A 1,136,033-nucleotide genomic window follows, 5' to 3' on the forward strand; every position below is an offset into this window, starting at 1 on the left:
CTGGGGTGGACTCTGAGCCTGAGACCGGACAAGGATCCAGAACCTGGGTCTTGCCTCAGGCTCAGACCCCCAAACCCAGGCGAGGACGTGACGAGGCTTGGCTAGGGACTTGGGGTCTTGAGGCTTGGGTCGAGGCTGGAGGCTGGGGGCTGCATGCTTGGGTCGAGGCTGGAGGCTGGGGGCTGCAGGCTTGGGTCGAGGCTGGAGGCTGGGGGCTGCATGCTTGGGTCGAGGCTGGAGGCTGGGGGCTGCAGGCTTGGAGCTTGGGGCAGACTAGGAACTGTACATCACCATGGAGCCAGGACTTACCCTCCAACAAGCCAGGACTCATCTATAACTCCACACCAAGGTGAGGTAGGACCATACATCGTGTAATGGCAGAACAGCCTGACCTACCCAACAGAGGCAAAGACAAGACAGATTCCCCCAACAGGGCAACAGCAGAACAGCCTGACTTACCCCACAGAGGCAAGGACAAGGCAAGACAGATCCCCCCACAGGGCAACAGCAGAACAGCCAGACTTACCCCACAGGGGCAAGGACAGGCAGAGACAAACACCAAGGAACGACAGACATTTCCACCTCTGCATCGGGGTAGCTCCGAGTAGCCATTAAAATGGATTGATTATAGACTTGGAGTTCAATGAGATGATGATAATGTTTCTGATCCAGCAACCAGCGTTCGTACCTTGAGAAAATAAATTCAACAACTATGACCAGGTTTGCACAAAAAATATTTTAATGATGTTTAATTAAATGTCATTTTATTGTTTTTCTATATGCCAAGGAAGCAGATCAGGCTACGTTAGGCGGCTTTTATTGATTACAGCTCAGCATTCAACACTATCATACCCTCTGTACTAAGCAACAAGCTTCAAAACCTGAGCCTCTGCAACTGGATCCTTGACCATGGTCAGTACGGATCAGAAATAACATCTCCTCCTCGCTGACGATCAACACTGGGGCACCCAAAGGATGCATGCTTAGTTCACTACTCTACTCTCTCTACAACCATGACTGTGTGGCTAGGCACAGTTCAAACGCCATCTATAAATTTGCCAATGACACTATTGTTGGCAGAATTTCAGGTGGCGATATGAAGGCGTACAGGAGCAATTAGATCAGCTGGTTGAGTTGCGTCACTGCAACAACCTTACACTCAACATCAGTACAACTCAGGAATTTATTGTGGACTTCAGGAAGGGAAGGTTGAGGGAATACACACCAGTCCTCATCGAGGGATCAGCAGAGGAAAAGGTGAAGAGTTTTCCACCTGGAGTTGGAGGCGGAGTTAAGATGATGCTAAACGGCGACTCCTTTGCTTGCATCTTCACAAACTGCTCTATTTCTATCTTTAATATCTTTATTTTTCCCTTTCAGGGTTCTTTCAAAGACCTTGACCTGGAGTTACACACAGACTTCAGTTCTTTACGGGAATGGAACAGATTCTCGGGGTTTCAGGACCAGCCGCTGTTGTTCGGCCTGAGAGTCGGCCTCGTGTTTGGAAGCCCAAGATCTCAGGACTCTGGGACGGGTGGATTGACAGTCGGAGTCACTGCAGGAAGCTCGTGTGTCATCCGGGAGGCTGGAAAATCTTACGCTGTGGGCCCGAAGACCCGAGATCTTTGCAATCTTCAGGCACAGAGCTCGTAAGAAGTGATGAAACGGACTTTTAAACATTGTGAACCAGCAAGTTGTTGTTATGTCTCCTGCTCGCTGTGAAAATGGGGGACACCTCCCTCTTCCTTATTAGGGAGAGAGAGAAACTGTGGTTTGTTGAATGCCGGATGAAATGCAGTAGTCTTCAGGGTAACTGCAAGGTCTGTGTCTTTCCTATCGCCTAGTTCACACTTGTGCTTGGTAGCGGGTGCGCTTTTTTTGCTGGGGGGAGGGGGTATCGTTTTCTTGCTGCCACTTACACGTGGGAGGGGGGGACTTTGGGGTTCTCACGTTTAACTGTCCTTCGTACTTCGGGGTACTTCTCTGTTTTCGGGGATGTTTTGCAAAGAAAAAGCATTTCAGGATGTATATTGTATACATTTCTCTGACATTTAATTGGAACTTTGAACCTTTGAATAGTTTCAAGTTCCTGAGTGTCAACATCTCTGAAGATCTATCCTGGGCCTGACATATTGATGCAATTACAAAGAAGGCACACCAGCTGATAGATTTCATTAAGAGTTTGAGGACACTAGGGATGTCTCCAGAGATTCTTAAATTTTCTACAGATGTACCCTGGACAGTATTCTAATTGGTGCATTACTATCTGGTATGGAGGGGCCACTGCACAGGTTTAGAGAATGCTGCACAAAGTTGCAAACTCAGCAAGCTCCATCATGGGCACTATCCTCCCCAGCATCGAGGAAATCTTCAAAAGGCAATGCCTCAGAAAGACTGCCTCCACCATTAAGGACCACCATCGCCTAGTAGACAGACAGACATACTTTATTGATCCCGAGGGAAATTGGGATTCGTTACAGCCGCACCAACCAAGAATAGTGTAGAAATATAGCAATATAAAACCATAAATAATTAAATAATAATAAGTTAATCATGACAAGTGGATATAAGTCCAGGAGCAGCCTATTGGCTCAGGGTGTCTGACACTCTGAGGGAGGAGTTGTAAAGTTTGATGGCCACAGGCAGGAATTACTTCCTATGACGCTCAGTGTTGCATCTCGGTGGAATGAGTCTCTGGCTGAATGTACTCCTGTGCCTAACCAGTACATTATGGAGTGGATGGGAGTCATTGTCCAAGATGGCTTGCAACTTGGACAGCATCCTCTTTTCAGACACCACCGTCAGAGAGTCCAGTTACACCCCCACTACATCACTGGCCTTACGAATGAGTTTGTTGATTCTGTTGGTGTCTGCTACCCTCAGCCTGCTGCCCCAGCACATAACAGCAAACATGATAGCACTGGCCATCACAGCCTCATAGAACATCCTCAGCATCGTCCGGCAGATGTTAAAGGACCTCAGTCTCCTCAGGAAATAGAGACGGCTCTGACCCTTCTTGTAGACAGACTCAGTGTTCTTTGACCAGTCCAGTTTATTGTCAATTCGTATCCCCAGGTATTTGTAATCCTCCACTATGTCCACACTGACCCCTTGGATGGAAACAGGGGTCACCAGTGCCTTAGCCCTCCTCAGGTCCACCACCAGCTCCTTAGTCTTTTTCACATTAAGCTGCAGATGATTCTGCTCGCACCATGTGACAAAGTTTCCCACCGTCGCCCTGTACTCAGCCTCATCTCCCTTGCTGATGCATCCAACTATGGCCGAGTCATCAGAAAACTTCTGAAGATGGCAAGACTCTGTGTTGTAGTTGAAGTCTGAGGTGTAGATGGTGAAGAGAAAGGGAGACAGGACAGTTCCCTGTGGAGCACCAGTGCTGCTGACCACTCTGTCTGACACACAGTGTTGCAAGCTCACGTACTGTGGTCTGCCAGTCAGGTAATCAATAATCCATGACACCAGAGAAGCATCCACCTGCATAACTGTCAGCTTCTCACCCAGCAGAGCAGGGCGGATGGTGTTGAACGCACTGGAGAAGTCAAAAACATGACCCTCACAGTGCTTGCCATAGATGCCCTCTTCTCATTGCTAATATCAAGGAGGAGATACAAGAGCCCGGAGACACATATTTAACACTTTACGAACAGCTTCTTCCCTTCCACCGTCAGATTTCTGAACGGATGATGAACCCAATTACACCAACTCAATATCTTAGCCTTTTTGCTCTCTTCTTGCACTACTTACAGTATTTAATGTATATATTTTTTCTTATTGCAATTTGTAGTTTTTTATTATTATGTATTGCAATGTACTGCTGCTGCAAAACAACAAATATCATGACATATGCCATTGATATTAACCTGATTCTAATTCTAATTAGAGTGTTTGGCATATGAATATTTTGAATGAGAATAATAAGTATATCATATTTGAATAATATAAAAATATACTAAACAACAAACAAAATTGCACTATAAAATATTTTCATTGAAAAATACAAGGAGCAGGAACAAATATTTGGGTATACAAATATTATGATGAAAAATTGAAAGCAATATTTACAGTAAAGGTCAGGTACATACAGCATTTCAATCAATAACAAAATGGCTGTTGGTCCCTCTTGCCCTTTCCAGTAGTCTGGTGTTTGCAAAGATATGGAAAAAATTTTCAGCACAGCTTTGATGGTTCAAAGCATCCACACCTGAGTATGGTGTCCCCAAAGCTTTCGATTTGAAGTTCACTGCTATAAGTAGCTTTGCGTTACTGTAGAATCCAAAAATATTCACGGTATTTGATAGCTTTGCTGGTTCCATCTAAATCAGGGTACATGGCTTAATTGCCTTCTATATGGATGGGATCTGCTGTGCCTGATATCCGCCAATCCAGCCCTCTTCCACCCGCAGGCGTGATTCCATTGTCTATCACACAATAGGCAATAGACCATTCTGATGCACAGATCTTCACACCATGGGATTCAGCTGGTCATATTCCACAGAGTTTTACTTGACTGCATCCAGGTGTTCAAATTTTATTCAGAAGCCGGTGATGAGCGTGGATTGTTTGTTCTGGGCCAATGATTATCCTTTCAGCAGTATATCTGAAACAGACAATTTATTTTACTGCACAGAATAGCCCTTTAAGCCAGGACGCCCGATTTAATCCTAGCCTAATCACGGGACAGTTTACAATGACCAAGTTACATACCTGCTAGTGCGTTTTTGGATTGTGCGAGGAAACCAGAGCTCGGGAGGAAACCAGAGCACCAGAGGAAACCACCGCACACAGACTCCCTACAGGCAGAGGTGGGAAGTGAACTTGGGACTCTGGCACTTTAAAACATTGTGCTAACCACTACGCTATCACGCCACCCTTTTCTGAAGGCTGCTTCATCAGCAGCTTGATACCTACTAATTTGTTACTACATTTCTTCCTCTGCAATGGCGACTGCTTTTGATGAAAATATTTCATTAACAATTGGAACTTTGGGACACTTTGAAAAGATTTTAAAAGATGTTATCTAAATCGAAAGTTTTCTTTGTATCCTGTTGTAACCCAATTTTAAAAATTAAGTATTTTTTATGATATGGAATGCAGGTTCCCTTTTTTGGTTTATTAAGAATACACGTGGTAGGCACTGCGAGTGGTCATTGATTTCCCCTGTTCGATGGTGCTGGTTATTTTCAGGCCAGGCAGCATCTATGGAAAAAAGTTCAGTCGACGTTTCCGCAGATGCTGCCTGGCCTGCTGAGTTCCTCCAGCATTTTGTGCGTGTTGCTCGGATTTCCAGCATCTGCAGATTTGCTGGTCGCTTCCAGTTTGGTTTTGCGTACAGGTTGCAGTAAGTCCTCCAGGGCGAAGGTGGTGCTGATGGCAGATAGAGTCGGCCATGTTTGGGCTGAGTGCCTCAGTGAACGTCTTCAGCTGAGTGACAGTGTGCAGCAGGCAGGAACGACCGGCTTGCTTTCGTTCCGAAAGACTATCGGCAATGGCGGCAGCTCGTAAAGTCATCGTGTACGGAGGAAAAGGCGCCCTAGGAACCAAATGCGTGGAGCTTTTTAAATCTAAGCACTGGGTATGTAGCTAAAGTAGGAACGACTGGGTCCTGGGCACACGGTCAACGCTAGGGACGTGTAACTGGGAGAATAAAATGAATTCAGTTCCGTGTTTTTCCATTAAATGTGCTGTGCGAAGCGGAATACACGTTCAACGCTGAAATGTAAAATGACATATGATTTTACATTTCAATAACTGAGCGTTAAACTCCTCTTTCGTGCTGCACTCAGCACGCTGTGTTTGATGACCAGTGGAGCCACAGGTGGATTGACAGATGGGCGGATATATATGTCAGATTGTGTTGGAGTTTCATCGTCGCCTGGATTTGTTTCGTGTTACATATAACTTTCCTCTGTTGCAGTGGGTTGCCTCCATTGATTTCACATCTAATGAAGAGGCGAATGCGAGTATCATTGTGAAGACGAGCGAGTCCTTCACCGAGCAGGCAGAGCAGGTAACAGCTGAAGACCATCACAGCCACAGGTGACAGCTACCCCTAAAGATACAGCAGAGCAGCTGACATTTAGTCCTGGTGTGTGCAGAGGAAGAAGGTGATTATGGTCCTTGACAGGTGTGGACAGAAAAGGTGACAACAGCTGCATACGGGTACAGGTAGACCAGGTGACAGCTGCTATTGATGCAATGAGTAGGTGACAGTTGGTAGGGAAGCTGTCTCCATCACAGGAGCCGAGATGATAATTGATTCTGACAAGTACATATGGATGGCAACTGCAGTGGATTGAGACAAGCAGATCAGGTAATAAATGTAAGATAGGGTATTATAATTAATAAGATGGATATGAGCATACAAATTAGGAGCACAGGTAACCCAAAGAGACTTCAAGCCTTCTCTGCAGTTCAAAAAGATCATAGCTGATCTAACTGTAATTTCAACTCTGCATGCCTATCTGTCCCTGGTAACCTTTCACCCCTTGCTAATCAAACATCAGTCTGCTTCTGTCTTAACAATATTCAGTAGCTCTATTCCCACCAGCCTTTTCAGGGAGAGAACTTCAGACTGGTGAGGATGAGAGGAAAACATTTGCCCCACTTCTGCCTTAAATATGCAGCCCCCTTGTTTTTAAACAGTGACCGGTAGTTCTAGATTCTCCCAGTAGAGGAAACATCCTCTCCCTCTTGACCCTCTCAACACATCTCAGGACCTTAGGGTGAATTGAAAATTCATCTGTTGATTGTGAAAGCAATGATAAAAGTTTTGCATGTCGTTCTGATTTCAACAGGTTACCGCTGATATTGCCAGCCTTCTTGGGGAGCAGAAGGTGGATGTCATCATCTGTGTAGCAGGGGGTTGGGCAGGCGGTAGCGCAAAAGCAAAATGTAAGTGTGTGTATTTCACACAGCCACAGCACTCACTCCCTTCTTATCATTTGTATACAAGGACAATGTTTTAATCAAAATGCATATGATTTAGCAATTAAGGATTTTGCATGAATGCATGATATTAAGTTCTAATTTTACTAAGCTTATGATAACATCTTATCACTTCCACCTTAAATCAGCAGAATGTATTCATTTGGGAAAATACCTGTTTTTAACATGCTACCTGAATGAGGGTGTGAATGCCTTTGGGTTTATTGATCTTAAGTTTACATTAGCCCGAATATCATGTTTTACCTTTTGGATCATGCAGGCTCTGATAATTTTGAGAACTTAGAAGTGACCAGCTGTAGTCCTTCCATACTTCAGTGTGGGAAATGATGCTAAGTGCATGAGAGTAATTAATTGAAATTTAAGATTAATTATGGAAAAATGTAACCACAATATTATATGGATGCAATCATGTCTGTCCCACGGGTGTAGGAGTAATGAAGGGCCCTAATGCTTTCTGATTCTTTGCTCTGCAGTGTTGCATTAAAGAGAATATTTCAACTGTCTCCTTGCTTATTTCTGTAAACACTGATATTGTAATAACTTTAAGATACTTCAGATGCATACCATTTTCCTTTGACATTTTGGGGAAATGATCCTATGTTTCCATTTTGCAATTATGGCTAATTTTTGTTTGATGCGAAATAAAATTTGGCAATGACTTTTGTTGTTTTATTTTTCCAAGCTCTTTATAAAAATGCTGACTTGATGTGGAAGCAGAGCATGTGGACATCTACAATCTCCAGTCATTTAGCCTCAAAATATCTCAAAGATGATGGCTTGTTGGCACTTACTGGAGCAAGTGCTGCTTTAAGTGGGACTCCAGGTGAGTGGGTCTTTCCTGATTGCTCTCTGAAAATATTAAATGGATTTTATTACCATTAGGTCTTTAAGTCTTAAAATGTATGTATGTATTTGCTGCTTTGCTATGTAATTTGAAATGCCACCAAAAAATAACTTGGTCTGTCTTATTTTTGGTGTACATATATATTTATATAGTGGACTGATTGAGAACTACAGTGGAATTAGTCACTAATTCATTAACGATCCAGATGCAGTTTCAACATTGGAGCATAATTTAATAATATGAACTTCTGAAAGTTTATTTTACTTCTAAGTAATGGTTGAAGAACCTTGAGGTTGTCTGAGACATTGCAGCAGCAGACGGTAGAACGATCGTTTCACTCAATAGCCTCATTATAATTAATGCATATATTTGAAAAGGAACAATAGCACCAGAATATCTTGAGCTGCAACATTTAAGTGTGAGACCTTTGGGGAGAGGAGTTCTGGAAGGGTAAAATTTCCTGTGGATTTTTCAACAGGGTCCCCTATGTTCTTGATTGTTCTGGTAAAGCTGCTTCCATGCATTGTACCTTAACTTATGACTGTGAAGCTAAGCACAGCTCCAATCCAATTTTTAAGTTTGTTTGTTTAAAAAAAATAAAAATTATTTATTAAATTTTTTAGAAAATTACAAAGAATGATAAAATAGTAAACAAGAGAAAAAATAATATTAACCCTCCCCCCTCCCCTTAACCCTCCCCCCCCTTAACCCTTGTCTAAAGAAAGGAAAAAAAGAAAGAAAGAAGAGAAAGATTGCCTGGATATCGGAGGATCCCCACATGCTCCATGGAGTTCAAAACAATTTTAATATTTATTTTTACTTAGCAAAAAGAACTTTAATTCAAAATAGGCTTATTCCTTTTACTATGGATAATAAACTTTTACATAATTGGTTCCAAAAGGGGATTAAATATATCGGTGATTGTTTTGAAGGAAGTATATTGATGTCGTTTGATCAATTAAAAAATAAATATAAAATATCAAACAACTATCAAACAACACTCTTTTCTGTTATTTTCAATTAAAGGCTTATTTACGAGAAAAGCTGGGTCAAACAATGTTGATGCCAAAACCTAGTGAAATAGAAATATTAATTCAAAAAGGAAAAATTAAAAAATTTACATCCTGTATGTACAATTTGATTCAAAAACAGACAATTAAATCAGGAATTCATAAATCAAGACAAAAATGGGAATCTGATTTGAATATTAAAATTGATGGAAAAAGCTGGTCAAGATTATGTTCTGATAATATGATAAATACAATAAATGTTCGACTTAGATTAGTACAATATAATTTTTTACATCGATTATATATAACACCACAGAAAATAAATAGATTAAATTCAAATATGTCTGACCAATGTTTTCGATGTAATCAAGAAATTGGTACTTTTTTACATTCTACTTGGTCTTGTTTTAAAATTCAATCATTTTGGATAAATCTACGACTTTTATTGGAACAAATTTTTAAGTTTGTTGATGATACTGCTGTTGTTGGCTGAATCAAAGGTGGTGTTGAATTAGCAGATAGGAGAGAGATTGAAAATCTGGCTGAGTGGTGCCAGAACAACAATCTCTCGCTCAGTGTCACTAAAACCAAGGTACAGGAGCCTGAGAAGAGTTGATTTGTCATGAATGCCTGGAAAGCACCAGATCCTTTTTTAGGGAGTTGATCATTGACTTCAGCAGGTGGAACCCAGAGGTCCATGAGCCAGTCCTCATTGGAGGATCGGAGGTGGAGAGGGTCAGCAATTGAAACATTTTGGTTGTACACAGGTCTCCAAAAACATACCTCCATTTAACTAATAATGTGAATTTTAAAACCATCTGACTGCACCAGTGATGATTTGGTGTGTCATATTAAAGGAGAAAATACTTACGCAATCAATTATTTTGTGTTTTATATTCGTAATTAATTTGGATCACTTTGTAAAGATCTGTTTTCACTTTGACACAGAAGAGTCTTTTTCTGTTTATCATTGTCAAAAAAAACCAAATTAAATCTGCTGTGATTCAATGTGGTAAAATGATAAAACAAGAAAACTTCCAGGGTGGGGGGGGGGTGAATATTTATTATAGACACTGTATACTTAGATAATAAATTTACTTTGAAATTCAAACTTTCTTTAATTCATTTTGAAGCTAGCAGTGAGGTCAGAATCTTGAGGAAGTTTAATAGACATCATTAAATTAAAATATTTAACTTACTGCATTGACATTTATTTAACTCGTGATTAATCTGGAATAATTTAAAAAACACCTATTTCTTTTTTTAAAATTTTTTTTATTAGTTTTTCAAAACATTTTACAAAATTAAAAACCCCAAATCCCAATGAGAAGCATTAATACAGTGCAAGATTAAGCATACAATAACAATATGCTACAAAGGAAGAGAATTTAACAAAAAAAGCACCTAAATTAAAGACAAGTGAGCTTAGTGTCCTCCCCAAGCCCCACAACACAAGAAAAAAACAACAACTCCAGACCAACCACCACACAGTATAAAGAGTATAAGTCCGGACAGTCAAACTCCCAGACTATGTATACACTTAGCAACAGAGGATAATAATGCCTACTACCAGAAAAAAAAAGGGAGCTGAAAGCAAGGGACCGAAAAGAAGAGAAAAAAAAAACCCTAGTCAAGAGGAAGGTTATGGAAGTACTCGATAAAAGGTCCCCAGACCTTATGGAACTTTAGATCCGAATTGAGAACTGAATAATGAATTTTTTCCAAGCAGGCCATAATGTCGTTAAGCCATTGCGCATGAGTGGGCGGGGCAACATCTCTCCATCTAAGGAGGATCAAGTGTCTCGCCAGGAGAGAGGCAAAGGATAGTATTCGGCATTTGGTCGGACCCAGTCATAAATCTGTCTCGCCCCAAAAACCGAACAGAGCAATTAAGGGTTTTGGTTCTAGGTGCTGATTCAGAATACCCGATAATGTAGTGAAGACATCTTTCCAGAATTTCTCCAAGCTAGGACAGAACCAGTACATATGGATGAGAGAGGCCACACCCCTCTTGCATATATCACAGAGCGGACTAATGCCAGGGTAGAATCGAGATAGTTTAGATTTAGACATATGGGCTCTATGAACAATCTTAAACTGTAAGAGGCAATGGCGAGCACAAAGGGAGGTTGAGTTAACCGATTTGAGAACTGAGTCCCAGCTCTCCTCAGATAAGGAGATATTTAAATCCTGCTCCCAGGCCATTTTAATTTTATCCACAGGGGCCCATCGTAAGGCTGCTAGTTTATCTCGGATAATTGAAATTAAACCTTTACCTAGTGGATTAATGGAAAGAAATAGGTCCATAGCATTTTTCGCAGGCATTTCAGGAAAGTTAGGAATTAAAGGAGCAGTAAAGTGTTGGATTTGGAGATATCTGAAAAAGTGAGCGTTAGGCAGGTTGAACTTAATGGAGAGCTGCTGAAAAGAAGCGAAGCGATTATCAATGAAGAGATCTTCAAAATGTCTAATGCCCTTCCTGTACCAAACATGGAATGCTGAATCGTACGTAGTAGGTAAAAAAAGGTGATTATGTGCGACAGGGCTAGAAACGGAAAACCCCTGGAAACCATAGCATTTCCTGAACTGAGCCCATATACGCAAAGTGTGTCTAACCAGAGGATTAGCTATTGATCTGGGCAGACTGCTAGGGAGTGCAGAGCCAAGAAGTGCAGATCTAGGTAATTCTTTAGTGGAGCTCAACTCCATTGCCACCCAGTTAGGGCACTCGGGTTGACCGTGGAAGAAAGACCAGAAGGCAGCACAATGTATATTAGCTGCCCAGTAATATAAGCGAAAGTTAGGTAAAGCCATGCCACCCTCTTTTTTAGATTTTTGGAGGTGGATTTTATTAATTCTAGAGCGCTTATTCTGCCACAGATATGACAAAATAATAGAGTCTAAGGAATCAAAAAAAGATTTAGGAATAAAAATTGGGATAGATTGAAATAAGTATAAAAATTTGGGGAGAACATACATTTTAACAACATTAATACGACCTACCAAGGACATAGATAGAGGTGACCATTGTGCCAGACTCTGTTTTATAGCATATGAAAGATTGACAAAGTTTTCACGAAAGAGGTCTTTAAACTTCCTTGTGACTGTAATTCCAAGATAAGTAAATTGATTATGGACTACTTTAAAAGGGAGATCACGAAATATTAGTTCTTGTGCTTCTTTATTAATTGGGAAAAGTTCACTCTTATGTAAGTTGAGTTTATAGACAGAGATCTGGCTAAACTGGTCAAGAAGTGAAAACATTAGAGGTAAGGATGTAGACGGCTTTGAGAGAAAGAGTAATAAGTCATCAGCATAGAGAGAAACTTTATGCTCAACACCCCCTCTCCAAATCCCGGTCAATTCAGGACAATTTCGAAATGCTATCGCCAGAGGTTCTATAGCCAAATCAAAGAGAACGGGACTTAAGGGGTATTCCTGACGGGTGCCACGTTTGAGATTAAATACTTGGGATTTCTGAAAATTAGTTAGAACAGAAGCAATAGGACACAGGTACAGCAATTGGATCCAAGAGATGAAGCTTTGGCCGAGGTCAAATTTTTCTAAGACTGCAAAAAGGTAGTTCCACTCTATACGATCAAATGCTTTCTCCGCATCAAGGGAGATAACACATTCAGGAGTCCCAGTTGGAACTGAGTATAAAATATTAAATAGACGCCGAATGTTAAAAAAAAGGGAGATGGTTTTTAATAAAGCCTGTTTGGTCATCAGAGATAATGGAGGGAATAACGGTTTCTAATCTATGAGCCAACACTTTAGCTAAGATCTTTAAATCAACATTGAGCAGAGAGATCGGCCTGTATGAGGAACACTCTGTTGGGTCTTTGCCCTTTTTTAAAAGAAGAATAATAGATGCCTCATTGAAAGAGGGTGGCAATTTGCCGTAATTAAACGAGTCAGATAGTACTGAAAGTAACTGAGGAGAAAGAAGTGAAGAGAATGATTTATAAAATTCCACAGGGAACCCATCAGGTCCAGGAGATTTCCCTGAGGACAGTGCAGAGATTGCAAAAGATATTTCTTCTGGTGATATGGGCGCATTAAGTTTGGCTTTGAAATCAGATGAAAGTGAGGGGATATTCAGACTCTGTAAAAATTGATCCACAGAGATATTGAAAAAACACCTATTTCTGTAGCAATGATCTGGAACCCATAGGATTATCTCAAATATCCATTTGGTTCAGCAATGTCCTTCTAGGAAGGAAATTTGCCATTCATACATGGTGCATGTGACGGCAGATCCATTAATCTCTTCCATTCAGAGCGAGTTGGAGATGGGAAATAAATGCCTGTATAACCAGATCCTCATCCTGTGTCTGGGCTATCCAATCCCATAGAGCCCTCTGCAGCCTCTTTTGTCGGTTCTCAATTTCAGTTGTATGGCCTTTGGCATTTTGTCCAGACTCAGCTGCCACTCTGCTTTAATCTGGGGAAAGAAGAGTTAAAAAAACAATTAATTTAATATCTTATTAGAATTTTAGCATGGAGTTGTTTGCTTCAGAAAGCTATGAATCAGTGGGGAGATGATAAGAATTGTCTTTGCACATCGAGTTGTAGAGGTAGGAAATGACTGAAGACTGAGGAGCAGTGGAAGCAGTTTCATCGGGATTCAACATTGGGAATTTGATAAATTCTTAAAAAGGAAAGAAAATCACACCACTTCACTTAAGGACAGCTAGTGTAGTATTAATAGAAAAGCTATTTTGAAGAGCCTGGACTAGTATGTTCTGTTGTCCTTTGAAACTATGTGGCTGATTGTGCTAAATGCTTGCAGAATTTTCAAGTATTCATAGTTCACTCCATAGCTTCATTGGAACCAAATGTATTCTATTGAAGATGACAAGCAAATGTTTAATGCCAATGTTTAATGTTTAATTTACCCCCACGTGTCTTTGGATCGATAGCACAATGTTTTGAAGTGTTTGTGATCAAAACCATATTGTTGCCATTATGCAAACATACCTTGGACGTCGCGGCTTCTGAACATTATCTTAGTTATAATTTATCTTTTTATTTATTTACCATAGTTCTTTGCTGGTTTATTGCGCTTAGTTTAAATAGTTTAAGCTTATCAAAATACAAAAATATCTGCTGATGCTGTAAGTCTGAAATTAAAATAGAAAAAGATAGAAACACTTAGGTTTGGTTTTTACTTATTTTGCTAATCTTATCTGCTTTCAACCTTTGAAGATTGCAGTGGGGATAACAGATGTACTGATTATGTAATAGGGAATTGGCAGATTCATAAAATTTTGAAGCAGATTTTGTGAGATCAAAAGGTTTTAATATCCTTGTATCTTATTTATTGAAGGTATGATTTTATACTTAGAAAGTACATTTGCAATATTGGTCTCATGATGATTATTTCAGAAGTTCTAGCCACTTAGAACCACATTTTCAGGTTATGTGTTCAAATGAAAATGAAGCAGCTGGTTTAAATTTGTGCAGGGTTATTTGGTTTGACCTTGCGTTTAATCGATAGAATGAACAACTGTTGGGGCCAGTGAACTGTGACTGGTTTCCTAATGTGCACTGTCAATAATTAGTCAGTCCCAACTATTACTGCTGGGTTTTAAGGATTTGCTTTTTTGACAATAGAATGCAGTTCATAGTTCTTTTAGATCAATCTACTCTTTAGGAAACCATTAAAAATGGAATGTTAATAATCTTGCTTTCCAAACATATTTCTTGGCATTTCTTTTAAACGGTAAATATTAAACATTTGATTAGTTTTAAGTTTATTAATTAACTATTTATTCCTTATATAAAGATGTCTTTTCTAAATTATGTTTTAATTATTTTGTCTTCCCTTGTTTGCATCATATCAACCACAAAGATCTTTGGGATGGATTATACTTGTTTTTGTCTGACATTTCTGTAAATAATTAGTAGCTTTCTGTCACCTGCTATGCAACTTGCCTCCAACTTTCATGTCTGCATGTAAAAATACAGAAGTCAGAGATGAGCTGGAGGTCAGATGAAACTCATCTGATGATCTGCTCCACCAATGGTCTTCTCACTGAACTTGGCAGTTTGACACAGGAACCAGGGTTACTGAACCTGAGTTTACTTATTTTACTTTGAGTTACTATTCCCACTGCCTGTGATATTTATTTATTCATTTATTTTAAAAGCGATTTCAAGATATTCAACTCTACTTGAATGATTTTTAAAAATTCTCTGAAAAACTTCTCCTTGTCAGAGATTACACATTCCCCCTGTGACTGTGCTGGTTTCCTCCCACATACCAAAGGTGTGCAGGATGGTATGTTAGCAGGACACTGTAAATTGTTCCTTGTGTATTATAGAGTGGGGGAACTTGTGGGGTGTGCCTGGAAAGTGGGAGAAGAAAATGGATTTGTGTAAATGGGTGTTTAATAGATGACATAGTCTCCTTGGCCTTGTTTTTGTGCTGCACCATGATGACTCTATGACAATTTAACAAAAGTAAATGTTTAAAAGCCCCTTGAACACTTTTTTGTGCAATAGTGCCATAGACATAGAGTATCAAAGTTCCATCAGGGCTGCCCGGATGGGGCTTTATGGTCTGATTCTGGGATGACTCTCAGATATCAAGGGTCAATATGGTCCATCAGATTCCAAACAGGTCAGTCTGGGTGGGATCACAACAGGTTAATGTGGCTGGGATCACAACACTGGTGACTTCAGGTAGATGGCTGGATGCAAACCAAAGGATTGCTATTTACCTCATTTTCCTTATCTTGAAGACCTCTGTTGTGACTGAACTAAAACTGAGTCACAAGGGAGCTGTCACTGGGAAATATAGAAGTCTTTATTCATACAACAAACTTTCTGTAGAGACAGTCCAAAAGAATCTCACTCTCCTGACAGGAAGTTTTATACTTCTTCAACACAAAGGTTACAAAAAACTACAGTTTCAATTAATAGTCACCTACTTAACTTGAACATTTTGAATATAGTCAGGTAAATCTACAGAATTAATACTTACAATGGTAGCATATCACAACCAGCAGAACCCCTTTTGAATAGTCAATGCTGGTGTCTGTTTCAAAAGCCAGACACGTGAAATATACCCCCTTTGTTACAGTGTTGTGGGATGTCTCCATGAATGTACAGCTAACCAGAAGGTTAAGAGACTGCACTGTGCATTAAATAGCAGGAACATTCACCTATTGTCATTTCCAATGTAGTTTCAATGGGACAGAATCATAATGTCCCATTAAGTTGTGCACAGGTTTTATTTCTTAAAGACTGGTTCTTATTTTACTTAATCCATAATTGTGCTACCCATAATGTCATTACTCCAGAATGATCCCTAACATCCAACATCAAGTCAACGGTCATGAGGTAAAGCCTTAACTTAAAGCCTCTTCATAATTGTGGGTAGAGTTTATAAATTCAGAGGGAAGATTAGTTTGTTGGTTCAAAAGTATTTCAATTAAGGAGCATGGGAATGATTATACTGAGAGGATTGTGTAATTAGGTTAGGAGGGGCCTTGATTGTGAAAAATACTGAACAAATACAACATATTAGGATTGCAATGTGCAGTACCATTTTTGACTGAAAAGGATGCCTGGTTGAGTATCTGCTGAGTGATTCTGAGTGTGGAATCCCTAGAAACCATGGAGCAGCCATTTGGTGGGTGGGGAAACAAAACAGCTTGATCTCCCATTTAACATGTCTTGCGGTTGTTGTGATTGAGGTAAAGAACTTACCGTTGCTTTAGGAACCGCACCAGTTGTGTGTTTCAGCCCATCTGTTTCCCATTTAGGAATGGTGGGCTATGGCATGGCGAAAGCAGCTGTACATCAACTGTGCCGGAGTCTAGCTGGAGAGAACAGCGGATTGCCCGTTGGATCTTCTGCTCTGGCAATTTTGCCGTAAGTATCAAGTCTACCCTGAACATGCTAATGTTCCCTGTCCCATTTAAGGAGAAAATTACTGTTATCTCTCACAAAGCACTTGGCATTAATTGTCAATTGATTGAATTGGTGCATGGTGTGCTAACAATGTGTATCTTGAAATTTAGGATAAAATATTTAAAGTTAAATATTTCAATATTTCAGTCCTGTTTAAATAAGCTTTTTGTCTGTGTTTCATGTGTTATTCCACATTTCTGTGAAACTGTTGTATTTGTGCAAAAATAATTTATCTCCAGTCATTCACATCCTTGGGATTTGGACATGTCTCTGTTTTGTCAGCTGATTAACTTCTATTATCTCCTTCTAACCCTCTGGGGTAATGAACATATCAAGTCTCTTCTAATCTATCATTACTGTGTTCACTCGTAAAATCATTTTGGTTATTGCTGCTGGCTCAAGGCTATCGCTTTTTTAATAATCATAGGATCTTTCTCTCCTTGCCAAAATTTTCCTGCATCCTAAGTCATGCCTACCCATCCCATTGTGTTTGTTCATGTATGTTGTCTCCCAGAGCTTCAGATTTAATATCCTCAGTCTTAAATTCATAAATCTCTCTGGAGAAGTGTTTTCTGATGCTTAACAAAAATGTTATATAGATGTAATTTCTTGATATTTATCATGGTGGTGGGATCTCTCTTTTGCCCTCCTCAGTCCTGGAATCATTCAGTCATTCCTCCCACTTCTTTCTCCTTTGATTCTTCTATTCTCTTTCCTTTCAAGGATCTGGGCCTTGAGCTCAGGAAGTTTCCCCGCCTTTTAATCTCTCTCTCAATTGAGTCATCTCCGGTCATGTGTGCGACTGATTATCCACTTTTGATTATATATCTGTAAAGCATTTTGAAATGATAGTTTCGATTGAAACAGATTTCTGTTCTGGTCCTGGAGTGTTCATGTTACTTGTGTATGTGGCATTTTCTGGTGATTGATTTAATAATTGCCTTACTGTTTACTGCAAGTATTCAATGTACAAGGAACCTGAATACTCTTACTTCAATAAAATGACTGTGAGATATTAATTACTAGAAGCTACTTTAAAAGAACAAAGTTTATTTCATTCATTAGTAATCAGAATTAGTAAAAAAAACCTGCAGAAACTTGAGATGAAAATGGAATATGTTGGAATATTCAATAGGTGAGGCAGCATTACGGTGTGGTAGTACAGCGGTTAGTGCAACACTTTACAGTGTAAGATTAGAGTTCACTTCCCATCTGTCTGTAAGCAGTTTGTATGTTCTCCCCATCACTGCATCAGCTTCTTCTGGGTAATATGGTTTCCGCCCACATTCCAAAGGGCTATGGTTAGAGCTAGTGTGTTGTGCACCTTTATGTTGGCGCTGTAAGTATGGTGATACTGTGGGCTACCCAGCACAATCATCGTTGATTTGATGTGACGCAAACAATGCCTTTCACTGTATGCTTTTATGTGCGTCAAATAAAGATAATCCTCTTCTCCATTTACGTAGAGGAAAACAGTTAATATTTGAGGTCAGTGATGTTTTTTTGGAACAGTTCTGTTGAAAGATTATCGGCCTTAAACTGGCTGAGTGTTCCAACAATCTCTACTTTAATTTCATTTTAGTTTTTTCTGCTTTTGCCTTTCTTAAACTGAACACTGTACATCGCTTAACCACACATTTTATAAATATTTTAAAATGTTATCATGCCACAATCTTTAAACAAAGTTCAAGGTAAATTTGTTATCTAAGTTCATATATTTCACCATATACAACCCTGAGATTCATTTTCTTGTGGGCATACTCATAAATCCATAATAGAATAATAATTCTAATAGAATCAATGAAAGACCACACCAACTTGTCATTCGACCAGTTGCAAAAGACAACAAACTGTGTAAGTACAAAAAGAAATAAATAATAATAATAAATAAATAAGCAACATATATTGAGAAAATGACATGAAGAGTCCTTGGAAAGTGAGTCCATAGGTTGTGGAAACATTTCAATGATGGGGCAAGTGAAGTTATCTCCTTTGTTTCAAGAGCCTGATGATTGAGGGGTAATAACTGTTCCTGAACCTGGTGCTGTAAGTCCTGAGGCTCCTGTATCTTCTTCCTGATGGCAGAAGCAAGGAGAGGATATGTCCTGGGGGTCCCTGATGATAGATGCTGCTTTCCTGCAACACCACCATGTAGATGTGCTCAGTGATGGGTAGGGCTTTACCCATGGATGACTGGGCTATATCCACAACTTTTCATAGGCTTTTCCATTTTGGGGCATTAGTGTTTCCATACCAGGCCATGATGCAACCAGTCAATATACTCTCCACCGTGCATCTATAGAAGTTTGTCAAAGTTTTAGATGTCATGCCGAATCTTCACAGACTCCTAAGGAAGCAGAAGTGCTGCCGTGCTTTCTCCATAATTGCACTTACGTGCTGGGCCCAGGACATAATAACACTGAGGCATGGGAAGTTGCGAACCCTTGCCAGCTCTGATCCTCCAGTGAGGACTGGCTCGTGGACCTCTGTTTCAATTTCAGCAAAAAATGTTTCGGAGGTCTTGTACATCAGATGCTTATATAGTTGAAGGTGGGATTAAATTAACGGTGAATACCATTCTGAGAAACATTTGATGATGTAGTAAAACAAAAAAAGCACCACAGAAGAATGATTATACATATTTGAAAATTGAACCAAGTCCATTTGATTTCGACATCTCTTCGAATCTAATGGGTTACTTACTATATGTTGCCCAAATTGTAACTCAGTAACAGGAATAGGAATGGTCTGTATTTTGTGAATGAAGTAATGGTGCCACCAGCATTGTCATTTAGCTCTTTAGGCACAGAACGATTAATACACATATCAGCTGACTGAAGTTTCTTTTTTTTTGGAGGCTTTATCACATTTATGATTTTAGAACAACATGTATTTATTACACTATTTGTTAAGGGAGTAGAAATGTTATAAATAATTGACACAAGAAGTACAGCAGATGCTGGAAATCTAGAGCAATACACACACTGCACTCAAGGAGCTCAGCAGGCCAGGAAGCATCTCTGGTTGGGAATAAACAGTCGAGGTTTTCGGCCACAACTCTTCATCAGGACTGGGAAGGAAGGGAAAAGGAGTCAGATTAAGATGGTGAGGAAGAAGTACAAGGTGATAGGTGAAACTGGGAGAGGGGGAGTGGGTGAAGCAAAGAGCTGGAAAGTTGATTGAGGGAAGAGATAATTGGTTTCCTGATAATGTGTTAAATTACCAACATATCTGGTGTAATTTGGATGATGTAAAAGGGGAATTGTTGTAAATAACCATTTCTAGTATATGTGTGGCCATGGTGGATGTTGATCAGAGGCTTTCTTTATCTTTCCTGCACTTTTAAACCGCAGGATCCTCCTGTTTATTAGCAGTAGCAGGATCAGATGTCACCGCTCTGAGTATTGTTATCCAACCCTATGAATTCTCAACATTTCAGCTGTAAGATTAGTTGTTCTGTGTCATTTCCTGAATGAGTCACAGTTTTCAATGAACTTTCATTTTGAAGACCAAAGACATTGATCTTGCTGAATCCTAACCTTTAAATTTCATATACTATCCCTCAGTAATATTGTTCTTGTCTTAGCACTTCGGTTGCCCATGTCTGTGTCCATAAATGTGTTTAAAATTCATACGTATACTGACCAAAAAAAAGAGGAGCCTTTGCACTATCCCTGTCTTGGTCGACCAACTTTATTTCCTCAAATGCTAACATGTACCTTTCACACATACTGTTCTCATGTATAAATGCTTCATGACTTTGTTCTACATGATCTCCTGTGTCTTCAGCCCCTTATCTTCCTCTCTGGCTATTGACACTATAATTCCTTAATCACTATTCCGCATTCATCATATTTAATACAATTAAAATCTACCTCTGGCAGGGTTTTAGTCACGTCTAACTTCATCCTTTGTAGCTTGTTTTATATTTCCATTGTATTCTTACTGGAATGCCTTGATTGATGACTGGGTGAAAGTGATTCTTGAGAATAATACCTTGGCAATGTTATATCTTCTTGAGATTTACCTGCTGTTTTGGGTCTTTAAGGTTCTTCAGTTTATGTCTTTTAATGTATTTAAATTCGACTTATAATACATTATAAGTACTTTATTAAGAAAGTACTTAATAAAGGGAATGAAAGGATAATACAGGTAGATGGGAATGCTGAGTTGAGATGTTACAATGAATAAAACCTGTTTGATCTTATTAAATGGCCGAGTGGCTTCAGGAGCTTTAAAGCCTGCTTCTCTTCCTAATTTATACATTCTCATCCATCAGCCTTGACAGGAAAACTGCAGATAATCTGTTTCTACCTCACTTTCTTAGTGGTGCCGATAAGACAGACAAAGGGGTTTATTTTGTATATAATTTAGAAAACATCAGTGTAGAGAAAATATATTTGAATTTAATTTTTATTTAAACTTGCCAAACAGAGATGGAAATGCGTGTGTCCTTTTAAATTGCCTGTTTCTGGGCAAACTGATGTTATCAAGCCTTCACCATGGTAACATGTAGACATAAAATACTTATGACATCAAGAGCTTTCACTTCAATTTAATTTATCTTCCAGAGTTACCTTGGATACACCGATGAACAGGAAATCAATGCCTAATGCAGATTTCAGCTCCTGGACACCATTAGAATTTGTTGCTGAGTGAGTATCCAGCTGGGTCAATTGTTTGTACTCAGTTTGCATCAGTGAGCTACTGTTTATTTATTTTTTTGTGTCTGGCCTAGTGTCCAGACTCCAAATTGAGAGGCCTATTTGTCTGTTTTAGCAAAAGACACATATTCTGCACAGAATTACTGAGGGTAGCTGACTTTTCCAAAGAGCAATTACATCTATGGTGATTCATGGACAATGACCTTTTAATGTCAATAGCAGCCTGCGGGGAAATGAAATGAAATTAAATTATGCTGATACCTGATAGAAACCAGCATCCTATATTCACAATATAATTTTCTAGGAACTATGCTTATTGGTATAAATTATAAAAATAAACATTCAGGGAGTTTAATTTGATAGATTTTTGAAAGTCTTCCCTAATATAAATGAAGTTTGGTGAGAGAAAGCTTAAAAATGGTAACACGGTATATTCTTCAAATTCATTCTGATTATATTCTGAACATTCGCCAGAAATTCTTACCACTGATACCGAATTTCTCTTTGTTAAAATGAATAGGCAGAACATAATGGGCTGTTGTATTTTGTTTGGTGGAATGAAAGATATTAAATGAAAGTCAAGTTCTTTGATGCATTATACAGGCATGCAAAGATCACTCAAATTTTCGTACTGAAACTTGGCCAATCCTTACCAATATGAGATAATCAGATGGGACAAGATCTCCTGACTTAGGGGTGGAATGTAGTAATCCTGGGTTGACCTCATATGCTAGGTTCACTGAAATGACTTTCTCTGAATCAATTTTGCCATCACAAACTTAATATGTTATGAAAGATGATAATCTTAGAATAAAATTTGAAGGCATGATGAAATCAGGATAGGTTTAAAATTTATTAACATTCATTTTCATTCTTGAGACTGCATTCTGATGTTTTGAAGAAACTTTTGTTTCACATTATGAGAATTACTTGTGTGTGATTTTTTTTTCCAGAACCTTCTATAACTGGACTGATAAAGCTGCCAGACCTGCCTCAGGAAGTCTTATTCAACTTGTAACAACTGGGAACAAAACTGATCTAATCCCTGCTCAACTCTGAGATGGAATCTCCATTATTAACCATACAACATGGAGATCAGTTTAGTTATTTTTGTGAAGTGCCATTTCGCATACCTAATAGGAATCAATTGGTACCAGTGATAATGTGATGGATGGTGATGGAAAAAATATTTGATTGCATCTTCCTTTCTTACTACTTCCTTGCCCTGTGTATTGAAGGTTTCTCCACTCAGTGATTTGAACACTATTTTCCTTCTCTTTTTTAAACTTCTTATTGCTATTTCTTACGCTAACACATTATGCTTTCACAGAATTATTTGAGATGAGAAAGTACAGAATGAAAGATCATTTTCCTTGCCTTATGTTAGCTTACCTCGTCTTGTTTACCAGTAGCTAAGTGAACGCTTTATCTTTTTATGATTGTGTTTCTGTAATAAACATTGCACCATCTACAATCTACAGATTGTTTGAAATTTGTATAGAATGAGACTCAAATTGATGGTGTAAGCTCACATTTCCAGGATTAACTACATTTCAGAATTTAGTTGAGTTCACAGCTTGATTTATATTTCTGCTCATAACCTGTTAGAACATTTGAATGATTTTTATTTGATGGAGTGCAGAGTATAACTTAGTTCAATTGGAAGCATAATGCAAAGTATACGAGTGTTCAGTTTGACTGAACTCATCTGAACTGGATTGAGATTCTACTGCTGAGTCCAACTGAATCATCAATAGAATTTGTTAATGAATTTGCAAGTTCTTTCAAGATCACAAAACTTTGAAAGGAGGAATTATACAAGAAAGGAGTTCTATGATATTCTAACAAAAAAATCTTCCCATCAACAGAACAGCTGCAGATATAGATTATACTTAGTTTTCTCACTACCTCATTGGCCACACCTTCCAACATCTCCTTAACTATTCTTGATCTGGAAAGGATGGACCAAAGTTTCTGTTCCGTACTTTTCTATGAAATCAGACTAGAAGCAGAGTACGGGTTCTTACGGCAGCACAGTGGAATAGCTAGAAGACTTGCTGCCTCGCGGGTTCAGTTCTGACCTCTGGTGTTGCCTGTGTCAAGTTACTATGTTCTGTGGATGCTCTGATCTCCACCATATACCAAAGACGTACAAGTTATTAGGTTAATATGCCACCATAAATTGAGCCTAGTGAAGAGTTGAATGGTAGAATCTGGGGAGATTTCATAGGAATATAGTAAGAATAAAATGGGATTCAGGCAAATGGTGTTTGATGGTTGGATAGGACTCAGTGGGCTGGAGGGGCTGTTTACATGCATATTGTCTCCAAGCCTCTATACTTAAAATTAGTTCTAATGTTAAAATAGTGCAGTCAAAGAAATCCTACCAATTAATTTTTAGTGATGTACCTTAAATTGTCTGAGTCATGCATAGAGATTTTAGTCTGCTTCATTCATAATTATAAACAGGAATAGGATAAACAATATTTACTACAAGGAAAAGAAAGCTGATAGATCCAAAACCAAAAAAATCAAATCACAAAATCTACCTAATATAATGTTTGAGTTTGCAAAATGTGTTTTACATACACAATTGTAAAAGAATTATCTAAAAAGATGTTAGTAAAACATATGGATTGTATTATTTCCTTTATACATTGGTTTCTCAGAGTTGTTTTCCAGCTAAGAAGTGGGAAAAGTAACTTATTGCCAAGTAGTGCTTGCACTCGAGGAAGGGCCACCGGGAGACGGATGTAGGTTAGACGCTTTGCAGCGGTTTTTTCTAGTTGTTTCACCTTATTAGAAAAATGTTTCCCACACCCTCTGCATGCTCCAGATCAGCAAGTTCAAGTAATGAATTTGTGGAAAAACAAAAGGATGAATGCATTTCTAATAATGATGATCTAAAGAAAAAGTTATTGTGAAAATAATTATCTTGGAGCATCTCCAACTCTGAAATTAAAAACTCAACAATTCACCCTTTGAATGGATTTACAATCTAATTCACGTCATTGATACACATTCTCTTCAGTTTGAATTTGGTTTGCCAATATAGTTGTACCATAAGTGATTCTAATTATGATGCAGTAGCAATGATAAACTTGAATTGCTTTACATGAACGTAATTTTCTACATTAATACATTATCTTGACTCTTAATGCGAATATAATATGTACAATGGAATATTAAAATTGTTGTAATCAGTATTCAAGCTTTGTAGCTATGTCATCAATAAAGCAAATATGTATTTGTGATTTGATTCTGTTTTCAGTAGGAATTCTTTCAGATCACTATTTTAGAAGAACTGCCAATTCTAAAGATGTACTTTAAAGGTAAAGGTTCACTTATTATCAAAGTATACAACTCCAAAATTCTTCTTTTCCAGGTAGCCATGAAACCAAGACAGAAAAAAAAGGTAGTACAATCATCAACCCCCTAATCCCCCCTCCCTGTGCAAAAAAACCAAACAGGAACAGAACAGGTACATCAATCCCCAAATCCCCCTTCCCTGTGCAAAACAAAACAAACAGGAACAGAACGGGTACATCAATCCCCAAATCCCCCCTCCCTGTGCAAAAAAACCAAACAGGAATGGAATGGGTACATCAATCCCCAAATCCCCCCTCCCTGTGCAAAAAAACCAAACAGGAATGGAACAGGTACATCAACCCCCAAATCCCTCCTCCGGCACGAAAAATGAACAGAACTGAACAAGGCACATCGACCCTCAAAACCCCCTCCCCGCACAAAAAAACAAGGAAGGTCAGCCAAAAAACACAAAACTATGAAAAACTATAACAAGGGTTGGCAACTTTTTTGCCTCTGTGGGCCTGATTGCGTTTTAATGAGCGGATGGTGGGCCACATAAATGCCATAAAAAACTTGAAATATGGGAATTATCCATTTAAATACATTTAGTTATGTTTTGCCTCAAATTAACGAATAACGCATGCTAGAAAATCATTTGTGCTTAACCAAGGATGCCAATTAGTAATCAAAGAACTCAGTTTAGTTGCAATTTATTTCAGTCAAAGCATTTTTTGAATCAATTAAAAGGACACAAGGAGTCTTTAAACATAAGATGTATGAACATAATGCATTGAATGGTGGTAAATTAAGTATAATAAAAAAGAAAATTTTAATGCAAACAGTCGATGAATCAATGTGAAGCTTGATGCTGTTTGTTGCTTGAAAGCTTCTGAATATTGGGGGTCAGACTTGTTGATGCCAAGAGCAAGGCATTATCCAGATGGGCATCAGTCAATCTTGTTCTCAAATGGTTCTTGGTGTGCTTCATGTTTGAAAATAATTGCTCACGCAGATAAGTGCTACCAAACAATGATGCCATCTTTTTTGCATGGTCACTAAGTCAGGATACTTCCCACTTGGATGAATATGTTTTCTGTAGAAGTCAAGCACTGACACATCTTCAGAATGAAATTTCGGTCTCAATATGTCGTCACACTGCATCTCAATCAATTCTATTTGAAAAAATTCTGATGCAGTGTCCACTTTCATATCAAATGGAATAGCAAACAGCTTGAACTCATTTGCATGCAAGCAAAAATCAGCAAAATGATGATTTTTTAATTTTATTTCGAAGAGCGAGTTATTCAACAAGTATCATAGCATATGGAAATATCTGGATATTTAGCATGGATTTCTTGATAAAACACAGTGATGCTGTTTCTGTTTACAAATTTGAACGATCCCATCTGGAAACCTGTGCATGCACGGAGAGTATCTAATACATTTTAAAAGGTTGTCTGCCTTCCCGTCATTCATATACAGACATCCCACCCTGCAAAAACTCATTTCAGGGAGGTAGCACCACCACCCCTGCCCAAATTAGAATTTGGCAGCACCAAAAGCAGCGTCACCAACTGGCAGAGCACCTTAGCAGCTAGCCAGCTAGTTTAAATAACGTTAGCTATGCTAATGAACAAATTACACCTGTTAAACTCACCTCAACATGTCTTTTGCAGTCATTTAACCCACCACAGGCAATAGAAAAGTCACTGGTGTAAACAGTGCAGCGAGAAACACTGTCATTATTTTTGACCCCTATTAGGCAGGGGTACACTTTAGTGTAGTCTGGGGTGAGGTATGTTTTATATTTTCTTTTTTTGGAACACTCTGCCATGGTGCTGCAGGACACTAAACTGAACTGATGTACAATGAAAGAGAGAAAGAGGTCGACTGTAAGGCCCGTCCACAGAGAAAACTGATAGGCCTACTTAGCACAAAGAGAGACCAATCAGATGCTCTCTCTGTCACTCTCTTGCGACGTCTGTCACTCGCTCTCTCTCTCTGTCTCTCTCTCCCTCTCGCTTGCTCACTCTCAAAAGATCGATTTCCGGGATATTGTATATACTTTGCAGCTGTCAGGGAGCCGTTATCAATATGCGGGAGACTCCCGGAACTTCCGGGAGAGGTGGGATGTCTCCGTATATACCAGTGTTTGGTTTGGAACAAATCAGAACCTGGGGCCAAAGTAACAAGATGGCATTCATGTCCATCAGTATGGTTGTGTGAAACACTCAGAATAAGGAAAAATTGCTTGCAGGCCGGATAAGCATAGTATCCCAATATTTGCTTAAATATTTGGTCAAAATACCTTCGTGAGCCAGATCTGGCCCGCAGGCCGTAGGTTGCCTACCCCTACCCTTAGGTTGACAAAAAGTCTATAGTCCAAGTCCAGATAAAGAATGCTGAAAACCTGGGTAGCATATTCCAGGCACAGCAGCAGGTTCTCTACGCTCTGGTAGCAGAGCATTCAAAAGATAGGCAGCTGGTACTCACCTTCTGCAATTGCCTCGATATTTCACCCTCCCTTGTCGCTTTAATCAGTGTAGTGGAGATGAACATCGACTTGTGCAACCTGCCTGCCACAAGGTTCACACATGCTGTCTCTGTCTCCTGCAATCCTCTCGGAGACTACAGAGCACTGAAGCACCAAAACGATCTCCAAACCTCTACATTTGCCTTGATGCTTCAATCTCCCTCATCGATTTAATCAGCGAACAACGGAAGCTTAAATCGGGAAAAAAAAGGCCGATGGCCAGTCACCAACAGAACTTGTTATGTTTTGAACATGGGGATTATTTGCATTTACTTCAGCACGAATCCGAGGAAAATCGTTATCTCTTTACTGAACATAATATGAAAGGAAGAATAAAATCATAAAGAACAATCTTGGGAAATTTCAGAAGAATATAGATGAAATTTGAAACAGACTGTGTACTAAGTAAATCAAATGGTTTAAAATGACTACTTTTTAAAAGTCTTTATTTTTTGTAATATTCAGAGTAATTTGCAAATACATTGCATGTTTCAGGTTACCCAACAAGAGAGAATTCTATTTGATTATGTTCCACAAAGCAAGACCTTCTCTGAATGGAAATAAGAAGATTCTGACTCTTCCCCTCAACCTACAGGCTGCTCAATAATAAACCACTAAGAAGCTGCAGGGGAAAATGAAAATATTACAGATACTGGAAAAATCTTAATAGATAAGGATAGTAAACAGTCGTGTATTGTGAATAGATCATAAAGATCAGGTAAGATTTCCATTGTTGATACTCCTCTACCAGTATTTTCTGTTTTTCTTGCTAAGAATCTGCGATTGGTGTGCATATTTATGTTCATTATATAAAAATGTATTATTTATGACTATAGTTAGAAATTAATTGTTTTGTCAGAATGCTGCTTAATGCTGCCTCAATATTAACCTATATTTACCATTTTTCTTCGTAATGTGCTGTATAATCGATAACAGAAAACTGAAGGAAAGTTAAAACCCTTTTGAATTTACCAATGATATTTCCTCCCTGAATGGGCTACCATGAAGGAACATACGACATCAGGATTTAAATATTAGCTGAGCTATGCTCTTGTTGAATACTATTGTATGGATCAAAACATATTTAGTCATTTTACTGTTGATGCCACTTTATTGAAATGTAGTCAAATATTTGTTGATCTTTCTGTTCCAGCTAAACAATTGCAACTTTAATCTGCTCTTTTCTTCTATAAAGATGTAAATTTGGCACTGATGGGAATATCAGCATTAACTTAGAATACCAACTGTAACTTAAACCAAGATTGCAGGAAACTGCCTTGTCAGCTCTGTGTCTAGGGCCAGTCTGACAATAGACCGTTCTTATATTCTTTTATTTGGGGGCCAGGTAGAAGAGTGTTTCTGCTTTTAAATTTAGTGAGGTATTTAGAAAGGCTGTGCATGGAAGGAGGCAGATGGGAAATGTTGGCAAATGGGACCAGTGTAAATGGGCACTAAGGAATGGCATGGATGAGCTAGGCTGATTAGCCCATTTCTCTGCCATACAACTCCAACTCTATGTGTGGTTGTACGTCCTTCATCCGGTGTCATTTCGTGCCATGTAAGAACTTCAGGGAACATGCTTGTGCTTCTTGCATCCTGGCTTGCAGTCTTTGAGGATTTTTTAAAGTGACTGGGTCTGCTAATAACTAACAGAATGTTACACTTCCTTGTTTTATTTTAATAAGGGAAGGGGATTTTGCCAACTAATTTGTGAGTAGGTTCAAACAGCATTCAGATAAGTCATGAGAGGTGGACTTGCTTTAACTGAAGGAAAACTGTCAAAGAGCAGGTTTGGAAACAAATAAAAAACTTTCCAGTGTTTTCAAGGTAAGCAAGTAAGTACATCATGGTGAGAAAATACTACACAAGAATGTACAAGCCATGGTGATTAAATATGAGTCCAACAACTGTGTACTGACGATGTTATCTCGACTGGTGATGAAATGTCTGCAAGCTAATTGCAAAGTTCAGTGAACACCACAACTTCAATGAGCTAAGTGTTATCCAAAGATTAATAAACACTGTTAGTGCAATAAAACAGTAAAATTTATCGCATATTGAAAGTTGTACTGAGTTAAGGAAAATAAGAGTACTTAAAATGTATACAAAAATAGATTGAGTTGCATCAGAGTTTGTATTTCTTTCTGTGCCTTCTACATGAGCTTTGGAACTATTGTTGAAGGTGTCTATTTGGTTTTTTTTGTTAGGATAATCCCAAATTAATTCTACCATCCACACCTTCTACTGCTGTGGATCTTCCCTTAAAATATGCATAGTTCTCTGTCTCAACCTCTGTGGGAAGTGTCCCATGACCACTAATTCTTTGCAAAAAAAGAGTTTTCTGAACTTTCTCCTTTAATTATCACAAACTCAGCCTCATAAGATCCTTCACTATTTTACATATTGAAACCCTGCTAGTTTCCTTGGCTGCATAAGTCTAGGTAAGACACACACTGGTCCCTCCAAACCCGTGAGATTGAGACGGCTCTCCCTGGTTTGTGTGGATGCTGCGTAATTTGCTACCCTGTTACAACTCAGTGCCAAGAAATAACAGACAGCACACTGCATACGACTGAAAGAATTATATTTATTAATCTTACTTAACTACAAGGTTAGTAAAGAAAAGAAAGAAAACACATAAAGGGGCCATTATAATTAAACAGTCAAATCTGCACAAATTGGAGCTCATCTTGAACTTCTCTGTCACTCAGGCACTGGGCCCTCGGTCAATGTGAACGCCCACGCTAACTTCCAAACGTCGCTCACAATCCATCTCGCACAAAGGAGTCTCCCACCGGGTCGTACCCTATGACTGGTTCTCCCCAATGTCTTCTCTCTTCATCTCCCCATGAACAAAAGACCGAAGACCAACCTTAGTGACCCTCCCCCCACTTCCACCATCCTAACTGGGTGGCACACACTCCTTATATTCAACAATAACCCTAACAGGCTGAAAGCAGAACAGACTGCTGTTACAGAACTGCTAAATGAAATACCTACAGCACAACAGTAAAACGTGAACCAGGACATTACACTATTCTTATTAAATTCACCCTTAACCTTTTCTGTAATGGTGCAAATAGGTTGGCTATCTCAAATTCCTCCTGGTAATGACATCCGGTAAATCCATGGCGTACAGTCTCTATATTTTTATGCCTTATCTATAATAGATGCCGATATGGTAGTAGTGTACATTTCATGTCTGTGCTTATGTCTTCTTCTTCTATAGCCTTTAAAGCTCCTTCCACCAATTACAGAAGGCTTCTCTGCACTCCTGAAACAAGGATGGCTTCGATGTTCTCAACAACAAACCAAATGCTCCTCCACTTGGTGTCAAGGTACAGAGGTTCCCAGGAGTCAGTAAAGGTAATATACTTACATTTTATTTATTTATTAAAAGATGGAGCATAGTAATAGACCTTTCTGGGCCAATGGACCTGTGCTACCCAATTACACCCATGTGACCAATTAACTTACTAGCCTGGGATGTGAGAGGAAACCGTAGCACCTTCACGACACTCTACTCCACCTGTCCATTCTCTATCTGTGTCCAAGTTCTTTTGCAGACTCCTCGCTTTCTCAACACCACTTGCCCCTCCACCTATCTTGTATCATATGCAAATTCTTAACTACCCTCTGAAAAGTCTGAGCAAGACACCCAGGTCATTAACCATTACTAGATTAAAGTAGGAAGTCAAACAGACAATGCAGGTACTGTTGTGGAAGATCGCTCTCAACCCTTGCAAACTCCTCTTCACAAACATCTGCAGGCTGGTTTTCACAGGTGAGGCAACCAGCAGGCTGATAAGAGACATTGTCACAGATACACACTTTATTGACAACGTACCACACGCCCTGCACCACAAACTCCGGGTAGATTTTGCCTACCCACCAGAAAATTGATACACTGATAGGGGGAGTTGTCCTCAATACTGGACGGCTAACGCATCACAGCGCCAGAGTCCCAGGTTCAATCCGGACTCCAGGGGCTGTCTGCGTGGAGTGTACACGTTCTCCCTGTGACCTTGTGGGTTTTCTCCCAATGCTCTGGTTTCTTTCAACATCCCAAAGACTTGTGAGTTAGTAGATCAACAGGCCCCTATTTTCCAACAGATTAAAAGGAGAGCTTCCCCTGAAGAACCATCTCAAAAGAGAAATTGGGTCCAGCCTGGCGATAGTAGATCGATTACATTGGACCCCTGCCACAGCAGCAACAATTTAATACCTGTTCACTATAAGTGACACCTATTTGGGTAACCTGTTGGCAATTCCTTGAACAGAAGCTGATCAGAGCCATACTCTGTATGGATTTTAGAAGTTAATCAGTTATCATGGCGACCCATAATGGATCTCATTTTGCAGGACAAGTTGTAAAAGACCAGGCTGTCTGTAAAGGCATTTTTTGGGTTTATCACATATTTTATCCTCCCCCCCCCCCCCGCCACACCATCAGAGCTGACTGAGAGAATGCATGGACTTCTAAAGCAATAAATCTGTCCAGTAATACATCTACAGGGACAGATAACTGTGCTAAATCAAGCCTTGTACAACTAGAAATGATTAAATGTGCCCTGAAACCTGAAGAAAAAGAAAGCTTTGCAGAAAAGGTTCTTACAAAGGGTGGGATAGTGTGGGTGCACATGCTAAATTCCCCAGCTTGCAAGGAGGAGATTGTGGCAAACAGAGATGGTAAAGCTTACTAGGTATCTGTACAAGACAAAGACAACTTGGTATGTTTAGATAAGGCCAAATTGATGAACCTCCATATTTCTGTAAACTGTTAATAATAAATGCTTTACTTTCTTTTAGGCAGAATGAGGGTGTTGGAATTAACGTTGTCAATGAAGAGGATCCCCCTTCAGGTCCAGAGTGGGAAGACTTTGCCCTATCATAAAAAGAGGAGATGTCCTCCGATGTGACAAACCCATCCCTTTCCCGTCTTGCTATTATCATATTAGTTGTGCTTGTATTGCAGCTTGTTTGAGCTTACTGCTTTAAGTGAGAGGTTAGGCAGCTGCAGCATCAGGCCTCTCCTGTGCTGTATGATTTATTACTCATATGGAACCTTCATTATGATAATCCTGTTGTTTAAATATAATTGATTTGCATTTAGCGAAGTGCTAATGAGTAGTCTTATATAATTCTAATAAAGCAGTTCTTATTATGTTTAATGTGTACAGTGCCACTTTTGAATGTCAATACCTCTTGCTGTCTGTAAGGAGTTTGTACGAAACCCAGTTAGAAGGTTAATTGGTCATTGTAAATTGTCCTGTGATTAGGCTAGAGTTAAATAGATGGGTTTCTGGGCAGTGTAGCTCATTAGGCTGGAGGGGCCTGTTTCATGCTGTATTTCTAAATAAGTAAACTAAATAAAACAGGGAAGAAATTTTAATGTCCTCCTTATTCTAAATGTGGGTGATGAGGACATGGATTTGAGACTGAGGTTCTTCATTGCTGAGTTGTGGGATTTCAGTGGAGATCTGCTCTAGACGCTTTGTTATTTTTAATGTGTTGCATTCTACACCTTGTGAGTCAGTGATAAAACTATAAGACCTAGGAGTAGAATTAGGCCATTCGGCCCATCTGGTCTGCTCCCCATTTTATCATCCTTTTTCCCTCTCAGCCCCAGTCTCCTGCCTTCTCCCTGTATCCCTTCATGCCCTGACCAATCAAGGATCTATCAAATTCTGCCTCAAATATACCCAATGACTTGGCCTCCACAAGCGCCCGTGGCAACGAATTCAACAGATTAATGATGGCCAGACTGGCCTGGATAGGCTGTTGTGGAATGGAATCAGAAACTGCAATTGAGAAGGTCTTCAAACTTCTTACAATGGACGAGGACTGTTCTCTGTCACTGATGAGTTCTCTGCTGCTCACTGGAGTAGGGCCTTGGGTTTTAGGACTGTAGTAGACTTGTGCAGCATTTAAGAACATACTTGTCATAGCTGCCAGTGAGTTGTTGAGCTGCCTGCAGTCTCTCCATCCACATATAAATCACAAAGTTATCAGCATGAACTCTCTACTGTGAATGACGCACTGTTCACAAAAAGGTGTGTTCTATTATTTGTTCTTCATATTATTTGATATTCAGGCATCTTATTTTATTTTCATCCGTCATGTGATTCTGTATGCTGTAAATCTTGCAATCGCTTCTTTCATGGGATCACCACAAATATGATTGATTATTATCTATTTTCCTGCAGCACTTCCTAAGCATGATTGATAGGTTTATGCCCATAGATGCATCATTAGTTGTGCACTACGAATGTTCTATCTATGACTCTCCCTGTGCATGATGTATCATTGTGAGCGTACCGTTGTGGTTTCCTCAGTGCCTCTGTGTCAAAGTGGGTCCGCCGAGTGAGCACTGCTTTGATCCTCCACATTAACCTTTGCATATGTCTGCGGAGGGAGCGCGCTTGCCCTGGATGTTCTCCCCTCGCTCGGGCGCGCCCCCGGCCGTTCTGTCATTTAACCGATCTCCAGCCGCCAGGTGATCGATCGCAGCCCGACATTGAGGGAGAAGGAGTAAAGGTAGGAAGCGGCGGCCAGTCCTCTTAAGCCTTTGTCCGGACTCGGGAAGCCTTATGTGCTGGTAATTATGCGGGCTGGAGGTAGCGTTTCCCGGTGAGGAGAGGGTCAGCCGGGAGATGACTGTAACTTGAGAGGGCGAGGGAGGAGGAGGTCATCCTTGCATCTTCTCCGGTCATCTGATTCAATCCACACCCAGGCTTATTCCCAGGCCTGGCACTGAGTTATGAACAAACTGTGTCCTTTCCGACTCGCATGAGAGACGGATGAATGGCGAGCAAGACAGCGCGACACCGATTTCTGGCGCTGCCGTGGTGTGCAGCAGCCGCTCGGCCCGGCTCTGCTCACTCTGATTGACAGGCAGAAAGTTGCAAAGCAGCTCTCTTGTAATATTTTGTTCCTTGTTTTTAAATTAGCTCCTTATCTTCTAACTACTAGTGGATTGCAGGATACGGCGGGAATCTCCCATCACGTACAGAAAAGTTTTATTAAGTTGCCACTAACGGTACTTTAAGGTCGGAATTAATAGTTGTATGTAAAACGAATGGCAGCTCTGGTGAGTGAAAGCACCGGCACTTAAATGAAACTATCCCATTATTCTTATGCATACTTATTTAAACTTTACGAACTTTCTTTGTACCCCCCCCCCCCCAACGCACTGTAGAAAAATATGCAGTTGGCATCTTATTCTCAGAGCTCAGATCTTGCTTACATTTTAAGACTCAAATCGGTGGCCACATTATTATTTTTAGATTACACAGGCTGCGTGTATTTAAAAGATAAAACGTTTTTATTCTACAGGGAGCATAGTGCCTCAGTGAATAATATGGAGTAATGTGTATATAGCTTTTAATCTTTCTGAAATTACAACTTTAAAAACTGTCTTCTTGGTTTTAAAACAGATCATCAATATTTCTTTCACATGTCCTTATAAACACATTTCAACCAATCAAATCTGTGTCAGTTCACAGCAATCTCATTCACTGCTTATTTCTCTATAGCCTATTCTGCAACACTCCCCCCAGATTCTATTCTGACCAATAGCTTTGGAGTAATTTTTAGTATCAAAGTAATCTGACTCAGATGTCTTTTGGGTATGGGAGTAAACTGGCCTACCTGGGGAAAGCCATGTGGTTACATGGAGAACATGTGAACCCCATACAAACTGAAATGGAGGTAGGCACTGGGTCCATTTTGCTGCCCAGAACAATAACACTTGCAGTGCTTCTGAAAACATCAATTGCAAGGCTGTTCAAAGGTTATATTTCCATTTGGTGGACTTAGATGTTGTCCTCTCGGAGATGAATTGCTGCATTGAGTTGAACGAGTGATGTGGAACTTGCTCCTCTCCCTCAGAGCTGTAGCTCTGGGTTGTCTTGTTTGTTGAGTTATCTTGGTCTCGATTACATATAACTTTTGGGTATCCTCATTAATTGCTAACTTTATTGGCTTTCATATTTATGTTTGTGGATCCTGTACTTGCATGGTTGTCCTTTCTACAATTTATGATGACTTACCTTTATTGACATGGTTTTGGCATTCTTTTACATTTCTACCAAGCAAACTTGTGCGTCAGTGTTGTGGAAGAGGTTGGCAAATTGTTTTCTATTTCGTGCCATTCAGTAGCTTGGCTTGTGACTTGTATCAGTTTTAAAAGGTGTGGCCTGCAGTGGCAGTAAGGGTTACCCTTTCAGTCTCTGCATTTAACAAGGGTCCCTTCTGCATATTTATTGATGAAACAGTTTCTCCTTAGATGAGGTCACAAGTATTGATCTCCAGATTTTTCTATAGGTGTATGATCTCCTAATGCCTGAGGATTGGGAACATTTTATGTATGAGTAAGGATGGACCAAAAAGAGGGATTGTAGATGTAGAAACATAAGAAACATAAAGAGCTTTTATAGATTGATTTTATATATGTAAGTTGAAAAGAACACTGGAGGCAAGCGTGGTCCCCTACTGAGGAAAGATAATTTATGAAGAGTAATAAGAACATGGCAGAGGACTCATAGAAACAGCCTGATATATTATTGTATGAAAGATCTACTGAGAATGATTTGAAGGAGTCAAGTATTCTCCAAGTTGAATTGATTTTCATTGGAACAAACCATTTTCTCTGGGATCTCTTGGTTGGTGTCCAGGATTCAAACTGGTTGTTGTCTTTGATGAGCAGAAACTCACTGCAACGGAGTTATCAATCTTAGTTATGTGTGGACCAGTTCACTGTCATGGAATGATGAGACATCTGTTTTTGTTTTGCATTTTTTGTATTTCGGGAATTGGGTTCAAACCATTATCTATGTATTTGTGTATATCAATACTGTGTACACAAGAACGTAGGAAAATTGCAGCAGAAGATTGCAATCTTCCCCTACGAACCTGCCATCATTCAAACTGATCATGGCTGATATATGCAAGACCTCAAATGCTCTTCTGTGTCGGTTCCATAGAGCCCAAGATTCCTTGAACTTTCAAACAGAAACGTTGCCTCCTCTTCAAGTACCACAGGTGATCCAGCCTCCGCACCCCTAATGTGGAGAGTTCCAGAGAAATGGTGAGAAGAAGTCCCTGGGTACTTTGGCATTAAATGATTGTCCATGCATCTTGCAATTATCTACCCTTATTCAAGATTCGCCTACCAGTGGAAGCATTTCAATAACTACCTTGACATGATTCCTAAGCACCTTGTATGTTCTGAAAAATCATCCTTCATTTTTATGAATTTCAGAGAATACAGATCTTTCTTCGCTGATGTGATAGGTTGATCTTGTCTTCCTAGAAATTAGCTGAGGGATTTTCTTCTGAATTGCCTCCAGACCTTGCATTTTCAATAACTCTTCTTCCCTTCCACCAACAGATTTCTAATAGTCTGCAAACTGATGAGCACGACCTCATTATTCCCCTTTGCACCATTTAGTTATTTGTAACCAGTAGTAATTTTTATGTCTATACTGCTGCTACAAAACAACAAACTTCACGACGTACGTCAGTAATAATAAACAGGATTCTGATTCTGATTCAATGTTTATGTGACATTAATACACCTTTTTAGAGTAATTCTCTTTGCACTCTTATGCTTCTGATTATTTTGCATATGGGTAGTAAGTAGACCACCATCTACCCGTGGATGTCATCTTTGATTTATAACATCTTTTGGTTTGTTTCCTCTTTTTCAGCCATCTGAATTGCTTGCTGAGAGTGTATCTGCAATCCTCATCTTTTATGGTCAGATCTTACTCATCTTTGTTACTGCCGCATTTATTAGGTAGTTTATCTTCATTTCCAGAACTAACTAAAAAGGCAATGCAGGGAGAAAAAAATGAGGTACGAACGCAAGCTAGCCAGGAATATAAAGGAGGATAGCAAAAGCTTTTTTAGGTATGTGAAGAGAAAGAAGATAGTTAAGAACAATGTTGGGCCCTTGAAGAATGAATTGGGTGAAATTGTTATGGGAAACAGAGAAATGGCAGAAGAATTTAATAAGTACTTTAGATCTGTCTTCACTAAGGAAGACACAAGCAATCTCCCAGATGTATGGATGGGCCAAGGACATAGGGTAACAGAGGAAATAAAACAGATTGACATTAGGAAGGAAACGGTGATGAGTAGACTGATGGGACTGAAGGCTGACAAATCCCCAGGTCCAGATGGTCTGCATCCTAGGGTACTAAAGGAGGTGGCCCTGGAAATTGCGGATGCATTGGTAATCATTTTCCAATGTTCCTTAGATTCAGGATCCGTTCCTGAGGATTGGAGAATGGCTAATGTTATCCCACTTTTTAAGAAAGGAGGGAGGGAGAAAACAGAGAACTATCGACCTGTCAGCCTGACATCGGTGGTGGGGAAGATGCTAGAGTCCATTATTAAAGATGAAATAGTGGCATATCTAGATAGCAATGATAGGATTGGGCCGAGCCAGCATGGATTTACCAAGGGTAAATCATGCTTGACTAATCTGTTGGAGTTTTTCGAGGATGTAACCAGGAAGTTAGACGGGGGAGATCCAGTGGATGTAGTGTACCTCGATTTTCAGAAGGCATTTGATAAGGTCCCACATAGGAGATTGGTGGGTAAAATCAGAGCTCATGGCATTGGGGGGAAGACATTGACAAGGGTAGAAAACTGGTTGGCAGATAGAAAGCAAAGGGTAGCGGTGAATGGGTGTTTCTCGGAATGGCAGGTGGTGACTAGTGGGGTGCCACAGGGCTCGGTATTGGGACCACAGCTGTTTACGATTTACGTCAACGATTTAGATGAAGGCATTGAGAATAACATCAGCAAATTTGCTGATGATACTAAGCTGGGTGGCAGTGTGACATGTGATGAGGATGTTAGGAGAATTCAGGGTGACTTGGATAGGCTGGGTGAGTGGGCAGATACTTGGCAGATGACGTTTAATGTGAATAAGTGTGAGGTTATCCACTTTGGGAGTAAGAACAGGAAGGCAGATTATTATCTGAACGGTGTAGAGTTAGGTAAGGGAGAAATACAAAGAGATCTAGCAGTCCTTGTTCATCAGTCACTGAAGGTGAATGAGCAAGTGCAGCAGGCAGTGAAGAAGGCTAATGGAATGTTGGCCTTTATTACAAAGGGAATTGAGTACAAGAGCAAGGAAATCCTCTTGCATTTGTACAGAGCTCTGGTGAGACCACACCTGGAGTATTGTGTACAGTTTTGGTCTCCAGGGTTAAGGAAGGACATCTTGGCTGTAGAGGAAGTGCAGCGTAGATTCACGAGGTTAATTCCTGGGATGTCTGGACTGTTTTATGCAGAGAGGTTAGAGAGACTGGGCTTGCACACGCTGGAATTAAGGAGATTGAGAGGGGATCTGATTGCAACATATAAGATTATTAAGGGATTGGACAAGATAGAGGCAGGAAATATGTTCCAGATGCTGGGAGAGTCCATTACCAGAGGGCATGGTTTGAGAATAAGGGGTAGGTCATTTAGGACAGAGTTAAGGAAAAACTTCTTCTCCCAGAGAGTTGTGGGGGTCTGGAATGCACTGCCTCGGAAGGTAGAGGAGGCCAATTCTCTGGATGCTTTCAAGAAGGAGCTAGATAGGTTGGATAGGGGAATCAAGGGATATGGGGACAAGGCAGGAACCGGGTATTGAAAGTAGATGATCAGCCATGATCTCAAAATGGCTAGAAGGGCCGAATGGTCTACTTCTGCACCTATTGTCTATTATCTCTCATCTCCTGCTTTGCCTGTGGTAACAGATATACGTTGCATCTTATTTTTCTCCCCCGTTATGTATTTCAGAACGAAATTATAACCGCAAAGCATCATGAGTAATCATAGTTTAGCTGGAGATCTGCATCAGGATTTTTTTGTCAATTTGTTCTATGGGTTATGAATTTCTTTCAGTGGAGATAGAACCGGATGTATCCAACAGCAACTATTCTCTTCTACGTTGATGCGCCTAGCTGTTACTAGTGCACTTTAGGTGCAATTATTTTGTGTTCTGTTGTCCCAGAATTTTTGTAGAGGCATGTTGCTGTAAAGTGACTTTTTAAAATAATGTAGTGTATTTGGTGTCCTCATTGCACACTACTTTCTTAGGTTTGTAAAAGACAATCTCAGGGGATTGTGACCTCAGTTGTTCAGTATCTTATTTGTTCTCTTGGGTTCCGACGTTTGAGGAATGAAAAAAAAGTCCTGTATTGGAGTAGCCCCAGAAAGCTGCTTAATTCCATTTTGTGGTTCGGTGTGTTCATCTCAAATGTAGGTGTGACTTTTTTTTGGAGTTTAGCTTTTCTCTGACTGTCATGCAAACCATCCAAAGAACTAACATGTTTTCCCATTATTGAAGCATTGCCATCATTTGGCTTGAGCCTATTCTTTCTGCTATCTTGTGAAGTTGATAGACACAAGCTTTGTCCTTCACTTCATTGATCTGGCTACATCTGCCACATATACTGTTCCTTTGACTCATCTATTAGGCTCTTCTCCTTGAGTTGTAACTCTGCCCTGGCTTTATTTGAGACCAAAAATCATACACATACTTATGTTTTCTAAATGGTGAGTTAACTGCTGTCAACAGTAAAGATCCCTCATCAAGTTTCTCTTACAAGTTTGAGCTTTGCAATAGCTTTTGCAGTTTCTTCTCAGGTTGCATCTGAATGGTAGTCTCTGTTAATTGCTGACTTCCGTCCTTTGAGACCAACTATTAACTATATATTAGTTTTCTTTGTCACCACAGTGGAGTTCACCCAGTCAATGACTGTGGCTATTTACACCTCCTGCTGGATCACTTGAAGTTTTGTTTCAAGCTTTCTTTTCAAGTTGATTGGTACTTTGTTTGGGGTGGATTACTTGGAGGACAACAGAGGTGTATATTTAAATCAGCTATTCGCTCCATCCAAACATTTGGATATAATAGATTAGGTCAGTTTTGTTACTTCTTGAAGTAATCATTTTCATCAGCATGATGCTTTGTTCTTTATAGTATGGCACAGTATGACCTTGTGCTTTACTGAGATCGCGCTTGTCAGACCCAGAGTCCAGTATCCTTTTGTGTATTTGTTCCTGTTGTGTATACCCTTTGATTTTGGTTGTCTCAGATTGTGGAATTTTGTTTCTTCCATGTCTTTCTCAGCAAAGCATTGCAGGAACCAGTTTGGTTGATCACTACACTTCCTTCATTGCAAGTATGTCCTCTTTTAGTTAAGAAAACTGAAGTTGTACTGAGTATTCCAGTCACTGTCTTACCAAGGCACCAATAGTAATCACAGCAAGACATTTTTTTTCTTCAGATCCAGGAGTTATGCAGCATGCAACAGGCCCTGTGACCAACTGGTCAACATTGACCAAGATGCTCCATCCAAAGCTAGTTCCATTTGCCCATGTTTGGCCCATAATCTTCCAAACAATGGTCTGTTAAAAGTTCACACACACAATGCTGGTGGAACACAGCAGGCCAGGCAGCATCTATAAGGATTGTAGCATTTTTAAAAAAAGACAATAACACCTTTGGTTGACCCAGTAGAAGCTGATGTATCGGAGTGCACTGCCATCTTCCTGGAAGTTTCCAGTCTGGAAACATTTTGATGACATTTGTACTTTTGTCTCTAGACTTAAGTACATACCACTCAGACCAAGAACAATGGTGCTATATAAACCAGAGTGAAAACGAAGATTAAGTTCCTGTATCTAACTTGCACCAAGTCTTGTTCACTCACCATTCCACCCATGCTTTTTAAACTTCTATCTGGAAAGACTTTACAATGCCAGAATGAGAATCAGGTTGAGTATCACTGACATATGTTGTAAAATTTGCTGTTTTGCAGAAGCAGTATTGTGCAATACAGAAATGCTGTAAATTACAATATATATTACACCAATGACAGACAGAGTAGTAAAGAAGGTGCTCAACATACTTGCTTTCATCACGGGGTACAAGAGTGGGGATGACATGTTAGAACTGTACTTGGAGTATTGAATGCAGTTCTAGTCACCCAGCTATAGGAATAATGTTATTAAACTGGAAAAGACGCAGAAAAGATTCACGAGAATGTTACTGGGACTGAATCAGATTGAGATTTATTATCAGTGCCTGAGATGATGTGAAATTTGTTGCATTGTGATGGCAGTGGAGTGCAAAGACATAAAATTACTATAAATGACAAAAATTTGCAAAAAAAAGGGGTTTGAATATTAAGGAGATACTGGATAGGCAGATGGCTGACCTTAAGTATATAAGATCAGGAGAGGTGTAGATAAGGTGAATGGTCACAGTCCTTTCACAGGACTGTCAAACTAGAGGACACAGGTTTACGATGATAGGGGAACAAGCTACTAGAGGAAATGGCAAAAGCTAAAATATTGAAGACATTTAGACAGGTGAATGCAAAGGGAAAATTTAGAGGGATATGAGCCAAACGGGACGAGGTCAGTCGGTTGGCACAGATAAGTTGGGCCAACGTGCCTGTTCCTGTACTGTATAACACTGTGACTCTTTGGCTCGGTGGGCTGAATGGGCAGTTTTCATGCTGTACAATTCAATGATTCTGGACCTTCCTTCTAAATTTTTCCATCAATCACCTCTTTTTACCTTTTGGACACTTCTTAAAATATTTTTGTTCTAATATTTCCTTTTGTACTAGGCATCAACCATTGAGGATGTTCCAATGAATTTCGTGACACATGCCGGTGATAATAAACCTGATTCTGATTCTGAAGTGCATGAGGGGTTTTTATGCAATGAAGGTTCTGTATTAGAAAGATGATGAGTAGCTTGGATCACATTAGGAGTGAAGCTGTTGTCTGCAGTATACAATGCAAGAGTTATGGTTTTATTTTTTATGACCTACTTTTTAGAACGGAATTTCAGAAAACTAATAATGCATCTCTTCTTCCTTGGCAACAAAAATCTCCTAATAATAGTAAAGAGAGTGAAGTTTTCTGACACTTGTGTTGTCCAATGAGAGTACTGTGCTAATTGATGGAGCAATTGTAGTAAACTGGGTTCACTCCTGGCATGAGTGGTTTGGTAAAGGTCAGGATAATTACATTGTTAAACATGTTCATGCAATCAATTACAAATTGTTCACTGATATTTTCAGCTCAGCAATAATTATGGACAGTGTAAACCCCTAGACACTCGTGTTTGAGGGTCCAGAAGACCAAAGGTTTATTGAAGGCTCTAAAATTTAATTGACAAATAAATCATCTGAAGTATGCTTTTTGGAACATAGTCAAAGGAGATTTAATTCCTGGTTAGAGAAGTATTTGAATTATATTGTGCACCCACTATGCAGCTTCATTGCACTATGGATTTGGTGCTCTGATTGTACAACAGAGGAACCAATAAATTGGGCCCAGAACTCAGAACATCGCATAGATTTCATTGACTCAACAATGCACTGCTGCTGTCTTTACAAGTGGTTGTTGCATGAAATTTGTAAATAGTTATGATTCTCCTTTATGCTGTGTAAGATTGTACTGATCTTGTGTGGGAAGAGATTTTTTTTTTACCTTTCTGTAATTCTATCTTGTTCTAAGTGCCACAGTGCAGTCCCCAGCTCGGACAATTTGAGTGATTGTTCTGACATGTAACAGCTCCCATATCAGATGCTGTAAATTCTGTTTTCCCCCAGTCCTCACATTATTGTAAAACATAGCTGCCTTAGTCTCAACCTGACACTTCTTCCTCTGACTTTAATGGCGGTTGGCAATCCAACGTTAAGGTGAATTTCTGCCATCATCTGGAGTGGAGTGTGGTATAGAGGGTTGGGAAATAAAACCGCTACTACTACTTTACCAAATGAAAACTAAATTACCCCCAAAAGGTAAGCAAATAATGAAGGACAATATTGTGAATTAAATTAAAGTCACTTCCATAACTCAGTAAAGTTTCTAAATGAAAGCTGTCAACCCTCAAAGCTAGTAATGCAGCCTGCATTTGCTTTCTTTCAACCTTATATTGTAAAAGGATGTGTTTGACCATTTCATAATGATGACAAAATCTATGCTCCCCAGAGTGATGTTTTCCAACAAGATATAAGGAATAGTAGGCACAGTAGGCATAGTAGGCACAATTCAAAGTCGAATCAGTATACATTAAGACTGAGTGTTCTGTGTACATGGCATTGGATTTCCATTGAATGAAATACTTAGTCCAATTGGAAAGAGGATTTTTTTTATACAATAGTTTTGGAAGTGAATTTATAGCGTATAATACAAGGAGTGGCTATTGCCATGTCTTGAGATTAGCGTTAGTTTGCAATTCATTTGGACACCATTTGGTTCACTTCCAAATCTCTCTCCATCCAAATATGGAAATATAATATGTTATTATTTGTTCATTGCCATTGGGTTAAAATCTGAATATCAGTATTCAGAGGTGGAATGAATGTACTTGTCATCAGAAGAACTGTAGCACTTGAAGAAAGCATCTTTACTGCTATCTTCTTGATGACAATTACGGGTGGACAGTAAACAATGGTCTAATCAATGATGCTCGTATTATGAAAAATGAAAAAATAATTGTTTCACTGAAAATTGTTGCATGTCAGGGTATCTCCATTCAAAATTGTTTTAAATGAATTATTTTTTACCTGAAGTGGTGGACTGTATTAAAATTGAACACCACAAAATTACTTTCATTCCTTCATTTATGTTAAGTTTTCAAAGTTATCTTAATTTGAAGCAACCGCACTCAATATGACCAGGACTTTGTTGAGATGGCCAACTGGAGTCAGTGGCAGAATGTTGCCCACTTATCAATAGAAGCAGTGAGAGGGAGTATTATGCAGATCAGGTTCAGTCACAAATTAGAAGTATGCTGGTTAATATTAGCTGGTTTAACATTAAGAAAGCTACCATATATGTTTCTTGCTTGTGGAGGGTGCCTAATCAGATTTTTACTGCATTGTGAGGCAAGAGTTTATTTTATTTAGAGATCTGGTAGAGAGATCTTGGACTAGGATCACTTTTTCAAGCAAATATGAAAAGGCAAGAATTCCAAGTCATTAACATATAATTCTGAACATTTTGAAATGGGACGTACCAGGCTTGATTACACAGTTTACACAAATGTGATGAGATCTTTCCTTCTGCCATTGGATATACAATGGGTACGTGTAAAGTAAGTTGGAGCATTCTTGTTTTACATCTCAAATTACGTAAGCCCATGGGTGTGTGTGTGTGTGTGTGTGTGTGTGTGTGTGTGTGTGTGTGTGTGTGTGTGTGTGTGTGTGTGTGTGTGTGTGTGTGTGTGTGTGTGTGTGTGTGTGTGTGTGTGTGTGTGTGTGTGTGTGTGGTCATGTGAGTGTGAATGCATGGTCTGGTTTTAATGATATTGCAGACTAATACATTAAATGAGGATTGGTGCATACTGAATTAATTTACTCTTGCAAATGCTTCTGACATGTATTATCACTTAATTCTCTATCACTTTTCTTTAAAAATCTGTTTGGTGTTTAAAAAAGGGGGTATTTGATCTTTCAAGCTGCAGGAAAAAGATTTCAGAAATTTTTTTTGGGAAAGATTTATTGTATGGTATACACTCAGTAGTCACTTTATTATGTATCCGTATACCTTGTTAATGCAAATATCTAATCAGCCAATCACGTGGCAGTACAATATTCAGATCACATACTCTAAAGCATATAAGCATGCAAACATGGTCAAGGGGCTCAGTTGTTCTTCAGACCAAACATCAGAATGGAGAAGAAATGTGATCTAAGTGACTTTGACCACAGAATGATTGTTGGTGCCAGACGGGGTCGTTTGAGTATCTCAAAAACTGCTGAATTCCTGGGATTTTCATTCAGAACGGTCTCTAGTGTTTATACAGAATAGTGCAAAGACACCCAACAAAAATATCAGTGAGTGTTAATTCTGTGGGTGAAAATACCTTGTTAATGAGAGAGGTCTAAAGAGAACGGTCAGTCTGGTTCAAGCTAACAGGAGAGAGACAGTAACGCAGATAACCACACATTGCAACAGTGGTGTGCAGAAGAACATCTCTCAATACACAAGTCATTAAATCTTGAAGTGGATGGGCTACAGCAGCGGAAGACCACATGGGTTCCTCTCCTGTATCTAATGAAGTGGCCACTGAGTGTAAATATTGTGATGTGAAAATATATATTTGTGTGTGTCTTTCTTATTTTATTGCTGATGGAGGAAGTGGTAGATACAGCTACAATTAGAAAATTCAAAAGACATTTAGACATGTACATGGATGGGAAAGATTTAGAGGGAAATGCGCCAATCATAGGCAAATGGTACTGGCTCAGGTGAGCACCTGAGTCAGCTTGGGCCTGGCTTTGCATTGTATAAGTCCATGACTCTATTTGAATTTAATCTCTATAATATATTTCAAATCATTTAGTTATGTCCTAATGATATTCAGATCACTTATATTCTAAATATTGCAATGTAATTTCCAATAATAATTTATTGAATTCATCCATGTAGTGAATTTTTAGAATCTTTTTATTAATACATAATTTTCTACAACTATAGAATAATACAAAATATCAACAAATTAATGTGTATACAATTAATAGAGCTGAAGAAGAAAAAAAACTAATCATAATATATAAAAATGAAAAAATATATATAGAAAAAAGAAGGAAAAAAACCCCATTAACTACAAAAAACCCCCCATTAGGAATCAACCACCAGAAGCAATACATTTAACCATCTTCTAAATATATATATAAAAAAATCATCAACCGCCAATTCACATTTTAACAAAAAAAGATAATAAAATTAGAAGGAAACCATATAGAATAATTCAGATTAAATGGTAATATTTGGCAAAAGAACCCCATCTTCTCTCAAAATCAAATCGAGGTTCAAAAGTTCTACTAATTTTTTCTAAGCTGAGACTTGAGAAAACCATTCAATCAATGTAGGGGAAGAGATATCTTTCCATTTTAATAAAATAGCCCTTTTTCCCAACAATGTAACAAATGCAATTACATGTTGATCTGAAGATGAAATACCCTGAATATCATGTGGAACTATTCCAAATAGAACAGTTAATCTATTAGGTTGTAAATTAATTTCCAAAGCTTTAGAGATTGTAGAAAATAAAGATTTCCAAAACAGTTTTAATGAAGAACATGACCAGAACATATGTAACAAAGTAGCTACTTCAGTTTTACATCTATCACAATAATTATCTACACTAAGAAATATTTTAGGTAGTCTCTCCTTTGTTAAATAATAACGATGGACAATTTTAAATTGAATTAGACAGTGATTGGCACATATAGAGGAAGAATTTACATTTTTCAAATTTCAAACCCAATCTTCATTCACAAAGCTCATATTCACAAGTTCTCTCTCCCAATCTTGTTTAATCTTTAGTGATAGGTTCTTTTTTTGTAACAAGAGTAAATTATAAATTCTGCTAATGGAACCTTTCATTAAGGGATTCAATTTCAAAATGGTATCCAACAAATCAGATTCTTGTAAGTATGGAAACTTAGGTAAATATTGTAAAAAATGACTAACTTGAAAATATTTGCAAAAAATGTGTATGAGCAAGAGAGTATTTATTAATTAACTCTTCAAAAGTCATCAATCAACCATTATAAAATAAATCTGTAAAAAAACGGATCCCTTTATTTTTCCATAGGAGAAAAATGGGGTCGGTTATTGAAGGTTTAAATGAGAAGTTTCGATATAAAAAAACTAGACAACTTAAATTGTTTAAAATTTTAAAAATTATGAAAATGAATCCAAATCCGTAAAGATTGTTTAATAACCAGGTAAAAACTTAAATTTGGAATTTTAGAGAGCTGTAATGATAATGGAGCTCCTAATATTGAAGTTAAATGAAATTGTTTAACAGCTTTTAATTCCAAATCAACCCAAAGTGGTTTTTAAGCTCTGATCGAGCCAGTATAACCAAGAACATAATTGTCTAATATTTACAGCCCAATAATACAGTCTTAAATAAGGAAGTGTAAGTCCTCCATCTTTTTTGGATTTTTGTAAATGGTGCTTGTTAATTCTTGGTCTCTTATTGTTCCAAATAAAGGAAGAAATAAGAGCCAATTTAATCAGAAATTTTTTTAGTTAAAAAGATAGGTATATTTTGGAAAATATGTAAAAATCTAGGTAAAATTATCATTTTCACAACATGGATGTGACCTATTAAAGAAAGAGTAAGTGGATTCCATCTAGAAAATAATAATTTCATGGAGTCTACTAGAGGAACTATATTAGCTTTATAAAGATCTTTATATTTTTTAGTAATTATAATACCTAAATACCTAAGTGTATTAACAATTCTAAAAGGAATAACATTATATGTACTAACAGGAGCATTTAATGGAAACAATTCACTTTTATTCAAATTAAGTTTATGTCCTGAAAATTTTCCAAAATCTTTAAGTGTTTCCAAAAGATTAGGAATTGATTCCTCAAGATTTGAAATAAAAATCAAAAGATCATCTGCATAAAGAGAAATCTTGTGTACGGTTCCATTTATAGAAATACCATGAATGTTTTTGGCCACCCGTAATGTTATAGCTAAAGGCTCCAATACAAGATTAAATAATAAAGGGCTTAATGGACATCCCTGTCTAGTACCACGAGACAGTGAAAAGAAAGAAGACCTATAATTGTTAGTAATGACAATGGCAATAGGGTTCTTATAGATCATTTGAATCCATCTATTAAAATTATTACCAAAGCCAAATTTTTCTAATACTTTGAACAAGTATGGCCACTCAACTCTATCGAATGCCTTTTCTGCATCAAGAGAGATGACACATTGAGGTTGCTTAGATAATGGTGAATAAATAATGTTCATCAATCTCCGAACATTAAAAAGAGTAACGGCTTTTAATAAGCGGTTAGCCATTATTTTAGAAAGAATTTTTGCATCCACATTTAATAGAAAAATAGGTCTATATGATGAACATTCAACAGGGTCTTTATCTTTTTTAAGAATTAAGGAAATAGATGCTTCATAAAAAGAAGAAGGTAAATTACCCTTCTCAAAGGATTCATGAAACATTTCCAAAAGATACGGAGAAAGTAATCTTTCAAATTTTTTGAAAAATCCCACTGAATAACCATCAAGTCCGGGAGCTTTACCTGATTGCATTGATAAAATAGCTTTCTGAATTTCATGCTCGGTAATTGGAGCATCAAGCATCTGTTGATCTTCATCAGAAATTTGTGGAAATTTAATCTTATGTACAAAAGCTTCCATTTTGGAGGAATCTGCAGGAAATTGAGATCTATAAAGATCAGAATAAAAATCTTGAAAAGTATTATTAATATCCTCATAGTTACTTACTATATCTCCATTGATTTTACGAATCTTTAAAATTTGTCTTTTAGCTCTAACTGCTCTTAGTTGGGAAGCTACGAGCTTATTAGTTTTATCCCCAGAGATATAAAATTGATATGTTAATAATAAATTATACTGTGATTGTAGTTCTACTCTTCTTTTAAATGAAACAACATTTGGAGAGATTGCGTTAATGTTATCCAATTCTTTAATTTGTTTAGAAATTTTATCTAATTCCATTCTTGTTTGTTTCTTCAATTTAGCTATATACGATATAATTTGACCACGTAAGTAAGCTTTCAATGTATCCCAAATTAATAACTTGGAGACGTTTCCTATATTATTAAAGAGAAAAAAACTCTTTTATCTGAGTTTCAATAAACTCAACAAATTCTGCACTTTGTAGAAAATGTTCTGGAAAATGCCAAAATGGTCTGGTAGAAACATCTTTCAATTCAAATAATAAATTTAAAGGAGTATGATCAGAGATAGCAATCGCATCATACTCACATTTCTGAACATTACATAAAAGTCGAGGGTCGACTATAAAATAGTCAAATCTCGAATATTTATTATGAACATGTGAGAAAAAGGAATATTCTCTATCATTAGGATGCATATGCCTCCAGAACTCAATTAAACCATAATCAATTAAAAAGGAATTAATAAGTGATGCAGAATGATTAGGAAGTTGATGTTTGGATGATGACTTATCCATTAATGGATTTAAGCAAGTATTAAAATCACCACCCATTAATAACATATATTCATTTAAATCAGGTAATAGAGTAAAAATGGCTTTAAAAAGAAAGGGATCATCAACATTTGGTCCATAAATATTAACCAAAACTATTTTCTTATTACAAATTATTCCTTTAACAATTAAAAATCTATCATTAATATCAGCTATAATATCCTCCTGACTAAAAGGAATATTAGAATTGATAAAAATAGAGACACCTCTAGTTTTACTCTGGGAATTTGCATGAAATAGAGGGCCCTTCCAAAATTTAAAAATTCAATTTTTATCACATACCCTGATATGTGTCTCTTGAGCAAAAATTGTATCAGGCTGGAATCGATTTATAGCCTTAAATCACCCTTAATAGGGTGATCCCAACCGCGAACATTCCAAGTTAAAACATTTAACTGTTTAGATGTCATCATGAAACTTTGTATCTAAAAAATAGTATTTTGACGCATGTCAGGTTAAAGTGATCGAAAATGGCGGAGATGAACAACAATAAAAATAATTGGCGTATGCTCCGGGATTCCATAATGGGGATAAAAAAAGAAAAAAAAACACCCAAACTACAAAGCCCAGAAACAAGTCGATGTCAATCGACGCAAGCCCCAAGAAAAGCATAGACGCGAATACAACTCCGTCTAGCTGAGTAAAAATAATAATAAAAAAGTAATCTCTATCTCCCTCTACCGAATATAAATCTCATTTCAGTCAACGTATATCTCAGTATAATTAACTTGGAAGGATAGTGTTTTTCTTGTGAAAACAAATAACCTTCAATTTGAAAGTAACCTTCATAATATTAGATAAGGGAAGAAAAACACATCCAAAACAATTCTTGGAATATTTTCACAAAAGAAAAATAATTGCCATCTTTAAATTGTCGAATCTGTCTTTAAAACACAAGGAAATCCAAATAATTACTTTAAAAAAGATCTTCAATAAAGCATGCAGAATAAAAAAAACAATTGATTCATTTAAATACTGCAAAAAAAAGTTCTAGATGGTTCAAACTTAACTACAGCCTATCAACAGTTCTCGCACTATATCTTCTAAGGTTGAAACCCTCCAAACCAGTCTTCTTCAAAAATAAAAATACATTTTAAAATAACGACTTTCTGTGACCATCAAATCTTCCAATTTTATCAGTCTTTACACCGCGAGACACTCAAACCATTATAAGTCATTCAACTTCAGGCTTCAAATTCGTCGTCATTGAAATATTTGCACAGAAGAAAAAAAATCGCCATCTTTAAATTGTCCAGTCTTTCTTTAAAACGTAAGAAAATCCAGATAATTAGTTAAAAGAAACTTTACAAAAGCATACGAAACAAAAAAAGCAGTTGGTACATTTAGATGCTACAGAGAAAAAAGTCTAAATGGTTCAGAATTATCTACGATCTTTCAACAGTTCGCCTGCTATATCTTCAGAGGTTAAAACCCTCCAAACCAGACTTTTTCAGAGATAAAAATACATTTTAAGGTAAAAACTTTTATAACCATCAAATCTTCCAATTTCTTCACTTTACACCACGAGACCATCAAACTATTATAAATCATTCAATCTTCAAACTTGAGATTCGCCATCGGACTCGTCAGACAAAGAGTTAATAAAACACAGTGCTTCAGCTGGATCATGGAAAATCCAAATTCCAGAATTTTTAATAATGATCCTTAATTTCGCTGGATACTGTAGTGATGGAAAAAGCTTCTTTTGAAAAGCTAGTTTCATAGAAGGACCAAAAGCAGCACGTTGTTTTAACAATTTCACGTGGAAAATTTTCAAAAAAACGGACTTCTGAGCCTTGAAATGAAAATATTCTTTGTTTTCTTGCAAGCTTAATAATGCGATCCTTGTCTCTAAAATGGAGAAAGGCACAACAATATGCCTGTTTTTACCTTCATCCAAAGATTTTAAAGCACTGGTTCTGTGAGCCGATTCGATCTCCGGGAGTTGCGAACAAACCTCTGGAAATAAAGACTGAAACATTTTAGCAAAATGATCCAGTGTGTCGGCAGATTCTGATTTCTCTTTTAATCCAACAATTCGAATATTATTCTGACGTGATCAAGCTTCCAAATCCACGATTCTTTTTTGAGCCTTTTCCAAACGAGAAGAGAGATCAGCCGCATTTCAATTAACTTCTTTAAGATCGACGCTCAAAGAGTCAATTTTTTCTTCAAATTTCTCTTTTAGTTGAGTTATTTCAGTGCAGATACTGCTGATTCGAGATTTCTTGACCCAAGGGGGTTCTTCCGCGTACTCGTCGGTCTTCTTAGATCTCCCATTAGATGGGTCCGGATTTCATCTGGTGGTCTTCAAAGTAGCCGTAACTATTGATGTACAAATTCGACTGAATAAAGTTGAAATTTCAAAGTTTAAATTGGAAAAGGGAGAGATTAAAGGCGGACAGTAAGCAACTGAGTCTTACATGTCCGAAAGCGGGAGGCGGAGTCTCATCCATGTAGTGAATTACGGTACTATGTTAGATCAGAAGAGGAAATAATTCTTCTTAAGGAAAAGATTGTCTACATATTCTAATTTCTGTCCTGGGCTGGTAAAATGTCCCATTTAGAGTTAGAATCATAGAGATGTGTAGCACAGAAATAAGATCTTTGGACCACTGCATCATGACCAAATTTTTTGCCCATCTAAGTAATCCCACTTGACCACATTAGATCCGTATTTTTATTTGTCTTGTTTGTTTAGGTGTCCACATAGATGTCTCTTAAAAACTGTGCATTTGACTCCAACATCTCCTCTGGCAGTGAGTTCCATCTAACAGTCACTTTGTATGTGTGTGTTTAAAAAAAAATCCCCTCAATCACCTTTAAAACTTCTTTCCTTTACTTTAAAACTACTCTCTAGTCTTTGGTAGTCCTTCTTGGAAAGGGGTGGAAATTTTATCTATCTACCTTATTTGTGCCTCCTATAAATTTATACAGCTCTAACAGGTCACCCCTCAGCTTCCTTTGACCGAGAGAAAATAAACCCTGCCTGTCTAATCTCTCTGCATAACTAAGGTCCTCCAATCCATCCAGTAATGCTCTATTCTGCATTCTGTTTCTGCTTTCCATTGTACCACCTCAGTGTACTGAGGTGAAGTGATCTGTATGGATGGCATGCAAATACAAAGTTATTCACTGTACTTCAGTACATGTAGCAATGGTAGTCCAATTACAAATTACATCGTGGTGAAATTCCTCTGCACCTTCTCCAGAGCAAACATATCCTTCTGATAGTATGGCACCACAGGGTGCATATTTGGAACTCACTTCCAAAGGGGCAATAGAAGTAAATCTTTGAATTGTTTTAAGGCAGAAGTAATGGATACTTGATAATCAAGGGGATGAAAGATTACTGTTGGTAGATGGGAATATGGATTTGAGGTTACAATCTGATCAGTTGTACTCTTAATAAATGGCAGAACAGACCTGAGTGGCATAATATCCTGCTTCTGGTCCAAATTCATTCATTTGTAAATAATGAACTCTGTGGTCAACAACATTAGCTCCTGAACTGCTGCCCTAAACTTAACCCCTTTCTACCTCTCTCATCCTATTTCTTGTATTATTTTGACCAAGTTTTCAGTCATCTGCCCGACTTGGTTCTAATGGCTTCCAGTTCCAGAGTTTGCAAATGCTGCTCTTAAGTGCCTTTGGATGTTTAACTCCATCCATTAAATGGACGTAGTCATTATTGAAATCTACCTCTTTAACCAAGCTTTTGGTCATCTGTCCATGTCTTGTTCTTTTAATTTATTAATACTTCAAAACTACAATTTCAATGTAGTTTTTGGTTGACCTCTGTTGAAATCCTAGCAATTAACACTTTAATCATTTTCTGCAGTAATTAGTTTACCATCTTATCAATTTCAGTTACGTCCTATTCTGTTCTTGCAGCTGTGCTGCTTTACTGTGACAGTACCCTTCAGGGGTGGTATACGGTGGCACATCTAGTAGAACTACTGCCTCACAATACGAGTTCTTCGGTTCAGTCCTGGTCTCAGGTGCTGTCTGTGTTGAGTTTGCACATTCTCCCTGTGTTTTTCCTCCGGTTTCCTCCAGTCTGCTGAAGAATGTCGGTTGGTAGGTTAATTAGCCCTTGTTCATTGCCACTAATGTGTGGGTGAGTGATAGGATCTGGGATGAGAATGTAGGGTTAGTATAAATAGATAGTTGATGCAGACACGGTGAGTGGAGAGACCCGTTTCCATTGCCTCATTTCTCCATAACTTTTCAATGTGAGATACGTTTTCACTTTTGTTCAAAGTTGCCTGTTTTCCTGTAACAAATATTCTCTTTTATCTTTCCTCCCCTTCTGCTCCAAGAGCTCAATGTGGCACCAATGACACTTCTGGCAACATTTAAAGAGGGTGAATGAGAAACAGAGAGACTTTATTAGATTCTTTTAACTGGAATTGACTGTCAATTTAGATCATTTTTCCTCTATCAGACAAAAGTATGCTCTTTTGATGAAATTGAAATGATTGGGTAATATTATTCCAAACAGAAAATCAACTGGATGAAATGTTAAACACAAGTAACTCTTTCCTTGAAATGTATAGTAAAATGGTGGAAAGGTTGAAAGGGGGTGTGGTGTGTGTGTGTGTGTGTGTGTGTGTGTGTGTGTGTGTGTGTGTGTGTGTGTGTGTGTGTGTGTGTGTGTGTGTGTGTGTGTGTGTGTGTGTGTGTGTGGTTATGCTGCTGGGGGCAGGGTATGGATTGGGTTGGGCATAGCTGGGGGTGTGGGGGTTTGTAGGGAGTGAAGCTCAGAGGGAAAATATCACCATCAGATGAAGACAGGTAATGATATCACTGAATTTAATATTTATTAAAAAAGTCAGTTTCATTCATGTTATGTGTGTGCCTTTTGAGGAACCAAGGAAGCACCTGGTGAAAAAATTCGAGAAGATAACAATGATGGTGGGAGCAAACATCTTTCCAAGGCCACATGAGAGTACCGTAGATTCCGGATTTTAAGCCGCTACTTTTTTCCCACATTTTGAACAGCTTTGAACTTTGCGGCCAATAATCCGGAGCGGCTAATGCATTTTTTTTTTCATGCCGCCTCGTAAACATTTTGCCTCGTAACAGTAGACCAATAAAATTGATGAGTAGTTCACAGAGGTCCAATGAAATTGTACGATAAATCAAGCGCACTTTCACAATTAAATTATTGTAAATCAGTCATTTGTACTCACCCTCATCAACATGGAAAACACTCGAAGCATTGTGCTACCTACCCTCTTAGTTTAAACTATATTTGTTTTCTGTACTACATCGCGGGATGCTATGACGACACACCCGGTTTCGCGGCGTCTTGTGGGAAAATGCCGTTTGCGATGAAACGGAAAGGAGGGGGTCGAGCGGCGGAGCGGCTTTGGATCTGAGCGAAATCTGCTTTTAAATGCCGTTTGCGATGAAACGGGACGGAGGGGGGAGCGGATTCCGCGAGCGGCTTTGGATCTGAGCGAAATCTGCTTTTAAATGCCGTTTGCGATGAAACGGAAAGGAGGGGGGGGAGCGGCATTACGCGAGCGGCTTTGGATCCGAGCGAACTCTGCTTTTAAGTTAAAGGTATCAATAACTTTTCCTGGTAGGCTGCAGTATATATATTTTTTACCAGTCGTTAGGAGATATTGGAATGTTGTTCAGTAAAGAAGTATACGCAACGTATATTTAAAAGTAGCCGCGTACGGGCACGGTTCGAAAAAAAGCATTTGCAATATGTATTTGTTTTTGTTACCATATGGATTTAATTAAAAGTTAAAAAAATCCTCACGTGTAATATCTTTCTGTGTAAATATCTCATATTACAACGTGGGACACCTGCGGCCGAAAATCCGGTGCGGCCTAAAATCCGGTGCGGCCTTTACATTTAAAAAAATGATTTTATTTCTAAAATTAGTGCCAGCGGCTAAAAATCAGGTGCGCTCTGTAGTCCGGAATCTACGGTAAATTAGTAGATTGCCACCAGTATATAATTTTACAGGGAAGCTTGTAAATACTCTCTTTGATGGCTTTTTATTTGTAGAACAGATTTAAAATTTTAATTTCAATTTTTTATGTGCTGCTGTAAAAAGTGAAGATGTCTAAGTAATGGACTGTGGCCAATAAAGTGGCACAAGGGATTGTTGTATAATACCATCAGATTTCTCATGGCTTAGTGATTGGCACAATAGGCCAGATAATTGACTTGCATGTAACTTTCTGAATGTGAGGAAAGATCTGCTGGTGGTAACAGTGTGAAGAAGATTCTTGTTGTTGAGATCAGCCACATACTAAGTTTTATTACTGATACAATCAGTGCTGAATAGCAGAAGTTGGGTTAAAGCTGGAGTAGCATCTGTGGGCTAATGTATTGCAATTCACCTAACAAAGTTAAAACAAAATATGTGATTCTGAGCTTTATAGGCAACAAACCAAAATAAACAACAAACAAAAAGAGTTCTTCACCACTTGAAGTTTTCTGTTCAATTTTCTATCACAAAAAGAAAGTGAAGACTTTGTCCAATATCCAAAGCATGTTCACTAAAACTGTTTTAAGAAGTATAACTAGTGTAGTGCTACACCAGGGTTTCTCAAGCAGGGTTCCGCAAGAGGTCGCTCGGGGTTCCGTGTGAGATCATAATCAAAAAAGAAAAGTCATTTTTTAAACTTTACACAATGAACTTTAGCACTCACAGTGGTGGACAGTGACTGAGCAACCCTGTTAGCAATCTCATTAGAGGTCTCTCAGCCCAGTATGGCAGTGCGCAGTAGGACCATATTCAATGGTTATCCGAGGTGGGTTGTAAACACCACGCGGGGGCTTCTGATGGAGGATCATTGTTTTGTTAAGAATGACCGTAAACCCGAAAGTCCTTGCAGCCTTGCTGAATTGTGACTGCAGCCTGTAGCACGTCTTTTGTGTGCTTGAGAAGTGCTCGAGAATGGGCTCTTGCGTGGTTTGTTTGGGCGAGAATGCAGTCACTCTCAAACAGTACAATATGACAACATATTGGTGACATCTCACGTGATGCTGAAGAGGTCTTGTGTGATAAACTGAAAAACACCAGCTTCTCAATCCAGGCTGATGAGTCAACAAATTTCTCCAATAAATAATTATGTTGTAGCATTTGTAAGATTTGTAAATGATGGTGAAATTCAAATTTTTCTTTTGCAAAGAGCTGCCAGAAACAAACAAAGGCCAAGATATATTTAGTGTTTTTTCATATCTGGAAACAAAAGATCTGTCTTGGAGGAACTGTGTAGGCATCTGTACTGATGGTTGTCCCATCAACGGTCGGCTCCATGAGAGGTTTCGTTTCTCTTGCTTTAAAAAAAAAAGAAAATCCTGACATTGTCACAACACACTGCTTTCTTCACAGCAAGGTGCTGATGTCAAAAGCTCTTGGAGGTGAAATGATAAAATTTCTGGATGATGCTACAAAAATGGTTAACTTTATCAAACATAGACCAGTTCATTTGAGAATGTTGAAGACCTGGTCAAAGAGCACACCAATCTCCTGCTACAATCAGAAATTTGATGGCTGAGCAGAGGAAAATTTCTCAACTGGGTGTTCGAAGTGAAAGGTGAATTGCAGGAGCACTTTCAAGAAAATAGTTGGCCAGATTTTGCTGAGTGCTTTGAAGGTGAAGAATGGCTGCAGAAACTAGCCTACTTAGCAGACATCCTTCATTATATTAACCAGTTGAACGAGGCCCTGGAGAAAATGTTTTGACTTCAAGTGACATGATTCTTGGATTACAAAGGAAACAATCTTTGAAAACATCATGTTGCAAAAGGAAATCTTGAAATGTTTCCACAGCTGTTTGGGCTTGAGAGCGAGAAAGGGTATCAGAAAGTCTCGAGCCTTATTGAAAGCCACCTGGAAGAACTGCAGAAAAAAAATTGAACAGTACTTTTTCTCCCTTTCAACACAAGTATATGAGTGGGTGAGGGACCCTTTCTCTGAATTTTTTTCTGCTCAGCCTGAGAACTGGACTTTGAGAAAAGAGGAAGAACTTTGTGAGCTGTAGTCTAATCGTGTATTCAAGATGAGATTTATTGACCTGCCCTGGACTGAGTTCTGAATTTCTGTGAAAGAGAAGTTTTCTGTCATTCGTAGGAAAGCAGTGAACATTTTGCTGCAGTTTTCAACTTCTTATATGTGTGAGCAAGCTTTTTTTGTTTAGCAAACATTAACAGCAGGGATAGGAATAGTCTCATTTCAGTTGAAGGTGAAATCCGTGTGTGCCTATCTCAAGTTCGACCTAGAATTGAGTATTTTTGCAGCAAAACCACAGGTTTCACATGCTAGTCCTGATCACGTTACATAGTAAAAAAATGTTTTATCAAAATGTATAAAATTGTGTCTTAGGCTATATTTTTATTTGTATTGCTTGGGCTTATGGTTTTTAGTAATTATTCAGCATTGTTGATAAATTTTCATGTTGTAAATAGGATTAATTAAAATCAATTTACAAACTTTATTTAAGTTAAATCTACCAAGCCTACCTATTGAAAAATTTAATCCCACTTTGGTTTAAGCCAGTTGTTTAACAGAATTTTTTTATGTTTTCCTTATGAGTTCTTAAAATTTAAAAAAGGGAAAGAAAGAGATTCATTTCAAGAAAGGTTGGCTAAAAATTAATTCTCTACTCAAAAGAGCATTGATAATTGTTTTCAGATTATTTTATCTACAATTTACTGATCACACTAACATACTGTGAGCTGTAGATATAATAAGAGGGATTCCCTGAGACCAGAAAATATTTCAAGGATACCTCCAGGGCAAGAAGGTTGAGAAGGGCTGTGCTACACAGCCATTGTGTGGTAGAGGAGTAGCTGAGGTGTATCTTCAAATCAGAATTATCAAATGGTGCACCACAAAGTCTATACCGATAAACATGAGAAATTCTGCAGATGCTGGAAATCCAAAGCAACACACACAAAATACTGGAGGAACTCAGCAGGTCAGGCAGCATCTACGGAAATGAACAAATAGTTGACGTTTTGGGCTGAGACCCTTCTTCAGGCCTGCAAAGGAAGGGGTGGGGGAAGGAGAAAGAGGATAGCTAAAAGGTGATAGGTGAAGCCTGGTGGGTAGGAAAGGTAAACGGCTGAAGAGGAGGGAATCTGAAAGGAGAAGAAAGTGGACCATAGGAGAAGGGGAAGGAGAAAGGCAGGTGAGAAGAGGTAAGAGTCCAGAGTTCCTGTCATCGATATTCCTGTCATCAGGTTGAAGGCTACCCAGAAAGAATATAAGGTGTTGCTCTTCCAGTCTGAGGGTGGCCTCTTTGTAGCACAGGAGGAGGCCATGGACTGACATGTTGGAATAGGAATCGGAATTAAAATGTTTGGCCACCTAGAAGTTCCACTTCGGCAAATGGGGCAAAGGTGTTTGACAAAGTGGTCCAGCAATGTAGAGGAGGCCACATCAGGACCACTGAACACAATAGACGATCCCAGCAGGTTCACAGGTGAAGTGTTGCCTCACCTGGAAGGACAGTTTGGTGCCCTGAATGGAGGTGAGGGAGGAGGAGGTGAATGGACAGGTGTAGTACTTTGGCTGCTTGCAGGGTTGAGTGCTGGGAGGGATGAATGGGCAAGGGAATCACGGAGTGAGTGATCCCTGCAGAAAGTTGGGGGGAGGGGAGAGGTGTGAAGTAAAGATGTGTTTTGTGGTAGGATCACTTTAGAGATGGTGGATGTTGTAGAGAATGATGCATTGGATGCAGAGGCTCGTGGGGTTGGTAGTTGCGAACACTCGGAACTCCATCACTGCTAAGGCAGCAGGATGATGGGGTGAGCGTGGATGTTCGGGAAATGAAAGAGATGTGGGTGAGGGCAGCATCAATGGTGGAGGAAAGGAAATCCTGTTCTTTGAAGAAAGAGAACATCTCTGATGTCTTATCCTGGGAACAGATGTGGCAGAGACAAAGGAACAGAGAAAAGTGAATAGGATTTTTATAGGAGATGGTGGGAAGAGGTAGCCCTGGGAATTGGTAGGTTTATACAAGACATTGGTCAGCAGTTTGTCTCCAGAGATGGATGTCTTTACCTAATATCCAATATATTCCAAATCCTAACCACTGGATGCCCTGACAATGTGCAGGGATGCTTGATATTTATGAAGAGGTTCGAACCATTATATTTCTCATCTGCTGTCCGTGACTATCATCAGCAACCAAACAATTATAGATTTTCAGGAGAACCTGGCAGAGGGAGAACATTCACTACAGAACAGGTGCTTCTTAACGCCATTGCCTGATTTGCCTTTTGTTTAATTCTTCTGTTCAGATTAGGTCATTCATAGTGCGACCTAACTAAGTGCACTCATTTAAACAATTGGTGATCTTTGGTTAATTAGTCAGTCTCTTTTAAATCTGTGGGGGCTATCAACCCTCCTGCCCTCAGGAACAATTTCTCTTCTTGTTTTCTTAATAAATCTCTCACAGTTTTAAACACTACCGTCAAATTTCTTTGTCTTCTTTCTGCAAGAATAGCACTTCCAAGTTTATCCACTTTGTGGTAACTTTAACCTGTTTCATGGTATCCTAAAGTAATACCACATGGAAGCAGTCCCTTAGGCCCAGCTGATCCATGCTGACCACAACATCATCCCTGCTGGTCCCAGTTGCCTGCATTCAGCCCATAATCCTGCAAGCCTCTCCCTTCCATTTACCTATCCAAGTGCCCCTTAAATGTTGCAGTTGTACCCACCTTGACCTCTTCCCTGGCAGCTCATTCCGGGTATTCACTACCCTCTGTGTAAGGAAGTTACTTTTGAGGTCTCTTTTAAATCTCTTATCTTGTCTGTGCCTGCTGGTGTTGGTTTCCCAAACCTTGGGCAAAAGACTTATCCATACCCCTCATGATTTTACAAACTCCCGAGAGGTTACCTCCTCATTCCACTGTGCTCCATGGAATCTCTTTTGATTCCTTTTCAAAACCTTCTTGTCCCTTTATACAACAGCTCAGCTGAGTTTCAAGGGTATTATGTAATCAGAATCAGGTTCAATATCACTGGCATAAGTCTGAAATATTTTCTTTTCCAGCAGCAGGATATTGCAATACATAATAAAAAACCTGTAAATTATAATAAGATATTTATATAAAATTTGTAAGTAGTGCCAAAGAGAAATACTGAAGTAGTGCACGAGTTAACTGTCCATTCAGAAATCTGATGGCAGAGATGAGGAAGTTGTTCCTAGGATGTTGATTGTGTGTCTTCAGGTTCCTATACCTCATCCTTGATGGTAGCAATGAGAAGAGGGCATGTTAATGACAGATGCCTTTTTGAGGCTTTGTCTTTTGAAGATGTCTTGGATGCTGAGGAGTCTTGTGGACACGATGGAGTGGGCTGAGTTTACAACTTTCTTCAGATTTTCCGACCCTGTGCAGTGGCCCCTCCACACCAGATGCAATCAGTTAGAATACTCTCAACGGTAAACTTCTAGAAATTTGAGAGTGACATACCAAGTCTTCTGAAACTCCTAATGTAATATAGCCGCTGTCATAATTTCTTTGTAATTGCATCAATATTCAACAGAATCCTTAGTCGTTTGTACTGTGCTCTTTTATAAAAGCCCTGGTTAGAAATGTTAAAATAACTGCACATTATCGATACATGTGGTCACATCTGAATTCTCTCCATTTTTGCACCACCTCCCAGTGGACAGCAGTTTCAGGCCAGCATAAACTCCTGTGATCACTGTTGTTTTAATAGGGAGGGCAAGGCAGGAAACTGTGTAAAGAGACACCAAACACGCAATGTTGCCTTTGTACGGCTCATCTCCCTCAGAAAGGCTCTACTGGATATTTGTGTTTGGTTTTTAATGTGACCATGCAATCACTGATAATGGACGTAAAATGTGTGGTTGGAACTCTATTAATGGGCTTCATGAAGCCCAGTGTCCTTTCACATTTTCGAGTTCTGAGGTTAATTTATATTCCAATTATTATTGTTATAAAATTGTTGGTATATATTTAATACTGAGAGATTTATGTAAGTATCACCCTTGTATTTATGTGAAATGACTGAACTGGTGCCAATTCATTTTTATTTTCATAAACCTCAGCATTGACCCTCCTTTGAGTCAATCATTTAACAGAAGCTTCAGTAGTTTAAAGGCATGAATTAAAGTTTCTGATGTACTTTCTGACTTAATGCTTCATTTCACATGCTGAAGCTTATGGTTAACTTAAATGGGATTGCACATTGACTTGAACATATCCCTGATGTGGGAGCTGATAAAACTGGACTCAAGTTCAGTGTCTGAAATCCCACTACACGTATATTATTGTGGATTTATTTAAGCGATCAGTCATCTTCTTTCTCATCCATCCCAATCAATTCACCACGTCTTTGACCTATGTAGAATAATTCAGGAAATTACATAAATTTGCAAAGGAAACTTGTTCATTTGGAAATGTACACTGGTAAAGGTCGTTTACTTTCTGTTAATTTGGAACTAATGATCATTTTCAATTTATTTCTATGAATGGTGCTAAATTCAATGCTGAGATCACAGGGTTTTTGACTCTGTGATGGTGATTCACAGCCTGTTCTAATTCTCTTAAATTTATTGCTGTTTTGATCAGCACATTCATGTGGGGGGAAAATATGACTGAAGTAACATAGGACAGTAATGAATGCAAAAGCTGATGATGGATGTACCTTGTGCTGAGGACAGAACAAGTATCCCTATTTATAAACATCTAACATTGATCAATACCTTGTTGTTTTGTTTTTGTAGGCTGCTATTTTCTGATATTGTTCAAACTGTGCTTACTCCAGGAAATTCTGTCTACCATCCCAATTCTGAATCTTCCACTCCTGAAAAATGCTGGATCGCGATATGGAGTAAGCCTTTTTTTTGTAATACAGTGGTTAGTTATTGTTTGCTTTGTCTTAAACAAAGTGCTCCAGTAATTTCTGGTGTAGAGATTTCTCTGGAAACAGTGAGTTCCATTAAAATGCATTCTTAACACCAAAGATGTAAAACTGTTAAAACCTCTTTAGTGATGGCAAGTGTTAGCCTGAATATATTTGCAGTGTATGATATGTGTATTTAGGCCCCATACCATGTTCTGATATGACCAGGACTAACTTCCCATGGAGTAATGATATATCATTTGAACTGGAGCAGGAAATGGTTTGGCATGGACTGGTGCAGTACAGGCACACTGTAAGTGGGAATACCACATTCCTTATCGCTCTGTTTAATGGTGCACTTGAAATTTCCTGTGACTCAATCACCAGTATTTCTAAAGGTAGGGCTATTGATTTTGGACTGTTGCTCGGGTAATTGTTGTGGAAAGCAGAAAAATCTATTCCATTGGTGAGAAGTGGATATGGTTTTTTTTATGGCAAAGGGGTTCTGCTAGTAGTTGGGATGGGAGTCAGTGGTTGATTATTGAGGAAGTGGGTTTAGTTGTCGGTGAATGCCAGTGTTGTCTGATTGGGTCAGCAGTCTGTTTGGTGGCTGGAGTTTGTTTTTGGTCAGGTGAGTGGGAAAGGCTTCACGTTTGGAGAGCACTGAATGAGATGATGGGTAAGTGTGACAAGTATGGGGCCGGCTATTGACAGAATTGGGGGGGACCTGATTTATCTTAAAAACCTTATTAAAATAGGAGCAAAGAATAATCTGCTAGAGACTCTCAGTGGACCAGGCAGCATCTGTGGAGGAAAAGGGATTGTTGATGGCAGACTCAACCAAGTTCCATGACAACAATTTTGTAGCACGCCCCTCAGTCGCTATGAAGGCTGCCTGAAAACCAAGAGCCCCAGCAGCACAGGCCTCAAGTTTGAATAAGAACACAGGAGTGGCAAGCCAGCTATTTATTGGAGGCCGTTGTGCCTGTGTGGGCCTCTCCATGTGTTAGCATGTCAGGAATATAGTAGCACAGACTTTGTAGAGCTTGAATTAAACCACTGGTCTTACTTGTACTGTTTGTTTTACTTTTCATTCAAATCAAATCTCAAAGCGCACAAAATCTAGAAGCTACAATATCCCATTTCTAAGTACAGCAGTTGCAAAGTATACTTGAATTGTAATCGGTTTTTCAATTTTTGTGTGTTGGAATGACATAAATTTAGAACTCATTGGCTTAATTGAGATTCCCCTTTCTCTCCCTGCAGATCACCATATCCTTCATCCTTTACTGATCCTGATATGGGGTAAGATGATGTCTGCTGTTTTCTGTCAATGGTATGACTATTCCAGGTGCATGTAAAAAAATGAATTTTGAATCAAAAGTGAGATCAAGCAAGCATTTGATGATTGTGTTGACTTGATTTATACCAATAATGAACTGACCACCAAATTACAGAGCTCAGGACTAAACTCGTCTGTACGGAATGCAGCTCTAGGTTTTACTGAAGGGCAAAGTTTTTTTTCCCCCATTCCCTGATCTGTTTAAAACATCAATACCAAATTCTTAACATAAAAACAGAAAATGTGGAAAAAAAAACTTGGATAAGGCACCTTTAAGGGGACTCTCTTTTCCTTGGGGCAGGTGCAGCAGATCACATTTTGCATTGCATATCAGTTCCAGCCTTTGTGCATTGAGGAAAGTATAGATCAGCATCGGGCTTACTATCGCTGACTAATATTATGTGAAATTCACTGTTTTGTGGCAGCAGTGCAGTGCAAAGACATAACATGACCATAAATTACAATAAAATACTATAGAAAAAATGAATAACAAGGTAGTTTCCAAGAACTGTTGAGAAATCCGATGGTGGCGGTGAAGAAGCTGTACCTGAGTCATTGAATGTGAGTTCAGGCTCCTGTACTTCCTGTTCAATGCTAGTAATGAGAAGGGGGCATGTCCCAGATGGTGAGGGTCTCTAATAATACAGCCTATTTGAGGTTCTGCCTCTTGAAGATACCTGTAATGGAATTGGCTGAGACAGCAACTTTCTGCAGCTTCTCATGAGCTTCCATACTGGACTGTGATGTAATCTGTCAGAATGCTCTCCGCTGTATATCTGCAGAAATTTGCAGGAATCTTTGGTGACATGTCAAATCCCCTTAAACTCTTAATGAATAAGAGCTCCTGGTGTGCTTTCTTCAAAATTGAGTCAGTGTGTTGGGGCCAAAGTAGATCCTGTAAGATGTTGACGCCCCGGAACTTGAAGCTGTTGACCCCTCAATGAGGACTGGTGTGTGTCCTCCTGAATTAACCTTGCTGAAGTCCACATTCAGTTCCTTGGTCTTGCTGATATTGAGTGTAAGGTTGTTGCTCAGACAGCACTCAACCAGCCAATTTATCTCACTCCATTAGATTCAGATTCAGATTCAGTTTATTGTCATTTAAAAACCACAAATTCAATGCAGTTAAAAAATGAGACAACGTTCCTCCAGAATGATATCAACAAAGCACATGACAAAATAGACTACACCAGAAAATCCATATAACGTTTGGCTATCCCCAATCCAGAGTCCGGAGAGGCTGCTGCGTATTAATATCGCGCTACCGTCTTAGCGCATTCCCCAGAAAGGAGCTCCAAATCCACCAGACAAAACAAGACCAAAAGCTAAAGCTACAAGACCTGCACAAAACCACAAATTTACAACATATAGTTACAACAGTGCAAACAATACCAAAATTTGATTAAAAAAACAGACCATGGACACGGTAAAAATAGTCCAAAGATGTTAAAAGACTATAAGTTCGAAAGAAACCACCACACGGTTTCCACAAGTCCTCAGGTCCCAATAGACTCGCCATCCCATGCTGGTGGCAAAAGGGAATATCCCCGCTATGGACTTCCACGGCACTGCCGGACTCAGCGTCGCAGACGCAGCACACAATGAAAGCTCCGTTGAACCCAGCCTCACAGACACAGCACACACTGAAAGCGACCTGACCACAGCGGACTCCGAATCCGTCGAACCTCCGAGCCTCCGACCATCCTCTCCGGCACAGCTTGTCCAAGCACCATCCTCTGCCGAGCGTATTAAGACGCCCCCGCCAATGGCCACTGGCAATGCGACCCCGAGGACTGGGGGCCTGTTCTTCTCAGCAGAGACCAGGACCTCACAACAGCAGCAGCAAGGAAGAGGGCCTTCCTGGAGATTTCCAGATGTTCCTCCGTGCTCCCACGTCTGTTTTTCATCAGATTAGGATTGCGCACGGCACCCCTGCTTAACGAAATAACATATCAGCTCCGGAGTGGCCGCTGCAAGCTGCATCGTGCCGCCATCTTGGATTCCTTGTCACTGTTTAAGGTTCTACCAATGACATCTGTGAATTTGTAGCTAGCCAGAATCATGAGCATAGAGAGAGTAAAGCAGTGGGCTTGGCATACAACCTTGAGCTGTGCCTGTTCTGCTTGTTAGTGAGGAGATATTACTACTGATTTGCATTGACTGTGGGCTCCTGTTAAGGAAGATGTGAATCCAGTTTCAGAGAGAGGTACAGAGGCCTGGGTGTTGAAGCTCGTTGGTTAGTACTGAGAGGCTGATGCTGCTGATCACTGAGTTGTAATTGATATACAGCAGCCTGACGTGTTTTACTGTTGTCTAGATGCCCTAATGGTCTTGTGGTCTAACGCTGAGTGGGGAGCCGTTGAGATTTCAAATGCTGTAGATCTGCTATGGGGATGGATGAGTTACAGTTGCCTAGGTCTTTGCTCAGGCAGGAGTTAATCCCAACCATAACCAACTTCTCAAAGCACTCCATCGTGATAGTTGAGGTTAGTATGGTCACTGAGGGAGCTCTCAGTTTTTTTTTGAGCTCGGGAATGATTAATGCCCTTCTGAAGCAGATGGGGACCTCTGACTGCAGCGACTAGAGTCGAAGATGTCCTTGAGCACTCCAGCCAGTCAGTCAGCACAGGTTTTCAGTGTCCTGTTAGGCATACCAGTAGGGCCTGACTCCTTGCGAGGGTTCATCCTCTTGAAGGATCTTTTGACATTGGCCTCTGAGGATGAGATCACAGGGTCACCAAGTACTGTGGGGATTCTGTCGTTCTCCCTTTCAAAGGGTGCATAAAAGCATTTGAGTGAAGCATTGTTGCCATTTACGCTCTTTTGCCTTGTAGGAAGTAATGGCATGCAAATCTTGCCACAGACACTGTGTATCTGATTGTATTTCCAGCTTTACGTGGCATTGCCTCTTCGCTCTTATAAGGTCATACCTGGACGACTTGTCTAATTCTGGATCGCCAGCCTTGAACGTCACAGAGCTCGCCCTCGGGGTTATGGTTTGGGATGGCTCTGTGTGCTCTCATTGAAACACACGCAGGTCTTAATGAATTTGGTGGCAGCTGTGGCATAGTTTTTATTTAGAGCAAAAGATGAATCCCTAAATATGCTCCAGTCCACTGATTCAAACCGTCCTACGAACATTCCTCGTCCTCCCTTGTCCTTATCTTCTTGTTCCTCACCACTGGCACTTCGCTCCTCAGCTGATCATTAATGTTCATGAGATCTGTTGTGGGACTGAGTGTTCCACCTAGTGGAGATGGTGGCATTTACAAACGTCCAGCTGCTCCTTTGATGTGAACCAAACATCAGAATTAGAGTCAGGTTTATTATCACAGGCATACAGTATGCAGTAAAATGTGTTGCTTTGTGCCAGCAGTACATAAAGGTATACCAGAGTTACAATAAGAATTATATACATATGAACACTGCACACACATGTCACAGCAACTCAATGCATAAAACCATGCAGTCATGGTCAGACGCTTCAGTTGTTGTTCAGAATGGGGAAGAAGTGTGATCTCAGTGACCTTGACCATGGAATGATTGTTGGTGGCAGATGGGGTGGTTTGAGTATCTTAGAAATTGCTGACCACCTGGGATTTTCATGCACAACCATCTCCAGAGCAGGGGATCCCAACTCCATGGCATTAAAAAAAAGGTTAGGAACGCCTGCTTTAGAGTTTGCAGAGAATGGTGCAAAAGAAAAACCAAGAAAACATCTCGTGAGTGGTAATTTTGTGGGCGAAGTATGCCTTGTTAATGAGAGAGATCATAAGAGAATGGCCAGACTGGATCAAGCTGACAGGAGAGCACCAGTAACTCAGATAAACAGAGTGGTGTGCAGAAGAGCATCTCTGAACATACAACACGTCGAATCTTGAAGTGGATGGGCTACAGCAGGGGTTCCATCCTGGATCTAATAATAAGGAAATCTCATGGCTGGTATGTTGCATGCCTGGTGCCAGGATTAGGGACGTCTCGGATTGTGTCTATGGCATTCTAAAGGGGGAGGGTGAGCAGCCAGAAGTCTTGGTACATATTGGCACCAATGACATGGGGAGGGAAGGTGAGGAGGTCCTGAAGAGAAATTTTAGGGATTTAGGTAGAAAGTTGCGAGACAGAGCCTTCAGGTTAGTAGCCTCTGGATTGCTGCCTGTGCCACGTGCCAGTGAGGGTAAGAATAGGATGATGTGGCAGGTGAATTCATGGCTGAGGAACTAGTGCAGGGGGCAGGGGTTCAGATTTATGGATCTTTGGGATCTCCTCTGGGGAAGGTATGACCTGTACAAAAGGGATGGGTTACAGCTGAACCCAAGAGGGTGTATTATCCTTGTGGGCAGGTTAGCTGGAGTTGTTCAGGTGGGTTTAAACTAATAGGCAGTGAGATGGCAACCGGAGTTATAGTGTTGAAAATGAGGTAGTTGGTTTACAAACAGAGGCAATGTGTAGGGAGACTCCTAGCAAGGAGAGGCTGATGACAGGGCAAAATTGCAGTCAACAGGATAAATTGCAATGTAAAAGGTGGGCAAAATCTAAAAAGGGAAATACAAGGCTTAAGGTATTCTATTTGAGTGCAGACTTCCAGGGCAGTAATTTCTAGATCGCTGCCTGTGCCCTGCACCAGTGAGGGTAAGATTAGAATGATTTGGCAGGTGAATGTGTGGCTGAGGAACTGGTGCAGGGGCAGGAGTTTAGATTTCTGGGTCTTTGGGATCCCTTCTGAGGAAGGTATGACCTGTACAAAAGGATTACACCTGAACCCAAGGGGGACCAATATCCTTGTGGACCAGTGTGCAAGAACTGTTTGAACTAATTTGGCAGAGAGATGGGAACTGGAGTGACATGGCTAAGGATGGGGGTAGTTGGTTTACAAACGGAGGTAGTGTGTAATGAGACTGCTAGTAAGGACAGGCTAATGATGAGGCAAAATTGGAATCAACAGGATGAGTTGCAATGTAAAAGGGGGGCAAAATTGAGAAGGGTGATGAATACATGATTGAAGGTGTAATATTTGAATGTACATAGTATACAGAAGAAGGCAGATGAACTTCTAATACAGTTAAAGATGGCAAGTATGAAGTTGTAGGCATTACTGAATCATGGCTGAAAGAAGATTATAGCTGGGAGCTTAACATCTGAGGATACACACTGTATCAAAAGGCCAGGCAGGTTGGCAGAGGTGGTGGCATGGCTCTGTTGGTTAAAAAATAAAATCCAATCCTTAGAATGAGCTGACACAGGATTGGAAGGTACGGTGGGTAGACCTAAGAAATTACAAGGGTAAAAAGACTTGTGATGGGAGTTGTGTATATACAGACCTCCAAACAGTAGCCAGGATGTGGGCTACAAATTACAACGGGAGATAGAAAATGCATGTCAAAAGGGCAATGTTGCGATAGTCATGAGGGATTTTAGTATGCAGGTAGATTGGGGAGAATCAGTATGGTGCTGGATTCTAAGATGGAGAATCTGTAGAATGCCTACAAGATGGCTTTTTGGAGCAGCTCATGGTTGAGCCCTCTAGGGGATCAGCTGTTCTGGATTGGGTGTTGTTCAATGAACTGGAATTGATTAGAAAGCTTAAGGTGAAAGAACCCTAGGGGAAGGTGATTGAATTCTCCCTGAAATCTGAGAAGGAGAAGCTAAAGTCAGATGTACCAGTATTATAGTGGAGTAAACGGAGGCATGAGAGAGGAGCTGGCCAAAATTGACTGAAAGGGGACACTAGCAAGGATGACAGCAGAACAACAATGGCTGATGTTTCTGGGAGCAATTTGGAAGGCGCAGGATAGATACATCGCAAAGAAAAAGAAGTAGTCTAAAGGCGGGATGATGCAACCACGGCTGAACAACGGAAATCAAAGCCAACATAAAAGCCAAAGAGAGGGCATATAATAGAGCAAAAGTTAGTTGAAGTAGGAGGATTGGGAAGCTTTTAAAAACCACAGAAGGCAACTGAAAAGTCATAAGGAAGGAAAAGATGGAATACAAAGGTAAGTTAGCCAATAATATAAAAGAGAATACCAAAAGTTTCTTCAGATATATAAGGAATAAAAGAGGTGAGAGTAGATATCAGACCACTGCAAAACGATGCTGGAGATGTAGTAATGGGGGACAAGGAAGCAGCGGATCAACTAATTAGGTATATTGCATCAGTCTTCACTGTGGAAGACACTAGCAGTATGGTGGGTGTTTGAGAATGTCAGGGGCAGAAGTGAGTGAAGTTGCCATTACTAGGTAGAAGTGCCTGGGAAACTGGAAGGACTGATGGTAGGTAAGTCACCTGGACCCAGGTGGTCTATACTCCAGGATTCTGAAATAGGTGGCTGAAGAGATTGTGGGGGCATTAGTAATGATCTTCCAAGAATCACTAGATTCTGGAATAGTTCCAGTGGACTGGAAAATTGCAAATGTCACTTAGAGGCACGTGATAAAATAAGCTGAAGTCAGCATAGTTCCCTTGAGGGAAAATCTTGCGTGACAAATCTGTTGGAATTCTTTGAAGAAATAACAAGCAGGGTAGACAAAGGAGAATAGGTTGATGCTGTATACTTGGATTTTCAGAAGGTCACATGAGGCTGCTTAACAAGCTATGAGCCCCTGATATTACAGGAGAGATACTAGTCAAGTCAAGTCAAATTCATTGATAAAGCACATTCATGTTGACCAAAGTGCTGTACAAACTATAACAGGTAGCTAACAAGGAACACAGATATAAACACCAAGGCACTCAGCTTATAGGCACAAAATAAACAACACATGTGCCTAGGCACAAGCCAAAAATCAGCCACATCAGGAAGATGCAAACGCTAGTAAGCTTTGAGCCTGGATTTAAAAGAGTCGATGGAGGGGGCAGATCTGACAGGGAGGGGAATGCTGTTCCACAATCTAGGGGCTGCACCAGCAAAGGCGCGGTCACCCCTGAACTTAAGTTTAGATCATGGGACAGTCAGGAGCCCCAGGTCAGCTGACCTGAGGGACCTGGAAGTAGAATAAGGGGTTAGAAGGTCTGCAATATAGAAGGGGAGGGGTCCAGCCCATTTAGGGCTTTATAAACAAACAGGAGAACCTTAAAATCAATTCTAAGCCATATTGGTAGCCAGTGGAGAGAGGCCAGGATAGAAGTAATGTGGTCTCTCTTCCGGGCACCTGTCGGGAGCCTGGCTGCGGCGTTCTGGAACAGTTGCAGGCGGGACAGGGATGACTAGCATGGATACTGATTTGCTGATTGGCAGGAGGCAAAGGGTGTGAATAAAGGGAGCTTTTTCTGCTTGGCTGCCAGTGACTAGTGGTGTTCCATAGGGATCTGTGTTGTGACTGTTGTGTCAATGACTTGGATGACAGAATTGATGGCTTTATGGCCAAGTTTGTGGAGGATACGTAGATAGGTGGAGGGGCAGGTAGTGTTGAGGAACCAGTGAGGCTACAGAAGGACTTAGACAGTTTAGGAGAATGGGCAAAGATGGGGCAAGTAGAATACAGTTTTGGGAAGTGTATGGTCATGCACTTTGGTAGAACAAATGAAAGGGGTGAATATTTTCTAAATGGAGAGAAAATTCAAATATCTGAGGTACAAAGGGACTTGGGAGTCCTTGTGCAAGATCCCGTAAAGGTAAATTTGCAGGTTGAGTCAGAGGTGAGGAAAGCAAATGCGATGTTAGCATTCATTTCAAGAGGATTGGAATTTAAAAGCGAGGATGTAATGATGAGGCTTTATATGGCGCTGGTGAGGCCTCACTTGGAGTATTGTGAGCAGTTTTGGGCCCCTCATCTAAGAAAGAATGTGCTGACAACACACACAAAATGCTGGTGGAACACAGCAGGCCAGGCAGCATCTATAAGGAGAAGCACTGTCGACGTTTCGGGCCGAGACCCTTCATCAGGACTAACTGAAAGGAAAGATAGTAAGAGATTTGAAAGTAGTGGGGGGAGGGGGAAATGCGAAATGATAGGAGAAGACCGGAGGAGGTGGGATGAAGCTAAGAGCTGGAAAGGTGATTGGCAAAAGTGATACAGAGCTGGAGAAGGGAAAGGATCATGGGACGGGAGGTCTCGGGAGAAAGAAAGGGGGAGTGGGGGGAGCACCAGAGGGAGATGGAGAACAGGCAGAGTGATGGGCAGAGAGAGAGAGAAAAAAACAACTAAATATGTCAGGGATGGGGTAAGAAGGGGAGGAGGGGCATTAACAGAAGTTAGAGAAGTCAATGTTCATGCCATCAGGTTGGAGGCCACCCAGCCGGTATATAAGGTGGTGTTCCTCCAACCTGAGTGTGGCTTCATCTTGACAGTAGAGGAGGCCATGGATAGACATATCAGAATGGGAATGGGACGTAGAATTAAAATGTGTGGCCACTGGGAGATCCTGCTTTCTCTGGCGGACCGAGCGTAGGTGTTCAGCGAAACGGTCTCCCAGTCTGCGTCGGGTCTCACCAATATATAAAAGGCCACACCGGGAGCACTGGACGCAGTATACCACAGCAGCTGACTCACAGGTGAAGTGTCGCCTCACATGGAAGGACTGTCTGGGGCCCTGAATGGTGGTGAGGGAGGAAGTGTAAGGGCAGGTGTAGCACTTGTTCTGCTTACAAGGATAAGTGCCAGGAGGGAGATCGGTGGGAAGAGATGGCGGGGACAAGTGGACAAGGGAGTTGCGTAGGGAGCGATCCCTGCGAAAAGCAGAAAGGGGGGGGAGGGAAAGATGTGCTTGGTAGTGGGGTCCCGTTGGAGGTGGCGGAAGTTACGGAGAATTATACGTTGGACCTGGAGGCTGGTGGGTGGTAGGTAAGGACAAGGGGAACCCTATCCCGAGTGGGGTGGCGGGCGGATAGGGTGAGGGCAGATGTTCGGGAAATGGGAGAGATGCGTTTGAGAGCAGAATTGATGGTGGAAGAAGGGAAGCCCCTTTGTTTAAAAAAGGAAGACATCTTCGTCCTGGAATGAAAAGCCTCATCCTGAGAGCAGATGCGGCAGAGACGGAGGAATTGTGAGAAGGGGATAGCATTTTTGCAAGAGACAGGGTGGGAAGAGGAATAGTCCAGGTAGCTGTGGGAGTCTGTAGGCTTATAGTAGATATCAGTAGATAAACCATCTCCAGAGATGGAGACAGAAAGATCAAGAAAGGGGAGGGAGGTGTCGGAAATGGACCAGGTAAATTTAAGGGCAGGGTGAAAGTTGGAGGCAAAGTTAATGAAGTCAACGAGCTCAGCATGCGTGCAGGAGGCATCGCCAATGCAGTCGTCGATGTAGTGAATGAGAAGAGGGGGACGGATACCCGTATAGGCTTGGAACATGGACTGTTCCACAAAGCCAACAAAAAGGCAGGCATAACTGGGACCCATACGGGTGCCCATGACTACACCCTTGGTTTGGAGGAAGTGGGAGGAGCCAAAAGAGAAATTATTGAGAGTAAGAACTAATTCCACTAGACGGAGGAGAGTGGTGGTAGAGGGGAATTGGTTAGGTCTGGAATCCAAAAAGAAGCGAAGAGCTTTGAGACTGTCCGGGTGGGGGATGGAGGTATATAGGGACTGGACGTCCACGGTGAAAATAAGGCAGTGGGGGCCAGGGAACTTAAAATTATTGAAAAAATTCTAAGCGTGAGAAGTGTCACGAACATAGGTGGGAAGAGATTGAACAAGGGGGGATAAGACAGTGTCAAGGTATGCAGAAATGAGTTCGGTGGGGCAGGAGCAAGCTGAGATAATAGGTCTACCTGGACAGGCAGGTTTGTGGATCTTGGGTAGAAACGGGAAGTGCGGGGTGTGGGAACTATGAGGTTGGTGGCAGTGGATGGGAGATCCTCAGAGCTGATAAGGTTGGTGATGGTATAGGAGACAATGGCCTGACATTGTGCTGATATTGGAGAGCGTTCAAAGGAGGCTCATGAAAATGATTCCGGTATTCAAAAGCTTATCAAATGAAGAGCATTTGCTGGCTCTGGGCTTGTACAAATGGAAAGCAGAAGAATAAGGAGGGATCTCATTGTAACCTACTGAATGTTGAAATGCGTTGATAGAGAGGATGTTTCCTATGCCTAAGATCATAGGACACAGCCTCAGAATACAGAATGTCATTTAGAACGGAGATGAGATGAGGAGGAATTTAATTAGCCAGAGGATGGTGAATCTGTGGAATTCGTTGCCACAGGCAGCTGTGGAGGCTAGGTCATTGGTTATATTTAGGGCAGAGGTTCTTAATAAGTCAGGGCATGAAGTGTTATGGGGAGAAGACAGGAGATTGGGGCTGAGAGGAAAATGGATCAGCCATGATGAAATGGCAGAGCAGACTCAATGGGGCCAAGTGACCTAATTCTGCTCCTATATCTTATAGTTTTAAATGCTTAATGCAAAATAAGACCCTTTCCTTCATTGTTAATTATAACAAGCCTTTGATGTTATTTAATACATTTTTTAAAAGCTTATTTTGGAAAACAACCTACTCATGCAGCTTTCAGATGATTTGTTCCCATTTTATTCCTCATTTTTTTAATTGGACATATTGTTGAGAAGAAAAGCTTTGGGCATTTGATAAGAAGTGCTCATTTTCAATTTGGAGATCTGTTGGGCTGCTGCAATACCTTATTCTGCCACCAGATGACGCTAAGTGCACTGATCAGGTTCCAGATCTGTTGATGCGCAACTGTCACACAGCCATTGCCATCAGTGGAGCGGGGACTGTAATTCTTTATCAGCTTCAGTGACTGGATTAAAAAGCCAAATATCCAACTTTCCTGGTGTAACAAATAGGGAGTTTACACCAGTTCCATAGCAAAGAAAGCCCAGCAGTGTCTCTCTGCGAAGACTGAGGAAAGTCCATCTCCCACCCCCCATCCTCATCACATTCTACAGGGGTTGTATTGAGAGCATCCTGAGCAGCTGCATCACTGCCTGGTTCGGAAATTGCACCATCTCAGATCGCAAGACCCTGCAGTGGATAGTGAGGTCAGCTGAGAAGATCATTGGGGTCTCTCTTCCCGCCATTACGGACATTTACACTACACGCTGCATCCGCAAAGCAAACAGCATTATGAAGGACCCCACGCACCCCTCATACAAACTCTTCTCCCTCCTGCCATCTGGGAAAAGGCACTGAAGCATTCAGGCTTCCACGACCAGACTATGTAACAGTTTCTTCCCCCAAGCCGTCAGACTCCTCAATACCCAGAGCCTAGACTGACACCAACCTATTGCCATCTACTGAGCCTATTGTCTTTATTGTACTGCCTGCACTGTTTTGTGCACTTTATGCAGTCCTGTGTGGGTCTGTAGTCTAGTGTAGTTTTTGTGTTGTTTTACATAGTTTCAGTGTAGTTTTTGTATTGTTTCATGGAGCACCATGGTCCTGAAAAATGTCGTCTCGTTTTTTTTTACTGTGTACTGTACCAGCAGTTATGGTCGAAATGACAATAAAAAGTTACTTGGCTTGACTTTAAGCAACTTAGATAGAATCACTAAATTGCAAAGAGGACATAAAATTTCAAAAGGTGTGGGGACCTTTTCTTGAATTCTCTCATAACTCCACTTTAGATTAAGTTTATTCTTTTTAATCCCTTACTTTCAGCTTTTTTTCTCTCTGTAAGTTTTATGGTTTCCTTTTGATTGAAATTACATTATAGTTTTGGTAGTAGGCATTATTATTTTTTTATTTATGTTTACAGTTTTGTGGGGTCGAACGCTCCGATTAATTTTTTTTTACACATTGGCCTGGAGTTTCAGAGTGGGAGGGCGGGGAGGATACTAACTTTATAAGATTTTATTCTGCGTGCTGTATTTTGCACTGTATTAATCTTCACTTTGTTGTTGGGTTTTTTTGTTTGTAGTTGGTTTGTAGAAATGCATAAAAAATTAATAAAAACAAAATTGCAAAGAGCTAATAGGGTAATCAAATGAGTAAAGCCCTGACAAATAAATCTGGTAAATGCAAAGGTAATTCCAAACTCGTTGGATCTACAAAAGAGAGAACAGAATTAATTCTAAATGGTGCAAAATGAGAGGGAGTGTGAGCTAAAGAAACTGTACGATATTATAAAATCAGTGAGAGGTACAGAAAGGAATCAAAAAGGTTCATGAAATGCTGGAAGACCAGAGTAGAAATAGGTAAATATTATGCTATAGCTGTGAAGAGAAATTACAAAAAACTTGTCTTGTGATTCTTTTTTTCCCGACCAGGATGGTGGAGGGGTTAGGTCTAAAATATAGAGCTGTGCTTTTGTGGAGTCCAGCAAAGGAACACTGCTACACAATGGATGAAATTTGGAAGTCGATCCTCCAAGTGGCATTTGACTTCATGTTAATTGTTAATTTTGGCTTTGAAATTAGTCGGACTTGTTAGCCAATAGGATATGGCAGACATGGGTAAATGGAGTTAGATCTTAGAACAGCCACAAACCTTTTCAAAAGATGGAGGGCTTTATGGAGTAATTGGAATCTCCCTGTTCTTTAGTACATCTGCAGCCACACTGCTTGACTGTTGCCAGATTTAACCAGGAAGTTTCCTTCAGTTCATCATTTTTCACCTGTGCCATATGTACTCCTTGTCTCTGATTCCACTTCCGCCTGAGCACTCTTAGGCTGAACTGGCTGCACAAGCTCTGGCATTCTTTCAATACAAGCTTAACTTTCTTTCAGTGCATTGCACACCATTCATTTGTCTAACTCTGTGTTCTGCCACTTTACACCTTTTGCCAAGTGACACAACACCGATACCCATGCATTGAAACATTCGGGCCTTCTTTCTGCAATTACTTCCTTGTCAGCTTACGTTTTTCCCGACCCTACGCAGTCCAATTTGTTTAAAACTCATCCACAATACCCCTTCCATGCAACCTCCCTCTGACATTCCGTTTACTTTCCTGCGTTCTACGTACCTTCATCTCATTCCTTGGCTTCACATTACATCATCAACTCCTTCACCAAATCATAACTCTGCAAATTTCATCCTCTAATGCATCCCTCATTTGTTTTTGCACCTCTTTCACTTTCTTCAACTCACCCTTGGTCATGCAGCCTTTACCCATCTCAGTCTCGCCCTCCTTATTCCTCATCTCCCTCTAGCCTTCCCAAAACTCAATGTCATCTTAAATTTTCTCACCAATCAAATTTCTCCTCTTTAATTGATCTATTTTTTTCCTTGGCTATTCTCAACACCATGGGATTTCCTACATTAAGAGATTTTATGTAAATGTGGGTTCTTTCTAATTTATGATCAGCTGTTGTGTTTAATGAATTTTGTACTCTAGTGGGACTAGTTTTAAAGACTTGTAAAGAGCTAATATAAGCTTTGATAAAGGGCACAGTGATGTGTGTTAACGACAGTGGATGGGGCTTGACCTAGCAGTTACATTATAACTTGTTAGTAAAGTTTTTCTCTGATAACTAAGATACTAAATTAAATAGCAAACACGAGGAAATCTGCAGATGCTGGAAATTCAAACAACAACACACACAAAATGCTGGTGGAACACAGCAGGCCAGGCAGCATCTATAGGAAGAAGCACTGTCGACGTTTCGGGCCGAGACCCTTTGTCAGGACTAACCGAAAGGAAAGACAGCACTTCTCCCTATAGATGCTGCCTGGTCTGCTGTGTTCCACCAGCATTTTGTGTGTGTTGTTGTTTACTAAATTAAATAGCCTCCTTTTCCAGAAGGGGAACTTCTGTAGATACAAATTCAAGTTGAAAGTGTGGTATAATTTTATCCTGGTCTGGAGAAAAAATGCTCAGGCAATCTACAGTACATTCTGGGGAAATTCAGGATCGGGCTTTTTTAGAACTTTTGATTGATGTTTCAATGAAAACCCAATTCTTTCTGTATACTGTGCAATTGCCAAACCATTCAGTATTCAAATAGTTGCCTGTTTTCCGGGCACCAGCTGTGCCATTTAGTAGGAATCTTTAGAAGCATGAGGATGGAAAAATGTAGCAATTTTGTTTATTAGAAGAGAGGTTAACCTTTGAATCTTCTGATTGCATTCAGTACTTCTGAAGTTTAGGTGCCAGTAAGTTTGGTTGTCTCTGATTCTTTGTATTATAGCAGGTCTGTCCATTGCCCCTTTTGACATAAGCATTTTGGTTCTTGCAGAATCTCTAAAAAAAAAGCCTTCTATTCAAATGGGAAGGAAAGGTTAAATTTAATCTAATAGGAAAATGGAACTTGATATTCTTGCAACATTTTCAGAATGCTAAGGGCAAGAAACAAATACTGTAAATGATATATTAAATTAAATTAATGGACCAATGAAATTAAAGGAAGAACTTTAATCCCTGTGGCAAGATGTGACCTTGTGCCAATTTCAATCCACAATGACCTCTTTGAACATTTTTTTGTTAAAAGAATCATCAATCATGCTACTTGCAACACTCTTCCTGAAATTTGAGTAAATACACTTTCAATGACTTTTTCCAAGTAAGTTCTGTACATTAAATGGACTTAATTTTATCCTCCAATCTGAGAAGATCATTGTTGTCTAAGGCTTAGTTTTACCTTGTAGCGTACTTGTATGGAAATGAAAACAATGCTGCTGCTGCTGAACATGGTTTTTTTTCTGGTAATTACTGTGAATTACAGAATAGCAAAGCTTTAAGCCGGTTTACTGATGACCACTGGGTTTACAAAAATGCTGTGGGGAATTGTTTCACTATTTTAACACTAGACTTTGTACATTTTTCATGCTGGAACAAAGAAGTGTTGTGTGATTTACTTTTCAAAGTTACTTTGTATTTTAAAATATATTTTAAGTTAAGAATTTGTGAACTAACGTATAAGCAAATTCATACAGGATTGATTTAATTCTTTGGGCCCTCTGGACCTTTTAGCTTGTTTTGTAAATGTAATGCTATAAATTTATTTTTGCATTTTATATCTCATTATTAATGCAGATTATTAAGAAGGTATTACATAGAAATGTTGACCTCTGCTCTAATCAACCACATTCAAAACTACAGAGATTAACTCTCATTTCCCTTCAAATTACCTGTTTATTTTAAAAGCAGCAATTAAAATAATGAGGCACGATTTAAATACAGATGTGTTGTGTATGTTACTATGGTACGATGTAAAGGTAAATCAGATTAAAAGAAAATAGTATTTGCTTCATCTTTCATCCGTGACATTTTAATTGTCTTTTTCCCTTGCTCTCTTGTGGACACGGTGGTGAAGGGAGCCAAAAGGGATGGATGGCAGGGCAAGGGCTCAGTATTTCTAAAGAAATGACTGCTATTCTTCATGTATGACTTTGTACCATAATCACTGACCACCTCTTCTTCAGAACAGAGTTGAATATAACCCAGGATCCACTTGTATTTTGTAACTGTACGTGGTTCATGTTTCATATGATTTTTAAGAATACACTGGATTCACACAACTGCATTACTACTAAAATCCTATATTGAAATGTCCAAGTTATTTCTTTTTGGAGACCAGATGACTGGACACTTTGTGTTAATGCTGGTAGTCTCCAGCTCTGGAATGCTTATTCCTGCTTATTTCAGTCTCTTCGTTACTGAAAATCTGCTCATGTTGCGGTTGATGTTACTAGACCTTTTCACACCTGTTTGGTCCCAATGACCCGTTATTCCTTATCATCTACTTACTATTTTTTGGATATTGCCATTTCAAATTCTTTACTGATTCTTTTCCACCTTAACTCTGCCGTTTTTTCCAGACTCCCACTGCACCCCTTCAAGTCTTCAGGCGATTTATTTTCACTTTCCCTACTCCCCCTTCCCTGCTTCCTGTTTTCTAACTCCAGTCGACTTGCTTCTGTTTTTCCCTACTCCCCTCTCCTGTTTTCTAACTCCAGTCGACTTGCTTCTCTCTTTCCCTACTCCCCCTTCCCTCCTTCCTGTCTCCTAACTCCAGTCGACCTGCTTCTCTCTTTCCCTACTCCCCCTTCCCCCCTTCCTGTCTCCTAACTCCAGTCGACCTGCTTCTCTCTTTCCCTACTCCCCCTTCCCCCCTTCATGTCTCCTAACTCCAGTCGACTTGCTTCTCTCTTTCCCTACTCCCCCTTCCCTCCTTCCTGTCTCCTAACTCCAGTCGACCTGCTTCTCTCTTTCCCTACTCCTCTCTCCTGTCTCCTAACTCCAGTCGACCTGCTTCTCTCTTTCCCTACTCCTCTCTCCTGTTTTCTAACTCCAGTCGACCTGCTTCTCTCTTTCCCTACTCCTCTCTTTCCCTACTCCTCTCTCCTGTCTTCTAACTCCAGTCGACCTGCTTCTCTCTTTCCCTACTCCTCTCTCCTGTCTCCTAACTCCAGTCGACTTGCTTCTCTCTTTCCCTACTCCTCTCTCCTGTCTGCTAACTCCAGTCGACCTGCTTCTCTCTTTCCCTACTCCTCTCTCCTGTCTCCTAACTCCAGTCGACTTGCTTCTCTCTTTCCCTACTCCTCTCTCCTGTCTCCTAACTCCAGTCGACCTGCTTCTCTCTTTCCCTACTCCTCTCTCCTGTCTCCTAACTCCAGTCGACTTGCTTCTCTCTTTCCCTACCCCCTTTCCCTCCTTCCTGTTTTCTAACTCCAGTCGACTTGCTTCTCTCTTTCCCTACTCCTCTCTCCTGTCTCCTAACTCCAGTCGACCTGCTTCTCTCTTTCCCTACTCCTCTCTCCTGTCTCCTAACTCCAGTCGACCTGCTTCTCTCTTTCCCTACTCCTCTCTCCTGTCTCCTAACTCCAGTCGACTTGCTTCTCTCTTTCCCTACTCCTCTCTCCTGTCTCCTAACTCCAGTCGACCTGCTTCTCTCTTTCCCTACTCCTCTCTCCTGTCTCCTAACTCCAGTCGACTTGCTTCTCTCTTTCCCTACCCCCTTTCCCTCCTTCCTGTTTTCTAACTCCAGTCGACTTGCTTCTCTCTTTCCCTACTCCTCTCTCCTGTCTCCTAACTCCAGTCGACCTGCTTCTCTCTTTCCCTACTCCTCTCTCCTGTCTCCTAACTCCAGTCGACCTGCTTCTCTCTTTCCCTACTCCTCTCTCCTGTCTCCTAACTCCAGTCGACTTACTTCTCTTTTTCCCTACTCCCCTCTCCTGTTTTCTAACTCCAGTCGACTTGCTTCTCTCTTTCCCTACTCCCCCTTCCCTCCTTCCTGTCTCCTAACTCCAGTCGACCTGCTTCTCTCTTTCCCTACTCCCCCTTCCCCCCTTCCTGTCTCCTAACTCCAGTCGACCTGCTTCTCTCTTTCCCTACTCCCCCTTCCCCCCTTCATGTCTCCTAACTCCAGTCGACTTGCTTCTCTCTTTCCCTACTCCCCCTTCCCTCCTTCCTGTCTCCTAACTCCAGTCGACCTGCTTCTCTCTTTCCCTACTCCTCTCTCCTGTCTCCTAACTCCAGTCGACCTGCTTCTCTCTTTCCCTACTCCTCTCTCCTGTTTTCTAACTCCAGTCGACCTGCTTCTCTCTTTCCCTACTCCTCTCTTTCCCTACTCCTCTCTCCTGTCTTCTAACTCCAGTCGACCTGCTTCTCTCTTTCCCTACTCCTCTCTCCTGTCTCCTAACTCCAGTCGACTTGCTTCTCTCTTTCCCTACTCCTCTCTCCTGTCTGCTAACTCCAGTCGACCTGCTTCTCTCTTTCCCTACTCCTCTCTCCTGTCTCCTAACTCCAGTCGACTTGCTTCTCTCTTTCCCTACTCCTCTCTCCTGTCTCCTAACTCCAGTCGACCTGCTTCTCTCTTTCCCTACTCCTCTCTCCTGTCTCCTAACTCCAGTCGACTTGCTTCTCTCTTTCCCTACTCCCCCTTCCCTCCTTCCAGTCTCCTAACTCCAGTCGACTTGCTTCTCTCTTTCCCTACTCCCCCTTCCCTCCTTCCAGTCTCCTAACTCCAGTCGACTTGCTTCTCTCTTTCCCTACTCCTCTCTCCTGTCTCCTAACTCCAGTCGACCTGCTTCTCTCTTTCCCTACTCCTCTCTCCTGTCTCCTAACTCCAGTCGACTTGCTTCTCTCTTTCCCTACCCCCTTTCCCTCCTTCCTGTTTTCTAACTCCAGTCGACTTGCTTCTCTCTTTCCCTACTCCTCTCTCCTGTCTCCTAACTCCAGTCGACCTGCTTCTCTCTTTCCCTACTCCTCTCTCCTGTCTCCTAACTCCAGTCGACCTGCTTCTCTCTTTCCCTACTCCTCTCTCCTGTCTCCTAACTCCAGTCGACCTGCTTCTCTCTTTCCCTACTCCTCTCTCCTGTCTCCTAACTCCAGTCGACTTGCTTCTCTCTTTCCCTACTCCTCTCTCCTGTCTCCTAACTCCAGTCGACCTGCTTCTCTCTTTCCCTACTCCTCTCTCCTGTCTCCTAACTCCAGTCGACTTGCTTCTCTCTTTCCCTACCCCCTTTCCCTCCTTCCTGTTTTCTAACTCCAGTCGACTTGCTTCTCTCTTTCCCTACTCCTCTCTCCTGTCTCCTAACTCCAGTCGACCTGCTTCTCTCTTTCCCTACTCCTCTCTCCTGTCTCCTAACTCCAGTCGACCTGCTTCTCTCTTTCCCTACTCCTCTCTCCTGTCTCCTAACTCCAGTCGACCTGCTTCTCTCTTTCCCTACTCCTCTCTCCTGTCTCCTAACTCCAGTTGACCTGCTTCTCTCTTTCCCTACTCCCCCTCCTGTTTTCTAACTCCAGTTGACTTGCTTCTCTCTTTCCCTGCTCCCCCTTCTCTCCTTCCTGTCTCCTAACTCCAGTTGACTTGCTTCTCTCTTTCCCTACTCCCCCTTCCCTCCTTCCAGTCTCCTAACTCCAGTCGACTTGCTTCTCTCTTTCCCTACTCCCCCTTCTCTCCTTCCAGTCTCCTAACTCCAGTGGACTTGCTTCTCTCTTTCCCTACTCCCCCTTCCCTCCTTCCAGTCTCCTAACTCCAGTCGACTTGCTTCTCTCTTTCCCTACTCCCCTCTCCTGTTTTCTAACTCCAGTCGACTTGCTTCTCTCTTTCCCTACTCCCCCTTCCCTCCTTCCAGTCTCCTAACTCCAGTCGACTTGCTTCTCTCTTTCCCTACTCCCCCTTCCCTCCTTCCTGTCTCCTAACTCCAGTCGACTTGCTTCTCTCTTTCCCTACTCTCCTCTCCTGTTTTCTAACTCCAGTCGACTTGCTTCTCTCTTTCCCTACTCCCCTCTCCTGTTTTCTAACTCCAGTTGACTTGCTTCTCTCTTTCCCTATTCCCCCTTCCCTCCTTCCAGTCTCCTAACTCCAGTCGACTTGCTTCTCTCTTTCCCTATTCCCCCTTCCCTGCTTGCTCTCCTAACTCCAGTTGACTTGCTTCTCTCTTTCCCTACTCCCCCTTCCCTCCTTCCTGTCTCCTAACTCCAGTCGACTTGCTTCTCTCTTTCCCTACTCCCCTTCCCTCTTCCTGTTTTCTAACTCCAGTCGACATACTGCTCTCTGTCCCTGCTCCCCCTTCCCTCCTTCCTGTCTTCTAACTGCAGTTGACCTGCTTCTCTCTTTCCTTACTCCCCCCTTCCCTCCTTCCAGTCTTCTAACTCCAGTCGACATACTGCTCTTTTTCCCTGCTCCCCCTCCCCTTTCAAAATGAACGTCAGATTATCAGCACGTGGCGATGCCTGTGCTGTGCCCTGGAATGATGAAACAGGAAAACAAAGCCTGCACTCATTGATACGTGTGACATGGAAGGTGAGCCTTGCCTCTGATGACTGTAGAAGGACCAGCCACCTTCTTCTTTACAGACAGTCAGAGCACTCAATGCATATTCAAGCACTACGTGCCTTTAACATCCTGTTAATATTCCAAAATCCTCAACGTTCCTTTTAAATCCATTGACTTCTGTGTCTCCGCACTCCACAAAGAGTACATGACGGTGCCTCTACTTAGAAGTTTGCGTCACCAACATGTCACCAGAATCTTTGACAAACTGCTGTAGAAGTGGTTGCATCATGTCCTGGTATGGAAGCAACAGTACCCACTTGAGGAAAAGGTTACAGAAAGTTGTGAGCACATTCCAGTCCATCACAGACAAAACCTTCCTCATCATTGAGCATATTTACATGGAGCTTTGCCACAAGAAAGCAGCACCCATCATCAAAAATCCCCACCGTACAGGCCGTGACTTCTCACTGCTACCATCGGGAGGGAGGTATAGAAGCTTTAGGTCCCACTACACCCGGTTCAGGAACAGTAATTATCCAGGCTGCTGAAGCAGAGTGGATAACTTCATTCGCCACTACTCTGAACTGATTCTACGTTCTACAGGCTCACTTTCAGCGACTCTTTACAGTTCATTTTCTCAGTGTTACTTTCTGTTTACGCAGTTTGTCCACTTTTGTACATTTACTATTTGTCATTCTTTGTCTGTTGACGTATATTTTGGAGGGAAGTAGGCTGTTGAATGTTGAACTGTAGTCCAAGAACAGCATTCTAACATAAGCATTCTTCTTCTCCAGATGTAATGAAGTGCGTAGAGCTGTGGCTATTGGTTCATCGGTTGTGTCGGTAGGTGAATTGTAGGGGGTCCGGTCCGGTGTGGGTGGTAGCAAGCTGCAGATGTAGTCCTTAACCAGCCTCTTAAAGCACTTGCTTATTACTGAGGTGAATGCGACAGGACGCCAATTATTCAGACATGTTTCCTTGGTCTTTTTAGGTACAGGGACAATGGTGGATGTTTTGAAGCAGGAGGGCACTCTACACTGGGAGAGGGAGAGATTAAAAATGTCTGTAAACACACCTGCCAGTTGTGTCACGCACTTCTTGAGTACCCGCCCTGGGATGCCGTCTGGTCCCGCAGCCTTGTGACTGTCCACTCGTTGGAAACACCTGCGTACCTCAGCCTCAGAGATGACCAGGTTGCAGGTCGTTTTGGCGGTTCTCCTCGGGCTCAGTGTTGGCGACATTGAATTGAGCGTAAAAAAAGATTTAGCTTATCTGGGAGAGAGGCAGCGATGTTGGCAGTGCCATTGTGCTTAGCTTTGAGGTGTGTGACGCTGTGCAGACCACGTCATAAGCTGTGTGTGTTGTTGGTGCCGATGAAAATTGGACTTTGAGTTACATAAGACCAAATTCTTGGAGTGCATAGCCAGGCAGCTGTAAAAATTGAAAAGTGGTTGCATTTTCAGGAACCTATGCTGTATAGTATGCAATTTTATGTTTTTTATTGATTATGCCTTGGGTAGATTCATCTGATCATTGTTCCATTGAATGTTGCATTGTAGTTGTAGGACTAGGTCTGATGACAGTTCTTTTGATATGGTGGGATTTTCTTTTCCAGCTTAAACCAAGTTAAACATCAATCAATTAGGTCTTTTTAATATCGTTGGTCCCACTCTTTTCTGGTGTTCAATTTGATCAGAGTTCATCAAACAGTAGAGGAGAAAATATGTCAAATTTGTCAGCAGATTACATGCTATTTAAAATAAAATATCCTGCACTGCCTGCAGTTTAATTTTTCTTTTTTGATTCTAGCTCTTACTGGCTCGGGTAGATGGGAAGAAATATGATGGAAGTGCGAGAATTCTAGTATGTTTAAACAGGCTTATTTGTTTTTGCTTGAATATTACAATTCTTTACTCCGACAATTGATGAGGGTCTGCACCTATATCGTGTGATTTGACATAATTGTGTTGACCTTGCTATTCAGGAAATGAATGAGTTAATTTTCAGATATTTCACATGGTAGTCTATAATCAGTGAGCAGTAGAGCACTGTTCGATGTACAGTGAAGGTTTAGTTAATTCAAGCAGAAAGATCTGCATCAAAGCTCTGTTCTGCAAGAACACTTTTACCATTGGTAGCCTTTGATCTTGTTTGGTCCAAATCTACTTCTGTTTCGGTCACTTAATATTTTCCAAGCCATTTTTATCATCCTTCCCCTGTTTTCACTGTACACTAAGTTTATCTTATGACAGTGAAACTTCGAAGACCTTATTTTTAAAATTATTGTTAGATAGATCGCTTAAACTTAGGTTTTTATGTGAACTGCCAAGTTTTTTAAGATCTAAAATCATTAACGGAAGGAGGCATTTGTGTCAATGCCTGCATTGTTTATCCGCCCGGAGCTGCTCCCGAGTCGGTGAAGATGTTCCCTCCTTCTGGCCACATCCATCACTCCGATAGTGTAGTAGAATAGTGGGGCTCCAGGGTTTTGAACAAGTGATGATGAAGACTTTGTCCCAATGATACAAGATTAATTAAGGAGTCCCTAATTAGAATTGTGTGTCTGTTTCTTTGAAGAATTTTCAGCATCATCTCGTGAATATTTTATGACAAGTTTGGTGAAGACATCAAAGCCTTTCTTAGCTGGTGATCAAAAAGATGTTATAACCATGTAGCCATGTAACAATCACAGCACGGAAACAGGCCATTCCGGCCCTCCTAGTCCGTGCCGAACTCTTAATCTCACCTAGTCCCACCTACCCGCACTCAGCCCATAACCCTCCACTCCTTTCCTGTCCATATACCTATCCAATTTTACCTTAAATGACTCAACTGAACTGGCCTCTACTACTTCTACAGGAAGCTCATTCCACACAGCTATCACTCTCTGAGTAAAGAAATACCCCCTCGTGTTTCCCTTAAACTTTTGCCCCCTAACTCTCAAATCATGTCCTCTCTTTTGAATCTCCCCTACCCTCAATGGAAACAGCCTATTCACGTCAACTCTATCTATCCCTCTCAACATTTTAAATACCTCGATCAAATCCCCCCTCAACCTTCTACGCTCCAATGAATAGAGACCTAACTTGTTCAACCTTTCTCTGTAACTTAAGTGCTGAAACCCAGGTAACATCCTAGTAAATCGTCTCTGCACTCTCTCTAATTTATTGATATCTTTCCTATAATTCGGTGACCAGGACTGTACACAATACATGATTACATAAGTGCACATAAACTTAGAAAATGTAACCTTCACTTATTTAATAATAGTTAATGAGAGCCTTTGTATCTCAAACCCATGTTTAATTCAGAATTTATGTTGTCTTCAGCTGAATTATGGTATTTAAATATATTTTAGTTACATATTAACTGTAATGCACCTAAGGATGTGTGCCTGAGCTGCACCTTTAAAGTTGCAGGTTAGAGTGCACACTTGGTGTAAATCGTTATTGTCTATAAAAGGTTAAGCTGTTTCGAAACATTTCTTCAGCAGTCAGTGGGAAGGTGGCCGCAAAACCTGGAAAGCTTGACTGTTTGAAGGATGAAGTCTTGATTTCACACTGCAGCTCAGTGATGTGCTAGTAGAAATCCAATAATGATTAAAGGATTTGCAATGAAACAGAAAACTTTCTAAGGCAAAGAAAGCGAGAAACTTTCTAAGACAAAGACAGAGTGGAACTTTCTTGCGAAGAAGGGGAGAACAAAGTCAAGTCCAGAGAAGGAGATATATATAAACCGACCGAATATTAGGCATCAGAAAATCCAAGCCCAAGCAGAAAGAGAGCATGAAACAGAATGCAAGAAGAAACGTACTGAAAAGGGGGCAGGATGGTAAATGAAAGGGAAGGCCGCAGCCAAGTTGAGGAGATTCCTAGCCAAGGTAAGCCCACACAATGCTGCAGGGCCAGATAACATGCATTACCGGGTCAGGTGCTGAGGGGCTCTGTGGGCCAGCTAACAGAGGTCTGAAAGACATCTTTAAAGTCCACTGTTCCTGCAGGCTTCTAGGCAGCCTCCATCATTCTGGTGCCCAAGAGAGCGATGGTAACTGGACTAAAGATTGCTGCCCAGTGGCATTGACCTCAGTGAGCATGAAGTGCTGTCAGCTGCTGGTGATGGATCGTACAAAACCCCACCTTCCAGCTACATTGGACCTTTTCCAGTTTGCCTACCGCACAAACTGGTGCACTGATGAATCCATAGCCTCAGCCCTCTACTTTCTGCTGTCCCACCTAGAAAACGATGACTCATATGCCAGGTTGTTGTTCATCAACTTCAGCTTGGCGCTTAACACCATCATCCCTCAGAGGCTGCTGGGTAAAGTGTCCACTCTGGCACTCAACACCCCTCTCTGTGACTGGATCTTGGACTTCTTAATGGACTGACCCCAGTCAGACTGAGTTGGCAGCAACATCTCAAGCTCCATCACACTGATCAACGGTGTTTTCCCAGGGCTGTCTGCTGTTCACGCTGCTGACTCATGACAGCACTTCATCAAGGTCGCTGAGTTGGCATATAAAAAGGAGGTAGAGAGGCTTGTCAGATGTTGTGATGACAACAACCTTGGTCTCAACATGGACAAGACAAAAGAGATGATTGCAGACTTCACAAAGGCACAGGTCGACCACTCTCCATTGCACGTCAATGGCTCTGCTGTGGTGAGATTGACGAGCAGAAGGTTCCTTGGTGTGCAGACAACAGCTGATCTGACCTAGACGCACAACACCTCAGCGTCTACACTTTCTGAGGAGATGGAGTGGTGCAAGTCTCCCCACCTTCTTTCTCATAACTTTCTACAGGCGCTCCATTGGGAGTGTCCTGTCTGGCTGCATCATTGTGTGGGACAGAAACTGCAAGGCATCAGACTGCAAGGCCCTACAGAGGATAGTAAAATCCACCCAGAGGATCACTGGGGCCTCCCTTCCTTCTGTTTGTGACATTTAATGGAGTCGAAGCTTTGATTTAGGGTCAACGCGTAGCTGAGGATCCCTACCACCCATCCACAGTCTGTTAGACCCACTACTGTCAGGAAGGAGGTAGAGGAGCATCAGGACTAGGACTGCCACACTGGGTAACAGCTTCTTCTCTCAGGCTGTGAGACTGATAAATACCCTGCCACCATCGCGGTCTCATCACTGGGACACCAAACTGTTTACTGTTACGCTGTGCACTACGTGCACTTTGAATTATATTTTATTATCTTATTTGTGGTCATCGAGGACTTTTGTTAGTGGGGGTCGACCACGGGTGTTGCATCCCAACCATCTACGTGATATGCAAGCCAGGGGAAAATATTTGTGGTAATATTTTGTTTTATATTCTGTGTGTTTTGTGGGTGCACTGTGGTCTGGCAGAACATTGTTTCATTTGGTTGTATATATGTACAGTCAGATAAGAATAAACTTGAACCTGAATTTGGATGATATGGCTAATACTTTGACAGTCCTGGCAAAATAGGAAGATCATCGGAATGAGATGTGATGGGGAGTCAGTTGTTTGGAAAAGTAAGGGTGGAAATTGGGTAGGGTGTGACCACAGTCTTAAAAACAATATGGTGACAGGATTGAAGGATTGCGGTATTAATGAATGTGTTTAAATTGACGGGAAGTCAGGTGATTCCTGTCCATTCTTGATAAATATTGATGATGTGCATGTGGGTTACAATTTAGAAGTTTGCTCATGTTAAACTGTGGAGTGCAGTAAACAGCCTGGAGGGTTGTTAGCAATTTAATGCAGTCGAAGATAAACTGCTGAAACAGATGGATTGGAAATGAAATTAGATGCAATGAATTGTGGTACAGCTAGGTGGGAGAATGAGGGGTAATGAAGGGCAGGACCTGATGTAGCTAGAGGTGAAAGTATATACAAGTGTAAAACTGGGGGGGGGGGGGGGGCAGGTTGAGAAAACATTTTAAAAAATCATGGCCTTGTTAATAGAGCAAACAAACATGGGTAAAATATACTATGATAAGACCTGGTTATTTTGTTCAGTTCTGGACAGCTGGTTCAGAGAGACCTGCTAAAATCTAACCAAGGATTACAACCTGCTGATACGAGGAGAGGCTGAGATTGTTCTACTTAGAGCTGAGGAATTAGAGAAGAAATTTTAGTAGCGTCGGCAAATCTGTATGATAGAAGTAAAGAAATAATACCCTTTAAGATAATAGGACTGGTAGCCAAAATACACAGATTTAAGATATTGGGCAAAACAACCAGAGATGATAGGTAGAAATATTTACCAGGGAGTGATGATCCGTAAGGCTGCTTGAATCAAAATCTATCATAATGTTTAAAAAAAAATTGAAATAGTCAAAGCTAATTCATCTATAAGGCTAAACTGAAAGCAGTCGAATAGCAAAGGGTTAGCACAGACATGATGAGCCTTCTATGTAAAGCACTCAGTGATATGCTGAACCCGACAGTGATGAAAATCCTGAACTCGATACAGGAAGATTGAAGTGAGCTGAGGTAAACTACAATGTGAATGCTGCTGCTTTCTTATAGTCTCTGCATTCTCAGGCCAGAGGTTACTTGAGATCTTAAAAGTACAGATGAGAGGTGACATAGTTGCCCAAAATACTTCCACAAAAATTTTGGAGCTAGCTACGAAATGAATAGGAGAATGATGTAGATTAATTACTGGGTTACATAAATGTCTGCAAGTTGCACACGAGGAACTGCCTAATTGCTTAACTTTCTCCCCCCTTTGTATCCCAGGAGTGCTGTAGGAAACATCAAAAAGTGCATCGAAGACAAGTCTTCGCCCCTCGCAAAATCTAATTTGCTCCATGGCTGAATGGTGGGCGTTAGTCAGATAAATTAAGGTTTTAATAGCAGCTCCTGTTTATAGCTGAGCAGCTTTTGATGTATGCTATTCAGCTATAAATAGAGTGATATTCCCATAGGAGTGTCATTATTAAAATGTTTATTCCAGCAGAGCTGGCAGCCAGGTGTGCCATCTTCAGTTATTTTCCTTGGTTTATCTGCCCAAGTATCCCTTTCGAGGTTGATTTAAGAATCAATTTATATTTGGATTCCTGCTCAATATATCTGATTACCTTGACAGTACACGTCTATATTTTGTATGATGTCAAAGTACTATCTGCCAACACTCTGATAACTGTTTAGTTGATTCCCTAGCATGAAGACACAAAATATCACAGTCCGGTTATTATTAGCCCTCAGGCAATACTGTGGTCATAAAACTATTGCCATGTAATGAGCTACTGAATCATGCCTAACTTTTTTTAAAAGTTTGGTTTATTTTCTTGGACATAGCATTCCCAGTTGCTGATCACCTTATATAATGGAGTAGAAGAAACTCAGAGTGAAACCAGGTGTGGTTATCTTTCATTCTGTCAGTAGTTTGGTACTGAATTCCCTCTCTAATTTCAACTTATATGCAACTGTCTGTACACAGCTACTTTCTCAGTCTTTAAGGAGGTACACCTTGATACATTTCCATTAACATGCTGCTTTTGGCTTGCACTTTCAGCAATTCATATTAAAGTATTTTGACTGGAGTGTGTAGAGATGATTTTAAATAAGAGCAGGCATTGTTAGATGTTCAGCTAAAGAAAAGAAGTACCACATTGAAGTCTTGGGTCTTTATTTCATAGTTTCAAACTTTTACTTTAAGTGATTTATTCTCAATTCAACTGCAAGGAAGGGAATAACTTGTTTTAAAAAAGGCACTTTGGTTTCAGTCTTGATAAATTTTTAAAATAAATTTGGTATTCATATCCTTATTTCATTAATTTTGTTCTTAAGCAAACCCAGTAGCTGGTAGTTACTTGAATTATATGTCCTTGTTTTTCTCGGAATGTAAATCAAAGGACCCTGTTAAGTTGTATCATCAACTTTACTGACCAACATTTCAGGACAAATTTTCTTTTGGCTATAAAGGTCTCTCCAAAATGCGGAAAAGTGTACTGAGATTGTTCAGTAGAAAATTACCTGAGGTAACATGCCACTGGAATCACTTGCTCACTCCCTTCCTCCAATGGCAAGAAGGAAAATCCAGTTCATATCAAATCACCCTTCAGAAAAATGTACATGTCAGTAAATTTGTAATCAATACCATTATTACCAGCTCCAGTATGACAGTTTTCTAATAATTCTATGTCAGCCGTTCAAAGGCTGTCAAAGGTATTCAATGACAAAGTGCTTTCTCACAAATATGAAAAAGAATTGTCTAAAATAAACAGCACCGATTACAAAGTATTATCCTCAGAAATGCAAGTGAAGAATTCTATGTTGCCAATCCAATTCTACACTGTTGCAGTGCTGAACGAGTTGTAGGGGAACTCCTACAAATGTCATTCTGTCTTTTGATTATCAGTGATTTTTGCCGTACATCCATTTGCCAACATTTCTGAACGAGCATTATCCTGCATTTTGATAACCTTCAGCTTCAACTCAGTTTTGGAGGAGTAGTGTAAGTTCTCTGATGCCCATCTTCCCTGGCTGTTTTTTGAATGATGACAAATGAACACTTGGCAGTGCACACCCACTATAATCCATGAGAAATAATTATATATGCAGGTTAGATAGAGATGCTGGAGAAGTTACATGAAACTTCAAAGAAAGCCCGAGTTAGGCATGCTCTTAGATTTCTTTACAAGATTCAGATCTTTGTATTGTTTCTGAATTTACAGGGCAGCAATGCTTGCTGCTGTGTTCAAAGGAATATCCCAACAAAGATCCAGACCAGCAGCCAATCTGGACATTGGAAGTATTGAGAGGAGAGGACTTCAATCAGGTCCACTGCCCAGGTACAAAAAGCGGCAGCAGGTCGCTACAGCATAAAAGTGCTTTGACCAGCAACCAGTCGGTGTTTGGGATTGATTAGCAAGAGCAAACCAAAGGAAGGCAGGCTCAAGTTCAGTGGCCAAGGTTGAAGTGGCCATCATCTGAGTGGACAGAGTCAGAGTGGTGATCTTAAGACTTTAGCTCTTTAAGGCCTACGCGAAGAGAGTCTTCAGTCAGAGAAAGCAAGGGAAAGAAAAGCTTGAGGTTAAGTTTTTTTGCCTTCCCTTCTTCACATCTGCTCAGCTAGGACAGTAGAGATGCCAGGCAGGATAGCGGAATGCTCCTCGCAGGAAGTGGGAAGGCAGGGAGACTGTGAGAAGCTGCTAACAATCCGTGTTAAGAAGTTGGAGCTGGAACTGGATGAACTCCGGATCATTCAGGAGGCTGAGGGGGTGATAGATAGGACATATAGAGAGGTAGTTACACCCAAGATGCAGGACACAGGAAACTGTGTGACAGTCAGGAAGGGGAAAGGGGTTAAGGAGCCTGTGCAGAGAACCTCTGTAGCCATCCCCCTCAACAACAAGTATATCACTTTAGATACTGTCGGGGAGGAGGCGGTGGGAGATGACCCAACAGAGGAAAGGCACAGTGGTCATGTCTCTGGTACAGAGTCTGCCTCTGTAACTCAGAAGGGAAGGGGAAGAAGAGGCAGCTGTGATGATAAGGGATTTGTTACTTAGGAGAAACGGACTGGAGGTTCTGTGGGCAACAGTGAGATTTCTGGATGGTATGTTGCTTCCCAGGTGCCAATGTCTGGGTTATCTCGGATCGAGTCCTCAACATTCATGGCTGTGAACTCAATCCCATGTTTGATGAATGCCAACACACCAGACACCTTCCTAACAAAACTATCAACCTACACAGCCGCTTTCAGTGTCCTATGGACACAGACCCCAAGATCTCTCAGATCCTCTACACCTCCAAAAGTCCTAACATTAATATTATATTTGGTCTTCAAATTTGATCTACTAAAATGAACCACGTCACACCTATCTGAGTTGAAGTCCATCTGCCACTTCTCAGCCCAGTTCTGCATCCTATCGATGCCCAGCTGTAATCACTGACAACCCTCCAGATTATCCACAACACCCCCAACATTTGTATCATCAGCAAACTTACTAACCCACCCTTCTACTTCTTCATCCAGGTCATTTAGAAAAATCACAAAGAGGAGGGGTCCCAGAACAGATCTCTGTGGAACACTACTGGTCACTGACCTCCGTGCAGAGTATGAACAATCTACAACCACCAAATGTATTTAAATGCAAGAAGTATCGTAGGAAAGGCGGATCATAGTGCTGAAGATGAAGTAGCTGGTTTACAAACGGGCCATGTGTATTGAGGAGAGGCTGTTGATAGGGCAAAATTGCAGTCAACAGGATGAGTTGCAGCTTAAAAGGCAGCCAAAATCGAAAAGGGTCAATACAGGACTGAATCTGTTATATCTGAATGTGCACAGCATATGGAATAAAGTTGATGAACTTGCTGCACAGTTTCAGATAGAAACAAAGAAAACCTACAGCACAATACAGGCCCTTTGGCCCACAAAGTTGTGCCGAACATGTCCTTACCTTAGAAATTACCTCGGGTTACCCTAGCCCCCTATTTTTCTAAGCTCCATGTACCTATCCAGGAGTCTCTTAAAAGACCCTATCGTAGCTGTCTCCACCACCATCGTCAGCAGCCCATTCCATGCACTCACCACTCTGTGTAAAAAAAAAATAAATAGTTTTGCCCTGACATCTCCTCTGTACCTACTTCCAAGCACCTTAAAACTGTGCCCTCTCGTGTTAGCCATTTCAGCGCTGGGTAAAAGCCTCAGACTATCCACACGATCAATGACTCTCATCATCTTATACACCGCTACCAGGTCACTTCTCATCCTCTGTCGCTCCAAGGAGAAAAGGCCGAGTTCACTCAGCCTATTCTCATAAGGCATGCCCACCCCCCCCCCCCCACCCCATCCAGGCAACATCCTTGTAAATCTCATCTGCACCCTTTCTATGGTTTCCACATCCTTCCTGTAGTGAGGTGACCAGAACTGAGCACAGTACTCCAAGTGGGATCTGACCAAGGTCCTATATAGCTGCAACATTACCTCTCAGTTCCTAAACCCAATCCCACCATTGATGAAGGCCAATACACCATATGCCTTCCTAACCACAGAGTCAACCTGCGCAGGAGTTTTGAATGTCCAATGGATTCGGACCCTAAGATCCCTCTGATCCTCCACGCTGCCAGGAGTCTTACCATGGCAGGTATGACATTGTAGGCATCACTGAATCATGGCTGACAGAAGATTATAGCTGGGAGCTTAATGTCCAAGGATACACATGGTATTGAAAGGACAGACGGGGAAGCAGAGGGGTCAGAGTTGCTCTGTTGGTAAAAAATGAAATCATATCATTAGAAAGAGGTGACACAGGATCGGAGGTGTAGATTCATTGTGGACAGAACTAAGGAACTGCAATGGGTAAAAAGACCCTGATGGGAGTTTTATACTGACGCCCAAACAATAGTAAGTATGTGACCTACAAATTACAACAGGAAATAGAAAATACATGCCAAAAGGGCAGTGTTACAATAGTCATGGGGGGGGGGGGGGGCCGACTTCAATATGCAGGTAGACTGGGAAAAAGTCAGGTTGGTGCTGGATTCCAGGAGATGGAATTTCTAGAGTGCCTACAGGATGGTTTTTTAAAGAGCAGCTTGTGGTTACGCCCACCAGAGGATCTGCTGTTCTGGATTGGAGTTTGTACAATGAACCAGAATTGATTAGCGAGCTTACGGTAAGAGAACACTGAAGGGAAAGTGATTATAATAGAGAAGCTAAAGTCAGATGTATCAGTTTTACAGTGGAATAACTGGAATTACAGAGACATGAGAGAGGAGCTAGGCAGAAATGATTGGAAAAAACCCTGGCAAGGATGAAGGCAGAGCAGCAATCACTGGTACATCTGGCAGCAATTCAGAAAGCACAGGATATATGCACCCCAAAGAGAAAGAAATATTCTAAATGCAAGATGACACAGCTGTGGCTAACAACAGAAGAAAAAGCCACATAGAATGAATATGATAGAGCAAAGTTAGTGGGAATTTAAAGGATAGGAAGCTTTTAAAAACCAACAGAAGGCAATTAAAAATGTAATTAAAAAGGTAAAGATGGAATACGAAAGTAGGCTAGTCAATAATATTAAAGGGGATACCAAAGTAAGTATTTTGCATTAGTCTTCACCGTGGAAGACCCTAGAAGTATGGTGGAAGTTTCAGGTGTCGGATCATGAAGTATGTGAAGTTGCCATAACTAGCGAGATGGCTCTTGGGAAACTGAAAAGTCTGAAGGTAGATGCACCAGATGGTGTGCATCCTAGGGTTCTGAAAGAAGTGGCTGAAGAGATCATGGAGACATGAGTAATGATCTTTCAAAAATCTCTAGATTCTGGAAAGGTTCCACAAGCCTGGAAAATGGCAAATGTCACTTCACTCTTCAAGAAGAGATGCAGAAGAAAGGAAACTTCAGGCCAGTTAGTTTGACCTCAGTGGTTGGAAGATGTTGGAGTTGATCATAAAGGATGAGGTCTCAGGGTATTTGGAGGCATATGACAAAATAGCTCATAGCATGGTTTCCTTAAGAAATTCTTTGAAGAAATAACAAGCAGGACTGACAAAGGAGAATCGATTGATGTTGTGTACTTGGATCTTCAGAAGGAAGCTCTGAGCCCATGGTGTTACAGGAAGGATACTAGCATGGATAATGCAGTGCTGACTGGCAGGGGGCAAAGAGTGGGAAAAAGGGGGCCTTTTCTGGTTGGCTGCCGGTAACTGGTGGTGGTGTTCCACAGGGGTCTGTGTTGGGACTTATTCTTTTTACATTATATGTCAACGATTTGGATGACGCAATTGATGGCTTTGTTGCAAAGTTTGCAGATGATATGAAGATAGGTGGAGGGGCAGGTAGTTTTGTGGAAGTAGAGAGGCTGCAGAAGAACTTTAACAGATTAGGAGATTAGCCACAATGAAATGCTGGAAACAGACTTGATGGGCCAAATGGCTCTTGTATAGCTTAAGTTTCTTTGAGGAGACATTTAAATAACTGTGGATGTTAAGAGCAGTTTCAAAGGGATCTCTGGCACCCAACAACATTGATGTCATGATGCTGGTAAATTGATCATATAAAAGAAATCATAAAGACATCAAGAAACAAAATGCAAACTTTAATGCATTTTAACACATGTATGATTAAGCTAGAAGCTAAAATGCCATAAACAAACGTATATTTTTTAAAAAAATTTCATATTTTTGAATGTTTATGTGAAGGAATTACTTTTGAAGGAATTTGATAATTAAGGGCCGACAGCAGAGTAAGTCATGAAAAATTCACTTAGACCTCCTGCAACATGTTTACTTCTTTCACAGATTGAGGTGTTTCAAAGGACTTTATAACTTGTGCATTTAGAGCCTCTTTAATATATAGATGCAGAAATGTAATGCCACTCAGGACAGTCTGGCCCACAAATGATCAATTTTCTGCAAGTAATCTCTCATTTCTAGGTCATTGCTTTAATATACTGTTCTTTCAATACGTTTTGATTGTTGGTAAGTTAAATTGAGTGGAATTCTGATAACTCCATTATGTAATTACATAAAATTGGCCCAGGTTAAATCACACCAGGATTAACATTTGCTTTCATAGTATTCATATCCAATATTCACATTAGCAGGATAAAGCCTGTTATGTAGAGAGGACTCTGCTTAGATTAATACAGATTATTGACAGCTATTCGTGCTAATTTTTGACTACAGTTTTTTTAGAAAATGTTGGTAACTAAGTTGTTAAAGTAGCTGAGAAACATTTTGTTAATATTAGGGGAAGTTTGTTGTGATAGCAGTTTTCCTGGTTTTATAAATAATTGACATTTCCGTATTGAATAATGCAATTTCTTTGAACATGTCAGTGAAAGAAGTATTGCTGGTAATATAACAGCTGGAATAGTAGATAGGTAGCTTAGCAGATGCAGTGCTAATGAACAGTCTGGAGGATTTGGAAAGGATTTAATCACAGTCGCTGGGCTTACTTAAAATTGTGATTTGTGTTGTGCCTCACTAATTTCTAGAGGTCAGAGGTCATGTCCATCATTAAAATAGTAATGAATGGATAATGGTACATGGCAGTGTCACTCATGGCTGTCCAGTTGAGAACTAATCCACACTGGACTTCATGACCTAATACTGGTGGACTAGCAGATTTGGAAAAAAACCTAGATTATTTGATAAAACTACTTTGTGAATAGTCAAATTTTTGGTATCAGGAGCAGTCAGTGCTATAAATTTTAAAGTCTGCCTTGCGACCGTGATACTCTTTGATATTATGCCGAAGTGATTTGGCTGGCGATCACATCCTGTTGCTGACATTATCCAGTAATTAAAGGAACATGATCAACAAAGTCAATCAAATTTTGTCCATTGTGATTCAAAACTCCATATTGTACAACGATTTAGTAAGTTTCCGAAATGATTGATTAATATGATTACTTTTAAGAGACTGTTTAATTCTGGACATGTTTATTTTGGAGAGTTTGGAGAAGAATGATTATAGTGGCAGAATTGAGCTCACTTGTAGAAGAAGCTGAGAGTGAACAGATGATGCAGCCCTTAAAAATAACATGTTGAATGGATAAAATAGGTAGGATTCCTTTTGAAGATTGAATTATGATACAGACTGGTGGACAAACGCAACACTAACAAGCTGAAAATCCACAGGGTCCTGTACAGTTTGCACAAGTGTTTGTAAGGTGGAACCCACCTTTTTCTCCCTTGTCTTCCCCCTCTTTTCACCCCAGTAGAGCGAGGGGCTCCAACACCTGCTGGGGTAAATCAGTAGCAATGCCTTAGCCCAAAGCAGTGCAGATTAGTAACTGTGAAAGTAAAGCTCTTTGGTCAAGTATTGGAGCCACTGTAATGGGAGCAGGTCACTCCTGCCAAGTTCAGTGGGTATAGCTTGGATCTTTTAGGTGAGATAGGTGGACTTTTTCAGTCAGCTCCACACTGAACCGATCACTGAGTACAACCTATGGACTCACTTTCAAGGATTCTACAACTCATGTTCTCAGTATTATTATTTATTTATTTTATATTTGAAGCTTGTCAGTCTTTGTGTGTAATTTTTCATTGATTCTATTGTATTTCTTCTACCGTGAATGACTAAGAAAGTAAATCTCAGGATAGTATATGGTGACATATACATACTTTGATAATAAATTTACTTTGTCTTTGACAGTAGATGATCTGTAACTGGAATGTGAAGGCCCAGTCCAAAAGGGATGGGATTGCAGCAGACTTGAGACAGGCATTTTCCACCCCGGACATCAGGGAACATTTTTTCTGTCCAGCCACAGGCGATTAGAGAATTCTGTTTCAAAGGTGTCAAATATAGACGTGGGAGATTCAGAATAAAGTTAATCTTTTGTGATTTAGTCTACAATGCCAGGGGTAAACATTTAACAATGTAGAAGTCGATTGAACCATGTTTAATTACGAAAGGTTGTAATACCTGTCTTTGTGCTAATTACATTTCAGCTTGGCAGGATTTCACAGTTAAGCATGATTGCGGTATCTGTTTTTTATGTACAGGCAGTCCCCGGGTTACATACAAGTTCCGTTCCTGAGTCATCTTTAAGTCGGATTTGTACGTAAGTCGGAACAAGTACATCCGGTATTATTTAGCATCAGTTAGTCAAACGTTTGTCTTTGTATATAGTATATATTTTACCTTACTATGCATATAAATCACTTAAGAAACGTGTGTATTCCAATAATTAAACCACTGAGTTGCTTAGTAATAATTGTAGCTTTCATTGGGGCAGGGCCTTTCACATCTCCATTATTCTCACTTTATCCGTTATCCTTTAAAATTGTTCCGATCGTTGACCGACTGTAGCCTAATGCTTTTCCAATGACCGATGGCGTTTCACCTCTTTCCAAACGCTTTATTATTTCCACTTTATTTTCAATCGCGATTGCTTCCCGTCAATGGAACAGAAACACTGCGGGCAGCGGGTCCCCAGCTCCGCCGGCTCCCGAGGTCCACTGGGACCTAAGGACCACCGCACTGAATTCCCCAGGTCCTAAACTCAACTGCACTGAGGCAGGCTAAATGGGACAAGTGGGGGCTGTGCTGGGTTTGGGTATTTGATCCTCCACAATATTCCGCGTGGGAATTTAAACTGGAGGTAGCAGTGTTTTTTTATGAGGTCGAGTTGCAAGCTCGACATCAACCCAGCACAGATGGTATGGTAGTCACTGGATTGACATCAACCCGGCACGGGAGCAGTCTCTCTCTGGATCGAACCCGGGAACCTCTGTTCTCCAGCCTGGCACTGATCTCACTGCCCCACCAGCCGACCGGAATGGGGTGAACGAAAAATTTAAGCCAAATACAAAGTTAAACACTCAACACAGTGTCAACGGCAACCACTTAAAATGGCAGATGGCATCGTGATCTGACTTAAAATGGTGGATGGCGTTCTCCTTCCTCGGTTCATAAGTACAAGTTGTCCGTAAGTCGGACGTTTGTAACTCAGGGACTACCTGTATTGTTTGTGCAATGCAGTTGTTTTATGGATGTTTAGTAAAACGATGACCACTTTTTATGGATATTTTGGTACTATTCAACACTGCATGGCAAGTTTCATGTATGTGATGAAGTCAGTAATATGTGTGATGCTCACCTCTCCTATAGTAATGGAAATTAGAACAGTATTTTTAAATTTTTTAAATTTTATTGAGATACAGGCTGGAATAGGTCCTTACGTCACACAGCAATCCCCCGATTTAATCCTCGCCTAATCATGGGACAATTTACAATTAACTTACCAATCGGTATGTCTGTGGAATGCGTGAGGAACCCTTGGCACCTGGAGGAAACCCATGGGGTCATGGGGACAACAGCAGGAATTGAACCCGGGTCGGCTGCACTGTAAAGCATTGTGCTAAACACTACACTACTGTGCCACCTATGACTTTTGTTTGCAACTTCCCGCACAACAAGGATCAAACCTTAGAGAAGATAACGTGAGTTAAAGGGTGCCTGTTGCTGCACCTTTGTCTGTAGGTGCCTGCTTGAATTTTCAATGCTAAACAGGTTTGTGACAACCATTGCAAGGTTTTGCTTCCTGCAAACTTTCAAAAGCATGCACAACATAGAATTGTTTTAATGTCAGCCTGGTTACTGAAGGCATTAGTAGCAAGGGACTCACTGTGTGAGATCAACCACAAGGAGCGGGGGTGTCAGAGGGAGGAATGGTCACCACGCACGTTATATTCTCTTTCATCTCCATGGCAACCTTTTGTGTTACTGAGCTCTGGCTGCCGCATGCTTCCAAGTAGCAAAATTGAAGCAACCCTTCATCCCTTCAACTTGAAGTAAATGAATGTGTATTCCCAAATGTATGTGTTAGTAAGGGCAGCACAGTAGCATAGTGGTTAGCACAATCGCTTTACCAGGCTGGTGATCACCGATTGGGGCTCAATTCCTGCAACTGTTTGTAAGCAGTTTGTACATCCTTCCCGCGACCGTGTTGCTTCCCTCTGGGTGCTCCTGTTTCCAAAGAGTTAGAAAGTTGTAGGCGTGCTACAGTGCCCATCTTCCCCCCCCCCCCCACCCCCCACCTTGGAAATTTTCATGTTTTACTGTTTTACAACATTGAATCACAGTGGATTTAATTTGGTTTATTTGACACTGATCAACCCCCTTCAGGTCATTATTTAGTAGATGCACCTTTGGCAGCAAATACAGCCTCAAATCTGTGTGGATAGGTCCCCTATCAGCTTTGTACATCTGGACACTGCAATTTTTCCCCATTCTTCTTTACAAAACTGCTCAAGCTCTGTTAGATTGCATGGGGATCATGAGTGAACAGCCCTTTTCAAGTCCAGCCACAAATTCTCAATTGGATTGAGGTCTGGACTCTGACTTGGTCACTCCAGGACATTCTCCTTTGTAGCTTTGGCTTTAAACTCGGGGTCATTGTCTTGCTGAAAAACAAATCTTCCAAGTCACAGTTCTCTTGCAGACTGCATCAGGTTTTCCTCCAGCGTTTCCCTGTATTTTGCAGCATCCATTTTACCCCATACCTTCACAAGCCTTCCAGGGTCTGCTGCAGTGAAGCATCCCCATAGCCATCACTGTGCTTCACAGTAGGGGTGGTGTGTTTTTGATGATGTGTGGTGCTTAGCTTATGCCAAACATAGCGTTGAGTCTGAAGGGACGAGCTAGATTTTGGTTTCATCAGACCATAGAACCTTCTTCCAGCTGACTTCAGAGTCTTTTACATTGCCTTCAGGCAAATGCTAGCTGAGATTTCATGTGAGTTTTTTTCAACAGTGGCCTTCTCTTTGCCACTCTCCCATAAAGTTGTGACTGGTGAAGCACCTGGGCAACAGTTGTTGTATGTGTAGTCTCTCCCATCTCAGCCACTGAAGCTTGTAACTCCTCCAGAGTTGTCATAGGTCTCTTGGTGGCCTCCCTCTCTTGTCCCCTTCTTGCATGGTCACTCAGTGTTTGAGGGCGGCCTGTTCTGGGCAGATTTACAGCTGTGCCATATTCTTTCCATTTCTTGATGATTAGGTGTGTCATATTAAAGGGGGTGAATGCTTATGCAATCAATTATTTTGTGTTTTATATTTGTAATTAATTTAGATCACTTTGTAGAGATCTGTTTTCACTTTGACACGAAGGAGACCTTTTCTGTTGATCAGTGTCATAAAAGTAAAATTAAATCCACTGACTCAGTGTTGTAGAACAATAAAATATGAAAACTTCCAAGGTGGGGGGGGGGGGGGGGAAGGTGAATCCTTTTGATAGGCACAGTATGTTGCCGCTGGCAACACTTGCGAGGCTGCCTCCGGCATAATTCTGGCTGATTTACACTGATATGATTTGATGCAAATGACACATTTCACTTTGTGTTTCGATGTACAAATAAAAGCTAATCTTTCTTTAATCTTTAGTCAGTGGCTCTGATGCCAATCATCGTGAGGTGCTTTGGACAGTTGATAATGGCACATATCAAAAACTCCATTCCTGCCACTCACTATGGACAGAGCCACTCCACAAGAGATGCCATAGCATCTGTCGTGCACCTGTCCCTGACAACGTCTGACATGTCAGAATGCTGTTTCTGGATTTCGGTTAGGTATTCAACACTTTTGTCCTGTAGACCTTGGTGAATGAACTCCTACTCCTTGGTCTAATCGCACCACCGTGCAACTATAGACGGCTGTGCATCTTGACCTCCTAACCAACAGACCTCCGACAGTCAGGATGCACAACCGCTCATCTCTCCCCGCATCTTGACCTCCTAACCAACAGACCTCCGACAGTCAGGATGCACAACCGCTCATCTCTCCCCAATGTCCTCAACACACGTGCCCACAAGGCTGCGTGCTGAGCCTATTGCTGTACAGTCTGCTCACACACAGCTACACCCGAGTAATCACATTGTCAAGTTTGCCAAAGACACAACAATGGTGGAGTTATCACCAACAGCTATAAGTAGCCTAGAGAGGAGGTGGAAAAGCTTAAGATCTGGTGCCAGGCAAGCAAACTCCTCTTCAATGTCAACTAGACAAAGGAGATGATTATCAACTTCAGGAAAACCGACACCACTCACACGTCTCTCCCTGTTGGTGTCACAGCAGTGGAAACTGCGAGGGGGACTATGCACATCAGTACTCACAACCTTCTCCAAATGCACATTGAGAGCATCCTAGGATGCTGCATCATTGCTTTGTATGAAAGTTAACGCTGCGATGCACAGGAAAGCTCTGCAATGGGTTGTCAAAACTGCCCAACGCACCACCAGCACCAGCCTACCTGCCATCAAGAACATGCAGTATATACAGAAAGTTGCCACAAACAGTCCAGCAATATCATGAAGGATCTCGCCCACCCTGCTCATTGACTCTTTGTCTCACTCCCATCAGGAAGAAGACTACGTCAGAATTGTCAGAATCAGAAACAGGTACTTTTCCCAAGCAGTAAGGTTGATCAATGCCCGCACTCACTGACCCACCTCGTCATCACTACTCTATGGTTTCCTGTCAGTCACCTCTTGTGCCTAGTGTCACATTATGGATGTACAATCAATCTGTTCATATAAGCTATCTTATGTATTCGTATTTATTGTGTGTTTTTTTTAATTATTGTGTTCTTTATCTCTTTTTTTTGTGTGCTGCATCAAATCAGGAGTAATAATTATAGTGTTCTCCTTTACACTTGAGCATTCTAAACTGAAAGTATCTCTATTATGCAAGGTTTATGCATATGCGCCAGTGGGTGGTGTTAGTGTTTCAGATTGTATCTTCCTGCTTGTTTTTTTTTAAAGCTGTTTTGTACTGTGACAAATCTATTTTGTCTAAAGTGCAGTCATTTAAGAACCAATCCATGGATCAGCATTTGGGTTCAGATTTTTTTTGCAAGCAATTGGCACCTATTTAATGATATTAATGATCATCGTATACGTTATTCATCCTCAAAACATACAGCAGTGATGGCTGAAAAATGCAAATAGTTTCGTATTGATTATCAGAGCATTTACTATTTATGACAGTTCTGCCTAGAGCAGTAGTTTAACAGTGCAGACCTCAACTAAAATGTGCATGGTTATAATAAAATTCCACGATGAGTTAATCTCCAGGTTCAGAGCTTCAGCTGTCTACAGTATTCGTGCTGGAATATGTTTAAAAAGTAGTGGAAGACTTGGCTGATCAAAGTGTACTGGAGAATTTGTACACAGTGCTGAAGATAGGAGTGGAGCTGGATTCTCGGTGCTTGGATAAAGCCTTTTGTGCTGCACAAATCTTCCATTTGAGGTCTTTAGAAGGTCACCAAAGAGGACAAGCAAATGCTAATGAGACAAAGGCTGCAGAAATTAAAAAGCAACTGATTTATATAATTGAAATTTCCATCTGTATTTATGTTTATTAAATTACTAATCTAAAAATATTTCAAGTGTAAAGTGGCAAGATTAGACCGCAGACACTGATTTTTTTTTTCTGGTGTTATACTACACTGCAAAATTAATTGCAAAAACTTAATGTTATCTTGATATGTGGTAACTTTGCTGTGTAAGAATCCTGAGATCATATTTAGCAGAAATTTTATATTGCATCTTTGTATGAAAAGTGTGTCTTCTGCTAATCCATGTGTAAATTAAATAATTCCTGCAAATATATACTCCACTATAATATTACAGTAACTTGGTGTAACACTGTCCCCGCGTATGTATTAGAATTTTCACAAAAGGGATGATTATGTTGTGTAAAGTTCAGACTAAATTGGTTGATTTAAATATTAGTACAGTTGCTGTGCAATGCCTTGCTCTATAGTGGTTTTTCTACTGGTGGCCATGGGGTCACCACTGGATCTTCTTCCCCAATGCCATGCAGACAGTGGTCGAATTTCCACTATGTTAAAAATAAGTCTTCAATGGATTTTAGGATTTTAAATATTGTCACGTGGTTTCTCTTAGTCTGGTGGGATCTAGTGTAAATCTGTAAGTCATAAAATGGCAATTGTAACATTTTTGGTCATAGATGACAAGAGAATTTGAAATTTGTCAAGAGCTTCTAATGCTTCAGCCCCAACACACTTTGATATCATTTTGAGAACGATGAACTCATTGGAATATTGCATTGAAAAACTCATGTCATTAACCTAGGGCAGATTGTTGGTGGTCACAGCTGAAACACATTTCATAAACACTGTGCCAGAAATGTCTTCAGTGTAATACAAGTCCTTCATCCGGCTTCAACTTTGAATGACACAGACTTCCAAGCACCTTCCCATCTCTCAATCACACGTCTAAACCTTGATTCTGACCTTTGCCCCATCCCTTGAGCTGCTAATCATGTTCCCAATCCCTCTTGAAGTCTGGTGGTAGAGGGAGAGGAGAGTAACTTCTCTTCACCCATCTCCCCCGATCCACCCTGCTGGAACTTCCACTCAGTCCACAGAATTCAGCTCCTGAGGTGTCAATCCCTCTACCCAAACAGCCTTGCACTCCCAGGCCCAGTTTATCCCATTTTCTTCAAGTCCCTCTTCCTTGGCTTCTGCTCAGTAGCTATACCCACCCATGTCTCTAACCTCACTCCATTCAACTCCACGTTGCCACTGATGTTCCTTAATGCCAATGCCAATGGTACTGGACCTTGAATGACTGGTCCATGAGACACAAGCACTCCTGAACACCCCAAAAAAAATCTGCACGGCTTTGACTTTGAAAATATGCAATGCCTTTCAGGTCACGTTATTGTCCCGAGGTCTTCAGCACACCCAGTATCACAAGGAAGGGTCTGCAGCCTAAATGGTCATATCAAACTGGTTGTGTGACCTCATTTCCTAGATACTGGGTACTACAATATAATCAATGTTTACACTTAAAGTAAAAGCATAATACAAGTCAGTTGACATAAGATGGTCTGCAAACAAAGAGCAATTTCAAAAGAAACTTTGTTATCCAAAGTCTGTTGTGAATATGGAACTTGTTGAAACAGCAGGTTGTTAATGTGAACAAAGTTCCTTTGTTTTGAGGATGCAGAGAGGGTTATGAAACAGGATGCTGATAGATTTAGATGAGTAAGGAAGATCAATAACTTGAGTGCAGTATAAATGGCAACGTAGATTGTTTGGGCCAAATTGCTGTGCCGAATATCCTAAATAATATTTGAAGGTCCTACGTTTGCCACTCCACCAATACTCGAGAAATTTGAGACTACTTAAGGCAAAAGTTGATTGGAAGGTCTGTGCTGTCCTGAACTTTCATTTATTTCTCTACCAGTGTTCCCATGGTTGAATTTTGTACCATCTACAAGATGTTCGGCCACTTTTCATTAAGGTTCCTTGCAACACTGAATTCCTTGACCAATACCATTTAGAAGGGAAGCCACCAGTGTACATTCCCCTTTCTGTCACATGCTTTCCTTCATTATTAGCAGACCAAAATCCGGGGCTTTACAATCTAACAACAATGCACATCTTCACCGCATGGGTGATTCACTGAAATAACTCAGTGGCATCTTCTCAGTTGATTCAGATGGACAGTAAATGTGGGCCTTGTCACTCAAACCTATAGTCGACAGATTAGTTTAAAAATTTGAGATGCATGTTGATGAAGATAATATAGAATTTTATTGTTACAAAAACACTTTCAGCTCACATTTTTAAAAAGTAACATTTATGCCCTTTATGGGGTACATGCACCACTTAACAGAAGAAAGAGGTATCTTTATACATTGTTAATATCTGAACTAAAGTTCCCCAAATTGGTTAGCCCAATGACCTGTCTTGGGTTCCTGAGGAAATTCAACCCTGTTTCTCCATTGGTTGCCAGTGGGTCAACACTGCAGTTTCCTTCCCAGAACTCTTTCCGTTTCTGCCTCGTTCTCCGTTAATGAGTCTTCTTTAAACTTCCTGGCTTTGTTGCATACCTTGTTATATTTCTACATATGGCTTGATGTCAAATTCAGTAATTTCTCAGAATAGGTTTTCTGCATTAAAATTGATTTACATATACAAGTTATTTTTTTCCTCTCCAGCTATTTTTTTTTGCTGAGACAATGGTAGGGGAGGGGTGGAGAGTGGTGGTTTGCAAGTCATGAGGAAGTCATATCAAAGGATATGGACATACGAATCACCAAGAAGGGTGTGGGAGTGCAGAAGATCATAGTGTAAATTAATTTGGGTGTTCTGGTGCACAAGATACTGTACAGAGGGTTTACACATACGTATAGCATGTAATTTCCGGGGATAATGGAGTGTTTACGCTTTTTGTGAGTGGCACGAGAACAAAATTAGAGACATTTTGCTGCAGCTTTTACTGTCTGGTATACAGCATACAATTTTGGTCTGCAAATATAAATAAGGGTAAGCCTATATTGGAAACAGTATGGAGAACATAGACTAGGTTAATTCTTGGCATGAAAGGATTGGCATATAAAGAAAGTATGAGCAGATTGGGCCAATGTTTATTGAAGTTCAGAAGAAAGAGAGTGGATCTTGGAAATGTATAAGATTCTGAGAGGTATCGATAGAGTAGATGTGGTATCAAGGGTATCAAGAACTGAAGTCAGGAGCATTTTTTCTGAATGAACAGTTGTTCAATTAAGACAGAACTGAGGATGCAATTCTTCTCTCAATGTTGTGAATTTTTGGAATTTTCTACCCTAGCTATGGAGGCAGAGTCCCTGAATGTATTTAAAATAGAAATTGAGGGATACGATCTACACTGATGTCAAGCTACTTGAAAGAGAGAGGGCCATTTGCTTTGAGATCAGATTAGACTATGATCTTATTGGATGGTGGAGCAGTGTTGAGGGCCAGTTTACCTGCTTGTGTTCCTTTATTATGTTATTGTATTTATTCTTTTTGTTCAAAAGGTCAAGGGGTTCCAGTATCAAAAGCAACCACCAACCATCATCTTTTGTTTCCTCTCACATAATTTATTACTCTGGATCCCATGAGCTTTTGCCTTTTGGACCAATCTTCCATGTGGGATCTTGTGAAAAAATTAATGAAATCCATGCAAACTACATCAACTCCACTAACCTATCAATGCACTTTTGTTACCTCTTCAAAAATGTCAATCAAATTAGTTAGACAGGATCTCCCCTTAACAAACCCAAAACTATTGGCAATCCCAGCAAAGCTAACCGCCACAATTCACTGTGGACCAAAGGGTCTGTTCCTGAGCTACACCATCCAGTGTGGACCATATTTGATCAATCTTTGTCTTTCCATATTCAGAATAATTCCATCCCTTGAATTGATTTCAATAATTCTACAACTACTAGTATTAGACTTGCTAGCTTGTAATTACCTGGCTTATTCCTGCTGCCCTTCTTGGATAAAGGTATCACAGTTGTCTAGTTCACCTGGCGCCTAGCCTGTGGTCAGCAAAAATTAGAAAATTCCTATCAGAGTCCCAATAATCTATTCCTTGCCTTCCATTGCGACCTGGGATACATTTCCTCAGGTCTGGGATTTGTCTACCTTTAAGCGTCTACCTTCTCCTCTCATAGAGCCATAGAAAAGTACAGCACCAAAACAGACCCTTCTGCCCATCTAGTCCATGCTGATCAATTTAAACTGCCGACTCCCATTAGCCAGCATTGGGACCATAGCTCTCCATACCCCTATCATCCATGTACCTGTCCAAACTTCACCTAAACATTGAAATCAAGCTTATATTCACCACTTTTGATGGCAGCTCATTCCACTCTCTCATGACTGTCTGAGTGAAGAAGTTTCCCCTCATGTTCCCCTTAAACTTTTCATCTTATGCCCTTAAACCATGACCTTTGGTCGTAGTCCCACCCTACCTGAGTGGAAAAAGCCTGCTTGTATTTACCTTATCTATATTCCTCCTAACTTTGTATACCTATATCACACCTCCGCTCAATCTAATATGTTAGAAATATAGAAACATAGAAAACATACAGCACAATACAGGCCCTTCAGCCTACAAAGCTGTGCCGAACATGTCCTTACCTTAGAACTAACTAAGCTTTACCCATAACTCTCTATTTTTCTAAGCTCCTAAAAGACCCTATCGTTTCCACCTCAACCACCGCCGCCTGCAGTCCTTCCCACGCACTCACCACTCTCTGCGTAAAAAAAAACTTAGCCCTGACATCTCTTTTGTACCTAATTCCATGCAGCTTAAAGCTGTGCCCTCTCATGCTAGCCATTTCAGCCCTGCGAAAAAGCCTCTGACTACCCACATGATCAATGCCTCTCATTATCTTGTACACCTCTATCAAGTAACCTCTCATCCATTGTCGCTCCAAGGAGACAAGGCCGAGTTCACACAAACTATTCTCATAAGGCATGTTCCCCAATCCAGGCAACATCCTTGTAAATCTCCTCTGCACCCTTTCTATGGCTTCCACATCCTTCCTGTAGTGAGGCGACAAGAACTGAGTACAGTATTCCAAGTGGGGTCTGACCAGGGTCCTATATAGCTGCAACATTACCTCTCAGCTCCTAAATTCAATCCCATGATTGATGAAAGCCAGTACCCCATACACCTTCTTAACCACAGAGTCAGTCTGCGCTGCAGCTTTGAGTGTCCTTTAGACTCTGACCCCAAGATCCCTCTGATCCTCCACATTGCCAAGAGTCCTACCATTAATGCTATATTTTACCATCATATTTGACCTACTAAAATGAACCACCTCACACTTACCTGGGTTGAACTCCATCTGCCACTTCTCAGCCCAGTTTTCTATCCTGTCAATGTCCCGATATAACCTCTGACAGCCCTCCACACTATCCACAACTCCCCCAACTTTGTGTCATCAGCCAATTTACTAACCCATCCCTCCACTTCATCATCCAGGTCATTTATAAAAATTGCTAAGTGTACGGGCCCCAGAACAGATCCCTGAGGCACACCACTGATCACCGGCCTCCATGCAGAATATGACCTGTCTACAACCACTCTTTGCCTTTTGTGAGCAAGCCAGTTTTGGATCCACAAAGCAATGTCCCCTTGGATCCCATGCCTCCTTACTTTCTCAATAAGCCTTGCATGGGGTACCTTATCAAATGCCTTGCTGAAATCCATGTACACTACATCTACTGCTCTACCTTCATCAATGTGTTTAGTCACATCCTCAAAAAATTTAATCAGGCTCGTAAGGCACGATCTACCTTTGACAAAGCCATGCTGACTATTCCTAATCATATTATATCTCTCCAAATGTTTATAAATCCTGCCTCTCAGGATCTTCTCCATCAACTTACCAACCACTGAAGTAAGATTCTCTAGTCTATAATTTCCTGGGCTATCCCTACTCCCTTTCTTAAATAAGGGAACAACATCTACAACCCTCCAGTTCTCCAAAACCTCTCCCATCCTCATTGATGATGCAAAGACCATTGCCAGAGGCTCAGTAATCTCCTCCCTCGCTTCCCACAGGAGCCTGGGGTACATCTCACCCGGTCCTGGTGACTTATCCAACTTGATACATTCCAAAAGTTCCCGCACATCCTCTTTGTTAATATCTACATTCTCAAGCTTTTCAGCCCACTGCAAGTCATCCCTATAATTGCCAAGATCCTTTTCCGTAGTGAATACTGAAGCAAAGTATTCATTAAGTACCTCTGCTATTTCCTCTGGTTCCATACACACTTTTCCATTGTCACACTTAATTGGTCCTATTCTCTTACGTCTTATCCTCTTGCTCTTCACATACTTGTAGAATGCCTTGGGGTTTTCCTTAATCCTGTCCACCAAGGCCTTCTCGTGTCCCCTTCTGGCTCTCCTAATTTCATTCTTAAGCTCCTTCCTGCTAGTCTTGTAATCTTCTAGATTCCTATCATTAACTAGTTTTTTGAACCTTTCATAAGCTCTTCTTCTTGACTAGATTTACAACTGCCTTTCTACACCACGGATCTTGTACCCTACCATCCTTTCCATGTCTCTTTGGAACGTACCTACTCAGAACTCCACACAAATATCCCCTGAACATTTGCCAAATTTCCTCTGTACATTTCCCTGAGAACATCTGTTTCCAATTTATGCTTCCAAGTTCCTGCCTGATAGCCTCATAGATCCCCCTATTCCAATTAAATGTTTCCCTAACTTGTCTGTTCCTATCCCTCTCCAATGCTATAGTAAAGAAGATAGAATTGTGATCACTATCTCTAAAATTCTCTCCTACTGAGAGACCTGACACCTGACCAGGTTCATTTCTCAATACCAGATCAAGTTCAGCCTCTCTTCTTGTAGGTTTGTGTTAAGAAACCTTCCTGAACACACCTAACCAACTCCACCCCATCTAATTTCATCGACTTTGCCTCTAACTTTCACCCAGCCCTCAAATTCACTTGGTCCATCTTGGACACTTCTCTCCCCTTTCTCAATCTCTCGGTCTCCATCTCTGGAGACAGACTGTCCACTGACATCTTCTATAAACCCACTAACTATCATAACTACCTCGACTATACCTCTTCCCACCCTGCCAAATGTAAAAATGCTATTCCCTATTCGAAGTTCCTCCATCTCTGCCGCATCTGCTCCCAGGATGAGGCTTTCCGTTCCAGGACATCCCAAATGTCCTCTTACTTTAAGAATCGTGGTTTCCCTTCTGCCATCATCAATGATGCCCTCACCCGCATCTCCTCCATTTCCTACACTTCAACCCTCACCCCATCCTCCTGTCACCACAACAGGGACCGTGTCCCCCTTGTCCTTACCTATCACCCCACCAGCCTCCGGATCCAGCACATTATCCTCCGCAACTTCTGCCACCTTCAACAGGACCCCACCACTAAGCACATCTTTCCCTCTCTACCCCTCTCAGCTTTCCGCAGGGATCATTCCCTCCATGACTGCCTGGTCCACACGTCCCTCCCCACAGATCTCCCACCTGGCGCTTATCCCTGCAAGCGTAAGTGCTACACCTGTCCCTACACCTCCTCTCTTACCACCATTCAGGGACCCAAACAGTCCTTCCAGGTGAGGCAACACTTCACTTATGAGTCTGTTGGGGTCATCTATTGCATCCGGTGCTCCCAGTGCGGCCTCCTCTACATCGGCGAGACCCGACGCAGATTGGGGGATCGCTTCGTCGAGCACCTTCACTCCTTCCGCCACAACAGACAGGATCTCCCGGTTGCCACCCACTTCAACTCTGCTTCACATTCCCATTTGGATATGTCCATACATGGCCACCTCCATTGCCACGATGAGGCTAAACTCAGGTTGGAGGAGCAACACCTCATATACTGTCTGGGTAGTCTCCAGCCCCTTGGCATGAACATTGAATTCTCCAACTTCCGGTAATTCCCTCCCCCTCCCTTCCCCCATCCCAGTTTCACTCTGCCTCCTCTTCCAGCTGCCTATCACCTCTCTCATGATTCTGCCTTCTTCTACACCCACAGTGCTTTCCCCTTACATTCCTTCTTCACCTCTCCTGCCTATCCCCTCCCTGCTTCCCCTCCCCCACCCCTTGATCTTTCCTCTGATTGGTTTTTCACCTGGCACCTACTAGCCTTCTCCTTCCCATCCTCCCCCCACCTTCTTTGTAGAGCCCCGCCCCCTCCCCCTTCGGTCCTGACGAAGGGTCTCTGCCCAGAATGTTGTCTGATCGTTTTCACGGAAGCTGCTCAACGTGCTGAGTTCCTCCAGCGTGTTGTACGTGTTGCCTCCACCCCATCTAAACCCCTCACTCTAGGGAGATGCCAATCAAAACTAAAATCTCCCACCACAACAACCCTGTTATTATTACTCCTTTCCAGAACATGTGTCACTATCTGGTCCTCAATGTCCCTGCTACTGTTGGGTGGTCTATAAAAAACATCCAGTAGAATTATTGACCCCTTCCTATTCCGAACTTCCACCCACAGAGACTCCGTAAACAAGCCCGCTATGACTTCCTCCTTTTCTGCAGCTGTGACACTATCTCTGATCAACAGTGCCACGTCCCCACCTCTTTTGCCTCCCTCCCTATCATTTCTGAAACATCTGAAGCCTGGCATTTGAAGTAGCCATTCCTGCCCCTGCACCATCCAAGTCTCTGTAATGGCCACAACATCATAGCTCCAAATGCTGATCCACGCTCTAAGCTCATCTGCTTTATTCATGATACTCCTCGCATTAAAATAGACACATCTCTAGCCATCCGACTGAGCATGTCCCTTCTCTATCTCCTGACTATCCTTCCTTTTGCACTGTCTCCAAACTTTCTCTATTTGTGAGCCAACCTCCCTTTCCTCTGTCACTTCAGTTCGGTTCCCACCCCCCCAGTAATTCTAGTTTAAACTCTCCCCAATAGCTTTAGCAAACCTCCCTGTCAGGATATTAGTCTCCCTCATATTCAAGTGTAACCCGTCCTTTTTGTACAGGTCACATCTGCCCCAGAAGAGGTCCCAATGATCCAGAAATCTGAATCCCTGCCCCTTGCTCCAATCCCTCAGCCATGCATTTATCCTCCACCTCATTCTATTCCTATTCTCACTGTTACGTGGCACAGGCAGTAATCCCGAGATTACTACCTTGGTGGTCCTGCTTCTCAACTTCCTTCCTAACTTGGTGTAGTCTTTTTTCAGGACCCCCCTCTCTTTTCCTACATAAGTCGTTGGCACCAATATGTACCACGACCTCCGGCTGTTCTTCTTCCCACTTCAAGATATCGTGGATGCGAACAGAAACATCCCGGATCCTGGCACCTGGGAGGCAATCTACGATACACGTTTCTTTCCTGTGTCCACAGAATCACCTATCTGACCCTCTAAATATAGATCCACTCCGTTACAACAGGCCCACAGCAGATTCCATTATTTTGGCTCTTCACTCAATCTTGGAACATCTGGACTGCAAAGATGGATACATCAGGATGCTCTTCATTGACTACAGCTCTGCATTCGAAACTATCATCCCCTCAGTAAGCTCCAAGACCTAGGCCTCAGTATCTCTATTTACAATGGGATCCTCATTTTCCTCACTTGCAAGCTACAGTCAGTTCAGATCAGAAAGAACATCTCCTCCACACTCACCATCAGCACAGGTGCACCATAAGGCTGTGTGCTTAGCCTCCTCCTCTACTCACTTTATACTTATGACTGTGAGGCTAAGGGCAGCTCCAATGCCATATTTAGGTTTGCAGATGATAATACTGTTGTTGACTGAATCGAAGTTGGTAACAACGTCAGCAAAAGCAAAAAGCTGATTATTGACTACAGCAGGAGGAAACTGGACGTCCATGAGCCAGTCCTCATCAGGGGATCAGAGGTGGAGAGGATCAGCAACTTTAAATAGTTTAGCATTATCATTTCAGGGGATCTGTCCTGGGTCCATCACATAATTGCAGAGCCTCTACTGTCTTAAAAGTTTGCAAATATTTACCAAGCTTCTTCAAATGCACAGTGGAGAGTATATTGACTGGTTACGTTGTGACTTAGTATGGAAACACCAATGCCCTTGAACGGAAAAGCTTACAAAATGTTGTGGATACAGCGTAGTACATAACAGGGAAAGCCTTCACCACTACTGAGCACATCCGCAAGGAGTGCTGTTGAAGAAAGGACCCCCACGATCCCTACCATTTTCTCTTCTCACTGCTGCCATCAGGAAGGTGGTAAAGGAGCCTCAGGTCCCACACCACCAGGTTCCAGAACAGTTATGTCCCCTCAACCACCAGGCTGTTGAACCAGAGGGGATAACTTCACTCAAGTTCACTCACCCCAACACTGTACTGATTCGACATCCTGTGGTCTTACTCTACAACTTGTACTCTCAATATCTATTCCTTATTTATTTACTATTAATATTTTGTGTTTTTTTAAAATTCTCTTTTTTTATACTGGCACTTTTTGTTGCCTTTTGCACATTGAGTGTTTGTCCTTCTTTGTTGTCTGCAGTTTTCATTGATTCTATTGTGTTTCTTTGTATTTATTGTGCATGCCCACACGTAAATAATTATATGGTAGGATATGTGAACTTTGATAATAAATTTACTTCGAACATTGAATCTAGAAGTTGCTGTCACTAATACTCTGGCCTTGCAGAGGATGTCTTGTTGCCAGCTTTGCCAACAGTATCAGTGCAATTAAAATGAAATTCAAGTGAGCCACTATTTTTGATTATACAGCTCGCTCAGTCAGAAATATAGATTAATATGAGGGTTTCTTCAAAAGTGAATTGCAATATTAGCTTGTAGTTATTAATTGTAGTTAAATAATTATCAAGACAGATGCTGGAAATTTGAAATAAAAAGAAGAAATACTAGAACATTCAGCAGGTCCTGCAATATGGGTTGAAAGAGAAACAATTATTATTTCTGTTTAAAGACCCTTCATCTGACCTGCTAAGTACTTCTTGCTTCTTCCGTTTTTATTAAAAGGAGAAAAATATTAAAACAATTCAATAAAACTTAGATCTTAAAAAAGGGAAATATTTACAGATCTTTGGAAAATTTGCACCTAGATTTCTGTATATAGTTTTAGTCTACGTATTTAAGGAAGGGTATATTTGCCATGGAGGAAGTTCAGAAAAAGTTCACAAGTGTTTCAATTCTGGGGATGAAGGGTTCACTTTTGAGAAACAATTGAGCAGATTAGATAAAATACTTCATAGGAGAAGAGAGAGAATCTGCTGATCTTAAAGGCCATTGACTATTAAATATTTTGAGTATGTTGTGGAATCTAAGACTGTTGGTCGTTGTTTCAGAAAAAGGAATCTTGCATTTAAGATGGAGTTGAGGTATTTCTCCTGAGGGTCATGAATCTTTAATACTTTCTGCTTCAGAAAGCTGCAGAGGCTGAATCATTGATTATATTCAAAGCTAGATAATTGGTTGATATGGGAGTCAAGTTATTCTGAGGACCATGCAGGAAAGTGGACTTGAAGCCAAGACCAGAGCAGTTAATATCTGGAGCAGGCTTACGGGGCCATAAAGGTGATTTTGTTTAGGGACATCAAGCATGTACAAAGGGACTAATACTTATTTTATGCACAGTCCCTGGACACTGCTTTTGTCCTGCATCTGAAAATGAATATTTCTTGTGTTCCTACAAGCCAACAAAGAGGAACAGCGATTTGTTTTTGAAGTAACTCCCATGTTTAACAGCACTTGTAAGGATATATGATGTGTCTTATTAATAGTGCAGACAATAACTGCTGAGCAATCTCTGTGAGGCCCTGAAAATGAAAGGAAATTTAAAGTACAAAGTTCAAAGTAAATTTATTATCAAAGTACATATCTGTCACCATATACCACACTGAGATTCATTTTTTTGCAGGCAGTCACAGTAGGACAAAGAAATACAATAGAATCAATGAAAAACTACACACAGACTGACAAGTAGCCAAAGTACAAAAGAAGACAAACTGCAAATACAAAAAAAGTAATTAATAAATAATACTGTAAGCTGAAATTGTAGAATATATAGTAAATAGGTTTTTGTAAAGAAAACTTTTTTATTTTTGTGCTTTTTTCAATTCTATTTACATTAATTTTTCTATGAATTACTTTATATTTCCTTATTTTTATTTGCTGTTTTGCCAACAGTGAGCTAATCAAATTCTTTCCCCATCACTCAGTTGACTCCATGATATCACAACTCACCTATACAGGACATCAAATTCAACCAGAGTTTGGAAAAGCATAAAGGCTGGTGGTCAATTCCATGTGAGGTGAACAGCATGGAGGATATCACAATGGAACCTGCTTTCACCGTGTCTCATATGCCAAATTCCAACCACAAGCTATGTAGAAATGTTGCTCTGTCTCTCCCCCCTTCATTTAATATCTGTGACCTCCAACCTTTGAACCCTCAGCCAAACTCAGCCATAGTTTTAGTTTGGTTTGTGGGGATGGTTTTGGGGGCAGCTCACGGACATGGGACAGGTTAGGGACACGGGTGAGGGGAGTTCAAGGTCAGCGACAGGAAGTGGACCCAATGTGTATGAGTCTGCTAGTCCGGGCCAGGCGTGACCCCCACCCCCAGATTGTTGAGTCCCAGGGCTGGAAGCTTGTGCAAGTCTGGAGCTCAAGGCCCGGAACTTAAGGTCTCTTGATCAGTGAGTCCTGCTGTTGCTGAAAGTGTGAAAGCCTGAATGTCAAAAATCAGCGTTGGTGAGCCCAGAAGTTGAGGCCTTATGGTTGTGCCCATTTGGACAGGTGTGTCTGGAAGTCAGAGGCCCAATGTCTGTTGGTCCAGGTCAGGAGCTGGAAGCGGAGCCCCAGAGGCCTGCCTGAGTGTATGGGTAGGTGAGACGGAGGAAAGAGGCTTATTTTGCTATTGTTGCTTTTTTTGTTGTTCAGCTGAACATTGTGGGCATGCTGTGTTGGCATCTGAAAGTGTGGCAGTACTTGTCCCCAGCACAGCCTTAGGTTATTTTGGTTATTAATGCAAACAACATGCTTCACTGTATGTCTTGATGTGTATGTGATCAATAGTTGTACCTGAATCTGATATACATCGTATTGAAAAGACCGGCAGGTAGGCAGAGAAGGTGGGGTGGCTCCGTTGGTAAAAAAATGAAATCAAATCCTTTGAAAGAAGTTACGTAGGATCAGAAGAGCCAAAAACTGCAGGGGTAAAAAGACCCTGATGGGAGTTATATACAGACCTCTGAACATGAGCCAGGATGTGGGGTACAAATTACAATGGAAGATAGATGAGGCATGTAAAAAAGGCAATGTTACGACAGTCACGGGGGACTTCACTATGCAGGTAGACTGGGAAAATTAGGTTGGTGCTGAATCCTAAGAGATGGAATTTGTAGAGTACCTATGAGATGACTTTTTAGAAAAACTCATGGTTGAGTGCACAAGGAGAAAGACAGTTCTAGATTGGATGTTATGTAATGAACCAAATTGGATTAGGGAGCTTAAGGTAGAGGAATCCTTGGAGGCAGTGATCATAATATGGTAGAATTCTCCCTGTACTTTGAGAGGTAGCAAATAAAGTCAGATGTGTCAGTATTACAGTGGTATAAAGGAAATTACAGAGATATGAGAGAGGAGCTGGCCAAAGTTGATTGGAAGGCGGCATTAGCAGGGATGACAACAGAACAACAATGTCTAGAGTTACTGGGAGCAATTTGGAAGGCACAGGATAGATATATTCCAAAGAAGAAGAAAAGTTCCAAAGGGAGGAAAATAGAGCATGAAAGCAAAAGAGAGGGCATGTAATATAGCAAAAATTATTCGGATGTTAGAGCATTGGGAAGATTTTAAAGACCAACAGAAAGCAGCTAAAAAAATCCATAAGGGCAGAAAAGACAAATTATGAAGGAAAACGAGCCAATCGTATAAAAGAAGATACCAAAAGTTTTTTTTTTCAGATGTATAAGGAGTAAAAGTGAAACAAGAGTGGATATCAGACAAATGGAAAGTGACACTGAGAGAGGTGGTAATGCATGACAAAGGAATATCAGACAACCTTAATAAGTAATTTGCGTCTGTCTTCACTGTGGAAGACACAAGCAGGATGCCCAAAATTTGAGAGTGTCAGAGGGCGGAATTGAGTGTTTTTGCTTTTTCTAAGGAGAAAGTGCTTGGGAAACTGAAATCCTTGAAGGTAGATAAGCCCATTGGACCAGATGGGCTACACCCCAGAATTCTGACAGAGATAGCTAAAGAGATTGTGGAGGCATTAATAATGATCTTTAAAGAATCACTCTAGATTCTGGAATGGTTCCAGAGGACTGGAAAATTGGAAATGCCAGTCCACTCTGTAAGAAGGGAAGGAAGCGGAAAACAGGAAATTATAGGCCAGTTAGCCTGACTTCTATGGTTAGGAAGATGTTGGAGTCTATTATTAAGGATAAGGTTTCAGGGTACTGAAGGCACATGATAAAATATGTCAAAGTCAGCATGGTTTCTTTAAGGAGAAAGTTTGCCTGACAAATTTGTTGGAATTCTTTGAGGAAATAGCAGGCAGGATAGACAAAGGAGGGTCAGTGAATGTTGTATACTTGGATTTTTGGAAGGCCTTTGACAAGGTGCTGCACATGTGGTTGCTTAACCCAGTAAGAGCCCATAGTATTACAGGAAAGATACTAGCATAAATAGAAGACTGGCTGACTGGCAGGAGGGCTTTTTCTGGTTGGCTGCTGATGACTAGTGGTGTTCTGCAGGGGTCAGTGTTGGGAGTGCTTCTTTTCACATTATATGTATGTCAGTGATTTGGATAATGGAATTGATGGCCCTGTGGCCAAGTTTGCAAACAGTAGAAAGATAGGTGGAGGGGCTGTTAATGTTGAGGGAGCAGGGAGTCAGCAGAAGGAATTAGGCAGATTGGGAGAATGGCCAAAGAAGTGGCAGATGGAGTATAATATAGGAAAGTGAATAGTCATGCACTTTGGTAGAAGGAATAAAGGCATAGACTGTTTTCTAAATGGGGGAAAATTCAAAAATCAGAGGTGTGAAGGGGCTTGGGAATCCATGTGCAGGATTCCCTAAAAGCGAATTTGCAGGCTGAGTCACTGGTGAGGAAGGCAAATGCAATGTTAGCATTCATTTCAAGAGTACTAGAATATAAGAGCAAGGATATAATGCTGAGGTTTTACAAGGCATTTGTCAGACTGCACTTGTATTGTGAGCAGTTTTGGGCCCCTTATCTAAGAAAATATGTGTTGGCATTGAGAAGGTCCAGAGGAGGTTCACAGGAATGATTTTGGGGATAAAAGGGTTAGGTATGAGGAGTGTTTGATGGCCGTGGGCTTGTACTCACTAGAGTTTAGAAGAATGAGGGGGTATCTCATTGAAACCTTTTGAATATTGAAAGGCCTAGGAAGAGTGGATGCGGAGAAGTAATTCCAATAGTGAGGGAGTCATTGGGTGTATTTAAAGTGGAAGTGGATAGGTTCTCGATTAGTCAGGACATCAAAGGTTACTGGGAAAAGGCAGGAGAATGCGGCTGAAAGGATGATAAATCAGATATGATGGAATGGTGGAGCAGACTCGATGGGCTGAATGGGCTAATTCTGCTGCTATGTCTTATAGTCTTATGATCTAAACAGGAACATCCTCCCAGCATCTACTCTGCTCAGACCTCTCATCATTTTGTGTACTTCAATCATCTTTGCCTTCACTTCAAAGAAAACCACTCCATTCTCTGGAATTTATCCTTTTAACTATACTACCACATCCCGGGAACCATTCTCCTAAATCTTTTTTGTTCTTTCGCTACACATCTGTTCTTCAGTCTAGCAAGCAGAATTGAACACAGTATCGCAGTTGAGCCTTTTTACTCATTGCCTCACCAAAAGCCTTCTCGAAGGCGTACTTGGCAAATCAATTGCATCACCTTTAATGATTCAGTTTTTTCCTCAGAAAATTCTATCAAATTTGTTAATACAGTTTTCTCTTAACAGTTTCATCCTGGCTTGTTTTAAATAAACCATATTCTTCCAGGTAACTATTCTGGATCAATGTTTCTGAAATCTTTCTTACCACTGAGGTGAAGCTGTAGTTGTTGGGTTTAACCTTATTCCCTTTTTTTAAGCAAGGGATGAATAACTGTAAACACACACAAAATGCTGGAGGAACTCAGCAGGCCAGGCAACATCTGTGGAAAAGACTAAACAGTTGACCTTTCGGGCCAAGACCTGATGAAGGGTATTATCCCGAAATGTAGACTGTTCACTCTTTTCCATAGATGCTGCCTGGCCTGCTGAGTTCCTCCAGTATTTTGTGTGTGTTACTTTGATTCCCAGCTTCTGCAGATTTTCTCTTGTTGATTAACAACTGGTACTGTCTGGTCTACTGGCCCTACCCTTGTATGCCAAAGAACACTGGAAGATTTCTTCCTGTGATTCTCTCGTAATTTAAGAATGCATCAATACAGTCCCGGTAATTATTTACTTTAAGATCATCCAACTTTTCTAATAAATTAATGCTGTCAATTTTTAACATATCTAATGCCTCACCTATCTCCTCCTTCACTATTTGCAGTTAATTCCGTAGTGAAGACAGGTGCAAAGTACTCTTCTGGTACCCTAACAGTGACCTGTGTATCCATGTTCGTTTAAGTTCAAAGTAAATTTATTACCAAAGTCCATATGCGTCACCATATACAACCCTGAGATTCCTTTTCTTGCAGGCATTCACAGTAAATACAAGAAACATAATGAAATCAATGAAATGGCACTAGCAAACGTGTGCGGCAGTTTCTAGTAGTCAAAAAGCTAAGAAATCTGATGAAAAACATCAGTAAAAACACCTTTTTCTGAGGTAAATTACGTTAAATTATTGCCACATACAGTGAAGAGGCGAGTGATGGGTGAGGCAAGTTCAGCAGATGAGCTGAAATGATGTGTTGCAGGAAGAGTTCCGATGCCCATACAGGTTGGATCACTCTGGGTGCCAAGAGGAGAAGTCGGGGCCTGGGCAGAGAAGATTTGGTGCTTGTTTAACTGGCCCAGGAGCGAAGTTAGATCGCTCTCTGCACTGAGCCAATCTGAAGAGCTTAAGAGTGGCTTCGGGCTGGGTGGCAAGATCAGGGCCCAGAGCGAGTTGCTGGGCAATGTGGTCTAGGCCCCAAGTCCTTCACAGTAGCCGGGTTCTAGTGTGAGGTATGATATACTGTTTAGACACTTTAAATGCCAGCCCAGATCGTAGGTGAGAACTGATTATGCTTGCTGTCCATGATCTTCACTCCTCTCTTCAGGACTCAGAGCCTTTTGCAGTTCCGTTTTTGGGCCAATTTAAAGGCTGGCCCAGAGAGACTGAAAAGATGGTGACGGTTGGGATGAGATTTGATTTCGCTCATTCTCTGTGATGGTCACCTCCATGGCACTGACACTGTGAAGAATGCCCTGCTGCTGTTCTCCATGGCCGCTAGATGACTCCAGTTTCTGCAGGGTTCAGATCTGTGGACTCAATTTTGGTTTAGAATACTAGTGTTGTTCGCTTCAATTGTTTGCATTTTTTTTTCTCTTCCACATTGAGAGTTGGTCTTATTTTTATTTTTTTATTTAATTATGTTCTTATGGGTTTCTTGCTTTGTGGCTACCTGTGAGCAAGCAAATCTCAAGGTTGTATAACTTATACATTCTTTGATAATAAATAAATCTTGAATCTTGAAAGACTGCCTTAATAATAAATGAGCAATAAATATCAACAAAATGAGATTGAAAGACCTTGAAAGTGAATCCACAGGTTATGGGAACACTTCAGTGAGGTGAAGTTGAGTGAAGTTAGGCCCTCTAGTTCAAGAGCTTGATGGGTGTTCCTGAACCTGGTGGTGTGGGCCCTGAGGCTCCTATGCCTTCTTCCTGATGACAGCTGGGAACAGAGAGCATGACCTGAATGGTGGGGGTTCTTGGTGATGGATGCTGCTTTCTTACAACAGCACTCCATGTAGATGTGCTCAGTGGGTCACATTCCAATTTTTGTTCTTAATGGCCCCCACTCCTTTGTGTCCGACCCTCTTACTATTTATGCCTTTATCAAACACTTCTCGATTCCTGATTTTGTTGGTCGCTAATCTTTTGTCATGCATTCTCTTTGCCGCTCATTAATTTTCACTCCCACTCTCCTCTCCTGATTTTCACCTGCCATCAAGCCTGGTTCCAGTTGATATTTACAACCTGACACACCTGTCATTACGACACACACAAAATGCTGGTGGAACACAGCAGGCCAGGCAGCATCTATAGGAAGAAGCACTGTTGACGTTTTGGGCCGAGACCCTTCGTCACACCTCTCCTATGCAGCTTTCTTTTGTTTTACCTTTTTCTGCATCGGTTTCATCATTCTCAGTTCTCTCAATTTGCTTGTTATCCTTTTGTCCCTCATGGGAATGTGCTCAACTGTACCTAAAACATCTCAGGTTTGCTTGTGAACTTTAGGTTCCACTTTACGTGTACCAAATCCATTCTCACCATATTGAAATTGACCTTCTCCAGTAAAGGTTTTTATTTAAATATTGGATTGCTCCTTTTTTGTTTCTACAGCTAACTTAAATCTTATGATGCTACGATCACTGTCTCCTAAATGTTAACTCCATAAAAACATGGTGAAAGGTAGCCTTCCTGTTGTTACCAATGCAATCCAAAACTGCACTATTTCTTTGGTCGGATTTGCACAAAAGCCATAGAGCAAGGTAGATGCTGTGATCTTTTCTCTAGTGCTCTTTTTCATATTTTGTTACATCCCCGATCAAATGTTTTATTTCATTTAGAGAAAATGGAACTGAAATATAATTAATGTTCTGTTCCAGATAAAATGTCATATCTGTAACGTACTGTTGTTATTTAAATTATATTACCAGGCAAAAAATTATTACCTTGAGAATATGTTCCTTCAGGGCACTGTTGCTTGCTTAGTTGGAAGCGGCTAATGCTTTGTTGGAATCCATTTACAAATGAGTTCTGTTCTGTTTGTACGTTGATGCTAACTAGTAAATATTTGGATGCTGGAATAAAATTAGCTGGCAATAATAGGAATAAATTTTATGTAGGATAGCTGCATTTTTAGTTAATAATTCTGACAGAAATTACATGGAGGGAATTTGTGAAAAAAATTGGCTGTCTCTTCTGACATACTCATCAAAAGCAACTGAAATACGTTTTTAAGTAAGAAGTTCCAAAGCAAGTTATTTTAATTTTAATTTGGAGATATCAACTCAATGGCATTTTAAAAAGACCCTCTGCGACCCTGCCACATCCTAAGTGCATTGAGTCTGTTGTGCACCAGAGAGAAAGAAGCTACGAGCAGAGGTTAGTTTCCAAGTCCCATAGTGTAACGTTGTATAGGAAAATGACTTCACTGGAACCAATTATATCTGTTGCAAAAGCAGTGAATTGTTGAAGTAGAAAATTGACAGCTTAAAATTGAGATAAAACGTAAAAAAAAAGATTTAGACTTTTAAAATCCCATTCAGACGGTGTGCACAGAGAAAAGAGCTGTCAGACTTGTAAATTCAAACTGTTCCAGCTGGGATTATTGCTGTACACATTTTATTACTGTACCATTTGTACATTATGTCTGATAAAACTGGTGTTTTGATACACTTTCTTCAGCTTGACCAGTCCTGTGTCACTTCAAGAACAAATCCTGCTGGGTTTTTCCATACTAATTTGCAATGATTATGTTATCAGGCAAGCCAGCCAAAAGGGAGGGGCAAACAGAATTCGAAACCAGGATTAGGTTGAAATAACGAGGTCACTGAATTGCGGTTGCTATGACTACAGCACATCTAAGAGTACAGTATTCTGTTCCGAGATGAGTCAAGGCTAGATATTTTGATGTACGTTGGATTTTAGCGAATGGCTTTCTCCTTTTAACCTATTGTGACCTGTGTAAGAATGAAGGGCAAGAGTGACTTTATGGAAGTACAAAATCACTTTACTCCTCCTGATCTGTTAATCCTAAAACATCAAGGTTTTGCGTTTTGTATAATATGTGGATATATAAGGTTATTCAACATTATCACAGCAAATGCAGTGGAACAGAGGTGGCATAATGCATTTTAAAAGGCAGGAGTATTTTCTAATTATGATCTGTAACAGTGCACATATGGAGCATTACTTTTACACAGTAAAGAAGCAGAAAGATTTGGATGAAGTGAACATGGAGTTGCTGAGGAGATGACTATTGTTTATATTCCAGACAAAGGGGGTTGTTAAGTAACTGATTTCCTTCCAATTTGCCGCTCAATTATATTGGCCCATTTTGCAGACAAAGGAGCCTTTTGAATTAATTTGGCAAATTCATGAATTTGTGCTATTGTTAGCACAGTTAAAAGTAATCAAATGTTTATTTTCCTCCAGTCAGATGATCCTGAAATGCCCACAACTAACACAGCTTTACATTATATCATCATCTAATTTAATAAATTGTTCCAGATTTTTCTGAAGATGTGTGGATTGAAAATTATTAGCTTGCTCCCTGTGACTTTGGGAAAATTGGTATCTTTGGTAAAGATATATCACTAAGCTTAAGGCAACGAGGGTTACTGATCACCTGAGTGAACAACACTGCCTCTGCATGAGGAAGGCACCTTCTGTGATTCCCTCACTGTGGTTGAATGGGAAAAGATTGTATTTTGGAGGCATACATGTGTTGCAAGATAGTTTAATGTCATTTCCAGTACTGATGAGTAAAGGAAAGTAAAAATAATGTTAAACTGGATCCACTGAGCACAAAAACACACACAATAATAAAAAATGCAATAAATAGAAATGCACAGGATGGCATCTGTACATTGATTGTATGTACATAGAGTGATGGTAGGTACAGGAATGCCTGTATCTCAGGTGATTCTGGCAGGGGCTGTGGAGGGTTGGGTTAGTGGGTAGAGGTATTGATCAGCCTTATTTCTTGGGGTTTTTGAGTCGTTTTTGAGTTGGTGGTCCTGGTATGGATGCTAAGTAGCCACTTCCCTGATGGAAGTGGGGCCAATAGTCCTTGAGCAGGGTGGCTGGGATCCTTCATGATGTTACTGGCCCTTTTCTGGTACCGTTCTGTATACACAGTATGTCCCTGATGGCATGTCAGCTGGTGCCGGTGGTGCATTGGACACCACCTGTTGTAGTTGCCGTACCATTCAGCAATGCCTCATGTTAGGGTGCTCTCGACTACACATTTGTAGATGGACATGAATGTAGTTGTGCAAAGTCCAGCTCTCTTCAGCCTCCTCAGAACATAAAGGTGTTGATAAGCTTTCCTAATTGTTTAGGATGTGTTCTGGGACCAAGAGAAGTTGTGCGAGATGTGTTTGAAGCTGCTCATCAATGTAATGAGGGGTGGGAGAGGTGTGAGCTCTCCTGAAGACGATAACCATTCTCTTTGTCTTGAATACCTCGAGGAAGAGGTCATTGGCACCAGGCCTCAAACTTTTCCACCTCTCCTCTCTGTAGACCATCTCATCGTTGGTGATGTCACATCAGTGAACTTGACAATGCGATTACTGAGGTGTTTGGCCGTGCAGTCATGTATGAGCAGAGCGTATAGCAATGGGCTCAGCATACAACCCTGGGAGTGGGCACCCATATTGTGGATGGTGGGAGGGAGGTGGCACTACTGAACATGTGCGACAGTTTCCTGAAGTCAAAAAACTAAGCAATCACTAAAAGTACCTTTTCACCTCAGATGGCTGAAGAAGTTCGGTGTGCGTCCTCAAATCCTCAGGACTTTCTAAAGGGGCACCGTCAAGTGCATCCTGACTGGCTGTGTCCCCGCCAGGTACGGCAACTGTACTTCTCTCCATCGCAGGACTCTGCAGAGAATGGTGTGGACAGCCCAGTGAATCTGTGGGTGTGAACTTTCCTAGATTCAGGACCTTTACAGCAGCAGGTGCATAAAAATATCCTGGAGGATCATCAGGGACTCCAGCCACTCCAACCACAGACTGTTTCGGCTGCTTCCAGTTGGCAAACAGTACCACAGCATTAAGGCCAGGACCATCTGGCTCCAGGAGAGCTTCTTTCACCAGGCGATCAGATTGATCAGTACACATTGTGTATTTGACTGTACATACATGTATACAAAACAATTATATAAATAATCTTAGTGTTTGGTCAATATCCTCCCACATCTCCCTTCCTTATTGCTTGTATATTGCAATGGACATGTAACTTTTTACTCCCTCATGTTGTGAGATAGGTGTAAGAAATAAAATTATAATTTTAATTCTAATTTTTGAGGTAAATTGTGTAAAATTATTGCTGCAAACAGTGAAGGCGAGCAATGGCAAGGTGAGTTAGGGGGACGAATTGATTCAGATGGAGTTCCACTGCCTGTACAGCTGGCCTGGGAGCAAGGTTGGATCACTCTGGGCACCGGAAGGAAAAGTCGGGACCCTGGCAGAGGAGATTTGATTTTGATCTCATACAATTGGCCTGGATGCAAGGTTGGCTCGATCTGGGCACCAAGCTGATTTGAAGAGCTTGAGAGTGGCTTGGGCTGGCCAAGGAATTCTGGGCCCAGAGCGAGTTGCTGGGTGGCGTGGTTTAGGCCCAGGGCCTTTCACTTGCAGCAGTGCCTGGGTCCTAGTGCAAGGTTCAATGCACAGTTTAGACAATTTAAACACTGGCCCAGATCGAAGGGGAGAGCTGATTTTGCTAGCTCTCCGCAATCTTTACTCTCTCTACAGGGCACTGGAACCTTTCGCTCTTCCATCGTTGGGTAAACATAAACGCTGGCCCAGATAGACTGTCGGTCAGGATGAGAGCCGATTTCACTCGTTTTCTGCGATGGTCATCTCTATGGCACTGAGGCTATGAAGACTGCCCCGGCTGCTGTACTCCATGCCGGCTAATATGATGAATTGATAAGCAAAGCTTTGGGTCTTCTCCGGGCTGTTCCAGGGTTTGGATGTGAGTACTCGAGTTTGGTTTGGAAAGCTGTTGTTTGCATGATTTGTTTCTTTTTTTTCTTTCTCTTGCACATCAGGTGTTGGTCTTTTATTTTTATTTGTATTCTTTTTTCCTTTAAATTGGGCTCCTTCAAGTTTCTTGATTTATGGCTGCCTGTGAGCAAGCAAATCTGAAGGTTGTATAATTGATACGTCGTTTGATAATAAATGTACTTGAATCTTGAGGAACGGTGGTGTATCCTGACTGCTTGAGGTCTGTTGGTTAGGAACACCCAGCTGCATGGTGGTGTATTTAGACCGAGGAGTCGGAGTTTATTCACCAGGGTTTGTGGGACAGCAGTGTTGGATGCCAAACTGACATCCAGAAACATCATTCTGACAGTGTCCTTGTTTCTAGGTGTGTCAGGGCCAGGTAATTGACAACTGCATCTTTCGTAGAGTGGCTCTGTCCAGCGTGGCAGGAATGGAGTTTTTGATAAGTGCCATTACCAGCCATTCAAAACACTTCATGATGATGGGATTAGTGCCATCGGGTTGTAGTCAGTTAGTTCTGAAGGTGTAGAGTTCTTTTGCACAGGGACGATGGTGGCTGATTTGAAGCACATGGGGACAGCAGCCTGGATGAGTGAAGTGTTGGAGACGTCCTTGAAGACGTCAGTCAGCTGGTGTGTACACTCCATGAGTACTCTACTTGGGAAGTTGGCGGCCTTCTAGGGGTTGACTCTCTGCTGAGTCCTTCTCCCATCTGTTGCTATTACAGGCAGTGTCTGCTCACTTAGGTGGGAGGTGGCCTTCAGTGCTGGCATTGTGTTTTGTACTTTGAAGCATGTATAAAAGTCGTTTGGAGCTTCACAGAGGGAGGTGTCACTAGCACAGTTGATGCTATTTTCCTTGTGTAGCCTGTAATGCCCTTGATGTCGAGCCACATACACCAGGGATCGTCATCAGACAGTTGTTCCATAATTCTTCATGCCTAGGCAGCCTTCGCCTTCTTGATGCTAAAGGTAAGGTTTCTCCTGACTTCTGCAAGAGCTGTTCTGTCTTCAGACTTGAAGGCAGCATCAGGGGCTTTTCGTAGGGAGTGCACCCCTGCACTCGTCCACGGCTTTTGGTTGGGCTATGAGGTGACCATTCTTGAGGTATCAATGTCATCAACAAACCTACAGATGTAGCTGGTGACAGATGAAGCATATTACTTGAGGGTCGTATCTTCTCATTGGTGGCAGCTCCTCAAACATCTGGCAGTTGGTCTGTCAACTGTTCTGTTCTACTCAGTGAGACTTGCTCACGGCGCCATACAGTTGTGGTCCTCTTGGCTGGTTTCTTCATTGTACACTGGGATTAATAGCCACGGTAGAGCAGCAGTAGTGCAATGCTATTGCCTTTTGGGGCTTTGGAGTTTGGAGTTCAATTCTGGTGTCTTCTGTAAGCTAGTACGTTCCTTCCTGTCTGCACGTGTTTCCTCCATGTGCTCCGGTTTCCTCCCACAGTCCAAAGATGTACTGATTAGTGGGTTAGTTTGTCATTGTAAATTGTCCCGTGATAATGGCTTGGGTTAAATCTGTGGGTTGCTGGATGACAAGGGTCAAAGGGCTGGAAGGGTCTGTTCCGCACTGTATCTCTAAACTAAATAAATAGGTATTATGGTCAGAGAGGCCAAGATGAAGGTGTGGGGTGGCTTTGTAAGTACTGTATCTGTTTGTATAAACACGGTCCCGTCTGTTTGTTCCCCTAGTGGCCATGGTGACGTGTTGGTGGAAATTGGGTAAAATGTCCTGCAGGTTATATGATTGATGTCTCCTACAATTATGAATAGATGCTTCAGATGTTTGTTTTGTGGAGAGCTGCTGATTCTGTAAAACCTTCCCTGTGTGTCCTTGGCGTTCGCTCTCAGGGAGGTGTAGACAGTGGTGATGAATGCGACAGTGAACTCCCTGAGCAGGTAACGTGGCCGGCATTTCATTGTAAGATGTACAATTGCCCCAGAGCAGAGATTGCTAACTACAGATGAGTTTGTGCACCAACCTTTGTTAATGAACACGCAGATTTCACCTCCTTTAGATTTTCCTGACAGGGAGTTTCTGTCTCTGTGTAATATTGCCTCAGTACTTTCTCTTCTCTTTTTGAACTACTTATTTAATTTAACTTTAAAATATACGTGTACTTACTCTAATTTACAGTTTTTATTATGTATTGCAACGTACTGCTGCTGCATAACAAGAAATTTCATGACATATAGCATTGATATTAAATGTGACTCTGATTTTCTCATTGGGGCATTTGCTTAACATTTCAAAAAATGTAATTTTTATTTGTAAACTTACAATAAGTAAGCTTTAAAGGTTGCTTAAAGCATGTATGGAGATGCTTAAAAATACAGGTTCCAAATCGATGAAAAGAACTAAAATGTGCCCAACCCAATGTGCTGATGAAGTCTTGTAGTTCTGGTGGTAAAGGCACTCTTGCAGGTATAGAGTTTGAGGATTTTGAATATCCAGTGATAAATTTCTCTGTTGAAGTGTGGAATGGCGTGGAAGGGAAATGTCATGTTTTGTAACTCCAGTACATAAAACTAATCAAATTGGGTCCTAGGCTCACATTGGGTGAAGTAGCAGGTTTGTATGGACAGGATAAGTAGTGTAGGATGGTCAAGCTGGTGTGTGAATCTAATCAGGCGGTGTGTGACAATTCATTCTCCTGCCTGACACACACTTTCTTAATGTCACAATTTGACCATGGCAGCGGTGGGGTATGTCATATCTCAGCTACTATATTTCCTATCACGATAAATGGGAGAATAGTGGTGCTTTACCGCATAGAGCATGATGATAATAAAAATAATAATGATGCATAATCCACTCTTCGCAAAATAATTGTACTATATATAAAAACCATTAGAGAGAAATACAATTTTATGCCCTTGAAGTACAGTATGAATACTTTTTAAAAAATATAAAACTCCCTGGTGTCTCTGAGGAAAGGAGATGTACAATTGCAAAATAGAAGCATAAAGTCATAATATGTGATTTGTGGTCAATGGTGATTTGTTCAGGCTGTACCGGAACATAAAGCAACCTATTCCCTTACTCTAGCAGCATTCCAGTGGAAAGTTCCCATTTATCCTTACCTGACTTCCACAAGCTGATGTTGTATGGATGAAGCATTAGGTGATAATGGTTATGCCAGTACAATTACATCTTCTGATACTAACAGACTGCTTTGTTAGCTTACTGGCAGTTTGTTGTTCAATAAATGGATCATGTTTTATTCTTTATAGTGGTAAAACAAAGGGCTTTCAAGGATTTATTATCTGGCTAATAGCTGTAATGATGAATCTCAATGAAAATGTGGCCAAATAAGCAATAGAACTGGCAGTGCCTGACACTTGTACACTAGTTCCAGATTACTGGGTTGACTCCTGACGGTGCACCTACTGCTTTCCATGACAGCCCAAAGATTCTTGGGCTAGTGTGAATGCAGGACAATTATTCCCAATCTCACCTCTTCCATCAATATCTCCTTTGCAGCCTGGGAAATTAGAAGGTTCATTTACGTCGCTTCATTTTTTTACAGTTTGTAAGAATTGATTCAGTTGGGTACAATTGCCTGCCAGTGCTTGCTGCTAATGCATCTCCCTTTTTTTTTGCACGTGTATGCCAGCTTTAACTGCCACCAGCATGCTTTAACTTGCCGCTGGTCAGTCATGTTGTTGAACCGTGCTTTAAAGCGTCCGGACAGTGAAGAGCATGCTCATGCTGCAGTAATTATGATTTGCATGTTGTAGGTTTTTGGAATTACTTGCGTCGTAATCCCATTATCTGTTTTTGAGCTGCTGAGTTAGGGATGGAATGGGCAATTTGTGAATTTAGCTTCCAAGATATGTTTATTATATTAAAAAATCATCTTTCATGTAGTTTTATTTTCCAAAAGTATGTAGTTTATAACAAATTCTGTGCATCTGAATGATCATTTTGAACATATTGCTGATCGGTGTGCAAAAGTATTTGCATTGAACTTGGAGTCACAAAGGTAAATCTTGCCAGCTGGAGTCGGTAACTGTAGTGGATTTGATATTTTAGTAATACTTGAGTAATATTGTCAATATATTTGATTGAGCATTATTTGCTTACACAATTCATTATGGGTTATGTGTAACTGCATGAATGGCATATGTCATTATGCCACCACATCACCAGAGAAAAAGGAAAAAAAAGTAACAAATATTCTGGCTCCTGTGTTTTTCTTTCAGTTAGTTTCTGGAGTTACAAAATAGAACAGTAACTGCCAGGTTTTGGCCCTTGAAGTTTGCGATAATCTCAGAGTTCCAGCACTAGCCTTGTAATCCAGCGGGTCAGGACATCATAAGTAATAGTTGTTAATTCATCCATTACTGTGCCTTGCTTCTGGGCTCTGCAAGCCTTCCAGTAGTGGGGCTCAGTCTCTCCGTGATTCCCCTCGTTATCCTAGGGAATTGCCATTTGGACCTGGCATTAAGTAGGTCCTGGTGTGGGATTTGTGACCAAATTTGATTCAAGCAGAGAGCTTTGGTCTCCTGTTTGGGAAGCAAAAAGAAAGGTTAAATCAGTTTTACTTTGTTTAATCTTTTTATTTATTATTTTGTATTTTATGTGCTTTTTTACAATTTTAATTGCATTCAGATTGTACTGAGGGTCTGACAGTGTACTGCAACATTGGAGTAGTGTCCCTTGAAGAGGCTGTCTCTCTGTTAAAGGTTCTGCAACACCACCTGAAGAACAGGGGGTCTCCCTGATATTCAAGCCAACTTTTATCCCATAAATAACCTCAGTGAAAATGATTAACTAGCCGTGGTCACGTGGCTGTATGCTGGACCTTAATGTAACTTAGCTATTAAGATTCTTGCATTGCAATATTGACTTGATGCAGCTTGATTTCTACCCGGTACTTCCCATCAAAAGTGTGAAGCATTTCAACATCACCAATTATGCTCGCCAAAAACCTGTCAGCTTGTGCATCTTGTCCACACGTATGGACGAGTCCTGATTAACATTCACTTTCACTGTGGTCACTGTTTATTGTCCAATTCTATCTCTTCATCCTTTCCACCATTCTGTCATTCTCATTCAATCACACTTTCTGCCTCGCACATGATGGGCTGTGAGAGAGACAGGAGGGGAGTCAATTGTCGTGGAAGTTCCATGATTTAGACACAGAAATAATGAAGGAACAACAATATATTTTCACATTAGGTTACTGTGCGAATTGAAGGGGAGCTTGCAGATGGCGATTTTTGCATGTGTCTGAAACAACTGTCCTTGCTAGTGGATTACATATTTGCAAGAATGTGTCAGGCTATCGTGATTGAGTAGCGCAGTGCTTTTAAATAGTGCAACCACTGTGTGCTGTTGACGGAGGGAACAAATATTTAGGGGAATAGACAGGGTCAAATGGGCTGACTTGCGAATAAAAGCAGGAAAATGATAAGAAAAATTTCATGTGATACTCTGAAGAAACTTATTCAGCTGCTAGATTTACAGTATATTAGGAAGTTGCGTTGAAAACATTTTAATGGGTTTTGAATCAGAAAAAATATATTCAATTTATTAGAGTGGAGTAACATTTCTTCCTATTCATCCCCTCCCCTGGGATACCCCAAAGTAAGCATTTCGAATGAACAGAACCTACTAATGTATCAAGCAAACACGAGTGAATCTGCAGATGCTGGAAATAAATAAAAACACAAAATGCTGGCAGAACTCAGCAGGCCAAATGAAGGGTTTCGGCCCGAAACGTCGTCACTACCTCCTCACTAAATGCTGTCTGGCCTGCTGAGTTCTGCCAGCATTTCATGTTTTTTTTAATGTATCAAGCAAAACATTTTTGTCAATTTTGCTGACTGAATAAAAAATCCAATCTGAAGAAAGCATGGGATTGCAATGTGCCTTCATTTCTCAATTACTCTCATCAAGAAACTATCATTAAACATAATCTTTGAAGGCATAATTCTGAATCGGTCATAGAATATGCCCCAATTATCTAATTTTTAATTTAGTGCACATTAAATATGGTGAAACTACCACCATGTTGTTTTACTGAGGCAACAGAATAAGTTTTGAGTCCAATCAATCTATGTACCCTTTTAAACTTTTTTTCTTTAAATTTAATTATATGATAAATCATTATACTTTTAGCATCAACAAATTGTTTTTATGTCTTTGCATAATCCATGTATATTGCAATCGAATCTGGATTCAAATGATGTTTCTTTCTGTTTGCCCCTATTAGAGAGTATAATTGCTATCTTAATGAGTACCTGGTGCCTAAAAGTATAGTGGAAAATTACAACACTCTTTTGGATAACAGAGCACTTGATTTCAAACTTTATGCTTCAAATTTCTTGGAGGTAGTGTTTAATGAAGTTTGTTTACAACATAAAATAGCAAATTCCACTCTTGTAGATGGTATCCATTTTTGCATATCCGTGGAACCTAAGATTGGATGACATCTTTATAGCAAAAAAAACCCACTGGAAATGTTAGTTGGTAGGACAGTATCCAGGGAGCAAGTTATCTACTGTCATTGTTTCAGCACCAGGACTGAGTGTTGAGGGAGATCGCCTGGGCAAAGCTGTAGTGCAGTTTGTTAAAAGTCTCCTTTTCACACTTTTATTGTTGGGTGACTGCACTATTCTGACACTGATTTATTGTGGTTCTCTCTCAACATCCTATTGTATTTAACTGAACAGTAATGATAAGGAATTGGGTGTTTAAGAATTTGTTGTTTTCCATAGTAGTAATGTTGGAGTTACAGCACATTGAACTTCACTTGTACATCTTAAGCAAGCTAGTCTTACCTGGGGAAAGGCAATAACTGTGTGAAGGAAAATGAATCATCCATTATGAAGAAATCAATGCATGGGGAATTTTATTTCAGCAAATGTTTTGTCTCATTGCCATTCAATTTAGTCAGTGTAATGGTCTGGTTTAGCTTTAAAATAAGCACAAACTGAATAGCAGTAGAAAACAGAATTTTAGGCAGATTTCTGAGTTTTGTTGCATGATTGTAAGAATACATAGCTCAAAGATGATTGATTCGACAAAGAGGCAGATGGCAACACATAAATAGTGATTGTGGAAATATGTAATTTTCCCTAAACAAATACTGAATTAGCAAAGCAACCATGATCTGAAGTGTTTTGAATTTGCAGGGGGAGGATTTCAATGCCTCATTTTAGAAAGGTTTTGTAGTTCCCTCCTAAGACCTTTTAGCAAGATTGCTCCACAAAATCACATTTGGGTTCTGAAACTGTCACTGGACCTCATCATTGCATCCTTTACATGCAAGAATCACAGTGATACCTTCAGGCTCTCTCTTTAGTTGATTTAAAAAACCATAAGATATCGGAGTAAGATTAGGCCAATTGGCCCAGTGAGTCTGCGCTGCCATTTCATCATGGCTGATCCAATTTTCCTTTCAGCCCCAATCTCTTGCCTTCTCTCTGTATCCCTTCATGCCCTGACCAGTCAAGAATCTATCAACCTCTGCTTTAAATATACATAATGTCTTGGCCTCCACAGCTGCTTGTGGCAAAGAATTCTACAGATTCGCCATTCTCTGGCTAATGAAATTCCTCTTCATATCTATTCTAAAAGGATGCCCCACTATTCTGAGGCTGTGTTCTCTGGTCTTAAACCTTCTCACCATAGGAAACATACTCTCCACATCCTCTCTTTCAAGGCCTTTCACTATTCAATAAGTTTCATTGAAGTCATCCCTCATTCTTCAGAATTCTAGTGAATACATCCCCAGAGCCATCAAATGGTCTTCATGGGACCAGCCATTCAATTCTGGAACCACCTTTTTCGCCTCTCCAGTTTCAGCACATCCTTTCCAAGATAAGGGGCCCAAAACTGATCACAATACCTTACATGAGGCCTCACCAGTGTTTTATAAATTCTCAACATTATTTCCTTACTTTTATATTCTAGTCCTCTTGAAATGAATGCTAACATCTCGTTTGCCTTCTTCGCCACAGACTCAACCTGCAAATTAACCTTTAGGGAATCCTGCAAAAGTACTCCCAAGACCCTTTGCAATTCAGTTTTTTGTATTTTCTTTCCATTTAGAAAATAGTCACCCGTTTCATTTATTCTACCAAAGTGCATGACCATACACTTCCTGACATTGTATATCACCTGCAAACTTTGCCACTAAGCTACCAGTTCCATCATCCAAATCACTGACATACAGTGTGAAAAGAATCATTACCAATACACACTCCTGTGGAACACCACTAGTCACCAGCAGCCAATCAGAAAAGGCTCCCTTTATCCCTACTCTTTGCCTCCTGCCAATCAGCCACTGCTTTATCCCACTAGAATCCTTCCTGTAATACCCTGTGTACATGAGCTTGTAAAGGCAGCCTCATGTATGGCATCTTGTCAAATGCCTTCTGAAAATCCAAGTACACAACATCAACCAATTCTCCTTTGTCTATCCTATTGGCTATTTCTTCAAATAATTCCAACAGATTTGTCAGGCAAGATTTTCCCTTGAGGAAACCATGCTGACTACGGCCTTTTTTATCATGTGCCCTGAGACCTCATCCTTAACAGTCAACTCTAACATCTTCCCAACCACTGAGGTCAGACTAACAGGCCTATAGTTTCCTTTCTTCTGCCTCTCTCCCTTCTTGAAGAGTGGTGAGATATTCTGCCTGAAATCTGCATGACATAGTGATGTGTGCAGCATCCAGATGCCCCAGAAATTATTCCTGTAACTAAACTCCTCCCATCTCGTCTTTACATGTTTAGTTTGTTTGCTGTTGAGAGGCAGCAGTACACTTATTTTGCATTACATTCATCACTGGATTATTAATTTGGGAAAATAAATACAATATTGGGTAACACGAGTGAATCTGCAGATGCTGGAAATAAATAAAAAAAACATGAAATGCTAGTAGAACTCAGCAGGCCAGACAGCATCTATGGGAGGAGGTAATAACGACGTTTCGGGCCGAAACCCTTCATCAGGAGTGAAGTAACATGGGATGATCGAGGGGGGATAAGAAGTGGGGGGAGGGATAAAGTAGAGAGCTGGGAAGTGATAGGCTGGGGGAAGATGGAGAATTATGGGAAATAAAAGAGAAAGAAAGGTAGGGCTGGGGGGAGAGATTATAGTGAGGGGGGGGGGGGAAAGAGAAAGAGAACCAGACTAAAATAATAGATAGGGATGCCCATTCTTTCTCTTTTATTTCCCATAATCCTCCACCTTCCTCCAGCCCATTTCCCTCCAGCCTATCACTTCCCAGCTCTCTACTTTATCCCTCCCCCCACTTCTTATCCCCCTCGACCACCCCATGTTACTTCACTCCTGATGAAGGGTTTCGGCCCGAAACTTCGTCACTACCTCCTCCCATAGATGCTGTCTGGCCTGCTGAGTTCTGCCAGCATTTCGTGTTTTTTTACAATATTGGGTAAACTTGTTCACCAACCTGTAAAGATGCACTTCAGCGATAACCAATAAATTGATTATAGATAATTTACCGGTATTTAATATTAACCATGGATGATAAGTGACATTGGCTTAAATAGTACTAAATCTCAAAGTTCAGTGCACATACTTTACTCTTTTACAGCAGGACTAATTTCAGCAGATTTGTTGATATCAAGATATTGTCTTTGATGGTTACTAATCAAAGAAAAAAGTGAAAGACATACAGATGGCTGGATTTTAAGAAGAATCTTGGATATTTTATAGGATTCTTATTATAAAAATTCAAACATTTTAATAGAAAATTTAACAGATGAAAGGTATCTTGACGAATAGGTAGAAGATGTTTAAGATTAATGAGTGTGACTTAAGCATCCCAATTGAGATCACAACAACCCTGTAAGAACACAAACATGGGAGCAGAAACAAGCCTTTCGACCCATTGAGTCTGCTCCACTATTCAATCATGGCTGATTTATTTTCCATCTCAATCCCATTCTCCTGTGTTCTCCCTGTAACCAATAATTTGGCCTCCATGGTTGTCTGTGGCAATGAATTCCACAGATTCTCCACCCTCTGGCTCAGGAAATTCTTCCACATCTCTGCTCTAAAGGTAACTCCTATCCTTCGTCTAAGACTCTAATCCTAGACTCTCTTACTATTAGAAACAGCCTTTCGATGTTAATATGTTTCACTGACGGCCACCCATGCAGAATCAGAATCAGTTTAATATCTCTGGCATATGTCATGATTTTTCTTGTTTTGTGGCAGCAGTACACTACAATACACACATACATATACACACACAGGATATAAAATTAAATTAAATAAGTAGTGCAACAAGAGAGCAAAAAAAGTAAAAAAAAAAGAGATACAATGGTCAATTGTCTATTCAGAAATCTCCTCAATCTCCTAAAGAAATTTTGACGGTGTCATGCCTTCTTTGTAATTGTATCAATGTATTAGGCCCACGATAGATCTTAAGAGATGTTGACACTCGGGAACATGAAGTAGCTCACACACTTCACTTCGATCTCTCTGATCACTCTGATCCACCTTCCTTAAGTCTACAATCAGGTCCTTGGTCTTAGTGATCTAGTGCAAGGTTAGCCACACAGTCATATAAGTAGAGAGAGTGGAGCAGTAGGCTAAGCACATATCCTTGAGATATGCTAGTTGATTGTCAGCGAGGAGGAGGTGTTATTTCCAGTCTGTACTGACTGTGGTCTCCCGTTGAGGAAGTTAACTATCCAGTTGCTGCTATATCTTATGGTCTTACTGCTGCCATCCAGAAGGAGGTACAGAAGTCTGTTTTGCAGTTTGTTGAATAGCTTCTAAACTCCAGCAAGGACAGACCCAGAGCTGTCAAATGTTCCTTATACATCAACCTTTTCATTCTTAGGATCATTCTCATAAATATCCTCTGGACTTTCTCCAATGCCAGCATGTCCTTTCTTATATGTAGGGCTTGAAACAGCTAATATTGCTCCAAATATGGTCTGACCAATACCTCATAAAGCCTCAGCATATCATCATTGCTTTTATATATGAGTCCTCTTGAAATGAATGACAACTTTGCATTTGCCTTCCTTACTAATGATATAATCAGCAAGTTAATTTTTAGAGAAGACAGCCCTCAAACTCCCAAGTCACTGTGCACATTCAATTTCGGAATTTGCTTCCTGTTTAGAAAATTGTCTATGCCTTGATTCCTTCTACCAAAGTGTATCACTGTATTCCATCTGTCACTTGTTTGCCCTTTCTCCTAATCTGTCCAAGCCCTTCGCAGGCTCTCTGTTTCTTCAACATCACCTACATCTCCACTTATTTTCATCATCTGCTAACTTGCCATAAAGTCATCAATTCCATCATCCAGGTCATTAACGTAGAAAGTGAAAAGTAACAGACACAACACTAACTACAGTGGAAGTCCTTTAGTCACCACTGGAATTTCTTTTGTTCTTTAAATAATAAAAAATGGCTTGGACTTGGCTATTCAAAAACAATGGTGGACTTGATAGGGAAAGCCTCTTTGGCCAACTAGTATGTTTGTCACAGCATGGAATGCATTGATACAGGGAGTAGATAAAGGGCGGCCTGGTATAAATTTCTAGAGAAAAGTGGAAATAAAAATAAATTTAGGGTCATAAGAGGAAAATGGTGATTTTTGCATTACTCTAGCAAAGAGGTAGTGTTGGACACGATGTAAGCTTAATAACTGCTGTCTGTGCTATAGATCTGTATGGTTTGTGATTACCTTGCTTTTTATTCATTTAACAAAATTGCTTATAGCACTTTTTGGGATTTCTACTTAACTGCATTGTGACAGGACTTTGAAACAACTTCTGAGATCTTGAAGTTCAAAGTAAAATTTATTATCGGATTACATACATGTTATCACATACAACCCTGAGATTCTTTTTCTGTGGGCGTTCTTAGCAAATTGATAGAACAGTAAGTGTAAGCATCAGGAACACTTACAAACTGTAAACAAACTCTGTAAACTGTAAAATTCTGCAAATGTAGATATAAATAAATAGCAATAAATCTTGAGTACATATATCTTGGGTGACATTTGACGTCAGAATGAGGTAGAGTGGGTACAGAGAACATGGCCAACCAGGAGGCTTTACAGAAAAACACAAAGTCCAACCTAATCATTCAAATTCATTTCTCAGTTTCATCATTTAAATTGCAGACCAAAATACTAGTTCACGACCAATTCCTTGCCTGAAATTTTCTATTGAAAATTTGTTTTCTGTTCAGATTTTCATTTTGATTTCTTGGTCTAAACAAAAAAAAATTATTTGTCTCCCACATACTTGCATTTTACTGTAACTCTTTGAAATTAGGAAATACACTATAAATCATTGGAAGCTGGAAATCGACTGTGCGTGTTGGAAGAATGGTAAAAGTGTTTGTTTTGCTGATGTTGTAGTTGTTGTTCTGTGGAAAATTGTGTGCATGTTATGTTGGCGCCAAAATGTGTGGCAATACAGTCGGCCCTCCTTATCCGCAGATTCAACCAACTGCAGATCAGGAAACCCCGGAAGTTCTCTCTCCAGCACTCGTTGTCTGAGCATTGTTCGCCTCGCGTCTCGTTCGGTCGCTACTTTGTTTCTGTGAAAAAATGGCTCCTCAAAAGCAATTAAGTGGTCAAAGCAATTCCTTAAAGGCTAAGGGGGAGCGTAAAGTGCTATCTCTTGCTGAGAAAGTAGAAATATTAGATCTTTTGAAAAGTGGCATGTTTCTTGCTGAAGTGGTTCTCAGCCCTCAACCTCCACAGATCCTGACTTTAGTATTATTGAGCCTCCTCCAAAGCGTCCTTATTCCCTAAACAAGACAGTGTAACAACTATCTACATAGCATTTCCATTCTATTAGGTATTACAAGTAATCTAGAGATGATTAGAAGTATTACTCGTTGTTTCAGCATTGTTCACCTTGTGTCTCGTTCGTTCGCTACTTGTGTTGTGAGTGAGAGGAAGGAGTTTAAGGCTAGTAGGGGATGGCTGCCCAGCTACGTAAAGCGCTACAGCCTCAAGAACTTAAAGATCACGGGAGAATCGGGATCGGCTGATGCCGAGGTGGCATCAGCATTCCCAGGAGAGCTATGATGATTGCGTCTGTACTGAACTTGTACAGACTTCTTTTTTCTTGTCATTATTCCATAAACAATACAGCATAACAACTATTTACATAGCATTTACATTGTATTAGGTACTGTAAGTAATCTAGAGATGATTTAAAGTATACGGGAGGATGTGCGTAGGTTATATGAAACACTACGGTGTGTGTGTGTGTGTGTGTGTGTGTGTGTGTGTGTGTGTGTGTGTGTGTGTGTGTGTGTGTGTGTGTGTGTGTGTGTGTGTGTGTGTGTGTGTGTGTGTGGTTATACTGCTGGGGGCAGGGTATGGATTGGGTTGGGCATAGCTGGGGGTGTGGGGATTTGTAGGGAGTGAAGCTCAGAGGGAAAATATCGCCATCAGATGAAGACAGGTAATGATATCACTGAATTTAATATTTATAAACAAAATCAGTTTCATTCATGTTATGTGTTGTTAATACAAATGACCAATTCACTGTATGTTTCGATGTACATGTGATAAATAAATCTGAATCTGAATTTTCTGGTTGAAAGAGGTCCTGTTATAAGGCCGTAAGACATAGAAGCAGAATTAGGCCATTCAGCCCATTGAGCCATTCCATCATGTCTGATCCCAAATCCCACTCCACCCCATACACCTGCCTTCTCGCCATATCCTTTGATGCTCTTTCTGATCAGGAAGCAATCGACTTCCGCCTTAACTATACCCACGGACTTGGCCTCCACCACAGCCTGTGGCAGAGCAGTCCATGGATTCACTACTCTCTGGCTAAAAAAATATACCTCCTTACCTCTACTCTGAAAGGTCGTCCTCCAATTTTGAGGCTGTGCCCTCTAGTCCCGCACCATAGGAAACATCCTCTCCACATCCACCCTATCTAGTCCTTTCAACATGAGATCCCTACGCGTTCTCTAAACCTTTTTCCCCTTATCCCAAACCCATGTTCTCTAGTTTATGTACCTTTGATATGGGGGAAAAGATCCTGCCATATCCATACCCCTCATAATTTTATATAGTTCAATCATATTCTTTCTTAACACTCTTAATCTTAGGTCGAGCTTCTTTAGATTCTCGTAACCCAGACATTGTCACAGTACAACTCCTGTCATAGCCAGTGTTTTTGCTTGTGCTGGTATGTCTTCCCTGATGTAGATGAGACTGTCCAAACAGTGTCATCACTGGTGTCACTGGTGAAATGTATCTGTAGGGAGATTTTCAACTTTACTGTACCAAGAAACGATTAGATTTTATTAACCTATTCCTTTGAAATAGTGCAGGGGAAGGGACTATTCCATGCCCCCATTCCCCTGCAATAAAAAAAGCTTTATTGCACACAAACTGTGCAGGAACCTTTTGTGTCCTTGTGAACAATCTCCTACTACCTTTGTATTAATTAGTAGCAATATGTCCCTGTAAATGGACCAGTGTTGTTTGCATTTTTGTATGTTTTTTTAAGAGTTGGCTGAAGTGATTGCAATCATTATGTCAACAAATTGACACAGCAGCTACTCTGAAGCATTACTTATGCATGTATCACATGGGGAAATATCGCAATGCAATTTTTCATACCTCCGTTAAGGATCCTGATTTCTACATGGCTTTCACAGAGCCATTAGGATGACTAACGTGACAAAGATAGAGTAAAGCAATCTCAAAGTCTGTAGATATATACAACATTTCATCTTTGTGCAATAGGAAAACACAGATTATAGTACAATAGTCTTTGTTTGATTATTTTGCACATTATTATTGCAAATTATTGCTCACTGGTAAATTATTATTGTACATTATTATTATTATATTGTATATTGTATTATTGTTTATTACTAGTTAAGTCTGCACACAGCTAAATGTGTTTTTAAATGTTACTGCTGTAACAAAAGAATTTCCCACTTGGGATCAATAAAGTATTTATTATTATTGTTCACTGGGCTTTATATATTAGTATATATTAACATTTCCTCTTAAAATTCTTTGTCCACCTCTGATGCTGATAAAGCTTGCACTGTCAGTTTAACTCACACACAAATGTGAGTTGGTGATGTGCAGTACAAAAGGTTTACAAATTTACTAATTACTTATTTAACATGCCTCAGAATCAGAATCAAGATTATTATTATCGGCATGTGGCGTGTTATTTGTTAACTTAGCAGCAGCTGTTCAATGCAATACATAATATAGAAGAGAAAAACAATAATAAATAAGTAAATCAATTACAGTATACATATATTGAATAGATGAAAAAAGTGCAAAAAAACAAAAATACTGTATATTAATAAAAAGTGATGTAGTGTCCAAGGTTCGATGTCTATTTAGGAATCGGATGGCAGAGGGGAAGAAGCTGTTCCTGAATCACTGAGTGTGTGCCTTCAGGCTTCTGTACCTCCTACCTGATGGTAACAGTGAGAAAAGGGCATGCCCTGGGTGCTGGAGGTACTTAATAATGGATGCTGCCTTTCTGAGACACCGCTCCCTAAAGATGTCCTGGGTACTTTGTAGGCTAGTACCCAAGATGGAGCTGACTAGATTTACAACCCTCTGCAACTTCCTTCGGTTGTGTACAGTAGCCCACCCCCACCCCCGCCCCATACCAGACAGTGACGCAGTCTATCAGAATGCTCTCCATGGTACAACTATAGAAGTTTTTGAATGTATTTGTTGACATGCCAAACCTCTTCAAACTCCTAATGAAGTATAGCCACTGTCTTGCCTTCTTTATAACTGCATCGATATGTTGGGACCAGGTTAGATCCTCAGAGATCTTGACACTCAGGAACTTGAAGCTGCTCACTCTCTCCACTTCTGATCCCTCTATGAGGATTGGTATGTGTTCCTTTGTCTTACACTGAAGTATGGGATCAGAAATCATTGATGAAGCTGGTTCAATTCGGACGATTAACAATTTGGAAAGTTTCATAGAAACATACAAATTTGTGGTTTAAAAAATGCAGATTTTCCTGCTACATTTAACATCTTTTATCCTTGGCGCATGTTTGCCTAGTGGTACAGTTAAATTTTTGAAGGACAAGATTTGTTAACAAAATATTGTTTGGCACCACTGGGTATTAAAGAGTTAATTGTCTTCCCATTATTCTGTGTTGTTAAATATCAGTGCCAGTGAGTTAGAAATCTATTTCAGATGCATGCATGCCTTTTCATGTGTAGTAACCTCACCATTGTTTAAAGAAAATTTAAAACATTATTATTGTTGAGGCCTGATTATAGCAGTCAAAGATAATGATGTCTTGGGATCTGGCAGCACTTGGAGTTCAAAGTAATAACAGGAGAAAACCAATTTGCATTACAAGTGTAAATCAGACACATGATTTCAGAATGTCTAGTTAAGATATCAAACTGACATATGCTACATTTCTTTACAATGAATGTAGAAAGCAATGGTTGTGCAGACACATACTAGTCTAATTGAAGCATTTTCCCCCTTCAAAATTGCTTATTCATTTAGTGATGTAATGTGCCTAGCCTTGAAATTCCAAGAGATTTAGGAAATTTTTTCTCCAGAGTAACCCTGTGTTTTTAAACATAGTTTTGCATGGCAGAACATCTGTTACAGCTTTATAATTCTGTGAACATTGCTGATGAACCAATTCTTGTCCACTTATAATTACACAATCTGTATCTTGTATGTTTCTATTTTGACAGCTAAATTATATATTTCCCTTTGTGTATTACAAAGTTTATATTTTTTCTTAAGTGAGTATATTGTTTCTGCTAACACGTTTATAAGCTGTGATATTGCATGGTTGAGAGCACAAATGCTCTATATAATCCTTGTAAGTGGTAACTTTTTACTGAAATAATACCAGGTTTTCTTGTGGAAATGTGATTGAAGTGAGTTCACAATAATTGCTCCATATAGCTGAAAAGCAGATTTTGGTCATGAACCTAACTGGAATGTGTGGACATTTGGAAACAGTTATGAAAAATTAAGCAAATTATAAATGCACTTAAGGTAAGAATTAACAGCTTGATGTATACAAGAATATTCCTTTTGGAAAGTACTGTACATGCTTTACCCAAGAACTGATTCATTACATAATATAGATACAGGAAATGATTTATAAAATATGTATACAGTAATTGAAAGTAATTTACTACATGCAATGTCTACTTAAACATTAGATTTGCATATAAAATAAGCAGATAATCGAAATAGATAAAATCTCAAATATTCCAGTCACCATATCGATTTACATTTTTCACTGACCATTTTATTTAGTTTTTTTGCTACTTTTGATATGATAATTTAAATCTATTGGGCTTATGGAGAAATTATGGCAGAATTCTACATCTTAAAATTTGGGAAATAATTTTACCTAGCTGAAGACAATTATGCATACTGCAAAAAAAAAAATTGCCTCTTTTGTTAAAAGAGAGTTTCTTTAAAAAAATCATGATAGTGTTTCTCTTCATATTTTTGGTCATAACTTTCAATTAAGATAGGCCAGTGGTATCATTTAAAAGAGCCTCTATTAGAATTAAATATTTAATTTATTTCTGAAAAGTGATGTGATTTATATCTACACAGACTTTTACTCTCCAGGTTACTTAATTATAGTGCTACAATAAAGAAAAATGTCTGACATTATTAATCTCTGTATCTTGCTTTTAACTGACGCATTTCATTGCTTTCTGCTGACATATGTTTTGCAACAAAAGAACAATTTGACTTCAATCAAATTTTCAAAAAATATTTTAGTATGTTTCCTATGTAGTGTGAATTGGAATATTGTTGTTATAGACAAAGCTGTGGTTAGTTCAAATTCTTTTGGGTTGCTTGAGTCTATATTTCTGTTTCGTGCGATTTTGTTGCTAAATGTGAATTTTATTCCAGCGTTTTAAGCAGAGGAGGAAAGGAAAGTGTGTGTGTGTGTGTGTGTGTGTGTGTGTGTGTGTGTGTGTGTGTGTGTGTGTGTGTGTGTGTGTGTGTGTGTGTGTGTGTGTGTGTGTGTGTGTGTGTGTGTGTGTGTGTGTGTGTGTGTGTGTGTGTGTGTGTGTGTGTGTGTGTGTGTGTGTGTGTGTAGAGACATGGAGTCTCCACCAGCCTCATATATAGAAAATGTTCAACTTCAGATAATTCCCAGAACAATCAATACAAAGGAAAATTAAGAAACAAGGCAACTATTGCTGTTTGGTATTGAAAAAGGTGTGGTTGAAAAGTAGCTCTTACAAAGTAATATCTGTTGCTTTTGCACTTCTGATGGGTTGCTGGAGGAGAGTCACAGCATCATTTTTACTCCTAATGATGGACTGTCACTTTTAAAAGTTGCAATTCCCTGCAGAATTGCTTATGCTCCTTGGGTAGTGCTGCATAGCACAGACTACATCTCTTATTAGTATTTGGCCAAAACAGCAGAACAGCTGCTGTCAGAAAAAGAAGCGCATCAAAAATAGACTTAGTGCCATTAATGATTTGTGTTTTAATAGCTATTTGGTGCTAATATTTTATTAAATTCCCTGTCTTAATATGAAGAACATAATTTTATTTACTTTTTTTTGTTTCTCATTACTTTGCACACAGGCACAGATTAAGTTTACAATTTTCTCACGTGATTTGATTATATTTTATCAAAGATTTTCTCTAGAACAAGGACCTGAATTTATTCCTCATTGTGTGGCTCTGTCGTGCAGGTCAGTAAATAGTTAACATAAGATCTGCTTCTCTCATGTTCTCTAACAGAGCTTCTCTTCTTCCAGCTATACTCTATTTGGTTGATCACACACAGATTCTCTTGTGATTTCCCCCTTCTCTAAAAGAGCAAAAATTGATCTTTATACATTTCTTTAAGCAAAGATTATGAGTCTGAATTGAGTAGAAGGTGGAATTCTTTGCATTATATTTGATTCTTGTTGATAATTCATCTGGTAGGCAGTACACAGATTAGAATGAGAAATACATCCAAGAATACTAGGGAAATAACCTGATACCATCTTTTATTCAGTGCTGTTGTTCATGCTGATTTTGGAATTGCCTGTATTGAAAAGTATAAGAGATAGAAGCAAAAGTAGGCTGTTTCACTGTAATGTCTTCTGATCTTCTATCTTAGTGCCATTTTCCTGTAGAACTCTATATACCTTCTTTCCTTTAATACTGTACCCTGAAACATATTGATCGCTGTCATGAATATATTCATTGACAAAGAGTCCACAGCCTTCTTAAATAAAGGATTCAAAATGTTCCCTTCTCTACATTGCTCTGTACCCCAGCCCTGAAGAATGGATGGTTATTTTGAGACAGTGATACTTTGTTGTAGGTGCCCAGTCAGGTGAAACATATGAAGGGCCTGTCAGAATTTTGTCAATTTCAATGAAATAATCTCTTATTCAAAATACTGGTCTGTTTCATTTCAGACTCAGAGTCAGGTTTAATATCAATGGTACATATGGTGAAATATGTCATTTGGTTGCAGCAGTCCATTGCAATACATAATTTAAAAACTATAGATTACGATAAGAAAAAAGCATATAAATTAACTTAATTAAGTAATGTAACTAATGGGGTAGTGTGCATGGGTTCCTTGTCCATTCAGAAGTCTGGTGGAGGTGGGGAAGAAGCTGTTCCTAAAATGTTGAGTGTGCATTCTCAGGCTCCTGTACCACCTCCTTGATGGTAGCAATGAGAAGAGGGCATGACCGGGGTGATGGGGGGTGTTAAATGATAGATGCCACCTTTTTGAGGTTTTTCAGCCTTTTGAAGATGTCCTTGATGCTGGGGAGGCTAGTGCCCAAGATGGAGCTGGCTGATTTTGCAACACTTTGTAGATATTTCTGATCCTTTGCAGTGGGCTCTCCATACCAGACAGAGTTAAAATACTCTCCGCAGTACATTTGTAGAAATTTGCAAGAGTCTTTGGAGACATACCAAGTCTCCTCAAACTTTGAACGAAATATAGCTGCTGCCGTGCTGTCTTTGTAATTGCATCAATATGTTGGGCCCAGGATAGATCCTCAGAGATGTTGACAGCCAGGAACTTGAAACTGCTCACCCGTTCCACTGCTGATCCCCCCAATGAGTACTGGTGTGTTCCCTCGACCTTCCCTTCCTGAAGTCTGCAATTAATTTCTTAATCGTACTGATGATGAGTATAAGGTTGTTGTTTTGACATTACTCAGCCAGCTGATCTATCTCACCCCTGTACACTGCCTCGTCACCGTCTGAAATTCTACTAATAGTTGTGTCATCAGCATATTTATAGATGGCATTTGTATTGTGCCTAGCCACACAGTCGTGTGTGTAAAGAGAGTAGAGTAGTGGGCTAAGCACACATTCTTGAGGTGTGCCATTGTTGATTGTCAGCAATGATGAGATGTTATTTCCAATCTGCACTGACTATGATCTCCTGATGAGGAAATCAAGGATCCATTTGCAGAGGGTTGTACAGGGGCCCAGGGTTTGGAGCCTAGGGTTTGGAGCCTGTCGATTAGTACTGAATGTATGATGGTATTAACTGTTGAGCTGTAATCAATAAACTGCAGCCTGACGTAGCTATTACTCTTGTCCAAGTGATCAAAGCCAAGTAGAGAGCCGCTGAGAATGAGCCACTGCAGACCTATTGTGGTGATAGGTAAATTGCAGAAGACTCAGATCAAGGTGCTTGCTTAGGCAGGAGTTGATTTTGACCATGACCAACCTCTCAAGTGCGAGTGCTACTGGGCAATAGTTGTTTTTCTTGGGCATCGGTATGATTGTCATCCTTTTGAAGCAGGTCTGACCTTCTGACTGCAGCGCTGAGAGATGGAAGGTGTCCTTTAACACTCTAGCCAGTTGGTTGGTGCAGGTTTTCAGTGCCCTACCAGGTACGCTGTCATGGCCTGATGCCTTGTAAGAGTTCACCCCTCATGAAAGCTGTTTTGACAGCGATTCTGGGTTGCCAAATGCTGAAGGGATTAGCAGAGATATACTTTTATTCTCTCTTTCAATGTGTCTATAAAAGGCCTTATCTGCTTCCGTTTTCTTAAAGGGGAGCTGCACTCGTGACCCATGTACTTCATGTCCCATGAAAGAAAAACCATACTTCCCAGATCTTCACATGCATCAGAAATCTAAAGAGCATCACATGCTAACACATTTCACTGTAGTGGAAATGTTTATATTTGAAATGGTTGCACTACAAAAATATGGGGGTGGAACAAAGGTTATAAATACCATTGAATCAAAATGTTTCCATTTATCTATCATTAACACATTGAAGTAAGTTATCTGAATGAACCATAATTGTAAAACACTACTAAAACACTTCCAAGAAATAGCCATCAAGGCAACTATTAAAAAGTACATGAAAGTCCTGTGGAATGGAATGATGCCTAATTGTTTTGCAAAATATTACAGTTCCGTCAAAGAAATAGCTCAGAGTTAAGTGTAAAGTTCCAGAATGTCAAAGATCAAAGTAAATTCATTATCAAAATCCATACTGTATATGTCAACATGTACAACCCTGGGGTTTTTTTTCTTGCAGACATTCAAAGAAGCACAATATAATCAATGAAAGTCCATGCCTAATACAACAAACAATCAGTGTGCAAAAGGCAACAGACTGTGTAAATACAAAACAAGAAATGATAATAATGATAATAATATCATCAATGAAAAAAGGAATCAGCATCCCATGCAAGCATATGCAATTCTGATAAGAAGTACACATCACTAAACTTAAGTGAGACCGCACCCAGTAAAATGAAGACATTATCGCTATTGCAGAAAAAGTGAACCAATGGAAGAGCATGACCTGCCATGGAAGACCTCCCCACAATCTGAGCAGACTAGATGTTGCCAAAGAAGCCTTGTTCGCCTGGCTCAGGGTTGGAGACTTGTTCCCAGAAACAGAAGAGTTCCTTCTGTCAATACAGGTCCAGATAGTTAACCAAAAAAAAAGATCAAATATTATCACAATAAAAGACAAACAAATTTAAGATGAGAAATGTAGAAAATGCGGAGGAAAAACAAGAAACAATCCCAACACATTACAGGATCCTGTATCATTTTAGCACAGTCTGATTACTTACACAGGCACAATCAACTGGCAGACATCATTCATCAAAATCTTGTTTTAAGGTATAAACTCATAAATGAAATCACACCTTACTATAAATACAAGCTTGATCCAGTTTTAGAGTCAGAATAGCACAAATTATATTATGACTGATCAGTTATTACAAACAGGACAATCCATAATAACTGTCCAGATATAATACTACAGGATAAACAAGCAAGAACAACATTGAATAGATATGGCCATTCCAAACACACATAACTTTCAGAAATCAATAAGTGAAAAACACCAGAAATAATGCTGAATTAAAAGAGGAAATTGAAAGGCTTTGGAACATGAAGAAGGTACACATTGCCCCGATAGTAATACCTACAATTGGTATTATTCCAAAGGCACTATACAATAGCATTAAACAATTAGGGCTACACAGTAATATTGACATAAATCTTGAGAAAACTGCAGTACTGAACACCACGAGAATAGTCTGAAAGTTCCTAGCAATTGACAAATGAGCATGCTGCCCAGACCTCAGTATTATTAGCTTGAGCAGCGAAAAATACATAAGTAATAGCAATAAGTAATTAAATAAGCAATAAATACAAAGGACATGAGATAAAGAGTCGTAAGTGAGTCTATAGGTTGTGGGAGCAGTTCAGTGATGGGGTGAGTAAAGTTGAGTGAAGGTATCCACTGTGGTGTTATGGGTCCTGAGGCTCCTGTACCTTCTTCCTGTTGGTAGCAGCATGAAGAGAGCATGGCCTGCATGCTGGAAGTCCCTGGTGATGAGTGGTAATTTCCTGCAACATTGCCCTGTGTAGAAATGCTGAATGGTAGAGAGGGATATACCCATGATGGACTGGGTCGTATCCACTACTTTTTGTACGCTTTTCTATTCAAGAACATTGGTGTATCTATACCAGGCTGTGATGCGACCAGTCAAATTCTTTCTGTCACACATCTGTAGAAGTTTGTCAAAGTTTTAGATGCCATGCAGAATCTTCATGAACTTCTAAGAAAGTAGAGGCACTGATGTGCTTTCTTCTTGATGGCAGTTCCTCGAACTGGACCTCGGACAGATCCTCTGAAATGGTAACACGGAAGAATTTCAAGTTGCTGACCCTCTCTCTACCCCTGACTCCCCAATGAGGACTGGCTCATGGACCTCCAGTTTCCTCCTCCTGAAGTCAATAATCAGCTCCTTGTACATCGGAACTGTGCTTAGCCTCACGGTCATAAGTATAAAGCAATTGAGGTCTGCAGGAGAGGAAATCAAGGATCCAGTTGCACAAGGAGGTCTTGAGGCCAAGGTCTTGACACTTATTGATTAATTTTGAGGGGATGATGGTATTGAATGCTGAGCTGTCGTCATGAAGAGCATCCTGTTGTATCCATCTTCTCTGTCCAGATGTTCCAAAGTTCAGTGAAGAGTCAATGAAATGGCATCTGCTGTAGACCTGTTGTGATAGTAGGCAAATTGGAGCAGATCCAACTCATTTCTCAGACAGGAATTGATCTGTTTCATCACTAACTTCTCAAAGCACTTCATCACAGTGGATGTAAGTACTATTGGACAATAGTCATTGAGGCAGGTTATCAAGTTCTTCTTGGGTCCAGTATAATTGAAGCCTGCTGGAAGCAGTTGGGTTTCTCAGACTAAGAGGTTAAAGATATCGGTGATGAATCCAGCCAGTTGATCAGCACAGATCTTTAGTATTCGGCCTGGTACCCTGTCTGGGCTGGATGCTTTCTGTGGGTTCACCTTCATGAACGATGCTCTCATGTCGGCCTCAAAGACTGAAATCTTTGTGTTATTGGGGGCTGTGAGAGTTCCTGAAGGTGCCTCTTTGTTTAGGCAGTCAAAGCAGGCATAGACGGCATTGAGCTCCTCTGGGACCGAAGCCTTGTTGTCACCTATGTCACTTGGTTTCACTTTGTAGGAGGAGCTAGCATTCAAACCTTGCCCCAGCTGTTGAGCATCCTTCAGTGATTCAGGTTCAGCCACTTGGTACATGAGATGGCTTTCCAGAGACCGTACCTGGACCTCTTGTCTTTTACTTGGTTGCCAAACCTAAAGGATACTGATCTGGCCCTCAGCAGATTGTGGATCCTGGTTCATGATGGGCTTCTGGTTGGGGAAGACTGGGAATGGCGTTGTGGAAATGTGTTCATCTGAGACTATTTTTATATAGTCGGTGACAACCGTGGTGTATTGATTCAGATCCACAGATGAGTCTTTGAACACGGTCCAATCCACCGATTCTACAGCCACTCCTCTGCCTCCCGTGACCACCTCTTTGGTGTCATTATCTCTGGAGCCTTGCTATTTAGCCTCTGCCTGTATGCAGGTAGGAGGAGGAGAACCAAGCAATCAGATTTCCCAAAATGCAGTCTCTGCATGGAACGGTAGGCATTCTTAATCATAGTATAGAAGCGGTTCAGGTTGTTGGGACCCCTGGTATTGCAGGTGATATGTTGATGATAATTGGGCAGAGACTTCTTCAACCAAGCCCGATTGAAGTTCCCAACAATAACTTGATAGAGGTCATGGTAGGCTGTTTCCTGTTTGCCGATGGCAGCACCCAATACATCAAGTGCCTGTTTAACACTGGCCTTTGGTGGTATGTAAACCATGCTAGGATCACGGAGAACTCTCTTGGTAAGTAGGGCAGTCAGTACTTAATCATTAGATGTTCCAGGTCAGGGGAACGAGAGAACGACAAGTCTGCTGCATCCGAGCACCACAACAAACCCGCACCGTCTGCCTTCTGTTTTGTTGTCTGACTTAGTAGATGGCCACTGAGCCACTAACGCTAGATGAGCTGACAATGGAGTGGGTACTTGCCTGGTCTTCTTGGACCACAAGAAGCAGTTTGTCTCAATATCACATATGATGGATGTGCTCCCCAAAATGGTATCTGGGGAAGGAATCAGGAATTGGATCTAACTGCTGTACACAGATAGCAAACCAATGGGTGGGAAGCCCATAGCTTACCTTTCAAATCTGCAGTAAGGCAGGATTGCTCACTCTTGCTTTTATTGTTTCGGAGTCGCATGGAACCCTTTGGTTCCTGAGGATGCAGGTGTAAGTGGGGTGTGATGTGAGACAGAACTCTCGGCAAGGCCAACCTGTACAGAGCTATCATCGCGGTTTTCTGCTTGATCCCATGGCCAGTCTGAAGACTGATTAGCATTTGCAGCTATTTTGACCTGGCTTTGGGTGGGTGTGTGGTTGGGTGTTGACTTGGCAGAGGCAAATTCAGGAGGAGTGAAGTGATGCTCTTCAATGACTGGCAAGACCACTATTCCCTTTATTAGAATCAGAATCAGGTTTATTATCACTGACATACTGCTCTGTGGCAGCTGTACAGTGCAAAAATAATTAAGGTACAATAAAAAGTAAAATAAATAAATAGTGCAAGTGAGGAATTGTGAGGTAGTGTTCATGAATTCGTGGACCATTCAGAAATGTGATGGTGGAGGGAAAGACGCTGTTCTTAAAACATTGAGCATGTGTCATCAGGCTCCTGTACCTCCTCCCTGATGTCAGTAATGAAATGAGATGTGTCCCGTGGTGAAGGTCCTGAATGACGGATGCCGCCTCTTTGAAGATATCGCTGACGGTGAGGTGGCTTGTGCCCTCGATGGAGCTGACTGAGTCTGCGACTCTCTGCAGCCTCTTTCAATCTTGTCCATTCCAGTTGGTAATGCAGCCATTCAGCATGCTCGCCACGGAGTAACTGTAGAAATTTATGAGAGTCTTTGGTGACATACCAAATCTCCTCAAGCTTCTGATGAAGTTTAATCACTAGCATGTTTTCTTCGTAATTGCATCCCTATGTTGGGGCCCAGATTCGATCTTCTGAAATGCTGACACCAGAAACTTGAAGCTGCTCACTCTTTCCATTGTTAACGCCTTGAGTGGGACTGGTGTACAGTACGTTCTCTTGGACTTCTCCTTCCTGAAGTCCACAACCAATTCTTTGGTCTTCCTGACATTGAGTGCAAGATTGTTATTGATCTATCTCACTTCTATATGCTTCCTTGTCACCATCTGAGATTCCGCCATCACCAATGGTGCCATCGGCCAATTTATGGGTGGTGTTTGAGCTGCGTCTGGCCACACAGTTGTGAATGTAGAGAGAGTAGAGCAGTGGGCTAAGCTCGCATCTTTAAGGTGTGCGAATGTTGATGGTCAGTGAGGAGGAGATCTTATTACTGATCTGCACTGATTGTGGTCTTCAATAACGAAGTTATAAAGGGAAGTATTGAGGCCCAGGTTTGAAGTTTGTTGATTTGAACTGAGAGGGTGATAGTGTTGAACGCTAAGCTCTAATCATTAAACAGCAGTGTGACGTAGGGAAAGCTGTTGTCCAGGTGGTCCAAGGCCAAGAGGAGGGCCAGGGAGAACCACTGTAGATCTGTGTGGAACTAGTCGAATTGCAACAGGTCCAGTTTCTTGCTCAGGCAGGTGGTAACTCTAAAAGCCAACCTCTTGAAGCAATTCATGTGAGTGCAACTGGGCAATAGTTGTTGAGGCAGCTCACCCTGCTTTTCTTGAGCACCAGTTTGATTGATGCCCTTTTGAAGTAAGTAAGGACCTCTAACTGCAGCAATGAAAGGTTGAAAATGTCCTTGAACACTGAAAATGTTTGGTTGGCATAGGGTTTCAGCATCCTGCCATGTACACCATTGGGACCTGACTCCTTATAAGGGTTAAATCTTTTAAAGGATGTTCTGACTGATTTCTGTGACAGACATCACAGGGTTATCAGATGCTGTAGGGATTTGCACAGCTGTAGTTTTATTTCCTGCCTGATTGGGCTAATCTGACTAGTACTGTCAAATCTAACCGTCTAAAGATGCTGGAGGTCTTTTTTCAGTGTGGTTCAGTTAAACAAAAAAACTGCACCAACACTTAGTGTAGTCAATGCAAAGACTTCGTGGGAAATGACGCCCACTTAAGTTCCTGCTGCCACGAGACACTGAGGGGTTAAACACGCTGTAGAGGCCTCACAAACACAAGATGTTTGTCTTGCCCAGAGTGGCCATGGTGCTCTATAGCTAGAATGTGCTAGCAATACAAATGTATCGAACAAATGTCACTCTAAATGTATGAACTTAACAACACTGCCAATGAACAGAATTCCACCACTGTTTTTGCATTTCTTATACTTTTTTTCTGGACAAAGTGTAAGACAAGCTATTTTCCCAAGCAGTAATGTGGTTATTATTGCTGTGGCATTATATCATATTCTGCAGTTTTTTTTTAATTTTCAGGTTATTGTCCCAGTTCCATGGTCACTAGGATAGTGATTTACTACAATAACACATGATTCTTGCCCAGTTTTCTACCTACTCCCCTTCCCAACGTGTGCTCACTATAGATGTGTTCTAGGTGACAGTGGGGAAGGAGATACAGTTAAGTGTGTAATCTTTGAAAATAACTTTTTTTTGCTGAGGACTTCTAAAGCATTACCCTTCTTTTGAGGAAGGTGTTTGGAAGATTTGTTTTTTAAAAATTTCTAAATGGGTCTCCAAAGTCCTGAGAGAATTGAAGATGATAGCAGAGTTTGATGAACAAAGCTGAGTTTTCTGTGCTGACTGTCTGAAAGGAGAGGCAGTTACCTCTGGAGGAGATCCTGAAAGCATTCGCTCTGTCATTTTCCCTGGGTTTTTAACTGCATTTATAGCAGGAGATTAGGAGAATTCCACAGCAAACCATGTCTGAATTAAAGACAAAAAAAAAAATGCTGGAAACTAGCCCAGATACTATAAAAGAAATTGGCAAACAAACTTGGAGAACAAAATTCTCTTATTGTTTTCAGTTATAATTCTTTGTATTTCATCAGGGGTTTCAGGCTTTACAACTTATGTTTTAATCTTTATTGGTCTTTAGATTCATTGTACAAAGTAATTTGCACAATAAATCAATGCAGTTGTTCCAAGGTTTGCTTCTGCTTGGTAATTAGCTTGAAGGAGGAGCCAAACTTTGCAAATCAGACACAAATAGAATGTCTGTGTTTAGGTATGGGCTTGCTTTTGAACTTGGCTGACTGTTCAATTTCCAAACTCTAGTGATTCCTTTTTTGAGCATTTGAAATATTTGGGTGAACTTTGTTGGTTTCTAGGGCTCTTGAAGTTGCACAAATTTAGACTAATGAAGCAAAAATCAACCTTTTTTGGATTTTTTTCTCATCTCATACATTATTCTGATATTGCTTTGATAGTAAATTTACTTTGGACTTTTGAACTTTAATTTGATATATCCCTATTTTCATCATTTATTTGCCAGTTCACTTGTTGGACAGTTTGTCTATCTTACAGTCAAAATCAAAGATGATTCTGTAGAATTGAAGGCGTGACAAGGTCCTGTTTAAAACTCAGGATACATTTCAGAGACAGCAGAAGCTCATGGAATGCCTTATGTTTGTTGTACAGCCACATTGAGGCTAGCAAAAATCACTTTAAAAAGCAGCCTGAACTACTAAGTTTCTTCTTAGAATAGAGCAAAGACATCTGAAAACTGTCAACAATTGTATGCATTGAATAGTCTTGTATTTAGTACTCTTCACAGACAGCCACTGAAGACCATATTAAGATATATTAATATGTCCCTCTTTCCTGAAAAGTGTTTGCAAAGCTGCTTCATACAAAACTTAAAATAGTCAAGTGACCATTAACTAGTTGTTGGTTTTGTTTGTTTTCTTTCCAGAAAGTATGACAAGTAATATGTAACAGATTCCTGGTTTACCATTTTGCTTCCAAAATGGCTTCTCCCTGTTCTATAGTTTAATTGCCTTGTCACTCTCTCATTATGTTTTAGAAACGTAGAAACATAGGAAACCTACAGCACAATACAGGCCCTTCGGCCCACAAAGCTGTGCCGAACATGTCCTGAACTTAGAAATTATCTAGGGTTACCCATAGCCCTCTATTTTTCTAAGCTCCATGTACCTGTCCAGGAGTCTCTTAAAAGACCCTATCGTATCTGCGTCCACCAACATCACCGGCAGCCCATTCCATGCACTCACCACTCTCTGCATAAAATACTTACCCCTGACATCTCCTCTGTACCCACATCCAGGCACCTTAAAATTATACCCTCTCGTGCTAGCCATTTCAGCCCTGGGAAAAAGCCTCTGACTATCCACACTATCAATGCCTCTCATTATCTTGAACACCTCTATCAGGTCACCTCTCATCCTCCGTCGCTCCAAGGAAAAAAGGCCAAGTTCACTCAACCTATTCTTATAAGGCCTGCTCCAGAATCTAGGCAACATCCTTCTAAATCTCCTCTGCACCCTTTCTACGGTTTCCACGTCCTTCCTGTAGTGAGGCGACCAGAACTGAGCACAGAACTCCAAGTGGGGTCTGACCAGGGTCCTATATAGCTGCAACATTACCTCTCGGCTCTTAAACTCAATCCCATGATTGATGAAGGCCAATGCACCATATGCCTTGTTAACCACAGAGTCAACCTGCGTAGCAGTTTTGAGTGTCCCATGGACTCGGATCCCAAGGTCCCTCTGATCCCCCACACTGTCAAGAGTCTTACCATTATTCTGCCATCATATTTGACCACCAAAATGAACCACTTCACACTTATTTGGATGGAACTCCATCTGCCACTTCTCAGCCCAGTTTTGCATCCTATCAATGTCCCACTGTAGACTCTGACAGCCCTCCACACTATCCACAACACCCCCAACCATTGTGTCATCAGCAAATTTATTAACCCATCCCTCCATTTCCTCAACAACACACACAAAATGCTGGTGGAACACAGCAGGCCAGGCAGCATCTATAGGGAGAAGCGCTGTCGACGCTTTGGGCCGAGACCCTTTGTCAGGACTAACCGAAAGGAAAGATAGTAAGAGATTTGAAAGTAGTGGGGGGAGGGGGAAATGCAAAATGATAGGAGAAGACCGGAGGGAGTGGGATGAAGCTAAGAGCTGGAAAGGTGATAGGCGAAAGTAATACAGAGCTGGAGAAGGGAAAGGATCATGGGACGGGAGGCCTCAGGAGAAAGAAAGGAGTGGGGGGAGCACCAGAGGGAGATGGAAAACAGGCAAACAACTAAATATGTCAGGGATAGGGTACCATAAGCCTACAGACTCTCACAGCTACCTGGACTATTCCTCTTTCCACCCTGTCTCTTGCAAAAAGGCTATCCCCTTCTCACAATTCCTCCGTCTCCGCCGCATCTGCTCTCAGGATGAGGCTTTTCATTCCAGGATGAAGGAGATATCTTCCTTTTTTAAACAAAGGGGCTTCCCTTCTTCCACCATCAACTCTGCTCTCAAACACATCTCTTCCATTTCCCGAACAACTGCCCTCACCCTATCCGCCCGCCACCCCACTCGGGATAGGGTTCCCCTTGTCCTCACCTACCACCCCACCAGCCTCCAGGTCCAACGTATAATTCTCTGTAACATCCGCCACGTCCAATGGGATCCCACTACCAAACACATTTTTCCCTCCCCCCCTTTCTGCTTTTCGCAAGGATCGCTCCCTACGTGACTCCCTTGTCCACTCATCCCCCCCATCCCTTCCCACCAATCTCCCTCCTGGCACTTATCCTTGTAAACGGAACAAGTGCTACGCCTGCCCTTACACTTCCTCCCTCACCACCATTCAGGGCCCCAAACAGTCCTTCCAGGTGAGTCAGCTGGTGTGGTATACTGCGTCCGGTGCTCCCGGTGTGGCCTTTTATATATTGGTGAGACCCGACGCAGACTGGGAGACCGTTTCTCTGAACACCTACGCTCGGTCCGCCAGAAAAAGCAGGATCTCCCAGTGGCCACACATTTTAATTCCACCTCCCATTCCCATTCCGATATGTCTATCCATGGCCTCCTCTACTGTCAAGATGAATCCAAACTCAGGTTGGAGGAACAACACCTTATATACCGGCTGGGCAGCCTCCAACCTGATGGCATGAACATTGACTTCTCTAACTTCCATTAATGCCCCTCCTCCCCTTCTTACCCCATCCCTGACATATTTAGTTGTTTGCCTGTTCTCCCTCTGGTGCTCCCCCCCCCCCTTTCTTTCTCCTGAGGCCTCCCGTCCCATGATCCTTTCCCTTCTCCAGCTCTGTATCACTTTCGCCAATCACCTTTCCAGCTCTTAACTTCATCCCACCCCCTCCGGTCTTCTCCTATCATTTCGCATTTCCCCCTCCCCCCACTACTTTCAAATCTCTTACTATCTTTCCTTTCGGTTAGTCTTGACGAAGGGTCTCGGCCCGAAACGTCGACAGTACTTCTCCCTATAGATGCTGCCTGGCCTGCTGTGTTCCACCAGCATTTTGTGTGTGTTGTTGTTTGAATTTCCAGCATCTGCAGATTTCCTTGTGTTTCCTCCATTTCCTCATCCAGGTCATTTATAAAATTCACGAAGAGTAAGGGTCCTAGAACAAGATCCCTGAGACACACCACTGGTCACCGACCTCCATGCAGAATATGTCCCATCTACAATGTGTGTTTGCATCTCACTGTCATAATGGCTGGTCTTATTACAGTTTTATTCTTTAAAGAACTATAGCCTTGTTTAGCCAGTCAGCCAGGCTGTGTTTGCCAAGAGAGTTAATTTCCTTTTCCCTTTTGGGGAAGACTTGTAGCATGTGTGCAGTGTGTTTTTAGAATTGCAGGCTTTGCAGTAAGTACCTTGAGGTTGACTCCTTGGAACCTGTCATTGAAATCCCATTGGTGTGTGATCACATTCAGTGGATCCTTGTGCTTTCAAACACTCTTAATCTCATATTTTCAGTGTTTATGCTTATTTATTATTATTTGTTCTTTTTTGCATCTGCACAGTTTGTTGTCTTTTGCACACTAGTTGAAAAAAGAATTTGGTATGGTCCTTCATTGATTCTGTTATCGTTGTTATTCCATTATGGATTTTTTGCATATGCCCACAAGAAAAAGAAACTCAGGGTTGGATATGCTGACATATATATATATATACTTTGAACATAAATTTACTTTGAACATTTGAACTTTAATTTGATATATCCCTGGGAGAAGTTCTGACTTATTGATGTTCTGTTCGGCTGTTGGTTGATTGGTGTCAAGGGCTACCTGCTAACAACCTGGCTAATTTCTCATGTGACATCCTCAGTTTTCAGTTGTGTTGGTGGCACTATTGCTGAGTAAGTACGTATCACTAACGCATTGTAGAATGTGTAGCAGAGATCTGATTCCTATTCCTGGTCCATGGCCTTCTCTTGTGCCAAGATAAATTTTTCCCTCCTCCTCCCCTCTTCTTCTATTCCTCACTCTAGCCTTCCGCCTCCTCTTACCTGCTCATTACTTCTTCCTGGGTCTCCTCTTCCTTTTTCCCCATGGTCCACTCCTCTCTCCTATCAGATTCCTTCTTCTCCAACCTTTTACCTTTCCCACCCACTTGGCTTTACCTATCATCTTCTAGCTAGCCTCCTTCTCCTCTCCCCATCTTTGTATTCTGGTATTTTCCCCTTTCCTTTTCAGCCTTGAAGAAGGATCCAAGCCCAAAACACCAACTGTTTATTCATTTCCAAAGATGCTGCCTGACCTGCTGAGTTCCTCCAGCATTTTGTGGTTGTTATCCTGAAGCTAAGGTTATGGTGTTTGCAGCCTCTTGTGTTTCCAAATATCACCTTCCAAGCTCTTTCTGTACCTTGACCCTCCCTTCCTAGCTCCATTCATTTCCTTTTTTTCTCTCTAACAACCTCCCACCAGCCACTATCACCGTCCCTCCCACTTCCCTACCTAGCTCCATCTGTCCATTATCGCCCTATTTACCCGGTTCCCCTAAAATCTGCCAGCCCCTACGTCACCTCTCTCTCCCACCTTTTTATTATAGCCATCTCCCCTCCATTCTCTAAGTCCTGATGTAGGGTAATCATCAAATCACTTATCATTTTCTCTCGCTCGATTCTGTCTTACCCGCTGAATTCCTCTAGCAGTTTGGGTTTTTTCCTCCGGATTCCAGCCACCTGTAACCTCTCATGTTGACATAGATTTGAATGCTTTAAAATAAGTACAGTTAAATTTATTATATCTCTTATCTCTGCCTGGATATATGGAAGTTAATGGGATATCATTAATCTGTGTATTTTTTTTCCTGATATCCCCTAAAGTTGATGGAGGAAAGAAAAAGTAAAAAGAAAGCAGAAAACAGACATAACCCGGGGGTTCATAAACAGTGAGTTCCGAGTGATAATATTTTTGAGTGACAGAAATGGCTGTCTACATTGGAAAGATAGATGCGTTTGATTGCTCAGCAGATAATTGGATCATGTATACTGAATGAATTGAACAGTATTTTGAAGCAAATGAAACGGCCAATGAAAAGCAAATGCCAGTGTTACTGGGTGTAATAATTGGAAAGGCATACAGGTCAAACCAGCTGAAATGATCTTTGTTGATATCATGAACATAATGTAGGAACATTTAGAACTGAAACCATTGTCGATTGCAGAATGCTTTAGGTTTCATAAACAGAACCAAAAGGAAGGGGAGTCAATTTCTGCCTGTATGCCTGAATTGAAGAAATGTTCTGAGCATTGGCAGTTCAGTAATGATGCACTAAGAGATTGTCTAGTTTGTGGAATTTTAAAAGAAAGCATTCAACATGGCTCCTAACTAAAGCACAACTTACATTTAAAAGAGATATTGAAATCACTGTATTGATGGAAATAGCTGGCAGAGATGCCACTGAGTTGCAGTCAGAAATTCAGATTCAGATTCAGATTCAGATTCAGTCTGTCATTTAGAAACCACAAATGCAACGCAGTTAAAAAATGAGACAATGTTCCTCCAGAATGATATCACAAAAGCATATGACAAAACAGACTACACCAGAAAATCCACATAACATTTGGCAATCCCCAATCCAGGGTCCGGAGAGGCTGCTGCGTATTAATAACGCACTACCATCTTAGAGTGTTCCCCAGAAAGGAGCTCCAAATCCACCAGACAAAACAAGACCAAAAACTAAAGCTACAAGACCTGCACAAAACCACATAGTTACAACAATGCAAACAATAGCATAATTGATAAAAAAAAAAGACCATGGGCACAGTAAAAATAGTCCAAAGATGTTAAAGGACTATAAGTTCAAAAGAAATGAAAGAAAGCATGAATAAAATTGCAACATCTAATCCGAAATCTGCCTGGCCGAACAAATTGTGTTACCATTGTGGCAGGGGCTGCCATACACCAGAACAATACAGAGTTAATGGTGAAACTTGCAGGAAATGCAACCAAGTAGGACATACACAAAGAATGTGTCAGTCAGACAAAAATAAATGGACTACAAAGGGAATGGTTTCAGTTCTAAGATATGTAATAAATTTATCTCCCTGGTGAATATCGACAAGATGTAAACAAGAGAAAATCTGCAGATGCTGGAAATCTGTGCAACACACACAAAATGCTGGAGGAACTCAGCAGGCCAGGCAGCATCTAGGAAAAGAGTACAGTCAATGTTTCAGATGTGTTTATTTAGGGCACCACACATATACCCTGGTTCCACAGAATGACTTTCCCTTTAGTATCTGAGGCAATTTACCCTTTATTAACCATCCTGTTGTATTATTTATATAATAATCTTATTAAAGGTTTTTAGAATTTTCTTTAAGTTTGTTTTTTCGTGTGATAGTAATAGAATGCACAATTAGAGAGGTTATGCTTCAGTTATATCAAACAATGGTGAGATCATATCTAAAGTACTGTATACAATGTGGGTCATCTTATTTAGGGAAGGGCGCTATTATAAGCATTTTAGTGAACATTTATTTATTTACTTATTTATTGTTTATTGAGATACAGCACAGAATAGGCCCTACCAGCCCTTCAAGCCATTATGCACAACAACTCCTCATTTAACCCTTGCCTAATCATGGGACAATTTCAAATGACCGATTAACCTATTAACCAGTATGTCTTTAGAAACTGGAGCTGTAGCAGTGTCGTGCTAACTGCTATGCTACTTTGGCGCCCACAAGATTAATGCTTGGAATGGGTAGATTGTGCCGTGATTAAAAAGTCACACAGACTGGCCTCGTATTCACTGGAATTTAGAAGAGTGAGAGAGGACTTAATTGAATTGTATCTGATTCTGATCAGTTCTGACATAGTAGATATAGAGAGGATGTCTCTTTAAATGTTGGAATCCAAAACTAGAGGCACTGTTTAAAAATATAGAGGTAGGTAGATTCGTAATGAGTAGTGAGTGAAAGTTTAGCTCAGGTAGATGAGAATGTGAAGTGGAAGTCATCACTGAGTCGTGGCTGAAAGAGAGCTATAATTGGGAGCTTAACATCAAAGGATATACTTCGTATTGAAAGGACAGGCAGAAGAGCATAGGCAGTGGTGTGGCTCTGTTGTTAAGAGATGGAGTTACATCTTTAGAAAGAAGTGACAGGGTCAGAGAATGTTGAATCTTTGTAGGTGGAGTTAAGAAACTGCAAGGGTTAAAAGAAAACATGGGAATCATATATGAGCCTCCAAACAGTAGCCAACATGTGGGGTTGCGATTAAAAAGGGAGCTGGAAAAGGCATGTATTAGGGGTAACATCACAATTGTAATGCGGGACTCCAATATGCAAAGGGATTGGGAAAATCAGGTTGGTGTCAGATCACAAGAAAAGGAATTTGTTGAATGCCTATGAGATGGCTTTTTAGAGCAGCTTCTGCTTGAGCCTACTAGGCGAAAGGTTTTCTTATATTGGGCAATGTGTAATAACCCAGATCTTATTAGGGAGTTTAATATAAAGGAACCTGTAGGAGGCAGTGATCATAATATGATTTAATTCATACTGCAGTTTGAGTGGGAGAGGCATATGTCAAATGTATCAGTTTCACAATGGAATAAAGGGATTTACAGAGGGATGAGAGAGGAGCTTGCCCAGGTGGATTGGAGGAGGATACTGTCGGGGATGACTGCAGAGCAGAGTTGCCTGAAGTTTCTGAGATAGTTCACAAAGTGCAGGATAGATAATGTCCCACAGAAGAAGTTGTTCTCAAATGGCAGGGATAGGCAGCTGTGGTTGACAAGGGAAGTTAAGGACTGAATAAAAGCCAAGAAAAGGGCAAATAGGTAGTAAAAGTAAGTGAGAAGTTGGATGTTTGGGAAGCTTTTAAAATCCAACAAAAAAGCAACTCAAAAAGCTATAAGAAGGGAAAAGATGAAATATGAGGGCAAACTACCCAATAATATAAAACAGGATAAAAGATTTTTCAGTTTTCTGCTTTCCTCTTTTCTTAAGTAGTGGAGTAACATTTGCAATTTTCCATTTCTCCGGGACCATGCCAGAATTAAGTGATACTTTAAAGATCATGACCAATGCATCTGTTATCTCTTCAACTGCCTCTCTTAGGACTCTGGTATGTGGTCCATCTGGTCCAGGTGACTTATCCAATTTAAGACATTTGAGATTGCAGCAGGACTTAGACAAATTCAAAGAATGGGCAAAAAAGTGGCAGATGGAATACAGTGTTGGGAAGTGTATGATAATGCATTTTGATAAAAGGAACAATAGTGCAGACTGTTTTCTAAATGGGGAGAAAATTCAACCATCAGAGGTGTAGAGGGACCTCGGAATCCTCATGCAAGACTCCTAGAAGGTTAATTTACAGATTGAGTCTGTGGTAAATAAGGCAAATGCAATGTCGGCATTTATTTCAAGAGAAAAAGAAAATAAAAGGAAGGAGATAACGCTGAAATGTTGTAAGACAGTAGTCAGGCCACACTTGGAGTATTGTAACTGGAGTACAGTTTTGAGCCCCCATATCTCAGAAAGGATGTGTTGTCATTGGAGAGAGTCTAGAGGAGGTTCTTGAGGATTATTCCAGGAATGAAAGAGTTAACATATGAGGAGCGTTTGGCAGCTTTGAGCCTGTACTCACTGGAATTTACAAGAATGCGAGGGGGTTGTCATTCAAACCTATCAAATGTTGAAAGGACTGGATAAGGTGGATGTGGAGAGGATGCTTCCTATGGTGGAGGTATCCAGAACCAGAGGGCACAGCCTCGAAATTGAGGGGTGACCTTTTAGAACAGAGGAATTTTTTTAGGCAGAGAGTAGTGAACCTGTGGAATGTGTGTCACAGACTGCAGTGGAGGCCAGGTACATGGGTATATTTACAGTGGAATTTGATAGTTTCTTGATTGGTTAGGGCATCAAAGGATATGACAAGAAATTAGGTGTATGGGGTTAAGTGGGATCCAGGATCAACCATGATGGAATGATGGAGCAGACTCGATAGGCTGAATGGCCTAATTCTGCTCCCATGTCTTTTCATCTTATGGGATGATCAGTTACTTTAGGTGGATGAAAATGTGGAGTGGATATCACAATAAGAGTAGCTTTGATCTCATTGCATAGTGAAGTAGACATGCAGGGGCAAGTGGCTTACTCCTGATCCTGATTTGCATGTAGCAATGTTTAAGACTTGTTCTGATTTTCTTATGTTATGTTCCACAGCTGCAGTTGCTTGAGTCTGGCTGGAAATTAAGCACTTTCTTTCATTAATTGCAAGGCTGGAATCTCAGTGGACATGCTATCATGCTCCACTGCTGAAATTTCACCAGTATTTCAAACAGTTTTCTTTTGCATAAAATGACTTGGAATTTGTATCACTGAAACTGAACAAGAGGCCCTTGCCTGCCTCCTCTCAAATGACTTGGTCTGATACCAACAGCATAACCCTTTTGTCATTTTTATGTGTTTATTCTGTGTCTTAATTTTCATAACATTGAAGAAATCTTCTGTTCCATCTGGTCGTTTTGTCTATGAACTACAGAGGTCTTTTCTCTGGTATGGAGGTTAACACTGGAAGAAGTTGTACTTTGTAGCATGTGCAAAAGGCCTCTTCTTACCCTAAGATCATTAATTAATCTTGAATTCCTAATTTTTCATTAAATAATTTATTTATTTTCTTCACCAGCTGAAAGCCATTACTCTGTGGGTCTTCATTCTGGTTGCTATATTGATGGGTTTTTTAGCTAAGCAACCTGAGGCCTGTTATCCTGTGCCTGTTCTAATTTTTGCTGACAGCATTAGGGACTTGTAGCATCAGCACATTCTGCCATGATGGTTTTGGGAAGGAGATGCGCTCCTTGGTTGGTAGCATCAGAAAGTCACCTCATCTCACTGGATAACCTGGTTAGACAGATTGTAGAGATGTACTCCACTTTCATCAAAATCAATTCAACTTAAAACGGCAAGTGTGCGCCAAACGTTGTCCTTGTGGCAGTTATGTAAAGGACCAGTCCAATGTCCTCTGTTAAGTATGCCAACCCACTTGTTGGATCTCAACCATAGAGTAACTATCGGGGATTCGACTGCAGGTTTGGTTTAGTAACATGAGTACTCCCTAAGGGATGTTAATGTAGGGAAATGGTGGGACAAATCAAGCAATGGCATACAACTAGACTAGTGGCAGGAGAGAAAGGCATGGAAAACCATCTAGAAATCCTTCTGGAAGCAATTTGCTTTGTTTTCCTCTGCAGTCTTAACTTTATTCTCTGGACAATTTTGCATATTTTGCTCTCTGTTCTGCTGTTTTCAAATACGCAAAGTATGGACCTGTTGTCATTCTAATACTTGGGTAATTTGCCAGCTATATTTGGAAAGATGGACTGTGGGCTTTGCTGAGATCTTGAGACTTTCTGTACCTTTTTCTTTGTCTTCTTTTGTAGTATACATTCCAGGTTCTAAGGCTTGCTGCTGATAGATTTTTCCTCACTTTTGTGGGATTTATGGCTTACAGGATCTTTATCTCTGAGAAAGTTCAGTTCCTCGAAGTTGCATATTAGTTTACTGGTTGAAAATGTTCAAATCATAGTGTTAACCACTGGCTTCCAGACAATAACCTACAAGATGAAACAAAGAAAAAAAACAGAAGTATCAACATATTAGAGAAGATTTTTCCAATTTCTGCTTTCATTTTTCAGTTCTATCAGTACAGTGTACTTGATATTAAAGGATTATTTTAATGTTTTGTTCAGAGTGGTAATTATTGGTGTCAGCTTTTTCATTTGTTTAGCTACTCCTCTCAGAAAGTTTCTAGCAAAAAACCCAAAGTATCCTGCTTGTAACTCTCTGAAAATCGGGATCATCCTCATTGCTCATGCCTGCATTACGTGCAGAACTAGACTTCAGTGTTGAAGATGTGGCTTTCACATCACTGCCAGTGTTTCCTCTGAGGTGTATTCTGCTAAAAGAAAGATTTGTGTTTACATCTTGTATCTGATACATAAGATGTTCCAGTGCTGGTCATGGTCAATAAATTACTTTTGAAGTGTAATCACTGTTGTTGAGTTACAGACCATATTGGATATATTCTATTGATTTTATAGATTGCAGTCTATATTAGGTATGCCAATACTATTGCTAATGAGATGTCTGAGACTTTAGACTTTATCTTCGCTTATAGAGTCCATGTGCTTCCTGCATTTTCTTCAGAAGTGTATTACAATATTTATTTATCTGTGTAAAATTTCATCTGCCAATCCATATACATATTTCACAAATTATCCTTTACTGCATGTGAGCTTCCTTTCCTTTCTCCTACTGTGGTAAAGTCTGCACATTTAGTCATTTTGATGAGTACCAAGCAAGGCCTGGTCTTTTGGTTGATTACACAGCTGCAGATTAACTTGAAAATTACTGTATGGTAACCACTTCCAATAAATTTCTGTTCCTGATGTAATAGAATATTTGATGTTCACCAGAATACAGTATTGCAGGTTTTAACTACAATTTTTTTTTGCAAATTATTTATGCACTCATAGAACAAGACTGTGAATGCAATGATTTAAAATCCAGTTCATCTGTGGAAAACTAATAGTAATATTGTGGATCTTTAAACTTTTCAGCTGCAGTCAATGAGTATAAATTATTTAAGTTTAATAATGTGAGAATATCTGAAGGCTAGCAGCACCTCTACTGCTCCTTAACAAAAAGCTTACATAATTGTTTGATTAATAGTTTTCCGTCTTTAGCTCAAATAAGTGACTTGTATCATTAATCATTATGGTTATAAACGAATAAAAAATGTATGGTAATTGGACAAAGTGAAGTTGCCTGTCACAGCAGGAATCCAAATAACTTCTTAAAAATCACTGCAGAATTAAGGTCCTGTTTGTGTAGGCAGTCTAAAATCTTTCTGATAATTTTTAGCATTCTCTTCAGTGCTGGCAGGGTTGTGTGGATTGTATTCCCATCCATGCTGCTTGAAACATTTATCCTGAATTTCTAAACGTTAGACCTTGTGGTTGCAGCTGCATCGCTGTAATAAAGATTGCTGTAATATTTTATTTGCTTTTATACTGAACCCGGGCTGAACTTTTCACCTCAAACATTTAAAGTATTTTTTATAACCTGTGGATGTGAACTTTGACTCTAAATTTGTGATTTAAGTTTTGCTAAGAAATGTCAACCAACTGTGACTAATACTTGAAATATTTTCAAATTAAAAATGACCAGCAGTGTTCCTAATTCAAACAAAGGCAAAATTGCAATGAAATCACCGATTTCAATAAAAGAAAATGCAGCAAAAATCACAGGTAATTGGTACTTTACTTCAGATTTAATGTAACAAAAAATGGCTTCTGTAGGGATGTTTTGGATTAAACTCAGCCTTAGAAAGCTTTTGAATGTACTGATGGTAAAAGTAAGATAGGGTCTTTGAAAGTTATTTGATAGTTCTAAAATTGTTGTAATTTATATTTATTGTCTGAAGATTGAACTAATGAGCCAAGTGGAATTTCTGCAGCCGTTGGGTTTGTAGAGTAGATACAAATGCCTTTAGTATTAATTGTCTATTGTATTTATGTACATTTCTCCTTCTCCACTCTGTATAGTAACTCCCCCACTGCAAAATTCTGTTCTTTTAGCCCATTCAAGGCAATGATACTCAAGATTAAAATTCTATTAGAGCGAGCAGTTTTCCATGATCTCAACTGGTCTTCATGTGAGTAGTTGGACAGCAAGGGCTGAGATTTTATTAGAATGTGATTGTGTAGGAGGAAAAATTTAAATCAGTCTCTATACCAAAAAAAAAATCAAATAACTCCACAAATAGAAAATAGCCATTTTGCCTCTGGTGGAAATTTCTGGTCACTTCCTGTAACTTTTTAAACTTTTTCTTATACTAAAGCTATTGTATCTGCTTCTATATTGTACTTATAACCATATAAGGCTAAAAATGGCTATCATATAACCATATAACAATTACAGCACGGAAACAGGCCATCTCGGCCCTTCTAGTCCGTGCTGAACGCTTACTCTCACCTAGTCCCATTGACTCGCACTCAGCCCATAACCCTCCATTCCTTTCCTGTCCATATACCTATCCAATTTTACTTTAAATGACAATACCGAACCTGCCTCTACCACTTCTACTGGAAGCTCGTTCCACACAGCTACCACGCTCTGAGTAAAGAAATTCCCCCTCGTGTTACCCCTAAACTTTTGCCCCCTAACTCTCAACTCATGTCCTCTTGTTTGAACCTCCCCTACTCTCAATGGAAAAAGCCTATCCATGTCAACTCTATCTATCCCCCTCATAATTTTAAATACCTCTATCAAGTCCCCCCTCAACCTTCTACTGCTCCAAAGAATAAAGACCTAACTTGTTCAACCTTTCCCTGTACTTCAGGTGCTGAAACCCAGGTAACATTCTAGTAAATCTTCTCTGTACTCTCTCTACTTTGTTGACATCTTTCCTATAATTCGGTGACCAGAACTGTACACAATACTCCAAATTTGGCCTCACCAATGCCTTGTACAATTTTAACATTACATCCCAACTCCTATACTCAATGCTCTGATACATAAAGGCCAGTATACCAAAAGCTTTCTTCACCACCCTATCCACATGAGATTCCACCTTCAGGGAACTATGCACCATTACTTCTAGATCACTCTGTTCTACTGCATTCTTTAATGCCCTACTGTTTACCATGTATGTCCTATTTGGATTATTCCTACCAAAGTGTAGCACCTTACACTTATCAGCATTAAACTCCTATCTGCCATCGTTTAGCCCACTCTTCTAACTGGCCTAAATCTCTCTGCAAGCTTTGAAAACCTACTTCATTATCTACAACGCCACCTACCTTAGTATCATCTGCATACTTGCTAATTCAGTTTACCACCCCATCATCCGGATCATTAATGTATATGACAAACAACATTGGACCCACTACAGATCCCTGAGGCACACCACTAGTCACTGGCTTCCAACCTGACAAACAGTTATCCACCACTACTCTCTGGCATCTCCCATCCAGCTACTGTTGAATCCATTTTACTACTTCAATATTTATACACAATGATTGAACATTGCTAACTAACCTTCTGTGCGGAACCTTGTCAAAGGCCTTACTGAAGTCCATATAGACAACGTCCACTGCTTTACCCTGGTCAACTTTCCTCATAACCTCTTCAGAAGATTCAATAAGATTTGTCAAACATGACCTTCCACGCACAAATCCATGTTGACTGTTCCTAATCAGACCCTGTCTATCCAGATAATTATATATACCATTTCTAAGAATACTTTCCATTAATTTATGCACCACTGACGTCAAACTGACAGGCCTATAATTGCTAGGTTTACTCTTATAACCCTTTTTAAACAATGGAACCACTTGAGCAATATGCCAATCCTCCGGCACCATCCCCGTTTCTAATGACATTTGAAATATTTCTGTCAGAGCCCCTGCTATTTCTACGCTAACTTCCCACAAGGTCCTAGGGAATATCCTGTCAGGGAATGGAGATTTATCCACTTTTATATTCCTTAAAAGCGCCAGTATTTCATCCTTTTTAATCGTCATAGTTTCCATAACTTCCCTACTTGTTTCCCTTACTTTACACAATTCAATATCCTTCTCCTTAATGAAAAGAAATTGTTCAAAATCTTCCCCCATCTCTTTCGGCTCCACACATAGCTGTCCACTCTGATTCTCTAAGGGACCAATTTTATCCCTCACTATCCCTTTGCTATTAATATAACTATAGAAACTCTTTGGATTTATTTTCACCTTGGCTTGCCAAAGCAACCTCGTATCTTCTTTTAGCTTTTCTAATTTCTTTCTTAAGATTCTTTTTACATTCTTTATATTCCTCGAGCACCTCATTTACTCCATGCTGCCTATATTTATTGTAGATATCTCTCTTTTTCCTAACCAAGTTTCCAATATCCCTTGAAAACCATGACTCTCTCAACTTTTAACCTTTCCTTTCAACCTAACAGGAACATAAAGATTCTGTACCCTCAAAATTTCACCTTTAAATGACCACCATTTCTCTATTACATCCTTCCCATAAAACAAATTGTCCCAATCCACTCCTTCTAAATCCTTTCGCATCTCCACAATGTTAGCCTTTCTCCAATCAAAAATCTCAACCCTGGGTCCAGTCCTATCCTTCTCCATAATTATATTGAAACTAATGGCATTGTGATCACTGGACCCGAAGTGCTCCCCAATACATACCTCCATCACCTGACCTATTTCATTCCCTAACGGAAGATCCAACACTGCCCCTTCTCTAGTCAATACCTCAATGTATTGCTGCAAAAAACTATCCTGCACCCATTTTACAAACACCAAACCATCCAGCCCTTTTACAGTATGGGCTTCCAGGTCTATGTGTGGAATATCAAAATCTCCCGCAATCACAACTCTGTGCTTACTACAAATATCTGCTATCTTCTTACAAATTTGCTCCTCTAATTCTCGCTCCCCATTAGGTGGTCTATAATACACCCCTATAAGTGTTACTACACCTTTCCCATTCCTCAATTCCACCCAAATAGTCTCCCTAGTCGAGCCCTCTAATCTATCCTGCCAGAGCACCGCTGTAATATTTTCTCTGACAAGCAATGTAACACCTCCCTCTCTTGTCCCTTCGATTCTACCACACCTGAAGCAATGAAATCCAGGAATATTTAGTTGCCAGTCACACCTCTCCTGCAACCATGTTTCACTAATAGCTACAACATTATATTTCCAGGTATCAATCCATGCTCTAAGCTCATCCATCTTTCTTACTATGCTCCTAGCATTAAAATAAATGCATTTAAGAAATTCTCCACCTCTTCCTCTCTGTTTATCTCTAACAGTACAAAGAACTTTACTGTCTTCTTTTTCTTCCTTCTCCCATACATCTGTTCCTACGCTCTGGTTCCCCTCCCCCCTCATATCTAGTTTAAATCCACTGGAGCCTCTCTAGCAAACCTACCTGCAAGAATATTTGTCCCGCTTCAGTCCAGATGTAAACTGTCCCGCTGGAACAGGTCCCACCTTCCCTGGAAAACTGCCCAATTATCTATAAATCTGAAGCCCTCCCTCCTGCACCATGTCTTCATTTGTCTGTTGGTTTGGATCTATGAATTCAAATTTAGCATTGCTGCAATAAAAGATTCAAATGCTCCAAGTCAGTCATGAACCTGTTGCAACTTTGGTGAATCTGAGATGCTCAGAGGTGTTTGGTCTTGTGGATTAGTTTGGTAGTGAATTTCCCACCCCCATTTAATTTCTATATACCTAGAATTCCTAGTTTGTGTCCTGTATTGTATCAACCTGATGTGACTGTTTGACTTCTGAGCTGTGACCAGCCTTTTACAGACAAGTGCCAATGAACATTAACAGTTAGCAAGTTAATAACAGAATTACATGATTGCCACTTGCCTATTTCAATTACCCTTTCATTCCTCCCCACTTTCTGATGTAAGCTCAATTTTTAAAAATTAGGAATGATAGCTCTCAGAAAATTTCATCGAGGAATACAAAACTCTGGAAGTGCAATCTCAAACAAGAGAAACGCGCAACGCACACAAAATGCTAGAGGGACTCAGCAGGCCAGGCAGCATCTAAGAAAAGAGTACAGTTGACATCTCAGGAAAGGTGATGGACAAAACATCGACTGTACACTTTTCCTAGATGCTGCCTGGCCTGCTGAGCTCCTCCAGCATTTTCTGTGTGTTGCCTGGAAGTGCAATGTATTTTTTGGACCTGAAGTACTATTTCCTTTGAGATAATCTCTATTGGAGAAGGTAAGGAATTTAAGAAGGTTATTATGACCTGGAATGGTGAACACTAAAGTTTTGTTTTGATGGAGAAATCAAGCCAAAATGCCAAAGATTATAACTCCATATGATCCAAGCCCAGAAAAGAAAGGGTGAATGGGAGCATCAAACTAAGTTTTAAAGGCCAAAAATATACGACAAAAAAAACAAGGGTAAGATGACGAATTTAGGATTGAGGGGAAACTGCAGTTAATCTTAATTTCAACATGACAATTAAAAGTCATCAGAGTATTGGTATTAATTTGATGAACAAATCCAGGAAAAATATAAAAGAAAATGATGTTGATGGAAGCTATGAATGATAAAATCTAATAACCTGATCAAGAATGCATATCAAATTTCATTTTCTGTTTCAGTATCAGCAATGATTGCAGTTTCTGAAATTTTGCATTTTTCATATATAGTCAAATATACATTTAACATGGGTGCAGAGGTAAAGATAATATTTAACTCTTTTTTTCAATTTAGTTTGTAAAGTCCAAAACTTAACTTCTGTTTCATTTTCTTTTCTAGCAAGCAACTTTTGATTTTTTCCTCAGTTTAATTTCCTGATAGCTAGAGCTATTGTGTGGTTCATAATAGCCTTCTTATAATGACACCGAGGCACTGGGTTGCCTAGAGGGAGAGGGAGTTTAAAAGAAGCAAGCGGGGCCAGTCAGGACATTTTTCCCGCCACAGTCCTGAGGAGACACCGGATTGCATAGGGGGAGAACCTTCTTGTAATAACCTTCTTCAACTTCAGTAATCAGAATTGAAGACTAGGATATTAAAAGAAGAGGCCTGCTCATTGGTATTACTGTGCTGTCAGTGTTTCATCTATCTTGTATTTTAAATTTTTCATAAAGAATGTGTCTGAAGTGCTGCGGTTTTGATAAATCGTTGTCTAAATGTGGCAGACTTGGGCCAACATTTGGCAAAGCAGCAAAGATGTGATTTCTTTCCCATACAATATTTACTCAGTTAGTCCTGTTAAGCATTTTGGACTCCAGATTTTCAGATAGTTGACTTAGTTTGTTTGCTTAAGAATTGCAAGTGTGCAGTTGTTATTTCCAGCCACATTAACTTGTACAAAATGCTGGAAGAACTCAGCAACTCAGACAGCATCAATGGAAGAGAATAGATAGTCGATGTTTTGGACTGGGACCCTTCATCAGGACTAGAAAGGAAAGGGGCAGAAGCTACCTTCCTTCCCAGTCCTGATGATAGGTCCTGGCTTGAAAGTCAACGGTTAATTTCCCTCCATGAGTACTGCCTGACATGCTGAGTTTCTATGATTTTGTCCTGCAGCGTCAGGAGTGATAGAACGCAGTGGAAACTAATGCCTCGGGTAGTGAGCACAAATTCCGGTGTCTGAACCAGGAGTGGCAGGCTAGAGTTGGGAGGAGGAACCACGCAACACTTATGGAGGAGGCAGTGTGATGGTAGACATAAATGTCCGGGGTAACAATCAGAGCTGTTGCCTTAACTCCACCACAGAGCAAGGTAGAGAATGTGTATAGTACTGAGAAAATTGAAAACTGGAAGGATACAGAGAATTGGACTGGCTTTTAGATAGTTCATGGGTGAAATTTTCAAGGCTGGTTTCAGCAGTGGATTGTTTGATAACAGTAAGAACTTATACTTGACCAAGTCATCATCCTCCTTTCCTATACTTGCTTTTAAGGTACTTTTGATTTCTGCTGCATGTGGGATCCAGTGTTGCTGCAATAATGTTATAATTATCTGCGGTATGTTTATAGACTAGCAGGGCATGTGGATGGAGGCTAGCAATTCAGTTTGCGATGCACAAATAGAAAAAATGAACAGCGGTATTGATATTCTAGATTTTTGCCTCTATCATCTTTTCTGACATCTCCTTCCAGACAATTTTCAGTCATATGAAGTTCCTTCTGGTACCTCAACTATGTTTTCCACTGCTATGTTCGTTACTTGTAAAGGATCTTGTTATTTGCTGAGGATGTAACAACCACTATATGAACACAAAAGCTCTCTTGCAGATCATAAATCGCAACTTTCGCAACGTTTGGGATATGTGGCTTTGTTTACTGAAGCAGGATCTTGTTATGAACATAAACAGTGTTGGAAAAATATATTCAAGATGAGCATTAACATCTGTTTGAAAAATATAAGCTGTCTGAAATACATCCTTAGTGTTGCATTTGCAATACTAGTAGAAAGAAGAAAAATATTTTAAATCTAAAATTATAATAACTTGACCAGAGAAATTGTCACATGAAATTGTTTCAATATTCTGTGGTGGGGTAATTGGGATCAATTTGACTGTAATTATATATCAATTTGTTTGGTTTGATTTCCTGACATACATTGATTTTGCATTTCCAGGCTGATTGTAAAAGGACGTGACTGAACTGAGTGATGCAACAAGCTATATTTTAACTGATATTCAGCTTAATTTCAAATCGGAGTCAAATAATGACCTATTTTATTAAAAAGGTTTTATTTTTAAAACATTGATGAGGTCTACTTTGTTTTGAACTGCCTCTGATGGAATTAATGTAAGACGTAGTTTGATTCAGTGATTGTGACAGATACTGTAAATGAGGATGAATTTTGGAAGTGACCAGTGAACTGAAATCCACATTGAGTAGGGATATGGCTAACAAAATTAGAGAGAGGACAATCTTAATAGTTTGAACTTGTGTGTGCCACAGTCCCAAGGAGACATTGTACATATTTAGGCAAAGTCCAATAGAAAGAAGTTAGGTTCAAGCATAACAGCTATTGTGTGAGTGATCCAGTGCTACAGGACTGGACCTCCGTGGCTATGATATCAGGATTGTTACATGTACCACATGCACTATAGTGAGACAGAAATAGGAAGATTATACAGATTAACACACGGCTGAGGAGTTGGTGCAGGAAAGAGGACTTCAGGTTTTTGGATCATTGGGCTCTCTTCCAGTGAAGGTTCAACCTGTATAGAAGGGATAGTTTACACCTGAACTGGAGGGGGACTAATGTCCTAGTGGGAAGATTTGCTAGTGCTGCATGAGGAGGTTTAAACTAGAGCTGCAGAGGAATGGGTACCAGAGCACCAGAAGAGACAGTGGTTGTGGAGAACATTGTTAAGCCTATAACACAAAGGCAGGAATCCAAAGGTCGAACATAGTTGGACTAATGTTCTGAGGTTCATATATTTCAGTGCAAGGAGTATTGTAGGAAAGCCGAATGAACTTAGGGCATGGATCAGCACGTGGAATTATGACATTGTAACCATTAGTGAAACTTTGCTGCAGGAAAGGCAGAACTGGTAGTTCAGTGTTCTGGGGTTCTGTTGTTTTAGATGTGATAGAGTGGTAGTGAATAAAAGAGGAGTGGCATTGCTAGTCAGGAAAAACATCACCACAGTACTCAGACAGGGTAGCCTGGAGAGCTCATATAGTGAGGCTCTATAACAGTCCTTGGGATTTAGGGAAGCAAATCTGTAGAGAGGTCACAGTCTATTTCAAGAAACATAAGGTTTTATTAGTAGGTGATTTTAACTTTCCACATATTGACTTGGACTCCCATGCTGTAAAAGGACTGGTTGGAAAAGATTTTGTTAAACGTGTTCAGGGAAGTTTCCTTAGTCAGTACATAGAAGTCCCGACTAGAGAGAGTACAATATTAGATCGACTATGAGGGAATGAGACAGGGCAGGTGACAGAACATTATGTAGGGGAACATTTAGCATCTATTTATCATAATCCATTACTTTCAAGGTAATTATGGAAAAGGATAGGTCTGGTCCTGGGCTTGAGTTTCTAAATTGCAGAAAGTCCAATTTTGATGGTACAGGTTTTGGTATCCTTTATCTGAAATAAGCTTGGGGGCTGGAAGTGTTTTGGATTGTGGATTTTGGAATATATAATGAAATAGCTTGGGATTGCCATCATTTCCAACTCTGAATTTATGTGGTACCAATAAGCAGACTTTGTCTTACAAGCCATTACCTTTGTGTGTTGCTTTTGAGAGTAGGGTTTGTATGTTACTGTCAGAATAAAAGGCAAAGATAATAGGTTTAGGGAACCTTGGTTTTTGAGGTATTGAGGCCCTGGTTAAGAAAAAAGGCGATACACAGTAGGAATAAGCAGGCAGGAACAAATGAGGTACTAATGGAGTATAAGAAATGCAAGAGAACACTTAAGAAGGAAATCAGGAGGGTTAAAAGAAAACATGAGGTTAGCAGACAAGGTGAAGGAGCTAAGGGCTTCTACAGATATATTAAGAGCAAAAGGATATCAAGGGACAAAATTGGTCCTTTGGAAGATCAGAATGGTAATCTATGCCTGGAGCCGAAATAGACGGGGGAGATCTTAAATGGATTTTTTTGCATTCATAGTTATTTGGGAGATGGGCACAGAGTCTAGAAGTGAGGCAAAGCAGCTGCAGTGAGGTCATGGACCCCATACAGATTACAGACGAGGAGGCGTTTGCTGTCTTGAGGCAGATTAGTGTGGATAAATCCCCAGGACACAACAATGTGTTCCCTCAGACCCTGTGGGAGGCCTGTAGAAATTGTAGGGGCCTTAGCAGAGATACTTAAAATATCTTTTGCCATGGGTGAGGTGCTGTATGATTGAAGGATAGCAAATGTAGTTTCATTGTTGAAGAAAGGCTCTAAAATAAGCCAGGAAATTATAGACTTTATATGACATCAGTAGTGGGAAAGTTATTGGAAGATATTCTAAGAGACCAGGTATATGAATATCTGGGTAGACAGGGACTGATTAGGGATAGTCAACATGGCTTTGTGCTTGGTAAATCATGTCTAACCAATCTTAAAGATATTTTCGAGGAAGTTACCAGGAAAGTTGATGAAGGTAAAGCAGTGGATGTCTACATTCACTTTAGAAAGGGCTTTCACAAAGTCTTGCATGGGAGGTTGGTCAAGAAGGTCCAGTGACTTGGCATTCAAGATGAGGTCCCAGCGCGTGAATAACGGAGAAGTTCAAGATGAGTTCCAACTTGTGCACATTTGACTGTTTAATAGTACATTGGATTAGACATAGCCATAGCAAAATAAGCCAGAGAATGGTAGTAAATGATTTCCTCTCTGATTGGAGCCCTGTGACTTGTGGGGAGCCGCAGGGATTGATGCTGGGCCCATAGGTGTTTGTCATCGATATCAATAATCTGGATGATAATTTGGTAAATTAGGTCAGCACATTTGCAGATGACACCAAGATTAGGGTGTAGTGGACAGTGAGGAAGACTATCAAAGCTTGCAATGAGATCTGGACCAGCTGGAAAAATGGGATGAAAATTGGTAAATGGAACTTAAAATAGATGTAATCCCTGGTTCACATATTTACTTTTATGTTGTAGGTATTTAATTTAGCAGCTCTGTTCTGCTTTCTGCCTGTTTGCGTTGTTGTTGAAGATGAGGAATAATGTGGAATGTGTGCCATTCATTTAGCAGAAGGTTTTCTTGGTGAGGGACAGTAAGGTTGGTCTGGGACTTCTGCTCATGGGGAGATGAAGAGAGAAGAGAGAACCGGTGGTAGGATATGATCTGGTGGGAGACCCGTTTGTTTGAGATGGATTGCGAGCGACAATCGGAAGGTGGTGTGTGCTGTCATGTTGACCGAGGGCCCAGCGCATGAGTGACAGAGAAGTTCAAGATGAGCTCCAACTTGTGCACATTTGACTGCTTAATTGGAATGGGCCCTTTTCTTTTTGTTATTCTTTACTAACCCTTCAGTTAAGTTAAGATCCATGAATATAATTCTTTTAATTGTATGCAGTGTACTGTACTATTTCGTGGCACTGATTTGTAACAGGGTAGCAAATTACACAACATCACACAAACTGGGGTTTGGGTGGCACGAGCCGTCTCAATCTCACGAGTTTGGTGGGACTTGAGCATGTCTTCCCTAGATTTATGCCAAGGAAAACCAGGGTGTTTCACAGACAAATGTGAAGTGTTGCACTGTGGGAGGATCGACCAGGGGAGGTCTCACTCGATGAGTGATAGGGCACCGAGGAGTGCGATAAAACAGATCCGTAATTCCTTGTAAGTGGTGTCACAGGTAGACAGGGTCATAAAGAAAGCTTTTGGCATATTGACCTTCATGACTCAATGTATTGAGTACAGGAGTTAGGATGTTATGTTGAAGTTGTGTAAGATGGTGGTGAGGCTGAATTTGGAATATTGTGTCCAGTGTGATCACCTAACTACAGGAAAGATGTTAATAGATTGAAAGAGTACAGAGAAAATTTACAAGGATGTTGCTGGGACTTGAGGACCTGAGTTATAGGGGAAGGTTGTGTAGGTTAGGACTTTATACCCTACAACATAGAAGATTAAAGGATAGAGTAATATGAAATTATGAGGCGTATTGTTAGGGTAGATGCAAATTGGTTTTTTCCACTGAGATTGGGTGAGGTTACAACTAGAGGGCATAGGTTAAGGGTGAAATGCGAAACGTTGAAGGAAAACATGAAGAGAAGCTTCTTCATTCTGAGTGTGGGATGAGCTACCTGTTCAAGTGTGGATGAGGTGGCGATTTCAACATTTAAGAGAAATTTGGATAGGTACAGTACCCTACAAAAGTCCTAGGCACATACATTCGACCCCCCCCCCCCCCCCCGGAAGTTCTCATGTTTTATTGTTTTATTGAATCATAGTAGATTTAACTTGGCTTTTTTGACACACTGATCAACAGAAAAGATTACTTCATGTCAATGTGAAAACTTATCTCTACAAAGTGATCTAGATTAATTATAAGTATAAAATACACAATAAATGATTGCATGAGTATTCACCTCCTTTAATATGACACACAAATCAGCACTGGTGCAGTTAATTGTTTTTAGAAGTCACATACAGTTTGTCCTCCTTATCCGCGGTTTCCGCATACGTGGATTCAACCAACCGCGGATCGGGATGATCCGGAAGTTCTCTCTCCAGCACTCATTGTTTGAGCATGTACAGACTATTTTTTCTTGTCATTATTCCCTAAACAATACAGTATAGCAACTAATTACAAAGCATTTACTTTGTATTAGGTATTATAAGTAATCTAGAAATGACTCAAAAGTACAGGCAGTCTCCAGGTTATGAACAAGTTCCGTTCCTGAGTCCGTCTTTAAGTCGGATTTGAAGTTGGAACAGGTACATCCGGTATTATTTACCGTCAGTTAATCAAACGTTTTTCTTAGTATATAGTACATATTTTACCTTTCTAAGCATATAAAACACTTAAGAAACATACGTATTTCAATAATTAAACCACTGCGTTGCTTAGTAATAATTATAGCTTTCATCGGGGCAGGGCCTTCAACATGCTCCATTAAAATTGTTCCAATCGTTGACCGCCTGTAGCCTAACGCTTTTCCAATGACCGATGGCATTTCACCTCTTTCCGATCGTTTTATTACTTCCACCTTATTTTCAATTGTGATCGTGATTATTTTCGTGAACAGAAACACTGTGAATTCAGAGCAGCGCAGCCGGGTCCTAATGTCCACCTCATTGAGACATGTTGAATAAGGGACTTGAGCATCCGCGTTTTTGGTATCCGCGGGGGGGTCTTGGAACCAATCCCCCGCGGATAAGGAGGGCTGGCTGTATTTAGTTGAATGGAGATCTGTTTTTGGAGACCTGTATGCAGTAAAGGTGTTCAACTGATTGTAGTAAAAATAGATCTATATCTGGAAGGTCCAGCTGTTGGAGAGCCAGTATCCTGGCAAAAACTACACCATGAAGACAAAAGAACACTCCAAGCAACTCTGCAAAAAGGTTATTGAAGAGCACAATTCAGGAGATCAATACAAGAAAATGTCCAAGTCATTGAATATCCCTTAGAGTACAGTTAAGTCAATCATCAAGAAATGGAATGAATGTGGCACAGCTGTAAATCTGCCTAGAGCAGGCCATCCTGAAAAACTGAGTAACTGTGGAAGAAAGGGACTAGTGAGGGAGGCTACCAAGAGACCTGTGACAACTATGGAGGAGTTACAAGTTTCAGTGTCTGAGATGGGAGAGATTGCGCATACAACAACTGTTGCCCGGACGATTCACCAGTTGCAGCTTTATGGGAGAGTGGCAAAGAGAAAGCCACTGTTGAAAAAAGCTCACATGAAATTTCTGTCAACAGTTTTCCAGAAGGCATGTGAGAGATTCTGAAGTCAGCTGGAAGAAGGTTCTCTGGTCTGATGAAACTAAAATTGAGCTTTTTTCCCATCAGACTAAACAAAATACTGCACATCATCAAAAACACACCACCCCTACCATGAAGCATGGTGGTGGCAGCATCATGCTGTGGGGATGCTTCATTGCATCAGGCCCTGGAAGGCTTGTGAAGGTAGTGGGTAAACTGAATGCAGCAGAATACAGGTAAATCTTTGAGGAAATCCTGATGCAGTCTGCAAGGGAACTGTCACTTGGGAGAAGGTTTGTTTTCCAGCAAGACAATGACCCCAAGCATAAAGACAAAGCTACACATGAATGGCTTAAAAACAACTAGGTTAATGTCCTGGAGAGGCCAAGTCAGAGTACAGACCTCAATCCAATTGAGAATTTGTAGCTGGACTTGAAAAGGGCTGTTCACTCATGATCCCCATGCAATCTGACAAAGTTCGAGCAGTTTTGTAAAGAAGAATGGGGAAAAATTGCAGTGTCCAGATGTGCAAAGCTGATAGAGACCTATCCATACAGAGTCAAGGCTATAATTGCTGCCAAAAGTGCATCTACTAAATGCTGACTTGAAGGGGTGAATAATTATACGAACAATTATTTTGTTTAATAATTGTAATAACTTTAGACCACTTTGTAGAAATTTGCTTTCACTTTGACACGAGAGTCTTTTATTTTGATCAGTCTTAACAAAGCCAAATTGAATCCACTGTGATTCAATGTTGTAAAACAATAAAACATGAAACTTCCAAGGTGGGTGAATACTTTTTATAGGCTCTGCATATATAGCTAGGGTGACTAATACTTTTTCAGGGTATTGTCATAATTTTATGTATTGTACTAAAATGCTGCAAAACAAAATTAATGACATAAGTGAGTGATGATAAACCTGGTTGTGACATGGGTCTCTATTGTGAACTGAGAGTGGAAAGGGAGCAGGGAGAGTGAATCATGGTTTGGAAAAGGGGAAGGGAGAGGGCAGGGAATGGGAAGCACCAGAAAAGTTTTCTATAATGACCAGTAAACCAATTGTTTGGAATCAAATGACCTTGCCCGGTGTCTCAGGGTGAAACACCAGGCCATTGCCCACCCCTGGTGCTCCTTTTCTGCCAAATGTCTCATACCCCTTCTGTGGCGCTCCAGCCTCCCCATTCCCAGCATTCTTTGCTCCTGCCAGATTTACAAACTCATTCTCCACTCCACGTTGACAAGTACAGTACTATATCCTAGCTCTATATATGTATGCCTAAGACTTTTGCACTGTACTGTACATGGTTGGGAGGGGGATGGAGAGCTATGTTCTGGGTGTCAGTCGATGGAACTAGGCAGATTAATGGTTTGGCATAGACTAGATGGACTGAAGGGCCTACTTCTCTGCTGTAGTACTCTGTGACTCTGTTGTATTATTTTTTTGTTTCCAGCTCTATTTTTGTTTCATTTTTACTTGCACAGTTACAAACTTCATACTTTCGGTCCCAGGACTCCAGTAAAACTGAATGAGCAGAGATAAAATTAGCAGTCACCTGGTCAATTAGTATCTGTGATAAGATAAACAAAATTAATATTTCAGTTAAAGTTCCTTTGAATGTATGTGCAGAATTTTATCTATGCTATTATATGTGTGTCTCCTTTTACTGACTCAGTGTTAATTCCTCCCTCCCTGATTGAGAAAATACTTGGGAATCTTGGAGCATGTCACCAGTTTGTAAAGGACATGCATGGCTTTGGGAAGTTGAAAGACTGATGGATAAACTTCACTGTGTTTGTGTTAAATTTTAGATATACTGCACTTCAGAGCAAGAATGGCATGGATATTGAATGCTCTCCAAATTTGTCTCTTTCATGTACTACTTTTGATTCAGAATCACAATCAAAATCAGAATCAGGTTTAATATCACTGGCATATGTCATGAAATTTGTCATTATGCAGCAGCAGTACATTGCATACATAAAACTGCAAGTTACAGTAAGGAATATATATATATATATATATATGTCTTGAATCCAAGATGGCGGTGTGACGCAGCTTGCAGCGGCCACTCCAGAGTGGATTATCTGTTATTTGTGAAGCAGGGTGCCGTGTGCAATCATAATCGGTTGAAAACGGATGTGGGAGCATGGATGACCATCTGGAAATCTCCAGTAAGACCTTCTTCGTTGCTGCTGCTGCTGTGAGGTCTGAGTCTCTGCTGGGAAGAACAGGCCCCCAGTCCTCGGGGTTGTGTTGCTGATGGCCATTGGCGGGGGCTTCTTAATATGCTTGGCAGAGGATGGTGCTCGGAGAAGCTGTGCCGGAGAGGATGGTCGGAGGCTCGGAGGTTCGACGGACTCAGAATCTGCTGCGGTCAGGTCACAGCCCAGCTGTGTCTGCGAGACTGGGTCCGGTGGCACTTTCACTGTGTGCTGCGTCTGCGAGGCTGAGTTGGGCGGCACCATAGAAGTCCATAGCAGGGGTATTCCCTTCTGCCGCTGGCGTGGGATGACAAGTCAATCGGGACCCTGGGGACTTGTGGAAACTATGTGATGGTTTCTTTCGAACTTATAGTCTTTTAACATCTTTGGACTATTTTTACTGTGCCCATGGTCTGTTTTTTATCAATTATGCTATTGTTTGCACTGTTGTAACTATATGTTGTAACTATGTGATTTTGTACAGGTCTTGTAGCTTTAGTTTTTGGTCTTGTTTTGTCTGGTGGATTTGGAGCTCCTTTCCGGGGAACGCGCTAAGACGGTAGCGCGATATTAATACGCAGCAGCCTCTCCGGACTCTGGATTGGGGATTGCCAAACGTTATGTGGATTTTCTGGTGTAGTCTGTTTTGTCAGATGCTTTTGTGATATCATTCTGGAGGAACGTTGTCTCATTTTTTAACTGCATTGCATTTGTGGTTTCTAAATGACAATAAACTGAATCTGAATATATATACACATATACATACACACATACACACACACACACACACGCATATTTAAAAAGTTAAATAAGTAATATAAGTTATGCAAAAAGAGAGGAAAGTAGTGAGGCAGTGTTTGTGGGTCCAATGTCCATTCAGCGATCTGATGGCAGAGGGGAAGAAGCTGTTCATGAATTGTTGAGTGTATACCTTCAGGCTCCTGTACTTCCTCCCTGATAGCGGCAATTAGAAGAGGGCATGTCTTGGGTGATGGACGTCCATAGTGATGGATGCCGGCTTTTTGAGGCATCACACCTTGAAGATGTCCTGGATGCTGGGGAGGCTAGTGTGCATGATGGAGCTGACTGAGTTTACAACTTTCTGCTGACTGATTTACAACTTTCTGGTTTTTAAAATTCATATATCAGGTATCAACTACGTTTTATGATTTTGCCTTTGAGAAAAACGATTACTATAATTAATACAGACAGTGACAGATTACAAGCAAGAGTAAGAAATATTAACAAGGCATTAACAGCGACAATGAACACTATTCACTGTGATTTGCATTAAGGTAGAGAAATCAACATTTCTCTTCATATTCGTGTGATGCATAGACTTATCCAAAAAACAGAACTGGTATTCTCTTTTAATGAACAGTCAAACAGTAACCTGAAATATGTAGGTATTAAATCTGTTCGATTTATTTCTCCAACTTAAACATTTTGAGAATATTTTAATATATAATATACACTGTGGCAGGATGTTTACTCTAACACTAACCCTGAAAATATTCACAATAAATAAATTGCGAATATTACGAAAATAAAATGCACATTTGTTGATGAGTTTATTTGCTTTCATGTTATTTTCAAGTAAAGAATTTTCTGTTGTTGGTAATAGAGAGGTTTTCATAAAAAATTTCTTTGCTTGCAATTTCAACACAAACTCTAAACCATTTATTTTAAATGGATCAATGCATTGAAATAATGGATAAATTGCCATACTAAGAATTGTTGCCTGAAATTGGACTATTTTTGATTTCCAGTGAATTACTGATTGTACGGCAGTATATGGTATAAAATGTAATGGTTCATTATAGCATCTGCTACTCGGGCTTTTGCTGTGCTTTAGATGTATTCTGTCTGCAGTGCCTTGAGCTTCTGCCATTTTGTGAAGCCAGGGTCCACGGTACTGTGTGGACTCCATAAGGAAGAAGATAAACCATTAAATTCTGAGCATGTGAGCTGCCATTTCTGAGGAGTGTTTATGCATTTGTTTCTCATTGATTTTGTCAATTTCTAATTATTCTCCTTTCTCACCAATTAATTCTTTGAAACTGCAGTTTGATGAAATAGAAGTGAACAATTTAGTGGAGTTTAATTGGAAAAAAGGACAAAATGAATTTTTCCTCGCAAAGAGGAGGTGTTGTAGTTGAACATGAGTAGAGTACAGATCATTAACCCAATGATGAGTTTTCAATAAAGGGTAAAGATAAATCAGTTTATGAGCCACTATTCATTTTGAAGTATTAATTTAATAACAAGGAGATTTCTTAATCAGCCCGCTTATTATTGCTTGATCTTACAAGCTGGAGATAATATCTTTGAAATTTGGAATCCGTCTGAAAAGTGATTAAACCTCTGAAATCTTAAAGGGGCATGCAATTGCACATGAATTAAATATAGTATATAGTACTGCTTGAGAATGGGAGGGGAAAAGGGAGGTGAGACAGCATTTAACTCCATGTGTGAAAGATAAATAATGAGAAACTAGTCCGTTTATCTCTTTTATGCCTTCTAATATTGGAGTTCTGATTAAAATCAAATAAGGGATCAAAGAAGTTTGCTGTCATTTTAGTATACTTTTGACATCCTTTCATGGACAAAATTTTATAAGTAAATGTTTTCATTAAAATCACAGCATATAAATTATATTTCATCATTAAATCAGGACCAAAATAGTATAATTATAATTGTCCAAAACTTGGGAAGAAAATTTGAGCCTTAATTGCTGTGTCCACTACAATTCAGCGAAAAGCACTGTTTGTATTTGAAAGAGAGCATTGAATACAAACACAGCTCATTCAGACATGATGAACCTTTGTAATCGCTATTGAGGGGAATCAGAGGGAGGTAAGTGTCGGCAGATTGTGAGGGCAGACGAGCGGAAAGAGATGAGGTTTAAGATGACACTATTAAAGTTGCGCAACAGCTTACTGGTAGTTCAAAAGGCAAGAAATACCACTAAAACAGCATTAATAACACTTTTCACAAGGGTAAGTTATCACCACCAATATTGAAGAGGCAAGTGAGGCAAAGATGATCAACAGATGAGGCGTGCTGGTGTGTTACAAAGTCAGAGAGCTGCGTGTTCGAGCCGGGTTTGGAGATGGACATGGTGTATCTGTTAGAGATGGAGCTGGAGTGAGTGATTTGAAGATGGGTCGAGGCAGAGGAGATTTGGTGCCCGTCCACTTAAATTGCTGTAAGTGATGAGCTGATTTGGAGAGGTCGAGAATGACTTCAGGCTGTGGGTGGGGGTGGGGGGGGGGGTGGTTTCGTGGTCCAGAGCGTGTTGCTGTGCTAGGGCCCGGCAGGGGACGTCCTGGAGCCACACCAACCAAGAATAGTGAAGAAATATAGCAATATAAAACCATAAATAATTAAATAATAATAAGTTAATCATGCCAAGTGGAAATAAGTCCAGGAGCAGCCTATTGACTTAGGGTGTCTGACACTCCGGGGGGGAGTTGTAAAGTTTGATGGCCACCGGCAGGAATGACTTCCTATGACGCTCAGTGTTACATCTCGGTGGAATGAGTCTCTGGCTGAATGTACTCCTGTGCCTAACCAGTACATTATGGAGTGGATGGGAGACATTGTCCAAGATGGCATGCAACTTGGACAGCATCCTCTTTTCAGACACCACCGTCAGAGAGTCCAGTTACACCCCCACAACATCACTGGCCTTACGAATGAGTTTGTTGATTCGGTTGGTGTCTGCTACCCTCAGCCTGCTGCCCCAGCACACAATAGCAAACATGATATCACTGGCCACCACAGACTCGTAGAATATCCTCAGCATCGTCCGGCAGATGTTAAAGGACCTCAGTCTCCTCCGGAAATAGAGAGGGCTCTGACCCTTCTTGTAGACAGCTTTGTAGATAGCATTCTTGGATGGGTGAGGGCAAACATACGGGAAAAGGGGATGTGGGTGAGGGCTGCATCCAAAGCTGTGTGGTGGGGGAGAGCCCTGTTGACTGAAACAAGTGGACATCTTGGATGTTCTTATCACACGGAAAGAGGTGGCAGAGATGGAGGAACTGAGAGACGGGAACTGCATCATTGCGAGTAGTTGAGGTAACCATGAGGCTGAATATGTTCGTAAAAGATGTCAGTAGATAATCTGTCTTGAGATGGAGCCCAAGATCAAGAAAGGAGAGAGAATTGCCATAGATGGACAAAATGAACTTTGGGTCAGAGTGGAAGTTGGTGGCTCAGCATGTGTGCAGGAAGTGGCATCAATGCAGAGATTAATGTAGCAGAGGAAGAATTGGGCATCACTGCTGGTGTAGGCTTGGAACACACATTGCTCTACTTCGCCAACAAAAAAGCAAATATAACTGCAAGTGCCAATGGCTAAATCTTCCTTCATCTTTTTTGTACTGGATACCGTCCCTCTTTTTTTCCCAGTGCTCTTGAAGGTTCTCAACCCGAAACATTGTGTGAATGATCTTTGTTTATTTCCCTTTGACACCCCGTGACTATAGATTCACTCTTGTGCTGAACTTGGAGTTCAGACTGTAAAAATTTGCACTTTGCGCCTCATTGTCAGAAAATAAGGCTTTGGTTGGTGAGGCGGGGGAAAGAAAGGTGGAATTAGAAGTTTGTACCCAGTTGTGACGGTTATAGAAAGGAGAAAATGAACTTTAAAGTCATTTTTTTTATGAAATTCAGATTGGCTGCTTCTGACTAGGCTTCAGGGGATCCAACCAGAAACACCCAGAACATCTGTCATGTGTCATTACACAAAAGCACAAATCCACCCTTACAGCTCTTTAGCATTCAGTAATCGGACACAAACCATTCAGTTAACAAGAAGCACATGTTCTCTCTGCTTTTAAACAAAGCGGGGTATGGCTAATACTCCCACCAGGAGACCCTTAATTGAAGCACTTATTTCAAGTCTGCTACATACCATTATCTGCAGTAACCACGGGCATTATTTAAGGAATCCAAATCAGGTGACAGAGGGCTTTCCATCTCCTCTAGCCTATTCTGCAACAGATCCGCTAGATACAAAACCACTTAAAACATTAATGAAGTTTAATTTTGATTTTAATTCATTCTGTACGATGTGGTTCATGAATGTATTCCATTTAAATCTCTCGTATGCAGTCATGGAGGAAAATAAACTTCAGAATAAAGTTACAGACTGTAAGATTTTGTATAGTGTTCATTGCGGAAAGAGGCACAAAGAAAACTGAAATAATATTTTTCCTCCTTGGGTGTTGTACTTCTATTTTGTGTCCCTGCCATTCAGCATTCAAACCGAGTGCTATTGATTTGTTTACATTGTAGCCTTTGCATTTGGTGAGAAGCTTTTTAATTTTCCACCGATGCAGAATTTACATCTCATCCGCAATTCACAGTGAAGCAACAGGGCTGGCACTGACCCTGAAGAAAGGTGCACACTCATAACTATTGAACTCTGTGGTGGAAACTTGATCTTATCTCATACCTGCTCCTGTTGACACCGGTAGAATGGATTCCTTTACGTCCAGCAGCACTTGTGAAATCAAGCTGATTGTACAGCTAATATGGAACAATTTTCATGATTGCAAACTAGGAGTGAACAGGTACAGTTTAAAATTACCATTGCCCATTTTATGGGGGTGCAAAATAAAGCTTAGAATGAATTTATATATTTAATTGAGTAGTTGAAAAGTTATAAATTTATTAGTAAATGGAAAGTTTCATCATGTTTTGAAATAGTTGTGCATACAAATTACAATATGCTAGTGAACTCGGAAGATGATAGTTGTGCATTAGTAGATCATTAAATCTTGGTTAGGCCTTGTGGCAAGCCAAAAGGTTTTCGAAGTAAAACTAGGGTGTGAACTGTCTAAAATTTACATCAGTTCCAGCGATTTCTCTTGATTCAGGACAATGGAAAAAGAAGCAACAGGAGACCATTTGCCCCTTTGTGCCCGCTTTGCCATTTAGTAAAAACATGGTGCTTTTAATAAGGCTACTTTTCTGTACCAAAGTCCAAAGTAAATTTATTATCAGAGTATATGTACTTCACCCGATACAACTCTGGGATTCATTTTCTTGCCAGCATACTCACTAAATACAATAATCATAATAGTATCATAATAGTGAAAGGCCACACCAGTAAGGTGGGCACCCAGTGTTGCAAAAGATAACAAATTGCGCAAATACAAAAGGAAAATAAAATGAATAAATAAGCAATAAGTATCGAGATCCCATCTTCCTCGGATCAACTAATGAGTAAAAGATCGTGAATTCAGTTGAAATAAACTCAATTACTGTGTTGTTTTGACCAGAGAATTTTCAGAGAGGTATCTAATGGAGAAGGTTGCAAACAATGGAATAGAGATAACTTTAGTTGATCACTCTGAATGTCTTCTCTAAACAGAACTGAATGTCTGCTCCAAAATTACCAGTCAGTACTATCAGTTTTACTGTCAATGCTACTACAATATTCAGGCCAGAGTAAATACTTCTGAAGTCCAGAGACAGGACCAAAACTGATACAGCTTTGACACAGGAGCTTTAATACTGAATTTACACTGCTCAAGACCGGTGGTCTTGTGAGGCTCAAGTCATTGCCAGATTTGGTATTGCACAATAGAGGATCATGCTGGGTGTGTTTGTGTTTCTGTGAGTGTGAGAAAGCCAGTTAAATGTGAATCGTTATGATGGTCTGTAAATTGGCCTGTTCCAGTTACATCAGCTGAGATAGGAACCAAAGCACAGATCATTTATTTAGCAAAAGAAAAGGCATCTTCTCAAAAACATTTAAGAAATTTAAGATGATTGTCACAGATTCAATTGCTAATGAATCTCCTATGGCATCAGGCTGAGTATAACTATGTCATTAACTTTAGGAGTATCATTATGCTAGGCCTCCCATGCTGTTACTTGCAGGTGATGTTGTTTTGTAACAATAAATCATAGTCTGATTACTATTGCATGATATTTTATTTTTAAATTTTGTTTTGAAATTTCAATTCTGCTCTGTGCAAACCATAACTGAGTCAGCTTTAGTGTGGTAATGTAGGCTTATTGTTAACCAATTTGATTATAAACATCAGCAGCAGTGGGGAACTGCAATGAGGTTTTATCAGTTTATTATTATGGGAAGGGAAAGTTGAATGTGGGGGTCCTCTATAGAAGGGGTAATCTTCCTGCTTTTGTGCCATGAAGGATCCTAAAGTTTAGGAAAAAGAGGACATGAAAAAGAAGTTTCACCTATTAGCGAGCTTGGCATGAAGAGATAGGTTGGGTAGGAGAGAAACAAACGCACAAAGTCACCATAAAGAGCTGTTTTAATTTTAAGGTTTGAAAATTTACACAGCCAGTCAGTTTTTTTTGTTGGGTTCTACACAGCTGCTTTTCAGTGACTTTAAAAAAATATCTTTCTTAGTTTCCATCTCATTGTTGAGAAACCTTGTGTTTTCTAACAATACAAGTGATTTTACTGAAAACTATTTGACAAAAAATGTTAATCCAGGTGTTAAGATAAATAAGAACTAATTTGGTTACCGAAATGGACAGTTTAATGCTTCTATATTTAAGGAAATAACTTTTTTTGAAATTAATAAAGCTCCATCTAAAATCACCATTGAGTTATATTAAAATCCCATTAAAATAGAAATTATTGTAAATAGAGACAGAATTTGACTTTGCTGCTGGTAGGTAAATATAAAGTTTCTAATTCTGAAACAGGCAATACTATGTAAGACCTGCAGTTGGAACTGGAGGAAGTGGATCCTTCCATCATCTCTCAAAGCACAGTGCAAACTGCAAGGCGATGGAGTTTGATGCCAGGAAATTCCTATGGGCTCCAACATCAGTGAAGCTGTTGGTGCTGGAGATGTGTTCCTCAAATTATGTCAGTACACCTACAGCATCGGCATTTTCATGGCAAAATAGAAAGTTGCCTGAGAATGTCCTCTTGACAAAAAGCAGGACAATACAGTCTGACTGATTACTAAGCTGAAGTCATCAGAAAGTGACAGAAGTTGGCATTGACAGTACTATCAAATGTGCCATTAACTCACCAATGACCTACTCACAAGTGCCCGGTTTGTGTTTCAAAACGCGGCCTGAACTTGTCAGAGCCTTACTCTAAATAGATATGTTTTGTAACTCCAAAACTAATCTAAAGGAAAACACAAGAGCCGGGGCAATAACTCATGTACATTTTGTTTGTACTTTAGTGAGGCGCTAAAAGAAAACTCATACTTTATGACGTGGGGGCGTAATGACATATGCCATTCACATACATTTACTTATAACCAGTAATGAATTATGTAAACAACAAACAATGCTTGATCAAACAATGTATTTGTAATACTGTATTAAATGCACAACACTCCTCCCTGCTTAGTTATTATCTCCAACTCAGTACAGAATGTATCTCGAGACATATATACAATACTATACTAAATAATCCAGCTAATACATAGTTATCCACTGCATAGTAAATTTTAAGTTGTCCCATTCAGACCTAAAGACGTAATATCTGTGGAGGATTTCTTATTCTTGTGGGATAACATCCTTCCTGACTCGGGTGGGATGGGGGTCACTCTGCTTGGCTAGAGAGACTTGTGGCTGTGAAATAATCTCATGTTTTGTGGCCTCCTCATGGTGGTTGTAGGAGTTGACTCTGAGACTGCAGGAAGTGGTTCTGATAACTCTGGACATCTGTTTTCTCTAACAATTGACTCTACTATCCACAACTAATTGATGTGTCATTTCCAGATGACATCAGACGCAATCTCCAATGTGTAAGAGATTGGTCCCGTTCTATCCTTAATCTTTCCAAGTACCCATTTCTGTTCAGCTCTGTAGTCCTTTGCCAGGTCTGCTTGTCCAGGAGTGAAACATCAAACCTTCTTGTTTGAGGAGTCCTCAGTTTGTTTCTGCGGTTTGTCCTGCGTACTCCTTCTGAGATTTGGTTTGACGAGATCCAAGTGTGAGTGCAAGTGTAGCTGGTGAGTTTTTGGTTGTGGAGTGTGCTGCATTGCAACGTGTGAGGACGAAATAGGTGAGCATTTGATTCAGTGTCTGTGTAGTGTGTTTTGCTGACATTGCTTGCAGTGTGTTCTTTAGACTCTGGACAAACCTTCCCGCCAAACCATTTGTAGCTGGGTGGTACAGTGCAGATGTAATATATCTCATTCCATTCATTTTCAGGAATGACTGAAACTGTTCCACAACAAACTGTGGTCCATTGTTATTGACTAAGTGTTCTGGAACACCAGTCCTTGAGTAGAAGCTTCTCAACGTATCAACAATATGTGAGCTATAGTGGAGGCTGTTGGGAACACTTCTGATCAATTTGTAGCTATATCCACTACTACGAAGAAATCTGTGCCCATGAATGGTCTGACAAAATCCACATGAATCCTCTGCCAGGATATTCCCAGGGATAGAGAGGCACTGCTCTTGGCCTCTTCTGGACATGCTGGTATCCCAAACAGTGCATGTCAAGCTGCTTGATCTACTGATCTAACCCAGTCCACCTGACAAAGCTTCAAGCCAACATTTTCGTTTGACCATGCCTAGATGACCACGCCAGCATGTAGCTCCTCCAACATTTTACAACTCTTCGTACCCACATAAGGCAATCACCATCAAGGGCAAAATTTTCCCGGTGCTGGTAAAAATAGTGGAGCTGGAATTTCTTCTGCACATTCCATGCATTTTGGGTGAGCTTATAGACCTGAGACAGTGTGGGGTCTTTCCAGGTTTCCCTTTGAACCATCTCTGCCATATTATGGAGACTTTTGACTTGCGTTACGGAGAATACGTCAAGAGTAGTGAACTCTTTTGCAAATGTTTCAAGTGTTTACTTTTCCAAAGTTAAATGGGGCAATCCATCAGCATTTCCATGATTAGTTGTCCTCTTGAATTTGATCTTATAATTGTGTCCTAAAAAAACCAGGTCCCATCTTTGCATCTGTGCTGCTGCTGTTAGTGGAATGCCCTGCTGTGGATTGAAAATGGACACTAATGGTGGTTGATTAATAATAAGGGTAAACTCTCTCCCATACAAGTACTGGTGAAATATTTTGCATGCCAAACCAGACTGAAGACCTCTCTGTCAATCTGTGCATAATTTTTATTCTGCGGCAGTAAGAGAACGTAATGCAAAAGCATTGGGGTATTCACTTCCATCACTCATAACTTATGACATGACTGCACCTGTACAATAAGGCAAGGCTTCACTGGATGATATGTATCATAATATATGAGCACAGTGTCTGACATCACCATTTCTTTTGCCTTTTGGAAAGTTACCTCACATTGCTTTGTCCATTGCCATTTCTTTCATTTTATAGTAATAAGTTCAAGGAGTGGAGCACAGTATGCGGGTTTGGCAGGAACCTATGATTGTAATCCTAAAAAAAGCTCTACAGCTGTGGCATGCCATTTGCTTTGGGGCACCCACCACTGCTTGAATTTTGTCAGCACACTTGTGTAATCCTTGTGCGTTAATGGTATGACCACAGTAAGTGATGTTTGAATTGGAGAAAATTCACACTTGTTGCATCATGCTCTGAACCTATAGTCTTAAAATCTCTTTAACACTGTCTAGAGATATTGCAGATGTTCTTTGTCATGGTTACTGGTAACCCTGAGCACCTGGGCAGTCCTGCAGCCACTGGTTCACAGGTTTCTGCTAGAGAGCAGGTGCAGATGCTACTCCAAAAAATAAGCCTATTATACCGATAAAGTCCTTTTTGACTGTTTATGCTGAGAAACACTTTGGACTCTTCTTCCATCTCCATCTGTGGGTATGTCTCAGTTAGGTTCATTTTGCTGAAGTATTTCCCTCCAGAAAGTTTGCAAAGATATCCTCTTCTTCTTCTTCTTGTTCTTCCTGTTTTACGGCAGTTGGCACCCAGCTTAATGGTGCATTACCGCCATCTTCTGCTCCGGAGAGTGGATCAGACGATAGACACACACACACACACACACACACACACACACACACACACACACACACACACACACACACACACACACACACACACACACACACACACACACACACACACACACACACACACACACACACACACACACACACACACACCCTAATGTATACTTTATCCTTCCTTCTTTGGCCGTCCTAGTACCCTATTCCTGCTTATCCATCATATCCTATAAAAAACCCCTGTATCCCTTAAGAAAGCTAAAAGTACCCTGACCTGTGCTCTCTCATCCATGTCCAGTAACCCTTTTAATGTGAATTCCTGCACCCCCAATTCCCTTAGATTAATTCTCATCATCTCTCTCTGTATCCCAGACTTTCTACAACTCAGAATTACATGTTCTACTGACTCCTCTTCCTGATGTTCCTCACACAATCCTGTCTGGTGTATCCCTATCATTTTCAATGTTTTGTTTAGTGCACAGTGCCCCAGCCTTAACCTAGTCCACACAGTTTCCTCCCTTCTGTATCCACTGTCTACCCTAGTACCTGTAACACTCTTTTGTATTTGATATAAATGCCTCCCTTTCCCCTCTCTGTCCCATCTTTCTTGCCATATTTGGATGATTCTTTCCCAGATTATACACTTAGCCTCTGCTTTACTGATACTAATGTGCATTTCTATATTTTCTTTCTTTAACGCCCTCTTTGCCAACTCATCCACCCTCTCGTTCCCCTTCACCCCTACATGAGCTCCCTGATTTGCAACTCTTGTGACTGACTAAAGGGTTTCATAAAGTACATCTTGCTGGCTGTTTGAGTGAAAAGACCTTAAACTTGCTAGAACTGAGGATGAATCTGAGTATATCAACGCTTTGACTAGTCTAGTTTTCTCCACCCATCGCAACACAACCAACACTGCCAACATCTCCACTGTATCCACCCCTAACTTATTAGATGTTCTTCTGCTAATTCTAATTTCTTTTGCTGGTATAGCCACCCCAAACCCTGTCACTCCTGTTTCAGGTTCCTTAGCACCATCCGTTTAAATCTGAGTATAACCACTATACTTTTCCATCACATGATAGTTAAATGCACTTACCAAATCAGTTTTATATTTTCCTTTCCTTTTTACCTCTAACAAATGCCAGTCTATTTCAGGCCATACAATCTTCCATGGAGCTACAACTGGATAAACTACTGAAGGATTTATTCTTAGATCAAACACTCCACATTCTTTAGTAATATCATTCCTTACCCGACTAAAATTATCCCTCTGAAACTTCCCATTATCCTGGGCAGAGGGTATTGATCTACTTTCAGTACTGGGATCACCACAGACACTGACAGACCATTCTTCTTGGCTAATGGGGCCACTGATGTTGCCCATTGGCTGGACTCAACCTTGGAAAGCATTCCTTCAGTGTCCATGTGATCTAGCTCACTGACTACTTTATTATAGATGGTATGAGGAACCGGATTGGCTTTGTAAAATTTGTGTGTGACATTTTCATTTAACTCCACTTTGCCCTTAATATGTTTGAGTTTTCCAGTGCCATTCTGGAACACTGCTGTGGCATCATCCAGTATTTTCCTTATTTCACACTTTCAGTTACTCTGTTGCAGAGGATGTGGCATGCAAACGGTGGATGGATCTTCAATCAAGTTGTGCTTGTCTCAGCGAAACACAACCCCCCCCCCCCCAGAGGCTTGTTGATTGTTGTATTTCACTGTTACAAATGTCATTCTCCAGTGTAAATTCTTAGTTTGATATCTGCAGGCTTCAGTTCAGTACCTTTGAAATGCCATTCAAACTCATTTTGTGGAATGGCTGAAACTGCTGAGCCAGTATGTAATTACTTTTTAATTAGTCACTTCTGGTGTAAGCCATATTGGTTTTCTCTTGTTAGTTTTCACTTAGTAAATCTCAAGGCTTCATAGTCCTGTGTCACTCTTACCGTACGTAATCAGATTTTTTTTGTCAACAGCATGCAGATTACTTCTCTTTTTGAAACTGCAACTTGACTTTATCTTTTTTTGTTTCCTCTGTGGTCCATTAATTTTTGTTTTATGTCCTACTTTGCTGCATTTTCTGCAAGTTTTACCCTTAAAACTGCATTTTTATGGTGTTTGTGAGCCCCTGCCACAATGGTAACACAGTTTGTTTGACTGGATAGGTTTCTGTTTAGACATTGCAATTTTGTTCACACTCACTTTTGTTCGTGACTGCAACTCAGTTGTATCTCCATCAATGATATTCCCACTGAATCAGCAATTTCAACTGTTCTTTTAAATGTGAGTTGTGCTTCAGTTAGGAGCTGTTTTTGAATGCTTTCTTATAAGATTCCACAAACTGAATGATAACTCAATGCATCATTAAACCCATCACTGAACTGACAGTGCTTGGACAATCTCTTCAATTCAGCCACGTAAGCTGAAATGGAGTCCCTTGCCTTTTGATTCTGATTATGAAACCTAAAGCATTCTGCAATCAACAATGGTTTCAGTTCTAAATATTCCTGCATTACATTCATGATATCAGCAAAGCTCAGTTTGGCTGGTTCGGTTGGAGCAATCAAACATCTAAGCAAGCTATATGCTCTTCCACCAACTGCATTCAGCAAAGCTAGCTCTCATTTCTCATTGGCTATTCCATTTGCTTTAGCATACTGCTCAATTTGCTCAGTATACATCACCCAGTTACCTGTTGTGCAATTGAATGTATCTATCCTTCCTATGTTGCCAGCTGTTTCTGCTCTTTAAAAAAAAATTATTATCACCCGATACCCACTGTTTATGAACCCATGAATTTCATCTGCTTTTTTGCCTTTTATTAAAACTTGACTGACTCCGCTTATGAAGAAAATGTGTTGTGCTTTTTTTTTTGAACTCAAACATCTCACCGCACTTCAGCGGGTAGGTAATTGTCTCGGGTTCATTTTAAAACTTACTTGTCATCACTGTTATGTTTTGTAACTCCAAAACTAATTGTAAGAAAAATATGGGAGCTCAGGGACTAACTCATGTACACTTTTTTTTACTTTAGTGAGGCACGCACTTATGACCTGGTGGCATAATGATGTATGCCATTTGCATATTTTTATATTTAACCCATAATGAATTATGTAAGCAAACAAAGAGTGCTTAATGAAACAATATATTTACACTATAACTTAAATATTACTGAAATATAAATACACAACAAAAACCAAGACTCAGGAGCTGATTCTATGTGTAGGATCCGTGTGACTGTCCCTGATGCCAAGATGACAATTGACTGAGCCTGGCATCAAGGAGATAGCAGCTGGGCAGTAAACTAAGTCCACTGTACCCTTTGAAGTGAAGATCTTGCCATCACTATTAGCAAATGCCATTGTGTCTGCTCATGAAATGACCTGTGAATTTAATGGATGAACATCGGAAGATGAAGATTGGGGAATAGCAAATAAAATTAATGATAATTAATGAAAACATTTTCTCCATGTCTAGCATGCTGCACTATGGCTGAGTTTATAGGAAGTTGTTCACTTCAGCGTGATGAGGTATCAAGTAGCTAATTATATTATTTAATTTGGGACAAATTTGGAGAATTTTATTTCCTGGATGTGTGGAACATATTGTACACAGCAGTTATCCAGTATGATGTGTTTGATATAAATCAGTATATGGCTTTTCTCAAAGCAATATTGCACGTAGTAAAAATATTTGTAATTCTGGATTGAATAAGGTTTGTTTTCCATATTAGGGTGTTTTGGAAATGTTCTAAGTTAGTTTAGATTCATAATCCAGTCGTTGCCAAAACATACATTATTCTGTATGCACTTTGAAACAACGTTGATGTTGTGAAATACATTATCCTATTGTTGCCTTTTAGGGAAATCTATTTTTAATACCCTCCTTTTGTGTGTCTGAGATATGTTATTGGACAGAATATGTTTACCCATTTTGTCCAGACTGTGAACCCTGCAAATCAGAATATAGGCAGTGACCACTTGCTTAACTAAAGATTATTTTCCTTTAATGAAACAACAATTTCCAGCGTGTTCTGCAAATATTAATTCAGTGTTTATTGAGCATTATGCAGATGAGCAAAGATTAATTGGAATGTCCAAACAAAACATGGTGAAAATGAGAGAGTTTACATGTAGCTCCTGCTGGCTTGTTTTTAGTATGCTTAATTCCCCATTAGTATCAAATTAGACTTTGAGCAGCTGCAGTAATAGGCTGCTGAGCATTTGAAACAGTGCTTCCTAAGCAGGAGTGGGGAACAAGCAGCTGGAGGAACAGAGTGCGTCGGGCAGTATCCATAAAGGCAAAAGGATAGTTGATATTTCAGGTTGAGACTATGTATCAGGACTCAAAAACAGCAACTATCCCTTTGTGTCTACAGAAGGTACCTGAACCGCTGAGTTTTTCAGCCGCTTTGTTTTTTGCTTCACTCCCAGCATCTGCAGTCTCTTGTGTCAATCATTTTTCCTCTGCAGCCAGTCTAATTTCTGTGGAAAAAGTGGGATGTAGAAGAAATGATTTTACAGTAGCAAATGGTAAAAAAAAGTCATAACACCACATCTACAAGATTCAAGATTGTTTAATGAAATTTTCAGTACACAAGTGTAAAGGAGAACAAAATAATAGTTAGTCTGGATCTAACGCAGCACGAAAACACAATAAGGTAACATAATATTATAACAGCACAATAAATATAAATACATAAGATAGCTTATATACACAGATTGAGTGCAGATTCAATACAGAATTAAACAGAATCCACAGCATAAACAGCACCACTGACAACTGAATGTTTGAGTCAATTTCAGTCAATCCCAACTAATCTGAATTGAAATAAGACATGGAAGAGCAGGAGATACTTTCTAAGTGAGAAGAACTCCTTCAAGGTAGAAAAAAGACAGTAATGGTGTTTTGGATTTAACTTACAGGGAAATTGAATATAGAGGTAAATGACATTACATTTATTCAAAGCATCATTTAGATTTTGATTCTGCAGTCTGGGACAACCCATTCTAGAGAGTGAAAAGAATTCTGGAATGAGTGTGGTGAAGGTTCACTAGACTGATACCAAGAATAAAGAGTATCTTAATAAAAATATGCTCAAAAATGAACATTTCATGATGGTATAAAATGGGTAAAGGTGCTTCAATAAAAACAAGATGTGTTTGAAGCATAAATTAATTTTTTTTTCAGAGACAGGCTAGATCTGTAACATAGCACAGGCTAAAGGGATATCACTGGAAAATGGAAACATAGGAACAATGTATGCAGAGGGGTTGTTTTTTAAACCACTTGCCATCCCAACGATGGATAGATAGGGGGTGGGGAAGGTGTAATACCGATAAAAATCTCATCCCTGCTCTCAACTGGCAAGGAAGGATTCTCACTTGATTAAAGCTTGTTGGTTGTGAGTGTTTCTGAGTGAAGCTTTCTAGGCAGGTGTCTCTCTGACTGTGTTATTTAAATGAGACATTTCAAATTAACACCCTCAGTACAGAATTCCCAATGGCGGAAACTGGGCAGTAAAACTGAAATTGAGTGGCACATTAAAGGGGGGATGTACTAACTTGAGTAACACATCAGTGCTCTTTGTTGTACTGTGCTTTCCTCTGTGAACTATATGTTAAACATTTTTGTTGACAGAAAAGATTTTTTGTATGTGTGGATGGGCAGACCCAGGTACACGTTTCCCCCGCTATCCGAAGGTAGTGCGTTCGTATGAAACCTTTTGTAAGCCAAAATGGCGTAAAGCGAAGAAGCAATTACCATTAATTTATATGGGAAAAATTTTTGAGCGTTTCTGGACCCAAAAAATAACCTACCAAATCATACCAAATATCACATAAAACCTAAAATAGCACTACCATACAGTAAAAGCAGGAATGATATGATAAATATACAGTCTATATAAAGTAGAAATAATGCATGTACAGTGTAGTTTCACTTACCAGAATTGGGAAGATTTAGCCAAAAACAGATTTGTAGAAAAAAAAATCGGCACGTACACGCATGCACACACACCTGCCCGTGCAAGGCTTCACGGTCATGGTAGTCTTTCTTGGGGTAAACACAAGTTTAGAGCGGCCGACTCTTTTTGTAAAAGCGAAAATCCTCTTCGGAATTCTTTCGGTTAGTGAAAACAGTTTTTTAATGTCAGTCTTTCGTAAAAGCAAAGTGGCGTAAAGCGAACTTTCACAATGTGGGGGACACCTGTATAAGAATGGACAGAGGTTCGGCTTCCGTGATCTCATAAATTAACTCTGCCTCTGGATGTTAACTCGCCATCTTAATTTGGTAGAGGTAATTGTAGATAGCGGGGTCAAGGGATATGGGGAGAGGGCAGGAACGGGGTACTGATTGTGTATGATCAGCCATGATCACAGTGAATGATGGTGCTGACTAGAAGGGCTGAATGGACTACTCCTGCACCTACTGTCTATTGTCATGACATGAATCCATTTTAAGGATGAGGTTTTGGGGTACTTGGAGGCACATATTAAAATAGGCCAAAGTCAGCATCGTTTCCTTAAGGGGCAATCTTGCCTGACAAAGGAAAGTCAGTGGATATTGTTTACATGGATTTTCAGAGGCTTTTGACAAAATGCAGTATATGAGGCTGCTAAACAAGATAAGAGCCCATGGTATTACGGGAAATATATGAGCATGGACAAACACTGGCTGACTGTCAGAAGACAAGGGGGCATTTTCTGGTTGACTGCGGTGACTAGTGGTCAATGTTGGGTCCGCTACTTGTGATGATGCAAAGATAGGTAGAGGGGCAGGTTGTTCTACCTGTAGAGGCACTGTTCATTTTGCATACATATTGTTTTGTACAAACATTACTTCCAGTTCATTAGCTTTTTTTTTACATCATTACCAGTGCGGGTTAATTTGGAATTTGACATGAAGCACACACAGTAGAAAGACACCCACTCTGGTGTGCACAGCATAGTTACAGAATGTTGCATGTGTGTATTACCTTGATCGTGAGAATAATCAATAGTATTAGTATATTCGGGTGTGCAACGATTCAGTGTTGAATTTAATACATTTTTTACTTAACTTTCTACAGTTTCACAAAGGCTTTTTATTTAAAAATCCCAAATAAAGCTTCTGGCTCAGGTGATTTTAGAGAAGGTATTTAACTCCCTGCTAGCTTTGTACACAGTGCACGTCGAGAGCAGTAGAGGTGGTGCTGAGGCAACAGGGAATCTGCAGAAGGACTTGGACAGTTTAGAAGTGGCAGATATCATATGGTATAGGGACATGTATGCTTATGCATGCTGGTAGAAAGAATAAAGGATTAGACTATTTTCTAAACAAGGAGTGAATTCAGAAATTGGAGGTGCAAAGGGACTTGGAAGTCCTAGTGTAGAATTCCTTAAAGGTTAACTTGCAGGTTAAGTCATTAGCAAGGAAAGGCAAATGCAATGTCAGCATTCATTTTCAGAATCAGAAATCTGAAATCAGAATGAGGTTTATTATCACCGGCACGTGACGTGATAGTTGTTAACCTAGCAGCAGCAGTTCAATGGATTACATAATATAGCAGAGAGAGAAAAAAATAATAATAATGAATAAGTAAATCAATTACGGTATACATATTGAATAGATTAAAAAAACATGCAAAAACAGAAATACTGTATATTTTTTTAAAAAGTGAGGTAGTGTCCAAAGATTCAATGTCCATTTAGGAATCAAATGGCAGAGGGAAAGAAGCTGTTCCTGAATCGCTGAGTGTGTGCCTTCAGGCTTCTGTACCTCCTACCTGATGGTAACAGTGAGAAAAGGGCATGCCCTGGGTGCTGGAGGTCCTTAATAATGGACACTGCCTTTCTGAGGGATATAAAAGCAAAGATCTAATGATGAGGTTGAGTAAGGCATTGGTCAGAATACATTTGGAGTATTGTGAACAGTTTTGGGCCCTTATCTAAGAAAGGATTTGCTGGCATTGTAGAGTGTCCAGAGGAAACTTAGGAGAATCTTCCTGCGAATGAAAGAGTTAACTTATGAGGAGCACTTAATGACTCTGGGTCTGTACTCCTTGGAGTTTAGAAGAATAGCAGGGAATTTCATTGAAACCTGTTGAATATAAATAGGCCTAGATAGAGTAGATGGAGAGAGGATGTTTCCAGTAGTGGGAGAGAAGGCACAGCCTCAGAATATAAGGATGTCCTTTTAAAACAGAGATGAGGAAGATTTTTATGTAGCCAGAGAGTGGTGATAGCTGCAGAGGCCAAGTCTTTGGGTAAATTTAAAGCAGAGGTTGATAGGTTCTTGATTAGTAAGGATGTCAAAGGTTAGAAGAAGGCAGGAGATTGCAGTTGAGGGGGAAAGATAAACTAGCTGTGATCGAATGGCAGAACACACTTGTTTGGCCAGTTGGCTTAATTGGAGTCCCGTGTCTTGTGGTCTTATGCATCATGAGTGGCACTGCCATGTTTTTTTGAAGCAAGAGCTAAATGGTCGGAGACCTGACTAGAGTACCATAACAGTTCAGTAGTTTCATTTAATATCAGAGAAAGTATACAATATCCAAACTGAAATTCTTGTTCTTCACAGACATCCACAAAAACAGAAGAGTGCTCCAAAGAATGAGTTACAGTAAAAACATTAGGCCCCCGCACTCCCACCTCCCACACACAAGCAGTAGCAGCAACAACCCTCCCCTCCCCCACTTACTCAGCACCGTCCACCCACCAAGCAAGCAATAGCAAAGACTGCAAGAAAGATCGTGATCTGCAGTACAACAAAAACTAATCGTTCACTCAACAATTCAACATACTGTAAACACAAAGTACACTGCAGATGCTGTGGTCAAATCAACACGTACAAACAAGCTGGATGAACTCAGCAGGTTGGGCAGCATCCGTTGAAAGGAGCAGTCAACATTTCAAGTTCATCCAGCTTGTTTGTACGTGTTGGTTCAACATACCACAGGCTCTCCCTCTCCCTGTCCCTTTCATAGCAAGAGGGGAGACGTAAACCAACTAACTCGCTGATGTACAGTCTGCTGTGTTGCTTCCCCCCCCCCCCGAGTTCTCCAACTTGAGAATTAGCAACAAACTGTCCCCCATCAATGAGAGAAAGAGGGAGAGTGCCCGCTTCGCTGAATACAGAGCTCTCGACAGCTGCTCCATTATTTCCGATGTTCTATTTTCTTCCCTGACGCTTCATTTGGCAGCACTAGCATAGAATCGGCTTGTCCTCAGGACCACAAAGCCTTGGAAACCGAAAGGTGAGCTCATCTCCTACACCACATCCTCAGGATATTGAAAAATGGCTGCCAAGAGCCGTAAGTTTGAGTGTAGCTCTATGTCAGGGTCTTCTAAAGAACCCCATCTATATCTTGAAAAAGAAAAAGAGAGACATTAAAGATAATTATCTGTTACACTGATGAGCTTGAAGAAGTCACTGTCAAGGGCAGTTGTAGCTCTGCCCATCAAGTTTGAAGGAAGTTGAACTAGACCTTGAAGTAGACTGAGAGTTCAGTACTAAAGCCCAAGTGATTGAAGTGTGGTGTGAAAGGAATGCGTATGAAATGAGGGGTGGTTGGTTGTAAACTGATGATGGAGAATCTGTAGCATTGGGTAGCTTTACTCACCTGGTGATGTCACTAAAGTACCTCCTGAACATCAAATCTTTGTTCATGCTCATTTGCCAATTCCCTAGAGCAGGGGTTCCCAACCTGGGGTGCCCGCACCTCCAGGGAGTGCGAGATGGAATTTCAGGGGGTGTGACAAAGAGTGGCTTGTGTCCTTGAGTGACGAGTCAAGAGTCATCACTCAGCCAGCTGCCAGTGTGCCTTGAGAAGTGGTAGTAACGTTTGTCACAAGCACACTCCAGTCTCCCGCTGCCCGAGTCGAGAGAAACATAAACTCACTCCAATCTCCCGCTGCCCGTGTCAGCGTTGAGGATTCTCATCAGAGTTACCTGGGAGTCACACCTCAGAGTTGAGGAGTCTCAACAATGTTAGCTAGAAGGTTACATCTCAGAGTTAAAAATCATCTCATAATGCCAAAATCTTTATACATCCCGAATCAACCATCGAGTAATGACTTCGCTTTAAAACCAAACCCGCAGACAGCAGGTAAATTATTCAATTATAAAATTTTTTAAAGCCGCATTTTGATAAAAAGCAGCTGAAGTCATTCATTCCTATTTGTCTCAATGCATTAAAGAAGTTTTTGAATTCCAAAGGTTTTTTTTCTCTTAACAGGTTTTTCTCTTGAATTGTTGATAAACTTGAATTGTGTTAGTTGAGGAGGTATCCTGGTTAGCGCCGAGGACTTTGAATCGTGTGATGGGAGTTCATATCTCTGGTAAACATCGGAAATAGGTGTGTAAATTCAGTAGAGAGTAGCCTAATAAGTCGTGTCGCCTCCCTGTAAAATCGTCCACCTGACGATTTACCTTGGCGTAACCGCAGATAATATCGTAATATAATATTTGAAAGCATATTTCTCGCGATAGTTTGCTATAGGCATGACTGGTTGAGTAAAGTGGTCATCCCTGACTTAGTCAGATAGTTTTTCTCATATTAGCTCATATTTTTCTCTTTACCCTTAACCCTTCATTAACCCTTCATCATGTCAAAAAGAAGGAAATGGAATGATGACTATGCGTGCTTTGGTTTCACTTGCACGACAGGAAATGATGGCTTACAAAAACCCCAGTGCATTCTTTGTAGCGTTGTGTTTTCCAACTCAAATCTGAAGCCATCCAAGCTTCAAGAGCACTTCAAGAACAAGCATGGTGGAGCTGATGTTGACGGACATGTTGTTGGGTCATTGAAAATCAAAAGAGCTCGTTTTGATTCACAAGGAACTCTTCCAAAATTAGGTTTTGTTTCTGTTGAAAAACCACTACTTCTTGCTTCATACCAAGTGGCATATAAGGTGGCCAAATCCAAGAAGCCCCACACAATTGCGGAAGATCTCATCAAGCCACGTGCACTGGAAATGGCAACAATTAACCTGGGCAAAGAAGCAAGAAAAAAATTTGAACAGGTGCCCCTATCAAATAATGTCATTCACAACTGAATCAGTGATTTGAGTGAAAATATTTTGGACCAAGTCATCTCAGATGTCAGAGCTAGTCCTCTTAAAATCTTTATTCAGTTGGATGAGTCAACTGATGTCTCCAGTTGTAGTCAACTCATCACATTAGTGAGGTATGTCAATGATGGTGCTGTGAAGGAAGATTTCCTGTTTTGTAAAGATCTGAAAACAAACACAACTGTAAAGAATGTGATGCAGCTGGTGAAAGACTTCTTTGCCAATCATGATTTAGATATCAAAGTCATTGGTTCTGTGTGCACTGACGGGGCACCTACAAAGCATGGAAATAAACCTGGCTTTTCTGCATTGATGATAAAGGAGATTCCAGACTTGCAAGTTACCCATTGTTTTCTTCATCGGCATGCTTTGGCATCAAAAACATTGCCTCCAAATTTGAAGAAAGTCCTTGATACTTGTGTGAAGATCATCAACTGGATCGGGGGCATGCTTTGAACCATCGCATCTTCAAATCATTTTGAGGATCTAGGAAGTGAGCATTCAGCTTTGCTTTTCCACACAGAAGTCCGTTGGTTGTCACGAGGACAAGCTTTAACCCGCTTCTTTGAACTGCGGGAAGAAATCAAAGTTTTTCTGGAAGAATGTGATCTGGAATCTGGTTGGGGCAATGGAATCACAGGGATTCACCCAAATGCTTAATTAGCTGACATTTTCACTTGTATGAATGACCTGAGTGTTTCTCTTCAAGGAAAAGGGATAAACATATTAAAGGCTTGTGAAAAGTTGAATGCCTTCAAAGAAAAGTTACATCTTTGGCGGCGAAGGATGGAAAGAGGCAGTCTCTCAAATTTTCCTTCACTAGAAGAGATGGTTGATGATGCTGGATCCATAACTCCTACTGTGCGTGAAGAAACTGTGGCTCATTTGGAAATTCTGTCAGAATCGTTTGTTGGATATTTTGCTGCTGGAGACCTGAAGATTTCAGAAGAATGGATCATGAATCCATATTCCTACAATTTGAAGAAAATGTCAGATGAAGAGCTTTAGGAAGATCTTATTGATTTGCGGACAAACTGAGCTCTTGAAATGCAATTTGAAAGCAAGACTTTGGAGGAGTTTTGGTGTGCAGCACTGGATATGTTCCAAAGACTTGGTGGAAACGCACTCCGTGTCCTCATTCCATTTGTAACAACATACTTGTGTGAATCTGGATTCAGTTCTCTTTTGTCAATCAAGACAAAATCTAGGAATCGCCTGAATCCACAGGCAGACCTGCGGATCGCAGTCAGCAAGAAATTTCCACATTTTGACAAAATCATGAATGAGAAGCAGGAGTAAAGAAGTCATTGAATTTTATGTTCACAATTGGGATTGATTTTACTGTTTACAATTTTTTCTGAATAAGTTAGAAACTAATTGCTCAATTTATATTTGCATTTTATGCACTGAGTTAAAAGCTTATTTTTTAAAGTTCAATTTGTTCACCCGCAGTATTGTATGTGGTTCAATTTGTGGTTCAAAAATTAGAAATTTGACTTCTTCATCTTCAAATGTGATATTTCTTTTGTAAGGGGTGCGAACATTAATCAAACATTTCCTGGGGTGTGGGGCATAGAAAAGGTTGGGAACTACTGCCCTAGAGTCTGGGCTGACAAACTGCCATTGAGTCCAGGCGCAGGCGTTTCCCTTCTTGATTCCATCTTTCACTTTGAACTTCATTACACAATCTACAGGAACCCAAACAACCACATTCATCGCAGAGGGAAAATGAGTCCTTAAAAAATTCATGTCGAAGTTGCCAGCTTCAGTTATAGATGTTTGTGATCAGTGAAAAGACAAACGAAGGAAGAAAGATGAAGATGAGGCATGGTGTTAGAATGAGATATTGCTGCATGTCCCATTATGTTGCATGTTTGTTATTTGCTATTGCCCCCATTCCAACCCATTGACCTTCCTTATTATCATTATGCACTTTCAAATTGACAGCTACTTAGAACATGGAATGTAGGACCAGAAGTTACTATTGATGCAGAGACTGTAATATCATTTAAATGAGAATTAAATCATAAATGAAAATACAAAGGCATATGAGGAAAAGAGGTGGAATTGGGAGTGGTGTACACATATTTCTAGTTTAATAACCAAGTGCATCAGATCATTTGCACAACAATTGACTAGATGGATTGCTACAAAAACACATCCTATTTCCTCCTCCTCCTCCTTTCTATCTCTACCACCCTCTTTTGTCATCCCGTCCCCTAAAATAAAAGGATGAAATCAGGCAAATAGCTGTATAGCCAATAGTATGTTGCCTCAAACTTGACCTTGACTACGGATTTTGTGAAGTTAACATATTCTCTCCACCTGTATTATTCCCCAGGTGCTCAGTCCCCTGTGTAAATGAATGGTAGTATCTGGAGGGACTTAATGAGAAGAGTAATGCAGGGTATTAATGTAGGATTAGTGTTAGTGGGTGGTTGATGGCTGGCACAGACTTGGTGGGCCGAATGGCCTGTTTCTGAATCTTCTTCAGTTATACTAGTTTCTCTGGCCAGTCTTCAACTATTCACTGGTGATCCATTGCACTCTTGTGTTGGGAAGTCCCAACTGTAGGGTGATGATGTCATTCTGTCAAGTATTCATTTCATTGTTTTCTGTGACTCTACTTCAATGGCTGATGGCAGTACTATTTTCCATTTATGCTTTTTCTGGCTCTCACCCATTTCCCTTATCCACAGGATCAGTAGTGCTAGAATGTTTGTGCACCCTGTAGAACTTTCTCTATTTCTGCATAAATATGACCTAAAGTGTGATCAGATCTTCACGTAAGTCTTAAAACTAGATTTAAAAAAACAATTAAATAAATAACACAAAACATTATACATAGTTGTTCATTTATTTTTTTGAGAAAAATGATCCAATATTACATGTATTTGCTGGAAAAAGTAAGTGAACCTTTGCTTTCAGTAACTGGAGTGACACTCTTGTACAGCAATAACTTCAACCAAACATTTCCAGTAACTGTTGATCAGACCCACACATCAGCTTGGAGGAATTTTAGACCATTCCTCCTTACAAAACTGCTTCAACTCTGGGCTTCCTTGCATGAACTGCTTGCTTCAGGTCCTTCCACAACATTTCTACAGGACTTCCTCTCGGCCATTCCAAAACACAAATTTTCTTTTTCCTAAACCATTCTATTGTTGATATACTCTTGTCTTTCGGATCATTGTCTTGTTGCATTATTCAACTTCTATTAAGCTTCAGGTGATGGACCGCTACCAGAACATTCTCCTGTAAAATGTCTTGATACAATATTGAATTCATTGTTCCCTCAATGATTGCAAACTGTCCAGGACCTGAGGCAGCAAAGCAGCTCCTAATCATGATGCTACATCTACCATGCTTCATAGTTGGAATGAGGTTTTGGCATTGATGAGCGGTGCCCTTTTCCCTCCAAACATAATGGTGTGCATTTCTGCCAAAAAGTGTTGTGGAACATCCAGGTACTATTTTGCAAACTTGAGACGTGCAACAATATTTTTTTGGAGAGCAGTGATTTGTTCCATGATGTCCTTCCATGAGCACCATTCTTCTTCAGTGTTTTTCTTATAGTGCACACATGAACAGAGACTTTAGGAAGTTCTAGAGATTTCTATAGGTCTTTTACTGTTACCCTTGGGTTCTTGTTCACCTCCAGTTTTGCACATTGTGCTCTTGGTGTGTGAACTTTAAAGGATGCCCACTTCTAGGGATAGTAGCAATAGTACTGAGTTTCCTCCATTTGTGGACAATTATTCTTACTGTGGACTGATTAACACTCAGATCTTTAGAAATGCTTTTCCCAGCTTCTGGCATCTGTACAATTTTTCTTCTAAGGTCCTCTGGATGTTGTTTTGATCAAGGCATGGTGCACATAAACAGATCTTAAGAAAGAGCAGGCAGGCCCTGTCAGTAACCTGACTTTGTGTTTTTTAATAGGGGCAGGGCTCCTCTGCAACCCACACCTCCAATCTCATCTCATTGATTGGAACACCTGTCTCCAAATAGCTTTTGTAGAAGGCATTACCCCAGAGGTTCACATACTTTTTCTAGCAAATACATGTAATGTTGGATCATTTTTCGCAATAAATAAATGAACAAGTATAATGTTTTTTGCGTTATTTATTTAATTGGGTTTCTTTATCTAGTTTTAGGACTTGCATGAAGATCTGGTCACATTTTAGGTCATATTTATGCAGAAATAGGGAAAATTCTACAGGGTTCACGAACTTTCTAGCACCACTGTACTTTGTGTGGGAACATAGCTCCATAAGCACCCTACGGCAACCTGCCCTTCAGAGTGTCCCGCAGTCAAGGGCAGAGATCAACAAAGTCAAAATACTTCAAGAATTGCAAATAGGCTCAGATCTTCTGTAGTTAAACTTATCCATCAGGGAGCCTTTTTGTATCTTCCACTGCTGCTTACATATGTCACTTCAATTAACATTCATTAGACTACATTAGTATATGTAATGTATCTTGTTCATCTTTGCCAAGACAGATTTGAATAACTTGCATTAACATCTGATTAAGTGTCTCCATTTGCTTTATGTTATGGAGAAAGATGCTCTGTTAAAATTTGAAGGATTCTGGACTGTAGAAAGAGTAAAGACAATTAACACCTCACATAACTGTCTAAAACTCCATAGCAAATGCAGAGCTGGATGTTTTCTCATCTGCGTGATTGAAAGCAACTTTCAAAAAGGTTCAGAGGTTTAATTTATTATCAAAGTATGTACGCAGAATATAACTCTGATATTCATCTTCTCCAGATAGACATAAAGTACAGGTAAACCCTGGAAGTCATTAAGGCCCTCTCACATGAAAAAGAAAATGAATCCAAACCCCCAGACTCTCTAACAGCCCGACACATGCACTTTTCTGTTCTGGACCTTCCTCTGATGTTTCTGCCTTTAACTTTAAGGCTAAAATGCTCTTCAAAGTGTAAGTCTTCTGGAAAACCAAAAAAATATTTGCTGGCTTTGATTCTGTACCAAAAGCCAGCTCCTCAATCCTTCTTTCCAACATCCACACCATTAACAGTAACAGCACACTTGGATATTGGTCAAAGGAATCTTCCAGAAGTTAAAGAAATTATTATGTGACTTCTGCTGGCAGTTCACAACACTGTCATCTCTTGTTCACCTTGTTTTTCAAACAAAAACATTATTAAGATGTTAGCATCATTGTGCGGGCCATAGTTATTGCTCATTCTTTATTCCCCTATTTGGTGTGTAATTTGTTGTAGCATACAATTGAAATTCAGTCACTTTTCTGTTCTTCTCCACCAGCCTATTTCTAAACTGGTTAAGGTTTATTTCAAAGTTTGATGGTCTGAAGTACGTGCCGTCTGTAAATGCATATATGACATATTAATAATACACTCTTAAATTAAATCATGAATAATAGCCACAATTATATAAATTTCATGTTGCTTATTTAAAACTGAATTCAGATACAGTCTGAGATGCTGCTGGTTCAAAACAAAATACAGATTGTTTTCATTATGGTTGATTCAACAGATGAAGAAAATTCCACAAGGAAAGCCTACTATATTTAAAAAGGCTATATTCAATTGTATATAAGCAAATTGTTTATGCTCTTCTCCCTTCACATTCTTGAGCTAGTTCTGCTTGCAAAATGCAAGAAGTCACAAGTATTTGATAAGCACTTGTGGGAATTCTCTTTGTTATATCACTCTTATTTCCAGACAGCAATGATAATATTGTTCAAATAAAGTACAAAGTTAATATATTATCAGAGTACACACGTCACTACATACAACCCTGAGATTCTTTTTCTGCAGGCATACTCAGCAGGTCTATAGAATAGTAACTGTAAACAGGATCAATGAAAGAGCAAGAGCATAGAAAACAACAAACTATTGAAATGCAACTATAAATAAATAGGAATGTAATGGCTTCACTGTAATGTTAGCTGCTGGGGTAATGGTTTCTCTGTAGCAGCAATGTTTGGGTTATGACTGGTGATAACGGGACTTTGGTATTCAGTGGCTATCCAATGGGGGAAATGTTATTCTTTCTTGTGTTGTCTGGAGGCTGTTGGTTTTATGGGCTTTTGCCAGAAGGCCCGAGGGGAATGAAAAGAGGAGTCGCAACTTGAGAGAGTCGGTGGGCTGCCCGACCAGGTGGACTCTGGGCGGGAGTCCGGGGGTCGGCGACGCTCGGAGGAGATCGAATGGTGGAAAGAAGATCTTGCTGAGTGAGCTCCAACGAATTGTGCAGAGACTGTTTAATAAGATTGGCACCCGTTTATTTTATATTTTGTTTTTCTACTAACCACATAGTCAAAGTAAGAGTTATAAATCGTAATTGTTTAACCGCATATTGTGTACTGTTCGTTATTTCTGGGTACTGATTTGAAACGGGGGCACATTGCGCTGCATCCATCCAAATGATATTTATTAAGTTTGGCCGGGCAGGGGGGGTTCTCGGTTAGGCTGCTGGACAAAACGAGTGTTACAGGAATAAATAACGATAGCATGAAATAACAAAATAAAGTATCCTTAACGTGAGGTAATTGGTTGTGGGAACATCTCGATTGATGACTGTATATGCTGAAGTTACATTTTATTGTGCCTTTGCATTTAATTATTTGTGTAAGCGTTCACTCTATATAAAATTATAAGAAATGGCTGCTGAGTATTGTGTGTGGTGTAGTTTACGCCTGTGAGCTTAGACTTGAATTGCTTGTGGAGAATAAGGGAAAGACTGGTGTGAAAATGGAGATTTCCAGTCACCCACTAATTATTAGGTTTGTGTTGCCTGTGTGTGTATCTTAATCTGTAATGAGATGTCAGCAGTGGAGGTCTTAAAGCTACATCGCCATGTGCGTATTCAACATGGTAATGAAACACAGAAATGCTTGCCTTGTTTTCTTACTCTCTTTCCTTCCTGTACATTGCAAGTTTTCATTATGCAGATATGAATAGTCATAAAATGTATACTGCATTCTTGCATATATTCTTTGGATTAATGAAGATTCTTGATATGTGATGTGTTCTGAATTCCTTTATTATCAAGGAATAAGAGACAACCTGCTTCCTCTAGAATTAACAACTCATCCAATGAGCAGGCACTTCTATGTGATTTTTAAAAAGTATTTATTATTAGCAATAGAAAAGGTAACAGTTTTTTTTAAAAAAAGCAAGAGTATTTCACTGCAATTGTTTAAAATGACAGGAGTTTTTGGTGTTCCAGTTGTATATGAGGTGTTATGACATGACTTCTCCCCCTCTATGTGTTTCTTTATTGATCCTCGCTGCGGATTTTAAAACATGTATAATCTTTTTGACAATTGTGCTTGTGCTGGAGGTGATCGAAATTCATACAAAACCTCTGTGACAGATTTAATACTGAACTATTGACAGACATGTGGATTGTCATGTAAGTTCACCATTTTATATGTACATCTGTCAAACCATCTGTATTTAGGAGTACCTGGTGATTTTTGTTATTGATTATACAGTTAGTATTAGTTTCCTCTTCTGATCTTTTGCTGGGAATTATGGTGTGGAGGTCTAAACTGGCTGTTAGTACTCGGCACTGACAGAACAAGTCCTTCAATCTTGTTGGATTTTTCACATTTGTTGAGGTGCAGCAGTCAAAGGGACACAGCAGAAATGGAGAAATGAGCACCTGTTCCATATTAAGACTTATTTGGAACCAGATGCTCTTTTGAACCAGTTAGGCCTTAGCTAACGGGGGGTACTTGGCTCTTTGTAATGAAGCTGCTGATCACAGCATTGCTGTACTCACTTAAATGCAGGTGAGGCTAGATCTAAATGTCCAGTTTTGTGCATTTCAGGTTGCATGATTTCCTGCAGCTGACAAGTAACATTGGTGTGAGGTGGTAAGTAGTTGGGAGAGGCATTTACTCAGAAACAACTTGACTTCTGTTACTCTCAGTCATAGGGTGGTGGGGTGGAGACACCACTCCGTCAAAGGAGGTGTAAGGCGCTCCTTCCCTTCGCTAGGTTGCAGTCACCCTCAGACAAGATGTAGCACCTGCTTAGTTCCCCCCCCCCGATCAGGGTCACGTGAAGCCATGGGAGCAGGTGGTGGTTGGTCACATGAGCAGTTGGTGCAAATCACAAAGCCTGGTTATGCAATCACTGACGCCAGGCAATCTCTGAAGAGTATTGATGACGTCTGGGATCACCCATCTTGTAAAGACACTGCCTAGAAGAAGGCAATGGCAAACCACTTCAGTAGAAAAAATTGCCAAGAAAAATCATGCTTGTGGAAAGACCATGATTGCCCACATCATATAACAAGGCACATAATGAGGATGATAATGACTCCCAGTCAAGTAGAAATTGCCCGTCCCTTGAACAATATTGGTAAGATATAGTTCAACTTTATACAGGCTTTGTTGTTTGGCAATTCTGCATTGGTTGAACATACAATACTTAGTTAATGATCTATGTCTTAGGCTGCATTCTGGGACTGAGGGAGTCTAACTTGTGAGTTCTCAGCCAATGTGGGATCTGCAGAATTTTCTATAGGTGGGGCAGATGGTAGACAAAGGGGAGTGTGGCTGGGCTAATTGTGAAGTTGTCCTTTCTTTCTACTTATTGGGATTACCTTTGAATGGCCTCAAAATTCTCAACACCACCTAAGTGTTCTCTTTTTACTGATTTATGGGCCAGAGATTTTTCTCAGTCTATCTGGTAATCTCTTCCCATGGCAGTCCTTGAATGTCCAGTTCGGGAGTTTGGTGTTAGAAAAGCCTTAATATGGAACAGGTGCTCACTTCTCCATTTCTGCTACCTCCCTTTTGACTGCTGCACCTCAACACATGTGAATAGAGTGGCCTTTCAATGAAGCCTACTGACTGTAACTAGGTCCACAGCATTGGAGATGTTGGCCTGGGAGAGAAAACTGATGTTGGCTTGTTTGTCATTGCAGTGAATATGGAGGATTTGTAGAAACATTGCTATTGATATTTTCCTAGTGCCCTAAAATGCTCGCTGTAACTAGCACAGATCTGAAAAGCAGATGGAAGAGCAAAGACCACATTGCCCAGTAGATCCTGGGTTTTATGCTAATGCTGAGGTTTTGTACTTCAAATATTGTTTTTAGTTCAAGCCCGCTAACAAGATTGGCATCTTTTTACTTGGGATTATTTTAACTTTGTTTGTCAAGAACATGCATTGCTTATTTTACCTGTTCACATGTACTGCTTTGAACTTGATCCTTTCAAATCTCCTGGGGCGTGAATCTGCTTAATATTGTTCCCTAGTCTGGAATTTCTGACTTGCTTTCTCAGTTCGCTTATCCATGCCCAGTGTGGGATTGTCAGCAAGTTCAGCGTGCAGATAGGGTGAACTATGGGTTTCTCTTCCTCTCTGAGGTTCATACTGGTGTACCTGCACTAACCACGGTCCCAGTCTGTTACCTTTACCAAACTCTCAATAAAGTTCTCCTTCTTGTCTTTGGACATTTATTGTTAGTAAATTTCAACTAATTCACACAATGCTTTCACCCATGCATATTTCAAGTTTTATTGAACCTAGGAATTGCTTATTGCAGAATATTTTTGCACAAGCTTGTTCAACACTTTACTTTTTTTCATAGTTGGTTATCTCCTGAGGATATGTCTCACAGCTAGCTGCTCCAGATAGGATGTGATAATTTCCGTAAATATATTTAAACAAAACAATCTCCTACATTGAGCCAGCCCTTAACATCTAGGTACTGTATTCCAGTAAAACTAAAAAAAATTGTAGATGCTGGAAATCTGAAACAAAAGTGGAAAATGATGGAAATGTTCATCAAGTCAGGTGGGGTCAGTGCAGGAAACAAAGTTACTATTTCAGCTCCTCGATATGAACTTTGTTTCTCTTTCCACAGAATCTCTCTGACCTGCTGAATGTTTCCAGTATTTTCTGTTCTATTGTCACTGTTCCACATAATGTCATTTTGATTTCTCTGCTCTAGTCTAATGGTGTGGGACTTCAACCTCTGGCTTCTGTCTCAGATGCAACGAAGATTTCGAAGTTATTAATTCCCGTGTACTTGCCTTTTTTCTTAGTTAATCTAAATTTCTTTTCCTTTCTTTGTACCTCTCTTCCCTCTCAGTCCTTGCACTGTTAATTTGGCATTCCTTCAGCTGATTGGGTAAGGATATACTCTATCGCTTGTTGTTTTCAATCAGGTCCCAGCTAACACCTTGCACTTTCAGCAATGTGTGTAACAAAATATTACTGAAATTTAAAAGGCTGAAGGCAGGTCTTACAAATGCCATTTTTAAATGCACTTCCACTGCAGAATATTTGTGATTAATTTCACACATCCAGTTGCAGTCTTTGCAATGAACGGTGATGAACTGTTTGAAAATGCTCACAAAATAATGGCTTATGATATTCTGGCAGATGATGGAAAGAGCAAAACTTCAGTGATTACCAGCAGCCGTCGGATTTTCTAGAACAAATCATGCATAGGACGGTTCATTAATTTACTTTTGACTACAACGATTGCAGAAAAGTGATAGCAGAAACTTACATCTTGACTTTTGCTCAATAACTGGCCCCAAATGGAAACTTAGAATTTGTTTTCATTTATAAGCAGGTCAAATCATTGCAAAATCGAGAAGTAAGCAGCTGGAGATGAAGACATGCAGTACTATATGTGTATAAGATTGGCAGGAGATCAGAAAACTGCTTTGGCTGGAGTACTGGCTTGTAGATTTATGGTATTAAACTGTATAACATGCAATGTCACTGTGGTACAACTCATTTTGCAAGGCTGTGCGTATTTCATTACTCCTTTGTTCTAAATACATTTTAAAACATTATACATTGTTTGGTGAGCTTTGGCATTTTTGTAAAGATTCTTCAAATATGTCAGATTTTAAAATCAGGTTTAAAGAAGCATTCAGTCAACACCTTTAGTGATTGTCACAAATGCCTGTTGTGAATATTAGTTGATTTTAATCCCGTGGTTCTGGTATATGCAAATTCTTCTGTTTAAAAATCCACTGCAGCTCCAAACAAAAACACTTCAAAACTAGAAGGAAAAGAATGGTAAAAAATATCTTCTAAAAATGCTTGTTTGTGCCAATGTCCGTCTTTGTGCTATAGTATGTGCCTAGAATTTATTTTCAAGCAGCGCTGGTGTACCAAATCATCACCTTGAGATGGTGCAATCTTAAACAAAAATGGAATTGCCCATGTGAGGTCTGAATGACAGTTCCAAGAGAAGCTTACAGCTAAAAGATTCAGAGACAGGCTATTTCTGTTGTTGTGTGTAACAGGAACTTTATATTTTGCTGGTCTTGTTTGGCCATGAGAGGGTTTGCTGTAGTTCCCAATTTTTCTTTCAAGTGCGTGAAATGAAAAGGCAGCTTCCAAAAGAAGAAGAGTGGAGACTGTGACGTGTGATGTCAATGGAGAGATGTGCTTTGCTTTTGGAAGTCTTACATGATATACAAGATACTGTAGATGTTAAAACCAAAACCCACAAATAATCTACAAGAGGAATTCGGTGTTCTGAGCAGCATCTGTGAGGAGAAAATGATTATTGATGTTTCAGGTTAAAACCTTGCATCAGGGCTAAGAACAGAGGGGGAGATAGCCAGTATAAAGGGGAGGGTGGGAGTGGTGGGACTGGGGCTAGAGTTGATTGGAGGACTGAGGAGAGGTGAAGAATGATGGACAGATCAAGCCAGGATGGTGGGGTAAGGAGATGGAGGCAGTTTGCCAGCAGATGGGGCAGGGAAAAAAGGGCAGATGGAGCCAGTTTGGGGGAGTGGGGGTTGAAAGTGGAGATAGCTGGGAGGTGATAGTGAGAACCACTAGGAGAAAGATAAAGAGCAGATAGTACAACTTTGCAAGGTCTGGGCTCATTACTTAGAATTATTAAGTCATACATCGCAGAAGAGGCCATTTGGCCCACTGAGTGTAGACCAACTATTTACATTATTCCTACACTAATCCTATTCTTCCCACATTCACATCTGCTCCCTCCAGATGTTACCACTCATTCAGGGCAACTTACAGTGGCTAATGAACTGACAAACTAGCATGTCTTTGGGATGTGGGTCAAAACTGAAGTACATAAATGAACCATGCTGAGTCACAAGGTGACCATGCAAACTCCTCACAGACAGTACCAGGGGTCAGAACTAAACCTAAGCTGCTGGAGCACAGTTTTTCTTGTTACTTGAGTAATGAACTATCAGGAAGGGATATTGCTAAATGTGATGTGCCATGGTTGGAAATTAAATTTGGGAAGAATAAAGAGAGCTTTGAACACCTAAGTGTGTGTCTTCTGGCTGGGACTGCTCAAGGCTGACGAATGGCCACAATATGGGAAAACAATCCTACCCTTTGCTGTCAACACCTGTTAGTCATAAGCAGGCTTCACTTTTTCTTAGACCAGCATGGACTCAAAGTGGGCAGCCTTGCCCTCCATAGAATGTGTGAGTGCTTTGCTGTTATAAAGACCTTTCGGAGGAGATTTATGTTTGTTCTGAAATCGCTGTCTCCTTGGTTCAGACCAAGCAGTTTGCCAAGTGTTGCCTGCAGCTCATGGATAAGGGCTGTGGCAGCAAAGGCACTCTTAGAGTGGCTTTGACAGTCAGTGTGGCCCTGCTCTCATTGGCTGTCAAAGCCATCCATTTTACTGATTTTTAAAACGGCTTTGGTATTCACACACTTTCAGTGATGTTTAACATGTGTTTTGAAATAAATTGTAAAATATATATGAGAAATTTGAAACCAACATGAATAAATGATTTTAAAATGTAGCTACTTGTCTTTCTCCTGGGAGCTGATGTCATCAATTCACTTGAAGGGAAATCCAGTGCTTGCACAAACCCAGGCTCGGTATTTCAGAGGGAGAGCTGCTCTCAGGCTGGGCAATTGCCAGTTCTAGTATTATGGTCGGAGGGGAAGGAAGAAGGGTTGTTTGTTTCAATACAGCCCTGCTTTTGCAGTGCAGAGCTGCCGACTCTAATAGATACTAAGCTAGATAAGTTTATGTTTCAGTTGTTGCCTTCTTCAGCTGATTTCCACCCCACCCCCACCACCCAAGTCTGAGCCTAACCTTTATTCGAACCTCAGACATAAGCAAATGGCAGGTAGCAAACAACACCCCTCTATCAATACAGGAATCATCTCATTGGCTAGTAAGCAAGGAGTCATCCTGGTGAGCAGAAATAAAATTAGGATCAAAACTGAATTTGGTAAGCATCCAAGCATCTGAGTATTGCGGGGTTTTCCTCCACAGATGCTACTGACCCGCTGAGTTCCTTCAGCATTTTGTCTATTGCTCCAGACTCCAGCTTTGTGTCTCGTGTTTCCATTTTACTATTCAACTGCAGAGCCTCTTTAAGGGATGTCCTCTTTGAAGTTTTCCTCCTCTCTTCAGTGGCAGCTCTGTGAGACCGTCTGTCACTGCCTGCCTGAGGTTTCTCCTGCTCTTCAACCACATGGTCCAGAAAGTCTTGACTTGAAAAGTCAACTGTTCAGTACCCTCCTTAGATGCTGCCTGTCCTGCTGAGTTCCTCAAGCAGGTTGTTTTCTGCTTGTTGCATCTTCTTTAACTACTGGGACAGTTGCCTAAAATTAGGCTTGGGGATCATATTGATTCTGAGTATTGAAAAGCAGGGAAAATGTTCCTTCATTAGAGTTGTGATAGTTTAAAAAGTAAACATGGTTGGAATTGAAGGGGTGGAGTGAACAAAGAAAATATCTAGAATGCGATTGACACCAATCTGTTATCCATTCTTCTTTCAGAGTGTATAATAGTGAGAGAGTTGATCTTTCTGTAATTACAATGCTTATTGTCACCTTCCTTGCATGAGAAATTCTGAAACTAATTCAGCTGTGTTTTGTTTCCACCTTTGACAGGCTGAGGAAGAAATGCAACAAATCTAGAAACTTACCTTTCATAAAATGAACCAAAGATTGCTAGCATCAACAAAGAAGAGTTAACATACTATATTTGATTTTTCTCATGCAGCTTCCAATGAACAGGGAGAAATATCCCGTTCTCAGTTATTTTGCTCTTTCATACCTTGAAATGAAATCACTCGTTGTCCAAGTACCCGTTTCCAGAACAGACATAAACCCATAGGGACCAACGCAAGTTTTCATGAAGCTAAGCATGCTGATTAAATTACATTGCTGGTTTAAAGTAGTATCTACTAAATTAATATCCACTACAAGTAATGTTCTATCGCTTAAGGAATAATTAAATCCACATAAATAATTTCTTTTACTTTCCAGATCCTTTGAAACCTGTCATTTCAATTCATATGTGCATCGACTCAATCTGAGTTGCAGTTAGAGCACAATAATTTGGACTGGTGTAACCAGATTTTGAAAAGTAATTGGAGACAGAAACTTGGTATGTCATTGTTCTTTTTGTGATGTATGTGCACTCAGATGTAAACAGGGGGTCAAGTCTCCATGCAGCCATGTGACCTTCTCAGCAGGAAAAGAGGAGCGTGTGGGGGTGACTCAGGGAGGCTCCCCTGGCAGTGACTATTTAAAGTGAATGAAGTCAAAGAGTTAATGCATGTCAACACATCAACATGTTACCAATGAATGAAAATTAGAAATGCTTCAACCTTAAGGTTTTAACTGTTAGATTACTTTGCCTATCAGTCAGATAACGATACTTGAGTGTGATGGGATGCTATTCCAGAACCCCAGGAGGCTCCCTGTTTCAGAGTATAGCCTCCTTGTATGAACATGGAAATTTATGAGAAGGAAATCATTTTTGCTCGCCTTTGCAAAACAACATACTAGGTTTTTGTGGAAAGAGAAGATTTGGCTCCTGAGAGCTGTCTAATAAGATGCAGTTGTTCTATTTTATTCTTGTTTAAAAAAAATAGTATTTCTCTAATTCCTCATCTTCTGTAATTGTAATTTTAACCTTAGGAGTTTGACACTTTGGCTTAGGTGTATGGTTTAGCCACTGTGTAAGCATGTTATTTAAAAGTGAATGAGGGAAGCATGCTGCTGGAAGTGTTAGTGTTAGAAAATGCAGCACTGCAGTGTGGAATATTCCTTTTAGAAGGAATTTTAGGTCAGGCAGCTGTATAACCACCTATATGCTAACAAGTCTTGCTGCCAGGTTCCTGAGGGGTCCTTGCTGGGAAAAATTAAAACCAAACCTCAGACCTCTCTGTCAGCTTGAAGAATTATATTTTTGCCAGTGTTTGGAGCGGACAGGAAATGACCCTTTCACAAACTGATTTTTAAAAAAACAAGTTTTTCTGCCTAGAGCTATCCGGTCTTTCTCTTGCAGTAGAGGGCTCCCAGAGCATTTCCCAGTGTGTTCTGCTGGTGGCTTGCCTGCACTGTAGCCTGAAGCCCATGTGCACTGTATGGATGTTGATGTTACGGTGTGTAGCTTGATTCTCTGCAAGCATCCAAGATGTCCAGCACACCTCATGACCCTTTCTATTCCTCTCCTTTTGGACCATTTTATAGGAGACACACGCCATACGTGGTACAGCCAGACTATCGGATATATGAGCTGAACAAACGACTGCAGACTCGCACAGAGGTAAGTCCTTCAGCCTTTTTGAAATAGCACATAGTACTTCAGATGTGTTTCTGGGATAATTTTGAAAGGGGCTCATTATGCTGCTTGAAGTATTTCATTATATGCAGAAACACATGGCTCTGATTATTTTTGTAATTAAATTATGAGGTATCTCATTATCTCCAGATGCAAATTAATTGTTTAAGTTGATAAAAGCTGCCGCTTCTTCACAGAATTTAATCAGACGAGGCATTTGTTTTTCCCCAAGGTTTATCTTCATAATACAAATTGTTCTTGATTTAGGTAGGCATCTTACAAATGGTTAATTTTTTATGAAGCGGAAAAGCTGATTCACATTTTATTTAGATTTGCTTTGGAAGAGTACCTGTGTTTATGTTGAAATGATAATAAGTAACAGTGCAAGCTTATTGCTGGATCAATGTACAACTGGTTGTGTGATACTTACTGTAAGTAAGAGATGCTTGGAATGGCTCTTACTGCTAAATTAGGGACTGTAATAAGAGGCTGAAATGGAAGTTCAGCTTTCTTATTCTTGTGCAACGGAGCTTAGCTGGTTAAATCTAAGGACATAGCAGGGAACTTGCAGTAAACCTGTAGACCTGTTTATTAAGAAGCAAATTAAATCTTTTGTCATCCAGTTGCTCATAAATTCCACAGTTTATGTGTAAAGAGAAACAAGATATTTATTGCAGATCTGAATTTTGTTGGTGGAGTAAATCATGTTATGAATAGAAGTGATACACTCTAAGCATTGCTCAGTTAATTGGAGGTGAAAGCAAGCACAGGTACTAGTTGTACTTTATTCTGACAGTGAACAATATTTCTCTGCTTAGATGTATTTAAATCCGCTGAAAGACTTTTAAGCTAATTTTTTAAAAATCAAAAGCGGATTCTCTTTTATTACATAAATTGTACAGTGGGGAAAAAATCTGTGTGAAGGAATCGCTACTATTTGAATAATTGGATGAACTCAGCATTGTCTGGAGACTTCTAATTTGTGTAATTATATCATTACAAAAAATCTTTTGTCTTTGAATGGTAAGAGTTACCTGAATAGCCCTGCTTCTGTGCTCAGCTTTGTTTCGGTGATGCGTTGACAGTCTCTGCCCGCTTCATTGACATTCCTTTTGGAACAGCAAGTCTAGTTTTACTTTTACCAACTCCTGATAGTTATATCCTGATTGACTTTAGATTATTAATTACATTTGCTGGAGCATCTTAAAGCATTATTTTTTAGTAGGATGAATATCGAAAAAGTATTTAATGGATGGTTTTTACTTTCAGATCTGTAAATTGTTTCAGACCACAGTTTTGTCCCAACTGGGAAAAGATGTGTGTGTATTAGTTAGTGTACATGTGCACAGGCACACTCTTAAAAACGTGTGCAATTCATGCTTTTGATTATTTCACGGATTTGGTGTTTTAAGTGGGAGGGGTGATTTTAAGATGCTTGAGCTCAAGTGCTGAATGTTTGGAAGTGTTCTTTTGAGGATAAACTACAAGAAACATTTGTTTTTGACATGTATGTGCAATGAAATAATCAGGAAAAAAATCTGGAAGTTACACTTCAGTAGTTTGTTGTGAGCTTCAATGCCTGTGTGAAGAGTGCCAAGTACAATTTCAGGGTGTTGATGGGAGATTGTTTTATTTAAGCCACCTTCTCTTGAGCCATCCTCAAAGTACAGATTAGTAATTATTCATTGACTCCATCAATCTTTATTAGATGCAGCAGATTTAATGAACTCACTGTAATAGTTCAGATGGCATTTAATAAACAGTCAGGATGAGATGTAATGAGTATTATATTTCCATGATAATGTTGTTTTGTCAGTAATAATTTTATCATGAATAGATTAAAAGGAGAACTTGGACTTTTTTTTCTTGTAAGTGAATGATAGTAGCACAACTGGGAGCAGTATCTTTTCATCTATGAACCTTGAGCTTCAATTTGAGCGGAATCTTTTCAATCTTTTTGTCTGACAGGAATCAAATTCATTGTTTCTCTTCATAAAAAAATTCCTTTACATAATTTTCTTTCTTCAGATACCTGAACGTCACTTTAATTAACTCCATTGTTTGGTTTTTATTTCTCCTCCTTGGTGGGAGAATTTCTCAGCTTGCTGCTATTACAGGATAGTTTTGGTGCATTGTGATAGTGTGTTGTATACCCCACGATGGTCCTGTCAATTTTATTAACTAGGAATAGGTATGATCTTTTTATCAGGCATTCCCTCTTGAATGAGGATGACTCACTTCCATCAAGACGAGTCTGGACTGGCTAATGAGGCCAATGTGTAACTGCAAACTCATCCACATTTGAGATCATGGGGCAGGAAGTGCTTAATTGGCCAAGCAGATGGATAGTTTGTGAGGCGATGCACAACTTCTCTCATTGTTTGTTCTTGAGGTCCAGTGTTAAGATGAATACTCAAAATGAAGAGTGAACGTTCTTGGGGTGGGGATTCCAGGAAGCCAGATGAAATGATGCAGTTTATTTTCAAGCATGCTTTGGGTGCATCCTTGGTTCAGAAGAAAGTTCTGGGACGCAGACTTAGGTCATGTGGGTGACACAGCCTGCCTATTGAAGATGAAAGAGTATTGTTACAACCTGTGTTCTGACAATGTTTGCTTAGGAGATGACATTGATATTGATTTGCTTAAATTAGGAGGATTTTGTATCAATATCATTGTAGTGAGGTGGTAGCAGTTGGCCGTCCAAGTCACAGAAGTGCATAGGAGGGTAGGGATGACTCCTATTTGATAGATAATGAGTTTTGTGGTAGGTTGAGCTTTGACTTGCAAGCACTCTTTTCCTCTTTTGATCAAAGGCTTTGAAATTGATGGTTGTTCTACAGCAGCAGTACAGTGCAATGCATAAAATATGCTGTAAGTTGTAAGAAATACATGTAATAAAATAGGTCGTGCTAAAAAGCACAATGATTGAGGAAGTGTTCATGGGTCATTGTTTGATCAGAAATCTGATGGTGGAAGGAAAGAGGCTGCTTATAAAATGTTGATTGTGTGTCTTCAGGCTCTTGTACCTCCTCTCTCATGGTAGCAATGAGGAGAGGTCATGTCTTGAGTGGTGAGGGTCCTTAATGATGGATATTGCCTTTTCGAGGCTTTGCCTTTTGAAGATGTCCTCAATAGTGGGGACATTTCACTGCTGTTCAAAGTCAGAGATCAGGTGATTACTGTCTATCTTTGCTAAGAGCTAGGCTCTCAAGATCAGGGAAGTGACCATATCACTTTAATTATTGGAAGGCAGTGTGATGCAGCATTGGTAAGTTGGTTGAGGAATTTTGTCTTACAGATTTTCAAATCAAAGTATATTCTCCTGTATGCTTCAGTAATGACTTTGAGCTTGGCACATGCCTACAAACATATTACAGTGTTGTAACTTGTGTGTGGAGGGTCAGGGACTTTGGTTCTGGAGTGCAGTCATTGTAGGCGGAATAGTTTCCATTAGTTATGAAGACACATGCTCAACAGTTTCTTCTGCCATCAGAAGTTTGTGCGAGGTGATGTGCAACATTACAATGAGAAAAAAATGTGAAAAATACAGTGACTAAATTGGGATTGACTCTTGGTTTTACTGACATTTGTTCTGTCGTAGATCAGTTGGTTAGGAATCAAGGCTTTCATGCCATCATGAAGCAAATGTAAAAAGTGATGTATTTCCAAAGGTAAATGAACTTGAGGATGGTGCTTCACAGTTTCTCCTGAGTAAGGAAAAAATGCAACTACATTGAGCCCAGTATTTAAATTCCCGCTGTTGTTCTTGGAATGAGTTGGAAAATACTTGGTTGGACAGGATGATTTTCACACTGATTTTTAACTTGTAGAATTTATATTCCCTCAGCTTTTATTCTTGGATTCCGGCATTTTAATTTGATCTGGCAACGTACCTCACATTAGAAAAGCCGTGTTTATTGCCTGTTCCTAGTTCTATTCTGAACAGTGCGTGCAGTATTTGGAAAAAGTATCATTTAAGGATAATTAGCTGGTAATAGATGGGAAGCATGTCTTGGCTGGGCTAAAGGGGCAAGTTTTCTTCATAAAGGCCAAAGGTAGATCAGATGTAGTACTGTGAAAAAGTCTTTTGTATCCTAGATATTTTATATAAGCATTGTTTTAGATGGTTTTTTTTTTGTCTTCTGTATTAGTGTGTCAGTGGAAAAGAGCAAATTTTAGATTACCAAACATTCATTTTCCAAAAAGTTAAACATGACAGAGAAGTTTTTTGGTACTTCATTAAAGTAACTTATTAAGTAAAAGACCACTTTTTCAAAAAAAAAGATTACTTTGTAGGTAAGTAGCCCAGTGGCTGATTAAACAAATTAACAAACAGGTGCTAATGATCAATGACATGAGTTGAATGAACTAAACTAAACTAATTAACTGAAACAGCAATGGGGGTAGAATAAATCAAACAGGGTGAAGGACAACTAACCTAAAAGGTGAGGCATGGCAGATGTGACAATTCAACGTTGAAATCATCAATTCTTACACCATGGCAAGAGTGAGCATAACAAGAAGACACAATGTGGTCATCCTACATCAGCAGGATCTCTCCCAAGCGGAAATTTTGCAGCAGACAGGAGATGCTGCCCAAGCTCTTTTAAAGAAACACATGGAAACAGACAAAGATGAGGACCAGAAACGCAGTGGTCGGCCGTGGAAACTGACTGCCCCAGACGAAAGAGACATGAAACTGACATCCCATCTAAATCTGAAGTCCAGCACTGATCTCAGCTCTGAACTCACAGAAACCACTGGAACCCAAGTACACCTCTCTGCAGTCTGAGAGAAGTCTTGTCAGAAGTGGTCTTCATGGAAGAATTGCTGCTAAAAAATCTATTCCTCTGAAGTGGAAGTAAAGCTAAGAGACTCACCTACGCACAAAAACACAAGGACTGGTGTGCTGAACAATGACAGCAAGTGCTCTGGACTGACAAGTCAAAATTTGAAATTTATATCTCAAACAGGAGGCAGTTAGTCTACAGAAGAGCTGGAGAGAACTACATATGTCTGCAGCCACCAGTGAAGCATGGCGGAAGTTCCCTGTAGGCTTGGGGCTGCACTTCTGCAAATGAAATCCTCAATACTGAGAAGTAGAAGCAGATTCTCATCCATCACGCAGGACCATCAGGGAAGCATCTGGTTGATCCCAACTTCATTCTGCAGCAGGGCATTAACCCCAAACACACAGCGAAAAATCATAAAGAACTACCTTTAGCGAAAAGAAGAACAAGGAGTTCTGCAACAGATGGTACGGCTTTTACAGGGCCCTGATCTCAAGGTCATTGAGGCTGGAGAGACGGAAGCAAACAAAACAGCCAAAGTCTGCAGCAGAACTGTGACAAGTTCTCCACGAAGCTTGAAACAACCTACCCACCAATTGTCGTATAAAACTGCTCAACAGTGTACATAAGAGAATTGTTGCAGTTTTAAAGGCAAAGGGTGGTCACATCAAACATTGATTTGATTTAGTTTTCTATTACTTACTGTTTTTACAGTAAATATTTTGATATTTAGAAACTTCTCATTGCATTATTTTTGGAAGTGTCTTTGCTTTACAGATTTTTTTTACATGTTCCAAAGACTTTTGCACAGTACTGTAAATGCTGGAGAAGAACATTCAGATAAATGTAAACCACAGTTTACGCTGAAGGGGGTTGGGTGTTTTGCTGACTAATAGTTATTCTTTGTCATCATTTATCTGGTGCAAATCTAAAATATAATTCCATAATCTGGCAATTTGAGAGTCTGCAGATGCAGGAATCTGGAACAGTCCTTCTCTATATCTGTAACTGCATTGGTGCTCTCTCCTGCATCCATAAAGAACTCATTAATTTCATCAAATTCACTCGGTCTCCCCGCTTTTTGATCTTTCCACTTCCATCTTTGGAGACAAGCTTTCCACTGACATTTACTAGAATCCCACTGACCCCCACAACTACCTTGACTACAATACTTAAACCTGTGTCAGTCTTTCTGTCTTTGCCACATCAGTTCTTGAAATGAGGCTTTCCAGTCTGGGACAGAGAAGTGCCATTTTACCACTGACTGTGTTTGATGGAGTCCTCACTAACTTCTTCACCATTACTATTGTTTCTGCTCTTGCCATCACCCCCACCTCCTCCTCAAAGACAGTGCAGGAATAGAGTTCCCTTGGTCCTTGCTTTTCACCCCCACAAAGTGTATAGCACATCATCCTTTGACAGATTTGCCAGTCACAATGTGATAGCACCACTAGTCACATCTTCCCGTCCCCATCTTTTTTTTTCCATAAGGGCAGTTCTCTTCTTTACTCACCATCCACCCCCCACAGTCATTACCCCCTGTTTCTACACCTCCCTCATCACCATCTTTGAGATTTACTGAATGTTTAAAGGCTTTGATAGAGGGGACATGGAGAGGATGTTTTATTTCCAGTAATGTGAGAGTCTAGAACCAAAATGCACAGCTTCATAGTAGAATGATGTCGCTTTCGAACAGAGATGAGGAAGAATTTCTTTAGTTTGAGGGTGGTGAATCTGTGGAATTTATTACAACTGACAGCACCTTATCAAAGTTTTTCTGAAAATCCAAGTAAACAATATCCTCTGTATTCTCCTTTGTGTGTCCTGCCTTTTATTTCTTCAAATAATTCCAACAGATTTGTCAGGCAAGATTTCTCCTGAAGGAAATAATGCTGACTTTGCCCTGTCTTTATTGTGTGCTTCCAAGTACCCCCCCAAAACTCAGCCTCAATAAAGAACTCTTAACATTTTGCTATCCACTGAAGTTAGGCTAACTGGCCTAAAGTTTCTACATTTTGCACCCTCCCTTAAAGAGTGGAGTGACATTTACAGTTTTCAAATCCATCTGTCACTTGCTGGCTCTTGCCCCAGCCCTTTCCCTCATCTTTTCATACCACCTATCTCTTGTGTACCATTTTGGTCCGAGTAAAACCAGGTGCACTGCTGGAGCCAGAGTGCAGCCTGAGCTAGGGTACAGACTGTGGTGTGGTCTGTGTGGCTGGATCCAAGATAGTGGTCCAGCAGAAATATGAACAGTTTATGGTCTGAGCCAGAGTTCAGAGAGTTTGTGCTTTTCCCGAGTCATTTCAAGACGACCAGGCTCACTGGGAAACTTTTTGCTGTGCAATATGTTTTTTGAAAAACATAGTGAAATTGAAGATTGGAGATTGATTGGAACAACATCCAATAATCTGCAAAAATCTGCTGTCTGCACTATCAAAGATCAAAGGGTACTGGATTATCAGAGTTTTACTGTACCCTTCCTCCCTCCTGTTCTTTGGAAATCAGTACCATGACTTATATAATTGGTGATGAGGGAGAGTATGTTGCCAAAGAGAATGAAATATCTGTAAAATGGGTTGAAAGCAGCATGAGTCTGGCTTGTGAACTTCTGCAGTTCTGAAGAAGAAACAAAAGCTAACCAGAGACCAAGAGCAAGACTGAAAGAGACACAGAAAATATATATCTGCCTTCAGACCTGAGGAGGAAGTAAAATAAAAAAGATGGAATTTCAATTTTAAAAAGTGTTGTGCATTTTTCCAGGATGAAGGTTTGTATTTCAGAGGAGCCTAAGCAAAGTAGCTGAGTTCATTTCAACACGCAAAAGCCGAGTTCATTTTTTTTGGTTTTGATCACCACATAATTCTGCAAAAGCAAACGGAAAAGGTTCAAATCAGTAGAACTTCAAAGATAATCTAAAGTCTTGATTTTTATACTTTATGTAAGAGTGGGTTCTCACTATGACCCAGCCATGCCTGATGGCTGTGGATGCTGAATATGCAAGTGTTTGTCAGTTGTTCTATCTTTGCCACTGGGAAGTTGGGAAGAGTCAGAATCTACTACATAATGCAAAGAAAAGGTACTAAGATGATAGGTACGTGCCACTATATGGAACTATCCCTCACTGAAGCCACCATCTTTTCTTTTATTGTGGTATCTACACAAATGTTAACAGAAAAATCACAATGGGGAGAAAAATAACAGCAGCATCTTTCTCACTGTAATGAGTCCCTACTTCACTCCCAATTCCCAAAAAATGATGTACCTGCAATTTTCTCCTAAAGTACCAGAATTCCAAAGTGCTTCGTTGAAGCAGACAGCTGAATTGGTATAAAACTAAATTAGATTTTCCAAAATTACAAACAGTAGGTAGTAATCTGAGCCCTGGGGCTCCTCATTCCTTTCTTTCTACCACATCACCAACTTCCCCTAAACTAAGAACTTGTAAGAGAATTTTTTTCTGTGCATTAGCCAGTTTCACAGATCTATCCCGAAACCCCTTAGCTGTGAGTCTAATTAATGCTCATGCCTGTTGAACTTCCTAAATTCATTGTGAATGTTTTACTACATTATATTAAATAATTTTTAGACAGGTAACTTTGGTTGCTACTTCCTCAAAGAAGTCAAGGAGATTGCTTGGTTGGATCACTTTTAAAATCCACACTGCCTGCTAGGTTCCCGATCAACAGATTATCTTGTAATATTCTCCTAATAAGTTTCTTTATTTTACATCCAGGTTTGCAGTTGCTTGTGTCTTTTGAAAATCTTATTTTATCGAGGATGGGCATCACTCCTTCCCATATCTGATCTATGGATATTGTAGCAATGCTCTTGATTCTCTCATGATGATTGCCAATATCTATTAAATCTCCCAGTGAGGATAAATGCATGTATCCCTGGAGATTTCTTTGTTTTTAGTTCTGCAAGGTACGTAGATCCTGAGTTTTGATTATGTAAATATAATTAATTTTGCTTTTGTTGCCCTCTGGTTGGGAAGGCTACTTTCCTTATTTCTTCCTTTTAAAGGAAGTGCAGTGGAAATAGCCTTGGAGAAATTGAAGTAAGCAGTACTTTTATTGAGTTGAAGATGCAGTGATTCTCCTTCTGACTACAAAACCCAACAATAAGACTTATAATTCACAGAAGTTTATAGGACAATGGAATTTGTTAGTGAACTGGAGACTCATTTACCGCCACTGTTTTAAGTGCTTACCAGTTCTGCCGAAAGGTCTCAGCCTAAAACGTCTCGGCCTGAAACGTCGACTGTACTCTTTTCCATAGACGCTGCCTGGCCTGCTGAGTTCCTCCAGCATGTTATGTTATTTTGCTTGGATTTCCAGCATGTGCAGGTATTCTCTTGTTTGTAAATGCTTATCATAATGGGTTTTGAATGCTAATTCTGTGAATTCCCTGAAACATGCCCTGAACAACAGTAATTTAAGTCATTGGTGATAGTGGCTGTCATCCATGTATCTCCGTTACAGTTATAATGCAGAGACTCTAAAACATTTAAATGTTTCCTTGTTTTTGAGCTGAGATCAAGACACTTGAATAAGCCTTATCCATTTGTAGACACTAACCTCTGCTGTGTGGTACCAGTCCCGGCTGGTCAGGGAGCTGAAAGCTATTTATTAAGGACATTGGTACACTTTGTAAACATTATACATCGTAGCAACATTAACCTGAATAGTAACCAGTACTGTAGCATAAACACTGAATGTGTCTACACTGATATTTTAGGTTATATAAAGCTACTGAACAAGCTTCTAGGAAATGAATTTTAGTCTTAATGTTGGTGCAATGAGTACTTAATAAACAGATATGACTGGTGTGTACATTTTCTGTGTAATTCACCTTCATGTTCCATTCCATCTCTGAATCACTCCATCTCCCTTACTAGATTTCTCCCATTTCCTGTTCAGTGACAGTCGACTAAGAGAAGCGCTTGGGGGCTGATTTTCATTCTTGTTCACAGAGAATGTGGTTCTTCCACTTTGGATCTCAGAGAAAGCAAGATTTGATACTGGTGTTCCTTATGTGAAGAAGCATTGGCTGGAAAAGCTCCCAGCTGATTCCTTTTGGGAAAACCATGTTATTGTATAACAGTGATGTTCACTGCATGCAGTTCTTGAACTATTCTGCCCTAATTTTGACAGCCGTGCATCTTGTCTTCTGCTGGGCAAAGTACTGAATATGGCTCCGTTTGAGTTGATGGAAAGGGTGAATCAGCAGTAACTCTGATTTCTTTAAAAGCAATTTTGGGCATGGGCACTCTGGGATTTATTCTCCATCCCTAACAGCCAGGTGAATGTCATCTGACAGTGCTGTTTGTGAGAGGAATTCTGAATCTGTTGTAACTGCCTTCTTGTTGCATTGGGAGAGGATGGGGAGGTATCTACACTTCTTATGGTTCCATGATTATCCAATATAACAGTGAATAGAGGGCTTTAGTGAAAGTGATGAAGACATGGCTAGTTGCAGTTAATCGTTTGAGAATGAATATCAGTAAAGCAAGTTACAGAGAGAGAAACAGAAAGAGAGGAATAGTGAATGCTTTAAATGGAAATGAAGTGTAGAATATCAAATACATGTAAACATATAGATGTGTGTCATGTAGATCCATAGTGTAAAACTCATGGCAAATTGATAACAGCCTGTTGCAATGTGTTGAAATTCAATGGGGCGGGAGGTCAAACATCCCAAAATGTGTATTTAGGAGTATGATTTTATTTGTGCTGATTTCTTCAAACTTGCTGAATATGTTGCACAATTTCCATTCTTACCCAGACCGTGACATATTGTGGAGTGTTGATAAAGTGTTGTCAAAACAAATTTTGTGTAAGCGCCTGCTTTAATCTGATGGACATACAGAAACACTTGATGCATAATGAGTGATTCACAGACTTATTCCTTGTCTGTGTTCTCTTATGTTCTGATGATGTGTGCAAAGCAACTTGAACATTGAACTGTCATTTCAGGTTAATAGTTCCATCACTCAAATGCAGCAGGATCAAAATGGGACAAGTAAAAAGATAAAACACATTAACCTTGAGCCCTGGGTTCCATGGGCTACCTTTTCCTTTTCTAAAATAGCATTTAGGTTGGGAAAGGGTTACTGTGCATGGCTTGGAAAATATATGGTGCAAGTATTAATATGTGATCACTTAAATCAGTTTCTGAAACTTTCGTCCACTTTTTTAGCCTATTCAAATGACAGATTGAACAGTCTCATGGGAAGGCATATTTGCATATAGTGTCATATTGATGACTATATATAATTGGCTGCTCTTATCTACAAGTGTCTTGATTAATAACACGATGAGTGCTTGACACCAGATGGTTCATACGGACATCTTTTTGATGTGTGAACCTTATTTTTTTGATATTTAGATTTTACTCTTTTTGGTCAGAATCAATAATTTATTTATAATAATTTACCCCAAATGGCCTTGATTTTGAAAGGAGAGCTTACAAGGCCCTTGCACGAGTTCTTAAATGCTCAGTGTGTGGTGACAAGAAGCAAGACTCAATAGCTAGGAGCGAGGCATGGAGAAGTGGCATATTCTTTGGTGCTGAGCTGTGAACAAAGATGCACCAGGACAAGGAAGGTCCAGGCCCTTCTTTATATCTATCCTTCTATTTAGAGGAATTTTGCAGGACATAAGCATATAGATAGAAATATTTCCACGCATTAGGTATCTAATACCAGATGGTATAGGTTTAAGTTAAGAGGTAAGAGATTTAAAGAGAATCAGTGGAAAAATATTCAAGAAAGTGGTTGAAATCTGGAATGTACTGACTGAATGGCCAATGGAGGCAGGTTCTGTCACAACATTTAAGAAGCATCTTGAATCCTTGAATTGCCAAAGCTTATAAAGCTATTGACCAATTGCTGGTAACTGAGATGATCAGAGTTACATATTTAAAAGTCAGCATGGACATTGTGGGCTGAAGGGCCTGTTGCTGTACTATATTATTCTTCGACTCTATGATTTTGCTTCATTCTTGCATTGTCCTGTTCAAAGGACAATTGTGACCTGATGTAATCTTACCTGTAGTTAGAGGTTTTTTGTACTTGTAGCATGACCTTTATTTTCCTGCTGCTTTTTTTTGGTGCTGTTACTTACATAAATCCTGATGATTGGCATTGAAGTGTTTACTGAATTATGTGGAGGAAGGAATATTATTCATTCTTAAATAAATATTATTCTTAAAAGGATGATTCAGTGTAGCCTTTCCTCTTATTAATAACCTTTATCTTTTATCTTTATATTTAAGATATGTTCTTGCAACTGAGCTTGGTCCTCTGTAATAAGCATGAAGATACATATAAAAATTTCCCTTGAGTAATATTGCAATGTTTTGGATCGCACAGTCTTACAACAGTGGCTATTTTACCTTCACTTCGTCACTGTCCGCACGAGACTGGTGGGACCAAGGAAATTTTTTTTTCTTTGAATGAATTCCATTCAGAATCTGGTTGCAAGAGAGTAAGTGTGATCTGTAATATGAATTAAAATAAAGATGGAGTGAACTAGAACAGTGGTGATGGATTTTGTTCTGCCATCACAATACAAACACACTGCACATTTTGGAGACACTGCAAGTGATGATTCTGTGGAGTTAATCCTTACTGTGATATTTTATCTTGTTTATGAAACGTATACATTGATTATATGTCTGTCTAGAATGAACAAAGAGATTATTTATCATATTAAAACCCTAAAACCATGGTAGAATAGTATTATTCCATGAAAATAGTTCATATCTTTGCATCTCTGAATATTGAGGAATCTTGCTTTTAAGGTACAACAAAGATGTAAGTAGTTGCAAGTTGAGACTCACTGGCAACACACACTGAAAATCATATCTCAGGAATATAATTCTATAATATGCTGCAAACAAAAATGGGATTTTATAATCTGAAGATTACAGACATTTTCTCTCTCCATCAGTAACACCATTGTTGCTCCACCTCTGAGCTGATGTGCTGAAATGTGACCCTTTTTGCACCTAGCCTCGGGCTTCATGCATCCCGTCTTCCTGCTTGGATCACAAAATATGTTTCAGTCACTTTGAGAGGCAAACGTTAAAACAGAAATAGGTTGATGTTCATTTATTACATGCAAAACATTTGCATGACATGAGAAACTTTTTTTAAGCAGCGTATCATCAAATATACTGAGCTCAAATGTAGTCTGTAAAATAAAGAATGTTGCTTTAATTGAAGAAGTTACAAACTACCCAAGTAAGATTGTCAATGTATTAAATTATCAGCAACTCTAACAGCACTGTGACAAAGTTGAAGTAAGTGATAAATGTAGCATTATGGAAAGATGGAAATGGATGGATGAACTTTCTTGAAGATCTTTTAAACATCAGACCTTTGTACACTTTACAATCTTTATTGGAGTATAGCTGAATTTATTATTCTGAGGTAATTGAGGGTTCCATTCAGTTTGGATAATAATTCATTCCGACAAGCATGTTACCATTCAGAATATATTTTATAGAAAGTTGATGAAACAAAGAAAACAAAAAAAGTTGCAAGGAGACTGTTCTACTTTAAATAGTGAGGGTGCTACTTTTAATAGCACTCAAATTCAATAAAATCAACAAGGAAATTTAGATATTGGGAAGGTGTGGTGGGATGGTTGTGGAAATTGTTATTAATGCAGTCAGCTCCTTAGTACACTTTTGATTCTGACGCTGCCTGTAATTTTAAATTTAATGCATCAAATTAAATTAATATGATTTTCATGGTGTCCCATCAATTTCAGGTCAGTGCTTCCCTTAATATTATTTTTATTTTATCTGAACACAATGGTTCTAATATATGCATTAGCATTTATTGCTAAATGTATGAAGTACAAAATGCTTAATCTTTGAAATCTTGAATACATATAGACTACAAAATAAAGCACTTGAGCTAACAAAAGATAATGCCAAGAGCAAATGCTCTACAAGGCTTAACATCTTTGTTTGTATCACTATGGAGTTTTCAAATGAGGATCAAAGCTATTCCATTAATTCTGATGCAAGGACGCATTTTGTTTACGAGCATTTTAATGTTCATTTTAAATGTTTTATAAGTTGGTGGTTTTTGTTTAAATCTCCTAAATGGTGCAATTCTTTTTTCTTGCCTATATTGAAGCTTAATAGTGCAAGATATACCCCTTGTAGCAGTCAGCCAAGAACTAACAAAGACAGCATCCAAGTGAAGGATTTAAGGGAGTGAGTGATGCCAATTTGCAAATGATCTGGAACTGTATGCCTTCTCTTTCTAACCATACTGAAGCATATTTCTTCTTTGTTCATGTTATACAGAATACTGAAAATAAATAACAAATTACAAATATATTATTTATGTATTTGCTATGACCAGATATTTTTGGAGCATCTTAATAGAAAGACCAGTTTTAAACTGTTAAATGATTCATTTCTATAATTTTTTGATCACAAGTCTTTGTGCTTAGTATTGGCTTTTGGAATAAAGGATCTGATTTGCTGGGTTTTTGATGTGGAAGGTCTGGATCCATTTTGGTGAAACAGCTACTTTCAAAAAGCAGTTTGAAAATGTACTCTGTTTGAATGAGTAGTTATAGACCTTGACTTGTTAGATTAAAGTGAAGCAATATCTCAATCTTTCTAAAAAGTGGTGACAGGTCTGAGCTACAGAAATTCAGAAAGTTTTGTTGCAAGTGAGGATTTTGCTGTAATGTAATATTTTTCTTAATGGTTGGTGGAAGGATGAACAGGAAACCAGCTTAATTGGTCATCATCTTAATACCTAAACCGGAGTATGCAATCATCTACTTTGCTTGCTGTAGAAGTTCAAAAATAATTCACTTCGTAGAACTTGCAGGCATGTGAAATTTAAATGTATTATGCTTAGCACAGATTGATGTTAAATTGGCAACTTTAGTCAAAGAGACTATAACTTTAGTTGGCAGTTAACAGTAAAAATTCTGCCAGTGGGAGAATTATAAAATCATAGAGTCACAGAAAAGTACAGCACAGTAACAGGCCGTTTGGCCCAGCTAGTCTGTGCCAAAACATTTAACTGCCTACTCCCATTGACCTGCACACAGACCGTAGCCCTCCATATCCCTGCAATGCATGTGCCGATCCAAACTTCTCATAACCATTGAAATCAAGCTCATATGCACGGTCTACGCTGGAAGCTCATTCCACACTCTCACAACTGTCTGAGTGAAGATGGTTTCCCTCATGTTCCCCTTAAACTTTTCACCTTTCACCCTTAACCCATGACCTCTGGTTGTAGTCCCAGTAAACCCAGTGGAATAGACTGCTTGCGTTTACTCTATCTATATACCCCTACCAAATCTCCCCTCATTCTTCTATGTTCCGAGGAAGAAAGACCTAACCTATTGTAACCCAGGTCCTCCAGTCTTAGCAGCATCCCTGTAGATTTTCTCTGTACTCCTTCAAACTTATTTACATCTTTCGTGTAGGTAGGTGACCAAAACTGCACACATTACAGGTGGCCCCCATTTTTTTGAACGTTCGCTTTACACCACCACGCTGTTACAAAAGTCCTACATTAGTTACCTGTTTTCGCTAACAGGAAGTGTTTTCACTGTTACAAAAAAAAAGGCAGCGTGCGCTCCGAGCAGCCGAGCTCCTCCCCCGGAACTGCATTCTAGCCGCCATAGCTTAAACACGTGCCTGTGAGTATCTGTGCTTTATGTTGATTTATTTTGTGCATCCGTTAGCAAGATGAGTTCTAAGGTATCGGAAAAGACTAAAAGAGCTCATAAGGGTGTTACGCTTAGCATAAAACTGGACATAATTAAGCGTTTCAATCGTGGTGAATGAAGTCTGCGCGTTGAACCTGTCTGCATCCACCATTCACACTATTTATATGCAGAGAGAAAGAATCTTGAAAGCTGCCGATGTTACTGTTGGTTCTGCTCATAGCAAAGTGGTCTCTCTTAGTCGGCATCCAATAATGGATAAAATGGAAAGTCCATTGCTTGAGTGGATTGATGGGTGTACAAAGCGTGGTGTTCCGTTAAGTTATCTTATACTTAAGGAGAAATCAGTCATTTTTAATAATCTGAAACAGAAAGCACAGGATAATGGTGATGAAAGTGTTGCAAAAGTGGAATTTAAAGGCAGTCATGGGTGGTTTGATCGGTTTCTGAGGCGAGGGCAGCTTCATAGTTTAACATTTACTGGAGAGAGTGCTTCGGCTGATACAGAAGCTGCCGAAAAGTTCCCAGCAGAACTGAAGAAAATAATTACAGAAGGTGGTTATTCGCATAAGCAAGTGTTTAACTGACGAAACTGCAATTTATTGGAAAAAATTGCCGAGCCCCCAACCTCCGACGACTCAGCCTAACACACCATCATCAGTGTGCTCACTGTCTTCCCGATTCCGGTAAGTGAAACTACACTGTACATACATTATTTCTACTTTATATAGGCTGAGTATTTTTATTTGTTATTTGGTATGACTTGGCAGCTTCATAGCTTAAAGGTCACTGGAGAGACTGCTTCCGGGGCGACTTCTTCCGCTTCGTAGTGAGATTATACACTACGTAGTGAGATTTTTGCTACATTAGACAGTGCTGCAATGATTGCAGAAAAGTATTTCTACTTTATATAGGCTGTGTACTTATCAGATCATTCCTGCTTTTACTATATGTTACTGTTATTTTAGGTTTTATGTGTTATTTGGCATGATTTGGTAGGTTGTTCTTTGGGTCTGGGAACGCTCACAAATTTTTCCCATATTAATAAATGGTAATTGCTTCTTCACTTTACGACATTCCGGCTTACGAACCGTTTCATAGGAACGATCTACCTTCGGACAGCGGGGGAAACCTGTACACCAAATTAGGCCTTACCAATATGTTTTATACAACTTCAATGTAACATCTCATCTTCTGTATTCAGTACTTTAATCTACGAAGGCAAATGTGCCAGAAGCTTACTTTATAACCCTATCTCCCACTTTCAGTAGATTATGGACCTCTATTCCCAGATCTCTTTGTTGTAGCACAATCCTCAGTGCCCTACCATTCATTGTGTAAGATCTACCCTGGTTGGCCCTATCAAGTGCAAAACCTTGCAGCCATCTGCATTACATCAATCTGCCATTTTTTCAGCTGGTCCAAATCCCGCTGCAAGCTCTGTCTTGGTGTCACCCACAAATTTGCTGATCCAGTTAACCACATTATCATCTAGATCATTGATATAGATGGCAAACAACAACGGACCCAGCACTGATTTCTGTGGCACTCAACTAGTCACAGGCCCCCAGTCAGAGAGGCAGCCATCTACTGCCATGCTTTAGCTTCTTCCACAAAGCTGATGTCTAATCCCATTTACAACCTCATCTTGTATGCTGAGCGACTGAACTGACCAACCTCCCCTGCAGGGCCTTGTCAAAAGCCTTACTGAAGTCCATGTAGAAAACACCCACTGACTTGCCTTCACGAACTTCCCCGTTAACTTCCTCGAAAAACTCTATAAGAGTGGTTAGACACTACCTACAATGCACAAGGCCGTGCTGACTATCCTGAATCAGTCCATGTCTATCCAAAATCTCATGGTCCCTTAGAATACCTTCCAATAACTTGCCCACCACTGATGTCAGGCTCACTGGCCTATAATTTACTGGTTTATGACCCCACTGCTGCTTTTCCTCACTTCTATAGATTCAGTGTCCATCCATCCCCCTAGTAAATAAAACTTTTGCCCATTAGGGCAGCCATGAAGGTTCTCCATCTCTGGCGGTATTCATGGCTTCCTTCTTCATGTCAGTAGCTTTCTCTCAGTCATGCACATCCTGGTTGGAAGCTGAGGAATACTGTTGCAGATGGGTGTAGAAAGATTCTTCATTGTTGTTTCCATACCAGTTTAGTTTGACCAGTCAGGGTTGTTAGCCCTGAGCTGAACCCCTGAACCTGGAGGATCGGTGCACTTCCCTTCATCTGGCTTCTGCCCTTTAACCTGTTTGTCATGGGTGACCCTATCAAGAGCCAGAGCATAAAGCCCTGACTCCAGCAATTATAGCTCTCTGTATTATTGAAGCACATAAGCCTTCAAGCCACAACAAGGTTGTGGTCCTCTTGGAGGCTCTCCAGTAATTACAGATGCAAAAAGTCCATTTAAGATCCAAGCATAGATTACCATTCTGATCTTTCAATCATTTTGCTCTTGACATATCTGTAGCATCAGAATCCTTTAGGATTCTCCTTCACCTTGTATGTTAGGGAAACCTCATGCCTTCTTTAGGCACTCCTGATTTCTTTCTTAAGTGTGCTCTTGCATTTCTTATCCTTGAGGAGTACCTCATTTGTTCCTACCTGCTACGCACCTCCTTTTTTTTTCTCTCTTAACTGGTAGTATCTCTTGAAAAACAGGTTTTTCTAAATCCGTTGAAGACCATAAGACATAGGAGCAGAATTAGCCCATCTGGCCCATTGAGTCTGCTCCACCATTCAATCATGGCAGATCCTTTTTTTTAATCTCCTCTTCAACCCCAGTTTCCAGCCTTCTCCCAGTAACCTTTGATGCCATGTCCAATCAAGAACTTATCAATCTCTGCCTTAAATGCACCCAATGACCTGGCCTCCACAGCTGCATGTGGCAACAAATTCCACAAATTCACCACCCTTTGGCTAAAGAAATTTGTCTGCATCTCAGTTTTGAAAGGGCGTCCCTCTATCATGAGCCTGTGCCCACTTGTCCTAGGCTCTCCCACCATGGGAAACATCCTTTCCATATCTACTCTGTCTAGGCCTTTCAACATTCGAGAGATTTCAGTGAGATACCCCCTCATCCTTCTGAATTCCAGTGAGTAGAAACCCACAGCTATCCTTGTAAAATAACCCTTTCATTCCTGGAATCATCCTTGTGAACCTCCTCTGGACTCTCTCCAATGCCAGCACATCTTTTCTAAGATAAGGGGCCCAAAACTGTTCACAGTACTCAAGTTGAGGCCTCACCAGTGCCTTGTAAACCCTCAGCATCACATCTTGCTCTTGTATTCTAGACCTCTTGCAATGAATGCTAACGTGGCATTTGCCTTCCTCACCACCGATTCAACCTGCAAGTTAACCTTCAGGGTGTTCTGCACAAGGACTCCCAAGTCCCTCTGCATCTCAGATTCCCAGATTTCCTCCCTGTTTAGAAAATAGTCCGCACAATTATTTCTACTACCAAAGTGCATGGCCATGCACTTTCCAACATTGTATTTAATTTGCCACTTTCTTGCCCATTCTCCTAATCTGTCTAAGTCCTTCTGGATCCTACCTGTTTCCTCAACACTACCTGCCCCTCCACCAATCCTCATATCATCTGCAAACTTGACAAACAAACATCTAAATCACTTATATACAGCATAAAAAGAAGTGGTCCTAACACTGACCCTGTGGAACACCACTAGTCACTGCCAGCCAACCAGAAAAGGATTCTTTTATTCCCACTGGCTGCCTCCTATCTATCAGCCAATGTTCTAGCCATGTTAGCAACTTTTCTGTAATACCATGGGCTCTTAACTTGGTAAGTAACCTTATGTGTGGCACCTTGTCAAAAGCCTTCCAAAAGTCCAGATATACAACATCCACTGCATCCCCTTTATCTATCCTACTTGTAAACTCCTCAAAAAATTCCAACAGCTTTGTCAGGCAGGATTTTCCCTGAAGGAAACTATGCTGACTTTGTACTATCTTGTCCTGTGTCACCAAGTACTCCATCACCTCCTCCTTAACAATTGATGCCAACATCTTCCCAACCACTGAGGTCAGGGTAACTGGTCTATAATTTCCTTTCTGCTGCCTTCCTCCTTTCTTAAAGAGTGGAGTAACATTTGCAGTTTTCCAGTCCTCTGGTAGCATGCCAGAGTCCAATGATTTTTGAAAGATCATTTCTAATGCCAGCACAATCTCTGATGCTACCTCTTTCAGAACCCTAGGCTGCAGTTCCTCTGGTCCGGGGGACCTATGTACCCTTTCAATGTTTTGAGCACCTTCTCTTTTGTAACAGTAACTGTACCCACTTCTCTTCCTCCACACACTACAACACCTGGCACACTGCTCGTGTCTTCCACAGTGAAGACTGACGCAAAATACTCATTTAGTTCAACAGCCATCTCCTTGTCCCATGTTATTATTTCTCCTGCCTAATTTTCTAGTGGCCCTATATCCACTCTCATTTCTCTTTTATTTTTAACATACTTGAAAAAACTTTTGCTATCCACTTTGATATATTTGCTAGCTTGCTTTCATATTTCATCTTTTCCCTTCTAATGATATTTTAGTTGCTCTCTGTAGGTTTTTAAAAACTTCCCAATCCTCTATCTTCCCACTAATTTTCACTCTAAGTATGCACTTTCTTTTGCTTTTATAATAGCTTTGACTTCCCTTGTCAGCCACAGTTGTACTATTTTGCCATTTGAGTATTTCTTCATTTTTGGAATCCACATGTCCTGCACCTTTTTCCCAGAAATGCACACCATTGTTGCTCTGCTGACATCCCTGCCAGCAGCTCCTTCCAATTTACTTTGGCCAACTTCTCTCTCATACCACTGTAATTTCCCTTACTCCACTGAAATGCACTACATCAGACTTTACTTTCTCCCTATCAAATTTCAAGTTGAACACAATCATATTGTGATCACTGGTTCCTTTGGGTTCTTTTACCTTAAGCTCCCTAATTGCCTCTGATTCATTACATTACACCCAATCCAGTATAGCTGATCCCCTAGTAGGCTCAACAACAAACTACTCTTAAAAAGCCATCTCTGAGGCATTCAACAAACTCACTCTCTTGAGATCCATTTTCCCAGTCAACCTGCATGTTAAAATCTCTCATGACCACCATAACATTGTCCTTTTGGCTTGTCCTTTCCATTTCTAGTTGTAACCTGTGGTCTACCTCCCAGCCAATGTAGGAGGCCTGTATATAACTGCCATCAACGTCCATTTATCCTTGCAGTTTGTTAACTCAACCCACAAGGATTCAACATCTTCCAATCCTATGTCACATCTTTCTACTGATTTAGAACATAGAACAACACAGCACAGTACAGGCCCTTCGGCCCACAATGTTGTGCCGACCCTTAAACCCTTCCTCCCATATAACCCCCCACCTTAAATTCCTCTATATACCTGTCAACTAAATGAGTATTTGATGCCATTTTTCACTGTAGAGCCACACCACCCCCTCTTATATTTACCTTTTCTTCTGACAAGTACATACAAGTTTTGTACACTCAGAATTGCCCTTTTGATAGGGCTCCCTATTTCCAGGTGCACCTTTGCCAGAAGACAGCCTGTCCCAATCCACACCTGCCAGATTTTTTTCTGATACCATCAAAATTGACCTTTCTTCAATTTAGAATTTCAACCCACAGTAGAATTTCTATACTTTTCCATACTTACTTTGAAACTAATGACATTGTGATCACGAGATGCAAAGTGTTCCCCTACACAAACTTCTATCACCTGCCCCTTCTCATTTCCTGATAGGAGATCAAGTATGGCCCAGTCTTTCTTTGGGATTTCTAAGTACTGATTAAAGAAACCTTCCTGAGCACATTTGACAAACTCGATCTAGTATTTTTACAATATGGGAGTCCCAGTCAATATGTGGAAAGTTAAAATTATCTACTATAACAACCTATATTTTTTGCAACAGTCCATGATCTCTCTACAAATTTGTTCTAAATCCTGCGGACTGTTGGGTGGTCTATAAAATAGCCCCATTAACTTGGTCATGCCATTTCTATTCCTCACTTCCACCCATCAAGCCTCACTTGATGAGCTCTCCCGTCTGTCCTGACTGAGTACTACTGTAACATTTTCCCTGACTTGTAGCGCCACCCCTCTCCCTTTAAACCCTTCCGCTCTGTTGTGTCTAAAATTTTTATTGAGCATTTTCTGGGATAGCCACCTAGGAGACTTGTTTGCACTGGAGATGCTGCTCCTGATCTGATCACATTGTCAAAGAAACGGGAAAGTGCAGGGTCTTGGTAGCCAGAACAAAGTTTTGGCAGAAGCTATTAATTGTCTTTAAATAAAACTACAGCCAACTGAACAATGCACACAAACTGCTGGAGGAACTTGGCAGGCCAGCCAGCATTTATAGAGATAGGTACAGTCGACATTTCGGGCCGAAATCCATCAGCAGGACTTGTTGAAAGGTTTTGGCCAAAAACACTGACTGTACATTTTTCCATAGATGCTGCCTGGCCTGCTAAGTTCCTCCAGCATTTTGTGTGCATTGCTTGGATTTCCAGCATCTGCAGATTTTTTTCTTGTTTGTGATCGAACAACCAATTAAAATTGTCTAGGTTATGTTGTTACATTTTTTTGTGAGATTACACTGAATGTTAAGTAATGAATATTTCAAAAAAATTAAAGTTCAAAGTACGTTTATTACCGAAGTATGTGTTTGCCTCCACATACTACCCTGAGATTCATTGTTTGCCAGCATTCACAGTAGAACAAAGAAAGACCGACAAACAACAAATGTGCAAAAGAAGACAAACTGTGCAAATAAAAAAGTAAATATGTAATACTGGAGCATGAGTTGTAGAGTTCTTGAAAATTAGTCCATAGGTTGTGCAATAAGTTTGGACCTGATGTGAGGGAAGTTGTCTACATGGTGCAGGAGTCTGATAGTTAAAGGATATTGACTGTTCCTGAACCTGGTGGTGTGGGGCCCAAGGCTCCTGTGTCGGTATTTGTATTAGTCAGATCAGAATCCACTTTATCATCACTGATCACTTACATGAAATTTGTTATTTTGAGGTAACAGATCTATAAATTACAAAAATAAACACATAGTACAAAACGAGAAAAATAACAAATGGGTTCATTTCACCAGTCACAAATGTAATGGCGGAAGGAAAGAAATTGTTCCTAAAACAGTGAGTGTGGGACTTCAGGCTTCTGCACCTCTTTCTGATGGTGGTACCAAGAAGAAGGTGTATCCTGAACGTTGAGTGTACGTAGTGAAGAATGCCAGCACCTTGAGGCATCACTTCTTCAAAATGTCATTGATGGTGGGGAGAGTTTTGCCTGTAATGGAGTTGGTTGAGTCTATAAACCCTCTGCAGCCACTTGTGATCCTTGGCATTGGAGATTCCAGAGCAACACACACAAACTGCTGGAGGAATCCAGCAGGTCAGGCAGCATCTGTGGATACATGAGCTTGTGACGCCATCAGTCAGATTGCTCTCCACTATACATCTGTAGAAACTTGAATGAGTCTTTGTTGACATGCCAAGTCTTCTCAAACTCCTAATGAAGTGGAGCTGCTGGCTTACATTCTTTGTGATTGCATTGATGTATTGGGGCCAGGATAGTTGCTGCAAAATTTCGACACCCAGGAACGTGAAGCTGCTGACCGCCTCCTCTCCCCCCCCCCCCCCCCCCCCCCACCAAGTGAGGACAGGTAGGTGCTCTCCCCATAGACCGAGAATTATACAAAGTCGATCTAACCCTTTCCTCCTGAATAGCCCCTAACCCTCCAGTTTTTTCATCCATGTGCTTATATGAGTCTTTTAAACCTCTGCCACCACACACAGGTGTATTCCAGAAACTTGCCACTCTCTATAAAAGAAAAGCACCTTTGATATTTCCTTTAACCTTTCCTCCACTCACCTTAAAAGGACGTCCACCCTATTAGCCAATGTCAATGGGGGAAAAGCCGTTGGCTGTCCCACAGTATTTGTCTTTTATAATCTTATATGCCTCTATCAAGTTGCCTGTCATCCTCCTTTACTCTAAAGAGAAAAGCCCAAGCTTTCTCACTCTTTTCACATAAGACATGTCTCTAATCATGGCAGGATCCTGGTAAGTCTCTTTAATGCTTCCACATCCTTCCTTTAATGAGATGACCAGAAACAAAGACAATTCTCTATGTGTGGTCTAACTAGTTTTATAGAGCTGTAACTACTCATGGCTCTTGAACTCAGTTCCCCAACTAATGGCTGCATGTGTAGCGAAGTCCGTGAGACACTTTCCCTTCCCCTCCCCTTGCGGGTAAAGATGATTGATATACTGTAAGCATTGATCAGAACCCAGTACTGTAGTGCTGGAATTCTGTGTAAGATGAGTAAAGGGTCAGGCTTGGCAGTATGGACTGTGAAGATAATTATTCTGCTGACTTTTTAAAAAAAATTAAATTTTATGGAAAATCTTTCACAGTTTATATTCATAGTTCATGCAACTGTGGGCATGTATACATTTATTAATACAGGCATTTTTGTCATAAGTATTTCTTAAAAAGTCACACAAAATGGATCTTTGTCATTGTGTGTAAGAGGTTTGTTGAGGGCAGTAATACAGTCTGCCTCACTTCCATGGTACGACATACTGCAGTTAATAGTGAACTGCTCCTCAAGTTCCCAGCCATTGGATTGCACTGAATGGTAACACTGTGTCACCGATTGCCACCTCTTCTGGAAGGCAGGCAAGTTTTGGGCCTCTTTCAGTGAGCTCATGTGCCTCAGTCTGCACACAGGGACTAGGTGCTGAACACAGAGTTCTGTGTTGTTGAGTTGCTGGGGATGAACCCGGACCTCTCGCCACATCTTTCCTGAAGTGTAGCCTCCCTAAACAAGATGAGTCATTCTCTCAACCCCGAGCTTGTAATCATATTGGGAAGGGCAACACGAGGTGTGGGAGAGGAAGAATTGGGGGTTCTCCATGCATCCAAGCTGCATAATTAGATTAGATTATGAGGACACTCAGTCCTCATTTATTGTCATTTAGAAATGCATGCATGTATTAAGAAATGATACAATGTTCCTCCGGAGTGATATCACAAAATCAAAAAAAAGGACAAACCAAGAGCCACACTGACAAAACCACATAATTATAGCATATAGTTACAGCAGTGCAAAGCAATACCGTAATTCGATAAACACAGACCATGGATGCGGTTTAAAAGTCTCAAGTCCCGATCGACTCAATATCAGGCAGCAAACGGGAGAACTCTCCCTGCCATAAACTTCCAGGTGCTGACAATGCCTCGGAAGCACCCGATGACAGCAAACTCTGAGTCTGTCTGAAAACTTCGAGCCTCCGATAAGCCCCTCCGATACAGCCTCCCGAGCGCCATCCTCTGCCGAGCGCCTTTGACCTTGTCCTGGCCGCCGAAACAAGCAAAGCTGAGGTCTCGGAGGCCTTCTCCTCCGGAGATTCCGGACCGCACAGTAGCAGCGGCAGTGAAGCGGGCATTTCAGAAGTTTCTCCAGGTGTCCCTCCACGCTCTCACGTCTGCCTCCATCAAATCAGGATTGTGCACGGATCCCTACTTAACACGTAACAGATATCCATTCTCCAGAGAGGCCGCGTGTGCTGCGTTGCGCCGCCATCTTCTTCTCCTCCTCCAGTTATGATCATAAGACATTTTGCTGATTGACATTGATTGGCTGCCTGGGTACTTCTTTTACAGAGTATACTCTCTCCACTTAGAACCAATTTCTGCCAGCTTTCTTGTCACAGTGACTTCCCTCCAGGAACAGCTCCACTTGGCAGAGCTGTGCTTCAGAATGATATGATATCTTGCATCTGTTTGCCAAGCATAGTCAGATCCAATCACATGACATGAGAAGGGCCACAGTTGGCCTCCCACCTTCTAAGGTATTGAATGCAAAGGTGGCCATTGAAGCCTCTCCCTTCCCACTGACATACACTGTGAAAAACCATTTTCGCTTTTCTCTTGTTAAAAGTACAGGATGCTGAGCATCAAGGACATAATGGCCCCACAGTTGTGTAGCACCTAATCAGGCTGTTCATCTCCGCACCGAACTTGGCCATGCTGTGAGGATATCACCCTGTTATGAGCAGAATGAAATAACCCATTTTCTGATTGTACACAGCATCTTGGATCATAAGATATAGGAGCAGAATTAGGCCATTTGGCCCATCGAGTCTGCTCCACCATTTCATTATGGCTGATTCAATTTTCCCTCAGCCCCAATCACCTGCCTTCTCCCTGTATCCCTTCGCTAGAATGATTCGGGGAATGAGAGAGTTACCATATGAGAAATGTTTGACCGCTCTTGGATTGTACTCCTTGGAGTTTAGAAGAATGAGGGGGGACTTCATAGAGTCATTTTGAATGTTAAAAGGCATGGACAGAGTGGATGAGGCAAAGTTGTTTCCCATGGTGGGGGAGTCTAGTACGAGAAGGCATGACTTAAGGATTGAAGGACGCCCATTCAGAACAGAGATGTGGAGAAATTTTTTTAGCCAGAAGGTGGTGAATCTGTGGAACTTGCTGCCACGGGTGGCAGTGGAGGCCAAGTCATTGGATGTATTTAAGGCAGAGATTGATAGGTATCTGAGTGGCCAGGGCATCAAAAGTTATGGTGAGAAGGCGGAGGAGTGGGATTAAATGGGAGAATAGATTAGCTCATGATGAAATGGCAGAGCAGACTCGATGGGCTGAATGGCCGACCTGCTCCTTTGTCTTATGGTCTTATGCCTGACCAATCAAGAATCTGTCAATCTCTGCCTTAAATATACATAAAGACTTGGTCTCCACAGCTGTCTGTGGCAAAGAATTCCACAGATTCATCACTCTCTGGCTAAAGAAATTCCTCCTCATCTCTTTTCTAAAAGGACGCCCCCTCTATTCTGAGGCTGTGTCCTCTGGTTTTAGACTCTCCTACCATAGGATACACTCTCTCCACATCAACTCTATCAAAGCCTTTCACCATTCGATAGGTTTCAATGAGATCACCCCATATTCTTCTGAATTCCAGTGAATACAAGCCCAGAGTCATCAAACACTCTTTCATATGACAAGCCATTCAATCCTGGAATCATTTTTGTGGACCTCCTTTGAACTGTCTCCAGTTTCAGTACATTCTGTGCATGATAAAGGGCCCAAACCTGCTCACAATACTCCATGTGAAGCCTCATCAGAGTTTTATAAAGTCTAAACAATACATACTTAACATTGCATCTTCTGGTCATAAGTGACACAACCCATCTTTGGAAAGGTGGCAGGTCCTTGCTCAGAATAGATCTCCTGTCAAAATCATCTAAGACTTCAAATGTGTGCATAAATCAGGGGTATCAGCAGTCACAAACATTCAAAAACACAATATATTTAATTGCAGAAGTTTAGCAATACCTAAATGATATGTATGCGCATAAGTGATCTTACCCAGAGTTAAACACTAGTAAACAGATCAGAGAGTTTGATGGATTTAGACCTGAAGACATAGGAGCGGAAATAGGCCTTTTGGTCCATCGAGTCTGCTCTGCTATTCCATCATGGCTGATCTATTATCCTTCTCAACCCCGTTCTCCTGCCTTCTCCCCATAACCTCCGATTCCCTTAATAATCAAAAACCTATCAATCTCCATTTTAAATATACCCAATAACTTGGCCTCCACAAATGTCTGTGGCATCAAATTCCACAGATTCTCCACCTCAGGCTAAAGAAATCTAAAGGGACATCTTTCTATTCTGTGGCTGTGCCCTCTGGTGTTAGTATCCCCCCCCCCACCCCCACCCCCACCCCCACCCCCATATAGGAAACATCCTTTCCATGTCTGCTGTACCTAGGCCTTTTAATACTCAATCAGTTTCGATGAGATCCTTCCCTCCCCATTCTTCTAATTACAGGCCAAGAGCCATCATATGCTCTTCATATGTTAACCCTTTCACTCCTGGGCTCATTATTGTGAACTTCTTCTGAATCCTCCCTATTGTTAGCATATCCTTCCTTAGATAAGGGTTCCAAAACTCTTCACTGTTTTCCTATGTGTAATCTGATCAATGCCTAGGTTAGATTTGTGTTGAGTTGTCACAGAGCATCATCGAGTCATAAACCATTACAACAGAGAAGCAGGCCTTTTGCCCATCCAGTCCATGGTGAACTATTATTCTGCCTATTCCCATCATCCTGCATGTAAGTACAGCCCTTCCTGTACTTATTCAAACTTCTCCTCAATATTGCAATTGAACCTGCATCCACCACTTCCATTGGTAGTCCGTTCCACAATCACACCACCCTTTGAGTGAAGAAGTTCCCCTTCAGGTTCCCATAAATATTTAACTTCTCATCTTGAACCTGTGACTTCTAGTTCTTGTCTCATTCAGCCTCAGTGGAAAAAAACCTGCTTGCACTTACCCTATCTATACCCTCATAATTTTGTATGCATAATTTTGAAATCTTTCCTCATTCTTCTAGACTCAATGAAATAAATTGCTAACCTGTTCAACCTTTCTCTATAACTCAGGTCCTGATGTTCCAGCAACATCTAAGTTTTCTGTGTACTCTTGTAATGTTATTGATTGTGATGGCACTTTCAAGGAATTGAGGAGCTGTATTGTCACGTCCTTTTGTTCTACCACACTTCTCAGTGCCCCACGATTCACTATCCTGGTTTATCCTCCCAAACTGTAACACCTCACACTTGTCTGCAATAAATTTCAGCTACCATTTCAGGCCGTTTTTACTGATCCAGATCCCACTGCAAGCTTTGATTGCCTTCCTCGCTGTCCACTATGCTTTCAATTTTGGTGTTATCCACAAATTTGCTGATCCACTTTGCCAGATTATCATCCAGATCATTGATAGAGATGACAAAACAACAACAGACCCAGCACTGATTCCTGCAGCACACCACTAGTCACAGGCCTTCAGTCAGAGAGGCAACCATATGTTACCACTCTCTCATGAAGCAACATCGAATGCAATTTACTAACCTTATCCTGAATATCAAGTGACTGAACCTTCTTTGCTAGCCCTCCCATGTGGGACCTTGTCAAGGTCCTGGCTAAAGTCCATGTAGACAATATCCATGTCCTTTCCTTCATTAACTTTTCTGACAGTGGTGATCACTTTGTTTAATTTTACTTTTAATGGCTTACCAGCATTATCAGAGTTGTGCCTTTCACTGGTTTTAAATGAAGGGCCATTTTTTGATTTTTAGAAATATGTCTGTAATTTTAGTTCCAACTAATTATATAGTTGTTAACAATAAAATCAAAGACTCTGCCAGTCAAAAAAACTTGTACATTAACACATTATTGTTGCTATGTGTTACTATATCGAAATGAAATAAGATCCTAAATCAGGTGCTGTTGAAATCCATGTTTTTTGGTTAACTAGCATTCAATTATTATCCAAAGTTTATGCTTTTCCAAGAATGCAGGAATGATCCTGTTAAGCTCAAACTTGGTTCATGGCCAACAGCAGCCAGTTGCAGAGAACAAATAGAATAAAGAAAATATACAAGGGAAGAGAAAGACAAGTAACAAGGAAAAGAAATGATCATAATAACTGTTTGATTTATTGAGGAAAGAGAAAGAAACGGAAGAGTTATTGGGTGCAAGAATATCAAAGTGTATCAAAAAAGCTGTAAAATGCAAAACTAAAGGAAGAAACTGGGAAAAGTGGAGAGGCAGCACTTTGTAGTACATGACTGTTGGACGTTTCTCTTCTGAAAGTGTATCACTAAGTTTTACACTCTCCGCCCTGTCGGTCGCTCCTGCCTTCTGCATATTCAGATGGAGACATAAAGATTTTTACTCATGTACGTGAACGGATATGAGAAATAAAGTCAATTCAATTCAGTTCAATCTAATCCACTATAATTATTAATGAACTACTGTGATTGGGAATCTGGTGACTGAAGTTGCCAAGTCCCATTCACTGTCTCTGAGAGCATCCCAATTTCAGAATTTGGGTAACACATGTCAGATTTTGCACCTCTGCAAGTTTTTAGCCTGGTGAGAATGCCTGGAAAAATTCTGACTTTAATAGTGTACAAAGTAGTGTACAGAGCAAATACATAAGAAAAACTACCCTTGGATATTCTACTCACTGCAAGTCACCATTGAAGTGTGAGAAGAAGTATCCCAAAGTCTTTCTTTATAAGTTTTTTGCAGAATTTTCAGAGTTTTCACAGGCTTGAGTGATGCCATGACACAGTGGTGCAGTTGACATATAAGAACATTAAGAAGGGGTTTTCCGATTCAAATGATTCTCACAGGGAAATGCCCAGCAAAGGACGTGTATTTTTTCACAGGGAGGGACAAAATATTGGCTGCTTTATTATCCTGGGCTCTTCTGAATATCAAAAGACCACCCTTGATAAATTTGAGAACTATTCTCACTTGCAGAAGATAAACGTGACATAGGACGAAATTGATCACTGAAATGGGAAGAAAATAAAAGAATACTCAGAGTGAAAGATTTTCCCTGTTTTATGAATTGATTTTTGCTAGATTTCCAAACATTCAACACCTGAAGCAGCACTTCAGAAATGAGTACTTTCCATGCCTTTTAATAACTTTCAGTCATTCCTTTCAGTTTGCTCTCTGCACATTTTTATACTTATCACTATCTACAAGAGAAGACCCAGTCAAAGAAGCAAATGAAGTAATAGTTATTGTCTCCTTTTTAACCTAACGAGGCTTTAAGATTTATTTTGAGTGTAAAATAAGGGACAAAGTTATCACAATGAGATTAAATACTAATGAAAATAGGCACATTCTAAAAGCATTAATTCAAACTGGATTTATTTTTTCTTTTGACTATGATTAAAATTGAAAACAGGTTTTTTCTAAAGTCAAAATGAATTACAATTTACAATTATTTACATGATAAATGGATGTAACTTTTGTGGGAAATCAGACATTCACTTGATTTAGAGAAAATTACTTGATCAGGCAACGATGTAAGAAACAAGAGGGGCAGGTATGATCTCCAAAAACTCATCTCATGGTTAAGCTGGTAATTCCAGACTAAACTTGAATCACTGAAGGGTGCTCAACAGTTGTGGCAGGGCTTGACTGCTGTTACCTCTTATAAAGTGAAACCAAGCGACGTAGGTGACAATGAGGCTTCACTTCCGAATGAGTTCAACGCCTTCTATGTTTACTGTCAAAACATGGAGAAACCTTCATAAAACTCCACAGCCCCTGATGACCCTTGATTTCAGTCTCTGAGGCCAATGTGGAAGTATCCTTCAGGAGGGTGAACCCATAGAAAGCATCGGGCCCAATTGGAGTATCTGGCCAAGTACTGAAGACCTGTGCTGATCAACTGGCTGGAGTGTTCACTCATATCTTTAACCTCTTGCCTTGGCAGTCTGAGGCACCCACCTACTTCAAACAGGCTTCACTTATACCAGTATCTAATAAGAACTTGGAAACCTGCATCAATGATTATCATCCAGTATCACTGTGACGATGCTTTGAGAGGTTGCCAATGAAAAATATCAACTCCTGCCTGAAAAGTGACTTGGATTCGCTCCAATTTACCTACTGGCACAACAGGTCCACAGCAGATGCCATTTCATTAGCTCTTCATTCAATCCTGGAACATGTGGACAGCAAAGATGCATATACATCAGGATGCTCTTCAGTGACTACAGCTCAGCATGCAATGCTATCATCCCCTCAAAACCAATCAATAATCTTCAAGATCTTGGTCTGAATACCTCCTTGTGCAATTGGATCCTTGATTTCTTCACTTGCAGTCTTCAGACAGTTCAGATTGGCAACATCTCCACAATCTCCATCAGCACAAGCGCAACACAAGGCTGTGAGCTTAGCCTCTTGCTCTACTCACTTTATATTCATGACTGTGAGGCTACGCACAGTTCTAATGCCGTATTCAAGTTTGCTGATGACACCACTGTCATTGGCCAAATCAAAGGTGGTGACGAATCAGCATATAAGAGGGAGATTGAAAATCTGGCAGAGTGGCGCTGCACCAGAAACCTCTCACTTTATGTCAGCAAGGCCAAGGTGCTGATTATTGACTTAAGGAAGAGGAAAAAAGAGGTTCATGAGCCAGTCCTCATAGGTGGAGAGGGTCAGCAACTTTAAATTCCTCAGTGTTATCATTTCAGAAGATCTGTCCTGGGTGCAGCACATAAGTGCAATTATGAAGGAGGCACAGCAGCACCTCTATTTCCTTAGACATTTGCAAAGATTTGGCATGACATCTAAACTTTGACAAATGTCTATGGATATGTGGTGGACAGTATATTGACTGGTTGTATCACAGCTTGGCATGGAAACACTAATGCCCTTGAAAGGAAAAAAACTACAGAATGTAGTGGATATGGCCTGGTCCATCATGGATAAAGCACATTGAGCACATCTACAAGGATCACTGTTGCAGGAAAGCAGCATCCATCATCGAGGACTCCCACCACCCAGGACATGCTCTCTTCTCCTTGCTGCCATCAGGAAGAAGATACAGGGAGCCTCAGGACACACACCACCAGGTACAGAAACAGTTATTACCCCTCAATCATCAGGCTTTTGAACTAGTGGGGATAACTTCACTCTCCTCATCACTGAACCGTCCTCACACTGTTAGCCTCACTTTCAAGGACTCTTCATCTCATGTTCTTGTTTTCTAATGCTTATTTATTTATTTTTCTTTTGTATTTGCACAGTTAGTTGTCTTTGGCATATTGATTGTTTGTCCACCCTGTTGGGTGCAGTCTTTCGTTGATTCATTTATGTTTCTTGGATTTACTGTGTATGTCCACAAGAAAATGAATCTCAGGGTTGCATATGATGACAAATATGTACTTTGATAATAAATTTACTTTGAAATTTGAACACTGAACTTTAAAGTGGAGTTCTAGAACTGGGGCCAAAGTTCTGCTCGCCATCTGGCACATTTCTAAAGTAATATCAGGGAGAGTCCAATAATCTGGCAGAAGTAAAACTAAGTCATAGCAGGCAGTGTTTGAGATGCAGGGTTTGCTTGCTCCAGAATGGCCAGCAAAGTATCACTAGGGAAACAAACAGACAAAGCCTTTAAACCTGGCTGCAATTCAGCGAAAATAGGTACTCATATAAGGATCAAGTTCAGCATTATGTGTCCTGAAGATAAAACAACATTTATTCGCAGATTTTGGGTCACTTATTAATGGGTAGTCAACAAAATACCCTGCCTTTCTTCGCAGAGGGGAATATTTTTCCTAGATCTGGCACCTCCTGCAAAGATTCTTCGCTTCTCCAAGAACCTGACACCTGAGGTTTGATTCCAGTGGTATGAGTTTTGTAGATTATCCATGTTTCTCTTAATTCCTGGAGTCATTGGAAAAGCCTTGCCACCTGAAGTCACAAGCTTCGGCATATATGGCAGGATCCCATCTTTATCTTGCAGAGTGAATCATTTAACTAGCTTTTCTGATGATGGAAAACATTTCCAATATTCTAAAAGTTGGAGCTTATGCACATGGAGGTGGTTTCTTGCTTTTAGTGAAAAAGGATGTGCAACTTGAGTCAACCTTCAACTTAAGATTTTATTCTTCAGGAGGCTATCAATGTGATACAGTGGCATGAACAACTGAAGTTTCTCCAAAACGACTAGGGACTATAATCTATCATTTGCTGCAGCAAAACGAATATCATTCTCTCAGTGGCACCATTTTAAAAAGAAAGATCAATGTCCTTTAGTAATCTGTGCCTCTGAAACTGAACTTCGATATGAAAGTAGGGCTCTCTCACCTAGATGGGGTCAGTTGTGCTGTGAGGATTACATTCCTTGACTTCTCTAGTGCCTTTAACACCATCCAGCCCAAGATCTTAAGGCACTAACTAACTAAGGAGATGGGAGTAGACTCTCACATGGTGGATTGGATAGTGGACTACTTGACAGATAGACCTCAGTATGTGCGGTTGGAAGACTGTAGGTCTGACACGGTGGTCAGCAGCACAGGAGTGCCGCAGGGAACCGTACTCTCTCCGGTCCTGTTCACCCTGTACACATCAGACTTCCAATATAACTCGGAGTCCTGCCATGTGCAGAAGTTCGCTGATGACACGGCCATAGTGGGGTGTGTCAGGAATGGACAGGAGGAGGAGTATAGGAAACTGATACAGGACTTTGTGATATGGTGCAACTCAAACTACCTGCGTCTCAATATCACCAAGACCAAGGAGATGGTGGTGGACTTTAGGAGATCTAGGCCTCATATGGAGCCAGTGATCATTAATGGAGAATGTGTGGAGCAGGTGAAGATCTACAAGTATCTGGGAGTACAGTTAGACGAGAAGCTAGACTGGACTGCCAACACAGATGCCTTGTGCAGGAAGGCACAGAGTCGACTGTACTTCCTTAGAAGGTTGGCGTCATTCAACGTCTGTAGTGAGATGCTGAAGATGTTCTATAGGTCAGTTGTGGAGAGCGCCCTCTTCTTTGTGGTGGCATGTTGGGGAGGAAGCATTAAGAAGAGGGACGCCTCACGTCTTAATAAGCTGGTAAGGAAGGCGGGCTCTGTCGTGGGCAAAGTACTGGAGAGTTTAACATCGGTAGCTGAGCGAAGGGCGCTGAGTAGGCTACGGTCAATTATGGATAACTCTGAACATCCTCTACATAGCACCATCCAGAGACAGAGAAGCAGTTTCAGCGACAGATTACTATCGATGCAATGCTCCTCAGACAGGATGAAGAGGTCAATACTCCCCAATGCCATTAGGCTTTACAATTCTACCGCCAGGACTTAAGAACTTTTTAAAAGCTATTATTAATGCTTTTTGAGATAGTGATTTAGATGCATATCATATTTTTTACTAAGTTAAGTATTGTATGTAATTAGTTTTGCTACAACAAGTGTATGGGACATTGGAAAAAAGTTGAATTTCCCCATGGGGATGAATAAAGTATCTATCTATCTAAAATATTTTTACTTCCCTCATATGTTGGGAACGGACTGGTCACGAAAGCATTTGAATCAAGAAGTGGCAGGTTCGGGAACCTCTTCAGCGACTTGAGGACAACAATCCATGTTGACTCTCTAGTTTGGTGTGGAGATATCGCTGCGTTGTCAGCAATGCTATCCTTCGATGGAACATTGAACTAAACTTTGGTGAACATAGTAAACTTATAGTGCTATTTTATAGAATGAGTATTAACTTCTGTTTTGTCATTGTGCATATTTCTGAATCAGTGTTGCTAAAGCAGGATAGAGTGCCTTGTAAATGTATTCAACCCCCAAACCTTTGTAGACATAAATGAGTTCTACAACTAGGGATTTGGATCAATTCAACAGCAAATTTCTGTTTTTGAATTACATGCTCGTTTTTTTTCCAGAGGAGAGCCCAAAAAAAACAGGGAAAGTTATAAAGGATGAAAAACTAAAAATTCAGAAACTGAAATGTCAGCAGTTCAAAAGCATTCACCCCACTTTGCTCAGTACTTATTTGAACCAGCTCTTTCAGCTATTACAGCCAGTGATCTATTTGGATAAGTTTCTATTAGCTTTGCACAATGTGATGGTGCAAGATTTGCCCATTCCTCCTTGCAAAATTGCTGAATCTATGCCAGGTTAGTTGGGGAGCCATAATAGACAGCAACCTTGAGGTCTTAATAGAGATGCTTGATCGGGTTAAGGTCAGGACTCTGACTGGACAACTCAAAGTCATTATTTTTCTTCATCTGGAGCCACCCCATGGTTGCTTTGGCAGTGTGCCTTGGATTGTTGGCCTGCTGAAAGATGAACTTCCCACCAGGATCTCTGTATTTAGCAGCATTCATCTACCCATCAATTCTGACCAGATTTTTAGTCCCTGCTGCTGAAAAGCATCCCCTTATCATGATGCTACTTCCATTATATCTTACAGTAGGAATGGTGTTACCTGGTTGATGCACAGTATTAGATTTATGCAACGTGCAATGCTTAGTGTTGAGGCCAAGAAGTTTCACTTTAGTCCCATCCAACCACAAGACCTTCTTCCAGATCCTTGCAGTACCTTCTAAGTGACACTTTGCAAGGTCTTCATGACAAGGGTATACGTATTTTTTTCAGCCAGGCTTTTTCCTTAATGCTCTTCCATAAGCACCCTTTTTGTGCAAGGCCCTACAGATTGTGGAGCTATGAACTTCATCCCCAGTTGCAGACTCTGACTTATGCAGTTCATTCAGAGTGACTGTTGGCATCACAGTAGCTTCTCTTATAAGTGCCATTCTTCTCCGGCGACTTAAGTTTAGAGTGGCGGCCTGACCTATACAGTGCAGCCGTGATTTCATATTTCTTCCACTTTTACACGATACACTGCACTAAGCTCTAAGCTATGTTCAGTACCTTTGATATGGTCTTGTACCCTTCCCCAGATTTGTACTTGTCTACTGGCATTTCTTTGACTTGCATTGAATGCTCTTTTGTTTTCATTTTGGCTTGGTCTGTTGAAAATCTGCCATACTATTGTATTATTGCATCTGAAGAAATTTAGCATAGTAATTACAAAGGAAGTGAATGAGATTTCAACCACATAATTTTTAATTTTAATTTTTAGTAAATTGTTGAAAGGTTTTGGAGTTCTTTTGATTTGACATGATGCATATTGTTTTGAAGTTTAGGTAAAAAATCCTATTTCAATATATTTTAAATTTAGAAAATGAGACAGTAAAATGTGAAAATAGCTGTGGGGGTGGAATGCTTTTTCAAAGTTCTGTATTTGGTTATCATTTCATCATATTCTTTGGATTTTATGAAACAAATCACTGACTGGTTCTAACACCATAGCACCATCAAAACATGGTTAGACTGTGTATCCCTTTGGTGTTATCTTGAGGTTGTAAAAGATTATTATTTGGGAGTGGTTAGATTCAAATGACAATTTAAAACCTTGTAATCTTTGAGTAACTAACCCATATCCAAATGAAATGAGTCAGAGGTGGATAACTTGCTTTTCCATTTTTTTTCATGTATTAAATAATGGAGGGGTGTCTAAGTCCTCCAATAAAGAGATACTAATAAAAGATCTATTTTTTTTCTTAAAGAAGTGTTTTTTCTCAGTAAATCCCCTTTGCCTAATGAAACTTAGACATGGAAATGAAACGTCATTATTTTTACCTTGTTTCATACCAGTAACTGGATTCTAAACCAGGTTAAATGGCTTCATTTTTGGAAGTACCAGGTGCCACTGTACTGTGTATTCAACAGGATATGTCACACTTAGATTAACTTGGAAGCAGCTCCAAGACTGACTCTTCTGTGACTGCACAAACAATCGGTTGGACAGCAAAACTGATGCAAAGGGCCTGAAGGAAGTAGCAACCATACCCCCACCCTTTTCCTGTGACTTGCCCAGAGTTCCTTCCAGGCAGCAAGATATGCTGATAACGAATAGCAGATTTAGATTTCTTTTTTTTTGGTGTTATTGGTCAGTTTCTAATGTGAGTAATGTGGGAATGTTGGACAAGGTTCAACATTACAAGCATGATGTAATATTCTGATGTCGTAATTAGTTTGAAGTTGTTTAATATGTTTTTGCTGCATGCACCTATATTATGGTGCTCTGAGGTACCAATGTATATCATTAAAAAGAACCTTAAGCAGTTGAACGGCAGTGCAAGTGCTGTACTCAACATTTCATATATCTGGGTTACAAATACTATTGTCTGTCTGACTGAGTTCAATGGAACGTTTGATTTAGTTGGGATGCAGAGGTGCTAGATAGTAGCACCAAACCTTTTTTCCTAGTGCAGTGGGTAGATATGTATGTCTCATCAAGGTGACTCAAACTCCCCAATTTGTGCACCATTGGGGAATTTCATTATGAGGCTCATTTGTGCTGAAATAGATGCATAGGAGACAAAACTGCCTTGAGCTTCAGAGAGAGGAGACTGTAATATAACCTGGTGGAATCAAATTTGTTTGACATGTTTTATTTCCTCTGTACTAGTATCAATTGGGCATGGAATTTGATTAACTTAATTGACATAACATAAATAGTGAAAATCAAGAGGAATGTCAACACTTTGAATGTCTACTTATGCTTACATAACTTGTGTAGCTCCTTGCATCTGCAGAAATAGATCTGAATATTAATATGATTTATCACATCTCATTTTGGGGTTAAAGACACTAAAGTACAGAAAGGCTGTTAGGCCATTTTGCCCTTCAAGCCAGCTTTGGCATTCCACAATATCATGGCTGATCTTCTATTTTGTAGACCATTTCTTTACTCTATCTTGGTTTCCCTTAATTCCTTTAATATCCTGAAATCAATATCCTGAAATCTGTTGATATGTCTTGAATGCAACATGACTGAGAGCTCTGGGAAATGAGGCCATGTGCTGGTTTTGCTTCATTCATTTCTTCCACTGAGAAGAATAATGTTCCTGTAGGTCCTGGCCATCTTCAATTCACAACAAACACACACCAGTTCTGCTGAAAAACTGCGAAAAACTACTTGTGTCTCAGATTATTATCATATCACTGTCTTCAGCAGGAAATGAATGGCACTGTAAGATATTCACCATGTAGCCATTAAAGAACCGTTTTTCTGTGACTCTGGGTTGGCCAGTGATTGCAGATGTATTAACAGGAGGTGTTGGTGAATTTTAATCTGCAGGTTGATGCCTTCAAAGAAGGAATTACTTCATTTCCCATGGTGTATCTCCATTAGTTCTGGAAACTGGTGAAGTACAGGCATCTGGTTGCATCGGCCCTCTGGTACCTTGTGCCAGTTATTATTCATCACTGACAAGCTGAGGAGATGCATGTCTGCAGGCTGCTTGAAGATGCACCATGTCACAACTAAGCCTGGCCTTTGCCTCACCTCAAGTGTCCAGTGTTTACTCTCAGCAATGTTCTGAAGTTTCTTCTTCACCATTTTATCAGAAGCTGTTGAGGCTGGTCATACCAACTCTATTGCTGATCTGAAAACTGTCTCTGCTTCTTTATTGATGCCTGTTTTAGCGCAAGATGGACAGGCAGACATTTCTTCTGGGCTTTCACACCTGCGTAGAACAGATATGCTGGAAATTTGGGTGGCTGGAAATGCTGCCCTCTGGATCCTATCCCTGCGCTTTCCCCATGCCTCGACTAGGCCCCTCAGTTCCGGAGTAGGACAAGAAGGTGCAGTGACTCCCTTCCTCCAGGTTATCCTCACAGTGTTTGATAGGAGCAAGCCTGAGGTAAGGTCCTCTCCTAAGGTCATAGTGTGTGAACCTTTTTTATCATGTGAATAAACAGACATTTTCTTTCCCATTGGGTTGGCAGTCCATTCCTCCTGGGCATGTGGAGTCTGGTGGCAGTGCTGAGTGACTAATGTCAGTGTATGTTACTCTGCTGCTCCCCCCTCACTGATGGGGTCACCTAAATCTGAAATGTGTTCATTTGCGAGTAGCCGAATACCCTCGGTTCCCCTCAGAATGACCAATCACAACCAGCACATCACCCATAATGTTTTGGATTGATAATCTCTCACTGGTACTTGCTAAAGGCCACAGCGCTGAAATACTAACTCTACTTTTGTCTCCACAGATGCTGCCTGATCTGCTGAGCATTTCCGGTGTTTTCTGATTTTATTCCTGAAGGTTGCGGGAAGGTTGGTGCTACTGTGGATAGTGTAGAAGGTTGTCACAGGTTACAACAGGACATTGCTAAGATGCAGAGCTGGGCTGAGAAGTGGTGGTGAATTTCATTCCAGAAAAGTACGAAGTGATACGCTTTGGAAGGTTGAATTGAAAGCAGAAATTCCTTCAAAGTTACAGAGCAAGTTAATAGGGTCTTTGAGAAGTCGTATGGTGTGTTGGCCTTCATTAGTCGGGATCGAGGTCAAGAACCACGGGGCAACTTTGCAGTTCTATAAGTTATGGTTAGACCACAGGGAGTATTCTTTTGTCTCATTATAGGAAGGATGTGGACGCTTTAAAGAGGATATGGAAGGTTTAGAGAGGATGCAGCGGAGATTAGAAGTTTGAGGAGATTTGGTTTGTCACCCAAGGCTCTCGAAAACTTCTATAGATGTACTGCGGAGAGCATTCTGACAGGCTGTATCACTGTCTGGTGTGGTGTGGCGGGAGGGTGGGGGGGAGTGAGTTGCTGCTGCACAGGGTTGAAAGAAGTTACAGAAAGTTGTAAAGTTAGTCAGCTCTGTCTTGGGTATTAGTCTCCATATTATCCGAGACATCTTCAAGGAACAGTGTCTCAGCCAACGGCACCCATCAATGAGGATCTCATCACCCAGGACATGCCCTCTTCACACTGTTACCATCAGGAAGAAGATACAGAAGCCTGAATGCACAAACTCAGCGATTCAGAAACAGCCTCTTCCCCTCTGCCATCTGATTCCTAAATGGACATTGAACCCATGAACACTACCTCATTCTTATTGTTTCTGTTTTTGTACTATTTTTGATTTAACTATTTAATATCCATACATATACTTACAGTAATTGATTGATTTATTTTTTCGCTATATTATCAGGTATTGCATTGTACTTCTCCCACTAACAAATTTCACGCCACATGCCGGTGATGTTAAACCTGATTCTGATTCTGATTTACCAGGAAGCTGCATCCCTCATGAAGATGGGTTGAGTGAGTTAGGGCTTTTCTCTTTGGAGCGAAGAAGGATGAAAGAGTTGTAATATGAAAAGAGACATCGATAGAGTGCCTTTTTCCCAGAGCATCAGTGACGAACAGATGGGATGTCAAGGGGTTGTTTTTTTTTACCCAGAGTGATAAGTGAATTTAATGCATTGCCAGGAGTGGTGGTGGAGGCAGATACATCAGGGAGATTTACGGCACTCTGAGATGGGCACATGGATGAAAGAAAAATGGAGGATTATGTGTGAGGGAAGGATTATTGATCTTTGAGTTAGTGAAATGTTCGGCAGAACATCCTGGGCCAAAGGGCCTGATCTGTGCAGTACTGTTATATATTCTTTTCCCACATTTAACAGTTACAGTGGTTTACTTTAATTCCTGGATTCATAAGTCATTCAGACTTCGGAAAGGTCAGTCCATGTTCACATCCCCTTCCAGAGTATTGCATTGGGGTCATTCAATGATAGGTTGATTTAATGGAGGACATCATAAGGTCAGAGGCAGACTGAATTTGGTCTCTCCATTTGCAATATCTTCTGAAGGCTAGAGGAGGGCAGCATATCATTGCCAGTGGAAAGTTTAAAAACATCCTCAAATGAGACAATCATCCTGCTGGCAATCTGCCCGGGAGACTGGCAGAGTGCCGCAGAGCTAAATTAGGCAATGCTACACATTGTTATTCGAGCAGAGGCTAAGATTTTTAAATTCCATGTTTTTCCCCTCAATACATGAGTGGTGCCCTTAATTTCTGATTTTATTTTCAGGAACCTTTACACTGTGGTAATAAAATTTCCAGCTGTACCTGGGGATGAATAATGAGAAAAGGCCTTGATGAAGAAGTGAGGAGAACCTTTAGTCGGATGGTGTCTGCTTGTGAATAATTGCCTTGCAGTCTTCAGTAGAGAGAGGCCTGTTGGTGAAAATCTGAAAGAAAAACAGAAAATGCTGGAAATTCTGAGTTGATCAGGTAGCATTTGTGAAGAGAGAGAAACAAAGTTAACACAGCAGGTCTTGGCCTTGCATCTGAACAGTTCTAATAAAGGTTCAGTTACCTGAACTTCAGATTTGTCTGGTCTGCTAAGTATTTCACTTCAAAGCCATAGTGCTAGTGAATAGAAAGCCAACTTTCTAATAGATCCCAATCATCATATATGCAGTGCTTTTAGGTTGGAAAGCACTCTGAGTTTCTTTACAAAGAGATGCAAAGATGTACTGTCCAAGGGAGAGGTTCTTTGAGATGAAGGGTATGTATCTTTTAGAACACAATGATCAAAATATTAGCAATAAGAAAGATATTTGAGAAAGCATAGAAAGTAGAAAAAGGATGTAGTTCTTTCCCAGCACAAATGACAAATAAACTCTTCTCAGGTTTCCAGCTGGGTACAGGTATTGATTTTAACTGGCGTTTTGATAACAAACTCCCACCATCTTCATCGAGGATCCCTGATGAAGATGGCAGAGTTTGTTATCAAAACATTGGGTAAGGTCGATACTTATACCTGGCTGAAAACCTGAGAAGAGTTGATTCATGGAATGTAGAGGTTGGAACTGAAGAAGTGGAAAGAGCTGGTCAAAATAATGGAGGTTACCAATTGGGATGGAGTGTAACTTTGGAGCTATTTGAAAACTGGGGTGATATTGCAATCTTGAGGTATTGTCAAATTTGGAACTATAGCTCAGTGATCACATAGGTGATAGACAGTATGAGTAAGGAGTAGACAGCAGAGTATCGAAGGACCTGAACTTTGTTGTGCAGCATGCAAAGTTGGAGAACGTTGGTAGAGTAGGTTTCCATCTAACAAAGCCATAGTTGAGAATTTCAGAATTAGGTGTGTTCAGACAGACAGTTGAGGTAGTGGTATTCTTGGTGACAGAGTGGACTTGAAATCAAAAGCTTAACCCAGGGATGAATAGAAAGCCATGCTTGTCAGCGAGCACATTCATATCAGATAGTGAAGAGGAGGAAGGTTGGAATTGGTGAATTGGGCACTGAAATTATTGGTCTTCACTGTGTTCAGTTGGAGGAAACTTTTGTTATCCTGATCAGGCAGTACGATGTGGAGAGATTAAATTAATTGGGTATCTTAAGTATTCTTGTGAAGCTTGGATCACTTTCTTATTGGTCCTTGGGAGGATTGCAAAATGAGAGGAATGTCTTGGGTCATTATTAGAAAGCTGGAAGAATTCCTCACTAATCCCCTTCAGCAATAAAAACGGTACACTAATCAGTGATCAAAACAAGGATAAGTTACTTGGAACGAACAATCCAAATATATAATCCAATCTCTGTAAGTGCAAGCTATTGTTACGTCCTGTGCACATAATTTCATTTGATCCACCTGTGTTTTCATCAATTATCTAAAGTGTATGCAGAATTGCCAGTATGCATGGGTATGTTAGTGTGATTGTCTGTCACTGAGGAGAATGAAACTCAGGATCAGGCAGGTTGTGGAACCTGAGCAGCTAGCTGGGGTTGGTGGGGGAGAGTCAGGGAAAAATTAAACGGGTTACGATGCAGTTCTGAACTGGGTTTCAATTGATTTAGGGAGCTCAAAGCAAAGGGTGGTTTGTTGACAAGTATAGGGTTTTTTTTTAAAGAAGCGGATGATGACTTCAATTTAAAAGCAGCAGGAAGAGTTTGTGTAGGAAGGAAACCACTGGTGATGTCAGTGAGAAGTAGACCGTAGATAATCAATGTTCATGACTTTGTTAAGGTAGCTGAATGTTTTGATGTCAGCAAATTCAAATCTCACTGGCACTTTAAATATGCTTGGAGATGTAATATTGTTATTCTTAATTGATTTGGAGTGGGGAAATTGCTTGTGAATAATGCATCTGATGTTTTGGTGCAATTCACTGGGCTAAAACATGGAAAAATTGTAAATACAGGTAGTGAAACAAGTAACCATGAAACACCTATCAATCTCTTTGGGGGAAGTCGAAGAACCAGGTGAGACACTTCATTGCTAAATAGTGGCTATTATTGTAGACATATGAGCATTCCATGAGGGCTATTAGACATAATGTATTAAATTGGTTCTAATAGTTTCAGAACAGCAGTTTTGCCAAAGAACTGTTTAAAATTTAGTTTTATTTTTATTCATTTACTGGACATGGGCAACGCTGGCAAAATCATACCCTGACTGAAAGTCCAGAAATGTTAGAGCATAGTCAAATTCATTTGCTTCTGGCATTGCCCTTAACATGCCATAGGACTATAAAAGTAACAATGGGTTATGTCCTCTGGTATATTGTGTCATGTTTGCTGTTTTTCTCTTTATCGGATGCTGCACTTGGTTCAGTGATCTGAAAATTTCTCATTGTATTGCAATCGTGTGCTTTCTATGCTCCTTTGAGACTTCTTTCATGTAGATATAATTGAATAATGGGAACCACTGATTCTGTGTCCTTTCACAAACCTGTAATAGATACTTGTCAAAGTGGCCACCTTACACTGTATCCCACTGAGAGGAAATTGTGAACAGCATGCATCACAGAGTTTTTAAGCTGTTTCGTTGGCTGTCGTCTCTGTAAACAATGAGTAAGTCCATTCATAATTTCTTTTTATTACAATCGCATCTCTGAAGAAATAACCAGCATTTGAGAGTGGGATTGAAACTGTGTTCGATGAACGCATGCGGCTTTCTTGAATAAAGCAATCAATCGTGCTTTGAGAATGATTGGTTTATGCAAGAAAAGCTTTATCCTCCTGATGCTATAGTCACATGCAGGGTTATGGGATTGGCAGCTGGGAATATTGATTATAAAAGTTGGTGGTAACACACAGCTTTTTACAGGCACTCCTAGAGTCAGAGAGGAAACTTAGATAACCCAGGAGCACACAAAATACTCGAGGAAATCAGCAGGTCAGGCAACATCTATGGAAAGGAATAAAGAATCGATCTTTTGGGCTGCAGCCCTTCATGAGGACTGACAGAGGAGCTTGGTGTTTATCTTATTGCAATTCTATCATTAATGCCTAGTTTGTCACAGTGAGGGCTTTACTGCGGTTCAAGGTTGCTATTATTTAATACTTTTTTCATCTTGTTTTCAATAACATCAGCATTCATGAGGAAGTGCTGTGATACGCCATATAAAATATAATTACAGAAAGGGAATCTGGAATTAATTCTCAAATATTTTTTGTGAATTCTCACTGCAGAAATTAAACCAAGAACATGTTCCCAAGTTTACATTGATCTTGGAAGCTTTTTATTTGACTTGTCAGAAGTATGTTTCTTTTAATTTTATGCCATGGAAATTGTTGAAGTTTTGCTTCACAACATCTATATAATGGTTGCTTGTATTAAAGTTTGTTAAATTTTAGAGAAGAATAGTTATTCCATTCTGTCCACTTTGACAAAGAATTTGCATTACGTTTTGCACTCCTCGGAGACAAAGTTCTAGACAAATTCTTGTTCTCTTCCTTCTGCTTCTTGAAACTTAAACTGCAGAGGGCTTTGATTTATACTGCAGACTGTAATTTTCAATTTGGGATTAACGCTGTCAGGCACTGGGAATTCCACTTTGCCACTGTGGGTCGATTCAATATGACATCACTTTAGTGTGATGCCAAAGCAGCAATTGCAATGACACAGAATGTGGTTTATGAGTGCACCCAAGGGGAATGTACAAGAGCCACTTCAGTGACAAGATGATAACGAGTTACTTTGCAAACAGCACATGATTGTTTTTCCATTTTGTTGTGACATATGATCTGTGCATTCTGTTCTCTATTACTGCCTTCCAAAGCTGGGTAATTTGGGAGCACATTGTGGTGGTGCCAGTAATGATTAGTGCCAACCGTTTCACTTCTTTGGAATTGAAACCTGTCTTTTGTCAAAAAACAACTGTTGAATGAGTGTAGCATTTTTGATTTCAGGAGTAAGTGAGATATTTTGCACCAGATAAAACAAAATAGGGAGAAGTGTGAAGTGTAGTTAATTTTCATATATTGTCATTGATCACTGTACTTTTATAATAATTGTTACACTCAGCAATTTAAGAGTAAGTGTAATATTATGCAAAACTGGAGTGTGGCGTCCAAGGCAAAGGAGTGTAAGGTAGGGGACTGCACTGGTTGGGGATAGTTTGCTTGGTTCTCATCGAGCCTGTATTTGGTTATCCTGGAATATTTTCCTTTAATGTTACCTGAGAGAAACCAGGGACAGCTTTGTGAAGGTGCTTTTGTTCCTTTTTCCAAGATATCACTGTTGAACATTCAGAGAGATTTCCAGTCAACTCTGGGCACAGTGTGTCAATGTTTAGGATTCATGGCTCATTCATTCTTGGGTGGAAGGGCTTAGAGAGTGGTGAAGTTGGGGGGGGGGGTGGGTAGAATTAAGGAAAATAATATCTTGTAAAATAGTGTCTGCAACCTCTGCGGAGGTAGTTGAATCACACCAGGTTTGTCTCTCCCAGTCTCTGCCAACCTACCTGCACTTACCAAGGTTGCATATAAAGATCTGACTGAGCTCATTTCCAACCCAAGGGTAAAGGTTGGCAAGACCTCTAATAGTGACCCACCGAGCCTTGTTCTCAGAATGACAAAGTAGAGTAAATAGAAAGGATGAATGACTCTTTCTGCAGAGGGAGTAAAATCAGGAGGCTTTGATTTAAGGTAACTGGTATAAAGATTAAATGAGAGATGGGGAGATGTTTTACTTCTACCTAGATGGTGGTTTAAGTCTGGAACCTGCTGCCTGAAAGTGTGGTGAAGGTGGAAGTAATCAGAGCATTTATTTTTACTCAGAACATTGTGATCTCCAGCACTGCAGGCCAAGTGCTGGAAGTTAAAGCCATTTCTTAGATTTCAACTATTTGATATTTTGAGGCCATTAAACCTTCTGTAAGTAATACAATTTTAGAAAGAAAAAGACAATTAAAATACTAAGAAATCATAAAAAACATTAAAATAAAAGACAAGAAAGAAATAAAAACCTGAATCACCTTTTCCTACCTCATCTCTGGCCTGACATTTATAGCTCCGTGTGGTCTCGAGCTTTTCTTCTCTCTGTCAGATAGTCGGCCAGTTTTTGTGTCATCTGCTGAACTGGTCTACTTAGTGTTGTGATGTTTTCTGGATTTCTCCAGCTTGTTATTGTACCTGTTTTAAGAAGATTTTCTAAAATCTATCAGTAATATATACAAAATAACCTTAACACATCATTATATTTAGTGTTAGAATCATGTTTATTATCACTGACATGTTGTAAAATTTGTTGTTTTTCAACAGCAGTGCGGTGCTGGACATAAAAAACTATTAAGTTGCATTAAATAAATAAATGGTATGAAAAGAGCAAAATATTGTGGTAGTGTTCATGGGTTCAGGAACCGTTCAGAAATCTGATGGTGGAGGGGAAGAAGGTATACCTAGGCCATTGAGTGTTCATCCTCAGGCTCCTCCCAGTTGTAGTAATGAGAAGAGGGTATGTTCTAGATGGTAGGGTCTTAATGTCACCTTCTTGAGGCACTGCCTTTTGAAGAAGTCCTCGGTGGTGGGGAGGCTAGTGGAGTTGGCTGAGTCTACAAATGCCTGCAGCCTCAGCCTCTTGTAATCCTGTGCATTGGAGCCTCCGTGCCAAAAGGTAATACAACCGGTCAGAATGTTCTCCACAGTAAATCTGGTGACATACCAAATCACCTCAAACTCCTAATGAAGTATAGCCACTGAGTGCCTTCTTTGTGATTGCACCAATATGTGAGGACCAGGATAGACCCTCTGAGATGTTGACACCCAGAAACTTGAACCTGCTCACTCTTTCCATTGCGGATCCCTCAATACGGACTAGCATATATTTCCCTGAATTCCACAGTTAATTCCTTGGTCTTGCAGACAGACAGACAGACAGACATACTTTATTGATCCTGAAGGAAATTGGGTTTCATTACAGTTGCACCAACCAAGAATAGTGTAGAAATATAGCAATATAAAACCATAAATAATTAAATAATAATATGTAAATTATTCCAAGTGGAAATAAGTCCAGGACCCTTTGTGCACGATTGTTGTTACGACATCACTCAAATAGCTATCTCACTCCTGTACACCTCCTTATCACTATCTGAGATTCTGCTAATGACAGTTGTGTCATCAGTGAATTTATTGATTGCATTTAAGCTGTGACTGCCACACAGTATGAGTGCAGAGAGAGTAGAGTAGTGGGCTAAGTACGCATGCTTGAGGTGGGTCTATGGTGGTTGTTAGCGAAGGGAAGGTGAATGGCTGCATACAGTAGATATTGTTTTTGTTCAAGTGGCCCACGGCTAAGTGGAGAGCACCTGCTATAGATGTATAGATGTAATTATCGACAAATCCTGTGTAGCTCATCATAAGGAAGCACTCGTAGCATTCACTATTAGATATATTCAGATTCAAAGTCATTTTCCATTATGTTGCTGCATTATAAGTTTAAAATAAAAATACCAACTTTAAGGTACAAGAATGAAATTAGCTGAATGAAAAGATAAATATATCTGAGTAGATAGATATATGTTAATAGGTTGATTGGCAGTCTTTTAAAATATCTCATTATTGCAAATTATTCTATTAATGTACCATGTGTTTCAGTGGAGATAATTTGTAGGTAATAAGCCTTCAGGTCATTAAATGAGACCTGAAGTAGGATCCATGATAAAATACATCGTTCTGTGTAATCCTTCATAGTAGTGCAATAAATCTGGAGTAAATTAAGCAAAGTAACAAAGACATTTGAAATAGTTCCTTCATAAGATGCTTGCTTTTCCCTCCTGTGCTCATTCAGAATAAATGCTAGAAAATAGGCTGGATATTTATTATATCCATATCTTCTATGGATTGTTGATATTTCTATGGATTTTTATATTGTTATCCATTTTGGACAGATCCTTTATTGTTCCAAAAACAAATCAAACAGGGGTTGTAAAGTTGATGATGTGTTAAGCCTCCCCTCTTTTTACTTCAGCCATACATGTAGCAGCTGAAGAGAGATGTCAAGTATCCCATCAGGCTCTGGGAGAACACTGCTGGCTAAAAATAAGATGCTGGGAGCTAGCAGTGTGAAAGAAGATCACATGATTGACACCTGGTCAGTCACAGCATAGCTCAGAGAGCTTTACATCCCAACGTGAGCTAACCCATTGGAAGCCAACCAGAAAACAGACCAAGAAAAGGAACTAAAATCTTCTGAAAGGGACAGTCTGATGAATTGCAATAGCACAGACACTCTAATAATTAAGAAACTGATGGTTGAGGTAATTATGGAATGGTGCCAACAGGAATTTGGAGGAGTTAAAGAAGCACATACTTTTATGGATAAGAACCAGACTTATAGGTGTAAAATTGGCAAAAAAGAAATAAGCAATAAAGATGTACTTAAAAGGGTACCTTATCAGTTATGCAACAGAAGTGGCTCTGGAGACCAACCACTGAAGAAGAGAATCCTGAATCAGGGACTTGGAGGAGAATTCACCAAGATTGAACCCCAGCCAGGTTCACCAAGAGTGGGTAATATCTGAATACATGCAGTATATTTTGGAAATTGGAAAAGTAAACTAAAGAGTTATGCGACTAAAAGAGGTGTGAAACTAAAGTGTTAGTGAACTGTTTAAAACTATATAGTGAATCGCTGAGTTTAAAGTGTTCACGATTAATAAAGAAATATAGTCATTTGGTAAAGTCTTTGGTGTTTTTTACTATGTGTTACATTTAACTGACAACATTCTCATTGCCCCACTTCCTCACAGGTGCTAATACTTGATTTCACTTTTCATTGTTTCACTTTTCCCTTAAATCGGTTCATCTTGGAGAGGTGATAGTATAAAAAAGAATTGTTGAATGTATCTTTGCTCTAATAGCATTTCGATATGTCTCATTATGATAGACTTAAAATCATGTATTTTTCTTTAAAATGAGGAATGATGTATGAAAAAAGAGGACTTTTAAGAGAATGAAATGCTTACAGCAAAATGTTAAGGAATGTAGACTGCAGGCTTGGTCAGTCTCATTAGCTGCATGATCAGCTCTTTCTCCTTGATATGCATTTAGCTTTGTCAACAATTAATGCTTGCAGGTGGGAAACTAAATTGGTATGAATAGTGTAATGTTGTATATGAATTCACAGAATATTTAGGAAGCGATGTTCCCTCTCATTTCTATTAACCAATGTGCACAAAAACCTTGTGCTGTGCAACTTTTTGCCCAGTGACAACTACATGTGCACACTGAATTTTATATATAGAGGTCTTCATTTTAACAGCTAGCAAAACACTGTCAATAAGAACTTTGCTTTCCTCTCGGTTTGATCTTCTATGCTCTCTTTCATCTGCACTCTCACAAAACGGGTAATGAAGGATGTTCTAGCCAGAGGTTCTGCACACCATCCATATGTGATTTGCTTGCTAAACGACGCTTTAAAAAGTTGCTTCCAAATATCACTCCACTTCTTCCCACATGAAAATTCTCCAGCAACTTCTTCAAGCAAGTGAAAACAAACTCTGGACTCTTCCTTACCATATTTAGTTTTGGAATCCTCAGGATTTGGATGAGAACCTATCTCATCTTCAGCCAGCTTCCCTTCTGTCTCCTCCCAGCTCCTGCCAAAAAAGACCTCGACCCACACCAGTATCCGTCACAAAAACCGCTCTGCCCAGCACTCTCTAGAACCTTCTCCCAATTCCACCATCCTGACTGGCTGACACAACATTCCTAAGGTGAACAACATAGCTCCTTGCCTTTAGCTCAAACCCAAACATGCTAAAAGCAGAACACACTGCTCTTATAGAACAGCTAAAATGAAATACCTACAACATAGCGGTAAAAATCTTAACCGGGGCATTACAATTTTTAGAACTAATTCTTGAAGCCAGTGGAATAAAATAGGATAGTTTTAAAGGGAAATTTTAATGTCACAGTCAGAGCTCATTATCTTGGAATTGCATGGTATGTAGGAGGTGATCATTAAATACTAAAGATATCTACTGTTTGAAGATTTGAAGACTGCCGTTGTGTCACTTTAGATATAAAGGGAAATACTCTTTTTATGTGGTTATTAACTATTTTATTCACTTAAATTCACCTATTTAGTTTAATAATCCTCATAAAAGTCATCACTAGCAAGAGACACCCCGGGGTTACGGTTTAGGATGATAATACCTAGAATAACTCTGCAAGAATATATAATCTTCCTTGATGGCAGCCAAATGTAATTATCTACTGAATAGTGCCTTCTTGAATTCTCACATCGACAAGATTTTTTAAAAATCGGTGTTACACCAGCATTTTGAACATTTCAGTGCAGTAATAGTTTTTTTCCCCACAGTGGCTGTGACTGATCAGGATCCAGATTAGCAAGATTCTCCCTTGAATACACTCCCTTTAATTTCAGAATGCAGCTGATTTTTTAGTTTGATTTTTATTTTTTGTCTTATTTGCCACTGAGTCTTAGCTTTTGCTTCATGTGATTGGTCAAAGTTTAAATGCAGCTGTCGATTTTCAGGAAATTATTCTTGGGATGTGAAAAACTCTGACTAGACTGATGTGTTTGAAACTCTGGGCGTGTTGCTTCTTGATTCAGCATGTTCTCTGTGATGCAGCATTCCTGCATGGAATCTACAGTCCTTCCAGCACAACTGGTCCATGCTCCACACCGGCTCATCTGTTCACATTACCTGAGCTGCGTTCCTGTTTATTTTGCTCGTGCTTTGCTATAGTTTCCTGTAAATGGCTCTATGCCTTGACCAGCATTATAACAGGCTGATTTACTTTCTAACCACTACCCTTCAACCATCAGGCTATTGAACAAAAATCATTGCCCATTGCTACATTCACGTGCCCATCCACAAAGATGTTTCCACAGCAAATGATCTTACCTTAAGGACTCTTTATCTCATGATCTCATATTCTCGTTATTTATTGCTATTTTTTATATTTGCATTTGCAGAGTTTTCTGGTTGTTCTTTCATGGAACCTGTTACGGTTACTATTCTATAGATTGGCTGAGTATGCTGGCAAGAAAATGATTCTCAGGGTTGTATATGGTGAGATACATGTGCTTTGATAATAAAATTTACTTTGAACTTTTTAGAACTTTGATTTTTTGGGGAAGAGATTTCTCCTAAGTTCCCTGTTGATTGGATGTTGTGGTATGTGTAAATGTCTGCAGTTAAAGGGTTAATTGTGTTAGCATGGAAATAAAGTCACACGTATACCAGACTGATGAAGGATGGCATAATTCCTTTCTTTGAGATCATAAATGAATTGAGTTGCTGTGTCTGTCCAGCAGCTGCTTTTATCAATATCAGAAGGTTGATTTTATTTCTGGATTTTTAAAGTTGCTCTCAAATTACCATGCTGCCTCAGTGGGGCTTGACTGCTCAGTTGCTGTTGTGTAATTCATGCCTCAAGATTGCAAGTCTTGGAACAAAGCTGTGTACCCTCTCCTAGCACATTGATGATAAAGCACAGAGTTTGCAAAGGGAGAGATAGACTACAGAAGGCCCTAAGTGTCTTTTCTTGAGTAATTTAATTACCCTCTGAAAAATCTAGTTATGTAACTATTTTGCTTTATAGGAAAGAAATGAATTACAAAAAATTAATTATAGTTTTATAAGTTCATAGTACTATTTTATGTATTGTAGTTGGTAATGATTCAGATACATTTTGCACAATTAAGTAAATAAAATTTTTCCAGCTATATTTTTTTTAATGATGGAAATCTAACAATAAAACATAGAACATAGAAATCTACAGCACATTACAGTCCCTTTGGCCCACAATGTTGTACTGATGATATAATCTATTCTAGAGACTGCCTAGAATTAACCTACCCCATAGCCCTCTACTTTTCTAAGCTCAGTCTCTTAAAAGACCCTATTGTATCTGCATCCTCCACCTTTGCTGGCAGTGCATTCCATACACCCACCACTCTGTGTGAAAAACTTACCCTGACATCCCCTCTGTACCTATTTCCAAGCACCTTAAAACTATGCCCCTCTCCCAAGTTAGCTATTTCAGCCCTTGGGAAAAGGTCTCTGGCTATCCACATAATCAATGCCTCTCATCATCTTATACAGCTCTATCAGGTCATCTCTCATCCTCTGTCTCTCCAAGGACAAATGGCCAAGTTCACTCAACCTATTCACATAAGGCATGCTCCCCAATCCAGGCAACATCCTTGTAAATCTCCTCTGCACCCTTTCTATGGCTTCCATATCCTTCCTGTAGTGAGGCGACTAGAACTGAACACAGTATTCCAAGTGGAGTCTGACTAAGGTCTTGTATAGCTGTAACATTATCTCATGCCTCTTGAACTCAATCCCATGGTTGATGAATGCCAATACACTATATGCTTTCTTAATAACACTGTCAACCTGCGCAGCAGCTTTGAGTGTCATATGGACAAGGGCCCCAAGATCTCTCTGATCCTCCACACTGCCAAGAGTCTTACCATTGATACTGTATTCTGTCTTCAAATTTGACCAACCAAGATGAACCACCTCACACTTATTTGGGTTGAACTCCATCTGCCACTTCTCAGCCCAGTTCTGCATGTGATCAATGTCCCGCTGTAACCACTGACAACCCTTCAGACTATACACAACACCCCCAACCTTTGTGTCATCAGCAAACTTACTAACCCACCCTTCTACTTCTTCATGTAGGTCATTTATAAAAATCACAAAGTGGAGGAGTCCCAGAACAGATTCCTTCGGAAGACCTCTGGTCACTGGCCTCCATGCAAAATATGACCCATCTACAACAACTCTTTGCCTTCTGTGGGCAAGCCAATTCTGGATCCACAAACCAATGTCACCTTGGATCCCTTGTCTGCTTACTTTCTGAATGAGTCTTGCATGGGGAACCTTATAAAATGCCTTACTGAAATCCATATACACTACATCCAGTGCTCTACCCTCATCAATGTGTTTTGTTACATCCTCAAAGAATTCAATCAGTCTTGTAAGGTCCTTGACAAAGCCATGCTGACTATCACTAATCAGATTATGTCTCTCCCAATGCTCATAAATCCTGCCTCTCAGGATCTTTTCCAACAATTTGCCCACCACTGATGTAAGACTCTCTGGTCCATAATTTCCTGGGTTATCTTTTCTTGAACAAGGAAACAACGTTTGCAACCTTCTAATCCCCTGGTACTTCTCCCGTCCCTATTGATGATGCAAAGATCATTGCCAGAGGCTCAGCAATTTCTTTCCTCACTTCCCACAGAAGCCTGGGGTATATCTCGTCCAGTCCTGGCAACTTATTTAACTTAATGCTTTTCAAAATCTCCAGCACATCCTCTTTCTTAATGTCTATATGCTCAAGTGTTACAGTCTGCTGTAAATCATACCCACAATTGCCAAGGTCTTTTTCCCTGAATACCGAAGCAAAGTATTCATTAAGTACCTCTGCTACCTCCTCCAACTCCATGCACACGTTTTCACTATCACACCTGATTGGTCCTTTTCTCACAAAGCTCATCCTCTTCCTCTTCACATACTTGCAGAATGCCTTGGGGTTTTCCTTAATTCTGCTCACCAAGGCCTTCTCATGGTCCCTTCTAGCTCTCTTAGCTAGAAGACTTCTTAAGCTCCTTCCAGGCAGCCTTGTAATTTTCTAGAACTCTTATCAGTACCTAGTTTCTTGAACCTTTTGTAAGCTTTTCTTCTTAACTAGATTTTCCACGTCCTTTGTACACCGTGATTCTTTTACCCTGCCATCCTTTCCCTGCCTCAATGGAACATACCTATGGAGAGCATCATGCAAATGTTCCCTGAACATTCGCCACATTTCTGCCGTGCATTTCCCTGAGAATATCTGCTCCCAATTTATGCTCCCAAGTTCCTACCTAATAGCTTCACATTTCCCTCTACCCCAATTAAATGTTTCCCAAATTGTCTGCTCCTATTCCTCTCCAGTGCTCTGGTAAAGGGGCTAGAGTTGTGGTCACTACCTCTAAAATGCTTTCCCACTGAAAGATCTGACACCTGACCAGGTTCATTTCCCAACACCAGATCAAGTACAGCCTCTCCTCTAGTTGGCTTACCTACATATTGCGTCAGGAAACCTTTCTGAGCACACCTAACAAACTCCACCCCATCTAACCGCCTTGCTCTAGGGAGATGCCAATCAATATCAAGAAAGTTAAAATCTCCCATTACAACAACCTTATTATTATCTGCCTCCCTATCTGCTCCTCAATGGCCCTGTTACTATTGGGGGGGGGGGGTCTATAAAAACACCCAGTAGAGTTATTGCCCCTTTTCTGTTTCAGACTTCCACTCACACTGACTCAGTAAACAATCCCTCCATAATTTCCTCCTTTTCTGCAGCCATGATACTATCCCTAATTAGCAATGCCATGCCCCCACCTCTTTTGCCTCCCTCCATGTCCTTTTTGAAATATCTAAAACCTAGCACACCCAGCACTCATTCCTGACCCTGAGACATCTAAGTCTCTGTAATGGCCATAACATTTTAGTTCCATGTATTGATTTCAATAATTTTATAAACAAAGAAAAAAGTATTTTTTTAAATATTCAAGTTCTTATAGGAAATGAGCTGAAGGAGCTGAGAGCAATCCTTGAAGCCAGATAGTAGCCTATGTGAACAAGATCATGGACCAGAGACAAAAGGTCTCTGTCAATTCACCAATGGATAATTTTAATGCCATTGAAGAAAATGGCTCAAGTTCAAGTACAGATCAATTGTCTTCCTCATACCACTGGAGCAGATACTCATTTATTATCACAGGGTTAATTGACATTAGTAAGAAAGTTTGACTATTTTCTGAAACTTTAATAAACAAAATTGGATTGTTGAATCCATGATAAAGTGATGCCCTGAGTATAAAATAGTTGAAATAAAATTCATCTACAGTTTTTGCACTCTTTAATATTGTTGAAGACCCTAGTTAGTGAATTTTCAATTCGTGATAATATGCTACAGCTCTGAATTTTGTGTAGTGAAGAACAAAATTTAGTCCATGTGAATGAAAAGTTTATAATGACTGCACAAAAATGTGGTTTCGTGGTTATTGAAAGTTCTAGTACTAAGACAGAAATGTTCATACACGGGGATTTTAAAAAATGCTGCTGGAAATTGGTGCTTGCCTCTGGACCTATGTAATTGTGTTGTATTATCTCTATAACTTGGATAACATGTGGACTGTTGAGTCTTTAACTTTACAAGTTCGGTCTATGCTTTTTTACCCCTTTTATACAGAACTTTGTGAAGCCTGACAAATAATCTGATATAAATCTGAAGATGAATTGTACAGGATTGCTCATTTCCAGCAATGAAGACAGTGTTCCCTAGGCTCACTGGCTGGAAAAAGACAGGTAACTGTGAACTGCCAGTGGCTTGACTAGACATGAACACTATCCATAATTAAGACAATAGAATATACAATGTACCCAGTCATTAATGAACACCATGAAACATACTGTTACGACTAGCTTGAAATATGTGTGAAAAATGTGTGGGAGAACTTCCATAAAGTCAGGTTTGTATAAGTCAGATGATTCGTAACCCAGGGGCCACTGTAGTAATTCTCCAAGGACCTTTACAAGGATGATTATTAAATGAGATTTAGCACCAACCCAAAAGATAAGTCAAAGAGCAGAATTTGAAGAGTTTATTAAAGGAGTAAAGGAAGGTGGAGAAATGAGAGGTTTAGGGAAGTAATTTTCAAGTTTAGGGTCTCAGTAACTGAAAATATTGCCCTGCTTTTGGAACCAATAGTAATATATGCACAAGAAAAAGGCAATTTCTATCAGTGGAAGTATTCTTTTCTCAAATTCTGCATTAATTTATTGGCTTCAGCCAGATCACCCCCTTTCCCATGTTCACACACACAAAGGATCTTTTGAAGTGGGGATTAAATTCCTTATGTTGACTATAAAAGTAGAAAGGTGCATTGCTTCTTCTGAATCCCTGCTACAGGAACCAAAGGACTACTGTGCCCTGTTCTGAAAGCACTGTATGTGTTAAAGAGGTACAGAAAAGACTTGTGTAGAATGATTCCAAGAATTTAGCATTTCGGTTACCTAAATATCAACAAGATTGTTCTCCTGTAAGTAGAGGGGATTGAGAATGTTCGTAGAAACACTCAATGTAATGAAGACTCCATTGGTTGGGGTTGACTATGGATGTTGTGCATGATATACAAGTAAGTATGCAAGCCAGGGCAGTACGATATGGAGAGCAAGCTGCTGCCTTTGTCGCAGGCTCCCCCTGTCTACGCAGCTCTTGAATCCAAAAGAACGGCAGAGACCAATATAGTTTGGTATCTATGGTATTGCAGGAGTTGCCAATCAGCTTTGAAATTAGCATAGGACTGCCTTAGGGATTCCAGCTCCATATTTTCCCTCGGGGTTTACTTCTGAAGCCTTCCCCGTGTGTGGGTTTAGCTGCAAGGCAGTGGAGGTTTGAGATCAGAGTTTTCCTTCTGCTAGATGAGCTGCCAACCATGGCTGGCGAGCCCCATCTGCCCAAATATGAAGACCATATCTGCCCAAAGTGAAACCATGCCCATTTGTGGAATGTTTTAGACTTGGAGAGCACAAATTTAAAGTGATCGGTAAAAGATCTGAAAGAAACCTTCACGTGTATACCATAATACAGAAATTAATAGTGATGCGGAATGCACTGCCTGACAGAATAGTGGAAGCAGAACAAACATGGCTTTTTGAGAAAGAAAACAAACCCTCAAGGTCCAGGTTAACAGGTCTTGTTAACAGGGCTCACCTGCCCCTCCACTCTCGGCTTTCCTTAGGTATCACTGTCTCTGTGACTCCTTCTTCTGCTCTCGCTTCCCCACCAATCAGGCTCCAGCACTTAAACTTGGAGCTGTGCTAGGCATTACATCTCCTCCCTCACTGCCATTCAAGGTCCCAATGTTCCTTACAGGTGAGGCAGCATGGTACGTGTGAATCCCTCAGTGTCATTTTAATGTATCCAGTGAGATTTCGTGTAGATTAGGGGACCACTTCGTTAAGCACCTTTGCTCCATCTACCATAACAGCCGGGATCTCCTGAGGGCTATCCATTTTCAATCCATTTCCTGGTCCCACACTGACATATCTGTCCGTGGTCTCCTTTAATGCAATGTTGAGGCCAGACGCAGATTGGAGAAGCAGCATCTCATATTCTCTCATGGCAATCTTGAACCTGACCTTAATACCATCAAATTCTCCAGTATCCACTCCACTCCGTCTTTAATTTTCCTTATCCCTCTGACGCTGTTACCCCTTCCTTTGCCCACCCCTGCTCTCACAACCTGCCCACACTTTCACCTTCTTACCTCTGATTACCACCTCCTTCCCTTTATTCCATGGTCTACTATCCACTAGTGCCAGAATTCGGAGCGAAGGCTCCTGAGTTCGAATCCAGCCAGTTCCCTTGCACACTTTCCATCCGTGCTGGGTTGAGCGTTGAGCTAGCAACTCAGCCTCATAAAAATAAGAAAGCCTGCTAAAAAATACCATCTATGACAAACAAGAGGAAATCTGCAGATACTGGAAATCCAAGCAACGCACACAAAATGCTGGAGGAACTTAGCGGGCCAGGCAGCATCTGTGGAAAAAAGTACAGCCAATGTTTGAGGCCAAAACCCTTCATCAGGACTGGAGTAAAAAAGCTGAGGGATAGATTTAAAAGTTGGGGGGAGGGGAGAGAGAAACACAAGGTGAGAGGTGAAACTGGGAGGGCAAGGGATGAAGAAGAGAGCTGGGAAGTTGATTGGTGAAAGAGACAGAAGGCAATGGACAAAAGAAAAAGGGGAGAGGAGCACCAGAGGGAAGCGATGGGTGAGCTAGAAGATAGGTGAGAGAGGGAAAAGGGGATGGGAAGTGCTGAAATGGGGGGTGAGTTTGAGAAATCGATGTTCATGCCATCAGGTTGGAGGCTACCCAAAGGGAAAATAAGGCGTTGTTCCTCCAGCCTAAATGTGGCCTCATCACGACAGTGGAGGAGGCCATGGATGGACATATTGGAATGGGAAGTGGAATTAAAATGGGTGGCCATTGGGTGATCCTGCTTGTTCTGGAGTGTAGATGCTCGATGAAGCAGTCTCCCCGTCTATGTCGAGTCTCACTGATATACAGGAGGCCACACTGGGAGCACCAGACACAGTATATGACCCCAACAGAGTCACAGGTGAAGTGTCGCCTCACCTGGAAGGACTGTTTGGGGCCCTGAATGGTAGTGAGGGAGGAGGTGTAGTGGCAGGTGAAGCACTTGTCCCAATTACAAGGGTAAGTGCCAGGAGGGACATCAATGGCGAGGGACGAATGAACAAGGGAGTTTCCTGCGGAAACCGGGGGTGGGGGGGGGGGGAGATGTACTTGATGGTGGGATCCTGTTGGAGGTGGCAGAAATTTCAGAGAATTGTGCTGGACACGGAGGCTGGTGGGGTGGTACATGAAGACAAGAGGAACTCTATAACTGGTAGGGTGGCAGGATCTGGCTCTATAATGATGCCAGATGGTATGTTTTGTCCATGTATGGTTTCATCTATTCTTCTGTCATGAGAGGAATTAATGAGTCGGGCAGTGGCAACACCATCAACTGAATTAGAAATGGATGATATTAACTGCACCAAAACTTTGTCAATTTATTTGCAGGATGCATTTTGTGTTCTGCTGTTTATTATGCTGAATTTTCAGAAAGTAGTCAAATCAATATATGCAGAAGCATTTTGTAGCATAACAACTCTTCACCAGTTTTGAATGTTGACCAGGGAAGTAGTTTGAAAATGATTTAATCTCACTGTGAATTTAAAACTGATCCAGGAGTTTCACTTAAGGTAATTATTCAGTTCTCCTGCACTGCTGACATTAACAAATAGAGCTTGATAAGACCCCATGGTTATTTATAGCATGCTAAGAGCCATCTTTATGTTATAGGTGAGTTGCAAACTGCAGAACATGAGGTGTGCTTGAAATCGGCAATTTTGATATTGTTCCCTGTAACAATAGAGCACTAATGAATAACATCATCATTTCTACCAAAAGAGACTCAATTAAATAATCTTTGGTTGTGTCTGTTGAATGTCACTGTACAAAATTTAATTTTTGCAGTAGAATTCGTAAACAAATCTCAAAACATTTGTTGAGAAAGGCTTCCTCCATAAATATTTAATAGACTTCACCTATGAAGTACTAAAAATGAACTACTGGCTTTTTGTCTGTTTTTTCCCCTTTCCAGTATTTCCAGTTTTATTTTTCCTCCTCCTTCCCCCTGCTATAATTAGTGAAGTCTAAATCTCTTTGTGGTAAAAAGAAAAAAAATTACATTTACACCTAGCACCTTCTCTCCCCCGGATCATTATGCATGATGTCAGTTTCATGTTCAGTGAGTGTAATCACCACGATAAAAATGACGACTTCCTATACACAGTAAAATCCCACAAACAAATGTTATTCAACCTTTAGTTGTGTCGACAAGGCACAGATTGTTGGTCACACTAAGAACACCAAAGCTTCCAAGTGCAGCATCAGAAAACTGCAAAGCTTGCTCTTTGCACTTTCTGCTGTACTCTTTGTCTCACACATGCACGGTACATCAGAACATGCCCTAATGGAACACAAAAAACATCTCCTCTTCAAGAGATGTAGGTTGGCATTAACTGCTGCTTACTGGTCACCAAATTGAGCCTTTGTGATGATATTGGGTTCTCTGTCCGCAAAGCCCTAAATTCAAAAGAAGATTTTAAGCCCTATCTGATATAGGTGCCTACGGGTATCTTCACTACAGGGAGGTTATGCAGTATCCAACTACCCTTCAGGGACTCACGTATTTCCCTGTCTAGTCACTGTGGCAAGGTCTAGCTGCCAATACCAGCTGCTTGAGGGGTGGGTCACCCCCTCGCCATGAAGGAGGAGATACTTCCTGCTAACAAAGTAGTTTTAGCACAGTTTATTTTTAATGATACATGTTTAAATTTAAACAAGTAGTTCTTAATACACTTTTACAACTCACAGAGGATATCTGATTCATAAAAGATTTCTGAATTACAAATGATTTCAGACAGACAGACTTTGTTGATCCTGAGGGAAATTGGGTTTCGTTACAGCCGCACCAACCAAGAATAGTAAAGAAATATAGCAATACAAAACCATAAATAATTAAATAATAATAAGTTAATCATGCCAAGTGGAAATAAGTCCAGGACCAGCCTATTGGCTCAGGGTGTCTTTGACACTCCGAGGGAATAGTTGTAAAGTTTGATGGCCACAGGTAGGAATGACTTCCTATGATGCTCAGTGTTACATCTGGGTGGAATGAGTCTCTGGCTGAACGTACTCCTGTGCCTAACCAGTACATTATGGAGTGGATGGGAGTCATTGTCCAAGATGGCATGCAACTTGAACAGCATCCTCTTTTCAGACACAACCGTCAGAGAGTCCAGTTCCACCCTCACAACATCACTGGCCATAACGAATTTGTAAACTACGAAGAATTTCCAAACACAGGTGCTATTCTTACAAGCTAAACGAACATACCAACAAATTTCAGGCAAGTACACAGAGGAAATCAAAAGTTGAGAATTGAATTCTAGTTCTCCTTTCTGTAAACCTTTCTTATTGTCATTCTCCTCATCATTCCTAACAATCCCCAATGCTTTCTAATAGTTATACTGTTTTGCTACTAGTTGACACTACTTGTATGTTTTCCAGATACCTTTGCTGGGACGAAGTAATTCACACAGATGGTCTAAAAGCTTCTGGGGACAATAGTCTAAGTGACTTAGCTGTAGTTCCCTGGTTTAATGTAGGCCAATTAATATAGCCCCACTCTATTGTGTTTGGCTATTGTAGCTATGAAGTTTCATCGTCACTTGTCTTTGCAAACCACATCTCTTGGCAGCTCGCCCCCTGCTGTGGGTGAGTAGCCTGTGCTATCTAGCGCTGTTTGCAAAGCTGTGCTTTTAACTTCAAACTGATAATTGCTTGTAATTTACATTAATAACTGAAAACTGGTTCTCATTTACTACAAAGGGCTGAACAAGGAATATTTGTTAGAATTTCAGCCTTGTCAGAAACAACTCTCTTTAGAAAGGTAGTGGTGCTGTACTAGAAAGCTGAGGCTAGCAAAAAGCCTGGAAAGCAAATATACATTACAAGTTCTGTTAAGGTAACATGACTGAACAACATAGATAGCATTGTCAGGAAAGAACTAAAACTGTGGATGCTGGAATCTGAAGGAAGAACAGAAATGCTGTAAGAATTCAGCTGGTCAGGCAGCATCTATGGAAAGATAAACCTGTTCTGCCAAAGAGCCTTCAACCTGAAATGTTATCTGCTTTCTCTTTCCACAGATGCCTGTGGACTGGCTGCTCCAGAATTTCTATTGTTGTTTCAGGTAGCAGTCTTATAATGAGCAGAGCGCACCTATTTAGTGTGTTGTTTGGATTGGTCAGAACAAATACAGGTTGTGCATCATTGTCCCTGAACTCAGATTGACAGCTCTTTTATTCAACTACCCTCTTATGTTCCATTCCATTTTATATCTTACATGAAAGAATACAAACTTAGAGATTCCTCCGAGTCTTCAGAGGTCACTGCACTGTATCTAATTGCCTATCAATTTATCAGGACCTAACCTTTTGGGAACCTTTGAATGAGCTTCTCTGTTGATCGGTGTGAGAGGAAGTGGGTAGGTCCTTGGTTGTAGTTGGGTTTGGTGGGTTGCAATGGTGAGAGCTTGGAACTGGGAGAGGTGCATTAGAGGGCAGTTGTGGGCTGAGGGCTTGAGTGTTGGTTCAGGGCTGGTGCTTAGAGGGGCAGGAGCTGTGCAGTTTTAACTTTATATCACAGTTATGTTTTTATGGTATTTCCCTTTTAAGAACACTGTGTATTTCCTTTTTAAAATGTTGTGTATAGTTCTGAGCATTGCCAGAATCTGGGGTGTGGCAATAAAGAGAAGCAGCCATGTTTCCAGAGTGCTCAGCAGTAAATTTGTATAATTACTCACAAATATATGGGCTAAAACTATCGAAGTTTACACCGTGCACAATGATAGGCAAACTGTCAAAGCAGTTGCTGTTACCGTGAGCATTTTTTTGTGCATAAATAATACCCAGAAGTAACTTTGCTGTCGATATCTTTTTGATCCATTATTTGGGATTTCTTGCAGCACCAATATAGCATTTCAAAACTGAATCAGCTGCCAATTTAACCCATCACCCACTAACAGAGTAGTGGATTAAATCAGATCTAATTAAACTGAGCCTGTGCAAGCAACCAAAGCTGAAAGTACATTTTTATCTGCATAGTAACATTTAGTCCATTCCGTTTACCTGCTCTGGATTCGCAAGCTGTCAAGGTGCGATGGCCATGCCTAGTCTCATCTCATTCAGCACGTCTTCAGAATTGTCCTCAATCCATTCCTGCTGCAAAAAGCGACTTCTCTGGCTTGAAGGGGTTGAGACTGTATTTGTGATCACAGATGATGTAAAGGACAGACGTGTCCCGTTACATTATGGTAGTAAAGGATTGCAAGATGTGTGTGAAGCATTTTCACCCACAACTGAGGACTACGTTCACAATTGTTACTTCTCTGCTTTCTGCTTTGGTGTGAAACTTGATCGATTTACCTCATAGAACATGGTGTAGAAGTCTGTTGTGTTCGATTGTGAATGATAAAGCCTTTAGTTGTCTTCGCTGTCATTTTCTTTTACTGTACCTAAGCAAAGAAGTGTTTGTATGTTCCATTTGGCAGTTCTGAGAATGTTTTCATCACAAATAATATTCAAATCAAAGAGTGTTAACTTGCCATGAAACTGTGATACGGGTGTGAATTTTGATGCAGCATCAGCATTTCACATCACAGAGATTCCATATGCAGTTCAAGATCCAGTAATATCTGCACCAGCCACAAAAAAGAGAATATACCATAACATGTTGATTATATGATCATGAAAGTAGTGTCTGAAATGGTGAAATCAGAACTGCAGTGAGGGAAATTGTTTTTTTTCTGTCATTTGCAGGGCATCATTTCGGTTATGAGAGGCAAAACACACTTTGGAAACAGTATCCGTTCATATCACCAGAATTCTGTTGCAAAATTCACAAAGATCTCATGACCATGCCCATCTCATAATCCGGGGTGTGTTGTCACAACTACCAACTGAAGGCATTACAGACATTGTTCACATACACCATCAAAAATTATGAAGACTAAACAATTTTTTAGGGAAAATATTTATCTCAGGACTGTATAGTTGGGTTGAAAATAAGATTAGTAAGTATCTATTATGCCAAGCAAACATTTCACCAAACCTACAGTACAAATAGCAGAGATATAAGACCATAAGATATAGGAGCAGAAGTAGGCTCATTTGGCCCATCGAGCCTGCACCACCATTCAATCATGGGCTGATCCAATTCTTCCAGTCATCCCCATACCCTTTGATGCCCTGGCTAATCAAGAACCTATCTATCTCTGCCTTAAATGCAATCCAATGACTTGGCCTCCACAACCGCTCGTGGCAACAAATTAAACAGATTTACCACCCTCTGACTAAAGTAATTTCTCCCCATCTCTGTTCTAAATGCTTCAATCCTGAAGTTGTACCCTCTTGTCGTAGATCCCCCCCCCCCCCCACCATGGAAAATAACTTTGCCATATCTAATCTGTTCAGGCCTTTTAATATTCAGAATGATTCTATGAGATTCCCCCCTCATTCTCCTGAACTCCAGGGAATACAGCCTAAGAGCTGCCAGATGTTCCACATAACAGTAACCCTTTCATTCCTGGAATCATTCCTGTGAATCTTCTGTGAACCCTCTCCAATGTCGGTATATCCTTTCTAAAATAAGGAGCCCAAAACTGCACACAGTACTCCCAAGTGTGGTCTTACGAGTGCCTTAAAGAGCTTCAACATCACATCCCTGCTCTAATATTCTATACCTCTCGAAATGAATGCCAACATTGCATTTGCCTTCTTCACCACTGCCTCAACCTGGAGGTTAATCTTTAGGGTATCCTGCACAAGGACTACCACATCCCTTTGTATCTCTGCATTTTGAATTCTCTCCCCATTTAAGTAATAGTTTACCCATTTATTTCTTCCACCAAAGTACATGACCATACACTTCCCAACATTATATTTCATTTGCCACTTCTTTTCCCATTCCCCTAAAACTATCTAAGTCTTTCGGCAGGCACTCTGTTTCCTCAACACTGCCCGCTCCTCCACCTATCTTTGTATCATTGGCAAATTTAGCCACAAATCCATTAATCCCATAGTCCATATGCAATGGATTGTTGGTTAGCATGTGATCACACAAATTAGAAGCAGTAATAGGCCACTCCGCCCCTAAAATCTACTCTGCTATTTATTAAAATCATAGTTGATCCGATTGAAATCTTAACTCCACGTTCCCATCTACCTGTGGTAGCCCTTTCATACCAAATATGTATGTCTATGTCTTAAAAATATTCAAAAGCCTTGTTCCAGTCTTTAATGGAAAGTAATTGTTAAAGCTCACTGCTTTCTGAAAGTGGGGGGGGGGGGGGTGGAATATATAAGTGACCATTTATTTTTAAGTAATGAGCGTGACTTGATGTTCCCTCGCAAACGAAAATATCCTCTCTGTATCTACCCTGTCAAGCCACTTCAGGATCTTGTATGTTTCAATTTTGATCCCTTTTGCTCTTCCAAACTGCATTGTGGATAAGAGCCTAAACAGTCCACCTTGTAAGACAAACTGGCAATCTATGTATTAGTCTGCTAAACCTTATCTGAAATGCTCCCAGTGCATCTGCATCCTGAAGTAAGGAGAACACCACTGTAAACAGTACTCCAGATCATACCAATTGGTCTTACTGATGTCCTATTTAACTGAAGCATAACCTCCCTGATTTTGTAATCAACTCCCCTAGCAATAAATGATAAAATTATGTTAGATTCCTAATTACTTGCTGCTCTTGCATGCTAACAGTTTGTGAATCATGCATTTGGGCACTCAGTTCCATCCACATCCCAGAGCTTGACATTCTCTCTCCATTTAGAAACATTTTTTCCCCTGCCAAATTGAATTGAATTGAATTGTCTTTATTACTTACATCCTTCATATACATAATTAATAATAAATAAAATGTACCACAGGATGGTTAATATAACTTAGAAATACAGTTGTATCAGCATGAGTTAAGCAGTCTGATGGCCTGGTGGAAGAAGCTGTCCCGGAGCCTGTTGGTCCTGGCTTTTATACTGCGGTATCGTTTCCTGGATGGTAGCAGCTGGAACTGTTTGTGATTGGGGTGACTCGGGTCCCCAGTGATCCTTCGGACTCTTTTTACACACCCGTCTTTGTAAATGTCCTGAACAGTGGGAAGGTCACAAATGACTATTTCATGTGTTATGCTCCATCTGTCAGACTTTTTGCCCACTCCATTATCTTCTATCACTTCATAGTCTCAACATTTTACTTTACAGTGTATCGGTGTCATCAACGAATTAAATAACCATCCAGAATCAGATCAGATTTATTATCACTGACTTAAATAATGTGAAATTTGTTGTTTTGTGGCATCAGTACAATGTTAAGACTTAAACTCACCGTAATTAGGGATCTCACCAGGGACATAGACAATAGACAATAGGTGCAGAAGTAGAACATTCGGCCCTTCGAGCCTGCACCACCATTCTGAGATCATGGCTGATCATCTACTATCAATACCCGGTTCCTGCCTTGTCCCCATATCCCTTGATTTCCCTATCCTAACATACCTATCTAGCTCCTTCTTGAAAGCATCCAGAGAATTGGCCTCCACTGCCTTCCGAGGCAGTGCATTCCAGACCCCCACAACTCTCTGGGAGAAGAAGTTTTTCCTTAACTATGTCCTAAATAACCTACCCCTTATTCTCAAACCATGCCCTCTGGTACCGGACTCTCCCAGTATCTGGAACATATTTCCTGCCTCTATCTTGTCCAATCCCTTAATAATCTTATATGTTGCAATCAGATCCCCTCTCAATCTCCTTAATTCCAGCATGTATAAGCCCAGTCTCTCTAACCTCTCTGCGTAAGACAGTCTGGACATCCCAGGAATTAACCTTGGGATGCACTTCCCCTATAGCCAGGATGTCCTTCCTTTACCCTGGAGACCAAAACTGTACACAATTCTCCAGGTGTGGTCTCACCAGGGCCCTGTACAAATGCAAAAGGATTTCCTTGCTCTTGTACTCAATTCCCTTTGTAATAAAGGCCAACATTCCATTAGCCTTCTTCACTGCCTGCTGCTCTTGCTCATTCACCTTCAGTGACTGATGAACAAGGACTCTTAGATCTCTTTGTATTTCTCCCTTACCTAACTCTACACCGTTCAGATAATAATCTGCCTTCCTGTTCTTACTCCCAAAGTGGATAACCTCACACTTATTCACATTAAACGTCATCTGCCAAGTATCTGCCCACTCACCCAGCCTATCCAAGTCACCCTGAATTCTCCTAACATCCTCATCATATGTCACACTGCCATCCAGCTTAGTATCATCAGCAAATTTGCTGATGTTATTCTCTATGCCTTCATCTAAATCGTTGACGTAAATCGTAAACAGCTGTGGTCTCAATACCGAGCCCTGTGACACCCCACTAGTCACCACCTGCCATTCCGAGAAACACCCATTCACCGTTACCCTTTGCTTTCTATCTGCCAACCAGTTTTCTATCCATGTCAATATCTTCCCCCCAATGCCATGAGCTCTGATTTTACCCACCAATCTCCTATGTGGGACCTTATCAAATGCCTTCTGAAAATCGAGGTACGCTACATCCACTGGATCTCCCTTATCTAACTTCCTGGTTACATCCTTGAAAAACTGAAATAGATCAGTCAAGCATGATTTGCCCTTGGTAAATCCATGCTGGCTCAGCCCAATCCTATCACTGCTATCTAGATATGCCACTATTTCATCTTTAATAATGGACACTAGCATCTTCCCCACTACTGATGTTAGGCTGACAGGATGATAGTTCTCTGTTTTCTCCCTCCCTCCTTTCTTAAAAAGTGGGATAACATTAGCCATTCTCCAATCCTCAGGAACTGATCCTGAATCTAAAGAACATTGGAAAATGATTACCAATGCATCCGCAATTTCCAGGGCCACCTCCTTTAGTATCCTAGGATGCAGACCATCTGGACCTGGGGATTTGTCAGCCTTTCAGTCCCATCAGTCTACTCATCACTGTTTCCTTCCTAATGTCAATCTGTTTCATTTCCTCTGTTACCCTATGTCCTTGGCCCATCCATACATCTGGGAGATTGCTTGTGTCTTCCCTAGTGAAGACAGATCTAAAGTACTTATTAAATTCTTTTGCCATTTCTCTCTTTCCCATAACAATTTCACCCAATTCATTCTTCAAGGGCCCAACATTGTTCTTAACTATCTTCTTTCTCTTCACATACCTAAAAAAGCTTTTGCTATCCTCCTTTATATTCCTGGCTAGCTTGCGTTCGTACCTCATTTTTTCTCCCCGTATTGCCTTTTTAGTTAAGTTCTGTTGTTCCTTAAAAATTTCCCAATCATTTGTCCTCCCACTCACCTTAGCTCTGTCATACTTCCTTTTTTTTAATGCTATGCAATCTCTGACTTCCTTTGTCAACCACTGTGGCCCCTTTCCCCCCTTTGAATCCTTCCTTCTCTGGGGGATGAACTGATTTTGCACCTTGTGCATTATTCCCAAGAATACCTGCCATTGCTGTTCCACTGTCTTTTCTGCTAGGATATCTGACAGGACATGTCCTGTTCTCATTACTGTCATCTGGAAGGAGATACAGGAGCCTGAAGACCCACACTCAATGTATTAGAAACAGCTTAGATTATACTGCTGCCACAAAACAACAGATTTCATGATATTGGGTGGAAGGGAAAAAGCTGCTTCTGAATTTGTGAGTGTGGATCTTCAGACGGCTGTACATCAAGTCTTCATTGAAGACATTGGTAAGAATTTTAAAACATTGAGATCCTGGCATCAATCCTTGAGGCACACTATTCATTACAGCTTACTAACCAGAAGAAAACCTGCTTATACTTACTCACTTCGGGCAGGTGGGGCTCGTCAGCCTTGGATGGCAACCCACCTAGGAGTAGGAAAACTCTGATGGTAATTCTCCGCTGCCTTGAGGCCATACCCACCATGGGTTTTGGTGTAACCCCTAGAAAGAAATCTGGAACCAGGGTCCCTAAGGCAGTTTGATGTTGTTTACAAGTTCACTTTGGCAACTTCTGTGAGACACTGGTGTCAAGCTGTATCGATGGTTGCCCTTCCCTTGGCCTACATCAGTGACGTGGAGAGGGGGAGCCTGCTGCACGGGCAACAGAATCAGAATCAGGTTTATTATCACCAGCATGTGTCGTGAAACTTATTACCTTAGCATCAGCAATTCAATGCAATACATAATATAGAAGCAGAGGAAAAAAAATAAACAAGTAAATCAATTACAGTATACGTATATTGAATAGATTAAAAATTGTGCAAAAAAACAGAAATAATATATATTAATAAAGTGAGGTAGTGTTCACGGGTTCAATGTCCATTTAGGAATCGGATGGCAGAGAGGGGAAGAAGCTGTTCCTGAATCGCTGAGTGTGTGCCTTCAGGCTTCTGTACCTCCTACCTGATGCTAACAATGAGAAAGGGCATGCCCTGGCTGTTGGAGGGCCTTAATAATGGATGCTGCCTTTCTGAGACACCACTCCTTGAGGATATCCTGGGTACTTTGCAGGCTAATTTTCCTCTTTCAGTTTGATCTCACAGATCTACATGCTGGTGATCAATTGCCTAAAATTGCTGTTAGCTTTAGTTAGATGCCTGTTTGTCAAACTTATATGACCTTTCTCTGTAACTCGTAACATTATATTCTGCTTTATGTTATTAATTTTCCCTTGTGCTGGCAACATCCAGCACAAGGATGTTGTACCCTTTCAATGTTATTTCCGTCTTTCCTGGAAGTAAGTGACCAAAACTGCACACAATACTCTAAATTAGGGCTCACCAATGTCTTATACAATTTCAACACAACATCCCATCTCCTGTACTCAATACTTAGATTTCTTCTTCGTGAGAGTGTGCAATGAGCTGCCAGCACAAGTGGTGCATGTGAGCTTGATTTCAACATTTTAAGAGAAGTTTGAATAGATACGTAGATGGTAGGGATATGGAGGGCTATGGTTCTTGTGCAGGTTGATGGGAGTAGGCAGCTTAAATGGTTTAGCATGGACTGAAGGGCTTCTTTCTGTGCTGTACTTTTCTATGACTCTATGATGGTCTTCTCAGACAAAGACTGGCAGGTAAAGGGGCTGGTGTAATTTTGTATAGCTGAAATTCTAATTTTGCAATTTACTAACCTTGTGGAGGAATCTCCCAGAATTTAGTTTCACAGAGATGAGCAGTTAATCCAGTGCACCTCAGGTCAGGAAGGTAGAGGATGTTTTTGTTCCTTGGTCTCTTGACTGTAAGAGAACAAGTGAATTTAGGAACCTACCACGAGATTGAAGGAAAACTATTTGTAGTGTTAGAATGCAATAGGCACAGCCATTATTGTTTTGGAAGTTGAAGAAAGATCCATTGGACTTGTAACTAAATATATTTGACTGTGGTATTTATCCATCTGAAGGTTTCATTTTGAGAATGGCAGATAAATATACTTCATTATTTTTAAGGTTCTTTCTACAACTAATGTCTTTCCCAATCCTTCCACTGGCAAAGTCCCATCCACATGTATGATCTTCTTTCATAGTCCTTCAACTGCACAGATAACTTGCCTCCATTCTGGGTCTGTGCGTTCTGCGGTAGTTGATGAATCTTGGGTTAAATCTGCAGACTCTGTCCCAGGTGAGGCAGAGAGTGCTTGATAGGACAGACAGAAGTGATGTTTGGAATATTGTATGATCCTTCTACTATTTGCACTCCAAAGAGGGACTAAAATTGCTTGGCGCCTTCCGATAGGCTCCCTCTTGGTTTAAAGGATCTGGCCGTGAATCATTGAGGAAGTTGCATGTCTTCAAGGAGACTTTGAGAAGGTCATGATAAAACTCAGTAGTGTGCTTGATCAGGAAATGAGCTGCTCAGCATACAGGTGACGTGGTCTGCCCACTGGAGGTGGTTGAGTGCAATCAGTATCTCATTGTTCAACATCTGTTCTGTCAGTCAATTCAGAAGATCTTGCAGAGGCAAATCTCAAATGCTCTGAAGTGCTGCATAGCTTGTCCACGTCTCCTGTACAGAAGACAGGGCAGAGCTCACTGCTGCTCAGATCATGGACTTATTGCCTGCTTGGCTCAGATAGTCGAAGGCCAGTTTAGCATATTTAAATAGGGACTTTGTTATTGATAGTTTCTTTGCTTAATAGCCACACATCATTTTTTGACAAAGAAATGGTATTAAAACAATATGTGCACTGAATTCTACATGAAGTGCAGATTTCATTATCACAAATATATTTCGATGCTATGAAAAATAACAAGCAGAAGTGATGGATGTGGGTTCAATTTCAACATTTAAGAGAAATTTTGATAAGTACATAGATTGGAGGGGTATGAAGGGCTATGGTCCAGATGCAGGTTAATGGGACTAGGTAGGTTAATAGCTTGTCGTGGACTAGATGGTCCAAAAGCCTGTTTCTGTGATGAAATACTCTATGATTCTATGACTCTAACAAGAGCAGCTTTTCATTAAAATCTAATATAAGAAATTATAAGCCAGATCAGATTAACAAGATAGACCATTTATCTCGATTGGATAAGCAGATGGCCCATTTCTGTTGGAGGTTAAGGGATGGATATCAGCCAGAGGTCTTGAGTTTTTGAGCATTGATGGGACTCAACTGCTGGGATTGCTAGGATACTAAATTTGGGAAATGTTAGATACTTTACTGACCTGAAAGGCATAAGGGTGGTCACCATTTGCAGTAAGTGCTGAACAATGGCTGTGGAGCTGCAGGCAGAGAAAAGGACATAATTTTGGTAACTTTGCAATCAACGTCAGTAAGACCAAAGAATTTTGATTATGGACTTCAGAAAAGATAGGACAAGGAAACACACACCAGTCCTCATAGAAGGATCAGAAGTGGAAAGAGTGAGCATTTTCAAATTCCGGGATATCAACCTCTCTGAGGATCTATCCTAGGCCCGACATATTGATGCAGTTACAAAGAAGGCACAACAGTGGCAATATTTCATTAGGAGTTTGAGAAGATTTGGTATGTCTCCAAAATACTCAGAAAATTCTACTGATGTACCACTGGTTGCATCAATGTCAAGTGTTTAGGGGGGAGGGTCTACTGCACAGGATCGAAAGAAGCTGCATAAAGTTTTGAACTCAGTCAGCTCCATTATGCTCCATAGCATGCAGGACATCTTCAAGGATTGACGCTTCAAATAGGTGGCATCCATCATGTCGGGCCCCCATCCCCAGGACATGCCCTCTTCTCATTGCTACCATCAGGAAGGGTGTACAGGATCCTGAAGGCACACGCTCGATGACTGAAAGGTTCAAAAAGGTTCAAAGATTCCTTTTATTGTCAATGTATGTATGCAGAATACAACTTTGAGATTCGTCTTCTCCAGATAGCCATGAGACAAGGAAAAACCATGGAGGTCATTGAAAGAAAAGACATCAAGCCCCCCCTCCCACTCAAAAAAAGAAAATGAAACAAAAACTCATGAATTCCAAATTTTATGACATATGCCACGGATATTAAACCTGATTCTGATTGTTGTTTAGGTTAACTAGTTTTATATAGTTGAGCTGGGACCACTTAATTAGTTTTAGCAATTTAATTGCTAAGAAGGATTGGGATCTCAAGCATCTAAATGACTTTTCTTTTAAAGTTGGACTTGTGTAGCTGATGATCTTAAACAGAAGATCAGCACTGAGAACAAAACTGAACTTGGTGACAAAATACAGCTCAATCCATAGTTTGTGACTTTATTGAATGGTTTATAGATTAACAACATTAGGGCAATATTTTGTTTGAGATGCCTGTTTATTTTTGGTGATGTTCTTAGGATTTTTAAAAAAGGATATATGAAGCAATAAAGTCTGCAAACAAATGGAAATGATTATATATTGTCAGAAAAGGTGATGGAAAAATTATCTTTGAACTGATGAAGTTAAAAATATCTAATGTCACTCATCAATAACCTTTCCTTGTTTATGCCTGGCTAAGAGTATTGCAAAAGCTATTCATTTGGGATATTATGTTGTAATACGATGTCGGTTTTTCAATATATAAAAAGCATTGAAATTAATTATTTCCCTCTGTTATGTTAGGTAAAATTTAAGTAAATGGTCAATGATGTAATTTTTTTAATGTTGTGCCAAGTGGTTTATTAACATGGATGAGAGACATTTTCTATTTTCTAGCTGTGGTACATGCATTTTTTATAAAACGTGTAACATTTATGCTGCACCCTGCTGCAGAGGTGAAATTTTCATGCTGTGTTAAAATTTTGCAACAAGCCATTATTTTGCTGTGATTTCCAGTAATCTGCAACAAGTGGATGACAATTTTCTCCATGTGCAGTACTGACAAGAGGGACCTGTGTGACAAAAAGGAAACTCTGAGATAATTAAATAAATCCAGTATAATTGACACAAAATGCTGGTAGAACACAGCAGGTTAGGCAGCATCTATAGGAGAAGACGTCGACAGTACTTCTCCTATAGATGCTGCCTAGCCTGCTGTGTTCTACCAGCATTTTGTGTGCGTTGTTGTTTGAATTTCCAGCATCTGCAGATTTCCTCGTGTTTGCCCAGTATAATTGACCTCATTGGTGTATGTTGGTCCGGATTTTGTATTTACTGGCAAATGGAGATGGTGGTGGACTTTAGGAGATCTAGGCCTCATATGGAGCCAGTGATCATTAATGGAGAATGTGTGGAGCAGGTTAAGACCTACAAGTATCTGGGAGTACAGTTAGACAAGAAGCTAGACTGGACTGCCAACACAGATGCCTTGTGCAGGAAGGCACAGAGTCGACTGTACTTCCTAAGAAGGTTGGCGTCATTCAATGTCTGTAGTGAGATGCTGAAGATGTTCTATAGGTCAGTTGTGGAGAGCGCCCTCTTCTTTGTGGTGGCATGTTGGGGAGGAAGCATTAAGAAGAGGGACGCCTCACGTCTTAATAAGCTGGTAAGGAAGGCGGGCTCTGTCGTGGGCAAAGTACTGGAGAGTTTAACATTGGTAGCTGAGCGAAGGGCGCTGAGTAGGCTACGGTCAATTATGGATAACTCTGAACATCCTCTACATAGCACCATCCAGAGACAGAGAAGCAGTTTCAGCGACAGGTTACTATCGATACAATGCTCCTCAGACAGGATGAAGAGGTCAATACTCCCCAATGCCATTAGGCTTTACAATTCTACCGCCAGGACTTAAGAACTTTTTAAAAGCTATTATTAATGCTTTTTGAGATAGTGATTTAGATGCATATCATATTTTTTACTGAGTTAAGTATTGTATGTAATTAGTTTTGCTACAACAAGTGTATGGGACATTGGAAAAAAAGTTGAATTTCCCCATGGGGATGAATAAAGTATCTATCTATCTATCTATGAGCAGTACCAACCTATCATTGCATTTGCCCATGGATTTCCCATTAGGTTTTGACTGGATCTTGCTTTAAATTCTGAAGGAGTAAAAGTAATATTTTAATGCCAGTGAGGTTACCTGGCATTAGTTAAGATTTACTAGCCATTAAAAGGGTACATAGTTTGGAATATACAAGCTGTAATATTTTTTGGTGTGGTTTGTTCCAATTTCTTGGGAAAGTAAAATGATTTCATGCTATTGAATGTGATTGAATTGTAAATTGAGGTGATGGTGATAAACAGATGATTTATTTGTTCACAGAATAAACAGTTCTTCGCCGTGAAGTTCCTGCTGTTTACTACTATTTGGATGTTGGACTGGTAATTCCAATGTCTTGACTACAAAACGATAAGCTAATAGTGATATATGGAGATACAAGAGACTGCACATGCTGGAATCTGGAGCAGAAAAAAAAAACAAACTGCTAGAGGGTCTTTCAGGGATAAAGGGATAGATGACTTTTAGAAGAACTGAGAGTCTCGACCTGAAATGTCAACAATCCTTTTACCTCTGTGGATGTTACCTTACCCACTAAGTTCCGCCAGAAGTTTGTTTTTTATAATGGTGATATACAGTGGCATACAAAAGTTTGGGCACCCCTGGTCAAAATTTCTGTTACTGTGAATAGTTAAGTGAGTAAAAGATGAACTGATCTCTAAAAGTCATAAAGTTAAAGATGAAACATTCTTTTCAACCTTTTTAGCAAGATTAATGTGTTATTTTTGTTCTGTACAATTTTAGAGTGAAAAAAAAGGAAAGGAGCACCATGCAAAAGTTTGAGCACCCCAATAGATTTGAGCTCTCAGATAACTTTTACCAAGGTCTCAGACCTTAATTAGCTTGTTAGGGCTATGGCTTGTTCTCAGTCATTGTTAGGAAAGACCAGGTGATGCAAATTTCAAAGCTTTATAAATACCCTGACTCCTCAAATCTTGTCCCAACAATCAACAGCCATGGGCTCCTCTAAACAGCTGCCTAGCACTCTGAAAATTAAAATAAATGATGCCCACAAAGCAGGAGAAGGCTATAATAAGATAGCAAAGCATTTTCAGGTAGCCATTTCCTCAGTTTGTAATGTAATTAAGAAATGGCAGTTAACAGGAACAGTGGAGGACAAGTTGAGGTCTGAAAACTTTCCGAGAAAGCTGCTCATAGGATTGCTAGAAAAGCAAATCAAAACCCCCGTTTGACTGCAAAAGACCTTCAGGAAGATTTAGCAGACTCTGGAGTGGTGGTGCACTGTTTTACTGTGCAGCAACACCTGCACAAATATGACCTTCATCAAAGAGTCATCAGAAGAAAACCTTTCCTGATCCTCATCACAAAATTCAGCGTCAGAAATTTGCAAAGGAACATCTAAACATGTCTGATGTATTTTGGAAACAAGTCCTGTGGACTGATGAATTTAAAATATAACTTTTTGGCCGCAATGAGCAAAGGTACGTTTGGAGAAAAAAAGGGTGCAGAATTTCATGAAAAGAACACCTCTCCAACTTTTAAGCATGGGGGTGGATTGATCATGCTTTGGGCTTGTGTTGCAGCCAGTGGCATGGGGAACATTTCACTGGTAGAGGGAAGAATGAATTCAATTAAATACCGGCACTCATCTTTTAGGATGCATCCTTGGGATATTGAAAACCGGCCGATCGGTGAGCCCGGGAGTGGGTCCCATCACTGAAAAGAACTGAAGTTTGAGTGTAGCTGTAGGTGAGGGTGTTTGACAGAACCCCATCCACCTTGAAAAGGAAAAAGAGAGCCATTAAAGGTAGAAATTAATCTGTTTCCGCAGATGAGCTCAAAGAAGTCGCTGTCAAGCACCATTGTAGTTCTGCTCTCTGCTGTGATCATTGTAGTAGTTGTCACATTGACAGTTATACTCACTGCAACCCTGAACTCAGCTTTTTTCTGTCTGAAATAAGGTGGTCTTGTAGGGTGGAGAGGAGTGGATCTGGGTGAAAACCCAAACTGAGCCATTGTAATGGGTCATTTACTAGTAGATGTATCATGACAAACAGTCATTGACATTTTGACCATCTGACGCGTTAATTGACTGGATAACGGAAAGTGTGCTCACTAATACAAATTGCTTTGCCACAATTCTTGCCTCAAAATCTTGTCCTTTTGCTAACTTGTCCAGTGGGTGAATTCCATACAGTGAAAATCACTGGTGAATAACTGATCTCAGGTGAAACCTCAACAATCAGATGCCAGATCTGTGGCTGGGAGCAACAGTGATGGGAACAAAAAGTGTTTACCTAACTTAAAGTGTTTTCAAACATCTCTGAGTTGAATGTTCTAATGCATCTACAATAGGGCAAGAGGATTATAATTTTCTTGTTCAAGTTGAACATTTGGCTTGGCTCAAATTAATTTCAACCTAAACACATGAGTACAGAGAAATCTTGGGTGTCATCTAACTTTAACAGGGCTGCCTTCCATATTACTCCTGGGAGTTAATTTTTCTAAAAAAAAAGAGGAAGATTAATGTTCCAGTAATGATAAAACTTGAAGAGATATGTTTTGTAAACTGTTTCATTATGTCAAAAGCATTGAGTTGACAAAATGTTTTGCCCTTTTGAATTAAAGTTACAAAGGCATACAAAGATACATGGAAACAAGATGGATTGTCTGGGAAAGCTGCACAATTTAAGTTGATATAATGCTTGTAAACCGTGAAGTGGTGATATTTTGAATGGTGTAACAGATCACAGTATAATACTGTTTGAGCACAGTAAATTTTTCTACTTCCAACAGGGTCAACACCTGCCAGTCTGAATTATGGTAAAAGCTTACCTGTTTTGATGTCAAGATGGGCTACAATATTTTATTCGTTTGTTCACCCTATCTGCTTGTAGTTACCTATTCACTGCGGTGTGTATCAAACCTATGAATCCTTTTTATAAATCTTAGGCACTGTCTTCCTGTGATTTGTTTTTCCTACAAAGTGTCTTGACACTCATATAAATTATTTTGACAAGGATGAAATGTGAAAATCAATATACGTTTATCAGGTGTCACTGAGTGGACTTTCATGCTAGTTGCCTTGATGAAGCACCCCTTCAAGAGCTCTGTAATTGAATAGGGTTAAGACCACGGAAAGTGCCAATTGTCAGCCAACAGTGATAAATGTCCTTTCAACAAGTTTCCTGCAGCTAAGTTAGAATATGTACAGTTAACATAAAGCCACAACTGTCCTGAAAAAGTAGTTTGGTACTGGAAAAATTGTGAATACTGCTTTTTAATTTTAGTATGTTTTGCTTTTTTTTAGATGTTGGTGTACCGTAATTTTAGGGGTGTTTACTCAAAAGATTATTTTATTAGGAACAGCACACACAGGAGCTGGAAGAATATGGTGGGTCAGGCAGCATTTATGTGGGAAATGGATAGTTGACATTTCAAGTTGAGATCCTTCATCATGACTCTGAAGAAGGGTCTTAACCTGAAATGTTGACTATTTCCTTCCAACCTGAAATGTTGACTATTTCCTTCCATAGATGTTGCCTCACCTGCTGAGTTTCTCTAACTCCCTGGGAGGTTGCTGCAGATTTCCAGCATCTGCAGTCACTTGTGTCTCCATATTAGTGTTTCCATTTCAAGTTATAGACATGTATTGGCCCTGACTTTGCTGACAAGGGTTCACCTTCTGTAATCTCCACTTTGTTTGACCTGGTGAGGTCTTGAACAGTGCATCAACAGGCATAATTACTGACATCTCCCAGAAAAATCCAGCCATTGATTTAAAGAGCTCAATTTACAGTGTGTAAACTTATTGCCTATATGTTGTTTAGTAAGGTGTGAACAAAGTAGAACATCACTGCTTTTCTCTGTCATGAACTGCTGGTCCAGGAATACTGAGAGAGACTGAAAGTGCTAAGATCTTCCTTCCATTGAGAAGTATAGATTTTCCTTTTCTTACTCCATTAAGAGCATGGCTTTCCTCAATTTGTAATGCTGAGATCAAAAGCTTAAATATATTGCTTATTAGAGGCATACACTATTTTTTTAATGCAACTTGCCCCAATAGTACTAAGACTGATTAAATATTCAAAACCAGATTGGTAACTGAGACTCACTAGTTGCATTTTATATGTAGTCATTATTGATTAAATATATTTTAATTCTTCAAAATCTAGTTCAATTGAGAAACTTTCCATTAGTGTGAAAATGATTTCAAAGTCTGTAAATGGCGCAGAATCTGATAGAGATGGAAGATGAAAAGAACAGTAGTAGTTGTAAAATGCTCCAAAGGGCAGTGACATTTCAGGTTAAGTTTAATGAAGAGAACTAAAACCATTTTGGAAATTAAAAGAAATGAAGCGGTAGAATGAAATGAACTATTCAACAGTAGATGATCCTTAGGTATGCAGACAAAAGCTGTGATACTGGCAAAATATAAATAAATCTGTTCAAAGAATGTTTACAGGGTTTATAAATATACAAGGAAGGATGTTAAGAAAAACTATCAGAAATACTATTTTGTTCAGTTCTAGCATCATCAAAGTCTAGAGTGGTTGCAGAGGTGATTTACAAGAAAAAAAGGATGCTATCTTCAGAGTGGAAAAGATGAAGATGAAATGTGTTAGAATGTTCTGTTGGCTGCTACTGGAGTAGATTGGGACTGGATCTGATATCAAGCCGTGGAGTTAATGTAATTGCCAGAAAGCTTGGATGTGGTGTGTCGAGAATGGGGTAAAGAGGAAGAGAAATTGTGTTGCACTGTGAATAATATCTGGAAACCACTGCCTTAAAGGGTAATGAAAGAAGAGTTAATACAATTGGGACTCATTGGGGCCTTTGAGTCTTGCCCAATTAAGCAGCTGCCCCAGTTAGCCGAAGTTTCATGGAAATAATCAATAACGTATATATAAAAATCAGTACTGATTATAGAAAAGACAAACTACCATATAACTGAGTAACAAATTATGTATTTAAATAAAATTCAGAATAAATTAGAACACTACCAGTACTACTGGTGGTTGTCCTTTGTATTCAGCAATGACAGGAAACCTGTGTGGAAGAGTTTTTAAAGTGGAGAAGTCTTTGCACTGGGACAGTTCCACTCTCTTGAAAGTAGAAGTGTGGGTCCAGTGTGATGAGTAGATATCACAATTGGGGTCTTCCCTGTTGCAGTGCATGACCATGACTTCCAATATGCATTGTCACGTCCTTCGGTCTCCATGTAGTGTTGCAGATCCGCCTTCCTGTCCATTGGATCTCACTGTAGGTCTCATCTGAAAACTGAAGCTGGAGCTGACTACACATGCTAGGAGAAGCATGTCTTTATCTCACCGGGGTACGAGGCCTGCTGGCTAGCCCCACCTGGTTTAGCACTGGTGTCTAAAATGGTGTATTGGGGTGTGGCCACTGTTGCATGCAAACAGCTATTTTGGAGCCAGAGGTGAGAGCTGAGTATCTTGTGTGAACCAAAGGTAACATTCAAGATGAATGCTGATACCTTCAAATTATTCATAGTTCCTAACCTGTTAAAATAGTGAAATCATTTCATGTTCACTCCCAGCCATTTCTGGCATTTCGAAGTCTAAATGCTTAAAACCACAGTGAGCAAAATATTTCTGAAGTGTCTTACTGCTTATTTCTCCGCAACTATCAGTGACAACAACCACTGCTTTTCGAACACAAACACACACAACTGATGCTATTTAAAAACTGTTCGCTGTAAGCACAGTGTAGTCTCTGACGACCACACAACATGCATGTGACTGATGCTAGCTGGAAAATGCTCGGCAACAGACTCCTGCCCCAGTTGAGCAGAATATTGTCCCAAATAAATGAAGGGAATCCTGACTATTCTGTCATTTCAGTTTTGTTCTTTAAGAGATATACCCATTTAACAGATAGCCCAATTAACCAGAATCCACTGTAGTTACTTATGAAAGTACCTCCGATTTAATAAAATATTTGCAAGTCTATATGGGGGAAGAAATTAAGTTGATTTTCCAAGAGCTGCGAGAGGCCTGATGGACTGAAAAAGTTAAACTTTAAATTCCTTATTTTCATCATTAGGATATTCAAAAGTAATTACTCAATGGAATAAAACCAAAGTGCTGAGAATACTCAGCAAGTCAGGCAGCATCAGTGGAGAGGGAAACAGAGTTGAATTTTGTGATATGTGCCCTTTCAGTAGGCTACAGATACTCCATCAGAAATAAGTGGGAAATAATGTCGGTGGCACAGTTAGTAGAGCCGCTGCTCACAACACCAAAGACCTGGGTTCACTCCGGATCTATGTGGAGATCCCTGTAATGATCATATGAGTTTTGTCCAGATGTTCCAGTTTTCTTCCTATCCTATAAATGTGGATTGGTAAGTTAATTGGTCACTGTAAATAGCCCCTTGTGTGTAGTTGGTGATAGAATCTGAGGAATTTGATGTACATGTGGAAAAAATTGCAATTAATGTAGGATAGCATGGACTTGAGAAGCTGAAGGGGCTGGTTCTGTGCTGTATCTCTCTTTGACTCTTAAGAAACTATTAAAGCTGAGCAGATTAAGAGAGAAAAATGCAAGCTCGTTCTGAAAAATGAGCAGAGCTGCTTCTAAGTGCACATTGCCTCAAGATTCAGGGGAGAAGGTTTAGAACGGAGATGAGGAGAAACTTTTTCTCCCAGAGAGTGGTGAATCTGTGGAATTCTCTGCCCAGGGAAGCAGTTGAGGCTTCTTCACTAAATATATTTAAGATACAGTTAGATAGGTTTTTACATAGTAGGGGAATTAAGGGTTATGGGGAAAAGGCAGGTAGATGGAGCTGAGTTTACGGACACATCAGCCATGATCTTAATGAATGGCGGGGCAGGCTCGATGGGCCAGATGGCCTATTCCTGCTCGTATTTCTTATGTTCTTATGTACCCTGAGGAGAAGTGATAGTGAATGAAATAATAAAAAACACAAAGCAAACAAACTGGAAATTCTGGATATTCATATAACAAAAAATATGTTGGATATATTTAGCATGTTAAGCAGCATCTGTGGAGAAGAAGAAAATATTTTGTGTCACTGATGTTTTGGATTACTTTCCAGAAGTACTTCATTTCTTCTGCAGATCTCACCAGGTCATACAATGGTGATAGAAAGTTTGTGAACCCAGTAGAATTTTCTCTATTTCTGCATACATGAGACCTAAAATGTGATCAATTTTCATGTAAGTCCTAAAAGTAGATAAAGACAACCCAATTAAGTAAATAACACAGAAAACATTATACTTGTTCATTTATTTATTGAGAAAAATTATCCAATATTACATGTATTTGTTGGAAAAAGAATGCCTTTTAGAGTTGGGTGTTCCAATCAATGAGATGAGATTGGAGGCGTGGGTTGTAGAGGTGCCCCGCCCTATATAAAAAAAAGTTACTGTTACTGACAGAGCCTGCTCTGCTCAAGAAATATTCATTTATGTGCACCATGCGTTGAGCAAAACAACTTTCAGACAACTTTAGAAGAAGAATTGTAGAGACGTGTGAAGCTAGAAAAGGCTACAAAGGTATTTTTAAAGACCTGAATGTTCATCAGCCCACAGTAAGAGAAATTGTCTCCAAATGGAGGAAATTCAGTACTGTTGCTATGTTCCTTAGGAGTGGGCATCCTGCAAAGATCACACCAAGAGCCCACATACAATGTTGAAGGAGACCTGCAGAAATCTCTAAAACTTGCTAAAGTCTCTGTTCATGTGCCCACTATAAGAAAAGTACCGAACAAGCATGGTGTTCATGGAAGGACACTATGGAGAAAACTATTGCTCTTCAAAAAAAAATTGCTGTACATCTCAAGTTTGTAAAAAATACCACCTGGCTGTTCTACAACACTTCTGGGACAATATTTTGTGGACTGATGAGACTTTTTGGCAGAAATGCACATCACTATGTTTGGAGGAAAAAGCGCACTACGCACCAACAGCAAAACTTCATCTCAACTGTGAAGCATGGTGGAAGGAGCTGTTTTGCTGCCTCATGGCCTGGACAACTTGTAATCGTTGAGGGAACAATGAATTCAAAGTTTATCAATACATTTTACAGGAGAATGTCAGGGTAGCAGTCTGTCTCCTGAAGCTCAATAAAAGTTGGATAATGCAATGAGACAGTGATCCAAAAGCCAAGAATAAATCAACAACAGAATGGTTTAAAAAAAAAATTGTGTTTTGGAACGGCTGAGTCAAAGTCCTGACCTTAATTGTATCGAAATGTTGTGGAAGGACCTGAAGCAAGCAGTTCATGCAAGTCAACCAACCAACCAACATCCCAGAGTTGAAGCAGTTTTGTAAGGAGGAATGGTCCAAAATTTCTCCAAGCCAATATTCAGGACTGATCAACAGTTACTAGAAACATTTGGTTGAAATTATTGCTGTACAAGGAGGTCACACTAATTACTGGAAGCAAAGATACTTTTTCCAACAAATACATGTAATATTGGATTATTTTTCTCAATAAGTAAATGAACAAGTATAATGTTTTCTGAGTCATTTACTTAATTGTGTTCTCTTTATCTAATTTTAGGACTTACATGAAGATCTGATCACATTTTAGGTCATATTTATGCAAAAATAGAGAAAATTCTACAGGGGTTACAAAGTTAACAGCACCACTGTAAGTATTCTGTGCAGGGCTAGCAAGACTATGATGAGTTCCCCAACAGTTCATCAACAACTGGCATGCTTTTGCACAATAAACTATTGTGTGTGTAATCAAGATCAGCAGTGTAGTTGAAATGAAATTGGCTGGGTTTTGTGAACTCCCCAGAGCTGTTCAATATTCAGAATTCCATATATTTTCAAGGCTAATAATAACTGCTTGGGTAAAGCCACTGAACTAAATGTCTCATGCACTTCTTGGAAATGGACCACTGAATTTCTGTAATAAATCATAGCAATATTTTTAAATGCAGTGAGCATGACTCAAAACTAGGGCATCTGAGGATATGTTCCTCAGCCCTGGATCCAGACTTCCTGCGTAATACTACATTCTACTCTTCAGAAATATTTTATTGGTTGTAATGGGCAACCTAAAATTGATGTGAAAGGAGCATCTTTAGCTTCTTTCTGGGTCATTTAGTGAATTAAATACTGGTCTTTATCTCTACAGTCTGGATGTCAAACTGGACAGGATTAAAGTTGATGAAGTTTCATTTGTCTGAGATTGTGTTTGAAATGAACCCCTCGTTATCGCAGAGGGAGGGAACGAAGGTGATGCAATTGCTACACACCAGTGCAGGTTGGGTTAAGTTTCAAAGGGATCCAATTTGAAACATTGACAAACCTTCCCAATGAAAAGTTCACAGAGCCAGCAATAGTGACAGTACTTCATTCTTATTCATCGTCATTATGTGCCATGTTTTATGACGTAGGTGATCATGATCTCATGACCATGATTGTTCTTGGCAAATTTTTCTACAGAAATGTTTTCTATTGCCATCTGCTGGGCAGCGCCTTTTCAAGATGGGTGATCCCAGCCATTATCAATACTTTTCAGAGATTGTCTGCCTGTCATCAGTGGTCACATAACCAGGACTTGTGAAGTGCACCAGTTGCTCATAGGACCACCTCCTTTGTAGAGCTGTATCTCCACCCCACCAACCAACATTCTTATCAGAGGAGCAAAAATTATTTCCTCATCTCTATGAACCTGCTGTGATATTTGTTAAATTCCTACAGACTGTTTTTCAACTCTTCTCCATCTGTGACACACATTGGAGTGCCGTACAATTTGAGTTGATAGAATACAACACCAATGCCAACAATGCCAACACAGATGCCTTGTGCAGGAAGGCACAGAGTCGACTGTACTTCCTTAGAAGGTTGGCGTCATTCAATGTCTGTAGTGAGATGCTGAAGATGTTCTATAGGTCAGTTGTGGAGAGCGCCCTCTTCTTTGTGGTGGCGTGTTGGGGAGGCAGCATTAAGAAGAGGGACGCCTCACGTCTTAATAAGCTGGTAAGGAAGGCGGGCTCTGTCGTGGGCAAAGTACTGGAGAGTATAACATCGGTAGCTGAGCGAAGGGCGCTGAGTAGGCTACGGTCAATTATGGAAAACCCTGAACATCCTCTACATAGCACCATCCAGAGACAGAGAAGCAGTTTCAGCGACAGGTTGATATCGATGCAATGCTCCTCAGACAGGATGAAGAGGTCAATACTCCCCAATGCCATTCGGCTTTACAATTCAACCGCCAGGAGTAAGATATGTTAAAGTGCCGGGGTTGATTGTATTTAATGTATCTAAGTAAACTACTTAAGAACTTTTTAAAAGCTATTATTAATGCTTTTTGAGAGAGTGATTTAGATGCATATCATATTTTTACTGAGTAATTTTATGTAATTAGTTTTGCTAAAACACGTGTATGGGACATTGGAAAAAATGTTGAATTTCCCCATGGGGATGAATAAAGTATCTATCTATCTATCTATCTACTTGTAAACCATGAAGCAGTGACATTTCAACTTGTACAGTATATTTGATCTCAGTGAGCACTTGTTGAACACTGTAATTTCTCTGACATCCGGCAGGGTCAACAACTGCTGGTGTGAATTAAGTCAAATCTTACCTACTTTGATATCAGGATGGTCTGCAGCATTTCCCATCATTTATTCAGCCCTTTTCCCAGGTTGCTGGATTTGGACTTGGCAGTTAGATGCTGAGGCTTAACAAAGAGGAAGTTTGCCGATGGAGCTTTTATCAATGGGAACTCATTCTTAGGGAATACGGGCGGATCCTTCAGCTCAGTGAGCCTACAGTACTTTTGGTCACCTGAATTTCAACTTTTCTCCACCTGCAGCAGCCTTTGCCACGTTGTTGACCTTTTATGTATGATGAAAATTCTTCTCAATTCAATTGTAGATTTGTCAATTCTGAATTTGAAAGTTATAGTGTTGATATCAATCCCAGCAGCTTGACAGGAGGTGGAGGTTGGGGAGCAGTGGGGTAGGTGGGGGTATTGGAAAGGGTGACAGTGACAGAAAAGCAGTCAAAACTCACTACCTCTAACATAAAATAAAAAACCAGACAATGGTAGAAATCCGCAACATGTCACTGTGACGAAGGGTCATTGCTAACTTGTCTTCTCAGTGGTGGCCTGATCTGATGAGCCTTTCCAACATTTTGTATTTTTATTTCAGATTTCCAGCACCTGTGGTCTTTAATTCTTAGAAGTTCTCTCACCATTCTTACTTGTCTGACGTAAGTCACATAAAGGCAGTTTGTCCCAAAGTAATGGCAGCTTTGATACATCCAGATAAACTATATATGTTTTAAACTTGGGTTTAACCCACTGCTCTGGTCACGGACTTTCTCATCTCTCCCCGTTACTCAGTTTTTTTTTTACTGGGGACCATTTCTGCTGTCTGACCCAATGCCCAGCACAAATATTGGCTCTCCGTCATAGACAGCAATTACCTTTCTTGTCAGTTTTTCTGGGCCTGTCAATTACATGAAGCCAGGTACTTTGATCTTCACATCTGATTCTTTCACTGGGTTATGACCCTGGACTCTATTGAAAGGAAACAGATTTTCGCTGAAGTGAATTATCTAAATATGGCTTTTTGGTCACTTCATAACCTAAGTAAACCTGTTTGATCACGATGTGCAGCTCTCAGTTATTATCTGACCACTCGAGTACCTGGTTCCATAAGTCACTTTGTCACTTTACTTCATTTGTAATCTTATCTGTCTTACCTGCTTCCAAAATGTGCAACCTCATCTTCGTTTTTATTTATTTTGTTCCCTTGATTAATCCACATTGCGGAATTTAAAGACTTCAACTCTACAGGAAACAATAGTGAATGGAAAGGCCTTCTTGAGACATTGTGATTCTTCAGTGGGATATAAACAGATTGAGTGACATGACGAAACTTGAGTAATGTGAGAAAGAGTAAGGTAATAGACTTCGGTTAGAAGAATTACAAAATGGATGACCATGCACAGGAAAAGAGGCTGCGGGTGAATACAGAGGGAGATGGAGGGAAGTATTATTACAATTGTATGGGTTCCTTTCGACCTATACGGTATTACAATTACAATTGTATAGGTCGCTAGTGAGACCACTCATGGAATACTGTGCAGTTTTTTTCTCCTTACCTAAGGATATAGTAAAGAGGTGATAGACCAAATGAGATTCATCAAGTTAATTCCTTGGATGTCCTATTAAAGAAAGGCTGAATGGGCTGTGTCTCTGTTCTTATGAAGTTTAATTTTATGAAACATAAGATCATAATGGGCTGTTAGGAGGCATACCTAATAAAGTGGCCACTGACTGTATGATCGTGGTCTTCTGCTGTTGTGGTCCATCCACTTCAAGGTTTGATGTGTTGCATGTTCAGGGATGCTGTTCTGCACACCACTGCAGTAACATGTGATTATTTGAGTTATTTTCATCTTCCTGTCAGCTTGAACCAGTCTGGCTATTCTCCTCTGACCTCTCTCATTAACAAGTCATTTTTTGACAACAGAATTTCAGCTCACTAGATTTATTTTTTTTGCACCATTCTCTGTAAAGAGACTGTTGTGCATGAAAATTCCTGGAGATCAGCAGTTTCTGATATCTCAAACCACCTCGTCTGGCACCTACAATCATTCCACGCTCAAAGCAACTTCAATGACATTTCTTTCCCATTCTGGGTTTGGCCTGAGCAACAAGTGAACCTCTTGACCATACCTGCGTGCTTTTATGCATTCGGTTGCTGCCACATGATTGTCTGATTGACAAGGTATTACACATGAGGCTGCTTAACAAGCTATGAGCCCATGGTATTACAGGAAAGATTCCAGCATGGATAAAGCAGTGGCTGATTGGCAGGAGGCAAAGAGTGGGAATAAAGGGAGCCTTTTCTGGTTGACTGCTGGTGATTAGTGGTGTTCCACAGGGGTCTGCGGTGAGACTGATTCCTTTTACGTTATATGTCAATGATTTGAATGTTGGAATTGATGGTTTTGTTGCAAAGTTTGCAGATGATATGAAGATAGGTGGAGGGGCAGGTAGCTTTGAGGAAGTAGAGAGGCTACAGAAGGAATCTGACAGATTAGGGGAATGGGCAAAGAAATGGCAGATGGAATACAGTGTCAGGAAGTATATGGTCATGCAATTTGGTAGAAAAAATTAAAGGGTTAACTGTTTTCTAAATGGATACTAAAAGCTGAGGTGCAAAGGGACTTGGGAGTCCTTGTGCTTGCTTCCCTAAAGGTTAATTTGTAGGCTCTGTCTGTGGTGACGAAGGCAAATGCAATATTAGGATGCACTTCATGAGGACTAGACTATAAAAGCAAAGATGAAATGTTCAGACTTTATAAAGCTCTGGTGTATTCACTTGAGTATTGTTAGCAGGTTTGGGCTCCTTATCTTAGAAAGGATGTACTGAAACTGGAAACTGTTCAAAAGAGGTCCGCAAAAATGATTCCAGGATTGAATGGTTTGTCATATGAAGAGTGTTTGATGACTCTGGGCCTGTACTCTCTGGAATTCAGAAGAACGTGGGGTGACCTCATTGAAACCTATTGAATGGTGTAAGGCCTTGATGGAGTTGATGTGGAGAGGGTGTTTCCTATGGTGGGAGAGTCTAAGACCAGAGGACACAGCCTCAGAATAGGGTGGTGTCCTTTTAGAACAGAGATGAGGAGGGATTTCTTTAGCCAGAGAGTGGGGAATCTGTGGAATTCTTTGCCACAGGCAGCTGTGGAGGCCAAGTCTTTATGTGTGTTTAAGGCAGAAGTTGATAGATTCTTGATAGGGCATGTAGAGATACGGGGAGAATGCAGGAGACTGGGCTGAGAGAAAAATCAGATCAGCCATGATGAAATGACGGAACAAGTATGATGGGACAAATAGCCTCATTAATCGGGTGTATTGGATCTAAAATTGGCTTGGTGATAGGAGGCAGAAGGTAGTGATGGAAGTCTGTGACTGGTGGTGTACCGCAGAGATCGATACTGGAACCCATACTGTTTGTGCAGGTAATACTAAGGGAATGAGGTGGCATCTGGAATGTAGGAGCTGAGGGGTGACCCGATAGAAGGATACAGAATTATAAAGGAGATAGATAGACAGTAAGAGTTTTTGCCCTATGGTGGATGCTTATACGTCAAGGGTGCACAGGTTTAAGAAAAGAGGTAGGAGGTCCATTATGGATCTGAGGGAGAACTTGAATTTTCACAAAATCTGGTTAGAATCCAAAATGCACTGCCTGAAGATGTGCTAGAGGTAGAGACTCTCGTAACAAATGTTTGAATTGCCAAAGCATAGAAGGCTACAGACCTAATATGGGTTACTATGCTGTATAACTCCATGCCTCTAGTTAATTTGTTGAGTCCGTGTTCTTTCATCTGAATAACAAATATTCAGAGATAAAATGAATTTTAAGATACAGAGAGTTGGTGGAGTAGAAGAGAGATCAAAACTAGAGGTCAGAATCAGGTTTAATATCTAAGTTCAAAGTAAATGTTGTTATCAAAATGACACCATGTACAACCCTGAGATTCATTTTCTAGCAGGCATACACAATGATTCCAATAACTGTAATAGTATAAGTGAAAAACTGCACCAACAGAGTGGACAACCAGTGTGCAAAAGGCAACAAATTGTGCAAATACAGAAATAAATATATAAAAAATAAATATTGAAAACATGAGATAAAGAGTCCTTGAAAGTGAGTCCATGGTTCGCTGCAACATTTCAATAATGGGGCAAGTAAAGATGAGTGAGGTTATGCCCTTTGGTTCAAGAGCCAGATGGTTGATAACAGTAATAATTGTTTCTAAGCCTGGTGGAGTGAGTCCTGAGGTTCTTGTATCTTCTTCCTGATGGCAGCAGCAAGAAGAGAGCATGACCTGGGTGGTTGGGGTCCCTAATGATCGATGCTGCTTTGCTTTGACAATGCTTCATGTAGATGTCCTCCATGGTGGGCAGAGCTTTACCCATGATGCATTGGGCCATATCTACTACTTTTTCTAGGATTTTCCATTCAAGGGTATTGGTGTTTCCATACTTGGCTGTGATGCAGACAGTTAATATACTCTCCACCACATATTTAAGAAGTTTGTCAAAATTTTAGATGTCAGACACCTAAGGAAGTAGAGAATACGTACACGACGCTGGAAGAACTCAGCAGGTCAGGCAGCATCCATGAGAAAAGAGTAGCCAACGTTTCGGGCCGAGACCCTTCATCAGGAATGGGGGGGAAGAGAGGGCCGAAGCCCAGTAATAGAGATAGGGGAGGGGGAAGGGCTAGAGGCGCCAGGTGGAGAACCAATCAGAGGAAGGATAAAGGGGGGAGGGAATAAACATGAAAGAACTGTAGAGATAAAGGAGCAGAAAGTTGAAAGGGGAGAGAGGCAGAGAGGGACCTAGGATAGGGGAAGGGGAAGGGAATTACCAGAAATTAGAGAATTCAATGTTCATACCACCAGGCAGGAGGCTACCCAGACGGTAGATGAGGTGTTGCTCCTCCAACCTGAGTTTGGCCTCATCATGGCAGTAGAGGAGGCCATGTATGGACATATCTAGATGGGAATGAGAGGCAGAGTTGAAGTGGGTGGCAACCGGGAGGTCCTGTCTATTGTGACGGACGGAGCGGAGGTGCTCGACGAAGCAGTCCCCCAATCTGCGTCGGGTCTCACCAATGTAGAGGAGGCCACACCGGGAGCACCGGATGCAATAGACAACTCCAGCAGACTCGCAGGTGAAGTGTTGTCTCACCTGGAAGGACTGTCTGGTGCCCGGAATGGTTGGAAGGGGGGAGGTGTGGGGACAGGTGTAGCATTTGCGCTTACAGGGATAAGTGCCGGGTGGGAGTTCTGTGGGGAGGGACGTTTGGACCAGGTGGACCAGGTGTGGACTGCCATGCTTTCTTCATAATTGCATTTATGTGCTGGACCCAGTACAAGTCCTCCGAAATGTAAGCCCTGAGCAAGTTGCAGATGCTGACCCTTTCTACCTCTGATCCTCTGATGAGGACTGGCACATGGACCTCTGGTTTCCTCCTCCTGTAGTCAATAATCAGCTCCTTGGTCCTGCTGACATTGAATGGGAGATTCTAGTGGCAGCACTCAGCCAGATTTTCAGTCTCCCTCTTATATGCTGCTACATCATCATCTTTAGTTTGGCCTATGCCAGTGCTGTTGTCAGCAGATTTGAATATGGCATTGGAGCTGTGATTATCCATGCAGTCATTAAGTGTAAAGTGAGCAGAGCAGGGTGCTAAGCACACAGCCTTGTGGTGCACCTGTGCTGATGGAGATTGTGGAGATGTTGTTGCCAATCTGAACTGACTGGGGATCTGCTAGTAAGGAAATTGAAGATCCAGTTGCACAAGGAGGTACTGAGGCCAACTTCTTGAAGCTTTGAAGGGGTAATGTTATTCATTGCTGAACTGTAGTCGAGAAAGAACATCTTGATGTATGCAACTTTGCTGTCCAGATGTTCCAGCGATGAGTGAAGAGCCAATGAGATGGAATTTTCTGTGGATCTTTTGCTTCCGTTGGCAAATTGGAGTGGATCTAAACCACTTCTTGGGCAGGACTTGATATGTTTCTTCATCACTGTGGATGTAAGTGCTACTTGACCATAGTCATTGAGGCAGGTTAAACTGTTCTTCTTAGACATAAGTGAAGTCTGCTTGAAGCAGGTGGGTACCTCAGGTGTCGAAGCAAGAGGTTAAAGATCTCAGTGAAAACTTCAGCCAGTTGATCATCACAGGTCTTTATTACTTGGTCAGGTAGCCGGTTTGGGCCAAATGCTTTTTGTGATTTCACCCTCCTGAAGGCTGCTTGCATGACTGAAATCATGGGATCATTGAGGGCTGTGGGAATTTGTGATATGTATGTAGTTGGTTGGCCAGGTGGAGATATGCCTCTGCTAGCCTGCAGGTGACCTTTGGGCAAGGTGTCGCAAGGGATTAGTGCGACATGAAACCACAGGCGCAGGTGGTGGATGGTAGTATGAGCAGATGGTGCATCCACTGACGCCAGGCAGACAATCTTTGAAGAATATTGATAATGGCTGGGGTCACCCATCTTGTAAAGACACTGCCCAGAAGAAGGCAATGGCCCAAACCACTTCTGTAGAAAAATTTGCCAAGAGCAATCATGATCATAGACGATGATCACCTATGGCATATGGCACGGCACATAACGATGATGATGATTTGTATATATATATATGTGTGTGTGTGAGAGTATATTATCACTGTACATTTGACATGTAATGCAAAATGAGAGCAAAAAAATTTTTTTTAAAATAGTGAGCTGGTGTTCATGGTTTCATTGTCCATTTAGAAATCTGATCGTGGAGGGGAAGAACCTGTTCCTGAAATGTTACGATTGTGTCTTCAGGCTCCTGTACCACCTCCTCAATGGTAGAAATGAGAAGAGGACATGTCTTTAATAATTGATGCTGCCTTTTTGAGGCATTGCCTTTTGAAAGCGTTCTCAATGCAGGGGAGGCCAGTGCCCATGATGGAACTGGCTGAGTTTATAACTTCCTGCAACTTTTTCTGATCCTGCGTATTGGCCCCTCCAGACTAGATGGTGATGCAACCAGTTAGAGTGCTTTCCACCATACGTCTGTAGAAATTTGCAAGTGCCTTTGGTGTCATACCAAGTCGACTCAAATCCTAATGAAATGAAGCTGCTGCTGTGCTTTCTTTGTAATTGCATCAACATGTTGGGCCCAAAATAGGTCTTCAGAGATGTTGACACCCAGAAGCTTCAAGCTGCACACCCTTTCACTACGACACCTCGATGAGGACTGGTGTATGTTCATCCAACTTCGCCTTGAATTTACAAGGCTGCTCCGACACCACTCAACCACCTGATTTATCTCACTGTTTTATGTCTCCTCCTTATCATCTAAAATTCTGCCAACAATAGTTGTGTCTTTGGTAAATGTATAGATGGTGTTTCAGCTCTGCCTAACCATACAGTTGTGTTGTAGCGAGAGTCGAGCAAAAGACTAAGCATGCATCCTTGAGGTACACCAGTGCTGAGCATCAGCGAGGAGGAGCTGTTATTTCTGATCCGCACTGACTGTGGTCTCCTGGTGAGGAATTCGAGGATCGAGTTGCAGAGGGAGGTGCAGAGGCCCAGGTTATGGAGCTTGTTGATTGGAACTGAGAGTGTGATTGTGTTGAACCTTAAGCTTTAATCAATAAACAGCAGCCTGATGTAGGTGTTGCTGTTGTCCAGCTGATCCTAGGCCAAGTGGAGAGCCAGCCAGATTGTATCTGCTGTGCTCTTATTGTGGTGATAGGCAAATAGCAGCACCTCCAGGTTCTTGCTGAGTTGAATGTGGCCATGATCAACCTCTCAAAATAGTTCGTCACAGTAGATGTGAGTGCAACTGGTCGATAGTCATTGAGGCAGCCCACCCTTCTCCTCTTGGGTACTGGTGTGATTGTCACCCTTTTGAAACAGGTGGGGGACCTCTTTTTGCAGCACTGAGAGATTGAAGAAGTCCTTGAACACTCCAGCCAGTTGGTTGGTACAGGTTTTTAGAGCCCTACCAGGTACACCATCAGGGCCTGGTGTCCTGCATGGGTTCACTCTCTTGAAAGATGACTCATGTTTGCTTCTGAGACGGAGATTACAGGCCCAGCAGATGCTGCAGGGATTAGCACAGGAGTAGTTTTATTCTCCCTTTCGAAGCATGAATAAAAGTCACTGAGCTCATCTGGGAGTGAGCATCACAACTGTTAGGTTTTACAGGCCTTGTAGGAAGTAATGTCCTGGAAACCCTGCCAGAGCTGACCTGCATCAGATTCCATTTCTAACTTCAATCAGAATTGTAGTTTACTCTAAAGTAGTCTTCCATGGGTTATACCTGGAGCTCTTGTATAGTTATGGATCACCGGTCTTGAATGCCACAGATCTATCCTTCAGTAGATTATGAATATCCTGATTCATCACTGCTTTTGATTTGGGTATGTCCAGTATGAACTCAAAGGCACACACTTAGCTACGTAGGTCTTGATAAAGTCAGTGACAACTGTGGTATATTTATTCAGATTCGAAGGCGAATCCCTGAATATTGTCTAGTCTACTGACCCAAAGCAGTCCTGTAAGTGCTCCTCCTTTTCCCTTGGCCATACCTTCTTGGTCCATGCCTCCGGTGTTGTAATCTTTATTCTCTGCCTGCACACTGGGAGTAGAAGTACAGCCAGGTGATTGGAGTTTCCAAAGTGTGGGTGTGGGTCAGCATTCTTGATGGTGGTATAACAGTGGTCAAGTGTGTTGGCTCCTCTGGGTCCACAGGAGATATGTTGGTAGTTTTTTTAGAGACTTATTCAAGTTGGCCTGGTTGAAATCCCCAGCAATGATAGGGAAGGCAGCAGGGTGTGCTGTTTTGTGAACTGCTGATCACAATGCTCAGCTCCTCCTGTACCTGTTTGAGGTTTGTCTGGGGTGGAATGCACACTGCTACCACGATGACAGCGGAAAACTCCCTAGGCAGATAAAATGGAAATACTTGACCGCTAGATGTTCCAGGTTGGGTTAACAGGACTGGGACAGAACCGCAATGTCTTTTCCCCACGATGAGTTAATCATGAAGTGCACCCCATCTCCTCTACCTGTAAAAGACTGAGTTGACCTGTCTTTGCAGAGAATTTTGAAGCCATTGCTGCAGCACTCTGTCCAGAATGGCAGGCTGAGCTGTGTTTCCACGAAGCAAAATACACAGCAGTTCCTGATGTCCCTCTGGTTACCGCAATCTTGCTCTGAATTCCTCAAGCTTATTTTCCAGAGCCTGTACATTCACCAGCAAGGTAGTTGTTAGTGGGTTCTAAGATCTCTGCGTTTCAATTGTACCTGCCTTCCCCACTTCTATTTTCTTAAAGGGGAACTGTACTTGCTACTTGAGTCTGTAGTCTGGGATTTGCCAATATCGCTAGATTTGAGTATGGATATATTATTTAAACATTTTAAAACAGTATTGCTTACTGAAGTACCCATGGATATGACTGTGAATTTCAGCTGCTGTAGTCTTAAACAGGGAAGATTTGATGATTCCCATCAGAGCTTCACACAAAGAGTCGCCACTTATCGGCACTATCTTCTTCAAAGTCTGGGCAGAGTGAAGGTATGAGACTTTGAATAATAAGAGCAGTGGTAGAGCTTTATGGTGGTAATGGATATAAAAATTAAAGTTTCAGTCTGGGACTGAATTGTAACTCTTAAAGCAGGATAATTATCAGGAACTACCAGGAGAATAAAACACGAATATTAGAAAATGAAATGAAAATTCTAGAAATATCCGTTATCTAGGGACTTCTAAGTTCAAGCTCAGGTTTAATTGTCATTCAATTAGGAATATAGCAAAACTAAACAGCATTCTTCTGGGGCTAAGGTGCAAAACACAATACCAACAGATAAGTGCAGCACACAGCACGTATAACACATATAATTATGATATCATAAAAACATACAGTTACAAAAAAGATTAAAAAATATATAGCCCAAGTCCCTGAGTGCCACAGTCTCTAGATCGATGGTGAATGGATGTTGTCTTGGAGCCATGTGTCTGCAAGAACGAGCCGCAGCAGTTCCTCGTTTCGCTTGATTGCAACTGCTGACAAACACAGTTCAGCTTGTTTTCCACTGAGCAAACACCCAAACACTAATGGAAGGGGTTGGCCCCCAAACTACTATAGAACTGAGCAGCACACAGACAGCTCCAGCGTCTTCTTTGCCAGTGACCTCAAATGGCGACTCTGGGGAATGAGGGCCTTGGGCCATGAGGATGCAACAACCATGGCAACACAGCTGCCATGCCACCGGTCTCACCAGAGAATCAGACTCATGGTCCGACTCTACATTGGACTTGCAATCAAAAGAAAAGTGTCCAAGCCTATCATTTCCACTCTTTGTTTGATCCTGGATGACTGAAGCAGGTTGCAAAATGGTGTGCATTAAGAAAAAGGTCGTTGCCATGACACCATGCGCCTAGACCTTCTATCTCTTCTTGTACACTGACTCATTGTTACTTGAGATTTGGCCCATTACGGTGGTGTCATTTGCAAACCTGCAGGTGGAGTTAGAGAAGGTCCTGACCGTGCAGTCACAAGTGTATAGAAGAGAAGAGGCTGAAGGCTCAGCCTCATGAGGCACCAATGTTAAAGGTAATGTGGTGGAGGAGTTGCTGCCTATCCTACTGATTGCTGTCTGTTGCTCACGAGGTCAGATGCAAGGGAAGGGTTGAGTCCCAGGTCCAGGTGTTTGGAGATGAATTTGCTTGGGAATATAATATTGAAGGGAGAATTATAGTCATTAAACAATAGTCAAATGCAGGTGTTTCTGCTGTACAGATGCTCCAGAAGTGAGTGTAGAGGCAAGATGATAGCATCTACCATGTTTCGGCAGTACGTACACTGCAGTACATAGGATATAAAAATCTACAACACGTTACAGAGCCTTCAGCCCACAATGTTGTGCCGACCATGTAACCACCTTTAGAAACTGCCTAGAATTTGCTTAGAACATAGTCCTCTATTTTTCTAAGCTCCAGGTACCTATCTGAGAGCCTCTTAAAAGACCCTATTGTATCTGCCTCTACCACCTTCACTGGCAGTGTATTCCACACACCCACCACTCTCTGTGTGAAAAATTTATCTCTGACATCTCCCCTGTGACTACATCAAAACACCTTAAAACTATGCCCCCTCTTGTTAGCCATTTCAGTCACCTGTCAGCCTCCATTGCTCCAAGGCGAAAAGGCCAAGTTCACTCAACCTATTCTCATAAGGCACACTCTCCAATCCAGGCAACATCCTTGTAAATCTCCTCTGCACTCTCTATATAGTATCCATATCCTTCCTGTAGTGAGATGACCAGAACTGAGCACAGTACTCCAAGTGGGGTCTAATTTTCTCAGTGAGAAAGTGCTCAGGAAGCTAAATGGTCTGAGGGTGGATAAATCTCCTGGACCTGATGGAATGAACCCTCGGGTTCTGAAGGAAGTATCTGGAGAGATTGCGGAGGCATTAACGATGATCTTTCAAGAAATGATAAATTCTGGCATTGTACCAGATGACTGGAAAATTGCAAATGTTACTCCGCTATTTAAGAAGGGTGGGATGCAGCAGAAAGGAAACTATAGACCTATTAACCTGACATCAGTGGTTGGGAAGTTGTTGGAATTGATTGTTAGGGATGAGATTACGCAGGCACGTGACAAGATAGGCCAAAACCAGCATGGTTTCCTGAAAGGAAAACCCTGCCTGACTAACCTACTGCAATTTTTTGAGGAAATTACAAGCAGGGTGGACAAAGGAGATGCAGTAGATGTGGTGTACTTGGATTTTCAGAAGGCCTTTGACAAGGTGTCGCACATGAGGCTGCTTAGAAAGATAAGAGCCCATGGAATTGCATGGGTGGAGCATTGGCTGATTGGCAGAAAACAGAGAGTGGGAATAAAGGGATCCTATTCTGGCTGGCTGCCGGTTACCAGTGGAGTTCCACAGGATTGTTGGGATCGCTGTTTTCTACAATGTATGTCAATGATTTGGTCTACAGTATTAATGGATTTGTGGCTAAATTTGCTGATGATACAAAGACAGGTGGACGAGTAAGTAGTGTTGAGGAAACAGAGAGCTTGCAGAATGACAGATAGTTTAGGGGAATGGGCAAAGAAGTTGCAAATGAAATACAATGTTGGAAAGTGTATGGTCATGCACTTTGGTGGAAGAAGTAAACAAGCAGACTATTATTTAGATGGGGAGAGAATTCAAAATGCAGCGATGCAAAGGGACGTAGGAGTCCTTGTGCAGGATACCCTAAAAGTTTAACCTCCAGATTGAGTTGGTGGTGAAGAAGGTGAATGCAATGTTGGCATTCATTTCGAGAGATATAGAATTTAAGAACAGGGATGTGATGTTGAGGCTCTACAAGGCACTCCTGAGACCACACGGTGTATTGTGTGCAGTTTTGGGCTCCTTATTTTAGAAAAGATATTCTGACATTGGAGAGGGTTCAGAGAAGATTCACGAGAATGATTCCAGGAATGAAAGGATTACTGTATGAGGAACGTTTGACAGCTCTTGGGCTGTATTCCCTGGAGTTCAGGAGAATGAGGGGGGATCACATAGACATATTCCAAATGTTATAAGGCCTGAACAGATAAGATATGGCAAAGTTATTTTCCATGGTAGGGGAGTCTAGGGCAAGAGGCCACAACTTCAGGATTGAAGGATGTCCATTTAGAACAGAGATGTGGAGAAATTACTTTACTCATAGGGTGGTAAATCTGTGGAATTTGTTGCCACGAGCAGCTGTGGAGGCCAAGTCATTGGGTGCATTTACCAGGGCATCAAAGGATATGGGTAGAAGGCAGGGGAGTGGGGATGACTGGAAGAATTGGATCAGCCCACGATTGAATAGCGGAGCAGAGTGGATGGGCCAAGTGGCGTACTTCCGCTCCTATATCTTATGGACTTATGGTCTTACTCCAAGTAGATTGAGGTTGTCTGGAAGGTTGAGACTAACGTGTGCCATGACCAGCCTCTCAAAATACTTCCTGAAGCACTTGTTTACTATTCTCCCCAATTGTGATGAACGGTCTTTGACATGAAACATTAACTCTGTTTCTCTTTCCATAGAGATACTGCATTATCTGCGAACTGTCTTCAGCATTTTCTGCTTTTGATTTACATTTTTTAAAATTTTGCTTGCTCATTGGTGGTGATCCAGAATATTCAAGTGTGTTCGTATTTTTGTGTACCTAAAACTGCTCTAAATTGCCACTCCATAGAGAGAATAAATTTTAATTCCAAATATACATTCAAATCCTTACATTTAGCAGATATCATGAGTGGAAAATTAGCAACATTTTAAGTACAATTTGTGCTTGGATTACTGATTGCTTCCAAAACAGACAGTGCCCGTAGGTCATTAAACTACTACAAATGTACTTTCCGTTATGCTTGTCGAGAAGGTTGATGAGAATATTATTGCAAATGAGTCAGCTCAGATTTGAGAAGGTGGCACCCATAAAAACTAAATTGGTATAGCAAGTTGAAATTTTGTATTGTGCAGTTCTGAATTCAAGTGGATAATTTTAAAAAAATGAGGTATGGTAGGTCATCACTCTGAACTCTTGATCCACCTGTGTTACTGCCATTGGAACAACTGTGGAATTATCTCCTTCCCTATAAAGTATAGAAGTTGGTTTGCAAATCACTTGGATGGACTTATTACTCATTTCTTATGGTAATCACTCAGTATCTATGTCATTGATGAAACAAATGATGAATGTATACTATTATAAATTGAGAGATCCAGAAGGGTTTTTTACCCTGCTGTATCTCCAAATCAGTAAATGAATCCACATCACTAGATTACCACACATGTAGTAAAGACAAGTATGACTTGTAAAATGTGACAAAGTATAGTGCTTGGCTTTATCTTTCAAAATGACTGTAATTGTCAAATTGAGTATATTTGGGATGCAGTTTTTTTGTTATTATTCAATTTATTCAGACATTTGTAATTAATTGTATTCCTTTTGAAATTGTTTGTTCTTAGGACAGTGACAACCTGTGGTGGGACGCATTTGCTACAGAGTTTTTTGAAGATGATGCAACATTAACACTTTCCTTCTGTTTGGAAGATGGACCAAAGAGATACAGTAAGAGGCCATTTTATCTGACTTGGGCTTTAATAAACAATCATTGGGCCGTAAAATACTGTTTACAGTTTGGTTATATAATAAATGAGGAGGTAATATCAGAATCATAGTAAATCAAGAGGTTTTGTTGTAATAATTGTTTTAAAAATATTAAAAGTGTCCTAGGAAACACAGCCATTAATTTTGTTCTGAAAGCAACTAATTCAATTTATTCTGATGGTTAGAACAGCCTATTTGAGGTGTTCGGCAGAAAGATAGAACAATGACACATTGAAACAGTTAATACAAATCAGTATGAAAGTTCATCATATTTCATTCTCCCTGCTCAGTTTGTGATTTCACTTGCAACCAAGTGTTAGATGATCAGGAACCCCTGTATCAATGTATTGAAACACTTACTTGTGGTAGTTAAACACAGCGGAAGAAGTTACAGTATTAGGATTGGTTTTCTATACAAAGTGGTGGGTCTATAGGGTTCTCAGTTGCCAACTTATCAGTGTCCCATAATGAGGGGCTATATTGTGGTTCTTGGGAATGGTGATTCCTCATAACCTTCAGTCATAACTGCTTTTTGAATCTATCGAAAGACAAAACAATGGTAACATTTAGTCAGAATTATTGTACTCACTATTTTGTGTCTCACAGCTTTTGTGTATTTTTAAATTTGTAATTAACTCTGACTAGATCACTGGATTGGCCTGATAGTGAGACATGGCCCTTGGAGACACAAAATCTGTCAGCATCCCATGTAATCACCATTGTGGAAAGTAATGTAATTAGCTCTTAATTATTAAATATAGGCTCACTAACTGGCACTAGGTGCTTAGAAGATATACTGAAGCTTATTGTAAAGATACTAGGAAAGAAGTACGTGCAGCATACGATTGCCTCTTCACCCAGGAATGATAATACTTAATTTAATATTTGCAGAAAACTTGTCAGAAAAAAATGCATCGCTAATCACTCTTACAGTCAATGATTACCATCAGTATTTCATAACATATAACGAGTAATGTCAAGGCCTTAATACTCATGGCAAATACGAGCTGCAGCAATACACTGGAGTGGTGGAAGGCAAAATGTTATTGGAAACTAACCCCGTGTCCGTCAGTGATCTGAGGACAGTAGCTGGTGCTGGGCTGGCTTTTGGTTCTGGATTAGGTCAGATGATATTCTTCAGGTCAAGAATCCGTCCGCACCCTGCCAGCCATAATGATACATGTAAAAGTTCTGTGAGCAATGAATTTTAGGGAAAAATGTTGAGTGCATCTTCAGTAAAAATTGATAGAAAGTCTTGTTTAATGAATGTGATGATGCCAGTCAAATAGATAGCTTTGCCTTTCCCTTTAGAGTTGCACTCACATAGAAAAGTAAGGAGTATTCCACAATATAGCAGAAGTATATGATATGGATGACAGAATGGCTATAAGGTGACACATAGTGTGTCACTCACCAGAGATTACTCACCATATGACTTGCTCAAGTAGTCTCAGTATTTATATATCTGGTCCAATTTTCTTTCTGTTGAATATTGATTCCAGGATATTGATGGTTATGGACCCAACATTATTACTTCTAATAAATGAGATTGGTTGATGTTTAAACTCTCTTTAGTTTAAGATGGTTATTACCCGGTATCTGCATGTATGAATCAATCCATACCTGGATGTTGTCTGGGTCTTCCTACATGCAGGATGCAGGTGTGGGCTGTTTCATTTTCTAAGGAAGGTAAAAAAAAAACGTGCAGTTATCTACTTCTGATATGATGGTGGAAGGAATGTTCAAATTGTATGCATTTAAAGGCAAGATTTGTAGCACTGTTGGATTTATTTTCCTGTTTAGTCCCAAGAGGACCACAGGTATCACAATCATGATTTCTTCATTGTTAGATATCTGAAAAAGTTCATTTAAAGATTGGTGGGACAAAAACAATGGTTAAAAATTAATTAGTCCTTGAATCTGGTCATATTCTAATGAAAGTCATTAGGTAGGGCTGTGGCTACTCCTTAACAGGCTATAATAGCATATTTGATGTTGCTCCAGCCTGACATTACCCTGAAAAATGTTCAGATCAGCAACCCTTCTCATCTTTCTTATCTGAGTACTTTTGAGATTTTGTTTTGTAACTGTGCTTGTTGTTCTGCTATGAAGAGGTTAGGATCCAAAATTGTTCGAAGCCTCTCAATCACAACTGTTGCTCTGTCATAAGGTGAAACTGGAAGTATAGTATTAGCAATTTAATTTTTGGGTTTGTTACTACCAACATCTAGCCCCCGTTCTTACTAAACGGTACCAAACCCTACAGCTTAAGCTTTGTTGGATTGGATGAGAATTTGTAGCACCTTCAGATTTATTTTCTTACTTAGTCCTAAGAGGGCCATGGGCATCAGAATTATGCCAGCACTTGATTTGTTCATTGTTAGATATCTGAAACAAAATAAAAAAACAAATTCTGAAATATTTAGCACATCAGCGAGAATCTGCAGAGAAAGACACATAATATTTCAGGATTTAATTTTATCATTTAGTGATTGAAAAATAGGCAGTGTCAGCTTTTAAAAATTAGTTATATAGGTGATCAAGAATTACTGTCTGATCTGTTGAGTACTTACAGAATTTTCTGTTTTTTAAAATGCAAATTTGGTGGTTCTGTAGTTTTTTTTATTTTCCAAATTGTTTTACAGAAATATCTTTCCTTCACCTCGTATTGGAGTGCTCTGGGCTGGTCTGTGTGTGGATTGGGTGGCAGGGTGACACCAAGTTGTCAGTATGTTCTCAATACATCCTCGTTTGTTCCAGGGGTACAAAATAGTGGCATCTTTGAGCTGCAATCTGGTTTTGAAATTTGATTGTGATCAAGGACTTTGCACAGATGTTGCCGGATGACCAATTTAATCTATGCAGCTTGGGATAAATTTCTACTCCTTAAGCCTCGAAACTTTCTTGTCAGTTTTTTAGTTTTAGACGTACCTTCTAGATTGGTTATATTCTGTTTCAAGGATAAAGCTGGAGAGGGTGCAGAAAAGATTCACAAGGAATGTTGCTAAGACTGAAGGGCTTGAGTTATGAGTAACTGGGACATTTTTTCTGGAGCAAAGAAGGCCAAGTGGTGACCTTATAAAATTATGAGAGGAAATGGATAGGGTAAATAATTGTAGATAATCACAGTATTTTATTATCAAGGTAGGAATGTCTAAAATTAAAGAACATAGATTTGAGATGTGATATAATCATGGAAAAGAGGATCTGAAGGACAAGATATTCATACACGCAACAGTGGAGATATGGAACAAACTGCCAGAGGAAGTGGTAGAAGCAGATATGGTTGCAATGTTTAAAAGATATTTAGACAGGTACAGAGATAGCAAAGGTTTGGAGGGAAATGGGCTAAATGCGGATAAATGGGTTTAGTATAAGAAGCTTTTTAGCAAGAATGAATTGGGCTGAAGGATCTGGTTTTTGGCTGTATTTTTCTATGAATGTACAATAGAAGCAATATGTGATATATAGGTGATATGAAAATGAATTGTCAGTAACTCAGAACACCGATGCATTGTGCACGAGTAAGGTATCGGAGCAGTTCTGGCTGACTTGAAGTGCATCTGAAAGGCTGGAATCTCTGTAGCAGCCATTTCGCCATTCGGAAGGCCATCACTGAGCATCAGTGTGGACGGTTTTCAGTTCATTTGTTTCACAGCTACAGATAAATCTAAAAAAATCCTGAAAGTGCACTTTATATTTGTGATAACTGGTGATATAATGTGATAGGGTCCATTCAAGTTCAAGTTGCAGTTCAATTTTAATTGTCATCCAGTCATACACACACGATTATAGCCAAACAAAACAGTGTTCCTCCTGAACCAAGATGTATAACACAGTACCAACAGTCACACACAGCACACAGCGCATAACACGTATAGTTACAATAGCAGACAACATACAGAAAAAAATAATATAGCCCAAGTCCGTGAATGGCATGACCTGTAGGTTGCTGGCATTTGGGATATGTCTTGGAGCCACGTTTCTGCAAGAACAAGCATGCTACAGTTCCTCATCACATGCTAGTGCTGCTGCAGATTAACACACCCAGCTTGCCTTCCACCAAGCAAACACTGGAAGACACAATGATGGGACCCCAATCTAGTATGGATTACATGCACCCACCATACCTCTTCTCTCTACCATACCTCCTCCAGCACCTCCTTCCTTGGGCGGCTGCAACAGATGATGCCGTGGCCTGAGGGCCTGTCTGTGCAACAACCAAGGCCACACCGTTCGCTGCTGACCTCGCTAAAGATCCAGTGAAGCAAAGGTGCAGTATTGTACTGGATGTCCAACCGGGTATTGCAATGACAAGAAAAGCATACAAGAAAATCATTTGCACCATTTGTTGGACCATGCATCAGCTCCATTTTGGTGCCTCTGATGTCTTCTTCTCTAAGTGGCTGTCGCAGGCAACAATATGGTACAGGTCTGGCTCTGCCACTATCCAGCAGCTCACTAACAGAGTAGACCTGCAGCACTTGATGTACTTAAAATCCAGCAGAGTCTTGCAACCGTAAATCGTGTTACCGGTTATCAGATGAATATTATCAGATTTATCTTATCAGTCAGCAAGTCTCAGTAGCTATAGGTGGAAGCAATAGAAACTACAGATGAATATAGCACCATGGTAACATAGTGGTTAGCACAACACTATTACAGTGCAGGGCGTTGGAGTTTAATTCCAATGTCATCTGCAAGGAGTTTGTGCACCATTCCCATGGAAACTGTAGGTTTCCTCTGGGTGCTTTGGTTTCCTCTTACACTCCAACAATCCCAGAGTTACTGTAAATTGTCCCATGATTAGGCTAGGGTTAAATTGGGGGCAACACTGCTCGGAGGACTGGAAGAGCCTATTCCAAGCTATATCTCAATAAAAAAACAAAGTTAACTTCTCATATAAGCTGGTGCAACCTTCTTGTGAACTATGTTCTGGAGTAAAGAGTTAGTCATGGAATAATATCTTTTCACCATCAGTATAATGCTAAACCATTGTGACTGTATCCACCCTAACTTGTTAGGGGATCTGTATGATTTATTAAGTAAACATATTCCCGAGTATAGTGTCATACCCCTAGGAGATGGATTTGTTATGGAAGAATAAATTCTGATTGCATTACTTTAAGTGTTCAGATTAATTGAAATTCAAATATATAAATTACAGGGAGTTGCAGGAAAATAATAGAATTGCAGATATTTCTATCTGCATAAATATCATACAGAGTAATAATATGAGACTAGCATAAAAACTAAAATACATATTAAAGTGCATCAGAAATCCAGATCATGGCTTTCTAAATGATAAATGCTTTCCTTCACTTGTATTGTGTGTGTGTGTGTGTGTGTGTGCATTTCACATACAGAGGATTCTGGTGAATTGGTCCATTGGTTCACTGAGGCAACTGCTTATTTGGGACAACTCTTAACTAAATAAACTAATCAAACAAATATCAGGGGTTCCCCTCATTTATTTGTGATACCATGCTGTTCAATTGCCTATCAGTTTCTAACTAGTGTCAATTGTGTGAACCTGTGTGGCCATTAGACACTACACCGTGTTTAAAGCAAATGGTTTTTAAACAGCGTCACTTGCTGTGTTTGTGCTCAAAAAATGATGATTTTTGTCACTGATAGTTGGCGAGAAATAAGCAGTAAGGCCATTTAGAATTGTTTTGTTAACTGCAGTTTCAAGCATTCAGGCTTGGGGATGCCAGAAATGATTTCATGACTTCAAGTTAGGAACTACAAAGTATTTGAAGGAATCCATAATCATTTTGAATGTTACAATGAAAATGAAGATTTGGAGGATGTAATCTTTGAAAGCAGCATTGTATGAAGGCAGTCCATTATCTCCACTTGGTATCTGCACTAATTTTGTTCATTTCCAGTTAAGTGAAAGAACAGAGCAGGGTGTTGGTTTTCTGTTGTATCCAGCGATGCCAGTGGAACCTCTGTGCAAGAGTCTTTAAAGTGGAAAAGCTGTTGCACAGGAACAGTTTCACTCTCTTGACCTCGGAAGTCTGTGTCCAGTGGGATGAGTAGACATCACAACTGGGGTCTTCCCTGCTTACAGTGGATGACCATGACTTCTAGTGTGCCTTGTCATGCCCTTTGCTCTACAGGTAATGGTGTAGAACCACCTTCCTGGCTGTTGGATTTCATGGTTGATCTCATCCACCCAGTTTGCCAGAGCTGACTGCACTTGCGAGGACCGGCATGTCTGTATTTCACCGAGATCTACAAGCTACCCTGACCTGGTTTAGCCCGTCTGTCAAAGCCTCTGTCACATACAAACAGCTACACGGCCACAGGTGAGAGCTGAGTGTCTAGTGGGGACCAAAGGTGAGTGATTTCCCCTGAATGGGCATGTCAAGCCCCTTCACCAGAGGTGCTACTCCTCCCAAACACTGCAGCATACACCAGATGAATTCCTCCATCAATAACGAATGGGAACTAATACACAGTTTTTATAATATAATTGTAGCATTGCTAATGTTCTAATTTGTTCTGTATTTCATTTCAATACATAATTTGTTACTCCGTTTAACAGTAGTTTACCTTTTTAAATTATTTCCATGAAACCAGCTAATTGTGGCAACCGCCTTATTGGGCCAAAATGTACTGGTCCCAATGTGTTCCAATTAACCAGAATCCACTGACTTAGGATATCTGGCTACAAGTGTTGCAAGCTGCTTGACAAATATACAACAGTATAGGAGCAGCCCTGAATGTTCTGGTCCGGTCCAGAGCCCACATTCAGGGTCTTGATCCGGTCCGTGGAATCTGGATTCCAGGTCTTGTAGCCATCCCTCCTTTCACCCTTAAGTCCAAATAGGATCAGCTTGGCTTAAGAAGGCACAACTGAGACCTATCGGCTGGTAGGTGTATATAAGGGGCTCCGGGACTGAGTCGGGTTTGGGTTTGGGTTTGGGTTTGGGTTTGTCCTTGTCCTGTTTGCCTGGCTATCCTGTTTCGACCCGGGCTTGGAGTACCCACTGTTAATCATCTAGTTCTCTAAGTCTGTTTTTGTAGTCACCCTGGACCGAGCTCCCTTCTGATCCCTTGCCTCTGTCGGGTAAGCAGGCTGGACTGCCTTTGCCTGGCGGGGGGGACTCTGACCCTTTCCTACCCCTCGTTTCCGACGGGTTGTGCCTCACGACCTGCCCAGGCCTCTGTGTTACTGCCTGGGAGGCAGCCCTGCCCAGAGGCTATGTGGTCCGCTCTGAGGACTCTGACCCTTTCCTACCCCTCGTTTCTGATGGGTTGTGCCCCGCGACCTGCCCAGGCCCCTGTGTTCCTGCCTGGGAGGCTGGGCCCTGCCCAGAAGTAATGCAGCCTGCCCAGGGGGCAATCCTCCCAGCATTCCTTGTCCCATAGACTCATCCTTTGCCATGAACTCCTGGCTCCTGTCTTTACCATGAACTGCCTGAACCCCAGGATCACCTTTGAATGCCACGGTCTCCCCATCTTGTTCTATCCTTTAGTTGTTCCTGTCCTGCCCCTAGTACTTCAGTGCCTGTGTCCTGCATTTGGGTCCAGTCTCCACATCCCCTTGTGACACTGAAATGTAATGGCTGATTACTGTAACCACGTTCCTTGCTTTATTTTATCACTGATTTTGTTTGTGATGTTCTAAGACATTTTTTGTTTATTCACACAATGAGGAGATTCCTGGAGGTCTTGCATTTGTAGTTCATCTCTAATCCCCTTGGAACACATTGAAAATTAACCGTATAGCAGTGGGTCAGGAATTGTTTTCAGCTGGACTCTAAGTTTGCAGACTTACTTCCTTAAAAGGCTTCTGTGGTGTTTTAAGACAATTCAATCGTTCTATTGTGACCATTGGTGATTCTAGTTTTTCATTCTGGATTTGTTAACTAAATTGTAAATTCCTAGCTGTCATGGTGAGATTTGAACTCATTTTCAGAACACTGGATTACATTTCCAATAACATGATCTTGTTACTTCATTCCTTGTTTCTGAAGACTGGAATCCTTCAATTCTCTTCACTCTACACCGTATTTTAGAAAGCATTGTGCCATTGTTCTACACAAGATTAATACAAGTTTCAATTATAGTCAGAACTGTTTTTCCGTTTTTGGCATATGATCACCTTTTCACTATGAATGTAAAATACAACCTGTTCTTGTAGTATTTGTTGTTTTACTTGTTTGTACATGCAATGTACTGTTTATTTACACAATTGGTCCAATAATTCCAGAGAGGAGGCAAGAATCTTTCAATTCTTTACATCTTCACAGAGCTTTGTGTCAGAAAACGGAGAGAACAGTAATAGGAGGAACTACAACTGGGCGACAAAAATTCCAGTAAAGAGCCTGATATTGTCTTTTCGGATCACTGTTCAGTGACTCCTGTATGAAAGAGCAGATGTCCATGTATAAATATGATTAGGCTCCATTGTGGAGCCCTTCGTTGTAGCACCATATTCTCAAATGAGGTGAGAAGATTAGAAAGGAGGAGATTAGAAAGATGTTTTATTTTTAAAATGCTGAAATAATGTGCTTCCGCGCAGCATTCTGCTTCTGTTCAGACCACTTTATTCAAGTGCTACCGCTGCATTGCAAAACTACTGTGATTATAAGATATATTAGTAACAAGTGCATTAACATATTTCAAAGCACCAATTTAAGTGCTGTGCCGTGCAGCAGTAAGTAAAGTGCTATGTAATATGTCAATGTGTTCATCATCAATCATCCATCACAAACATCCACGCGTCGCTCAGACACCACCTCTGTAAAATAGCAGTGCTGTGAATCAGAGAGGCTTGTGGCATTTTTCATGTGGGGTTGAACATAGATATTCACTTGGCTAAAATAATTTAAAATTTAGAAACTTGCTGCATTGCCAGGAGGGAGTTGGGTGAGCAGTTAAAAGAGCAATCCTCTACACTTGATCCTTTTATTGTTTTGTGCTGAATTTGTGAGATTGATCTAGACATGCACAGAAACAGGCCCTTCTGCACACCACATCAATGCTGACCAGGCAGCACCCATTTACATGAATCCCATTGTCTTTAGGGTGGGGGGGGGGGAACTAGAGCACCTGGAGGAAGCCCATGTGAGCATAGGGAGAACGTGCAACTCCACACAAACAGCAGCTGTGCTCAGGAATGAATATGAATTGTTGCAGCTGTGCCTGCCCATACCCTAACTGTACTATTGCATTTAATTTTTAGTGTTAATGTATCCACTGAGAATCTGCTCTTATTCCTGTCTAAACCTGAGCCATGTTATCAGAAAGGAGAGGTGAAACTCTAATGTGCCCTGACTGCTGGTGTTGGGAAAAGCACTTCAACAAGTCTCCTTCAGTAATCCAACTGGTGGTACATTAAGGAGCAGTTTCTGAAACCAGTTGATTACTTATTCATCTTTGATAAGATGCAACTTATGAACGCTTGTAAAAATGAGTATTATTTTCTGAAAAGAGCAATTAAAAATGGTCGCTCACTACTTGTGTCCACACTTATATAGTCAAACATAGCCAATCTGCTTTAATGGAAGGTAAATCATGTTTGACAACTTTGTTTGAATTCTTTGAGGTTGTGATACAGTCGAGTGATGCAAGGTAATTGGTAGATGTTAGTGCATTTAGATTTCCAAAGGCATTTGGCAAGGTGCTGCATAGAGGCTGATGCAGATGTTAAGAGCCCATGATATTGAAGAGAGGGTGTTAGGATGAATTGAAAAACTAGTTGTCTCATAGGAAATAAAGTTGGAATAAATGGGTCCTTTTCAGGCTGGGGGATGTCGTTAACTGAATGCCCCAAAGGTCAGCTCTTGGCCCTCAACTGTTTTCTATTTAGAGTAATGAGCAGGAGGAGGGAGTGAAATGTAACATTTCTAAGTTTGCTGATGATACAAAAATAGGTGGAATAGCAAGCTGTGATGAGGACATTGTGGTTCTGCATCAAGATATAGACAGATTCAGTGAAAAATGGCAAATTAAGTGTGAGACCATACACTTCAGCAAAAGGAATCAAAAGGTGGATTTTTATCATAACAGGGAGAGAACCTGCAATGAGTGAAGGCCAGGGAAATCTAACTCTGCTAATGTATTGATCACATTAACAGGCAGATCCAACAAGTAGCTTAGAAGGCAAATGGTATGTGGGCCTCCATAGTAGAGGAGTTGTAGATTTAAGATTCAAGATTCAGTAATTATCAAAGGATGTATAAATTATACAACCTTGAGATTTGCTTGCTCATAGGTAGCCACAAGAGACCAGAAAGAACCCAGTGAAAGAAAAACAAAGTATGAAAGTAAAAATAGAAGACCAACCCTGAATGCGCAAGAGAAAGAACAGAATAAAAATCATGCAAACAATTGAAGTGAACAGCAACAGCATTCGGAACCAAAATTGAGTCCTCAAATCAGAACCACGGAGCAAACTGGAGTAGGTCCAAAGCCTCACTTATCAGTTCACTTTATTAGTGGGTACAGCACAGAGCAGCTGGGTCAGTCTTCATAGCCTCAGTATCATGGAGAACAAGTGAAGTCGGCTCTCAACCTGACCAACACACTCTCTTTTTCGTCTCTCTGGACCGGCATTTAAATTGACCCAACAACAGAACAGCAAGAAACTCCGGTGCCCTGAACAGAGGAGTGAAGGTCACAGAGAGTGAGCAAAATCAGATCTCACCTCCAATCTAGGCTGGCATTTAAATCGTCTGAACAGTGGTTATATCTTGCAGTAGGTCTCAGCTGCAACAAAAAGCTTCAGGCCTATACCACGCTGCCCAGTGACTTGCTCTGGGCCCAGATTCTGTTGCTCAGCCTGAAGCCACTCTTAGGCTCTGCAGATCAGCTCAGTACATAGTGCAATCCAACCTTGCACCCAGGCCAGTTGAGCGAGCATCACAACTTCTCTCTTCGGGCCCCGACTTCTCCCATTTCGGTTCCCAGAGCAATCCAACCTCGTTCCTGGGCCAGTTGAGCGAGCATCACAACTTCTCTCTTCGGGCCCTGACTTCTCCCATTTCGATTCACAGTGTGATCCAACCTTGCACCTGGGCCAGTTGAATAAGCACAAAATCTTCTCTGCCCAGGCCCGACTTCTCCTTTTGACACCCAGAGTGATCCAACCTCACACCCAGGCCAGCTGTACAAATAGCAGAACTACATCTGCAGCGATTCTGCAGCATACCATCTGGGCTCATCCTTTGAACTCGCCTCGCCAAATCACGCCCTTTCACTGTTTGTGGTGATAATTTAACACTGTTTACCACAGAAAATGTATTTTTAGTGATGTTTTAATTAGATTTTTTATTTTTTGACTACTAGAAGCTGTCGCACATGTTTGGTAGCGGAATATGGTGCTACCAAGAATGGAGAGATTATATTACAGTTGTACACTGTTGATGAAGCCACACTCAATATTGTGCACAGTGTTGGTCCCCTTAGCTAAGAAAGGATATAGTTGTATTGAAGGCAGTCCAAAAGATATTGGCCAGGCCATTTCCTGGGATGAGAGGATTGTCTTATCAATTGCAGGTAGATAGTTTGCGTCTGTATTCCGGGGAGTTTAGAAGAAAAATGGGTGTCATTCTGGCTCACCAACAAAATGAGTAATCTTATTCAAACACACAAGTTCCTAATCAGACAACAGGGTATATGTTCAGAAGTTCTCACTAGTGGTACAACTGTAAACAACAGGACGTAGTTGCAAAATAAGGGGCCAGTCATTTAGAACTGCAAACCACTTATTTCTTTCAAATGGGTGTGAAACTCAGTAATTTTCTCCCCCTGGGGATGGTGAAAGCCAGATCATTAGACATACTGTATTTAAGGTGTAGATTGATAAATATTTGAAAGATTGAGGGCTATAAGGAATTGTTATGGAAGAGGGGTCGAGTCTAGAAAGATAAGCCATGTCAAATGGGAGGGGCTTGAGGGGCCTTCTTGTATTGTACTTGCTTGCATGTCCTTTTGCCCTATTCTTAATAATTAAATTGCCTGAACTCTGTAAATAGTGCAATAGTCTTAAACAAGTAGTTAATAAAGAATCATTAGATTTCCTCTGAACTCTAGATTGTTGCCTTCATTAAAAGCCTACCATTTATACCCTAAAATCAACTGATTTAAGTATCTTTTTTTAACATTGCTACTTGGAACCAGTTGATCACTTGCCAAACACATTTCCTCACGGAGGGTTTCTCTTGAACAAAATACACTTACTATAGATTCCCCAACTTCCCGGGTTCAGAGAGGTTCAAACGTTCTCAGGCTCTCGCACCAGACCATTTCTGAGGTTGATGTGAGTGAAGGAGTTGACTGGCATCCCTGAATGTGCTCTCTGAATCGAGTCTGTCAACTTCAGCACTGACAGCCAAGTGATGGGAGCTGCAGTGGGACTCTGCTATTTGACAGCTGATTGACAGCTTCTGACTTGGGAGTTGTCATTGTTGAATTCTGCTCCCTAAGAATAATATGTACAGAGAATGGAGGTTACTTTTATCTGTTTGTATCTTCCTGGTTTTGTTGTTTATTCAGGGTTATGATTGAAAACATATTGCAATGTCTTGAATTATCTGCCACTTCTATGTTGTTCTGATAAACTGAGAACAATAATTAAAAGCATGGAATGCTACTTCGTATGTTAACTGTCCTGGGGTGTGTGTGTCAGATAATTTTTATTACCTATCTAAGGACTGAAAATGCTGTCAACATCAAAAATATTTTCCATGAAACACAATCCTGAATTAATCTCTGTAGAAAAATAAATTTGTATATGCAGAAGTAAGCAAAATTATCTTCATTTGCAATATTCTTAATAAAATCTGAACCCTGTTTATTTGAACCCAAAAGATTCTATTGCAGATCCTGTGAGGGGGTCCTCAGATAAAAATGATTTTGCTTTTTTCTGATTCTAAGCACAGTGCCTTTCCAACTCGGTGTGAAATAATGATGCAGTATATTGTTGGAGGAATTTCTTTTTCTCATTTTATTGCTTTGTTAGCATGTTAAACTCTGCAATTCGATTAAAAATATGGAACCATCTGCAAAGTGCATTGTATCGTGTTTGCCAAGATTGGAATTTAGTGTTGCCATCATTCAGCCGTTGATTGTAAACGATCAATGTTTTAATGTGAATTTTTAGGATTTCACAATCACAGTCTTTTCTCTGCCTTTGTGCTCTGTAGTAATTCTGTTGAAATGTAAGAACAATGAATTGTCTTCGTTAAAGCTGTACAATCTAATGTTGGAAACATATATTATTTGTTCTGCTCTATATGGGAGGGTTTCAGCAAGCAGAACAATATCCACCCACCTTTATCATCATGTTATGTTCAATAAAATAACTTGTTAATTCTTCAGAGAGTCTGCTTAATTTGAGATGACCTAGTTTGATTTCAGTTGAACAGAATCTCTGCAATTTTCTCTGATACTTAAAGTAGATTTATGTTAATTGTCAGTGCTTAAACACATGAGAGTTAGGTATAGAAACTGGCTCTTAACAGATAAATATCACTTTACTAGTTTATATGAACATCGAGGATTTTATCTTTTAGCCATTTTGCCCTGTGCTGTTTTAAAATGAATTAACAGGAGGCAATTGATTTATCTTTTCATCTTCCTTTCTATTCCTTTAACATGAACACCATACTTTTTAATTGCTACAGGCACTAGATCCCTAATATAAATTACCTTTTGTTTTAAAACAGATGCACATTAGGTGAGCAGGAAAAGCATTCCAAGATTATATTAAAATGCAGTTAAAAAGATGTTTAATAAATAGAGGAAAAATGATTTAAGTCTGGTATAACAGCTGAATGGGATACAGAGAAATAAATAATATTGTAGCAAGTCATTCTTACTTAGAAGGGTCTATTGTACTAGTAATACACACAATTCACTTTATACTTATGACTGTGAGGCTAAGTACAACTCCAATGCCCCATTTGAGTTTGCTGATGACACCACTGTCACTGGCTGAATCAAAGGTGGTGACCAATCAGCATATAGGAGGGAGATTGTAAATCTGGCTGAGTGGTGACATATTAACAACCTGTCAGTCAGTATCATCAAGACTAAGGAGCTGATTATTGACTTCGGGAGGAGGAACTGGAAGTCCATGAGCCAGTCCTCATCAGGGGATCAGAGGGCCAGCAGCTTTAAACTCCTCGGTGTTTTAATTTCAGAGGATCTGTCCTGGCTCCATAAGTGCCATTATTAAGAAAACACAGCAGCGCCTCTATTTTCTTAAAAGTTTGCAGTGACTCGGCATGTCATGTAAAACTTTGACAAATTTCTAGATATCGATGGCGCACTGTCTCCTCTAAGCTGCACGGGTGCGCGGCCACGCAGTTACTGAAATGCTCTCATGCACATAGCCTTTGTTGCTGTGCAGCTGGGATTTTCGTTTATATTAATGTTAAAGTAATAAGGCAGTCAAGGCATTTTGCCGTTACCACTTTAATGAGGAATTACAACGTTTTGATCTAGTATTACAAGGAGCAAGTTAATGAATATAATGATCCAATCAGCAACTGCTGCCTGAAGATTTTGACTAATCCACAACATCGAGTAGCATTAACTGTCTTAATGATGTTTTAGAAGATCTGGCATCTCTTTGTAAATTCCTTCAGAAAAGCTGTTTGAATCCAATTGAAGCACTACAGTATACAAAAGCAAAAGTTAACAAGTTATGCTCACGGTACCTTGGTGTTACCGCTTATTGGAATGACAAAGATCTGCTTGCATCTATAAGTTCTGATGTTGATACTGTGCTTATTATTCAATTTATTCAATGTGTATGTATCACTTGGATATTAGATTTCCTGACAATGAGTTAAGAGAATGACAAGCTTTTGACCTTGGTGCAATTGCAAACACAACTAATTTTGAATTTGGAAAAGAGAATGCTTGTATGACTGACAAAAAGAAAACTCAGTTACTATTACGCACTACAACGGAAGTGTCAACGCAAAAATACCGCAGCAATATGGTGATTCAAATTTGCTGTTTCTGAAAAAGTGAAGACTGGTTTACTTAAAGATGTTCACAGATATATTAATATAGATGTTTAGAAATGAAGAGTGTGAAGAACTGTCAATTCTTGTTGACATCGTTGGAATATTTCAAGCTTCTAGTGCTGACTGTGAATGTGGATTCAGACATGTAAATCCTGCTGCCATCAGGAAGAAGGTACAGGAGCCTCAGGACCAACACTACCAGGTTCAAGGACAGTTATTACCCCACAGCCTTCATGCTCTTGAACCAGAGGGGATAACTTCACTCAACTTCACTCACCACGTCACTCAACTGTTCCCATAACCTGTGGAGCCACTTTCAAAGACTCTACAATTCATCATCTCAATATTTCTTGCTTATTTATTATTGTTATTATTTTTCTCATTTTCTGTTTGCACAGTTTGTTGTCTTTTGCACATTGGTTGTTGTCTGATTGATTCTGTTGTGTTTCTTGTATTTACTGTGAGTGCTCACAAGAAAATGAATCACAGGGTTGTATATGGTGACATGTATGTAGTTTGATAATAAATTTACTTTGAACTTTTGAACTGAAAAGGATTTGGCCAGACTCGGTTGCCTATCATGTTCCACCTCCTTATAAGCACAAAAACAATGGCCCACTGTGTTCAGTTATTAGTGGATCAGATAATCTTCCTTGCTGCGGTTTGCCTGTAATGATTTCCAGCACAACAATGCTCAGATAATAAATAAAAGTGCATGCTCCCTTGTCCTCTTTCTGAACAACCACAATTAAAGTTCTCCACATTGGCATTAGCAATTGCCTCGTTCCTAATTGCAAGGTGGGATGGGGAACCGCGAGTGGAACCACAATTGTCTTTGCAGAATACTAAATCACCCACTGGGAAAACACCAATTTAGGAAAAATATTATCTTGCTTTTTCACCCATTAAAGCTTCCTTATGGTGCAAATTTTTAAACCAGAGTAAACAACAAGGTCAAAACATCAGCCTCATTTTTGAGGTTTTTCTGTCAACTTTCCAATCATATTATTAAAAAATTATTGATGGAGGAAAATTAAATATTTTGAGCTTTTTTAAAATGTGATCGGTATAACATTGGTTCCCAGTTCACAGTAAGATCACTTGTTGATCAATATTTTTAGTTCCAGGTCAAAGTTCTTCATCCCTATTCAGTTTTTTCATTTCACTTTTTTTCAAATGGCTATCAAACAAAGCACAATATAACCAGTGACACTGGGCCACATGCTGAATCGTGGTTTGATTCCCAGCTTCATTCTCATTCCGTTGGTTGAGCTTTGTGTTCTTTCCATGTCTAAGATGAGATTTCAAACAACCCTCAACTAAATACGGATCCTGAAATCTTGGGAGAGTGCCTGCCTTTGGAATAGCAAAATTTCCTGAGATGTATGACAATATCGTGCTGTTTCTATGGTTTAGAGGGTGGGGAATTCAGAGCCTGGTCATTAACAACTGTTTGTTGTCTGTAGTTGCCTTGCAATAATTCGCCCTGTTAAGGAGGAGAGTTAAGAAAAGCATGTTTTTAAAAAAAAACACAAAAAATATAATCCAACTTTCAAAATAATGTTTGTTGAAACAATATTTTGCACAATGCTGAGAAAGTATTGAGATGAAGCTTTTATAAATCAATTGTGTGCTAAATGAGCTGAAATGTTGCAGCTGGGCGTTTGTACTGTAAAAGTAGAAGTATAATGGTTGTATGATCACAGAGTTCCAAAATGCATAATCTCTCCATTCACTTTCCGCCATTTACTTAATAAAATCATAAGGATGAATCAACATTTTGAATTAGCAAAGATTGTTCAGCTTCTTCCCTCCACAGGCTGTAAATCATTTTTCAGTCATGGATTTGACCCAAGTCTCCTGACCGCCTGCAGATAAAACCTCCAAGAATTTTTTCCGAGTTTCTCCCTGACCTCCAAGGGAATACCTCTAGAATATTTAACCTCTAGAAGCAACCTGTACAGCCAAAGATTACTTGCAGTCCAGAGGTAATTTAAACATAGTTTTAGAGCCATGTGAACCATTGAGATCTGTACTAGTACTTGTTCATTTCTATACCTTAATGGCCTTCTGTGTTCCTGTCCTTGGGCAGATAACAACTCTATTCCAAATTAGTTAATTAACTCTTTCACATGCTTATTTTGCTGTGGCTCTGCACACAGGTTAACCTAGCAGTTTCTCCCCACTTTTGGAATGCACACAGTGCTTCTTACTTTTTAATATTTTCTTCCTTCCACTGTTCAATGCTGCATATTGATTCCAGACCTTGACAGGAGTTCAGATCATGCAAGTTAAAGCATAGCAAGGTAACTGGTCTCCCTGGATATTGATTGGTGGGTGGGGATGGGGGATAATTGGTGGGAATGTGAGGTAAAGGGTTAGTGCAAGGATGTAGAGAGAGGGAGGAGGAAGGCTGTTTCCAAAAACATACTGAAGCATGGAGGAACTTAGCGATATTGATTTAGTCTGATAAATTTTGTCTATCAACTGAATGAATTGCATGTGAGCCAATGGTGTTCCATATTATGTGCATGTACATTATTAAGTTAGCCTTTGGTTCATGCAGAAGAATGAGGAGGTGATAGATAGGGAAGTAGTTACCCTAAGTTGCAGGAGGCAGGTACTTGGGTGACTATCATGAGAGGGAAAGAACAACCAGTTCAGAGTACCCCTCAATAATACAGTTGAAGTCAGAAGTTTACATACACCTTAGCCAAATAGATTTAAACTCAGTTTTTCACAATTCCAGACACTTAATCCTAGAAAACATTCCCTGTCTTAGGTCAGTTAAGATCACTACTTTATCTTAAGAATATGAAATGTCAGAATAATAGTAGAGAGAATGGTTTACTTCAACTTTTATTTTTTTCATCATATTCCCAGTGGGTTAGAAGTTTGCATACACTTTGTTAGTATTTGGTAGCATTGCCTTTAAACTGTTTAACTTGGGACAAACATTTTGGGTAGCCTTCCACAAGCTTTGCACAATAAGATGCTGGAATTTTGTTCCATTCCTCCAGACAGAACTGGTGTAACTGAGTCAGGTTTGTAGGCCTCCTTGCTCGCACACACTTTTTCAGTTCTGCCCACAAATTTTCTATTGGATTTAGGTCAGGGCTTTGTGATGGCCACTCCAATACATTGACTTTGTTGTCCTTAAGCAATTTTGGCACAACTTTGGAGGTATGCTTGGGGTCATTGTCCATTTGGAAGACCCACTTGCGACTGAGCTTTAAATTCCTGGCTGATGTCTTGAGATGTTGCTTCAATATATCCACATAATTTCCCTTCCTCATGATGCCATCTATTTTGTGAAGTGCACCAGTCCCTCCTGCAGCAAAGCACCCCCACAACATGATGCTGCCACCCCCATGCTTCATGGTTGGGATGGTGTTCTTCGGCTTGCAAGCCTCACCCTTTTTCCTCCAAACGTAATGATGGTCATTATGGCCAAACAGTTCAATTTTTGTTTCATCAGACCAGAGGACATTTCTCCAAAAAGTAAGATCTCTGTCCCCATGTGCACTTGCAAACTGTAGTCTGGCTTTTTTATGGCGATTTTGGAGCAGTGGCCTCTTCCTTGCTGAGCAGCCTTTCAGGTTATGTCGATATAGGACTCGTTTCACTGTGGAAAAAGATACTTGTCTACTTGTTTCCTCCAGCATCTTCACAAGGTCCTTTGCTGTTGTTCTGGGATTGACTTGCACTTTTCGCACCAAAGTACGTTCATTTCTAGGAGACAGAATGCGTCTCCTTCCTGAGCGGTATGACGGCTGTGTGGTCCCATGGTGTTTATACTTGCGTACTATTGTTTGTACAGATGAACGTCGTACCTTCAGGCGTTTGGAAATTGCTCCCAAAGATGAACCAGACTTGTGGAGGTCCACAATTTTTTTTCTGAGGTCATAGCTGATCTCTTTTGATTTTGTTTGTAAACCCACTAGAATTGTGATATAGTCAATTAAAAGTGAAATAATCTGTCTGTAAACAAGATTTGGAAAAATTACTCGGGTCATGCACAACGTCTTGCCAAAACTATAGTTTGCTAATATGAAATTTGTGGAGTGGTTAAACAATTAATTTTAATGACTTCAACCTAAGTGTATGTAAACTTCCAACTTCAACTGTAAGTATACTGCTTTGGAAACTATTGAGAGGGTGGACTACTGGGGGAAGCTGCAGTGACCGGGTCTCTGGCAATGAGTCAGGGTCTGTGGCTCAGGAGGAAAGGGGGAAGAAGAGGAGTGCAGTAATAATGGAAGGGTGAGCAGTTAGAAGTTATGATACATATTGGCAACAATGACATGGGTAGGAAGGAAAATGGAGAAGATCATGAAGAACGGGTATAGGGAGTTGGGTAGAAAGCTGAAAAGCAAGGCCCCCAGGGTAGTAATGTCCTATGCCAGGCACCAGTGAGAATAAAAATAGGATGATAAAGACAGATGACTGTGTGGCTGAGGAACTGGTGCAGGGGTTCATATTTCTGCATGATTGTGATCTCTTCTGAAGGAAGTATGACCTGTACGAAAGGAACAGGTTACACCTAAACATGAGGGTCTAATATCCTTGCAGGCAGGTTTGCTGCAGTTGCTGGGGAAGGTTTAAGCTAATTTGGTACAGGGATGAGAACTGAAGCGATGGGGCTGAGCATGGGCCAGCTGGTATATAAATAGCTGCAGTGTGTAGTGAGACTGTGAGCAAGGACAGCATGTTTGGTTGCCTGTGACTCGTGGTGTTCCACAGTGGTCGGTATTGGGACTCTCCTTGCCATGTTGTACATCAAGGATTTGGATGATGGAATCGCTTTGTGGCCAAGTTCGCGGATAATACGAAGCTAGATTGAGAGGCAGGTAGTGTTGAGGGAGCAGGGAGTCTGTAGAGGACTTAGACAGATAGGGAGAATGGGCAAGGAGGTGGCAGATGGAGTATAGTTGTTAGTTCATTTGGATATGGCCTAAGTACAGAGAGAGAAAAACACTAAAGCAGGTCAGTAGTTCACAGATTTAAATGCGAACAGTATTTTTAAGGGAAAAAGAAGACAATAAATGTTAGGGCAAACAGAACTGTTAACTAAAAATCTCAAATGGAAATCTAGATACCAAGACCATGGCTGAAAGGAGTATTTAATTATAAAAACAAATACTGCTAGTCCTGCTTGACAGCCCACTGTTCTCAGGCAAGGCTGAATGCAAGCAGGCAGCGTAATGTTGCCGTGCTTTGATCAAGTCTTGACGAAAGGAAGGGAGTTAAATACAGCCATAATGAAATAATAATCACCTGACCCGTGCATATTCACAAGCGCAATTGCCAAATCTGTTGTGCAGCTGAGTCCGTGGTTGTGACAACATTGTAGGGATGTGTGTGATCATGCACTTCGGTAGAAGGAGTAAAGGCGTAGGCTGCTTTCTAAACGGGGATAAAAATCAAAAATCAGAGGTGCAAAGGGTCTTGGAAGTCCTTGAGCAGGATTCCCCAAAGGCTAACTTGCAGGTTGAATTGGTGGCAAGGAAGGCAAATGCAATGTTAGCATTCATTTCAGAGGACTAGAGTATAAGATCAAGGAGGTAATGCTGAGGCTTTATAAGGCATTGGTTAGACTGCACGGAGTATTGTGAGCAGTTTTGGGCCCCTCATCTCAGAAAAGATGTGCTGCCAGTGGATAATGTCAACTGGAGGTTCAAGAGAACTATTCTGTAAATGAAAGGGTTAAAGTATGAGGAGTATATGGTGGGTCTGGGCCTGTACTCATTGGAGTTTAGAAGGTGGGGGGGGGGTGTGGATCTCTTTGAAACCTATTGAACATCGAAAGGCCTAGATGGAGTGGATGTTTCCTATTGTGGGTGAATCTTGGACCAAAGAGCACAGCCTCAGAATAGAGGGACATCCATTTAGAACAAAGATGTGGAGTAATTTCTTTAGCCAGAGGATGGTGAATCTGTGGAATTGATTGCTATGGATGGCTGTCGAGGCCAGGTCATTGAGTGTATTTAAAATGAAGTTTGATAGGTTCTTGATTAGTCAGGGCATCTAGGGTTATAGGGAGAAGATGGGAGAATGGGGTTGAGAGGGGTTGTGGATCAGCCATGATGGAATCAGAATCAGGTTTAATATCATTGCTGTATGTTGTGAAATTCGTTGTTTTGTGGTAGCAGGACATTGCAATATATAATAGTTAAAAAAAAAACTATGAATTACTATAAGAAGTATATATTTTTAAAATAAATAAAATACGTAGTGCAAAAAGAGAGGAGAAAAAATAGTGAGATAGTGTTCATGGATTCATTGTCCAATCAGAAGTCTGATGGTGAAGGGAAAGAAGCTGTTCCTGAAACATTCAATGCGTGTCTTCAGGCTCCTGTACCTCCTCCTTGATGGTGGCAATGAGAAGAGTGCATGTCCTGGGTGCTGGGGGTCCTTAATGATGGATGCCACCTTTTTGAGACATTGCCTTTTGAAGGTGTGATGGAATGCGGTGAGGACTCGATGGGCGGAATGGCCGAATGCTGTTCCTCTGTCTTATGGTCTATGGTCTTGTGTTACATTGCTGTTTTCACACTGAGCTAAGTGGCCTCAGTATGCTTTGAGGTAATGTACAACTCTGTTGGCAGTTTAATGTTTAATATAAATCCAGGTCACGGTGAGGAAGGTCTGGATCTGCTAGATACTTTAAGATGTTAGAATTGAGCTTCTTACGTGAGAGAGAGGGAACATTAGGTACATAAGCTCTGATATTAAAATACAGCTATTGGGAAAGAGAGTTTATACAGGCTTTCTCCTTGGGGAGAGAATGCTTTTCATGGACAGGCACAGGTCACTGTGGAATTCGAGCTTTGCTGGCTCTGCATCACCCTACAACTATGTGCACTGATAATGTATTATGACTATGATCTCAACCAGTGCCTGACCTATAACCAGTCAAATTTCATTTTACTGTGTGTGTTTATAATGCTCTCAATGCCGTCACCCGATTTGAAAGTTTGGGATCTGTAAATATACAGCAAGCTGTGTTTTCCACATCGAGCAGGTTTCAGAAGGTATTTACACACTTGCTGAGTGAGAATGCTGCCAGGCTGGGTAATTACCTGTCAATGCTGGTACTTATAACTAATGTCATCCTATTTTTAAAGCTTCTACATTTAAATGTATGCATTTCTTCTTTAGGTAAGACCTGGTAGCTGTTTCAGTTTTAAAAAGGTTTCAAAAATATACAGCTGACACTAATAGCAATTTGATCACACAGTATCAAAAATTATTATTAGCCAACTTTGACCAGTAAAACCATAACTCACTCCTCCATTAACTGCACAATGATGACACACTGGTGGAAGTAATTTACCAGTGATGAATCACACTCTGTGCCCAAATTCTAAAAGATTTGTTTCTCCTCTTAAATAATGCAGAACTTCAGGTTTGGTGGGGATATTTTTGTTTGGGAGTGGTGTTGTGTTCCTGCTCAGAAAAGGCAGAGCAAAGTGCATGTGAAGAGGCTTTGCTTTACATTAAAAAATAGAAACTTATTAAAGTTGTTAAAAATGTGACTTACTCGTTAAAATATATCCCGGAGCTTACCTTCCACCCAATGCAGTTCTTAATGCAAATATTCAAATTTTCCAGAGGGGTCAATTTTAATAGCACATCATTTTGTGCAATCATGGTACTGACCTCAGCACCTTGCCCCAGGTTCCTGCCAATCATAGAGCTAGACCTTGGGAGCAAAGAGCAAAGATCACCAATGCAAATGCTCCAAGTCAGGCATTTTCCTGTAAGTTCTATGGTGAAAGCTTGGTATCAAACGTTTCATTTTTTGACAGATGAGTTTCTTTAGACAGTCCTGCTTTTTCATTTCAGCTGGGTTGAATTACTATACAATATAGTCATGCATATAAGTATGGTATGTGCATATATACATAGTATAATCTTGCACTTTGGTAGAAGGAATAAAGGTGTAGGTTTTTTTCTAAATGGGAAGCAAATCCAGAAATCAGAGGTACAAGGGGACTTGGGGGTCCTACTGCAGGATTTCCGAAAGGTTGGTTTGCAGGTTGAGTCAGTTGTAAGAAAGGGAAATGCAGAATTAGCATTTATTTCAATGGGACTGGAGCATAAAAGCAAGGATATACTGCTGAGGCTTTGTAAGACATTGGTCAGATAGCATTTAGAGTATTGTGAGCAGTTTTGGTTCCCAAATCTAAGAAAGGATTGCATGGTAGAGGGTCCAGAGAAATTCATGAGAATGATCCCAGAAATGAAGCAGTTAATGTATAAGGAGTGTTTAGAGTCGTAAAGCACGACAGCACAGAAACAGGCCCTTTGACCAACCTAGTCCATGCCAACTTGCTATTCTGCCAAGCCCTCCATACTCACATCCATGTACTTAACTAAACTTCTCAAGTGTGGCAATCAAACTTGCATCCACCACTTTCGCTGGTAGCTTGTTCCACACTTGCACCACCCTCTGAGTAAAGACGTACTTCCTCATGTTCACCTTAACGATTTCATCTTTCACCCTTAAGCTTTGACCCCTACTTCTAGTCTCACTCAACCTCAGTGGAAAAATCCTTGCTTGCATTCACCCTACCTATAACCCACATAATTATGTATACCTTTATCAAATTTCTCCTCATTCTTCTACACTCCATGGAATAAAGTCCGAAGCTATTCACCCTTTCCTTATAACTCTTTGTAAATTTTATCTGTACTCTTTCAGTCTCATTGATCCTGTAGGAAGGTGACCAGAATTGTATACAGCACTACAAATTTGGCCTCACCAACATCTTAAAACAACTTCAACGTAAGTTCCCAACTGCTGTACTCAATACTTGACGAATAAAGGCCGATGTGCCAAAAGCTCTCTTTACGACACTAACTACCTCTGATACCACTTACCAGAAATTATGGATCTGTATTCCCTGATCCCTCTGTTTTAATGTACTCCTCAGTGCCTGTGTAATATACAAGATCTACCCTGGTTTGTCCTCCTAAAGTGCACTTAACTGCATTAAATTTCAGCTGCATTTTTCAGCCCATTTTTTCCAGCTGGTCTCGATCTCACTGCAAGCTTTAATAGTCTTCCTCGCTGATGGCTTTGAGCCGGCACTTGCTGGAGATTAGACTAATGAGGGGAGATGTCATTGAAACATACTGAATATTGAAAGGCCTGGGTAGAGTGGATGGGCAGAGGATGGGAGATTCAGAGAGTACAGCCTCCGAATGGAAGGATGGTCCTTTGGAACAGAGATGAGGAGGAGGAATTTCTTTAGCTAGTGAGTGATGAATCTGTGGAATTCATTACCACACATAGCTGTAATTGGGTATATTTAAAGTGGAGGATGATAGATTCTTGATTATTAAAGGTGACAAAGGTTACAGGGTGAAGGCAGGAGAATGGGTTTGAGGTGGAACATAATCAGCTGTAATCGAATGGTGGTGACACGATGGGCCAAGTGGCCCAATTCTGCACCTATGTCTTATGGTTTAATATTTATTTTTCCTTTTGCTGTCACATTAACAATTCTGAAAATAGATTATGTTCATGCCTCAGAATTATTACATTCTCTAAAATACAACAAACTCCAAACCGCACAAATGTTATTGAATTAGTGATTGAGAGTCAGGGCCTTTTCTCTTTATATTAACAAAGGATAGACATGCAAAATATGATAAAATCTTCTCCATTGCTGCAGTAAAATTAAATCTACCATTGTCTTCTGTACAGCTTCTCAGCACCAGTACAAGTATGGTCCTTTAATGCCAAGTCCAGTTTTTTGAATAGATAGATAGATAGATAGATAGATAGATACTTTATTCATCCCCATGGGGAAATTCAACTTTTTTTCCAATGTCCCATACACTTGTTGTAGCAAAACTAATTACATACAATACTTAACTCAGTAAAAAATATGATATGCATCTAAATCACTATCTCAAAAAGCATTAATAATAGCTTTTAAAAAGTTCTTAAGTCCTGGCGGTAGAATTGTAAAGCCTAATGGCATTGGGGAGTATTGACCTCTTCATCCTGTCTGAGGAGCATTGTATCGATAGTAACCTGTCGCTGAAACTGCTTCTCTGTCTCTGGATGGTGCTATGTAGAGGATGTTCAGAGTTATCCATAATTGACCGTAGCCTACTCAGCGCCCTTCGCTCAGCTACCAATGTTAAACTCTCCAGTACTTTGCCCACGACAGAGCCCGCCTTCCTTACCAGCTTATTAAGACGTGAGGCGTCCCTCTTCTTAATGCTTCCTCCCCAACACGCCACCACAAAGAAGAGGGCGCTCTCCACAACTGACCTATAGAACATCTTCAGCATCTCACTACAGACATTGAATGACGCCAACCTTCTTAGGAAGTACAGTCGACTCTGTGCCTTCCTGCACAAGGCATCTGTGTTGGCAGTCCAGTCTAGCTTCTCGTCTAACTGTACTCCCAGATACTTGTAGGTCTTAACCTGCTCCACACATTCTCCATTAATGATCACTGGCTCCATATGAGGCCTAGATCTCCTAAAGTCCACCACCATCTCCTTGGTCTTGGTGATATTGAGATGCAGGTAGTTTGAGTTGCACCATATCACAAAGTCCTGTATCAGTTTCCTATACTCCTCCTCCTGTCCATTCCTGACACACCCCACTATGGCCGTGTCATCAGCGAACTTCTGCACATGGCAGGACTCCGAGTTATATTGGAAGTCTGATGTGTACAGGGTGAACAGGACCGGAGAGAGTACGGTTCCCTGCGGCGCTCCTGTGCTGCTGACCACCGTGTCAGACCTACAGTCTCCCAACCGCACATACTGAGGTCTATCTGTCAAGTAGTCCACTATCCAATCCACCATGTGAGAGTCTACTCCCATCTCCGTTAGTTTGTGCCTTAAGATCTTGGGCTGGATGGTGTTAAAGGCACTAGAGAAGTCAAGGAATGTAATCCTCACAGCACAACTGACCCCCTCTAGGTGAGAGAGTGATTTGTGCAGCAAATACGTGATAGCATCCTCCACTCCCACCTTCTCCTTATACGCAAACTGAAGAGGATCCTGGGCGTGCCTGGTTTGTGGCCTCAGATTCTGTATTATCAGCCGCTCCATGGTCTTCATAACGTGCGACGTCAAGGCAACAGGTCTGAAGTCATTCAACTCCTTTGGTTGTGGTTTCTTCGGTACCGGGACAATACAGGATGTTTTCCACTGTCTGGGTACTCTTCTCTGCTCCAGGCTCATGTTGAAGATGCATGAATAATAAGCATAATAATAATATGAATAATAAGATGAAGAATAAGCATGGTAAGATCCAGCAACATTGAAGCATTTGCTTGCAATCACATCACAGGCATACAGGTACAGACAACACACAGAATATAAATTATACAAGACATTGAACAGAGAAAAGAAGGAAAGACCTGTGTGAAAACAAGACATTAGCGCAAAAGATAGACACAAAAATCATGGTAGTGCAAGATGTGGTCTGCAGTGATGAATTGTTGAGATAAGATTACTGCAGTTGCCAGCTACTTTTCATTAGGCCTTGCTTTCTTGCTCAAGATCTACCCATTGTTCTGGTTACATACCCAAGTGCAGTTTTGCAGTACATTCCAATTAATAATGTCGTTGAATGTACAATATTGTTGGCATAAACCTGTCATGTGTAGGAAGTGCACAGTTCAAAGTCACATTATACACTGTTTTGTCTCATTTAACAAATGATTCAGTTCCTCATTATGTGCAGTGCAAAAAAATTCTCAACTTTTTGAGGATGGAGATGACAAAGGTGAGAGTGGCAGTTTTGACTGTAAGTGCACCAATGTGTCCCACCTGTGAGGGTGGGACATTGTCTATATATTGAATAGGATTTGGGTTTTCATGTTTGATTTATAGTTGAATAAGTTCAATTCTGTGGAAGTGGATTTCCTTTGATATCAGATATTATATCACTGATATATGCTGTGAAATTTGTTTTGTGACAGCAGTGCAGTGCAATACATGAAAAAGCTATAAATTACAATAATAATTATATATATAAAATAAATTAGTAAGTGGTGCATAAAGAGAGCAAAATTAATGAGATAGTTCATTATAAGTAAATGCAGTTCTGTGGAAGAGGATTGCATTTGATATCACAGCAAGTGAGACAGTAGTGCAGTTAGAACCTTTTGATATCAAAGTAGATTGGGGTTTGAGCACAAACAGCTGTCACAGAAGCTGATCAGGAGCAGAACTGGAGGTGTGTAAAGATCTGTTCCAGCAGACAGCCATGGCAAAAGAAAGGAACAAACCATCAAAACAGGAATCAGTCCATTAAAATGTGTCCAGAACACAGACTGGAAGCAGAATAGAGTTTATTAATCTAAGAATAGCCATTGTTGTAATTGCTGAGAACTGTAATATGGTGTTAATTAAATGCGACCTCTGTAACCCATTAAGGAGGCAATTAATAACCAAGTGTATTGAAGCATACTAAAAGGTAAGGATTAACTCTACTTGTGGAAGTTAACACACACAAAATGCTGGTGGAATACCGCAGGCCAGGCAGCATCTATAGGGAGAAGTACAGTCGACGTTTCGGGCCAAGACTCTTCATCAGGAAGTGTTTGTTTTGCTTTTGATGAAGTTTTTAGCTTTCAGGTTTGTTGCTGATGATGTCAACAGCCCAAGTAAGAGTGTATATCAAAAGGAAGGAGCTGTGGCAAAGGGTTGCAATGTGTTGTCAATTTGTATGTTTAGCTCTGGAAAGTTCACCTGAGGGTCATTGCTAACAAAATGAAATCACTGATCCTTCAGAAAGTATTTAGAAATATATGAAAAACTTGAAATCATGAAACCCTCAAAGACATATGTTGTGCTGCTATGTATTAGGTAAAAGGAATTAGGAGCAGCAGTAGGCCACCTGGCTCTTTTAGCCTGCCCTACTATTCTTCGACCTCATGGCAAATCTACTTCAGCACCAGTTTCCAGCACTGCCCTCATTCCCATTGTAATGTCCAGAAATCTGTTGAACTGCGTTTTAAATGAACTCAATAACTAAGCCTCCTGATTTCACAAGGGTAGAAAATTCAGAATCAGAATCAGGTTTAATATCGGCGGCATACGTTGTGACATTTGTTGTTCTGTGGCAGCAATACATAATAATAAAAATTATAAATTACAATAAGTAGATATATTTTTTAAATAAAATTAAATATGTAAAAAAGAGAGGGAAAAAAAGTAGTTCATGGAAGAAGCTGTTCCTAAATCATTGAATGTATGTCTTCAGGCTTCTGTACCTCCTTTCTGATGGTAGCAATAGGAAGAGGGCATGTCCTGGGTGATGGGGGTCCTTAATGATCAATGTCACTCTTTTGAGGCATTGTTCCTTGAAGATGTTCAGTATGCTGGGGAGGCTAATGCCCACGATGGAGCCGACTGAGTTCACAACTTGCTGCAGCTTATTTTGATCCTGTGCAGTGTCCCTCCCCCATACCACATGGTGATGCAGCCAGTTAGAATGCTCTCCGTGGTACATTTGTAGGAATTTGCAAATGTCTTTGGTGGCATGCCAAGTTTCCTCAAACTTCTAATGAAATATAGCTGCTGTTTTGCCTTCTTCATGTGTTGCGTTGATATGTTGGACCCAGGATAGGTTCTCAAATTCCAAAGGTTCACTGCTTCTTAGCCAGGGGAAATGTCCTCCTTTTGTTGTTTATTTCCCTAAATAGCTGCTGCCTGACACGTATTTTATGAGTGATGCTTTATGAGAAATTTGCAAGTTTCTCTGAAATTTCCCCATTCCTTTGGAGAATACAGTCCCTGCCTACTCAATCTCTCCTCGGATCATAAGGATCTATAGTTCTCTAGACTTATTTTTGATAGATCCCTAGTTCTTCAAGACTTCATTCTTACTAGAAGGCTCCAGCTAGACTCTTATTTCTCTAATATGTCTGGCCGTGTTTTATTGTAATCTATGAAGACAGATGCAAAGTAGTAATATTTACATTTCCTGAACATTTCCTTATGTTGAACTGTAAATTCTTATATCTCTGACTATAAGGGTTTCACATTTATCCTTGCTTTTCTTGCTTGAAAGTTCTGTATCTCTCACATAGAGTATTCTCATACTCTACCTTCCTTTTCTTTATCAGTCCTCCTATCTGAATTCTAAAATACTCCCAATCCTCAGGCCTACTGTTATTTCTGGCAACTTTCCAAGTTTCTTCCTTGGATTTAAATATTTAATTTCACCTGTCAGCATATGAATGAGCTATTTTCCTTGCTGTTTCTTTTTTACACTTTAATGAAATTTATTTATTTCAATTTTTGCTTTTTTTTAAAAAACATAAACATTTGCCTGTCCACTTTCACACGAATCAACCTCAACTAGTCTTTCAAACTTCGGTAATTACCTTTGTTTAGATCTGAATATTGAACTACGTCACTTTTCCGTTGTTGCAGTGTCCCTTGGGTCTTAGCTTTCAAGTATCTTTGAAAATTATATTATTTAAAGGTTGGGATAGGCTTTGCCTGTTTGTTATAGGAGAGCAGTGAGCACCCTGCTCTTATCCCCCTTGTGAATGTTTTATGAAGATCACTTGGTGATGATATTCCCTGTGGAGTGAACCTTTGCCATGGCTGGAGGTAAAGGTAGATTGGAGATGGTACATTTCAATCTTTGAAACTTAAACAAGTCCAAAACCTGCCCAGTGTCGCATGGGGTCAGCTGTCTCTATTCTCTGTTGCTGTACTCCTCATGAAGTCAAACAACAGAGCCCAATCTTGCTGCCATTTCAGAGCATGATGGAGGAGAATTGGTATCGAATAGAGGACTCCATTCCTTTTCAAAAGGAATTTCTTGCCTGCAGCTCAGCAGGTAAATCTAAGAAATTTTATTTCATGCCCTGACTGATTAAATTGTTGTTTAATGTTTTAACTAACTCTTAAAAATTAATATTTTTATCTTTTAAAAAAATCCTTTATTCTTAATGTCCTGGTATTATTTAGCTAGAGATATTCTTGACTAAGACCAAATTTCCGCCCCAGATTTGCCTATAGTTGTGAGGCAGGCCCTCTGCCCGCACCTTTCCCCAAGGCTCCAGTGGTCAGCAAAAATGGTCCTCTGCATCCAGATGAGCTGGATGTGGGCAAGGACTGCTGGTGACATCTCTAGGCAATGGATTGGACCATCCTTTTCCCCTAACTTGCCTTCTCCCTTTTTCCTAACCTGCTTTTTCCATATATCAGCTTTGTAGTAAGGAATAAGATGGATAAAAGATCGCGTCCCTCCACAGCATTGAATAACGTTCACTCAAGATAGAGAATAGATTAGTAATTATATATTTTCACCATATTGCCAGAAGTGCACTTGATCCTGTTTATTCATACATTTGAAGTTTCAAAAATATTGGAATAATGATCGTGGTCATTAAAAAAATTTCCTCAAGATAATACCAAGTTACCCAACTTTGTTTATCTAACACATCTAGTTCTGTTCGTTTGGTTACATTGTTTCTGCCTCCAGGCAATGCCTCTAGTCAACAAAACAAAAGAGTCATTGACTTCAGAAAGTGGAGCCGTGCTCATGCTCCTGTTTACACAAAGAATATTAAGATTGAGAGCTTCAAATTCCATGGTGTGAATATCACAAATAGCCTGTCCTTGTCCAATCATGCTGACGTCACATCCAAGAAAGCCTCGACTTCCTCAGGAAACTAAAGAGTTTCAGTATGTTCCGATGCCTCTTACCAAATTTTATTGATGCACCAGAGAAAGCATTCTGTCTGGATACATAATGCGCTCTGCACTTGACTGCTGGAAACTGCAGAGAGCTGTGGACACACCTCAGCACATCACAGGAACCAGCCTCCCCTCTCTGGACTCTGTGTGTACTTCTTGCTGCCTCAGTCGTACAGCAGGCATAATCCAAGACCCCACCCTTCCCAGACATTCTCTCTTCTCCTGACTCCCATCGAACAGAAGATACGAAAATCAGAAAGCATGTACCATCGGGTTGAAGGACAGCTTCCTCCATATTGACTATGAGACTGCAGGAAATGGATGGCACTGCAAACTTTACGTAGCATGCCGTTTGATTTGAGTTAACTCCAGCCACCAGACAAAATTTCGAGCTAATGTTTTCGTTTTCACCACACGTAGATGACTGGAATGTAGCTCCTCCAACACTTTAGGTCTCAGCTTGGATGGTACAACAGCCCTTAATCCCCACGTAAGGCAATACCTGTCAAAGGCAGTTTTATGTTGGCACTGGTAAAAATGGAGGAGCTGGAAATTCGGCTGCACATTCCAGTTATTTTGTGTAGCCTTGTAGACCTGAGACAATGTGGAGTCTATTCTGGTTTCCCGTTGGATCATCTCTGCGATAATAGGGAAACTTTAGATTTGCATTAAGGAGAATACATCAAGAGCAGTGCCCTCTTTTGTAAGTTTTTCGGGTATTTCCTTTTCTAAGGGTAAACAGGACAATCCATCATCTTTTCCATGATTAGTTTAGTTGTCGTCATGAATTCAGTCTTGTAATCATGTCCTCCAAGAAACAGAGCCTAATTGTACATTCGTGTTTGCTGCTTGTTGCTTGCTGCCTTCTGTGGATTGAAAATGGACATTAATGGTTGTTGATCAGTAATGAAGGTAAACTCTTCCCCACACAAGTATTGATTTACACCCCAAGCCAGCTTCAAGACCTCTTTGTCCATCAGTGTGTAATTTTTCTCTGCAGCGCTAAGGGAGTGTGATACAAAAGCTAAGGGGTGTTCACTTCCGTCACTCACTCATGAGACATGACAGCACCTATACCATAGGTGAGGCCTCACAGGCAAGCTTCACTGGACAATGTGGATCATAATGTGTGAGTGCAGTGTCTGACATCACCATTTCCTTTACCTTTTGGAAAGCACCTCACACTGCTTTGTCCATTGCTATTTCTTCCCAATCTTTAGTAATGAGTTCAAGGGGTGGAGCACAGTGGCCAGGTTTGACAGGAACCTGTTATAGTAATTGACAAATCCTAAAAACAATCGCAACTGTGACACATCCTTTAGTCTTGAGGCCTCCACCACTGTTTGAATTTTCTCAGCACACTTGTGTAATCATTGTACACGATGGTGTGACGACAGTAAGTGATGATTAGTTTAAAGAATTCACGCTTGTTGTGTTGTGCTCAGAGCCCATAATCTTCTAATCTTTTTTAACACCGTCTTGAGTTTTGGAGATGTTCCTTGTCATCCTTACCGGTAATAATGATATCATCCAAGTAACACTGAGTGTCTGTGCAGCTTTGCAACTCCTGGTCCATAGTTTTCTGCCATAGTGCAGGTGCAAATGCTAACCCAAGAAAGCCTATTATAGTGATAAACCCTTTGAGATTGTCTATGGTGAGAAACACTTTGGACTCTTCTTCCATTTCCATGTGTAGTTAGACCTCTGCTAAGACCATTTTGCTGAAGTGTTTTCCTCCAGAAATGTTTGGAAAGATATCCTCTATCCTGGGCAAAGTGTATGATCAACTTTCAGTTCTGGGTTGATGGTGGTGACCTTAAAATCATCACATATCCTGACAGATCCATTCTTCTTAGCTACCGGGACTACTGGTGTTACCTGTGGGCATGCCTCAACCTTGGAAAGAGTTTCTTTAGTCTCCATGCGACCTAGCTCGCTGGTTACATTATTACAGATGGTATACGGAACCTGATGGGCTTTGTTAAACTTGGGTGTGGCATTTTAATTTGACACTATTTTACCTTTGATATGTTTTGAGTTTTCTAATACCGTTCTTGAACACAGCTGTGCCATCAGCAGTATACCTCTCTTAATTTGCTTTTAGTTGACTCTATTGCAGGGGATATGGCATGCAAATGGTGGATGGATCTCCAGACAAGTTGTAGTTATCTCAGCCAATTATGCCCCACAGTGCTGGCTCTCCTGTTTTTACCTCATACAAGCCCAATGTGGGTTGTTAATTGTTGTTATTTCACTGTTATGAATATCATTCCCACAGGAGTATTTTTCTAGTATAAGCTCTTAGTTGGTATCTGCAGGCTTCAGTTCAGTGTCTTTGAAATGTTTCTCAAGCTTATTTTGTGGAATGATTGAAACAACTGAGCCAATGTCCAATTCCATTTTAATTAATTTGGCGTTCGCTTTTGGTGTAAGCCATATTACTTGTCACATGTAAATCTCAAGGCTGCTCGGTTCTGTGTCTCTCTCATGATTTATCACATTTTCATCAAAATGCAGATTAGTACTCTGTTTGAAAAATGCAACTTGTCTTTTTCTTTTTCTTTTCCCTGTGCAATCCATTTATTTTTGTTTGACTGATACAGTCTTTGTATGTGTCCTACTTGGTTGCATTTCCTGCAAGTTTCACCTTTAAACTTGCATTGATCTGGTGTATGTGACCCCTGCCACAATGGTAACACAATTTGTTTGGCCAGGCAGGCTTCTGTTTAGAAGTTCTAATTTTGTTCACACTCACTTTCATTCCTGACTGCAACTCAATTGCATCTCTGTCTGCGGCTTCAATTAATACAGTGATTTCAGCTGCTATTTTAAATGTGAATTATGCTTCAGTGTGGAGCCATTTTTGAATGCTTTCTTGTAAGATTCCATAAACTAAGCAATCTCTCAGTGCATCATGCCCATTGCTTATGAAACCTAAAGTGTTCTGCAATCAAAAATGGTTTCAGTTCTAAATGTTTTGGCATTACTCTTATGATATCAGTAAAGCTCTTTTTGGTTGGGTTGGTTGGAGCAGTCAAACTTCTAAGCAAACAGTATACCTTCCCCCCAATGCACTGAACAAATCTGGCAGTCACTTTTCAGTGGCTGCATTATTTGCATCAAAATGCATCAAAACTTACTTAGTATACAATATCCAGTTATCTCTTGTGTAATTGAACACATCTTTCCAATGTAGCCAGCCATTTCTGCTTTTTATTTATTTATTATTATCACCCAGTACTCCTTGTTTATGAACCCATGAATTACGTTCTTTTCTCTGCCTCTTTTTAACTAGACTGTCTTTCTCGTTTCCAAAGACTCACATGCTGTACTTTTTTTCTTTAACTTGACCAACTCTCTTTCTTGCAAAGAAAAAAAAAACACCGTGTGCTTCAACAAGTAAGTAATCGTCTCGGGTTTGTTTTAAAAGTTCCTCGTCACCACTATTATGTTTCGTAACTCCAAATCATAAAATTACTTGAAAGAGAAGCACGGATTTAGGAATAACATGTCTCAGTTTCATTTTACTTTAGTGAGATACACACCTGCGACGTGGCAGCGTAATGATGTATGCCATTCATGTACTTCTTACAGATAACCCCTAATGAATTGTTTTAACTAACAAAGAGTGCTTAATTAAACAATATATTGACAATATTGCTCAAATATTACTGAAATATTGAATACTCAACATTATTGTTTTGCCTTATTCTTGCCCAATGCACTGTATAATGATTTGATCTGTGTAAGCAGTCTGCAAGACAGGCTTTTCACTGTATTTTGGGACATGAGATGATAATAAACCAATGCATTCATGAGCACTGATATTATGTGACGTGGTTGCAGCATGTAATTGCAGTCTGCATTTTCTCTTTCAGCTGTTTCACTGGTGCCACAAATCCATGGACTAATAGCCCTCATTTTCATTCCAGAGCCGTGCTTACAAAGCTTGGAATTTGTTGAGTTTCCAACCTCCTGGCAGTGCCACATTTTGCGCCTGATGTCCAAAGCAGAAAGCCGTTTGCAACCAGCTTAGTTGTTTTTGGCTATCTTCCTAAGTTTTCTGGATGTTTATGCTGCACCCGCCCTCAGAGTTACTCTAAAAGTATATGAAGGCCTGGGATGCTGCAGCGTGTAGTCTGGCTAGTGTTCCGATGAAGATTTGTTAACGGGTCAATTCTCATTGTTTCTCAGATATTCTGGAAAGTAAATATATACTTCACTTGTCAGTGATGTTTCATATTTACATATAGCAAAATAGAGCAGAGCTGCTTCATTCCTTGCATTCTTTATTTTCTTTCATCCACTTACATTTCCTGCTGTGTATTTTCTTTGTCTTATACTTCCCCCGCCTCATGTGCCAAAATTCAACTGGAGTCTTATTGCTGTGCTGTGCTTTGCTGTGGGAATGAAAGATCATTGAATGTTGCTCAGCCAAGCAGGTCTTCATACCCACTGCATTCTGCACCCTTATAGTGAGAAAAATCGTTTGAATCAGCATGCGTTCTGTGCTAGTACAGTCTGGGTGCAATGTGGCACATGTATTACATAAAACAATTTTTTTCAATGTGAGTTACAATTATTGTTAATGCTTTTTTTCCCCTTTTGAGGCATCTGCTTCCTACACCAGTGATTCAAGGGAGTTAAATGAACTGAATTGTTTGAGTGTATACAGTAGGCATTTGTGAAATAAGCAAGGACATATCACTTGCACTTATTTAGGATGTACGTTTGTTTAATTACAGAGGTTATTTAATGTTGCACTCGGTATTTTTTCAATAAATACCTTCTGTACTAAATTAAATTTAGTTGGAAGTAGAAAAATAGACAAAAGGCAAAACTATTGACAATCACTGTTTCTTACAATCTGCCTTATCTTGATACCAAACAAAGTATTCGATGCTCTGTTTGCACAACCACAAACTATTTTTCTCGCTTGGCTCACCCACAGCTCACCCTAATCTTGACTCCAGCAGTGCAATTCCATCCTTTAATTTCTGTTTGAAAACAGCTTGGCCAACTTTAGTCCCTGTTGGCAGACTATATTGTCAGGTGGCAGGATTTCAGATCTGGAATATTCCATGAGGTCCATACTAACACAGTCTGGCCCGGTCATTAAAAAGAAAAACAATACAGGTTTTGAACTATCTTGTTTTTATGCTGGATGCATATTAAGATGAAAGTAATTCAAAGATTTCCATTTTTGGGATGCAACAGATTTTTCTTAAATGCCATTTAGATTGTAGAACAATCTATATGGAGCCAAGTTTTAAGACAGCCACTTAATTTTTGATGAGTAACCAGTTCTGTGCAAGTTTCAGTTTCTCACGCAAATGTTTTCCATTGATAAGAACATAAGAAATAGGAGCAGGAGTAGGCCATCTGGCCCGTCGAGCCTGCTCCGACATTCAATAAGATCATGGCTGATCTGACCATGGACTCATCTCCACCTACCAGCCTTTTCCCCATAACCCTTAATTTCCCTACTATGCAAAAATCTATTCAATTTTGTCTTAAGTATATTTACTGAGGTAGCCTCCTCTGCTTCATTGGGCAGAGAATTCCACAGATTTATGACTCTCTGGGAAAAGCAGTTCCTCCTCATCTCCATCCTAAATCTCCTCCCCTGAATCTTGAGGCTATGTTCCTTAGTTCTAGTGTCACCTACCAGTAGAAACAATTTTCCTGCCTCTATCTTTCCCTTTGTTTCTGCAAGATCTCCTCTCATTCTTCTGAATTCCAGCAAGTACAGTCCCAGGCAACTCAATCTCTCCTCATTGTCTAACCCTCTTATCCCTAGAAGCAATCTGGTGAACCTCCCCTGCACTGCCTCCAAAGCCAGTATATCCTTCCTCAAGTAAGGAGACCAGAACTGCACACAGTACTCCAGGTGCAGCCTCACCAATACCCTGTAAAGTTGCAGTATAACCTCCTTGTTCTTAAATTCAATCCCTCTAGCAATGAAGACAAACAATCCATTTGCTTTTTTTGATAGCCTGCTGCACCTGCAAACCAACCTTTTGTGATTCATGCACACGTACTCCCAAGTCCCTCTGCACAGCAGCATACAGCAATTTTTACCTTTTAAATAATAATCTGCTCTTCCATTTTTTTCTTCCAAAGTGGATGGTGACACATTTACCAACATTGTACCCCATCTGCCAAACCCTTGCCCACTCACTTAACCCATCTATATCTCTCTGCAGACTCTGTATCTTCTGCACGATTTGCTTTTCCACTCAATTTAGTGTCATCAGCTTCACTGCACTCAGCCCTCTCTTCCAGATTGTATCACGAACAGTTGCCGCCATCCCCTGTGGCACACTGCTCAGCACCGTTTGCCGACCATGAACGGTGAGATGTACTTTTGTCAACATTTGATCTTGAATATAACCAAAAACATTTACGTACCTGTTGTTCCTTTTACAACCCCCAAATTTCATAAATCCCTTTACAAGCTGTGTAGTATTTGTAATGTAGGAAACAGAGTGAACAATTTTGTCACCAATAAATTCAACAAGGTACGCAGGACAAAATGTTGAACTGAAGGTGGTTAGAATGTTGAACCCACTATCAAGGGGATTGGTAAAGTAATAGTGTTAAAGCTTACAAGGAAGAGCTAGGTATGTACTGTATATTAGGAAGATGGACACGGTGAGTTTACAGTTTAGGTGAAATGAAATTTGGAGAAAGTAGCATAACTACTGTGGGCTATCAAATGGCCTGTTTTTCTATTGTAATTTTTTTTCTATTAACATTGTTGTTGTTCTTTTTTTGCATCTTGTGGTGCATCAGGCAGCATTTTGCTGTTTCTGTAGCATTTGAGGCCAAGTTGCTAGCTCAATGCACAACCCAATGGTGTGCAAAGATAGTCCAACTCAGGACCATTCAGTTTGAAGCCTGGTGCTGATCCCACTATACCACTGGCCGTCTTATTAATATCAAAAAATGATATTACAGTGAGCCACTTCAAATTCTTGGGTGTCAGCATCTCATTATCTTGGTCTCAACATAATGATGCCATTACTTAATATCAAATATAGCCAGTGACTATACTTCATTAGGAGGGTGAGGAGATTTGTTATGTCACCGAAGACTAGTAAATTTCTACAAATGTACCATGGAGCACATTCTGACTGGTTGCATCACTGTCTGGTATGAAATCACCAATGCATAAGATTAAAAAAGCTGCACAGGGCTGTGGACACAGTGAGGTCCATCATGGGCACTAACCTCCTCACCATTGAGCATATTTTGAAAAGCCTGTGCCTCAAGATGGTGGCATCCGTTTTGAAGGATACTTGCCATACAGAACATGCTCCCTTGTCATTACTACCATGAGGGAAGAGGTGCAGGAGCCTGAAGACATACATAACATTTTAGGAATAGCTTCTTCCCCTTTGCCATCAGATTTCTGAATGGTCCATAAGCCCATGAACACTACCTGACTAGTTTGCTCTTTTTGCACTTTTATTAGCTTTAAAAATATATATTTTGAATTGTAATTTAAAGTAATTTTATATATTGCACAGTGCTGCTGATGCCAAGCCATAAATTTCACGGTGTATGTCAGTGATAATAACCCTGGATCTGATTCTGATTAATTCCTCCTATCCCTTCATTGCCAATCACTTTGTTGTCTCTGTACTGCAGTACCATGCCTACTTGGGTTCCTACAACTGACAGAAACACTTTCATCTGTTGCAAGTTGTAAGCACATTCAAGAACAGTGACCTGCTGGAGAGGGGCATGGCCTGATCAGGTACTCCGAAAATAATGAAAATGGCACTGGGCTACAACACACTATCTGGTTGCTTAAACTACGGCATATTGCCTTTGCAATGGCAATGTGGAAGTATGGTGAGGAATTCAACTAAGGTGCAGAGAAGAGTCATAGATGATCAATGTTTTTTAAATACAGGAATATAAATTATGATGTATTCTAACGGAAGGTCTTACAACATGGATTTGAGAATAGAGAGAACAATATTAAGCTTCACACATGGCAGCAAATATTGAATCTGGTTAACTGAATAATGCTCAAGAATTTTGGGAAGTTGTAAACAGTTTAGTAGATGGATGAGACAGGTGTCAAATGAAATCAAATGCAGAACTAAAGTTCTAAAAGTTCAAAGTAATTTGTTGTTAACGTACATATATGTCACCATATTCAGCCCTGAGATTCATTTTCTTGGGAGCATACTCAATAAATCCATAATAGATTAAGAACCATAACAGAATCAATGAAGTGTTCAACCAGTGTGCAAAAGACAACAAAATGTGCAAAAATAAATAAATAAATAAAACAAATAAATAAACAATCAATATGAGAATACAAGATGAAGAGTCCTTGAAAGTGAGTCCGTAGGTTGTGGGAACATTTCAATAATGGAGCAAATGAAGTTGAGTGAAGTTATCCCTCTTGGTTCAAGAGCCTGATGTTCATGGACACTGGTGTAATTGAAGCCTGCTTGAAGCAAGTGGATGCCACACATTGCCGAATTGAGAGGTAATGATCTCAGTGAAAATGTCTGCCAGTTGATTAGTACAGGTCTTTACTACTTGGCCAGTTATTCCATCTGGTCCGGATGCTTCTCGTGGGTTCACCCTCCTGAAGGCTGCTCACATGTTGGCTTCAGAGACTGAAATCAAAGGATCATCGGGGCTGTGTAAGTTTGTGAAGGTTCACTCTTGGTCAAAGCGAGCACAGAAAGCATTGAGCTCATCTGAAAGTGAAGTTTTGTTGTCGCATATGTCACTTGATTTAACTTTATAAGGGGTGATAGTATTCAAGCCCTGCCAGAACTGTCGAGCATCGTTCATTGATTCAAGTTTAGTCCAGCATTGCCACTTTGCCAAGAGATAGCTTTCTGGAGATCATACCTTGTAACTTTGTTGTTCACCAGACATGAATGTATCTGATCTGGCCTTCAACAGACTACGATTCTCATGGTTCATCCAGGGCTTCTGATTTGTGAAGACAATCTGTGGTTTTTTGGGTCACATTCATCTACAACTCTTTTAATAAAGTCTGTGACCACCATGGTGTGTTCATTCAGATCCACAGATGAGTGAGTCCCTAATCACGGCCTAGTCCACTGACCGCTCCCTAGTCCACTCCCATGGCCGCTCCTCTGTCTCCTGCAACCTTCTCTTTTGTTGTCCTAATCTCTGGGGCCTTGCTGTTTAGCCTCTGCCTGTATGCAGATAGGAAAAGGACAGCCAAGTGATCTGATTTACCAAAATCCGGTCTGGGTATGGAACAGTAGGTATTCTTTATATTAGTGTAACAGCTGGGACCTCTGGTGTTGCAGGTTATATGCTGATGGTAATTAGGCAGGGTTTTCTTTAAACAAGCCTAATTTTAAAATTGATACTTGTGATAAAATATACACAGTAAAAATGTAAAAGGAGTAGAAGAGCACGTATGCCTGATTATTCCACATCCTAATCTCATGGCCAAGGTGTACATGCGTTAATGATATAAAGAGAGATGGGCACTTTCAGTAAATGTAATGGCATTTCTGGTAGTAATAAATTAATAAATTGTTTGAACCATGATAGTCAATTTGTGATGCAGTTCTCTATAAATCATCCAATTCTTTCTATTTATTGGATAAAGGACATAGCCAGAGATAGAGAATGGTCCTTCTCCCTGGTGGATCTTTGTGAGCTGAAGTTTTTAGGACAGTGCTTAATGGAAGGGAATTTTGACAACTCACTGCTTGTCCTCTTAAGCAAGTAGTTTGCAATCACTGATCATGTCATTCTCTCTACCATTGTTTAACTGATTGAGATTGTATCATTTCTATCCCTATCTGCATGTTTTTTCCCACATCGGCCCCTTTATGTTGTTGACTTCCCAATGATCCATTCTTCACCCTCTCATTTTTTTCATACTGCCCTTCAGCACCATATTCTGAAAACACGTTATAAGTTTCCTTGTTTACATTTACTGCACACAACCGCCACCTCTCCCAACTACTTTAATGTTTGCAAATTGTCAGACTTCGTGTCTGATATCCAGTACTGTAGGAGCAGATCAGAGACACTGAGACATTATCTTCAGTCTTCATCGCAAATTCTGCCCACTGTCACCAACCTGTTGCCTGTTCTAACTGAACAGGTTCAATTGCATTCTTGGTAATATTTTTAAAACCCAGTCTGGACATAGGAGGACACAGCCAAGGTTGACAATTTCCAATCCTGTGTTGTAGCATATCATATGTGTTGTACCTGCTTTCCATACCTTTATTGCTTCCCTGTGGCTTCCACTTTGCCTTCTGGTTAAATATTGTCTTGATATTAATACTTGTTTCCATTTTAAGCATTACCCATTCCAGCTATGTAACTCTTTCAAATCCATAATCCTCAGAGATGTCTAAGTCTCTGGATTATCCCTGACTTTAATCACACCACTATTTGTGGCCATGCCTTCAGCTGTCAAGCCACTTGGCTCTGATTTCTCACCTCTTGCCTTTTTTCTCTCCTTTAAGGTATGCCTTAAGCACTATCTTTTTAGCCATGTTTTTGTCATTTGTTATAATATCCCACACGTGGCACTATGTCAGTTTCTGTTTAAGTATGCCCTATGTGAAGGCCTTTGGGACATTTTTGTTACGTTAGATGCACCATCTAAATACAAGTTGCTACAGTTAAAGGAATGATAGAAACATAATTCTGATCAGGATTCAGTATGTGTGAATTTACTGTCATCTGTCATCCCATTCCTGCTCCATTCCCTCTGCCCTTCCCAAGCAGACTTGTTTAAATCTTTGTACTGTTGAGAATGTTGGCAGGACAATGTTCAGATGAGTGCAGTTTTTTTCACTGAGCCGCCACGTACTACAGGGAGCCAATTCTTTCCAATTGGGTATCCAGTCATCATGAATCCAATTAAAGTGTAAGCATTCTTCTTAGAGCCGGCTCTGCAACTGCCTTCAACAAGCTGCATCCCTCTCAGGAATAATTTGCCTAACGGGGTAGCAAGAGTGGGGGCACTTTGCTCATTTATTTCCGAGACTGCTGGTTAAAATTAGATTTGTTGCGCTGTTCTGTTTTTAATTTGCTTCCACCGTGGGGGTAAGTGTTGGGAAGGGAGTGGCTGAATTTGTTTCACAGCACTGCTTATGTGTGCTTATCATGTGAATAATAACTTAGTTGTGCCGGTAACTCAGATTTCCCATTTTAATTGGTGACTCAGATCTCCAGTAGCTTTGGAAGAATTAAAAGTGTGCGCAGTATCATATTTTACTTGCTTAGAGCAAGCAAGTACGACTGAAAAATAATTGGCATTATCATAGCATCAATTATTAATATATTCTGGCATTGCCTGCTGTCCCAATTTATTGGATAGGAAGTGTGATGAAACAGAGCAATGTAAATGAGAATATTACTGTTATTATCCACTGATATTTTCTGCATGGCTCTGAATATGCGCTCTGCAAAAATTATTTTGGAAACCGACTCTGCTTTCAAGAACGCAATTAGCAGCTAGGCTTCATGCTGGCTGGCATGACAATGAGTGCTCTGGAAAGATTCCACAGATTTTAAATACAATTATAAATGAAATCTATTTTATAGCTCCTTTTCATCATTATGGAATTGTAAGTATCTGTGTAAATAATAAGCTCTCATTGATTATATTTACCAACAGTTCTTGAAAATCTGTTTCTTTCACCATATACTAGGTTATTTAAGACATTTTACAGAAGTGTTTACTCTAATGTTAGAATTGTTCCCAATGCACCACATTTACAAAATTATTAAGACCTTCAAGAAATTGCCATATATACCTTTGAACTGAATTATTTGAAGACCTTGAAATTAAAAAGTTTATACCAACTACTTTTTGCCCTGCATATAATTAATTTTTCATAATTTTCATCCACTATGAAGAATATAGGGTGCTTTAGGGTCTAAATCCACTTCCAGGTGTTGTGCGTTCTGTCTGGCTAAACTCCAAACATTAATAGCGTGAGGCTTGGCGATTCAGCAATTCCAGATAAACTCCAATGGTCACTTCTTGATAGCATGTCTACTCTACATTCTTCTAAAGCTGTACACCATTTCTTCATAAAATCATAATTTGCACAATGTTTACTTGCTCAGTTTTACTATTTCAGAGCAAGAAGTTATTGAATTATGATTAATTTCTTGCTGTGTTTATAGTTAATATTTAAGTCACACTGTTAGAACACTGGGGATGCTTATAGATTCAAGAAAAGAGAAGACAGAAAAGTCCTTCTGGCCATTTTCAATATTACACAAACCTTTCAGTTATTCTTCCTGGGAGAAAATACTACAAATTAAAATTCTCCTCAAAACGGAGGCAACTGAAAATAATTAGCATTCATTAAGTTGATTCAGATGGTAAAGTTATTTTTACAAATTAAAATTTAAAGGTGCCATTTTCATTCTGTAGAGCTAAAATCTTGGCTGTTGGAATTATTAACTGGGGAGTTACTATTTCATCCGTCAAAAGTGTTCAGAGGAGAAAATGTATTGTGAATTTGGTCAATAGCGATTTCTTACCAATTTAGTTATTATCTTTTATTTTAGGAGAATATTAGAAAAATACATATTTGGATTTCTTCCTATATGGCTGATGGATGCACACTATTATTTGAAGTTACTTTTGAATTATTTTAAGCTCCTGCACAGGTTCTGCACATTAGATTTTTTTCTTTAGTATAATCCCTAGCCTGAGAAATGGATGCATAGCAGACATGAAAAGAACTCTGGTCCCTGCTTTGCTGTTCTCTGCCTGGAAGGCACTAAATTCAAATGTCTTTGGCCTTTTACTATTGTAACAGCCATCTGCTTGGAAGGGTACACTGTACATTGAATGATAGCTATGCACACTGTTTTTTTTCTTACACATTGGGGGAATCTGTCTCCATAATGGCAGGCATCTATTTCGTTCCAATTCCTCAGAGTCTTATGTCAACCAACAAAAAAAAGTGAAGGGATATGAACAGAGTATTCTTTAATTTACTAGTCTGGGATTTGACCTTTCCTGTTCAGGTTTGTGAATTGTTTGCACAGCAACTTGGTGAAAATGCAGGCTGATAATGTACTGGTGATGGAAACTAGACATCTCGGACCTGAGTATTCAAGACAAGCAACTGTGCATCTCTTGCACCAATCAGATTGAAAGATCATGAAGTGACCAGAGGAAGAGTTAGGGTATTGTCACATCAGGCCTATAGAGAGACATGAAAGATACAGTCTTTCAAAATTAAATTTTCAAGATCAACAACATCCAGAACTGACCCAGTGTTGAAGTCATTGATTTAACTTCTTGAGGCAAGATTAATATCAACAAAACAAAATCGAACTATACTTACATTGTGCTTTTCACAATAAGTGGTTCAAGATAATTCACACACACAAAAAAAAGTAACTGCCTTATGTTGGGTGTTGTTGAAACCTGATCAGTTCAGGTGAGATTTTTAGAGTGATCAGAACGTGGGTATGGACAGCACTGTCATTAATGGCATCAAGTTTACTCAAGGCAGATGGTCAAATCGAGAAATAACGATGGCACAGATGAGGAATTTAGTAATGGAAGTACAGATAAAAGAGCCAATTGTGTTGGATGATGTTATGAAAATGAAATTCGGCTGTTTTGTTAATGGTATGGACATTTGTCCTGGAACTCATTCTGGGCTCAGCTATGACATCACATCTGCAGGAAATCGAATGTGGCTTCAGGTGGTCACCAGAGAGAGGACTGGAATACAAGGAATTCCACCAGCCTAACAAAACAGCCAGGAAATCACAGGCAAAGCCCAGAATGTAAGTTGAGGTGCAAGAATCCTGAAATCATTGCATAGCCCTGGATAAATGCCAACTGTTAACTAAACCCAGCAAGATCTGGCCAATTATTTCAAATATCTGACACTTCCTTGGCATTTTCTCTCATCAGATAGCTAATGCTATCAGTTTTTTTTATTTTTTTAAGAAAGTTTGACTCATGTATAATACATACATATATTATCAACTTTTTTTTTATTGGAGCCACCAGCACATCATTATTTCTTTTGTTAGCAGTATTTCCCTTATAACAGCTCCTCTGGAGAGGTATAGAAAATGTTCTAATCTCTGGTCCTGCTTGAGGCTTGCTAATTTTGCATTCATATAATCTACTTACTTTATTGCAAACCAAGTTAAATGACCTGCTTGAATTCGCATTATCTATTCCATTCGTGTAGGAGCTTTTGTTAATTCATTCAGCGGCTTATTTTTAGAACAGATCAGTGAATGTAAGAATATGGTGTCAGAAGTTATTCTTCATCATGGAGGCATTTTGTGAACATCTATCTCTCTAGTCTAGTCCAGGTTGCTGTCTGTTGACCTGAGTTCTGCCCTCCTTTTGCCATAACCATATAACATATAACCATATAACAATCACAGCACGGAAACAGGCCATTCTGGCCCTCCTAGTCCGTGCCGAACTCTTAATCTCACCTAGTCCCACCTACCCGCACTCAGCCCATAACCCTCCACTCCTTTCCTGTCCATATACCTATCCAATTTTACCTTAAATGACACAACTGAACTGGCCTCTACTACTTCTACAGGAAGCTCATTCCACACAGCTATCACTCTCTGAGTAAAGAAATACCCCCTCGTGTTTCCCTTAAACTTTTGTCCCCTAACTCTCAAATCATGTCCTCTCGTTTGAATCTCCCCTACTCTCAATGGAAACAGCTTATTCACGTCAACTCTATCTATCCCTCTCAACATTTTAAATACCTCGATCAAATCCCCCCTCAACCTTCTACGCTCCAATGAATAGAGACCTAACTTGTTCAACCTTTCATAACCTTTCAACCTCACCATAATAATCATTGCCTGAGTTTGGCTAGCTTAGTGAGTGTGAGGTGTTCCGTGTGCCCTGGAAACAGTAGGATTATTTCAGAAGACTGAACAAGATATTCAGCAGATGCTGAAAATACTTGTGTTTTTGCATGGCACTTGGGTGTATTAGTTTCAGAGGACTGAATTTTCATGGCTTGGATCATGCACAACTTTGCAGTATTATATTTTTTGATGTTAAAAAGTTGCTGTTTACTAATTATTCATTCCTTATATCTGGAACAGTTTTGTAAAGTTGTATGGTTGAAACATTGTCAATTTCATGTTTTAAATGGGAACTTCACAATAAATGTTAACATTTCAACCAGTTTCTCATCAGATTTACTTACATATCATAGAGTTCCTTTGAATAACTATCCTTTTCCTGGAAATCTCATTGCTATCCTGTCCAAATTTCATTGGCTTTCATCACATTGAAAAATGCTGCTTTTGGCTGTGAAGTCATTGCCCAGCACTTCATCGTGGTCCATCTGAAATTTCAAACTACTTTCGGGGAAGGAAAACTGCTGTTCTTCCTCTGCCCAGCATATGTCACTCCAGATGCAGGAGAGAAAGTTGGTTACCTTCTCTCCTGTGAACCATCTTCATAGACAATTCATTTCTGAGCCATTAGGGAACACAGCAAAAGTAGTAGCCTTTTCCTTGATGCACACATCCCAGACACAAATTTAAAAATCATCTTGAAATCATGTCTCGCACATCTAAATATTGCTTGGAAAATTCAGTTATGCGCATTTGTCTTGTTGCCAATTATTTTTCCTCCAAGTTCATGCGTAAAGCTGGGAGGCTCTTGGATCCCAGGAATATTGTAGATTGAGAAGAATAAAAGGTATTGTAGTACAATCCAAGTAAAACCCAACTTCCAACAATTTTCTCCCCCCCCCCCCCCTTCACTCTTTCCATTCCCCATTCTGGGTCTTCAGCTCGATGAGCTTCATCTAGTCAGGGAGAGTGAGGAGGTGATAGAGAGGAGCTATAAGCAAGTAGTCGCACCGAGGCTTGGGAGACAAATAGGTGGGTAACGGTCAGGAGAGGGAAGGGATAGAGTCAGATACTAGAGAGTACCCCTGTGGCTGTACCCCTTAACAATAAGTATTCCTGTTTCAGTACAGTCAAGGGGGGCAGATGGCCTACCTGGGGGAAGTAACAGTGGCTGCGCCTCTGGCAGAGTCAGGCCCTGTGGCTCAGAAGGGTAGGAAAGGAAGAAGGCAGCAGTGAATGGGGACTCTATAGTTAGGGGGTCGGACAGGCGATTCTGTGGATGCAAGAAAGAAGCATGGATGGTAGTTTGCCTCCCAGGTGCCAGGGTCCGGGATGTTTCTGATCGTGTCCAAGATATCCTGAAGTGGGAAGGAGAACAGCTAGCGGTTGTGGTACATACTGGTACCAATGACATAGGTAGGAAAAGGGAGGAGGTCCTGAAAACAGACTACGGGGAGTTAGGAAGGAAGTTGAGAAGCAGGACCTCAAAGGTAGTAATCTCAGGATTACTGCCTGTGCCACAGGACGGTGAGTATAAGAGTAATGTAAGGTGGAGGATAAATGTGTGGCTGAGGGATTGGAGCTGGGGGCAGGGATTCAGATTTCTGGATCATTGGGACCTCTTTTGGGGCAGATGTGACCTGTACAAGAAGGACAGGTTGCACTTGAATCCAAGGGAGAACCAATATCCTGACAGGGAGGTTTGCTAAGGCTGTGGGGGAGAGCTTAAACTAGAATTGCTGGGGGGGGGGGGGGGGTGGGTTGGGAACCGAACTGAAGAGAGCGAGGAAGGGGCAGTTGGCTCACAAATAGAGAAAACCTGTAGACTTCCTGTAGGGAGGATAGGCAGGTGATAGAGAAGGGATGCGCTCAGACCGATGATTTGAGATGTGTCTATTTTAATGCAAGGAGTATCATCAACAAAGCAGATGAGCTTAGAGCATGGATCAGTACTTGGAGCTATGATGTTGTGGCCATTACAGAGACTTGGATGGCTCAGGGGCAGGAATGGCTACTTAGAGTGCCAGGCTTTAGATGTTACAGAAAGGACAGGGATGGAGGCAAAAGAGGTGGGGGCATGGCACTGCTGATCAGAGATCATGTCACGGCTGCAGAAAAGGAGGAAGTCATGGAGGGATTGTCCTCTGAGTCTCTGTGGGTAGAAGTTAGGAACAGGAAGGGGTCAGTAACTCTATTGGCTGTTTTTTATAGACCACCCAGTGGTAAGAGGACATCGAAGAGTAGATAGGGAGACAGATTCTGGAAGAGAGTAATAATAACAGTGTTGTTTTGGTGGGAAATTTTAATTTCCCAAATATTGATTGGCATCTCCCTAGAGTGAGGGGTTTAGATGGGGTGGAGTTTGTTAGGTGTGTTCAGGAAGGTTTCCTGACACAATATGTAGATAAACCTACAAGAGGGGAGGCTGTACTTCATCTGGTATTGGGAAATGAACCTGGTCAGGTGTCAGGTCTCTCAGTGGGAGTACATTTTGAAGATAGTGATCACAATTCAATTTCCTTTACTGTAGCATTGGAGAGGGATAGGAGCAGACAAGTTTTAAAAAAAAAGTGTTTAATTGGAGTAAGAGGAAATATGAAGCTATCAGGCAGGAACTTGGAAGCATAAATTGGGAACGGATGTTCTCAGGGAAATAGACGGCAGAAATGTGACAAATGTTAAGGGGATATTTGCGTGGAGTTCTGCATAGGTATATTCCAATGTGACAGGGAAAGGGTGGTAGGGTACAGGAATCACAGTGTGCAAAGGCTGTTGAAAATCTAGTCAAGAAAAAAAGAAAAGCTTACGAAAGCTTCAAAAAACTAGGTAATGATAAAGATCTAGAAGATTAAGGCTAGCAGGAAGGAGTTTAAGAATGAAATTAGGAGAGCCAGAAGGGGCCATGAGAAAGCGTTGGTGAGCAGGATTAAAGAAAACCCCAAGGTATTCTACAGGTATTTTAAGAGCAAGAGGATAGACGTGAGAGAATAGAACCAATCAAGTGTAACAGTGAAAAGTGTGTATGGAACTGGAGGAGATAGCAGAGATATTTAATGAATACTTTGCTTCAGTATTCACTATGGAAAAGGAATTTGGCAATTGCAGTGATGACTTACAGCGGATTGAAAAGCTTGAGCATATAGACATTAAGAAAGAGGATGTGCTGAAGCTTTTGGAAAGCATCAAGTTGGATAAGCCTCTGGGACCAGAGGAGATGTACTCCAGGCTACTGTGGGAGGTGGGGGAGGAGATTGCTGAGCCTCTGGCAATGACTTTTGCATCATCAGTGGGGATGGGAGAGGTTCCAGAGGATTGGAGGGCTGCGGATGTTGTTCCCTTATTCAAGAAAGGGAGTAGAGATAGCCCAGGAAATTATAGACCAGTGAGTCTTATTTCAGTGGTTGGTAAGTCAATGGAAAAGATCCTGAGAGGCAGGATTAATGAACATTTGGAGAGGCATAATATGATTAGGAACAGTCAGCATGGTTTTATCAAATGCAGGTCGTGCCTTAAGAGCCTGATTGAATTTTTTGAGGATGTGACTAAACACATTGATGAAGGAAGAGCAGTAGATGTAGTGTATATGGATTTCAGCAAGGCATTTGATAAGGTACCCCATGCAAGGCTTATTGACAAAGTAAGGAGGCATGGGATCCAAGGGGACCTTGCTTTGTGGATCCGGAATTGGCTTGCTCACAGAAGGCAAAGAGTGGTTATAGATGGGTCATATTCTGCTTGGAGGCCGGTGACCAGTGGTGTGCCTCAGGGATCTGTTCTGGGACCCCCTACTCTTTGTGATTTTTATAAATGAGCTGGATGAGGAAGTAGAGGGATGGGTTAGTAAATTTGCTGATGATACAGAGGTTGGGGGTGTTGTGGATAGTGTGGAGGGCTGTCAGAAGTTACATCGGGACTTTGATAGGATGCAAAACTGGGCTGAGAAGTGGCAGATGGAGTTCAACCCAGATAAGTGTGAGGCGGTTCATTTTGGTATGTCAAATATGAAAGCAGAATATCGTATTAATGGTAAAACTCTTGGCAGTGTGGAGGATCAGGGGGATCTTGGGGTCCGAGTTCATAGGACACTCAAAGCTGCTGTGTACGTTGACTCTGTGGTTAAGAAGGTGTATGGTGTATTGGCCTTCATCGATCATGGGATTGAGTTTAAGAGCCAAGAGGTAATATTACAGCTATATAGGACCCTGGTCAGACCCAATTTGGAGTACTGTGCTCAGTTCTGGCCACCTCATTATAGGAAGGATGTGGAAACCATAGGGGTACAGAGGAGATTTACAAGGTTGTTGCCTGGATTGGGGGGCAAATACTTATAAGAATAGGTTGAGTGAACTTGGCCTTTTCTCCTTGGAACAGCGGAGAATGAGAGGTGACCTGATGGATGTGTATAAGATGATGAGAGGCGTTGATTGTGTGGATAGTCAGAGACTTTTTCCCAGGGCTGAAATGGCTAACAGGAGTAGGCACAGTTTTAAGGTGCGTGGAAGTGGGTATAGAGAAGATGTCAGGAGTAAATATTTTGGTGAGTGCATGGAATGGGCTGCCGGCAATGGTTGTGGAGGCGGATACAATAAGATCTTTTAAGAGACTCCTGGATAGGTACATGGAGCTTCGAAAAATAGAGGACTATGGGTAACCCTAGGTAATTCCTAAGTAAGTACGTGTTCGGCACAGCATTGTGGGCCGAAGGGCCTGTATTGTGCTGTAGGTTTTCTGTGTTTCTATGTTTCTCTTCTCCTCACCTGTCCATCACCTCCCCGGTGCCCCTCCTGCTTTTTATTCTCCCATGGTCCTCTATCCTCTCCTGTCAGATTTCTTCTTCAACCCTTTACCTCAGATTCAGATTCATTTTACTTATCACATGCACATCAAAACATACACTGACGTGTGTTGTTTGCATTAACAACCAGCACAACTTAAGGATATGCTGGGGCAGCCGCAATTGTCGCAACACTTTCCAGTCCATATAGCAAGCTCACAGTGCTTGGCAGAACAACACAGGACACAAGGAAACAGGACACATCAAGCATCAAAACACCGCTGCTCCACCTATCACCTCCCAGCTTCTCACTTCATTCTCCCTCCCCACCTATCCCCTGCCAACTTGTTCTCCTTTCACTCCCTCCACCTTTTTTTTATTCTGGCTTCTTCCTCGTTCCTTTCCAGTCTTGATGAAGGGGCTTGGTCTGAAATGCTGACTCTCCATTGATGCTGCCTGATCTATTGAGTTACTCCTGCCTTTTATATGTGTTGTTCAGGTTCTCGAGCCTCTGCAGACTCTCTTGCATTCATGTTTTCTCATGCAGGTTCGTTTTAATTTCAAAGTTATATGCAGAGACAGTATGTGTGCCTGAGTAAAATCTGATTACCTCTACACAGAGGACATAGACTGTTAAAAGATGCTTAGTTGCCGTTTGCCTAATCAATTTATCTTTAAGTATCGGTTGCTTTTTTCAATGAAGTGAACTCCTTAGTTTTCCAATATTTGAATGTTGGCATATCCCAATGGTACATTCAAATTGTTTTGCCGAATCAATGTGAAAATGGATTCTGCAGAATTAAATCACAGTCAGTCTTATTATTTACTGCTTTTAGAACTCCTCACAAATACAATAAATCAATAGCACATCTTAAACTCCATTTTCTGCTTTTAACATTTTGTGAAATTCCATTTTGAGAACAAAGACACTTTTTTAAGCAAATTGAGGTAGAGTGGAATGTGTGTGATTTTGTGAATTCGGCTTTGTTCATTCTGTATGCTCCCCTGATCTGTTTCTATTTTCTTTTATCTTTGAAGGATATTCTCATTTTAGGCCCCGGGTCCTTCTCGTCAGCTTCCTGGGGAAGAAGGCCCCTTCTCTCCCAGTTGTATTCTATTAAAGCAAAATTAAGCTACGAAGGAATTAACACCACTTGTTCAGTAGCTGTTGCCCCTTCCACAAAGGGTCCGAGAATCTTCCTTTACAGTAGTGGTCACCAACCTTTTTAAGCCCAAGATCCCCTACCTCGGCCTTAGTGAAAGATAAGATCGACCCTAGATCGATCAGTTACGCGCATGCACACGGGGCAGAAAAGACCGGAAGAAAACCCCGCAACTCAGAAGTAGAAATAATGTATAAACACCAGGGGTACCCACCCTTTTTTGCACTGCAGACCGGCCAACTTGGGGTGGGGGGGGTGTTAAACGCGATGGAATACAGCAATAATTGAAGCAGGTTCCTTATGTCCAGTCTATTCCGCAATTTAGTTTTCGCGGCTCTCGGCTGCTGTCCTGCTTGCTCACGTTTTTTTCTGCTCGCAAATCTGGATGGGTTTGCCTGTAAGTGCAGGGTGCTTGGACTCAAGGTGCCAAAGCAGTTTTGAGGGCTTCATTGCCTCATTAGACAGCCTCCCGGCCCGAACTGCAGCTTCCCGTCCGCCCGCCGCCAGCCGCCTTGGTCAGGTGCGGCTGGTCGTGTGTGGGGTGAGAGGACAAGGTCAGGGCCGGACGCCCCCATGCCAGGGCCGTGGTGATCGCAGTCCGGAGAGAGCGACAGACTGAGCGAGGAGTGCGCCAGGACACCCGCCCGCCTTGTAGGATCTGTCGGCCGACAAAAGTTTGTTTCAGTAGATTGCAGCGCGGTAGCTGTTTTGCTACTTACGAAACCCTGAGGCCAAATTAGGTCGTCAGCGAATATTTTAGCACCGGGTTCCTCACAAATGTTTGGTGTGCTAAACAGGCTTAGAGGCAGTGCCCATCTGTCCATGCTCCAGTCCGGTAGCAACGGCACTTCTCGCCGGCTGGTTACCCGAGGCCAACCAGTGATTCCTGCCGCGAGGGTATCACTGCGTTTAGGCGACTGATAACCTCGCGTGGGTTCAAGTTCAACAGTGGGCGTGACAGGGAATGAGGAAAGGTGCAGCTGACTCTCATCGTTTCCTCGCGGCCCGGTGGTTGGGGACCACTGAATTACACTGTGTAGTGTGGGGGAGCTACACGCATGCGCACTGGGCAGAAAGAACGGAACTAAAACCCCGCAACCCGGAAACAATCTCTCAACAGTATTTGTGTATTTATTTTTCATTTTTTTTCTGGATCTACGGGGAAAGTCTCAAAGATCGACCAGTCGATCGCGGCCGACGGGTTGGCGACCACTACTTTACAGAAATTGATTGACACTGACATGTACTGTAACAGCAGGGGGTGGGGGGGGGGGGGTAACAGAACACTCTCCAACCCAAATACATGTTGTCCACACACTTCATTGTTTAATTTTTCCAAAGTGTCCCTGGAAGACATTGCAAAGATATGGGCAGATGTGAATTATCACCGATCGTAATTAAATTACACATATGCCACCCAATCTCAGTTTGCCCCATGGACGAAGAAACTAATAAATGTAACTGCCCATTTCACAATAGTGAGCTGCCTCATGAATTTTCAGAACTAGCATATTTCTATCTAGCTGCTTCCTTTACACTGTTGGGGATCTTCTTTGCCCGTCCCCTAAGGCAGTGAAGCAGAGGGAATCTACCTCCACACTCGATCCCACCAGGCGGACATTTTAACCTCGCCCACCTAAGAGCTAAAACCAAAGTGTGCTAGGCTATGATCAGAGTCATGCTGTTTGCTGATGATGCAGCAGTCGTAACCCATGCTTCGCAGCACCTCCAGAGCTTGATGGACCGCTTCTTTGAGTCCTGCAACAAATTTGGCCTACCAGCCTGAAAAAGGACAGCTGTCTTGGGACACGAGGTGGAGGCACTACTAGACATTACCATTGATAACTACAACTGAAAGTTGTTTTCCAGTTCACATTCCTGGGGTCCAACAGTGACAACCTCTCTTTAGACACAGAACTTCGGGAAGGCTGCAAGAACTCTTGCCTGCCTCACCACATGAGTCTGGGGGAACTCTAAACACTCAATCAAAACAAAGATGGCAGGGTACAGCACTTGTGTCACCAGCAAGGAAACCAAGACCACCTATGCTGAGTAGAGAGAAGGCTTGACACCTTCCATTTAAGATGCCTTTGTCACATCTTGTGCTTCTGGAATGACGAAGTCCCCAAAGCCGAGGTCCTCTCTTATGCCAGCATCCCTAGCATGTGCATCCTGCTCAGGCAGCATAGGTTGTGCTGGCTGGGCCAGGTCTGTTGCCTGCAGGATGGTCACGTCCCAAAAGACAGCCTCTACGGTGAGCTGGCTTCAGGCAAGATAACCACTGGTCACTGGCAGCTGTGCTACAAGGATGTCTGCAAATGGGACCCGAAGGCACTGGACATCAACATTGAGCGCCCGGGAGGAGCTTGCATCCGATCACACCAGGTGGAGGAGCCCCCTGAAGCAACATCTTTAGTCAGGTGAACACCTGAAAGCAACAGAAGACAAGTGACCCCATAGAAAGGAGTGCTGCAGCCACAGCAGAGCGAGACTGACACTCTCACACTGGTCTTGTTAGCTACAGGAGGCACTGCACCAACTGTGTAGACAGCTATAACGCAACAACATTGATCCACCTCAACTAACAGAGGGCTACCACCAAGCTTACGTTACAAATTATCTGCAATTTGTCTTTCAAGTGAAGGCAGAGCCTCCTCTGCTGGTACTGTCCTCCTTTCTTTTTACATGCTAAGCTTAGCACGGTGCTTCAGCACATGCCCTCTGATTTTCTTTCCTCCGGCTGTTGACCTTTCCGTCCAGTATCGCTGAAATTAGTTTATCAAGCATGGGAACTTCCTTGCAAATCAATGTGCTCCACAATCTGCATTTGTTATGTTGTTAAAAGCTATGTAGATGACTTGCCCAGATTGCAGACTTATCAGACTATTGTCTTGGTGAACTGTGGCTGAATAAATAAATCTCCAAATGCTTGTGTGTGTTTAAAGAATTGAAATGGGAAGCTAAACTACAATGAAGAATCTCTACCTGAACTGTTGATTAACTGTTTACACAGTGAAACCTGTAGCTGCAACTGGAACAAGCCAACACAGCTACTAGAGACCAATCATGGGGAGTTATCCTGTATGAATCACCCTCTGATCCAATCTAATAATAATGTTAAAAATGTTGAAGGGATTTATTTGATCCTTTATTAGTAACTCGGAAAACAAGCAGTCTTGAAATGAGAAAACCAATAAAACTAAAACTAGCAATATTAAATGTACTTAAGTGAAGTTAAGTAGAGTTAAGCAATTTCAAATGTAATTAAGCAGACAACAAAAGATACCACACCCAGCGATTCCCAGCTATAAAACTAAGAATTAAGCATAAATACGTAACTTATTCCTTTGCTTTTACCTGCCCCACCCACGTGACAAACTAGCATAATAAACATAATAAATGCACAACACAGGATACGATGCAGATAGAAAACAGATGCATTGCTCCTACACCCCAGCCCCCTAATTATAATATAAACATAATCTACTTAAACTGTTAGCATCGTTGAATCATTTACTGAATTGAACTATGAACCTACTCGAGCTGTTAATTTACTAATCCATATGATTAAAAAAAAATTCTTTCTGCTTTAAATGGTGAGGGGATTGATATTTATTGTCTTTTTAATGTGGCTTAATGCCGTAGAATTTCATAAACACAAGAGATTCTGCAAATGCTGGAAATCCGGAAGAATACACACAAAATATTGGACGAACTCAGCAATTCATACAGCATTTATTAAGGGGAATAAATAGTCACCATTTCAGGCCAAGACCCTCAAATAATTTATTATTTATTTTCCTCCATAGATGCTGCCTGACTTGCTGAGTTACTCCAGCATTTTGTGTGTGTTGTCAGAGAATTTGACAGCATCCTAGATAGTGAACTTAGTGTGTTGAGAATATTAGGCACCATTCCACCTTGTATGTCCAGATGCCCCTTTGTTTCTTTGTGACTCCATTTTTAGCTTCATTCTGAGCTCGTCTGATGGGGCAAGTGTTAGTGCTTTCCTGCTGATCTTCTCACATTTGTGAGCATTGAGAGAACTGGATTGAGTCTGATCCAGGTTTCAGGACATCCCATGTATAGCAGATCCCAGCAACACACATAGAATGCTGGAGGAACTCAGCAGGCCAGGCAGCCTCTATGGAAAAGAGTAACCAGTGGATGTTTCAGACTGAGACCCTTCATCAGTCCAGGACTTTTCATCTGTTCCGTAGATGCTGCCTGGCCTGCTGAGGCCCTCCAGCATTTTGTGTGTGTTGCTTCGATTTCCAGCATTTGCAGATTTTCTCTTGTTTGTGATATGGAAGATCCCATCTATGTTGTATGACTGAATACCAATTAATAATAGGCTGAATACTACGTTGTGTGGCAGAATACTAATGAACTGAGTTTACAGTGGAGGATTCAGTTGATCATCTCATCTGTATTGTATATTACTGAAATCATCAACTTGATGATACGTGCAAAAGGGTAAAATGTGTGTTCGTTGCTGGCAATTGAGGTAAGTTAATGATAGATAATGATGCACATTCATAATGGGTAATATAACCTCCTTCAGAGCCCTCAGGGTTGTATTCAATGTTTGTAGACCTTAAATGGTTGCAAACTGGGAAAATCAAAAAGAATGCTGTGCTTGTTCCTGTCACAGACAGTTCATGAATATACGACATAGAACAATACAGTATAGTGAAGGCCCCTTGACCCATGACATTGTGTCACCCTTTTAGCCTACACCAAGATCAATCTAACTTTTCCCTCTAACATAGTCTTCCACTTTTCTTTCATCCATGTTCCTATCTTAGAGTTTCTTAAATGACCCTAATACATCTGCACGCACCTACCATTCTCTGAGTAAAGAAAGCCTACCTCTGACATCCTGCAATACTTTCTTCCAATCACCTTAAAATTATTCCCTCTCGTAATAGCTCTGGGAAGAAGGTGCTGGATGTCCACTCTGATTATCATCTTGTACACCTCTATCAAGTCACCTCACATCCTCCTTTGCTCCAAAGAAAAAGGCCCTAGTTTACTCATCTTTTCTTCATCAGACATGCTCTCTAAACCAGGCATCATCCTGGTAAATCTCCTCTGCACCCTCTCTAAATCTTCCACATCCCTCCTATAATGAGGTAATCAGAACTGGACATTGTGGCCCAAGTGCGGTCTAATCGGGGTTTAAAGAGCTGCAATAATACTTCACGGCTCTTAAACTCAATCCCCCAACTAATAAAAGTCAATACACCATACACCTGCTTAACCACCCCATCAACTTGCATGGCAACTTTGAGGATCTCTGTTCCTCCACACTGCTGAGAATCTTGCGATTAAACTGGTACTTTTCTTTTAAATCTGTCCTTCCAAATTGTGGCACTTCACACTTTTCAGGATTTAACTCCAACTGCCTCTTCACAATCCAGCTCTGCATCATATCAATGTCACATTGTAACCTAAGGTTGCAACCTTCTACACTATCCACAGCACCATGAACTTTCATGTCATCTGCCAGCTTACTAACCCATCCTTCTACTTCCTTCACATCTAAATCATTTATAATATCACAAAAGAACAGAGTCCCAGAACAGATTCCTGCAGACATTGCTAGTCATGGACGTCTAGGCAGAATATGCTCTTGTCTACTGCCACCTTCTATGCTTTTGAAAAATGTTATCTAGTCAGATGATGTTCGGGAGCTGATCACCGAAGAACAACTGTGTTAAACAGGTTTGCTGTCAGGTATTTAAAGTTTGATTTTTTTTTCTCTCTCTGTGGAGATTTCTTCTTCCACAACTGACTAGCTCCTGTTCTTTCTCAGTTCAGAATTCTGCTCGTTATTTTGTAGCTTGCACACTGAAAATCTAGGCATCCACTGATAACCATTGTTACTCACCTTTGACCCCTCATATAACTATGTTTGTCATCATAGTCGAAGACTGTTTTCTAAGCAAGAACACCATTTTCTTCAGAGAAGTTTATATTGTTCTTCTAAGGGCAAAGGCTATAAATGCCAAGCACTGAGATATTTCTGTGTCAATATTTATATGCTGCGGAAACGTGGCTGTCAGTACTTATGAAGCAAAGAACTATGTTTTCAGACCACCCTGAATTCAGACCACCCAGAATTTAGATTTATAGATCTCAAAGAGAAAGTGGACTGATCTTAAATCGTGGAGTACATGTCTTGGAGAGATAACACTTGGAATACTGTGTGCAGTTATGATTATCCAGCTATGGGAAAGATGCAGAAAAGATTCACGAGGATGTTACAAGGAATGGAAGGTTTAAAAGTGAAGTGTAGGAGATTGAGGGGTGACTTTATCAAGGAATATGAAATCATGAAAGATGTAGATAAGGAAGCTGGTCACAGTCTTTTCTCCCAGGTTGGGGGTGGGGCACCTAAAAGCAGAGGACATTGATTTAAGGTGAGAAGAAAAATATTTAAAAGGGATCTGAAGGGAAATGCTTTCAGACAAAAGGTGGAGTATATATAAAACAAACTGCCAGATGAAATTGTGGAGTCAGGTGCAATTACAGTGATCAAAGAATTTGGAGGGAAGGGGCCAAATGCAGACAACTAGGTCTAGTTTAGCTAGTGTCCTGTTGAAGGGTCTTGGCTTGATACATCAACTGTTTATTCCTCTCCTTAGGTGCTTCTGACCAACTGAGTTCCTCCAGCATTGTGAGTGTATTGGGTCTAGCTTAGTTAGACATCCTGAAGTTGAGCTGAAACACCTGTTTCTAATCTGTATAACTCTGACTCCAGCTGTCTGTGATAAAATGCAAGTTATGTTGAGAGTGTAAAACAGCCAGTAGAGATTGCCAAACCTTCTCCATTTCTCAATCTCCATTCAAGGCAAAGGAGTTGATGTAGAAGGAGTGTATGGCCTTTTACACTATTATACTTTGCCTCAAAAAGGCAACGCCCATCATTAAGGACTGGCATCGCCCAGGTTCTCATTGCTACCATCAGGAAAGAGATGCAGGAGCCTCAAGGCAAACACTCAACAATTCTGGAACAGATTCTTCCCCTCTGCCATCCGATTTCTGAAGGGACATTGAGCCCATGACTCTACCTCACTCCTTTTATATTTCTATTTTGCAGTACTTAAATAATTTAGCTATTTTTAAAATATATATATATATATATATTTACTGTAACTCTCAGTTTCTTCCTGTTATTATGTATAGCATTATACAGCTGCCGTAAAGACGATAAATTTCATGACTTAGGGCTGGTGATATTAAACCTGATTCTGCTGAAGTAACTTTTGATACAATCTTGGATGCATCAGATGCAGTGTACAGCCCAGAGAGGACTAAAGAATTCCACTGACTCATGACTGAGAGAATCACGTTCTCATATGATGGAGAGTTGAGCCAACACCATAACAGGGCAAGGTTTGAGTTTGGTCAAACATGATTATTTTAATTCAAACTATTTCAGACTGATTTTGTCCTAACAAGTACTAGGATCCAGTACTGAAGTAAGTGATTGTGTCAGCTCAAGGTAATCTCTGGACAATGACCATCTCGAAGTGGAATAGGAGCATTTGGGCTGATACTCAGAGGCTGAGGCCCTTGCATTCCTGAGCACACTGAAGCACTGCAGAAGCAGTGGATCACTGCTGATCCGACTGCCATTTCAAACACCCTCTGTATCAAAAGTCTGTAGCAACCGTCTTGAATCTCCCAAAGCTGGAGATGCAGCAAGCCATTCCCAAGCGACTCCCTAAGAAGAAAATCCAGTGATGCAGGAAGTGTTTTGCTCAGCTCAAGGGAAGTTTATTTCCTTCCAAAGATATGCAGAAAATCTCATTCAGCATGGTTTTCTTACCAAGGTTCCATTACACGGTAACTGCATATTTTCTGGTAGCATATCAAAGATCCATGACTAGAACAAAACCAGGATAAAAGCTAACCCAGTACTGCATTCTTAATCATGGTCCTGTGATCATTTTGAAGTTGCCCTTGCAGATTTTGGGGATGATGCACCATCAATAACTCACTCTGAGACGTAAGAAGCGAGATAGCGGCTTTTATTGACTGGAAGAATGAACAACACTACATCCTGGAGAATGAGGCCGGGCTCAGGCCTCAATCGCCTTTATACAGGGGTCTGTGGGAGGAGCCACAGGAGCAGTCCAGACAGGTATATGTAGTTCACCACAGGGGAGGAATTAGATGTAGTGTGCACACAGTCAATCGACGCCAGTAGTCATTATATCACTCATTTGTGATGAGTAGCTAGTTAGGGAAGATAGCAGAGGCTAAGAAAGTCAGAGCAGGGGAAGGCCACTCAGTCCCTCAAACCTGCTCTGCCATTCAATATCATCATGATTGTTAACTTTTGTGCAAGTGAAGCCTCTCAAACATCATCAAAATGTCAGTGAGGCCATACTTAGAATATAATGAACAGTTCTAGTCAGCATACTATAGGAAGAATATGTTGGCAATAGAGAGAAAACAGAAGAAATTCACCAGAATGTTGCCTGGAATGCAGGGCTGTAGTTACAAAGATAAATTAGATAGCCTGAGTTTATTCTTATTAGAACATAGGCTGAAGGATGATTTTATAAAAGTTTACAGAGTCACGAGGATAGTCAGTGTTTTTTCCTAAGTTAGTCTGAAACTAGAGGGTACAGTTTTAATGTGAGAGGTATTTAAAAGGTGTCAGACAGATGCTTCAAAGGAAAGGCATAGAGGAATCTGGACAAAACATGAGGAAAAGGGAATAGCGTAATTAAGTGTTGAAGTCAACATGGATATTGTAGGCTAAAGAGGGATCTGGATTAGCTGGAAAATGGGCTGAAATTTGCAAATAGAATTTAATGTAGACAAGTTCAAAGTAAATTTATTATCAAAGTACATATATGTCACCATTTATATCACCATATGCAACCCTGAGATTTGTTTTCTTGTGAACATACAGAGTAAATTCAAGAAACACAATAGAATCAATGAAAGACCGCAGCCAACAAGACCGACAAATGACAGATGTGCAAAAGGCAACAAACTGTGCAAAATACAAAAGGAAAATAATAAAATAATAATAATAGATAAATAAGCAATGTATATCAAGAACATGAGGTGAAGAGTAATTGAAACTGAATCCATAGATTGAGGGAGCAGGTCAATGATGAGGTGAGTGAAGTTGAATGAAGTTATCCCCACTGGTTCATGAGCCTGATGGTTGAGGGATACCAACTCTTCCTGAACCTGGTGGTGTGGACCCTGAGGCTCCTGTATCTTCTTCCTGATGACAGCAGCGAGAAGGGAGCACGGCCTGGATGGTGGGGGTCCCCGATGATGCATGCTGCTTTCCTGTGACAGCACTCCGTGTCGATGTGCTCAGTGGTGGAGAGGGCTTTGTGTGTGATGGGCTGGGCCGTATCCACTACATTTCCTAGGATTTTCCATTTGAGGGCATTGGTGTTTACATACCAGGCCGTGATGCAAGCAGTCAATATACTGTCCACCACACGTCTATGGAAGTTTGTCAAAGTTTTAGATGTCATAAGACCATAAGACATGGGAAAAGAATTAGGCTATTCAGCCCATCGAGTCTGCTCCGCCATTCCATCATGTTTAATTCCAGATCCCACTCAATCCCATACACCGGCCTTCTTGACATATCCTTTGATGCCCTGACCAATGGGGAAATGATCAACTAATGCCTTAAATATATGCACGGACTTGGCCTCCACCGCAATCTGTAGCAGAGTGTTCCACAGATTTACTACTCTCTGGCTAAAAAAATTCATCCTTACTTCTGTTCTAAAGGGTTGCTCCCCAATTTTGAGGCTCTTACCTCTAGTTCTGGTTACCCCCACCATAGGAAATACCCTTTCCGCATCCACCCTATCTACCCCTTATTCAGTAGGTTTCAATGAGGTCCCCACGCATTTTCTAAATTCCATTGAGTACAGGCCCAAAGTTGCCAAAACACTCTTCATGTTAACTCCTTTATTCCTAGAATCATCCTCGTATACCTCCTCTGGACTCTCTCCAATGACAACACATCCTTTCTGAGATGTGGGGCCCAAAACTGTTGACAACACTCCAAGTGCAGCCTGACTAGTGTCTTATAAAGGCTCAGCATTATCCCCTTGCTTTAATGTTCTATTCCCCCTTAGAAATAAATGCCAACATTGCATTTGCCTACTTTACTACAGACTCTACCTGTAAATTAACCTTCTGGGAGTTTTGCATGACGTGTGAAATGTTACACAGCAGGCTAGGACTTAAACAGTGAATGATAAGGTACTGAGGAATGTAGTCAAACAAAGAGATTTAGGAATTTAGATCTATAATTCCTCCAAGGTAGTACTATAGATACATTTGAGCATAAAGTGAGTTTTTGGCACATTGGTCTCATAAATCAGAGTAGTGAATACAGCAGTGGGTTGTTATATTGACATTGTATAAGACATTGGTGAGGCCAAATTTGGAGTTTTGCATGCAGTTCTGATGTTGGCAGGACATGGAGCGAGTGAAGTTGGGGGTTATTTCAGTCAACTTCACTTGCCCCATCACTAAATTGCTCCCACAACCTTTGGACTCACTTTCAAAGACTCTTCATCTCATGTTCTCGATATTTATTGCTTATTGCACAGTTTGTGCGGCTTCAAAACTGTATATGTCAGACATGGCTATAAGCAGCACTAGGGCTCCATAGGGGCCTGTATTGGCTCCCTTCCTGTTTACCCTGTATACCTCGGACTTTAGACACAACACTGAGTCATGTCATCGGCAGAAATTCTCTGATGACTCAGCAATAGTTGTGTGTATAAAGGGAGGATGGGAGGATAAATACAGGTCCTGGGTGGAGGACTTTGTCAGATGGTTCAAGCTGAATCATCTGAAACTCAATATCAGTAAAACAAAGGAGATGGTGATGGACTTTAGAAAGACTAAGCCTGCACTGCTCTCTGTTACTATTGATGGTGACGACGTGGATGCGGTGAGGACCTACAAGTACCTGGGGTGCACCTGGATGACGGACTTGAGTGGAGCACCAACACAGAGGCTGTGTACAAGAATGGCCAGAGTCACCTCTACTTCCTGAGAAGACCGAGGTCCTTTGGAGTATGCAGGCCTCTCCTTCACTTGTTCTACCAGTCTGCTGTTTCCAGGACAATCTTCTATGCGGTGGTGTGCTGGGGCAATGGCATCAACATGGGTGATCCCAATAGGTTCAATAAACTGACTAGAAAGGCTGTCTCTGTCGTAGGAGTTAAACTGGACATGCTGGAGACTGCAGTAGAACAAAGGACCCTACAGAAAATCCTGGTAATTCTAGACAATGTTTCTCACCCTCTTCATGCCACCTTGGCTGAACAGAGGACTTTTATTAGTGGAGGAAGTCAACTGAGCTGCTCCAAAGAGTGCTACATGAGGTAATTCTTACCCTCAACCATTACAGTACATAATGAGTCAACCTATAGCCGGGGAAGTGATAACTCCCTCCTGTTAGACTGCTTGAGGTAACATATGTTTTATTCTTTCTGTCTTCTCTTCTACTGTGCACTTGTAATGTTACGGTGACACTGTAATTTCCTTTGGGATCAATAAGGAATCTCTCTATCTATTTACAGTACTGTGCCAAAGTCTTAGGCAGCCTAGATTTTGTTAAATACACATTGTTTCAGGTGTTTATTTTTTTTGTCTTCTGCATTAGTGTGTCACTAGAAAAGAGAAAATTTTAGATTTCCATAGATAGATATAAGAGCAGAAGTAGGCCATTCAGCCCATCGAGTCTGCTCTGCCATTCAATCATGGGCTGATCCAATTCTTCCAGACATCCCCACTCCTCTGCTTTCTCCCCACCCCCTTTGATGCCCTGGCTAATTAAGAACCTATCTATCTCTGCCTTAAATGCACTGAATGACTTGGCCTCCACAGCTGCTTGTGGCAACAAATTCCACCAACTTCCACAAATTTCCAAACATTCATATTTCAAAAAATTAAATGTTACAGAGAAATAATTGTATTTCATTAAAGAAACATATTAAGTAATAGACCACTTTTCAGATAAAAACTTGATTACTTTATAGGTATATAGCCCAGTGCATGTTTAAACAAAGATCACAAACAGGTGCTAATGATCAATGACATAATGAGCTGAATGAACTAAACTGATTAACTGAAACAGATGTGGAAGGAATCAAACTAGGTAAAGGACAATCAAATTAAAAGGTGAGGGGGTGGTAGTTTAACCTTCAAATCATCAATTCTTACACCATGACATGAGTGAGCATAGCAACAAGACACAATTTGGTTATCCTGTATTAGCAAGGTTTCTGCCAGTCAGAAATTTTGTGGTAGACACGAGTTTCAAGATGTGCTCTTCTGAAGAAGCATAAAGAAATAGCAAGTTTGGGGACCAGAAACGCTGTGGTCAGCCACAGAAACTGTGCAACAGACAAGAGATACATCAAACCGATGTCTCTTCTAAATTGGAAAAAGTCCTGGACTTCTGTTAGCTCTGAGCTCACAGAAACCCAAGTACACCGCTCTGCTGTCTGGAGAAGTCTTTTTAGAAGTGGTCTTCATGGAAGAGTTGCTGCCAGAAAGTCATTCCTCTGAAGTGCAAACAAAGCCAGGAGACTCACCTACACACAAAAACACAAGGGCTGGGATTCTGAACAATGGCAGCAGGTGCTCTCAACTGACGAATCACCATTTAAAATGTTTGGCTCAAACAGGGGCCAGTTCATCTGTAGAAGAGCTGGGGAGTACTACATGTATTGGCAGCCAACAGTGAAGCATAGCAGAGTTTCCCTGCAGGTTTTGGGCTGCATTTTTGCAAATAGAGTTGGTGATCTGGTCAGAATTGATGGAATCCCCAATGCTGAGAAGTACAAGCAGACTCTCACCCATCACACAATTCTAGCAGGGGGGTATCTGTTCAGTCCCAACTTCATTCTGCAGCAGGTCAGTGGCCCCAAACACTCATAAAGAACTATCTTCAGCAAAAAGAATGAGTTCTGCAACAGATGGTATGGCCTCCATGGAGCTCTGATCTCAACATCATCGAGGCTGTCTGGGATTACCTGGAGAAAAAGCAAACAAGACAGTCAAAGGTCTGCGGAGAACTGTGGCAAGTTCCCCAAGATGCTCGGGACAACCTGCCAGTTGATTTCCCTCACCCTGCCTTTATAAAACTGCATGACAGTGTATCTAAGAAAATTAGTGCTGTTTTATTGGCAAAGGGTGGTCACCCAGATTTTGATTTAGTTTTTTACTGTTTACTACTCTTTATAGTATTTTATTTGATAATTAGAAACTTCTAATTTCATTAGATTTGAAAGCAGTGTTATTTGACAGAATGTTTCTACATGTGCCTAAAACTTCTACACAGTACTATTTTTTTGTTTTATACTTGTATAGCTTGTTGTCTTTTGGACATTGGTTGTTTGCCTGTCTTGTAGGGCGTGGTCTTTCATTGATTCTGTTATGTATCTTGTGTTTACAAGTATGCCCTCAAGAAAATGAATTTTGGGGTTCTATATTGTGATATATATGTACCTTGATAATGAATTTACTGAGTTATAGGGAAAGGTTGAATAGTTTAGGACTTTATTCCTTGGAGCACAGGCGAATAAAGAGATATTTAATAGAGGTATACAAAATTACGAGGGATATGGATAGGGTAAATGCAAGCAAGCTTTTTCCACTGAAGTTGGGTGAGACTGAACTAGAGGCCATGGGTTAATGGTGAAATATTTAAGCATATTTCTTCACCTAGGGTGGTGAGAATATGGAATAAGCTGGCAGCAGAAGTGTTGGTTGCGGGTCCGATTTCAACATTGAAGAGAAGTTTGGATTAGTACATGGATGGGAGGGATATAGAGGGTCCAGGTCGAGGGGGCTAGGCAGAATAACAGATCGGCATGGACTAGATGTTTCTGTGCTGTAGTGCTCTAGGACCCTTGACTACTTCATCCAGTCTCTTTTACCTTACACTAAAGCTCTGTGGGATTTGTGTAAATTGTTCTAAGTGGACAAGAAGCTGCAGTCAATTTGGAAGCTTAACTTATTGAACAAACGGTATGTGCGCTTAAAAATAGTACAAAAATTTAAATTACATCAGGTCAATATTTTGTTGTCTTAAATGTCTAAATTTCTATTTTGTATGGTCAAGGTAAAAGGTCTTTGTTTACAATGGCTCATTAAGTACACAAATCTACAGGTATTGGAATTTTGTAGTTGATAATATCAGTTTGGTGAACTTGCAACTTAGTTGCTTCACAAGTTACTTCATACAGATCAGAGGAACCCTACATTCTCTTGCACATATATAAGCAGATCTGGTGATTCATACTTTTGTGAAAGTAAGTATTTATATTTTAAAAATCTGTTCTTTGCTGGTGTTAAGTGCCAAATATATTTGAAGTGGGCACGACTACTCCATTCCTATATCTTCCATAGTTTTGAAATGTGTTTTTGGTGATTTTTAAAGTCAATTATTAAGAAAGGAGTACCTTGCTAATAAGAAGCAACACATAACAGCGACTTCAAAATGTACTGTAAATGTGTAAAATTAGAACACCACTGCAAACAAGTTTGGGCTCTTTTTCAAGATTAATTGCAAATTACAGCATCAATGATCCCATATGTATTTCAGGTGAGATCAATACTCTCAAAGTAATTTATTAAGTGATACATTTCAGTGTCAATGTATTATGTTTTAACATGCATGCTATATTTGGGGAAGTTCACTGCTGTCAAAAAAAAAACCAAGTCCAGAAAGGACAAGTTTGTAAATAATTCACTGCATCTTATTTTTCAGAGTAAACAGATTTTTATTCTCCTTTCACTTTAGATATGGTACAGGGGTGGTCAAATACACTTGCACTTGGATCATTGTGGTTGTGAAATGAAGAATTTTGCCTCTCATGAGGTCCTCGTGTCATCAGAATTGCAAATCTGGCATCAGTAATTCATCATGTGAAATATATACAACCTTTCCTACCATGTAGAAGCATCATTTTAGCAAGATCAGCACACTGAACTATTAAACAATATGATTTAAATAAGTTTTTCCTTAGATTAGTGTTGAAAATTCATGCTTTTAGTGACACAGTATATTCTGGTGCTAAGTATTTTATTTAGTGTAGATGACTTGTAGAAATCTGTAGATAAAACATAATTGGCTTATATGTATTCTGGATTGTTTTGTTACCTTGAAAGAATGGAAGAGCATTGCATTTCATAGAGTGATGCAGCTTCAGTGTATGGTAAGGAAGCTGATGAGAACCTTACTGTGTATTAATTTATCATTAAAATCCAAGAACAGTCTTTGAAACAAATGTGCTGTAGAATGTGATGCAAGAAACAATTCTTTGAATTAGTAATCTTAGTTCATATTGTGCAGAAGGTGCATGATACTGTCTATTTCTCAGGAAAAAGTCCCTAAGACTATTAGTAACAGCTTAAAAGAAAGATAACAAATAATTATGATATTGTCATTTAATCAATTTTGTCTGTGTATGTGGAAGGGAATATTTTTACCTCAAGAATAATTTGAATGAAGAACAAAAAACATCAGGAAACACTCAAAAGTGAACAGCATTAAACAGAAACAGTTAACAAATCCACTAAATGATTTTTAAGGCTGTTCTGCACGTTAAGGACCATCACTGAATGTTGACATTTAGAAATGGAGCAGAGAGTCTCAAGCCAAATATTAGAAATGACAGGAGTGGATTGTAGAGCTTTGGATGTTGTTCTTTACATTCATTTTCTTTTTACTGTAGCAAGTTTGACCTATGTATGAAAAGCAGTCCCGAAAAGCCAAAATAAATAATTATAGTTTTGAAAGGAAGCTTCAGCGCCAAAGAACGGGAAAGCAAGCTGGAATTTTCACTCCATGAGCTTTAGATCTAAAAGTGCTTTTGGCATGAGGAGGGAAGAAATGCTGATCACAGGCCAGTCTGTTAGCAGAGGGTGGTCAGGAATTGGGTGGGAGAGCAAATGGATTTATTCATAGGATTGGTGTAAATTTGATGCAGACTGTTTCCATGGCAGATAACTCTAACTATCATTTGTTTCTGTCATTCAGCAGATGCACGCACAAAGATTTTTCTAACTTGATGGCGGGGTGGTTTACTCCTTGAGAGTAGCATCAGAAATAAATTTACACAACAGGAAAATATAATGGGTTTTACTTCCAAGCCCTCTCTTCTGAATGTGAGCGAATCTTAAATGGCAGAAATGTGTACATGAGAATGAAATAAATCAGTAATAGGCTTTATAATTGCTATGTTTTTTCCCAACTAACATGAAAAAAAGCTGATAGTAGAGGCTCTGAAATATCAGATATTTCATCTATTCATGGAGTGGAATTCCCCTTGGTTTAATTAAAACACAATTTACCTATCCAGAATTAATAAATAATTTAGAAAAATAGGAGAATGTCTCTGGGTAATTAATTATTTTTCAGACAACTCCCCTGTGTTGATCCTTCTATTCAAAATTTCTGTTTTGCTCTCAAGTTATGCTAAAACATTGATGGTATATTTGCTGCTTTAATCTGCAGTGCAGCATTCAGGTTCCATTGTAGAGATAGCTTGCTTTATTTTGAATGCATTAACATTTAATTCTTGATGCCATTTGCATTTAGTCAACAAAAAAGTTTGGTAAGAATAAATTGCTTCTGTTTTATGGTAATATTATTGAATGAGCTGAGTGGAATACAAATGCAGTGAATTTTTCAACATACTGATTCTAAACCTAATCTGCCTTTTTTAAAAAAAAACACACACACTGAAAAACCTAAAAGCACAATGTTTTTGTGCACTCCATTGGTTCCTATGCAGAGTGTTCTTGTTCTTACCTTCCAAACACTTGGGGGTGTGCCACATGCAGTATTTTAAAGAGAAGCATTAGCTTGGACTGTAAGCTGCTCTGCTGGACCATTGGCGTAGACTTTAGCCCTGGGGCTGCCTGTGTGGGCTGCTGATAGATGGGTCAGCGTGCATGGTGCAGCTGCTCAGTGCTGCCTCCTTATCGGCATGGTGATTCTGGGTCCTTGCTAGGGACAGGCAGCTCCATGTGTTAGCAACTCACTTGGATCCTACAGTTTCTGTCCTCACCACCTATCTGCTCCTCTTTCTGTCTCTTTGACAACACAATTCCCCTCAGCCAAAAGGGTTCTGTTTGGTAGCAAGCTGGCAATTGAGCGTGTTATCACTGAGCCATTTCCTGGGTGGGAAGGATTGTATTGCCGAACAAAGAGAAGGAGACGATGGTACCTTCCGTCACATCCAATACGGTGTGGGTGCTGCTGGTTCTCAGCAGCGTCCCACATTCCCCACAGGGGTTAGAAGACAGTGCTACACCCGACAATTTAGCTGAGTAGTCTGCCCAGTATCAATCATCACAGCCAGCCTCTCCACAGTGAGCTGTGGGCGATTCATTACTTTGGCACAATTAGGCTCCTGACTCAGGAGCATCTCTGTATATAATGCTGAGATGACTCACTTCTCACTTATTCCCACATTGACGCTATTGATTCTGTGAGCACATCTTGAGTACGTGGGGGTTGTTATTGTATTAAGGTGCTTCAAAATATTGATTGCAGGTATGATCATAATATACAGTCTGTGAAATCACCAGTTTTCCTTCTGGATCCTTTGTGTAAGAAGTCTAGTCATGAAGACTGGTGTCTCATGTGTAGTTCATGTCCATATGTGAGAAATTCACTAATGCCTGTGTGTTCTGCAGGCAGTGCAGTGTACTGATACACAGGATCAGGTCATACGCTGAATCTGTTCCAGTATCAGTATGCTGTCCTGCAGGGCAGTGCAGTGTAACAACAATGAAGGAAGACTTGTGTTGGGAATACTGTGGATTCTGTTTACTGTAATTGGAACGTAGCAGGACCAGTGCATTTTGGTCGAGCTAAGTGACAGCCCCAGTTAGCTGAAGTTTTAGTTAAAAAGATATGAAAATGACAAACTACAATTTAAATGAGTCACAAATGATGTATTTAAATGAAATATAGAATAAATTGGAGCACTACCAATACTACTACAGTACTATAAAACTGTGTTTTAGTTCATAATAGTTATTGGAGAAATTCGTCCACACGCTGCCATGCTCTTTTGATTGACTGTAAATGAAAAACATCAACTCTGATACCTAGAGAAATTTTTTGGCAAAATTTTTTCATCGCATCTTGGCAAGGGTCTGAACTTAATGTTTTTTTCTAATTTTGATTTTATTAAAAATTACTGCTTTTTAAATCAGGGTCTGACTGCCAAAATGGATAACATAACACAAACATGTGCTGCTTGACATTATTTTAAAAACTTTTCACTCTAAGCACATTGTAGCATCTAACAGCCAAATGAATGTGACTGATGCCAGTTAGAAACTGTTCAGCAACAGTCTCCTGTCCCACGGTGGCCCAAATAGATAAAGAGAATCCTTGCTATTTTTCTTAATTAGTTTCTTGGTTCTTTAAGAGTTGACTCAAATAACTGGCTCCCTGATTAACCAGTGGCCCAATTAACTGGAATCCACTGTACATACAGGGTATTGATGGAACTTGTGGAGCCCAACACTTAGAACCATTTAATAGAAGAACCATTGAGTATTGTAAGGAATTGTATTGTAAGTATTTACCTTTTATTCTGAATTTTCCTTTGAGATCCCCTCTGGTCCAGACACTATCTCCCCACTTGTGAGTACAATTTAGCTTGGCTCCCCAGCCCCACAGAATATCATGGAGACACTTAGACTGCTCCTAGTCCCAGTGTCCTAACCTAATTTGACCCACTTGGTAATGCTCCCCTGACTGACATCTCAACATTTAGTTTATGACCATGTCCCCAGTGCCTCCCTCTTTACCAGAGCAATTCATCTCTTTCCACCCACCCACAGTGGATTTAATGCCTTGTTAGAACTGAACAAGGGTTGTTCAATTGTTGACAACACCTCAGTGTTAGCTGTGTAGCAATAAGCCCTCACACAAAATGTGCATTGACCCATGTCGCAACACCGATTTATTTTGCTTTTCCCAGTGTGGAAGAATTTCCAAGCTGCACTTGTGTCTAAGTTCAAGCTGATCTCATCAACTGAAACATTAAGCAGTCCTACTTAAAGTGTTTTTCTTTCTGCAAGTGTTAAGTTTATTTAAGATATTCTGACTGATTTAGTAATGCATCCTTTCCCTTAGACTTCTTGTACCAGTTTCCCATTGTATCACTGACACCATATTCCAGAAGATGAGGTATCACAGCCAAAGGAGTGTGATCTCGTGGATGTTTGAAAACCACTTTTAGCTTTCATTTGAATGTAGGGGTGTTCATTTGCCTTTCTGGATTGGCTTTGTACTTACAAACAGGCTGGCTTCAACTTGAACAGCTGAAATTGACCAGCTTTGGCACTTTTGGTTTGGGATTCCTAAGGAGCATCAATTACTTTAGGTTTCTCATTATCTCAACATTTTAGTCCAACGAGTCCTTATTTTCTTCATGGTCTACAATATAGCAGTGTTGAGTGCACTGTAGTAATGATAGTACCTCTGTATAAGTCTGTGTTCTGTCTATACGCAGGGGTGTCAAACTCATTTTAGGTCACGGGCCGGATTGAGCAAAATGCAGCTTCATGCGGGCCGGATCAGTCGGATGCGTGCGAACGCAGCTTTCGTTGCCTCCGTTTTTTCAGCCTGCTCTCATGTGTCTCAGTCTCTGCTATAACTACAAGGTGTTTCACTTTACAAATTCCGTTTCTTATGAAGAAGACTGCCAAATAAACACTAAAACCCCTGAAAACCTGGTACCTGAATAAACTCAGCATTAGCCATATCATATGCCATAGGCGCTTCGATTACTGGGGCCAGCTTTAATAGTAATTAGATATTATCTCGCGGGCCAAAGATAATTCCACCGCGGGCCGAATTTGGCCCGCGGGCCTTGAGTTTGACATATATGGTCTATAGTATAGACAGCAATAGGCACAGACTGGAAAAGTAGGTTAAGAAATGCCAGGCAGTACAACTTAATCTCTTTCCTTCTGCTAGTGGTCAGTTTCTTCAAGATTTTCCAACTGATTTAATAATGCATTCTTTCCTTCAGGCATGTTGAAGTATCACTATTGGGTTAGTTTTCTTTCCTGAAACATCCAGCCATCCAGGTTTTATTGTTCTTCTTGTAGGATCATGTACCTCATTCAAAGTAGTTTTTCTGCTGTACAAATTTGAAGGTTTGAGGTTTGTCAAGGTTCTAAAAGTGATGCAATACACTATATTGTGCTATACCTCTGACAAGACATTTTAGAATTCAATATGAGCTTCATAACTACTTTGAATGACCTGTATTTCCAATGACTTTTGTAAATTCATGCATAAAGTAATGTGTATTATTAAGAACATTAGCATTTTAATTGATTCACTGAGATCATAACTGTTGTGAAACTACAAAATCTATACTGTATACAAGTTTGTCAAGCAAATAACAACAATTTGCATTTATGTTGAGCTTGAAGTTATTAAAAAATATTGCATAAATGTTTGCTAATTGACAACTAAGGGTGATCGGCTATATTCCAATTTAAACGCAGTCTGTCCCCTTGGTTGATCCAAAAACCAACTGATCTACCACTTGTACACATGAAAGCTAGAAGAGCTTTTCAGTACCAAATAGGAGAGATCGCCAAATTTTGTCTAGATGTTGTTGCTGATGGAAAGTTCTTTTTTAAAAAAAAAAAGTAGGGAGAATTCCTGTCTCAAATGGGCAATTTGCTCAGAATTATGGTTATTGTTACTGCCTTGTATGACATAAATGTTTTGTTGTTTTGCAACAGCGGTACAGTGAAAAAATGTAAAATTACTTTATTACAAAATAAATAAATAGTGTCATAGAAAAAGGAACGTTGAGGTAGTGTTCATGGATTCAAAGGCTGTTCATAAATCTGGAGGGGATGAAGTGAATACCTTGAGCAAAATGGGGGGGAGGGAAGGGAAGGGGGAGGTTGAGATAATGAAATATATTGCAGCCTCTTTGAAAGAAGAGAAAGGAAGTGGCAGACACTTCCAGAAGCTAACGTGACTGAAGTGTGTGCCGGCAAAGAGTGGGGTAAAACTCTCAATCTTTGAACCAGCGTGCTGAAGGGGATTTGGGAATGGAAAATGCTGTGAGAAGAATATATAGGAAGTAAAAAGCTATTCTTTAGATTTAACACTTCGAAAGAAACAAATCATTAAATATCAGGGAGGACAAAAATATGGGGTGCATCCAGTCTAGAAGGGGGTGGTATAAAAGTCGGATAATAGAAGGTATGGAGCAGTGTGATCCCTATCGGAAATGTCTGAAAGTGACATGAGATTTAAACAATAAAACTGGAGGCAATTAATGAATTAGAATTGGCAGATGACATCACTGATGATCCCCAATATTTTTCATGATAATTTAGTACAGAACTGTGAACTCCTTTGTCTTTCCTCCTGAGAATCAGAACAGAAGCATTTGTCCAATGACTGAAGTTTTTCTCTCATTCCATAGCCACCTTTGTATCTTGATAGAGGAACTCAGCAAGTCACCTGCTAGCTTGCTGAGTTCCTCCAGAAGTTTGTATATTGCTCCAGATTTCAGCGTCTGCAGTGTTTTGTGTGTCCACCTTTATTTCTTGTCTGAGGTGCTCCTCCTCCCTCCCTTTCTCCTATTGTTGACTCTCCTTCCTATCAGATTCCTTCTGTCTTGCCTTCTAACATTATCACCTATCACCCCCCAAAGTCAGACTCAGAATCAGGTTTATTATCACCAGCACATGTCATGAAATTTGTTAACGGCAGCAGTACAGGATAATGTAGAAAAATGAATCCCTGAATACAGTCCAGTCCACCAATTCAAAGCAGTCCTGTAAGCGCTCCCATGCTTCCCTTGTTCAGTCTCTGCCTATACTTGGGGAGTAGAAGTACAGCCCGTTGATCACAATTTCCGAAATGTGGGCGTGGAATAGCATGGTAAGCACTCTTGATCTTAGTGTATCAGTGGTCCAGTGTTTTGTTTCTTCTGATACGGCAAATGATTTGTTGATGATAATTATTTAATGATTTTTTTTTTCAAGCTGGCTTGGATGATATTTCCCCCAGAATGATGGTGAATGCATCAGGGTGTGCTGTTCTGTGCATGTTGACGACATTGCTCAGATCACTGTTGGCATTATTTCTGTCAGTTTTAAGGAGCGATGGATTGTCCAATCACATTAAAACATCTTTATTAACTGTACAAACCTTGGGTGCAGTAGTGATTCTCAGCTGTAGCAGGCTGAAATGCAAATGTTTAATCATATCCATCGAGCTGCACTGCCTCAAGTTCGCCCTTTTGAAGGCACCCTATTTTCCTTCCCCACCCACCTAGTTTCACCTGTCACCTTCCAGCTTGTACCCCCTTACTTTCCAGTCCTGATGAAGGGTCTCGTCCCGAAATGTTGATTGTTAATTATTCATTTCCATAAATGCTGCCTGACCTGCTGAGTTCCTCCAATATTTTGTGAGTGTTGCTATGCATATAGATGGTCAAAGTTTATGATAAAGTCATGTACTAAGTAATGAGAGGGGAGTACAGATTTCTACTGGTATTTTGGAGATTCTTATATATGCACATGATACCTTTATGCCTATCTCCTGTGTTTTCTCACTTTGGCAGAGTACTATACTGAATGTGGAGAGTAAGTGAGGGTGTCATGGAGAACTCTTAAACAATGTGATTGGTGTTGGAGATCAGTCACAGGATGCACACTGATACACGTGATGAAGCATGTCACATACCAACTGCATTCTTGTTTAACTATGTTGCCGATCTGCTTGCAGTGGTCTTTCCACTAATATATTTCAGATTGTATCAAAACTCTGAGTGAAACAATTTCTCATTTCCTTCCAATTCTGTTAATTATTTTAAACCCCCGGTGATCATCATTTGCCAGAGGAGACAGTTTCTCCCTACTTAAGATTTCCACATCCCTTGTCATTTTCTAAATCTGGCCATAGTCCGTTCTTGGTAGACAACACTTATAATTCCCTTCACATAACTAGCCCTCTATCCTGAATATCATAAATGTGAAATATTGTATATTGATGTTACCTTCAAAAGTATATTTTAATTCATAAATGTTGCACCTTACACAATGGGATGGTAGAAAGCAGGTTTGAATATGTGATTATTCCCAAAATGAGTTAATGATGATTAAGTGATGTTTCATATAGAATATGAACTACTGTGTGGGACAATGAGGTGGAAGGTTGCAATTCTTTCCTCTGTGGCTGTGCAAATGTTCATGTCACTTGGAAATCTCAGTGAACAAGTCACATGTGCTTAGGTTGCACAATTTTTCAGCAACAGTGCTCTCAGCACAAATGTTTTTTTTTTGCTTTTGCCTCATTACCCACCAAATGTTAATGTGATTCATTCAAACATCTCCACAGCATACATTCTTGTGTTTTTGAAGCCAGTGTTAGGCTGTCAGGTAAGTCAACCAATTTTCATTTATAGAGAAAGGCGTCATTTATGAGACCGTTCCCCCTTTCCCTATATTCATTTCTTATTGTACATTTGAAAGGTAAAAATAGCATTCTTAGAGTGATTTGATTGTTTAGTGTTGTTTTCACATATTGTTAGTGGCAAATTTTCTTTCCTAAGCTAAGCATTTCATATCATTTAATAAGTCTCCAGAAGGGGCTAAGGTATTGTCAAGAATTTCAGTATAAATGCAAAAGGTGAAATTAAGGGGTGTGCTAAGGGATCATACTGAATCAAACTTCTACAAACAATTGTGCAGCATTACTGTAGATACTGATGATCCTGACTGAGCTGGGTTGCTTTGTAAGCAGAATAGAGGCATCCCAGACAGATGAGCCAATCCAGTATCCAGTATGCACTGGATACGCATGTTATTAGATCAGCAACGTTCTTTGTAAGATGTTGCATATCTAGTTGAGAGAGGCAAGTGGCAAGTCTCTGATAGCCCAGAACATATTGGAGAAAGGTACGAATTTGACGTGCCTGCATTTTTACCCAGTCCTGATGAGGGTCTCAGCCTGAAGCATTGTCTGTACTCTTTTCCTTAGATGCTATCTGGTCTGCTGAGTTCCTCCAGCATTTTGTGTGTGTTGCTTGAATTTCCAGCGTCAGCAGATTTGCTCATGTTTGTGAACTAACGCTTAGTTCCTCTCCAACTAAAGAGGATCGGGGACACAATATTCATCATTTCATCCCACCACCTTTGGTTTGGTGTCAGTTTTTGCCTCATTACTTTCCATTGTCTGTGACGTTTTGCTATGTTAAAGATGCAAGTCATGTTTTCTTAACAGTTTCAATGTAGAACTATTTTTGAAAGTATAATCCTGTGATCCACATTTTGATCAGTCCTGCCCCCTCACTGGTGGCTATGTTAGAAAAGTGCCTATATACAGTACACACTCCCTCAGCAGTGCACTGAAATTGGGGAGAACTGTCATGTTGTGCTGGTGCTTATAAATGGTGGTGGACACTATGATGCAATGTGTTGCCAATTTAAAGGTATAAGAAATGAGCAGAAGGCAGCCATTTAAACTCCTTTGAAACCATCTTCATCATTCAATGATTATGGCTGATAGAAAGCAGGGTTCTTCAGAGCCCTCTATCTTATTGTCAGTAAGTATATGGTGTTGAACTTCAGGAGATCCTTTACCATCTCTTTAATGCAGCCTTTTCATAACATCATGTCCAAGAAACTCAGTGCAGATGATGATTTACAATTTTTAGACATTTCTCCATATAGATTACTTTTATTTTCTTAATAATAATGGAATCAATGTTTTGAGTTGTAGTACAGTATCAGTGGCAAGTGCTTCAGGGTGCTTATAATTGATCAGCAATGTATAATTTGATTGTGTTGCAATAACTTAATGTGTGAAGTTCATAACTTCTGAATGTGGCAAGCTTGAATGTGTCTCTCCCCCCCCCCCCCCCCCCAATCTATGGCGGGCATAAGGCAATGTTGTAAGGTTTCAAGAAGAGTAAGTAGTGAACATTGTATAATTAAGCAGCAGATTGAAAGCTTTAATATAAACTTTACAAGAAAAGTACTTAATCCAGTGTGTTCCTTTTTCCATGTGCTTTGTTTGCAAGGTCCGTAACATCATATATGCTTTTAAAGAACCTCCTTTCTTTCACAATTCCTGAGATAAAATGATCTGATTTGTGTTGAAGTGCAGCCTCAAGTATGGTATTGATTGCAAGTTAGGCAGACTCTGTGGAGACAAACAGAATTAATAAGTTAGAGTGCTGAACTTTGAAGAATATTGTAGATGTAGTCTGACCTCTGAGCATTTACAACATACCGGTAACTGGTTGTATTTTAGTTTTACTCGGTCTTCTATAATTTGCCTGTTGGCAAGGTACTGACTGCTGCTGTCTGCTGAATTAGTGCTCCCATGGCAGGAGCATCAGACAAAGTTTCTGTTGCATTTCTGTGATCCCTGCTGTGATAGAGGTTAGGATTTCTTCTCTTCGGTATTCACTAAGGAGAAGGATATCGAATGGTGTAAGGTGTGGGAAACAAGTAAGGAAGTTATGGAACCTATGACAATTAAAGAGGTGGAAGTACTGGCGCTTTTAAGAAATTTAAAAGTGGATAAATCTCCGGGTCCTGACCGGATATTCCCCAGGACCTTGAGGGAAGTTTGTGTAGAGATAGCAGGAGCTCTGACGGAGATCTTTCAGATGTCATTAGAAACAGGGATTGTGCCGGAGGATTGGCGTATTGCTCATGTGGTTCCATTGTTTAAAAAGGGTTCTAGAAGTAAGCCTGGCAATTATAGACCTGTCAGTTTGACATCAGTGGTGGGTAAATTAATGGAAAGTATTCTTAGAGATAGTATTTATAATTATCTGGATAGACAGGATCTGATTAGGAGTAGCCAGCATGGATTTGTGCGTGGAAGGTCATGTTTGACAAACCTTATTGAATTTTTTGAAGTAGTTACGAGGAATGTTGACGAGGGTAAGGCAGTGGATGTAGTCTATATGGACTTCAGCAAGGCCTTTGACAAAGTTCCACATGGAAGGTTAGTTAAGAAGGTTCAGTCGTTAGGTATTAGTGCTGGAGTAATAAAATGGATTCAACAGTGGCTAGATGGGAGATGCCAGAGAGTAGTGGTGGATAATTGTTTATCGGGATGGAGGCCGGTGACTAGCGGGGTGCCTCAGGGATCTGTTTTGGGCCCAATGTTGTTTGTAATATACATAAATGATCTGGATGATGGGGTGGTAAATTGGATTAGTAAGTATGCTGATGATACTAAGGTAGGAGGTGTTGTGGATAATGAGGTGGGTTTTCAAAGCTTGCAGGGAGATTTATGCCGGTTAGAAGAATGGGCTGAACGTTGGCAGATGGAGTTTAATGCTGAGAAGTGTGAGGTTCTACATTTTGGCAGGAATAATCCAAATAGAACATACAGGGTAAATGGTAGGGCATTGAGGAATGCAGTGGAACAGAGAGATCTAGGAATAACAGTGCATAGTTCCCTGAAGGTGGAGTCTCATGTAGATAGGGTGGTGAAGAAGGCTTTTGGAACGCTGGCCTTTATAAATCAGAGCATTGAGTACAGAAGTTGGGATGTAATGTTAAAATTGTACAAGGCATTGGTAAGGCCAAATTTGGAATATTGTGTACAGTTCTGGTCACCGAATTATAGGAAAGATATCAATAAATTAGAGAGAGTGCAGAGACGATTTACTAGGATGTTACCAGGGTTTCAGCACTTAAGTTACAGAGAAAGGTTGAACAAGTTAGGTCTCTATTCATTGGAGCGTAGAAGGTTGAGGGGGGATTTGATCGAGGTATTTAAAATGTTGAGAGGGATAGATAGAGTTGACGTGAATAGGCTGTTTCCATTGAGAGTAGGGGAGATTCAAACGAGAGGACATGATTTGAGAGTTAGGGGGCAAAAGTTTAAGGGAAACACGAGGGGGTATTTCTTTACTCAGAGAGTGATAGCTGTGTGGAATGAGCTTCCTGTAGAAGTAGTAGAGGCCAGATCAGTTGTGTCATTTAAGGTAAAATTGGATAGGTATATGGATAGGAAAGGAGTGGAGGGTTATGGGCTGAGTGCGGGTAGGTGGGACTAGGTGAGATTAAGAGTTCGGCACGGACTAGGAGGGCCGGAATGGCCTGTTTCCGTGCTGTGATTGTTATATGGTTATATGGTTATAAGGATGGTCATGTTTGGCCAAGTTGCTTTCTGACTTCTGTGCCAAATTTCTAACTATGTTGTTAAGCTACAGGTGAAATGTAGCCATTAAAGTCAATGGGTTATAATTACCCGTGGGAGTATTCCAATTAATTTGGTACTATAAGGAAGGAAACTGAGGGTGAGTGGACAGCAGTGTCAGATCCGTGCCTTGGGACACCACTTTTTGTGGATTCCTATCCATGATTGGAGATATAATGCTGCTATTTACAGCATTTTCATCTCTGTAAAAGTAGTTGGCACATTTAATTATGCAATAAGTTGCCATTGACATTTGATTGGGAAATTGCCAGGGACCAAAAATAAATCTTGTAAAGTATTAATTGGCTACTATTTACAATTTACAGAGTAATTTTAATCATAACATAAACATCTGATCAAATCATTTGTAAAGTTCAATATTTCTATCTTTTTTCTTTTAATGAGTGTGATATGTGAAATGGTGAAAATTGTTTAAAATACTCTCATGGTATAATTTCTCTTTCGTGATTTTAAAATTCTCCAAGCTTCAAAGTCAAGACGTATTCTAGTGGTTACTATAGTGACATTTTATTTCTAGGCACTTACTGTAGGCAATGACAGTGCAATGGCAGCTTGCAATACACAAACCCATAATCATCTGCTATTATCAAGCTTGATGAATACTACTTAATGGTTATTTTCTGTGCTTAATGTTGTACATAAAATTGGTTTTGATTTTTTTCTGTCTCCTTTATTTTTCTTGCACTAAATAACTGAAACACAGTCAATAAGTGATACCTGAAATGTATGATATGCTAATTCCATCTATCCAGGTGTTAAAATCAGCTCAAAGATTTACTCAAATTTACATGTGTGAAATGTACAATTAAGTTATCAAATTTGTTTAATGATATGCAATTTTATATGAAAATACATATTTTAAATTTTGTTTACATTAGAACTTGAAAATTGTGTTTCAGAATTGTTTCAAAATATTTAAAATATATAGTCAAATTTGATTATTTTAAATATTTTTGAAGCAATTTTGCTTCTATTGCCATGAGTAAAATTAAAAAGAATAAGAATGTATTCCACACTTCCATTGCAAAACAATCCTCTTGGAACAAATTGAGGAAATCAGACTTTAAAAATTAGTATTGGAAAATCAGGGGTTACTCATCTGGAGTGTGGAATTTATAACCTTTTATGTTCTTAAAAATGCTTATTTAATTTATACCTTTAGTCAGCAGTGAAGATATTTAATTTTAATTTTCCCTCTTTTGAACTTTCCTTCCTTAAGGTGTTAAGGCACTTCTCAGGGAACATAGTGTCAAGGGTTCCGGTTGTTTCAAATGCCACAATTCAAAGATGATCTTGGGAAAGGGTGTCCACTGGGTACGAAGTGAGTTATTGCTGAGTTTGATATCCAGTCTCCCTCCGACTGTGTCTCTCTGGTACTTTGTCAGTGAAGTGGTAAATGACATAGACATCAGGCACAATGTCTTTTTACATACATTAGTGTGGCTATTTCAGTGTTTTCCCACCTGACCTCCTACCATTGGAACTTCAGCTCATCCTAATTTGCTCCAATTTTTGATCATCCTTCTCTAGTGCTTGGCTATTATGTCCTTCATGGCCTCTCTACTTGATATCTCTGTACCTTTCCCAAAACCTTTGGGATCTCTGTACACTACTAATTCCAGCTGCTTGGGTATTCCCAGAATTAATAGCTATATAGCAGTAGTTGTGCTTTCAGACTTTTGGATCTACACTTTGAAAGTCTCTCAGGCTTATTAATTATTTCTCCTCTTGTAAAGACTTGCAAAACTCCATCTCTCTTAATTCTCTCCTTGACTTGTTGCCAGGTTTTGTTTTTTGGCAGTCCTGTATAGTACTTTAGATTGTTTTGCTAGATCAAATGCAATATGTAAACTCAAGTCTGTTATACCGTCTGCAGACCGACTGGATATCAGATTTTTTCTCATCTACTCAATTTAGGTATATCTTGCATGAGAATTTGTTTTGAATATTACAATATTTTTAAAGGAAAGTTTTATTTAAGTTTTGTGTCCACAGATGCAATTTTGCTAGGAATTTTTGCTGATTTTTTTTCTCTCCCCCAGAATAGTTTAATGTTGTATGACTTCTGATCTTTCCTTGGCTGAACTGAAATCCAACAGACTTATTTGGAGCTGAGTACCCTTCTGAACAGCAGTAAAAGTTACTGATATTGATGATTGGACAAAGCAATATAGATTATAAGAAAAACAAGCAGAACTTCTCAATTACAGAAATACAAGTATTTAAAGAAACTCTACCTAAAATCCTAGTTCATCAAAGACATTGAGGTAATTGTTTCTCTTCCATTAACTAATTAACCAGTCTTCACAGTAACTATGACTATGCTGATGTATCAGCCATGTTCACATCATTGCAATCAATTTCCTACACTTTTTAGAGAACATAGAATATAGTATAGTACAGCACAGGAACAGGCCCTTCAGCCCATGATCTTGTGCCTAACCAATTAAATTAGTAGTCAAATGGCTAACTAAACCAATCTCTTCTGCCTACACAATGTCCATATCTTTCCATTTTCCTCACATTCGTGTGCTTATAGAAATGTCTCAAGTCCCTAATGTTTCTGCCTCTGCCACCACTGTTTTTTAAAAAAAAATAACAACTTGCCCCTCATAATTCCTTTGAAATTACCCCATTTCACCTTCAATGCATCCCTGCACGTTTTAGACATTTCAACTCTTGAGGGCAGGGGGGAGGGGGTTGGTGAAAGATACAGTCTGACTTCTCTATTTATACCACTCAATCTTATAAACCTCTATCAGATCTCTCCTAGTCTCCACTGGTCCAGAGAAAACAACCCAAGTTTGTCCAAACTCTCATTATAGCATATGCCCTCTAATCCAGGCATCATGGTAAACCTCATCTGTACCCTCTCCAAAGCTTTGATATTCTTCTTGTAATGAGGTGACCAGAACTGTATGCAATACTCCAGATATGACCTAACTAGAGTTTTATAGAGCTGCAATATTGAACTCAATGCCTCAACTAATAAAGGCAAGCATGACATGTGCATTCTTAACCACCTTATCAACCTGTGTAGCCACTTTCAGGGAGCTATGAACTTGGACTTCAAAATCCCCTTGCTCATCAATATTGTTAAGGGTCTTGCTCTTAACAGTGCATGGTATCTTTACAATTGACCTAGCAAGGTGCAACACTTCACATTTGGCTGTGTTAAACTCCATTTGCCATTTCTCTGCCCATATCTGCAGCTGATCTATAACCTGTTGTATTCTACGCCAATCTTCTTTGCTATCTGTAATACCACCAATCTCTGTATCATCTGTAAATTTACTAATCCCAAGTTATTTATACACAGTGCCTTGGAAAAAGTATTCAGACCCCCAACCCTTTGTTCTCGTAAATGAGTATTACAACGAGGGATTTTTGATCAATTTAACTGAGTTTTTACTTGTGAATCACATGCTCCTTTTATTCACTGTAGAGCCCAAAAACAGGGAATATGTAAAGCAAGAAAAACTAAAAATTCAAAAACTGAAATGTCAGCAGTTCAAAAGTATTCATCCCCCTTTGCTCAGTAATTATTTGAAGCACTTCTCACAGCTCTTATAGCCAGTAGTTTTTGGATATGTCTATTAGCTTTACACAACATGATGGAGCAAGGTTTGCCCATTTCTCCTTGCGAAGTTGCTCAAGCTGTGCCAGGTTAGTTGGGGAGTGGTGGTGAACAAAGGAGCACGTGATTCACAAATACAAATACACATTTGTGTGAACAAGGGTTGGGGGCTGAATACTTTTTTCAAGGCACTGTAGATCACAAACAACAGAGGTCCCAGTGTCGATCCCTATGGAGCCTCACTAAACAGAGTCCTCCAGTTAGAGTAAGTCACTTCAACTCCTACCCTCTGTATTCTATGTGCAAGCCAGTTCTGCAGTTCTGAATCCAAACAGCCAATTCACCACAAACCCGTGCATCTTAATCTTCTGAATAGCATCCCATGAGGGACCTTGTCGAACGTCTTACTGAAATCCCTGTAGATACCATTCACAGCTCTGCCTTCATCAATCACTCTCATAACCTTGTCAAAAAACCCAAGTTGGTATCTTCTGATCTTCCACTTTTGCCTAATGCAGGGGTTTTCAACCTGGGGCTAATGGACCCTTCAGTTAACAATAGGGATCCATGGCGCAAAAAAGGTTGGGAACTCCTGGCCTAGAGGAAAGAAAGCATTTTGATTGTGTGAAACTTAGTAAAAACTGCTCTTCATCATCTGACAGGGTTTTCCTATACATTATTAAAGCCTTTGGGTCAATAACTGAAGGTTGATCTGCTGTCAAACTGTACGTGCAATAAACTACTTCTGTCTGGGATTATGATTTTCAGCTAAAGGATTTATCTCAGTTCAGAACCCTATAATAACAAGTAACCTTGGTTTAGTTTAATGGCTACTTACCAAAATATTTTATCTTCTGTACCTTCTATAATATCTGAAACAGTTTACTCTGTAATTTGAGTCTTAAATTTAAACGATATTCACTTCCATGACCCTGAACCTTGAAGTAATTTTTTAAAAAAATTATCTTAGCCACTGTCACAGATTTTTCTCAAGTAAGTGCATTGTGCGAAAATCTGAAATGTTGGAGATGAACCCTTCAGGACTCATGAAGGGTCCAGCAGAAGGGTCTTGGTCCAAAACATTGATTTACTCTTTTCCATAGATGCCTCCTGGCCTGCTGAGTTCCTCCAGCATTTTGTGTGTATTTGATCTCCAGCATCTGCAGATTTTCTCTTGTTCGAGTTTAGCTGGAATTCAGATTACAAATATAGAAGGTCATATGTTATTACAGAAACAGTTCCCATTGAGATGGTGATAATTCTGTGACAAATTCACAGGTCAGCTGATTAAATAATTTGATTTGTGACATAAAAGGCATCTTTATCTGGCCAGCTGCCACTTATGATGTCTTAGTCCTCAGTCCTGGCACCTGCAGGCTTTAGCAGTCCTCCAGTCAACGCTGTAGCAGATGTGCCTTCATGATCAAGCCTTGGAGCAGATTCAAACGAGTTGACCTTCTCTTCCTAAAGTAGTGTTGTGTCACTACATCTGCAACACCTGAAATGAAAGGAGTAGGGTGGGGGTGGTGTGGGTAGTTTGAGGACTGCATGGGGTCACAGTTTATACAGTGAAGAATGAACAGAGGGTGAATTGACTACTGAAGCCAGTTGTAGCTTGTCTGACAAACTGACCTAGGTAAAATAGAATTAAGAAAAGATCATGGAGAATAAGTGTGCAGAATTCCTATCTTATGTTTCCAGTTGTGTCATATAAGGTGCCCTGGCCTGTAGGAAAGTGTTTTTATAAAAAAAAAATTGACAGCACTGAGGGAGAGTATTGTAATTGTTGTGACCATAGCAACCAAAGGGATTCTACAATCCTTAGCTCTGCAGGCCCTCTACATGTTCCATATCCTTCCAGTTTTTGAATGTGGTAGTGTTTCTGTCCCCACCACATTCTCAAGCTTTAAGATACAGAGCCCCACCAACTTCGGTGAAAGCAACACCCGCAAAGTGCTGGAGGAACTTAGTAGGCCAGGCAGCAGCTATGGGAAAGAGTAAACGGGTCCTGAAACGTCGACTGCTTACTCTTTTCCATTGCTGATGCCTAGCCTGATGAGTTCCGCCAACATTTTGAGTGTGCTGCTCGGACTTCCAGCATCTGCAGATTTTCTCTTGTTTGTGACCTTTGGCGAAAACTGCCTTCTATTCACTTATCTTCATTATTGCCCTATTGGACAGAAGAGTTGAACCCTTTGTCACCACTCTGTTGAAGCCCTCACAAACATAAATCAAATCTCGCCGTAACCTCTGTTCCAAAAAAAATAACTCCAGCATATCCCGTCTTTCCATAGCTGAAGTTCTCCAGCCTTGCACTGTTCTCATAAACAAACTCTTTTGTGCACTCTCCAGAGGATTCATACCCTTCCTGTCACCTTACCAACAGTATTTTCAGGTCCAACATTATATCATTGCACTTATGTTATGTTTCAGCAAATACAAAAAGTATCCTGTATGCCTCCTGAACCATCTTATCTATTTGCTACGCTCTCTTCCTCTACATTTCCCAGTATTGTGCATTTCTGTCTCAGTTTGCCCAAATAAGTGCACACAATGGATGGAATTGCATTTGTCACATTTTCATGAACTTGATTAGTTCTTTGATAGCTTCCTGTAATTTTGCAGGTTTGCTATCATGTACACCCTTTACATCCACGACCAGTGTCAAGTTACATTTGCACCATGTGACAGATCAGTGAATAGGCATGGGCACTCCATAATTATCTAAGAACTATTTCTGTGATCAGTTTAATCAGTATATCATGTGAATGTGTAACATTACTATCCTAAAGTAATCACACAGAAATTCCTAATGAAACCGTGGCTCTGTGATAGTTTCTGTTGTGAGGCAAAGGCTTTAAGCTATTGCCACATAAAGGTGAGAAAGGGGATCCCAGGTGAGGCTGCCTCCTTCCCAGTAACCTTGCAGCTGCTCTGTACTCCTATCTTTGTTTTAGTCGGTCTGCTGAGAAATGGCAGTGGTGAAGGTACCCTGAGCAGCAGAAAACCATCAAAACCTCCAGTTACCAGTGAGAAAATAGGCCAAAACCACCATTAAACCAGCAGCCTAGAAGGACAATGTAACTGGCCTGTGAATATGGATGTGTTGTGACTGCTCGTGACAGTCCCTTCACCCCCGCATCCCCTTGATTGGTTCCCATTTGGGTGGCACGGTAATATAGTGGCTAGCACGATGCTTTACAGTACTTTACAGGAAACCTGTATACAATTCCTGTCATTACCTGTAAGGAGTTGTATGTTCTCCCTGGGTTTCCTCCCACAGGCCAAAGTCATACTGGTTGGTAGGTTAATTGATCATTGTAAATTGTCTCGTGATTAGGTTAAGATTAAATTGAGGAATTTGCTGGGGAAGCATGGCTCAAGGGGCCAGAAAGGTCCACTCTGTGCTGTATCTCATTAAATAAGCAATAAATTTTCACTTCCCTTACTTGTCCGATTTCTTTGCGTGTAGCATTTTGGTCACTGCTCATCGCCCTCCAGTCTGTGTCTTCAGTTTCACCCTCCCCTCCCTCACTTGACTCTCTCCATCATTCCTCTCCCTTTCTCAATCCACTTTCTCACTCACTACCCCCTGTCTTGCTACTTCTCTGTATACCAGCTAACTCTCCTCAATCTGAAACATTGACAATTATAGAAAACACAGGTAGTTCCCTGAAAGTGGCAGCACAGGTGGACAGGATGATGGAGGTTGCTGGAAATCTTGAGCTAAACATACAAAATGCCGGGGGTACTGAGCAAGTGAGGCAACGTCAAAGGAGAGGAATGGGCAGTCAAAGTCTTGTGCTGAGACCCTTCATCATTACTGAAAAGGAAGGGGCAGAAGAAGGTTCTATTCACCTGCTCATTACCTCCCTCTGGCTCCGTTTCTTCCTTGGTCCACAGTCCTCCGTTTTCGAGTCACAATGCTTGCTACAACCCTGGAATGTGCATGCCCTCAAATGCTTTTGTTCCCTGGATCTGGAGTACATTGTGCTGCTGTGTAGATCTTTCTGGCTGCCTAGGGAGTTCACAACTGTGTATATTCCGCCGCAGGCTGTTACTGACCTGGCTCTCGGAACCGTACCAAAGAGACTGCACACCCAGAGGCTGCTTTCATCATCACCAGTGACTTTAATAAAGCGTCTCTGTCTAAAGTCGCTCTGAAGTTCTGTCAATGCATCCAGGTGAGCACACGGAGAAAGTGTACACAACCATTGCTACTCTCCCTTCATCAATGCTTACAAAGCGTTCTTCCCTCCACCATTTGGAAAGTCAGATCACTCCTCCATCTTGCTTCTGGTCATGTACAGGCAGAAGCTGAAACAAGAGGCAGTCAGTTAAAACCGTCCACTGTTGGTCTGACCAGTCGGTCTTCGTGCTGCAGGACTGCTTTGATGACGTCAACTGGAATGTCTTCCTTGATGAGGATGTCTCAGAGTTCACGGAAAGGGTCACGAGCTTCACCCAGGGGTGCATAGAGGGTGTTGTCCCCCAGAAATTGGTCAGGGTCTATCCAAAGCAGAAACCCTGGATCAACAGTTCCGTGTGAGCAGCACTTATTGTGCGACACAGAGCTTACATTGCCGGTAATCAGCAGGAGCTCAAGAAATGCAGCTACGATCTATGCAAAGTCATCAAGGCAGCAAAACGATAATACAACAGGATTCAACAACACACGCAACTTATGGCAAGGTCTGCACACCATCGCAGACTTCAAAGCTAAACGCAGTGGAGTGTCCAACATCACTGCCTCTCTCCCAGACGAGCTAAGTCTTTTTTATGCTTGGTTCAATATCACCAACACTGAGCCCCTGAGGAGAGCCGCCAAATTAGCCTGCACCTTCGTCATCTCCGAGGCTGAACTACGCAGGTATTTCTAATGAGTGGACAGTCACAAGGGTGTGGGACCGGATGGCAGGTATTCAGGATGTGCACGGAGGTGTGTTTACAGACACTTTTAATCTGTTCCTCTCCCAGTGTAGAGTGCCCTGCTGCTTCAAAACATCCACCATTGTCCCTGTACCCAAAAAGACCAAGGTAACATGTCTGAATGACTGGTGTCCCGTCACCTCAATAATAAGCAAATGCTTTGAGAGGCTGGTCAAGGACTGCAGCTGCAGTTTGCTACCACCCAAACTGGACCCACTGCAATTCACCTACGACAGATGACGCAATAGCCACAGCTCTGCACACTGTCCTTGCACATCTGGAGAAGGAGGAAGCTTATTTGAGAATGCTGTTCTTGGACTACAGTTCAGCATTCAACACCAGAATTCTCTCCAGGCTTGACAAGAAGCTCAGAGACTTCTGCCTTCACGTTGCCTTGTACAGCTGGATCCTGGACTTCCTGTCAGATCACCGGCAGGTGGTAAGAGTGGGCTCCCTCACCTCTGCCCCTCAACACATGTGCCCCTCAGCTGTGTCCTAAACCCCTCCCTTTACTCTCTGTATACCCATGACTGTCTTGCCACCCACAGCTCCAATTTGCTAACTAAATTTGCTGACGATACTATATCGATGGGCCTAATCTCAAATAATAACAAGGCACCCTACAGAGAAGTCATCACCCTGACACAGTGGTGTCAAAAAAACAACCACTCCCTCAATGTCACAAAAACAAAGGAGCTGATTGTGGACTACAGGAGGAGGAATGGAGACAGGCTAGCCCCTATTGACATCAATGGATCTTCGGGTTGAGAGGGTGAACAGCTTTAAGTTCCTCGAGGTGTACATCACCGAGGATCTCACATACCTACCAGATGTGTGGTGAGAAAAACAGCATCAGCATCTCTTCCACCTCAGACGGTTGAGGAAGTTTGGTTTGGGTCCCCAAAACCTAAGAACTTTCTACAGGGGCACAATTGAGAGCATCCTGACTGGCTGCATCACTGCCTGGTATGGGAACTGTACTTCCCTCAATCCCACGACTCTGAAGAGTGGTGCAGACAGCCCAGCTCATCTCTATATGAGAACTTCCAACTATTCTGGACATTTACAAAGACAGGTGTGTAAAAAGGGCCCGAATGATCATTGGGGACCCGAGTCACCCCAACCACAAACTGTTCCAACTGCTACCATCTGGGAAATGGTACCGCAGCATAAAAGCCAGGACAAACAGGCTCCAGGACAGCTTCTTCCACTAGGCCATCAGACAGATTAATTCATGCTGATATGATTGTATTTCTGTTATAGTGACTGTACTATTGTACATACCATTTATTACAAAGTACTCTAAATTTCACATTGCACATTCAGATCAGTTCAGTTTAGTTTCAGTTTATTGTCATTTAGAAACCACAAATGCAATGCAGTTAAAAAATGAGACAACGTTCTCCAGAATGATATCACAAAAGCACACAACAAAACAGACTACACCAGAAAATCCATATGACGTTTGGCAATTCCCAAATCCAGAGTCCGGAAAGGAGCTCCAAATCCACCAGACAAAACAAGACTACCCAGACACACCAAGTCAGGAGACCAAAATATAGTTACAACAGTGCAGACAATACCATAATTGATGTAAAAAGAAAACAGACCATGGGCACAGTAAAAATAGTCAAAAGATGTTAAAAGACTACAAGTTCAAAAGAAACCACCACACAGTTTCCACGTCCTCAGGGTCCCGATAGACACGTCATCCCACGCAGGCAGCAGAAGGGAATACCCCCACTATGGGCTGCCATGGTGCCGCCGGGCTGTGCCCCAACCGCAGCGGACTCCGAGTCCGTCGAATCTCCGAGCCTCTGACCATCCCCTCTGGCACAGCCTCTCTGAGCACCGTCCTCTGCCGAGCGCACTATGATGCCCCCGCTAGCGGCCACCGGCAACGCAACCCGAGGACTGGGGGCCTGTACTTATCAGCAGAGACCCGGACCTCACAGCAGCAGCAGCAATGAAGAGGGCCTTCCTGGAGATTTCCAGATGTTCCTCCGTGCTCCCACGTCCGTTTTTCATCAGATTAGGATTGTGTATAGCACTCCGCTTAGCAAATAGCAGATATCAACTCCAGAGAGGCCACTGTAAACTGTGTCGCACCACCATCTTAGTCATAATCTTAATCTTAGATTTACTCCTTGTGTATGTGAAGGATGTAAGTGATAAAGTCAATCCAATCCTTCAGACCTTTTACCTCTTCCGCCTGTCTCCTCGCAGCTTCTTATTTCATCCCCCTCCACCCCGGCCACCTTCCTCATCACTTGGTCTCACCTATCAACTGTCAGCTTGTACTCCTCCTCCTCCCCTCACTACTTATTCTGGCTTCTTCCCCTTTGCTTTCTAGTAAGACTCACACTGAAGTTGCTGGGGATGGATTTGTATTATTGGGAGATTTTGGATAATCTTGGGTTGTTTATTTCACTGGTAGGAGGTTGAGGGGATGACCATGTAGAATTATATGAAGCTATCAGAGGCATAAATAAGATGAGTGGTTACCGGGTAGGGGAGCCTAAAGATAGATGTCATAGGTTACACATGAGAGGGAAAGATTTTGACTGGGGGCAAGTTCTTTACACATATGCTGGTGGTTGTATGGAATGAGCTGCCAGAGGAAATGGTAGAGGCAGGCATAAGACATTTAGACAGGTACAGTGGTATGCAAAAGGTTGGGCAACCCAGATCAAAATTTCTGTTACTGTGAATAGCTAAGCGAGTAAAAGATGACCTGATTTCCAAAAGGCATAAAGTTAAAGATGACACATTTCTTTAATATTTTAAGCAAGAATACTTTATTTCCATCTTTTACAGTTTCAAAATAACAAAAAAGGAAAAGGGATCGAAGCAAAAGTTTGGGCACCCTGCATGGTCAGTACTTAGTAACAGCCCCTTTGGCAAGTATCACAGCTTGTAAACTCTTTCTGTAGCCAGCTAAGAGTATTTCAATTCTTGTTTGGGGGATTTTCACCCATTCTTCCTTGCAAAAGGCTTCTAGTTCTGTGAGATTCTTGGGCCGTCTTGCATGCACTGCTCTTTTGAGGTCTATCCACAGATAATGTTTAGGTCAAGGGACTGTGAGGGCCGTGGCAAAACCTTCAGCTTGCGCCTCTTGAGGTAGTCCATTGTGAATTTCGAGGTGTGTTCAGGATCATTATAGAAGCCATCCTCTTTTCATCTTCAGCTTTTTTACAAACAGTGTGATGTTTGCTTCCAGAATTTGCTGGTATTTAATTAAATTCATTCTTCCCTCTATCAGTGAAATGTTCCCTGTGCTACAGGCTGCAACACAAGCCCAAAGCATGATCGATCCACCCCCATGCTTAACAGTTGGGGAGGTGTTCTTTTCATGAAATTCTGCAGCCTTTTTTCTCCAAATATACCTTTGCTCATTGCGGCCAAAAAGTTCTATTTTAACTTCATCAGTCCACAGGACTTGTTTTCAAAATGCATCAGGCTTGTTTAGATGTTCCTTTGCAAACTTCTGATGCTGTATTTTGTGGTAAGGAGGCAGGGAAGGTTTTCTTCTGATGACTCTTTCATGAAGGTCATATTTGTGCAGGTGTTGCTGCACAGTAGAACAGTACACCACCACTCCAGAGTCTGCTAAATCTTCCTGAAGGTCTTTTGCAGTCAAATGGGGATTTTGATTTGCCTTTCTAGCAATCCTATGAGCAGTTCTCTTGGAAAGTTTTCTTGGTCTTCCAGACCTCAACTTGACCTCCACCATTCCTGTTAACTGCCATTTCTGAATTACATTACGAACTGAGGAAATGGCTGCCTGAAAATGCTTTGCTATCTTATTATAGCCTTCTGCTTTGTGGGCATCATTTATTTTATTTTTCAGAGTGATAGGCAGCTGCTTAGGGGAGCCATGGGTTTTGATTGTTGGGACAAGATTTGAGGAGTCAAGGTATTTATAAAGCTTTGAAATTTGCATCACCTGGCCTTTCCTAACAATGACTGTGAAGAAGCCATAGCCCTAACAAGCTAATTAAGGTCTGAGACCTTGGTAGAAGTTTCTGATAGCTCAAATCTCTTGGGGTATCCAGACTTTTGCATGGTGTTCCTTTCCTTTTTTTCCCACTCTAAAATTATACGAAACAAAAAATAATATACTAATCTTGCTTAAAATGTTGAAAGAATGTTTCATCTTTAACTTTATGACTTGGAGATCAGTTCATCTTCTACTCAACTATTCGCAGTAACAGAAATTTTGACCAGGGGTGCTCATACCTGTGCATGCCACTGTATATGGATAGGAAAATTACAAACTGATTATCAGCCAAACACAGTGTGAGCAGGCACGTTTGTCAGCATGGACAAGTTGGCTTGTTTGTGTGCTCTATCAGTCTATGACTGTATAATTTCTTTCCTTCCTCAGATGCTGTCAGCAGCTTGTTTTTTTTCGCGTGTTCTGAACTGATCTTTGCAAGTGTACTCTTTTTTTTGCTTTTTCATGTAGAGGGATACGATACATCAGTGAATCCTCCAGTATTTCAAGTGCCTTCATTGTGACTTCACAGAGTACAATTTTCAGGCAATTAAACATCAATTACATCTCAAGCTACAAGAGATGGCATCTGAATGCAGTAATTGATTATGCATTCATCTTTTTTGGCAACGGGCATTAGCAGTAATAGAGTGTTGACATTTGAACATTTTGCACTTTATAAATTTTAGTGTTATATTGGCACTAAAATAGGTTTCTTAGACAACACATATTGGAATATATATTGCCACAGAAAATGAAATGAATTCAGAAATCTGGAGTTAGCAAAGTCTGCTTGTGTTCTCCTGGGGATGTACCTGTGAGTCAGATTTGAGCTCTGCTTTCCTTTTCCTTGTCCTTGTATAAATTTTTGAATGCCTTCCGCCTATTGGTTTTGTTTCCCAAGCTCCAAGTACATGAAGAAGTTTCATTTCCAAGACCTGATTTGTAGTTGCCTTCCAGCAGTGAAAGTAACTAATCCTTAAACATTGACTCCCATCCAACTTTTAACTATCACTTCAGCCCCAGTGCACACATTAAACCTGAATTTGCCTTAATCTTTGTCAGTGGCCTACACCTTCAACCTGGTGTATAAACTCTAGCAAGTAGTGGAGTGAGTGTATCATGGCATTACATACGTTTTGACACAGTATGCATGAAGTTCCTAGGCTTTAAATAGTTGGAGGAGAGTTGTACTTATAAATACAATTATATTTGAGTTACCTTATCATGTGCTCTATGTGATTTGTCTGAAATGTGTATAACTAGATGGTATGTTTAAACTTTCTATTAAGTCTGCTACTCTTTATTGGGGCAGATCTTCAACTGCCCACCGAAGGACCATGCTTTTTCTTCAGGGGTGGCACTAGTGGTGCGGTTGGTTAGCTTGGAGCATGTCTACAAGCCTGTTGGTAGAGCTCAGCACAGTACACAGCCTTCTCTTAGTGCATACACTTGGCTGTGCTCTCTGGACAATTTTGATAACCAGTAAGGCCAAACCCCTAAGGTCACCTGGGAGAAGTATTCAGCTGCTGCCAAATCTCTTGTGTTCACTGATATTCAAAATGACTCTGAATCTATTAAAAATTTTAAAAAGCATTGTAAAGGAATTATAACTATTAATAAAACACATGCACGTACTTAACACCTAATCAAATACACTAAAAACATTGTAACAAATAAAATATAAATACAAAATATTCTGTAGCTACTGGAAATGTTGAACAACACAAACAAAATCTTAGAGGAACTCAGCGAGTCAGGTAACATCTATGGAGGGGAATAAATAGCTGACATTTTAAGCTGAGATCTTTTGTCAGGACTGAAAAGGAAAGGGGCATAAGCCAGAATAACATGAGGGGAGTTGCATTCTTTCCCCTCTCTTCTACTCACTTGCTTATCACCTTGCTTTGATTCCTCGTCTCCTTCCCTTGCTTGCGGAGTCCATTGTCCTCAACTATTAGATTCCTCCTCCTTCAGCCCTTTATTTCTTCCATCTATCACCTTCCAGCTTCGTTCTTCATTGCCCCCTCCCCCACCTATCCACCTCCCCCCATGAACCAATCACCTGTCAGCATGTAGTCCTTTCCGTTCCCTGACCACCTTATTCTGACTTCCATTCTTTCCAGTAAGATTCACATTAAGGAGTATTCTCACTAAAGGGAGATTATACTGTAACTCCCCAATCTTCAGACTAGTTTACCTCCCTGTTTATTCTCCACAGCAAATTTAGCTGCTAATGCCCACTATTTGAGCGGTGGGTCCCCTCTCCCTACCAAAGAGAAGATACTTCCAGCTAACAAAGTAATTTAAAATACAATTCATTTATTTACAGTGATGTGCTTAAATTCACACATTGTGAAAACAGATTTAAAACAAGCAGAGGATTTCTATCTAAAGCATTTCTAAAATACAAAGCATTTCCAAAGCACAAAATAGTTCTCAAACATAAAGGATTAAGGATTTCCAAAACACAGAAACATAATTCCAATAAATTAAAAGAAGGTACTAAAGGTGCAGTCAAACAATCCATCACAGAGAGAAACTGGAGGAATGGATTCTAGTTCTTCCATATCTCTTCATGTACCTTACCCCATTCCTAATAAGCCTAAACTACTCTCTACATTTATACCCTTTGTAACCACATTGGTGACATCACAAGCGTGTGATGGTTCCTTAGCTATCCTTTTAACACAAACAGTTTAAAAGTGTTTTCGGAGGCATAGATCTTATCTAGCTCCCATTGATGCAGTATCCCTGCAAATGACCAATGTGCTATACCTGCCAATTCACCACCTCCCTCATCTCCAGTCAGGCCCCAAACGGTCCTTCCAGAAGAGCCAACATTTACCTGGTGCAGGCTTCTCTACATTGGTGAGACCCATCTTGTGCCACGATGAAGCCACCCTCAGGGCAGAGGAGCAACATCTTATATTCCATCTAGCTGGGCAGATACCTTCCTCTCCAACTCCTTACATTTCCTACCCAGTTGGCTTCATCCATCATATTCTAGCTATCCTCCTTTCCCTCCAACCTCACGTCTTTTTATAATGTCATCTTCTCCCTTCCTTTGCAATCCTAAAGAGGGGCCTCAGCTTGAAACGTCGACTGTTTATTCATTTTCATTGATTCTGCCTGGCCTCCTGAGTTCCTCCAGTATTTTGTGTGTATTGCTTTGGATTTCCAGCGTCTGCAGAATTCCTATTGTTATTAATGTTGTAAAGCTAAGTTCTGACACACAAGTTATTGTATGCTAAGTGATATTATCCATTTGGTTCTGTCAGCTTCCTTGAATTTAACAATTTAGGAGTCAGCTCGTCTGTTTGAAACAACCCAAATTAAGCAACCCGTTATCTTATACTTTACTCTTGAGCAATAATAAAGCAGGTGCAGTGACTCTTCACACAGAGCTTCAAAATAGAGTCTATTTGCAAAGCTGTTTTATTAAGAGTGCTTTTTCAACTTCAAGCTTTCTATTTACCTGTTAAGAATGTAAAACTGAGTTCCATTTATGACCAGAAGTTTAAAAAACTGTTTTTTTTAAAAACAGATGGAAGTCTACTTAGATTTGTTTTTGATCTCATAAGTGGGAGCTGCTTGTTTTTAGAAAGCAAGCTTAGCAAACATGAAATCTCCTGCCCAGGATAGTAAATATCCATCACAATTGTTAATATGGTATCCATGCTTGACAAAGACATCTTGGTTGCCTGTAGTCTGTCCTTGCTTTTCTAAGTATCCTTTAGAATTATTTCCAGTATTTTCCCTGCCAAAGAAAAAGTTACAGTACTGTGCTTTTTCCAGCTGCCTTTCTTGAAAAGAGGATCCATAGTTGCTGTCTTCCAATCATCTGTCATTTCACCTGTGTTCAGCAAAGATTCAAAAAATCTCGGCCAGAACCACAGCAATCTCCTTTGCATCCCATTAAAGCCTAGGATAAATCCAATCGGGTCCTGGGAATTTATCCATCTTTATGTCGGCTCAAGTATTGAGTACCTCTTCATTATTTATGAAAACTTCTATTAGACTTTCACCTACACTTTCATTGAATATTCCAACTACAAAGCCAGTTTCCTTTGTGAAAGTATTCATTTAGACACCATCTATACCCTCTGGCTCCATGGTCGGGCTGCCCTATATTGTCCCTAATGAGTGTTACCTTTTGCTATGGTAGCGCAGCTAGAAGTGTTATGCTAATACAGTGACCCAAGTTCAATTCCCACTGCTATCTGTAAGGAGTTTGTACCTTCTCCCTGTGACCATGTGTGTTTCCTCCAGGTGCTCCAGTTTCCTCCCATATTCCAAAGACATAAGGTTATTAGGTTAATTGGTCACATGGGGCTATTGAGCCAGAAGGGTTTGTTACTGTGCTGTTCCTCTAACTATTCTTTTGCTTTTGGCATACTTATAGAATGACTTTTGGTTTACCTTAATGGAGTCTGGTCTCTCATGCTTGTCACATGCTTCCATTTTTTTCTTTTTTCACACCCTTAATATTCCTTGAAATCTGTGGTTCCCTATACTACTTAGTCTGACCTTTAGACTTAAGGATAATATTGGCCTTGAACTCTTGCAATTTCTCCTTTGAATGCTTCAGTGTGCAGATGTAGACTTCATTCCAAATGTATGCTCCCAATCTACTTCTGTCATGTCCTCCCTTATATTAATGAAATTGTCCTTGCTACAATTAAGACATTAATTTCTGGCCCACTCTTATCTTTTTCCATTATCACTTTAAAATATATCTAACCTGGCTATCTCTAAACTGACTCTCCCTCCCCATGACCAACTGCAGTCCCCAAGGTAAGATCCAGTCATGTTCTTTCCCTCATTGGCCTATCTAAATACTGTGTCAAAAAGCTCTCCTGAACACACTTCAAAAATCCTGCCCTCTCTGAGCCTTTAACATTAAAGGTAGGGAAATGAAGGCCCAGTTAATATTTGAGAAATGACATTGTTTGTGGCATCTTCTTCATATCTGCCTACATATATGTTCCTCTATCTCCTGTTGACATCAGGAAGGTCTGTAAAGCACCCTCAAGTAAAGTGGGGCACCTTTTTATTTCTAATCTCCAATTTATGGCCTCGTATGAGGAACTTTGTAGGATATTCCGACTCAATTTAATCTTTGATAAGCAGTATAGTACCTGTACTCTTTTACTCTCCAATCAGTCTGCCTGAAAATTATAAACCCTGGAATAGATATTGAGTTGCCAGTCCTGCTCATCCTTCAACCATGTCTCAGTGATGGGAACAATATTGGAATTAATTGAAGCTTTGAGTTCATCTAGTTTACTGGATACACTCCTCACATTAAAATACATACTGTACAATTTAGTTTTGAATTCCCTTGATGTCACTTACTTTTTCGCCTACAGGACCTACCAATTATTTAGTTTCTAGATGTCAGATTTCCCTCTGTCTGGATAACTACTGAGATTCCTTCTCCTGTTAACAGTTTAAACGTTCCTCAACTACGCTTGCAAAGTTTTCAGCAGGGATTTTGATCCCATTCTGGTTAAGGTACAACATGCCTCATTTGTACAGGTCCCATGTTCCCCAGAAACAATCTTAGTGATCCAAGTGTTAAAGCCCATCTTCCTCTGCAGTCCCTTCAGCCATGCATTTACCTGCCCTATCTGTCTATCCTCGCTGGCTCCTCATACTGGAAAGAATTTGGAGATTACAGCCTATTAAGGTTTTGCTCTTTAAATGGCTACCTAACTCCCTAAACTCATGTTGCAGGACCTCTTCCTTTCTCGAACCATGTATCATGACATCCAGCCGTTCAACCTCTCCTTGTGGAATATTCTGCAGTTGCCTTGAGGCATACCCGATGAGGGAGGTATTATACCAATATAGAGTCTCTATTGTGGCCACATAAATGCTTTTCTGACCCTCTGAAGATAGAATCCCTTACAATATTGCTCTCCCCATCTTCATCCATCCCTTCTGTACAGCATTCCCTCAGATAACATTGTTAAAATGAAAATTAGTCATTTTGTTTTAAATCTGAGGCTTACCTAAAACAACATGCCCCACACCACAGCTTTGTGGGTATTTTTCTCTGGGATCAGCAGGAGTTGCCTACCTAGATGTTCAAATAACCTAAAAGCAAAAACCTGTAGTGCCTCAAAGTACTTATGGGGTCAAACAACATCTGCAGGAAGAAATACAGAATTAATGTTCCAGATTGGAGATGCAAGAAAGACTACAGGTGCTGAAATGGAGCAACACACAAAAATTGCCAGAAGAAGTCAGCAGCATATGGAGGGAAATTAACAAAAAGTCGACTTTTTGGGGCCAAGTCCCGATGAAGTTTTCCTTCAGCATTTCTTGTGTGTTAATGTGTTTCAGATCGATGACTTTCCATTCAAATATTTTCAAAGTCCTATGTTATCCTCCAATGATTTGAATAGATGCTATGCATTGGTTGCAATGCTCCTTAACAGCCACTGCAATATATTTAAACTATTTTTATCAGCAAATTGCATTGCAGAGTCATATATGGATCAATGTACGCAGCCTCAATATGGCAACCTGGCTATTTCAGGACTGATTTTGGCAAGCTTGGCTCTTTCATTTGCATTTACAAGAGGTCAACAGGGCAATACTGACCTTACAAGATGTATGAGATCTGCGTAATGCATTCTTGCAAGTGTTCATCAAATCAGAGTAGAATTTTAATGCAATTGTTTTTTTATCAGGAAGAAACTGCATTATGTAGAAATGAAGTTGAATAATTCTGCTTCTTGCATGAAGTATAAAAATGCATGCTGACTTTGACTGCTGACTGCTATTCCTTACCTGGCATGGAATACCTATGCCAAGAAGACACAGAAATTTGTTAGGACATGGCATGCAGTGCTGCTCACACCCCCCCCCCCCCCACCCACCTCCCCCCCCCCCCCGATTCTTTAACCACATCCCCCCACTCATAATAAAAAGATATGTAGTGATTGCTGCTACTACAAAATAAAACAATGAACGACTCAGTGATGTTAAAGAATTTTGACTGGAGTGTTCTCCATTCCTTTTTGACGGTTTACTGAAAAAGAAAACAAAATACCATGGCACACGAGAGCATTTTTTTTTAAAGATTATTGCCAATTTGGTCACACACTGTTTAAAAGATTCATCACCCCTACCTGAGAAAAGAATCAGATTTATTTATCACATGCACTTGAAATACACAATAAAATGCACTGCTTGTGTTAACAGCCATCACACTCAAGGATGTGTTGGAGGAGCCCACAAGAGTTGCCACGTACTCCGGCGCCAACATCAGAACAACACCAAATACAAAATAGAACATACTAATCAAGAGGCAACAACAGCAAAACAAAACCCTTTACTGGCCTCTCACCCACCCATGCAAGTACCCAGTCCTCTAACCCTCGGACAGGCATTCTCCTTCAGCTCCAGCCTCTCACAGAATCATGTATACATAGACATTGGGCCTTTGGCTTCCCCAGCAAACTCACAGAGGCTGTCAGACCTCTGTGAACTGTTGGGGCTCTGGCCACTGAGCCTCGGCTTCTGGACTTACAATTGATCTTTGGGCTACAACCTTCAGTATTGACCCAGGAATTGCCAGTGTTGGTGAATGAGGCGATGAACTCCAAACCTCAAATGGCAGTCTTGCCGAATCATGTACCTAGGACCCCAACCCCCGTCCTTGCTGGTCTGCTGGCTTTTGAACATCCAACAAAGTCTTAGAGTTGATCCTGTCCCCAACATTTCTGTCCTTAAACTATAACCTGATTCCCAACTCCATTTTTGTCCCTAAAACCATCCTTACAAAGCTAAAAATCAACTAAGTCTGAGCCGTGACCTCGATGGAGGCCGCTGCTTGACGTTATCTTAGGGGGAAAAGATCACACCCTGCTCCCTTAGTATTCTTAGTTTTTTTTTCTTATTTGATACATTCAATTTGATATCCCTGCGCAAAGACATAGTACAAATTTATATTTTTAATGGAATTGCTTTTAAAGAATTACTACTGCAGTATTGCTTCATCTAATCCTCATTTACACGTGTTGTTCACAAACTCCAGACTTCAGATCTTCCTGCTGCATGAACAAGCTCTGTTTTAATCCTTCAGAGTGAGGCAATACTCTTCAAATCTGTATTCTTTAACCCAGGATATCCAAATAATAATGAAATAAAACTTGATTAATCTTATGGATTAAGAATAAGTTGTGCATATCTCCTAAAATGTTCTTATTTGTTTATTATTGATCACCAAATTTGAAGGAAAATTAAAACATTTCAGGCACTCCTTAGTTGAAGGAAATGTACTGTATCACACTGAGGCTTAAAAAAAATCTATTTTCTATATTCAGCATGGGATTATAAAATTGTTAATAATTTTTCAGTTTATTTTCATTCATTATCATATCAATATTAGTTATGATTAATTGGTAATTTGACACACATAGAACAACATTCCTTTGAACAGCAGAGAATAAAATTTCCACACCTCAAATAGAATTGGAGAGAAATTTGCTCTGATTTGAGATACTAAAGTGCAATATGACAGCACATTGTATTTTGCTTCCAGAATTTGATGTGATTGAATCCATGCAATGCACTGCCGTGTCACGTGTTCCATATTATGACCGAGCAGGAATTTCTGAACCATGTTTCCGGATAACATTGAACTATGGTAATGAAAAGAATGTCATCACAATCCTTCACTCAGATTTTTACCTTTGAATTTTGTCCATTATTCTGTCAGGTGTTTTCTCTCTGTTCTCTGTGGTTGTATTGATTTAAAGATTATTGGAATCAATAAAATCTTCTCCCGTGTCTCTACATCTGTGTGTATGAGAACAGCAGCATGCTTTTAACAACGAACCTAAAGGCAGTGAGTTTCTACATAATGCTGCAGAAGCTGAAATTGTTTGCAGAAAGAGGGATCTTATTGCAATACTGTGCCGCAGTTAATGTAATAATAACGATCCATGTCTCTTTGCAATATTATTATCGGAATTCCAAAATGCAAAGTTGAGATAAGTTAGGAATGAGACATCTTCATGGAAGAGCAGTGTCTCCCAGATCGCTCCTTGTTAAGTTTAATATAGGAGAGTAATGTCCTATGCACATTTGAGGGATATAACATCCAGTTGAGAACCTTCCTTCAACTATCTCAATCATACTCCACTTTCGTCTAGTGATAAGTCCTGCCTTGTGTGCTTTCTGTTCATGCACTCTGTATTGCTAGTATTAGGGAAGTTCCTAGTATTTTAGAATCACCGGCTTATTTCATGAAATTTGTTGTTTTTGTGGCAATAGTACATTGCAATACATAATAATAGAAAATAACTGTGAACTAGTATATGTGTGTATATACATATATATATATATAAAATATTAAATAAGTAGTGCAAAAATAGAAATAAAAACTTGCTGATGTAGTGTTCTTGGGTTCAATGTCCATTCAGAGATTGGATGGCAAAGGAGAAGAAGTTGTTTCTGAATTGTTAAGTGTGTGCCTTCACACTTGTGTACCTCTTCCTAATGGTAACAATGAAAACAAGGCATGACCAGGGTGATGGGGGTCCTTAATGATGGAGAACCCCTTTTGAGGCATCGCTCTTTGGAGATGTCATGGATACTACAGAGGCTAGTGCCCATGATGGAGCTGACTAAGTTTACAACTCTCTGCGACTTACTTCGAACCTGTGCATTAGCTCCGCCCACCCCATACCAGATAGTGATGCAGCCAGTTAAAATGCTCTTCATGGTACATCTGTAGAAATTTGAGAGTATTATTGGTGACATACCAGATCTCCTCTACCCCTAATGAAATATAGCTGCTGTCATGCTTTCTTTGTAGCTGCATCAACATGTTGGGTCCGGGATAGAGTTATCGACACACAGAACCTGAACGTGCTCTGTCTTTCCACTTCTGATCCCTCTATGAGGACTGGTGTATGTTCCCTCATCTTTCTCTTTCTTACTTCTGTCTAAGAGCAACAAGTTTGTTTTGAAACCTCAACTCAGCTATCAATCCTCAACACCTGCCATCTCCATTTCCTGTAGACTTCTATATCTTGAACTAACAGAGTACATTTATTATCAATCTATGTATACATCATACAACCTTGAGATTCGTCTCCTTACAGGCAACCATAAAATAAAGAAACCCCAAAGAATCCATTGATAAAAAAGACTGTCAAACACCCAGTGTGCAAAGAGATAAAAAAAAAAAACCACGCTAATGATAAAAGTAGGCAAATGGCTTTCAGAACAAAGTGACTCCATAGACATGAAGTCCAGAGTGGCTGGAGCAGGCCACAGCCTCATTTCAGCTTCAGCAGAGCCAAGTAAACATCACGGAGTCCTCAGACATGGAGCAGATCAATATAATAAAGAATTGAATTGATCTTTTTTATCTGCTGGTCAGTTAGTCCATTATACTGTTATTAAAATGCCTTCGTCCTTTTGAATGGCAGGACAGATTTGAAGGGCCTAAAGGCTTCTTATTTTCAAATGTTCTTACTAAGGTAGTATTTGGGTGAGTCAGTGCCAGAAGAATGCATATGCATTACAGATGCCGTTGTAGACTTTTGTGTACTCTTGTTGGACCCAAAGGACAGGCATAACAACTCTAAGTGTACTGTCAGAATTGATTTCACTTTATACCAGGCGATCTGCTTCTCTTCTGCCAATTGCCTTGTTGATGTAGTGTTACTAAGAAAAACCACTTACTTAAACCTTAAGTGCAGTTTCACATGCTTTAGCTTAAATTGCTGGCATCTTTCCTAATGTGTCTCAGGAAATAATTTAATGCAGTGGTGTAAATTAATGTGACTAATTACCACAATGTTAATTATTTCTAGATTGTGTATACATGGATACACATTTGTTAAGTCCCTTTTAAACATTTGGTGAAACAGCAAATTGCTAATCTCATCTCTTGAGTGCTCTTTCAATGTAAAGTGTACACAGCAGTCTCAGTATTTTCAAATGTGGTCCTGTGGGAAGCTATGTTATGCTGCACATCAATAACAAGATTAAAAACTGTAAACAACAAAGCAGCATTTCTTTCAAGTTTTGTGTTATCTAAATGCAACCTTTTTAGCTTCCAATTCAGTCATCACAATGCACATAACTCTCTGGTCTCATACGTGCTTGTTCCATGCACCTGTCACACTTTTCTCAAGTCACCTCATCCTCCTTCACTCCAAAGAGAAAAGCCCTAACTCGCTCAACCTATCGTCAGAAGACATGCTCTCTCATCCAGGTATCATCCTGATAAACCTCCCATGCATTCTCCAAGTATGGTCTAACCAGTGTTTTATAGAGCTCCAACCTTTCCTTACAGCTTTTGAACTCAACTCTGCGCCTCCCCCCCAGCTACTGTAGGCAAACACACTGTATGTCTTAACCACTCTGTCAACTTGCACGGCAACTTGGAGGTATCTATGGTCATGGATTCCAAGACCATCCATTAGGAGTGATGAAAGACCACACTCAATAGGCCACACAAACAGCGAGTGTGTGAAAGACAACAAACTGTGTAAATACAAAAAAGAAAACAATAATAAATAAACAAACAAACAAATAAATAAATAAACAAATAAGCAAGCAAAAAATATCAAGAACATGAGATCCTTGAAAGTGAGTCCGTAGGGTGTGGGAACAGTTCAATAATGGGACGAGTGAATTTATCTCCTCTCGTTCAAGAGTCTAATAGTAGTAACTGTTTCTGAACCTGTTGGTGTGGGTCCTGAAGTTCCTGTACCTTCCTGATGGCAACTGCGAAAAGAGAGCATGGCCAAGACGGTGGGGTCCTTGGTGATGGATATTGCTTTTCTGCAATAGTGCTCTATGTAGATGTGCTCAATATTGGGGAGGGATTTACCCATGATGAACCAGGTCACAGCCATTACTTTTTTTAGAATTTTCCATTCATGGGCATTGATGCATCCATACCAGGCTGTGACACAGCCAGTCAATATATTCACCACATATCTATAGGAGTTTGTCAAAGTTTAGATGTCATGCCAAATCTTCGCAAACTTCTAAAAAACAGTGGAGGTGCAGTTAAGTGCTGGGCCCAGGACAGATCCTCTGAAATGATAACACTGAAGATTTGAAAGTTGCTGACCCTCTGATTCTCTGATGAGTACTGGCTGTTGGGCCTGTCGTTTGCTCCTTCTGAATTCAATATTGAGTTCCTTGGTCTTGCTGACATTGTGGAACCACTCCACTAGATTTTCAGTCTCTCTCCTATATGCTGATTCAGTCGATGACAGTTAACAAACTTAAATATGCATTAGAGCAGTGCTTAGCCTCACAGTCAGCGTATGGAGAGAGTAGAGCAGGGTGTTAAACACACAGCCTTGTGGTGCAACTTGCTGTTGGAGATTGTGGGGGAGATGCTTTTGTCAATTTGAACTGACTGGAGTCTGCAAATGAGGGAATCAAGGATCCAATTGCACAAGGAGGTATTGAGGCCAAGGTCTTGAAGCTTATTGATTACTTTTGAGGGGATGATAGTATTGAAAGTTGAGCTGTAGTTGATAAAGAGCATCCTGATGTTTGCATCTTTGCTGTTCTAGATGTTCCAAGGTTGAGTAAAAAGCCAATACAAAGCTTTTGTTGTGGACCTGTTGCAATGGTAGGCAAATTGGAGCAGATCCAAGTTACTTCTCAGGCAGGAGTTGATAAGTTTAATCATCAACCTGTCAAAGCACTTCTTCACTTAGTGACTTAACAAAGTTGCTTTGAAAATACAAAAAGCACCATGCCAGTTGGTTTATCCACATGTATTCTGCTGGTTGCAACTCATAAAATTGCAGTAGTTTCTCAAACATTATTTCCCATTCCTAAATCCATGTTGATGTTGCTCAACCTTGTTGTTCTTTTCCACATACCCTGCTACCACCTTAATAAAAATAGTTTCCAGCATTTCTCCTACTATGGATGTGACTAGTGTCGGACAGCAGCATTGAAGAGTGATGTGCTATACATTACACATGAGTAAAAGTTAGGTTCACGCAGCTCTAAAGAGATTATACATGGATAAACAAAATACTGCAAGATACTCCGTTCTCCCAATTATCAGTCCCACTGTCATAAAGCATTAAAAAAGAATTATTCAAATTCAGATTTATTTATCTTATGTATATCGAAACATATAGTGAAACATGTCATTTGCATTAACAACCAACACACCCAAGGATGTACTGGGGGCAGCCGGCAAGTGTTGCTACAATTCCAGTGATACAGACCATGCCCATAATGTTCTGCAGAACAACACAAGCAGCAGCAATATCAACACCGACAGCCACAACAACAAAACAACAGCAAAGTAAGCCGCTTTGCTACTTTACCACACAACTATCCGCTCACACACACAGACTGACGTCCAACCCCAGGGGAGGCCGCCTCCAGCCGTTGGCCCTGGACTCAGACTCAGAGACAACAGGCCTCCAACTTCTAGTCCCTGGCTCAGACATGCAGACTCACAGACCTGGTTCTGACCCCAGGGCTTCAGGCCTCTACCTACAGACTTGTCAATGTTGCACTTCCACCCAAGCTTTAACCTCCAGACTCGCCAAGCTTGGGACTTCAAACAGCCACCTGACTTCCTCAATCTTTTGGTTGCGAACCTAGGACTCATTGATCACTGATTTGTCCTTCAAGCCAGAAACCCCAGATTTGCCATTCGTGGGTTTGACCTATGGGCCTCAACTTCCGGACCGCCGTGGACCTCCAACCCAGGACTTGCAAATCTGGGAATCACCAGTCTCCTCAGCACCTGTCTCTGGGATCTCTGACCTTCAACCACAGAGCACTCTGACCTTGACTCCAAACACTGGACACCGAATACCGCCCTGACCTCTAAACCCCTCTTTGATCTCTGTTGCTATATCCTAACCTGTCTTGTAACTCCTCTCGATGCCCCCAAACCATCCACATAAACCTAGAAAATAACTAAGTGTGGGCCACGACGTGGACAAACATCGCAGTTCGGCACCATCCTGTATTTTAATATCATTATGTTTTCTAATATTTAAATTTAATTTAAATAATGTATTTTAATAGTAAAATTCAAATGGGAAAATAATGTATCTTACTGTGAGAAGGAAGGAATCAGCCATCTTTTCCAAATTTTTCAGTAGCATCTTATAACATAAACACTTTGTGAAACAAATGGTCTAAATATAATAGGACCTGCAGACTGCTTATTAAGGATCTGACCAGAGTCCTGCTTATTTCTTCCACTGTTATTTTTTGGTTTAATACCTTAGTCCTTTTTAAAAATTCAAATAGAGTCAATGAGTCATAAAACCAGAGAGCACCAAAATGGGCCCTTCTGCCAGCATGGACATGATGGCTGTCTTGCGTTCTACACTGATCTCATGTTATTTCTGTGAATTAATTTTATACATTTATAAAATCTGAGTAGCAGTAAAGAACAAGGTCAGGTTTCCCCCGCTATACGAAGGTAGGGCATTCCTATGAAATGGTTTGTAAGCCAGAATGTCGTAAAGTGAAGAAGCAATTACCATTTATTTATATGGGAAAAATTTGTGAGCGTTCGCAGACCCAAAAAAAACCTACCAAATCATGCCAAATAACACATAAAACCAAAAATAACAGTAACATATTGTAAAAGCAGGAATGATCTGATAAATACACAGCCTATATAAAGTAGGAAAACTTTTCTGTAATCATTGCAGCACTGTCCACCGCAGCGAAAATCTCACGCAAGCGCTCTTGGCAGCACTCGCGGCAAAAACACACAGCACAAGCGCTCTCGGAAGTAGCACTCTTTCCAGTAACCTTTAAGCTATGAAGCTGCCAAATCGTACCAAATAACACATAAAAATACACAGCCTATATAAAGTAGAAATAATGTATGTACAGTGTAGTTTCACTTACCGGAATCGGGAAGACAGTGAGGGCACTGATGATGGTGTGTTAGGCTGAGTCGTCGGAGGTTGGGGTGGTGGGACACTGGGGTGTCATCTCATCGTCGTCTGTTTCTATCGGGGCAGGCAGGTCACCTTCTTCTATGTCTGCCTGCCTCGATGTCAAAGGTCGAGTTTTGTCATCTGCTGTGGCTGATGTGGAAGGCTTGAAAAACGACAGTATGCTTGACTGCTTAGCCTCGCGCATTTTTCTATCATACAGTTCTTTGTAAGCACTCAAACCATCCTGCAAATATGCCCTAAACCTACGTACCATTTCAAAATTAAAGTCATACTTTTCTGCAATCATTGCAGTGTTGTCAATTGCAGCGAAAATCTCACGCAATTGCTTCACGTTCAGTTCCTGGATGACTTCACTTTCAGGCCATTCGCTACTGTGTTCGGTTTCAATTGTTATCCTTTCCACTTCATCAGCTCTTCATCTGTCAGTTCTTGGTCATGGGTGCCAAAACCTCTTCAACATCAGCTTCGTCAACATCCACAAACCCTTAGCCAAACTCACTTTGTCCTTACTTCGTTCACCATGATCGAAACACTTAATTACGTCTAGTTTTTCGCTAAGTGTAACACCCTTACACTCTCTTTTAGGCTTTTTCCGATACCTTAGAACTCATTGTGCTAACGGATGCCCAAAATAAATCGACATAAAGCACAGATGCTCACAGGCATGTGTATAAGCAATGCCGGCTAGAATGTAGTTCCGGGAGAGGAGCTCGGCTGCTCGGGGCGCGTGCTGCCTTTTTTTGTAACAGTGAAAGCAAGTAACTAATGTAGATCTTTCGTAACAGTGAGGTGTTGTAAAGCGAACGTTCGAAAAACGGCGGACACCTGTATATGATTTTGCAACACTCAAAACCATGAAAAGCAGCAAAATAGTGTGTAATTCATTTATAATGTGGCATGATGCATTGGGAGCATGCAATAAACTGCCATCTTCATTCTGACTGTCAAAAATCCCTTTCTGGTTGAGAACTTGGTTCTGTGTCACAAGTGGTAAAAATGGCAACCCCGGTATGATCAGTATATTAATACATGCTTGCTTTTTTGTTGGCATTGACAAAGTTCTGACTCTATCATCTGTCTCAACTGTCCTTCAGAATCATAATCAGGTTTATTATCAATGACATATGTCATGAAATATATTGTTACGCAGCAGCAGTACATTGCAATACATAATAAAAGCTGTATTACAGTAAGGAATATATATGAATTCAATTGAATTGAATTGACTTTATTACTTACATCCTTCATATACATGAGGAGTAAAAATCTTTAATACCTCCATCTAAATGTGCAATGTGCAATTTATACCAATTTATAATAAATATTATGTACAACAGGATAGTCAGTGTAACATAGAAATACAGTTGCGTCAGCATGAATTAATCAGTCTGATGGCCTGGTGGAAGAAGCTGTCCCAGAGCCTGTTGGTCCTGGCTATTATGCCGCAGTACCGTTTCCCGGATGGTAGCAGCTGGAACAGTTTGTGGTTGGGGTGACTCGGGCTCCCAGTGATCCTTCAGGCCCTTTTTACACACCTGTTTTTGTTAATGTCCTGAATAGTGGGAAATTCACATCTACAGATGCACTGGGCTGTCTGCACCACTCTCTGCAGAATCCTGCGATTGAGGGAAGTACAGTTCCCATACCAGGCAGTGATGCAGCCAGTCAGGATGCTCTCAATTGTGTCCCTGAAGAAAGTTCTTGGGATTTGGGGGCCCACACCAAACTTCAACCGTCTGAGGTAAAAGAGGTGCTGTTGTGCCTTTTTCACCACACAGCTGGTGTGTACAGACCACGTGAGATCCTTGGTGATGTGGATGCCGAGGAACACAGTCATAGAGAGTATACAGAGAGTAAAGGAGGGGACTTATTTCACAGCCCTGAGGGAACCTGTGTTGAGGGTCAGAGGGGCAAAGGTGAGGGAGCCCACTACCTGACAGGAAGACCAGGATCTAGCTGCATAAGGCAGGGTGAAGGTCGAGGTGTATGAACTTCTTGTCGAGCCTGGAAGAAATTATGATGTTGAATGCTGAACTGTAGTCCAAGAATAGCATTTTCACATAAGCATCCCTCTTCTCCAACTGTGTAAGGATGGTGTGTAGAGCTGTGACTATTGTGTCATCTGTCGATTGGTTGTCGGTAGGCGAATTGTAGGGGGTCCAGTGTGGGTGGTAGCAAGCTGCAGATGTAGTCCTTGACCAGCCTCTCAAAGCATTTGCTTATTATTGAAGTGAATGCGACAGGTCACCAGTCATTCAGGCATGTTACCTTGGTCTTTTTAGGTACCAGAACAATGGTCTGAAGTAGGAGGGCACTCTACACTGGGAGAGGGAGAGATTAAAAATGTCTGTAAACACATCTGGCAGATGAGCCGCGCACATCCTGAGTACCACCCTGGGGTGCCGTCTGGTCCTGCAGCCTTGTGACTGTGCACTCGTTGGAAACATCTGCGTACCTCAGCCTCAGAGATGACCAAGGAGCAGGTCGCATCAGCTGTAGGTCTCCTCAGGGGCTTTGTACTGGCGACATCGAACCAAGCATAAAAAAGGTTTAGCTCGTCTGGGAGAGAGACAGCGATGCTGGAAACTCCACTTCACTTAGCTTTACAGTTGCAATGGTGTGCAGCCATGAGCTGCATGTGTTGTTGGTGGAGAGTTGAGTGTCGATCTTGTCCCTGCATTGTTGTTTCACTGCCTTGATGACTTTGCACAGATTGTAGCTGCATTTCTTGAATTCCTGCTGATTACTGGCAATGTAATCTCAATATCTCAATCTCAATGTCCCTCTCTCCCTCTCTCCTTCCTCCCTCCCCCTCCCCCTCCCCTCCCTTCTCTCTGTCTCTCTCTCTGACTCTGTGTGTGTGTCTCTCTCTCTCTTTCTCTCTCTCTCTCTCTCTCTCTCTCTCTCTCTCTCTCTCTCTCTCTCTCTCTCTCTCTCTCTCTCTCTCTCTCTCTCTCTCTCTCTATATATATATATATATGAGGGGGGAGAGGTGGAGGGAGAGAAATACACACATATTAAATAGTTAATTTAAACAAATAGTGCAAAGAAAAAGTAGTGAGGTAGGGTTCATGGGTATAATGTCCATTTGTTGTTTCCTATGCTGGCTGTATTAACAGTAGGTGAAGTTATCAAGGTACAATGTCATTTTCAGTCAACTTGAGTACAAGTAGGAAGAACCCCTGATGAAGGGTCTCGGCCCAAAACGTCGACTGTACTTCTTCCTATAGATTCTGCCTGTCCTGCTGCCTTCCACTAGCATTTTGTGTGTGTTGCTTGAATTTCCAGCATCTGCAGATTTCCTCGTATGTCCATGAGATCACAGTTCCTTTACTCCAGGTTGCCTAAGGAGTAAGTTCTAGATCTGGGGCAACATTTGATAGGGGGCTGCATAATATTAAATTCTGGAACTTCTGATAGGTTGCATTCAGCACATTATGCTCACAATTGGTCAAATCAATACAATTGGCCATAAAATTTCAAGCAGATGTGCATTCCCTGCTAATTGTGGACCAATTACAGCAGCATTTTCAACAATTGTCAGAGATCAGATTGGCGTCAAGTCATGTGGCTAGTGTGGTGAACTACATATACCTGTCTGGACACGCCCCTCTGCTGACTGCTCCTGTGGCTCCTCCCACAGACCCCTGTATAAAGGCGATTGGAGGCACTGCTCCTCCCTCAGTCTCCAGGATGTTGTGTGGTGGTCTCTTGCAGCTAATAAAAGCCTATCGTTCGCCTCCCGTCTCCAAGAGTTATTGATGGTGCATCAGCTAGAAAAGGGCTTTTTGCATACACTTGTATTTGATGTGTTGATCGTTAAGAATAGTGTGTGGTTCCAGAGCATAGTGGAATCTGAACCTGGTGAGTTTCCACCAGTTGCATCTATTAGCAAGACTTCATTATGGACTTTTTTGAGGAACACTAATAAACATCTTCTAAATAATCCTAAATATTGTTTTAATTGCTAAGAAATTGCTGACTGCATCCAGTAAATGTCAAATATTTTTGTTTATTTAAAATTGAGTCAACCAGAGGTGGTGAACTAGCCACACTGACTGAAGATGGTTATCTGATAAACATATGAGCAGCTTCAATTATAACAAGGCACTGAGTTACCACTCTGAAGGCAGGCAAGGGCTATCTATTTTTATTATGATGCTTGCTTGCATTGGTTGATAGAAGAATTTACGCTTCAGGTAATGAGTTGGAACAGAAACCTGAGCTAAAACAACATTTCAAAAACTAAGATGATTTATGAAAGGGGTGTTCAATTGTGCCCCAAGTAGGAAGTCTGGAACACTGCCGCTTTTAGTCTTCTGGACAAACAGGGGAAACAACTTATCAAATGCTATCTTGTTTTTACTAACCAAGCACGTTATTCACATTCACAATTATGTATATCATAGCTATTCCAGAATCACTTGAAATTCAAGCGCACTAGAAGAAACATGGCAGTATTGTTCTTCCTCAATTTACAGCAGGGTTCTGTTCCTGTTGACTGCTCATCAACTAAACAGCCTGCAAGACAGAAATGTGGCTTTGAACCAAGTTCCCACTTGGCAGTAGATGCCTTCAGCCCTGCAGCAGCCAGCAAATCCATCCCAAATTCTATAAATATTATAACAGAAAAATAGGTTATTTTAGTCTATTAGGTGGCCACCTGAGTATTTCTCTCCATTTACTCACACTTCCCTGATATTAGAGTTACTTCTAACTCTAATATCTTAATAAAACTACTTAATTTGTCTTTAAAAACCTTTGAATTAGACCTCATGCAGTTTATGGCACGGAATGCTACATTCCAATCAACATCTGTATGAAGATTTATTTTATAACCATCTCTTTTTGTGATTACCAAGTTGTGCTTTTTCATTACAGTCAAATTAAGTAGAAGAAATAGCTATGCCTAACTGTGTATGTTTCCCTCACACTTGGAGATGAATCACCAACTTGGCCTGATCCGTTGCAACATCTCATAAAGCTGCTAAGTTTTAAACAGCAGTTTGCGAGAGTACAGTAAAACTGTTAACTTTGAATGCTTAGGACTTTGTTATTTCAATTATTATAGCAACATTCTTTTAAGTCGCCTTATTTTAGATCTTACAGAGCACTGCAGTGTAATAAATTTTCCAGTGAACCTGGTAACATTCAAGGGAATGCAGAAAAGAGTAGCATGTATGTTTGTAGACAGCACAGGAACAGGGCCCAGGGGAGTGCTGGAGCTAGGATCCCATTGTATGAACAAGAGGAAACAAGGATCAGGATCCCATTGTGTTGAAGAGAATGCAGGAATTAGCATCCTGTGTGTCAGATGCTGAACTATTGAGACTTCTGAAAAATTAGATGGTAGATATTGGCATTTCACCATTAGCATTATTTTATTGTCTTTTAATTTTCTATGCTTTTTTGTTATGCATGTACTACACATTAACAAGTTTTGGAACACTCAGTCCATGATGTTTAAACATCAGTGTAGAAATATGTAGCAAGGCACAGTTTATGTAATAAGCCAATTTCTCCTTAAGTCAGATATTTCCATTTTCTATAGCTACTCATACCATATTACTCTGCATGCACTTGCTCTAATTCCTTCATTTCATTGAATAATCACTCTAACACTACACATAATTAAACTAATGAATTTTTTTAATCCAGTCATTAATGAATACCATGAAACATTATTACTGTCTTGAAAAGGGCTTTAAAAATGTATGGGGAAATTTGCGTTAAGTCAGATTGCTCTAAGTCAGATCATTTGTAACCCAGGGAGCCCCTGTACTTTCACTTCATCATCTTCGCTTCATTAGATTTGATTGAATTTTGTGCATTTCCAAACAGTCAATAGGTCAGATATGTTCCCATCTATAGTAATAACTCCAGTCAAAAGTAGATTACTTTTGTAACAAATGCATAAACTGCACAGATTTTTATCCTCACACTTTTCTGTCATTTGCTGGAAACCATTACAATCTTCAAGCCTCTTAACCAATGCAATACCTGGCATTGACCAAATGTTGTTTTCCAAAATCCCTTTAAATTCATCAGGTCCCAATTCCTGCATTCCACTTAAACTTGATATGGCCTCATTTCTTGCAAACCTTTTTAACAAATAGACAAACGTGTCTATTTTCTGCCTTCTTTTCAGACTCACCAGGTTGCTCTTTCCAGCACTTTCTTTGAACTCACTGGGTAGATAGGAAAATTTAATGACACTGGTGTGTTCCATCTTTAATAAAATGAACAAAAAGGGTGATGTATTAATAGAAATAACATACAACCTGCATAGTCTCAGATTATCATATTTTTGCCATGATTACTGTAATCATTATTGTGATGTTTTCAGAATGGACAGTGACTTCAAAACAATAATACATATTTGGTGGAAGACAAGAAGAATGTTGTCTAAAGTGAATATAAAATTCAAACAAATGTTTTTGGAAATAAAATTCAGTCATCATTTAGAAGGGAAGGGAATGATCTGAGAACTCCCAGAGTGTGACTAGATCATTTCATTGTGTCAGCTCACTTTCCAGATCCCTCTTGTGTTTTTGACTTGAATGATTGCTAATTAGACTAAGTATTTCATGAAGAACCATGTGAGAGTACACATTTATCTGTAGGAAAGGACCAAAATGTGGTGTCTTTATAGCTCATGCATTTGGGAAAATAAAGAATTTTGTATGTCCCCGTGAACTATGATATAAATTTTATAATTAATGATGTCAGCATTCCGTATTGACCAGGCCACAAATCATTCTCATTTAAAAGTGGTGAGGTACAATTACATACAAATGGATGCAATTTAGTATGGTGATAGCTACACTATTGTTACAGCAGGTGTGAGCAGATTGAAAGGTCCTAAATTCAAAAAGAAATTGTTGAGGTTAATGTTATGTGGCCATTGTGTAACTGGATAATGGGTCAGTATTTGATGTGGCTGACCATTTACCCTAAATATGTCTCTTTAGAAGAATTTTTATCCTTAAGGAAGAAAATATCCAGCACAGGGTGATAGAATTGAATGCAGGAATTAGTGGGTGCTTTGGAGAGAAAGTTGCCTGATGTGGCAGCAGTCTGTTAATGTGATTTTTTCACATTGCAGGATGGAATTGTAGCTCAATAACAAATATATGGCCCTGACTGGAGAATAAGGCTGCAAATGCAGTCCTTAGGAGAAGTGATGAAAAACACAAAGCTCAGTGAACCATGGCCTATATGTGGGTCCAAAACCTATGAACATTATTCATTTGCAAATCTCTAAAGCTTACTTATTTTGTGGATGAACAAAAACACAAAGCAGATTGTGTTTCAAATACTCTGTTTCAAAAATGGTAACTTGTGCTAGACATTTTTTTATTTTTGATATTTTTAATTGATTTTTAAACAAAAAATGAGTAGATACAAATCAGAGGAGAAGTTATATCAAATACATAATAATGCAACAGACAACAAAAGGGATGTATACTGTTAAAGTCGTAAAAATATAATATTAAGCTATAGTGTATAAACAAAGAACCACAACTCCTCTTGGCAATTCATACAACAAAAAGACTGGAAATTTTTTATAATAAAGAGAGAAAAAAACCCCACTAAACTAACCTAAAACAAAAAAAAAGAGACTGGGCAGTCCATTTGAAGATAAAATTAGAAAAGAAAAAAGAAAACATCCTTCTTTCTTTTCAAATCTTTTTATTATTATTATTCAAAAATAGCACAAGTACATCGAAGTAACAACACTTACATCCTTCTGGTCAGCTCTGAACCTTCACGGATAAAGAGGGGAAAAAAAGAGAAAAAAAAGAAAAAAACTTTTACCTAAAATAATTTAAAAAGAGAAAAAAAAATTAAATCATATGAAAATGTTGAATAAAAGGTCACCAGGCTTGCTCAAAATTAAAAGATGTGTCAAACGCCTGGCTTCTAATTTTCTCCAAACTTAAATAGGACATAATGGAGGAGAGCCAAAGCAAAACAGTAGGTGGATTAGAGTCTTTTCAGTATAACAAGATAGCTCTCCTAGCCAATAAATTTGAAAAGGCTATCACATGTTGAGCAGAAGCAGGAACACTTCCTGTTTCCTCTGGAATAATCCCAAAGATTGCCATAAGTGAATTAGGTTGTAAGTCCACACCTATGACTTTTGATAACATTCTAAAAACATCCCTTCAAAAATTGTTTAACTTTGCACGGGACCAAAACATATGAGTTATAGTAGCCATCTCGGCATTGCATCTGTCACAGGTGGGGCTTATTTTAGAAAAAATATGTGCTAGTTTATCTTTTGACATATGCGCCCTGTGTACTATCTTAAACTGAATTAGGGAGTGATGTGTGCAGATAGATGAATTATTAACTAAATAATAAATTTTACTCCATTGATCATCTGAAAGTGAATGCTGAAGTTCCATTTCCCAAGCACGTTTAACCTTATCATTAGACATCACACGTGCATTCATTAACTGTTTATATATAATGGCTATCAATTGTTTTTGAAATGGTTTAAGCTGAAAAATAGCATGTATCATATTTGGTAAATGAACAAATGGATAATTCGATTTAAAAATCACGTAAAAAATTCCTAACTTGTAAGTATCTAAAAAATGTGCATTAGATATATCATACTTATCCACTAACTGCGAAAAAGGCATTAAACAGTCCTCTAAAAACAAATCTAAAAAAGTTTTAATTCCCTTGGTTTTCCATATTAAAAAAGGCTTAACCAGAGTTGATGGTTTAATGAAAAAGTTAAAATGGATATTACTAGAGAGTACAAAGTTATTTAATTCAAAAAATCTACGAAATTGAAACCAAATTTTTAAAGTATGTTTAACAATAGGACTAAGACCTTGTCTACCTATCCTGGAGAACAAAAAAGGAAGAGGAGGTTCCCAATAAAGAAGCTAAAGAAAACCCCCTTACCGAATTCTCCTCCAAATGTACCCATGAAGGACAGTCCTGGTTATCTATACCGTGAATCCAAAAGGTGATATAATGAATATTAATTGCCCAATAATAAAATCTAAAGTTTGGTAGCACCAGTCCTCCATCTTTTTTTGATTTTTGCAATAAAGATTTATTCACTCTGGAGCTTTTATTATTCCAAATGCATGACAGAATCATGGAATCTATTCTATCAAAATACATTTTTGGAACAAAAGAAGGAACCGCTTGAAATATATATAAAAGTTTCAGTAAAATAACCATTTTTATAGCGTTTATTTGACCAATTAATGACATCAACATAGGTGACCATTTAGAGAACGTTTGTTGTGTATATTCAATTAAAGGAAAGAAATTATACTTATATAGGTCTTTAAAATTTTTAGTAATTTTAATACCAAGGTAAATAAAATAGTTTTTAGCAGTATTAAAAGGTATTTGAGCATCTTTATCAGAACTGGCAGCACTCTGCTCCTTCCGTTCCAAACTGAAGCAGTGAAATTTGACATACTGATCAATGGAGGATTGAGAGTCGACAGGTAACTAACTCACGATGAGAAGCTGTGTTATTTTCTTTTTATCCATAGCTTTGGGATATAGAGGTTCATTGTAGAATCTACGTGATTTAGCCCTTTTCCAAATATTTACATGATGTACATTGCCGTTGGTACAACTTCAAGAGTTCTATAATGAACACACCTATTCTTGGAAATATGGCATTATCATTTGAAGCCAAGGGATCAACTTGGTTATTTTTAATTTTACAAACCCCATTTCCAGAAAAGTTGGGATATTTTCCAAAATGCAATAAAAACAAAAATCTGTGATATGTTAATTTACGTGAACCTTTATTTAACTGACAAAAGTACAAAGAAAAGATTTTCAATAGTTTTACTGACCAACTTAATTATATTTTGTAAATATACACAAATTTAGAATTTGATGGCTGCAACACACTCAACAAAAGTTGAGACAGAGGCATGTTTACCATTGTGTTACATCACCTTTCCTTTTAATAACACTTTTTAATCGTTTTGGAACTGAGGATACTAATTGTAGTAGATTTGCAATTGGAAATTTTGTCCATTCTTGCTTGATATAAGACTTCAGCTGCTCAACAGTCCGTGGTCTCCATTGTCTGATTCTCCTCTTCATGATGCACCATACATTTTCAATAGGAGATAGATCTGGACTGGCAGCAGGCCAGTCAAGCACACGCACTCTGTGTCTACAAAGCCACGCTGTTGTAGTCCGTGCAGAATGTGGTCTGGCATTGTCCTGCTGAAATAAGCATGGACGTCCCGGGAAGAGACGTCGCCTTGATGGCAACATATGTCTCTCTAAAATCCTAATATACGCCTCAGAGTCAATGGTACCTTCACATACATGCAACTCACCCATGCCGTGGGCATTGATGCTCCCCCATACCATCACAGATGCTGGCTTTTGTACCTTTCGCTGATAATAATCAGGATGGTTGTTTCCATCTTCGGCACGGAGAATTTGACGCCTGTTTTTTCCGAAAACTAGCTGAAATGTGGACTCATCTGACCACAGCACACAGTTCCACAGTCTTTCGGTCCATCTGAGATGAACTCAGGCCCAGAGAACTCGCCGGCGTTTCTGCATAGAGTTGATGTATGGCTTCCTCCTTGCGTAATACAGTTTCAAGTTGCATTTCTGGATGCAGCGACGGACTGTGTTAAGTGACAATGGTTTTCCAAAGTACTCCCCGAGCCCAGGTGGCTATAATTGTCACAGTAGCATGACAGTTTCTTAGGCAGTGCCGCCTGAGGGCTCGAAGATCACGTGCATTCAACAGTGGTTTCCGACCTTGCCCTTTACACACTCAGATGTCTCTGAATCTTTTCACAATATTATGTACTGTAGATGTTGAAAGACCTAAATTCTCTGCAATCTTGCGTTGAGAAATGTTCCTTTTGAACTGACTAACAATTCTCTCACGAATTTTGGCACAAAGGGGTGAGCCACGACCCATCCTTGCTTGCAAAGACTGAGCCTTTGATGGACGCTACTTTTATACCCAGTCATGATACCTCACCTGCTACCAATTAGCCTGCTTAATGTGCAGTCTTCCAAACTAGTGTTACTTGAATATTCTGTGCACTTTTCAATCTTATTTTAACTCTGTCCCAACTTTTGTTGAGTGTGTTGCAGCCATCAAATTCTAAATTTGTGTATATTTACAAAATACAATTAAGTTGGTCAGTAAAACTATTAAAAATCTTTTATTTGTACTTTTGTCAGTTAAATAAGGGTTCACGTGAATTAACATATCACAGATTTTTGTTTTTATTGCATTTTGGAAAATATCCCAACTTTTCTGGAAATGGGGTTTGTACATCCAAGCATGTTTCTTGTTTGCTTTTCTGTTTCAGATTTAGAAATGAGGCACCTCCCCAATTTTAGGTCACAAGGTGACATATCTTGACTTTAGGATTGAGGATGATTGGCTTCCACTACGGATCTGAGGTGACTGATGACGCCAGTGTGGGAACAGCAGAGTCTTCCACAAATGCGACGGGAGGTGCCTAATGGAATGGGTGGTTGGGTAGTTTATGAGGTGGTTTGTGTCTTCCACAGGGGTTCTGTGTGCTCACTGAGTTTGGCCTGGAAGTTCTCATCAGAATATTGAATATTCCTTCTCCTTTTAAGCAATTATGCCAGGGCATCTGAGGGGATGTTGCATTTCCCAAGAAAACTTCAGGCACCTCCTTGAATCATTTTCTCTGTTAGCTAGGTAATCTCTACCTGTGATAGAGGATGGAATAGAGTAATAGCTTCAGGAGTCTGTTTATGTTTCTTCCAAGAAACAGGTCCTTCAGCTCACCAAATCCATGCTGACCATTAACTACTGATTTATGCTAATTCTGCATTGATTCTATAGTACTCATCCCATCCTTCGCCAGGATTCACGTACATATGAGGGTAAACTAGCACTTCCAAATTAATCTACAGCCTGCATAGCTTTGGGATATTGGAGGAAACCAGATCACCTGGAGGAAACCTAGACAAGTACAGGGACATCACTAGAGGTTAGGATTTTTCTGTGTCTTTGGCACTGTGAGGCAGCTTGCTCCACTGGCCTTGCCATTGTGCTGTCAGAAAGACATGGCCTACCCAGTGGAGCAACTGAGTGCATTCGTGCCTCAGATATGATGATGCTGGTTGAGAGAGGACAATGATATTGGTTTACTTGTTCTTCCTGTGAATTTAGAGATTTTGCAGAGACAAGGCCACATATATACTATCGGTAAATAACTTTAATAAAATAGTGAAAATTAAGTTATGTCCTAAGGCTGTGCCCACAGATGCTTAACTCTTCCACCAATGGAAACATCACTTCTACATCCATTCAATCCTGGCTTTTCAGCATCCATTATGTTTCAATGGGAACATTGAACCCACACCCTCAACCTTCAACAAAAGCATTATTATTTGGTTACTGGACTAGTACCTAGAGACCTGGAATATTAATCAGGAAGTATTAATTTGATTCCTGCTTTGGGCCTAGGGAGGTTTAAATTCAAGTAGTTATTCAAGAATAAAAAGCTAGTTTTAATAAGGATGACCAAGAGATTATTGAATTGCCATGAAAAAAAATCTGACTTCTTAACGTCCTTCAGGAGAAAGAAATCTGCCACCTGGTCAGGCCTATCATCAATGGAGCTGACTTCTTAATTGCTTTCTGACAAAGCTTAGGAGGGCAGTTAGGGTGGTTTACTGATGACATACCATGAAATTATAAAATTAACACATAACCATGCAAGAAACCAATTAGTCACTATTACTTGCAACACACACAAAATGCTGGAGGAACTCAGCAAGACAGGCAACATCTATGAAAAACAGTCAACAGTCGAGTTTTGGTTCCTGAACAGTAATTGGGAAATAAGAGTTTTTCTACTCGTAAAAGCTAGTGATGAAATCAAAAAAACTGCAGTTAACAGATATTGCATGTAAGGAGGCAGCTCACCTACACTTTCTCAAAGGCAATTAGAATGAGCAATCAATGTCAGAATTGCCTACATTCTCTGTATAAGTTTAAGAAAGGCTACAAAATACAATAAAATGTTCATCACAAAAATGGTATCAAGAATTTCTTCATCTAGGTTCTGTAGCATTAACTTAATAGATACAGATACAATAATATGTATTAAGTTAAAAGTATTTGAGCAATTGCTGCCTCATATGATTAGATGTTGCCCATATTTACTGATGTCTATAACTGACCCTATGTGAAGAAGTCCAATAATGGAAAGTTCAGAATGGAAGAAGGGGAAAAAATCTATTTGAATGTAAGTTACTAATGCCTCACCACAATACAGTGAATTTGTGATGTATTTCCATCAGGGATTGGTTTATACTAACCTCTTATTTTTACAGGTTTTATTTCCAAAACAATTGGAACAAGTTACTCTCTAATAATAATTGCAAAAAAAGATATAAATCCAAAACTATGCAAGAACAACCGATAAGTATGCAATATGCAGGGGAAATGTTAGATAAAATTCAGCAATACACCAAACAACTGCAAAAATGCTGCAAGAGCAGTTCCAGCAAAGCTAAGTGCCATTGGTGATTAAATCCTGCAGTACTGTTTTAATAATTTAAAAGCTGAGGCTGGGATATTGTGTGGAACACCAAGTTTGAAAGAAGGAAAAGAGAAGACAGACTAAATGATGCGCTGAAGCTGAGGCTGTGTAAAGCACAGAAAGAACTGGAAGATTTTGTGCGAAAGAAAGGTTTTACAGCAAAAGAAATTTCAATCCCAGAGGTCCAGGACCCAGCAGTTAATAGGCAAGAACTGCCAACTTCATGCAGGCTCATCGTTATCCTGCAGCAAGACAGCTTGACAAGACGAAGATGATGATCTTGATATTGATTCTTTCTTGGGAAAGCATGTTATACATGTGTCTGTATTTGAGAGAAAGGAGAAAAGCTTCAGCAACCATATTTTCACCTAGTTCTATGCACACTGTGAAGGCAGGGTGTTGAAGCAGTTTCATATATGAGATCTTGCATTGTTAGTAATCTTTTACAGATGTGAAATATCTGTGAGTGACCATTATGATTCAGGGAATGATACAGCAGTCTCTGGATCAGCTCTCGCAATGCAGACCATTCATTATTAACCAACACTAGTGAGATATGTATGGAGCATTACTGACCCTTGTAGAACAGAGCAGCAGGATAATCGACTCCTCCTGCTGGCAGTTGTAAAGAGAACTGTTGGTGTTCAGCCATTTGAATGGAAATCAGGCCAGATCTGAAAGCATCCATGTCATGAGTCTGCGATTTGTTGACACAATTGGTGGCCAATTCTGTCAAGGAGTACAAAGGCTGGACTCAGTCTTTCAGGTAGTCCCTGGAATAAGGCTAGGGAATTAATTGTTAGATCCTGCGGCAGTTAGACTTTGAATAGGACCTTAGACCCCATTTATTGTAATGGTGAATAGGGGCCTTCTGATTGGGAGCCAAAAGGGAAGGTGATTTTTTTGTGCTTTAGTTTACTTTTTAAAAAAAAATTATTTCTTCATGGTTTTGCATTTTATTTTTGCTTTGTTAAAAATAGTTTAGTTAACTTAAATTCCAAATTATTTACTGACATCTCAATAGTTTTAAATGTCTCTGTAAACTTAAAATATCTCTCAACTTTGACAGAGCACAAAACTCTGTCTCGGTCTTGCCTTCTGTTCAGGAACATCCTTGGGGCAGCGCCCCTACAATATAATGTTGTCACTTTTCAGACTTCACTGCCTACCTCATAACTGTTTGTCTCCCTAAAACTAACCTAGGTAATTATGGGCACACAGGGAACTGGTCTGTCATTTGCTAAGGAAGGGGTGCTGCTTCTGAATCCTACCCTCTTCCCAGCTCAGTTGATCCCATTTCAATAGTTGCCGTGACAGCAGAACATTGGAAAGTCTCCCATTGTTCCTATTGCAAAGGAATTTGTTCAGAAGAGATTGGTACCCTGATAGTGAGGGTAATAGAGAATGTACTGAGATTAAATTCATTATAAGAAGGCTAGCACTGAAAAATTCTAGTTTTAATAGAATACTCAGAGCTGTAACTATCGTGCTGAGATTCAGTTTGCCACATCTGTCTTTGACATTGTCCAGATCTACTGTTAATATTCAGTGAGGTTTCTTCATTGTGTTTTGGAATTCAGCCAGGATTGCTCAATGAAGTTTCAATTATCTCACAAGTTTGCCAAAAAAAGTCTGAAAGATAGTATTCAAATTTGTTGACCAACAATTTTAAAAAAATAATGCACACTGCACAACAGAGGATAAGAATCACCCTGACAGATTTTTAAATGATTTAAGACAAAGATAATGCATTTACTGTTTTGCATAGAAAGACCTCATTCTTGGTTTTATATGCCACTTGGTATTTGCTTAACCAATTTTATGTATTCTTGTGCTTTGAACATATGATGAATAGCCAGCCTAGAGGACTGAGTCATCCTATTTAATCCTGTTTATTTTGTGATTTTCTTTTCAACAGCTATTGGAAGAACGCTTATTCCTCGCTATTTCAGTACAATCTTTGAGGGGGGAGTAACAGACCTTTACTATGTTCTTAAACATTCGAAGGAGTCTTACCACAATTCATCCATCACACTAGACTGTGACCAATGTAGCATGGTCACCCAGCATGGCAAACCCATGTTTACAAAGGTAAGAAAAAAAAGGAAAACTGCTGTGGAAGAAGGAAAGAAACATTTAATGTAGGTTGATCAGTTATAAACAAAACAAACATTCAGGAATATTTACTGAAATATGATTGTTCTGAGCACTGGAAGGTCACACAATATTTACATTAATACACATTTTCCTGGCCCTTCACATCAGATATATGAACTGAATGACATTCAGAGGTGTTTAAAAACTATTAAAATTTGAAAAATGTAAAAAATTAAAGATAAAGCATAAAGCTAAAACAATAACACTTGGAGATTATTATAAGTTTAAAGTAAATTTATTATCAAAGTGCATTCATGTCACCATATACTACCCTGAGATTCATTTTCTTGTGGGCATTCACAAGTAAACTTACTTCACTTATTATGATAGCCTGAATTAATTTAAGCTGTGCACAGTGCTTATTGTATTTTGATGATTTGTTTTATACTGATTTAACCTGCAACATTTCTATTCAATATCCAGTTATATAACATCAGTTTGCTCAAAGTGAGTAGACACTTGTAATAAATGCATTGTGATGAACTAATTTCTAGCTTTATGAATAAAACTACATCTAGTTACCAATCCAAATAATTGTGAACCGCAAATTTACTCTGGAATATTATTGTAATTCTGAGTACGGTTGCACCTATAATTGTGCCTAACAGCAGAAGCACTTACTTAATGGTTTCTTTACTGCACCGAAAATAATTTATTTTCCAAGTTGAGATTTGATGATGGGACACTTGTTCCCAAAACTTCTTCCTTAGTGCTGCTATTCAATCCTTAAGGAAGTCCATAAGAAAGGGCAAGATGCCTTGACTCACATTTTTTACTTTCCCTATGGGAAATGGCAGCAGCAGCCATGTTATACAGTAATGCAACAAAGACAGCATTTTGCTTTTAGCTTTGAAGGGATGATGATTGAATAAAAATCTCAAGTGGTAAGATCAAATTTAACAATGTGGAGATCTAGAGTGGACAACACACAATGCTAAATCTTGCAACCTGTCTGCTCAGTGATAGAATTAATGACCATATTTAATTGCCCATTCCTTTACATATCCATCCAATTCACCCTTAAACCTGCTTCTGTTTCCAATTTAGAAATTTAATTCCTCATGCTCACTACATTCCACATATATTAATTAAATTTTGAATTCCCAATGCACCTTTCTTTTCCAAGCTTGAGACATGCCTTATGGCATATTTGTGGCAACATTGAATATATTAATACGGTTAAATTTTTCTGTTCCCTTAAGCATCTTGACTACTTGAATATTATTGCCCCCCAATGCATTCTCTCCATATGTTTAGATGATTTAAATTAAGCACTGACTTAGTTGTATAAATTTTAAAAATACATTCTCCTTTACTCTAACACCTTGATTATCTTTGATAAGCTCACGTAGTCAAGCAAAGCAGGTCAGTTAAGCTTCACTGACAAATCACAAGTACCTTAAGTTGAATTGTGGCTGCCAAAATTGTCCAGTTACTCCAATTATAGCAATTACTACTTGCGTAAACATGCAATGTTTACACATATAGCATTTTGGATTTCAGAAACACGTACATTGATTAGGTCTTTCAGTGTTAATTTTTGTCACTTTATTTCGGGCCTGAATATCTGATGTGATAAGATCATTACTTGAAGTAACATTTTTACTTTTTGAGAAATGTTAGAATATTTTAACAGCAACATCAAGCACACTTTATTTGAAAAATAAGTAATTATTTCTGTAGCTAAATACATTTTCCCCACCTAAACAAAAATCAATCTGATTTATTTTTACAATTGTATTTTGAATTGTGTTGAAGGTGACGCATTCAGTTTCTAGTCTATGCTGACCTAACTGATTGCAACAGTGACAGAGTTAGGGCATATGAATTAGATTCAACATTGCTAAAGATAGGGAAACTTAGCAAGGTTTTGACTGCAAATCATAATTCTGTCGCTGTTGCAACAAACTGTGTAGGTCTGGACACTGGGTGAGGAGATCATCTAGTTCTACACAGGCTCTGAATAAAAACTAGGATGTATTTGGCGGAATGATTTAACACTACAGCACACACTGTGAAAGGATGCCCTTTCTATCATTATTTTATGTGCTTTCCAAATGAACAATTATTGCTCCATTTTTGAACAGTTAAAATGAAAAACTAATTTCTTTCAAAATTTAGCAACATCCTTTATTTTGTTACAATTTAAAAAACATTGACTTGTGCTCTTAAAATTCCTTGAGGGTGATTCAGGGAATGTCTTTAACATTGCAATTTTGGATCCAAATTTAACAAAATAGCCATAACCAAAGATGATAAGTAATTTCCCACTCACATAATTATCTAGTAAAATTTGCCAACATTCAAAATTATTTTTTTAAATCATTTAATGATGAATCTAGAGATAAGAGTTGTTGTAATGCATAGTTTCAAAGGTACTCCTGTTGTGCATTTTAATTATTAATAGACTCCCTTCTGTACCTTCAGGTGAAAGAACGGTATTGTCTAAATTATTTATGATTCATGCTTAAAATAGCAAAAATCAAAGAAGCTTGTGCCAATTCACTTGAAACTGATAGTACACCTCACATAGCAGAGAGTACCAAACTGATTTGCACTAGCGTGACAAGTGTGGCTTCATTCCCACTCTCCAACCTTCATTTGATGATTGATGTTAGTAAAATATACAGGATATCTTAATTGAAAACTCTGAAACAATGGGCATTAAGAGCTGCAAGATTTACACAGATAGTTTAGTATACCAGCCACTTCATTGGTTAAACAATGATATTTTGAATTCTGTCTAGTCCTATTATTAACATTTCAGTAGATATCAGATGATTGTGTAATCATTTGCATCATGTTCTCCAATTTTGATCAGTGGAATCTGTGTCAATTTGCTTCCAGTTTCTTGCACAGGTTACTTCATTAAAAAACCCTCGTCAGTGACTGATAAGTTCATCAGTAAGATCCCAATCAGAAAGCCATACTGAGCCCTAAATGTTGAATAAACATGTATATAAACAATAGCAGACACCAAAAATAAGGATTTAAGTTCTATACACCAGTTCCAAGGAGCATGTGTTCAGATCTTTCATTCCTCTCTTCCTCCTTGCATTGTACATGTCCAGAGTTGTTAATTCAGAGAAAGTTCTGAGTGATGGTTAAGTGCATCATCACAATCAGCAAGAACAGTCAATATACTGGTCACCTTGGGTTGCTCTCAAAAGGTTTGACAGCATATGATAAGCCTGCTGACTTAAAGGCAGTGCAATTTCAACAAGTTTGGAATCCACAGTGCAGAATGCTTCATGAATACAGAGAGACAATGTACACTTAAAATAATTAAAAACAGCTGGGTATTCTCACAATGAAATATTTAAAATGGTTTGACTCAGAGATAAAGCCAATTTAAATTCAAGTTCCCCTGTTCGCCCAGAGCTGCATCAAATCATACAGATTAGGAGATCCTAGCTTTGATTCTCCCTCCTGAGCTGACTTAACTGCCTATTTTAAATTAACCCCAAATCCCCAAGCCAAAGAGCAGAAAATTAACTTGGATTCCCACTAGTGACCACTACTGGAAACATGGGCTAGTGTGAACAGAATCAGAGATAGTCCTGTAGCTCTCCATGGTCAGGTATGTTGTTGGCCATAAGGGTTGGGCTCACATTGTGGATACCTGGCCAGAGAGCTGGAGGATAGCTGTCTGCTTGTAGGAACCTCAGGAAAGGAGATGAAAATCAGCGGAGCTAACACTCTTACATGCTTATGAAGGGAGACAGTAAAAAAAATTAAATTGGTAAGATGCCAATTCATCTTTAGAACACATCCTACTTTTATGAGAGTAAAGTGGAAAACTTCAGAGATTATCAGATGGAGAGACAAACAGACTTAACATCTGACATCAACAACCGTTGATTAGAATAGTTCCAATAAAAGTCACTGGAACTGCAGCATTGTGTCTCCACAGATGCCAAATGACCTTCTGTGTGATTCAGCCTTTTCAAAATTTTGATTTCCAGGTTTCCAGTATCCATAGTACTTTGCTATTAAGAAGAACGTGTTTTTTTTTTTAAGGACATTAAGTTCCTAATTGGCTTGTACTGACCCAACTCATTTCCCAGATTTTTGGAATTCTATGACATAAACTATTCTCTATTAGCATGATGCTGGCTATCTCAGAACCCATATGAATATTTAGTATGAAATTTTAAATTGTCAATAGGTGTTCCCCACAAAGGTTGAAACTAAGACCCAGAGTTGGAATAGAGATGGGGCAAGATTTATTTTGCACTTAAGTCTGTTACATGTAACTAATAGCATATGACAACACTGGATAATTAGGTGTCAAAAATAGGAAACCTTTCCAAACGTAAAAAAATCAACTTGAAGATAATATTTTGATAGAAATCTTCAAAAAAACTAAGATTTTTTTTTGCATGCAATGTTTCCTGCTACCATGTAATGGTGCCCAGTGATGGGCTGAGCACTTGCTAGACTCTTTCTTGTTGATTCTCCAGAGACCATCTGTGCTGGGAGCATTGATTATAACACGTCTGCTGGAATTACATCTTTCTGGTTGCCATGCCAACTAATCAGCTGGTTCCCATTGCCATGGTAATAAAATGTCACAGCTCAGCAACCATAAAAGGAACTGAGCAAAACAGCAAATATTTTCTTAATTGCAACCTTTTAATATCAAAGAGATCAAAGGCACTTTTTAAAAATTGGGATGAAAGGGGAAAGCTGTAATGTAGATAAATTAGTCAAAGTGTGGCATGGAAACCTGATCTGTTTAATTTTAAGACTAAATGTAATATTTATGTATTCTTTTTATTTTTACTAGAAAAATGTTATCTTTTGTCATTTTTGTCACTCCTTCTTTCCTTCCTCCTAAATCTTGGTGATAGGTTTGTACCGAAGGGAGGTTGATTCTGGAGTTTACGTTTGATGACCTGATGAGAATAAAGATGTGGCACTTTACCATCCGGCACTACAGGGAGTTAGTCCCACGCAGCATTCTTGCCATGCATGTAAGTAGCACCCTTTCATTGCTCCCATGAAGCAAGCTATAACTTACTGCCAAGATCCAGCATAACAAATGGATGCCCAACTGTTTTACCATTCTTAATGTAAACACCCTCTCATCTTACCTTTTACACAGGGATGTCACCTGATAGCTCATTGTGGTTTCTTGTTCCAGCAAAATGAGCAAAAAAATGGAAAGTAAAACTAACACCATTTTAAAAAGAGTTTTGTACTTCATATGTAATTATTTCATTGGTTGTAAAGCACATTAAGATGTTATGAGAAATACTAGATGAAAGCAAGGTTTTACCTTTTCACACAATGAAAGTGATCATAATTTAATGCACATTATATGGTATGCCCAATGCCACTTCATCTTGACAAATGCTGCTCATTTCTTAATGACAAAGGCAGTGAGTTTTAGTTTGATTGGAATAGAAATAAATTCAGCACCAATTAAATATGCTGTCTGAATTACTCTATTTCTGGCATTCATACTAGCTTGAGAAAAATATTTGGTAAATTCATTACATTTGTTTCTTTGAACATACTCAATGTGCAATCTTTCCTTGTATTAACAGCTAGGTGGAAAATATTCTGTCTTGTATTTTAACCTTACCACAGCTTTTGAAAAAATTCTAGAAATATTTCATTACGTAGACATATTGCTCTCATTATTAACAGTTTTAGCCTACTCAGGCAGGTTCACAAATTGATAAAACTTTCCATTTTCTAAAGATGTATTTTAATTAACATCTTTTAGACTCTGTATTGGTTGCAGTTTTATATTAATGCCATAAAAGAATTTTCCTGTCATGTCCAGGTTGAATGCTCTAATTACAATGAACCATGATTATCGGATCTTGAATGCAATTTTTAAAAATATTGTGTGATCATAAGAGTGTAACTTAGTGGAAGTAACAATGTTACTACAATGTTTGTATTATCATTTGATGCCATTGGTATATAGTGTGTTATTTTCCCCTTTTCTCATATTCTTACTGGTAACATTGTGTTTATTTATGTGTTTATTGCATTACAAATAAACAACGCTAGCATTAGCATTATCGTTAAGGTTTGTAAGTACTCCTGAATACAATTCAAACAAAAAACGTATTTTTCAGCCCCACTGTAAAATTTGAAAGCTCCTTTAAATAATGTTGTAAATTGGGATCCTTGGCACAGATGGCATTTATTGTCTGAGAAGTGCTCAAGGTCAAGGATTTTTTCAAAGAACTGTCAGAAAACTCATAGATTTGTTATTTCTGTGTTCTCTTTGAGATTTGTCAAAATTAACTAGAAATAAGAGTGCTTTGTTTTAATTCTATGTTTTGTGCTTTTTGATCAAACACAGGTTTTATTTATTTGTTACTGGGATATGGATGTTGCTGATGATGCTGGCATTTATTGTCTATCCCTAAATTGTCCTCAAACTGAGGAAGCAGTTATAAAATAAAACAAAAACTGCAGATGTTGGGTTTCTGAAAGAGAGCTAGTACATGTTGGAACACTCAGCATTCCAGGCAGTATCTATGGAAAGAAACACAGTTAATGCTGAGAAAGAGAGAATGCAAGATAGTTTGTTTTCTCACTTTCCCAAATTTGGTGAAGGATCTTGAAGCTGACCATTAACTCTGTTTCCCTTTCCACAGAAGCTGTCTCAGTAGATGAGTATTTCCAACATTTCCATTTTATTTAAGAATCAACCACATTGATAGAAGATATTAATTTTCATTTAACATTTATGAATATTTATTGCTTTCTTATCTTCTGGAAAGAGATTAAATTACATCTCCATCAGCTCTCACACGTAGCTGTAAAAGATCCCAAAACACTTTATTGATGATCAGGGGAATTATTCCTTGTATTCTTACCAACATCTGTACCTCAACCACATCACTTAAATAGATATCTCTTCATTATCATTTTGCAATGTTTGGGAGCTTGTAATGCAGATGTTAGCTGTTAGCTGGCATTGTTTCAAACATTACAACATTCTCTTTAAATGTTACTTGACAAATTAAGCTTTGCCTCATCAAATTTGTGAATTAGGAGGAAATTGACTTGGCTAATGTTCTGACACCTTATTTTTGCATGTGAGTTGATTTATCTGTACAATTAAGAAACTTTATTAATGTATAAATCTACTTGTACTACAATTCAGTGGAAGCAGATTTGTAACTATTCATGGAGTCTTGACACTTCACTAAATTTTAGGTCCATGAATTTTTTGAGATAATTTGGAATTTAGCCAGGTTAAATTGCAATCTAGCTCATATACCATCAACCCCAGCTTTCAAACCACATGGGAAAATGGATGTGGAGTAATTACTGAATGCCGTTGTCGGTTTCATCATTTCAAATAATTAGATGTGTAGCAGAATGCATTGAAAAAGAGACTGCTAGTCTTGCTTTTTAGGCAGCCACTGCTGCCATCAGCATTTAATGATCTGCCTGACACATCACATCTCCCTATGCGGATACTCACTGGTGTGCTCTCTGTACATATTGCTTCACAGCTTGAAAAGGCATCGGTAATCAAGGCATACAGACAACTATGAGAAGGAAAAGCAGAATGAATTACTGAATCATGATCAAGATTCTTTCCCACCCCCTTCCCCCAACTTCTCCCCATCCCCTGCAGTGCATTCTCTTACATCTATTCCAGTGGAATTTGGCCATGCACCATTGAACTTTGATACATATTTACAAAGTGAAACATAGACTCAGCACTTTTGATGTTTCTGATTTTCAAGAAGCAAGTTATTAAATATTTATTGAGATGAGATGGATGTATGTTCAGGGACATTACAAAAGCAGCTTCACGAATTAATGAACATGTTGATGAATTTCTCCTTTCCACTCCCGTTCCATTGAGTTGTGGATACATTTCCACTGCAGGAACTGAATGTGGCCATTATGGTCAGAGTGTCATTTGGAGAAAACCTAAGTTGTGTCAATTTTATTGAAATTAGTGTTTGTTCTTTTGTTTATAAGTTATTTTCAATAGTTCAAAGCATCGGTAAGTTAATGTATTAAATGAAGACCAGTTTATTTTCAATAGGATATGAAAATTATATTTATCTAATATCTGCCACAAGTGCACAAAGCAGGTTAGGTCACACTTTGCTGTTATATTATATACTGCTTTTTTAACTTAGTTGGGTAGAAATATGTCTTCCATTGCTTGTGTTAAATATACAATGCAGTATTGGTTCCACATTACATTCAATTTCAGAAATTGGATTAATTTGATACCAGTAGAGTTAAGCGTCATCATTTATGTGCCACACACTTAATGACCAAACCACAGTTACGACCCCAACTGTTTATAAAGAATCATAGATGAACGTGTCCTCACAATATCATTCAGAGTTTTCCCAATGTGTCCTCACAATATCATTCAGAGTCTTTCCCAATGTGTCCTCACAATCTTTCAGAGTCTTTCCCAATGTGTCCTCACAATATCGTTCAGAGTCTTTCCCAATGTGTCCTCACAATACCTTTCAGAGTCTTCCCCAATGTGTCCTCACAATATCGTTCAGTCTTCCCCAATGTGTCCTCACAATATCGTTCAGTCTTCCCCAGTGTGTCCTCACAATATCGTTCAGAGTCTTCCCCAGTGTGTCCTCACAATACCTTTCAGAGTCTTCCCCAGTGTGTTCTCACAATACCTTTCAGATTCTTCCCCAATGTGTCCTCACAATATCGTTCAGTCTTCCCCAGTGTGTCCTCACAATATCGTTCAGAGTCTTCCCCAGTGTGTCCTCACAATACCTTTCAGAGTCTTCCCCAATGTGTCCTCACAATACCTTTCAGAGTCTTCCCCAATGTGTCCTCACAATACCTTTCAGAGTCTTTCCCAATGTGTCCTCACAGTATCGTTCAGAGTCTTTCCCAATGTGTCCTCACAATATCATTCAGAGTCTTCCCCAATGTGTCCTCACAGTATCGTTCAGAGTCTTCCCCAGTGTGTCCTCACAATATCGTTCAGAGTCTTTCCCAATGTGTCCTCACAGTATCGTTCAGAGTCTTCCCCAATGTGTCCTCACAATATCATTCAGAGTCTTCCCCAGTGTGTCCTCACAATACCTTTCAGAGTCTTCCCCAATGTGTCCTCACAATATCGTTCAGAGTCTTCCCCAATGTGTCCTCACAATATCATTCAGTCTTCCCCAATGTGTCCTCACAATATCGTTCAGAGTCTTCCCCAATGTGTCCTCACAGTATCGTTCAGAGTCTTCCCCAGTGTGTCCTCACAATATCGTTCAGAGTCTTCCCCAATGTGTCCTCACAGTATCGTTCAGAGTCTTCCCCAGTGTGTCCTCACAATATCGTTCAGAGTCTTCCCCAGTGTGTCCTCACAATATCGTTCAGAGTCTTTCCCAATGTGTCCTCACAGTATCGTTCAGAGTCTTCCCCAGTGTGTCCTCACAATATCGTTCAGAGTCTTTCCCAATGTGTCCTCACAATATCGTTCAGAGTCTTCCCCAATGTGTCCTCACAGTATCGTTCAGAGTCTTCCCCAGTGTGTCCTCACAATATCATTCAGAGTCTTCCCCAGTGTGTCCTCACAATATCGTTCAGAGTCTTTCCCAATGTGTCCTCACAGTATCGTTCAGAGTCTTTCCCAATGTGTCCTCACAATATCATTCAGAGTCTTCCCCAATGTGTCCTCACAATATCGTTCAGAGTCTTTCCCAATGTGTCCTCACAGTATCATTCAGAGTCTTCCCCAGTGTGTCCTCACAATATCATTCAGAGTCTTCCCCAATGTGTCCTCACAATATCGTTCAGAGTCTTTCCCAATGTGTCCTCACAGTATCATTCAGAGTCTTCCCCAGTGTGTCCTCACAATATCGTTCAGAGTCTTTCCCAGTGTGTCCTCACAGTATCGTTCAGAGTCTTTCCCAATGTGTCCTCACAATATCATTCAGAGTCTTCCCCAATGTGTCCTCACAATATCGTTCAGAGTCTTTCCCAATGTGTCCTCACAGTATCATTCAGAGTCTTCCCCGGTGTGTCCTCACAATATCGTTCAGAGTCTTTCCCAATGTGTCCTCACAGTATCGTTCAGAGTCTTTCCCAATGTGTCCTCACAGTATCGTTCAGAGTCTTTCCCAATGTGTCCTCACAGTATCATTCAGAGTCTTCCCCAATGTGTCCTCACAATATCGTTCAGAGTCTTTCCCAATGTGTCCTCACAGTATCGTTCAGAGTCTTTCCCAATGTGTCCTCACAGAATCGTTCAGAGTCTTTCCCAATGTGTCCTCACAGTATCGTTCAGAGTCTTTCCCAATGTGTCCTCACAGTATCATTCAGAGTCTTCCCCAACCAGAAGCTTTGGATGAACCATGAGATCTGCAATCTGCTGAGAGTCAGAGCAGTGGCATTCAGGTCTGGCAACCAAGTAAAGTACAGGAAGTCCAGGTATGATCTTGGAAAAGCCATCTCACATGTGAAGTGGCAATTCCAGACCAAACTGAATCACTGAAGGATGTTTGACAGCTGTGGCAGAGTCTTAATACTATTACCTCCTACAAAGCTGAAACAAAGTGACATAAGTGACAATAAAGCTTCTCTCCTATAGGAGTTCAATGACTTTACAAAGCTTTCAAAGGTACATTTAATGTCAGAGAAATGTATGCAATATACATCCTGAAATGCTTTTTCTTCACAACCATCCACAAAAACAGAGGAGTACCCCCAAAAAATAAATGACAGTTAAATGTTAGAACCCCAAAGTCTCCCCAGCTCTCCTCCCTCCTGTGTGTAAGCAGCAGCAAAGCAATGATCCCCCCTCCCTCACCAGCAAAAAAATGCTTCGGACCGACCACCGAGCACTCAAGCATACAGCAAAGCAACAGCAAAGACACAGACTCACAGTACCCCAAAGACTACTCGTTCATCCACTATTCAACATTCCACAGGCTCTCTCTCCTAATACGGGAGAGAGAGGTGTCTCCATTTTACAGTGAGGAGGGAGACATAACAAACAACTTGCTGGTTTATGATGTTATGCTTGTTTTGACTGTCAAAGCCTGGAGGCACCTTCACAAACTCCTATGTGGACGATTACCAACTGATCTTGGTTCATTAATTCACTATGCAACTCCTAATTAATCAAAGCTTGGCACTTTATTGTCTCTGTACAAATCCCAGGCCAACAACTTAAAATATAAGTTCTACTGTTCCCTCTGTAACAGACTACTTCTCCAAATTATAACGCCGATATAGAGCTGATGGGTTTCTTCTTTGTGATAGTTTGTCTCTGGAGTACTCATCCCTTTGCATTTGAATGCCCTCATTCTTATATCCTTTCCTTTTCAGCTCAAATGCTGCATTTCAAGGTCGTCTGACTGACCTGTTTCAGATTCCCATTGGATATAGCAAAGGGATATACAACTTCATGTCTTAGATTATTGCCTTTTGTTCTTTTTGACTCTAGTTCAAACCAGTCAAGCCGGGTTGCCCAGACACTGGGCTCAGATATTGAGATTACTGCTGCGAACCTGTCGTTGTGCACAATAAACAGGTCATCTGAGAATGGTTTCAAGTTTACCAGATCATAAGCAGAAACTCCTTGTTTCCACATTCAATTGCCTGATTAAATTATCCCAGAGCAAGATTAATTTCAGCAGTTGACAAAATGGAGGTTACAGAGCAGCTTCACAAAATGGCAACCTTCATTCCTTCATGCACGGGGCAACCGCAAAGACATCTAGTTTTTCTACTTCCACTGTTCTTGACACATTTGAGTTCAATGTTTCCTTCCATATTTTAATACCTTCATGGCCAACACCCAATAACCTGTGATTTCAGTCTCTGAGGTTGATGTGGAAAGCATTTGGCCCGATACCTGGCCAAATACTAAAGAATTTTGTTGATTTACTGGCTAGAGTGTTTACCAATATCCTTAACCTCTCGTTTCAGCTGTCTGAGGTACACACTTGCTACAAGCAGGCTTCAGTTATACCAGTGTGTAAAAAGAATGAGCTTTCCCCGCCTCAATGACTATCATCTGGTAGTAATTATATCAACTGTGATGAAATGTTTTGAGAGATTGATAATGAAGTACATTGACTCCTGCCTGAGAAGCGTCTTGGATCCACTCCAATTTACCTACTACCACAACAGGTCCACAGCACATGCCCTTTCATTGGCTCTTCACTCAACCCTAGAACATGTGGACAGCAAAGATGCATACATCAGGGGGCTCTTCGTTGACTATAGCTCTGCATTCAATATTATCATCCTGTCAAAATTAATCAGCAGCCTTCAAGGCCTTGGCCTCAATACTTCCTTGTGCAATTAAATCCTTGATTTCCTCACTTGAAGAGCCCAGTCAGTTAGGAATGGCAACAACATCTGCTCAACCATCTCTATCAGCATAGGTGCACCACAAGGCTGTGTACTTAGCCGCTGCTCTGCTTGCTTTACACTTGCGGAGGCTGCAATTCGGGCGTCCGGCGCCTGAGGGCGCAGCGAGCGCCCGGTTGTCTACTCCCCAACCCAGTTCATCCACACTGGCCACGTGACTGTGAGGCTAACCACAGCTTCAATGCCATATTTCAATTTGCTAACACCACTATTGTTGTTGGCCGAATCAAAGATAGTGACGGATCAGCATGTAAGAGGGAAACAACCCCTTATGTGCTGATTTGCCACCATCTTTGATTCAGCCACAGCAACAACCTCTCACTCAATGTCAACAAGACCAAGGAGCTGATTATTGACGAAGAGGAGGAAACCAGAGGTCCATAAGCCAGTCCTCATCAGAGATTCAGAGGTACAGAGGGTCAGCAATTTCAAATAGTTCAGTGTTATCATTTCAAAGGATCTGGCCTGGGTCCAACAAGTAAGTGTTACTACAAAGAAAGTACGTCAGCACCTCTACTGCCTTAGAAGTTTGCAAAGATTTGACATGTCATCTAAAGTTCTGACAAACTTCTATAGATATGTGGTAGAGAGTATATTGCCTGGTTGCATCATGGTCTGGTATGGAAACACGAATGCCCTTGAATGGAAAAGCCTGCAAAGATTAATGGATATGGCCCAGTCCATCATAGGTAAAGCTGTTCCCACCATTGAGCACAACTACACGGAACACTGTTACAGATGTTACGAACCCCGTAACTGGGTTACTTACCAGCAAAGATAGAGACGTCCGTTGAAGTCTGATGATACTATTTTTAACAGTATTAGTAAAAATACACAAAAATAATATCAATGCAAATATACAGATAATATACGTTGTCAACACTAAACCTAAAAGTGCGGGTATAGTAATAAGAAACAAGCTCTATCGTTGTCTGGGGATAATGAATTGTCCAATGGAAATATAAAGTTCGCTTCAGTTCCCACAGGCTGCTGTCATTTGTTTGTCGCTGTGTTGCAATTGTTGGAGAGAGAGAGAGAGAGAGAGAGAGAGAAAGATAGGAGAATGGCTAAGTGTTTTGCCAACCTTCCTTTATGATTTCGATCCGTCGGTGTCTCGTTGGTGTGGCCGTTCAAGTGTGACCTCTCCTTTAGCTAAACCGTTCTTCTGTGATTAGCCCGCCACCCAGGCAAGGGAGGACACACACAAACTCTCACCGGCTTCGCTATAAAACGCTGTCACTGGATTTCTAGCGTTTCTCCTGGTGTGTCTAAGGGGTGTTCCCCAGACCCTCCTTTTATCCTCACTCACGGGGTCTCAGATGTCAAATCAGGTTGGGATGATGCAATCCCTCAACCAGACCACTCTGGTTGTCCCTGAGGGGTTTCAATGAATAGTACAGTACTCAATACACAATTCCTTCTCCAAGAGACAATAGCAGTAATCAATGGTTCTGTTCCACTTTGTTAGGAGGCATTCCCCTACCTTGTGTATTCTGCGTTGTCTATGGCAACTGCCTTTGCTGTGATCCTGCGTCTCGCTCTCTCATTATTGACATGATGTGTATCTCTCTCATTTCCTGGGTCTCAGACCCGAAATAATAGCGATCTTGCGATTCTCAAAAAGGAGAGGACGACTTTGCACCCTTTGGCCCCTCAGAGTTGCTCCACATTCGTAACACCCCCATCCTTCTAAGGATTTTTGCCACAGGTAAAAATTAACTAATACAGAGTCTTACAGAATTTCAGAATCTAACACAATACAAAAAGTTTTTTTTTCACTACAGAGTAATACATTTATACATTCAATTCAGCATCTAAACAGTTAGTGATTACATTGTCACTTCCTTTAATATCTTAATATCTTGTACCTTAATAAATTCCTGTAGCATCAGACTCCAATTTAATAACCACCTATGTTTATTCCTTTTCTTTAGCAAAACAAAACTAAAGAGTTGTGATCTTAGCTTACGTGTATATTACAAAAGTTTATGCAAATACTAATCTTTATTTTACTTTCAAACTTAACAGTCAATCTTCCATGGTGTTGTCTTTATTATTTACATGCTTTGTCGAAATCCCTTAAAACCGGATCCTGTTATTTAAAGTGGCATCCCGTCTACCCTCGCCCCTTTTCCAGTCAACTCCCACATGGTTAGCTTGCATACCAGTGTGGAATAGGCTTTTGCATGCTCCGTTCATAGGAGTTATTTTATCAACAATATTTTCCAAACTTAGTCCATTTTCTGAACTTACACACAATTCTTTATTTTTAAGCAAGTCATTAGTTTTATCTTCAGGACCCTTCATTCTATTAGTTTTCAGTTTAATATCTGCAAGCGACCCCTCTTTGTCCAAACAGCATTTCAAATTCTGCCTCTTCACAGCACACTCTTGAATAACATTAGCGCGTGGGGCACCTTTACATTCCAAATCAAACTGTAATTGATTCGCAGGCACCGTGTTAACAAGCCATTGTCCCTTCAGCCTGGTTACTGCTTCTGACACCAATCCAGACTTTAAATTTTCTTCATTCAATTTAGGAACTACACTTTTCCCTTTCCCTTCAATAATAATATCCACATCACCACCTTTTATCTCCTCACTAACTTTTAACACACCTTCGAACACAAACAACTGGGAATTCTCACTTTCCACTAGTACCAAGGTTAACCCTTTCTTCACTGAACCAAGTCCATCTGACCCACAAGGACTGCATTCCTTTTTAACTGAATCAAATACCTCAGACTTTTCCTGAGTTTCATTACTAGGTTCAGTACCACATGCATCCACATCTTGAACACACTCAAACGGGACATCTGCCTCTTCCAGGCTTTCAATACCCATCCCCTTTTCAAATTCTAAGTTCCCCTGATCCTCCCAGTTACTCTCTGGGCAACTCCCTTCCGGAGTAAACTCAACCCTGCGGGCTGAAACAACCTCATCTGCCAACCCAGCAGACTCCTTCAAGGTAATGGCATCCTTTTCATCTAGGACTGCCCTCATTTCATTATCGGGAACACATTTAAAATTTTCAACTTCTTCAAACAGTTCTGTCAAGCCAGTCAGATCATCCATGTCCAACCCTGGACCCTCTAACAGCCTTATCTGTTTCTCATTTTTACTCCTGTTACGTATCCCGTAACTGGATCACTTACCAGCAAAGATAGAGAGGTCCACTGAAGTCTGATGGTACCATTTTTAAACGTTTTTATTTATAAAGGGGCACAAAAGGAAGGTTAATACAAACATTCAGATACCATAAGTCATCAATACTCAATCTAAAGCACAGGTATAGTAATGATCAATCAGAAATAAGCTCTATCGTTGTCTAGGGGATAATATCTTGTCCATTTGGAAAAATATAACAGTCATTCAAAAGTCGGCAGGCTTCAGCCTTTTGGGAACCGCTGAGTTTCCCGTGTTGGAGAGAGAGAGAGAGATTAGTGAGAAAAGGAACCCTTGCCCAGGTCCTTACGAAGCAAAGCCGTGGAATCAGGAGAGCAGGCTTTCCTGTTGTTAGTTAAAAGCGATTGTCCGTGATTCCAGCCACAGACTCCCGATTCGGAATCTAACGCACGTGGCTTCCTTCAAAATGGCTTCCCGCTACGACGGGATCGCTATCGGGTCTCCTTGGTGCGTCTGGAGGGGTCATCCCCCCCAGACCCTCCTTTATACTTCCTCACGGGATCGCAGGTGTCAATCTCTCTCTCAACCAGCCCACTTTGCCCGAGGGCTTTACACGTGGTTTTCATGAGACAATAGTCAGGGTCGCTTTATTCTGCATCCCGGTGGAACGTGGTATTCAGCACGTCTCCCTCTCTCTCCCATTTCCTGTGTCTATTCAGCACGTCTCTCTCTCTCTTGGGTCATTGACCCCCCCCCCTTCACTAGGGCTCTTGCGATTCTTGCAAAGGAGGGGGCTGGTATCATAACACCTCCCCTCTTAACGTTTTTTTACCAGCGGTTAAAAACAGTGGTATAGAGTCTTACAGGATTTTTGAAACTACCACAATACACAAGCTTTTCTTTTCACAGAGTACTACTGTTATACATTCAAGTCAGTATCTAAACAGTTAACGAATACAGTGTCCCTTTCTTTAATATCTTAACATCGCGTACCGTACTGAAAATCTTGTAGCATCAGACTTCAATTAACCGTCGCCTCTTTTTCGGGGAGTCCCCCCGTGGGGAACTTGAGTAATTTGGCGAGGTGAACTCCCGCCCGTCTCGTTCATCGGGGTCATCTTATCAACACCACTTAGACCATTTCCACCCAATTCTGTAATTTTACCCAGGCGGCTAGCCCTTTTGTCAGGACCATGCAGGCTGATGGGTTTCCGTTCGAACCTTTCCCTCAGGCCACATTTAAATTTCGGCTCTTTCACAGTGCGCTCTTGAATAACAACAGCGTGTGGGGCACCTTTACATTCCAAATCAACCTGTAATCGATGCGCAGGCACCGCGTTCCCAAGCCCTCGTTTCTGTAGCTTGGTTGCTTCTTCTGACACCAATCTAAACTTTAAATTTTCTTCATTCAATTTGGGAACTACAAACTTCCCGTTCCCTTCAATAATGATGTTTATTCCCCCATGGTCGAGTTCCACTTTAGGGTTCACCACCCCTTTGTGTACCAACACCTGGGAACCCTCCCTTCCCCCAATTACCAGGGTTAACCCTGTCGTCACTAAACCCAGTCCAACTGACCCACAGGGACTGCATTCCTTTTCAACTGAATCAAATACCTCAGACTTGTTCTGAGCTCCATTACTAGGTTCAGTACCACGTGCATCCACATCTTGGACACACTCAAACAGGACATCTGCCTCTCCCAGGCTTTCAATACCCGTACCCTTTTCAGATTCTACATTCCCCTGATCCTCCCAGTTCCTCTCTGGGCAACTCCCTTCCGGAGTAAACTCAACTCCGCGGGCTGAAACAACCTCGTCTGCCAACCCAGCGGACCTCTCCAAGGTAATGGCATCCTTTTCATCTAGGACTGCCTTCATCTCATTATCGGGAACACCTTGATAACTCTCAACTTCTTCAAACAGGGCTGCCACCCCCGACAGATCATCCATGTCCAACTCTGGACCTTTTAACAGCTTTTCCCGTCTCTCATCTTTATTTCCTACCTCTAGGACCTTTCTCTTCGCTAAGGGAAGATTTCGCTCCTCTCCCTTAACCCCTTTCACTTTACTACTCTTCGGTTTACCACCCTCAGAACCCTCGTGGTACAGGGTCGGTAGGACCGTCTCGGCCAAATCAATACTGGCCAGATTTAAATTGCTCGCTTTCTCAGCTGCCTTTCTCGACAGGCTGCGAATGCTCGCGCCTGTGGTACAGACTGGAGATGCGAGGGGCGGGGCTGCAATCCTCGCAGGTGGTTTGAGCCGTGTCCAAACCTGCCCCCCGGCTAAATCATTTCCGAGGAGGATGTCTGCGTCAGTTCTCGGGAATTCTGATGGCACCCCTATTTCGACTGGTCCAGATACCAGCTCACAATCCATAATTACCTGATGTAGGGGCACCATTTCTATTCTTGTACCTATCCCCTTCACGGCGACCATTCCCCTTCTCCAACCGAAATCTAGTATCTCACGGTGGATCAACGACAGCTCCGCCCCGGTGTCTCGCCAGATTCGGACGGGAATGGGTGGGTCTCCCCCCTTCACGGACACGGTTCCGGGTGACAGCCAGGTCTCTGACCCTTCTCGTACTCTGTCTACCCGGGGCTCTCTCGTTGATTTACTGATTACCACGGCACACCCGATAGGGACCGCTGCTCTCCCTGTTTCTGGCTCCTTTCTCGGAGCAAAGCACCTCGAGGCAATATGTCCTCCCTTCCCACAATTAAAACAGGTCAAGCCCGGAAATCTCTGGCCGCCTGGCCTTTCCCCCTCAACCTTACCACTAACTCCCGGCGGGACCTCTGCCTCAGCCGGCGGACTTTCCCTACCGTTCCGACGGTCTCTCGGGTAACCTTTTAGCGAGGAAATCTTTAGCCTGTGGGTTAGGGCATATTCATCTGTGAACCTAGCAATTTCTGAGATGGACTTATTCGCCTTCTCATTCAAATACATCCGGATCTCCTCCGGAACACACCCTTTTAATTCCTCAATCAGAAATAACTCCCTGATACGCCCATAATCTCCGTCCACCTGTTCCGCGGTGCACCAACGGTCCAAGAGCACACCCTTTTCGTAGGCTAGCTCGGTATACGTTTGATTCCACCCTTTCCGTAAATTTCTGAACCTTTGTCTATACGCTTCAGGTACTAGCTCGCAACTCCGGAGAATGGCCTCTTTTACTTTGGCATAATTTTCCGCTTCCCCTTCCTCGACGGCCAAGGCCGCATATGCTCGTTGTGCCTTCCCCTTTAACACACTTTGTAACAACGCCACCCACTGCTCTTTGGGCCACTTTTGATTTACTGCCACCTTTTCAAAAAGCAAGAAATAACAATCAACATCCGACTCTTCGAATGGAGGTACTACCCTCAACTCTCAACTAACATTAAACCTCTCCTCTCGATCTAACCCTAGATCTCTTCGCTCCTTCTTTAACTTCTCCATCTCCAAGTCATGTTCCCTCTGTTCTCGTCTGTCCTCATACTCTCTTTGCTTTTCGGCTTGTTCTCTCTCTTTTAGCTGAATTTCATGCTGTCTTTGCTTTTCAGCTTGGTCCCGCTCTTTTCCCACCTCTAACGCCTTTAGTTGGAGCTCCTGGTACCGTTTCACCTCTAACTCCTTTATGTGGAACGCCTGCTCCCTTTCTTTCTCAGCCCTTTCTTTCTCTCTCTCAGCCGCTTCCAGCTGCTTCATTTTAAATTCATGTTCCAACCTTAATTTCTCCAACTCTAGCTGATCCATTCCACTCGCTGGTACTTTTTCAGGGATATTTTCCAAGACCCCGGCTTCGAACACTTTCTTCCCAATGTAATACCGAGTTATGACCCCTCGCACCTCCCGCTTTTTCATGGACGACCTCACTTCTGCGAGGTCCAATCCCTTCGCCAAATTTAACAAGTCTGATTTGGTGGCCGCCTCTAGCGCCTCCACAGTCGGGTTTTTCATAAATTCATCCACGTCCATCTTTGCTGGTCTCCCATCTGGCTACCCGTGTACCAGATCCAATTTATTTTATTTATTTATTTTTTTTGACTTACAAACCCGATTCACTGCCCTCCCAATTAGGTTTCAAATCTTGAGACGAGGCACCCACGTTGTTACATATCCCGTAACTGGATCACTTACCAGCAAAGATAGAGAGGTCCACTGAAGTCTGATGGTACCATTTTTAAACGTTTTTATTTATAAAGGGGCACAAAAGGAAGGTTAATACAAACATTCAGATACCATAAGTCGTCAATACTCAATCTAAAGCACAGGTATAGTAATGATCAATCAGAAATAAGCTCTATCGTTGTCTAGGGGATAATATCTTGTCCATTTGGAAAAATATAACAGTCATTCAAAAGTCGGCAGGCTTCAGCCTTTTGGGAACCGCTGAGTTTCCCGTGTTGGAGAGAGAGAGAGAGATTAGTGAGAAAAGGAACACTTGCCCAGGTCCTTACGAAGCAAAGCAGTGGAATCAGGAGAGCAGGCTTTCCTGTTATTAGTTCAAAGCGATTGTCCGTGATTCCAGCCACAGACTCCCGATTCGGAATCTAACGCACGTGGCTTCCTTCAAAATGGCTTCCCGCTACGACGGGATCGCTATCGGGTCTCCTTGGTGCGTCTGGAGGGGTCGTCCCCCCCAGACCCTCCTTTATACTTCCTCACGGGATCGCAGGTGTCAATCTCTCTCTCAACCAGCCCACTTTGCCCGAGGGCTTTACACGTGGTCTTCATGAGACAATAGTCAGGGTCGCTTTATTCTGCATCCCGGTGGAACGTGGTATTCAGCACGTCTCCCTCTCTCTCCCATTTCCTGTGTCTATTCAGCACGTCTCTCTCTCTCTTGGGTCATTGACCCCCCCCCCCCCCCCCTTCACTAGGGCTCTTGCAATTCTCGCAAAGGAGGGGGCTGGTATCATAACACTCCGTGCCTCTATAAATTTCCTCCTGGCTAAGGGTAGGTCTACCTCCTCTCCTTTACTCTCTTTTACCACCCTCTAACCCCTCTTGGCACAGGGTCGGTAAAAACGTCTCAGCCAAATCGATACTGGCCTGAATTAAACTGGTCTCTTTCTCAGCTGTCTTTCTACACATGCTGCGAGTGATCGCGCATGCGGGATAGATCTTGGAATCTAGGGGCGGGTCCTCAACACTTACAGGCTGGCTCGTCAGCTTCATGGCTGACCAAACCTCACCCCTGGCTAAATTGTTACCTAGAAGGACGTCTACGTCAGCTCTTGGAAATTCTGATCGCACCCCTATTTCAACTGGTCCAGATACCAGCTCACAATTTATAATGATCCTATGCAAAGGTACAGCTTCTGTCCCTTCTCCTATGCCTCTCAAAGCTACCTCTCCCGTCTCAGGACCAAAATCTAGTACCTTACTTAGAATCAATGACTGCTCAACTCCAGTATCTCTCCAGATCCGCATTGGAACTGGTGTTTCTCCCTCTTTCACAGACACGGTCCCTTCTGAAATAAATTTCTCACGCCCCTCTCGTATTCTGTCTACCTGGGGCTTTCTCGTCGATTTACTGATCAACACAGTACACCCTGTAGGGACTGCTGCTTTCCCTTTTCCTGTCTCCTTCCTCGGAGCAAAGCACTTAGATGCAATATGACCCACCTTTCCACAATTAAAACAGGTCAAGCCAGGACCCCTCCTGCCGTCTTGCCTTTCTTCCTCCTTATTTTTACCACTAGCTCCCGGCTGAATCTCTGCCTCAGCCGGCAGGCTTTCTCTACCATTCCCACGGTCTTTCTGGTAACTCTTATTCGAGGAAAACTTTGTCTTGTGGTTTAGGACATATTCATCTGCGAACCTGGCAAATTCGGATATGGACTTATTCGGCTTCTCGTTCAAATACATCCGGATATCATCCGAAACACAACCCTTAAATTCCTCAATCAGAATTAACTCCCTTAAACGCCGAAAATCCTCTTCCACCATTTCTGCTGCATACCAGCGATCCAAGAGCACACCCTTCTCATAGGCAAACTCTGCATATGTCTGATTCCACACTTCCTTTAAATTTCTGAACTTTTGTCTATAGGCCTCAGGTACCAATTCGTAGGCCCGAAGAATGGCCTGCTTTACTTCCTTGTAATTCTCATACTCCTCCTCCTCCACAGACAACGCCGCATATGCTCGTTGTGCCTTCCCTTTTAACACACTTTGTAACAACGCCACCCACTGATCTCTGGGCCACTTCTGACTCACTGCCACCTTTTCAAAATGCAAGAAATAACTATCAACATCCGTCTCCTCGAACGGAGGTACTAACCTAAACTCCCTACTAACATTAAATCTCTCCTCTCGATCTGCCTCTTGAGCTCTTCGATCTTTCCTTAACTTCTCCAGGTCCATCTCATGTTGCCTCTGTTTCTCCTTCTCCTCATACTCCCTCTGCTTTTCAGCTCTTTCCTTCTCCTTTTCGGCTCTTTCCTTCTCCTTTTCAGCTCTTTCATTCTCCTTTTCAGCTCTTTCCTTCTCCTTTTCAGCTGTTTCCAACTCTTTTAACCTAATTTCATGTTCCAACCTTAATTTTTCCAACTCTAACTGAGCCGTACCACTAGCTGGTACCTTTTCAGGGATATTTTCCAATACCTCAGCCGAAAACACATTCTTCACAATATAATACTGAGTTATGGCCCTCCGCACCTCCCGCTTTTTCATTGACAACCTCACCTCTGCGAGATTTAGTCCTTTCGCAATATTTATCAAGTCCGACTTTGTGGCCGCCTCTAGCACCTCCGGAGTCGGTTTTTTTATAAATTCGTCTACGTCCATCTTTGCTGGTTTCCCGTCTGGTTACCTGTGCAACCAGATCCAAGTTTGGACTTAAAAGCCCGATTTACTGGCCCTCCAATTTGGTATCAAATCTCGAGACGAGGCCCCAAGTTGTTACGAACCCCTTAACTGGGTTACTTACCAGCAAAGATAGAGACGTCCATTGAAGCCTGATGATACTATTTTTAACAGTATTTATTAGTAAAAATACACAAAAATAATATCAATGCAAATATACAGATAATATACGTCGTCAACACTAAACCTAAAAATGCGGGTATAATAATAATCAATAAGAAACAAGCTCTATCGTTGTCTAGGGGATAACGAATTGTCCAATGGAAATATAAAGTTCGCTTCAGTTCCCACAGGCTTCCGTCGTTTGTTTGTCGCTGTGTTGCAATTGTGGAGAGAGAAAGAGAGAGAGAGAGAAAGATAGGAGAATGGCTAAGTGTTTTGCCAACCTTCCTTTATGATTTCGATCCGTCGGTGTCTCGTTGGTGTGGCCGTTCAAGTGTGACCTCTCCTTTAGCTAAACCGTTCTTCCGTGATGAGCCCGCCACCCAGGCAAGGGAGGACACACACAAACTCTCACCGGCTTCGCTATAAAACGCTGTCACTGGATTTCTAGCGTTTCTCCTGGTGTGTCTAAGGGGTGTTCCCCAGACCCTCCTTTTATCCTCACTCACGGGGTCTCAGATGTCAAATCAGGTTGGGATGATGCAATCCCTCAACCAGACCACTCTGGTTGTCCCTGAGGGGTTTCAATGAATAGTACAGTACTCAATACACAATTCCTTCTCCAAGAGACAATAGCAGTAATCAATGGTTCCGTTCCGCTTTGTTAGGAGGCATTCCCCTACCTTGTGTATTCTGCGTTGTCTATGGCAGCTGCCTTTGCTGTGATCCTGCATCTCGCTCTCTCATTATTGACATGATGTGTATCTCTCTCATTTCCTGGGTCTCAGACCCGAAATAATAGCAATCTTGCGATTCTCAAAAAGGAGGGGGTGACTTTGCACCCTTTGGCCTCTCAGAGTTGCTCCACATTCGTAACACAGAAAAGCATCATCCTTCATCAAGGATCTGCACCTTCTGTGCCATGCTCTCTTCTCACTGGTGCCATCAGGGAGAAAGTACAGATACCTCAGGACTCACACCACCAGATTCAGGAACAGTAATTACCCCTCAGCCATCGGGCTCTTGAACCAGAGGGGATAACTTTACTTGCCCCATCACTGAACAGTTCTCACTACCTATGGACTCACTTTCAAGGACACTTCATCTCATGTTCTTGATATTTATTATTATTATTTATTTTTTTTTCTCTTTGTTTTCGCACTGTTGCCTTTTGTACATTGATTGTTTGTCCTGTTAAGGGTGGTCTTTCATTGATTCTATTGTGTTTCTTGTATGTACAATGAATTTCTGCCAGAAAATAATTCTCAGGATTGTGTATGATAACATATGTGTACATTGATAATAAATTTACTTTTAACTCTGAACCAAATTGTTCACATCAGCGTTAGCAGAAATTGGAATGAATGTTAAAACAAGCTTTAACCGGTGATTATAATCTGCACAAGTTTGTAATTTCCAGTTTAAGAAAAATGCCTAAAACTCCATTACGTAGCAGAACAGCTTTGTATGTTACGTGACAGAATTTTGTTAAAAATCTGTTAGCATTACAATGTAAGGTACATGGCTATGCCTCACTCTGTTGTCTAATTATGTCTCCTTATAATGCTTGCTTTGATGTAACTGGGAAGAAAATTGTATTTCCTCAATGAGACTTGTAAGTTTGTAAACTGGTTGCGGCTTGCATTTTGAAACAGGCCTTAACTAAAGGGTTGCAGATTACCTATGGTGCATTTTATGAGAGACCTCGCTAGGCCCACAGTCGTGAGTCCAACATGACCGTTTTCTTGGCAGGTGTATTCCTTAAGTGTTCTTCTTGAGAAAAATTTTCCAACTCTTCTGATGTCCTGAAGATCACTCTTCCAACTGACTCTCCAGTCTCTGCATTCACCTACTCTCACCCAGCCAGTGCTTCCTCTTCCTCTAATTCTCAAAATACTCCTACTTATTCCCTCCATTATCTTCACTGTCTGTCACAATATAGTCACCTACAGTGCTTGTGGGGAGGACCTATTCTAAGCAGAGTATTATTTATTTATTTGGCCATGCAGCATGGAGTAGGCCCTTTGAGCCACTCCGTCACAGCAACCCCTCAACCCAATTCACCCTAACCTAATTATGGGACAACATTCAATGACTAATTAACCTACACTGTACACCTTTGGACTGTGGGAGGAAACCGGAGCACCTGGGGAAAATTCGCGCTTTCCACGAGGAGGACATTCAGAGACTCCTTACAGAATGGCTCTGGAATTGAAGTCTGAACTCCAAAACGCCCCGTGCCACCATAGTGTCACGCTGACTGCTATGTCTTCATGGCACGCTTTGCTGCTTGGAAGGAAACCAACAGCAAGATTTGCCAGCACCACTCCAAACTCTACATCCCACAAACTACCGGTACTCACTGCTTTCTGCAGTGCCATTCTAACACACCTTTTCAACTACTTCAGTTGCTAAGTTATTGAGTCTGTGACAACTCTGTCAGCCATTGAGTTGGAGCCAGGGGAGGAGTCGTGCTTATGATATGCTTTATAACAGGCAGTCAATTGTTCGGCAATGTCAGTTCACTTAAAAAAACTGTGTCTGCATTAAGAGGAAACAGAACATAACTGAAGTCAGACCAAAGCAGAGTGATTTGTTCAGAAAATAAAAGGCCTGGAAAATAATAAACAGATTATAAGACATTCTGGACACAAGATTTGGATGAAATTCAATGTCCACGATGGGTGAACCTTGAGTGCCAGTCTACAGGGGTTTTCATTGGCTTCTATCTTAGGGGCCTTGCTTTACTTTGCACTTACTAAACTGAATAAACAAACGACTAATCCAATAACTAAACATACAATACGAATATGGTTTCAATTTTGTAAATTTTTTGGATTGAATAAATTTATCCTATCAAGTCCTATTATATCCAATTTTTTCTTCCAACCATCCAGAACTGATCAAGCTTTTCTTTTCTGAAAAATGAAGGGAATAACATGTTTTCATGATTTATTCATGGATAACTGTCTCATGTCTTTTGAACAATTGTCTAATAAATATAATTTGCCTAGATCACATTTTTTTAGATATTTACAGATTAGAAACTTTTTGAATGTTATTTTACCTACTTTTCCAATACCACATCAAACTGAAATTACAGAAAAAAATTAGGTTTAAACCCCTATCAGAAGAACTTAATTGCAATTATTTATGACCTGATTACAAAAATATGTCTAAGTACATATGATAAAATTAAGAATGAATGGGAATGAGAACTTAAGGTATCTTTATCTATAGAGAAATGGGAGAAAGTTCTCCAACTAGTTAACACTTCTTCAATGTGTGCTGGACATGCTTTAATACAATTTGAGGTGGTTCATAGGGCCCATATGTCCAAGGATGAGTTAGCTTGTTTTTATTGCCATATAAATCCTATCTGTGACAGATGTAATTCTGAGGTAGCTTCCTTGACACTTATGTTCTGGTCTTGTCCTCTTTCAGAAAAATATTGGAAAGACATTTTTGATATTATTTCAGTAGTTTTGCATATTGATTTACAACCTCATCCTATTACTACAATTTTTGGATTACCAGTGATAGACTCTAGTCATTTATCTCCTTCAGCTTGCTGTTTGATTGTATTTGTTACATTAATAGCCAGAAGATCCATTTTATTTAAATGGAAAGATTCTAATCCCACTACTACATTTCAATGATTTTCCCAAACTATAACGTGTTTAAACTTAGAAAAAATTAGGAGTGATGCTATTGACCCTTCGGTTAAATTTGAAGAAACCTGGAGACCATTTATTCAACATTTTCATATGATGTAAGCTGACCTTTTCCAAATCCTTCTCAATAATTCCAAAATTCCAGGAAGACCTTCTTAGTTGTTGCTGCTGCTGTGAGGTCTGGGACTCTGCTGGGAAGAACAGGCCCCCAGTCCTCGGGGTCACGTTTCCGATGGCCGTTGGTGGGGCCGTCTTAATATGCTTGGCAGAGGATGGTGCTGTGCCGGAGGGGATGGTCGTCGGCTCGGAGGTTCGACGGATTTGGAGTCCTTTTGATGGACTCAGTTCTCTTTCAGTGTGTGCTGCGTCTGCGAGGCTGAGTTGGGTGGCGCCTTGGAAGTCCATAGTAGGGGTACTCCCTTCTGCCGCCAGCATGGGATGGTGAGTCTGTCGGGACCCTGAGGATTTGTGGAAACTGTGGTGATTTCTTTTGAACTTACAGTCCTTTAACATCTTGGACTATTTTTACTGTGCCTATAGTCTGTTTTTTATCGATTATGCTATTGTTTGCACTGTTGTAACTATATGTTGTAATTATGTGGTTTTGTGTAGGTCTTGTAGCTTTAGTTTGTGGTCTTGTTTTTATCTGGTGGATTTGGAGCTCCTTTCTGGGGAATGCGCTAGACGGTAGTGCAATATTAATACGCAGCAGCCTCTCCGGACTCTGGATTGGGGATTGCCAAACATTATGTGGATTTTCTGGTGTAGTCTGTTTTGTGATATGCTTTTGTGATATCATTCTGGGGGAACATTGTCTGATTTTTTAACTGCATTGCATTTGTGGTTTCTAAATGACAATAAACTGAATCTGAATCTGAATAACTTTTTGGTTGTGTATAGGGGAGCGGAGTTAATGACAAATAATGATTTTAGCCGATGAAACATGGCAGCCCAGCTTTTGTTTTGTTTTGTTTTAGCTTTTTTTTTAGTTTAGGGGAACTTTTTTAAATAAAATTTTTAAATCTTTTTCATATTCAGTTATTAAGAGATCGGGAGGCTTAAATTACACATGTTACTGGGAGTCTATGTCTGTATACATTAACCGTTATTAATGTAATCCGGATCTCTTCGTGTCACTATCATTGTTATGTTTATCAACTCGAAACTTAATAAAAAAGATTGAGAAAGAAAAGATTATAAGCATAAAATCATGCTTAGATTCTCTCAACAGTGTGGTTATCAGGATTAACTAACATGGAATTTACCCAGTTGTTTGGACTCTTACTGGGAAAACATTGTTAATATTTGCAACCTTTAAGAAACTAAATTGAAAATCTGTTAGAATTGTATTTGACGGAAATAACCCAAATCGGATTTTCATTTAAGTGGTCTGTAATTTCCTACAAGAGGTGATGTGCAAAGGCTAAATATTTTTTCCTAAATCTGAAGCAGCAATGGCATTTTATCTTTGAAAGCAATTTCAAGGTTATCTTACAAAGCTAACTAATTTTAGAATTCTATGAAGTAAAAGTTGGATATTTCTATTAACTGTAGGCTTTGTGCTCACATTGGAATGAAACATATCCATTATTCTTGATCAGGCAACCTTTTGGCTTTTTGTCACTTCAGAACAATCTCATAATGGATTGAAAATGTCAGCACATTATGAAGTCAACAACTTCTATCTGTAAAAGCTTTACTCTTCAATTACCACCATTCAAGTGAATTCATAAGTAATTTATCTGGCTCCTTAAACATACCTCAAGGTGATCATAAAAGTCTACTGTTTACAAATCCATTTGATATCATTTTCCCCAGTGTTGAAGGAAGTGTGGTAAATTCATTGTGAGTCAATGAACATTATAGTTCACAAGATTCATGTAATTCATAAAATTATTAGAAGCTTCACAATTTGTCTTTGAGAATAACGGAATTCTATTAGATACCTCTTCAGAATTAGTTTCTTATCTTTGCAGAGAAGAATTTCTCTGAACAGTTCCAAACTTGTTTTTATTCTATCAGATATGTTATTTTCTAACTTTATATTTTTTTCAGGCACAAGACCCTCAAGTGCTGGAACAATTGTCCAAAAACATCACTCGTATGGGGCTGACTAATTTCACCCTCAACTACCTCAGGGTAAGATCAGTAAATGTTTAGTTCATTTGAGAAATAACAGGGAAAAAAATAATTTTCAGAATCAAATTTGAGTTTCAGCCTGCTTATCTTCATTTGATAGACAAGTAAAGGTAAGTCATCAACTTACAAGCGAAGAGATTCTGAAGTACATATATTATCACTGACGTACGTTGTGAAATTTGTTGCATTGTGTCAGTAGTGCAGTGCAATACATAAAAATTACTATAAGGTACCATAGGAATATAGCAAAATCAAACAGGCAAAGAGAGAGCAAAATACTGAGGTAATATTTATAGATTCATGGACCATTCAGAAATCTGATGGTGGAGGGGGAAAATGTTGAGTGTGTGCCTTTAGGCTCGTGTACCTGCACCCTGATGGTAATAATGAGAAGAGGCCATGTCCTGGTTAGTGAGGGTCCTTCATGATGGATGCTGCCTTCTTGAGGCATCTCCTTTTGAAAATGTCCTTGATGGTGGGAATGCTTGTGCCCATAATGGAGCTGGTTGAGTTTACAACCCTCTGCAGTTTTTTCTGATCCAGTGACTTGGCTCCTCCATACCAGCTGGTAATGCAACCAGTTGGAATGCTCGCCACAGTTTATCTGTAGAAATTTGCTACTGTTTGGTGACATACCAAATATCTTCAAACTCCTTATGAATTACAGCTGCTGGTGTTCCTTCTTCATTGTTACATCAAAATGTTGGGTCCAGGATAATTTTCAAGAGATGTTCACAACTAGGAACTTGAAGCTGCTCACTATTTCCATTGCTGACCACTTTATGAGAATTGCTGTGTTTTCTCTTGATTTCCCCTTCCTGAAGTCTACAATCAATTCATTGGTCATACTGACATTGAGCGCAAGGCTGAGTGCATTGAATATGGAACTTACAAGAAGTATGCATAAATGGGTGGAGGAAATCACAATTGTTTAACAATAAATTCAGCATTTACTTAAACTCTTTTCATGCACTGCATTTGTAGTTCTAATATCCTACAATAATGTAGTCCAGATTATTAAATTGTATAGAGTATGATTTTTATAAAAAGTATCTGTTGAAAGAATGATTACAATTAACAACACCTTCGTTTGTATTGCACTTTTAATGGAGTCAATTATTTGTTTTTTTTTGTTGTGTTCAGATTAATATTGTTTTAACATTGCATTAAATGAGTGAGTTTATGTGGACCTGCTGTACGTTACAATTCATTATGAATTGCTCATCATAAATGGTGATTTCATTTTTGATAATTGGTCTGCATAATAAAATATGACCATATATAAATTGATTGAAAAGATAAATTACACTAGAAAGTGTTCTTGAAATAGCAAAGATTTTGGAGCAGATTTTACCTATTCTTGACCTCCAAAACTAGTCCCAAAAAAAATGAGAAAATCTGTAGATGCTGGAAATCCAAGTAATACACACAAAATGCTGGAGGAACCTTGCAGGCCAGGCAGTCGAAGCTTTTTTCTCTCTCTCCGGTCTTGCTAAAGGGTCTCGGCCCGAAACATCGACTGTATACTCTTTTCCATAGATGCTGCCTGCCCTGCTGAGTTCCTCCAGCATTTTGTGTGTGTTACTAGTCAAAATGAAAATGGTATTATGGGCCACTGGATGGACACTAGCATCTGAAAACAGCACTGAAGTTGCTCTTTGTGCCTCATTGATTGCCAAACATTTACCACTGGTAGGAATTAGATGGTGAAGGTAAGGGGTTCTGGCTAATTTCCTTCCTTTTGTTGCCTTTATGCATACCTTCCCCATCTAAGTCCAGACAAGCATTATGAGGAGACAAAGTAAGCCCTTTCCTTTGTCCCCAGAAATTTAACAACATTGATGTAGTTTTGCTCTGAGCATTTTACAAATTAAGAAGAAATGGACTCCACATGCACTTCTTGCTGGTTCATTCTCCTTCTATTTCTACACAGGTGACTATATTTGATGGTGGTGGGCACCTCTTGTTTCTAGTATTTTCTCTCAGGAGCATGCCCTGCATCTTAATTCACATCACTGTTGCAAATGCCTGTGATTGTGGTAATCACTGGAAATCTCTCCCCAATGTGGTGACTAAATTCTTAGCTAGAGGTAATTTTCTTCTAATATCTACTCACCGTAGCTGCATTAACCTTAGCAAGTAATTGCAGAAAAATAGGTATATCTTACCAGAAAATAATTAGGTATCTACGAGAAGATAATTAGCTTCATTTGAAGTTTCCATGTGAAACTGGTGGGATCTTTGACTAAATGTTGATATGAAATCAGTCTGCCAGGATTTATTGCTAGGATATCTACTGCTATTTCAGTATATCTAAAGAGAGGGAGAGAGAGAGTGATTAGCTTTATTTGTCATATGTACAATGAAACATCAAAAATCTTCAATGGTAATTCAATCTTTTTACAGTATTGGTTTTCTTTGTCCATAGCATTATTCTTAAGCCTTTGTGCCAATTATTTGGTGTTTTATTTTTGTCCCCTTCCCAGTACCATTACCTAAAGGTTTCCCAAATGGGAATTCCCCTCTCTGAGGTGCTTGAAGCATGGAATCTATAGATGGATCCAAGGCAGGTTAAGCTGCACAAGAGTTTATCTGTGTCCTCCAGTCAGTGTGCTAACGCACGTCAGCAGGTAAATGCTGAACATGATTTACACTGATAAATAATCTGGCTCTTTAAGGCCCCTCTTCTTGAAGAAGGATGTGATTTTACGCCCAGGGCACGTGATTGCTAAATGACCATCCTCAGAAGTACCACAGTCAGTTCCACTTTGAATATCTCTACTTAAGATAGAAGCATCAACTTGCAGCTCACTCAGCTTGACTGCATTCAAGATTTTGTCACCACATCTGCAGTTTCTGGCACCTTCTAGTTATATTTAAAATAAATTTTTGGGTGAACATGAATTGATGTTTGCAGAAGGGAATTCTGAATTTATACTACTCTGCACATAGAAGTGTTCCCTCATTTCTCTCTCAAAGGACCTGGGTTTAATTTTTAAACCATGTTTCCTAGTCCCAGACTACCAAGCGGTTGAAATGTCTTTCTCCCCCATTTGTACCCTTTATTATCCTCAAAACTTTAATCGCTTTGCTTCTGAACCTACTACACCCTAGGGGATACAATCACTGAATATTCTTCCCTTGTGATTTCACCCTTGGAGACCACATGTCATGTTGATAAATGTACTCTGTTTGCACTACAAGTCCATTATATCCTTCCTTGAATGATGTGCCCAGACCTGCGCAAAGTACTTCAGGTGTGATGTAACCAGGTTTGGTAAGGTTATATCATCTGTTTTAACCCCTTTATATTCCATTCCCCTAATTATAAATATTTGTATTTATGTATCAGCATCCTATTAGCTTTTTTAATTATTTGGATACCTGGCCATGATAATTTAATTGTATATATCTCCAACTATGTTTGGTCCTCCATACTTCTATCTTTGCACCATTTAAAAAATTAATTTCTTTTTTCCTTTTTTGACCCAAAAAGGGTGATCAGGTGGGGGAGCCCAGAATAAGGGGCATAGTAAATTTGAACACATTTGGGGGTCATACTTGATGGAAAACCTTCACACAAATGTTAGTTGAAATAATATGGTTGTCTTCCTGACACTCAGTCAACCAAAGAATTTTAAATCTTGGATATAAGCAAAGGTTTCAGGGCAGGCTGATAAACCTTAGTAACCAAGGAGCTGATTTTCTTTCTGTGCCTGCATTGATTGTGCAGTGTAGTAGTGGAGTATAATGACCATATTTCGACTACGTTAGCAGACACAATTGAAGGTGTATTTCTACCAAAGAATGTAGAAGTAGGTTCAAAAGGTGGGTTACTTCTTTCCCCTGTGCCATGTCAGTAGGAATATCCACAGCAATTATATCATGCCTAAAACAGAGCTCCTTCTCCCTGCTGCAGTTTCGAACCAAAGCTGTTGGTAACATTCACTATTCTTGCAGCCCCCCCATTTCCAGTCACTGCTATTGTTTGCACATTTATGTCTTCATTATATATTTTTAACCTTTGATTTTTCCCCTCACTGCTTAATCCCACAATTTGTAGCAGTAGATAGCTATCCAAACCTTACCAAAAGTGTTGTCCCCCTAATCTATCACTCATCCTTAATTCCCTTTAAATACTCATCGTTAGAGTTGCCTATTTTCCCATTGCAATGCAAATCATCCCTCTCTATTTTCTTCTGTCTAAAACCTAACATTTGTTATTTCCAGTCTAGGCTGCTCAAAGTTAGATAATTTAAATTAAGTGGGAAAGAACAAAAGTCGCACTGATCTATGTGGAAGTACAGACTTGCCTTTCAAGGACTCATTTTTGTAAAACCACTCTCCTGATCCAAAGGATTGAAGCCTCAAACAGTGGCAGGCTTTTGAGAAACCTAATATTCTCACATGGGAGGAAGAAAGCAAAACAAGGCTCACCACAAAACTTTCACAGCCAACTATACTATATCTTCTGATCTTCAAATTAGTTCAAAATACTTTAAATATTAGAATGTATTTTTTTTAGAAAAAAAATCAAAAATTTAGAAGATGGGGATAAGCCACAGGCATCAGTGCTCAGATGAACAGTCCCCTCATTTCACCAGGCTTGCCTGGTTCCCTCATGGTTGATAAACCACGGTGAAAGAAACTCCATATGTGGGAATCTCTGTCCCCATGTAGAGGATATTCAAGGATGGAGCTATTATGGAGAAAATATGGAAGAGATTGGGGTTACACATGCATTATCTAACTTCTGATAAAGAGGCACTGTAGTAATATTTTCTTTTTGCATCCCCTCCAGTTACAGTCAAATTAAGACAACTCACTGGATGTTTAGTTGAAAGATGTTTTTGGTAATTCTGGAAATATTCCAAAACTAAACTATTATAAAAAACTGCTTGAGGAACTCAGCAGGTCAAGCAACATCAGTAGAGGCAAAAGAATGGTCAGCATTTTGGCTCAAGATCTTACATCATGACAGAAGGAAGATAACCAGCAAATAAAAGTGAGGGAGAAGTGTGAGACAGACTGGGAAGCGAAACCCCCATATGAGGGGAGAGAATGATGAGCAGATGGGGCCAGGTGGGAGAAGTGGTGTCTGTTGAGACAGAAGCTGGGAGGTGATAGGTAAAAATGGGTAAGGAAGGGATAATGGCTGGTTGGAACCAGATTGGGAGGGGTAGAGGATGTTACCTAAATCATCCTCCACTCCAACCTTGTCCCATCTGCCTCTGACCCATTTACCTATCCACTTTATTCATCTTTTCCATTCCCTCACCCTCTCTCCTTCTCCACCTAGTTCCATCTGCCTAAAGTGCCCAGCAGTTTGTTTAGATGAACATTGTCCTCTACAAAGTTGGCAACAAAATTTTCCATTAAAGTATGTTGCTATTTATTTTAAACAGATTTAAACCTTCAATGATAAACCTTCAACAAGACAATCAGCCAATTTCCATAGATCAGTACAGCATGGTACAGGTACATCAGCCGAGGGTATGCCAATCTTTTAACTTACTCCAAGATTAATCCAATGTTTTCCTTTCATATAGCCCTCAATTTCTTTTCATCCATGTGTCTATCTAAGAGTCTCTTAACTGTCCCTAATGTATTTGGCACTCTGTCCCATGTAGCTACCTCTCTCTGTAGAAAACCTGCCTCTGACATCTCCTCTATTTTCCTCCAATCCCTTTAAAATTATGCCTTCTCATATTAGCCACTTCTGCCTGGGACAAAGGCTCTGGTTGTCCACTCTTTTCAGTTTTGCAATTCTAGCAAAAGGCAGCATACAGAGATTTGGCACTGCAGTATTTCCCTTTGTGCAGTGGAACAGTGATTCAATGTAATTTGACACCTGAATAACTTTTAAAAATCAGTTTCACCAGTATGGCAAGGAAATATCATCAAATTCCTTTGAGTATTAGGGAAATTGTCCACCTTGTTAATGTTGCTTTCACTGATTTTACTAGTCAAATATTGCATTTATTCTTCAAAGGCAAATTGCGTTTAATTGCACCTTCAATGTGTCAAAATCTCCATAAACGCAGCACAGAGTCAAAAGCAGAGTCTATTAATAACAATGTTGTGGGGTGGAGTGGGGGATGGACGGAGATGGATGGTTACCAAGATTTTTACAACTGAAGTAGGTTTTAATGAGGATAGAGGAGTTAAGAAGACAATTCCATAGAACAGGGTTGGAAATTGTATCTGTAGTCCTCACAGATACATTTTCCAAACCTATTCTCGTATCTCATATATCTCATCAAAATTATATATTTAAGTGTTGACCTAGGTCATAATTGCTGCAAGAATTCTCCACTTTTCCACCTACCACCACACAGTAAATTCATTACATCCTTCACTTACCCGTTGAAAACCATGAGTGGATATTTGTTCACGCACAATTACAGGTTCATTAGTTTTGTATAAAAAATCAGTGTTTGCAGTATGTCACAAAAAATAGCTAAACAATATGAGACAGTTTACAAATGGCAAAGTACTAACAAAAACGGCACTCATTGTTTTGATAAAGAAAACATTTTCCCTACATAGTAATGAAGGTTTTGTGAATGCTAATTTCTCAAAATCAAACTGTCATGCATTGTTCTTGTTGTGCTTTACGTGGCCTCTATTTTGAATGAACTCTAGAATTTAAAAATCTATGTTACTTTAGTTAGTTTCCTTAAGGTAATCTTATGATCAACACCTACAACTCAGTCATTTAATTTGACCACACACACACAATTGACATCAATGCATGTTGTTTTCTATCCTGTTCTTAATCAGATTATCATCCCACTTCCTTCTAAGGGCTTTGAACAGAGTATTTTGTTTAGTGGGAAAGTGTTCCACTGGTGTGTGAAGAGAAAAAAGTTTTAATCGTGAGGCTCATGATACTTACCAATTCTGAAGGTTTATCTATTGTATTCACATCTCCTGGGGGAATTAAGTAAATAAATTCGTTATAGCTGAAGGCAGTGTAACCTATACACGATATGTATAGAGTAAGTTGGTTCAGTGAGGTAAATGACTTTTTCTTATTTTATATTTCTTTAAATTTCTGTCAACAATTTGAGGATTAGGATATCTTATATTAATTTAAAATGCTTCACACACTATTGAGTCGCTTAGAAAATAGTATGGACATTCCATGTACTCATCAATCAGTGATGTAAAGCATGTTCTCTCTGAGGTCAGAAGACCGTGAAAGAGTTTTGGTATTCATGTCATTGTCACTGGCTTGACATTATCACCAGTGAGTCTTATTTAGATTTATTTTAAAAATATGTAACAGTTAATAGATGTGGATGTCCAGTTCATCGCACTTGTACTGTTAAAATTGTTATCATGGTGCTTAATTGCACAGATGAATGCTGCCAGGAAGCTATTGGACAAATGCCAGTAGGTGCCAGTTGGTGGTTATCCAAAGCTTGTTCTTAATGCATTTGTTAAAGTATTTGAAACATGTACCTTTGGTGCATGATGTCAGTTCTTTCATATGAAGGGTCATTTTTTTATATGACATAAAAAGGGCAGTGGGTAAAGTTAATAGGCAGCTCATTTGATGCTGTCACAAAAAAAAAGCAAGAACCATTTTGATGATAAGGTGTTATTTCTATGTGAAGCCACATTGCACAGACATATCCAGTGCTAACTGACAGATAGCTGATTATCAAATTGGCAATTCATCCAATGATCCACTCACTCACTGCTCTTAAAAGATGAGAGTCAAAGTGGGACTGTGGAATAATTAAGAGGCATAATCATTGTCCTTTTTAGCCCTAAGATATCCCTCACTACTCGTAAATTAACTTGTTTCTGACTACCTCTCCGGCATTCTGCATTGCTTCATTGAGAGATGAGATTTGCATTCTGATCCTACTCTATCCAAAATGACAGTAATGGAGAGGCAGCTGTGAAATTTCCTCCTGTCACAGTTTTAGTAACAACAGTAAACTATTTCTGTTAAATAAAATGGCTATGCAGAAGTGACCTGGATTTTTTTTAATCTACTTGATCTTTAGTGAGAAGGTCTAAAAACATCCCCAAAGGTGAAGAAGAGTCAGTTCACAGAAAGGTTGTCTGTCTTCTTATTTGCTTGTTACATATTCTTCCTTGATAAGCTATAAGGAAGAAACTTGTTTTTGAGGAAGCATTTTCTACTCAAACATACTGTAGATTTACATGAAGATATTTCCATGACCTCAGTAAATATTCTTTGTTTCCAATCAGCCTTTTAATGGTTCTTGAGTTTTGACAGACTTCTTGAGGATCATTACAAATGTTGAACTGCAAGACAATTAATTGTTAAAATCTTATCAAATTCTACCAGCACTCAGTTACACTGCAAGTGAAAAGTGCAAGTTTTGGGATCAGTATTGAAAAAGTACATCTTACAGTTCTGTACGTTCTAGTCACTACTCAGATTTCATATCATGTTCAATGATGTTGTCATCATGACTCTATTTTACATTGTTTCAATCCTTCAATGAATTTTTAGCATAAACCTCAATAGATCAACAGCAATTTAAAGAAATACAAAATCAGTAAAAGCAACTTTGTCACATATTTCTTATAGAGCTTCAGAAGGCTCTGCATGTGCAACATTTATTTAATAACATAAACGCAAGAGATTCTGTAGATGTTGGAAATCCAGAGCAAGACAAACAAAATGCAGGAGGAATTCAGCATTTAGGCAGGATCTGTGGAATGGAATAAACAGTTCATGTTTCAGGCCAAGACCCTTCAAAAGGACTAGAAAGGAAGGAGGAAGATGCCAGAATAATAAGGTGGGAGGGGGGGAGGATTAGGAGAACAAGCTAGAAAGTGATAAGTGAAGCCAGTTGGGTGGAAGAGGGAGGATGAAGTGAGAAGCTGGGTTGTGATAGGTGGAAAGAGTAAAAGGAAAGAAGAAGGAATTTGATAGGAGGGGAGAGAGGTCCATGAGAGAAAGAGAAGGGGAGATGCCCCAGGTGGAGGTAATAGGCAGGCAAGGAGAAATAGTCAGAGTGGACACAGAGTGGGGAATGGAAGAAGAGGGAAGGGGGAGGGGGAGAAATTACCAGAAGTTAGAGAAATTGATGTTCACGCCATCAGGTTGAAGACTACACAAATGAAATATGATGAATTGTTCCTCCAACCTGAGAGTGGCCTCATCATAGCAGTAGAGGATGCCATGTCAAAATGAAAATGGGGATTGGAACTAAAATGGTTGGCCACAAGAAAATCCTGCTTGTTGCATATTTACAAAGGTGCTTGACAAAGTGATATCCTAAGTTATGTCGCGTCTCCCCGACGTAGATGAGGCCACGTCGGGAGCAGCAGATACAGTAGACAACCCAAGCAGATTTGTAAGTGTTGCTGTACCTAGAAGGGCTGTTTGGGGCCTTGAATGGAGGTGAGAGAGGAGGTGAATAGGCAGGTGTAGGACTTCTTCCACTTGCAGAGATAAGTGCCAGGAAGGAGATTAGTGGGGAGCGAAGAATGGACAAGGAAATTGTGGTATGCTATTACTATTCAAAATAGGTACTTTTGCATAGCCTCTGAAGTATGATGAACAGTTATTAGCTAATTACAAGAACACCTTCATACATTTGAACTAACTATTTTATATTCTATGTAAGTGACAAATCTTAAAATCCAATCCCCTTTTGATAGGATGACATTATGAAGAGTTTATTAAATTTAGATTTAAAGCAGTATCTAATATTTCCAGTTCATTGCTGCTGCAGCCATTAGAGTACAGTGAGGGACATGAGGACAAGTTATTCAGTTCCTTTAGCCAGTTCTGTCAGCAGGACCCGGCTTCAAAACTTATGCATGTTAACACACATTTCTTGGAAAGTACACAAATGTGGTGATTATTGGTGGTATAGACTGGGAACTGAGCTCTTGACCTCAAAAAATGAATACTAAGACATAGTTTGGTTGAGCTAGGACGTGAAGCATTACTGACAGAAACCTATGTGAATTCAAATTAGCTTTACAAGGAAAATCAAAAATTGAAAAAATCAAATGGGTTATTTCCAATTAGCATTTCTGCAATATCAGTATCTTACATATTCTGTGGATCAAATTACTGTAGTTGCATGTGGATAATTAAGCAATCCCATGACCAGTAAACAGATGAAAGATCTATAACCTTGCCACATCTGATCCAGGAAGTGTTGGGTATCCAGGAAGCTAACATGAACAGGCTGTATAAATGTTTTCATTCTCAAACTAGCAAAAGGAAAGAATCTTCAGCCAGTTGTGCCAGACGGATATGTCTTAGTCATCTGCTGCCTATGATCTTATGAAAGTTGTCGTTAACTGCTGAGTTTCAGCATGTAATGTCAAGCAGAGATTGAATCGCCACAATAGGTCAATGGCAGATGCAATCTCAGTGGTTCTTCACACGGCTTTACCCACCTGGACAACACAAACACCTATATCAGGATGCCTTCTTCTACTACATAGTGCTTTCCCCTTACATTCCTTCTTCACCTCTCCTGCCTATCACCTCCCCCACCCCTTGATCTTTCCTCTGATTGGTTTTTCACCTGGCACCTTCCACCCTCCCCCCACCTTCTTTATAGGGCCCCTCCTTCTTCAGTCTTGACGAAGGGTCTCAGCCCAAAATGTTGACTACTCATTTCAGCGGATGCTGCCCAACCTGCTGAGTTCCTCCAGCGTGTTTGTACGTGTTGATTTGACCACAGCATCTGCAGTGTACTTTGTGTTTATATCAGGATGCTGTTCATCGACTATAGCTCAGTATTTATTACCATCATTCCCACAATCTTCATTGAGAATTTGCAGAACCTGGGCCTCTATACTTCCCTCTGCAATTGGATCCTCGACTTCCTAACTGGAAGACCACAATCTGTGTGGATTGGTGATAACATCTCCTTCTCACTGACGATCAATGCTGGTGCACCTCAGGGGTGTGTTCTTAGCCCACTGCTCTACTCTATATACCCATGACTGTGTGGTTAGGCATAGCTCAAATACCATCTCTAAATTTGCTGACGATACAAGCATTGTTGGTAGAATCTCAGGTGATGACGAGAGGGCATACAGGAGTGGTACACAACTAGTGAAGTGGTGTCGCAGCAACAAACTGGCACTCAATGTCAGTAAGACAAAAGAGTTGATTGTGGACTTCTGGAAGGATTAGATGAAGGAACACATATAATCCTAATAGAGGGATCAAAAATGGAGAGAGTGAGCAGTTTCAAGTTCCTAGGTGTCAAGATCTCTGAGGATCTAACCTGGTCCCAACATATCAATGCAGTTATAAAGAAGGCAAGACAGCGACTATACTTCATTCGGAATTTGAAGAGATTTAGTATGTCAACAACTACTCAAAAACTTCTATAGATGTACCGTGGAGAGCATTCTTACAGGCTGCATCACTGTCTAGTATGGCGGGGGGGGGGGGAGGTGCCATTGCACAGGACTAAAAGAAGCTGCAGAGGGTTGTAAATTTAGTTGGCTTCATCTTGGGTACTAGCCTACAAAGTACCCAGAATATCTTCAAGGAGCAGTGTCTCAGAAAGGCAGTGTCCATTATTAAGGACCACCAGCACCCAGGCCATGCCCTTTTCTCACTGTTGCCATTGGGTTGGAGGTACAGAAGCCTGAAGGCACATACTCAGCGATTCAGGAACAGCTTCTTTCCCTCTGCCATCCGATTCCTAAATCTTTGGACTCTACCTCACTTTTTTAACATAGAGTATTTCTGTTTTTGCACAATTTTTAATCTATTCAATATATGTATACTGTAATTGATTTATTTATTAATTTATTATTATTTTATTTTGTGTTTTTTTCTATATTATGTATTGCATTGAACTGCTGCTGTTACGTTTACAAATTTCATGTCACATGCCAATGATAATAAACCTGATTCTGAATCTGTTGGAGGAACAAAGGCAATAGCCTCCAGTTTTTGTGAAGACTAGGATCAATGTGTTGTAACAAAACTACAGAGATTGTATTTACCCAACAGCACAAATTTGATCATATACTTCTTGTTCACAGAACTGAATAAATATAACCCATGCATTTATTGTCCCACTAATCTAATAGATAGATAGATAGATAGATAGATAGATAGATACTTTATTCATCCCCATGGGGAAATTCAACTTTTTTCCAATGTCCCATACACTTGTTGTAGCAAAACTAATTACATACAATACTTAACTCAGTAAAGAATATGATATGCATCTAAATCACTATCTCAAAAAGCATTAATAATAGCTTTTAAAAAGTTCTTAAGTCCTGGCGGTAGAATTGTAAAGCCTAATGGCATTGGGAAGTATTGACCTCTTCATCCTGTCTGAGGAGCATTGCATCGATAGTAACCTGTCGCTGAAACTGCTTCTCTGTCTCTGGATGGTGCTATGTAGAGGATGTTCAGAGTTATCCATAATTGACCGTAGCCTACTCAGCGCCCTTCGCTCAGCTACCGATGTTAAACTCTCCAGTACTTTGCCCACGACAGAGCCCGCCTTCCTTACCAGCTTATTAAGACGTGAGGCGTCCCTCTTCTTAATGCTTCCTCCCCAACACGCCACCACAAAGAAGAGGGCGCTCTCCACAACTGACCTATAGAACATCTTCAGCATCTCACTACAGACATTGAATGACGCCAACCTTCTTAGGAAGTACAGTCATCAGAAAATTAATGCAAAATACACTCAATAGGCAGCAAGCTGCATCACTCTGTCCTACCTGCCATAATGTTGCCTCTTTGATGCTACATTTTAATAACCTATTCATCAATGATTTGGATCCCCAAAACACAGTCAGCTCCAGGTGTCAATATAGCCTTGGTCCAGACAAGGACAAAAGAGCTGATTTCTATTAGTGTGATCAGGTGAAAATGAAATCAAGGCAGCACATGAACAAAAATGACACACTAATAAGATCAGACTTCAGACGGAAATCTGGTACTTGGAGTCATACCCAGAGAAAAGGAAGATAGTTGCATTTGCTGGTGAAAAATTATCTCAGCCCCAGGCCACATATGTAACTCTTCAGGTTATAGTAAGACTCAGTCCTTTTCAGCTTCTTGATCATTGATATTGTCTTCAGGTCAGAAATGAGCTATTTGCTGACGATTACACAACACTGAATCACTGTTCTTAGGTACAAATGGTTTATGCCTGTCTGGGCGGATTAGTGGGAAGTAATCGTCATACCACATAAAGCTCTAATCATTTCCTCAAAAGAGAGTCTTGTTCCCCTGATATTTAAAGCCTAACCAACATTTGATAACCGATATGGTGGTTGTAAGGGTGAGGGGAGTAGGGAATGGTAGGGTGGCATTGAACACCGTCGGTTAGACAACCACTCAAGTTTTAAGGCAACAGAATAAGAGCAGTATACAAAATACTTGTGGGGGAAGTCAGGTTTACAGTCCATGCAATAAACAGTATTACATGTCCTACAGAATTAAATGCTGGTCATTTTGAAGAGCTCGGGTAAAATATCATACCAGACAGAAACAATTTGTGTTTGTATAGGACATTCACTTAAAATATACTTAAATGTTCTATATATATGTGTGTGTGTGTGTGTGTGTGTGTGTGTGTGTGTGTGTGTGTGTGTGTGTGTGTGTGTGTGTGTGTGTGTGTGTGTGTGTGTGTGTGTGTGTGTGTGTGTGTGTGTGTGTGTGTGTGTGTGTGTGTGTCTGTAAAATTATTAAATAAGTAAGAGCGTAAGACCATAAAAGCTAGCAGCAGAATTAGACCATTCGACCAACCATGGTTGACCCATCATCCCTCCCAATCCCATTCTCTTGCCTTCTCCCTGTAACCATTGACACCCCGGGATATCAAGAACCTATCAATCCCTGACTTATATATATCCAATGACCTGGCCTGCAATGAATTCCACAGATTCAGCCACTCCCAGGATAAAGAAAAACTTCCTCATCTCTGTTCTAAATGGACATCTCAAATATTCTAAGGCTGTGCCCACTGGTCCTAGACTCCACCGCTATAGGAGACGTCCTCAGAATGCTGGAGGAACTCAGCAGGCCAGGCAGCATCGATGAAAAAGAGGACAGTTGACGTTTCGGGCTGAGACCCTTTGGCAGGACTGGAGAAAAAAAGCTGAGGAGTAGATTTAAAAGGTGGGGAGAGGGGAGAGAGAAACACAAGATGATAGATGAAACCTAAAGGGGAGGAGTGAAGTAAAGAGCTGAGAAGTTGATTGGTGAAAGAGATACAGGGCTGGAGAAGGGGGAATCTGATAGAAGAGGACAGAAGGCCATGGAAGGAAGTACAAGGGGGAGGAGCACCAGAGGGAGGTTGATGGGTGGGCAAGGAGATAAGGTGAGAGAGGGAAAAGGGGATGGGGAATGGCGACAGGTGGGCATTACTGGAAGTTTTAGAAATTGACGCACATGCCATCAGGTTGGAGGCTACCCAGACTGAAAATAGCATGTTGTTCCTCCAACCTAAGGTGGCTTCATCACGGCAGTGGAAGAGGCCATGGATGGACATATCAGAATGGGAATGGGAAGTAAAATTAAAATGGATGAACACTGGGAAATCCCGCTTTTTCTGGCAGATGGACCATAGGTGCTTGGTAAAGCGAACTCCCAATCTATATCAAGTCTCACCGATATGCAGGAAGCCACACCAGGTGCAGTGGATACAGTATATGACCCCAACAGACTCACAGGTGAAGTGTCACCTCACCTGGAAGGACTGTTTGGGTCTCTGAGGGCAAGAGGAACCCTATCCCTGGTAGGGTATGGGGGGGAGGGAAGAGGAACCCCATGCCTGCTAGCCATCCTCCGCATCCTCACCTACCATCCCACCAACCTCCGCGTCAAGCAGGTAGTTCTCTGCAACTTCCGCCATCTCCAACGGGATTCCACCACCAAATATATCTTTCCCTCCCCCCACTTACTGATTTCAGCAGGAATCGCTCCCTACATGACTCCCTTGTCCATTCGTCCCTCCCCATTGATCTCCCTCCTGGCAAATATCCTTGCAAGCAGAACAAGTGCTACACCTGCCCCTACACCTCCTCCCTCATTACCACTCAGGCCCAAATAGTCCTTCCAGGTGAGGCAACACTTCACCTGTGAGTCTGTTGGGGTCATATGCTGTGTCTAGTGCTCCCGGTGTGGACTCATGTATGTCGGTGTGACCCGATGTAGATTAGGAGTCCGCTCCGCTCTGTCTGCCAGAAAAAGCAGGATCTCCCAGTGGCCACCTATTTTAATTCCACTTCCCATTCCCATTCTGATAAGTCTATCCATGGACTCCTTCACTGTCATGATGAGGCGACACTTAGGTTGGAGGAACAACATCTTATATTCTGCCTGGGTAGCTTCCAACCTGATGGCATGATCATCAATTTCTCGAAGTTCTGATAATTCCCCCCCCCCCCCCCATAGTGTGAGGTTGGGCTATGAAGAGTGTGGTAGAACAGAGGGATCTGGAATTACAGGTCCATAACTAATTGAAAGTGGTGTCACAGGTAGATTGGGTCATTAAGAAAGCTTTTGGTGCATTGGCCTTCATGAATGGACATATTTAATACAGGAGTTGGGACATAATGTTGAAGTTGTATAATATGTTGGTGAGGCATAATTTGGAGTATTGTGTTCAGTTTTGGCCATCTACCTACAGATGGAAAGAGTGCAGAGAAAATTTACAGGGCTTTTGCCAGGACTTGAGGACCTGAGTTATAGGGAAAGGTTGAATAAGTTCAGACTTTATTTCCTAAAACGTAGAAGATTGAGGAGAGATTTGAAAGAGGCATACAAAATTTTGAGGTGTATGGATAGAGTAAATGCAAGCAGGCTTTTTGCACTGAGGTTGGGTGACACTACAACTAAAGGTCATGGGTTAAGGATAACAGCTGAAATGTTTAAAGGGAATATGAGGAGGACATTTTCATTCAGAGGATGGTGAGAGTGCTCACTCAGGCTGATTATTGCTCGCCATTTATAGTAATAACTGAAAATTGGTTCCCGTTTATGTCAAGAAGCTGAACAAAGCTGGTTGGAAATTAACTTACTGAAAGTCGACTCTTTGATCTTTGCAAGTGTCAGCTGCTACATTAAAAAGCTGCGTGTACAGGCCCCAGGGCCTGGGATAGTTTATATCCATCACAATAATTAAAATACCGTAGTGGTTGGTGTAATAATTGTAGTCAAAGAGATATACTTACTGTTGCACAGAGAAAATGTCTCTGAAAATATTCGGTTCACATTACCACACTTCAAAGGATTCAAGAATATTTAAAGCTTTGTTTGAGAAAAGTCTGTTTAATGTGTACAACTATGAATGTTTAAATAATAAAGTGATTCAGAAATGGATACATTATAAAGTTTCATCTTTGATATGTCCCTTGGGAACAGAGAATTTGTACTGCTTAAAGGAACATGTTCAAACATATTTAGAGAGCTTACAGATTTGAAAAGCAGCACCTTTTACAAAATCTTATTAATCACCTGTGATATCATCTATTTATATTCCTTCTTCAAGAGTTTTGTACTTTATAGTAATAGTAGTGAATTTTTATTGTGGTGAATTACAACAGGAAATAGATTATTAGTTTAACTATAAGAAGCAGACAGAAAACTATTCAGGACAGATTTTATTGGCATTCCAACCACGGCTTGAACATCCACTGTCCAAGTGTCATGAAGGTATTCTGGAGGACACACTGCAGCAAGCTGGCAGGGATTTTAAGCAGAATCTTACAAGTCTGTGATCTCCACCACAAGGAGGACAAGAGCAACACATTGCTTGGAACAACATCAGTCTCTAAGTTCCCTCCAAGGGAAATACATTGACGTATACCATTGTAACAGATGATATGTTCATGGATTTATACGTACACCATTATTCCAAGGAAGTTATCCAAGTTCCTATCAGCACTGTGGATGCACCAGACAGAGTACAGTGGTGCAAGACATGAACATGCATCCCTCCTTTGTCAGTGATACCTGCATCTCAAAAACTAATATGCAGTGATGGTTGTTAATGCCATCATTTAAACTTTGGAAGTAAGATAAACCTGTCATTGTACATACTTGTTGAAGACTGTATTGATGTTATCCAAAATACTAAAACCCTTTTAGGTTGATTTATTCTAGCTAGTTCAAGAATAAAATTTCAAATAATTTCTGTTTGCAAGGAACTATCCAAGGCTTATGAAAATATCAGCCTACGAATTGACCCAGCAGATTTACAATCAGTCGTCGGGCAGCATTATGGATCTTTTCTTCTTTAGTTATGTGCGAGTTCCATCCTACTGTACTTTAAAATATGATACTCATGGAAATAGGATGTCTGGTAGAAGTTGATCTGAAAATGATTGAAGATTTCTGACTTGTTTAATTCCTTCAAACTCAAATTTCAATAACGCATATTTTCGTTTCCAAACATGCATGAAACATTGCGTGTAAAACATTTTCTGTTTGAAGGAAGTCTCAGGTTATCATGACAGCATTAGGGTTCTGTTGTTTATAGTTATTTTGGCCATTGGTAATGCTGCTACGTTTTCTTTGATCTTGGTATTGTCTCTCATATTCCCCACCCAAATCTTTTGGTGCTTGAACCTCTGTAATCACATTCTGGAGGAAGCAAAGTATTGATGCACGGGTGTTGCAATGTATGCAAGATTTGTGGTGCATGGGGATTGAAGTGCGCTCAAGGGGAAAGAGTATGCACAGTGGTTGTGGTGCACTTGGGGATTTGTGGTTAATATAGAGAGCAGCTGGAATACGTAACTAAAAACCTGACTGCATGGCAATGTACATATGTTCCCAAGTTCTTGACTCCAAATAGTGAAAACACCATTCACTAGACAATGGTGCATTCATTCCATGGCTGGAGGTCTGGCAACAATATAGTGAGACATTCTCCGGTGATTTACTCTGCTCACTATATTACTATTTAGCAGCACCCAGTATCTGCTGTCTGTATAGTTAGGATATGGACTCTCAGTTGTGACCCATTTGGGACTGAATTTGTTCCATGATGACATTTCTGGTGATGGAAGTTCAAAACTAAACTATTTTCTGCTACAGATTCAGAAATATTGCTTTGTTCCAGGGCACTACTGGAGATCTATCTGTGGTTGGGATCTGATTGTTTCAATTCGGCTTTCAGTCTACTGTTTTAGCAGCTGCTGTGGATAACTGTTGACTGAACAGGCAGCAGGAAGCTTACCAATGTCCTGTTCTTGCAGTTTAATCCTGTTAAATTCCTGCAGTGACCCCACAGATTTGGATACTGCTAACCTGCAATATACCCTTTGTTTGTATCTTATGCTTGCCTTCACTTTCACTGTTTTTGTGAGCGACTTCAATTTTAATTTATTTTGAACTATACATCTCTCTAATTATTCTTCACATCATGTGTTCTCCTTACTTTGACTATACAAAGATAATTTGCACATAGTCTTCGCTTCTGCATACTTTGTAAATCTTTATACCTATGAATGCTGATCAGTTCCCTAATTATAACATGGACTTGCATATAATAGGTCTGCATTCTAAAATTGTGTTGTTATATCTTAAAAAATCCAAAAAAATTTATTATAAATTGGTATGTGAATGCCCAGTAGGTGAATGATGCAAGCCTTTCAAACACAATTATTTAAGAAGATCACAAAGCACAGGAAAGCTAAAAGATTGGAGCAGAGGTGCGCCCACTTTTTGGGATTACAGAGCAGTGAAGGTGCCATTGCGGTATTTGGGGAGTTAGCTCAGGTACCTGGGCTTGATATCTGACAGTCAGGAAGATTTTGATTTGAGCAGATCTGATGTAGCAGTCGATGAATAATGGTCTAGGCTGCTATTGTGAAAGTGAACATGCAGCTTTAGGAATATTTGGAGTGGCAGAGAGTTAGGGCATACACTGTTGGACAATCATTTTCCTTTACTGAGGAGCAGACTGCTGCTAGTTAAAATAATGTAATAATCAGGCTTGTCTCTTATATCCTTTGCCATATGTGCCAGTTGGATATTATGCTAGGCTAGCTGTATAAGTTGAAGGTGTTGATAAGGGCCAATGCAGAGATATCAAGTCAAGCTGGAAAGGCAGAAAGATGCACTGAATCACTTTATAAGATTTTGAATCTTTTGTTTACTTATGTATATGATGGATGAATGGTGAACAGTGAAGTTGGCCTAATTTTAAAAATGTAATTTAATGTAAATACAGTGGATTCCAGTTAATTGGGACACATTGGGATCAGTACATTTTGGCCCAGATAAGTGGCTGCTTCAATTCGCCATAGTTTTATGGAAATAGTTAAAGAGGTATAAAAATAGCATCTACCATTTAGCTGAGTAACAAATCATGTATTTAAATGAAATACAGATGAATTAGAACACTACCAATACTACTACAGTACTATAAAACTATGTACAAGTTACTAATAATTTTCGATAGAGGAATTCATCCAGTGTAGGCGTTCTTTTGATGGACTATAAATGAACAAAATCAGTGCAGACACCTAATGTAGATAACGGGCTACTTTCATACAATGTTTTTGAAGATTGCACCTTCTAAATTTTCCTTTTCATTGTATCATTCAAGATGATTGTTGATACCTGCAAATTCTTCGTAGTTCCAAACTTGTTGAAGTAGTAAAATTGTTTCATTCTCATTCCCAACCTTCTCTGGCATCTCCAAGCTTTAATGCTTGAAACCATAACAAAACAGTTCTGAATTGTCTTACTGCTTATTTCTCACCAACTACCAATAACAAAAATCACTGCTTTTTGAACACAAGTGCATGCAACTGACGTTACATAAAAACTGTTCACTCTAAAGCACAGTGTAGTGTTTAAAGGCCACAAAAAATGCTTGTGCCTGACACTAGTTAGAAATTGTTCGGCAACAGTTTCCTATCCTAATTAAGTGGCATAGTGTCCCAAATAAACAAAGGGAATCCTGACTGTTTTCTTAATTAGGTTTTGTTATTTAAGAGTTGTCCAAAATAAGCGGCTGCTCCAATTAAACAATGGCCCAATTAACCGGAATCCACTGTATATGTAAAATTTTAAAACTGCAGATGTTGGAAATCTGAAATAACAACAGAAGACACTGGAGACATTCACCAGGTAAGGCATCATTTGTGAAAAGAGATACAGTTGATATTTCAGGTCAAAGAACCTTCGTCAGAACTGGGAAAGGGAGAAAACAATTCAGTTTTAAGTTGTGGAAAAGGTGAACGATAGGGATGGATAGGACAAAGGGAATAACTGATTGGTTGATGATAGCAGGAAAAATGAACAGAAATTATGAAACAATAACATGCTATAAAGAGCGTGAGAAAAACAAATTAACCAATTTGCACAGATTTGTTAAAGAATTAACTAAATGACAAAACAAACATACAGTCACATGAAGCATCAATCGTTAAAGTTAAATCTTGTAGCTGACAGAGTAGAACACATTCTGAAAGAACTTTTGATTAAACTATATTTTGCTTTGATTAAGCCTCATTATTTGCAGTTTACAGTCAGCCCTCCTTATCCACGAGGAATTGGTTCCGGGACCTCCCGCGGATACCAAAAAATGCGGATGCTCAAGTCCCTTATATAAAATGGCATAGTATTTGCATATAACCTACGCAAATCCTCCCGTATTCTTTAATCATCTCTAGATTACTTATAATACCTAATACAATGTAAAGGCTATGTAATAGTCATTACACTGTCTTGTTTAGGGAATATTGACAAGAAAAAAAACTGTACATGTTCCTCTCGCTCACAACACAAGCAGCGAATGAACGAGACGCGAGGCGAGCAATGATCAAACAACAAGTGAAACAGTAGTTGTTACATTGTCTTGTTTAGGAAATAAGGACACTTTGGAGGAGGCTCAATAATACTAAAGTCAGGAACTGTGGAGGTTGAGGGCTGAGGATCTTAAAGCATTGAACGTCGAGACTTCAGAATTGCAGAATTGCAGCTCCTCTGGGAACACTACTGCAGCCTCGGCATTACTGAGACTCCCGTTCTTGAGGCTGCAGCACTTTACCTAGCTAGCCAGTCATCCCTTACTAGCCTTAAATTCTTTTCTGTCGCTCGGTGCGGGTAGCGGAGCGGGAGTAAGGAGTGCTCGTGATCGACATACGACTGGAGATCGGAGGATCAGCCGTTGTAGGTAGGCCGAGACCCTCGGACCTACCTGGAGAATACCTGAGGAGGAAGGTAAAGCTGCGCAAGCGCGGGTGACATCAGCGGCGAGCGCGGGCTTTAAAAAGCAACCCACTTTCAGGAGCGGGCAGTGTCAATGCGGGCAGTGGAGTGCGCAGGAGCGGAGTGCTGGGCTTTGGCTCAGCGGGCTTCGGCGCAAGAGGACTTCGGCAAGAAGCCTGCTTTTCATTTATTCTGACTAATCTAGGATCAGGTAATGGGGGAGACAGTTAGAGCAGTGGTGTGCTCCATATGCAGTATGTGGGAGGTCAGGGTCAACACAGTTGTCCCTGATGACCACACCTGCAATAGGTGCATCCAGCTGCAGCTCCTATCAGACCGAGTTAGGGAATTGGAGCAGGAGCTGGATGAACTACGGATCATTCGGGAGGCAGAGGCAGAGATAGATAAGAGTTATCGGGAGACAGTCACACCGAAAAGACAGGAGGTAGGCAAATGGGTGACAGTCAAGAGAGGCAGGGGGAGCAGACAGAGAGAGAAGAGCACCCCTGTGGCCATTCCCATCAAAAATAAGTATACCGTTTTGGATACTGTTGGTGGGGATGACCTACCAGGAACAAGCTGCAGTGGTCCTGTCTCTGGCACTGAGGTTGGACCCTTGACTAGGAAGGGGAGGAGGGAAGAGAAGAGAGCAGTATTGATAGGGGATTCTATAGTCAGGGGGGCGGATAGGAGATTTTGTGGGGAAGATCGGGAGTCTCGGATGGTATGTTGCTTCCCTGGTGCCGGGGTCCGAGACATCTCAGATCGGGTCCTTATTCTCAAAAGGGAGGGCAAGAATCCAGATGTTGTGATCCATGTAGGGACCAATGACGTGGGTAGGATGAGTGAGGGGGTCCTGCGTAGGGAGTTCAGGGAGTTAGGTGCGAAGCTGAAGAGCAGGACCTCCAGGGTAACAATCTCAGGATTGCTACCTGTGCCATGTGCGAGTGAGGTAAGGAACAGGAGGATTATAAAGATTAATACGTGGCTGAGAGGATGGTGCAGGAGGGAGGGCTTCAGGTTTGTAGATAATTGGGCTTTGTTCCAGGGAAGGTGGGATCTGTTCCAAAGGGACGGTTTACACCTGAACTGGAGCGGTACTAACATTCTTGCAGGGAAGTTTGCTAGTGCTTCTTGGGGGGGGGGGTTTAAACTAAATTTGCAGGGGGCGGGGATCCAGAATGTGAGAGAGGATAGCGAGAGGAAGAATAAAGGACAGGTGGGGACTACACGGTTCCGAAATATTAAGTGTGTAGTAGAGGAAGGTGGGGCGGAACAAGTGATATGGAGGACTCATGTACAGAGGGATGGTTTGACAGAACATGGAGTTAAATGTGTTGAAAGAATAAGTAAATTTAGGAAGGACAACAAAATTCTAGAGGCGTATAGCCTGATGGGAGTTCGGGGAGCTGGGTTAAGCACAATAGGGAGCGATTCAAACAGAGAGAGGAGAAATGGGTTAAAAATTCTATATCTGAATGCACGAAGTGTCAGAAATAAGGCAGATGAGCTTGAAGCCCAGGTGCGAATGGGTAACTATGATGTTGTTGGGATAACGGAGACATGGCTGCAGGGAGATCAGACCTGGGAAATGAATGTACAAGGGTATACTTGCTATCTTAGGGACAGAAATGTGGGCAGAGGGGGTGGGGTGGCCCTGTTGGTGAGGAATGAGATTCAGTCCTTTGCAAGGGGGAACATAGGGTCAGGAGAAGTAGAGTCTGTGTGGATAGAACTGAGGAACAGTAAGGGCAAAAGGACCCAAATGGGTGTTGTCTACAGGCCACCAAACAGTGGCATGGATATTGGGTGCAAGTTGAATAGGGAGCTAACATTGGCATGTGGCAAAGGTAATGTCGCAGTAGTTATGGGGGATTTCAACTTGCAGGTGAACTGGGAGAATTAGGTTGGTGCTAGACCACAGGATAGGGAGTTTGTAGAGTGCCTACGGGATGCATTCTTGGAACAGCTTGTACGAGAGCTGACCAGGGACAAGATTATTCTGGATCTAGTGTTATGTAATGAACGGGATTTGATAAGCGATCTTGCAGTAAAGGAGCCATTAGGAGGTAGTGATCATAATATGATAAGCTTTTATCTGCAATTTGAGAAGGATAAGGGCAGATCAGAGGTGTCAGTGTTGCAGATGAACAGGGGAAACTATGGAGCCATGAGGGAGGAGCTGGCCAAAGTTGACTAGACGGATAGCCTAGCAGAAAAGACAGTGGAACAGCAATGGCAGGTATTCTTGGGAATAATGCACAAGGTGCAAAATCAGTTCATCCCCCAGAGAAGGAAGGATTCAAAGGGGGGAAAGGGGCCACAGTGGTTGACAAAGGATTGCATAGCATTAAAAAAAAGGAAATATGACAGAGCTAAGGTGAGTGGGAGGACAGATGATTGGGAAGTTTTTAAGGAACAACAGAACTTAACTAAAAAGACAATATGGGGAGAAAAAATGAGGTACGAACGCAAGCTAGCCAGGAATATAAAGGAAGATAGCAAAAACTTTTTTAGGTATGTGAAGAGAAAGAAGATAGTTAAGAACAATGTTGGGCCCTTGAAGAATGAATTGGGTGAAATTGTTATGGGAAACAGAGAAATGGCAGAAGAATTTAATGAGTACTTTAGATCTGTTTTCACTAAGGAAGACACAAGCAATCTCCCAGATGTATGGATGGGCCAAGGACATAGAGTAACAGAGGAAATGAAACAGATTGACATTCGGAAGGAAACGGTGATGAGAAGACTGATGGGACTGAAGGCTGACAAATCCCCAGGTCCAGATGGTCTGCACCCTAGGGTACTAAAGGAGGTGGCCCTGGAAACTGCGGATGCATTGGTAATCATTTTCCAATGTTCCTTAGATTCAGGATCAGTTCCTGAGGATTGGAGAATGGCTAATGTTATCCCACTTTTTAAGAAAGGAGGGAGGGAGAAAACAGAGAACTATCAACCTGTCAGCCTGACATCAGTGGTGGGGAAGATGCTAGAGTCCATTATTAAGGATGAAATAGTGGCATATCTAGATAGCAGTGATAGGATTGGGCCGAGCCAGCATGGATTTACCAAGGGTAAATCATGCTTGACTAATCTGTTGGAGTTTTTCGAGGATGTAACCAGGAAGTTAGATGGGGGAGATCCAGTGGATGTAGTGTACCTCGATTTTCAGAAGGCATTTGATAAGGTCCCACATAGAAGATTGGTGGGTAAAATCAAAGCTCAGGGCATCGAGGGGAAGGCATTGACATGGATAGAAAACTGGTTGGCAGATAGAAAGCAAAGGGTAGCGGTGAATGGGTGTTTCTCGGAATGGCAGGTGGTGACTAGTGGGGTGCCACAGGGCTCGGTATTGGGACCACAACTGTTTACAATTTACGTCAACGATTTAGATGAAGGCATTGAGAATAACATCAGCAAATTTGCTGATGATACTAAGCTGGGTGGCAGTGTGACATGTGATGAGGATGTTAGGAGAATTCAGGGTGACTTGGATAGGCTGGGTGAGTGGGCAGATACTTGGCAGATGGTGTTTAATGTGAATAAGTGTGAGGTTATCCACTTTGGGAGTAAGAACAGGAAGGCAGATTATTATCTGAATGGTATAGAGTTTGGTAAGGGAGTAATACAAAGAGATCTAGGAGTCCTTGTTCATCAGTCACTGAAGGTGAATGAGCAAGTGCAGCAGGCAGTGAAGAAGGCTAATGGAATGTTGGCCTTTATTACAAAGGGAATTGAGTACAAGAGCAAGGAAATCCTCTTGCATTTGTACAGAGCCCTGGTGAGACCACTCCTGGAGTATTGTGTACAGTTTTGGTCTCCAGGGTTAAGGAAGGACATCCTGGCTGTAGAGGAAGTGCAGCGTAGATTCACGAGGTTAATTCCTGGGATGTCTGGACTGTCTTACGCAGAGAGGTTAGAGAGACTGGGCTTGTACACGCTGGAATTAAGGAGATTGAGAGGGGATCTGATTGAAACATATAAGATTATTAAGGGATTGGACAAGATAGAGGCAGGAAATATGTTCCAGATGCTGGGAGAGTCCAGTACCAGAGGGCATGGTTTGAGAATAAGGGGTAGATCATTTAGGACAGAGTTAAGGAAAAACTTCTTCTCCCAGAGAGTTGTGGGGGGCTGGAATGCACTGCCTCGGAAGGTAGTGGAGGCCAATTCTCTGGATGCTTTCAAGAAGGAGCTAGATAGGTATCTTATGGATAGGGGAATCAAGGGATATGGGGACAAGGCAGGAACCGGGTATTGATAGTAGTCGATCAGCCATGATCTCAAAATGGCGGTGCAGACTCGAAGGGCCGATTGGTCTACTTCTGCACCTATTGTCTATTGTCTATTGTCTTATCAACCCCATCACAGTTGTGCTCATAGAGACTAACAGCTTTTTCACGTATAATTTAGCCATCAAAAGATCTAGTATTTCTAATTTCTCAGCGAGAGATAGCACTTTACGCGCCCTCTTAGCCTTTGAGGAATTGCTTTGACCACCTAATTGCTCTAATGCTCGAACAAGTGCTGGAAGAGCACTTCCGGGTTTTCTCGATTCGTGGTTGGTTGAATTTGCACATGCGGAACTCGCAGATAAGGAGAGCTGACTGTACTAACTTCTGATCACTGAGAAATAAGAGTCTTTGAGGTTCTGGAATCAGTGCAGGGAAGCTTCATTGGGTTGAATCCGTGGCTTTAGAGTTCTGAGTAAAAGTGAAATATGAAGAATGTACCCTTTACAAATGTGAAGGAAGTTGCTGGTGAAACAGCTAATATTGTAAACCATTTGTAAATGCCAACTTCAAAAGCTTACTTCCTTGTTAAATCTGAGGGTAGGTCAAGCTGTGGTGATTTCTATAGGATACAAAATTCAGAATTTTAGTGCAGTGAGGCAAAGAGGTGCTTCTCTGGTTCTTGGAAAGTGAGCCAAGCTAATGCATTGAGGCACATCCAGAATATCTCAGACCTGTACAATTGTGGGAACTCTCAGTAAGTTCCTGTCATGTCTTTGACAAAGTGCTGGAAGGGTTGACACTTGGATGAGTTCAAGTGCCTAATTTAAGAAATCGTTGAGGCATCTATGAGGCTGTGTGTTTTGTGGAATACATGATTAAAGAACCTACAGATGTAGAGAGATGGATGACTGCTGGGCATACAAAAATAACCAGGCATATATTTCACGAGATCCTTGAGGGCATCTTGATCTCTGACAGTATTTATTCCTAGCATTTGCTCTGGAGAGTGCAGCTAGAGCCAAAGCCATAGCATTAAGAAATGACAGAGGTCATGAGAAGAGTTATTAATGGAGATTATTTAGCTAGTAATGCAGACTAAGGTCGCTGCAGCAACCAGTGCAATTCCAGGATTTTATGTTGCTTCCCTAGTCAAGCGAGGTAACATGCTATATGATCAGATGCAGAACATTTTTGAGGGGAGGGTGAATGGCCAGATGTTGCAATCCAGGCAGTCTAAACAAAGTAGATAGAAAAAGGGATGATCTCAAATAAGTTCTCAATTTTTAAGGAAAGAGCTTAAAAAGGAAAGCTCCAAAGCTAGTAATCTTCAAATTACTCTTGGTGATACGTACCTTGAGTCAGTGGATGGACAACATTCAGGGACTCATCTTTGAATCTGAATGAATACCCCACAGTTGTCACTGACTTCATCAGGATGGGTGTGTGCCTTTGAGAACATTACCAGACATATCCAACCAAAAGCCATGGATAAACCAGGAGATTTGTGGTCTGCTGAGAGTTAGGTCTGTGGTATCCAAGACCAGTGATCCAGGTACAACCTAAGGAAGGCTATTTTAAGGGTGAAAAAAACAATTCCAATTGAAGTTAGAGATGGAATTGGATGCACGTCAGCTCTGGCAGAGTTTGGAAGCCATTACTTCCTACAGGGTGATACCTGACATCATTAATGGCTACAATGCTCCACTTTCAGATAAGCTTAGAAGTTTGAGGAGACTTGGTATTGTGTATCACTAAAAACTCACAAATTTCTACAGGTATACCCTACAGAGCATTCTAAGTGGTTGCATCATCATCTGCTATGGTGCCCTCATTGGAAAAAGTTGCAAAATCTTGTAAACTCAGCCAGCTTCATCATGGGCTTTAGCCTCTCCACCATCGAGAACATTTTCAAAACATGATGCCTCAAAAAGGTGGCATTTGTCATTAAGGACTCCCATCACCCAGGACATGATCGCTTCTCATTGCTACCATCAAGGAGGAAGTACAGGAGCCTGAAGACACTCATTCAATGTTTCAGGAACAGCTTCTTCCCCCCCCCATCATCAGATTTCTGAATGGATAATTCAGAAATAAATACTACCTCATTATTTTTCTTCTTATTTTGTACTATTTACTTAATTTATTTTTTTATCTAATTCTTAATGTAATATATAGTTGTTAAAATATTATTATAAATTACAATGTGCTTCTGTCATTCAGCATAGAAATAGGAGGATAGTTTGACAGTTATGGAATATGGTAAACTAGAGATAGCATTTCTAACAACACACACAAAATGCTGGTGGAATGCAGCAGGCCAGGCAGCATCTATAGGAAGAAGTACAGTCGACGTTTTGGGCCCAGACCCTTCATCAGGACAGTCAGTCTCAGCCCAAAATGTCGACTGTACTTCTTCCTATAGATGCTGCCTGGCCTGCTGTGTTCCACCAGCATTTTGTGTGTGCTGCTTGAATTTCCAGCATCTGCAGATTTCCTCGTGTTTGCAATAGCATTTCTAAATTAGGATAAAGATAATTTTACTGCAAACTGATTTAGAAAAGGTATGCTGGAGGATCTGCCTGCTGATAAGTAAATCTCAGAGTAATGAAAGGCATTTAAGAAAGTGTTTCCAGGGATTCAAAACATATCTTCCCACAACAGGGACATGAGAGTATTTGGTCATCAAAGTGCACAGACAGTAGGGCAAGGGAAGCAAAGAAACATTATGGCAGATACTGAGAGCTCAATACAGTAGGAAGCATGGAAGAGTGTAAGGAATGTATTTAAAATGAAATTGGGAAAACAAAATGAAGTTATGAAAAAGTATTGGCAAACAATTCATGAAAATCCAAAAGCAAATTCTAAGTGGGTAAGGTGCAAATGAATAACAAAGAAGTGAGGCCAATTAAGAGCCAAGGAGATAAAAGTTTTAAGCAGCTGAAAATGTAGGTATGGTGCTTACTGATCAGAAAAGCAGTGGCTGAGGCCAGTGTTGAAGGTAAAGGGCAATGGTTGTGAAAGATTTGATAGGTTGAACAAAATTTAAAAATACACTGAGGGTTTGATCTTCATATTCATTCTCAAATATGAATAAATCACCAAGCTTAGATGAAATTTAATACAGGCCACTAAAGATTGTTTCTATAGAACTGCCTGAGGATCAGGAGACTGCTAACATTTTACCATTATTTTAAGTTTTAGTTTAAGGAATAGATAAACCAGGGAATTACAGGCTAGTTCATTTTAAATTTAATGTTGGAAAGATTATTCAAATTCATTCTAAGGCACAGTATAATCTTACATAGCAAAACATACATCACTTAGGGATAGTCAACACTGATTTGTTCATTGACAAACTTGAACTTTTAGAAGAGGCACCAAAGAAGTTTGTTGAGCAGAGTATTTGATGTGGTTTACATGGAATTTCATAGATCATGTCCAATCTGCAAGGCCTTATAAGAATTAATGTCATTGGAATCCAAAGGACAGTGGCAAATTGGATTCAGAATTGCATGTAGCAGGAAAGAAGGGTAATGGTTTACAGGTGTTTTTATGAATAGAAGGAATTTTAGTATTGCAGTTTCACATAGCTTGGTACTCAGTCTCTTGCTTTTGGTAATACATAAATGAATGGCAACTAATTGGGTAAAATAAAGTAGTTTGCACATGATACAAAACTTATATGATTAATAGTGACTACAGGAAGATTATAGATAGTTTGGTGAATCTCGGCAGGAAAAGAAAAGCAGATTAGTAATGAGAAATGTTGTTAATGCTTTTCAGAGGTGCAAAGAAAAGGAATAAACAATAAATGTGAGGTTGTCTGAGTAACAGAGGGACCTTAAAGGCAGCCTTATTGGTCAGTGAGTAGGTTTAAAGGCATGTAGGATTTTTTTTTATTTAACAAGATACAAAGAAATTATATCAGAAATTTATACCTTGCACAAATAAACTCTTCTCGGGCTTCAAGCCAGGTACAGGTATCAATTATAACTGGCGTTTCGATGACAAACTTTGTCATCTTCTTCAGGGATGATGCCTGGGCAAGTCTCATCTGGTGGTATTTGTACCCCTGTATTCCAACCCTCCTGATTGGTTAGTCCTCATCCAAACAGGTTTCTACTCTCCCACTTTGTTTACAATCAAATTCCAGTTCTTACTTAGAGCAAGTACCGTAGATTCCGGATTATAAGCCGCTACTTTTTTCCCACATTTTGAACAGCTTTGAACTCTGCGGCCTTTAATCCAGAGCGGCTAATACATGGTTTTTTTTCATGCCGCCTCGTAAACATTTTGCCTCGTAACAGTAGACCAATAAAATTGATGAGTAGTTCACAGAGGTCCAATGAAATTGTACGATAAATCAAGCGCACTTTCACAATTAAATTATTGTAAATCAGTCATTTGTACTCACCCTCATCAACATGGAAAACACTCGAAGAAAAGCATTGTGCTGCCTTACTTAGTTTATAATATTTTCGCTTAGTAATTCATTTGTTAGTTAAAGTTAGAAGTGTTTTAACTATATTTGTTTTCTGTACTACATCCCGGGATGCTATGACGTCACACCCGGTTTCGCCGCGTCTTGTGGGATACCGGTTTGCGATATACGGGAAGGTGGGGGCATTACGCGAGCACATCAGACCCGAGCGCATCAGACCCGAGCACATCAGACCCGATTAGACCCGATCGCGTTACGCGAGCTCATCAGACCCGAGCGAAAACGCTGCTTTTAAGTTAAAGGCGATCAATAACTTTTCCTGGTAGGCTGCAGTATATATATTTTTACCAGTCGCTAGGAGATATTGGAATGTTGTTCGTGCTGTTCAGTAAAAAAGTATATGCAACGTAATTTGTGTTACCGATACGTATGTATATTTAAAAGTAGCCGTATTACAGGCACGGTTCAAAAAAAAGCATTTGCAATATATATTTGTTTGTTACCATATGGATTTAATTAAAAGTTAAAAAATCCTCACGTGTAATATCTTTCTGTGTAAATATCTCATATTACAACGTGGGACACCTGCGGCCGAAAATCCGGTGCGGCCTAAAATCCGGTGCGGCCTAAAATCCGATGCGGCCTTTACAATTAAAAAATTGATTTTATTTCTAAAATTAGAGCCAGCGGCTTTTAATCAGGTGCGCTCTGTAGTCCGGAATCTACGGTACTTTGTCTTTGTTAAAATTCTTCTCCTCTAGTTTTATTTCAATGGCTTCCTTTTCCAGGTGGTCCCAAAAGCAAATAGCACAACACAGTAGTTTTCTGCCATCGGAGTCTATCCATCCTATGGCCATTGTGAATGCGGTGTTCTGCTACTGCCAATTTGTTATGCAGGTCAAAGATGACCTGGGACTCAGGTTGGCTGGCGTTTACAAGATTCCCTGTAAATGCAGAGCAGTGTTTATTGGTCAGATAGGATGCACTGTAGAAACCTGCATCAGGGAGCAAGGAAGGTGTATCCATTTGGGTTATCTGGAGAAATTAGTGGTAGCAGAACACTGCATTTATGCATGCATCGGATTGATTGGAACACATCAGGCAAGTATATTTTGGCTCCCAGCCATGTCTGGCACCTCCAAGCCTGAATGCTTGAAACCGCAGTGAGCAAAGCAGTTCTGAATTGTATTACTGCTTATTTCTCACCAACTATCAGTGACTCAAAATCACTGCTTTTTGAACACAAACACACGCAACTGACACTACTTAAAAACTGTTTGCTTTAAGCACAGTGCCGTGTCTAACAGCCATACAAGTGAATAATGCTAGTTAGAAGCTGTTTGACAACAGTCTCCGATCCCAATTAAGCAGCAGGGTGTCCCAAATAAACAAAGGGAATCCTGGCTATTTTCTCAATTTTATATAAAGCTACAGAACTTAGATGAAGGTCAGACTGCATTTTATGAGTTATTAATGTAGAAAAGCAAGGCATTACAAAGGGTTCACAAACTTTTTCTTGCAACCTATAGTAATGAGAAGAGGGCGTGCCCTGGATTGTCAAGGTCCTTTATGAAGACCCTCTTCTTGATGCATCCCTTTTTGAAGATACCCTAATCTAATATCACTAAGCTAAGATATACAATTGAGTAATCAGCATAGAAATGTTGATCTATATATGATATTTGGGGGGGAGGGGTTTGAATCACTCAACCATTTTGAAACCACAAGAAGGAAGCTTTAGCAATTTGTTTATCATCATCATCATTATGTGCCATGTGTCTCATGATGTGGGCGATCATGGTCTTCCATCTGTCTTTAATCTGAGAAGTTCTGGTAAGCTCTTCAAAACTTATGTTCAAGCTTTTCTTTCCCCAGTACCTGTCCCAGAAATTCCAGCTATGGTTTCCTCATTGATGATATCAGCTCTATCCTTATTCTGGATTTTCCCAACACTTCCTCATTTGTAACTCTGTCTTTCCATGATATTTTCATCATTTTCCACAAAAAAACACATTTCTGCAGCTTCGAGCCTTCCCTCATTTTGCTTTGATATTGTCCAACATTCGCTTTCATTTGCTAGTGTGGAATTAATGTGGCACTGCAACACTTCGTTACTTGCATGAATAGATTATTTTTCCAAATAATGTTGAAATTTGTAACAAGAAATTTCCAGAATCTGGTTACAGAATAACTGAAGTGGCAGGTCTGAAAAGAGAAAGCTAGTGAACACCAATGAAGGAAGTTGACTTTCATTCCACTGATAGCAGCCTCAGCCTTGATGGTGGACACCGGTGAAAATAAATAGTTTTAATGGAGTTTGATGTCATATTTTATACTTAGAACAGCTGTCTGTGTTAAGGTTGGATGCAAGTATATTTGGTGCCATTGATTTCTCCAGAGAAGAATTAATAATCCTAAAGCCACTACTGCTTTCAAGCTCACCAATAGATCATTTGCAAATGATTGAGTTCTTCATCATTTTAATTGTAGCAAATTACAAACATGCAAGACTGTTTTCTATATTCCAAAATATGGAACAGGATTGCTATTTCCTCTGATCTATTTTTTTAAATGTTAACTCTGGAATATGAAAGGAATATTTGTACCCAAACTCAGCATCACCATAGGCTGCCTACTCATTTTATGTTTGACTCCTTCAATGCTTCACTTTTTGGGAAGTATTTGCAAAAAAAATTTGCAGTATTTTATAACATAATTATTTCATCTACTTCCACCTCAAAAAACAGCTGTACCCCTTGGCTCTGCTGAAGTGTATAACTATTCACCAGAGGGAGAACCAGGTGTTGTTCCCTGTTCTGTAAATATTATTATTTGATGACATGTCTGGGACCAAAATTCAGCTAATGGATATCAATTCTCTTCATGCAGACACAAGAGACCAAAGATACTGGAACCTGGAGCAAAAACAAACTGCTGGTGTAACTTATTGAATCAGGCAGCATCTACGGAGGGAAATCAATAGTCAACATTGTTTCAGGTTGAGACCCTCCTCTGGACTGGAGGATAAAGGATCTCAAACCAAAACAATGTTGACTATTCATTTCTCTCCATAGATGCTGCCTGACTCACAAAGGTCTTCCAACAGTTTGTATTTGCATTGATTTGGTATGTAGCTCTGCCTCTCAACTTGCTTTTTTTCTTGGATGAATGGACTTTTCATGCCATTGTGTAAAAATGTTCCCAACAACTAACTATTCACTTAAATTTTATTTTTATGTTGCATTTAATGGTAGCTTAGTCAAACTTTCTAAATCCAGCATTCTTAACTGTTACTATACTTTCTCAAATAATAGCTCCCTTATGTTCTGAAATAAAAGTAGTGCTCAAATAAGATTTTGTAGATTTTATAACTTCACATTGTAAATTCTAAATGAGGTGAAGAGTGCTCATTTTCCAATATACAGGATTTATATTGTAGATGGTAGATTAGTATTTATATTCATTTAAATAATACTCATTCAGTTTTACTAAACATAATATAACTTGAATGCTGAAGTTCATGACTGAAAGTTACTGATAATTCACCTGCTGGTTCTTGACATAAAAATAGGAGCTTAATTGTTTCAGAACACTTGAATACTATCGCTGGGTCACAGAATGTCTCATGCTATCATCTGGCTACCAGTGGATTTCTACTTTCAATGAGATTGGTACCTATGAATCACTGCTGGTTCAATTTGATTTATCTGTTTGGTGAACAGTCCCCTTCTATGGTGCAAAAAGCACAGAATATCAAAAACAGAGTTCATCTTGGATGCTCTGTGCATAAAGGCTTGGTTTTCACCAGAGATGACTGCAAAGGTTATTTATTTATGAGAATGGAGAGAGAAATTCTGTAACATATTGTATGTCAATAAAATGGAAATAAGATTTAAAAAGCAAAAATTAGTATTTCAGCAACAAAACAGATTTTTTCTGTTTCTTATCAAAGGTGAATAACCAATGAGCTACCTTTGAAGTTGAGAGGGAAATTCTGCTTTTGATTTTTACTTTAAAAACTCCTTGTTGTTGAATGGAAGAAAAATCCATTGACATGTATTATCTAGAGAACTAGTTGGGCTTTATGCCAGCTACCATGTAGGATTTCAAATAAGCTTGTTTACAAGAAAGAAGTCATGTTTGATTTAATCGTTTTAGTTATTTTACACCTATTAATGAAGAGCTAGCTTGCTTTCTATTCTTCTCACCAAGTTTGCAGTGTTTATGGTAAATGAAGGAGAAACATGCTTTGTTGTTTTCTTCCAAGAATAGATTGACTAAATGACTGTGACTTTCTATTAACTGTATCAAAATGTCATTCATAACTCAAAATCTTGCCTGAAGATCTGGTATTATTGGAGAAGAGAAAAAAAAGGAGGTAAAATTAGATAATTGAAAGCTACAGTGACCTTGTCAGTTGGATTACTGGCCTATTGACTACTTCTGTATAGGTGTATATTAACAGGTGGATGTTTTCCAAGGGCAACACATTAATATGATATTAATCTTGTAGTCTCTGGAATTTAAACTGGACACTTAACAAAGCAATTTTTGCTTGGACAAATGACAAACCTTCTGCATAAAATATGTACATAATAACATTGGTTGTTATACAGGGCTTATGCAGAGCATTGCCCAAAGAAGTTAGGTCATGTTATTTCTAGGTGGAAGAATCATTTTATCAGTCTCCATTGAATGTGCATTTATTTGTAGTTGTGTGATTGAAAAGGCCATTCACACATTTTACCCAAACATTTACAATCAACTACATAACCTTATGAAATCTGATTCTAAATCACATTCTTACAGAGCATAAAGACTTAGGTCCTTTACCAATCCACTGTTAAAACCACTCGTCACATATGCTTTTGTGGTGGGCTTGCTGCATGAACTGGAGCTGACCCAGTCATGCATCAGATATGTACAGTGGCTGCTAGGGACCCTGAAGAAACAAAGGTCTCTCATCCACTGATCTTCTCAGCCCAGAGTCCATAAGTCTCCTTATTTCTATTTTACTCTCTTTGAGAATCAACATCTTTAATAGGCTGAGGTTTATTGTGATAGAGACATAAGACCAAAAGATAGAGGAGCAGAATTAGGCTATTTGGACCATTGTGTCTACTCTGCCATTTCATCACATCTGATCCATTTCCCTCTCAACCCCAATCTCCTGCCTTCTCCCTGTAACCCTTCATGCCCTGACCAATTAAGAATTATCAACTTCTGCCTTAAATATACCAAATGGCTTGACCTCCGCAGCTGCCTGTGGTAACGAATTCCACAGATTCGCCAGCCTCTGGCTAAAGAAATTCCTCCTTATCTGCATTCTAAATGGGGGTCCCTCCATTTGGAGGCTGTGTCCTCTGGTCCATATCCACATCCACTCTATTGAGGCCTTTCAACATTCAATAGGTTTCAATGAGCTCTCCCCTCGTTCTTTTGAATTCCAGTGAGTACAGGCCCAGAGCTGTCAAACGCTCCTCACATGATAATCCTTTCAACCCCAGAATAATTTTCGTTCACCTCCTTTGAACGCTCTCCAATGTCAGCACACCCTTTCTTAGATAAGGGCCCAAAACTACTCACAATACTCCAACTGAAGCATCAGTGCCTTATATAGCCTCAGCATTACATCCTTGATTTCATATTCTAATCCTCTCAAAATGAATACTAACATTGCATTGTCTTCCTCACCATTGACTCAACCTGCAAACTAACCCACAGGGAATCCTACACAAGGACTCCTAAGTCCCTTGCACCCCAGACTTGTAAATTTTCTCTCTATTAGTACATTGCAATACTTCTCTGCAGACAAGACAAATGTCCATGACGTTCCATAAATGGTTTCTAACACACCATACACTCCTTATCTGGACTGCTTCACTTGTGCAAGTTAAGATCACTCCCACCTTTGTATCCTGATAATTGATTTCATTCCAAGTGGTAGAGGTAGATTTTTGCTGCTCAAATACATAGTTTGTAGCTCATCACATCATTAGAAAGATCGCTGATTCTCCCTGCCCAAGCAAAAAAAAAATTATTTTTACTGTTCATTCAATGAAGGATATAAGCTTGGAGCAACAGATCAAGCGTAGGATAGAACAGGCATGATTGAGCACCCCACGTTCATGGATTTCATGCCTCAGACTACAGGTCAGCATAAATTCACCAGGATTGTGAGCTTCCTCAAGATTTGTGTGATTATCTCAATTTCCCAAATGTCGTCCTCCTGGTTTCATAGCTTAACTCAGGCCAACATGAATTGTAAGGACTTCCATTCATGAACACATGAGTATTTTTTTTTTGACTAATGTCTGGTATCTACATAATGTCTATATTGTTAGGCAGCCCTTGGCAGTTCCCGTGTTTTAGAATGTGTACATCCCCAGGGGCTGGATCTTGAGAGATGAAGTCTATTCCTATTTACCCTGGTTTCCAATTCCTCTCCAGGCTCCTGGCAGCTGCAGCCTCTGATGAAAGAGGTAGCATCACCAGCAGTCCAGTGGAGAACAGCACCATTCTCCTTAAAATACAAATCTTTTGTCTTGTACATTGTTGTTTTATGCTGCCTCCTACACAGCCCAGTCAGTGGGAGTGCTGGGCCTTTGCAATAGAAGCAGAAGGTCAGCAACATCATGCAGGGCAGGTGCTAGAAGCTGAGGATCAGACTTGCAGCACTAAAGTGAGGCTTCTTCTAAACATGCTGACAAAGGCAATGGAATTGCTTGCAAGTCCTCTAGAATTCCTTGTTCCAAGTCCAAACATGGAGAATTACTTGCCTCAAAGCATTGAACAAAATGTGAGAGATTAGTATAACATGTCCACTCTCCCTTAGGATTCTAATGGACATCTAATGTGGGTGCTACTGAAAGACATTTGTCCTGTCTGCAGAGAAAGGTTGCAATGTAACAGTACTAAATTCAATGATTATAATCACATCCCACACAACCATCCTTTTTGTGGAAGCATTTGACAATGAAAATGCTTATATATGGATGTTGCCATTTTAAGCCAAGATTATTTTGCATTGGCATGAATTAGCACAGGTGAAAGGCATAATTCACTCCTTCTGAATGAATCAATGTTGGACGTGAATTTCTCACATTTTGCACCTAAAGCATCTTTAGACAATTGACCTTTCAGCACTTGTAACAGATCAGCCAGACTATTATAATCGTAACCAATACAATACAACTCAATACTAATTATCAATCCTATTCACAGATTAGATGGGAACCAGAGTGATTGGGTTGAGGATGGGGCAGTTGGCATACAAGCAGAGGCAGTGTGTAGTAAGACTGTCAGGAAGGACAGGCTGATGATAGGGCAGAATTGAAGTCAGCGGAATATGTTGCAATACAACATCAGGACAAAATCAAAAAGTCATCGGGACTGAAGATGTTTTCAATTTGAATGCATGCTGTTTACAGAATAAGGTAGATGATATTGTAGCACAGTGGGAGATTGGTAGGTATGATGTGAGCATCACTGAATTGTGGCTGAAAGGAGACCATAGATGTGAACTAAGCATTAAGGATACACATTGTATCAAAAGTACAGGCAGGTAGGCAGAGGGGGTGGGGTGATTCTGTTGGTAAAAAAAAATTAAATCTCTTAGAAAGAGATTACTTGGGATCCAAGGATGTGGAATCTTTGTGATTAGAATTAAGAAACTACAAGGGTAAAAAGGCCCTTATGATAATTATATACAGGCATCCAAACAGTAGCCAGGATGTGGACTACAATATACAATGGGAGATAGAAAATGCTTGTCAAAAAGGCAATGTTGCGATAGTCATGGGGAATTTCAGTATGCAGGTAGATTGGGAAAATCAGGTTGGTGCTGGATCCCAAGGGAGAGAATTTGTAGAATGCTTAGAAGGTGGCTTTTTAGAGTGGCTTGTGGTTGAGACCACTCGGGGAAAGGCTATTCTGGATTGGGTCACAAACAAGAAAATTTGCAGATGCTGGAAATACAAAACAACACATACAAAATGCTGGAGGAACTCAGTATCTATGGAAAAGAGTGAACAGTCAATGTTTCAGGCCAAGACCCTTCATGAGAACTGGAAAGGAAGGGGGGAAGTCAGAGTAAGAAGGTGGAAGAAGTACAAGGTGGCAGGTGACAGGTGAGACCAGAGAGGGGAGAGCATGGTTGATTGGTGCAAGTCATAAAGGGCTGGAGAAGGGGGATTCTAATAGGAGAGGGCAGAAACCAAGGAAGAAAGGGAAGGGGAAGAAGCACCAGGGGAAGGTGATGGATAGATAACAAGACCCTTCGCCTTGTATTTCTTCCTCCCCTCCCCCACCTTTTTACTCGGGCTTCTCCCCTTCCTTTCCAGTCCTGATGAAGGGTCTCGACCCAAAACGTCGACTGTTTACTCTTTTCCATAGATGCTGCTGGGCCTGCTGAGTTCCTCCAGCATTCTGTGTGTGTTATTCTGGATTGGGTATTGTGTAATGCACTGGATTTGATGAGGGAATTTCAATTAAAAGAAACATTAGGAGAGAGTGATCATAATTTGATAGACTTCGCCCTGCAATTTGAGAAGAACAAGCTAAAGTCAGATGTATCAGACTACAGTGAAGAAAAGTGAATTATAGAGGCATAAGAGTGGAACTGGCCAAAGTTTCTTGGAAGGGGATATTGACAGGAATGACAGCAGAACAGCAGTGGCTGGAGTTTCTGGGAGGAATTCAGAAAGACACATCCCAAAGACCAAGTGGTATTCTGATGAGAGGATGAGGCAACTGTGGCTTACAAGGGAAGCCAAATACAACACAAAACCAAAAGAGAGGGCATATAATAGAGCAAAGATTAGTGGGAATTAGAGGTTTGGGAAACTTTTTAAAAATCAACAAAAAGCAACTAAAAAGGAGATAAGGAGGGAAAAGATAAAATATAAAGGTTAGCTAGCCAATAATGTCAAAGAGGATACCAAAAAGGGCAAGGGGTTTGGGACAGGTGGCAGTGAAGAAATGTCAGGGCATAAGGTGGTGTGGGTGCAGACACAATCCACGCCTTGAGACACCAAAGATAATTTGATTCCAAACAGTTGTTTTTTTAAAATTACTACGGAATGTCTCTCTGATGCTCACTGCTCCCTCCCCTCTCCCTACCCCTTTTCCTAATGATGGAAGCCCTCTCCCTGCCCCCTTCTCAGTCCATATCAGAATCTTTATCATTACTCACATATGTCATGAAATTAGTTTTTTTGGTGGCAGCAGTACAGTGCAAAACATAAAATTACTATAGTGCTATAGTGCTGTGTAAAGATCTTAGGCAGTCTAGTTATATATATGTGCCAAGACTTTTGTGCAGTACTGTAAGTATTTTGCATCTGTTTTCGTTGTCGAAGATACTAGCAGTATGTCAGAGCTTCAAGAATGTCAGGGGGCAGAATTGACTGTAATTATTATTACCAGGGAGAAGGTGCTTGGGAAGGTGATAGGTTTGAAGGTTGATAAGTCACTTGAACCAGTCGGACTACACTCCAGGGTTCTGAAAGAGGTAGCTAAAGAGATTGTGGAGCCATTAGTACTGATCTTTAAAGAATCACTGGATTCTGGCATGGCTCTGGAAAACTAGAAAATTACAAATGTCACTCCATTCTTAAAGAAGGGAGGGAAGCAAATGAAAGGAAATTATAGGGCAGTTAGCCTGATCTCAGTGATTGGGAAAATTTTGGAGTCAATTGTTGAGGTCTCAAGGTGCCTGAAGGTATGTGATAAAATAGGACAAAGTCAGCATGGTTTCCTTAAGGGAAAAACTTGCCTGACAAATCTGTTGTAATTCTTTGAGGAAGTAGCAAGCAGGATAAACAAAGGAGAATCAGTGGATATTGTGTACTTGGATTTGCAGGAGGGCTTCGATAAGGTGCCATATATGTAAGAGTCCATGGTACTACAGGACAGATACTAGCATGGATAGAGGAGCATTTTCTGGTTGGCTGCCTCTAAATAGTGGCAGGGGTCTGTGTTGGGAGTACTTTTTTTTTGTTATATGTTAATGATTTGGATGATGGAATTGATGGCTTTGTGGCCAAGTTTGCAGATGATACGTAGATAGGTAGAGGGATAGATAATGTGGAGGAAGCAGGGAGTCTGCAGAATGACCAAGACAGATTAGGGGAATAGGTAAAGAAGTGACAAAAGGAATACAGTGTCAGGAAATGTATGGTCATGCACTTTGATAAAAGGAACCAAAGCGTAAACTATTTTCTAAATGGGCCAAAAATTCAAAAATCCAAAATGCAAAGGGACTTGGGAGTCCTCTTGCAGGATTTCCTAAAGGTTCACTTGCAAGTTGAGTTGGTGATGAGGATGGGAAATGCAGTGTTAGCATTCATTTCAAGAGGTCTAGAATATAAAAGTAGTGATGTAATGCTGAGGCTTTACAAGGCACTGGTGAGGCCTCACTTGAGGACTGTAAACAGTTTTGGGCCCCTTATCTAAGAAAGGATGTGCTGACATTAGGGAGTTCAGAGAAGGTTCACAAGAATCATTCCAGGAATTAAAGCATTATCATATGAGGAGCATTTGATGGCTCTGGGCCTGGACTAGATGTTATTTAGAAGAATGAGGAGGGAATCTCATTGAAACATATCGAATGTTGAAAGGCCTAGATCGAGTGGATGTGGAGAATATGTTTCTTATAGTTGGGGAGTCTAGAACCAGAGGGCACAGCCTTAGAATAGAGGAACAGCCATTTAGAATGGAGATGGGAGGAATTTCTTTAGCCAGAGGCAGTTACTTTAAAGTGGAGGTTGATAGGTTCTTGATTAGTCAGGGCATGAAAAGTTACAGGGAGAAGGCAGGAATATCAGGTTGAGAAGGATATTGGACCAGCCATGATGAAATGGCAGAGCAGATTCAATGGACAGAATGGCTTAACTCTGCTTCTGTCTCTTATGGTCTTATTAGATAGATAGATAGATAGATAGATAGATAGATAGATAGATAGATACTTTATTCATCCCCATGGGGAAATTCAACTTTTTTCCAATGTCCCATACACTTGTTGTAGCAAAACTAATTACATACAATACTTAACTCAGTAAAAAAAAATATGATATGCATCTAAATCACCATCTCAAAAAGCATTAATAATAGCTTTAAAAAGTTCTTAAGTCCTGGCGGTAGAATTGTAAAGCCTAATGGCATTGGGGAGTATTGACCTCTTCATCCTGTCTGAGGAGCATTGCATCGATAGTAACCTGTCGCTGAAACTGCTTCTCTGTCTCTGGATGGTGCTATGTAGAGGATGTTCAGAGTTATCCATAATTGACCGTAGCCTACTCAGCGCCCTTCGCTCAGCTACCGATGTTAAACTCTCCAGTACTTTGCCCACGACAGAGCCCGCCTTCCTTACCAGCTTATTAAGACGTGAGGCGTCCCTCTTCTTAATGCTTCCTCCCCAACACGCCACCACAAAGAAGAGGGCGCTCTCCACAACTGACCTATAGAACATCTTCAGCATCTCACTACAGACATTGAATGACGCCAACCTTCTTAGGAAGTACATTCAACTCTGTGCCTTCCTGCACAAGGCATCTGTGTTGGCAGTCCAGTCTAGCTTCTCGTCTAACTGTACTCCCAGATACTTGTAGGTCTTAACCTGCTCCACACATTCTCCATTAATGATCACTGGCTCCATATGAGGCCTAGATCTCCTAAAGTCCACCACCATCTCCTTGGTCTTGGTGATATTGAGACGCAGGTAGTTTGAGTGAGGCAATTCAAATTTTAGTAAATGCCATTTAGAATTGCCATTAAGTGAAATAAAAAAATATATATTCAAAGAATAATTCTTTGAATAAGATTAGTTGCTCTAAGGTTTGAAACAAGAATTGAGGATGCCATCAATTAGTGTCCCAGATTTGCTGCGGACAATGGGTGCTGTCTCTTTAGACTTGAAATTGTATGGCATTGAAACAGGCCCTTTGGTCCAACTTATCCTCGGCAGCCATGTTGCTCATTATTTGGTGCACTGCCCTCTAAACTGTTCTTTTCCATGTATTTAACTATGTTTTTTAAATGTTGCTAATGTGCCTACACACAGGTACTGTTGTGTCTACACATTGACCCAGATTTTCAAGTTAAGTTTAATTATCATTCAACTATACATGAAGAAAGCCAAATAAAACAGTATTCCTCCAGGGCCAAGATGCAAAACACATTACTAACAGCACACAGCACACTGAACATAGCTCCCCAGCACAAATGGAATTTCAATGGAATTATCACTTCTGGGGGCACCTAGGGGCGACTCGAGTGGCAGCAGTACTCTCAATAGATACGATTGAATATTCTTGTTTTAGCCTGATACAGCTAAAAAGCACAACTGCTTCCAAGGTCAGTACAGTCAACAGAGATGTCTTAATGCGTTTAAACGTACTGTCGCTGCTTAAAATTGATGAAAACAACTCTGACTGTGGATGTAAGTGTCCACAGAGGAAGTGTGGCTGTAGATCGGGGTTACAAGTGGATTTAAGGAAACAGGGTTTTAAACTCCTAATACCGACTATCTTGCTGGCAAACGTGTAGTCTCTGGTGAATAAAATCGATTATTTCAGAGCTAGGGTTCTAAATCAGAGTGTTACGAATGTGCCACAGCTCTGAGGGGCCGAAGGGTGCGGGGTAGCCCCCTCCTTTGTGAGAATCGCAAGATCACTATTAAGTCAGTTCAGGGGACACAGGAAATGAGAGAAAGACATGCAGAATCCACAAAAGGGTTGGAATGTGTCCTGGCCTCCGAAAGGCGGACCCATTGATACCGGCTATTGTCTCTTGGAGACGGACTTGTGTATTGCATCCTGTACGATGCATCGAAGCCCCAGGCAATGATCCGAGGGGGAGGCTGGTGGAGGGATTGCATCATCCCAACCTGATTGACAACTGAGACCCTGTGAGTCAGGATAAAAAGAGGGTCTGTGGGAACAGCCCCTCAGATACACCAGAAGAAACGCTAGCCATCCCGTAATAGCGAAAGCCGGTGGAAGGCCACGTGCGTCTGCTTCCATTTGCCCCGGAATCAGTGGCCTTTGCCACGGAAAAAACGGTTTTTAGCTAACAACGGGGAAATCAACTCCCAACGACTCTCGAAGGATTGACATCATAAAAGGAATGGGCAAGTTTTAACCCGTCTCTCTCTCCAACCAAAGGCTACAGCCTACAGCTTGACTGAACTAAAGTGACTTTTATATTTCCATCGGACAATACATTATCCCCTAGACAACGATAGAGCTATTTCTTATTGATTATTATTATACCCGCGCTTTTAGATTTAGTATTGACGACGTATATTATCTGTGTGTTTGCATTGATATTATTTTTGTGTATTTCTATCAATAAATACTGTTAAAAATAGTACCATCAGACTTCAACGGACCTCTCTATCTTTGCTGGTAAGTGACCCAGTTACGGGGTACGTAACAAGAGGGACATTAGGACTGCATGTGTCCTTTATTTCACAGAATCCTGATTAACCCCTTCGGTACCTGATGCAGTGATTTGGATCGACAAGTTTACTATACACCATCAGGATAGATCTATAGAATTTGAAAAGCAGAGGTGGAGGAGTATGCCTCATGATCAACTCTTCTTGGTGCACAAATATATCAGTGCTGTCCCAATTCTGCTCACCAGACCTGGAATATCTAGCAGTTCAGTGCCGTCCTTTTTACCTACCACGGGAGTTCTCTGGGGTCATTTTGGTAGCAGTATACAATCCACCTCAGACCAATGTCACTCAGGCTTTAGATGATCTGAGCAATGGGATCAACATGCACGAAACAGCACATCCTAACACCTTCACCACTGGTTTGTGAGATTTTAACCAGGCCAGTCTGAAAAACATCACTAAGCAATTACCACCAACAAATCACTCGCAATACCAGAGGAAACAACTCACTGGACCATTGCTACAGCACAATCAAGAATCCCTACTGTGCTATTCCACGCCCTCATTTCGGGAAGACTGATCACCTGGCTGTACTTCTACTCCCTGAGTATAGGCAGAGACTGAAGACTATGGCACCAGTAGTGAGGACCAAGAAGGTATGGACAAGGGAAGCATGGGAGTGCCTACAAGACTGCTTTGAATTGGTGGACTGGACTGTATTCAGGGATTCATCTTTGTACCTGGATGAGTAAGCTGCAGTTGTTCCTGACTTCATTAAAACCTGTGTGGATGAGTGTGTGCCTACAAAGACACTGCACATTCCCAAACCAAAAGCCGTGGATGAACCAGGTGGTACATTGTAGGCTGAAGTCTAGATGTGCAGCATTCAAGTCTGGCGATCCAGGCCTGTACTGAAAACCAGGTATGATTTACGCAGGGCTATGTCAAGGACAAAGAGACCAATTTTGAACGAGGTTGGAGGCGACATCGGATGCACAACAACTCTGGCAGGGCTTGCAAGACATTACTTCCTACAAAGAGAAACCCAATAGCATGAATGGCAGCAATGCTTCACTGCCAGATGAACTCAACGCCTTCTACGCCCCCTTTGACAGGGAGAATACAGCTACAGCTGTGAAGATCCTTGCTGGTCCCAATGACCCTGTGATCTCTGTCTCAGAGGCCAATGTTAGACTGCCTTTAAAGGTGGAAGGTCCCAATGGAGTACCTGGTAAGGCTCTGAAAACCTGTGCCAAACAAGTGATGGGAGTATTCAAGGACATTTTCAACCTTTCACTGCTATGGGTGGAAGTTCCCACTTGTTTCAAAAAGGCAATAATTATACCAGTGCCTAAGAAGAATAACATGAGCTGCCTTAATGACTATCACCCAGTAGCACTCACATCTACAGTGGTGAAATGCTTTGAGAGGTTGGTCATGACTAGACTGAACTCCTGCCTCAGCAAGGACCTGGACCCATTGCAGTTTGCCTATTGCCACAATAGATGAACGGCAGGTGCAATCTCAATGGCTCTTCACACAGCTTTATACCATCTGGACAGCACAAACACCTATGTCAGGATGCTTTTCATCGACTATAGCTCAGCATTTAATACCATCATTCCCACAATCCTGATTGAGAAGTTGCAGAACCTGGGCCTCTGTACTTCCCTCTGCAATTGGATCTTCAGCTTTCTAACCGGAAGACCACAATCTGTGCGGATTGGTGATAATATCTCCTCCTTGCTGACGATCAACACTGCCGCACCTCAGGTGTGTCTGCTTAGCTCACTGCTCTACTCTCTATATACACGAATGTGCGGCTAGGCATAGCCCAAATATCATCTATAAATTTGCTGACAATACAACCATTGTTGGTAGAATCTCAGGTGGTGACAAAAAGGCGTACACGAGTGAGATATGCCAACAAGTGGAATACCACAGCAACAACCTGGCACTCAACGTCAGTAAGATGAAAGAGCTGATTGAAAGAGCTTCAGGAAGAGTAAGACAAAAGAACTCATACCAATTCTCATAAAGGGATCAGAGGTGAAGAGAGTGAGCAGTTTCAAGTGTCTAGGTGTCAAGATCTCTGAGGATCTAACCTGGTCCCAACATATCGATGCAGTTATAAAGAAGGCAAGACAGTGGCTATACTTCATTAGGAGTTCAAAGAGATTTGGTATGTCGACAAATACACTGAAAAGCTTCTATAGATGTATCATGGAGAGCATTCTGACGGGCTGCATCACTGTTTGGTATGGGGGGTGGGGGGGAGCTACCACACAGGGCCGAAAAAAGCTGCAGAGGGTTGTAAATTTAGTGGGTACAAGCCTACAAAGCACCCAGGACATCTTCAGGGATCGGTGTCTCAGAAAGGCAGCATCCATTATTAAAGACCTCTAGCACCCTATGGCATGCCCTTTTCTCACTGTTATGGTCAGGTAGGAGGTACAGAAGCCTGAAGGTACACACTCAGCAGTTCAGGAGCGGCTTCTTCCCTTCTGTCATCCAATTCCTAAATGGACATTGAACCCTTGGACACTACCTCACTTTTTTTTAATACATAGTATTTCTGTTTTTGCTCAATTTTTAATCTATTCAATTTACGTATACTGTGTAAAGTATACTGAATAAGATTTATTTATTTATTATTTTTATTTTCATTCTTTTCTTCTATATTATGTATTGTATTGAACTGCTGCTATTAAGTTAACAAATTTCACATCACATGCAGGTGATAATAAACATGATTCTGATTCTCTGATTCTGAAATAGCACATATGGTTATGATTTCAGAAAAAGATGGAGTCACAAAAAATAATATAGCCCAAGTCTCTCAGTGCCATGCCTGTATCCTGATCCAGCTTGTTCTTCCACCCATCAAACACTGCGGAGCAGCATCAAGCCAACACCAACCCAAGTACAGATTCCAGCACATCTGCAGAGGCTCTCCCACACTGCTTCAGCATCTCTTGTCCTGGTCGGCTGCAACAGGCAACCCACAGCATGGGCCTACTCCTCCCTACAACCGTGGCAACATGCCTTCCCCCATTGTTGGTCTCACCAATGAACCAGTGAATGGGACTTGCAGTAATCTACATTACCAATGTCCTATAGGATCTTGCAATCACAAGAAAAACATCCATGACAATCACTCGCACTCTACACTGTGCAATGGTACACGGCAAGCCCAGCTGAATAATGGTACTGAATATGTTCAGCTCCATCTCTGTCAAGCAATTCGCTAATGGGATAGTCCTGCAGTACTTGATGTTCTTAGTATTCAACAGCAACTTGCGATTGTAAAAAAAAAAGACATACAAGACAGAAAAATACCCCTTTGATTGGACCTGGAGTGGCTACTTTCTCTTGGTTCTCCAGTTTCCTCTCACAAAGATGTGGTGGAATATTAACTGTTTACTGCAAACAGTTCCTGCTATAGGTGGGTGGCAGGAGAATGGGGGTTGGGGTTAAGGAGATTTGATGGGCATATGAGAGAGAATAGGTTACAGGGAAATGGTTGATGTGATTGCTCTGAGAGTTGGCATAAACACGATGGGCTAAATGGCCTGTTTCCACTTTGTTAAAAAATAGAAGCTTTGTTGGCAATCTATACTTGCTCCTCAGATATAATTTGTCTGTATTTTCCGCTTTTTCCTTTCATTAAATTTAAAAGTGAAAGCTGAGCAAATATATTTTTTATGTTTTGTTTAAGACAGTAAAATAGTCTCATCATAACATAGAGTGATGGTTTACAGAAGAAGTCATTCTGCTTCATATTAGTTTGGGTAATGGAATTTGCTCCTACAGAATTCACAAATAACTACCAAAAAATCCGGGATATGGAATAAAGATTTGCTCATTGAAAATTAATGTGGAACAAAAGTAAATAAATAAAGATTTTTTCCAACACATATTTCTTGGCGCATGCAGAGATGATGTAGCTTCGTTGTGATGCTATTGCTTAGAATGGTCATAGTAGCACAATCTCTACTCACAAAATGCTGGTGGAATGCAGCAGGCCAGGCAGCATCAGTAGGAAGAAGTACAGTCGATGTTTCAGGCCAAGACCCTCACAAAGGGTCTCGGCCTGAAACGTCGACTGTACTTCTTCCTATAAATGCTGTCTGGCCTGCTGCATTCCACTAGCATTTTGTGTGTGTTGCTTGAATTTCCAGCATCTGCAGATTTCCTTGTGTTTGTGTTTTACAATCTCTACTGTAGGGTTTGTTAATATTGTTGCCACCCTTGTTCTTACCTGGCTACTATTGCCAGAAAGCAGCCCATCAACTGCTTGGAATCTGCCCTGTCTTGAGAACCCATGCTCCCGAGAAGCTCTAAGCCTATTTGATGTTACAATCCCTCTTCCAACCCCCCTGCTATAGTTTACAAGGGATTTAAAGTTACATGACTAATATGTGAAGTATAATATCAGACCAGTTGAGAGGTTATCATTTGTATTTGTGAAAAGAGAGCATCTAAAACAGAAATTATTTCCAATTGAATTACCCCTTTTTATTGAATGGAGACTAACGTGGAAATAGTAGCAAAATAAGGTATAATTTCTCTCAACATTTTGAAAAAACTCTTGAATGCTGGATTCAAATTATTTACCATCTGTTTATCTTGTTTAAGTTGCTGCCAGTTTTAATCATTCATACAGTGACTATTCATAATGCCAATTCACAGTTCATATTCAAAATAATTAAACAGTGGCTAGAACGATCCGATTTATTTTCAGACAAATGAAGTATTTAACAAAAGGAATGTTTGTTCAACTTTAACTAGTGAGAAAGTTTTTTTGACGACTCTTATCTGTTTTGGTATGTCCTTTTTTTTTAATCATTTTTAACTCATTTAATGTTTAAATGTAACACTAGATAATCTATGCTCATTTTTCCAGTTGTGTGTAATACTGGAGCCAATGCAAGAACTGATGTCCAGACACAAAACATACAATATCAGCCCAAGGGACTGCCTGAAAACATGCTTATTCCAGAAATGGCAGCGAATGGTGGCACCTCCAGGTAGGCTGAAAATGTTTCATTGAATATTACAGCTAGAGGTATAAACTGTAGCTACAACATTTAGGAATGCTCCATTAATACATTTTATAAAGTTCATTACACTTAACACAATATCAAAGTTACGAATCCCTAAATCACCACGATCTTTCTAGTAACTCCCTATTGATATTTATTACATCCTTGTGTTTCCATATCAATATGTTTAGTGTGCAGGTAACTTCCCATCTGCTATACGAGCTATATTACACACAGCATTTTGGTACCCACAAATTATTTGGCTTTTTAAAAATATTTTCCACTCAAGTTGCTGCACAGATTAAGGCTCAATCAGTGCTAATTTGGTTTAGCATAGAAACATTAAGTTTCTGCCTCAGCTTCTAAATGTGGTGTTTTTGAGAAAAAAAATGGTTTCTGGGATTGTTTTAAATATAGATCAGTGTCCCTCCTCATACATTATCTGAAACTGGGCAATCTAATTCGGAGATTGTTGAATTGTTGAGTTAGGTTTATATACATACATATAGTGGATTCCGGTTAACTGGGCCATCGGTTAATCAGGGCAGCCACTTATTTCGGACAACTCGTTGAGAAAATAGCCAGCATTCCCTTTGTTTATATGGGACACCTTGCCGCTTAATGGGGTAGGAAACTATTGCTGAACAGTTTCTAACCAGCGTCAGTAACGTGCACTTGCATGGCTGTTAGAGACTACACTGTGCTTCAAGCAAACTGATTCTAAATAGCATCAGTTGTATGTGTTTGTGTGTAAAAAGCAGCATTTTTTGTGTCTGATAGTTGGCAAGAAATAAGCAGTAAGACAATTCAGAACTGTTTTGCACACTGCGGTTTCAAGCACTCAAGCTTGGAAATGGCAGAAACAGCTAGGAGTGAAAATGAAAAGATTTCATTACTTCAGCAAGTTAGGAACTATGAAGAATTTGAAGGTATCAACAATCACCTTGAATGTTACAGTGAAAATTAAGAACTGGAGGATGCAATGAGTGACAGTATTGTATGAAGGCGGTACATTATCTGTACAAGGTGTCTGATCTGATTTTGTTCATTTACAATCAAAAGAACATGAAGTGGGTGAATTCCTCTGTTGATAAATATAAGGGAATAATACAGTTTTATAGTACTGTAGTAGTATTGATAGTGTTCCAGTTTGTTCTTGATTTCATTTAAATATATAATTTGTTACTCAGTTTGTGTTTTTATGGCTTTTCTAACTGCGGCTAATTGGGTCAAAATGTTTTTGTCCCGATGTGTCCCAATTAACCAAAATCCACTGTACTGTATATCCCAGATCTCTATCTGAAGAGGTAAATGAAATAAATCAATATCTAATTCTCAAACTAGCAAAAACTTCACAAGTATTCCAAGGTTACATCTATTTGGAAATGATTTGATAGTGATTAACAAAGTTGTTACAGGATGGATAGGTTCTTTACTGAATTAGACACTTAGTAAACCCACACTTGGTTTTCTCATCATTGTCTTTCAAATGTGGATAACTGTTGACATTGTAGTACTTTGCTCATAATTTCAAAAGTTATTTTATACACCTATTAGATTTTGGTATCGAACATATTCTGGAATTTTATAGACCTGTTACGATTTTGGTATCAAACACCTTCTTGAATTGCTTTTATAGACTTGACTAATCCTACCACACACCAAGTTGGCAAGGCCAGAAAACTTCTAACTTGTCATCAAGACTAAAATTTGCCCAATTAATTATTTGCTCAATGCTGCATTTGACTTCAGAAAAGTGTCTCTCAAAAGAGAGATTGATGTAGGACTTCACTGCCCATGGGGAAGTAAGTTATACAAGTTGTTGATTACTTCAATTTCCCTCCTGAACAAAGACTGCATCCTGTTCACCGTCAAGTGTGACGTGAAGATGAGGATATTTAACAAATAGAAGAATACAATGAACTTTCTGCATGTTAGCCAAGAATATCACTCAGTCACTGAGTTTATCTCCTAGCCACTCAGTCTATCTCTGTTATAGCATAGAGATTTGCTTAACAGAAGGTTGGATCAATACATTAAATCAGATTCCAGTTCCTCATCAATAAAGTAATTAACTGATCAATCAGCAGCATTGCGTATCAAGTGTGCTGACTTTCCCGCCGAGTTCTCTAATTAACATTCCCATTAAAAGTGATAACTATACTTAAAAGAAATACTCTGCAATGAATGTCAAAAGAATGCTTTGCTAATGTGCTTATGCCTGTATCTAGGAGGCTTGTTATACCAAAGTTAATGCCAATCATTCTAGTTGTTTAACATCTTCGTAGTGAAAGCATTTGTCATTTTTCATTCTTAATGTAATTTACGTTGCCACGTAGCTTTTCTAGTCCATTATTAATAGCAGTTAATTTGTGAACTGTTTTCATCAAGTTTTATTTTATACCTGCAAGTGTGAAGTAAACAGAGATTTGAAAAGTGTACAATTGCATCTTACAACAAGCAGCGCAATGACTCAGTACGTTGGAGTGCCAGCACACTGTGTCATGCTGTTGTTGGAGTGAAAGGTGAAACTCCATGCAGCTTGGTTTCAAATCTCAGCTGTGCTGTGGTGGGAAGACGCTGAGCGGAGGGCAGATGCCTCCCCACAGAGGGGAGGTAGATTTAGAGGGACTGCAGACTCGGCTTGGAGGAATCAGGAGACTGAGGAGAAAAATAGAGGAGATTAATTCACTAAAATGGCAAACAAAAAATTATACTATATCGTATATGCACCAGTAAAACCGTTGCAATTAACAACCATGTAAGAGTAAAATACCTGTCCCGTGATGCTGTAATCCTTCAGGTCGAACCTCACAATCAGCCGTTATACCCTTTCTCCTACGTCACACCGCCTCAACCCCACAACCTCGCTCAGCGCGCCCAGCGCATAACGGTAAGAAAACAAAGTTTAATTATTTTTAGTCATTTGAAGTGTATATTATATCAAAATAGCAAAAACATGGAGGGAGTAATAAAGCAAGACTAATCTTGTAAGTTTGGATGGCTTTAACATCCAATGTTCATCAAGATGTAACTGTTAGCTTGACCCAGTTCGAAGTAAATACAGAGGTTTTTTTTCTTTGGTTGCTCTGTGTTTTAACTGTTGTAAATACAGTGAGAAAATTTCCCACATTTCTATTTCTAGCAATATTGCAAATGTTCTAAACAAAAGCATTTGGAGTTTTGCTAGTAATAACATTTAGAAAAAGTCTTTACACCATTTTTATGAAATAACTAAAGGAAACCTTCTGCCGTAGTTGGTGCTGGGTCATTTATGCTTTATTCATACTCCAGTGGTTCTAAGTTGGAGACAGTTTTAGCAGTCATATTCATTTTGGGACTTTCCAGGTGGGGTCTTTCAGGTGGGGTGCCTTGCAAAGAAAAAGCTGGCATTTCATCTCCCTCACATTGCTCACGTCCTGCTGGCCTCATGAGGAGTAGTATTGTCAATCAGCACCTTTGGGGAGAGGCACAGTTTCACCTGATTGAAATGTGGAAGTGATAAATTGTCTTAAAAGCTTTGCCAAGTGTGGAAAAACTTCATAAATTTTATAATGATCCATATTTCAATTTGCAAAGCCATCAACCACACTAGCTGCTAAAGGGCAACAATCCTTCCAATTTTAAATGATCATGTTATAATTTTGAGACTATTTCAGTATAGTTGAGAACTAGTATCCAATGACCAGTAATGAACTCACCAGCCATTCCAGTAAACACCGAGAGTGAAATTATTATGAGATGGAATCAGGCAAATACCATAGAGTAAGATTAATTGCAATGTTATAAATTAATGACCAAAGCAAAGAGAATGAGTTATCAGAGAGAATGTTGGGATAAAGAATTGATCTACTACAACTTCACACAAAATTTACCTTAGCTGTGTTGCACTTGACTAAGCAGCTCCTCATATCTAGCCAGTCAGGGAAAGGTAAAACAAATCTGTCTTGAGCATTCAAAAGTTAATGATATCAAAACCGTGATCCTGGCATGTTTTTGTTTTGTTTTGTTTTTCACAGCAGAACCAACCAGACAACAGACAAACAAGCGGAGAAAGAGGAAGAACTCAGCGAGCAGTACCTCAAACAGCAGTGCAGGAAACATCAACAGCATGAACAGCAAGAAAAAAGGGCCTGTGGGGAATTTCAGTCTCTCCAGTCAGGTACCTGTAAGCATCTCCTTTCATTCTGTGTCTGACCAGGACAAGCATATTGACCAGTTACTAGTTAAATACAGTGGATTCCGATTAATTGGTCTGTTGGTTAATCAAGCAGCCGCTTAATTGGGACAACTCTTAAAGAACAATAACTAATCGAGAAAATAGCCAGGTCTCCCTTCGTTTATTTGGGACACTAAGCCGCTTAATTGGAACTGGAAACTGTTGTCATACAGTTACTAACTAGCGTCAGTCACATGAACTTGTATGGTCGTTAGACACTACACCATACTTAAACAGTTTTTAAAAAGTGTCATTTGCATGTATTTGTGTTCAAAAAGCAGTGATTTTTGTCACTGAAAGTTGGTGAAAAGCAGTAAGTCATAAGCTGCAAGACAATTTAGAATTGTTTTGTTCACTGTAATTTCAAGCATTCAGGCTTGGAGATGGCAGAAATGGTCGGAAATGAACATGAAACAATTTCACTACTTCAGCTAGCTAGTAACTATGAAAAATTTGAAGGTATCAACAATTTTCTTGAATGTTACAATGAAAATGAAGATTTGGAGGATGCAATCGTCGAAAGCATTGTGTGAAGGCAGCCCACCTGCCCTAGGTGTCTGCTCTAATTTACAATCAGTCAACGGACAAGGCAGCTTGTTGGCTGTCTGTCATATCTGATGATGACAGTGAAACCTGTGTGGGAAAGTTTTGAAAATGGAAAAGCCATTGCACTGAGACAGTTCCACTCTCTCAACCTCAGAAGTCCGGGTACAGTGGTACAAGTATTCATCACAAACTGGGATCTGCCTTGGTTGCAGTGGATAACCATGACTTCTGTGCCTAATATTGTCCTTCATTCTCCATGAAGCGTTGCAAAATAACCTTCTGGCCATTGGATCTCACTATTGATCTCATCTGCCCAGTCCGCCAGAGCTGACCTCACATGCTAGGACAGGCATGTCCCTGTTCCACCAGGATAGGAAGTCCACTGTCTACCCTCACCTGCTAAAGCAGTGTACCAGGGTGTCGCATGCAAACAGCTACTTGGAGCCACAAGTGAGAGCTGAGTGTCCAGTGGGGACTAAAGGTGAGTGAACTGTCCAGAATGAACACGACAAACCCCTTCGCTAAAGGTGCTATCCCTCACTGGACACCCCATACATAGCAGCGTACACCAAATGAGTTACTCCTTTGATAACTATTAGGAACTAATACACAGATTTGTATTACTGTAGTTCCATTGGTAGTATTCTGATTTGTTCTGTATTTCATTTAAATACATGATTTGTTACTCAGTTAAACGGCAGTATGTCTTTTTTATACCTTTTTAACTATTTCCATGAAACTTCAGTTAATTGGGGGAGCTGCTTAATTAGGCAAAAATGTACATGTCTTGATATGTCCCAATTAACCGGAATCCACTGTATATATAATGAATTTCCACACACACTGCTGTAATGATTTGTTTTTTTTTGTATGTCAACTTTTCTTAGTAGCCTTTATTTGCTAAGATCCAGAAAATAATCCAAATGTAATCCAGAAAATAACCAGTTCAGCCTGGGCTCTTCCAATGCAAATCTTCTTATAAAATGAAGCTATCTCTGATAGTTTTTGTCTTGTATCTAGCTTTGTTCCATTAGCACCTGTGTTTTATGTGAGGTAGCTCATAACTGAGTTTACAGGACCAAAAGTGAAAGGCAAAATTAACAACATAACAGCAAAAGACGCTTAGTAACATTGTACATATTGTGTCCCCTTACTCGCTAAATGGAGCACCTTTTAAATGTACATGTGGTATGTAAAGTACTCCTTTATCATGGCTGCACGCAGTGGAATGCATTAATATCTGTTACGCTAGTTTTCTGTCTGTCATGGGTCTGCTATTTATTTGCTGAACAACCTCATTCAGATGCCTAACCAAAGCAAAATTCTAGCTCTCAAGCAAGGTACTGACCATAATGCTTAGCATAGCAGCAAAGGGCTACAAAGCCAAGTTCTATGAATGAAAAATAACAGTATGCCTGCCATCAAATGCCCCACCCGTTTCATATTCCAGTCAGCTCAGAAACTGACCTTTAGAGATCCTTCAGAAAATAGCTGCATCTCACATATTTACAGCTTCAAAATATTCCTGGCCACCACCCCTCCCCAAACTCCAGCCTCACTGCCAGCAAAACAAGAAGTTGTGTTAAAGCAGTTTTTAAAAAATTGCACATGGTTAAACATGAAAAACTTGGGGAAAAATAGTTTTCTTGAGAAAAAAAGTGGCTCCAACAAAATAATCGAGACCCACAGTGTCCTCCCTCCTCTGGCAGCAGCTACAGCAGGGCTTCATCCACGTCCTTCAGGACAACGTCTCCACGGTGGCTCAACCTGAAATGCCAGCGTCCTCTTCGCACAGGTCAGCACAGCGGCTCCACATGACATCCTAAATGTCGTCCTCTACCACTCCGGAACAGGTAAATCCCCAGAAATACAGAAGGAGGAAAAGAGAAAGAAAATTGTTTTTACGATTAAAATGCAATCGCTCAGCAAATGGCTGAGCAATACAGTCCTAGAAAGTTCCACATTTCATCCCCCTGTCCAAGCTGAGGTAGCTCTTCCAAGCTCTACATCAGTGGCAATAGGATGCTATAATTAATATATATACCTTAAGGAAAGGAAGAGAAGCACAGGTCAGGTTTCCATTCCAAATCACCAGTCATCAGTGATTGCCAGAGTTTGTGTAACTGAAGGAAAGGCGAGGACAGAATCATTCTAATTAAAAACTAACATTTGGTTCTAATACCATGAAATAAGCAGTATGCTCTCTCAGGACTGATGTGGTCATGTTTATTTCATAATTGATAAATAAACTAATAATTGGGATTCCAGTCTTGAAAAGAAACCTGTTGAAGTGATTCAGTCAGGTACCTTGATTATGTTAATACTTGCTTGAATTTGTAATTAAATCTGACAGATGGTCTAGTTCATGTTAATGAAGTTGATCAGTTTACAGTCATTTTTTCATTACGTGTTTTTTTTGTGATTTAAGCAACTACTTGATTTTTTGACATCTTTCAATGAGTTTATCAGATCATTTCTTAGAAATGAAAGGCACATTAGGAACTTATGCCAATTGCCAACTAAATTTAATCCCACATTGGATAAAGCAATACAATATGAAGCATGGCTATTATGTAAGATAAAAAAGGGTAAGGTAAAGATAATCAACTAAAGCTATTAATGTGAAAGCTAGTTGTTAATATTTTTGCTGTATCTGATGGAGACTGTTGAACTTGGGATATAGGGAAGTTTGTTCAAAAGTTAATTTTTAATGCAAGTCCTGTGGAGGAGTTTAAATCTTCCTATTTTGCTCACCAATGGAAGAGGTTCCTGTTTGCCTATGCAGTGCTCCTATCATTCCCCTCAGAGTGATACAATGACTTCAGAGGTAGCAGCAACTTCTGTTATAATGTAAAGGAGGGATCAATTTGTTAAAGACTGGCAATTCATGATTTCATTTCCAATGAGATGAAGACTTGAGTAGACAATGAGAAATACTGAATAAACTACACAAAAAGTTTCACATTTTAAATTGCATTTGCTGGATTAGTTGTGAGAAAAGTAAAAGCATGAGATAGGATCTCACAAATGAGATAGAATAATGCATTGCTAGGAACTAAGGAAAATTAACAGCTTCTGTAAGAAAATGTAAAATGAACAAATAATTTTATAAACCACTCCTGCTTGCCAAAGTTCAGGTTACATTCTTACCCACTCATTTATTACAAAAAGCACACTGTGCATTTGTTGGCTATAGTTTCTCAAAGGGAACTATTCAACATATTTGCTTCTATTTTCCTACCATCCTTTTACATTTTGCAAAATCTTATCAAGCTCCCTTTAATGCTTTTCCCCTATCACACAGCTACTATGTTCCAATATATCTCTATGAATTCATTTTAACTACTTATTTCATTTGTATTCCTCAATCCTTTCTCCCATTGTAACACATGCACCAATGGATATAACTTTTTAGTATCTACCTTTCTTGATATTTCATATTCTTTAAACCTTCTGATTTCTCTCTTGATCTTTAGGTACCTTAATTTCCAACTTGAAGTATCTTGTGGTAAATTCTTTCAAAGTATTCTTTCCATGGCTCAGTACAAAAGACTGCAGGAAACATTGTCCCAACCAATATCTTATAAAATTCAACAGCATTTCTTACCTTTTACATTCAATACTGATATTCTACAGCATCAAACTGAGTTGAAATTACAATTAGATTAACCATAGGTTTGAGTAGCCATGTGACCTGCTCCTGCCGAGTCGTAGGTTCATATATATGAATCCACAAAGGCTCATTAACTCTTTTATAAATCTAATTGCCTGTATAACTTGAGTGCTCTGTTCTTTTAGATAGATAGATAGATACGTTATTGATCCCAAAGGAAATTAGTGTCACAGTAGCATTACATGTGCACAGGTATAAATATTAGAAGAGAAGTAGAAGAATAAAAAATAAGTTACCACAAACAGTCTAACAGGAGGGGTCATCACTTCCCTGGGTACAGTTTGATTCATTATAGAGCCTAATGGTCAAGGGTAAACATGACCACATATAGGGCTCTTTGGGACAGCACAGTTGTCTTAGTCTATTACTAAACGTGCTCCTCTGTTCAGCCAAGATTGCATGCAAAGATGAGAAACATTATCCAGAATAGCCAGGATTTTCCATAGGGTCCTCTGTTCTTCCACAATCTACAGTATGTCCAGTTTGACTCCTTTAAAAAAGCCAGTCTTTCTATATTGAGCCCGTTGGCATCAACCGTGTTGATGCCATTGCCCCAGCACACCACCGCATAGAAGATTGTACTGGCAACAGTAGACTGGTAGAACATGTGAAGGAGAGGCTGCATACTCCAAAGGACATCATTTAGGTTGCATCTTCTTACACATTTTCTGATTCTTATTAAACTACATCGTATTACATCTGCCACCTACTTTTCCCATTCTTGTAATCTGCTTACATCTTCTTGCACTCTTCCTCAAGATTTACCATGAAGCTTATTTGGATAAAAGCAACACACTTTGATAATTCTCCAATTCTGCCTGTGTCAAAATAATTTGACTTAATTGAAAATTCTGAAGGTCCTCTGGAGTAGCTTCCACCAACATCTCTTCAAACTGACAAACATTAATTTAGTTTACCAATTAGTTTTTGTTTTTTGTGTCTGAATTTTCTTCCTCCTTGAGGAACTTGTGTACAGTCAAGTCAAGTCACTTTTTATTGTCATTTCGACCATAACTGCTGGTACAGAACACAGTAGAAACAAGATGTTTTTCAGGACCATGGTGTTGCATGAAACAGTGCAAAAACTAGACTGGACTATGTAAAAAAAAACAACACAGAAAATAACTACACTAGACTACAGACCTACCCAGGACTGCATAAAGTGCACAAACAGTGCAGGCATTACAATAAATAATAAACAAGATAATAGGGCAAGGTGTCAGTCCAGGCTCTGGGTATTAAGGAGTCTGATAGCTCGGGGGAAGAAACTGTTACATAGTCTGGTCGTGAGAGCCCGAATGCTAAAATGTGATACCATTTATTCCATCTCTATGGTATAATTCCCATATTCAAGAAGTTTTATTTCAAAAGTTTATGCTACCATTATCTCATCTTCATCCTCTATCAGTATTCTTAAATGCAGATTTTATGATTGCTTTTTAACCAGTCACCTCAATGGAATGGCTGATATTCCTGTGTTAGATATAATGGACAAGTTGACTTTGTAAAAGAGCTTGGGCTGCAACTCTATCCGCTTGCTTCATTGTGCATTTTCGATGTACCCCACATCTCTCCCACACCCACAGCTCTGCTTGGCAAGAGGCTAAATCTGGGAATACTTGCAGCTTCTCTGCAAGTTTTGATGAGCAAGTCACTGAAAGTCATACCTTCTGAGAAGAGATTCTCAGTCTTAAAGTGTCTGAATATTAAAGGCTGAATATAGACAAACAGAAATTTTTAGTTATTCTTTTGAATGAAAAAGTGGGCATTACTTTTATTGTTAGTGTTATCTATGTTGTTTGTGCATTTTTAAATAAAAATAGAAAGATCTTGGGTCACTCAACAGGGTAGACAGCATCTATAGAAAGTGAAAAAGGATTAACATTTGATGTCAAAGACCCTTCAGAACTGGAAAACTATTTATAGGTTGCAGAGAATCAAGTTCAAGTTCATTTTATTGTCGTTCAACCATACACATGTATACCACCAAACGAAACAACATTCCTTCCGACCAAGGTGCACAACACAGTACACAACACATAATGTATTACTACCACAAATAATAAGATGCATTTACAGCCCAAGTTAAATGTAACCTTTATAATGCTACTAGCATTTCATATGTGATGAGACCTGGGTAGCGGCAAGGAGTTCAATAGTCGTATGACCTGAGGGAAGAAGCTGTTTCCCATCGTAACAGTTCTTGTGCTTTGTGAACAGTTCATTGGGGAAAAGGTAAATAGAATAAAGGAAATATCTGTGATGGGTGTGACCAGGGTTGCTCTGGGAATGAGTTACCCAGTCAAAATGGTTAATGGGTAGGTACAGTATGATTACACTTCTTTCTGATAGCAAGGCTGTGGGATATGCACAGTAGACCAGGCTGTACTAATGGAGAAAGAAAAAAACTGAGCTAGTATCGGAGCTGGATAACTTATAACAGAAATAGTCAGTACTGGTACTTACAGAGAAGTTCTTTTCCGTTTATTGTACCTTACAGAATTTTTTCTTAGATTTTGTCTCATATCTGTTATCTCTCATTCTCTAGTGAATCCCAGCTTTTGTAACACAAAGCTAATGATAACCATTGCATTAATTGGGCAATACAGTAGTAACAGAATTTTGTAGACATCTTAAATAATTTGATTTCAGTAAATTCAATTGAAAAATCACTGAGCTAAATTTTGTACGTTTAGTATTGCAGCCTGCTAGATAATAAATATCTAGTCCAATAGATTGAAAATATCTACCAGAGAATCATTAAAATGATTTTCTTTTATTCATTTCACAAATATATATCTACCACTGTTGTTATACTATCTGATCTCCATTTTTTTCTAATCAATAAGCCTGGGCCAGCAATGCATTTGTCTTTGGCTCACTTCATAGGTTTTACTTCTGAAGCACTAACCCCATCCCATACCAATCCTTAGAATTGCAAACTGTTTGCAACCACAGCAGCATAACTGGCTCAAATTATGTATGGAATACATTTCTAAGCCATCACTAAGACTTGTTATTTCTACCTCTGCAATATTGCTGAGTTTTGTTTCTGTAGCATCTGTCTTAAGATGAACCAACTTGTTTTTAACATTGGCCTTTTGTTGATTCGAAAGCGATGTATGGAACATATGTCAAAGCTTACAATTTCTACTTTCTATTAGTGTTGTCTAATTCTACACCAACTTTAATGCATCTGCTGCTGAGACTTTTACTTTTATTATCTCTGATCAACTCATCTAATACATGACTACAGGTTGGCTTCCCTTGCCATAAACTTGAAGATAATCCAAAACTCTCAGCCATGTCCTAATGTGCAGCAAGTCCTTTTTATCCATTACCTGCAAGCTAAAGAGAGCTAAAATTTGTACTTTGGGGACAAGGTATCTAAATTTTGAAATTCTCTTCATTGTTTCTATAACCTCTCCCCGCCCACCTTTATTGAGCAGAATAGATAACAAAAAAATGAAATGACGTGCTGTATTTGAAGGTTCAAAGACAATTGATTAGTCTTCAGAAGTACAATTAGCCATTTGGCCTCAAAATTATTAAACAAAGTTTGTGCACGTGGGATTTAAATAAGTTGCAGATGCTGGAAATCTGGAATAAAAAGAGACAATGCCAGAAACACTCTGCAGGTCAGGCAGCAACTGTGGAAAGAGAAAAAGAATTAATATGAGATCCATCATCAGAGAGAGAAAACAAGTTAATTTTCAGTTGCAGAAAAGAGAAGGAAAAGGTAGAATAAATAAGGTATCTCTGAAAGGATGAGATGAGTTGATTGACTATGGCTTGTAGAGAAATTCCAAGTTCAAACTATATTTATTATCAAGGTACATACATCATCATATACTATCTTGAGATTCATTTTCCTGCAGATATTTACAGTAGATCAAAAAATATATATAATTAATGAAAATCTGCATACAAACATTGACAAACAACGATTGTAGGGATGACTTACAGTGGATTGAAAAGCTTGAGCATGTAGATATTAAAGAAGAGGATGTGCTGGAACTTTTGGAAAGCATCAAGTTAGGTAAGTCACCGGGACCAGACGAGATGTACCCCAGGCCTAACTGTGGGGGTGAGGGGGAGATTGCTGAGCCTCTGGTGATGATCTTTGCATCATCAATTGGGGACGGGAGAGGTTCCAGAGGATTGGAGGGTTGCGTATGTTGTTCCCTTATTCAAGAAAGGGTGTAGAGATAGCCCAGGATATTATAGACCAGTGAGTCTTACTTCAGTGATTGGTAAGTTGATGGAGAAGATCCTGAGAGCAAGGATTTATGAAGATTTGGAGAGGCATTATATGATTAGGAATAGTCAGCATGGCTTTGTCAAAGGCAAGTCATGCCTTATGAGCCTGATTGAATTTTTTGAAGATGTGACTAAACACATTGATGAAGGTAGAACAGTAGATGTAGTGTATATGGATTTCAGCAAGGCCTTTGATAAGGTACCCCATGCAAGGCTTATTGAGAAAGTAAGGAGGCATGGGATCCAAGGGGACATTGCTTTGTGGATCCAGAATTGGCTTGCCCACAGAAGGCAAAGAGTGGTTGTAGATGGGCCATATTCTGCATGGAGGTCGGTGAACAGTGGTGTGCCTCAACGATCTGTTCTGGGACCCCTACTCTTCATGATTTTTATAAATGACCTGGATGAGGAAGTAGAGGGATGGGTTAGTAAATTTGCTGATGACACAAAGGTTGGGGGTGTTGTGGATAGTGTGGAGGGCTGTCAGAGGTTACTGCAGGACATTGACAGGATGCAAAACTGGGCTGAGAAGTGGCAGATGGAGTTCAACCCAGATAAGTGAGGTGGTTCATTTTGGTAGGTCAAATATGATGGCGGAATATAGTATTAACGGGAAGACTCTTGGCAGTGTGAAGGATCAGAGGGATCTCGGGGTCTGAGTCCATTGGACACTCAAAGCTGCTGTGCAGGTTGGCTCTGTGGTTAAGAAGGTGTATGGTGTATTGGCCTTCATCAATCCTGGGACTGAGTTTAAGAGACAAGAGGTAATGTTGCAGCTATATAGGGCTATGGTCGGACCCTACTTAGAGTACTGTGCTCATTTCTGGTTGCCTCAGTATAAGAAGGATGTGGAAACCATAGAATGGGTGCAGAGGAGATATACAAGGATGTTGCCTGGTTTGGGGAGTATGCCTAATGAGAATAGGTTGAGCGAACTCGGTCTTTTCTCCATGAAGGGATGGAGGATGAGAGGTGACCTGATAGAGGTGTACAAGATGACGAGAGGCATTGATCGTGTGGATAGTCAGAGGCTTTTTCCCAGGGCTGAAATGGCTAGCATGAGAGGGCACAGTTTTAAGGTGCTTGGAAGTAGGTACAGAGGAGATGTCAGTGGTAATTTTTTAATGCAAAGAGTGTGGAATGGGCTGCCAGCGATGGTGATGGAGGCAGAAACGATAGGGTCTTTTAAGAGACTCCTGGATAGGTACATGGAGCTTAGAAAAATAGAGGGCTATGGGTAACCCTAGGTAATTTCTAAGGACATGTTCAGCACAGCTTTGTGGGCCGAAGGGCCTGTATTGTGCTGTAGGTTTTCTATGTTTCTATGAACGTGCAAATACAATAAATAAAGATAAATATATATCCGTCTTTGTCTCTGTTATGTTACCATTGATAAGGTTGTGGGAGAGGCCCAGCAGGCCAGGCAGTATGAAGGCAGAGGGGAAAAAAGGAGCCAAACTCACAGATGGTGACTGACAGTAAAAGCCACTTGTGATCAGTGATACAGACAGAGAGCAAGAGCACGTTACCTAAAGTTGAGAAATTTGATCTTGAGTCTGGAAGACTGTGATATACTTAGATTACTCTTGGTGGAACAGTGCAGAAGGCACAGACAGAAAGATCAAAGTGGGCAATTCAGGGTCACCCCTGTAGACTAAATACAAATGCTCTGCTACCTTACCACCTGATCTAGTTTTTTTCTCTCATTGTAGAAGACTGCTTGTAACATTTAGGCAGCATTCCGGCTTAGTGGTGTTCAGTCATAATCCCCCAGTTACTAGCTTCACACCATGTGCTTTAGAAGGGCAGTGTCCATTATTAAGGACCCCATTACCCAGGACATAACCCTCTTCTCATTGTTACCATCAGGAAGGAGATACAGAAGCCTAAAGGCACACACTCAGTGATTCAGGAACAGCTTCTTCCACTCTGCTGTCTGATTTCAAAATGGACATAGAATGCATGAACACTATCTCACTTTTTACTGTTTTTGCACTATTTTTTATTTAACTAATGTACATAAATGCACTTATTATAATTGATTTACTATATTATCATGTACTGTATTGTACTGCTGCCACTAAGTTAACGAATTTCACGACATATGCCGGTGATATTAAACCTGATACTGATTGGCTTCTCAGCTGAACACACACACCAAATGTCTGAATCTGCAGTTCCTCTCATACCAAGCAAGATTTTCCAATGTAAAATAGATTACATTTTGAAAGCTAAATACAATACAATCAGAACTTCAGTTGGAAAGATTATTTGAGTCCCTGGATGGCGGATAGGGAAGAGGTGAAAGGACAGGTTATTTTGCAGTTATATGGGGAAATGCCATGATATTGGGAGCAGTTAATGGGATGGAAAGATGACCTGGGAGTTACAAAAGGGGGCATTACTTTGAAATGCTGAATGGAAGGGAGCAGACTTTGTGTCTGATAGTGAAGTTTTGTTGGAGCTAGCAGAATTTGTTCAGAGTGATCCATTGAATATAGAGGCTGGTGGGATTGGGGAGAGGGTGGTAAATACCAGGGAAGCTTTGTTCTTGCTCCATACAGGAGAGGGTGGGTGAAATCAGAGGTGTGGGAAAAAGATGAGATATGGTCAAGGGCTTAGTGCACTTTCATAAAAGGAAGCCACACTTCAGGAAGAAGGAAGACATTTCAAAGGCATTTGTGCAGAAGGTCTAAATAATTGCAAATTCCTTCATTGTAGTCACCCCCTCCATCTTTTCTACTACTGAAAACTAATTTTCCTCTCATTCTCTGTTCTCATGAACATCTTGGACTTGAAATATTCATTGTATCTCTTTACACATATATCACTTTTAACCTCCTGAGATTTTTCTTGCATTTTCTGTTTTATTTATTAGAGTGTATAGGATAGCAGATAATATACTCATGTGGGATGAAAATTGGTTAATGAGCAGAATATAGAAACCAGTCAGTTCTGGTTTGAAAGATGTATGAACTGTGCAATCAATGGCCTCAGCTACTCACAATTTGTATCATTGATTTAGAAGAGAAGATCAACTATAATTTATTCATACTTTGTGATGGTAAGAGCTAGGTAGCAGTGTGGGCTGTGAGAAGGACGCAGAGAGGGTATAAGGGACAAGGTCTAAGTGAATGGACAAGGACATGGCTGATGGAATATAATGTGGAAAAAATATTAAGTAATCCAAATAATTAATTTATTTATCTATTTTTCCATTTATCTATTGATTGAGATACACAGCGGAATAGACCCTCCAACACTTCAAGCCATGTCGCCCAGCAACCCCCAATTTAATCCTAGGCTATTTACGTGGACAATTTACAATGACCGATTAACCTACTAACCGGTATGTCTTTGGAATGTGGGAGGAAACCGGAGCACCCAGATAAAGCTCACTTGTTCCATGGGGAGGACATACAGATGATGCCAGAATTGAACTCCAAACTCCAACATCCCAACCTGAAATAGCATCGCACTAACCACTACACCTCCATGCCACCAAATTTGGTAGAAAAAAACCGAAAGGTAGCATTTCCTAAATGATCAGAGATTGATAAGTATTAGTGTTCAAAAGAATCTGGTTATCCTTGTACATAAATTGCTAAAAGTTGACATGCAAGTTCAACAAGGAATTATGTTGTATGTTGGCTTTTCACAAGAGTTTATATGAATACAAGAGTCAAGGATGTATTTGCAGAAGAGGATGTATAAAAAATGTTCATTAGATTAGTTTCTCGCATGGTGGATCTTAAATGAGAAGATATTAAACAGACTTGACCTACAGACTCTAAAGTTTAGAAGAAAAAGAAGCAACTTCAATGAACATAAACAATTATTACAAGGTTTTACAGAGTTAATGTGTAGTTGATGGCTGTCGTAGCTGGAAGGCCTTCAAAATGGGCTACCATCTCAAAAGTGAAGAGTCAGCCAATCAAAAAAGGGATAAGAAGGAACTTCTTTACTCAGAGGTTAGGGTATCTTTGGCATTCACAACTCACATGGCTGTGGGGATTCTGTTAAATGATATATTCAAGACAGATAATAATAAATATTTAGGTATTAAGGGAACTTAAGGAAATATAGTTAATGCAGATATTTCATGTTGATGATTTTTTATCAGAACTTCCCCAGTCCTGTTGTATGATTATCAACCTGAAATGTCTAAGTTTTTAAAGTTTACATCATCTTTATCTCAGGCACCATATTTCTTGTTAGATACACATTAAAAATACAAGTAATTAATTAGGCCAAGTTATTTCCCCAGTTCCATATCTTCAGTCTGTTTACTTGTAACCTTTTTTTTACCAAGATTCCAGTCCAATACTTCATTATTCCTAATTTACAAAGAAATGCAAGACCATCTCTGGAAGTCCATCCAATTTTAACTAAAACCTTATACCCTAGATTGTATGCTGGTTCTAAATTATATATAGATTTATTCTTTGATAACATTCCTGCTATTTACTTGTCTCTGGTGTAGTCCAATAATGATGAAATTTAGGCACAACATCAGTAAGAACTTTCCTTCCTGTGGCTGCAAAAGTAATGAAACTCCCTCTCCCTCTCAGTTCGCAGTCAGTGGGCAGAAAATTCAGCCCCAATTGTTGTATAGATGGAATTAGTTTAGAGAATGTAATTTGTAACACAACATGGACAGTGGAAACAAGAAGCAGAGAGACAAATACAATGTAAGAGATGAGATTAAAGTGAGCAATACATCCAAGAGAGTGGTTTAATAGTCTGGGCTATGGTTCTGGTTATGTTCCCCAGTTACAATTAGGATACAAAAAGCTCCTATGCATAGCTGATATGATCGTTACAGAAGGTGGAACTAACCAATGGTTCACTGTGAACACTTGAAATCATGATTATAGGAACCTCGGCTGAGAGCAGGAACTGATGGATTCTTTCTTTTGATAAAAATCAAAATCTCCCAGTTGGCTGTTTAGATTGAGACCAAAATGGCAGATAAATTTAAAGAGCTAAGGAAAAGATTGTTCTAGCTATAGCAACTTTAAAGGATTCAAGAAGGTTGTTTATACAGTGCTGGTGTTGATGTCAACTCTGAAAGCAGTTCCCTTGCTATTGATACTGTTTGGAAATTTAAGTAACAATACAGTATAGAGAAAAAACTCTTTTGACAAATCCTGTGTACTACTTTGACTTACGGATAAAATTAGGTATAATGCCAACTCGTTTTGCCTGATGACATAATGTCAACACCAAAATTTCCCTACACAAATTCTTTTAACAATGTAATTGTGTGGTGTTCATACACAGGAACAGGGTTTGTGCATTGCCTTTTCCTGCCAATGGCTAGTTTAGAAATAAATGTAGTGTGCATTATCAATGTTTCCTCTTTTCCAAAAGCAAAAAATCAAAGTAAATCCAGTTTAACACAGGAGTGGCAATGGAAACAATGTTACATGCACTTAATTTACATCAAGAAGCTGCATGAGGAAAAGGACTGGCAGAAAAGAACACAACTATTTTGAGGTCTTAAGATAAAAACACAAAAGTAAAAAATAAATTGAATTTACCCAGGCCTTCTCACATCCACTTGACATCCCAAAACATTTTATGTTTAATCATTTGCTTGTGAGATGCTTTTGCCTCTCTTTTAGAGATACAGCAGGAGTCAATCAGCACTTAGGAAGATCCCACAAATAGGAAATTTGATGTTGAAAAGTCTTTTGTGTTGATTAAGTGTGATGGAGTTGTATGAAGGGAAGGCAAACGGTAGGTTTCTGGGGAACAGAAAAATAATTGAGGATCATAATGGCTAATCGTTTAGTGATGAAGGGAGTAGACAGGATTTAAGTAAAAGTAAGAAGGAGTTTAAGTATTGCTGAGTTTTGAATGTGAATTGGTTTCTGATATCAATCTGATAAGTTTATCTAAGGATTTGAAAAAAGCTTTAGGAGATATTGTGTGTGCAAGACCTTTAAGACATGAGGTGTTTTGTAAAGATAGTAAACTATGTGAGAAACCTTTAGGCTTAAAAGCTGTAGGAGGAAGGAATTTACCACATATTACCACAATACTATTTACCACATCTGCCATAAAAGTAAAAGAATTTTTTTTTCAACATCCATGTATTTGTTATAAAATCATGCATTTTGCACTTTGACTCTCTGTATTCTGGACATTAATAGGACCCATTGATACTATCCTCTGTACTTTCTGAAGAGCCTCTGTATATAAAATACATTTTCTACCTAAACATGCTGCACTCTCACTGCTTTCTTATATACAGGGCACCCTGCATAAGCAGATCTATGTTCCCCTCCACAATTGCTACATTTTGGCCTAATACCTTCTCCACAATTACCATAATTATGTTCTCCATCACATCTACAACACTGTTTTTCACCCCTACATACAGCTGCTACAAGACCAATCTTTTGGCACTGAAAATATCTCAGAAAGGGCAGTACATAGACTCCAACCATATAATTCATATAGCCAAAGAATTATATGGAATGACAGTGGCTTTCAGGAGTAATTACAGGAGTGCATCTCGATGTATCCATGGACCAAGTTAAAAATAATTTAGTTACGGGTAAAGCTTAAATGTTTAAAAGGGTTTCATGGTGGAATAAGAACAGATAGCTTATCAGTGTTGATTAAGTGTGATGGAAAAAAGTTGCCAGTTGAGGTTAATTTAGGCTATATGAGTTACATGTGTTTTTTTCTTTTTTCCTCTTTTTATCTTTGTTTACAAAGGAATGCCAGACGTTTGTTAGCTAGTGGTCAGAGAAGAGTTGGTAATTTTTTTCTGTTTTCTTTATTTTTCTACATTTTAAACCCTGCTATGAAATGGTAGAAGCTTGTTAGCTAATTGTTAGGGGATTTTAATTCTCATAGTGCTATGTGAGGTTGTACTGATATAAATGTAAAGAGATGGTGGAAGGAGACTTTCTAGAAGAAAAGTATTTGATGTGCTTGAATGATGCTTAGTAGGTGGTGGTGATGTACCTTACGTTGTCTGCCGACCACCATTAAACTTAACTAGAAGAAGCAGAATATAAGCAGGTTTGGGATTTTAGTGGCTGTATACTGCAGATAGAAAGAAAGATTGAAGATTGGAAATTCCATTGTTAGATGTCTCTTGATATTATTTGAAAAAGGAAATGGTACTTCCTCATGAGTCATTAGAAATTCCAGAAAAGAAGGATGTTAACTTGGTTTCTGATTGTAAAACAACTCTATTCTTAGCTTCAGTTGCTGGCAGTGCTATTGCTCTCTGTGGGGAAATGTGTTTGAATCATTTGCCAGTAGTATTGAGGGAAACATACCTTTGTGTACTTATTTGTTTTTCCAGCGTGTGCTCTGAGACATTTTGTTTACATCATTTCTTTGTTACTCTGTATCCCAGTACACCATTCTCATTAGATACAGTGCTTGTTTTCCGACAAGCAGGAGGAGATTTTCTTTGTTAATGCGATTAGTAGTTTTACTCATTGGTGCATTGGTAATTAACAAGAGGCTTTTTTCCTCCAAGCTGACACTCTTTATTCTAACAGCTGGCCAAATTGGAATATTTTCTGCACAGACTGTTGTACAGTTCCAATATGTTTATAAGTGACAGACTCTATGGTAACAGATGGTAAATTTAAGGCTTGTTGGCAATCAGCAGGTTTTTACTAATGACTTAATTACCTATGCAAATTATCTCATCAGTATGTGTATTGTTATCTTATTTTTTATTTAAAAAAACTTTACCTAAATTAATTACACGAATCAAACAGTGGAACAATCAGTGGTGACTAGAGAATTGAACATCTTGCCAATTTTTGGAACAGACTGAGGGCTTACACAAACAAACCTGTTAGCAGTTAATCATTCCCAGAGAGATTCAGAATCTTACTTCTGGACACTTGTAGCAGTTCAAAAAATTAATAATCCTTGCCAGTTCTATGATCACATGCTGAGCCATTTGCATTATTTATTTTAAACTACAAAATACTAATGCAGGAAAGCAAATCCATACAAATGACTTCTTTTCCACAGAAACAGAAAAACTATTTAGAATAAAATGAAGGTTTATTTGGTTTTATCGAATCCTGATTTTACTGATTCAATGTTGAACACCTGATTGTGAGTGGCTTTCACCACCCCCGTTACCTAATGAAGTGCATGAACAAATTGCTCAAGACTTTTGAATGGAAGTTAGTTGTTCAGTATTATATTAGTGCCAAGCATTGACACAGTGTCACCTCAGAATCATAGTGTGGAAACAGGCGCTTTGGTTTAACTTGTTCATGCCAGCCATGTTGTTTACCTGAGCTTGTTGCATATCACTCAAACCTTTCATATCCATGTACCTTCCAGATAGTAATTGTTCCCATGCCTACCATTTACTTTGGCAGCTTGTTCCACATATCCACTATTCTCTGTGAAAATGTTGTCCTTCAGGTCCTCTTTAAATATTTCTCCTTTCATCTTAAATCAATGCATTCTAACTCTAGACTCCCTTACTCTGGGAACAAGACTGTGATTACTGCCTTTTGCATCTACTTAATTGCCATTCCTTTAATTGAAGACTAGTGGTACGTAGAGAGAAATGCCAATATTATTTTGGCTGCGAGTCTGAAATTATTTTTTTCTAAATCAATGGAAATAAAAAATAGGTGAATATTTAGAATAAGATAATCATAACAAGTGTGAGCATCCTCTATATGAAATAGAATAGGAGCAGGAATCGTCATTATCAGCCATTCAATTTGGGGCTGAAATGTTAAGGAGAGTTTCAGAAATGAGATCAATGTGACCTTTCATGGGGACGTGTCAACATGTGTAAGTGTACAGTGTTTTTTTTTGAGGGTCTGGGAGAATCAAGTCCTCTGCTTCTGGCTGCATTAGGAACAGTTCTCAATCACACTCTGGTAGTGAAAAACTGATGGATAATACTCAAATTTTAGTGAAATATATTGCCTTCCCGTAGTGGAAAACCTGATCCATAGCTATAAAATAGAGCAGTAGGGTATTTTGCATGTGCTGGTTTAATTTCCAAATTTATATTGTTCATCATTGGGTGGCACAGCTAACTGAGCTGCTGCCTCACATTTCCAGCATCCTAGGTTCAATCCTGCCATCTATCTGATTTTACAGGTTTTTCCATATGACTGCATAGGTTTCTTTCTATATCCCAAAGATGTGCAGATAGATAGGTTGGTCACTGTAAATTGTTCTAGTGTGTAGGTGAGCGGTCTGCAACGTGCAGGCAGTTGATAGGAATATGAAGAGAATAAAATGTGATAGGTATAAATTGGGCCCAAACTCAGTGGGCTGAAGGACTAGTTTCTGTGCCATGTGATTCTGTAACTCATTGGAGAGGGGATAATGCTGAACAGTTTCTGTTTAAAAATGTAAAAGGAAGATAAAATTTCCAATATAATTTCATTTGCTGAGAATGTTGCAAATTTTGAAGTATCTGAATTCTCTGCAATATTAATATTGATTTATGTTCACATCACTGATGGAAGCTGTTTCCAGAATGGTTTTTAAAAAGTAGGAATGAAGTGATAGTTATTATCAAAGTCAAACAGTATTTGGACGAGAAGAATCAGGAGCAGTTCACAAGGCAATAAGAAAAAGAAACAAAGCAGTAAAGGATTCATAGTTCTTCTAATAAAGTATGCTTAATTCCCAATATGCCAAAATAGTTGATCTTTGAACTTCAGTCAGTGGAATTTTCTATAATTAAAAAAGCCATGACACAAAAATCACATAAAATAGTTTATTGATTAGAATTGTTACTCTTATCATAGTAGAGTGGAAGTTCTTTGAGACAGATCTTTGATATATTTTATTTGGAATTCTTTTCTTTAAATACATATTATAGGCGGTGATGTTAGATGAAATGGACCTGTCCTCAAATACAGGCTGAGTACCCCTTATCCAAAATTCCGAAATCTGAAAAACTCCAAGCTCCGATTATCTTTTCAGTGCTCTCATGATGTTACATGTGCAAATTTCCATACGACACTGGGGATATTCCCAGGAAATGCGCAAGTTACTGTGCACCACAGACAGTTCTGAGAAGTGACCTCACATGTAATGAACAGAGTTAAAGAAAATTAGAAAAACACTGCATAAAGCCAAAAATAATTATGTATCTTGATTGTGTATCATCAGTATTGAAGTGAATATATGAACAGGCAAAGATCTATCACAGTGAATGGAAAATTGAGGGTGAATGTGAATATTCAGGAGGCTAGCTGCAGAAATTTAAGAAAAGGTCTCCTGATCACAAAAATTTAACACCGGAACATCTACAATGCTGATTGTTTTTATACCTTACATAGAAGCTAAAAAAAGTAAAATACAAATACAAGGTACTCTAACCTTTTTAATCAAAACATGGCATTATAGGTGGAGACTGAAAACTTGCTGTAGTTTGGTATTGTTCAACAGCTGATTCAGGTATTCTCCTGATGCTGCTGTTCTGCTTTTGTTAACTTGCACACATTATATTTTCATTAACTGTTACTCTTAATTACAGATGTGTGATGAACAAGTAGACAACAAAGACTAAGCCAGTAGCACATAAATTCAGAGTCAGAAAGGATGGTGATCCCAAGCTATTTCATTATACATCCCAAAATCCAGAACCCTTCTGACCCCAAGCATTTCGAATATGGGGTACTCAACCTGTACCAAACCAAAAAAAATTATTAAGATGCCAAAGTGAGGCAACCTGAATTTCCTTTGGAAAGGGTTTATAGCTTGCGTAAACAAATCCATCCACAAACAAAAATAGATGATTGATATTTTCAACAGAATGACCTCAATTTGATCCAAGAGACTACAATTTCATAGAAAATAGAACAGTACAGCACAGAAGCAGGCCTTCCAGCCCATTATATGTGTGCCAAATTAAACTTAACCTCTTGTGCCTGCACATGATCTATACCCTACATTCCATGTCTTATCTACCAAAAAGCCTCTTAAAGACCATTATTAAATCTGTTTGCATCACTACTCCAGGCAGCCTGTTCAAGTCCAACTCAAGTTTAATTTATTGTCATGTGCATAAACACAGGGAGATACCTGTGCACCTGACACAGATACAATGAAAATCTTGGACACAGCAGCACCATAGGCATGTAGGTCACACAGCAGGTTATATAAATTATACAAGTCAGTGGGAAAGGAGGGAGGGGGAGAAAGAGAGATGCAAAACAAAGAACTTAGTGCAAATAAAGACATAAATACCAGGCATTGGCTATTCTCTTCATTAACAAAACATTGTCCTGTACATCTCCTTTAAACCTTTCTCCACTTAGCTTAATGTGTGTCCTCTAGTATTTGACATTTCTACCCTGGGAACAAGATCCTGATTGTCTACATTATATGTGCCCCTCACAATTTTATAAACTTCTATCATGTCTCCCGTCAGCCTCCAGAGTAAACAATTCATGTTTGTCCATCTTTTCCTTCTAGTTCATACCTTCTAATCCAAACAACATCCTGGTAAACTTCTGTAACCTTTCCAAAGTCAAAAATGAAACTGTTACTCTGATGACCTACAGAGAATTTTGATACTGAGAATTGATATGCTATAAACTATTTATTCCATGTAATTACATTTTTTATTTAGATAATCTCCAAAAACCTTTATGTAGAAAATATCATTTCCTCAATAGAAATGAACTAAAAATATGATCACTTGAGTGAAAGCTTCATGTTTCGGGTACACAACACATTTTCTTTAACTTATCTGCTCTTTGTAGTCCCATAAATCCTAAGTCTGCATATATGCAAAATGCAATCAAGTTTTATCTGACCTTTCCTTACCTTTATAGTTATATCACAGGACATTAGCAACAAAAGCGGAATGGAGTTCTCATTTCTAAAAATTTTAATTAAATCTAAGTGTTTAGCATAATATCCTGCATGTTAATATTTTAATTGTTTAATGATATATACACACAAGGGTGTGTGTGTGTGTGTATGTACGAGGTTTTGACAAGAATAGGAAGAATACAGTGGATACCTGAGAACTTCCCAGATTAAAGGTTTGCATTCTACATAGAAAATTTGAGATTTAAGAACTTAGAAAAATAATATATAGTGTAAAAATGTGATTAATTTAAGTGAAACCATATATTGTAAATCAGGAATTGTATTTGTGTTTATGTTTGATCAATATGTGTTCCCTATGGTTTCAATAAGCATTTCCTACTTTATAAACCGGACAAGGGCACCATCTAGTGGTCACTGTACAATATTTGTTCACATTTTGCTTCAGAATGATATAGTTAAATTTTATGTGTCAGTTTTACTCATTAACTTCTCATATATAATGTCTTGAAAAAAATGAGAGGTAATGAGTTTGTTAACAGACTTGTCAAACTGTTGTTGATATTAAGTTTTTGTTAAACCAGTTAATCAACCAGAATAAGGCAAGCATTTGCCATATTCATCCCATTATAGTGAATAGTCTTGGTTAAGAAAACAAAATCTCTTCATTGTTTTACTATATGATTGTCTGATCTGTTGTAGGATGTTATGGTGGTGGGTGAACCTACACTGATGGGCGGAGAGTTCGGGGATGAGGATGAGCGACTGATCACTCGATTAGAGAACACACAGTATGATGCAGCAAATGGCATTGATGATGAGGAAGATTTCAATAACTCTCCTGCACTGGGAAGTAACAGTCCCTGGAACAGCAAAGCGCAATCTAGTCAGGAGAGTAAATCAGAAAATCCCACACCACAGGCCTCTCAATAAAAAGGAACATATCAGTTTTTATTATAAAATTTTGTGCTTTCCCTTTCTTCTTTATTCAGGCTGAAACCCAAAATTTCTTGTTTAAAAATGTCTGCATTCAGCAGTATTGAAATATTAAATCCCCTAACTTGATTTAGTGAGTTCATATTCAAAGCTTAAAAACTCGATCTGGTATTATAAGCCATGCAACCCATTATATTTTGTGGGCATTTTAGTATGACAGGTTTGTGGTTTCTTTGAATTTATTCCTGAGTTTGAAGTGTTACTATCATGGGACTCTGATAGTGATGACCATTTATATTCAGGTTTTGCAGGAAACCATGCTGGTCAAATTTTTGCTCGTGTATTTATGTAAGCTTTTTATAAGGGGAAAAAAGATGATTTAGTGCAGACATAATTTCATTCACATAAATGTTCAGCACAAAATGTGAAATTTAGAAATAAGTCTTTGTGTCATTATACGGATGTATTTTATGTATGCTTTGCCATTAATTAAGTGTGCCAATAAACAATGGTAACATGAATGCACTTGTCTGACAGTGGTTAATCACTATTGTCAAACTTTTCATTAAATATAGTACAATATTTTTGCTGAAAATTTGTAATATGATTGGTTAACTGACACCTCTATTTCTTTCTCTTGTAATACATTTGAATTGTTAATGTGTAGAAATGCAAGATTTATAGTGATGATATGAATATTCTGTGTCTGAGTTCTTGGAAACTAACTCTTCAACCCAAGCCAAAAGAAAATCTCAACTGTTAAATCAAGGATGTTTAAATGATGTACAGGAAGTTTTAAGTGAAGGGTTTGAATCTTTTAATTTTCATTTTTGATTCAGTTCAAAGGTTTTTTTAAAAACTTTTCAGTGTTTGCAATATTTGTTACATTTCAGTTATTTCAAAAAATCAATTTTCAGTTAATCCCAACTCAACTATATCAAAATAATCATATTACAAGTTCCATGCATTCGGCACAGACTAGAAGGGCTGAGATGGTCTGTTTCCGTGCTGTAATTGTTACATGGTTTATATAATGTTACGTGGGTTTCAGCACCTAAGTTACAGAGAAAGGTTGAACAAATTAGGTCTTTATTCTTTGGAGCGTAGAAGGTTGAGGGGGGACTTGATAAAGGTATTTAAAATTATGAGGGGGATAGATAGAGTTGACGTTGATAGGCTTTTTCCATTGAGAGTAGGGAAGATTCAAACAAGAGGACATGAGTTGAGAGGGGGCAAAAGTTTAAGGGTAACATGAGGGGGAATTTCTTTACTCAGAGAGTGGTAGCTGTGTGGAACGAGCTTCCAGTAGAAGTGGTAGAGGCAGGTTCGATATTGTCATTTAAAGTAAAATTGGATAGGTATATGGACACGAAAGGAATAGAGGGTTATGGGCTGAGTGCAGGTCGGTGGGACTAGGTGAGAGTAAGCGTTCGGCAAGGACTAGAAGGGCCGAGGTGGCCTGTTTCCGTGCTGTAATTGTTAAATGGTTTATATGGTTATATGGTTCATGTTAAATATCTGTGCACTAATTTATCAAACTACTTAGTGAAACTGCTTCATGGTTTGAAATTTACTTTTAGCGACTTTGAAGGAATATATGTACAGAACTCCCACTCTGTGATTAATACGATGATAATGACTGGCCTTAGCTTTGCTTGTTATAAGGAGATAATAGATGTTATCATTCACGCTGGTAATTATACTCACATATGCATGGGAGATGAAAGTGAACCAACTTTACAATCTGCCAGGACACGAGTTTAGCATTTTAAAGCCACAAATTTTCCCTGGTTTTTGTTTACTGAGTGTGTGAAATGCTTGCTTGAATACTTGAAAGAATTCATAAATTTTCTGTTTGGTGACTTGAGGCCTGGAAAAAAATCTATGGGCAAAATCTTCATTTTCTTTCAAATATACCAGGACCCAATTAAGGGGTGATTCCTTATAGCGCTCTTGGATTCTAAATACATACTCCTGCCACAATTTAAAATAGCACACCCACTTGGGCAGGGCACAGTTTTTCTGGCAATTTGGTGCAAATCAATACCTTCCAATTCTACTTCAGCAGCAAGTGACACAAAGATCTCACTATCAAAACAGCCGAGTGAATTGTTAAGCCAATGTGCAATGGCTGTCTATGAGGGCAATTATTGAGCAGGATGGGTAAGCAATGGCCTGCACTCACCGTACTGGTCAGGGTGCAGCCTGATCCCTACATCAGAGCTTAGTGAGCACACCACTCACCCAGTCACTCAATACCATCCCTTATACAGTTCCTTGAAAAGGTATTCAGCCCCCAACTCTTTGCTCACATAAATGAGTGTTAGAATGCGGGACACACACAAAATGCTGCAGGAGCTCAGCACGCTAGACAGCAGCTATGGAAAAAAGTATAGTCGATGTTTTGGGCCAAAACCCTTTGGCAGGACTGGAGAAAAAAAGCTGAGGGGTAGATTTGAAATTCCTTCAAACAAAAGGGGTAACCATGGGCACTCGCATGGGTCCCAGCTATGCCTACCTGTTTGTTGGCTACGTGGAACAGTCTATGTTGCAAGCCTACACTGGTGACTGTCCTACACTTTTTCTATGCTACATCGACGACTGCATTGGTGCTGCTTCCTGCACCTGTGCTGAACTCATTGATTTCATCCACTTTGCCTCCAACTTTCACCCTCCCTCAAATTCACCTGGTCCATTTCCTAAACTTCCCTTCCCTTTCTTGATCTCGCTGTCTCTATCTCCAAAGACAGCTTATCCACCGATGTCTCTTATAAACCAACAGACTCTCCCAGCTACCCGGACTATACCTCATCTCACCCTGCTACTTGTAAAAACGCGTCCCCTTCTCTCAGTTCCTCCATCTCTGCTGCATCAGGATGAGGCTTTTCATTCTAGAACAAAGGAGGTCCTCCTTTTTCAAAGAAAGGGGCTTCATTTCCTCCACCATCAATGCTGCCCCCAACCACATCTCTTCCATTTTACACATGTGTGCTCTTACCCATCCTTGTGCAACGCTACCAGGGATAGGGTTCCTCTTATCCTCATCCACCACCCACCAGTCTCCGCGTCCAGCATATAATTCTCTGAAACTTCCACCACCTCTAACGGGATCCCACCACCAGACACATTTCCCCCCCCCTCCACTTTCTGTTTTTCTGAGGGCTCTCGCTCCCTACATGACTCCCTCATCCATTCATCCTTCCCCACTGATCTCCCTCCTGGCATTTATCCTTGCAAGTGGAATAGGTGCTACACCTGCCTCCACATCTCCTCCCTCACTACCATTCAGGGCTCCAAACAGTCCTTCCAGGTGAGGCAACACTTCACCTGTGAGTCTGTTGGGGTCATATACTGTGTCCAGTGCTCCCGGTGTGGCTTCTTGTACATCGGTGAGTCCCAACGTAGATTGGGAGACCGCTTCGCTGAACATCTACGCTCCATCCACCAGGACAAGTGGGATCTCCCAATGGCCACTCATTTTAATTCCCCTTTCCATTCCCATTCTGATATATCCATCTATGGCCTCCTCTACTGTCAGGACAAGGCCACACTTAGGTTGGAGGAACAACACCTTATATTCCATTTGGGTAGCCTCCAACATAATGGATGAACATCGATTTCCAGTAATGCCTCCAACCCATGCCCTTCACCATTCCTCCTTGTCCCTTTCTCATGTTATCTCCTGGCCCACTTGTCCATTGCCTCCCTCTGGTGCTCCTGCCCCCCCCCCATCCCTTTCTTCTTTCTTCCATGGCCTTCTGTCTCTTTCACCAATCAACTTCCTAGCTCTTTGCTTCATCCCACCCCCTATCGCCTGGCGTTTCTCTCTCCCCTCCACCCACCTTTCAAATCTATTCCTCAGCTTTTTTTTCCCTCCAGTCCTGCCACAGGGTTTCGGCCTGAAACGTTGTCTATACGCTTTTCTGTAGATGCTGCCTGGCCTGCGGAGTTCCTCCAGCATTTTGTGTGTGTTGCTTGGATTTCCAGCATCTGCAGATTTTTCTCTTGTTTGTGATTTGATTACAATGAGGGAGTTTGATCAATTTAACTGTGAATTTATATTTATGAATCATATGCTCCTTTTTTCACAGAAGTACTGAAATAATATGGAAAATTGTAAGCATGAAAAACTAAAAATTCAAAAACTGAGATGTCAGCAATTCAAGTATTCAATTCCCCCTTTGCTCAGCATTTAGTTAAACCACCTCTCACAGCTATTATAGCCAGTAGTCTTGTTGGATAAGTCTCTATTAGCTTGGCATAATGTGATGAAGCAAGATTTGCCCATTCTTTCTTACAAAATTACTCAAGCTGTGCCACGTTACTTGGGGAGCAGCAGTGAACAGCAATCCTGAGGTCTTGCTAGAGATGTTTGATCAGGTTAAGGTAAGGACTGGTCCACTCAAGGACATCAATTTTCTTCATTTGAAACCACTCCATGTTTGTTCTGGGAGTATGCTTTGGGTTGTTGTCCTGCTGAAAGACAAACTTCCTCCCCAGTTTAAGCTTTGTGGTAGAGACAAGCAGGTTTTTAATCTAGATTTCCAGTCCCTGCTGCTGAAAAGCATCTCCATAGCATGATGCTTCAAATGAAGAAAATTTAGGTCCTTGAGTGGACCAGTCAGAGTGTTGACATTAATCTGATCGAACATCTCTGGCAAGACCTCAATTGCTGTCCACTGCCGCTCTCCAACTAATCTGGCAAAGCTTGAGCAATTTTGCAAGAAAGAATGGGCAAATCTTGGTCCATTACACTGCGAAGCTAATAGAGACTTATACAAAAAGACTACTGGCTGTAATAGCTACTAGAGGTGGTTCAAATAAGCAATGAGCAAAGGGGAATGAATACAGTGGACAGTTCAGTTTTTAGTTTTTCATGCTATACAACTTTCCTTGTTTTTGGACTCTACTGTGAAAAAAGGAGTATGTGATTCACAAATATAAATTCTCAGTTAAATTGATCAAAATCCCTTGTTGTAATCCTTACTTATGTGAACAAAGGACTGGAGGCAGAATACTTTTTCAAGGCACTGTACATATTTATACACATTGCCTTAATCTACACTGAGTTATGGAACAATGAGATCCCTATAATTGTTTCATTGCTAAGGGAGTACCAGTCATAGAGTTATACAGCACAGCAGAAGGCTGAACTTTCAACCAGGTTTTCAGCATTGCATTGGAAGAGCAGGTGTTCATGCTAAGTCCCCAGCATGTGACATAATCAATACTGCATCTTCTTTAATGTTGATTCCATGCAGGAAAAGCATTCTGAGCAGTAACATAATGTGATTTTCTCATACCGCTTTTACCCTTTTGCCTCTGCTTCTACTGTCCTTTTAAAAACTATCTACTTCCACTAAAACCCCTGGTAACCTATTCCAGGCATCTATCACTCACTTGTGAAAAGGAAGACCCTTCATGCCATCTTTAAACTTCTCTCTTCTAACCTTAAAAGCATGTCCTCTGATGTTTGACTTTTCTACTCTGGGATATGTCTCACCATGATTGATTTTTATTAACCTGCTGATTGTAGCACTTAAGAAATATGAAAGAGGATGAGTTCTTCATTCCTAAAATTTTGGAAAATGACTGGGCTGGAATGGACTGTATCCTGGAGTTGATGCTGTGGATGTATGGAGCAGAGGCATCTGAGACAAAATTTTTGGAAATTTGATAAATTTGTTTCAAGTCTGATCAGCCCTCTTTCCACAATTTGCTAAGATTCTAAATTTAGTATATTTTTGTCACATAACAGTCAATCAGGTTATTTCAATAACAGTTTCCTCTGGTAACTTAATGAGAAGAACAATGGTTTCAAGGTCACAAGAACACTATCCATTTCCAAGTTATGCACCTCTTGACTAAAATGTATATTGCCATTATCATTGTTATTTAATCCATAGTCTGGAATTTCTTACTCAGCATCTTCCTGGAACCATTGTAATGCAACACAAGAACTGCTGCGGCCTAAGGGGAAAACCACCACTAGCTTATTAGGGTTTGAGTATATTTTTCATTATTTATATTATAGTAATATAAATACTACAAAACTAAAGGTAAAGTTTTGCCTTTAAGATAAAGGTAAATTTTGCAAGATGCCTGCGTCCTTAAAGCCATTGTCTCAATAGTAGCACCCACAAGCAGCTATCATTATAACTACAGTATCTTGTTGCTTAAATGAATCAGGCATGTTTCTTTTCTGATAAGGTTCAACAGGATAACCCAGCAACAACAGCATTGTGAATTTGTGAGGTTCCATTGTACAAATTTTTTTTAATTTTAAGAATACAGGATAATAAATAGCGAGGAGTGCTGTTATGTGTTATCCTAGCACTTAACTCCAATAAGGAATCTTTGTACTGAGGTAATGAGAAAGTACAGAATGCACAGGATCGCAGAAGAATTCTGATGGAACATGTTAAATGGTTCTGAGAGGCAATTTTTTTTGTACAGACTGGTTGATATCTGATATGCACTGCCAGAGGAGGTGGTAGAATCAGATACATTATGTAATAACCAACTTCCTTTACATTTTTAACAGATACTTAAACAGGCAAAACATAAAAATACTTAGTCCTAGTGTGCAGGCAATAGGGTTTGTGTAGATGCACAATTAAGTCACTGTAGACCTAGAGGATTGAAGGGCTAATTTCTGTGCTGCACAACTCAATGCAGTTATCAAGTTGAATCAGCCATTTTAGCATCTGAACAATGTTTCTTGACCATGACTGAGCCAGTGTTGTGCAGATTTACTAATTACAATGGGGTTTGTATCCAGAATAGGCAGAAGGGGTAATCTATATTTACACCTGCAGAAGAAGAAAGAACTGCATGGGCTTGTTCAGGGTACATTGATTGGATATGTTGGACAACTGCATCACATTATAAAGCAGAAATATGACTATAATCTTATCAGAATTGCTCACTATTCCAAACACATCAGGGAATACAAACAAAACTCACAATTCTCTGTACCAAGAAACTGTTGTTTAACCCCCACTCAACACATTCAAAATGCTGGAGGAATTCAGCAGGCCAAGCAGAATCTATGGAAAGGAGTAAACAGATGGCATTTCAGGGGACATTTCCCTTCCCCATTCCACTGGCACTATTGTTCGATGGGGCCTAAATTCATTTTCTTCTCTACTTTCTCCCATCTCCTCGCTTGTTCTCTGTATACTCAACTTGTTCATGAAATATTCCTCCTGTTCCCTCAATTTTCTATCCACTGAATTACTGACTATCCAACTTCTTTCCTTGGATATCCTTGTTAGCTTCTCACATATACTCCTTCATTACTCTTCAAATCAACCCCGTAGCCCATCTATCGCTCCAAATCAACCCCAACCTAAGTTGCATTTAGTTGGATATCAACCTGATCGCATTAACAATATCATATAGATTTTTTGTTGATCCATCTATCATGCCATATTTGATTTACTGACAACCTTTGATAGTTGATCATTGTATTCACCTCTAGTTCTTTCCATTGTCAACCAACAGAGTTAACCTCATATGATTTGTTCTACCCTTAATTATTCAGTTGCAGTTAGAGAATAACCAGCAATGGCTTCTTTTCTCACATCTATACAACCGCCCTTTTGATCTACCAAGGATCAGCAATATTGTCAGTAAACAGTGTCAATTTCTCCATATAGACTAATGACACTATCACCTCCTTGATCACTCTCAGGCTGCTTTTCCAACATACTACACTGGATCAGGAGAGATTTTATATTTCAACCCAGCCAACAATGGGAAGCCATTGTTTACCTGTCACAATTCTTCTCAATCGCAACTTTGTGGAACTGAACCAGACGGTCCACAACCTTACTACAGAGGATTTTTATTGAGTATTTGATTTCATATCCAATCCATAACAGAGACAAGTAGTTCTATTTCCATAACATAAAGCAATTCTATGGAAGCAGAACCACGATTTGTTAAAAATTCCCATTCTAGTCTAAGAGGCCTATAAATTTGACATTCTGTTGTACTCCCATACTAATTTCTACGAACATATGACCTAAAATTGCTGTCTTCATTTTAAAGAATGCCCAACTATAATTATTGCAATTATATATAGCCTTCTTGAGTATTTTATATAGCTTTGGTCTCCTTGCCCAAAAAAAGACCATTGAAACAGTGCAACAAAGATTCCACAGAGCATACAATACTCTGCACATTCTTAGAGGTATACATAAGACATAAGAGCAGAATTCACCAATTGAGCCTGCTCTGCCATTCCATCATGGCCGATTTATTATCCCTCTCAACTCCATTCTCCTGTCTTCTCCCCATACCTTCATAAGTCTTTATTCTTTGGAGCGTAGAAGGTTGAGGGAGGACTTGATAGAGGTATTTAAAATTATGAGGGGGATAGATAGAGTTGACATGGATAGGCTTTTTCCATTGAGAGTAGGGGAAATTCAAACAAGAGGACATGAGTTGAGAGTTGGGGGCAAAAGTTTAGGGGTAACATGAGAGGGAACTTTACTCAGAGAGTGGTAGCTGTGTGGAACCAGCTTCCAGTAGAAGTGGTAGAGGCAGGTTCGATATTGTCATTTTAGAAAAATTTGGATAGGTATATGGACAGGAAAGGAATGGAGGCTTATGGGCTGAGTGCAGGTCGGTGGGACTAGGTGAGAGTAAGCGTTCGGCATGGACCAGAAGGGCCAAAATGGCCTGTTTCTGTGCCGTTATGGTTATATAACTTTTGGCACCCTTACTAATTTCCAACAGTCCTCAAGAAGCTTAATATAATTTGACTAGTATTTCATCAACTATCTTAAAAGTCTACTCTTCACCTCTGACATATAATGGCTTTAGAGTGTACTGTCTACATCCTCTTTGACCCTTAAATGCAGTTTCAAATGGCAGAACAAACCACTCAGTTACTTCATAGCATCTATATTGAAAAATATGTTTTTGATTTGTAACAAACCAAGGTTCCTCACTGTCCGATCAACATTCCAAACCCCATTCAGAAACACCTGGAGATTAATGGCTAAGATAAGGAACAACAATCTCAGTTACATATATACAGAACTACATCTTACAGAAAACATGCAGGACAATTACCGCCTGCATCTGTCCTGCGTCAGGTAATTGTGAGAAAATGTACATGGCCAAAATCTGTATTCTCAGGGCCCATGTTGCGCATTAGTCTACCATGATAAGCAACCCAGAGAATCAATCCCAACTTAGAGACATATCGGTATATTAGAAGAAACACCTCAAAATGAGATAGCAGCCTATTGAATCTGCGCTACATATGCTAACGAGGAAGAACTTCATGCAACAGCCAGAGCTGAAGGGTCAATAGCCAGAAAATTAGATGAAAGCTCTGCTATCCTGCCACATCTAGTCAAGACTGTTAGGCAATTAAACAAATACAAGGAGGCAATTTGAAGAACATGTCCATGCTCAATGAAAATTACCCCAGTGCAGGACTGCTAAAGACAAAGTTTACAACTGCAAAAATGTCATGTAGATTACCTACCTTATTTAATCCTAAAATTCCCATCATTAGCAAAACCAAATTTCAGCCAATTTGATTCATTCCACTGATATCAGGAATTACAGCATAGGTTATGAAGCATGACAGCTTCCCAATTGTATTATTGTAGAATTGCACTCCAGAACTAGCCACATTCCTAACCTGGTACAGTTCAAGTAAAATGTTGGTATCTACATGACAATGTGGAGAATGAGACATATTTGTGCAAAGGAAAATGTTTGTAGTTGCTGAAGGACAATCATTGCCATCCCAGGACATCACTGCAGGAACTGTGTCCTGAACCCAAATTGTACCAATAACCTTGCTTCTATCATAAGGTAAGAGGTGAGTGGGAAAATCGGGGCGGGGGGGGGGGGGTGGTCACTGATAATTTTCTGTTGTTCAATTGTATTTGCAACTCCTGAGTAATGAAGTAGTCCAAGCTTCCACACAACAAAATGTAGATTGCATAGATTTATAAGGATTTATAAGTGGCAAGTAATATTCCAGAAGTGCCATGCCAGAATTATCTCCAAAAGGATGAAGACTAACCACGTACTTTTTATATTCTAATAGAATTCCATCATGGTCTCTCCAAACGTTAATATCCTAGGAATTACCATTGATCAAAATTTTATCTGAACCAGCTGTGATTGCAAGATCAGGCCAGAGACCAAATTCTTTTGAAATTCTATATCTAAATTTTACCGGCATGCTGATTTTGCTACCAGAGGTGAAAATACAGTAGGCTTGGTTTATACTAACGTACCAGGTGCCGAAAAAGCAGTCCCTTGACCTCACATTGGATTCTCAGATCACTTATCTGTAATGTTAATTTCAGCATACAAACCAGTGATCAAACGGATCAAACCAGTTCTAAGGGTGGGAAAACCTGGCCTGAGGGTGCAATCTCTGAACTGCAGGATTGCTTTGATAATATGAACTGGAGAATGTTCAGGCAACCATGCTAACATTGAGGAATATGTAGATCCTGTGACCAGCAACATAGAGAAGTGCACTGAGGATGTTACTATCACAAAACACATCCAGGTGAGGGAAAATCAGAAGCAATAGCTTAATGCAGAGGTCAATGCACAGCTGAGGGATGGTGATGCTGCCTTTAGATCGGGGATGCAACAGTTCCACTCCATCAGGGAGGCGAAATGGGAGCATTCTAATTTACAGCTACTTCTGTGATAACAGAGACACAGGGCACACATGGCAGGGAATTCAGAGGATTATAGATTACAAGTCTACCGTGCACGTCAATGACCAGGATGCTTCACTCCCTGAGAAGTCTTGTACACCTGGCAAGGATGGCACCCTTACCCCCTAGGAGATCAGATACACCATCTGGCTGAAGCTAAGGTGTGGAAGACCCTGGGCAGAATATACCAGATCGGGTTCTAAAAGGCTACGCAGCTCAGCTGACAGAGATGCTGATGGATATAGTCAACATTTCTCTGGAACAATCCATTGTCCCCTCAGTCTGCAAGCTGGCAACCATCATTCCAGTGCCAAAAAAGGCAATTGTAACTTGCCCAAGTGACTATTGTCCGGTGGCATTAACGTCAACCAATATGAAATACTTCGAGCGGCTGGTCAAGGAACACATTAATGCCTTTCTCTTGACTACATGGCCCCTTTCCAATTTGCTTATCACTCAAGTCAATCCACTGATAATGCAATAGCCTCTGCCACTACTCTGTCCTGTCCCACCTGGATAATGAGGTCTCATATGCCAGAATGCTGTTTATAGACTTCATTTTCGTGTTCAACACCATCACACCCCAGAAACTGGTGGGGAAACTGTCCTCACTGGGTCTCAACACCTCCCTCTGCAATTGGACATTGGTCTTCTTAACAGTAAGGCCACAGTCAGTCTGTGAGCAGCAACGTCTCTTGTCCCATTATGCTGAGCACTGGCGATCCCCGCATGCATTCTGCGACTACATGGCTCCTCTGTAGAGAGAACTAAGTGCATCAAGTTCCTGGGAGATCACATCACGATGATCTCACGTGGTCCCTTAATATCACCTCCCTGAACAAGAAGGCACAGCAGCACCTCCATTTCCTAAGAGGCAAGCAAGTCTTTCTCCCCCCTCCCCCATCTTAACTGTGTTTTACAGGAGCACCATTGAGAGCATTCTGACAAGTTCCATTTCCATCTGATATGGTCAGGATGAGAAACGGTATCTCCCCCCAGGTCATCAGGTTTATGAACTCCCTGCCACATCATATTCAAAGGGTCATTGGTTAATCTATTCTGTACCTTACAATATTTAATATTAATGCACTTTGTTATTTATGTGTGATTCATCTGTAGATTTTATCCTTACCTTCATAAGTTATCATGTGTTATGTGTAGTACTGTGCTTTACACACTGGTTCGAACATCTCATTCCTATATATGTTATATACATATACGTAGTTAAATACCAATAAATTTCACTTGACTTGAAAGAGACTCACATTCTGACAGCCCAAAACTAATCACATTATTTCAGAGACACAAGTCAGCCAAGTATTTTAATGCATTATGCTTCTGCAAAGTGCCTGAGTTATTCCAAATCTATCTTTCAAACCCCTGACTTTTACTGCCAAGAAAAATGAGGGGAGTAGGTACATGGGGAACATACTTCATACAAGTTCCCCTCCAAGTACATTACATTTCTTCATGGTCATTGGGTGTAAATTCTGGAGCTCTCTACCAGTGGCTTTGTGGAGGGCCTGCATGAGAAGCACTTCAAAAACTACATTTAGGGATGGGCAATAAAGCTGTCCTTGCAGTGATGCTCACTTTACTAAAACAAAAATCAATAATCATCTTCTGATCCCTCATGATTTTAGAAAAGGTTGTCCCATGTACAGTATACCAGGCACTTTTTCATCTTTTTCTATGTTAGTTAGTTTTGCTCCTTGGCTCCCTGTGCCATCTAGAAGTGTAAAAATCATTCCGAATGGATTTGGTGAGTTGAATTCCCTGTGTTCATGCTATATCAAGGGAGGCAGAGGAGTGGCTTTGGGAGTGCTTTGAATCAGTGGACTGATCCTTGTCCAAGGACCCATCAAAGGATTTGAATTAATATGCTATGGTTGTCAATGGACTTTATAAAGACACTTGTGGATGTGTGTATCCCCAAAAAATCATTCAAGAGTCCTCACCTATCAAAAGCCCAATATGAACCAAGAGATCCATAATCTGCTGAGGGCTAGATTAATGTATTTTAGGTCTGGCAATCAAGTAAAACACAAGAGATCCAGGCATGGCTTCAAAAAGCCATCTCACATGTGAAGTAGCAAGTTTGAACCAACCCTGTATCGCAGAAGAATGCTTGACAGCTGTGACAGGGTTTGAATGCTATCAGCTCCTACAAAACAAACCCAAGCAACATACTGTATTTGCTAACAATGTTTCATTCTCAAACAAGCTCAACACCTTTTATGCTTGCTTTGACTAACAGAACATGGAGGCACCTTCACGAACTTCCAAAGCCCCAACGACCTCGTGATTTCAATCTCTGAGACCAACATGACAGCATCCTTTAGGAGGATGAACCCATGGAAAGCATCTGGCCCAGATGGTGTACCTAGCCAAATACTAAAGACCTGTGTTAATCAACTGGCTGGAGTGTTTACTGACACCTTTAACCTCCCATTTCAGCAGTTGGAGGTACCCACTTGTTTCAAAAAGACTTCAATCATACCACTGCCCAAGAAGAGCATGATAACCTGCCTTAATGACTATTGTGTAGTAGTACTTACATTCATTGTGATGAAGTACTTTGAGGGGCAGGTCATGAAACACATCAACTGCCTGAGGAGTGATTTGTATCCACTCCAATCTGCCACCACCACAACAGGTCAACAGCAGACACCATTTCTTTAGCTCTTCACTCAGCCCTACAACATCTCAGCTTCAAGTTCAAGGTTAAAGTCATTCAACTGTACACACCTAATGAAACTCTGTTTCTTAAGAACCAAGGTGCAAAACAGAATACATATAATCACTTACAAAATTTAAAATAATACTAGTAGATAAGAAGTATTCTGTGGACGTTCAAGTTGACATAAAATGCATATAAGGCATATAGTTAAATATACATCAGTATTACTACAACCGGTCTGTGATAAATAATCTGTACTGGGTAGTAGCAGGGTGTTCAGAAGTCTCACCGCCTGGGGGAAAAAGCTGTTAGCCAGCCTATCAGTGCTTCTTCTTATACTAGGGTATCTTCTGCCTGACAGTAGGAAGTCAAAGAGATTGTGAAACAGATAGGAGGGGTCCTCGACAACGCTGAGGGCTTTGCAAATACAGTGCTTCTGGTGTACATCCTGGATGGGGGCAGGGGGAGAGAGACCCCGATAATTCTCTCAGCAGTCCTCACAATCCGTTAGAGGGTCTTGAGGTCAGATACCTTGCGATTCCCATACTAGATGGTGATACAGCTGGTCAGGACACTCTCGATGGTTCTCTAGTAGAATGTGGGAGCTTCGCTTGTCTCAATCTCCTCAGGAAATGGAGGGGCTGGACAATAAAGACACAAACATCACGATACTCTTCACTGACTATAGCTCTGCATTCAACACTATCATCGCCTGAAAACTAAACAATAAGATTCAAGACCTGGGCTTTGATACCTCCTTGTGCAACAGGAACCTCCATTTCTTCAACCTTGCTAGCCCAATCTGTTCAGAATGGCAACAACATCTCCTCCATGATCACAAACAGCACATGTGCACCACAAGACTGTATGCACCCTGCTCTCCTTGCTTTATACTTGCTTTATACTGTGAGGTTAAGCACAGTTTCAATGCCATATTCAAGTTTTCTGACAACACCACTGCTGTTGGCTAAGTCAAAGGCAATGAGGAATTGACATAGGAGGGAGATTGAAAATCTGGTTGAATAGTGCCACAACAACCTCTCTCTCCATGTAAGCAAAACCAAAGAGCTTATTATTGACTACAGGAGGACAAAACCAGAGGTCCATGAGCCAGTCCTCATTGAGGAACCAGAGGTCCATGAGCCAGTCCTCATTGGGGAATCAGAGATCCATGAGCCAGTCCTCATTGGGGAAATCAGAGGTCCATGAGCCAGTCCTCATTGGGGAATCAGAGATCCATGAGCCAGTCCTCATTGGGGAACCAGAGATCCATGAGCCAGTCCTCATTGGGGAACCAGAGATCCATGAGCCAGTCCTCATTGGGGAACCAGAGATCCATGAGCCAGTCCTCATTGGGGAACCAGAGATCCATGAGCCAGTCCTCATTGGGGAATCAGAGATCCATGAGCCAGTCCTCATTGGGGAATCAGAGATCCATGAGCCAGTCCTCATTGGGGAACCAGAGATCCATGAGCCAGTCCTCATTGGGGAACCAGAGGTCCATGAGCCAGTCCTCATTGGGGAATCAGAGATCCATGAGCCAGTCCTCATTGGGGAATCAGAGATCCATGAGCCAGTCCTCATTGGGGAACCAGAGATCCATGAGCCAGTCCTCATTGGGGAACCAGAGATCCATGAGCCAGTCCTCATTGGGGAACCAGAGATCCATGAGCCAGTCCTCATTGGGGAATCAGAGATCCATGAGCCAGTCCTCATTGGGGAACCAGAGATCCATGAGCCAGTCCTCATTGGGGAACCAGAGATCCATGAGCCAGTCCTCATCAGGCGATTACAGGTGGAGAGGATCAGTAACCTTAAATTCCTTGGCATTACCATTTCAGAAGATCTGACCTGGGACCAGCATGTAAGTGCCATTACCAAGAAGGCTTGGCAACTCCTGTACTTTCTTAGAAGTTTGTGCAGAATTGGCATGTCATCTAAAACTTCGACAAACTTCCATAGACGAACAGTGGAGAGTATTCTGTCTAGGTGCATCATGGCCTGGTATGGAAACATGATTGCCCATGACTAGAAAATGCTACAAAAAAATAGTATATACATCTCAGTCCACCTCAGTGATGTTGATGCTTCCTTTAGCTGTCTGTGCTCTCTCTTTGCTTCCTGCTGTTCTTCTCTCTTTTGCTCATCCTCTTTACACCTTCCATGATGATCTGTCTCCAGCTGCTATGGTTGGCTACCATGACTTCGCAGGTAGTTTGGTCAACGTCTTTTGATTTCATGTCACACTTACAGGTGTCTCTATAATTCAGGGCTAGTCTTCCAGTGGGTCTAGTGATGGTGACGAGCTCTCCATACAGTATATCTTTGGGGATCTGGCCTTCCTCCATGTGGCTGATGTGACCAAGCCATCATAGGCAATGCTGAATGAGGAGGGTAAACATGCTTGTGATGCCTGCTTGTTCTAGAACATCATTGTTTGGGACATGACCCTGCCACGTGATGCCCAAGATTCTTCTGAGGCAGTGAAGGTGGAACGTGTTTAGGCTGTGCTCTTGGTGAGAGTAGGTTGTCCATCTTTTGCTGCCATACAGGAGTGTACTGAGCACACAGGCCTGGTAGACTTTCATCTTGGTGTTCTTGGTCAGCATGGAGTTCTCCCAGACTCTTATTGCCAGGTGCGACAATGTTGATGCTGCTCCACCAATCCACTTATTGAGTTCGACATTGAGGGAGAGGTTGCTTGAGATGGTGGGGCCAAGGTAGGTCAACGCATCCACCATGATAAGGGTGTAATCACCTATGCAGATGTTTGGTTTGTCGTTGACATCTTGGCACAAAGTGTTTGTCCTCTTGAGGCTGATAGTGAAACCAAAGTCTCTGCAAGTGAGTGCGAATCAGTTGATGACTCTCTGGAGGGCTTCCTCTCAGTGTGATGTCAAGGCAGCATCGTCTGCAACAGCAACTGCATTATTAGTACCACTTGTACCTTGGTCTTTGCTCTTAGACATGGAAGGCCGAACAGCCTGCTTTCGCTTCTGATGTGGTGTGGAGACACCGTCCTCTGATGAACTGAAGGCATGGGACGGTAGTCGGGAGAAGAAGACACCAAACAGCTTAGGAGCCAGTACTCGGCCCTGCTTCATGCCACTCTTGATTAGGAATGGATTTGAGGAGCCATCAAACTGCACTGTGCCTTGCATGTCTTCGTGGAAAGGTATGATCATCCAGAGGAGCTTGTGGGGACAACTAATCTTTCGGAGCAGTGTGAAGAGGCCCTTTCTGCCGACCAGGTCAAAAGCCTGTAAGGTCAATGAAGGTGATGCATTTTTCTTGGAAGGGGCATAGTGAAAATATCATGTCAATTTTGACCACCCTCCTTGAAACCTGCAGTGTTTCAAAAGGTTTCAATAGGTGTATCTAATGTCAGAAAAATGTATACAATATATATCCTGAAATAATTCTTCTTCACAGACATCCAGAAAACAGAGGAGTGCCCAAAGAATGAATGAGAGTTAAACATTAGAACCCCAAAGCACCCCCAGCTACCCACCCCCCCCCCCCATGCACAAGCAGCAGTATCAGCGCCCTCTACTGAGCACTCAGGCGTGCCGCAAAGCATCAATGAAGACACAGATTTGCAGTGCCCCACATTTACTTGCTCACCCGGTAATTTGACTCAGTCTCACACTCGCTCTGTCTCTCTCTCAGAAAGAGGTGCCCTCATTTCACAGTGAGAGGGGGAAACATAACAAACAACTCACTGATTTACGACGTTAAAATTCTGCTGCATTGCCTTTTCCGAGTTCTGCCCTGTAGAGTCGGCACCAAAAAGGCGCAGCTCTCCAGGCACACAACCCCCTGCAGCTGACCCGCTACTCCCGATGTTCCGTGTTCTCCCGCGAGGCTTCAGTCAGGAGCACCAGCCTAGAACCAGCATGTCCCCACAGCCATGAAATCTCGGAACCCTGAAGGTGCACTCATCTTCCAGGCCATGTCCTTGGGATATCAAAAAGCGGCCGGTCGTGAGGCCCTGAGAGCAGGTTCCATTCCCGCAAAGAGCCGAAATCAGAGTGTAACTCTGGGTCAAAGTCTTCAAAAGAACCCACCACGCCCTGAAAAGGAAAAAAAAAATCAAAGATAGAAATAAAGCTGCTTCCAAAGATGCAAGCAAAGGAGTTGCCGCTTAGCACCATCTTAAATCGCCCTGCCAGTGTGATTTGGGTATATGCAGGCAGCTAGTGCCTGTAGCCTGTTGAGTACAATGCGAGCAAAAACCTTGTCGATGATGCTAAGAAGTGAGGTGCCTCCGTAGTTAGTGCAGACGCCATGGTCACTGTTGTTCTTATGGAGGGTGACAATGTTAGAGTTGCACACGCCCTGAGGCACTGACCCTACCCCCCAACACTGGCTGAGAAGTTTGTGCAGATGGTGTAGCAGAGCAGACTTCTTACCAGTGTATATGACCTCAGATGCGATGCTGTCTTTGCTTGATTGCCTTGCTGAGCTCGTCAACAGAGAGCAACTGTTCAAGTTCTTCCATGACAGGTAGACTCAGGATGTTTTTGAGTGCGGCATCTGTGACGATGATCTCTCTCGAGTACAGTTCCTGGTAGTTTTTGGCCTATCTTTCCATCTGTTTTCCCCACTCAGTGATGACATCAGCAGTGGAGGATTTGAGTGGAAAGATCTTTGAGATGGTTGGTCCAAGGGCCTTCCTTAGGCCATCGTACATATCACAGATGTTGCCGAAGTCAGACGAGCGTTGGATGCTCAGGCAGAGGTTCAGCCAGTAGTCATTGGCACAGTGACGAGCAATATGCTAGGCATCACCCCGGTTTGCCTGAGAACAGTGAGAGACTTCTCAGAATGGTCCAACTTGTGCTGGATGAGGACTGCTCATTTTGCTTCGACGGCAGGTTCCAGTTCTGCGATTCTTGCTTCAAACCAGTCTGGGTTTTGTCCCTCTCTCCTGCCAAAAGTAGTCATGACAGTGTAGTAGACAACATCACGGAGGTGACTCTATCTCTCTTCAATGTTCCCTGCAGGATGGTCCTAGGGAGCATGCCCAATGGTGTCGGCAAAGCTTGCGCAGAGGTCAGGGAGTGAGGTTCCGACAGGGTTGATGTGTGGCTGACCTTTCTGCTTTGAGTGGTGGATTTGTCTGGGCTGGTGACACACTTTATTGCTGACCAGGGAGTGGTCGGTGCCACAGTAAGCACTCTGGAAGCTGAAAGTGTTGGAGATGCAGTTCAGTGATTGTCTTCTTGTGATGACAAGATGCAGCTGGTGCCAGTGATGAGATCTGGGATGTTGCCAGGACACTTTATAGTGTGGTTTGGTTGAGAAGAATGTGTTGGTTTTGCAAAAGTCAAAGTAGGAGAGCAAAACTCCTGTCACCTCTATCTATATTTGCTGAACTTGCTGATTCCAAAATATCTAATGCACATATGCCAGGAGTCGTGGTCAGATCAAAGCATGACTGTGGAGGTGTGTGAACATCAGCGAGTTAGACTGGTGGGAAGAATTTAAAAAGAAGACAGCTTTATAGGGTAGGCGCCAGAGTAAAGTGAGTCATAGTAGGAGGGCTTTAGTTCAATGGGGCTTTGGCAATAACGTGTCGGCGCAAGGAAAGTTACTTGTGAAGAATAGGAAGTATGTCTGCGAGGCTGGTGTGAGATATCCGGGAGACTCCCAGCCGGCCACATCTGTACCAGGTGCGTTGAGCTGCAGCTCCTTAGGGAACTGGAGATGCAGCTCGATCACCCTTGTCTGGTCAGGGGAAGTGAGGAGGTGATAGATAGGAGCTATAGGCAACCGGTCACACCAGGGCCTCGTGGTGGGTAACAGTCAGGAGAGCGAAGGGCAAGAGTCTGATTTAGAGAGTACCCCTGTGCCTGACCCCTTAACAATAAGTACTCCTGTTTGAGTACTGTTGGGGGGGGGGGGAACGGCCTACCTGGGGGAGGCAACAGTGGCCATGCCTCTGGCACAGAATCTGGCCCTGTGGCTCAGAAGGATAGGGAAAGGAAGAGGAAGGCAGTAGTGATAGGGGACTCTATAGTCAGGGGGTCAGACAGGCGATTCTGCGGATGCAGGAAAGAAACTCGGATGGTAGTTTGCCTCCCAGGTGCCAGGGTCTGGGATGTTTCTGATCGCATCCATGATATCCTGAAGTGGGAAGGTGAACAGCCAGAGGTCGTGGTACATATTGGTCAATTTTAGAAAACCTAGCACATTCATTTTTCAACGTAGTCCCCGCCTACATTTACACACTTAATCCAGCAGTCGTGGAACATACGGATCTTTGACCTCCAGAAAGTGTCCACAGCAGAGGTGATTCATAAGTTCGTGGCCTAAGGTAGAAGGAGATGAGTTATACAGCTCTCGTTACATGCACATGCAGTTCAACTGTTTGAGTGATTATGCAGAAAGCTTGAAGTTAATAACTCATCTCCTTCTACCTTAGGCCACAAACTTATCAATCACCCCGATGAGTTATTAACTTCAAACTTTCTGCATAATCATTCATGCAGTTGAACTGCATGTGCATGGTAACGAGAGCTGTATAACTCATCTACCTTAGGCCACAAACTTATCAATCACCCCTGCTGTGGACAGTTTCCGTATGCTCTACGACCGCTGGATTAACTGTGTAAATGTAGGAGGGGTCTATGATGAAAAATAAATGTGCTAAGTTTTCTAAAATTGACTCCTTCTACCTTGGGCCATGAACTTATCAATCACCCCTCGTAGGTAGGAAAACGGAGGAGGTCCTGAAAACAGACTACAGGGAGTTAGAAAGAAGCTGAGAAGCAGGACCACAAGGGTAGTAATCTCAGGATTACTGCCTGTCCTATGTGACAGTGTGTATAGGATTAGAGTGAGGTGGAGGATAAATGTGTAGCTGAGGGATTGGAGCAGGGAGCAGGGATTCAGATTTCTGGATCATTGGGCCCTCTTTTAGGGCAGGCATGACCTGTACAATAAGGATGGGTTGCACTTGAATATGAGGGAGACCAACATCCTGACAGGAAGATTTGCTAAAGCTACGGGGAGAGTTTAAACTAGAATTGCTGGGGGGTGGGAACTGAACTGAAGGGACAGAGGAAGGGGCGCTTAGCTCACAAACAGAGAAAGCTTGTAAGCAGTGTGAGAGAAGGATAGGCAGGTGATAGAGAAGGATTTGCTCAGACTAATGGTTTGAGGTGTCTATTTTAATGCAAAGATTATCATGAGCAAAGCAGATGAGCTTAAAGCGTGGATCAGTACTTAAGAGCTATGATGTTGTGGCCATTACAGAGACATGAATGGCTACTTAGAGTGCCCGGTTTTAGATGTTTCAGAAAGGACAAGGTGGGAGGCAAAAAAGGTGGGGGCGTGGCACTGCTGATCAGAGATCATGTCACGGCTGCAGAAAAGGAGGAAGTGGAGAGATTGTCTCCTGAGTCTCTGTGGGTGGAAGTTAGAAACAGGAAGGGGTCAATAACTCTTCTGGATGTTTTTTATAGACTACGCAATAGTAACAGGGACATCGAGGAGCAGATAGGGAGACAGATTTTGGAACAGTGTAATAATAACAAGGTTATTATGATGGGAGATTTTAATTTCCCCAATATTGATTGGCATCTCCCTAGATCAAGGGGTTTTGATGGGTTGGAGTTTGTTAGGGGTGTTAAGGAAGGTTTTCTGACACAATATGTAGATAAGCCTGCAAGAAGAGAGGCTGTACTTGATCTGGTATTGGGAAAGGAACCTGGTCAGGTGTCAGGTCTCTCAGTGGGAGAGCATTTTGGAGATAGTAATCACAATTCTATTTCCTTTACCATAGCATTGGAGAGAGATAGGAGCAGTCAAGTCAGGAAAACATTTAATTGAATAAGGGAAAATATGAAGCTATCAGGCAGGAACTTGGAAACATAAATTGGGAGCAGATGTTATCAGGGAAATGTATGGCAGAAATGTGGCAAATGTTCATGGGATGCTTGTGTGGTGTTCTGCATAGGTATGTTCCAATGAGGCAGGGAAAGGATGGTAGGGTACAGGAACCATGGTGTACAAAGGCTAAAGAAAATCTAGTCAAGAAGAAAAACTTAAGAAAAGTTCAAGAAACTAGATAATATTGGATTATGTGGAAGTTGTATTCCAATAATTTGTTCCAGTAAAACTCTTAAATTTGTCCAAAAAGGTTGAATTTTAGAACAAGACCAAGTAGAATGTAAAAAAGTACCAATTTCTTGGTTACATCGGAAACACTGATCAGATAAATTTGGGTTTAATTTATTTATTTTTTGTGGTGTAATATATAGTTGATGTAAAAAATTGTATTGCACTAATCTTAATCGGACATTTATTGTATTTGTCATACTCTCAAGACATAGTCTTGACCAATTTTTTTCTTCAATTTTAATATTCAAATCACTTTCCCATTTTTGTCTTGACTTTGAAGGGATAAAACCGATATCCAAATTGAATAAATATCAGAAAGAATTTATAAAAATTGCATTGGCAGTAGCCAAAAAAGCTATTGCAGTTACTTGGAAATCGGATACATATTTAAGTATAGATTGTTGGAAGAAAGAAATTTATGGCTGTATTCCACTTGAAAAAATTACTTATAATTTAAGAGATAAATATGAAACATTTTTGAAAATTTGGCGCCCTTATTTACAAAAGACAGGATTAAATATATAGGCGCTCCGAAGATGAAATAATTGGTTACTTGGGGAAAGAAATAAATATATATACTAAAGTTATTACGAACTCCGTGGAGCATGTGGGGATCTTCTAATATCCAGGCATTCCTTTTTTTTCTTTCTTTTTTCGTTCAGTAGGGATGTTAGGGGGGAGGGGTTAAGGGGAGGAGGGATGGGTAACACATATTTTCTTTTTCACATACTTTTATTCTGTAACTACTTGAAAACACAATAAAAAAAAGTTTTTTAAAAAAAGAAACTAGATAATGATAGAGATCTAGAAAATTATAAGGCTAGCAGGAAGGAGCTTAAGAATGAAATTAGTAGAGCCAAAAGGGGCCATGAGAAGGCCTTGCCAAGCAGGATTAACGAAAACCTCAAGGCATTCTACAAGTATGTGAAGACAAGAGGATAAGATGTGAGAGAATAGGACCAGTCAAATGTGACAGTGGAAAGGTGTGTATGGAACTAGAGATGGTAGCAGAGGTACTTAATGACTTCTTTGTTTCAGTATTCACTACTGAAAAAGTCCTTGGCGATTGTAGGGATGACTTATAGCGGACTGAAAAGCTTGAACATATAGACATTAAGAAAGAGGATGTGCTGGAGCTTTTGGAAAGCATCAAGTTGGATAACTCACCGGGACCAGACGAGATGTACCGCAGGCTACTGTGGGAGGTGAGGGAGGAGGTTGCTCAGCCTCTAGCAATTATCTTTGCATCATCAATGGGGATGGGAGAGGTTCCAGAAGATTGGATGGTTGCAGATGTTGTTCCCTTATTCAAGAAAGGGAGTAGAGGTAGCCCAGGAAATTATAGACCGTGAGTCTTACTTCAGTGGTTCATTAGTTGATGGAGAAGATCCTGAGAGGCAGGATTTATGAACATTTGGAGAGGCATAATATGATTAGGAATAGTCGGTATGGCTTTGTCAAAGGCAGATAGTGCCTTACGAGCCTGATTGAATTTTTTGAGGATGTGACTAAACACATTAATGAAGGTAGAGCAGTGGATGTAGTGTATATGGATTTCAGCAAGGCACTTGATAAGGTACCCCAAGCAAGACTTATTGAGAAAGAAAGGAGGCATGGGATCCAAGGGGACATTGCTTTGTGGATCCAGAATTGGCTTGCCTATGGAAGGTAAAGAGTGGTTATAGATGGGTCATACCAGTATTTTGCATGGAGTTCGGTGACCAGTTATGTGCCTCAGGGATCTGTTCTGGGATCCCTTTTCTTTGTGGATTTTTATGAATGACCTGGATGAATAAATGGAGGGATGTGTTAGTAAATGTGCTGATGACACAAAGGTTGGGGTGTTGTGGATAGTGTGGAGGGGTGTCAGAGGTTACAGCGGGACATTGATAGGATGCAAAACATAGGCTGAGAAATGGCAGATGGAGTTCAACCCAGGTAAGTGTGAGGTAGTTCATTTTGGTACATCAAATATGATGGCAGAATATAGTATTAATAGTAAGACTCCTGGCGGTGTGGAGGATCAGAGGGATCTTGGGGTCCGAGTCTATAGGACATTCAAAGCTGCTGAGCAGGTTGACTCTGTGGTTAGGAAGGCATATGGTATAATGGCCTTCATCAACCGTGGGATTGAGTTCAAGAGCTGAGAGGTAACATTACAGCTATATAGGACTCTGGTCAGACTGCAGTTGGAGTACTGTGCTCAGTTCTTGTCACCTCACTACAGGAAGGATGTGGAAACTATAGAAAGGGTGCAGAGGAGATTTACAAGGATGTTGCCTGGATTGGGAAGCATGCTTTATGAGAATAAGTTGAGTGAGCTCGGCCTTTTTCCTTGGAGCGACAGAGGATGAGAGGTGACCTGATGGAGGTGTATAAGATGATGAGAGGCATTGATCGTGTGCATAATCAAAGGCTTTTTCCCAGGGCTGGAATGGCTGCCACAAGAGGACACAGGTTTAAGTTTTTTGGAAGTAGGTACAGAGGAGATGTCAGGGGTGAGCTTTTTATGCAGAGAGTGGTGAGTGTGTGGAATGGGCTGCCAGCAATGGTGGTGAAGGCAGATACAATAGGGTCTTTTAAGAGACCCATGGATAGGTACATGAAGCTTAGAAAAGTAGAGGGCTATGGGTAACACTAGGTAATTTTGAAAGTAAGTACATGTTCGGCACAACATTGTGGGTCAATGGGCCAGTATTGTGCTGTAGATTTTCTGTGTTTCGATGTTTCTATCCCACTCAGGCACTGAAGTCTCCAAGTAGGTACAGATGCTTACAGGCAGGAAACCTTTTGATGGTGGAATAGCGGTCCTCATAGAACTGTCCTTCATTTCTACAGAGGCACAAAGGCTTGGTGCAGAGATGCTCAGAACATTCACTGTGCCTGAGGAAGTGGCAAGGCAGAGAGGCAGAATATGCTCTGAGGGACTTCCAGTAAGATGGCGATTGTTTAGTTGCTTCAAACTTTCACTCCGTTACATTTCTTACCTTCGCACTGTGTACCTCCCTTATTTTATTTCAGTTTGTTAATTTATTTGTCTTTCTTATCTGCCTGGAAATACATCTATCTCACAATGACTACAAAGATTCCTAAATCTGGGAAAAAAGAAGCTTCTACTTCTCTGTCTGCCGAGATTCTCTCTATACTGGAACAGAATCAATAGGACATTATAATTGATATCAAGACTGAATTTAGGGCCTCTATTAGTCAGCTGGAGTCAAAATTGGATCAGATTAACACCAGAGTGGATGACCAAGCTGAACACTTGTCTCGCATTGATCTAACTTCCGAAGATTTAAAGCACCGCGTTCAGCAGCTTGAAACTCTTTGCTCCAACTTGATGGAGCAAAACAGCAAACTTACTTCCAAAATGGCAGATCTCGAAAATCAGAGCATGTGGTGAACTACATATACCTGTCTGGACACGCCCCCCGCTGACTGCTCCTGTGGCTCCTCCCACTGACCGTGGTATAAAGGCGATTGGAGACACAGCCCTGGTCTCAGTCTCCAGGATGTAGTGTGGTGGTCAATTGCTGTTTGTTCTTTCTTCCAGCCAATAAAAGCCTATATCTCGCCTCACGTCTCCGAGAGTTATTGATGGTGCATCAATTTTATTGGCTGGAATATTTAAAACATGGAAAGTATTTTACGTCCGGAAAAATTAGACTTGGACCCCCAAGCTCCAGAAGCAGCTCTTGCCTTTGAACTCTGGCTTGCATGCTTCCAATCATACTTGGAAGCGATTCCAGTGACTGAGCCTGCCACAATGTACAAAATCCTCCTATCCAGAGTAAGTCCAGACCTGCCGATCTACCAAGGGGCACTGGACGGCCTCAAAAGACAGTACCTGCGGCCGGTGAACACCGTCTATGCAAGGCATCGCTTAGCGACGCGGCGACAGCGAACCGACGAGTCGAGCAGGCAGTTTCTCTGAGCCCTACAGACACTCGTGCAAGCTTGCGACTGCAAAGGTCTGACGGTGGAACAACATGCGGAGCTGCTAGTAAGAGACGCCTTCGTTACGGGGATCAGGTCAGTGTACGTGCGCCAGCGGCTGCTGGAAAATGCCGATCTTACCTTACGCTCTGCGATCGAGACGGCCGACACGCTGGAGGCTACTCTGCACAACGCTGATGCTGTCCAGCCACGCGATCCCCCGCTGGTTCGGTGGACACTGCAGACCCCGCCGCCCACGAGCGAATTCACCATCGCTGCTGCCAGTCGCAAGTCCACGAACTCCCCGAAACCGACCACAGCCACTGCCAGTCGCAAGTCCGCGCAGTGTAACTTCTGCAGACTCGAAAAGCACCCCCGAAAATGCTGCCCGGCCCGAGAAGCTACCTGCTCCAGCTGCAGGAAGAAGGGCCATTTCGCCAAGATCTGTAAGTCTAAACCACGAGCGGGTTTGGGCAGCGCTGCGTGTGAGGCATGGGGGCCACCATCTTGGTCGCCGCCATCTTGCCTGTCCGCCTCGTGCGAGGTATGGGGGCCGCCATCTTGCCTGCCCGCCTCGTGCGAGACATGGGGGCGGCCATCTTTGTCGGTGCTACCTCGCCCCGCCCCCGATCCACGGGTGCTTACCGGGCACCAAGATGGCGGTTCAACTCTGGCCTCCGTAACCCTCGACCAAAGCACCCCACACCAGCTCGCAAGGTCAATGATGGACATCCTGGTGGAGGGGCACTGGACTAGCTGCCTGTTTGACACGGGCAGCACTGAGAGTTTTATTAACCTGGACACGGTGCAACACTGCGGACTCGTGACACAGCCGGTATGCCAGAGGGTCACCATGGCTTCTGGGTCGCATTCCACAGACATCCGGGTGGGTTGTGTAGTAACATTGGTGGTGCAGAGCACAGAATATCGGGACTTTGCGCTACTGGTCATGCCTCAACTGTGCACGCCTGTGCTATTGGGGCTGGACTTCCAGAGCCACCTCAAAAGTGTAACTATGGTATATGACGGGCCCCTCCCACCACTCACTGTCAGGAATCCTCAGTTTGGTGGGACTTCGCCATATACCCCGCTACTGACCACACACACACACCGACCCACACATCCCACCCAGCACCATGCCGACAGTTGCACTACTGACACCACTTGCAGCCTCTCCACCCTCAAGATCCCTCCCCCACCGCTGTTCGCCAACCTGAACCCCAACTGTCAACCTGTGGCAACTAAAAGCAGGAGGTACAGCGCAGGGGACAGGGCCTTCATTAAGTCGGAGGTGCAGCGGCTGCTCAGGGAGGGGATCATTGAGCCAAGCACAAGTCCTTGGAGGGCCCAGGTGATTGTTGTTCGGACCAGGCAGAAAAATAGGATGGTCGTGGACTATAGCCAGACCATCAATAGGTTCACGCAGCTTGATGTGTACCCCCTACCCCGCATCGCGGATATGGTCAATCAGATAGCTCAGTACAAGGTGTACTCGACCATAGACCTGAAATCTGCTTATCACCAGCTCCCCATCTGCCCAGAGGACCGCCCCTACACCGCCTTCGAGGCGGGCGGCAGGCTCTATCACTTCCTGCGCGTCCCATTCGGTGTCACGAATGGTGTCTCTGTCTTCCAGAGGTAAATGGACTGGATGGTGGAACAGTGCCAACTGAAGGCCACATTTCCCTATCTGGATAATATCACCATCTGTGGTCACGACTGGCCGGATCACAACACCAACCTCCAATGATTTTTCCAAGTGGCCAAAGCCCTGAACCTTACTTATAACAGGGACAAGTGTGTGTTCGGAACCACCCGACTCGCTATCCTTGAGTATGTCATGGAGAACGGGGTCATTGGCTCTGATCCCGACCGTATGCACCCCGTTAGAACTCCCTCTTCCCACCACCCTCAGAGCCCTCAGACGGTGCCTGGGCTTCTTTTCCTATTACGCACAATGGGTCCCCCATTACGCAGACAAGGCCCGCCCCCTGGTCAAGTCTATCACATTTCCTCTCTCTGCCGAGGCCCGCGCGGCCTTCAGCAGCATTAAAGGGGACATTGCCAAAGCAACGATGCATGCGGTGGACGAGACCATTCCCTTCCAAGTACAGAGTGACGCCTCCGATTTCATGCTGGCTGTAGCATTCTTTTCTCGTACCCTTCAAGGCCCTGAAATTCAGCACTCCACGGTGGAGAAAGAAGCTCAGGCCATAGTGGAAGCTATTAGGCACTGGAGGCACTAACTCGCCGGCAAAAGATTTACCTTGCTGACCGACCAGCGCTCAGTTGCGTTCATGTTCAGCAACCAACAGCCGGGCAAAATCAAAAATGATAAAATTTTGCAGTGGAAAATAGAACTCTCCACCTACAACTATGATATCCTGTACCGGCCTGGAAGGCTCAATGAGCCCCCTGATGCCCCATCCCAGGGAACATGTGCCAGTGCACAGCTCGACCGGCTATACGCCCTCCATGCAGATCTTTGCCCCCCGAGGTCACCCAATTTTACCATTTCGTGAAAGCCCGGAACCTGCCTTACTCCCTTGAGGACATCAGGACGATGACCAGGGACTGCCAAGTCTGCGCTGAGTTCAAACCGCACTTCTACCGTCCTGAAAAGGTGCAACTTATCAAGGCCACCCGCCCCTTTGAGCGACTGAGTGTTGACTTTAAGGGCCCCCTTCCCTCCACCGACTGCAATGTCTCCTTCCTCAACATTATCGACGAGTACTTGTGGTTCCCCTTTGCCATCCCCTGCCCTGACACCACTGCCACGTCCGTCATAAAAGCCCTGCACCAGCTCTTCACTCTGTTCAGATATCCCTGTTATATCCACAGTGATAGAGGGTCCTCCTTTATGAGTGACAAGCTGCACCAGTACCTGCTGGCTAGGGGCATTGCTACTAGTAGGACCACGAGCTATAATCCCCGGGGAAGTGGACAGGTGGAGAGGGAGAATGCCACAGTGTGGAAGGCCACACTTTTAGTCCTTAAGTCAAAAAGGTTGCCGGTCTCTCGATGGCAGGAGGTCCTCCCCGAGGCACTCCTTCTATCCACTCCCTGTTATGTACGTCCACCAATGCCACCCCTCACGAGCACCTCTTCTCTTTTCCCAGGAAGTCTGTCACTGGGACCACCCTACCGGCTTGGCTGACATCCCCAGGGCCAGTGCTGCTCCGGAAACATGGGAGGAGCAATAAATACGTAAAAAAAAAATGGTGAGAGGGTTCACCTTCTACATGCGAACCCCCAGTATGCCTACGTGGTCTTACGTGATGGGCGGGAGGACACGGTCTCCGTCCGCGACCTGGCGCCCGCAGGAGCAGCAGACCACTACCCCGAACACTCCACGGTAACTATGAACCCTGTACCCGAGGTGACACTGCGCACACCAAGCCCTACACAGACTCCTCACGACACTCCTATACCGGGCGTCTCGCACACGCATATACCAGGCGCCTCGCACACGCCTGAGGGATCGCTGATGCCTAGTGGGCTGACACCTCCAGTCAGGCCGGAACCAGCACAACCACCGGCACCTGTGCAATCACAGCCGGTGCTACGTAGATCACAGCGACAGATTTGATCACCTGATAGACTTAACCTGTAAATATACTTGTAAGAAACTTGGCCCCATGCGGACTCCCTTTTAAAACAAAGGGGGGGTGTGGTGAACTACATATACCTGTCTGGACACGCCCCCCCACTGACTGGTCCTGTGGCTCCTCCCACGGACCCAGGTATAAAGGCGATTGGAGACACAGCCCCGGTCTCAGTCTCCAGGATGTAGTGTGGTGGTCAATTGCTGCTTGTTCTTTCTTCCAGCCAATAAAAGCCTATATCTTGCCTCACGTCTCCGAGAGTTATTGATGGTGCATCAGAGCAGACGTAATAATTTACGAATTCTCGGTTTGCCAGAGGCCACTGAAACGGGCTCTCCCGTTAAGATTTTCTCTTCTTTCCTTTGTGAGATCTTCGGGAAAGAAATTCTTCCAACTCCACCTGAGTTAGAAAGAGCCCATAGAGTATTTATTCCTCGAGCTGTTTTGGCTTGTAGAGCACGCCCAATTATCCTGAGTTTTCATCGCTATAAGGTGAAAAAGCTTCTGATCATGGAGGCACGCCGGAGAGGTACCTTGGTTTACTGAGGTAATAACATTCGTATCGTTCCAGACTATGACCCCAGGTTTTGAAGATGCGTGCCGAGTTCAAAGACGTTATGAAAGAGCTCTTTAATTGTGGATTCAAACCTTCCCTCCGTAATCCTGCCGATCTTCGAATTACGCTTACTACTGTGGACTATAAAAGGTTTAAGTCGGTCAAGGAGGTTGAGAAGTTTATTAAAGGTCTCCCAGCCATTTTGACTTCTTCGGACCCGGTTTGATTTTCTAAAATGACCAAGAAGTACTTTCTAAAATAAAAGTCTTTTTGCAGACTCAGAACTTATTTGAGTAATTTAGTCCACTTTTGAATATCTTTAACTACTGAGAACCATAAATGGTTTTAGTCGGTTCTCTTCAGACTTGGTGTGATTCTCTTAAATGGTCAATTAAAAAAGCTTTCCTGTGGACTCAGATTTAATCTGTGTAACTTTGTTTACTTCTGAATAACATTATCTACTGAGAACCATAATTGGTCTCAGTTTATTTAGGAGGCTTAGAATTTTTACTGAAGGTCACCCTGCCAGTTTATTGTATCTGACTTGCTTTTTTTTCCAAACGGCTATTATGTACTTTCTTTATATATAAAATTTTCCCCCCTTTGTTCTTTTTTTCCTCTTTAATTTACCTTTTTTTCACTTTTTCATAGTTTCTCGCAGTTAGATTATTTCCTGATTACTATTTCGTATTAATTCTTATATTTTTTCTGATGATATTGTTTCTGTTTGCAATTCTGATTTGTAGTGCATAAGTTAGCTAGTTTTTGCTATATTATTTAAACGGAGCATATGTCAATGTTACGGAACTGGAAGGTGGTTTTTGGGGTGTCCTTTTTCTTGTAGAGCTAGCTGCTTTTTTGGGTAGCCATCTAGTTTCGGGTTGCAAGGGTGGGGAGGATTCTCCAGTACCAACACTATCCAATGTTTTTATTGCTTTTCCTTGTTATTCAGGACTTGTCTGTGTCCTGATTTTACTGATTTATGTTTATATTTTTGCTCCCAAACTGTTATTTCAATGTCTGACCTTATATATGTCTACTACCTTTTATGTTTTAACAATTGATAATGGTTAGTCCATTGAAATTTGTGAGCTGGAATGTAAAAGGATCGAATCATCCTGTTAAAAGAAGGAAGGTCTTCTCCCATATTAAGCAACTTAAAGCTGACATTGCCTTCCTCCAAGAAACTCATATTCGTAGTTTCGATAATTCTCGTCTTGTGTCAAGGTGGGTGGGTCAGCATTTTCATTCATCCTTCCCGGCCAAAGTTAGGGGGGGGGGTTTCTATTCTTATTAATTCAAATATTCCTTTTGAACTCCATAGTAAGATATCTGATACAAATGGCCATTTTATTATTGTTTCTGGCAAATTATATAACACTAAGGTGGTACTAGCTGACTTGTATGCTCCTAATTCCGATGATGTTAACCTTTTTAACGCTTTTTTTCTTCATTACCAGATCTGAATTTATACTCTCTTATACTGGGTGGTGACTTTAATTGCTGGTTAGATCCAGCTTTGGATCGATCGTCCTCTGTTCCTAGATTACCTACTAAATCTGCTTTAGCTATTCATTCTTGTCTTTCTAACTATGGTATCTCTGATATATGGTGTTTTCTTCACCCTACTGAGAGAGATTATTCTTTGTTTTCACATGTTCATCATACCTTTACTAGAATTGATTATTTTTTAATCGATAATCAACTTATTTCATTTGCTCACTCTTGTGATTATCAGAGTAAATTGATTTCCGATCATGCTCTAGTCACTTTGTCTTTAAATCTTCTTGGTCTCCCTCAGAGGAATAAACATTGGCGTTTTAACCTGACTTTGTTATTGGATGATGATTTTGTAAAATTTATTAAGGATCCGATAACCTTTTTCCTGAACACCAATACATCATCTGAAATTTCATCCCAGATTGTCTGGGATGCTATGAAAGCATATTTGAGGGGTCAAATATTTTCATATACAACGAATCTTAATAGAAAGTCCCGTTTAGAGTGATTAGATTTGATTAATCAGATTAAAATATTAGATCAACTATACGCCCAGACTAAAAACCCGGAATTGTACAAGAAGCGTGTAGAACTCCAAACTAAATTTGACCTTCTCTCTACCCAACCAGTCGAACATCAACTTCTTGAAAGTAAGAGTCGCTTTTATATTCATGGTGACAAATCTGGCAAGTTTCTAGTTAATTAGTTGAGACGTTCTAAAGTTAAGCAACATATTACAAAGATTTGGAAGGAGAATGGGGATATTACATCAAATCATTCTGAAATTAATGACCTATTTAAGAATTTTTATTCTTGGCTTTTTCCTCCGAATCCCTAAATTTTATAATATTTCTGTTGACCTTTTTTTAAATAGCTTGAATATCCCTTCACTTTCATCTGATTTTAAAGCAAAACTTAATGAGCCTATATCATTAGAAGAAGTACCTTTTGCTATTTCTGCACTGTCGTCGGGCAAATCTCCCAGACCTGATGGGTTTCCCGTAGAATTTTATAAATCATTCTCCTCACTTCTTTCATCTCAGTTACTCTCAGTATTATCTGATTTGTTTAATCATGGCAAATTGCCACCTTCATTTAATGAGGCATGTATTATTCTTCTACCCAAAAATGGCAAAGACCCAACGGAATGCTCCTCTTACAGGCCGATTTCTTTGCTAAATGTTGATTTTGGCCAAAGTTCTGGCCCATAGATTGGAAAATGTTATACCCTCTATTATTTCTGATGACCAAACTGGTTTCATTAAAAATTGTCTTCCCTTTTTTAATATACGGCATTTATTCAATATTTTATACTCACCTTCAATTGGGACTCCTGAATGCGTTATTTCTCTCGATGCGGAGAAAGCGTTCGACTGTAAAGAGTGGAATTATCTTTTTGCGGCTTTAGAAAAATTTAACCTCGGTCAAAGTTTTATCTCTTGGATTGAATTGTTATATTTATGTCCTACCGCTTCTGTTTTGACTAACTCTCAGCAATCCCAGTCATTTAGCCTTAAACGTGGCACCCGTCAAGGATGCCCCTTAAGTCACTTCCTTTTTGATTTGGCTGTAGAGCCACTGGCGATTGCATTTCGAAGCTGTCCTGAACTGACGGGGATCTGGAGGAGGGGTGTTGAGCATAAAGTTTCTCTTTACGCTTAAGATTTATTACTTTTTCTTTCAAATCCGTCCACATCCTTACCCCCAATGTTTTCACTTCTTGATCAATTTAGCCAGTTTTCTGGCTATAAACTTAACCTACATAAGAGTGAACTTTTTCCAATTAATAAAGAAGCCCAAACATCAGCATTTCGTGACCTCCCCTTTAAAGTAGTTGATAAGCAATTTACTTATCTTGGTATTACAATTACAAGGAATTTCAACGATCTTTTTCATGAAAATTTTGCCAATCTTTTGAACTCTACAAAACAGAGTTTGTCACAATGGTCACCTTTATCTATATCTTTGGTAGGTCGTGCTAATGTTTTTAAGATGTATATCCTCCCTAAATTTTTATATTTATTTCAATCTATTCCAATTTTTATTTCTAAAAAACCTTCTTTAATTCCTTAGACTCTATTATTTTATCCTATCTATGGAAGGGTAAGTGTTCTAGACTTAATAAAGCTTATCTTCAAAAATCTAAAAAAGGTGGCCTGGCTTTACCTAATTTTCGTCTATACTATTGGGCAGCTAATATTCGTTGTCTTACCTTCTGGTCTTTTTCTCATAGCCAGCCTGACTGCCCTAAATGGGTGGCAATGGAACTGAACTCTACTAAGTATCTCTCTATTTCTGCACTTCTTGGATCTGCACTCCCTAGTAGTTTGCCTAGATTAATTGTTAACCCTCTTGTCAGACATACTCTGCGAATATGGGTCCAGTTTAGAAAATCTAATGGTTTCCATGGTTTTTCCCTTTCTAGTCCTATTTTACATTATCATCTTTTTTTACCTTCTATGCACGATTCAACATTTTATGATTGGTATAGAAAGGACATTAGGCATTTTGAAGAACTTTTCATTGATAATCATTTCGCATCTTTTCATCAACTCTCTGCTAAGTTTAATCTACTTAATGCCCATTTCTTTAGGTATCTCCAAATCAGACACTTCATTAATCCTTTATTACCCAACTTTCCTGAGATGCCTGAGAAAAATGCTGTGGACTTGTTTCTTTCTATTAATCCACTGGGTAAGGGCTTAATATTTTTTATTCGTGATAAATTAGTGCCTTTGTGGCGCGCCCCCTTTGATAAAATTAGAACGGCTTGGGAGTGTGACTTAAATATTTCCTTATCTGATGTGGTCTGTGACTCAATTCTCAAGTCAGTTAACTCAACTTCTCTTTGTGCTCGCCACTGTCTTTTACAGTTTAAGATTGTACATAGAGCTCACATGTCCAAATCTAAATTGTCCCGATTTTACTCTAATATTAGTCCTGTTTGTGATAAGTGAAAAAGTGGCGAGGCTTCTCTTATTCATATGTACTGGACCTGCCATTGTCTAGAGAAATTTTGGAGAGATGTTTTCCTAACCTTATCCCATATTCTGAATTGCCACTTAGAACCTAACCCTCTGATTGCTCTTTTTGGCACCTTGGGTGAGTCGGATATACATTTGAGTCCGACTAAACGTCAAACATTATCTTTTGCTTCTCTTCTGGCTAGACATTTAATTCTTCTTAGGTGGAGAGATGTTGCCCCACTCACGTATGCTCAATGGCTTAATGATATTATGTCCTGTTTAGACCTTGAAAAAATTCACTACTCACTTCTTAATTCGGACATAAAGTTTCATAAGGTGTGGGGACCTTTTCTTGAATATTTTCATAACTTTTCTTTAGATTAAGTTTTTTGTCAGTCCCTTATTTTCAGCTTTTTTTTCTTGGTAGTAGGCATTATCATCTTTTGTTCTTATTTTCATGTACAGTTTTGGGGGTCTGAATGTTCTGATTTATATTTCCTACATTTTGCTGTGGTTGGTCTGGAATTTTTTTTCTTGTGGGCGGGTGGGTACTAACTGTACAGGGCTTTAGTTTGGGTGCTTTTTTATCATTATTTTGAATCATCTTATCATTGTATGTTTATCTTGCACTGTATTAATCTCTTATTTTGGTCTTGAGATTTTTTTGTTGTAGAAATGCATTAAAAAAATCAATTAAAAAAAAGAATATGCTCTGTGCCTCTGAATGGTGGTTCCAGTAAGGAAAGCAGAGAGCTTTTCACTGCAAATCCATTGCCATGCTGCTGCGGTTCCTCTGGTTTCTTCCCCTGCCAGAAGAAGCTGTAGTTCTGTTTTCTGTGGCTACCAACTGAGGGGAACCTGGTCCTGCACTGCAGCAATGTCAATGTACAGCTTTTTGAGCTTGTGGTCGATGATGGCGGTCTTCCTGTTGTCAATGACATGTCATAGGTCTTTGGAGAGGCCAGGATTCATGGTCCTGACATTCCAACTTGCCAGTTGTAGGATTGGAGATTTATTTTCTCTCCTTGGTCGTTCTCTGCCTGCAGCGATGTTAGCAGCCTGCTTGTCGAGTTGATCCTCTGAGCTTCAAGCACCCATTGAAGCAGGAAAGCTGTAGCAGGTCAGCACCTTATTAGCCAGGGTCTGCCCAGCTTGAGGTGGATGATAACTGACCAGCAGAACGCGAAGATCCCTCCTACTGTCGAAGGCAGCCCGTAGCGCCTATTACCTACGTCGATCGGTGAAGGCTTGTCACTCATATCTGCTGCCTCCTGTGTTGTTTCTGTCACCATGAACAGCAGCACTGGAGTGAATTCTCCAAAGCACAAGCCTGGACAGGCATTATGGAGATCTTGTGATGCCCAGTTGTCAAGATCCCCCTCTGAGCCTCAGCGGTGTAGTCCAAAGAAAAGTGAAGCAATATGTTCGGCACCAGCTTAGCTGCAGGGGTTGTTGGAAGGATGTTTAGTGATCTCTAGCCACCTTAGGGGTGCCACACCTATAACCTTCGTCTCTCCCGAGGCTGCTCACTAGGCAGTGGGGCTATTTACCCACAGCTGGGGCTCTGGTTCACAAGCACCAGGATGTGTCCATGCACCAGTGGGCCTATGTGTTACATGTGCAGGGGCCAGAACTCCCCCCCCCCCACTCCATCCTCTGTAGTTCAGTCTGAGTCCAAAGCATATTCAGTTTCTGTGCGTTGCCAACAAGGAAGCACTATATGAGGATTGCTGTTGCAGAGACTATGTACTGGCAGGGAGAGACTTTATGCATTCAACTCTCCTTTTCGCGAGACTGCTAGCCAGCAGTGGAAGCTGAAAGTGAGTGCAAGAAGCACTACCCTCTACACTACCACAATACATATGTCACAACAACCATTTGACACACTACAATGTGTACTACCACAAGGAAGCAGCATCCATCAAAGCACTCCCATTATTCAAACCAAGTTCTCTATTCACTGTTCCCATCAGGAAGGAGGTACGGGGGAGCCTTAGTTCCCACACCACCAGGTTCAGGAACAATTATTACCTTTCAACCATCAGGTTCTTTGAACCAAGTTGTATAACTTCATTCACATCAACACTGAACTGATTCCACAACTTATGGACTCACATTCAAGGACTCTACAACTCATGCTCTCAATATTATTTATTTATTCTTGTTTGTTTTTTGTACTTGCACAGTTTGTCTTTCTTTTGCACATTGATTGTTTGTCTGACTTTGTGTGCAGTTTTTCATTGATTCCATTGTATTTCTTTGTATCTATGTGAATACCCACAAAAAAATGAATCCCAGGGTAGTATATGGTGACATTGATAATAAATTTACTTTGAATTTTGATAACTCTAAAGAGGGGGCACAATGGCATTGGTTGCAGCCTAGTAAGTGGAGTTGCTGTCTCACTGCTTCAGTTATCTGGGTTTGATCCTGACCTCTGTTGCTCTATATATGGAATATGCACGTCCTCTCTGTGATCACACAGGTTTCTATCAAGTACTTTCCTTCTACATCCCAAAGGCAAGTAGGCTGGCAGGTTAATTCGCCACTGCAATTTCTCCTGAGTGCATTGGCAAACATTAGAATCTGGGGAGAGTTGATGGGAATGTACATGTACCAAAGTTCAATGGAAAAATTTTGTTTTGCATGCCATCCATACAAACCATTTCAATACAACAGTACATTGAGGTAGTACAAGGAAAAATAATAATAGAATGCAGAATTAAGTGTTACAGTTAGAAAAATAGCGGTGCAACCATTTAATAAAGCTGCAAGATTATAACAAGGTCGAGTATGAAGTTAAGAGACCATCTTATCTTACTAGGGGACCAATCAATAGTCTTAACACCAGGAGGAAGTTATGCTTGAGCCTGGTGATACAAATTTTCAAGCTCAGTGGGAGAAGGAGAGAAAGAAGAACATCCAGTCAGATGAGTTTTCTGATTATGTTGCCTGTTTCACCGAGTCAGTAAGAAGTATAGACAGAATCTATGGAAGTTTCTGTGATGTGCTCCCAGACGGAAGCTTTCCATGGTGTACTGATAACAAATGGTAAGGGTCAGAGGGGACATCAGATTTCTTCAGTCTCCTAAGGAAATAGAGATGCTGGGACACTTACTTGTCCATGGTGAACAGTTCATAGTGTAACTGGAAATGCTCAACTAGTAGTTTATTTGCGTTATGGCATTTTAGATTAAACAAAATAATTTGCTGAGAGGATGCGTTTTCTGCTAGTATAAATTGACAAAATTAAGGAGCATTCCATCTTAGCAGTTGTCCAATCTTTATTTGGAAAAAATATAGACTATTTGCCCATTTGTTTTTTGTTAATTCACTGCTCAGTAAAAAAAATAGATTTATTTTGCTGTGTAACGAGAAAGGATAAAAATTAAATTAACAATTTTCACAGGATAGACTTTCAACTTATTAAGCGTTGAATGGTGTCATTTAAATGCCTAGTTATTTCATCCCAGGCTTACTGAAAAGATACTTATGCCCAAAAACCTGTGTTTGAGCAGTGGCCAATCAGCAATCAGAATTGTGAGAAGACATAACTTCCTCAGTTTTGCAAATGAACACATTAGGCATTGATTTGCGGCAGTTTGGTGTTTGAGCAGTGGCCAATCAGTGATCGGGATTGACTGGCAAGAATAAATAAAAATAAGGCAGGGGCAAGCGAAGTAGCCATTGTTGGACCAGCATTTGTTGGAGTGGATATTTGAGGCTTCAGCTCTTCGAGGCTTCATTCTGGAGAGATTTGAGTGAGAGAAGGCAATAAAGCTGTTGGTAGATTTCCCCCACTTATTTATTGTTTTCTTCTTTATATTTGCACAGTTGGAACAGTAGGGATGCCAGGCAGGACAATTGAATGCTCCACTTGCAGGATGCAAAAGCAGGAAGACCTCCAGTGTCCCTGACAACTTCACTTGCAAGAAGTGCATCCAGCTGCAGCTTCTAACACTCTGAAAGGTAGTTTCACCCAAGGCGCAGGGCGCAGGAAACCAGGTGACAGTCAGGAACGGGAAAGGGAAAGGGGTTAAACAGCCAGTGCGAAGTAATCCGGTGGCTATCCCCCTCAACAACAGGTATACCACTTCAGTTACTGGTGAGGGTGATAACTGAGCAAAAGAAAGTCACAGCGGTCAGGTCTCTGGCATTGAGTCCAACTCTGTGACTCAGAAGTGAAGGGAGGAGAAGAAGAGGTGAGCTGTGGCAATAGGGGATTCGTTAGTGAGGGGAACAGAAAAGTGAGACTTGGTTGCAGGAAGGGCAGGACTGGCAGCTCAATATTCCAGGTTTCTGTTGTTTTAGATGCAACAGAGTGGGAGGGATTAAAGTGGGAGGGGTGGTGTTACAAGTCAGGGAAAATGTAATGACAATACTCAGTCAGGATAGACTGGAAACCTCATCTAGTTAGGCTTTATGGATGGAACTGAGGAATAAGAAAGGTATAATCATGTTAATGGCCCTATATTATAGATGACCCGACAGTCTGGGATTTAGAGGAATAAATTTGGAGATAAATTGCAGGCTTTTGCAGGAAACATAAAGTTGTGATACTAGGTGATTTTAATATTCCACATATTGACTGGGACTCCCATACTGTTAAACCCACCCTTTCTTCTTGGCCATCTCAGGAAACAGCTTGTTGGCCCTTGCTGGCAGTCTCCCAACTCAGCACTGAAAGACCCGCTGGTCTTGGGTCGTGTACGTCTAGGGATTACACACTCTGGTCCTGCCAAATCTGTGAAATTGGGATGTCTCTCCAACCCAAACCCTGGTTTACGTGAATGCTGTGTGATTTACTATCCTATTACAACTCGTTGCCAGGAAATAACAGATCACATGCTGCATATAATTAAATATAATATATTTATGAATATTAACTTAGCTAAAGGGTTAGTAAAGAAAAAAAAAACACAAGAAGGGCCCATTAATTATTAAACAGTCAAATGTGCACAGGTTGGAGCTCAGATCTTCCAAAAGTCATATTCACTGATCCTCAGTAGACTCCCACACCTTGCTCCATCGAATCACGGTCCCCATTGGATCGAATCCTATGATCTGTTCCCTCCAGCATTTTCTCTCTCCATCTTCCACTGAACAAAGTCCCAAAGATCACACCAGTGTCAGGTGCAAAAAATAACCCATTCCCCGAGCCTCCTCTCCTGATTGGATGGCTCACATTGCGAAGCACCTCGTTATCTCTGACAATAAGTCAAACACTGCTTCTACAGAAAGACCATTGCATGAAATACCCTGCAATATCAGCAGTGAAACCTTTACCAGAGTGTTATACTATCCCCCCCCACCAAAAACTTATGTCCTCATGACTTTGAGATCATTTATCACCCCTTCAGAAATAACACAAATTTTCAAAGGAATTTCGTGATGTCAGGACCTCTGATCCATGTTTAAATGGCAGTGACATATCTCACTAAGGGGATATGTATAACACTTTCTTCCCCCGGTGGGACATAGGCCAGTCTATCCGGGGGTTTCCTGACTCTTTGAGACTTCCTTACCTCATCATTTGCTTCTTCAGTTTCAGATTCTCCCTGGGCTCTTGCCTGTCTATATGGGGAGGCCTTTCCCTGTCCATTACTCATATCTCTTGACAATTCAGGTTCCCTTGACACTTGGCTGAGCTCAGCTTGATGCCCGGTTGCCTTAGAGACCAACCTCCCATCACTGTCTAACCACAAACCTGCCTGCCCACTGCTAGGTACCCCCATTTTACCCGCATCAGCATGGGGATGATTGGGAATCTCTTCGTCACTTATTGGGGAGTTTGCAAAGGGCAGCATATACCACACCCTCATTTCCTCATCCTCCGTGCCCGTTTCACATTCAGTGTGGTTAGCTCCCGTCTAAACCTTTCTGCTACTTGTTCTTCGGTTCATCCACGTTGCTGCAGAGTCCTCTTACTAGGTGTAGGGTCCATATCAGGCTCTGGTTCAACACGTACCTCTTGCCCCAGAAGTAGAAACTAGTTCCAATGGAGAATCATGACAGGTCCATTCCCATCCTCTGGTTTCACCTGGAAAACTGGTACATTTGGCATCTGACTCTCCACTGCATAGGCCTTAGCTGCCCACCAGTCAGCCAACTTGTGCTTCCCAGGTAGCCTCGAATTCTTTATGAGGACTCAGTCTCCAGGCATCAGTTGTGAGAACCTAATCTTTTGAACATATCTCCTCTTATTTCCTTGATTTTGTTTGGTAGCCAAAACCTTGGCTAGTTCACAAGCCCTTTGCAGTTCCTTCCTCATATCAGACGCATACTTCAGATAAGTCTTCTGCGGCAAATCTTCCCCGCCAATCCAAAAACAGAGGTCATTAGGCAACCTCGCTTCACGCCCAAACATCAGATAATACGGCGAGTACCCGGTAGCTTCAGTAGCAGTGGACCAGATACCAAATATATTGACTCCACTTGTTCTTGTTACTGATTTCCGAGGTTCTGAGCATGTCTAGCAATGTCTGGTTGAACCTCTCGGGCTGGGGATCACCAGCAGACTCAGTAACTCATGCATAAGCCTACTCCCAAAATCCCTTCCCTAATCACTATGTATCCGTCATACTTTTCCCATAACACTTTGGCCATGGTGGACTTCCTAGATCCTTGGTAGAGAAGGCTTGCGCATATTTGGTGTAGTGATCCACAATATCCAAGACATTCGCAGTGTTGCTGGAATCAGGCTCTATTGATAGTAAATCCAGACACACAGTATCAAGTGGCCCCATACTCTGCAAATGGAATAATGGAGTTGCCCTCGTCCTGCTGAAATCGCATTGCTTCCTCAGCACTACCTACCCCTCTACCTATCTTCGTATCATCTGCAAATGATGCCACAAAGCCACCAATTCCATTATCCAAATCATTGACAAACAATGTGAAAAGTAGTGGTTCCAAATCCAACTCCTGAGCAACACCACTAATCAGCGGCAGCCAACCAGAAGAGGCCCCTTTTATTCCCACTCACTGCCTCCTGCCTGTCAGCCATTCTTCTATCCATGCCAGTATCTTTCCTGTAACACCATAGGATTTTATCTTGTTAAACAGTGTGTGGCACCTTAATCCAAGTAAATGACATCTGCTGCCTCTCCTTTGTCTACCCTGCTTGTACTTCCTCAGAGAACTCTAACAGATTTGTCAGACAAGATTTCCCTTTACAGAAACCATGCTGACTTTGACTTATTTTATCATTCATCTCAAAGCACCTCGAAACCTCATCCTTAATAATAGACTCCAACACTTCCCCAACCACTGAGGTTAGGGTAAATAGTCTATAATTTCCTTTCTTTTGCCTTACTCCCTTCTTAAAGAGTGGAGTGACATTTGCAGTCTTGCAGTCTTCTAGTCTTCCAGGACCATGCCAGAATGAATTAATTCTTAAAAGATCATGATCAATGCATCAGTTATCCCTTCAGCAACCTCTCTCAGGACTCTGGGATGTAGTCCATCTGGCCCAGGTGACTTATCCACCTTAAGACCTTTAAGTTTGTATAGCACTTTTTCCTTTGTAATAGCAATGGCACTCACTCCTGCTTCCTGACACTCATGGACCTCTGGCAGACTGCTAGTGACTTCTACAGTGAAGACAGATGCAAAGTACCCATTAGGTTTATCTGCCATTTATTGACCCCCATTACTCCCTCACCAGCATCATTTTCCAGTGGTCCAATATCAACTCTCACCTCCCTTTTACTCTTTATATAACTGAATACCTTCCGGTATCCTGCTTTTTATTATTGGCTCGTCTGACCTCATATTTCATCCCTTCCCTTCTTATACCTTTTTTATTTGCCTTTTGTTGGATTTTAAAAGCTTCCCAATTCCCCAACATCCCACTCACTTTTGCTACATTATATGCCCTTACCTTTGCTTCTATGCAGTCCTAACTTCCTTTGTCAGCCACGGTTGCCTACCCCTGCCATTTGGGAACTTCTTCCTCTGTGGGATGCATCTGTCTTGTGCCTTGTGAACTATTCCCAGAAACATTCAGCCATCTGTGCTCTGCCATCATCCCGCCAGTATCCTCCTCCAATCCACCTGAGCAAGCTGCTCTCTCATACCTGTGTAATTCCCTTTATTCCGATACTGATGCATGTGAGTTATGCTTCCTTCTCTCAAACTGCAGTTTGAATTCAATCATATTATAATACTGGTTTTGTGTCATAAGGGAATAGTGCAAAAATGTCATATGATATTAAGAATTGCACTTCCGGTAAGATGGCGATTGCTTAGCTGCTCCGAACTTTTGTTCCGTTATTGTCGCTATCTTTGCACTAAATGTCTCCATTTTTTAAACCTTAGATAGGAACTTTTTCGGTTTCTTTTACTTGCCTGTGAACACATCTACCTTACAATGTCTAGCAAGAGTTCTAAATCCGGGAGAAAGGAAGTTCCGGCTCTGTCGGCTGAGACCCTGGCTGCGCTCGAACAACTCCGAGACGATATTTTAAAGGAATTTAGAACCGCTTTCAAACAGCTGGAAGCCAAACTGGATCGGATCAACGATAGAGTGGACGAACATGCTGAACACTTATCTCGCATCGATTTGACTTCTGAAGATTTAGAAAGTCGTGTTCGATACTTGGAGACTCTCTGTTCCAGCCTAGAGGAAAAATGTAACAAACTCCTTTCCAAAATGGTGGATCTCGAAAATCGCAGCAGACGCTGTAATCTTTGAATTCTTGGGTTGCCAGAGGCCACCGAACAGGGATCAACCGTGAAGTTTTTCACCGAGTTTCTCTGTGAGATATTCGGGAAAGATTTGCTTCCGAACCCGCCTGAGCTCGAAAGGGTACACAGGGTCTACGTTCCCCCCGGAATTCTGGGCTCCTGCCCGCGACCGGTAATTTTGTGCTTTCATCAATACCAGGTAAAACACCGTCTGATTATGGAGGCACGTCGCAGAGGTACTTTTACTTTCCAAAATACAATCATTCGCTTTGTGGAAGATTTTGCACCCCAGACCTTAAAGATGCGCGCTGAGTTTAAAGGCGTAATGAAAGTGCTTTTTGATCGTGGTTTTAAACCCTCTCTTCACACTCCTGCCGATTTATGAATCAAGCTTAATACTGGAAAATATAAGTGGTTTAAGTCAGTGAACGAGGCTGAAGCATTTGTGGCAAGTCTTCCAGCTATCCAGTCATCTTCGGAACCCGATCAGACCTCCTAAAATGGTGGATAAGTACTTCTCGTAGTAAAATTACTTTTTCTGGACTCAGACTTTACTTGAATCACTCAGACATTATTCACTGAAACTCTAAGGGCTGTTGACAATCTCTCCCTGGATTTGGTGTGTCTTTTTTAAATAGACATTCTGTGCTTAATGTTTCCCTATGGACGTTTAAATAGTACTTGAGTAATCTATTTTATTCTTGTATAACTTTATCTATAGAGTTCTACAACTGACTCTAACTTGTTTTGGAGGTTTGAAGTCTTTAGTGAAGGCCTCCCTGTTTGTTGGTTCACAGTTTAATTGCTAATTTATTTTTTCTTTTTATTTTTTTTTTCTTCACCTTTTTTTAATCTCTGATTTTTTTTCTCCTCTCTGTAAATGGTTGATAAGTACTCTTCTTGAATTTACAATTTTCCCCTTCCTCCCTTTTCTTCCCCCTTTCTCTTACTTTATTCTTCTATAATTTTTCGCGGGTAGGTTAGTTTTGGTTTTCTTCCGATTTTCTCTGTATTAAGTCTTATATTTCTGCAGAAGATGTTCCAATTTGTAGTTATGTTTTCTAGTGCATAAACTAGTTACTATTTGCTATAGTATTTATACGGAACTGCTGTTAATGACACAGATCTGGAAGTTGTATTTGGGTTAATTTTTTTGGTAGAGCTAGCTGCTTTTTTTGGTAGCCGTCTAGTTTTGGGTTGTAGGTGGGGTGGATTTTCCAGTTCCAACATCACTCACTGTATTTATTGTTTTTCTTTATTGCTCAGGACATGCTTATGTTTTGATTTTACGAATCTATGTTTACATTTCTGCTCCCAGACTGCTATTGTATTGCTTGACTTTTTATATGCCTGCTGCCTTTTATGCATTAGTAATTGATAATGGCTAGTGCACTTAAATTCGTGAGCTGGAATGTAAAGGGATTGAATCACCCTGTTAAAAGGAGGAAGGTATTCTCACATATTAAACAACTCAAAGCTGACATTGCTTTCCTTCAAGAAACTCATATTCGTTGTTTTGATAACTCCCGGCTTCTGTCAAAGTGGGCGGGTCAGCATTTTCATTCATCCTTTGCCGCTAAAGCTAGGGGAGTCTCCATTCTTATTAACTCAAATATTCCTTTTGAACTCCATAATAAAATATCTGATACAAATGGCCATTTTATTACTGTTTCTGGTAAACTATATAACACTAAAGTTGCACTAGCAAACCTGTACGCCCCCAACTTTGATGATGTTAACTTTTTTGAACGTTTTTTTCCCTCACTACCTGACTTAAACTCCTACTCTCTTATACTGGGTGGTGACTTCAACTGTTGGTTAGATCCTAATCTGGATCGATCGTCCTCTGTTACCAGATCACCTACTAAATCTGCCTTAGCTATCCAATCGTTTCTCTCTAATTTTGGTATCTCTGATATATGGCGTTTCCTTCATCCTACTGAGAGAGATTATTCTTTTTTCTCACATGTTCACCATACCTTTACTAGAATTGACTATTTCTTACTCGATAACCAACTTATTCCATTTGCCCACTCTTGTGACTATCAGAGTATACTGATTTCTGACCATGCCCCAATTACTCTCTCTCTGAACTTTCCTGGTCTCCCTCAGAGGAATAAACACTGGCGGTTTGATTCAACTTTATTATCGGATGATGGTTTTTAAAAATTTATTAAGGATCAGAGAACCTTTTATTTTAACACTAATACATCACCTGAAGTGCCATCCCAGATTGTCTGGGATGCCATGAAAGCATATCTGAGGGGTCAAATAATCTCTTACACAGCAAATCTCAACAGAAGATCCTGTGCAGCTTGATTAGACCTCATTAACCAGATTAAAGAATTGGATCAACTATATGCTCAAACTAAGAACCCTGAACTATACAAGAAGCGCATTGAACTCCAAACTAAATTTAATCTTCTGTCTACTCAACCTGTCGAACGCCAACTTCTCGAAAGCAAGAGTCGCTTTTACATTCATGGGGATAAGTCTGGTAAATTTCTAGCCAATCAGCTGAGGCGTTCCAAAGCCAAACAACATATTACAAAGATCCGGAAGGAGAATGGAGATCTTACATCAGATCATTTAGAAATTAATGACGCATTTAAAAATTTTTATTCTCGGCTTTATTCCTCTGAATCTTTGAATGACAATATCTCTGTTGATCAATTTTTAAAGAATCTGAATATTCCTTCACTTTCATCTGATCTTAAAGCCAAACTTAATGCGCCTATATCATCAGAAGAAATATCTTTTGCAATTTCTGCACTGTCCTCAGGGAAATCTCCTGGACCTGATGGGTTCCCTGTAGAATTTTATAAATCATTCTCTTTACTTCTTTCTCCTCAGTTACTTTCAGTATTATCTAACTCGTTTAATTATGGCAAATTGCCACCCTCTTTCAATGAGGCATCTATTATTCTTCTATTAAAAAAGGGCAAAGACCCAACAGAGTGTTCCTTGTATAGGCCGATTGTTTTGCTCAATGTTGATGTAAAGATCTTAGCTAAAGTTTTGGCTCATAGATTAGAAACCGTTATTCCCTCCATTATCTCTGATGACCAATCAGGTTTTATTAAAAACCGTCTCCCTTTTTTTAACATTCGGCGTTTATTCAATATCTTATACTCACCTCCAACTGGGATTCCTGAATGTGTTATTTCCCTCGATGCGGAGAAAGCATTTGATCGTATAGAGTGGAACTACCTTTTTGCAGTCTTAGAAAAATTTGACCTCGGTCAAAGTTTCATCTCTTGGATCAAATTGCTGTACCTGTGTCCTACTGCTTCTGTTTTAACTAATTTTCAGAAATCCCAGGTATTTAATCTCAAACGTGGCACCCGTCAGGGATGCCCCTTAAGTCCCCTTCTCTTTGATTTGGCTATAGAACCTTTGGCGAAAGCATTTCGAAATTGTCCTGAATTGACCGGGATTTGGAGAGGGGGTGTTGAGCATAAAGTTTCTCTTTATGCTGATGACTTATTACTCTTTCTCTCAAATCTGTCCACATCCTTACCTCTAATGTTTTCACTTCTTGACCAGTTTAGCCAGATCTCTGGCTATAAACTTAATTTACATAAGAGTGAACTTTTCCCAATTAATAAAGAAGCACAAGAACTAACATTTCGTGATCTCCCTTTTAAAGTAGTCCAAAATCAATTTACTTATCTTGGAATTACAGTCACAAGGAAGTTTAAAGATCTCTTTTGTGAAAACTTTGCCAATCTTTCATATACTATAAAACAGAGTCTGGTACAATGGTCACCTCTATCTATGTCTTTGGTAGGTCGTATTAATGTTGTTAAAATGCATGTTCTCCCCAAATTTTTATACTTATTTCAATCTATCCCAATTTTTATTCCTAAATCTTTTTTTGATTCCTTAGACTCTATTATTTTGTCATATCTGTGGAAGAATAAGCGCTCTAGAATTAATAAAATCCATCTCCAAAAATCTAAAAAAGCGGGTGGCATGGCTTTACCTAACTTTCGTTTATATTATTGGGCAGCTAATATACATTGTGCTACCTTTTGGTCTTTCTTCCACGGCCAACCCGAGTGCCCTAATTGGGTGGCAATGGAGTTGAGCTCCACTAAAGAATTATCTATCTCTGCACTTCTTGGCTCTGCACTCCCTAGTAGTCTGTCCAGATTAATAGCTAATCCTCTTGTTAGACACACTTTGCGTATATGGGCTCAGTTTAGGAAATGCTATGGTTTCCATGGTTTTTCCGTTTCCAGCCCTGTCGCACATAATCACCTTTTTTTTTTACCTACTATGTACGATTCAGCATTCCATGTTTGGTATAGGAAGGGCATTAGACATTTTGAAGATCTTTTCATTGATAATCACTTCGCTTCTTTTCAGCAGCTCTCTGTTAAGTTCAATCTGCCCAATGCTCATTTTTTTAGATATCTCCAAATTAGACACTTCATTGCTCCTTTAATTCCTAACTTTCCTGAAATGCCTGCGAAAAATGCTATGGACTTATTTCTTTCCATTAATCCACTAGGTAAAGGTTTAATATCAATTATTCGAGATAAATTAGCAGCCTTACGATGGGCCCCTGTGGATAAAATTAAAATGGCCTGGGAACAGGATTTAAATACCTCCTTATCCGATGAGAGCTGGGACTCGATTCTCAAATCGGTTAACTCAACCTCTCTTTGTGCTCGCCATTGCCTTTTACAGTTTAAGATTGTTCATAGAGCCCATATGTCTAAATCTAAACTATCTCGATTCTACCCTAACATTAGTCTGCTCTGTGATAAATGCAAGAAGGGCGTGGCCTCTCTCATCCATATGTACTGGTTCTGTCCTAGCTTGGAGAGATTTTGGAAAGATGTCTTCACTACGTTATCGTGTATTCTGAATCAGCACCTAGAACCAAACCCCTTAATTGCATTGTTCGGTTTCTGGGGCGAGACAGATTTACGTCTCAGTCCGACCAAATGCCGAATATTATCCTTTCCCTCTCTCCTGGCTAGACGCTTGATCCTCCTTAGATGGAGAGATGTTGCCCCGCCCACTCATGCTCAATGGCTTAACAACATCATGGCCTGCTTGGACCTCGAAAAAATTCATTATTCAGTTCTTAATTCGGATCTAAAGTTCCATAAGGTCTGGGGACCTTTTATCGAGTACTTTCATAACCTTCCTCTTGACTAGGGTATTTTTTTTCTTTTCGGTTCCTTGCTTTCAGCTCCCTTTTTTTTCTGGTAGTAGGCATTATTATCCTCTGTTGCTAAGTGTATTCACAGTCTGGGAGTTTGATTGTCCTGATTTATACTCTCTATATTGTGTTGTGGTTGGTCTGGAGTTGTTTTTTTTGTGTTGTGGGGCTTGGGGAGGATACTAAGTTTACTTGTCTTCAATTTAGGTGCTTTTTTGTCAAATTCTCTTCCTTTGTAGCATATTGTCATTGTATGCTTAATTTTGCACTGTATTAATGTTCCTCATTGGGATTTGGGGTTTTTAATTTGTAAAATGTATAGAAAAACTAATAAAAAAATAATATAAAAAAAGAATTGCACTTCCATTTTCTATTGCACAGTCATGACTGAATTGACTGACTTGAATTGAATTCTGACTGAATTGAGTCATCCTGATGGATTCTGCCATGGAGATCCCATTCACCTCCAAATCTTTAATAAGCAACATACTGTCCTGATTTGGACATACATTACCAATCCTATTCATTCCAGGAGTTTACAATCCAAAATCATTATCTGAGCATCATCACTTCTGCAGTAGTTTAAAACAAATAACCATGAGCATGCATATGGTTAAGAGTACCGTAGTTGGAATGGGAAAAATAAATAGCCATGACTGCTTAAATACAATATAGCATTTTATTTAATGGAATTCGGTGATAATGGGAATTCCATTAACTGTTTAATTGCCATTAATGTATGTGGTAGGACCACAGAACATCTAATATAACTTAATATTTTTGGAGTCATTAGCTCTGTATGTAGCATGCTTTCCCTCCTTAGCACTGTGTAGGTTTATTTGTAACTTGCTCATGGTTCCTAGCTCTTTAACATTCATCAGTTAACAAGTTTTGATCATCTGGTTTACATAATAAAGGAGGAAGCGCCAGCTGATCTACAATATTCTTTAGAAAAAGAACTGAGTTCTTTAATTGCTGCAGTCCCACTCTACTGACACACTGGCACAACTAAAAAAAAGCAGAAATCACACTTTACAAGATCTATATCTACTTGATTTGGAAGGAGGTTGTATGTTTCAAGCCTCTATCTACAATGTAAAGCAACACTGTTTTATTATTATAGACAACACAGGGCTCTATAGAATTTTAGCTTTAGGATCACTAGTCTATTATCTAAGATGGCATCATAGATAGAGAGATAGATAGATACTTTATTCATCCCCATGGGGAAATTCAACTTTTTTCCAATGTCCCATACACTTGTTGTAGCAAAACTAATTACATACAATACTTAACTCAGTAAAAAATATGATATGCATCTAAATCACTATCTCAAAAAGCATTAATAATAGCTTTTAAAAAGTTCTTAAGTCCTGGTGGTAGAATTGTAAAGCCTAATGGCATTGGGGAGTATTGACCTCTTCATCCTGTCTGAGGAGCATTGCATCGATAGTAACCTGTCGCTGAAACTGCTTCTCTGTCTCTGGATGGTGCTATGTAAAGGATGTTCAGAGTTATCCATAATTGACCGTAGCCTACTCAGCGCCCTTCGCTCAGCTACCGATGTTAAACTCTCCAGTACTTTGCCCACGACAGAGCCCGCCTTCCTTACCAGCTTATTAAGACGTGAGGCGTCCCTCTTCTTAATGCTTCCTCCCCAACACACCACCACAAAGAAGAGGGCGCTCTCCACAACTGACCTATAGAACATCTTCAGCATCTCACTACAGACATTGAATGACGCCAACCTTCTTAGGAAGTACAGTCGACTCTGTGCCTTCCTGCACAAGGCATCTGTGTTGGCAGTCCAGTCTAGCTTCTCGTCTAACTGTACTCCCAGATACTTGTAGGTCTTAACCTGCTCCACACATTCTCCATTAATGATCACTGGCTCCATATGAGGCCTAGATCTCCTAAAGTCCACCACCATCTCCTTGGTCTTGGTGATATTGAGACGCAGGTAGTTTGAGTTGCACCATATCACAAAGTCCTGTATCAGTTTCCTATACTCCTCCTCCTGTCCATTCCTGACACACCCCACTATGGCCGTGTCATCAGCGAACTTCTGCACATGGCAGAATATATTAGCATGAATTACCATACCATTAAACTATTGAGACTTCATTTCTCTTCATATCAGAACTAGGGAGCAATTTGTAAATAAGATTGAATTCTAGCAGAACAGTGATCAACCTCTTTTGACTTTCACACAAGAGATATATTTTAAGTTGGATTGACTTATATATTAATATGGGTTTAAAAATGTATAGATTTGGAACTCAAATAATGAAAAACATTTTTGTTTCCAATTGATTTGTCCTTGTTTGCTTATTGAGACTGTTCAAACCTTGATATATTTTTGACTTTACTTCCATTTATTCATTTTTATTTCAACAACTTCCAATGTTAAAGGATAAAAATGAATGGCATAATACTCAAACATTCTAATTTAGTTTGGGTACACCAACTATGTTTTATTTATTTATTGAGCTACAGCTTGGAGGAGGTCCTTTGAGCCATACTGCACAGCAACCCCTGATTTAACCTTAGACTAATAATGGAATAATTTACACTGTGGAGTTAGGATACAAAGGTAAGCAGGTGATAAGTAGAGACAGACAAAGAAAAGGCGAGTACAGGCAGGTTAGGGAAAGGAAGATTAAGAGAGGATGCAAGTGGAGACTGCTAAGCAGATGTTGAGCGAGAACATAAAGGCCATCAGTTATGAATCTGTTAGGTGATGTAGGGAGTCACTAGGAGAGATGAAACCAGATAGAGAAAGGGGATCTGGAGACTGAAATGTTTGGGTAGTAGGTAGATGGAACCAAGAGGGGAATAGGGGTTAAAATGGCATTTTTGTCCCCTTTTCCAAATGCTAGCCCCTTGCCCCATACAACCCATTTTCAAACCTCTTCATCCATTGCCCCTTCCCCAAAATTCTATCCACCTTTTATATGCATTTTTTATCCACTGGATACCCCCTTCTCCTATCCTCTTGACTATCAGTCACCTACTGGCACCAATCTCACAATTCTCCTTCTCCTCTCTATACTGGCTATCTCCCCTCTCCATTCTCAGTCTAGGTGCAGGGTTTTGACCAGAAACATTGACAACTCCTGCCTTCTCCACCTGTCTTCCATAGATGCTGCTTGACCTACAGAGTTCCTCCAAGATTTTTTCTTACTTCCAACATCTCTCTTAGTGTACAAGAAAGAAATAATGGACTGCATCTTACTTTGGGACATTTTTATTCTACTCATACATCATGTCCTACCGACCATTATGTTTCACATTATTCTGTTTTGCCAGTATCAGTCACAGCGTTCTTTATTTTAACGACATACATTTTATCAAAACATTGAGCTTTGAAAGAAAATGAACTTAGACCTTTTTGCATGCAGTTAAGTCAAATGTATTATTATAGTTAGGCCTTGCATTATTCCATTCAATCTTTTTTAATCTTACTAAATTACCACATATTCAAGTATTCTGAAAAGAGATCTGTGTGGAAGATTATCTCCAAGTGAGTATAATATTTAAGAACTGCTATAAATTTTGATGACATCAAATAAAGTACATGGAACCCCCAGGTTATGAAAGACCTATCTTATGGAACCCAGTTTCTGCTCTCAAGTAAGATACTCAAATCTCTTCATCGGGATATAATGCAGATATCACCATAGATAAGAAATCAGTTCCTTTTCCAAATACTTCCTCAGATAAGATTCAAACATTATGAACCCAGAGCCACTTCCATTGGCACATTCTTTTGTTTATTAAGTAACTGATAGATCACTCACTGATTAACAGATTAGCTCCTCAACCTCATCCACACAGCAATCAAACATCTGCCTTAATTAATTTGTTGGTAACAACTCTTATTGCTTATGTTGACTTTCCCCAGTGTACTCTTTACAAAGTTAAAAAGATTTCATATTTTGATTTTGAGGGGAATTGTTCACTTTCAACTTACAGAAAATTCAGTTTATTGACCATTCTCAGAAAGGAGTACCTTTACATAATTCAGGACCCACCCCCATATATTTATGATCATGGAATGTTATTATACAGCATTAAGATATTTTACTTTTAGGCCCAGGCCAACACTTTAAAAGATTTGTTTTAAAGGCTTGTTGCACCGTCCCCCTCCTATATTCCAGTAACTTTATAAATATTAAAGTTTTTTGAAAAATTCTACTTAATCTGGGTCCATCACACCTTCAGTCAATATAGTGCACACAATAACTTACAGGATTACAAAAAAAAAGTCACCAATCAGTCCCTTGCTTGCTTTACAATTTAACAGGGTCATAACTGATCTTGTACCACAATACCATTCTTCTGTCCCAGCTCCATATCTCTTAATTCTTCTTAGATTCAGAAATCTATTGATCTCAACTTTGCAGGAAATCTATAACTCAGCCTCCATGGTCCTCAATGACAGTAAGTTCCAAGGGCTCACCACTCTTTAAGTGAACAAATCCTTCCTTATTTTCCTAACTCTTAACTTTGATACATTAGCTCAAAAAACATCTTCTTCTATTGAACCCTACAACAAATTTGCATGCTTCAATGAAGTCATCTCTCACTTTCCTATTCTCTAAACAAATTGACTGTTGACTTTATCAATTTCTTCCCAAATGACAAATCTGCCATTAAAGCAACCAGTGGGGTGAATGTTTGCTCATTGCCTCAGAGGAGACCAAAACTATAATCAATAATCCAGGGGTGGACTCACCAAGTCCTATAGAATTGTATTGAGATTTTTTTTAAATCGCAGCAAGAGGTGGAGAGGGAAGAGGTAGAAGAAGCTCGGAAAGAAGCTGTTTTTTTTAACTGATCACAGCAAAGAGGCTAGACTGCACAGGCGCGTGACGTAGCACGCCAAAGGTTTAAAAAGGAGAGGAAGTTTTCAACGGTTACTTAAATCGCAGCAAAAGGCGGAGAGGGAAGAGGTAGAAGAAGCTCAGAGAAAAGCTGTTTTTTTTAACTGATCGCGGCAAAGAGGCTAGACTGCGCAGGCATGACATAGCGCGCCAAAGATTTAAAAAGAAAGATGCCATATACATCGTTGGGAGTGGACTGAGGCAGAGTGGGACGGCTTTGGCTCAATTAGGCTTCGGCGAGAACAGGCAGAGGCGAGGTTGAACGGGGTACGACTGCGCAAGTGTGTGAAGGTCGGCCTCTGAGATCAGCGGGGGAATTTAAAAAGCGAGCAGAGGCTGAGTACGAGCTTCATTCCAGGTGAGGTAAGGCCGGGTAAGCTCCTTTAATTAATCTAATTATTTTAGGAGTAGGTAATGGAGGCAGCAGTTAGGGCAGTTGAGTGCTCCATTTGCAGTAAGTGGGAAGTCAGGGCGAGCACAGCTGTCTCTGATGACTACACCTGTAAAAGGTGCATCCAGCTGCAGCTCCTGACAAACCGTGTTAGGGAACTGGAGCTGGAGCTGGATGAACTTCGGATCATTCAGGAGGCAGAGGCAGAAATAGACAGGAGTTTCAGGGAGATAGTCACCCCTAGGAGTCAAGAGACAGGTAGTTGGGTGACTGTCGGGAGAGGGAAGGGGAAGAGACAGGAAGAGCAGAGCACCCCTGTGACCGTTCCCATCAACAATAAGTATACCGGTTTGGATACTGTTAGTGGGGATGACCTACCAGGGACAAGTTGCAGTGGTTGCATCTCTGGCACCGAGACTGGACCCTCAGCTCAGAAAGGAAGGAGGGAAAAGAGGAGAGCAGTAGTGATAGGGGATTCAATAGTTATGGGACAGATAGGAGGTTCTGTGGAAGAGATCGAGAATCCTGGATGGTCTGTTGCCTCCCTGGTGCCAGGATCCACGATATCCCGCATCGAGTTCTCAGTATTCTCAAGAGGGAGGGTGAGCAGCCAGATGTCATGGTCCATGTAGGGGCCAATGACGTGGGTAGGAAGAGTGAGGAGGTCCTGAAAGGTGAGTTTAGGGAGCAAGCTGCCAAGTTAAAGGACAGGACCTCCAGGATAGCAATCTCAGGATTGCTACCAGTGTCACGTGCAGGTGGGTTTAGAAATAGTAAGATAGTGCAGATCAACGCGTGGCTGAAGACATGGTGCAGGAGGGAGGGCTTCAGATTTATAGATAATTGAGCAGTTTTCCAGGGAAGGTGGGACCTGTTCCGGCAGGATGGTTTACATCTGAACTGGAGGGGGACAAATATTCTTGCAGGTAGGTTTGCTAGAGAGGCTCCAGTGGATGAAGCTAGATATGAGGGGGGAGGGGAACCAGAGCGTAGGAACAGATGTATGGGAGAAGGAAGAAAAAGAAGACAGTAAAGTTCTTTGTACTGTTAGAGATAAACAGAGAGGAAGAGGTGGAGAATTTCTTAAATGCATTTATTTTAATGCTATGAGCATTGTAAGAAAGGTGGATGAGCTTAGAGCATGGATTGATACCCGGAAATATGATGTAGTAGCTATTAGTGAAACATGGTTGCAGGAGGGGTGTGACTGGCAACTAAATATTCCTGGATTTCATTGCTTCAGGTGTGGTAGAATCGAAGGGACAAGAGAGGGAGGCGTTGCGTTGCTTGTCAGAGAAAATATTACAGCGGTGCTCTGGCAGGATAGATTAGAGGGCTCGTCCAGGGAGACTATTTGGATGGAATTGAGGAATGGGAAAGGTGTTAGTAACACTTATAGGGGTGTATTATAGATCACCTAATGGAGAGCGAGAATTGGAGGAGCAAATTTGCAAGGAGATAGCAGACATTTGTAGTAAGCACAGGGTTGTGATTGTGGGAGATTTTAATTTTCCACACATAGATTGGGAAGCCCAAACTGTAAAAGGGATGGATGGTTTGGTGTTTGTAAAATGTGTGCAGGATAGTCTTTTGCAGCAATACATAGAGGTACTGACTAGAGAAGGGGCATTGTTGGATCTTCCGTTAGGCAATGAAATAGATCAGGTGATGGAGGTATGTATTGGGGAGCACTTCCGGTTCAGTGATCACAATGCCATTAGTTTCAATATAATTAAGGAGAAGGATAGGACATGGACCCAGGGTTGAGATTTTTGATTGGAGAAAGGCTAACTTTGAGGAGATGCGAAAGGATTTAGAAGGAGTGGATTGGGACAATTTGTTTTATGGGAAGGATGTAATAGAGAAATCGAGGTCATTTAAAGGTGAAATTTTGAGGGTACAGAATCTTTATGTTCCTGTTAGGTTAAAAGGAAAGGCTATAAGTTTAAGAGAGCCATGGTTTTCAAGGGATATTGGAAACTTGGTTAGGAAAAAGAGAGATATCTACAATAAATATAGGTAGCATGGAGTAAATGAGGTGCTCGAGGAATATAAAGAATGTAAGAAGAATCTTAAGAAAGAAATTAGAAAAGCTAAAAAAAAGATACGAGGTTGCTTTGGCAAATAAGGTGAAAATAAATCCGAAGGGTTTCTACAGTTATATTAATAGCAAAAGGATAGTGAGGGATAAAATTGGTCCCTTAGAGAATCAGAGTGGACAGCTATGTGTGGAGCCGAAAGAGATGAAGCACTGGCGGAGGCGCAGCAGGCAGACGAGGAGATCCCTAGTTACAGAACTGCAATCTCTGGTTTGCAGCTCCAGGACCTCCCCGTAGGCCCAGGTGAGAGGACCCTACTCTGTGACGTCACCACCGGCCAACCCTACCCCATCGTCCTGGCAGCCTGGCGGCGGCGCATTTTCAACTCCGTTCACAACTTAGCGCACCCCTCCATCAGGTCAACCGTCTGGATGGTAGCCAACAGGTTCATTTGGCACGGACTCCGCAAGCAGGTCAGTGAATGGGCCAAAACGTGCATGCAGTGCCAAACAGCCAAGGTGCAGCAGCACACCAAAGCCCTGCTGCAGCAGTTCCACCCCACCCACCAGCGTTTCAACCACATTCATGTGGATATCATGGGCCCCCTGCCAGTGTCGCGAGGAGCGCGGCACCTCCTGACTATTGTGGACCGGTTCACAAGATGGCCAGAGGCAGTCCCACTCACCGACACCACCTCCGAATCCTGCACCCGAGCACTGATTGCAACCTGGGTATCTCGCTTTGGTGTACCGGCCCACATTACCTCTGACAGAGGTGCCCAGTTCACCTCCAGCCTGTGGTCAGCTACGGCCAGCCTTCTGGGGACACAGCTGCACCACACCACTGCCTACCACCCACCGTCGAATGGACTAGTGGAGCATTTCCACCATCACCTGAAGTCAGCTCTCATGGCCCGCCTCAAAGAGCCTAACTGGGTGGACAAGTTTCCCTGAGTCCTGCTCGGAATCCGCATGGCGCCCAAAGAGGATCTGCACACCTCGTAGGCTGAGTTGGTGTACGGCGCACCCCTGGTCATCCCAGGAGAGTTCATACCAGCCCAAGGGGGCAAAAGGAAGAACCCGCAGCGGTCCTGGACAGACTACGCGAGAGGCTCAGTGACCTGGCCCCCATACCCACTTCACGGCATGGGCAGAACCCGACCTGTGTACCCAAAGACCTGCAAAACTGTGTTCATTTTTGTACGACGGGGTGGACATCGTGCACCACTACAGTGGCCCTACGAGGGGCCGTTTACGGTGATCAGAAACAGCGGGTCTACATTCGTGCTGGACATTGGGGGGAAGAAGGAGGTTTTTACGGTGGACCGACTCAAACCGGCCCATGTGGACTTGGCGCAGCCGGTCAAGATTCAGGCACCTCCCAAACAGAGTCCGACTCAGACTGTGGACATTGGGGGGTGTATCGCCAGTTCTGGGGGGGGGGGGGTTATGTGGCGACCCACTTCCCAGCGCACTCGAACCGGCTCACAAAGTGGCGCGTGCCGGCATTGAGGCCGGTCCCAAAGAGGGTGCCAAGCCTACTTCACCAGCAAGAGGAAAAGCCCACGTGCAGGACGGGACTGTGAATACGCGCCCCCTACAGCATTCCCGCCCGGGGAGGGCGGGAACAGGAAGGCTTTCAAGCGAGGCCGCGAAGTTTGAATAAACCTCTTTCGCAATAGCAGCTCACCGACTACGTGTCATTATTTCAGCGCTGCGTGTAGCACACCGCTACAACACCTCAAAAAGGTGATTTTCCTCATTCAGGACCCCTGTCACCCAGCATCCTCTCATTGCTACCATGCAGACGGAGGCACAGGAGCCCAAAGACGGACACTCAATGTTTCAGGAACAGCTTCTTCCACTCCACAATCAGATTTTTGAATGGAGAATGAATCCATGTACACTACCTCACTAATTTTTTTGCTCCCTTATTGAAATACTTTTTAAATTTAATATATGTTTTTATTGTAATTTAGTTTTTATTTATACTTATTACAATGCACTGTTGCCACAAAACAACAATTTCATGACATATACCAGTGATATTAAACCTGATTCTGATATTTGATTTCAAGTCCCATTCATCATCAATGAATTAGAAACATTATAGAAGAGATACTAATGATTCTGAAGATAGAAGTTTTCCAATGAGGTGGAAAGATGTCTGTCCACATGCACTTGGCGAGTGAAAGTAGCATTGTTCCATACTGAAAATACTTTGTGGTTGGAAATATGGCTGGACGAAGGTAATGCCTTTGCTGATGAATGATCATTCAAGATTTGACAGTCTTGGAAAGAAAGGTACAGTCGGAGTAAAGTGAAAAGGACCTAGAGAGCAAACAAGAATTGTACCCTGTCTCCATTTGGGTATATTAGAAATGAGGCTGAGCAAGCAACATTCAAAATGGAATGTTTATGCTAAATTGTAGAAGCGAGGAAATAACGATAAAATGTTATTGGAAGGAAGTAGAACTTTTACCGTATGTGTTAGAAATATTCAGTAAAACGGATGGCTTCTGTGGAAAGAAACAGAATTAACAGTTTATGATTTTAAAAGATCTTTTATCAGACCAATAAGGCTCTGATGAAAGATTTAACACCGAGACCTTTTTAATGAACGGTCATTAACCTGAAATGTTAGCTGTTTCTCTTCCCACAGCTCCTACCTTATCTGCTGAGCTGTCCCAATATATATTGTGTGTTTTATTTCAGATTTCCATGATCTGCAGATTTTATTTTCGGTGTTTAACCGGACCCTCTTCAACGGGGAACCAGCCTACCTACCCCCCGACTCGACTGCAAACCGCTTACCTGGGGCATTTGCACGCGCAGTAGGCGGAGCTGTCCGTTCATGCGCGTCCTTTCGCGAGCCCAGCCGGTCACGTGACGGCGTGTTTTTTTTCTCTCTTGTGTGTGTTTTCCCTTCCTCCTCCCGTGAGAAGATGGCGGCGGTGCCGGAGAGCGGGGACAAGCAAGAGAGCGAAGAACAGAGCTCTGACCGAGGCATTCACCGGACGGAGACGTTAGGTTTCTATGAAGCAAAAGGCGAACCAAGCAAGCACGCGGCGAAGAAACGGAATCTGTCAGGTGAGCCGAATGTGCTGGTGGGCAGGTCGGTCGATGGGTGTGCGGGCCTTGGTGGTGGTAGCGCTGCTCGCCCCAGCGTTCCGGCCGGCCGCTGCCGTTCAGAACCCCGCGAGGTGTCCTCGAGCCAACCCTGCACCGATCGTCCCGTAGGAGGCCGCTCCAGGTCGCCCGGCGGTGACAGCTGTCAACGTCCGTCTGACAGGCGATCGCCATCGAACATGGATTGGGCAAAGGCAAAGCTTTCTCTTTGACGATAGTGGAACTCAGTGAATGCACAAGTCCCTAGTATGAGCAGTAGGCTGGCAGCACTCTGCCACTTGCATGCGGGTAATTTGTCATCTTAATTAATGGGCGGGGGGAGGAGAAAGGACGATTCCAGTATAGAAACAGTAATGCAGGGCTTTTTTTGCAATGTCACTTAAATATCTCATCACCTTCAGAACTAATGTTCTGCTTAATTTTTTTTTCTTCAGAGGTTGACAATTTGCTTGATTTTTAAACAAAAAAAAACGCAGATGCTAAGAAATCTGAAATAATAGCTAAGTGCTGGAAATGTTGAATAGGTCCTCACTTTCTGCCGGATGGGTGGGAAACACTTTAGAGATTACTCCATGAGCTGTTAAATTTATCCGGAACATCTGGATTTTCTAGCTACATTGCTTGTCTATTTCTATGTGTAATCACTTGGATGTATTCTGGGTTTTGTTGTCAAGTCTGTTATAAAACTTAGTTCTATTCATTTAATGGGAATGTTAAATGATAAATCATCATATAATTAGTTGTTGCACCTTTGAATGAAAAAACAGTGTTTTCCCTCTTATTTTGGAAAGGGAGTGGGAATTATAGGTATTGATGCCAGGGTTGACAGTTTTTGTAATACACTATTTCCCTTGGAAAGTGGTCAGTGAAATATTATTGAACCACTGCAGCCTTTTCTGATGAAGTCTTCTAATATTGTTAGATAGGGTGTTCTGGAATTTAGGCTCAATAACAATGAGGAAACTAATATATTTTTAAATGAGGATGGGTTGAGGTGTGTCTATTTTAATGCAAGTAGAATCAGGGACAAAGATGATGATCTTAGAGCATGGCCCATACATGGAACTGTAATATTGTGGCCATTACAGAGACTTGGTTATCACAAGGACCGGACTGCCTGCTGAATGTTCCAGGGTTTAGATGTTTCAGAAGGGACTGGGAGGGAGTTAAAGAGGTGGGAGAATGGCATTGCAAATCAGGGATGGCATCACAGCTGAAAAAAGGGAGAACATTCTGAGGGGATTTTGTGTGGGTGGAAGTCAGAGAGCAATCACGCTATTGGGAGTATTCGATAGACCCCCCCCCCCCCCCCCCACAATAGCAGCAGAGAGGAACAAGTCAGGAGGCAGATTTTGGAAAGGCACAAAAGTAAAAGGGTTGTTGTTATGGGTGACTTCAACTTCCCTAATATTGATTGGCACCTCCTGACTGCAAAAGGTAGATGGGGTGGAATTTGTTCAATGCAAGTATCAGGAACTTGAGATGAAGAGTCCTTCAAAGTGAGTCCCATAGGTTGTGGGAACATTTCAATGATGAAGTGAAATTATGGCCTCTGGTTCAAGAGCCTCATGGTTGAGGGGTAATAACTATCCCCAAAGCTGGTGGTGTGAGTGCAGAGGCTCCTGTATCACTTTCCTGATGGCATCAACAAGAAGAGAGCATGACCTGGGTGGTGGGGGTCCCTGATGATAGACTTTGCTTTCCTGCAACAATGCTCCGTGTAGGTGGGCTCAATGATGGGGCCTACTTTATGCATGATGGACTGGGCCATATTAACTACTGTTTGAAGGATTTTCATTTAAGGGCATTAGTGTTTCTATACCAGGCAGTGATACAGCCAGTCAATATACACTCTACCACACAGCTATAGAAGTTTGTCAAAGTTTTAAATGCTATGCTGAATTTTCACAAACATCTAAAGAAGTAGAGCAGGGGTGTCAAACTCATTTTAGGTCACGGGCCAGATTGAGCAAAATGCAGCTTCATGCGGGCCGGATCAGTCGGACGCGTGCGAACGCAGCTTTCGTTGCCTCTATTTTTTCATCCTGCTCTCATGTGTCTCAGTCTCTGCTATAACTACAAAGTGTTTCACTTTACAAATTCCATTTCTTATGAAGAAGACTCCCGAGCAAGACTGCCAAATAAACACTAAAAACCCTGAAAACCTGGTACCTGAATAAACTCAGCATTAGCCATATCATACGCCATAGGCGCTTCGATTACTGGGGCCAGCTTTAATAGTAATTAGATATTATCTCGCGGGCCAAAGATAATTCCACCGCGGGCCGGATTTGGCCCGTGGGCCTTGAGTTTGACATATATGAAGTAAAGGATCTGCCATGATTTCTTCATACTTGCACTTCCCACTGAGGAATTTAAAGTTGCTGACCTTCTCCACCTCTGGTTACCTGAAGAGGATTAGCTCAGGAACCTCTGGATTCCTTCTCCTGATATCAATAATGAGCTCCTTGCTCTTGTTGACATTGAGTAAGAGGTGGTTGTTATGGGACCACACAGCCAGATTTTCAGTCTCCCCCCGATATGCTAATTCGTCACCACCTTTGGTTTAGCTACAACAGTGCTTTCTTTAGCAAGCTTAAATATGCCATTGGAGTTGTGCTTAGCTACAAAGTCATAAATGTAAAGCGGGTAGAGCATAAATGTCTCACACAGCCCTGTGGTGCACCTGTGCTGATGGAGATTGAGGAGGAGATATTGTTGCCAATCTGAACTGACTGTGGTCTGCACATGAGGAAATCAGGGATCCAATTGCACAAGGAGGTATTGAGGCCAAGGTCTTGAAGCTTATTGAAATTTTTGAGGGGATTATGGTATTGAAAGCTGAGCTGTAGTTGATAAAGAGCACCATGATGTTTGCATCTTTGTGGTCCAGTGTTGAGTGAAGAGCCAGTGAAATGGCATCTGCTGTGGACCTGTTGCATTGGTAGACAAATTGGAGCAGATCCAAGTCACTCCTGTGGTAGGAGTTGATGTGTTGTCACAGTTGTTAAGAATCCTTCATTGATTCAAGTTTAGTCTAAAATAACCACTTTGCCCATGAGATGGTTTTCTGGAGATCATCACAGCCCTCTTGTGACTTTCTTGATCGCCAGACTTGAATGCATCTGATCAGGCATGCAACAGATTGTGGATTTCATGGTTCATCCAGGGCTTCTGGTAGTGGAAAACTCTGAATAATTTAGTGGGGACACAGTCATCTATGACTTTTTTTTATAAAGTCTGTGACAACTGTGGTGTATTCAGATACACAAATGAGTCTGTGAACATGGTACAGTTCATTGACTCGACAGAATCCTATAACCACTCCTCAGCCTCCCGTGATCACCTCTTTGTTGTCCTAATCTCTGGAACTTTGCTCTTTAATCTCTGCCTGTATGCAGGTAGGAGAAAGATAGCAAAGTCGTTGGATTTCCTGAAATATTGTCTGGGCATGGAACGGCAAGCATTCCTTATCTTAATATGGTAATGGTCTAGTGTGTTACATCCTCTAGTGCTACAGGTTATAGGCTGGTGATAATTGAGCATGGATTTCTTCAAGCAAGCCTGATTGAAACCCCCGACTGTGATGCACTGGGAAGGACTGTTGTTCGGTGGCAGCATCATGCAGAATCTCAAGCACTTGATTATAGTTGGCTGCTGGTGGTATGTAAACTACAGTCAAGATCATGAAGAAGAACTCTATTGGTCAATAGAATGGTCATAAACTGGTCATAAATGGTTGTGCAATGAAAGTGAGCAAGAACAAAAAGAGCACATTTTTTTGAAAAATAATCAACAAAAATTGCTGTCAAATAGTTTGATGTTTATTTCAGGTAGTTCCAACTTAATTGCTGCTAGTTTTGAGGTTTCATAGATTACTGATCAGCATGGAAATCCATTCAGTGATGGGCAGTACAATGGATTCTGGTTAATTAGTCCACCAGCTAATCGGGACAGCCACTTATTTGGGACAACTCTTAAAGAACAAAAACTAATCAAGAAAATAGCCGGGATTCCATTTGCTTATTTGGGACAACTCTTAAAGAACAAAAACTAATCAAGAAAATAGCCGGGATTCCATTTGCTTATTTGGGACACTATACTGCTTAATTGAGAAAGGAGACTGTTGCCAAGGCTTCTAACTGGTGTCAGTTGTATGCACTTGTGTAACCATTAAACTACTCTGTGCTTAGAGGTTTTCAAATAGTGTCAGTTGTGTGTGTGCATTGTGTTCAAAAACAGTGATGTTTGTCACTGAGAGTTGGTGAATAATAAGCAGTAAGACAATTCAGAACTGTTCTGCTTACTGTGGTTTCAAGCACCCAGGCTTGGAGATGCCAGATGTGAAAATTGAACAATTTCACTGCTTCAGCAAATTAGAATCCAAATAATTTGAAGGTATCAACAATCATCTTGAATGTAACAATGAAAATGATGATTTGGAGGATGCAATTGTGTAAAGGCAAACTATTAACTGCACTAGATGTTTGCACTGATTTTGTTCATTTACAGTCAATCAAAACAACACAGCAGGTACATTGGATAAATTCCACTGTTGATAATTTTTGGGATCTGTATTTCAGTTAAATACATAATTTGTTACTCAGTTAGATGCTAGTTTGTCTTTTTTGTTTTTAACTATTTCCATGAAACTTCAACTAATTTGGGCAGCTGCTTTCTTGTACTGGTTCCAATGTGTCCCAATTAATAAGAATCCACTATGTGTTAAACAGTTATGGCCAAAGCGTGCTCCTTTTTTGGCATTAACAATTTGCCCATGAGCAGTAACACAGTAAAAGGCAGAATATTAATAATGGAAACAAATCATAGCAGAACAACTAACAAAATATTAGTTCATGTATATTTCTTTCCATTTGTCTCAATGAGAGGAATGTATCAGCTAGGCTATCTATTATTGCTCAATTTTGTAGGAGTGATGAAATATGTGAAGAACTGGTTAATTTGATAATGTTATCTGAACACAGCATAGGGGTTGAAATGTGTAAGGCAGTAGTAAAAGAATTGTCTGCTCCACAAATTAACCTTTTAAAAGTAATTACTGTGACAACTGATGGTGCACCCAGCATGACTGATACAGAGGCAGGTTTTGTCAATGTTTGTAAAATCTGTTGAACATCCAGTGATGGGCTTTCATTGTGTAGTACACAAGGAAGCTTTGTGTGCAAAACCTGGCCTTATGGATCCTAAAGGAATGATGAAAATCATAAACAAGCTATTTAAAAGAGAACTTCAGAATTTATTGAGCGGGGTGAATTCAGTGTGCACAGAAATACTTATGTACAAAAATGTTTGTTGGTTTAGTGGATGTCTTGTCCTTAAACAATTTGTATGAAGTGCTTATGTGAAATTCATTTATCTTGACGAATGAAAATTTTCTTGCCAAAAATTGCGTGATGTATGGTTTTGTAGTTTGACAGGTTTTCTTCGATTTCTCTTGAGCACCAAATTACAGGGATCTTGCAAAACACATGATGTTATGTTTGATAGTATAACACCTTTGAAATCAAACTGGAAGTATAGCACTTTAAAATATTTCCAATGTTCCCTTTCCTAGGTTATATGAGGTTATACAGTAACATTACTATTTAGAAAAGATTATTTTTAAAATGTGTTTTTAGAAGATAAGTATTAATATTTTGAGCAGGTTTTCTAAAATGTTTCATTTAGTTCAGTCTGTCTCTATTTTTATTAATTGTAAAAGAATGAATTCACACAAGTAAGCAACAGGATTCATCCTTTTTCTTTTTAAAAAAAGTCCATTATTAATTGCTGTTACTAATTCATTAATCAATGATAATATCTACTCAACAATCTTAATATTGTGTCGTCTACTAAAATTTTCAAGCACATCCACTTTTTCCAACAACTGTTTTCTTTCTGATGTCCAGGCAGAAATATTATCTTCCATTTTATTCACTCTGTCAATGGTGTCTCCCATTGTTTCTTCCAAGTTTTTAATTTTCTTGTCCATTTTGTCCTGTCTTTTCATCATTTTATCAAACATAATCTTCATATTTTTAATATCTTTTTTTATTACTTTTAATGCTTTTAATTCATGCATTATTTGCACCAAAGTTTTTCTTATGTCTCCATCACCTCCAACCTCTTCCTGTTGCTCTTCTTTGTTTGTCTCTTCATCTGATTTATCCAGAGAATCTGATTTTACCTCATCTTCACTTTCACTTTCAGTTCCAATCGTAGCTGGGATTTGTAGTTTGGGTTGCTCGTGTTTGTGCATGCCCTTTCCTTCACGCATGCGCAATTCCTGTTGCTCTTTTTTTTTGGAAACTGTTGATGTTGCCGCAATTTCCTGTTCTGTATCGTCAGAGGTAAAATGCGGTTGAGTCCGAGGCTCTTTCATAGCGACCGGCCTTGATTTTTTTCCAACTTGTGTTGTCTTCAAAGTAGTAGTTTTCTGCTTCTGTTTAGGAGGCATATCTTAAGACAATCCTGAATAGTTTATAAGTAGTTTTTAAAAAGTATTTACTAACTTCACTTAAGCATTATTTTACTGTTTTTTTACGGGAGAGCTGGATTTCCATGTCTCGATCCTATGTCATCACATGACTCCCCCCAGTCCCTCACTTTTATTCAAAACAAATCTTTCAGGTAATACTTGTGCTCCAGTAGGCACTTCAGTCTTATCTCACTAATACAATTGTCGTTCATTTGATGTCCTTGATGACTTCGTTATTTTTCTTGGCTCTGATATTTTGTCGTCATGTCCTCAAAAGTCAGAAAAAATGCAGATGCTGGAAATCCAAAATAAAAACGAAAAATGCTGGAAACTTCTGAGTCTGACATGAAGTTGAACTTATCACAAGTGTAATTGGAGAAGTCTTGATCTTCCGTTGTAAACTGCACAGGCTATTATCTGACATGAGGATGCATCACAGAATATTGAAAGCATGGAAGGAACCCATTAAGCTTGTCAAGGCCTTACTTTGATATCAACAAAATAGAGAGAGTACAGAGATTTACTAGAATGTTACCTGGGTTTCAGCAGCTAAGTTACAGGGAAAGGCTGAACAAGTTAGGTCTTTATTCTTTGGAGCGTAGAAGGTTGAGGGGGGACTTGATAGAGGTATTTAAAATTATGAGGGGGATAGATCGAGTTGACGTGGATAGGCTTTTTCCATTGAGAGTAGGGGAGATTCAAACAAGAGGACATGATTTGAGAGTTAGGGGGCAAAAGTTTAAGGGTAACACGAGGGGGAATTTCTTTACTCAGAGAGTGGTAGCTGTGTGGAATGAGCTTCCAGTAGAAGTGGTAGAGGCAGGTTCTGTATTGTCATTTAAAGTAAAATTGGATAGGTATATGGACAGGAAAGGAATAGAGGATTATGGGCTGAGTGCGGGCCAGTGGGACTAGGTGAGTGTAAGTGTCGGCACGGACTAGAAGGGCCGAGATGGCCTGTTTCTGTGCTGTAATTGTTATATGGTTATACTGCTGTATGTAAAAACAATACCACTTCACCCTCTGCCATAGTCCTGCAAACTTCTTCCCTTCAGTACTTGTCCAGCTCCCTTTTGAACACAACAGATCAACACACCTTCCACTGCTACTCATTAGGTTTCAATAGGTACATTTAATGTCAGAGAAATGTATACAATATACATTCTGAAATTCTTCTTTGTAAATATCCACAAAAACAGAGGAGTACCCCAAAGAATTAATTACAGTTCAATGTTAGAACCCCAAAGCCTTCCCCAGCTCCCCCTTCTCACGCACAAACAGTAGCAAGGCAATGACCCTCCCTTCCCCACCAGCAAAAAGCATCAGTGCCCCCCACCAAGCACTCAGGCATGGCAGCAAAGCATCAATAAAGACACAGACTTGCAGTACTCTAAAGACTACTCGTTCACCCAGTATTCAACATACCACAGGCTCCCTCTCCCTAATAGGGGAAAAAGAGGTGTTCTGTTTTACAGCGAGAGGGGAGACATAACAAAACAACTTGCTGATTTATGCTGTTAAAAGTCTGATGTGTTGCTTTTTCTGAGCTCTGTGCCTCTGGGCACATTTTGGGTATCTCTCTAAATACATCTTCTCTGCTTCTATATATAATTGGAAGTTTTGGTCTAGAAATTCTTATTTATTATATTATAATTGTATGCAATATTGGTTAGGCTACACTGGGTTATCATACTTTTTTAGTCACCACAGTATGGGAAGGATGTAGTAGCATTAGCAAGAGCATAGAATAAATTGGCCGGAGTATAGGGTATTTCTAAAAATTAAATGTAAGAGACAGCATCTGTGGAGGGAAATGGACAGTTGATGCTTCAAGTCAATACTCTTCATCTGGATTTGAAAGGTTTTGACCTGAAAGGTTGACTGTCCATTTCTCTCCACCAAAGCTGCTCGACCTGATTTCCTCCAGCATCTTGTGTATTTTTTTGCTCCCAATTCCAGCATCTGTGGTCTCTTGTGTTGCCTGAAATGGAGTTTGGGTTTGTTCTCATTGACATTTAGGAGGCTGAGGGTGACCTTTCAGGTTTATAAGGTATGAAGGGCATTAATAGGGTAAGTGGTCAGAGTTCTTTGCCCACAGTAGGGGAATCTGAAACTCAAGAACATAGAACTAAAGTGAGAGGGGAGAAGTTTAAAAAAATCTAAGGATGGTGGTTATATGGAAGAAGAGATAGCAGAGGAAAATACAATTACAATACTTAAAATGCAATTGGACAGGTACTTGGATAGAATGGGAGCAGAAGGCCTAAACCATGAAAATAGGATTAGGTTACATAGACCTCATGGTCAGCATGGATTGATACAGAAATGTTCCGCCATTGCCTCTCCACAACAAGCGTCCTATAAGCAATGGACAAAGGGGAATTGAGAATCAGTGAACTGAAGGAAGTCAGCATTGGTTTAAAACAAAATCATTTAAAAGTTTTAAAGAAAAGTAAAGCAACAAATATACACAGTGAATGGCAGGGCCCTTTGAAGGGCTCTTGAACAGAGGGAACACATGTAGCTGATGTGGTGAGGAAGGCAACAGCATGCTTACCTTCATCAGTCGTGGCATTGAGGATAAGAGTGGGATGTCATGTTACAGCTGTACAAAATGGTGGTACTGTTGTACTTGGAGTACTGTGTGCACTTCTAGTCATCACTTCTAGTCATTATACTATAGGAAAGATGTGATTAAGCTAGATTCACAAAGATGTTGCCTATATACTGTAGTTGGGCTTGAGTTATCAGGAGAGATTGGATAAACTAGATTTTCTTTTCCTGGAGCAAAGGAGACTGAATGGTGACACTTCCTTGAACTGTAGAGTCATCATCTCCAGAAGTATGATACCGAATAAATACTCAGCTTTATGAACAGATGTTAAATGCTATTCATGCTCTGAAAACCGGAGCTTCCTCCAGCTGTCAGCTTTTCTTGTACATGTAGTTAATCTATACAGAAGTTTCCATGTGGCACTCAGTATATATTCCATAGGAGTTTCCCGTGCATCTAATTATTAGAGTGATTTTGCTAAGCAAAAATAAAATACATTGTAGTACCCCTTGCTCTGATTACACCAGATTTCACCGTTATCAGAATCTTGAGGTCACATTCTATAGAACTGACTATTTCTCATTATTAAAAATAGTGTTTTTACCTGCTGTCAGATAGTTTGCCTAACCAACTGTGTATTTGTGTGTAGTTGGAGTATTGTGTGCAGTTTTGGGCTCCTTATTTTAGAAAGGATATTCTGACATTGGAGAGGGGTCAGAGAAGATTCACAAGCGTGATTCTAGGAATGAAAGGATTACCATATGAGGAACGTTGGCAGCTCTTGGGCTGTATTCCCTGGAGTTCAGGAGAATGAGGGGGGATCTCATAGAAACATTCCAAATGTTAAAAGGCCTGAACAAATTAGATATGGCAAAGTTATTTCAATGGTAGGGGAGTCTAGGACAAGAGGGCACGATTTCAGGATTGAAGGATGTCCATTTAGAGCAGAGATGCAGAGAATTTACTTTAGTCAGAGGGGTGGTAAATTTGTGGAATTTGTCGCCACGAGTGGCGGTGGAGTCCAAGTCATTGGATGCATTTAAGGCAAAGAGAGATAGGTTCTTGATTAGCCAGGGTATCAAAGGATATGGGGAGAAGGCAGGGGAATGGGGATGACTGGAAAAATTGGATCAGCCCACGATTGAATGGCAGAGCAGACTTGATGGGCCAGATGGCCTACTTCTGCTCCTATATCTTATGCTGTAGCTGTGCTCCTACTTCAGCCTTTTTTGCTAAAGTATTGCTATTCTGCAAAACATTAGTTTTGCCTTAACATCCTTCATAAATAAGACAAATAACTGAGGAAGAAACAATGTTGCTAATACTTATTAAAAAATTTTTTTGTCCAGATCTATCTCTGCTGAGATTTATTAGTGCTGAATTAACACGGGGATATATTTTGGAACACAATGAAGCCAAGTACAAAGAAAGGAGGGAGAGAGTATACACTTGTCTACGAATTCCTCGGGAATTGGAAAAGGTATAAATATTTATTTTCTTTCAAAGGTTTTCTGACTTAAATTTACCTTGCTTTAGCAGCTGTAATACATCGTCACACATTAAATGTGTAAGTGCTCGCAGTATATTGGTAGCAATATCTGCAAAGTATTCTCTTAATTAGTGGCCTACCATTGATTTTAAATGGAAAAGAGGAATGAATAATGCAATTAATTTCTTCATTGTTTGACAGTTTGTTAGACATAAAGAGTGTGATCTATAAATTATAATTGGTGCAGTTTTTAAATCTATGTTAAATTTTTTTATGATCTCATTGTGTTTTCTTCCTTCCATTATTAGAAACAAAAAGGTTAATGTATTACTGCCACCTTTATTCAAGGTTAATTACATGGTAAATTACATGGTGTAATTGGTGTAATGGCACTCATCATAGTTGCGCAGCTTTGTGGTTGTACAAATAATCAGCCACTGCTAATGAATAAATACAAATTAAAAATTGCTAATATTTTATTGATTTACTAATGTGTCATTTGAACATGTTTAAGTGCATCCCATAACCTTATGCACAAGCTGATGCCAAGTGATTCTTGTTCTGTGTCTTCAGTTAAGTTTGGTACATTTACATTTTGCGTCAACAATATTGTCTCTAAGGTTCCAGTGAAGTTTGCAGTTCTTCGACTAGTTTGGCAATCAAGCAACATTAATTGTTCACCAATAGGGAAGTATATAACTATAATCAGTTATAAATCATAACAAGTTAAAATGCAGACAAGGTATCGCATATTAAGATTAACTGTGCATAAATGTTTCAAGATTAATTTGGTTATCTGCTAATCTTGAGGAAGAAACAATGTTATTTTGGACCAAGTGTATATTAAATGGGATTTCACCTATCTGTATGTAATGCTGTTATTGACAAATTTAAGAATTCCAGGGGGAAAAAAACGGTTTTTAGGGGTAGCAAGAGGATGTAGTTTGCTAAAGCTTGAAATTGGTTTAGAATCCTCTAATGTAGTGATTTCCTAAGGGGGCACTAAGGGAAATAAAAGTCGTTGGGGAGCGTTCAAGATTCTTGGGGGGGGGGGGGGAATAGTAAGCAGCTCCCTAACTTGAGGCACAAGACCTGTTCAACCATTAGTAGAGTAGACACTTTGGAAAAGAAAGGATGAGGCACTGGAACACAGGAAGAACCATGATTCTGCAGGCAGTGAACACTCATCGTCACAATGCATCTGAATCTTGACAATCTCCTCCGACCTTACCAATCAACGGACATTATTTGGGGATGCATAAATTAGAAGGTGCCCAACAGTTACCCTTGACTCGTGGCATGGAAAGATGAGTTCATACAGTCAACAATTGTTAAGTCAAGTACACCCCTTTCAACTTTCTCTATAGATCTATGGAAAACAGGTTACGCAATGATACAGCACTGGCTGGAACCAAATGGTGAAATAGAGCCAATCAGTAAACCTGCCGACCCCAAGGATTCCTCTGAGGTGTTCAAAGTATCCTCGGCTTCATACATGCGGTAAAAACCATATTTGGGGTTATGAGACCTTGTGTAAATGGTTAATTGGTGCTAACTTCAATAGTATAAAGGTAGATTGCCGTACACCAGTTGTATCCCTACTAACATTCAAATTCCAATCTGAATCCTTGTCAATGTAATTTTTGCTGTTGTGATCATTTTCATCTTTGCCTCACTCTTCTTTTGCGTGATGCTACCAACCGTGTCAATTTGCTGCCGTCACCAACATCCGATAGGCATTTCAAGTTTGTGTTAATTTTTATTTTAATTTAGACCGGTTAATGATGGATAAATATGTATGGTGTGATCTCTGTGAGTCTGAAGGCGGTGAAGCCTTGAATTCTGATCCTGCTAACAAACAGCAGCTACAGAAAGTGCTTAAATACAATGTTACATACCTGGAGTATGGTTTTATTCCATTCCCATCAGATAAGAGATGCCCCATGTGTCTTACTTATAAGACACTACTGTCTAATGAAGCCATGGAACCATCAAGATTGTAGAAACATTTCCATAAAAGATACCCTGAAAAAGCTATTTATGGTACTACTCAGTTCCAAAGATGAAAGAAGCAATTGAAAAGTGTTGCACACTCAAGTCATTTGCAAGTAAGATAAAATGACCTTGATCATTGCTTCTTATAACATTTCCAAATAATAGCAAAGTGTGGAAAATCTTATACATTGGTGAACGATTAATAATGCCTGCTAGATCTGAAGTGCTTACCACTGTTCTCAAAATGCATACGTTTTTGTATCAATGCATACCATTGATTTTAAAATCAATTCCTCTGAGTAGTAACTCTGCAGCTCATCATATTGACAAAATGAGTGAAGACATTGAGTATCAACTATGCACAGAGCTGAAAAAAACAGAATTTGGGATATTACTGGATGAGTCAACTGTGCAAGATAATGAGGCATTGCTATTGGCATATGCATTGTTTATCAAAAATGAAAACGTTTATGAAGAGACTCACTTTTGTAAAAAGTTAAAAACAAATGTAAACAGAAAATCAATCTACGATGAGCTCAAAATGTATATTGAGGATAAAAGTATTCCAATTAGGGAACATGATTTCTTGTGCCACAGATGGAGCACCATTAATGACAGGTTGCCATGCTGGTTTAATGGCATTTATTAAAAAAGAAATTGCAGGTATGTTTGCAATCACTGTGTAGTTTATCGTCAATATTTCACAGCCAAAATCTCAGTCAGTGGCTTCTTCAAACATGACTCTTGCAATATCTGCTATCAACAAAATAAAACTTATTCATTAAATAGCAGAACATTTCACCCGTTATGCCAAAATAACAACAAAGAGTTTGAATACTTGCTTCTTCACACTGAAGTACGTTAACTGTCAAAAGGCTGCTGCTTAAAGCATTTCTTCGATCTTTATGGCACTGTGATTGAATTTTTGCTCAAAATTGACAAGAACTTGGGAAACAAGATCAAACTTCTATGTGGAGATGTGGCATACCTAGCCAATCTGTATGACAAAATGAACAAACATTCTAACTTTGAAACTGCAGGGTGAGAATTTCAATTTAATCCAGGCAAAAGTGCAGTGTTCACTTTTATTGGAAAATTGGAAATAAATGAGCAAAACGTTAGGAGAAGAATGTTCTCACAGTTTCTCTGCATGAAAGTACGGCACTCTCTTTCACCGAAGGTGATTTGTTAGAGTACTTGCTTACAATTACTGTTACTGAAGAAGGATTTTTGGAATCTATTCAATTATTTGAATGATCTGGAAATTCTGGACTGGGTAATTAACCTACTTCTTTGCAAGGTGGAAGAACAGGAAGAGAGCTTGCAAGAAGAAATTATTGAAGTTCAGAATGATGAAGAAAGCAAATATGTTTTTTCAAAAATGTCAGCTTTTGTGGCATGTGGCTACACTGTCATATGAAGTTTCTTGGTCTTTGCAGAAGAGCCAAACTGCTCTTCATTGCGCTTTCGTCCTCCTATCTTGTTGAAAGAGACAGTGAGCCACAACTTGAACCTGATATTTTGACTCTTGCTCAAAGCCATCAAGCTCACAAGCTCAAGGATCACAAGTTAGAGCTCATCTTGAACTTGTCTGTATTTCATGCCTGGACCCTCGGTCTATGTGAAAGCACACACCACCTTCCGAATGTTGCTCGAAATCCATTTCAAACAAATGGGCCTCCTATGGGAGTATTGGTTCTTCCCCCTTGAAACCATTCATCTGCACAAAGCACCTTTAGCCATCTTCCCTCCTGCCTTCTCCCAGCTCCTACCAAAAAAAAAGACCTCAACCCACACCAGTGTCCCTCACAAAACCTTCTCCCAATTCCACCATCCTGATTGGCTGACACCACATTCCTAAATTTGACCAACAAAGCCTCTGATCTCAGCTCAAACCCAAACAGGCTGAAAGCAGAACAGACTACTCTTACAGAACTGCTAAAATGAAATCCCTACAGCATAGCAGTAAAAATCTTAACTAGGGTATTACATCAGCATAAGGTAGACATGTTTTTACACTATGGGAGAGCTGGAAAGTATTTTGTGCCTAAGAGGGGCATTGACAAGTATGAAGGTGCTTTGGGGGGTGTTGGGCTAACACTGCTCTAGTGTATAATAAATCAGTTCATATGGCTAATCTTTTTGATAGATTGCTGAGGTTTATGAGTGATTTGTACACTTGTGATATTGTGCTAAGCTATGTTGGAATTTAATTTAAGAAAAATTAACACAGTTTGTGCTTGGATGGAAGATTGCATCCAAAACAGAAACTTACATTACATTGTTCAAAACAACTAGCTGTATTTTTGCTATAATTTAGGGGAAAAAAATTGGCCAGAGTTTACTATTCCGACTCATACACATATAAAAGTTTCTGTGAGAAGTTTCCTTTCACCTTACCTACTCAGTATTTTCTTCATTTTGATCCATATAGCTTTGTATAAAGGAAGGCTATGAAAAGTACAAAAACTAATTCTATTCTCAATTTTCCACAATTACCAAATTTCTTTTTTGTACTTCATTCAGCAGATTTACTGTGTTCCCATCTTTATTATAAAGCACAGAAAATAGCCTTTAAATCACCATCAAGCACCATTTTATACTAGTCCCATTTATCAGCACTTGCTCTGTGATAGTCTATGCATTAGCAAATTGTGAAATGGATCTCTCCCTCCATTCAGAATGAATGTTCTAAATTCCAATCATCCTCTGGATGGAAGAGTTTTTCTTCAGGTCACCCTATTGCACTAAACCTATATTCTCTAGTTTTGGTTACCCTTGCTACGGGGGAAAGGTTTACTTCCATACACCCTGTCAATGCCCCTTGTAATTTTGCATGCCTCCATCACATCTCCTCTTGATTCCCTCCATCCAAGGAAAATAAACTCAGTGTCTCATCCTAACCAACAACATCCCATCCTAGGTGATCTTTCTCTAGTACTGTTACATCTCATGGGAGCAGTGACCAGGAACATACATGGTATTCCAGCTGTGGCCTAACTAGTGCTTTATAAAGTTGTGCCTTCCACTCTTGTCATCAATAACTGAAGTAAAGAATACAAGTATATATTGTCTTATCCACCTCTGCTGCCACATTGGACTTGAACACCAAGGTCTGTTCTTCAGTCCTCCTAAGGGCCAACTACCACTGTGTTTGACTTATCCTTAATAGTCCCTCCAAAGTGCATAACATCGTACTTATTGAGTACCTGGCCAAGTTTTAAAGGCCTGTGCGGATCACGTGGCTGGAGTGTTCGTCAGTATCTGTAACTTCACAAACATGAGAAAATCTACAGTTACTGGAAATCCTAGAAACACAAAAAATGCTGGAGAAAATCAGCAGGCCAGGTAGCATCAATGGAAAAGAGTAAACAGACAACTTTTTGGGCTGAGACCCTTCATCAGGACTGGAAAGAGAGAGGAAAGTCAGAGTAAGAAGGTGTGGGGGGGGGGGGGAAGAAAGAAGTTCAAAGTGGTAGATGATTCGTGAAACCGGGAGGGGGGGGGCATGGAGGTTAAGTAAAGAACGGAGAAGTTGATTGGTGAAAGAGATAAAGGGTTGGAGAAGGGGGAATCTAATAGGAGAGAGTAGAAGACCATAGAAGAAAGGGAAGGAGGAGGAGCACCAGAGGGAGGTGGTTAGCAGGGTTGAGGTGAGAGAGGGAACCAGGAATGGGAGGGGGGGGCGCAATTACCTGAAGTTCAAGAAATCGATGTTCATGCCAAGTGGTTGGAGACTACCCAGACGTAATATAAGGTGTTGCTTCTCCAACTGGAGTGTGGCCTTATCACGGCACGACATGAGGCCATGGACTGATGTGTCGGAATGAGAATGGGAAGTAGAATTGAAATGGGTGGCTACCAGGAAATCCTGCTTTTTCTGGTGAATGGAAATTTGGTGCTTGGTAAAGTGGTCTCCCAGTCTATGTCAGGTCTCACCAATATACCAGAGGCAACACTAGGAGCACCAGATATAGTAGGTGACCCCAACAGACTCGCAGGTGAAGTCTTGCTTCACCTGGAAGGTCTGTTTGGGGACCTGAACAGTGTGAGGGAGGAGGTCTAGGGCAGATTTGGCACTTGTTCCGCTTGTAAGGATAAGTGTCACAAGGGGCATCAGTAGGGAGGGACGAGTGGACCAGGGAATTGTGTAAGGTGCGATCCCTGTAGAAAGTTGTGGTGGGGGGATTCTGTTGTATATGGTAGATGTTACAGAAATGAGGACAAGAGGAACCCTATCCTTGGTGTAACGGCAGGAGGATGGGGTGATATCTGTAACCTCTCACTTCAACTGTCTAGGATACCCAGCTACTTCAAGCAAGCATCAATTATACCAGTGCCAGAGAAGAACGTGGTAACCCATCTTAATGACTATAGTCCTGTAGCACTTCCATCCACTCTGATGAAATGGTTTGAGAGGTTGGTGATGAAACATATCAACACCTGCCTGTTCCAATTTGCCTACCGTCAGATGCCATTTCATTGACTCTTCACACAATCCTGGAACATTTGGACAGCAAAGATGCTTACATCAGGATGCTCTTTATTGACTACAGCTCAGCATTCAATACCATCATTCTCTCAAAACTGATCGATAAGCTTCAAAACCTTGACCTCAATACCTCCTTGTGCAATTGGATCCGTGATTTCCTCACTTGCAGACTGCAGTCAGTTCAGATTGGCAACAACATCTCCCCCACAATCTCCATCAGCTGTGTGCCTAGCCCCCAGGTCTACTCACTTTACACGTATGATGTTGTGGCTAAGCACAGCTCCAATGCCTTAAGTTTGCTAATGACAACACTGTCATTGGCCGAATCAAGTGTAATGACAGAAATAAGAAAACTTACAAAAATAAGAAACGCTACACAAAATAGCAATGTTTAATAGAACAAACAACACAAAAATCTATGGATCCACATAACTTCTTCGATCTATATTGTAATTAAAAGTATTAATGCATAAAGCCATTACTTCTTTCAATAGCACTTGCTTCAATCCATTTGGCAATGGAGATACATGCAGGTAGAAAAGTTAAAATGCTGAGATCACCATATTTCAGTGGAAAAATAAGATTTCAGTAAACGACATGATGTTTGCAAGGACAGACAGTAAGAATACAGCATATACAGTGGTGCTAGAAAGTTTGTCAACCCTTTAGAATTTTCTCTACTTCTGCATAAATATGACCTAAAATGTGATCAGATTTTCACTTGTCCTAAAAATAGGTAACGAGAACCCAATTAAATAACACAAAAACCATTATACTTCTTAATTTACTTAATGAAAACAATTATCTGATATGACGTATTTGTTGGAAGAAGTATGTGAATCTCTCCGATTTATCAGTTCATTCAAAGGGGAAATTAGTCAGGTGTTTCAGTCAATGGGATGACAATCAGGTGTGAGTATGGGAGGCCCTGCCCTATTTAATAAATATAAACCTGGGTCTTCACTATCAAAATGTGATCTTCACTACACAGGTTTTTGGAAGTGTGCCATGCTTAAAATACCCTACTGTATCCACCTCTACTACCTTCACTGGCAGTGAATTCCACTCACCCACCATTCTGTGTGGAAAAACTTACCTTGGGGAGAAAAAAGTTATTGAGGCTGGAAAAGGTTACAAAACCATTTCTAAAGAGTTTCTAAACAGTCCAGTAGATGTTGTAGAATTGGAGGAAATTCAACACCTTTGTTACTCTCCCCAGGAGTGGTTGACCAACAAAAATCACTCCGAGAGCAAAGTGTGTAATATTCTAGGAGGTCACTAAGAACCCCAGGGTAGCATCTAAGGAGCTACAAGCCTCTCTTGCATTGGCTAATGTCAGTGTTCATGAGTCTACCATCAGGCAAACAGTGAACAACAATGGTGTGAATGGCAGGATTGCAAGGAGAACGCCACTACTCTCCAAGAAGAACATTGCTGCCATCTAAAGTTTACTAAAGACCACGTGGATAAGCCAAAAGGCTATTAGAAGAATGTTCTGTGGATGGATGAACCAAAATAGAGCTTTTTTGCTTAAGGGCAAAGCATTATGTTTGGGGGGGGGGGGAAGCAAACACTGCATGCCAGCAAGAGAACCTCATTCCATCTGTGAAACGTGGTGGCATTGTTGTGGTTTGGGCCTGCTTTGCTGCACTGGGTCTAGGATGTCTTCCCATCATTGATGGAACTATGAATTCTGAATTGTACCAGCAAATTCTACAGGAAAATGTCAGGATATCCATCCATGAACTGAAGCTCAAAAGAAAGTGAGTCATGCAGCAAGACAGCAACCTTAAATACACAAGTCAATCTACCAAAGAATGGTTAAAGTAGAAGAAATCTCATGTTTTGGAAAGACAGAGTCAAAGTCCTGACCTTAACCCTATAGAGATGTCATGGAAAGTCTTGAAGCAAGCAGCTCATGTAAGGAAGCCCACCCAACATCCCAGAGTTGAAGCAGTTTTGGAAGGAAAAATGGCCTAAAATTCCTCCAAGCCAATGTGCAGGACTGATCAACAGTTACTGGTTGAAGTTATTGCTGTACAAGGGGGTCACACCTGTTACTGAAAGCAAAGGTTCACATACTTTTTCCAACAAGTACATGTAATATTGGATCATTTTTCTCACTAAATACATAAAAAGTATAATGTTTTTTGTATTATTTAATTGGGATCTCTTTATCTAGTTTTAAGATGTGTGAAGATCTGATCACATTTTAAGTCATATTTATGCAGAAATAGAGAAAATTCTAAAGGATTCACAACCTTTCTAGCGCCACTGTAGGAGGGAGATTGAAAATCTGGCTGAGTGGTGCCACAACAACAACCTGTCACTATGTCAGCAAGACCAAGAGCTGATTATTGACTTCAAGAGGAAGACACTGAAGTTCCATGTATCAGTGACTCCCTCTTTGGGGTGTCAGAAGTGGAGAGGGTCAGTAACTTTAAATTCCTTGGTTTTATCATTTTGGGGGATTTTAAGTTAAATGCTATTCCAAAGAAAGCACGGCAGCACCTCTACCTCTTCAGAAGTTTGTGAAGATTTAGCATGACAAGGGGTCGGTTGGTGGCGCAGTGAGATCAGCGTCGGGCTCGAGAACGGAGGTTCCCAAGTTCAATCTAGTGACAGACCGCTCCTGAGCGCGCTCTCCATCCGTGCCAGGTTGTTGTTGAGCTCGCAACACTGCCACCTCCAATTTAAATTCCCACACGGAATATTGTGGAGGATCAAATACCCAAACCTGTGACCAACTTCTATAGATGTGTGGTGGAGAGTATATTGGCAGGTTGCATCAGGGAAACACCAATCAATACACACAAAATGCTGGAGGAACTCAGCAGGCCAGGCAGCATCTATGGAAAAGAGTACTGTCGTGGAAACACTAAGAACACCAGAGTGACTTAGAGTTTTGTTTTAAGAGTTTATTAACATGATATCATGGAGAGTCTGTAGCAGTCTCCACTGCCACCAGAACTTTGATTTTTAGGTTACACTGAGCTCATATTTATTCAGCAAGACAACAATTTCACATAACTTTGTTTAGCATCCCACAGTCAGTAAGTACATGATCAATTGTTTAAAAGGCATGTCAGTTATCTCTCAGCATGAGTCTAACAGTTCTTCCTGCTTCCTGTTACCAGGACTCATAATTTACCCCCCTGACGCATCATCCTTCCTGATTCCAGTGGCCTAGTATCTTATTTATTGGAGTTCCTGGTACCGAGCTTATCATCCAAGGTTATTCTCGACACGCATCAGCAGTCTTAAGCCCAGCTGCTTCAGAAATGGTCAGGAATTCCATCATACACTAGTCTACCGCAAGTACAGTCAACAACACCAATGCCCTTGAATGGAAAAACCTACAGAAAGTAGTAGATACAGCCCAGTCCATTACAGGTAAAGCCTTCCCCATCAAGCACATCCAGATGGAGTGCTGTCACTGAAGAGCAGCATCCATCATTAAGGACCAACCCCCCCCCCCCCCCCCCCCCCACAACCATGTGGACCATGCTCTCTTTTCGCTACTGCCATTGGGAAAAAGGTACAGGTGCATCAGGGTCCACACTACCAGTTTCAACTATTTGAAAACAATAAAAAAAGTTTAAAAAAAAAGAAAAAAGAATAGCACTGCCTCTCAAATATCAAGCTTTTAAACCAGAGGGGATAACTTCACTCAAGCTTCACTCTTCCCTTCACCGAAATGTTACCACAGTCTATGGACTCACTTTCAAGGACACTTCATCTCATATTCTTGACGTTTAGTGCTTACATATTTATTACTATTATTTTTCTCTTTTGGATTTGCATAGTTTGTTGGTTTTTTCCCACATTGGTTGCCCATCCTTTGGGTGCAGTCTTTCATTGGTTCTCTTGTTGGACTTACTATGTACACCTACAAGAAAACGAATCTCAGGACTGTATATGGCAACATAGGTACTTCTATAATAAATTTATTTTGAACTTTGAATCATGACTAAATTTCATTTTACTTCATCAATTCGCACAACCGTTTAATCTCTCCCATCTACAACAATTCATTGTTATTTTCTAATGGAATCTGAATGAAATTTTCTGTGAATATCATGGATAGTACCTTTGTAACCTTCCTAATCTTCATTCTTTGCATTTTTCTAAGTGAATATTTAATTGGCTGGTGGTACACTGTGTAGGTCAATATGCAAACTTTAGAATAACTTTTGACTGTTATCAGGAATCCCAGGTGCAGTATTCCAAACCCAATTATTTTTAACTCATGTTAGAGAACATCAGAAACAGACTCTGTACTTAATTAAATATCTGATATCTCTTATGTATTCCCTAAATTCAATTGTTCCTTCTCCCACTTAATTTGCACAGATCTCATGAGGGATGTAGTCTCCCATCTGTCTCTCTTTCCTATTGTCTCTGCCCCCTCTTGGGCAATTGCAGTAATTGACTGTCCACCTTAATAGGGAGGCACTTGCTCATCTTAATCACTTCCAAATGGCTGAAGAGCAAAGCTGGGAGCATCATCATCCCAGTCTAGAGCATCCCATTGACAGTGTATTCTGTGAAGCTCAGCTATAAAAGGGCATTGAGTTTCTCCAATGGATTTAAGTTGGTTTATACACTAACAACACTATTTATTGGGAACAATCTGGGCTCCATAGACTGATGAACTGAGTGTCAATAACTTCATATGGCCCTACAGATCTTGGACATTTACAGTGGTCATAGCCTGCTGTCCTATTTCCAACTCCCTAAGTTTTGCTCACACATCAAAATAAGCTTTATTCCACTGTTTTATTTGTTGTTATTTGTTGCACCATATGTCCTTTAAAATACCATATACCGGTACTCAAGTTCTGACAAATCTAGACCAACAAAGAATTCTAATCCTTCAATTTCTCTTCCAGTCATTAGTTTGAAAGGTATAAATTTAGTAAAGAAAGCCATGGTGCTACGAATTATCATAAGAATGTATGATAAGAAAGTGACCCTTGTTGTCCTGTGCTGCTTGACCATTTTAGCTAATATTCTTTAGAATCCTGTTCATCCATTCAATACTTCCGTGGATTGGGGATGATGCTGATTTTTAATTACCTTGCTATTCTTTCATTGTTATTCACCTGAAACAGTTTTGTCAGACCTGTGTGGTGAAATGAGAGTCTTGATCTGATTCTAGACTCCTTGGTAATCCTCACCAGGTCAATTAAAATACTAGCTGTAACCTTAGCAATGTTAACTATAGTTGGGAATACCTGAATCCATTTGTTGGAAGTATCTACTATCACTAGAACATATTTCAATCCATTGGGTGATGACATTAGTGACTTCACAAACTCAAACCAGCAAATCTATTCATGCCCTTCTGCAGGGCATGTGTATCTTAAAACTGCTTTCCTAGCCAATCTATCTGGATTATACTGTGCATAAATTAAGTAATTCTTACAATAATGTTCTGTATCTCCCTACATCCATGGTCTCCAACAAACACCCTTCAATTGTTCCCTAGTTCTGTCCGCTCTTTGTTGCCCATAAATGACATGGTACTGATGCATCATCTGATTCCTTCCAGATTTAGATCCACTCAATTACTTGTCACATTTTATTGTGTTTCTGAAGAAATACTTTTCTGCTATTGGTGCGTAGTGATTTCAATGCGTACCATACACAAACTACCCTGCAGCAACTTACTCAGCTACTATAGTACAGCTCTCAGAATGACATTCTCAACCTTCTTGGAAGATGACTAACAGGTGCATAGAAACAGCACCACTTTGAAGTTTCCTTCTGCCTTGCACAATACAGATTAGAAATTGTATTGCTATTCTTTCATTGTCATTGGACTGAAATTCAGAACCTCTCCTTTCCCACCCCCCCCCCCACCATTCATCTTTGTGCAAGTACCATCACCATAAGAGCTGCAACTGTTAAAGGTAGTTGCTGACCATTCATTTTCTCAGATAATCAGGAATAGCAGTTAAATGTTGAGCTTGATAGTAATACCCACTGCTATGGATAATGAAAAGAATCTACTTTTATGGCTTTAAAGAGAGTTGTATTTATTCTTTTGATTTTTTTAAGATATGCATCTCACAAACAGTCGTACTTGTCCTTTATGATTGATTTGGACATTGTTTTAACAATTCCCTGTAATATGTAATTGGTCATCCAACAGAATCCTTTGATTAAGTAACAGATTATTTCTCCACAGTTTTGATAGATGTGTGGGTTGAGAATCCCAGCAAAGGAAAACTTGTAAACTTTTGGTAATCTTCAGAATTTAGTTATTCTTTTGACCATTTTAGAGATTGTTTTATCCTAATCCCAAGTCTAGAGTGAACACCAGTGCAGGAAAGCTGCTTCAGGTGTTTTCATGTGAAATAACTTCCATACTTTTATTTAAATTAGTAATTGTATTCCAAGGTCCATCAGAATATGATTCTGCTTTGCTGTATTCTTTCTGTCTGCCCTTGCAAATACCATGCCGTTTACTGAAACATTGTATTTTCAGCATTTCAACATTTCTCCATGCACCTATTTTCATTGCCTCAATGTATTGAAGCAGGTGCAGGAGATAAGAACTTTATGCATTTATGCCTTTAATTATAATATAGATTGAATAAGTTATGCAGATCCATGTATTTTTGTGACTTGTTCTATTTTACACATTGCTATTTTGTGAAGTGTTTCTTATTTTTGCATGGTTTCTTATTTCTTTCAGTTGATGTTTTTTGGATTCTTCCTCTGCTTGGATGCCTTTCTATATCTCTTTACTCTACTGCCACTTAGAGTCCTTCTGGCCCTAATGCGATTTATTACTCTACCCTGTTGTGGGTTAAGGTAAGGTGTATATGGATGTTTTAGTTTTTGTTTGTAAAACTTACAAAAACAGGCTGCTGAAAATATACCATTCTGCTGAAATATGAATGTCTCAGCAATGTTGTGTTAGGGCGATGAGTAGGTTTGCCGAGTTCTGTGATAACCTTTAATATGGATCTTAAAATGGGGCCCCACTAGTTCTTGAGTAGATAGAACCATTTGTATCTGAACAAGACAGTGCTTTTAGTGTTAGAAGATCATCTGCACAATAATAAGTATCTCCCTCTTTGAGTTGTACTTATAGAGTCACAGATAAGCATAGAACAGAAACAGGCTCTTTGGCCCATCTAGTTTGTACTGAGCTATTTAAACTGCCTACTCCCATTGACTTGCACTCGGACCATAGTCCTTCATACCCTTACTATCCATGTACCTATATAGATTTCTCTTAAATGTTGAAAACAAGCTTGTATGCATGTTTTAAGGCAAACTATTCAAAAGTCTAACAAGGGAATGTAAAGATAGCTTTGGATCAAATCTATAATATTGATATTTATTTAGGTTATGTATATATAAAGTAGATTAGGGAAAGTAGATGATAAAAGTAGGCTATTGAGAAAACAGATTAAGAGTTTCTATAGATGAGGGAGAAATGAATAGATTAGTTAAAGTTTAATGTGGCTCCTTTACATACTAATTCAGGAGAAATTTTATTGGGGAATAAACAAATGGCAAAGAAATTAAACACATATTTTCTGTGTGTAATGCCCTGGTTCATATATTTTACTGTTATGCTGTATGTATTTCATTTCGTGCTGTTCTGTGAGAGCTGCTTATTTTCAGCTTATGTTTGGGTTATTGTTAAAGATAAGAGATGAGGAGAAATGTGTGCCAGCCAATTAGAATGGTTGGATTAAAGGGAGGTTTCTCTGGTGAGTGACACTAAGATTGGGCTTGGAGCTTTTGTTTGAAAGGAGATGAAGAGAAAAGATGCTGAGGAGAACCAGTCATAGCATACTGGGAGACCCATTTGTTCAAGATGGATTGCGAGCGATGTTCAGAAGGTGGTGTGTATTTTCACTGAGGGATCCAGTGACAGAGAAGTTCAAGATGAGCTCCAACTTGTGCACATTTAACCGTTTAATTAGAATGGGCCCTTTTCTTTTTGTTATTTTTTACTAACCCTTTAGTCAAGATTCATGAATATAAATCCTTTAATTGTATGCAGTATATTGTCTGTTATTTCATGGCATTAATTTGTAACAGGGTAGCAAATGACACAGCATCTACACAAACTGGGGTTTAGGGTGGGATCAAGTGCGCCTCAATCTCACCAGTTTGGCAGGGCCAGAGGTTGTCTTCCATAGACTTATGCAGCCAAGGACACCAGGGTGTTTCATGTGTTTTTGCAAATAAAAATACAATGAGCTCCTTGGAAATAGTGGAAATCTGCAGGTCTAAAGAGAAAGTCAAAATAAATTAGCATTAGTAAATTAAATTAATGAGAGTGAAAAATAAGTCTCCAGGTTTTGATTACTTGCATCCACAGATTTTGAAGGCATTGACTATTGAGATGGTGGTGTGTGCTTCCCATCTCCACTTGAATGGCTGCATTCATTGAATAATACAGCATGGAAATAGTTTATTGAGCCCAATTTGTCTGTGCTGAACAGTGGGCACCCTTAGTGATCCCATTGCTCAGCAATGGAATCATTGATGCTTCCCAAGATGAGGTCAAATAATGCTCCTTTCCTCTGTTCTATCTAAAGAATGTGTTAAAAAGCTCTTCTGGTTACATGTCAAAAATTCTGCCTCTTCTGGGCTTTTAATGTTAAGAAAAACCCAGTTAATATTTGTGAAATTGAAATCCCCCAGTAAAATACCCTATTTTTATTGTACCTCTCTGATAACTACCTACATATCTGTTCATCTATCACCTCTTGACTGTTGCATGATTTGTAATATACTCCCAGCAAAATGACAAGAGTCTTTTTGTTTCTAACCTCTAATCTTGTGTCCTTGTTTGAGGATATTGTTCCTCAACTCTGATGTAAAGCAATATTTGGCTAATAGTGCAATAGTTCCTTCTCTTTTACTCCCCCCTTTGTCCTTCCTGAAAATTCTATACCCTGGGATATTGAGTTGCTAGTCCAGCCCAACCATATCGCAGTGATAGATCCCTATCTCAATTAAAGCTTTTGAGTTCATTTACTTTAATGGTGATGCTTCCTGAGTTAAAATAGACACAGTTTATCTTTGGATACCCTTGAGGCTTACTTACAGTATTCTTTTTTTTGTCTATTGGATATGCTAATTATTTCACTCCAGGTTTTTGTACTCCTCAATCTGTGCTCCCTTCCCCATCAACTCAGTTAAAACATTCTTCAGCTCTACTACTTGCAACACACAAACTACGGGAGGAACTCAGCAGGCCAAGCAGCACCTGTGGAAGGAAATGGTCAGATGACATTTCAAGTTGAGAGCCTTCATTGTCCAACCCATATAAAGTGTCTCAACCTGAAAGGTGCACTGCCCATTTCCCTCCATAGATACTGGGTTCTTCTGGGGGTTTGGTATCTAGTACCTGCATCTCTTGTGTTTCTCAGCATGGACATTGGTTCCATCTGGTTAAGTTGCAGTGTTCCTCTTCTACAGGTGTTAATGATCTAGGTAACTAAAGCCCATCCTCCTGAACAGTCCCTTCAGAAGCATACTCATCTGACTTACTTCTCTATTCCTATTCTCACTAGCATGTGGCATCATGAGATATCCATGGATTACAATCTTTTAAGGTCTTGCTCCTTAAGTAGCTACTTAGTTCCCTAAACTCATCCTTACTCCTATTAGTACTTGTGTGTACTGCAACCTCTTAACTGTTCACCTTGCCTTTCATAATGCCCTACAATCACTACTTGGCGTCCTTGTCCCTAGTAACAAGAAAGCAGCATATCATTTGGAGTCTCTTTTGCAGACAGAAAAAATACTTATTTGCAGTTTTAACCTTTGCAATAGAATCCTAACACTATCTTTGTCCCAATTTTGTTCCTACCACCCCCCCCCCCCCCAGTACCTCAGAGAGCAGCACCCATTGCCATGCCACAAACTTGTTCTTCCTTAGGAGGCCATCTCACCAACAGTATCTAACCATCTATACTTGTTAGAGAGGGAAGCGACCACAGGAGCCTGGCTGCTTTTCTTAATAGTCACTCATCTCTTCTTTTACTGTATATCTAGAATGACCTGCTCACTATATAGATTGTTTACGATATTCCTCCATCCCGGATCTCCAAAGCAAATCAGTCTGCAGTTCCAAGTGCTCTCAGCATGCTTTTACATTTCTCTTTCCCAATCTTAATTTGCTTTCCACATAATTTAAATAAAATTTTTACTTTTCTGTATGATTTCAACTCAGAAATCTCTTGAAAAATATTCAAACTGACTATTTCAGGAATCTTGATGTGTCTTAGAGTGATGGAGCTAAACTCTGTGCTGTAATCTCTTCTGTCCCCATGTCCATGCCAACATTTTAAACCATCTAGGCTAACCCCATTAGCCCACATTAGGTCTGACTCCTTCTATGTCTTGCCTGTTCAAGTGTCTGTCTGATTGTCTATTATGTATCGTGATCGTATTCTATACTTTCTCTGCAGCATATTTCATATATCAATTACTCTCTGTGTTTTAAAGTAAACATTTCCCTCAGATCCTCTTTAAAAACACCTCCATTTTACCTTAAATCTTTACTCTCTTTTTTTTGTTTTTATGTATTCTAGATCATAATAAAGCAGTTAACTTACTACAACCATCTGCGCACCTTCTAGCTGTATATAGTTTTTTGAGACTGAATGTGGTGCTGATGACTTGCATTCTTTCAGCTTTACTCGGAAATTATTATTAGAAGTAGTTCCTTCATGCCTGGTCCTTCATTTACAAATTTCACAACACTTGCCAGTGATATTAAACCTGATTCTGATACAGATTTATCAAGATCATGGCTGATCTTTTACCTCAGCTCCATATGCTGGGTGCTATCCCTGGATCTCGAGTACCTTAATGTATAGAAATATATTGATCTTTATTCTGAATGAATTAAATGACTGAGCCCCCACAGCCCTCTTGGGTAGGGAATTGCAACGTTTCACTGTCCTCCAACTGAATAAATTTCTCATCTTGATCTGAAATGGCCTCTTATTTTGAGACTCTAGCACTGGTTTTAGACTGCTTATTGAGGGGAAATCCTTCCTGTGTCCATCCTTCTAAGTGCTGTAAGAATTTTATGTTTTGAAAGTTTGGATTGTTTTTGTTTTGTATTTTTTTATATACCCCTCTAGATTTTTGGGGGGGATTAAGCTTTTACCTATCCAGTCAGTCCTTGCCTTCATTTTTAAATGTATTTTGCTACTCTTGAATGCCTTTTTTCTTACTTTATTAAAATTTGAAGTTTGTTCCTGAGACTTTAACACACAATCTGAGTTGATATACACTGCTTTGTTGAGAGAATGATGAACATTCAAGGTTGTTTTGTTTTAGATGTGATTCTTTGTATTTTCTGAGATTCATTTTAAAAAAAATAAATAAGCCCTTGGAGTTTGCAGCTTCAAAGAGAAAGCTATTTTGTCCTACTTCCCGTTCTTTCCCATGTTACCACATTTTTCAAGATTCAAGGTAGGTAACAGGGTTGATCATTCTTGTTTGAGAGAAGTAACTGTTTTTGAGCAGGTGGTCGTGGCATGGATACCATGTAGCCTCCTTCCTGAAGGGAGTGGGACAAACAAGTAACTTTCTTCATGTAATTATTTAATCCATTTTAATAAAATTGAGGAAGAAAATGTCTTTGAAACCGTCACAGTTGAAAGTTCCCATTGCCTTCAGCAATTTTTCTTCCTCAGCTGAAATTTCTAAAAATGGTATAGCAGGTCATTTGTTCATTGCTGCTACTGGGACTTTGCTGTATTTTAATTACTGATCCGTTTCCTTTCATTTGTAAAGATAATTACTTCCAACAATAATTAATTCTCTTTAAAGCATTTTGGGATGTTTAAGGTTGTTAAAGGTGCCATATAAATGTATTCAATTTTACTTTTATTCTTTCTTAGTTGTAATATGTTTTAAATGCTTGCAAGAATTAAAATTTATGGAAAGTACCTTAACACGTTGCTTGTGTAAAAAATAAATGTATAAAACAATATAGCATGCATTACACCATCGTTAATAATCATTAAGGTTTTTTTATTTTTAGTTGCAAACTTTTGAAATAAATGTTTTAATTTCATTCTAAGTGATGGAAGATTACTGCAACCTGCTCAAGTATGTGACATGCTGAAGGCAGTTATAATGGTTATCTGTTTTGTCATGATGCACTATGTGGATTATTCCATGATGTATCATCTCATTAGAGGACAATCTGTCATCAAGCTCTACATCATCTACAACATGTTGGAGGTATGTAACAGTCACAAAGTAGGATTTTCTGAGCTAGATTGTTACAATTTTGATATTTAACATTTTCCTTTTATATATTTTGCATGTTTCATTTTAAGGGAATTAAAGTTATAGATTATAATAGGGAGCTTAACATCTAAGGAGACACTTCGTATGATAAGGACAGGTAGGTAGGCAGTAGGGGGAGGATTAGGACTCGATTTAAAAAATGAAACCAAATCCTTCAAAAGAGGTGACATAGGATTGGAAGATGTATAATCCTTGTGGATAGAGTTAAGAATCTGGATTTTTAGAGCAGCTTGTGGTTGAGCCCACTACGGGAAAGGTGTTGTGTAATGAACTGGATTTGATTAGGGAGTTTAATGTAAAGGAACCCTTAGGAGACAATAACATAATATGATAGAATTCACCCTGCAATTTGAGAGGGGGAAGCTAAAGTCAGATGTATCAGTATTACAGTGCAGTAAAGGGAATTATAGAGGCATGAGAGAGAAACTGGCCAAAATTAGTTGGAAGGGGATACTGGCAGGGATGACAGCAGAACAGCAGTGGCTGGAGCTTTTTGCGAGCAATTCGGAAGGCACAGGATAGATACATCCAAAAGAAGAAGTACCGTATTCTTAAGGCAGGATGATGCAACCATGGCTGACAAGGGGATTCAAAGACAACACAAAAGCAAAAGAAGTGGTATATAATAGAGCTGCAATTACTTGGAAGTTAGAGGACTGGGACACTTTTAAAAGTCAACAGAAGGCAACTAAAAAGTTATAAGTAAAGGTGAAAATGAATTATGGCAGCTAGCCAATAATCTCAAAGGGGATACATCAGTCTTCAACGTGGAACACTAGCAGCATGCCGAAAGTTCAAGGAGCAGAAGTGAGTGCACTTGCTATTACTAGGGAGGAAATTAAAAGCTCATGGCAAGACCTTCATGGGAGAAGGCATTTGTGGGAGAGAGCATTTGAAGATCAAGAACTCCAGATCTGGCACATGGTACACTGCACTGGAGTGATCCTTGTCTCTCCTGCCTGTGAGCAAAATCTGCCAAATTCATTTGAGAGATAGTTAAACCAATGTCATTTTGTTCTTTCAAGCCATCATCCCCTGTATTAAGGCCCTAGTTCTTCTTGGTCAGACTTGCTAGGCAGGGCGGTTCATTGGCTTGCCTAACAGCAGAATCTCAAAACAGACACTTGATTTTGAGTTCATTCATGGAGAAGATTAATAGGTGAACAGAGAAAGAGATTCAAAGATGTGCTCAGTGCTACCCTGAGAAAAGGGCAATCTCTGGTGCATGACAGGGAAATTAACGAGGAATAGGAATGCTGTGTGAGCTTCAAGAGACTGATAGAGTGAAAATGACTCAAATCATAAGAAAATATGAAATAATACAGAAACATGGTAGCTGAATGTGAAGAAGCTGCATTCATGATGGTATTGAGAACCTGGAGGCCTTACATCAAGAGTGTACAGAAAGTTTGCATAAGCGGTAGAATGAACATTTTAGTTTGAAATTATCCACCATGAGATATGCATCTCATTTTTAATTTCTGAACACTTTTTGGACTACATCATCTCCAGATTGAACAACTTTGACAATGTGCACACATGAGACTGCTAAACTAGCTAACAGCCCATGGTGTTAGAGGCAAAAAGTACTAGCAAGAAAATAGGCTGACTGGCAGGAGTCTGAGGGTGAGGATTTAGGGATCCATTTCAGGATGGCTGCTGATGACTCGTGAAGATTAGCAAGGAGTCAGTGTTGGAACCACAACTTTTCACTATACACACTGATGATTTGAATGATGGCATTGTGGTCAAGTTTACAGATAGTACCAAGTTAGCTGGAGGGATGGTAGTGTTGTAGAGGTAGGGATTCTGCTGAAGAAATTAGGTTAGTAGTGGACAAAGAATTGTAAAGTGGAATGCAGCCTAGGGAAATGTGGGATTATAAATTTTGTTAAAAAGACTAAAAGTGTAGACTATATCCTATATGGGGAGGGAATTCAAACATCAGGGGTGAAAAAAGGCATGAGGCATGGAGTCCTAATTCACAACTCCTTAAGGATAACTTACAGGTTAAGTTGGTAGTAAGAAAGGCAAATTCACTGTTAGTATTCATTTAGATAGGACTTGTATATAAAAGCAAGGATATACTGCTGAGGCTTTGTAAGATATTGGTCAGGTTACATTTGGGATGTTGTGAGCCATTTTGGGCCCCATAACTAAGGAAAGATGTGCTGGTTATAGAGAGGGCCCAGGTTCGGAAGAATGATCCTGGAAATAAAAGGTTTAACCTATCAGGAACACAAGATTGCTAAGGGTTATAGGGAGAAGACAGAAGAATGGGTTTGAAAAAAATCAGCCATGATTAAATGACGGAGAAGACTTGATGGGCTACGTGGCTTAATTCTTCTCCCATAACTTGTGTCCAATTTACTGGATTAGATTTTATTCATGAAATAGCTGTTCTCTGACAATTATTTAATTAGCATATTTATTTTTGAAATGGGTTTGCATGACTTTCAGGAATGTGCCATTAATTATACAGTAGCTGGATTTTTCCACAGGTAGCAGATCGTCTTTTCTCTTCTTTTGGTCAAGATATTTTGGATGCTCTGTATTGGACAGCTACAGAACCAAAAAAGAAAAAAAGAGCTCATATTGGGGTGATACCTCACTTTTTCATGGCAGTGCTTTATGTTTGTATCCTTTGAACAAAATATAGCTGAATTTTTCACATTTTTAGTCAATTACAATTATTCATGATTTTATGGAAGATTTTGATGACACACTGAATGTAATCAATTATTTCTGCACAAATGAAAATAATTAATATTGATATTTTCTATTCAGATCATATATTAATTATTAGTAAGCTAAATATTAATTGCTTTTACTGGAGGGAACAAGACTGAATATTAAATACTTCTGAAGTAAGTAGTTGTGACTTATCAGGCATAAGTGTAGTAGTGTTTACATGGGCAAATACTGTGCTTTTCAATGTTTTATTGTCTTGGGATTTTATTTCAAAATAATGATGAGGCTTTTAGTTTTCACTGGTTTTATACTTTCTTACTGTAATTTTGGGTGAGGACAGATATATAATCATATATATATGATTAAATGTGGGAAAAAGAAAATTCTCTGCCTGAAATGCAACTTTCTGCCTTTTGCTTTGTGAGGTTTGCATCTCTGTCTATTCAGCAAAAATTGTTTGATTGGTATGAAGTCATACCAATAGACATGAGCCAAATTTGCTAGAGAAAATTAAGTCCTTTTATAATTTTGTTCCTGATACCATTTTAGATCTTATTTAGAACCAAAAAAATTTCTGCACTGATCATTGAATATTAAGTCTCTTAGGTCTCTAACTATGTTTCAGTAAATGTTATTTTTGATTTCTTTTAAATCAAAATTTTCTTTGCTTTTTGTTACTAGCTTTTTTAGCATTGAGTCCAACCATTCTAATTTGTGTGTTTTCTAACTTGCATTATTAATTTCACAGTCCTTCAAATTGGATGTTCAGTCATGTCTCAGATATCAGGTTTATCTTAAGAGTTGCATAACTCTGCTTCAGTGTTATAAGTTTTCATTAATTTATAGTGCATAGCATATTCAGGATCAAACATGCAAAGGCATGTATAACATTGGGTACCTATGACCAAAGATACAGTTGTATTTTATACAGGTTGGAACTTTGCAGTTTATGAAATTCATTCTTATTTGTTAGACTCTTTAAGGTGATTTAGTGTCAGTTTAGAATATACTACTTAGAGTGGCACAGCACAGGAATAGGCCTTTACATTAGAAATCAAATGTTCAACTAAACTTATCCCTTTTGCCTACATAGTGTCTATTTCTTCCACATTCATGTGCCTGTCTAAGAACCTCTTGAACATCTCTATCATACTTACTTCCATAACCATCCTTGGCAGTGCATTTCAGGTACCCATCATTCTGTGTTTAAAAAAAACACTTGCCCTGGACATCTCCTTTGGACTCCTTCTCTCATACATGCACTCTGATATTAAACGTTTCAACCCTGGGAAAAAGATACGGTATTTATGTCTTTCATAAGCCTTTAAAACTTTATTAGATCACCCTTCATCCTATCCCACTCCAGAAAAAATAACTCAAGCTTGTCTAAGCTCTCACCATAGCACATGCCTTCTAATCTAGGCAGCCTGCTGATAAGCCTCTTCTTCACCCTTTCCAAAGCCTTTCTTTCTTTTTAAATCTTTTTATTGATTTTAAACAAACATAAATGAAACATGAATACAAAGAGCTTGAGAGTACATAATTAATAGGTTAAGGTATAAATACAAATAGATGATAATCCATATATAATAACCTCCCAAACTCATAGTGGTTACAAAAAATGGAGAAAATAAGAAACGCCCCCCCAAAAAACTGAAAAAAAAACCTAACCAACATGGGCCAATGCATTATATCAATTATACGCAGTAGCGTCAATAACTCCGCGCCTCCATCCAGATAATTAAGGATGATAAGAGTAAGGTTTAGCAAAAGTCAGTTTAGCTCATATGAAAATGTTGAATAAATGGTTTCCAAGTTTCTTCAAATTTAACTGAAGGGTCAAAGACAACACTTATAATTTTTTCTAAACTCAAACAAGAAATAGTTTGAGAAAATCACTGAAATATAGTTGGAGGATTAATTTCTTTTCAGTTCAATAGGATAGATCTTCTAGCCATTAATGTGACAAATGCAATCATCCACCGGGCTGAGGGGGATAAACAACTATTATCCACCATTGGTAAACCGAAAATTGCAGTAATAGGATGCGGTTGCAATCTGATATTCAGAACTGTTGAAATAATACCAAAAATATCTTTCCAATAATTTTGCAAATGGGCAAGACCAAAACATGTGGGTCAATGAAGCGACTTCAGAATGACATCTGTCACAGGTTGAATTAACATAAGAATAAAATCGAGCAAGTTTATCCTTGGACATGTGAGCCCTATGTACAACCTTAAATTGTATTAGGGCATGTTTAGCACAAATAGAAGAAGAATTGACTAATTGTAAAATTTTCTTCCACTGCTCTGTGGGTATAAGACAGTGAAGTTCTTTTTCCCATTCCTTCTTAATTTTTTCCGATACTTCTGGCTGTATTTTCATGATCATGTTATAAATGATGGCTACTAAACCCTTCTGGCAAGGATTCAGAGCTAAAAAATTTTCTGTAATATCCATTGGACATAATTTCGGAAAAGACGCATATTATTCAAGAAATTTCTAACTTGCAAGTATCTAAAAAAAAATGAGTTTTAGGCAAATTATATTTATTGGATAGCTGTTCAAAGGACATAAAACTGTTATCTAAAAATAGATGACGAAAACATGTTATACCTTTTGTTTTCCATAACACAAAGGCTTGATCCATAAAGGAGGGCTGGAAAAAAAGTTAGATATAATAGGGCTTGATAAGATAAACTTATTCAAGCCGAAGAATTTACAAAATTGAAACCATATTCATAATGTATGTTTAACTATAGGATTAGTTATTTGTTTATTCAATTTAGATAAAGCAAAAGGAAGCGAAGATCCTAAAATAGAAAACAATGAAAAATCTTGTACAGATTTACACTCCAAATTTACCCATTGTGGGCAAGGTACTATAATCGATTCTTGTGTCCAAAATGTTAAGTATCGAATATTAACTGCCCAGTAATAAAATCTTAGGTTTGGCAAAGCCAAATCTCCTTCCTTCTTAGGCTTATGTAAATATTTTTTACTTAATCGATTTTTATTCTGCCACACATATGAGGATATTTTGGAGTCAATAATATCAAAAAAAGATTTAGGAATAAAAATTGGTAATGCTTGAAATAAATATAAAAATTTAGGTAATACTATCATCTTGATAGCATTAATTCGACCAACCAATGACAAAGATCATGGGGACCACTTGATAATAAGTTGCTTGATTTGGTCAATTAAAGGTAAAAAATTAACTTTAAATAAATCCTTATGTTTCTTGGTAATTTTAATAACCAAATAAGTAAAATGATCTGTAACAACTTTAAATGGTAAGTGTTTATAGATTGAAACTTGCATTTTAATGGAAATAATTCACTCTTATTAAAATTCAGTTTGTAGCCAGAAAAGCTACTAAACTGAGCAAGCAAGGATAAAATAGCAGGAATAGATCTCTCGGGGTCAGATATGCATAGTAACAAATCATCAGCATATAATGATAACTTATAAGTCCCTTCCCTACGGATAATATCAAAAATATTAGGTGATTCACGAATGGCAATGGCTAAAGGTTCTAAAGCAATGTCAAATAATAGAGGATTTAAAGGACAGCCTTGCCTCGTACCACGGGACAACTGAAAAATGGAGATCTCTGATTATTGGTAAGAACCGAAGCCACAAATTTATAATATATTAATTTAATCCATGATATAAATTTAAAGCTAAAATTAAAATTCTGCAATGTATTAAATAAATATTGCCATTCAACTCTATCAAACGCTTTTTCAGCATCTAAAGAAATGATACATTGTGGTATTTGAGATGAAGGAGTATAAATTATATTAATTAATTTTCTAATGTTAAAAGATGAATAACAGTTTTTAATAAATCCAGTCTGGTCTTCAGAGATAATTTGAGGTAATATATTTTCTAATCTAGTGGCCAAAATTTTGGTAAAAATCTTAGAATCCGTATTCAACAAGGATATAGGCCAATAGGATGCACATTCAGTAGGGTCTTTATCTTTTTTAAGAATTAGAGAAATGGAGGCATCATAAAAAGATTGTGGTAATTTACCTACAGTTAACGCATCTTTAAAAATTTTACAAAGCCAAGGAGAGAGTATAGAAGAAAAGGATTTAAAAACATTCCGCAGTATAACCATCCGGACCAGGGGCTTTACCTGAATTCATTGAAAAAATAGCCTCTTTTATTTCGGTTTCCGTAATAGGTGTGTCTAGAAATACACAATCTTCTGCTGTTAATTTCGGGATATTCAGTTTTCTTAAAAATTCATCCATTATGGAAGAATTCTCAACAAATTCTGGTTGATATAAGGAGTTACAAAAATCTTGAAAGGCTCTATTTATCTCTTTATGATCAATCGTCAAAGTGCCATCTCGCTTACGAATCTTAATGATTTGTCGTTTAACCGAAGCAGTTTTCAATTGATTAGCCAATAATTTGCCAGATTTATCTCCATGTACAAAATACTGGGTTCTGGATTTAATTAACTGATTTTCAATCGAGGAGGATAATAACAAACTGTACTCCATTTGAAGTTCAACTCTCTTTTTATAAAGTTCTTTACTGGCAGTCACTGAATAAGTCTTATCAATTTCTTTAATTTTATTGACCAATGTTAGTATTTCAGTATTAGTTTGTTTCCTAACTCCAGCAGAGTATGAAATAATCTGTCCGCAAATAAATGCTTTAAAAGTGTCCCATAATATTCCACTAGAGATCTCTTCTGTAGAGTTTGTTGAAAAAAACAAATCAATTTGTTGTTTAATGAAGTTAAGAAAGTCTGAGTCCTGAAGTAGAGTTGAACCACCAAGATTTAGCATTAAAAGATGAATCCATTGTCTTAATAGATAGTGTAACGTTCTCGCTCGGGTGTAACGGACCCGAATTAAACGTCGAGGTAAACCGGAGTCAATGAAAACAAGGTCGCAGTAAGATTAACCATTTACTGTTCACTCTTCACATTAACGTATGGTGAAAACTGTTGATAAAACAATACAAGATTGGTACAGTGTTTGTTTCCTTCTAGATATCACATTGACATCGTGAATACTTGCAAAGGTAAAACTACAATAACTACATTACATTAAAGTGCAGCATACAGTCAGAATCTAGCTGCTCCATTGACTGCTTTAAATACATTTCAATACAAACTATCCCGACTCTTTAACTAACGAAAACATAAACCTTATCGACCGTCGTTACTTTTAACAGAATCGGCGTTAACATTTTAACTCAACGTATCGATTATCTAATGACTTACAGCGTTGCTTTCACTGTGTCTTTGGTGCGTAGAGAAAACTTAACTAGCGCTGTGGCGCCACATGTGAGCGACCCCCACCCTTGCGTTTATCCCAATCCGGTATTTTCCCACAAGACGCTGCGAACCCAGATGTGACGTCATCGCAGCCGCGATATATTACAGACAAATAAATTGACTTAAACAATCCTAACTTTAACTAAAAAATGCTAACAAATCACTAAGCGAAAATATTATAAACTAAATAACTGCCCTAAAGGCAGCACAGATAGCTTCAAAGGTGCATGGTCAGAGATGGTAATGGAATCATATTTACAATCAATAACATCTGTAAGTAAATGATGATCAATAAAGAAATAGTCATTTCTTGAATAATTATGATAAACATGAGAAAAGTATGAAAATTCTTTGTCATTGGGGTGTAAAAATCACCAAATTTCAGAAATTCCAGAATCAACCATAAAGGAATTAATAAGAGAGGCTGATTTATTCAGAAGAACCTGAGTGGACTTAGATCTATCCATCGAGAGATTTAAGTAACAGTTAAAATCCCCACCCATTATCAACATGTACTCATTTAAATTAGGAAAAGATGTAAATAAAACTTAAAAAATTCAGGACAGTCAGTATTTGGAGCATAAACATTAACTAAAACAACTTTTTGATTAAAAAGTAAACCAGTGAGAAGCATAAATCTACCTTGTGGGTCCGAAATTGTTTCATAGTGTATAAGAGAGGTTGAGGAATCTATAAAAATGGAAACGCCTCTTACTTTGGCTTGGGAATTCGAATGATATGGTTGGCCTTTCCAAAACCTAAAGAAACATTGACTATCCTCCTTCCTCACATGAGTCTCTTGTACAAAGATAATATTAGCATTCATTCTGTGGAATACTTTAAATATTTTTTTCCGTTTGATCGGATGATTTAAACCATTACTATTCCAAGAAACAAAATTGATAATCTTATCAATATTGCCAATATTTATCGCAGTTAACACATAAGGTTAAAAAGAAGATGAACTCATGAATCCGGAAGAGGAAAGCAAGTTCAAAGAGGAACCGGAAGTTATGACACTCCATCCATTTTGGTAGTTTCGAGTCAGCCCATGAAGTAAAAACTAAGCAAAAAACAAAAGCAAAAAAGAATCCCCCTCCCCCCACCCTCAAAACCCCAGAAAAAAGCCAGAAAGAGGCAAACAGGCAAACTAATACTAATTTTACCCCCATGTCTCAAGATGGCAACTCAAACTAAAAAGTAAAAAAACAGACACAAACCACCCATATTCAAAAAAAAGGGGGTTAGTATAACAAGGATTAAACTATAAAATTAGTGTTATATATATAAAACAAAAGGATTAAAAAGAAAAATACTGAAACGTTAAAACCCAAAAGTGGATAACATTATATTAATATTTTAAAAGAAAGTCCTCAGTCTTGTTCAGACACATCCAAACGGATGTGACGTATCCAAGCACTAAGGTCTTATGGGGAGAAGAAACGACATCTTAGAAAAAAGTTTTTTTTTAAAAAAACCTTAATATTTAAGCATTAACAATATAAAAAATGTATACAAGCTTAAAAAACATCTAATGAGTTACTTACAAAACTAACAGAATAATAGTTTAAAAAGAACGAATTCAGAATAAACCAAAAAACGGACCTTTACTTAAGTGTGTAAAAAATACACTATCAACCATCACGTTAGAATCATCAAATTATAAAAGGTCCGAATCTATAGACTAATTGTTAGCTTAAAGAAAAAAGCTAATATAAATAGTAAAAATACAATACATTAGTCAACTCGTAGTGAAAAAGTACTATTCTTCAAGAAATCTTTGGGCATCCGCTGGAGATTTGAACAACTGACAAGTCTCATCTTTGAGAGTAACTCTCAATTGTGCTGGAAATAACAACGCTTGTTTGTAGCCTTTCTAATGGATTTCTGACCTAACCAATTTAAAAGCCATTCTTGCCCTCAAAACTTTGGGACTGTAGTCTTCCAGAAAACGAAATTTGAAATTTTGAAAGCTGATCATACCCTTTTTCCGGGCACCCCGAATCAGACGTTCTTTAGTATGAGGATAATGAATCCGAAGAATCACTGGCCGTGGTTTTGTACCTGGAGCTGGTTGAAAATGAGAAATGCGATGTGCGCGGTCGATTATTGGAGGGGTATCCAGAACTTCTGAGCTGAAGACGTCCATTAAAAATTTTGAGAAAAATGCAGTCGGATCACCGTTCTCAAAATTTTCCGGAAGCCCAATTATCCGGAGATTCTGTCTTCGAGACTGGTTTTCAAGATCAGTAAGTTTAGATTTATAACGATCCAGCAGCTGAGAAGTCGAAGATTGCTGTTGTTCCAGAATTTCAATTTTGCGATCTTTCTGGCAAGCGGCATCTTCAAGAGCTAAAATTCTTGCTTGTTGTTGTTGAGAATCTAGTGTGAGTGATTGAAGTTTTGCGTTGACTGTCTTTAAAGTTTCATCGAGCATAGAAAGCTTTGGGGTTAGTTTATTCTCCAGTTTCTCAAGTCTCTCATCCATAAATTTCGCAATTGCTTCCAAAGTTAACGGTTCTTTCGCCAGTTTCAATTTCTTAGGTTCTCGTGGTTTAGACATTTTAACGAGTTGAAAAATAATTCAAACAGTCGAAAAAAAAATTCATAAGTATCAACCTTTTTAGAATAGGTATAGACAGGTCAATTAGGGGGTGATTGTAGGTAGAAAAAAGTAAAAGGATTGGAGCGAAGGCTAAAACAGTGTCACTCCATAAGCGGTATCTTGAGACTCTCCAAAGCCTTGACAGCCCTCCTATAATGAGGCAACCAGAACTGAGTGCAGCAGCTGAGATGCAGTTTAACTAGAGCTTTATAAAGCTGCAGCATAACTTCCCAACTGTTGAAGTCAGTTCCTCAATTAATAAAGGTAAGCATGTCACATGCTTTCTTTACCATTCTATCAACCTGTGTAGCCAAGACCCTCTGCACATCAACACTGTTAAGGGTTTTGCGATTGAGAGTGCACTATCTCTTTACATTTGATCTCCTGACGTTTAACACTACATTGGCCGTGTTAAACTCCATCAGCTGTTCCTCCACATATATCTGCAACTGATCTATACCCTGCTATATTCTTTCTCAGTCATCTATGCTGCACCACCCGTCTTTGTATCATCTGCAAACTTACTAACTCTACCATCTATATTTTTATCCAGGGCATTTATACATGTCACAAACAACAGAAGCCCCAGTGTAGATCCCTGCTCAGTACTGCTAATTACAGACCTCTAGCCAGAATAAGTCCCATCAACCACTACCCTCTGTCTTTAATGGTAAAGTCTATCCTGAATCTAAATTTAATATTGCCGAATTTCAATAATTAGGTACTTGCACAAGCAGTATTTTCATAGCTGGGTAGGTTCTTTTTTTCTTTGTTTCTGTGCTATCCTTAACAAATTAAATAAAGTTCTGCATACAATTTTGGTTATGGTACAAGCAACAACTTTGAATGTTGCTTTCAACTCCCACAACAAATCATTACTTACCATCATGATGTCAAATAATGTGAGTATTTTGTGTCTATATATTTTAATATATGGATTCTTGTGCACCTTAACAGTTGAATGATGTGTTATCAATGTACTTGTTTATAATGGAAATAATAAAAAAACAGTATATTTTATGAATATATGAAACAATGCAGTTTTACTTTTGAGGTTTTAGTGAAATTCATTATTGCCACAATTATTGAATCATGGAATGATAAAGAACATACAGAAGCGACCATGATTTGTTGCCTGTTTGTTAGAGCTATTGAATTAATCCAATTAATTGCTCTTCCAAAATGCCTTGTAAATTTTCTAAACTCACATAACTATCAATTGCTGTTTAACCTAACTATTGAATTTGCATCCTTTCAGGGAGAACATTCTAATCACAGTAGCTCACTCATTTTTATGTTGCCTCCAATTCTTTTTCACTTACTTTAGATCAGTTACTTCTGGTTACTTGTCCTTCTTTTCTTCACCAACTTATTTCCTACTTTTTATCCACTTTCTAAATCCACTTCCTCATGTTCTTTTAAAATCTTGGAATCATTGTAATGTTGTTGACGTGTTTAATGCCCTGGTTTCACATGTATGGATTTTTTACATCATCATCTTCTGTACAGCTGCAATAAATATAACCTCTGCCAAGTTCTAATTTATGGCCAAACAAAATGAGCCAGATGCCTTTTGTTTTGATTGGATAGTTGCAATTTGTTTTCTCACCCTTTTTATTGTGATACTAATTTTCAAATACTAGATTGTCCCCAAAATTCACTTAAAAGTGATTTATATATATATATATATATATATATATAATGTATATTATATATTAATATAATTATATATGAATTATATATGTTAATAATTATATATTATGCTATAATGTTTCAAAACTCATTTAATTTTTTTGACAGTTTGTGGAAATAAAAGGAAGTGTTTTCAAGAAGTTTGAGAAGAACAATCTGTTTCAAATGTCTAATAGTGGTATGTACTGCTCCACTGATCTGGATTGTTTGTTTAACAAAAAGTGTTGTTTTGGAAATTATACCATGAGTTTGAAAATTTGTTTTACAAGCCTGCTTTAAATTGGGAAGTAGAGTTTCCACTTTGAGTGCACTTGTGAAATGATGCCTGAAATCTGCTTGAAATTGATGAGCTTACATTCATTTAATGGTAAAATTACTTTGCATAACTGTAAAACTAACATGTTTCAAAAGCAGTGAAATTAGGCAGTGTAATATAATGTTTCTATTCCCTTTTTATTAATGTTTTTATATAAAGAGTGGAGAACAATGTTACCAGTACTGCTGAAAATAAATTGATAACCTTAAATAAGTATCTTTCAGATTCAGATTAGTCCTGTTTCTCTCTCCAGTGATACAGCCTGAATAGGAGTATTTCCAATACTTTTGTTTTTATTTCACATTAATAGTGTCTGTAGCTCTTGATTTTGAATCTTAAAGAGAATGCTTAGATTTTCACCTTATAGTGATCCAGCTACAGTTCTCTTGTACACTAAATAAAATGGTTAATTAAACTTTAAATCACCAAGCTCATTGTAAAAATAGTCATGCTGTGTTGATTTTTACATTTCTATATTGAAGGAAAATGAGTGATGTGAAGAAAGAATAAGTAGGAATATGTAAGCATTGATTGAAGCTGAGACCTTTCATTGCAGATAACATGATTACAAATTAACACATTACTTTTTTAAAGGTGTTAATTGTATGTGCTAGTGGGGGGAAAATACTTTATTCCAGCCACAAAACAATGATAAGCCAGCCAAACCTTCAAAGTTTGGGCCTTCACTAACTATTGCCTCTAAGCTAAAAATTAAAAATTATATGTTTATTATTTATCCTGTCTTATTTCTGTCTTCTGTGTTCTCCTAATTTCATTTTCTTTGCATGTTTGTTTTATTGAATGAAATGTTCAAGCTTGCATTAATCTGGTACAGACTCTGTGAACTATGGTTTTAATTACTGTGCTTTTAAAAGACAACATTTGGATAAGCTGGATCTGATAGGGTCTTTTAGGAGATTTTTGGATAGGTACATGGAGCTTAGAAAAATAGAGGGCTTATGGGTAAGCCTAGTCATTTCTAAGGTAGGGACATGTTCGGCACATTTGTGGGCCGAAGGGCCTGTATTGTCCTGTAGGTTTTCTGTGTTTCTATCTTGCTGCCACCTCATGGGTCCCAGAATTCCAATACAAAGCACATGTTGATTTGGATTTTTACAATATTACTAACCACAGGGCAAAAGTTCACAAGAGAGCTCTGGGCATTTATTCAACTGGCAACAAAATCTGGGCCATTGCCATGTTATTATGATATATATGATTGGATGACTTTTTCCAGCATGTTCTGTTTTTGTTATAAATGATAAAAGCGCTTTTTGTTCCATGACAAGCTTTCACAATTCATTAACTTTTTATTATCAACAGAAAATTTGAAAGAACCAAAATACATTTGTTTCCATTTATTTTGTATATGATTTTTCAAAAAAGTAATTTTAGAATGAATAGGATTTAAAGTTGTATTTTCAATAGCAGCATTATGTTAGAGGCTGGATAATATTACTTGATCTAATGGTGAACAGTAGGGAAGTATGCATTCCATGAGTTTTCAGAATATTTTCAAAGTCTATTGTCTACAGCAAAATATTAAATAATAGTTTGCCTAAACTTCAAGATTCTTTTTAAACAAATAAATGCTCTGTGCATGTGAGAAAGAAGATTTTCTGCAGAGGCTTTTCATGGTAAAGAAGAGAAGCAAATAAAAGTGTTATTGAGTACAGTAATGAGCTTATATAGACTAGGTGTTTGGGGTTGAAAGACTCTTACTAGGAAATGGTTATCACAGGAGAGCCCAACTTTAAATACATGGATGGAAATTACAATGGATATTTACAAAATGGAGAAGATAACAGCATCTGTTAATCATAAGCTGGAACAATTTGATTCATACTGGGAAAAATAGTTTAACTACATAATGTCTCATAGGCCTGATTTTATTCTCACTAATCACTGAATCTGTTGTAAAAAAAAATCACTCCCTACTTGTACATAGTTCTTTCCTTTTGCTTGTTTTTTTCTTTCCACTCTTTTCTATAAGTGTATACCTCAGATAAATACTTTGTGGAGATTTGTGATATATATGATTATATGACATATATGTACAATGTCTGAAATACATTTATAGAAATGTTTGTTTGATGATGAACTTCAATAAAAAATAAATTACAAAAAAAATTGGAAAAAAAAAGGAAATAAAATTAAATGGAGGAAAATTTGTTAAGAAGAGTGAACGTGTTTATAGTGTTAGAGTAAAGCCTCGGTGTACTGCAGCACAGGGAAACTGGATTGGAATATTCAGTGAAGCTGACTGCAGTTGAAGATAGCTGATGATTGAGATTGAATTGATACTCAGCCAAGGATTTGTGTGGCATTGAGTTTAAGTTTAGAGATTGAAGTCTCTGTTAAAGAGCTAGGAGATCACTTGGTCTGGTGATTGGAGACTGGGAAATGTGACATGACTGAAAACTCGGAAAATTGATGAGTTGGGAGAAACGAAGTGCATTTCTCCTAACTTCATTTAAGGTCCTGGGGGATTTTGTGGTTAATGGCTTGGCATGATAATGAATTTAGTTGGGGTGTGATGACATAGGAGCCAGAAGGATGCAAATGAAATAAAGGGTTTGTCTTAAAGTGAGCCAAATCCTATTTTGCTTTGGAAACATTTGGTGAGTATCCAATGGAAACTGGAAAAAGAGCATCTTCCAAGTTCTCATGCTGAGTTCTGTAGGGAGTGCTACATTCTAAATGTCCATAAACTTGTGTGTCTGACATAGAATTCGATTAATATTTCAAGGATGACTTGTACTAAAATGTTATGCAATTGAATTTCTAGGCACATATTTTATATCATTGCTGCTGTTGACATCAAAATGACTATAAATGTGCATTATCTCATTATTATCAGATCACTTTTATGGATGGGTGATTATCAGATAATGTGCATGTTCAGTAATTCTGTTTAGTTGTAGGTGTATAGTGTAATAGCTTCCATGCAGTGAAATTGATAACTGCGGAATTACTTGTAATATGCCAGTCTTGTAATAGTGAATAAATGTGAGTTTGAAATTTTGGTGATATGGTGTTTGAACCTATATTTTTTTTAGTCACATAGAGTTTCAACCTCATCAGTACAGAGATGGGTACAGCCATTGTGAAATACAGGACAGTTTATAGAATATAGAACGTTTTAGTACAGGAACAGGCCCTTTGGCCCATAATGTCTGTGCCAACCATGATGCCAATTTAAACTGCATACAGTACTTGCCTGCTTAAGGTCTATATAACTCTATTCCCTCCTTGCTCTGGTGTCTGTCTAAATGCCTCAAAAATGTTGCTATCAGATCTGTTCTGACATCTATTTTATATATTTAAAAAATGTCTTATAAATCTCATTTAAAATTTTCCCCTTTCATCTTAAAGTTATATCCTCCAATATTTTGAGACAGTTTAACACCATTATTGTCTGTTAATGACCACTGTGCTTATGCATATTGTTACTGACACTGCGGCACACCTCTGAAGCAAACCAAATACTTGTCATTCCTTATACTGCCAAATCAAATATAAGATAGTTTCACTCTAGCTTATCTTGTGTCCAAGTACTGTAGTTGCTCATCTCCATAATACCTTGCATTCTGTGCATTCTTCTTTTAATAGTTTCTCTTATTCTGTAATTTAATTTTGGAAGCACTTTAAATTTTAATCACTGTACAGTACTTTTTGAAAAAGCACTGAGATCCTTGGTAAAAGTCATCAGTACAAAATACAAAGAAGAATTTTGGAACAATTTTAACATGACCACTAATGTAGACAAAAATCTGTTTGCAGATATAAGGGAGAGGTTCAACAACTATGTACTTCTGCTGATTGTTTGTTTGAGAAATATGGAACAATTTTCATGGAACCCAGGTAAAAGTGCATGTGGATTTCTTTTATTGTTTTTATTATGCAGTCAACCTGATTGATAAACATAGTCTATTGTCTACAGTAAAATTCCATTAATCCAGCACATTCAGGATATTTGTACTGTTAGATGCATAGATTTTCTGAGCTATTGAAGTTAAACATTTTTATTTCACCTTTTTTGGTGACACTAAACAGTAACATTTCAGTGAGCCAACTAACATCTCCCTTTGTACTGGGCCTTTGAATTCTTGACCAACAGAAGCAGCAACACCTACACCTCAATTATTCTGAATGCTATTGCTCCACAACGGTGCATCGTCAGCCCCTACTCTACTCCATAAAACTCATGACTGCATGGCCAGATTCTGCTCTAACTCCATCTACAAGTTTGCAGATAATATCATTATAGTGGGCATATTCCAAATAGTGATTCATCAGAGTACAGGACAGAGTAAGGTAGGTGGCGTTGTGGATAATGAAGTAGGTTTTCAAAGCTTGCAGGAGATTTAGGCCAGTTAGAAAAGTGGACTGAATGATGGCAGATGGAGTTTAATGCTGATAAGTATGAGCTGCTACATTTTGGTAGGAATAATCCAAATAGGACATACATGGTAAATGGTAGGGCATTGAAGAATGCAGTAGAACAGAGTGATCTAGGAATAATGGTGCATAGTTCCCTGAAAGTGGAATCTCATGTGGATAGGGTGGTGAAGAAAGCTTTTGGTATGCTGGCCTTTATAAATCAGAGCATTGAGTATAGGAGTTGGGATGTAATGTTAAAATTGTACAAGGCATTGGTAAGGTGGAATTTGGAGTATTGTGTACAGTTCTGGTCACCAAGTTATAGGAAAGATGTCAACAAAATAGAGAGAGTATAAAGAAGATTTAAAAGAATGTTACCTGGGTTTCAGCACCTAAGTTACAGGGAAAGGTTGAACAAGTTAGGTCTTTATTCTTTGGAGCATAGAAGGCTGAAGGGGGACTTGATAGAGGTATTTAAAATTTTATGAGGGGGTTAGATAGAGTTGACATGGATAGGCTTTTTCCATTGAGAGTAGGGGAGATTCAAACAAGAGGACATGATTTGAGAGTTAGGGGGCAAAAGTTTAAGGGTATCATGAGGAGGAATTTCTTTACTCAGAGAGTGGTAGCTGTGTGGATTGAGCTTCCAGTAGAAGTGGTAGAGGCAGGTTTGGTATTGTAATTTAAAGTAAAATTGGATAGGTATATGGACAGGAAAGGAATGGAGGGTTATGGGCTGAGTGCGGGCCAGTGGGACTAGGTGAGAGTAAGTGTTTGGCACAGACTAGAAGGGCCGAGATGGCCTGTTTCTGTGCTGTAATTGTTATATGGTTATATTGTTATATAGGACAAAGATTGAGAGCCTAATACCATGTTATCATTGACAACAGTCTTTTCACCAATGTCAGCAAAGCAAAAAAGCTAGTCATTGACTTCAGGAAGGAAGTGGTGCACATTAACAGTGCTGAGGTAGAGACTTTGGGTTCCTGGGAGTGAACATCACCACTATCTTGCTCTGGTCCAACCAAATTGACGTCATAGGCATGAAACCTCAAGAAAGTGTCTACTTCCTCAGAAGACTAAAGAAATGTCAAAACATGTCTGCTTTGACCCTCATCCATTTTTATCAATGCACCATAGAAAGTAACATGTTCAGATGTATAACAACTTGGTATGGCAACTGCTCTGTCTATCACTACAAGAAACTGCAGAGATTTGTATACACAGCACAGTAAATCATGGAAACCAACCTCCCTTCCTTAGACACTATGTACAGTTCTCGCTGCCTTGATAAAGCAGCCAGAATAATCAAAGACCCCACCTGAACCAGACATTTTCTTTTCTCCCCCTACTATCAGACGAAAGATACAAAAACCTGAAATCTCATACCACCAGGCTGAAGGACAGATTCTATCCTATTGCTACAAGACTATTAAGTGTTTCCCTAATTCAAAAAGTTGAACTCTTAACTTTAGTCTGCCTCATTATGACCTAGTATCTTATTGTCTACCTACACTGCACTTTCTCTGTAACTGCAACACTATTCTGCATTCTGTTATTGTTTACCTTGTACAATCTCAAGGCTCTGTTGTAATGAATTGATCTGTCTGTATGGTATACATATGCCAGAGACCATGGGAAACAGAACCAGGTAAGTTTTAAGAAAATACAGCGGAACGTACCAGATTAATTAAAATGAATACAGGATCTGGAACCCTTGGAACTGGATGGGAAATGCAGAAACCTGAGCACCAGCAAGTGGACAGCGAATGCAGGAATCCGCGTGAGTGGGAAGGGAGCCTGTTAACTGGGGCCCTGAAAATTGCAAACATGGGGACTTCTGAATGGTCATATAGTAGATTATTAAAGTTTTAATGTATTTGTTTTATAGAATAATAGATCCATTAATCTAAAAATATTTAACTAACCTTTGGTTGCAGTTTGAATTGTTTAATTTATTTTTAGTATTTCTTTTAAGTGCCAAAACTTCCAAAGTAGATCAGGGTTTAATAATGTTTATAACTATCCTTCATGGTAATCTAAAATCTCTGCCTGCCTAGATGATAAATCTATATCATTTTGTAAGATTGTTTCATTTTTGCCCCATTTAGACCATCTCTGGGTGTTGTTTCCAGATGTGTGCATGGTAATTGCATCAGAAATTGCTGTGGATGTGGTTAAGCATGCTTTTATTACAAAATTCAATGATATTACCGCTGATGTGAGTATACTGATTATTATTTGTGTATTATTATTTTGCATTTTATGCTGTTTTTAATTAATTGGTGGTTCCAAAACACTTTACTATATTACTTTTTACCATTGTTGGGCAATGAAATTGCATTCAATTTCCACATAGAAAAGTCCTACAAATGGCACATCAAATAAATGAACAGTTGATCTGTTTTAAGTTGTTAGTGGGATACCATGAAAACTATTAACGCTATTACTTACATGAGATACCTGTCAGTTTTACAAAATTATTGTAAATTATTTTGTTGAGATGGTGAGGAGTGAAATGCTTTATTTTCAATACCCAATTCTAGAATCAAAAATGAGTAATTTGAAATATATTCAAAGGCAGTTAAAGTTTACACTATTATGTTTCAGTTTAATTCTTAAGAATACGTTTAAGTATTATAACAGGTATGTGATAATTTAATTAACACCAATCTTTAGCTCTTAAAATTAACATTACCAAATTACTTGTAAATTATTGTTAAATCTATGTTTACATCAAGTTCAGAATGCAACAACATGGATTTTGCTGGATTTCTTCAGCAATTTTGCATGAAGCTGATGGTGTTTACCTACATGAGTCCCTGCAAGTTAAGGTCTCCTATGTAAATGTTCTTGCTGGTTGAGCTCTGCCTGTGATCTTTCACAGCTGCATTCCTGGAGGGTTGAAGTAGAAGCTTGATGTCTTACAACCAAGGAGTCTTACGGGGATCTTGTAACAATTGCAGGGTCCATGAGCACTTTCTATTTAAGTGTATGGTTAAAAGGAAGAATGATTTCTAATTTTCCAATTATTTTTGTTTATTTTTTATTATTTCAAGTATTTCTAGGTGCTTTATAGTGATCATATTTTCATTTATTAAACAGGTACTAAAATGATGTTTTTATTTTGTTTATAATGATATTTTAATGTTTCTAAAAGATTGAAATTCCATAACAGCTTTAAAAATAGAAAAAAAATGGCTTCCAGGTATACTTTGTGACATGGGCTTCTTTTGGCCCATTCACAACATCATTGAAGGCCTATATGCCAGAAAGGGTTTTGCTGCTTGATTTCAGAATGGTTTCAGCCAGAAAGATCAGCCACATGAATTCAGACGTGGGTGGGACCATGAATGGCTGAAGTGGTTATTGTGGCAATGGGCCAGACTCACTATCTTTGAATTCACTGTCTTACATTTGGGGTTCAGAGTGAATGCATATCAGAAATACTTTCTGACTCTTGGGGAAATGTCTCACAGACATTCACTTGTGTTTTCTTCTTCCTTCTCCCCTTTCTCAGACTTGGAATATTATTTCTCTCACCTATGCTATTTTTTCCAACATTTTCTGTCTTTACTTCAGATTTCTGACATTCCTAAGTGACAGATGCTATGCAATTGTCCTTTAGCTCCATCACTGCACTCCAGGTGATGTCCAGTAGTAATATTAGCCACATCGTGCTGGGATTCCCCATCTGACAATAGACAATGTATTTTTTTCAGTACTGAATCAGACAGATATTCTATTAGTTTACAACAATCACAGATTCAGACTTTGAACTCATTACTACATTGTTCTTCTAGACTATAATCCCTGATTAGCACTGCCATTCATCAAATTTTAACCTGTCCATTTTCCTACCACAGAAGGTTGATCAAAAAGATTAAGAACACCAAATTTCAAAATTAATTTATTATCAGAGTATGTATACCATATACCATCTTTAGATTCATCTTCATGCAGGCAGCCACAAAACAAAGAAACACCATAGAATTCACAAAAAAACCCCACAACACAAAGGTAGTCAAACATCTAATGTGCAAAAAAGAAAGAACAAATCATACAAATAATAAAAAAGCAAACAACCAACCAACAGATCATGAATCACAGAGTCCCCAAAAGTAAGTCCATAGTCATGTAGCCAGTTCAGCACTGAAACTGGTCCAGGAGCCCAATTTCAGTGCTGAGGCAAGTGCTGATGGCTCTGGCTGCAGAGTCAGTTCAGTGCTGAGGTGAGTAAAGCCTCCTGGAGCAATAAGCTGAACACTGATTTGTCCTCTATCCTTGGCCTCGATGCCTTTAATCTTTTTTATCTGGTTTATTGCTTAAATCAACCAAATATCAGTTTGTTATGCATTCTCAGGTCCAGGCTCCATAGCCTCAGTCTGGATCAAAGATTCACTCCAGCACCAAGTCAGTTCCAGCACTGGCCACCGCACCCGTACCTGTATTCTCGAGAGTTCAGTTTGCCAAATAGTTCAGGATACCACAAAAACACCAGGTCATATAGACAGTTCAAAAGCGCACCTCCCAACGGGAAACTGCAGGCTGCAGATTACAGTGTTTGTAGTCCTGAAAAGGTATATGTAGAGAATCATCAGTAGTTTTATTTGCTGCCTGCAAAGCATCACTCCGTCCTGTAGCAAAATCTTCACAACAGGAATTTGGGATAGTACATTTCTGTTTATTGAGAGCCAGTTAAGAAAAGCAGAAAGCAATGAGTGGGAATGAATGTGTCTGTAACATGTTGGCAGGCAGTGACTGGTGTGATTAGCACAGCAGTCATTGCTAGGGGCCCCAGTTGTTCACAATCTGTATCAATGTTTGGCTAAGAAGACATGGATCTGGGGGAAAATAAGTTGATGTTACCCATGGGTCATCAGCAAATATGACTGGCTTGATGATGGCAGTATGTTCTGGTCCATCTAGTGCATTCAAGGTTGTTCTGATATCATGTTGTCTAAATGGGTTCTGAATGCTAAAAGTCCGCACTTTTTTTCCTGTGCATAGGTATACAGTGAGTATAGAGCGAGCCTTGCATTTGACTTGGTTAGCAGCCGTCAAAAAAATGTAAGTATCTAAGTGCACTTCCTTCTCTATTAATTTTTATAAGATTATAGTTTTCCCAATTCAATGCAGCACATGGTAAAAAAAACTATACACTTTGCCCAATAATTATATTTTTTAATCGCAATTCAAACAACCCAAAGATTTACTGTATATTTTCAAATAAGACTCATTAACTCTTCAGTTACAAAAGTTCCAAATTTTACTACTTGTATTTAGATATTACCTGCTCTAGATGAACCTGACCCGGGTTTGACTTGGTGAGTTCTTCTCTGTGTCATAGAACAGTACAGCACATGATAGGCCCTTCAACCCACAATGTGTTGCCACACCAATCATGAATTAAATTATGCCTGCATAATGTACATATTCTTCCATTTTCCTCACATTCATTTTTTTCTGCCTCTACCATCTCACCCCAGGCAACGCTTTCCAGGCACCCATACTCTCTGTAAAAAAGGAAGAAAAATGCCCCTCTCATCTCCTTTCAAATTACTCTCTCTCACCTTAAATGTATGCCCTCTGCTAATAAACATCACCACCCTCGGAAAAAAGATATCGTCTCTCTACTCTGTCTATGGCTCTTGTAATCTTCTAAACCTCTATCCGATCTTCCCTCAGCCTCCACAGTTTCAGAGAAAACAACCCAAGTTTGTTCAACCTGTTGGTATAGTACGTGCCTCTAATCAAAGCAAAGTCCTGGTAAAACTTTTCTGCACCCTCTCCAAAGCCTCAACATCCTTCCTAAAATGGGGCGACCAGAACTGTATGTTATACCCCAGACGCGCCTAACTAGAGTTTTATAGATCTGCAACATGACTTCCTAACTTTTGAACTCAGTGCCTTAACTAATGAATGCAAGCATGTCATACACCCTCTTAACCAATCTATCAATCTGAAGCCTCTTTCAGGGAGCTATGAACTTGGACCCCAAGATGCCTCTGCTCATCAATGCTGTTAAGGATCTTACCCTTAACAGAGCACTATCTCTTTCGATACAGTGCAATACAGTTGGCCCTCCTTAACCGCGAGGGATTCGTTCCGGGACCCCTCATGGATACCAAAAAACGTGGATGCTCAAGTCCCTTATTTAACCTGTGTCAGTCCGGGTGGACTTTTAGACCCGGGGCAGCACAGGACCCACTGCCTGCAGTGTTTCTGTTCCGTTGATGGAAAGTGATCACAATTGAAAATAAAGTGGAAATAATAAAATGATCGGAAAGAGGTGAAACACCATAGGTCAGGCTACATTCGGTCAACAATCGCGACAATTTAAAAGGACAAACATTTGCTGGAGAGTGAACTTCCGGGTTTTCTTTTTGATCCCGATCAGTGGTAACCTACGCACATCCTCCTGTATACTTTAAATCATCTCTAGATTACTTATAATACCAACTACAATGTAAATGATGTGTAAACAGTTGTTATACTGTACTGTTTAGGGAATAATGACAAGAAAAAAGAAATCTGTACATGTTCAGTACAGACGCAACCTTCGTAGCTCTCCTGGGAATGCTGATGCTGCCTTGGCATCAGCCGATCCCGATTCTCCCGTGATCTTTAAGTTCTTGAGGCTGTAGTGCTTTACATAGCCAGCCAGCAATCCCTAGCACTAACACTCCCATGAATTTCAGCTCCTTTCTGCTTTATTGTGCGAATGCTCCATTCGTTCTTACCGACCTTACGGCCCATTTCGGGATGCGACATGCCACTTTTCAAAAGATCTAATATTTCTAATTTCTCAGCGAGAGATAGCACTTTACACTCCCTCTTAGCCTTTGAGGAATTGCTTTGAGCACGTAATTGCTTTTAGGAGCCATTTTTTCACAGAAACAAAGTAACAAACGAGACGCAAGGCGAACAAAGCTCAAACAAGTGCTGGAGAGAGAACTTTCGGGTTTTCGCGATTCGTGGTTAGTTGAATTCGTGCATGCGGAACTCGCAGATAAGGAGGGCCGACTGTACTTCACATTTGGCTGGGTTAAACTTTTTTCACCCATATCTGCAATTGATCCTTATACCATTGCATTCATTGCCAATCATCTATGCTATCTGTAACACCAACGATCTTCGTATAGGTTGCAAACTTATTAATCGACCCATTTACTTTATCATCCAGGTCATTATATACATCACAAATAGCAGACGTTGCATTATAGATCCCTGCAGAACACCACTAATCACAGACATCTAGCTGGAGTAAGTCCCTAGATCACTACCCTATGTCTTCTATGGGCAAGCTGGTTCTGAATCCAAACAGCCTATTCACCATGGATCCCATGCATCTTAATCTTCTGGATGAGCATCCCATAAGTGACTTTCTCATATGCCTTACCAACATCCACAGCTCTACCTTCATGAATTACCCCCATCACCTCATTAAAAACTCAATCAAATTAGTAAAACACAACTTGTCCTGCACAAAGCCTAGTCAGGGAGAGTGAGGAGGTGATAGAGAGGAGTTATAGGCACGTGGTCACACTGGGGCCATGGGAGATGGACAAGTGGGTCACAGGAGGGGGAAGGGGAAGAGTCAGGTACTAGAGAGTACCCCTTGACAATAAATACTCCTGTTTGAGTACTGTTGGGGGGGGGGGGGGGAGACAGTCTACCTGGGGGAAGCAACAGATAGAGAGAGAACAGCCAGAGGTCATGGTACATATTAGTACCAATGACACAGGTAGGAAAAGGGAAGAGGTCCTGAAAAAAGACTGCAGGGAGTTAGGAAAGAAGTTGAGAAGCAGGACCACAAAGGTAGTAATCTCAGGATTACTGCCTGTGCCACATGACAGTGAGTATAGGAATAGAATGAGGTGGAGGATAAATGCGTGTCTGAGGGATTGGAGCACGGGACAGGGATTCAGATTTCTGGATCATTGGGACCTCTTTTGGGGCACGTGTGACCTGTACAAAAAGAACGGGTTGCACTTGAATCTTGGGGGACCAATATCCTGGCAGGGAGGTTTGCTAAGTCTGATGGGGAGAGTTTAAACTATAATTGTTGGGGGGTGGGAACGGAACTGAAGAGACTGGGGAAGAGGGTGTTGGCTCACAAATAGAGAAAGCTTGTAAGTGCGAGAGGGAGGATAGGCTTATGATAGAGAAGGGACACGCTCAGCCAGAAGGTTTGAGATGTGTCTTTTTTAACGCAAGGAGTGTTGTGAACAAAGCAGATGAGCTTAGAGCATGGATCAGTACTTGGAGATATGCTGTGGTGGCCATTACAGAGACTTGGATGGCTTGGGGACAGGAATGGTTACTTCAAGTGCCAGGTTTTAGACGTTACAGAAAGGACAGGGAGGGAGGCAAAAGAGGTCGTGGCGTGGCACTGTTGATCAGAGATAGTGTCATGGCTGCAGAAAAGGTGGACGCCATAGAGGAATTGTCTACAGACTCTCTCTGGGTGGAGGTTAGGAACAGGAAGGGGTCAATAACTTTACTGGGTGTTTTCTATAGGCTGCCCAATAGTAACAGGGATATCGAGAAACATATAGGGAAATAGATCCTGAATAACAGAGTTGTTGTGATGGGAGATTTTAATTTCCCAGATATTGATTGGCATCTCCCCAAAGCAAGGGGTTTAGATGGGGTGGAGTTTGTTAGGTGTGTTCAGGAAGGTTTCTTGACACAGTATGTAGATAAGTCTACAAGAGGAGAGGCTATACTTGATTTGGTATTGGGAAATGAACCTGGTCAGGTGTCAGATCTCTCAGTGGGAGAGCACTTTGGAGACAGTGACTGTAATTCTATCTCTTTTACGATAGCATTGGAGAGGGATAGGAACAGACAAGTTAGAAAAGCATTTAATTGGAGTAAGGGGAATTACGAGGCTATCAGGCAGGAAATTGGAAGCTTAAATTAGAAAGAGATGTTCTCAGGGAAAAGTACGGAAGACGTGTGGCAAATATTTAGGGGATATTTGTGTAGAGTTCTCTATAGGTACGTTCCAATGAGATGGAGTTATGGTAGGGTACAGGAACCATGGTGTACAAAGGCTGTAATAAGTCTAGTCAAGAAGAAAAGAAAAGCTTACAAAAGGTTCAGAGAGCTAGATAATGTTAGAGCTCTAGATTATAAGGCTCTTAAGAAGGCAATTAGGAGAGCTAGAAGAGGCCATGAGAAGGCCTTGGCAGGCAGAATTAAGGAAGACCCCAAGGCATTCTACAAGTATATGAAGAGCAAGAGGATAAGACATGAAAGAATAGGACCTATGAAGTTTGACAGTGGGAAAGTGTGTATGGAACAGGAGGAAATAGCAGAGGTACTTAATGAATACTTAAGTATTCACTATGGAAAGGATATTAGTGATTGTCGTGATGACTTGCAGCAGACTGAAAAGCTTGAGCATGTAGATATTAAGAAAGCGGATGTGCTGGAGCTTTTGGAAAGCATCAAATTGGATAAGTTGCTGGGACTGGATGAAATGTACCCCAGGCTACTGTGGGAGGCAAGGGTGGAGATTGCTGAGCCTCTGGCAATGATCTTTGCAACATCAATGGGGACGAGAGACGTTCCGGAGGATTGGAGGGTTGCAGATGTTGTTCCTTTATTCAAGAAAGGGAGTAGAGATAGCCTAGGAAATTTTAGCCCAGTGAGTCTTACTTCAGTGGTTGGTAAGTTGATGGAGAAGATCCTGAGAGGCAGGATTTATGTACATTTGGAGAGGTATAATACGATTAGGAATAGTCGGCATGGCTTTGTCAAGGGCAGGTCGTGCCTTATAAGCCTAATTGAATTTTTTGAGGATGTGACTGAACACATTGATGAAGGAAGAGCAGTAGATGTAGTGTATATGGATTTCAGCAAGGCATTTGATAGGGTACCCCATGCAAGGCTTATTGAGAAAGCAAGGAGGCATGGGATCCAAGGGGACATTGCTTTGTGGATCCAGAACTGGCTTGCCCACAGAAGGCAAAGGGTGGTTGTAGATGGGTCATATTCTGCTTGGAGGTCAGTCACCAGTGGAGTGCCTCAGAGATCTGTTCTGGGACCCTTACTCTTCGTGATTTTTATAAATGACCTGGATGAGGAAGTGGAGGGATGGGTTACTAAGTTTGCTGATGACACAAAGATTGGAGGTGTTGTGCATAGTGTGGAGGGCTGTCAGAGGTTACAGCAGGACACTGATAGAATGCAAAACTGGGCTGAGATGTGGCAAATGGAGATCAACCCAGATAAGTGTGAATTTGTTCATTTTGGTAGGTCAAATATGATGGTAGAATGTAGTATTAATGGTAAGACTCTTGGCAGTGTGGAGGATCAGAGATATTTTGGGGTCCGAGTCCATAGTCCATAGGACACTCAAAGCAGCTGCGCAGGTTGACCTTGTGGTTAAGAAAGCGTATGGTGTATTGGCCTTCATCAATTGTGGAATTGAATTTAGGAGCCGAGAGGTTATGTTGCAGCTATATAGGGCCCTGGTCAGACCCCACTTGGAGTACTGTGCTCAGTTCTGGTCGCCTCACTACAGGAAGGATGTGAAAACTATAGAAAGGGTGCAGAGGAGATTTACAAGGATGTTGCCTGGATTGGGGAGCATGCCTTATGAGAATAGGTTGAGTGAACTCTGTCTTTTCTCCTTGGAGCAAAGGAGGATGAGAGGCGAGCTGATAGAGGTGTATAAGATGATGAGAGGCATTGATCGTGTGGATAGTCAGAGGCTTTTTCCCCACGGCTGAAATGGTTGCCACAAGAGGACACAGGTTTAAGGTGATGGACAGTAGGTACAGAGGAGATGTCAGGGGTAAGTTTTTTACTCAGAGAGTGGTGATTGCGTGAAATTGGCTGCCAGCAATGGTGGTGGAGGCGAATACGACTTTTGAGTAGGTACATGGTGCTTAGTATAAGGGCCTGTATTGTGCTGTACGTTTTCTCTGTTTCTATGTAAAACCAAACTGGCTTTCACCAATTAGGCTTTGACTTTCCAAATGCTCATAAATCCTATCTGTACAAATTCTCTCAAGTAACTTTCCTACCACTGATGTGTGACTCCCAGTCTGTAGTTTCCAGGATTTTCCCTTGTTCCCTTCTTGAATAATGAAACAATATTAGCTACTTGTCAGTCCTCCGGAACCTTGCCTGTGACTAGAGAGGACACAAAGATATCGGTAAATACTGATGTAAAATACTCATTAAGGACCTCACCCACATCCTCCACATCCAAGCAGAAGTTCCCCTTTTATCCTTGAGTCATCCTACCATCTCCCTAGCTATCCTCTTGATATACTGTATTTATAGAATGCCCTGAGATTCTCTTTAATCCTACTTTCATGGCGCTTCCTGGCCTTACTAATACCCTTCTTCAGTTCTTTTCTGTCTTCTTTATAATCCTCAAGGACTTAGTTTGACAATAGACAATAGGTGCAGAAGTAGACCATTCGGCCCTTCGAGCCTGCACTGCCAGCTAGCATTCTAGCTTCCTAAGCTTTACTTACATCTTGACTAAATTCATCACTACCCTTGACATCCTATTAAGGTTCTATTAACTTACCACCCTTTCCTTCCTTCTCTTTGGAACATACCTGTCCTATACTCTGTGTAGTTGGTCTTTAAACATGCTCCATATATTAGATGTGAACTTGCCCAAAAAAGGTTGTTTCCAATTAATACTTCATAGTTCCTGCCTAATGCTCTTATACTCCCACAAGGTCCGTACTTATTCTTATCTATAGCTGTCTTAAAACTTAAGGAGTTGTGGTTACTGTTCCCTATCATTCACCCACTGAAAGGTCAGTCATCTACACAGGCTCATTAACTAACATCAGGTCCAGTACAGCCCCTCCTGTTGTTGGACTATCTACATATTGATTTAGGAAACCCTTCTGGATGCACCTAACAAATTTTTCCCATCTGATCCTCTTGCACTCTGAAGGTCCCAGTTAATATTAGTAAAGTTAAAGTCCCCCATGACAGAACCCTATTGTTTTTTACACCTTTCCTTAATCTACTGGCATATCTTTTTCTCAATGTCCTGGTAGCTATTGGAGGGAGCTATTATACCTTTCCTATTTTTGAGTTCTACCCATTTAGACTCAGTGGACGAGCTCTCTATTTAAGTCCCCTCTGAGTGCAACTGGGATATTGTCCCTGATTAGTGCAATTCCCTCATCTCTTTTACCTCCTATCTTTTCTAAAGCATTACAACCCTGGGATATTAAGCACCCATTCCTGTCCCTCTCTCAACCACATCTCTGTAATGACCACAACAACATAGTTCCATGCTCTAAATTCATCAGCTTTACCCATAATATTTCTAGCATACTTCAAACTGTCTGTTCCATCGTATCTATTACTTTGCTCCTGCCTCTTCTTATTGGCCCTGACATGTACCATCCTCTCCACCACCCCTTTTTCTGATCTGGTGCTCTGGTTCTCATCCCCCTACCAAACTAGTGAATCTCTTGGCCAGGATATTGGTTCCCCTCCAGTTTAGGAGCAACCCGTCCCTCTTATACACGTTAATCCTGTCCACGAAAAGGTTCCAATTATCCAAGAACCTGAAACCCTGTCCCAGCACTCTGAGAGTCAGTACACTCACATTCTTCTGTAGTTAGTCTCTGGAGTTACCATTATTGGGTCATTTATAATCCATCTTTTTAATAATTTCTTTGCATACATCTTAGATAATTTGCTTTGCCTCTTTCAGATTCCTTTTGACACAATCACTTTAGCAACATGGTCATCAATTATCAAAATAGATGTTTATGCTTTACAAGTTGCCAGACTGACTGTTTCACAAGATGCCAGTTTCCAAAACATTTCCATTTGCTTGTTCTGTTCTCCAAATAATTCACAGAGGGATGTAAAGCTATTTTGGCTATGTTCTCATTGATCAGATGTTGGTGACATGCCCTTCCTTCTCTGCACTGTGCTTTTTTTGTTCTTTGTTCTTGGTTCTTAGCATCATTCTTTCTATCTGGCAGTATCTTTTCAGAACCCCATAGTATATTTGACATCTCTTGAATTGGTTATTTGATTATTATGAAATGTTACTGATATGAAGTTATTAAAAGTTGACCCTTTTGATTTAAATAAGCCATAAAATGATATGCTTTTATGCCTGGTTATAGTGCTGCAGAGACTCAGCTGGGAGGAAAAGCCAGGTTGGCAGTTGACCAAAAGCCTGTTTGCTTTTCCTCTTAATTAAGTAGTTAAGACTAATGTGACTCAAGTTTTACATAATGATTCAGATCCCATCCAAAGGCACAAAGAATACTTACATGCAACATTAGCCTTAGATGGTCTATCCAAAAACTACTTCATACACACATGCTTGTTTATTGAGAATACTCAATTTATCACTGGTTGAATCAGCAGCATCGATTTATTTTGTCTTTTTCAGCCTTCCCTTATGAACAACTTCATTGGAGATATTTTAGGAAATGACAAGACCCCAGCAGTTTTGATGTGTCATTCTTAGAAATGCATCAGGCTTATTAGTTAAGTAATGGAAAGGAAAATAATAAAACTTTTGATGCCAATTGAAAACTACTTTGCAACAATATTAAGGTAGAAAGGTCTCCAAACACTTCAAAAATAAACCTGAGAAGAAGAATTCAATGATTGTAGGGTTTGTTTTAATGTGATCAAATTTGGAGATTATTTTGAAAGTGCCTCTAAGCTGCAGTATATTTCCAACACAGCAAGGAAAGAAGCAATTCTCTATTTAATTGTGGAAAGTTGCTCTTGGCTCATGTTCTGTATGGCTGTTTAAATATGTAAATAAGCATTTACTGAAAATCCAAATTTGAATTGATAAATGTATAGAAGTAACTATCAGTATTTTGAATTTTGGTAAGGAGAATTTTTGGTAAGCACTAAAATAATAAGCAAAATAAATTTGTGTAAAATATATTCCGTGGCAATGGAGTTCCATCTAGGGCCAAAGAAGCATTCTCTTCCTGGTTCATCTGAGCAAACAAAATCAGAATAAGACTAGATTTACAGCTCCCAAAGCTGTGTCAATTTTCAATAAGATTAAGGCTAATATATCTATGGCCTTCATCTCCACTTTCTTACCTGATTCTGTATTATCCCTTTATTTCTCCTGACATCCAAAAATCTATCATGATCTGAAGTATATGTAATAATACAGAATCTACTATAGTCTGGGGTGAGGAATTCTCAAATGATCCTCTGGGGGATCAATACAAAATAATGTACTTTTTTCTCAAAAATGGACACTTTAGTGCAGCTGCTGCCTCACAGGTTAATTAATTTTGGGTTAAATGCTAACCTCCAGTGCTGCTTCTGATGGTGTAGATTTCCAATGGGTGCTCTGGTTTCTTCCCACATCACAAAGTCATATGGATTAGCTGGGTAATTTGCCACTGTAGAGAATTGAGAGGAAGGTGAGAAAATAAAATATAATTCATGTAGGATTGGTGTAAGGGGGTGTTTAATCCGCATTCTGGACTCAGTGGGCCAAAAATCCTGTGTCTGAATAGGAAAGAGTTTAGAACAATATGGACGAAGCACAGGTAAATAGCAACACACACAAAATGCTGGAGGAACTCAGCGGGACAGGCAATATCTATGGAAAAGAGTACAGTCGACGTTTCAGGCTGAGTCCCTTTAGCAGGACTGGAGGGAAAAAAATGAGTAGTAGAGTTAAAAGGTGGGGGGAGAAGAGGGAGAAACACAAGGTGATAGAGGGGGAAAGGTGAAGTAAAGAGCTGGGAAGTTGATTGGTGAGAGATACAGGGCTGGAAAAGGGGGATTCTGATAAAGGACAGAAGACTATGGAAGAAAGAAAAGGGGGGAGGAGCACCAGAAGGAGGCAATGGGCGGGCAAGGAGACAAGAGGAGCGAGGGAAAAGGAATAGGGAATAGTGAAGGGGTGGGGGGGAGGCATTACCAGAAGCTCGAGAAGTCGATGTTCATGCCATCAGGTTGGAGACTACCCAGATAGGCAAAGTAGTCTCCCAATTTACATCGGGTTTCATGGGTATACAAGAGGCCATACTGGGAGCACCGGACAGACTCATAGGTGAAGTGTTGCCTCACCTAGAAGGACTGTTTGGGGCTCTGAATGGTAGTGAGGGAGGAGGTGTAGGGGCAGGTGTAGAACTTTTTCCACTTGCAAGGATAAGTGCCAGGAGGGAGATCAGTGGGAAGTGATGAATGGACAAGGGAGTCGCACAGGGAGCGATTCTGTGGCAAGCAGAAAGTAGGGAGGGGGAGAGAAAGATGTGCTTGGTGATGGGATCCCTTTGGAGATGGCGGAAGCTGCAGAGAATCATCAACTTCTCAAACTTCTGGCAATGCCCTCCCCTTTCACCATTCCCCTTGCCCTTTTCGCTCTCTCTCACTATATTTCTCTGCCTGCCCATCACCTCCCTGCTCCTCCATTTTCTTTCGTCCATGGCTTTCTGTCCTCTCCTGTCAGACCCCCCCCCCCCCCACTTCTCCAGCCCAGTATTTCTTCCACCAATCGACTTTCCAGCTCTTTACTTCACCCCTCCCCCTCCCGGTTTCATCTATCACCTTGTCTTTCTCCCTCCCCTCTCCCCACCTTTTAACTCTACTCATCTTTTTTTCTCCAGTCCTGCTGAAGGGTCTCAGCCCAAAACACCAACTATACTCTTTTCCATAGATGCTGCTTGGCCTGTTGAGTTTCTCCATAATTTTGTGTGTGTTGCTTGGGTTTCCAGCATCTGCAGATTTTCTCTAGTTTGTGACAGGTAAATAGCACAAGTTTGGATGGGCAATTTGGTTGGCACGGATAGTTGGCCCAAATGACCTGTTTCTATACTCTGTGACTCTGTCTCTAAATAAATTAATGACTCCATGGATGCTGCACCAAACGATTAGAGAGTGCATGCTCACTTATCAGACAAAGACAATATCTTTTAAAGTATTTATCTACTATTTAACAAACAAATTATCTTACAGGCATATACAGATTATAGTGATACAGTATCAAGAAGAATGGGATTTATACCACTTCCTTTAGCAGTTCTGGTAAGTTTATAGGTATAACACATTTATTGCCTGTAAAGTTGAAATATTTTCATTTTATATGGCTATAATTACTGCTGGAACTGAGTTTTGAATATAATAATGCTCTAAGTAGAACATAGTTAAGTATATAATAAGTGGATAATGAAAGGTCCATGAAAGCAGCTTTGAAGTGACAAAATCTTTATTTTTTCGTTCAATGTTGGTGAGGTTGAAGACACATTATAGCTCAAGCATGGTTGGAATACTGAAGATTTTTTAAAAATGTCAACAATGGATAGGATCTGCTGCATTTTGATCTGAGTTGTTATTTATTTATTATTGTAATTTATAATCTTTATGTATTGGATTGTACTGCTGCTGCAAAACACCAAATTTCACAACATGTCAATGATATTAAACCTAATTCTGAGATGGAGTTGATGATTTTGGTCATTTTGATTATCCATATCTTGTTATACAAGTTATCTGGCAGTGTCATTGTAATACAGAGAGTGGAGTGCTAAAATTGGGTACAGTTAGCAAATAAATGAACATGAATTTACCCTTTGGTTAATGTTACCAAATGGTAGTATATGGATGGAAGTGGAGGTAACAAAGGATAGGCCATTTGAAGAAAGCCATTGCTTAAAAAGAGCTGTAGAGACATGCACAACGTGATGCATGATAGAAGAGGAGTCTTGGCCCACCAGATGAAACTTTGAAGAAATTTTGTGATGTATGTGTTCATTGTTATGCTAATTCCACTGTTGGAATAGTTTACCCTATTTGTGCCATCTTTAAAACAAGGAAGAAAATTGGATTTTGGGGATTTCTGGAGAAATGATTATGTTCTGGGAGAAGAAGTAGTAGGATAAAGAGTTGATTAGTGGTCACAGATAAACTAGTAGTTGGGGAGTATTAATCAGCATTTTTGAAGAGAAAAACAGATTCAAAGACTATTAATCTGTCAATATTGCCAAATACCATGAGGTGGAGGAGATTGAGAGAAACAAAAACTGCAGTTGTATTCACCAAAGCTGTGTTTGGGCTTGTTTTATTAGAATGTGCGAGACCTTGGGTTTTAGAGTGAATGGAAAAGAGGGAGAATAGGTCAGAACATTTTTTTTCCATGAAGCATTGGAAGTTGAAGTACAAAATTAAAAGAAAGGGGCTCAAAACTTGTTTATCATTTTGATAGGGTTCTTTTGTATTTTTGGTTGACTACAGAGTAAGGTGTCAATTTCACTGAAAAGGCTGTCGTAATGTTTGATATAGACCAATGTTCCCTCTAATAGTGTACACAAAAATCTTGTGCTGTGCGATTTTTTTTTTTGCCAAGTGACAATATGTGTGCACTGAATTTTAAATATAGAGGTATTCGTTTTAACAGCTAGCAAAACATTGTCAACAAGAACTTTGATCTCCTCTGATCACTTCTGCTCTCATTCATCTGCACTCTCACAAAACATGCGTAGCAGGCCTGTTGTGGGTAATGAAGGATTTTCTCACTGGAGCTTTTGCACTCTGTCCATGTGATTTGTTTGCTAAAGACGCCTTAAAAAGTAAAGTTTTCAAATATCACTCCACTTCTTTCCACTTGCAAATTCTCCAGCAATACACACAGGTAGCACCAGTTTCTGTTGTGTACATAAAAATTTCTGATAGCTGCACATTCCTGACCTCATGAGCTTTCAGTGTAGTCATTTCTATTGTTTCATTAAGCCATTCCACTTTAAATGAACTAGCAATTCTATTGCACTTCACACCCTTTGCTTCTTTGGAGTTTAGCATAGTGAATCAATAATTTCTTCAATAAAACAGTATATGTAAGCCAGCTCTAAAATCTGCAGATAGATCCTCGCAAACTCCATGTTGTCAGCACTATCCACATCAGAAACCAGAAAGGAAAATGTAATTGTGTACGATCATAAAATATACTTAACACACCATTGAGGTAGACCGTGACAACCTTTTGTGTGCAGTTTAAATTCCCTTTTGTAGGCTTGTAGCAAAAGATGTGTGCATGCGCACACTTTAGAGAGAACATTGATGTGGACACAGCTGATCTAATGGTTAACTAACAGATGTGTGCTTCGTTCATCCCCACTGAACTGATGAGTTGAAGTGCAAGGGTGGGTATTACAGGTTGTGCACTCCTTATCTGAAATGTCTGGGGCCAGAAATACTTCGGACTTTGGACTTTTTCAGATTTTGGAATATATAATGAGACAGCTTGGGATTGCTGTCAAATAGAGCTTTGACCAGCCCCCAGTTGGACATCAGAAGTTTCAACAGGAGGGGACTTCAATCAGGTCTGCTGCCCGTGGATAAAAGGCAGGAGCGGGTTGTGGTAGCATAATAGAGCTTTGACCAGCAGCCAATCGACGTTTGAGATTAATTAGTAAGAGCAAATTAAAGGAAGGCCATCATCGCAGTGGCTTTTGTCTGAGTGGACATAGAGTGGTGATCTTAAGGCTTAAGTGCTTTGAGGTTTCACGCAGAGAAAGCAAAGGAAAGAAAAGCTTAAGTTTTTTCCTTCTCCTGTTTTTATCTGTTTAGCTGTGACAGTAGGGATGTCAGGCAGGATGGTGCAGTGCTGCTCTTGTGAGGTGTGGGAAGGCAAGGAGTCCTCCAGTATCCCAGACCACTACAAACTGCAAAAACTGCATCCAGCTGCAGCTTTTAATGAACTGTGGCGACCCACTTTCTGCGCAGGTGAACCGGCTTACAGATAGCCAGCGTGCAGGGAGAGACTTTGGTAATGCACCTCTGACGTCATTTCCACCCGGAGAGGGCGGGTGCTAGGGATTAAATGCCAGCGCCGCGAAGTTTGAATAAACTAGTCTCGAAATGACTTACCGACTGCGTGTCGTCTCTAGCTCTGTATGTAGTACATCGCTACATTGGTGACCCCGACGGTCCAAACGGGATTTGGACCAAAGATGACTGACTCTTCATCTGTTCACGCAATTTCACTAAAACTGCCGACTTTCTGGACACTGCGACCACGCGTGTGGTTTAGCCAAGCAGAAGCCCAGTTCCAGATTCGGCAGATATCCTCTGATTCCACGCATTACTACCAGGTGGTGAGCGCCCTTGACCAGGAGACGGCCGCCCAGGTTGCGGATTTCATACAGTCGCCCCTGGAAGAAGGCAAATATGAAGCATTCAAAGCGCTGCTCATTGGGACCTTTGGCCTTTCATGGCGTGAGTGGGGTGCCCGCCTGCTTCACCTGGATGGTTTGGGAGACAGACTGCCATCAGCATTGATGAACGAGATGCTGGCCCTGGCTGATGGACACAAGCCCTGCCTCATGTTTGAGCAGGCGTTCCTAGTGCAGCTGCCCGAGGACATACATCTGCTGCTGGCTGACGCAGATTTCAGCGACCCCCAGAAGGTGGCAGCCGGGGCAAATGTGCTGTGGAAAGCCAAGAGGGAGAGCGTGGCATCCGTCGGTCAGATTACCAGGCCACGTGCCCAACAGCAGACCAGATCAGACCCGACAGGGGGCCGCACACAACACAGAGGCAGGAGTGAGGAGGCCAGTGAACAGTGGTGTTTCTACCACCAGCGGTGGGGCACAGAAGCCCGCCGTTGTCGCCCACCCTGCAAGGGCCAGCAGCCGCTAATGACTATGGCGGCTGGCCACCAGGACAGCCTCTTGTATGTCTGGGACAAACAGTTGGGACGTCGCTCCTTGGTCGAAACCGGAGCGGAAATCAGCGTCTTGCCCCCGAGGGGGTACGACACCTGCAACAGGAAGCCAGGAGCCACCCTGAGGGCCGCAAACGGCAGCATGATACGGACCTATGGTACTCGCACAGTGCAGCTGCAGTTCGGCGCCAGCCGGTTCAAGTGGGACTTCACACTGGCCGCTGTGGCCCAACCACTCCTGGGGGTGGACTTCTTGCGAGCTCACAGCCTGCTGGTCGACTTGCAAGGGAAAAGACTGGTACATGCCAAGACTTTCCAGACGTTCTCCCTGGGTGAAGCCAAGTTGCCGGCCCCACACCTGGACTCCATCACGCTGTCGGACAACGAATTCACCAGAATCCTGGCGGACTTTCCATCGATTCTGGCACCGCAGTTCACGGCAGCCATGCCCTGACACGGTGTACAGCACCACATTCCAACCCAGGGACCACCCCTCCATGCCCGCGCACGAAGGCTCCCCCTGGAAAAGCTCCGCCTGGCGAAGGAGGAGTTCAAGAGGATGGAGGAATTGGGGATCGTACGGAGGTCCGACAGCCCATGGGCCTCCCCCCCGCACATGGTGCCCAAAGCAGCCGAGGGTTGGAGACCATGCGGCGACTACCACAGACTGAATGAGGCTACAACTCCAGACCGCTACCCCGTGCCGCACATATAGGACTTTGCAGCAAACCTGCATGGGGCAAGAATATTTTCCAAAGTAGACCTCGTCGGGGGATACCATCAAATCCGGGTGCACCCTGAAGACATCCCCAAAACAGCACTCATCACCCCGTTCGGCCTGATCGAGTTCCTCTGAATGCCGTTCGGCCTGAAGAATGCCGCACAGACGTTCCAGCGGCTAATGGATGTAGTGGGACGCGACCTGGACTTTGCGTTCATCTATTTAGACGACATTCTTATAGCCAGCAGTAGTCGCCAGGAGCATCTGTCCCACCTCTGCCAGCTCTACTCCCGCCTGAGTGATTTCGGCCTCACAATCAACCCGGACAAATGCCAGTTCGGTCTCGATATCGTTGACTTCCTGGGCCACAGGATTACCAAAGACGGGGCAATACCTCTGCCCGTCAAGGTAGACGCGATCCGCCACTTTGCCCAGCCCAATACGGTCAAAGACCTGCAGGAGTTTGTTGGTATGGTGAACTTCTACCACCGTTATCTCCCCTCAGTAGCCTGTATCATGCACCCTTTGTACACCCTGATGTCGGGTAAAGGCAAGGACATTACTTGGGACGAGGAGGCCGCGACCGCTTTCATTAAAGCCAAGGAAGCCTTGGCAGATGCCGCGATGCTGATGCACCCCAGAACGGATGTTCCGACTGCCCTCACGGTGGACGCATCCGACACAGCAGTCGGTGGGGTGCTGGAGCAGCTCATTGAGGGGCGCTGGCAACCCCTGACGTTCTTCAGCAAGCACCTACGAACACCCGAACTCAAGTACAGTGCTTTCGACCGGGAGCTGTTGGCATTGTATCTGGCAATCCTGCATTTCAGGAACTTCTTAGAAGGCATTCACCGCATTCACGGACCACAAACCATTGACCTTCGAGTTCACGAAGGTGTCCAATCCCTGGTCAGCCAGCTCACCAGCAGCGACATCTGTCCTACATATCCAAGTACACGACGGACATCCAGCATGTCTCGGGAAAGGACAACGTCATGGCGGACGCACTCTCCAGACCAGCTGTCCAGGCCCTGTCCCTGGGGGTGGACTATGCAACACTGGCGGAGGCGCAGCAGGCAGATGATGAGATGCCCGGCTACAGGACCGCAGTCTCGGGTTTGCAGCTGCAGGACTTTCTCATAGGCCCAGGTGAGAGGACCCTCCTGTGCGACGTGGCTACCGGCCAACCTCGCCCCATCATCCTGGCAGCCTGGAGGCGGCGAGTTTTCGACTCCATACACGGTTTGACGCACCCATCTATCAGGACAACCGTCCGGCTTGTCTCCAGCAAGTTTGCGTGGCACGGACTTCGCAAGCAGCTCAGTGAATGGGCCAGAATGTGCGCGCAGTGCCAAACAGCCAAGGTGCAGCGGCACACTAAAGCCCCGCCGCAGCAGTTCGAACCCACCCACCGGAGGTTCGACCACATTCATGTGGATATCATGGGCCCTCTACCAGTGTCCCGAGGAGCGCGGTACCTCCTAATTATGGTAGACCGGTTCACGAAGTGGCCAGAGGCGGTCCTGCTCACCAACACATCTGCCGATTCCTATGCCCGAGCACTGATTGCAACCTGGGTAGCACGTTTCGGGGTTCCGGCCCACATTACCTCCAACAGAGGCGCCCAGTTCACCTCCAGCCTGTGGTCGGCTGTGGCCAGCCTGTTGGGAACGCAGATACACCACACAACTGCCTACCACCCACAGTCGAACGGACTAGTAGAACGCTTCCACTGTCACTTGAAGTCGGCTCTCATGGCCCGCCTGAGAGGACCTAACTGGGTGGACGAGCTTCCCTGGGTCCTGCTTGGAATTCGCACAGCGCCCAAAGAGGATCTGCACGCCTCGTCGGCCGAGTTGGTGTACAGCGCACCCCTGGTCATCCCGGGAGAGTTCATATCAGCCCCAAGGGGGCAAGAGGAAGAACCCGCAGCAGTCCTGGACAGAATACGCGAAAGGCTCGGCAACCTGGCCCCCATACCGACTTCACAGCACGGACGGACCCCGACCCATGTACCCAAAGACCTACAGAACTGTAAGTTTGTGTTTGTACGAAGGGGTGGACACCAGGTACCGCCACAGCGGCCGTACGAGGGGCCATTCAAGGTGATCAACAACAACGGGTCCACGTACGTTCTGGACATTGGGGGGAAAGAGGAGGTTTTCATGGTGGACTGACTCAAACGAGCCCATGTGGACTTGGTGCAGCCGGTCAAAGTTCAGGCACCGCGGCGCAGAGGCAGACCTCCCAAATAGAGGCTGATCCAGACTGTGGACATTGGGGGGTGTATCGCCGGTTCTGGGGGGGGGTTATGTGGTGACCCACTTTCTGTGCAGGCGAACCGGCTCACAGATAGCCAGCACGCGGGGAGAGACTTTGGTAGTGCACCTCTGACATCATTGCTGCCCGGAGAGGGCGGGCGCTAGAGATTAAATGCCGGAGCCGCAAAGTTTGAATAAACTAGTCTCAAAATGACTTACCGACTGCGTGTGGTCTCTAGCTCTGTATGTAGTACATCGCTACAAAACCACATTAAGGAGTTGGAGCTGGAACTGGATAAACTCTGGATCATTTGGGAGGCTGAGGGAGTGATAGGAAGGACATATAGAGAGGTAGTTACACCCAAGGTGTAGTACACAAGAAACTGGGTGTCAGGAGGAGAAAAGGGGTTAAGGAACCAGTGCAGAGTACTCCTGTGGCCATTCCCCTTGATAACAGATTCATCTCTTTGGAAACTGTCGGGGGAGGGGGTGACCTAGCAGTGGAAAGTTACAGTGCTGGGACTCTGGCACTGAGTCTGTCCCTGTGACTCACGGGAAGGGGGAACAAAGGCACGCTGTGATGATAAGGGATTCATTAGTTTGGGTGAACGGAAAGGAGGCTGTGGGCAAAAACAAGATTCCCAGATGGTGTGTTGCCTCCCAGGTGCCAGTGTCCTGGATATTTCGTATTGAGTCCTCAGAGTTATTAAGTAGGAAGGTAAAAAGCCAGAAGTCACGGTCCATGTAGGTACCAATGACATGGGTAGGACAAGTGACAAGGTTCTGCATGGGGAGATCAGGGAATTGGGTGCTAAATTAAAGGGCAGGAATTCCAGGGTTGCGATCTTAGGATTGCTACTCGTGCCACATGCTAGTGAGGCTAGAACTAAGAAGATTATACAGTTTGATACATGGCTAAGGAGTTGGTGTAGGAGGAACAGCATAAGATTTTTGGATCATTGGGCTGTCTTTCAGGGAAGGTGGGACCTGTACAGAAGAGATGGTTTGCACCTGAATTGGAGGAAGACTATTATTCTAGCGGGAAGGTTTGTTAATGCTGCATGGTGGGGTTTAAACTAGTGGTGCAGGGGGATAGGAATAAGACTTCCCGTTAGTGGAGCAGTTGTGGAGGCAGATGTTGGTAAGACCTCAGACAAAATTAGGAATCAAAAGGTTGAGCATGGTGCAAATATGTGGGATAAGGTAGATGAATTTGCAGCACAGTTGCAGGTGGAGTAGGCATGATGTTGTAGGCATTACTGAATGATGGCTGAAAAATTATAGCTGGGAGCTTAATGTCCAAGGATACACATTGCATGGAAAGGACAGACAGGAAGGCAGAAGGAGTGGTGTTGCTTTGTTGGTAAAAAATGAAATCAAATAATTAGAAAAAAGGAGACGTGGAGTCGGAAACTGTCGAATCATTTTGGATAATGCTAAGAACTACAAGGGTAAAAAGACCCTGATGGGAGTTGTATACAGAGCCCCAAGTAGTAGTAAGGATGTGACCTGCAAATTACAATGAGAGATAGAAAATGCACGCCAAAAGGGCAATGTTACAATTGTCATGGGGGCCTTCAGTATGCAGGTAGATTGGAAAAATCAGGTTGGTGCTGGATTACAGGAGGGGGAATTTCTAGACTATCTATGAGATGGCTTTTTGGAGCAGCTCACGGTTGAACCGACTAGGGACCAGCTGTTCTGGATTGGGTGTTGTGCAATGAACCAGAGTTGATTATAAAGCTTAAGGTAAAGAACCCTACCTTAATATGATCGAATTCGCCCTGAAATTTGAGAAGGAGAAGCTGAAGTCAGATGTATCAGTATTACAGTGGAGTAAAGGGAATTACAGAGGCATGAGAGAGGAGTTGGCCAGAATTGATTAGAAAAGAACAGTGGCAAGGATGACGGCAAATCTGCAGTGGCTGGAATTTCTGGAAGCAATTCAGAAAGCGCTGGATATATACATCACCAAGAGGAAGAAGTATTCTAAAGGAAAGATGACACACTTTGGCTGACAAGAGAAGTCAAAGCCAAAGAGAGAACATATAATAGAACAAAAATTAGTGGGAAGTTAGAGGAATGGGAAGCTTTTGAAAACCTCCAGAAGGCAAATAAAAAAGTCATTAAGAGGGTAAAGATGGAATACGAATGTAAGCTAGCCAGTAGTATTAAGGAGGATAACAAAAGTTTCTTCAGATACATAAAGTGTAAAAGCAAGGTGAGAGTGGATCACTGGAAAACGATGCTGGAGAGGTAGTAATGGGGGACAATGAAATAATGGACAAACTAAATAGGTATTTTGCACCAGTCTTCACTGTGGAAGATACTAGCAGTATGGTAGAAGTTCCAGGTATCAGGGGACCTGAAATGTGTGAAGTAACCATAACTAGAGAGAAGGTTCTTTGGTTCTAAACGTAGTAGGTAAGTAACCAGGACCAGATGGTGTACAGCCCAGAGTTCTAGAAGAGGTGGCTGAAGAGATTGCGGAGGCATTAGTAACGATCTTTCAAGAATCACTAGATTGTGGAAGACAGTAAAATTACCAATGTCACTCCAGTTTTCAAGAAAGGAGAGAGGCAGAAATTATAGGCCAGTTAGTCTGACCACAGCAGTTGGAAAGATATTGAGTCGATTTTTAAGGATGAGATCTCAGGGTACTCGGAGGTACATGATAAAATATGGCATAGTCAGCATGGTTTCCTCAAGGGAAAATCTTGCCTGACCAATCTGTTGGAATTCTTTGAAGAAATAACAAGCAAGATAGGCAAAGGGGAATCGGTTGATGTTGCGTACTTGGATTTTCAGGAGGCCTTTAACAAAGTGCTACACATAAGGCTGCTTAACAAGCTACAAGCCCATGGTATTATAGGAAGGATTCTAGCTTGGATTAAGCAGTGGCTGATTGGCAGGAGGCAAAGTGTGGGAATAAAGAGAGCCTTTCCTGGCTGGCTGCCAGTGACTAGTGATGTTCCACAAGGGTCTATGTTGGGACCATTTCTTTTTATGTTCTATGTCAATGATTTGAATGAGGGAAGTGATGGCTTTGTTGCAAAGTTTGCAGACAATATGAAGATAGGTGGAGGGACAGGTAGGTTTGAGGAAGTAGAAAGGATAGAGAAGGACTTTAGACAGATTAGGAGAATGCGCAAAGAAATGGCAGATGGAGTACAGTATCGGGAGGTTTTTGGTCATGCACTTTGGTAGAAGAAATGAAAGGGTTGACTATTTTCTAAATGGAGAGAAAATACAAAAAAAAACTGAGATGTATGGAGAGTTGGGAGTCCTTGTGCAGGATTCCATAAAGATTTATTTGCAGGTTGAGTCTGTGTTGAGGAAGACAAATGCAATGTTAGCATTCATTTCAAGAGGGCTAGAATATAAAAGCAAGGATCTAATGTTGAGACTGAATAAAGCACTGGTGAAGCCTCACTTAGAGTATTGTGTGCAGTTTTGGGCCCCTTAGAAAGAATGTACTGAAACTGGAGAGGCTACAAAGGAGGTTCACAAAAATGATTCCAGGATTGAATGGCTTGCATATGAAGAGTGTTGATGGCTCTGGGCCTGCATTCACTAAAATTCAGAAGAATGAGGGATGACCACATTGAAACCTATCGAATAGTGAAAGGCCTTGATAGAGTGGATGTGGAAATCATATTTCCTATGGTGGGAGAGTCTAAGACCAAAGGACACAGCCTCAAATTAGAAGGGTGTCCGTTTAGAACAGAGATGAGGACGAATTTCTTGAGCCAGAAAATGGTGAATGTATGGATTTCTTTGCCACAGGCAGCTGTGGAGTCCAAGTCTTTATGTATATTTAAGGCAGAGGTTGATAGATTCTTGATTGGACAGGGCATGAAGGGATACAGGGAGAAGGCAGGAGACTGGGACTGTGAGGAAAAGTGGATCAACCATGATGAACATAATGGGCCAAATGACCTCATTCTGCTCCTGTATCTGATGGTCTTATTTCCCACTCTGAATTTATGTGCTACAGGTAAGCAGTCTTTGTCTACACTTGTTCATATGTACTTAACAGTAAAAATGATTACATATCATCAGTATACTGAAAATATAATGTGTGCAGGGTACCAAAAAGTAGCACAGTAGCATCAGGAGAAAACTGCATCAGCTGTTGAACAACAACAAACAATAGCGGGCTTTCCACCTACAATACCGTGTTTTGATTAAAAGGTTACAGGAGTCTGTATTTGTATTTTACTTTTTCATTTATGTGAAGTATAAAAACTGGCAGCATTGTAGATGTTCTGGTGGTAGATTTTCATCAGCAACAATCTTCTTAAATTTATCAATGAATTTTTCTGCTGCTTCATGATCAGACAGACAGACAGACATACTTTATTGATGAAATTGGGTTTTGTTACAGTTGCACCAACCAAGAATAGTGTAGAAATATAGCAAAATAAAACCAGAAGTAACTAAATGATAATAAGTAAATTATGCCAAGTGGAAATAAGTCCAGGACCAGCCTATTGGCTCAGAGTGTCTGACACTCCGAGGGAGGAGTTGTAAAGTTTGATGGCCACAGGCAGGAATGACTTCCTATGACGCTCAGTGTTGCATCTCGGTGGAATGAGTCTCTGGCTGAATGTACTCCTGTGCCTAACCAGTACATTATGGAGTGGATGGGAGTCATTGTCCAAGATGGCATGCAACTTGGACAGCATCTCTTTTCAGACACCACCGTCAGAGAGTCCAGTTCCACCCCCACAACATCACTGGCCTTACAAATGAGTTTGTTGATTCTGTTGGAGTCTGCTACCCTCAGCCTGCTGCCCCAGCACACAACAGCAAACATGATAGCACTGGCCACCACAGACTTGTAGAGCATCCTTAGCATCATCCAGCAGATGTTAAAGGACCTCAGTCTCCTCAGGAAATAGAGATGGCTCTGACCCTTCTTGTAGACAGCCTCAGTATTCTTTGACCAGTCCAGTTTATTGTCAGTTCGTATCCCCAGGTACTTGTAATCCTCCACCATGTCCACACTGACCCTTTGGATGGAAACAGGGGTCACAAATGCTTTATCTTTCATGTGTTTAAAATCTTTTAAAAAAATAATGCTCTGCCTTTTCTTAAATTTCTGCAACTGGCCTGCTACATATTCACAAATTGTTAAGTGGCATATGTTCACTCTGACACTGATGAATGTATTCTTTCAATACATGATTGGGATCTTTGTTTTTCACTTTTTGCAGTATTTTTCTATTTTTCTTTAACTTCTGTTCATTACATATGTGAGGTCACTTCTCAGAACTGTCTGTGATGTGCATGGACCTGTGCATTGATTGGGAACCTTCCCAGCACAATTTTCCATTGTTATGTCAGTGATCAAAAAATTTCAGATTTCAGATGTTTTTGGATTTTGGAATTTCGGTTAAGGGAATTTCAACCTGTACTATTATTTAGAATTATTCTCTACAGCACTAAGAATAGACACATACATAAAATCACCCTTCCTTGACTCTGGATCTTCTTGTATGTTGCTAAAATGCACATTCATGCTGTTTTTATATCTCCAACTTCATTATCGTCATGCTCCCCTAATGCCTTTTTAGCTGGTGAATCACTCCATGCAGGGAACCCAATCTTTTACCTGCTTGTCTAGTCACTATATGTGGCTAGTTAGTCATTTTGTAATCACTGGTAAACTCTCAGCTTTTCACCAAGGTACTTTTGAATATTGAGGGATAGTGACTCCACTCTCTTGTGAGTGACTGTCATTGCCTGGCACTTGGGTGATACAAATGTTGTTTGGATCTTACTTATGCAGACATATACTGCAAAGTTATCTGAGGACCTGTGAATAGAATTGAACATTGTGTAATCCTCAGTGAATTTGCCGCTTGGCTATAAATGGCTTCAATTGATTAGCCAGTAGCTTACCAGTTTTATCTCCGTGAATATAAAATTGACTTCTATCTTTTAATAGCTGGCTTTCAATTGGATACATTAAAAGGAGAAAATATTTAGTTTTGGTTTCAATACGTCTCTTATATGTTTCAGGATCAGGTACCGAAGCATATTTACGATTCAGTTGTTTTAACTGATTAGCTAGTTCGTTTCTCTGTTTGTTAACTTTTTTAATGATATTTGCAGTATAAGAAATAATTTGACCCTGGATATATGCTTTAAAAGTATCCCATATGATAAGACTAGACATCTCTTCCAATGTGTTTTCTTCAAAAAGAAGAGTAATTTGATTCTTCATAAATTTTAAAAAGTCTTCATCGGATAACAGAGTTAAAGTAAATCACCAAAAACTACTCATAGGGATAGGACCAGGAAGATTTAGAGATGGAAGTACAGGAGAGTGGTTAGAAATAGCAATCTCTTTATATTCGATGGATCGAATCAATGGAATCATTCGACTGTCAATAAAAAAAATCAATCCTGGTATAAGAATGATGGACATGAGAGAAAAAAGAATACTCCCTGTCCGTCGGATGAAGAAAACGCCAAGCATCAAATATACCACATTTAGTTAGAAAGGATTGGATAAACAAATCTGATTTATTAAGTGTGGCTGGTTTGACAGATGAGCGATCTCATACTGGATCTAACCAGCAGTTAAAATCTCGTCCTATTATAAGAGAGTAAGTACACAAATCTGGCAGAAATAAAAATAGGCATTCAAAAAATCCTGGGTCGTCTATGTTGGGGGCATATACATTAGCAAAAGCAATCAATTTATTGTTTAAACTCCCTGATACAATAACAAATCGACCATTAGGATCCAAAAGAACTTTGTGCTGAACAAAGGAAACTGTATTATCTACAAAAATCAAAACTCCACGTGATTTTGCATTAAACAAAGAATGGAATTGCATACCCTTCCACTGAGTAAAAAACGTAAACTATCACAGCTGCATATATGCGTTTCTTGTAAAAAAATAATGGGTGCTTTTAATTTTTTAATGTAAGCAAATATTTAGTTCTGTTTAATGGGGTGATTCAGCCCTTTCACATTCAAACTAAATAAGTTAGTATTTCGATCCATTTTGAATACAAATCATCATGTAATTAAAAGATCTGGTCATAAGTTATTAAAACTAGAAAGCAAATCGTAAGGTAAGGTAGTCAAACAGGCAATCATATAATCAACCCAACACAGCTCCCAGAAAGAAATAGGCCCTAGCCCCTCACTCACTCAAAGCCAGAAGGCTGACCAATAGACAATCAGCGAGCTAACAACTAATTTCCCTCCCCAAAAAAATCCTGTTGACAGAAACACCGGTCCTTCAAGGTCAATTATGTCCCTACCAAGACACAACATAAACCCAGTATTTAAAAATATAAAAGGGTCAATTTAAACAAATTCAAAGAAAACTTAATTAAAATAAAGCCTCAAAAAGGGATAACAAAAGACAGTATCTGAACAGCCAAAACATAAGCTTATTGAAACCTTATTTCAATTTCATATTAACAGAAGAAAAAATTGATCAAATATGAAATATGTTTTAGACTTTAGCCTTCAAAAACTCTTTTGCATCTTCAACCGACTTTATTCTTCTTTGCAATCCGTTCTTCAAAACAATATTCAGATGGGCGGGAAACCGAAGGGATGGTTTAAATCCTTTATTGTGAAGTTCTGACATAACTTCTTTATATTTCATACGTTCAGCTATGACTTCAGGCGAATAGTCTTCCACAAATCTGACCTTGTAACCATGGAACTAGATCATTCCTAGTCGACGGGTATGGCAAATTAAAAGATCCTTAATACGAAATTCATGAAAACTTAGAATGATCAACCTGGGTCTTGCTACTGATGACAATGACTTCGAAGTTGGCGATCGAGCTTCGGCTCAGAAGTGAATAAAATAGGGAATAACTGTTTCAGAAAGTTTTAAAATAACTTTGTAGGGTCAGCACCTTCAATTGATTCTTCAAGACCCAGAATTCACAAGTTATTTCTCCTGTTTCTATTTTCTAGACTGATAATCCTTTTCATCATTTTTTCACTGGATAAGGATAACTCTTTGTAGAGTTTACTTTCTCTTCAAGTGTCACCAACTTTGCAGTATTTTCCTGAATTCAGTTCTCATGCTCCATTAAAGTTTGTTGGATTGTATCCAATTTGCCATTAAGTTGTTGAAACTCCTCAGAAAATTCCGATTTTTGCCATTTAAGGAAGTCACTGATTGAATCCAAAGTGACTGGGGATTCATCTTCTGTTTCGCTTTCTTTTGCAAAAGCTTTTGTTCTTTTCCCAGCCATAGTAGAACAGTATGAAAGTATTATAGTAAGGTTTCAAAAAAAAAACTGGTAGGAGACAATAAAGTAAGTAGGGTAGGAGCAATCTAAAATGATGTTACTCCATCGTCTGCCAATCCTCAATGAATGTCTGCAATTCTGACCTTATGACAATAGGAATGCCTTTAATGAATCAATTGAAGATATTTAGCTATAGCACTGCCAGGTGAGCTCCTACAGAAGTGTGTTGCAGCCAGATAACTTCCTTCTAACATCAACAGGATGCCCACCTCTGTACTTGCTGGAATTTGCAATCACGTAAATTTTGCTAAGACTGTTAAATGTGAGACTTTATTAAATGCTCTCTTGATGTCAAAAGGACTTGGGTGTTGAGTCCACTACTTTTCATGTTATGGATGACAAAATTGATGGCTTTGTGGCCAAATTTGCAGATGTTAAAAAGACAGGTGGAGGGGCAGATTAAGAGAATGGGCAAAGAACTGGCAGATAGAGGCAGTGTATGGAAATATATGATCATGCACTTGAGAAGAAGGAGTAAAGGTGTAGACAATTTTCTAAGCAGGTAGCAAATTCAGAAATCGGAGGGGCAAAGGGACTTGGGAATCCTAGTGTAGGATTTTCTAAAGGTTAGCTTGCAGGTTGAGCCGGTATTAAGAAAGGCAAATGCAAGGGTAGCCTTCAGTTTTGAGAGGACAGGAATATTAAAGCAAGGATGTAATGCTGAGTATGTATAAGACATTGTTCAGACCACATTTGGACTGTTGTGAAACGTTTTAGACCTCATATGTAAGAAATAATTTGTTGGCATTGGAGAGGGTCCAGAGGAGGTATACAAGAATGATGCCGGCTATGAAAGGGCTAATGTATGAGCAGTGTTTGCTGGTTCTAGGCCTATACTCACTGGAGTTTAGAAGAATGAAGGGAGATCTTATTGAAACCTACCAAATCTTTAAAGGCCTAAATAGAATGGATATGGAATGGATATAAGAACTTAGCCAAAGGCACAGCTAGATTCGAACAACATTTCACAAATTGTATGTTGCTGGGTCACAGCTTCTGAAATATCTGTGTTCTCAGCCATTCCTATACTTAAGACGATTGCATCTTATTTGACTTTGTAAAATTGTAAAGTTTACCACTGCCAGTACTTTCATTGACCTTTTTGCAGCGTATATATCGATGATCGATAATGTCAGGTTGATTGTACTCTCAAGTTTTTTTTCATCACTTACAATCAGGTATCCATATCTTTCAGGACTCAGATGTGACCTGATGCAAGGTTTAAATCTGATGCTTTAGGACTTTCTAGAATATAGAAGAATGAGGGAGATTTGAAAGAGGTATATAAAATTATGAGGGTATAGATAGGGTAAATGAAAGCAGGTTGTTTTCCACTGAGATTGGGTAAAATTAGAAGTAGAGGTCATGGGTTAAGGGTAAAAGGTGAAATGGTTAAGAGAACATGAGGGAGAACTTCTTCACTTAAGATGGGTGAGAGTGTAGAATGAGTTGCCAACGGAAATGTTGAATATGGGTTTGATTTTCAAGATTTATGAGAAATTTGGATAGGTAAATAGATAGGAAGGGTATGAAGGGCAATGGTTCAGGTGCAGGTTTATTATACTAGGCAGATTAATAATTTGGCACTGACTAGATGGGTCTGTTCTGTGCTGTAGTGTTCTATGACCTTATGACTCTAATATGGAGTCTGGGTACAGTGTTCAGGAGTGCTGTTCTTTCTTATTCATACACCACAGTGCTGCTATTTCTGTTGAGTCTGTTCTGTTGTGCGTCAAGAGATAACTGAATTATGAGAAGGAGTTTAGAACATAGGCTTAAAAGCAGTCAAGCAACAGCTGTTACTTGACTGTTTTGTATCCCAATTATTAGCCATCTCCATACTTCTGAGGAGCATTTTGCAGGATCAGCTGAGCTAGCTATACTGGAATCGAGTACTTATGTTGATGTCGTGCCAAGTTCTGTTCAACTGAATAACTTAGTCTATCCAGAAGGCAGTTAAGAGTCAACACATTGCCATGGCCCTGCAGTTGCATGTACTCCAGCTGAAATATGGATAATAGGTTTCCTTTTGTAAAATCAACCAACAAAGCAGCGGGGATTTTTCACCAACCTCATAAACTTAAGAGATTCTGCAGATGCTGCAAATCTTGAGCAACACAAAAAAAATGGTGGAGAAACTTAGCAAGTCAGGCAGCAGCTATGGAAAGGAATAAACAGTTGACATTTTGGCCAAAACCTGATGAACCCTCTAGCATTTTGTGTATGTCTTTCAACAACCTAGTAGTTTCTTAAGGATCATTCATGAAATTTCAGGTTATTTAATTGAATTGACCTAAGTTTAAATACCCTTTTCTAAAGTTCAGACTTGGCTCATTACTCTAGATTTCTGGACTATGCTGATTAACCATTGTGTTATCATTCTTTATTCACATTTACACTTACTGGCTGCCAATATATCAAAACATTGTTTATTATTCTCATTCTGTTGATCAAATTTTCAACTCTTACTTAGTCTTTTAAGTATTACAATCCCCCACTCAAATATTTTGCTTGCCATGCTGTATGCACTTTCTTTCCCCTTTCATTGTCAACCACGCCTTTTATATTCTATTCTAAGATCTGAATTCTTCCTTGCTTTACTACCTCTTCACTTCTCTTTTTAGGATCTATTTTTCTGGGAAAACTTCTAGTTACTCAAACAAATATTCCATCGCTCTTGTTTATTTTGAACTTGTATGACGCAGATGTGATGTTTAAAGCCAGTATACAAATGCAAGTTCAAATTTAACTTTGAGCACATTTGCTAAGACTTAAAATTGAAATATGTATGAAGTTTTGCGAATGCAGAAGTTGGTTTGTAGATTGAGATATATTTGAGGCTGTTTGATACATCAACTTATTGTCTTAAATATGAGCTGAGGTAACAGATGAAAAATTCAGATTACAATACTGTAGAGTTAAGTTTGGTATCAGGCTAGTTCTACAAAAATCAGTATCAATTTAGAATCAATGGAAATTATATAAGGGGGACTAATAAATTCATTTTTTACTACAGTGTGAAGCAATCTCAATTAAGTAATCATTCACTTTTTTCAGTAACTTGCCAGTTGAACTTTAACTGCATCCATTAGAAAATGGTATTATAAAATTAAATTTTGAACCTTTTTCAAATTCAGCTGCCATTTGGATGCAGGTGAGTGGAGATCTGTGTATGCATCCTCATTTCCCCCTGCCCCCCATGATCAGAAACAATTTGAATTACCAGGTTAAATGTTTAACATCTGTTTTCCTTTGGGAAGAAATCGGGCTATTATCAGTCAATAAAAGTACTCTGAAATGCCTTAAGTCTGTTAGTTCAGGTTTCATTTGAACCAGCCATAGAGGGTTGATTTGATTCTGAAATGCAAGCATTTCAGCATTTCCCAAGCAGCATTAGATACGTCCATCCATGAATAACCTTTTGTGAGTTTGGACTCTTTTTATGTGATCAGCAGATACAAAACAGCAAACACATCATGTCACCATTTCATTGCAGCATGAACATAGATTACACATTTATTGTGTATTTAATATTTCAGTGTTATTTGAGTAATTTGTGTGTATGTGTGTGTGTATGTGTGTGTGTGTGTGTGTATATATATATATATATTTAAAAAAACATTTATATATGTTGTAGTTTGATTAGGCATTCCTGTTCATTAAAATAATTAATTACAGGTTATTATATGTATAAATACGTGAATTGCATACGTCACCACGCTACCACATGATATGTGTTCGCCTTGCTTGAAGTAAACATGGTTAGACCAGCCTTCCTGGACTTGGTGTCTTCCTTTGAATTAGTTTTAATGTTTTGAAGTTACAAAACATGGTAGTGGTGAAGAGGCTGGGATATTAAAACTAATCTGAGACAGCTACTGACTTGTTCAAGCGCAGCAAGATGTTCAATTTTTTTTTAAAGTGCAGTGAGGAATGGCGAGTAAACAAAAAGTGATGAATGGACGAATTCACAGGTTCATAAAGAATGAGTATCAGGTGATAATAATCTTTTTTTTAAAAAGTGCAGAAATAGCTGGCTACATCAGAAAGATTGGTATGTTTGATTCCATAAAAGATAACTGGCTCATGTATATTGAGTTAATTGAACCGTATTTGAAGGAAATTAAATAGCCAATGAGAAATGAAGACCAATTTTGCTGAGTGCATTGGGTTTAAAGGCATGCAGTTTGTTTCGAAGTTTGACTGCCCCAACCAAACCCACTGAAATGAGCTTTGCTGATATTGTGAACGTGATGCAGGAACATTTAGAACCTATGCCATTGTTAATTGCAGAACGCTTTAGGTTTCACAAGTGGAATCAAAAAGAAGGGGAGTCCATTTCAACATACGTGGCTGAATTGAAGAGATTGAGCATTGTTAGTTCGGTAAAAGGCTTAATGATGCACTAAGAAATTGTTTAGGTTGTGGAACTCTACAAGAAAGTATTCAAAAATGGCTCCTAACTGAAGCACAACTTGCATTTAAAAGAGCAGTTCAAATTGCAGTTTCAGTGGAAACCACAGACAGATGCAATTGAGTTACAGTCAAGAATGAAAGTGAGCATAATCAAAATTGGGAAGTCTAAACAGATACCAGCCTGGTTGGTCAAATTGTGTCACTGTTCTTGCAGAGGCTCACTTACATTAGACCAATGCAGGTTTAAGGGCAAAACTTGCAGAGAATGTAACAAAGCATGCCAAGCAGATAAAAATAAATGCACAGGGAAGAGAAAAAGCTAAAAAGTCATTGCAGATTCAAAATGAGCACCAATCTGCCTACAATTGATGAAGAATCTGTTAATGATGAGAGTAACACAGGACTGTGTAGCCTTGAGATTAACAAAGTGAAAATTAACAATAGATGAGGATTATGGTTTATGCCAGAGGTGAATGGCAAATTAATTAAAATAGAATTGGACACTGGCTTTGCTGTTTGTCATCCCACAAAATGAGTTTGAATGGCATTTCAAAGATACTGAACTGAAGCCTGCAGATATCCAACAAAGAAATTATACTGGAGAAAAGATCATTCCTATGGGGATGACATTCGTGACAGTGACCTACAACAACCGACAAGCCAGCCTTGTGAGGATGTGATTGGCTGAGACAACTGTGATTTGATTGGAGATCCATCCACAATTTGAATGCCACATCCCTTGCCAAGAAGCCATCTGAAAGAGAATTAAGAAAGATACTGGATGATGTCTCAACTGTTTCTGTGCTGTACACCATGAACTGTTGTGCAACAGAAGGCAAACAGATGATGGTGTCAACCTCTATGACTTTGCTTGGAAAACATATTGGACCAAGGATGGACCATGCTGCTCAGAGGAATCATGAAAGTGAGAAAAACAATCGTCTGACTGCAGCAGTTTTTGCAGGTAACTTATCTGAGAAAGCTTCAGATATGTTACTCAGGCAGTTACTTGCAAAAGCAACACACGCAAAATGCTGGAGGAATTCAGCAGGCCAGGCTGCATCTATGGAAAAGAGTAAACTGTTGACATTTCAGGCTGAGACCCTTCATCAGAAAAGGAGAAGAAAGGTGTCCAGAGCCGTCAGAACCACTTCCTTCAGTCTCAGTGTCAACTCCTACAATGACCATGGAAAAGGCCTCAGAATTTGAGATTGTTTTCACAGCCACAAGTCTTACCTGCCAAGCAGAGTGATTCCCCCTTGTCAGGAAAGATGTTATCTCACAGTAGTAAGGAAACCTCCATAGTGATTAAATCTTTAGGCCTGAATGGGACAGTTTTTAAAATTACTATGCTGTGTGTGTCTGTATATAGTAGTTGCATGATATAGTATACTGTGTATAAAGCTGATTTGCATTTTCTGCTGAGTTGGAGTTCACAGCTAAACAGGGAGGAGTGTTGTGTATTTAATATTTCAGAAATATTTGAGTATCTTGTATAAACAGTGCCTATAAAAAGCATTCACCCCCCTTGGAATGTTTTTATGTTCTATTGTTTTACAACGTTGAATCACAGTGGATTTATTTGGCTTTTTTTAAAGTGATGAACAGAACTAGATTACTTCGTGTCAAAGTGAAAGCAGATCTCTACAAAGTGATCTAAATTAATTACAAATATAAAACACAAAATAATTGATTGCATAAGTATTCACCCCTTCAAGTCAGTATTTAGTAGATGCAGCTTTGGCAGCAATTACAGCCTTGAGTCTGTGTGGATAGGTCTCTGCAGCTTTGCAGTTTTTCCCCATTCTTCTTTTAAGTCCATCCACAAATTCTCAATTGAATTGAGGTCTGGATTCTGACTTGGCCACCCCAGGACATTAACTTTGTTGTTTTCTAAGCCATTCCTTTTTAGCTTTGTGTTTGTGATTGGGGTCATTGTCTTGCTGGAAAACAGATCTTCTCCCAAGTCACAATTCTCTTGCAGGTTCTCCTCTAGGATTTCCCTGTATTTTGCTGTGTTCATTTTAACCTCTACCTTCACAAGCCTTCCAGACCTTGCTGCAGTGAAGCATCCCCACAGCATGATGCAGCCACTACCATGCTTCACGGTAGGGATAGCGTGTTTTTGATGATGTGCAGTGTTTGGCTTATGCCAAACCTAGTGTTTAGTCTGATGGCCAAAACGCTCAATTTTGTTTGACTTCAGAGTCTCCCATATGCCCTCTAGCCAAGATTTAATTTGAGTTTTTTTCAACAGTGGCTTTCTTTTTGCTACTTGCCCATAATGCTGCAACTGGTGAAGCACCCAGGCAACAGTTGTTGTGTGCGTAGTCTTTCCCATCTCAGCTATTGAAGCTTGTAACTCCTCCAGAGTTGTCAGAGGTCTCTTGGTGTCCACCCTCACTAGTCCCGTTCTTGCATGGTCACTCAGTTTCTGAGGATGGTTTACTCAAGGCAGATTTACAGCTGTGCCATACTCTTTCCATTTCTAGATGATTGACTTAACTACTCCAAGGGATATTCATTAATTTGGAAATTTTTCTTGTGTCCATCTCCTGACTTGTGCTTTTCAATAACCTTTTCATGGAGTTGCTTGGAGTGTTATTTTGTCTTCAGGGTGTAGTTTTTTTTTACCAGATTACTGATTCACCAGCGGTTGGACCTTCCAGATACAGGTGTATTTTTACTACAATCAATTGAAACACCTTGACTGCACACTGGTCTCTGAAAACAGATCTCCATTTAACTAATAATGTGACTTCTAAAATCAATTGGCTGGAACACAGATGATTTGGTGTGTCATATTAAAGGGGGTAAATACTTGTGCAATCAATTATTTTGTGTTTTATATTTGTAATTAAATTAGATCACTTTGTAGAGATCTGTTTTCACTTTGACATGAAAAAGTCTTTTTGTGTTGATCAGTTTCAAAAAAAGCCAAATTAAATCCACTGATTCAATGTTGTAAAACAATAAAACATGAAAACTTCCAAGGGGGTTGAATACTTTTTATAGTCACGGTATATTGTTAAACATTCTTTTTCATTTAAATAATTCGTTAAGGGTTATATGTATAAATGCATAAATTGCATATGCCATCACGCTATCACTTGATACGTGGGTGCCCTGCTTAATGTAAGCTCAAAGCTAGACCCGTGTTCCTGGACAACCATGTCTTCCTTTGAATAAGTTTAACGTTTTGAAGTTACAAAACATAACAATATGAACATTGTGTTCATTGGACAGGGCTTGAGTGGTATTTGTGCAACACACTCAAAGTACAGTCGGCCCTCCTTATCCACGAGTTCCGCATGTGCGAATTCAACCATCCATGAATCGAGAAAATCCGGAAGTGCTCTTCCAGCGCTTGTTGTTTGAGCATGTACAGACTTTTTTTTCTTGTCATTATTCCCTAAACAATGCAGTATAACAACTAGTTTACATAGCATTTACATTGTGTTAGGTATTATAAGTAATCTAGAGATGATTTAAAGTATACGGGAGGGTGTGCGTAGATTGCCGTGGATCGGAATTGAAAAAAAATCGTTAGTTCTCTTACTGTGTAAGTCGGAACAGGTACATCCGGTATTATTTAGCGTCAGTTAGTCAAATGTTTGTCTTAGTATATAGTGTATATTTTAACTTTCTATGCATATAGAACACTTTAGAACATAAGTTTCAGTGCCGAGCTCGGGAAGTTCCTGAGTTCAGTCCAGTGACAGACCACTTCCAAGCATGCTCTCCTTCCATGCCTGGTTGATGTGGATGATCAAAAACCCAAAACCCCAAAACCCAATAATTAAACCATGCGTTGCTTAGTAGTAATTGTAGCTTTCATCAGGGCAGGGCCTTTCTCACTTTATCCTTTAAAATTGTTCCGATCGTTGACTGACTGTAGCCTAATGCTTTTCCAATAACCGATGGTGTTTCACCTCTTTCCAACCCCTTTATTATTTCCACTTTATTTTCAATTGCGATCGTGATTATTTTCGTGAACAGAAACACTGCAGTTTCAGAGCTCGCCGCCGGGTCCTAATGTCCACCGCACTGAAACAGGTTAAATAAGTTTTGGGGTTCCGCTGGGTCCTAAGGTCCACTGCATTGAGACAGGTTGAATAAGGGACTTGAGCATCCGTGCTTTTTGGTATCTGTGAGGGATCCGGGAACCAATCCCTCGCATATAAGGAGGGCCAACTGTAGATCAATAGAGAATGAGAAGAAGTTCAATCAGTGTGAAATGGTGTCAATTAAATAATGACAAGCTAAGTGAGTTGCTAATATGGAAAAAGGCAAAGTCATCCACTTTGTTACATAAAACAAAACTTAAGTGTTTTTGAATGCTGATGATTAGGAAATATTGACATTCAAAGGGTTTTGGTTGTCCTTATGCACACAGTACTGAAAGTTAAGATGCATGTGCAACAGGCCATGTGAAAGTCGAATGGTATGTTGGTGTTCCTTAGAAGAGGATTTGAGCCGAGGAACAAAGATGTCATACTGCCATTATCAGACTTTGATGGCACTGCACTTGGGTAGTTGTGTAGTCTGCTTACTAAAAAAATAGCAAAGGTAGTACCTGCCAAAGAAAGAAAGTATCTGAGGTTCACACGACTACGTTCATGTTTGCCTTATGAGAAATGATTAAATAGACAAGTCCTTATTCGTTAAAGTGCAGGACTATGAGAGAAAATCATTGAAGCTTATACAATATTATGGAGCTTAACAGAACAGAATGCAAAATTGATATCAGTCCATGACCTTTTCGACTGCCACTAGGAGGCTACAGTCAGGTTGGAGCAGCAACATCTCATGTTATGTTTGAGTAGCCTCCAACCTGATGACATGGACATCGATGACTTAACTTCTGGTAATTTTTTTCCCCTCTGCCTTCTGCCCATTTCCATTCCCCATTCTGGCTCCCCTCTTAACCCTTTCTGTTCTTGCCTGTGCATCACCTCCATCTGGTGCATCCCTTCCTTCCCTTTCTCCTATGGTCCACTGTCCTATCCCATCGGCCCTTTACCTCTTCCACCTATCACCTCCCAGCTACATACTTCATCCACCCTCCCCCACCCACCTTCCATCCCCTTCATGTGGTTTCATCTATCACCTGCTAACTTGTACTTCTTCCCCTCCCCAACTTTTTTTTAATTCTGGCTTCTTTCCCCTTACTTTCCAGTTTTGATAAAGGGTCTCAGTCCAAAATACCAACTACATATTCCTCTCCTGAGACATTTTCTTCACCTGCTGAGTTCCTCCAGTATTTTTGTGTGTTGCTCTGATGGTTAGCCTGGCCAGATGTCTAAAACCAGCATAATCAAAATAAGGGGTTGGCCATTCAGGACTGAGGTGAGAAGAAATTGCTTTATCCTTTTGGAATTCCCTATCCTAGTGGACTGTGGGGACTCAGCTATCAAGTATATTTTGCATCAAAGACAGATCCTTGGTTGGAAGACTTTTGAGATGCTACCTCTGCAGAAACCAACTGCCTTTCTGTTTTTAATGTGCCCCTTTTCATTTCTTGGTTGTCCTTGGAATGAGCCCTTAGCTGTTGAAGCTAAAGGCGGTCCTGATTATATTGAAGAATCCATGCATGTCATGATAATTAGCTAAAGCAACTGCACTGCTCTTTAGGCTCTATGATGAGTCAACCTTTAGCCTGAGCGTGATGACCCCTCCTGTTAATCTGTTTGAAGTAACTTTTTTTTTATTCTTTCTTACTTCTCTTCTAATATTTGTATATCTGTCCACTTGTAATGCTACTTTGACACTGTAATTTCCTTTGGGATGAATAAAGTATTTATCTACCTATCTAATTACTGATCTCCTTCCACCCACTGTATTGCCTGATTTTTTTTTGTTGTTGTTGATCCTTGCCTTTATTTTATGTGGATTTCATTGGGGGTGGTGAGTTATCACCTTGACATCTACAGTACAGTAATGTCAGTGATTTAGATTAATTAGCTGCTGCGATCCAGGTTGTTTTCACCAAATCAATCTTGTTGCTTTAGGATAGAGAAGCCAGGATGTTATTAGAAAGGACACAATCCTCTGGAATGGATAGGTCACAGTCCTCCTCCAGTCATGTTCATTTCCTGACAAAATGCCTGGAGCACAGCTTCATCATGAGCAAATACTGTTTTTTTTCTCTAAGACAATTATAAAGCCTCATGGAAACACACTCAGTTCACCCATTGGCACCTGTAACATAATGCCATTGTTCCAGTAAGTGTCCATAAGGATGTATTCCTCACTCAGGCCATTATAGGTGACCACAACTGCAGGAATGATGACTGCAAAATCTGCTCCTTATTACCAACAGCCTGACCTCTAATGTGCTTGGTCACAGAAACACTGCAGTAGAAAACTCAATGTTGTATGTCTCAAGGATTTTGCAAAACACTCTACTCAGTGAACACCTAACTGATGACCTGCAGTCCATCATAATTAGCATCTGTGAAACTGTATAATTAAGTTAAATACTATCAGGATTGAATATTAGTCTTGGGAATGGATAAGATATTAACAGATAGGTAAATATCAGATGTTCGTTAGTTGAGTTATGGCAGAGGATGACAATGGAATTTCAAGGAATTTGCTCAAACTTGTGTGGGAAGAAAGTGAATGGCACACGAATTACTGAACAATCATATAGGAGTTCAGGGAAGTTATAACAGACAATATAAAATATACACACAAGAAAGAGCTTGAAAGACTTAGCATTTATATACAACAAATGAAGTATTTTGTAGTGTAGTTACTGTTGATGTAAGATGTTTAGTTGGGGTACTTAATCATCTTGGTGGGTCAAAAAGCCTGTTTTTATACCTCGTGACTTTGACTCTGAGATTGTGCAAAGGTCACACAGAGCTGTAATGTAATTTATCTTACTGATTTTTTTCTTATTAATAGAGGATATTGTTTGGAAGGCACAGTGAGGAAAAATCCTCAGATCTTTCTGAGTAAATAGAGAGAGGTTGAGCAATTTGGAACGTTTTATCATTGCATCAGAAGAGAATAAGGGGTGATTCTGTAGAGATGTATGAAATCATGAAATGCATAGTTAGGGTCATAGTACAGAGTCTATTTCCCCAGGTTGGGGATCAAGAACTAGAATTAAGGTGACAAGGAAACATCTCATTGGAATTGAGGGGCAACATTTTCAACCAGCGGCAGGTCAATATTTGGAATGAGCTGCCAGAGGAAATGGTTGAAACATTTAAACATTTAAAATCTTTGTTGACATGGACCAGTTGAGCCAAGTGGCTCATTTCTGTGCTGATTGACTCTGACTCCACAATTTTCTAACTTGCCTGGAAAACTCAGAGACATAGAAATCAATGACCATCTTCATCACTTAATATTGTAAATATAGTTGGTATAATTTTAATATTAAAAAATTGGATCTTTTTTAAAAAAGTGTTACTGATTATCAGAAAGTCATAACCTTCTACAGTTTAGTGGTAGGTTCCCTGGTCTCTCCTCACTCCCTATGTGTAAGGTACTTTGTGTGAAAAATGGAATAAAGATCATAAAAATGGGAGAAGCACTACTCTTTAAAGATACACGCAGATGAATAATATTGTTATTTCTTGTTACTTGTTCCTGAAAATATGTAGATTCCATCAAGCTAATTTAGAGTATCTAAGTATTCTGTTCAGTTGATCATTCCAGGCTTGGGAAATGAACAGATGTGAATTCAATTGCTGTGGAACACTGTGTTTGCATACAGGGTGAATGTTGACATTGAGTCTATATATCGTAAAACCCGAAATATGAGAGTAAAAGATGGTTTATATACTTTACTTTGGGAACTTTAAAATGTTAAATCAGTCATTTCTTATTTGTTTGTCTTTTGTTGTCTTCTATTTCTTGCAGCTTGTTTTAAATCAAATACTATATCAACATGATATTCCTAGAATATTTAAAATGATTTTTTCTATACAATCTTTTATTCTTACTCTTGGAGTGTAATTAAAAAGTACCATGGTAACTTTACCATGACTAAACAGTGTGCAATGCACTGTTATACATTAATTTTAAGAGGACTAGAATATAAAAGCAAGGATGTAATGCTGAAGCTTTTAAGGCATTTGTCTGAACCACATATGGAGTATTGTGAGTAGTTCAAAGGTCCAATTTAATGTCAGAGAAATGTATACAATATACATCCTGAAATGCTTTTTCTTCACAAGCATCCATGGAAACAGAGAAGTGCCCTTAAGAATGAACGACAGTTAAACGTAAGAACCCCAAAGTCCCCCCCCCAGCTCCCCTCCTCCCGCATGTAAGCGGCAGCGAGCAACAAACCCCCCTCCCCCACCAGCAAAAAAAAGCAAGCTTCGACACCACCACCGAGCACTCAAGCGTGAGCAAAGCAATACCAAAGACACAGACTTGCAGTTGCCCCAAAAACTTTGTGTTTCATCCGTCATTTGACATTCCATGTGTTCTCTCTCTCCCTAATAAGGGAGAAGGAGGTGTCTCCATTTTCCCAGCGAGCAGGGTGACATTACAAGCAACTCGCTGGCTTATGATGTTAAAAGTCCGTTATGTTGCTTTTCTTAAGCTCTGTGCCTGAGGTTCATAAAGATCCTGGTCTTCGGGCCCACAGCAGTAGGTTTACCGACTCCCCCGATGACACACAGGTCTCTGCCGTGACACCGACCCTCGATCCACCTGTCTCCAGAGCCCCGAAATCTTAGGTTTCCAAATCCAAGCTGGACTCTCAGGCTGCACCCTTAGCATGCTGAACAATGGCCAGTCCTGAAACCCCAAGAACAGGTCCCATTCCCACAAAGAACCAAAGTCTTCAAAAGAACTCTGAGAAGGAAAAATAAAGATATTAAAGATGAAAATAGAGCTGTTTCTAAAGATGTAAGCAAAGGAGTCGCCGTTTAGCACCATCTTAACTTAGTTCCGCCTCCCCGAGTTGTGGGTCCCATAATCAAAGAAAAGATGCGCTGACATTTTTAAAGGGTCCAGAGGAGTTTTATGAGAATGATCCCAGGAATGAAAGGGTTAACGTATGAGAAGAGATTGATTGCTCTGGGCCTGTTCTTGCTAGAGTTTAGAAGAATAAAGTGTGCGGGGGGGGAAATCTCATTGAAATCTACCAGACATTAGACACTGAAATGCTTAGACATTCAGTGTCTTCTAAAAGTGGGGAGTCTAGGATCAGATATCACAGCCTCAGAATACAAGGAAGTTGCTTTAGAAATGAGATGAGGAGGAAATTATTTAGCCAGAGTTTGGTGAATCTCTAGAATTTATTCATACAGAGGCCAAGTCATTGGGTATATTTAAATTAGAAGTTGATAGGTTCCTGTTTAGTAAGGATATTATGGATAAAGTGGAGAAGACAGGAGAATGGGGTTAAGATGGAAAGTAAATCAGCCTTTTTGCAATGGCAGAGAAGACGCAATGGACTGAATGGCCTAATTCTGTTCCAATGTCTTATAGGCTTTTAGTCTTTAATGGCTAACTAATGTCAGAGATAAAATTTAGCAAGATATTTGTGATTTGTTAAATAGATAAATTAATAATTGTATTCATGTGAATTTGAAATTTACGTTGTTTGATGATTTCTTTGAACCTTTGTTTACACCGTTTTTTCTTTGTCTTGTGTAGCTATCCAGAGTTGTTACAAGTTCCACAAAAATTCAAGGAGCCTTGGCTATCGTTAGCGTATTGGTGTTTTACCTTGGGTAAGAAATCTATGCTGAGGTAAAATGTTAATTTTATTTTAAGAGGAACTAAGAATTTATGGTGAGGTGGAAATATTTTCATATTTTTAAAAGCATCTGAGTATTTTGAAATATATAATGCAGCATACCTTCATATTCTAACTGGATATCTACTTTTTAAGGATTTAATTTCTGATGAAAATGATTCATTGCTTTTCATACTATATTTATTGGATCAACTATGGCTTTTAAATGCCAACAATTCTATATCTTACTGCCAGTGGTTAGCTCAGTGAATGCAAGCAAGTTTGGAACAAAATTCCTCAGCTTAATGACAACTTGCATTTGGTAAATCTATAAATGCACTCTGGCTTTGGAGTCTATATAGAGTCCACTGAAAAGCAAGAACTTGCACTACATTGTGGGATGTTTTAAAAAGAAAACATAAAATGGTTTTTAGTGAAGCAATTAAAGAGCCATGTTATGATATCTCATCACCCTTTCCCCTAGGGCTGTCAATCGTCCCAGATTGTCTGAGTGTCAGGCACTAGCAAAGAATGTATGATGGCTGTGGACAATTGTCGAGAGGTCTACCATTGTGGCATGGACCTGTTCTTAATTCAGATTAAAGGCCAGATTGGGAGCATTTTCTAGCCCACTTCTGCTGCTTGACAGCTGGTTAGAGATCAATCATTTATGCAGTATCAACACATTCCTTATTATATAATATATCATTTGATTAATCCCCCTTGAATGTATCCAAAAAATGGCCAATAAAATTCAGTAAGGATTATAATACGATTAAACTGCTCATATTGAGTGGAATCAAGATAGCTTTTATGCTTATTCATTTGTAAGAATGCAGCGTCCAATTAGCTCTCCACATTTATGATTGACTACACATACCAGGTACTTACAGTTCAAGTTAACCTGTAATATTTAATGGCTTCTAATTCAGGGGCAGAAATATCAAAGAAAGTGATATCTTTATACAACATTCTATTTCACAAATTCCAGCTCTCAACTCCTTTATGATTTATTGATAGTATAAGAAATGATCACACCAATTTGTGATTTTTTTTGTACTGGCAGATTTTAAGATGTATGAAATAGAGGAGTAGGGATGTAATAAGATACTGTAGCGGTGTGCTACACGCAGCGCTAAAATAACGACACGGAGTCGGTAAACTGCAGTCAAAGATAAAGTTTATTCCAACTTCACAGCCTTGCTTTAAAGCCTCTCTCCCCCGCCAGATGCCTCGACTGGCACATACTGAAACCCCCTCAGGCTTTCTCCCTTTGTTGCGGACCTAGCCTTTGTGCCTGCACGCTGGCTAATTGTCAGCCGGTTCGAGTGTGCTAGTAATTGGGTTGCCACATAACCCCCCCCCCAGAACCGGCAATACACCCCCCAATGTCCACAGTCTGGGCCGGACCCTGTTTGGGAGGTCGGCCTCTGCACCGCGGTGCCGGAAACTCGACCGGTTGCGCCAAGTCCACATGGGCCGGTTTGAGTCGGCCCACCGTGAAAACCTCCTCTCTCCCCCCAACGTCCAGCACGAACGTGGACCTGTTGTTTCTGATCACCGTAAACGGCCCCTTGTAGGGCCGTTGCAGCGGTGGCCGATGCCCGCCCCGTCGTACAAACACAAACTTACAGTTCTGCAGGTCTTTGGGTACGCAGGTCGGGTGCTGCCCATGCTGTGAAGTGGGTATGGGGGCCAGGGCACCGAGCCTCTCGCGTAGTCTGCCCAGGACTGCTGCGGGTTCTTCCTCTCGCCCCCTTGGGGCTGGTATGAACTCCCTGGGAACGACCAGGGGTGCGCCGTACACCAACTCGGCCGACGAGGCGTGCAGATCGTCTTTGGGCGCCGTGCGGATGCCGAGTAGGACCCAGGGAAGCTCGTCCGCCCAGTTAGCTCCTTGCAGGCGGGCCATGAGAGCCGACTTCAGGTGACAGTGGAAATGCTCCACCAGTCCGTTCGACTGTGGGTGGTAGGCAGTAGTGTGGTGCAGCAGAGTCCCCAACAGGCTGGCCATAGCTGACCACAGGCTGGAGGTGAACTGGGCGCCTCTGTCGGAGGTAATGTGGGCCGGTACACCAAAGCGGGACACCCAGGTGGCGATCAGTGCCCGGGCGCAAGATTCAGAGGTGGTGTCGGTGAGCAGGGCCGCCTCTGGCCATCTTGTGAACCAGTCCACGATAGTCAGGAGGTGCCGCGCTCCGTGCGACATTGGCAGGGGGCCCACGATATCCACATGAATGTGGTCGAAACACCGGTGGGTGGGGTGGAACTGCTGCGGCGGGGCCTTGGTGTGTCACTGCACCTTGGCCGTCTGGCAGTGCATGCACGTTCTGGCCCATTCACGGACCTGCTTGCGGAGTCCGTGCCAAACAAACCTGCTGGAGACCATCCGGACGGTAGTGCGGATGGAAGGGTGCGCCAAGTTATGAATAGAGTCGAGAACACGTCGTCGCCAAGGTGGCGGGACGACGGGACGGGGCTGGCTGGTGGCGACGTCACAGAGTAGGGTCCTCAATTGTAGCGGTGTGCTACACGCAGCGCTAAAATAACGACACGGAGTCGGTAAACTGCAGTCAAAGATAAAGTTTATTCCAACTTCACAGCCTTGCTTTAAAGCCTCTCTCCCCCACCGGATGCCTCAACTGGCACGTACTGAAACCCCCTCAGACTTTCTCCCTTTGTTGCGGACCTAGCCTTTGTGCTTGCACGCTGGCTAATTGTCAGCCGGTTCGAGTGTGCTAGTAATTGGGTCGCCACAATACCATATACTTGACATATACCCATGGTTATGGCATGAATAGATCACTGGAGCACAAAGCTGTATCTTGTTCTGTTTCATCAAGAAAACATTGAAAGAGTGCATGTAAAGGAATGCTGAAAGGCATGCACGATAAAATGCTTGTTGGATTGAAAAGCATGTATGAAAGCCTTTTTTTTTACTGTCAAGGAGCATGAAGGGGCCCAAACCCAACTCAGTATGGACCTCAATTGGTGCACCTTTTGACCTAACAATAATAAAATGATTTATTACCAATGTACACTTCAGTTCCATACAAACAACATCTAACCTGGTAGAATGGCACAGCTAATAGAGCTGCTTCCTTACAGTGCCAGAGACCTGGGTTTTCCCTATTGCTGAATGGGTTTCCTTTGCATGCTCAGGTGTTCTCCTATATTCCAAGAATGTTCAGATTATTTGGGTAATTGATTAAACTGTGCATGGGTGATTAGTAGAGTCTTTGGGGTATGAAAGTTGATGAGAGTGTAGGATTTGTGAAACTGAGAGGTTGTTGGTGCCAATTGGCTAAAAGGCCTGTTATTAAGCCAAGACTCAATAGATTCACTCTGCACGCCCTCTGAAGCTTGCAATTCCTCCTTAGTTGCTGTTTGCAGAATTACTTATGGTATTCCAGTTTTTAGGCGAAAGCATTTCAACTTACGTTTTAGACCTCTGCATAAGAACTTAATATCCCCTTAGGCTTTTAGATGCCTATCTATGATATTTTCTTGGGAAGGGGTGGAGGCTGGGCCATTTGGCATTCTTAAAGTAGTTAATAAATCTTTGAAAGATTACGGAATTGAGCTCTTCAGGGAACTGGCATAGATGTGGAGGTGAAATCTGGGAGCAGATCAGCCATAGCTTGCAGGAAGTGCCTACTCCTACTTCTATTTTCTTCTGTTCTTTTGGATTTGCGCTGCTTCTAGATTAGCAGTTTTTCCAGACTACTGGATGTTAAAACATTTAATTCACTATCTTAAAAATGTATCACAATAGAATAGGCATTTTCCAGTGAAGTTTAAAGGAAGTCTGGAAAGTCCTTGGTGTATTTTAAGGGAGTGTGGGAAGCCAAATCAGATGAGATTCAAGAGTGTGAGAACCAAGTCAGCAGTGAATGAGAGGGAGTGTACAGTTTGGGGCCCCAGTGTGTCAGAAGGAGTATGGGAACTTGCACATTGGTGTGTCAGAGGGAACATGGGAACCAGGACCTCAAATCATAGGAGTTAGCACTTGGCAAACCAGAATTAGGAATTCCAAACAATGTGTAGCAGAGTAGTTCAATGTACTGCAGTTTAGTACTTCTGTTTAGTCTGTTAATATCACTGTAATTTGGTGTTTCCATTCCCACAGTTTATACTGCTGTCATTGACAAATTTGATATATAACTGTCTAAACAATCATCTATTAATGAATACAGTAAATGTTTGTTGACACTAGTGTAAATCTTAGTGTGACACCACAAATCAAGTTTAAATATTTGTATCAATTAGCCATGCTAACAATGGATCACCTTTGTTGTTACAGTCACAAATGCAAATGACACAGCAGACTGTCACATTATAAAGGCCTCATGGCTAGTCCCAGGACATTTAGACAATGAACAGTATGATTTGTTGCCTGAGATCAAACACCATCTAGTTAGTGAGGATGTGAAATGTCTTTTGGTTCTAGATTTAAGCAGAGTTGAGATACAAGTGATGTGCTTTTACTGTAGGGAAGCTTGCAATCATAGCAAAACTGTTTGCTTGTTTTTCTCTGGGAAGGGATATGAAAGGTTGCTTGCTCCTCTTTCCGGAGAATTCCATGTAGTTTGGCTCTTGAAGTCAAAACATGGACAAAAGAGTTGAATTCCACAGGTGAGGTTAGAGTCACTTCTCTTGAGATCAATGTATTCTACAGAAAGTGGGAAGTCTTTTGGAATCAGGCAAAACTAGAGTTGTATGAAATCATCTGTGGTCACTGAAGGCCAGTTACATCAGCCAAACATTCCTTTGAGCAGAGCTGAGTCTATTAGCTAATTCATCAGGTGATCAATTTTGAAAATGGATTATGATTATTACATTATGGTCAGTACCACTTGCAAATCATCAGATAATGAGTGCTCAAATATGATAATACAGACAATTGAGTATATTTCAATTTTGGCTGATAAATGACAAATAACATTTGTATTAATCAAGTACTGGGCAGTAATAAAAGTCAAACTAGAGAAAATTTAACAACAGCCTCTTGATATCAAGACAGTCATAATCTCATTCCTTACCATCATTCTCCTAGTAATACTATTGAAACTTTTAACTGAACAGCCAAGAGAAACAATAAAGCAACAAGCACAAGCCGAAACTGGAGTGATCAATGGCAGGTCACCCGCTCAATTCAAGTCCATACACAGTCTACAAGGCACAAGTCAGGAGTATTGTGGAAATCTGTTCAATTGCATCTGAAAGAATTACATTCTGAAGTTTTCCCTACCACAGATGTCATCTCTATCCTCATTGACCTTCATGGTCACCTTTCAATGTTATAAATTTAAATTTCTTACATTTTTGATCCTTCCATGACTTGTTGCTGCTTTTGTAATCTGTAACCTAGCCATGCATCTCCTCCACCTATGCATTTACTTTCCCTTTATCTGCTCTTCCCAATAGTTCACCACATTTCCCATGGTCCAGAATTCCTGCTCTAGCCCCTTTCACCTGTCAACTACTTTACTTAAACCAATCACATTGACAATGACTTTGGCGATCTTTGAATTCAATCCTGTTCCTGTCTTACTAACGGCAATGCATTTTTTTCTTATAAAGGGATTATTTTAGAAGAGAATTTTCAGTGTATTGCTTTGTTGAGATGTTGTGTGCCAGTCCTTTTCACAAAGTACAGGAATTAAGTTTACAGCTGTACTTGTATTAATTTAAAATTACTGACAAATCTTCAGTTCGAAGTGGTGAGTCAATAACAGGTCAATATTGGTAGCTCCAGTGTAACATTTGAATGGAAATGTACATCTTATAATGCATATTTAAATGGCATAGTGCTAGCACATTTCAAAGGGAGTTGGAGTAACTAATTCTATTCTAAGAATATAATTTGACAAGTATGACTGGCCATTGATAAGTGATATTTTTTCCAACTAACTATTTTCAAAGAGGCATGGAATCCTTTCTGGGAACAACTTGATAGATTGATAGCAACTTGAAACGAAGCTATACTGTAATTCAGAACAAGTGTGTGACTGATGGCGGGAATTATGCAGATTAGTAATATGTAGTAACAGCTCATTTCTTCAAGGTATAATATTTAGCTCGGTGGACATATTTCTGGGAAATCTTGGACTATTTGGCCATTGCCAATTACTTCCTGTTGCAGATTTCCTTTACTATTGTAAGCCTTGTCTTTGTTTTTCTCCTTTCAAGGCTAATTGCACTTAAAGTTCTGAACAGCATTGTGTTGCTGGGGAAATCTTGCCAATATGTAAAAGAGGCCAAGATGGAGGAGAAGTTGTTTCAATCACCAGTAGTCACCAACCCTGGGAAACCTGTCAAAAAATCTGTTAACAAAGTTAAATCACCTCAAGGTAATTAATTTCTACATGCATTCTATTTAAAACATTTTATACTGGGACATTTTTGTTTAATTTAAATGAACTAAAGGTTCAAATAGTGCAATTGTTTGCAAGATCAGCATGTTTACAAAATTGTAAGTTAAGGTAGTTTTTGAATTCAATCTCTTGAATAGTAAGTTCAATTATTTAGAATCCCCTGATTGAAACAGTAAATAATAAAAGTAATATAATGAAGGTTTCCTGTAGTAATCTATCTTTGATACATTATGGCACAAAGTATTGAAGTAAAAAAGCAACTTTCCTTTACTTGGGGAATCTTGGATTTTACGTATATCATTTAAAATTTTCAACACTCTGATCCCGAAACAATTAGCTGACTTAAATATCTACAGTCCTTAAAATCAATATTTGACATTAAGTTGTTATACAAAGGTGTTCTGTAAAAATGTTTTAAACTTCAAACTGCTTTCCATTTGTATTTTAAGAACTAAAGACCAACTTCCATTTATGATCAGAAGTTGAGCAAAACAATATAATTAAAAGTTTACTTACAACTGTTTGTGACCTTTCAGCTGGAAGCTGCTATTTAGAAAGCAAGCTTAGCAAGCATGGGATCTTCTGCCCAGGAAAGTGAAGATCCATCACGCACACCCCCACCCCCACTTATGGAAGATTTCTAACCCAGCATCTTCCTACTAATATCAGCTTTGAGATCAGGACTTCTCTTGGGATCAGATGATCACTACTCCAATCATTTCAGTCGGTTACTAGTGCTGGGAAAGGTTCTCTTTACTCTCTTTGATTTGCTGTTCAAAAGCTCTATTTGGGTACTTCCCATTGTAGGCATTACCTCTGTGATTTTCTCTTCCTTAATCTCAGCTGCACACTTTTCTGAAATCTCAAAGTAATGTCTGTATTAGTCCATCTTTAAAGTGAACACCCATTGGTATAACCATGTAACAATTACAGCACGGAAACAGGCCATCTCGGCCCTTCTAGTCCATGCCAACGCTTACACTCACCTAGTCTCACTGGCCCGCACTCAGCCCATAACCCTCCATTCCTTTCCTGTCCATATACCTATCCGATTTTACTTTAAATGACAATACCGAACCTACTTCTACCACTTCTACTGGAAGCTTATTCCACACAGCTACCACTCTCTGAGTAAAGAAATCCCCCTCGTGTTACCCTTAAACTTTTGCCCCCTAACTCTCAAATCATGTCCTCTTGTTTGAATCTCCCCTACTCTCAATGGAAAAAGCCTATCCACGTCAACTCAGTCTATCCCCCTCATTATTTTAAATACCTCTATCAAGTCCCCCTTCAACCTTCTACGCTCCAAAGAATAAAGACCTAACTTGTTCAGCCTTTCCCTGTTACTTAGGTGCTGAAACCCAGGTATCATTCTAGTAAATCTTCTCTATACTCTCTCTATTTTGTTCATATCTTTCCTATAATTCGGTGACCAGAACTGTACACAATACTCAATACACAATACCAATGCCTTGTACAATTTTAACATTACATCCCAACTCCTACACTCAATGCTCTGATTTATAAAAGCCAGCATACCAAAAGCTTTCTTCACCACCCTATCCACATGAGATTCCATCTTCAGGGAACTATGCACCATTATTCCTAGATCACTCTGTTCTACTGCATTCTTCAATGCCCTACCATTTACAATGTATGTCCTATTTGAATTATTCCTACCAAAATGTAGCACCTCACACTTATCAGCATTAAACTCCATCTGCCATTGTTCAGCCCGCTCTTCTAACTGGCCTAAATCTCTCTGCAAACTTTGAAAACCTACTTCATTATCCACAATGCTACCTACCTTAGTATCATCTGCATGCTTACTAATCCAATTTAGCACCCCATCATCCAGATCATTAATGTAAATGACAAACAACATTGGACCCAATACAGATCCCTGAGGCACACCGCTAGTCACCGGCCTCCAACTGACAAACATTTATCCACCACTACTCTCTGGCATCTCCCATCCAGCCACTGTTGAATCCATTTTACTACTTCAATATTAATACCTAACGATTGAACCTTCCTAACTATCCTTCCGTGCTGAACCTTGTCAAAGGCCTTACTGAAATCCATATAGACAACATTCACTGCTTTACCCTCGTCAACTTTCCTCATAACTTCTTCAAAAAATTCAATAATATTTGTCAAACATGACCTTCCACGCGCAAATCTATGCTGACTATTCCTAATCAGACCCCGTCTATCCAGATAATTATATATACCATCTCTAAGAATACTTTCCATTAATTTACCCACCACTAACATCAAACTGACAGGCCTTTAATTGCTAGGTTTACTCTTAGAACCCTTTTTAAACAATGGAACCACATGAGCAATACGCCAATCCTCCGGCACCATCCCCGTTTCTAATGACGTTTGAAATATTTCTGTCAGAGCTCCTGCTATTTCTACACCAACTTCCCACAAGGTCCTAGGGAATATCCTGTCAGGACCCAGAGATTTATCCTCTTTTATATTCCTTAAAAGTGCCAGTACTTCCTCCTCTTTAATTGTCATAGTTTCCATAACTTCCCTACTTGTTTCCCTTACCTTACACAATTCAATATCCTTCTCCTTAGTGAATACCGAAGAAAAGAAATTGTTCAAAATCTCCCCCATCTCTTTCGGCTCCACACATAGCTGTCTACTCTGATTCTCTAAGGGACCAATTGTATCCCTCACTATCCGTTTGCTATTAATATAACTGTAGAAACCTTTCGGATTTATTTTCACCTTACTTGCCAAAGCAACCTCGTATCTTCTTTTAGCTTTTCTAATTTCTTTTTTAAGGTTCTTCTTACATTCTTTATATTCCTCGAGCACCTCATTTACTCCATGCTGCCTATATTTATTATAGATCTCCCTCTTTTTCCGAACCAAGTTTCCAATATCCCTTGAAAACCATGGCTCTCTCAAACTTTTAACCTTTCCTTTCAACCTAACGGGAACATAAAGATTCTGTACCCTCAAAATTTCACCTTTAAATGACTTCCATTTCTCTATTACATCCTTCCCATCAAACAAATTGTCCCAATCCACTCTTTCTAAATCCTTTCGCATCTCCTCAAAGTTAGCCTTTATCCAATCAAAAATCTCAACCCTGGGTCCCGTCCTATCCTTCTCCATAATTATATTGAAACTAATGGTATTGTGATCACTGGACCTGAAGTGCTCCCCAACACAAACATCTGTCACCTGACCTATCTCATTCCCTAACAGGAGATCCAACACTGCCCCTTCTCTAGTTGGTACCTCTATGTATTGCTGCCAAAAACTATCCTGAACACCTTTTACAAACTCTAAACCATCCAGCCCTTTTACAGAATGGGCTTCCCAGTCTATGTGTGGAAAATTAAAATCTCCCACAATCACAACCTTGTGCTTACTACAAATGTCTGCTATCTCCTTACAAATTTGCTCCTCCAATTCTCGCTCCCCATTAGGTGGTCTATAATACACCCCTATAAGTGTTACTACACCTTTCCCATTCCTCAATTCCACCCAAATAGCCTCCCTAGATGAGCTCTCTAATCTATCCTGCCAAAGCACCGCTGTAATATTTTCTCAGACAAGCAATGCAACACCTCCTCCTCTTGCCTCTCTGATTCTATCACACCTGAAGCAACGAAATCCAGGAATATTTAGTTGCCAGTCACACCCCTCCTGCAACCATGTTTCACTAATAGCTACAACATCATATTTCCAGGTATCAATCCATGCTCTAAGCTTATCCACCTTTCTTACAATGCTCCCAGCATTAAAATAGATGCATTTAAGAAACTTTCCACCTCTTCCTCTCTGTTTATCCCTAACGATGCGATCAACTTTGTTATTTTTTTCTTCCTTCTCCCGTACATCTTCTGTCTGAGCGCTCCCCTTCTCTGTCACCTGCTTATTCACCCTCACACACTGTCTACTAGCTTTCTCTATTTGTGAACTAACCTCTGTAACTTAACATTCTAATACCAACCATATCATTTGAATAAGTTTCTAACTATTTTCGAGATCCTGAATTCTGTATATAATTGTTCATGTCTATTCCCTTTACTTTGTTAAAGATTGGATCTAACAGAACTTATGTGTTTTCTCAGAAAACTTTAACTGAGCAAAGGCTGCTCAGTCAAACCATGGGGTTTTATCAACCAAGTATACAAACTATTCTTGTAGCACTAAGTAGAGCATGAATAATAGTATCGGTAGGCTTGGTGGTCCTAATTGTTGCACTGCAATATATACTTATACCTTATACCCAAATAGTAAGTAAAACGCATTCATGATAAGGTGGGTTGCCTTGGGATGCTAGAAATAGATCAATATAATCAATTTCCATACTTGAATCTGTGCATTTAGTTTTGTTTGTCTTATAGGAGGTAGTCTTGCAACTGCTCCTTTATTCTTTACAGATCGTTTACAGTCACTTAACGTACACGGCCACCAGTGTAACATGGCTAATTTTGTCTGAGTGGATTTTGTCCAAGTCCTTGGTGGACTTCTTGAATCAGTGCTGTCCGCTTGTGGGCAGGAGATATTTTTCATCTTTTCTAGGGCAGCATACCTAAACTTACCTTCACAGTCAGCTTTATATTTGTATTTGAAAATCTTTTTGAAGTGGGCTTCGTTGTATCTAGGAGAATTCTTAAAACATCATCCTGTTTGTTTGTTTATTTACTTTTTTAATTAGCTCCTACCAAAACTCTGGACTCGGGAAACTCAATTGCATAGGCCGGCAAATTGCTTACAGATATCCAAATTCCTTCATGGTATTTTCGGACATCATGCACTCCCATAAGAGAGTGTGATTGTCACAGTGTCGGGGAATGTGGAGGACTGCAGCAAACATACAATGGACTCCTCTGACTTTCACAGCCTCCCAAGACATGATTAGTTAAAGGGAGATCAAATGTGGCACAGAGGGACACCTTCATTCTCCCATTCTTTCAGCTGGTATTCTGATATCCAATCTGAGACTCCGTGGCCTTCTAACTGTCTTTCCTGATTACAGACAAAAGCCAGGCAGGTTATGTTGTAGAGACTTCATTTTTATCACTGTGTCGGGTGTCATTGTTCACTCTATCAATAACATTGTTAGATATATCCTTTAATGGCTGCAATGACTGGAGAGTTTCCAACTCCACTTCTGCCCCTTTCTTCCCTTTTCTACTAGCTTGTCCCAAGTCACCATAATTTTGTTTTATCTCCCCTTCAGCTTCGGCCAGAGGGAACTGATTTGCGTATTTATTTCTGCTAAGTATTGATTGCTGAATATCCTGCTCCTAACAATTCTATCAAGGCCCTTTTCTTTCTCCACCTTTCTATCACTATCAGTAACTTGCCTTTGGAGTAAATTTTGGAATAGGCGATTCGTACTGTCCTTGCAAAAACTAGGAAGTAGTGTAGCAGTGAAGTTGTCTGTAGCTTGGTACTAGAATAATCTTTTCATCTGTATCTTCCAGTACTTCCCTTATACTCCCAGTGTCCCTCTGGCCCTCACTACACTGTGGTGCTCTTGTGGTAACAGGGGGTCCCTCAGTGATCGATTCCCAAAGGATGCAGCCCTGTTGGATTACTGTACATGTTTTATTGTCACTCGTAAATGTGAGGAACACAGCACGTCGGGTTGTATCTGTGGTGGGGAATAAACAGTTGAGGTTTTGGGTCAAGATACTTATCAGACCTTTCAGAGCAGTTTATTGTGCAATCCAACTGCCATCTTTAATTCCACTTCCCATTCCAATATGTCTATCCATGGCCTTCTCCACTGTCATGGTGAGGCCACACTCAAGTTAGAAGAACAACACCTTGTATTCCATCTGGGTAGCCTCCAGCTTAATAGCATGAACATCAGTTTCTCAAACTTACGGTAATGCTCCTCCTCCACTCTCCTTCACTATTCCCCATCCCCTTTTCCCTCTCTCACCTTATCTCCATTATCACCCTCTAGTGCTCCTCACTTTTCCTTCTTCCATGGCCTTCTGTTCTCTCCTATCAGATTCTCCCTTCTCCAGCCCTGTATCTCTTTCACCAATCAACTTCCCAGCTCTTTACTTCACCCTCCCCTTCCCAGTTTCACCTATTACCTTGTGTTTCTCCCTCCCTCCCCCCACCTTTTAACTCTACTGCTCATCTTATTTTTCCCCAGTCCTGCTGAAGAACCTCAGCCTAAAATGTCGATGTACTGTTTTCCATAGATGCTACCTGGCCTGCTGAGCTCCTCCAGCATTTTGTGCTTGGATTTCCAGCATCTGCAGATTTGTTCATGTTTGCCATATTTAATTTCATTTTATGTTACCCATTATTATCCCTGTTTCATCTGGTTTTTCATATAAAAATGTCCCATCACTACTCCAACAGGCAGTAAGAACTAATTTCATTTGTTTTATTTTCATCTTTTATAATTGAGTCAAGCTTTCTGGAGAGCAAGAGAAAATTGTGATTTTGACAGTTTAAAAATAAAACTGTTGGTCCAGGTGCTACTGTCTGTTCAGAGAGGGGCTAAATGATGAGTCAGTTATCTTTGACAAATTGCTGCTCCAACAGTTTATCTTCATATATTACCCACTTTATCCACAAGCAAAGTAGTTAATATGAACAAGATGTCAATCTGTCCAAGAAACCCAGATTAATTAATTTTGATTGCCCTATGTTGGTTTACTGTAGTTCTTCAGGAAAATATAAAGTATTATGGCTGGTAATAACTGTTGGTTGATCATCGTGTCTTGGAACAAAAGGACTGAAGTCTTAAAAAAATTTAATTTAGTGTAACAAATCATATGCATAAATTGCAGATAATATTTTACCTATTTTGTATAATTTTTTGGTATTTTGGGTAGAAAATCCAAAATGGTTCAATCATTTTACTATGGAGGAATGATTCTGATTAAAAGATAAAGATTTAAATTGTAATGATATGCATTTGAGCAACCTGTAATTTCATTCTGACAGGTGTTCCGGGAGAAGAAATTCAATCAGACTTCATCGTTAGCCAACCTGTATCTCTATCAGAAAGTGTATCGGCTCTGGTCTCAAGTAACAGTACTGACCAGTTTCTTACAACCCCCAATATAGAGGACAAAGGAATACCACAGGAAAAATCTGATGGCAAACAATCTTCTTCAAAAGCAGATCTACTTGAAATAGACAGGTTTACAATTTGTGGAAATCGAATTGATTGATTATTGCACCAATCCTTAGAAGTGCAGCTTTCAATTTAAGCCTTTGCTATTTCACCAATGGAACATTGTTGAGCTTGAGAGTATATAAAGGTTCAAAAGCTGCCAAATGAGGCACTGATCAGGAATATTTATTAAAATCTTTATAATTTATTAATGATTCAAACCAAAATATATTTTACCTTGTTTCCATCTCTGGAGATAATTTGGCTTGGAATATAACGTTTTGGTTTGTGTATCAATTTCCTGTGGCAAAGGAAGAAAATCTTTTAGTTGGTTTCTATGGAGACCTGGCAGATAAATGCTTTCAAAGACAGCTTTCTTTACAGCTGTATAGACTTCTGTGCAATATTTCTTGCCACTTATAATGCAATTATACCTTCATACAATAATGTGAACATACAGCCAGATAACTTTTATTTTGGCTTTTTAAAATGTTTTTAACAAGATTTTCTTGTATTTGCAGAATTTCATTGTAGATATGTGCCTATTGCAGTGATTTTTTTAAAGAGAAATCTAATCCTATTCTAGAAAAGAAATGTTGGCAAGCTGATCCCAAAATTTCCAGTTGACGTTTACAGTTATTTCTGGGGAAGTTTCAGTTATAAGATGAACATGCAAGAGTTAGCAATAAAGAAGATATTGCTGAGTGGATCTTTTTTAAAAGAAACACCTGTATGTGTCCATAGAATTTTTCTAATAGAAGATTGCTGAAATATCCAGAGTTACTGATTGTCTGAAAGAGAAAAGAGATTATCTTAAAGTTTTGTCTTTGATTTGATGTCTTTCCTTTCAGATGCTGGTAAGGTTGCCAGCTGCTTTCAACATTTTCTACTGTTATTCACGATTTCCGTTATTCTTGGACTTTTTTTTGCTGTATCCTAAGAACTGATTTTACAGTACAATAGAAAAACTGGAGATCCAAGTTACTCGAGTGAGTGAACAAGCAAAATCTTGGAAACAATGAAAAGTAGAAGCTTAAATTCTGAAGGGGTTTAAGAAGAAAAAGTTAAATTGGTAAGAGGCAAAAATGGATAATTTTCCTATAACTTATTACATGCACAAAGGAAGGTGTGCAAGACTCACTTACCTTACTGAACTGCATTAATCTATCATAGTTCTTTTATGTGCAATGTTTCTAGCTTTTTTTGCACTAAAGACAATGTTTTTGTTTAAGATTTTATGAGAAAACATTACATAAATTTCTAACTTCCAACAGCTCAAAAACATATTTTTCATGGCATATTTCATGGTAACTGAAAGTTTATCTGGTCTGAACGAAGTAGCACCAGGTAGATTTGACTAATTGTGTCATTAATTTCAGGGTGCTATCTAGGTTACAAATATTCAAATTTCAAAAAAATTACCATGACTCTCTCTACTCACTTTCAATTTAACTGAAAAAAGACATAACTGAAATTTATAAAGGCACCAAATAAAAACCTGTATCTTTTTATAATTAGTACAAAATGTTTAAAAAGTGCTGAATAAATGTCCTTTTGTAACACAAATTCTTTGACTTTTTTAATATTTCATAGAACAAGGCCATCATAATAAACAACTGAAATGTTTGTCGAAGATCCAAGCAGATATATTCCCAAATTAATTAAATGTGCTTGGAGATTAAGGCATGATTGACTAGTTTGTATGAGTGTTTGATAAGGATCAAGTATAAAGTTTGTAATGGTATAAACTTTAACAGAATACTTTTAAGTGGAGTTTTACTATTTTAAAATGACTATATTACTTGCTGGACTGAGCTGTATTGTTCTTTCAAAGGTTGAATATTAGACCATAAGACATAGAAATAGAGTTAGGCCATTTGGTCCATCAATTCTGCTCCTCAATTTAATCATGGTTGATCATTTTTTTCTTCTTGAGCCCCACTCCCCTTCCTTCTCCACATTATCTTTGATGCCATGTTCAATCAAGAACCTGTCAAGCTCTGCCTTAAATACACCCAGTGACCTAACCTCCATAGCTGCCTGTGGTAATAAATTCCACAAATTCACCACCCTCTGGCTAAAGAAATTTCTCCGCATCTCTGTTTTAAATGGATGCTCTTCTATCCTGATACTGTGCCCTCTTGTCTTAGATTCCCCCACCATGGGAAACATCCTTTCCACATTACTGTCTAGGCCTTTCAACATTCAAAAGATTTCAATGCGATCCCCTTTCATTCTTCTAAATTCCAGCGAGTACAGACCCAGAGCTATCAAACGCTTGTTGTATGGTGACCCTTTTATTCCCAGAATCATCCTTGTGAACCTCCTCTGAATGCTGTCCAATGCCAGCACACCTTTTCTAAAATGGGGAGCCCAGAACTGTTCACAATACTCAAGGTGAGGCCTCATCAGTGCCTTATAAAACCTCAGCATCACATCCCTGCTTTTTTATTCTAGACCTCTCGAAATTAATGATAACATTGCATTTGCCTTCCTCACCACCGACTCTACCTGCAAGTTGACCTTTACTGTGTTCTGTTCAAGAACTCCCAAGTCCCTTTGCATTTCAGATGTTTGGATTTGCTCCCCATTTAGAAAATAGTTTGCACATTTATTCCTTTTACCAAAATGCATGACCATGCTGTTTTCAACATTTTATTTCATTTGCCACTTCCTTGCCGATTCTCCTAATCTGTCCAAGTCCTTCTGCATCCTACCCATTTCCTCAACACTATCCACCCCTCCACCAGTCTTTGTATCATCTGCAAGCTTGGTAACAAAGCCATCTATTCCATCATCTAAATCATTGATGTACAGCATAAAAAGAAGCGGTCCCAACTCATGTGGAACTCCACTCGTCACTGACAGCCAACCAGAAAAGGATCCTTTTATTCCCACTCACTGCCTCCTACCAATCAGCCAATACTCTAGCCATGCCAGTAACTTTCCTGTAATACCATGGGCTCTTAACTTGGTAAGCAGCCTCCTGTGTGGAACATTGTCAAAGGCCTTCTGAAAGTCCAAAAATACAACATCCACTGCGTCCCCTTTATCCTACTTGCAATCTCCTCCAAGAATTCCAACAGGTTCATCAGGCAAGATTTCCCTTAAGAAAACCATGCTGACTTTGTCCTATCTTGTCCTGTGTCACCAAGTACTCCATAACCTCATCTTTAACAATTGACTCCCAACATCTTCCCAGCCACTGAGGTCAGGCTAACTGGTCTATAATTTCCTTTCTGCTGCCTTCCTCCTTTCTTAGAGTGAAATAACATTTGCAATTTTCCATTAATTTTTAAAAGATCATTACTAATGCCTCCACAATCTCTACCACTACCTCTTTCAGAACCTTAGGGTGTAGTTCATCTGGTCTAGGTGACTTATGTACCCTTGGTTCTTCCAGCTTTTTGAGAAGTAACTGCACTCACTTCTGTTCCCTTGCACCCTTCAACATCTGGCACATTGCCAGTGTCTTCCACATTGAAGACAATACTCCATTTAGTTCATCTGCAATCTCCTTGTCCCCTGTTATCATTTCTCAGGCCTCTTTTTTTTTTACCAGTCCTATATCCACTCATCTCTTTTTAAAACTGTTACTATCCTCTTTGATATTGTTTGCTAGCTTGCTTTCATACTTCATCTTTCCCCTCCTAATGATTCTTTTAGTTGCTCCCTGCAGGTTTTAAAAAATTTCTTAATCCTCTGTCTTACCACTGATTTTTGCATTGTTGTATGCCCTGTCTTTTGCTTTTATATTAGCTTTGACTTCCCTTGCCAGTCACGGATGTACTGTTTTGCCATTTGAGTATTTCTTTGTTTCTGGAATACTTCTATCCTGAATCTTCCTCATTTATCCCAGAAACTTATGCCATTGCTGTTCCGTTATCATCCCTGCCAGCAGCTCCTTCAAATTTACTTTGGTCAGCTCCTCTCTCAAACTACTGTAATTTCCTTTACTCCATTGAAATACTGCTACATCAGACTTTACTTTCTCTCTATAAAATTTCAAGTTGGGCTCAAATCATATTGTGATTACTAGTTCCTAAGGGTTCTTTTACCTGAAGTTTCTAATCACCTCCGGTTCATTACATAACACCCAGTCCAGTACAGCTGAACCCTTAGTAGGCTCAATGACAAACTGCTCTAAAAAGCCATCTCATAGGCATTCAACAAACTCACTCTGCTGAGCTCCGTTACCAACCTGATTTTCCCAATTGACCTGCATGTTGAAATCTCCCATGACTATCATAACATTGCCCTATTGATGCGCCTTTCTTTTATTCCCATTGTAATCTGTGGTCCACATCCCAGCTACTGTTGGAGGCCTGTATATAACTGCCATCGGGGTCCTTTTACCCTTCGTTTCTTAACTCAACCCACAAGGATTCATTACCTTTCAATCCTATGTTACATCTTTCTACTGATTTGATGCCATTCTTTACCAGCAGAGCCACACCCCCCTCTCCGCCTACCTTCCTGTCCCTCCAAAACATGTAACCTTGGACATTCAGCTCCCAACTACAATTATCCTTCAGCCATGATTCTGAGATGGCCACAAAATCATACCTGACAATCTGTAATAATGTAACAAGATCATCCACCTTATTTCTTATATTCTGTGCATTGAGAGAAAACACTGAGTTCTGTGTTTGCTACAGTAGATTTGGTATCAATGATTAGTTACCAAATTTGAACTGAACATAATGACTAAAGTTAAGAGGAAAATGCAGATTACAGTTCCAAACTGAGCTTAGAATCAGAATCAAATTTAATATCTCTGACACATATGAGATTGTTGTGTCGTGGCAGCAGTACTGTGAAATACATAATATAAAAAATATGAATTACAATAAGGTGTATAAACTAAAAAGTAGGACCACAAAGGTAATAATCTCTGGATTACTACCAGTGCCACGTGCTAATCAGAGTAGAAATAGGAGGATATTTCAATTGAATATGTGGCTTGAAAAATGGTGCAAGGGGGAGGGATTCAAATTTCTGGGGCATTGGAACCAGTTCTGGGGGAGGTGGGACCGGTATAAACAGGACGGTCTGCACCTGGGCTGGACTGGAACCAATGTCCTAGGGGGAGCGTTTGCTACTGCTGTTCAGGAGGATTTAAACTAATGTGGCAGGGGGATGGGAACAAGTGCAGAGAGACAGAGGGGTGTAAAATGAGGGTAGAAGTAAAAAGTAGTAAGGTGAAAAGTAAAAGCGGCAGGCAGGCAAATCCAGGGCAAAAAGCAAAAAGGGCCACTTTTCAACATAATTGTATAAAGGCTAAGAGTGTTGTAAAAACAAGCCTGAAGGCTTTGTGTGTCAATGCGAGGAGCATTCGTAACAAGGTGGATGAATTGAATGTGCAGATAGTTATGAATGAATATGATATAGTTGGGATCACAGAGACATGGCTCCAGGGTGACCAAGGATGGGAGCTCAACATTCAGGGATATTCAATATTCAGGAGGGATAGACAGGACAGAAAAGGAGGTGGGGTAACATTGCTGGTTAGAGAGGAGATTAACGCAATAGAAAGGAAGGACATTAGCCTGGAGGATGTGGAATCGATATGGGTAGAGCTGCATAACACTAAGGGGCAGAAAACGCTGGTGGGAGTTGTGTACAGGCCACCTAACAGTAGTAGTGAGGTTGGGGGGATAGCATTAAACAGGAAATTAGAAATGCGTGCAATAAAGGAACAGTAATTATAATGGGTGACTTCAATCTACATATAGATTGGGTGAACCAAATTGGTGAGGGTGCTGAGGAAGAGGATTTCTTGGAATGTATACGGGATGGTTTTCTGAACCAACTCGAGAGCAGGCCAGTCTAGATTGGGTATTGAGCAATGAGGAAGGGTTAGTTAGCAATCTTGTCGTGCGAGGTCCCTTGGGTAAGAGTGACCATAATATGGTGGAATTCTTCATTATGATGGAGAGTGACATAGTTAATTCAGAAACAAAGGTTATGAACTTAAAGAAGGGTAACTTTGAAGGTATGAGACGTGAATTAGCTAAGATAGACTGGCAAATGATACTTCAAGGGTTGACGGTGGATATGCAATGGCAAGCATTTAAAGATCGCATGGATGAACTACAACAATTGTTCTTCCCAGTTTGGCAAAAGAATAAACCAGGGAAGGTAGTGCACCCGTGGCTGACAATGGAAATTAGGGATAGTTTCAAGTCCAAAGAAGAAACATATAAATTAGCAAAAAAAAAGCGGCACACCTGAGGACTGGGAGAAATTCAGAGACCAGCAGAGGAGGACAAAGGGCTTAATTAGGAAAGGGAAAAATGATTATGAGAGAAAGCTGGCAGGGAACATAAAAACTGACTGTAAAAGCTTTTATAGATATGTGAAAAGAAAAAGATTGGTCAAGACAAATGTAGGTCCCTTACAGTCAGAAACAGGTGAATTGATCATAGGGAACAAAGACGTGGCAGACCAATTGAATAACTACTTTGATTCTGTCTTCACTAAGGAGAACATAAATAATCTTCTGGAAATAATAAGAGACCGAGGATCTAGTGAGATGGAGGAACTGAGGGAAATACATGTTAGTAGGGAAGTGGTGTTAGGTAAATTGAAGGGATTAAAGGCAGATAAATCCCCAGGGCCAGATGGTCTGCATCCCAGAGTGCTTAAGGAAGTAGCCCAAGAAATAGTGGATGCATTAGTGATAATTTTTCAAAACTCCTTAGATTCTGGATTAGTTCCTGAGGATTGGAGGGTGGCTAATATAACCCCACTTTTTAAAAAAGGAGGGAGAGAAGAACCGGGGAATTATAGACCGGTTAGTCTGACATCGGTGGTGGGGAAAATGCTAGAGTCGGTTATCAAAGATGTGTTAACAGCACATTTGGAAAGAGGTGAAATCATTGGACAAAGTCAGCATGGATTTGTGAAAGGAAAATCATGTCTGACGTATCTTATAGAATTTTTTGAAGATGTAACTAGTAGAGTGGATAGGGGAGAGCCAGTGGATGTGGTATACTTAGATTTTCAAAAGACTTTTGACAAGGTCCCACACAAGAGATTAGTGTGCAAACTTAAAGCACGTAGTATTGGAGGTATGGTATTGATGTGGATAGAGAATTGTTTGGCAGACAGGAAGCAAAGAGTGGGAGTAAACGGGACCTTTTCAGAATGGCAGGCAGTGACTAGTGGGGTACCGCAAGGCTCAGTGCTGGGACCCCAGTTGTTTACAATATATATTAATGATTTAGACGAGGGAATTAAATGCAGCATCTCCAAGTTTGCAGATGACACGAAGCTGGGCGGCGGTTTTAGCTGTGAGGAGGATGCAAAGAGGATGCAGGATGACTTGGATAGGTTAGGTGAGTGGGCAAATTCATGGCAGATGCAATTTAATGTGGATAAATGTGAGGTTATCCACTTTGGTTGCAAGAACAGGAAAACAGATTATTATCTGAATGGTGGCCGATTAGAAAAAGGGGAGGTGCAACGAGACCTGGGTGTCATTGTACACCAGTCATTGAAGGTGGGCATGCAGGTACAGCAGGCAGTGAAAAAGGCAAATGGTATGTTGGCATTCATAGCAAAAGGATTTGAGTACAAGAGCAGGGAGGTTCTACTGCAGTTGTACAAGGCCTTGGTGAGACCGCACCTAGAGTATTGTGTACAGTTTTGGTCCCCTAATCTGAGGAAAGACATTCTTGCCATAGAGGGAGTACAAAGAAGGTTCACCAGATTGATTCCTGGGGTGGCAGGACTTTCATATGAAGAAAGACTGGATCGACTAGGCTTATACTCACTAGAATTTAGAAGATTGTGGGGGAATCTTATTGAAACGTATAAAATTCTAAAGGGATTGGAGAGGCTAGATGCAGGAAGATTGTTTCCGATGTTGGGGAAGTCCAGAACGAGGGGTCACAGTTTAAGGATAAAGGGGAAGCCTTTTAGGACCGAGATGAGGAAAAACTTCTTCACACAGAGAGTGGTGAATCTGTGGAATTCTCTGCCACTGGAAACAGTTGAGGCCGGTTCATTGGCAATATTTAAGAGGAAGTTAGATATGGCCCTTGTGGCTAAAGGGATCAGGCCACACAGTCATGCCTGGTTTTTGACTTGGGTATATCTGGAATGTTCCAGAAAGCACATACTCATCTGCCTCCCTTGACCATACCTTCATGGTCTTTGTCACTGGTGCTGGGGCCTTCGGTCTGCCCTTATGCCAGAAGTAGAAGTGCACCCAGACGATCTGACATTTTAAAGTGCAGGCGTAGGTGGGATGGCACAGTAAGTGTTCTTAATGGCGGTATAACAGTAGTCAGGTGCGTTGGCTCCTCTGGTTCCACAGGTGATGTCTTGGTGGTAGTTGGTCATGGACTTCAAGCTGGCCTGGTTGAAATCCCATGCAATGATGGTGAAGGCATTAGGTGCACTATTTCAGGACAGCTAGTCACAGTGCTTAGAGCCTCCAGTGCTAACAAAGATTTCCACTGTCATCCTAGTAGTGATGTACATTCCCCACCCCTGGCTTTGTTAGTAAATTTCATTTTAGAATCAAATTGTAATCCGTCTCTCAGTTGATGCTTAATTTAAACTTCTAACTTTAAATTATTCCCAAAATTCAATTTTTCTAATTTAGTTGCTGATATTTGAGTACCTTTCATTCATCCTCACTAATGCCTGAGTGCCTTTTCCAGAATCCTTTGTACATGGGTTCAATTGTGTTTTAAGTGTAGTTGATCTGTTCTTTCTTAATATTTATGTTATTGTATGTTTGGCTAGCTACTAGAAGAGTGAAATGCAGTCTTTTGATTCCTATCAGATTTCTTGACCCTTTCTACCATCTCTGTTCTCTGGCACCCTCTCACTGAGAACTCTGAAACACAACCAGATCATTCAAAATCTTAAGGATGTCTTATTAAAATGACATAGACGGGTACGGAAAATGTAAAGGTTAAATAAGTATTGACTTCTACTGCATAAGACACAAAAGTTACATTAGTAAAATTCAAACACTTTTAAACCACATTTGAGCAACTCTGAGCACAAATTTTAAAACAAGTTCATTGGCTTCACATGGAGTACAATGTAGATTTATCAGAATGAATAAGGTATGATCTGTGATAATAAAAATTTGCTAGATATTAAGTAGAATTGATAAGTATATAGTCAGAAACTATTTCATCTTGAATGGATGTAGGATGTATCTACATCTAGGATGTAGCTTCAAAGGCCTTCCAGGAGTTTAGTTAGGAAATCGAAACATAGAAAACCTACAGCACAATACAGGCCCTTCGGCCCACAAAGCTGTGCTGAACATGTCCTTTGAAATTACCTAGGGTTACCCATAGCCCTCTATTTTTCTGAGCTCCATGCAAATGGTTATATGTTAGTAGTTTTGATATATTCTCCAAATGGCAATTGTTCTTCAAATGGGTATTAATTTTAAATCTTGAATTTCTGAAAGCCACCAAGAGAAAAAGAAATACAGAGTTGGGTTACAGATGAGCCATGGTCTATTTATGTAATGGGACAAGCTTGAGAGGCTAAATTGCTTATTCATGTTCTAATGCTTTAGAGTTTCAGAGTCATAAAGTCATACAGCATGGGAATAGACCCTTTGGTCAAACTTGTCCACTCAGCCTCTGTTGCCCGGTGAGCAAATCCCATCTGCCCTCATTTGACTCATACCTGTGAAAACTCCTATCGATGTATTTATCTAGATAGTTTTAAAATACTGCTAATGTGCCCACCTCAACCAGCATTTCTGGCAGTTCAGCCAAATATGCACAACTCTTTGTGAGAAGCTGCTGCTCCTCATGTTGCTTTAAAAACTTTCACCTCCGATCTTAAACCTATACCCCTCTCTGGGAAAAAGTCTATGGGCCTTCTCCCTGTCTATCAGTTCACCCCCTCAATTTCTTACAATCCAGAGAATAGAGTCCTCATCTACATAACCTCTCCTTGTGTCCCAGTCCCCCAAATCAAGGCAGCACTCTAGTAAGTAATTTCTGTACCCTTTCGCGTTTAGTAACACCTTTCTTATAATAAGGTGACCAAAATGTCATATAATACTCCAAGTACAGCCTTACCAACATCTTGTGTAATCAGAACGTAGTTTCCCAACTCCTATTCTCAATGTACTGACTGATGAAGGCCAGTGTGACAAACAGCTTCTTTCTAATGATCAAGGCTGGAACTGGTATTTTCAAATACAAAATTACTAGTAGCAACTATGTTCTATATGCCAATAAACAAAATTGTTTATTTTCCATTAATGAGGTAACCAAACTATATTAACTGCTACAATTGTTGTTTCCTATGTACCCAGATATATTGAAACCCATGAAGATTAGGTTTAAATTACTTAATGGAGGATAAGGTAACATTTTTACATCCATTTGGTGTTAGGGGTCTGGAACTCACCACATTCAACCAATGCTTGAAGATCTATGGCCTGTAGGCAATGACTAAATGCCAGAAAGTGGGATTAGGCTAAGCAGCTCTTTAAATTTATTTTCAGGATGTGCACCTGCTTGGATTCCCTTCTGTTCAGGATTTAATCAAAATTCCATTTTATGTTTCATGGAACACTCTTCTCCTGAAGTTGCATTACAAAATATTAGACCATAAGACATTGGAGCAGAATTAGGCCATTTGGCCCGTTGAGTCTGCTCCGCCATCCGATCATGGCTGATCTTTTCCTCCGTCTCCTCAACTTCATTCCCAGCCTTCTCCCCGTAACCTTTGATGCTGTGTCTAATCAAGAACTTATCAATTTCTGCCTTAAGTACACCCAGCAACCTGGCCTCCACAACTGCATGTGGTAGCAAATTAGTAAGGTCAACAGGGATGTGTCAATTTTTTTTTATCCCCCTGAGGAAGTAAAGATGTTGGTGAGCTTTCTTGACCATGGTATCAATGTAGTTGGCCAGGACAGGTTAATGGTCATACCCACTCCCAGGTGCCTGAAATTCTCAACACTTTCAACCTTATGTAAATAAGATCATGTGCATTTCCCTCCCCCTTCTCAAAGTCAATGACCAGCTCTTTTGTTTTGCTGCCAAAATGTCACATGATAATTTTAAATAATTAAAACAGATGTAAAAAGCATGAGATGATTGAGTCATTTTTGTTGATAGTAGTTAGTACTTTTGTCATTAGAAGAAGTTTTAACACATTAAATCCTTGAGTTGGTAATAACTTTTAGGCTTCAGTATGTAGAAATGAGTGTGATGTTTTCAAGGCACTAGATTTTATTTACTCTAGATATGTTGATGTATCACAGATTCATTTCCATCCCCCTTGTTACCTAGACTCACAACTCACTCAGTTGTTTCTACCCCCTTGGTTCACCTTTCCCATCCTCTTCCCGACCTGACTCCATCTTCCTCTCTGTTCCCCACCCCCACCCATTTTGGTTCACGTATCAGCTGCCAGCCTCTGCCTCACAACGCACCCCTCCCCATTCATCCACACTCCCCCCCCCCCCCCACTCCCACACCCCTTGAGTTCCTCCAGTAGTTTTAATTTTTGCTACTTTGGTAGGGTATCTTGCATTAAATGGCTTTGTCAAAAGCTTACAGGCCAGTTATAACATTTAAGTTTGAGATTGTTCCATTGTTAACATTATTGACCAATTGTTAACAGATAGACCAGTTTAATCTTTTAACTTTCATTTCACCTTTTTAATCACTTTCATTTTGAATTTTTTTGTATTTATATCTTTGTAAGAGCCTACTAATATGTGCAGTAGACAAGTGGTGAGCATGGATTTGCTATAAGAAGCAATATGTTTTGCATTATAGAACTAAAAGACTTGTAAGGATAAAGATTTAATTTTAATTCTTAACCTTCACTCATAATTTTATATCAACTCTGGAGAGGCAGCAACGTGGTAAAATGCAAGGTCCATTATTAAGGATGAGGTTTCAGGTTACTTTGAGGCACATGATAAATAGGCCAAAGTCAGCATAGTTTTCTTAAGGGAAAATGTTACCTGACAAATCTATGGGAACTCTTTGAGGAACTAACAGGCAGGATAGACAAAGGAGAGCCTGGATATTGTGTACTTGGATTTTCAGAAGGCCTTTGACAAGGTGCCAAACATGAGGCTGCTAAACAAGATAGAAACCATGGTATTACAGGAAAGATACTAGCATGGATAGAAGTTTGGTTGACTGGTGGTAGGCAAAGATCAGGAATAAAGGGGGCTTTTTCTGATTGGCTGCCAGTGACTAGAGGTGTTCTGCGGGGTCATTGTTGGGACCACTTCTTTTCACGTTACAGCAATGATCTGGATGATGGAATTGTTAGGTGAAGGGGCAGGTAGTGTTGAGGAAACAGGATGTCTGCAAAAGATCTTGGACATATTTGGAAAATATTCAAAGAAGTAGAAAATGCAGTGTAGGGAATGTGTGGTCATGCATGTTAGAAGAAGAAATAAAGGTGTAGACTATTTTCTAAATGGTGAAATTCAGAAATTATAGGTGCAAAGAGACTTGGAAGTCCTCATGCCGGATTTCCTAAAGGTTAACTTGCATGTTGAGTCAGTGGTAAGGAAAGCAGTGTAATGCTAGCATTCATTTCAAGAGGACCAGAATATAAAATCGAGGATATAATGCTGAGGCTGTATAGGGAATTGGTCAGACTGCATTTGGAATATGGTGAGCAATTATGGGTCCCTTATATCAATGCATAAGGAGCATTTGATGGTTCTGTGGTTGTTGGAGTTTAGAAGAATGGGGGGAGGTCCGATTTCATTGAAACCTATTGAATTTTGGAAGGCCTAGATAGAATGGATGTGGAGAAGCTGTTTCATTATAGTGGGCAAGTCTCAGACCAAAGAGCACAGCCTCTGTCCATTTAGGACAGAGCTGAGGAATTTCTTTAGCCAGTTGGTAGTGAATCTCTGAAATTCATTACTATGGACAACTCATTGAGTGTACTTAGAATTGAGTTTGACAGGTGATGTGCTTATTATCAAGGGATAGTGTGGAGCACACCAGGGCATCAGCCTGCAGGATACACAACTGAACTTTATTGATAACTCTGCTTGTACAGTATGTGAACTCCTCCCATGTGGGAGTAGCTAACTGAGTAACATAGGAATAACACTATTAACTACCGCTATATCTGCCCTTCTTGGGGGTGAAAAAAAACTAAAAACTAGGTATGTAGTTATCCATAGAACTGCATTGAAATTATAGTCACTGAAATTGAGTGATTCAGTTCACTTTACCCATGGCACAGAACTTATGCTCCTTACATAAACATAAAAAGGAACTGCCAACATTATAATTGTTTTTCCTCTGTTTTTTAACAGTCTCTCCCTCTGTTTTCCTCCTTTATTTCCTCACAATCTTATTTTGTGATATGTTTTCAACATTAGAATTCTCTTTTTTAAAAAACTCTAAATCTGATGGGGGGCAGGGTAGTCTACCTGAACACACTGGAAAAGTGAGAGGATTATTCTGCCTCTTTGGTCACTTGTCCTAAGCTATTAGGTTGTGGAGTATACTTCTGTGGTGGGACAGATAAATGACTCAATCTGGTGTAGGTTCCTGGAGGTGTTGGAGTGGATTTAGATTCTTGAACAGGTGTGTCCACCTCACCTTCAGTCCTCATAAGGATCAGGGCCACTCTGTTTCTTTCTCGACCTTTTCTGGACTTTGAAGGGACATGAACGCATGCCTGTTCCACTTGATTTCACCTCATTTTGATCACAAACAATCATGATGCATGCTGGCTTCACCACTCCTGAGCAGCAAAAAAGATTTTGCTTCGTGTCTCAGATCATGCACATTCATAGTTTTCTCACTTTGTCAAAGTCTGGTAAGTCAGGTTGGAGAAAGGAAGGAAGAACGGGCAGGTACGTTCTCAGTCTCTGGCCCATTGACAGCTCTGATGGACTGTAGCAATTCGCAAACGATGTGGAGTGATAAGCTAGCAGTGCTTTGTAGGGATCTTTTGCCTTCAGTGGGAGACTCTTAACTGTTTACATTGCTCTTTCTGCTTCTCAATTTACCTGTGGGTTCTGGGGCCTAATTGTTTGGTGTTTGAACTTGTAATCCCTAGTAAAGGCTTTGAATTCTCATCAACTCATTGTGGACCATTGTCTAACACTTAGTGTCTCTGGTATTCCATGGCAAGCGAATATTACTTTAAGTGCTGCAGAGGATGTAGAGGATAGCTTATACACTTCAACATTCTGTGAGTAGTAATCCACAATGAAAAGATACTTGTCTGTCTTCGGCTCAAAAATGTATGTGCCTGTAATTCACAATGGAAAGTCTGGGAATTCTGTGGGAGAGAGGTTCAGCATATTTTTTGTGCAGTTTTCTTCATGCTTCACATAGTTTTACATAATTTCCCAGCTGTGTGCTCAGACTAGGCCACCACATGGATTGCCTTGCTCTTAATTGGCATTTTTAAGAGCCCTTCAATTACAGGACTCCGTCAACCACAGGACTCTGCAGAGAGTGATGCAGACAGCCCAGCGTATCTGTAGATGTGAACTTCCCACTATTCAGGATATTTACAAAGACAGGTGTGTAAAAAGGGCCTGAAGGATCATTGGGGACCCGAGTCACCCCAACCACAAACTGTTCCAGCCTCTACCATCCAGGAAATGGTACTGCAGCATAAAAGCCAGGACCAACCGGCTCCAGGACAGCTTCTTCCACCAGGCCGTCAGATTGCTTAATTCATGCTGACACAACTGTATGTCTATGTTATACTGACTATCTTATGCATAATATTTATTATAAATTACTATAATTGCTCATTTAAATGGAGACATAACAAAGGTATTTACTCCTCATGTATATGAAGGTTGTAAGTAATAAAGTCAATCAATTCAATTTTGATGCCTTGATGGATTTGACTGATGATTTTCATGTGCATAGAAGCAGGAATGATGGGTCTGGAGTCCTTTAGCAGTAAATGGAGTCCTTTAGCATCATTTAGCAGAATGATGAGTGTGTCTCTTTCAAGCCAGTAAGGTCTGAGTTTGTCAGCTCCTTTTGGAGCATCAGGCTTTACATGTTCACAGTAATGCACAACTTTGATGCAGATTTGGTTCTTTTCCAACTCAGCACAAGTTTCATCCAATTTACTGTGATGCAGGAGAGCTTTCACATACCTGAGCTAAGTAGATGTTGGGAGCTTCCAAGAGGGTGGAGTTAACTTCCATTCACTCACTTTTACATCCTCAGAGTGCCTGGTGGTGTGAAAGATTTGACGGGGACACGTTCAATATCATAGCAGTATTGCATAAACTTCATTCTGAGCCTTTGCAGTGATGGAGGTACCCAATGCATCCAAGTGTTTCGAGCTGGGGAGGCTGAAAAGTGGGTTATGGTCTGTTTCAAGTAGGAAATTAGTGTTATCAACCAGCAGCTGAAGCATTCACAAGCCCACACAAGAGCCAGCATCTCCTTTTTGATTTGGATGTAACACTGTTCAGTAGGAGACAGTACTCTTGATGCATTTGCCACCGGTTTTCACACACCACTACAGATTTGCATGAGCACTCCCCCAAGGACAAAAGAAGAGGCAAATGCTGAGACCTTGGTTGCTTCGTTCAGATCAAAGAATGCCAATGTTGCTGAAGAGATGAGCTCTGCTTTAAGTGATGAGAATGACTTCTCCAGTGGTGTGTCCCAATTCCAAACATTTCTGAGAGGGGAGGTCACATACCGGTGTTGTTTACTCAGCCAAATCTGGAATAAACTTAACCAGCTGGTTTACCATGCTAAGAAAACTGCAGATCTCTCGTCCATTTATAGGTTGCTTCATGTTTCAAAGTCCTGCCAGTTTGGGTGAATCTGGTTGCACTCCCTGAGGACAGTTGGTGGCCCAAGAACTTTACCTCCAACTTTGCACAATATGCATTTCTTTCTGTTCAAGGTGACTTCAGCCTGTTTCTGTTTCTCCAAGACAGCTTCCACTCTTGTCATGTTTCTCACTTGATCCTCCAAAGATGAGCATATTGGCCATGTGGCACACTACTTCATCTAGTCTCTCCAAAATTTGGTTCATCCTCATCTGAAAGAGCTCAGGGGCTAATGAAATGCCAAAAGAGAGTCTCTTGAAGGCAGTGCCCATATGGTGTGATAAAGGTTGTGAGCTTCTGTGGCTTTTGAGCTAAACAGACTTACCAGAACCCTGAGTTTGCATCTAGTTTGGTGAAGAACTTGGCTCCACCTCAACAGAGGGTAGAATAAACTTCTGCTTCACTACTATTCAATTTTGTTAGAACAACACAGATCCTCACTGTGCCATCTGGCTTGGGAACAGGAACAATGCCAGCACAACAGTCAGTATGCCCATTCACTCTGGTTATGATGTCAAGCATCTTCAGTCTAAGTTCGGCTTTGATTTTTTTCTTCAATAGGATTGGTATACATCTCACTGCGGTCAGACAGAAGCGCATCACTCCTGCCCTCAGTTGGATAAGGTACACTTCTTTCAGTACCCCCAGGCCTATGAACATCACCAGGTACTTCTGCCACTGAACATCATTTAGTAAATCCAACCTTGCAATGAGGTTCAGCTTCTTGATGGCATATTGTCCCAGTAGTGGTGAGAAGAGAGTTAAGAGACATCCTCTTAACTGTTTCTCATTTTTACAGATGGATGTAGTAAACATTCCTTTCACACTGAGCTTATATTTCCCTGGCCCCATGAACACTTTCTTTGTTCAGTTTAGCATAATGCCCATTTTTTTCACTAGTTTTGTGAACAGATATTCAGGGATGGCTGTGATATCTACCCCAGGGTCTATTTTGAACACTATAGCCTCATTTTGCAATTGAACTGTAATACACCAGCCTGGTCTATTTGAATTTAGAGTCCCAAAGAAAGCTCTATCTTAGTCTTGATCATGGTCTTCTTTGACCTTCTGAAGAACTGATTTTTGAGTGGACATTGGCTTTATAATGGCCAGTTCTACTGCATTGGTGGTGTTTCTCTTGCTGGACAGAGCTCTTTGATGTGGAATGGAGACTTGCTGCATCTCCTGCAGCTGGACATTTTACCTGCTGTTTGTTTAGCTTGTCTGTTTTGTTTGAGCTGAGCTCTACTGTCACCTCCTTTCTGTAGTCTTTCTGACTGCACCTTATTTGTACCTTTTTTTTAAACAGCTTCTAGTTTTACCACAGCATTGTTTTTGTGCCTGAGATCTGCCTGTTGCTGACAAACATTCTCACTTTGCCTGACCATAGTATCAACTTTCGCTAGTGAGATTTGCCTGCAACTGAAGTTTCTGACAATTTGCTGTCTAGTAGCTCGACAATACTCGAGCTTGGCAGCTAAAATTAATTGAATAAAATGCATGGCCATGTTTTGTATGAAATTATAAAACATATTCTGCTGGAGGAACTTTGCAGGTTGAGCAGTATCTGTGGGAAGAAATGAATTGTTGACATTTTGGATCAAAATTCTGCATCAGGATGAAATTATTTTCATTTATGAACAAAGGCATTCAATCACAGAATAATGTCTGTAAAAATGTTGCAACTTGTGCATCCACTGTAACTGGATACTTTCAGAAAGAATTGCACAACTCATGGTGAGCCAAAATTGACTAAAATGTTTTGGAGAACTATTTCCATAAACAGAAAGAAAATCTGGAAGAAATACAAGCACAAGCTCTTCACCTAGAACCTTCTATGTGGTAGTATCATCAAAAATTACAAGTAATTGCAAAATTAACAAGTGTGGTTGGGTGTGTCCTTTAACAGACATTTAAAGGAACGGAGAAAAGTAACAGCATATTTTAGGGTATTTTTGGTAAACTCAATCCATTGAAAAATCTTTGTTTTGGTACTGGTGGGATATTAAACTTCTTTTCATTGGATAATTTATAGTAATCTAACAATAAATAGGATGAAGATAGTCCAATCAAAAGGGGATAGTTACATCAATCAAATTAAAACTTGCATTAAATTTTCAGAATATAAAGAAGAGGATTCAGTGTAGACTAGCAATTTGCAAGAAGCTATGGACAGTACAGTACTACATAGGGAGAGTTCTGTCTAAAATTATTCGAAGTTCAGTGAGTAATATTTTAAATAATATAGCTTGCAAAGTAACAGTGAACAGTTAATTACTTGTACAGAGTTACACAGAAGTTTTGTGAGTATATGCCTTGAATTACAGTTAAGGGTGTGTGAGAAAACTTCTGCCACATAACCATATATTTCATGACATATAATTCGGTGATAGTGAATCTGATTCTGATACTGGGGGATGTGTTAATGTACAACAGTTTGTAGTATTTTAATCCATACTCTCAGTAATTTGATATAATGTCACATTATTTGTGGTGTTAGAACAGGGAATAATACGGCACTGGATAAGCCATTAGGCCTCAATGTTGTGACACTTTTGATGCCATTTATATGAATTGTCCTTCTCCATGTATCATCCAAATCCATCCATTCCCTTCACATTCATGTGTCCATCTAAAAGCCTCTTAAATCCCACCAACAGCTCCACCAATCTTGGTGCCATCTGCAAAATTCCTAATCCACTCATCTACATTTTCATCCAAATCATTTACATATATCACAAGTTTCAGAGGTCCCAGCACCAATCCTTGAAGAATACCTCTGCTCACAAACCTCCAGGCAGAACAACAGTTTGTCTTTCTTCTCCTTTCATTCCCTACTTTGTCTTTTCAATATCATCTCTAATATCTTCCCTACCTGTGATAAGAGACTCACTGGGCTATAATTATCTGGATTATTGAACAAAAGCAAAACATTGCTACTCTCCTGTCTTCTGGGATCTTGTCTGTTGCTGCTGAGGTTTTGTCGAAGCCTGAGTAATTTCCTCACTTGCTTGTTTCAATGTTAATGTATATATACTATCAGGTGATATTATTTATTTGCCTTAATACTTCGCAGAAATCCCAGCACTACCTCCTTCTTAACCTCAAAATGTCCCAGCACATTAGAATGCACCACTCTGCCTTCACTATCTTCCAAATCCTACTTTGGTAAATTCTAACACAAAGTACTCATTTAATATCTCTGCCTCTTTTTTGACTCCAGGCATAAATTAATTTATTTATCTTTTAGTGGACTTACCCTCTCCTTAGTTATCCTCTTTTTCTTAACACAAGTATTAAATACCATCAGATTCTCCTCAGTCCTGCTTACCAAGGATATTTTATGGCCTATATTGGCCTTTCTAATTGCCTGCTTAAGCACTTTCTTTATATTTCACAAGTTCCCAGTGTGATTCTAGCTTTCCAAGCCTTATATGTGCTTTGTTTTTCTTCCTGACTAAACTTAGGAGTTTAGGTCATCCAAGATTTTTTTAACCTTACCAGAACATGCTAATGATAAACTCTGATCAGTTGGTCTTTGAACTATTTCCATATGTCAGATGTGGAGTTGTCTGACAGCAGTTGCTCCCAATTACCCTTCAGCTCCTGTCTTACTCTGTCGTAGTTTTCCCTCCCTCAATTTATTACTTTCTTGCAAGACCTGATTTTATCCTTAGCCATAAATACCTTAAAACTTGAAACCACAATACATCTTGTTCCAAAATGTTCAGCCACTATTAGGTTTGTCAGCTAGCCTGGCTCATTTCCCAAAATCAAGTCCAGTATGTTTTCTCCACATTCTGTTTCAGCAACCCTCTAGGATGCACTGAAGAAATCCTATCCCTTGCTGTTCTTACTTTTGGTTTTACTTACCATACCATCTTTTTGTCCTCAACCCTACCACCTGTGGCCCTGCTGCTGTGGTTCACATCCTCCTGCCAATCTAGTTTAAGCCCTCCTGAGTAGCACAAACAAACTAGCCATCGAGGATATTTGTTCCCCTCCAGCTCAGACACAAACTGCTTGTCTGTACTAGTCCCACCTGCCCTACAAGAAAGCCCAAATGATCCATAAATCTGAAGCCCTTGCTGCTGAATTAGCTCCTTAACCACATGTTTAGCTGCATTATGTTTGTATTTCTCACTTCACTAGTTTGTGATACAGGTAGTTAAAAAGAGATAAGAACCACAGAAGTCCTGTTGTTTAACTTTCTACCTAGTTTCTTAAAATCTGTTTGCAGGACCTGATCTGGCAGGTTGCAGACACTGAGTTCTGGAGCAACAAGCAATCTCCTGTGTCTCCATTCTACTGGACTCAGTCCTGAGATGAGAAGGTTGTCTTCTCATGAGTGGCTAAAGAGGCTGAGTGCATTCTTTGGATCTTAGAAGAACAAGAGCTAATCGTACTGGAAGATAGATGCAAGATGCAAATGGTGCCCAAGAGGATAGAAGTTGAGATGTTTTCACAAGTGAGAGTCTTCAGTGGGGGACATTATTACAAGATAGGACAGTCATTTCAAATGAAGCTGCACAGGAACAACATCACATACACAGTGGTGAATTTCTTGAATTCTCTGCCCTGGAGAAATGTAGGTTATTGGACGCATTTAAGGAGTGAATATGTGAAAGTTCAGGGAGCTGGGATCTATAGGGAGCTGGCACAAAAGAGTAGATGAATCTTAGATCACTCCAGCCATGGTCACATTCAGTGGTGGAGCAGGTTGAGGAGTTGGGTGATCTACTCCTACTTTCAGACTCAAGTGGTAGCCATGGGCACCCACATGGTCCCCAGTTATGCCTGCCTCTTCATTAGCTACTTAACATAGTCAAGGGTCGAAGCCTTCCTTGGTAATACTCCCCAACTATTCCTCGGCTTCATTGATGTTGCTTCATGCACCGATGTTGAGCTCATCAACTTTGCCTCCAACGTCCACCCTGTCCTTAAACTTTCTGGGTCCATTTTCGACACCTCCCTCCCCTTTCTTGATTTGTCTCCATATCTGAGATAGTCTGTCAACCAACATCTTTTAAAAACCTATCAATTCCCACCCTGTCTCCCATTTAAAAGAAATTCCTTTTTCTCAGTTCCTTCATCTCTGCCACATCTGTTCTCAAGGTGAGGCTTTCCTTTCCAGGTCCGAGATGTCCATCTTTTTCAAGGAACAGGGTTTCCCTTCCTCCACTATTGATGTTGCTTTCACCCGCATCTCCTCCATTCCCTGAACATCCACCCCCTCCCCAGCTTCCCACCGCCTTAAGAGTGATAGTTCCTCTTGTCTTTACCTACCACCCAATGAGCTTCCACATCCAACACATTCTCCACAACTTCCGCCATCTCCAAAAGGATCCTACCACCGAACACATCCCCCCCCACCCCCATCTCTCCATTCCTGCAGGGATCACTCTCTGTATGATTCCTTTGTCCATTCAGTCCTTCCGGCACTTATCCTTGCAAGTAGCCAAAGTGCTACACTTGCCCATTCGTCACCTCCCTCATCTGCAGCAGTTCAAGCATTTTGTGTGTGTTACTTTGGATTTCATCCAGAAGGAAAACTGATTTTAAAACCTCAGCGGCCTTGTGGCTAAACCCACTCATGGGGGAAGGATTCATGAGTAAACCCTGAGTGAAAAACCCAGAGTTGGAGTCCCAAGCGGTCCAACATTGAGTTCAATGCAGACTGGCAACTTACAGCTCCTGCAATATGGCTTGTGCCAAGCTATCAGTCTCTGCCATTCCTTTGGTTTCATTAGCTGTGTGAAGAGGAGGAGTCTGCTGCATGCCCATAACTTGCTCTCCATAGTGTACTGCTCCGGCTTGCATATCATGTAGACAGCTAGGACACAATATCTATGGTTGATATCGACCAATGGAAGGCCTCACTTTCATTGCTTTGTTCAACTCTGAATGCCTGCTTGCAAGAAAATGAATCTTAGTGTAGTATACGGTGACATGTTCTTTGAAAATAGATTTACTTTGAATACACGCTCCAGCCCTTGGCAGCACCTGCAGAGTGAACTGAATTGACTTTATTCCTTACATCCTTCATATACACGAGTAGTAAAAATCTTTGTTACATCTGTCTAAATGTGCAATTTATAATAAATAGAATGTACAACAGGATAGCCAATATAACATAGAAATACAGTTGTGTCAGCATGAGTTAATCAGTCTGATGGCCTGGTGGAAGAAGCTGTCCCAGAGCCTGTTGATTCTGGTTTTTATGCTGCGGTACTGTTTCCTGGATGATAGCAGCTGGAACAGTTTGTGGTTGGGGTGACTGAGGTCCCCAGTGATCATTCGGGCCCTTTTTACACACCTGTCTTTTTAAATGTCCCGAATCATGGGAAGTTCACAACTTCAGATGCGCTGGGCTGTCTACACCACACTCTGTAGAGTCCTGCAATTGAGGAAGTACAGTTCCCATACCAGGCAATGAGACAGCAAGTCAGGACGCTCTCAATTGTGCCCCCGTAAAAAGTTCTTAGGATTTGGGGACCCATACCAAATTTCAACTGTCTGAGGTGAAAGAAGCACTGTTGAGCTTTCTTCACCACAGAGTCGGTATGTACAAGACCACATGAGATCCTCGGTGATGTTTATGCTGAGGAACTTAAATCTGTTCACCCTCTCAACCCCAGATCCATTGATGTCGATAGGGGCTAGCCTGTCTCCATTCCTCCTATAGTCCACAACCAGCTCCTTTGTTTCTGTGACATTGAGGGAGAGGTTGTTTTCTTGTCACCACTGTGACAGGGTGATGACTGCTTCTCTGTAGGCTGCCTGATAATTATTTGAGGTTAATAATGAGGTTAATAATAATTATCTCAGCTTCTTGTCGAGCCTGGAAGGAATTATGATGTTGAATGCTGAACTCCAGTCCAAGAACAACATTCTCACATAAGCATCCCTCATCTCCAGATATGCAAGGACACTGTAGAGCTGTGGTTATTGCATCATCTATCGATCAGTAATGTCAGTAGGCAAATTGTAGGGAGTCCAGTGTGGGTGATAGCATTCTTGACCAGCCTCTCAAAGCATTTGCTTATTGAGGTGAGTGTGACAGGACGCCAGTCGTTAAGACATGTTACCTTGGTCTTTTTACCTCAGTCTTTTTAGGTACGGAACAATGGTGCGATCTTTTGAAGCAGGAGGGCACTCTACACTGGGAGAGGGAGAGATTTAAAATATCTGCAAGCACACTTGCCAGTTGTGTTGCGCACATCCCAAGTACCTTCCCTGGGATGCCATCCTGTCCTGCAGCCTTGTGAATGTCCACTGGTTGGAAACACCTGCGTAGTTGGGCCTCAGAGATGACTAAGGTGCAGGTCACATCAGCAGTAGGTCTCCTCAGGGGCTCAGTGTTGGCAACATTGAATTGAACGTAAAGGAAAGATTTAGCTCGTCTGGGAGAGAGGCAGTGATGTTGGAAACCCCACTGCGTTTAGCTTTGAAGTCTGGGATGGTGTGCAGACCTTGCCATAAGCTGCGTGTGTTGTTGGAGGAAGGTTGTGTCTGGATCTTGTCCCTATATTGTTGCTTCGCTGTCTTGATGACTTTGCACAGATCGTAGCTACATTTCTTGAGCTCCTGCTGATTACTGGCAATGTAAGCTCTCTGTCACGTAGTAAGTGCTGCTCGCACGGAACTGTTGATCCAGGGTTTCTGGTTTAGTTAGACATTGACCATTTTCTGGGGGACAGAATGATAACTGATAGAGAATAGTAACTGGCTCTTCAGCTCAGAGTCTGCACTGAGCATCAAGCAGCAAATACTGGTCCCTTTTATCATTTTACTCCAGAATCCAACTTCACTCACACTTCCCTCTTTGGACTGTGCCCATGAAGAGAGTGTGCACTGAACATCAAGGAACAATACCAGTCAAATACTATTCCCTTTATTCTCCCTGGATTCCCATAAAGTCCTCCACAATCTAAGCTCACTTACAGACGGACAATTTACAGCAGCCAGTTATCTTACCAAACGTGCAAATCTTTCAGATGTGGGAAGAAACTGGAGAGTCTGGAGGAATCAGTGTTGTCACAGGCAGAATATGCAAACTCTACACTGACAGCTCGTGGTCGGTTGTTTCACTGGCACTTACTCCTCAAGCTATGCCACTGACACCTCCTTTTCCACATCTCTTCTGTTGGCCTGAACCAGCCTTTGCAGTGCTTGTGCAGCCACTGCTGTGCTTCCAGACACATCTCTGCCTCCTGCCTCCTGGTGATGTTCTGTGTTACTCTGCCCCTGCCACACTTGATCTCACCAACACCCTCAGCCGGGCTAGTGTTGCCTCTGGTCCTACTCGCAATTCTCCCACATGCCCTGCTATCTGTGTCTAAAATTGCCCCAAGTCCTGTTTCACCTCCATCCCTGTGCTCAATGACCTGGGTAAGTAACTACACAACTAAAGACAACCCTGCTTTGTTTTCACAAACCAATGTAGTCTTGACAAGTTTTTAAAAATCACCAGCTCTAATAACTTGTGTGGCCTGACCTGGTGGGTCTCATCAGCAAGACCGACGAGTCAGCTTACAGAGAGGAGGTGCAATGGCCAACAACCTGTCTCTGAATGTGAACAAAACAAAAGAGATGGTTGTTGACATCAGGAGGGCACGGAGTGACCACTCCCCGCTGAACATCGACGGCTCCTCAGTAGAGATCGTTAAGAGCACCAAATTTCTTGGTGTTCACCTGGCGGAGAATCTCACCTGGTCCCTCAACACCAGCTGCATAGCAAAGAAAGCCCAGCAGCGTCTCTACTTTCTGCGAAGGCTGAGGAAAGTCCATCTCCCACCCCCCATCCTCATCACATTCTACAGGGGTTGTATTGAGAGCATCCTGAGCAGCTGCATCACTGCCTGGTTCGGAAATTGCACCATCTCGGATCGCAAGACCCTGCAGCGGATAGTGAGGTCAGCTGAGAAGATCATTGGGGTCTCTCTTCCCGCCATTACGGACATTTACACTACACACTGCATCCGCAAAGCAAACAGCATCGTGAAGGACCCCACACACCCCTCATATAAACTCTTCTCCCTCCTGCCATCTGGGAAAAGGCACCGAAGCATTCGAGCTCTCACAACCAGATTATGTAACAGTTTCTTTCCCCAAGCTATCAGACTCCTCAATACCCAGAGCCTGGATTGACACCTTACTGCCCTATTGTCTTGTTTATTATTTATTGTAATGCCTGCACTGTTTTGTGCACTTTATGCAGTCCTGGGTAGGTCTGTGGTCTAGTGTAGTTTTTTTCTGTGTTGTTTTTTACGTAGTTCAGTCTAGTTTTTATACTGTGTCATGTAACACCATGGTCCTGAAAAAGCGTCGTCTCATTTTTACTATGTATTGTACCAGCAGTTATGGTCAAAATGATAGTAAAAGTGACTTGACTTGAAAATTATTCCTGAGGTCTCTTCAATCATCTTACTGTGATTAAATGCATCGAACTGACCTGCTGCCATCGCAGAAGTAATAAGTGTTAATAAACGTTTGGTAGAGTTCTGGGCGATGCTGCTTTGTGAGCTTTTGTTTGATTTTCACTCCTTCCCAATTCAGGTAGAAACCGGAGAAAATGCAAGAGAAAGCTACCTATCCCCACACCAGTATGTCCCAGCCATCGATCACACAGTTCATTTTCTGCATGCACTTGGAAGTAGTAGGTAAAACATTCAGGATTATTTTCACATTAATACCCACTAATCATGAGCAATTCCACTTGTTCTGCATGCTGGATGTCACAACCTGTGCTGTATTACAGAACACCTCACCTGAAAGGGAGGTAAGCACTGACTATGATCATTACTGAAAGTCATTCTGCAGTTTTGAATCATTGTAGACAAGATCAAGGATTAATTTGCCTGATTCATTATCTCAAACTACCTCAACTTCCACGGACACCTAACATTTAGAGTCCTTTCCCTGTGATTTATAAACGACCTTAAGAAAGACTATTAAAGCCATTAATAGGACTTTGACCAGCGGCCAATCCAGACATTGGAAGTTAGGAGAGGACGTACTTCAATCAGGTCCACTGCCTGAAGATAAAAGGCGAATCGCGGCAACGTAATGCAGCTTTGATCAGGTGTTTGGGATCAGCAAGAGTAAATTAAAGGAAGGCGGGGAAAGCGCAGCGGCCATCGTCTGAGTGGATATAGAGTGATGATCTTAAGGCTTTAGCTCTTTGAGGCTTCACTCAGAGAAAGTAAAGAAAAAAGTTTTTTTTAAATATCTGCTCAGCTTGGTCAGTAGAGATGCAAGGCAGGATGGTGAAATCCTCTTGCGGGATGTGGGAAGGCAGGGAGACCTCCAGTGTCCCTGATGACTATAACTGCGAGAAGTACATCCAAATACAGCTTCTAGCAAACTACATTAAGGAGTTAGAGCTGGAACTGGATGAACTCCAGATCATTCAGAGGCTGAAGGGGTGATAGATAGGACAGAGAGTTAGTTACACCCAAGGTACAGGGCACAGGAAACTGTAACAGTCAGGAAGGAGAAAGGAGTTAAGCAGCCAGCGTAGAGTACCCAATACCCAGAGGAAAGTCAGTGGTCAGGTCTCTGGCACTGAGTCTGCCTCTGTGACTCAGAAGGGAAAGGGGGCGAGGAAGAGAAGAGAAAAGAGGAACACTGGTGATAGGGGCATTTGTTAGGGGAACAGACAGGGGGTTTTGCGGGTGAGAACAAAATTCCTGGATAGTATGTTGCCGACTGGGTGCCAGGTTCCGGGATAAATCAGACCGAGTCCCCAGTGTTATTAAGTAAGAGGGTGAACAGCCAGAAATCATGGTCCATACAGGTACCAATGACAGGGGTAGGACAAGTGACAAGGTTTAGCATAGGGGAGTTCATGGAAATAAGTGCCAAGTTAAAGAACAGGACCTCCTGAGTTGTGATCCAAGGATTGCTACCTGTGCCATGTACTGGTGGGGCTAGAACTAGGAAGATTATACAGTTTAATACGTGGCTAAGGAGTTGGTGTAGGAGGGAGGGCACAAGATTTTTGGATCATTGGGCTCTCTTCCAGGGAAGTTGGGACCTGTACAGAAGGGACAGTTTGCACCTGAACTGAAGGGGGACTAATATCCTGGTGGGAAGGTTTGTTAATGTTGCATGCAGGGGTTTAAACTAGAGTTGTGGGGGATGGGAACCAGAGTGCCAGAACAGTTAATGGAGAGGTTGTGGAGGCAGATGTTAGTATGACCTCAGACAAAGTTAGGAATCAAAAGGTTGAGCATGGTGTGATTAATGCCTTGAGCTGCCTATATTTTAATGCAAGTAGTCAGAAAGGCAGGTGAGTGCTGAAGATGAGGTAGCTGGTTTACAAACAGGTAATGTCTAGTGAGGAGAGGCTGCTGATAGGACAAAATTGCAGTCAACAGGACAAGTTGCAATGCAAAAGGCGGACAAAAATCAAAAAGGACGAATGCAGGACTAAAGGTGTTGCATTTGAATGTGTGCAGCATATGGAAAAAGGTAAATGAACTTCTAGCACAGTTGGAGATTAGCAGGTATGATGTAACCATCTCTGCATCATGGCCAAAAGATTATAGCTGGGAGCTTAATGTCCAAGGACATACATTGTATTGAAAGGACAGGCAGGAAGGCAAAGGGAGTGCTGTTGTTCTATTGGTAAAAATGGAATCAAATCATTAGATAGAGATGACACAGGGTCAGAAGGTGTTGAATCATCATGGCTAGAGCTAAGGGTAAAGAGATCCTGATGAGAGTTGTATGCAAACCTCTTCCCCAAACAGTAGTAAGGACTTAGCCTACAAATCACAATGGGAGATAGAAAATGCATGTCAAAATGGCAAATGTTACAATAGTCATGGGGGATTTCAATATCCAGGTAGATTGGGAAAAATCAGGATGGTGCTGGTTTACAGGAGGGGAGTTTCTAGAGTGCTTTTTAGAACAGCTCGTGGTTGAGCCCACTAGAGAATCAGCTACTCTGGATTGGGTGTTGTGCAATGTACCAGAAATGATTGGAGAGCTTAAGGTAAAAAGAATCCTTAGGGGCAAGTGATCATAATGATCAAATTCATCTTGAAATTTGAGAAGTTAATGTCAAATGTATCGGTAATACAGTGGAATAAAGGAAATTATGGGAGGAGTTGGCCAGAATTGATTTGTAAAAGAATGCTGGTAGGAATGACAACAGAGCAGCAATGTCTGGAATTTCAGGAAGCGATCCAGAAGGCACCAGATATGTATATATCCCAAAGAGTAAAAAGTATTCTAAAAGATAACACAACCATGGTTAACAAGAGAAGTCAAAGCCAACATAAAAGCCAAAGAGAAGGCATATAATAGAGCAAAAATTAGTGGAAGTTCGAGGATTGGGAAGCTTTTAAAAACCAACGGAAGGCAACCAAAAGAGTCATTAAGGTAATGTTGGAAAATGAAATCTAGCCAGTAATATTAAAGGCTACCAAAAGCTTCAGATACATTACATGTAATAGTGAGGCAGAGTTGATATCAGACTACTGGAAAACTATGCTGGAGAGGTAGTAATGGGGGCAATGAAATGGCAGATGAATCGAATAAGTATTTGTATGAGTCTTCATTGTGGAAGACACTAGCAATGCAGTGGAAGCTTCAGGTGTCAAGGAGGATGAAGTTGCCATAACTAGAGAAGGTTCTTGGGACACTGAAAGGTCTGAAGGTAGATAAGTCACCTGGACCAGATGGTGTACACCCAAGAGTTCTGAAAGATGTAGCTTAAGAGATCGCGGAGGCATTAATAATGATCTTTCAAGAATCACTGGATTCTGGATTGTCTCCAGAAGACTGAAAAATTGCAAATGTCACACCACTCTTCAAGAAGGGAGAGAGGCAGAAGAAAGAAAACTATAGGCCAGTTAGTCTGACCTCAGTGGTTGGGAAGATGTTGGAGTCAATAAGGATGAGGTCTCAGGGCATTTGGAGGCACATGATAAAATAGGCTGTAGTCAGCATAGTTTTCTCAAGGGAAATCTTGCCTGAAATTTTTTGGAATTCTTTGGTGTAGTAACAAGCAGGATAGACAAAGGAGAATTGGTTGTTGTTACGTACTTGGATATTCAGAAGGCCCTTGACAAGGTGCACATGAGGCTGCTTAACAATCTCTGAGCTGGTGGTATTACAGGAAAGATTCTAGCACGGATGAAGCAGTGTCTGATTGCAGGAGACAAAGAATGGGAATAAAGGGGGCCTTTTTGGTTGGCTGCCTGTGCCAGTGGTGTTCCTCAGAGGTCTGTGTTAGAACTGATTCTTTTTACATCTGTCAGTGACTTGGATGGTGGAATTGCTGGCTTTGTTGCAAAGTTTTCCAGATAATATGAAGATAATGGAGGGCAGGTAGTTCTGAGGAAGTAGAGGCTACAGAAGGACTTGAACAGATTTGGAGAATGGGCAAAGAAATGGCAGATGGAATAGTGTGTCAGGAAGTGTACGGTCATGTACTTTGTTAGAAGAAATGAAAGGGTAGACTGTTTTCTAAATGAAGAAAAAATACAAAAAACTGAGGTGCAAAGGGACTTGGGTGTCCTGGTGCAGGATTCCCTAAAGGGAAACTTGTAGGTTGAGTCTGTGGTGAGGAAGGCAAATGCAATGGTCACATTCATTTCAAGAGGACTAGAATATAAAAGCAAGGATGTAATGTTGAGACTTTACAAAGCACTGGTGAGGCCTCACTTAGAGCGAGGAGAGCAGTTTTAGGCCCCTTCTCTTAGGCTGATGTGCTGAAACTGGAGAGGGTTCAAAGGAGGTTCACAAAAAAAAATTCCAGCATTGAATGGCTTGTCATATGAAGAGCATTTGATGGCTCTGGGCCTGTGTTCACTGGAATTCAGAAGAGGGGTGACCTCAATGAAACCGATCAAATGATGAAAAGCCTTATTAGATTGGGTGCAAAGAGAATGCTTCCCGTAGTGGGAGAGTCTGAGACCAGAGAAGACAGTGTCAAAATAGAGGGGAGTCATTTTAGAAAAGAGACGAGGAGGTATTTCTTTACCCAGAGAGTGGTGAAACTGGAATTTGCTGCCATAGGCAGAGGTTGATAGATTCTTGATTGGTCAGGGCATGAAAGGATACAGCGAGAAGGTGGGAGATTGAGTCAGAGGGGAAAATTGAATCAACTGTGATGAAATCACAGACTGAAATCAATAAGCCAAAAGGCCCAATTCTGCTCCTATAGCTTAAAAAACAAACCAAATGCTGGGGTTAATATTTAGAGGAAGTGAATGGCAGGGAATTCATGCCAAGCCAATAATGAACTTTAGTTAGACTATACACAAGTTAGCATAACAGCATTCTGATCTCCCTTTTATCTACAAAAGTTAGAGGTATTGTAGAAAGTGCAAATAAACAGAAGAACAGTACTAGAACTGTGATAATATGCTTTGACAGGGAACTCTTGAAAAGAGGGAAGCAGAAGTGTGAAATCTTCAAGATTACAATGTGGTTGATAAGCAAGATGTTGAGAAGACTATTTCAAAGATCAGAATCAACTTTATTCACCATACATGAATTATGAATTTGCTGTGGTGTGTTGGTCAGCATGAGACATATATTTTAAAAAAAATTCCAGAATTATAAAGAATTTATTAAAAAAGCAAGAGGTTAACATGCAAATGCAGTAGAGTAATCTTAAGATCTTAATGAGCAAATAAGATCCAGAAATGTAGGCAGCAAGCAGACATTTAAAAAAAAAACACAAACAGAGGCTCTTGCTACTTACAAGATCACACATTAAGACTTAGCAAAGTAAGAGCCAGGAAGCAGAGTTTAAATACACAGGTATTAATTGGGAACATGTGCAGCCAATGATCAATAACGAGAGAGTCCAATCAGTTCTGAAAAATGTGTGCCCCTACTAGCCAACCCTGGAATAGACCAGAGTCCAAACAGGTGCCTTATAAAACTTCCCCTTTCACCATAAATCTATACCCAAAGTTTTGGACTCTGCTACCCAGCGGTAAAGACAGTTACTATCTACCTTAGCTAGGGCTCTCATAACTTTAAACATACCTATGAAGTCTCCCTTCATTCTTCTATATTCCAAGCATTAAAGACCCAGCCTGGTCAACCTTTCCCTATAACTCAGGCTCTCTCATTCTAATAGCATTTGGCTCGGGATAAAAATGTTGTAGTAATTGCTTGGAAAGGAGGCATAAACCAGTATAGAAGTTTGCTGCTGATTACATCCCTTCATTACTGTGTTAGTTTACCTGAGGCAGTAGTGGGATGAAAATTGGCCCAAGTTGTCTTATTGTAATTGTATATTTGAAAGCATTAAATTGAAACAAGATATGCATAAATGCAGTTTTAAAATGTCTCAAAAATCAGTTGTTTTTAACAATGAAGTGTTCTTGCTTGTGTGTTGTAACTTGCTTTCATTCATTTTAAAAAGCCAAACTTCCCATTAAACCCTGTAATCTCCATTTTGACATTATTTAAAAATAAAAAATGTTCAGAACTCCTGCTATACCTACATGTTTCTTAGTTATTTCAAATATGACCACCATGGTTGACTAAACCAACATTTTTTGATCAATTATCAAACTAGATTTAATATACTATAGATAAATAAAATATATACATTTTTAAAATATTGCTTTGGAAGTATACACAGTGAATTATTCATTACTGGATCCTGCTTGTGTTTTGCCATGGGATTCTGCACAGTTGTCCACTGGCACAACAGGAGCTTGCTGAATTTCCTAGCACTAATTCTGGGAAAAATGCATTTGGACTTTGAGCCAATTAGACGTGATGAGTCCATTCATTTATGGATCTCAAGACAGATGCAGTCAGTGGCCACTTTATTAGGTACAGGAGTGGAGCCTGATGTGGTATCCTGCTGCTGCAAACCAACTACTTCAAGTTTTAACGTGTTGTGCATTCAGAAACCTGTATTTGAGCTTCTGTTGATTACTGTCGGCCTGAACCAGCCTGGCCATTCTTCTCTGACCTCTCTCATTAACAAGGTGTTTATGCTCTCAGAAGTGCCACTCTTTGGGTTTTTTTTTTGCACCATTCTCTGTGTTGTATACCTAATATTTCAGTAATATTGTAAATATATCGTTTCATTAAGCTTTCTTTGTTGTTTACATTATTTTAGGGTTATATGTAAAAGTACGTGAATGACATGTCATTACACCACCACATCATATTTGAATTCCTCACTAATGAGAAACTAAATGTACGCAAGTTATCTCCCAGCTCCATGTTTTTCTTTTCATTAGTTTTATGTTTTGAAGTTACAAGACACAATAGAGGCAACAAAGAAGTTTTAAATGAATCTGAGAAAACTCTGCCTGTTGAAAGTGCAGAAAGATGTGTTTTTTTTAACTTCAGAGGGGACGAAGATGGGTAAGTTAAAAAAAATAGCAGACAACATTCATGAGTTCAGGAACAGTGAGAACTGGCTGATAATAATAAATGAAAAGAAAGCAGAAATGGCTGTCTACATCAGAAAGATAGGCACATTAAATTGCACAATATGTAACTGGGGGGTGTATTATGAATGAATTGGGCAGTATTTTGAAGCAAATGAAATAGCCAATGAAAAGTGAGTGCCGGTTTTTCTGCTCTAACTGAATTAATTTTGCTGATATTGTGAAAGTAATGCAGGAACGTCTAGAACCAAAACCATTGTTGATTGCAGAACGCTTTAGTTATAATAAGTGGAATCCAAAGGAAGGGGAGTCCATTTCAACGTACTTGGCTGAATTGAACAAATTGTCTGAGCCTTGTCAGTTCAGTAGTGAGCATAATGATGTACTGAGAGATTGCTTAGTTTGTGTTTGCATTTATAAACGGCTCCTAACTGAAGCACAACTCACATTTTAAAAAAGCAGTTAAAATCACTGTATTGATAGAAACAGCATACAGAGGTGTGATTGAGTTGCAGTCGGGAATAAAAGTGAAATTGCAATGTCTAAACAGAAACTGGCCTAGTCAAACAACTAGTGAGACTGGGGATCACATACACCAGGCAAATAGAGGTTTAAAAGCAAAACTTGCAGAAAATTCAACAAAGAACATGTTGGACAGACAAAAACTAATGGACTATACAGAGAAGAGAAAAAAATAAAAAGCCATGTTACCATTTCAAAAGGATCACTAATCTGCATGATGTTGATGGAAAATCTGATAATGATGAGAATGACACAGGACTGAGTAGCCTTGAGACTTATAATATGGAGACCAACAGGAGACAAGCAATATGGCTTACACCAGAGTGAATGGCAAATTAATTAAAATGGAAATGGACACTTGCTCAACTGTTTGAATCATTCCACAAAATCAGTTTGAATGGCATTGCAAAGAAACTAAAGCCTGCAGATACCTAACTAAGAACTTATACGGGAGAAATGATAACTGCTGTGGGAATGACATTTGTAACAGTGAAATGCAACAACCAACACATCACTTTGGGCTTGTATGTGGTAAAAATGGAAAGGACAGCATGGTGAGTTGTGATTGGCTGAGATAACAATAACTTGATTGAAGATCTACACACTACTTACATGCCACATTCCCTCAAAAGAGTCAACTGAAACCAAATGAAGAAAGGTACTGGGTGATGCCTGATGTTCATGGATGGCGTTGGAAACCTCAAACATATCAAGGACAAAATAGTGTGAAATGAAAATACCACACCCAAGTTTTACCAAGCCCATCTGGGTCCTTATGCCATCTATAATAAAGTAGCCAGTGAGCTAGATCACATGGAGACTGAAGGGATTCTTTCCAAGATGGAGTAGAATCAATGAGTGACACTAGTTGTCCCAGTAACCAAGAAGAATGGATCTATCAGGATCTGTGGTGTTTTTAAGGTCACCACCATCAATCCAGTACTGAAAGTAGATCAACACACTCCGCCCAGGGTAGAGGATATCTTTGCAAACCTTTCTGGAGGAAAACTCTTCAGCAAAGTGGACCTAGCTGAGGTCTGCCTGCAGATGGAGATGGAAGAAGAGTCCAAAGTGTGTCTCACAAAGGGATTTATCACTATAATAGGTTTATTTTTGAGTTAGCATCTGCACCTGCTATGAACTCCGCGGGCACTCAGTGTTATGTGGATGGCATATTGTTACTGGTAAGGACATCTACAAAATCTCAAGACAGTTCAAAGGTCAAATCTAATGTCAGAGAAATGAATACAATATACATCCTGAAATGCTTTTTCTTTGCAAACATCCACAGAAACAGAGAAGTGCCCCAAAGAATGAACGGCAGAGTTGATAAGATTAGTAGAATATGGGCTCAGAGCACAAGGCATCAAGTGAATTATTTAAACCAAGCCCTATTTACAGTGTTCATACCATTGACATTCAAAGATTACACAAGTGTGCAGTAAAAATTCAAGCAATGGTAAAGGCCTTTTGTCCCAAGGCCAAAGGATGTGTCACAATTGGGGTCCTTTTTAGGATTCGTCAATTACTACAACAGGTTCCTGGGAAACCTGGCTACTCATTACCAAAGATTGGGAAGAAACAGCACTGGACAAAGCAATGTGAGGTGGCTTTCACACGGGTAAAGGAAATGGTGAAATCAGACACTGTACTCGCACATTCTGATCCATGTTGTCCAGTGAAGCTTGCCTGTGGTGCCTCCATCTATGGTATAGGTGCTATCATGCCACATGTTAATAGTGAGGGAAGTGAACGTCCCAGAGCCTTTGTACCACAGTCCCTTATTGCTGCTAAGAAAAATTGCTCACAGATTGACAGAGTCTGTTTGAGTCTGGTTTGGGGTGTTAAATGTTTCAATCAGTACTTTGATGGGAGACAGTTTACCTTCATTACCCTCATCAGCCACTAGTGTCCATTTTCAAATCACGGAAGCATGGTTCACTAACAACAGCAGCATGAATTGAGAGATGGGATCTGTTTCTTGGAGGACACAATTATAAGATTGAATTCAAGAGGATGACTAATCATGGAAATGCTGATTGATTCTCCCGTTTACCCTAGGAAAAGGTAATACTTGAAAAATTTACCAAAGGGGACTCTCCTCTTGACGTATTCTCCCAACACAAATCAATAGTCTCCCTGTTATGACAGAGATTTCTAAAGGGAAACTAGAAAGACCGACACTTTCTCAGGCCTACATGGCTACCCAAAATGGCTGGAATGTGCAGCAGAAGCTCCAGTTTACTCTTGTTTAGCAGCACTAGATGAACTTGCCCTTGACGGAGGTTGCCTTATGTGGGGACTGAGAGTTGCAGTGCCATCAGAACTGAGCGCTAACATGTTGGAGGAGGTACACACATGTTGTAGGAGCTACAGTACCTGCCGGTCATCTAGGCATAGTCAGAATAAAAGCATTGGCTTGAAGCTTAGTCTGGTAGCCGTTCTGATCGAACAGCTTGCCCTGCACTGTTCAGGTTGCCATCGTGGCCAGAAGAAAGGAATTCAAGAGGTTTCAGAACCACTTCTTACAGTCCCAGAGTCAATTCCTACAACTACCACAGGGAGGCACCAGAACCTGAAATTGTTTCACAGCCACAAGTCTCACCTGCGAAGCACTGACCTCCTGGTCAGGAAAGACGTTATCTCACAAGTGTACTAAACCCTCCACAGTGATTAAATCTTTAGGGCTGCATGGGACAATTTAAAATGTACTATGCTGTGGGTAGCTGTGTGTGTATATATATAGCTGATTGCACCAACAAGGTAAAAGTCACTTAGATCACATTTCTTCCCCATTCTGATGTTTGCTCTGAACAAGAACTGATCGTTTTGACTACGTCTGCATGCTTTTATGCGCTGATTGTTCCCACATGTCTGGCTGATTAGATATTTTCATTAATGAGCACGTGTACAAATGTACCTAAAGTGGCCACGAAGTGTATGTCAGATTAGTTACATTTTAAATACTTATTTGTGTTTGCTTTAGTATTTTCAAATTATTTAATAAGTGTTTTGAGGAGAATTTTTCAGACATTCAAGAACATCGTGGGGCTTGGTCATTTGTTAGGTGTTTCCAGAGGACATCGCTGGTTCTGATTCACGCTAGCGGCTGAGTCAGACAGCTGTTCAGCTGTGTTTCAGGACTTTCTGGGCCAGAATATCAACCTCCAGATCTGGAGAAGGTAGAGGGAGAATGAGAAATGAAGGTGACAGTTTGTGTAACGGGCCACTAACAAACTCTGAAACATGGTAATTAAAATGTTATTCCTATGCACAAAAAAAATCATACAAAGAAGCGTTTAACTGAATATTTTTATCCTACAGCTGCCTACAGATTTTCACAATGATTCTATCTTCCTCATTCATATAGAAAAAGAGGTAAGCTTCAACAGGATTATGCATAATAATGAGCTCTATCACTTATTTTAGGTCCACCATTGATTACTCTACAGGAATGAAAGTAACTTAATATTTGATTGTACCATGGCCATGGAAGTGGTTACCTTCTTGCTGGTATCTTGTGCCTGCCCACTCTGACCTACTTTCTTCTCTAGTGCTGTTCCACTGGGTGGAAAACAAGATTCAGACTCGAAAGGTCTATAATTTCCAGGTTGGAAGACTGAGGTCATTGCTTTTGCCCACAAAGACTCATCAACAACTCCATCTCTATTTCTCTGTGATCATTTTTCCTTGCTGAAATAAGAGTTTTTACATCTTCCATACAATGTTCCCTCTAATTTGTTATGGCCAGTGTGCGCAAAAAATAACATGTGCGCATTGAATATTTAAGTGGAAATAAATCTGAAGCTGTTCTAATGATAATAATCTACCAAGTCTAGTTCATTGTCCATTGCTTAAAAGAAATAAAATAATACACATCAATGAGTCTTATTTCTCATGTACTATACGACAACATGTAGTAATTTCAATCTTTTCATGTTATTTAAGTTGTTTGAAATGGCTATTAATCCATTCTGCTTTAAATGAATTAGCAGTTCTTTTGTGCTTCATGCCCTCTGCTTTTCTGGAACTCAACATAGTGAATCAATAATTTCCTCAATAAAATCAGTATAAATAAGCCAGTTCTAAAATCTGCAGACAAGTCATGGCAAACTCCATATTGTCAACACTGCCCGCATCAGAAACCGGAAAAGGAAATGTGGTTGTGTATGATTGTGAAATACAGGTTGTGCATGATTGTGAAATATACTTAACATGCCTCCAAGGTAGAGGGGGACAACCTTTTGTGTGCTGTTTATTTCCTTTGTGCACTAGTAGCAAAGGTGTGTGTGCTTGCACAAGCGCACACTTTAGTGGGCTCATTGCTTCCATGTGGTACACGATTCTAGACTTTACCTCTTCCCTATTGTGGTGAACTACATATACCTGTCTGGACTGCTCCTGTGGCTCCTCCCACAGACCCCTGTATAAAGGCGATTGAGGCCTGAGCCCGGCCTCATTCTCCAGGATGTAGTGTTGTTCATTCTTCCAGTCAATAAAAGCCGATATCTCGCTTCTTACGTCTCAGAGTGAGTTATTGATGGTGCATCACCTATCACTAAGGCTACTTCTTCCTGTTCCAGAACTTAGTTTACGTTGGCCTCCATCTGCCGTTTCACTCAGCCTTATGTTTGGTTGCTTCTCACTCCATCCCATGCTCATTTGACTCCACCTTCACCAACTTCAGTGCATCTTGTTGCCTGTGTCCTATCAATCACCTGGTTTGCTCACCCAATAGCCCAATTTCACAGTTGTTCGTTATTTCCCGATCCCACAAATCCTATTTTAAATTGCTTTCTTTGCCTAATGCTTTAGCAGTAACTTTCTTCCCTCTCTGAACTTCCCGTAACCACCCCACAAAAACTCTATTTTGGTTACTCCGATTATCTGTTCATCATCCCCCATTTTCAAACTAGGTAACAAATCCAGCCTCAAGAGTTCAAGATGCCAACACGTCCAGAAGATGCCAAGAGCAAGTACCTCTCCATCCCTGGGAACGGCCTATATTGCCCTGGCAGGGGATTTTGCCGGGCCATTCATGGCACAAGTTTCTTGGTAGTAGTGGATGCGGCTACAAAATGGCCAGAAGTGTTCCCAATGGCCTCCACTACAGCCTCACACACTGTTGCCCTGTTGAGAAGCCTCTTCTCAAGGACTGGTGTTCAAGAACACTTAGTCAGTGACAGTCTCCACAGCCTGTTGTAGAACAGTTTCAGTCATTCCTGAAAGTGAATGGAAAGTGACATATTATATCTGCCCCGTACCACCCAGCTACAAATGGCTTGGTGGAGAGGTTTGTCCAGAGTCTAAGGAATGCACTATAAACAACGTCAGCCCAACACACTACACTGGCACTGAATCAGAAGCTTGCCAATTTCTTCCTTGTATATCACGATTTAGCGCACTCTACAACCAACAACTCACCAGCTATTCTGTCTGTGGGTCATCCCTTGCATCCATGCTTGGATCTCCTCAACCCCAATGACAGAAGGAGTATGCAGAACAAACAGCTGAGACAAATTGAAGACTCTGGAAAAAAAAAGGAGCTTCGATGTTTCTCTCCTGGACAAGCAGTCCTGGTGAGAAACTACAGTGGTGATCAAGAGAGGGAACTCGGTAAGTTAAGGAGAGAACTGGACCACTCTCTTACAAAGTGGAGATAGAGTCTAATATCATCCGGAGAGGACACCATCGATTAGTTGAGAAGAGCAGAGTCATCACTTCCCGCAGTCCCAGAGTCAATTCCTACAACCACCACAAGGGGGCCCCTAAACCTGAAACTATTTCACCGACACAAGTCTCACCTGCCAAACAGAGCAACCCCCCTTGTCAGGAAAGATGTTATCCTACATGAGTAAGAAAGGTTTCACAGCAATTAAATCTTTAGGCCTGAATGGGACAATTTAAAATCTATGTTGTGGCTGTCTATTTAGATTATATGTCTATGTTTATTCTATATTTTATATTGAGCTGGAGTTTATAGCTAAACAAGGAGGAGTATTGTGAATTTAATATTTCAGTAATATTGTAATATATTGTTTGATTAAATATTAGTTGTTTGGTTAAATGATTCATTATATATAGTAGTACGTGAATGGTTTACATTCTCATGCTGCTACATCATTGGTGCGTGCCTCACTTAACGAAAAACAAAAATAATGTACACGCATTCCGAACTCCCGTCTTTTTCTTTTCATTAGTTTTCTGTTTTGGAGTTACAAAACACAATAGTACGCCAGAAATTTACATCAGTTTGAAAGTAGCTGTAAATAATCGGGAGGGAGAGAGTAAGAAATAGATAAATCTCCCACTCCAAGGAATGGGTAACATTTCACACAATAACTTTGGTGATTGCTTTAAGGATCATAACAACAGGTAATTATTACAGTCGCAAATTCCCAGCAAACCAGGCGGCACCAGAGTGTAGTGGTTAGCACAACACTTTACAGTGCAAGTGACCCGGGTACGTTTGCCACCACTGCCTGTAAGGAGTTTGTATGTTCCCCCCGTGACCGCGTGGGTTTCCTTGGGATACTCTGGTTTCCTCCCACAATCCAAAGACGTACCGGTCGGCAGGTTAATTGGGCATTATAAATCGTCCTGTGATGAGGCTAGGATTACTGTAAATCTGGGGTGGCTGGGTGGCACAGCTAGAAGGACCAGTAGGACCTATTCCACGCTGTATTCTCAATAAATAAATAAAATATATCACACAGATTTAAACTTTGTCTTCTTATTTCACACGTTTTACTAATCTTTTAATATCAGTTTGAACTCCCAACTTTAGGAATATAAATTATCGCTGACTTACAAGATGTGAAGTTTGTTCATATATGACAGCAGTAGTGCCATGATATAAAATTGATAAATCAAAAATAATAAATATAGAGTGCAGTATGAAAGAACTTTTAAAGTAATCTTAAGACTTATTTTAATAGTGTTATGAGGTTTTTTTCCTTCTTTTTGAAGTTGCACCCCATTTTTCCCAGAACTGCAAAGCTTGCAAAGGGCGTTCATGAATAGAAACACTGAAGCTCAGAACAGTACAGTTTAGGAACAGGCCCTTCAGCCCACTATGTCTGGACGGACCACGATGCCAAATTGATTTAATCCCATTTTTCCGCACATGATCCATATCCCAGTATTCTCTGTCTATATATGTGTCTGCTGAAATGCCTCTTAAATGTTGCTATCTGGGAATAAATGAACTATGTTGATAGTCATTGAGGAGGAGATGCTGTTATCAATCCCATTGACTGTGGTCTTCTAATAAGGAAGTCGGGATCAATTTGCAGAGGGAGGTACAGAGACACAGGTTTAAAGGCATGGTTATTAGTATTGAGGGAATTATGGTGTTGATAGCTAAGCTGTAATTGACGAGCAATAGTAAGATCTACAATGTTTCTTGTGTTGACTAGGTGCTCCAAAGCCAAGTAGACAGCCAGTGAGATTGTGTCTGCTGTAGAATTGCAGCAGTCCAGATTCTTGTTCAGGCAGGAGTTAGTTCTAGCCATAACCAGCTTCTGGAAGCACTTCATTACCGTAAACATGAGTGCTATTAGGTGACGGTCTATGGCAACTCACCTTGCACTTCTTGGGCACTGGAATGATTGCTGCCTTTTTGGGAACCTCAAACCGCAGAGTCCTTGAACACTCAGCCTGATGGTTGGCATAGGTTTTCAGTACCTGGCCAGGCAGTGTTGGGCTTGGTGCCTCATCCTCTTTAAGAATGCTCAGTCATCTGCCTCTGACAAAGAAGTCACAGATGCATCTCAAGAATGCACATTGTTCCACTCTCTCTATGTTCTTGACCGCGTGGCTAAGCACTGCTCAGATGCTATTTATAAGTTGCCAGTGGAACCCTGTTATTGGTAGAATCTCAGATGTGGATGAGCTGACATAGAATGGCTGGTTGAGTGTGTTGCAACAACAACTTCATACTTAGCATCAGCAAGATTAAGGAACTGACTGTGGACTTCAGGAAGGGGAAATTGAGAGAATATACATCATTTCTCATTGAAAGGTTAACCATGGAGAGAGAGAGCAACATTAAGTTCCTGGGCATCAATATCTTAGAAGATCTATCTTAGGCCCAACACGTTGATGCAATCATGAAGAAGGTATGCCAGTGGATCTACTTTATTGGGAGCTTGAAGAGATTTGGTACGTCACCAGAGACCTTACAAATTTCTAAAGAAATAAGAAGCTGCAGCTGGATGCACATCAGGGATGATGAGGGTACCTTCCCACATCCTGCAGGAGGAGCATTTCACTATCCTGCTTGGTGCAGAGCCTTTTGGCTGGTTGCATCACAGACTGGTGTGGAGCTTCCAATAGACTGAACCGTAAGAGGTTGTAGACTCAGCTAACTCCATCACAGGCACAATCAAGAAGCTCTTCAGGACTCAGACCCTCAAACAAGCAGCATTCACTACTACTGAGCCTTGCATCTGAGACTTGACTTCTTCCCATTGCTACCATCAGGGAGGAGGTTCAGGAGCCCGAAGACCCAAACTCAGCAGTTTAGGAACAGCGTCTTCTCCTCTTCCATCAGATTTCTGAACAGTCCATAAACTCATTAACACGACAACGTTATTCTTTATTTTGCACCATTTATTTACTTTTGCGAGTTATAGATTTTTATGTCTACATTGTACTGATGCCTCAAAACAACAGATTTCATGTCATATGTCAGAGATAATAATTCTAAATTGGCTCCGGATTCTGAAGTGAATTGTATGTTACTGATAAACATGACAGAAATCTGCAAATGTTAGCACTGCTGAGTCACCCAGTATTTGTGGGGAACTGTGTGTTTCTTCTTCACACCTCCCTACAGCAGTAAGCCTGAGATTGGTGGCTATAACACAGATGCCTATATAAGTCGAACATTTTCTATTTCTAAGCAGTTGCATAACTTGCCAATTTATGTGTAGCTGTTAAATAATTGATTAGCCAATGCTGAAATTCAAAATGTTTAATGAGCCAATGTACAACACACTGGCCCACAGCCAAGTAGCAAGTCCAAAAGTTGCAGGAGCAGGAATCTATTATGCTAGTCTGTCTGCATGGGGACAGGGTGAGTGAGGTAGAAAGTACCATCCTAAAGCAGGCAAATGTGTTGTATAAGCAGAGGACATTAAATGACTAATTGCAATATTTCAGTAGCTACTTGTGTACTTAATATCACAGCTTAAGGACTCATTCATAACCATTTAGTCCTTCTCTGATTTCACCCAATGCCATTAAGATTATCTATATGAGAGTTACCAACCGTGTATTTTGTTGCTGTGATATGTTAATCCATGACTTTCACATAACATTTGACAATGTCAATCAACCTTTCCTTGTGTGGCTCACAGTTCTACTTGTAGCCCCCATACAAAGCAAAGCTTCCCCACTGATCTTCTCTTCAAATGTTCTCTTTTAACTTGGAAAAGGTAAAACAGAATAGTTAGCTCATGGAAAACCATATTCACCCCAAACATGCTGATGCACCATCAATAACTCTCTCTGAGACGTAAAGGTGAGGTATCGGCTTTTATTGACTGGAAGAAGGAACAAGCAGTGGTTGACCACCATACTACATCCTGGAGACAGAGAGGCCGGGCTCAGACCTCAATCGCCTTTATACTGGGGTCAGTGGGAGGAACCACAAGAGCAGTCAGCAGGGGGCGTGTCCAGACAGGTATATGTACTTCACCACACATGCAGAAAAAAAAATCAGAGCGTGGTGTGATGGTGATAAAGGTATGGAGTTAGTCTGAAATGGGACTACAGTACATTTTACTAAAATAGCCATTTGCTTAGGTTTGGTTTCCCCATCAGAGGAGAAACTACATATGAATATACAGGTAGTATGCTGAGAAGTATTGGAGGTCTGGAACTACAGAGATTATCTGCTTCTGATAAAACTTGAGTCACTAGGAAAGTTTGATGAAATTTTCTATATTCAACACTTCCAAAATACAATGTTGTCTCAAAATAATATTTCTGTGTTACAGAGGAAAATAGCTTAATTCTGATTTTCTTTGAGAGATGCCAGAATTACTCTACATTACTTAATTGTCAGGAAGTTTGGAACTTCAAATGTAAAAGAAAGTCAGACTATGATTAGAGTAAGTATCAGGTAATTCAAGTTCAAATTTAAGTTCCAGTTTATTGTCATCTGACTGTACATATATACAACCAAATGAAACATTCCTTCAGATCATGGTGCACCCACAAAACATATATCACACATAGCACATAAAACAAAACATTGCCAATTTAGCAAAGAATAACTTAGTTTAATTATATACTTACATAATGAACTTTAAGCATGTACTCATGCCTTGCATATAGTAATTTTTCATACCTTCTAACTTCATAGAGAATTTCAAAGGCCTTCTCAAGCATTCAAGCTGTTTTGATAGTTTTGACAGCTAGTTTATGGATTACTTGGCTGGTAAAGCACTTCTGTACAAGTTCTTGTTGATCAGGTTGGATCCTGTTTTTATTCAGTAACTTTTTGCCATGTGATCAAGCAGGTTTAATAGTTAGATGAGCAGTTTGCCGTTGCCTGGAGATTCTACATCAATCTACATTCAATTTCAGAAAATGGATCTTTTATTATTAATGCCTCAGCAGTTATGTTGAAGGTGTTCCAAAAATACTATCTTTAGCTTCTAAAAAGATTAATTTAAGAAAATTTATATTAAATTATTTTTAAGTTTCAAAGGTACAGGCTGTCTCCAGTCATGAATGCTTGACTTATGAATTCCCCTGCTCCTGAGATATTATTAAATTCAAAAATCTGATGTATGTGTTCTCTCTCAGCTTCTAGTAATCATTATTTTTATCAGTTTTATGTGCTTTTGATGGTCATTTATTAAAATTGTACAGTCCATCTACCACCCCCCATCCTCATCACATTCTACAGGGGTTGTATTGAGAGCATCCTGAGCAGCTGCATCACTGCCTGGTTCGGAAATTGCACCATCTTGGATCGCAAGACTCTGCAGCGGATAGTGAGGTCAGCTGAGAAGATCGTCGGGGTCTCTCTTTCTGCCATCACGGACATTTACACTATACGCTGCATCCGCAAAGGAAACAGCATTATGAAGGACCCCATGCACCCCTCATACAATCTCTTCTCCCTCCTGCCATCTGGGAAAAGGCACCAAAGCATTCAGGCTCTCACGACCAGGCTATGTAACAGTTTCTTTCCCCCAAACCATCAGACTCCTCAATACCCAGAGTCTGGACTGACACCAACTTACTGCCCTCTACTGTGCCTATTGTCCTGTTTATTATTTATTGTAATGCCTGCACTGTTTTGTGCACTTTATGCAGTCCTGGGTAGGTCTGTAGTCTAGTGTAGCTTTCTCTGTGGGTTTTTTTTATTACGTAGTTCAGTCTAGTTTTTTGTACTGTGTCATGTAACACCATGGTCCTGAAAAACATTGTCTCATTTTTACTATGTACTGTACCAGCAGTTATGGTCAAAATGACAATAAAAGTTGACTTGACTTGAGGTGCAGTTACTACATCAGGTGATTTTTGTGTACTTTGCAATTCAGAGACAAAACTGACTTATGGATGTATGTACATATGAAGCTTCATCATTACTGGGGAACTGCATCTTTATTCATTTTTAGAGTAAGGTCTTACCCATTTAAGATGGAAATTATAAACACAAGAGATTCTGCAGATACTGGAAATCCGGAGCAACACACACAAAATACTGGAGGAACTCAGCAGGTCAGATAGCATCTATGGAAATGAATAAACAGTCAACATTTTCGGCTGAGACCCTTCTTTAGGACTGGAAAGGAAATGGGAAGACGCCGGAATAAAAATGTTGGGGGGGGGGGTGGGGAGGGAAGGTGGATGAGCTAGAAGGTGATAGGTGAAGCCAGGTGAGTAGGAAGGGTAAAGGGCTGGGTAAGAAGGAATCTTATTGTTGAGGACCATGGGAGAAAGTGAAGAACTGATAGAGGTCAGAGCTGATATACAGGTGAGGAGAAGAGGTAAGAGGCCAGTGTGGGGAATTGAAGAAGAGGGAAGGGGGAGGGAAAAAAGGAGATCTTTTATTTTCATTTCTTAGAGTGCTGTGAAGTTACTTGATTTATTCAAAGCAGTGACTGACAAACATTTGAACTTCAAGGAAACCAAGGAGCATTGAGAAAAGCAGTGTTCGGAGCAAGATCTGATCAGTCCTATTCTCAATGAATAATTGAGCAGGTTAGAAGTTCAAAGTAAATGTATTCGTAAAGCAGATATTATATCACCATATACAACACTGAGGATCATATTCTCACAGATATTCTCAGTAAAACCAGGAACTATAATAGAACCAATGAAAGGCTGTACCCAATAGGATAGACCACCAACCAATGTACCAAAAGCAACAAACTGCATAAATACAAAAAGAAAAAGTAATTAATATCGAGAACATGAGATGAGGAGTCTTTGAAAGTGAGTCCATAGGTTGTGGGAACAGTTCAGTGGACCAATGGTTTTGAATGTTTTGGCATCACTTTCCTGCTGTTATGTAGTCTAATTGATAAAGCCCACAAATGTGTATGCCTTATTAACTGTTCTCTTGCCCTGCTCTGTCAGTTCCAATATTTTGTGCACGTGGTTCCCTCTGCTTCTGCACCCCTTTCAGAACACTATCCTTTATTCTCTATTTTCTCTTCTCAGTCTTCCCTTCCACAGGGCATCACCTCACATGTATCCTCATTAACTTTCATCTATCATGTAGCTTCCCATTCCACTAGTCTTTTTGAATTTTGCTGCAGTCTATCTATAGTCTTTCTGTAGTACATAATACTGTTATGTTTTGGTCTTCTGCAATTTTATAAATTGTGGCTTGCATCCTCAAGACCAGATCATCAAATCAGATAAAGAAAAAGACCCTAACGTTGATTCCATAAGATATAGGAGCAGAATTAGGCCATTTGGCCCATTGAGTCTGCTCCACCATTTCATCATGGCTGATCCACTGTTCCTCTCAGCCCCAATCTCCTGCCTTCCCCCCACCCCCGTATCCCTTCATGCCCTGACCAATCAAGAATCTATCAATTCTCTGCCTTAAAAATACATAAACACTTGGCCTCCACAGCTGCCTGTGGCAACAAATTCCACAGATTCATCACTCTCTGGCTTAAGAAATTCCTCCTCAACTCCACTCTAAAAGGATATCCTTCTATCCTGAGTCTGTGTCCTCTGGTCCTAGACTCTCCCATTATAGGAAATATCCTTTCCACATCCACTCTATCGAGGCCTTTCAATATTTGATAGGTTTCAATGTGGTCAACCCTCATTCTTCTGAATTCCAGTGAATACTGGCCCAGAGCCATCAAACGCTCTTCCTATGAAAAGCAGTTCAATCATGGAATCATTTTTGTGAACTTTGTTTGAACCCTCTCTAGTGTCAACACATCCTTTCTAACATAAGAGGCCCAAAACTGCTCACAACACTCTAAGTGAGGCCAAACCAGTGCTTTATAAACCTCAATATTACATCCTTGCTTTTCTAGTCCTCTTGAAATGAACACGAACATGGCATTTGCTATCCTTACACACAGCCTCAACCTACAAATTAACCTTTAGGAAATCTTACACAAGGACTCCCAAGTCCCTTTGCACCTCAGATTTTTGAATTTTCTCTCCATTTATAAAATAGTCTATCATTTCATTTCTTCTACCAATGTGCATGACCATAAACTTCCTGACACTGTATTCCATCCATCTGCCACTTCTTTGTCCATTCACCTGAAGTCCTTCTGTAGCCTCTCAACTTCTTCAAAACCTATCTTCGTATCGCCTGCAAACTTTGCAACAAAGTGTTTAATTCTGTCATCCAAGTCCTGACATACAATGTAAACAGAAGAACCCAGTAAGACCCGTCTCAAATTGGAGGACCACTTCATCCAGCTCCTCTGCTCCATCCGCCAAAAACTAACGTCAGAGTGGCCAAACATTTTAATTCTGATTCCCATTCCCGTTCTGACACGTCAGTCCATGGTCTCCTCTTGTGCAAAGATCAGGCCACCCTCAGGGTGGAGGAGCAACACTTTAAATTCTGTCTGGGTAGCCTCCAACCTGATGGCATGAATATTGATTTCTCCTTCTGGTAGTTTTTTTCCCTCCCCCTCCCTTATTCTTCTTCTATTCCCCACTCTGGCCTTTTAACCTTTCACTTTCCCCTGGCTCCCTTCTCCTCTCCTGTCAGACTCCTTCTTCTCCAGCCCTTTACCTTTTTCATCCACCTAGCTTCACCTATTACCTACTAGTTAGCCTACTTCCCCTCCCCCATCTGTTTATTCTGGTGTCTTCCCACTTCCTTTTCGGTCCTGAAGAAGGGTCTCGGTGCAAAAAGTCGACTGTCTATTCATTTCCATAGTTGCTGCCTGACTTGCTGAGCTCCTCCAGCGTTTTGTGTGTTTCCAGCATCTGCAGAATTTCTCATGTTTATACTATTTATTTTATCAATTCAACTAAACACCCACTCACCATGACCCTTTTATTGTCTGTTCCTTAGCTAACTTCTGTTCTGTGCTATCTCTACTCCTTTTATACTAAGTGCTTCAGCTTTGCTAATATGTGGTACCTTATCAAAAGCCTCCTGAGGTCCATGCACACAATCTATCTGTTACTTCATTAAAAAATTCTATCAAATTGGATATGCATGATATTCCTTCAACAAACTACGCTGTCTTCCCTTAATTAATCCATATTCCTCTGGGTGACTATTAATCATATTCCAGCTCAATGTTTCTAATCACAAACAAGAGAAAGTCTGCAGATGCTGGGAATCTGAGCAACACACACAAAATGCTGGAAGAGCTCAGCAGGCCAGGCAGCATCCAAGGCAGGGATTGGAGAAAAAAAGCTGAGGAGTAGATTTCAAAGGCGGAGGGTGGGGGGGTAGAGACGAACACAAGGTGATAGGTGAAACCAGGAAAGGGTGCGATGAAGTAAAAAGCTGGGAAGTTGACTGGTAAGAGAGATACAGGGCAGGAGAAGGGGAGTCTGATAGAAGAGGACAAAAGGCCATGAAAGAATGAAAGTTGGGAAGAGCACCTGAGGGGGGAGGTTGATGGGTGGGGAAGGTGGGAGAGGGAAAAGGGATGGGGGAGGCCCTTACCAGAAGTTTGAAAAATTGATGTTCATGCTATTACATTGGAGGCTACCCAGACGGAATACAAGATGTTGTTCCTCCAACTAAGTGTGGCCTCATCATGACAGTGGAGGAGGCCATGGATAGACATATCAGAATGGGAATGAGAAGTGGAATTAACATGGGTGGCCACTGTGATATCCCGCTTTTTCTGGCAGACGGAGCATAGGTGCTCAGCGAAGCAGTCTTATAATCTACAATGGGTCTCACCCATATACAGGAGGTTACACTGGGAGCACCTGACACAGTACATAACCCCAACAGACTCACAGGTGAAGGGTTGCCTCACCTGAAAGGACTGTTTGGGGCCCTGATTGGTAGTAAGGGAGGAGGTGTAGGGGCAGGTGCAGCACTTGTTCCGTTTAAAAATTCTCAGAGGGCTGCAAAGTTCACGGGGGGAATAGTGAAAGATAGGTTCACTGAACTCCCATCCAGCGTAAGATTTAAACTTCTTCAGGGTAGGCATCCCTGGGAGTAATCCAATCACAAACAAGAGAAAATCTGCACATACTTACCATCTTGTGTTTCTGTCTCCCCTCCCCCCCCCCCCCCCCCCCCCCACCTATTTAATCTACTCCTCAGCTTTTTATCTACCGAAGGGACTCGGCCCAAAACATCGACTTTGTTCCATGGATGCTGCCTGGCCTGCTGAGTTTCTCCAGCCCTTTGTGTGTGTTGCTCAATGTTGCTAAACATCTTCTCACCTGTGAGGCTGAACTGATTTGTCCGTCTTGCTGGGCTTATCCTTACTCCCATTTACGGACAATGGAGTAATGTTCACCAGTCACTGGCACCGTCCCCACATCCAAAGAGCACTGGATGATTATGGTCAGTGCTCCATGGTTTCTTTCCATACAGATTTCAAAATTATAAGATATATCCTACCCAGTCCTGGTGATCACTTCTTTTAAATTCAGCCAACTTTTTTTAGGTACTTCCATGCTTGCAATTTTTAACATAACCAACCTTTCAGCCATCTTCTCCTTCACTATTACTCTGAAAGTACAGCCTTCCCTGATGAAGACAGGTGCAAAATGCTCTTTTATTATCTGAACAGTGCTTGCGTCATCTATATGCAAGTCCGCCTATACTCTTGATAGGTGCCTTTCTCTGTGTACTACCTTTGACCATTTGTGTACTTACTTTGCAGATATTTTGAGGTTCCATTAACATAAGCTGCTCACCTTTTCACGTTCATTCTCTTTGTCTATTTTAATTTCCCTTTCTTTCTGATTCTTTTGTAATCAGCTTGGTTCTGGCTGGAATTTACAACCCAACGACTGGTCTTGCTTCATCTTTCTCTTTTGCCATCCAGGCAACTTTGGATCTGGTTGGCCTTCCAGTGCCTCATGGAAATGTCCTGGACTATCTCACTCTTTAAAGAAAACCCAATGTTCATTATAATTTTACTTGCCAACTTTTGGTTCCAGTTATCTGGGGCAGATCCATTTTCATCCTATTGAAATTGGCCTTCCAATTATTTTATTTTATAGTGAATTTACTCTGGTTAGAAGTAAGAAATGGCCAAAGGAATATTTATATGGTGGATATATTCTAGGGATTATGAATGATAGGGAGAGATCTAAAAAAGCAAATGTTCAGGAAAATTGCAGAGAAGTACAAATATTAATGATAATGAGGGACTTTAATTGGTGGTAATACTCTGAAGGGCACACCATAAGAACATTGAATATAGAAGGAAAATTTGGCCATTTGGCCTATCACATCAGCTCTGCAATTCGATTGTGGCTGATTTATTGTTCAAACCAATTCTCCTGTCTTCTCCACATTATGCTTAACCCATACATAAATTAAGAACCTTTGAATCTCTGTCTTAAATACTCCTAATGACTTGGCCTCCATAGCCCTCTTCGGCAACAAATTCCACCACCTTATTGCCCTCTGACTGAAGAAATTCCTCCTTATCCCTTTATTTTGAGGCTGTGCTTCCAGATCCAGACTTTTTTACAGATAGAACTGCACTTCACATCCACTCTTTACCATTTCTTTTTGCTTTAGTTGTATCTTTCCATTGTTTCCTTACTCTGAATCTAATTGCTGAAACATTCTCATGTTTGTACGCTCATGGTGTCAAGCTCCTGTGCTCTGAAGGAAAGTCTATTTGCGGAGGAGATAGATTTGAGAGCCTTGCACTACTCTTCTTGCTCTTTCTTGTCTCTCAGGAAAGAGAGAAATTATGTCTATACCTGAATACATGTAAGCTGTAGTGTTACCTCTGACTGTCGGATCCACAAAGTTCCAGGCCTAATGTACTACTGTGAGCAGTACAGTTGGAGGCTTAATAGAATGTGGTTCTCAAGGCAGCTGGATGTATCCATGACTTCAAAAAGCACACTCCACTTAGCTAAGGCGCCTTGCCATTCATGCTTTCCTTTTGTAATTTGTAAGACATAAATTAGATAACAGAAAGAATGCTCACCAGCTATTTGCCAATTAGTAACATGTCTTCTGCCAACAACACGCAAACCCCACTTTGAAACTACTATTTACACTATCAAGGCATCTCTTCCAGCTGTGTTTACACTCACAAATTTAAATTGCGAACAAGTGCAACTCTGATTGTTGACTCCACCTTTTACTTTTGCCACACGGCATAGCAAACCTTTATCAGTACTTCCTTTCTCGCTCCATGCCCATTACATCTGCTTGCGCCAATCTTACTTATTAATTATAACTCTTATCAAATATCTTTTAAAATTCCAAAATAAATTATGCCTTCCTTTGTCCACTTTCTCTATCAACACATCCAAGGATATATTGAGAATGGACTCTCTAAAAGTTCTGCTGATAATTCATTGCTTTATTTTTGTTTCCTGGACATTTAATGGTTTTCTCATTTACTAGAATACCCAGTCATTTATTAAACAGACTACCCTGTTGGACCTTGGATTTATTTGATCTCTCCTTCTCAAATACAGCCTTAAAGAGCTATTAGCGAGGGCTCTGGCAATGAATCAATACCTAATGATTTTGTAAATTATATTCATTGTTACTCCTGTATCTCTTCTCGGGTTATTTTAAAATATGTAAGTTTAAGATACATAGATTAGGGCTCTTATCTTCCATTTAAATGAGTTTGATATTTCTTTGCTTAATTCTCTGATGTCATGTCCACTTGATGTTCCAGCAGAATACTGTTGTTAATGTTCAGTCACACCCTGTGTTGTTGGAAAATAGTGACAAGCCACAATTAATCTAACACAAAAAAAAAGCAAAATTATTTTAGTGCATTTAGTTAGATTGTTTCAATATTATATTTGTAACATTAATTAGCATGTTTCATGTACTTGTTATTGTACTGAATATGTTCTATAACTTCGTATTCAAAAGTGTTGGCAACAGTCCTGATACCTGAGCACTTTTATTTAGCAAATACTGTTTCACAGCTTTCATTCACAACCGCAAAATACTTTAAATCACCAACAAAAATGAGGAGGCTAATGTTAGTAGTGTTAGTAATGATAACTGCAGCTCAAAACAATAAACAAAAAAAAAATACTGGAATGATATTGGAACAACTAGCATTTATATAGTTTTTCTTGTAACAAAAATAACCCATAAGATATAAAAGCAGAATTAGACCATTTGGCCAAACGTGTCTGCTCCACCATGGGTGATTTTTTCCAACCCAATTCTTTTGCCTTTTCTCCATAACCCTTAACCCCTTTTCCATTCAAGAAACTTTTAATCTCAGCCTTAAATACACCCAATGACATGGCTTCCATAGCAATGAATTCCACAGATTCACCACCCTCTAGCTGACAAAATTCTCCCTCATCCCAGTTTGAAAGGAACATTGTTTTATTCTGAGGCTGTGCACTTTAACCCTCGAGTTTCCTATCAAATCATTAAATATCCAGGAAACAGAGACAAATCAAGGCTATAAAGAACATACTGGGGCAGCTGACAAAAAAATTGGTTGAAGCGTAGGTTTTAAGAACCATGTTAAAGTAGAGAGACCAAATGGTTTAGAAAGGAATTTCTGAACTTAAAGTCCAAAGTTGTGTCCCAGTCCAGTCACCAGCTGTGGCAGGGCTTACAACTATAACAGGTACATCACCAGCAACAGCACATCCTTCCCGATGAGATTAACATGGTCTTTTCATGTTTCGAACAGAAGGGAATGGGTATGTCTCCACCCACTGACAGTCTCCAGTGCACCTGAATCTAGAGACATCGTTGCAGATGTAAGATCTTTTGAAGAGTGAACCTGCAGAAAGCATCGGACCTGGATGGGGACCCTGGCCACGCTCTGAGATCCTGTGTGGATCCGCTGGCCACTCCCTGGGTACCCAGGGAAAACAAGATAATGTGCCTCTGACATTAAATACTTTGAAGGGCTGGTGGTGGTGCACATCCAGCCTTCCAGACAACCTCGACCCACTGCAATTTGCCTACCACTGAAACACGTCTATATCAGATGCTATTTTCCTGGCCCTACACTTTTCTGGAGCAATGGGCAGTAAAGAAACCCATTTCATTCTATTGTTTTTTGACTACAGCTCCGCCTTCAACAATATCTAATTCCAGCACACTCATCACCAAATTCTGGAACCCTGGGAGTCAATGCCTCCCTCTCTGCAACTGGATCATTGACTTCCTCACTAGCAGACTGCAATCAGTAAGGACAGACAGTAACACCACCGCTATGATTATTGGTAGGGCACAAGTTTGCATTCTCAGCCTTCTGCTGTACTCCCTGACATCCATGCAGATGTGATCACACTGGCTCTCTGGTCGGCCTTGGATTACCCAGACAACAGTAACACCTACATTAGGGTGCTGTTTGGTGATTACAGCTCAGTGTTCAACACAAACATACCCTCAGTACCAATCAACAAGCTCCAAATCCTGGACTTCTGTACCTTCCTCTACAACTGGATCCTTGACTTCCTCATTGGGAGACGACAGTCAGTGTGTATCGGAAATAACATCTCCTCCTTGCTCACAGTCAACACAGGTGTCCTCCAAGGATGCATGCTTAGCTCTGCTCTATTCTTTCTACACCAGGGATTCCCAACTTTTTTATGCCATGGACCAATACCATTAAGCAAAGGGTCTGGGAACCCCAGGTAAGAACCCCTGCTCTACGCCCACAATAGTGTGGCTGGGCACAGCTCGAACACCGTTTATAAATTTGTAGATGACATCACTTTTGTTGGCAGAATTTCAGATGGTGAAGAGGAGGCGTACAGGAGTGAGACAGATCAGCTGGTTGAGTGGTGTTGCAACAACAACCTTGCACTCAATGTCAGTCAGACCAAGGAATTGATTGTAGAGTTCAGGAAGAGGAAGTCAAGGGAACACACACAAATTCTCATTGAACGATCAACAGAGGAAAGGGTCAGCAGTTTCAAGTTCCTGGCTGTCAACATCTCTGAAGATCTATCCTGGGCCAAACATATTGATGCAATTACAAAGAAGGCATGGCAGCAGTTATATTTCATTAAGAGCTTGAGAAGACTTGATATGTCACCAAAGACTCTTGAAATTTTATACCAATGTACCATGGAGAACATTCTGTCTGGTACAGAGGGGCCACTGCACAGGATTGGAAAAACCTGCAGAAAGTTGTAAACTGACCCAGCTACACCATGGGCACCAGTCTCCTCAACACTGAGGACATATTCATCAGGCAATGCCTCAAAAAAGCAGCAACCATCATTCAGGACCCCATCACCAAGGACATGCCCTCTTCTCATTGCTACCATCAAAGGACAATGAACCTGTGCACACTATTTCACTGTTTTTCTTTCTCGCTCTCTTATATAACAATTATTTATATATACATCTTTTTGTAATTTATATTTTTTTATTATTATGCATTGCAATGTACTGCTACCTCAAAACACCAAGCTTCACGACATATGCCAATGACATTAAACCTGATTCTGATTCATGACTAGGTACTGTTCTAACTCCATCTACACCACTGTACCGGGCTGCAGGTCAAATAATGGACAGCTGGAATGCATGGCAACTCCCTTTCCCCTGTCAACAAAAGAGCTGGCCATGAAGGGGGGGGGGGGGGGGGCATGCAGTGCACATCTACATCGAGGGTGTTGAAGTTGATTGGGTTGATACCTAGAACTGAACTTCACCAATACCCCGTCCTGGTTCAACCATCTATGTGCTTGTTCTTTTACATGTTGTTATTGTACCCGCCCCCAAGCACTTGGCCTGGCAGTTCATTCTAGATATGCACCACCCTCTGAGTGATGAACTTACCCCTTAGGTCCCTTTTAATACATGTGATCCATTGATCAATATGGAATCAAATACCATACCAAAAGTCAGAAAGTTGCTAAGAAGATTTGTGCTGAGGATCAAAGGAAATGGATTTAATATTCAATATCTAGTAGAAATAGCTGCTGATCCAGTAATGAATGATGCCCAGCAGTCTTAAAATATATAATTTATTGGCAATTCATTAAAAAAATCTTATGCATTTTTCATAAAACTGCTAGCTAAATGGGACTGAATCTTCTGCTGACCCGTGAGCCATCCAAGATCATCCAATTACAGTGCCTGCATCTTCTATTATGGTCAGCTATGCAATATTCTGCTGGAACGCAACTCCCAACTGATGAGCGAGAGGCTTTCAGCCTCCAGTTTCTTCTAATTCACTTCTGTACTTGTGAAGCTGCAGGTAGATTCGCCAGTCAAAGAGCGGCTTTAGACCCAGGGCCATGCAGATGTTTTAGGAACCGGCAGTGAAATGAAGCTTGGAATGTGCAATATCTCGCGACTTTGTTTTCTGCATTGCAGCAATAATTACACTTCAAAAGGTAGTGCATTGGCTCCGGAGGCTTGGAGACGTTTACAAGTGGGGAAAAGAAGAACTTCTTCCAGTTTATTCCCCCCTTCTTCACACTGCTGGACCCTTGGTGGATTTTTTTCCCCCGGTGCGTGTGACGTTATCCGCATGCGGTGGGATCTGGGGAGGTGCGCGCGCGGATCGGAACCCGGCGCCGGGAGCGCGCGGCGCGGATTGGAACCCGGCGCTGGGAGCGCGCGGCGCAGATCGGAGCCCGCGAGGATTGACTGACGGGCAGGTGGGTGCTGGCTGGCGGGTGTCCTCTCTGGCGATTCCACCTTCTGCACTGCAGAAGGAATTCCCCGGAGTTTTGTTTCGGAGTGTTTTGTAAGATTTTATGAAGAGGGAGGAGTAGAAAAGTAAGCTCGCAGGGTCTCGGAACGTACGGCAGCTAAAACTGCAGCTGTTGTGCACCGTTGTTAGTTTGCAGGAGGGGGGAAAAAGTCCTGTGAATATGCGAGGAAGCAACGAGATGGTGAAATTCCCGCAAGCTAGGATTTTTGTAGTTAAAATCTGTGTATTTGAAATTTAAATATCGGAGTGCCATGCTTACGTTCGAGATTCTCAAATGTAAATGAAGCAGCGAATCCCGCACTACTGATTTAAAAATCAGCTTTGAGTGCTCAACATTTGACCAAAATCTCAGCAACTAGGTCATTTTACGGAGATTAAACCGTTCCCCGCGGATGGAATCGATAGCCGGTTATAAGTCATTTGACCCAGTCAGCACATGTGTTCCAGTTGAGTCCTTCCTATTCATTAACTTCACCCTCCGTGATATTTGAACCCCCTCCCCACCTCCAGAGTTTATGCAGCCTTTCCTAAATGAATGGAGGCACTCCATGTTAGGAAAATAGTTCCAGCTTTTCTCTACTTTTGTTTTGTGCATATTGTCAAAAATCTAGAATAAGTTTGAAGGAAACATCGGGGAAAGGAGAAACCGGCAATGTTTCAGATTTGCATGTTATGATAACTAAGCGAACTTCGAAATCAAACATTTTGGGGTTGCAGAGAAAGGCGAGAAATGCAGACAACAGTAAATGATACAGGTGCTGGTGGCAGATGACCTGCCTGAAGTGATATATGTAAGATATGGATGAAGATAGGAGGGGAAGCCAAATTACAGTGGAATTATTGGAGACACAGTTTGCGAAGTAACACAGTGTGAGAGAGGGAGAAAACGACCTTGAGGAATCCCTCGCAAACCTGAATCAAAGAGAAAGCCTAGCCTTCCAATGGTAAGCCCCTCCATCTTACAAAATGGGAGATGATTGTGGTTGTTACAGGTCAAACATACCATTGACAGAACAGTACCATAGCCAGGCACCTTCATTGCCTTCCCTCCACAATGTTGGGACTCTCCATCCCACTCTCCCTCTGTTCCTTAACTTTGTGAATGGAATTAACACTGAAGATCCCAACATCCAGCCTTGTGGAAGGACAGCTATGAAGGTGTCTACCCTAGCATTTGATTCATACGCCTTGGCAATTCAAATGCTCATCTAGACGCAGCTTAATGTCTGTCAGCGATCCAAATTCAACTCTAGGGTGACCAAAGATGGGAGCTCAACATCCAGGGATATTCAATATTCAGGAGGGATAGACAGGAAAGAAAAGGAGGTGGGGTAGCGTTGCTGGTTAGAGAGGAGATTAACGCAATAGAAAGGAAGGACATTAGCCTGGAGGATGTGGAATTGATATGGGTAGAGCTGCATAACACTAAGGGGCAGAAAACACTGGTGGGATTTGTGTACAGGCCACCTAACAGTAGTAGTGAGGTTGGGGATAGCATTAAACAAGAAATTAGAAATGCGTGCAATAAAGGAACAGTAGTTATAACCTGCATATAGATTCAATCTACATATAGATTGGGTGAACCAAATGCTGAGGAAGAGGATTTCTTGGAATGTGTGTAGGATGGTTTTCTGAACCAACATGTCGAGGAACCAACTAGAGAGCGGGACATTCTAGACTGGGTATTGAGCAATGAGGAAGGGTTAGTTAGCAATCTTGTTGTGCGAGGCCCCTTGGGTAAGAGTGACCATAATATGGGGGAATTCTTCATTATGATGGAGAGTGACATAGTTAATTCAGAAACAAAGGTTCTGAACTTAAAGAAGGGTAACTTTGAAGGTATGAGACGTGAATTAGCTAAGATAGAATGGCAAATGATACTTCAAGGGTTGACGGTGGATATGCAATGGCAAGCATTTAAAGATCGCATGGATGAACTACAACAATTGTTCATCCCAGTTTGGCAAAAGAATAAACCAGAGAAGGTAGTGCATCTGTGGCTGACAAGGGAAATCAGGGATAGTATCAAGTCCAAAGAAGGAACATACAAATTAGCCAGAAAAAGTGACACACCTGAGGAATGGGAGAAATTCAGAGTCCAGCAGAGGAGGACAAAGGGCTTAATTAGGAAAGGGAAAAAAGATAATGAGAGAAAGTTGGCAGGGAACATAAAAACTGACTGTAAATGCTTTTATAGATATGTGGAAAGAAAAAGATTGGTTAAGACAAATGTAGGTCCCTTACAGTCAGAAACAGGTGAATTGATCATGGGGAACAAGGACCTGGCAGACCAATTGAATAACTACTTTGGTTCTGTCTTCACTAAGGAGGACATAAATAATCTTCCGGAAATAGTAGGGGACCAAGGGTCTAGTGAGACGGAGGAACTGAGGGAAATACCTGTTAGTAGGGAAGTGGTGTTAGGTAAATTGAAGGGATTAAAGGCAGATAAATCCCCAGGGCCAGATGGTCTGCATCCCAGACTGCTTAAGGAACTAGCTCAAGAAATAGTGGATGCATTAGTGATAATTTTTCAAAACTCTTTAGATTCTGGATTAGTTCCTGAGGATTGGAGGGTGGCTAATGTAACCCCACTTTTTAAAAAAGGAGGGAGAGAGAAACCGGGGCCTGACCGGTTGGCCTGACATCGGTGGTGGGGAAAATGCTAGTCAGTTATCAAAGATGTGATAACAGCACATTTGGAAAGCGGTGAAATCATCGGACAAAGTCAGCATGGATTTGTGAAAGGAAAATCATGTCTGACGAATCTTATAGAATTTTTTGAAGATGTAGCTAGTAGAGTGGATAGGGGAGAACCAGTGGATGTGGTATATTTGGATTTTCAGAAGGGAGATTAGTGTGCAAACTTAAAGCACACGGTATTGGGGGTATGGTATTGATGTGGATAGAGAATTGTTTGGCAGACAGGAAGCAAAGAGTGGGAATAAATGGGACCTTTTCAGAATGGCAGGCAGTGACTAGTGGGGTACCGCAAGGCTCAGTGCTGGGACCCCAGTTGTTTACAATATGTGTTAATGATTTAGACGAGGAAATTAAATGTAGCATCTCCAAGTTTGTGGATGACACGAAGCTGGGCGACAGTGTTAGCGGTGAGGAGGATGTTAAGAGGATGCAGGGTGACTTGGATAGGTTAGGTGAGTGGGCAAATTCATGGCAGATACAATTTAATGTGGATAAATGTGAGGTTATCCACTTTGGTTGCAAGAACAGGAAAACAGATTATTATCTGAATGGTGGCCGATTAGGAAAAGAGACCTGGGTGTCATTGTACACCAGTCATTGAAGGTGGGCATGCAGGTACAGCAGGCGGTGAAAAAGGCAAATGGTATGCAAAGCAAGAGGATTCAAGTACAGGAGCAGGGAGGTTCTACTGTAGTTGTACAAGGCCTTGGTGAGACCACACCTGGAGTATTGTGTGCAGTTTTGGTCCCCTAATCTGAGGTAAGACATTCTTGCCATAGAGGGGAGTACAAAGAAGGTTCACCAGATTGATTCCTGGGATAGCAGGACTTTCATATGAAGAAAGACTGGATTGACTGGGCTTGTACTTGCTGGAATTTAGAAGATTGAGGGGGGATCTTATTGAAACGGATAAAATTCTAAAGGAATTGGACAGGCTCGATGCAGGAAGATTGTTTCCGATGTTGGAGAAGTCCAGAACGAGGGGCCACAGTTTAAGGATAAAGGGGAAGCCTTTTAGGACCGAGATGAGGAAAAACTTCTTCACACAGAGAGTGGTGGATCTGTGGAATTCTCTGCCACAGGAAACAGTTGAGGTCGGTTCATTGGCTATATTTAAGAGGAAGTTAGATATGGCCCTTGTGGCTAAAGGGATCAGGGGGTATGGAGAGAAGGCAGGTACAGGGTTCTGAGTTGGATGATCAGCCATGATCATACTGAATGGCGGTGCAGGCTCGAATGGCCTACTCCTGCACCTATTTTCTATGTTTCTATTTTTCAACCATTCTTTCCAGCAGCCCATTCCCTGTATTTGCCTTTCTGGGTGAAGAATGTCTCCTTGTGCTCCCTCATCTTTATCTCTGTCTGATATGAGGGATGAGTGGGGCTGGGGGCTGGGGGGTGGGGGGGGGAAGCTTCTTGCAATTTATCTGATTGACACCCCTCATCATTTTATATTTGCTGGTAATCAATTAGGGTAAGCGGGCTGAGTGGTGGCAAATGGGTTTCAATACAGATATGTGTGCATTGATGCATTTTGGAAAGTCAAGGCAGCATAGGACTTGTACTATGAATGGTGGGGCACTAGGGAGTGGACCAGAACAAAGGGACTTGAGTACAAGTGCATAGTTTGTTGGAAGCAGCATCACTGGTAGGTGGGTTGGTGGAAGAAGGGTGCGCAGCACTCTGGCCTTCAGTCAGGTCAACGAGTGTAGGAGTTGTCTAAGTTGTGGAACACCACACTTTGAGTATTGTGTACAGTTTTGGTCATCCTTTAATAGGAAAGATGTAGCTAAATTGGAAAGAGTGCAGAAACGATTTGAGGATGTTGTCATGTGTAGAGGGCCTGAGTTTTAGAGAGGCTGTGCCTTTATTGTTTAGGATATTGGAGAATGAGGATTTTCATTATAGAAATGCTTAACATTATGAGGGGCATAGATAGGGTGGATGTTGATAGTTTTTCCCTGGGTAGAAGTGTCCAAAACTAAGTAGCATAATTTAGGGTGGGAGGGGAAAGGCTTAAAAGGGACCTGAAGGGCAATCTTTTTCTCCGGAGGGTGATGAGTAAATGGAATGAGCTGCCAGAAGAAGTGGTTGAAACAGGTACAATAAAATTGTTTAAGATGTGCGTGGATGGGTACCTGGAAAGGAAGGGTGGGTCTTTGAGGGATATGGGCCAAAGGAAATTGGAACAAGCTTGGTGGGCACCAGGGTCAGTATGGACTGGTTGGAATGAGGGGGCTGTAGCTGTGCTGTGACTGCATTCTATTTTATACTTGCCGAGTCTGGGTAATCTGTTTTGGTAATTTGAAAACTCTGTGCATTTCTCCAATTGGTAGGTGATATGTGGAGACTCCTGTTAGTGAGATTGATGTTTTACCATCTCTTATCTAGATCCCATTTCAGATTTATGTACCTTTTTACTGTTGCCATTGTTATTGTTAATCAATAGTTATATCCTCTCTCTTTATTAAAGCATGTAATGTATTTCTTTCCCAGTCCTGATCTCTTTATTGCCATGTCTCTGCAATCCTGCTATTTGGTTCACTGCAATGTATTCTTAAATCTTTATACTACAGACACACTTTACAGTGCTGTAAATTGCTTACAGTGCTTTTTTTTAGGTAGTATCTCTTTATCTTGCCTGGGTGAATAGCTTGCTTCCCCATCTGCTGTGAGGAGCAGATAAACCATGTGCACATAGGAAGTCTATATGCAAGTATCCGTCACTCCTTGCACCTTTCTGGAGAGTGGCCCTTTTAAGGGGGAAAATTTTTGTAACTTGTATTCTACTTCTTTTGTAGACCGCTTGAGTAAATTGGCATTTAGCATGATTAACATTATCGTGAGCCCCACCTCCAATTTATCTACTGAAGCAGTAACAGCAATGTACTTAAACTAGTCTCTTATACACTTGCTCTACTGCTGTGTTCTTGGGGTTTTTGTGTTGTCTTGTGCATCTGTGCTATTCTTTTTTGGCTTTGCTTGGAAAACATTCCATCTGAAACTGAAGATAATGAATTTATAGTATTTTTTTTGTTATCACTGCTTTCTTTAAAAAAAGTGTTTTTATCAATGGCCCTTTTTTTAAAGCAGAATGTTAGATATGGCACCTGATCTACATGGTCCTCACTTCCACACAGCAATGCAGAGATATGGAAGTTGAGAACAATTTGATCCATACACTGAAGTTATCCGAAAGATCAGACTGATTTTTTTTTCTGGGCAGCCTTCTTTCTAAGTCATCAGATCAGTTACTACTACTTTCACAAGCAAAGATATACCCTTAGAAACATAGAAATCCTACAGCACCAGGTCCTTCAGCCCACAAAGCTGTGTCGAACATGTCCTTACTTGAGAAATTACCTAGGGTTACCCATAGCCCTATATTTTTCTGAGCTCCATATACCTGTCCAAGCGTCTCTTAAAAGACCCTATCGTATCCACCTCCATCACCGTTGCCGGTAGCCCATTCCACGCTCTGCATAAAAAAAAACTTATCCCTGATCTCCTCTGTACCTACTTCCAAGTACCTTAAAACTGTACCCCCTCGTGTTAGCCATTTCAGCCTTGCAAAAAAGCCTCTGACTATCCACGCGGTCAATGCTGTAACTTTTTTCCCCAGGAATTTTTTTCAAGTGTTTTCATTCAAATTATTGTTTGGCAGAGGTCAACAATGGCAAAGGTATGGGCTCATCTGCAGAAATAAAATATATTGGGTAGGGGTTGGGGAGTGGGAGGGGTGGAATTCTATGTTTTAAAAAAAATTAAATTCAAAGCTGTGAGATGGGAAGAGCTGTGTTTGTGTAGTTGCGTGAGGGGAATAACTGGGCTGGTGTGCTTTAGGTCCTGATGTTGATATCACTGCTATTTTTATTAAATTTTTTAAAAAAAACCTACATTCAAAAACTCAATGCAAAGCTGTCAGATTTCTGGATAATACAAAGCTGGGCAGGGTAGTGGAATTGGAGGAGGCAGCACTCAAGGGACACACAGACCTGTGTGAATGTGTGGAATAATGCCAGCTGAAATTTCATGCACATACCAAGCAAAAGTGACTAATACAGAAATAGTTTATCAAAGATTGAAAGACAGCAGAGGCTTGCATTGTTTTGGTGTCATCCTAATTGACAACTTTTTGAATGATTAAGCCAAAACAGTATAGTTAGAGGAGGTAAGGATCTAACTACTGTGTTTTCAAGTTGCTACTAGTTCAAGGGTTACTCAAGAGATATGAAATCACTGGATTCCAATCAGAAGAGTTGCCAAGTTGATTTGACATTTCTCCTTTTCATTGGTTAAAAAATAGACATTGATTTTTTTTTGGTGTAAAACAGATGTGTAAGAGGATTAAACATTTTTGCAGCAGCACCACAGTACATTACAGTCAAGACAAACATAAATGTGATTTATATATTAATTGCATGACTAAATAAGTCAAAGTAAATATCATGTTAGTGCAAATGGTGGAAGTATAATCCAAGGTAAAATTAAGGGTGGATCAAGAATCTAATGGCTGTGGGAAAGAATCTGTTGCTGAACCTTGAGTTGTGGATCTTCAGGTTCCTGTTACCCCAGATGGCTGCAGTGGCCCCAGATGGCGATGGTGTTTTGAGATATTGGCTCTTGTATATGTCCTTGATGGTGGGGCGAGCTGCTTCTCTGATGGAACTGGCTGAGTCGTCACTTTCTGTAGCCTCTTCTGTTCCTGTACACTGGAGTTTCCATACCAGGCCATGCTGGAGTTACTCAGAATGCTTTCTACTCTACTTCTGTCGAACCTTATCAGTTTTAAACAACATGCTGCATTTCCTTAAACTCCTAAGAAAGTGGAGTTGCTGCCATGCCTTCGTCATTGTTGCATCTGTGCTGGGCTCAGGATGGATTCTTGGAGATGTAGATATAGACGAGGAACTTGAAGTTGCTCATGACCATCGAGAGAAATTTCCTGTTTTGTGTGAATGGTTGTTAACATAATATGCATTTAATTGTATGAGCATATTTGAAAATTACTGAAGCTGGCTTGCTTTGGTATGTGCCCCTTACACTTTTTTGACTTTTTTAAAAACAGCTATATGTATTTTGAACAATGAATCATTTCTACATATGAAGTATTGTAGCATTATTGGTATGTTGATTATTGTGATGTGGACTGAATTCATGACAAACATTTGGTATAATCCATATGCATTAGTTTTCACATTTTGATTGCAGTGGTCTATTGTGAGTTGTAGGTTACAGCCTGCTGTGGGGTATTCCTCCAACACTTTAAACATTTGGATGAACAATGAGGGGAAATGTCTTTAAGCACACCTGCATTGCAGTAGAATGATATACAACCAGAATATATGGGCTGTTGATTTTGATGTTTGCAGTAAGTGCTATATTGCTAGGGCTCAGATTTGCATTCTCCTGCAATTGTGTTCAGATTTCTGATATGTCTGATACAATGAGTCCACAATTTGTTTAAATCAAAGCACAAGAGATGGTTATTCAGCCTTGTCTGTTGAAGTAGTTCTAGCTAATGCATGCTTGCTATCTGCTTCCTGTAAGCCATTTATTAAATCTTTGTCACCTTTGTCAAAATAATTGTTTGATAACCTCTCTGTACCTTCTAACTTGCATTTTGTTATTAAAAATTAGTGGTTCTTTTTTCTATTTGGGTCTGTTGTTGATTATTTAAATTAGTTGTGGCAGGGAGAGTAGAAAAGAAAGATCAGTTTTGCAAATTACTTTATGATATGAAATTTGCACAAGATGTATTTTAGTATAATTCTGCAAAATGTTGCCCAGAGATAATTTAAAGAATGACAAGCAGGTTTATAGAATTTGTCAGTTGAGACTCCCTGGAATTAAATTTAGCAGATTATCTGAGATACCAAGTGATAAATTCTGGCAGCAAAAATATATATAGGAATGAAGAAAATTACACCTAGGAAGTTTGACTTTCCATGTACAGCACTGTGCAAAAGTTTTAGATACCCCAGATTTTTATATCAATTTTGTTTTAGATGTTTTTTTGATTTTGCATTAGTGTCAAAGTTCAAATTGTATTTATTATCAAAGTTATGTATGCAGCATGCATCACTGAGATTCCTCTTTCTGTAGGCACCCACAAAACAAAGAAAATCATGGAACCCGCTCAAAGGAAAACATCAACCCCCCCCACTTAAAAAAACCCAAATTGTGCAAATGTCAAAATATGAGTTTAAAAATACACAAAAGTGAAAGTGTTTGGGCGTATTCAGTTTACCTCAGTGTTTGTTATCTGCAGGTCACTCTGATCCATAATTGCCCAAAATAGCACCAACAAAATAAAAGAATTGACCAGAAACAACTCATAACATGAACTATGGGTCCAATGCGCAAACTGCGTCGATTAAACCTTGCTCAAGACCTTGGACTGTGGGCGCAGTGAGCAGGAGACCGTTTGTATGCAGGGACCTTCCTCCGGGAGTGGCAAGGGAGAGGAAGACCGTCACACGCAGACACCTTCCTCCGGCAGCAGTGAGCGTCTGATAGATGGTGCTCAACACCCGCTCGCCTTGTGCTCCCGCCTCGATGATTTCAATCTCCCTCACTGCTTTGATTGGCGAGAAATGGTGTTGATCATGAGCTCCCACCCCGTCTCCAGGCTTCTTACTGTGAGGCTGCATGCTTCGCTCGAGACCTCCCCGAATACTCTCTGAGAAACCAAAGTGACAGAATGCTCAATTGGTCAGAAAGCACACCACCTAAATGTAGATCGCTAATAGCAGAACCACATTTGAAAGAAAAATAATTGGAAGTAGTAGTTATGTGAATTGTCTGGAGAATGTCACTCTTGACTGATTGTTCACTGGTGCCATCTTCTCGAGCAAGGATGGCCAACCTGTGGTGCATGTGCCAGAAATGGTGCATTTGATAATTAAAGAGGCGCATTGCACCCCAGTGATAATAATAAAAAAAGTAAGCCTACTCATTCAAAAAGTATTAACCAAAAACCCATTTGTAGGAAAAAAAATCTATAACAGGAATTCAGGTAGCTCAGAGTTAGAAATGGGTTTTACTGAGGAAAAAAATCTAAAACTTAGCACTAATTTTTAGCAATTTTATTATTTCATGCACATCTTTTGGTGAATGTTATCTTTCACATTAATCTGTTTTCAATTAAAAAAATGTTTAATGAGTCAAACTAGGAAAGAAAGACTTTTGTTCTGCACTCATTCCATAACTGTTCAATACATGTTTGATACTTATTTGATCCTGAGGTGCCAGGTGGTGCGTTGCAGGTTTTTTGCTGGTCAGTTTACAATTGGCACTCGTGTGTTACGGAGTTGTGCTTTGTTCGGCCTTTGTGAACATTTGCAGTTCTGCACTTTTTCGACAATTAAGCCTTGTTTTTACATTCAGTTACCCATCACAGTGCAAAAGAAAATGAGCAAAAGAAAAGCAGAAAGTGATAGTAAACGTGAATTCAATTAATAGTGGGAAAATGAGTTCTTATTTATAGCGGGTCTGTCAGGAAAGCCGTTGTGCATTGTTTGTGAAAATACTTTCTCATGTAATAGAAGACATGATCTTAATAGACACTATAAAACACAATATCAGACTGAAATAGAAGGAAAACTGAAGCTAGTGCTTGGGTTTGAGTTACGGAAAGAATACGTGATTAAGAAAAATGATGAAATCAAAAGAAAATATATTTGTTGAAAGTTTCATTAAGGTAAGTAATGTTTATCTTGTTTTTAAATTACATCAATATATCATGTAAGAATGCTAAATATTTCTATATTAACATATTTTTACAAGATTTGTATAGCGCATCTGAACATGTGCGTGAAGAAGTTGACGCATGGAATGTAAAAAGTTGGTCACCCCTGTTCTAGAGCATTTTTAGTAGAAAAGAGCAAATTTTAAATTTCCAAACCTTAATTTTCCCAAAAAAATTGAATATCAGGGAACAAACACGAGGAAATCTGCAGATGCTGGAAATTCAAACAACAACACATACAAAATGCTGGTAGAACACAGCAGGCTAGGCAGCATCTATAGGGAGAAGCGATGTCGACGTTTCGGGCCGAGACCCTTCGTCAGGACTAACCGAAAGGAAAGATAGTAAGAGATTTGAAAGTAGAGGGGGGAGGGGGAAAAGCGAAATGATAGGAGTAAAAGTTCCCCATCTATAATTCCTTCGGCCCTTCAACTTAGTCTCTTGACTAATCCAAACCTGGCTACCAAAAGGAGGTGAACTGTAAATCTTGTGTTTGGGTCATCTGACTTGCTTGGATTAGAACTGGCTGGATTGGCTCTTCTATAGATGTGCTAATTCTCGGGGTCCTATAAGTGCATTTACCGTAGATTCCGTACTACAGAGCGCACCTGATTAAAAGCCGCAGGCTCTAATTTTAGAAAGAAAATCAATTTTGTACTTGTACAAGCCGCACCGGATTTTAAGCCGCACCGGATTTTAAGCCGCACCGGATTTTAGGCCGCAGGTGTCCCACGTTGTAATATGAGATATTTACACAGAAAGATATTACACGTGAGGATTTTTTAACTTTTAATTAAATCCGTATGGTAACATAAACAAATACATATTACAAATGCTTTTTTTCGAACCGTGCCTGTAACACGGCTACTTTTAAATATACATACGTATCGGTAACACACAAATTACGTTGCGTATACTTTTTTACTGAACAGTGCACGAACAACATTCCAATATCTCCTAACGACTGGTAAAAAAATATATATACTGCAGCCTACCAGGAAAAGTTATTGATCGCCTTTAACTTAAAAGCAGCGTTCTCACGCGGGTCTAATGCGCTCCCCCCACCTTTCCGTTTATCGCAAACCGGTATTTCCCACAAGACGCGGCGAAACCGGATGTGACGTCATAGCGTCCCGGGATGTAGTACAGAAAACAAATATAGTTAAAACACTTCTAACTTTAACTAGAAAATACTAACAAATGAATTACTAAGCGAAAATATTATAAACTAAATAACTGCCATAAAGGCAGCACAATGCTTTTCTTCGAGTGTTTTCCATGTTGATGAGGGTGAGTACAAATGACTGATTTACAATAATTTAATTGTGAAAGTGCGCTTGATTTATCGTACAATTTCATTGGACCTCTGTGAACTACTCATCAATTTTATTGGTCTACTGTTACGAGGCAAAATGTTTTTGGCGGCATGAAAAAAAACCATGCATTAGCCACACCGTAGTAAAAGCCGCAGTGTTCAAAGCTGTTCAAAGCGTGGGAAAAAAGTAGTGGCTTATAATCCGGCATCTACTGTACTTTATAAGTACTGTGCTGTCCTTTAGCAGGAGCTACGCAGGGGTTGTCTGCTGCTGTGTTGAGTGTCTTCTGTTTTGCCCGTTATATTGCTGGCATTTAGGGCAGCAATAAAAGTCCCTTTAATATTCTTCATTGCCGTTTCTGTTACAATTTTGTTTTACCAGTCAGTTTTGTTAGCCCTGAGATGAACCCCCAAACCTGGAGGATCAATGGACCTCTCTTAGTCTGGCCTCTACCCTTTGACCTGGTTGACATGGGTGACCCTACCAAGAGCCAAAGCGTGAAGTCCTGACTCCAGTGAATACAGCTGTCTTGGTCATTGAGGCACGCAAGCCTTCAAGCCTCAACAAGGCTGTGGTCCTTCTCTTGGAGGTAGGTGGGTTGAGTATACCTGGACAGAGCTCTGGATGGTAGTGGTCAAAGTTATGTCACTGGACACAAACTGCATTTGAATTGTAGGTCATTGGTTTTGGTCTGGATTTTAATTTGGTACCCTAACAAGCCTCAAAATTGTAATGCTGTTTATCGTTATTTTCCACCATTTGGTGTATATGCGCCATACTTTCAAAAAGAGGGACGAGAGAAGTCCCAGGTGTAAGGGACATGACACTGAAGGGAAAGCATGCATTTTAGAGTAAGTGTTTAGTAATATGAATTGGGTGAATCCTGACAATGAGTTTGTCTTCAGTCCAAGATATGGTGGGTATCAATGTAAACTAGTGAAGGCAGAATCGCTACCTGGTGAAATGAAATCCAAATGATGAAATTGGATGCATGATTCACTTGCACTTTATTTTGCAGGTGATGTCCTTATTAGCATGGCATATAAGAGCAACATTTTAACATGAGCTACTCTGTTTTTAAAGTGCATTTCTTAAGCTTTGCTTAATCTTTTTTTTGGCACTGGTTCAAGGTATTTTATCAAGAACATGGAATAGTACAAAGCAAAGGAGTAGGCCCTTCAACTCGTGATGGTTTTGTTGGCCATGACACGCAATTGAAATAATCACTGTGCATGCGCGCACGCGCGCGTGCGTGTGTGTGTGTGTGTGTGTGTGTGTGTGTGTGTGTGTGTGTGTGTGTGTGTGTGTATACTCTATCTACCCTATCTATGCCTCTCATAATTATGTACTTCTATCTGTTCACCCCTCAGTCAGTACTCCAGAGAAAACCCAAGCTTGTCAAGCCACACTTTATAGCTAATGTGGTGTAATCCAGCTGATAGCCCTGGTGAACAAGTTCTTTGTCATCTCCAAAGTATCCTCCTCCTTCCTATAATGTGCTGCACACAATACTCCAAATGTGTCCTAGCCAAAGTTTTGTACAGCTGCAACAAAGCATCACAATCTTTATTCACAATGCCCAGATCTACAGTATGAAGGCAAACATATGCCATATACATTCCTTACAACCCCATCTGCTGTGTACCTACTTTCAAGTAGCTGTAGACTTGCCCCTGAGTATTTGTGGAAACAAGTGGACAATTTGGGATTCACATGGCAGTGTTTGCTTTATGAATAGACCATCTACTGCACAACTTATTGATCTAAAAATATAACTACCATACAGTACCATATACAGCATTATAGTTATGGAATATTTACTCAGGAGTTTAGTTGCATTATCTTTACATGATGAGAGGCATATGACTGCTATTTCCCACAAGTTTCTTTTTATTTTAAAATTGTAAATTTAAGCTCCTATTCTTTGCTTTTTAAAAAGTAAGAAAAATCTCAAATTATACAATTTGAACAATTTCTTGAAGATCTCTTTGCAAACTTGGAAGAAATTATTGGGAATACACCTGACATCAGTTGTTGCAATCCAAGCAGTTGGATTGAAATGCATGAGAATTCTGAAGCCATGTGCCTAATGCAGTTTTTTCCCCCCTCTTTCAATGTGTCAGAAATTGTTGCTGGATTGAAATACAGTCAGCGCTCCTTATCTGCGAGGGATTGGTTCCGGGACCCCTCGCGGATACCAAAATTCGCGGATGCTCAAGTCCCTTATTCAACCTGTCTCAATGCAGTGGGCCTTAGGACCCAGTGGAACCCCAGACCTTATTTAACCTGTCTTGTTTAACCTGGACATTAGGACCCGGCGGCAGAACTCTGAATCCACAGTGTTTCTGTTCATGAAAATAATCACGATCACGATTGAAAATAAAGTGGAAATAATAAAGCGATCGGAAAGAGGTGAAACGCCATCGGCCATTGGCAAAGTGTTAGGCTATGTCGGTCAACGATCGGAACAATTTTAAAGGATAAAGTGGGAAAGGCTCTGCCCAGATGAAGCTACAATTACTAAGCAATGCAGTTGTTTAATTATTGGGTTTTGGGGTTTTTGGGTTTTTGATCCTTCATATCAACCTGGCACGGTGGAGAGAGCGCTGGGAAGTGGTCTGTCACTGGATCAAACTCAGGAACTTCCCAAGCCCAGCGCTGAAACATACGTTCTTAAGTGTTTTATATGCATAGAAAGGTAAAATATATACTATAGGCTAAGACAAACATTCGGCTAACTGACGCTAAATAATACTGGATGTACCTTTCCGACTTACTTAGTAAGAGAACTTCCGATTTTTTTCGATCCCGATCCACAATAACCCACGCACATCCTCCCGTATACTGTAAATCATCTCTAGATTACTTATAATACCTAATACAATGTAAATGCTATGTAAAATAGTTGTTATACTGCGTTGTTTAGGGAATAATGACGAAAAAAAATCTGTACATGCTCGAACAACAAGTGCTGGAAGAGCACTTCTGGGTTTTTGCGATTCGTGGTTGGTTGAATTCGCGCATGTGGAATTCGCGGATAAGGAGTGCCGACTGTATAGATGTTTGTGTTTGTCTTGTGTTACTATGGATTCCCAGCAGCTGTAGTATCTTTAAAGAGCAAACACGAGGAAATCTGCAGATGCTGGAAATTCAAACAACAACACACACAAAATGCTGGTGGAACACAGCAGGCCAGGCAGCATCTATAGGGAGAAGTGCTGTTGACGTTTCGGGCCGAGACATCTTTGTCAGGACTAACCGAAAGGAAAGATAGTAAGAAATTTGAAAGTAGTGGGGGGAGGGGGAAATGCGAAATGATAGGAGAAGACCGGAGGGGGTGGGATGAAGCTGAGAGCTGGAAAGGTGATTGGCAAAAGGGATACAGAGCTGGAGAAGGGAAAGGATCATGGGATGGGAGGCCGAGGGAGAAAGAAAGGGGGGGGGGAACACCAGAGGGAGATGGAGAACAGGCAAACAACTAAATATGTCAGGGATGGGGTAGGAAGGGGAGGAGGGGCACTAACGGAAGTTAGAGAAGCCAATGTTCATGTAGTATCTCATGTAAGTATTGAGGAGTACAGTTTGGCAAAAGCCACTGGCACATAAGCCTTCCAAAGAAAACTGACACATCAAAGGAGAGACGACAGATTAAAGGTGTCTGAGAAACTGGGTTTGTGCAAACAACAGGCCTTCTGACAGTGGCCACAAATCCAGAGATCTAATGAATGCTGAATGCTTCAGTGTTGGACAGTGAACCTCAGCTTTGCTTTCTGGTGGGTTTCTGGGTTGGTGACTCTAACCAAACTCGTCTCAGCACTTCCAGGCAGCAATTGTAGACAGTGTTCTCAGAGTTATCACAAGGAATACCAGGTTTCAAACTTGCTTGACCATGTACTTTACTGTTCTCTCTTGGGCTACTCTGTGTGGTTGCTTATGAAGCAGAGGCCTGGGAAGACTCCAAGGCACATGCTCCATCTACCTAAGCCAGCGAGCATCCAGAATAGACTGTATACCAGCCCTTTCAGAGATTTCATCGTTCCCACACAATTCCAAGTGAAACGAGACTGCAAAGCTGAAAAGCAGTCTTTTGCTTGCAGAATTTCATCCAGTTTTCACTGAGTGAGAACACACTTGTTACAAAGAAACCTTACTAGCAGCTTGTTACCCAAACAGGTATGATTGCCAAAGTTCTATGATCTAGGGTAAGATACTGTAAGCGATCCATGTGCTTTATCCAGCAGCAGAAATGCCTAACCCCACCCACAAATTAAGTCCATTTTAATGTCCATCTGACGATCAGATTGTACCTGGGGGTGAGAGCCTAATCAGAAGTTCAGTTGATATCAGTAAACAAGATAGCATTGAGAATTTGAAGAATGAGAACTTGAAGGAACCTTCATTTACTTATAGCCACAAAAGGGTGCTGGTGATGGAACAAACGATAAAAGTTCTGTTGAAACTCTGCATGTCAAGCAGCATCTGTGGAAGGAAAGGATCGCCAAGACTTTGGGTCAAGACACTGCATCTGGGCTATAGCTTCTGACTGTGTGATGAAATCAAAGTGCAAAGATTAGTAAAAAGGGAATCGCCACTTTGACTCAATTAAGTCTCACACAAGGAACTTGTGATTAGCTTGTCAATAGCCACTCAAGACCTTACAGAATAAAGGGATGTTTTGAAGCAATTCATAATTCTTGGGAGATAAGTATTTACTAACACCCTGCCCCATGTTAGGTGATGATTTTTGTATAATAGATTTGAAATATTTCCAAACAGACTGCCAGTTAGATGTACAGCACTGCCATGCCTATGAACACTTTAAAACAAAAATTGATTTCAATTAATATATCATGTACTATCATTGAAATCCGAACAGCAAGAGTCATAACCAGATAAAATGAGCACCAAATCTAAGAATGAAGAGCAAGAAAGTTAACAAAAACCATGGCTAGAAATGTATTTTGAAAACATTAAAAATGAGGGGAGAAACCTCTACAGAATGTTATTTGGATGCAGAGTTCTGTCATAAAATGTTAAATTTTATTATTTCTCTCCATCACTCTATTCCTTTTTCACATGAGTAGCCAGCTTCCCTTTTTAACTGCAGCAACACTTATTATCTCAACCTTGCTAAGGGTGGTAAGTTACTCACAAGACAAGAGAAAATCTGCAAATGCTGGAAATCAAAGCAGTACACACAATGCTGGAGGAACTCAGTAGGCCAGGCAGCATTTATGGAAGACAGTAAACAGTCGATGTTTTGGGCCGAGACTTGTCACTCTTTTCCATAGATGTTGAGTTCCTCCAGCATTTTGTGTGTTGCAAGTTACTCATGCCAAACTCAGGAAATCGTTCCCCAGTTCCTTTAATGCACAGATTTTCTGTATTTGAACTATGTTTCACAATTATCTTTCTAGAACTGGTTAAGATTTATAACTACTACGTTTCACAACTCAGAACTGATTTAGGGCCACCAACAGGAACATTCATTAATTTCACATTTCTGTTTTAGCCAAGGGAAATGGAAGCCAGTTATTATAACCATTGACAGTCCAGCTGAAAGCTAAACCAACCTCCAGTTACTTGTACCCGTTTGGTATAATTTGTTCTTTTTAAATCGAGTGAAGGTGGAAAGGAGTATATTTATCATCCAAACTATGGTTCCAGTAGGATTATGGTATAGGTCAGGTGGGTAAGTGTTTCGGAGAAATTTGAGAGAGGAAATAGTGTTCCAAGTCTGCCTTAACCCCAAAAGTCTGAAAGAGGAGGCAGGTGGTCAAAGATCTCGTATCAAACTGTTGCTGCACATTAGAGATTTCAGCTGTTGTCTGTGTTTGACTAAATGCTTTTTATTCCCTCTTGGAGTCTATACAATAACTTAGTGATTTGACATCTTGCATCATAAGCCAATTTGTGTCCTCTACAATGAGCTCAAATTTTGTGCTCTGCTGGCATTTTGTTGAGAAGCTGCCAAAACTGGTAGATTCAAACAACAACACACACAAAATGCTGGTGGAACACAGTAGGCCAGGCAGCATCTATAGGGAGAAGCGCTGTCGACGTTTCGGGCCGTTTGAATTTCCAGCATCTGCAGATTTCCTCGTGTTTGCTCTTTAAAAACTGGTAGATTGCTTGCATTTGACTTCAGTAGTGTGGGTTTAGTTTTGTGGCCTCTGATCTGGGGCTGTTGCTTATCTGTAAAGAGCTTTGGCAACTTACAAAGACTGAATGCTTTGAGAAGGAGAAGCTAATAGACTTGTGAACAAATATTCTTCCATTGCAAATTTCTTGCTTATTTTAATGTCTTCCAATCTAGTCATTGATAAATTGTATACTCTGTGATTGTACACTTTTCCTAGTAACCATACAATCTGCCTTGTTTTCTGTCTCTATTCTGTTTGGTTTATTATTATCCCATGTACTGAGATACAGTAAAGCTTCCGTTTGTATGCCATCTGGGCAGATAAGTTGGTAACAAACACAGAATGCCAGAGGTACAGAGTAAGTATGGCTTTGATTCAGAGTTTCATGAATTCACATTTAGTGTATGAAAGTTCCATTCAGGAGTGTGACAACAGCAGGATTGAAGTTGTTTTTTGAGTCTGGAGTTGGTGCATTCCAAATGATGTATCTTCTGTCTGATGTGAGAAGAGAGAACGATTGGGGTAGGAATAACTTTCATTTTATGCTGGCTGCTTTCCTAAGTCAGTGGGAAGTGTAGATTGTGTCTATGGAGAGCTGGCTGATTTGCTGATGTGTTCACAGCTTTCTGCAATTTCTTGCTGTCTTGGATAGAGCAATGGCTATGCCAAGCTGTGATACATCTGGATAGGATGCTTTCTATGGTTCAGCTGTGTGTTTGCGTGTGCATATGTACTCCTCTCTCCTGCTCTAACATTACCCCCTCTGAATGCACTGCCCTTCACTGTCTCCACATCAATCCCAACCTCACCACCAAACCTCCCCTACAAAGGGGGTGCTGTTGTAGTTTGGTGGACTGACCTCTACTTTGCTGAAGTCAGGAGGCAACTATCAGACACTTCCTCTTACTTGCCCTTTGAAGAAGATCCCACTCGGGGGCCATCAGGCCAATGTCTCCTGCAGTATCACCAACCTCCTCAACTCTGGAGTTCTGCCATCTGCTACCATCAATCTTGTAGTTCCCTTACCCTGCTTTGTGCATTTCTACCTCCTCTCCAAGATCCTCAAGCTTGACTGTCTGGTTAGGCCAATTGTTTCTGCCTGCTCTTGTTCACCTGAGCTTGTGTCCACATACCTTGACTCTATTTTATCCCTCTTGGTTCAGTCCCTTCCTTCCTACATCCATGACACTTCACATGCTCTTGATCTCTTAAACAACTTGCAGTTCCCTGGCCCTGATCACTTTGTTCTCACTATGGATGTCCAATCCGTATGCACTTCTAATTCCCCCATCAAGGAGTGCTCTAATTCTTTCTAGATAACATTCCTAACTAGTTGCCCTCCACCACCCTCTTCTGTCTGGCAGAACTGGTCCTCATTCTCAACAATTTCTCTTTTGTCTCCTTCCACTTTCTCCATACCCAAGGTGTAGCCATGGGCACTGGCATGGGCCCTAGCTATGCCTGTATTTTCATTGGCTATGTGGAACAGTCTTTGTTTTAAACCTTCACTGGTAATGCTCCCCAACACTTTCTGCACTACATTGATGACTGTATTGGTGTTGTTTCACACACCCAAGCTGAGCTCCTCAAATTCTTCAGCTTTGCCTTCAACCTCCATCCTGTCCTTAAATTCACTTGGTCCATTTCTGACACCTCTCTCCCTTTTTTCAATCTTTCTCCAACTCTGGAGACAGATTGTCTACTGAAAACTTTTTATTTAAACCTACTGACTTAACAACTTCTTCCCACCCTGTCACTTGTAAAAATGTCATTCCTTTTTCTCAAATCTTTTATCCTTCCCGTATCTCTTCCTAGGATGAGACTTTCCTTTCCAAAACATCAACGATGTCATCCTTCTTCCATTTCCCAGACATCCACCCTCACCTATCCTGTCCTTAACTCTCCATAAGCCTCTGCATCCTGCATATCGTTCTCTGCAACTTAAACAGGATCATACCACCAAGTATGTCTTTACTTCTTCCTCACTCTGCTTTCTGCAGGGATTGCGCTTACCATGATTCTTTTGTCCACTGCTGTCCTTCCCGGCATTGAACCCTGCAAGTGGAAGAATTGCTACAACTGTCCATTCATCTCCTCCCTCACCACTATTCGGGGCCCTAAGCAGTCCTTCCATTTCATCTGCAAGTTCATTGGGGTCATCTACTCAGTCCGGTGCAGCATTAGTGACCTGACGTAGATTGGGGTCTGCTTTGTCAGCATCTGCAACAAGCAGGATTTCATGATGGCCAACCAATTTAATTCCCATATATTGGTCCTTGGCCTCCGGTACTGCCACGATGAAGCCACTCTCTGGTTGAACAGTACCCCGTTCAGTCTAGATAGCCTCCATTGTGATGCCATTAACATCAAATTCCCTAACATCTTGTAGCTTATCCCCCTTCTCTCTTCCATTCCCCATTCTTGTTCCCCTCTTACCACTTCTTTTCTCTTCACCTGCCTATCACCTCCTTCTCTTCCTCCTCCTTTGTCCTCTCCGCCTTCTCCCATGATTTGCTCTCCACTTATCACCTTCCAGCTTCTCACTCCATCCTATCTTTCCTCCTTTATCTGCTTTCACCCATCGCCTTCGAACTTGTACTCCTTCCCCTCTCTTCCCCCCCCCACTTCCTTTCCAGTCCTGATGAAGGATATCTGCCTGAAATGTCAACTCTTTATTCCTTTCTGTGAACGCTGCCTGACCTGCTGAGTTCTCCAGAATGTTATGTGTGTTAATGCTGTGCTAATGTTTTGCATAAAGGAATCGTTTTCTGCCTTTAGTGCACCTTTACTATAGAAAATCATATTATATTATGATGGATTGAAACTTTTTCATTTGTTCTATCGTTCATGAGGCACATTCAATGTACAGCTTTTTTTTTAGAGCACCAGTGTTTCAGGTCTTCTGTGTGTGAAAGATTCTAACAAATTATTCTGTGATCTATGCTAAAATATGTCTTGGACCATTTGGGCAAAAGTCATTGAGTATGTGCTGAATAATGGTTTAGTTTTAATGATCAAGTAGCACATTGCATCTGGTATCTGTAGTACACTCTGTAGTTGCCTTCATCAATTTGTTCCCAAGACTACATCTGGCTATTGGAATTTTGTAATGCAAATCAAAGATAGTAGTATTAGACACGTTTGTTTTTTTTGGGGGGGGTCGATGCTCCATTTTTAGCAGGTTGATGATATTTATGTGGGTGGGGCTGCTGGGTTTGATGTTTCTCTCTGAAGGACTTTCACGTTCTTGGTTTTGTAGCTGTTTTGAAGAAGACAGATTTCAGAGTTGTATACAGATACATGTTTTGATAATAAATGAACCTTTGAACCTTTTGCGAGGGGGTGGGGGGAGATGTTGAACCGTTTCAGTGAATGAATTTCTGTGGGCAGCGCTGATCTGATTCCATGTGCTGTTGACCTCAAGTCTGACAATCCTTGCAGTAAGTATTTCACTTCTCACAGCACTTGGTTCCTGTAGGGCATCAGTTCTGAGGAAAAGAAAAGCCAGTTCTGAAGGGCAGTAAATTTCATCAAGGCAGTTATAATTCTCAGACAGCAGATCAAAGGAACGAATAATTGATTTTTTGTTTGTCTGTTGAGATTCTCCTCAGTAAGAAGTTTGGAATTGAGGTTTAATACAGTGCTGATTTTTTTTTTAGTAAAGAAATGGCTTTCTATGCATTTAAAGCACCATTATCATGCTTGAATTTCATTATATTGGAGCAAAACCTTTCATTTGATCTGTGATTCATGGGCACATTCAATGTACAACATTTTTAGAACAGTAGCACCACAATGATAAACTTCAATTTGTTGTAACAACTAGGATTGTTTCTTGTTTCATAATAGCATTTCAATTACATAGATAAGTAAAATATTTGAATTTCAAAGATGGCCTTGGGAGGTTTAATCACACTGGTATCTCTTATGATCACTTGTGTATATTTACTACAGATGTAATGTTGCTGAAGATGACTAATTCTTGTAATCCTATTTTGTCTGGTGATCATGCTTGCCTGATGCTCATTGTCAATGACAGTATAACACTTTTTATCTGATGTACATCTTGAACAGATTTGTTCTTTTATTGGCGGTACTATTTCAGTGGCATCATTAGTCTCCCACTGCATGCACATCTTTGGTACATTGCACATCTCATTTAAGTAGTCATCTGCCTTTTCATTTATGAACATTATTGATTTCATCATCTAAGTTGCATTTGCCTTTCTACTTCTGAGATTTATCCCTTTTAATCTGCCGTTCCTCGAAACAACAGCAAAATCTGAACTTGTCTTTTTGTTTATGACAATCCTTATTTCCCTCCTTTGACTTCTCATTTAGGTAATTTGTTATCTGCTGCTTGGAGGATGAAAAAGTAAGCCATGTCAAGAGTACTTTGCACTTAGAGTTCCATTCCTGGCATTGCATTTGTTCTTTTGGTTGGGTGTGTGGCTGAATCATGACAGACGAAAATGCACTGAACCTTTGTTCTGATGTTGCTGATGTATGTCCAGTTGCTTGTTAGTAGCTCATTCTATAACCCCTCTGTCATACTAGAATGCTAAAATTGGTCAGTGTAACAATATGCTGCTTGTTCCAGAAATGGTAATGCTGATTTGCATAGTCTTTGCTTTGCACCTAGACTTGAAATGATTGTTAAGGCCATCTTGTATCCCTGAACTACAAGTTACTTCATTCTGGGATTAGGGCTTTAGGACAAGGATTGAAGATTTTAAGAGCAAATCCTTTGAATCTGTTTGTGTAAATGAGTATTTATGGATGACTTTAAATGTAGCTGGGGGTGGGGGGGAGAAAATTTACATCAAAAAATTTTCATATTTGTGATTCTTCAAATTAAACCATCTATATGAATATGCAGGATGTTCTTTTTGCATGTGATTCTCTCAACTATACACAGTGATGGCATAGTCCATTTGGTCTGGGTTACCTATACTATATTTAAAATTGAAGACCAGGTCATTGTGATCTTTGCTATTTGCCATATGATGTACCATTCTGCTGAAGCCCATTAGGAACTGAAATAATGGGAGCAAAGTGCATGGGGTGGGGGGGGGGGGGGGAGAGGGAGCTTTCAATTGAATGCAAAAAAAACTCAAGATCTCCACTGTTGAAGTACAGTTTGTTTTTAGGAGCAAGGGGATTCAGTTGCAAGGATAAGGATTAAGTGTTAGAAGCTAAATGTGTTTAATCCATAAGGATTTTTTCAGAAATGTGACAGGATAACTAGCAAATTTGCAAATGAGTACTAAGTATGTTGTTGAAGTGGTGCAATGACTTTTAACCCCAAAAAAGTCATTGTTCACAAACTGGTGGCAATGGGGGAGGAAAAAATACATACTACTACAAGATTAGTAAACAATACTTTTTCTTTTTGAAGCAAAGTTTTGTGCAAAATATAAAGGGTTCTTTCTACACACATAGGCTTGCTTTGTTCATTTCACAAAGCTTGTGAATAATATACAGTTTTACTTTGTCGGAAGATATAAATACATATCAGAAAATAACACTTTTTTAAGAATTCATCATGTGTTAAGGTATTCAGTTGAATTTTAAGTACTATGGATTCTGGTTAATTGGGGCATCCGCTTATATGGGACAACTCTTAAAGGACAAAAACTAATCGACAAAATAACTGGGGTTAACTTTGTTTATTTAGGACACTATGCCACTCAATTGGGACAGGAGATGTTGCCAAATAGTTACTGGTGTTAGTCATGTGTGCTTGACTGGATGTTGGACACTATACCATGCTTAGAGCAGTTTTTAAACAGTGTCAGTTGCATGTGCTTAGGTTCAGAAAGCAGTGATTTTTGTCACTGTTTAGTTGACCAGCAATAATTCAGAACTATTTTGCTCAAAAGCGATTTTGGTTTTTTTTGTTCTTTCGAGCATTCACGCTTGGAGACGCCAGAAATGGCCAGGAGTGAAAATGAAACTATTTCACTACTTCAGATTAGGATCTAGAAAGAATTTGAAGGTATCAGCAATTGTCTGGAATGTTACCTTTGGTCCCCACCAGACACTTGGCTCTCACCTGTGATTACAAGTAGCTGTTTGCACGTGACAGCAGTCACACCCCAGTACATCACTTTGACAGGCAGGCTAAACCAGGTGAGGGTATTTGGCGGGTCTCATACCCTAGTGAGAAAGGGACATGCTTGTCCTAACATGCAAAGTCGGCTATGGTGGACTGGGCAGATGAGGTCTGTTGTGAGATCCAACGATCAGGAAGGCAGTCTTTCAACGCTCCATGGAGGGCATAGGGCTTGAGGAGGTAGAGAAGTCGTCATGGTTATCCACTGCAACCAAAGAAGACCCCAGTTTGTGATGACTACTCGTACCTGGAGTTCCGAGGTTGGGAATGTAACTGCCACGGTACAATGGTTATTCCACTTTAAAAACACGCCAGTGCAGGTTTCCTGTCACCAGATACAATGGACAAACACCAGTTGTATGGGTAGTGTTCTAATCTGTTTTGTTTCATGTAACTACACAATTTGTTACTCAGTTAAACAGTAGTTTGTCTTTTTTTAAAAACTACTATTTTCAGCTATTTCCATGAAACATCAGCTAATTGGACAGCTACTTAATTTTGCTAAAGTATACTGGTCCCAATATGTCCCAGTTAACTGGAATCCACTCTGTTTACTTGGTCTAGAAACTGGTATAACTATTTTTCCATGTTATGTGACTAGCTCTTGACCAACTCATGATCTACTCCCCCACCCCCAATTTCAAAGACTAAATATAAAGAAAACATGTAATTCTTTATTCTGAAATCTGAGACATCAGTATAGCTATCTACTCTGCATCTGAACCAGTTCTGCTGTTTCCTAATTGTACTTGCCTCAATTTCTTCTTTAATTCCCGACTACTAATGAATTTAGTTGAAACTTCTGTTCCTCTTTTGATCCAAACTGTAACTGTTAATGAGAACTGCTGATAGCATTTGCTTTGGTACCATCCTTGCATTTGGAAATATACTTGAAACAGCACCATTTGATACACTATCTGCATTTTCACTTTCTACTTATTCCTTCAGCATATTCGCCTTTTCAATGTCCAGCTGAGCTTTGAACACTGTCTCCAAGGTTGTGGAAAAGAAAGTTGCAAATTATATTATTGGCACAAGTTTGGCTTCTGTATGAATGGCAATGGCTGATGAAACTCGTCACCAAGCCTTCATCATTTCTCTTCTTCTATAAGACAGCTGTTTTGTTGATCCAGTGTAATCATCAGTGTTAACCTGGGTAATGTTCTCAGCAATTGTATTTTCATAGGATGTAGAAAGAATCCTATATTTTGTGCACAATTTGCTAAAGAACCACAAAGTGGTAATGGGACGTGACCATTGAGTTGGGTTTTAGGAAGCATCTTGGAGGAGGAAAAAGGATAAATGAGTCGGAGAATCTTGATATCTGGTCTGAAATTGCATTCTTTTGGTGACTTGAAGGCATGAATCCCAACAATGAGGCAGTTTTTAAAAATGTAAAGATTCCCAAGATCCTGGTAGAGGAATATAGGCATGAAGGTTTGATGAAATTATATTGCCAAGGCAGGGTTTGATGAATTTAGAATTGATTTGTTTGAAAATATTAAAATGCCTTTGAAGGAGAGGGGATACATGATCTGCCGTGATTTGGGTTGACTAAATTTTGACCTCAAGTTTGGGAGTGTAGAATACTCAAGACAAGCTAGGTGTTTGATGGAATGATACATAAGTAAAGGAAATATCAGTTAGTAACAGTAAAAAATGAATCTAGAGTTAACACTGTCCTTAATATTCCACTTGTATTCCACTTTGTGCTCGGTTGTATGACATGGGAGATCATGGTCCTCTGTCCATGACCATGATTGTTTTTAACAAACTTTTCTACGGAAGTGGTTTGCCACTGCTGCCTTTTGGGCAGTGCCTTTACAAAACGGGGGACCCCAGCCATTATCAGTACTCTTCAGAGATTTCTTGGCGTCAGTGGTTGTATAACCAGGACTTGTGATATGCACCAGCTGCTCATATGGCTTCATGTGACCCTGATCGGGGGTGGGGGGGGGGATGGGGGGCTAAGTAGGTCGAAAGGTGACCTGCAAGCTAGCAGAGGGAAGGGCTGCCTTGCACCTCCTTATCTCTACACTGTCACCCAACTGTATGCATTATACCCATTAATTTTATTAACCTTTTTTTACTTTGGAGTAATCAAAATTGCTTGTGGCAACATCACCCCACTTTACTGCACACTTTCCACTTAATCTCATTGTGCTGGGTACAAGGATTCCTTTGTGGCATCGTGGCCAAATGAAAAAATTCACACTTTGGTGCCTGTTACATTGATGAAAGTTTTGTGTTTATATAAGTCAACACACATAAGATGCTGGAGGAACTTGGGTTCGGCAACATCAATGGAGAGAAATGAACGAGGCCCTTCACTAGGACTGGAAGGGAAGGTGCAGAAAGTGGTGGGTTGGGGGAAGAGGGAGAGGACCATAGGACCATAGACTGGCAGGTGGATTGATGAGTCCAGTTGATTTTGGAGAGGGGAGGGGTGGTTGAAAGGGAGTGATGCGAGAAGCTAGGAGGTGATGGGTGGAAGAGGTAAAGAGCTGTAGGAAAGATGAAATCTGATCAGTAGACCATTGAATAAAGGAAAGGTGGTGGAGAACAGGAGGGAGGTGATGGGTAGGTCATTACGGTGGGGTGGGGAAGAGAAGGGGTGAGAAGGCCAGCAGAGAGAGGAAAAATAATGTGGGGTGGTTGAAAAATCAGGAAATTGGTCATGGGAAGTTGGATAAATTGATGTCTATGCCATCAAGTTGGAGAGTACCAAGACGGAATAAGGCGTTGCTCCACCAATCCTTTGGCCTCGCCATGGCAGTTCTCCTCCTCCTCACCTACTACCTTATTCTGGCTTCTACACGCTTCATTTCCAGTCCTGATCATGGGTCTCAGTCCAAAATGTGTCATTTCCCTCCACAGTTGCTGCCTGACCTGAGGATTTCCTCCAGCATGTGTGTTTTTCAAGATTTCCCACACAGGCAAAATGTCAAGTCTCTGTGAAGACATGGAATACTCGTGTTCCTCCTCTCAGCTAACGAAGGCAAGAGCTGGGAAGTTGTGGCACCATTTTAAACTGTGGATTAGGCCACATGAAGATCATGTGGAATTCTGGCCACATCACATTAGAAAGGATCTGAGTTATAGCACAGAGGAGTTTCAGCAGGATGTTGCTGAGATAGAGGGCTTCAATTATGAGAAGAGACTGGATTGTTCTTGCAAAGGAGGCTGAGGCAGGATGCGAATTTGACAGAGGTAGTAAAGGGCATAGCATAATAGTTTAAGAAAAACAATTTTGTTTATAGATTTAGGGCTGGGAAGCACCTTAACCACCCAGTGGTTAGTTGCGATCTGAAATGCACTGCCTGAGTTGGGGGTGGAAGCTGGTGTTCACAACATTTTACTAACTGGACGGGCACTTGGATTCCTAAGGTCAGGTTTTTAAATACTGGAAATGGGATAAGAGTAGGTAGTTTATGGTTGGCATTGATATAGTGGGCTGGAAAGCCCACTGAAGTGCTGTGTGACTATGACCCTATTCCCTCAGAGCACAACTCCTTACAGGAGAGCAACAAAAGTAGTTTTTGTGGTCCAATCTTGTACACCTTATTAGTGTATCATCCGGGAAACAGTTACAAAACATTCATATATCACCGTTGTTGGAAATCTAAAGTAACACACACTCAATGTGGGAGGAACACAGCATGTCAGACAGCATCTACTGAGGGGAAACAGTTTTGGCTGAGACCCTACATTAGCCCCGAAGAGTCTAGGACTGTAACATTAACTGGTGGGTCACTTCCCTCCATAGATGTTGACTGACCAGAGTTCCTCTAAAATTTTGTACGTTTCCCGTTTATCTTTACTGCCACCTTTTTTTAACCTAGGCATACCTGCTTCTCAACATTGTAAGGCCCCACTATTCACTGTTTGCCTTGCCTTCTAGTGCAAAGTGCATCATGTCACAGTTATTAAGATAAAATTCCATCTGTCATTGTTCTGCCCATCTTATCAACTAGTTAATATAAACTTCTAGCCTATGACCATCTTCTACACTATAACTGTTGTGATTGGAATTCATTGCTGTGATCTGCTGCTAAACAAACAGTATTGTTTACATGTTGTCTGTTGTTTATTTTAGGAATTTGGAGAAAGGAGAACAACCTGGGCAATCAAGTAAGAACATTCCTTTTTTGAGTTACATTATTGTAGTTAATACATTAGTGTTGGAAAACATGTTTTTTCCCCCAAGTTGTTTGTGCAGTATTTTTAATTTGTAACTTTTTTTTACACAACTATTCATTAGTAAAACTAAGTTCCATACATTTAACCTATGGATGTTTCAAATGAAACAATTTTAATGCATGTTGTTCACCTGCTGTAAGAATGTAAGCCAAAGCTGTAGTTAAAAGCCTTTGGGCTCAAATGATTTAACATTATTGTTAATTTTAGACTTTGAGGATAAGAGCAGAATTAGGCCATTCAATGCATCGAATCTGCTCTGCTATTTCAAGGCTGATTTATTCTCCCTTTACGACCCCACAATCTCCCGCATTCTCCTTGTAACCTTTTGATACTCTGACTAACCAAGAACCTATCAATCATTGCTTTAAATATACTCAATGACTTGGCGTCCACAGATATCCATGGCAATGAATTTGACAGATTCACCACCCTCCAGCTAAAGAAATTCCTCCTCATCTGTTCTAAATGGGCCTCCCTCTATTCTGAGGCTGTGCCCTCTGGTCCTAGACTCCCCCACCATAGAAAACATCCTCTCCACATCCACTCTGTCTTGAACTTTCAATATTTGATAGGTTTCAATGCAATCTACCTTCATGCTTCTAAACTCCAGTGAGTACAGGTTCAGAGCCATCAAACACACCTCATATGTAAACCTTTTCATTCCTGGAAACATTCTCGTGAACCTCTTCTGGATCTTCTCCAATGCTAGCACGTGTTTTCTGAGATAATGGCCCAAAAATATTCATAATACTCCAAGCGCCGTCTGATCAACGCCTTTATAAAGCGTCAGCACTGCACCTTTGCTTTTATATTCTCAGCCACTTGAAATAAATGCTAACCTTGCGTTTGCCTTGCCTCCCACCGACTCAACCTGCAAGTTAATCATGAAGGACTCTACAGTCTCTTGGCAAGTCTGATTTTAAAAAGCAATTCTTCCTGCTTAGAAAATGGTCTACACCTTTACTCCTTCTTCCAAAGGGCATGATCTCCCTGCCCCCCCCACCCCATCTGCCACTTTGCCAGTTCTCTCCATCTGCCGAAGTCCTTCTGCAGACTCCCTACATCCTCAACCCTACCTGCCCCTCCACTTATCTTTATACTGTCTACAAACTTGGCCACAAAGCCAATAATTCCGTCATCCAAATCATTGACGTATAGCATGAGAAGAATTGGTCAATGATTCACATATTAAATTGGGAATCACCCCTTAAATCAGCTCACTTGAGTACAACCCCAAGATTAATTTAGTACATCATTCTATAAAATGTTTTGAATTTTAAAAAAAATGAAGGGGAAATGTTAGGCAGGAGGGAAAGGGAAAATGGCTAACCAGCTAAGTCAATAACATAGCCAATCTGCCTGTCTGAAGCCTCCGGTCAGAGTTGACCATGGATTTTGCCCTCTAGCTGTTTGGGTACGCAAGCCTGGGCAGTGTAATATGGAGAGCAAGCAGTTGCCCATGTAGCAGTGTTCCCCTTTCTACCCAATTGATGAACCCAAGGAATGGCAGAGGCTGATACAGTTTGGTACCAACAGTGTCGCAGAAGTTGCCAGCCAGCTTCGAAGTCTGTGTAGGACTGCCTTAGGGGCTCCAGCTCTGGAGTTTTCCCTCGGGATTTAATCCCAAAGTGTTTCCCCATGAGTGAATATAGCCGCAAGGCAGCAGAAGTTTGAGATCAGAGTTTTCCTTCTAGATGAGCTGCCAACCATGGCTAATGAGCCTCATTTGCTCAAAGCGACTGGATTTAAGGCACCAGTAATCCACTTTTGCCCCTTCTATTGGTAGAAAGGGTTCTGCCAGGCTTGGTAGCGAAGCCATATGTGAGGGCCAGGAGCTGGACTTCGTTGTCAGAGTCTATTTGAGGTGGACACCTTTGGGATTATTTATTAGGTAGTGGGAGCTTATCCCCATTACCACCCCCAGCTATAACAACCTTAAGGAAGCCAATACCCTTGTTGAAAGCCTAGTGCCATTTCATGGGAATGAAATGTTGTAACTATTGCATGTATCTAAAGGGCCAATAACATTTTCTAAAACCTGATCTGTTAACTGATATATTGATCAGAATTCCCTTTCCAAGAGGATCTAAAAACATCATTTAAGTATTTTTTTTAATTTCAAGATTTCTCTAAAAGTAGTTAAGAACCATGGCTATACACTTTTCTGTTCAGCAGCAATGCTCAACTTCATACTACCTCCCCGATAGGCAACTTGATTTCCACTGCCCAGCACTGCTGCAACCAATGAGTAATTCAGGATGGAGGAAAGGCAGGTGATAAACACAAGGGGAAAAATGCAGACAGTAATGTAAATCTTTGTGCAGGTGTGGCTTGTCATTATCCATTATCAATTTAATAGAAAATAAATAAATTGAAAGCCGGCACATTTGCCTGAAGGTTTTCCTTTTCAGGAACTTTTTAAAAATAAAATCTAGTATTACAACAAAACAGTTTTATAACTGACAACATTATATATATGTTGGCTTCAGAGAGACTAATTTATTCAGCCAATTTGGCAATTGATTGCAGAAATTTTAAGCCTTGCTATCAGCTGAAGATTTCTGCACTTCCTCCTCTGTGTATTGACATTCTATGGACTTGTTGGTTGATAAGTTCACTGGCCATTTCATATTGTGCCTTGTGTAGGTGGGCAATACAAGTTAATGGATATTTGAGAGAAAATAGATTGCAGGAAATAATGGGGGTAATAGAATTGTTCAGAGCAGACAGATTTAATAGACCAATGGCCTCCCCCTGCTTTATAAGAAAATACAGGGTGAGAGATATTGGGAGCCAGCAGTGCAAGATGCAGATTTCAAAATGTGCCAGCTTTCAAACTATGTAATTTCAACTAAATTGAAAGATAGAAACATGGAAAACCTACAGCACAATACAGGCCCTTCGGCCCACAGTGATGTGCCGAACCTGCACTTCAGAAATTACCTAGGGTTACCCATAGCCCTCTGTTTTTTCTAAGCTCCATGTACCTATCCAGGAGTCTCTTAAAAGACCCTATCATACCTGCCCCCTCCACTGTTACTGGCAGCCCATTTCACGCACTCACCACTCTCTGTGTTAATTTTTTTTTTAAAAACTTGCCCCTGACATCTCGTCTATACCTACTTCCAAGCACCTTAAAACTGTGCCTTCTCGTGCTAGCCATTTCAGTCCTGGGAAAAAGCCTCTGACTAATTACATGATCAATGCCTCTCATCTTCTTATATACCTCTGTCAGCGCACCTCACATCCTCCACCACTCCAAGGAGAGAAGGCCAAGTTCACTCAACCTATTCTCATAAGGCTTGCTCCCCAATCCAGGCAACATCCTTGTAAATCTCCTGTGCACCCTTTCTATGGTTTCCACATCCTTCCTGTGGTAAGGTGACCAGAACTGGGCACAGTACTCCAAGTGGGGTCTGACCAGGGTCCTATATAGCTGTAATATTACCTTGTGGCTCTTAAACTCAATTCCATGGTTGATGAAGGCCAATGTACCATATACCTTCTTAACCACACAGTCAACCTGCGCAGCAGCTTTGAGTGTCCCATGGACTCAGACCCTAAGATCCCTCTGATCCTCCACACTGCCAAGAGTCTTGCTGTTAATACTATATTCTGCCAACATATTTGACCTACCAAAATGAACTGCCTCGTGCTTATCTGGGTTGAATTCCGTCTGCCACTTCTCAGCCCAGTTTTGCATCCAATCAGTGTCCCGCTGTAACTTCTGACAGCCTTCCACACTATCCACAACACCCCCAACCTTTGTATCATCAGCAGATTTACTAACCCATCCCTGTACTTCCTCATCCAGGTCACATAAAAATTACAAAGAGTAAGGGTCCCAGAACAGATCTCTGAGGCACACCACTGGTCACCGACCTCCATGCAGAATATGACCTGTCTACAAACACACTTTGCCTTCTCTGGGTAAGCCAATTCTGGATCCACAAAGCAAGGTCCCCTTGGATCCTATGCCTCCTTGCTTTCTGAATAAGCCTTGCATGAGGTACCTTATCAAGTGTCATGCTGAAATCCATATACACTACATCTACTGCTCTACCTTCAAGAATGGGTTTGTCACATCCTCAAAAAATGCAATCAGGCTGTTAAGGCACGACCTACTTTTGACAAAACCATGCTGACTATCCCTAATCATATTTTGCCTCTCCAAATGTTCATAAATTCTGCCTCTTAGGATCTTTTCCATCAACTTACCAACCACTAATGTAAGACTCACTGGTCTATAATTTCCTGGACTATTTCTATTCCTGTTCTTGAATAAAGGAAAATTATCTGCAACCATCCAATCCTCTGGAACCTCTCCTGTCCCCACTGATGATGCAAAGATCATTGCCAGAGGCTCAGCAATCTCCTCCCTTGCCTCCCACAGTAGCCTGCGGTACATCTCATCCAATTTGATGCTTTCCAAAAGCTTCAGCACATCCTCTTTCTTGATGTCTATATGCTCACGCTTTTCAATCCGCTGTAAGTCACCCCTACAATTGCTAAGATCCTTTTCTGTAGTGAATACTAAAGCAAAGTATTCATTAAATGTCTCTGCTATCTCCTCCAGTTCCATGCACACTTTTCTACTGCATACTTGATTGATGTTATTCTCTCACGTCTTATCCACTTGCTCTTCACATACTTATAGAATGCTTTGGGGTTTTCCTTAATCCTGCTCATCAAGGCCTTCTCATGACCCCTTCTGGCTCTCCTAATTTCATTCTTAAACTTCTTCCTGCTAGCCTTATAATTTTCTAGATCTCTATCATTACCTAGTTTTTTGAGCCTTTCTTAAAGTTTTCTTTTCTTGACTAGATTTTCAACAGCCTTTGTACACCGTGGTTCCTGTACCCAACCATCCTTTCCCTGTCTCATCTTTGTGCAGAATGCCACACAAATATCCCCTGAACATTTGCCACATTTCTTCCGTTCTTTTCCCTGAGAACGTGTTCCTAATTTATGCTTCGAAGTTTCTGCCTGATAGCTTCATATTTCCCCTTACTCCAATTAAATGCTTTCCCAACTTGTCTGTTCCTATCTCTCTCCAATGCTATGGTAAAGGAGATAGAATTGTGATCACTATCTCCAAAATGCTCCCCCACAGAGAGATCTGCTACCTGACCAGGTTCATTTCCCAATACCAAATCAAGTATAGCCTCTCCTCTTGTAGGCTTATCTACATATTGAGTCAGGAAACCTGCCTGAACACACCTAACAGACTCCACCCCTTCAAAACCCCTTGCTCTAGGGAGATGCCATTCGATAATTGGGAAATAAAAATCTCCCACCACGACAAGCCTGTTATTATTACTCCTTTCCAGAATCTGTCTCCCTATCTGCTCCTTGATGTCTATAAAAAAACTCCCAGTAGAGTTATTGACCCCTTCCTGTTTCTAAATTTCACCCACAGAGACCCCATAGACAATCCCTCTAGGTCTTTCTCCTTTTCTGCAGCCGTGACACTATCTCTGATCAGCAGTGCCACGCCCCCCACCTCTTTTGCCTCCCTTCCTATTCCTTCTGAAACGTCTAAAGCCCAACACTAAGTAACCATTCTTACCCCTGAGCCATCCAAGTCTCTGTAATGGCCACAACATCATAGTTTCATCATGGATGGAAAAATGTATCTACAGTAATGTAGATTATCCCCTCTCCTGCATAACAAAACAACCTGTAGTAATACACAATCCTTCATGGATGCACTAAACGATAAACCACACCGCAATGATTGATAATTTAGCCAACACAAAGCTTTTGCTCAGCTTTGGAAATGTTCCTCATTGCAAACAGAACACAAACAAGGTCCAGCTAGAGATGAAATAGTACTTTCTCTATCACCAATTTCAGCTCATGGGCACTGTGGAGTTAAAACTCATCTGACATGGTGGTTGGGAGTTAAAACACAAGATAGTGCAAATCAACAATGGGACTCGAGTAGGTATTACAATTCTGGACCAGATTTAAAGAACGATAAATCATCATCTCAGCAAACAGTAACAATACCTGACCCGCATTTGATTAGCAGCCAAATGCAGGAAGTCATTCAGAGATACAAAAGGAAAACTGGCCTTTTAACCCATTGAGTCAGCCAGCCATTTACACAAATCCTATATTAATCTCACAGTCTCCATTATCCCCTGATTTTCCCACTCACCTAGATACTAGGGGCAATGTACCGACCAACACATCCTTGGGAAGCGGTATGAAACCAGAGCACACAGTCACGTGAAGAATGTACAGGCGGGACTTGTCACATCTCTGCTGCTGGGAGGCAGCTGATCTTTTAGCTGCGCCCCTGTACCAGCCTTGAACCTCAAGAGTTCATCAATAAGTAATTGTCATGAATCCTAAGCAAATATCCAAGCAAATTTTCCTGAAATCTAGTTCAACTACCAGAGTAAAAAAAAATTCCTCTGATAGCTGAAATCATATTGGAAAAATTTGGGTTAAGCATCAAAATTTTATTATTGTACATTAAATTTGCAAATATATTCAATGCATCACTAATCTTAATATTGTTGAGATTAAAAGATGAAGGCAAACATTGTTAAACTAATCATAGGCATTTCTATTAAATACATTTTTCACAATTAGTTTGCACAGTTGATCTAAGTAAATTTATTAAGATTATTTTGACAGTAATTTAACTATTATATACAATAGCATGACCTAAAGCTATGAGACAAAGTATATAAAAGGTAATCTTTAATTCAAAGAAAATTGCTTCAAATATTCAATTTTTAAAGACATGTACAGTAACACTAAAAAGAGTTTGTACTGTTGGATTGGAACAGCATTTGATATATAACCAAACATTTAGACCATACAACATTGAAAATTCTGTGTTCTGTGATCCTAGACTCACCATAATTGGAAACATCCTCTCCACATCCTTGAACCTAGCACCTGGGAGGCAATACTGTTCTCTTTCCTGGCCACAGAATCTGCTGTCTGTCTCCCTAATTATTGAGTCTCCTAACACGATCACTCTGCCTGACTTTACCCACCCCTGCTGAGCTTCAGAGCCAGCCACTGGCCTGTCTGCTGCTGCTGTGCACTGTGAGGTCATTTCCCCCCTCATTGGGTGATCCAGTGGGTTATACTTGTTGCTGAGGGGAAGGTTGCTTATTCCCCCTGCTTCTGGTGCTCACCCATCTGTTATCTGAAGCCTGCACTCTGGGTATGACCACCTCAGTAAAAAAAACTTATCTGTGATGTTTTCAGACTCCTGGATGGTCCTGAGTGCATCCAGCTCCAATTCCTTCACCTTGTCAGTCAGGAGCTGAAGTTGGGTATAGCTCCTGCAGATGTAGTATTCAGGGAGACTGTTGGGTACCCTGAAATCCCACATCTCACAGGAGGACCATTCCACTGCCTGAACTATGCTTGTTATACCTCTGACTTCTCAAACTTAAGTTTTAGCCTGCGCCTGTTCTCGCCAAAGCCTGACCACTCTAACACTGGCCCACTCCAACAAAGGCTGCTCTGCTTAAACCTCACTTCTTTTATTAGCCTTTACTAATTAACCCTAGTTAATATTAACCTAAGCAATTTCCTGCTCTGCAGAAAAGGCCTGACCTTAAAGTCCACATGGAATTGTCTCCAACTCACTCCATAGTTTATGGGTTGCAGTTAATTAATTGAAAAAAATGAACTTGTGACTAAGAATTTTTCTCTGAAAATTATTTTAGCCTTCTAAGTTCATGTGTTTTCTGTTGCAGATAAGTACCCATAAGACTGTACCAGCTAATACTCGCTAGTGGGCGGGTTGACCTCCCTTCCCTATACTGATGCAGCTTTTTACTGAGCATTAGTTTGGAGAGCTAAGACGACAGAATCTTTAACTACCTTCCCAGCTGTCATTTTTTTTGTTACGCCCGAGTTGGCCTACTAAATCAGTTTCTGAAGAAGCTTTAAATAGTAATTTGCTTGAGATTTGGAATCTGAGTTCTGCTGGAAGACTGGATGAAAAATTAAGAGATTGCTGTGCTTTGTTTCGTGAATATTGATGTTGGAACACTTCAAAATGATGTTGACACAGAAGCAAAGAGACTGAAGTGGCTCCCCAGTCTCCTGGTTACCCTGAACTGCTCTGCATTGCTTCAAGATAGATTTTTCTTCTCTCCCCACTTGGGGGAAAAATAGGACGCCTGCGATTTTTCTGTGGATTGAGAGTTTGCAGCCATGGTTATCACGGTAACAGTGCTTTTACTAATGCTTTGTAGTAGCACTGGAAGTGACAGTCAGCTATGGAGCCACACAACTAAATCTGAAGCATTGGATTTTGGGGCTGTACCTGCTGGAAACTATGTGACTCAGGTATATTACGATCCAGGACTTTTAGGAATCCTGTTTCAGCTGGCGCGCACATTTCTGCAAGTCGTACAACCCAATCCTTTTCCTCGAGGTATGCATGAGTAGCAAATTACATCATTTGTTTAGAATTCTGCACTGTTGAAATTGTTTGAACTCTCCATTAATTACTGATTTCATCAGCACTCTAATTGCTTGATTCAGGTTGGGATTTGCTTTAACCAAAATTTCTGAATTGTTTTAATATCGCAATATTAAGCTCTGTTTATTTGTAATCAATTTGATAGTTTATCTGGCAGGAATCAAATATCTGATTACACGTGTTATATTTTCACCACAAGTAGTTATTTACCATGGGTAAGATAGTGCTAGAAATTCATCCATTCCTGTATTTTATTCTCTTTTCAGAAATATTTGAAGATGTGAGCTTTTTAGCAAAATTACATGCAGTAATTTTAATTATTAATTATGTTGCAAACCCAAATCTGTTTTCTTAAGGTATTAAAGTAGTATTCACCCATACTGTATATTTTTAGGAGGGAACTGGAGTGTTCCTTTCACAACTGATTGATAAATCCAGGGATCAGGTGTGGCCAGTTGAAATATCTGATCTGATTAGTAAATCTGATAAGCTTTTCCACCATATGTTGCTTTAGTTACAATGAACATCTTAGCTGGAATCCTGAGACAGACAAATGACTCAGAATCTTCATCTGAGTAATAAGCTGTAGGTCCACTTTATTGTAAATGCATTTTCACCCAATTCTAATGAGATTAGTGTGCAAAATGTTCTTAATATGAGCCGTCCCATGGCCCTTCACCCAAACAAGACTTGTACAGAAAAACAATGAAAACACAGGGAAATAATAAATTTTCAGTTCTATTTATGAATGTGGGATCAAAAAAACAAGCATCTACTTGTGGAAATCAAGCGAAAATGTCAATTTCCAGTCTCCTGGCCTTGTATTTGTGTTAATTTGTTTGCAGCAGGTTCACTATTGTTTCATCTAAATTTAAAGAAAAATAGCAGATGCTGCAGGTTTGACAAAAATAGAATGCTGGAAACACTCAGCAAGTCAAATAGCACCTTTGGGGAAAGGAGTTTAATCTTGAATGTTTCATTTATGGGTCTGTTTCATCACTCATTTAAGTTGCTCGGTTTCCTAGAGGTAACATTTTAATGGGTTGAATCAATTCCTGTTGTACACTTTGAAGGGACTGCTTCATTCCACTACTCTGCCTGCCTCATTTCTCCCTCCTCTCCCTCCCAACCCTACCACTCTCGGCAGCAAACTGGATCACTCTGATACAGAACAAAATGAGCCACAATCAATCAGACTTTTTTTTTGTGATGAACTGCCATTTGTTCATGTAATTTGGGCTTTTATTATTAGTAGATTGGTGTACAGATAACTAGGTCAGTTTGACTGTCTTTTGATCAACTTACTGTCAATCTAGCAAGAGCCTTTCCTGATGGAACTGCTTGTTTTGTATCATCTTGTAGCCCCTTCTACCATTAACCCATTCAGTAAAGATACAAACCAGTTGTGCACTTGAGAGTGCAATGGCAGGATGCACCGTACTATATTCGGTCCATCAGGCCTGGACTGTCCCATCCTCAGTCTGGCTTGTTTTGAATATCCCTAGCTGTAACTGTGCTGTGGATCACTGATTTCTTGAAGCCAAAGGGTACTCATACTGCAATTGCAAGATCAAACACTACCTAAATTTACAGCCTTTGATTCCGTGCTATGGAGCATGGATTTTCACTTTCAATGGTTTGGCAAGACGTGTAATGTGGAGGCTATTAAAAAGTGCACTTGGCTCAAACCCTTTATTGAACTTAATATAGAATAAGTTTTGTAAGCAACATTTTACGAGGGAATCCAAATTCTGAAGTTGATGTTTAATGTCTATAATAATGTGATTTAATACAGACGGGTGCTCACTGCCAGTGTAAATGTGATGGCCTGAAAGCCTTGTTTCCCTGCTTTGTGATTCTGATTAATATTCTGGTTCCTGCAAAATTAAAATTTTGGTCAGATCACACTCTTCTTCCTCTCTAGACTTTATTTTCCAGGTTGCACTGAAATTATTTGGATATCCTCATTAATTCACATGTTGGATTCCTTTATGTTGACACTGATAGCCAGTGAGGGACTACCCATCGACTCAAAGAAAGTCAATGGGTGAACTGGAAAGATTTAGCTGATCAGCTGTGGTTGACTTGCATCAGGAAGATTGTGCTGGAGGTTTGCTGGTAATGATACGGTGCTCCTAGTGGTGCATTAATGGTTGGTTTGGGTAATTTAATGGCCATCAGAAGATTTAGGGTTTTGATTTTTCTACATCTGGTAGCTGGCAAATTGGTTTTCTTCATTTCAACTTGTCTTTCCTAGAAAGATGCAGTGGGAAATGGTTTGAACAGGCTTTGTCACTTTCGTCCATGATGTAGTGGTATAATGCAAGAGAGAATGTCTGCTGGCTGTTTCACCTAAGGTTCTGAATTTTAAACACTACAGAATACTTAAATATTGTGCATTCTCTTGAAGCTGACATGGTTTGTTTTGCAACAGAACAAGTTTTAAACCCTATAATGAGCTTTAGATTGGCAAGTGGATATGAGTTAAATTGATTTAATATACACTTGATGGGGAATGGGAAAACATCTTTTGGGAGTTGGACATTTGTTTGACATAGTTTATGTGCAAGGCAAACTAATTTTGTGCTTGAAAATTTTCCCTGGGGAATGGTTTTACTCCTTCAGCTGCAAAAGATCAGAATATTATCAGAATCAGGTATATTATCACTGACTAGTCATTAAATTTTGTTGCAGTTTTTGGGTGACTGTTCTTTAAGTAGAATATATAATTGGTCTTTGAAGTGTAACACAAATTTAAAAGCAACACCAGTTGTACAATCTAAGGCTGCACTTTCTGTAATTAAAAAAAAACAGACTTTGTTTTCCCAAACATTGCTAGGAAGTGAGAGGCTGGAAAGAAACTACAGTGAAATCTGGTTTATTGGGACCAGTACATTTTGGCCCAATTAAGAGGCTGTCCCAATTAGCTGAAGTTTTGTGGAAGTAATTAAAAAGATAAAAACACAAACTACAATTTAATTGAGTAACAAATTATGTATTTAAAAGAAACACAGAACAAATTGGAATACTATCAATGCTCCTTCAGTACTATAAAACTGTATTGGTTCCTAATGGTTCAGCCAGTGTACGGTGCCAGGTCTTGATTGACTGTAAATGAACAAAATCAGCGTAGTCACAGTGTAGAAAATGGACTGTCTTCATAAAATGCTGTCAATGATTACATCCTCTAAACATTTGCTTTCATTGTAACATTTGAGATGATTGTCAGTATCTTCAAGTTATTCATAGTTCTTAAGTTGTTGAACCAGTGAAGTCATTTGATTTTCACTCCCAGCTGTTATTTTGGTGTCTCTAAGCCTGACTGCTTGAAACCACAATGAGCAAAAGAATTCTGAATTAGCTTACTGCTTAATTTTTGCCAACTGTCAGTGAGAAAAATCACTGCTTTTTGAACACAAACACATGCAACTGGTGCTATTTTAAAAACTATCCACTGTAAGCACAGTCTAGTGTCTAATGGCCACGCAAGTGCATGTGACTAATGCTAGTTAGAAACTGTTCAGCAACCATTTTCTATCCCAATTAAGTGCCATAGTGTCCCAAATAAATAAAGGGAATCCAGGATGTTTTCACAATTAATTTTTGTTCTTTCAGAATTGTTTCAATTAAGTGGCTGCCCCAGTTAACTGATGGCCCAATAAACTGGAATCCACTGGATATAAAAATGAAATAAGTAGTGCAAAATGGGGAAAACTGGTGAGGCAGTGTACATGGGTTCACTGTCATTTGTAAATCTGATGGCAGCGAAGAAGCTATTCCTAAAATGTTGAGTGTGTGTCTTCAGGCTCCTGTACCATATCCTTGATGGTAGCAATGTGAAGAGGGCATGCTCTGGGTGATGGGGGTCTTTCATGACATATGCTGATTGATCGATTTTTTTTTTGTGGCATTGCCGTTGGAAGATTACCTCTATGGCTCAGGAGGCTAGTGCCCATGATTGAGCTGGATGAGTTTGCAACTTTATGCAGCATTTCCCAATCCTGTGCCATGGCATCTCCGTACCAGATGGTGGTGCAACCAGTTAGAATGTTCTCCACAGTATATCTATATAAATTTGCAAGATTTGATGATGTATCATATCTCCTCAAATTCCTAACGGTATATAACTGCTGTTGTGCCTTCTTTGTAATTGCATCAATGTTGGGCCCAGGATAGAACAAAGAACATAGAACAGTACAGCACAGGGGCAGGCCCTCTAACACACAATGTTATGATGAACCAATTAAATTAGAAATCAATTGGTTAACTAATCTCTTCTGCCAGCACAATGACCGTTTCCTTCCACCTTCCTCTTTTGAAATTACCTCCCCTCACCTTAATTGCATGCCCTCTGGTATTAGACATTTCTATACTTGGAAAAAGATACTGTTTGTCTTTTCTATGCCTCTCATAATCCTACACACCTGCATCAGCTCTCCCCTCAGCCTCCACTGGTCCAGAGAAAACACCCACGTTTGTCCAACCTCTCATAATGGCATGTATCCTCTAATCCGGGCAACATCCTAGAGAACCTCTTCTGTATCCTTCACAAACTCTCATCATTCTTTCTATAATGCAGTGACCAGATCTGTCTGCAGTACTCCAGATGCAGCCTAGCTAGTGTTTTATAAACCTGCAATAAAACTTCCTAATTTTTGAACACAGTATCTTGACTAATAAAAGCAAGCATGCCATATACCTTCTTAACCACCTTATCAACCTCTGTGGCCATTCCAGGGTGCTGTGAACTTGGATCCCAAGGTCCCTCTGCTCACTTTAGGAGCTTGCTCATTAGTGTGCAGTATCTTTACATTTGACCTACCAGAATGCAACACTTCACTTTTGGTTGGTTTAAACTCCATCTGCCATTTCTCTGCCCATACCTGCAACTGAATTATTTCCCATTGTATTCTTTGGCAGTCTTCTACACTGTACACAACACTACCAATCTTCATATCATCTGCAAACTTACTAGCTTGCCCATTTGCTTCATCCAAATCATTTGTATACATGGCAAGCAGCAGAGGTCCCAGTACAATATAGATCTTCATAGAGGTTGCACCCAGGACCCTGAAACTGCTCATCCTTTTCACTGCTGATCCCTCAAGTATTGGTGTGTATTCCTTTGACTACCCCTTTCTGAAGTTCATAATCAATTCCTTGGTCTTACTGATGCTGAGTACAAGGTGGTTGTAATGACACCACTCAACCAGCTGATCTACTTGCTCCTGTATGCCTCCTTGTCACTGTCCAAGATTCTGCCAACAATAGTTGTGTCATGAACCAATTTATAGATGGTGTTTGAGCTGTGCCTGGCCACACTGTCATGGGCATAGAGTGAGGTAGAGCAGTGAGCCAAGTATGCATCTTTGAGTTGCATCTGTGTCGATTGTCAGTGAGGAGGAGGTGTTATTACTAATTGCTACTGACTGTGGTCTCCTGGTGAGGGAGTCGAGGATCCAGTTGCAGAGGGATGTACAGAGGCCCAGGTTTTGGAGCTTGTTGTTGGGTACTGAGGGTATGATGATGTTGAATGCTGAGCTGTAATCAATAAACTGCAGCCTGTCTGATGTAGGTATTGCTATTGTCTTGGTGGTCCAAGGCCAAGTTGAGAGCCAGTTAGATTGTATCTGCTGTAGAACTATTGTACACTAGACAAATTGCAGTAGGCCCAGGTCCTTGATTAGGCAGACGTTGATTCTAGCCATGACCAACCTCTCGAAGCACTTCATCACAGTAAGTGTGAGTGCAGCTGGGCCATAGTCATTGAGACTACTCGCCTTGCTTTTCTTGGCCACTGGTATGATTGTCACCCTTTTGAAGCAGATGAGAACCTCTGACAGCAGCAGTGGGAAACGTCCTTGAACACTCCTGCCATTTGGTTGGCACAAGTTTTCAGAGTCCTATCCAGTGTATTATCAGGGCCTGGCACATTGTGAGGGTTTACCCTCTTGAAAGATGTTCTGACATTGGCCTTTGAGACTGAGATCAAAGGATCACCTGATGCTGCAGAGACTTGCACAGGAATAGTTTTATTTTCCCTTTCAAAGTGTGCATAAAAGGCTTTGAGCTCAGCTGGAAGTGAAGCAACACTGCCATTCATGTTAGATTTCACCTTATAGGAAGTAATGACTTGCAAACCCTGCCAGAGCTGACGTGCATCCAATTCTATCTCTAACTGCAATCAGAATTGATTTTTATTTTGCTCTTAACATAGCCTTCTGGACTTGAATAGTTCTGAATCTCTGGTGTTGAATGCCATGATTTAGCCCTCAGCAGACTACCATTCTCCTGGTTCATCCACTGCTTTTCATTTGGGTCTGTCTGGTATTTTCTCGAAGGCACATACTCATCCACACAGAAGACTGTGACAACTGTGGCATATTCATTCCGATTCAAAGATAAATCCCTGAATATTGTCCAGCCCATTGGCTCAAAGCAGTCCTGTAAGTGCTTCATATCTTCATTGTTTGGCCCACAATCTCTGCCTGCACACCATGATTAGACGTACAGCCAGATGATTGGACTATCTAAAGAGCGGTGTGGACACCGGTAAGCACTCTGGATGGTTGTGTAACAGTGGTTAAGTGTGTCGGCTCCTCTAATTCCACAGGCGATATGTCATTGTGGTGGTTGTTCAGAGACTTCTAGCTGGCCTGGCTGAAAACCCCACAATGATCAGAAGGGGATCATGCCTTGGAAGATAAAATGGACGGCACTTGTCTGCTAATGTTCCATGTTGAGTGAATAGCATTGAGACAGAACACCAGGTCTGTGCACCACGATGAGTTAATCCTGAAGCATACTGCACGGCCTCTGATTTTAAGAGACCCTGCTGTTCTGTCTTTGCGGTGGATGGTGAAACCCTCTGGCTACAGCACTCTGCTTCTGAAGTAGCGGAGGTGAGACAGGTTTCTGTGAAGCAAAGTACACCTCAGTCCCTAATGTCCTGGTACTGCAGTCTTGCTGTGTATTTTTCAATTATATTTAACTGAAACTGGACATTTGCCAGCAGGATAGTGGAAAGTTGGGGGGGGGGGGGGAAGAGAGGTGGGTCTAAGAGCTTTGCATCTCAATTTTGCTTGCAGACTAGCATACTTTCCTCGTTTCCTTTTTCTTAAAGAAGCCATTGCACAAACCATTGTCTGATCAAATATATTGTAATTAACACCATCTTGTGTTAGGAATTTTGAGCATGCAACATGCAGGATGATGAGGCATAATCAAAATGCTCTTTAGTTGAGCTGTAAGCCATGAACTGAATAATGCGTCTGAGAGCACAATGACATCATTAAAAGCTGAGGTAGTTACCCAGGGCATCGTTAACCGGACACTAGCAAAGCTTGCCTAACTCCCTAATAGGAGAGGCTTGCCATAAAGGGACTAGGACATTGTTTCTGAAGGCAATTGAGTGATATAGAGGATTCCTCGTAATTTGATGACCACCAAATATCTTCAGGCATCCCAACTTTGCATAGTTGAAGTATTCTGAATGTTTTACCAGAAGTCCAATTGAGAACTGTGTCCATCCCACTTTCGTTTCCTGATTCATTCTTGGAGAATCGTGGGCTCTTGTAGTTATTGATTTGAATGACAGATGGTTATGAAATATGTAAATACACTCAGACCACACAATGCTGAGGATGCGTTCCTCGGAGGTGGAGTGCTATGTAAATCAGCGCTATGCGGGGTCATTATAACATTATATAAATGGACATCTGTGCCTGATTTTAAAAAAATCAAAACAGATATATTATGTATACACAGTAATTTGTGGAGTAACAGACATACAAATAGGCCTAACCTGTACATCAGTGGAGCAGCAGGGGAGGGAAGCAGGTGGTGGTTACATCTTGGAGAAGGGACCAGGCTGTGGGTCCTTCTCTAACTTTGGCTTCTCTAAGTAAGCATCAGAATTTGCCTGCCTTTTCTTAAGTTTCCTCTCATGAAGCAGTTCTCGGTAGCAGGAAATCATGTTGAGAACACCTCTCTTCGCCTTATTGCTTCGATCCCAGTCAAGGTCATTATCAATGAATGTTGCAAATTTCAAAGTGGCACCAACATCAACCTGATGCTCACCAGCTTCCAAACGCCATATCACTTGTAGTTTCACATCCATGCTAATGCTTTTCATAGACATCTTAGGTGTACAACCCTCACTGGAAATTGCAGGCCATTTTCCAGACATTATGGGTTTTTTAAGAAATGGAATAAATTGGTGAGGGAGCAAGAACATTTACACATGCAGGGGAGACAGAGTATGAACTAATACGTGATTGGCTGTGAGTGGCTCGGAGCTTATGTAAAGTGCTCTCATTGGCTGATTTCTGTAATGGCTGCTGCTCTTGAGAAGTTGTAAGTGTTGTATAGAATGAATTTTTTGTCATTTAAATTAAAAAATTTCAGTAAAGAATTGAATAGCTGCATTGTAACCATTCGGCTCTGTGGGATAGCGTTATGTGGGGTCTGAGTGTATATAACCATTTTTTTCCCACCACTACCTTCAGCGATGGGTTAATCATTGTCTATTCTGTGGATCAATGGAAGTGGAGTTTCAGGGGAACCATTGTTGCCGTATTGTTTTCTCATCTACTCAAGTGTTTATTTTCAGTTTCCACCTGGAAAAACTCGCAATTTGTGTTTTCTAATTTTACTCTTTGGTTTTGAATATCAAAACCGTAGTTAGTGTTGTCAAATACCACAATCATTTGTTTGTTTAAAATCTTGTAATACGGGGACTCCTACCAAAGAGTATGATTAGGTATTGCCGAGTTTGCACCATATGTATTTGTTTCATTAACAGGAGTGCTTTAGCACCTGTTTGGATGTGAGCTCAGCTGAGACCAGATGGTGAGGAATTTGTACCTTTTTTATGTTGCAGGTTGCTGGGAGTTGCTTATTTATAGCATTTTCAGTCTGTTGCTATGGAGACCAGGTGTTAGCTTCAGTAAGCTGATAATCTCGGATTCATTTGTTAGTGTAATGTGTGTAGCATCTCACAGCTGAGTCCAATCTTCCAATAGATTAAATGGAACCATGCCTATACTAAAGTGGGGAAAAAAAGAGCAAGACCATTGTTGTTTTCTCCCACTAAAGGCTGAAAATGCCAAGCTGTGGAATTGAAGCCTTCATTTGTTAGTTATCTGAACAAGTCACTAACACTGACAAGAAGGCTTGCATGTCGTACCTTTTCACGTTGGCATGTGGAAAGGTGTAAGATGCAACTACTTCAAATGAACTGATGCTGGATCTCTTTTGTTTTGGAGGGAGATTGCAAACTTGGTTGATCTTGATTTTCATTTACTTTAAAAGATTTGGGGAGATAATTGGGAGGAGTAAATGTCAGTGACATAAATCTATCTGGAGCAGGATTTTCTTGATCTAATTAAATGGTCTGGGTTAAGATTTTTAACCTGGTTTTCAGAAGTAATTCGACTTGTTGAACAAGCAGTCTTGCGGGTTGACAGAAATGACAAATGGTATCAACAGTATAAATGCCTATGTTAAAATATTGCAAGGTCCTCTTGTTCTGGAGGTGTAGTATGATCAATTGTGGAATAGTTAGAGATTGTGTACTATCAGGGAACATGCCATCTTTGTCTTGATGTGTATTATTGAAGGAAGGAGGAATGTGAGTGGAAATTCGGAAGAGCTGAGCTGCTATTTCCACATTTCAGAATGGAGGTTGTGATACCTGCTCAGAGTTGGAGGGATTTGAACATTTTATAAAAAGGAACTATAATGGGATCTTGAAAAGGGCAGCATGCTTAATGTCAGCATGGTGGCCAGGCAGATGTGTTGCATGCTCAGGATCCTTTTGGGAAAGTGTTAAAACTGGATTTCTTGAACAACGTGAGCTTGAGTGATTATGCTGCTAACAGGAGCCAAATGATAGATAGATAGATAGATAGATAGATAGATACTTTATTCATCCCCATGGGGAAATTCAACTTTTTTTCCAATGTCCCATACACTTGTTGTAGCAAAACTAATTACATACAATACTTAACTCAGTAAAAAATATGATATGCATCTAAATCACTATCTCAAAAAGCATTAATAATAGCTTTTAAAAAGTTCTTAAGTCCTGGCGGTAGAATTGTAAAGCCTAATGGCATTGGGGAGTATTGACCTCTTCATCCTGTCTGAGGAGCATTGTATCGATAGTAACCTGTCGCTGAAACTGCTTCTCTGTGAGGGTTTTGGGGAATTGAACTTGGCAGAGTAAATGTAATAACCCCTACATGACTGAACTTGATTTTGTCCCTGTGTTCTGGTTTGAGTTTCTGTTTTGGAATGTAGCTTCTACTTGGTGTAAAATATAGGGATTTGGTGAACATGAAAATGGGGGTTGTGCAACCACTGTTTAAAATATAGTTAATTTTTTCTCTGCTTTAATTTGGGGTTAACTGTGACACTTTTTAAAGAGGTAAAGGTATTTCTTCCAGATGATTGATTTGGTAATAAAGGGAATGGCGAATTAATAAATGAAAGCTGATTAGATGGAGGATGGGCAGCTGAGCCTTGTGATTATTTTACTCTCACATGTAGAATTTTGAAATCTTTCTTGGGAGATCGTGCATGAAGAAACAGATTAAAGATTTTCGCATGACAGGAATCTGGGTTTGGGCTGGAGCATGGAGAGCCTAAAGTGGTCACCCTGTAGTTGGAAAGTGTAAAAGTGGATAATCATCTGAAAGAACAAAAGTTTTTTTTTAATGTGTGATATCCTCAAAGTAGTTTTTAGCAAGTATACAAAACATAAAAATCATGACAGGCATTGGCTTGCTGATAGGGATTTTTTACAACAGTGCCATTTCTGCAGAGTATATTGAAGCCCTGATACAAGTGTGAAGTATTATTAAGTAAGAGTGAGTGTGTGTGTGTGTGTGTGTGTGTGTGTGTGTGTGTGTGTTCTGTTGGGGGTGGGGTGGAAAAAGGAAGGGTGAATGGAAAATTGTGGGTACATGCTGGAAGTAGTGATGTGTGGATAGCAGATAGAGATCAGTTTGGGAGCTAGAGAGGAAGTTGCTGAAGGAGGACCCTCTGATGACTTGGTAGCACAGACAGGAATACAATTGGGAAGACCACATAGACCTTTGTGTAGTGTGGGATGGAATGCTGTAGGGTATTTGGGGCATGTTCTGAGGAACAAATGATTTGTTCAAGATGAATGGATTGATCTCGATCTGTTCAAGACGAATGGATTGATCTCGATCTGTTCAATATGAATGGATTGTCTCTCAATGGGGTAGCAACCAGTGTTGTAGAATGAAGTTGTGTGGAGTTTTCGAACTAAACTGGTCAATGAATGCATACCAGCACTCCTTAGTAGAAAAGAAAAATGAAATACACTGAGGAATTGAAAGAGTCAAGGCAGAATAGTATTGGATGGGAGTAAACTAAAAGTAAAATGCAAAACATTGATTCTGGAATGCATGCAAGTAGGTACCAATCTTATTAACCAGTTTGTGTGAATGCCAAATTTGGAAAGCTGTGACTTTGTTGCAATAATGCAAATGTGACTCAAAGGACAGGTTTAGGGACTTTTTTTTTCTCTCCCTAGGATATCAGAAGTTTGTTTTTTTTAAATGGTGAAAGTGCAGGTGAGAGAATGTTCTTAATCCATAGCTCTCAGTGTACAATCTATTATTGTTTCTTTCAAGAATTTAACCTTGAATATCACAATTGAATGTTCCTCCAATAAACACCTGGCAGTGTGTACTACGTTTGAATCACTTTATTTTATTTTAAAGCAAGCAGATTTTTCATTCTGGTCATTATTTTATTTTATCAATTGCTTTTATTTGATGTTTTTGGCTTCTGCTGCCATTGGCAAATTCTATTTATCAACCCTGCCAGGCTCTGCAGAGTTATAAATATCATCTTTCAATCTTTTCTGTTCCAAGAATCTCCCTAGCTTCTCAATTTTATTTGAATAAATAAATTACCCCTCCTTGGAATGAGTGTAGTATTTATTTTTGTAGCTTCTAAGTTCCTCACATTTTTTATCGAGTCTGGAAACAATCCAGTGCATGGAAGATGCATCACTATCTCCTTGTTCTTGTACTATGACTCTGCTCATGAAGTCTAAGTCTGTTATCCTGTGTTCTTTAGGAAGCTTTCTTCAGCCTGCCCTGCTTCTCAACAATTTATGCACATTTGGAGCCAAGATTGATAGATAAAACTAATGGAAGATTGGGTGAACTTTAAAGTGCAGGTGTTATGGGTGCGGATTGGGTAGATTTAAATAAGGGCAGTGGTATGGAAACTAAAGCCAGTTACTTAGATGACAGGTGAAGAAAGAAAAGGCAAATGTATGACGCATGGCAAGTGCGCTACTTTGTTAGACCCAGGATGAGCATTGTTTTGTGAGGGGAAGTGAAAAGGAAAACAGTTGAGATCAATTGAACTGGAGGTTCTTTACAGGCACGGGTAAGATCCGGGTTAAAGGTCGAGATTAGTGGTAAATAATTGTTTTCACAATGGAGTATGATGGACGTTGGTGTTCCCTGAGTTCTAGGGCTGCGACCACTGGGTTTAAACATGATAAGTAAGCTGTAGTCAGCATGGTTTCCTCAAGGGAAAACCTTGCCTGACAAATCTGATGGAATTCTTCGAGGCAATAACAAGTAGGAAACAAAGGAGAATCAGTTGATGTTGTGTACTTGGATTTTCAGAAGGCCTTTGAAAAAGATGTCACGCATGAAGCTTCTTAACAAGTTACATGGAATTACATGAAAGATTCTAACATGGATAAAGTAGTGGCTGATTGGCTGGAAGCAAAGAGTGGGAACAAAGGGAGCCTTTTCTGGTTGGCTGCTGGTGATTAGTGGTGTTCCACAGCGGTCTGTGTTGGGGCAGATACTTTTTGCCTTCTATGTCATTGATTTGGATGATGGAATTGATGGTTTTGTTGCAAAGTTTGCAGATGATATGAAGATGGGTGGAGGGGCAGGTAGTTTTGAGGATGCAGAGAGGCTACAGAGGACTTACGAGAATGGGCAAAGAAGTGGCAGGTGGAATACAGTGTCGGGAAGTGTATGGTCATGCACTTTGTTAGAAGAAGTGAAAGGGTTGACTGTTTCCTAAATGGCGAGAAAATAGAAAAAACTGAAATGCGAAGGGACTTAGAAGTCCTTGTGTAGGATTCCCTAGAGGTTAATTTGTACGTTGTGTATGTGCTGAGGAAGGCAAATGCAATGTTAGCATTCATTTCAAGAGGACTGGGACTTAACAGTAAGGATGTAATGTAGAAACGTTTTGAAGCATTGATGAGTCCTCACTTGGAGTATTGTTAGCAGCTTTTGGCCCCTTATCTTGGGATGTGCTGGAACTGGAGAGAGTTCAAAGGAAGCTCGTGAAAATGATTCCAGGATGGAATGGCTTGTCGTGTGAAGAGTGTTTGATGGCTCTGGGCCTGTATTAACCAGAGTTCTGAAAAATGAAGGGTCACGTAATTAGAACGTGTCAAATGATGAAAGGCCATCATTGAGTGGATGTGGAAAGGATGTTTCTTATGGTGGGAGAGTCTAGGACCTGAGGGCACAACCTCAGAATAGGAGGCCATCCTTATAGGACAGGGATGAGGAATTTCTTTAACCAGCGAGTGGTGAATCTGTGAAATTCTTTACCATAAACAGCTGTGGAGGCCAAATCTTTAATGTACAAAGGCAGAGGTTGATAAATGATTGATTGGTTAAGGCATGGAGGGATACAAGGGGAAGGTAGGAGATTGGGGCTGGGATGAAAATTTGATCAGCCATGATGAGATGGCAGAGCAGACTCCTAGTTCTGCTCCCATATCTTATGGTCTTAATAATTAATAGCAGATGTTGGTGTGAGGTTGAATTTCCAAATTTTGTGGCTGAAGTGAAGTGGAATAGTAATGTTCTTCACAAAGATGGGGTTGCACAGTAGCAAGGTGGTTAGTGTTGTACTTGATAGCACCAGCAATTGGAATTCAATTCTTGCCACAGTTTGTAAGGAGTTTGTATGTTCTCCTTCGACAGTGTGGCTTCTTGTCACATTCCAAAGATGTACCGGTTCAAGTTAGTAAATCGTGGGCATGCACCAGAAGCATAGTGACACTATTAGCTGCCCCCAGCACATAATTGGGGCTGTGAATGTCATTTTGTTTTGATGTACATGCAACAAGTAAAGCTGATCTTTAAGACACCAGCTGGGTTTCGTGGGAATATGAGTGGCTTGAAATTTAAATTTAATGCAGAGCCGAGAAGTGTGAAGTTTTGCATGTTGACAAAAAAAAGATAAGGGGATTCAATATGCACTAACTAGCGGAGTTCCAAAGTATGTGCTTGAACAGAGAAGACGGGAAGTACTCGTACTTGATCCTTAAGTATTACTGTTAAAGCCAATAGACTACGAGGTTCTTAACAGTGTGCAAATTATAGAAGGGTTGCAGAAAACATTTGCCTGAATAGTCCAAGTTTGAGGGATTTCAACCGCTAGGTTAGACAGGTGGTTATGCTTAAAACAATGACGCTTGAGAGCACAATAGTACAGGAACATGATTTGGTTTACATATGGTAATTAGAAAGAAAGCTGATCTTACTGGCGAGTTCAAGGGAGCAGGGATGCAGATTTAAAGCTTTGGGCAAAAGGTAATATGAAGGAATCAGAATCAGGTTTACTATCATCAGCATGTGCCGTGAAATTTGCTAACTTTCCAGCAGCAGTACACTGCAACACGTAATGGAGAAAAAAACTGAATTACAGTGTGTGTGTGTCCGTGTCCTGGATATCACCGAGGCTAGTGCTCATGATGGAGCTGACTAAGTTTACAACTCTCTGCAGCTGGCTTCTATCCTGTGCAGAATCCACCCCACCGCATCAGACCAGACGGTGATGCAGCCAGTTAGAACGTTCTCCACAGTACTTCTGTAGAAGTGTGCAAGTATTTTTGGGGACATACCAAACTCCTAATGAAATATAGCTGCTGCCGTGCCTTCTTTGTAGCTGCATCGATATATTGGACCTAGGTAATTCAGAGTACAGTTAGCCCTCCTTAAACGGGTTTCTGCATGCACGGGTTCAACCAACCGCGGATCAGAAAAACCTGGAAGTTCTCTCTCCAGCACTTGTTGTTTGAGCATGTACAGACTTTTTCTTGTCATTTTCCCTAAACAATACAGTATAACAACTATTTACATAGTATTTACATTGTATTAGGTATTATAAGTAATCTAGAGATGATTTAAAAGTACAGGCAGTCCCCGGGTTATGAAGGAGTTCCGTTCCTGAGTCAGTCTTTAAGTCGGATTTGAAGTCAGAACAGGTACATCCGGTATTATGTAGGCTCAGTTAGTAAAACATTTGTCTTAGTATATAGTACATATTTTACCTTTCTATGCATATAAAACCCTTAAGAAACATATGTATTTCAATAATTAAACCACTGCGTTGCTTAGTAATCATTGTAGCTTTCATCGGGGCAGAACCTTTCAAATGCTCCATTAAAATTGTTCCGATCATTGGCCAACTGTAGTCTAACGCTTTTCCAATGACCAATGGCGTTTCACCTCTTTCCAATCACTTTATTACTTCCACTTTATTTTCAATCGTGATCGTGATTATTTTCGTGAACAGAAACCCTGCGGATTCAGAGCTGCGCTGGGTTCTAATGTCCACTGCACTGATACATGTTAAATAAGGTCCGGTGTTCTGCTGGGTCTTAAAGACCACAACATTGAGACAGGTTAAATAAGGGACTTGAGCATCTGCGTTTTTTGGTATCCGCGGGGGGTCCTGGAACCAATCCCCCGTGGATAAGGAGGGCCGACTGTAGTGAGGATCTGGAAATCACTGCCTGTATGGTTGGTGGAAACAGAAATACGCCTGAACAAAGGGATTAAATGACGTGTAGAGTTGTGGGAAAAGAACAGGTGCATAGACTTGATGGGCTGAATAACTTTTCATGCTTTCCTTTATTCTACAATTCTGCTTGGATCATTATGGACTTGATACATTTACTGTCATTATGAATGTTGTCGTTTGAGATGTGAGTGGACATGTTTATTAAGGCAGCTCTTTGGATTGTGCTTATTCCCTAGTACTTCTGGCTGATGGTGTATGAATGACATGGTCTGTCTGACAGATCTGACTGCAGCTGACTATGGTATTTCAACTTTGGGTTTGAGTTTTTTCCCTGTATAGGAGTTGCAATGTTGAATTTTCAGCATTTTGTTGCCTTCCAAGCAGAGAACTGCTCATATAGTGGTTTCCCCAAGTCCTGGACAATTTTACCAATAAAACTCCTCTTTAACTCTAACTATAATTGAAAGCCTTGTGGTTTCAAAAGTGATCAATCACTCTGTTGAAAATCCTCCACTGTGTAATGTTTGGGGAAAATGGCTGGGGAAAAGGTGGAGCTGTATGTGTGAATTTCTTCCCCTCCCTCCAATTGAAATTTGGCAACTTTTTCAAAAGCTCTAAAAAGCATAACAAATCTCTTCTAATGGAGTAATTTACAATTGTGTTCCAATAAAGTTGATGGTTAAAAACAAAGTGGGTTTGTAACCAAAGTTTTAATCTGGGGAAATGAATATTCAACACTTTCATTGAGTGTATTTATGATGCAAATTTGCATTTAAACTACCTACAGGTCAATAGCCTCTGCATCAAAAATTCTTGAATTAAATCTTCCACCTCAAAACATCTAAATGTACTGACAAGGTTGAGTGCGGATTCATTCACAAGCCAAATAAATTGATACAAATGTTGATAAGTCAACCTGATTTTAGTAAGTGGGTGTTTTTGTAGTAGTGTTTATATGCTACCAGAATGGGTTCCTGGCTGACTCTTGAGCTTTATGAGCAGTTAGCCATTTTCCTGATGTTGTAATTAAAATTGGATCTTGATTCTTTCACAGTTAGAGAGCCTGATGTATCCCTGTTCTGTTGCATTGCACTTGCAGAATAATGAGTGTTTTTTAGTGTAAATACAAGTATATCTACTCCATATTGAATTTTTCATCTCTTTAATATGCTTGGAAACAGAACAACGATGTGAGTTGGCTTAGGAAGTTGGTTAGAGTTAAATTACAGCAAACGTTCTTTTATTGCTGCCTTTCCCTTTTGATATATTAGCTTAACAACTTGAAATTGCTATAAAAGCGTGCGGGTAAATTTGGCATGTGTTATTTGGAAACTATTTGGGGAATTGAAGTTGCTGTCTCAGTTCCACTACCTTGTTAATGTGTCATCTTGATGTTCTGGTCTTGAACAGAAATGCTGACATTTGAAAGCAGCAAACAATACACAAATAACAGAGTACTTGATTTATACTAAAACTGCCTTGTCTTCCACAATCATTAAAATTTTAAAATCCAGACAATTTATCTTTATTCATGCTGATAAAATTGATGTTTTGCTTTTCACTACATCAGAGGCACAAATTAGAAGCTAATGTGCTTTATTTGTGAGCAATGGCATCCTCCAAATGGGTAATTCACTTTCTACTCCTTTTATTTTGCTTTTTAACAATGCACTTTGAGTTAAAACCTTTTTCACTTGACCTTCTGCTTAATCCAGTATTTTTTTTTCACTAAATTCATTGGAATTGGGATTATCATGCTACTCTGAAGATTTCTCTGAATTCTAGTTTTTCTATTGCTATGAATGTAATGAACATTTCAAGGTGAGTTTCAGTGGTGCTCACACCTTGCATCTTCCATGATATTCTGAGACACAGTGTGGAGCAGGCTCTTCTGGCCCAGTGAGCTGCACAACGATGAGAGACGTTGCTCGTGTGGGTAGTCAGAGGCTTTTCCCCAGGGCTGACATGGCTAACACGAGCAGTTACAGTTTTAAGGTGCTTGGAAGTAGGTTCAGAGGAGATGGCAGGGGTAAGTTTTTTTTATGCAGAGACTGGTGAGTGCATGGAATGGGCTGCCAGCAACGGTGGTGAAGGCGGGTACGATAGGGTCTTTTAAGAGGCACTCCTGGATAGGCACGTGGAGCTTAGAAAAACAGAGGGCTATGGGTAACCTTAGGTAATTTTTAAGTCAGTACATGTTCGGCACAGCATTGTGGACCGAATGGCCTATATTGTGCTGTAGGTTTTCTACAACCTAGAGGCCCACCTATTTGACACCAGGATAATTTAACTTTTGCTCTACAAGGTTTCTTTTAATCCGTTGAGACTACAAAGCATTTGTGGTCTTTTTGAAGAAAAGGTACCTGCATGTCTTAGTAGATGAAACACAAAGTTAGCCTGCAGCTGCAGCAAATAATTAGTATAGCCAGTGGAACGTTAGCCATTATTGTAGGAGATATGGAGCATGTCACAAATAACTGTGGGTCAACTGCCTAAGAAGAATAACCAGATGGCTTGAGTCGCAAAAATAGATTGAGGTGCTTTTATTTACAAAAGTAGTGGAAAAACAAAAACCTGGACGTCCACATCAAAACAAGAAAAAGAATGAAAAAAAAACAACATATACAGCTTGCAATTGTCACCTGTCTGTTTAACAGCCACCCTCAGACTAAATAGAAAAAAAAACCCAAAGCCTTGGTAACTAACTCGAATATCTTCCATTTCACACAATCTGAAACTACTGCCAGTTTTCACAATAAACGCACATACCTCATTATAGGAGTCACCATTTCCCAGATAAATAACTTAAATAAACCCCAAAACTTTACCACAAGATGAGTGATTAGGTAACATACCTTGACCCAGTTAAAGATGGTATCCTCCACCATCAGCACACCTTTGCAAGTTGATGCTGCCTCTATATAAGACAGCTCTATGCAGCAGCTCTGTTTCAGACCCAGTGACTGTGGAGGAGAGAAGCATCAGATTATCATGACACTTTGGCAAAACACTTATTGGAAAGATGAATATGAATAAATTGACCTGAGATAATTAAACTGTGACATAGTGTGTTTCTTTTTTTCATACCTATTACTGATGGGGATAAGTGTAAAATTGTGACTGTTGATTTATTGTGATGCGTGCACTCACCACAGTGACAGAGGGGAATAATGTGTGTGGATGACCCTTTGAGTGTTTTACTGAATGTGCTATGTGTCATCCGTAATCAGTGACGGGCCTTCGTCACAGAGTACAAAAGTTGGAAACAGTTGTGGTGGTGAAATCACACTTCTAGTGCTGCATGCACTTTTTGTCTCTGTATTTATATTGGATTTACCTCAGTTGATCTGGAGCAGAGGAATTAGCAAGGCATTTGATAAGGTACCCCATGCAAGGCTTATTGAGAAAGTAAGGAGGCATGGGATCCAAGGGGACATTGCTTTGTAGATCCAGAAGTGACTTGCCCACAGAAGGCAAAGAGTGGTTGTAGACGGGTCATATTCTGCATGGAGGCTGGTGTACCAGTTGTGTGCCTCAGGGATCTATTCTGGGATCCCTACTCTTTGCGATTTTTATAAATGACCTGGATGAGGAAGTGGAGGGATGGGTTAGTAAATTTGCTAATGACACAAAGGTTGAGGATGTTGTGGATAGTGTGGAGGGCTGTCAGAGGTTACAACGGGACATTGATAGGATGCAAAACTGGGCTGAGAAGCAGCAGATGGAGTTCAACCCAGATAAGTGTGAGGTGGTTCATTTTGGTAGGTCAAATATGATGGCAGAATATAGTATTAACGGCAAGATTCTTGGCAGTGTGGTGGATCAGGGGGATCCAAGGGACACTCAGAGCTGCTAAGCAAGTTGACTATGTGTTTAAGAAGGCATACGGTGCATTGGCCTTCATCAATTGTGGAACTGAGTTTAAGAGCCGAGAGGTAATGTTGAAGCTATATAGGACCCTGGTCAGACCCCACTTGGAGTACTGTGCTCAGTTCTGGTTGCCTCACTACAGGAAGGATGTGGAAGCCATAGAAAGGGTGCAGAGGAGATTTACAAAGATGTTGCCTGGACTGGGGAGCATGCCTTATGAGAATAGGTTGAGTGAACTTGACCTTTTTTCCTTGGAGCGACGGAGAGATGGAGGTGACCTGATAGAGGTGTACAAGATAATGAGAGGTATTGATCATGAGGATAGTCAGAGGCTTTTCCCCCAGGGCTGAAATGGCTAGCACGAGAGGGCATAGTTTTAAGATGCTTGGAAGTAGGTACAGAGGAAATGTCAGGGGCAATTTTTTTATGAGAGATTGGTGAGTGCATGGAATGGGCTGCTGGCAACGGTGGTGGAGGCGGATACGATAGGGTCTTTTAAGAGACTCCTGGATGGCTACATGGAAAAATAGAGGGCTATGGGTAAAGCCTAGGTAGTTCTAAGGTAGGGACATGTTTGGCACAGCTTTGTGGGCCAAGGGGCCTGTATTGTGCTGTATTTTTTCTGTGTTTCTAGAGGAGGTTCAGTAGATTGATCCTGGAAATATGGGGCTGAGGTGTGCAGGATTGAACATTATTGGAATATAAAAGTGGTTGTTTTAACTAAACCATAGAAAGTTCTGAGGAAGATTGGCAGGATGCTTCTAAGGAAAAATATATAATTAAGGGTAGTATTTCAGAATATAGGGTTTATCTATTTAACGTCGTGTTGAAGAGGAATTTATCCTGAGGGCTGAGAGTCCTTAGAATTCTCAACAACAGCTAAGAAGGAGAAGTCATTGAATTCCTTTAAGGTAGAGATTGGTAGAGCTCTTAAACCTGGATTTTGAGGAGTGGGGGTTGGAGGGGGGGAAGATGCCTGAGGCCTTGATTCATTCAGCTGTGATCTGATCAATAGCAGATGAGGACTGAGAGGCTGAATAACCTACTCCTGCTCTTGTTTCTTTTTTGCTTGGGTAAGGACTGGATCAATGCATACTATGGCCAGGAATTTATTTAATTTCACTAAGAATTCTTTACTCTTTTTTAAAATCTCTAATCCTTTTGCAATAGAGGCCACCATAACATTTTCTTTCCAGAGTGCTTTCTGGTGATTCATGTACAAAGAAGGCAGAGAAATTATCTGTTTCATTTCTAAGACAAAATACTACTTTGATGTTTTGTTTACTAAAATGATTATTTTTTCCCCACATCGTTGTGCATTTGTCTTGTCATTACACATTTCCTTAGCTTGAAACAATCCATCTGAAGTCCCTCTATTTTGCTTGCAGCCTGCAATAGCACAATTGTATCAGCAAACCTGGATGTATTACATGTTGTCTCCCTGTCTAAATGATTCAGACTGTTGAACAGACTCTTTCTACATTGACATTGTATGCCTAATCCCATGTGCTTTAATTTTGTTTAATGACATCTTGTGTAGTATCTTTTATTGGAGAGTATAACAAATAATCTACATCGATTGTTATCCCATGTCTATTGGTTAGAACCTCAGCGTCTGCAGGTTTATCAAACAATGTTTTGTTTTCATCAACTTGTGTTAATGTTGGTCTCCATTATTTTCTATTACCGTATTATGATTACACAGATTAAACATATTTTGACTGTTTTCTTTCCCTTAAATCTGTGGGATGCTCTTGTAATCTCTGGAATGTTGTGAAATGTAACTCAGTGCATCCAGTATTGCAGGCACCAAGCACTCTGTGTACACTTTAACAAAAGCTACCTCTGACATTCCACCCCCCCCCCCATACTTTCTTCCAATCACCTTAAAGTTATGCCCCCTTGTATCAGCTACTTCTATCCTGGAAAATAATCTCTGGCTATCTATTTGATCTATGCCTCTTATCTTGTACAGCTCTAACAAGTCACCTCTCATCCTCCATTCCAAAGAGAAAAGCCCTAGTTCACTCAACCTTTCTTCGTAAGATACATATTTTCTATTCCAGTCAGCGAACTGGTAAATCTATACAACCTTTCTGAAGCTTCCTACAATGAGGCAACCAGAACTGAACACAATGCTCCCAAGTATGGTCTAACAAGAGACCTGCAACATTACCTCAAGGCTCTTAAACTCAATTCTCTAACTGTTGAAGGACAATACACCATACATTGTCTCAACCTCCCCATCAATTTGCACAGAAACTTTGAGAAACCTATGGACATGGACCCCAAGATTGTTCTGTTCCTGCACACTGCTAAGAACCCGACTATTAATCTTGTACTCTGCCTTCAAGTTAGATCTTCCAAAGTGTATCACTACACATTTCCAGATTGAACTCCCTCTTCACAGTTTTGTAGACTATATGTCCCATTGTAACCTACAACAACATTCTACACAATCCAAACACCAACCTTTGTGTCATCTGCAAACTTAGTAATGCAGCCCACTATTTCCTCATCCAAGTAATCTAAAGTCACAAAGCAAGGATCCCAAAGTATATCCCTGTAGATCCCAAAGTATATCCCAGGCAGAATGCACTTCATCTTCTACCGCATCCCGCCTTCTGTGGGCAGGCCAGTTCTGAATCCACGCAACGGAGTTTCCATGGGTTCCATGCCTCAGACTTTTTGGATGAGCCTATATCCAGGGAAACCTTTGTCAATTGCCTTACAAAAATCCACTGCTCTACCTTCATCAGTTTATTTTGTCACCTCCTCAAAACTTAGTCAGGCTTGTGAGGTGTGACCTGCCTCTCAAAATCATGTCGACCATTCCTAATAGACTCTGCTTCTCCAAATGCTTGTAAATCCTGCCCCAAAGAATCCTCTCCAATAATTTGCCCACAACTGACCTCGCTGGTGTATAATTCCCAGGATTATCTCAATTACCTTTCTTGAACAATGGAACAGCATTTTCACTTTACGATCCTCTAGTACTACTCCAAGGACTGGAGAAGATGCAACAATTGCCTGAGCAACCTCTCCCCTCATTTCCTGTAGTAATGCCTCATAGTCGTATTTAACCTAATGATTTCAGAAGCTCCAGTACTCTCTCAATCTCGACGTGCTCCAGCACATTAGCCTGACCAACACTGAGCTCACATTTGTCAAAGTCCCTCTCCTTGGTGAACACAAGCAAAGTGTATAAGATCTCCCTTACCTCCTCCATCTACGGACAGATTTCCCTCTTTATCCTTTAGCGTACTCCTCTCACTCTAACCATACTCCAGCTCTTCACTTGTGTGTAGAACATTTTGGGGTTTTCTTTATTCGTACTCACCAAGGCTTTCTCATGTCTGCTTCTAGCTTTCCTAAGTGCCACCTTAAACTCTTTCCTGGCAACCTTACAATTCAAAACTGATGTTTTTCCGCTTCTTTCTTCCTCTTGGCTAAGTGTTTCACCTCTCTTTGCAATCATGGTTCCACCCCATGACCTTTCCTGCATTAGTGGAAGAAACCTATCCAGAACCCTTTGGGTAAGTACCCTCCACATTTCTATTGTGCCTTTCCCTAAGAACATCTATTTCCAATTTATGCTCTCCTCTTGCCTAATCCCATTGTAAGTAGCCCTCTTCCATTTCCCAGTGTCTGCTCATCCTTGTCCATGACTATGTTCCAGGTCAAGGATTGAGGTCACAATCTCCAAAATGCTTGTCCACAGAGAGGTCCATCATCCGGCAAGATTTATTGCCCAATACTAGATCTAGTATGGCCACTCCTGTAGTTGGCTTGTCCACATACTGTGATAGGAATCTTCCTGGATGCACCTAACAAATTCTGCCTCATCTAAACCTTTTGCACTGAAGAGGGAAGTTGAAGTAGCCAATGACAACTTTGTTTTTGTACCTTTCAGTGTCTCTGTTGCTAATTGGGGCTTGGGGTGGGTTGGCAATAGAATGCCCCCAATGGTGTGTGCTCTCTTCCTGTTTCAGATTTCCACACTGAATGTTCAGTAGCTGATCCCTGCAAGTTCTCCTTTTGGAATGGGGGGGTGGGGGGGGGGGGGAGAAGAGCCAGAGCACCTGGAGGAAAGCTAGAAGTACAAGCTCTTTACAAACAGCAGCAGAATTGAACCCTGATCACTGACGCTGAAAGCATTGTGCTAACTGCTAAGACCAACTGCTCCATCATTTGACCTAACACTCTGGTTCCCATTGCCCTGCCAGCCTAGTTATACCCCCCTTAATAGATTTAGCAAAGCTGCCCGCAAGGATATTGGTCCCCATTGAGTTCAGGTGTAATGTATCCCTTTTGTACAATATTTTGAATGCGTATTACAGTTGCTGATTAATAAAGATGGGATGGTTCAGCATGTGTTCATTGGAATAATGATCTGGAAAACTACACTTTAGTTGTGTATTTGCCTTTAGTTATTGATAATGCTGGACAGAAAGTATTAGAATTGTATATGATATGCTGAAAAATGTGTAAGAACTAACTTTTTCCACTTTAAAACAAATGCTTATTTCATTGACAAATTAGAACCTAGCAGATGATTGTTTTAATATTTGTTTTAAAATTATTTTGGTTTACACTTGCTGTGTACTGTGATAGTAGACAATGGTAATTTGTGAGGTAGTATCTTGGCAGAGAAATGTAAACCTACCTACCACGTGATTAATTCTTTGTTTCTACTTTGCAATCTTGCTATGCAGTAATTTTCCCAGTGGAAATCAACACAGTTTGAGTGCAAAGAATAGGGGAGTCTGTGAAAATAGAGCTGTAAACATCAGCGATTCAAGCTGTGTATAAAGAGCAGGCAAATTGATGAGAGCAGCTTTAAGACTGCAGCGAGAGAACTTGGCTGTGTGATGTCATGGGTAGGGATTTGGGAGTACCAGATAGCCAAGTTTTAAGTCAGTTAACAGCATTTAATTCTGTTTTAACAAAAATTAATAACTGAATCTTCTAATCTTGGAGAACAGCAAACATAGAACAGCATATCAGAGTACAGGCCCACTGTCCCATAAAGTTGTCTGAACTTTATGAACCTACTCCACAACCAATCTAACCCTTCCCTCCTACATACCCATAACCTACCAATTTCAAGAAATTGATTAGCTTTATTCACCACATATACGTCAAAACATACAATGAAATGTGTTGTTTTTGCATCAATGACCAGCACAGTCTGAGGATGTGCTGGGGGGCAATGTTGGTAATTCAGCAGTTTATGGGACTTGGACAAAAATATTCACAAAGTGACTTTATCTGTAGAAAGTGGTTAGGAGAACAAATGGTATATTGGCCTTTATTGTGAGTAGGTTGGAATTTAGATTTTTGGGAAGTATTGTTACAATTGTACAGGATAACTGAGTCCACATGTGGATTACTGGCCACAGTTTTTCATGCCCTTGACCTTGGACAATGTCCAAAAAAAATTCCCTTTGTTAGGGTTGTTTTGTCATAAGCAGCTAAAAAAAATTCTTTGCAGATGCTGGAAATCCATGAAAAATTCTTTGCAATTGAGAAGAATGAGGAATGATTTCATTTGAAACGGGATATGCTGAGGGAACACACATGATGGGCTAGGTGTTGAAGTACCTCCAATAGTGAGGAAGCTTGAATGGGGGGACATAGTTACATGATCAGGGATTCACTTAAAACTGAGGGGCATAAGAACTTCTCAGTGGTGAAAATCTGCAGTTCTTCTCTGGATGATTGTGGAGACAGGCCATAGGTGATATTTAAAAAATAGATAACATTGTGAAAGATGAGTATTCTGTGGGCTCTGGGTCTTGGGACAGAATAGGAGTTGAGGCCTGAGGCAGTTAGAGCAGCCATAATCATATTGAATAGTGGGGATGGCTTGAGGGGCCAAATGTCATTCTCCCACTCCAGTTTTCCTGTATCTTTCCCTCTGGAGAGGCAAAAAGTTGTCTGGACCTTGATCCAGAAAACAGCCCCCTTGGTTGAAATACTTCAGAATTGGCACTTGTTAAGAGACAGGAGTGTGAGCAATTGTGTGAGGAAATTAGAGGAGCTACTGTTGTCTCTTTAAGTTTTGCAGGTGTGTGGCCATGTAGTAACTGAAATGCTCCTTCGGTAATGGCCTTTACTGCTTAGCTGGAATTTTCCTTTATATAATGTATTGTTAAAGTGCTGTGCAACTGCCGGGGAGTTCCTGCTCCGACAATGGTTGGTCTGTGCAGCTCTTTTTTAAGAAAAAAAATTAGCTAATGTTAGTCACTGTATTTGTCCAGGATGTTGATCCTTGGGTGAATGTGGGAACTGGAAGGAGGACATGCAAACTGACTGTGGAACTATGATCGAGAGAGCTGTTTAAGTTAACAGTGAAAAGGGAAGTAATTGTAGTGGCGGACAAAACACTGAAATCAGGAACAAAAGACCTAAAAGGGCGTTACTTGATGCTGCGTTAAAGAACATTTCTTCCAGTGGTAAAGAGTGGCAGTGGCATTAAAATTTAAAAAAAGCTCAGAACTATGAAGTAGCAATCAATGCATCTGTTATTTTCATAGCTACCCTTTAGTTAGTAATCTGGAAACCAAAACAGACCTTGAGGATTTTCAACTTTTAGTGCTCCTAATAATTCCAAGAATGACATTTGTGAAGCACTTCTGAAATTTTTTGTTAATCATAATGCATTAATCTTTGCCCATTCTCTTAAACTCCAACATTATGCTGCAGTATTTTCAGTTTGACTTCTTATCCAACTGTAATACTCCTTGCTTTAAGCCACAGGAAAAGGTACAGCATATTCATCTTTTTTATTTTCTGTAAGTGTGATTTGCATTAGGTTAAAATTTTACTTTTATTTGGACATAGTAAAGAGGCTATTTGCATGTAAACTGGAAGTCATTGATAATGTTGTTTCTATAGGAGTGTGCCTTTGCATTTTCTGTGAGGATGCCAATGCCTGCATTGAGTATTGGATAGCATTTATGAGAAGGATCCTTCATTTGTATTTCCTATCAGTTGTAAATCCAGGACGGCTGGAGGCATTGTCCCCAGTTTGTAACCACCTTTGTCACCCATTGTCATCATTTACTTGATTGCTGCTCTGATCTTTGTATATTTATTTAATTTGTTCACCACTACACACCCCCACCCCTGGACCTGACCCCAAAATCAAAAAAAAAATTGACCTTTCATTGGCATCTGAAGGGCACAGATGTGTTGTACTATGGAAGGTTGAAAGCTGCTATTTCAGCAACCTCTGCTTGATGTTTTCTTATCAGTATGATGTCTCTGAATCTTGAGTATTTTACAATTTGGTGTCCAGAGGACTTTGACAATGTTGTACTGCAAATAGGTGTTGAGTGCATAATAATGACAACTTTGTATGCTTGCTTCACTTAGCTGAGGTTCCTTAATACACTGATCAATAGTATTGCCAACTTTAAACATCATACTCCAAATCATTTTGATAACAGGGGTATCATACATGTTAAAAATATTTTTTTAAATAGTTGCATTTGCAGTTTCTCCTCGGGCCCTTGAGCAGTGAACTTAAGTGGAAACTGTCGTGTCTAAACTTCCTTTGTTTGATGAAATTTTGTGGCAGTGGACTGGACTTCTATACTCTCAGTATAATGTAGCCTATTAGGCACACCCTACAGCTTTGCTACTTGCAATAATACAAACCTAGAAACATAATGGGTTTATAACCGTCTCCCATTATCATTGATTCCCTGTGTTCTGCTTATCTCTCCCTTGCCTTCTGGATCTGAAAATTAACTTTTTTAGGCCTAGACTTAACTGTTTTGATTTTCATCGATACTGCCTGACCTGTTGAATTGTTTCCAGCATTTTGTTTCACACTTCTAGCAACTGCAAACATTTTTATTTCCATGACTTTCCACATTACTAACACCTGAATGGTGGGCAAGTTAGAGCATGCTTTAGTCATAAATTTAACTTTCAATTGCCTTTAATTGCCTTTACCTCACCTGCCTTTCACCTCCTAGTGTCCCTCCTCCTTCCCTTTCTCCATGGTTCACTCTCCTCACCTGTCAAATTCCCTCTTCAGTCCTTTACTTTTCCCACCCATCTTTCTCATTTGCAGCTGTTACCTTGTCCTCCTTCCCCTCCCTCCCCCACCCCCCCCCCCCCCCCACCTTTTTTATTCTGGCATCTTCCCCTTTCTTTTCCAGTCCTGATGAAGAGTCTCTACACAAAAAGTCGACTGTTTATTCATTTCTATAGATACTGTCTGACCTGCTCAGTTCCTCCAGCATTTTTTGTCTGTTGCTCTGGATTTCCAGCAGCTGCAGAAACTCTTGTGTAAATGAGGTAGGAGTTGGTTAGCTGATGGTCAGTCAATACTTGTCATGACATGAGTGTTGACATTTTGGCAGCTCCTTGCTATGATGAAACCTAGTAGCAAGGACTAGGGCTCTGGCGTGATGTTTTGAGCTAGTTCCTGTCGTGAAATAGTACGTTCATTCTGATGGGGTCACGTTCTAAGCCTTTTGTCAAAATAAGAACCCCCCCGGAGCTGGCCTACATCTTTCCAGAAGCTTTCTTCTCTTTCTGTCCTGGTGATGAAGTTACCCAGGAGACTTGGTTTGTCTCCATTGAGATGAGGACCACAGTTAGTAATACAAGGTCAGAGTAGGAGGACCTAGTTAGTTTCATTCAAAGCTTCAAGGATTTTGCTTTGATAGCCAAAGAATGTTGATTCTGTGTTAGTGTGTCAGCTGTCCGTGGAGAGTTGCTGACTTGCAGCTCTGGCTTGTTCTTGATCCGGGAACCTAAAGCCCAAACTTCTGTGCGTGTCCTTCAGCCTCTCAATCCCCTGATCTAGACTTCAATACCCATACTTGCCAGCACTTGGCACTGGAAGCAATCCAGAGATTGCAACCTTTTGTGGTCCTATAGACAATCTCCTAGCTCTCTAAACGTGTTGTAAGACTTCCATCTATTCCTATGTCCATGCAGCATGACCTCTGGCTCTTTACCCTTCCCTTTCAAAATTTCCTACTGCTGCATCAATACAGTTTCAGGAAGGTGGAGCACCTGAACTCTCATTGAACCTGGGGGTAACAAAACTAACATAAGGATTTTGGATGAAAGTGAACAATATAGCAGAAGGTTGCTATCTCTTGCTATGTTGTTGCAGACATTTAAGGCTCACACACACAATGCTGGAGGAACACAGCAGGCCAGGCAGCATGTATGGAAAAGAGTAAAGAGTTGATGTTTTGGGCTGAGACCCTCCATTAGGACCTAACCTCATGAAGGGTCTAGGCCTGAAATGTCAACTGTTTACTCTTTTCCATCGATGGTACCTGGCCTACTGAATTCCTTCAGTATTTTGTATGTGCATTGCTTTGGATTCCCAGAATCTGCCTATATACCCCCCCCCCCCCCCCCACCATTAGTGTTTAAGGCTCAGTTTGATGCCAGCTAATATTTAGCTTCACACTGTGAAGGAGCAAAAAACATTGACAAGGCAGTAGGTTTTTGTGGGAGTGGACATGGGTGGCTTGATTTCAAAGTCTTTTCCATTGTTGACCTGTAAAATGACTATGTTCAATCAATGGTGGGTGAGTAAAATGAAAAGTAGTGTAGAAATCCCTACATGCAAAATTTGTTCTCGTGTTTGAGTGCTATGGTGAAATGTAGCTCAGGAAGGGGTGCAGTAGATGTTGCAGAAACAAAGGTCATTGCTAGAATAGGGCTTCTTGCATTTGGGTATTAGGAAATGCTGTCAGCGCAAAAGGAGTCTCATGGAACAGGATGATTTGAAGGAGACAACAGCAATACATGTTTCAGTCAGGTGTAAATTTCATTGATGTGACTGGTTGGTTTGGCGCTGGAAGGATTAATGGGAAAGAACTGGAGAAATACAACTCATCCAAAGAATGCATCATATTTATACCCTTCGTGTGAATGCCCATGACAATAAACTTAAACTTTCAGGATTTTGAAAGAGAGAACATAATAGTGAAACACGAAAACTGGGAAGTTTTTGAGGACGGAGGAAAACAGTTTCTGAAGGGAAAGTGCGTCATGAATCATGTCAGCAGGGATGGGAATTGGGGAAGAGAGTTAATTGTGCAATTGGGGTCATATACAGTAAAATTAGATTAACAGCAGATTTTTGTCCTGATCTAATTACTTTAGGTGAGGGGAGAGTTCATAGGTAACTTAGTTTTTAGTAAAATATTAAGAAAATTCTTTGTATTCTTGACCTTTTGCAGTTTTATTTCTATTTTAATATCTTAGTGGTATTTGAAAAGATTTTATTTCCAATTCGAGAAACCTATCATCAGTTTTTTAGATGACATTCTTAAACCTGATTTACTCTTTTACTGTAGTCTCCTTGTTCATCCTTAGAAGAATGTCGTTTAACTTGGCAGTGTGAGGAGGACAGTGCTTTGCAATTATGCAGGCTTAACATTAAGGCTTGCTTTGAAAAGAAGATTGCTCTTCAAGAAGATGTGCTCAGAATTATAATTTTAAGGGGAATGTTTTTCAAAACTCATTGATATTGAATATGTTGGGGAGAGGAAGCTTCATTTCGTCTGGACTGACAAGAATTGTCTTTTTGCTTTTTTTAGGAAAAGGCTCTTATTGAAACAAATGAGCTTAAATGCAGAGCTCAGAAAAAATTTGGAGTTTTGTGTAGATTATTTTTTGGTACAATAACACATGATATTTCTTGGTTGTTTGATCCAGCAGCTTAAGGCGGTTGCCATGGTAATTTTGAGTGAGAATGTGTTGATTCATGAAAACATTACACACTTGCTTTTGGGGATGAATGATGCCTAAAATGGTTTGGCTTTATCAAGTAATTGTCACTTTGTTCACCAGCATACTATATCCAATTATCCAATACAGCTTCATGGCAGGGCTTTTGAAAGAGGTTTGTAGTGATACTGTTGTTAAAATGGTTGAAAATTGTAGAAATTGAGTTGATATAATTCACTAGGTGTTATTTGGACAAGAGATTTGTTATGTTTTTTCTTCCTTCCATCTTGGCATCGTTTTGCATTTTTCTCCCTTTTTTTTTCATTATCTGCTCATTCCCATCACTCCATGATTGTCTACGTTCCTGTTATTTACACCGCTTCTGCATCTAATGTTCCTCTATGTGCAAATATCAGTCGATCAAGCCTTACTCCCTCGTATATATCAATTTCCTCACCCCCCCCCCAAGAATCTCTATTGGTTAGGTAGCCATATCTTTACTATCGTGACCCTCTTCATGTAATTTATAAGGAAACAAGTTTTGTATTTAAAGTAAGGTTTAAAAAAAGAAAATCGAATATTAAAATTTCCACGCATGCAAATCTGAAGGATTTAGATTCTGCAGTTGTCATGGCTAAAAGCTTGGACATGGCAGGAACAAGGATGCATCAACTATTTTCAACAGGGTTGGATTCACAGGCTGTGTTGAATAAATACAGCAACTTCATTAGCTTGGTTACTGAATTTCTTGAATGGTCATGATGGTCAGAACAACATAGAACATAGAATAGTACAGCACAGTATAAGCCTTTTGGCCCACAATGTTGTGCTGACCCTTAAACCCTGCTTCCCATATAACCCCCCACCTTAAATTCCTCCATATACCTGTCTAGTAGTCTCTTAAATTTCACTAGTGTATCTGCCTCCACCACTGACGTGGAATGCACTGCAGTCTATCATGTCTATCATGTCTCCTCTCATCTTCCTTCTCTCCAAAGAGTAAAGCACTAGGCCCCTTAATCTCTGATCATAATGCATACTTTCTAAAACAGGCAATATCATGGTAAATCTCCTCTGTACCCTTTCCAATGCTTCCACATCCTTCCTATACTGAGGTGACCAGAACTGGACACAGTACTCCAAGTGTGGCCTAACCAGAGTTTTATAGAGCTCCATCATTACCTCGCGACTCTTAAACTCTATCCCTCGACTTATGAAAGCTAACACCCCATAAGCTTTCTTAACTACCCTATCTACCTGTGAGGCAACTTTCAGGGATCTGTGGACATGTACCCCCAGATCCCTCTGCTCCTCCACACTAACAAGTATCCTGCCATTTACTTTGTACTCTGCCTTGGAATTTGTTCTTCCAAAGTGTACCACCTCACACTTCTCTGGGTTAAACTTCATCTGCCACTTCCCAGCCCACTTTTGCATCCTGTCAATGTCTCTCTGCAATCTTCGACAATCCTGCACACTATCCACAACACCACCAACTTTTGTCATCTGCAAACTTGCCAACCCACCCATCTACCCCCACATTCAGGTCATTAATAAAAATCACAAAAAGTAGAGGTCCCAGAACCGATCCGTGTGGGACACCACTAGTCACAACCCTCCAATCCGAACATACTCCCTCCACCACGACCCTCTGCTTTCTGCAGGCAAGCCAATTCTGAATCCACCTGGCCAAACTCCCCTGGATCCCATGCCTTCTGACTTCCTGAATAAACTTACCATGTGGAACCTTGTCAAATGCATTACTAAAATCCATGTAGATCACATCCACTGCACTACCCTCATCTATATGCCTGGTCACCTCCTCAAAGAACTCTACCAGGCTTGTTAGACACGATCTGCCCTTCACAAAGCCATGCTGACTGTCCCTGATCAGACCATGATTCTCTAAATGCCCATAGATCCTATCTCTAAGAATCTTTTCCAACAGCTTTCCCACCACAGACGTAAGGCTCACTGGTCTATAATTACCCGGACTATCCCTACTACCTTTTTTGAACAAGGGGACAACATTTGCCTCCCTCCAATCCTTCAGTACTATTCCCATGGACAATGAGGACATAAAGATCCTAGTCAGAGGCTCAGCAATCTCTTCCCTCGCCTTGTGGAGCAGCCTGGGGAATATTCCGTCAGGCCCCGGGGACTTAAACGTCCTAATGCAGGGCTGTCAAACTCATTTTAGGTCACGGGCCGGATTCAGCAAAATGCAGTTTCATGCGGGCCGGATCAGTCGGACGCGTGCGAACGCAGCTTTCGTTGCCTCCGTTTTTTCAGCCTGCTCTCATGTGTCTCAGTCTCTGCTATAACTAAGTGTTTCACTTTACAAATTCCGTTTCTTATGAAGAAGACTGCCGAGCAAGACTGCCGAATAAACACTAAAAACCCTGAAAACCTGGTACCTGAATAAACTCAGCATTAGCCATATCATACGCCATAGGCGCTTCGATTACTGGGGCCAGCTTTAATAGTAATTAGATATTATCTCGTGGGCCAAAGATAATTCCACTGCGGGCCGGATTTGGCCCGCGGGTCTTGAGTTTGACATATATGTCCTAATGTATTTTAACAACCCCAACACATCCTCTCCCTTAATATCAACATGCTTCAGAACATCAACCTCACTCATATTGTCCTCACCGTCATCAAGTTCCCTCATTGGTAAATACCGAAGAGAAGTGTTCATTGAGGACCTCGCTCACTTCCACAGCCTCCAGGCACATCTTCCCACCTTTATCTCTAATCGGTCCTACCTTCACTCCTGTCAACCTTTTGTTCTTCACATAATTGAAGAATGCCTTTGGGTTTTCCTTTACCCTACTCGCCAAGGCCTTCTCATGCCCCCTTCTTGTTCTACTCAGCCCCTTCTTAAGCTCTTTTCTTGCTACCCTATATTCCTCAATAGACCCATCTGATCTTTGCTTCCTAAACCTCATGTATGCTGCCTTCTTCCACCTGACTAGATTTTCCACCTCACCTGCCATCTTCAGAAGTTTTCTGATGGCTCTGCCATAGTTAGATGCATCAGCAAGGGAGATGAGGCTGAGTACAGGACTATGGTGGGAAACTTTGTCACATAGTGCAAGCAGAATCATCTGCAGCTTAATGTGAAAAAGACTAAGGAGCTAGTGGTGGACCTGAGGAGGGCTAAGGCACCGGTGACCCCTGTTTCCATCCAAGGGGTCAGTGTGGACATGGTGGAGGATTACAAATACCTGGGGATACGAATTGACAATAAACTGGACTGGTCAAAGAACACTGAGACTGTCTACAAGAAGGGTCAGAGCCGTCTCTACTTCCTGAGGAGACTGAGGTCCTTTAACATCTGCTGGACAATGCTGAGGATGTTCTACGAGTCTGTGGTGGCCAGTGCTATCATGTTTGCTGTTGTGTGCTGGGGCAGCAGGCTGAGGGTAGCAGACACCAACGGAATCAACAAACTCATTCATAAGGCCAGTGATGTTGTGGGGGGGGGTAGAACTGGATTCTCTGACGGTGGTGTCTGAAAAGAGGATGCTGTCCAAGCTGCATGTCATCTTGGACAATGACTCCCATCCACTCCATAATGTACTGGTTAGGCACAGGAGTACATTCAGCCAGAGACTCATTCCACCGAGATGCAACACTGAGCGTCATAGGAAGTCATTCTTGCTTGTGGCCATCAAACTTTACAACTCCTCCCTCGGAGTGTCAGACTCCCTGAGCCAATAGGCTGGTCCTGGACTTATTTCCACTTGGCATAATTAACTTATTATTATTTAATTATTTATGGTTTTATATTGCTATATTTCTACACTATTCTTGGTTGGTGTGGCTGTAACAAAACCCAATTTCCCTTGGGATCAATAAAGTATGTCTGTCTGTCACCCATGGTTCCTTCACCCTACCATTCTTTATCTTCCTCACCGGGACAAATTTATCCCTAACATCCTGCAGGAGATCCCTAAACATCGACCACATGTGCATAGTACATTTCCCTGCAAAAACATCATCCCAATTTACACCAGCAAATTCTAGCCTTATAGCCTCATAATTTGCCCTTCTCCAATTGAAAGTTTTCCTGTCCTCTCTGATACTATCCTTTTCCATGATAATGCTAAAGGCCAGGGAGCGGTGGAGTCCCCCAGATGCTCACCCACTGAGAGATCTGTGACCTGACCTGGTTCGTTACCTAATACTAGATCTAGTATGGCATTTCCCTCTAGTTGCCCTGTCAACATACTGTGACAGGAATCCATCTTGGACACACTTAACAAACTCTGCCCCGTCTAAACCACTGGAACTAATCAGGTGCCAATCAATGTTAGGAAGTTAAAGTCACCCATGAAGTTAAAGTCAGCCCTGTTATTTTTGCACCTTTCCAAAATCTGCCTCCCAATCTGCTCCTCGGTATCTGTACTCCTACCAGTGGGCCTATGGAATACTCCCAATAGAGTAACTGCTCCCTTCCTGTTCCCGACTTCCACCCATACTGACTCAAAAGAGGATCCCTGCCACATTACCCACCCTTCCTGTAGCTGTAATAAACTTGAACCACAATTTTTTGTTTTGCTGTTTAGCCATGTGCTGAGAATTGCTATCCAATTTACAACAGTGCTGTCAGACCTGTTGTTATTTCCATTGCAAAACCTGTGCCAGTATCTGCTCATTAATGCCTGGAGATTACCATTAAACTTGTGTGTCAGGTAAACAAAAATGAATTAGCAGATTGTTCTGTTGTGCATATTAGATCTCTAGGGGGCTTTTATTTTGCCCTGGTAGCTTTTGTTGCCACTCTACATTAAATTAATTTCTCTAACATGTTTATTGTTTAGAAAGTGCAAGCAGATGAACTGCTGGAAGCATTTCGCTGTCAATTGGGCCAGCCAGTGGGATCTATTAGCGTGATTCTGGGTAACTAGGTTACATCCTCCTTTTTGAAACCCATCCAGCGGCAGTACCTTGCCTTTTACCTGAGTGCACACGATCAAAAACTTGTGGAAAACCAAGACATACATTTGGCTTGTTCAGAATCAGAATCGGTTTATTATCACCGGCGTGTGTCGTGGAATTTGTTAACATAGCGGCAGCAGTTCAATGCAATACATAGTACAGAGGAAGAAAAATAAATCAGTAAATCAATTACAGTATATGTATATTGAATAGATTAAAATGATGCAAAAACTGAAATAATATAAAAAAGCGAGGTAGTGTTCATGGGTTCAATGTCCATTTGATGGCAGAGGGGGAAAAAACTGCCTGTTGTTGAGTGTGTGCCTTCAGGCTTCTGTACCTCCTACCTGATGATAACAGTGAGAAACATGCTTTGGGTACTGGGGGGTCCTTAGTAATGGATGCTGGCTTTCTGAGACACCACTCACTGAAGATGTCCTCAGTACTTTGTAGGCTAGTACCCAAGATGGAGCCAACTAAATTTACGACCCTCTGCAGCTTTTCTCAGTCCTGTGCAGTAGCCCCCCTCCCCCCCCCCCCCCCCCCGCCATACAAGACTGTGATGTAGCCTGTCAGAATGCTCTCTATGGTACATCTATAGAAATTTTTGAGTGTATTTGTTGACATGCCAAATCTCTTCAAACTCCTGATAAAGTATAATTGCTGACTTGCCTTCCTTATAACTGCATTGATGTGTTGGTCAGAGATCTTGACACCCAGGAACTTGAAACTGCTCACTCTCTCCACTTCTGATCCCTCTGAGGATTGGTATGTGTTCCTTCATCTTACACTTCCTGAAGTCCACAATCAGTACTTTTAGTCTTGGTGATGTTCAGTGCAAGGTTGTAGCAGCAACACCACTCTACTAGTTCGTATATCTCACTCCTGTATGCCCTCTCGTCTCCATCTGAGATTCCACCAACAATGGTTGTATTGTCAGCAAATTTATAGATGGTATTTGAGCTGTGCGTAGCCACACAGTCATGGGTATGGAGAGAGTAGAGCAGTGGGCTAAGCACACACCCTTGAGTTGCACCAGTGTTGATCATCAGCGAGGAGGAGATACTATCTCCAATCTGCACAGGGTGTGGTCTTCCAGTTAGGAAGTTGAAGATCCCAATTGCAGAGGGAGGTACAAATGCCCGGGTTCTGTAACTTGTCAATCAGGATTGTGGGATTGCTGGAGTTAAATGCTGAGCTATAGTCGATGACCAGCATCCTGACATAGGTGTTTGTGTTGTTCAGGTGGTTGAAAGCCACTTGGAGAGCCATTGAGATTGCATGTGCTGTTGACATATTGTGGTGATATACAAATTGCAATGGGTTCAGATCCTTGCTGAGGCAGGAGTTTAGTCTGGTCATGACCAACCTCTTGAAGCATTTCATCACTGTAGATGTGAGTGCTACCGGGCGATAGTCATTAAGGCAGCTCACACTACTCTTCTTGGGCCTTTTTGAAGCAAGTGGGAACTTCTGCCCATAGCAGTGAGAGGTTGAAAATGTCCTTGAATACTCCCACAAGTTGGTTGGCAGAAGTTTTCAGAGCCTTACCAGTTATAGACAGACAGACAGACATACTTTATTGATCCCGCGGGAAATTGGGTTTTGTTACAGTCGCACCAACCAAGAATAGTGTAGAAATATAGCAATATAAAACCATAAATAATTAAATAATAAGTAAATTATTCCAAGTGGAAGTAAGTCCAGGACCAGCCTATTGGTCCAGGGTGTCTGACACTCCGAGGGAGGAGTTGTAAAGTTTGATGGCCACAGGCGGGAATGACTTCCTATGACGCTCAGTGTTGCATCTCGGTGGAATGAGTCTCTGGCTGAACGTACTCCTGTCCCTAACCAGTACATTATGAAGTGGATAGGAGTCATTGTTCAAGATGGCATGCAACTTGGACAGCATCCTCTTTTCAGACACCACCGTCAGAGAGTCCAGTTCCACCCCCCCACAACATCACTGGCCTTACGAATGAGTTTGTTGATTCTGTTGGTGTCTGCTACCCTCAGCCTGCTGCCCCAGCACACAACAGCAAACATGATAGCACTGGCCACCACAGACTCGTAGAACATCCTCAGCATCGTCCAGCAGATGTTAAAGGACCTCAGTCTCCTCAGGAAGTAGAGACGGCTCTGACCCTTCTTGTAGACAGTCTCAGTGTTCTTTGACCAGTCCAGTTTATTGTCAATTCGTATCCCCAGGTATTTGTAATCCTCCACCATGTCCACACTGACCCCTTGGATGGAAACAGGGGTCACCGGTGCCTTAGCCCTCCTCAGGGCTTACTTCGGGGCCTTCTGCCTTGCAAGGGTTCACCCTCTTTAAAGACAGCCTAACATCGGCCTCCGAGATAGAGGTCACAGGGTCACCTGGTGCAGCAAGGATCTTCACAGCTGTAGTTGTATTCTCCCTTTCAAAGTGCGCATGAAGGCATTGAATTTATTGGTAATGAAGCATCACTGCCATTCGTGTTATTGGGTTTTGCTTTTTAGGAAGTAATGCCTTGCAAACCCTGCCAGAGTTGTCGTACATCCAGTGTCGCCTCCAACCTCGTTCAGAATTGTCTCTTCGTCCTTGAAATAGACCTCTGCAAGTCATAGCTGGTTTTCTGGTACAGACCTGGGTCGCCAGCCTTGAATGCCACAGATCTAGCCTTCAGTAGTTCATTCCTTTTGCTGTCTTTTCTCTCCCCTCAGTGTTCTGCAGCTCTCCCTTCCTCTCCTCCACTAGCCCTTGGTAACCAACTGGAGGTTTTCAATCATTATGTGTAAGTCAAGCAGAAAAAAACTGCTTTTGGTTGTATCTTTTGCAATGGGAAGAGTCAGACATGCATGTAGCAACTTTAAAGTAGCCCCTTGACACATTCAATAGAATTATTTGTGGTATGCATGATTTGACATTAATCTGTAAAAATTCAAAGTACATTTATTATCAAAGTATGTATGCAGTATAAAACCCTGAAATTCATCTTCCTCACTGACAGTTACAAAACAAAGAGCAACCATGGAACCAACCCGTTCAAAGAAAAACATCAAACTTCCTCCCTCCCCCCCATCCAACCTAATGCAAATAAATCGTGCCAACAGCAACAAAAAAAGATTGAAACCACAAAACACAAAAGGCATATTTCAGTACAGTTCAGCTCAGTGTTCATAATCTGCAGGCTGCCAGCTTCAAAGATCACTCAATAATAGTAACAAAAAAAAGAGCATCAGGAACTAGAATTACACATCAAAAAAACTGAATTGGAGTCCAAATCTCCAAGACATACTGATTAGATCTTGCTCTGACCCCATCCGCCGACATCGTCGAGGGGAAGAGAGATCACTTGAATGCGAGGACTTTCCTCTGGAGCAGTGAGCAAGAGACCACCACACGCAGACATCTTCTCCGGCAGCAGCGAGTGGGAAGCTGGTAGAAGGCGCTGAACGCTCATTCGCCTTCCGCGCTTGCCTCTAATTTCAATCTTCCTTGCCGCTTTAATTGGCAAGGAATTTGCATAGTTGTAAAATCTTTATCAGTATTTAAAGTTCATCGATTTCAAACTATACACTGTAAGCATTTAATATCAATTTCCAGTGTAGAAATAATTCCCTGCAAACTAACTATGGAATGCTCTGTGCTGAGCGAGGCTCAAGCTGTAGCGAGCTGTTCGGATGGTCTCTAATGATTGTAGCGAAGGAACCAACCCTTGATCAGGATGCAGGGGGCTGCTGTTACACTCATGATTGCTGAAAGTGGTCCATTTTGTAATCTTCTTTTGGTCCATCACCTGTGAAATGCCACCATCCCTTTTAATAAATGTAGAAATCCAATAATTCAGTTGTGATTCCCTTTGGTATGGAAAATGTTTCAAAGTGGTCTATTGTTGATAAATGTACAATGTTGAAACAGTTAATTCTATATAGACTAAGCTGCCAGAGGAAGTAGTTGAGGCAGGTACCATAGTATCTTTTAAGAAGCACTTAGATAGATACATGGAGGGACAAGGGTGGAGAGCGGGGCTTTGGAGGGACAAGGGAGGGGAGCGGGGCTTTGGAGGGACATGGAGGGGGTCGGGGTATCGGAGGGATATTGCCTGAACACAGAAAATTGGGCCTAGCTGGCTGGGCACAGTGGTTGATGAGGACTGGTTTAACTGAAAGACCTGTATCCTTGCTATATTGTTCTAGGACCCTGAAAGAAAAGTAATAGTGTGTCTTCAGGTTTGAGGCAAGTGGGGATAATAACATACAAACATCTACAAGAGTAGAACATAAATCCTCTCCCAACTCCTATCTTCAAAAACAAAAATGTGAGCAGGAGTAGACCATTTGGTATCCCGGCAGCTGCTCTTCAATAGAATCATACTTGATATTGTTGACTTTTTTTGTACCTTTTCTGACCTTCTGTTTTAAGAATTTTCTTACTATCCTAAATGTGTGATCCCTTATTCTGAGACCGATCCCTTGATTCTAGATGTTTCAGTCAGCTCAAACATCAACAATGTATCTGCTCTGTTCATAAATCTGTATTTCTCTTCCTGCCTGTAGACCTAGTCTGTTTAATCTTTCACTATATGATAGCTGGCCATTCTAGGAAGTTATAAGAGTCTTTGTATTCCCTTCATTGCTAATGTATCCATTCTTAAATGGGGAGACCAGAGCTGTGCACAATATTACCAGCTGTGGTCACAACAGGGCTGAATACAACTTCAGTCAGGTGTCTGCTCGAAGCAGAGGCAAACATCCTTTTTCTAATCGCTTACTGACAAAGACAAACATACTGTTTCTAATTGCTTACAAATTTCAGTGATTTGTTAATGCTACCTCTGAACATTAACATCTTCCAATCTCTTGCCTTAAAAAGTGCTGCCTTTTATTGTTCTTTGTCTACCAGTGAATGTTCACGTGTTTCATCCATCGATTCCCTTAACCTATCTGCATCCCCTTTGAAGCATCTCCATCTTCCTCACAGCCCACACTGCTCTTTTATTTTTGTACTGCTATCAAAACTTGTTCTCTTGATTCAAACAACACACACAAGATGCTGGTGGAACACAGCAGGCCAGGCAACATCTATAAGGAGAAGCTCTGTCGACGTTTCGGGCCGAGACCCTTCGTCAGGACTAGATGCTGCCTGGCCTGCTGTGTTCCACCAGCATTTTGTGTGTGTTGTTTGAATTTCCAGCATCTGTAGATTTCCTCGTGTTGTCTCTTGGTTCAAATTGTTGATAAAGGCTATTTGTACTGTTCATAACAATATTGATCCTTGGGACACTACTGGTTGCTCTCACCCAACTCAATCGTGATTTATTTATCATGTGCTCCAACTCCTCATCCATGTCTCGTCTACTTTTGTAATTTCCTTATAGTTTAGGAAAACAGAAACTTATGGAAAATTGAACACCCATCAGGTCTAAATTTCTCACTTTTGTCCTTTTTAGTCAGGAATACAATGTTTTGTTTCTAAAAATTGAGATATCATTGATTATGAGATGCTTAATGTCCTTGAAGACTCATTGCTTTCTTACTGCCCATTACAAATAAAATTGTGGACTCATTTTGAATGCTACCATTGTTTTTCTGGTTCTCTGATGGGATTTGGATCAGAATGTATTCTTCACTTTACTTGTGGGTGGGGAAAGCAGGGAAGTGTTTTCACGAATTCTTGAAGGGGGTCTTTCAGCGTAATTCCTAGGTTGTGGGAGTCCATTGCTGAACACAGTTTCCAGTAGGTGCTTGAATAACCTGCATGTCTTTTTTTTTTCCTTCCCCATTTCATGGCTTTATTCCCTTTGTATTTTCTGCATTGGGTGAATATGGGATGGAGTCAGAAAGGTTTGAGGATAGGTTTTATTCATTGGTTGTCCCGTTTAGTGACGCAATACTGTAATATCAGTGCCGGACTCTGGAACAAAGGTTCCTGAGTTCGAATCCAAGTCAGGTTGAGCGTCGAGCTAGCAACTCGGCCTCGTAAAAACAAGAATAGCTTGCTACGGAAACACCGTCATGATGGTGCCCCGATAACTCCACTGCCGAGTTAAGGGCTATTCTTCTTCTTTATTCATTGGTGATGGACATGTCTTAATGCCCACAGTCAGTTGTGCAGGAAATATTAATAAATGTTAAAATTCACTGTGTTTGAATGATAGCAATGGGAAAGGAAGATTATGAATGTGAAATTTGTGTCCCTATCTGAGTTGCATGAAGCTGAATATTATTTCAGATCGTCAAACTGCATAATAGAATTTGTACTGCATTATAGATTTATGGACATTTGGTAGTACATGCAACTCCAGGGTAGCATGGCATCAATTATTAAATAACTGCATGTATGGAAAAGGAATTGTATTGTGTTTAAACCTGAAGCCATACGGCATCAAATCTTGTAGCTTTTTTTGTTTGGGGATTTAACACAAGTGCAGGATTTTTGAAGTCTGTAAGTATGATGTGCACTGCATAATGAATTGCAAATGTGTATATTCAATTTCTTTTTAAAACTAGTTTTGTCCTTTTTTAAAAAGACTGGAAGAAAATAGCCTGTTTAGTTCTATGCAATTTATCCATGAACCTTGATCCATGTACCCAACTGGTGGAAATGTGGCAAGATGTTTTGAAGGAAGAATTGCATTCTATTCATAAGCAACTTGTCTGAATAGGAGTGACTCTTGATATGAGGGAAAAATTTATTAAATGCAATCCTGTTTAGAAGAACTTTGGTAAATTTAATGGAAGATTCAAATTAATCCTCATGGGTTCCAGTGATAAGATTTTTACAATTTTTTAATAATTCTGGCAGTAGTGAAACTAATTGGGTTTTAATAACATAAATGACATTTTTGCAGTTTAAATAGTTATGGTTACCTGGGCAGGCAAATGATAATAAATATAATTTGGATGCAATTGCAGAAGTGCTAAGGATTATGATTGTTAGATATTCAGAACTAAACAAACATCTTTTATTGAGTATGAATTAATTCAGGACATCAACAGTGTCTTTGAGTGGTTGTTCTCTACTTAAGAATAGGAAGTGAAAGGGGATTGTGTTTAAAAGGTAGGAATGAATATTTAATATACCTTATGTCACCATCTCTATTTCTAAAAGGGTGTTGGTGCTACCACACCTGGAGTACTGAAATCAATTATGTGTCTATTTAAGGTTTGTGTGTCTAATTATAGGTTGGAAGCAGTTCAGAAATTAATTAGACTAACCTTGGAATGGCTAGGTGGCCTTCGAAGGGAAGGTTGGACAGGACAGGATATCTACAAACGTACTGGTGTATAGAGTGATAGATGATTTGATTGAAATCCCAAGATGCTGAGGAATCTTGACGGTGGATGTGGAGAGGGTGCTTCTTCCTGTAGTAGAATTTAGAACCAGGTGTTACTGTTTCAACTTGGTTAGTCCTAGATTCGGTAGTCAGATGAGAAAGGGAAATATTTTCTGAGGAGTCGTCTTCCTCAGACTCAAGGCCCTCTATGAAATTTATTTTTTTGCTGGTTATAAGCAGGTGCTTTATTTCAACGTAACTAGGGTTAGACAGGAATGTCTTGGTATATCTAAACTTAAATGGCAGGGCAGGTTTGAAGGGCTAGGTGGCATACTATTTGATCTGCTCTTCACCAGCAACCCCTGACTTACCTAGCCTAATCACAGGACAATTTACAATTACCAATTAACCTACTAACCAGTACATCTTTGGACTGTGGGAGGAAACCAGAGCACTCTGAGGAAACCCACACATTTCACAAGGAGGAAGTACAAGCTCCTTGCAGAGAATGCTGGGATTGAACTCTGATGCCCCAAGCTGTAATAGTGTTGTGTTAATCTCTTTGCTACTGTGTCCTCACTTTCTTTGAAAAATAGTATGGCTCTCTTTTGTACTCTATTAGTTTATTGTACCTCAAACTCAGAGTTAAAAATTCAGACTAAATTCCTAACTTCAGAATACTGCAACTTTTGCTTATGGAGTTTGGCTGTTTTGAATTGACCAATTTGGCCAGAACTGTTCTGGGGCTGGTTTCAACTGTCAGCCATGCCAGTAAGCTGTGCTTCCAGAATAGGGAGATGAATGTTGGCATCCTTTCGACCCTGAACCTGGAATCTTTAATACTGGCCAGGCCTTGGTCTGTGAGTAGCAGGTAACAAACTTACGTGGCTCACTCAAAATGAATACTGATTAGTTTTTCCATGTAAAGCATTAACTGGAGCAGCTAACTTAATAATGGAAGAATAATGTCCTTTGGCTCATTTGTTGATCTATCATGGGTAATTGCAGCTTTAATCATTACCTAAATGATAACTTGCTTACGTTTTATTCCTTCTCTATGACTGTCAATTCTACACGTGCATGAATAAGAAGTATTTCCTGACATTAGTTCTAAATTTGCCTCTAAATTTGAAAGCTTCTCTAACAATTGACTTCACAATTCAATTCAGCATTTTAACTTTCTTCATTATAACTCTTTTTAAAATGCTACTATTTAGGGAATTTTGAGTTGTTTATAGACATTCCAATGTGATTGAATGATCCTCCTTTATAATAAAGGTCAAAATCTTCATGGAAGCTTTTTAAATTTTCCCTCAAAATACAAAATGATTCATAGGGAAGTAAACATTATTATGAATATACCTCTTGCCATTTGCTTTGCAATTCGTGTACTATAACTATACAACAACCTCTATATTGAAACACCAATACAAATGATAACTTTCAAAGATGCCTTTTCTGGGGTAAATTGTGTTAAATTTATTGGCACAAACAGTGAAGAGGCGAGTGGTGTGGTGTGTTGCAGATGGATTTCCGATGCTCCTACAACTGGCCTAGCTGTGAGGTTGGATTGTTTGGGTGCTAAGCTGATTTGAAGAGCTTGAGAGCGGCGTCAGGCTGGGCAGTGAGATCTAGGCCCGGAGCGCACCGCTGGTCTGCAGTGGTGCTTGGGTCCTAGTGTGAGGTACCATTCGCTGTTTGGACAAACACTAGCCTAGATCAGAGGCGAGAGGTGATTTCACTTGCTCTCCACGATGTTCACTGCTCTCTCCAGGGCTCTGGAGCTTTTCGCTGCTCCGTTTGGTCAATTAAAATGTCAGCCCAGATAGACTGAAAAGACACGGTTCTCAAGTTCTGAGGCAAAAGCCAATTTCACTCCCTCTCCGTGGTGGTAGTCACTCCTTTCTCTATAGTGCCGAGACTGTGAAGAGTGTCTCCTGCTGCTATGCTCTATGTCCGCTAATATGATTAACTGATACGTGAGGCTTTGGGCCTACTCTGGGCTGCTCCAGAGTTCGGATCCGAGGACTCAACTTCGTTCGGAATGTTGTTGTTCGCTTCAATTGTTTGCATGATTTGTTTTTTTTTCCTTTCTTATGTGTATTAGGTGTTGGTCTTTTTTTATTTTTATTTAAGTTTATTGGGTTCTTTCAGGTTTTTTTTGCTTTGTGGTTGCCTGTGAGCAAGGTTGTATAATTTGTACATTTTCTGTTAATAAATGTACTTTGAATATGCATGCACATATAGAAGAAGTTAATAACTTGATTTTAAATATAATTTTTATATCAAAATTATTTATTAGGCGTTCAGTAAAATGGCAGTAAAATCTAGTTATTTAAACATATTTAATACAAGTTATGGTGATTCACTATTGGTGTGATATTTGGAGATTTGCACACTTTATTAATAGCAAAGAAACTGTTGCCATTAGAAAAGGAAGTAAACTGTACTTGTTCCAAAAGGATTTGATCACCAAGGATTGATGAAAATGTATTTATGGTGTGCATGGTCTCTGCAGACTCCAACAAAGCAAGTTGAAGAGTATGAAGGCAAACACGTATGATGCTGGGGAGAAAAAAGGTCCTTTGTTCAATAGCTCCTCGTAGAATGCCACTCTGGAACTTATTATAAATGTTGCTGCAGGGAGCAGTTTGTTCCATGACAAACCTTTAAACAAGTAACAGCTTTAGCAGGGTCTTGATGCACAGCTCAGCATGACTGGGGAGCTGATGTCTGCTTGGGTATAATATTAAAACCAAATTTTGCCATGGGCAAGTCAAGTCTGACCCGACCCCAGGGACTTGAAACTTTTTCCATCCCTTAACAAAACTCTGTAAATGTAGCAATCACAGGCATGTTGCAAATTCATTTGAGGATTTCAAAAAAACAAAATATCTATCAAGAGTAGAAGATAGAAATCAATAGCAGATTATGGGCCTTTTGGCCCATGGTGTTGTATTGGCCATGTAATCTACTCTAGAAACTGCCTAGAATTACCCTACTGTATAGCCCTCTATTTTTTAAGCTCTGTGTACTTATCTAAGAGTCTCTTAAAAGCCCCGCCTCCTCCACCTTCGCTGGTAGTGCATTCCACGCACCCACCACTCTGTGTGGAAGAACTTCTCCCTGACATCCTCTCTGTGCCTACTTCCAAGCAACTTAAAACTATGCCCCCTCATATCAGCCATTTCAGCCTTGGAGAAAAAGCCTCTGGCTATCCATTCAATCATTGCCTCTCATTATCTTATACACCTCTCTCATCCTTCATTGCTCCAAAGAAACAAGGCCAAGTTCGCTCAGCCTATTCTCAAAAGGCACATTTTCCAATCCAGGCAACATCCTTGTAAATCTCCTCTGCGCTCTCTCTATAGTATCCACATCCTTCCTGCAGTGAGGTGACCAGAATTGAAAGCAGAATAGAGGATGCATATAGTAATACTTAAGCAAATTATCCTGATGGATATAGCACGGATCTAGATGAACAAGACATAGTCTGATTCAACTCTACCCAAACAGGCACACTTTATCAGTAGCTGCAATTAATCTGACCTGAAGCAGTTACATGGAGACTAAAACACTGCAGATGCTGGAAATTGGGAACCCACGCAAAGGAGTGAGAGGAACTTAGCAGTTTGGGCAGCATCTGTGGGGTGAAATAAACAGGCAATGTTTCAAGCAGAGACCTTTCATCAGGACTGGAAAGGAAGGTGGCAGAAGCTAGAATAAAAAGGTGGGTGGAGGGGAAAGAGTACCAGCTGTCCGGTGATAGGTGAGATCTACTAAGAGGGAGATGTGTGGGTGTGAAAAGATGAAGCCGGAAGGTGATGGGTGGAAGAGGTAAAGGATTGAAGAAGGAACTTAATAGGAGAGGTCAGACTTTTCCTCTTGCAGTTAAATGCCATTGGATCATAAGCATTTCAAAGAAGCAGTACCGGTTTCCCCCGCTATCCAAAGGTAGAGCGTTCCTATGAAACCGTTCATAAGCTGAAATGCTGTAAAGCGAAGAAACAATTGCCATTAATTTATATGGGAAAATTTTTTGAGCGTTCGCAGACCCAAAAAATAACCTACCAAATAACACATAAAACCTAAAATAACACGAACATATAGTAAAAGCAGGAATGATATGATAAATATACAGCCTATATAAAATAGAAATATTGTATGTACGGTGTAGTTTCACTTATCAAAATTGGGAAGACAGCGAGCCAAAATCGATGTGGAGAAAAAAAATGACAGGTACATGCATACGCACGTACACACATGCGCGCACAACTGCCCGCACAAGGCTTCATGGTCATGGTAGTCTTTCTCAGGGTAACACATGTATAAAGCGGGCGTCTTTTCTTCATAAAAGCGAAAATCCTCTTTGGTTAGCGAAAACAGGTACTAATGTAGGTCTTTCATAACAGCAAGCTGTCGTAAAGCAAATGTTCAAAAAACGGGGACAACCTTTATTTAAATAAGTGGAGAGATTTTCTTAATTGTTCAGCAAGAACCAAGGCCATCATTGGGGTTGTAACGGTGTTGAGCATTTTTTTTGAGTGGTTAGCATGCACAGCAAATAACTTCAGCAACTGATTTCAGCCACTAGTCTTCAGATTCTAATATGAATTTTGGATTAAATCTAGCTGCAGCTCTGACCAATGAACTGTGAACCAGGTTGATTGGAATACCACACAATACTGATTTAAGTTTGTTATTTGTGTGTATTTGGGTGCGAAGAGGGTGGTGTGTAGTTCAAAGGAAGCTTAAGAAGCATGGAATTGTCCTGAATTTTTCTATGACCCTTAGCATATAAAATGCCATGCAGTGTTGGGTCAGGCAGACCTCTGGCTCCGAAAGGGTCTCCATCTGATGCCTGCTGTGTCTCATTTTGTCAAATAAAGAGACTGCTTCATACCTTTTAATACTCCTCCTCAATGGCGACTTTCATGCAGCAACAACAGGAAGCAGAATATCTGAACAAATGTAAGGTTGGGATACTGTTGAGAAGAAAACCCAAAATCTGCCAATGCGAATGATTAGAGGTGGAAAGTCCCTTGAGGAACACCATAGAAGTAGAGCCATAAACAAGTGTTGTGCTATGAAAGAATGGGACTGGAACATAAATTTCAGTAACCTATCTGAGCAGGCAACCCGGATTTCTTCTGACATGAACTGAACCTTTGGTTTCTCTGCAGGTGTATTTAATACTGGTATCTGTGATAGGCAGAAAACTTTTCCTGGAAGTTTTTGGAAGCTTGGGCATGCCTACTGTGTAGAGAAGACTCAGTGGCAAAACTTAGAGGACTTGTGTTGTACTTGCTGTTGGAGTGCACAGCAGTATGCTGTTGTATGTTCATTGGGTTCACTGTAGTAGTAGCTGATCAATGATTAAGTGTAATCAGTAAGACTGGTCTTTTATAGTACGTCGTGTTCTGAGCAATACTCAGTACCTTTATCAAACTGAAGAATGAGAAACAGCTCTTGACTGTGTAGATGAAGTTGGTCTGAAGAGCAAAATGTATATGGAAGCATGTATATGGAAAATGTATATGAAAATATATATGGATCTGGGTGTGCTCTTGGAGTTCTGTTCATCTGAGTTTAGTGCACCAACTGGGGCATATCTTAAATGTTGTGAAAGTAATCACCAGTACTGTAAAGCATTGTGCTGTCATGCCATCACCATGGCTGCATGAAGCACCAGCCACACTTCCCCCCATATGGTCTAATTGTTTGGTTATATATAAATGTTATTCCAATCAAGCAGTACAAGCTCTTTTTGGTGCTATTGTACCTGTGTCTTAAAATAAATCAAATCATTTGAAGCAATTTTCTTAGAATTAATGATTATTTTTTTAAACTATACTTAATGTGTGATATATTTAGGTCATGTTATTGTTGAATTACTGTCAAAATAGTCTTAATTTACTCAGATCAACTGTGCAAACTAATTGTGAAAAATGCATTTAATAGAAATATCTGTGATTGATTAGTTTAATTATGTGTAACGAGCTGTAATGTTTCACAGCTAAAGTAATGGCTTCTCTGTAGCAGCAATGTTTGGGTTATGATTAGAGATAGTGAGGTCTTTGGAATGTGCGCCATCCAATGAGAACCATGTTGTTCTTTCATGTGAATCTGAGAGAAGGGACTTTGCGATCTTTTGTCGGCAAGAGATGAAGAGAGAAAACGTGAGTAGAGAGAGTTGGTAGACTGCCAGATGGAGTGGACTTGGAGAGAGGGTCCAAGGGTCAGCGACGCTCGGAGGAGGTCGATGGGGGAATGAATGGACGGAACCATGAGCTCCAATGTGTACTTTAGACTGTTTCATTGAAATGGGCCCTTTTTCCTTTTATTTTCTTTACTAACCCTGTAGTCAGATTAAGATTTATAAAGCTCAGTCGTTTCATTGCATATGGTGTACTGTCTGATAACCTGTGGTACAGATTTGTAACTGGGCAGCACATCACGCAGCATCAACACAAATGAGATTTCTCAGTTTGGCTGGGCCAGACCCAGTCTTCCCCTAGACAAACACATGCTGGCCAAACATGAGGGTTACAAATGTTTGCCTTCGTGTTTCAATCTCAATAATATTAAGATTAGTGATGCATTGAATATGTTTGCAATTTTAATGTGCAATAATAACATTTTGATGCTTAACCCAAATTTTTCCAATATAATTTCAGCTATTAGAGGAAATTTTTTACTCTGGTAGTTGAGCTAAATTTCAGGAAAATTTGCTTGGATATTTACATAGGGTTCATGACAATTACTTATTGATGAACTCTTGAGGTTCAAGGCTGGTACAGGGGTGCAGCTAAAAGATCAGCTGCCTCCCAGCAGCAGAGATGTGACAAGTCCCGTCTGTACATTCTTCACGTGTAATACCACTTCCCAAGGATGTGTTGGTTGGTACATTGCCCCTAGTATCTAGGTGAGTGGGAAAATCAGGGGATAATGGAGACTGTGAGATTAATATAGGATTGGTGTAAATGGCTGGCTGACTCAATGGGTTAAAAGGCCAGTTTTCCTTTTGTATCTCTGAATGACTTCCTGCATTTGGCTGCTAATCAAATGCGGGTCAGGTATTGTTATTGTTTGTTGAGATGATGATTTATCGTTCTTTAAATCTGGTCCAGAATTGTAATACCTACTCGAGTCCCATTGTTGATTTGCACTATCTTGTGTTTTAACTCCCAACCACCACGTCAGATGAGTTTAGTTCCCCAGTGCCCATGAGCTGAAATTGGTGATGGAGAAAGTATTATTTCAACTCTAGCTTGACCTTGTTTGTGTTCTGTTTGCAATGAGGAACATTTTCAAAGCTGAGCAAATGAAGAACATTTACTCCATCCCAAAGCTTTGTGTTGGCTAAATTTATCAATCATTGCAGTGTGGTTTATTTTTTAGTGCATCCATGAAGGATTGTGTATTACTACAGATTGTGTTGTTATGCAGGAGAGGGGTTAGTAATCATTACTGTCCATCTCTTTATCAAATTAGTTGAAATTACATAGTTTGAAAGCTGGCACATTTTGAAATCTGCATCTTGCACTGCTGGCTCCCAATATCTCTCATCCTGTATTTTCTTACAATGCAGGGGGTGGCCATTGGTCCATTAAATCTGTCAGCTCTGAACAATTCCATTTTCCCCTTGTTATTTCCTGCAAACTATTTTCTCTCATATGTCCATTAACTTGTATTGCCCACCTACATGAGGCACTATATACAATGGCCGGTGAACCTATCAAACAAGTCCATGGTATGTCAATACCCATAGGAGGAAATGCAGAAATCTTCAGTTTGTGTAGCATGGTAGCATAGTGGTTAGCACAATGCTTTGCAGAAACGGGGGACTTGGGTTCAATTCCTGCCGCTGCCTGTAAGGAGTTTGTACATTCTCCTCATCACTGCGTGGGTTTCCTCTCGGTGCCTCCCATAATCCACAGCTGGTAGGTTAATTAGTCATTGTAAATTGTCCCAAGATTAGGCTAGGATTAAATCCAGGAGTTGCTATTTGGCATGGCTTGAAGTGCCTATTGTGTACTGTATCTCAATAAATAAATTGATAACAAGGCCTAAAATTCCTGCAGTAATTGGCTGCAATGTATATATCTTGGAATATACATATAGAATGTTGCAGTTGTACACTTATTTTTAAGATTTTATAAAAATTCGGTTATTGGACATGAAAATCTTAGGGAAAATGTGCCAGCTTTCAATTTAAGTATTCAGCTAAATTGATAATGACAGACCACATTTGCACAAAAATGTACGTTACTGTCTGTGTTTTTTCCCTCCTGTTATTCACCTGCCTTCCTCCCATCGTGAGTTACTCACCAGATGTAGTGGTGCTGGGCAGTGGAAATCAAGTTGCCTATCGGGGAGGTAGTATGAAGTTGAGCATTGCTGCTGAACAGAAAAGTGTATAGCCATGGTTCTTAAAGAATTTCATTTCATTTAGATTCTGTGAAAATGATTGTTCAGCGCTAAATTGCTGACCCTTTTAGATAAATCTTGCAATTCTGCCATGTGCAGAAGTTCGCTGATGACACGGCCATAGTGGGGTGTGTCAGGAATGGACAGGAGGAGGAGTATAGGAAACTGATACAGGACTTTGTGATATGGTGCAACTCAAACTACCTGCGTCTCAATATCACCAAGACCAAGGAGATGGTGGTGGACTTTAGGAGATCTAGGCCTCATATGGAGCCAGTGATCATTAATGGAGAATGTGTGGAGCAGGTTAAGACCTACAAGTATCTGGGAGTACAGTTAGACGAGAAGCTAGACTGGACTGCCAACACAGATGCCTTGTGCAGGAAGGCACAGAGTTGACTGTACTTCCTTAGAAGGTTGGCGTCATTCAATGTCTGTAGTGAGATGCTGAAGATGTTCTATAGGTCAGTTGTGGAGAGCGCCCTCTTCTTTGTGGTGGCATGTTGGGGAGGAAGCATTAAGAAGAGGGACGCCTCACGTCTTAATAAGCTGGTAAGGAAGGCGGGCTCTGTCGTGGGCAAAGTACTGGAGAGTTTAACATCGGTAGCTGAGCGAAGGGCGCTGAGTAGGCTACGGTCAATTATGGAAAACTCTGAACATCCTCTACATAGCACCATCCAGAGACAGAGAAGCAGTTTCAGCGACAGGTTACTATCGATGCAATGCTCCTCAGACAGGATGAAGAGGTCAATACTCCCCAATGCCATTAGGCTTTACAATTCTACCGCCAGGACTTAAGAACTTTTTAAAAGCTATTATTAATGCTTTTTGAGATAGTGATTTAGATGCATATCATATTTTTTTTACTGAGTTAAGTATTGTATGTAATTAGTTTTGCTACAACAAGTGTATGGGACATTGGAAAAATGTTGAATTTCCCCATGGGGATGAATAAAGTATCTATCTATCTATCTATCTAAAGTGTTTAAACAATCTTTGGATTTTCTTGGAAAGGGAATTATGATCAATAAATCAATTAACAGGTCACGTTTTAGAAAATGTCATTGACCCTTTTGATACATGCAGTAGTTGCAGCATTGCCTTCCCTATGAAACTCCACTGGGTTTTCAGCGAAGGGTACTGGTTATATTATTGACTTAGCTGGCTAGCTTTCTTCTTCCTGTCTCGTGTTTCACTTTCTTCAACCTTCATTTTTTTAAACTCAAAGATTAATTCACTACATAGAGTTCTATAAAATGTTTTAAAGTTTTACTTTTGTAAATAGTGGGTTGATTTAAGGTGATTCCCAATTTGAAATGTGAAACATTGACCCCCCCCCCTCCCAAAAATGTTCTTTGACTACATTGAAGAAGTTGAATGCATATTGTTTCTTGGCACAGGGGAAAGCTATTTCCTAATTGCTGCATCTTTAAGGGAGGTTAGAATATCTTCTAAAGCCTTAGAGTTCAGTAAGGCTCAATTTTTAAAATTCCTGTTGTGTCTAGTAGCGGCCATTGGAGACAACAACTCTAAAGGAGCCAAGCACCAGTAATTGCAGATAATGTCTTCAGTGGTCCTTTTATCATAGTGAATGAAATGAGCTGTTGCAGTCTAATGAAGTACTGCTACTTGTTAATACCAAGTCCTTGAGACCTATGGCATGCAAACAGGCCATTCAGCCCAACTTGTCCATACTGACTGTTGCCCAGTGAGCTAGTCCCATCTGCCCATAGCCGTCCAAACTTCTCTGCCACGTGTATCTGTCTCGATGGCTGATGAATGTTGCTACCATGCTGCCTCAACCACCATTTCTGGCAGCAGAAATACGCACCAACTCTATTATTTTGTCATATCTGTGGCAGAATAAGCGCGCTAGAATTAATAAAATCCATATCCAAAAATCTAAAAAAGAGGGTGGCATGGCTTTACCTAACTTTCGTTTATATTATTGGGCAGCTAATATTCGCTGTGCTACCTTTTGGTCTTTCTTCCACGGCCAACCCGAGTGCCCTAACTGGGTGGCAATGGAGTTGAGCTCCACTAAAGAATTATCTATCTCTGCACTTCTTGGCTCTAGACTCCCTAGTAGAATGCCCAGATCAATAGCCAATCCTCTTGTTAGACACACTTTGCGTATATGGGCCCAGTTCAGGAAATGCTACGGTTTCCAGGGGTTCTCCGTTTCCAGCCCTGTCGCACATAATCACCTTTTTTTTTTACCTACTACGTACGATTCAGCATTCCATGTTTGGTATAAGAAGGGCATTAGACATTTTGAAGATCTTTTCATTGATAATCGCTTCGCTTCTTTTCAGCAGCTCTCTGTTAAGTTCAATCTGCCTAATGCTTATTTTTTCAGATATCTCCAAGTCCGACACTTTATTGCTCCCTTAATTCCTAACTTTCCTGAAATGCCTGCAAAAATGTTATGGACCTATTTCTTTCTATTAATCCACTAGGTAAAGGTTTAATATCAATTATCAGAGATAAACTAGCAGCCATACGACGGGCCCCTGTGGATAAAATTAAAATGGCCTGGGAGCAGGATTTAAATATCTCCTTATCCGATGAGAGCTGGGACTCAGTTCTCAAATCGGTTAACTCAACCTCTCTTTGTGCTCGCCATTGCCTTTTACAGTTTAAGATTGTTCATAGAGCCCATATGTCTAAATCTAAACTATCTCGATTCTACCCTGGCATTAGTCCACTCTGTGATAAATGCAAGAGGGGCGTGGCCTCTCTCATCCATATGTACTGTTTCTGTCCTAGCTTGCAGAAATTCTGGAAAGATGTCTTCACTACGTTATTGTGTATTCTGAATCAGCACCTAGAACCAAACCCCTTAATTGCTCTGTTCGTTTTTTGGGGCGAGACAGATCTATGTCTGGATCCGACCAAATGCCGAATATTATCCTTTGCCTCTCTCCTGGCTAGACGCTTGATCCTCCTTAGATGGAGAGATGTTGCCCCGCCCACTCATGCTCAATGGCTTAACGACATTATGGCCTGCTTGGACCTCAAAAAAATTCATTATTCAGTTCTTAATTCGGATCTAAAGTTCCATAAGGTCTGGGGACCTTTTATCGAGTACTTTCATAACTTTCCTCTTGACTAGGGTATTTATTTATTTATTTATTTATTTCTTCTTCTTTTCGGTCCCTTGCTTTCAGTTCCCTTTTTTTTCCTGGTAGTAGGCATTATTATCCTCTGTTACTAAGTGTATTCACAGTCTGGGAGTTTGACTGTCCTGACTTATACTCTCTTTATTGTGGTGTGGTCGGTCTGGAGTTGTTGTTGTTTTTTCTTGTGTTGTGGGGCTTGGGGAGGATACTAAACTTACCTGTCTTTAATTTAGGTGCTTTTTTTGTTAAATTCTCTTCCTCTGTAGCATATTGTTATTGTATGCTTAATTTTGCACTGTATTAATGTTCCTCATTGGGATTTGGGGTTTTTAATTTGTAAAATGTTTTGAAAAACTAATAAAAATTTTTTTTTAAAGGAAATATGCACCAGATTTACTCAATATAATAAGGCTTTCAGTTTCACCATTAACTTTCTTGAAACCAAAATTAATTTTGTTCTGTTTGCCAAATTTAATATTTTTTCTAACCTGCCCCCCCACCTCCCCCCGCACACACACACAATCTTCAGTGCATTTTTGAGTTGAAAACTGTATAAATCTTGTTGAACTTCTGTGCCACAAGTCATTCTTATAATTATGCATTCCATTGAACAGTGATCTTTATTTTTCATGAAGCGGCCACTTTGGCAAAAAAAAACAATGTGAGAGAAATGCTTACCTTTAACACAATTAAAGACGAATCCTTATCAGCTTCTGCTTGTATGTTGAACTTTTTTTCCATCTCTAACACTGTCCCACTCTCCCTTGCAGCCTCTCTTCTGCTCCCCTCACTTTTATTCCTCTTTCACAGTTTCCCCTCTTAATTTTATTTGCTCTTTGTTTCACACTTGGGCTACCTGAATAAGTTTTTGTAAGCATTCTCTCATTATGTCTGTTGCCGGTGTCCAAAAGTGATACAGATTTAAAAACTTGTGTTCTGAAAAACATGATTTCATTTTAACTATTAATTTTGTGTATTATCACATATTCCCATGCAGTTGTTTCCATGTGACAATAATTAGTCATGGGGGTAAAATAGTGTTATGCTATTATATAATTTCAAGTGCTTTCATTACAATTGTCATTATTATTATCTTTCTGTGATATGAATGTCTAAATATATTCTGTTTAGAGTAAGTATTAGTTTGAAATTAATGATCGACAGAATTTTCAAATGAACAAAAGATCTGATACTTAAAATTACAAACTTTTTTTGTTGCAGAATTGATCATTGAGGTAATAAAGCAGAACTACAGACAAGTTCTACAGCAGTATCAAGAGGTAATGGTTAACTAAGCAATCTGACCCAGTCTACAATATTTGATCATGTTTCAATGTTCCTCAAAAGCAACAGGTTGCAAGTCAGTTTTTGCACTTGACATAAGGTAGCACGTTGTAGTAGTACTTGGGTTAGTAATGGTGTTTGATTGTTTGGCATTACCCTGTTTTGTTTGTTTTAAACTGGATTTCGTCATTAGTGTGTTTTGTTTTTGAGACTATGTTGTGCATTTTATAGCATTTGTTTGAATTTTGCTAATTTCTTTTTGCATGCTTCATTACATCTATTTAAATGCACCTGCTTTGGCTGCACAGCCAGAAAAAGTTGTTCTGACGCTACAGGTATATTTATTCCATTTTGAATTACTTTTTAATATGACATGGTAATAGTGCCTCCAATTTTTGACATGTTGATGTTAAGGTAAAGTGTTATGAATAAACATGAGTATTTAAAAATATTTAAATACCCTAGTTATTTTACAGTAAATTGATGTAAATTATAATTGCATTATAATTTAGAATGTATGGATTGGAGAAATAAACCTCTGCTCAAATCCATGTACTTTGTGAGAAAACGTGGGTAATCTGATTTGACATCAGACAACAGGATGAATGTGGCAGGAAATAATAGAAACAGTCTCTTTCCCCCCCCCCCCCCCCCCCCCACCCAGTCCACCTTTCCTTTGAATGTTTGTCTATTTTTCTCATATCGAACAATTATTTGTAGAATACTGAAGCCAGGGGCAAGGGTACTTTATGAAAGAAGTGGTGGGCACTCAATTCTCAAATAATCATTGTCTTTGACATTATTTCCCCTTTTTATAATATTGGTTTCATCACCAAATTCAATTGCACATATAGCACTTGGTAGGGATACAGCAGACTTTTGATAGAATGATACCTGGACTTGAGGGGTTAAATTGTTAGAACACATTGTGAAAACAAATGGAGTCTATTTTAAAGTTTAAGTGTGATCTTGTTCATAGTGTTTCAAAGTGGGAAACTGGTTTGAGGGAGACAATATAATTACATTATTTTTATAGGGATTTTCCTGAAGAGTTGTGTTTAATCCAATTAATGCTTTTTTTCCCCCTTATTTTGGGTGAGGTATCATGAGATACAAGAAAAAAAGATAAAATAGATGAGATACTAATTTGGCTAAAAATCCACAAAAATACCTAGAGATTTCATGGGTTGTTTTGCTTCATTCCTGTCTTTTACTTCTGGTTTAAGAAGCATTTTGACATTGAGATAATTCTGAGTATCCTTTGTATTTATTACATGCACACATTTAATCTATTTTTCATCTTCCAGCTAAGATCAAGTTTTATGATTTTTTAGTGTCTTTGCTATCACAATAAACCTAATGATGTTTTCTTTTTGAAACAGATAATATACTATGAGATTGGTTTCATCGTTTGTGCAGCTTTGGGAATTGTGTTTGTTCTACTCATGCCTATTTTGGGCCTGTGTTTCTGCATGTGCCGTTGCTGTGACAACTGTGGAGGGGAGCTGCACCAGCGACAGAAGAAAAATGCTGATTGTAGAAGAAGCTGCTTTGCAACAACCTTACTACTTGTAACTGTACTTATAACGTAAGTTCAAATAGCAACACTGTTATTTGGACGTATTGACCCTGGCATTAGTAACACTTGCTTGCTTTGTTTGGAGGAAACCCCAAATGAAGTAATTAATGTTGATGCTTTTCCCCTGATAGTGACAGGAGTGGGAATAGGCCATGTGTCTTCTAGTTAGACTTGTGTAGCTGAGGCTACATCTATCTCAGCTGTGAATTATTCAATGATCCATAGCTCTCTCGAGTACAGTATTTCTAAAACTCATGTCCTCTAAGTAGGCAATCCTATGTTCTGTGGGCTTCCTATTAAATAAAATCCATTTATCATCTGCACTGTCAGAGTCCCTCAGAATATTTTGGGTTTCAATAAGATCACTTTTTATTCTTCTGAACTTTAGTGAACTTTAGCCTGTATATATGTTTCTCCTCAGAAGGCAACCCATTCAATCCAGGAATGAAATAACTGCATATTCACTGAGCTGCTGTGTTCCAATCCACAGATCTTTCTAGAATGTAGGAAATTTTGGAAAACCACAATCTCTGCAGTCTTGTCAGCCATTATTGCCATCGATTATTTTTTTTCCATGTCTACTTTTTTTACCCCCACACTGTCACACGCAGGTTAGCTACAGGCTCCTTGGTTTTTGTCTGCTTCATTATGAGATTATTTATTTTCCCCTTCCCACCACAATCACTCACTCCCAGTGTTTTGTACATGCAAGGAAAATCTTTTACTTCCCATTCCCACCAAATGTTTGCAGTCTCTGGCACACTTCATACTAGCAATTTGCCAATAGGTCTTAATGTTATCTTTGGAAAAGGTCAAAAACATTTGATTTCCTTAAAGCTGATAGGGATCAAGTGATCTGGAAACTGAGAATTCGCCATTTGGCAGGAAAACGTTAAGACCAGCATTTTCTTTTGAGGAAAAACTTTAAACTAACTCAGCAATATTGTTACTTTAAGCTCCAGTTTGTGGGTTTAATCTGCCCTTTTAAGAGATATTCCCTTGGCAAGTGATGGACCCCAGCACCTATTGATTTTTTGCAAATAGCCAATGCTTATTACAAATTAAACAAGTGATAAAGGATAGCAAAACATGTTGGATCTTTTAATGACCATAATATATTTGTGGTTAAGACTATTGGATCCTTCTGTAAGACAGATCACAAGATACAGAAACAATAAGGTCTATCAAGTGTGTGTAACCATTCAATCATGCCTGATTTATTTTCTTTCTCAACTCCATTCTTTGGCTTTCTCTCTGTAACCTTTGATGTCCTTATAATCAAGAATCTATCAACCTTCACTTTAAATATACCCAATGACTTGACCTCTAGCTGTCTGTGGCAAAGAATTCCACAGATGCATCACCCTCTGGCTAAGGAAGTTCCACCTCATCTCTGTTCTAAGGGGATGTCCTTCTACTCTGAGGTTGTATGCTCTAATTCTAGACATTCCCACTATTGGAAACATCCTCTTCACATTCACTCTATCCAGGCTTTACAATTTGGTAGGTTTCTTTGAGATCCCGCTTCATCTTTAAGACAGAACTTGCATTTGACTTGTGTTCAACAATAGCTTTAGACAGCAAAAGATTATTTGAACTGATCTCAAGTATGGAAAATCTAGCTTTAAAAATAAAATCTCTCAGAATGTAGATCCTATAAATAGCATCTGTCAATCTGTTGTCTGCCTTTGTGCTAATTGCTGTTGTTTGATGTTTAATCCTAAACTGTCATTCTTGGCACGTTTGGCTTTCTATTTATTCCTGAGTCTGACCCAACATTATCCATGCTTAATTCTAGCTCAATAATATCATCTGTCTGCTTTCATCCCAATTGTGGTTTAATTGCTATCAAAATTCTCGACCTTCAGCTTTGTTCCGTCCTGGAGCATCATTCCAGTGATGTCAGTGCTCCTCTCCTATCTTTTCCTTGTAGCTCATCAAAAGCTGCATGTTGACTACTGTTCTTTCCAGTTGCTTCCTAGTATTTAAAAAAAAAATTAGAAAGACAAACGAGATGGCAGATTCAGGAACTGAAAACAATGCTGGAAGAACTTAGCAGGTCATCTATTATCAGTGGAGATGGGACTAGTTGATGTTTTGGGTTGAGACCTGGCATCAGGACAGAGTGAAGATGAATGTCATTCTATAGCAGTATGAATGAGGAGTGATAGGTAAACCACATGGGGGTGGGGGGCAGGGGATGATGGGCAAATAGAGCCTCCTTACTCTTCATATGTCCATTCATGATGCAATTCCTCCTTTTAAAATCTTCTCCAATAAATGCACACCACAAGGAATCATTTAAGTCTTTCAATTCTTGTTTTTCCCTATTATTATGTATTGCATTGTACTGCTGTTGCAAAGACAAATTTCATGGCATGTACTGGTGATGCTAAACCTGGCTTTTGATTCATCTAGTCTTTCACTAATGTCTGCTGCCTCAACATTTAAATCTGTAGTCTCTGTTAATCTGGAGTATCTTTCTAAACTAGTGCAGCCTCAGTCCTACAAAATTTGACTGAAACCCATTGTTTTTTTTCAATCAGAGGATCCATTTCTTCAATGGCAATAGCCAGGCTGTCAATAAGCCTTTCCATTTCTGAAATGGGTGGGGAAGGAAGAAAGCCTGCAGTTTTGATTTTCATTTAATTAGGGGAAAAATGGATATTGTATGACCACTTAGTAAATTTAATGCTTCCTTGTGCAATGGCAAAAGAATAACTTGGCAACAGATCCAAGAGCAGAATACATTTGAAGCACAAAATGCAGGTGTATTTTTGTATTAAGCCAGGTTCTGTTCTGTGCTATGGTATAATAATTTAAAACTGAATACATTGGAATTTTTATTTGTCTGAAAGAGCCTTTGTTTTCTTTACATCTCTCTTGTCTTCAAAGACCCTTTGTTCTGTTCTAATAGTGTAGATGACCTTGAAAGCCTGTGGATACTGTCTATCTGTGCTTTACAAAACAGGAACAAAGAGGTCTTTCTAAGAATATAGAATTGATTATGATTTACCTAATTTTAATCTTGTTGCTGAAGCTCATTGAATTAATAAAGCAAGCATTGTATCTATCCACTTGTACCCAGCTATCAGTTTCCTTTTGATGATGAGGTTAAATAACATATTTAAAAAGCATATAATTTGATGCTGATCCTCAGGGCATTGAACTGGAAATGGAGAAAGAGCTCGCTGTTCAAAAACTAAAATAAATGCAACTAGAGTAAGCTGTGTCTTGGTAGAATAGAGTTTTTATCAGGAATAATTAACAGTTACACATTTGACATTGTTGCTTTACCTAATGCTCAGATTGGCTGAACCATGAAGTGATGATTTAAATTATGTTTACGTAGTATCATTTAGGCCAGTATAAATTATAAACAAACATTGTTTGAAGGGAAACATGCATTTTGTAAGTGGTGACTTGTTTATTAAACAGTGATTTAAATGTAAGTGTAATTTTATGTTTCCAGTTAAATGCTGAATATTTGTATGTGAAATGAATCTATTTAAATTATGTACCATGGCCATGGATTGCCCTACTCTCACATCCCACCATCAATTGCTTTGCTTGGCTTAAAATCTTTTGTTCTTTATAGACGCCAGACAATGGAGCAGCTCTGAATATTGTAGCTGTTTAACTGTTAGAAATGAGGGAGGAAGAGGGGAGCTTGTGGTTTGCATTGCTGTTACCATGGTAACTTGTAAATTGCTAAGACACTTGGCATTGTTTTAGATTCCTTGAGGTTTGAAAACTGATGCTATCCAAAGGATGAGCTCTGTCAATTTTAGCTGAGTCCAAAGTTGCAATACCATCATGACGCTTGTGGCCAACTTGGCAACAATAAAGCCAACAAGTAGTTTGAAAAAGTGGAATGCAATAATTCTGTCCTACTAAAAGGAAATTAGACAGTGTAAAGGAGTGTACATACTGTTGCACCACAAGTGCAGGAAGGACGTGTATATTACTGCGCATGTGTTGGAAAGTTGTGATAGTTCAAGGTGCTGTTTTGCTGTTACAGTTCCTCACGTTTCCTCTTGTTCAACAGTGAAGGGGTTGTTTGTGCAGTGCCACTGATCAGATGTTGCATCAGTATGTTAATATTTTGGAGCCTTTGGATTCATTGAATGAATAATGCAAACAAGGTTTTGTTCTGAAATGTGAGAGAGCTGGTGAATGTAGAACTACTCTTGCCACTCCATCTCGATCCTGTTCCTCGTCCCTACCCTGAGGACCTTTTGTGAATTCCCACAGTAACTCTTGTACAGTTTTTATTAAGCACAGAATGGGGATGAATTGAGCTGTTGTCAGTCCTATCAAACTGGACTGGATTATTGAGCCAGGCCTCTGAATCTCTCCGTTTAGTGTATGTCATTACAAAATTATTCATGGCTGATGCCTTGTGATATAACTAATTGATTTCACAGTCAGGTTATTTTCATTTGGCATAAATGACATTGGACTGAGTTTAAACATGGTACCATTGATATTTGAATTATGATTATACCATTTGAATTATAATTTCAAATGCTACAACTAAGCATCTCTTAAGTTTAGCTGTCTCTAAACACTTCCATCCCAACCACAGTCAATATGGATGTAAAAGAACAAGTGAAACTGCAGTTTTTTTCCCCTCACATGGCAAGGTACGTCACCTACATCAGGTAATGTGCGTAAACAGACGGTTCTATTATCTGGGGAAAAATAGCTGGGTTGGATATGGCATAGTTGAGTGATGCTGAGAGATGGTGGGGCTTGCTACAGAAGTTTAGAAAAAATGTGTATGGTATGCAGTCATATTTTTTTTAAAAACACTCAAATAAAATAGGATTATAAAAGTTGGTGTAATGTATTTTTTGCTTTTACTGAGTACCATCTGGTAAAACAAGCTAAATAAGTCCAATGCAGGCTGAATATCTCTTATTGAAAATGCTTGGGGCCAGAAGTGCTAAGGTTTTTGGATTTTGGAATAGATAATAAGATAGCTTAGGATCATCATCATTTCTGACTCTGAACCTATGTGCTACTGGTAAGGAGTCTTTGTCTTACACTTGTTCATCACACATATAGTGTGTCCTGAACAATAAAAATGATTACAATTATGAATGTAATGAAAATATGTGTTCACAGCAGCATCAGGAGAATACCTGATACAGCCGTTGAACAAAAATACTCAACGGCAAAGTTTTCATTCTTTATTTACGATGTTTTGATGAAAAGGTTACAGTACATTGTATTTCACTTTTTTTAGGTTTTATGTAAGGTATAAAAACCATCAGCATTGTAGAAATATTCTGGTGCTAGGTTTTCATGATCAGCTGACACTTTAAAAAATTTAGTGTCATGCCTTTTAAATTTCTGCAACCAACTTGCTGAATGTTCACAACTACTTTCAATTCTCCGTTTGTTGTGACAGGTCTTTGTTTCATGCATACCATCTAAGTGGCATATCTTCACTCCACTGACGATACAGTACATGATCGAAATCTTAATTTGTTTGCTTTATGCAGTGTTTTAAAAATTTTTTCCATTAACTTCTCTTCATTACATACATCTGTGGTGTAGAGTGAACTGTGCACCACCTGGGAGTGCTCCCAGTATCTTAATTAATTTTCCATTTATGATGTCATGCCAGCACTCAAAAAAAATCTGATTTTGGATAAGGGGTACTCAGCCTGTAATAATGATTCATGGTGCATACAGTATGCTACACATATAACTTTTAAACTTGGCTTCAGTGAAATGTTTCATTCTGTAGTGAATAATCTTTGGGAAAACTTTGAATGTTGAATTCAGAAGTGCACTTCTATTGCATTTCTCATAGCTCTTAATATTATTGGAGAACTAGCTGATATATATCTAATTGCTCATATGAGGCTGGCAGTGTTTAATTATATTCAACAGCTAAGCTGGCTGCCAGTCCGGGATGAGGATACAGAGAACCTTGAAGGGGGTATAATGATTGAACAAGGATGTGATTGGCTGAATACAATGTGGAAAAGTGTTATTCGCTATGGTAGAAAATTTGAAAGTTGGAGTAGAAGAATAAAGGCATTGTACTTTTATTTTCAAGGGATGTAGTTCTTTTCAGGCAGAGGCAGCATTTAATTGTGAATCCCTACCACTGCAGTCCTTGAAGTGCGGGTATACAATAATGCCCTCACTAATGCATCCAGCATCAGTGAAGGTACCTTGGGATGCTGCGTGGTTTAAAGGACGCCTTCCAGTTGATAGTGTCCTCGTGCTTTGCTTCTGGGGGTCGTGGATTTGAAAATTGTTTTCTAAAGCGCCTTGGTGAGTTGCTGCACTGCACCCTACAGCCGGAACAAACGTAAACCGCTGATGTACATTGGTGGCAGCCATTGTGTGCGGTGTGTTGTTGAAGGTGCAGTTATCGAGGTAGGTGGAGTATTCTATTGTGCACCTGACTTGGGCCTTGTGCATGGAGGCTAGCCTTTGGGGAGTTGCTGGTGATTTACTAACTGTAGGGTTCCAAATTTCTGATCTGTTCTTGTAGCCCCATAGTGATATAGGTACTGCAGTTCAGTTTTGGTCAGTGGTAACCTCAAGGATACTTATGGCAGAAAATTCAGTTCTGCTAATGCCGCTAAGTGTCATTGGGTGATAGTCAGATGCTGCGTGGCCTTTGATTCGGAACAAGAAGGCAGCGGGAGAGCACCTAAGGATTTCCAGCAGGAAGACATTTTGAGTTCTCGGGGGAAGAGAGAGGCCAGACTGCGCAGGCGCGTGACGTCAGGCGGTTGAGCGCGAACAGTTTAAAAAGAAGGCAGCTATATCCAGCGGGCAGCGGAGTGAGAGGCAGCAGAGTGAAAGGGCTTTGGCACAACGGGCTTCGGCGGTAACGGGACGAGGCGAGGCCGTGGTTGATTGCAAAAGGAAGTCGTATGTGTGTGTGGCCGGTTTTCTGTGGTTGGTGGTAGATGTGGGAGGTCCTGGAGTCTCCTGGCGTCTCAGACGGCCACATCTACACCCGGTGCATCGAGATGCAACTCCTAAGGGGACCGTGTTAGGGAACTGGAGCTGCAGCTCGATGACCTTCGTCTGGTCAGGGAGAGTGAGGAGGTAATAGAGAGGAGTTACAGACAGGTGGTCACTCCGGGGTCACGGGGGACAGAGAAATAGGTCACAGTCAGGAGAAGGAAGGGGAAGAGTCAGGTACTAGAGAGTACCCCTGTGGCTGTACCCCTCGACAATAAATACTCCTGTTTGAGTACTGTTGGGGGTGGGGGGGGGCAGCCTACCTGGGGGAAGCGACAGTGACTGTGCCTCTGGCACAGAGTCTGGCCCTGTGGCTCAGAAGGGTAAGGAAAGGAAGAAGAAGGCAGTAGTGATAGGGGACTCTATAGTCAGGGGGTCAGACAGGCGATTCTGCGGATGCAGGAAAGAAACTCGGATGGTAGTTTGCCTCCCAGGTGCCGGGGTCCAGGATGTTTCTGATCACGTCCAAGATATCCTGCAGTGGGAGGGAGAACAGCCAGAGGTCGTGGTACATATTGGTACCAATGACATAGGTAGGAAAAGGGAAGAGGTCCTGAAAGACTACAGGGAGTTAGGAAGGAAGTTGAAAAGCAGGACCTCAAAGGTAGTAATCTCGGGATTACTGCCTGTGCCACACGACAGTGAGAATAGGAATAGAGGGAGGTGGAGGATTAATGCGTGGCTGAGGGATTGGAGCAGGGGGCAGGGATTCAGATTTCTGGATCATTGGGACCTCTTTTGGGGTGGGTGTGACGTTTACAAAAAGGACGGGCTGCACTTGAATCCCAGGGGGACCAATATCCTTGCGGGCAGGTTTGATAGAGCTGTTGGGGAGGGTTTAAACTAGTTTGGCAGGGGGTGGGAATCAGAATGTGAGTGCAGGGATTAAGGTAGAAGGACAAGGGCATGATGCTAAGAGTTCTGAGTTGATGAGGAAGGACAGGCAGGGGACAAAAGATAATTGTAGCCAGTTAAAGGGGTTGAAATGTGTCTATTTCAATGCTAGGAGTATTCGGAACAAGGAGGATGAACTTAGAACATGGATTAGTACGTGGAACTACGATGTTGTGGCCGTTACTGAAACTTGGAGGAAGGGCAGGATTGGATGATGCAGGTCCCGGGGTTCAGGTGGTTTAAAAGGAATAGGATGGGAGGTAGAAAGGGGGGGGGGGGGGAGTGGCATTGCTGGTCAGGGATAGTATCACGGCTATAGAAAGGGAGGACGCTGCAGAAGGAGTGTCCACGGAGTCGGTCTGGGTGGAAGTCAGAAATAGGAAGGGATCGATCACTGTGCTGGGAGTAGTCTATAGGCCCCCAAATAGCCCTCGGGACACCGAGGAGCAGATAAGCAGGCAGATTTTAGAATGGTGCAGGAAATACAGGGTAGTAGTTATGGGTGATTTCAACTTCCCTCATATTGACTGGCACCTCCTGAGTGCAAGGGGGATAGATGGGGCTGTATTTGTCAGGTGTGTTCAAGAAGGATTCCTGACACAGTATGTGGACCGGCCGATGAGAGAAGAGGCTACACTGGATCTAGTTCTGGGTAATGAACCTGGTCAGGTGACAGACCTCTTGGTGGGGGAGCATTTTGGTGAGAGTGACCACAACTCTCTTAGCTTCAGCATAGCTATGGAAAGGGATAAAATCAGATGAAATGGTAAAGTGCTTAACTGGGGAAGGGCTAACTTTGAAGGGATGAGGCAGGAACTAGCGAGAGTAAATTGGAAACAGATGTTCAAAGGGGAAAGCACAGAAGTAATGTGGGAGAAGTTTAGGGACCACTTGAGCTGGGTTCAGGATAGGTTTGTCCCACTGAGGCAAGGAAAAAATGGTAGGAAAAGGGAACCGTGGCTGATGAAATATGTGAGGCAACTCGTCAAGAGGAAAAAGGAAGCATATGTTAGATATAAGAAGCAGGAAGTAGGAGGGGCTCATGAGAAATATAGGGTAGCCAGGAAGGAGCTAAAGAAAGGACTTAGGAGAGCTCGAAGGGGGCATGAGAAGCCCTTGGCATGTAGGATTAAGGCGAACTCCAAGGCGTTCTATGCGTATGTGAAGAATAGGAGGATGACGAGAACGAAGGTGGGACTGCTAAAGGATAAAGAGGGCAACATGTGCTTGGAGGTGGAGGGAGGTCCTAAATGAATACTTTGCTTCAGTATTCGCAAGTGAAAAGGATCTTGATCAGGATGAGGTCGAAGTAGAGCCGGCCTGTGTGCTGGACAAGGTGGAGATTAAGGAAGAAGTGCTGGATCTTCTTAAAAACATTAAGATTGATAAATCCCCAGGGCCAGATATGATACACCTCAGGTTGTTGTGGGAATTGAGAGAAGAGATCGCAGGAGCATTAGCTATGATCTTTGAATCCTCTTTGGCTACAGGGGAAGTGACGGAGGACTGGAGAATGGCAAATGTAGTTCCCTTGTTTAAAAAAGGTAATAGGGAGAAACCTGGGAACTATAGAGCAGTGTGTCTTACGTCAATGGTCTACAAACTACTGGAAAAGATTCTTAAGGATAGGATCTATGAGCATTTGGCCAAGTACAGTCTACTCATGGATAGTCAACATGTCTTTGTGAAGGGAAGATTGTGCCTGATTGAGTTTTTTGAAGATGTAACAAAAATAAATTGATGAGGGTAGGGCAGTGGATGTGGTCTACACGGACTTTAGCAAGGCATTTGACGAGGTCCCTCACGAGAGACTCATCCAGAAAGTCATGAGGCATGGGATAAGTGGAACCTTGGCTGTTTGGATAAACAATTGGCTTAAAGGAAGAAAGCAGAGGGTAGTTGTGGAAGGAAAGTATTTTGCCTGGAGGTCAGTGACTAGTGGAGTGCCGCAGGGATCTGTTCTGGGACCCCTGCTATTTGTGATTTTTATAAATGACCTGGATGTAGAGGCGGAAGGATGGGTGAGTAAGTTTGCGGATCACACAAAGATTGGAGGAGTTGTGGATGGAGCTGTAGGTTGTTGAAGGTTACAAGAGGATATAGATAGGCTGCAGAGTTGGGCAGAAAAATGGCAGATGGAGTTCAATCTGGATAAGTGTGAGGTGATGCATTTTGGAAGGACAAACCAGAAGACTGAGTACAGGATTAATGGTCAGTTACTTAAGAGTGTGGATGAACAAAGGGACCTTGGGGTTCAAATCCATACATCCCTCAAGGTCGCTGTGCAGGTTGATAGGGTAGTTAAGAGGGCCTATGGGATGCTAGGCTTCATTAACGGGGATTGAGTTTAAGAGTAGAGCAGTCATGTTGCAACTCTACAAATCTCTGGTGAGACCACACTTAGAGTATTGTGTTCAATTCTGGTCACCTCATTATAGGAAGGATGTGGAAGCTATGGAGAGGGTGCAGAGGAGATTTACCAGGATGTTGCCTGGATTGGAGAAAAAGTCATATGAAGCAAGGTTAGCAGAGCTGGGACTTTTCTCTTTGGGGCGTAGAAGAATGAGAGGGGACTTGATAGAGGTCTACAAGATTATGAGAGACATAGATAGGGTGGATAGTCAGTACCTGTTTCCCAGGACACCAATAGCAAACACCAGAGGGCATATGTACAAAATTAAGGGAAGGAAGTTTAGGGGAGACATCAGGGGTAAGTTTTTTACACAGAGGATTGTGAGTGCCTGGAATGACTTGCCAGGGATGGTGGTGGAGGCTAAAACATTAGGGGTATTTAAGAGCCTCTTGGACAGGCACATGGATGAAAGAAAAACGGAGGGTTATGGGGTAGTGTGGGTTTAGTACTTTTTCTTTAAGGATTATATGGGTCAGCACAACATGAAGGGCTGAAGGGCCTGTACTGTGTTCTATGGTTCTATGTTCTAAATGTTACTTGCCACCCATGCAACACACAAAATGTTGGAGGAACTTGGCAGGCTAGGCAGCATCTGTGAAAATGAGTACAGCCAATGTTTTGGACCAGGACTGGAGGGAAAAAAAGATGAGTCAGAGTCAGAAGGGGGGGGGGGGAGGAATAAACAAGGTGACAGGTGAAACTGGTGTGGTGGGGAGGGATGAAGTAAATAGCTGGGAAGTTGATTGGTGTAAGATACAGGGCTGGAGAAGGGAGAGTCTGATAAGAGAGGACCGAAGGTCCTGGAAGAAAGAAAAGGGGGAGGAGCACCAGAGGGAGGCAATGGGCAGGCAAGGAGATGAAGTGAGAGGGGAAAAAGGGGATGGGGAATAGAGAAGGAGGGGGTGGGCCATTACTGGGAGTTCGAGGAAATCAATGTTCATGACATCAGGTTGTGGTCTCATCGCACATTTTAGTTTGTCCCATGCACGAAGAAACTAATAAACTCAACTGCCCGTTCCACAATAGTAAGCTACCTCATGTATTTTCAGAACTAACATTCCTCGATGCATCTGTTAACTTTACTCTCTCCTGGATCTTCTTTGCCTGTCCCGTAAGGCACGCATTTGGCGCTGCAACAGAGGGAATCTACCTCCACACTCGATCCCACCAGGCGGACATTTTAACCTCACCCACCTAAGAGCCAAAACCAAAGTGTGCTAGGCTATGATCAGAGTCATGCTGTTTGCTGATGATGCAGTAATCACAACCCTCACTCTGCAGCACCTCCAGAGCTTGATGGTTTGCTTCTCCCAGACCTGCAACAAATTTTGTCTGACTATCAGCCTGCAAAAGACACATGTCTTCGGACAGGAAGTGTAGGTGCCACCAGACATTATCATTAATAACTGCAACTGAATCAGTTCCCATACTTGGGGTCCATCAGTGACAGCCTTTGCTTGGGTGCAGAAATCAACAAGTGCATTGCGAAGACTGCAAAAACTCTTGTCTGCCTCACCACACAAGTCTGGGAGATCTCCAGACTTTCAGTCAAAATAAGGGTGGCAGTGTACAATGTTTGTGTCACCAGTACATTGCTGTACAGCAGCAAGACCTGGACAACATAAGCCAAGGAGGAGAGAAGGCTCAATAGCTTCCAGTTAAGGTGCCTTTGTCGCATCTTGGGCACCTCCTGGAGAGACAGAATACCCAGTGCTGAGGTTCTCTCTTGTGCTGACCTCCCTAGTGTGTATACCCTGCTCAGGTAACATAGGCAGCTCTGGTTGGGCCATGTCCACTGCATGTACGATGGCGGCATTCCAAAAGACATCCTCTACGGTGAACTGGCTTCAGGCAAGATAACCACTGGCTACCCGCATCTGCATTACAAGGATGTCTGCAAATGGGAGCCAAAGGCACTGGACATCAACACTGAGTCCTGGGAGGAACCTGCAGCTGATCGCACCAGGTGGAGGAACCCCCGAAACAATACCTTATGAAGAAATATTCCTGAAAGCGGCAGAAGACAAATGGGCACATAGAAAGTAACAGTACATCTTCAGCAGAGCTGAGACCACTTGTAGATGTGACCTTTGCAACAGACTGATGCTCTGGCATTGGTCTCCTCAGCCACAGATAGTGCTGCACCAACAACATGGGTAGGATGCAACATCTGTGGTCAACCTTGACCACCGGAGGGCCACTGTAATCATGCCAATAATCGAAAGTAGACTAATAGGGTGACAATAGGCTGGGTTAGATTTGGCCTGCTTCTTAAGACAGGATGTATGTGGTTGACTTTCACATTGTTGGGTTGATTTCAGTGCTCCAGCTGTACTGGAGCAGCTTGGCCAAGGGTGCGGCCAAGTTCTGGAGCAGAGGTCTTCAGTACTGTCACTGGAGTATTGTTGGGGCTGTATCCAATGCCTTTAGCCCTTTCTTTACATCATGTGGAGTGAACTGAATTGGCTAAAGATTGGTGTCTATGGTGATGAGGACCATTGAAGGTGGCTGAGATACATTATCCACCTGACATTTCTGGCTGAAAATCCTTGCAAATGCTTCAGCTTCCTCTTTCACACCAGTGTGTTGGGCTCCCCCGTCATTAAGGATGGTGATAACTGTGGGGCTGCTTGCTGCCTGCAATGAGTTGTGTAATCATCCATCACAAGCAGCAGGACTGCAGATCTTGATTCTGATCTGTTGGTTGTGGCATTGCTTTATCTATCTATTGCATGCTGTTCAGCATGCAAGTAGTCCTGTCTTCTAGCTCGATTGATCGTGATTAAGGTGTGCCTAATGCTGCTCCTGGAATCCTCTCCTGAAATCGTCATTGAACAGGTTGTTGGTGGAACTGGGGGATATACTAGGCCATGAGGTTGCTAATTGTGGTCAAATACAATTCTGCTGTGATGCCATGTGTGTTGCCTCATGGATGCCAGGCCTTGGTTGCTCGACCTACCCCAACTAGGATGGTGGTAATGCCACATGATACAATCCTCCTCACATTGTTTATGGTGCTTCATCTCCACAAGAACAATGCAGGTAGATGCACCTGAGAATGTAGATCGGCAAAGGTGAGATCAAGTAAGTTTTTCCCCTCTCAGTTCCCTCATTACCTGTCATAACCAGTCTATTAGCAATATCCTTTGAGCCGGCTACATGTGAAGTCCTCCCCGAGCACATTCAGCACTCTCAGTACCTCCTCCAAGTGGGGTTCTACATGGAGTAGTATTGAGTCATCAGTAGGGGAGTGTGGCACAGTAGGTGGTAAGCAGGTTTTCTTGCCCAAATCATTTTACTATGATTATATACAGACTTGATGGAACAGCACCTGGAGTATTGTGTACAGATTTGTGACATAGGGAGTGTAAGGCCCACCACATTTTCTCCTGGAAGGAGGAATAGGAAGTTGTAGATCTAGGCCTGAACTCAAGTTTCGGAGAATGAGAAGTGACCTCCTTGAATGATAAAATCCATGTGGAGCTTGATAGGGTAGCATTAGGTTTTGTAGCTTCAAAGCATTAAACTAATTCGAAGGAACAAATGGGAATCTGAATTGGAGGTCTAGTTTCATCTGCACTGTAATCGAGGCGTGCACATATCACATAGTGTGATAACATATGCAATTCACATATTTACACATATAACCTGTAATGAATTATGTAAATGAACAGGAAAATGTGTGCGTGTGTGTGTCTATATATCTATATATATATATATAGATATATAGATTAATTTATGCTGACATAATTGTATTTCTAAGCTAAATTGATTGGTTTTTTTTCTTTCTACAACTAGGGCAGGGACCCTGTGCATGTTTGCAGCAAATCAGAATCTTACCAACCAAATTAAAGAAGTAAAGAAGTTGGTCAACAACAACTTTCAGGACCTGCATACCTTGCTCAATCAGGCACCAATTGTAAGAAAAATTTTGGTTGAATATAGACTGATGATTTCATGAGATGAATTTTAGCAAATAATCAATTATTTTTCTTTCAGCAAATAAATTACATCACCCAACAGTATGACACAACCAAGAACAGAGCGTTCTCTGATCTTAACAGTAAGTTTTGATTTGGTTTTCTTACATAAGCATGTGTGTATCAACTATTATTCATCAAGTTAATCAATAAGCAGGAGTAGTTAGGCAAGATTCTATAAAGGAAAATATTAGATGGCAGATGCTGTAATCTGAAGCAGAAAACAAACTGCTGGAGGAAATCGGATCAGGTAGCATTTGAGGATGCATGTGAATGGTCTAATGCAGGTTTGATCTGAAATATCAACTATTTCTCTGCCTCAAACACTTGATTTGCTGACATCCTCCAGCAGTTGCATTTTTGTGGTTCAAAGGAAGTTTGTATATTGGAGGTGAGGGAAATAATTATTCTTTTCATGATTTATGTTTTGTGACGCTAAAGAAAGTATAATAAATATTCTAAATGATCTTGTGCATGAAGAGCAAGAATTGTTATATAAACTTGCTCTTTGGAAGAAACAAACACTTTCTTAAAAACAAAAGTTTTTAACCCTTCACCCAATTCCAAGTGTTTCACTTTGATGCTATTTGTTTGGTGAAGTGACTTTACACTAGAGTTTAAGGGGCTACCTGCAACACAGTTGGGAGTGTAGAGGGGAGAAAGCCACTGCAGGTGTGAGGGGAAGGGGCAGTCTGGATGGCTAGATGATGGCCAGAACTTGGTGACGTGGGGAATGATAGAGGTAGATGGTGGAAGGGCATGAGATGAGGAGAAAAGAAAGCAAAGGAAAAGAAACCTAGGCAGATAGGTGAATGGGTGGTGGACTTGTGGAATTAGGTGGCAGATAGTGATGAATCAATAATGGACAAGAGGGGTAAATGGGAGGCGGAAAAGAGCCATGAGGTGTGGGTTATATAAAATTGGAAAATTCAATGTTCTCGTACTATCAGCTTGTAGGGTACCCATGTGGAGTATAAGGTGTTCCCATTTGGATACCCCATGGCAGTGGTAAAGGCCAAGGGCTGATGGGTTGTATGGGAGTGGGAAGGAGAGTTGAAATAGCATGCACTGGAAAGCTTAAATGGTCTTTGCAGACAGCACAGGTCCTCTGCAAAATAGTAATCTGTCTATGCTTGGTCTCGTGATTGTAGAGGAGGTCTCATTGAGAGCTGCAGATGAAATGGATGAAGTTAGATAGAGGAGGTACATGCAGATATCTGTCTCACTTGGAAAGCTGTTACGCTCCTGGATGGTGGAGAGCGTAGAGGTATAGGGAAACTTTTGTATTGCCTGATATTGCAGGAATGTTGAGGGAGGAGGGGACCATGGAGTCATGACATGAGTCATCCCTGCAGAAGGTTGGCGGGGAGACTTGAGCCTAATTTATTATCATAAAAATAGAAAGCACAACTAAACCACACACTTACTATGTGGTAAGTCACAAAGAGTTCCATAAAGATTTCAGGGCTCCCAATTGTTAGTCACCACTTGATTGTTGCTGTTGTCAGGGGAGCTCTGAATTCCAACTTGCTTGTGAAATCGTCCTGGGTCCTCGGCACCGATCATGATTCCCCAGTCTAGGTGAACTCCAAACAACCAAGTGGAAGGTACCCCAATAAACAAGTTCCTTAAGTTTAGAGAGATGCACAGACAGACAAACTCTTTGATATTTTGTTCTCGTGCCAGCCATTAATGCAACCAGGTTTCTTTCAATCAGACAGCTTGTGTTCATTAACACAATGTTCAGCATTCCCTTATAAATCAATTAGACATTTTAATGGTCACCCCTTATCTATCAGTCCACCAATGTCTTGACATCACATTTATTTAGCTTCAAAAGAGCATTAATATTACACACAACCAATAGGTTCAAATCCAAAAATGAATCCATCAAGCCATTTTGACAGCCATTGAGAGCTGGGTTGAGGATTCTTTCTTAAAGTGACCAACAGACATTGTCACTAGTAGGCATTCTCATGTTAATGGTGCCTGAGACTAAGAAAGAATTCAGCTGCTATCAGCAAACATTTGACATTAACAAACCTACAGTGTTTCCTTTGTACATACACACTACATGCTGCAAGTTCACAGTTGTTATTTTATGCTGTTCAGACGTTAATCAAGTATTTTACTAAATTTAATACAACACGGATTTCTATCAAATTTATAAGAATGCCTTTACTGTATTGACAGGGGTGCTACAATATATGCAAATCTTCAAGTTGTCTAGATTGCATTTTTAGCAGTGTGGCCAATAGGAGCATACTGTAAACACACACAAAATCACAATGAAACTATTTGCATATTCTTCTATTCTATTCTTCTTGATCATTTAATTGTGTCTGTTGCTTCTGTTGGTTTGATGTTACTTTTGACTCGATTCTATTGACCAAGAAGTTTTCACATTCTCAGGCTTCCTTTTAAGACGTTAAGGGATTTGAAGTTTTTTTTGCCATTACACTGTATGTGTAAGGGCACTACATGCCTATCACACTTTTTTTGAAATTCCTCTCAAATTATCCCTAATCTATCTAAATTTTGAGTATTGGTGCTGGGGGGGGGGGGGGGGGGGTGAGAAAATCATTGTTGAGGGTGGCATAGCTAGTAGAGCTTTTGCATATTCTTCCTGTGCCCCAGTGGGTTTTCTCCATATGATCTGTTTTGCTCCCGTATTCCAGAGATGTGTGTGTTATGAGGTTAAATAGCCACTTTATATTGTGTCTACTGTGCACATAAGTGTTGAAATCTGGGGAGACAATGAGAATACAGGATGAGGAAAAACTTAGTGGAAAATGGAATTGTTTTGTCAAACAACATGGACTCTCTGAAATAAATGACTTTCTATTTCAAAACTAATCTGATCATTTGAGTTGCATAAAATTGTATCATATTACAAAGGGAAGCATAGCCAGTTGAAGTGTTATTATTGAGGTTTATTGAATTTTAAATGGTTATAATTTGCTTTATTTCATATAAATTAGTATTACAAAATTAATATTATAAGACTTCAATATACTCCCAAGAGATCCATCATTTAAAAATAATGACCTATTTTTGTTTAAATTGCTTTAGGGTAGGAAAGTCAACTGAAGGCTAATAGTTAATCTACTCTCAATGTTCTGTTCCTGTATTTCAGGAAAAAAAAACACTTCCTTACCTGTCACTTGTGCACAGTGTAGCCCAAGTGATTCCATAATTCTCTTGAGCAACACACATACTAAATGCTGGAGGAACTCAGTAAGTCAAGTAGCATCTATGGAGAGGGTTAAACATGTGATGTTTCGGGCTGAAACCCTTCATCAGGGTGCTTGCAGCCGATCTTAAATTTCCAAAAATGTTCTGGTAATTTTTAGCAGGATCTTGCCCTTTTCCAGTTGTTTTAGCAACCAACCACTTCATTTGGATTCCTGGTGCCCTTCTCATAAAGTTGGTTGAATAAATGGTCACTTTAAATCAGGGAGGCATTGACAAGCTAACACCCATATTTAATTTTAATGTGTATAATTCAATACTGTATTGAGATATATAGTATATTTGAAAATTGTCATCTTGTTTCTGTTCATAATTATTTTAGTAGGCTTAAAACTGGGATTTAACTATTTGATAATATTGTTTGATTAGAATGATCTTTCATTCTTCAGACAGGAAGTGTTCTAGATACAACACAAAGATTTATGGTCTAACTAACATCTTGTTATTGATATTGAAATGTTCACAACCTTTCAAATATTCTTTAATAATTAAAGTAGTTTTAAAACACTTTGTCTTGTACATTTGCAAATCGTAACTGTAATGGAGAATTGTATTTCACTCCTTCAAGGCTCCTCATCTAATGTCCGAATCCATGGTATCTTCCATCGTAGCTGAAGACTGTAATCTAGCCTTTCGGATTGCAGTGCCATCAAACCCTTTGTCATAACCAGTAGCAGCAGTTCTTGTGCACTCCACAGTACAAGCCAGGTGATTTTGCTGGCACAAGCTTGCAGATTCTAGAAACTGGAGTAACAGTCCACTCGAGCAACTCGGTGGGTCAAGCAGCATCTGAGGGAGGAAAGGCAGCTTTGACGATTCAGATTGAAACTGTACACTAATCTTGATTCAAGGTTTCAACCTGAGGCATCAACAATTCCTTCCCTCTCACAGTGGCTGCGTTCCTCCAGCAGATTGGCTTTGCCATTGACGAATTGTTATTTCAGCTTCAGGCTATCATCCTACAGTCAATCTATGGATAAGCCAAGCAATTGCAACATTACACAGAACTATTTGTGTTATAGGGCTGTCCAATGCTGTATTCCCATATGAGTCTAAGCAGTATTTTAAAATCTTGCCAACTGAGTTGTCGGGGTGGTGGATATTAAGGTAGTTGCTGAATAGCTGCTCGGAGGGACATAGGATTGAATATAAAATTTGAACAGTGACATAGGGATATGTAGAGGAGTATCCAGTGTGGTTCAACGGTACGTGGCAAGGAAGGCCAGACAGGCTTTGGATTTGAGCCCATTCTCATTTAAGCAACAACTTGCAAATACACTCATAGAAATTTCTCTATGGCATTATCACTGGATACGTGTGGAGTGGGGTTGCATGTAAAAAACATTTTGCCGGCAGTTGTGGGTCTGTATTTTCTGCAGGATGACATTTTTCAGTGATCAAGTCAGGAAAAAGTAAGTCTTGTAGAGAGCTACTTCAATATTGTAACATTGACATGACTAAGATGAAATTATAATGGTTTAAAAACTCATGTATTTCAATTTAGAAGGTATGGGAATTATCTACACCACTATTACATTAGTTTTGCGGCTGGAGAGGTTAAGTAGTTGATATGGCTTTCTTGCTATTGAACACTCATTTAGTATATTTCTGAGTATTTTACAGCAAGAGTTCACCCCTAACTTGTATTTGCCTCACTAAGTTATTTCCCTTGATTCCATTGGTGAGATTCTAGTGCATCCTGTTGAGGTGTACTGAAGCATAGACTGCAACAACCTTAATTTCCATGTTAAGCAAAGCCTTGTGTGGAAAGCTGAATTGTTTTTGATTTCAATGCACAGTGAGGATATTTTCCCATAGTTTAACTATCATTTGCATTGGTGCTTTTGTTTCCTGTCTTTGGGTCATTAAATACTCTTCTTCTTGATTCTGAAGTTGTCACAGTAGCTTTCCTAAAATTTGTAGAGCATTTTGCTATTCATTTTGAAGGTAGTTGGTGGTGAAAGAGCAGAGAAGCGGAGCACTTATCCGGCTTTGAAGTGGATTCTTAGATACTGTGTTACGTGGTCGGCAACAATGAATATAGAATTGAGTCAGGTTTTATAAACAAACATAAATGTTTATTAAACTTTGCTCAACAAAAGTGAAAAGTAAACAAATGACTAACTTAACTGGAAGTTACCTGCTATATGGCAATTTAACAAACAGCCAAACTCCGGAATAGTTCTTAAAATGGTAAATTCGAACACAGTCTTAAAGTAGTTTATACAGTCAGTAAGGAAAGACTTCCCTGAAAACTGATTTCTTCGAAGACGTGACGTTACTGCTGATCCCAGCTAAGAGCTCCAAAGGATTCATGACGAAGGAAATAAAACGGCTTAAAGGAACTGATCTTTTTTTCTGCTGGAGGGTGAACACTGCACAGACCTTCCTGATCTTGCAGGGTTTATCTCAGATGCAGGTCACTATTCCTGCACGAAGATTCAATAAGGTCGAACCTTTACAAAACTGCCAAACGACACCAACTTTACTCAATCGTTCGAGTTCCTGTGCTTTGTGTAAAGTCTTCACTCTCCAATACTAGACTGTAGAGGTAAAACCAAGGTGTACAAAGAAAAACTGGCAGCGATTGGCAAAACTGCCAGCACAACGGTTTTGCACCTTACAATAGAAAGTAAAAGCTCCACTTTAAAATGAAACTACATCATGAGACGAATATGCAGCAAAACTAACTAATGAAATAACCAACGAACTAACTGCTTCACAACAAGGGTTTCCCTTTATATACCTGTTGGAACATGCCACGCATGACCTCACCCCGGCGGGAAAATTGCATCATGTGACCTCACACTGGCGGGAAAATTACATCACCCCACCATCACAAGACAATTACATCATGCTCACAAGATACTCAATTACATCATGGTCATAAGACAGTCGTAAGATACCCACGGCGTATGTAACAACTGTGTGTAACTGAGGAATAATTTGTCTTAAAATGGCTTTAAAATGTATGAAGCAGTGTTTATATTTGCCACTTTTCAGTCCTTGAGCTCTATTTTGTGCACATTAGCAGCTTCTTCTGATCTGCTGTAATCTCTGGCATAGTACTGACAAGTAGGTAACTCCTTATCTGTCTTCATGTACACATAGTTTAACAGTCTTCATGAAAATGCTGAACTCTGTCCACACTTAGATCTTCAAAACTTCTGACCACCTTATATACTTTCCTTCCTCAAATCCACTGCAGATAACATTATCTTAAAATTACTTTTCTTGTACTATGTAATCTCTCTTCAGATATTTACTTTTACCTCTATTATGGCATTTCCATGAAAAGCAAGTTCTCAATTGTTGCTTTCAACTTGTTAGAATACTTGCTTTCTTCCTTAACTTTTTTAAAAGGGAAGGTATATATGAAATTGGAAATTGTTGGAGATGCTCAGTATGTCTTGTGACATCTGCAGTGAGATGCTTTTCTTTTCCAATTACCGTACTGATCCTCTTGAGGAAAAGATAATGTCTGATACTTGGGTGGAAAATTTCTAGTTTTGCATAAGTACAGAAAATGTTCAGGATTTTATTTTCCAAAACTATTTTCTAAAATTTACATGTCATTGGTAAACATTTATAACATTTTTAATATACTTTCTGATCCACAGATAATCTAACATAAACATATAAACATAAATGCAATTGCATTTTGCTAAATAAAAATGTTTCTTTCATTCTCCCATACAGATATTGGCAATGTTCTTGGAGGTAAAGTAAAAGCTCGCTTTGCAAAGGATGTTATTCCTGCATTGGATGCTTCTTTCAATATGGCCAGAGGTTCGTTGTATGCAATGATATTTTGAATGGTAACAGAATTGTGCAAGTCAATATGTGGGGGAACAGTGCACACATTTCAAAACTGGCAGAGAATATTTTATACTCGATTGGTTAACACAATATAAACTTTGAAATTGAAATTTAGGATGATGCAAAACAGGATGAATTAGGGTGTTAATTATTAATCTAAATTGGAAATACAAGACTAAATTCTGATATGCATCAATCTAATTCCCTGTTTCTTCTAGCAGTACTTGTGTACCTCTCTAAAAATGTACCTCTCTAAAAATATTCATTGAGCAGCAGTACAAAGAAAATTATTTTATTTAAGAAAAATTGTCCATTGGATAGTTTTCTATTAATGTTTATGCTTTAATTAGATTAATAAGATAACTGCTATAACTTGCCACGCTTCCATTACATGGGCGAAAACTTGTTGATTAGTTCCATTATATCCCTTGCAGAAGTGAAATTGTTTAAATAAGGATGTATAATTGAGCGACTTAAGACAAAGGTCAAATGCAGAGGTTAAGACAGAGGTTGAATCTTTTATAATTACTTTTTATTTAGTTAAAGTCAATGAACTAAACAATAAAGATGTCTTTCAACTACCTAGCGTTAGAATTTTTTGGCAGTCCTAACAATGACTACTATTAGCAGTCATTTGAAAAGATTCCAGTTTAGGTGGCACGTGACAGTCTATTAAAACATTGGAAGGGGGCGGGGGAAGAAAGTGTTTTAGTTAATCCCAACCCAGTCCCTGGATATTGGGCACACTTTCTAACAGTTTGCCAGAGCACTAGGTCAAAAACTTGCCAGTTCATTTGGTTTCTTCCTTAATATTATTTTCAGTTGGATCAGCTTACAAAATAATCATATCATAATCATCAATATCAGCTGTCAGCAATACACGAGGGGGGGAATCTAAGGATGTGCTTTAATTTGTTTAAGCACAGTAATGGTTAAAGTTTACAGTGAGTATATTTCAGTGTCTTAGTAATTTATAATGAAAAGATGAGACTCATGACCACACTTAGCAGATACTGATACACTAACTGGTACCAATGTACCTTTTTTCCGACTATTACCATCACTTTCCTGTTATCATTTCTTTGCTTTATTTTTTTCCTTGCATTGAAGCCACGGTGAAAAGGGCTATCAAAGGTAATTTTGGCATCAGATGTTTTAAGTCTTGTATACCTGTTTGTTCATGATTTTTTTTTTGTCAGAGTCCATATTGTTGTATTTGGCCTTGCTGTGAAGTTTACTCTTTGGGTAGTCACACATTTAATTAAATCACCTTAGAAATTATTTGTCTGCACAAAATCCACCAGTCTGCAAGAGTTTTATTATAATATTTAGGTAAAAACTGTATTATAATACGAGGGGTGATTGATAAGTTTGTGGCCTAAGGTAGAAGGAGTCAATTTTAGAAAACATAGCACATTTATTTTTCAACATAGTCCCCTCCTACATTTACACTCTTAGTCCAGTGGTCTAAGCCGTGGGTGCGAGCTGTAGCCACTAGTAGGGCTAGGCCTGAGCTTGCCTCACAAACTGAGAATGTTAGTAGAATTATAGGTATGAGAGAACAGGTAGAGGACGCAATTGTTATTGATCAAAGAGAAATAGCGATAAATAGGGATAGTATTATACCTTCGAGGCAGATAAGTGCTGATAAAAGATGGGAGCGATTTAGGGCCAGGCCTATGAGGCTTAGGACAAAGGCAGAGGAGAAGGTGAAGTGGATAGGGGACATAAGATACTTATGGGTTTTCACCATAATTAATTGAGCCAAAATCAATAGTCTTAATTTTGGACTAAGTATCTATTCTGCTCATTCTAAGCCCCCTTGAAGTCATTCGTAGACTAGGCCTAAAGTTAGGAGTAGTAAGATAGTTGTTGCTCATAAAGAAGTAATGAGGGGGTAATTAAGTTGATCTCCTCAAGGTAATGGTAAGAGGAGGGCAATTTCTAGGTCAAACAGAAGGAAGAGGATAGCGATTAGGAAAAAGCGGAGTGAGAAGGGTAAGCGTGTGGTTCCTAGTGGGTCGAAGCCACATTCGTATGGGGATATTTTTTTGTAGTCGGGGTTAAGAGTAGTAGTCAGAAGGCTAATGTTGCCAAGATTAGGGAAATGAGGGCTGTAAGGGCGACAATAAATGTGATGAGGTTCATTACTTTTCCTTGGACTTTAACCAAGATTAAATGATTGGAAGTCATTTGTACTAGTCTTTATACTAGAAAAGTAATTGTTATGAACCTCATCAGTAGATTGAAACGTAAAGGAATAGTCAAACTACGTCGACGAAATGTCAGTATCATGCAGTGGCTTCGAAGCCAAAATGGTGTTGGGATGTGAAGTGGTATTGGATTTGTCGTAGGAGACAGACTAGTAGGAATGAAGAACCAATAATTACATGGAGGCTGTGGAAGCCTGTGGCAATGAAGAAAGTGGTTCCGTAGATACCATCGGCAATAGTGAAGGGGGCTTCGTAATATTCTATAGCTTGGAGTGCAGTAAAATAAAGTCCCAAAATGATTGTGAGGGTAAGGGCTTGGGTAGCTTCTTTTCGGTTTCCTTCTGTGATGCTATGATGGGCTCAGGTGACCATTACTCCAGAGGCTAGGAGAACAGCAGTATTGATGGAGCATACGGATCCCTTCTTTGTAGAAGTCGGTGTCTTGGACCTCCAGAAGTGGTCCGCAGCAGGGATGATTGATAAGTTTGTGTCCTAGGGTAGTAGGTGAGTTATTAACTTCAAACTTTCTGCATTTTCACCCAAGGATTGAACTGCACTTGCATGTAACATGAGCTATATAACTCATCTCCTTCCACCGTAGACCACAAAATTATCAATCACCCCTGCTGTGGACCACCTGGAGGTCCAAGACGCTCTCGTTACATGCACGTACAGTTCAACTTTTTGAGTGACAATGCAGAAAGTTTAAAGTTAATAACTCATCTCCTTCTACCTTAGGCCACAAACTTATCAATCACCTCTGCTGTGGACTTCTACAAAGAAGGATCCGTATGCTCCACAACTGCTGGACTAAGTGTGTACATGTAGGAGAGGACTATGTTGAAAAATAAATGTGCTAGGTTTTCTAAAATTGACTCCTTCTACCTTAGGCCACGAACGTATCAATCACCCCTGTAATCTTGTTAAACCACATTTGTTGATTTTAAATCAGATTTTTCAGATTGAGTCTTTGAAATTGGTATCATCATTCAACAAATGCTTGACTGCCTTTAATTCAGACAAGCTGTACATAAAGGAGCTTTTGTAAAGTGATTTTTAAAAACTGAGTTAAATGGCTCAAAGTTTTCAGATTCGAAACAATACTTTCTTTTTCCATCCTGTATGCTTAGCATTGGATTTTCATACTGCTTGTTAGTTGTTAAATTATGTGAAACTGGGTAGCCATCTAGAGGTGACATATCAGTACTTCATAATTTGGATTATTTTCCAGTAGTCTTGCACATGACTCAAGCAGTCTAACAGGGTTAATGCCAGCACATTTGCAACCTGAAAATGAACCCAAAAAATGTTTTAATAAAAGATTGCACAAATTGGCAGAAAATTACTTGTGGTTGCACAAAACAACTATATTTGTTGACAGCCCATACATAAAGCTGACGAGTTTTTTCTTTGAACAAAGATCCAAAAATAATTGAACTCACAAGAGTTGCTGCAGATGGTGGGATTTTGGAGCTTAGGAGGGCAAGTAGCATCCATGGATGGGAATAAACAGTTGATATTTCAGGCCAAGACCCTTCATCAAGATAATTGTACTGTTCTCTTATGTACGGGTCCTGATCTGCTGCCAGATCTTCAATTTGTTTTAAAGAAACTGTTTCTCTTGTACTTGTAATGTGGGCATTGCTCCATCTCTGAGCTAAAATTTTCTTCATTTCAAACTAAAAGACATTGGAGACATATCTTCCACTGATTGTAAGCTCCCTGAGCCTGCTAAAGGTGCATATTGTTTCTTCTAGCCTGCTTCTGGTTGAAGTCTTTGGTTATTAACCAGGTTCTTAACTGAACACCATGGCACAGGCCCCCTCTGAATTCAAGTTGTCCATTCTCACTCACAATGGCTTTAGTGATGGTGTGGCCATATCCGCAGATACTTTGTCATTGAATTTGTGTGCTTCTTTAGCATTCTAACTCTGAACATTAAATATTAAAGTTTTAAAAATTCACTCTACTCACACGTACATAATTAGGTATTTAAGTTAGCATGATAAAATGATCTGTAAGTTCTTCAGAAGCTACTGCTCCAATTGATTTCAGTGGGACAACTATATCAGGGGTCACCAACCTTTTTTGCATCGCGGACCGGTTTAATATTGACAATATTCTTGCAGACCGGCCAACGGGTGGGGGGAGGAGTGTTAATCACGACCGGAATATAGGTGGTAAGTCAACTATAAGTCACTTATAAGTGGCTAATACGCTCAATTTCGTTTCTAAAGGGGCTTATTTAACAAATTTAATATTAAACACACAGCGCATATTTTGCTTGCATAAATATAGTGACAAGTCAATTATAACTCGCTTATAAGTCAATAGCATCATAACATTTTAAGTAACATTTGGATATTAAACACACAGCGCATATTTTCCTCGTATGAACATATAAAATCATTGCAACACACCAGTGAGAGGACAAGGTAAGGGCCAGAGGTCCCTGTACAGGGGCTGCGGCGGTCGCAGTCCGGAGAGAGTGACCGACCGAGGGAGGAATATGACAGTGCGCCCGCCCTCCTTGTAGGTAGGTAGGATCTATCGGCTGACAGAAGTTTGACTCGAGGGATGACTTTCAGTAGATCGCAGCGAGGTAGCTGCTCTGCTACTTACGAAACCCTGAGCCTGAATTAGGTCGTCTGCGAATATTTTAGCACCAGGTTCCCTATGAACATTTGGTGTGCTAAACAGGTTTAGAGGCGGCGCCCATCTGTCCGTGCTCCAGGCCAGTAGCAATGGTACTTCCTGCCGGCTGTGTGAGGTGGCAGGTTACCCGAGGCCAACCAGTGATCCCTGGCGTGAGGGAGGGATCTGTGTTTAGGCGACTGATGACCTCGCGTGCATTCAAGTTCAACAGTGGGCGTGACAGGGAATGAGGAAAGGTGCAGCTGACTCATATCGTTTCATATCACCAAATCATATCGTTTCCTCGCGGCCCGGTAGCACATGCTTTGCGGCCTGGTATCAGTGCCAGGTGGTTGGGGACCACTGATCTATATAACCTGGTACAAGCTCGGTGGGGAGATGCAAGATGTGAAGGTGCCTGACTACCATGGTGAACTGAGAAACTCAGTGGCCCATTGCAGGTGTCCTTAACTGGACGAAAAGGTGGTATTCAACCAAGGTTTTAGTCTGATCACCTGTTCAATTAGATGGGAAATTTGAACTGATCTGCTGGCTATTTTAAACAGATGATTGGGATCATTGCCTTTATCCTCTACTTCAGCCATATTCTTTGGTTGAATCATACTGTCCCTCCACCTCCTCCCTCATGACCATTTAGTGCCCCAAACAGTCCTTCCAGGTGAGGCTTTCCCGGTGGCCACCCATTTCAGTTCTACTTCCTATTCTCGTTCTGACATGTCAGTCTGTGGCCTCCTCTACTGCTGTGATGAGGCCACATTCAGGTTGGGGAGCAACCTGAATGTCTGGGTAGCCTCCAACCCGATGGCATGAACATCGATTTCTCTAACTTCCGGTATTGCCCTCTTCACCATTTCCCATTGGTATTGGTTTGATTTCCAGCATCTGCAGTTTTTCTTTTGTTTGTCATATTGTGACTTTGCTGTGTTATTATTATTACATAGCTGAGCTTTAGATAGCATGTTCTCTTTATTTCTGAACAATATTGTCACTCTCCAACCCTTGGTCCACCTGCTGCTTCATCCTCGTTTATGCTCTTCGGATACTTTGCTGGTTTCCAACTTTGCTTTCCCAATGACATGCCATTGACGATCCTCCTACCCATTCATTATTGGCATTTTGCAGTTTGTTGTGTGCAGTTTTGGTCACCTACCTACAGGAAGATGTAATTAAGGTTGAAAGTACAGAGAAAGTTTGCATGGATGTTGTCGGCAGGAGCTGAGTTAAAAGGAAAGATTGAATAGGATTTTTTCCTTGGTATGTAGAAGTTTGAGAGGAGATTTGATAGAATTGTACAAAATTATGAGGGATTTAGATAGAGTAAATGCTTTTTCCACTGAAGTTGGGTGGGACTATAACCAGAGGTCATGAGTTAAGGCTGAAAGGTGAGAAGTTTAAGGAGAACATAAGGAGAAACTTCTTCACTCAGAGGGTCCTGAAAGTGTGGAATGAGCTGCCAGCACAAGTGGTGCATGAAAGCTTGATTTTGAAGTTTGGATAGGTTCATTGATGGTAGGGGTATGGAGGGCTGTGGTCCTGGTGCAGGTTGATGGGAGTGGGCAATTTAAATGGTTTTGGTATGGACTGGACGGGCCTTTTTCTGTGCTGTACTTTTCAGTGACTCTGCAGCTTGAAAACAGGCCCTTTAGCCAATCAAGTCCATGCTGATCCTACATTAGTACAATCCCATTGGGCAAGTTACAGCGGCCAATTAACCTACCAACCCACACATCTTTGGGGTGAGGGAGGAAATTGGAGCTCCAAGAGGAATGTTACAGGGAGAATGCGCAAACTCCACACAGTGAGCACCCATGGTCAAAATTGAAACAAAGTCTCTGGCATTGTGAGGCAGCAGTAAAACTTGCTGTGTTGTTGTGTCACATTTAAATCTTGTTCTCCAACACCATGAACTTAAAACTATCCACATATTTTTCAAATCTGTGCAAGGCCTTGCTCCTCCCAGTACCGTATCCTAGAAATTTTCACCTGATACTGTTCTGCCCCTCCTCATTTCTTTAAGTTGTTTCCTAAAAGCCTTAGGCTCTGTTTTTAATATTTTAAAATGGATATTGAAACCAGAATTCTTTATGCCCTCAGTTACCTTTCTCACACTGCTTCCATTTTGCCAGGTTTCTTTTTCCATTGCATCAGCTCCGCTGATGAGATTTTCCACAGCAGTGTCTTAAATATCTTCACTTTTTCCATTAATGTAACATTTCCTCCGTCCTAGTTGGCAGGATTCGTGAGTTTCTCCTTCTACGCTCTTCCCTTAGTCAGGCAAGGATGGAATTCTCCTTTTAACCCATCATCTTCCATAATTTCTGCCATCTCCAACAATGTTCCATCACGAGACACATTTCCCCTACCCCCCCCCCCCCCCACCTTCAGCATTCTGAAAGGGGCTATTCCCTCTGCAACTCCTCAGTTCACTCTTCTACCTCCTGTCACTTCCTGTGAAACTCTGGTAAACTTTGCATATTTCCATGCAACAGATTCAGCTATGTCATTCTCAAAGCAATCCTATCGATTCCCATTCCCTCCCGTACTTCCCTGAAGCCACGCCTTTCGCGCTCAACACCACCACCTGGAATCTCCTGCCATCCAGTTTATGCTAGAGGTAATTCAGAGTAATCCGTTATACTGCCAGATGCTGCATCTTTGGGATGTGGGAGAAAGTGTGAATGCACAGAGGAAGCCCCATGTGATTGCAGGTAGAGTATGTGGACTCCACACAATTGATATCTAGATGAGGTTGGAATTGAACGGGGATCACTGGAGGTATTACCTTGCAGTCCTCATGCAACACCTGCTCTTTACCCTTTCCTGTTCCACCATTCGATTCTAGATCAGGTAAAAATGTACATATTGTAGCTCTAATTTAGTATGCAGTTTTCTGTGGTCTCGGTATGATCTTCTTTACTTTGTAGATGGATAACTATTTATTGATTTACTTATTGGAGATACAGTGTGGAACAGGCCCTTCCGGTTTAACAAGCCTAATCACAAGACAATTTACAATGACCAATTAAATTACTAGCTGGTAGGTCTTTATGCCATGGGAGGAAGCTGGGACACCTGGAGGAGACCCACGCACTCATGGGGGGAGAACGTACAAGCTCCTTACAGACAGTGCCAGAATTGAACTCTGAACTCCAGAACACCCTGAGCTGTAATACTGTCACGCTAACTGCTACGCTATCGCAGCGGCCTAGTACTTTGCAGAATGCCTCCTGTCTGCTGGTAACCTTATGCTTCTAGTTACCTGTCACTTTAATTCTCTGCCCTGCTGTAGTACTAACTCCTTGCTCCTCCGTTGCTCCAGTGATGCCTCATGTAAACTTGAGACTTCATCTTCCATTTGGATACTTTGCACACCAAGTTTTATTCTGTGTGGCCACCGTTCCCTCATTTCTCATGATGACCCATGGCTAAAGCATCTTCACTTTCTCTCTCCGCCGATGCTTGACCTGATCAGTACTTTCTCAACTTTTCAGCACCTGAAGATGTTAGCGTTGTCGACAGGATAGATACAAGGGTGATTTTCTTTTAAATTCTTTGTTGCAGTATTTAGAGCCAGAGATTACTGAGAATTGTGGGAAGATTTTCATTACAGTTTTTGGAAATCTTTTGGAACTCGAGAGGGTTGGAGTTGTTCAGTTGCTGAATACATAAAAAAAGAAATCACTAGGTTTTATGAGATACTGAGTGAATAATAAATAGGGTGCTAATACAGTAAAGTGATCAGCCGTGATATTACTGAATGGTGGAGCAACACAAGGCTCTGAGTGGCTCGCTGTGCTTCTTTCTTTCTTTGTTATATCCTAAGCAGTCTTAATATTCATGTCAGAGTAAAGTGTAACTTTAATTTTTGGAATAATTTTTGGAAATAGCACATCAGCAATACTCAACACTGATGTCTGCACCAAGTTTGTCCTTGGTTAATATGTTTCTCCCAGCATTAATGTACAGTTAGGAGCTATACTTTGCCTCGCAGTGAGGGTCTGAACTTCTGCCAAAAAGCCCTACCCATGGGAAAGCAGAAATAATTATGATAGCCCATTCCGTTACACTGCTGGGCTCTGAACTAATGGCATGACGCAGAGTTTTAAAGCACACTTTCTGCCATTCAAGAACATACATAAAATTGTTAAACTATTTAAAAACATTTAATCAAAAGTTTTTAAACATTAGTGTATTTAAATGCTCAAATAAAAACTTAACTAATTCTTGCATTAGTCTCTTCAGTGATGTCATGCAGAGTCATTGTCTGGACCTGGTCCAGTCTTATTCAGGATGTTTCTTTGCTGCACTGTAAGTGGTGTAGATTTGTGCATTTGGACAAATTGATAAACATCTGACTGCAATTTTGCAAGTATTTTCCTTGTGGAAGTAACTGGTACAAGTTGATCCATTTTCCTACCAATCTGGGTAGAGCAAACTTGAAAGCCAGATCAAAGTGGAACACTAAAGACTGGTGGGATTTGTCCAGTCAGATGAAAATTAGATGTTTTATTGTGCAGTGCAATAACTTGATTGACCCTCTGAATCTGCAGACATCAAAGACAGCAAGGAAGCTCTAGAGAATGTAATCGTCTCCAAGCGAACGTTAGGGGAAGCAACTGGCCATCTTCACGCAAGCCTGACTGAGGTACAAACAAGTCTCAACAACACGTTGAATGATGCAGCTTGCAAAGTCCCAGGAACTGTTGACCACTGTGATGACATAAGAGATTCACTCGACACTCTCAGCATCAGTGCGGACTTTAACCAAGTAGGATATTTTGTTTTCTCCCTTCGCTGTACCTGTCAATATCTAGCTTGTTTGAGTTATCATTTGCTCTTTAATTGCCTTGCCTGTTTCCTGCCCTCCTAACTCTGCTTTGGAAAATGAGAGGTTGTGCTGCTTTTTGGCTGGTCATTTACCAGAGCATAATATGCAAACCTGAAATTTTGCCTTTGAGCCGTGGTTCAATCAGTAGGATGCTCTCTGCAAAAAGTTGATTTGATACAAACCAGAGAATTTGTCCCAGGCTGGAGTGCTGTATTTCAGATGAAATGCTGAACTAGAGTCTGTCTGCTTTCTCATCACTTGACAGTTTTTCAAAGAACATAAGGAATGATATATTGTGGTTAAAATTTATCTCTTGATCAGCTAAGGTAAATCAGGTGATCTAGTATTAACACACTGCCATCTGTGAGAGTTTGCTGTATTCAGATTGGCTTCAATGTTTCTTGAACGGCATTAATGATCATTCTTCAAAAAGTATATGACTATTATTCTTCATACTGAGGAAGTGCAATGTGTTTTATAAATTTAGTCCTTTTATTGGTTTAAAATATTTGCTTTGAATACTGTATTTCAGTTACAAGATGTGGATCCTGAACTTGCCAGAATAAACAATGTCCTGAAAACTAATTTTGAAGACTTGATTCAGAAGGTAAGCACAGCTCAGTTCTTTGCAGAACAATAATTTAAAATGTTCTGCAATACTTTCTGCTGTATGAAGTTCTCAAATTTTGTACACTTATTGGTGTTAATTTTTATTTCTGAATTTCCACAGTGTAGTATTGGTTTCTTACAAATTGCATGACTGAGATTCTGGTTTAACTTCTGAGCTAAATTCTATATAAGATAGAAAAAGAATCATGCATTACAAATAATGTGAAAAGTGTATAGGTAACTATGTTTCTGGTTATAAAGGAGCTGAATGACGTTTTCAGATGACTTTAATCTGTGGCAGGTTAAGTTTGGAACAGTTTGATTGGGGAAAGTTTTTCTTTAAAGAATCAGAATCAGGTTTATTATCACCGGCCTGTGTTTTGAAATTTGTTAACGTAGCAGCAGTACAATGCAATACATGATATATAGAAAGAAAAAAATAAGAAAATTAATTACAGTGAGTATATATGTATATTAAATAGTTAGATTAAAAATGGTGCAAAACAGAAATAATATATATTTTTTAAAATAGTGCATTTTGAAATCATATGGCAGAGGGGAAGAAGCTGTTCCTGAATCACTGAGTGTGTGCCTTCAGGCGTCCTTCTTGATGGTAACAATGCGAAGAGGGCATGTTCTGCGTGATGAGGGTCCTTAATAATGGACGCCACCTTTCTGAGTCGCCACTCCCTGAGGATGTCTTGGATACTATGGAGGCTCATACCCAAGATGGAGCTGACTAATTTACAACTTTCTGTAGCTTCATTCAGTCCTGTGCAGTAGCCTGCCCCCATACCAGACAGTGCAACCTGTCAGAATGCTCTCCATGGTACATCTACAGAAGTTTCCAAGTGTTTTGCATGACAAACCAAATCTATTCAAATTCTTAAATGAAATATAGCTGCTGTCTTGCCTTCTTTATAGCTGCATCAATATGTTGGGATATAGGTTATTTTCTCAGAGATAGACACCCAGGAATTTGAAACTGCTCACTGTCTCCACTTCTGATCCCTCTATAAGGATTGGTTCATGTTCCCTCGTCTTGCCCTTCCTGAAGTCCATAATCGGCTTTGTCCTCTTACTGACATTGAGGCAAGGTTGTTGCTGCAACACCACTCAACTAGCTGGCATATCTCGCCCCTGTATGCCCTCATCTCCATCTGAGATTTTACCAGCAATTTTTGTATCATCAGCAAATTTATAGAGTCATGGGTATAGAGGGAGTAGAGCATTGGACTAAGCACACACCCCTGAGGTGTGCCAGTGTTGATCACCAGCGAGGAGAGATTTTATCACCAATCTGCACAGATTGTTGTTTTCTGGTTAGGAAGTCGAGGATCCAATTGCAGAGGGAGATTGATGAGAAGCATTGATCGTGTGGATAGTCAGAGGCTTTTTCCCAGGGCTGTAAATGGTTGCCACAAAAGGACACAGATTTAAGGAGCTGGGGAGTAGGTACAGAGCAGATGTCAGGGGTAAGTATTTTACTCAGAGTGTGGTGAGTATATGGAATGGGCTGTAGGCAGCAGTGGAGTAGGCGGATCCGATAGGGTCTTTTGGATAGGTACATGGAGCTTACATAGGTACATGGGTAAGCCTAGTAATTACTAAGGTAGGGATATGTTTGGCACAACTTTACGGGCTGAAGGGCCTGTATTGTGCTGTAGGTCTTCTATGTTTCTATGAGATACAGACCCAGGTTCTATAGCATATCAATCAGGACTGTGGGAATGATGTTAAATGCTGAGCTGTAGTCAACGAACAGCATCCTGATGTAGGTGTTTGTATTGTCCAGGTGGTCTAAGGCCATGTGAAGAGCCATTGAGATTGCATCTGCCGTAGACCTATTGTGGTGATAGGCCACAATCTTTATTAACATAATCTTTATAAAAAGATAGTTATAATAACAGTGATGGAGATTGCTAACTTTGAATTGCTAAAATGTAGAAAAATGCAGGCTGTAGAAGCTCAGGTGAATGACCGGGAACTTGCTCTTTTACTTCTCAATCCCTAAAACTTTTTACTGACTCCATGTGGTTACATTATACACATGCATATCACTATGCAAGTTGAGTACATTTGGAATGATTTGTTTTGTAAATCCAATTGATATTTTGTTTTAAAAGATACATTTTATTCTTCATCAGTATGGTCTTTTCCAACTGAATTTAATCGCATTGATATTCAGTTGCTCCTCAGATATTTGTGCTGTTATAGATTAAGCCAATCCTAGCTGTTCGGCTGTCCTGGGTGTAGTTACTGCGGTTATTATTTTTTTTTGTGCTTGTAACAATTAGCAACCACATACAAAATGTGAAAAATTCACCTGGAAAATGTGGCTAAAAGAAATAATTAGATCAATCCTTACAGTAAAAAAAAACATCCTAGTAGACTTCATCTTGTAGTCTGGAGAACAAGTTTTCCCCAAGATTATGGTGTGTGATTCATGTTATCTACTATCAGCTGCTCAATAATTTCTGATCCTGCTCTGGAAAGTGCCCTGTCTTTCACTAAGCAGCATTGAACTCAATGTTTATTCATTGTTGGTTCTGTCTGACCCTTTGTTTTGTAATGTGTTAACCTATCAGGCTACTAGAGCACATTTAAATTGTATTTATAGACTATTTTACTGGCACGCGCGCGCGCACACACACACACACACACACAGATTTGTGTTGGTCAGGTTTTGGAGGAAAGTCAGGGCAAAACTTTAGGGTAGTTCTACTGCAGGTTATTGCAGAACCCATTTTCCCTCTCTTGGAACTGAAAATATGCATCTTTCCTCATTCAGTTTGCTACCCACATTAATTCTGTGCTTTTTAAAAATTTTTAAACTTTTCTTAAGGCGAATATGGTAGATTGTGAGTGAGATTGGCTATGTAATTGCTAGTTTTGTAGTTTAAAAACTGACGGCTGTTAAGAAATGAGCTGAGACTGATGAAACTTGTTTACAAATGACAGTACTTGGATAGTAAAAGGTTATTTTCCCAGTCATTAACAAGAGGGATAATTAACATTTCAAATTTTACTTTGTAATTATCATGAAATTATTCATAACAAAACCTCGCTCTTCCTTCTCAAACATAAATTCAGCGATTAAAAATTGTGGCTACCATATGGGGAGAATTGTTCATTTGGTTTTTACATTTTTCACATAGTTGTGCATATTTCTGCTCTCTTTGGGAAAAGTTCAGTTCACTTCTATTAATTCTTTCACTGGGATGAGCTTTGTTGAGAAGGACAAATGTGCCGAATGGCTAATTGTCGTTAGAATACAGAACTGGAGTTCTTGTTGTGATGGTGCTGCCATTGTGGTGTTGGGGAGTTTCGGAATGTGATCTTGTAATAAGGAATGATAAGTTTCTGTGCCAAAATGTTTACTTGGAAAACATGGATATCCTTGCTCAGATTATGTTTGAATCTCAACACTGCCCTCGTAGGCAATGGGTTCTAGACTGAAAGAACATGGCAAGCTGTTATAAAAAGGAACTGCTTTCTCTGCAATGGATTTTTTGTAAGATGCTAAATTATATGAAAGTAATAAAATGTTCACAACTGTGTATTGCTAGTTCAAGTTTGTGTATTTATTTATTTATAGGGACACTCGTCTTTTAATAAAACTCCAGAAGTAATTCAAAATGAAACAAAGGCAATTTCATCAGGTACACTTAAAGAAATGTTTAATCTTGTGTATACGTCATTTTCCATTAAATGTGTTTTAACTAAGATATTAACCATTAAATCATTAAAAGATGTGGAATATAAATGAAAAGTGTTGGAATTGTTTGCCCTATTAATCTCTACTGTTTTTCTCTTTTTTATGGCATCATTTCAATTTTGAAGCACTTCCTCGTAAGTTTGAGCAAATCTTAAGCATAGTATGTAAGGGCTGTGACTTTGTGTGTTCGTCTTCAAAGCACTCGAGTCACTTTTCTGATTGCGTACTAATCTGTTTGCAGACGTTATGCATATGTTTTGTATGTTTGAGCCTTAAACTGAGTTTGTATGATTTTTGAATATGTTGGCTTCTGCTTATATCAGATGGAAAATTGAATCATATATTCTGGGCAGTTCAATAGATTGCTTTTTAAAATGGAAATTGAAACTCTTCAATTCTGTAGAAGCCTTGCATAAAACACTCATTTTTGTTGTTTTGGGAAATAATGCTTTAGCTTATCTATCATACATTGCCAAATGTATATGTGCATCTCTCCATAACTGTATGCGTTTTCATGATTCTGTTCCTTCAGTTACGTTCAGTAGTTGCAATGACAGAGCATGTCTGATCATGTGTAGTTTGTATTATTTTTCCTTTCTTTCAGATGTAAGGAAAGTGCTCAATGATGTTGGTGAAATGGTTTCGGATTTCAGTAAGAAGCCTGCTATTGATGATGTGATCAATACTTCTACTGGATATCTCAATCAGGGTCAGAGATATTTTCTTGAGTATCTTCCACATTTGGAAAAATACGATTTCTACAGGTAGGTTTTATTTTTCAAAAGCAGAATTCAATTCAACCATCAATTTTGCCAAGCAAACATTTAGCTTTCATGTCTATCATTGATAATTTGATCTGTTCTGATAAAATATTATTAAGCTGAAACAGTAACTTCTCTTCAGTTATTTCCAGCATTCTCTATTTTTATATTGCTCAAGATTGCCTTTAATGCATTCCAACATTGACTTTAGAAATTGTTTGGCATAATTACGGTATTTGTAAAGTGCTCATAGTGTCAATTTAGTAACTTGCACCTGTTTTGCACTTTTCTAAATGTGTCTGTGCTACGTCAACAGTAAACAGGTGGCTTATATGGATGGTTTCAGTGTGAAGGATTAAGTGAACACATCAACAGTGGTGCAGTGTCCCCAAGTTTACCTGTGTTTTAAAATTGTGCATTACTTTGAATGCCACTTTATTGCATTCTAGTTATCTGATAAGAAAATGTTTAGAAATATTAATAATAGAACTGAGTTCATACCTGCATGGCGTTTTTATAGGTGGCTTGGCGGAATTGCACTCTGCTGTTCAGTTGTGCTTATTCTTACTTTCAACTACCTTGGTTTGCTGTGTGGATCCTGTGGATTTGACAAGCATGCTTCTCCAACCACTAGAGGTTGTGTATCAAACACGGGAGGCACCCTCCTTTTAGCGTAAGCATAATATCAAAAATATTACTGTCGTTACAAATACATTGTAAAATCTTTGTAATAAATACGGTTTGCTTCCAATATTTTATCCATAACTTCATAACCTTTAAAAATCTAACTTTTATGTCATTTCTTTTAGAGGTGTTGGGGTTAGCTTCATCTTCTCCTGGCTCTTGATGCTGGTAGTTGTGATCACGTTTTTCACAGGAGGAAATGTAGAAAGGCTTGCTTGTCAATCTTTTAAAGACAACAGTTTATTTAAGGTAACATGCAAGAACTTGATTGTAACTGAAAGAAACAAAATCTGAAATTTCAGAACCACCTCTTCCTGAGAATTTTAGACTAAATTTGAACTTTTGTGTTTAAAACCCATTAGGTTGTTCTGAACTCCACTAACTAGTAATGGTTTTTGGGGAGGGGTTAGTGGTGTCAAGGCTGTGGACTCCACAATCCCTGTAATGTCTCTACCATTCCCGTCTAAACTTTGTACCCTCAGCCAGGCCTTTTTTTAATTTCTTTTTTACCTACATGCCCTTTATTTGGATCACTACCGATGGTCCCCATCCACCTCCACTTAGTCGGGCTAAGGTGAGCGGAGCTTGAGGGTGGATATGGCAAAACTTCAATGGTTGGTAGGCCTCAGCTACTGAGGGCCTAAACTTGAAACTCCCTGGGAGCCTGTAATGGGAGGTGGAGCTGGGTGCGGAGCCTGTAATGGGAGGTGGAGCTGGGTGCGGAGCCTGTAATGGGAGGTAGAGCTGGGCGCAGAGCCTGTAATGGGAGGTGGAGCTGGGCGCGGAGCCTGTAATGGGAGGTGGAGCTGGGCACGGAGCATGTAATGGGAGATGGAGCTGGGCGCGGAGCCTTACCTGGTGTTAAATCTGCCTGAGGCTTTGTCATTATCCCTACTATTCAAACATAATTGTCTAGAACTTCTATATATTTTTAAAATGTGACATTTTAAAATTAAAATAAATTAGGAGACTTGCAAGTAAAAATAGGTGCAGGGAGAAGACACTGACTGAACTTGTCTCTCCTGCCCCTTATCTCCTGGTTGGGAATCCATCAGATGATTGTGAATTCTGACCTTGTGCTTGGTCTGACCAGCATAAGATCATAGAGAAATTATTTTTAAGAGATCCCAGAACTCATCCTGCCTTGTGTGCTGGATTTGGCAATGGAGTGAAGTAACAGATGCTCTATCATATGTCACTTAGTTTGTTCCAGACTTGTGAAGGAACCTTGCAAGTCAATGAAGCTCTCACCAGGGAATACAGTTTGGCCCACTATTTTCTTCTGGAGCTTGATGTCTAGTTTTCTTTGATTTGGTGAAACTCCTGTGGGCATTTTATAAATGACTACAGTATATATAAAGACCTGAGATTTAATGGGCTAAAATATAGTGTAAAATAGAATTCCATGTGCTGAGTTTAATTTATTATTAACAATAAGAAATTCAAGGTTACGAAAGTTAATATTGAACAGCTCTTAATAAAATATGGAATCCTTTTCGAGCTGACTTGTTTCAGGAGGAACAACATGTCCATTATGTTTTCATTGTTAGTTCCAAAAAGCAGTGGAGGATTTTGACTCTGGTACAATATTATTTTGCAGCCTTTAATGAAAAGGTGCTAATTACATAAGATAATTGTGAACATTGTTTTTTGTAGGAGTGGTATACGTTTTTGCTAGTAAGCCTGTCATCTTTGTGTTTTTAAGCTTTTGGATACTCCCTATTTATTGAATTCGCAGTGGAAGAATTTCCTTTCCGGATTTCTGTTTTCTGAACGCAGTGCAAACCTCACTTTTCAGAGTGTATACAGGTCAGGTTCTGAAGTTTACTGTTAAGTCTTGATATTTGTTTCTTGGGGAATAAAAACTAATTCTTTATGTATAGCCTATGTGTGTGTATATGAAAAAAAAACATATAATTACATTTCTATACTCATACACGTATAGACATATATATACACACACGTATGTGTGTGTGTGTGTGTGTATATATCCATCCATCCATCTGCACAGGTGCACCACGAGGCTGTGTGCTTAGCCCCCTGCTCTACTCACTTTACACTTAATGACTGGCTAAGTACAACTCCAATGCCATATTTAACTTTGCTGATGATGTTACTGTCATTGGCAATATCATAGGTGGTGATAAATGAACATATACTTCATGAGGGAGATTGAAAATCTAGCTGAGTAGTGCCACAATGTCAGCAAAACCAAGGAGCTGATTATTGACTTCAGGGGGAAGAAACCTAACGTCCATGAGCCAGTCCTCATCAGAGGTGGAGAGGGCCAGCAACTTTAAATTGCTGTTATTTCGGAATATCTGTCCTGGGCCCAGCATGCAAGTACAATTTTGAAAAAAGCACAGCAGTGCCTCTACTTCCTTGGAAATTTGCGAAGATTTGGCATTATAGCTAAAACTTTAACAAACATCTATATATGTGTAGTGTATATTGACTGGCTGCATCACAGAATGGTGTGGAAACACCGATGCCCTTGAACAGAAAATCCTAAAAAGAAGAGTAATGGATGTGGCCTAGTTCATCATGTGGCCTCCCCACCATTGAGTACATCTACCCAGAGTGTTGCTGCAGGAAAACAGCATCCATTATCAGGACCCTCACCACCCAGGTCATGCTGTCTTCTGACTGCTGCCATCAGGAAGAAGATACAGGAGCCTCAAGACTCTCACCACCAGGTTCAAGAACAGTTATTACCCATCAACCATCAGGCTCTTGAACCAAAGGGGTTATCTTCACTCAACTTCACTTGTCCCATCACTGAAGTGTTCCCACAACTTATGGACTCACTTGCAAGGATACCATCTCAAGTCCCTAATAGTTACTGCTTATTTATTTATTATTATTATAATTATTTCTTTTGTCTTTTGCACACTAGTTGCCCACCCTGTTGGGTCCAGTCTTTCATTGAATCTACAGGTTTCCCCTGCCATCCGAAGTAGAGCGTTCCTATGAAACGGTTCATAAGCCGGAATGTCATAAAGTGAAGAAGCAATTACCATTTATTTATATGGGAAAAATTTGTGAGCGTTTGCAGACCCAAAAAATAACCTAAAAAATCATGCCAAATAACACATAAAACCTAAAATAATAGTACCAGATAGTAAAAGCTGGAATGATATGATAAATACACAGCCTATATAAAGTAGAAATACTTTTCTGCAATCACTGTCCACCTAGCGAAAATCTCTTTCTTTCTTTTTAAATCTTTTTATTAATTTTAAACAAACATAAATGAAACATGAATACAGAGAGCTTGAGAGTACATAATTAATAGGTTAAGGTAATCCATATATAATAACCTCCCAAACTCATAGTGATTACGAAAAATAGAGTAAATAAGAAACCCCCCCCTCCCCCAAAAAAAGGAAAAGAAAACCTAACCGACATGGGCCATTGCATTACGTCAAATATACACAGTAGCGTCAATAACTCCACACCTCCATCCAAATAATTAAGGATAATAAAAGTAAGGTTTAGGAAAAGTCAGTTTAGCTCATATGAAAATGTTGAATAAATGGTCTCCAAGTTTCTTCAAATTTAATTGAAGGGTCAAAAACAACACTTCTAATTTTTTCGAAACTCTAACAAGAAATAGTTTGAGAAAACCACTGAAATATAGTTGGAGGATTAATTTCTTTCCAGTTCAATAGGATAGATCTTCTAGCCATTAATGTAACAAACGCAATCATCCACCGGGCTGAGGGGGATAAACAACTATTATCCACCATTGGTAAACCGAAAATTGCAGTAATAGGATGCAGTTGCAATTTAATATTCAAAACTGTTGAAATAGTACCAAAAGTATCTTACCAATAATTTTGCAAACAAGGGCAAGACCAAAACACATGTGTCAATGAAGTGACTTCAGAATGACATCTGTCACAGGTTGGATTAACATAAGAATAGAATCGAGCAAGTTTATCCTTGGACATGTGAGCCCTATGTACAACCTTAAATTGTATTAGGGCATGTTTGGCACAAATAGAAGAAGAATTGACTAATTGTAAAATTTTCTCCCACTGCTCAATGGGTATAAGACAGTGAAGTTCTTTTTTCCATTCCTTCTTAATTTTTTCTGATACTCCTGGCTGTATTTTCATGATCATGTTATAAATGATGGCTACTAAACCCTTCTGGCAAGGATTCAGAGCCTCACACATTTTTCTATCATTGTTCTTTGTAAGCACTCAAACCATCCTGCAAATATGCCCTAAACCTACGTGCCCTTTCAAAACTAAAGTCATACTTTTCTGCAGTCATTGCAGCGTTGCCAATCACAGCGAAAATCTCACGCAATTGCTTCATGTTAAGTTCCTGGACGACTTCACTTTCGGTCCGTTCACTACTACGTTTGGTTTCGATTGTTATCCTTTCCTCTTCCAATTGCATCAGTTCTTGGTCATGGGATGCCAAAACCTCTTCAACATCATCTTCGTCAACTTCCACATGCCAAACTCACTTTGTCCTTACTTCATTCACCACGATCGAAGCGCTTAATTATGTCTAGTTTTATGCTAAGTGTAACACCCTTACGAGCTCTTTTAGGCTTTTCCGATACCTTAGAACTCATCTTGCTAACGGATGCACAAAATAAATCGACATAAAGCACAGATGCTCACAGGCATGTGTATAAGCAATGCCGGCTAGAATGTAGTTCTGGGAGAGGAGCTCGGCTGCTCAGGGTGTGCGCTGCCTTTTTTCCTAACAGTGAAAACACCTTCTGTTAGTGAAAACAGGTAACTAATGTAGGTCTTTCGTAACAGCGAGGTGTCGTAAAGCGAATGTTCGAAAAACGGCGGACACCTGTATTATGGTTTTTGGTTTTATTGAGTATGCCCACATGAAAATGAATTTCAGGGTGTTATATAGTGACATACAGTGCCTATAACAAGTATTCAGCCCCACCCCCCAGAAGTTTTCATGTTTTATTGTTTTACAATATTGAATCAGATTTAATTTGGCTGTTTTTGACTCTGATAAAGACTCTTTTGTTGCAAAGTGTAAACAGATCTCTACAGAGTGATCTAAATTAATTACAGATATAAAACACAAAATAATTGATTGTGTAGGTATTCACCCCCTTTAATATGACAGTCCAAAGTATCGCTAGTGCAGCCCATTGGTTTTAGAAATCACATAATTACGGTAGTTAAATTGAGATCTGTTTTTGGAGAGTCAAGGTGTTTCAATTGAATGTAGTAAAAATACACCTGAAGAGCACAAGTCAGAAGATGGATACAATTTTTAAAAAGCCAAATTAAATCCACTGAGATTCAATGTTGTAAAACAATAAAACGTAAAAACTTGCAAAGAGGATAAATAGTTTTTATAGGCACTGTATACGTGTGGTACGTGCTGCCAAACGAAGAGATGTGCAATTTGAGATCCAGGGCAATTACCTGAACAATTTCAGGGACACCTTGTAGAATGTTATGTATTTTAAAAGCTATATTCTTGCTGTTGATGCTAAATTAAATTCCATTTTTAATTTTTATACAGAAAATGCCACAGAAATGAAGGAGTATATTCAGCCTTCCAGCTGCAAACTGTATTCAATATAGATGATCTAAATTTCAATGCAGTAAGTAAAAGTGGTGATGTTTGTCTTAAATAAAATAATAAAAGCTGTTTCTTTGGTAATGAATGAATTCAAACTTGAAAAGACAAGCTTTGTAATTGCCCTGTTGTCTTTTAGTTTTTTTTCTGGTGCAATGAGCTGTGGACCAACAGTTTGGTCACTTCTGTCTGCAAGACAACTTGACTTTATTGTTGAAGTTTTCCTCTTGTATTTTCTTTCACTCTTAAATCTGGCTATAAACATTAAATGTTGGAGTTTCTGCAATCCAACTTGAGTCAAAATTAAGAGTTGCCTTAATCATTTCTGTTTTCTTGTTTTAACCTTCCAGTTGAAAAATTATATGCTTTAATTTAACATTCAACCTCTGTAACTTATCAAATAGCTCATTGCAAGTGTTAACTTGATCTGTTTCAGCCAAGAATTTCACCACTTTTTTTTTTCTCCACCTTGTTGACGGGGAGGGGTCCCTTTCTGTATTAATCTGAAAAGAATGGATGTTTGGGAGAGGTGATTGTAATAAATGTACATCCCCTTAAGGGGAATTTGTTTTGCTATGAGTTGTCCTTCAAACAAATGGTAACTGTTTGCCTGTTGACATAATGTTGCTCCTATGTTCATCTTACAACTGTGCAATTGAATAATTGAAATTTATTTAGTTCAATATTTTTTGTTTAGATTTGTAGGCAGTGCATATAATTTGATTAGGATCCCTGCATTCTGTACCAATAAATTAGCATTGTACATGCTGTGGTCATTTTTCTAAGTGTATTGAAATAAAAAGTAGTCCTTGAAGGTCCTTTTGAGAAGTCTGAAAGTCGAGTTAAAATGGAGCTAAATTCGGCTAACTGGAGCACCCTCCGGCTGGGCCAAAGATCTGAAGCTCAGGACGTTAATATTGAACTTTGTACTTTAGATGCTTGTCTTTAAACAGAATATTTTATATTGCTCTGTCTTAGACAAAGCTTATGCTATATTAATATTCTGCTTATATAGCTACAGACTTTTAAGTATATAACGCTTAGTATGCAAATGGAGCAGAAATTGTATGCAAAAGTTGTTCAAAAGGTGTTGTTTTTTTGTTAATGGCATTGATATTTTTTCAGTATACAGCTAACCTGACAGACAAATTCGCCAATGTTGATGTGAATTTGAGTAGCATTGTAATACTGGATGAAGAAGCAAAAAATGGTCTTCTTGATTTCTCTGATAGCGGCATCGACAGAATTAATTGTACGGCATACTTAAATGAGGTATTACTACTTTCTGTGTTTCAATGGGATGAAACATCTACCAACTGGAGATTAGTTATTAGAACTTTTAATAATTCTAATGTAGTAACTGAAGAAAGAAGTTTTATCTTCCATATATGTTAAGCAAGTTGATTACAAGTGGAGATGATATGATCTTTTTCTTTGTTTGAATTTTATCAAGTGCAGTGATTTGCTTTAACCTTGTAATAAGGTTTTAATGAGATTTCCATATCCAAAAGGATCAATCATAAAGATTAAATTATTTATTTTTTGGCACCTTCCAGCAGCTTTTTTAATTGATGCAGCTTATGGACTGGACTCTGTAGTTCGTTTTGTGATGTGTTTCTGATTGCTTCTTTTTTTTGGGGGGTTGCTATTTTGTGCAATATTGATTGGGATGGGCAGCCTCTGCAGCCTGCAGTCAATGTTCTTTTTTCTGTAGTGCAACTTCTCAATTTCAAATTCTCCAATTCTGGCTCCTTGGCCATGCTGGCCACAGAACGAACAGCAACAAGCTGCTAACATCTGGAATTCCTTTCCTTCCCCCCTCAAATTACAAAGCTTTTGTTTACACCTAGTGATTTTCTTATAACTTTTTAAACTCTCATTTCTGTAAAGAATTTGACTTCCTGAAAATACTACCCACGTACACTGTTCACTATGTATAGAAGAAATAGACAGTTAGTTTGGAACTGAAGAATTGTTTTAAGTGTGCTGAGTCCTTCACTTTAAGGTTAGTGATGCAGAAGTTCTATGGATAACAAAAAGCATGAATATCACAAACACAAAATGCTGGAGGAGCTCAGCAGGTCAGGCAGCATCTATAGAAAAGAATAACAGTTGATGTTTTGCGTCAAGACCCTTCTTTCTTTAGGAACATTTTTAGTGTGTGTTGCTTTAGATTTCCAGCATCTGCAGACTTACTTGTGCTTATGAATATCACAAAGGCCATTTCCTGTGTACTTAAGACAGGTTCAAACATAAGCCTACCCTACAAGTTCTACATTTGGTTAAATGCTTAAATATCTAAAAAGAAGTAGTATTATTTATCAAACTTTCTGTTGACAGCATTAAAACTTGCAAAGACTATGTTTGAAATCACAAGTTGTGGTTGTGTAAGCAAACACACTATTAGAACAGCACACAAGGACCCATTTGATGAAGGTGATCAGGAACTGGTCACTGTCTTTACAGGTTGTGCCCAATGTGTATATATAATTGGGGGAAAAAAGTTGAGATGGAACCTGAGGCTAATCGCATGTGTATGCAAAGCTATGGGTAGCAAATGAGTAGGAAATGATAAATGTGTGTAATTGATCGTATATGGGAGAAAATGTCTGAACAAACATTGGTGCTTTTAAAGCCTACTGTCCTTGCAGGCTACTTGATCTCCAGCTTCCTTTGCCAGTGTCCTTGACAATTTTGTTTCCTCCCACATCCATGCTCACTTTTCCCATATTTGAATCTTTCATAGCTCTTGGGTCAGAAAAATGGTCTCCGTCAGTCGTCATAGTGTACATTGTCGTCTTGATGACTTTAGTGTATAATTTGGCCTGAGTGGCCTCTTCCAGTTCATTTGCTTGAAAGTGCGAAGTAAATTTATTATTGAAGTGTGGATATGTCACCATATACTACCTTGAGATTCATTTTATTGCAAGACACAGTAGAACAGAGAGATACAACAGAATCAATGAAAAAATTACAAAGACTGACAAACTACCACTGCAAAAGAAGACAAATTGCAAATTAAAAAAAAAATAATTAAAAAACACTGAGTACATGAATTGTAGATTCCTTGAAAGTGAGTCCATAGCTTGTGGAGTTAGTTCAGAGTTGAAGTGAGTCAAGTTATTTACGGTGGTTCAGGTTGAAGGTTCCTCAGTCTGATGGTGAGGGACCTAAGGCTCCATCTAAGATTACCTAAGATTACCTCCTTCCGAAAGGCAGCAGTGAGAAGAGAGCAAGGCCTGGATGGTGGAGGTCCTTGATATGGTTTCTGCTTTCTTATGGCAACACTCTTTGTAGATATGGGAGGGCTTTATCTGGGATGAACTATTTCATTTTAGGGGAATTTGTCCATTCATGGACAATTACCCTTCTGTCTTTCCAATTGTATCTAAAGTATATAACATAATCAAGAAGTAATCTTCATTTATTTTCTGCAAGTGTCCATTTGCACAAGTTCTCTTCAGTTTTATTTCTTTAATTTACAGATCAAAAAAAATGTAACTAAGGTGGATCTTTGGATGTTTGCAAAAGATTTAGAAGTAAAAGCAAATGCATTGGTAAGTTTTTTAATTTGTAAAACCTTCCACAGATAAAACTTTGTTAACTTCCTCTCTGCCTGCTGCAAATTTATCTACTACTTTCACGTCAGTAGTGGGGAAACTACACTTTACATAATTGGAAGTCTATTCACCGACATCACTCTGGTTACTGTGGGATTTTGAAGAATGAATTTAATTATTTTCCTTGGGCTGTAATGAAATTTGCATTGGTGCCTTAGTTTGATTTTGATGAAGGAGCTGAACTCCTGAATGAGCTATGGTAGCTCTGACTTATAACTCACGTTGATCAATGTCTAAATCTTATTTTAGAATGGAAGCTTTTTAAATTTTTAAGCTAAGAATTCTGTAAGTTGTGACTGTGTTACAGACTAAGACATAGCAATAAACAACAGTGTTGCCCTTTGAAAAATTCATTTCATATCTGTTAGCATTTATTTCCTGCATCATTTTTTTTGTTATATGTTTGTTAAGTTTGTAACATAATCATCCATTTTCCCTCCTTTTATGCTGGTCTTTTAATTGTCAGTTTTATATTGTCACCTTTACTTTCTACTGAGGTGCCAGTTTTTGCAAAGTAAGCATCAGCTGCTTCTCAACTATTTTGTGTGTGTGTGTGTGTATCAGCCAAGACAAGCATCCTTTAAGAATTTTAAGTCCTGCAATTGGCTTTAAAGTGCTTATACAAAGTATTCACCTTCTCTTTCCCTCCCCCCGGAATTTTTCATGGTTTATTGTTTTACAACATTGACACAAGAGTCTTCTGTTGATCAGTGTCAAAAAAGCCAAATCAAATCCACTGCGGTTCAAAGTGAAAACAAGTTCCTCAAATGGCTCAAAATTTGTTGAAATTTCTAAACACAAAATAATTGATTGCATTATTACTCACCCCTTTCAAGTCGGTATTTAGTAGATGCACCTTTGGTGGCAATTACAGCCTTGAGTCTATGTGGATAGGTTCTATCAGCTTTGTACATCTGGACACTGCAATTTTTCCCCATTCTTCTTCACAGAACTGCTCAAGCTCTGTCAGATTCCATGGGGATCATGAGAGAACAGCCATTTTCAAGTCCAGCCACAAATTCTCAATTGGATTGAAGTCTGGATTCTAACTTGGCTACCCCAGAGCATTAACTTTGATGTTTTAAGCCATTCCTGTGTAGCTTTGGCTTTATGCTTGGGGTCTTTGTCTTGCTGGAAAACAGATCTCTTAAGTTGCAGTTCCCTTGCAGACTGCGTCAGGTTTTCCTCCAGGATCTCCCTGTATTTTGCTGCATTCATTTTACCCTCTACCTTCACAAGCCTTCCAGGGCCTAATGCAGTGAAGCATTTCCACTGCATGATGCAGTCACTATGATGCTTCATGATAGGGATGGTGTGTTTTTAATGATGTGTGATGTTTGGCTTATGTCAAACATAGTATTTAGTCTGTTGGCCAAAGAGCTCAATTTTGGTTTCATCATATCATAGAACCTTCTTCCAGCTGACTTCAGAGTCTCCCATATGCCTTGTGAAACTCTAGCCGAGATTTCATGAGCATTTTTTCCTCCCGACAGTGGTGTTTTCTTTGCCACTCTTCCATAAAGCTGCAAACAGTGAAGCACATGGGCAACAGTTGTTAGATGCACAGTTTCTCCCATCTCAGGCACTGAGGCTTGTAACTCCTCCAGAGTTGTCATAGGTCTCTTGGAGGCTTCCCTCACCAGTCCCCTTGCACAGTTTCTCCCATCTCAGCCACTGAGGCTTGTATCTCCTCCAGAGTTGTCATAGGTCTCTTGGAGGCTTCCCTCACCAGTCCCCTTGCACAGTTTCTCCCATCTCAGCCACTGAGGCTTGTATCTCCTCCAGAGTTGTCATAGGTCTCTTGGAGGCTTCCCTCACCAGTCCCCTTGCACAGTTTTTGAGGACTGCCTGCTCTAGGCAGATTTACAGCTGTGCCCTATTCTTTCGATTTCTTGATGATTGACTTAACTATATTCCAGGGGATATTCAGTGACTTTTCTTGTATCCATCTCCTGACTTGTGCTTTTCAATAACCTTTTTGTGGAGTTGCTTGTAGTGTTCTTTTGTCTTCATGGTGTAGTGTTTTTGCCAGGATACTGACTCACCAGCAGCTGGACTTTCCAGATACAGGTGTATTTTTACTATAATCAATTGAAACGCACACAGGTCTCCAAAAACAGATCTCCATTTAACTAGTTATGTAACTTCTAAAACCAATTGGCTGCACCAGTGATGATTTGCTATGTCATATTAAGGGGTGAATAATTATGTAATCAATTATTTTAGATCACTTTGTAGAGAGCTGTTCTCACTCAAATAAGCCAAATTAAATCCACTGTGATTCAATGTTGTAAAACAATAAAACATGAAAATTTCAAAGGAGGGAGAATTCTTTTTATAGGCACTGTATGTCATGCCATGCACTAGTTCAATACAATCGAGATGGCTGATCCTGTTCAAAGAAGTCAGAAACTAAATGACCCTTGTTACGTTCCCCAGTAACCGGGTGACTTACCAGCAAAGATAGAGAGGTCCGCTGAAGCCTGGTGCTACTATTTTCAAACGTTTTATTTATAAAGGGGCACAAATGTATGGTTAATACAAAACATTCAGATCATATACATCGTCAAAACTCAATCTAAAGCACAGGTGTAGTAATAATCAATCAAAAATGAGCTCTATCATTGTCTAGGGGATACTGAGTCCAATGAAATATAAGAGTCACTCAAAGTCTGCAGGCTTCCCCGTTTCAGGAACCGCTGGCATTTCACGTGTTGGATAGAGTGAGAAGGAACACTTGCCCGTCGTCTTTGCGAAGCAAATCCCTGTTGTTAGTTAAAACGGTTTGTCCTTGGGTTCCAGCCACAGACTCCCGATCCGGAATCTAACGCACGTGGCTTCCTTCAGAATGGCTTCCTGCTCTGATGGGAAGCACTATCGTGTCTTCTTCGTGTGTCTCCTTGGTGTGTCCGAGGCCCCGCCTTGGCAGCCCACCTTTTATCTGGACTGGCAGGGTTGTAGATGTCAATCAGGGTGGGGGCGAGGCAATCTTTCCCCCATCACCCATCTCACAGCAAAGATAGCGGGATCAGCTGAGTCGGATGCTACTATTTTCAAACGTTTTATTCAAAAAGGGGCACAAACATATGGTTAATACAAAACATTCAGATCATATACATCGTCAAAACTCAATCTAAAACACCGGTGTAATAATAATCAATCAGAAATAAGCTCTATAGTTGTCTAGGGGTTAATACTGAGTCCAATTGAAATATAAAGAGTCACTCAGAAGTTTGCAGGCTTTTCCCTTTTGGGAACCGCTGGGGTTTCACGTTGTGGAGAGAGAGAGATGGTTGAGAAAAGGATAAACACTTGCCCGTTGTCTTTACAGAGCAAATCCTTGGAATCAGGGGAGCAGGCTTCCCCGTTGTTAGTTAAAAGCAGTCTTCCGTTGGTTCTAGCCACAGATTCAAAATTTGGAATCTAACGCACGTGGCTTCCTTCAAAATGCCTTCCCGCTCCCACGGGAATCGGTATCGTGCTTCCTTGGTGTCTCCTTGGTGCGTCTGAGGGTTGGCCCCCCCTCAGACCCTCCTTTATACTTCTTCACGGGATCGCAGGTGTCAATCAGGTTGCAGGTGATGCGATCTCTCTCTCAACCAGCCCACTTTGCCCGAGGGCTTTTCACGTGGTCTTCATGAGACAATAGTCAATATCGCCTTTATTCTGCTTCTCGGGAGAACGTGGTCTTCCGCACGTCTCTCTCTCTCTCTCCCATTTCCTGTGTCTATTCAGCACGTCTCTCCCCCTCTTGGGTCAGTTGACCCCCCCCCTTGTCTAGGGCTCTTGCGATTCTCACAAAGGAGGGGGCCGAGGTTATAACAGCACGTAGGCCAGTTCCTTATTCCACAAAGGTGTCTCCCAAGACAATGGCTATGTCCAAGGCTTTTGTCTTGCTGAGCGACCAGCCCACATTCCAAACTGTAAGGCTCTCTCTCTCTCTCGCAATTCTCACAAAGGAGGGGGCTGAGGTCATGACACCATTTTGTTTTGGAAAACGCTTGCACTAAATATTTGATTTCATTATAAATGCTTGAAAGTTCAATGAAAGTACTATATTGACAAGCATACTTTGGTAACTTGTTAGTTTTACCAGTGTGTAACTTTCTGAATGTTATATGCAACTTTTTCAGCCTGCGGGAGCATTGTCAAATGCATTAAGGGGCCATGCAAACAATATTCGGGAAATATATACACAGCAAGTTGTGCCTCTAGAAGGAGCTCTGGTAAGATGTGGGCAAAGAAATGTTTTATTTTCATCAAACTTTGAAAATTGTGCTGGAGTATTTGTATTGCATGCCATTTGAGCTATTAACCCTGTTTCAATATGCTTTGAATGTACTGTATATAGCCATATTGTTTGGTGATAATAAGCAGAAAAGGCCAGTTATAATCTTGCCTCAAAAGTGTTGGGATTTTCTTTTGCCAATTTGTTACAGTTTTGTGTTTTTGGTAACATATATGGCTCTTTAACTGAAATCAGAATCCATTCTTATTGTTACTGTTAATTAAGTAGCAGCCCATGGGTTTAAGTAATCTACTTGCCAAAAAACAGGTGGTAGATATTTTCCACATCACAGGTGAAGGGTAACAATGTGATTATGATGGGACTTAATGATTTTTGAAGAAAAAGTACCAAGAAATCCCAAAAAGATACAGCACTTAGAGCAATAAAAAAATGAGCAGTTCCTCCTTTATATGAAAGATATTTTGTGGGCTGGTTTTAGCCAAGTCCAGGATGATACAAATCCTGATGGTAGATTTGTGTTGGTCTTCATGCCTCTGGCAATGTCAGCTTTGAGGGAAAATAGAGCAATGTAGATGCAAGGGGTTTCTTCATTTTATATAATTTTGTTTGTTCTCTCATCGACAAATTTTCTCTGACCCTTGTTCACAGTTAGTTGTTGATAGAAGCTTGTTACAAGTGGCTCAAGATTTTCTATTATTCAGTCTGGAGCAAATAGAAGAATCAAACAATTCCTCTTTTATTGGAACAGTCTCTAAAAACTCATGTTTGACATGGATTATTAATCAAAATCTCAAAACCTTTTTAAGGCTAAGGTGGGCATCTTCTGAACTGAGATGGAGTGGCAGTCACTGCACCGTTCATGACATCTGGCAACAGTGAAATGCAGCATCTCACTGAAATGCAATTTTACTATAAAATACCTAAATTTGCAAAATATATAGGATCGTATTAATTTTAAATCAAAGCTTTGACTGAATTATTTGTTGGAAGTTATATCATATTATCCCAAGGAAACATCGGATTTGAGCTTCAAAGTGTCTGTATTTAAAGCTAACTATCTTGATGCACATTATTAAAAGTCTTGCACTTGCACATCCAGCCTCAATTTAAGATTATTTTTAAAGAAAACATATTTCTGATTGGCTTTGATCATTATAAATGCCCATATATCTTAAAGCTCATTTGTTTAACTTGTATAATTGTCACCTTTAAATTTTGCAACCATGGGGCAGTGCTGTACTCTTTCCTTAGAAAATTACTTACACTTTCCACAGTTTCTTTCTGAAAAGTTTTGGAAATGGCATACATGTCCTGTCTGTGATAACTTGATTGACATTTTTGAATCATGCTAGTTGCATTAGCACTTGAGGGAGGGAAGCCTTTGTCAACAAATATTGATCATTTAATTTCAGTATTTTGGTGGGCTGCTAGATGGAACACTCGAATTTGATTTCACATATATTTTTGGAAACAGTTTTAGGTAACTACCAAGCAGCTTAATGTGTATTCCACCAACTCTGTCTAGCATCATGGCAATCATTTTGCTCAACTCAAAAATGAAATTGCTCTTGAGGCTGGCACTGACTCTATCCAAACAAAGCACAAGTTGCTATACATGCAGTACTTAAATTTTGAGAAGACTTTGGACTCCCAACAAATAGTTTTTTTTTTCTATGGCCTTTTGTAAGTTAATTTTTGGTTCATTGATTGTGGAACTCCAGAAGCTTTAATATTGACCCCAAGGTCTAGGGTCTGTCCGCAGGATTTAATCTTTCTGCTTCCTCGTTACTAGTTATTCTTTGATTGAAACCTGTTGTGAGTATTTCATAAAATGGGTTCTTTTCCACTAACCTAACTTCCCTGTTCTTAAGTTTTGAATTAATTCCTATTTCTGCTTTTTTTTTTTGAAATGCTTACCAGAGATATGTTGAAGCACGGGTAAGATGTTCTTAAATGACCATCACAAATGTCTTTCCTGAACAATAGCATTAGTTATGTGTGTTATCTGAATGTTATTTGGAGCTTTTTAAAAACAGGAATAGACAGTTGGGTCTAAAAGCATCAGACTGTTGTGGCGTTTTCAATAAGATAGGGTGCAGTCCTTGAATTGGTGAAGTACAACTGCAGTATTGTCACATAAATTAACACGATGAATTTGGATCCCTTTGCTTGATTGCCCTGTATTTAGTATGAAGTTATACAAAGTTTAAATTTTCCTTTTAGAGCTGCGCTTTCCAGTTTGTTAGACAAAGATGGATTTTCAAAATTGAAGAACCTTGTTTTGCTTATATTATTTTAATATCCACAACAATCGCAGCTGAGCATTGCCTCCAACAGATTTGTGCTCCTGCAACTACCTAGCCCCAACAATATTGGGTGCTAGGTGATCAAACTATGTAATATTCTTTCTAATTTGCTCAAAGTTGGCTTGCATGAGAACATTAGGATGTAATGGTGTTGAGCTCCATAAATAACAGAAGATAAGAGCAGGAATGGCCCCTCAGTCATGCCCTGCTGTTCAAGATAATCATGACTGATTTATCCCAGTCCTCAATTCCTTTGTGCTGGCCTCCCGCAAGCGCTCAATCCCATGAATGTTCAAAAATTGCTTTGAACAAATCTTTAAAAATCCTTGATTGCATTTCTGTAGTGGAAAGTTAAATTACTGGTTTAATAGTTGTGGGTTGATGTTGATTAACAATTACTTGTAAAATGTTTGTTTCTGCTATGTCATTGTGCAACTGTTGTATATCCTTGTACTATACTTGAGGATATAGTATATATTTTGATAGCGGTGCTTCATACAGTATTTGAAAACTGACTGGGCACAAGCGTAGTGGCATTCCAATATATGATCAGCACAACAGATAGGATATTTCCAATTCCTAACAATACAGTGGTTTGAAAAGGGAGCAAATGAAATCCATTTAATATAAGACCTGTGCATTCTTTGTAATTTCTGAAGGAGTACTGGTAAATGCATAGTAAAGCTCCAATGGCCTATTGGCTTTGTGGCCTAGGAGGTGCACATTTAAACTTTTTTGGATGTTGCACGCAAGAGTAAATTTTCCAGTGAACTGGATGAGCTTCAGGGAAGAAAAGGAAATGGGAGCCGAATGAGTTTAAAGGAAGTATGTGAAGCAGGGCCGCATTGAACCAGATGCTGTTCCATTAGGTTTCTGAACAAACAGGTAACAGGTTATTGGAGTTTTTACTCAACATCAAATAGAAACAAAACCAATCTGAACACCACTGAATAAGATAACCACAGAGCTCTTTCTCCCTCACCCCACCTCACTAAATTCACTTGTGCATCATGTTGATTATCTTCCAGTAGCACAGTTTAGGATATTTTACTGTTAGTGTTGGCATATAAATACATCTTGTTGATAATTCAGCACATTCATGCTCCATAGGTGTTGAATTGGATCTTTTCAAGGTGTGATCTGGCCAAAGGATTCTGCATTTTGAGCACATCTTGTACTGTTGTGGCTGTATAGTTCAATACTTGTTGACATGTTTCTGTTAATTATATCTGTTAAGCAATCACGTTTGTTAAAGTCAATTTAAATGACCTGCTTCCTTTAATAGAGCATGTTAAACCAAAGTATTGGAACGCTACAGATCATAGCAACAGGTTTAAAGGTAAATCATTTGACTTCTGTTATTATGTGTTTTAATTGGATTTTGTTTAAAAGTTGCATTTTCTTATTGGCACTTGTGTTTTGTAACCTGTTCTGGATTGTACGGTAAATGCAGTGTTAGATGAAAAGGCTGAATTTTTGACCCTTTTGAAGCTAAGATGGCCACATTTGCTGTCTTGTGTTAATTTTTCCTAGTGGTATAAAATGTTTCCTTGTCCCAACTTACATTTGATTGCTTATGGTTTTCAAATTTGAGTGGTGTGGAAGACCTCACTTGTAACCTATGATAAAGTAACTTAAGTTGGAAATGCTGATAATTAAATTTGTACCCTTCCATTTCTGAAAAACAGTTTGCTTTGCAGTACAAGTAAGTGTGTGTGTGTGTGTTTGTGTGTGTGTGTGTGTGTTCGTTCCTTCAAAGTTCAGCTGATCTAGTCTAGCATGCACAACAGTCAATGTTGCATCTTAAATTTATCTGCTCCAAGAACTTTGTCAAGTGCAGGAATCAACAGATTTGGAGTTCACATAGATTAGGATCCATGTTCATTGTTCATAGTGGCCGTTCACTGTTGTTTCCTGTTACTGCCCTGCAGGTGAAAGTGGATAGTATAATTGCTGCTGTTGAATCTGCTCAGTTTCTAATCCACCACAATGGCACTGAGATTGTAAAACAGGTAATAAATTCTTTACCATTTAGTAGAGTATATTGCCCTCAGTTTATGCAGAGAACATAATCTGCTTTGTGTGACAGATGGCATATCTGAAATGCATTCTTCTCTCCAGGAAATCTATCATTTCATCAAGACTTTGATTGGCTACTTCACAGAGTATTTAGATTGGGCGAAGGATGTTGTAAGTATTGCCTGGCTTACGGTATAAGGAAACTTTGTTTTGAATATGTTATGTCTAGTTAGTTGTCCATCCAGTGTAATTTCAATGTTAACTAAGTGAAACTGAAAAATGAGTGTAAGATATGATTCAAAGTACTGAAATAAAACAGTACAGAAACACTCAGCAGATCAGATGTCTGGAGAGAAAAACAATTAATGCTTTAGGCCAATGATCATTTCTGCCTAATGAAAAAGTCAAATTAATTTGTTGTTGGCCAATGAATGGTCACCCATCCCACAGTGCTGACTATCATGATCAAATTAATCACTCTCCTCCCACCACCAATCTTGATGTCCAATGCACCCATTATGGATTTGTCTCTCCTAAAATGCATTGTAACAGCGATGATACCTTTATCCCTTTCTCAATCCTCCAATGCTATCCATTTACTGTGCTCCTTTTGCCCTCAGTTTCCTCCACCACAGTTCCTTCAAAAAATGTCTAAAGCTGGCCAATTGTCCAATCTCAGAGGCCTTGGTTACCCAACCACATGCATATACTTGTGACTCCATTCCCACTTTGTTTTTTTCAAAATAGGCACCCTCATTATCTTAAGTACTGAAGAATCCATTCTTCATATTCATTGCTCAAGGCTTGCTTTTCCCCTTTTATCTGATGGCCCTCTCTGTACTTCATTGGTAATGGCATTCCCAGTTATCTGGTCCCATCATTTTGAACTTGCCAGAACACATGGAAATTGTGGGAGTTTGCCAGCAGGTGAAAGTCAGATTTCACTCCATGCTAATGCACATCCTTCAGTACCTTGGACTGCAGGTTTTGCATGATCCTCTAATGTGACACCTTGTCAAATGTCTAATGGAAATTTAAATATACTACATCCATACCTTCCCCTCTATTGAGTCTCCCTGTTAAATTCTCAAAGATTTTAAGAAAACTTATCAAACATGATTTACTATTTATAAAATCATATTGATTAAGTGAGTATCAATGGAAGAATCTGGCCCAGCCACAATTGTGTCCAACTTTCTATACTGTCTCCCAACCACCAAAACATATCTAGACTTTCTTTGTAGCTTGCTGTAATTAGTGAGGCCACTTGTACAAATAGTCAAAATCATTAAAGAGCAATGAATTTAGTTGGGAAAAGTGAAATTAATTTTTCTCAAAATGTATGTTCTGTTTTACAGCTGAACAATGAAGTTGCGATCTGTAAGCCAGTCGCTAACGTGGTGGATACAGTTGATACAATACTTTGCGGTTTTATAGTGGATTCTGTGGTAAAAGAAAAAATCCTCTATTCTTGATGCATAGGGCTTTTCTTTTCATGATGAGTTTGACTATCGGAAAATAACTGTTTTCTGTCTTCTTTTAGAATGGATTTTGGTTTAGTCTTGGTTGCTGTACAATATTTCTAATTCCAAGTATTATATCTGCTGTGAAGCTGGCCAAATTCTATCGACGAATGGATACAGAGGATGTATACGATGAGTGAGTATGTTAAGAAATTTGTAGAAGTTATGTCTCTGCTCTTAATGTTTTTCTACATTTGTAAATACAAGGAAATATATACAAATTTCTAATTGGGATTTTTATGAAAATTACTTTTCAATGCATTAGCATTTCAAAAAATTCATTTTCCATGTAATTTTGTTGTTCAATGAATAGGGTGATTTGGGAAAATTATTACTAAATTCAGCTGCCCAATGTACAGGAAACAAATTTTTTCAAATTTTGTAACTACACAACTAAGTGAATGAGATGTGAGCAGCTGATCTCGGATCTTGATTGGTGTGCTTGTTCTGTAAATTGGGTAACATAAATCAAGCATCTTTATTCAGGGACAACTGAGCAGAACAGTTGCTGTTTTGTTTCCTAACTGAGTTGTTTTTTTTGTCTTAGTGAACTTTTCTTGTCTTGGACAAAAGTAGTGCCCTGCAAAACTAGTCTTCTTCCGCCTTATTCTTGTTTCTCTTCAATTTCATTTCTTGCCTCTTTTTATAAATGTAGAGAATTAATTTGAACTTTCAATTAATTTACTAATTGTTAGAATCTAAACCCTACATATTCCTTTTCTTCTTTACAGTTCCTCTGTCTCAGGGACTTGGCATTTTACTTTGTGATAACCATTGATACCCTTTCCACTTCCAGTTAAGATTTTTTATTTGGGCATTCATTACTGCTTTCAGTCACAGGTCAGATGAAAGTTGGAAAAGCTTTACACTTCTTAATTTATGATTGCTACTTTTGTTTTTGTTTCTTGCATAAAATTTAAATGCCAGTGACCAGAGTTGATTTAATTCAAATGTATAGCACCCAATAAAATGAGCACATGGACATTGTTCTTGGCAAAAATATAATCATTTCTTTAATTTTTTGTGTTCATATTAATAATATTCCCATTTTTATTCCTGTGTAGCACTGAGAATATACCCATGAAAATGTAAGAATTTGGTTTAACTGGTGCACCTTTGGGTGTCAATTTCTAAGTCTAACAGGGCAATAATTTGTAAACTGAGTTGCACTTGTGGCATTGCATGGAATTGTGGGAATGCAGTGGTGTATTAAACTAACTTAAATTTAATTTGAATGCAAAATATTTGAGAACTTTTTTGGTGAGGAGAGAATGGATCAAAGCTATTGCTTAGCGCAGTTTTGTTTGCATAAATGCCTGGAATTATTTTTGCTTGCATTATAGATAAAGCTGTATATAGGTATTGACAGCTTTTTATTAAAATACCTTTTTTGCAGTGTATTTAGGGTCAATGTAGGTATTTTGTAATACAAGATAATACTGTGGATATGAAAATGGAAGAAACTACAGTCATAGCTTTGTTTTGAAATGAATTTGAAATAGATTTAGCAATGCAGCCATACTTCATTTTTCATTTTACTTCATGCAGTTCAAAATAAAAAGAAAAATCTACATTGAATTCCCAAGCTTTGATTTTGTTTTCCCTGTGCACATTCATCTTTTGTTGCAGTTTGGAAAATGGTAGTAATGGTTATCATAATGAGCATTCACATGATATTCAAAGTCCAGTTTTAATAAGGTAAATGCCTTGGAGTGAATCTATGCATGCTATTACTTCTCCTTGAGATACAGATTTATCTATGATCACTGCAGATGTTTCCTTGCTCAACCTAATTGCAAGAAGTCCTAACATTTGCATGTTTTGGTAACACTAACCAGCATGAATACATTGATTAAAAGAAAGTATAGCTGCTGTATAATGATCAATCAATTTACTTTGCTCCAGAGTAAATAAAATTGATTACTTTAGCATAAATATGAAATGGATGATATATAGTTTACAAACTAGTATTTCTTTCACATTAGAATCTGTTTTTGTCCTGTAATCTCACGAAAGTAAAAATTGCTGAATTAATGAAAGGTCTATGGCACCATGATTGCTTTGTGACAGGCAGAAGAGGTAGGGATTTAAATGTAAATATTGTGTGCAGGGATTTCTTTAGTGAAGGATCTAAAAAGATAAACTGTCAGACCTGCTTTCAGCACGCATCATAAAAGTTGTGACTTTTATGGCTTCATGTCATCATGAATGTTTTGTCAAGGAGATTTTTTGATGAAAAATAATTACTGTGTAACCAACAAGTTTTCAGGATTGTTCTGTTCTGGTTAACAGACATCTTTGGTAAATTACTCTGGAGAGCTGGAATTTCAGATATGTGACAGGTTTTAGTGAACAAGTTCAAGGCCTTGTATTTACCAGCTCCTTTGGTGGGTTACAGAGGGAAGAATTATTTTGCATTTGGAATTTGATGGAAATCAAAAATTTTGTGCATAGAACATTGGAAGGGTTATGTACCCAGTCTCCCAGCCCAGATGAAGGACCTTGACCCAAAACATAACTGTCTACTTTCTTCCATGAATGCTGCCTGACCTGATAGGTTCCTCCAGTATCTTGTGTATTGTGTTCCCCTTTGTTTCCGACAAATGCCTTGTATATTCAAACCTAATGGTAATTATTTCTATGGTTCTGGATGCTAACCATATTTCCAAATCTTTAGTTTTATTAGGGAAGCCTGTAGGATATGAGTGTATTTTCTTAATACCAGATTTTATTAGCATAGTACTTGTGGAGCTGAGCAGATTTTTCTGCACGTAAAGCAGATTTTTATGACTGAGTTTTGGACTAATTTGAGCAATGAAGAGTTGTGAATATGTTTGGATTTAAATAATTTGGTTAACTATAGTTCCAAAACTGGGTAGCTTGAGCAACTACAAAGTTCCAAGTAAATTTATTATCAAAGTAGTTGTCACCATATACAACCGAGATTCATTTTCTTGCGGGTATGTTCAATAATTCCAGTAACCGTAATACAATCAGTGAACGGCCACTCCAAAAGGTGGACTACCAGTGTGCAACAGACAGCAAACTGTGCAAATACAGAAAGAAAGGGGGGGAAATAATAATAAATATTGAGAATATGAGACGAAGAATCCTTGAAAATGTGTCCATAGGTTGTGGGAACTTTTCAGTGATGGGGCAAGTGAAGTGGTGTAAAAAATATGTGGCAACTGTCCAAGTTTAACCAGTACTTTTAGCTTTACATGAAATATCATTAGAAATGTGAAGTGAATTCCAGGATGTAGACTGGTGATGATTCATTTCAGGGAATGGATATTTGTAAACCTGTTTCCTTGATTTGAATGAGTGCAGTTTGTGTATAAGTGCCAAGCTTCAATCAATCGGTCTTAACAGGTCAGGCAGCATCTATTGAAAAGAGTCAACAGTCGACGTTTCGGCAGAGATGTCTTAGCCCAAAATGTCAACTGTTTACTCTTTGCCATCAATGCTGCCTGACCTCTTGAGTTCCTCCAGCATTTTGTGTGTGTTGCTTTGGATTTCCAGCATCTGTAGATTTTCTCGTGTCTGTGATTTAAGTTCCAATCATTTTCTTATTATATTAGAGCATGCCAGTTGAATTTCATAAGATTTGTAGATTTAATATTTTATGCTGCTCTGCTGATATTTTAGATGTGCAAGCAATTCTTTCAAAATACCATTACAGAAATACAAATTCTTCACTTCTGTAATGACTTGTCTCAAATTTGGTATTTTTTTCGAATATATGGTCACTTCTATTTGAACTAAGAGCAGAATACTGAAGAATACATGCTTGCACAGCCTCAAAAAAAGAATTAAATACCTTTTCTTCAACAGATGCTGTAAATACCTCTTGTTTAATTGCTTCTGCGTTTTTATTTTGTGACAATAGCACTCCACTATATGATACTTTGACCAGATTTCCCAGAGCTTCAGCCCCTCCAAAGCTTTCTGGTTGGTGAGACACTCCTGTCTTTGGGGTTGTTAAGGTACTGGATATAGTATATTTTTACTTTTTTTTCTTAAGATGCTGTGAGACAGCGTGATGTAAATCTATTCATGACCTAAGTACCGTACGAAGTTATGTGTGAAGTGCAGAAACTTAAGTTCCAGATAATCTGTACTTTAATGATGATTGAGATATAGAAGAGGTCTGCAACAGTACTGTGTCTAAAGAGCAACTTGGCTGTCCTGTATGATATTTGATGTAAAACAAATTTCCTGCAAACTTGTGGGCTAGTGACAGGTATTCCTAAAACAATACAAATGCCATAAAAGTGCACCCAGTATAGGCAATAGTGAATATAGAGACCCCTTGCCTTATTATGGTGATCTATTTTCATGCTACGAGGACCTATCTATGCCAGAGATGGAGGGATTAGGGTTTGTATTATTATTACAGTCTTATTGATCTAGGATATTTCTTTACCTGCTTATCCCCGCACTCATGTTTATGTTGCCAACTTGACTTGCTTTGGTCCTGGTATCACCCACGATTGGGTTATGTCTAGGCTGGGGCCTCACTAAATGTCTGAGATTGCTGGGTGGTTGTGGGTGGGGATAATTGGAGAAGGTGGGGTTGGAGAGGCTGGAGACAGAGGTTGTAGGAGGAGGATGGAAGGGAGACTGCAACTTTGCTAGTACCTCAATTTGCTAGTACATAATTCCATTTGGCCGACCAGGTGCACTGATGTATTGTTGGCACTCACAGATCATTGATCGAGAGCTATCTATCAGTGCAAGGGCTGGAATTACTGTGGGCCCATGGGTACATGAGAAGTTTAGCAATGCCACTAAGTCTCAGGGCAAACAGCATGTAGTGAGCCTGCAGTAATACAAACAACTTCTTGCAGGGTAATCTGGCCTGTGGAAGCAGATGCAACTGGGTAAGCAATGCTCCCCTCACCTCTACCCAGCAATGTGACCTTTGTTCCTAGGATAATGCAGGCACCCTTACCACTTGACTGTTACAGATGGCATGATGGGATCTAATATGCCTTGAGGACTGATGGGGTATGGTTTAATTTCTGATCTGAAAGATGACACATCAGACAATGCAAGGATTCCACTGTACTACACCCAGTCTTCTTGTTCAGTCATTACTTTAATGATTGATTATTTGCCATGGGACTAAAAGCCCCAAGCATCTGATCGGGAGATGAGAAAAGTATTCATTGAGCTAAAACTGACTTAAATTGAGGAATTGCAGTTCAGTGTATCCTATAAGCCAGAGATTCCCAACCCAGGATTCACGGAGCTCTTGCTTAATGGTGTTGGTCCATGGTATTACAAAGATTGAGAATGCCTGGTCTAAGCCTTAATACAGAATGTTCTTGACTTCAATGTCAGACTTCAAATTCAATGGAATAAATTTTGAATGGAGACTACAAAATCCTGTCACTATCATTGCTGCTTTCTTTCCTTATCAATAAGAATAGTTTTTAATAGCATTGTTAATTAAAACACAATCATTAAATTAAAATTCATTATGGTCAACTTTCCCCAATCTTCCTTCTGCCAGTTTCAAGCCCAACTAGAATCTTAACATGATTCCCCTCGCTTTCTAGTACCAGTACCAACAAGACATTGTGCTGTAGAAATGTTCTGAGTGGTTTAACTTTAGCCAGGAATCTGTTGCATACTATCAGGACTATTGTGGGCCAGAGGGGAGAGAAAATCTTCCTGCATTACTTGAGAATTGTTCATTTTGGGCCATTCTGTTGTTTATTTACAGTTAAGTCTAATAAGCTTGTGTGATATGCAAGCAATATTTCTTTCAAGACCTTAAATGCGATATTTCTGTAATTTTCACTACTTCAAAAATGAATTAAACTTATTTTAGGACTCACCCTTATTATACTTTTTAGACCCTTTGCATGTGCAGAATTATTGCACCTTATTCAAAAATATAATAAATGCCACCTGTTTCCTGTCTTTCAAAACTAACTTTAATTATTTCTTCCAGGAACTTCCAGTGGATTTGAAACATTACCTAATTCAGAGGTGTGACATGTTTATGGCTCGCATGCTTTAGGGTGTTCTTTTCTATTAACAAATTTTGCTCATTATTGATTATCAGATTATCAGTCAGTGGTTGAATTCTTCAAGTGATATCCACATTCAACATTTTGCTGTTATTCACTGTTAGATTTGTCAAGTACTGTACTTATATTTAGGAAGATACGAAGACCTGTACAGTACCAGTGTTTCCATCATGTTCCACACTTGTATGTCTCTTGATCATATATTTGTTTTAAATCAGTTGGTTAGTATATCTGTTAATATATTAATTGGCTCTGGATATGACCTTGTACGTTGTGACAAATAGCTTTGGGTGTTTGAATTGAGCTCACTAGGAAGGATAGATTTTGTGCATTCCATTTAAGGCCCTTGCAACAAAATTATTTTCTCATTGATGTCATGAAATATCATTGAATGATAATAATGTTCTAAAGGAAAACCTGAGTTTTTTTTCATCATTATGCTTTGTATATTTTTTTTCGTCTTTTAAAATGAATAGCCAGGTGTTGCCTGAGACAGAAACCATGCATAAAACTTTCTCCCTGTTTTGTCTTGAATCAGTCTGTAAATATTATCCAGCAGTGTTGACTCCCCTCCTTCTCTGTGGCTCATCATCCTGTAGATACCTCCTTAATAGTAGAAGGCAGTGGCTTTGCTTGAAGTTCAGACCTGTAAAATCTTTTGTGTCACGTAAAACTGCAGTTTGTTGTATTCAGATCTATTTTAATAATGCAAATATTTGACTTGCTGAAACTTGGCATTTTGTAATTCAACAAGATCACTGCCATTAAAAATGTAGAAACATTTATGGGTCGACGTTAAATTGGTTATCTAAATGGCAGACTTTTAACAAGTAAGATTCTTATGAAAAGATGTTCACTGAACTGAATAGAAAAGCTATTTTTTGAAATGTAAATTAGTGTGGAAAACATTAATTGTATTCAGTTTAACTATTTGCATTTCTTTCTGACATTGTAGCAGTATAATGGAATATTGGTAGACTAACTGGACAGCTGCTTGAAGGTATGTTTCTTTACTACCTTTGTAATTATGCAGAGTTACAATTTCAGTTTTGAAGTATTAATGAAAAATACAGATGAATATCAACAAAAAAAATTTCTAATTCTTTTATGGTGTCCATTAAAAAATACGGCAGTTAGAGACTTAATGCTTTGAATGGAATATTGAGCAAAGAGGTACTTTATTGCAGTTCCTATTTTCAGGAAATGAATGGTGAAAACTATTCTTGCTGTTTTCAGGCACTTGGAAGAAAAGCTTGACTTTTTTGTTCACTTAAGATGTTTCACTTTCTATTAATTTCCTTTTCTCCCTTTATGAAATAGTATAATCTCAGAAGCTGCCTAAAACAACTTAGACTATTTTTCAGTTCATGGAAATCAATGGCAAGACCAGCATTTATTATTATTATTATCATTATCTGAATCGGGTTAAATCCAACAGCCTGTCGTGAAATTTGTAAACTTTATGGCAGCAGTACAATGAAATGAATGATAAATATTGAGGGGGAAAAAAGTTGAGTTACCTTAAGTGAGTGAGTGAGTGTGTGTGTGTGTGTGAGTGTGTGTGTGTGTGTGTGTGTGTGTGTGTGTGTGTGTGTGTGTGTGTGTGTGTGTGTATATATATAAATAAATAAATGATTGATTGATAAATAAATAGATAAATAAATAAAAAAATTTAAGAAAAAAAAACCTGAGAGGTGGCATGGGTTTAATGTCCATTTAGGAATCACTTGGCAGAAGGGAACAAGCTGTTCTGCTGACGGTAATGATGAGAAGAGGGTATGTCCTGGGTGGTGGGGGTCCTCCTTAATGATGGCTGTCTCCTTCCTAAGGTGCTGCTCCTTGATGATGTCTTTGATACTACGGAGACTAGTACCCATGATGGAGCTGATTAATTTTACAAGTAATTCCTCATTGCCCTCTTGAGGATGGTGATGTGTTGCCATGAACAACTGCAATCATTGTGGTAAAACTACCAACAGCATGCTGATTGGTAGGCATTTGCAGGATTTAGACCCAGTGAGGTAATGCAGTTCTAAATCAAGATGGAGCAGGAATGAAGGTGGTTTTCCTGTATTCGTTCTGCTTGATGTGAAGTTTTTAGTTTCTGGTTGGAGCTGTATTAATTTACGTGTAAGTGTAAAATAGTCCATTTGTATTCCTGTCTAGTGTGGTAGATGGTGGAAAATTTTGTTTTCAGAAATGGAAAATGGTCATTCATTGCAGTATACCCAGCTCCAGAAACTACGTGTCACGTTTCAGTTGTCACTTGTGCTATTATTCTGGCCTTGATGATATTGTACTCAAATGTCAAGGTTAGGTGGATAACACCATCATAGTTGGAGAAGGTCTTTGCCTAGAACTTACGTAAAGTTGATGTCTTATAAGGCCTCAAGTTTTGTCTCAGTTACTCTGCATGCAGTCTTATCTGTTTGATTTTCTGTGGAGATTTGAATGGAACTAAATAACGTGTGATCAACTGCAAGCATTGATCTGACTGCGATGAACGGAAAGCTTGTGAAGAAATGGGTTAGGTTGAGACTACGTCCATACTAGACCGGATAAATCCATAACCAAAGCTTTTTCTCTTTGTTTTGACCGTCCGTCCACACTGAAATGGCATTTTTCCTCCCCAGAAAATGGAGCTTTTCTAAAACACCCTCCAGAGTGTGTAAATCTGAAAACGCCGATTGGGCAGAGTAATGTGGACGGGGTAACCAGAGATTTCTAGAAACACTGTCATGACGTGCCGGAACAGATGGTGGCGGCAGCACGGCATTTCATGGTTTTCTTGAACGCAAACCCCCCCCCCCCACACACAACCTAACTATTTCAAAACAGACTGCAACGAGACTGAAGCCAGAAGAGTTAGAAATGTACTCACCAAATACTTTGACCCATAACTTACTGAATAAATAAGTATACTCACTTTGCCCCGTTTTCTGTCCTTGCTTGTATAAAGGTGGTTTACCTATTTATGCAAGTACTTCTCTGACAATAAATTGCAAAAGCCTAATGTAACATTGTATGGAATTAAAAGATAACACTGATGCAGACATTTTCTATATATTTAACAAGGTGCTTTATTAATGCAACAGAGTTAGTCAGTTTTTCAATGTTTGTGAACTCCATGTCGATTACCTCCATATGCTCCAGTTTTTTAGTTTTACGTTCTCCTGCATGAGAGCCAACAGCTGTCCGTCGTTTGGCAATTTCCTTTTAAGTTTTTCTAGTCTGTAACTGCACAAACGTGCACTTTCACAGTGAGATTCAACACCAAACATGTTGTTTGTTTTCTGTAGATGTGTCCTATGCTTGCCCAGTAGGAGATTCGCCCAAATACACATTTTAATGTGGACGGCTGTATTTTCAAAAACGCTTGGTGTGGACGCCTATTGTTTTTACGCAAAACCGGCGATTTCAAAATTATCTGGTCTAGTGTGGAAGTAGCCTTAGTCTACAAATCTGCTCATATATTTATTTAGAAATTAGCTATTTATAACAATCACCTGTGATTAGCCCTGCTGCTATGGGGTTTCTTCCTTGTGTATTGTGTGAGTAAAACAATTCAGTTAAATTTGACCTGTTCAACTCCTCTATGTAAGGAGGAAATTCTGTTGTAATGAAGTAAACTTAGCAGTTTTTCAATGAATAATTTGCAGGACATTAATTTTACTTGGAAGCAGTTTTTCATGTTTTGATAATATCTGATTTCACATCTTTCTTGTTTTCTTTTGCCCTTAGGAGGAGCTTCAGACACTTTGGTAGGCATAGCAACAGCTTGAGAGCGGAAGGCCTTCAGATAATTCCAGTCCAGCACGTCTCAGTCAATATGCACCTTATTAACCACGTGTAAGAATTATTGGCAATAAATAATTGAAATACTGTGCACATAAAAAAAGGCTATGGTCAAATGGTATCAGAATAATTAACATCTAAAGTCTTGCTCAATGATAGTTGAAGGACAGTCAGGCATTCTTTTTCCATATCCCAAAATCTTACTTTGTATACTTGTATTATCTTGAGTAGTTTTCAGTTGATTATTCCACAACATGCTGCTCTGACATTTCAGTCTAAAATCATTTTCTTTTTGGCTTCATTATTACTTTAGCACTTGTACTAACAATTTTGTTATGTTTGAATAATTTGAACTCAACTTTGTGATTTTGGATATTTTTGTGTAAAAGATGGGTAAACTGCATTTTGTAATTTTTAATGTAGATTGTTTTGTATGCATAAACTGTGGATTGGATTATATATTTTGTGAAACTGAAATTTAGAAATGTTTAAATGTAACTATACTGTTGCAATTGGATTTCTACTATTATGTTGTATGGATAGATGTCCAAATTATTGGAGATTTCTTAAGTGGAAAAATAGTTTATGAACCCTTTTGCTAAATGTATTGAAAACCACTCTTCAAAAGCCTGCAGTGAACTATACAAGACGATAAGGATACTTTTCCAATGTAGACCAATTGTTTTATTTCTAGATATTAATACCATGGATAGAGCATTTTTAGTGAAATTGGTTAGAATATTAAGAATCTTTTTGCAGCCATATCCTAATTATGTGCACCAATTTAAAGGATACGGTATTCAAGGTATTTAAATGGGTTTCACTGGCATTATGTAGTAACATTGTTTTCACTGGGTAGGATGTGCAAATTCTACATACTTTAATTCTAACTTAAAATTGAATTTGTAAATAATGTTCAAAATTGTAGATTTATGGGATTTTCTCTATTTTGAATATTCAATAAAATGTCTTCATATTGGGTGGTGTTTGCTGTGTTTGTCAGGTTGAGACAACTAAAGATGCAGATGTTTGACATTAAAATGCCCATTTTACACTGCATTACACAACAATAGGATTTCAAACTTGTTAGTTCCACCACCCCTCCCAGATTCTCAGATGAATTCTGTATTGTGCAGCCTTAGCTACCACCGTCCTTTATATTATTTGCCACGTTGCCTGTGACTCGTACTAGAAGTAACAGGAGCCTTTGCTGTTCTTCAGTTAAATTTTTCATCAGACAAGAGACTCTGGAGAGGTTACAATAAAACTGTGGCTTTGGGTGTCAGCTTCTGTTCTGCCCAAAGGGTGTCTGTCACCTTTTGGGAACCTTCAGTCTGCCTCTGTTCTGCATGGATTTCTGATTGCATTTCTATCATTTGAACATAGTTATCAGCACATGCATGGAAAAGTTGCCACAGCTGAGTTTGTTGAGGGGGTCACACTGTCTCTGAAGCACGCTTCAGGTACACAGAGTACCATGTGCTGATATTCAGGGAGCTGACTAACACAGGGTCCTTCGACATAATCTTGCCATCATCTGGCCTGATTACACTCTACCTGGAAAGATGGTGAAGCCACTAAGCTTTCATGGTGCTTCTGAATCCTCCTGCTATTAAGAGCCATTCAAAATAAATTTTAGAAGTATTGAACACGAGAAAGGCTGCAGATGCAAGAAATCCAAATGAATACACATAACGCTGGAGGAACTCGGTAGTCAGGCATCAAATCTGGAAGTGAATAGAAAATGACATTTTGGGCTGGAACCCCCAAAAATGTTAAACTTGAATCACATACAAACTCTTAAACATTTTTCAAATTAAAAACTTTGCAACAAGCACAAACAATTGACGTGTACGTAGCTTGCTTTATTTTTGTCATCCTTCCTTGCAGTCATGTAATGAGTGCACAATGTCTAGTGTAGGATCTATAAACATTTTTGCAACAGATTTGAACTTTGCTGCTGGGCTTGACATGGAATCCAATATCAGTTGTTTTGCCAGGTGTTAGAACAATCCAATATGCATATGGCAAAAGTAGCAAACTGCTGACACTAAAGGCGTAAGTGACAGCAGTTCACTGAACGTGCTAGCATTTCCCAGCAAGATCCTGGCCAAAAGATTTTGAAAGCTAGTAATTAATGTTGCTCAAATTCTACAGTTTTTTGTTTAAAATCGAAAGACAAAAATGCTTTCATGTCTGAACTTGGTACCCTCAAAGATGACATTGATGGAAGTATGGTGCAATGTGGTGTTATAGGGATCCATGACACTCAGTCCAGTGAGAGCGATACTGCATTACATTGGTGTTTATCGTGGTGCTGGTTAGTGTGGCAAAATTCTAATGATTAAATTCTTGGTGTACTTAAACTTTCCATAAGATATAAGAGCAGAAGTAGGCTATTTGGCCCATCAAGTCTGCTCCACCATTCAGTCTTGGGCTGATCCAATTCTTCCAGTCATCCTCACTCCCCTGCCTTCTCCCCATATCCTTTGATGCCCTGGCTACACAATAATCTATCTCTGCCTTAAATGCACCCAATGACTTGGCCTCCACAGCTGCTCGTGGCAACAAATTCCATAGATTTGCCACTCTCTGACTGAAGTGATTTCTCCTCATCTCTGATCTAGATGGACAAGCTTCAAACCTGAAGTTGTGCCCTCTTATCCTAGACTCTCCTACCATGCCCTCTTATCCTAGACTCTCCTATAACTTTGCCATATTTAATCTGTTCAGGCCTTTTAACATTTGGAATGTTTCCATGAGATTCCTCTTTTGATTTCCGGAACTCCAGGGAATACAGCCCAAGAGCGGCCAGATGTTCCTCATGTGGTAACCCTTCCATTCCTGGAATAATTCTCGTGTATCTTCTCTGAACCCCCTTGAACGTCTGTATATCCTTTCTAAAATAAGGAGCCCAAAACTGCACACAATACTCACAAGTGCCTTATAAAACCTCAACATCATATCCCTGCTCTTATATTCTATACCTCTAGAAATGAATGCCAACATTGCATCCGCATTCTGCACAAGCTGGAAGTTAACCTTTAGATTATCCTGCACAAGAACTCCCAAGTCCCTTTATATCTCTGCATTTGGAATACTCTCCACATCTAAATAATAGTCTACCCGTTTATTTATTCCACCAAAGTGCATGACCATACACTTTCCAACATTGTATTTCATTTGCCACTTCTTTGCCCATTCCCCTAAACTATCTAAGTCTCTCTGCAGGTTCTCTGTTTCCTCAACACTACCCTCTCCTCCACCTATCTTCGTTTCAGCAGATTTAGCCGCAAATCCATTAATCCCATAGTCCAAATCATTGACATACATTGTAAAAAGCAGCAGTCCCAACACCGACCCCTGTGGAACTCTGCTGGTAACTGGCAGGCAGCTGGAATAGGATCCCTTTATTCCCACTCTGTTTTCGGAGGATCAGCCAATGCTCCACCCATGCTAGTAACTCCCCTGTCATTCCATGGGCTATTATCTTCCTAAGCAGCTTCTTATGCGGTACCTTGTCAAAGGCCTTCTGAAAATCCAAGTACACCACATCTACTGCATCTCCTTTGACTACCCAGTTTGTAATTTCCTCAAAAAAATTGCAGTAGGTTTGTCAGGCAGGATTTTCCTTTCAGGAAATTGCTGGCTTTGGCCTATCTTGTCATGTGCTTCCAGGTACTTCCTAATCTCATCCCTAACAATCGATTCCAACAACTTTTAAGGTTTTTTATTTTAAGGCTTAATAATTGGGTTAGTCCTGCCAAAGGAACATTTTCAACTGTGTGCCATTTTCATGTGAAAATATCAGTAGCATCTTAATAACTGATTTTTTTTTAAAGAAGCTGTATTTGTGTGAAGCTCAAATTGGCATTTAGTTTCCTCAGCAAGCTCGGGTTGTGAAAATCTCAAGCCCAAGTACCTTCCCCCACCTTGATTCCCACTAGTCCCACTCTGCCAGGCAGAGAATGGTTGGTTCATTTCCAATCTCTGTTTTCTGCCCTTTAACCAATTCTGAATTCTGATTAGTATATTGCCCCGGTTGCATGTTCGCTAACGTAGTTGCCTAACCACCTGTTAGAACAACTTTAATGCCTTCTAAAAACTCCCAGTGCATTATATCAAGTACAAATACATGGGTGTCCACCTTGACAATAGACGACTGGGAAACCAACACCAAGACTGTTTACAAGAAGGGGGTGAGCAGACTCTATTTTCTAAGGAAGTGGAGATCCTTCAATGTGTGCAGCAGTATGCCATTGGAGATCTTTTACCAGTCTTGTAGCAAGAGCAGTCTTCTTTGTGGCTTTATGCTGGGGGAAGTAGCATCACTGCTGGTGATGCAAAAAGACTAAATAAACTCAAAAAGGCTGGATCAGGCCTTGGCTACAATCCAGACCCTTGAGCTGCTGACCCACAACTGTGCTGCAACACACAGCTCAAACCACATCATCAAGTTCACCGATGACACAACCATGGTGGGTCTCATCAGCAAGAACGTTGAGCCAGCATACAGAGAGGAGGTGCAGCGGCTAACAAGACTGGTGCAGAGCCAACAACCTGTCTTTGAATGTGAACAAAAGAGATGGTTGTTGACTTCAGGAGGGCACGGAGCGACAACTCTCCGCTGAACATCGACGGCTCCTCGGTAGAGATTGTTAAGAGCATCAAATTTCTTGGTGTTCACCTGGCGGAGAATCTCACCTGGTCCCTCAACACCAGCTCCATAGCAAAGAAAGCCCAGCAGCGTCTTTACTATTTGTGAAGGCTGAGGAAAGTCCATCTCCCACCCCATTCTACAGGGGTTGGATTGAGAGCATCCTGAGCAGCTGCATCACTGTCTGGTTCAGAAATTGCACCATCTCGGATCACAAGACCTTGCAGCGGATAGTGAGGTCAGCTGAGAAGATCATCAGGGTCTCTTTTCCCGCCATTACAGATATTTACACCACATGCTGCATCTGCAAAGCAAACAGCATTATGAAGGACCCCACACACCCCTCATACAAACTCTTCTCCCTCCTGCCATCTGGGAAAAGGCACCAAAGCATTTGGGTGCTCATGGCCAGACTATTTAACAGTTTCTTCCCCCAAGCCATCAGACCCCTCAATACCCAGTGCCTGGACTGACACCAACTTACTGCCCTCTACTGTGCCTATTGTCTTGTTTATTATTTATTGTAATGCCTGCACTGTTTTGTGCACTTTATGCAGTCCTGGGTAGGTCTGTTGTCTAGTTTTTTTTTCTGTGTTGTTTTTACGTAGTTCAGTGTAGTTTTTGTATTGTTTTATGTAGCACCATGGTCCTGAAAAATGTTCTCTCGTTTTTACTGTGTACTGTACTAGCAGCTATGGTCAAAATGACAATAAAAAGTGACTTGACTTGACTTGAAAGGTTTATCACTAAACAAACTGTTATCCATTATGGACAATCTAGCACATCCTCTCCATGACCTACTGAATATGCAGAGAAGCACCCTTTCGAACAGACTCATTCAGCTCTGCTGTCACAAGGATCATTGAGAAAATCTTTCCGAACAAATGCAGTAAGCATATACAACAGTTCATCTGAGTGACAGGAGAACACACATCTTAGTACGATAGTCTGTTTTGTTATTTTGTTCATTAACTAATAATAAAGTACAGAATATACACAGTAATTTACCAATGTGAAATAATAAAGTCTGCACCCTGCTAAGTTTTTAAATGTTGCTGCTGTAATGAAAGTATTTCCCACCCAGGATCAAGGTACTATGTTTTTATATCCATTGGCTTTCTCCTTTGTTCTACTGTCACATCTTTGAGGAATATTAACATTTTTTTAACTCCACTTTCACAAAACCATGTTGATTTTGCTCGGATATTATTCATTGCAAGATATTGTTATCGTATCCTTTGTTATACACTTCAGCATTTTCACTAATTCTATACTGTTTCTGTTCCATTTTATCCCCCACTGTCTTCTTTGGATAGTGTGAAATTGCCTGTCACTTTCCAATCCACAAGGACTATTCAGAGGATCTGTAGCACATTGGGGATTGTAAACCAGAGTGTCTACAATCTAGGAAGTCAATCCCTGGGATTTATACCTGCTTCTCCATTAAGATTTTTTGTTCGATTTTAATTACTTAGTTCCTTCAATCCTTCATATCTGACAGGTCGATGTCTTTTGTGAAATCAATTGTTGAACTCCTGTGGGTTTCTTTACACCTTTATAAATGCCGCTCTCTCTGAGGGATCCATATTTGCCCTTGCTGATCTCTTCCATTTTACATCTATGAAAGTTCATTTATGTTTCTCATTGGTCTGCTCTCATTCTCTACATTGCAACTAGTTTCTTGGTCCTTGAGTTCTACAGTGCTCGCACTCTTCTGACCAAATTATATTCTAACAAAATGATAATGCACTTCCTTGGATTTAATCTCATTAAGATCCCCACTAAAATCAATGGCGGTTTATACAGGTTTTGTATTAATGCAGGATCTCAGACAAGTGTTATTTTCCCTCTCTACACTATAAGACAAGCTGTGATATCATAATTTCGCACTTAGCAAAAAGTAGGATATATTAGCAAAAGTGGATGAGTGGCAAAGATTCACCATGTTGAATCCTGGGATGGCACACATCTCATACAAGGACAAATTAAGTAGACTAGTTCTCCATTTAGGATTCTGAAGAATGAAAGATTAGAAAGTTATTGCAAGGTCTGAAAGTATATGCAAGGATGTTTTCTGTGATGAGTCTGAACCTAGAGGGTCCCAATCTGAACAAGGTGTAAACTATGGGGAGAGGTTTCTTTACTAAAAGAAGTGAATCTTTGATATTTTCTATCCTAGATGAGTGTGGATTGATTTCATTTAAAAAATTGTTACCTACAGATTTCTGATTATTGGAGGAATTAAGGGACACAAGGATATGGCAGCAAAATGGTGTTGAAGTTAGAAATTCAGCCATGGCATTCTTGACTGGCATAGCAAACTCAAAGGGTCAAAAGGCCCACAGTTCTTATCTGTTATGTTTTTGTACACTCAGGGATCTTTGCATGATGAAGTTGTACTGACAGCAAAAACTGTTATTCGTTAGTTATATGAATGATCTGGATGTGAATGCTCAAGGCTTGATCCATAAGCTTGCGGATGACAAGAAATCAGGTGGTGTTATAGACAATAGACAATAGACAATAGGTGCAGAAGTAGACCATTCGGCCCTTCGAGCCTGCACCGCCATTCTGAGATCATGGCTGATCATCTACTATCAATACCCGGTTCCTGCCTTGTCCCCATATCCCTTGATTCCCCTATCCATAAGATACCTATCTAGCTCCTTCTTGAAAGCATCCAGAGAATTGGCCTCCACTACCTTCCGAGGCAGTGCATTCCAGACCCCCACAACTCTCTGGGAGAAGAAGTTTTTCCTTAACTCTGTCCTAAATGACCTACCCCTTATTCTCAAACCATGCCCTCTGGTACTGGACTCTCCCAGCATCTGGAATATATTTCCTGCCTCTATCTTGTCCAATCCCTTAATAATCTTATATGTTTCAATCAGATCCCCTCTCAATCTCCTTAATTCCAGTGTGTACAAGCCCAGTCTCTCTAACCTCTCTGCGTAAGACAGTCCAGACATCCCAGGAATTAACCTCGTGAATCTATGCTGCACTTCCTCTACAGCCAGGATGTCCTTCCTTAACCCTGGAGACCAAAACTGTACACAATACTCCAGGTGTGGTCTCACCAGGGCTCTGTACAAATGCAAGAGGATTTCCTTGCTCTTGTAGTCAATTCCCTTTGTAATAAAGGCCAACATTCCATTAGCCTTCTTCACTGCCTGCTGCACTTGCTCATTCACCTTCAGTGACTGATGAACAAGGACTCCTAGATCTCTTTGTATTACTCCCTTACCTAACTCTACACCGTTCAGATAATAATCTGCCTTCCTGTTCTTACTCCCAAAGTGGATAACCTCACACTTATTCACATTAAACGTCAACTGCAAAGTATCTGCCCACTTACCCAGCCTATCCAAGTCACCCTGAATTCTCCTAACATCCTCATCATATGTCACACTGCCACCCAGCTTAGTATCATCAGCAAATTTGCTGATGTTATTCTCAATGCCTTCATCTAAATCGTTGACGTAAATTGTAAACAGCTGTGGTCCCAATACCAAGCCCTGTGGCACCCCACTAGTCACCACCTGCCATTCCGAGAAACACCCATTCACCGCTACCCTTTGCTTTCTATCTGCCAACCAGTTTTCTATCCATGTCAATGTCTTCCCCCCGATGCCCTGAGCTTTGATTTTACCCACCAATCTCCTATGTGGGACCTTATCAAATGCCTTCTGAAAATCGAGGTACACTACATCCACTGGATCTCCCCTGTCTAACTTCCTGGTTACATCCTCAAAAAACTCCAACAGATTAGTCAAGCATGATTTACCCATGCTGGCTCGGCCCAATCCTATCACTGCTATCTAGATATGCCACTATTTCATCCTTGATAAAAAAGTTTAACAAATTACAAAGAGACCTTGATCAGTTAGGTAAGTGGTCTGAGGAGTGGCAAATGGATATCAATGAAGATGTGTGAAGTGTTGCACTTTGGAACGTCAACCCCGATTAGGAGAAGAATTAGGCCATTTGGCCCATTGAGCCTGCTCCACCATTTCATCACAGCCAATCTATTTTCTCTTTTGGCCCCAATCTCCTGCCTTCTCCCCGTATCCCTTCTTGCTCTGACCAATCAAGAATCTATCAACGTAAGCCTTAAATATACATAAATACTTAGCCTCCACAGATGACTGTGGCAACAAATTCTACAGATTCACTCTGACTAGTGAAATCCCTCCTAATTCCTTCATTTAAAAGAATACAACCCTATTGTGAGGCTGCCCCCTCTGGTACTGAACTCCCACCATAGGAGCATAGGAGGCATCCTGTACACATTCACTCTATCGAAGCCTTTCAACATGTGATAGGTTTCAATTAGGTTATCCCTTATTCATCAGAATTCCGGTGAATACAGTCCCAGAAGCATCTGACACTCTTCATACAACAAGCCATTCAATCCTAGAATCATTTTCATGAACCTCCTTTGAACCTTCTCCAGAGTCAGCACATCCTTTGAGATAAGGGGCCCAGAACCTCTCTCAATGCTTTGTGAGGCTTCGCCAGTGCTTTATAAAGTCTCAACATTGTATCCTTGCTTTCATATTCAAGTCCTCTTGAAATGAATGTTAATATTGCATTTGCCTTCATCACCTGCAAATTAACCTTTAGGGAATCCTGCACAAGGACACCAGAGTCCCCTTGCACCTCAGGTTTTTGAATTTTCTCTCTTTAAAAAAAGTCTATCCTTTTACTTCTGCCAAAGTGCATGAGCATACACTTCCCAACACTGTATTCCATCTGCCACTTGGCTCATTCTCCTAATCGGTCCAGGTCCTTCTGTAGCCTTCTACGTCCTCAAAACTACCTGCCCTCCACCTATCTTCATATCATCTGCAAACTTTGCAACAAAGCCATCAATTCCATCATTGACATATAGCCTAAAAAGAATCAGTTCCAACGCAGACCCTTGAGGAACACCACTAGTCATCCTAGAAAAGGCTCCCTTTATTCCCACTTTTTGCCTCTGGCCAGTCAGCCTCTGCTTTATCCATGATAGCATCTTTCCTCTAATACCATGGGCTTATAGCTTCTTAGGCAGCCTCATGTCTGAAAATCCAAGCACACAACATTTTTCACTGATTCTCCTTTGTCTATCCTGCTTGTTATTTCTTCAAATAATTCCTATAGATTTGTCAAGCAAGCTTTTCCCCACTCAAGAAAACCATGTTGACTATTGCCTACTTTATCACGTGCTTCCCAAGTACCCCAAAACCTCATTCTTAGCAATCAACTCCCACATCTTCCCAACCACTGAGGTCAGACTAACTGGCCTATAATTTCCTTTCTGCCTCTCTCCCTTCTTGAAGGCTCGAGTAACATTTGTAATTTTCCATCCTTCCACAGCCATTCCAGGATCTGGTGATTCTTGAAGGATCATTCCTAATGTCTCCACCATCTTTTAGCTACCTTTTTCAGATCCCTGGGGTGTGTACAATCTGGTCCAGGTGACATCTACCTTCAGACCTTTCAGCTTCCCAAGAACCTTCTCCCTAGTAATGGCAACACACTTCTGACCCCTTACACTCGCAAACTTCCAGTACTGCTCATCTCTTCTACAGTGAAGACTGATGCAAAATACTACTCAATTCACATGCCCTTTCCTTGTCCCCCATTACTAGCTCTCCAGTGTTATTTTCCAGTGGTCCAATGTCCACTTTCACCTCTTTTACACTACATATCTGAAGAAACATTTTGTATCCTCTTTAAATGTTATTAGCTAGCTTACTTTTGTACTCCATCTTTTCCTTCTTAATGACTTTAGTTGCCTTCTGTTGGTTTTTCAAAGCTTCCCAAATCCTCTAATTTAAGAACTGCTATTACAGGTTCCATTATCAAAGAGGCTACACCTGCTCCTCACTTAACGTCTACCTCTGGCACTGCTTAATATTCCAGGATACAGATACTATGGGTGTGACAGAGACTTGACAGCCACTGCTAGCTCCTTACAGAACATTCCTCTCAACAGTATTCAGAGTAGTATACTAGTTAGTGAGAAGAATGGCCACAAGGGAACTCTGCACTGACTGCCTACTCTCTTGTGTCTCCTGGTGGTCTACCCATCTTCGTGTGTGACTAGTAAAAGTCTCATCCGTGAGATTCTTAGCCTCCTGCTGGACTTCAGTACATTCAACTCCAGCTCCAATTTATTACTCTGGTTCATCAGGAGCTGCAGCCAGGAGCACTTCTCACAGTCATAGTCATCAGAGAGACCATGAGGTTCCTGCCTTCCCACATCTTGCTGGAGGAGCATTCTGCTGTTATTCTAAATTGATTCAAGCACTATGGATGAAAACCAAAAAATAAAACCTTACCCGTTCTTATTTGTGCCCTTTCATCAAGGCTCACCACCTTCCCACAATTCCTGCTCCAAAAATGCAACACCTAACCTTACCTTTTATTAGATAATGTGCCTTCCAATTAGCCTTTTTGAAATTACTACTTGCATGTAATTGTCCTGGATGACTTTACTGTGCAAGTGAATTTCTGATAAGAGTTTTCAATGTAAATTACGACTTTGCAGAAATTATATTAGTGCTAAAAATTTACATTTGAAAATTCCTACACTAGTTTAGTAAATCTTGACTGAATTAGGTTAAAAATAACATTCTAACCCAACAGAAATTCCAGCCCTAAATTTGCAAGATAATCATGGCCCATTTTATTGTATTTTCGGCTCATGGGAAATGACTATTCTATGCCCAAAATCCACAAGAAATCACAAAATGTTTCTGAAGCACAAGACTATTCTTGCTAATCCTTATTGTAATTCTGTATTTGATGTTCCACATCTTAACAGTAGATGGCACTATAATGTTTTACTGCACCAAGACTGCAGCAATCACAATCGGTATATTTCACAGGTTCCTCAATCAATTTATGATCTCTCTTTGGAAACCGTTCAAATTATACCCAATGCATATTAATTTCTGACAATGTAGATCAAGATAGTGAAAATCAGAGGTTATCTACTTTACAGCCTTTTAAAAAAAGTTGATGATAGTAGCTAACTTGTGCTCTTGAACTCTTACAGTTTGAAGATATGCTAAATAACACAAACTGACAAGAACACTAAAGATGATAAGCATTTTGTCTGAAAACCAAAATATAGCATCAAGAAGCGTTTGCTTTATTATTGAATGGAAGTCTCCAATGTCACCACTGACAGTAGTTAAGTCCAATTAATGAGTTCATAAGACCAGATTTTAGAGACCAGTAATCCAATCAAAAACCAATTTGAGGTATGTTAATTAGATTTTTGGAACACAATGACAATGTTTATCTTTAAACATCCTAATAAGAGCATTTAAGTTGCTGAACCAAAAACACAGTCACAGCAAATCTAGGCAAAATGATTACCATATTTCTCTGTCCAGATGCTGATGGTCTGTTATAATTTTCCAGCACTCCAATGGTTTTATTTTAAGTAACATTAAAATGATTTGCCATTATATGACTTCCTCAGGTCTTTAGTGTTCTGAGAAACAAGAGTTCACTGGATATCTTAATTTTAATTGAAGAATGAAAATAGAATGTGAAATTTGTCATTTTATGGTTAATTACATGAGAATGCTAATCAATAGTGAATTTTGTAATAACAAAGGTGGATGTTGTTTCCAGCTAAATTTGAAAGGTATCAGTGGATGAGATAGAAAGGGAGAGAGACTGACACCTGGTATCTTTCAAGCCTTTAACAGAATCCTCTTTAGGAGTGTAAAGGGATGGGAGCTGCTTCACAAGATACGGGGCTTACAGAGTTGACAAACTATGGGGAAAATTTGAGTGGCTTAAGAGAGGAATCAATGTCTGCGGTTGGAGTTTTCTCTAGGGGAGATGACAGAAGCTTACATTTAAACAACAGATGGTCAATCTACAGCAATCTAAGAAAGGATAATGCCGCCCAGGGCTAGTGGTAGTAATGTTTGCTTAATTTGTAGCATTGTGATTTGCCCTTCCAAGGTGAAATTAATCTTCTCATTCCATTAAAAGCCTAGAAAAGATTGATATACCCATACAACACTGAAACACTGCAGGTTTTGTGCTGAGTTCCTGTGGTAGACAAATATCTTGCACTTTCCCGTTGTAAATAAATTGTTTCTTACAATGGAATAAAATAACCAATTTAGTCTTTTTATTAACTCTGAAGAAAATAAATAATTTGTTGGAGGTACTTGAATTGAATTTAAATTTATTTAAATCTTACATCCGTCCCACAATGTGAGGGAGTACAAATCTTTGCGTTATGACTGTCGCAATGTACAGATGTGAATTTATAAGTCTAATAGTTTGTAAAAAGCTGTCCTGTAGCATATTGGTCCTGGCTTTAATGTTGCGGTACCATTGGCCTGACGGAAGCAGCTGAAACAGTTTATGGTTGGGGTGACTGGTGATCTTCCAAGGCCATCTTTACGCACCTGCTGCTGTAAATGTCCTCAGTGGAGGGAAGTGCCCATCCACAGATACTCTGGGCTGTCTGTATCACGCACTGCAGTATCCAGCGATCAAGGTTGGTGCAGTTCCTGTACTAGGCAGTGATACAGCCAGTCAGGATGATCTGAACAGTGTCCCGGTAGAAGGAGTTGAGGATTGCGGGCTCATTCCGAACTTCTTCAGTCGCCTGAGGTGGAAGAGACACTGTTGTGCTTTTCTTTAGCCATACGGCCGCTATGTACAGTTCAGGTAAGATCTTCAGTGATCTGTATACTGATGAACTTGAAACTACTCACCCTCGCAGACCCATTCATGTTGATCGGGGCGAGCCTGTCACTGATCCTCCTGTAATCCATGATCAGCTCTTGATTTTTTTGGACATTGAGGGAGAGGTTGTTATCTTGGCACCACTGCATCAGGGTGTCAACCTCTCCTCTGTAGGCCATCTCGTCACTGCTAGAAGTAAGGCCGATCAACGTGTCATCTGCTAATTTGATCAGCAGATCAGAGCTGTGAGTGTAAAGGGAGTAGAGGATGGGACTCAGGACACAAACCTGGGGTAGGGCACCTGTGTTGAGGGTCAGAGGGACAGAAGTAAGGAGGTAACCCTGCCACCTGTCGGTGATCCGATGGCCATGCTGTTCAGCAATCTCCAATTTAATCTGAGCCTACTCACATTAATCAATTTAATCTGAGACCAATTAACCTACCAATCATGAGAGGACTATGGGAGAAAAATGGAGCATCCGGACGAAACGCACTCATGGAGATCGTACAAACTCCTTACAGGCAGCCGTGGGAATTGAACCTGGGTCACCTGTGTTGTAAAGCATCCTGCGAACCCGACTTTAGGTCCAATCTACTGGAGCAATTAAAAATACACATAGGATATTATTCCCTGGAAGGAGAGAGATTGAGAGGTGAAGATCATGAGGGGTGAGGCAGGGTGAAACCGCAGTCTCTCTCCCATGGAGGGGGTGCTAAAAACAAGAGGACATCGGTTTAAGATCAGAGCAAGACATTTAAAAGGGATACCAAAGGCAGCTTCTTCATGCTATGTATGTATTTGGTGGTATATATTTGGAATGAGCCGACAGAAATAGTAGTAGAGACAGGCACATTTGTAACATTTAAAAGCCATCTGGAGTGCTATGGGTCAAATGCACTCAGCATGGAGAAGTTGGGCTGACAGGCTGATTTCCATGCTGTATGACTGACCAAGTCTGTTCTGGATCATTAACATAGGTTTTGTGAATAACTTACCCACTAAGAGATACTGGGTTCATTGTTATGCTACAAACTAATGGCTATTGGATAGTATCTTCTGTGATCTGAAGTCATTGCATACATTTCTTGTTCCCACTCTACAGGAAGGATGTGGCAACAATAGAAAGTGCAGAAGAGATTCACCAACAGGATGAATAGGGAGTTAACATTGGCATGTGGCAAAGGTAATGTCGCAGTAGTTATGGGGGATTTCAACATGCAGGTGAATTGGGAGAATCAGGTTGGTGCTGGACCCCAGGATAGGGAGTTTGTAGAGTGCCTACGGGATGCATTCTTGGAACAGCTTGTACGAGGGCTGACCAGGGACAAGGCTATTCTGGATTTAGTCTTGTGTAATGAACAGGATTTGATAAGTGATCTTGAAGTAAAGGAGCCATTAGGAGGTAGTGACCATAATATGATAAGTTTTTATCTGCAATTTGAGAAGGATAAGGGCAGATCGGAGGTGTCAGTGTTGCAGTTGAACAGGGGAGACTATGGAGCCATGAAGGAGGAGCTGGCCAAAGTTAACTGGACGGATATCCTAGCAGAAAAGACAGTGGAACAGCAATGGCAGGTATTCTTGGGAATAATGCACAAGGTGCAAAATCAGTTCATCCCCCGGAGAAGGAAGGATTCAAAGGGGGGAAAGGGGCCACAGTGGTTGACAAAGGAAGTCAGAGATTGCATAGCATTAAAAAAAAGGAAGTATGACAGAGCTAAGGTGAGTGGAAGGACAGATGATTGGGAAATTTTTAAGGAACAACAGAACTTAACTAAAAAGGCAATATGGGGAGAAAAAATGAGGTACGAACGCAAGCTAGCCAGGAATATAAAGGAGGATAGCAAAAGCTTTTTTAGTTATGTGAAGAGAAAGAAGGTAGTTAAGAACAATGTTGGGCCATTGAAGAATGAATTGGGTGAAATTGTTATGGGAAACAGAGAAATGGCAGAAGAATTTAATAAGTACTTTAGATCTGTCTTCACTAGGGAAGACACAAGCAATCTCCCAGATGTATGGATGGGCCAAGGACATAGGGTAACAGAGGAAATGAAACAGATTGACATTAGGAAGGAAACAGTGATGAGTAGACTGATGGGACTGAAGGCTGACAAATCCCCAGGTCCAGATGGTCTGCATCCTAGGGTACTAAAGGAGGTGGCCCTGGAAATTGCGGATGCACTGGTAATCATTTTCCAATGTTCCTTAGATTCAGGATCAGTTCCTGAGGATTGGAGAATGGCTAATGTTATCCCACTTTTTAAGAAAGGAGGGAGGGAGAAAACAGAGAACTATTGACCTGTCAGCCTGACATTGGTGGTGGGGAAGATGCTAGAGTCCATTATTAAGGATGAAATAGTGGCATATCTAGATAGCAGTGATAGGATTGGGCCGAGCCAGCATGGATTTACCAAGTGCAAATCATGCTTGACTAATCTATTGGAGTTTTTCAAGGATGTAACCAGGAAGTTAGACAAGGGAGATCCAGTGGATGTAGTGTACCTCGATTTTCAGAAGGCATTTGATAAGGTCCCACATAGGAGATTGGTGGGTAAAATCAGAGCTCATGGCATTGGGGGGAAGATATTGACATGGATAGAAAACTGGTTGGCAGATAGAAAGCAAAGGGTAACGGTGAATGGGTGTTTCTTGGAATGGCAGGTGGTGACTAGTGGGGTGCCACAGGGCTCGGTATTGGGACCACAGCTGTTTACGATTTACATAAACGATTTAGATGAAGGCATAGAGAATAACATCAGCAAGTTTGCTGATGATACTAAGCTGGGTGGCAGTGTGACATGTGATGAGGATGTTAGGAGAATTCAGGGTGACTTGGATAGGCTGAGTGAGTGGGCAGATACTTGGGAGATGACGTTTAATGTGAATAAGTGTGAGGTTATCCACTTTGGGAGTAAGAACAGGAAGGCAGATTATTATCTGAACGGTGTAGAGTTAGGTAAGGGAGTAATACAAAGAGATCTAGGAGTCCTTGTTCATCAGTCACTGAAGGTGAATGAGCAAGTGCAGCAGGCAGTGAAGAAGGCTAATGGAATGTTGGCCTTTATTACAAAGGGAATTGAGTACAAGAGCAAGGAAATTCTTTTGCATTTGTACAGGGCCCTGGTGAGACCACACCTGGAGTTTTGTGTACAGTTTTGGTCTCCAGGGTTAAGGAAGGACATCCTGGCTATAGAGGAAGTGCAGCATAGATTCACGAGGTTATTTCCTGGGATGTCCGGACTGTCTTACGCAGAGAGGTTAGAGAGACTGGGCTTGTACACGCTGGAATTAAGGAGATTGAGAGGGGATCTGATTGCAACATATAAGATTATTAAGGGATTGGACAAGATAGAGGCAGGAAATATGTTCCAGATGCTGGGAGAGTCCATTACCAGAGGGCATGGTTTGAGAATAAGGGGTAGGTCATTTAGGACAGAGTTAAGGAAAAACTTCTTCTCCCAGAGAGTTGTGGGGGTCTGGAATGCACTGCCTAGGAAGGCAGTGGAGGCCAATTCTCTGGATGCTTTCAAGAAGGAGCTAGATAGGTATCTTATGGATAGGGGAATCAAGGGATATGGGGACAAGGCAGGAACCGGGTATTGATAGTAGATGATCAGCCATGATCTCAGAATGGTGGTGCAGGCTCGAAGGGCCGAATGATCTACTTCTGCACCTATTGTCTATTGTCTATCTATTGTCTATAGGATGAGTTGCAACATTAAAAAATGGACAAAATCAAAAAGGGTGAATACAGGACTAATGGTGTTGTATTTTAATCTCTGCAGTACTCGGAATAAGGTTGACAAACTTGTAGCACAGTTAGAGATTGGCATGTTTGATGTTGTAGGCATCACTGAATCATGGCTGAAAGATTACAGCTGGGAGTTTATGTCCAAAGATACACATCATATTGAAAGGACAGGCAGGAAGGCAGAGGGGGGCGCCAAAGCTCTGTTGGTAAAAAAATGAAATCAAATCATTAGAAAGAGTTGACATTGGGTCAGAAGGGGTTGAAACATTTTGGATAGAGCTAAAGAGGTATAAAGACCCTGATGGGAATTTTATACAGACCCCAAAATAGTTGTAAGGATACAGTCTACAAATTACAAATGGGAGTTAGAACATGCATGCAAAAATGGCAACGTTACAATAGTCATGGAGGATTTCAATATGCAGGTAGACTGGGAAACAGTCAGGTTGGTGCTGGATTCCAGGAAGGGAGAAATTCTAGAGTGCCTATGAGATGGCTTTTTAGAGCAGCTCATGGTTGAGCCCACTGGAGGATCAGCTATTCTTGATTGGGTGTTGTACAATAAACTGGAATCGATTAGAGAGCTTAAAGTAAAAGAACCCTCATGGGAGAGTGATCATAATATTGTCAAATTTACCCTTAAATCTGAGGTTAAGTCAAATGTATCAGCATTAAAGTGGAGAAAAGGGAATTACAGAGGCATGAGAGGAGTTGGCCAGAGTTGACTAGGAAAAGAACAGTCAGGGCTGATGGCAGAGCAGCAATGACTGGCATTTCTTGAAGCAATTCAGAAGGCACAGGATATATACATCCCAAAGAAGAAGAAGTATTCTAAAGGAAAGATGATACAACCGTGCCTAACAAGAGAAGTCAAAACCAACATAAATCCAAAGAGAGGGCATATAATATAGCAAGAATTAGTGGGAAGTTAGAGGATTGAGAAGCTTTTAAAAAGTAACAGAAGGCATCCAAAGCAGTCATTAAGGTAAAGGTGGAATACAAAGCTAGCCAGTAATATCAAAGAGGATACCAAAAGTTTCTTCAGATACACAAGATGTAAAAAAGAGGTGAGAGTAGATATCAGACCACTTGAAAATGATGCTAGAGAAAATGGGGGACAAACTAAATAAGTAGCTTGCATCAGTCTTCACTGTGGAAGATACTATAGCGGTATGCTGGAAGTTCCAGATGTCAGGGGTCATGAAGTGAGTGAAATTATCATTACTAGAGAAGATTCTTGGGATACTAAAAGATTTGAAGGTAGGTAAGTCACCTGGACCAGATGGTGTACACCACAGAGTTCTGAAAGAGGTGGCTGAAAAGATCATGGAGGCATTAGTAATGATCTTTCAAGAATCACTAGATTATGGAATGGTTCCAGAAGACTGGAAAATTACAAATGTCTCTCCAGTCTTCAAGAAGGGAGACGCTACAAGCCCGTGGTATTACAGGAAAGATTCTAACATGGATAAAGCAGTGGCTAATTGACAGGAGGCAAAGAGTGGGAATGAGGGGAGCTTTTTCTGATTGGCTGCCAGTGACTAGTGGTGTTCCACAGGGGTCTGTGGTGGGACTGTTTCTTTTTATGTTCTATGGTCAATGATTTGGATGATGGAATTCATGGCTTGCAGAAGCTTTGAAGATAGGTAGAGGGGGCAGGTAGCTTTGAAGAAGGAAAGGCTGCAGAAGGACTTTAGACAGATTAAAAGAATAAGCAAAGAAATGGCATATGAAAAACAGTCAGGAAGTGTATAGTCATGTACTTCGGTAGAAGAAATTAAAGGATTGACTATGTTCTTTAAATGGAGAGAAAATACAAAAAACGGAGGTGCAAAGGGATTGGGAGTCCTTGTACAGGATTCCGAAAAGGTTAATTTGCAGGTCAGGTCCGTGGTGTGGCAAGCAAATGCAATGTTAGTATTCATTTCAAGAGGACTAGAATATAAAACCAAGAATGTAATGTAGAGACTTTATAAGGCACTGGTGAAGCCTCACTTGGAGTATTATGAGCAGTTTTAGGGCCCTTAGAAAGGACGTGCTGAAACTGGAGAGGCTTCAAAGGAGGTTCACGAATTCAGAAGAATGAGATGGTGACCACATTGAAACCTATTTAATGATGAAAGACCTTGACAGAGTTGATGTTGAGAGGATGTTTCCTATGGTGAGTGAGTCTAAGACAAGAGGGGCATCCTTACAATACAGGGGTGCCCTTTTAGGACAGATAAGGAATTTCTTTAGCCAGAGAGTGGTGAATTTGTGGGGCTCTTTGCCCAAGATTTAAGTATATTTAAGGCAGAGGATGATAGGTTCTTGATTGGTCAGGGCATGAAGGGATACAAGTAGAAGGCAAAAGATTGGAGCTGAGGGGAAAATTGGATCAGCTATGAAATGGAGCAGACATGATTGGCCAAATGGCCCAATTCTGCTCCTATATCTTATGATCCTATAAATCAAAGCTTCACCAGATTCTTGTGAAATCAAGTATTTACCAAATGAGGATCAGACCAGATCTACTGTATAGTCCTTACAAATTCTTTCCCCTACCCAACCCCCCCCCCCCCCCCACCACCAAATAAATGGAACTCAATAGGAATCGGGATGTTAGTGGTCAGGTTCTGAAATTATTTAAAAGTTTTCGGGGTTGGAGGTGACAATGACTTTTTAGCAGTGAAAGGAAGTGTGGAGTGAACATAACAGTTTTTTTTGCAGAAATAACTGATCCTGGTAACATAACACAAATATCGGTATTGAATCTCTCCTGAGTCACACAGCTTTCTAGTGTTGAGAACAATCTGCCTTATTGCTGTAGTAATAATTAAGTCTTTCTGGCAGAATCCAGAGATGAAGGCTTGGGTGCTGATGTACAGTAGGAACTACTATTCTGTTCTCCACTCTCCTATCCTATCATATAGAAGATGAGAGTCAAATCAGCTATATTCAGGTACTCTAACAAAGTGATTATGTTCTCCTTGATCCTGACCACATTCACCACTGGCAGTGTGGGTAAAAGGTCCATTCACTTTTATCAATAACCATAGACCACATGGAGCTATTTCCTTTGCTACCTTTCCATTATACAAGACCATAAGACATAGGAACAGAATTAGGCCATTCAGTCCATCAAGTCTGCTCTGCAATTCCATCATGGCTGATTTATACTCCCCTCAACCCCATTCTCCAGCCTTCCCCCCCATAACCTTTGATGCCCTGAATATTCAAGATCCTATCAAACCCCCCTTTCAGTATACCATTGACTTGGCCTCCACAGTCATCTCTGGCAACAAATTCCACAGACTCACCACCCTCTGGCTACAGAAATCACTCACGTTCCAATATAACATCCCACTATTCTTAAGCTGTGTCCTCTGGTCCTCGACTCATCCACTATAGGAAGCATCCTCTCTGCACCCACTCTCTCTAGGCCTTTCAAAATTCAATGGGTTTCAATGAGATCTTCTACTAATCACCCCCCGCCCCACATTCTTCTAAACTCCAGCAAGTTCAGCCCAGAGTCAAATACTCATCATGTATTAACCCTATCATTACCAGAATCATTCTCATGAACCTCCTCTGGACACTTTCCAAAGCTAGCACATCTTTTCTTAAATAAGGGGCCCAAAACTGCTCACGATACTCCAACTGCAGTCTGACCAGTGCCTTATAAAGCTTCAGCATTACATCCTTGTGTTTATACTCTCATCCTCTTGAAATTAATGCAAATGTTGCATTGCCTTCCTTACCACTGACTCAACCTGCTAGTTAGAACATAGAAAATAGAATAGTACAGCACAGTACAGGCCCTTCGGCCCACAATGTTGTGCCGACCCTTAAACCCTGCCTCCCATATAACCCCCCACTTTAAATTCCTCCATATACATGTCTAGTAGTCTCTTAAATTTCACTAGTGTATCTGCCTCCACCATTGACTCAGGCAGTGCATTCCATGCACGAACCACTCTCTGAGTGAAAAACCTTCCTCTAATATCCCCCCTGAACTTCCCACCCTTTACCTTAAAGCCATGTCTTCTTGTGAGCAGTGGTGCCCTGGGGAAGAGGTGCTGGCTGTCCACTCTGTCTATTCCTCTTAATATCTTGTACACCTCTATCATGTCTCCTCTCATCCTCCTTCTCTCCAAAGAGTAAAGCCCTGGCTCCCTTAATCTCTGATCATAATGCATACTCTCTAAACCAGGCAGCATCCTGGTAAATCTCCTCTGTACCCTTCCCAATGTTTCCACATCCTTCCTATAGTGAGGTGACCAGAACTGGACACAGTACTCCAAGTGTGGCCTAACCAGAGTTTTATAGAGCTGCATCATTACTATGCGACTCTTAAACTCTATCCCTTGACTTATGAAAACTAACACCCCATAAGCTTTCTTAACTTCCCTATCTACCTGTGAGGCAACTTTCAGTTATCTGTGGACATGTACCCCCAGATCCCTCAACACTACCAAGTATCCTGTCATTTACTTTGTACTCTGCCTTGGAGTTTGTCCTTCCAAAGTGTACCACCTCACACTTCTCCAGGTTGAACTCCATCTGCCACTTCTCAGCCCACTTCTGCATCCTATCTATGTCTCTCTGAAATCTTCGACAATCCTCTACACTATCCACAACACCACCAACCTTTGTGTCATCTTCAAATTTGCCAACCCGCCTTTCTACCCCCACATCCAGGTTGTTAATAAGAATCATGAAAAGTAGAGGTCTCAGAACTGATCCTTGTGTGACACCACTAGTCACAACCCTCCAATCCGAATGTACTCCCTCCACCACGACCCTCTGCTTTCTGCAGGCAAGCCAATTCTGAATCCACCTGGCCAAACTTCCCTGGATCCCATGCCTTCTGACTTTCTGAATAAGCCTACCGTGTGGAACCTTGTCAAATGCTTTACTAAAATCCATGTAGATCACATCCACTACACTACCCTCATCTATATGCCTGGTCACTTCCTCAAAGAACTCTATCAGGCTTCTTAGACACGATCTACACTTCACAAAGCTATGCTGACTGTCCCTGATCAGACCATTATTATCTAAATGCCTATAGATCCTATCTCTAAGAATCTTTTCCAACACAGCTTTCCCACCACAGACATAAGGCTCACTGGTCTATAATTATCCGGACTATCCTGATTACCTTTTTTGAACAAGGGGAGAACATTCGCCTCCCTCCAATTTTCCGACACCATTCCCGTGGACAACGAGGACATAAAGATCCTAGCCAGAGGCTCAGCAATCTCTTCCCTCACCTTGTGGAGCAGCCTGGGGAATTTTTCATCAGGCCCCGGGGACTTATCCATCCTAAATGTATTTTAACAACTCCAACACCTCCTCTTCCTTAATATCAAAATGCTCCAGAACATCAACCTCACTCACATTGTCCTCACCGTCATCAAGTTTCCTTTACCCTACTCGCCAAGGCTTTCTCATGCTCCCTTCTTGCTCTCCTCAGCCCTTTCTTAAGTTCCTTTCTTGCTACCCTATATTCCTCAATAGACCCATCTGATCCTTGTTTCCTAAACCTCATGTATGCTGCCTTCTTCCACTTGACTAGATTTTCCACTTCACTTGTCACCTATGGTTCCTTCACCCTACCATCCTTTATCTTCCTCACCAGGACAAATTTATCCCTAACATCCTGTAAGAGATCCCTAAACATCGACCACATGTCCATAGTACATTTCCCTGCAAAAACATCATCCCAATTCACACCCACAAGTTCTAGCCTTATAGCCTCATAATTTGCCCTTCCCCAATTAAAAGTTTTCCTGTCCTCTCTGATTCTATCCTTTTCCATGATAATGCTAAAGGCCAGGGAGCGGTGGTCACTGTCCCCCAGAAGCTCACCCACTGAGAGATCTGTGACCTGACCCGGTTCGTTATCTAATACTAGACCTAGTATGGCATTCCCCCTAGTTGGCCTGTCAACATACTGTGACAGGAATCCATCCTGGACACACTTAACAAACTCTGCCCCGTCTAAACCATTGGAACTAATCAGGTGCCAATCAATATTAGGGAAGTTAAAGTCACCCATGATAACAACCCTGTTATTTTTGCACCTTTCCAAAATCTGCCTCCTAATCTACTCCTCGGTATCTCTGCTGCTACCAGGGGGCCTATAGAATACTCCCAATAGAGTAACTGCTCCCTTCCTGTTCCTGACTTCCACCCATACTGACTCAAAAGAGGATCCTGCTACATTACGCACCCTTTCTGTAGCTGTAATAGTATCCCTGACCAGTAATGCCACCCCTCCTCCCCCTTTTCCCCCTCTCTATCCCTTTTAAAGCACTGAAATCCAGGAATATTGAGAATCCATTCCTGCCTTGGTGCCAGCCAAGACTCTGTAACAGCCACTACATCATAATTCCATGTATGTATCCAAGCTCTCAGTTCATCACCTTTGTTCCTGATGCTTCTTGCATTGAAGTACACTCACTTTAGCCCTTCTACCTTACTACCTTTACACCCTTTATTCTGCTTCTCTTTCCTCAAAGCCTCTTTATATGTTAGATCTGGCTTTACTCCATGTACTATACTTGCAATTCTTGCATGACCCTTATCCTCCTCCACCTCACTATCTGCTCTAACACTCTGGTCCTCCCCCCCCCCCCCCCCACAAATCCAGTTTAAACCCCCTGGAGCAGCACTAGCAAACCTTCCTGCAAGAATGTTAGTCCCCCTCCAGTTCAGGTGCAACCGGTCCCCCATTGGAACAGGTCTCACTTTCCCTGGAACAAGGCCCAATTGTCCAGAAAGATGAAGCCCTCCCTCCTGCATCAACTCCTTAGCCACATATTTAGCTACATTATCTTCCTATTTCTAGCCTCACTAGCACGTGGCATGGGTAGCAATCCTGAGATTGCAACCCTGGAGGTCCTGTCCTTCAACTTTGCACCTAACTCCCTAAATTCTCTTTGCAGGACCTCCTCCTTCTTCCTATTCACGTCATTGGTCCTTACATGGACCACGACATCTGGCTGCTCACCCTCCCTCCTGAGAATACCGAGAACTCGATCCGAGATATCGCGGACCCTGGCACCAGGGAAGCAACAGACCATCCGGGATTCTCCCACAGAACCTCTTATCTGTTCCCCTATTGAATCCCCTATTACTACTGCTCTCCTCTTTTCCCTCCTTCCCTTCTGAGCTGAGGATCCAGTCTTGGTGCCAGAGACGCAACCACTGCAATTTGTCCCTGGTAGGTCGTCCCCACCAACAGTATCCAAAACGGTATACTTATTGTTGATGGGAACGGCCAACAGGGTGCTCTGCTCTTCCTGTCTATTCCCCTTCTCTCTCCTGACAGTCACCCAACTACCTGTCTCCTGACTCCTAGGGGTGACTATCTCCCTGAAACTCCTGTCTATTTCTGCCTCTGCCTCCCGAATGATCCGAAGTTCATCCAGCTCCAGTTCCCTAACTCGGTTTGTCAGGAGCTGCAGCTGGATGCACCTTTTACAGGTGTAGTCATCAGGGACAGCTGTGCTCGCCCTGACTTCCCACATCCTGCAAACGGAGCACTCGACTGCCCTAACTGCTGCCTCCATTACCAACTTCTAAGTTAATTAGATTAATTAAAGGAGTTTACCTGGCCTTACCTCACTGGGAGCAATCTCGTCCTCAGCCTCTGCTCGCCAAAGCCTTCCTACTCTGTCTCTCACTACTCCGTCGCCCGCTCCTATGACGCCTGCTCCATTAATCTGCTCACTTTTTAAACTCTCCCGCTGTTCTCACAGGTCGACCTACACATGCTTGCGCAGTCGCAGTTACTTTAAGGAATTCTGCATGAGGACTCCCAAGTCCCTTTGCCCTCAAGTTTTTGCATTTTCTCCCTATTTAGCAAATTGTCTACACTTTTATTCCTTCTACCAAATGCGTGACCATACACTTACCTACACTTCCTTCCCTCTGCCACTTCTTTGCCCATTCTCTTAATCTGTCCAAGTCCTTCTGCAGACTCTCTGCTTCCTTAACACTACCTGCCCCTCCACCTATGATAATATTGTCTGCCTACGTAGCCATAAAGCCATGAATTCCGTCATCCAAATACTGACATAACACAAAAAGAAATGGTCCCAATACTGACCCTGGTAGAACAGCACTAGTCACTGACAGCCAACTAGAAAAGGTGCCTTTTATTGCCACTCTTTGCTTCCTGCCTGTCAGTCAGCCTATCTTCTGTCCGTGCTGTTACCGTTCTTGTAATAGCACGGGCTCTTATCTTGTCAAACAGCACCTTGTCAAAGACTTTCTGAAAATCCAAATCTATAACCTACAGTGACTCCTTTGTCTATCCTGCACCACCCCCCCCCCCCACAAAGAATTCTAACAAGATCTCCCTTCAAGGAAAGCCTATGGCAGCATTTTGTTAACTCCTTTCATTATGCAAAATGATAGTTGCTGGTATGAGACAAATTAATTTCAATGATCATGGCCTAACTACAAATTCTTGCTGCAACTGACAGCAATATTAAAATGAAAACCTAATATTAGCTTTATATATTCACAGTGTAACATAGAAAATGAGTAAATCAACAAGTCACTTTAAACCTACGAGGGGTGATTGATAAGTTTGTGGCTTAGGGTAGAAGGAGTCAATTTTAGAAAACCTAGCACATTTACTTTTTAACATAGTCCCCTCCTACATTTACACAATTAGGCTACATCCACACTAGACCGGATAATTTTGAAAACTCCGGTTTCACGTAAAAACGATAGGTGTCCACACTATGCTTTCTAAATAATACCTCTGTCCACATTGAAACAGATATTTCGGCGAATCTCCTCCTACTGCGCATGCGGTCCAGCAATCGTGGAGCATATGGATCTTGGACCTCCAGAAAGTGTCCACAACAGGGGTGATTGATAAGTTAGTGGCCTAAGGTAGAAGGAGATGAGTTATACAGCTCTTGTTACATGCACATGCAGTTCAACTCTTTGCGTGATTATACAGAAAGTTTGGTTAAACTCATCTCCTTCTACCTTTGGCCACAAACTTATCAATCACCCCAATGACTATTAACTTCACACTTGCATGGTGTTAATATCAGAGTCTACAAAGCAAGTGCTCCTTCTGGAACTTACTGTCCCCTGGGAAGACCGGATTGAAGAGGCCAATGAGTGCAAGAGGGCAAAATACACAGACCTTGTTGCAGAATGCTGGAGTGATGGCTGGAGAGCTCACTGTGCACCAGTCGAAGTTGGGAGCAATGGCTGGAGAGCTCACTGTGAGCCAGTCGAAGTTGGGAGCAATGGCTGGAGAGCTCGCTGTGAGCCAGTCGACGTTGGGAGCAATGGCTGGAGAGCTCGCTGTGAGCCAGTCGAAGTTGGGAGCAATGGCTGGAGAGCTCACTGTGAGCCAGTCGACGTTGGGAGCAATGGCTGGAGAGCTCGCTGTGAGCCAGTCGAAGTTGGGAGCAATGGCTGGAGAGCTCGCTGTGAGCCAGTCGAAGTTGGGAGCAATGGCTGGAGAGCTCGCTGTGAGCCAGTCGACGTTGGGAGCAATGGCTGGAGAGCTCGCTGTGAGCCAGTCGACGTTGGGAGCAATGGCTGGAGAGCTCGCTGTGAGCCAGTCGACGTTGGGAGCAATGGCTGGAGAGCTCGCTGTGAGCCAGTTGAAGTTGGGTGCCGGAGCTTTGCTGGCCATTCATTACAGCAGACTCAAACTCCTTGGAGTAAAAGGACTGCAGTGCAGAAGAGCCACCGAGCATTCTGGAAGCTGCTGAAAAGGCTTCGCGGTGGCTGTGGATCCGGAGGGGGGGATCCGTGGATTAGTGCACCACTTGGACACAAGTCGGGGGTTGATCACCCCCGGCTGGGTCGCCCAGGCTAGGGTGTCTGATGATTAAAGACCCGAAACATCCTACGGCCCGGGGTTCATCACTGAAGACGTGTCCAAATAGCACTAGATGGTGTATTTTACAAGTGCCCTGAAATTACAATACAGCTCTGCAGACAAGCACCAATGTTGTGGAGAGCAATGCAAAGTAGGAGGTAACTAAATAATTATGTTTGGCAAGTGACAAGACAACCTCTTAACAGACCCCTATATTGAAATCACAAACATGAGAAAGTCTGCAGAAGCTGGAAATCGAAAGCAATGCACACAATATGCTGGAGGAACTCAGGTTGGTTGACATCTATGGAAAAGAGTAAACTGTCGACATTTTAGGCAGAGACCCTTCTTCAGTCCTGAAGGTTAAGATAAATATGTAATTCTATGAATGATTTTGCCCACACCCAAAACTTGAAGTAACCTTTGCAATATTGAAATTGTATTCAATTACCTGTTGCTACCTTAGTAATTATGGGTATATAAACAAGATGTAAAAGTTCAAATAAATTTATTATCAAGGTACATATATGTCATCACACAGAACACTGAGGTTCATTTTCTTGTGGGCATTCACAGTAAATACAAAAATAAAATAATAATAATAATAATAAACAAACAAGCAATAAATATTGTGACATGAGACAAAAAGTCCTTTAATGCAAGACCAGATTCCTCCATGATAATCTCCCATCAGACCTATTACCTCATGTTAGCTTGTGCTGAATGAAGATGCATCTATAGCCCCATTTTTCACAAGGCCTATTCAAAGTCAGAACACAACACCTGCCGTATTGCAGGCATATAAACTTTTAAAGTCATCCAATATCATACAAGGACAAGGAAGAGAAGTTGGGTGACTGATTATTCAATAAAAATGGATTATGAATGAAATAAACATCCCAAAGGGAGGATGAGGCAACAGTGGTTGGCAAAGGAAGACAAAGAGAGCGTAAAAGCAAAAGAGAGGGCATAAAATATTGCAAAAGATAGTGGAAAGGTAGAGGATTGTAATTTGTAGAATGCTTACAAGATGGTTTTTTAGAACAGCTTATGGTTCAGCCCACTATGGGAAAAGCAATTCTGGATTAGATGTTGCATAATGAACCAGATTTGATTAGGGAGCTTAAGGTAAAGAAACTTTTGGGAGACAGTGATCATAATGTGATTGAACTCACCCTGCAGTTTGAAAGGAAGAAGATAAAGTCTGATTTATCATTAATACAGTGGAGTGAAGGGAATTACAGAGACATGAGAAAGGAGCTGGCTAAAGTTGACTGGAAGGGGATATTAGCAGAGATGTCAGCAGTACAGCAATGACTGGAGTCTCTGGGGACAATCTGGAGGTACAGGATAGACACATCCCAAGAATGAAATATTCTAAAGGGAAGATGAGGCAACTGTGTCTGACTAAGGAAGTTAAAGAGAGCATAAAAGCAAAAGAGATGTTATATACGAAAAAATAGTGGTAAGTTTGAAGATTAAGCTTTTAAAAACTAACAGAAGGCAACTACAAAAAGCATAAGGAGAGAAGATTCAATATGAAGGTAAGCTAGCCAATAATATCAAAGAGGATACCAAAAGCCTTTCAAGGTATATAAGGAGTAAAAGAGAGGCAAGAGTGGATATTGGACCATTGGAAAATGATGGTTGACAAGGAGCAATGGGGGCCAAAGAAATGGTGGACAAACTCAATAAATATTTGCCTCAGTCTTCTCTGTGAAACACATTAGCAGTATGCTCAAAATTCGAATGTATCGGGGGGGGGGGGCAGAAGTGAGTGCAGATGCTATTCCTAAGGAGGAGGTAATTGGGATGCTGAAAAGTTTGAAGGTAGATAAGTCACCTGGACCAGATGAACTACAACCTGGCTACTGAAAGAGGTAGCTGAAGAAATGGTGGAGCCATTAGTAATGATCTTTCAAGAAATCACTAGATTTTAAAATGATTCCATAGAACTGGAAAATTACAATGTCACACCACTCTTTAAGGGAGGAAGGCAGATGAAAGGAAATTATATGCCATTTACTCAGACTTCAGTGATTGGTAAGATGTTGGAGTCCATTATTAAGGATGTGGTTTCTGACTTCTTGGAGGTACATGATAAAATAGGCCAAAGTCGGCATGGTTTTCTTAAGGGGAAATCTTGTCTGACAAATCTGTTGGAATTCTTCGAGAAAATAACATGCAGGATAGACAAAGGAGAGTCAATGGATGTTGTATACTTGAATTTTCACAAGGCCTTTGACAAATTGCCATATAGAAGCTGCTCAACAGGAGTCCATGGTGTTACAGGAAAGGTACTAGCACAGATAGAAGATTAGCTAACTAGCGGGAGGAAAGAATGGAAATAAAGGTGGTCTTTCTTGGTTGGCTGCCAGTGACCAGTGGTGTATTGCATGGGGCAGTGGGTCTGCTTTTTTTCCAATTTATGCCAATGGAAAGGAATTAATAGCTTTGTGGCCAAGTTTGCATACAATATGAAAATAGGTGAGGAGCAGGTAGAATGAGGAAGCAGGGTGTGTGTAGAAGACCTTAGATTGGGAGAATGGGAAAATAAGTTGCAAATGGAATACAATTTAGAGAAAAAAAATTTAAAATTCAGAGGTGCCAAGAGACTTGGGAGTCCTCTTGCAGGATTCTATAAAGGTTAGCTTGTAGGCAGTCAGTGCTAATGAAGGCAAATGCAATGTTAGTATTCATTCCGTGAGGGCAAGAATACAAAAGCAAGTATATAATGCTGAGCCTTTATAAGATATCGGTCAGACTGCACTTGAGAGCCGTTTTGGGCCCCTTGTCTAAAAGATGTGCTGACATTGGAGAGGGTCCAGAGGAGGTTCATGAGAATTATCTGAAGAATGAAAGGTTTAATATGTGAAGAGTGTTTGATGGCTTTGGGCCTGAACTCACCAGAGTTTTGAAGAATGGGGGGGAATCTCTTTGAAATCTATCGAATATTGGAAGACCTAGATTGGGTGGATGTGGAAATGATGTTTCCTGTGTGGAGAGTCTGGAACTATAGTGCACAGTCTCAGAATTGGGGGAGTCCACTTACAACAGATCTGGCTGAGAGAGGTATTAATTCCATATCAGAGCTGAAGCCTCTACCCTCTTTACAGAAGGGAGCAAAGATAGGCTTCCCACCAGAAACATATCCTCAGTCAGAGGGTAGTGAGGGCTTTAGTAGGGGATAAATTATTACAAATAGAGGGAAAGAAATGCTAATACAGATTGTGAATTCCTTTGGTATTATTGGGCAACAGACAAAATCCTGGAGGAACTCAACGGGTCAGGGAGCAACTTTGGGGGAAGGACAATAAACAGTAGATGTTTTGGGCTGCGCCCCTTCATTAGAACTGGAAACAAAGGGGGAAGAGTCCAGAGTAAGATGGGAAAGGGGAAGGAGTACATGCCAGCAGGTGTAGGTGAGTCCAGGTGAGGGGGAAGGTAAATGGGTGGGGAAGTGGCTTGAAAGGGATTGATGCAAGAAGCTAGGAGGTGATAGGTAGAAAAGATAAGGCAATGAAGAAGGAATCTGACAGGAGAGGACAGTAGACCATCGGCTCAAAGGAAGGGGATGAGGAACCAGTGAGGTGATGAGCAAGTCATGAGGAGAGGTAAGGGGAAGAGGAGTGAGAGAGACACCAGAATGAAGAAAAACAAAAGGAGGGGGAAGGAAAAAAGAGAGATGGTTACTTTAAATAACATGAGCTGTTGAGTTCCTCCAGCATTTTTTGTGTGTTGCTCAGGATTTCCAGCATCTACAGAATCTCTTGTGACTGCGTTTGGTATTATTGGAATTGGGGACAAGGCTGGGAAGCTTCTATTTTTGAATTCCTGGATAGTGTGGATGTGGAGAGGATGATTCCATTAGCAGGAGAGTTTAGAGTCTAAGAGTACAGCCTCAGTTTTAAAGGAACATTCCTTTAAAAGTGAGGCAAAGAGGAGCTTCTTCAGCTAAAGTGTGGTGAATCTGTGTAATTTATTGTCAGTGGCCTATGGAGGTTAAATCATTGGGTGCATTTGATGTATTTAAGGCAGAGATTGAGAAACACAGACAAAATGCTGGAGGAACTCTGCAGGCCAGGCAGTATCTATGGAAATAAAGTACAGTCGACGTTTCAGGTCAAGACCCTTCGGCAGGACTAATTAGGGATTGAGAGATTCTTGATTGGTAAAGATATTAATGGTTATATGGGTTTGAAAATAATCAGCCATAATTGAATAGTGGAGCAGACTCAATGGTCTGAATGGCCTAATGATGCTCCCATATCTTATGTTGTTGTAGTCTAATTTGCCCAGTGTCCAGTCCCGACTCACTTTAACAATAATATCTCTAATGGAATCCAGCACTGGCAGCTTGCTTTTTCCAGTGACCCGCTCCCAATCTTGTTTGCAGCATGGATATTGAATCTCTCCACATTTCATCCCACACCGGAGGGTTCTTCACTTCTTCCTTCAACATTGGCCCAGCCATTCCCCCTCCACCATCACTCTCCCTTGACTGGCTAAATGTGCCCTTATATTAAATGAATATATTTTTAAGATTCCTTCCAAGTCAAAGGTGTCAATGTGCAGTTGCCCAACCTATGTCTTTCTCGTTGTGGGATACAGAAAGCAGTAATTGTTTCAATCCTCCGCAGCTCCCCATCCCAAACCCCAAAGATGCTGCCTGACAAGCTGAATTCCATATACCTTTATGTGTTATGCTATAACATTTTGATCAATTTTATTACAATATATGAATGTACACAAGTTATGTTCAGATGTATCTATGTGTTGCACTCTGTAAATCTTTTTTCTTCTGAATAAAAATATTATAAAAAGAAAAAAAGAAAGAAAAGCTGAATTCCTCCAGAAGTTCTTGTTTTTACTCCAGACATTCATCTTGTCTACACCACATTGTTCCTGTTTCTAACCAGCTTCCTGTAAGGACTCCACTCCATTCTTGCAGTCTATCTGGCCCCTTAGTATCTGTTCAGGTGATACTTACCACACCAGTGCTTTTGAAATGTTCTTCTTTTCCATAACTAGTGTCTTGTCTCACCATAACTGATGGGGTCCACGACTGTTTTTATTCCAATTCCCAAGCTTCTGCTGTCAGTCCTTCCTCTCAGCCAAAGCAAGGATAGCTTTCCCCTTGTCTTCACTTACACATTAGTGAATTATTTTCTATAACTGCCAGATACAATCTTCCCCCTTGTACTCATTCAGCAGGCACAATCTCTTCTGTATCACTCTTCCAGATCCACCAATATCTACTCCTCTTCTCATGGTACTTTTATTTCTTTGAATGGGATAATTTTATGTATAATCTATATTTAGTGAACAATGTCCACTTTCTCATTAATGCAAATATCTGAACACCCGATCATGTGCCAGCAACTCAATGCACAAAAGCATGCTGACATGCTCAGACATTTAGTTGTTCAGCCCAAATATCAGAATGGGGAATAAATGACTTTGGCCTTGGAATGCTTGTCGCTGCCAGAACGGGTGGTTTGAGCACCTCAAGCTACTGATCAAGTTTTCACACACAACAGTCTCTAGCCTTTATAGAGAATGGTCAAATAAACCAAATGAAAAAAAAAATCCAGTGAACAAGCAGTTCTGAAAACACAATTAGAGGTCAGAGGAATGACCAAACTGGTTCAAGCTGACAGGGAAGTGGCAGTAGCTCGAGTAACTGCATGTAGCAACACGGTGTAGAGAAGAGCACCTGTAAGCATCCAGTGGATGGATGGGCTACAGCAGCAGAAGATAACGAACAAGCATTCAGTGGCCACTTTTTACGTACAGGAGCTACTAATATTTCTGTTGTGCTGGTACTTCACCAACTTGTGCATATCCAACTGAAGATGCACATCCTAAACTTCCTGTCACCCGGGGACCCAAACATTCCTACCAGGCGAGACGATTCATTTGCATTTCTTCCAATTTCACGTCCACCATTCTGTGCTCATGCCGTTATCTCCTCTACATTGGAGTAACCAAATTCAGATTATATAACTGTTTTGCAGAACACCTCTCTTCACTTTCCTTTCTTCTGCCTCCTTCCCTTCTTAAAGAGTAGCGTGTCATTTACAATTTCCTATGTCAGAATCTATTGATTCTTGAAAGCTCATTACTAATGCCTCCACAACCTCTTCAGCTACCACTTTCAGAACCCTGGTGTGTAGGCCATCTGGTCCAAGTGACTTATCTACTTCAGATCTTTTAACTCCTCAAGTACCTTATCCTTAGTAATAGCAATTGCACTCACCTCTGCCCCAATACTCTCAAATTTGTGGCATACTGCTAGTGTCTTCCAGAGTGAAGACTGGTGCAAAATACCTATTTAGTTCAGTTGCCATTTCCTTCCCCCCCCCCCCACCTTTACAATGTCTCCAGCACCATTTTCCAATGGTTCAATATCTACTCTCACCTCTTTTACTCTGTATATATCTGAAAAAATCGCTGGTACCCTCCTTGATATTATTGGCTAGCTTATTTTCATATTCCATCTTTCACCCACTTATGGCTTTTTAATTGCCTTCTGGTGGTTTTTTAAAAAAAGTTTCCAATCATCTAATTTCCCACTAATTGTTGCTCCATATTAGTGCACTGATTGTTGCTAAATTATATGCCCCCTTGTGCTTTTACGTCGGCTTTGACTTCTCTTGTGAGCCACAGTTGTGCCATCCTGATTTTTCAGTTTTGGGGTATATCTCTCTTGTGCCTTCCGAATTGTTTGCAGAGACTCCAGCCATTGCTGCTCTGCAATCATCCCCGTTAGTGTCCCCTTCCAGTCAACTTGGCTCAGCTCCTCACTCATGCCTCTAATTCCCTTTACTCCTCTGTAATACTGATACAATTTAGCTTTGTCCTCGCAAAAGCAGAGTGAATTCTGTCATATTTATGCTTACTACCTCCAAAGGGTTTCTTTGCCTTAAGCTCCCTAATCAAATCTGCTTCATTACACAACACCCAGCCCAGAATAACTGATCCCCTTTGTGCGCTAAACCGCAAACTGCTCTAAAAAAGCCGTATGTCACGATGTGCGCTGGCGATGTCGGAACCCAGAGGAAAGACAGACTCTGATGTAGAGACGGAGACCAGCATTTATTCATAAGAATCCCTAAAGAACATAAGTGGCTTAGCCAAACACCACAGGACGATTCATCCTCAAAACTAGGTCTCTGCCATCACCACTGATCGCGCATCCACTGAAAAAAATACAAGTAACACGGAATCCCCGAGCCTTCAAAATACACAGAAACCAGCAGGAGACCACGTTACAATGAATGAGTCGCTCCAGAAAATAAAACACAAGGAGCGAAATAATTAACAACTCTCGTTAAACAACACTTATCCAATTCAGGTGCTCTAAGAACCTCGGCGTCCCGCGCTCTCCGGCTGCCCGCACAGGCTCGAAGCGCTCATTACACCATCTTGCAGGCATTCCACACAGTCCCTCTCTTGGCATCCAGCACCAACCCAATTTTCCCAACCTACCTGCATACTGAAATTCCCCATGACTATCGTAACATTACACCTTTTACATGCCTTTTCATGCTTGCAGTTCCTTAATACTACCGACAACGGTCTTACATTTTATTGTCATCCTATGTCACCACTTTCTAGGGACTTGGTTTCATTTTTTTTGTACCTACCGAGTCAAACTCTTTCAGCCACGACTCAGTGATACCCACAGCGTCGTACCTGCCCATTTCAAACTGCGCTGCGCTGTGAGCTCAGTATCGCCTCTCCTTTCCCGCTGAGGCGATCGCCGTCTGGTTTGCTAGGCAGGAGGCCTCTCCTACACTACCACGTCCATAGCAACATCTTCTCGTCGGTGCCCCCCACCCCCGCTTCCACCCAGCTTGCTACGTCATGGCGCGACCGAGTGTCCGGCGGTGTAACTGGGTGGGTAGGCTGGGCTCGGTAGCCTTGGTTGGCAGCCGGCCCACAACTCTGACTCCAAACCCGGGCAGGTGGGGCTCGTCAGGCCATCCACCTCGAGAAGGACACTCCGACGTAACTCCTACGACCCGAGGACCTCGCTGTCACCGTCCCAGCTTGCTAGGCTAAGGCAGATGAACCCCGGGTGTAAAGGATGGGGCCAGTACCGCGCACACTCCACTCCACCTAAAAAAACCCATTGTGCAGGCCGAAGGACACGCCCACGTCTTTGACCACCCTCCCCGAACAGATTGTCCCCGCAGGCGCTGCGGCCGGGTCTGCCTGCCCCGTATTGGCCTCGCCAGCCACCAGCGAGCCTGCAGCAGGCGTGGGCAGCCCCCTTCCTAAATCTTCGTTCGCGAAGCTAAACCATGATGATGACATCATCTACTTATTCCGTATACAGCGTACATTCAAATATAACACCTTCAGTCCTGTATCCGTCAACCTTTTCGATTTTCTCCCCCGATTTGCACTGCAACTCGTCTCACTGCTGCAATTCTGTCCTATCATCTGTGTCTCCTTTCCGTGAGTCTCACTACACACTGTCTCCGCTTGTAAACCAACGACCCTATTCTCAGCTATATCACTCCGGTTCCCATTCCCTCTGCCAATTAGTTTAAATCCCCCCCCCCTCCCAAACAGCCCTAGCAAGCCTGCCTGCTAGAATATTGTTTCCCATTGTGTTTCGGTGTCACCTGTCCCTTTGAGACAGGTCATAACTTCCACAGAAGAGATCCCAATCATCCAGAAAGCTGAAACCCTCCTCCCTGCACTCAGCTACGAATTCACATACCATATCATCCTATTCTTACCCTCACTGCAGTCCCTCTCCGTAGCATTAAATATAAATGTAATAATCGCCTTGCGCGCTCTTCGGCGTCCCGCTGAGTTCCAGCCTGGTCGTGAGGTGCCAAGGTCCATCGCCAAAAGCGATACAAGCCAAAGGCACTGACACGCCTAAAGCAAATCCTAGTGCAAAGTACCGACGCCGAGAGTTGGTCACACACGCAAAATACTGCACAGAGTTCGGATTAAAAGAACCATTCCCTTTGATGACCCAAGTGTGGTAACCGGACGTTGCTGAGACGCAGAGAAGGGTGAGACACACTGCCCTCGCAGTGTTCCCGCTCCAGCAACTCGTCCACTGCTCAGAGCATTTCACTCAGTCTGAACATTTCCGAATGTAAGGACTTAATAGTATAGCTGAAACAACGCAGCATCAGTGTTCACACTGATATGTGTTTTACAGCAACAGTGTTCCGATTGACCTAGCCAGCATCACCCCAATCCAAAAGGAAATAAAACAGTTATTGTAGACAATGCTTTTTAATAAAAAGCATAACATATTGTTTCGTGATAATCCTATTTTATGTACTCATCTTCGTGTCGAAAGCAGTGTTTCCGTGGACCTGAGTACTTTAAGGAGGTTGTGAACAAGTTTCCATTTACCCAAGAAAGCCAGGTCGCAAATGTGAATTAAAACAAAACTAACTGCTGGGTGAAGTCCGCGTGTGGGGCAGCATCTGTGCGTGGAAAGGGGCAGACAACTCGATGCAGGGTTTCGACCCGACAGATAGACACCCCCCTCTCCCCCCAGGATTCTGCCTGGACCGCCGTGTTCCTCCAGATTCCCTGCTTCCCCGCTCCCAAATAGAGGGAAACAGCCAAGTTAAGACTTTCTCATTCCCAGCCACTGGGCATTACACGTCAAAGCTCCGAGTAAATTTATTATCAAAGGACGCACATGTCACCAAATACTAGCCCGACATTCATTTTCTTTTGGGCATGCTCAACAAACCTATAGAATAGTACATATAATAGAATCGACGAAAGACCGCCCAACTGGGGCGATCGATCAACCAGAGTTCAGCCATGAATGAGAATGGACATTGATTTCGCTTTCCGCCGCGCGCGAACAATGTGGCGATAGCGAATCAGCTATCGGCTTAGCGCCGCGCTCGATATTCCTTTCAACAACGATTCAACTGTAGATATGCACTATTTGGGGGGAAAAAAAGTGCTTGCAACTCATGTCAGGCGGAAAACACCCAAACTTGACATGGATTTGGAAGCGTAGTACTGATAATGCTGTCAGTCTGAACCTTGAATTGAATTCTGCAGTAGTGCACCCCCGGAGCGGGGGGTGGGAGAGGGGGCACACTCAGCGCCGCATGTAAACTATGGGTGCCACTGAATGTCGCTGGAATGCGACTGAACCTTGCAAGGTGTGAACTCGAACCTGAGTGAAGGATTATCCCTCGGAGACGCCCCACCCATGGTAGTGTTGCCCAAACCTATAAATGGGGAGTGTCAGAGTCCGTCGCCACTAACGGCGGAATCTGCCTTGCAGTTGTGTCGTGAAGTCGAGCTTAGAAGGTACGTTGCTTGTGTCACGTTGGGTAATTGTGTTTAGCGACCGATTTTGCCCGTGTATGTTGGTTAAAAGTATTCAAAATGCTTCTCTCTTCATTTTCCAGTGGTCACTCCTGGGAGCCCTCAGAATGAAGTTGGCGAGAGTTGGATTGTTCCTACTTCTTCTGTTCGTCACTCATTGTCTCCTGGCCGATGCCCGCGACGAACAGAAGGGCAAGAGTAGGAGAAGTAAAGGGCGCAGCCAAAGCAAATCGCGAGGCAGGGAGACACACGAGAAGGCAGAAGTGCAAAAGCAGTCAAGGAGAAAGGGATTCGGCCCCAAAGAAGGTAAAGTGGTCGGTAAGAACAAGGAGGAATGCAGGTGGACATTGAGGGGAGATGAGGGCGGCGACAGGAACCTGCGCTTGGCATGCAAAGCTGGGCATGACGCCTACTGGTGTGAGTTCACTGGGAACCCAGTGGCCTGCCAAAAGTACGCAAGCAATGAGAAAACCTACTGGAAGCAAGTAATCAGAGCACTGAAGAAGGTAGACTGCAGTGACCCGTCGTCGGTGCTGAAAGCAAGTTTGTGCAAAAAAACGAAGTCAGCTCATATGAAAATGACCCGCTCCAGCTTGCTGCCGGCTGCCGCTGGGGAGGAGAAGGACTCGAAAGAATCTGTCCCGTTCGCCACCGATGGCTCCGAGGGCCCCGACATTAACAAAATAGCCGCTGAGCATTGTAGCGAAAGTTGGGGATCCCTCTGCAAGTTCATGCTGTCCGCTTTCCAAGGATGAGGCAAAAGGGACTGTAATGATTTGTTTCCGCGCTGTTGTGTATTTTCTCCTACTTTGGGACTACTATTTGTATAGCTGAGAAACTGTATCAAAGTTCTACAATTTATAAATAAGCCACTAAGACACGAAAGTGTTTCTAATTTATTAACATGTCTTCGAAGCACATTATCTAGCATTAAACTCTTGTGTACCTGTCGCAGTCCATGCCCCGGGTCCCAGGTAGAACGCGGTGTCGCGGGACTGCCTGGCCATTCAAATCACAAACTTCCTTGCTTTCCGCTTTCAAACCAATACATAACATATTAAGGTCTGAAATACTTTTAAGTCGCTCTTCCAGAGAACACGGTCAATTTCAACCGTCTTTTTAAAAAATTTCATCCTTGCTTTGCTTAATGTCTGTAAAGGAATGTGGTATTCCAACTAACACCACAGCATCTAGTTCGCCACCGACTTGGAACGATCTGGCCACTATCGCGTAGATAACGAGCGCGCCTTGTGAATAAAACTGTTTATATATATACTAAAACTGTTAATAAACAATTGAAACACTATTTTGCTCCAAGTGTTGGTGTAACATTTGTCCGTAACTCTAGGACCCGAAGTTGGGTGTGTGTGTGGGGGGGGGGGGGGGCGATTGTATTGATACTCAGTAACGTAAGAATCGACCTGCTGTGATGCGGCTTCGCCGAAGTGCTTTAAGGTTTAAAAGTAGCCCATAAGTTCCGGGGGACCAACAGGTTTGATCAGGTGTGGGATGTCCTGGTGTCTCCCAAAGAATTATAACTTGTACTTTAAACACGAGTCTGATATTATTTAGTTTCAACATCATGGAGAGTTCCTGTAACCGAAGTGAAACTCGATTACTGCGCAGATAGCAATGAGTGGGAATGCCAGTTCGGCAGATCCCACATCCCAGCGAAGGTTTCGGAATTCGATGCCGACACTTCCAGGTCACCGCGAACAAACGCTGTAGTGTGGGAACAAGCTGCTTCTTCCCACTGAACTGAAAACAAAACCAGTTAATACCCCCTACCCCCTCCCCGAAATACGCATTGAGAATCACTTCGTAACAGCATCGTAGCATTAACCCCACTCAAAACGGTTACCAAGCAAACCGCCTCTTATAATAAATCATTTAATCTAATTGAAGTTAACATTTTATTGTACTTCATTTATCCACCCGCACTGCACACCCTCTCTAACGCGAACACTATATTCTGAGGCACACCAACTCCTTTTTTTTGCTTGGAATTATCTGTCTGGATGGCATGCAAGCTAACTTTTTTCACTAAGTCTCGGTACAGGCGACAATAATAAACCAACGACAATAGCATCTCGTTAGAATGCATCTGAAAGGAAACGCGTTGTGCGATTTGTCACTGACAGATACTACTTCATTTGTTTCAGCTCTGTTCTATTCAAAAGCTCTCCACCACTGATTTCCACCCTGCCAGGCTCTCACCTCTCACAGCCCTCGTCTATCCCTGTGAGTTGCCGCTCTCCGGGAGTGGGCGGGCTCCGCGGCACCTACTCGCCAGCCTGGCGCTCACCCCACGCCCGCGGAGCCAATCGGATCTGCACGCCTCATCGCCGGTACCACCCTTTGCCTCGGCCCGCCCGGTGAATGTGCGGCAGCTTTGCCGAGAGTAGTGTAGGTATTGTCAGCTCTCGTTGCGCACCCCACCCCCCATCTGTTCCATGTCATTTGCTGACATTTCAATATAGAGTCCTTCTTTACACCTTCGTCGAATTCCGTGCGTCCTACTCGCTGCTGTTAAATATGACCGCAGCATCTAACTTAAAGAGTTCTTCCCAGCGCAACTACACATCAACCGGGGCATTTCCCCTTAAATCTGATACAGTAAGTAGGCTTGAAATCATTTAACTGACAACGCAGAAACCTGCCAGTATTCCCCGCCTTCATCGTTGGTGCTTGGTTCTCTTGTGTTCCTTCATGTGCCGACTAATCACTGCGTTAAAATGCGTCCTCCAGTCGAATAATCCCGGGGAGATGTGTTTTGAAATTTACATACCTACATGCCTGGAACCTGTTCTGAGTCCTTGTCCTCCGCTGCAATTTCTCCAGCAGTGAACTCCCCCCACCTCTGCCACGTCGTGTGGCTGCCCTTGCAGGATGGTGCTGGGTGGGTAGAGGCAGGGTCTCTTAAATGCCCCAAATGTGTCTGCTTCTATCATCACATGGGCTCCACACATCCAACACCCTTATCTGAAAAAAGAACTAACCTCTGACATTCCCCCCCCCTCATATTTTCTCCTATCAATTAAAATTATGCCCTCTCATATTAGCCTCTTTTGTTCTGAGAAAAGGATGTTGGCTGTATTATCTATGATTCCGATCAAGTCACCTCTCATCCTCCCTGGCTCTGAAGAGAAAAGCCTTAGCTTTGCTCAGCCTTTCTTCATAGACATGCTCTCTCATTCAGGCAGCACCATGGGTAAAGCTTCCATAATGAGGTGACCAGAACTCAACACTATATTACAAGTGTGGTCTAACCAGTAACGTTAACTTGTGGCTCTTGGAACTGTATTCTCTGAGTAATGAAGGCCAATATACCATACAGTTTCTTAACCACCCTATCAAATTAAATGTGGCCCCCAAAGATCCCTCAGTTACTCCACACCACTAAGAATCCTGCCTTTAATACTCTGCCTCCATGTTTGACCTTCCAAAGTGTATCACTTGGCACTTTTCCAGACTGAACGTTATCTGGTCCTTCTCAGCCCAACCCTGCGCCCCTTCAATGTTCTGGTGTAGCCTACGCCAGCCTTCCACACTATCCACAACACCACCAACCGTCATGTCATCTGCAAACTTATTAATCCACCCTTCCATTTCCTCATCCAAGTCATTTATCAAATCATACAGAGCAAGTATGGCAGAACAGATCGCTGTTGAACACCACTGATCACTGAGTTCCAGCCAGAATACACTTCATCTACTGCCACCTCCTGCCTTCTGTAGGCAAGCCAATTCTGAATCTACACAGCCAACTTTCCCTGGATTCCATGTTTCCTGATATTCTGAATAAGCCTATCATGGGGGATCTTATCAAACGCCTTAATAAAATCCGTATACACCACATCCACTGCTCGACCTTCATCAACTTGTTTTGTCACTTCCTTGAATTCAATCAGGCATGATCTGTCCCTCACAAAGCTAGCCCTAATCAGACTATGCTTCTCCAAATGCTTGTAAATCTTGTCTCTAAGAATCCTCTACAATAGTTTGCCCACACCTGAAGTAAGACTTTCTGGTCTTTAATTCCCAGGATTATCCCTGTTGCCTTTCTTGAATAACATCTGTCACCCTCCAATCGTGTAGTACTACTTCTGTGGCCAGTGAGGACACAAAGGTCATCGCCATAGGCACAGCAATTTCTTTCCTCACTTCCTGCAGTATTCTGGGGTATGTATTGTCTGGCCCTGGGAACTTACCTATTGTAATGTTTTTCAAAAGTTCCAGCACACCCTCTTTCTTAACATTGACATGTTCCAGTGTATTAGCCTGTTCTATGCTGTCCTCACATCCATCAAGGTCCCTCTCACTGGTGAATACAGAAGTATTTATTAGGGACTCCCCCTACGTGCTCCAACTCATCTACCTGCACTCTAGTCATCCTCCTGTTCTTCACGTGTCTAGAGAACACCTTGCGATTTTCTTTAATCTTACTCACTAAGCTCTTTTCATGCTCCCTTCTAGCTCTAAGTCCTTCTTAAGCTCCTTCCTGGCTATCATATAACTCTCAAGAGCCATGTCTGATCCTTCCTGGCTAAACCTTCCAGTATGCTTTTTCCTTCCACTTGACTAGGTGCTCCACATATCTTGTCAACAATAGTTCCTTCACACTACCATCCTCTCCCTGGCTCACGGGACAAACCTATCCAGAACCCCATGCAAGTATCCACATTTCCATTGTGCATTTCCCTGTGTGGATCCGCTCCCAGTTTATGCTCCCACATTCCTGCCCAATGGCAGCATAAATCACACTCACCATGCAAGAAAGAGAATCTAAAGGGAGCATATAGTGACATATATCAAATTCAGAATCAGGGTTATATGTCGTGAAATTTGTTAGCATTGCGGCAGCAGTATAATGCAATGCATGAAAAATATAGTAAAAACACTGAAATACATTAAGTATATATATGTACATTAAATAGTTAATTTAAAATAAGTAGTGCAAAAAACAGAAATAAATTTTTTAAAAGTAACGAGGTAGAGTTCATGGGTTCAATGTCCATTTAGGAATTGGATGGCAAAGGAGAAGAAGCTGTTCCTGAATCGTTGCGTGTGTGCCTTCAGGCTTCTGCACCTCCTCCCTGATGGTAACAATGAGAAGAGGACATGTCCTGGGTTCTGGGGGTCCTTAATGATGGACACCACCTTCCTGAGGCACTGGTCCTTGAAGATGTCTTGGATACTATGGAAGCTAGTACCCAAGATGGAGATGATTCATTTTACAACTTTCTGCAACTTACTTCAATCTTGTGCAGTAAACCCTCCCCACCCCATACCAGACAGTGATGCAGCCAGTCAGGATGCTCTCCATGGTACATCTGTAGAAGTTTTCAAGTGTTTTAGGTGACAAATCAAATCTCCTTAAACTCCTAATGGAATATAACCACTGTCTTGCCTTCTTTATAGCTGCATCAATATGTTGCGACCAGTTTAGATCCTCAGAGATATTGAATCCCAGGAACTTGAAATTGCTCACTCTCACCACTTATGATCCTCTATGAGGTTTGCTTTCTGAAGTCCAGAATCAGCTCTTTGGTCTTACTGATGATGAGTGCAAGGTTGTTGCTACGACACCGCTCAACTAGCTGGTATATCTCGCTCCTGTACGCCCTTTCATCTCCATCTGAGATTCTACCAACAATGGTTGTATCATCAGCAAATTTATAGATGGCATTTGAGCTGTGCCTAGCTACATAGTCATGGGTGTAGACAGAGTAGAGCAGTGGGCTACACACACGTTCCTGTGGTGTGCCAGTGTTGATTGTCAGTGAGGTGGAGATGATATTTTCAATCTACACAGATTGTGGTCTTCCGGTTAAGAAGTCGAGGATCCAGTGGCAGAGGTACAGAGGTTCAGGTTCTGTAGCTTTTTGATCAGGACTGAATGAATAATGGTGTTGAGCGTCAATAAACTGCATCCTGACGTAGGTATTTATATTGTCCAGGTGACCCAAGGCAGTGTAGAAAGCCACTGAGATTGTATATGCTGTAGACCTATTGTGGATGATAGGCAAATTGCAGAGGGTCCAGGTCTTTACTGAGACAGGAGTTGATTCTAGCCATGACCAACTTTTTAAAGCATTTCATCACCATAGATGAGAGTGCTACTGGACGATAGTTGTTGAGGCAGCTTACATGGCTCTTCTTGGGCACTGGTGTAATTGTTGCTCTTTTGAAACAGGTGGGAACTTTTGACTGTAGCATGAGAAATTGAAAATGTATTTGAATACCCCTGCCTGTTGGTTGGCACAAGTTTTCAGAACCTTGCCAGCTACTCCATTGGGGCCTGTCGCCTTGCAAGTGTTCAGCCTCCTGAAAGACAGCCTGACATCGGCCTCCAAGACACAGGGTCACTGGGTGCTGCAGGGACCCTCATTGCAGTGGTTTATTCTCCCTTTCAAAGTGCACATTGAGTTTGCCTAGGAGTGAAGCATCACTGCCATTTACGATGTTGGGTTTTGTTTTGTAGGATGTAATGGCCCGTAAACCCTGCCAGAAATGACGTACATCTGATGTCATCTGCAACCTCACTGGAAATTGTTTCTTAGTTCTTGAAATTGCCCTCCACAAGTTTTCCTGGTTTTCCTGTACATTCCTGGGTCGCCAGACTTAAATGCCACAGATCTAGCCCTCAGCAGACTACAAACCTTTTGGTTCATCCACAGCTTTTGGTTTGGGAATGTTCATTAAGTTTTTGTAGGCATACACTCATTCACACAGGTTTTAATGAAGTCGGTGACAACTGCTGCATACACACTCAGTACTCCAACTCAAAGCAGTCCTGTAAGCACTCCTGTGCTTCCTTTGTCCATACCTTCCTGATCCTCAAGATTACAGGTGCTGTAATCTTCATTCTCTGCCTATACTCAGGGAGTAGAAGTGCAGCCGGATGATTAGACTTTCTGAAGTACGAGTGAGGAATAGCATGGTAGACACTCATGATCTCAGTGTAACAGTGGTCTAGTGTGTTGCTTCCTCTGGTAAAGCAAGTTAATTGTTGATAATCATTATTTTGTGACTTTATCAAGCTGGCCTGGTTAAAATCCCCTGATATGATCAGGAGATGTACTTTGATAATCAATTTACTTTGAACATTTCTGTTGTGCATTTCTCTGAGTACCTCCATTCCCAATTTTTGCTCCCAAGATCCTGCCTAATTGCATCAGAATTAGGCAAGATCTTACCCAGTTAAATACCTCCCAATGCCTTTTGCATTGAGGTGGTGCAATCAACATTGGGGAAGCTGAAGTCAACCAAGACAACATGTCAGACCTACTCCTGTAGGCGTCTCCCAAACTCCACCCAGCGAATAGGATTCCCCGATACCACCTGTGGCCTATTTAACCCCAGTCATTTTTCACTCATCCAACCAGCAGGCCTCACCCAGCTGCACCTAGCTTTCACTCTCTTTGCCTAAAGTTTACCTTGTTGCCTGTTGTGTTTAGTTCCTGTTCCCTCTTGCTTCCCAGCCATTCGTGGCTTGTTATTTTGTCGTCTCTTATTAAAGTTATCATTCAATACTGAATCGTCTCCTCTGCTCTGCTTTTGGGTCAAGCCTCCTCTATTTTTTCCAACTATTGACCCAGTAGAGTATACTCACCTCAAGGAGGCCGTCTGCCGACACAAGCACACGTTCCAGAGGCAGCGGGAAACATTGTCCATCCGTCTGCCACTTTCATGCAACTCTCCGCCTTGGGACAGCGACTCAGTGCCCATCAACTTCTTCCCTCTGAGACCCGGATTCCTGTGCCTGAACGCTTCCACCCCATGCCGCAAATTCCTGTCTCAGTGCGTCTTACACTTCAAGCTCCAGCCATCTCTGTATTCCATGGACCAGGTCAAGATCACTGTCCTCACCTCTCTCCCTTGACTAGACTAGCCCCGAACTGGGCCACTGCTGACTGGGACATTAAAACCACCATTTGCTTCAAATCTGAGGATTTCACTGCTGAGATGCACTGGGCTCTTGACCATCCGGGGGCAGCGGGTCTGATACCTTGCCTGCGTCAAGGCTCGCGCTCAGTGCTGGGTTACACCGTGGAATTCAGCAACCTCGTGGCGGAGTGCAGCTTGAATGAAGAAGTGTTGTTGGCTTAACCTGTCTCTCATTCCTTCAACATAGTGGCCATTGGCGGACATCTCTTGGCCTCTGGGATAGTCAGAGCACACACGTGAGTGTAGGGAGCACAGCAAGCCCATCCAACTCCTCTCATTCTGGGTTACTCCTGGCTCTTCACTCATGACCCTCACTTCACCTGGTCGTCCGATGCAACACTGAGACAGGGACCTTCCTGCTGGACCATCTGCTTGCAACCTCTGTTGACTTTACCCCGTAAATCTGTGCAGACAGAAGAAACTCAGCCTCACCAAACTGCCACAGGAATATCATGACTTAGTCATCACCTTCAGTAAAAGGAAAGGCAGTACCCCCCCTCACAGACTACACAACTGCATGACTGACCTCCTCTTGGGCACCATCCCTCCCTGCTCTCTCTGTCTGTCTGTCTGTCTGTCTCTGTCTCTGTCTCTGTCTCTGTCTCTGTGTCTCTGTCTCTCTCTCTCCTGAGACCTAAACCATGAATGATTACAGTGCTGAAGCACTGCAGCACTGCTTTATTTGTCCATCCCAGTCTCTAGATGGTGCAGGATTCTTTTTTGTTAAAAGGAGAGATAGGTGTCTTTGTTCCTGCACTGACTACTGTGGACTCAACAAAATCACCATTAACAACCATTACCCTCTCCCCTTGATGGATAGCACATTCGAGACATTCTGTTGAGCCAAGATCTTTATCACACTAGATCTATAAAGCACGAACAATCTGATCTGCATCTGCTAGGGGAATGAATGGCAAATGGCATTCATAACACCCACTGGCCACTACAAATAATTGGTCATGTCTTTTGGACTTTACAACAATCCAGCAGTTTTCCAAGCCCTCATTAATGAGGCCCTCCAAGACATGCTACACAGGTATGTGTTTGTCTACATCAACAACATCCTCATCTTTCCCATGAACCCCCAAGACCATGTCTGTTTTGTCCATTCAGTCCTTCAGCATCTGCTCGAGAAACAAGTGCATTGCAAATTAGTGAAATGCCAGTTTCACACCTCAGTCATTTCCTTCCTGGGTTACATCCTTTCATCCCAAGGCATGACCATAGACCCAGTGAAATTGTGTGCCACCATTGAGTGGTCCTGACTGCGCACCACTTCCTAAAGTGCTTTTTGGCCTTCTCTAACCTGCTGCTATTTTATCGGAAACTATAGACGAATCACTGCTTCTCTTACCTTCCTCACCAAGACACCACAGATAACTTGGTCTGCTGCTGTGGACCATGCTTTTGAGGAGCACAAGAGATGCTTCACCACTGCTCCCATTCTCCACATCTGAACTCCTCTGGACCTTTTGTGGTAGAGGTGGATGCATCTGAGATGGGCATGGGGGCCATCCTCTCTCCAAGAGAACTGGATGGGAAGACACATCCTTGTGCCTTCTTCTTGTGAAAGTTAAACTCTACACAACACCGTTACGGAGTAGGAGACAGAAAGCTACTCACTATTGTAATAGTTCAATACAACATTTACATGACTTTACATGTTTTGTACGTTTATTGCATTATGTATTTGATATAACTTCTTCTCTGATTTGTATCTATTCATTTTTAAAAAATCAATAAAAAAAGATTGAAAATGACGAAAGCTACTCACTATCAAATGGGCCTTGCAGGAATGGAGACATCGGCTGATGGGAAACATCAAGCCCTTCCTGATCTGGACTGATCACCAGAACTTCATGTCCATGATGCAGACCCACCAACTTAACCCCCATCAGGCTCACTGGGTCCTCTTCTTCGAGCAATTCCACTTCACCATTCTACCAGCCCAGCTCCAGGAACACTGAGGCAGACACCCTGTCACTAAAGTTCAACCCTGCAGATCCTCCCCATCACCTGAAGCCTTGAGAACCAGATCTGCTAGGCCCTAAAGCATGAGCCTATTCCAGCCAACACACCTGACAACTGCATGGCCGTACACTCTGACGCACTCCTGTGCGCCCACTCCTCACCCCTCTCCAGCCATCCAGGTGCATAACGATCTCTGGATTTTCTGTGATCCTGGTTCTGGTGGCCCACCATGGTTACTGATGTACATCAGTTTGTTGCTTCCTGCCCTTGGTGTGCCCGGTCCAATTTCTCCAACCAGTGGCCCCCTGAGCTCCTGCTACCTGTCCCTCAATGTCCTGGTCCCACATCGCCATGGATTTTTATCACCGGTTTGCTGATGAGCCATGGTGATCATGACAGTGGTGGACCATTTCTCCAAGGGAGCCCTCTTCAACGTCCTCCCCAAGCTTCCATCAGCTGCTGAGATGGTGGACTTCGTTCTCTAACATGTAGTTTGCCTCCACGGCTTCTGTCAGGACATTATGTCGGACTGGGGGTGCACAATTCATTTCCTGGTTCCTGAAATCCTTCTGTTTACTCCCCCCCCCCACCTGCTATACCTCAATGAGTTTGTCCTCTATCACCCATGGTCAGTCAGAGAGAGAGCCAGTCAGCTAGTGGAGAAGTTTCTGCAATGCTTTGCTGCCTCTGGCCCTTCCACATGGAGAAATTGTCTGCTCTGTGCTGAGCTGTCCCACAATCTACATTCCTTCTCTGTCATGGATATGTCACTTTTGAAGTGCTTCATGGCTACCAACCCCTGTTATTCTCCGCAGAAGAGCCAACAGTGGCGGTCCTATCCACCAGTGCCCTAGTTCACCATTGCTGGAATGTTTGAAGGCGGGCACGGAGGGCCAACCAGGCTGCCAGGCCAATCACCATTGGCGTCCAGCCAGACTACTCTGGTCTTCAGTCCTGGGAGAACGTGCATGGCTGTCCACCCTATGTCTGCTGTTGTGCACTGACACCCTTAAGCTCTCGCCTTGGTTCATTGCCCCCTGCAAGATCACCCACCACATCAGTATAGTCACTTACCATTTCAATCTGTCACCATCCCTCAGGATCAAATTTATTTTTCATGTGTCCTGCCTCAAGCCCATTGTCAAATGGACCACTCAATGCATGTGAGCCTGCAACTCCAGAGCCTAGGACGGCAGAAGCTGTGTACACTGTTTGCCAGTTCATGGACTCACATTGCAGTGCAAAGTGTGTGCTGTATCTGTTCGACTGCGAAGGGAAGAGCCAGGAGGAGCTGTCCAGTTACATCTTAGATTCACTGCACAACGACTTTGACTGAACCCATCCAGGTTGTTCTGTGCCTTCAGGGACTGGCCGTAGTTGGGGGTTCCTGTCAGGACTGCTACTGTAGAAACCTCCCAGTCTCCAGCCGGGTAATAGGAGTCATTCCAGACTCATCACCTGCAACCTATTTAACCCCATTTCAAATCCACAGTCCCTGTTCACTCATTGAACCAGCTAGCTTCAACCTGTTGCTCCTGGCTTTCACTTTCCTTGCCTAAAGTTTGTGTCATTGCCTGTTGTCTTTAATTTCTGTTCTCTCTTGTTTTGTAGCCCCTAGAGGCTTGTTATGTTGCAGTCTATTATTAAAGTTATGTTATCATTCATCACTGAATTGAGTTCGCTGTTCTGCTTTTAGGTAAAGTCTCCTCTATATTTTCTGGCACACAATCCTGTTATTTTTGCATCTTTCTAAAATCTGCCCCCTGTTGTGCACCTCTGTATCTCTGTTGCTATTTAATCTCTTTGTTCTCTATTTTTCACTCCTTCCTCTCTCTCTGTTATTTGTCCTTTGGCATAATGGACTTTCAGATGGCCTTCAATAATTTGGAACACAAGAAATGATTTTATAACATCAAAGCATGGGAGAAATTAATAAGTGAATGAGTAAGGAAATGGCAGATGGAACATTATTTGTTAGGAAAAAATGAAAGGTAGAGTATCTTTTAAACTGTAAGAGATCGAAAGGTCTTGATGATCAGAGGGGCCAGCGTACCTTTGAAAACAAAGCATTGAAAGTTAACATGCAAGTCAGCAAGCAATAAGCAATAAGCAAGGCAAATGGTGTGTTGGTCTTTATTGCAAGAGAATTTGAGTACAACAGTAAAGATCTTTCATTGGAATTCTAAAGAACCCTGAAAATTGCATCTGGAACATCTTATGCAGATCTGGTTTTTGTACCACTGAAGGCATGAATATAATTGGGACTAGATGTGCCACTTGTTTCCTTGATCTTGCTCAACCTTTCAACAAGATATCGTCAGCAATAATTCTACTGTATTTCTATATTCATTGTTTTCTTTATTATCTGAAACACATTCAGTTTTGAATGAAGCCACCACAAGCTCCTGACTTACTTGGCTTCAACAGCTTCTTTGCTTCAGTTGTTGCCATATTTTCCAAATGGAAATTATGAACTGCAAATTAATTTGTTTACTATTGTTGCAATGTAATTAATGGACATCAACACTATAAGCTTGCTACATTATAAAATGTAACCACTGATTGGCAGCTGATACTTTAAGATGGCTGATAGCTCTGTACATACAGTATTCTTATCTACTTGTTGAACAGGAAGCCAATGGTATAAGCGGCCCAGTGCAGATATCTTGTTTTAATGATAGACTATTTTCAAACATCATTTAAGAATCCCCGGACATATGCATTTTAAGACAATTATTTCACTTCTTTCATGATTTATGTTTTCTTTGGAATTCTCTGTGTGAAATGCTACAAAATACATTCTGAAGAATACTGAGTCTGGAATCATCACACAGTTATCTACTCCCTGCGCTCTTCAACTTGAAAACTTCTGTCTTCAAATTTCTAGAGAATGTAAGGAGGTAACAGAGCAGCTGGGACTCTGATGAGTGACTGCTTCTTCCATGCTTTCACCATTAGTTTTGGTAGTAAGACATCAAACTTTCTTCCATCAGTTCTCTGACTGCATCAATAATTATTTTCTCCTAACTTCACCAAACCAATGAGGCTTAAGGACGGAGAAGGAGTTTAATTTGGCACCTGATCAGAGAAGAAAAAGAAACAGACAGAGAAAGAAAGACTGGATGTATAGAGAGAAATAGCTTGAAAGGAAATTAAACAATATATTGCAACATCTTAAAAATTTCCAAAAACAATTCATAATTATCAACAATATTGCACTTGTATATTGTGTTACGAATGTGCCACAACTCTGAGGGGCCGAAGGGTACAAAGTCGCCCCCTCCTTCTTGAGAATCGCAAGATCGCTATTAATTCGGGTCTTGGATTCAGGAAATGAGAGAGAATCCTCAAGGTTTTGGAATGTGTCCTGGCCCCTCAGCAAGACAAAGCCACGGATAACGGCCATTGTCTCTTGGAGACGGAATTGTGTATTGAGTACTGTACTATTCATTGAAGCCCTCAGGGGATGACCAGAGTGGGCTGGTTGAGGGATTGCATCATCCCAACCTGATTGACACCTGAGACCCTGTGACTAAGGATAAAAGAGGGTCTGGGGAACAACCCCTTCAGACACACCAGGAGAAATGTATGAGACCGGTGGGGACTTGTGTGTGTGTGTCCATCCTTGCCCGGATGACAAGTCCTCCACGGAATGGCCTCGCTAAAGGACGAATACGGATCAAGATCAGATCAAGGAAAGCCGGCAAGTTTCTTTTCTCAAAATTGCTCTCTCTCCAACAATTGCAAACCCAGCTGAAGTCAGCAAACCAAAGGCTGAAGCCTGCATGAACTGAGTGACTTTTATATTTCCAGCGGACAATACATTATCCCCTAGACAACGATAGAGCTTATTTCTCATTGACTATTATTATACCCGTACTTTCAGATTTAGTATTGACGATGTATATTATCTGTATGTTTGCATTGATATTATTTTTGTGTCTTTTTACTAATAAATACTGTTAAAAATAGTATCAGACTTCAACGGACCTCTCCATCTTTGCTGGTAAGTGACCCAGTTATGGGGTTCGTAACAATTGATAGGCAGCATCTAAATTATTGCTCATTAAAAAGGGTTTTTTTTTTACGCTATTAAAAACAAAGCTTGTAGATTTAATGGAATACTTTTTATGCAAATGTATCAGTTTTGAGAAAATCACAAGAAGATTAAAATTTAAAAAAAATCCTTTTTCAGAGTGGCATTGCTTGAATGGCAGCAATTGTTTGGCAATGTGACGATTCATAATTTAATTCTGATGAAGGGTTTTTGACCTAAAATGTTAACTTTGTTTCTCTTTCCACAGATGCTGTCTGATCTCTGTGTTTCCAGCATTTGTTTTAGCTTTTCAGGATCTGCAGTTGTTTTGGTTTTCACTAAATACCTTGGTTGGCCCAAGTTAATGCACATTCACAATACTAAAGGTCATTTGCACGTTGATTTTTCTAAGAAAGTTTTGACCCTTGTAAGTTTTATAGATAATTCTTATTTTCTCTATACTATTAACATAAAAGCAATTCAGAGGAACGTTCTGGTTAAGTGATAATACAAAGGAGGAAAATGAAGATTAACTTCAATTAGTAAAATAGTTTCTGTTCTATTGTTAAACATAACAGCATCACTTTTCATTTCATCAGTTCCTTTCTTTGAAGAAGAAGTTCATCTCAATCAATAACATAAAAAGGTCAAATGCACCAACAGATCATTTTGGATTCTACCATGAAAGGGAAGGAAAATAGTTTGTGTTTTCATGTTTCATTCAGCCAGCTAGTGCAAACTTATCTCACATTTTCTCAGGATTTCTTAAATATATACTGAATATATCCCCATCCATTCAAATGAATCAGAAAGAGCTCTTCATGCCAAGCCTGACATGTAGGTTTCCCAATCTAGGTGCAGGGGATATCCCTTGAATTTGACTCCATGACATGGCGAGCAGCAGGGGCATTGAAAAGAACAGAGGCAAATGTATCATTGGGTCTCCGTTGCTTGTGGGAAATCTTGAAGCTGCTCATAGGTGCTTGGGGACACACACATTGTTATGACGACTCTGTGACCTCACCAACAAATATACCTCCATGTTGGGGGGGGATGGTGGTGGGGATAACCCATCAGATCACAGCAGCAACAGCCAGGCTCAGAGGCTCAACAGGGAAAGGAGTGCAGTAGTGTGGTAGTTCAGAATCAGAATCAGGTTTAATATCACTGGCATATATCGTAAAAGTTGTTAACATTGTGGCAGTACGATGCAATCCATGATAAGATATCGAAATTAATATATTAAAAACTGTATATTACACTAAGTATACACATGCATATTACAGAGTTAAATTAAATAAGTAGTGCAAAAACAGATATAAAAAGATGTGAGGTATTGTTCATGGGATCCATGTCCATTTAGAATTTGGATGATAGAGGGGTAGAGGCTGTTCCTGAATCATTAAGTATGTGCCTTCAGGCTTCCGTACCTCCTCCTTGATGGTAACATTGAGAAGTGGGCATGTCCTGGGGGTTGGGGTCCTTAATGATGGACGCCACCGTTCTGAGACAGCGCTCCTTGAAGAAGGTGCGGAGGCTAGTACCCGTGATGGAGCTGACTAATTTAACAATGCTCTGCAGCTTACTTCAGTCCTGTGTAGTAGCTCCCCCCCCCCCCATACCAGAAGGTGATGCAGCCAGTCAGAATGCACTCCATAGTACATCTGTTAACATTTTCAAGTGTTTTCGATCATATCAAATCTCCTCAAACTCTTAATGAGTCTTGCTGCTGTCTTGCTTTTGTTACAGCTGCATCGATATGTTTGGACATAGTAACACCCAGGAACTTGAAATTACTCACTCCATCCGCTTTTGATCCTTCTATGAGGACTGGTGTATGTTCCCTTGTCTCACCCTTTCTGAAGTCCGCAATAAGTTCTTTGGTCTTACTGACGTTGATTGCAAACTTGTTTCTGTGACACCACTCAATGAGCTGGTATGTCTCACTCCTGTATGCACGTTCATCGTCATCTGAGATTCTGCCAACAATGGCTGTATCATCTGCAAATTTATAGATGGCACGTGAGCTGTGCCTACCCACACAGCCATGGGTGTAGAGAGAGTGGAGCAGTGGGCTAAGTACACGTCCCCGAGGTGCACCAGAGTTGATTGGCAGTGAGGTGGAGATGTTATTTTCAATCTGAACAGACTGTGGTCTTCTTGTTAGGAAGTCAAGGATCCAGAACTTTTTGATCAGGACTATAGAATGATGGTGTTAAACGTAGAACTACAGTGCCTATAAAAAGTATTCACCTCCCCCCCCCCCCGGAAGTTTTCGTGTTTTCTTGTTTTACAACATTGGATCATAATGGATTCAATTTGACTTTTTTGACACTGATCAACAGAAAAGACTCTTTTGTGTCAAAGTGAAAACAAATTTCTACAAGTTGGTCTAAATTAATTACAATTATTAAACACAAAATAATTGATTGCATACTTCCTCACTCCTTAGTAGACGCATCTTTGGCAGCAATTAAAGTCTTAGGTATTTGTATTGTGCAGGTGATCCAAGGCTGCATGGAGAACCAATTAGATTGCATCTGCTTTAGACCTATAGTTGCGATAGGCAAATAGCAAGGGGTCCAGGTCCTTGCTCAGGCAAGAGTTAATTGTAGCCATGACCAATTTCTTGAAGCACTTCATCACTGTAGATGTGAGTGCTACTAGATGATAGTCATTTAAGGCAGCTCACACTGCTCTTCTTGGGCACTGGTATAATTGTGGCCCATTTGAAGAAGGTGGGAATTTCCGACTATAGCAGTAAGAGACTGAAAATGTCTTTGAACACCTCCACTAACTGGTTGGCACAGGTTTTGAGAGCCCTACCAGGTATTCCATCAGGGTCTGGTGCCTTGCGAGGGTTCACCCTCTTGAAAGACAGCCTGTCATCATGTCTGTGACAGTGATCACAAGGTCAGCAGGTACTGCAGGGATCCTCATAGTTGTGGTTTTATTCTCCCTTTCAAAGCGAGCATAAAAGGTATTGAGCTTGTCTGGGAGTGAAGCGTCACTGCCATTCATGGTGTTGGGTTTCACTTTGTAAGAAGTAATGGCCTGCAAACCCTGCCAGTGTAGACCTGCATCTGATATCACCTCCAACCTCTCTCAGAGTTGTTACTTTGCTCTTGAAATAGCCCTTCGCAAGTTAGACTTGGTTTTCCTGTACTGACCTGGGTCACCAGAGTTAAATGCCATAGATCTAGTCTTCAGCAGACTATAAACCTCCTAGTTCATCCATGGCTTTTGATTTGGCTTAGTGCATGGAATTATGATGTTATGGTCATTACTGAAGCTTGGTTGAGAGAGGGGCAGAAGTGGGTGATTAATGTACCAGGTTATCAAAGTTTTAGAAAAGATAGAGGAGGAGGTAAAAGAGAGGCAGGGGGAGTTGCACTACCAAAGCTTTGGAAGTTAGAATGAAATGAAGCATGTGAGGAATATAAAGAACTAAACAAGGAACTAGGAAAACCAGGAGGGGCCATGAAAAGTCCTTGGCAAGTTGGACTAAGGTGAATCCCAAGGCATTCTATGTATGCATCAAGAGCAAGATGTTAACAAAAGAGAGGGTGGGATCATTCAAGGATAAATGGGGGACCATTTGCTTGGATGCGGAGAATGTGAGTGAGGTACTTACTGAGAATGTTGCTTCAGTATTTACAAGGTAAAGGATATGGAGGACTAGGGGATCAGTGCTGAGTGTATAGGATCTTTAGAGTTCAAGGAGGAAGAGGTGTTGGGCCTTCGAGTGAATATTAAGGTGGATAAGTCAAAAGGTTCAAAGTATCAAAGGTTAATTTTATTATCAAGGTATGCATGTACAATACAACTCTGATATTCGTTTTCTCCAGATAGCCATAAAATAGAGAAAAACCATGGGCTTTGTTTGAAAGGAAATACATCAACTCCCCCGGCACAAAAAAGAAAAAGAAATAGAACTCACAAACTCCAACCACCCCACCACAGAGAAAAATTAACAGTAACAACAGTGACAATAGCATCAAATCTCCAACCCCTTCCTCCTCAGAAAAACAGAGACAATAGCATCAAATCCCAATCTGCTCACGTGCAGAAAAGAACAGCCACATTACCATCAAACCCCCGACCCCCTCTCTCATACACTGAAACTAATAGATTGCCCACACAGAAAAACATCAACAAGAAAATCAATTGCCAAATCCCAATCCCTTCCTCTCATAAGAACTAACGTATCACCCACAAGAAAGAAAACACTAGAAAAACAGAAGGAAGCCTATATAAAGTACAGTTCAATAATCACATAAATCTCAGAATATTGAAAACATCTTCCCGTCAGCAATCAAGGAGAGCAGCTGCACAAGATCAGTCCTTCAGTGAAGAGCAGCCACTGACCCAGCTACCAGCCATCATCGTCCCCGTGGCCTCCACTGAGAGCAATCTCTGACCCTCTCTCTGCATTCGCTTCAATGCTTCAAACTTTCTCAATGCTTGGAAATGGAGTTGTTTATGACCCTGCTTCCTGTCTCTGGTCTTTTCCAGGGGTTATCTTGTGTTCTCGGCCCTTTTTGGCACCCGCCATGAGGCAGCTCTCCGGACACAGCAGAGTGCTAGGTCATTCGATCAAATTCCAAACCGCATGTCACAGGCTCCAACGGTTTCTGTAACACAATCAAGACAAAAAGAACAAGCAGAAGATGTAGAGAAAATGAAATAATTGAAGAGATTGGCTATCTAGAAGAAGTCGTCTTATGCATCATTGCTCAGTGGCGCCATCTTGACCTTGGCCCGATGGGAGTTAGCCCAGGTTATTGAAAGAGGTAAGAAACAAAATTGCTGATCCCTTGACCAGTATCTTTGTTCCCTCTCTAGTCACTAGCAAGGTCACGGAGGACTTGCGAGTGCCTAATGTCATACCTCTATTTAAGAAGGGAACATGGGAAAATCCTGGGAACTATAGACAAGTGAGTCTCACCTCAGTTATAGGGAAATTGCTGGAGAAAGTTCTTAGTGATACAATATGAGGATTTGGAAACCTATGGCCTAATTAGGGAGAGCCAGCATGGCTTTGTGCATGGCAGGTCATGTCCTACCAACTTGGTTGACTTTTTTGACAAGGTGATGAGAGAGATGGATGAGGGTAGGACAGTGGATCTTGTCTACATGGATTTTAGTAAGCGTTTGTTTGACAAGTTCCCTAATGGGAGGCTAATTCAGAAGATTAAGATGCATGGGGTCCACAGCAAATTGGCTGTTTGGATTCAGAAATGGCTTTTACATAGAAGACAAAGGGTTGTGGTTGAAGGGACTTACTTGAGTTGGAGGTTTGTAATTAGTGGATTCCGCAGAGATCTGTGCAGGGACCTCTGCTGTTTGTAATGTATATAAATGACCTGGATGAAAATGTAGATGGGTGGGTTAGTAAATTTGTGGATGAAACCAAGAAACCAAAAACTCTATTCTTTGCCAGTCATCCACACTATCCACAACTCCACCAGAGTGCGATGTAGATCAGTTGCAGATATGGGCAGAAAAATGGCAGATAGAGCTTAACCCAGATAAATGTGAGGTGTTGCACCTTCGTAGGGCAAATGCAAGGAGACAGTACACTGGTAAGTACAAGGTCCTTAACAGGGTTGCTGAGCATTGAGATATTGAGATTCAAGTTCATAGTTCCTTGAAAGTGGTTACACAGGTCAATAAGGTGGTTAAGAAAGTTTATGGAATGCTTGTTTTTATTAGTTGAGCATTGAGTTCAAAAGTCAAGAACTTATGTTGCAACTTTATAAAACTCTGGTTCGGCCACATCTAGGGTATTGCATACGGTTCTGGTTGCCCCACTGTATGAAGGCTGTTGAGGCTTTGGAGAGGGTGCAGAAGAGGTTTACCAGGATGCTGCCAGGTTTAGAGGGCATGTTCTAATATCAATCTCTGGGGAAGGCTATGGTGTGCTTCACTGCTGGACAACTGTAACCATTACTTGCTGTCCTCTGTTAACATTGGGAGAATCTTTTAATTCATGTAGTTTAGTTAAGTTACATAAAGTTAAGAAAAATGCTTAAAATGTTAAACAATCAAATATACTTAAATAGTGCAGATTTTTCTAAGTCTCTTAATTATATCAAAGATCTTCATTATATCTCGTAATTAAAAATTCTCTTAATTATATCTGGAATATAAAGAAAAAATGATGTAAGACAAGCTGTGGGATTGTGTAAAGGAAATGTGGGAAAGAACTTTTCAGGGATATCAAAGACAACATGAAACATCATTAAGAGAAGGTACCGGTAATCTTTGCAATGAAAAATATTCTTTGCTTTCAATGGAGGATGCTTATCATGAGACTAAGACACCTAGTTATTGATAAAATTTACATGATTCATTGGAATACATTTTATTCTTGTAAACTGTAAGGAAGATATGCTCATTTGAAAGTACAGTATCTCTCCCAAGCTGACTGCCTTTACTGTATATCACAGGCATCAATCTAATAAACCCTTTAGCAAAGAAACCAAAATGGTTCACATACTGCAATACTGTCTCACTACACTCCTGCACACAGTTGCCACAAGCATTCCTTGCTTTTTATAAGAAATTCTCTTGTAAATATGATGAATACCCCATTTGTATTCCTTATGGCTAGAACACTGGCGCATTGCAGAAATTATTAGGGGCTATAGCCTACTTCTCACACTTCTACTTCATATGTTTGATGTTCTGATGTTCAGAAACATCCCTCAGCTTTCAGATACTATTGAAACATATTCAGACCATTAAACATACTAAAATAATTAAAAATAGTGAACAAATAAACCTTAATTGAAGTATGAAGTAAACCAGGTAAATCAACTCAATCCAAACTGAGTCCCCCAGCTTGTTCCTGACAATTCGAATGTCCCTCCATGAAGCCTGACTCAGATCAATTTGTTCAAGCAGAGTTTGAAATGGAATTTGTTGTAGCTTCAGGGTCACTGCTGGGCTCCGTGAGGAGGCCAATAAGGGAGTATAACCTACCAAAGAGGCCACCAACTAAACAGGAGCAGAGCAGCTCTGGATTCTTCAAGCATGCATGCTAAAAATAGATGAAAAGTTAAGGTGGTTGATAAGCAACAGCAGACATTGAAGGAAATATTTAATACTTCCTAATAAGGACATAATTCCATTGAAAAATAGATACTACTAAAATCAACCTGTACTCACTGGAGTCTACAAGGATGGGGGGATCTTGTTGAAAACTACTGAATGTTGAAAGGCCTAGATAGAGTGGACGTAGAAAGGATGTTTCCAGTAGTGAGAAAGTCTAGGACCTGAGGGCAGCCTCTGAATAAAAGAATGTCCCTTTAGAACAGAGATGAGGAGGGATTTCTTTAAATGGTGGATCTGTGAAATCCATTACCTTGGATGACTGTGGAGAGCAGGTCACTGGATATATTTAAAGTGGAGGTTGATAGGTTCTTGATTATTAACAGTGTCAATTGTAACGGGGAGAATCAGCCATGATCAAATGGCAAAGCAGACTCGATAGGACAAATGGGTTATTCTGTTCCTATATCTTATAAGGATAACCCTTCTGAGGCCAAACCAATGAAAGTGGTACTATTTTCAAGAAGTGCAACGATCAGTAGCTGGCTGAAAGATCAGGAAAATAACAGATATCAGCAAAAGGAAGACTAAAACATGAAGAGAGTAAAAAATAGACTGTGCAGTTTAGTCGACTGTCAACTATCAAGTTTTTTCAGTATTTTCATGGGCTCAGGCTCAGGACATGTGAGGAGCTTTACATCACAGTGCCTTGTTGCTGAGGTTGGAATCACACCCATCTAGGAAGAAATTAAATTTAAAAAAGACTCTTTTGACAGGAGTAATTAAGGTAAACATTGGTCTCTTAAAGGATGAGACTAGGGAATTGGCACTGGCAAATAAGAACTTGGCAAAAAAAAAACTGAACAAGTATTTTGTTTCTATCTCCACAGCAGAGGAACTAAAACTTCTTAATTGTGATAGAAAAGTATGGAAAAATGGAAGGGAGAATCTTAAAGGAACCACATCTGCCAGTGAAAAATATAAAGTTATATGACAGGGCTAACGGCTGACAAGTCCTTTGACTTGATGGTCTGCACACTGGTGTAAAGGAAGTGGTTGCAGAGCTAATGTACACATTCATTGTGATCCTCTAAAATTTTCAAACTACAGAAGTGCATGTTTCCCAAGGTGAGTTCAGGCAAGACAGACATTTGCTATGCAGCAGGTTAAAAGTAGTTTATTTCCTGTTAATGGTATGGTGCTGGGGCAAAGGGGTAGGGAAACAGTCTAGAATGATTGACAACAAACATAGGATTAAATGTGGTGGATACAGATAAAAGAAGCAGGAGAATTGTCACACATGTCATCTGGTAGAATCTATATTATGAACTAGGATTAGACTGGATAGGTGAAAGAAAGGAACTGGCTAAAGGGAAGTGGGATAACTTCGTACCCGGCTTAGTACGATCAGGAAATTTGGATGGATTTCCGAATTCCAGGAGGGGGAGCTGTCAGGACAGTAAATCAAAATTTTGACTCTGAGTTAAAATATGCTTCCTTCGCAACTTCAGAAGTGAGACCACATGGATTTGTTTATTATATGGGAATAACTCCTGCATTCTCTCTGCCACCACTATCCAAAACTAATAGGATGCCAAAATGCCTGGCGATTTCCTTCGAAAAGTTCTATATGAATTTGATTACTATTTTGCTCTAAGTAGAACCAGAGTTTTGCTCAAAGTAAATCAAGAGCTCCTGGAGACAAAATTGACAGCCTGTGAGCAACTTTGGTGATAACAGTAAAGTTAAGATTTTAGGCAGGATTCGTCAAGCATCAAATATTCCTGCCTCATCAGAGAGCTGCTTAGTGTCTCCATTTGGTAGGGAGAAGTCAAGGTTACTGCTCCCAAATGTACATGGGGATGGCACCCTTGATCAGCTCACAGCTTTCCAGCACCTTGCACACCTCTTCACTGTAGGCTGAACCCCACTGAGATCTTTCAGTGAACTGTCCTCAAGAAACCTGTTTGCAGCAGGATTCAGAGACACTACCTGAGATGTGGAGTCTTTCTGTGGCCTCATGGTCAAGTATGGCAGCTAAAGCTATGAGAGTAAAATCTGAAAGCCAGCCCTCTCGTGCACCACTGTTCACCCCCGTTCACCCCGTCCCCTGTTATTCTGTCTTGTTTCTACAGCCAGAGCTGTTAGTGACCCCTCACTACTGATCTACAGGCAGTATGCTCACTCATATTCCACGGCTAGCCATTTCAGCTGCTCCTGGACAGCTGTCTGAACCTGACCTATCTAGAGAAAGGCCTTCTCATGGGTCAACTGTGCTGCCAAAGACATTATTCATAAAAATATATATTCAGGAAATACAATCCTTATACATTTTTCTTTACATTCACTGAGCTGTCTATTCAAAACACAATATATCATGTTTCATCTTTAAACAATGCACTCCGGAAGTGTTTGACAGGTTGTTTCACAGGACCCGGCCTCTCAGTATCCAATGGTAGCAGAACCCTAGACTGTAAAAACTCCTCCACTGAGTATTTGTGGTGGTTACACTGAGCTTGAGTGCATCTCTCAGTATGTGTGTCAAGTGGGAAGTTCTCTATTGCGATCTGCATAGGAGGAACTAGCAATGCATCCTTTTCCAGACCTTCTTGGCAAAAGCACAGTCCACAAAGAGGAGAACAATCCTCTCACCTGCCTTTCAAAATCTTGTCCAACATGTGCTGGGAGCGAGGGAAGATCTGAGGGGGAGAGCCCCTCTCACTGCCGGCCTGGTGAACTCTTGGTGCTTGTTGGTGCATTCTGGTGATGGGACACTCTGTAAAACGCAAACCACCCTGCAGGATCTCCCTAGAGCACTGGAGGCTGAGGGGAGACCTGATAATAGTTTGGTCATGACAGTCATTGATAAGTTGGACAGTCAGAATCTCATTCCTTGGGTGGAAATGTCAAGTGCTAAAGGATGTGCTTTTAAGGTGAGAGAATAAAAGCTTAAAGGAGATATGAAGAGGAAATTCTCTACACAGGGAGTAGTAGATGCTTGGAAATGACTTCCAGAGGTAGTGGTAGAAGCAGATATGATGGTGGCATTTTAGAGACCTTTACATGGGCACACAAATATGCAGGGAATGGAGGAGTATGGATCATGCACAATCAGAAGAAATTCAGTTTAATTTGGTGTTGTGTTCATCTCAGACATTGTGGACTGAAGGGCCTGTCATTAATCTATTGTATTCTTCTGGAAGGGCTCCAAGCTCACCATTATCTGATGGCTGAGGTCAAAAGTTTTTCTCTGAAGGACAGGTAATCCAGGATGGTCCATCTGAATGGAACATTGAATGGCCTCAAGTCCAGACTCATCCTTTGCAACACTGGGAACAGCTACCAATCTGCTGTTCGTGAGGGACATTGCTACATACCACCATGAACTGGGAGCCCAACACTTGCATGGGCTCCCAACCTTTTTTATGCCATAAGCCCTTACCATTAACCGAAGGGTCTGTAGACCCCAGTTTGGGTACCTCTGCCTTAGGGTATCAAGATGTTTGTAACTTACTACAAGGGCGACACAGTAGCATTGTGATTGGCACAATACTTTACAGTTCAGGTGAGCCAGGTTCAATTCCCACTGCTGCCTGCAAGGAGTTTGTACGTTCTCTCTGTGACCACATGGGTTTCTTCCAGGTTCTCTGGTTTCCTCCCACTGTCCAAAGACGTACCAGTTGGTAGGTTGATTGTTCATTGTAAATTGTCCCATGATTAGGCTCAGATTAGACTTAATGTGGCTGCTCCAGTCAAATTTCTGACTACCGATGACTCCCAGGGTGCTGGTGAGGAATTAGTGATGGTAATTCCTTTGAAAATCAGGGTTAGGAGATTAGACTCTCCAGGTATTCGCCTGCAATTTTGCTGGAAAGAATGTTTTTTTGTCACTCGCAAGCCCATGCCTGAATGTTGTCTCGGTCTTGCTATGGCAGGCATAGATTGGTTCATTTGCTGAGGAATGTGATGGAATTGAGCATTGTGTTTCTGATGCACCATCAATAACTCTTGGAGACGTGAGGCGAGATATAGGCTTTTATTGGCTGGAAGAAAGAACAAGCAGCAATTGTCTAGCACACTGCATCCTGGAGACTAAGCCCGGAGCAGTGTCTCCAATGGCCTTTATACCGGGGTCCATGGGAGGAGCCATGGTCAGTGGGAGGAGCCACAGGAGCAGTCAGCGGGGGGGGGGGGGGGGCGTGTCCAGACAGGTATATGTAGTTCACCACAGTAATCATCTCCACTTCTGGGCAGGATGGAAGGAAGGTCTGAAAGAGCTGAAGAAATATGGGCCTGGTGTACTGCTCTGTGGAACCCCTGTACTGATATCCTGGGAAAGGAAGAACAACTGATAATTACAACTATCTTCCTTTGTCTAGTCTCTCAGCTTTTACCATACCCAGTATGCTAGCCGCTTCTTGATGTCATGTGGAGTGAAGCAAATGGGATGAAGACTGGCTTCTTTGCTGGTGGGGATTCAGCACTTCCAGGGATAGAGATAGATAGATAGATAGATACTATATTGATCCCAAAGGAAATTACAGTGTCACAGTAGCATTACAAGTGCACAGTTATACACATACACAAATATTAGGAAAGAGGTAAGGAAGAATAAAAAGTAAGTTACCTCTAACAGTCCAACAGGAGGGGGTCATCACTTCCCCGGCTATAGGTTGACTTGTTACGCAGCCTAATGGCCGAGGGTAAGAATGACCACATATAGCGCTCTTTGGAGCAGCACAGTTGTCTCAGTTGTCCAGCTGAACATGGTTCAGCCTTTTCTTTTGCGTAACTTGCTGGGTCCTGCTGTTTTTGAGAAAGCAGATACTCTTAAATTTTTTTCCCCACTTGTTAGGTGTTTAGTTATCCACTGTGGATCAGCAGGGCTGTCTGTGTGGAGTCTGCATGTCCTCCCTGTAAGTGCATGAGCTTCTTCTGGGTACTGTGATTTCTTCCCGTACCCCAAAAGTTTGGTTATTAGGTGAATTGGCCCCTGTGCATTGTCCCTACTGTGAATGTAGATGAGTAGGACAATCTGAGTGCGAGTTCATGGCAATGTGATGACAACTTCATGTGATTAGTGTAGGATTGACATAAACCAGTGTTAACTAATTGATGCAGACTCAGTGGGCCAAAACAAAAATATTTTGAAATTTGTTTCTTTTTCTTTTGCGAGATGTAAACAAACAAAGGAGGCACTATCCACACATTCAAGGCTATAAGAAGCTATTTTATTGTACTGATAAAAAGAGTAAACTACAGAACGAAACAACAATGAATAATAAAGTAGTGAAAGACACAACCTTATCCCTATCAACCAATCACTAAGCGAATGTGTACAATGCTGTAAGGAAACATGAATGTCCAACAACAATTTTTAGACTCTCACTCCCTCTCTCACTCTCACTCTCTCCTTCTCTTACTCTCACTCTCTCTCACTCTCTCCCTCTCTTACTCTCACTCTCTCTCACTCTCTCCCTCTCTCCTTCTCTCCCTCTTCCTCACTCTCACTCTCTCTCTCTCACTCTCCTCTCCCTCTCTCCCTCTCTCACTCTCACTCTCTCCCTCTCTCACTCTCACTCTCTCTCTCACACTCTCTCTCTTTCTCAATGCCTGTCTCTCAGCACTGTGACCCAGCCTAAGAGAAGATTTCAACTTGCATTTGGAAACTGCCTCCTTTTTATCCCCTAAACCCTTTACCCATGGTAATGTACCAGTCAGTATGTGCGTCTGCTCATCACTTTTCCTTTCCCAGACAAGCAGGATTTTCATCATTATCTAATCTCAAGGCTGTGGACTGATACTCCTTTATTTTCTCAAAATATTCTCACATTCCAGGCTCAGAACTTTGCAACCTCCATTTTGTGTTATACTTATGCGCATACCAAGGAAGAATCAAATTTGACTTCTGACAAATGTATTTCTTTCCTTAAACAGGCCATATTTGATTATTTATTGCGACACAGAGCGGAATAGGCCCTTCAATCCATGCTGCCCAGCAACCCCGATTTAACCTAGCCTAACCACAGAGCAATTTACAATGACAAATTACCCTACCGTTTTGTGGGGAGGAAACCAGGGCACCTGGAGAACATACAAACTCTTTACAGGCTACGGAGGGAATTGAACCCAGGCCACCTATACCATAAAGCGTTGTGCTAACCACTACGCTACTGTGCCACCTATGTCTCAATGACTCAATGACACTACTCATGCACGGATGTGGTAGGATCAGACAATTAGATTTTCATCTACTGATTGCATCATCATTTTGGCTCTGACTATTGTTTGTCATTTTCCGTTTCACTGTGCTGTGGCTTTGCTTGCTTGGCAGTTCAGTTTTAGTAAAGCTCGGTGTTGTTCCCTTCTTCACTCCTCGTTCAATCAGAGTTGATTCCTGAGCTTGATAGTGATGTTGGAATGAGGGACATGCCACACTGTGATGTTACATATGGTGGTTCTGGACATTTCTGCTGTTAATGATCGCCTGTAACTCCTCATGAATCTCCAGTTCTGAACTGCCAGATCTGCTCTGAGTCTATCCCCATGTCAGTAGCACCCAACACTATAGAGGGTACCCTCAGGGCAAGGGTAAAATGTGCTCTTCACAAAGATGGTTGCTTTACCAACACAATTGTGGATAGTTGCACCTGTCACAATAAGCTTTTCAGGACAAAGTCATACTGCTGTATTGTTATACCCTAACAAAGTGAGGTGTTACATTTTGGGAGGCCAAAAGCAAGAGGAAAGAATGCAGTAATTGACAGGACCCTTAAGGCTGATTTATACTTGTGTGTCGCATTGACCCTGTAGGTAACGTTTACCCTACGCTGTACCTATGCCATACGCTATGCTGTAGGGTAACGTGCACCACTCCAGAAAAGTTACTCATGCATCACGGCAACGCAGACCGCACAACTGTGATTGGTCCGCTTGATAGCATCGCATTTCCTCCTATGCATTTCCGGTTGCTTCTTCTCCGCCATGTCTGTAGGCTGTGCGTACACCGATGCAAAATAGATGAACCAGATCGTTAAGTCTACCTGCAACATGCAAAAATGTTTGAATTGCATTTCCTTGTCCATGTCTCTCACGTAGAAACTCAACACAGTGGCATAGAAACCCCACCGCCAACTAGTGTTTTGGTGCACACCAAAGTATGCTCGCCATGGCGTAGAGCGACGCAGAAGTGAAAATCAGGGTTACGGCGTAGGCTGCAGTGTAGCCTGTACACACAAGTATAAATCAGCCTTTAGGAACACTGATATATAGACAGATTTTGGGGTGCAAGTTCATAGCTCCTCATAAGTGGCAACACAAGTGGATAGAGGGTAAAGAAGGTGTACAACAAGCATGCCTTCATCGGTTGAGTCATTAAGCCTTATTTCTATAAAACCTTAGTTTGGCCACAGTTGGAGTATTGTGCGCAGTTCTGGTTGCCACATTACCAGGAAGAATGTACAGGCGTTGGAGATAGTGCCGAAGAGTTTTTAAAGAGATTTGCCGGCTAAGTTTTTACATAGAGGTGGGTGGACGTTTGGAATATGTTGTCAGGATGGTGTTGGAAATGGTATTTATACAGGGGTATCAGCAGGCAGGGAAAAGAGAAATACAGATCGTGTGCTGGCAGATGGCCTTAGTTATGCCATTGATGCAGATACGATGCCAATATAACTAAACCCATCTGCCAGGTTGCAGGGCCTGTTACTGTGCTATGTTCTGTTTATCCCGTGATTCTGATTTCCTTCTGCAATAGTTATCGTGACCTGAGGAAAGTATTCCTATGAGACCAAGAAATATTAATGAGGAGACATGCTGAGATGAAATATGTGATCTATGTGTCCTCTCTCCAGTAGTCACTCCTCATGCTGAGGGTTCAAAATGACAGGATTAAGGAGGAGGATGGGCAATGAAGGCTTGAGTAGGAAGGCATCACAGCACATTGATCAGATCCTTTTGTCATGAGCTGATAGTCCACCCGTTCTGCCCTGCTGTGCATCTTGAAATGGTTAATTATTTTGTTGGCTTTAAATGAATCTCACAAAGGCTTCCTCATCATTGAGTTACTGTGGACTTCATTGGTTTGAAATGTTAACCCCTACCCAATGACTGGCAATCTGATGAACAAGCATACCGTGTCTCCATTGCTGACCAACCGTTCAGCAGCGGCATGAAGGTTCAAAGACTTTAAGCAATGTACAGGCCTGCAGCAGGAAACTGTTCCAAGGGAAATCTATAATATGCCAACGTCACTGCTGTTTAAACAAGATGACAACTATCAGGCAATGCAGAGAATTTGGATTAAGCATTTGATGTTGCTGAGTCAGGGAATTACTCATGATGTGATATATTCATGCAGGTGTTCCAACTTGTCAGGGCAGGAGAACCTTTAATGCATCATCTATCTGTCCTCATTGATTATTCTGTTAAGTGGGAGTTAAGGAATTTTTTTTTGTGTAGAGAAGGCCACTTGGATTGGGGAATTTGTTCTGTGGATGTCTTATAAATATCAGTCTAGGAATTTGTAAGTGGCTTTTCCTATGCAGATTGCATATAAAAGTAGTTTTTGCCCTGATTAGATTGTGGCAGTAATCATTCATTGGAAAATTAGCCTGGCATTTGCATGTGTCAGAGATTCACACAGTACAGAAACTGGAGCTTTGGTTCAACAGACCACCGAGTCGTTCCGGCTAGACCCAGATGCCCATCCTTGACCCAAACCCCTTCAAGCTCCTCTACTCCATGTACCTTATCAAATGTCTCTTCAGTATTGCATTTGTACCCACTGTGTCCACTATCCTCCGTGTAAAGATTTTTCAGGCCTCTTTAAAATCTCTTTCTTCTTGTATCTGTGCCCTCTAGTTTCAAACTCTGCAAACCTGCAGAGAAGACTGTCCACCTAATTCATTCCCCTTATGATTTAATACATTCCTATGAGGCCACCCTCATTGTCCAATGATCAAAGGAATAAAGATCCAGCGTGGCCACCCTCTCCCTATAAGTGAGACACTGTTGTGGGGTTCACGGCAGTTCATCGTAATGAGATTGACACGTTCCTGGTGTTGGCTGTGCCGCTGACGATGTCATGGGTAACATTCTGCACAGTTCCTGCCTTGCTGGCATGACGTGAATCCTTCATGTCTGAGTTTATTTATTTATTGAGATAGAGCAGAGAATAGGCCCCTTTGGTCCTTCGAGCCATACCGCCCTGCAGCTCCCGATTCAAACCTAGCCTAATCACAGGACAATTAACCTGCCAACTGGTACGTCTTTGGATTGTGGGTGGAAACTGGAGCACCCGGAGGAAATCCACGCCGTCGCGGGGAGAACGTGCAAACTCCTTACAGGCAGCAGCAGGAATTGATCTCAAGTTGCTGGTACAGTAAAGCATTGTACTAACCACTATGCTACCGTGAACCTTAAACACTGTTGATCATTTACAAAATTGTGCAGAGTGAGGACCTGTAGTGAGGCATTGTATAAAGAGTCACCACTGTGACTTCATGTATGGGCCATGGAATATACCTACCTCAGTTTTCAATGGACAGGACACCGGAAAATGCAGTACTGGTGGTTTCTTCATTATAGATAGAGAAGCTCATTATGATTGGTTTTTGGGATCCAGTAGAATCAAATGTTTCTGGTGACCTGGAAAAACGTATAATAGAATTGGTTATTAAAGACTGCATTCAGATTTCACAGATCATTGTTTATTTTTTTTCCAAAATAATTGCATGAAGGAATCCTCCAGTGGGTAGGCAAGCAAGCTGAAACCTGAAATTCTGAAGAAGGGTCCCAGCCCGTAACATTGACTGTTTATTCCTCTCCAAAGATGCTTCTTGACCTGCCGAGTTTCTCCTTCATTTTGTGAGTGTTGCTCTGGATTTCCTGCATCTGTAGAACCTCTTGTGTTTCTGAAATTCTGATCTCTTTATTTCTGCAGACCAATGTTTGATAGGTGCCAATTTGGGGCAAATCAGCATGTGGAATTCAGGGAGACAAATAATGCCAAACAGTTAATTTATGAAAGAACTATTATTATGGATGTTGTAATTTCATAATTGACAAATGGAAGTATGGTTGGCAGTCAAAAAGCTGATGTCTGAGATTGATCTTGACAGAGTCTAATGCTGTGGCTCCGAAGAGCAGAGAGGTGAAGAGGATTGTAGCATTGATAGGAGTTTCTTCAGTCAGAGGAACAGGGACGAGGTTCTGTGGGCATGACAGAGACACCCGGATGGTATGTTGCCTCCCTGGTGCCAGGATTAGGGGTGTCTCGGATCATGTCCATGACATTCTCAAGGGTGAGGGTGAGCAGCTGGAAGTCCTGGTACATAGTGGCACCAATGACATAGGTGGACAAGGTGAGGAGGTCCTGAAGAGGGATTTTAGGAAGTTAGTGGAAAGCTGAGAAACAGGACCTTCAGGTTAGTAGCCTTTGGATTGCTGCCTGTGTCACGTGCCAGTGAGGGTAAGAATAGGATGATTTGGCAGGTGAATGCGTGGCTAAGGAACTTCTGCGGGGGCAGGGGTTCAGATTTATGGACCACTGGGATTTCTTCTGGGGAAGGTATGACCTGTACAAAAGGGATGGGTTACAGCTGAACCCAAGGGGGTCCAATATCCTCACAGGCAGGTTGGCCAGAGCTGTTCAGGTGGGTTTAAGCTAATCTGGCAGGGGGATGGGAACTGGAGAAAGTGTTGAAGATAAGATAGTTGGTTTACAAACAGAGGCAGTGTGTAGTGAGACTCCTAGCAAGGAGAAGCTGATGATGGGGCAAAATTGCAGTCAACAGGATGAGTTGCAATGTAAAAGGTGGACAAAATTGAAAAGGGTGAGTATAAGTCTAAAGGTGTTATATTTGAATGCATGCAGTGCACGGAATAAGGTCGATGAAATTGAGGCACAGTTACGGACTGGAAAGTATGATGTTCTAAGCATCACTGAATCATGGCTGAAAGAAGATTATAGCAGAGAGCTTAATGTCCATGGATGCAAATTGTATTGAAAGGATAGACAAGGAAGTAGAGGGGGTGGCACGGCTCTATTGGTAAAAACAAATTAAATCATTAGAAAGATGTGACTTAGTGTTGGAAGGTGTTGAATCATTGTGGATAGAGCTAAGGAACTGCAAGGGTAAAATATCCCTGATGGGAGTTATATACAGATAGTTGTAAGGATGTGGTTTACAAGTTACAATGAGAGATAGAAAATGCATGCCAAAAGGGCAATGTTACAGTAGAAATGGGGGATTTCAATATGCAGGCAGATTGGAAAAATTAGGTTGGTGTGGGATTCCAAGAGGGAAATTTCTTGAATGTTTACAAGATGGCTTCTTAGAGCAGCTCATGGTTGAGCCCACTAAGGGATCAGCTATTCTAGACTGTGCGATGAACCAGAATTGATTGGAAAGCTTAAGGTAAAAGAACCCTTAGGGGTGGGTGATCATCATATGATTAAATTTGCCCTGAAATTTGAGAAGCAGAAGCTAAAGTCAGATACATCAGTATTACAGTGGAGTAAAGGAAATTACAGAAGTATGAGAGAGTATTTGGCTGGAATTGATTGGAAAAGAACACTGGCAGGGATGACGGCAGAGCAGCAATAGCTGGAATTTATTGGAAGCAATTTAGAAAGCACAAATATATACATCCCAAAGACGAAGAAGTATTCTAAAGGAAAAATGACACAACTGTGGCTAACAAGGGAAGTCAAAACCAACATAAAAGCCAAAGGGAAGGCCTATATTAGAGCACAAATTAGTGGGCAGTTAGAGGATTCGGAAGCTTTTAAATACCAACAGAAGGCAACTGAAAAAGTCATTAAGAAGGTAAAGATGGAATATGAAAGTAAGCTAGCTGATGATATTATTTTCTTCAGATACATAAAATGTAAAAGAGAAGCAAGAGTGGGTATCGGACTCGGAGGCACATGATAAAATAGCCTGGTTTCCTCAAGGGAAAATCTTGCCTGACAAATCAGTTGGAATTCTTTGAAGAAATAACGAGCTGGATAGAAAATGGAGAATCAGTGGATGCTGCGTACTTGGATTTTCAGAAGGCCTTTGACAAGGTGACCCACATGAGGCTGCTGAACAAGTTACGAGCCTATAGTATTACAGGAAGGATTCTGGGATAAATAAACCAGTGGCTGATTGGCAGGAGGCAAAGAGTGGGAATAGAGGGATCCTTTTTTGGCTGGCTGCTGGTGACTAGTGGTGTTCCGCAGGGGTCTGTGTTGGGACTGATTCTTCTTACATTATATGTCAATGATTTGGATGATGTACTTGATGGTTTTGTTGCAGAGTTTGCAGATGATACAAAGATAGGTGGAGGGACAGGCAGTTTTGAGGAAATAAGGAGGCTACAGAAGGACTTAGACAGATTAGGAGAATGGGCAAAGAAATGGCAGATGGAATATAGTGTCGGGAAGTACATAGTCATGCACTTTGGTAGAAGAAATGAAATAGTTGACTATTTTCTAAATAGAGAGAAAATACAAAAATCTGAGGTGCAAAGGGATTTGGGAGTCCTTGTGCAGGTTAATTTATAGGTTGAGTCTGTGGTGAGGAAGGCAAATACAATGATAGCATTCATTTCATGAAGACTAGAATATATGAAAGAGGATATAATGCTGAAACCTTATAAAGCACTGGTGAGGCCTCACTTGGAATATTGCGAGCAGTGTTGGGCCCCTTACCTTAGAAAGGATGCGCTGCAAATGGAGAGCATTCAAGGTGGTTCACGAAAATGATTCCAGTATTAAACGGCTTGTCAAATGAGGAGCATTTGATGGCTCTGGGCCTGTGTTCACTGCAATTCAGAAGAATGAGGGGTGACCTAGTGGAAACTTACCGAACGGTGAAAGGTCTTGATAGAGTGGATGTGGAGAGGATATTTCCTACGGTGGGACACTGCCTCAGAATAGAGAGGTGTCAGGATTAAGGATGGCTGTAGAAAAGTTTGGGTGTGACTGAACAGTCAGAGGCTGTGGTCTGCCTGGGTACTATGGCCACAGGAAGAAAAAGGGATGAACTCCTTCAGGAGTTGAGAAACAGACTAAAAAGCAAGACCTCAAAATGGTAATTTCTGGATTATACTTGACAGTTGATCTATAAATAGGAGGGCAGTACAGTACAGATGAATGTGAAATTAGAGAGATTCTGCAGGAGAAAGGGTTTTCATGGAGTGTAGGGTCATTTAGCACAGAACCAGCCATTTCAGCTCACCCTGTTGTTGAAGCCATCAAGTACTAATCCCATTTACTAGCTAATAGTCCATGCCTTCCTTTCTTTGGCAATTCAAGAACTTATCCAGATGTTTGTAAATGTTATGTGAATATCTGTGTCACTACCCACTGAACTAGTGATTTCTAGATTCAAAATTCCCTGTGGATGAAGCAGTCCTTCCTCAGATCCCATCTAAACCTTCCCCCTTTACTAAACTAACACCCACTAATTTAGATGGCTCTTCTAAGATGAAAGGTTTCTAATATCTACCCTACTGATTCCCTCATTCTTTGTTACTTCTGTGAACTCTCTGTCAGTCTCCTTTGCTCCAAGGAAAACAAACCCATTCTCTCTTGCATCTATAACTTACTTTACTCCACTGTAATACTGATACATCTGACTTTAGCTTCTCCTTCTCAAATTGCGGGGTGATTTTGATCATATTATGATCACTGCCTCCTAAGGGTTCCTTTACCCTTAAATTCTCTGATCAATTCTGGTTCATTGCACCACACCTGATCCAGAATAGTAGATTCCCTAGTGGGCTCAAATATGAGCTGTCCTAAAAAGCCATCTAGTAGGCATTCAACAAGTCCTCCCTCTTGGGATCTAGCACTAACCTAATTTTTCCAATCTGCCTGCATATTGAAATCCCTCATGACTATCGTAATTTGTAAACCACATCTTAGTTACTGTTTGGAGGTCTGTATATAACTCCCATCTGGCTCTTTTTACCCTTGCAGTTTCTTAGCTCAACCCATAACGATTCTATAACTTCCAATCCTATCTTTCTAATGACTTGATTTAATTTATTACCTAAAGAGCAACTCAAATCCCCTCTGCCTATCTGCTTATCCTTTCAATACAATATGTATCCCTGGACGTCAAACTCGCAGCTATAATCTTCTATTAGCCATGATTTAGTGATGCCCATAACTCCATACATGCCAATCTGCAACAGTGCAACAAATTCACCTACTTTATTCCATATATTATGTGTATTGAAATGTAACACCTTTAATCCTGTATTCATCCTTTTACAATTTCATCTCATCCCATTGACTGCAATTTTGTCCTATCATCAGCCTGTCCTTGCTAGCAGTCTCACTATGCACTCCCTCTGTTTGTACACCAACTACCCCATCCTCAGCACCATCACTCCAGTTCCCAACTCCCTGCCAAATTAGTTTAAATCTCCCAAACAGTTCTAGCAAACCTCCCACAAGGATAACGGTCCCCCTAGGGTTCAGGTGTGACCCATTCCCTTTGTACAGGTCATACCTTCCTGAGAAGAGATCCCAATGAGTCTGAATTCTGAACCACTGTCCCCTGCTCCAGTTCCTCAGCCACGCATTCATCTGCCAGCTCATCCTATTGTCACCCTCACTGGTGTGGCCCAAGCAGCAATCTGGAGATTACTACCCTGGAGGACATGCTTTTCAGCTTTCTACATAGCTCCCTAAAATATGTCAGAATTCTTTGAAGAAATAACAAGCACCATAGACAATGGAGAAATGGAGGATGTTGTGTACTTGGATTTTCAGAAGGCCTTTGACAAGGTGCCACACATGAGGCTGCTTAGTATATTAGGAGTCCATGGTATTATAGGAAATATAATAGCATGGATAGAGCATTAGATGATTGGCAGGAGCAAAAGAGTGGGACTAAAGGGAGCCTTTTTCTGGTTAGCTGTGATGAATAGTGGTGTTCCACAGGGGTCTGTATTGGGACCACTTCTTTTTACTTTGTGTCAATGATTTGCATGATGGACTTGATGGCTATGAGGTCAAATTTGTAGATGATATGAAGATAGGTGGAGGAATAGGTAGTTTTGAGGATGCAGTGAGGTTAAAGAAGGACTTAAACTGATTAGGAGAATGGGCAAAGAAGTGGCAGATGGAATACAATAGGAAATGTGTGGTCCTGCACTTTGGCAGAAGAAATAAAAGTTTAGACTATATTTTAAATGGAGAGAAAATTTTAAAAATCTGAAGTGCAATGGGACTTGGGAGTCCTCATGCAGGATTCCTTAAAGGCTAATTTGCAGGTTGAGTTGGTGGTGAGGAAAGCAAATGCGATGTTAGCATTTATTTTGAGGATTAGAATATCAAAACAAAGAAGTAATTTTAAAGATTTATGGTGAGTATTATGAGCAATTTTGGGTCCCTTATCTCAGAAAGGAAATGCTGTCATTGGAGAGAATTCAAGGAAGGTTCACTAATAATATTCTGCAGTTGAAAGGCTTATCATATAAGGAGTGTTTGATGGCACAGGGCCAGTACTCACTGGAATTCAGAAGAATGTGGGGGGAAACTCATTGAAACCTATTGAATGTTGAAAGGCTTTGATAGATTAGATGTGGAGAGGATGTTTCCTGTGGTGGGGAAGTCTAAGACTAGAGGACACAGTCTTAGAATAGAGGGATGTCCATTTAGAATGGAAATGAGGAGAAATTTCTTTAGCCAGAGAACAGTGAATCTGTGGAATTCATTACCACAGGTGGCTGTGGAAGCCATGGTTGATTCATTCTTGATTAGCCAGAGCATGAAGGGATATGGTGAGAAGACAGGAGATTGTGGCTGAAAGAGAAATGGATCAGCCATAATGAAATGGTGGAGTAGACTTGATGAGTCAAGAGGCCCAATTCTGCTCCTGTATCTTATAAAGCCCTTTCCCTGGCAGAAAACACTTCTGACAGCAAGTCCCTTAAGAAGTGGTCAGCCCATAACATCCTGTAGGTCTTGCAGGAGATGGATACAATGGATTTTATTAAATGGTTCCCCAATAGATTGTCAAAATCATTTGGCAGAATGGGTCTTTGGCAGAACTCACTAACAATCACCAACTTGTTGGCTGGCAGTGAGAACAGACTCTTCCTGTCTGACTCCTGTCAGACTCTTCTCACTCCCAACACACACTGTTTTCAGGATGGATGTGGAGTAGGTTTGATGATGGTCCACCTCCTTGTGGACTGTGCATTTCCCAAGAAGGTCTGGAAAGGATAAAATCGTTTGCATAACAAAACACTCTCTAATCTGTGGACCGTTCCGGTGAATATAGGCTGAGATAAACATAAAGTGCTGAGAGCTGAGTAAAAGATGCTCCTTGGTCCGCCTGAATGTGATTGGTCTGCCAGCGTGATGCGATGTCTCTGACACTTTCCAGGGTACAAGGTTATATGGTGAGGCATGTGCCAAAGCTTGGTGAGCCACTGCAAATGTTTTCTGGGGAGGGATCACAGCTCAGTGTTCTGCTGCCATTTGACATTGTGAATGCAAGTGTAAATGAATGCACTAACTGAATGGTACAATGCAGGTAAAGATAGACACGATGAGTTCCTCCAGCATTTTGTGTGCATTGCTCAAACTTTCCAGGTTCTGCAGAACCTCTTTTATTTTATGACTGTTCACTCCCCTCCATAGGTGCTGCCTGACTTGCCGAGTTCCTCCAGCATTTTGTGTGTGATACTCAATATTTCCAGCATCTGCAGAATGTCTTGTGTCAAGGAAAGGCAGATACTGATTATATTTCCTGCATGTGTATATTTTTAACGAATGAAGTATATTTTTGAAATAAAAATGGCAGATAGTTGGATAGAAGGTGCGCTGGAAACCTTCAGAATTGATTCTATGCACCACAGATTTTTGTGGCTTCAGGGCAACGGAGCTGAGGAACTTTCTGCTGGTTGTCATCAACAGTTTTCCCTCCAGTGCTGAAACAGGATATGCCCGTGGTGAATGCCACTTGAAGGAAGTGGAAGGCACAGCATGATGTATGTGATGCACCATCAATAACTCTCCGAGACGTGAGGCGAGATATCGGCTTTTATTGACTGGAAGAAAGAACAAGCAGTAGTTGACCACCATGCTACATCCTGGAGACTGAGAGGCAGGGCTCAGGCCTCAATCGCCTTTATACCGGGGTCTGTGGGAGGAGCCACAGGAGCAGTCAGCAGGGGGCGTGTCCAGACAGGTATAGGTAGTTCACCACATTCATCCCCTCCCCTTTGTTTTAAAAGAGAGTCCCCATGGGGCGAAGTTTCTTACAAGTATATTTACAGGTTAAGTCTATCAGGTGGTCGAATCTGTCGCTGCGATCTACGTAGCACCAGCTGTGATTCCACAGGTGCCAGTGGTGATTGCACCGCAGACGGAGGTTGTGCTGGTTCCGGCCTAACTGGAGGTGTCAGCCCACTAGGCATCAGTGATCCCTCAGGCGTGTGCGAGGCACCTGGTATATGCGTGTGCGAGATGCCCGGTATAGGAGTGTCGTGAGGAGTCTGTGTAGGGCTCGGTGTGCGCGGTGTCACCTCGGGTACAGGGTTCATAGTTACCATGGAGTGTTCGGGGTAGTGGTCTGCTGCTCCTGCGGGCGCCAGGTCGCGGACAGAGACCGTGTCCTCCCGCCCATCAGGTAAGACCACAAAAGCATACTGGGGGTTCGCATGTAGAAGGTGAACCCTCTCGACCAGCGGGGAGTATTTATTGCTCCTCACATGTTTCCGGAGCAGCACTGGCCCTGGGGACGTCAGCCAAGCCAGTAGGGTGGTCCCAGTGGCAGACTTCCTGGGAAAAGAGAATAGGCGCTCGTGAGGGGTGGCATTGGTGGACGTACATAACAGGGAGCGGATAGAGTGGAGTGCCTCGGGAAGAACCTTGAGAGACCGGCAACCCTTTTGACTTAAGGGCTAAAAGTGTGGCCTTCCACACTGTGGCATTCTCCCTCTCCACCTGTCCATTTCCCCGGGGATTATAGCTCATGGTCCTACTAGTAGCAATACCCCTAGCCAGCAGGTACTGGCGCAGCTCGTCACTCATAAAGGAGGACCCTCAATCACTGTGGATATAGCAGGGATATCCAAACAGAGTGAAGAGCTGGTGCAGGGCTTTTATGACGGACGTGGCAGTGGTGTCGGGGCAGGGGATGGCAAAGGGGAACCACGAGTACTCGTCGATAATGTTGAGAAAGTAGACATTGCGGAGATATCGGCTTTTATTGACTGGAAGAAAGAACAAGCAGCAATTGACCACCATGCTACATCCTGGAGACAGGGCTCAGGCCTGAATCACCTTTATACCGGGGTCCATGGGAGGAGCCACGGTCAATGGGAGGAGCCACAGGTGCAGTCAGCGGGGGGGCGTGTCCAGACAGGTATATGTAGTTCACCACATTATGTTAAAGTCTCCCACTCTGAATGGGAGGGGAGCTTCAATGTATACTGCCAAGCGTGATTCAGTAGTGCTATCACTGCTCAAACTGGCTGAGATCCAAAGGACAAAGTTGTTGGACTGGATCTGCACCAGGTGGTGAGAAAGAATGGGATAATAATCCAAGGCCAGTCACCTGCCTTTTCTCGTGTGGGTGGCATTCTTTGAGAACATGTCTGTCGTATCGTACACAGCAATAGCCAACACCTTCTTATTGTTACTTTGAGAACATTTCATTTAATGCTAGCAGATTACACAAGCAAGTACATGAACTTGCAAATATAAAATTGATTTCAAATTATGGTATTTGTAATAAAATTTCTCTGGAATGTTTTTGGCCTTTGGGCTGTAATTATGTGATGATGAATCGTTAGGGAAATGTCATTCAGACATGTAACAGTCAAAGGGTAAGGCTAATCCTCTCTGATTATGTTAAGATAGAGAGATAGGTACTTTATTGATCCCAAAGGAAATTACAGTGTCACCTTAGCTTTACAAATTCACTGATACACAAATATTAGAAGAGAAGTAAGAAAGAAAAAAAATAGTTACTGAACCTCAAACAGTCTAACGGGAGGGAGTCATCACTTCCCCGGCTATAGGTTGACTCATTATGGAGCCTTAATGGCCGAAGATAAGATTGACCTCATATCGTTCTCTTTGGAGCAGCACAGTTGTCTTAGTTTATTACAGAGCGTGCTCTTCTGTTCAGTCAAGGTGGAATGCAGAGGGTGAGAAACATTGTCCAGAATTTCCAGGATTTCCCGTAGAGTTCTTTGTTCTACCACAGTCTACAGTGTGTCCAGTTTGACTCCGAAAACAGAGCCAGCCTTTCTAATCAGTTTAAGGCAGGGTGGGCAGAAAGGTGTCCAATTCACAGCATTGGACAGCTCTGTAGTTTCAGTAGGAGGACATTGAATACAGATTCTATGTTTATTTTGCATCGTTGTAATCATTGTTACCCTGGCTGTCTGCAATCAGCGCAGGCTTCTTTGTTAAAACCTTGTGATCAAGTCTCTATACCCAGCTGTCTCTATACCCAATCTATCTGCAAATATTTTGGGACCTCATCCCAAAGGATAGTTGCTTCTCACAGTGCATTGGGAACTATGACATGATTTGATATTTGAGAACTGGACAGGTGACCTTACAGCCAAAGGGCAACAGTCACGCGGCTGGGAATTGTAACAATGGCTCAAAAGTCCTCTCTAGGAATTAGTAGAAAGCCACTGGTCAACAAGGGCAGTCAAGTTCAAAGTTCAAAGCAAATTTATTATCAAAGTACACATATGTTACTATGTACAACCCTGGGATTTGTTTTCTTGCGGGTGGACTCAGAAATCCAAGAAATGTCATAGAATTAATGAAATACTGCACCCAACAAGGCAGACAAACCAGCAATGTGCAAAAGAGAACAATATGTGCAAATACAAAAGGAAACTATATAAATAAATAAGCAATAAAGAGCGATAATATGAGATGAAGTGTCTTTGAAAGTGAGCCCATAGGTTATGGGAACGGTTTGGCGATGGGATGAGTGAAATTATCCCCACGGGTTCAAGAGGCTGACTAGGTTGAGGAACAGGAGACAATGAATGTTTCTCCAAATATTCTTTGTTATAAACTGTATTGGAATTGGAGTTGTTTTATTATTGTCATATTTTCGAGGTACTGTGAAAATCTTGCCTTGCATGTTGTGCATACAGATCAATTCATTACACAGCACATTAAGGTCATTCAGCAAGAGATTGCAGAATAAAGTTTAACGCTACAGAGAATGTGCAGTGCAGGTAAAAACTAAGCGGCAAGATCAAAATGATGTGGACTGTGAAGTCAAGATTCCATCTTATTGTACAAGTCAATAGTCTTATAACAGTGGGATAGAAGCTGCCCTTGAGCCTGGCGGTATGTGCTTTCATGTTTTTGCATCTTCTGCCAGATGGAAGAGGAGAGAAGAGAGAACATCCAGGGTGGGTGGGGTCTTTGATTGTGCTGGCTACTTTGCTGAGATGTATAGGCAGAGTCCACGGATGGAAGGCTGGTTTCTGTGACGTTCTGAGCTACAGTTCATTGCAGAGCAGCTGTCGTACCAAGCCATAGGGATAGGGATGATTTCTACACTGCACTGATATAAGTTGGTGAGGATCGGCAGGAACGGAGACATGCCAAATTTCTTTAGCCTCCTGAGGAAGAAGGGGATTGGTGAACTCTCTTGATTGTGGCGTTTACGTCGCTGGACCATGCAAATTGATTGTTAAGCAATTACTCCACAAAATCAGGTGAATCCTTCCAAAATACAGAAGACACAAAAAAAGAGAAATCAGAATTTATTTTTACAATAGCTCACATTTCTTAAAGATCTTCCTTTTGCTAACTTAATTGCTGGGATGTTAGTTCTTTCTTCATTAAACTGGTCAACTCTTTGAAAACGGGAACAAGAGACTGCAGTAAGAAATAACAGAAGTAAAGTGAACATGAGAGATGTTTGCGTCAGTTGCACGGCTATTGTGGAATGCATTGTAGAAGGTACTGCGATCAAGATAATATAGTGAAGCAAAATGTAGATGAATACTTTATCTGATCAGAGATGATTTCAGATTGAGTACAAAATTCCAGTGATGTTGTTTATTCATTGCACTCATAACTATTTGGTTGCAGGGAACCAATTCTATGCTCAACTGAGATGCATATCGAAGAGTCATAGATGGTATAGAAATAGACTCTTTGGCTCACCATCCATTCTGACCATTGGACCACCCATTTACATTAATCCTACACTAATTCCATTTTATTCAATAGGTTCAATTTAATGTCAGAGGAATGTATACAATATGCATACTGAAATTCTTTCTCTTTGCAAACATCCACGAAAACAGAGTGCCCCAAAGCTTGAATGACAGTTAACTGTTAGAACCCCAAAGTCCCCCCAACTCTCCCCTCCCACGCATAAGCAGCAGCAAAGCGACAACCCCCCCATCAGCAAAAAAGCATCTGCACCTTCCACTGAGTACTCGAACGTGCAGCAAAGCATCAATAGAGGCACAGACTTGCAGTACCCCAAAGACTACTCATTTACCCGGTAATTCGACACCCCACAGGCTCTCTCTCTCCCTAATAAGTGAAAAAGAGGAATCCCCATTTCACAGCAAGGGGGAGATGTAACAAAACAACTTGCCTGTTTATGGTGTTGAAAGCCTGTTGCGTCGCTTTTTCCGACCTCTGCGCCCAAAGATCTTGGGTCTCTGGGCACACAGCCAGCAGCCAGTTCAATGGTTTCGATCTTCCATGTACTCGTATGACGCAACAGTTTTCTGCAACGGCACTGACCTCGAATCCGCCTGCCTCCAGAGCCATGAAAATCCGGTACCCTGAAGGTGCACCAGTCTTCTAGGCCGCATCCTTGGCATACCGAAAAGCAAAAAGCGTTGCCAGGCCCCGAGAGCGGGTCCCATTCCCACAAAGAACTGAAGTCAGCATGTAACTCCAGGTCAGGGTCTTCAAAAGAACCCTGAAAAAGAGAAAAAAGAGATATTAAAGATAGAAATGCAGCTGTTTCTGAAGATGCAAGTGAAGGAGTTGCCGTTAGGCGCCACCATTCTCCTAAGCTCCACGCTCCGGAGGCTGGAGTTCCTATCACTTCATCTTGCAATGCTCATCAATTCCCCACACATTCCGCCACTTGCTTACATACAATTGGCAATGACCAATTAATCTATCAACCCACGTGCCTTTGGGACATTGGAGGAAACCAGAATACAAGGAAACTCATGTGTCACAAAGAGAATATATAAACCCCACAGGAAGCTGAACTATGCTCACCTATACTCACGTCATTCTACAGATACACAGAAGAGAGCATCCCAACATACTGTATCACTGCATGGCACAGAAACTGCACTGCAGCTGACAGGGAGGCTCTACAACAGGTAGTTGAAACTACTTACGTGTCACTCACACCAGTCTATTCTCCATCAAGGGCATATACACGGAAAGGTGCTGGTAAAAGGCCAGCAGTATCATGAAGGGTCCCACTCATCCTGTTCATTCCACTTCCATCATGGAGGAGGCCAAGTAGCATCAGACACAAAAACAGTCATTACCCAAAACAGTAAGGCTGATCAACACCTCACCCCACCACACTTTACTGTCAGGCACGCCTGTACCTTGCGCCACTTCATGCATGAACAGTCAATCTATGTCTGTAGGCTATCTTAAGTATATTGTGTTTTTTATTATATTGAGTTTTTTTATGTGGGATTGGATTCATAGTAACAATTATTTTGTTCTCCTTTACACTTGAGTATTGGAAGTGACATTAAACAATTTTGAATCTTGAATGCGATGTCAATATTGAACCTGGGTCACTGGTACAATGTGGCTTTAGTAGTTGTGTAACTGTGGCACCCTGTATGTTTATTTCACTAGTGTAACCAGTCTCACTAGTTCCAATAATTTCAGTTATTGTAATAATAGAGGAAGCAGTTGTAAAATGATTTAAGGAAAGTGCAAACATATTAGAAGGTTCACCATAACATCACTTTATCATCAATATACTATTTTATTCAAATTTACTCTATATACCAAATAATTCCTGTTTATTTTAGTTAAATTAGTAATTTCTTTCTATGCTATAAATACGATGAAGATAACTCATAAAAGGACAGTTGATGTAACTCAAAAGTAAAATGGACTAAGAGTAAAATTGAAAGGAAAAACAAAATGCAAAATTGACTACACCAGGAGGTACTTTGGTTCGATAGACATAGTACTTTCAATTAGTTCCGTCTTTACATGTTACACTTCCTTGGAAACCATACATTTTGCAAGTAATACTCTTTAGGTTTCCCTGGATTTGTTAGATCAAAGCTTTAACGTCAAACATGTCAAACACATCACAACATGTTGGAAAACAGGAAGAACAAACTAACTAGAAATGATAACGTTACACCAAAAAATGCAGGAAAGGAGATACATGAAGGTTATTCTCATGCTAGACTGTTCATAGACATACTAATGCAGGAATTTTGTCAGAAGATACAGAAAGGGGAGAAATTCAAATTTAGTTGAAAGTATGGAACCCATAATTCCTGCACTGACTATATAACATAAAACTAATCCCATTTGCCTGCAAATTATCTATACCCTTTTGTTTCCTGTTCATGTGCCTGTCTAAATGCCCCTAAAGAGTGTCATTATATCTGCTCCAGTAGCTCTCTGACAATGTCTTCCAAGCATCTCCATGTAAAAAAATTACTTGGCAAGTCTCCTGAAAACACCACCCCTTAAACTTTAAGCTTGTGCCCTCTAGTATTTGACATGTCTCCCTTGGAAAAAGACTTTTTCTCATCCTATGACTCATACTTTTATATAATTTTTGTCAGGCTACCTCTCAGCCTTTGATGCTCAAGAGAAAACAATACAATTGTTTCTGTTATCTCTTTGCAGCTAATAATCTCCAATCCAGGCAACATTCCACTGAATCTCTTCTGCATCCTCTCTGAAGCATTTTCATCCTTTCAATATTGCAGAAACCAAATTTGCACATAATACTTCAAAACTGTGTTATTACCAGAGTTTTGTACAGCCTCATCTTGAGTTCCCAGCTTTTATACTCAGTGTCCTAGCTGATGAAGGCAAACACGTTGTGCCTCTTCTTTGCCTCCCCCTCAGCCTCCAATGTTCTAGAGAGAACAGCCCACGTTTATCCAATCTTTCCTTATAACTCATACCCTCTAGTCCAGGCAGCATCCTGGTAAACCACTTTAGCATCCCCTGTGCAGTTTCCATATCCTTCCAATAATTGGGTGACCAGAAATTCACGTGCAGTTTGACTAAAGTTATATATTGCTGCAATTTGACTGCGTTGGATCCAGGATTGATCCTTTGAAATGTTGGCACCCAGGAGCTTGAACTGGCTCACCCTTCTCCACTGCTAACCCATCAATGACCTCAGCTGATCTTTAAAAATCTCTTGTACATCAGATGGTGATATATCCAACAGCATGCACTCTCTCTAGCTGCTCCTAATTCTGTAGTCATTGGTTCTTCCCCCAAATTAGCACTTTGTCCTAAGGTCTAGTCCTTATCTTTGTATAGAGACAGAAGAGATTGCAATAGTGGAATCTAGAGCAACACACAAGATTCTGGAGGAATTCAGAGTCTATAGAGGGAAATGGACTGAGACTTAGGCTGACAGAAAGTTGGAAGGGAGATAGCCTGTATAAGAAGGTGAAAGGAAAGGCTCAAGCAAGAACTAGCGAACTGCATGTCCCGCTGAGTACCCCCAGCAGTGCTTATCCTTATCCAAAGCTATCTTAAAACTTACGGAGTTATGGTCACTGTGCTCAAAATGTTGCTTTGTCAAACTCTGATCACCTGGTTAGATTCATTTCCCAGTACTAAGTATGGGTCCTTCTCTAGATGGACCACCTACACACAGTTTAAAGAAACCTCCCTGGATGGTATAGAATTGTGGTACCACATACCAATACTTCTAAATGTTTTATTACCAGCGAACAACGATGAATAATCCAGATCTCCAGTAAATGTTACATTTCAAGTAGCCATTTAGCTATTTCGATAAATCAAATCTGTACTAGTGTCAAATGTTCTATATTTTTAAAGAAATACACTTTCTGCCTCTGCTCATTTCACCAGCTGCAGAACGGACAGATTTTCAGTCATACTCGCTTCATTTTAAGATGTTCTTTAAAACTCACTTAACTTGGAAGAACATAAGAAATGGGAGTGGCAAAGGGTTATGAAACTTCTCAAGCTCCAAGTTTCAAAAAAATCAAGCCCGATCTTGTCTTGCCCTCAAAACTATCTTCCTGCTTGATTCTCCAAGATCCTTTACTTACCTGAATTCCAAATGCATTATTGATAATGAGTCAGTAAATTACTTTCAGTTCCAATAAATACCCATTTGGAGCAATTCCTTGAAGTTATGGCTGCGATGCTACAATAATTCCCGAAGGTCGTACACATCCAGGAACTTGGGCATCTCTTCCCATTCCAGTCATAATGACATGCACTGTTAATCAGCTGTTACTTTTCTCAGGATCAGAATCAAGTTTGATGTCACTGGCATATGTCATGAAATTTGTTATCTTTGTAGCAGCAGTACAATGTAATACATAATAATGGGGGGGAAACTGAATTACAGTAAATATATATATATTAAATAGAAGAATTAAATAAGTAGTGCAAAAATAGAAATAAAGAAGTAGTGAAATAGTGTTCGTGGGTTCAATGTCCATTCAGAAATTGGATGGCAGAGGGAAAAAACCTATCCCTGAATCGTTGAGTGTGTGCCTTCAGGCTTCTGTACCTCCTTCCTGATGGCAACAATGAGAACAAGGCATGACCTGGGTGATAGGAATGCTGCCTTTTTGAGGCGTTGCTCCTTGAAGATGTCTTGGACAGGCTAGTGTCTGTGATGGAACTAAGTTTACAATTTTCTGCAGCTTATTTCAATATCCTGTGCAGTAGCAACCACACCCGCGCATACCAGCCGATGAAGTAGCCAGTTAGAATGATTTCCACGGTACCTCTGCGGAAATGTGTGAGTGTTTTTTGGTGACATGCCAAATCTCATCAAACTCCTGATGAAGTGTAGCCGGGGCCATTCCTCCTTTGCAGCTGCATTCATATATTGGGAGTAGGTTAGATCCTCAGAGATATTGACACCCAGGAATTTGAAATTGCTCACTCTCTCCACTTCTGGTCCCTCTATGAAGACTTGTGCGTGTTCCCTCATCTCACCCTTCCTGAACTCCACAATCAGTTCTTTGGTCTTACTGATATTGAATGCAAGCTTGTTGCTGCAATACCACTCAACTAGCTGATATGTCTTGCTCCTCTACACTCATTCGTCACCATCTGCAATTCCGGCAACAATAACTAAATCATCAGCAAATTGTTAGATGGCATTTGATCTGTGCCTAGCTACACAGTCAATGGTGTAAAGAGAGCAGAGCAGTGGGCTAAGCGCACATTCCTGAGGTGCACCAGAACTGATTGTCAGTGAAGTGGAGATGTTATTTCTGATCTGCACAGATTGTGGTCTGTCTTTTGGTGAGGAAGTCGAGGAACCAGTTGCAGAGGGAGGTACAGAGGTCCAGTTCTGGAGCTTTTTTATCAAATCTGTGGGAACAATGGTGGTAAATGCTGAGCTGTATCAATGAACAGAATCCTGAAAAAGTATTTGTATTGTCCAGGTGATCCAAGGCAGTGTGAAGACCCAATGAGATAAGAAAATTCTAGCCTTTTCTTTATTGCATGCAAACAATAACTTGAGTATTAAAAAAGTGATTTGAAGGGAAGTCTGGAAGACCCCAGTCTGCAGTAAATATTGTGATGTTACAACTACAGCAGCATAATGAAGTCAAAGCACTTAACTTGACAAATCTTGAGAGAGAGAGGAAAGCACTTAGAACAGTACCGTATCGTACAGGCCCTTCAGATCACAATGTTGTGTTGACCTTTTAAACTACTCCACAATCAATCTAACCCTTTTCTCCTACACAGCCCATAACCCTCATTTTTCTTTCACCCACGTGCCTGTCTAAGAGTTTCTTAAGTGTCGTTGTGTTATCTGCCTTTAGCACCACCCCTGGTAGTGCATTCCAGACACCTCCACGATACCCTGTGAAAAAACTACCTTTGACATCTCCTAAACTTTCCTCCATGCACCTTATAAGGATGTCCTCTGGTATTAGCCATTGCTGCCCTAGGGAAAAAAGCACTGGCTGTTCACTCTATCCACGCCTCTTATTATCCTATACACCTCCATCAAATCACCTCTCATCCTCTTTTGCTCCAATGAGAAAAGCCCTCGGCCCTTATTCAGTCTTTCCTCATAAGACATTTTCTCTAATCCAGGCAACATCCTGGTAAATCGCCTCTACAACATCTCTTAAGCTTCCACAGTCTTCTTATAATGAGGCACCAGAACACAGCACAATAGCATTTGCCTGTCTCTGTGCGTACACACACTTGCAAGTTTGTTGAAGTCTGCAGTGAGGGTATGACTTGATATTCATGTAGGAAGTTACAGTGGACATTCACATGCACAAATGTACACACTTGCATGTGAACACACATAAATACACCCGCCCGTACAGGAGATGTGCATGTGTTGAGGGGAAGGACGAAGAGATGGAAGAACTAAAGAAGCTACATTAGAAGTCCATTTATCACGTGGATGTACTTAGTATTACCAAGGAACAGACTGCTATTCTGTAAGAATGGAAAGATACCAGACGGGCACAGATTCCTTCATTTCAGGGATGGACTGCTGAAACTTTTCTGTTTCCAGTTATTGGCAGAAAGCCAGCTGAATCACAGCAGATACATAATCCCTTTGTTTGCCCCATCCGCAAAAGTTGCTAGGCATTGTGAAGGCTAAGAGGTTAGAATCTCTGCTTCTTTTTTTCTATCCCTGGTTCTCAAGCAATGGTCCCACTTACCCAAAAAATGCCTGCTGTAACAGGGCAAAGGTATTGTTACGTACCCGTTACACGTGACAGTGGTACCCTTGTCACGTGACTGGGGTTGAAGTTATACTGGACTTGAGGTAATGGTCTTGTGATGGTGGAGTGATGTCATTTTCCTGCCAGTAGAGGTCATGTGACAGGTTTTTTTTACAGGTTATAAAAGGAAGACCCACCCTGTCAGGTGGGGCAGTTCGTGGCTAGATTTGCCAAGATGACTTCATGTCACTGCGTGATTTAATGTGATGACGCAGTTTAGTTGAAAAATGAAGTTTTATATAATGTCTAAAGTTTAAAAGGTCATTGCCAGCGGTTTCTTTGCTGGTGGAGAGTGAGGATAAGAATTTGGAAGATAAAGATCGAGGAGAATCGATTTTCGACGGTGGAAAGTTCGACCTTGTGTGATCCTCATTCGGAAGGATTTCGTTGACTGTTCTCGTGTTAATCTCCGCTGGGATAGCGGGAGATTGAGAATAGTGTGGAAGAAAGGTCAGTGCCTTTAAGCCGTTATATTTCATAAAATTCTTCGTGGGAAAGTTCGACGCCGGGAATCGAAGGACAACAACGTGGAAGAGAATTTAAATCACCTTAAAAAGTCTCTCCTTTTAAATGGACTGTGAGCTTTTGAACTTTCGGCATACCGCTTTAAAGAACTGTTTTTTTTTCAATACCGCTTTAAGAACTGTTTGAACTGCAACGCTATTAAGAACTGTGAATCTGCCGCACGGCAGCTGAATTCCGGTTAAGCTAATGTTTGTTTACTTTTGGGGGGTTTGTTTTCAGTGTTTAATAAAAGTGTTATTTGTTATAAATACCCTTGCCTAACTCATATATATTTATTGTTGCCTGAATACGTAACATAAATATGGGGGCTGCGTCCGGAATTGGATTGTTTGAGTTTAAATGCTTGTTGAATTTTGAATCGGTGTTTTGGTAACGGGGAATGCTTGATTCTTTTGTTTGATTGGCTTGTGAGTGGTATTCGGCAACGATGAATATTGATGAGTTTCTGGATTCGCCAGCCGCGGATTTGTTAGCGAAGGCGAAAAAAACTGATGTATCTGAGATTGCTAATAGATTGCAACTTAAAGGTATTTTGAAGACTACATCAAAGGCTGTAATACAGAGAAAAATCGCATCACACTTTGTGGCTTCGGGTGATTTTGATGAATCGATTTTAGAATTGTTTCCAATAAGTAATCTGGAGATACAGTTGCAAATTGAACAAATGAAGTTGGATCAAAGTAAAGCAGAATTGGAGCGTTATAAATTGGAAGCTGAACAGAAGCAGAGAGATTTTGAATATGCAATGGCGAAATTAAGGTCTGGGAATCAGTCTTCTGATTCTAAAAAACCATTTGTTGCTAGCCAAGGAATTAAATTGGTCCCTCCATTTAGTGAAACAGAAGTGGAAAGATATTTTCAACATTTTGAAACTATTGCTCGGATGTCAGACTGGCCGAAAGATAAATGGTCAGTGTTGTTACAGAATGTAATTAAAGACAAAGCACAGCAAGTTTACACAGCTTTAACTGCTGTGCAAGCATTAGATTATGATATTGTGAAAACGAATATTCTCAAAGCATACGAATTAGTCCCAGAAGCATATAGGGAAAGATTCAGGAGTTTGAAAAAGTCTGTGGAAAAGACTTATGTGGAATTTGCCTATGATAAAGCTATGTGTTTTGAGAGATGGATTTCTTCTAAAAATGTAAATGAGGACTATGATACATTGAAAGAGCTGATTTTGATGGAGGAATTTAAAAGAAGCATTCCTGTTGAAGTAAGGACCTACTTAAATGAGAGGGATACTGATAAATTGCAGGACTGTGCTAGATTAGCTGATGAATATGTTTTAATCCATAAGAATAAATTTCCTCAGGGTAGAATTTTTAAGAGGAAAAATAATATGGAGACTCAAGGTAAATCAGAAATTAAATCAGAGGTTAATGAGAGAGGTAAGGAGGAAGGAAAACCTGTGAAGGAAAGACAGTTTGGTCTTATTTGTAACTATTGTAAGAAGCCTGGCCATGTAATAGCTAACTGTTTCAAATTGAAAAAGAAAGAGAAGGAAGCAGTTCCAGATGCTTGTGTGCAACATACTGAAGCACCTGTAAAGTTACAGGGTTTGGTAAACACAAATGAGGATTTGTTAGAGTCTGACCAAGTTAGAAAGGGATATGATCATTTTATAACTGAAGGGTTTGTATCCTTGAAAGAAGGATCTACTCTGGTGCCAATAAAAATCCTTAGGGATACTGGAGCTTCTCAATCACTGATGTTAGATAGTGTGTTGAAGTTTAATGAAGAGAGTGATACTGGTGAGGTAAATTACATAAGAGGTGTTGGAAGTGATTTTACGCCTGTACATTTACATAAAGTAAATTTAAAGTCAGGGTTAGTTACAGGATTTGTTAAAGTAGGATTACAGCATAGCTTACCTGTGAAGGGTATTTCTTTATTGTTAGGTGATGACTTGGCAGGTGGACAAGTTTTTCCTGAAGTACATTTGACAATGGAGTCAGAGGAACCAGAGATGAATTCTAACACAGATTCTTCCTGTGTTGTGACTAGAGCTATGGCTAAAAAAATTGATGTGCAGAATGAGGTTGTTACTCTTGACTGTTCAACTCAGGATTCGAGTTTTGAGGATGTGTCAGAGACTTTCTTACCTTCGTTGTTTGAACAAGATTCTGGGAGTAAGTCTGACTATGAAGATTTATCTCTGTCTCGGAAGGAGATGATAGCAGAGCAGAATAGAGATCCTGAGATTATAAAATTAAGGGAACAAGCTTTACTCGATAGTGAAATTGAGAAGGTGTCAGTAGGATATTACTTGGAAAACGGAGTGTTGATGAGGAAGTGGAGGTCGCCTACAATTCCTGCAAGTGAGGAATGGAATGTTGTTTATCAGGTGGTTGTTCCTAAAGTTTATCGGAATGCGATTTTGACTTTAGCTCATAGTGTGCCTTTAGGTGGACATCAAGGGGTAAGGAAAACTGTGGACAAGATTTTAAAACATTTTTACTGGCCTGGTCTAAGAAAAGATGTGGCGATGTTTTGTAAGACGTGCCATACTTGTCAAATTGTGGGTAAACCATATCAGGTTACACCAGTAGCTCCATTACAACCTATTCCAGCATTCGGTGAACCGTTTTCTAAAGTTATTGTAGATTGTGTTGGTCCATTACCAAAGACAAAAACTGGTTATCAGTATTTGTTGACTATCATGTGTACTTCGTCTAGGTTTCCAGAGGCAGTACCACTTAGGAATATAAAAGCTAAAACTGTGACGAAGGCTCTTATAAAATTCTTTACTTATTTTGGATTGCCTAAGGAAATACAAACTGATCAAGGCAGTAATTTTATGTCTGGATTGTTTCAACAGATAGTTTATAAATTGGGAGCTAAGCAAATCACTTAGTCTGCATACCATCCAGAATTGCAAGGTGCCTTGGAGAGGTTTCATTCTACCCTCAAGACTATGATTAGGACATATTGTGTGGAAAATGAAGGTGACTGGGATGAGAGTATAAACTTACTTTTATTTGCAGTAAGGGAATCGGTACAGGAATCTTTAGGTTTCAGTCCATTTGAACTTGTGTTTGGGCATAGAGTTAGAGGACCTTTAGCTTTATTGAAAGAACAGTGGATTAGTAAGGAAGTACACACTAATTTGTTGGACTATGTTTTGAAATTTAAGGACAGGTTACATAAAGCTTGTAGTTTAGCCAAGGAAAATTTAAAGTTGGCTCAGGAGAAAATGAAAACTTGGTATGATAAAGAAGCTAGGATGAGGATGTTTAAGCCTGGAGATAAGGTGTTGGTTCTTTTCCCAGTGCAGACAAATCCTTTAAAAGCTAGATTTCATGGTCCTTATGAAATTGTGTCTAGAATCAATTATGTGGATTACGTAATAAAAACTCCAGATCGTAGAAGGTCAACACAACTTTGCCACATAAATATGATTAAACCATATTTTGAGAAACAATCTGATACTGTGACTGTTGTGGTTAGTGAGAATGAGTTTGATTTAACTGGGATCATGATAGATGATTCATCTGACTTTCATTCTAAATCTAACATTGTTTCTGTTAGGTTACCTAATTCGACCATTCTGGAAAATATGGATGAGAAATTAGCACATTTACAGCTAGAGCAGAAACAACAGATGAAGGAATTGATTTTTAAGTATAAGGATTTGTTTCCAGATGTTCCGAGAAGGACTACTATAGCTTCACATGATGTAGATGTTGGAGATGCCAAACCTATTAAACAAAATCCATATAGGATGAACATGGAAAAATGTGAACTTGCTGAGAAAGAAATTGAATACATGCTAGAGAATGATATTATTAGACATTCTAACTCGAATTGGAGTTCGCCATGTGTTATGGTGCCAAAACCTGATGGTAGTATTAGGTTTTGTACGGACTATAGGAAGGTGAATGCTGTAACGAAAACAGATGCATATCCAATTCCTAGAGTAGATGATTGTGTAGATAAAGTTGGAAAAGCAAAGTTCCTTACAAAGATTGATTTATTGAAAGGGTATTGGTGTGTTCCATTAACGGACAGAGGTAGAGAGATTTCTGCATTTGTAACTCCATCTGGGTTATATGAGTATAATGTTCTTCCATTTGGGATGAAGAATGCCCCAGGTACTTTCCAGAGGATGATTAACTCTGTGATTCAGGGATTGAAAGATACTGATGCTTATATTGATGATTTAGTGACAGGAAATGATACTTGGGAAGCACACATAATTGCAGTGGAGAAATTGTTTGAAAAGCTTTCAAAAGCTATCTTGACTATTAATTTAGCCAAGAGTGAATTTGGACATGCCACTGTGACTTACCTTGGTTATGTTGTGGGTCAAGGTAAGGTAGCTCCTGTTCAGGCAAAAGTTCAGGCAATTTTAGAGATTCCCACTCCGACGGGGAAAAAAACTCTCAGAAGATTTTTGGGAATGGTAGGATATTATCGAAAATTTTGTAAGAATATTGCTAATGTTGCCCTTCCATTAACTAATCTTCTGCAGAAGAATGTGAAGTTTGTGTGGACAGTGCTTTGTCAGGAAGCATTTGAAAAATTGAAAACAATGATATGTCAACAACCTGTGCTTAAGGCACCTGACTTTGGGAAACCTTTTTCATTAGCTGTAGATGCTAGTGATGAAGCTGCGGGAGCAGTATTGATGCAAAGGAATGAGGGTGATGAAGTTGATCATCCAGTAGCTTACTTTTCTAAGAAATTTAATAAGCATCAAAGAAACTATTCAACAATAGAGAAAGAATTGTTATCTCTTGTTTTAGCTTTGGAATATTTTGAGGTATATGTTGGTACAACTCAAAAACCACTTATTGTTTACACTGATCATAATCCGTTAGTTTTTCTGAGGAAGATGAAAAACAAAAACAGAAGATTATTAAACTGGAGTTTGATGTTACAAGAGTACAATATTGTGATAACTCATATTAAAGGTAAAGATAATGTGGTTGCTGATTGTCTATCTCGATGTTGAATGTACAATGTAATTTTTTTTGGAGTGGTTAGTTTTTTTTTATTGTAACACTCCTACTGTATTGTATATTGTGTATGTTATATAATTTATACATTTGTTTTTCTTATAAGTAATTGTTAAAATTTTTGTTCTTGTCAGACCAAAAATGTTTTTTTTTTGGAGGGAGGTGTTACGTACCCGTGACACGTGACAGTGGTACCTTGTCACGTGACTGGGGTTGAAGTTATACTGGACTTGAGGTAATGGTCTTGTGATGGTGGAGTGATGTCATTTTCCCGCCAGTAGAGGTCATGTGACAGGTTTTTTTTACAAGTTATAAAAGGAAGACCCACCCTGTCAGGTGGGGCAGTTCGTGGCTAGATTTGCCAAGATGACTTCATGTCACTGCGTGATTTAATGTGATGACGCAGTTTAGTTGAAAAATGAAGTTTTATATAATGCCTAAAGTTTAAAAGGTCATTGCCAGCGGTTTCTTTGCTGGTGGAGAGTGAAGATAAGAATTTGGAAGATAAAGATCGAGGAGAATCGATTTTCGACGGTGGAAAGTTCGACCTTGTGTGATCCTCATTCGGAAGGATTTCGTTGACTGTTCTCGTGTTAATCTCCGCTGGGATAGCGGGAGATTGAGAATAGTGTGGAAGAAAGGTCAGTGCCTTTAAGCCGTTATATTTCATAAAATTCTTCGTGGGAAAGTTCGACGCCGGGAATCGAAGGACAACAACGTGGAAGAGAATTTAAATCGCCTTAAAAAGTCTCTCCTTTTAAGTGGACTGTGAGCTTTTGAACTTTCGGCATACCGCTTTAAAGAACTGTTTTTTTTTCAATACCGCTTTAAGAACTGTTTGAACTGCAACGCTATTAAGAACTGTGAATCTGCCGCACGGCAGCTGAATTCCGGTTAAGCTAATGTTTGTTTACTTTTGGGGGGTTTGTTTTCAGTGTTTAATAAAAGTGTTATTTGTTATAAATACCCTTGCCTAACTCATATATATTTATTGTTGCCTGAATACGTAACAGTATACAGTTCCCCACCATGTTGCAGTTGTATACACTCTCATTAGAATGCATACGTGATCAGTCTGTAGCTGCAGTTTCATCAAAATAACATCAGGACCAAAGATGCAACTGTGAAGGAACAATAGCAGCGGAATAACCTTCCAGCTTCTTAGTTGCTGGCTAGTAGAAAACTGCTGTTAATTTAGTGAAAGGAGGCAAATGGTAACAGCCATTTGGAGCTTTAGTGAATGGAAGATTATGTGCAAGAGGGGCCTGCAGGGATCAGTACTAATAGCTTCGATTTCTGTGCTATGTATTAATGATTATGGCCTGAAAGTAGGGAATATGATTAAGAAATTTATGCATGGTATCTGAGTCAGTAGTGAGGTTCATAGTGAGGTTATAGGCTCTTAGCTACACGTCAGTCTTGCACAGACGAGCACTTCCCAGTCTCCAGGAATCACTTGTCACTTGTTTCCAACTCATCACCTGCAGCCTATTTAAACCTGGCTTACATCCACAGCCTTTGGCCACTCAGACTTAAACCAGTTACTCCTAACCTGTAGCTGCCTTGTTGCCATGTTGTGTCAGATATTGACCCAGCAGAGTATGCACGCCTAAAGGAAGTTGTTCGCTGGCAGGAGCACACGATCCAGAAGCATCAGGAAACCACTGATTATCTGCTTGCCACTCTCAACAAGCTCCCCGTTTCATTACAACAACCCCACGCTAGTCAGCTTCTTCCCTCAGAGCCCCGATTCCAATGCCTGAATGCTTCGGTGGATCCCCAACCCAATGCCTCACATTCCTGTTCCAGTGCATCTTACACTTTGAGCAGCATCCAATGTTCCCTCTAATTTGTAATGGGCAGTGTGTGCAAGAATCTTATGCTGTGCAATTAGACTGAATTTTATATATAAAGGTGTTCATTTTAACAGCTAGCAAAACACTGTCAATAGGAACTTTGATCTCTTCTGAGTTAGATAATTTTTACTCTCACAGAACATACGTAGGAGGCTTGTAGTGGGTAATGAAGGATTTTCTTGCCGGAGTTTTTGTACACTGTCCATTTGTGATTTGCTTGTTAAATGACCTTTAAAAAGACACGTTTCCAAATATCACTCCACTTCTTCCCACTTGCAAGTTCTCCAGCAACTTTTGCATCGTGACAATGCATGCAAATACCACCAGTTTCTGTAGTGTACATAAATACTTCTCAGAGCTGCACGTTCCTGACCTTATGAGCTTTCGGTGTAGCAGTTTCTACTGTTTCATTAATCCATTCCACTTTAAATGAATTAGCAGTTCTTTTGTGCTTCATGCCCTCTGCTTGTCTGGAACTCAACATAGTGAATCAATAATTTCCTCAATAAAATCAGTATAAGTAAGCCAGTTCTAAAATCTGCAGACAAGTCATGGCAAACTCCACATTGTCAACACTGCCTGAATCAGAAAACAGAAAAGGAAATGTGATTGTGAATAATTGTGAAATATACTTAGCAAGCCAATGAGGTAGAGGGTGGCAACCTTTTGTGTGCAGTTTCAACTCCTTTGTCCGTGAGTAGCAAAAGATGGAACATTGAAGGCACATTGGCTGCAACCATCTCTGTATTCTATGGAGTGAGCCAAGGTTGTTGGGTGAGCCCTGACCTGGGCCACTGCTAACTGGCACAATAAAATCAACATCTACTATAAATATGAGTACTTCATCGCTGAGATGTACCGGGTTTTCGACCATCGGAAAAGTGGAAGGGAGGCAGCAGAGTGGGTACACGCTGGGTGCAGGATTACACAGTGGAATTCAGGACCCTTGGCTAAAATGCTGAAGCACTACTGGCCCAATACCATCACGACCTCTTGGAATGCTTGAAAGATGAGCTGTCTACCCAAGCAATCCTCTCCCATCCATTTTCCAAGCCTTCATTAATGAGATGCTCCGGGACAGGTACCTAGGTGTTTGTCTACCTTGCCAGGATCATCATCTTTCCCAGGATCTCACAAGACCACTTCTATCTCGTCCATTCAGTCCTTCAGTATCTCCTCAAAATCCAATTGTACTGCAAGTTAGAGAAATGCCTGTTTCACACCCTAACCATTACCTGCCTGTGTTACATCTTTTCACCCCAAGGCGTAACCATGGGCTCAGAGGAAGCACATGTCATTATTTGATCACCCTGACTGTGCTCCCTGAAAGAACTACAGCATTTCATGGGCTTCTCCAGCTTCTCCTGTAACTTCACCAGAAACTACAGCCAAATTGCCATTCCTGTCACGTCCCTCACCAAATCATCTTCCTCACGGGTAACCTGCTCTGCTGCCATGGACCACCTTTTCAAGGAGCTCAAGAGATGCTTCGTCACCACTCCAATTCTCTATCATCCGAAACCCTCCAGGCCTTTTGAAGTAGAAGTGGACGCACCTGATGAGGGCACTAGGCCCGTCCTCTCCTAGCCGTGACTGGATGGAAAGACACAGCCATGCTCCTCCTCACTCCATCGCAACTCTACACAGCACCATTATGGAATAGGAGACAGGGAACTACTTGCCATTAAATGGGTCTTGGATGAATGGAGACATTGGCTGATGGGAAGCATGAGCCCTTCCAGATTTGGACTGACCACCAGAACCTCATATCCATACAACAGACCAGTCAATTCTACCCACATTAGGCTTGCTGGGCCCTCTTCTTCAAGTAATTCAACTTTACCATCTCCTACCCACCCGGTTTCATGAACACCAAAATGGTAGCCCTGTGACAACAGTTTGACCCAGTTGAAATGGAGATCGACCCTCAGTCTCTCAGATCCTCGCCTCAATCATTTGGGACCTTGAGAACCAGATCTGCCAGGCCCTACAGCATGAGTCTGCTCTGGCTGACACCCCTATCAATCGGATGTAAGTGCTATGGCTGTACACTTTGAGGCACTCCAGTGGCTCCACTGACCCTTCTCCAGCCATCCAGCTGCACAATGGACTCCGGATTTGCTGCGATGCCAATTCTGCATCGAGATTGCAGATGTGTATCAGTTCACTGCTGCCTGCCCTCAATGTGTCCAGCCCAATTTTTCCAATCTCTGGACTCCTGTAGCCCCTACCAGTCCCTCGATGCCTGTGGTCCCATATCCCATGAACCTCATCATGGGTTTGCTGCCATCTGATTGGAAAACAGTGATGATGATAGTGGTGGACTGGTCCTCCAAGGTGGCACGTATTGTTGTCCTCCCACAGTTGCTGAGAAAGTTGACCTTGTAGTTTGTAGTTTGCTTCTATGGCTACCTTCAGGACATCGTGTTAGACTAAGGCCCATAATTTGTCTCCCGCTTCTGATGAGCCTTCTGTTTCCTCCTCTGCATCGCTGCGAGTTTGTTCTCTGACTATCACCTGCAGACCAAAGGGAAGTTAGGAAGAGTGAATCAGCAAGAAGAGATATTTTTGTGGTGCTTCACCACCTCTAACCCTTCCACATGGAAGTAGTATTCTGCTCTGGGCTGAGCTGTCCCTCAATTTACACCCCCACTCTATAATGGGTAGGATGAGGTACCCACCTGCTTCGAGCAGGCTTCGATTTTACTGGTTCCTAAGAAGAAGGTGGTACCTGCCTCAATGTCTGTTATCCAGTAGCACTTACATCCAAGGTAATGAACTGTTTTGAGATGTTGGTGATGAAACATATCAACTCCCGTTTGAGAAGCAACTTGGATCTGCTCCAATGTGCATACCAGAGCAACAGGTCCACAGCAGATGCCAACTCACTGGCTCTTCACTCAACCCTGGAACATCTGGACAGCAAAGATGCATACATCAGGATGCTCTTTATCGACTACAGCTCGGCATTCCATACCATTATCCCCTCAAAACTACTCAGTAAGCTTCAAGACCTTGGCCTCAATATCTCCTTCTGCAATTGGATCCTCAATTCCTCACTTGCAAATCCCAGGCAGTCTGCCATGGTCCCCATCAACACATGCGTACCACAAGACTACGTGCTTAGCCCTCTGCTCTATTCACTTTATACTTATGACTGGCTAAACACAGCTCCAATGCTATATCCAGTTTGCTGACAACACCACTGTCAAAGGCCAAATCAAAGGTGGTGATGAATCAGCATATAGGAGGGACATTGAAAATCTGGTTGAGTGGTGCCATAACAACAAACTCTTACTCACCACACACTGCTCCTGAATGTTTATAGTGGTGGTTGGTGCAGTATGGACAAGACAAGACTTACTCAATGTCAGCAAAACCAAGGAGCTGACTATTGACTTCAGGAGGAGAGGTGCATGAGCTGGTTCTCATCAGAGAATCATGGGTGAAGAGGGTTAGCAGCTTTAAATTCCTCAGTGTTATTATTTTGGGAGACTTGCCCTGGGTGCAGCACATTAGTACAATTACTAAGAAAGCATGGCAGCACCTCTACTTCCTTAGGAGTTTGCAGAGATTTGGTATGACATCTAAAATTTTGTCAAACTTCTATAGATGTGTACAGGACAGTATATTGACTGGCTGCATCACAGCCTGGTATGGAAACACCAATGTCCTTGAATGGAAAATCCTATGAAAAGTTATGGATACAGCCCAGTCCATCACAGATAATGCCCTCCCACCATTGAGCTCACCTACACGAAATGTTTTCGCAGGAAGACAGCATCCATTATCAGGTACTCCCACCAATCAGGACGTGCTTTCCTCTCGCTGCTGCCATTAGGAAGAAGTACAGGAGACTGAGACTCACACATCAGGTTCAGGAACAGTTATTACCCCTCACCTTCAGGCTCTTGAATCAAAGGGGCTGTTTTCAATCAATATCCTTGTGAGTTAATAAGAGAGAATGATATTTTTGATATACTGTATAGAATCCATGGGTATGGAGAAGGGGAATGGTGGTGGGAAAATATGTGCAACTTCATTGTTAACCTTGTCAACTCTTGAAAGATATTTGACATATATTTGACATATACATAGCAGATGCCCTCCCCACTCTGGGCCAGTCACTGTAGTCAGCTTGCTATTACAGGCCATGGGTCTAACTCTGAAAAGCAAACATCCCTGTGACATCAAAGCTCTTGCAAGGCAGAGGTGGCTGTTACATACTGGTGTGTATGGATGTAATAAGCGATGACAGGCTGGAGAAACAGTTTAGCAGAGGATTCTTCACACTCCTGGGGCACTAGAACCTATTCTGGAGTGGGAATGACTTGGGCAAATGAATGTTATTTAAAGTTTTTACCTTTCAACTTCTTTTGTGGAGTGTCAGTGATTTTCCCAACTGTTAAGAGATCAGTACTGTAGCAGTTCTTGGGCTAGGTATACCCTTATCCCAGCAATGCCTCTTCCTATGTTTCTAGACTTGTAAACCCATGTGGAAACTCAATTCCTTAAAGCTCTAATTTATGGCCAATATATAATATGACCTGCCTTTGAGTATGCTTTTGGACACTAAACACAATACCTTTTTACTTCACTAATGAATTCTGTTTCATTTTGCAAGTTAGTACATTTACGTTGGCAAAGTTGGGTTGGGTATGTATGTAGGGTTGACTGGGGGCAGGTGTGGTGTAGTGCTACAATAAGTAGCACTAAGGTAATTCCAGCAGCTTCCTGACTTTCTTTCCTGATTATCTAGCATCCTTCCTACCAAAAATAACTTGTCTTTGTTTCCTAGGGTACCACCTTTCAGAAATCAACCTGAAAGTTGCACATTTGTCTTCAGGTATAACTTGACATTAAGTTTTCTAAGGATAACTAATTTTGAGATTCAAGAAAAGCTATAAGCCTTATTGTCATGTTTAAGTAATTTGTTGTGACCAGCATTTATCAGTAGCTGTCTATATTTGGAACCAAACCAACTTGCAGGTGGTGTTTTGTGAAAAGTGAGAAGAAAAAGCTCTATGTGATGACTGCATCAGTATGACTTCCTTGTCTCAAGGTTTTGTTTATCCTGAAAACTTTGGTTTTGGCTTGAAATTTTAGTCCTAATTAATGACTGCCATAATTTGAATTTGCTTAGTGAATTTATTCTGTGCTCGTTTTTTGTCTATGACAGAAATTCACGGGGGGTTTGTAATTCTTATAAAGATTTCCTTTATTTTTCATGTGTACATTGAAACATGCAGTGAAATTCATTGTCTCGTGTCAATTTTGTTTGTTCTTAACATAGGAGAGATCAAACAACCCAGCCCAAGAATTCCCACATTTCCAACTCACAGCAGCAAAGTAGACAGCTCATTACAGAAACTACAAATCCTTACCTCAGAGCTAGAATGCTCCCAAAGCTAACATTAGTGAATAATAGAACAGGAGATAAGAAACCTGGGGCATGGATAGGTGCAGTTTTCATGGACCAGTGTATGGAAACCTCACGAGTCCGTTGCCACTGATGTTGTCGAGTGTGTTGCCTGAGACAACGTGGCAGGTTTCAGGACAACACAGGGGATGATTAAGAATAAGCATATCTTTCCATTCCTTTCTTCCTCATTTTCTTATTTACTTACTGTGGTGTGAGCAGTTAGTGGCAAGACCAACATTTATTGCCCACCCTGAACTGCTCTTCCAATTTGCAACTGGGAAATCCATGCTGTATATTCAATGTGCTCTATAGTTATACCTTTGGATAAAAGTTTCATTTTCATTTTTACTGTCAATGTTGATCGAATTTCTTTATAATTCCCTAGTTTTCTTTTATTTTTAAAATGTATGAATTAGAATAGTTACCCTTTAACCTTGGTGCAATGTTACCTTTTCAATTGTTTTAAACTTATATATAAAGCTAAAACTGATATACTTTCCTCATTTCAAATTTAAACTGATATAAACTTAATTTTAAACATATATGAAGCTAAATCTGTCAATCTTTTCTTTATCTTCCTTTTAAAAATGTTGATACAATCAGCCTGGACCTACAATTACGCAGGATTCTGATATGGAGACATTCACTTACAGTCCCAGGAATAGTGGCTTTGCATCACTGACTTTTCAGCCCAACAATACAGCAAATGTCCAAACCTGTGGTTCTCCTCATAATGTCCAGGATTAATTCTACAACAACATGTCATCAGTAGAGTAAAACTAACCTGCTTCATAATGTTTTAAATCCACCTCATCTTCCCTATTAGTGGGTGAACAATCTAATGCTTGGTGAATTGTTCCTCACAATGCTCGGAAGAACAGAAGACATGGAGGGGCCAAACCATGACGTTGATTTAATGATTATCTTTCTCCCTTCAATGCTGTTTCTTGATCCTGGTTCTCTTCTTCTAATTTACTACAGATATTTTCATTTGCAATATTTGGGCATTATTAAATGAAGTTCCAGATAAGAGCAAAAGTCAAACTGGGAGCAAGCCTGCAACATGATTTGGTAATTCATCAGAAACAAAGAATTGACATGGAATGGTGAGAGCTGTATCCTGGATATTTTTTATGTATACGGAACTGAAAGAGTTAATTTGGGTTGGATCATCCAAACAGTAACCGGGCTGTATAAATCTCAATGGAGAGCAAATGCCTTGGCAGAACCTCTGGTGACTGCTGAACCTCTGACCTTCTGACAGCCTACTCACCAGCGACTGATGAGGGAAGTTAACCCTCGCTAGTCACTCACCATGCTACTGGAAGCTGAATCTCTTGAATGTTGTGTTAGCTGAAGTCATCTCCTCTACAGCACTGCAGAATTTTGAGGGTATCAGACTGATTCAGATTCTGAGTCTTGGACTGGAGGGAGGAGTGAAGTTGAGGGAGAGGGGAAGCTTAGAGATCTTGGCAGAAGTATTACCTTAAATTAATTTAAAATTGGACAGTGAAATCTTATTTTTAAAATGCAGCTTAGATGACTAGTGCTTTAACAAGCTAGTATTCAGTCCTTTACACCAACTGATTGCCCCGTTACAGGAAGGGTTTGGAAGACTTGGAGAGTGTGCAGAAGACTTTTAGCTAGATGGTGCCTGGACTGGAGAATATTAGCTGTAAGGAGAGATTGGACAAACTTGGATTGTTTTCTATGGAGCGACGGAGAACAGACGGGAAACTTGATAGAGTTTTATAAAATTATGAGAGGCAGAGGTAGGGTAGGTATTCAGAATCTTTTACCTAGGATAGACATTTCAAATGTTAGAGGACATAGTTTAAATATGAGAGGGAAAAAGGTTAAAGTTTTTTTACCCAGCGTGTCAGGTGCTTGGCTTGCACTGTGAAGGGGTGATCATAGAAGCAGCATGATAGTGGCATTTAGGAGGCATTTAGATAGTCATATGAACAGGCGGGGAATGGGAGGGGGGATATTAGTTATGCGCTGGAAAATAGTTTTTGTGGAATATGGCATCATATTCAGCACAAACATCGTGGGTTGAAGAACTTAACCTGTGCTATATGTTCTGTGCTTTAATACAAAAACAATTGTTAACATTTCTCAAGATTCCAAACCACTTCATTTATTTGTGCTGGGAAACCTTTGTGCCCAGTAGGACGGCGGATTGGGGTGAGGGTGAGGAAGTAAGAATGGAGTTGGCAGTGATGATGGAGGTATCACAAAAGAACATTTGGTATAAATCTCCCTTGTTATGGTTTTGTATCTGTGCTTCCACTTACTGACGAGATAATCTAAACCCATTGTCTGTTTATGTCAGAAGGTCACCCCAAACACCACAAAGCCACAACACCTCCTTCTTTAGCAACTCTTAGTGTTGCCAGATCAATGAGATATATCTGAGAAATACGATCTGATCAAATCCAATATTCAGATTCTTCTATTTTAAAATATATTGCATGAATTTCTCTTTTCCCAACTAACCTGCTTGAATTTGTCAGCCTTTTGAATTACTTCATGCTGTTTTAGTTTCATATTTCCAAGACTGCAATCAATTAAAACTGTTACTGAAGAACCCTAGATAACTTTTATGCCCACATTTCTTTTTAGAGGGAACTCACATTGTAAACCAGACTGGGAAAAGTGCTGCCACAATGAGGCCACTCTAGGTTGGAGGATCAATTTCCCCATATTCCCTCAAACCTGATGGCATGGACATCAATCTCTCTAACGTCTGGAAATTTCCCCCCTCCCCTTTCCCTCTTGTTCCATTTCCCACTGTGGCTTGCCTCTTAACTCTTCTGTTCTCCTCAGCTGCTTATCACCTCCCCCTGGTGCCCCACCACCTTCCTATTCTCCCATGGTCCGCTCTCCTCTCCTATCAGATTCCTGCTTCAGCCTTTTACCTATTCCACCTTTTATCTCCCAGTTTCTCACTTCAACCCCCCCCCCCCCCCCACGCATTTAGCTTCACCTGTCGCCTTCTAGGCTTCTCTCTCCTTTCCGCTACCTTCTTATTCCGGCACCTTCCCTCTTCCTTTCCAGTCCTGATGAAGGATTTTGGCCAGAATCATTAACTGTTTATTCCTTCCCTTTGGTGCTCCCTGAACTACTGTGTTCCTCCAGAATTCTGTATGTGTCATTCTAGGAGAAGTGGTTTTTATTCTAACTTCATCAGTCATGTCAGTCTCATGATTTCCCCTGTACAATTGAGGCGTCAGTCCGCCAAACTCACTTGTGAGTATAGTGGGCAAATCGTTCAGAGTCATGGGCAAATGTCCTGGCTACAATTAATCAGCAATCAGTGGACAGATTCGTCCTTAAAGATCCAGCCCACTGATAGTGTGCATTGTCAATGACTGAATTACATCCTAGTTCAAATCTTTCAAGCCTTCTTTAGTTGCAAAAATTAACACTGAATAATTACCTCCTCAAGCAAAATTTATCTCTTGAATTGAGATAATGCCAACCAAGGATTTTGTGGAAAGTTCCTGTGCCATTAACATTTATGATTAGTTACAAAATACTGATGTGAAGCAACATAAATTGCACAAATTTTGATTACTATTCAGTCCTGGGGTCATGTAGCAATAGCTTCCAGGGTGGCACTTATTATGTTAGCAATAAAAAGGAGGGTGTCAGTGGGGCACTATAATCTTATACAATAAGCTTATAATGAAGCCATTGTCCGCTGCCTCTACAGATGATTTAATATCAATAAAATTGAGGAAATATGGTCTGATTGTTGCATAATGTATTGGAATTACTAAAATCATTCATGTTTTTGTGTCGTTCATGCCCAGACTAGCTGCATTCTTTCAATCAGAGGAGATGCAATTCCTACTCTTTCAGAAAACATTCAAAAGAATGCCATTGAATTAAATCTTTTATGTATATGGGCTATTCAAAGCCACAAATGATCATGTCTAATCAAATAGCATTTTCCCTCCTTACCAATGCAAAAGCTCAGAGATGCTTAAAGTTGTTAATGTTGATTATGTTGAAAGATCAGGAGTAGAATCAGATTTATTATCACTGACATTTAAATGTAGAAACATAGAAATCTACATCACATTACAGGCCCATTGGACCACAACGTTGTGCCAAACATGTAACCTACTCTGGAAACTGCCTAGAAATTCCCTACCACATAGCCCTCTATTTTTCTAAGCTCCATGTACTTATCTAAGAGGCTCTTAAAAGACCCTATTGTATCTGCCTCCACCATTGCCCCGGCAGTGTATTCAACGCACCCACAACTCTCTGTGTGAGAAACATACCCCTGACATCCCCCTTGTACCTATTTCCAAGCACCTTAAAACTATGTCCCCTTGTGCTAGCCATTCCAGCCCTGGGAAAAAGCCTCTGACTATCCGCACGATTAATGCCTCTCATCATCTTATACACCTCTATCAGGTCACCTCTCATCCTCCATTGCTCCAAGGAGAAAAGGCCAAATTCACTCAACCTATTCTCATAAGGCATGCTCTCCAATCCAGGCAACATCCTTGTAAATCTCCTCTGCACTCTATCTATAGTATCCAGGTCCTTCTTATAATGAGGTGACCAGAACTGAACACAATTGGGGTCTAACTAAGGTCTTATATAGCTGTAACATTACTTCACGGCTCTTGAACTCACTTCCATGGTTGATGAATGCCAACACATCATACGCCTTCTTAACAACACCGTCAACCTGCGCAGCAGCTTTGAGTGTCCTATGGACTCGGACCCCAAGATCCCTCTGATCCTCCACACTGCCCAGAGTAGTACCATTAATACTATATTCTGCCATAATATTTGACCTACCAAAATGAACCACTTCACATTTACCTGGGTTGAACTCCATCTGCCACTTCTCAGCCCAGATTTGCATCCTGTCAATGTCCTGTTGTAACCTCAGACAGCTCTCCACACTATCCACAACACCCCCAACCTTTGTGTAATCAGCAAATTTACTAACCTATCCCTCCACTTCCTCATTCAGGTCATTTATAAAAATCACAAAGAGAAGGGGTCCCAGAACAGATCCCTGAGGTACACCACTGGTCACCATCCTCCATGCAGAATATGAAGCATCCATGACCACCCTTTGCCTTCTGTGGGCAAGCCAATTCTGAATCCACAAGGCAAGGTCTCCTTGGATTCCATGCCTCCTTACTTTCTAGATGAACCTCACATAGGGAACCTTATCAAATGCCTTACTGAAATCCATATACACTACATCCACTGCTCTACCTTCAATGAGTTTTGTGATGTGAAGTTTGTTGTTTTGTAGCAGCAGCACAGTGAAAAGACTTAAGTTGCACTTATAGATTGATAGCAATGAAAGGTATTAAGAAACTAAATGCCCATAGGTTTGAGTCACTTTTGAGTCAGTCGTGTTTCTAAGGGTTATCTGGACCTTTTCTTATTTCTATTTTTTTAATGTTTTTCTCTTTTGACCTTATGATTTTTACTTATTTCAAATAGGTATGTTTGAATCTTCATTTAATTTCCTATACAGCTTGAAATGTAATTAATTTTATCCTGTTCTTTTAATTTCTGTTCAATCGGTTTAGTTGAACAACTTTCCTACCGCTTAGTAAGGGCTCTGGGCCTTATTCACTGGAATTCAGAAGAATGAGGGGTGACCTAATTGAAACCTTTCGAATGATGAAAGGCCTTGATAGAGTGGCTGTGGAGAGGATCTTTCCTGTGGTGGGAGGACACAGCCTCAGAATAGAGGGGCATCCTTTTAGAAAGGGACGAGTAGGAATTTCTTTTGCCAGAGGGTGATATATCTGTGGAATTTGTTGCCACGGGTGACTGTGGAGGCCAAGTCTTTAAGCAGAGGCTAATAGATTCATGATTGGTCAGGGCATGAAGACAGGAGATTGGGGCTGAGAGGGAAAATGGATCAGCCATGATGAAATGGCAGCGCAGACTTGATGAGTCAGATACTCCTATATCTTATGGTCTTAATCTGACTAAAACCCTCCTGTAAGGGAGCTGTGCTGGATCAGAACTTATGTTGAAGAAAAACATCAATAGACAAACTTAAGAGAAATCTCAGCCTACACAGAAATCCATTGGGAGAGATAGCAAAACGCTTGGACAGTGAAGGTTTTAAATAGGATATAAATGAGGAAATGTGGAGGAAGCTCATTCCAGGGATCAGGACTTGGAGCCTGAAGCTGGAGCTGGCAATATGAATGATTAAAATTCTCATTGAGTCCAGAGCTGACGGGGATCTCTGACATAGCAGGACTGGTGATGGTCTGTCAGATAAGACAGGTGTGTAGTCATGGAGGTGTGAAGTTATGTTTTCCATGTGGGAAAACAATGAACGTCAATGGCTGCAGAGATAATTGTTTAGATTAGGATTTAGGTATTACAGCTGTTGAAACCATTCTGCTGGTCATTAGCAAAGTCAGCTAACCTAGAACTGAAGTAATAACCTGAAAATTACGAGAATTCAGTCTACAAGGACAACCTTGAGCTTCCAGTAAGCAAATTGCGCTATGGATGTTGCATGGTTCCAGGAAAGTGCTTATGGACTTCCCAGTCAAGATGGCACCGAGATGTGCTCTCCTTCAAGGTTGAAGCTCAGACATAGTTGTTTTTATAGGTTTATTCTATACCTAGACCGTTGGAGTGCTTTGTGATCTCTCTTACTGCAGCTATAGTAGTACACTGCCATTCCCTGTGTCAGTATGTTATCTATTGCACATCGAGAGAAGTTGGCCAGCAATTTTCAGGGCATATTAGTTCTCCTTAAGCACCTCATGTGGTGTAGTCACAGTTGTGGCTTCCCTACGATCAATGTTGTGCTGATGGATTAAGAGAGCTTCTCAGTGAAGTTCATCCCAGAAACATGAAACTGGAGACCCTTTCCTCTACCTCACCATTCATGAAAAGTGGAGCTTGTTCGGGACCTGATGCCACGTACGTCTGGTAGTCCCTTTGTGTAGTTTTACCTTGGCATTTTCACAAAGTTTTACCACAGGCAAATGCTCCTAACTACAATTTGCCTCATTTTTTTTGAAAATGATAACCATGTGAGTAGTTTCCAGATAAATAAAAATCTATTTCTATATCTGTCCTAGAATAGGTGAAAGGGTTCTTAACTCCTTTATATGTAATGAATTTTATACATAACTGGATCTTTATTAATTTTGGAATATGTAAATACATTCAAAATGATATTATTATCTATTTTAATGTTTACAGTTGTTTTCAAAAGAGAACACTCTCATTTAGGTTATAAGGATCATCTGTTAGAATATAGACTTGCAAAACAATTAACTTCTGAGGTTGTTTGCCCTACTTATTAGGACCTATGACTTCCATACAATGAGTTACACTGTTTATGGAGGAGTGAAAAAACGAGTTGTGGTCAATAACGTTTTAGAGAAATAGGTATAATAGATTTTCCTTATATGGTTCCCTTAACATGAGGGAATTAAAATGCACCAAAATATGAATAATGTGCTGGAAAGCAACTTTAAGGAGCTAATTGTGCCTGAAGATTTTAGGCTTAGGTGAGGGGAATGCTAGATATAGTGGTTGAGGGAAGTGGGTGCAGATAAGTTAGTGACTTCACTTGGAAATGTATCACTTTTGAGCTACTTATCATTGATCACTGTATATTAATGATGCATTAGTGGTTTTAGTACTAACTTGCCTTGGGTTGACTGAAGGTCATCTTCTATAGTCAATGTGCTAGAATTGTTCTATCCCTGACATCCTATTTGCCTCAGCTGAAAACAGTTGCATGGGCAGAAGGAAAAGAAACTCTACTGTCATTTCCGAAGACAGCTTAAAGGTCTCGAAAACGTTGAGATATTGCAGCAAGTATGTGGAGGAGTCATAATGGCTTGAAACATGTGAGAGACTTCAAGGTCTATGACATGCAGTCAGAAATAATTTCATCTTTTTTTGTTCTCGTTTGTGTCTGGGAGGGTGGGGGGTTGATGCTTGGTGGTTTTTCTTTGAACGGCTTGGTTCCATGGTTTGCTTTGTGACTGTCTGTGGGGAAGACGAATTTCAGGGTTGTATACTGCATACATACTTTGATAATAAATGCATTTTGAAACTTTAATGACTGTTAAAAAGTGAATGCAGAGATATTCTGTCAACACATCAATTTGCAGCTTATTAATGTGCTCTGAAAGAAATGGTAACTAAGAGAACCCTGTTTTGGCAACAATTCCACTGAATTGCAATAAAGTAGAGCGGTGATCTCATGTGATAATAAAAAAATTCTCAATCTCTACCATGGAAGGAAGGTTGCAAAACTTGCCTTCTAGGCATGTCCAGACTGGGGAAGGTGATCAATTATAGTGAAACTGTTGCATGACTATGGCTGTAAAAGTCAAAGTTTAATATCTTGCTGACTCAGAGCCATGTGAAAACTAACCAGTTTTATCTTATGCTCAGTATAATGACCCAGCTGAAATTGTATCATTTAAGGTTGTTACAACCTCAAGTACAGTAAGGGCTAATTCAATGTCTTCAAGTCATTATTAGTTCAAGTCATAAAGCAGCATCACGTTCACAGCAGCTGTAGTTCTGAATGTCATGGAGAAGGGGTTAACTTGCTGCAGTAGGCCAGGGAGCAGTTTAAGGCTCTGTCACTGTGCCAGTTGCACTAGGACCTTTTACACTTCATTGTTCTAATCCAACCCCCACACTTTCGAGAAAGAACAGAGCCCCAGCAATGAGGAGTAAACAAGATGAATTAGCTGATTTCCTTCTGTTTCCTTCCTGTCCTGGTCACCATGTCTGAAAATGGTGCACTCAAGATCGATGTACTCTGGGGGGGGGGGGGGGGGGTTGTGTGTATGTGGTGTATCTTTTGATACTAGCACACAAAGGAATTGAAACTGTGCACAAAAGGTTGTCACCCTCTATCTCATTGACACATTAAGCACATTTCACAATCATATGCAACCACATTGTCTTTTCTGGTTTCTGATGAAGGCAATGTTGACAGTGTGGAGTTTGCAACGACTTGACTGCAGATTTTAGAACTGGCTTATTTATACTGATTTTATTGAAGAAGTTATTGATTGACTATGTTAAATTCCATAGCAGCAAAGGGCACGAGGCACAAAAGAACTGCTGGTTGACTTAAAGCGGAATGGCTTAATGAAACAGTAGAAACTACTACATCGAACGCTCATGAGGTCAGGAATGTGCAGCTATGAGAAATATTTAAATACAGTACAGAAACTGGTGTTACCTATGTGTATTGATGTGATGCAAAAGTACTGGAGAATTTGCAAGTGGGAAGAAGTGGAATGAGATTTAGAAACTTGACTTTGTAAAGTGTCATTTAGCAAGCAACTCACATATGGACAGTGTGCAAAAACTCCAGCAAGAAAATCCTTCATTACCCACTACAGGCCTGCTATGTGAGAGTGCAGATGAACGAGAGCATAAAAGATCAAACCCAGAGGAGAGCAAAGTTCTTACTGGCAGTGTTTTGCTAGCTGTTAAAATGAATGCCACTATATATAAAATTCAGTGCGCACATGTTGTTGTCACTGGGCAAAAAATTGTGCAGCCCAAGATTTTTGCACACGCTGGTCATTACAAATTAGAAGGAACATTGCTCAGGACTCTCTCAAGGAGATATGCACATGCAGCTTTACAGCTTGATGTAGGTAGATGCATAATCGATTAATAATATGAAGGAGCCATTGAAAGACGGGGAACAGAAGGAGTCACCCTCCTCCCCCAAAAGCTTAGGCAGTGAACCCCGATCTCTGCAGTACTCTGTTAAGAAGAGAGAATGCTTTCAGAAGATGCAGGCACTGGGCAATGTGTATCACCATGGCAAGGATGATTCCTGCATGTGCAAGAAGCTGATATTCAGTGTGGACGGCCAGCTTCTAGGCAGATCAGATAAAGAGGTGGGGGATCCCGAGATAGCCTAACAACTTGCTGCCAAAACATTCCTCACGAATGCACTTCTGAGAATAATTCAGACCTGCTTGTGCATTTCTGGAAGGCCCTTCCAGCTCCACACTAAAACAAAGGTAAACTGCTTTTAATCTCTTACCCTTCTGCCCTGCCAATCTCCATTCTGCCACTCTTATATCTTCACCATGTCACAGCTCCGTACATCCCATGCCTAGCTGCTCTACTGTCACCATTGTGCGCTCACACACTCCTCATCTGCCAGCCTAGTTCAATAATATTTAGCGGAACCATTCTCATTACAGACTCCCTACTTCACTCTCGTCCTGATCGTCCACTGACTTGTTCTGATGTTGGCCCTGCCATCTAATCGCCTCTCATCTGATGCCGGATTCTACACATGAACATTGATGTAAACAAACTTTCGCCTGAGCACAAAAATTCTCGGAACAGGGATCAGCCACCAAGCCTGTCCTGCCATTCAATAGGAACCATGCTGGCCTCAGCTCCTCTTCCGTGGCATTTCCCCTGAATGCTTTTCAAACCTCATCAAAAAACGTTTCCACTAACATGGGCAGATTGTGAAATTGGAGAAAGCACTGCAAAGCATAATACCTAGCAGATCCAATTCACTTTCAAGCCCATACTTGAGAAATGATACAACATGTCATGCAATTTACTCAGTGAACAGATAAAATGTTTGTAAAAAAAAATGCACGCTTCTAGTATTCACAGATATTGCCAGGAACTTTGTTCTGACACACCCATTAAACTTTGATAAGATTTAAGTACCAGATTTTAAAAAATGAACAAACAGCAATAATCACTGATGTTGGATAAAGTGATTTCTAATCTTTGAACCAACCTCCCCCCTAGGTCGAGGGTGGTCTATGAATCATTAATTCTATATTACATAGTACACAGAGGTTGAAATAAGCCATTAAGCCTGTCATTCCTGCTCAGTCATTCAATAAAATCATGTCAAATTTCTAATTTCAACTCCACCGTTCCTAACCCTTGCTTTCCTTAAAACCTAAGGGTCCATCCATCACTGTGTTGAATATGCTGAGTTACAGACTCTCCTCAGCTCCCTTGGTAAAGTGCTTCCAAGATTTGTTATCCTTTGGGTGAAGAGCTCATCTCAGTCCTGAATGGCCAGCCTTTTATTCTGAAACTGTGACTCCTGTTCAAGGGACACATCAATAATGGATCTATTCTGTGAATTCCTTATGAATTCTGCATGTTTTCAATTTAACCTAACCTAAATTTAACCTAACTCAACAAAGTAGAGACCAAAACTGCTTAATCTCACCTCATACAACAGAACCTACTGAAGCTCTGTCTGTTTCCTTGGTTGCGTAAGTCTAGGGAAGGCACACTCTAGTCCCGCCAAACTCGTGAGATTGAGACAGGTCTGCCACCCCAAACCCCAGTTTGTGTGGATGCTGTGTAATTTGCAACCCTGTCACAACTCAGTGCCGAGAAACAACAGACAGGATACTGCTTACGATTAAAGGAATCATATTTATGAATCTTAACTAAAAGGTTAGTAAAGAAAAGAAAGAAAAAAATGGTCCATTGTAGTTAAACAGTCAAATGTGCACCAGTTGGGGCTCGATTCACCGACCCTCAGTCGATCTCGGCATCCGGCTCCGTCAAATCACGATCTCCCCACCGGGTCGTATCCTACGACCAGTTCTCTCTAGCTTCTTCTCTCTTCATCTCCTGCTGAACAAAAGACCCATCTCACATTCCAAAGCATCTGTTATCTCTAACCATAACCTAAACGCTGCTTCTACAGAAAGACAATTACGCTAGCAGTGAAACCTTTCCCACTACCATGCCTGCTGTCAACCGGCTGGAACTTCATTGCACTCCTTTCTGTTACTGGTATACCCTTCCCTGCATAAGGAGACCAGACTTGTACACAGCATTCCTGATGTGGTCTCACCAAGGCTTGACATTACTAGAGAAACACTGAGGAACTTTGGCCTCGATTAAAACATGGAACTACTACTTCGTAGCTGTTGCGGAGACTTGGTTGAGAGTAGGGCAGACCTCTCAGTGCTCTTGGATTCAAATGTGCTACTGACAAAAGAGAAGGCTGTGAAAGAGGTGTGGAAGTTGCTCTACTCATCTGGGAGAAAGTCACAGTGGCACTCAGAGAGGATGTTCTAGAGGACTCTGTAATGCCAGTGAGGCAGCTTGATACTCTAGACCTCCCAAAAGTGAGCAGGAGGTAGAAAAGCAGGTATGTAGGCAGATTATGGAACAATGTAAAAGCAACAGGGCAGTTGTAGTAGTTGACTTTTATTTCCCCAATATTAACTGGGACTCCCTCTGAACTAGAGGCTGAGATGAAGATGCATCCAGGAGGTTTTTTTGACATTGGATATTGATAACAAAAACTGGAGAAGGGGCCATAATAGATCTCATATTGGGAAGTGAACCTGGCCATGCGATAGGAGTTTCAGCGGGAGAACATTTTGAGAACAGTGATCATAACTCCATAGCCTTTCAGATAGTTATGGATTAAGATAAGACTTCTTCTCAGGAAGAAAGCACTGAATTGGGGAACGGTTAATTACATCAGTATTGGGCAGGAGCTGGGCAGAGTCGATTGGGAGCAGCTGTTACTGGGCAAGTCCACATTGTGTGTGTGTGTGGAGTTGTTGGGGTGCCCGGCTGGATTCGAACTTGGGAGCCTTCGCTCCAAAGTCTGACACTGATGCCACTGCACCACCATCTAATATGTGGGAATCTTTTAAAGGCCACCTGGTCGGAATGCATGACCAGTATGTTTCTGTGGAGAATAAAGGCAAGGATGGCGAGTCTGGGGAACCTTGGATGATGAAAGAAGTTACATTGCATGAAATTTGTTGCTTGAGACAGCAGTACAGTGCAAAGACATAAAATGATGTTAAATGACAGAGAAGTACAAAAGGAAAAGGAATAATGTTCATGGATTCATGAAATAACTTAGAAATCTGATGATGGAGGGCAAGAAGCTGATTCTGAGACATCGAATGCAAAGGGACATGGCCTTGGAAGAACCTATAAGAAGAAGGAAAGAATTTAAACATGAAATCAAGAGAACTAAAATGGGTCATGAAATGTAGGAGTAAAGAGAATCCTGAGGTGATCAAGAGGGAAAGAGTAGTACCACACAAGGACAAAGGAAGGAATTTTTGCCTGGAAAAAGAGGTAGTAGGCGAGATACTTTTTTTGGTACAATTACTTTTATTGTTACTCATTGGTTTGACCACATTTGGAGTATTGTACACGGATCTGGTTACTACATTGCAGGAAGGACGTGGGAATTTTGGAGAGGGTGCAAAACAGGTTCACTAGGATATTACAAGCATAAGAACATCTGCAGATGCTGGAAATCAAAGCAACACACACAAAATGCTGGAGGAACTCAAAAGAGTAAACAGTTGACATTTAGGCCAAGCCCCTTCTTCAGTAGTCATGAAGTCCTGATTAAGGATCTTGGCCCTAAACATCGACTGTGTAGTCTTTTTCACAGATGCTGCCTGGCCTTTTGAGTTCCTCCAGCATTTTGTGAGTGTCACCAGGATGTTACTGAATGAGAGAACACTTGCTTTAAGGAAAGGTTGGACACAATGGCATTATTTTTGCTTGAGCTTTGAAGGCTGAGGAATGCCCTCATTAGACGATATTAAATTATGAGATGTACATAGGCTAGATACTCAGAATCTTCTTTCTAAGGGTAGAAATATCAAATACTGGGCATAGCTTTAAAATGATTGAGAGAAAGTTTAAAGAAGAGTTACATGATAAGCTTTTACACAGCAAATGGCAGGTGCCTGGAATAAACTGTTGGGGGAAGTGGTGGAATCAGATGTAATAGCAAAACTGAAGAGGCCATGACAGCCAGGAAATGGAGGAATATCTGTCATGTGCAGATAGATGGGGTTTGTTTAGATTAGTAGCATGGATGATGCAGACTTCATGGGCTGAAGGGATGTTGCTGTGCTGAACTTATCTATGCTGTACCCTTTCTATTATATTCCACCTGGCACATCTATAACTTTATAAAGTCTTTCTTTATCCCCTGAGAGCAAGATTGTTACTTTGCACTTTGTACTGTATCATCAGCAAACTAGATATATTACATTTGATCATCTCATCCAAATCGTTGTTAGAGACTGTGAACGGCTGAGGACCCAGCACCGATCTCTGGCACACTCACAACTCAAAAATGTGTCATTTCTTACCACTTTATGTTTTCTGTCTATTAACAAATCTTCAGTCCCCCAATATATTGCTCTAATATCGTATACTTTAACTTTATTCAATAGTCTCTTGTGTGACACCTTTGCATAAGTCCCAAAGTACCACACCAGGTTCCTCCTTATCTAAAAATTCGAACACGTTTATTAAATTATGATTACTTTTGGATGAATGCATGTTGATTCTGCCCAATCCTATTATCATTTCCAAAGTGCATTGTTATGACTTATTTAATAATGGGTTCCAGAACTTCCTGTACCACTGGTGACTGGCTGACTGGTCAATAGTTCCCTGACATTTCTCTGCCTTTTTTATTAAAGGGTAGGTAGATTTGGTTCCTTTCAGTATATGTGAACGTTCTAGAATCTGTGGAGTTGTGGAATCCATTGTTTCTATAGTGATCTCCTTTAAAAATACCAGAATTTGTTGTTTTTTAGTCTCATTTTTAGTTCAAAATGTTTTTTAAATTGTTGCTCATTTCTGTGAGCTCCATATCCACTTAAACCTCTTTTTCTCCACAATTCCTGGAGAAGCTTCTGCATAAGAAGCTCAATATAAATAATGTGTTTAGTTTCTCTGCTATTTTCTTAATACCAAAATAATTTCTCTTGTGTCAGTTTATCAGAGGTCCATAGCAATGCTTGCTTCTGTTCATTTTACAAATTCCTGCAATCTGCTTTTAAGTTCATTGATATGCAGTGTACTATCACAGTTCTGGCAGACTGGCCGGATGAGATGCACAGTGAGATCCAACAGCTAGAAAGGCTGGTACTGCAACACTCCATGGAGAACAAAGGGCATGACGAGTCATAGAAGACATTATGGCTATCCACTGCAACCAAGGAAGACCCCAGTTTGTGATGCTTGCTCGTACCACTGGACCCAGACTTTGGAGGTCAAGAGAGTGGAAGTGCCCCAATGCAATGGCTTTTGAACTCCCGCACAGGTTTCCTGTCATCATGGATGACCACCACACTATCACATTTTAGCATTTTTTTCTTTATTAATGATTTGTCCTTCTGAAATATTCCTAGTCCTCAGATTTATTGCTTTTTAACGCTATAAATCTGTTCATTTAGCCACAACCTTCAACCTTAATAGCCACTGTTGGACAGCTTTTCCGTGTGGGTTTTAATGCCATAAGGAGACTGATAATTTTCATTGTGCTGCAGGTAATTACAAGATGTTTGTGAATGAACTGAGCATTCTTCACCTGGCTCTTCCTTCCCGAGACTTCAAGTAAAAAGTCGCTGTCACTCTAATGAAATATAAAAAATCTGTTTAAGTATGACTTTTTTGAATGCTATGTGAACTAAATTTAGAGTAACAAAAGGAGAGTTATGAGCACAGAACATAGAACATTACAACACAGTACAGGTCCTTTGGCCCAAGAGATTATGCCACCATATCACCTACTCTAGGATCGATCTAACTCTTCCCTCCAACAAATTCCTCCATTTTTTCTATCAGCCAGGTGCCAAAGATTTTCTTAAATGTCTCTAATGTATCTGCCTCTATCACCACCCCATGCACCCACCAATCTCTGTGCAAAATATCCCACAGTACTTTCCTCTAATCTCATTAAAATTATGCCCCCTTGTATTAGCCGTTTCTGTCTTGGTTATATGTCTCTGGCTATCCACAATCTATGCCTCATATCATAATGTACACCACTATCAAGTCACCCTTCATCCACCTTCACTCCATAGAGAAATACCCTAGATCACTCAACCTATCCTCATAATCCAGGCAGCATCTTGGTGAATCTCCACTGCATCTCTTCAAAAGCTTTCACGTCTTTCCTCTAATGAGGTGACCAGAACTGAGCACAATATTCCAAGTGTGATTTATCCAGGGCTTTTAGAATCGTGACGTTACCTCTCAGCTCCTGAACTCAGTCCCCAGACTGATGAAGGCCAACACACCGTACACCTTCTCAACAACCCTATCAACTTGAGCAGCAACTTTGAGGGATCTATGTATGTGGACCCCAAGATCCCTCTCTTCCTCCATACTGCTAAAAATCACTCTATTATCTCTGTATTCTGCCTCCAAATTTAAGCACTTCACACTTTTCCATGTAGAACTCCATCTACCACTTTTCAGCTCAGCTCTGCATCCTGTCAATGTCCCATTGTAACCTGTGACCTCCTTCTACACTATCCAACCTTCGTTTCATTTGCAAACTTACTAACACACCCCTCCACTTTCTCACGCAAGTCATTCATTAGAACGACAAAGAGCAGCGGTCCCAGAACTGATTCCTGTTAAACACCACTGGTGAACAAACAGTCCAATTACAACTAGTCTGTGCACAATAAACAAGCCCTTCAGCCCAACTCTTCCAGACTGACCAAGTTTTCTTATTGAGCTGGTCCTATTTTCCCATGTTTGGCCCACTTCCCTCTAAACCTTTTCCATCCATTTACCTGTCTAAATGATTTTTAAGCAATTGTAATTTTACCTGCCTCTACCACTTCAACTGGTAGTTCTTTCCATATACCCACCTGTGAATAACTTGGCAATCAGATCCCTTTTAAATCTTTCCCTTCTCACCTTAAACATATGTCCTCAAGTTTTAGACTCATGCAGCCTGGGAAGAAGACCATTCACTGTATCTATGTCCTTCAGACTTTGTAAGTCTGTATCCAGTCAGCCCTCAGCCTTCTCAGGTCCGGGGTAAAAAATCGCAGCCTATCCATTCTCTGCTTATAGCTCAAGCCCTACAGTTCTAGTAGTGTTCTCATGAATCTTTTCTGCATTCTTTGCTGTCTTAGCAACATACTCAGGAGACGCAGGCCCCTGCATCTTCTCCACACAGTCTTTGCAAATGCACAGTACGGTTATCCCACATGTAGTGCTCGGTGGGTGTGATGGTTCAGGCATGTAGGAAGGATCTAATTGGGATGGCCCCTCGCACTGCCAGCCAGGCAAGGTCTTGCTGCCTGTTACTGAGATCTGGCAATGAAGCATTCTGCCACATGTTCTTGACTTAGAGGCTTGTTCAGGCAAAAACCCAACTGTGACCATCCAGTCCTTCTCTTGCAGTGTTTTCCTTGCTGACCACTGCTTGAGGAACCTGTTGCCAAAGGTGCTGGTGCAGGAGGACTTTTCCATGAAGGAAACGTTACGCAGTAACGTCCAGCTGACTGGGACATTGCACAGCAATAGTGCCACACCTAACCTTCGCAACACTGGGGACAGAAAACATTCACACAACCATCTCTTTCAAAGTCATTATCAAGCTTTGAGACCTGGTCTTTTTCAAAACTCTCTATCACTGGATACTCAGCTTCCTCATTGGCAGACCTTAATCAGGGAGGATTGGTAACAATGTCACAATGTCTCTTCCTTGCTGAACTTCAACACAGGTGCACCTCAAGGCTACACACTTACCCCCTGCTCTAATCTCTCTACATACATGACTGTATGACTAAGCACAACTCCAATTTACTGAGGACACTACTGTTGTATGAATCACATGTGGTGAAGTCAGCTTACCAGAGCTAAACTGGTCTCCTGGTTGGATGGTGCTGCAAAAACAACATCTCACTGAATATCAGCAAAACTATAGAGTTGACTTCAGGAAGTGGAGGCATTCTACACTGTGGGGGGGAGGGGAGGGGGTCACGGTGGAGAGTCTGCAGCTCTAAGTTACTGTGTTTTGACATATAGGTGACCCAGAGTACAGATGTAATCAAAAGAAAGCAGGCCAATATCTCTTCTTTCTCAAGAGGTTAGGGAGGTCTGGCTTATCATTGAACACCCTAACAAACTTCTGCTGATGCACTGTTGAAAGTGTCTTGACTGGTCGCATCAGTGCTCTGTACGGCAACTCAAATATGCAGGAACGTAAGAAGCTGCAGAGAGCAGTGGACTCAGCACAGTACATCATCGGCACACCCTTCCCCACCACTGGGGGTATTTACAAGATGGGTTGCTTCAAGAAGGCAACATCTATCATCAAAAATACCCACCACCATGCCACTTTTTGCAGTTATCATCGAGCAAGAGATACAGAAGCCTGAAGTCCCACACTGCCGGATTCAGGAACAGCTACTCCCCTTCAATCATTCGGTTCTTGAACCCACTGACAAAACCCCAATCACTGCATTTTTGCAACACAAAGAATACTTTAGCCTCTGTGCACTAAAATGGACAATTTTGTTTAATTGCGTTTTGTAGTAAACATTGTGTATAACTTGTTTAATTTGTTTTTTCTCTTGAACGCTGTTTGCAAGATGCTATATGGTGCCGCAAGTACATTTTCTGTTGTCCCTGTGCATACGTGTACTTATGCATATGATAATAGACTCAACTTTGACTTTGTCTTTGATGGAAAGCATGTCAAATGGTTTCTTCACCACCTCGTCTATCAGAATTCAAGCTAACAATACCATCAAAATTCCCCAGCAGCTGTAAAGTCTAGCTACGGTGTTATCCATCTTCCTGTTATTAAACATGTCAGAGATTCTCTTTCACTCTAGTGAGAATGGTTTACCAGAGCTGGATTTTCCCTGTGCTCTATTCAGCATGGATTGATTGTAGAATACTGGAACTGTTTTTTTCACACTTACTTTTACTTTTCCTTTACTGTGTTCATAGCTTCATCTTCGGTTATGCATAATCAACATTTACTGGGTCACTGTAAACCTGAAACGCTAATACACCAGCCACATAAATACTGTGGTTACAAGAGCTTGCCAGTGAGTCACTTCTTGAAACCCCAAAGAATCCTACCATCTATAATGCACAAGTTAGAAGTGTGAGGGAGCACCTTTTTCTTGCCAGGATAAGAGCAGCTCTTCAGCTATTCACTTGGGCTCGTCCACCAGCACCTCCCATCCTCTATCATTTAGAAGGATAAGGCAGAAAGCACATGGAACACCACCACTTACAAGTATCCCACTAAGGGACACACAATCCTGATTCAAACATATATTGCAGGTTCTTCGGCATATTAGTAGAGGAGCCTCATACCGTTTGATTAGATACAACATTAAACAGATTTTGTTGGGCTGAAATCAGCACAAGAGGTTGTTTGTTAGTGACACAGTGCAAAATTTAAAAAGAGCTCGGGAACTCCATGAACTTCGTTGGGTTGAAACCAGTACAGGACCAATAAAAAGAAAGGAGGTGTCAGTGGAGTGGCCATTGCTGGAGTGGGCCAGTGTTGGAATGGTCTGGCTTGGGCAAGCACAGATGGAGTGATTAAGAAAGAAAGTTTCTAGTAAGTTTTTTTTCTGTTAGCACATAGCAATTGTGCTGAGAATGATCAAGCAGGGGAAGCCACAGCAATCAGGTCTCTGAGGCTCAGAAGGAAAGTGGCGAGAAGAGGAGAACAGTAGTGATAAGAGATTCCATAATTAGAAGAGCAGAAAGCAAATTCTATGGGCGTCAAAGAGACACCAGGATAACATGTTGCCTCCCAGGTGCAGGGTCAGGAACGTCTCTGATTGGGTCAAAGGCATTCTAAAGGGGAAGGATGAACAGCTGAAAGTCACTTAACATGTTGGAAACAACAGAATAAGGTAGGAAAAGAGAGGAGGTCCTGACTAGACAATATAGGGAGTTGGGCAGAAAGCTGAAAAGCTGGACCTTCAGGGTGGTGATCTCTGGACTGCTGCCTGTGCTACACGCTGGTGAGGGTAAGAGTTGGATGGTTTGGCAGATGAATGCGTGGCTGAGGAACCGGTGTAGGGGGCAAGGCTTCAGGTGGCAGGAGAAGTCAGGACCTGTACAAAAGGGACGGGTTGCACCTGAACCCGAGGGGAACAAATATCCTTGCGGGCAGGTTTGCCAGAACTATTGGGGAGGGTTTAAACTAACTTAGTTGGGGGATGGGAACTGATGTGATAGGGCTGAGGATGGGATAGTTGGTGTACAACTAGGTGTAGTACGTAGTTAGGCTGTGAGGAAGGGCAGGCAGGTAATATGGCAAAATTGCAGTCAGTGGAATGAGTTAAAGTATAACACGGGGGAAAAATCAAAAAGGGTGATGAATACAGGACTGAAGATGTTATATCTGAATACATGCAATATATAGAATAAAGTAGATTATCTTGAGGTGCAGTTAGGGACTGGCAGGTATGATGTGGGCATCTCTGCGTTGTGGCTGAAAGAAGGTCATTGCTGGGAGCTTAACATCCAAGAACACACATTGTATTTTGAAAGGATAGGTGGGTTTGCAGAGGGAGTGTAGTGGCTCTGTTGGTAAAAAAAAATGAAATCAAATCCTTAGAAAGAGGTGAAATAGAATTGTCAAGGTGTAGAATCCTTATGAGTAAAGTTAAGAAGTTGTTAGGGTAAAAAGACCCTGATAGAAGTTATATACAGACTTCTGAACAGTAGTCAGGATGTGGGGCACAAATTACAAAGGGAGATAGAAACGGTTTGTAAAAAGGGTAGTTACAATAGTCACGGGAATTGCAATATGCATGTAGATTTGGAAAATCCAGTTGGTGCTGGATCCCTAGAGAGGGAATTAGCAGAATGCCTATGGAATGGCATTTTTAACAGCTTCTTGTTCAGCCCTCTTGGGGAACATTAATTATGAACTGGGTGTTATGTAATGACCCAGATTTAATGAGGAAGCTTAAAGTAAAGGAACCCTTAGGAGGCAGTGATCATAATATGATAGAATTCACCCTGCAGTTAGAGGAGAAGATAGAATCAAATGTATCCATATTACAGTGGAGTAAAGGGAATGCAGAGGCATGAGAGAGGAGCAGAACAAGTTGATTGGAAGGGGATACTAGCAGGGTTGATGGCAGAATAGCAATGGCTGGTGCTTATGGGGAAATTCAGAAGGTGCAGGAAAAATACATCCCAAAGATGAAGAAGTATTGTAAAGAGAGAATGTGGCAAACATGGCTGATAAGGGAAGTCAAAGACAGCATAAAATCAAAAGAGAGGGCATAAAATATAGGAAAAATTAGTGAGAAAGTAGAGGAATGGGAAGCTTTTTATAACAAACAGGAGGCAATTAAAAGATGAAATATGAAGGTAAGATAACCAATAATATAAAAAAGGAGTCAAAAAATTCTTCAGATATATAAAGAGTAAAAGAGAGAGAAGTGTGGATATTGGACCGCTGTAAAATGTACTGGAGATACAGTAACGGGGGACAAAGAAATGGCAGCAAAACTTAATAAGTATTTTGCAGAGAAACTTAATAAGAATGCCAGAAATGTGAGACTTTCGTGGGGCAGAAGTAAGTATCATTACTATTTCTAAGGAGATGGAGCTTGGGAGTGTGAAGAGCCTGAAGGTAGATAAGACACCTGGACCAGATGGACTACACCCCAGGGTTCTGAAAGAACTGGCTGATGAGGTTGTGGAGGAACTTGTAATGATCTTTCAAGAAACGTTAGATTCTGGAATGGTTCCTGGAAAATGGACTGGAAAATTGCACAGGTCACTCTACTCTTTAAGAAGGAAGGGAGGCAGAAGAAAGGAACTTAGAGGCTAGTTAGGCTGACTTCAATGTTTGGAAAGATGTTGGAGTCTATTATTAAGGATGAGGTTTTGGGGTACTTGGAGGCACATGATAAAACAGGCCAAAGTCAGCATAACTTTCTAAAGGGGAAATCTTAACTGGCCAGTCTGTTGGAATTCTTTGAGGGAATAACAGGCAGGATAGACAAAGGAGAGTCAATGGATGTTGTTTGCTTGGATTTTCAGAAGGCCTTTGACAAGGTGCTGCACGTGAGTCTGCATGGTATCATGGTATTATCGGAAAGATACTAGCATGGATAGAAGACTGGCAGGAGACAAAGAGTGGAAATAAAATGGGGGGGGGCTTTTTTGGTTGGCTGCTTATTCTGCCCTCACTAGAGAGTTTTCCCATTTTCTAAAGGTGGGCAAATAGGTAAACTTCAGTCCTGAGTAGTTACAGTTTGAAGGCAGTTTTATAATTCACCAAAACATTACAGTGCACAAGGAGCTGATGTAAAAAGGCAGTATTTCTTGGCATTCTTGTGAAAGGTCGATTCAAATATTGATTGAAATTCATTCAACTTCCAGCAAAATGCTTCAAACGAATGAATGAATATGCAAGTGATTATATAATGGCCAACCTAATGTCAAAGGTTAGTTGCTTAACAACACGATAATAAGTAATCAACAACAGCTGCCGACTTACAATTAAGCAATGAGGTGTAGTAATTAGAAATAAAATAACAAATTACTGTACATCAGGAAGGACATAACACTCCACTCCTGGTATCTATAAAAGATGTGACAAACTATGAGTTTTTATGAGTCAATGCTCCTACCTAATGCCACTTAGATCATATCAAATATACAACAGAGAATCCAAAACAAACCTAGAATCTGTACAAACTTGAAATATTGTCTTTGTTTTTACAGATTTGAAACCAGAGTTCACATTTCAATCATCTTCCAAGAATCTAATTTATCTATTTATACTGTTTGTTTTCTTCCTAAGAAATTTCAGGACATTTCTTGAGCATGTGTGTAAGGGAAGGAAAGCAGCTGCTTGCTTGCTCACGGCCGTTTGGGAGGAGTTGTCCGGGGCTACGGAAGGGGAGCAATCCCACCCAGCTTTTTGAGCTGTCTTGATGAAACCCATTATCCTTCACCCGCAGGAAAGTAAAGTCATCCATTAAAGGTTTGTTTCTTGTCGTCCTTTGTATGCATAAAGACAGATTCAGTCATGCTTGCTGTGTTGCTTGTCAAACCTCCTTGTTGCAAGGCCAAGGCAGGAGCCTGGCAGATCTGGCCAAAGGTCTCCTTGATGTGGATGCTGCCAAGGCAGGGAGTCACGAGACTGGGGCGGCCATTTCCTAGAATGCTAGTTCTGAACGCATTCATGGATGCGGCTGTACGTGCACTCCCTAAGCAGACGTCTCTTGCTATGACCCATGATGAAGGGGATTCATCTCCCACGCTACCAAGCTGTAAGGAGGTACTTGTGTTGTTCATCACCAAGCAGAGAGGTGGGCCAGCATGAAGAGCTGCAATGTGTTTGTCACTGCTGCATTCAGAGTGCTGGATGACAGCATTACATTCCCTTGCCAGTGGCTGGCTGAAGAACCGCGGTGGAAACATATAGACTGCCCTTTGAGAAAGACCCTTTGCTCCTCTCGAGGAGCCCCCCTTTCAGTCTTGATTGGCCAGCCTAAATCATCAGTGCCTGCTGGTGGGTGCGTTTAAGCACATGCAGACCAGTGTTGAACGTACTTTGTAGTCCCCTCAGCTGAATGACATGTTCGTTGTCAGCTGGCTGCTCCATGCCCACCTCAAAAACTTGGCTAAAGCCGCCTCTGCCTGTTTTTCATGCTGCATTGCCTCTCATGTGGCTTCCAGGCAGGTCTTCTCTACTTGTATACCAATTCCTCTTTTTGCAAATGATGGCCTGACTAGCACTGCTTTGGCCCTTGCATAGGCTTCCAGCACTGCCATGCTTTCTGCGGACACACTAGACTGTCTCGATAATCTAGGGACCCACTGGACTGTCTCGATAATCTAGGGACTCACTGGACTGTCTCGATAATCTAGGGACCCACTGGACTGTCTCGATAATCTAGGGACTCACTGAACTGTCTCGATAATCTAGGGACCCACTGGACTGTCTCGATAATCTAAGGACTCACTGGACTGTCTCGATAATCTAGGGACCCACTGGACTGTCTCGATAATCTAGGGACTCACTGGACTGTCTCGATAATCTAGGGACTCACTGGACTGTCTCGATAATCTAGGGACCCACTGGACTGTCTCGATAATCTAGGGACCCACTGGACTGTCTCGATAATCTAAGGACTCACTGGACTGTCTCGATAATCTAGGGACTCACTGGACTGTCTCGATAATCTAGGGACCCACTGGACTGTCTCGATAATCTAGGGACTCACTGGACTGTCTCGATAATCTAGGGACCCACTGGACTGTCTCGATAATCTAGGGACTCACTGGACTGTCTCGATAATCTAGGGACCCACTGGACTGTCTCGATAATCTAGGGACTCACTGGACTGTCTTGATAATCTAGATGAGCATAACAAACATAGTGACCTGGTTTCAAGGCTTCTCTTCTCCATTGCCAACATTTTATCTTTATGTCATGTGGAGTTTGCAGAATCAATATCTTAGCCTCCATGGATGGAATCACTGCTGAGAGTGTCTTTTCTGCCCTTGCTTGAGAATTTCCCCATTTCCTTAAGTTTGGCAGGTTGATAAACTTCAGTCCCCTGTAGTTTGAAGGTGGTTTTAATGGTTCACTAACACATTACAGTATGCAAAGAGCTGATGTAAAAAGACAGTACTTCTTGGTGTCCTCATGAAAGGTAGATTAAACATTGAAGTTCTTTCGACTCCTAACAAAGTGCTTCTGATGAATATACAAGTGATTATATAATGGATGACCTAATGTCGAAGGTTAATTGCTTAATAACATGATAATAAGTAATCAACAACAACTGTGAACTTACAATTAAGTAATGAGATCTAGTAATTAGAAATAAAATAACAAACCTCATCAGGTAGGACATAACACTGTCTATGACTAGTGGTGCTCTACAGGGTTGGTGCTGGGACTGCTTCGTTTCGCATTATATATCAACTTGGATGACGGAATTGATGGCTTTGTGGTCAAGTTTGCAGACTTTATAAAATTAAGTGGAGGGGCAGGGCATCTGCAGAAGAACTTAGCCAGACTAGGGGAAGTGGGAAAAAGTATGGCAGATGGAACGTAATGTAGGGAAGTTCATGGCCATGCACTTTGGAGGAAGGATAAAGGCATGGACTATTTTCTAAATGAGGAGAAAATTTATAGTCAGAGGTGCAAAGGGATTTGGGAGTTCAAATGCCAGATTCCGTAAAGATTAACTTGCAGGTTGAGTAGGTGGTAAAGGAAAATGCAATGCTATTTTGAGTGGACTAGAATATAAAAACAAGGATGTAATGCTGAAGCTTTTTAAGGCATTGGTCAGACCACATTTGGAGTATTGTGAGCAGTATTGAGCCCATCATCTAAGAAAAGATGTGCTGACATTAGAGGGTCCAGACGAGGTTCATGAGAATGATCCCAGGAATGAAAGTGTTAACATATGAAGAGTGTTTGTTAGCTCTGGGCCTGTACGCGCTGGAACTTAGAAGAATGGATGGTGGGGGGAGTCTCATTGAAATATATTGAATTTTGAACGATCTGGATAAAGTGGATGTGGAGAGATGTTTCCTAGAGTGGGTGAGTCTAGGACCAGAGGGCACAGCCCCAAAATTGAAGGACATGCATTTAGAATAGAGTTAGGAAAAATTACTTTAGCCGGATTCATTGCCAAAGATGTCTGTGCAAGCCACGTTATTGGGTATATTTAAGGTAGAGATTGGTAGGTTGTTGATAAATAAGGACTTCAAAGTTTATGCAAGAAGGTAGGAGAATGGGGTTGAAAGTCTAAAGTGGCTCTGACTATTCTGCTGGCTATTTCATTCTCTCCAAAGGTAGAGCAGGAAGTCAGTTACTTACGGCCAGTTATGGCACTGGCATTTAGGGCAGCAATGAAGGTCCTCTATCTCTGGTGGTGTTCAAAGCTTCCTTCATCATGTCAGTAGCTCCCTCTTGGTTTTCACTACTGTCAGTCATGCAAGTGCCAGGTGGAGACTCGGGAATGCCATCACACTCAGATGTAGAAGGATTCTTCATTGCTGTTTCCATAACGATTTTGTTAGCTGTGAGCTGAAACTCCAAACCTGGAAAGGCCAGTAGACCACTGTTATCTGGCCTCTACCCTTTGACCTGCTTACCATAGGTGACCCTACCAAGAGCTAGAGCATAAAGCCCTGACCTCAGTCAACTTAGCTCTCAGTGTCAATGAGGCATGCAAACCTCCAACCACGACAAGGTTGTGGTCCTCTTGGAGGCATTGAATCCACAGTACAACAGAATTCATTGATGTCAATGGTGTAGACTCTTTCAACGACTGGTTGAAAAAATAATTACTAGAAAACTGAAGAGTGGCTTTAATATGATGGATGAAGGACAGAAATAGGCAGTTAAAGTTTACAAAGACACCTTTGTGCCCGGTCATTCTCACTCCTTTCCACTCTCCAGCAGGTGGAAGGTACAAAAGCTTGCAAGTACTTACCAACTGGCTAAAGTACAGCTTCTATCCTGAGTACAGACTCTTGAATGGACCTCTTGTACATTAATGATGTTTTCTTGATCTCACAATCTCCCTCATCATAACCCTCCACCTAATTGTTCACCTGCACCATCTGTGTAACAAACATAACATTATATTCTAAACTCTGTCATTGCTTTTCTCTCATACTACCTCAAAGTACTTTTGTTTTGGTATGATCTGTATGGAAGTTCTTCACTGTATCTTCGCACATGTAACTATAATAAACCAATTGCCATTACCAGAAGCATAAAAACCACCATTGTTTGTTCAGGTCAAAAGTTTTGCATTTGTCGTTCTTGGATAAACAGTGTACAAGGAGATGGAACTCGTGGCCAAGATCGAGACAAACCTAAACTAAACCAGATGTCTAATTTTTCAACTTGGGTGTGAGTCATTTGGGTATTTCCTAATTACATTTCAGAAAACAAGATCATGTCAAAATGCATAAAAACAAAATAATTTACCCAAATATTCTCCTACCTTTAAATCTTCCATCATTACTGCTCTTCTTCAACAACACACCCTTCAATACTTTGGGCTTGAAGGCTCCTGTTTAATTTGAACTAACTATTCTCTCTAAGGTCAGTTCCTTTAAAATCCGTTCCCACCTTTCTCAAAAATTCTTTGTAATTGGGATTGTGCAATTGCCACAGTACTGAACTGACCCCCACTGAAGAAATAAATTACATGCTTTACACTGACAAATGGTAAAATGTCCTTGGACTATCATGAGCATGTAGTCATTGGCATGGTTATCTATATTAAGCTTCTTAGCCACCTCTTTGTCACTTCCCAGCTGAGAAAGATTGTACTTGTTTTGTTGTTTTTGCACTGAACCAGCAATGTCCAACAATCTCTTGAAGTGGCTTCTTGTCCTAAGTAAAGACAGACATTATATGGAATAAAATAGAATATACCAAATAAAGTGTGTAATCAACATCAGCAGGCATTAAATAATCCTATAACTAAGCCACACTTCAAAAGTTGTTTTTTAAAAGTATTTTGAAACATTCCACAGTACTGGCCTGTCATATGGTAGATTGCAGAGTATTCCAGATATTTGGTGCCTTAGAGCAAAAGGCCACATCACCAGTTCTTATATACTTGGCTCCCGGTACACTACGCAGACTAGTGTTTGCAGATCTAAGATTATGAATAGGGATGTAAAGGGAAAGACACCTGAATATATGGAAGAACTAGATTATTCTGAGCCTTAGATGCAAGTAAGGGCTTTTAAAATTGATCCAGCGTAATGACGCCAAAAGACTGGATTCTTGGTTAAGGTTCTTGCTGTTGCAGTTTGAACAAGCTACAGCCGATTTATATCTTTCTCAGGCTGTCTTGAAAAGAATGCAATAAAGTAGTCTAATTTGCAAAAACAAGGGATAATGTTGATATCTCAAAAGTGATTCTTACAATTTCCTTTCAGCTCTAATAATTTTTACAGAAAGTATCGTGGATGCTTTTAAGTCTATTCTGTTAGTAGTCAATAACTGAAAGAACAGAAACCCCCCTTTTACTCACTATGGCGTTGCACTGGCTCTTGTCCCATTGGTCATTTAGACACCATTTAGCAAAATGCTGCCCAGCCTGCCGAGTTCCTCTAGTACTTTATGTGTGTTGCTTGGATTACTAGCATCTGCAGATTCCCTCTTCTTTAGACACCATTAAAGCGTACTCAGAAAGTTGGACACTGAAGGAGGCCATTTGGCTCATTGCGTTCAGGCCAATTCCCAACAGAGCAAGCTCTCTAATATCATTCTTCCTTTTCTTATTTCTCTGTCACCCACTGTATTTGAATAATATGGTTGAGTGATGAAGTTTAGCAGGACAAACATAGCTCAGTGAAAAAGGGGACAGAAAGTGCTTTCTAGCACAAAAACGTAATGCACCTATTTACTGCATATTTGGCTGCCATATTATAAGTATTTTACTTATTCTACTTATGGTTGCATTTCTTTCTTTCAAACTGCAATTCATTCTTGAATTTATCTCTACTGAGTGTGGAAGTTCTTCCTCCCTTAATCAGCTCTAAATCTGTTTTTGAAGATGAAAGTGATAGTTCCATGTTTTCCATTTATTCAGGTTGTAAATTGGCTCCTAACTAAGGGAATGGCTTTTGCCAAGATAACATTTATGATTACCAGGTCACCTTTGTGTGGTTAGGTGGTTGCTTTATTGAATTATTCATGTGTATTTTGAGTAAATAGTGAGTTGAAATCCTGTATATTCTTAGAGCAAGTGAAAGGACAGGAACTCCGTAACCAGCTGCTTGTGTAAGAAATGTAACTGCTCAGAGTGGCCCAAGTCTAAGTTGCTATTTACTTTGTGTAATAAATACATTGATAAGAATCAACCATTAAAAGTCATTGTCATGTTCCTTTATTTTGTCACGGTTCAAAAGAGCATTTGGTGAGTGAGAGTGCATATTGCAGGAATTCCTTTGGAGCCTAGAGGTCTGGCAAAAATATGCTTCCTTACTGGGAAACAGAAGCAGGCTATTTGGCCTGCTGTACTAATGCATGCTGCGATTTTTTAAAAATTCAAATGTCTCACTGCACTTCAACAGGTAGTTAGATGTCTCGGGTTCATTTTGAACTTAACTCATTGCCACCGTTATGTTTGTAACTCCAAAGCTTAAAACTTGGAGACTGCGCCAAACATGTACGCTTTGTTATTACTTTTAGCGAGGCACGCATTTATTACGCAGTGACGTAATGATGTATACCATTCATGTACTTTTACATTTAACCCATGACAAATTAACTAAAAAAAGAATGCTTAATCAAATGATATATTTACAATATTACTCAAATATTACTGATATATTGTTGTCAAAATGGTTGTAATGATGTGTCTAGTGTGGTAGTGTAGTGAGTAGTGCTTGTTGCTCTCACTTTCAGCTTCCACCACTGGCTAGCAAAAAGAAGAGCTGAATGTGTAAGTACATGGACTCTCCAACAGCAAGTTTCATGCAGTGTCTCCTCACTGGTGACACACAGAAACTGACCTTCTTTCGGACTCAGACTGAACTACAGAGGCCAGGGAGGAGGTCTGGCTCCTGCACATGTAGCACACAGGTCTACCGGTGTGTGGACACACCCCAGTGTTCGTGAATCAGATCCCTAGTTACCGGTAATTAGCCCCATTGTCTTGTGGGCAGCTCGGGAGAGATGAAGGCTATGGGAGTAAACCCAGAAAGCAAATCCAGAGTGGAACTCCTAAAATGGCTGGACATCAGTGAACATCCTTTTGGCAGCTCCTGCAGCCAAGCTGGTGCTGAATGTATTGCTTCATTAACTTTCCTTTGGACTACACTTGGTGACTGGGCACTCAAGTTAAAAAATGGCAGAAAATGGGTTCATAAACAGTGATTCTTGTTGAGTGCCATCGAATCATTATCCCTATGGTGTAGCTGTCCACAGAGTTTTCGTGGTAAGATAATGGAAGTAGATTGACGCTCCTTTCAGATACTGCTGCTGCCCATGTTGGGACCAAGCCAGATTGAAAGTCAGGACCATCTGCTTCGAATTCCAGTGCTTATGCCACTACACCACTGGCCAGCCCTCACTCAATGGCTTCTAACTGAAGCACAACTCACATTTAGAAGAGCAGATGAAATAGCTGTTTTAATGGAAATCTCAGCCAGAGAAGCAATTGAGTTGCGGTCAAGAATGAAAGTGAATGTGAACAAAATTGCACCATCTAAACAGAAACCACCCTGGCTGAACAAATTGTCTTACCGCTGTGGCAGGGACTCACATGAACCAATGCAGATTTAAAGGTGAAACATGCAGAGAATGCAACAAAGTAGGACACATACAAGGAGCATGTTGGGCAGACAAAAGTAAATGGACTGCACAGGGAAGAGGAAAAGATAAAAAGTCAAGTTGCAGTTTCAGAAAGAGCACTAATCTGCATGCAGTTGATGAAAAATCTGATAATGATGAGAATGACATGGGACTGGGTAGCCTTGAAATAGGCAGTGTTAAAACTACCAGGAGATGAGCAACATGGCTTACAACTACAACAGAAGTGAACGGCAAATCAATTAAAATGGAATTTCAAAGATACTGTACTGAAACCTGCAAGATATCCAACTAAGAACATATACTGGAGAAAAGATAACTCCCATGGGAATGACACTCGTAACAGTGAAACACAGCAACCAACAAGCCACATTGGGCTTGCATGTGGTAAAAGCAGGTGAGCCAACATTGTGAGGCTGTGATTGGCTGAGGTAACTCCAACATGATTGGAGATCCACCCACCATCTGCATGCCACATCCCCTGCAATTGAGTCAACATCCAAGCTGAGAGCTAAAGTGTTGAAGGAACTGTGTTTGAAGTAGCAATCTGTGCTTACAAGAGCGCACCAACACATGAACAGATCTAGCACAACAAAAAACAATGCACAGCAGATTGGTACGGTGGCCCGGGAAATCTAAAATTACAGTTGTGCGGAAAATTTGAAATCAGTGCTGGATTACAGGTAGTCGGATTAGTGGAGGTCGAGTGTACTTGCCAGTCATCTAGCTATGGTCAAAATGGAAGCTTTGTCTGGTGGCCTGGGATAGATCAGCAGATCGAGTACTGTTTGGGATGCCAGCATGTCCAGAAGAAGTGTTCAGAGCTGTCGGAATCACTTCTACAGACCCAGAGTCAACTCCTACAACCAGCATGGAGGAGGGCCCAGAACCTGAATCGATTCATTGCTACAAGCAGAGTGACCCCTCTTGTCAGGAAAGATGTTATCCCATAAGAGTAAGAAATCATTCACAGTGATTACATTTTTGAGCCTGAATGTGACAATTTAAAATTTGCTATGCTGTGGATGTTTATATAGTAGTTGCATTATAAAGTAAGTGTGTGTGTGTGTGTGTGTGTGTGTAGAGTGTATTTAATATATTGTAATATTTATGTGATATTGTAAATACATTATTTGATTAAGCATTCTTTGTTTAAACAACTCATTACGGGTTGCATGTAAAAGAAGTAGGTGAATGGCATACATCATTATGCTCCTATGTCATAAGTGCATGCCTCGCTAAAAGTGACAAGGAAGAGTACACGCTTGTCCCCGTCTCCCTGTGTTTTTCTTTTGATTAGTATTATGTTTTGGAGTTACAAGACATAAGAGTAACACCAACAATAGGACCTGTGCATTTTCAGGACCAAAATAGTTTTCTCAGAGCAGAACCCATAACAAGCTGTCTCTAGCCAGGATTAGGTTGTTGATACCTGATAAATGGCAGACTGGATTGTGTGTTATACTCATCCTGGACCAAAATACAATTCCAGGTCTCTGCTTCCCACCCCAAATATCCCACATCTTCTCAAATAGTTCTTTCTCTATTCCACTGAATCTATCTGAGAGCAGCTGTCAGCTTTCACATGTTGCAATGAGCTGCTCTAGGAAGAACTAAAATAGTCTGCATCATTCTCTGAGAAGAACTATCATAATCAAATTATTTTTTCCAATTAAAATGGAGCCCAAGGCAGAGTATTGTTTGGACCTTGAAGTGGTCTGCACTAGCAAAATAATCTTTCTCTGCAACTAATTTACAGAAGGATGCAAGTTTGAAATAATTTTATCTCTCCCTGCTCTTTGAAATTGTTGTTAAATTGTGATTGCAATTAATTAGCCACTATACTAAAAGAAAAGATCAAAATGCAGTAAGTGGCAGAATGGGGAGTGAATGGAGCAGGTGGTGAAGAACACCCACTCTTGTTCTGGCTGTGTTACGGAGGGCTTCCATATCTAGAGATCAAACTTTGTGGTTCGTAGTACAGGTACCTGATTCTTTTTCCTCGGTTATTGTGCGGGAGGCGGTATTTGGGGGGGGGGGGGGTTGATGTGCCCAATTCCATTTTTGTTTGTTTTTTTTGTGGGGAGGTGGGACTTGGGGGCTGATGATCATGCTGCCTTTTCATTTTTTTCCTTGGTTTCATGGCTACCTGGAGAACTGAAGAATTTCAGAGTTGTATACTTTGATCATAAATGGACTGCCAGAAATGAGCCACGCTCCCGAATAATGGCTTCAAGACAAATTCAAGGAAAAAAAGTTTATTAACAGTTCTGCAGAGCTGGGTGCCTTCAGAGAAGGGAACCCTGAACCTTACAGGGCAGCAGGTTTTATCCTTCTTCCTTACCACCCCCCTCCCTGACTCGGGAGGTACATAGTCTTATCCCATTCCATATTTGGAGTTGTTTTTTTACACATTTCTGTAAAACAATAGTCCATATCTCAGGACTTCAATGATTTCACAAACAGTTAATCTTGTCAGGGCTTCTGCATTCATAATTAAATCACATTTGTTTACTGACTTTAACCCAGACATAATTAAATCACATTTGTCCTCTGCACTGACCCTTAACCTCTTTCAGAAACGCACATCTTAATTTACTTCGACTCTCACAATTCCACCCTTTTTCTTTTTAAGATGTGCGTAGCAGCTAGCATTTCTCCTCTTTCCAGGGGGCCCACCGTCCTTCCTCCGCCCCCCGTGGAGGGTCAACTTTCTTCTTTAATAGCATAAGTTTTAGCTCGTTTGTCCCATGTTGGGATATCGCTACTGCCTGGAGATGGAATATACTGCGCCTGATCAGTGTTCGTATACAAGGAATCACACACGGCAAAAGTAAGAGAATCATTAGACCCCCGCCTGCTACTAGGAGAGCGGTGCACCACCAACTACCTCCCAGTAGCCCGTCTAGCCAACTCATGTTCCCCAGGGATCTCCAGTTTTGTACTGGCACGTGGGCCAGTTTCCGAATTTTGTCCGATATTTTTAACACGGCCTTTCCGCTGTCGTCTATCTTAAGGCAACAGTTTGTAAGATTGAACTTCCCACGTACCCCGCCTTCAGAGGCCAATAGGTAATCCACAGCCAGCCTGTTCTGGTATATTGCTGTTCGCATCTGACTCTGCTGTTTTGCCAACAGCTCCAATGCCAGTGCCGTTTGATTGGTTATCACTTCCACCACCGCCTGCAGTCTAATAATTCGGTTTAACATATAGATCGGTGTACGATATCCCCATGACCCATCCTGGGCCCAGGTTGCTGGTCCATAGTATTTAATGATGCGAGCTGGTGGCCATTTATCACCCCACTCGCCCATATTTATCTCCCGCTTCTCTCGCCGTAATGAATCAAACAGCTTAATTCCCAGCTTCTGGTCATCCTCCTGAGGCAGGAAAAAGAACTCTGGCCGTATGAGACCCAGGAAGCAAACACCCACCCAATCCAACGGTAGTTTGGTATACGCCTGATTACCGCAGATCCAGAATAACCCCTCCGGGGCAAATCCTCCTTTCTTTGCTTCCTTCCATACTTCCCTGACCCTGGGGACCCCTTCATAAGGGTTTGTTCCGCTGCAATTCCAGAGATTAGAACTGTTTCCTATAGCTTCGCAGCTGCCATTTGGTTCCCTTGTTATATACCATGTTGGCTCCTCTGGCCACCAGGTAATATTACCTTCCCTTTTTGCTAATTTAATGCTTTGACAGGTGCTTTCTCCCACCTTTACCTTTCCCTTCCTTTCAACACATACCTGTCCCTCCGGATAATTGGTCAATTTCCATTTTTGCTCCTTCCGGTCAGGAACATTTGTCCAATTGCGCTCAAGCAATTCCCATACACTCAAGCTCTCACCCCTCCACGGCCACTGTTCACTCATGTGCGGTCCTCCACAGACCCAACAACCACTAATATTCAGGCTCGTGGCAATCCGGGTAGCTAGGTCTATAAAAAGGTTCTCTTTAACATCAGGTAGGACTATGTCTTTTTCTATCTCCTGATATATAGACGGGTCCGTGGAGATCACTGTCTTCTTCCTTTGCTTGCTCTCTTCTACCTCCTTCTTCTTCTCATCTTGTATTATAGTCTCCTTTACCTTATCCACATGTTCCTTAACCAATGTAGAGGGGATGTCCCATTGCCCTCCCTTGTTTATACACAACCACCGGTCATTCCTGGGACATCTAGAGACACCCCCGTATATATCCCATCCATATCCCCTCGAGTAGCCCTTATTATAAACTTGGTAATAAGGTTTACAATACTCCCAACATTCCTCTCTCTTACTTAGATCATAGCATTGATCATTCACATGCGAGTGGGACACAAATGATCCTGGGAACACCCTCTGCCCCACTCGTACCACGGTTCTGCACGTCACATTTCCCTTCAATTTCCCCGACATATAGAATCAAATATATTACAGTCAATAATGTTACAGTCCACATAGAGTTCATTTTTGCTGCCTTTTTAGCCTCACCACCATCGGTTCTTCACCGGGAACACAGGTCCACTCAGTGCGGCTTTCGGGCTTCACCGGTCCTTTTACCCTGGATGCGTGTGTCCACCCTTTTTCTTTTGACCGTACAGCCGCCTCTGTTGTTAGCAGGACCTGGAAAGGGCCTTCCCACTGTGGCTGTAACTTCTCCGGCTTCCAGGTCCTTACCAGAACCCAATCTCCAGGCACGATCTGATGTAAAGCAAAGTCGAGCGGCGGAGTCTGGGCCAAGAGACCCTTTTTCCGCAGTTTTGCAAAGGAACGGGACAAGGCCAGTAAATTGTTCTTTACAAATAAATCACCCCCCTGTAGTGTGGGATACCCCTCTATTTTATTCCAATATGGCAGTCCAAAGAGCATCTCATAAGGAGATACTCCTATGTCCTTCCGGGGCGCTGTACGTATTCTCAGGAGAGCGATCGGCAAACACTTGGTCCATGGTAGCTTGGTTTCCAACATCAACTTGGTTAGCTGTGCCTTCAGGGTGCTGTTCATTCGTTCTACTCTTCCCGAACTCTGGGGATGCTACGGGGTATGGTACTTCCATTCGATATCAAGTGCATCGCAAATTAACTGGTGCGTAGCTCCTTCTTGGTATGTGGTAGTGACATTCCCGTTATTCCAGCTATCCTTTTTGGGGTAATGTATCGCTGTCCTTTACTGACCCGGTGTCCCAGATACCTTACTTCCTTTTCTACAAATTGTAACTTTTTCTTTGAGACCCGTAGCCCCTGCTTCCCCAGGAAGTTCAGTAGTCTGATGGTGTCTTCCTGCACCCCTTCCTGTGTTGGCCCGGATAGTAATAGATCGTCCACGTACTGTAGCAGTTGGCTCTCTGGAGCACATTGGAATTCTGCTAGTACTTGCTCCAAGACCTGCCCAAATAGGTTAGGTGATTCGGTGAACCCCTGTGGCAGGACCGTCCACCGGAGTTGTCTTTTCCGCCCCATCGTAGGATTTTCCCATTCGAACGCAAACATGTCACGACTGCTCCCTTCTAGCGGGCAACTCCAGAAGGCATCTTTTAGATCTATTACACTGAACCATTCATGGTCAGGGGAGAACTTACTCATCAGCGTGTAAGGGTTGGGCACTACCGGGTATCGGGTTTGGACTACTGCATTTAGGCCCCGCAGGTCTTGTACCATCCGATAAGTCCCATCTGGCTTTCGCACCGGGAGTATTGGGGTATTATATGGTGACATACATTCCTCCAGTAGTCCGTCAGTGATCAATCCCTCAATCACCGGCTGCAGCCCTTTTCTTCCTTCCATCGCAATGGGGTACTGCTTCCTTCTCACTGGGCGACTGTCCGGTAACAAGGTAATCTGTAAAGGGCTGATGTTCAATCCTCCCCTGTTTCCCTCTCTATACCATACCTCGGGCTCTATTTTCCGATCGTCTTCCTCTTTTAATGCGAATAGTTTTACTATTATTTCTCCATTGCTTGGCACTGTTCCAATACCCAATTGAACTTGCAGATCTCTTCCTAATAGATTAAATCCTGCCGAGGGCAGCAGGAGGAGGTCTTGTCTAGTTGCTCTATCTTCATATCCGACTTCCACATTGTCCACAATTGGCACTTGCATTGTCTTTCCTCCGATACCGGATACCCCCATTAGCTTTGTTCCAGTTCAGGCGCCGGGAGGTATCTGGATTACGCTAGATCTTTCGGCACCCGAATCTACCATAAAGGTTGTATCTGACCCTTGGGGACCTACTTTTAAATTTACCAGGGGTTCCTGCCGATAATTCATCCCCAAGGGGTGGAACCCCCGACCTCCCTAGTCTTCATCTTCCATCATGGTATACGACCGGACTTCCCGTCGGTATCTGGGGCACTTGCGCCTGAAGTGTCCCTCTTCGTTGCAGTGAAAACATCTAGGGGCCCTCCTGGGTCCCCTACTTCAATCTTGGCTGCCACTTCGTCCCGGCCATGGGTCTCTTCTTTCTCTTTTGTCTGCGGTCACCTGTTGGACCGTCTGGACCATTATCTTGGCTGCTTTCTTTTGTTTCTCTTCGTCCCTCCTGACAAAGACCTTCTGAGCCTCACGGAGTAATTCACTCAAGGGCTTGCTGTTCCAATCTTCCGTTTTCTCCAGCTCTTTTTCTTATATCTGGCCATGCCTTCGATACAAGCTCTACTCAAATTAGTTGTTGTCCCACTCTGTCTCTGGGTCTACTCCTGCGTATTGTTGCATATTTTTCCGAATCCTATCCAGGAAATCTGACGGGGTTTCATCGGGGTTCTGGTGACTTCCAAAGGCCTTAGTGAAGTTGTATCCCTTTGGCACAGCCTGTCGTATCCCTTTTATCATGTATTCGCGTACATATCGCATATTCCTCCTTCTGTCCTCCAATTGCTTATCCCATCGTGGGTCTACTAATGGGAATTTTTGTTCACCTGGTCCATCCTGGGGCTTCTCCCTTTCCCAGACTGCTATTGCAGCTTGTCTTATCATTTGCCTTTCTTGTGCGGAGAATAGGGTCCCCATTATTGAGTACATTTCATCCCAGGTGTAGGTATTTGGTCCCAGGAATTGGTCCAATTGTTCCGCAAGGCCCATAGGATCTTCTAACAGATTTTTCATCTCTTTCTTAAAGGTCCGTACCTCTGTGCTCGTCAGGGGAACATTTACGTAACCTGTTCCCCCTTCTGCCCCTCCCATTGGGACCTCTCGGAGGGGACACATTTTTGTTTCTTCGCCCTTTTTCTTCATCTCTTGGTTTTCTTTCCTTTTCCTCAAGGTCATCGATTTGCGGAGTGGTAGGGGGCATATATGGGGGCGGCAGGTGCTCGAGCACCTCCCATGTATTCTTTTTCTGTCCCCCTTCATTTATCGTTTTCAATTTATAACTATTTGTCGTTGGTAACCAGCATAGGGCATAATCACTTTCTTCGGGTTTAACGTTAGGTTTTGAATTCACATACAGATTAAGGGCTTGTTGTACCCAATCCTCGCTAGACCCGAACTTTAGCCACCACACAGCCGACCCTTGGATCGGCTGGCGGGACCAGAATTCACAGTACTGTATCATTTTTTTTTCTTTGACTTCCCTTTTCGCCTCCCGTAATCCCAATTTTCTAACATCCGTCCCAACGGACTATCAGGGGGTACCCCGGGGTATTTTTCATCATTGGCGCCTGGATTTCCTTTACCCTTTTCTCTCTTAGACCCCTTATTTCCCATCTTGAGGACTTGCCCGGTTCCAATCCACCCGCAGGCTACCCCGTGGTTCCGCACTTCTTGCGCACCACGTCACTGCAGGAATTTAATTTGAATGTGACCCACCTAGCTCGATCACTCCTGTCCAATTCCGGAACCTGTATTCCCGCGATCGCCCAGGAATCCACACGCAGGCTACCCCGTGGTTCCACAATTCTCGTGCACTACGTCTCTGCAGGATCTCTTACCTGGGTCCTGTGCACAGAAATTACTCGATCGCTCACTGTCTCAACTGCCTCGACAACCCCTCTTTGTTTACTTGAGTCCGCCGGATATCACTCGCTCAAGCCGCGCGGGGCGACGAGCAAGGAATCAGGGACTGCCAAACTCGGCAGGGTGCACCTTCTCCGATGTCCTTCCTTGCCCCCCTCACGGCCGGAGTGTGGATCCCGGACGAGCCCCCAAGTTGTCAGAAACGAGCCACGCTCCCGAATAATGGCTTCAAGACAAATTCAAGGAAACAAAGTTTATTAACAGTTCTGCAGAGCTGGGTACCTTCAGAGAAGGGAACCCTGAACCTTACAGGGCAGCAGGTTTTATCCTTCTTCCTTACCCCTCCCCTCCCTGACTCGGGAGGTACATAGTCTTATCCCATTCCATATTTGGAGTTGTTTTTTTACACATTTCTGTAAAACAATAGTCCATATCTCAGGACTTCAATGATTCCACAAACAGTTAATCTTGTCAGGGCTTCTGCATTCATAATTAAATCACATTTGTTTACTGACTTTAACCCAGACATAATTAAATCACATTTGTCCTCTGCACTGACCCTTAACCTCTTTCAGAAACGCACATCTTAATTTACTTCGACTCTCACATGGACCTTCAAACCTTTGAATTATAGGGATATTCTACTTTGTTCATATAAAAGAAAATGCCCCTTCCATAATCCCTGAATATCTTAAAAGTTATGGCCGTGGTTACTACCTAGATGAGTATATCATTCTAACTTTCTACTGCACTCATGTGACTCCCTATGATACCTGTGAGATTTTGCCCTTGTTTGATTCACTGATCGTTTTGCTTTTCACTTCTAGGTTGAAGCAGACATGAATAGTTATATTCTGCAGTTCAGCAACAACACAGAGAACTTATCCTCTATATATGACATTAAAAATGCCTGGAGTCTTTACGTCAAAGAGCACTTGATGCACATAGTGGCTAAGGGAAAAACTTCAAACTGATCCACCCTGAGAATTGAAAGGCCCATTTTAACAAGATATGTTTTAATTTTGTGTTGTAAGATGAATGACGTTGGCAGAATATGCTTCTGCTAAATGTGACAAGCTCAGTTAGGCAACGTGGCTGGCATGGATAAGTTGGGCAGAAGAGTTTGTTTTACTTTCTGCACTGCTCTATGATTTCATGACTCTAACCTGAAGACCTTTCGAAGCCCAGTCCAGAATGGATCACTGAGTCTTTAAAAAGTTCATGTAAAAAAATTATCTGAGGTTGTGAAAAATTAAGAATAAAAATGACATTGACCTATTTTTTGTGCCTTAGTGATTTGCGTGTACTGTTGCTGGTGATCATGCAGGGAACTTAAAGCTAACATTTTCCTCTTAGAATTGAAATTTCCACTTCATTTGATATGTAATAAATGAACCTGTTTACCTCACAAAGATAATTTTGACATCTCAGTTTTAATTTAAGGATGTTCTGCTTTTGTAAGTCTTGGTTTTGTAGAGAACATTCAGATTTCTATATAAACCTGTGTGCACAACAGTTCCTGAATTAAAGCCAGAAATCTAATGATTGCATGACTTATGTTACCCTAAACACACAATCTGAATGCCTCTCCCTGAGCAGGCAAGCCTACACCAGCCCTAGTAGAGTGGATTTGCACATGATATGAATAGTACTTACAATTATGAGCCATATGTTGTGATAGGTGGAATAAAATCACCCTGTCTCTGGAGTACCAATTGCAGACAAGCTCCACTTGATCTCCTGATGTATGTTAACACCCAGCTGCATTTTTGTGCAAATGACAGTGCCTTACAATTCAAGGTTTCTCAGCCAGGCATACTCCTTCAACACAGTTTAAACCCAATTACGAAATTGTATTGTTGGAAGGAACACAAGTGACAATAGTTAAAGTTAGTGGCCAACTAAGCATATAGGAAAATAAATAAATATATATTTAACAAATTCGTCTTCATAATTCAGCCTGAAGAGGCAAGTGCACAGTTCAGTTTTCTGAATTTAATCTTCTGCGATAAAGAATATGGTTCAGATCAAAGAGTTTATTTGACAATAAAATCCGTAACTGTGCCACCAAATAATTAATTGATTTCCGTTTGAAGTGTTTTGAGTTGCTCCTGAGCGATGAGATCAGGGATTAAATAGATGCCAGTATTTCCTTCTTACGGAGTGATAATGCTTTTGTCTAGCTACAATTCTCCAAAGACAACTGAGAGTAAATTAGGGATAAATAAGCCTGATGGACAGTTGACTCTGCATGATATTCTGGACAGAAAATCATGCCAACATGCCCTGCTGATTCCAAAACTCTTTATGTGCAGACTTCCCTGCGATGCTATGCAGCATAAGCCCCCCCCCCCCCCCCCCCCGCCATGTAAGATCTGGTCCTAGCAGTTTCTTATTCTAGTAAAGCTGAGGTGGCAAGGATGTCTTTGAAGTAATGAAGTTCAAATAGTTCAATGTAAGAAGGCTGCATTGGTTTGATAGGTTTGGAAGCTGCGTGGTTCTCGGAATCTTGGATAAAGAACAGACATCTGGACGGAGTGCTCTTAAGAGGAGTTTCTTTCATGGAGAAACTTTCCAGCTTGTAGGCTGTGAGAGTTGGCTGAATTCCTAACTATTGTATAGCCTCTAACAGACACTAATGACAATGCAGGAGAAAAGCAATTTACTAATACATTCACTCATGAAGATCAACTTCACCTCAATTTCTCACACTGATTTTTTTTCTCACCACTAAACCAGACTCACTTTTACTGGCAGGGATGGGAACTGGAGTGATAGGGTTGAGGATGGGGCAGCTGGTATACAAGTCGATCCATTGTGTAGTGAGTCTGTAAGGAAGTACAGGCAGATGACAGGGCAAAATTGCAGCCAGTGAGGTAAGTAGCCCAGATGTAAGATACAGATTACAACTGGAGATAGAAAAGGCACATAAAAAGGACAATGTTACAATGTCCTGGGGGATTTCAATATGCAGGTAGATTGGGAAAATCAGGTTGGTGCTGTATCCCAGGAGGAGAAATTTGTAAAATGGCTATGAGATGGCTTTTTAGAGCGGCAATTCTGGATTGGGTGCTATGTAATGAACCAAATTAAGGTATGACAGAATTTATCCAGCACTTTGAAAGGGAGAAGATAAAGTCAAAGGTTTCAGTTTTACAGCAAAATAAGTGGAATTACAGAGGCATGAGAGAGGAGCTGGCCAAATTTGACTGGAAACGGACACTATCAGGAATAATGGCAGAACAACAATGGCTGGAGTTTCTGGGTGTAATTTGGAAGGCGCAGGATAGATACATGCTCAAGATGAAGAAGCATTCTAAAGGGAGAATGAGGCAACTATGGCTGACAAAGGAAGTCACAGGCAGAATAAAAGCAAAGGTTTGAGATGGTGATTTAGATGCATATCATATTTTTTTTACTGAGTTAAGTATTGTATGTAATTAGTTTTGCTACAACAAGTGTATGGGACATTGGAAAAAAGTTGGATTTCCCCATGGGGATGAATAAAGTATCTATCTATCTATCTATCTATCTAATAGAGCAAAAAATAGAAATTAGGGGATTGGGAAGCTTGTAAAAGCCAACAGAACTCACTAAAACAGCCAGAAGGAAAGAAAAGATAAAATATGAAGGTAAACGAACCAGTAATATAAAAAAGGATATCAAAAGTTTTTTTCAGATATATTGACAAAAGAGAGACAAGTGTGGATATCAAACAGCTGGAAAATGATGCTAAAGAGGTAGCAATGGGGGAGAAAAATAACAGATGAACTTAGGGGGCAGAAGTGAGTGTGGTTGCTATTACCAAGGAAAAGGTACCTGGGAAGCTGAATGGTCTGAAGGTAGATAAGCCACCTGGACCAGATGGACTACACTGCAGGGTTCCAAAAGATGTAGCTGAAGAGATTGTGGAGACACTAGCAGCAAATTTTGATGAGTCACTATATTCTGGAATGGCTCCAGAGGATTGGAAAATTGAAAATATCACTGCTCTCTTTAAGAGGGAGGCAGAAGAAATGAAATGATGGGCCAATTAGCCTAACTTCAGTGGTTGGGAGGATTTTGGAATCCATTATTAGGAATGAAGTTTTGGGGTACATGGAAATAATTAATAAAATAGGCCAAAGTCAGCATGGTTTTCTTAAGGGGAAATCTTGCCTTACAGATCTGTTGGAATTCTTTGAGGAAATAGAAAAGGAGAATCATTGAATGTTGTTTACTTGGATTTTGAAAAGGCCACATGCCAGTGAGCCAGAAATAAAAAGATCATACAGTTCAACACGTGGCTAAGGAGTTGGTGTAGGTGGGAGAGCGTCAAATTTTTGGATCATTGGGCTCTTTTCTAAGGAAGCCGGGACCAATACAGAAGAGATGGTTTGCACCTGAACTGGACAGGGACTAATGACCTAGCAGGAAGGTTTACTAGTGTTGCATGGGGGGTGGGGTTTAAACTAGAGTTACAGGAGGATGAGAATCAGACTGCCAGAACAGATAGTGGGGAGGTTATGGAGAAAGATGCTGTAAAGACTTCAGACAAAGTCAGGAATCAAATGGTTGAGCATCGTATGATTAATGTTCTAAACTGTGTTTATTTCAATGCAGAAAGTATTGCAGGAAAGGCAGATGAGCTCAGGGCATGGATCATCACATGGAATTACGATATTATAGCCATTAGTGAGACATAGATAATCTGGGCATTGTTTTAGATGTGACAGAATGGGAGGGATTAAAGGAGGAGTGGTGGTGTTACTAGACAGGGAAAATGTCACGGCAGTACTCAGTCAGGACAGACTGGAGAACTCATCTAGTGAGGAGTTATGGGTGGAATTTAGAAATAAGAAAAGTATGATCATGTTAATGGGGCTATATTACAAACCACTCAATGGTCTGTGGGATCTAGAGGGACAAATCTGTAGAGCGATCGCAGACAGTTGGAAGAAACATAAAGTTGTTCTAGTAGGTGATTTTAACTTTCCACATATTGACTGGCACTCCCATATTGTGAAAGGACCAGTTGGGACAGAGTTTGTCAAATGTGTTCTGGGAAGTTTCCTTAATCAGTACATAGAAGTTCCAATGAGAGAGTGTGCAATACTGGATCTGCTATTAGGGATTGACACAGGGCAGGTGACAGAAGTTTGTGTAGGGGAACACTTCGCATCCAGAGACTGCAATGCCATTAGTTGCAAAGTATATAAGCAAAAAGATAGGTCTGCTCCATGGATTGAGATTCTAAACTGGGCAAAGGCCTATTTTGATGGTATCAGAAATGATCTGGCAAGTGTGGTTTGAGAGAGGCTGTTTTCTGGCAAAGGTATATGTGGAAAGTGGGAGGCCTTCAAAAACAAAATTTTGAGAGTACTGTACCAAGTTTGTATGTGCCTGTCAAGATAAAAGGTAAAGGAAACAAGTGTTGGGAACCTTGGTTTTCAAGAGATATTGAAACCCTGGTTAAGAGAAAAAAGGAAGTGCATAGCAGGTATGTGTGAGTGGGTACACATGAGGGGTTTATGGAGTATTAGAAATACAACAGAACACTTCAGAAAGAAATCAGGAGGGCTAAAAGAAGGCATGAAATCTCTGTAGCAGACAAGCTGAAGGAGAATCCTAAGGGATTTTACAGATATATTAAGCACAAAACGATTGCAAACAACAACATTGGTTCTTGGGAACACTAGAATGGCAATTCATGTGTGGAGCCAAAACAGATGGAGAGATCTTAAATGAATTTTTTTGAATCTGTATTTACTTGAGACAGACATGCACTCTACCGAGGTGAGGCAAAGCAGCATCAACTTCATGGACCCTGTACCGGTTACAGAGGAAGAGGTGTTAAAAAAAAAGCTCTCAACATAAAGCAGGAAATTATAGACTGGCAAGTCTGACATCGACTGTGGGAAAATTATTGGAAGGTATGCTAAGGCACTGGGTATATAAGCATTTGGATAGATGTGGACTGATTAGAGAGAGTCAGCATGCTAGGTCATGTCTAACCAATCTTATAGAGTTTTTTGAGGAAGTTACCAGGAAAGTAGATGAAGGCAAGGCAGTGGATATTGTCTTCATGGACTTCAGTAAGGCATTTGACAAGGTCCCACATGGGAGGCTGGTCAAGAAAGTTCAGTCGCCCAGTGTTCAAGATGTGGTAGTAAATTGGATCAGATATTGGCTTTGTGGGAGAAGCCCGAGGGTGATAGTAGCGGATTGTCTCTCTGACTGGAGGCCTAGTGGAATGGTGAAGGGGAAGTGGGGGTAATTACTGGACGTTTGAGAAATCGATCTTCAGGTTGGGGGCTACCCAGACGGAATATAAGACGTTGCTCCTCCAACCTCAGTGTGGCCTCATTGTGGCCGTAGACTGACATTGAGATTAAGGTCAGTAACTGAGATTAAGGTCTGTATGGGAAGGATTTGTATTATTTGAGGAAGGAGCAGAGGTCAGGGAGAAGGGGAGCTCAACAGGTTTACACCTTCAGTGAATCATTAGGAAAGAGTTTCACTTTTTTTAAAAAAAGATTAGCTCTATTTGTCACATATACTTTGAAGCACAGAAACATACAGTGAAATGTGTCATTTGCATCAATGACCACGACAGGCTGTGGATGTGCTGAGGGCAACCTACAGTGTTGCCCTGCTTCCAGCACCAATGTGGCATGCCCACAACTTAACCCATAATCTGGAACAACAACAAAAATGCTGCAAGAACTTAATGGGTCAGATAGAATCTATGGATGGAAATGGTCAGTTGACACAATGGTATGGGGCCTTAGTCTTTAATCTGTACCTGACAGACTGAAGAAAAAGATGGGGAGCAAGTGAAGAGAGAGGAAGCAGGGCTCATTCAACCAATTATTTCTCTTTTCTGATTGAGCTTCAGAAAACATATGGTGCCATTTGGAACCACTGGATTAATAATCAGCAGAAAAGCAAAGAGAGACAAACAGCCTGAAACCGTAACTGATGATTTGTTGATGGTAACACATGTCCACATGAATTGACAAGACCTGAATAGAACTAGGGGGATTACGGGTCATCACAATCCTGAACATGTCATGTGCTTACCAATAGGTCTGGTACGAAAGAATACTCAGCTATACCAAATCACCATGTACAGTCTCTTCATTCATGACAAGTAATTCAGAAAGTGTTCACCAGGCAAGTGCTTGGAATGGGTGGGACTGCCTTCTGAGAAAATGTTAGACAGGTTAGTCTTGGATCATAGGAGTTTAAAAGAGTTCAAGGGGACTTGACTGAGAAATATCAGATGCATCCTCTTCCAGAGGAACCTTTAATAAGGATTCATTACTTAAAAATAAAGGGCTGCTCATTTCAGGTAGATGTGAAGCAAGTTTATTTTTCTCTCAGAAGGTCTTTAGAACTTCCTTCCTCAGTGGAAACCTTTGAATGTTTTTAAGGCTAATGTAGATAGATAGACAGACATAGAGGTGGAAACATTACAGTAGGGCAGAATGCAGAGTAAGAATGGTCATCAGTTTGTCCATGAGCTTACTAAGTGGTGAAGCAAACTGGAGTAGGGAGTGAGTGGCCTAATGTGTAAACCTGAATGAACTGTTGACTGATCCAATGTAACAGACTTTGATCTGGGAGAATATCAACTTCAGGCAATTTCCATGGAGCATTGGATGTCTTAATCCAGTGTCTTCCAGGATATATATGCCTTGGGAAGACAAAGCTGGGAAACTAGTAAAATGTAAAAGCTTTGTTTGTTCCAAGAAGCAAGAATATGGTTGAGGAAACAGAAGTGTATCTTTGCTAAATCAATTTAAGTCAATTTTGGCCCTATGGCAGATGTTGAAGAACACCATCCCATTGAGGACAAGTCCAAGCAATAAAGTGTGCATCTAGTCTGGCAAACTTGAGGGCAGTGAATGTCTATTCAGGTCTTGTCAATTCATGTGGACATGTGTTACCATCATCAAAGCTTTCAGTCTGTTGCATATTGCTCTGTCACAAGTCAATGTGGAAATGGATGAAGAGTCACGAGGCATTATTTTGAGAATTAAAGCACTTGTTGCTGAGCTCACAGCTTCTTGTTCTTCATGATTCAGTGAAGTGCAGCTGCCCTGTGACACATTACCCTTTGGTAACAGGGCAGTTTTATCACTGATGGATAGAGACGAGTCACCGATATATTTCCACTGCAGTCTCTTACTAGTGGAGAGCAGTGTTACTTACAAATAGACAAAGACGTTCTAACTAGTGTGTCTGGAGTGATATCATTCCATAAGTAGCTTTATGGACTGAACTTCATGTTTTTTGTGGTCATAGGCCTTTGCTAGGTATTTTTAATGAAGACTTTGGGATATCTTCAGTGGCTTCAGTTGGAAGCCAGGGATGGCCATTAACATGCTGTTCAAGTGGGACAGTACAACTGGACCAGTAGACTCTGAGTTGGGTGCCAGTTGCTATCCCTCACTGGGATACAACAATATGGATTAAAACTGTGTCATTGCTGGAACACATATTCCACATACCAACAGCCTACCACCATGATAAGGCATGATTTCAGTCTCTCCCATGCATATGAACATAAACGGGAAGAAGAATGTTACTATGTAAGAGGGACGAGTTAAGTATCCAAAGTTTTCTGGTTCTCTGGGATCCAGAGTTATTTTATTGAAAAGGAAAGCAATTATTTTGGAAATATTGCATGAGGACACCCAAGTATATCTCAAAACAAATACATTTCAGTAGTGAACTACTAACGTAATTTTCACCCGGTACACAATTCCCCTCCTCATGATAGTGAACTCAAAAGAACAGCCATAAATAACTTGGAACAGACTGAGTGATGTTCAAATCCCTCTTCAATCCAGCTGCAGTATACTTCTGAACAACTGATAGGCAGAAGCAACAGAACACACTTGGATTGGGTGAATCCAGAGATTAGTGTCCCCTACTTGCTTCAAGCAAGCAAAGCAAAAAAACATTCCCTGGAGGTGCAGGAGACAGCAGAGGATGGGACCTGGAGGAACAGGAGACAGTAGAAGATGGGACCTGAAGGTGCAGGAGACAGCAGAAGATGGGACCTGGAGGTGCAGGAGACAGTAGAAGATGTGACCTGGAGGTGCAGGAGACAGCAGAAGATGGGACCTGGAGGTGCAGGAGACAGCAGAGGATGGGACCTGCAGGTGCAGGAGACAGTAGAAGATGGGACCTGGAGGTGCAGGAGACAGCAGAGGATGGGACCTGGAGGTGCAGGAGACAGCAGAAGATGGGACCTGAAGGTGCAGGAGACAGCAGAAGATGGAACCTGGAGGTGCAGGAGACAGTAGAAGATGGGACCTGGAGGTGCAAGAAATAGTAGAAGATGGGACCTGGAGGTGCAGGAGACAGCAGAAGATGGGACCTGGAGGAACAGGAGACAGTAGAAGATGGGACCTGGAGGAGCAGGAGACAGTAGAAGATGGGACCTGGAGGTGCAGGAGACAGTAGGAGATGGGACCTGGAGGTGCAGGAGACAGCAGAGGATGGGACCTGCAGGTGCAGGAGACAGTAGAAGATGGGACCTGGAGGAACAGGAGACAGCAGAAGATGGGACCTGGAGGTGCAGGAGACAGTAGAAGATGGGACCTGGAGGTGCAGGAGACAGTAGAAGATGGGACCTGGAGGTGCAGGAGACAGCAGAAGATGGGACCTGGAGGTGCAGGAGACAGCAGAGGATGGGACCTGCAGGTGCAGGAGACAGTAGAAGATGGGACCTGGAGGAACAGGAGACAGCAGAAGATGGGACCTGAAGGTGCAGGAGACAGCAGAAGATGGGACCTGGAGGTGCAGGAGACAGTAGAAGATGGGACCTGGAGGTGCAGGAGACAGCAGAAGATGGGACCTGGAGGAACAGGAGACAGTAGAAGATGGGACCTGGAGGAGCAGGAGACAGTAGAAGATGGGACCTGGAGGTGCAAGAAATAGTAGAAGATGGGACCTGGAGGTGCAGGAGACAGCAGAAGATGGGACCTGGAGGAACAGGAGACAGTAGAAGATGGGACCTGGAGGTGCAGGAGACAGTAGAAGATGGGACCTGGAGGTGCAGGAGACAGCAGAAGATGGGACCTGGAGGTGCAGGAGACAGCAGAGGATGGGACCTGCAGGTGCAGGAGACAGTAGAAGATGGGACCTGGAGGAACAGGAGACAGCAGAAGATGGGACCTGAAGGTGCAGGAGACAGCAGAAGATGGGACCTGGAGGTGCAGGAGACAGTAGAAGATGGGACCTGGAGGTGCAGGAGACAGCAGAAGATGGGACCTGGAGGAACAGGAGACAGTAGAAGATGGGACCTGGAGGAGCAGGAGACAGTAGAAGATGGGACCTGGAGGTGCAAGAAATAGTAGAAGATGGGACCTGGAGGTGCAGGAGACAGCAGAAGATGGGACCTGGAGGAACAGGAGACAGTAGAAGATGGGACCTGGAGGTGCAGGAGACAGTAGAAGATGGGACCTGGAGGTGCAGGAGACAGTAGAAGATGGGACCTGGAGGTGCAGGAGACAGCAGAAGATGGGACCTGGAGGTGCAGGAGACAGCAGAGGATGGGACCTGCAGGTGCAGGAGACAGTAGAAGATGGGACCTGGAGGAACAGGAGACAGCAGAAGATGGGACCTGAAGGTGCAGGAGACAGCAGAAGATGGGACCTGGAGGTGCAGGAGACAGTAGAAGATGGGACCTGGAGGTGCAGGAGACAGCAGAAGATGGGACCTGGAGGAACAGGAGACAGTAGAAGATGGGACCTGGAGGAGCAGGAGACAGTAGAAGATGGGACCTGGAGGTGCAAGAAATAGTAGAAGATGGGACCTGGAGGTGCAGGAGACAGCAGAAGATGGGACCTGGAGGAACAGGAGACAGTAGAAGATGGGACCTGGAGGAGCAGGAGACAGTAGAAGATGGGACCTGGAGGTGCAGGAGACAGTAGGAGATGGGACCTGGAGGTGCAGGAGACAGTAGAAAATGGGACCTGGAGGAACAGGAGACAGTAGAAAATGGGACCTGGAGGTGCAGGAGACAGCAGAAGATGGGACCTGGAGGTGCAGGAGACAGTAGAAGATGGGACCTGGAGGAGCAGGAGACAGTAGAAGATGGGACCTGGAGGAACAGGAGACAGTAGAAGATGGGACCTGGAGCAAGAGACAGACTGCTGGAAGAACTCAGTGGGTGAGCTGCATCTGTGCAAGTGAAAGGATAGTCAATATTTCAGGCTGAGCCTGCATTCAGGAGTGAGAGTGCAGTGGGGAGATAGCTAGTACAAAGAGATGAGAGGGAGGCAGGAACAAAAGATGATAGGTTGTACCTGGTGAGGCGTGATATGATAGGCTGATGGAGTCAGAAGTGGGGGAGTGAGGGATGGAGCTGGGAGATGGTGACTGGTGGGTGATCGGTAGGTACCGATACAGAACTACATTGAAGTATATGATCCTGTGTTTGCATGAGATGTCATGTCTGTTTAGTTATTGCGAAATATCATTGACTGCACCAGATCAGTCTGCTGATAGTTGTGCGTTGAAGCTTTACCAAGAGCATCTAAGCAAGGCTTCAAAAATCAATCAGATGAGTTTGTGCTGCAACCAACTTCAATAGTTCGATAGTTCAATGGTTCTATTTAACATCAGAGAATGTATACAATCTACAATCTGAAATTGTTGCTCTTCACAGACATCCAGGAAAACAGAAGTGTAGCCCAAAGGATGAAAGACAGTAAAAGTGTTGGAACCCCAAATCCCCACCCTACCCGCTCCCACAGATAAGCTGCAACGAACCTTCCCCTCCCCCAATTATTTCAGCAAAAGGGGAAACCAGAATCAGATTTATTATCACTGACGCATGATATGAAATTTGCTGTTCTGGTGCAGAAATACAGTGCAAATTGCAAAATAAACTAGTGCCGCATTAAAAAGGAGTAATTAAGCACTGCTCAGGGGTTCATGGAAAGCTCTTGCACTAATCTCAGCTGACTGTGCAAAAGCTGGATTGGAGAGGGATGTGCACAGCATTCAGCTAGTTCTGACTGTACTTTCTAGTTTACTGTCTTGAGGAGGAGAATTGTGCACAGGATGAAATTCAAATTGGAAAGCGAAACATTGGTTTCTGCTCTAAATTAATCTCTATACCCTATTGATACGTTTTCAATAAGTTAAAATCCAAAAGTTTTAAGTTGACCCTGGGACTGTAGGAAGTGGTTCTGGGAGCTCTGGCTGCCTTTCTTCTCTAACAATTGACTCTCCTCAGCTGATCGATGTGTCATCTCTAGATGGTATCAGACGCAATCTCACTGCGCAGGAGAGGTCCAGTTCTGTCCTTAATCTTTTCCAGTACCCACTTTTGATCACCTCTGTAGTACCTCGCTAGGACTGCTTGTCCAGGAGAGCAACATCGAACCAGCAGTTTGAGGAGCCCTCAGTTTGTCTCAGCTGTGTGTCCTGCATACCCCTTCTGAGATTGGGTTTGAGGAGATCCAAGTGTGAGTGCAAGGGACGACCCAGGAACAGCATCGGTGGTGAGTTGTTGGTCGTGGAGTGTGCTGCATTGCGATATGCAGGGAGGAATTGGTGAGCTTCTGATCCAGTGTCAGTGTCAGTGTAGTGTGTTCTGTTGACATGGCTCGCAATGCATTCTCTAGACTCTGGACAAACCTTTCTGTCAGACCATTGTAGCTGGGTGGTACGATACAGATGTAATATGTCTTATTCCATTCATTTTCAGGAATGACTGCAACTGTTCTGCAATAAACTGTAGTCCATTGTCACTGACAAAGTGTTTTGGAACACCAGACCTTGAGAAGCAGCTTTTCAACACATCGACAGTGTGTGAGGCTGTAGTGAAGGCTATTTGTGCCCATGAATGGTCTGGCAAAATCAACATGAATCCTCTGCCAAGGCAACACAGGCCATTCCTGGGGGTGACCAGGCGTTGCTTTTGGCATCATTTGGACGTGTTGTCACCTGGAACAGTTCATGGTGAGCTGCTCGATCTGCTGATCTACCCCAGGCTACCAGACAAAATTTCAAGCCAACACTTTCATTTTGACCACACCTAGATGATCGGCATGCAGCTCCTCACTTTAGCTCTCAGCTTGGATGGTGTAACGACTATCAATCCTCCGTCAAGGTCAAGTTTATCCACTGGGACCATCTGCTGCACATTCCAGCCATTTTGTTTTTTTAAAATTCATGATTATGTTGTAGCCTGGGGAAAAGTACACACTCAGGACAACAAATACTTTTTCGGGTTTTAATTCCTTTATCTGTTTTAAATGTTTAAGTGCGAGGAGAGGGTCTCAAAACAAAATGAACAAATTTACAACCAGTTCTTGCCGTTACAATCTCCGTTCAACCTTCGATCCATACACTTGTGTAGCAATGGATTGCGTATGCAGTATAAAAATACATGAAGAAAACCGCATAAAACTAATACAGTACTAATACGGTAGTGACGATTCTGAAGGAACACAATACATACAACATTAGAATCCCCTCAACCCCGTATCTTATACATAGCAGTGAAAAATGTAAGTGAATACATCTAATCTAAGATGTCTATTACTCTTTAGTACACACGTGCTGAACTTCTGAACAGAGACTAAACATTCACGTTATGCTGTTACATGCACAATCAGTCATGATACAATAAAGTTAGACAAAAGGTACACTTTGGCACAACTTTTACACGATATTGCCTGGTAGTTAAATTACAGGAAGACTGACCTACTTGGCTGGTAAGGAACTTTGCAAGTCACGCTTATCCAGCGTCAAGACCTTTACTCGTGAAAATCTAAAGCATCCACTGTAAAACATGTCAAATTACCGATATTCCCAATTCGCCAACAAGCATAAACGAATTCACATGGATATTGTAAATTAATGCTCACCTTTCCTCACCAAGCCCAGTACCTCTGGGGGAACTCAATTCTAACGCCCCACCAGATTCTTCCACAGAAAATAAAATGGACTCCCCACTACCCCACACGTGCGTAATGACATCACCACCTCCACTTAAAGGCACAGACAACTATTCTAGCATCACCCAGATGGATGCCTGAATACACTTTTAACGATACTGAATAGCATTCAATGGTCACCCGGTTACAATTAGTATCACCCTGTACTCACTGTATATGAACCCATGGATTTGTTCATTTTCTGCCCTTTTAGAAATTTGACCACGTCTGTCCCTTCTGAAGAACATGTGCTGTGCTGTTGTTTTAGCTTGAATTGTTCTCACTCCACTTTTTTAAAACTTGAATGTCTTGTTGTGTTTCAACTGGTAGGTAGCCATCTTGGGTTAATTTAAAAATACCCCATCCTCATTGCCACTGTTGTTTTGTAACTCCAAAACATAAAGCTAATTGCAAGGAAAATATGGAAGCTGAAGAGAATGGGTCTTAGTTCTGTTGTTACTTTAAGCAAGGTGCATACCTATGATGTAGTGGCCTAAAGACGTATGCCATTCACATGCTTTTACATTTAACCATAATGAATTATTTAAACAAACACAGAATGCTTAATCAATAACATATTTACAATATTACTCAATTGATACTGAAATATTAATTTGTTCATTTACACTTTTTGTGAGTTTCTTAAACTGATTGATATTTGTAAGCAATGGTAAAGGAGAAGGTGAGTCAGTCTCTAAGTGGAATAACTGTTGCATAATTACCTGGAAGCTGATTCTAAATGTTCAATTTTAAACTTCTAAAATGCTGCTTGATGTCCAATGTGACTTACTTGGTGAATCATTATTGCCTTACTTGTGTTATCCCGTCCCTCTGTATCTTCTGCTAAAATCCACATTCTCTGGTGGTTTTGATACTTTTAATTCAGTATTCATCATTTTAATTCTTATTCTTTCTTGTTATTTATCTATCAGGGTCAAAGATGATAGGTGGTGTGGGGTTGTAAGGATAAGACAAATTTACTAGATTGCTTGTGTTGGAGGAGACAATGTGGACTTCAGAGGATATTTGTTTCTCCAATCCTTCAACTTCCAATACTCTGTGTATTTATCTTTGAATCCTCATTCACCTCCATCCCCATTGTTATTTCACCTTTGGATTATCCATTCTGGTATTGTGTCCTTCCCTCTCCTTGCTTTGCTTATCCTTACATCTCCACCCTAATTGCTACCCAGGTGAGTACTGAAAGCCCCCACCTTTCCTTGACCTTGAATCTCCTTTCTCTTCTTCTTCTTACTTTTCCTTGTAGCCCTTTGTCTTGTTTATTGTTGCCATCAAAACAAAACATCAAACTACAATCAGCAAGGTTGTTGTCTGCCTTTGCCTTGATTTCCACGACATGTCCACTGCCCCTGAGATTGCATTTCAGACACCTACCACTCTGTGTAAAAACCTACCTGCGACATCTCCCCTAAACCTTCCTCCGCTCACCTTAAATGGAGGCCCTCTGGTTTAAACTCCAGCTTCCCTTGCTGGAACACACCCTTTCTTTCGCAGCTCTGTGTCTCTCTGTCTGTCTCATAAATTTGGACCCGCCATCTTGGTAGCTGAGATTAGCTGCTGTGATGGTGGCTGGAAGAGATCTGTAACAGTGGAGGTCAAAACCAGTTCTGTGCTCAGCGGTGCCACTATTTGGGAGTCTAGGTATCGTATATTAGAGGTGTGTCCGGAAAACTTTTGATGTTTTGTGTGGGGTTATGGATAAGCCTTGGCCAGAGGAGTTTTATTGCTCAGAGCAGTGGAATGTGGATATTAATCATTTACCACTGAGCATTGACTGTGCTGGAATGATTTGACTTTGACTCATAGATGGAACTGGCCTTGGGGAAAAGTAAAGAAGTGTGGTAGATTTTGAAAGATTACTTTCCCATGTAAGTTAAAATCTCTTTTAAAAATGTAATACTGTAAACGAGTGGTTTGTGATTGGAGTGGACTTGGTGGGCTGAAGACTCTGTTTCTATGTGGTATCTTTCTACGGCTCCTTGACTCAATTGATTTGCTAATAAAATAGAGATTATTGTTGGGGGGGGGGGGGTGGTGGTGATACAAGGCAGTAACTGAAAGTAGCTCCTTCAGATATCCTCACCAAATGGACATGCCTGGCCTCAAGGTGAGTGTGAAGCAAGTACATCTTCATTCACGGTGCATTAAATACTGTATTTCCCATAAATGCATGGAATGGCATCACTTGCAAAAAGAAAGATAACTGAATAACTGCTTTACCTGATTCTTACATAGCAGATCAGGGTTTTATACGACCAGCAGTGTGAGAGACCAGTGTAAATGTACCTCATACAACTTGTGATACACCAGACATTGATCATCACAGCATAAAGTGCCCAGACAAACAGGATTACCAAGGAAGTACTGACATAAAGATAATTTCTTTTTATTTGTCACAGGTACATGGAAACAAATAGCGAAATTTATTGCTTGCATCACATCAGTGAGGATTGTCATAGATAGCCTGCAAGTGTCAACACATTTCTGGCACCACCATCGCATATGCTCGCAATTCACTATCACTAGCCTTATGTGTTTGAAATGTGGGTGGAAACTGGGGCACCCAGGGGTAACCCACATGGTCACGGTGAGAAGGTACAAACTGCTTACAGACGGCAGTGGGAATCGAACCCCAGACTTACAGCTGTCACTGTGATAGCATAATGCTAACTGCTATGCTACTGTGCCACCACTGGCTGATGTGTGGAGCACATCTGTTCGATTTTGTGTAGTCATATATTGCACAAATGTTTATTTTAGAACACAGAACAGTGCAGCACAGGAACAGACCCTTTGGCCCACAATATTGTGCTGAAACTGCTAAAGGCATATCAAAATAAGCACTAATTCCTCCAAACTACACAATGTCCATATCCCTCCATCTTCCTTACATGTGCCTATCCATACGACTCTTAAAAGCCTCTAATGTATTTGCCTCCATCAGCATACCAGACGTCGCATTCCAGGCTTCCACCACTCTCTGAGCAAAAAAACTTACCCCTCACATCCCCTTTGAACTTACCCCCTCTCACATCAATGCATGCCTTCCAGTTTTAGATATTTCTACCCTGGGAAACAGTTGCTCCATGCCTACTCTATCTATGCCTCTCATAATCATATAAACCTCCATCTGATCTCCCCTTAGTCTCCCCCACTCCAGAGAGAACAACCCAAGTTTATCCAGATCTCGTGATAGGAAATGTCCTCTAGGCCAGGCAGCATCCTGATAAATTTCTTCTGCACTCTCTCCAAATCCTCAGTGGGGTGACCAGAACCATATGCAATTATGCACTGTGCAGCTACTTTCAAGGAGCTATGAACTTGGATCTCAAGATCTCTCTGCTTAGCAACACTGTCTCCTTGTATTTGCCCTACCTTGGTGCAGCACCTCACATTTGTCAGGGTTAAACTCCATCTGCCATTTCTCTGTCTATATCTGCAACTGATCTACATCACGCTGTATTCATTGCCAGTCTTCTACCCTATCCACAACTCCACCAATCTTGGCATCATCCTCAAATTTACTAACCTACCCATCGACATATTCAACCAGGCTATTTATATACTGTACATCACAAACAGAAGAGATCCCAGCACAGATCCCCAGGAAACTACAATAGTTACAGACCTCCAGCTTGAATAAGTCCATTCAACCTCTACCCTTTGTCTTCTATGCTCAGGCCAGTTCTGAATCCAAACAGCTAATTTGCCGTGGACTTCATACATCCTAATCTCCTGGATGGCCTTCCCATGAGGGACTTTGTCAAGTGCCTTTCTAAAACCCCTGTAGACAACAGCCACTGCCCTACCCTCATCGATCTCTCTCGTATCCTTGTCAAAAATCCCAAAAAAAGTTGGTAAGTTGACCATGGGTTTCCAAGATGCTCATATATCCTATCCTTAAGAATGTTCTCTAGCAATTTCCCTACAACTGATGTGAGACTCACCAGTCTATAGTTCCCTTCTTAAAATAGAGGTACATCATTAGCCACTCGCTAGTCATCTGGGAGCTCACCTGTGTCTAGAAAGGACACGAAGATACTGGCCAAGCCCCAGAAATCTCGCTCTTGCCTCCTTCAATAACCTGGGGTAAATCCCATCGGGACCTGGGGACTTATACACCTTAATACTCATTAGGAGGCCCAACACTTCCTCCACCTTGATCTCCAAATGCCCTAACGTATTTATACACTCATCACTGATTTCCTGGTCCTTCATGTCCTTTTCCTTGGTAAATACTGAAGCAAAATACTCATTAAGTACTTCACTCACATTCTCCACATCCAAGCAAATGTTCCCCCCTTTATCCTTGAGTGGTCCCACCCTTCCCTAATTATCCTTTTCTTCTTGATGTATGTATAGAATGTCTTAGGATTCACCTTAATCCTACTTGCCAGGGAAATTTCGTGGCCACTCCTGGCTTTCCTAATTCCCTTCTTTAGCTCTTTTCTGGCTTCTGTATACTCCTCATGTATTTTGTTTGATCCAGACTTCCAAAGCTTTACACACTCTTCCTTTTCCTTCTTGACTAAATTCATAATCTCTCTGGCTACCCACGGTTCTCTTATCTTTCCATCCCTGTCCTTCCTTCTCACAGGAACATACCTTTCCTGTACACGGTACACTTTAAACACCCCCCACATGTCTGATGTGGACTTGCCAGAGAAAAGGTCTTCCCAATGCTTCTTAGTTTCTGCCTAATGCCCTCATAATTTGCCCTTCTCCAATTTAAAACTCTTGTGCAAGGACCAAACCTATCCTTATCAATAGCTATCCTGAAAGTTAGGGAGTTATGGTCACTGTTCCCTATCTGCTCACCCACTGAAAGGTCAGTGACCTGGCCAGGCTCATTACCCAACACCAGGCCCAGTACAGCACCTCCTCCTCTCATTGGACCATCCACATGTTGATATAAGGAACTTTCCAGGATACACTTAACAAATTCTGCCCCATCTAAACCCCTTTCACTAAAAAGTCCCAGTTTATGTTAGGGAAGTTGAAATCCCCCATGATAACAACCCTATTATTTTTACACATTTGATCTGTTTACATATCTGTTCCTCAATGTTTCAATGGCTATGGGGGGGGGGGGGGGAGAGGGTGCTGTAGTACAATCTCATCGGTGTGATTGAAGCCTTCCTATTCCTGAGTTCTACCCAAATGGACTCCGTGTCTCCCTGATTTCTCCCCTGACAGCTGTGATATTGTCCCTGATATAGTAATGCAACTCTCTTCCCCACCCCCCACTCCACTTTACCTCCTTCTCAATGTTTTCTAAAACTCTGACAACCTGGTGCATTAATCACCCATTCCTGCCCTTCTCTCAACCAAGTAATGGCCACAACATCACAGTTCCAAGTACTGATCCATGCTCTAAGTTCATCATCTTTACCTGTAATACTTCTAGCATTAAAATATACAGCTGACTCATGATACCTGTTATTTTGATTTTGCCTTTGAATATTTTTTTCTACCTTCTGGTTCTTCCCTGGTTCCTAGTTAGTGTTGCTGAGTTAAATCTGATTATGAAAAACCATAGGGCTTTCATGGCAAGATACAGAAGTAGATTGCCAGGCCTTTCTTCCACACAGACACTGCTGTTGCCCAGGTTGGGACCCAGCTGGGTTTGAACTCTGGACCACCTGCCTCAAAGTCTGGTACTGATGCCACTACACCACCAGCCATCCCTGCTAGTTAATAGGTAGGAGTAAAGTGTTCAGGTGCAGTAGCATACATCTCACCATGGCAAATTAAGTTAGAATTACGAAAAACATGCAACAGCTTTGTGAAACTTGTGGAGATGTTATACGTGAAACCTCAGTGTAATAATGGAAATCACATGGCCATTTACAATTCAAAGGGTATGTTTTCTTTGTCACTAGTTAGTGAATGGGTTTGCATATTAATAATTTGGTGCATACTGAACTTGCATAATGAATACTAATTTTGAAAACACCATTCAAATGTAAATACTTGGATTGTGTTTGTGCTTTAATATTGATTACATTGGATTTTAGTGAACATCAACACTAATTTGCTGTCTTTTAGACAGAATAACATCCAAAAGTGTTCAATAGACATAATTTACTGCCAAAAGTTAAGCACAGTAGCAAAGTGAATTACCTGCAACTTTGATGAGGAAAAGTCACCCACGAGTTGGAAGGTGCTATATTTTTCTGTATAACTCTTGTATTGGTTTGCATCTTTGCATCAGCTTCTTACTCCATTAGCAAACTGATTTCTGATTAAATTTTCCATAGATTAAGATTTATAAAACCAATATGTGGGTTTGTTTATTGATTAGAGTATTTCCTTGAAATCTCATTCAACAATTTGAACTCTTTATCAATTACACTCAGCAATTAATGCAATCATATCCTTGGTACTGACAACCAACCTTCAAAACCTATACCTGGACCCTCAACTTACTTACTGGGAGACCAAAGTTAGAGTGGCTCTTTCCTTGCTGACTATCAAACCAGCAACAGCATGTGCTTGGTCCAGTGTTAAACTTCCTCTACGCTCATTACTGTGTTTCTAAACACAATTTAAATGCCATCTATAAATTTGGAGATGACCCCTCTGTCATTGGTAGAATCTCAGATGGCAATGAAGTGGCATACAGGAGTGAGGAAGGTCATCTGGTTGAGTGATGTCAGAACAACAACCTCACACCTAATATCAGCAAGACCAAGGAATTGATTGTTGGCTTGGGGAAAGAGAAGCTGGGAGAACATACCCCAGTTTTCACTGGGGGTGGGGGAGGGTCAACAGTGCTTACGTTCCTGGGCGTCAGCACCTTAGAGGATCCGTCCTGAGCCCAGCACATTGATGCAATCACGAAGAAGGCAATCCAATAGCTCTAGCTCTACTTTGTTGGGAGTTTGAGGAGATTAGTTTGTCAACAAAGACTCTTGCAAATTTCTATAGCTGTATAGTGGGGAATATTCTTTTTTTAAATATTTTTTATTGTTTTATGTGAACAAACTTGGAAAAAAGCTAACAAAAAAAAACTAATGAAAAAAAATACAGCACAACCACAAAAACCACAACCATAGCAAAATCAAATTAAATATTGGACAGCAAAAGAGAAAAAAAAAGGCAAAAAGTAAACATACACAGCAGAGGTGCACCGCACCAAAAAACTTCAGTTCTCACCCCGAAAGAAAGTCCAATACTGGGCCCCATATCCTTTTAAAGATGTCCCCTCTGTCTTCATTACATAGTCTCAGTCTCTCCAAATGTAAAATATTTGCCAGTGCTCTCAGCCACAGATTGTACGTAGGCACAGAGTCCATTTTCCACATTTGCAGGATTAACTTCTTAAGCAATCACCATTCCAAACAATACAGCCTCTTTTTCATACCTATTGGCTGAAGATAGGGAGCTTGTTGCTCCAAGGATGGCGATGAACGGGTCCGGTTCCCACCGCTTCCCAAAAGCCTCAGAGAAACAGTGAAAAATACTTTTCCAGTATGCATAAAGCTTACAACATGACCAGAATGAATGTGACAAGTTACTGTTCTCAGATTTACATCTATTACAAACTGGTGAAACATCAGGATAGAAGCTGTGCAACTTTTCTTTAGAATAATGGAGTCTATGTAATGTTTTAAACTGTATGAGTCTGTGTCTAATGTTGACTGAACAATCATGTACGCTCTTTAAACATTCTGGAATATTCTGACTGGTCATGTGACAGGATCGTAAGGGAGCCTCCAATACACAGGATCGTAAGGGACTGCAGACAGTTGTAGACTTGGGCAGCTCCTCCATGGAAACCACCATCCCTATCATCAAGAACATCTTCTAAAGATGGCGCCTCAGGAAGGGGGGGCTTCTCACTATCCAGGACATGCCCTCTTGTTAGGAAGGAATTACAGGAACCTAAAAAAACACATTCAGTAATTTGGGAACAGCATCTTCCCCTCTGCCATAAGTCTCCTGAATGGTCTATGGTCATTCCTTTCGTTCCGCACAATTTGTTTATTTTAGTAAGTTGTAGATTTTTATGTCTTTGTATTGTACTGCTGCTGCAAACAACCAATTTTGATAATAAATCTGATTCTGATCTTAATTCAGTAATTTCTCACTTCTTTAGTAAGGTGAGGTGATTCCACAATTTTTTCACATTTAGAAATGCTGTTCTACTTCTCCCTTAATCACTTTCTCTCTGTATTTCTCATTCACTGCTTTACTCTTCTATTGCTTAAGGAAATCAGCTGAAGAGGTCCCGCAATGTCCTCTGCCCTTGCCGTGTACTATAAACTTGCACTTTAAAGCAGGAGGGGAAGGAGATAAAATCTAAACCACAACACCACAATATGTTCTAATCCAGCACATACTAGGCTAGTATTTTGTACTTTCTGCTGAATGTGGTATGAATTTCTTTGTTTGAATAATAAACAATCTGGCCACAGAAGAAAACGTTCACAAAAATTTTAAAGGTAGAGGTATTTTCAACAATCTATCAAAAGGAAAATGAACTTTTCCAAGGATACCTGAGAAACTATGACACCCACGTACTTCCCACCCATATGTAACAGATTTTATTTCTACAAGGTAGGTAGGGTACCTCCCACAAGTTGATAATTACTCACTGATATCCCTCATGTTATTGGTCGAAACCATGAGGCTACATGTCTCATCCCATGGTCTGATTTCATTTCATTTGCATTCTTGGAAAGTTTCCTAAAAACCTTTTGTTCATAGTTTACTGAAGGATTGGCTGTGTGCAATCACGGACCTTCAGGAATTGTTTCCTTTTAAAGCAATAGAGGCTATTCTATCCTACAAAATATCTACATACAGTTTAAGCAGTATAGTATGTGTTCTGCAATTGCTGATTATCAGTAAGCTTGTCAATGTGTTTTTTATTCTTAAATTGTTAGATATCATTAGCTTTCATGTTCTATTCATTGTTACTGGTCTGATAAAATTGAAATATCTCCATGATTTCTGAGAATAAAATGGTCTATTAATTAACTGACCAAACTTTGGTCCTGCTTCCATTGGGGATTTATGGGATTGACTTGATTTGGTGAATATAAAATCAGTTTATTCTGTTCTAGCTCATCATACCTTTTGCCACAGTTCTAGTGATGTTGGTGATTTGTGAGCCCCATCATGTTTAGTATTCTCATTCATGCTCTGCGACCTCACCTCTCATTACCTCTAAAAGCCCATCCAGCCGAACAACAGCTTGAGGTCTCTTCCCCTCTTCTATTTTGTAATCTGGTGCATCTATCCAAGTTTCTGTACCCTGTCTTTCTCCACATATCCCATGCCAACCTCAGTCCTTCCTCCACTACTCCATCCATTCTATTTCACCATCTCCTTCTACATCTCCGCACCAGTTGCTATCGATAATCTCCTCCAACTCCTTTCGAGCCTTGTCCCCAGACTCCCTGTCTATCTGTAACAAAGCTGCTTTCCTTGGCTAACCCCATTTCCCCAGGCTAGCATCGGTCCCTGACCTGCCCTGCACCTTCATCCACCTCTCCCTATCAATTCTCAGCTTTGCTCTTGTCCGAAAGTCCTGAAATACCCTCCTGTCACTGCCTCCACTGAAACTATAGTCACAACCAAAACAGCAAGAAAACAGAAGCTCCAGGCCACAGAGTTCATACCAGCCATCAACCACCTATTACAACTAATCCCACACCACAAATGCCATTTTTAAACCCCCCCTCCAATTTTGCTACTCACCTACACACTAGAGGTAATTTGCAATGGTGAATCACCCTGACAATCCACGTATTTCTGGGAAGTGGGGTTAAAAGCAGAGCTTTGGAGGAATCTCACATGGTCAGAGGGAAAGCATGCAGTCAACACCAGAGATCAGGATTGTGTGTTTCTAGACTGAGATAGTTTTTAGGATTGTGCAGTTGGTTCATGAACCACATGGTTGAAGGGAAATAGCTATTCTACTCTCTTCCGTCTAGCGGAATTAGTTCTTACTCTCAATAATTTCTCCTTTGGCTCCTCCCACTTCCTCCAAACCAAGGGTGTAGCCATGGGCACCCACATGGGTCCCAGCCATACCTGCCTTTCTGTTGGCTTTGTGGAACAGTCCATGTTCCAAGTCTATACGGGTATCCGTCCCCCTCTTTTCCTTCGCTACATTGACGACTGCATTGGCGCTGCCTCTTGCACGCGTGCTGAGCTCGTCGACTTCATTAACTTTGCCTCCAACTTTCACCCTGCCCTCAAATTTACCTGGTCCATTTCCGACACCTCCCTCCCCTTTTTTGATCTTTCTGTCTCCATCTCTGGAGACGGCCTATCTACTAATACCTACTATAAGCCTACAGACTCTCACAGCTACCTGGACTATTCATCTTCCCACCCTGTCTCTTGGAAAAAATGCTATCCCCTTCTCACAATTCCGCCGTCTCCGCCGCATCTGCTCTCAGGATGAGGCTTTTCATTCCAGGACGAAGGAGATGTCTTCCTTTTTTAAACAAAGGGGCTTCCCTTCGTCCACCATCAACTCTGCTCTCAAACGCATCTCTCCCATTTCCCGAACATCTGCCCTTACCCCATCCACCCGCCACCCCACTCGGGATATGGTTCCCCTTGTCCTCACCTACCACCCCACCAGCCTCCAGGTCCAACGTATAATTCTCCGTAACTTCTGCCACCTCCAACGGGATCCCACTACCAAGCACATCTTTCCCTCCCCCCCTCTTTCTGCTTTTCGCAGGGATCGCTCCCTACGCGACTCCCTTGTCCACTCGTCCCCCCCATCCCTTCTCACCGATCTCCCTCCTGGCACTTATCCTTGTAAACAGAACAAGTGCTACACCTGCCCTTACACTTCCTCCCTCACCACCATTCAGGGCCCCAGACAGTCCTTCCAGGTGAGGCGACACTTCACCTGTGAGTCGGCTGGTGTGGTATACTGCGTCTGGTGCTCCCGGTGTGGCCTTTTAAATATTGGTGAGACCCAACGCAGACTGGGAGACCGTTTTGCTGAACATCTACGCTCGGTCCGCCAGAGAAAGCAGGATCTCCCAGTGGCCACACATTTTAATTCCATGTCCCATTCCCATTCTGATATGTCTATCTATGGCCTCCTTTACTGTCAAAATGAATACAAACTCAGGTTGGAGGAACAACACCTTATATACCGGCTGGGTAGCCTCCAACCTGATGGCATGAACATTGACTTCTCTAATTTCTGCTAATGCCCCTCCTCTCCTTCTTACCCCATCCCTGACATATTTAGTTGTTTTTTTTCTCTCTCTCTGCCCATCACTCTGCCTGTTCTCCATCTCCCTCTCGTGCTTCCCCCCACTTTCTTTCTCCCGAGGCCTCCCGTCCCATGATCCTTTCCCTTCTCCAGCTCTGTATCCCTTTTGCCAATCACCTTTCCAGCTCTCAGCTTCATCCCACCCCCTCCGGTCTTCTCCTATCATTTCGCATTTCCCCCTCCCCCCACTACTTTCAAATCTCTTACTATCTTTCCTTTCAGTTAGCCCTGACGAAAGGTCTCGGCCCGCAACGTCGACAATGCTTCTCCTTATAGATGCTGTCTGGCCTGCTGTGTTCCACCAGCATTTTGTGTGTGTTGTTTGAATTTCCAGCATCTGCAGATTTCCTCGCGTTAGTTATTCTAGAACTTGGTGGTGTGGGAAATCAGGCTTCTATACCTCCTGCCCTCTAGTAGTTTATTTTTGATGGCTGGCTTTATTGAGTACTGTTGCCCCAAAGCTGTAAGTGAACATTGGACATGAAACATGAGATATAAAGCAGGTTGAACTTTCCCTATTGCCCAGTTCCTAAGCCCACATTAATCTCTCACTAGGAAGGACACGTGCCGTACTGGGTCTGTGTTTGGCTGAAGTTCGGGTGGACACCATTGGAACAAGAACATCCCCGTCTCTGTGGCACAAGCAGTCACTGTCTTAGGTGCAGTGAGACAGACTGTGAGAGGTACAGGAAGGTATGGAAGGGAAGAGGTTGCTCGACACATGCAGTGGCCAGGGTGTGAGGGTGTCAGGAACCCAACATTTAGTGGGGTATGTTGTTGGCTTGACATGAGGGAGAGGGCCATATTGTCAATCACAAACAAGAGAAAATCTGCAGACGTTGGAAATCTGAGCAACAGACACAAAATGCTGGAGGAACCCAGTAGGCCAGGCAGCATCTGGAAATAGCGTACATTCAATGCCTGAAACATCGACTGTACTCTTTTCCTAGACACTGCCTGGCCTGCTGGGTTCCTCCAGCATTTTGTGTGTGTTGCTTGGGCCATATTGTCAGGTTTGATTTGAGGATATCAAGCAGATGTGAGAGGAACAGAGGCAGATTTGGAGATGTGGGGAAAGACTAGCTGAAGAGGATCAGATAGAGACTGATGATTGATGCTGGCATTGAAAATGAAGTGGGAGATCAGGGAGAAAAGCTGTCATGAAGGTAAAAGGGAGATCGTGTACTGATGGAGATTTTGGGAAAAACTGACGGCTGAAGTTCGATGTTGGATGTTGGGGAGTACGTCACACACAGGGTCTGAGATGGAGATGTTTGTACGGGGAGAACGAGGACTGAGGCTGGCAGAGCATTGAGTGTGTCATTGGAAGTAACAGGAGCAAAGCTGAGGAGAAGCTGTGGAATTGGCACAGAATGTGAATCTGGGATGGGGGATGGAAGATGGTCATATATAGATGGTAGGCCAGATACAAACTAGGCCTACTCGCCCTGTTTCCCCATGGGCCCAAGACAATGTGACCTCTGCCATCTGATTTCTCAATGGGCACTGAACCCATGAACGCTACCTCACGACCTTTTTATGTCTATTTTTTGCCCTACTTGCTTAATTTATTACTGTAATTCAGTCTTTTTTCTCTATTATCATCTCTCTATTTTTCTCTATTATTACGTATTCCACTGTACTGCTGCTGCAAAGTCAACACATTTCACCACACATGCCAGTGATTTTGAATCTGATTTTGATTCAAGTTCCTCGTCAGTGCTTGAAATGGAGCCTTATGCAAAGAATGATATTACTGCAGGTAGTTTGAAATGGAAGTTGTGTTACTGGCAACAGGGCAAGACCAGCTGAATGTATTGATCGGTGTGATTTAACCCAGCAACTGTGGCAAACTTGGTGCAATCAGTATTATATTAATTTTCATAGTACAGCCCTGAAAGAAAAACCCTGTTACGTCTTCCATTTCCAGCCAAGACGTTCCAGAATTATGAATGTTGGGTAAATTGTAAATGTTGGGTTAATTTGCATGCTATCGGTGAAGGGTGTCATAGGAGCATTAGCTTACATCTTTACTAATAGAAATTGAATATTTTTCAGTTGTTTATACACTTCTATTAATTGTACACTTACGTCTTTATTAAGCAAAAGGGAAGACTGGGTTTTGAAGTTGAGAAAGTGAAAAGTTTGCAGTGTCTGTGCATTCTGTAGCTGCAGGGAACTGGAAGATTTGTGAAAGTATTATTATCAGTAGAGAACTGACAGAACATGCTTTACAAAATACAACAAAAGATGAATCGAAACAATAAGAAAACATATTGTTTTATTTTAATCAACAACCGGTTAACCAATTTCTGATGTCATTTTTCCATAGCTGCCATTAACAGCATGAACTAACTGATTTGATTTGCAAAACCAAAGTTGTTTTTTTTCTTTAAAGGCCTGAAGAAGTTTTAGTCTTCTATATGTGATTGTGCATTTGGAATTTTAGATTTTCCCACCATCCTTTACCATGGAGGCGTGGGGTGGGGGGGTGGGTGTGTTGGTAAACTCTAATTTCATTTCCAGGGCAACTGTCAGAATTCTCAGAATACTCAACGTTGAAAGCTTTAAAACCATGAATAAATTTTTACACTTGTATACTGTCAAATTTCAATATGTGCTTCCACTAAACTGTATACTGGAACCTGAAGATAAATTGTAAGTAAGACAAAGGCTACTGATAATATCGTTTCATACCAGGACAACTACAAAAAAAAATCTGCTGTTCAGTTGTAAATCACGAAAGTGCAAATCTGATCCAAAAGCTATTAAGGACACCTAAACCATATCTTAGCAACGCACTGCACCAGCCAAAATGACTACTCTCTTTTGCGGATCAACAGCATCCTCTAATGGCCGATGTGAGTTTAGCAACTTGCAATTTGAATTTGTCATCTGGAAATCCATTAATTTTACAATGGTAAAAAAGGAATGTTACAAGAGTGGCAAATATTAAAGTTGGACAGTGTTGATTAAACTAATACAGATATCTTTTAAAAGCTAAGAGTTTTGCTTTTGAATTCATACCCCCCCCCCCCCATTGAACAAGTTCTCTTACAACTCCAGTTACAAATCCTCACTGAAGATGTAGCCAAGGGCACTGATTAGAACTGAACATTTTGGCTGTTCTTTTTCTCTCTTTCTCTCTATTAATGTAACTTTGACCTCAGCTCCTTTGTCAGTAACTCATTTCAATGTTGCTTTGAGTTATGTCTATCAATTTTAACCAGTGAATCATCTATGTGAGGAAATAAAATTACACACATACTGTATGATATGATTTTCGCATACAGAAGAGAAAGAATTGTGTGGCACATAAAGAAGCCACTTACCTCAGTCAGGTAGTGCCATTATGTTAGTTGCATTCACAAATTCAGTGAATGATAGATGTGTGACCATTGGCAGCACACATAAAGCGCTGGAGGAGCTCAGCAGGTCAGGCAGCATCTGTGGAGGGGAATAAATAGTGGATGTTTCAGGCTGAGACCTTTCATCAGGACTGGAAAGGAATGGGGAAGAAGGTGGGTGGGGAGGGGAAGGGGTACCAGCTGGCAGCTGATAGGTGAAGCCAGGTGAGAGGGGAGTTGAGTGGGTGGAGGAGGGGGGAAGTGAAGTGGGAAACTGGGAGGTGATTGATGGAAAAGGCAATGGGCTGAAGAAGCTGGACTGGGATAGGATAGGAGAGTGGATCATTGGGGGAAAGAGAAGGAGGAGGGGACACCAGAGGGAGGTGATAGGTAGGTAAGGCGAAGAGATGGGGTAAGAGGGGAGCAAGAGTGGGGAATGGAAAAAGAGAAAAAGTGAAAAGGGGAGAGAAATTACAGGAAGTCAGAAAAATCGATGTTCAAGCTGTCTGAGTGGAGGCTACGTGGATGGAGTATGAGATGTTGCTCCTCCACCCTGAGAATGGTCATCGCAGTTGTAGAGGAAGCCATAGCTATTCCAGTAGGTTGCTAATTTCCCAAAACATCAACTGTTCATTCCCCTTCCTAGATGCTGCCTGACCTGATGAGTTCCACCAGCATCTTGTGTTTATTGGCAACTGTATGTGTGCTTTGCCAAGTTGTGGCGATGGAGATGAGTAGAATAGGACTCTTGCTGCAATATGCTGAAGAGGGAAAGGATAAATGATTAAATGGTCGGGATGGTTAGAAATAAATGTCATGGAGGGAAGTGAGTGGTGGAGCACGTAATGAAAAAACTGGTGGAGGAATGAAATCCAGGCGAGTTGCAGGTACTCAGCAAAAATGTTTAGAAAACTGAATAAATGGTTGCCTAGAATTGGACACATTTTGAGCACATAATAGATTCAAAAGGAATTTTGTCATGGTTAGAACATTAATAATCATATACAGGTTAAATTTCTCCATCAGGAATGTGTGTGAGTAATGTCTACTCGGTCAGATATGCACCAGTTGATGTCATAGGTCATACTACACAGATTTCATCCATTAGTGGTTGAACCTGGAGCTTTGGCGGTGGGGGGCGGAGCCTATAACTTTCTCTGAGTGGTCCTGCTGCCTCACCACTCTGGTAGCTCAAGATCAGTTCTGACCTCTGGTGCTTCCTGTGTGGGTTTCCTCTGGGCGCTCTGGTTTCCTGCCCAACGATGTGCTGATTGGTCACAGCAAACTGCCTCTGGAGAGTAGGTGGGATTGATATTAGCATGGTGGGATTAAAGATCAGTGCCAGATGAGAGTGAGTGGGTCAGTGTGGGCTCGGTGGGCTGGGCTTTTCATGACGATTCACACAGAGTTTGGGAACGACAGGACTAAAAATGCCTCTGCCAGCTTTTTAGCCCAAAGGTGGGCAGTGTGGAAGTGAAGCATTGACCATAAGCTTTTCAAAAGAAGATTAGATCTGAGCTGCATGTGAATGAGCCTGGGGGGACTTGCACAGGGGAGTCCATTGTCTGGGAATGATGCAGCAGGTGCAAGCTTTGTGAGAGCCACACTTTTAGCATTTGAATGTTACGGCACTAGCTTTAATAAGCGGATGCTCTATTTTAGAAACTTCTACAAAAAATCTGAGATTTAATGTTATGTAGCCCTAATGCCCACTTTATTAGATATACTTGTACACCTGCTGGTAAATTCAAACATATAATTAGCCAGTCAGACATGATCCGGAGGTTCAGCTGCTGTTCAGAGCAAACATCAGAAACGTGATCTCAGTGACTTTGGTCGTGGAATGATTGTTGGTGCCAGACAGGGTGGTTTGAGTATCTCAGAAACTGCTGATCTCCTGGAATTTTCATGAAGAACAATCTCTAGAGTTCACAGAGAATTCTTCCTCACTCTTCTCTCTGCTTTTATTTAAAAGCTATGTTCACTGTATCTCATTTCACCATCAAACCATTGCTTCATCCAGCTCTAAAGCTTCTCTTACATCCTCAGAGCGATTTCCAAGCTGAGTTTGCCAGGGAGTACTGATTCATTAACGGGAGGAGCATAGAAGACAGCCAACAGCAGATGGTGCCCTGGCCCATCATTGAACCACGAGGACCTGGAGGCATTTCTTTCCCATTGGGCCCCTCTCTCCTGCCTTGGTGACATTGGAACACAGATCAGTTCAGCACAGGAAGAGGCCCTTTGGTCTTTCTATTGTGAAGATGGAGTCTGAATTCCACCTCCTGACAACGCCGACTAAAGTGCTACCAGACCCAACAGCAAACTTGGTCCTCCCCAAACAAAGGCACAAAGCGCTGGAATAACTTAGCGGGTAGAAAGAGAAACAGCTTATGCTTTCCCAAAATGTTCTGTAGCCGTCTCTCATTTCCAGAATTGGCAGTGTTTATTTTAACGTTCATTTTCTGACCCGGTCCAGCACCAAATTCTTGTCTCTTCCTGATCTGCAAAAACAGACTGCCCATCTCCTATTTCCAATATTGCCTGGAACCCCATTTGGGAAGGAAGCATTTGATGGTATATTTTTAGAGACAGTATCTGTGTTCAAGGACTTATATTTAAATCATTGGGCTGGAAGGGCCTGTTCTGCTCTGTATCTATTAAAAAAAAATTACGATAATTTTAAAATATACAGTGGCATGCAAAAATTTGGCACCCCAGTCAAAATTTCTGGTTTGGGGGATTTTCACCCATTTTTCCTTGCAAAAGGCTTCTAGTTCTGTGAGATTCTTGGGTCGTCTTGCATGCACTGCTCTTTTGAGGTCTATCCACAGACTTTTGTTGATGTTTAGGTCCGGGGACTGTGAGGGCCATGGCAAAACCTTCAGCTTGCGCCTCTTGAGGTAGTCCATTGTGGATTTTGAGGTGTGTTTAGGATCATTATCCTGTTGTAGAAACCATCCTCTTTACATCTTCAGCTTTTTTAGAGATGGTGTGGTGTTTGCTTCCAGAATTTGCTGGTATTTAATTGAATTCATTCTTCACTCTACCAACGAAATGTTCCCCGTGCCACTGGCTGCAACACAAGCCCAAAGCATGATCGATCCATCCCTGTGTTTAATAGTTGGGGAGGTGTTCTTTTCATGAAATTCTGCACCCTTTTTTCTCTAAATATACCTTTGTTCATTGTGGCCAAGAAGTTCTATTTTAACTTCATCAGTCCACAGGACTTGTTTCCAAAATGCACCAGGCTTGTTTAGATGTTCATTTGCAAACTGCTGACACTGAATTTTGTGGTGAGTACGCAGGAAAGGTTTTCTTCTGATGACTCTTCCATGAAAGTCATATTTGTGCAGGTGTCACTGCACAGTAGAACAGTGTATCACCACTCCAGAGTCTGCTAAATCTTCCTGGAGGTCTTTTGCAGTCAAACGGGGGTTTTGATTGCCTTTCTAGCAATCCTACGAGCAGTTCTCTCGGAAAGTTTTCTTGGTCTTCCAGACCTCAACTTGACCTTCACCGTTCCTGTTAACTGCCTTTTCTTAATTACATTACGAACTGAGGAAATGGCTACCTGAAAACGCTTTGCTATCCTCTTTTGGCCTTCTCCTGCTTTGTAGGCATCATTTATTTTAATTTTCAGAGTGCTAGGCAGCTGCTTAAAGGATCCCATGGCTGCTGATTGTTGGACAAGGTTTGAGGAGTCAGAGTATTTATAAAGCTTTGAAATTTGCATCACCTGGCCTTTCCTAACGATGACTGTGAACAAGCCATAGCCTTAACAAGCAAGTTAAGGTCTGAGACCTTGGTAAAAGTTATATGAGAGCTCAAAGCTCTTGTGGTGCCTAAACTTTTGCATGGTGCTCCTTTCTTTTTTTTCCCCACTCTAAAATTGTATAAGACAAAAATAATACTGTACACTAATCTTGCTTAAAATGTTGAAAAGAATGTTTCATCTTTAACTTTATGACTTTTGGAGATCAGTTCATCTTCTACTCACTTAACTATTCACAGTAACAGAAATTTTGACCAGGGGTGCCCAAACTTTTGCATGCCACTGTATATCTTCATTGGCGGGTGCCGATGCTTTTAATTTTGCTGGTGGGGGGTAGGGGGATCGTTGCTTGCTGCCGGTTATGTGCGGGAGGGAGGGAGGGTACTTCGGGGTTCCAACATTTAACTGTCGTTTTCTTTGGGGGCACTCTTCTGTTTTTGTGGATGGTTGCGAAGAAAAAGAATTTTGGGATGTATATTGTATACATTTCTCTGACATCAGATTGTACCTTTGAGAAATATATTGCTCTGTACTGCTGCCACAAAACTGAACATTTCCTGACATGCAGTATGTCAGTGATAATGAACCTGATTCTTACATTGATTCTCTTTCTGTGATAAACCCACTTCCAACTGCATTTATCACTAATCATGCTTTAAGATTTTGAGCAATATTTTTTAAAAAGTGTATCTTATTTTGAAAATTATGACCTTATGTGCTACCAGATTGTCTTGGCTTTATCGGAGTTTCTGCTTGGTGATACGTTAATAAGTTTTAATGGAAACTTGGGAGCAAAAGAGCAACAATTTTATGAGGTTTACACCAGATGTGGTTTGCAGATGGGATGCTTAGACTGTGAGCAACACGCTGCCGATCTTATTCAGGTTTCCGAATAATAATGTCTCCGTTCTCCTTGGCAGCTTCCTTTAAATTAAGATTGTTGTGATGCAGAGTTTCAGCTCCTGAGTGCTCCCGACTCCTTCCTTGTCACAAAGGTGCTGCAGTACATTCACTGGCTTGGTATGGATTAATGAAAAAAAAAGCTGAGTGGAAATCGACGGCAGGTGTACAAGAAAATCTGGAGAATTGTGTGCAGTTTTGTTCACCCACCTATGGGAAAGATGTAAATGAAGTCTAAAGAGTACAGAGAAAATGTACAAGGATGTTGCCGGGACTGGAGTAGGGAAAGATTGATTAGGATTGGACTTTATTCCTTGGAGCGTAGAAGATCAAGGGGAGATTTGATAGAGGTTTACAAAATAATGAGGGGTATAGATAGGGTAAACCCAAGCATGCTTTGCCCACTGAGGTTGGGAGGGTCTACCGCTAGAGGTCATGGGTTAAGGGTGAAAGGTGAAAGTTTAAGTAGAACATGAGGAGAGACTACTTCACTCAGAGGGTCATGAGCGCGTGGAACGAGCTGCCAGCACAAGTGGTGCATGCAAGCTCGATTCCAACATTTGCGAGAACTTTGGAGAGGTACATGGATAGTAGGGGCATGGGGTGCTATGGTCCTGGTGCAGGTTGATGGGAGTAGGCAGCTTAAAGAGCTCGACCCAGACAAGATAGGCCAAAAGGCAAGTATCTGTGCTGTATTTTTCGATGACTCTAAAATAGAAAGAGGGAATAGAAGTAATAGAATTGATCCCCTGGGAGTCTGAATGGACCTGAATGAGTGAATACTTCCTTACGTGCAACTATAAGTACAATATATGATAAATGATATACATCTATTTTCAAAGAGTCAAATTCCAGTACTCTTACCAGAGAGAAGCCTGGACACTGAGTGTGATTATGTTGGCTGCTTTACTGAGGCGGTCACACGCAGCACAGTTACCATACCAAGCTGTCGTGCATGCAGATAGCATGCTTTCGACGGTGCATCAATAAAAAATGATAAGGGTTGATGGGGACTTGCTGAATTTCTTTAGCCTCCTGAGGGGGAATTCAATATTTGTAAGAGATCATCTATGCTAAGAGAAACAGTCAATGCTATCTGTGTTTGTTTGCCTTGTTATGACCCCAGCCCCCTCCTTTGTGAGAATCGCAAGAGAGAGAGCGACGTGCTGAAATTGGACTCAGGAAAATAAGAGAGAAGCCTTAAGGTTTGGAATGTGGTCTGGCCTCTCAGCCAGACAAAAGCCACGGACATGGCCATTGTCTCTTGGAGACACCTTTGTGGAATGGGGATTGGACTACGTGCAAACCCTCAGGGCAACGTGGGCTGGGTGATGGGGAAAGATTGCCACACCCCACCCTGATTGACAGCTACAACCCTGCAAGTCCCGATAAAAGGTGGGCTGCCGAGGCGGCCCCTCAGACGCACCAAGGAGACACACTAAGAAGACACGATAGCGCTTCCCGTCGGAGCGGGAAGCCATTTTGAAGGAAGCCATGTGCGTTAGATTCCGGATCGGGAGTCTGTGGCTGAAACCAAAGGAAAAACCGTTTTTAACTAACAACAGGGATTTGCTTCGCAAAGACAACGGGCAAGTGTTCCTTTTCTCTCACCAATCTCTCTCTCCAACACGTGAAATGCCGGCGGTTCCCAAACGGAAAAGCCTGCAGATTTCTGAGTGACTTTTATATTTCCAGTGGACTCAGTATTATCCCCTAGACAATGATAGAGCTTATTTCTGATTGATTATTACTATACCTGTGCTTTAGATTGAGTATTGACGACGTATATGATCTGAATGTTTTGTATTAACCATACGTTTGTGCCCCCTTTATAAATAAAAACATTTGAAAATAGTACCATCAGACTTCAGCGGACCTCTCTATCTTTGCTGGTAAGTCACCCAGTTACGGGGAACGTAACAGCCTAAACTAGGAAACAGATGCAAATAGGTTTTTCTGCAGGAGGGAAGGCGGTGGGAGGATATGTGGAACACAGGGAACGTCTGTGAATAGGTGAGTAAAAATGGCTTAATGGAGACAGCTGGTGGTATGTCAGTTTATTATGGTAACTGCTAGATGTTTCTTCCCATTATTTTAAAAGCACATATCTCTTCAAAAAAAAATCACACATGAAATTAAAATCACCTCAAGATGGGATAATAACAATACACATTTATGTAGAGATATTCATCATAGTTTTGTCCTGTAGATGCGAGTAGCTTTAGAAGTTTCACAAAGAAGCCTTTTTCAGTCATACATCACACTGTGGAGTGTCTCCTATCTTGCAGGATGGACTGTCTAGATTGGTAACACACTGGAGCATTTGAACAGGCCTGTCAAGGAAACAGCAACAGTTTTTACATTTTTTGAATTTGTAAACCACATCTACAAGCTATGCAGTGAGATGCCAGGCTTCTATCTTCATCTCTAACCAGTTCTCCAACCACACCAATGTCTTGTTTCAACTTCTGTTCCCTCAGTTTTGATAACCATTTTTATGTGAAACCCTGTTCAAGGCAAAGTGAAACTCCAGCTCAATGACATGCCCTTGTCTACTATGTTAGTTAGATCTCACACATTCCCACCAGGTTCTTATTCATTTCCAAATTCAATCCAGCACAGTAATGGGCATGTTTTTAAACAAGGAACTCCGTTAACCCCAGTAATGGGTCCCAGTCCCATGAACTCTCCAGATTTTATCCACTGTCTGTGGCAATTTATAAAAGATCCCGGGCACAACAAACTTCCAAGTGGATGATGGGGCATTTTCCTCTTATGTCATAACAGACAAAAAAAAGTCACTAAACAAATGTTCTTAAATCACTCCACTTCTTGCTGAGCACAGAGGAAAAAGGAAAAATTCGATCTTCTGCTGGTATGTATGAAAATCTCTTTTTGATCATATTCCTTCTTCATTAAGAAAGGAAGCTGGATCACACCCAGATAGTCCAAGCCTGGGTCAGATGGCAGAGGCGAGGGGAGCAGGGAAAACCTCCAGAGGCTCAGTACAGTGACTTCATCTTGGGTGAGCTGACCACACTCAACTTTCAATGCATTTACATGAATTTCCCCTACAGAACTGTAAGGCTTCCAGTGCACAACCCACAAAATGGAGAGGCCAGCCGATGTTTATGGGGAAGCTGAAGTCATTGCATTGTGTGCAAAGATCAGTGGCATGGAGCTTTGCTCTACCCACAGCCTTTTGTGGCAGTGAATTCTATTTCATTGTTCATTACAAATTCTGTGGAGATGATATTTTTTCCTTTTATACCCTGACGAGAGGAAGTAGTTTCTTTATATCGACACCATAGAAACATGGCTTGTTTTAAATAGCTCGATTAGTTCATTCTTTAATCAAAGAAACTCAAGGTAAATATTTTTTCACTGTTTTCTTTTAATCTCTTGGGTTGTTCTTATGAAGATAAACTAACTCCTTCCAGGGCCAATATATCTTTCCTGTGGACTAATGCCCAGAACAGATCTTGGTAGCCAAATGCAGGGCAATCTCAGTTAATGAATGGGTTCCATTTTTATAGATAATTATTGGTCAATTTGTCCACAAGAGGGAAAATACCATCTTATATGGTAACCATTCCCCCACAGTATCTTGACTAATGGCACTAAAAGCACACAAGACTGATTAGGAAAAGAGAGACACTAAAAGGTAAGAGTGAGGGAGTAAAGCTCTGTCATTCCTCAGAATGAACTATCTATTCATGGTGGAATTTTGAATGTATTAATATTATGGGAGCTTGCTCAATGCAGGAAGTGTCCATAATTCAGATGCTTGTAATTTAGGGATAGGGTGTAGCATCTTTATAAAAGCTGAGGTATCAGTTCTTTGCTCTTCGTAGCCTGACTACAGTTCCATTGGGTTTCCGGGGTACGTACATACACGGGTACACAAACACGTAGGAAAGCTACGCACGAATGAATCAGAGGAGAGAATACTTCAGTTCTAATTCATGGAGAACACCGTAAAGAAGGAGGCACTTGTGATGTTTGAGGTGTGAAATACAAATTTGATGTGGTACACACCTATAATTATCCAGGCAAGTGAACTTCAGATTTTTCTCCGCGAGAATAGCTTCTAATTTAGCAACACTGGCGATACCACACGACTCCCTGCAAGTCAAATTGCTGAAGGTTAGTGCTGTATGGTCGATCACTTCCTCTTCCGTTCCACTGGGTTGGCTATTGTTACACAGCAAGGTCTCTCAAAAAGGTGTGAGGTGAAGATATTTAATTTTAGAAACTATCACAAATGAAACAGAATTGAGTGAGGGCATTCTATAACCAGGTTCTTACTGTGTTTTCAGTGAGTCCAGGGATTTTGTTTTTGCAGTCACTATGAACGACTCGAAAGCTGGGGTTCCCAAACTGGGATCCATGGACCCCTTGCTTAATGGTACCAGCCCTTGGCACAAAAAAAGTTTGGGAAGCCCTGTTTTACCAGGATTTGGATCCTTATTATACAGATGACAAGATCATGCTGTAGAGCTGATGCACCATCAATAACTCACGCTGAGACTTAGGAAACGAGATATCGGCTTTTATTGACTGGAAGAATAAACAACACTACATCCTGGGGAAAATGAGGGAGAGCAGCAGCCCACAGTCGCCTTTATACAGGGGTCTGTGGGAGGAGCCACAGGAGCAGTCAGCAGGGTCTGTGGGAGGAGCCACAGGAGCAGTCAGACAGGTATATCTAGTTCACCACAAGAGCGAAATCCGCTTATCTAACATCTTTGTTTATTTATCAAAAAAAATACTATTCACCTTGTCCAACTTCGTAGCTGTTTCCCTGTCTCCTTTATGATTTATTTTAAACTATTTAGCAAAATGAAATCATGGATCTCTTTCACCAATCAACTTCCCAGCTCTTTACTTCATCCCTCCCCTTCCTAGTTTCACCTATCGCTGTGTGCTTCTCTCTCCCCTTCACCCCCTCACCTTTTAAATCTATTCCTCAGCTTTTTCCCTCCAGTCCTACCCAAGAGTCTTGGCCCAAAATGTGGAAAGTACTCTTTTCCACAGATGCAACCTGACCTGCTGAGCTCCGCCAGCATTTTGTGTGTGTTAAATGCAATAGGTTTGGATTCTGCTTGCCTAAGATGGCTGTAGTGTGGGCAGGTCAAAGGTGCAAGCAGAAAAAAATGACCACATAAACCAACGGCCAATCTGGATCCAAATATCCAACTGGATGTTACCCCAGCATTTAGAGACCAGATTTTGATCACCACTCACTGGATCTGTATGAAGTGGGACTTAAATCTTCACCTTCTGATTTATGACTGGGAGCATTACTCCTGGAGTGGGCCCAAGACTCACTCCATTCTCAGTGTCATTAAACAGATGCCATTTAGTTCAAGAAATGTGGCTGCTGTAAAAAGGAATTTGTAAAATGTTTCCAATGTTTGTCTTGACACAATTTACTTCATATTTGGCTGAAGAATGCTGAATCTGTCTTCAGGGCTTTGTTGCCTCAGTTGTGTTACATTTCTTCCAGGATTGTGTGAGAACAACCCAGGGCCACTCTCCCTCCAATTTTTTTCTCCACCCCACTCCCCCACTTTGTAAATATCTGCCTTCCTCACCTGGCCTTGCTAGAACAGTTCTGCCTGTCCCTCTACACTCTGAGCAGACCTGCTGCCTCTCAGCTGTTTAGTTTTATGGAGATCAACTGAACCTGCCATTCTAATACAACACGATAAAGCACTGCCTGAAAAGAGGCAGGAAATTCAGACAACAAAATGTGAAAATCTCACTTATCGGGCCCGTCAATAGTGTCCATGATCCAGAGGTGAACAGAGGTAACCTTCTCCTTGTCCAACTGTGCGAGTTCTATTTCAGCAAAAATACTAGGCATGGGAAAGGAAACCATTATCAATGGCAGCAATCATAATGCAGTCAACTTGACACTGTGATCCACATAAATAGAAGCCACTACTGATTAGGTTCAAATGTAGAAGTTTGAAAAACAGTATGTATATTACATTTCTTTTAAAATCTATTATTATAGCTGCAGTTCACGCAGCTTGATGTAAAACATTTAATTCACAAGTGTAATACGAACATAAAGGAATCCCAAAATCAGTTTAAAGATACATTTTGATACCTCAATCTATATGTATTTATCTGGAAATTTCTGATTTGTATTCAATATCAGATCATATCCATGTTTCTTTAGAAAGTGTTTGCAAACCAACATGTTAAGAAGCTTTCAATTGCTGGATTTTGTTTTATCCCCCCAATTATAGCTCCCGCTCTCTGGTTTCCTGTTCTGAGAAAGCTCATCGTGATCTTTATAATGGAGAACCTCTTGAAGCTAAAGATCAGAAATTGATTCATCCTAGCCTTTTCTTTGTATTGTGGACACATTTTATTATGTACGTAATCCAATCCCTCCCTGGTCTCAATCAGTCTGTCTTCACCATTTCCTTTTGTACACTGATCGCAGGAGGAATGCACGCTATTCTAGCTGTAAGGGCCTGATGATTTATTAGGTGATAAGGATAGGCCTCAGAGTTTTGGCTCAATATTGCACATCCCATAACCAAGTCATTTTGAAATTAATTTGATTTTCTTTACTCACTGCTCCTGGATTATTATAATAGCTTCATTTTATTGCCAATCTCGACCTGCAGACTATCACTTCATCTCCATCTGAGTAATTACTCTTTGAGAATCTTGTTCCCGCGGGAATCATTTTCCACTTCTCTGCAATTAATTTAATCTGCCAGCTGCTTGTTCAAATCATAAGCATATTCATAATGTACCGTGGGTGCCAAGGTAACGTAGCAGTGAACGCAGCTCAGAGTGGAGTTCAGAGTTCAATTCTGAAAGGAGTCTGTCCGCTCTCCCCATGGAGTACATGGGCTTCCTCCGGGCGCTTCAGTTTCCTCCCACAGTCCAATGACGTGCAGGTCAGTAGGTCAACTGGGCATTGCAAATTGTCCCATAATTCAGCTGGTGTGTTGCTAGGCAGCACAGCTTAAAGCGCCGGTAGGACCTGTTCTCATGATTGAAGGGCAGGTACCCATTACTGTATGGCTAGGCATTGCTCAAATGCCATCTATAAATTTGCTGACGATACAACCATTGTCGGTAGAATCTCAGGTGGTGACAAGAGGGCGTACAGGAGTGAGATATGCCAACAAGTGGAATACCGCAGCAACAACCTGGCACTCAATGTCAGTAAGACAAAAGAGCCAATTGTGGACTTCAGGAAGGGTAAGACAAAGGAATACACACCAATCCTTATAGAAGGATCAGAAGTGGAGAGAGTGAGCAGCTTCAAGTTCCTGGGTGTCAAGATCTCTGAGGATCTAACCTGGTCCCAACATATTGATGCAGTTATAAAGAAGGCAAGGCAGTGGCCATACTTTATTAGGAGTTTGAAGAGATTTGGTATGTCAACAAATACACTCAAAAACTTCTATAGATATACTGTGGAGAGCATTCTGACAGGCTGCATCACTGTCTGGAATGGGGGGGGGGGCGGGCTACTGCACGGGACCAAAAGAAGCTGCAGAAGGTTGTAAATCGGTACTAGCCTACAAAGTACCCAGGACATCTTCAAGGAACGGTGTCTCAGAAAGGCAGCGTCCATTATTGTCACCTTCTCTGTTATAATAGTAATATTTCTGTTATATTGATCTCACTTTTGAGATAAAAACAATTCCAAAGAATGGTAGCAGAGAAACATTACTTACTTATGCTCTCACTGAAGCAAGTAAAGTTCCTGTGGTTCTCAATTTATTATTTTGAGAATAAGTACTTTTGGAAGGATAATGTCCTTCTTCAGGAGTGATCCTCCATCATGAAGGCCAATTGTATCTAAAATGTCGTCCTCTTTTTGAACATTCTCTTGTACTCCTCTGCACTGTCGGTCATAATTAAATAGTAGTAAGTTCTATATTGCTCCTTCTAATGTCCTGCTACAGCTTGGGCAGGAAATCTCCAAAAACCTTAGAGAACCCCATCTCCTTCCTTCCCTGAGCTTCCCCATGGCTGACAGTGATTCTAGCTTGTATTGTCTCTGCCGTTTGATTCCATCCGTACCTGCTGCTCCTGAAAGTGTCAACATTTGCAGATCCATTCAACATCACCGACACTCGACCTTGGGCCTTCGCTGCATACTGGAGAGGAGATGCACAATTATTGCCTCCTGTACTTCAGGCCCAATGGAATCAAAACAAATCATTTTTCTTTTACAGCAAGCAATTAAAACCTGCTTTCCCCAGTCCAACATGTCGGGACTAAGAAGACAAATTGAAATGGTGGTTGGCGTGTTCACTCAGAGCTGGCACCAGTTTTCAAATCGGTGTTGGGCAGACATAGCCAAGAAGGCAGGGTGCTGCTTAGGGTGCAGGGGTCAAGTCCAATGACCATATAGTGGTATGATATAGATGTCTTGATCACCTTTGGAGGCCCTCATGATGACAGCCTCGACTGACTCCTTCCCCACCAAAACCTTCCATTGAGCAAGACTGGTCACGCCTTCCTCTGGATTATTCCCTGACTCTGAAAGGAGCCTTTTGACATTGACAGTACCAGCTTTCCCCCTTCCTCCCCGCACCAGTCCTTCTTTTAAATGCCATACCTCCTGGTCCCTTGTGCTTTCTGGCACAATTCCTGCTGTTACCTGTTGAGCATCCTGCATGTCAGCTTCAAGCAGGAGACAGGCTGGTTGATGGAAAGACAAGTGAATTGAATGAGCAATATTCAAATTTATTCATCACATGCTCATTAAAACACAAAGTGAAATCTGTCGATTGTGTTAACAACCAACACACCCAAGAGCATACTGGGGGCAGTCTGCAAGTGTCAACATGTCGAAGCGGAAATCCTACTAAGCCCTTCACATGCCTTTCACTCCTAGCTGTGCTTTGCCATAACATAACAAAGTACCCTTTGAGCTGGAACTAGAACATCTGAAGGTTTGGGGATTTCTTAATTTAAAATTGTTTGCTTTTCTTTTGTTCTTCCGTATCCATCATTTTTGATCCATCCTTTTCTTTTATACTTTTATTGAATTCACTTTAGTTCCCACTTATTCTCTCCCAGGCCTCCAAAGATATTGATTCCAGCCAATGCGAGGCCCATGGCTAGAAGCCCTGCAGTACTTTGTTCGGGCTAAATGGCTGCTTAGATCGTCAGATCTGGCAAAATGAAGGGACACAACATTGAACTTCATTTCATCCACTGACACACATTTTATAGTAGTCGTCAGTGTTAGGGTGATTTTTGGGTTTAGGGTATATACATTTAACAATTGACTTTGGCTACTGGTCTTCACACCTGAATATGTATTGTGGATTTAATTTGGAGTGCAGCTCTGAACAATGGGTTCCTAAAAGCTGTGAATCCCAGACCAGGCAATCCTGATTAAAATTAGAATTAAAATTCCTAAAAGCTGTGAATCCCAGTCCAGACAATGCCAACTAAAATTCATTTGGCTGCCTGTCGTGAGGATGTGGATCAGGAGGGGTGAAGGTTGTATGTAGTTTCAAAGAAAACATTGTGCATACATTGTAAATATGGAGTTGTCCTTTCATGTTTGGCACATAAAATATCAAACCCATGTTAGGCCAGCCAGACCTTTCCACCAAAAGCGTCTCCATATGATGCCTGCCCTACCTTGTTTTGTCAAATAAAGAAGTTGCTTTGTATCTACCAGTAATTTTCTCCATTGACCTCATTCACACAACAACATTCAGTTCATGATTAAGAATGGCCTTGCTGGCTGATATGTGTTCCTTAATCAATCTTTTGAGCATCTTACCCATGTCTGCTGACAATCTCTCTCCACGGCTCAAACACCAGAGTAGATCCAAAGGTTGATCAGTTCAATTTGGATAAAGTATGCATTCATCTGTAATAGGCTTTAAATGCTCAGTAGATTGGAAGGTGACAGAGTTCCAGACTCCTGCTGATGCCCCAGTCTCAGCAATATAAGACATGGCATTAAAGATTTTAGGTTTATTAAAATGGGAGTTGAGGATACAAATTGGCATGTAGCACTGAGAAACAGATTGCCGAATCTTCAACTAAATGCTTGAGATCCAGTGCTACTACAATGCACCAACACATATAAATGGTTTCAGGGAAGGGAACACTCACGTTTTGAGAGGCGGCTCTCCAAAATGAACGTATTGGATGGTTTTCACAATCTTTATATTCAGGGCATGATTCGTAATCCAGTCCTGTAATAAATCAACCACTGACAATTCAAACTTTTCACCAATGCTAAAATTTCAGTCTGTACTTGCTCAATATTAGGCAGGAAAATTAACTTCTGCAATATTAAAAAAAAGAAAGTCTTATTTATTCAAGTAAATATATAACAATTTTCATTACATGAATCTCTCAACATTTTAAGGTTTCTAAGTAATATGTACTTCACTATTTTTGCCAAAGAAGGAGCTTATATCTTAAATAAAGTATATTCATGGGTTGAATGGATTGGATTTGGGTTCAATTTAAACAGATCTAGCAAGGATGTGAGAATCGGTTCATTCTGATCTTATACATTTAGCTGATCTGTTGCAAACAACATTTTAAAGATGATGAAAACCTTAGTAAAGAGGAATTTCACCTCCAAGGTACTTAAACTGTTCCATTAAAAACTTTGGAACATTTTAAGAAAATAATTGAGAACCGTAAATCAGTTGACTTTTTTTTAAAAAAAGTGTAGCAATCATCTACTTATAAGAATCTTTATTATAGAACTTGATTTTGTAAAGAAGTAAAGTTATTTTTCTACAGTTCCTAAGCAAGGATGTTATCAGACAATTAGAAAAACACAAATTAAATGATTGACAAAGACAAGCCAGAATGAGGGACAAGTTCATTGACAAGTTCTTGACTTCAAACAAACAAACCCGCTTGACAGGAACACAGGTTTTGAATATGATCTTCGGAGAACTAAAAATCCTCCTTGATCCTCTTGGAACATGATGATCAAGTGTTGGTCTATCAGAGGTGGAGTCATTTCATTTGAGTTCAGCACTGAGCCTGAGACGTAACTTACCTACAGAAACTTTGCTCTTCGTGTATAGATCAGAGGTTCCCAACTTTTTTTTATGCCATGGAGCCCTACCATTAACCGAGGTGTCCGTGAACCCCAGGTAGAGAGTGGCAGCAGCCAGGCTCGGTGACCTGAGCAACTCATTCTCAAGTACTGGCACTCCTATACAGCTGCATATAAATGCACATGAGTTTGTGGGTTGTGACTCCCAAGGAAATAATAAATCATCTCAGGAGGCAAATTTGAGATAAAGCAAGAGGTGCATTGTGGTACCAAATGGCTCAGTAGCAGCTGACTGGTGCCACGGGCTCTATAGTGAAATAATCTCAGATAGAAAGCAAAGTACAGTACAACTAACAGTGGAACATTTGAGTACGGCCTGCAGTCTGAATCAAGTTTTAATAAAAATTCTCTGAGCTGTTAGAAGATTTGAGAACTCTGCTCTTGGGATATCCGAACGTGCAGATCGGGGTCAGGTTTGATTTATGATAGGAACTCCGAGCTGCTGATGAGAATTTGACTCCATTCTAAACAGGATTAGACAATTGAGCTTACAGAGATGATCATATCAATGAATGTTCTACGAATACTATTTTAACATGTTTTATTAAAAACCCAAATGCTTGATCACCAGCCAGTGGTGTAGTGGCATCCACACCAGAGTTTGAGGCAAGTGGTCCTGTAATCAGACCTGGCCAGCTTCCTGCACGCTTTCCATCTGTGCTGGTTCGAGTGTCGAGCTAGCAACTCGGCCTCATAAAAACACAGATAAATGCTGAAGAAACGGCACGGTTGCCGCCCAATGCACCACAAGGCGGGGAGAGGAATAACAAAAAATTCTTAATAGCTCCATTGCTAAGGAACCCTTCTTTTTTAAAAAAATTCAGAGCAAGAAGGCTGTGGGTAAACGGTCAAGGATTTCCGGAGTGAAGGCACTCGGGGTAAAAGGGAGGCAAGTCTGTGCAGGCTCGTGATGTCAGCCAGTAGAGTGGGAAAGGTTTAAGAAGACCGCCATATCCAGTGGGCAGCAGAGTGATAGGACTTTGGCTCAACAGCCTTGCGAGGTAATGGGAAGAGGCGAGGTAGGTTTAACTGTCTTAGTTGCAGAAAGGAAGTAGTGTGTGTGGGGCCTGTATTCTGTGCTCAGTGTCAGATGTCGGAGGTCCTGGAGACTCCCAGCCTCCTGGACAGCCATATCTGCAGCCAGTATGTCGAGCTGCAGCTCCTAAGGGACCACATTAGGGAACTGGAGATGCAGTTCGATGACCTTTGCCTGGTCAGGGAGAGCGAGGAGGTGATAGAAAGGAGTTATAGGCAGGTATGGGAGACAGACAAATTGATCACAGTCAGGAGAGGGAAGGGGAAGAGTCAGGTACTAGAGAGTACCCCTGTGGCTGTACCCCTTGACAATAAGTACTCCTGTTTGAGTACTGTTGGGGGGGGAATGAACAGCCTACATGGGGGAAGCGACAGTGACTGTGCCTCTGGCACAGAGTCTGGCCCTGTGGCTCAGAAGGGTAGGGAAAGAAAGAGGAAGGCAGTAGTGATAGGGGACTCTATAGTTAGGGGTCAGACAGGCGATTCTGTGGACACAGGAAAGAAATTCGGATGGTAGTTTGCCTCCCAGGTGCCAGGGTCCAGGATGTTTCAGATCGCGTCCAAGATATCCTGTGATGGGAGGGAGAACAGCCAGAGGTCGTGGTACATATTGGTACCAATGAGATAAGTAGGAAAAGGGAAGAGGTCCTGAAAAAAAAAGACTACAGGGAGTTAGGAAGGAAGTTGAGAAGCAGGACCTCAAAGGTAGTGAGTATGGGAATAGGATGAGGTGGAGGATAAATGCGTGGCTGAGGGATTGGAGCAGGGGGCCGAGATTCAGATTTCTGAATCTTTGGGACCTCTTTTGGGGCAGGTGTGACCTGTACAAAAAGGACGGATTGCACTTGAATCCCATATTAACCATATAACAATTACAGCACGGAAACAGGCCATCTCGGCCCTTCTAGTCTGTGCCGAACGCTTACTCTCACCTAGTCCCACTGGCCTGCACTCAGCCCATAACCCTCCGTTCCTTTCCTGTCCATATTCCTATCCAATTTTACTTTAAATGACAATACCGAACCTGCCTCTATCACTTCTACTGGAAGCTCATTCCACACAGCTACCACTCTCTGAGTAAAGAAATTCCCCCTCGTGTTACCCTTAAACTTTTGCCCCCTAACTCTCAACTCATGTCCTCTTGTTTGAATCTCCCCTACTCTCAATGGAAAAAGCCTATCCATGTCAACTCGATCTATCCCCCTCATTATTTTAAATACCTCTATCAAGTCCCCCCTCAGCCTTCTATGCTCCAAAGAATAAAGACATAACTTGTTCAACCTTTTCCTGTAACTTTAGGTGCTGAAACCCAGCTAACATTCTAGTAAATCTTCTCTGTACTCTCACTATTTTGTTGATGTCTTTCCTATAATTCGGTGACCAGAACTGTACACAATACTCCAAATTCGGCCTTACCAATGCCTTGTACAATTTTAACATTACATCCCAGCTCCTATACTCAATGCTCTGATTTATAAAGGCCAGCATACCAAAAGCTTTCTTCACCATCCTATCCTCATGAGATTCCACCTTTAGGGAACTATGCACCATTATTCCTAGATCACTCTGTTCTACTGCATTCTTCAATGCCCTACCATTTACCATGTATGTCCAATTTGGATTATTCCTACCAAAATGTAGCACCTCACACTTATCAGCATTAAACTCCATCTGCCATTGTTCAGCCCGCTCTTCTAACTGGCCTAAATCTCTCTGCAAGCTTTGAAGACCTACTTCATTATCCACAATGCCACCTACCTTGGTATCATCTGCATACTTACTAATCCAATTTACCACCCCATCATCCAGATCATTAATGTATATGACAAACAACATTGGACCCAGTACAGATCCCTGAGGCACACCACTAGTCACCGGCTTCCAACCCGACAAACAGTTATCCACCACCACTCCCTGGCATCTCCCATCCAGCCACTGTTGAATCCATTTTACTACTTCGATAGATAGATAGATAGATACTTTATTCATCCCCATGGGGAAATTCAACATTTTTTCCAATGTCCCATACACTTGTTGTAGCAAAACTAATTACATACAATACTTAACTCAGTAAAAATATGATATGCATCTAAATCACTCTCTCAAAAAGCATTAATAATAGCTTTTAAAAAGTTCTTAAGTAGTTTACTTAAATACATTAAATACAATCAACCCCGGCACTTTAACATATCTTACTCCTGGCGGTTGAATTGTAAAGCTTAATGGCATTGGGGAGTATTGACCTCTTCATCCTGTCTGAGGAGCATTGCATCGACAGTAACCTGCATCGACAGTAACCTGTCGCTGAAACTGCTTCTCTGTCTCTGGATGGTGCTATGTAGAGGATGTTCAGGGTTTTCCATAATTGACCGTAGCCTATTCAGCGCCCTTCGCTCAGCTACCGATGTTATACTCTCCAGTACTTTGCCCACGACAGAGCCCGCCTTCCTTACCAGCTTATTAAGACGTGAGGCGTCCCTCTTCTTAATGCTGCCTCCCCAACACGGCACCACAAAGAAGAGGGCGCTCTCCACAACTGACCTATAGAACCTAACCTATTAATACCTAACGATTGAACTAACTAACTAACTAACCTTCCGTGTGGAACCTTGTCAAAGGCCTTACAATTGGTTCCCAGTAGGACCAAATCCTTGGCGGGGAGGTTTGCTAAGGCTGCTGGGGAGAGTTTAAACTAGAATTGTTGGGGGGTGAGAACCGAATTGAAGAGACTGGGGAAGAGGAGGTTGGAAAGCTTGTAGACAGTGCGAGAGGGAGGATAGGCAGGAGATAGAGAAGGGATGCGCTCAGACTGAAGGTTTGAGATGTGTCTATTTTAATGCAAGAAGTGTTGTGAACAAAGCGGATGAGCTTAGAGCATGGATCAGTACTTGGAGTTATGATGTGGTGGCCATTACAGAGACTTGGATGGCTCAGGGACAGGAATGGTTACTTCAAGTGCCGGGTTTAGATGTTTCAGAAAGGACAGGGAGGGAGGCAAAAGAGGTGGGGGCGTGGCACTGTTGATCAGAGATAGTGTCACAGCTGCAGAAAAGGTGGACATCATGGAGGGATTGTCTATGGAGTCTCTGTGGGTTGAGGTTAGGAACAGGAAGGGGTCAATAACTTTACTGGGTGTTTTTTTTATAGGCTGGCCAATAGTAACAGGGATATTGAGGAGCAGATAGGGAAACAGATCCTGGAAAGGTGTAACAGAGTGTAAACAGAGTTGTCATGATGGGAGATTTTAATTTCCCAAATATTGATTGGCATCTCCCTAGAGCAAGGGGTTTAGATGGGGTGGAGCTTGTTAGGTGTGTTCAGGAAGGTTTCTTGACACAATATGTAGATAAGTCTGCAAGAGGAGAGGCTGTACTTGATTTGGTATTGGGAAATGAACCTGGTCAGGTGTCAGATCTCTCAGTGGGAGAGCACTTTGGAGATAGTAATCGTAATTCTATCTCCTTTACAATTGCATTGAAGAGAGATAGGAACAGACAAGTTAGAAAAGCGTTTAATTGGAGTAAGGGGAATTACTAGGCTATCAGGCAGGAAATTGGAAGCTTAAATTGGGAACAGATGTTCTCAGGGAAAAGTACGGAAGAAACGTGGCAAATGTTCAGGGGATATTTGTGCGGAGTTCTGCATAGGTACGTTCCAATGAGACAGGGAAGTTATGGTAGGGTACAGGAACCATGGTGTACAAAGGCTGTAATAAACCTAGTCAAGAAGAAAAGAAAAGTTTACAAAAGGTTCAGAGAGCTAGGTAATGTTAGAGATCTAGAAGATTATAAGGCTACCAGGAAGGAGCTTAAGAAGGAAATTAGGAGAGCCAGAAGGGGCCATGAGAAGGCCTTGGTGGGCAGGATTAAGGAAAACCTCAAGGCATTCTACAAGTATGTAAAGAGGCAAGAGGATAAGACGTGAAAGAATAGGACCTATCAAGTGGGAAAGTGTGTATGGAACCGAAGGAAATAGCAGAGGTACTTAATGGATACTTTACTTCAGTATTCACTATGGAAAAGGATCTTGGTGATTGTTGTGATGACTTGCAGCAGACTGAAAAGCTTGAGCAAGTAGATATTAAGAAAGAGGATGTGCTGAAGCTTTTGGAAAGCATCAAGTTAGATGAGTTGCCACCCTGGATGAGATGTACCCCAGGCTACTGTGGGGGGCAAGGGAGGAGATTGCTGAGCCTCTGGTGATGATCTTTGCACCATCAATGGGGACGGGAGAGGTCCGGAGGATTGGAGGGTTGCAGATGTTGTTTCTTTATTCAAGAAGGGGAGTAGAGATAGCCCAGGAAATTATAGACCAGTGAGTCTTACCTCAGTGGTTGGTAAATTGATGGAGAAGATACTGAGAGGCAGGATCTGTGAACATTTGGAGAGGTATAATATGATTAGGAATAGTCAGCATGGCTTTGTCAAAGGCAGGTTGTGCCTTATGAGCCTAATTGAATTGTTTGAGGATGTGACTAAACACATTGATGAAGGAAGAACAGTGGATGTAGTGTACATGGATTTCAGCAAGGCATTTGATAAGGTACCCCATGCAAGGCTTATTGAGAAAGTAAGGAGGCATGGGATCCAAGGGGACATTGCTTTGTGGATCCAGAACTGGCTTGCCCACAGAAGGCACAGAGTGGTTGTGGATGGGTTATATTCTGCATGGAGGTCAGTCACCAGTGGTGTGCCTCAGGGATCTGTTTTGGGAGCCTTATTCTTTGTGATTTTTACAAATGACCTGGATGAGGAAGTGGAGGGATGGGTTAGCAACTTTGCTGATTGACACAAAGGTTGGAGGTGTTGTGGATAGTGTGAAAGGCTGTCAGAGGTTACAGCAAGACATTGATAGGATGCAAAACTGAGCTGAGAAGTGGCAGATGGAGTTCAACCCAGGTAAGTGTGAAGTGGTTCATTTTGGTAGGTCAAATATGATGGCAGAATATAGTATTAATGGTAAGACTCTTGGCAGTGTGGAGGATCAGAAGGATCTTGGGGTCCGAGTCCATAGGATGCTCAAAGCAGCTTCGCAGGTTGACTCTGTGGTTAAGAAGGCATATGGTGCATTGGCCTTCATCAATCGTGGAATTGAATTTAGGAGACGAGAAGTAATGTTGCAGCTATATAGGACCCTGGTCAGACCCTACTTCTGGTTGCCTCACTACAGGAAGGATGTGGAAGCCATAGAAAGGGTGCAGAGGAGATTTACAAGGATGAAGCCTGGATTGGAGAACATGCCTTATAGGTTGAGTGATTGATAGGTTGAGTGAACTCGGCCTTTTCTCCTTGGAGCGACAGAGGATGAGAGGTGACCTGATAGAGGTGTATAAGATGATGATGATGAGAGATGTATAAGATGATGAGAGGTGTCAGATGATGTGGATAGTCAAAGGCTTTTTCCCAGGGCTGAAATGTTTGCACAAGAGGACACAGGTTTAAGGTGGTGAGAGCATGGAATGGGCTGCTGGCAACGGTGGTGGAGGCGGATACGATAAGGTCTTTTAAGAGACTTTTGAATAGGTACATAGAGTTTAGTAAAATATAGGGCTATGGGTAGCCTTAGTAATTTCTAAGATTGGGACATGTTCGGCACAACTTTGTGGGCTGAAGAGCCTGTATTGTGCTGTAGGGTTTCCATGTTTCCATCTCAAAATCCTGACATCACTCACCTGGCTTGGAATCTCTCCCACACCAGTTCAAGCCATCTGCCAAATAACCGGTCAATGTGCTCTCAAGAGGCATGTACTTCTCTGTGATTTTGGTGAACTTTTGGAGGAGATCTTTTGTCCGGCTCCAGAAGATTGACTAAGAAATATGAATAATTACAGATTTAGAATTTTATTGGAAAATAACTTTTAAATTACATTGGATCACATTCCCCAATTCTAGCACTTTCCTTCTTGAAGTTAATAGCCATTTAAAGCAACACATACAAAATGCTGGAGGAACTCAGCATGTCAGGCAGTGTCTAGGAAAATGAATAAATAGTTGACATTTCAGGCCAAGACTCTTCTTCAGGACTGAAAAGGAAGGAGAAGATGCCAGAATAAAAAAGGTGGGGGGGATGGGATGGAGGATAGCTAGGAGGTGATAGATGAAGCCAGTTGGGTGGGAAAGAGATCTGTTAGGAGAAGATTGTGGACCATAGGATGAAACCCCAGGTTCATATCAGAACTACGAGGGGTGATTGATAAGTGAGTGGCCTAAGGTAGGAGATGAGTTATTAACTTCAAACTTTCTGCATCATCACTCAGAGTTGAACTGCATGTGCATGTAACGAGAGCTGTATAACTCATCTCCTTCTACCTTAGGCCACGAATCTATCAATCACCCACGCTGTGGACACTTTCTGGAGGTCCAAGATCCATGTGCTCCACGGCCGCTGGACTAAGGGTATAAATGTAGGAGAGGACTATGTTGAAAAATGAATGTGCTAGGCTTTCTAAAATTGACTCCTTCTACCTCAGGCCACAAACTTATCAATCACCCCTCATAATGTGTTAGATTTGTGCAGCAGCTTCCACTGTCTAAAACTAGCAAACCTTTTTATACTTGTTCATTATTAGTTCCCATTGACCCAGTTGGTGATAAACTAAATTAGGGAGCCAAAAGCTGAGTTATTGATTTATTGCCCATTTTACGCTATCCCACATTCTCAAATTCTATTACATTGAAACACATAGTGCATTCATACTATTAGAAGAGTCCATCAAATTTGCACTGGAAATTAGACTAGGTTGATGCTAGATTCGATGAACCAATTAGATTAATTTTCTCCCTCTCCCCCAGTCATTTCTACAATCTTAGTGTTCTGCTTCTCCAGGCACCGTGTACATTTTAAAGCATTTGTGGACTTTGTCACAATGTTAATTTGTGGTCACCAGTTTTACTTTCTATATGTCCACTGTCTGAAGAACTGCACTGACAGGTTCCAGTTTCCTGCCACAAATCAGGCAGCTGATGAGTGAACATCAAGATATTCTACCTGATAATTTTGAGCCTGCCCTATAACTTTTTACAGTCATAGATGGATTTAAGCCATTTAGTTGCCAACATTCTGCAGACCATCGTTCACTTATTTACACTAATCTTATATTAATCTTGATCTAATCCTTTTTTTTTAGTTGTGCAACATACTTGGAAAACTCCCCCCAGATTCTAACACTTGCCCAGATGTTAGAGGCAACTTACAGTATAGCTCTGTGTTGAGGATTTTTCTTCCGCAAGTTTGGGATATGGGAGGAAACCCACTTGGTTCCGGGGACAATGGGCAAACCCCTTGCAGGCCGCGTCTGGCTCAGGCACTCTGGGTAGCAGCCCCACCAGATGTGCCACTAAACTGTACAGTTGTCTTAAATTGAAATCAGTCAGCTTCAGTCTAAGCAGCAGTTCAATACTATTTCTCCAAACCAGAAAATGTCTTCCAAAATTCCCTCTCTGTTTCTTGGTACCAGCTTTGACCCAAGGCTTAAGGAAACTACTTTTGGCATTTAATAGTCTGCTATACCATTACCAATTAAGCTACAGAAAGGATACTGTCTCTGGGTTTGACTTATTTACCTATCCTATAGGCACATTCTCATAGAATTCATTTATTTTTCATGTAGAGGTACAGCCTGCAAAAGGCCCTTCCATCCAATTACACCTAGGTGACCAATTAGCCAACTAACCCATAGGTCTTTGGAATGTGGGAGGAGATCAGGGCTCCCGAAGGAAATCCATGCAGTCAGAGGAAGAACATGCAAGCTCCTTACAGACAGCAGCAGAACATAGTTTTTATTCCAACACCTGCAAAATGCTGGAAACGCTCTGTACGCTAGTGTGTCTGGAGAAAGAAACTGAGTTAACATTACAGGAGATGATCTTACAGTAGAACTGATTTGATATGTGAGAAAATTGGCAAGGCTGATTTTCTGAAGACGTAATTCAAAAAATTCCAAAGGCTGCAACAGTAACATTAATTTAGATTTCTTTTTCACCCCACTGAGGCTGACTGATCTGCTGGGTATTTCAGTATGGCCTTTGGGTTTGTTACGTACCCGTGGGTATCTTGTGCCTGTCACTTGACCATGATGTAGTTGAGGCTATGCTGGGCATGATGTAATGGTCTTGTGATGGTGGAGTGACATAATTTTCCTGCCAGTGAGAGGTCATGTGATAGTTTTTTTCACTAGGGTATAAAAGGAGAACCCCTATCTGTGACGCAGGGCAGTTCGTGGTTGAATTTGCCAGTGACTCCGTTTTGCTACGTATTCGATGTTATGACGCAGTTTTGTTTTAAAGTAGATTTTTACTTTCTGCCTTAAGTCTCGAAGGTTATTGCTGGCAGTTTTGCTACAATACTGCCAGTTAGTCCAGTCGGAGAGTGAAGATTTATTGAAGTTCGGGAATCTGCAGGATCGAGGAAAGCTAATGTTGATGGTGAAAGAGATTCGGTCTTTATTTAATCTTCATATGAGGAATTAGTAACTTGTGTCCATGATAACTCCTGCTTTGCCAAAAGAGCAGAGAGTTGGATGCGGAGTTTCGCCAAGGAAAGGTCAGTGCCTTTAAGCCATTTTATTTCCTTCAACCATAAATCCCTCGGCAAAGCATACCTCAGCTCGGATCAGCAGTAACATCGCGAAAGAGGATTTAATAACTGCAAGAAAAGTCTCTCTCTTAACTGACTGTGTAAATCAATTTGGAAATTTTGCAATACTACTTTAAAGAACTGAGTTTGCATTTCTCGCTTTAAGAACTCATCGAGCTGCCGTATCGCAGCCGACTTCCGGTTAAGTTAGTCGTTTGTTTACTTTTGGGTTTTTTTAAAGCAGTGTTTAATAAATGTGTTATTTGTTATAAAAAACCTGTCTCAATTATATATTCATTGTTGCTGGATCGTAACAAATGGGGGCTCGTAGGATGAACTATTTTTGAGTTTAAATGCTTGTTTAATTTTCTATCGATGTTTTGGAAAAGGAGAATAACCGATTCTTTTGTTTGATTGGCTTGTGAGTAGTATTCGGCAACAATGAATATTGACGACTTCCTGTCATCGCCGGATGCGGAGTTATTAGCGAAGGCGAAAAAGAGTGATGTATTTGAGACTGCTAGCAGGTTGGAACTTAAAGGTATTTCGAAACATACAACAAAGCCTGTAATTCAGAGAAAAATTTCAGAACACTATGTAGAGTAGGGTGTTTTTGATGTATCAATTTTAAATAAGTTTCCTGTGAGTAAAGCAGCGATCCAGTTACACCTGGAACAAGTACCGTTAGAAAAGCTTAGAATAGAAGCTGAATTAAAACAGAAGCAATTGGAAGCTCACTTGGAACTAAGCTGATTAGAAGTTGAAAATACAAATTTGTACTTGCGATGGCGGAATTAAGATCCAAGAATCAGTCCTCTGGTTCTAGAAAAACGTTTGTTGTTAGTCAGGAAATTAAATTGGTCCCTCTGTTTAGTGAAATAGAAGTAGAGAAATATTTTCAACATTTTGAAACTATTGCTCAGATGTCAGAGTGGCCGAAAGAGAAATGGTCAGTGTTGTTAAAGAGTGTAATTAAAGGCAAAGCACAACAAGTTTACACAGCTTTAACTGCCGAGCAAGCACTTGATTATGATACTGTGAAACCGCACATATTGAAGGCGTATGAGTTAGTCCCAGAAGCTTATAGAGAAAGATTCAGAAATTTGAAGAAATCTGTGGAGAAAACTTATGTGGAATTTGCCTATGATAAAGCTGTGTGGTTTGAGAGATGGGTTTCCTCTAGAAATGTAAATGGGGACTATAACAAATTGAAAGAGCTGATTTTAATGGAGGAATTTAAAAGGAACATCCCTGTTGAAGTAAGGACATACTTAAATGAGAGAGACTTTGCTACATTGCAGGACTCCACTGAATTAGCTGATGAGTATGCTTTAATCCATAAGAATAAATCTCCTCAGGGCAGAACTTTTAAAAGGAAAAATAACACAGAGACTCAAGATAAACCAGAAATTAAATCAGAAGTTAGTGAGAAATGTAAGGAGGAAGGAAAACCTGTGAAGGAAAGACAGTTTGGTCCCATTTGTAATTATTGTAAGAAACCTGGTCACATAATAGCTAGCTGTTTCCGATTGAAAAAGAAGGAAGCAGTCCCAGATGTTGTGTGCAACATACTGAAACACCTGTAAATTCACAGGGTTTGATAAACACAAATGAAGTTTTGTTAGAGTCTGACCAAATTAAGAAGGAATAACTTGGTCATTTTATAATAGTCATTTTATAACTGAAGGATTTGTATCCTTGAAAGAAGGATCTACTCCGGTGCCAATAAAAATCCTTAGGGATACTGGAGCTTCACAATCACTGACGTTAGACAGTGTGTTAAAGTTTAATGAAGAGTCTGACATTGGTGAGGTAAATTATATACGAGGATTTGGGGTGCCCTTATGCCTGTACATTTGCATGAAGTAAATTTAAAGTCAGGGTTAGTTACAGGACTTGTTAAAGTAGGACTACAACCTAGCTTGCCTGTGAAGGATATGTCTTTATTGTTAGGTAATGACATGGCAGGTGGACAAGTTTTTCCTGAAGTGCATTTGACAATAGAGTCAGAGGAACCACGGATGGATTCTAACACAGATTCTTCCCGTGTTGTAACTCGAACTATAGCTAAAAAGATTGATGTGCAGAATGAGGTTGCTACCCATGACTGTTCAACTCAGGATTCGAGTTTGAGGATGTGTCAGAAACTTTCTTACCTTCATTGTTTGAACAAGATTCTTGGAGTAAGTCTGACCATGAAGATCTGTCTCTGTCTCGGAAGGAAATGATAACAGAACAGAGTAGAGATCCTAAGATTATCAAATTAAAAGAACAAGCTCTTCTGGATAGTGAAATTGATAAGGTACCAGTAGGATATTATTTTGAAAAAGGAGTATTGATGAGGAAATGGAGACCACCTATAATTCCTGCAAGTGATGAATGGAATATTGTTCACCAGGTAGTTGTTCCTAAAGTTTATTGAAATGAGATTTTAACTTTAGCCCATAGTGTGCACTTGGGTGGACATCAAGGGGTAAGGAAAACTGTGGACAAGATTTTAAAACATTTTTACTGGCCTGGTCTAAGAAAAGATGTGGCGATGTTTTGCAGAATGTGTCATACTTGTCAAATTGTGGGTAAACCAAATCAAGTTACACCAGTGGCTCCATTGCAACCTATTCTAGCATTCAGTGAACTGTTTTCTGAAATTATTATAGATTGTGTACGTCCATTACCAAAAACAAAAACTGGTTATCAGTACTTGTTGACTATCATGTACACTGCATCTAGGTTTCCAGAGGCAGTACCACTTAGGAATATAACAACTAAGACTGTAACAAAGACTCTTCTAAAATTCTTTACTTATGTTGGGTTGCCTAAGGAAATACAATCTGATCAAGGCAGTAATTTTATGTCTGGATTGTTTCAACAGATAGTTTATAAATTGGGAGCTAAGCAAATCACTTTGTGTGCATACCATCCAGAATTGCAAGGTGCCTTGGAGAGGTTTCATTCTACCCTCAAGACTATGATTAGGATGTATTGTGTGGAAAATGAAAGTGATTGGGATGAGGGTATATACTTACTTCTATTTGCAGTAAGGGAGTCGGTACAGGAATCATTAGGTTTAAGTCCATTTGAATTTGTATTTGGGCATAGAGTTAGAGGACCTTTAGCCTTATTAAAAGAACAATGGATTAATAGAGAGGTACACACTAATTTGTTGGACTATGTTTTAAAATTTAAGGACAGATTACATAAAGCTTGTAGCTTAGCCAGGGAAAATTTAAAATTGGCTCAGGAGAAAATGAAAACCTGGTACGATAAAGAAGCTACAATGAGAACATTTAAGGCTGGAGATAAGGTGCTGGTTCTTTTCCCAGTGCAAATGAATCCTTTACAAGCTAAATTTCATGGTCCTTATGAAATTGTGTCTAAAATTAATGATGTGGATTACGTGATAAAAACTCCAGATTGTAGAAGGCCAACTCAACTTTGCCATTTAAATATGATAAAACCATATTATAAGAAATAGTCTGCTACTGTGACTGTTGTGATCAATAATAATGAGTCTGATCTCACTAGGAACATAATAGATGATTCATCTGAAACTCATTCTAAACCCAACGTTGTTTCTGTCAGATTACCAAACTCAACCATTCTGAAAAATATTGATGAGAAATTAGCACATTTACAGCCAGAACAGAAGCAGCAGATGAAGCAATTGATTTTTAAATATAAGGATTTATTTCCAGATGTCCCTAAAAGAACCACTGTAGCTTCACATGATGTAGATGTTGGAGATGCCAAACCCATTAAACAACATCCATATAGGATGAACATGGAAAAATGTGAACTTGCTGAGAAAGAAATTAAACATATGTTGGAGAATAATATTATTAGACCTTCTAACTCGAATTGGAGTTCACCTTGTGTTATGGTGCCTAAATCAGACGGTAGTATTCGGTTTTGTACAGACTATAGGAAGGTGAATGCTGTAATGAAAACAGATGCATATCCAATTCCTAGAATGGATGATTGTGTAGATAAAGTTGGAAAAGCAAAATTCCTTACAAAGATTGATTTATTGAAAGGGTATTGGTGTGTTCCATTAACGGATAGAGGTAGAGAGATTTCTGCATTTGTAACTCCATCTAGGTTATATGAATATGATGTTCTTCCATTTGGGATGAAGAATGCCCCAGGTACTTTCCAGAGGATGATTAACTCTGTGATTCAGGGATTAAAGGATGCTTATATTGATGATTTAGTGACAAGAAATGATACTTGGGAAGCACACATTACTGTGGTGGAGAAATTATTTGAAAGGCTTTCAAAAGCAAACTTAACTATTAATTTAGCTAAAAATGAATTCGGAAATGCCACTGTGACTTACTTCAGTTCTGTTGTAAGTCCAGGCTTGGTTAAAGAATATGGTTAAGGAAATACATTAAACTCCAATTTAGTAATGAAAGGTTTAATGTTACAGGAGTACCATATTTTGATAACCCATATTAAAGGTAAAGACAATGTGATTGCCTGTCTGTCTATCTTGATATTGAATGTAAAATTTTTTTTATGGAGTGATATTTTAACATTTGTAACACTCCTGTGTAATAATTTGAAAGGTGCTGTATGATGATACTGTGTATACTGTGTATATTGTAAATTTTATACATTTGTATTTCTTCTCTTGTAAATAGTTAATTGTTAACATTTTGTTCATGACAGACCAATTTTTTTTTCTGGAGGGAGGTGTTACGTACCCGTGGGTATCTCGTGCCTGTCACATGACCATGATGTAGTTGAGACTATGCTGGGCATGATGTGATGGTCTTGTGATGGTGGAGTGACGTAATTTTCCTGCCAGTGAGTGGTCATGTGATAGTTTTTTTCAACAGGATATAAAAGGAGAACCCCTCCCTGTGACGCAGGGCAGTTCGTGGTTGAATTCGCCAGTGACTCCGTTTTGCTGCGTATTCGATGTTAGATAGATAGATAGATACTTTATTCATCCCCATGGGGAAATTCAACATTTTTTCCAATGTCCCATACACTTATTGTAGCAAAACTAATTACATACAATACTTAACTCAGTATAATATGATATGCATCTAAAATCACCCTCTCAAAAAGCATTAATAAATAGCTTTTAAAAAGTTCTTAAATAGTTTACTAAAATACATTGAATGGTAACTTAAGCTCAGTCCTAACCCCAGCACTTTAACATATCTTGCCCCTGGCGGTTGAATTGTAAAGCCAAATGGCACTGGGGAGTAATGATCTCTTCATCCTGTCTGAGGAGCATTGCATCGATAGCAACCTGTCACTGAAACTGCTTCTCTGTCTCTGGATGGTGCTATGCAGAGGATGTTCAGGGTTTTCCATGATTGACCGTAGCCTACTCAGCGCCCTTCGCTCTGCTACTGATGTCATACTCTCCAGTTCTGTGCCCACGACAGAGCCCGCCTTCCTTACCAGCTTATTAAGACGTGATGCGTCCCTCTTCTTAATGCTGCCTCTCCAACACGCCACCACAAAGAAGAGGGCGCTCTCCACAACTGACCTATAGAACATCTTCAGCATCTCACTACAAACATTGAATGACGCCAACCTTCTAAGGAAGTACAGTCGACTCTGTGCCTTCCTGCACAAGGCATTTGTGTTGGCAGTCCAGTCTAGCTTCTCATCTAACTGCACTCCCAGATACTTGTAGGTCTTAACCTGCTCCACACATTCTCCATTAATGATCACTGGCTCCATGAGGCCTAGATCTCCTAAAGTCCACCACCATCTCCTTGGTCGCAGTTTTGTTTTAAAGTGGAGTTTTACTTTCTACCTTAAGTCTCGAAGGTTATTGCTGGCAGTTTTGCTACAATACTGCCAGTTAGTCCAGTCGGAGAGTGAAAATTTATTGAAGTTCGGGGGAGGATCGAGGGAAGCTAATGTCGATGGTGAGAGATTGGACCTTTATTTAATCTTCGTACGAGGAATTAGTAACTTGTGTCCATGATAACTCCTGCTTTGCCAAAAGAGCAGGGAGTTGGATGCAGAGTTTCACCAAGGAAAGGTCAGTGCCTTTAAGCCGTTTTATTTCCTTCAACCATAAATCCCTCGGCAAAGCATACTTCGGCTGGTATCAGCAGTAACGCCGCAAAAGAAGATTTAATAACTGCAAGAAAAGTCTCTCCCTTAACTGACTGTGTAAATCAATTTGGACTTTTTGCAATACTACTTTAAAGAACTGAGTTTGCATTTCTCGCTTTAAGAACTGTTCGAGCTGCTGTATCGCAGCCGACTTCCGGTTAAGTCAGTCAGTTTGTTTACTTTTGGTTTTTTTTTAGCAGTGTTTAATAAATGTGTTATTTGTTATAAAAAACCTGTCTCAATTATATATTCATTATTGCTGGATCATAACAGGTTCATGTTTCTGACAATATGTCTACTGCAGCTTTTGTTCTTTTTGATGTCTCTTGAACTGTCCTGGTTCATCTGTTAAGCAGATGGTTCCTAAAGCATTGTGTTGCTGTATAACCAGGATTGGCATTGAGCCACAGACATTCTCTTTATTGTCACCCCCCTCCCCCAATCGTCTATAACATGAAACACGCTTGTTTTCCTTACTTTGCCATTTCTGGTGGAGGGTTACCGACTGAATCAATCCCCCTCTCTCCCTACAGACGCTGCCTGGCCTGTTGAGCATTACCAGTATGATTGCTTTAAAAGATTTAAGGTAAAAATAAAAAGACTGGCATTATTTGTCATATGTACATTAACACATACAGTGAAATGTGTCACTTGCGTCAAATCAAATCAGCGAGGCTTGTACTGGGCAGCCAGCAAGTGTTGCCACGCTTCTTAGCGCCAACACAACAACTCACTCACCCTAACCGTACGTCTTTGGAATGTGGGACGGAATGCTGCACCCAGAGACAACCCACACAGTCAAGGGGAGAATGTACAAACAGCAGCAGGAATCAAACCCCGATCTTACAGTTGTTAATGCTGCTCTAACTGCTACACTACCCTGCGGTACACAGAAATGGAATTGTGCAAAGCTCTCTCCTAGCTGAAGTAAAATGAATACATTTTGAAGTTTCTAACATTTGGTTATGATTAGTCAAAGTATTCTTCCATATTATTTGATCTCAGGATGAGACAGCCATGTCTGCACTACAAATGTTGTCCATGCTTGGTTGCCCTGGACAGGGCAACACCCGAGTTCGGCCTCCAACAACTATGTTTAAACATCTGTAGCTGAAGAATAACATTAACCGTCTCATGTATTGCTAACAACTGCTCCCCAGCCAAGTTTAGTGTTCCAACTACAAGAACTTCACAAGAACCATTAGGATGCTTTATGTGGCTTGACCATAAAACACATGTCAACCAATTGCCGTGATGACTGATTGGCTTCTGCCTTCCAGTCTAAACACATTACTGGCTTCCTTCCCCAAATGAATTTAATCAAACAGCTTTTCTGACAGTCTGTCAGCCTCCATGTCTCTCCCATGTTACACATTACCATATATTAACACACTTCATGAAGTAAATTGTCATCTGAACTCTAGTCTTAGAGTGCTTCTGCTAGATCTTGATGTGGGATTACTGAACCCTTGTCCACCCACTTCCAGCAAGTAAAAGTTTACAGTGGAGTAGAGAAAAAGATTGCCAATCAAATATTGGACTCTGGATTATCAGGATGGACTCCTGCATTGATGCATTTCTTACCTGATTGACTGGGATGTCATGATCTGCCAGTTTCAAAAATGGTTCGTAATCCTCCATTTTGATATTACATGGGTCTTTGCCACTAAATGCATTCAGAAAACTTTCCCAAATCTTTGGACAGTCTTTCTCCCTGAGAGAGAAATAAACATTCAAACACAGAATAAAAAACGCTGTTAAGATTGTTCATGGTCATTAATGCTGAGAAACTATTCTTGCCTTGGAAAACCTACAAGATTTTACATTCATTTCACAATGGTCCAAAGTGCTTTACAGCAATTAGATACTTCCTGAAAATGAATGCAGGGAAATGTGGCATCCAATTTGCAAGCAGCAGATTGCAGAGACAGCATCGGGATAAGTGATCAGGTACAATGTTAAACAAGATCCTGTCTTGTCCTCAGATGATTGTGAAAGATTCCCGTGAGAATCGAGAAAAGAGACAACAGATTCTAGCCCATTTTATTTCTCAATGTCATTGAAAATGTATTTTGCTTAAGTTTACATAATTTTTGGGATTTCGGTGATGCCAGCAAGGTGAACATTTATTGCCCATCTGTAATTTCCCTTGTGGATGTGGTGGTGAGCGACTGGAGTCTTTCTGTCAAAGGTAATCCTACTGTGAGGGTTTCAGAATACAGATCCAGTGATGATGCAGGACCTGAAACACCATTTTATCTAAAAGACACCCTACCAGTCAAACAACAGGGCATTCTGCCACTAATGCACTGAAGTGACTGTCTAGATTTCATGCACAGATCTCTTAATTCAGCTTGAAGTCATAAACGTTAGATTTGGAGCCAGGTGATCTTTTGAACCAAAGTGAAGTCTCAGAGAGTTAGGGAAGGTCATCAAACACAGATCAAAGTCCAGAAGAGAATACATACTGCACCACATAGAAGGAATGCATATGGGAGGGCAATACACTGTACGGGCAACTGTCTAGATCAGGGGTGGGCAAACTTTTTGACTTGTGGGCCACAAAGGGTTCTAAAATTTGACAGGGGGGCCGGACCAGGAGCAGATGGACGGAGTGTTTTGGTAATACACCTCATAAGAGAAAATAAAATATCATGGGATATGTAGAAAACATGTGCTTTAATTTCAATTGAAAATGAACAAATGCATTACAACAAAATATCTGTCTTTGAAGTCCCATGGTATTTAGCTATTTATTGGAATGACTTTTAAAACACTGAAAATTAAATGAATAAAATACAGCTTTTTTAAATAGTAACAGTTATTATTTTAAAGCACTGAAAATTCTGTTATCCTTCAAGATATTATCATCATCACTCTCCTCCTGACTGTCTTTATTTCAAAAACGGTAGGAGATGCAGGTCTACTTGTCCTGCTCCTTCTTATTCAATTGTCCCCTGTGCCAAAACTCAACAACGACCAGCACAAGGACAGAACAGTGACAGCGCGCCAGTATGTGGAGCGCGTTATTTGATCTGGAGCGCATTTTTTATTTTGAGAACGTACGTGCACCTGCGCACTACTCATGTCCATCAGAAATGACATGTAACATGTAAGGCTTAACGTTAACAAGGTTTATTAATATAATTTCATCAAGTTCTGTGGCCGGATTAAAAAGCTTAACGGGCCGCATATGGCCCCCGGGCCGTAGTTTACCCATGCCTGGTCTAGATAAACTTTCAAACAATAGCAAAAATAGGAGGAAAATAAACTTTTGAGGTGGAAAAAAAGAGGGCTACTTGTGGGAAAGATGTGTGAGTTGAAGGTTATATTCGAATCAGGCAGGTTATAGAAATGGAATCGGGTGTCCAGGTGCTGAGTTTTACAAACAAGTTATGTTTGTCTAGAAGCTCTATCCTGGTTATTTGCATTTGGCAATAATATATAACCTTATAAACAGATGAACGTATGCACCTTACAACAATGTAGCTAAAGCCACACCTCATGGTGTACAAACTCTACCTAGTACAAGATGAAACAGACGACATTTAGATAGCAAAAACTAACTGGTTCCAGGATCTGGTTTGCTTACAAGAATTGAATGTGACCTCATTTAATAATACATATTCAACAGTGATTCAGCAAATAAACAAAGGGAGTAATTTTAACTATTTTTGTGGAACAGGTTTACACATTTCTTTAGAAAACCAAATGTTCAGCTTGCTTGTATTATTGTTATACGAGAATTTAAATTGTTATGATGAATAAAAGCCCAAGTTCTCCTTCAGAAAAAGTGTACTTTGAACCGTGCTTTGATGCTGTGCCAGCGAGTTACATATTAACATACCCTGCACTGGGATTTACACTCTGAAGGTAGTCAAAGCACCTTCCCATCATTATTTCCTTCAAGTTTCTTGTTGATCCTTTTCCTTTCCATTCTTTTGAGTCAGCACTCGCCATTGCAGAGTTCATAAGACTTAAAACAAGTCCAAGGAGAAACAAATCTATTACAAGGAAGTAGATACAGGCATTAGTGCAAGAAATAAACATTCTATTGTCTATTGTGTCTGGTGCTCCCAATGTGACCGCCCCTACACTGGTGAGAGCTGTCGTAAATTGGGGGGCCACTTCATCGAGCACCTCTGCACCATCCACCGCAGGCAGGACTTCGCAGTGGTCAGACATTTTAATTTCCATTCCGATGTTCGGTCTCTGTCCTCACTTGTGCCAAGACGAGGGCACCCTCAGGGTGGAGGAGAGGCATTTTATACTCTGTCTTGTTAGCCTCCAACCATGAATATCAACTTCTCCTTCTGGTAAATAAATCCCCCCCCACCCCCAGACTCCCTCTAAACTCCATTCTGACATTTACCTCTTCTCATGGGCCTACTACTTCCCCCTGGGTCCCCTCCTCCTTCCCCTTCTCCATTGATCCACTCTCCTCTACTGATGACATGGGTAGGATGAGTGATGAGGTTCTGCAGAGGGAGTTCAGGGAGTTAGGTGCTAAGTTAAAGGGCAGGGCCTACAGGGTTGTGATTTCAGGATCATTACCCGTGCCTCATGCAATGAGGGTAGAAGTAGGAAGATTATACAGTTTAATACATGGCCAAGGAGATAGTGTAGAAGAGAAGGCACAAGATATTTTGGATCATTGGGCTCTCTTCCAGGGAAGGTGAGACCTGTACAGAAGGGACAGTTTGCACCTAAACTGGAGGGGGACCTATAACCTAGTGGGAAGGTTTATTAATGCTACATAGTGGGGTTTAAACTAGAGTTGCAGGGGAATGGGAACCAGACTGCCAGAACAGTTAGTGGAGAGTTTATGGAGACAGATGTTGGTAAGACCTCAGACAAAGTTAGGAATCAAAAGTTTGATCATGGTGTGACTAGTGTCCTGAGCTGTGTATATTTCAATGCAGTATCATCGTAGGAAAGGCAGAAAATAGTGCTGAAGATGAGCGAGCTGGTTTACAAACGGAGGCAACTTGTATTGAGGAGAGGCTGTTAGTGGGGCAAAACTGCAGTCAACAGGATGAGTTGCAATGTAAAAGGCAGACAAAATCGAAAAGGGTGAATACAGGACCGAAGGTGTTGTACTTGAATGTGCGCAGCATACGTAATAAGGTAGAAGAAATTGCAGCACAGTTAGAGATTGGCGGGTATGTCTGATGGTCTATCAGATTCCTTCATCTCCAGCAGGATAGACAAAGGAGAATCAGTTGATGTTGTCTACTTAGCTTTTCAGAAGGCCTTTGACAAGAAGCCACACGAGCTTGCTTAACAAGGTACGAGACCATGGTATTACAATAAGGATTCTAGCATGGATAAAGCAGTGGCTGATTGGCAGGAGACAAAGAGTGGCAATAAAGGGAGCCTTTTCTGGTTGGCTGTGTTATGTGTGCTGAACAAACCAGATGGAAATGGGGTCCAGAGCTGACTGCGCTCCCCCCCCCCCCCCCCCCCCCGGGAACTATGCTGCTAATGAGAGAGAGAGATGAAGAACAGAGGCAGAGGCATCTGCTACAGATAAGAGAGAGATGGATGATTTATGTATTATGGCTTCTTCACTGATTATTTACCTTTTGCTACAAGGACACTTCTTTGCTCGTTAACATTCCTGAGGAGACAGCAGGGAGTGTCCAGTTTGATGGACATAGTGAGTTGATGGATGGCTGATACCCCGTCAGTGGAGATAAAAGATGGGTCTGCGGAGACACCCTCAGACACACCAGTGGACACTGAAAGAGTGTTGAGCACCCACAGGAAGGTGGGGGCCTGGAGGATCAGTTCAGGAGAATCGGTCCGGAGCACAGTGAATGAAGGCAGACCGGCGGGGACTTGTGTGTGTGTCCGCCCTTGCCTGGGTGACGAGTCCATCATTGAAGACCGGTCTAGCCTGGAACGGAAGGGTCATAACCGGTGACCCCAACGGTACAACGGAACAAGAAGACGATGGAAGGTTTGCCTGCTGCAGATGCTCATCTCTTGCTTGCTCGCTCTCTCTCTCTCTCTCTCTCTCGCTCTCTCTCTCTCTCTCTCTCTCTCTCTCTCTCTCCAACATTGCAACACAACAACACCTACCTCAAAACGAACTGAACTGAACTCTATATTCTCTTATGACAATTCATTTACCCCTAGACTCTGATAGAGCTTGGTTTTGATTCTTATTCCTGCACTTCTGTATTTATCATTGCTAACCTGTTTTATATGTATATTGGCATTTTTGATACTGTATTGCTTAGTTTACTAATAAACACCTTTAGTTACAGTACCACCAGACTCCAACGTATCATTCCATTTCTGCTGGTCTGTTAACCCAGTTACGGGGTACGTAACAGCTGCCAGTGACTAGTGGTGTTCCACAGGGGTCTGTGTTGGGACAGATCATTTTTATATTATATGTCAACAATTTGGATGAAGGAATTGATGGCTTTGTTGCAAAGTTTGCAGACGATACAAAGATAGGTGGAGAAGCAGAAAGTTTTGAGGAAGTAGAGAGGCTACAGAAGAACTTGGATTAGGAGAATGGGCAAAGTGACAGATGGAATACAGTGTCAGGAAGTGTATGGTCATGCACTTTGGTAGAAGAAATGAAAGGGCTGACTATTTTCTAAATGGAGAGAAAATACAAAAAATTGAGATGCAAAAAGATTTGGGAGTCCTTGTGCAGGATTCCCCAAAGGTTAACTTGCAGGTTGAATGTGTGGTGACAAAGTCAAATACAATGTTGGCATTCATTTCAAGAGGACTGGATTATAAAAGCAAGGATGTAATGCCAGGACTTTATAAAGCACTAGTGAGACATTTCCTGGAGTATTGTGAGCAGTTTTGGGCCCCTTATCTTAGAAAGCATGTGCTGAAACTGGAGAGGGTTCAAAGGAGGTTCACAAAAATGATTCCAGGATTAAATGGCTTGTCATATGAAGAGTGTATTCTCTGGGCCTATATTCACTGGAATTGAGAAGAATGAGGGGTGACCTCTGTGGTGAACTACATATACCTGTCTGGACATGCCCCCCCTGCTGACTGCTCCTGTGGCTCCTCCCATGGACCCCGGTATAAAGGCGATTGGGGACTCCACCCTGGCCTCAGTCTCCAGGATGCAGTGTGGTGGTCAATTGCTGCTTGTTCTTTCTTCCAGTCAATAAAAGCCTATATCTCGCCTCATGTCTCCAAGTGTTATTGATGGTGCATCAACATCATTGAAACCTATTGAATGGTGAAAGGCCTTGATAGAGCAGATGTGGAGAGGGTGTTTCCCATGGTGAGAGTATCTATGACCAGAGAACACAGCCTCAGAATAGAGGGGCGTCCTTTAGACTAGAGATGAGGAGAAATTTCTTTAGCCAGAGAGTGATGAATCTGTGGAATTCTTTGCCACAGGCAGCTGTGGAGGCCAAGTCTTTATGTGTGTTTAAGGCAGAGTTTGTTAGATTCTTGATTGGTCAGGGTTTGAAGGGATACAGGGAGAAGGAAGAAAGGAGGGTTGAGGGGAAATTTTGATCAGGCATGATGAAATGATGGAGTAGATTTGATGAGCCAAATGGCCCAATTCCACTCCTATATCTGATGGTCTATCAGATTCCTTCATCTCCAGCCTTAACCTTTCTGACTCATCTGGCTTCACCTATCATCTTCCAGCTAGCCTCCTTCCCCTGCCCCCACCTTTTCATTCTGGCATCTCCCCCCTTTCTCCTCAATCCTGAAGTAGGGTCTCAGCCCAAAACATAAACTGTTTATTCATTTCCATAGATGCTACCTGATGTGCTGAGTCCCTCCAGCATTCCAGAAATCCTAACTGTTGCTTTGGATTTCCAGCATCTGCAGGCGTTATTCTGTTTATAAATCAAATAATGTAACTCAATGAAATATTTTTAAAACAGGGTGGAGTGTCTGTTTAGTCTGTGTTAATTGGCTGCCATTGATCCAAAAGTAGCATTCGATATCCAAATAGACTTGCAACAGTATGACACCTTTGGTATGTTAATTGTTCTTTCCTTTCACTCAAACACACAAGCACAGTTGGCTTACAAGCTGTCATCGGAATGTTACCATAAGGCAAAAAGACATAGGAACAGAATTAAGCTATTGGGCCCATTCAGTCTACTCCACTCAATACAGGAGCACCCTACTGGCATCAAAGCACTGGTAAAGGCACCAAAGGATTTAGCTGAATTGCTTTTTGCCACAGGCTTCGTAGCCAGGCCATGAAAAGGAAATAGTTTTTAAACCAACACTCATCCATCAAGAAGCTAATAAACAAGCAGAAGGATAAATCCAGCAGGAAATTGTACAAGCAAAGGGTTTTAAGTTTGAAGCTACAGTTTATTGTTATGAGCATACATGCCCAGGGTATAAATACCATGAAAATCAGCTTTGTGTAACACCATCACAGTACATTACAAACACAATTAAATTACATAAACCTAAATTAAAGTATATACAACCATAACAACATCAGTGTAAATTGAGGGAAATGGCATTAGGGCTTTTCAAGTCATTTCTAGAACCCGATAGAAGAGGGGAAGAAGCTGTTGTTAAACTTGGAGGCATGGGTTTTCAGAGCCTTGTAATTTCTGCCTAATGCAGAACCTAAAGTCAACAGCATATGCACATATCATTGCAAAGTTATTCCACCCTGCCCTACTTCAGAATTATATGATAGGCTCTCAGATCATTAGCCAAAGAAGAAACTCATGAATGAACAGCAATAACAAACTAATTGAATGGAATTTGGATGAAAACCTACTTACCACGCATTGTTGAATCATGTTTTAAGTGGCCCTTAGGACTAAAATGCAGGCCTGTCAGAAAAAACATTTCACCTGCAATCTCTACCTCTACTTCGTGATTAATACTGAAAGCAGAACTCTTTCCCATTATTCTGCATGATATAAACTTCTCAATCTCCACCTATAACTATGTGTAAACATAATTTAGGTAAGCCAATCACTGAGCAAAGGATGGGCCAATCAAACAGGTTCTTAAGCTGCTTCATTATCATAATAAATGATGTAAGCATTTTACTATTCCCAGGGATAAATCAGCCTCGACATAATTAATTGTCACAAATTTATAGTAGCTCAAATGATACTTGTTAATTCTCTCAGTTCTTTGGAACTTTTTTCTCTTCTTTTTTAATTTTTTTTTATTTAATTGCATTTTTAAGTAATTACAAGTGTGGAAAAAAAAGTATATGTCCCTTCCCCCCTCCCCTTAACCCCTCCCCCCTAGCTTCCCTATATAAAAAAAGAGAAATTAAGAAAGAAAAAAAAAGAAAGAAAGAGTGCCTGGTTGTTGGAAGGTCTCCACATGCTCCATGGAGTTCTTAATAACTTTAGTATATATATTTATTTCTTTCCCCAAGTAACCAACTGTTTCATCTTCAGAGCCCTATATATTTAATCCTGTCTTTTGTAAAAAAGTAAATTAGCTTATTTACTTTTTTCTCTTCTGACCATGCCTCTCCAAAACGGAGGAACCTGTGCCTTAGTTTCTTTTCTCTCCTGAGAAATCCTGTTTTAAAAATGCAGGCTGCAAATCTATTTACCCTTTTAGTTCTATTTAACTTTGGTAAGATCAGAGATACTGCAGCCAGCATGTAGACTGGAATCATTCACCAAACTACACCACAGCGAAAGGCTGGTTCTCTCAGTATATACATCAACAATCAGTTTATGGGTAATTGGCCTTTTCGAGTACATGTGCTTGATTTACAAACTTTGTATCTTGTGATAAACAATTCTTAATTTAAGCAATGATCATAATTGAATTCCCATACATTAATTGAACATAATTGAGTGAGTACAGCTGTCACGAAAAGTTAGAACCTGCTCAGGTAACCATTGTTTGGCTTTTAACAAAGGCCATTGATTTAAGAGTATATTGCAAAAAAGAGCAGACTGTTGACATAATTAATTGTGACGCAATCTGCTGTTGGAAATAGAACCTTGCTCCTCTATCACTTCCAATTATTAGCTACACACAAACATCAGTAGAATGCAGAACAATCAGTTGTGATGTTCAATGAGATGATGGCTGATCTGACAGTAATTTCTTATTCCCATTTACTAGTAGTAACCTTTAACCCTCTCTATTATCAAGTCAAGTCAAATCAACTTTTATTGTCATTTCGACCATAACTGCTGGTACAGTGCATAGTAAAAATTAGACTTTTTTCAGGACCATGGTGTTACATGACACAGTACAAAAAACTAGACTGAACTACATAATAAAAAAAAACAGAGAAAGCTATACTAGACTAAAGAACTACACTGGACTGCGTAAAGTGCACAAAAACAGTGCAGGCATCACAATAAATAATAAACAGGACAGTAGGGCAAGGTGTCAGTCCAGGCTTTGGGTATTGAGGAGTCTGATAGCCTGGGGGAAGAGACTATTATATAGTTTGGTCGTGAGAGCCCGAATGCTTCGGAGCCTTTTCCCAGACGGCAGGAGGGAGAAGAGATTGTATGAGGGATGCATGGGGTCCTTCATAATGCTGCTTCCTTTGCGGATGCAACGTGTAGTGTAATTGTCCGTGATGGCGGGAAGAGAGACCCCAATGATCTTCTCAGCTGACCTCACTATCCGCTGCAGGGTCTTGCGATCCGAGATGGTGCAATTTCCAAACCAGGCAGTGATGCAGCTGCTCAGGATGCTCTTAATACAACCCCTGTAGAATGTGATGAGGATGGGGGGTGGGAGATGGACTTTACTCAGCCTTCACAGAAAATAGAGACGCTGCTGGGCTTTCTTTGTTATGCAGCTGGTGTTGAGGGACCAGGTGAGATTCTCCGTCAGGTGAACACCAAGAAATTTGGTGCTCTTAACGATCTCTACCGAGGAGCCGTCGATGTTCAGCGGGGAGTGGTCGCTCTGTGCCCTCCTGAAGTCAACAACCATCTCTTTTGTTTTGTTCACATTAAGAGACAGGTTGTTGGCTCTGCACCAGTCCATTAGCCGCTGCACCTCCTCTCTGTAAGCTGACTTGTCGTTCTTGCTGATGAGACCCACCACAGTCGTGTCATTGGCGAACTTGATGATGTGGCTCGAGCTGTGTGTTGCAGCACAGTCGTGGGTCAGCAGAGTGAACAGCAGTGGACTGAGCACGCAACCCTGGGGAGCCCCCGTGCTCAGTGTGAAACTTCGCACATATAACAAACTACTCATTCACGGTATAGCTCTGGTAAAACTTGCCAGAAATATTTCTTTTAAGTTTTAACCTCCTCCCATAATACTCCTGATGAAGTCTCATGAAGAAATTACAAATTTCTTCATTCCAGGTTGGAGGTTCATTTCAGAGGCCATCAATACTGACCTCATCAAATCAGTTGTCTCTAAATCTCTTGCAAGCAACTGTGAACAGTCCTCTAAAATTTCTGTGCCCACACAAATTTGTCTCAGCCTTATGTTTGCACCGTGACAGCTTTCAAGCTATAATAAAAGACAGTAAGTCTACAACAAGACCATTCTCAGTAGCAATCAAAGCCATGTCATTGCATCAACAATGTTTTTTAGAACATTCTTGCTGCAGCGCTGTAGGTGACCTCCACAATCTTCCTGCAGGAGTGGAACTAATCTTCAGGAACAATAGGGCTAGCAGCAGCCAATCAGTGATCAGAAGTGATTGGCAGGAATGAATGAAAATATGACAGGGCAAACAGAGTGGCTATATGAGGCTTTAGCCCGGACAGCATCACCTGCAAGAAGTGCATCCAGCTGCAGCTTCTAAGGAGCTGGAACTGCATGAACCCTGGATCTTTTGGGAGACTGAGGGAGTGAAGGATAGGATACTTAAAGAGGTTACTTTAGAAAGAGAGCTGAGGAGATTTACGAGGATGTTGCCTGGATTGGGGAGCATGCCTTATGAGAATAGGTTGAGTGAACTTGGCTTTTTCTCCTTCGAGCGACAGAGGATGAGAGGTGACCTGATAGAGGTGTATAAGATGATGAGAGGCATCGATCGTGTGAATAGCCAGAGGCTTTTTTCCAGGGCTGAAATGGCTAACACAAGGGGCATAATTTTAAGGTGCTTGGAAGTAGGTGCAGAGGAGATGTCAGGGGTAAGTTTTTAACACAGAGAGTGGTGGGTGCGTGGAATGCACTGCCAGTGAAGGTGGTATAGGTGGATACAATAGGGTCTTTTAAGAGACTCTTAGATAGGTACATGGAGCTCAGAAAAATAAAGGGCTATGTGGTAGGGAAATTCTAGAGTAGGTTACCTGGTGTGTCGAAGGGCCGATAGTGTGCTGTAGATTTCTATGTTACACCTAAGGTGTAGGGCACTGGAGACTGGGTGAAACTAATGAAGAAGAAAGGGGTTAAAGAGCCAGTGCAGAGTACCATCCAATATTAATGGGGCTATATTATAGGCCATCCAATATTCCACAGGATTCAGAGGAGCATACAGTATCTGTAGAAAGATGTCAGACTGTTGCTAGAATCATAATGTTGTTATAGTAAGTGATTTTAATTTTCCATATTTGACTGTGACTCCCAGGCTGTAGGAGGTCTAGATGGAATAGAGTTTGTCAAACGTGTTTAGGACAGTTTCCTTAATCAGTATATAAAAATCCCAATGAGAGAGTGTGCAATACTTGATCTGTTCTTTGGGAATGAGACAGGGCAGGTGACAGAAGTTTGTGTGGGGAAGCACTTTGTATCTCGAGCTCATAATGCCATTGGTTTCAAAGTAAATATGGTCAGTGGGTTCAGGTTCATAATTGGAGAAAGGACACCTACCTACAGGAAAAATGTAAATAAGGTTGTGTAGCAGTGTGCTACACGCAGCGCTGAAATAACGACACGGAGTTGGTGAGCTGCAGTTATGAAAGAGGTTTATTCAAACTTCGCGGCCTCGCTTTAAAGCCTTCCTGTTCCCGCCCTCCCCAGGTGGGAATGCTGTAGTATTCACAGTCCTGTCCCGTGCGTGGGCTTTTCCCCTTGCTGGTGAAGCAGGCTTGGCGCCCTCTTTGGGACCGGCCTCAATGCCGGCGCACGCCGCTTTGTGAGCCAGTTCGAGTGCGCTGGGAAGTGGGTCACCACAGTTGAAAGAGTACAGAGAAAATTTACAAGGATGATGTCAGGACTGGTGGACCAGAATTATAAGGAAAGATTGAATAGGTTAGAACTTTATTCCCTGGAACACAGAAGATTGAAAGGAGACTTGATAGAGGTATACAAAATTGTGAGGTGTTGTTATGGTAGATGCAAACAGGCTTTTTCCACTGAGGTCATGGGTTAAGGGTCAAAGGTGAAACATTTGAAGGGAACACGACATAAAACTTATTCACTCAAAAGTTTGTGAGAGTGTGGAACGAGCTGCCCGCACAAATGGTGCATGTGAGCTCGATTCCAATGTGCAAGAGAAGTTTGGATAGGGACATGAATGGTAGGTGTATAGAGGGCTATGGTCCCAGTGCAGGTTGATAGGAGTAAACAGTTTAAATGGTTGACACAGACGAGATGAGCAGAAGGGCCTGTTTTGGACTGTACTTTTCTATGACTATAGGTTAGTCTATTGCTAATAATTGAGTTGCAGTACACACACAATGTTGTGCTTGCATATGTTCAGAGGTTGAGCTCTAAGACCTCATCAATTCTTTTAGAAAAGTAAAGGAGAGGATGAGATTACCAGTAAAACTATGTTTTGATAACAGAATGGTGGCTGCAGGAAGACCTAATTAAGTAATGGATTGGGTCCTGATTATAGAGTAAAATGCTTGTCCACAGGTCTAACAGTAAATCCAATTTTCTGTCACAACAATGGATGCCATACTATAACATAATTAATGAAACTTCTGAACCTTGGATGTCATTCCTGCTGCATTCCATGTTTCTATTTCTAGGCTTTGTCTGCAGTTCCCTGTTATCACAACCCACCCCCCTATTTACTAGTTCCTGGCCCTCTCTATTCTTTCCCCGACGACAGTCTCACCTCTAAGACTTGAGCTGAAAATGGCCAGTCGGGCCTAAGGATTAGATTCCTAACAGTACCCTTGTTTGGCCGACTTGTAGCACACACACCAAAATAATGACGGTCATTAAAACAATCTACTGTTTAATAATGATAATATGGGAGATAAGTCAAATCCAGGGGTGTATTTGAGCATTCACACCCCAATTGCAAACCACTGTCCCAAAAGAAGAGGCTGTCTAGAGCCACCTCGGTTCCACTCTCATGACACATTGTCCTTCATTTATTTACTATTGAGATATAGTGCTGAATAGGCCTTTCTGGCCCTTCGAGCAATGCCACCTAGCAACCCCTGATTTAACCATAACCTAATCGTGGGACTAATTAATCTACTAACCAGTAGCTCTTTGGACTGTGGGGGGAAACCCACACGGTTATGGGGAGAAGGTACTAACTCCTTACAGACAGCAGGAAATGAACCCTGGTTGCTGCTGTAAAGTGTTGTGCTAACCACTATGCTACTGTGCCACCCCAGTTCTTAAAGACTTCCTTATCCCCTCGGAAGATGTCTTCCCAATCAGCAGTAAAGTGTGGAATAGTTCTGAGGCTACATATGAGTGCAATTCTTTGTCTGTGTCACTACCATAAACGGTAAGTAAACTCTAGCTCCAGCAAAATTTCTGCAACTAGATTAAGCAAATTCTGCCTCACAGCTATTTGAGACATCACTAATTGCCACAGTATGGCCAGTCAGATTGCATTCCGACCATCGCTTGTAATATGCCCTTGCTGATGTTGCAATGCAGTAGGTATTGTTCACTAAAGCATACTTCAGAATGTTTTTGTTATTAACTGTCAATATGGAGAGGGAACAGTCATTTCGTGTAGCAGAACCATAGGTTACTTCATACATCCTCCTTTGGACATGCTCAATGATTTCTCCCTTTGTGACATTACATCAAGTTCACCCCCTCTCCCCTTGGACTCAGTTACATAGGCCAGCCAGTTGCTTACCGATATCCAAATTCCTTCATGGTATTTTCGGACATCATGCACTCCCATAAGAGAGTGTGATTGTCACAGTGTCGGGGAATGTGGAGGACTGCTGCAAACATACAATGGACTCCTCTGACTTTCACAGCCTCCCAAGACATGATTAGTCAAAGGGAGATCAAATGTGGCACAGAGGGACACCTTCATTCTCCCATTCTTTCAGCTGGTATTCTGATATCCAATCTGAGACTCCGTGGCCTTCTAACTGTCTTTCCTGATTACAGACAAAAGCCAGGCAGGTTATGTTGTAGAGACTTCATTTTTATCACTGTGTCAGGTGTCATTGTTCACTCTATCAATAACATTGTTAGATATATCCTTTAATGGCTGCAATGACTGGAGAGTTTCCAACTCCACTTCTGCCCCTTTCTTCCCTTTTCTACTACCTTGTCCCAAGTCACCATAATTTTGTTTTATCTCCCCTTCAGCTTCGGCCAGAGGGAACTGATTTACGTATTTATTTCTGCTAAGTATTGATTGCTGAATATCCTGCTCCTAACAATTCTATCAAGGCCCTTTTCCTTCTCCAACTCATAGTCCTAAGCTACTAAGAGAAACTTGCCTATGAGTAAATGTTGGAATAGGCGATTCGTATCCCGCCCTTGCAAAAACTAGGGAGATGTATAGCAGTCAGGTTGAAGACTATCTGCATGTCTGTAGCTTGGTACTAGAGTAACCCTTTCATCTGTATCTTCCAATCCTAACTCTACTCCCAGTGTCCCTCTGGCCCTCGCTACACTGTGGTGCTCTTGTGGTAACAGGGTTCCATGGTGATTGATTTCCAAAATGAGCAGCTTTGTTACGTTACCGTTCTTAATTGTGAATGATTTGTTAGTGCCGTGTATCGGCTTGACAACAAACACGGGATCTCCCATCCGCGCATGTCCACTCCCCACAGATTTCCCCCGAGCGCTGTGCCAATGTCCATTCCACAACACCGTGTTACATCACATCCCCCATGTCGAACCATTGGTACACTCCACAGCTGGTCATTTTTCATTACTCCCTCAGTTCACAGTCTGCTTTTTACCTGCTCCCGAGAGATAGCTCGAAAGAGTGACACCTTCAATTATCTGAATTCTTCTGAGTGTAGTTTGTCGGGCTCCATGTTTACTATTCCTGTGGCAATATGCTTGCGGAGCTAAATCATTCATGTCCAAGGTATCCCAAGGTGGGACCAGTGTTCCACTTTGGCCATTCCTCAGTTTCCACCAGGGCACATGTTTCTCCAGTCAAGATCGCCATAAATGGTCCCATCCATCTAGGTTGTAGTGGTACAACCTTAACAATTACTCTACCTCCTGCTTCTGGTGGTTCCCCTTCACTTGGGTGTTCTTGTTCTCCCAGAGTCGCATTCTCTGTCTATCAACGACCTTCCCTTTTAGATCATGCGGGCAAACTGGGTAATCCGGATCTTTCCTTAGCAGACCTCTGGTCCGCCCACGATCACGTCATCTGACAGTTCATAGCCACCCTGTCATTAATTCAAAAGGAGCAAATCCTGTCCCTCCAGCAGGTCTTGCTCATAGTTTGTTCAGCACTGCTGGTAACACCCTAGACTGGACCAGTGTTGTCTGGCCTCTATTAGGGAATTCGTTAAGCTCCCTTTTTGAATACAATCCATTTTTTCTCCACCCACGCCAGAGATCTGAGGTCGGTATATAATGTTAAATTTCTGTCTGACCCCTATCAACATGCAGGTCTTCTTGACCACCTTCCCAGTAAAGTGTGTCCCTTGATCTGAATCAAGGCTGGCCTGTACTCCCCAGCTGGGTATTACCTCCTCGGGGAACTGGGCTCCTGTCTCAGCGGGAGTGCTTCCACCCACCTGGAGAAGCGTTAAGCAATCACTGAACAACGTCGTTTACCTTTAGACTGTGAAGTCCACCTGAAGTTGCTCCCATGGACCTTTAGGCTGTGGATGATGTCCTAGTTGGATTTTAACTGGGCACTTCTGAGAAGATATATCTCCACATCACCTGCCACCACCAGCATCTTTCCAGTTGGGTCCTCATCTTATCTGGCCTTAGGTGAGCATGGCAAGTTTTTAACAACACTCTGGGGCTACCACATGTCACCTCCTCGTCACAACCCATCTTCTTTTTGCACTGCTCCTGCCTGTTCCCAAATCCACTTTTCCTCTGAAGACAGAGGAAAATCCGCTTTTCCTCTGAATCTTGCCCCTTCACCTCACTGATCATCACTACCTGTACTAGGACAGGACCAGACTCCTGCAGATTCGCCTTAGCTACCTGATCGGCAAACATACTTCCCTTTCCCTCAGGGATATCTACCTTTCTGTGCGGCTTAATCTTTATGACTGCTGCTTTCTACGGCAGTTTAGCAGCTTAGCTAAGTCTTTCACCGTCTTCTCATGATGTATGTGCCCCCTGACGAGGTCACATACCCTGTCCTTGTCCAAGCTGCCAAGTACGACTCCAAATGTGTACCTGCTGTTTGTGAAAATGTTCACCCTCTGTTAGTGCTTTTAGTTCTGCCATTTGTACTGACCTGTGACCCGCACTTTTGTCCGGCCTCTAGGTTCCCTTCTTTGTCCACAGCAGCCTAGTCACCTTGCGGCCTCCCATCATCATACTTCCTAGACCCAGGTCAACATATCACTTCCCTCTGAGGATGTTTCTTCTATCACTGACTCCTCAGGCTCATGCGTTAGCTCCATGCATTCATGTGGGGATCCATACTGTGCTATCAGACTGGCTGGGTTATCTGTACATGTTTGTCAGCAGGTGACAATACTGCCTCCCATTTCGCTCGCCTGCTGTCGATGTGTAGAAGATCTTGGCCCGAAACGTGTACTGTTTATTCATTTCCATAGATACTGCCTGACCTGCTGAGTTCCTCTAGCATTTTGTATGTGTCGCTTTGGATATCCAGCATCTGCAAACTTTCTCGTGTTTATAATCCTTGACTTTCTCAGTTGGCTCTTGCCTAATTAAAGTGACCTTGGCCCAATTTGCCTGTCCTTTAACTGCTTCAGTTACGTTCCCCAGTTTGTCCTCTGGGGACCTGCTTCTTCCTTTAAGCCCATTTTTATTTCTGATATGGTCCGGCAATGCGGACTAGACCTACCAAGGATGTGTATATGATCAAGAGTCAGATAGTGAGCCTCCCTTAATCCTTCAACCTTTTGCCAAAAGGCACATTGTCATCACTTCGTTTGATAACAGGTAATTCATTTAGCAACATCCATTGTTCTGTTGCTGTAAAACGTTTCCCACCCTGGCCTCTATAGCGCTACTCACTATGGATGATCCGGAGGGTTGCTTGTTCTGACGCACCTGCTGCCTCCTCGTTATAGGGTGGAAGTTGTGAATCTTTATTACCAGTGCCATGTTCATCAGCTGTATCAGCCGAATCGTCTGTATCTACATGTTCTGGGGTTATGCGTGGGCTTACACTACCTACCATTCGCCTCAAAATCGGGGTGGGGGGGGTGGGTCTGAGCTTGTTCGGTTATTGTTATCCTGTGATGTGTATTTCTTGCTCAATAACGTTGTTACAATTCCTATGGCCTTTTCGTATTTGCCCTTCTCTTGTCCCTTCCACAAAGCATTTGCTCAGGGATTGTTCCCTCTGAACTGTAACCCTTCCTTATCATTTATTTTGTATTAGCTTACAGTTATGGTGCACTGCTGTCTGTATGAGGGATCCTTCTGATTCCCACACTAACTCTCCGGTTTCCGCTAGCTTCCCATTTTTCCATCATGTCCCTACGGTGTCCGCAATTCTGGATCCCCAAGCCAATGTCTGAAATAATATCAGTTGGTCAGTCGATTTCCCAAATCAACTGTAACCCATAGGCACCCAGACCCCATCTGGCAGTTATCCAGACACCCAGAATTGATGAGACAATCGATTTCCCCAATCAATTGCAACTGATAGCCA

At 40.7% G+C, this 1,136,033-nt stretch overlaps 6 protein-coding genes and 2 long non-coding RNA genes across 27 annotated transcripts; 6 read left to right on the forward strand and 2 right to left on the reverse strand.

Annotated features, from left to right (window-relative positions):
- The first annotated feature begins 5,384 nt into the window (after nucleotides 1-5,384).
- LOC140738000 (dihydropteridine reductase-like) lies at nucleotides 5,385-24,663 on the forward strand. The gene is made up of 7 exons (XM_073064948.1): nucleotides 5,385-5,590; nucleotides 5,933-6,025; nucleotides 6,813-6,909; nucleotides 7,646-7,786; nucleotides 16,593-16,701; nucleotides 21,312-21,395; nucleotides 22,358-24,663. Exons 1-7 carry the CDS (start codon nucleotides 5,504-5,506, stop codon nucleotides 22,461-22,463), a joined length of 717 nt encoding a protein of 238 aa, XP_072921049.1. The 5' UTR covers nucleotides 5,385-5,503; the 3' UTR covers nucleotides 22,464-24,663.
- Nucleotides 24,664-27,752: 3,089 nt separating this feature from the next.
- LOC140738001 (uncharacterized) lies at nucleotides 27,753-32,322 on the forward strand. Its single transcript, XR_012101277.1, has 3 exons — nucleotides 27,753-27,964; nucleotides 30,476-30,612; nucleotides 32,056-32,322. It is a non-coding gene; the product is annotated as an uncharacterized lncRNA (long non-coding RNA).
- A 1,232-nt stretch (nucleotides 32,323-33,554) lies between these two features.
- On the forward strand, nucleotides 33,555-542,546 carry ldb2a (LIM domain binding 2a). 13 transcript variants are annotated; one of them, XM_073064965.1, is made up of 13 exons: nucleotides 33,555-33,783; nucleotides 62,040-62,146; nucleotides 63,425-63,463; nucleotides 219,652-219,727; nucleotides 317,945-318,047; nucleotides 439,795-439,967; nucleotides 444,887-445,009; nucleotides 468,202-468,285; nucleotides 516,442-516,565; nucleotides 519,384-519,473; nucleotides 520,600-520,742; nucleotides 523,055-523,198; nucleotides 541,792-541,921. In XM_073064965.1, exons 2-12 carry the CDS (start codon nucleotides 62,127-62,129, stop codon nucleotides 523,169-523,171), a joined length of 1,092 nt encoding a protein of 363 aa, XP_072921066.1. In that variant the 5' UTR covers nucleotides 33,555-33,783; nucleotides 62,040-62,126; the 3' UTR covers nucleotides 523,172-523,198; nucleotides 541,792-541,921. The 13 variants fall into 13 exon arrangements, with proteins under 13 accessions (XP_072921066.1, XP_072921065.1, XP_072921062.1 ...); XM_073064964.1 differs by having other exon boundaries at nucleotides 33,556-33,783; nucleotides 520,600-520,748; XM_073064955.1 differs by lacking the exon at nucleotides 523,055-523,198 and having other exon boundaries at nucleotides 33,586-33,783; nucleotides 520,603-520,748; nucleotides 541,792-542,546.
- LOC140738006 (uncharacterized) lies at nucleotides 518,961-520,605 on the reverse strand. Its single transcript, XR_012101278.1, has 2 exons — nucleotides 519,357-520,605; nucleotides 518,961-519,241 (listed from the first exon to the last, which is right to left on the reverse strand). It is a non-coding gene; the product is annotated as an uncharacterized lncRNA (long non-coding RNA).
- A 57,629-nt stretch (nucleotides 542,547-600,175) lies between the features above and the next one.
- Nucleotides 600,176-706,867, forward strand: LOC140738002 (transmembrane anterior posterior transformation protein 1-like). Of its 3 annotated transcripts, XM_073064949.1 has the most exons (14): nucleotides 600,176-600,373; nucleotides 610,794-610,924; nucleotides 624,124-624,242; nucleotides 629,501-629,663; nucleotides 632,234-632,369; nucleotides 641,141-641,238; nucleotides 642,137-642,206; nucleotides 646,128-646,208; nucleotides 648,839-648,948; nucleotides 651,738-651,797; nucleotides 662,688-662,756; nucleotides 691,717-691,793; nucleotides 697,991-698,151; nucleotides 705,130-706,867. In XM_073064949.1, exons 1-14 carry the CDS (start codon nucleotides 600,229-600,231, stop codon nucleotides 705,357-705,359), a joined length of 1,650 nt encoding a protein of 549 aa, XP_072921050.1. In that variant the 5' UTR covers nucleotides 600,176-600,228; the 3' UTR covers nucleotides 705,360-706,867. The 3 variants fall into 3 exon arrangements, with proteins under 3 accessions (XP_072921050.1, XP_072921051.1, XP_072921052.1); XM_073064950.1 differs by lacking the exon at nucleotides 610,794-610,924 and having other exon boundaries at nucleotides 600,186-600,373; XM_073064951.1 differs by lacking the exon at nucleotides 624,124-624,242 and having other exon boundaries at nucleotides 600,238-600,373.
- A 53,299-nt stretch (nucleotides 706,868-760,166) lies between these two features.
- Nucleotides 760,167-920,986, forward strand: LOC140738007 (prominin-1-A-like). 6 transcript variants are annotated; one of them, XM_073064966.1, is made up of 34 exons: nucleotides 760,167-760,261; nucleotides 788,441-788,475; nucleotides 796,275-796,960; nucleotides 852,411-852,469; nucleotides 852,782-852,808; nucleotides 853,856-854,061; nucleotides 868,157-868,277; nucleotides 868,358-868,421; nucleotides 875,290-875,379; nucleotides 876,520-876,543; nucleotides 884,828-885,045; nucleotides 885,638-885,712; nucleotides 889,313-889,376; nucleotides 890,037-890,196; nucleotides 890,714-890,866; nucleotides 891,003-891,126; nucleotides 892,583-892,686; nucleotides 896,398-896,479; nucleotides 897,580-897,726; nucleotides 899,940-900,011; nucleotides 904,208-904,300; nucleotides 906,244-906,261; nucleotides 907,915-907,968; nucleotides 908,561-908,641; nucleotides 908,751-908,819; nucleotides 910,007-910,096; nucleotides 910,192-910,307; nucleotides 911,236-911,259; nucleotides 911,801-911,869; nucleotides 914,061-914,157; nucleotides 915,022-915,054; nucleotides 916,134-916,171; nucleotides 917,168-917,212; nucleotides 919,954-920,986. In XM_073064966.1, the coding sequence occupies exons 3-30, from the start codon at nucleotides 796,738-796,740 to the stop codon at nucleotides 914,128-914,130; spliced, it is 2,697 nt and encodes an 898-aa protein (XP_072921067.1). In that variant the 5' UTR covers nucleotides 760,167-760,261; nucleotides 788,441-788,475; nucleotides 796,275-796,737; the 3' UTR covers nucleotides 914,131-914,157; nucleotides 915,022-915,054; nucleotides 916,134-916,171; nucleotides 917,168-917,212; nucleotides 919,954-920,986. The 6 variants fall into 6 exon arrangements, with proteins under 6 accessions (XP_072921067.1, XP_072921069.1, XP_072921068.1 ...); XM_073064968.1 differs by lacking the exons at nucleotides 911,236-911,259; nucleotides 911,801-911,869; XM_073064967.1 differs by lacking the exons at nucleotides 911,236-911,259; nucleotides 911,801-911,869; nucleotides 915,022-915,054.
- A 36,147-nt stretch (nucleotides 920,987-957,133) lies between these two features.
- On the forward strand, nucleotides 957,134-958,613 carry LOC140738008 (fibroblast growth factor-binding protein 1-like). Its single transcript, XM_073064972.1, has 2 exons — nucleotides 957,134-957,289; nucleotides 957,391-958,613. Exon 2 carries the CDS (start codon nucleotides 957,415-957,417, stop codon nucleotides 958,060-958,062), a length of 648 nt encoding a protein of 215 aa, XP_072921073.1. The 5' UTR covers nucleotides 957,134-957,289; nucleotides 957,391-957,414; the 3' UTR covers nucleotides 958,063-958,613.
- Nucleotides 958,614-1,092,404: 133,791 nt separating this feature from the next.
- On the reverse strand, nucleotides 1,092,405-1,126,057 carry LOC140738010 (ADP-ribosyl cyclase/cyclic ADP-ribose hydrolase 1-like). Its single transcript, XM_073064973.1, has 9 exons — nucleotides 1,125,910-1,126,057; nucleotides 1,121,001-1,121,157; nucleotides 1,118,738-1,118,867; nucleotides 1,108,164-1,108,299; nucleotides 1,100,488-1,100,570; nucleotides 1,098,427-1,098,503; nucleotides 1,096,131-1,096,223; nucleotides 1,094,401-1,094,487; nucleotides 1,092,405-1,092,695 (listed from the first exon to the last, which is right to left on the reverse strand). The coding sequence occupies exons 1-9, from the start codon at nucleotides 1,126,034-1,126,036 to the stop codon at nucleotides 1,092,614-1,092,616; spliced, it is 972 nt and encodes a 323-aa protein (XP_072921074.1). The 5' UTR covers nucleotides 1,126,037-1,126,057; the 3' UTR covers nucleotides 1,092,405-1,092,613.
- Nucleotides 1,126,058-1,136,033: the final 9,976 nt, after the last annotated feature.

The sequence above is a fragment of the Hemitrygon akajei genome, chromosome 13 (genome assembly GCF_048418815.1).
Source record: "Hemitrygon akajei chromosome 13, sHemAka1.3, whole genome shotgun sequence".
NCBI lineage: Eukaryota > Metazoa > Chordata > Chondrichthyes > Myliobatiformes > Dasyatidae > Hemitrygon > Hemitrygon akajei.

What these genes read in the sequence shown, in the direction of transcription:
- LOC140738002 (XM_073064949.1), top strand. Translation starts at nt 600,229, where the DNA reads ATGGCGGCGGTGCCGGAGAGCGGGGACAAGCAAGAGAGCGAAGAACAG. An exon ending in TTCCTCGGGAATTGGAAAAG is followed by an intron (nt 610,925 to 624,123) that starts GTATAAATATTT and finishes TATTTCTTTCAG; the next exon opens with TTGATGTTTTTTGGATTCTT. An exon ending in CCATCATGATGTCAAATAAT is followed by an intron (nt 641,239 to 642,136) that starts GTGAGTATTTTG and finishes TTTTTTTGACAG; the next exon opens with TTTGTGGAAATAAAAGGAAG.
- LOC140738010 (XM_073064973.1), bottom strand. Translation starts at nt 1,126,036, where the DNA reads ATGGGAAAGAGTTCTGCTTTCAGTATTAATCACGAAGTAGAGGTAGAG. An exon ending in ATGACATCCCAGTCAATCAG is followed by an intron (nt 1,108,300 to 1,118,737) that starts GTAAGAAATGCA and finishes CATATTTCTTAG; the next exon opens with TCAATCTTCTGGAGCCGGAC. An exon ending in TGGGAGAGATTCCAAGCCAG is followed by an intron (nt 1,100,571 to 1,108,163) that starts GTGAGTGATGTC and finishes GATTTATTACAG; the next exon opens with GACTGGATTACGAATCATGC.
- LOC140738007 (XM_073064966.1), top strand. Translation starts at nt 796,738, where the DNA reads ATGGTTATCACGGTAACAGTGCTTTTACTAATGCTTTGTAGTAGCACT. An exon ending in AAGACAACAGTTTATTTAAG is followed by an intron (nt 891,127 to 892,582) that starts GTAACATGCAAG and finishes TGTGTTTTTAAG; the next exon opens with CTTTTGGATACTCCCTATTT. An exon ending in TAGATTGGGCGAAGGATGTT is followed by an intron (nt 908,820 to 910,006) that starts GTAAGTATTGCC and finishes TCTGTTTTACAG; the next exon opens with CTGAACAATGAAGTTGCGAT.
- LOC140738000 (XM_073064948.1), top strand. Translation starts at nt 5,504, where the DNA reads ATGGCGGCAGCTCGTAAAGTCATCGTGTACGGAGGAAAAGGCGCCCTA. An exon ending in TCTGCTCTGGCAATTTTGCC is followed by an intron (nt 16,702 to 21,311) that starts GTAAGTATCAAG and finishes TTTATCTTCCAG; the next exon opens with AGTTACCTTGGATACACCGA. An exon ending in CCATTAGAATTTGTTGCTGA is followed by an intron (nt 21,396 to 22,357) that starts GTGAGTATCCAG and finishes TTTTTTTTCCAG; the next exon opens with AACCTTCTATAACTGGACTG.
- LOC140738008 (XM_073064972.1), top strand. Translation starts at nt 957,415, where the DNA reads ATGAAGTTGGCGAGAGTTGGATTGTTCCTACTTCTTCTGTTCGTCACT.
- ldb2a (XM_073064952.1), top strand. Translation starts at nt 62,127, where the DNA reads ATGCTGGATCGCGATATGGA. An exon ending in GCAGCATTCTTGCCATGCAT is followed by an intron (nt 445,010 to 468,201) that starts GTAAGTAGCACC and finishes TATTTTTTTCAG; the next exon opens with GCACAAGACCCTCAAGTGCT. An exon ending in TCACCCTCAACTACCTCAGG is followed by an intron (nt 468,286 to 516,441) that starts GTAAGATCAGTA and finishes TCATTTTTCCAG; the next exon opens with TTGTGTGTAATACTGGAGCC.